Genomic DNA, 807,891 nt, shown 5'->3' on the forward strand with positions numbered 1-807,891 from the left:
TGAATGTATTTCACCTGCACAGCTTTGTACTTGATACCACAAATGTTCTGTTCATGAAATGGCAGGATTTTTTTAAACTGAAGGTATTTACAATAAATAAAGATACAAGTACTGCAGATGCTGGAATCTGGAGTAGGGATGTGCAGTTGGCAACGTTCACCCTCATTTGCTAAATCATTATTTTTAAGCAACAAGCAATTTACAGGAGTTTCCTCCCACAGATGCTGAATGACCTATTGAGTACCTCCAGCAGAATGTTGCTTAGGAACAAATTATCAGCAAATGAGAAGGAACATTGCCAACCACAGATTTCAAGACTTCTTTTTCCAAAATCTGACTTTATCTTGGGAAGACAGGCTCCAAGACAATAGTTGCACATACAAGTAACAAGTTGCTCCCGTGTTCCAAACTGGTGATTTGGAGCCAATTATTTCAAAGTTCTAAGTAAATTTATTATCAAAGTGCATATATACTACCATATATAAAAACCTTGATATTCATTTTCTTGTGGGCATTCGCAGTAAATGCAAGGAAACACAATAGATCCAATAAAAACTACAACAAAGACTAACAGATAACCAACGTGCAAAATACAACAAATAGTGCAAATACAAAAAAAGAAATAAATGCAAATAATGAATAAAAAATTATGATTGATTCTGTCCCACACTCATAGTTAAGAGAAGCTCGTATTACATATATGCTACTGTCAATACTTGTTAAATTCCTACAACATCTGATGAATCATTTGCATCCTACAATCACCCCATCTATTAACAACCAAACAAGAACAACCACTGCTATCGAAATAAAGTGAGACATTTTTCAAGGAAACTCCCTAAGTCCCCTATGGGTTTGTCTAGCTTTAAAGCCACTCTCTAATCTACTGAATTGGATGAAAATTGAGTATCATATCAGAGACAACCAAATGAATTATACCTTGACAAACCTTATATACATGGATGATTTAGGAAATTATGAAAATTATATGCTCCTTCATCAGTAAAGCTAAAGCAATTAATTCAAATACTACAACTATTTTCTAAGGATATAAACGTGAACTTTGGACTAGATAAGTGCAGAACATTAAGCATGAAGAAAGGTGCAATAGAGCTAGCAGAATATAAAACAGAGCACCAGGCTACAATACCACCGATGGTTGAATATGAAACATACAAGTATCTGGGATATCAACAAGCAAAGAAAATAGATCATAGTGTAAAATAGGGAAAACTTTTGACTGAATTTACTTCAAGGTTTACAAAAATTCGCCGGAGCTCAATAGTAAAAATATAACAAAGGCAATAAACATCTTTGCTAAACCCATATAAACGTTTTTTTTTGGCATATTATCTTGGTCCAAAACTGATCTGGAAAACTTCCAAAGAAAAATAAGAACTGAAAAGATAGATTTTAGAAAACACCAAGTACACTCAAACGGGCTTAGAAGGGGGAAGAGGGATAACAGACATTAAAAAATTTTCACAACTGTCAGATAAAACTTCTAAAGATATATTTTCATCAACGAAAACAGGATCCAACACTCCACATGAGTATATGCAGTTCTGATAAGAAGTACTTACCACTGAACGTAAATGAAAGCACAACCCAGAAAAATGAAGAACTTATCACTACAGAAGGAAAGGTTAACCGATGGAAGAGCAAGACTCTCTGTGGGAGACATGCCCATGATCTGAGCATTCTAAATGTTGACAAGGAAGCACCAAATGCCTGGCTCAGAGTTGGAGACCGCTTCCCAGAAACAGACGGCTTTCTTGTGGCAATACAGGACCAGGTGGTTGACGCAAAACATTATTAAAATACATAATAAAAGACCAACAAATTCAAGATGATAAATGCAGAAAATGCCAAGAGAACCCAGAAATGATCCAAATGCTACAGGATCATCAGAACTCCAGAAAGTCCTGAGCTGTAATAGCCTATCTACCGCTACTCAACCATTGCTCTCTGTTTGACTGGACTCTTTCCAAACAGTCCCATTCTCCCATTTTCCTCTTATCCCAAACTTGGTCTCACACAAATCTCATGTTCTAACTTACACCAAATACCTTTCAACCCAATGCCTGCTCACCCACCTTGGATCCCAGCCTTCATTTACAGAGCACCTTCACAAGCTCTGGAAACCATTTAAGGTCTGCTCAGTTCTCCGCTAAAACATGATCTCTACCTCTTCACCCAACATCTGCTCAGCTGTACTCATGACACTCTTCTCGAGTTCTTATCAAGCCATAATAACCTGACATCCTCTGGACTTCTGGTGCTGGACTAGCTTTCTTACTTACCGCCCATTACACTGTTGGCGTTTAAGGCAGCAATGAAGATCCTCCATCTCTGGCAGTGTTCAGAGCTTCCTTCATCATGTCAGTAGATTCCTCTTGGTTTTCACTACTGTTGGCCAGGTGGAGACTCGGGGATATCATGGCACTCAAATGTAGAAGGATTTTCTTCATTGCTGTTTCCATAACAATTTTGTTTTGCCAGTCAGGATTGTTAGCCCTGAGTTGAACCCCCGAATCTGGAGGACCAGTGGACCACTCTTTTGTTCTCTACCCTTTAACCTGTTTGGCATGGGTGACCCTACCAAGAGCCAAAGCAGAAAGCCCTGACTCCAGCCACGTTGCTCTCCGGGTCATTGAGGCATGCAAGCCTCCAAACCAAATGACTTGTGGTCTTCTTGGAGGGCTAGACTAGCAGACAACTGGAAAAATGAAATCAACATGAAGAGACATTGATTGAATGGACAGCCAGAGATTTTTCCCCAGGGTGGAAATGGCTAATATGAGGGGGACACAATTTTAAGGTGATTGGAGGGAAGTATGGTGGGGGGGGAGGAATACGTCAGAGGAAAATTCTTTACTCAGAGAGTGGGGTGTGCATGGACCACCCTACCAGAGGTGGTGCTAGAGGCAGATACATTAAGGACATTTAAGAAACTCTTATATGAAGAAACCATGGATGAGAGAATCATGGAAGGCTATATAGCAGGCAAGGGTTAGATTGATCTTAGAGTGGGTTAAAATGTTGACACATTGTGGGCTGAAGGGCTTGTAATGTTCTATTCCCAGAAAAGTACTAATCTGATTATTTTTTGAATTTCATGTTCCAGCTGTCACCAAATCCAGGTCCTCTGATGCTGGTACATCTAGCTGCCCTTAACAAATTAAACACGCTTAACGTTGATTCACATCGTCTTCACCTCCTCCTTCATAAAAACAGCAGGCTGCTTCCTCTGCAGAATTTCAGCCTTGTACACTGATAAAGAGTTAACATCACACTGTTTACACTTCTGGTCCCATTAGAGCTGAGCACGCTGCACTTTAATGAGGGGAAAAAGTGTTGCCTCCAAATTTTAATTACTGTCATTCATTTTCATCAACCGGCAAACAATTAGTGCTTCTAATAAGAGATTTAATGAAAAATTATCTGGAGTTCACCAAAACATCATTTTTTGTGTTTGTGGAGTGCAAAACGTGAATTTGATAACTTGAGATGTTTATGTTGAAAAGATGCCAGGTAGACAGGGTGCTGCCTTTATTAATATTTAAGCAGTTATCATTAGTGTGGGCGACAATACCTGATCTGTCTGTCTGAGGCCCGCTTCATTAGCAGGAAACAGTTTACGATGCTGGGCTGTTGTGTTCTGTTTGTTCAGTCGCCATGAGTTCACCCGTCTAACAATAGAAATCATTTCTTATTCAACTCACAGAGACTAACAGTGCCTTGAATACTCACCAGCCCAGCTGAGAAAACTCATCACGCTCCTCATCTTAAAGCTTTATGGAGGAAATTTATCTAAATTTGCTTCACATGTACATACAGCACGAGTTACCTCGATACAGGCAATGAAAGTTGATGGGCTTTATTGAAGGCATAATGAAACATTAATTGAAAATTTAATATCTTTGGTACAATATCTTGGCAGCCAGCTGTAATCTTGCATCAATTTTCACACTGAAGGTTGACCATTGTAATTCATTCACAACAATGCTTCACCATAACAGCTCACTTAAGCATCGGTAGACCACCCATTGTCTCACTTTGATTTGGAAACAACCTTGCAGAGGTTTCCGTTGTGCTCAGATCCAGATCTCCCATGCTGCTTTATGATCGAAATGTTTAATGTACAGAAGGGGATCCTTCAAGGCTGCAGATGATGAATGTTGAAAGCAAAGAGTTTGATGGCTTTGGATTGTTTCCATTGAGATTCTTCTTGTGAACAGCTTCACTAGCGTTTTATTTCAAATATACACTCGGCAGTCACTTTTTTGGGTTCTGGAGTGGAAACTGGCGTGGTCTTCTGCTGCTGGAGACCATACACTTCGAGCTTCGACATTTTGTGCATTCAGAGATGCTCTTTTGCACCTCACTGTTGTAAAGCGTGGTTGTTTGACCTACTGTGGCATTCCTGTCAGCTTGAACCAGTCTGGCCATTCTCCTCTGACCTCTCTCATTAACAGAGAGGCCCGAAACGTCGACTGTACCTCTTCCTATAGACACTGTCTGGTCTGCTGCGTTCACCAGCAATTTTTATGTGTGTTGTTTGAAATTCCAGCACCTGCAGATTTCCTTGTGTTTGCATCTCTCATTAACAAGGAGTTTTTGGCCACTGAATGCTTTTAGTTTCTCACACCACTCTCTGTAAACTCTAGAGACTGTTCTGTGGGAAATCCCAGAAGTCAGCAATTTCTGAATACTCAGACCACCCTGTCTGGCACCAACCATCACTTAGGTCACATTTCTTCCCCTTTCTGATGTTTGGTCCGAACAACAACTGAACCTCTTGACCACGTCTGCATGCTTTTATGCATTGAGTTGCTGCCACATGATTGGTTGATTAGATATTTGCATCAACGAGGTGTACAGTTCTACCTAATAAAGTGACCATTGAGTGTATGAACTTTTGTTTTTTGCCATTCTTCATGATTGTAAACTCCTACAAGTCTTTCTGCTGGCAGGGGAGCTTTCAGCTGGTCGAGAAACCTCCGTCGCTGATTAATGTAGCAGAGCTATGCAAAGACCCACACACACTCCTTCCAGATCCTCTTCTGGGTCACTGCCACCAGGTTCAGGAAAAGTTATTACCCCTCAACCATCAGGCTCTTGAACCTGAGGCGATAACTTCACTCGTCCCATCACTGTACTCCTCCCACAACCCATGGACTCATTGTCAAGGACTCTTCATCTTATGTTCTCGATATTTACTGCCTATTTATTTATTATGCTGTATGTTTCTCTTTTGTATTTGAACAGTTTGTTATTTTTTGCACATTGTCTGTCCTTTTGGGTATAGTCTTTCATTGATTCTATTGTGTTTCTTTGATTTACTGTGTATGCTCTCAAGAAAATGAATCTCAGGATTGTATATGATGACATATATTTACTTTGATAATAAATTTAATTTGCACTTGTACTTTATACTGCTGGAAGACACGATTGAAGAACTTGTTTCTCCTCATTCTTTGCTGGATTGATTCAATTTCGAAGCATTAAGCCTATGTCAGAGTGTTAATGGTTAATGGGAGACCCTGGGTGCCTGGTGACTTCTAGTTAATGGACCAGAAGTAGATCACGCAACCCCTCAAGCCTATTACACCTCTTGGACAGATCACACTTCATCTTTCTGATTCATCTCCCTGCTTCACTTCCACAATACGTTTATCTTATAAAACTCCAGGGGAATCAGGCTTGGCGGCTTCCAATAATCACAGAATCCAAAGCTTACTGGATTCACAAACGCCAGTGCCATTGTGTGTGATAAACTATTTCCTGAACTCATCTCTAAAGGCTCTTGCCCTCCTTGACGGACTCCGCCGTTACATCAGATGGGTGGTACAGTAGAGTGGTGGTTACCACGATGCTGTACGTGGCCAGGTGTAAGATTGGGGTCCAAGTCCCACTGTTTGTACGTCCTCCCTGTGCCTAGGTGGCTTCAGTTGTCTCCCACATTCCAAAGATGTCCAGGTTAGCATTAGGGAGCTGTGGGCACGCAATGTTGGTGCTGGAAGTCTGTAGACTTGCAAAATGCACATATCCTCGGACTGCGTTGGCTGTTGATACAAATGATCCATTTCACTGGATGTTTTGATGTACATGTGACAAATAAAGTTAATCTTTATCTGTAGACGTTGAAGCAGCAGAGGAGCTGCTGACCGCCCCCCCCCCGAGGCTGTCCATTTCACATTTCCCTGAACATATCGAACCTTTCCTCATTAATTAATTTATCCATTGTCTATTAATTCATTCATTCTCTTTCTAAACCTGACGATAGGTCTTTGACAGTGAATATCCATTTTTGGATCCTTCGATTTTACAACTAATCCTACCTGCCCTGGCATTTCTTCCAAGCATGTGGGAGCAGCTCAGTTGGGCAACTGGGTCAGCATGTATGATTTGGGCCAAAGGGCCTGTTTCTGTGCTGTATAACTCTATGACATCTTATAATCTCCACTGTAGATATCTGCCCGCTTTAGACTTTCCCTATCTCACCAATGATTTGTTGTAGGGGATACGTTTGGTTTTCCAGTTTAAGGAAAGGCTATCACACTACTACAGGCAACAAGTTCTCCTTTCTGCACCGCACTTTCAGCCGTATGCTGCCAGTCCTAATCCTCCTACAATTCTCAGGCTCAGTCTGAATTCCAGTCAGGTGCCTCTGTTAACTTACATTTATAAAACTGTTTTCCAGTGCCTTCACTCTAACGTCACACGCACCTTGAGTCGTTATTATTTATCCTTCCATCCCAGAACTTCCTTCTCACTTTCTGACAGGTTTCCTTAAATATGATAACTTGGATACTTCTTAGAGGTTTTTAAAAATTTCAAGATATACTTTATTCAAAAATAAAATAATATACAATAAACCATTCAATAACTTTCCACCCTTTACATACGTTTCCATTATGGTCTGTACATATCCATACTTATGGTCACCCACATGGCACTCCAGTTGTTTACCTTACCACATCATTGTTGAGGGGTCTACTCCCCGCCACCCAACCCCTCACACTCCCGCGGGTGAAGAAACCGATTCCATGGTCCTTGCGGTGGCTGCACCAAGTTTCAGTGCGTCCTTCAGCACGTACTCCTGCAGCCGAGAATGTGCCAGTCGGCAGCATCCTCCCATGGACATCTCCATGTGCTGGTAGATCATCAAGTTTCGGGCCGACCAAAGAGTGCCTTTCACCGAGCTGATGATCTGCCAGCAGCACCGGATGTTGGTCTCCGTGTGCGTCCCCGGGAAGAGCCCGTAGATCAGAGAGTCCTCTGTTACACAGCTGCTAGGGATGAAACGTGACTGAGTTAATCACTGATGCTTAGCTAATTAAAAGAAAAGACAATGACCATCATTGCTTTGACAAAGGGCCACAGACACACAGTATACTCTTGGTGGGTGTGAGGGATTGGTGTAGACTGGTATATCGCAGTGAAAGTAATTCATCTGTATTTGCATGGGCAGAAGACCAGTGAAGCTGAGGTGGGATTTGGGTGGAGGTTGTAAAAAGTAATCTTCAGATTAACTCTTCACAAGTACCTTCAACTGCAATCTTTTAAGGGTTTTATCTTCAGCCTAAGTCTAAGCAACCAATAGTAAACACCTATTTTTGTACTAATCTCATTTTAAAGTCCTCACGCTCTACCCAATTCCCCCCAAATTCTCACTCACCTATACTGTGGGGGCAATGACTGAGGTGAAATTAGCTGACCAACTCAGTTTAAGAACATTCTCTGATAATCAAATATGAAGGATAAACAATGTTATTTATGTTATGATTACCAGATAGCTTTCGCGTACTGCATTTATTTCCTCATTAAAGAGACCATTCAGACCATTGACTCCCTGCTGGCTCTCTGAGCATTCCCCCCCCCACCCCACACACTTCCCTGTGACCCAGTCTCTCTCACAGGCCCAACAACATGCCCTGTTTTTTTTTCCTGCTTGCCAGGCGGATAGTTTACAAAAGACAAATGCCCTTCCAGACTGCAGGTCTGTACAGCGTGGGTGGAAATTGGAATTCTCGTGGGAAACCTGTACTGTCACAGGGAGAGTTCAAAGACTAATTCTGTAGGTTTTATCTCCGGAGTTATGACAGAATGGATGTTTCACTTGCTTTGATCATTACATAAAACTATTATCGTTAGCAAATGGCAGAGCCCCAGTGGTTTCAGTCTCAGGAAACCTTTGCGCAGTGACTCTCATTTTTGATTGTCGTTAACTCTTTGGATATATAGTGTATTTGACAAGCTAAGGTTGTTGGTATTCTGCTGATCCATGTAGAAGTTGGAAAACCAGTGAGCCATCAGTTTGTCTATTTCCCTTTATACCTCTATCACATTTGTAGCTGTACAATCAGTATTACAAGTCAATATTCTCTGTCATTGTTCAAATGTTTATTTTGATCCTGTTCTATTTCCACATTAATTTTCATTTGCCATTTAAATTTTATTTCAGATAGATTTCATCCTTCCTGAAATATCTTACTCCACCACCTTGCTCATCTTTTCTTTAAGCTCATCACTGCTGCTAGGGATGACAGCAGTTTGCTAGAGTCCTTTGTCCTGGGCTAGTCCTCCATGTTGTCCCCAGGTGTAGCCCATCTTCTTGGTGTCAGCTTATCCTTCCTCTTCCTGGGGTGAGATCTTTGGAGCTTCTGGTAATGTTTCTGCAGCTCTGGGTTTATTACAAGATGGAGTTGCTAGCCCCATGCCACCTCTCCTCCTCTCACACCTGGGCTTGGGACCATCCATGACGGAGTTCCACCACCTTGTTACCTTACCAAGTCTTTGTAGAACAGCCACTATTAAGGCCATAAGACATTGGCGAACGGTTAACCCATTTGGCCCATCCAGTCTGCTCTGCCTTTCCATTATGGCTAATAATTTACCCCTCTCAACTCCAGTCTCCTGCCTTCTCTCCATAACCTTTGATACTTTACAATTCAAGAACTTATCAACCTCCACTTTAAAATATACCCAATGAGTTGGCCTCCATAGCTGCCTGTGGCAATGGATTCCACAGGTTCACAACCCTCTGGCTGAAGAAATTCCTCCTCACCTCCATTCTAAAGGGACGTCCTTGTATTCTGAGGCTGTGCCCTCTGGTCCTAGATGCCCCCACTCCAGAGACCATCCTCTCCATGTCCGCTCTATCTATCTAGGCCTTTCAATATTCAATAGGTTTCAATGAGATCCCCTGTCATTCTTCTAAACTCCAGCGAGTACAGGCCCAGAGTTATCAAATGCTCCTCATAAGTTAACCCCTTTATTCTCAGAATCATTCTCGTAAACATCCTCTGTACACTCTCCAATGCCAAAAACATCCTTTCTTAAATAAGGGGCCCAAAACCGCTCACAATTAAACTTCTTCATTTCCTCATTCTGAGAACAGAAGCCCCGAATATGGAATCCCCTTCCTGTCCAGTCCTAATGAAGGGTCTTGGCCATAAACATCAACTACTTACTCCCCTCCATTGATACTGCCTGCCTCGCTGAGTTCCTCCAGCATTTTGTGTGTGTGTTGCTTAACATATCAGACTGCACATTAGGTGTGCAAAGGAAATATTGCTTGGAGAACACGTCTGTCAGGATACCGAAGGTGTGAGAGCTAAACGTGTATGAAGTCCACAACATACATGTTTAAGCCATGGAAAGGAGAGGGCACCCAAATCACCCCAGACCAGAGACACCAAGACTACTGTAGCTGCCACTGTGCTCAGATGACACAACACAGATAAATCCCTGTTTGATGCACTTGCTGGTTTTAGATTCTTTTTTATGACTGGTCTTTGAGAATTCAAAACAACCCGAAGTGACCAGTGCCACATTCAATCATTAGCCGTTTGTTTTATTAGTTAGGAAGTACAGACTAAAAATAGGTTTTAATGTTGGTAATTATGAACGAAATGATGTTTTAGAAAATAACAGAGAAGACCTACTGGGGAGTGCTACAGGCTAAGAACAACATTGAAGTTATCATCCAGACCTTTCCATTGCCAAACTATTACATCCTCGGACTATTTTCTAAACGGGGAGCAAATTCTGAAGTCAGAGGAGCAAAGGGGCTTAGGAGTGCTTCTGCAGGATTTCCTAAGGGTTAACTTGCAGGTTGAGTCAGTGGTAAGGAAGGTGAATTTAATGTTAGCATCCATTTCGAGAGGACTAGAATATAAAAGCGGGGCATAATGCTCAGGCTTCACAAGGCATTGGTCAGACTGCCTTTGGAGTATTGTGAGTAGTTTTGAGTCCTTTATCTAAGAAAGGATGTGCAGGCATTGGAGAGGGTCCAGAGGAGGTTTGTGAGAATCATTCAAGAATTGACAGGGTTAACATACAACGAGCTTTTGATGGCCCTGGATCTGTATTTGCTGGAGTTTAGAAGAATGGAGCATCTCAATGAAACCTATCGAATACTGAAAGGCCTAGATTGAGTGGATATGAAGAGGACATTTCCGATAGTGGAATAGTCTAGGACCAGAGGACACAACCTCAGAATAGAAGGATATCCCTATAGAACAGAGACGAGGTGAGATTTCTTTCACCAGAAGATGGAGAATCTGTGGAATTCATTGCCACAGATATTATGTATACCCAAGGTGTTGGGTATATTTAAAGCAGAGAGTTATAGGTTCTTAATTAGTAAGGGTGTCAAAGGTTATGGGGAAGAGGCAGAAGAATGTGGTTGAGAGGGATGATAAATCAACCATTAGGAAATGGTGGAACAAACTCGATGGGCTGAATGGCCTAATTCTGCTCCCATGTCTTACGGTATTATGATCCTTCCACAATGTATGTCCCTGCGTTACATGCACAACCTCCAAGAAAACATTACACACAGCACTGAACACACAACACTGCTTAAGTATAATATTAGTCCTAGGTAAGTAGCAAACCTGACATTTTGAATAGCACTCCAGCCTCTAAAATTGGTTGAAACATCTTGAATTAATCTTCATTCAAACAAGTGCTGACAAGAAAATGAAATCATTTTCAGGCATTTTTCAGTACCTTTGGTTTTGAGGTCAATGAGCCTCAACCATCAACATCTAGGACTGCCTGTTCAAATTGAGTATAATGTTTGACTAAATCTCCCTTGGGTATCCTGTCAAACAAAGAGCTGGGCTGCAAAATTATTTGACAAGGTATCTTTCTAGACAGGAGAGGAGTAGATAGATAGGGTTGAAGAGGAACAGAAAAGCAATTAACCTTGAGGTAAGGACATTTCTCTGAGCATGCCAAGTAATCACTGTTTTGTGTGTGAGAGGACTGAAGGGAGAAAAGATTCCTCTTAGTTGCTTGAGAAATTATGAACTCAGCATTTTAAATGCACATTGCAGAGATATACCAAGATAATTACAATTAGACATATTGACAGAATATTTTAAAATCAAATATAAACAGGCACTCAAGTATAGGAGAATAATTCTAGACAGTGCAGATGTCCCTTGATCTTCAGCCCTTTCTCTTTACCCTACTTGACTCCTTTCTCCACATTCCTGAACATTTTCTTCCATTTCTCCAATTCTCTTTTCAAAGTGACCATCCCAATAATTTCCATGTAAGCATTCCCTCATGTTCTTGCTTCTGTTGTCAATTCACCTTAGTCTGAGCTTTTCAGTTACCTACTCCTCAGTCACTGGAAAATAAATCTCTCTACATTTACCATCCTTAAAATTTCAAATATCTTAGTCACACCATCTAATCTTTCCCACCTTGTCAGTTGAGGTACTGTTGGGAACACTTGCCTTACGTCAGGTGTGCGCGTGCACACACACAGTGCTGAAGGAACTCTAGCAGGTCAGTCAGAATCCGTGGAGGGAAATGGACAGTCAACACCCAATCACCGTCTTCCATAGATACTGCCCGACTCGTTGAGCTCTCCAGCATTTTGTGTAGCTCCAGATATCCACCTCCAAGAAGACCACAAGATTGTCGTGATTTGGAGGCTTGTGTGCCTCAATGACCTGGACAGCTATGCTGGCTGGAGTCAGGGCTTTAATTTTCGGCTCTTGGTAGAGTCACTCATGCCAAACAGGTCAAAGGGTAGAGGATAGGCTAAGAGTGGTCCACTGGTCCTCTGGGCTAACAACCCTAACTGGTAAAACAAAACTCTTACAGAAACAGCACTGAAGAATTTGTCTACACCTGAGGGTGATGCTATTCCTGAGTCCCTACCCGAGACTTGCATGACTGACAGTAGTAAAAAACCAAGCTAGTGATATGATGAAGGAAGCCCTGGACACCGCCAGATGGAAGACCTTCATTACTGCTCTAACCACCAGTGGTGTAAATGCAGTAAGTAGATAAGTCCAATTTCCAGCATCTACTGCCTCTCTTCTGTCTGCTTTCAGTCAAGTTATTTTTTAAATTTCAAAATATACTTTATTCAAAAATAAAATTATATACAATAAACCATTCAATGACTCTCATTCCTTTACATACATTTCCCTTATGGACTCTAGATATCCATACTTTTGTCCATCCATGTGGCAATCCGTTGGTTCACTTTCCCACACCATTGTTGAGGGGTATACTCCCCGCCACCCGACCCCTCCCACTCTCGCAGGAGAAGAACCCTAAACCATGGTCCTTCCCCACCGGGCCCTTGCGGTGGCTGCACCAGGTTTCAGAGCGACCCTCAGCACATAGTCCTGCAGCCGAGAATGTGCCAGTTGACAGCATTCTCCCACGGACATCTCCATGTGCTGGTAGATCATCAAGTTTCGGGCCGACCAAAGAGCATCTTTCACCGAGTTGATGATCTGCCAGCAGCTCCAGATGTTGGTCTCCGTGCTTTCAGTCAAGTCATGAGTTCAAGATCCACAACAATCTAGAGAAGGTAGTTAGAGGATCTGAATTTCAATTGAGGTATCAAAGCACAGCCCCATTTGCTCTCACAGGTTCACATTACGTTTGCTGAGGTATTTTTCCAAAGAAGGGCAAAGTGTTAACTGTCAATTAACATCTAATCATTATAAAGATTTCTTGAGGGTAAATTACATTGAGATAACGGATGCTCTGGGAATTCCTCTGTTCATGAAAGGTGCTATTTAATTTAGGGAAATTAGTGGAAGAAGTTCATTGGTGTCATAGGCATAAATGGGCATGATGACGATTCCATGAAAATTAGATCTTTGCAGCAGCAGCAGCAGCATAGTACAGGACAAGGATAAACACAAGTGAACATAAACAAATTGAAATGTAATGTTTGTTATGGATAATTGGATTACTCCATGGGCTGGACACACTCAATGGGCCAATTTGACACTGAGGGAAAATACGAGGTGATTTCAGTCTATTCATAAGCTTCCCTCATCAAAGCCTTCAATGCATTTTTTTTTGAATGGGATAACGTGAATTAGACTAGAGCCCGAGTAAGTGCACAAAGGGTCAATGCCACTCCCTGACTTTAAACTCTGTCAGATCCAGAGCACACACACAACATGCTGGTGGAGCTCAGCAGGTCAGGCAGCATCTACAGAGCGGAAAAAGACAGTCGGCGTTTTAGGGGTCTCAGCTCGAAATGTCGACTGTTCATTTCCCTCCATAGATGCTGCCTGATCTGCTGAGTTCCTCCAGCATGTTGTGTGTGTTGCTCTGAATTTTTCCAGCACTTGCAGAAACTCTTGTGTTCGGTCAGATCCAAACCTTTTGTTTACCTGTCAGCATCAAAGCTTTGTCCAAACACCAAACCTTTATCATTGCAACCCATTTAAATGTGGACTACTTACTGGTATTTTTTGCAAGGGTTTAAACCAGCTGGTTAGGGGCATGAGAAACTGAGAGGTTAAAAGCTGAAATTAGAAACTCTTAAGTGCAATATGCAAGATAAATACGCAATGAAAGAAGGACAAGCTGAAAATATGGTCAAAGTATAGAAAAATAGAAGACCAAATTTGAAAGCATTATACCTAAACGGATGCAGCAATGCAAAAAGGTGCAGGAATTAACAGCACAAATATTTATTAGTTTATTTATTATAGACCAGTTAGTCTGACCTCAGTGGTTGGGAAGATGTTGGAGCCAATTGTTAAGGATGTGGTTTCAGGGTACTTGGAGGGACAGGATAAAATAGGCCATAGTCAGTATGGCTTCCTCAAGAGAAAATCTTGCCTGACATATCATTGAAATTCTTTGAAAAAATAACAAGCAAGATAGACAAAGGAGAATTGGTTGACGTTGTGAATTTGGCTTTTCAGAAGGCCTTTGAAAAGGAGCCACATGAGGCAGCAGTAGCTATGAGCCCACAGTATTACAGGAAAAATTCTTGCATGAATAAAGCAGTGGCTGATTGGCAGGAGGTAAAGAGTGGGAATAAAGGGAGCCTTTTCTGGCTGGCAGCCGGTGACTAGTGGTGTTCCACAGGGGTCTGTGTTGGATCCGATTCTTTTTACATTATATGTCAATGGTTTGGATGATGGAATTGATAGCTTTGTTGCATAGTTTGCAGATGATACAAAGGTAGGTGGAGGGGCAGGTAGTTTTGAGGAGGTAGAGAGGCTACAGAAAGGCAGATTAGGAGAATGGGCAAAGAAGTGGCAGGTGGAATGCAGTGTTGGGAAGTGTATGGTCACGCTCTTTGGTAGTAGAAATGAAAGGGTTGACTATTTTCTAAATGGAGAAAAAATACAAAAATCTGAGGTGCAAAGGGATTTGGGAGTCATTGTGGAGGATTATCTAAAGGTTAATTTGCAAGTTGAGTCTGTGGTGAGGAAGGCAAATGTGATGTTAGCATTCATTTCAAGAGGACTAGAATATAAAAGCAAGGGTGTAATGTTGAGACTTGATAAAGCACTGGTGAGGCCTCACTTGGAGTATTGCTAGCAGTTTTGGGCTCCTTATCTTAGAAAGGATGTACTGAAACTGGAGAGGATTCAAAAGAGGTTCACAAAAATTATTCCAGGATTAAACGGTTTGTCATATGAAGAGCATTTGATGGCTCTTTATCTGTACTCACTGGATCAGAAGAACAAGGGGTGAACTAACTGAAACCTACTGAGTGGTAAAAGGCTTTGATAGAGAGGTTGTGGTGAGGATGTTTCCTATGGTGGGAGTGTTTTAAGACCAGAGGATACAGTCTCAGAATAGAGAGGCATCCTTTTAGAACAAAGATGAGAAGAAACTTCTTTAGCTAGAGAGAGGTGGATCTGTGGAATTCATTGCCATTGGCAGCTGTGGGGGCCAGGTCTTTATGTATATTTAAGGCAGAGGTTGATAGATTGTTGAATGGTCAGGGCATGAAGGGATACGGTGGGTGGGGGGAGGGGAAAGCAGGAGGAAACATGATTCAGCCATGATGAAATGGTGGAGCAGGCTCGATGGGCCAAATCATCTAAGTCTGCTCCTATATCTTATAGTTCAGAAGAAGTATATCTAGAAGGTTTGTGAGCTGCCCACAAAACGTCACCATGTATCACCAGCGCCATTCTGATACCCACCATCCAGACCATGGTGTCTTTTCACTGCTGTCATCAGAAAGGAGATACAGGAGCCTTGGGTCCTAATTATCAGGCTCCTGAACCAGCATGAATAACTTCACTCACTTCAATACTGAACTGGATTCCACAACCCCTATAAACTCACTTCAAGGACATTACAACGCATGTTTTTATTATTTTATTATCTGTTCGTTTTATTTTGTATCAGCATAGTTTGTCTTCCTTTGCACATTGATTTTGTGTCTGTCTTTGCTTGTGAGTAGTTTTTCATTGATTCCATTGTGTTTCTTTGCATCTATTGCAGGGGTTCCCAACTTGGGGTCCATGGACTCCTTGGTAAATTGCAAAGGTCCATGGCATAAAAAAAATTGGGAACCCATCATCTACTGTAACTCATGAATGTCCATAAGAAAATGAATCTCAGGATAGCACTTTGATAATAAATTTACACTGAGCAAGTATTTATAAATGGGTTTGACTTGATTGCCATACAGAAATATGACTGAAGAGGACCAAAACTGGGAACTAAATAGCCCAAGGCATTTAGGAAGAATACCCAAGAGGTCATTGTTAATAAGAGACGTCAATAATTAGGAACAATCTTACCTTGAAGTGTGGTGTAAAACTGGAATCAGTTGGGGTGCAGAAAAGTCAGGGAGGAGTGAGGGCACATCATTTTTACAGGCACCCAACGGGGAGTGATGAGGGGCAGGGGCAGGGTATAACTAAGGAGATTAGAGGCCCAGGTAATGGGTAAAGCAGTAATCACAGTGAAGTTTATTTTAAGATGCAGAAAAACTCTGGGAATGTAGATGAGATGTGTTTCCAGAGAAGCAGTGATGTACCAATTGGGGAAAAGACCTTTAGATCTTAAATTCAAAGTGAATTTGTAAACTTATCATCAAAGTACATATATATCATCATAAACAACCCCTGAGATTCATTTTCTTGTGGGCATACTCAATATATCTATAGAAGAATACCCATAACAGAATCAGTGAAAGATCGGACCAACTTGGCATTCAAGCAAAGCGCAGAAGACAATGAACTGTGCAAATACAAACAAAAAAAAAATAATAATACATAAATAAGCAATAATTATTGAAAATGTAAGATGAAGAATCCTTGAAAGTGAGTCCATTGGTTGTGGGATCATTTCAATGGTGGGGCAAGTGAAGTTATCCCCTTTTGGTTCAAGAGCATGATAGTTGAGAGGTAATAACTATTCCTAAACCTGGTGGCGTGAGTCCTAAGGCTCTTGTACCACCTTCTGGATGGTAGCAGCGAGAAGAGAGCATGACTTGGGTGGTGGGGTTCCTTATGATGAATGCTGCTTTCCTGTGACTGTGTTTCACATAGATGTGCATAATGCTGTCACAGTAAAGTAGCATTCATTATCAGGAACCCCTGATCTCATGCACTGAGAATGAGTAGATCAATATTTTTGTTTTAAGGAAAAGTTAATAAAAATAGGATAGAATTTATGGCTAAATTCAAAAGTGATATAGTTCAATCAAAAACTGCAGGTTCCAAAGGATCTCATTAAAGTATGAGGGGCAGGTTGATTGTGCCAAATTGGGAATCCACATTAAAATAATACGAGATTAAATGAGCTAGGGCTTTTCTCTTTGGAGTAAAGGAAGATGAGAGGTGACTTGATAGAGGAGTACCAGATGATGAGACACAGATTGAGTGGACAGCACCCTGTGGAATTCCTCGGCTTCATGACTCCTTGATGAGGGGTTTCTCCTCATTTAAGATCCAAGTGGTCTACCCTGTATCCTTAACCTGAGGACCCATATACTGGACTTCATATGTTTCATGTGTTCAGCTCTGGTCACCTCATTCCAGGAAGCTTTAGAGAAAGTGCAGAGATTTACCAGGATTCTGCCTAGATTAGAGAACATATCTTGTAAGGAAAGGTTCAGCAAGGTAGGGCATTTCTCTTTGGAGTGAAGGAAGATGAGAGGTGACTCGATAGAGGTAGATACAATGGTAAGCAGCAGCAACCCAGTCGATACCAGCACCTTTTTCCCAAGCAGAAATGGCTACAGTGATTCAGAAGCCTGATGGCTGAAGGCTGAAGGCTAATAATTGTTCCTGAACCTGATGGCATGAGGCCTAAGGCTCCTGGCGCCTCTTTCCTGATGCTAGAAGTGAGAAGACAGCATGGCCTGAATGATGTGGGTCTTTGATGATAGAGGTTGCTCTCTTGTGTCAGAATCATCTCATAGAAGAAGTGGCAAGTTTTGCATTTTGGAATGTCTTTGATGACCAACTCATACTCCTATATTTTTCAGGTTTTTAAATAAAATCTGCTATCTTTTACCACAGCAAAACATTCTCACTTTTCTGCACTGAATTTTATGTTCTTTACAGCAGCCCATCCTCACAGCTTGACTACGTTCATGTGATGTGTTACTAGCTTCCCAATTCTGCAAACTAAAAACCACAACTAATTTATCACACTATGGTTCTCTGATTAAGTGTGCCTGTAATAACAATGTTCCATGTCTGATTTAATAATGACGTTACACAGATTGGTTAAAATAGCTAAATAAAACTTTAATAAGTCTAGTTGCAAATGTACATAAATTGCACAGCCACATATTTTAACACAAACAACTTTTCTGTACATTATTACAGGTTAAGTAAGCTGAAGTGAATCCAGCAAATACTTTAAACATACTTACAAAAGTGTAAGGATATAAAACGTACAACAGTTTTCCAGGGACAAGTATCAGCGAGCACCAGTTACTTGGAGGCATGTCCTATCACACAGAATACTGAGCACAGAGCAAAATTCCTGGCTTGTTTGTGGCAAATGAGACCATATGCCACACATCCAATGATAGTACAATCGCATGTTTAATTTAGATCCTCAAAATAAATGTCAAAACAATGTCACAGAACCTTTAGCTTTAAATACTAAAGCAAGAAAAGAACTTTTTTTAAAATAACAAGCTCTTCATGTGTATATTTTCCCATTCCAATATTGTGTGCTCAGCATTCTATTCCAATAAAATCCTGGGCTGCCCTTGGGTTGTTTAAGACTGTCAATAACTTGCGCACACTTCGGACCATACATTGCCTATGGAAACATACTCTCACAATATCAAGATGCACAATCTTTGGCACAGTTCTCTGCTTGGGGAGACACCTTTTTAGAATAGTTTCGACCTGAAACAAATAGGCTATAGTCTCTCAGGAGCTGTCTCAGTTCCCACTGAAATCCCTCAAGCTTCTAGAGGAGGAAAACTCTATCGCTCTTGGAAGAATTAAATCCTGGGCTTTAATTGTTTATCTTTTCAATTTGAGCAAAGCATTAAAATACTGAAACAACTTGCTTTATAGATGGTGTTCATAGTCGGGAAATACTGAGCCATATACAGTTCGAAAACTAATTCACTAAGCTTCTTAAATACATTCAAATAAATGTTTTTTGATTTTGTGTGGAAGCTCCCTGCAGACAACTATACATGCTGGGACTCTGCGAATGTATTAATAAATCCTCAGCAGCCTCCTGCTCTAACTTCTAAAGGTAGTCTCAGCTATACAAGGAAAAACTAGTATTAATGCAGAAAATGCTTTTAGCTACATGCAACACTGGAGTTAATGCCAGTAGCAATGACTGCATTGAGATATACAAAATAACAGACCCCAGAACTGCCAGCTCACCGTGCAGTCTTACTAGGGGTGTGGATCTTGGTTTTCGCTGCCCTGCCATAAACTGAAAGAAAAGAAACAATGGAATGGCTTTAACATTGAGAAATTGTTTACGTTAAAAGACTTTCACAGTTTTTAAAAGAAATAAAAATAACCATGTGCAATTTAATTCAAACTGTAAACACTGCTTCTTATGGATCCACACAATATTTTACATGCAGTTTTAATAAAAAAACAAAATATTAAAACATTTTGAACTGCAATAAAAAGTACAAATCTACAAAGTAATTTAAAAAAACCTTTTAAGGCTTATTTGCAAACTGTAATGCTAGTGGATATTAGGCAGGTATAGACAGGTTTGGCACTGCACTTAAAACATTCTCTGTTTACTTCACATCTTAGTTTTGCTAATGCCTTCTACAGCAGGATGTGCTGTCACGGCTTCTGTGACTGCTTGCATTCCATAGCGGTGCCCAAATCCGTACTGAAAGCCAGTTTGTTTCTTTTGGGAAACAACAGAGTCGCTTTACCAAATCACTGGTGCAGTCATGATACTTGTCATATGTCAGTGTTGCTAAATACAAATGCAACTTAAGATGCTGCAAATCTGAAAAGTCAGTAAATATAACAAATGGCCTGAAGAACTACAGAATCACAGATTGCAATCACACAGTGATTTTGTTTGCCTACTGTATATAAAGTGGTTTTAATTTGCCACCATTGGCTTTTTTTTTTAATCAGACATTTTAAACAACATAAACAGCAGTTAAAGATGCAGTCACTTCGTAGTGACTTTGAGACAAGCAGTACCAGAAACAGATGTTAACTATATACAGTTTACACCGGATACATAGAGAGCGCTTTAACACAGCACAGATGCAGAAACTGACTTGCACAGTTAAAGTAAAATTGGAAAGTAACTTGATTGTTCGTGTTTCTTTTAAAAATACCTGCACAAACACATATAGGTATAAATTCAGCAGAACTGTTAGTACAGTACAGTATGTGTATCTTTTGTTTTAAATCAGATCTTTTGAAGCAGCAGTGGCCAATTCCATGTTTGTATGGGAGCAGCAGGATATTGGGGGGCGTGGGGGGGGGGGGTAAATGTACCAAACCATCAATTTGTTTTAAAACAATGGTGCATGTATGGAAAGGATATCAGCTTCAAGAGTCCCACTGAACCGAGATGATAAACACAGACTAAACATTTCCATTAGATGGTGATTCAGGTAGATGCATTGAACACAAGCTCTCTACCTGCTTCTTTTTCTATCACTATGATTTACAGCCATGCTTTTCTCTTGCTTCCGATTAGGAGTCAATGGATCTTTCCATAAACTATTTTTCTCAGTGGATAACTTCCAGTGCAATCCGCATTCTCCCATCTCACATTAGTAATTATAGTGTAGTGGTTAAAAGTCCTTAAAGCATTATTCTCAAAAACACAAGATGGTTGTACTTGGCCGGATGTCAGAGTGGTATAATCCAGAGGAAAGACTTTATGGGAATCTTCACTTTAGTAATTTTTAATGTTGTGGTTAGAAGTCTTTAGAGCATTATTCCCTAAAACAGAAGATGGTTTTGCTTGTTTAGATGTCAGAGTGGTATAATCCAGAGCAAAGACTGTATAGGAATCTTCACACTGCCATCAGCTGTTAAGAAAAGCATTTTCTTATAAAAAGTTTCAAAGTAGGAGAACTGTTTCCCAGAAGACACCGTTATGTGCATGGTAAAAGTGCATTGGAGGCATTGCTGGCAAACTGTCACTATCAATGGACAGATACTCTTCCTCCTACCTGTCCAACAGGGATAGAAACAGCACAAACCAGTCAAAATCAGAAAGTGTTCAGCATCAATTAGTTTAGAAATAACAATGGGGGGGGGTTAATCACTTTATTCTATAAAACTGGTCTACACTTGTGTCTGCATACTCAATTTTGATGGGAATAAAGCAATAACGAAAGACTTCCCATTTCTACAGAGGCATTTACGTGGAATGATGACTTCAACGGGCCACGTCAAGTCGACGTGCAAGTACTTATAAACGAGTGGCTCAAGGGTCATCAGATAGACGTTGTACTGGAAAAAATATTCTAAGAATTGCTTTTTGGTTGCAACTATTTCAAAAACTCACTGCACACTCAGATTAAGCACCTGAGTTTACCTTACATGAACTCTATGGTATTCCAGTGCAAGATATTTGCCTGAAGACTTTCTAAGGCTCACTACTTCTGCTGTAACAACATGCTTCTTTTTGACACCATGTGGCCACCTTAAAGAAACTTTTATACAAACACTAATATAATCACAAGATATCTGGATGCAGGTTTTCTCTGTTACTGTAGCTAACGGCAGTGCTTTAGCATGCCCTGTGTTGAGATTACTCATGGTACAAGGTAACTCCTGTCACTTAGCTCGGCACATCAGCAGTTGCTGCTGTTCCTGAATTCCCCATTTTCTGTGATCTGCAGCTTGGTGGGATTAGTAGGGGAAATCCCATTTCGACTCTGCATGCTGTATCTCTCCTTCAGCTGTGTCAGGGCACTCATCAAACGAGCATTAGCAGCATCCAGGGAAACAATTCGTTTCTCCTGTTGGAAACAATACCAGTACAACCATATTAGTTCAAGTTCAGTTTGCTATCATTCAACCACACACATATATACAGCCAAACAAAACCACGTTCCTCCAGACCAAGATGTACAACACAGTACATATAACTCACATAGACAACATGTACCACCAGTAAATTAACAAATAATAAGGTGCATTTATGACACAAGTTCAGAACTGAACAGTACAAGAGTACTGGCACTTCATGTGTGATGAGACCTGGGTGGTGGCAGGGAACTCAGTGGTCTTATGGCATGGGTAAAGAAGCTGTTTCCCATCCTAACGTTTCTTGTCTTAATGCTGCAGTACCTCCTGTCTGAGGGAGGATAGGGGGATCAAAAAGATTGCTGGACGGATAGGATGATCAGTGACAACGCTAAGGGCCCTGCGTAGGCAGTGCTCCTGGTAAATAACCTCAATGAGTGGATACTGTAGCTTCCAGTCTGAAGCACGAACTTCCACTTCTCCAACTTCCGGTAATCTCCCCCTCCTTTTCCATTCCCCATTCTGGTTTCCCTCTTGCCCCTTCTCTTCATCTGCTTATCAATGCCCTCGGGTGCCCCTCCTCCCTCCCTTTCTCCAACAGCCACACTCCCCTTTTTAGATTCCTAAAACTGAAAAAGATTCATCCATTTCCAGCTTTTACCTTTTCTACCTATCACCTCCCCTACCTACCCCTTCACCCAATCTCACCTATCACCTCCCCTCCCTCACCTACTCCTTCACCCAATCTCACCTATCACCTCCCCTCCTTCACCTACTCCTTCACCCAATCTCACCTATCATCTCCCCTCCCTCACCTACTCCTTCACCCAATCTCACCTATCACATCCCCTCCCTCACCTACCCCTTCACCCAATCTCACCTATCACCTCTCCTCCCTCACCTACTCCTTCACTCAATCTCACCTATCACCTCCCCCTCACCTACTCTTTCACCTGATCTCACCTTCCACCTCCCCTCCCTCACCTACCTCTTCACCCAATCTCACCTTTTACCTCCCCTCCCCTACCTACTCCTTTACCCAATCTCACCTATCACCTCCCCTCCCTCACCTACCCCGTCACCCAATCTCACCTATCAACTTCCTCACCTACCCCTTCACACAATCTCACCTATCACCTCCCCCCTTCACCTCCTCCTTCACCCAATCTCACCTATCACCTCCCCTCCCTCACCTACCCCGTTACCCAATCTCACCTATCAACTTCCCTCCCTCACCTACTCCTTCACCCAATCTCACCTATCACCTTCCCTCGCTCACCTACCCCTTCGCCCAATCTCACCTATCCCCTTCCAGCTTGCATTCTTTCCTCTCCCCCCCTCCCCCATCTTCTTATTCTGGTTTCTTCCCACTTCCTTTCCAGTTCTGAAGGAGGGTCTCAGCCCGAAACATCGACTGTTTATTCCTCTCCATAGATGCTGCCTGACCTGCTGAGTTTCTCCAGCATTTTGTATGTATGTGCTACTTTGTATTTCCAGCATCTGCAGAATCTCTTGTGTTTGTTATATTAGTTACAGTCTTTTCAACCACCAAAGTATTAATATTTTATAAACCTGATCTCTTTCTTAAAAATACACTTAAAATTTCAGGGGAAGAGGGCCAGCTGGTGGCACAATGACATCGGCGCCGGACCCAGGAGTGGTTGTTCCTGGGTTCGAAACCAGTCGGGTCTGCTCCCGAGTACGCTTTCCATCTGTGCCGGTGAGTGTTGAGATCGCAACTCTACCTCGTAAAAGAAAAGGGAAAAATACTGCGAAAATGTCTGTGTGAGGAGTGGTGTGTCACACAGTCTCTCTCTCGCTTCGCGCCTTGTAAAAGCCATGAAAAAGACATCATCATGGACACGCGCACGCACAGACGCACATTCACAGACACGCAGACGCACACGCACAGACTCGCACGCACGCAGGCACACGCCAAGAAAAAAGATTTCAGGGGAAGGTTTCTCTAAGAATTTTAGCGGAGATTTGATGGAGGTATATAAAATTATGAGAGTATAGATAGGGTAAATGCAAGCAGGCTTCATCCACTGAGGCTGGGTGGGTCTAGATCTAGAGGTCACAGGTTGAGGGTGAAAGTGTGGAATGAACTGCCATCAGAAGTGTTGGCTGTGGACTTGATTTCAAAATTTAAGAGAAATTTGGATAAGTATATGGATAGGAAGGTTATGGAGGGCTATGGTCCAGGTGCAGGTCAATTGGACTAAGAAGAGTAAAAAGACATTGCAACTCCCACCTTTTCTATCCTCTGAACATACATCCTAATGTTGACGCTGCATATATTCAGCACAGATTAGATGGCCCAAAAGGCCTGTTTCTGAGCTGTACTGCTCTATAACTCTAACTTATTCCTGATCACTTGTCTGTTAAAAAGTCAGTCTTACAGTGATTCAAAAAATAGATTGTTAATGTCTGTAGCATTTCCAAGGTCATGCTCTGGGATACGCTGTGCCGTTGCCTAGCACCGGGTCCCAATGGCCCTGCAGTTTAAAGCAACAAGCTGAGAAGTGGAGCTTTCAGCAACGGACCCCCAAAAAGCTGCAAGGGTTGGGAGTTGTAAATCTCACAGTGTATTTTCTAGAAACAGAGATGGAGGCAGCCTAAGGCAAATAGTACAATGGGGAATATGTGACCATGAGTGAGCTGCTGTCAGGCCTGCCTGGTATTCACTGGGCTCTGAAACCTGGTCTGTAACAAACACATTATTTAATCTGTGTCGTGCATTTATATGTGTGCTTAAAGGCAAACAGCATTAACAGTATGCTCTGAGGATAGGAAAGGTATGAATTGCAGCACAATTTTTGATTATGAAAGGGAATGTCTTTTTCAGAAAAAAAACTCAAAAGTTAAGGTCAACCTTATCCTCCGTAGAATGTTTAAACACATGCTGCCACTGTCTGCAAGGAAAAACAAGAGAAAATCTGCAGATGCTGGAAATCCAAGCAACGCACACAAAATGCTGGAGGAACTCAGCAGGTCAGGCAGCATCTATGGAAAAGAGTAAACAGTCGACATTTCGAGCCGAGACCCTTCATCAGGACTGGAAAAAAAAATAAGAGGTGAAAGATGAGGTCAGAGGAAGAAGGTGGAGGGAGTCTGTATGTTCTTCTCCATGACTGTGAGGGTTTCCTCCCACAGTCCAAACTCATACTAGTTGGTAGGTTAATTGGTCATTGTAAACTGTCCCGTGATTAGGCTGGGGTTAAATCGGGGGTTGCTGGACAGCGTGGTTCGACGGATCAGAAGGGCCTACTCTGTACTGTATCTCAATAAATAAATAATCTCTTTATACTTCCACTCTCGTCATTTATCCTTCCGAATATTGCTTTTATACTCCCCGCTTATGACAGCATCACAGAACTGTGGCCAGTTGGTCCACTGGGTCTATACCAGCGATTTGCAAGAGAACTCCAGCTGGTGCCACGCTCTCTCCTCCACGATGCACACGTAATTGTTGTTCAGACAGCTAGCCAGCTGCTTTGAATGACACAATTAAACCTGCCTCCTTCACCACCCTGGCGGTGCTGTCTAGATGAACCGTTCCGGTACAAAAGGTTTTCATGTACTTTATTTAGAGATAGCACACAGTAACAAGCTCTTCTGCTCGACAAGCCCATGTGATCAATTAGCTTACTAACCCGAATGTCTTTGGAATGTGGGAGGAAACCTCCTCCTATTAACTTTGGTGCCATTGCCGATATTCTTAACTGTACGTCCTGGCATTCATGACTGCTCTGCCAGTGGCAACTTCTTTCTCTCCCATCCTAACTAATCTCTAAATATTAAAACCTCCTGCAACTTTCTCTATTCCAAGGAGAGTAACCCCAGGCTTCTCCAGTCAATTTATGCAACCTAGTTCTCATCCCAGGAATCTTTTTAGTAGATTTCTCCTGCCCAACACCGTTGTGGCCAAACCAGCGTTCTATAAAGGTTCGTCATGACTTGCCTGCATGCTTCTGTTTGTTTCAAACAAAAGAAAATCTGCAAATGCTGGAAATCCAAGCAACATACACAAACTGCTGGAGGAACTCAGCAGGTCAGGCTGCATCTATGGAAAAGCATACAGTGACGACCCGGGCAGAGACCATTCAGCAGGACTGGAGGAAAAAAAATGAAAGATCTACTCCTCATCTTTTTCTCTCCAGTCCTGCTGAAGGGTCTTGACCCGAAATATCCACTGTACTCTTTTCCATAGTTGCCGCCTGGCCTGCTGAGTTCCTTCAGCATTGAGTGTGTGTTGCTTTTGTTTGTTTGTTTATTTATTTATTGAGATACAGTGCAGAATAGGCCCTTCCAGCCCTTTGAACTACGCCGCCCAGCAATCTCCGATTTAATCCTAACTTCATCACAGGCTAATTTACAATGACCAATTAACCTACTAACCGGTACGTCTTTGGACTGTGGTAGGAAACCAGAGTACCCAGAGGAAACCCGCATGTAAAAACTCCTTACAGACAGCGGCGGGAATTGAACCCAGTTAGCTTGCACGGTAAAGCTTTGTACTAACCACTACACTACTGTGCGTTTATAAATCTTAAGATTCATCGTCTTCTTAACCAATTGTTCAATCTGTCCTGCTACTTACAGCAAACTACGTACGCATACGCTGGCTATTTGTTCTTTTAACTCTCTCGTGGTTATGCCTTCTGGTTATGGTTTCCTGTTCTTACCAAAATGTAACACTCACATTCCAAACTATCACTTCCCACTTTAGACTTGCCTGTACCTCCTGCATATATGAAAAGGGTGCATATGAAAAGATATTTAATATATCAAATTATTAATGCATATTAAGAAAAACAGTAATCATGTTGTCGATGATTCCTTTGACTTAACAGATTTTATTTTATTTTTATTTAGAGATACAGCGAGTGTGAAACAGACTCTTCCGGCTCAGCAAACCATCTATTTAACCCTAACCTAATCACAGGACAATTTACAAAGACCAAATTAACCTATTAACCAGTATTTCTTTGGAAACTTGGAGGAAACTGGAACACCTGGAGGAAATCCACACATTCCATGGGCAGGGTTACAAACTCCTTACAGAGGAAACTGGAATTGAACTCTGAGCCGTGAGCTGTAATGGTGTTGTGCTGACCGTTACGCTATGATGCTGCCTCAACCTGCTGAATTCCTCCAGAAGATCACCTGTACCTCCTGAGTTGAGCTTATGAAATACCGTCTCACAGACAGATGGCAGTGATGTCAAATGTGGCTCAAGTCCAGAGCTTAGAGCTTGAGGTCATTCATCTGACCGGTTGCATCATGGTGCGGTACCGCAGTTCCAACACAGGGGGATGCAAGAGGCTACAGCGATTTCATGTACACAGCCTGGCCCATCATGGGTACAACCATCCCCAGCACTGGAAGCATCTCCAAAAGGTGCCTTCTCAAGAAGGCAGCATCTATCACCGGGGATCCCCACCATTCAGGTTGCCCTCTTCTCACCGCCACTCTCATTTCCAGCACCTCCCTCTCATGACCCGAGTAACTCATCGTATATTACATGGCGGAGAAGTGATGTTGTCCGACTGAACAAATGCAGGAATTTTAGGGTCAGGATTGGCAGGAGATGAAGCTGAATGCAATTGCAGTAACAACGTGCAATCAGAGCATTGAGTATAGGAGTTGGGATGTAATGTTGAAATTGTACAAGGCATTAGTAAGGCCAAATTTGGAGTATTGTGTACAGTTTTGGTCACTGAATTATAGGAAAGATGTCAACAAAATTGAGATAGTACAGAGAAGATTTACTAGAATGTTACCTGGGTTTCATCACCAAAGTTACAGAGAAAGGTTGAACAAGTTGGGTCCTTATTCTTTGGAACGTAGAAGGTTGAGGGGGGACTTGATAGAGGTATTTAAAATTATGAGGGGGATAGATAGAGTTGACGTGGATAGGCTTTTTCCATTGAGAGTGGGGGAGATTCAAACAAGAGGCTATGAGTTGAGAGTTAAAGGGCAAAAGTTTAGGGGTAACATGAGGGGGAACTTCTTTACTCAGAGAGTGGTGGCTGTGTGGAACGAGCTTCCAGCAGAAGTGGTTGAGGCAGGTTCGATGTTGTCGTTTAAAGTTAAATTGGATAGATATATGGACAGGAAAGGAATGGAGGGTTATGGGCTGAGTGCAGCTCGGTGGGACTAGGTGAGAGTAAGAGTTCAGCATGGACTAGAAGGGCCGAGATGGCCTGTTTTGGTGCTGTAATTGTTATATGGTTATATCTGTGCAAAAGTACAGAGGCTGCTTTGGAAGATGGCAAATACTGGCGGCATGGTACTGTAGTGTGAGCACAACACTTTACAGTGCCAGCAACTGGGGTTCAATTCCCACTACTGTCTGTAAGGAGTTTGTACGTTCTTCCTGTGGCCACATGGGTTTCCTCTGGGTGCTCCGGTTTCCTCCCACAGTCCAAGGAGGGGTTAGTAAGTTGTGGGCATGCTATGGTGGTGGTACTTGCAGGCTGCCCCTGGTACATCCCTGGATTGTGTTGGTTGTTGATACAAGTGATGCATTTCACTGTATGTTTCAATGTACTTGTGACAAAAAGGGCTAATACATATTTCTATTAATGAATAGAATCAGGTTTATTATTACTGGCATGTGTCGGTAAAATTTGTTAACTTAGCAGCAGCTGTACAATGCAATACATAATATATGAAGAAAAAAGATAAAAGATCTAGTGTGTGTGTGTGTGTATATGAGAAATTGTGAAATTAATAAATGTAACTGATCATGAAGCTACTAAATGTAACTGTGTATGTGCATGCAAGAAATCACGAAATCAATAAATCAGGGAATCTAACAGAGGATGAAGTAACTGAGCTGAAGATAACAACTTCATTTATCACGACATTTAAAGGTCGCAGAGACAAGACATGTCCAGGTTTATGGAGTGTTTCAATGTCTTCCCGAATAAGGTACAGTTTCAATGGAATGCACCTCCAGCTCAGGAAATATTAATATGAAAGCATTAATTCTGAATACTTTCACCTGCAGCTCAGTTTCCCTTTAAATAATTTCCTCCTGCAGTATACTTTATTAGGCATGTATTATAGCCCAAAGGTAATAAATGACTTCTGTTTTCTTTATACTGTGGACAGAACTACGAAGCTATACTGAGTTATATGTGACCCATCACAATTGGTTTAGGTTGTTGTGGGGCATAACAAAATATCGACTTGGAACAGTAATGGAGAGAATAAATTGAAAAGGACATTCAAATTGTGTTCTTAATAGAGCCCAGGTAAGTGCTGGGAGCCCGTGAGGCATTGAGGGCTACTTTGAGCTAAATGTTATCAGAGTAGGCTGACTCAGTACAAGAATTTCTGTAAATTCTGGGTATGATATCCAATGGGGCTTTTCACTGGAATAGAAGCAAAGTTTAAGATTAATTGTGCGCAGCCAATAATCCAATGAGCTGTCGGCATAAGTACCATCCAATGAAACTTGAGGCCGTTGGCACAGGGTAACGGTGAGAGAATGCAGCATTATCGGAAGTCCACCTTTGAATAAAATATTAAACCAAGGTCCTGCTTACCACTTCAGATGGTAAAATAATTGAATGCACTGTCAGAAGAACAAGATGGCATTGTGTTGATAAACCATCTCTTACTTAAGAAAAGGACACCTTAGGTGGTTATTTACTTTAATTTGTTCCTATGTAGATCTAACTGGCTGCCAAATTTGCCAAGAATGTACAGTACTGGGCAAAAGTCTTAGGCACAGATATCTATAGCTAGGGTGCATAAGACATTTGCACGGTACTGTAGTAATTTTATGTATTGCACTGTATTGCTAATGGGAAAAAAATCCATATTTCATGATGTATATGGGTGATGATAAACCTGATTTTGATGTGGGTCTCCGTTGTGGACTGAAAGTGGGAAGGGGGCAAGGAGAGGGAAGGGAACAGGAAGCACTAGAGACACATTCTGTAATCAATAATCCAATTGTTTGGAATTAAATGACATTGCCTGGTGTCTCAGTGCTGGGCGTGTCTGCACCCACGCCAAACCCCATCTCTGGCACTCCTTCTCTGCCACCTGTCCCATACCCCTCCTGTAGCGCTCCACCCTCACCATTCACAATATCCTTTGTACCAACCACATTTACAAACTCACCCTCGGCTTCACATTGACAAATGCAGTACTGTGCAGAAGCCTCCTGGGAGTACACACCTTGCATAACCTCTCACGGTCCGAGAACACATCCTACACAATCAAGAATCAGCCTACACAATGCTTCTCCTGTTTGAAGAGGCTGAAGGGAGCTAGACTATGTGCATCTATACTTACATCATTCTAAGGACACGCAGTAGAGAGCATCGTAACAAGCTGCATCACTGCACGGTACGGAAACCGCACCATGGCGGACAGGAAGTCAAAACTGCTCAACACATCCCCGACACCAGCCAGCCCACCACCACGGAAGTATATACAGAAAGGTGCCAGGAAAAGGCCAGAACCATCACGAAGGATGTTCGTGGACTGTTTGCCCCACTCCTGTTAGGCAGGAAGCGACGTAGCATCTATGCCAGGACCAGCAGACTCAAGAACAGTTACTTTCCGCAAGCAGTAAGGCTGATCAACACCTCCACACGCTAACCCACCGCACACAAACCTCTGCTACCACTACCTTACATCTCCTGTCAGAGTCATCTTATGTAGACACTCCTGTGCCTAGCGTCACTATGGACATACAACCAATCTATATATACAAACTTACCATATGTACTTACAGTATATTTGTGATTTTTTTACTATTGTGTTCTTCATTTTACTTATTTAGGGTACAGTACAGAACAGGATCTTCTGAGCTTTCAAGCTGTGTCGCCCAGCAACTCACCAATTTAACCCTAGCCTAGTCACAGGACAATTTACTTTGACCAATTGACCGAATATCTGGCACATCTTTGTACTGCAAGAGAAAACCTGAGCACCGGGAGGACAATATACAATAGACAATAGGTACAGGAGTAGACCACTCGGCCCTTTGAGCCAGCACCGCCATTCACTGTGATCATGGCTGATCATCCACAATCAGTACCCATTCCTGCCTTATCCCCATAACCTTTGATTCAGCTATGTCTTTCTTGAAAACATCTAGAGACTTGGCCTCTACAGCCTTCTGGGGCAGAACATTCCACATATCCACCTTCCGGGTGAAAAAGTTTTTCCTCAACTCCATTCTAAATGGCCTACCCCTTATTCTTAAACCGTAGCCTCTGGTTCTGGACTCACTCATCAGCGGGAACATGCTTCCTGCCTCCAGCATGTCCAATCCCTTAATAATCTTATATGTTTCAATAAGATCCCCTCTCAGCCTTCTAAATTCCAGAGTAAACAAGCCCAGTCGCTCCAATCTTTCAACATATGACAGTCCCGCCATCCCGGGAATTAACCTTGTGAACCTACACTGCACTCCCTCAATAGCAAGAATGTCCTTCCTCAAATTTGAAGACCAAAACTGCACACAATACTCCAGGTGTGGTCTCACCGGGGCCCTGTACAGCTGCAGAAGGACCTCTTTGCTCCTATACTCAATTCCCCTTGTTATGAAGGCCAGCATGCCATTAGCTTTCTTCACTGCCTGCTGTACTTGCATGCTTGCTTTCAGTGACTGATGTACAAGAACACCTAGATCTCGTTGTACTTCCCTTTTCCTAACTTGACTCCATTTAGATAATAATCTGCCTTCCTGTTCTTACCACCAAAGTGGATAACCTCACAGTTATCCACATTAAACTGCATCTGCCATGCATCCGCCCACTCACCCAGCCTGTCCAAGTCACCCTGCATTCTCATAACATCTTCCTCACATTTCACACTGCCTCCCAGCTTTGTGTCATCAGCAAATTTGCTAATGTTACTTTCAATTCCCTCATCTAAATCATTAATATATATTGTAAACAGCTGCGGTCCCAGCACTGAACCCTGCGGTGCCCCACTGGTCATCGCCTGCCATTCCGAAAGGGACCCGTTAATCGCTACTCTTTGTTTTCTGTCAGCCAGCCAATTTTCAATCCATGTCAGTACTCTGCCTCCAATACCATGTGCCCTAATTTTGCCCACTAATCTCCTATGTGGGACTTTATCAAAGGCTTTCTGAAAGTCCAGGTACACTACATCCACTGGCTCTCCCTTGTCCATTTTCATAGTTACATCCTCAAAAAATTCCAGAAGATTAGTCAAGCACGATTCCCCCCCCCCCGTAAATCCATGCTGACTTGGACATATCCTGTTACCGCCATCCAAATGTGTCGTAATTTCATCTTTTATAATTGACTCCAGCATCTTTCCCACCACTGACGTCAGGCTAACCGGTCTATAATTCCCTGTTTTCTCTCTCCCTCCTTTCTTGAAAAGTGGGACAATATTAGCCACCCTCCAATTCACAGGAATTGATCCTGAATCTATAGAACATTGGAAAATGATTACCAATGCGACCACGATTTCTAAAGCCACCTCCTTAAGTACTCTGGGATGCAGACCATCAGGTTCTGGGGACTTATCAACCTTCAGTCCCATCAGATTACCCAACACCATTTTCTGTCTGATGTGAATTTCTTTCCGTTCATCCATTACCCTTGGTCCTCGGGCCACTATTATATCTGGGAGATTGTTTGCGTCTTCCCTAGTGAAGACAGATCCAAAATACCTGTTCAACTCATCTGCCATTTCCTTATTCCCCATAACAAATTCACCCTTTTCTGTCTTCAAGGGCCCAATTTTGGTCTTAACTATTTTTTTCCTTTTCACATACCTAAAGAAGCTTTTACTATCCTCCTTTATATTCTTGGCTAGTTTACCTTCGTATCTCATTTTTTCTCCACGTATTACCTTTTCAGTTATCTTCTGTTGCTCTTTAAAAGTTTTCCAAACCCCTGGCTTCCCATTCATCTTTGCTATGTTATACTTCTTCTCTTTTATCTTTATACTGTCCTTTACTTCCCTTGTCAGCCACGACCTCCCCTTAGGATCTTTCTTCCTCTGGAATGAACTGATCCTGCGCCTTCTGCATTATTCCCAGAAATACCTGCCATTGCTGTTCCACTGTCATCCCTGCTAGGGTATTGTTCCATTGAACTTTGGCCAGCTCCTCCCTCATAGCTCCATAGTTCACTTTGTTCAACTGTAATACTGACACTTCCGATTTTCCCTTCTCCCTCTCAATTTGTAGATTAAACCTTATCATATTATGGTCACTACCTCCTAATGGCTCCTTTACCTCGAGGTCCCTGATCAAATCCGGATCATTGCACAACAATAAATCTAGAATTGCCTTCTCTCTGGTGAAACCCACATGCACATGGGACGGAACACACAAACTTCATCGGATCCAAAGTAACAAGTATTTTGTTTTCCTTTACGCTTGGGTACTGAAAGTGACATTAAACAATCTTGAATTTCCTGCATCGTAGGAAGGGAGATCCTTACCTGGGCTTCAATGATCTTCTGCTTGGAGTCTACTGCAGCTTGCATCTCTGCATGGTCTTTCTTCAGTTCATCTTCCACGGCCATTAACCTTTAAAGAAAAGACGGGAGTAACAGCAGGGTCAGACAGACTTAAAAGCTCAGTCAATCCTGAGGTTAAACACAAATACTGATTATTGCTGAGTTCTACTGTATTGTGAGTCAATCCAATTTTTAGATAGGCCAAGGTCCTTTGGCATTCTATCATTTTGTAACAATCACTAAGAAACAAATAATTGCTTTAATGGTAGGAGGAGGCTTTTGTTGAGTACAGGAGCACAAAAATAATTTCCCCCTTCCCCTCTGCAAATGGGGAGTCATGCTAGAAATTGTTTCATAGTCAGTATACCTGCCTACTTGGACGCTTAACCTGTGTGAACACTGGCAGTGTTGCAAATAAATCCAAATCACCTCAGTATGAATTCATAAATTCCTACTTCCAATGCGGGCCACAATAAACAACGAGTACCTTCAGCGTGCTAATCCAGAGCCCGTGGGGTTAAAAGCTTTCCTATTAGATCAGATGACAAACAGTTGGGATAAATGGGCCATTTTAAGGGAAGCAAACAGTAGTTACAGGAGTTCCACAGGGATCAGTACTTAGGCCTTTAATTGTTTACAATCTGCGTTAATGACGTAGATAAAGGGAGTAAGTTTATCGTAACCTATTTTACTAAAAATAGATGAGCAAGTTGTGAGCAAGATGCAGAGAATGCAAAGAGATTATGAACTGGTAAAGTGAATGAACAGAAATTTAGCAAGGGCGGTATAACACAGGTGCTGTTCTGCTGGATTATGATAAAGAAGCAGGATATTACTTAAAAGAAGACAAATTCAGAATACTGTTGAATAGTGGCCTGGATGTCAACATCATCAAAAACACAATGTCACAGCAAACAATTATGGGGGTAAAGAGAATGGTCTTTGGAATTGGACTTGGTTACCCTGTACTAAACGTGGAGTTGGAATTTTGCATGATAGGTCCCTACCTCCATTCTTGTTATGCTCAAAGACATCTCAGTTATGTTCCAAACTCTTTACTTAGAAAAATTGAAACCTTTCAAACATTACATACTCTTGCAAGAACTCTTAATGCCATTTTTGTCTGCAAATGTGCTCCACTTCAAGTGGTCACATCCTTTTAAATTTACAGCCCTCCTTTATGATATTACATACAAGCTTCTGTCTCTCCTATGGTGATCTCCCACAGAATTTACCCACCCTTTTTAAAACCACAGCAGCTGTGTGGTGGGTACGACTAATGAAGACCAACTAACACCCAAAAGGAAAATCTATTTTATTCTGCCCCTTAAAATGATTGACATAATTTGGCACCTTTGATGTACAAGTATAAACGATAAGGCTTTATAGGGCATTGGTCAGACCGCACTGGGTCCCTTATCTAAAAATGGATGTGCTGGCACCGTAAAGGCTCAGGAGGAGGTTAATGGGAATGATTCTGGGTACAATGTTCCCTCTAAGGTGTGCACATACAGAGAGCAGTCAAAGTTTAAGGGGGGAAGGCAGGAGAATGGGGTTGAGAGGGTTAATAAATCAGTCATGATGGGGTGGCAGAGCAGACTCGATGGGTCGAATGGCCTAATCCTGCTCCTGTGTCTTATGTCAGCATTTAAATCCTTCCATCAAAGCTGTGATGAAGATCAACAACAGCTACAATGGGCCTACTTTTGTTCCCCATTTATCCTGAAGAGAACAGAATATACAACATTCTACCAATCTGCACAGCCTGAATGGTCCTTCACACTTCCAATTTCTCTATTCAACAGGCAATATTTAGATTCAGCCGTTTTATTTTTTTTATTATGTCCTCTGTGGAGATCAAATATTTTATCCTAATATGAAACTAGCAAGATGTGAATCCCAAGGAAAAATGACTGTTAAACTGATGTATCAGCTTGGAGAGATGTTTCAGTAATTGCTCTCCCACGTCAGCATTAACATCAAATTCACAATTATGCAATGGCTCCAAAGCTACATTACAGTAATAAAAAAAAATTCCTAACAGATGTCTAGCTGCATACCTGCTGATTATGCCTTTCATCTGCACATCTTTGTCTTCTTGTTGTCTACGAAGCCGTTCCTCACCCTCCTCCAGCCTGGCTTGGTACTCCAGCATCATCTTTTGTGCTTGCTCCTCTTGGTTCTTTAAATGAACCTCATATTCCTCCAGCTTCCTATTGGAAGCCCTCAGTTTATCCTGAAGTATGGCAATCTCCTGTTGATACTGATAGGAATAAAGGCAGTGGACTTAAAGAGGGTTCATTATAAAAATACGATATACAAGACTTAAAATATCACTGGAAAACGCACATTTCCCCCATTTAAAAAATAGTATCTTTAATATCCTGTAGATTTATAACATTGTGGCCCATCAGCTATACATTAATACCAGAAAAAAACAACTACAAGTCTACTAATATTCCTAGCCGGCATTTCATTCAGAACTTTGGGACACAATCTTTAACAATGGGAAAATTAATTGGGTTTAAGTAATATATTTCAATGAAGGTGTAATGCATTTTGTAGGCTTCTGTTGTAAACTGTAGATTTCACGAAGACCACGGGAATTTATTTTAAGTCAAATTGTGCACACAGCATAAAATGACAAATTCTCCCAGGGGGTTCAAGGGCTGCAACTTTGAGAGAAATCTGCAAAGTCACCCCCCTTTTGCATAGCAGTAATTTGAACAAGTAAATTTAAAGCTATTAATCTGGAATTACTTTATAAATGTTGTTTTTCAGCAAAGTTAGACAGATTTGAATCTTCTAAAGTACTTAATTCCTACTTGCTTTTGGGGATATCTTCAGCTCACCATATCAGACATGCTTAATGACTACCTAGGATCTACTTCTCATATTTGTAATGAATACAAAATACATCGTTGTCCCCTCCGGGTTAAACAGGCTGCATGCATCCATTATGGACGCTGTTCAGATAAGAGCTGGGTAGCTGATAGAGCATTCACCTCAGCAGTGTGTCATTTAAGCATAAGAGGCTGATGCAAGCTTTTTGAAATGATTGGCATTTGAAAAAGAAAGAAGAATGTAACTCCGTGGGGAGCCACCATTACAGCTTCACAGAGAGACATCATCCTCTGTAACAGCTTACCAAAAACAAAATACAGATTTTAAACTAGGCATTCAGTTCCAAAAGTACAATGCAAATTTCTATTAAATTCAGGCACGACCAGGATTAGCAAACATGAATTAGTTAAAAATCTGAGTGCCAGACATCATCTTGCAATTATGTTTCCATGGGTAAGAGTCAGAAACCAATTGTTTCTGCAAGAAGCATTAGAAGAATGAGAAATGAATTGACTGTAACAGACAAGTTGAACTATTAACTTAAATGCACACAAACAGGAGATATTAAGTAGCATCCTGAAGAACAGTAAACCAATATACAACCCTCATCACAATCAGTAGAGAAAGAGAAAGGCAAAATAGATTTACACAAGCAAATGGAAAAGTGTAAATATGAAACGCTGGGACAAGTTGAAATTCAGCAGGACTGAAGGAAAATGTAAGACACAAAATGGGAATATGAGAAACAGCATGCAAGAGATACAAAATCGAACAGCAAAACTTCTTAAAACCAATTGAGAACATGTTGAAGGGGAACATGAGACCATTAAAAATAGTTACAGGCAAGACTAAAACGAACAATAAAACAGCAGGCTTGTTCAGTAGTATATTTTATTGATGTATACAACAGACGACAAAACATTAAATGAAGAATCTTAGTGAATTTAGCATATTAAAAATGGTAATTTAAGGAGGAATTGGGGACTTATATATACAATTATCCTGAAGCTAATCGTTTTCACTCAAGGTATTAAACGAAATAAAATTGTACACGAGTCAGGTTATAATTTAGTTAAATTCTCTAGATTCAGGAATTGTGCCTATGGACTGGGAAACTGCCACATTATTTGGGAGGGCAGAAAGAAACCATGTAAACTGATAGTTTAAAATTAACTGTATGTAATTATCAGAGAAAAAAAAATCAAGAATTTGTGAAAGGTATCTTAGATAGGGGAGTTTATTACCAATTTTCAAACGTGAAGCTGATAGCAGCCATAATAGACATCATAGCAAGGATATAACGCAAACAACAGGAATTCTGCAGATGCTGGAAATTCAAGCAATACACATCAAAGTTGCTGGTGAACGCAGCAGGCCAGGCAGCATCTCTAGGAAGAGGTGCAGTTGACGTTTCAGGCCGAGACCCTCCGTCAGGACTAACTGAAGGAAGAGTGAGTAAGGGATTTGAAAGTTGGAGGGGGAGGGGGAGATCCAAAATGATAGGAGAAGACAGGAGGGGGAGGGATAGAGCCAAGAGCTGGACAGGTGATAGGCAAAAGGGGATACGAGAGGATCATGGGACAGGAGGTCCGGGAAGAAAGACGGTGGGGGGGGACCCAGAGGATGGGCAAGGGGTATATTCAGAGGGACAGAGGGAGAAAAAGGAGAGTGAGAGAAAGAATGTGTGCATAAAAATAAGTAACAGATGGGGTACGAGGGGGAGGTGGGGACTTAGCGGAAGTTAGAGAAGTCGATGTTCATGCCATCAGGTTGGAGGCTACCCAGACGGAATATAAGCTGTTGTTCCTCCAACACCTTATATTATAGCAAGGATATGGTAGGTTTGAAAAATGGATCCAAAATTGGCATGGAAAGTTCGAAACCAAATGTCAAAATAAACATCTATTTTGATTGGTGGGATATTACATTCATTTTTCCTCAGAAGTCCATTTTAAGGTCTCATCTTTTCACAATATATAGTATGACTTGTCTGAACAGAAATTGGTCCACAGGTTTTCTGAGGAAGAGAAGATTGCATTGATGGGAGTTGGAGAGAATGGCAGAAACTTGAGATGCTTTATATCATGGAAAGGCAAATGAATGGAAGTATGGTTTAATGATGATATAAAACCTAATTCAATCATGGAGCAGACTTGAAAGGTTCAGTGTCTCCTATCCTTATGAATCTGGGGAGATGGTCAAAATCAACTGCTTCTCAGGCTGATAGTAACTAGAAAGTTACCACATTGAGATCAGTCTCTGTGAACCAGAAAAAGGGACACTCCATATAAACAGACGTGCTGAAGGGAATTCCTTCTGTAGGACCACAGTCCATCTGTATCGGCTGACTAAATTTAAAGGAAACCCGTAAAATAATTTATTTTTCTGTTTTCTAACCAATGCAAAGGACCCACCTTGGCTAGTAGCAATCTGTAATAGCACTAATATACATTTCCTATTTGAGCTACGAAAAATGGCAGCTTTCCTCATATAAATATTAAAGTATGCAATTTCATGTTACAATCTAATTCCTCGGTTGTTGGTCTCTGCAAAATTGATGAAGACCATAACACAACATCATTAAACAGAAAGGCATTTGAATCAGCTAATTTGAAGTGACTAGCTTTACTTCCAGTGCCTAGGTTCATATTTTTATTCATTAACATAAAAATATAATAATGCATTACTTTAAACGATTAAACTGCTGTGTCGTTAACCCAGAACATAATTTTGCTAGCCAGAAAAATTAGAATATCTACAATTATATTTGTTACCAATATGCAAAAGGAAAAGCAGTTATGTTGTGCAAACAGAAAAACACCTTTGAAAGGCGTTAGAATTTCTGTCTGGCAAATATCATTACCTTCTCTATCTGGCTAAGTTCCTCTTTAGGTCTGACATCATCCCTGTGCTTAGAGCCTGGGTCCACAGTTTCATCATCTATGAACTGCATGTTCATATTCATCAGCCATGCCGCTGTGCGGTCCACTGAGGACAAGGCATTCGCAGGCGAGGGGGCCTAAAAAAGTGTGATACAGCTCAGCTTTGCATCTGAATTTTACACAAAGAAAGTTAAAGCAAAGGAAATGAAGAGATACAAGTAATGATTTTTTTTTTACATTGGACTCATTTTACGATTATGTTACAGGGAATAAATAATATATTTCAATCCAGATCTCAAGATTTGGTTTTGCTTATTGAAACACTTGGATTCCAGTAATCTATTTTGTAAATGCACAATATCTTCATTGCAATTTGCTGGAATGGGCAATAAAGCAATACAATTATTTTAAATACTTAACTAATTTTTAAGATCCTATGCCACTCACTTCGTCTCCACACAAGTCAATATCAATGACGCTCTAACTACAATTGCTGCAATTGTGGGTTTCTCCATCCTTTCCCAGGAATATATCCTTGTGCTTAGAGAACTGCAGGCACAAGTACATACCCTAACAACTACCACACTGATATGCTGCACTGACTTTCAGAAAGAATTGAATCAGATCATGAAAAGTCATTAAAATAGAACTTATTCTTCCTGTGTGGGCAATGGTTGCAAAACAAATATGCAATGAAGAATGTATGTAAATACAAATAGGAAGAGGTGCAGAGTGAGCCAGCAAGGAGTATTTCCATGTTACTGATAAGGGAAATGGAATAAGGCAGCACTTGACAACTGGCTTTCTTCAGCATTGAAGGACAAGCAATTAGAACAATAGATTCTTATGTCAATCAAGATGGGGTGGCCAGGACTGAGGAGGAGGTTCCCTTTTCACTTTACATTATGTTCCGCATGTCACAAAAACAGTCAGCTTTCTGTTTCAATAAAATGCACTTATCTAATAGGGGTAACATTTACAGAATGATATGTAGTTTCTGGATTTACACCGATGTGTAAATGAACTCTTTTAAATTTCATTGTGGGTGCGTGACTTCTACAGCCACATAGCTTGGTCAACATCTTAATAACTGATACTGTACAATTTATTATTAGTTGTTGGCAAATTATGCTTAAAAGGCGATGGATTTGCCAAGACAGTGAAATACAATTTCACTAATGTCAGGGTCCAGACTGGTCTCTTGTCTGATAGGAGAAGCATCATAATTCGTTAAAACAGAGCGTTCATGATTCTGTATTGAGAATAACCTCATACCAAAACGTCAATAGGCCAAGTTCACTACATTCTTTTCAAGACGAGTCACTCTTTTAATGTGACACTTTTGACATAAAAACATATAACCATCTGGTGGAAGTCTCATTATTTAACTCATTGTTCATGTCACAAATCAATTCTCGTTAACAACACGAATTAGCACAAGCTGAATGAAATCACCAATGGTTTAAATTAGATGTTATGCAACAGCAGCAGCAGTTTCCTCAAAAGAAAAGCAACACAGAAAGGTTTTTCAGGGTAGAAAGCATAGTGACTTGTCTTCATTAACCCAAGACAGATGATTGGATTTGTCCGTACACCCTCCTGGAAAGCTATGAATCTTTAAGCCAAGCATTTAGATTATAAGAATACTTGTTCACTCCAGTCATTGAAATTATATACAAATGAGTTAACAATCTAAAATGAAATATTAATGTTTTCCATAGCGGAACAACAGACTGACCTAAAATTAAGATTTACGTCCCACCCCTTCCCCTTGTCACACCTATCACCTGCCAGCTTGTACTTCTTCCCCTCTCCCCTTATTCTCTCTTCTTATTCTGGCTTCTTCTCCCTTCCTTTCCAGTCCTGTTGGAGTGTTAGCCTGAAGCATCAGCTGATACACTCCCCCTCCATAGATGCTGCCCTTCCTGCTGAGTTCCTTCAGCATTTTGTGTGCGCCGCTTCAGACTTACAATTGACTTTGCTTAGGAAGAATGATGAAATAACTTACCAAATATTTAAGAAAACTTCATTGAACACTAAGAATGGTGTGTCAATGAAAAGCTTGAAGACCAATAGAAAATATTCACCTCTTACAAAATATTTAATGAAAATAATCTTCAGAGTACTGATTTCTAGAGCAACATACTCTGCACATATTGTAAAGTCCATGAGGTGTTGCTACCCCCTGTACCAAATAAAATGGCAACTGGGTATATATTCATGGTCTTTTGCTGTTGTAGCCCATCCACTTCAAGGTTTGACGTGCTGTGCATTCGGAGATGCTCTGCTGCACACCACTATTGTAATGCATGGCTATTTGAGATACCGTTACCTACCTGTAGCTTCAATGAGTCTGGCCATTCTCAAAGTCCAAAGTAAATTTATTTATTTTGGGCCAAATAGCCTAATTCTGCTCCTATATCTTATGACCTTATCGAGGGAAATGGATCAGCCATGATGAAATGGCAGAGGAGACTCAATGGGCTGAATGGCCTAATTCTGCTCCTGTATCTCATGGTCTTACATATATCATCATATGGAACCCTGAGATGCACTTTTTACAGGCATACTCAGTAAATCCAATAATCATAATAGAATCAATGAAACCTACACACAACAGGGTGGTCAACCAGTGTGCAAAAGAGAACAAACTGTGCAAATACAAAGAGAAAAATAAATAAATAAGCAAGCAAGCAAGCAAGCAACAACTATTGAAAACATGAGATGAAGAGTCCTTGAAAGTGAGTCCATTATGTTGCGGGAAGAGTTCAGTGATGGGGCAAGTGAAGTTGAGTGTAGTTAACCTCTCTAGGTCAACAGCCTGATAGTTGAGGGGTAATAACTATTCCTGAAGTGGTGGTGTGCTGGGATTCTCCTCTCTCACTAATGAGGCATTTTTGTCTAGAAAACTGCTGTTCACGGGATTTTGTTTCTCCCGCCATTCTCTGTAAACTCTGGAGAGTGTCGTGTCTGAAAATCCCAGGAAATTAGCAGATTCTGACATACTCAAACCACCGCGTATGGTACCAACAATCATTCCACGGTCAAAGTCACTTAGATAACATTTCTTCCCCATTCTGGTGTTTGCTCTGACCAACAGCTGAACCTTCTGACCAAGTCTGCATACTTTTAGGCATTAAGTCGCTGCCACATGATTGCATTAACGAGGTGTACAGATGTACCCAACAAAGTGGCCACTGGGTGTATGCTACAGTTAAGCTACTGAATACATGATTTTTAGGTGTAATATGGCAGCATTTAATGTCATAGTTGACATAAGGAACAATCAGTTACTGAGCAATGAGCAGAACATGATTGATAAGATGCAGTTTATTCTACTGGCAGCGGCATGGTGGAAAATCCCCTCACAACAGTTAGTGGAAAACAGTAGGAATTGCAAATGTAAAAGATCAGTAGAAATTGTTATACATATCGATATTAGTCAGTAGCAGGCAAAGTAAAGATTGGGGATGATACTTTATGTCTATATCCTTCACTTCCAATATTACACTCTTGACTTTCTTTACTTGCACTGACTCACTCATCAAATTGACCGCACCTTCCATGTGCTGACAAGCACTGTTGGTTAAAATACATTTTCGATATACACAACAATACTACAGTATTCAAGAAGACACAAGTTAAGGAAAGTCCTGACGAAGAGTCTCGGCCTGAAACGTCGACTGTACCTTTTCCTAGAGATGCTGCCTGGCCTGCTGCGTTCACCAGCAACTTTGATGTGTGTTACAAGTTAAGGAAAACTGACTTCCCTGTTCTGCACTCGAGAAATCCAAGAAATGGTTATGATTGTGGATAGGGAATGGACTCGGTCCTGTTGAAGGGTCTTGGCCTGAAACGTCCACTGTTTACTCTTTTCTAAAGATGCTGCCTGGCCTGCTGAGTTCCTCCAACTCCAGCATTTTGTGTGTGTTACTTGGATTTCTATAGAACCACAGAACACTACAGCACAGAAAACAGGCCATTCGGCCCTTCTAGTCTGTGCCAAAACTTTATTCAGCCAGTCCCATTGACCTGCACCCAGTCCATAACCCTCCAGACCTTTCCCATCCATGTATCTATCCAATTTATTCTTAAAACTTAAGACTGAGCCCGTATTTACCACGTCAGACGGCAGCTCGTTCCACACTCCCACATCTGAGATTTTCTCTTGTTTGTGAATGGAATATTCAGTTACTCCCAAATCTTGAGATTGAAAAGTTAATATATTCAGGGAGCTGGGAGAGTTGGCTCACTTTTATTTCATGCAGGATTCCCTAAAGGTTAACCTGTAGGTTGGATTGGTAGTAAGGAAGGGAAGTGCAATATCAGTCTTGTTGGGGGGAGTCTTTCATTGATTCTATTGTGTTTCTTGTATTTACTGTAGTTGCCCCACAAGAAAATGAATCTCAGGGTTGTATATGGTGACATATATGTACTTTAAGAATAAATTTACTTTGAACCTTGCAGCTGTTCAGAATCTTGCTTCAGTGAGATCACATTTCACGCTTTCATATCCCACTGAGTACACACTCTCTTTTTGCATATCTTATTACTTTCATGTTATATTAAATTATTTGCTAGTTTACTCTCATCTTCCACCATCATCACTTAATCATTTCCGTACAGACACTCTTGTGCCTAGCAAAGCTTTATGAACATACAATCAATCTATATACCAGCTATCTTATGTATTTATATTTATTGATTTTTTAAAAAAATTACTGTGTTCTTTATCTTATTGCTTTTTTGTGTTGCATCAGATCCAGAGTAATAATTATTTCATTTTCTCCTTTACACTTGCGTTCTAGAAATGACATTAAACAATCTTCAATCTTGAATATATTTTTAAACTCAGCCTTTCCTGTAAATTATTCAAACTGTAGCACTGAATACTCTTACTTTCAATTTAATACATCCCTCAATTCATTAGTTAAATATGGCTGAACTGTTGTTTAACCTTGAATATATTTTCCCACCTCATTTTAGCCAGTTCTAACCTGATACCATTATTAATTGTCATCTTATAAGTTTAGGGCACTCGTCACAGTCCAAGTTTCTCATTCTAAAACTATAAGCCTTTCTTAAAATGACCACTCATTCCTTGGAGATCCTTTATATACCTTGCGAGAAAGAACTAGATGTCAGAAAAGCTGCTGCATTGTGGCCCATTAATATTTAATATCAACATGAGCTGTTTACTAAAACAAATTCTTAGTCAGATGTTCTGTCACAATTTAGTCCTCAGATTAAGGTTTACTGTGATATCATTTAAAAAGCTTGCACCTGGAGCTCTAAATAACCTGAAATTTTATTTAAAGCAACAACATGATGACTTAACATGACTTTCAATAAATGCAAATGTTTCATGCTGGAAGAATCACGTAATTGGAGGCAGCCATATTAGCAACTTCACTATGATCTGTCCTTTCCATATATATACACATACACACACACACACACACACACAAGTTGAATATAATTGTTTCTGCCTCTGAATCAAATAAAAAGGTCATACCAGTTCAATAGTTCACAGAAAAAGCAAGGCACTGGGGACTTGCACTTCCAACTCATCTCCTGTTGCAAGACAGTTCAAATGATGCTTGCAATTATTAAATACCTCGTGACAGAAACAAGAATATTTAATACAGAAATGATGGTAATTAAAGGAAACAATTATCTTCTTGCTGCTCATTTATGAGCAAATTCTTTCTATGGACCTGAGGGGTAGATTCTTCACAAAAAGTTGGTCCATATGTGGAACAAGCTGCTGGGCAATGTGGTTGTGGCAGGTACATAAACCTATTTAAAAGACACTTAGACAGATACATGGACAGCAAGGTTTATAGGCATATGGGCCAAAGGCAGGTAAATTGGACTGAGCATCTTGTTCAGCATGGTTCAGCCCGGCTGAAGGGCATGTTTCCATGCTGTTTGGCACTATGACTGCATGAGTAACAAACTCCTAAATGGCAAAGGTGCCCTTAGAACAGGGGGACATCCCTTTAGAACAGAGTTGAGGAGGAAATGTGATAGCCAGAGCTTGGAGAATCTGTGGAATTCACTGCCACAGACAGCTGCAGAGGCCAAGTCTTTGGGTATATTTGAAGCAGAGGTTGATACATTCTTGATTAGTAAGGGTGTCAAAGTTTACTGGGAGAAGGAAGGAGAATGGGGTTGAGAAGGATAATAAATCAGCCATGATGGAATGGTGGAACAGACTTGATGGGCTAAATAACCTATTTCTGCTCCTATGTCTTATGATCTATGTTATAAAATAGAAAAAAATCAGCAAAATGATCAATCTACCTGCTACAGAAAGTTATCTGAGAAACAGCACCCTTTTACATTTCCGTATATTTACCCTGTGTAAAGAAGGCCTACCCTCCTATAGCTTGCAAAAGGTGGAACAAGCTGCATCTTTTATTGATATGTTCACTTCCATTAGTAATTATTAAAAAAATTCTGTTAAAGTCGACAAAAAAGTGGCCCAATTTTTGCTATAAAAACAATGGCAAAGAAAGAGGCAAACACCCATCACTCACTGATAACACAGGTTAAAGCTGATAACAATGTCTAACATCTGTATTCTCACACACATAATAGAGATGTTTCCAGCTGTTGCACATCAGGGTTCACTGTTGCTGTGCTTGCCATTAGACCAGGCATTTAAATAGTGTGTAATTGCAGTAATTATACATAGTTTTGCAATAAATTGGAAATTACAGGAGCAAGTCAATTTCCAGTGATTACAGTAAGTGAAAATTACTGCTTAACCACCTCCATGCCCCTGAAAAATTAAAGGTACATATGTGGAGTTCTATTTCTTCAAAGTGATATTTTGCTTTAATTTTCTCTTTTAGCCTTCTCCCCTGTGTATGTTCCAGTCTTTAATTTGTTTCTTTCACAATTAAAATGCTATTTGTAAAGACTACCAAGGAACTGCACATGCTAGAGGTCCAAAATAACATGCAACACACATCCAGCATCTGCAGATTTTCTTGTGTTTCCATGAAAGTCACATTTTAAAAATTTTATTTAGAAAATCAGCACAGAAACAGGCCTTTCCAGCCCAACGAGTCCTTGCCACCCAATTATACCCATGACCAATTAACCTACTAACGCATACGTCTTTGGAATGAGGGAAGAAACCAGAGCACCTGGAGGAAACCCATACAGTCAAAGGGGGAGTGTACAAACTCCTTATAGACAGTGGCGGAATTAAACCCAGGTCACTGGCTCTGTAATAGGCCACGCTAATCGCTACACTACCAACTGGTTTGCAATCTGAGTCTTAGTAAGAATTTTACTAATCATAGAAAAACTATAATGTTTGCTATACAGAGCTCCATTACTTCTTTGTATGTTAATATACTTTATTTAGAGAAATCACAATGATACTGCACACCACTGGGTACAACAGTAAAGTTAAACCATTGGCTTCAAACCGGAAGGTACAGTATCAAGTAGCTCCTCAAAGCTGATATTGAATTAAACAGTACAATCTTTAGATTAAGATAATTGTTTTGCTGGATCAGATATGCTATTAACAGAAATCTCCACTGGAAACCTGAGGGAAAAAAAGACTCTGGCAACTGTGTGTGAGATGAATGACGAATGACATTCCACTATCACTTGGGAAAAACTAGGCACACAAAACTTTGTATTCCTGTTTCTCAAAAAAAACCTCTCAAATTTGAAGCATAAATACCTAATATTCCCTGCGATGTCAGTATTACCCAATGGGTAATATATCATGAAGAAAGAGCACTTCTATTGAGTGTGACACCAAAAATAAATTATTCCCTTAAATACCCAAGAGTGCAACATCTAGCAGGTGCACAAGTTTGATATCTAATTAAATATTATAGTCTTTAGATTAAGAAAATAATTAGCTAAGGTTTGTTAATAATATTTTCAGTTAATAGTTTATGGCATTACTTAGTCTCCCACCTGTTTTTATGCCCATCTTTACCATTTTTGCAAAAAACTCATTTGCTGGCCAGAATCTGTTTTGGAGAATACTATGAATTTATTTTCTTTTACACCAGCTTTAACCAGACATAACATAATTAAGACTTTGCAACCCTTTAACAACCCTAGCTTTACCAAGAAATGGAACCACTTCAGGCTGACCAATGATAGCACCATTTAAAACAACACTTCTACCAGAGGCTGAATCATAAAACAGCTATCTGGAGTACACAAATCCAGTAACATGATACAATTCCCATTTATTGCTTCACTTCCATTTTACAATAACAGTGGAAGCTTTCAGTTGGTGGAGATAATGCTTGCATGACCTTGAAGAACACAGCGCACACAATTCAAATTGAAGCAATTCCACCATTTGACTGATACGTTGATTGGATCTGCGAAGTCTGTATCAGCACATGCACGAAGGAGCAGGGTGTCACTGAACCAGCAGGGAGGGAATCACTGAGAGCAGCTTTGCAATGCCTAAAATTGAATGCGTCAACATGGATTCCAGGAGTTGCTTTCAATTTCACAAAGCGATAAAGGTTCTGTCATCGTTACAACTACATGGGAAATAAATGCCACCCTTACCTGCAACATGTGCATCCTGGGGAATAAAATAATTATTTTTTAACATTTGGATTTATAAAACTATTGGAGAACAATTGGGGTAACTACCGGGGTAAGTTTTTTACTCAGAGAGACATGGATGCCTGGAATGCGCTGCCTGGTATGGTGGTAGAGGCAAATACATTAGAGGCTTTTAAGAGACGTTTGGGTAGGTACACAAATGCAAGGAAGATTGAGGGATATGGACATTGCGCAGGTAGGGGGGATTAGTGTTTGGGAGTTTTTAGCTGGTCCAGCACAATACTGTGGGCCAAGTGGCCTGCTCCTCTGCTCGTTTTCTATGTTCTATATTAACATTTTTTCATCATTTTAAATTTATTATATAAGGAAGTGGTGTGGTGGAGATACATCCCTACCAACGGAGGCGTAAAGCGCACCTTCCCCCTGCTAACCTGTAGGTCACCCTTGGATCTACGTGCCCCACCGATCAGGGTCACGTGAAGCCAAGGGAGCAGGTGGTGGATGGCCGTATGAGCAGCTGGTGAGCAGTGGTAGCACAAGTCTTGGTTATGCTACCACTGACGCCAAGCAGACAATTTCTGAAGAGTATTGATAATGGCTGGCGACACCCATCTTGTAAAGACACTGCCTGTAGTGATGTAGGCAACGGCAAACTACTTCTATACCAAAAGTACAATCATGGTCATAGACCATGATCACCTACATCATATGACATAGCATACAATGATGATTATAAAAGGAGGTAGTTTAGTTATTTCAAGAGATTTAGGGATCTGTTTCTGAACAGTGTTTGGAATATACACTGTAGGGGGCTGGTGCGATCATACATGAAGCACTACTACAAGTCCTGACAGGAGGCCACACCAGCGATGGAGGGAGTATACAACAGATTAGTACCAGGATTGGTGGGTCTGGTAAATGAGGAGAAAATGAGTAGACTTATGTATTATAGAGTCTAGAGTTTAGAGGAACAACAGGTCACTGTATTGGATTGTATAAAATGAATCTCAGAGTTGTATTTGTTGACATATATGTATTTTGATAATAAATTTACTTTCAACAAGTAGGATATTTCTCTGGGATAATGAGTCTAGAATTAAGGATCAAAGATTCAAAATAAGCGTAAAAGACATTTAGGATAGAAATTAGACTTCTTCACTCACAAGTTGATAAATCTTCTGAACTGTCTATCCAAGAGAGCTGTGGGCTCTCAGACATCGATGTATTTAAGACAAAATCAATAGATTGATAGAATTAGGGGATTATAGGGATACAGAAGAAAGACGGTGTTCTGACAGAAGATCAGCCATAATTCTGTTGAATGGTTGAGCAGACGATACGTCAAATGGCTTACTCCTGCTTCTGTTTTTTATGTCTACCAAAATTGATTAATTTTGTTTTCAAAATTTGCATCATTTTTCAGTCTCTAAAACCAAACTGAAATAACAGCGGATTCCAATGATTGTAGGGTATTATCAGGGTATTTACTGTGTGTAACGGGTCTATCAAGGTTAATGCCTGCTTGTTTAATTATTTACCAAGCACCTGAGGCATTTTCTAAAACCTGTGCCAAACATTTGTGAAGCACGTGGATGAATCCTTCTGCAAAACAGCTCAAAGGTTCATCCATTTCCTAGCAACAAAAGGCAGTGAAGACAGTAGTAAAGTTCATCATCAATGTGCTAACACAACATCTGGTCAATTGTCTTTAAAATGAAGACAACAGACTATGAAATGTTTTGTTAGCACTCTGATGATAGTGGTAAATTTCATCATCAATATCTATAATTGTTGAGAAACGGCTCCCAGGAATCTCACTGTGAACCTTTATTGTCAGAGGGCAGTTTGGATAAGAGAAAGGTAGATGAATGGCTGTTAGAGGAGCTTAGCTGTGCAAATGCTGAATTTAAGGCCCATTATCTCATGTGTTTCAGTGAATGAGTCCACTAATAGTGTAGTACTGATAATGTATCTACCAATAAAATAATAAAAGACCATTATAGTCTATTTACTGCAGACTGGCATTAGTTCCAAGTGGAGTTGCCATGAGGCTTGTTCAACCTACAGAGAATATCTGAATATTTTGGAAAAAATACCACCAACGTGGCCTTCACATAATCTTCCACATTAATTTGAAGGATATACGAGTCTCACAGACTCTTGAAACACACACATTATTCCATGCTCTGCTGTGGGGAGGGGTTTTTTTTTAGGTAGACAGAAATTGACTGACGAAGTGAACAACCTCAAGGACTCCAGGGAAGTCCTGCTCCACGGCCACTCGAAATGGAGAGGTGGTACTTGGGATTGTATTGGGAACTTGAGATGCACGTGGTAGTAAGCACAGTGACAGTGGGTAAGCAGCATGCAACAGACCCTTCAGTTCAAACAGCATGCCACCACAGCATCCTCTCTGCAACTCCAAGACACCTGCATTTGGCTGAGAGCACTCCAAGCCTCTCCCTTCCATGTACCTATCCAAATGACCCTTAAATATTGCAATTGGACCTGCCCTGACCACTTCCTCTGGCAGCTCATTCCAGGTACTTACTGCCCTCTGTATAAAGAAGTTACTCTCAGGTCTCTTTTAAATCTCATACTTGTGCCCCTCTAGTTTCTGGACTCTGCAACCCTGTGGAAAGGACTATAACCATCCACCTCATCCGTACCACTCATGATTTTATGAACTTATACGTGGTTATCCTTCATTCTTCCACACTCCAAAGAAGAAAGATCCAGTGTAGCCAATCTCTCCCTGTAATTCAGCCCCTCAAGTCCAAGCAGCATCCTTGTAAATCCCTTCTGAAGCTTGGTAATGTCTTTGCAATAAAAATTGTATACAATAATCCATGTGCGGCCTCACCCGGGACTTCTATAACTACAACATAATGTCCCAACTCCTAACCTCAGTGTGCTGACTGATGAAGGCCAGGACACTAAGCACCTGCTTCATCACCCTGTCTATCTGCACGGCCCTTTTCAGTAGATTGCAAACATGTGTTCCCAGGTCTCTCTGTTCCACACACTCGCCAGTGCCCTGCTATTCACTCTATAGGTCCTATCCTGGTTTGATTGTCCAAAATGCATCACCTCATGCTTATCTAAGTTGAAAACATTTTGCCATTCTTCAATCCATCTCCCTAAAAGATCAAGATCTCATGGATATTCATTTGTAATCAGATTCACCATTAACAAGACTCTCCAGAGCCACTGAACACTACAGCACAGAAAAGGCCCTTCAGCCCATCTAGTCTGTGCCAGCCTGCTCCCATCTACCTGCACCTGGACCTTAGCCATCCATACCTCTCTCATTCATGTACCTACTTCTCTTAAATATCACACTTGAACCTGCATCTGCCACATCCGTTGCCAGCTCATTCTGCACTTCCACCACCTTCTGAGTGAAGAAGTTCCCCTGCAGGTTCCCCTTAAATATTTCACCTTTCACTCTAAACCAATATCCTGTACTGCCAGTCTCACCCGTCCTGAGGGGAAAAATACTGCATGCTTTCACCCTATCTATATCCATGATAATTCTGTACATCTAGGAGATTTCCCCTCATTCTCCTACACTCCATGGAATAAAGTCCTAACCTGTTAAACCTATTCCTGTAACTCGGGTCCTTGAGTACTGGCAATGTCCGTTAAAATTTTCTCTACTCTCTTACAATATCTTTCCTGTAGGTAAGTGACTAAAACCGCACACGATACTCTAAAGTTGGCCTCACCAACAACTTATGCAACTTCAAAATAACATCCCAACTCCTGTGCTCTGACTTATGAAGGCCAATGAGCTAAAAGTTCTCTTTGCGACCCAGTCTACCTGTGACTCCACTTTCAAGGAACTATGCATCTGCATTCCCAGGTCCATTTGTTCCGATGCACACGTCAGTGTCCTACCATTCACTGTGTAAGTCCTGCCAAAGTCCAATACCTCACACTAGTTATTAAATTCCATCTGCCTCTTGTATCTGTATTCATATCGATATACCCAGCTTTTACTTGTTCTATTTGGATCAATATTCTGCTATATTTGTAATTCTTTCATCAGTAGGGCATTACCACCAAAGTGAAAGCCACTAAATTAAAGGTTATGCCCTGGAATCAAATATCATCCTGACTAAAGATTACCAGGTAATTTCGGTTGCTCGCAAAGTTCACCTTCCGACGGAGTACATGATAGCGACACACATCAAAGTTGCTGGTGAACGCAGCAGGCCAGGCAGCATCTCTAGGAAGAGGTACAGTCGATGTTTCAGGCCGAGACCCTTTGTCAGGAGTACATGATGTACACTTATTTCAGTGATTATAATTAATATTTTTCTCACATCATTAAAATCCAAATTTTTACTAATGTAATGAACATAAAACCAAATAAGGTGAAAAGTGGCTTGTAAAAGCCTTAATTACCAGATATTTACTGGAGGTAAGTGAAGATTCATTCACAAGAGAGACTGAAACATTGGGGCAGCAGGTGGTGTATGCTGCTTTTGGAGGAAAGCCCCGATACTCTCACTTTTGATGGTGGGAGAGAGCCAGTCAGTCCCCGAGTCGGGGGCTCGGAGAAGCAACGCGGATGATTGTAACCTCAGATGGCGAGCTGCTGGTCTCCCTCTGTAATTGTTGCAGGAACAAACTCTCTCTCCCTCGATAGAGAGAGATACCTTGTCTGAGATACCAAAGTGCTGGGTTATGGACTATGGTTTTTGATGGACTCTAGATTAAGGTCTCATTGGGGGCTTTGCTATTACCTACATGGAGGGTGGAGTCGGAGCTTTTGCTGGAGCAAACGGAGGGAGGGGGAGGGTCGATGCTTTTGCTGCTGTTTGTGTGTGGGAAGGGGGAGGGGGGGGCTTTGAAGGTCATTCATTCTTGTTTCATGGATGTCTGTGAAGAGTAAGAATTTCAGGCTGTATACTGTATACATTCCCAGATATTAAATTGAACCATTTGAACATTTGAAATTTTTATTTGCATTAAGTGAGGCACTGATTATTTGTCTGTAGCCAGGCCCATTAAATCAGCGTGACGTCAGAAGGATATCATTTCTATGGAGACAAGGTGACCTATTCTGAGAAAGTCTAAAAATTGTGCTAATTCCCCAAATAGCCAGTGGGCAAAACATCACTGCCTCTCTAACGAGCAAGCTCGGTAAAACACATAGGGTCAGGCAGGTAATCGGATCAGCATAGTGCTAAAGCTTGTTTTCTCATTTCACCTCAGTGGGTCTCTGTATTTCAACACAATCCCTTATTTAAGCATGTTACGTTTTAAGGTATACAAAATGGTCACCTCAAAAATACAACAAGCTGCATTATTTTTGACCATGCATTTTTGTTTAATTGAGCTGTTAATGGCAGTGCTCGTTTGTCTAACTGCTTCTATTGATGGGCATGTCTAGGTGGATTCAAGAGTGTTTGCTAATGCCAGGAAAAACGCTGAACATTTCAAGCCAGTGAGAATAAAAAATCAATATCAAGTGTTCATTAATGTGAGATTCAGAATTTGGTTGAATGTTTCATGAGGCAAAGACTTCTGATTTATATATTAATGTATATTAATATATATATATATATATATATATATATATATATATCTCAAACAGGCTGGCACCTATTTACAAGAGCACCACATTTTATACTATCCACTTACTGTATATTCATGACACATTTAAACAGGGTCCTTTTGAACAGGGCCAGATGGACCACATGCATGCCTGGCAAAGTAAGGATTAATGACACATCTCTAAGTGCCCTCAGAGGCTCCAGGTGAACTTCCTTTTTAAAGTGCCGCAGTGCTTCTGGAGAAATCATTTCCACACAGGTCAGGAGTTGCAGTATTTATACTCAGTGGAAATGAAGGTAAGTAACAGAGTTCAAGTCATGATGGTATGTGCCCTGGAGGAAAAGCGAAAGATAGTCATATTCCTTAATCCCTTGCCCTTCATTGTGATAGAGGTCGTGAGCTTGGGAGTTGCTGGCTGACTTGTCTAGGTGAACAACTGCAATGCATTTTGTAGATGATATTCAATTTAGCCTCCATGTGGCAGTGCAGTGTGCTTCCATACGTGGCCAGTCCAATCTCGATCCTGGCCCACAGTGACCCTGCATTTTTTGACAGAGAGGTTGTGTCAAGGGTAGGTAGTTAAACTCACTCTCGCTGGGGATGCTCACAGCCTGGCACAGATGTTGCTCGCCACTCACTAGCCTTCATGTGAATGTCATCTCCACCTTGTGGAGTGCAAACACAGCCGCTGAAAGTTGTCATTGTGCAAAGTGACCACTCTGCTTCAATCTAAGTTTTCTCCAAAGATTATCAGAGCCAGCCTTATTCATTTGTGAAAAGCATATTACCTCAAAATTAAAACCTGTGCCTTTAAATGCTAAATCACATTAACAATTTGCCCAATTTGTTTGTCTCGACAGCTAAATAAACAACAAAGCAGAGCCAATATTTTCTCTTGCACCAGAAATGCAGTATCTGGTTCACCAATTTTCTTGTCCCTGGGACACTAAGCCTGGTGTTCTGTTCTGCAGACTGCTTGTTCACCAGGACTTCCTATGTGGAAGGGCTACCTTCAAATCAGGACTCTGCTTGAAGTAACAGGAGATAAATGGCAGCACAGATGATATGGTCACAACAAACTCCGTTGAATTATCTTCTGGGTATGCTGACTGTCTGACACTTAATCCGCGATCATCATCAGCAGACTTCACACTCCTGATGCCAAGCTCCAAAAGCTTGTCCTTATCTTCATAGAACAGTACAGGTCCTTTGCTCTACAATGTGTTGCCAAACTTTAAACCTGCTCTAACCCTTCCTAAATGTCTCTAATCTCTACCACCACCCCCAGCAGCGCATTCCACATAGCCACCAATCTGTGTAAAAAACTTCCTCGGACCCCCCCCCCCCCAACCCCATGCTTTCCCTCCAATCACCTAAAGTTATGCCCCCTCGTATTAGCCATTTTCATTCTCAGAAAAAGTACATGTCATGCCAGATCTATTAAAGAGCGTATGTTGTGAGGATCGATGCCGCTTATATTCTTATATATTGCTATCGTCACCTCTCATCCTCCTTCGCTCCAAAGAGAAAAGCCCTAGCTCACTCATCCTACGAGACATTCACAACATGCTGGAGGAACTCAGCAGGTCGGGCAGCATCCAATGAGACATGCTCTCTATCCCAAGCAGCACCTGGTAGACCTCCCCTGCACCCTCTCTAAAGCTGCCAACTTCTTCCTGTAATGAGGCAACCAGATGCACAGTGAAAGGGTTGGTTGCTACTTTGCAAATGCACCTACAGCTGTCCTTTTGTCTTCTGTCAATGTTCCCTGCTATACAATGGGGAAGCTTGTATCAGTACAATCTCTAGCTATCAAAGTACATTAAGTTCTAACTGTTATTAGAGAAAGCTTAGAATTTCTGGCTGTAATTAAATTTAATATTCATAATCAGCATTTTTCTAAATGTGTATATTTTATGAGTATTTTTTAAAATTACTGACAGTATGAAATATATAAGTGTTTAGGAATAGTACAAATACGTTACCATCAGGTGCTCCTATGACTGCACAACCTAATTAACTATGGAGTGTTACAAAGCTAGGTGGCAGTGCAGATTGTACTCAGGATGCCGAGAAGCCTCAGTGGATCACAGACAGGCTAAGTAAATAGCCAAGAACCATGGCAGAAGTAATAGAAATGTTCAAAAATTAGGTTATCCACTTAAGTAGAAAAAAAATAACAAGGGACTATGGTGAGAGATATTAGCTGTAATCACAGACCTACCAACCAGTAAGTCTTTGGACTGTGGGAGGAAACTGGAGCACTCGGAAACCCCTGCAGTCACAGGGAGAGTGCACAACTCCTTACAGGCAGCAGTGGGAATTAAACCTGGGTTGTCTGCACTATGAAGCACTGTGCTAACCCCTACGTTACCATGACGCCCCGGGTTCACTGGAAAGATTCATGTAAAGGTGGGTTTGTCATGCGATGACAGATTATACTTTATTGTCGCCAAACAACTGGTACTAGAATGTACACTCATCACAGTGATATTTGATTCTGCACCTCCCACTCCCTGGATTACAAATCGATAGTAAATATTAAAAAATAGAAAAAGGGAAAGTAAGGTAGTGCAAAAAAAACCGAGAGGCAGGTCCGGATATTTGGAGGGTACGGCCCAGATCCAGGTCAGGATCCATTCAGCAGTCTTATCACAGTTGGAAAGAAGCTGTTCCCAAATCTGGCCGTACGAGTCTTCAAGCTCCTGAACCTTCTCCCGGAGGGAAGAGGGACGAAAAGTGTGTTGGCTGGGTGGGTCGTGTCCTTGATTATCCTGGCAGCACTGCTCCGACAGCGTGCGGTGTAAAGTGACTCCACTGACGGAAGATTGGTTTGTGCGATGTGCTGTGCCGTGTTCACGATCTTCTGCAGCTTCTTCCGGTCTTGGACAGGACAACTTCCATACCAGGTTGTAAGGCAACCTAGAAGAATGCTTTCTACGGTGCATCTATAAAAATTAGTGAGGGTTTTAAGGGACAGGTCAAATTTATTTAGTTTTCTCAGGAAGTAAAGGTGCTGGTGGGAATGTGTCTGCACTGTAAGTTTAAGAGAATGAGAAGTGATCTTATGAAACAAAATTCTCACTGGATTTAAAAGGCACATTGATCGTTGATGTTTCTCTGCATTTCCGCCCTTAATGGATGACCCCCTTGCTATGAACCCCGGCATGTGTGGAACAAGGGGTCAGACATGGAGAATGGGTTTGAGAACGATAACAAATCAGCCATGATAGAATGGTGCAACAAACTCAATGGACTGAATAGCCTATTTCTGCTCCTGTCTTATGGTCATAATAAGGGCTCAGCTACTAAACACAGAGATACAAAAAAATGCCTTCACCCAAGGGTGGTAAAGTAATGGAATTCATCGGAGGTTCAATTGCGTGCATTTAGGATAGGAAATTTATTTTTCTTCCTCCCCCCCCATCATAAGGTTTGTGTAGGGAAGTCCTGAGGTTAAAAAAAAACAGCTCTGATCCAAATGAATAATAGAACAGGAAGGTTAAGTAGCCTACTGCTGATTCTATTTATTATGTCCTTATAGTAAGCTGTACTTATGTTCTCGAAATACACCCCAACACAAAGAACACCATAAACTGTCAAGGATATACATACAGAAAGGTGTCAGAAAAACACAAGTAACATCATGAAGGGTCCCAACCACCCAAACATGTTCTGTATGTCCTACTCTCAGCAGGAAGGAGGCTAAATTGCACCCATGCCAGGAACACCACTTAAAAAAAAGTTATTTTCCCCAAGTAGTAAGGCTGATCACCGCTACTTTATCATTTCCCATCAGAGCCACCTAACGTACTTCTGTGCTTAGCATCACTTTATGGACAGACAATCAGTCTATGTATACAAGTTATCTAATATATTTATATTTACTGTGTTTTTTTATTATTGTGTTCTTTATCTTATCCTTTTTTTTGTAATGCATTCTCCTTTACAGTTGTATACTGGAAATTACATTAAACAAACTTGAATCTTAAATACCAGGATAAGTTCTGTAATGGGCACTCCAACCAACTACTGACAAGACGGGATGTACACATCAGTTCAGGTTTATTGCTTCAGCTGAAGTGAACTAGAATGAATACCAGGGTGTTTAATTCATCAAGAGTAATGGTCATTCTTGATTAAATGAGATTTTGGCTTTAAAGTTACAACCAGTATGTGGTTGAACGACTGGATATTATTGCTCCTTTCATGTAGCACGATGAAGGAAAAGGACCTCCTGCAGTGAAGACAAATTAGACCTAATCTGGTAGACAGCATATTAGAAGTCTAGTTTGGAGAATCAAATGGAGGACAGGGAAGCATTCAGTTGGAAGTCTTGAAAAACCATATCTATTCTAAGTCTAGGTTTATAATTTCCTCAGTATTTTGTTAGTGCTGAACAATTTGACATTGCCAGTTAGTGTCCCATGGCATGACATATTATGTCAAGAAAACTGACGTTTTATGGGGGTGGGGACATTATATGGTACATAATGTCTGCTTGGTTACTTTGATGTGCGCCAATTGCAGGGCAAGTTCAGGCACAGATCAGCTACAGACTACACAGACACCATGACTTCAGCAGTTCCTTCATCTTAAATGGTTAAACTTAAATGCAGCAAACTCAATGGGCTGAACAGCCTAAATTCTGCTCAAGCCCTCTTGCTGCTGCCATTGGGAAGGTGGTCCAGAAGCCTCAGGACTCACACCACCATGTTCAGGAATAGCTATTACCCCTCAACCATCAGGCTCTTGAACTGAAGGGGATAACCGCTCAATTTCACTTGTCCTATCGCTAAAATGTTCCCACAACCTATGGACTCACTTTCAAGGACATTTCATGTCACATTTTGATATTAATTTATTATTATTCTTTCTTTCTTTTTGTAATTACATAGTTTCTTGTTTTTTGCACACTGGTAGTACACCCAGTTGGTGCGCTACTTCATTAATTCCATTTTGGTTATGTGACTTACTGAGTATGCTCGCAAGAAAATAAATTGCGGGGACATATGTACTGACATATATAATAAATTTACATTTGATAATAAATTTACTTTGAACTTATTGCTATGCTTCAGATTTTAGCTCCACATTCTACAGGATAGTATGCTGTTTATTTATAGATCTTTCCAACCATTCACCTACAATTTTCACATGACAACTTTTGACATAACTTAGTAACTTTATGGTTAATAACTAATCAATGTTAACTCAGGAAAAAAACGAGCTATTCTTCATTAGGCGGCAATGGTAGAGCCACTAACCTGCTTGTGCACTGCGCGTTGCTTCATTTCGGGACTGTCTCCTTTGGATGAGGACGACTGCTGTCGTAACTTTGTGCCGGTGCTGGGCCACTCTGACGAGGACTGTATCACACCACTGCTAGAAGGCCTGGGGTACTGAGTGGTGTTGAATAATAAGGCCGGTGGTGTCCTACCTCTGGCTGCTGGCGGAGGCTGATCTATTCGCCTTTGTGGGCCAGCACTGTTCTGGCGTGGCACTGACGCCTGGGGTATTTTTTCTGTCAGGGAGAGTTGTCTTCTTGTGAAATCCCCGGTGCGCCGAGTGAAATCCTCTGTGCTCGTGTGGCCGTGGAAAGCGGGCTTGTTGGCTGCCTGCTCCTCGTTATTGCTGTGCGAGCTGACAGAGCTGTGACATTCTGATCCCGAGTCGGCTACCCCACGTGGCGAAACTGGTATACCGGCTGCCATCTGATACACTGGATTTTGAAACGACAATGGCGCCAAAAGTTGAGGCCTTCCTGGGGCACCATCGGCGCTAGGGGTGCTTGCGGTTTGTCCAGGCTTTCTGCCGACGTGCCCGGGGCCGGGAGCACTTGGAGCTGCATTCTGCAGTGCCCTCGGCTGCCACATCGCTTGCATTTGCCCACCCGATCCTTGACTGTCATTTAGGGAATCGCCTGCCGGTGGAACGCTTGTTGTGCTCTCCAAGCTACGATTGTCTTGCAGGTCAACCATTGAGACACTTTTATTGCCATTCGGCATTTGTTGGTCAGGTTCATTGGCTTCAGAATAGCTTGAGCTGCGAGCTGGCGATGGCTGTATAGCAGAGGACCTTGTGACAAAAAACAAGTCCTTGTTTTCTGGGGTAGGAGAGGGTAACCTTGTACAGTCTAATAAACTGAAAGGGGAAGAAATCAGATAACATTTCGAGATTCTTATGAAATAATTCATCAATATGATTGCTTCCAAATATTTTAAATCACTTAATCTTTCTTGCCTGTCTTGTTAAAAAATAGACCATTTTTAAGGTTCCTCAAACAGTAAAACAAATAAATCAGTACTTTATGGTTGTCCTGTTCCAGTTATATTATCGTATACACACTAAAATGTAATGCATTTTTCAATATACTTGTTTAATATTATTTAAAATTACAGTTTTAAATTTCAGTAGTACCAATAACTGCTTTCAGAAGTGAACCTTTGACTTTCAAGAATCATGTGATATCAATTTTTGTCTCATTGACTTTAGATTATTTTTATCAACTTAAAAAATTTTGATTCAATATCTCATGGGAATTTTGCTCTTTACTCCCCACAGTTTTCTTGGTATATTGCACTAAGAGAGTGACCACACACTGGCATCCTAGCTGAGTTGACTGGCAAGACCACTTGAAAGGTTATCAACCAGGAAGGGTATCACACCCAATCCTGACTATATACCTCCACAGGTGGCAGCTATGGTCAAACTCCATCCTTAACTCTAATGCACAAAGGCCATCCGTGCATTCTGGGCATATAATGGTCAGCTATTCTCTAGATAAGCCTGATGACCCAGCTTGGGGAAAGGAAGAACAAAAGGGCGTTATGCATTTTTTCCTCTATTCTGTTGTTCTGACAAAAAGCCAAAAAAAAACCCACTGAAATGATAAATACTATTTTCTAATCGATGCTTAACAAATTCAACATTGGCTAAGCTTTCAAGATCTTCGCTTTCGCAAGCAGTCAATATACTTGAGTCTTTCGCACCATCGTAAGGTACAGTTCAACTTTGCCAAAGTATAAATTAACAAAATGGATACATTAAAGTGTAAAACTGCTCTTAACAAGATTTGTATACTTGGGTGAAGCATCTCAATGATCAAAAAGACATTGTCCTTGCCCTACCTCTCTATTAATACTACACCTATGGCTTTTTAAAGTAATTTAAAAAAATAAAACAAAACAAAAACAAATGTTTGTGTCTTCTCAATTGCATTATGTAAACTCTAAAGAGCTTCACATTTTTCAGCGGATTTAACTTTTTAATGTCCTACGATGTACTAGGTTAAATTTTAATAGTATAAACAGCTACTTCTAAAACTTTACTAAAGTTTCATACTCCACACTCAATATTAAATGTCTGTAAAGCAAAATAGGAATACATGGGTTAGCCTAAATTTTCTTTGGTATATATTCGCAATCCCTACAAGAAAAATTTTGTTTATCCTCTAATATTAGTGCCAAGGTCAAAATTAATGCATTATTGCCCTCCCCTCTCATCTCCAATAACAATGATATAAATATGAAATATATGTTCTACTTTCTCTGAACTTTCCTCCTTTTTGGATTCCTCTACTCTAGTAAATGCTTCCAAAGCAAGCTTCAAGTACTTGACTCATTTGAAGGTATTTATTTTTAAATTTCTCTTTTTGAGAATTTTTGTTTACAGTTGCACAAAGCTGACATGCATTAGTTCTTGTCAGAGACATTTATTTGTCAGGTGCTCTGAGGAATGAAGGCTCCTATGCTTCACTTAACTAAGTGATAACTTTGGTTTGTCAGGAAAGTACAAGGTAAGAAACAGATCTTATGTCAATGAAATATGAAGTTTCAGGCAGAGATACAGTGAAAAAGGAAAATCTGAAATTACAAAATTGCTGTGAATATTCAACAGATCAATAAACACAGGTGCGCATCCAAAATATTAACTAGTCTGTCGTTTTTACAATGATCATCAATCTGCTGAATACCTCCAGAATTTAAGGTATTTTTTATTAGACGATACTGTTAAGGAACTGTTGTGTTTCCAATGATGGAAGAGTCTAAGACCAGAGGGCACAGCCTCAGAATAGGGGTTTGTGCTTTTAGGAAGGAGATGAGGAGGATTTTTTTTTAGCCAGAGAGTGGTGAATCTGTGGAATTTGTTGCCACAGATGACTGTGGAGGCCAAGTCACTGGGTATATCTAAGGCAGAGGGTGATAGATTCTTGATTAGTCAGGGCATGAAGGGATACGGGGAGAAAGCAGAAGATTTAGGCTGAGAGGGAAAATAGATCAGTCATGATGAAATGGCAGAGCAGACATGATGGGCCAAATGGCCTAATTTTGCTCCTATATCTTATGGTTTTATGGAATAATTGAAGGCGTATTTACAGGCCTATCAGAATTTACACAACATGATATGCTTTACTCACCTGTTTTAAACAGCATATGTGACACTTTTGATCATAAAAGATTGTTTTTTTAAAAAGAGAACTAAATCTTATAATGTTTTAAATTAGGAGCAAATTGAATAGACCAGAAAATAGGACACGACAAAAGGAAGATTATATCTGAATTCATTTTAAAAATACAATATTACCTTTTCATTTCCTGAGAAAATAATGAAGTTATGAAAAGCAAATTTAAAAGTCATCGTCAATTTAAACTGTATTGTTTTATCTTAACTTGCCCCTATGTCATTTCTTCTGTAGTTTGGTGAACTACAGAGATTAACTTCAAAGGGGACTCATTGATCAAGACATTCAGTGAATAGAATAACAACTACAACAAACAGAGATAATTTTTTTCACTCACCCACTGAGATCGTTATCTATCACTATCTTTTGTAGCCCTGTGGACATGTTGCTACTGGTGGGATTTGGCGTTGAAGTGCACGGCTCAGACGTTGATGGTGCAGGTACAGCCCCTGGGTTGGTCAGCACTGTATTGACATCCCTCAAGATACGAGGCAAAGGACCAAGCTTTGTTGCAGTTGCCTGGGGAACAGAATAAAAACGAGCAACTTGGTGACGGTTCTTACGACTGTAAAACTAGCAAGAGTGAACAGTTTGAGCAGTAGGTTATACATATGTGTCACTATTCAAATACAGTATTAATTAAGAAACATCATGGTACATGGTGCTGGAAATCTGAAACTAAAGGTTTAATTAACAACCAGAAAAAGTTAGAACCATTCAGCAGTTCAGACAGCATCTACAGAAAGAAACAAAAGGTCATCGATCTGAAGTGTCAATTATGCTTTCTTGCCAGTCTGACCTCAGCATACCTATTTTTTGTTGCTAAAAGCAGTGTTGGAAAAAAAACAATATTAGCAGGTGAAATAGAAATAGAAGTAGACCCATTATAGCCCAAACTTCACTGATAACCATATTGCCCAGCTATAGAACATTGTACAGTACAGGCCCTTTGGCCCATGAGGTTATGTCGAACATTTAACCTACTCCAAGATCAATTTAATCCTTCCATCACAAATAGCTCTCTATTTTTCTTTCAGTCGCATGTTCATCTAAGAGTCTTTTAAGTGTCCCTAATTTATCTGCCTTTATCACCACTCCCTGCACCCCAGACACATACCACTCTGTTTAAAAAAATACCACTGACACCCCCCTGTACTTTCTTCCAATCATCTTAAAACTATGCCCGCTTGTATTAGCCCTCACAGCCCTGGGAAAAAGACACTGGCTGTCCACTCAATCTAAGCCTCTTATCATCCTATACATCTCTCTCGTCCTATTTTGCTCCAAAGAGAAAAGCCTTACCTCATTCACCCTATCCTATGTTCTCCAATCCAGGCAGCATCCTGGTAAATCTCCCCTGCACCTTCACTAAAGCTTTCACAATTTTCCTAAAATGAGAGGACCATACCTGAATACTGTACTCCACAGGTGTGGTCTGACGAAGGCCTTATAGAGCTGCAACATTATCTCACGGCTTTTGAACCCAGTCCCTTGACTAATGAAGTTTGTACAGGCGACAACTTCATTTAGATGCATTCAGCCCAACTCTGTATCCAGCTCCATGATTTGACAATTTAGGAACAGATTTAACAGGAAAGCAATTATCGTGAACATGAGGAAATCTGCAGATGCTGGAAATTCAAGCAACACACACACAAATTGCTGGTGAACGCAGCAGGTCAGGCAGCATCTATAGGAAGAGCTACAGTCGACGTTTCAGGCCGAGACCCTTCGTCAGGACTAACTGAAAGAAGAGCTAGTAAGAGATTTGAAAGTGGGAGGGGGAGGGGGGGGATCTGAAATGATAGGAGAAGACAGGAGGGGGAAGGATGGAGCTAAGAACTGGAAAGTTGATTGGCAAGAAGATACAAGCTGGAGAAGGGAGAGGATCATGACACAGGAGGCCTAGGGAGAAAGAAAAGGGGAGGGGAGCACCAGAGGAAGATATAGAGAGAGGGACAGAGGGAGAAAAAGAGAAAGAAAGAAAGGGGAGAAAAATAAAAAAAAATAAATAAATAAATAAGGAATGGGGTAAGAAGGGGAGGAGGGGCATTAAGGGAAGTTAGAGAAGTCAATGTTCATGCCATCAGGTTGGAGGCTACCCAGACGGAATATAAGGTTTTGTTCCTCCAACCTGAGTGTGGCTTCATCTTGACAGTACAGGAGGCCAGGGATGGACATATCAGAATGGGTATGGGACGTGGGACATATCAGAATGGGAATGGGACAGGGAACGCTGTTTTGCTGAACACCTACGCTCTGTCCACCAGAGAAAGCAGGATCACCCAGTGGCCACACATTTCAATTCCACATCCCATTCCCATTCTGATATGTCTATCCATGGCCTCCTCTACTGTCAAAATGAAGCCACACTCAGGTTGGAGGAACAACACCTTATATTCCATCTGGGTAGCCTCCAAACTGATGGCATGAACATTGACTTCTCTAACTTCTGTAAATGCCCCTCCTCCCCTTCTTACCCCATCCCTTATTTATTTATCATTCCCCCCTTCTCTTTTTTTTCTTCCTCTGTCCCTCTCACTATATCTTCCTCTGATGCTCCCATCTCCTTTTCTTTCTCCCTAGGCCTCCCTTCTCCAGCCTTCTATCTTCTTGTCAATCAACTTTCCAGCTCTTAGCTCCATCCTTCCCCCTCCGGTCTTCTCTTATCATTTTGGACCTCCCACTTCCCCTCCCACTTTCAAATCTCTTACTATCTCTTCTTTCAGTTAGACCTGACGAAGGGTCTCGGCCCGAAACGTCGACTGTACCTCTTCCTATAGATGCTGCCTGGTCTGCTGCGTTCCACCAGCATTTTGTGTGTGTAGCTACAATTATCATGAAGTGACTTGTTTGCAAATCGTCCTTGAAAGTTCATTCTTCACACTTTATGTTCATCTAATGAATTGTCATTTCTTGAAGACTTTTAGTTTTGTTCTTCAATGAACTACAGTGGATAAGGAAAGCTATAAGAACACGATGATGTTAGCCACTTCCACAGTAACATTTTCTTAGCAGTCCAGGCTATGCCAAATTACGTCTGAATTCAACTAAATCTACTATGCCAATTTTAGTTAGTTTGTACACTACACAAAAAAAACTTAAACCTTAACCTCTTCTTGCAGTTATTTCCAATATAAATTTCCACATTCTCATTTGTTATGAAAATTGCCAGTAAACAATCACATCATAAGTACACTTCCATTTCAATAGCGGCATTGTGTCACCCTGCTGCTGATCTCACATATCAGGTTGTGACCCATTCTACTTTTTTCCCAAATTACCATATGTTTTCTATTTATTTGATTTTATAAGTAGCATAAAACTTTAAAATGATGATAATGAACCAACATCGCCAGATTCTACTTCACTTAAAGGCAGAATCTAGTCTCCAATTCCCTGGTTCAGACTTAACCTGAAATCAATCAATATATAATATATTCCATAGATAGAGTGCCTTTAACATGGTAAAAAAAAATCCCATAACACTTCACAGGAGTACTATCAAACAAATACCTTCATGTACAGTGTATGACAAAATCTATAAACTAATTTCACTTGCATAAACAAAAACAAGATAGGGAGACCATATAAAAGAACCCACATGTGATGAAAGGCTAGAAGTGGTCACTATACCAATGTTAAGCAATATGCTAGCTCTGTACTAATTTAGCAAAAAGCAGTGATTGGATTTAAATGTTGATAGGAAAGTACACCTGTTCCATTTGTGAAACCACTTCCCAGAGCAGCGAATGTAGAGTGGAGAGTTCCCGGCCCAGATCGATGTACCCTTCAAATCCAGCTGTATTTGAAATGGTTTCTGGATTGGAAATTTCCAGTAGGAATCGCTGCATGTTGGTCCATTCATGCTCAAGGAACTGATTCATGAAAGACATATATTCCTCCTTGCTACCAAACCTGTTTTCAAAACATTAATGTCAAAATTCTAATTATTATTTAGTAAATTTCAGTATCAATAAAAATTACATCACAGCAGTCCAAACTTCTAGGAAATAAACTACATTCAATCAAATAACATTAAAATCCTGAGATTTGGTGCTTACTTCACCCAGTTTGCGTGAAGTTTATTGTACCAAAATCATTTATAAATTCCAGATCTCAAATACAAACAACACACACAATCCCGATGAAGGGTCTCAGCTCAAAATACTGACTGCTTATTTTCCATCTAACCTGCTGAGATCCCCCAGCATTTTGTTTGTGTTGTTCAAAGTTTTCACCATCTGCGGAATGTCTTATACCTCGAATCTCACCAGATTAATTTAGACCTTAATTTAGAGGTCTTTGATAAACCATGTGCGGCTAAATTCTTGCACAGATTGCTATTTCGCTTAAATGCACAAAATCCATTGTAACTGTGATTATTTATATCAAAAAGAAAAATTGTCAGCTGCCGAGAATGCATTTTTGCAAAAGCAGTCTAACTTGAGTGTGCAGGATTTCAAAGGGCTGATTCTAACTGATGGATAAGGATAAGGGAGAGGGTTTAAGATTAAACTTCAAAGATCATTCAGAAACACCCAAGATATTTTTTTAATCAAGATCTTATCAAAAATCATGTGGAATTGTCAATAACCTTTATCAAATGAAAAGGACTAATCCCAATCTTGGCTTTGGTAGTTTGATTAAGATCACTGTCCTAAAATAAAGACTATAATGTTAGAAATAGCCAGTAGGTCAGGGAAGAGACAATTACTGTTTCAAGGTGGAAGTCCCTTGATCAGAATTGGGAAAAGAGAAAATAAGTTGGTTTTAAGTTGCAATTTAAAATGAACATTTTTCTCTTTCGCAGTGGTTATGAAAGGTCTTTGAAGGGAAATGTTAATTGTCTTCTTGCTGAACTGCTATTCCCAGCACCTGCATTGTTTGCCTTTGTCTTAGCAATGGTATCTACACATTGTTCAGATTCATTACAGATATCTGCATTTTGATTTGGAAAATGTCAGTGGATACTTTGAATACTTTGTGCCATGCAATGCATTTGCTGATTTTTGAAACACTGTTGTTGACTGGTAAATACAAACAGAGCAGGAGATGCTTAGGACAGGAGCCCCAGTAAACAATGCCTAGAAATAAGCAAACACACAACAGATCCTGCAGATGCTGGAACTGCAGGGCAACACACACAACATGCTGGAGGAACTCAGCAGGTCAGGTAGCATCTATGGAACTGGATAAACAGTCAACATTTTGGGCCAAAGTCCTTCATCAGGACTGGAAAGGAAGGAAAAGAAGTTAGAATATGAAGGTGAGAAGAAGGGAAGAGGACAAGCTGGAAGGTGATAGGTGAAGACAGGTGAGTGGGGCAGGGGAATGGAAGAAGAAGATGAGAAATGATAAGTGGAAAAGGCAAAGGAGTGGAGAAGGAATCTGATATGAGAGGAGAGAGGATCATGGGAGAAAAGAAAGGACGAGATAGGCAAGTAAGAGCCAGAGTGGGGAAATAAACAGGAGGAAAGAGGGAGGGGGAGAATTACCCGAAGTTGGAGAAATCGACATTCATGCCTCAGGTGGGAGGCTACCTGGGCAGAATATGTAGTGTTGCTCTTCTAACCTGACAGTGGCCACATCATGGTAAAAGAGGGGGCCATGGACTCACATGTCATAAATGCTATGAGAATAGGAATCGAAATATTGGCCACTGGGAAACTCCGCTTTCTGTGTATGGAGCCAAGGTGCTTGACAAAGCAGTCTCCCAATCTGCGTCAGGTCTCACCAATATAGAGAAGGTTGCACGGGGAGCACCAGAAACAGTAAACAGCCCAAGAGACTGGCATGTGAAGCGTTGCCTCACCTGGAAGGACTGTTTGGGGCCCTGAAAGGAGGTGAGGGAGGAGGTGAATGGGCAGAAGTAGCACTTCTGCTGCTAGCAAGGTGAGGTACGAGGAAGCAATATGTGCTCACATGGAACAATTTTCAGTGGCACATACAATTGTTGTGCAAAAGCACTCTATTTCTCCTTCAAAATAAAACTGCACAAATAAAATATTTAAAAATGTTTCTGCAAAATGTATTTTAACCATCTACAAAAATTGACCGTTATTGTAAAGGAAAATGAGTATAAATATCGGGCAGCCTTGCTACAGCTGAATGCAGCATTGTTGAGACCACACCACAAGTATTGTGCACAGAAGTGGGCTCATATTTAACGAGGGATAAATATGCTATGGAGGTATTTCAGAGAAGGTTTATGCGAGAATTGAAGGAGTTCATTATGAGAGGTAATCTCATTCAAAAATAAAATTCTGAGAGGCTTGTGAATGAAGACATTGAGGGAGCTTTCCCACTCCTAGAGGAATAAAGAACTAGGGGCACTGCTTCAGAATCAAAGACATAGGTTCTTCACACAGAGGGTCATGAATTGTTGGATTTCTCTATTACAGATAGTACAAAGGTGGCAGAATAATTAATTTACCAGATTAGTAACCCAGAGACATAAACATAGACATATTCAATTCCACCATGGGAGCTGTGGAATTTAAATTTAGTTAACAATGTAGAATTTTAAACAAAAACAGCCATAAAAAATTTGGTTCACTAATGTCCTTCAAAGTAAGAAAGTCGGCCATTTTTATCTGGTCTGCCTTACATGTGACTCAAGATCTACCAATGTGGCGAATGCCCTTTAAAATAGCCCAAAAGGCCTTACTCAAGGACCATTAGGCATGGACAAACCCAATGGATAAAACTGAAGACCAAAGTCAGCACGTCTGGAGGTAGAGGCCTGAAGGTTGGAGCCCCGATGTTTATGAGCCTGAGAGTCCAGGGCCAAGGACTGGAGGCCTGGAGGTGCCTTGTTCTGGGGTTGAAGGCCTTCCTGTGTGGGTGGCAATGCAGCTTGTTTTTGCCTTGTTCTGTTTTGTTGTTGCTGCTGCTTGTGCTGTTTGCTGGTTGTTGTAGGTATACTATGCTATGTCGGCACCGTAATATGAGACAACACTTGCGGCTACCCCACCCTCCCCAGCACATCCTTGCCTTTGTGGTTGTTAATAGCAAGTGACTTCTTCACTCAGAGGCTGGTGAGTGTGGAAGGAGCTACCAGTGGAAGTGGTGGTAATTTCAACATTTAAGAGAAATTTGTGCAAGTACGTGGATGTGAGGGGTTTGGAGGGCTATGGTCCACGGTGAGTTGAGGGAACTAGGCAGAATAATAGTTTGTCAGAATAGGTGGACCGAAGGGCCTGTTTCTGCAGTACTCTATGATGCATTTCACTACATGTTTTAATGTACATGTGATAAATAAATCCGGATCTAAAAATAAACTGAAACATTATGCATATGCTCAAGGCTGAGATTTTTGGTTTGCTGGAGTGTCAAGGTTATGGGGTGTAGGCAGCAAGGTGGAGCTGAGGCCAGAATCACATCAGCCCTGAACGGTGGAGCATATCAGACAATATAACCTACAGCTGCACTCGGTTCTTACTTTATTATGTTATTACCTAATCCTGAGAAGCCATTATATTACAAGAATTCTTTTGTTGATATCTAATGAATCATGCTACAGTAAATTTCATAAGGATACAATTCCAAAATTAAATCTACCATTAACTCACTACAGTAGAATGCCCTTCCTTTAAGCTTGGGTTTAAATCCACAGACTGTATTGTTGGTGCAGATTCAGAATTCTCAAAGAAAATCTATTTTGATCTGTCCCTTTGATTTCCAAACAAAGCATTACAGCACTGAGTGTGATCAGTGAACAGTAGAACTCAAATAATCCACTCTTCGGAAATTATAATGGCTCAGCATCAATCTCGGCAGCTGAGCTTTGCCATGCTCCCGTTTCATCACCCTTTAAACTTACTTTGATCACTGGAAAATTTATTACAATACTATGGACCATCTTTTAAAAAAGTGAATTAAAGTGTTGGAGTATTAATACCTTATAGTTTGGAAAATCTGCTCATCCAGAATTTTACTGTATTGACTACTGATCTAAGAACCAGGATAACAGGATAAATTCGGTAAATTTTTAATTTTATGAAGTGATGAATTAGCTAAGTGAATACACAAACATCTAGTAAAGAGTACTGAATAAGAGAAAATCTGCAGATGCAGGAAATCCAAACAACACACACAAAATGCTGGAGGAACTCAGCAGGTCAGGCAGCATCTATGGAAAAACGTATAGTTGACATTTCGGGCCAAGATCCCTCAGCAGGACTGGAAACGTCGACTGTACTTTTTCCACAGATGCTTGGCCTGCTGAGTTCCTTCTGCATTTTGTGTGTTATAAAGAATACTGTGTCTGTCTGTATATGCATATTGTGACAGCACAGATATCTGCAAATACAGGCACATATTTGTGTGTATGCACGTACAGAATGCAGATGCAGACAGCTTTGTTTGCTTTAAGACATTCATTGCAGATATGAAGGATCTGGATCCAATGATTATGTCACAAACCACAGGTTTCAGATGGAATCTAATAAAAAGGCACTTACTTGGCAAAATTAGCTAAGTTCTGGGTAACCTTGGCTATTAGAGTCAGTGTGCGTGCCGTGCGGTCATCTGGGTATTCCTGTAGGAGGTTGAAGAGAGAAGGGGACATGATGGCAGGGCAGAGGAACCGCAGGAAGAGGGAAGCACTGATTAGTCTCTCACTGATGTCTGGTCGCCCTCGGTTGCTACACTCCTGTCGCCATGATGCAAACACTTCCTTCAATTCTCGTGGAAATACACTGTTGAATAATCAATTTATTGTAGTGAAGCAAAATTATTTTTCTCCATGTGGTATTAGCTAGGTATTGAAAGCTAGGATAGTTATGCAATATGAATATTTCACTTACTAAATTTCTTCTGTAATTTCAAATGCATGCAAAAATGACAAAATGAGATGCACTTCGAAAATATTCCTAAATTGGGCTTGCAATAACTAAATTTCATGAATATTTACAAAAAAAATCAATTTTGCCATAATATGAACAGCTCTAGCGGAATCCGATAGAATAAACGGAACTTTTCTTGAATGGCATTATCAAGCATTTTGCTATTTCTTCCACATAATTTTCCACTGAATAATAATAGACTCATCATTACAGTCACATTATAAATCATGATAATACCTTCTATTCTCATTCTGAAGAAATAAGAATAGAAAGCCATTATAATTATGATGAGGGTAACCTAGCTAGATGACAATATTGAGCTAAGAAACAACACAGCTATAGCTGCACAATTATTTTTAAAGATAATTAATTAAAAATGTGCACTTAACAAACTTCTAACTGTATAGCTTTATGAATGAACCAAAAAACATTTGATGCCATTTCTAAATTAGGAATAATTTATTTACTGTGTTAAAAGTTACTTGGAAGCTTAAGGACCAATTTAGTACTCAACTTTAAAATTGGCTGATTGAAAAATGTTAGCTCTAGGCAATTGCCAATAAAAGTAAAATACTTGTCACCCATATTCTAGTGCAAGTTATACAAGCCTATGTAACAGAGAGCTAGGATGTTAATGTTCAATAATAGAGATGTATTTTTATCAACATGAGTCATAGATCCAGCAATGACAACTCTTCTTTGGTGATAATGCATGTGAATTGAAAAGGCAAACAACTTTCAGCCTACATAAAAGTACGCCCAACTATTAACATGCAGTGCTGGTACACTTCCACTAGTATAGCAATTTGATTGTCTTCCTTGTGATTTATAAAAAGTCAATGCTGGTTAACCAAATATTACAACTTAACTAGCTTCTAATTTATAATTTGAGCTGCTTAACCATGTCAAAATAAAAATTTGTTATATTTATGCCATGTAAAAATATGAATGCAAAACAACAGAGTAACTCGCATATTCAGTGATTACCCATCGACTCTTTAGAAATAATCTAATTTCTCAGAAAAATATCACACAACAGCAGATTGCAGACCCTAATTTTAATGAGAATTTAAAGCTATATGCTATTTTGTACAATTCCAATATTGCACTGTTATGGTATATTTGGACTTAGGGTATATAGGATATATATTTAATCTTCAGCAACCAATCTTTAAACTTGAATGTGAACTGTAGATTAAATTTAAAATACAGCCCTGGACAATAGGTCCTGGAACTGTGAACACCAGTTAACTGAAAAACCAGACAATGCTGATTAATATTCATTTTGGGTGTCCGGAGTGTGGGTGCGAAAGAGGTGTGTAATTATATGTAATTCAAAGGAAGCATTGCAGATACATTGTAAATATAAAATCATCATTTGCTGTTTAGCATATGAAATGTCATGTAATCTTGGGTCAAACAGGCTTTTTTTCTCCAAAGGGGTCTCAATACGATGCTTGCTCCTTATTTTTGTTGAATAAGCCACTTCTGGATCCACTAGCTATAGTCTCTCTCTGGTGACTTTATTCACATTACAACATGCCCCATTGAACACAGGGCATATATCACCCATGATCCGATATTTTAATATGTGCACATTAAAATATTCTTTTCTAAAAATTCCAGACACCAAACTTATTTGAAATGAAAAGCATGAATGTTCTGTGCAAACACAGGTGATTATACAGTCACAAGATTTTGCAGATGCAAATATCTATCCAAGCATCAAAATTATTTATTTAGAACTATTACATAAAACAGAGATTTGATTAATTAGATCAGCAATGATAATTGTAGACAAAAGGTCACCAGCACATTAATTCTATTTTCTCTATATAGATGCTGCCAAATCTAATCAGCATTTCTCATACTTTATGTTTGAGGTTTGCAGCTTCCATTGCATTTTGGTTTACATAACAATTTTAAGTCTGTGTAAGGAATCAGAAAAAAATTACAGCTGCACAGATGACCATTTGTTCCGATTACCCCATAATCCTCTTCTGTATCTTTTCCAAATCCTTCACATCCATCCTGTCATAGGGGACGAGATTGCACGCAATACTCCAAGTGCACCTAACCAAAGCTTTATATAGCTGCAACATAACTTCCTGACTCTATTACTTAATGCCCCAAACAATGAAGGGAAGCATTCCTTTTTTAGCACCTTATCTACTCGTTTGGCTGCTTTCATAATGTTATGGAGCTGGAATATTAAGCACCTCGTGCTGGTGATTATCCTGTAACTACATGACTGTAACATGACAGTATTCATCTAGGTATTCCTTAAATGTGATGAGGGAATTAGTCTCAGATATATTTCAGGCTGTGACTGGGTTAAATGTTGGGCAAAACTTAAAGTTGCACATTTTTGCAGGAAAATGCTATCACCATTCAAATAGTCTTTCGTATTTAGAAAAATAAGATTATAGACTTAGGCAGCCGAGGAAACCAGGGGGTTTCAATTGTAAAATAAATCAAATTTTGAATGCATTTCTAAACAGGTCCATAAAGGTAAAAAGAGACTATTTAAATCTTTCAATAGCTTGCTTAAAAAAAGGGCATGATGGCAAGGGCGTTAAAACAAATTCTACAGAAGACTATAAAGAGAAAGAACCAGCATGTAGCATCCTCAGGGAACTTTTACTGACGAATGGAATTAGTGTGAGCTGACCTAACAGGTACATTAAAAGAAAATCAAATCTACCTTTCAATTCCTCTGCCCAGTACTTTTTTCACACTAAAGTGATAAATAGCAAGTGCTTTAAATATGCAGCAAGCGCCCTACTGTGTTTCCGTGCGTTTCTACAATGTGTCACATCAATGAGCAAAGAAGTTATAATAATTCAGGAAAGCTATAAAAGCTGTAAGCAGAACACTGAAAATTACCAGAGAGGAGGTTCAGTGAAAAAAAGTGAAACAAATTTTTGAATGTAACCTGATTTTCTTGGTTACAGTAATCCTAACGTGGTTTAAATTTGTCTGCTAATTAGATTATATTGTAATCAAAGATGGATGTAACACACATTTACTACTTTTTTCTTTAGAGGTTGATAATTATTAATCCCAATTTTAGTCTAACAGAATCTTGGCAGACAATATATGGATAAATTATACAGGGAAAAATTATTTCAAAATTTCTTTAGCCTGAGAGTGGTGAATCTGTGAAATTCATTGCCACAGGTGGTTGTGGAGGCCAAGTCATTGGTTGTATTTACGGCAGAGGTTGTGATAAATTCTTGATTGGTCAGGGCATGATGGGATACAGGGAGAAGGCAGTAGATTGGAGCCGAGGGGGAACTGGATCAGCCATGATGAAATGGTGGAGCAGCCTCGATGGGCCAAATGGCACAATTCTGCTCCTATATCTTATGGTCTAAAATTCTCCTGAAACTTTCCTGCAGTGACTAAAATTCTTACAAATGAAAATCAGAGGAAATGGCACAGATAGAAACTAATATTTTATTTAACCCTGATGATTGCTGATTACGCACATTAAAAACCATTTCTAAAGAAAACAAAGATTAAGCAGATTAACTGATGTTTGTGAATGAAAATAGATTTGGTAATCAACATATGATGCCTTTCAGTCTAAATGCACAGCTGTGGCTTAACGCAAGTTAAAAAGGAATGAAATACAAAAGAAACTGTAGACTTGCCAACTGAAAATGTCACGGAACATTACAGATACAGTCCACAATTAGTACACAGAATTCTAATTCCAAGAAAAAAATTATGGACCTGCAACGGTAACAGTCCCTCGATGCTGCCTAGCCAGTTGAACATTTCTAGTATTTTGATTTTGTTTCCTTTTAACTACCTGGGCTGATCTGCCATGTATTTCCCAGCAATTCACAAAAAGAAAAACCACACAGGAAATCTGCACTGAAAAGCAATAGGATGACTAACCAGTAAGAATTAATGATCTTGCAGAACGCCAGCTCGCAGCACATCTTTAGGTTGCTCTGATGCTCAGCGAGGTCTCCTGATGAGCATTTGTTTGAATCTACCTCACAATTTTCATCTGATTCATACAGAGCCTTGATGAACTCTCCTGTTAAACATAAATAATCATGTTAAATCTCCATGATATACATATGGAAAACTAATTTTGATTAGTGGAACATTAATATTATAAACCAGATCTTCTGGTTTAAGATGGCGCTGGTGAAGCACAGTGATGACTTGCTGGCAACATACAAAACCACTGACTACTTTTTTAATTGCACTCTTTCTTGAAAACGATCACTGCAATCAATAGCTTGTGACTTCCCTTTTGGAGTTGTGCTGTTGTACCACCTGTACGACCCGGCACTTTTGCAATGTGAAATAAAGTCTCGAAGGTGCAGGATGGTTGCAGCATGGCGTGTATGGGCTGAATCAAGGCAGTTGGGCCCGGGCACGGGAGCAGGGCACAAGCCAATGTTGTGCCATTGCTGGAGAGGGCTTGGAGCCAACCTGAAGCGGCAGATCCAAGGCTAGACAGAGTTGGGCCCGAGAGCAAGGAAGAAGCTGATGTTTGATCGAGTTAACTGCCACGCCAGATTGGAAAGATCAAGCATGGGCCTAACTGAGGTGGCGGTGCCCGGGCCTGAGAGCATTTTAAAGCAGCAGGGCCCAGGTCTGATAACAAGGAACAACCTGCTGTTTGGTTGATTTAAGCTCTATGCCAAATTGAAAAGGTCAGGGTGTCAAGGCCACTGTTTAGTTCACTGCTTTGCGAGGTTTATTCGTCTCTGCGCTGTACTGAGGCAGTGGCCTGTATTAACAGGCTCCTGGGGGGGCAGCCATGATGACTGGCAATGCGGCTGTGAACTCATTTTCATGAATTTCAGTAGTGAATGTTATTTGTTTCCTTTTATTTTTTATACTATTTGTTTTTTTTCTGCACACTGGGTGCTTGACAATTTTTTTAAAAATGGGTTCTATTGGGTATCTTTGTTTTGTGGCTGCCTGCAGGAGACGAATCTCAAGGTTGTATATGGTTTACATACTTAGATAATAAATGTACTTCGAACTTTCAAACTTAATATTAAAAAACTGCCTTTCAAGCTTTTTGCGAAGCCTTAATTGAATGTGTATTCAAGCACAATATACATTTGGGATTCAGATTAAACCATTTAGGTAAAAAAATATTTCCTGCAGCTGAAATGGTTAAAAAAAAGGAATGGTGACAAAATAGGTAGCCCCAGAAATTTATCATATTTCAAATAATAGGGCACTGGTGAATATTGAAAGGCCTAGATAGAGTGGATGTGGTAAGGATGGTTTGATAATGAGGGTGATTGACTATAAGAATGTTAAAATTATTCGGAATTGAGCTAGCAAAGATAAATAGTAAGGGTTTCAATAGCAGAAGAGATGAGGCTGGGGTAAATAAGTGTGATGTTAGAATACGTTGCCATAGAATCATTGAGTTATGCACCACTAAGTCACTTTAGCCAACCAGTCCATATTGACCATTAAATATCTATCTACAGTTTATTCTTGACACCCTGTTTCCTACAGTGGGGGAGTCTAGGGTCAGAGGGCACAGTCTCATGATACAAGGACGTCCCTTTAGGATGGAGATGAGAAATTTCTGTAGCCAGAAGGTAGTGAATTTGTGGAATTCATTGCCGCAGATGGCTGTGGAGGTAAAGTCACTGGGTACATTTAACGCAGAGGTTGATAAGTTCTTGATTAGTGAGGGTGTCAAAGATAATGGGGATAAGGCAAAAGAATGGGGTTGAGAGGGATAATAAATCAGCCATAATAGAAGAGCAGAGCAGACTGGATGGACTGAATGGCCTAATTCTGCTTTTAAGTCTTAAGGCCTGACAGATTACAACTAGAGATTATTCACAACTAATATTTGACATTTCCAAAGTTACGTATAACATTTTTCAAGTGTTAGTATTTGCCTGACTATTCAGCATTTTCTTTTGAGACCGAGAGCGAAGCAAACTCTATTTGCAACCCCCCGCCCCCCCAATTTGATGTACCAAGTGCATCCTGGAGATACTTCTGCCCAACCAACTTCAGATACTCTTCTATTGCTTTGGTTGCCAAGGTGTTCTCCCGAAAAATTAGATGCTCGTTGTCCCCACAGCGATCAACTTCTGACATCATTAAATCTGTTAAGAAGTCCTGTAAAGAGAATTGTAAAGCTGAGCCAATTAAACTATTAATTGCTAAACATTAATTAAATCCATTCTAAATTTTACAATGATATTTACTTAAGAAAACACTGAAAAACACTTGGGACTTAAACTGTGTTTTGAATCTTATGAGACTATTCATGCAAAGGTTATTAAAATATTTTCAACAACTGCTTCAGTAACAAGTATGAATCTGTTATAATGCTATACCATTTTGAGCATATCTCCCAATGATGAAGTGACTGAAAAAATAACAAATTGGAGAAGCAGCTGCAGTTATAAACAAAAAACAAGGTCCAGAAAGGAAACAATTTTTGTTTAATAAATGATCAGTACGATATTTTACAATTTTCTTTCGCGAGCATGGCAAACTTCCTGAGATACACAATCTTTAGTGAACAGGCACACACTCCATGTCACTTTTTGAGTTGTGCTGGCTAGGTAAGAGGCAATGTCAATCAAGGGCAGCCTCTCATCTTTTACCCACATTTATGTTGCCCATCATTCTTCAAAGTAAGTTTATTATTGAAGTAAATATATGTCACCGTATACAACCCTGATATTCGCTTGCTTAAGGGTATTCACAGTAAATTGAAGAAACACAACAGAGACAATGAAAGGCAACACCCAATGGGACGGACAAACAACCAAAATGTAAAAGACTACAAATGTGCAAATACAAACTTAAAAAAGGAAATAATAATAAATAATTATCAAGAACATTACATGAAGAGTCCTTGAAAGTGAGTCCATAGGCTGTGGGAACAGTTCAATGATGGGGTGAGTGAAGAGCCTGATGGTTGAGGGGTAATAACTTTTCCTGAACTTGGTGATATGGGTCCGGAGGCTCCTGTACCTTCTTCCTGATGGCAGCAGCAAGAAGAGAGCATGGAGTGGATGGTGGGAGTCCTTGATGATGGATGCTGCTTTCTTGCAACAGCGTAGATGTGCTCAATGGTGGGGAGGGGTTTACCCGTGATGGATTGGGGCTAGCTCTGATTCACTGAATTAAGAATCCTGACCACCTCAAATGTTGTGTTGCTAAATTCCATCCATGGCTCAGATTTCTTGAATACATCCCCAGTGGTAGAGATTCTTGGATATTATCCCTCCAATGGAAATTTAACAGGTTATCCTGGCTCTCATCATGTATTTTCTTTTGTTGAATTTTCATATTAAAAAAATTAATACATATTGACTACATTTTCATGTTGTCTAAATTAACACATATTGACTAGATTTTCATATTGATTAAATTAACACAGCCCCTTGTAAAAATGGTGTCTGAAGAAAGCCCATTCACCTCCACTGAAGACTCCAAACCGTCCTTCCGAAGGAGGTGACACAAAGCTCAGGTTCATTGTCACCTGATTGTAGAAACACAATGGCTAGAAAAGTATTCTCACCCCCCCCCCACCAGAAGTCTTCATGTTTTATTGTTTCTCAACATTGAACCACAGTGGATTTAATTTGGCTTTTTTTTTGACACTGGTCAACAGAAAAAGAGTCTCTCCTGTCAAAGTGAAAACAGATCTCTACAAAGTGATCTTAATTAATTACAAATATAAAACAAAAAATAATTGATTGCATAAGTATTCACCCCCTTTAATAGGATACACCAAATCATCACTGGTGCAGCCAATTGGTTTGAGAAGTCACATAATTAGTTAAATGGAGATCACCTGTATGCAGTCAATGTGCTTCAATTGACAGAGATAAAAATACACCTGTAGCTAGAGCTCTAACTACTGGTGAGTCAGTATCCAGGCAAAAACTACACCATCAAGACAAAAGAACACTCTCAAGCAACTCTGTTAAAAGGCTATTGAAAAGCACAAATCAGGAGATGGATATGAGAAAATTTCCAAGTTACTGAATATCCCTTGGAGTACAGTTAAGTCAATCATCAAGAAATGGAAAGAATATGGCCCAGCTGTAAATCTGCCTAGAGCAGGCCGTCCTCAAAAACTGAGTGACCGTGCTAGAAGGGGATGTGAGGGAGGCCACCACGAGACCTATGACAGCTCTGGAGGTATTAAAAGCTTCAGTGGTTGAGATGGGAGAGACTGGGCATACAACTATCGTTGCCCGGCTGCATCACCAGTTGCAGCTTTATGGGAGAGTGGCAAAGAGGAAGCCACTGTTGAAAAAAAATTCACATGAAATCTCAGCTAGAGTTTGCCAGAAGGCAAGTGGGAGACTGTGAAGTCACCTGGAAGAAGGTTATATGGTCTGATGAAACCAAAATTGAGCTTTTTAGGCATCTGTATATGTAAGTGTATGGGTAGGTGTGTGGGTATGAAAATTGGCACGGCAGGAAAATGATTAACAATTAGGAATTTGTGGGCCTGTTATGTTGGGCAGATTAACCCTTGACACTAGATAAGGGGAGAACAATATGATTCTAGTCTACTGGATAACATGCCTAAGAGCAAGCTAAAAGTGCTGATTTGTGTAAAAGTAATTAACCACCTTGTCTCTAAAGAATGTTTTTTTTACATTGGTTGGTTGTAAGATTAATAGGATGCATTATCCTTGAGGGGGCAAAGGCCAGTTGTTACAGGTCACCTGACCGTGGTACTTGCAGGAATGGAGGATATATGTTTGCTTAATATGTGGCCAGGCCTTGGATTGGCCCAGGCTGGGGTCATGTAAGCGTTGGATTGGATGCTCGGCCCCTTCCAGCTGGAGTGGGAGATGGCGATAGTGCTATAAAGGTGGGAAAGTTCTTTCTTGGGCAGACCACTCGCCTGGGTCCCACCTTCAGGCTGAGCAGCTAAACCGGCACCAAGGACCTCCACCCTAACCAGTCCACGGTCGATCGCCTGCCTCAGGGACCATGCAGACATTGCTAAGTATACTCGGGGGTGTAGACTACTAGAGGTCACTTAAGTTAGCCCTACTTATTAGTGGTGTAGGTAGTGTACGATAAAAAACATTTCTCTCAACTATTTCCTTCTCTGTATTAACAATAAAGTGAGTCTTGGAGGAACTACCAAGTCTGGGTCCATTTGTTCAAGCAAAATCAAATAGTTGCAGCTTCCACCTGTCACGGTTATTCTTATTGGGTATCAGTTTTGTGGAACACCATCACACTAAACACTTTGTCTGATGTAAGCCAAAATTTGCACATCACCAGAAACATACCATCCCTACTGTGAAGCACAGTGGTGGCTGCATTATGCTGCAGGGATACTCCACTGCAGCAAGTCCTGGAAGGCTTGTGAAGGTAGAGGGTAAAATGAATGCAGCAAAATACAAGGAAATCCTGGAGGAAAACCTGATGCAGTCCGCAAGAGAACTGCGACTTGGGATAAGATTTGTTTTCCAGCAAGACAATGACTCCAAGCATAAAGCCAAAGTACACAGGCATAGCTTAAAAACATAGTTAATGTCCTGGAGTGGATGTCAGAGTCTAGACCTCAATCCAATTGAGAATTTGTGGCTGAATGTGAAAAGGGCTGTTCACTCACAATCCTCATACAATCTGACAGCGTGAGCAGTTTTGCAAAGAAGAATGGGGAAAAATTACAGTGTTCAGAGACCTATCCCCACAAACTCGAGGCTGTAATTGCTACCAAAGGTGCATCTACTAAATACTGACTTGAAGGGGGTGAATACTTGTGCAATCAATTATTTTGTGTACTTAATATTTGTAATTAATTTAGATCACTTTTTAGAGATCTGTTTTCACTTTGACATAAGAAGAGTCTTTTTCTGTTGATCAGTGTCAAAAAAGCCAAATTAAATCCACTATGATTCAATGTTGTAAAATAATAAAACCTGAAAACTTCTGGGGGGGAGGTGTGTGAGATGGTTAATAAAATATGATTCAAAACTCATGTGAAGAGTGCAGCACTGTTAAATAGTAAACAGCTCACTGTCCTAGCAACGCGATCTCAGTGGTAGCAAGCTGTTCATTAGTCTCACAGCTGTGGGAAAGAAGCTGTCACCTGGTGCGGCAGCCCTAGTCCTGATTCTCCTGTATCCCTCCCTTATGGCAGAGTGTTAAAGAGATTGTGGGGGGGGGGGGGGGGGTTGGTGGTAGCGATCCTCAACACTACTTCAGATCCTTCCTCTACAACACTCCCAATACACATCACAAATAGGGGAGAGGGAGACCCGGGTGACCCTCAGCAGTTTTCACCATCCTCTGTAAGGTCTTGTGGTCTAATACCTTGCAGCTTCCATACCACACAATGATAGAGGCAGGCAGGATATTCTCGATGATGCTCCTATAGAAAATTGGTAGATTGGGGGTGGGGGGCCTTGCATGCCCCAATCTCCTCAAAGAGTGCAGATGCTGCTGTGCCTTCTTAACTAACAAGGAGGCATTAGTCCAGCTAAGAATGTCTGTTATGTGCATACCAAGGAACTTTGCTTTTCACTCTCTCCACGGCAGAGCCATTAATCTGCAATGGAGAATGGTTGCTCAGTGCTTTCCTGAAGTCCACAATTGTCTCCTTTGGTTCATCCACATTGAGACTCAGGTTATTGTTCTCACACCATTTGACATACCTCTCTACCTCTTCTCTATATGCAGACTCAGCATAGTTGATTGTGAAGCCAACCACCGCAGTATCATCAGCGAACTTGATGATGCAGTTTGAGCTGGATCTGGCAGTGCAGTCGTGAGTCGGCAGCATGAACAGCAGTGGGCTAAGTACATAGCCGGGGGAGGGGGGGGGGGCGCCACTGCTCAGCATGATAGAGCTTGCGATATTGCTGCCAACTCAGACTGACAGGGGCCTTTCCATCAAGAAAGCCAAGATCCAGTTATAGAGAGCAGTGTTGAGTCTAAATGAGAAGAGTTTACTAACAAACCTCTTGAGGGTTGATTGTGTTAAATGTCAAGTTGAAGTCAACGAACAACATCCTGGCACATGAGGCATCATTTCCTAGGCGGGACTGGACGGAGTGGAGGGCCAAGCCTAAGGCATCATCAGTGGATTAGTTCACCTGTTAATCTGTTGGTGTTGTCTACTGCGTCCTGAGTTCTCGATGCAATCTCCTCTACGTAGGTGAGACTCAACTAAATTAGGGAACCACTTTGTCGAACACCTTTGCTCAATCTGCAAAAAGCAGGATTTCCCAGTGGCCAAGCATTTCAATTCCAATCCCCATCTCCATTATGACACGGCAGTCTAAGGCCTTCTCTTCTGCCATGATGAGGCCACTCTCAGGTTGGAGGAGCATCAGCTCATAATTTGTCTGGGTAGACTCCAATCTGATGGCACGTACATTGATTTCTCTAGTTTATGGTAATTTTCCCCCTCCCTTCTTCAATTCCCATTCTGTCTCTCCTCTTACCTCTTATCCTCACCTGCTTATCATCTCCCCCTAGTGCTCCTCCTCCTTCCCTTCCTCCCATGGTCCACTCTCTTGTCCTATCAGATTATTTCTTCTCCAGTTTTTTACCATTTCCACCTATCTTCCAGCTTCTTACCTCAATTCTCCCCCCCCCCCCAACCCTGCTCCACCAACCTGGCTTCACCTATCACCTTCTAGCTTGTACTCCTCCCCCTCTAACGAATATACTTGTTCTGGCTTCTTCCCCCTTCTTTTCCAATCCTATGAAGGGTCTCTGTCTGAAATGTTGACTGTTTATTCATTTCCAAAAATGCCGCCTGGCCCTCCAGCACTGTGCACGTGCGCGTTGCTTAACTCTGGATTTCCAGCACCTGCAGAGTCCCTCGAGTCTGAAAAAATATCCTTCCATTGTTAAGTGTACAACAGAAGGCAAAGCTAAGATATCACACAGACCCCCAAACAACAAAACCATCGCAAATTTCCCATTGCAATTTTTGACAACTTAATGCACAGGATAATATTCTAAGAATTTGAGTGGCAGGCTAGCAGTAGAATTCTACTAGCCAGCAAGATTGAAGACTGCAGGCAGGTGCTCCTGAGTCTATGTTTCACACTTCTGTGGATCATGAATTTGTACCACAGCAGAAGAAAATAATACCTTATCATATTTCTTAACCCAGCAGTGCACAAAACTGACAAAAACGTGTCTGATCTTTAGTAGGTGAGAAACCCACTACAAACACTGACATTTGCAAGCTTTCCATACAATGTGGAGATTATTTTGGAAATATCATTAATTGGATTGTTTCCATGAATTCAAACCATTGGAATATCGTAAAATGTGTACTGAACGTACAGAACACCAGCTGCAAATGTTAAGCCTTTGGGTTCATGGACAATAGGATGAGAAGAATGGAATTGACTGCCAGCAAGCTTCCCCATTTATTTCAGTAATGGTGCAGTTTATCATCATTCAGATGATTCTGGCAGGAAAGAGGTGGTTGGGGCATTCAATACATTTGCACGATTAGGTATCAGTAGGCAATATCCAAGATAATTAAAATGGTTTATAAGTTTTTTTTTCTTCCCTGCCCAAGACAGATGCCTGGTTTTTAATTTCAGCCACTGAAGTCATCAGCTGAGAGCTAATGAAAGTCACTCAGCAAAGACTAATCATGGTGATGTACAGATTTAAGATATGAACTGATTCACATATATGGCAAGGAGCTAACTCTTCGTATTAATTAGAGCCACAAGATACACGTTCAGGGCATGCACTTTCATTTTTTTTTTAGAGATACAGCACTGTGCAAAAGTCTTAAGTATATACATCTATGGTGCCTAAGGTTTTTGCTCAGAACTGTAGTATTGCACTGTACTGCTGCAGCAAAAAAACACAACTTCATGGCATGTGAGTGAAGATAAACCTGATTCTGATATGGGTCTCTATTGTGGACTGAGAGTGGGAAGGCGGCAGGGAGAGGGGAATCGTGGTTGGGGGAAAAAGGGAAAGGACAGGAAAGAGAACGAGAAGCACTAGAGAGACATTCTGTAATGATCAATAAACCAATTGTTTGGAATCAAATGATTTTGCCTCGTGTCTCAGGGCTGGATGTGTCTGCACCCACCCCTGACACTCCTTCTCTGCCACCTGTCCCACAACCCTCACTCGGGTGTTCCACCTTCCTCATTCCCAACATCCTTTGCACCCACCAGATTTACAAACTTACTCTCCACACCACGTTGACAAATACCATACAGTACAAAGGTCTTGGTCACCCTAGCTATCTATGTGTATGCCTAAGAGTTTTGCGAAGTATTTTACATTGAGAAATAGGTCCTTCGAGCCACACTGCCCAGCAATTCTTCCCCCCCCCCCCCGCCCACCATCCCAATTTAATCCTAGCCGAATCACAGGACAAATTACAATGACCAATTAACCTACTAACTGGTATGTCTTTGGACTGTGGGAAGAAACTGGAGCACCCAGAGAAAATACATTCTTAAATGGGGATTAACACTTGAGCGGAATTTAAGTATAATAAGAGACTAATATTAATGTGAAGGCCATGAAAAGCAAAGCATTTTTTCAAAACTGCTTTAAGTAATAGCTTTTTGATGAGCATATGCGATCAGGTTTTAAACAGGTCACATCTGTTTTAACATGGAGCCAAGTAATCTAATATAACAAATAAAGCTTTAAATTACCAATCATTCAAACAAATGACAGGCCAAATGTTAGGATCGATCTGACGTGATAAAAAGATTCAGTTTGCCTGGTCTGGAAAATTCCATTATTACATCTTATTTAATTTTTAATCCTAACTGCTTTTATTATGTGCAGAAATGTGTTTTGCATATTGGTATGAAAAATTGGACTGTATTTCTTTTTTAATGACAATGCAGACAATCTTTAAGGTGGACGTAAGCAGAGGTTATTATAACAAAATACACTCCAGATGTAACATCCAAGCTAATCACAGGTCTGCAAAAAAAAATCAAACTAATTAATCAGTCACAAGAGGAAAACTTTTATTTCTGCCTGTTAAAACTGAGTTCAGCAAGAAAAAGTAAGCAGAAGATCTGAAGATTAACTCAAAATAACAAACCTTTGCATGAATTTTTAATTGTTTGTGTAGTTCATTTTGGAAACAAATATCAGCAACCATATAATCAATGCATTTTGTTTTCAATTATGATGACAATCTTAGCAAATGAATACTTCCCTTCGAAATAATTCAAACACGAAATATACGAAGAATGAATAAAACAGAACATCAGAAAGATCAGGAACAGGGGTAGTGGTAGAGGCAGATATACAAGGGACATTTAAGAGACTCTTAGATAGGCACATGGACGAAAGAAAAATGGAAAGCTCTGTGAGGGGGAGGGTTTGATTCATCTTACAAGTAGGTTAAAAGGTTGGCACAACATTGTGGGCCAAGGGGCCTGTACTTTGCTGATCTATGCATGAACGATATATGAAAGTACAAGTATTCCTGAATATTAGCCTCAAGTTTATTCAGAATATCTGTTGCAATATTTTGTAAACTATTTCAATTTTTTAAAATAAATCTTTGAATATGGGATATAACTGCAGTGTAGCAAGAACACTAAGGAACCTTTCCAGACTGCCAACCTGAATAAAATTCAAACAGGCAAACTCCATACCATTAAAATTAAATTAGCATATATATTGCTTAAAATCACACAATGGCATTGCGAACAGTTTTCAGGAGGCTTATGTAAGAGAATGACATGCTGAGTTGAAACTGGAAACAGAAGAGATTCAGACATCCCACCCTGCAAAAACTCATTTCAGGGAGGTAGCACCCCTCCGTCCCCGCAACCCCATATCCCCCCCTCCCTCCCGGTCAACCTCCAAGGGTGTATGTAATACTTTGTTTAGTGATTTTGTCTCATCTGTAAACCAAGTTGGGTATATGCAGAAAATGTGATATTAAAATATTTACATATATTATATTATATTATCATGTTTATTCTATTACAACTTTAAGCAAGTCTACAGGGAGTTTGGCCTCATCATGTACGACATCAATTGAGTAGCTCCTTAGCAGCTAGCCAGCTAGTTTAAATAGCCTTAGCTATGCTAATGAACGAATGACACCTTGTTAAACTCACCTCAACATGTCGTTTACATTTTAATCCACTATGGGCAATAGAAAAGTCACTGTTGCAAACAGTGCAGTGAGCAACACTGTCATTATTTTTGAGGTCGACTGTAAAGCCCGCCCACAGAGAAAACTGATAGGTCTACTTAGCACGAAGAGAGACCAATCAGGATGTTCACTCTCGCTCTCCCTCTCCAAAAAATCAATTTCCAGGATATTGTATAAAATTTCTGGGCATTAGGGAGCTGCTATCAATATGCGGGAGATTCCCGGAACTTCCGAGAGAGGTGGGATGTCTGCAGATTAGGGTTCTGTAGAAAGTAGTTCCATAAAGAATTATTTTCCTGTGGTACCAGCACAAAGGCTCCCCAAGGATGGCCTGGGAATGAGATGGCACAGAACCAAATTCAGCAAAAAATCAAAATCTTCAAGTAATGGGGGGGGGGGGGGATGGTGTAAAATGGGAGGCAAGGAGCTCAATAAATAAATAGGTTTTAAATAGAGAACAAAAGAACGTGGCTTTGTTTTAAGCGTGCTTTGGAGCAAGCCTCATTCAAGCCTTTTAGAATTGCAGTGGAAGAGACCCAGTGAGCCCTTCAGGCTGAAGGAGTTTGTTGTTTCCTCTCTCTGATCTCTTTGGAAAACATTGCCATAATTTAGACAGGGCAATCATTACAAAAAGTTTTAGAAGCAGGAGTCAGGCATAAATTAGAATTTTTACAAAAATATTTCAACTTATTTACAATTCATACTAACCTTAAATAGGAAGTCAAGTCCACAAGCTTAAAAAAAGTTCAAGATATTTTCCCCTTGTTCTTAGGAGAAACAAAATATGACTAAAGCTGTTAAGGGAAGAAATAATAAGGAAAAACCAGTCAAAGTGACAGGTGGCACAAACAGTGGTTTTCAAGGCGTCAAAGTTTTGAAAAGTATTTTTATTGAGTTTCCAAAGATAAGAAGAGCAATGTAGTTTCCCAATTCCTCTTGGCCTCCCTTTACTAGTAAACCGTGTGCATTGTTAGTACAAGTGTTTTTGCAACAAGTTCTCTTTGATGGGAGTGAGGTAGAAAGCCAAGAGAGTGCGGAAGCTTTTGAAGAACAAATTTAAAAATATTTCAGTTGAGAAAGACATAGTCCCACAACCTAGCTGCTCAAACGATTTAAATACATATTACTTGCAATGGTCCCTCATCCCCAATTTTGTTAAGAGGTGCAGACTGACATTAAGTGCTGTCAGACTTTCACAATTTTGGACCCCTGTTCGGGTGTGTGGCTATTCAATAACAAGCTTAGAATTAACGGTACGTGGCATTTATGTCCATTAGAAGCCCTTGCCATGCTGGCATCCTGCCTACTTCTCAGGAAATGCCACTTTAAATCCCTCATTTTAACACTTGTGCCTACTTGCATGGCATTAACTTCAGTCCCCACTGTCAGACATGATCCTAACAACCACTTGGTAATTAGATTGGACATGGTGAGACAACGGGTAACATCAACAGCATGAATGAGTTCATTTAATACCTTTGGTAATTACTACGCAGGTCAATTTACAGCTACGGGGGGGGGGGGGGGAAACGCTGCAGGTTGCCTATGTGAATCATTTCTTTGGCTAGTCACTCCCATGACCTGAAGGTGAATGCAACACATTGTCTCAGTGTTTTCCTCCATCTTCATCCAGCTCTCCAGAGGCAGCACAGAGCCAAGACTTCAAGATAAGCAAGGGAATAATTAATCATGGAGCGCCATTGGATATTAATTGTTCTAATGGTTTTGTAACACACCTACCAGTTCAAGTTTAGGTTTAACCGTCATTCAACCATACGCATGTATACAGCTAAATGAAACAGTGTTCCTCTGGGGCCAAAGTGCAAAACTGAATTGAATTGACTTTATTTCTTACATCCTTCACTTACATAAGGAGTAAAAATCTTTACGTTACATCTCCTTCTGAGTGTGCAATGTGCAAACTACAGTAGTTTGGAATGAATAGTATGTACAGTAAGATATACAACAGAACAGTCAATATAGCTTAGAAATACAATTGTGTCAGTGTGAATTAATCAGTCTGATGGCCTGGTGAAAGAAGCTGTCCCGGAGCCTGTTAGTCCTGGCTTTTATGCTGTGGTACCATTTCCCAGATGTTGGCAGCTGGAACAGTTTGTGGTTGGGGTGACTCAGGTCCCCAATGATCCTTCAGGCTCTTTTTATGCATCTGTTGTTGTAAACGTTCTGAATAGTGGGAAGCTCACATCCACAGATTCGCTGGGCTGTCCGAGTACATTTACTCAGTACGTCAAAACACTCAGCACTCAAAAACCAGTACATATAGTTATACACGGCACATACAGTCATAAAAATAAAATTGGCACAAGTCCTTGAGTGACATGGCCTGAAGGTTGATGGTGCATATGATGCTGTCCTGCAGCCACAATTCAGCAGAACAAGCACTCAGCAGTTCCTCATCAGGCGCTGGGTCAGCACACGAAGGCAAATCAGCTTGTTTTCCCGGAAGCCAACGCTGGGGAACAGCACTGACAGGAGGAAGCAGTCCCCGACCCAGCACGCATGATATTTCCAGTGCGCCCACCACGTCTGTGTTTTCTCCCACACCGCCACTTCCTCCCCTGGGTGACTACAACAGGTGTCACTGTGGCACGAGGACCTGGTCTGCACTACAATGAGGCCATACTGCTTTCCTGCCATCGGCCTCACAGTACTTTATATATTACCAATGCCCACTGGTGTCAAGATGGCTGTTGTGACGTGTCTAGCGTGGTAGCATAGTGGGTAGTTCCTGTCACTCTCACTCTCAGCTTCCACCACTGGTTAGGTGTCTTATGAAACGGAGAGCTGAATGTGCAAGTCTCTCCCTGCCAGTACGTAACCTCTCCAACAGCAAGCCTCATGTAGTGCCTCCTCGCTGGTGACACACAGAAACTGAACTCCTTTTGGACTCAGGCTGAACTACAGAGGACGGGGAGGAGGTCTGGCCCCTGCACACGTAGCACACAGGCCCACCAGTATGTGGACACGCCCTGGTGCTCGTGAACCAGATTCCCAGCTATGGGTAAATAGCCCCACTGCCTTCTGGGCCCCTCCAGAGAGACGAAGGCTACGGCAGTAAACCCAGACAGAAAATCCAGAGTGAAGCCCCTAAGGCAGCTGGACATCATTAAACATCTTTCCAGCAGCCCCTGCAGCCAAGCTGGTGCCAAACGTATTGCTTCATAAGCTTTCCTTTGGACTACATTGCTGAGGCCGAGAGGGGGATCTCGACGACTGGGCATCTCAGGATCTCCATACCTTCCGCCCAGGCTTGTGACGATGATCATCACCTGTTGTCCTTTGAAAGAGATGGATGTCAACCAACTAATGTCCAACAGGGTCTTGCAATCACAAGAAAAATGAGTAAGACACACACTTGGATGATTTATTGAAGGCAGAGAGGCTGCTGCAACCAAGCGTTCTACCATTTTACCAGAAATTCTATGTACAGTTGCTTAACCTGTCTCAGTTACAAAATCATAAACTTCACTGTCATTTATTCTGTGGGCCTACAAATGGAAATGTTGAAGGAATGCTAGCTAGAAATTTGTCTACGCTTATACAGTACTCAGCGTGTTACCAAAATCCAGAGCACTAATAAAATTAGCATTAAAACTGTCTTTAATGGAATCTTGTACAGAATGGCGCTGTTAGAGATGGCGCTGTTGTGCCAGCATTGCTCTCAGCAGTGCCGATACACTGGGTGCCAGGAGCCTAACACAGACCCAGCAATGAATCACCCATGGCTTGCTGTGGAGAGGTAGAGGTGGGGGAAGGAGTAGTGAGGCTGCCCAGTTCTGAGATGTGGCTTTCATCAGGTGAGTGTGGTTACTGCTGGGACTGGCAGTAACTGACCCCAAATGCTGACAGAACATCAACATCCATCAGTCTCCTGGCGTGGAGATTTCGATTTAGTCACAAGCCCACCAGCTTGCACTGGGAGAGCTGGCCAGACAACTGTATGAGTTCATGAGCCCAATGAGGCTGGTGGCGAGTCTGATCTGACTGTGTGTGAGTGAGGGGGGGGGAGAGAGTAGTGATGGAGGGAAGAGAGGGGCTTGTTTTGCTAGTTTTGTTTTGTTGCTGTTGTCTGCTGAACATTGTGGGTGTGCTACGGCCCAGAAGTGTGGCAATATTGAAGGCTGTGCTGTGGGCTGTGTTGGTTATTACACACATTTCAATGTACATGGGATAAGTAAATGAATCTGAAACAACTGCTTCCATAACATCTAGCAGATGGTGTTGAGAGAAATGAGATGGTTAGGTGCTGTCAATCCCCAAAAAGGGTCTGCACTTCCATGTATCAGCAAGGTTGTGGCCCAAGCTTCATACCCCACAGCTGGACAGCCACACCACTTGCCCTAGGCTGCCAAAACCATTCCTCACAGGCAGATTCTCTGCACCAGTCTGTAGAGCAATTCACTGTGGGAGAAACATCAGCAGAGACTCCCTGCCAGGTTACCATGAAAACAGACCTTGGAAAATTGAGGTAGCTCACCGGATGAAAAATACTTTGAGAGATATAACCCAGTGTGAGAGCCACAGTGAAAATCAAAGGATGTGGCCTGCTCTTTTCTCTTGATAATTATCAGGTACATCCAATCTGTAAAGGGCTGATTTTGGGTTACCGAGTAGGTCAGAACCGTGGCAGGATTTGAAACTGAGTATCTTGAAGGTGTGTTTAAAGTTCAAAGCAAATTTATTATCTAAGTAACTCTGACATTCATTTTCTTGCAGGCATTCAAGTAGAACAAAGAAACACAATAGAATCAATAAAAAACTATGCACAAGGACTGACTAACAACCAATGCACACAAAAACAGTAGATAGCTAGATAGATAATGCTGAGTGTGTGAGCTGTAGAGTTCTTGAGTGAGCCATAGGTTGTGGAATCAGTTCAGAGTTCAGATGAATGAAGTTATCCACGCTGGTTCAAGAGTCTGATGATTGAAGGGCAATAACCGTCCCTGATCCTGGTGGTATGGGACCCAAGGCTCCTGTACCTCCTTCCCAATGGCAGCAACTGGAGAATGCATTCATTACAAGAGAAGGCTGACTTTTTAAAAACAGAAGTATTAGTGTCTAAAGGTAGAAAGAAGACTTGCCAAATTTTAGCTGACCAAGCTGATGAGCTTTTTAAAAAAAAAATATAGGAGTCGCTTCTCATGAGTGTTCAGATTGAGGACTAAGAGTAGCTTAGCAAATCTACACTCCGGAGGCGGGTATTTGAGGACACAGGGTGAAAGTCCCAAACCAGTTACGGGGCAATCTCTAAACTGGTGAGCATCATCTCAACCTCTTCAAGAGCCTTAACATTTCATTGATCAACCAGCATGGCTGAAGCTTGCATTTAACTTTGTCTCATTCTAGTATGCCTCAGGTTCATGACTCACAAACACTGACAACTGTCAGAATGCTCTAATACTAAAAATGCGTGTCGGCATGCTGTTAAGAGGTAGAAAATGAGTAAGAAATTGCAAAATGAAATCCTTAGGGGAGCAGGAACAGCTCAGCACTCCAGAGAACGACTGCAGGGCTTCTAGTGAAGGACAACTGAAATTGTCAGCCACACAAGTGTCACCAGTTTGAGGCTGTGACATCAGCCAAAAGGGTTGGCTGGTCGGAGAAGAGCAGTTTAAAACAGGCTTCATCTACATCGCCCTGTAACAGGCATCTTTGAATCACGTTTGCAATCTGCAAGGTACTTCATAGATTTGAGATCCTGTGGAAGGGAGTTAAGGAGGGAGCCAGCTTGCTATGGGGTGGGCATATTGTAGCACAGCATGCTTTTGAGCTAAGGGAGAAGAGTTCATACACTGTCGTCTCAATAATACTTTATATACCTAAATATACTTTAATTACCATACACTACAAATAATACTTTGTTCTCCATTGATAGAGTCCTGAGCCTCTTCCACGAAATTTCTACACAAGCTATCAAGAGGACAATTTTCATGTTTAGACTGTTAACATACTCCTTTAATTATTAATTTCCTCTAATTCTAAAGCTGTGGCTCCATTCTAGCTACATAAGCAAGTCAAGGATGTTGCAACCTTTTCCACTTAAACTAGAATTTAAACCTACAGAAATACAAAAAGCTACAGCAAGCAGTAAGTCTCCAATCCAGAATAACACAGAGTGCTGGAGGAACTCAGCAGGTCAGACAGCATCTACTAAGTGTTTACACTTCAGGCTGAGACCCTTCTTCAGGACAGATGAAGAGCCTTGGCCTGAAATATTGACACTTTATTCCTCTTCATAGGTGCTCCCTAATCTGCTGAGTTCCTCCACCATTCTGTGTGTGTTATTGTGGATTTCCAGTGACTGTATAATCTCTTGTGTTTAAGTCTCCAATCCATTTCATGGTCTGGAGTTTATCCCAAAATCTGTCTGCCACACCTGAAGGTGCAGAACCAGCTGAAGCCTGCATCAATTTTCCAAGGTATCTCCTCTCTCACTCATCATTTGCTACACCCAACCCGTAAAGGGCTGTGTAAGCGAAGCAAGCATAATTAGTGCTAATGTAGGGCACCTGATGGTAGAGGTATCTGTGCTCTAATGCTGAGCAGAATCATCCTCAAAACCAGTTTCACCTGTCTTGAAGTGTATCCTTCTGCATGAGTGACTTACACTATTTTCAAGCCACGCATGCAAACATGTAAACATTAGTAGTAACAAGATCTGCACTGTATCTTGAATACCAATAATGGGCTTATTTACCTGAGCTCAATGCACAACCATGTCAGATGCATGGAAGACCTGGAACTAAACTGGTATCTTGTAATACAGTGATTTAACATTCTGCATGCCACACCAGAATATTGCAGGTCACAAAGGAATTTACAAGCCAGCATTTTATGTAGGCCAGGGCCCTTTAGAATTGTTCCCTGAATATATACATATATATATATATAAAATTATATTTGTAAGTGTCTAAGAAGAAAATAAAGTTGGTAATATCAGAAGAAATTTTCATTATAACAGCACTTCCAATTTTGCATTTGTTGGGCACTGAATACAATACCTAGAGCCAAAAAGAATTTTAAAAGACAAATTATTTAGATCTTTCTCTCCTATACAGTTTCTAGTTTCTAACCATTTAGGATAATACTCCATATGAATATCAACATACTCGATGATGTTCAGGTTGCTTCATGTAAAACATTATATCTACCCTCCTTACAATTCAATGTGTAATATCCAGCAATCATTTTGAATTACTGAACTACAATTATGATACTTTGGTGAAATGCATTAGTGGCAATATTGACTTCATCAAAAATATGCCTAGAGATAGCTAGCTTTAAAAAATAAGGTTTGTAATACTACAGTACTGTGCAAATGTCTTAGGCAGATATATTATATATATATATATATATATATATATATATACTGTAGCTAGGATGTCTAAGGCTTTTGCACTGTACTGTATATTATGTCTTTCCAGTTACTAAATAACACTAAATGCTACTGAGCTAATACAAAGCTAAGTATTCTCATTTCTGTTTCCCAACCACCTTCCTATTTTAATTGTATATAGTACTGTGCAAAAGTCTTAGGCACCGTAGCTATATACTGTAATGTGAACAAAGTTACCAGAGAGATGTAGCTGGTAGATATGAAGTAGCTGTTTATTCGACAAAAATGAGACACTTTCTGAAGGAAGATGTCTGTTTGACCCAATATTGCATGATATTTTATATGCTAAAGATCAAGAACAATTCTATTATTTACAATGTACTACAAAGCTTCCTCTGAATTACATACAACTTTTACACCCCCTTCTTCGCATTCATACTCCAGATACCCAAAATAAATGTTGGTAGCGTTGCTTGGTTTTTCAATAACTACTGTTCATGGCTCTAGGAACTTACTGTATAAAGCTGCACTTGAAATTTAATCTACAGGCTATGTTCAAATGGACTGTCCACGTATAGCCCAATTCAAAGATTGGTTGCTGAAGTTAATAATTTGTAATACATCCCAAGTCCAGAATACTCCCTAAGATATATATGTGCCTAAGACTTTTGTACAGTACTTAGGTTCAAGGAAGTTTGTGACCAACTGGTTTGTTCCTTGAATCAAGCATTCTTCTGTAGGAAAGGCTAACAATTGCATCCTTCGCACTTGTATTCCCAATTATTAAGATATTGTACATAATTTGTGAGTATTTTTGAAGGCTAAGGAATAACAATAGAAGTGTTTCTGGGAACAAAATCATACATTTGAGCGTCCACTCACTGTGTATCAAGCCTTGTTTAGAGTGTCGTATGATTCCACAAAGCCAATTAACATTTGATCTGTCAGGGTGAGCTGGTACTGCGTCAATACTTTAACCTTCTGGCTCTACTGACTTCATAGTTTCCAAGATGTGCAGACACACCACCTCTTCCTCAATTAGCAGCAACTGGCTTTAGCTCTAACTGATGCTCAGTTTCCACCTGTTTCTAAATACATTCATTACTGAAGTGCACACTGCCAATTGCTCTTCATTATTAAGAGATGTTTGTCTGTTTTTTTCTGCAAAACTATGATTCCATTTAAAAGTTGCTAGACCAGAATAACTTTATAATTATGGTGTATTATTTTATGGTACGGATAATGAACGGCTACGGGGCAGAGAAATTAACTGCTCACAGAAATAAGCATATGGAATTCAAATCATAATTATCTGATTCTACCATAATATGTAACACCCCAAACCAGAGTGCCAGATTTACACTAAGCCAGTTAATGATTTTTAATGAAGCTATGGAAGCAGACCACTTCATGACATTTTGCAGCGATGGTATGAAATGCACAGGGAAGGAAGATGATAACCTATAATTAACTGTTTCCTAAGGTTAGGAATTAATATAATTAAATCTTTCATTTAGCCTCTCACAACTGCTAGATGGGTGATATGTCAATAGGTCAATCAAAATCCAGGATATTAAATAAATGCATTGAGCTTTGAAAGTAATGAACATGACCTACTTATCACTAGATGAGTCATAATATTTTCTTGTCAACGTTATGTAATAAAATCCTCAAACTAGTCATCCCTGGACACAAACTCTAATTTCAGCCTGTTCGGTAAGCCAACAAATAGAAAACCAGAACAGACATAAAATGCTGGAGGAACTCATCAATTCAGGTAGTATCTATGGAAGGGAATAACCAGTTGAAGTTTTGGACAGAACACGCCCAAAATGTTGATTGTTCATTCCCCTCCATAGATGCTGCCTGACTTGCTGAGTTCCATCAGCATTTTGTGTGTGTTGCTCGACATTTCCAGCATCTGCAGAAATTGGTGTTTAAAATAAAAACACAAATAAACTAAGTTGTTTTGTAATAATGTGATTCTTACTTTCCTTACTACAAAGATATTTCTTCAGTCCTGCTATAAGTGTTATGTAACTAGAAGGTGGAAATGGGGGTGACTTTGCCAAATTGCCAGGAGCCACTGTACTCTGTATAACACCTCGCTCAAGTGGCTTGATCTCAAATCAAAACACAACTATACTAAAAAAAAATTGGAATGAATTGCTACAACTTGCAAATGAAAAGAACTAAGTAGAATACCTACCTATCACTTCTTCCTGTTGCCCCTCCTCCTTCCCTTTCTCCCATGGTCCACTCTCCTCTCTGATTCCTTCTTCTCTAGCCCTTTGCCTTTTCCACCCATCACCTCCCAGCTACTCGCTTCTTCCCCTCTCCCCACCCACCTTGTATCATTTATTACCTTCTAGCTTGTCCTACTTCCTCTCTCCCTCCCTTTCCAGGCTTGATGCAGTGTCCTGGCCTGAAATATCAACTGCTTACTTCCACATATGCTGCCTTGACCTGTTGAATTCCTCCAGCATTTTGTGTGTTGCAGAAGAAACATCTTCGATAGAATGAGTCTGAATGGCTTAATGGGAGAGTTGACTGTAGCTCCTTCTCCTGGTGCTGCCTGATCTGTTGAATATTTCTAGCATTTACTGATTTCATTTGATTTTCAACAGCTGTAGTTGCTTGATTTTCTTATAAATTCAAGGCCTATGTTGACTATTAAGGATTTTGACCTACTCAATTCAGATTTTAATTTCTGTACAAATTTGCTATTAATTCTATCAGAAGTTTAGTAAGAACACCAGATGAGAGTGGGTCTGCAGTGTCTGTTTAGGTGCTCCCAAAAAAACAGGTGATCTAGTTCTTGGCTTCAGGCTCCCTTTTCTGTTCATGATGCATAGGCTTCGACTGTACTACTGTTGAAAAATCTCTCAGTCATTTGCGTAATGATTCGGTGCCATTTAGCCCCTCAGGATACAGATACCCCAACGATCAAGATCTCTGGAATAATCTCAACTCAGACTTGTGGTCAGTCTCTTTATTTGAGTCCGAGACCCCTACCATTCTTGAGTAACATCGTCAGGGCATCAATCCTATAAAGGCCCTTTGGAATCTTTAAGGGTACACAGAAATACACTGAAATTTCAATATAAAAGCAGGATGTTTAGGCAGTTTGTCATGACATTTACTATTCACAAAGTAATCGTCTTAATCATTTTTATCATTCTGCCTCAACATATCTAATCCAAACTCTGCCAGAATCACTATGAAAATAAATTCAACAGCTTTCCATATAAGGTATTTCTCTCTTGCTCTCTGTTCTAAACTTCTGATTATAATTGTGTGTGTATTATCCTTTCTCCCAAGCAGGGGTTCCCAACCTTTTTTGATGCCATGGATCCCTGTCATTTTCTGAGGGGTCCACTGACCCCAGGTTGGGAACTTGCTCTAAAGTTAGCAAGTTTCTTTTAGTCACTAGTAGGAAGTTTGAACTTCCGTTTCTGGATTCTACTGAATTAGATGACCTTGGATAAGATGACATCCCATCTCTGAGCTCCCTAAAATATATATATATATCTGTGGATGCAATGCATCCATTAACAAACATTAAGTTGGTTAAAGCTCACCCATGAACATTATCAGTCTGGTTAAAGTTCAGCAGAATCCTTGCTACATAAAGGTCAGACTAAGATTAGTAAAAGGAAATGCCACTATATTTGGTTAAATGAGAAACTATAACTGAAACCATTAACAAAGAACCTTGCTGAACAATAGCAGTAAGAGGGCCACAATGCACTAAATCCTTCTCCCAGTGAAGCTAAATACTCTTATTAGTGCACTGTCTCAGTTTGAACAGATAAATGCTGGTCTCTAAAAGGAAAGCATTTAAGCAAATTAACAATCTGTTCACAGAATATGGAATATCAGTACTAGAAATGTGAACGCACAATTTAAAGTCTGTAGCATTGAATAATGGCTTGTTTGTTAATTTTCAGTTCACATTTGTACATCAGATAATGGCTAAATATGGCGATTTAAATTTGCGCCTGCAGTTTCACATTAACTGTAATATTAATTTACATTGAAGAGAGGTAAAATAATGGAAATATTCCAAATGTCAAGTGCGTAATTGAGAATAAAGGATAGGCATGTTACCGAGAACACCAGGGAACTGCAGAGGCTGATTTTGCTCAGGAGAAAAGCAGGAAAGTGCTAATTGCTGATTTGGGTATGCATTGAACACAGGAAGATGCTGGGGAAAAAGGGTTTGTCCCCAGTCTCTTAGCTCACCATAGTAGCAAGTCGGGGAGTAATGAGGAAAAAAGTACATTGAACTGCTCAGGTCACTAACCTTTCATCAGAATTTGATGAAAGGTCACAGGCCCGAAGCACATTAATGGGATGGAGCCAATAGCACGGCTGCTTCACAGCTCCACGGACCAGAGCTCAATCCTAAACGTGATAAATATTATCGAGACATACCGTGAAATGTGCTGTTGACCACCGTGCCATCAGTTCAGAATTTCTACCTGCGCTCCAGTTTCCTCCCACATTCCAAAGTTCATGTGGGGCACCTAGTGTCAGGTTAAGTACAAGGAGGATCAAAGAGAAGTTCATCGACAAGTGGGGGAGGCTAGGTTGCGGGGCTGCAAGGAAATGAGGGGGGAAATAGCCTGACAGGATTGTTCTGTTGGGAGCTGGCATAAGGCAAATGGCTTCCTTCTTAATCCCAGTCAGTAACATCAACTGCTTTTCTCCCTCTATACTGCCCGACCTGCTAAGTGTTTCCAGCACTTGATTTTATATCAAATTTCCAGCACTGGCAGTTTATTTTTTTTCCTTTTTTGTATCACCATGGTAATCAAATTTTGTTCAGAATGCTTTCAAAATGTTCTAATATTTGTAACTGTCATTGTGCTTTTCTGAAGGTTCTACAATTAGAAATCACTGAAACTCACTTAGATTGTCGTTTCTCTTGTTTTCAATAGCCCTCTAACTCTAGCACGATCTCAGCTCCTGGATCATGTGGATACACGATCCACAGATGAACTGGCCCCTTACTTTAGGACGCTTTCCCTGGATTAGACACCCACTTTCAGGTGGGTTGCGAAGTAAATGGTTAAGTTTTCCTCACACATTATAAAAAAATGCAAGAACTGAACCGTGATCGCACTCAAACTAACACCAACAACTGCAATGGGGAGCACCAGCATTTGAAGGGAGCGTTGTTCAAGGTGAACAATTCAGTTCTCCCTGTACCACCATCAAACGTGCTGTGACAGACTACTTGTCAGGCGTCAAATCACTGCCCAGGATATCTCAGGCTGTTCTACATTTGTTTCAGCTCCAAGAAAAATACTGTACCTCTATGTTCTTCTTACTAGGTTAACAATACTCTATTAACCTTTAAGCAATCAGGAATAGACCCTACAGCAATTTAACAAAAAACTCACATTAGGCATTGGGATAGTAGAATGCTGTTGCCATAATGAGGACATATGTCTCTTCTAATTGTCCCTTGTGCTTGGCAACAGCATAAAAAGGTCTAGATAATTTGTTGCTGCAGTAGCCGAGGGCTTGCCCAGAGGTTTTTCGCAGACTAACACAATCATTCAAATTGCCACATTCAGCATAAAGCACCTAATGCTGTTTTTAAACCTCTTGCGCTAGGATATAAAAATTCCATGTGTTTGAAGGATATGGTTATAGTTAAGAGTTTTGATTCCATGATGCAGTCTGAGCAGTTCTCAAATATTTGCTGCAAATAAAAAAAGTCTGGCAACTGTTATAGAGCTGGACATTTCTGTAATAGACCCCACAAAACTGGCATGACAATTTTTGATAACCTGATGCATGATGCTATTACAGCTCAGGGTGTTGGAGTTCAGAGTTCAATTCTAGCATCCTCTGTAAGGAAGTTTGTATGTTCTTTGCATGAGTGCATGGGTTTCCTCCGGGTGTTCCGGTTTCGTCCCACAGTCCAAAGACATACCAGTTAGTAAGGTAGTTCTGGCCACCAAGTTATAGGAAAGATGTCAACAAAATAGAGAGAGTACAGAGAAGATTTACTAGAATGTTACCTGGGTTTCATCACCTAAGTTACAGAGAAAGGTTGAACAAGTTGGGTCTTTATTCTTTGGAACGTAGAAGGTTGTGGGGGGACTTGATAGAGGTATTTAAAATTATGAGGAGGATAGATAGAGTTGACGTGGATAGGCTTTTTCCATTGAGAGTGGGGGAGATTCAAACAAGAGGACATGAGCTGAGTATTAAAGGGCAAAAGTTTAGGGGTAGCATGAGGGGGAACTTCTTTACTCAGAGAGTGGTAGCTGTGTGGAATGAGCTTCCAGCAGAAGTGGTTGAGGCAGGTTCGATGTTGTCACTTAACGTTAAATTGGATAGCTATATGGACAGGAAAGGAATGGAGGGTTATGGGCTGACAGCAGGGTGGGATTAAGTGAGAGTAAGAGTTCAGCATGGACTAGAAGGACCGAGATGGCCTGTTTCCATGCTGTAATGGTTAGATTGTTATATGGTAATTGATCATTGTAAATTGTCCTGTGATTAGGGTAGGGTTAAATAAGTGGGTTGCTGGGCAATGCGGCTCATTGGGCTGGAAGGGCCTGTTCCACTCTGTATCTCTAAATAATGAAAATAACTAAAAATAAACAGTCCATATATGATTACTGTTAATCATGAATTTCTTCCAGTTCTATCCAGCATCTCTGTACTTCCTTATTAATTTTTCTTGAATCATGCATCCTGTTCCTTCATTGCAAAGAGTTTAAAGGTCACTTCCTGTCAAAAGCCTGGTTGAAGCAGGTAAAAATAACATATTTGTAAGGAAATTCCTATTCCATGATAAATCAAAAATATCAAGTATTTAATATACTTGTATAAAATATCCCAGATATTGGCAAATTGAGGTACCCACAGTACATAGAGCAGGTTGGAGACAATTTCATTCAAGCTTTAGAGGGAAAGGTGTTAGCTGTCTGGCTAGGTATATCTCCAATACGATCTATACATTTTTGCTGACGATACAACCATTGTTGGTAGAATCTCAGGTGGTGACGAGAGGGCGTACAGGAGTGAGATATGCCAACTAGTGGAGTGGTGCTGCAGCAACAACCTTGCTCTCAACATCAATAAGACGAAAATGCTGACTGTGGATTTTAGGAAGGGCGAGGTGAAGGAACACATACCAATCCTCAAAGAGGAATCAGAAGTGGAGAGAGTGAGCAGTTTCAAGTTCCTGGGTGTCAAGATCTCTGAGGACCTAATCTAGTTCCAACATGTCGAAGAAAGTAAAGGTGCTGCCATGGTTTCTTTGTAACTGCATTTATGTGTTAGGCTCAGGACAGGTCGTCTGAAATGATAACAGAGGAATTTAAAGTCACTGATCCTCTCTACCATTCATACCCCTGATGAGGACTGGCTCATGGACCTTCAGTTTCCTCCTCCTGAAGTCAAAAATCTGCTCCTTGGCTTTGCTGACATTGTTGTTGTGGCACCAGTCAGATTTTCAGTCTCCCTCCTATATTGCTGATTCATCACCACTTTTGACTCGGCCTACGACAGTGTCATCATCAGCAAACTTAAATCTGACACTGGAGCTGTGCTTAGCCATACAGTCATAGGTGTAAAGCCAGTAGAGCAAGGGTTGGGTGTTGGGACCTCTAGTGCTACAACTTGTATGCTGATTGTAATTGAGCAGGGATTCCTTCAAGTAAGCCTGGTTGAAGTCCCTGACTATGACTTGAACTGCATTGGGGTGGCCTATTTCTTGTATGGCGATGACAGCATGCAGTATCTCAAGTGCAGTCGACCAGCAGCGGTATGTAAACTGTGGTCAGGATCACAAAGAACTCCCTTGGTAAATAGAATTATCGGCACTTGTATTCCAGGTCAGGGAAACATGAGTATGACAAAACTGCCACATCGGAGCACCTCTGAGAGTTTATCATGAAACACCCACCCCCACATTTTACTTTTTCCAAATCAGCAGTTAGGTCCACACTGTGCATCAAGAAGCCTTTGGGTCTGATCACCGAATGTGCGCGCTTTAAGCAAGCCACGTCTCGCTAAGACACAGAACATGACAATTTCTCATTTCCCTTCAATACAGCAATCTTGCCCTCAGGTCCTAAATCCCTTTCTCCAGCAACTGAACATCTACTAATCAGATTCTGGGCTGAAGGGGTCTCATTCCTCTATGTTTTAGCACAGCTTGGAGTACCTCCCCCTCCTGTTTCACTTCTGGCCATGGTGAAGAACCTTCATACGGTTAAAGGTGCCATACCTGCTTGCTTAAGAGTTACTGTACGTCCACTGAGTCCTTCAGAAGATTGTGAAATCTGTAGGTCATTAGGCCAGTTCAAAAGTATGCTGCTTGAAGAGAAATAACAAGCTGCTAGTTGCAGTGAGAATAACTCAAAAAAGAGGTACTGTACCTCTTTTCAGCATCTCTTGTGTTTTGGATCAGTAGTTGAGAGGATAAGGGGAACTGGATGAATAAGAGATTGCTGTCAGGCATGCAGCAGAGGGACAGACACTTTGGCCCACTGAATCTCCGCCATCAACGGCTCTTTTTAAAAACACTTTTTGTTTTAGCGTGTTGCACCAGACAGTCAGCCATTCTTGTCTGGCGCCTTGTGTCAAAATTGGTTTCCTTTCGGATTAACCGGGTCACGATATGAACGCTCCTGACCCTACCCCTTTTTTATTTTACGAGGCCGAGTGTCTAGCTCAACGTTCAACCCGGCACGGATGGAAAGCGTGCTCGGGGGTGTGGCCTGACTTGGATTTGAACTCTGGAGCCTTCGCTCCAGAGTCCGGCGCTGATGCCATTGCGCCACCAGTCAGCCTTTTAAAAACACTAATTTTTACCATAATCCACTTTATTCTCTCCACATTTTCATCAACTAACCTGTAGATTCTACCTCTCAACTACACACTAGAAACAATTTACACTGGCCAGTTAACTTACTCATCAACACACCTTTGGGATGTGGGTGGAAATCAGACCACCCAGAGGAAACATGTGAACTCTGCCCAAACAGCACCCTTGGCCAGGATTGAATCCAGGTGCCAAGCATTGAGGTAGTACCTCTATAAACTATACCACAACACTGTCCCCATATTAGAGTGAATTCAGTGGGGAAGGAGGAAGAAACAGAAAATATGAGAACAAAGGAGAGCATTTAGGTTAAAAAAAACATCAAGGGGCCTACTAGGGACAGATTCACAATACTGGGCTGGGAGCACGTCCAGGAAACATCTTGTAAATAATAGCTTACGTGCTATAATCACAAGATGTTTCCTGGACATTGTAGAGGTTTCCCAGTGCTAGGCAAATGTAGTCTGGAATTAACCAACAGTGAACACTTATTTGAACAATGCAACCTAATTTCTCAGACGTACTAAATTTCTATATGCACCCAAACTATTTGAAAAGGTTTACTTAGAGCAGCTTGAAGTTTCCTTTATACTTACCCTAGAATTTACTGAAACCTTTCAGCATTTTAAATATGCTAATATCTTCATTTTCTGTCCAATAAGACTGTGTTCTGTCACACTGGCAAAAAAATATGGTTCAAATATACTAGGAGGGGCAAAGTTTTTGAGTGACGTTTAAGGAAAGTGTTGTTTTAGAGCAACTACGATACATAATTTGAAGCTGAGTGAATACAGTCCATGTGGTTTTGAAGATCAGGGGTCTAGGTAGAGAGGTGAAAGTGGGAAATAAAAGAGGAAGCCATGTGCTTGGAAACGTAATCAGAGCGGTACAACATAGGAAAGAAGTGAGGGTGCTGAAGAAGGTGCAGAGCAAATCTACTAGAATGTTATCTGGGATGGTGCACTCCATTTCAGGAGAGACTGGAGAAACTAGGTCCATTTTCCTTGGTGTAGAGGAGGTTAAGGGAGATGATAGAGTTAATACAGAGGGATTCCCACTGTTTGACACAGACATAGTTATTATTTTTCAAAATTCTATACATGATGCAATGGTTCTGGGAGTTTGGTGAGTCGATATTTTAGAGAAGAGGGAGAGAGAAAAAAGAAAACTATTGGCTAGTTAGGTTTACATCAATAGTACTGAAAATACTGGAATTCATAATGAAGACATAAAACCAGATTATCTAGAAAACAACATTAAGAACGAGCAGACAAGAGAAAATCCGCAGGTGCTGGAAATCAAAGCAACACACACAAAATGCTGGAAGAACTCGGCAGGCCAGGCAGCATCTATGGAATGATGATGACAAGTCCTGATGCAGGGTCTCGGCCCAGAACACCGACTGGTTACTCTTTTCCATAGATTCTGCCTGGACTGCTCAGTTCCTGCAGCATTCCGTGTGTGCTGATAGGAATCAGCAATGTAGGCATGGATTTAGAGAAGGGGAATTATTACCAATTAGGGATGCTTCCTGAGGATATGACAAATAGAATAGTTAAGAAGGAACCAGTAGATACAGTATATTTATATTTTCCAACACAGGTATTGGTGAACACAATTATAGCACATGGAATTGAGGTACATACTGCATGGATTGAAACTGGTTGCAAACATTGATTATAAATGGGTCTTTCTCAGATTGCTGGATGTAATGTGTGGGCAACCACTGATGCTTGAGACCAAGTGTCATATTTCCAAGTCTGCCAATGACACAAATCAAGGTACAACTGTAGGTAAGGTGAAGGATGTAAAGGGGCTTTAGGGGGATCAAGATAAGCAACGTAAGCATGGGAGAACATAGAAGATGGAATATAATGTACAGAAAAGTGAGATTGTCCTCTCTGGTGCACAAACAGAAGGAAAAGTACTTTTTAAATGATGAGAGACTGGGATGGGAAATGTTGATGTCCAAAGGGATCTAAGAATCCTAGGACTCAAGCCACTGAAAGCTAACTTCCAGATTCAATAATTAAGATAAATGTATACGTAATTAGAGACTAAGAAGAATGTCTTACTGAAGTTATAAATTGCCTTTGTGAGATCACACGTGGCATACTGCATTTGCTTTCCTATTCAAAAAAGGATGTTTTTACCGAGAGAAGTACAATGAAGGATCAGTAGGGTGGTTGGTTCCTGGGATGTTGAGTGTATTGTATGATGAACGATTGAGTTAACCTGGCTTTATTTTCTAGTTTAGTAAAATGAGAAATTACAAAATTCACACTGAGTTTGATAGATAAAGATTTAAGATCCCTGGCAGAGGAACTGACAAGCAAGGGGTCATGGCCTACCACTTATAATGTGCGCCATGTAGTGGTTAGCGAGATGCTATTGAGGCGTCAGTGTTCACAGTTCAATCCCAGCATCCTCTCAGCCTCTGTAAGGAGTCTGCATGTCCTCCCTGTGGAATGCTCCAGGTGCTCCGGTTTCCTCCCATAGTCCAAAGACAAAGTGGTTAGGTTAATTGGTCATTGTAAACTGTTCTGGTGAGGAATAATTGACAGTCATCAAGGATTGCTGGACAGCATGGCTCGAAGGGCCTATTCCACATTATCTCTCAATAGATAATTATTCTTTTCTCCGTAGGGAATCTATAGGATTTTCTATACGAGAATACTGTGGAAGCTGACTCATGGTTAAACCAAAACAAAGAGCAAGATGTTTCTGGAATGTACAGGAACTGAGGGATTTTGCAGAGGTAGAGAAAAGGGAGCTGAAGAAGATCATCAGCCGTGACTTTGATGAACGACAGAGCAAACCCGAAGAATCTGACGACGTACGTCTGCCTCTGGCTGTATGTTATTCTTTCTACGTATGGAGTACAGAGCCATACTAAAGGACTTAGACAATGTGAAAACTAGGCTGAAAATGTGATTAAAGGCAGCCAATCCGTAAAAGGATTAGTATTTCAATTATAAAGAGGGAGATGGTGGGAAACTTCCTCCTTTAAATATACTGCTTTACAAATTGACCAGTCTTTGAGCATACAGCTAAATTTCACATCCGTCTTAACGCTGAAACTAAGAGTTGACCCCATCCCGTGTCAGCAGATGGTAATAGGGTTGAGAAGAAAGAGGGATAGCTTTGGGAGTTGGTACAAAGTTTGAATGACCCAGGCTTTCATGTCAGAGAGTCAGTAGGAACAATTGTTGTGCCAACAGCAAAGACTGAGATGTTGGATGTCATTGTGAATATCTGAAAGGTGATCATTTTGATAATGTTACAACCAGGACAATAATATTAGGAGACTGAAGATAGTTATCTAATGGTGAGAATTCAAGGAACATGATTTTAGTGGAAGAGAATGCTATGATACAAGGATAATCCTGTAATTGTATAAATATCAGTTTACAGAGTAAAAAGAAATTAAACAAAGCTGACAATTGATCTCAAAATTGGAAGAGGTCAAGAAAGATAAGAGCTAATTAAGTTGTGGCTAGAGTCATATTTTTAGAAGCAGGATTTCGATGCCACTGGCCAACTGGAACCAGATTGGAAGAATCTGATTAAAAATTGATGGGAAAGACGAGTACAGAGTTATTCAGCAATATTATGAAGGAAGGTCAAGTACTACAGAGATTTTGTAACACTCCGCTATACAAAACGGTGCCCAAGCATGAGAAAAGCTGTGTCTAATTTAATGCAGGCAACTTCCCCTTTAATTAAAACTAATAAAATTGTGCATCTGTATATTTAGTAATTACCTTACCATATAGAATTATATTGAGTGATTCACTTAAATACTGGTTGTCTTGGTACATATTCTAATTAGGCAACATATTTTCCCCAGTGTAGTTTAAGTCAAAATAGCTCAGTGCAATGAAGATATATCGGAGTGTTTGCAGTGCAATTAGATGTAGATCCAACGGTAGGAGACCAACTAATCACAGTAAACACTCATTACTTCATGCTTCCAAAAGACTGATAGCAAATATTGTTTCAGCTATATATAAAATAACGAGCAGCAGTAATACAGACAAATTGCAGCTCTAGTTCCAGTACTTGGTTTTACTCACCTTCAAACGCATAATGCTCCTCTTTCATTGTCCCTTCTCCAAATGCATCGTTTAATTTGGAAATTACTATGCAGACAACTGTACAATACATACAGCACAGAAATATGGTACAACAAGTCTATGCGAGCAGTTACATTCCACTCAATCCTCTTCCAACCCTTCTTCATTTAACTTCTCACGTACAACCCTGTATTCCATCGGAGGCTTGCCTCACCATCACCTCTCTTAATCCATCTATCGTTTCTAAATTGTTACATTGTTTATACAATATTTATGGCAGCGTCGTGATTAGCACAATGCTAATAACAGCTCAGTGTTCCAGATTTCAGAGTTCTGGTGCCATTCTGTAAGGAGTCTCTGAATGTCCTTCCTGTGGAACACGTTGGTTTTCTCTGGGTCCTCTGGTTTTCCTCCCACAGTCCAAAGACGTACTGGGTAGGTTAATTGGTCATTGTAAATTGTCCAGTGATTAGGTTAGGGTAAATTGGGTTTGTAAGAGTTGCTGGGTTGGCCTAACTCAAAGGGCCTGCCCTGTGCTGTATCACTAAATAAATAAACCTACTGGATACAGGCCATTTGAAGATCAAGACTTGATACAAAACGCATGGTTTACCAGCCTCCAATGATCCCTGCTTGCTTCCATGACTTGGATTATCTCTCACAGACCTCTCTAGGCACTGGAGAGATGGAACAGAGCCATGGAGTATTGCATAAATAGTATTTCCATAATATTCCAAATTCACTGAACCAACATCAGTATCTTCTCCCAGGCTAACATCCCCACCACAGATGGCCTAGCCACGTTCAGTCAGCTGTGGATAGAGCAGAAACTATTTAAGGATATGCTCTAAGCCTGCTTGAAGAAACTCCACTGAGAGTGAGGAATTTCTGGTACAGAAATTTCTTCTGTGAATGCCTGCAAGAAAATGAATCTCAGGGCAGGGTATGGTGACGTACATGTACTTTGAAAATAAATTCACTTTGAACTTTGAAATTGGACGATCAGTATTCGAAGAAGTATCTGAACCTCAAGTCCACATTCTGGGAATATGCAGAAGTTGTTGAAGGTGTGTACCACCTCACAGGCTCCCCACCTACCAACCTAGTTAGATACCTCATCGGTGGAAGAGCCTGCTATTTCATTAATTCCTGAAAGGGAATAAGCCAGTCACCCTTCATACAAAGTGAGCAAGAGCTTCCAGCAACCAAATACTGGGAAGGCCAAAGTCATTGTCCTCAATCTCTGTCAAAACCCTGTTTCCCACGCATCAGCTTCATCTGCCCTCTGGCAGCAGTTGGAGATCAAATCAGATATGGTGTCAGAAATGACCATGTTAGATTTAGCTTTTCATATCCGAGCTGTTATCACAATATATTTCCACCACTTTAACATTATTTGTCTCTCTCCAACTCTGATCACTTGTTTCTGAAAAGTCAACCATCACATTGTACTCTGGAGACTTGACTGGTCCATGCTAGAGAAGTCTCATTCTCTGATATCAACTATGGGGTTGCTGACCAGCCTTCTTTTAAAATTCTCACCAGTCTTTTCAAGTCCCTCTATGGCATCACTTTCTTGTCATCTTTAGTCCACTGTGTGTCCGAGTTCAACTGCTTCACCAATGGTGACCGTATCTATAAACCACCAGATCCTAAGCCTAGATATCCCTCCCACACCCTCTTCAGCTCTCTACTTGTTTTGCCCCTTTTAAGATGCTCTTTAAAGAAAAACATGTACATTCTTCAAGTTTTTAATCATCTGCCTTAATATAGGAGTTTGCCAGTATGAGAATGTCCCAACTTATGACAATCTGACTTTACACAAACACTCCCATATATTTTAAAGATTTTTTCAAGATGGCAATAATAAAGAATATTTCATTAATGATGGGACAGAGTATATATTCCATTTGTTTTAATTATGGGTAGCATTAGAGGGAAAATTTGATGAAATGAAACTATATTAAGTGTTGGTAGAGTGGCATGATATTGGCAGCTGAAGAATACAGATATTTCTGACTTAGAAAAATGTTAATGATAGTTGTCAAGGACAGAACTTTACATTTTATTCTTTATTTTACTTACTGATACAGCATGGAGCAGGTCCTTCTGGCCCAAAAAGCCATGGCTGCCCACCTATTTAACCCTAGCCTAATCACAGAACAATTTACAATGACCTGTTACCCTGCTAACTGGTATGTCTTTAGACTGTGGGCTGAAACCAGAGCACCTGGAGAAAACACACACAGTCACAGGGAGAACATACAAACTGACAGACAGCTCTGGAATTGTACTCTGAACATCAACACCCTGAGCTGTAAGAGGTACAGGGACAATCCCCAGGTTATGTACATATATAAGGCGTCACACTAGCATAGCACCTTATATATATATTGCCCAGGGATTGTACCTGCACCTCTTCTTTCTGTTCTTTGATGTCAATTATCTTTCTTTGATGATACTCTTATGCAACATGACTCATATGAAACACGGTGGAACAATTTTGCTTCATAGTCATAGATAACATTATTGGTATCTATAGCAACCTTTCCCTGCGATAGTGAATTCTATATTCTTACCACTCCCAGAGTAATAAAGTTGCTTTTGAAATGTCTATCTGATTTCTCGGATGGCCACATGTGGCCTCTGGCTTTGCTCATCCCCACATAGGATCACTGTAATTCAGAATCAGTTTAATACCACTGACACATGTCATGAAGTTTGTTGTTTTGTGGCAGCAGTTCAGTATAAGACAAAAAATTACTTCCAGTTCCTCTCACATTCCAAAGATGCACAGGTTAGGGTTAGTAAGTTGAAGACATGCTATGTTGGTGCCAAGAGCTTGGTGACACTTGCCAGCTCCCAACAAATTCTCGGGCTGTGTTGGTCATTGATACAAAAGATGCAGCTCACTGTATGTTTCAATGTCCACGTGACAATTAAAGCTGCTCTTTATATTTCTTAATCTTTCAAAAAATTTGTGGAAAAGAGGAAAAGCAAGTGAGTGCTCATGGACTGTTCAGAAATCTAACAGCAGAGAGAAACGAGCTGTTCCAGAAACATTGGATATATTTTTTTCAGTATCCTGTACCTCCTCCCTGATGGTGGTGAGGGGCCTTAATGATGGATGCCACCTTCTTGAGGCATCTCCTCATGAAGACATCCGTGATGGTGGAGAAGTTTGTGTCTGTGATAGAGATGACTGAGGTTCCAACCGTCTGCAGCCCCTTATGATCCTGCACACTGGAGCCTCCGCACCAGTCACAATGCTCTGCACGCTACAGCTGTAGGAATTTTCCACAGTCTTTTTATCAAGCTCTTTCACCATTTTAAATATCTCTAAAAGCTTCCCCTATCTCTTTTCAAAATAAAGGACAGTATGTCTATTCACCCTTTCCCTACAGGTGTAACCTGACTGCTTCACTTATGCAAACCCTTTTTTTGAAACCCGCATCCCACCACATTTATATTTTTAATACAAACAAAACAGTAAGCTATTGTTTGGGAGGAGAGCAGTAGTTATGTTGACACTTAGGTAAATAATTAGTTCTATGAGAGGGATAAACGAGCAGATACCATTTTTAAAAACGCAAACACCAGGAAATCTACAAATGCTGGAATTTCAAGCAACACACACAAAAATTGCTGGTGAACACAGCAGGCCAGGCAGCATCTATAGGAAGAGGTACAGTCGCCGTTTCCACCCTTCATCTTCCTATAGATGCTGCCTGGCCCGCTGCATTCACCAGCAATTTTTGTGTGAGGTACCATTTTTGATGTTTTGGATTAAGATGAACGTTGAAAACACTGTTTGATCTTCACAGAAGTGACTATATAGACTATAGATCATACATTCTATATAAATCACAGATCCTACTATAGATCAACTTTACATCATACCTAACAGGAAAATAGATCCAAGCATCACATCAAACATAATGCTGACAACAGAGCATAGTTTCAGTCCTGCACTAGAGTAAACTTAGATCATGGGCTCAAAACTGCATTGAAGTTGCTCAGTGATTTGGAAGTTGGAAGAAGTGACAGCTTGTTGCTTGAATCATTCTGCATGAGACAGGTTCATATTTCTTCATTGTTATGAAGAACAGTTCCACAAAAGTGGGAAGATTCACTCATTACTCTGAAACATTCTTACATACGTTAAATTTGCTGGCTAAGAAAAGGATGTGGCTGTAGCCTAAACACCAACTCAATGCACAAATTACTCATGTTGTGAACAGATCAGAATCCTTAAAGATGTTAGAAAGAGTGAATATTTTGGAAACCTAAGAATTCGACTACAGTTAGGCTAGAACCATGAAGTAATCCCTTAGTAAAGAACAACGCAATAAATAATTTCAATGCCTGGTAATACAAGTCATCTTTATCAGCAATATTAATGATCTCCAACTGAATGTCGGCACATTTTCAATAATAAAGAAGTGATGCAGATAATGAGGAAGAAGCTCGTCAGAATATAATCAATTACTAACACAACTGAAGATGACACAAAAGCTTCAATTTCCTCCACAGGAGCTGAATTTACTTTTCTCATATTGACTTGTACATCTTAGCAAAACAGTCCACCAATATGCCTGCTTGAAAATGGCACCATTCCTGTACAAATCTTTTTAATAGCACCATTAATAATTCTGTTAAATGGAACACATTTCATTTGCATTACTTAAACTCCAGAAAATATTGCTGCCATGAATTAGTGCAACTTTATAATCCAATGTTTAATTGATGGTGGATAAACCCAACTTTTTTTTAATATGATCCATTTCATTCTTTTGAGTTATCTCGCTGACAAGTAGTTTAATCAGCTAGTTTCAAGAAGTGCTGTAAAAGTTCATCATTACAGTAACTATTTACTTAGTGATACAATACTGTAACAATGAGCCTGCATGCCCAATTACACCCATCTGAACAATTAAGTTACTAACAGGTACGTCTTTGGATTGGGGTAGGAAACTGGAGGACCTGGGGGAAACCCACATGGTCATGGAGAGAAAGTATGAACTCCTTGCAGAATTGAACCCGGGTTGCTGGTATTGTAATAGCCTTGTGCTAACTGCTACACTACCGTGCTGCCCTACTGCTTGGGTAGTCCCTCAGTGTTGAGGATGAGCTCCTCCTACTCGAGATCTGAGGTGACCTGTCAGGACTCCGCCACAGGCAAGGCAGGAGATATTTGATGCAGCAGCTAAATGTCTTTTTTTTAAAATGAGGCTCCTATTGTCTGCTGTTGCTACTGGGCTTCTGCATACTTTTGATGAAGGAGCCCCAGGTTCTCAGTGCCATCCCGAATGCAGCTCCCCTATTTTGAGCTCCCAGATTCAGGATTAATGAAGATTTGGTAGGGGGACAGAAGAAGTTTCACACAATGAGTCTGCCACCAGGAATACACTATTCAGGCCCTCTGAAGAGCTGCACAAGATTTTCAGGGTCACTCCAGTATGGAATGGGTGTGCTACAATTAGTGCATATATGTCAAACCTGGAACCAATGGATATGACTAAGCAGTACTTCCACACCATCCTTGGGCAGGAAAAAAGTCTAGCTCGCATTTTAGAGGGAGATTACACCCCAAGCTACCTCTTGCAGGCTTTGTAGACATGCATATTTTCCTCTGACAATCCTACTAATCTCTGAACAGGGTGGACCAGGGGTTTCCAACCTTTTTAATGCCATGGGCCAATACCATTAAGCAAGGGGTCTGTGAATCCCAGGTTGGGAACACCTGGTATAGACCAACTGCTTGTCTACACGGGTTCAAATTCTGGATTTCTGCAATTAGAATCTCATTGCTAGGGATGTTGGTCTGGGAGTGGATGCTTCTCCCACCAGTAGATTTGGAAGATTTTGTGGAGGTAGCATTGGTGGTACCTCTCCATTGCTTCTAAGTGCCTATGACATGTAGTCAATATCTCAGAAGCCTCCAATAAGGGTGAAGATCATTGTTTCCCTAATGGACCATCAACTTTGAGCCAAGTCTAAAGTGTGGATCTTCAAACATTCCTTTCCTCAGATGGTCAATGATCACGCTGATTTTCTGAAGGCAGAGGTGAATTTGATTTAATTAAAGATAACTCCTGAAGAATGGAAAGAGGTCCAGATTTTCCAGGGTCTTTGTCACAGATCTTCATTGATAGGGTTCAAAACACTACACTAAATAGAATGCAGCAAATTTCTACCAATATTTGTGGCATTCACTCGAAACCCAGGGGCTAAATTTAGAAGACACTATAATACATTTAGCTCATTGTTCCCATCACTACCTGTTATTATGGCTGCTGCTATGCTTTATGTAATGAGATAAGCTAATTTAATAAATAAATTGAATAAGGCAGATATGTAGAAAGGACTGAAGTTACGATGAAGCAATGTTTTGGCACATTCACACAAATGACGAGTTGGCCCTATTGGAGGTCTCAATTCCAACCTTTCAGTCTTTTGATCTGCTAAAGATTGTTTTTCTTTTATATTCCAACCGCCCCCCCCCCCCACATTTTTTACCAAACATAATCTCTATATTGGTTCTTTTCGCTGAAGCAGCAGTGTGTCCTTATTAAACGGAGAAAAAGCAGTAACGTTTGCAACCTAGGGGCTTACCTTGGCCTTCCCAGTGCTTTGTAGAATGTGTACCAATGCACAAGCCATCTCTTCCTTACTCTTCACGCTCAGCACAGGTTCTAGCACTGTGCACATCAGCATATAGTTGTTCGTAATGTATTCAGCAAACTCTTTGTAGAGCTCCATTGGAAGAATACTCATGCTCTGGTAGCGAGATTTGATTCGAATCATGGGACCTGCTGATTTGCCCTTGCTGGGATTGGGCACGCTCACAGGATACCATTTCTCTAGGAACTGTCGCCCCGTCACAGTTGCTATAGGAATATTTACCAGACCCACATAATTATTCTTATCTTTCTTTTTCTTCTTATCAGTCTCTTTGTACAAGTGCACTGTAATGTTTTTTACTGTGGGCAGGTTACTGAATTCAAAGTGCTCTCCCCAGAAAACATTGTCCGTTTTCAGCTTGCAGGTAGTCCGTGCGTACAATGTGTCATCAAGGCAGAGTTCACAAAAGTACTTTTTCTTGGCTGGCAGGTCCTTGGCTTCAATAATCCATAGTTTGAGCAAGTTCTCCACTCGTCTGCTGTTATCCTAAAATGACACAGGAAAAGGTTAAGTGCAGGAACCCTTTATGGCTACAATTGTAATTTACTCATTGTTGGGGTCTATTCTTAGTCAATTTAAGACCAATATAATATCAGTAACTTGCATCTACTAAATTATCATACTCTGCAATTATGATCAGTTTGATAACTTAAAAATAAACCCCCTTTCTATTAATGCAATTTGCTTCCTGATATTACTCCTAGTTGCAAAGAAGAATGAACCATCTAGATCTTGCAGATCTTGATTAACCATCTGGTTAAATAGCATTAACTTACACAACTGGATGAAGAGTATAATTCACTCCCAACAGAGAGATAAAAGTCTATTTTTAAAGCACGGTTTCTGTGCAGTAATCAGTGTTTGCTTTCTTTTCAGCCCTCCGGGTTTCGCAGTTTCATCCCTGGGCCAGGTGACACTGATTCTACGATGTACAAACTCACTTTTAAGGACTCTATATGACTGACTCATGGATTTTTTTTGTTTATTTGCACAATTTGTCTTCTTTTGCACATTGATTATTTGTCAGTCTTTGTTTATGTATAGTTTTTTGTAAACTGGATGGTATTATTTTATTTTCCTGTCAATGTCTGCAAGAAAATGTATCTCAAGTGAGTATAAATTTTAATTTTACTTTGACTTTGAACTTTTACCAGCCAGACAGCAGCCTGCATTTGGCCATCCCCTATCTATTGCTGGGCTAATGCCCAACCCCTTTATGGAATCAGCACGTCCTTTGGTGTAATACGTTTTTTAAAAATGTGAACAATTTCTCTCCTGAGATGGATTATCAAAAATATAGTTATCACCCATTACAAAAATAAATGGATTGCTAGGAAACTTCAGGAAACATTAAGTGTCACTGAAACGGCAGCCTTTCTCCAAGAAAGATTAGTTATCCAGTTAGGCGCTTCTGGTGCAGACTGCTTTCAGAGGCAATATTGCTCCTACTAAGCCACAAATGATCAGATTTATTTAATTTGGTTTCCCTGGATTTCATTGAAGCAGATGGCCATAGCAGCTGCGTGCTAATGACATTTCAGTCGTGAGTTTGTTACTGTAATCTTAGGAAGCATCCAAGGCCCAAAGGCTTTGCATATCGTCAGGAATGAGTTCAGGAACAAGAGAGGGGTAGGCCTGGTCATGACCTAGAAACGAAATGGCTCTGGGCGTCAGTGAGGTGGTGGACTGGGGCCCTCATTATGAACTTTGCAGGAAAACTGTTAAATCAGAAGGGTGGAAGCAAAGTACAAGAGCTCACCAGGTTGAGTGACAAGATTTATGGAAATCAGTATTAATTCTCCCATGTATATTTTTGAAGTCATTTTTCAAGTTAGCAATAATAATAATGTTTCAAGATATTCATTAACATTGGATACAGTGTAGTTTAATTAGGGTAGTGTTATGGTGAATATTCAGTGGAATAACAGCAGGTAGAGTGATACGAAACTGTAGTAAATGGATGCCTCTAAAGTGGTTGAAGTAGGTACGTTAACAATATTTAAAAGGCATTTGGACAGGTACCTGGATAGGAACGATTTAGAGGGATATGAACCCGCTAAATAGGATGAGAATCTTGGATGGCATGAAGTAGCTAGCTGAAGGGCCCATTTCTGTGTTGTACGACTTTGTGACTCACGGAGAAACCAACTAACAGACAGTCCTCAGGAAAGGAACCCCTACATAACCCAGGGACTGTCAACATTTAGGACGGTGGTGAACATTGGTAGCTCGGGTTGAGGCGTTTGAAGTTGCAGTGTTCGCCGAGCTTGGCAATTAGCTTGCAGACGTTTCATCACCAGGTGACGTGACATCCTCAGTGCGCAATTGTTGGTGTTTCTCTCTGGGATTGCTCGTGTTCGTATAGACAACCCATTTGCTTGACTCAGTCCTGATTGGCTACCCCTTCAGTTGACATTTGAATTCTGTTGGCTCTTTGGCTCTTAGTGGTTTTAGATGGTGCCTATTTTCATATGTTTACTTGCGGAGTTATCAGAAGAGAACCATGTTTCCAAAAATTCTCATGCCTTCTTCGTGTTTGCCTGTGCCAGAACCTCCGTGGTGTGGTGTCCCACTTAAAGTGGTATCCTCCCCAGTCTTCACGTACCACGATCAGGGACAGTGAATCATGACTCCATACTGAAGCAGGTATGAGAGTTTTTAAGATGCGTGGTTCTCTTCTGATAATTCTGTAAACAAACACATCAAAATAGACGCCATCTATGAGCCCCTATGAGCCAAGGAAATGACAGCCAATAGAATTCAAAGATCAAATGAAGGGGTAGCCAATCAGGACCCAGTCAAGCGAATGGGTTGTCTATATAAACGTGAACACTCCCAGAGAGAAACACCAACAACTGTACGCTGAGGATGTCACCTCAACTGGTGATGAAAGGCTGGCAAGCTATTTGCCAAGCTCGGCAAATACTGCAACATCTATATTGGATCAGAGAGGGATGGGGGTGGGGAGATGCACAGGTCTAACAAACAGGTATGGACTTATTTTATTGGGGTACTAATTCAGTCTCAACTTTGAAGAACTGGTTTGCTCAAGATGGTTAAAACCATGTGGTCTAATTCCCCCTGTGATGGTCCAAAAGGATATTGCATATGAATGACATAATTTCAGGAGTCTCATCCAGAAAAGTGGATGGTTGCAGTTACTAAATTAGGATTAAGGGCAGATAGTGCTGAATCGAGATGGTATAGAGACTTGTTGGCTATGGCATTTAAAGTGAATCTGATCTGTAAGTGATGTGCCTTTGTCAGTACTTGGCCTTCCAGTTACTAAATGAAGAATAGCATCATTTAGAAAAATAAACATATCTAATTACTACAAAATGACTACCCTTTGATATTTGGGATTGGAGCTGAGTTCTTTGAAGTGCATAATGTGTGCAAGACTCTTCAGGAAGCCAAACATTTAAATTAGGGTAATTTCATAAACTATTTCCATAAAGATCTTAAGCCATGTAAAATTATTTATCTCCCCAACACTGCCATTTTAACAACGGGCAGGAAAAACTACAGGCTGTGATAGCTTTTGTACAAGCTTACAGCCAGATTTATCACTGCTGATCCTTGGTTGCAAGGTAGGGGATATGTCACAGATTGGGGAGGGAGAGAGGGAGGGAACAAGGGAGAAATAGGTCTGGAGGAGTGGTCCAATTACTTTGCACCTTTTGACATGCTGAGCACCTGATTATGTTCAACCTCGACAAAACTCCTTCACTTTCTGCTGCAGTCCAGGTTTGTTCTACATAATAAGACCTCAGGAAATTATTCAAAATATGGAGCTCTTTGGCAGTGGGCCAGCATTTGTTTAGAATCTGTTTTACATTGCTGAAGCTCAAGGGGATTCAAATAAATTATAATAAAACTCTTGAAGAAGAATGACAAAGAGAATTACAACATCTAACTTAAATCATTTTCTGATAGATCTGTTAACTCCCAACTGCAAATAAAATTTGTTTCAGGGTCTAGTGCAGTAGATGATGTGCTGTTAAGTACACATGCCTTGTTTGAGGGAAATCTTATACAGGCTGCCACAGTCTGTCTGTGTGAGCAGCAACGTCTCACCCAGAGAATGGTGGATATATGGAATGCTCTGCCCCAGAAGGCTGTGGAGGCCAAGTCTCTGGATGCTTTCAAGAAAGAGATGGATAGAGCTCTTAAAGATAGCGGAATCAAACGTTATGGGGATAAGGCAGGAACTGGATACTGATAGTGGATGATCAGCCATGATCACGGTGAATGGCGGTGCTGGCTCGAAGGGCCGAATGGCCTACTCCTGCACCTATTGTCTAGTGTCTATTACGCTGAGCACTGGCTGTGTGCTCAACCCTCTGCTGTTCACACTGCTGGCACGTGACTGTGTCACAGGATTCAGCTCAAACCGTGTCATCAAGTTTGAGGACGACACCACAGTGGTTGGCCTCGTCAACAGTGATGATGAGTTGGAATAGACAGGAAGTGGAGCAGCTAGTGGGCTGGTGTGAGAAGAAGAACCTAAGTCGCAAGGTGGCGAAGACCAAAGAAATCATCGTGGACTTCAGGAAAGTGCAGGTGAACCATCCCCCTCTACGAATACATGGCTCCATCATAGAGAGTTATGTGCATCAAGTTCCTGTGCTCACGTTACAGATAACCTCCTCGGGTCCTTCAGTATCATTTCCCTGAACAAGGTGGCACAGGAGCACCTCCATTTCCTAAGGAGATTGAGGCAAATGGAATTCTCCCCACCACCATCTTAACTGAATTATATAGAAGCACCATTGACAGCGTCCTGACAAGCTGTATCTCCATCTGGTATGGGAACAGCCAAGCATTGTACTGGAAGTCCCTACAAAGGACTGAGAGAATGGCCGAGAGAATCATAAGGTTCTCCCTACCATCCATCGGAGCCATTTATCAGGAGCGCTGCACACGCAGGGTCCTTAGTATTATCGAGGACCCCACACATCCATCCAGCATCTTCTTTGACTTTCTACTAGGATACTCTGATGCATAAAAACAAGAGCGGTCAGATTTATACTCTGTTCTTGGTTGGTGCAACTGTAACAAAACCAAGTTTCCCTCGGGATCAATAAAGTACGACTATGACTAAGGGAAACAGTTTCTTCCCTCAGGCCATTAGCCTTCTGAACTCCCTGCTGCATCGCATTCACTGGTTAATCTGTTCTGTACCCTACAATATCTAATTTATGCATTTTACTTTGTTTACTTATGTGTAATTCATCTGTAGATTTTATCCTTACTTTGTTATATGTGTGTTATGTGTACTACAGTGCTTTACACCCTCATCCGGAGAAAAGTTGTCTTATTTGACAGTATATACGTATATAGTTAAACGTCAATAAACTTGATTTGACCTGAAATGTTGACCAATTGCAATATTAGAACTTCAATTGTTCACATAGGAGGACATTGCTAGTACATTATTGATAGAAAGCTAAATACAATTCCATATTTACAATCCAAGCTAAAAATGGAATGAAACACATAAAGGACATAGAAGTTATGCTCGGAGACATTTTCAGGACATACAAATAATGTTGTACATAATGAAATTGGAAATCAATGCACAATTCAAACAATTTTTGAAATCAAACCATAAAGTACTTAACTGCTGATTTCTTTTATGTTTAGTTAGTCAATACCCCAGTAATGGCCTGTTTGTGTTTAGTAGGCTGCAGAACAGATTATATTTTTACTTCATCTCAATATGTTCAGCTGTATAGTCAATTTGCTCTTGTTGTGTCATTAAGTTGCTTTCAAGCAAACACATCAGCATAAATTGGCAGAAAGAGAATGTGCATAATGTCTATTTTTGCTTTATACTTCCAATGACCGCTGTTTTCTTTTCACGTTTCTCTAACACAATACTCAGGCCCTAATCTGACTTCTGAGCACAGTCTAGCCATGAGGCGTGAGACCATTCCACTTACTTCTGGCATCACAATCCACTGAGGCACAAAAACTACATTCTACCTCCTGAACTTGGAATGGAATCATCACCACCAGAAATAAACATATAAAATCCTAAAGGGATTGGACAGGCTAGATGCAGGAAGATTGTTCCCGATGTTGGGAAAGTCCAGAATGAGGGGTCACAGTTTGAGGATAAAGGGGAAGCCTTTTAGGACCGAGATTAGGAAAAATTTCTTCACACAGAGAGTGGTGAATCTGTGGAATTCTCTGCCACAGGAAGCAGTTGAGGCCAGTTCATTGGCTATATTTAAGAGGGAGTTAGATATGGCCCTTGCGGCTAAAGGGATCAGGGGGTATGGAGGGAAGGCTGGTACAGGGTTCTGAGTTGGATGATCAGCCATGATCATACTGAATGGCGGTGCAGGCTCAAAGGACCGAATGGTCTACTCCTGCACCTATTTTCTATGTTTCTATGTTTCTAAACGATACCCCCAGTCGAACATTCACAGTATTAGTTTATGGCAAAAGAAATGCACAAGTTTTGTGGAGAGTTCTGTTAAGTAGCACAATGTGGGGAGCAGACATCTGTATTACCTTTTACAAAATTGACTTGCTGACTTTAAAAGGGATCCTGACTATTTACGTTTGCTGCCATCTTTGCCTCAGAGACATTTTGATGTCAGTCTCGGGGTTTGCTGGATCTTGCTGGCCAAAGGTGACATTCACTTCTCATTCAGAGTGCGTGATGGGAGAAAGTATGAATATGGACAGCAAGCAGGACATAAAACAGGTAAACAGTGAGAACCTCAAGCATGCTGAAGACAACTGCTATCACCAACTACAGTGGATTCCAGTTAATTGGACCATTGGTTAATCAGGGCAGTCACTTATGTGGGGCAACTCTTGAACACAAAGCTAGAAAATAGCTGGGATTTCCTTTGTTTATTTGGGATACCAGATAAACCAACAGACACCAACAGAATCAACAAACTCATTCGTAAGGCCAGTGATGTTGTGGGGATGGAACTGGACTCTCTGACGGTGGTGTCTGAAAAGAGGATGCTGTTCAAGTTGCATGCCATCTTGGACAATGTCTCCCATCCACTACATAATGTACTGGGTGGGCACAGGAGTACATTCAGCCAGAGACTCATTCCACCGAGATGCAACACAGAGCGTCATAGGAAGTCATTCCTGCCTGTGGCCATCAAACTTTACAACTTCTCCCTTGGAGGGTCAGACACCCTGTGCCAATAGGCTGGTCCTGGACTTATTTCCTGGCATAATTTACATATTACTATTTAACTATTTATGGTTTTATCACTATTTATTATTTATGGTGCAACTGTAATGAAAACCAATTTCCCCCGGGATCAATAAAGTATGACTATGACCACTATACTATTCTGCTAACTGGGACGGGAGACGGTTGCTGACCATTTTCTAACTAGCTTCAGTCACGTGCACGTCATGTGTCCATTGGTCACTACACCATGCTTATAGCAAAGTTTTTAAATAGCATAATTTGCGTGTTTGTGTTCAAAAAGCAGTGATTTTTGTCACTGATAGTTGGCAAGTAATAAACAGTAAGACAATTCAAAACTGTTTCGCTCACTGCGGTTTCAAACATTCAGGCATGGAGATGCCAGAAACAGCCAAGAGTGAAAATGAAATGATTTCACTACTTCAACAAGTTAGGAAATAGAAAGAATTTGAAGGTATTGACAATCATCTTGAACATGAAGATTTGGAAGACGCTATCATTGAAAGCATCGTTTCAGGGTAGTCCACTATCTGTTCTAGGTGCCTGCACTGACTTTGGTTGAGTACAGTTAATCAAAAGAATATGTCAGCATACACTGGATGAATTGCTTCATTGATGACTATTAGGAACTAATATACAGCTTTATAGTACCGTAGTAATTTTGGTAGCGTTCTAATTTAATCTGTATTTTAGATAAATTCATAATTCTTTACTCAGTTAAATGGTAGTTGGTCTTTTTTATATACCTTTTTAACTATTTCTATGAAACTTCTGCTAACTTTTTTCCCCAAAAATATACTTTATTCAGCTCCTTAATTGGGCCAAAATGTACAAGTCCCAATTAACTGGAATCCACTGTATATATTCATGATTGCTTCCATGGAAACGCAGAACTCAGTCTAAACAACAATAGCCTGAAACACTGTTCCATGTATGGATCAAAATTAGATACTATTTCAAGCTAAAAACAGCTCTAAAAGACAGCAACGTCCTGTCCATTCTCTTACCTTATTTGGCTGCACTGCCCGCCGGAGATTTTCCATCCATTTATCTCTTTCTGCGACTGAACGGCACGAGAAACATTTGCTGCCTGTTGAAGTTGTCACCTGCAGTAAAGGTAAATTAATTTCATATCACTTAATGCAATACTTTCTTTAAAAATTCATGTTTTGCACAAATCCAATCAATATGCTCCTATCAGTTAAAAAATAACTTCATTAAGAAGCAATAAAAATAGCCAGTACCCCATACCTCTGTGACCTGCAGATTAGTATTTCTGCAGCTGAATCAGAAACAAGTTTACTATTACTGATATAGTGTACAGGCTCCTGTACCTCCTCCCCAGTGGTAGTCATGAGAAGAGGGCATGTCCTGGATGGTGAGGGTCGTTGGTAATCCATGCCCCTACTTGAAGCATCCCCTTTTGAATATGTCCTCAATGGTGGGGAGACTCGAGCCGGCTGAGTCACAACCCTCTGCAGCTTTTTCCAATCCTGATTTCACGTGGAATGCTACAGATGGACAATCAGAACTGTCCACAGAGGATCATATAAGCCTTTGTACCTTCTTCGGGAATACCTGCTGAACGTGTAAAATTGGCCAAGGATAAAATTATACTCAGTCAAGATGCCCGAAGACATAAACTAATGATTAGTGTCTACTTGGAGGCACAAGTACTCAAGGTAAAGCCATGCTCCAAGCAGCAAAACCTTTGGGTGACAGCACCGAAGGAACAGAGAGCACCAGTGTTTTGTAATGAGCAGTAGCTGCTTTGGGCAGCTAAAACTGTGTGGTTTAAAATGACAGCAAGACAGTGAATGCAATTCCAGTGTGAGGGATCTGTTACAGAAATGAAATAGTTTAAAACAATGGCTTCCTGTAATTAAACATGTCAAGTTGATTAATGGGCCTTCCTTCATTTTAAATTAAAATGAGCAAAATTCATTTTTAAATTCTTATCAGTCCTGCTGAGATCCTGAAAATGTACAGATATGGAACTGGAGCGCATGGGCCCCTATTCAGTGCCAACCAGTAACATCGTGGCTGATGCATAGTCAATACGTGGAATATTATTGAATGCATTTAGTAGTTCTGTGCAACATGTGGAAAATAGTGAACAATAGGTCTTTTGTGCCCGCACTGCTTAAGTCCTTGGCATGAGCAGCATCAAGACCTCATCCCTTCTTGACAACTAAAGGAATATATGACTCTCCCAAAGGATCACAGGAGGAAACTGATGGCTTTGCTGTACCCTGGCCTTTGTTTTATTATTTTTAAACACAGTCACCTCATCAATAAGAGAACATTCAGTTGAGTGTAAATTCTATCTGTGAATGCAATTAACCCACTCCCATCAGCGTAAGAAATAATGTGCAATCTGGGATGCTTATTAAATCGCACAGAATATTATAATGTATTACCATAATAGGCTGCGCATAAAAATGGTCTGAGGAGCATAATCAGGACTGAACAAAAGAGTGTAAGCAAGAAATTAAGGTCAGCCCCAGGCTGTTTTACATGTTTTTTCCTGTTAATGAGAGAGTAGGAACATAGGATTGATTTATGAGATTTGAATATTAGCAAGTATTAACGCAATTCATTATTTCTGTTGAACTCATCCACTCTTACTACTGAGAAACTCACGAGTATCTACAATATCAAACAAGTTATCTTACTGCACGACTGCTAGTTCATCAGTAGATCCTCAGTATTACCCACTTCAACATTATTGTATAACAACCAGTGAAGGCAGTTTTTAAAAATAAGGACTGGTTTAGCTCTTGACTGGTGAACCGATCGTCGGGACTCAATTCACCGCAAGTCAAGGGATGAAGTGGACAGTATACAGGATATTTTCCCATTTCCCATTCTACCCAGATCATTGCTACCATCAGGAAGGAGGTACAGGAACCTGAAGGCACACACCCAACAATTCAGGAACAGCTTCTTTCCCTCTGCCATCCAATTTCTGAAAGGGCACTGAACCCATGAACATTAGCAGACTACTTTTTATCTCTATACACTACTTATTTAACTATTTAATACATAGATACAATTGTAGTACTTTTTTCCCCTGTTAGTACGTATTACAATGTACTGCTGCTGCAAAGACATTTCATGACATATGTTGGTGATATCAAACCTGATTCTGATTACTCTCTCACCCTTTCTCTTCTCCTCACCTCCTTCTCATTCCCCTCTTGCTTCCCTTTCTTCCATAGCCCACTATTCTCTCCTATTAGATTCCTTCTTCAGCCCTTTACCATTCAGCCTATCCCCCTCCCAGCTTCTTATTTTAACACCACTCCCCCACCCACTCAGTCTCACCCAGCAGCTTGCCCTCCTTCCCCTCTCCCAACTACTTATTCTGGCTTCTGCCTCCTCCCTTTCCTGTCTTGATGGAGGCTCTCAGTCCAAAACGTTAACTATATATTCCCTTCCACAGATGCTGCCTGACTTGCTGAGTTCCTCCAGCATTTTGTGTGTGTTGTATACAAGACATTCTCACTTTACCCAAGTCTTCACTCAAGCAAATGTATATGAAGGGACCCAAGAGTAGAATAATTATTTGTAAGAAGCTACGTCAACGGAGAGCAGAAAAAGAAATATCATTAATTCATTGCGGCAGTAGCAACAGGCTGGAGCATTAACTGATTTAGATAAAAGTTCTACATTAATTGATTTCATGTAACCTAGAGTAGCAGATAATCTAAAGAAATGATCCAAATCTGGTACAAATTACGCGTGCATATTTTTTAAATAAATGTCGATTTAAAGTTTCCTTTCCATTGATGTTCAGTCTATCCTATGTAGGAAAAAGGATGTTTTGAAGCTTTGCATGCTTCAGTAGGCAGCTGGTACAGGTCCGAGCCGAGTTACAATGAAGAGGTGAGACAGTGCATTAAATATTTGCATAAATGAATAAATGGTTGTGGAGCTATGTTGTATTCTGTTTTTTAAAAGTAAAATATGATGCAGTCCAACACTGGAATTACACATCTACTAAACACAAATAAGTGATGTAATATTGCAATTAGATTCCTTGATTTTATTGACAGAAATTCATTTAGTAAGTTTTTCCCATTAGCTGCCAACTAACACAGAAGATCCTTACCTTTGCACATGCCTATAAGCATATTAGAAACATGGTGACATTTCCATCTCTCCAAAATAAAAATGTGGATGCACAGTTTTGTGTTGGTGCAATGATGATCCCATGGCTGTCCTCCCAACTACAGGTTGGTGCCTTACACCCAAATCTACACCATAGGTGGCATTACTTCAGTGGGTCCACTACTGCTTCAAGTAATAAAGCTTGTTAAATTATCTAACAGCAGAAGGACAGAAAAGCATTTAGATCTGCTCTACAGAGAAGTGGCATTATTGCCAGCTGTGGAACGCTCAAGAGGCCAGACTGTCCTCTCCCTCTCTGGAAGATGAAACACCTGTCACTAAGCGAATAAAAGGCATAAAGGATCATACATTTCAAATGAGAATTATGTATTTGTGAGAAAGATAAAGAGCAAGAAAACGAAGCATTTTAATGAGATCATTTTTCTTTTATTAGCATGTTCATCAGTTTTCAGAATTTTCTATAGAAATTGTTATCTATAATGTCAACCTATCAGCATTGGATATAGAAATTCATTCCTCATTTAACTAATCTTCTTGAATTGATTATGGAATTAGATCTTTTGAATTCAATAAAGCTACCTGAATTTCGGTGACCAAGGCTAATTGGATACCCAGGTCCAACACTTGGATCAATGCAATGTTTGCAGTAGATTCTATTTGATTAGATTATATTAGAATTCTCAGGATTAACAAAATGGACAAGATCTCCCATACCTTTTCCTGGAAAGGAGATCAATTTACCTAGACAGCAGAGGTAAAACTAAAGGAATATCATTTAAAATGGGTGTGTACTGACAGTGTGCATATTTGTGAAGAGGAGGTCACAGACTTGCAGAATTGCCCACCTCTTCATAAATTTAGATATATCAAAGGGCTTCTGCATATAGGTGGATGGGCTGACATCAGGAGACCACATGCACCAGAATAAGGTTAGTAAAATGAAGAACTACATCTTGGATTTCTAGGGACTTACTTAAATTCCTTCCTCTCAGCAACTAGTCTTGTCAAACTTATTTTCTGCAGATGCTGGAAATCCAGAGCAACACACAGACAATATTCTGGAGGAACTCAGCAGGTCAGGCAGCATCAATGGAAATTAATAACCAGTCAATGATTCAGGTTGAGACCCTTCTTCAGGACTGGAAAGAGGGAAGATGTCAGAATAAGTTCATGGGGGAGGGTGAGGTGGTAGAGGAACGAGGACAAGCTAGAAAGTGATAGGTGAAGTCAAGTGGGTGGCGGAGGGGGATTGATGCAAGAAGCTGGGAGCCGATAGGTAAAAGAGGCAACGGGCTAGAGAAGAAGGAATCCGAGAGGACTGTGGACCAAGAACAAAAGCAAAGGATAACGGGCACTAGGGGGATCTAACAGGCAGGTGATTGTCAAACTTAAAGCCTAAATGTATTTCTACATTTGACAGGACTAATAAATTACCTTATGATATACAATTCTCAAATATTTTAAATCTAATTCTGTGTAAAGGCTGATTTATACTTGTGTGTACTAACTTATGCTGTAGCCTACGCAAGTGGGCTATGCCGTTGTGAGCATTTATACTTGTGCATTGGTGTGTCTGTGTCGTTCTGCAATTCATCACCAAAACGCTAGTTGGTGGTGGGGATTCTATGCCACTGTGCTCGGTTTCTTCGTGTTGAAACTTCAAACAATAGTGACTAAAACTGAAGGAGGGTGAATTTTCCGTGCTTGTCCGGCCACTGAGAGACATGGACGAGGAAATGCATTTCAAGTATTTTCGGATGTCAGCAGGTAGATTTGATGATTTGGTTCATCGTCTCCAACCATTTATTTCGCATCAGTGTACGCATAGTATACTCAGAGATTGGCAATCACCATTTGAGTTTTAGCTTCGGTGGAAGTCAACAGGTTGTAGCAGCTAGCTACAAACTGGCTGCAAGTACAGGATCCTCCATAATTTCGGAGGTCTGTAAAGCTTTATGGAAAGCGTAGTTACATTTTTGGGGAGGTGTGCGTCAAGCTACTGGGTAGGGTACACGGCTATGCCTTACCTGCGGCATCGATTTGACACGCAAGTATAAATTGGCCTTAAGTTGGAATTCAGTCAATAAACATTTTGAGTAATAAAGTGTGCTAAAATTGATGTAGCAGAATTTACACTTTGACTGTCATTATCTCATGTTCTCATTATTTATTGTGATTTATTTATATTTGCATTTGCGCAGTTTGTTGTCTTCTGGTTGATCTTTTATTGATCCTGTTATAAAGTGTGTGCACTCTCAGTATACACCCAGTTGTAATGATATTCCTTTAGTTTTACCTCTGGGGTCTAGGTAATCCCCTATTCAGGAAAAGGTATGGGAGATCCTGTCCATTTTGTTAATCCTGCAGTAATCTAATATAATCTTTTTTAGCAAAAAGAATTTACTGCAAACATTACATTGACCCAAGTGTTGGATCTGAGTATCAAATTAGCCTTGGTCACCGAAATTCAGGTAGCTTTATTGAATCCAAAAGATCTAATTCCATAATCAATTCAAGAAGATTAGTTAAATGAGGAATGAATTTCTATATCCAATGCTGATAGGTTGATATTATAGATAGCAATTTCTATTAAAAAAAATCCTGAAAACTGATGAATATGCTAATAAAAGAAAAAAATCTCATTAAAATGTTTCATTTGTTTGCTCTTTATCTTTCTCACAAGGATATAATTCTATAGATTTGCTAAGTATGCCTGCAGAAAAAATGAATCTCAGGTTTGTATCTGGTGCCAGATTTGTACTATATAATAAAATTTACTTTGAACCGATCCCCCAAGAAGCTGTTCCTCATCGTTATAGTCCAGGCCTTTTGTAACACATGCAAGTATTCGATCTGCCACCCTCTACATTTGGGGGTTCCCAACCTTTATTAAGGCATGGACCTCTGCCATTGGCCAAGGCTGGGAACCCCAGCTTTACAATGTACAGGCTACGTAAACAATTCACTTATCATATGCTGGTATTCCATCCAGGAACTTCTTTTTACAACTTGGCAATAGCTAAAAATACAGGTCTGTAAGTTATTGATTCTGATATCGGTGGAAGAACATTCAATATTGTATTTTCTTTGCTTTTATCTGCTGATACTTCAGTGGAGGAGTTTACTGAAAAGCATTTGTAATAATGCTGCTAGCAGAACCTTGCATGAATTCATTAAATTTCTATAGTAATGCCTGTCCTACAGCTTTATTTCCATAGTTAAATTATGCTTGATATTTGTTACTGAAGAAAAAACACTCAGAAAGTCTTTAACCCTTTATGAGGCTGAATGATTAACAAAACTGTGCAGCAGTAAAAAGTGAGAGGTTAACAGCTAAGCAATAATTAGAAATCAGCCTTCTATGAAAACGCACTTTTGAATTTGGTTGAAAGTCAATTTTACTAACTGTTGGATTTTTATGTGTCAAGTTTCAAAGTGGCAAGTACTGGGAAATTACACCTGATGGCTTGCAGCCGCTTCACAATGAAACCACTAAAGATTCCAAGCTTGAGAAAATCAGCAGGTGCTGGAAATCCAAAGCAACACATACACAATGCTGGAGGAATTCAGCAGGCCAGGCAGCATCAATGGAAAAGAGTAAATAGTCGACGTTTCAGGCTGAGACCCTTCTTCAGGACTGGAAAGAAAGGGGAGAAGTCAGAGTGAAAAGGTGTGGGGAGGGGAGGAAGAAGTACAAGGTGGTAGGTGATAGGTGAAACCAGGAAAGGGGGAGGACATGTAAGAGTTGGAAGTTGATTGGTGAAAGAGATAAAGGACTGGAGAAGGGTTAATCTGATAGGAGAGGACAGAAGACCATGGAAGAAAGGGAAGGGAGAAGAGCAAAACAGGGAGGTGATGGGCAGGTAAGAAGAGAAGATGTGAGAGGGAAACAAGACTGGGCTATGGTGAAGTGGGAGGGAGGAAGAAATTACAGAAAGTTCAAGAAATCCATGTTCATGCCATCAGGTTGGAGGTCTCCCAGATGGCATATAAGGTGTTGCTCCTCCAGCCTCAGTGTGGCCTCATTGTGCAGTAGAGGAGGCCATGGACTGATATGTCTAAATGGGAATGGCAAGTAGAACTAAAATGGTTCATGAAAGATTCTGTAAGAAGGCCCTTGTTCACATAAGAAGTAACATTCCTCAGATGCACTTTGTACATCTTGTCTGCAATGATACTTTTCTGAAACAGCTGCTATATACTTTATCACTGACAGAGTATCATTGATCACCCACCTTGGCACCTTTTGCCCCAGGGCAGCAATGGCCAATACCAGAGGACAACTATTTAATGTGAGCAGTAGGAAACTTAGGGATGATGTCAGAGATGGTTGTGGTTTTTTTTTTAAAAACACAGAGAGTGGATGTTTCCTGGAGCTCACTGCTAGGGCTGGTGATAGAGGCTGACACAACAGAAACAATTAACAGACCCTTATATATGCACAGGGATGTAAAAAAATGGAAGCTTATGGATTGTGTAGGAGGGAAGGGCTAGATTGATCGTAGAGTAGGTTCATAACAGTACACTGCTTCAACAGGCAGGCCGAATCAGGTAGGAGTAGCCGACAGACCTCTAATAGAGATATGCCTGTCCTAACATGCGAAGTCAGCTCCAGCAGACGGGGAAGACGAATCCAACAGCGAGATCCATCAGCCAGGAAGGAAGTTCTGCAACGTTTCGTGAAGACCAAAGAGTGTGACATTTTCATCCACTGCAACCAAGGAAGACCCCAGTTGTGATGACGACTCATACCACTGGACCCAGATTTCAGAGGTCGAGGCAGTGGAACTGCACCTGTGCAATGGCTTGTCCATTTTAAGAACTTTCCCACCCAGGTTTCACACTGGCATCGTCTGATACAATGGACACCCAAATCAATCAGGTTTATACATCGTGAGCTGAAGGATCCATAGTCTGCTGAACTGTTCTAGGTTCTCTAGCATAACAATTTTCTTAAAGAATCAAAATTGGTTTAGATCCTGTTGTGCATACTATTTATTATAAATGACTATAAATTGCACATTGCACATTTAGACGGAGACATAACATAATGATTTTTACTCCTCATGTATACGAAAGATGTAAGTAACAAAGTCAATTTGATTCAGATTCTTACATTTTATTTGTACAGTGCTGTGTAAAAGTCTTAGGCACATATACAATATACTGCGAGGGTACCTAAGACTTTTGCACAGTACTGGAGTAATTTTATGTATTGCACCGTACTGCTGCAAAAAAAACCACAAATTTGATGATGTGTGAGCGATTATAAGCCTGATTCTTATATATGTCTCTATTGTGGGCTGAAAGTGGGAAGTGAGCAGAGGGAGGGGAATCATGGTTGGGAAAAGGGGAAGGGAGAAGGGAGGAAAGCACCAGAGAAATATTCTCTACAAATCAATAAATCAATTGTTTGGAATCAAATGACCTTGCCTGGAGTCCCAGGGCTAGGATGTCTGCACCAGTGCCATCCTGTTTCAGGCTGAGACCCTTCAGAAATTACCTGGATTTCCAGCACCTGCAGATTTTGTCGTGTTTACTCTTTTCCATAGACGATGCCTGACCTGCTGAGTTTCTCCAGTATTTGGTGTGTGTTGGTTGGATTACCAGCATCTGCAAATTTTCTCATGCTTGTGCAATTAGCATTATTATTTTCCTCTTCTCAAATACCTACATTGCCATAATTCTCTCACATTTCCAAACTCTCTTAATAATGGAGAAACTTTGGACTTCAGTGCATCTTGCATCCTCACGCAGCTGACAGCTGAGGTTTCTACCTTTCCAATTTCAATCTCTAGAATGCCAAAACACTCTATTGATCTTCACCCAACTCTAGTCTCAAAAGAGCACTTCAATCTAACTCTTCAACCAAACTTTGAATTTCCTCTTAACGTTTAGAGCACAAACCAACTTCTATTCCTTCATATTTTCAAAGCCAAGTGTTTAAAGGTGCTATGACTGTTATTCAATCAGATAAATAAACTAAGTTATTAGGTGATTTTTTTTTAAAAAATCGCTGTGCTGACTAAGAAAACTGCAAACTCTCAAGTAGTGCATATATTGCTTTTAGTTCTTGACATCTTACCTCAAAACAGTAATCTTGCCCCAGAATGCTGCTGTGTACAGATTTAATTGTCACTTCTTCCTCCATACTGAGATCCAGTGCCTCTACCGCACTACTGGGACTGAGCAAAGACTCGTGAGAACGTGATTCTTTCAACCTCGGCATCAGACGTGATCTGCAAGAAATACCAAACAAAAGGCACATCACAAATAAAGTCCCTCTCATAAATGTTGTGAAACAAATGTAGTGATTGTACATTAATTACCAACCAACAAATTTCCTTAGTGTGGATTTAGATAAAGTATGGAGACCCAAATGACTGCAAATGCAGGAATCTGGAGCAAAAACAAACTTCTGGAGCAACTTGAGTACTAGACCTGGCCTCAGCCCGTAATAAACTGCTTATTCCCCTCCACCTGCTTACTTCCTCGAGCATTTTATGTGTGCTGCTGAAGAATTCCAGAATCTGCAGAAGCTATTAAAATTTGTAAGCTCAGCCACCTCCATCATGGGCACTAGCCTCGCCAGCATCTAGAACATCATCAAGGAACAATGACTCAAAAGGCGATGTCCATCAGTAAGGAGTCCCATCACCCAGGACATGCTTTTTTCTCATTGCAGCCATCAGGAAGAAGGTTCAGAAGCCTGAAGGCACACACTCACAATAATTCAGGAACAGCTTCTTCCCCTCTGACAGCCGATTTCTGAATGGACATTGAACCCATTAACAGTACCTTGCTACTTTTTTTGCGTAACTTATTTAACATACATACACAACAACATACTTACTGTAATTAACTGTTTATATTATGTATTTCCAATATACTGCTGCCTCATAACAACCAATTTCACAACAGATACCAATGATATTAAACCTGATTCTGATTCTGTTGTGGTTATGATTTGCTGGAGGACCTTAGGGGGCTGAGCAGTGACTGTGACGGGGGAAGAAACTGTCAGCATTTCAGGTTGAGATCCTGCAACAGGACTGAGAAGGGAGGGGCAAGATAACCATGATTCTGTGTGGTTACGATTTGCTGGAGGACCTTAGGGGGCTGAGCAGCGACTGTGACGGGGGAAGAAACTGTCAGCATTTCAGGTTGAGATCCTGCAACAGGACTGAGAAGGGAGGGGCAAGATAACCAGGATATTGGTGGGAGGGTGAGGGCGAGACAGGGTCCAGCACATCACAGGTGGACTGAGGAGGAGTGAGGAATGATGGACAGAAGGAGCCAGGTGACGGAGGGAGAGTGGTGCAGTTGGGAGAGAAGCAGATGAGTGATAAGTGGAAGCAGGCAAGGTGGGAGAAAAGGGGGAAAGAGAATAAGCCAGGTGGGGAGGGGAGGATGAAGGTGGAGGCAGAGGCTGAAGGATGATAAGCAGGGACACAAGGGCTGCAAGAGCTGGAATCTGATAAGGAAGAAAGGTGATAATGGGAACTTTGATTTTTTTCCCTGACTGTTTTATCTATGGCTGTCCTGCCAGGAGAGCACAAATTATATTTAGGTACCAACCCTTTGCAATGAATATTAAGCCACCATTAAGCCGGCGTTGAATCAACCAAAAGGATACTTTGATGGCCCTTGGCTTGAGAAAGAAAGTGAGATCATCCAGAACTCCTACATGCCTGCAAGAATAGGAATCTCAGAGAAGTATATGGTGACACATTATGTACTTTGACCATAAATTTATTTTGCATTCCTTGTTCTTTGTCTTAATGTTCATTGCTGGGAATGGCTGGTGTGGGAACAAGAGAGGTCTCAGCTGTACTAGCTTTTCTGATGACCTTTGTAAGTGCATTGTAAATTTGGAATGTCATTTCCAATTTAGTATGCAAAATAATTTTAATAGTGAATAAGGCAACTCTGCGTAGGGTGTAGTTGTAAATTCACAAGTGGAATGAAACACAAATGAAACTGATTCAAAGTGAAGCTTCATTCTTGTACGCTGCAGTACTGTCTGATTCAAACACAAGATAATTATAATTAAAAATACACAGAATATGAAGGACCAATCTTGAGGCAAGGTAATATTAAAACGGCTCAAGTCTACATAGTAACTATAGTTAAGTCTACAGCTTTGGTCACCTAGCTACAGGAAAGATGTAAATAGGGCTGAAATGGTACAGAGAAAATTTACAAGGATGCTATCGGGTCTGGGGGACCCGAGTTATAAGGGAAGATTGAATAGGTTAGGACTTTATTCCTTGTAACATAAAAGACTGAGGAGCGATTTGTTATAGGTGTACAAAATCATGAGGGATATAGATAGGGTAAATGCAAGCAGGCTTTTTCCACTGAGTAGGACAACTGGAGGTCATGGATTAAAGATGAAAGGTGAAAAGTTTAAGGTGAACATGAGGGGAAATGTCTTCACTAAAGGGGTCTTGAGCATGTGGAACAAGCTGCCAGCATAAGTGGCACATGCAAGCTTGATTTCAATGTTTAAGGTAATTTGGATAGGTAAATGGATGGTTGGGGTATGAAGGGCTATAGTACCAGTGCAGGTCAATGTGAGTAGGCAGTTAAAATGGTTCGGCATGGATTAGATGGGGCTGTACTGTACTGTACTTTCCTATGACTCCAACTCTAACATAGCTTAAGTCCATATAGTGCAGGGCAGCATGGAGGCATGGCGGTAGTGTATTGTAGCCAGCAATCACTGATCAGGGTTCAATTCCTATTGCTACCTATAAGGCGTTTATCCGCTCTCTCCATCATCCAGGTGCTCCAGTTTCCTCCCACATTCCAAAGATGTAAGGTTAGGGTTAGGGTTAGGGAGTTGTTGGCATGTTTTGTTGGCCCTGGAAGGGTGGCAGCACCTGCAGACTGCCCCCAACACATTCTCACTGATTTGATTTGACACAAGTGTCACATTTCTGTGTATGCTTCAATATTTCGAAGTACATTTGACAAATAAAGCTAATCTTTTCCCTTTTTATATCATATGGGTATTGCATTTCAGCAGATGTACACGAGCAAAGCTAAAACTACACAGAATACAGCTATTCCGGCAGGAAGCTCTGCTTATACTCAGCAGAGCCAAACAAAATGAAGTTCTACTTGTAGTATCCTGATGTGTGGGTCAGCTTACTGAAAATGTAGGGGAGAAGTCCCCTTTTTTTCCAGTCCTGGAGAAGGGTCTCAGACCGAAACATCGACTGTTTATTCCTTTCTATAGATGCTGCCTGGCCTGCTGAGTTCCTCCAGCATTCTGTGTGTGTTGCTTTGGATTTCCAGCATCTGCAGAATTTCTCATGTTTCTTCGATGGTGATTTTCCTGTTAGATTCATAGGGCTGCTAAACATACACATGTACCACAATGTTAAAACCTATGTCATCCTCTCCAATCAACAACTCCCTTCACACAAAATTGTTTTTGTCAGGAAGTCTTGACAATGTAATCAATAAGTTGAAGTCAAATATTACAAACATAACTGGAAGGAATATACCACAGATGGAGTGAATTAAAGAGCTGAGATCACATTTTCTATTTGAGATGCTTAAAGGATCATTACGGTAGCTTCAGTGTGATTGATATAACTTGTTATTGGAAAAAAGATAATCATGTCTACATCCATCTTCACTGGAAAATGTTTTCCTCTTGAAAGCTCACTGTTTGGCCCAACTTGGTCTAATAAAAGTGTCTTGTATCAAGCTGCTCAAGATTTCAACTTATAACTAAAGCACAACACTGTTTGTTATTTTAATTAAGTGTCTCAGCTCACTGAGTTTGAAGTATCAGACAGATCCAATTCTGTCAAAACCTATTCGGGATTCTGCAAAGCCTCTGGCTTCTCTCCATATTCTATATAAGTTCTGTATTGCATCCACGACTTCAAGGGATGGAGACATTCAATGATAACAGTCTCAAAGGCCGCAAAGGAACATCAAATTCATGGCTTCACAAATGTTCCTGTTCCTCTCTCAGTTATGAGTCAAGGAAACAACTTTGGAAGCCTGGAAAGCAAGTCCCTGCTTGCTCTCTCAGAAAGGACTTAAATGTTCAGTGGAAAGTTCAGAAGAAACCTTTGAGTGACAAAGTATCTTTTACTGTAAAGCAAGGCACAGCACTGAGACACAGAGGTTAATATCAATAGAAAAGGAACTATACCCAACCCAATCCATGCTTCATGGTTAATACCCATGGTGCACTCTTAATTGCTGCCCCAAAGGTAAATTGGTCCACAACTAACAGATCCAAAGGCTCACATCTGGACCACGCTGTTAGCTTTTTAATCATAAACACAAGAGACTCTGCAGATACAGTCATACAGTCATAAAAAGTACAGCACAGAAACAGGCCAATCAGCCCATCTAGTCTGTACCAAACCATTTAATCTGCCTACTCCCATAGACCTGCACCGGGACCATAGCCGTCCATACCCCTACCATCCATGTACCTATCCAAACTTCTCTTAATTGTTGATGCTGGAAATATATTTATCTATTTAGTGATATGGCAAGGAGTAGGCCCTTCTGGCTTGTCAAGTCACACTGCTCTAGCAACCCCTGACAAAACCGATTAACCCTAACCTAATCATGGGAAAATTTACAATGCCCGATTAACTGAGAGAGGAGAAGATAGCAGCGCAATGCAGCTCGCAGCTGCCACTCCGGTGGTGGTGTCTGTTATTTGTCAAGTAGGGTGCCGTGCACAATCCTGATTTGATGGAGACGGACATGAGAGCACAGAGGAACATCTGGTGAAACTTCTGAAATGCCTGCTTCGCTGCTGATGCCACTGTGTAGCCCAGAATCTCTGGAGGGGAAGACCCCAAGTCCACGGCTTTACTTGTTGCTTGGCGGCCGTTGTGGGGTCGAAGCGCTCGGCAGAGGATGGTGCTCGGAGAGGCTGTGTCGGAGGGGCTGGTCGGAGGCTCAAAGTTTTCCGACGGACATAGAGTCCGCTGCAGTCGGGTGCTTCCAATGGTGCTGCATCGGCAAGTTGCGGCACTTGGAGGTTCATGGCAGGGAGAGTTTCTCTCTTCTGCCGTCTACGTGAGATGATGAGTCTATCGGGACTTTGAGACTTGTTTTTACCGTGCCCATGGTCTGCTCTTTATCAAATTATGGTATTGCTTTGCACTGTTGTAACTATATGTTATAATTATGTGGTTTTGTAAGTTTAAGTCTTGGTTTGTCCTGTGTTTTCTTGTGATATCATTCTGGAGGAACGTTGTATCATTTTTTAATGCATGCATTTCTAAATGACAATAAATGAGGACTGAGTGTCCTCATAATCTAACCTACCTGATACATCTTTGGGCTCTGGGAGAAAACCAGGGGACCCAGACAAAGCCCATGCATTCCACAGAGAGGACATACACAGACTCCTTACAGAGAATGTTGGAATTGAACTCTAAACTCCGGAACGCCTTGAGTTGTAATAGCGTTGTGCTAACGGTTACGCCATGGTGCCCCAGAGCAAATCCAGAGCAACAAACACAAAATGCTGGAGGAATGCAGCAGGTTGGGCAGCATCCATGGAGAGGAATAACAGTCGACATTCCGGGCAGAATCCTTTCATCAGGACTGGAAAGGAAGGGGGAAGATGCCAGAATAAGGTGGGGGGGGGGGGGGAGGAGCAGGAGTACAAACTGGTAAGTGATAGGTAAGACCAGGTGACAGGGGAAGGTGGGAGGGTAGCTTTTTAATCAGATCATGCAAACACAGGCCATTTTACTGTTTCTAAGTGTCTGAAAATCAGAGAACTTAACCAGTTGGGATAACTTGATATTATTTTTATTTAAGACCCAATTGCCTGATAAAATTGAAATCATGAATATTAATGAACATTTTCCTGTATTTCGCAATTCAATCCAAGTTGGTGACCCCATTAAAGCAAATGGGCTGCACTATAACTTGGTGAAAAGTTAAAGGGCCCAGGTATGGCGTGAAACCAGCCCAACTGAGGTCTGCCAAGCACTCAAATGTCATCCACCAGTGGGAGATCAGATGCATTGGCATCAGACCTCTACCACATATTTCCGATTTCCACAGCGCAATGCACTGGTTCAGAAATCAAGATCTCTTTGAACCACGAAAAGGATCTCACCAGTTCTCTTCTGAACCACCAGCAGAAGGAAACTAAGTTTCTGATTGTTGCTGTAATGAATGTAACATTACTTCCCATATAGATCATGATGTACAGAAAAAAAAGTTCATTCCTGAAAGTGAAGAAATCATGCTTAAAGTAAGAAGGGGCAGTTAACAGATAACACAAACTGCTTTACAGCACCAGCAATCATCGTTGAGAATTAGACCCCCCCCCCCCACTGTCTCTAAGGAATGTCCTCTTTGTGATGGTGTGGGGTTCTTCCTGGTACCCCTCAATCATCAGGCTTTTGAACCAAAGGGAATAATTTCACTCAACTTTACTTGGCCCATCAATAAAATCTTCCCATAACCAATAATAACCAATGGACCCAGATTCAAGGAGTCTTCATCTCATGTTCTCAATATTTATTGCTTATTCATGATCACTATTTTTCATTTTTGTATTTACACAGTTTGTTGGTACAGTTTGTACACTGCTTGAATGCCCAAGGTGGTGCAGTATTTCATTGATTCCTTTATAGTTATTATCCTATATATTTATTGGGTAAGCCCATAAGAAATTGAATCTCAGGGTTGTATGTGATGACATATATGTACTTTGATAATAAATTTACTTTGAACTTCGTTCCAGTTTCCTCCCGCATTCCAAAGATGTGTGGGTAAAGGTTAGTGAATTGTGGGCATGCTATGTTGCCACCGTTAATGTGGAAACTACCCAGCATAATCCTCGCACTATGCTGGCTGTTGATGTGAAACAACACATTTTACTGTATGTTTTGACAAGTAAAGCCAATCTTTAAAAAAAAAATGGTGGTATGAACATTTCAATATTCTTCCCATCTCAATATGTTTTTCACAAATAACTATATTAATGAATTAAACTGTAGCATATTGCTTCTGTAGAAAGTATTAGCAATGCTGATGCTGACTTGTCTGGAACCAAGCACACTAATACCTACAAAGAAGGCACGATAGAGCCTTAACTTTCTGAGAAGTTTGCACAGATTCAGAGTCCGTGGACCCCAGGGTGGGAACCCCTGATCTATTTTGAACATCCACAAGAAATGAATTCCAGGGTTGTCTATGGTAACATGTAGGTACCTTTGATAATAAATTTACTTTAAACTTTGAATTTAAATACAATCTCAAAAAATTGTCTTTTGAAATACTTTCATGCATACAGTAGATACTAGGGTGAAATTTTGTCACTCCCTTTTGTCAACCCTTTGCTCTACAAGTTGGTCACAAAGTCATGACATTGTTACTGCTAATGAAAAGAAAATCAACTCACTGCCAGTTGATCAATGAGTTGAAAAACCCATTTCACTAAATGCACTCCAAACTGGGTAATCCTTTTCATGCACTCTGCAGTAAGTGTTTTCTTGAAAAAAAGGAAGGCGCAAGGACACGCACACTGTGATTATATTTATTATCTACAGATTAATTTAATTGTGTAGACCTAGGTATAAAAGATTAAACCCCCTAAGAGGCAAAATGGATTTCTTTTAGCAAGGATGAGTTTTATTATTCACAGAAGTACTCATGTGAATTACTGCCTCAGCTACCATAACAAAAGGTGGGCAAGTCTTTGTGTGGGGTTCAATATTTTACTGGCAGATTCGCCAAACCAAATAGCTACTATTTTGGCATTGCAAATCCAAAGCTAAATGGATTTCATGAAAAACTTATCAACAGTACACAGAACTGAATGTCATTTTAGCATTATATTTTAAAGAGCTGTCATTATCATATGAAAACATGCCTGCTCTTCAAATGAAAGCTAATCAGCTCCAGTTTCCATGGCTGCCACCAACTTCGGATCCTTTTTATGTACACAGATCTTGATCTCTTCTGATATGAAATACCAGTCATTTCTCCAAAAGCACTTGGGCCAACAAATAGGTTACCGCCCAAGTAAAATTACCATTACATTCCAGCTGGCAATGATTAAATCCTGTTTTCATTTGTAAAATGTGCTTCCCAGCATTCTCCTTTAGACATGCATCTTTGCAGGGAACATCACACAGCAGAAATACTTATCTTTCCTGCTGTTCTCTATTGTAAAGATAGTACTGTTAAACAAAGAGGGTCAGCTAGCTAAAAATACGTAATTGGAAACATAACTGTAGCAGAATTCAATCTTATTTGTCCCAGCACAGATCATCCAGTTAAGAGTTTAGGTACAAAAAGTAACAGAATACATAAACTCGCAGTATATTTAATTGATAAATAGCTAAGTTTAAACTTCTTTTCAGCAATCCTTAAACTATTATTCTAGGGCACAAACGAGCTATTGAAATTCATTATTTGCTCACCCGTTTCCGAAAATTCTTCCTTTATATGCATTTTTAAAAAAAAACTTGATCATACCTTTTCAACAAAGCACCTAAAAGTCCGAGACATTAATTTCACAAGAACTGGGTGTCTTTATAAAGTTATAAACTTGCTTAACATCAAAGCCATTTAGTTGCTGGTATTATCAATAATAGTATTTGCATGAAAAATGTGACATACTTACAGAAGCAGCATAGGGCTGTTGTTGCTGTCGCCTGCGGTTCAGATAATTACATTCCAAAATAAAACACAGGCAGTAAAAGGCCATGACTCCCAGCAGCTGAATAATGATAACTGCCTGTCCCTGCCTATATGGAAAAGCAGTAATGCCCTAGCAGTCCCAAGCCCAACCTTCTCAATGCAGGCAGCCGAGAATGGAACAGTGTAAGTAAACAGTTCAGCCGACAGCTTGACCGGTTTCTCTGCACACAGGCAAGCAGTCCAACTCAAAGCAAATGTTCACATTTGTTCAGCTTCCAGCCTGCGCTACTTCAGCCTGACGAATCTTCCTGTCCCACTTCCCCACCTCTCCATATTCCTGGAAGGAAACCGGACCAGCTTAAAAACAACTTACTGTGTAACCAATCTTGCGTAACGACACTAAAATATTTTTGTTCTAACTACACGGCCAAATAATTTTGTCAGTTTGCATTGAAATGAATGGTTTAACTACATCATTCAGCTTCCAGTTTACACTCTTTCAGAACAGAAACTCCATCTGCAGAATAGATTGGTGTTGCCATCGGGAAGGTGGTACAGGAGCCTCAGGACCCAACACCAGGTTCAGGAGCAGTTACTACCCCTCAACCACCAGGCTCCTGAACCAAAGAGGATAATTTCACTTGCCCCATCATTGAAATGTCCCCACAACCAATGGACTCACTTTCAAGGATTTTTCATCTCACGTTATCAATATTTATTGCTTATCTATTATTACTATTATTCTTTCTTTCCTTCTGTATTTGCACAATTTGTTATCTTCTGCACTCTGGTTGAACACCCAAGTTGGGCAGTCTTTGACTGATTCTGTTATGGTTATTATTCTATAGATTTATTGAGTATGCCCCACAAGAAAATGGATCTCAGGGTTGCATATGGTGACATGTATGTACTTCGACAATAAATTTATATTGAATTTTGATTCCATTTTCTCTAATCTTTTGCTGCCTTGTTTGTAATAAGCAAATAAGCACCAGAATGTGTGGCGACAATTGTGGGCAGCCCCCATCACCTCCTTGGGTGTGCTGGTTACCAATGCAAACAACGCATTTCACTGCATGTTTCAATATACATGTAATAATTCTGAATATACAATTTATTTTGGTTTAAGAATGAGAATAGGAGATTTTATTTTCATATACTGCGACATAATGTTGCCACTTGCGAATACAGGCAAGATGTCTCATAATGGAGTTCAAGCCAAGCACGCCACTTCGTGTTTGGGACAGGGAGGATGCAGCTGTGCACACGCAGTTCCCCGCATTGTGACCGACAGGCAGGAAGAGAAGCAACGCTGTTCCAAAAGGAACAATGATCTGGACTTTGCTTGCTTGTGTTCAGATCTCAGTAATTGGTAACAGAACTGTATCAGTCGTACAGGAATGCAATTTGACTGACGTGGTTAGGAGCGGGGGGAAGGGGATGTATTAGGAAGATGGAGAAAGGAAAAAAATGTTCTTTGGGCCAGTGTTAGGCAAAAATTTCTGCTGAATCTCACCCCACCATTCTTTTGCTATTCACAATTTAGCTGTTCCTATGCTTTCCTGGTCTAAAGGCCACCTTCACTTTGTTAATCATTGAAAACAGTTTCTTGTATCTTAATTTAAAGAGATACAGTAAATATTTAAAGGTTAACTTTATTTGTCACATGTAAAATGCGTTGTTTGCGTTGATGACTGACAAAGTCCGAGGAGATGCTGGAGCAGTCTGCAAGTGTCACCACGCTTCTGGCACCAAGACAGTGTGCCCACAACTTACTAACCAATACATCTTTGGAATGTGGGAGAAAATCCACGCTGTCACAGAGAGAATATACAAAGTCCTTACAGACAGCGGCAGGATCGATCCCCAATTCCTGACACTGTAAAGCATTACCCTAACCACTACACCACCGTGCCACCCCAAGTCCTGCACTAGGTTCTGGGCAACAATCTCTTGGCTCCACTCCAAGGGCACCTCATCTTTATAGTTCTTAACCCCATGCTCCAATCCTTAATGGGCTTGCCTAACTCCACCCAATACAACATAGAAATCTACAGCATATTATAGGCCCTTCGGCCCACGATGTTGTGCCGACCATGAAACTACTTAGAATTTCCCTAGCGCATACCCCTCTATTTTTCTAAGCTCCATGTACCTATCTAAAAGTCCCTTAAAACCCTATTGTATCTCCCTCCACCACTGTTGCTGGCAGTGCATTCCATGCACCCACCACTCTCTGTGTGAAAAAGTTACTCCAGACATCCCCTTTGTACCTACTTCCAAGCTCCTTAAAACTATGCCCCCTCGTGTTAGCCATTTCAGTCCTGGGAAAAAGCCTCTGGCTATCTACACGATCAATGCCTCTCATCATCTTATACACCTCTATTAGGTCACCTTTCATCCTCTGTCGCTCCAAGGAGAAAAGGCCAAGTTCACTCAACCTATTCTCATAAGGCATGCTCTCCAATCCAAGCAACTTCCTCGTAAATCTCCTCTGCACCCTTTCAATAGTATCCACACTCTTTCTCCACGTCATCTTTTCTTTTTTCAGCTGCACAAATGCAAACATTCAGTGAGAAACAGGCCGGTATTGTTTACTCTCAGGACACTGAGATTCAGAACTCCACCTTAAATTCCTTCCATTCAGATACTTCTTAAAACCTCTCTTTTTCAATATGAAATCTTTTTTAAGATTGGCTTTATTTGTCACATGTACATCGAAACATACAGTGAAATGCATTATTTATGTCAGCAATCAACACAGCCCAGAGATGTGCTGGGGGCATCCGGCAAGTGTTGCCATGCTTCTGGCACAAACATATCATGCTCATAACTTCCTAGCCCTAACCGTACGTCCTTGGAATGTGGGAGGAAACCACGCAGTCATGGAGAAACGTACAAACTCCTTACACACAGCGACAGGAGTTGAATCCCAATCGGTGATCACAGGCCACTGTTGAGGCGTGGATGAAATGACCGGAGAGACAGAGTCACTGGTAGATACAAAGCAGCTTCTTTATTCGACACAACAAGGTACAGCAGACATCATACGGATGGAGACGCTTTTGGTAGAAACGTCCACTAGCCCAATGTGGGCTTGATATTTATATGCTAAACACAAAGGCAATCGCTACCTAAAAAGTTATAGACAATGCTTCCTTTTGAAGCTACATACAAAACATCACACCTTCTGACTTCATCCTTTCCTTCCGACGCCAACCTGTCTGGGTTGGTATCCACAGCCTTTAGGAATGCAAGTTAAATCCACAATACATTTATTTGGTATTTTACATGCTAACATAGAAGGCAATTCATATCTATGAAGTATAGATAATACTGTCTTCAAAACTACCCGTAAACTTCACACTTCCATTCCCAGCATCTGGCTGGTATCCCGATATTCACAGCTTTTAGGAAATGCGTTGTTGTGAACTCAATCCACAGTACTTTGTCGAATAGAAGGCTGGTGGCCAGAGTCATTTAAGTGTAAATGAATCATCTACCCAAAAGCTCATTCTAACAGCCACTACACAGTAGACGTTTAGTCATCCATCCTGATGTCATCCTCTCTGATTTTGTCTACTGAAGTTTGAGTACTTGCTTATACTTAGTAGTAAGAATAGAGAACACCATTTATTATGTCTCCACTGCATTCACACAATGCCAGAAAATACAGATTAGCCATACAATGAGTCAAAGCAGCAAGATTTTTATTCTTATAAAGAATCCAGAAGTTCAAAATGTACAAGCATACAACTTTCTGAATATATATTTCTCAAATAGAATGAGGCAAGGTCTTTTTTGGACAAGTTACCACCAGTTAGACTATCTGATCTATGAGACATTTGAATAGTTAGTAGCCAGAATGGAAACTAATAGCTTTCTTAATGAGGGATATATGCAAATAAATGGGAGAATCAAAAATAATACACACAAATTGACCATTAAGCTTCTGTGGTATCTTACAACCAGCTAAATGATAAATTTACTGAAAGCAGTCCACATACAATTACGTACAAATTCTTCAAGAAACTCATCAACAAAAGGGTGAATGCTATAAATATACTTTGGTATATCCATCAATTATTGGAAGATCATATTTGGATTAAAATTGTATAAAAGAATGAGGTATTTGAATATGGGACGCAAATACACAAAAACACAATCACAAATTGCAATCCCCATAAATTGTGTCAATGTTAACAAAGAAAAAACTAATATTTTTCATCTGACAAGATTATTTAGAAGATAATATTCTCAATTTTCTCACTTATTGAAAACAGATGGTCTCATCTGCATAGCAAACACAAAGCCTCATAGGATATTTCAGTTTTACACATAAATCATAACAGAATTCTGTGGGTATCGTGAAAATAACACAGGTGCCAGACTATGCAAGTGGCATTCATATCAAATTCTAAAACTAAATCAAATGGAAGCATAAGTAGTCTCAGTTAGCATAGAAATAGACTCATTGGTTACTTTAAGGTACTCCTATTCATTAATTCAAATCTCTAACCAGAGGGTAATGTGGTAATAACTCAATGCAGATATGGTCAAGAGGTTCAGGCCAAACATCAGAAAGGGAAGAAGTGTGATCTAAGTGATTTTGACTTAGATTGTTGGTGCCAGACGGAGTGGTTTGAGTATCTCAGAAACTGCTGACCTCCTGGAGTTTTCACACACAATAGTCTCTACAGCAGGGGTTCCCAACCTTCTTTTATGCCATGGACACCTACCATTAACTGAGGGGTCCATGGATCCCAAGTTAAGAACCGCTGCTCTAGAATATACAGAGAATGGTGCAGAAACCGAAAACACATTTAGTGAGCAGTAATTCTGTGGGTGTAAATGCCTTGTTAATGAGAGGTTTAAAAGTTAAAGTCTGTCCCGAGCCTTATAGGCTCATCAGGCCGGTGCTTATGCCAGTTTCCGTGGCGTGAAGCAACTGGGAGTACAAGACCCCCAGCATTTTGCCGGTACCTATTTTCAGCTGGGTGGACTGGAGCAGTGCGTGGTTAAGTGTCTTGCTCAAGGACACAACATGCTACCTCGGCTGGGGCTCGAACTCACGACCTTCAGATCGCTAGTCCGACACCTTAACCACTTGGCCATGTGCCACATTGTTAATGACAGAGGTTAGAGGAACATGGCCAGACTGGTTCAAGCTGACAGGAAGACAACAGTAACTTAAATAACAAGGTGTTTCAACTGTGGTGTGCAGAAGAACATCTCTGACCACACAACACATTGAACCTTGAAGTAGATAAGCTACAGCAGCAGAAGACCACGAACGTACACTCAACGGCTACTTTATTAGCTACCCGTTGTACCCAATAAAGTGGCCACAATGTCAGATTTTTAGTACAACTCACCCATGGCAAGTAAGATGTCTAGTTTTAAAACTGATAGTGAGGATGGAAATACGAAGTGGGTAATAAAAATTGTAATAAAAAAAGCTGGAGTAATCCATTGGATATTTATATAAATGGATAAGAGGAACTTGTCAAAAATGCTTCCTAATTGGCATTGTGAGGACTCATCTTGTTCATAGCAAAATGAAGCTTGATCAATACACACTTGTAATTATCTTGTGCACTATTGCTACAGAAGCATCTCTTTACTCACTTAGAATTACAATACTGCTCACAGTACATATGCAACCATTTTCAGAAATATTTAAAATGAACTCCTCTGTGAATGATGCAGTTTTTGTCATATCGATGTGGCAGCCATATTTAGCATTATTTTATCAAATGATTCCCCCTTCAAATCTGGATGTTGGTCAACAAAGAGATGCTGTGGAGCTAGATCTGGCTACCTGATTAGAGTCCATCACAAACTGATCACAATAGGTAAACATACTCAAATTAAACACGCAAACAACAGGAATTCTTCAGATGCTGGAAATTCAAGCAACACACATCAAAGTTGCTGGTGAATGCAGCAGGCCAGGCAGCATCTCTAGGAAGAGGTACAGTCAACGTTTCAGGCCGAGACCCTTCGTCAGGACACAGTGTGTTACTCAAATTAAACACATGTGATTGTGCCATGCCTGGCTTGTTCAATGTGTGATCGGGGTTAAGATGATTTGCTTAATATTACTGCATTATATTCATTGCTTTTGATTAATAGTAATGTATATTTATTTTTCGTTCTTTTAAAGTTAGGTTAACTACGGAAAAAAATAATAATTGTTCACAAGCTCAGTCAGGTTCAAATTGGACATGATCAAGTCAGGTTTAAATTTTACACCCAAACATGTTCGGAACTAGCAGCTGCAGAGAGTGAAACTTATTCTTCTATTTGTGGCCAATTGATTTTTGAACCAAACAAGAAGCAAAGGATATATATGATATACACAAGTAACAATGCGTTTCCTCCCAGTGGTCTGGTCGTTCAACAAATAAACTTAATCATATCAACAGAGGAAATGGCAAGACCAAGATCTGGGAACTGCAAAAATAATGAACACCAATTGCAAACTGAATTAAATATAACAAACTACATTCCTATTTCAGAGGGATATGTATTCAAGCAGTTCAATTTTTAAACTGAAGGAAGCCTGTCTCTTGATTTTAAACATAAGTTCAGCATCAGTTCTGACTTCAAACACAGTTCCTTAATATAGAGCAACTCATTTACCCCAAGATAACAGAAGGATAATGACATTTAAGGGGAGTATTTTCCAGTGTCATGTAGCATCCTCATAAACACTCATGCAAGAATCTGATAACATTGTTTTGTCATCCTGTTTTTTTTTGTAACTTGCATTGTGTCTAAAAGGCAAGGTCCTGCACTTTTACTAGGACGCTGGAGAGTACCATTGATAGGAAACAAACCCATACAGTTTGCAACAACTTCAGTGAAAGTAATCCATGCAGAGACCAACTAAGTGTCCTAGACAGACTACTGACAGAGTTGAGGCAATCATCTTTAGTACATTTGAATTGGGTGTTCCCATTTCTTACACAGTTAAAATCCCATCACATAGGGTTCCCAACAATTCTTAAACAAAGATACAATGGATTTAGATCTCATAATTTCCTCCATAAAATTAAAAGAACTATTTTTCCCCACACATTGAGCTCTTATTTTAATTTACTGTCATGTATAGCACAAAACCGTACAGCATTCACAGGTTATTAAAATATGGAAATATCTTATTCCACTTGAGAGATACTATTGTTCTGTCACAACAATGGTAACTCATGGATGCCATTGCTATAAATTGGTGGTTACTCAGGTGAACATAGACCCTTTAGAACAGTTATTGTTTATTCAGTGCATGTGACAGTATATATTCATATGCAGCTTTAAATTAATTCAACATACTTTGCCAACTGTTAAGCGAGAAGTCACACATGCATAAAACTGTTTTTAATTTTCCTTGGTGTAAATTACTAAGTAGCATGCAATTACATTTCACCGAACACATACGAGCTGAATTTTTTATCTGACCAAGGCAATGAGAATAAGCCTCTCCCAGTTATGTTATAATTTCTATAGTTTTTTTTTAAAAACAAAGTTTGTTCCTTTTCTATGTTCTTGGTACATAGAAATTTGATGATGACAATTAATTCCAGGTCAGGTTGAATACTGGATGTACAGTACCATGCAGAAGTCTTAGGTACCCTAGATTTTTTATAACAGATTTTGTTTTGGATGTTTATTTTCTGTTTTCTGCATTAGTGTATCAGTAGAAAAGAGCAAATTTTAAATTTCCAAACATTCATTTTCCAAAAAAATTAAATGCTACAGAGAAACCTTTGTATTTTGTTGAAGAAAGTAACATATTAAGTAACAGACAGCTTTTCAAATAAAAGCTTGATTACTTTGTAGATATACAGCCCAGTGCATGATTAAACTAAGATAATAAACATGTGCTAATGATCAATGACATAATAAGTTAAATGAACTAACCTGATTAACTGAAACAGAAACAGGTGTAGAAGGAATCAAACAAAATCAAGGACAACCAAACTAATAGGGAAGGGTGTGGCAGATGTGACAGTTTAGCCTTCAAATCATCAATTCTTAAAACATGGCAAGAGTGAGTAGAGCAACAAGACAAGAAGTGATCATCCTGTATCAGAAAGGTCTCTCCCAAGCAAAAGTTTCACGGCAGACAGGAGTTTCAAGATATACCGTCCGAAGAAGCACAAAGAAATGGGCAAGGTTGAGGACCAGAGATGCAGTGGTCACTGAGTGCAGCAGGTGAACGATACACCAAACTGACCTCCCTTCTAAATCAGTAGAAGTCCAGAACTGCTATCAGCTCTAAACTCACAAAAACCACGGAACCCAAGTACACCTTTCTACAGTCTGGGGAAGGCTTGTCAGAAGTGTTCTTTATGGAAGAGCTGCTGCTTTAAAAAAAAATCATTCCTCTGAAACGGAAACAAGGCCAAGAGACTTACCTACGCACAAAAACACAAGAACTGGGGTGATGAAGAATGGCAGCAAGTACTCTGGACTGATGGTCAAAATTTGAAATTTTTGGCTCAAGCAGGAGGCAGTTTATCCATAGAAGAGCTGGAGAGTGCTACATGGATGAGTGTCATCAGCCAACAATGAAGCTAAATGGAAGTTTGCTGCAGGTTTGGAGTTGCAATTCATTAAATGGAGTTGGTGACCTGGTCAGAATTAATAGAATCCTCAATGCTGAGAAGTACAAGCAGATTCTCATCTATCACACAACACCATCAGGGAGGCATCTGATTCGTCCCAACTTCAATCTGCAGCAGGACAAATGGCCCCAGACACATGGCCAAGGTCATAAAGAACTATTTGCAGTGAAAAGAAGAACAAGGAATTCTGCAACAGATGGTATGGCCTCCACAGAGCCCTGATCCCAACATCTTGGAGGCTGTCTGGGATTACCTGCAGAGACGGAAGCAAGTAAGGCAGCCAAAGTCTGCAGAAGAACTGTGACAAGTTCTCCAAGATGCCTAGAACAACTGACCAGCCGATTTTCTTAAAACTACACGACAGTTTACTGAAGGGAGTTGATGCAGTTTTAAAGGCAATGGGTGGTCACAACAAATATTGATTTGATTTAGTTTTTACTGTTTACTGTGATTTATAGTAATTTTTTGATATTTAGAAACTTTTCAGTTCATTATTTTTGAAAGCATCTTCACTTTACAGAATTTTTTTACATGTGCCTAAGACTTTTGCATAGTACTGTATGTGAACATGAAACAAAATCTTAATTAACTATAAACTATGTTTGATTTTCATTCACATCTTAGATTTTTAAAGTAGACTTTGTAACTTGTAATACATCCTCTGTTTTATCCCTGGCTGATCATAAAATGCAATATTGCATTTTATGGAACATGCTCTTGCTGACATTTTACTCCAGCTGTGATTCATAGGAAAAAGGAAAAGCTAAGAAACCAGTCACTTGAAATGGCCTCTGATGCTCAGACACCTGCACAGCTCTGCTTCCCAACATGTGAACAATACCTGACTTGAAGCCAAGTACCACAATCAGCATGGAAGTAACACCCAATAGACTGACTGATTATTATTCACTAATGTGCAGGGCATGTGAATGGATTTAGAATCAAGGGTCACAGGCACAGCAGGAGCATCAAGCAATAAAATAACGAACTGTTACTCAAGTTCATTCTTTATGGGCTGTGTTGTATAACGTAGATGATTGTAGTCTTTCCATGACCATGATTTTTCTTGGCAATTATTTTTGTACAGAAGTGGTTTGCCATTGTTTCTTCTGGATAGTGTCCTTACAAGATGGTGACCCCAGTCATTATCAATACTCTTCAGAGACTGTCTGCCTGGTGATATGTACTAGCTGCTCATATGACCATCTACTACCCACTCCCATGGCTTCATGTGTCCCTGATTGGGGACTAAGCTGGTGCTACACCTTGTCCAAGCATGACCTCCAGGTTAGCAGAGGGAAGGAATGCCTTGCTCCTCCTTTGCTGGAGATGCATCTCCACTCTGCCAGGCAATTCAAGTATATAGTCCAAATAAATACAACATAGCTCTATGCAATTGTGTGGGGCACGTGGTCAAGTGGTTAAGGCGTTCGCCTAGTGATCCGAAGGTCGCTAGTTTGAGTCTCAGCTATGGCAGAGTGTTTGTGTCCTTGGGCAAGGCACTTAACCACACCTTGCTCTGGTGTCTGTGCGAGGAGTGGCACCCCACACAGACTTCCAATCTGCGCCTTATAAGGCATGAAAATGCCCGACGCAGGCCTCTCATGGTCTGAGTCGATGTTCCCCCTCTTTTATCCAAAGCACTGATATGTACTGTGATCAACTGCAACAAATTCTCACAACAAATTCCCACAGGCTAACTAATACTAACTCCGAGCAGACTGAACAAAAACCACCTCTGCTGGCAACTTTCAACAAGTTAACCTCTGTTTGGAATCTCACATATACATACATAGAATTTTTAAAAATCTGTATGGAGTAGTTGTAATGTTGAAACAATCTCTTCAAAATACACTATCAAAACTTAGCAAACCAGAATACTGCAGATTTGGGAAATGGATGATCTTAGTGGGAATGACATTGTGGCCATCACTGAATCATGGCTGAAGGACAGTTTAGTTGGGAGCTGAATGTCCAAGGTTATGCATTGTATCGGAGGGATAAGAAGATAGGCAGAGGTGTTTGTGTGGCTCTGCTGGTAAAGAATGGCATTGACTTATTAGAAAGATGTGACATAGGATTGGAAGATGTTGAATCCTTGTAGGTTGAGTTAAGAAACTGCAAGGGTAAAAGTACCCTGATGGCAGTTAAATACTGGACTCCAAACAGTGCTGGGATGTGGACTACAGATTACAATGGAAAATAGAAAAGGTATGTCAAAAGGGCAATGATAGTCATGGGAGATTTTAACACGTAGGTAGATAGGGAAAATCAGGTTGGTAATGGATCCCTCGAGAATGAATTTGTTGAATGCCAACAAGATAGCTTTTTAGAGCAGTTTGTCGTTGAGTCTACTAGGGGATCAGCTATACTGGGCTGGGTGTTGTGTAATGAACTGGAGGTGATTAGGGAGCTTAAGGTAAAGGAACCCTTAGGAAGTAGTGATCACAATATGATTGAGCTTAACTTGAAATTTGATAGGGAGAAAGTAAAGTCTGGCATAGCAGTATTTCAGTGGAGTTAAGGAAATTACACTGGTGTGAGAGACGAGTAGGCCAAAGTAAATTGGAAGGAGATGCTGGCTAGGATAACAGCAGAGCAGCAATGGCTTGAGTTTCTGGGAAAAATGAGGAAGGTGTAAGATACATGTGTTCCAAAAACAAAGAAATACTGGAATGGCAAAATAGTACAACTGTGGCTGAAAAGGGAAGTCAAAGCTAATGTAAAAGCAAAAGAGAGGGCATACAAAGCAAAAAAGAGCAGAAAGATAGAGGATTGGGAAGTTTTTAAAAACCTGCAGAAGACAACTAAAAGAATCATTAGGAGGGAAAAGATGAAATATGAAAGCAAGCTAGCAAACAATATTAAGGTGGCTAGAAAAAGCTTTTCTAAGTATATAAATATATAAAAAAAGAGACGAGAGTAGATATGGGACTGCTAGAAAATTAGGCTGGAGAAATAATAAGAGATGGCAGGTAAACTAATGAGTATTTTGCATCAGTCTTCAGTGTGGAAGACACTGGCAGTGTGCCAGGTGTTGAAGGGTGTGAAGGAAGAGAAATGACTGCAGTTACTATTACAAGGGGGAAGGTGTTCAAAATGCTGAAAGACCTAAAGGTGCATACATCACCCAGAACTGCACCCTAGGGTTCTGAAAGAGCTAGTAGTACAGATTGTGGAGGTATTAGTAATGATCTTTCAAAAATCAATAGACTCTGTCATGGTGCCAGAGGATTAGAAAATTGCAAATATCACTCCACTCTTTAAGAAGAGAGGGAGGCAGCAGAAAGGAAATTATAAACCACAGTGGTTAGGAAGATGTTGAAGTCAATTGTTAAGGATGAGGTGATGGAGTACTTGGTGACACTGGACAAAACAGGACAAAGTCAGCATGGTTTCCTTAAGGGAAAAATCTTGCTTCTTTTTATGCTGTATATCAATGATTTAGAAAATGGAATAGATGGCTTTGTTGCCAAGTTTGCAGATGATACGGAGATTGGTGGAGGGACAGGTAGTGTTGAAGAAACAGGAGGGCCACAGATGGACTTAAGCAGATTAGGAGAATGGGTAAGAAAATGGCAAATGAAATACAACGTTGGAAAATGCATGGTGATGGTAAAGGCATGTTAGCATTCATTTCAAGAGGTCTAGAATACAACAGCAGGGATGTGATGGTGAGGCTTCATAAGGCATTGGTAAGGCCTCACCTTGAGTATTGTGAACAGTTTTGGGCTCTTCATCTTAGAAAAGATGTGTTGGCACTGCAGAGGGTTCAGAAGAGGTTCACAAGGATGATTCTGGGAATGAAAGGGTTACTGTATGAGGAACGTTTGATAGCTCTGGGCCTTTATTCTCTGGAATTTAGAAGGATAAAAGATACAAATGTTGAAAGGACATTTCCCATGGTAGGGGAGTCTAGGACAAGGGGGAACAGCCTCAGGATAGAGGGGTGTCCATTTAATACAGAGATGCAGAGAAATTTCTTTAGGAAGAGGGTGGTGAATTTGTGAAATTTGTTACCACAGTCAACTGTGGAGGCCAGGTTGTTGGGTGTTAAGGCGGAGATTGATAGGTTCTTGATTAGCCAAGGCATCAAAGGCTATACAGAGAAGGCCGGGGAGTGGGGTTGAGGAGAGGGGAAAAGGATCAGCCATGATTGAATAGCGGAGCAGACTCAATGGACTAAATGGGCTAATTCTGCTCCCATGTCTTAAGGTCTTATGGAAACAAAAACAGAGAATGCTGTAAGTTTTCAGCAGGTCAGGCAGCATCAGGTTACACACCTTAAATCACAGCTTCAAAAAAAAAGAGAGGACTTGTCTTAAGTTGCAGAGACATGATGGTGAACATTTCCGATAGGATGCAGATCAAAGCACCAATTACTTTACAGAAACTACTTCCTCAGATTGGAACATAGACAAACTGAAATCAAGGTGCCGATGCATCTGAGGGAGTAAAAGGCTGGGGTTATTTGAAATTGTTGAAATTTAGTCATGATGAAGCAACGTTCTCTGTTTATGTTTTAGCATTCAGAGTTTGACTAACCAGTTTAATCAATAAAAATTTTCGATGCAATCAGGGTATGTCTATAAATGGACATGAATACTTAAACAATGTCCAGGTTTCTACAAAAGGGAATTCTAGGCTATTGAAGTGAAAACACAAACTGCAAATGTCAAAAGTTTAATCAGCTCTGTCAAGCATTTCAACCCATCTTTTAAAAGAAAAATCAGTAAATGATTGAAATACCTAACAAGTCTGGCAGCATCTACGGAAAACGAAACATTTTCGTATGACAACTTTTCATTCTCATCCATCTGTGTAAAAAGAAACTCAATGCTCTTACCAGCTCATTTCTCAGCTGAGTGGGAAATCAACCAGCCAGAACATGAAGATGCCCAAAATGATCTCTGGTACTTCAAAACTCAATACAAACTGTAGAGAAACATTAATTTTGAAATAAAAGTAAGATATATTTAGAGAATTATGAGCCAAATTAATTTTGCAGTTAAATTTTAATTATACAAGTTATCCTCCATTCTGATAACAAGCTCTAAAACTTAGGCCTCTGTACCTCCCTCCGCAACTGCATCCTTGAATTTCTCACCTGGAGATCACAGTCTGTGCGGATTGGAAACATCTCTTCCTTGTTGACAATCAACACTGGCGCACCTCAAGGATGCATGCTTAACACACTGCTCTACTCTCTCTACATCCATCTATAAATTTGCAAACGACACAAATATTGTCAGCAAGATTTCAGATGGTGATAGATCAGCTGGTTGAGTGATGTCGCAACAACAACCTTGAACTCAAAGTTAGTAAGACCAAGGAATTGATGGTGGACTTCAGGACGCGGAATTTGGGGGAACACATTCCAGTTCTCTTCAAGGGGTCAGAAGTGGAAAGGGTGAGCAGTTTCAAGTTCCAGGGTGTCAACGTCTCGGAGCATCTATTCTGGGCCCAACATATTGATGCAATTATAAAGAAAACTGCGGCTATATTTCATTAGGAGTTGGAGGTTGATTTGCATGTCACCAAAGACGCAATTAAATTTCTACAGATGTACTGTGGAGAGCATTCTAACTGGTTGCATCACCATCTGGTAGGCAGAGGCTATGGCACAGGATCAGAAAAAGCGGTAGGAAGTTGTAAACTTGGCAGCTCCACCATGGGTACCAACCTCCCCAGCATCCAGGACACTTTCAAAAGGCGATGCCTTAAAAAAACAACATCCATCATTAAGGATCCCCATCACTCAGGGCATGCCCTCTTCTCATTGCAACCATCAGGGACGTACAGGGGCCTGAAAACATTTCAGGAACAGCTTCTTTCCCTCTGCCATCAGTTCCGAAAGGACAATGAACCCGTGAAAACTATCTCAGCATTTAATTTTTGTTCTATTTATTTAAGTTAATTTTTTTTGCATTACTTATTTAATTTAATTTTTCATGTGCATTAATTTTTGTAATTTATAGTTTTTAACATGTATTGGAATGTGCCGCTGCCGCAAAACAAATTTCACGACATATGTCAGTGATATTAAATGTGATTCTGATTAATCAAGACGACCAGATATTTATTAAGATAATTACTGCATCTCAAATTTGTCTTCTATAAATAATTAGTTCAGAATAGTGACAAGTAAACCCAATCAATTTCAAGGCATTTAATGAAATAATATCTGTTGGCTCTAAGGATGATATAACATCCCAGCTATAATGCTCTGGATTCATTCTGGTTTATACCAAAACTTGTATCCTCCCATTTATGATGGACTAAACTAATTACTTCTTTGACTCCACACACAATTAGTTAAAACTACAGAATGCGTGCCAATTCATCTCTATGGAGTGGTTAGATCAATCATTACACTGAAACCTCAAGCAAAATGTATGGTCATTTTCCAAGAGAACCACAGATTAACAAATAAGTCAGTAAATAAATAGATCATACGATATCACTCAGAAGCTCATGCATTTTTCTGTAACTCAAAAATATTTCTCTATTCCTGCTCAACATTCAGACAACTAGCTCATATAATGCCTTGAGGTTCTACTAGAGAAACTCAGGGCCTATGGGAACATATTATAATGAAAGACAATGTGCAGGGTGAGGATTGAACAACATTAGACACAAATTTGGACCCAAAGAGCAGAGCTTTGAATAATCACAAGTTTAAGGATTTCAGTTTGAGGCAGGGGTTCCCACCCTTTTTATGCCATGGATGCTCTACCATTTACTGAGGGGTCTGTGGGGAGCCCTGGTTTGAGAGAACCTTGACAGAAGTACATTGAGGCGCGTCTCAGTGGACTTACCAACATTTAGTCCAAAGATCCTTATAGGAGGCAACATGATATTAATGTTGGAAACAGCTTGAATTGGGGGGGGGGGTGGAGGTAAGGATAGGGGGCGGGTATGATACAGAAACAATGATTTAGGCTCATGAAACAAGGCCATCTAATCCTTTGGCCACATTTGGAAAGGTAATAATAGAATTAGTTTAGTGTGACCCTTTCAAGAGAAATTGGGAAAAGGTTACAGGAAGATGGCAGGCAGCCATGACGGAATGGCGGAGCAGACTCGATGGGCCAAATGATCTGATTCTGCTCCTATGTCTTATGGTCTAAAGAGTCAACTGTTTCACAGGCTATACATTTAAAAAAAATTGATTAAATTGGTAATCATAAATTGATCATGTTTTAATTGTCCAGTACACTGTGGTCCTTACAATACTTGGTGCATAATCAGAAGTAACTGCTTAGGAACAAACAAAACATTGTAATGACTTTACCCCAAATTAATGTCTGTGGAAGATTTTCCATATGATTACCTCACTACTGTTAAAATGAACATCTTTCAAGTTCAACCGATAATTTAAACAAGGGAAGATCAGTTATTCTTATCCATCCAAATATAGTTGCTTTCCATTATAGCCAAATCAAACAGAAGCTTCCGGTAAAAGAATTTTAAAAACTAAACCAACAACAAATGTTCTTTCTACTCTCCTAAATTCTTCTCATCAAAGCTACTGAAATAGGAACTGCAGTCAACTAAGAGTAACACTACTGAACTACTTAAATCATGACTAAATTCCCCATCATCAGGGTCACAGCTTATGCTCTCTTCTCGCTGCTGCCATCAAGAAGGTGGTATATGGGAGCCTCAGGACTCACACCACCAGGTTCAGGAACAGTTATTACCCCTCAGCCATCAGGCTCTTGATCCAAAGGGGATAACTACACAGAACTTCGCTTGCCCCATCAAATGTTCCCACAACCTATCGACTCACTTTCATGGACTCTTCGTCTCATGTTCTCGATATTTATTGCTTATTTATTTATTTATTTATTTATTTATTATCGTTGGCTTCTTTTTTTTCTTTCTTTCTTCTTCTATTTGCACAGTTTGTTGTCTTTTGCACATTGGTTGTCTGTCCTGCTGGTGCAGTATTTCACTGATTCTATTATGGTTACTGGACTTACTGAGTACACTTGCAAGAAAATGAATCTCAGGGTTGTATATGGTGATATATATGTATTTTGATAATAAATTTACTTTGAACTTTGAATTTAAAAATTGCATAAACAAAATATACCTGAGTGGTGATCAATATATAAAGTTACAATTTTTCTCCAATTTTGAAAATGTTCTGTATAATTTATTAATTCTCAGTGAGGTTAGGAAAATGGAGATGATCTTCGATCTGTGGTAATTTCTATTACAAACCAGTTAGCATTAGGTTAATTATCACTAATAATCAGCCTACACTTCCAACCATCCCTTTTGGTCAAGATGGAAAAAGATATCAAGACTAAGTGTCTATAGGACACAGCATTGTGATGAACCTCAGGAGATAACAGGTTTGAAAATTCTGGAATGCTGTAGGTGCCTTAAACCCCTCTCAACAAGTAAACAAAAGTCCTGGGCAGTTAAGACTGGTGAAACACAAAAGGAAAACACAAGTTTTGTGAAATTAACAACGAACTCTTGACTCGTTGATTCAATCCAAGAACCTTCTCTTTCAAGGGAGGACCAGCATTGCATATAAGGAAAATTTAAAAATAGCTTGCAGTTATTTATTCCGTTTAAGTATTCAGGTAAAAAATCCCAATATTCTCCCATCAGATTTTGTACAAAACTACTAAGTAGGTTATTTCAATGTCACTTTTATCAATGCTTCATCTAAATCTCTACTGGATTTAAACTATAAATTACAAGTGAGTCTGCATGCTAAGTAGTAACTAAATTAATTTTGTTGGTTCATGATCTGGCTTAAAACCACCTTGAAAACAAGGAGGTAAAGTCTACTGGAGGTGGGACTGAGTGGAATGAATTCATTCTGTAGGATTGGAAGACAGAAAAACTCAGTTAAGGTCATTGTGTTCAGCTGAATTTCATCTTGTGGGTTTTAACTTGTAATTGGTAGTTAAGTAGGATAGTCCAGATATATTGTACATTTTCAGTAGAAAAGCTAAATGCAACAATATTGACATTTTCATATTAATGTTGCTGTCTGGAATCAGGAGGACATTGCTTAAGAGGCAAATTCCAGTGTTAACACTCTAAATGCAATTTGTCTATTCTTGTCAGAAGTTTTTTTTTATAAGAATGCCATTGGTCTGAAATTAATATAGGGGAATTCAGATTAAGCAACTTGGCAGTCTTCCTGTTGGAATCCAATTGAAAAAAAATGGTTATTAAAAGTGTGGTTAATCGATCATTTAGCATCCCAGATGAACTGTGAGCAGCTGTGCATACAAAAAACCCTGAAAATTGTGAAAATTTGTTCTCATAACAGCAAACATTGCCACCAAAAAGAGAAAAAGGCAAGAATACAGATGTGATAAATGCTTATTTTTGCTGACACGCAGATTATGCATGTCAAAAAAATAGTATTAAATGCAACATTGAATACATCTTTCACTTTTAAAAGGAGCAAATTAAGTTTGCCTTTGTTTTATTACCAGAAAGAAAAAAAACACATAGAACAAAATTTGTATGTATACTCTGCTGGAATCCACACTACTCATGTCATTATTTGATTGTATTCAGCTGACAGACATAAGGGAGGGTCTCAACCCCAAACATTGACTGCATAGATGTTACATGACCTGCTTATTCCTTCAGCTTTTTGTGGGTTGTGGCAAAAGAATAAGATTGTTTATTAAATCGATTTTTTAAAATAATTCATATCTTGATGAGACCAATTTTGTCACTCAATACCAAAAACTAATGATAATATTGAAAAACTTTAGGAATAATAGCAGCTGGAGTTTGAGAAAATCATAAGATACAATCAAAATTGAAAACTGGAAATGCTCAGCAGGTCAGGCAGCATCTATGAAGTGAGGCATGGTTAACTTCAGTTGAGATCCCTTCACCAGAATTGCATTCTTAGGAGAGAGTAGCAGGGAATTAAGCAGTGAGTGAAAAATGGGAGGAAAATGACAATGCTTGGAACTGACAGAAACTACTCTAAAGACAGGAATCATTAATTTGATGCCTGCTTATTGCTGCCCAGTGAAGTGTATTATCATATTAAATCATCAAAAATCAAGGTCTCTAGGTCCATTTATTCTATGAGTGCTAATTATGGTTCTGGAATACGCAATCTGTTGCACTTCTTGGAGAGATTTATTAGCATAAGCTTTATACTGAGCTGTCTTACTGAGATTTGTACAGAAAGTCCTTTCAAAAACCTGCCAATACTTTGGCAATTATACAATTAAAAACGACAGGGATATTAAACTTGTACCAAGGCAGCAAAATTATTACTGGAAGTCAATTTAGTGTTACTTGAATGAAATTCTTGGCTGAGAGATTTGTTCACACCAACTTCAAAACCAAAAGTGCATTCAAAATGTGACTCAGATCTGGAATTCGACAAGATTACAAACTTATTCCAAGGGTCCTGGCACCATCCAGAAATTCAACGACAGACTTTGGCAGGGTTCTCCTTTATTCCCACGCTTCTTACAACTGGTGCAACATTTCAGAATGAGCTTGACTGTGGTGGAGCATGTAATATGCACCTGCAATATGACTCTCAGTCTGATGTGTTTGAAGTACAATAACTTATTTGTTTGCAAAAGCAGGTTTTCCTAGCCCAGTTCCACTGAAATGGTTCTTTAAAATGTCAGCACTCAAACTGTGTTGTATGTCCTTAATGACATTGCTACTACCCGCAACCTCACACATGCACCTTGACTGACTTGAGATGGAAATTAGAACACAGCCAAGTTTAGCTTTCTCAGGTCAGGATCCTGCCACTCATCTCACCATCTGCTGTCCACTAATACAATAGCGAGGTCACCCGAACACCATCTTCACGAACACTTTCTCTGTTTTGTCTTCAGCCCACAGTAGTAGGCACGGGCCATTCCATGTACTGCAAGAGCACAAAGTGCGGGTACTCAGGTACTCATACTACACTCATTTCCTCAATGATTTTCTGAAAACTCCAAAACAAGGAATGCCAGGCTGTACCCTTGGAAAGTCCCTATCAAATCCACTCATAAAAGACAGTTTCATGCTAAGGTTTAATCTCCATTTGATTATCTATTTTCAATTCTTCTCAAAATGAACTATATTCCTCAGTTTAATACCATCCACAAATGCTGAGTGCATGCTGGTGTAGTAGCATCTATACCAGACTTCAGGGCAAGTGGTTCCTGGTTTGAATCCGGCTGGCTTCTTCCATGCTCTCCATCCGTGATGGGTTGAGCATCGAGCTAGCAACTTGGTCTCATAAAACAGACAAAAATACGAAGCCTCTTCCAGGGATGCCTACACTGAAGAAGTTTAAATCTTCTCTTTGATGGGAGTTTAGTGAAACCCTCTCTCACTGCTCCCCATCTGTAATTTCTTCGGCCCTTCAACTTTTCGACCACACACTCACCCAGACCCACTACTACAGCCATATAGCCTTTCTAGGAGGAACGTGTCCAGCCTTGTATCCCTTTTGCCAATCAAATTCCCAGCTCTTGGCTTCATCCCTCCCCCTCCTGTCTTCTCCTATCATTTTGGGTCTCCCCCTCTCCCTCCCACTTTCAAATCTCTTACTATCCCTTTTTTCAGTTAGTCCTGACGAAGGGTCTCGACCCAAAACGTCGACTGTACTTCTTCCTAGAGATGCTGCCTGGCCTGCTGCGTTCACCAGCATTTTGTGTGTGTTGCTAAAGAAACAGCATAGCTGCCACCCGATACACCACAAGGTGTGGAAAGGAACAACAACAAATACCAAGGACCTTAAATGTGAATGCAAATTATAAATGACTCCATTAATGGCTGTTTTGTCTTTAAACTTATTTCTTCCTTAGATTTCACCGTGCTTTTTCTCCCTTCTATGGTGCCTTAATACCAACATCTGGAAACTTCCATACATCTCTCCTGTTAATCTTTATGTACCTCATGATGTAGAGGATGTACCTCAAAATAATAGAAGTACAGTGACAATATTTTCATTAAGTGTCTTCAAAGCTTTAGCTGTGGCACAAGTACAAACTGTTATTTTTTTCAGCTCTTCATTTCATTCCCGCATTGCCAAATTTTGACAATAAGCCCACTGAACAGGAATGCGACTTGGAAAAATAAAACACCAATGTGATATCCAAGTGAAGTTTAAATGTCCTCTGGAGCTTCTCTTTCAGTTACCAGGCACAGCCCATTAGTATTCTAGTGTTTCCTCAGCTACCTACCATAGTCCTCGCTACAGGTTCAAAGGGCAGTTCCTGAAACAGTCTGTACTCAATTCATGCATTTGGCTTCTGCTTGGAACAGACAAATGATAAAAATGTAAGGCGCGACAGCATTTTTATAGATGTAAAATGAACACACGAATGAGAATAAACGTACTGAACTACAGCGACATGCTCTGAAATTGTATTATATGAATATTAGTGCACAGATGCACTGAAACTTATTTGTCCACTAATTTATCTGAGGTAGTAAGCCATTCACTTTAACCTAATAAACTTGAGAATCTCATACTAAGGAAGAATAAAATTCTATGCTCATCTTCATTTCAAATGTTTAAAGATCAACCAGATCCTTCACACTTAAAAACCAACTTTCTCTGTGGAATAATAATATAAAATTATGAATGCCATTTAAACATGAATTTTGCTTGAGAACGTTATTTCCTAGACATAATAAAGCTAAACTCGGCTTCTGTAGCCTGTAGTGCATTTTCCTGCATTAGTCTTCAAATCTACGCTTTAACAGGATCACTGCATGAAACCTCCTTGAATTTTAACACATAGCTAATATTTAACCATCTCCAAAAGGCTTTTCCAGAGTATCTAGCTCAAACAAGAAAGTAATGAAAGTCATGCCAGAGCAATCACACAGCAAAGAAATCGATTTGAGAATAAGCAATGGCAGAATAATTTTATATAACTCGACCAGATGTCATTATTAAAGTGGAAGTAAACATTCAAAATATCAGGAGTTCAAAAAAGGAGGCACCTCATCAGATAGATTTCAAAAAAATGGTGATTCTGCTTTAAAAATATTCTCCAACATCGTATCATGCAGGTTCATTTGCTTAATGTAGATTCCATGTGGGTATAGCCCAAAATTTATAGTTACAATGCATGTGCTTTGTATATTTTCACTTCCACTTTGATCAACCATCACAAATTTTTCCAGGAGAAATAAAGAAAAAGATTTCAAATGTTTCATAAATAAGGTTCAAAAGAATTATATTCCAACAGTAGAATACAAGGGACCTTCATACACTTAGCACTACTTGCTAATAAAAAGAAGGGTGGTTGGAGTCAGTCTTCAAGAATTGTTAGCTAGACAAGCCATGGAGCCTGTAGATTTGGGAGTGAGCTCTGGTCATCCTGAAAAAAAAGACCATTGTTTATGTGCTTTTGTAGACACAACCTGGATTTGCCTGCTATGGATCCACCATTTTCTACATGTGATACTACTCCTGCACAAGAAATTGATTTGTGAAAACAGCAGACATACTACAGTTCCCTTCCACAATGGGTAAACAAATGGTTACATGTTTACCCCACCACAGACAGTCCCAAGACCGGCTGCAAGAGGAGGAGGGTTGGGCATGGGACCAACAACCCTATCCTGTTAAAAACTCAGTGCTAGAGAAATGCCAACAGAAACTCCACAGACCTCATCTCTGGGAGAGGAAGGATCTTTGCTTAAACAATGTATGAAGTTGTGTGGTGAGAAGCCACAGGGCCGATCAACCTTCTGATGACACAGGTCAGAGAACTCTAGCCAACAGCTGTTGGCGGTCTATGGCCCATAGGGGTAACGGGAGAGGAGCAGATAGTACCAGAGGGTGACTTCTTAGAGTTCATCTGCGAAACAGCTTAAATTTCTCTCTTTAAAGTCTCTTTGACTTTTCAAAGTGGCTGGGGTTCTGTCTGATCTACAGCTGCACTCAAACTGTGGTTCTTCACAGTGGCGGGTTCCTGCTTTCGGATGTCTCCAGGAGCAGCCTGGAAGACGTGTATCTTCAGGGTGCAGCCTTCCATGGCCTTGTGGAGGGCCAATTCCCTGCTGGTGTCGCCAACTGAAGTGTCGCAGGAGATCGGAACATCAAGACAGCAGGTGCGGCTGTCAGAGGCCTCTGCACTTGATCTACATATATATGTATCTCTCTCTCTCTCCCCTTTGTTGGGGGGAGGGTCTGCTTGTTCTTGAGTCGGGTGAGCTTGAATAAGCAACACTGCAGACTAACATCGAAAGAGCCAGCTGTTGGTCTCTCACTGTGGAAAGGGTGACACCTCCCTCTCCCTTGTCAGTGCGAGAGAAAGCTTGTGGCATGTCAAAGTGCTGGGTTATGGACTGCAGTTTTTGATGGATCTAGATCATGGTCTCTTCAGGGACTTTGCTATTGCTTGCTTGCTGGGTGGTGCTGAGGCTTCCTGCTGGAACAAGTGGGGGAGGGGGGAGTTGATACTTTGCTGCTGCTTGTGCGTGGGAGGGAGGAGGGGGGCTTTGAGGTTCTAACGTTTTTCTGTCATTTATTCTTTGGAGTTAATTTTGAGGATGTATACTTCATACATTCTCTGATATTAAAAGGAATCATTGAACCATTGAAGAAGGGGGCAGCATCAATGCAAAGATAATGCTTTTGGTGTTGAAGTTACTTTTTTTTTATCCGAGCAATTTCTCAGTGAAGTTTTTGTTCAAATTCACAAAGATTAATGGGCGGCAAACATTCTTACATCCCCTATTCATTGTGAATTTTAATTGAAATCTTCTCAAATAAAAAAAATTCTGTGATGTAGCAATCTAGTAAGAAGCTATGGTGTTTCAGGATTCTATAAGTACTATCTATATGGAACCAGCTAAAGTAGGCAACTTCGTCGGAACAAACAAGTTGGACTGAAAGGCTTATCTCCTTGCTTCATAACACTACACACAAAACAACCTTAATGGACGAGCCATCATTTGAAATGGGTAGTAATAATATTAACTTAAATATGTTGAATACTATTAATCACCACAGTAGTCAGCTTGCTGCACATTTCTCATCAGAAATTCAGTTCTACCATTGAAACAAAGACATCTTTTCTCTCAACACGATCTGACCTTTTAATGGGAGATCATTCGTAAGCACCATTTCTGGTCATTCTTCCACCCAATGCTGTCATCATAGGAAAGATAAATACTTAACAATTTGAAACATTTTAGAACTAGACCAATTAAATTCCAATCTGGCAAAATATACAACCAGTAACTTAATAACTCGATCTGTCACAGTATTCTTTTAGAAGACCAAATTGCTAAAAGTGAAGCACATACATTTTTATTACCAATTGATACTGTTGCTTCAAAACAGCAAAATGTAAACAATTAAGGAATGTGAATGATCAGGAGCTAATGCTGACAATGGCTCTAAATAAACTCTAGTTATCTTCTCTGTTACATTGCAACACACAGAAAATGATGGAGGAATTCAGCAGGCCAGGCAGCACCTATGGAAAAAAGTACATTTGACGTTTCAGGCCGAGACCGAAGGGGTCCTGCCAAAGGATCTCGGCCCGAAACATTGACTGTATTTTTTTTCCATAAATGCTGCCTGGTCTGCTGAGTTCTTCCAGCATTTTGTGTGTGTTGCTTGGACATCCAGCAGCTGCAGATTTTCTCTTGATTGTGTTCTGTGTTACATTGTCTTGCTTTGTGATGGTGAACTGGTAAACAGAAATCACTTATCATTAATTAGACAAATGAGATTTATATTTTTATTATTCAACTGGGCAAGGGCAACATCATACCATTTGTGTGACGCTGAATACATCTGTAGAAGTCGCCTCTGTCTACGGAACGTTTTCAGGATCTAATCACAAGGACTTTGACAGCATTAAATGATCATTTTTAAGAGCGCCTGAAGATCAGAGTGAGATAGTAATGGGGCATCAAAAGGCAATAATGATTAGTTACTGTGTTGTGTAAAGGAACATGTCTGAAATCAATCCTTCCATTTTCTATAGTTGTACATTATCTCTAAAGGAATTTTATAAAGAGGCTGTTTTCCTAGATTTGGTGAAGCTAGAGCTAGAACCAGCATCAGGATAAGGGTCAGCTAAATGCAAGGATAAATTCCTTGCCTGGTAAGTTGTCAAACTTTTGATATGAGCCAAATGACCAATTTCTGATGTTCTTAAAAAGAAAAAGAAAAGTGCATCTACTTTTATTTAGATGATACTGAGATGTAGAAATCAGACCCTGACATCTCTATATCAGAATCTGTAAACCCAATACAGCACTGCCTCATTCAGATTCATTTGTCTATTACACTTACATCAAAACATACAGTGAAATGCATCATTTGTGTTAATACCAACATAACCTAAGGATGTGCTGGGGGCTGCCCACAAATCTCGCCGTACATTCCAGCACCAACATAGCATACCCACAACATTCATCAGAACAGCACAAGTGACAGCATTGTTACCATTTATTATAAATTACTATAAATTGCACATTGCACACTTAGACGAAGTAAAGATTTTTACTCCTCATGTATATGAAGGATGTAAGTACAGTAATAAAGTCAATTCAACAACAGAAAAACAGCAATGAAAGAAAGCAACAGCAAAACAAGACACCTCCCTCCCTTCCACACACACAGTCCACTAACCCCAGATCAGGCTGCCTCCAGGCAGCTTCCAGCAGACTTGTAGACCTGCAGACCCAGGGTTTTGACCATCAGCTTTCGGTCATCAGGATCGATACCACGACTCACTGATGACAAGACAGTGAACTCCGGACTCACTGACTCGTCGACCTAGAGGGTCACCAGCCCACAGGTCTGCTGCCAACACTCTTCTCCGATCCTGGGACCGGCCAACCTCTGGGAATTCAGCCCTTGTCCTTACTGGTCTTCACTAAAGTGCTTGCTGACCCAACATCCGTCCTCAGGGATCGGCGACCTCTAGCCTTCAACCATTTTTGGTACATGAGACCAGTAAAATGGTGCCCGCAGGATAACTCCAGATAGCTGATGTCCAGTGATGTGTGAACATCAGGATATGTGGCTTGAAACTGACCGGGGAAGAGATGGATAAACGATCAAATGGGAGGATCAGATGAGGAGAGATGTTGAAGCAAGCCGAGAGAGAATAGATTTGAGGAACTGATATGAGCTGGGGAAGGGTCAGTAGTACTAGTGGTGGCTATAGCAACGGGTGGTTTTTAATACAGGCCACACATTTTTAAAAATCTGTTTTTTGGTAGCAGTGTGAAGTGCTGCTATTTGTCCAGTGTAGACCTGAAACCCTCTGCATTGAGAACAAGCCATTATCCTCTTCATGATGAAGCAGAAGCGTGAAAAGCTACAAATTCCATAAATAACATTGGACCTTTCTCTGCACAGAATAAAGCACTCAGTGGATTAATATTATGTAGTTTTGCCAGACTATACAGTATTGAATGCCAAACACTTGTTAAAATGGGCTTAGAAACAGCAGCTGAAGAAAGGCACAAAAGCCTCTTTTACATGAAGTATCTGGATGGATATTTCAAAACTGTCCTGCACAGAATTGAAGGCATCAACAGCTTTTACTAATTTGTTGAAAATGCCACTTGTTCACTTTAGACTACATCAGGTCTTCTATAACAAGCTAATTACTGAACCACAGTGAGTGTAAAAATACCGACTGCTCAGAAGGACATTTCTTCCTGGTTCCATTAAAATACAAATAAATTAAAAGAATATGCCAGATTTCTTAACAACTTCCTTTCAGGCCTCCAAATGAAGCTCCAAACCTACTTTAATCAAAGAATGATCAATGCTATGTACACACCAAATGCATGATATCATTAAAACACAAATGTGCTATTTTTATAAATAATTGCTTCCCACAATGCAATTAGATACACCTGTTTAACAGCCGCATACAATATCCAAGAGAGCATCATGTCTGCTATGATCTTAGTACAGTGGATTCCAGTTATCGGGGCAGTCATTTATTTGGGACAGCTCCTAAAGAACAAAAACTAATCAGGAAAATTGCCGGGAGACTATGCCGCTTGATTGAGACAAAAAGCTGTTGTGAATTTTCTAACTAGCATCAGTTACGTGCACTTCTGTGGTTGTTAAACACTACAGTATGCTTAGACTGAATTCTTTTTAAAAATCATTAGTTGCGTGCGCTTGTGTTCAAAAAGCAGTGATCTTTGTTGGTGCGAAATAAGCAGTAAGACAATTCAGAACTGTTTTGAACACTGCGGGTTTCAAACATTCAGGCTTGGAGAAGCCAGAAACAGCCAAAGGTGAAGATGAAACAATTTCACTACTTCAACAAGTTAAGAATTATGAAGAATCTGAAGGTATCAACAATCATCTTGAATGTTACAATGAAAATGAAGATTTGGAGGATGCAATTATTGATAGCATTTTATGAAAGCAATTCATTATCCGCACTAGGTATCTGCACTGATTTTGCTCAAGTACAGTGAATTTTAAAAATAGCAGCACACACTAGATGAATTCCTCTGTTGAAAATTATTAGGAAATAATAATGTTTTATAGTACGGTAGAAGTATTGGTAGTGTTCTAATTTGTTTAGTATTTCATTTAAATACATGATTTGTTACTCAATTAAACGGTATACCTTTTTAAATACCGCCATGAAGCTTCGGCTAATTGGGACAGTCGCTTAATCGGGTCAAAGTGTACTGGTTTCGATATGTCCCGATTAACTGGAATCCACTGAATTTAGTCTTTGCAAAACCTTCCTTGAATTATTATGCCTACATCTCCACAATTCTGTAGATTAAACATTTACTGTATTATGAATCTCATTCCAATCTAAAATTGTATCCTTTAAGAGACACAAAGATTTCAAATTAATCATTTTTATACAAAGTAGTTCGAATCACATTTATGAACGACTACATGAACAGATATGAAAACACCTGGCCCAGCTAAATTTTCTGGCCAGCAGCGAGCCACCTGCACTTGCAGGTCTCCTGACTAAAACCGCACTGGCCTGATTCACATCTGGGTACCTTGACAAATGTGGACGAATGCATCATGATTCTTCATGACAACACACAAAGTGACAAGCATGGGACAGCACGCGGTGTACACTGGGTTAAGTTGCAACAGCCAAACAGCTGAAAACTATTTTCTGATAGCTAGATAAGAGGTATCCCCCTACTTAGCCAGCTGTCAAACTAGTCTAATACTTTTGTACAATTTTGAAGCAGTTTTGGGGTGTATGGGGTGTCAGGGAGAGGTAGCACCTCTGGTGGGGGAACATGTTGCGTCCTTTTCAGGGCGGTTAGTCCACCTTTGGTCCCCACCTGGCACTCAGCTCTCACCTGTGGCTCCCCGTAGCTGTTTGCATGCGACAGCGGCCACACCCTGGGCAATGGCTTCGACAAGCCGGATAAACCAGGTGAGGGTAGCCGATGGGTCTCAAACCCTCGGTGAGATAGGGAGTTGTCTATCCCAGCCTGAGAAGACAGACTCCGGAGGATTGAGCGGACGAGACCAATGGAAGGTCCAATGGTCTAGAAGGCGGTCTCTGCAAGCGTCGTGGAACATGTAGAGCAGGACAAGACACAGAAGACGTCCTGGTCATCCACTGCGTCTAGTCCCATCTCCAGCTGTCTAGACTCTGTCTTGCCACTGGATCCAAATGGGCATTGGGAAGAGAGAGTGAGGCTGACGCTGCGCAATTTTCCCTCACTTAAATCCAAATCACGTGCTAGCCTCGACACCATCATAATGGTGTCGAGGTCCTCATCGACGTCAATGATGGACGAACAACAATTTTGAAATGTCTCTGAATTAGCCAGCCAATTTGGAAATACCAAACCCCCACTAGCAGGAATCTGAGAGCTGCTAGATATTCTGTATTAATAATCTTGATTAAAAGATAAACATTAACGGTGACACCAGAGCTAACTATTTTCCTAATCTTTGAAATAGTACCATGGGATCTGTTTCATTCATCTAATGAGGAAAGAACTGAGACTTGGTTTAACATGTCATCCAAAAGAAGGCAAATTTGATAGTGGAGTTTTGTATGGAAGTTGAGGCATAGCTTCTTTGCTCAAGTTCTTGGAGTGAGGCTTGAATCCACTGCCTTTTGACTTGAAAAATGGTATAATAAATAAATATACTTGGTGATGGTATGGTTTGAAGAGATATACAAGTTGGTTATGACAATGCTTTCTTTGCAGTGAAACTACTTGCCCACTAATGCCATCAGAAGTTGGTAGTATTGAGATTGGTAACCCAGTGTTCAAGTGGTGCAGTGCATTAGGACTTGAATTCCAAATATCACAATGCCAAGCAGACTAGTTTAGGGACACAAAATAAAGCGGCAGAATAATAAATCATGGACTTTGCTCACAAGAGAACCAATTAATGACCAATTTCAACAACAGGATGGAAACTAGTCAAAATAATTGCCAACATTTCAAAATAAAACTCTGCCGCTGCATGCAGCCAACAGCACTCCAGAGGAAAACGATTCCTAATGTGCTCACCAGGCCAGTTTATTTTTCCACTAGCACAGCTGTTTATTTTTCTCAAACTGGCGCAGTTTGTCAGTCTTCTAATTTATGAGACGTTTCTTTCATTTTACTATCTACACATTTTCTCATGGTCGTAGGCCCCAAGCAGATGTTATCTGTCCTTAATATTCTGTTACAGGGCTAATATTGCCAAATATATCTTGCAAGAAGCAGTCGGGTGTATTTGGAGGACTGATGGTCCATTTGTGGATGTATAATACTATCTTCAATCTAAATGATTTCACGGTTCTAACGAAGATGGAACACTTGCTACAAGACAGGAGCTGCCTCTGCGTGACCTGAGAGTTAACAATTACCCTCTGCACAATAAACTGTGTGGATTTACAAGTTTTCTTGCTACACCATCGCTACCCATTCCAGTTATTAAATCTTATAATCAATTAACTGAGAGGAACACCTATTATATTTATTTACGATTAAATAACTCAGCATAAAACATTTGACAAGACAGAAAAGCACTGTGTAAGGATCTACTCAGCTGATGGTCCAGTGGCCCCAGGTTTGAACCTGGCCAGCTCTTCGCACACTTTCCATCCGTGCTGGGTTGAGCGTCGAGCTAGCAACTCAGCCTCATAAAATAAACAGGCATAATGCTGAAGAAACGGCGATTACAGCCTGATGCACCACAAGGTGAGGAGAGGTCAGGAACAACAAGGAGCTACATAGAAACATAGAAAATAGGTGGAGTAGGCTATTCGGCCCTTCGAGCCTGCACCGCAATTCAGTACGATCACGGCTGATCATCCAACTCAGAACCCTGTACCTGCCTTCTCTCCATAACCCCTGTTCCCTTTAGCCACAAGGGCCATATCTAACTCCCTCTTAAATATAGCCAATGAACTGGACTCAACTGTTTCCTGTGGCAGAGAATTCCACAGATTCACCACTCTCTGTGTGAAGAAGTTTTTCCTCATCTCGGTCCTAAAAGGCTTCCCCTTTGTCCTCAAACTGTGACCCCTCGTTCTGGACTTCCCCAACATTGAGAACAATCTTCCTGCATCTAGCCTGTCCAATCCCTTTAGAATTTTATATGTTTCAATCAGATCCCCCCTCAATCTTCTAAATTCCAGAGAGTATAAGCCTAGTTGATCCAGTCTTTCATCATATGAAAGTCCTGCCATCCCAGGAATCAATCTGGTGAACCTTCTTTGTACTCCCTCTACGACAAGAATGTCTTTCCTCAGATTAGGGGACCAAAACTGCACACAATACTCCAGGTGTGGTCTCACCAAGACCTTGTACAACTGCAGTAGTACCCCCCTGTTCCTGCACTCGAATCCTCTTGCTATGAATACCAGATTCTTCAAAAGCAAATAAAGTCCCTAATCCATTAGAAACAATGCTATCACTGAATGGCAATCTGCACCTGCTTTTGATTCTCTTATCACTTCCTCCTCCCTCAGTGTTTTATACAATTTTACAGCCATTCAGCCAAACTGATCCAAGTCAAGTAAATGCACTTTATGAGCCTCTCCTAACCTAGTCATGTCTCCCTATTAGCATATACAGCACCTCTTTTTCCACAGCTCAAAGTTCAAATAAATTTTATTATCGAAGTACAAACATGTCACCATATACAACCCTGAGATTCATCTTCTTGCACAGGGCATACTCAGCAAATCTACAGAATAGTAACTATAACAGGATCAATGAATGATCAACCGGAGTTCAGGAGACAACAAATTGTGCAAAAATGCAAATATAAATAAATCGCAATAATAATGAGAACATGAGATAACAAGATAAAGAACACCTAAAGTGAGATCGTTGGCTGTGGCAACATCTCAATGGATGAGCAAGTGAGTGTAGTTATTGCTTTTCGTTCAAGAGCCCAACGGTTGAGGGGTAGTAACTGTATTTGAACCTGGTGGTGCAAGCCTTAAGGCTCTTGTACTTTCTACCTGATATCAGCAGTGAGAAGAGAACATGACCAGGGTGGTGGGGTTCTCTGATGATGGATGTCACATTCCTATGACAACGTTTCATGTAGATGTGCTCAATGGTTGGAAGGGCTTTACCCTTGATGTCCTGGGCTAAATCCACTACCTTGGTAGGATTTCGCATTCAGAAGCATTGGAGTGTCCATACCAGGCAGTGATAATTCATCCCAGGCAGTGTGTGATAAATCAGCTTCCCCATTCAATGCACTCAGCACCATGTTTATCCCATCCACCTCAAGTAGTAAGAACTGAGTACTGATGAAGGGTCTCGGCACAAAACATCGACTGTTTACTCTTTTCCACAGATGCTGCCTGGCCTGCTGTGTGTTGCTTGGATTTCCAGCATCTGCAGATCTTCTCTAGTTTATGAAGAGAATGCCACAGATTTATACTTCTGTTTTCCACAGGAACCACTCTCTCCAAGACTCTTTGGTTCATTCATTCCTCCCACTCATCTCTCCCAGGCACTTTACCGTGAAACCTTAGGAGGTCTAACAGCTCTCCCTGGACCACCACCATCCAGGATCCTGAACAGCCTCGCTGGGTGAAATAAAGATTAACACACACCTCCTCTAATTTACAGTGCTCTTGATTTGGCCTCCTGGTCAAACTTGTTACAGTGGTGAGGTGAGACCAAATACAGACTTAACAACCATTTTGCCGAGTACCTGCAACGTTCTTCTGCTAGCAATTTTAATTTCTACAGAGACCTGTTTGTACTTGGTCTCCTCCATTTGTGAGGCCAAACGCAAACTAGAACAACACTTCATGATCTGCCCTGATAGCTTACAACCCAATGGCATTAAATCCTCCAATTTCAGGTAATTCAGAAAAACGGAAGGAGTAAAGCCCCCTCCTTTATTCTCTGTATGCCCATGACTATGTCACCACCCACAGCTCCAATCTGCTAATGACATTACACTGATTGGCCTAATCTCAAATAATAATGAGGCAGCCTACAGAGAAGTCATCACCCTACACAGTGGTGTCAAGAAAACAACTTCTCCCTCAATGTTGCCAAATCAAAGGAGCTGTTGTGGACTGCAGGAGGAATGGAGACAGGCTAACCCCTATTGACATCAATGGATCTGGGGTTGAGAGCGTGAACAGCTTTAAGTTCCTTGATATACACATCACTGAGGATCTCATTTGGTCTGTACATACCAGCTGTGTGGTGAAAAAAGCACAACAGCACCTCTTTCATTTCAGACAGTTGAAGTAGTTTGGTATGAGTCCCCAAATCCTAAGGGCACAATCGAGAGCATCCTGACTGGCTGCATCAGTGCCTGGTATGGGAACTGTACCTCCCTCAATTGTAGGGCTCTGTAGAGTGTGGTGCGGACAGCCCAGCACATCTTTGGATGTGAACTTCCCACTACTGAGGACATTTACAAAGACAGGTGCGTGAAAAGGGCCTGAAGGATCATTGGAGACCTGAGTCACCCCAACCACAAACTGTTTCAGCTGCTACCTTCCGGGAAAAGGTACCGCAGCATAAAAGCCAGGACCAACAGGCTCCGGGACAGTTTCTTTCACCATGCAATCAGACTGATTAATTTATGCTGATACAATTGTATTCCTACGTTTTATTGACTGTTCTGTTGCATATACTATTGATTATTATTGATATTTAGAGAATCGTGGTCTGATCAGGGACAGTCAGCATGGCTTTGTGAAGGGCAGATCGTGTCTAACAAGCATGATAGAGTTCTTTGAGGAGGTGACCAGGCATATAGATGACGGTAGTGCAGTGGATGCGATCTACATGGATTTTAGTAAGGCATTTGACAAGGTTCCACACGGTAGGCTTATTCAGAAAGTCAGAAGGCATGGGATCCAGGGAAGTTTGGCCAGGTGGATTCAGAACTGGCTTGGCTGCAGAAAGCAGAGGGTCGTGATGGAAGGAGTACATTCGGATTGGAGGGTTGTGACTAGTAGTGTCCCACAAAAATCAGTTCTGGGACCTCTACCTTTTGTGATTTTTTTTATTAACAACCTGGACGTTGGGGTAGAAGGGTGGGTTGGCAAGTTTGCAGGCGATAGAAAGGTTGGAGGCGTTGTGGATAGTGTAGAGGTGTTGTGGATAGTGTAGAAGGTTGTCGAAGATTGCAGAGAGACATTGATAGGATGCAGAAGTGGGCTGAGACGTGGCAGGTGGAGTTCAACATGGAGAAGTGTGAGGTGGTACACTTTGGAAGGACAAACTCCAAGGCAGAGTACAAAGTAAATGGCAGGATATTTGGTAGTGTGGAGGAGCAGAGGGATCTGGGAGTACATGTCCACAGTTCCCTGAAAGTTGCCTCACAGGTAGATGGGGTAGTTAAGAAAGCTTATGGGGTGTTAGCTTTCATTAAGTCGAGGGATAGAGTTTAAGAGTCGCGATGTAATGATGCAGCTCGATAAAAGCTCTGGTTAGGCCACACTTGGAGTACTGTGTCCAGTTCTGGTCGCCTCACTATAGGAAGGATGAGGAAGCATTGCAAAGGGTACAGAAGAGATTTACCAGGATGCTGCCTGGTTTAGAGAGTATGGATTATGATCAGAGATTAAGGGAGCTAGGGCTTTACTCTTTGGAGAGAAGGAGGATGAGAGGAGACATGATAGAGGTATACAAGATATTAAGAGGAATAGATAGAGTGGATAGCTAGCACCTCTTCCTCAGGGCACCACTGCTCAATACAAGAGGACATGGCTTTAAGGTAAGGGGTGGGAAGTTCAAGGGGGATATTAGAGGAAGGTTTTTTTTTACTCAGAGAGTGGTTGGTGCATGGAATGCACTGCCTGAGTCAGTGGTGGAGGCAGATACACTAGTGAAATTTAAGAGACTACTAGACAGGTATATGGAGGAATTTAAGGTGGGGGGGTTATATGGGAGGCAGTGTTTAAGAGTCAGCACAACATTGTGGGCCGAAGGACCTGTACTGTGCTGTACTATTCTATGTTCTGTATAAATTACTATAAATTGCACATTGCACATTTAGACAGAGACATAATGTAAAGATTTTTACTCATGTATACGAAGGATATAAGAAATAAAGTCAAGTCAATTCACTTCAATTCAATTCAATTCCATTTCTCTGTCCATCTCATCTACCCAGGTCCTATCTCACACACCCTTCTTTCAAAGCTCCAATTCATCCTCCCTTCCCAGCACTGAGCCGCACCAACCAGTTACTGTCCTCTTCCTCCATCTGCTCCCTGTCACATACGCATTTGTCCCTGTGTCCCATCCCACTTCTGTTCCCTTGTCCACCATACCTCCCCTATCTAATTCCTCTTCACATTTCTTTCTTCTCAGATTAAATTATATACAGCCCTTTGTTGCCTTCTCCTACCAGTCTCTGTTACACTCCACCTGCCTGATTCCTTCTGCCAATCAACCCCTCAACTGATCCACCAATTTCTTGCCAGCCCTTGCCACACCCCCTCCCTTGACTTTTTCTCCCACTTTCTGATCTCCCCTTTTTCAGTACAGATAATTGCTTAGTGGCTCTATGGATCAATATTTTTTAAACATAGGCATATATTTATCCAAACTCCTGGCACTTTTCCAACTTTCAGTGATTTCTGCAGTGTTTATGCTGGAGTTCTGCAAATTCCTTAAAGATCCTTAGATGCATCCACTCTAACCTCAGATTTATTTACCCTACGTTTGGAAGGTTGTTTGCTCAGAGAACATGCCAAAGCAATGTAAATAATCTTGTAGTTTATCTCAACTATACAGTTCCCTATATAGATGCAACGAGCTACCACTTTCCTCGCTGGTAAACACTATGGAAATAAAATATAATTTAGCTTTTTTTTTTGCACTGTTTCACTTGGTGTCCACATTTATCTGCATTTTCTTATGGCAGATAAACAAAGAAATCTTTTGTATATCGTTCACTTCTTACTATATTTGATTTAAAACATTTCATAACCTTCTAATATCATCTTTATATTCACAGCGTGGCTTTGAATCTACACTCAGTGGCCATTTTACTAGGTAAATCTGAACACTCACTCGTTAATATAGATATCTATTCAGCCAATCACGTTTGAACAACTCAATGCACGAAAGCATGTAAACATGGTCAAGAGGTTCAGTTGCTTTTCAGACCAAGCATCAGAATGGGGAAGAAATGTGATCCAAGTGACTTTGACTGTGGAATGATTGTTGGTGCCAGAAGGTGCTTTCAGTATCTCAGAAACTGCTGATCTCCTGGGATTTTCACACACAACGGTTTCTAGAGGTTAGCGAGATTGGTGCGAGAAACAGAAAAACATCCAGCGAGTGGCAGTTGTGTAGGCTGAAAAGCCTTGTTAATGAGCGACATCAGGGAAGAATGGCTAGACTGGTTCAAGCTGACAGGAAGGCAACAGTAACTCAAATAACTACACATTACAACAGTTGTGGGCAGAACAGCATCTCTGAACACAGAACACATCAAACTTGTACAGCTGAAGCAGCCAAACACCATGAACATATGCTTATTGGCTACTTTATTAGGCACAGGACATATCTAATAAAGTGGCCACTGTGTATGATTTAATTCTGGTCCATTTTCTTCATGTCGTTTGGTAGTCCCAATCACGCAGGCAGCTCTTTACTGGTTTATGCCCAACTCCACTCAGGGCATCAAAACTTAATAACCTAAACAGAAATCAAATTGAACTGTTTTTCTCTCTCCAATGATGGTGCTAGGCTTCTGAATAATCCCAGTAATTTACCAATTTTCTTTTAAATTTTCAGTATCTGAATATTTTGCTTTTGGAACAGGTGGTTAAATATTTAACTCAATAGCACTTCAGTTAGCGTTGTCATTAAATGCTTGTAGGGGAGTCAGAATCAGATTTATTATCATTGTCTTATATGATGTGAAATTTGTTGTTTTGGAGCAACAGTAGAGTACAAAAAGATAAAATTACTATGAATTACCAAAAAAATGCAAAACAAAGTTACTGCTTATGCATTCATGGACCAGTCAGAAATCTGATGGCAGAGGGGAAGAAGTTGTTTCTGAGCTGTTGAATGCAGCTCCTCAGGCTCCTGTACCTCCTTTCTGATGGTAGTAATGGAAGTCCCTGATGGTGAGAATTCTTAACGATGGGAGCTGCCATCTGAGGCACTGCCAGTTGAAGACATCCTCAGTGGTAGGGAGGGTTGTGCCCATGCCAACAAACGCCAAGAGAAAACCCAAGATTGTGCCCAATTTTCACACTTTTCTCAGCAACCAAGATATCATTCTAACTAGATGAGGTATTTTAATTCTACTGGAATGCTAGCTTCTAGTGTTTCTTTTCTATATCCTATTCAATTTCTCTGCTATATCCTCCTTTAGTGTACAATGGATACTGCCCTGCTCATTAGTGAAGACATCACCTCTGTGCAAGCCTCTCTTTGCCTATCATTTCAAAATTTCAATTGATTCTATAAATGCTAAGGGCTTAGTATGAATTAACATTCATTCCACTTTATAGTAAGTTTAATGAAGCACAATATTTAGTTAAAGGTCAATGTCTACAAACATTTTCAGCATGTTTGTTATTACGATATGTGTAAGTGATATAGTTTGTTATAATTTCCTCCTGCCAATTACTACACAGCAAGTTACTCATCCCATCTAACCCTTTTGCCACCTGGGATGGAAAGTAAGGAAAGATTAAATTCAGCCCTGATTCAAAACTGAATGAATTTTATTTAAATAAAAGACCAACTAATTTCTGGTAAGATTTTGCTAAAATGTGAGAGATTTAATTTTGATCTGCAAGCGTACAAAGTACACGGAAAACCAACTGAAGTAACACGAAGCACCTAGTAAGTAGCTTCATGGCTAACAATACAATTATACAGATATCAGATTAATGTACTTAATATTCAGTGTGATATACCCTGGAGCTAATTTCTCCGTAGAAGCCCGCCACTTATACATAGCGCTGTTGGCAGGCAACAACACTGTTGGCAGACTTGTATTATTTTCTTTTTTTTACTAATTTTTTTATTACGACTGCCTACACCACATTGCATGGAGGAGGGTGGAGTAGGGAATGGAGGGGTAGAGATTCGGGAAAATAACAAAACAATTTGCAAGGAATCTGTTTATAAAACTAAATTTCCCCAGCCCTATTAGATCACATATATATTCAATCCTTTGAATCGTAAGAGAAGATCACTTGTCAAACAAGAGACTGGCATTTATAAACTGAATTTAACTGTCAAAAACAAGAGAAAATCTGCAGATGCTGGAAATCCAAGTAGTACACATAAAATGCTGGAGGAACTCAACAGGTCAAGCAGCATCTATGGAAAAAGAGTACAGTCGACTTTTTGGGCCGAAAGACTTCATCGGCATTATTGTCGTAACCAGAGTTTCATTCTTCCCTTAAGTACACCTTTTAAATACACAGTACTGAAAGGCCAGACAAAATTCCTTCTGTCTTTGCCCTTGTGAAGGTTGGTGAGCTGTTTTCACAAATCAGTGAAGTCTTTCTAGCAGTTGTACTCCCACCACAGTATTGGATGCAGAGTTCTGGGATTTAGACGTGCCAAAGAAAGCATGGTGATACATTTCCAAGTCGATATTGTGTGAGAGAAAAGAAAGCTCCTATTGCCGTGTGCCATGATACCTTAGTCCCCGAATGGTACAGGTAACAGTTTGAGGAATGCTGTTGGAGGAGCCTATGTGAGTAATTATAGTGCTGGAGTGGATATTTGTAAAATGTAAAGATTTGGCAGCATCCCTCTTCCACAAACTCGTACAGGAGGAATTCACATTTAAACATTTTTTAAAAATCTTATTTTAGCAATACAGTGTGGAGAAGGCCCTTCAAGCCATGCGCCCCGGCAACCCCACAATCTCAATAACACTAACCTAATCATGGGATAATTTACAACTAACCTACCCAGTAGGTCCACAGTCTGTGGGGGGAAATTGGAGCATCAAGGGGAAACACAGGCATTCCACAGGGAGGACGTACACAGACTCCTTACACAATGGTATCAGAACTGAACTCCAGACTTCGGAACGTCCCGATCTGTAACTGCATTGCGCTAACCAGTACGCTACCTTGGCACCCACGCTCTGACGTGGATCAGCACCACATACCACATGTGCATCTATCAGTGGGAGTGAATGGTTTCAGTAGAGGATATATGCAAGTCTAGTGGTGTCAAAATTTTGTTGGAGCCACACTCATCCAGAGAAACATCCTAACACAGGTCTGACTTGTACACTGATCAGGATGGAAAGCTTTGACCTTTGATTTATGTCCTTAGGACCCAATGAAAATAAATGCACTCTTTGCACTATTTAATATTTTCCTCTGGGAGCAATTGTCTAAATTGAAATAGTATTGATTTATAGCATTCTTAAAATTCTGCTCAGTGCCAATTCAGAAGGGAAGATCTTAGGTAGCACAGAATGCATTTATACTTTTGGGCTGAGTTTAAAAAGCTTCAGCACTTTTAAGGAAAACAAAACTGAGTCAAATAATATACCTTGTTTGATCCATTTATTAACTGGCTCTGGAAAAATTGAGGTCACTGATTTAACTGGAGAGGATTTCTGTACTAGGTAAAGATTTGGCAGCAAACTGCTTCCTCAATCTAGCACGGACTTCTGCCCAAAAGACACTACATGAGGAAATAGTGGGTTGAATTGGCAAATCATTGCTCTCCAGTGAAAATATAGCTCTTGCGATCAAAATGAAATCAAATATTTCTGGAAATGAAATATTCCAATTGTAAATGCAGAGAAATATAAGCAGTTAAATCCACTAAGTTGTGTTCATTTGGATCTTATTTGCACTATGTATTAGTCAAGTTGCTAGGATATTAAATGTCAGTTCCTCTGTTGTATATTAGACCAGGGCTTGGAGCTTGCGTTTTGCCAGAATTGTCATACAAATAGATAAAAATATTCCTTTTGTTAGACAGCAGATACAGTCAACTAAAATGCAAAAATAATTAACTAACCAAGTTAATCAGGATTATTTTAGGATGTTTCTTTATAATGAGCTGATCACAACGAAAATTATTTTCCTATCCAGCTGAAATATGCTATCTAGACTTCACATATTACTGTATCAGTAAGCTTCCTTTAAAGTTTCCAAATGCTTGTGCTAGTTGCTCACAGAAGTACTGTAAAAGCTTTTCAGTTTCAGGAAACAGAAGTCTCATAATACTGAGAGTCAAATGCAATGATCTCCATACACGATCAAATGCCACAAGGAAATCAAGATCCTGGTCTGGAAAGCTCGAATACAACTCTGCAATACTCTAGGTCATCTTCAGAAATAACAGCAAATTATTAATATATCATGCAGCTAGATATTTTGTTCATTATCCAGTAAAGTTTTTAAGGATATTCAAATTCAGTGTTGTTAGGAGGACAAATAACTGGTTATTAGAAGAACAACATGGCATCAAAGCAGATGCCTAAGATTCTAAAGAAATTATTACATTGCTTTTGAAGATAAAAATTCACATTAATGTCAGATATTTGAGTTTGTCAGAAATCTATATGAAAGCCTACAAACAAGTTGAAATATATTTAGCTTTTTATTCAAATGCAAGAACTACAGGTGTTAAAAATCCACAATAAAAATTCTGGAAATGCTCAGCAAGTCAGGGAGCATCTGCAGAGTGAGAGAGACAGAAAAAAAGGTTCAGAGTCTAGGACTTTTCATTAGAATTGACAAGCAAGTTTTAAAATCAAGCAGAACTCAACAGAAGGATGGCAGGGTAAGGGATGTGGGGAAAGGGACAAGAAAGCAAAAAGGCAGGAAAATTCCAAGTTGAAGGTAACAGGACAAGGGAATAGAGAGTCAGTTTGGAGATGGTGCAAATACCAAATAATTATCCAAAATACTAGAATTATAGATATCCCTCAGTAAAGACTGACAAGTTTCTAAATCACACAAAAATTAGTGCACTTGTAAATAACGGAAGTTGCTTAAAGATACAGCAGGATATAGATGAGCTGGAAACTTGGACAGAGCAGTGGCAGAGAGAGTTTAATCCAGGCAACTGTGAGGTAATGCAGTGGAAGGTCAAATTGATGTAATGAGTGATCCTGGAGTACAAGACCATAGCTTCCTCAAGGTGGCAATACATTAAAAAAGCCATATTAATAACATACTGAAAAAGCCATCTGATGTGTTCGCCTTCATAGGCCGAGGCATTGAGTACAAGAGTCGCAATATTATGTTACAGCATCTATAGACTACACTTAGAGTATTGTGTAGAGTTCTGGCCACTACAGTACTACTAGGGTGTGGTAGCAATAAAGAGCCACCAGGATGCTGCCTGGATTAGGGCTAAATTAAATGGAGAGATTGGATAGGCTGGGCTTATTCTCACCTTTAATGTAGCAAGCTGAGGGGTAACTTTCCAGAAGTTCATAAATTTGAGAGTTATAGTTCGGGAATCGCTCTCTCAGTACAGGAACTAGGAACTACTCTAGAACTAGAGGGTAAAGGTTTGAGGTGAGAAGGGAAAATTGTCCACATAAATAGTGGTAAATAACTAAAAAGAGTAACCAGTAGAGGCAGACAAGGGAATGGGCAAGCAAGTGGCAGATGGAATGCAGTTTCAGGAAGTGTATGGTCATGCACTTTGGTAGAAGAAATGAAAAGGTTGACTACTTTCTAAATGGAGAGAAAATACAAAAAACGGAGGTGCAAAGGGACTTAGGAGTCCTTGTGCAGGATTCCTTAAAGGTTAATTTGCAAGTTGAATCTGTGGTGAGGAGGGCAATGTGATGTTAGCATTCATTTCAAGAAGGCTAGAATATAAAAACAAGGATGTAATGTTGAGATTTTATAAAACACTGTTGAGACCTCACTTGGAGTACTGTGAGCAGTTTTGGGATTCTTATCTTAGAAAGGAAGTGCTGAAACTAGAGAGGGTTCAAAGGACGTTCACAAAAATGATTCCAGGATTGCATGGCTTGTCATATGAAGAGTATTTGATGGCTCTGGGCCTGTATTCAATAGTATTTAGAAAAATATGGGGTGACCTCTGATACATATTTAATGATGAAATGCCTTGATAGATGTTCCTTATGCTGGGAGAGTCTACGATTAGAGGACACAGCCTCAGAATAATGTGGTGTCCTTTTAGAACAGAGATGAGGAGGAATTTCTTTAGCCAGAGAGTGGTGAATTTGTGGAATTCTTTGCCACAGCTCGTTGTGGAAGCTAAGTCTGTATGTATACTTAAGACAGAGGTTGATAGATTTTTGATTGGTTAGGGCATGAAGCGATATTGGGAGAAGGCAGGATATTGGGGCTGAGAGGAAATTTGGATCAGCCATGATGAAATGGCGGAGCAGACTTAATGAGCCAAATGGCCTAATTCTGCTCCTATATCTTATGGCCTTATGGCAATGCAGTGAAGGAACTCACTCTTTTTATAGAATATTTGAGGCTGTGGATGGTGGAAAGAGCCGATGTAAAAGGCACAAGCTAATTTCCTGAGATTTAGTGGTAATGACTGTAGGCTACGGAAGAACAAACCAAAAGTTATGGACAGAAAAATCTCTTTGGAACACTGAAAGTGGAGAAAGAAAAAGATGCATCTGGTAGCATCATCAGGTTTCACCAAATGGAAACCAGGTTGGTAAAAAAGTGAAAGGGAGAGCTGGATGGTACCTATGCCAATAAAACATGCTTCTCTGAGAGTAATAATACTATGCCTTCAAACCACAGTGCAACAACATATTCAAAGAAGTCTAACACTGAACCACATAAAATGAGGGAGGAGGTGACCAATAAAATTTGTCAGAGAGAGATGTGAAGGAGATTTTAGAACTGGAATGAGAGTTGGAGGTGAATAAATCTGAGGAGGGAATTTCAGAACTTGGCAGCAGAAGGCATGATCATCATTGGTGGAGCAAATAAGAATATAGGACATAGAATAGTACAGCGCAGTACAGGCCCTTCGGCCCACAATGTTGTGCCGACCCTCAAATCCTGCCTCCCATATAACCCCCCCGACCTTAAATTTCTCCATATACCTGTCTAGTAGTCTCTTAAACTTCACAAGTGTATCTGCCTCCACCACTGACTCAGACAGTGCATTCCACGCCCCAACCACTCTCTGAGTAAAAAAACCTTCCTCTAATATCCCCTTTGAACTTCCCACCCCTTACCTTAAAGCCATGTCCTCTTGTATTGAGCAGTGGTGCCCTGGGGAAGAGGCGCTGGCTATCCACTCTATCTATTCCTCTTAATATCTTGTACACTTCTATCATGTCTCCTCTCATCCTCCTTCTCTCCAAAGAGTAAAACCCTAGCTCCCTTAATCTCTGATCATAATCCATACTCTCTAAACCAGGCAGCATCCCGGTAAATCTCTTCTGTACCCTTTCCAATGCTTCCACATCCTTCCTATAGTGAGGCGACCAGAACTGGACACAATACTCCAAGTGCGGCCTAACCAGAGTTTTATAGAGCTGCATCATTACATCGCGACTCTTAAACTCTATCCCTCAACTTATGAAAGCTAACACTCCATAAGCTTAACTACCCCATCTACCCGTGAGGCAACTTTCAGGGAACTGTGGACATGTACCCCCAGATCTCTCTGCTCCTCCGCACTACCAAGTATCATGCCATTTACTTTGTACTCTGGAGTTTGTCCTTCCAAAGTGTACCACCTCACACTTCTCCGGATTGAACTCCATCTGCCATTTCTCAGCCCACTTCTGCATCCTATCAATGTCTCTCTGCAATCTTCGGCAATCCTCTACACTATCTACAACACCACCAACCTTTGTGTCGTCTGCAAACTTGCCAACCCACCCTTCTACCCCCACATCCAGGTCGTTAATAAAAATCACGAAAAGAAGAGGTCCCAGAACCGATCCTTGTGGGACACCACTAGTCACAACCCTCCAATCTGAATGTACTCCTCCACCACCACCCTCTGCTTTCTGCAGGCAAGCCAATTCTGAATCCACCTGGCCAAACTTCCCTGAATCCCATGCTTTCTGACTTTCTGAATAAGTCTACCATGTGGAACCTTGTCAAATACCTTACTAAAATCCATGTAGATCACATCCACTGCACTACCCTCATCTATGTGCCTGGTCACCTCCTCAAAGAACTCTATCAGGCTTGTTAGACACAATCTGCCCTTCACAAAGCCATGCTGACCGTCCCTGATCAGACCATGATTCTCTAAATGCCCATAGATCCTATCTCTAAGAATCTTTTCCAACAGCTTTCCCACCACAGATGTAAGGCTCACTGGTCTATAATTACCCAGACTATCCCTACTACCTTTTTTGAACAAGGGGACAACATTCACCTCCCTCCAATCCTCCAGTACCATTCCCGTGGACAACGAGGATATAAAGATCCTAGCCAGAGGCTCAGCAATCTTTTCCCTCGCCTCGTGCAGCAGCCTGGGGAATATTCCGTCAGGCCCCGGGGACATACATCCTAATGTATTTTAACAACTCCAACACCTCCTCTCCCTTAATATCAACATGCTCCAGAACATCAACCTCACTCATAGATAAATAAAATAGAGGATGCTTATGCCGCCACAATTTCAGAGTTACTTACTGATTACCAAAGTACATCTGAAAATAATTTGACTCAATAACTCTGGCTACTTGCCAGACAGCTGGCTGAAACAGACATTGAGCTCTTTCTACAGGCTTGAAGCCAATTTTTGGCCTTCTTTGGGAAAATGGATAACCACAGGTAAAGCAAGGAGCTGGCAAGACATTAATCCTGTGATTTCCAGTAGAAAATATTATTCCTTATATTTCAAAACTCTTTCTTGCAGAAACCTGAGAACCAGGATTGCTCTTCCAGTTTTTTACTGTGATTCAGTCTGTCTGTGGCCTTGAGTTGTTATCTCACAGTCCAAACCACCCCGTCTCCAGGGCTTTACCTTCAGTATTGTAAAGCAAGCAATTTAGCATTCTTCTGTCTGTAGTGACATGACAGGCAGCAGAAGAAATCCATATAATGTAATAAAGCTCAAGGCTGAAACATGCGGATTGCCTTGGCCTCCTGATTGGGTTAAGTGCTTCATGCACAGTGCTCATTTCTGGCATGAGAGTGAACCTAAAGTTTCCATCCAGATGGTTTGTTCGGGTGAAGGAATCTTCAAATTAGTTTGTAACTTGAAATCCACAGACTTAATTAGAAATGAATAACTGTTGATGTACTTGTAAATATCGAACTTTAGAAGAAAGCAGCAAATATTCAAATAATTCTTCCCCTGACACCAAAAGCATCTGATATCTGAACACTGCTCATGAAATCTGAAGTCTCATCATTTTTGTTTCTTTTACACACATATTGGAACATTGCATCTGCTTCCTATTTAAAACAGTCTCAATGCACCTTTATGGCCACCTTCTTGGGCAGTGAAATTTAACACTCCAACTGCTAGTTGCCTTGCAGTGTTTTATACTCAAGGAGCAAGTAGATGGCAGTAAACATATCCTGGAAATGTATTTTACAATGTTTTGAAGTAGACTGTTTATTCATACTGGAATTGAAATCATCAACTTAAGACTGTTAATCAGAGGCAAGCCCATTTCCTCTTCATGCCTTTGAATTTGCAAAATTCTTTCAAAATGGTCCAGGAAGTGCAGAGATTAATGTTAATGAAAATCAAATTCCACAACTTGTACACGTTTTATCCCTTAAACAGTGAACAACATCATGACCTGGGTGCCTTCTCCTGATGTATTCACTTCAGCGAAAAATGCAGAATATGGGCATGACCAAATTTGACTCAATGGAGTACACAAGCATTCTTGTTTTGATCCATCATACTGGTAGCATTCAAGATTCAGATTTATTTATCACATGTACATCAAAACATACAATGAAATGCGTTGTTTGCGTTAACAAGTACTACTGTCACGTGAACAAAGTAACCGGAGAAAAATACTAGTGGAATAGTCTTTTTATTTGACACTGAGACACAACAGGCATCATACTGAAACCTTCTGGGAGGAAGAGGCCTGCTTGACCCAACACTACACAACATTTTATATGCTAAAGATCAACAGACAGTTCCACATTTACAATGCTTCCACAATGCTTCCTTTGAACTACACACAACCATCACATCTCCTTCTTTGCACCCACACTACAGATACCCAAATGAACTTAAATCAGCATTGTCTGGTCGTTCAATTAACTATGGTTCATGGTTCTTAGAGCTGCATTTTTAACTTAACCTACAGTCTATATTCAGATCTGAAGAATGGTGGCTGAAGTTCTCTGCTATACGTGCTAACCTCAAAAAGACCCTAACAGGTACAAAAAATGAAATAGCTCACAGAATCCAATTTAAAAGGTCAAAGTAGTCTTTTTTTTTCCCCAAGATGTCCTCTGTTAGTTGAGATACTAAATTGTTCATATATCATTAATGATCTGAAGAATAAAGGAGGCCTGAAAGTTATAGCAACCATTAAATCTTGAACTAATTGCAGACAAGAATAGCCTGTCACAATATTACTACTGTGTGGCAACCCTTGAGATCACATTGGCTGCTGGATTTACCTGTAGAGCACTGACCACATTTCAAAGTCTTAAAAAACATGGCCTTAAAAGCATGTTTTAATTGCATGCCTTTCCATGGACTTTTAAACAATGGAACTATCAAAGGTGCACTGTTCACTTTTTTTCTGCTGTCAGACATTTTCTGAGCTCTGGCAACTACTTTTATCACAAACTGTGGAAGAAGGGATGTCTGCAATGTGACAGCATCAAAGGCAAGTACATCCTCAATAATGCTGCATCAATCTCCAACAAGAGGTGAGATTAACCGTGATTCTCCACCCTAGAAACAGTACACAAAGAGCACTGAGTTCACAGAAACCAGTACTCCATTATTATCCCTTTTCCCTTCCTAAAATTGCAGAGGTAGAAAATTTGAGCACAAGAGTAAATATGCCTTACTAAAATAAAACAGGGCCTTTGTGGGATTTCACCAGGAGTACAATATACACTTTTGTTCTCCTTATCAAACAATATATATTGGGTGTGGACAGAGTGCAGTAAAGATTGGCCAGATCAGTGCCTGCCATAGCAGTTCTGACACGAAAGTTTGAGTAGGATAGGCCTATATTCCCTTGATTTTAGAAGAATGAAAAGTGGCCGTATCGAAAGCTACAAAATTCTTAAATAATTTGACAGGGTAGATACAGGAAGAACTATTCACTTTGCTGAGTATAGAACTTCAGCACACAGCAAAGTAAAGGCAGAACGGAAGTGTAGCGAATAATGTAATGCTACTACAGCACAAGCAACCCGGGTTCAATTCTGCCACTGTCCGTGAGGAGTTCGTATGTTCTCTTGTGACCACATGTGTCTCCTCCGGGTGCTCCAGTGTTCTCCCACATTCCAAAGATGTACAGTTGGTACATTCATTGGTCTAATGGGTGTAATTGGGTGGTACAGGCTCATTGGACTGGAGGAATCTGTGACCGTGCTGTATGTCAAAATCAAAGGGGTGGGCTAATAAGAACTGAAATGAGGAGAAATCGCTTCAATCAAATGCAGAGATGCATGGAACTCTCCACCCTAGATAAGAGTGGAAGCTCAGTCACTGATAGCGCTAAAAAACTGAGATTGATAGATTTCTGGTTATTAAGTGAATCAAGAGATATGGGAATAGGACAGGAAAATTATGTTGGGTGGAACCACACTGTGGGAATTCAGCTCTGACCTTGTTGAATGGAGGTAGTGATTCATGCGGAAAATGGTGTTTTCCCATTCCAACGGTAAAGCAGCACGACTACGATCTCAAATGTCACTGCACTAGATTTTTCAGTGTAAAACTGTCACCGAAAGGGCATATTTTGTTACTGGTGCATCTAAACAAAATGCAACGGAATATAAAGAGGCCACCCTGTAACTTCGACATCAGCTTGTGAAGGATGAGAAAGATTAAGCGATTAGTTTCATTGTCACATGCACTGTACAATGAAACGTACATACAGTGAAATGTTTACAATAGCTCATATCTTAAAGGGAGGCAAGAACGGACTTAGGAATTGTGGTGGTGGATTGGTGACGTAGCTTTTTCAGCCTTGAAGTTTTATCAGCAAGACCACATTATTACAGATTTTTGCTTCATTTCCTGCCCAGCTGTCAACCAGATTAAGAGGTTAGCCAGCTGTAGTCAGTATTTGTTGAAGAGATTACTGGGCAAATTATTGGGATTTAGACAGGCAATCTGAAATGACAGGAGTGTCAGGATAATGAACAGAGTGAAAAGTTACAGCAGGCTTCATCATGATCATCATGACACCAGTATTTCTACTATTTTTTAATGTTTCTTAATTGTACACATGATTTTTTTGTGTTCTATCGCCGAGCAGCAGTGAACCATCTGATTGGCCTATCAAAGTTCTCTTTGGAAACTAGTTGACTTGATCAGCATTTCTGATCTGGCTATTGTTCACGATTGCATTTAACAAAAAAAAACATTTTGGATGTGGGTAGTGAAAGCAGTCAGCCACTGACACTGTAAGAGCTGCTAGAAAGGTTGAAATAACAGAGAGCAGTCCCAATTCACTAGGCTCCTCAATGGTTGTAGAAGTAATATTTTCTTTTCAGAATCAGGGTCTCCTGTCTCCATTTCACTGCCGTAATTATCAAACCATGAGAATACCAGCAATGTACAGTGACATGCAAAAGTTTGGGCACCCCGGTCAAAATTTCTGTTACTGTGAATAGCTAAGCAAGTAAAAGATGACCTGATTTCCAAAAGGCATAAAGTTAAAGATGACACATTTCTTTAATATTTTAAGCAAGATTACTTCCTTATTTTCCTCTTTTACAGTTTCAAAATAACAAAAAAGGAAAAGGGCCCAAAGCAAAAGTTTGGGCACCCTGCATGGTCAGTACGTAGTAACATCCCCTTTGGCAAGTATCACAGCTTGTAAACGCTTTCAGTAGCCAGTTAAGTCTTTCAATTTTTGTTTGGGGGATTTTCGCCCATTCTTCCTTGCAAAAGGCTTCTAGTTCTGTGAGTTTCTTGGGTTGTCTTGCATGCACTGCTCTTTTGAGGTCTACCAACAGATTTTCGATGATGTTTAGGTCAGGGGACTGTGAGGGCCATGGCAAAACCTTCAGCTTGCGCCTCTTGAGGTAGTCCATTGTGGATTTTGAGGTGTGTTTAGGATCATTATCCTGTTGCAGAAGCCATCCTCCTTTCATCTTCAGCTTTTTTTTTACAGACGGTGTGATGTTTGCTTCCAGAATTTGCTGGTATTTAATTGAATCATTCTTCCCTCTACCAGTGAAATGTTCCCCGTGCCACTGGCTGCAACACAAGCCCAAAGCATGATCGCTCCACCCCCATGCTTAACAGTTGGAGAGGTGTTCTTTTCATGAAATTCTGCACTCTTTTTTCTCCAAACATACCTTTGCTTATTGTGGCCATAAAGTTCTATTTTAACTTCATCAGTCCACAGGACTTGTTTCCAAAATGCATCAGGCTTGTTTAGATGTTTCTTTGCAAACTTCTGACGCTGAATTTTGTGGTGAGGACGCAGGAAAGGTTTTCTTCTGATGACTCTTCCACGAACATCATATTTGTGCAGGTGTCGCTGCACAGTAGAACAGTGCACCACCACTCCAGAGTAAATCTTCCTGAAGGTCTTTTGCAGTCAAACGAGGGTTGTGATTTGCCTTTATAGCAATCCTACGAGCAGTTCTCTCAGAAAGTTTTCTTGGTCTTCCAGACCTCCACCATTCCTGTTAACTGCCATTTCTTAACTACATTACAAACTGAGGAAACGGCTACCTGAAAACACTTTGCTATCTTCTTATAGCCTTCTCCTGCATTGTGGGCATAATTTCTTTTAATTTTCAGAGTACTAGGCAGCTGCTTAGAGGAGCCCATGGCTGCTGATTGTTGGGACAAGGTTTCAGGAGTCAAGGTTTGAAATTTGCATCACTTGGCCTTTCCTAATAATGACCGTGAACAAGCCATAGCCCTAACAAGCCAAATAAGGTATGAGACCTTGGAAAAAGTTAACTGAGAACTCAAATCTCTTGGGGTGCCCAAACTTTTGCATGGTGCTCCTTTCCTTTTTTTCACTCTAAAATTGTACAAAACAAAAATAATACACTAATCTTGCTTAAAATGTAGCAAAGAATGTTTCGTCTTTAACTTTACAATTTTTGGAGATCAGTTCATCTTCTAATCACTTAACTATTCACAGTAACAGAAATTTTGACCGGGGTGCCTAAACTTTTGCATGCCACTGTATGTCTGAAGATATCAGCTAACTGGAAAAAATGGCTACTAATAGATTGAAACATACTGTAGGGAGACAGCAAACCAAAATTGGCTTCCAGATAACCGATATCATTGGTACCTGAAGTGTCATCTTAGGAGTTTTGCGACAGTGTCAAATAATCCTGAGCGTGCGCTCAGGCCTTGAATGTGTGTTATACTTCGGTTCAAGTCTGTGAAATAGTCACATGGAGCACAGAACACTAAAATAGGTCCTTGGGCCATAATCATAATGCCAAATTAATCTAAATCTCTTCCTCCACCTCTACGTGATCTGTACCACACCATGCCCTGCATATTCAAGTGTCCACCCGAAAGCCTCTGAAATGCTACTATCATACCTATTTTCACCACTAACACTTGCAGCCCGATCCAGGCACTTACTGCTCTATGTAAAAAAACATCACCCGTACCCATCCTTAGATTTGGCATTCCTACCCTGGGAATAAGACTCTAACTATCCACCCCATCATTGCCTCTCTAACAGGTCTCCCCTTAGCCTGCAATGCTCCAGAAAACAACCCAAATTTGCCCAACCTCGTCTTTTTGCATATACTCTGTTAGACACCATCTTGATACACCACTTCTGCAATCTTTGCAAAGCCCCCAGATCCTTCTTGGAATGGGGGGACTAGAGTTGAATAAAATACTCTATGTGAGGCTTAAGCAAAATTTCAGATAGTTGCAATGTAACTTTCTTACTCTTATAGTTAGTGCCTTTGTTACTGGACACGCAGCATAATGGTTAGTGCAACACTTTACAACATCAGCTGTAATATCAGAGTTCAATTCTAGCCACTGTCTGCAAGGAGTTCGTACGTTCTCCCCTTGACCACATGCGTTTCCTCCCAGTGCCCTCGTTTCCATCCACATTCCAATCTACAGGTTAGGGATGGTAAGCGTGGGCATGCTATGTTGGTGCTGTAGCATGAACAATGTTTCAATAATAAAATCTGCCATCTTCATCAGGGATGATGCCTGGGCACATCTAGTCCAGCGGTATTTATACCCAGACTAGACATATCCAGGCATCATCCCTGATAGAGATGGCAGAGTTTGTCATCGAAACTTTGGTTAAAATCAATAAACATACGTGCCTGGAAGCCCGAGAAAAATTTATTTGTCATATATGCCAGAAAGCACTAGATGCTTTTTCACTTTCAGCTAATGTTTCAGGCAGAGAACTAATAAAAAGATATTAATAAAATTCCTCTTTCCACATAAGCTGCTTGAATGGCTGGGTTCTTCCAGCATTTCTGTTTCAGATTCCAGTATCTGCAATATTATTTGTTTTCCAATGTAAGTCATTGCTTTAGCAGCCCCAGGTTTTAAACTAGGCAACAGACAAATGGATGTAACAATTGTACACTACAGTACTGATGTGATTATATTCTGGTGCTGAGGGAACAAATATGGCAGAAACAAAACTAAATTATTTCAATTTGTGTTCTATACATCATTACCCGATATAGTGTGCTAGCAAAAGTAGCTTTAAGTGTAGTGGTGTGGAGATTTCAATGTGTACCATCTGAAATGCAATTCAGAACAAGCATAAACAAAAGACACCGTATCTGCAGAAGGAGCTGCTTCAAGCAACATGCTATCATTCACTGAAATATCAAATGAAGAGATGGACTTTGCCACAAAATATGTACTTGCCATAGGAAAGGCACCGAGAAGTTTCAGCTTTGATCCATCTGATCTTAACTGAAACCAAAGCGAACATTTCTCTGAATTAATTCAGTCTGCCTCAAAGCAGCAGCTAAAAGCTGCAACCTAAATATGCTTCTTCACAATAAAATGATAAAACAATACACATTCAGGCTGAACAAATGGATAAAGCTCAATAATAAAACATGCCCTCCATTTTCAGAGAGGTTGAGAGTCATTTTAAAAAAAAGCTGCTAGTGAATTAGTCAAAAAAGCTCATTTGTCCAAGGCTAGGAATGTTGCTCAATGGTTTCCAGCTCTTGATTAAGCTGTAAAACCAGGTACTGTATTTGATTTGGTTACCTTGATTAACTGGAACTTAAAAGCTGAATTATCAAATTCGCCAGTTAATGGTCTCTCAAGAATTCTGGCTTAAAGTTCCTTTCCCTTTCTCACAAATAAAAATATGTACTTGCCATTCTGGCTGTATTTACTCCCTCATCTTTGAGTTGTTCATTTGGTACACTAGAAGCTTCTAGTAAATTCCATCCTCCAACTGAGGCTCCCTCACTTCCCCAGCAGTTAATAACTGCTTAGCTTTGAGCTCCAGCGGATGAAGGGGTTCTGACTCTTCAATGTTTCACTAACATTCAATATGAAAAGGTACAGAAAATCAGCATCTTCAGGAGTGCCTCCCATAGAGGACTGTGTGCTTTTTGTCTCCTGCTTTATCAGGTGCCTGTCCTTCAAAAGGCAGCAGAGTCCTTTCCTTGACCCCATTAAAAAGCCTATAGTCTAGTATACAGCCCTGTTAACATTTTAACTACTTTTCAACATGTAACTCTCGGCAGTATTCTGCTTTTAACTCAACTATTGTACCATAAATCTGTCAATCAGTTTATCGTAAAGGTATGTACATTTCTGATTGCTTTTACCTCTCATATTCCACACTACAGTAGCCTTATGCCAATTGCATAAAATCTAAAAATATTGTATATATTTTTAAATTATAATTAGAAGGCCCAGTGGACTTTGCATAGAAAATAAATGCACTTTTCCGTATTTGTTAACGTGAAATATTCACACAGTACCCTTCCATTCAATTGTGACAGCAGGTCTTTGTTCAAATTATGCATTGTAGATGATGTCATATAGGCTGTTTCCATGACAATACACTAATATTTGAACATTATCAAATCATTTATCTCCCCTACTTACACCCAGTTTGTGTGTTGACAGCCTAGTTAAATTATGAGCAAAGTGAACATATCAAATGCATTTTCATTCATTTGTAACCCTCCGCTCTTATTTTCATAATTCTCATATCCTGATACTCCATCAACTTGAGGAAAATAATATCAGAAAACAGAGAGGAAAGGCATTTAAGAAATGAATCAAATATTTGAACTAACAGCTATAGTGTAAAGGACTGACACTGACAATTAAGCTGGAACAAAGTACATGCCGAAACATTATTCTGTGCACAGGAAGGTATTGGATGGGGATCAGTCGCCCTTCCTGCTACTGGACACCAACAGAATACTTCAGGAGGAGGACACTGGAGGTCAATGAGACAATCTTCAATGGGGATCATGAGTATTTTGCATCAATCTTCACTGTGGAAGACACTAGCAGCATGCCAGATATTGAAGGGTGTGAGGGAAGAGAAGTGAGTGCAGTTAGTATTACAAGGGAGAAGGTGTTCAAAAAGCTGAAAGACCTAAAGGTACATAAGTCACCCAGACCAGATGAACTGCATCCTAGGGTTCTGAAAGAGGTAGCAGTAGAGATTGTGGAGGTATTAGTCATGATCTTTCAAAAATCATTGGACTCTGGCATGGTGTCAGAGGACTGGAAAATTTCAAATATCATTCCACTCTTTATGAAAGGAGGGAGGCAGCAGAAAGGAATTTATAAACCAGTTAGGCTGACCTCAGTGGTTGGGAAGATGTTGGAGTCAATTGTTAAGGATGAGGTTATTGAGTACTTAAGAGACACAGGACAAAATCAGAACACGAGGAATTCTTCAGATGCTGGAAATTCAAGCAACACACATCAAAGTTGCTGGTGAACGCAGCAGGCCAGGCAGCATCTCTGGTCTCGGCCCGAAACATCGACTGTACCTCTTCCTAGAGATGCTGCCTGGCCTGCTGCATTCATCAGCAATTTTGATGTGTGTTGGTTGGACAAAATCAGCATAGTTTCTTTAAGGGAAAATCTTGTCTGACAAACCTGTTGGTTATCTTTGAGATTACACGTTGGATAGATTAAAGGGGATGCAGTGGATGTTGTATATTTGGACTTTCAGAAGGCCTTGACAAGGTGCCACACATGAGGCTGCTCAACAAGTTATGAGCCCATGGTATTACAGGAATATTACTGGCATGGTTAGAGTATTGGCTGATTGGTAGGAGACAGTGAGTAGGAATAAAAGGATCCTTTTCTGGTTGGCTGCCAGTGAGTAGTGGTGTTCTGCAGGAGTCGGTGTTGGGACCACTTCTTTTTTTGCTGTATATTAATGATTTAGATGATGGAATAGACGGCTTTGTTGCCAAGTTTGCAGATGATACAAAGATTGGTGGGGGCCAGGCAGTGTTGAGGAAACATGTAGGCTGCAGAAGGACTTAGACAGATTAGGAGAATGGGTAAGAGAGTGGCAAATGAAGTACAATGTTGGAAAATGCATGGTCATGCACTTTGCTAGAAGAAATAAATGTGCAGACTTATTTTCTAAACAGGGAGAAAATCCAGAAATCTGAGATGCAGAGGGACTTGAGAGTCCTTGCAGAACAACCTAAAGGTTAATTTGCAGGTAGAGTCAGTGGTGAGGAAGGCAAATACAATGTTAGCATTCATTTCAAGAGGTCTAGAATACAAGAGCAGGGATGTGATGCTGAGGCTTTATAAGGCACTGGTGAGGCTTCACCTTGAGTAGTGTGAACAGTTTTGGGCTCCTCATTGAAGACAGGATGTGCTGGCATTGGAGGGGGTTCAGAGGATGCTCATAAGGATGATTCTGGGAATGAAAGGATATCATATGAGGAATATTTGATAGCTCTGGGTCTGTATTCACTGGAATTTAGAAGGATGAGGGGATCTCATTGAAACCTTTTGAACGCTGAAGGCATGGACAGAGTAGATGTGGGAAGGATGTTTCCCATGGTGGGGTAGTCTAGGTCAAGAGGGCACAGCCTCAGGATGGAAGGGGGGTCCATTTAAAACATAGATGTGGAGAAATTTCTTTAGCCAGAGGGTGGTAAATTTGTGGAATTTGTTACCACAGGCAACTTCGGAGGCCAGGTCACTGGGTGTATTTAAGGCAGGGCTTGATAGCTCTTGATTGGACACAGCATCAAAAGATTATGGGCAGAAGACCAGAGAGTGGGGCTGAGGAGAGGAAAAAAGATCAGCCATGATTAAATGGCTGAGCAGACTCGATGGGCCAAATGGCCTAATTCTACTCTAATGTCTTACGGTCTTATGGAACAACGTGGAGAGGGTCAGCAACTTTAAATTCCTTGTGTTATCATTTCAGAGGCAGTACCTCCACTTCCTTGAAGATTCAGCATGTCATCTACCACTTTGACAATGGCTAACACTATGGCTGTGCGGTAGAGATTATATTGACTGGTCGCATCACAGCCTGTTATGGAAACACCGATGACCTTGAATGGAAAATCCTTCTGAAAGTAGCAGATATAGCCCAGTCCATCAAGGGTAAAGCCCTCTCCTCCACTGAGCATATCTACATGGAGTACTGTCACAGGGAAGTGTTAGAGTGATTTTTGGGTTTAGGTCATTTACATTTAGCAAATGGCTTTGGCTACCAGTCTTCTGTTCCTTGACAATGTATTGTGGATTTAGTTTGTAACAATGCATTTCCTAAAAGCTGTGAATCCCAGTCCACAGACGATGCTGGTGTCTGTGGGATGGATGTGAACCAGAAGGTGTGAAGTTTGCACGTAGCTTCGAAAGAAAGCATTGTTTATACTTGTAAATATGGAATTGTCCTTTGTGTTCAGCAAATAAATATCCAGCCCCACGTTGGGCCAGCAGACCTTTCCACCGAAAGTGTCTCGGCATGATGCCTGCTGTACCTTGTTTTGTCAAATAAAGAAGCTGCTTTGTATCTACCAGTAACACTCTCTCCGGTAATTTCATTCACGCAACAACATTTAGGGTCAGGAGTGGGATACCTTTGTGAACCATTGTGCGGCCAGTGATCTTAGCAGTCTAAGTGGGTGAGTATTTTCTAAAATAGCAATCACACTTGGATCTATTCGGGTCAGTGGTACACGGGAACACGAGGTATCACGAACGCGGAGAACTGAACTGGTAGATACAAAAGTAGTGTGTGCGCTTGCACGTGTCTTTATGTAAGTGAGGAAACTTTGAGTGTTAACTTGATGAGACGGAGCCACCAGTTGCGAAGGGTGGTTACCGACGATTTGGGACGCCAGAGTGGGGGCATGTATACTCGTTTGGGGAGCTGCATTTTAGTGTACATGTTTTGCAAGTGTGTTGCAAAGGAATACAGCGGGCATCATGAGTTCAGGTGCTCAAAAGTGGCAGATTGTGGAGTACATACTCTGTGGTTTTAAGTATGTACTGTTTAACTGGCACCCATCTTTTATATTTTGCGTAGTGTAGGAATTAGTGTGGATGTATTTCAGGGAGGGGTTTTACCCAGATATTTCGGTCAGGATGGCACCTATTGAGATCAAGCAACGTCAGGTTGAGAACACTGATGGTCCAAGCCAGCCCTTGACAATGATTACGACCATTCATAAGCCCCTCACCCCCGGGGAGAAACAGAGCATTTTGTCAAGAGTTGCCCTCACTTGAAGTCACATGTGGGAATTCAGAATTCTGGGGTAAGCTTGAGGAAATGGTTGAAATTCACCAGATGCACCCTAAAGATACACACGCGTTGGTAAAAGTGCAGTGCCCGACGAATATGTGGGACAGGATGGCCCAGGGGGTGCGGGATGGTATTGGACAACTATCGGGAACGCCAGCAATGGAGAAAGATATCGCTTTTTTAAAGGGAAAGTGAGGCAGCGACTGGGGGAAGGTGAGAGTACCTGGGGAATGATAATGGCAGTAATTCAAAAAGCTGATGAGATGGCCATGGATTATGCAGAACGTAAATATCCAACATTTGAGGGATTCAGGGTTGGATAATCCAGGGAGGGACATCCGAGTCTTCCTGAAAATGCTGAAGGAAGGCCTGAGCTCAGCCCACCAGGAAGTTTTAGATTTAGGCATAACAGTGGGGTTGACCTACTCTGCGATAGTTTCATTGGCCAGTGAGATAGACCAAAGAGAGTGTAAGAGAAATCGTAGAAGTGGCTATAGTGGATGCATCTGCTGTGATGTCCCAGAGAATTTGTTTTGTTTGCTGGCAGTCAGGGCACGAAGCGAGGAATTGCTAGAATAGACGTGGGAGGATAAAGGAGTTGATATGCTACAGGTGCGGCCTACTGGGACATGGTTGGAGGCAGTGTCCAAAACAGAGGAAAGCAAAACAGGTGAACGTCACAGCAACACACAATCTTTCACCCCGTTGGTGCCCAGTCTGACTAATCTGACTGTCGCTCAGATCATAGAGCTAGTAAAGATGGCTCCTAGGTCAGAAAAAGATGTGGCAGTGGGCCCCACTGCCAGCGCTGGTGACCCGCGGATGTACACAACGGCATTGTTAGGGGGACGGCAATGCAATATGTTAGTGGACACAGGGGCATCAGTATCGATAACAGACCTACCCTTGCCAACAACTGGATAGGCCGTTTATATTCCGGGTGTAGGAGGGAAAACAGTGAAAGCAGAAAGAAGCGAGTCGCAAATACTAGAAATTGGGAGAGTGCAGCCAGGATGGTGTCTATGGGTTACTTTGTCAGCAGTTCCCAGCAGTGTGGGCTACACACAAGCAAGATTGTGGTCGAGTAAAGATAAACCCAGTTAAGACACAGGAGGGTCTGTATAAACCCCTAAGCAGTACCCTATAAAAACTGACCCACTGACTGCTGTTCAGGGTACAGCGAAGGAAGAAAAACACCAGGGGATACTCAGAGAGACTGCCACCACTACTAACTCACCTATATGGCCAGTAAAGCCCAGTGGATTATATCCATTAACAGGCTATACAGCCCTTAAGACCAGGCCGAGATTGCATCCCATAGTGGCAGGCCCTGCAACAATCCTGAATGGCTTGTCTCCAGAACGTAAAGTTTTTCCAGTCCCTCCAAGGGCAGACATTACTGCGAATAAGGTAGCAGGGGGACAAGAGGCAATTGAAATTGCAAGTGTGCAGAAAGAAATGACAGAAGTCAGTTTCGTAAAATTATATGAAGAGGTGGAGGCAGTGGCGGAGGAAGGGAGCAACGGAGGGACCAGATGGGAGCTGGACACACAGGAAGGGAAGAGTCACCATGGCCCCACCATGTATTAGGCAGATATTACTGAAGTTATATCATGGGGTAATTACGGGTTGCGGGGAGTCTGGGGCTTACAGGGATAGAATGGCATGGTAAGTGAAGACCTTTGTAATCAACAAAGTATTGAAGGACTGAGCGAAACAACAGCAGCGAATCCTTGATCAGAGAGAGCCAGAGGGAAAGGAGATAGTCCTTCCACAGCCCAGCGACCAGGTCATGGTGAGGGTGCTGCGGGAAAGGCCAGGGTTCACTCCCAGGTGGATAGGACCACAGATGGTACTCTTAACCAATGATACTTGTGTTTGTGTGCAGACTCGGCGAGGCAGCCGGGGAAACACTGGACGCAGGTTAAAGCACATAACTCACCCTTTTGTTGCTCCCATGGACAGAACAGGGGATCAAGCGTACCCAGTAACCAGGTAATTACAGAGAACCTAAGAGAGGAACACCAGCCGGCCATGTCAAACCTGACCACAGCTGATGAAAACATACCCGGAGGAAACGCAAAGGCAGAAAACCCCGACAGCGTGGCAGAAGACACTGAGGGCATGACAGAAAACCATGAATAGCATGCTAATTGGAAAATAGATGGGGAGGGATTTTTAAGTTAAAGCAGAGACAGCAAGTTCCAAACTTCGATGGCATTTCAGACTGCGCACGACATCTGAAGGCAGTCACCCTCAGTCTGAATGTGGAGCTGGGCCAGTGATCAACTGGACAGATCAGAAGGGGGTGCCACCGGGAAGAGGTCCTTGCAGACATTTACATAGAGGCCACCCCAACCCCTTCCTTTACATCGATGAGAGGGCCTGTGGGTGCTCCTAGAAAGAGAGTTTCAACGACCAGAGAATGAAGGTGTGAAGACAAAGGAATGTGATTAAGCTGCAATCAGCCGACAGGGAAAGAACCAACAGGCACAGAAAAGAAGCTGCATTTCTAAAGACTTGTTCAAATTTCTGGAACAGCCTCTCTGTTTAACATTGGAATGCTAGGGTAGATATCGAGGCACACAAAATTGGGGGAGGGTGAGTTTCGAGGCAGGGTGTTTTTGCTGCTCTATTTGAGTAGATCCTCTTAGGTTGGCCTTTCCTGGTTCAAATTTATTTTTGTCCAGGAGAGCCAAGAGGAGGGACTGTTAGAGTGATTTTTGGGTTTAGGTCATTTACATTTAGCAAATGGCTTTGGCTACCAGTCTTCTGTTCCTTGACAATGTATTGAAGATTTAGTTTGTAACAATGCATTTCCTAAAAGCTGTGAATCCTAGTCCACAGAGGATACTGGCGTCTGTGGGATGGACGTGAACCAGAAGGTGTGAAGTTTGCATGTAGCTTCAAAAGAAAGCATTGTCTATACTTTGTAAATATGGAATTGTCCTTTGTGTTCAGCAAATAAATATCGAGCCCCACGTTGGGCCAGCAGACCTTTCCACCTAAAGTATCTCGGTATGATGTCTGCTGCACCTTGTTTTGTCGAAAAAAGAAGCTGCTTTGTATCTACCAGTAACACTCTCTCCGGTGATTTCATTCACGCAACAACAGAAACAGCATCCATCATCAGGAACCCCCACCACTCAGGTCATGCTCTCGTCTCGCTGCTGCCAACAGGAAGGTGGTACAGGAGCCTCAGGACTCACACCACCAGGTTCAGGAACAGTTATTATCCCTCAGCCATCAGGCTCAGAAACCAGTGGGATAACAACACAGATGCACTCACCCCAGCACTGAACTGTTCCACAACCTATGAAATAACTTCCAAGCACTCTTCGACTCATGTTCTCAATATTTATTGCTTATTTATCATTATTAATGTCTTAATTTTATATTTGCATGGTTTGCTGTCTTTTGTACATTGGTTGTTTTTATGCCCTGTTGGATGCAGTCTTTCATTGATTCTATTATGGTTCTTTAACTTATTGAGTACGCCCACAAAAATGAATCTCAGGGTTGTATATGGTGACATATATGTACTTTGATAATAAATTTACTTAGAACTTTGAATGCCAATATTGTCTGGAAGCAGGTATGTCATTCATTGGTTTTATTATGTCATCATCATCATCAGGTGCCGTGCCCAGCTTGATCTTTGACTGCCATGGCCCACACACACTCTTGTTTCAGGTCAAGTGGATCAATTCATTGGTATTTATTTCCAGTTCTCTGGCTGCTGTCTCCATCTTCATTTGTCTTTATCTTCCTCTTGTTTTCTTCCTTTCAATCTTTCCCATAACTACCGTGCATTCTAACTCCTCTTTCCTAATCACATGTCCAATGAAGTTACGTTGCCTTTTCATGATCTCATACATTATTTCTCTTTTTGTGTTTGTTCTGTTCATGACATCCTCATTAGATGTTCATTTCATCCATGATATTCTTTGCATCCTCCTCAAAAACCACAACTCTGTTGCTTCAATTCATTTCCTCATGTTACTAGATATTGTCCAACATTCTGAGCAATATAACACAAATGGATAAACGTAACATTTCAGTACTCTGAGGCGGGTTGTCATGCCTAGTTTAGTATTAGCCAGTATACTCTTCATTCTTGTAAAGGTGAAGGTAAAGGTCAGTATACCCTTCATTCTCCTTTATTATATAAAGGAGCCATAAATGATCAGGAAGACCGAAAGCAGAGGTGACTAAAAACAGCTACATATACTTTATTGTGTGTTCAGGTGTCAACAGGAGGATTCCAAAACGAAGTAAGACAGTTGTGGGTGTAGTCTCTCTCCAAAGACATTAAGAACCACCTTTAGTACTGCAGTTTTGAAGATGAGCGCTTTCGGATTATTCTCTCAAGACCTCCCAGAAAGCTACGCAAGATCTATTATGATATTATTTTAGGAACACAGAGTAGGGGAATTATCCCTGGTATTCTGGTCGATAGTTCTGTCTGAATCAACTTCATAGCATGAGATTGGGCCATTGATACATTGCTGTTTATGGAGGTTTGCTGTGCAACAAACCTTATGCCACATTTCCCATGTTATAACAGTGACTACACTTAAAAGTAATTCATTGGTTGTAAAGTGCTTTGGGAAGCCTTGAAGTCATGAATCCCATATTTAAGTGTAATGGATTCCACGTCCACTGCATCAATTCAGTACAGAAGGGAATAATTCTGCTGATATAAAATGATAACTATTTACATGGAATAGCCAAGCATTAATCTTATATTTCAGTTCTACAATGAATGCCATCATTGAATTTTAAGGAGAAATACTGTATGTTAATTCTTGTTATCTTGTCCATCTACAATCTAATAAAATTCATACTGTTTTGGAACCTTGTAGCTCAACGTGCCTATCAATTCTAGTGGAGAATGACTATTTTTCTCCCAATCAGAAACATAATTGCCAAATGGGACACAGCGCTTTTCCGCATTATCAAGATGTTTGAAATTGAGAACGGCAGCAGTTAAAACTGGGCTGTAGTGTTGATATAACAAATGCATTACTCAGAGAGTGATTTGAACTCAGAATTCACAAACAAATGAAGTAGGTGAGGCCAATCACAGAAGTACATTTTAGGGGAATGTAGATGACAGCTAAGGCACACACATAAGAAAATCTGCAGATGCTGGAAATCCAAGCCACACATACAAGATGCTGGAGGAATTCAGCAGGTCAGGACTGATGAAGGGTCCGGACCCAAAACATCGACTGTTTACTCTTTTCCAAAGATGCTGCCCGACCTGCTGAGTTCCTCCAGCATTTTGTGTGTGTTGAACAGCTAAGGCAGAAAGGCAGAGAGGGGTATACTGATGAAATAAAACAAAAGGTGGGAGGCGACTCATGTAGGGGTTTTAAAAAAAAAGAAGAGACCCCTTCGGTCCAAATACGTAAACATGAAAGCCAACCCAATACAAGCTCCAGAGGTAGTTATGAGGGCCAGTTTATGTGACAATGTCAGAATGGGGAGTGCCTCATGTTCAGAGAGAAACACAGTAGTTAGTTCTGTTTCAGCAGAGCCACAGAGCTCCAGGTTCAATCCCAGCCTCGAGTGGTATCTGTGTTAACATATGCAAGTTTTCCCACCTGGATGTCTCCTGCGTACTCCAGTTTGCTCTCACCCACCAAAGACACACTGGGTTATTGGTTAATTGTGGAGTGCCTCTTAATGTTGCTAAGTGGCAAAATGAAGGGAAATTGATGATCAGGCAAGAGCGTCAGACAGAAGTTGCACCATAAAAAGGAAAGGGAAGAGAATGATGGGATTGCTCTGCTGTCACGGACACCTTAGGCCAGAGCCTGCAATGCAACTAGTAAGTTATCTATTGGGAAAAGGAATTAAGAGGAATAGATAGAGTGGACAGCCAGCGCCTCTTCCCCTGGGCACCACTGTTCAATACAAGAGGACATGGCTTTAAGGTAAGGGGTGGGAAGTTCAAGGGGGATATTAGAGGAAGGTTTTTTACTCAGAGAGTGGTTGGTGCGTGGAATGCACTGCCTGAGTCAGTAGTGGAGGCAGATACACTAGTGAAATTTAAGAGACTACTAGACAGGTATACGGAGGAATTCAAGGTGGGGGTTTATATGTGAGGCAGGGTTTAAGGGTTGGCACAACATTGTGGGCTGAAGGGCCTGTACTGATCTGTACTATTCTATGTTCTAAAACAAAATGAGGAAGTGATTTTCTGATGTCCGTCCTTCTTCAATGTAACAAGAGTGAGCTGATAGAGTCAGAGTAGTACAGCACAAAAACAGGCCCTTCAACCCAATAGGTCCATGCCGACCACAGCATCCTCCCTGCTAGTTCTAGTTGCTTGCTTTCTGTCCGTAATCTTCCAAGACCCTCTACTCCATATACCTATCCAAAAGCATCTTAAATATTGGAACGGTACTTGTCTTGACCACTTCCTCTGGCAGCTCATTCTTGGTACCCATTACCCTCTGGGTAAAGAAGTTACTTCTGAGGCCTCTTAAATCTCTCCCCTCTTGTAGATCTGTGTCCTCTTTTTTTGGACACCCCAACCCTTGGGGAAAAGACTATGACCACCACCTCATCTCTACCCCTAATAACTTTATAAACATTTACCAGGTCACCCCTCATTCTCCTACGCTGCAGGGAATAAAGATCCAGTGTGGCCAACCTCTTCCTATATCTCAGGCTCACTCGTCCAAGCACCTTCTTTGTAAATCTCCTCTGCACACTCTCACTGCCTTACAATCTCTTTACTATAAGAGGGTAAGCAAAACTCTACACAATACTCACCAATGACAGATAACTACAACATAATGCCTCGACTCCTAAACCTAATGCCTTGACCGGTGAAGGCCAGCATGCTAAAAGTCATCTTCAACACGCTGTCTACCTGCGTAGCCACAAAGTGGCAAATAATAACTAGGATTAAACATTCACTTGGTTCATCTGGTTGATGCCTTAAGCTAACAATAAGCTTGCCAGCAGCTGCAGTCATTTCCTTTTCATTTTGCCAGAGTGCCAAGAGCAATGGAGAAAATGTCACACTGTGATTGCTTGCACAATGCAATCTGATCCTATAAAGCCCAGTCTGTGCCTCCAATGTTTCTATCACCTTGCCAAATTTCTATCTCTGCATCCTCTGCTTTTGTACAATAGCCAGACGTAGTACTATGTTTCAATCAGGAATGCAAACCCCAGATGAACTCTGCAGTACTTAAGCACAAGGAGATAATGATGGAATCTTAAGAAGACCATCCATTCTCTGAGATTGTTGTTCAAAATCAGCTAATTTGACAAAATGCTTCAAATAAATGGTCTTCCAAATTGCTCCTACAAAGCTACTCAGCAAGTCTCTAGAATTTGCTTCAAATAAGCAAAGCATCCTCAGAAAAGGCTAGTTGGAAGTCAAATTGGTCAGTGCAACAGCCACTACAACAAGCTCCTTTGCAATGTTAAATTTCTGAGTGGCAAACTCCTGAAGAGAATTTGCAGCTAGCCACATTACCAGAAGGTTAGAGTATATTGGTGAAAGCTAATTATGAGAAATTACATTGAAACATTTAAGTCCTATGGACTCACTTTCAAGAACTCTTCAGATAATATATACATACACACACACACACAGAGATATATATATATATATATATATATATATATATATATATATATAGGCGCATGGCCAAGTGGTTAAGGCGTTCGTCTAGTGATCTGAAGGTCACTAGTTCGAACCTTGGCTGAGGCAGCGTGCGTGTCCTTGAGCAAGGCACTTAACCACACATTGCTCTGCGATGACACTGGTGCCAAGCTGTATGGGTCCTAATGCCCTTCCCTTGGACAACATCGGTGGCAAGGAGAGGGGAGACTTGCAGCACGGGCAACTGCTGGTCTTCCATACAACCTTGCCCAGGCCTGCGCCCTGGAAGTCTTCCAAGGCGCAAACCCATGGATCCATGGTCTCATGAGACTAATGGATGCCTATTAATTATTATATATATATGTATGTATTAGTTAAATTAAATAAGTAGTGCAAAAAGAGGGGAAAAAAGTAGTAAGGTAGTGTTCGTAGGCTCAATGCCCATTCAGAAATTGGATGGCAGAGGGGAAGAAGCTGTTCCTGAATCACTGACTGTGGCTCCTATACCTCTACTCTGATGGTAGCAATGAGAAGGGGTCATGTCCTGGGCGCTCAACATCCTGAATGAGGCATCGCTCTTTGAAGGTGTCCTGGATCAGCTAGTGAAGCTACAGAATTAGCTGCAGACTATTACAAAAGTTACTTTGGCAGTATCACAATAAGTGATAATTCAAGATTAAAGATTTTTTATTGACATTCTTCAGTACTCAAGTATAAAGATAATCTCTACTACCAAGAAGAACCATAGAAAGGCAATCAACTCCAAGCTCCCGCCACCCCCCTCCCCGAATAGTGCACCATCTTCGCTGTATCAACTGTCAGGAATGCCTCACCTAACATCAACATCGAAGCAAAATGAACATCATTGCTGCTGGAGTTCAAGGGAGTGTTCAACCTCCACCTTCTCAGGATAACAAGGGATGGTAACTAATGTGAACTTGTCAACACTGTCTTAAAAACACAACCATCACCAGATACAAGTTTACTTCACGTAACCATTCCTCACACGACAACTCGCCCATTTGAAGTATTCATGCAGTAGATGTCTGAATGCAATACATTTACATTATTACTTAAACAACAATTTTGGGCTGCTTATCTAAGAAAGGATGCGCTGACATTGGGGAGGATTCCGGGATTGAAAGGCTTGCCATATTAAGAACGTTTGATGGTCTGGTCTTGTACACACTGGAATTCAGAAGTGGGGAAAGAATCTCACTGAAACTTATCAAATGGTGAAAAACCTTGACAGGGTGGATTGGAGAGGATGTTTCCTATGGTAGGTCAGTCCTAGGAGCAGTAGAAGCAGCCTTAGAATAGAGGGGCATCCTTTTAGAATGGCGATGAGGAGGAATTTCTTTAACCCAAGAGTGGTGAATCTGTGGAATTTGTTGCCACAGATGGCTGTGGAGGCCAAGTCTTTATTTATATTTGAAGCAAAGGTTGATAAATTCTCACTTAGTCAAGGCTTGAAGGGATATGGGGAGAATGCAGGAGATTGGGGTTGAGAGGGAAAATGAATCAGCCATGATGAAATGCCACAGCAGACTTGACGGGCCAAATGGCCTAATTCTGCTCCTATATGTCATGGTTTTAAATAACAACCAACACCAGATATTAGTATAATAAACCAGTAAATTGCAAATATGTTTATATTTTTCCTTAAATATGGAAATCAAAACAGTCCATCAGATATGCACTATATGCCAGGGGTCCCCCAACCTTTTTTGCACTGCGGACTGATTTAATATTGACAATATTCTTGCGGACCGGCCGACCCGGTGGGGGGGGGGGGGGGGGGTTGCCAACGGACAAGAGTAGCAGTCCAACACGTTGAGCTTACCCTGAGAAAGACTACAAAGACCATGAAGCCTTGCGCATGCGTATACGTGTCGATTTTTTCTACAAATCGTTCTTGGTGATTCTGCTCCGGCGGGGGGGGGGTGTTAATGCGACCGGAATATCGCTGATAAGTGGCTAATACACTCAATTTCCTTTCTAAAAGGGGTTATCTTACGAATTTAATAATAAACACACAGCGCATATTTTCCTTGCATGAATATGGTGATAAGTCAATCATCAGGGGAGGACAGGGGAGCTTGAAGTAAGTGTTGAACAAACTTCCAGTAGAAGTGGTAGAGGCAGGTTCGATATTATCATTTAATGAAAAACTGGATAGCTATATGGACAGGAAAGGAATGGAGGGTTATGGGCTGAGTGCAGGTCAGTGGGACTAGGTGAGAGTAGCGTTCGGCACGAACTAGAAGGGCTGAGATGGCTTGTTTCCGTGCTGTAATTGTTATATGGTTATAGAAGTCACTTATAAGTCAATAGCATCATAACGTTTTAAGTAACGTTTGGATATTAGACACACAGCACATATTTTCCCCGTATGAACATATAAAATCATTGCAACACAGCAATATCCCTGAATCAGTGGGAGCCCTAGGCTTGTTTCCCTGCAACGGGATGGTCCTATTGAGGGGTGATGGGAGACAGCGATACTCGAAGGGGGTTCCTTATGTCCAATCTATTCAGCAATTTAGTTTTCATTGCATTCATTGCAGAAAACTCTGCTTCGCAGAAAAATGTTGGAAATGGAAGCAATGTTTTCAGTGCTTTCGTGGCTATCTCGGGATATTTAGCCTTGACTTTGATCTGGAATGCTGGCAGAGATGTTATGTCAAATATACTTTTCAGCCTGCCGTCATTTTGAAGCTCGAGGAGTTGATCTCCTTCCCGCGCTGACATTTATGACGCGTGGGTAATGACCTCGCGTGTGTTCAAGCTCAACAGCAGCCGTGACAGGAAATGAGGAAAGGTGCAGCTGACTCATATCGCCAAATCATATTGTTTCCTCACGGCCCGGTACCACATGCTTTGCGGCCTGGTGGTTGGGGACTGCTACTATATGCAGCATTACCTCCCTTCATTTATATTCAATACCCCCTACAATAAATCAATAAATGATAACACCCTTCCTTACATACATGCTATACCTGCAAACCAGCAGATGCAGCTACATATATCTGTGAATTGTGCACTAGGACACCCTGATCCCTCTGCACCTGAGAATGCCAAAGTCTCACTATATGAATAATGTGCCTTTTTAAAAATATTTTTTCATGTGAACATGTTGAATTAATATTCCCCATATTGTCCTCCATTTCCCAGATCTTTGCCCACTCGTTTAACTGATCTATTCTCCCTTGTGCTCACTGTATGTTCTCTTCACAATTTACGTTCCTACTTAGCTTTTTGTCATCAGCAAAATTCGCAACCATACCTTCACAATAACCCAATCACAAACAAGAGAAAGTCTGCAGATGCTGGAAGTCCAAGCAATGCACACAAAATGCTGAAGGAACTCAGCAGGCCAGGCAGCATCTACGGAAAAGAGTACAGTCAATGTTTCGGGCCAAGACCCTTCATCAGGACTGGACATTAACTGTTTACTCTGTTCTCTAGATGCTGCCTGGCCTGCTGAGTTCCTCCAGCATTTTGTGTGTGGTCTTTCAACCCTTCTCTTTCTTCTAATTAACATTTCTATCCTCATTAGTTTCCGCTTTCTCAGTACATGGAAAGCAAACAGCTCCACAATATAGCATAAATGTTTGAAAAGGCAGCATCTGCTAATGAACTACATTGCAAAATTTGGCATAAGCAGCCACGATTGACTCAGTGACAAAATGCACATTATGTTTAATGTTGTGACAGTTTTCAATGGTTTTTGTTCAATATTTAGAAAACCTCTCATATTTTTGTGAAGATTTAATGGCATCATCGGCAATCAACCCAATAAATCTAAACTTCTACCTAAGAACAACAGTCTGTACAGGATCGGCAAAGCAAGGCTTATCTAGTAGGTTACTTAACATTGTGGAAACAAGATCCATCTGTGTTATTGCCATCCCTATCGTCACCTTTTCAACTGCAGTGGAATCCCTCATTCTTATGAATATATCTTTCATTTCACTATTAGCTCATGCTCTCCAATACTTACTTGTATAACAAGCTACCTAGTTAGTGCAACAAAAGGAATGATTTGTAACGGTTGAATATTTATAATTTTTATAGGTACTCAACCTTTGAAAATTTATTTCAGAGAAAATCTAGTCTGGATAATGCCTGACTTCAATGATAAGCTGTTTCATTTCACCATGAAGCAAATGCACGAACAACACTGATGATCAAGCCTATTTAATTATATATTATACATTAGAATTTACAACTACTTAATAATGAACATGCTATGCTCTCTATTAGTGTGTGGTTTTTACTCAAACAAGATAGTTTTTGACCATTCTGACCTGCAGGGCAATCTATTTGTGCAAATGGCTCACAACAATTTTTTGCACTCATTTCTGGTTGGCTGTCAATGCATTCTCTGACTTGGCATTCTTACCCAGCAAAGGAAGCTTTATTTCTTTTGCTGCAGGTAACAACAGATTTCAAATGTTTAATGATTATGAGATAGTAACATTCTTAACCCTGTCTAGTTTTTTTGTGAGACTCTTACCGAAATATAATTTTTTAAAGTACATTTCTGAATCGTTGTTTTCAAAATCTTCATTAAGCATTAATCTTTTTAGGCATAGGATGAATTTGAAGCTATTTTAAAATGAGTGTAATCTCTCCAAGTGATCAATTGAAAAGAGGTACAGGTTTTGCTGATCTAATTTCTATCTCTTGGCAGTGTGTCTGTCTTTCTAACTGACCTCAAAATCTCTCATAAAGATCTTCAGTGGCATTGTTCCAGGGCTTTTAGGTGCCTACTATATGTGCTCCATAATTTATCTCCATACAGTAATGTAGGAAAAATGACTGCTCTATACACCAGAAAACTTGTTCGAACCTGTAGTAATGCTACATAAATTAATTCAATCAAAAAAAAACTGAGCTCTACAGTACACACAGGCAGCTGCCATCCAACAAATCCATAAAATATTTTACACAACAGGTGATTTAACTTGAAGATGAATTTTTTTTTAGGTATTTCCAGAAAAATAGCATCTTCATTTACTGAATATGAAGTGGGATCCCCACCCTCAACGTATAAACATACACTGCAAACTGTCACAATGAACTGCTAGATAACATGGTTTATTACACGTACTGATTCATTTCACTGTCTAGCTGTGAAATATCATCTCAGCAAATTACAATTGCACACTCTATAATGTGGCTGTCTTTCATCATGCCAGCAAGATCTTCATTCAACTGTATTTAAATTGAACTTCCATATTCCTAACAGTCCAGAAAACTCGGTAACACTTGTAATATTTCCTCTTTATGAAAGTATTAGAAGAAAAACTTGGGTACCAGATACCCCAACATCATTTTACAAATACTTGACTCACCGCATTATTGTCTTTACAGAATCCGTATCAACTCAGAAAGCAGGGAAGTCTGATTAATATGTTTAAAATGTTTAACATTTTGGCCAACCAATAGGACAAGTGTTTGTAAAAAGAGATCAGCAATCAAAAGACATAGCGTTTGCTCTCTTTGCATCTATCTAATAAATTGATCTGAAATGCCTTAAAATCTGAATGCATTAAGTTTTTACTTAGAAGTATGAAGTGCCTCTTTTAGATTTAATTGCCTTCCATTTAAAATTTACTACTTTCCTTGCAACCACAATATATTAGATTCAGACCCTTAAATTTACCTCAATATGCATTAGTTGATTTTATCAGGTATTTTCAAAGGAGACCCTCTCGACAGGTTTAGAGCATGGCTAGGGGTTTACACACAATGCAATCTCACCAAACATCAGGTTTAATTCTGAAAGATTACAGTTGATCCCCACAACACACACAAAATGCTCGAGGAACTCAGCAGGCCAGCCAGCATCATCCGAAAAAAGTACAGTTGATGTTTCCGGCCGAAACCCTTCAGCAGGACCGTGATCCCCACGTTTACTTATTGCACTATAAAACATGACTACACATATTTTTGCCACATCTAACAAACATAAATTCCTCCTACTTAATGTATTTATAAAAAGCAAAAGCAACAATCCCATTACACATGCAGTATAACATTCCACTTTTCTATTATAAATCTGTTATTTTAACTAACAATTCTCCTAGTGAAAATATAATTTTGTAATTAATTAAGAACAAACTTCAGTGAGAGTTAGACTATAAGATATAGGAGCAGAAGTAGGCCATTCAGCCCATCGAGACTGCCCTGCCATTCAATCATGGGCTGATCCAATTCTTCCAGTCATCCCCATTCCCCTGCTTTCTCCCCATACCCTTTGATGCTCTGGCTAATCAAGAACCTATCTATCTCTGCCTTAAATACACCCAATGACTTGGTCTCCACAGCCGCTCATTGCAACAAATTCCAAGGACTAACCACCCTCTGACTAAAGTAAGAGTTCTCAGTTCTAAAAGGACGTCCTTCAATCCTGAAGTCGTGCCCTCTTGTCCTAGAATCTCCTACCATGGGAAATAACTTTGCCATATCTAATCTGTTCAGGCCTTTTAACATTCGGAATGTTTCTGTGAGATCCCCCCTCATTCTCCTGAACTCCAGGGAATACAGCCCAAGGGCTCCCAGACGTTCCTCACACGTTAACACTTTCATTCCTGGAATGATTCTCGTGAATCTTCTCTGAACCCTCTCCAATGTCAGTACATCCTTTCTAAAATAAGGAGCCCAAAACTGCACACAATCAGTTCATAATAAATACCTTACAGTGTTCACAAGCCTGTGATAAATGCTTGACTATATATTAGTTTTCATGTAAGGACCAAATAATATCATTTCTGTTGTAGCACTAAAAGAGAAAAAGAATTTTGAGGTAATATCAAGATGACAGTTGTTCAAACAGAGAAAGCAATGAAGCGACATGTGTGACATGCTCCTTGTAACATCAAGATCGACAGCATTCTGAACCCTTTGAGGTAAATTCTCAGACTATGTGCTTGTGTAGAACCTTATCCTCCAGCAGCACACATTGAATTCAAGCCTGGGCCGTGCATTCTCTTGATTGTTAAATGTAATGTAACAATATCTACTGACAATGGGCAAATACAACAGCACCCCAATGATTGACTGCAGTAACAATGAGGTCACACTATCTTGCAAGTTGTAAGAAAGCATCTGGTTCTGGTCAAATTTGTATTTTCCAATGCATCCCATTTTTCTTGAACAATGCCTGTTGAATTTTCTCCATTACCATATATTCTCCAAAATTAATTATAGCAAATTAACAAATGTATGTTGAAATATTGACTAAAGGCAATCAGTAATTAAGTCTGCTCCAGCATAGTTACTTTAAAAATACATACATTTGAGACCATAAAAGTATGCTTTAAAAAAACTGCCTTCTCCGATCAGTCATCAGAAATGCAAATCAGAAGTTCAGGACGTGATTCAAAAGCAAGATTATTTAAATACTCACAAAATTAAAGATGGATGTCATTCATTTGTAACCCACCATAACAAGAAGTGATCAATAAGGAAGATCTTCCCAGTGCTGTTTCCCTTACACTACATCTCCACTTTAATACTGACACAAATCCTTTTTCTGGGCATGCTTTAAATCTGTCATCTCTGGTTTTCTCTGCTCTAAGTCATTATATGCTCCTCAATGTAAGCTAAAACACTTCTGAAGAAAGTTCTTTATTAAAGCAATTATTGACCTTTCAACACTACTTAAATTAGCTACACATTTAGCTTAACATATTGTTCTTTAATCCTTTATTTATAACTATTCTGCTGTATTAATATATTTGTAATATTTTACAAGAGCAAGGATATATAAATTGCAAGTCACATTTATTGATTGTGATGCTGTATTGCCAAGTCACCTTCACCAACCTTTGCATTAATCAGCTCAACAATACTCAAATGAAAAATGTAATTATTTATTATCGTGGATGCTTAATTCACTTAAAATTAAAAACCCATAGCCTTAGGCTAGATTACTAAACCCCTGCTGGAAAACACTAACTAAGCAGATGTAATGAAAATAAAAAATACTTCATAGAATTTCATTATCTTTGCTCATGTAAAATGGAGTTTCAGATTGTTTCAATTATCTGGCTACCATCAATTGTAGCATGCTTCACATTACTTATGTCCAAAGGGATTATGAAGATCTTTCCTCTTCCTCCACATTTTCAGACTTTTAGACAGCAGCAAAGATTTTGCTACTGCGTTTTCTAATATAGCTCATTTCTTCTGATAAGATGATAGTTCTTGTGTCTATGTGGCTTGATTAAGCCCAGACTGATAGTCACTGCATCATTAACTTCCACCAATTTAAAGAGATCCACTGATCAGGCAGCATTTCTCACACGCAGAATTAACTGCGGAGCATCAGATTTCTTCCTGTAAATCACAAGATCCTTCCATCTAATCCAGAGATCCCACCCGCATTTGGGGAATATTTGAAGGAACTATTTTTTTCCAAATCTGTAAGTTGTTAAACATATTCTAGGGAGTGGGAAAGACCAACAACTCATGTCAGGCTCTACCTATAGTTCTTATTGAGAGATATTTCTTCCTGAACTCTGCAGTGTGATGTTTTCAATGGTTCATATGGATAAGAAATACTTGCCCTCAACCCATAATGTAGGAATTTTGAATAAAGATAAAATCTCTGATTAGTATTAAGCCTGTGGATTTCTGACAATTGAAGGTATGTGGGTTCATTTCCCAGCATTTGACATTTACCATCGTTTCAAGAACAAAGCCAACAATCACCAAATCTCAGTAAAGAAGTGGTGTCATATGTTTTTGATTGGAGGAGCAATCCAAAGGTGTCATCTAATGTGTTCAAAATATAGGAAAGCTTGAATTCAATGAAAAAAAAAATCTGGAATAAAATATGAAATAAATAACTGCGTGTACATCTACCTTAAAGTAACAAAGGTTCATCTCATTCACTAATGTCCTTTAGTGATGGAAATCTGCCATTTTATCCAATCTGGCCTAATTCTGTCTCAACAGCCACAGCAATCAGCTTCGCCCTTCATTGCCCTCTCTAACAGCCACACAGTGCTACCAACTGCCACAAAAGGCACAAGTCCAGAAATTATTTAGTCACTATTTCTGTATGTGTAAATACCATGAACAAATATAACCCAAAGCCCAAATGTTTAAGCCAAATAGCACTATTTTGTGCAATTTTAAATAAAACTTGTTACAGCAATTCCAAGTACCAAAAGGCATGTCAGAATCAGATTTAATATCAATGGCTTATGTTGTGAAACTTGTTGTTTTGCTATGCATAGTAATAAAAACTATAAATTACATTTAAGTACTGTGTATACATATAATTAAATTAAATATCTAGTGCTAAAAGAGGGGGGAAATACTGAGGCTGTGTTCATGGGTTCAATATCCATTCAGAAATCTGATGGTGGAGAAGAAGCTTTTCCTGAAACATTGACTGTGTGTCTTCAGGCTCCTGTACCTCCTCCGTAATGGTAGCAATGAGAAAAGGGAGTGTCTTTGGTGATAGGGATTCTTAATAATGGATGCCACCTTTTTGAAGCATCGCCTTTTGAAGGTGTCCTTGATGCAGGGGCATCCATCATTAAAATCCCATAAAGTGACCCCTCCGTACCAGGCAGTGATACAACCAGTTAGACTGCTCTCCACAGTACACCTATAGAAATTTGCAAGTGTCTTTGGTGACACTTCTCCTCAATTCTCCTCGAACTCTCAAACTCCCAATGAAAGTTTCTCATGCCTTCTTTGTAATTGCATCAATATGCTGGCCCCAGGACAGATTCTCAGAGATGTTAAAACTCAGGAACTTGAAACTGGTCACCCTTTCCACTGCTGATCGCTCAATGAGAACTGGTGTGTATTCCCTCAACTTACCCTTCCTGAAGTCCACATTCAATTATTTGGTCTTACTGATGTTGACTGCAAGATTGCTGCTGAGACACCACTCAACCAGCTGTATACCTCCTTGTCATCATCTGAAATTCTACCAACAATATTGTGTTATCAGCAAATTTATAGATGGTGTTTAAGCTGTGCCTAGCAATGTAGACAGTAGAGCAATGAACTAAGCATACATCCTTGAGATGTGTCAGTGTTGATTGTCAGTGAGGAAGAGAGGTTATTTCTGATCTGCACAGACTATGTTCTCCTGGTGAGGAAATCAAGGAGGATCCAGTTGCAGAGGGAGGTACAGAGGCCCAAGTTTTGGAGCTTTTTGATTAGAACTGAGGGTATGATTATGTTGAACTATGAGTTATAGTTAATAAACAGCAGCCTAAACAAGTATTACTATTTATTAAGTACAGTACCATTATTGCATGTGCCATGGTATAAATTGGCAACCAACAGGCAATTTGATTCAACTTTTGTAAAATATATCTATACAGTCAAACGGTTTGAAAATGTTCTCTGATACTCTCACATTCATTCAGGAATTAAGTTCTAACCTGCTAACCTCTCCCTATATCTCAGACCTGAGTCCTAGCAACATTCTCCTAAATTTTCCTTGGCCTCTTTCCATTCTAATAACATCTTTCCTATAACAGGGTGTCCATAACTGCACACAGTATTCCAAATGTGGACTCATCAATGTCTTGTACAACTGCAATATAACATTCTAATTCTCATACTCCATGCTCTTACCTGGAAAGAGATTAGCTTTGACAGGGAAGTTGGAGATCTTGCCTTTTGAGAGATGAGCCTTTAATAATATTGCTTGCAGTTTACACTGGCCAAATATCTCTCAAATATGGAAACACTGAGGCCTTATCATGACTCATGGTACACCTCCAACATTCAATACTCAAACCTTGGTCTATATGTGTTTCCAAGCACTCCCACACCACCTGACTACATCCAACTGCTAATATTCCTCAGATCACCAGCTTTCTGCTTCTTCTCCATGAATGGCACTTACTCCAGTCTGTTTCTCTTCAAATGGGCAGAGCTTTGGAGGATGATGGCATTAAACGGCGACTCCTTTGGTTGCGTCTTCGGAAACAGCTCTATCTCTATCTTTGCTTTCTCTTTTTTTTTCTCTTTCAAGGTTCTTTTGAAGACCCTGACCTGGAGTTACATGCTAACCGGTTCTTTGTGGAATTGGGGCCTGCTCTTGAGGCCTCACAACCAGCCACTTTTCAATATGCCAAGGAAACGGCCTGAAAGACGAGCGCACCCTCAGGGTGCTGGATAGTGTGGCTCTGGAGGCAGGTGGATTCAAGGCCAGTGCCGCCGCCTGATGTGTTGTGGGCGTACATGGAAGATTGAAAGCAATGAGCTGGCTGCTGGCTGTGTGCCCAGAGACTCGAGTTCTTTGGGCACAGAGCTCAGAAAAAGCCACACAACAGACTTTTAACACCATAAATCAGCAAGTTGTTTTGTTATGTCTCACTTCTCACCGTGAAATGGGGACATCTTTTTTTCCCCTATTAGCAGGAGAGAGAGAGAAAGCCTGTGGTATGTTGAATTACCAGGTGAACAAGTAGTTTTTGGGGTACTGCAAGTCTGTGTCTTTATTGACGCTTTGCTGTACGCTTGAGTTCTCGGGGGGGGGGGCACCGATGCTTTTTGCTGTGGGGGAGGGGGAGTTGTTGCTTTCCTGCTGCTTATGTGTGGAGGGGGGAGTTGGGGGGTCTTTGGGGTTCTAATATTTAACTGTCATTCATTCTTTGGGACACTCTGTTTTTGCAGATGTTTGTGAAGAGAAATAATTTCAGAATGTATATTGTATACATTTCTCTGACATTAAATGTACCTATTGACACCTTTTGAAAGGCCTCTCTTAAAATCACTTCACCCAGAAATCCACAGGATTTTTTTTTGTTAATCTAGAGCTGGCATATCATTTTTGCACAGTGGAACACCTTTGTGGACTGCCTCGCACAAATCTGTGACAAGTTTTCCATACAGTACTTTGTTAGGTGCTGAAGAACTTCTAAGTCAAGAAAATAAAACTGGACCGTGTATCTCACATTGATCTAGGCAATGAAATCAGTTATGTCAAAGAACAAAAGGAGCCATGCCAAATCATTTTTCTTTATATTTGGACACCAGTACTTAACTTGAAGGGCTTTCTCGGACTCATTGGACCTAATTCAACTCAACTCATTGAGCCAAGTCCCCAAGAACGTCCTGTCTTGCTCTGGGACAGGGATTCCCTACCTGGGGTCCATGGCATAAAAAAGTTTGGGAACCCCTGCTCTAGGATAAGCCCCCAGGTGTAGCAATAACTAATTGGGGGTGATATTTATTAGTTTAGGGTAGGGGTGTCCTACTGATAAACACTAACCTTCTTAGGGCACCCACATCCCAAAATGAATAAGTAACACAGAGGGAACTTTTACTCTAAAGTTACCTCTATCATCTTATGATCACAGTTGACATGTACAAATAAGAAAAAAATGCCCTAGTGTGGCACACCTCCAACATTCAAAACTCCAAAATAACACCATGTTTCAAGGAAGCAGATCTTCTAATATGGTCCTCATTACAACTAAGCACACACAAAAATAATGAGTAATGAAAGAAATCCCCTTTGTAAGTATAATGTAAGCAAATATAAAGCCTTATATTGAAAGGTTTGATTGTAAAAGTTACCCAGCAATTTAACCTGGCCAATAAAAGGAAATAGTCTTGAGTCTCAAGCAGATCTTAATGACTTTTTTTTCTTGCCCGCTTTTCTGAAGGCAATGGCTCCTAAACGTGTTGTGGTTGTACATATGCCAATCACCCTGCAGTAGCCCACTGAAGCTATTAACACATCTTATTCATGAGCGCCAGCAGGTTTGACTACAATGGAAACATAGCCAAAACTGATCCCATCCTCGTCCAATGTCGATAAATGTATTCATCCAGCAGGAATCACTGCGTGGCTATCCAAAGCACTATTAATCGACCTCAATATAAAGAGATGTTGACATCAGTGAACATTAGGGAGACTGGATACCAAACCAGAAAAACGTGTTACTTGTATGGCTCAGCTGCTATTTCGGTAACCCTGCTGAGCTGTCAGTCAGGGCCAAGGGACCTGGTACTGAAATTCAAATACCAGTGATAATATTGCAAATCTAGTTTAAGAGGCAATTAGAAATATTTTCTAAAAAATCTTCAAAAATTTCTGCATAGAAGGATTCAAGTTGTATATCAGCTTGAAGGTGTCAGTTGTTTCTGTGTTAGCACTGTCAGTTTGATTATATTATTAATGAGAATCAGGTTTATTATCACCAGCATGTCTTGTGAAATTTGTTAATTTAGCAGCAGCAGTACAATGCAATACATAACAACATAGAAAGGGAAAACCAAATAAATCAATTAAAGCATATATTTATATCTATATTAAATAGTTAGATTAAAATAGTGTAAAAACAGTAATAATTTTAAAAAAGTGAAGTCGTGTTCATGGGTTCAATGTCCATTTAGAAATCAGATGGCCGAGGGGAAGAAGCTGTTCCTGAATCGCTGAAAGTGTGCCTTCCAGCTTCTGTATCTCCTTCTTGACGGTAACATTGAGAAAAGGACATGCCCTGGGTGATGGGGGACCTTAACAATGGATGTCGCCTTTCTGAGGCTCCACTCCTTGAAGATGTCTTGGATATTACAGAGGCTAGTACCCAAGATGGAGCTGACTAATTTTACAACTTTCTGTAGCTTCTTTCAGCTTTGTGCAGTAGCCTCCCCACCATACTAGACAGCGATGCAGCCTGTCAAAATGCTCTCCACGGTACATCTAGAGAAGTTTTCGAATGATTATTGAACTCAATTTCAGGGAGTTCTTAACTTAAAAACTTAAGATGTTTGCAGAGAATGTTGTCCTTCAAAATAACTACATGAGAAGACCAGTTTTTGTTACTAATGATCTATTAAAGAGGGACTGGCCCCCTTCTTATTGTTTCATTAGAAAGGAGGTACAGAACCCTAAAGATGCACACTCAATGATTCAGGAACAGCTTCTTTCCCTCTGCAATCTGATTTCTGAATGGACATTGAACCCATGAACACAAGCTTACTACTTTTTTTTGCACACACACATACACACACACACACACACACACACACACACACACACGCGCGCACACACGCGCGCACACACGCGCGCACACACACACACGCACGTGCGCACACAGTGTTTATATATTTACTGTATTTCACATTTTCTCTATATTAACATGTATTGCATTGTACTGTTGCTGCAAAGTTAATAAATTTCACGACATGTGCCGATGACATTAAACCTGATTCTGATTCTGTTTTAATTTACAATAAATATTTCTAACATTACACTTTTGGAGAAGCAAATTAGAATTTTATCAAACATGATTAATATTTCTGTCACAATAACACAAGTAGATAAGCTGGCTTAAATATGAGCAAACAAGAAATTATCCACCTGGCATCATACAACTAGTAGTCACTGTGGTGTACTCCAATAAAATTAGTCCCAAGGTTACAGAAAATTAATATTTGCTTAAGGACTTTTATACAATTCACTCTTCAAAAGAACCTAATATTAATATTTTAACACAGTCAATACTTGTAGGTTAGATTTTAATTGTTTAGATATCTAAAATTTACTTAACTCTGTAAGACTTGAGTAAATGTAATGATATTTTTCAATTTAAAAGTCTGCGTTAATCAAATTGGATTTAACTACTTAGTCATAAACAAGTTGGAAAGTTTCTTTTCAACAAAATACTACTTAACCTATGTATGGAAGAAAGCTTGTCAGTTTCATACAAGAATAAGTCCACAAATATGGTAATAATAGATGAATCATAATCAGAACGTTAAAATAAACACATCCTTTCCCATCTAAAATTTTGATTTTGGAATAATCTCTGATATTTCAAAACCATTTTTATAAACAATCCAAGCATGAATGAATGGATTGATTCCAGAGTACCTATCTACAAGAAAAAACTTTGACAGGACAAACAAACCACATACACCATTGATCTTATCATGAATTACACAAAGTGGATTGTGTATGTTGAGAGGGTTTGCCATACAGTTAGAAGATTGTTGGCAAGAGACAGCAAAAATTACATTTTAACTAGTTTAGTACCAATGGAATGGATTCCTTATCAGCTAGAAAAAAAGTGCATCAGAATTACTTGCATTAGCAGCAGGGGAAATGCTATTATACTTTCTGGGGTATAAAGGAAATAGGGTTTTTACATTTGCTAGCAAATGCAATTGTTTGCACTAAAAGTATTCACAAGAACAGCTTTCTTTGCTCTGGATGGCTTTAGATTTTCTTTGCAAGTCCTCTCCAGGTTATGAACAGCTGACTTATGAACAACCTGTAGATATGGATGAGCAGTTGGGATGGATTTGTCAGCTGCTGAGGGGCTGCAGGCAAGTGCAGTTGAGTGGGAACCTGGTTCGCGGCAATATCTGAATGGCTGAGTTGAACAATGGTTCAACTGCACACTGCCCTTGGATGGTGTGAGTTTTTAGAAACATTTCCAATTTACAAACTGTTCAGATTACAGCAGTTCTAAGTGATGGAATTCCACAGTAACCCGAGGAGGAACCATTCATTCCACCTACACAACTGAAATGGAAATAGCACTGATGAGGCGAAGTGTGCAGAGTAGCCTGCAGCATCTTCCTGCACAAGTTAGTTTGGGACTTAGCAAATGTGCTGATAGATTGTCAGCTCCACAGCTATGAAGGGAAATGTTACAGAGGAGCCTGAAGACTTACTGGGGAACAATTTACTGATGCTGCACCAGGTGGTAACCAATCTGCATGCCCTTTTTGCTCAATGAAGATCTTACCTTTATCGAAATTTTAAAACCTGCAGGATTTAGCAAAAATGTTTAATGATTAAAATACCTCTAATTATTTTGCATTAAATAGTTTTTGAATACTTTCAAATCTTCAAGTGCAAGCTTAAATGTCCATAGAATCATAGAACCATAGAAACTACAGCACAGAAACAGGCCCTTTGGCCCTTCTTGGCTGTGCCAAACCATTTTCTGCCTAGTCCCACTGACCTGCACACGGACCATATCCCTCCATACACGTCCCATCCATGTATCTGTCCAATGTATTCTTAAATGTTAAAAAAGAACCCGCATTTACCACCTCGTCTGGCAGCTCATTCCATACTCCCACCACTCTCTGTGTGAAGAAGCCCCCCCAATGTTCCCTTTAAACTTTTCCCCCCTCACCCTTAACCCATGTCCTCTGGTTTTTTTCTCCCCTTGCCTCAGTGGAAAAAGCCTGCTTGCATTCACTCTATCTATACCCATCATAATTTTATATACCTCTATCAAATCTCCCCTCATTCTTCTACGCTCCAGGGAATAAAGTCCTAACCTATTCAACCTTTCTCTGTAACTGAGTTTCTTAAGTCCCAGCAACATCCTTGTAAACCTTCTCTGCACTCTTTCAACCTTATTTATATCCTTCCTGTAATTTGGTGACCAAAACTGAACACAATACTCCAGATTCGGCCTCACCATGCCTTATACAACCTCATCATAACATTCCAGCTCTTATACTCAATACTTTGATTAATAAAGGCCAAAGTACCAAAAGCTCTCTTTACGACCCTATCTACCTGTGACGACACTTTTAGGGAATTTTGTATCTGTATTCCCAGATCCCTCTGTTCCACTGCACTTCTCAGTGCCTTACCATTAACCCTGTATGTTCTACGTTGGTTTGTCCTTCCAACATGCAATACCTCACACTTGTCTGTATTAAACTCCATCTGCCATTTTTCAGCCCATTTTTCCAGCTGGTCCAAGTCCCTCTGCAGGCTCTGAAAACCTTCCTCACTGTCTACTACATCTCCAATCTTTGTATCATCAGCAAACTTGCTGATCCAATTTACCACATTATCATCCAGATCATTGATATAGATGACAAATAACAATGGACCCAGCACTGATCCCTGTGGCACACCACTAGTCACAGGCCTCCACTCAGAGAAGCAATTCTCTACCACCACTCTCAGGCTTCTTCCATCGAGCCAATGTCTAATCCAATTTATCACCTCTCCATGTATACCTAGCGACTGAATTTTCCTAACTAACCTCCCATGCGGGACCTTGTCAAAGGCCTTACTGAAGTCCATGTAGACAATATCCACTGCCTTTCCTTCATCCACTTTCCTGGTAACCTCCTCGAAAAACTCCAACAGATTGGTCAAACATGACCTACCACGCACAAAGCCATGTTGACTCTCCCTAATAAGCCCCTCTATCCAAATGCTTGTAGATTCTGTCTCTTAGTACTCCCTCCAATAACTTACCTACTACTGACTCACCGGCCTATAATTTCCCGGATTACTTTTCGACCCTTTTTTAAGCAACGGAACAACATGAGCCACTCTCCAATCCTCCGGCACTTCACCCATAGACAGCGACTTTTTAAATATTTCTGCCAGGGCCCCCGCAATTTCAACACTAGTCTCCTTCAAGGTCCGAGGGAACACTCTGTCAGGTCCCGGGGATTTATCCACTTTAATTTTCCTCAAGACAGCAAGCACCTCCTCCTTTTCAATCTGTACAGTTTCCATGGTCTCACTACTTGATTCCCTCAATTCCATAGATTTCATGTCATTCAACAATAAATAAATACCCATGAATACAACCAAACAAAACAGCCTTACTCCGTGGCCAAGATGCAAAACACAGTACTGACAGTCACACACAGCACAAGACACATATAGTACAAATAAGATAGCAGTAAAATACAGTGATACAAAAAATATAGTCCAAGTCCCTGAGTCCATTAATGTTGCAGCAGTCTGCAGTCGAACACTATACAGCTTGTCTTCTGCCGAGCCAATGCTGAAGGGCAGCAAACTGCCTTTGGCTCAGCTCTGACACTTCTCTCCTGGACAGCTGCAAACAGGTGACACTGCGGCTCAAGGTCTATGACTGAGGCCACACTATTCCCCCGCCGTCTGCCTTGCCTTTTGCCAATAAACCAAAGTAATTAAGAATTAACAGAGCACATACATGTCACCACATTCAACCCTGATTTTCTTTTACCTTAGCCAATCTATAGAACAGCAACTGTAAACAGGATCAAGGAACAACAAACTGAGCAAGTAAATAATGAGAGCATGAAATAACAAGATAAAGAATCCTTAAAGTGAGACCAGTGGTTGTGGGAATACCAGAAATAGATTGAGTGTAGTTATCTCCTTTTGTTCAAGAGCCTGATGATTGAGGGGTAGTAACTACTCTTGAACCTGGTGGTGCGAGTCCTGAGGTACTTGTACCTCCTAACTGATGGCAGCAGCGAGAAAAGAGCATGGCCTGGGTGGTGAGGATCTTTGTTGACAGATGCTGCTTTTCTACGGCAACATTTCATGTAGATGTGCTCAATGGTTGGGAGGGCTTTACCTGTGATGTACTGGGCTGAATCCACCACCTTTGTAGGATTTTTCACTTCAAAGCACTGGTGTTCCCATACCAGACCATAATGCAGCCAGTCAGCACATTTTCCACCATACATCTATAGACGTTTGCTAAGGTCTCTGATGACATGCCTAATCTCCGCAGACTCCTGAGGAAGCCAAGGCGCTGTTGTGCTTTTTTTGCAATTACATTTATATGATGGGTCCAGGACAGGTCCTCTGAGATAGTGACACCCATGAATTTAAAGTTACTGACCCTTTCTACCTCTGATCCTCCGATGAGCAGAGACTCATGGGCCTCTGGTTTCCCTCTCCTAGTCTACAATCAGTTCCTTGGTCTTATTAACCAGTGAACCAGACTTGCAGCATTCCACATTACCAATGTCCAACAGGATCTTGTGATCACAAGAAAAGTGACCAAAGCAATCACTCACTGTTAGACTGCACATCACCTTCACGCACAGACTCTAATGCCCCTGTGTCACAGGCGGCATCATGGTCCACACTCAGTCCAGCTTTTTCAGCTTCTCAACCACAGAGCAAGATGGAGTAGTAGGTTCTTAATTTCTAGCGGGTTCTTGTGATGTTGAAAAATTGTTTTTAAGAAGAAGACAAAACCTTTGGTTGGTCCTGTAGAAGCTGCTGCACCCAAGTGCTTCACCATCTTACTGGAAATCTTGGAGACATTCAGAAGCAATCCAAAAGCCTAACGGCTGTGACAGTGCACAGTTCTGTTAATAGTATCCAAGATCTTGATTGTGCCTGGAATAGACTCTGGTAATGTAGCTGGACTTTGGATTTTGGCCAAGCATAGGGCATTGGGATATCCAGGCAGGAAGTGTGAGGAGTGATCGGACTCCGCCGAATCCTGCCAATGCTCTTCAGTGCAACTTAAAGTTGCACAACTGTTTTTGAAAAGCATAGTGATATTGGAAGTGAAATAAATACCAAAAGAAATAATCTAATTAATAAACTACAATTAAAGTATCATATAAATTGCAGAATTATACAGCACGTATTTGCCTTCACTTACATAACTAAAAGAAACATTTAACAGTTTTGTATACAAACAGTCACGTTTCCTATATTACAACAAGACAGCAGCTCAATATATTTCATTGGCTTTTAAGTACTTCCAGAAGTCCTCAGATGATGAAAAGGACTTTACAAGTGTAAATCTCCTTTATCTGATATCTACTCTATTGATTCCTTTCATAACATTAAAGACCACTATAAAGTTGTAGTGAATGCAAAGAGCTCTAGCTGGCTCAGTTTTTTTTCTGATAGCTGTACCAATTTGGTTTTGTAATACTCTTATTAATGTTTTACCTACTTTCATTCACTTTGTGTGTGGTCTACAAAAATTCTAGATAGTTTTAGCTTAATCTCCCTGCTTTTAAATTCTTCCCTTCCAGACATGAGTGCCTTTGCTATTGCTTAGATTTCATGATTCATTTAGTTTCATTGCTACTTTAAAATATGTAGCTTTAATTTCCTTTGCAACTCCATTCGGGCTTATTTTACAACAATCTATTAACTTTAAGTTGCCTTGGCAAAATGGCAGCCTACCAGCAACATCCCATATGAAATGAATAACTTTGGATTCATCTGTAGCCGTACAACATTATCATTTCTGTGTGGAAGTAGACAGATTGACCTCAGGTCCAACTTTCAAAATGGCCTCCTAAACCTTATCTTACATAAACATAAATTTGTATAAATTTAACCATCCAGTTCCTGTTCTGCTCTTTATACTTTGCATTTGTGTAATACATTGCTCCTCTCCCAGTATTAAAGATTGAAGATTACCTTTATTTGTCACATGCACTTCAAAGCACACAGTGAAATGCCTTGTTTCAAACGAAATCAGTGAGGACTGTGCTGGCGTAGCCCAGTATCACCATATGTATAATGCCAACAGAGCATGCCCACGACTCACTGCCCACGACTCACTAACCCCAACCCTGACTGTACAGCTTGGGAATGTGGGAGGAAACCAGAGCACCCGGAGGAAACACATGTGGTCACGGAGAGAACATACAAACTCCTTCCAGACAGCGGTGAGGATTGAACCCCGACTGGCGATTGCTGGCACTGTAACAGCATTAAGCTAACTGCTGCGCTACCGTACATTGACAGAAACTCCTATTAGACGCAGGCTCTTTTTGTGTTTGCCATTTCACAACCTTACACAGAAGCATTTCCTCCTCACTTCACCACACGGCATAGATCACTGCCTTAAGCAGCTTTCTCCATTAAGGATTCAGTGCTTTTTCTGTTGGTTTTTGCACCAGAACTTGTAATTATCAGAAACCACAAATAGCCAGATAGCAGATCCAAGCCTCAAGTTAAAAAGTGGCAAGAAAAGATGCCAGAGAGAAACACACAAAATGCTGAAGAAAATCAGTAGATCATGCAGTACCTATGGAGGGGAATAAACAGTCAACACTTCGGACTAAGACCCTTAATCAGGAGTCATGGTTCCTCCAACTGTGTGTGTTGCCTGGATTTCAATCACCTGCAGAATCTCTTGTGTTTATGGTACCACAGATGAGTATAATAATGTGCTGCAGCCACTTGCTGAACAGGCAACATGTAATACAGATTATGCATTGTATTCTGCTTCAGCAATCCAGCCACTTGAAGCCCTTTACATACATGAATGCCAAGTCTCTAAGTGCTACAGAGATAGCAGCATGAAAAACCTGCTCAGTAGCTTCCTAATTTCTCCAAGTGTAGATAATGGAAATTAGTATTCAATTTACACTTTAAAAAACAGCAAATGTTGATGTCCCTACAGAGTTTTCCACTACATTTGGGCCATGGTCTTCTAATTATTTTGTTACTGTTCAACTTCTATTAATCCTGTTAATGGCTTTTTTTTTTGGTTTCTATTTTCTACCTCAGAAAACTGTGTGTACTATTCATAGCAATCCTCCAGGCCCCAAACTGCTTTCTAAGAAAATGACTGTACACCAGCATTACTAGTAAGTGGTACTATAGAGTTTAGTTTTTTTAATTATTTAAATTCACTTACTGACCTGAATAATGACAGATATTAATGTCTGCAATAAATTAAGTTACTGTATAACAACACACATAAAAACAGGCCAGGCAGCAACTACATGAAGAGGTACAGTCGACGTTTCGGGCCGAGACCCTTCGTCAAGACTAACTGAAAGAAGAGATAGTAAGCACCCATGCAACCCATGATGGTCTTACTATCTCTTCTTTCAGTTAGTCCTGACGAAGGGTCTCGGCCCGAAACGTCGACTGTACCTCTTCCTCTAGATGCTGCCTGGCCTGCTGCGTTCACCAACAATTTTTACGTATGTTGCTTGAAATTCCAGTATCTGCAGATTTCCTCGTGTTTGCAAAGTTATAACAACAAATGCTTTTTACAAAACCTTACTTTAAAATGCTGCGCAACTTACAGGAGCCACAAGACTGGACTTCAGGCAAATAATTTTTGGCATTACTTTTATGTTTGTAGTGGTCCCCTAAGAATTCCTTGAAGTATCAGTTTCAATTAGAAACATTCTTGGTTAATCCCCAGATCATTTGTTAACATAGCATGGAGGATAATATAGGAAAGAATCCTTAGTTTATTAACAGGGATTAACAGAGAAACCAAAGTGCCAACTGGAGATCGAGATGTACTTAATGACTACTTTGCGTGGGTGCTTACCAAGGAGGAGAGCTTTCCCAAAACTATGGTTGGTTGTCAGGATATAGAATGAGATCTTAAAGGGTAGGAACTATAAAGCAGATCAATCAGGTGATACAAGAAGTTCTAAGGGTAGAAACTACAGAGGAATCTCCTTCTCAAACGAAGGTGGTGCTGGAAAACTAGAAAAATAAAAATATACATCACACAGATGTAATGACTAATTCTCACTATTTGCTCATCAGTTTAATGCCAGTGGAAAAGCTTTTAGAGAGGAAAAAGTGCTCTGTGAAAACAAACTGACCAATGGCTGATTGACATTGATAACACTTAAGCATTCAAATTAGGTTAAAAAATAGGTGATCAGTGGAGTTGATGTATGTATGAACTTTTAAAAGGCATTATTTGCTAACAAGCTCAAGTTAACCTACCATGGAAACAAAACCAGTAACATCATTGCTACCCACACTGGCTCAGGAGAGGAAAATAAACTATTATTTGGATGACTACTTGCACAGTACTACAAAGTACAGTATTTTAATGAAATTCTTGCACTGAGACATGCAGGGCAAAATTCTGAAACATGAAGATGGCACAAAATATTGGAACCTGTGTTCTCAAAATGGCTTGCACATCACAAACTATCATTTCCAACCACCCCATCTCTCCTAGTTCCTTTATCAACATTCAGCTTATGCAGGCGCAGACCTTGATTTTCTTTGGGCTGTATTCAGTAGTGGAAGAAAAAGTCAGTTGTACTGGCATCTGACCTCCAAAGCATCAAGTACTTCAGCACTGCACTGTATAAGTGTGAAAGTTATTGTAGGCCAGGATGTGGGGTACAATTACAAAAGGAGATGGAAACGAGAAAGTTACATTTGTTACAGAGGATTTCAATACACAGCTAGATTGGGAAAATCAGACGGATGCTGGATTCCAAATGAAGGAATTTATAGAGTGCCTCTGAGATGGCTTTTTAGAGCAGTCTGTGGTCAGCCCAATAGGAAAAAGCAATTCTGGCAACACACATCAAAGTTACTGGCCAGGCAGCATCTCTAGGAAGAGGTACAGTCGACGTTTCAGGCCGAGACCCTTCGTCAGGACTAACCCTTCCTTCTAACTTCCGCTAATGCCTCACCTCCCCCTCGTACCCCATCCGTTATTTATTTATATACACACATTCTTTTTCTCTCTCTCTCCTTTTTCTCCCTCTGTCCCTCTGACTATACCCCTTGCCCATCCTCTGGGTTTTTCCCCCCTCCCCCTTTTCCTTCTCCCTGAGCCTCCTGTCCCATGATCCTCTCATATCCCTTTTGCCAATCAACTGTCCAGCTCTTGGCTCCATCCCTCCCCCTCCTGTCTTCTCCTATCATTTTGGATCTCCCCCTCCCCCTCCCACTACCAAATCTCTTACTAGCTCTTCTTTCAGATAGTCCTGACGAAGGGTCTTGGCCCGAAACGTCGACTGTACCTCTTCCTAGAGATGCTGCCTGGCCTGCTGCGTTCACCAGCAACTTTGATGTGTGTTGCTTGAATTTCCAGCATCTGCAGAATTCCTGTTGAAAAGCAATTCTGGATTGGGTACTGTATAATGATTTGATGAGGGAGCTTAAGGTAAATTTACCCTACAGCTTGACAGAGAGAAGCTAAAATCAGATGCATCAGTATTACAATGAAGTAAAGGTAACCACAAGGGCATGAGAGAGGAGCAGACCAAAGTTGATTAGGAGGCAGCAATTCATTCCAAAGAAGTTGCATTCTAAAAAGAGGCAGTGGCAACTGTGACTAACAAGGGAAGTCAAAGACAGGACAGACAGTATAGCAAAAATTAATGGGAAGTTAGAAAATTGGAAAGTTTAAAAACCAACCGAATAGAACTGAAAAGGAAATGAGAGAAAAGAGGATAGCAAAAGTTTTTTCCAGATAAATAAAGAGAGGCAAGAGTGGACATCAGACTGATGGAAAATGATGCCGCAGAGGTAATAATGGGGAACAAAGAAACAGAAGGTGAACTGAATAAATATTTTGTGTCAGTCTTCATTGTGGAAGAACCAGCAACATGCCAGAAATTCCAGTGTCGGTGACAGAAGCGAGTGCAGTCACTATTACTAAGGAAAAGGTGGTTGGAAAGCTGAAAACTCTGAAGATAGATAAGTAACCTGGCCTAGGTGAAACACATCCCAGGGTTCTGAAAGAGTGAGGTTAAGAGACTTTGGAGGCATTAGTAGTGATATTTCAAGAATCACCAAATTCTGCAATGGTGCGGGATGACTGGAAGATTGAAAATGCCACTCCACTCTTTAAGAAGGCAGGGAAATAAAAGCCAGGAGATTATAGGCTTAATTAGCCTGACTTCAGTGGTTGGCAAGATGTTAGAGTCCATTAACAAAGATGAGGTTTTGGGATACTTGGAGCATACAAGGCTTCCTTCAGGTGAAATCTTGCCCAACAAATGTGTTGGAATTCTTTGTGGAATTAACAGGCAGATTTGACAAGTGAGAGTCAGTGGATGTTGTTTACTGGATTTTCAGAAGATTGTTGACAAGGTGCCAGACATGAGACTGCTAAACAAGAGCCCATGGTATTACAAGAAAGTTACTATCATAGACAGAAGATTGGCTGACTAGCAAAAGGATAAGAATGGGAATAAAGGAGGCCTTTCCTGGTTGGCTGCCAATGGCTAATGGTGTTCCACAGCAGTCAGTATTGGGTTTCCTACTTTTCACATTACTTGTAAATGAACTGGGTAATGGAATAGATGGCTTTGTGTCCAAGTTTGTGGATGATAGGTGGAGATGCAGATAGCGTTGAAGAAGTAGGGAGCTCGCAGAAGGAATTGGAGAAGGATGAGGAGAATAGGCAAAGAGGTGGCACTTGGAACACAGTGGAGGTCATGCACTTTGGTAGAAGGAATAAAGACACAGACTATTTTCTAAATGGGAAGTGAATTCAGAAATCATAAGTGCAAAGGGATTTGAGAGTTCTAGTGCAGGATACCCTAAAGGTTAACTTGCAGGTTGAAGTAGTAATTAACAAATGTAATATTAGCATCCTTTTTGAGAGACCTAGAATATAAAAACAAGGATGTAATGCTGAGACTTTATAAGGCAAGGGTCAGACTACTTTTAAAGTCTTATAAGCGGTTTTTGGTATGTAAATCATAGAAAGGACGTGCTGGCATTGGAGAGAGTCCTGAACAGGTTCACGACAATGATGCTGGGAATGAAAGGATTAATGTACGAGAAGAGTCTGATGGCTCTGGGTCCGTACTTGCTGGCAATTAGAAGAATGGGCGGGGGGGCGATCTCACTGAAACCTACTGAACACTGAAAGGCCTCGAGAGAGTGGATATGGAGAGGATGTTTCCAATATGGAGAGTCTAGGACTGGAGGGCACAGCCTCAGAACATAAGGACATTCCTTCGAACTGAGATGAGAAGGAATTTCTTTAGGCAGAAGGGGCTAAATCTGTGGAATTCATGTTATTGAGTATAATGAGGTTGGTAGATTTTTGGTTAGTAAGGGCATCAAGAGTTAGAGAGTAAAGGCAGGGGAATGGGGTTGAGAGGGACAATACATCAAGCATGATCAAATGGCAGAGCAAACTTGATGGGTCAATTAGTATAATTCAGCTCCTATTATGGAAATTTAACAATGCACAGACTTTGGGTACCACATGGCTAGCTGACAAATGGACAATCAAGCCCAATGAGGAGCACCCTATAGCATTTAAAAGGACATAACAAGCTGGTGCAATGCAAGCTGAAATTCAATGCAACTAAGAACAAAATGTAGGAAAACCAAAGGCAACAGAATTTTGGTGGTGCAATTTTCAAGTGTTTGTGTACATTTTTGATGGTTGCACAAATTAAATAGCATATGGGATTATGAGTATTATAAACAGAGGGAAAAATAAGCAAAAAATTAAAATATGACTGTCCCAACTCAAGCATTGTATAAAATACATTCAGTGACCACTTTGTTGTGTTCACCTGTACACACCTGCTCATCAGTGCAAATATCTAATCAGCCAATTATGTGGCAGCAACTCAACATATAAAAACATGCAGACTTGGACAAGAGGTTTCGTTGTTGTTCAGACCAAACATCAGAATGGGGAAGATATTGTGATCTAAGTGACTTTGTGGAATGATTGTTGGTGCCAGATGTGGTGGATTGAATGTCTCAAAAATGCTGACATCCTGGGATTTTCACACATAAGTGTCTATTGTTTACAGAGAATGGTGCATAAAACAGAAAACATCCAGTGAGCAGCAGTTCTGGGAGGAAAAATGCCTTGTAATGAGAGAGGTCAGAGGAGAATGGTTCAAATTGGCAGGAAGGTGATAGTAACTCAAATGTGTTACAACAGTGGTACACAGAAGAGCATCCCTGAACACACAACACATTGAATCTTGAAGTGGATGGGCTATAGCAGCAGAAGACCACAAATGCACACTCAGTGTCCACTTTATTAGGTACAGGAGGTATCTAATAAAGTGGCCACCAAGTGTGTAGTTGAGTTTGAAGGACATGACGACTTTGTGGAGGGCACAGGGGAACAGTTCCAGAGACTAGGAATTAGAGTAATGCTGATAGAATTGAAAAGCTGAAATTGTTCTCCTTATTGCAGAGAAGCACGATTGGAGATTACATCGGTTTTTAAGAATCATGAGGGATTTAGACACAGAAATTGCTTCCAATGGCTGATGAGGTGATAAGTAGACAGTAGCGATGAAACTAAAGGTGATATAAGGAAAAGCATTTCCTTCTTTTTTGAAATGAAAAATCAAATGATAGTACGTAAGCAGATTTCTTGCTCGGTTGTTTGAAGAGACTGCTGAACCTGGGATTGTTCTCCCCACAGCAAGGGGATACAATATTTCATAAGTATGAATTGTGGGCATCTGTTCAACTCTGTTTTTCTGTCCATACATGTTGTCTGGTTTGAGCATTTTCTGTTTAAATTCAGATTTCAGAAATAGCATTTGCTTTTTTAATAAACAATTTTTGCCAGTATTAGTAGCAAACATACATATTCCAAGCAATTGGCAATAACGATTTTTAACATTTTAAATGCAACAAGTTGTGATCTACTATGAACCAGCTCAAAGGGAAAAGAAAAGCAGATTTCACAATGCACAATGCAGCTTCAGGGCTGTGGACGATACTGAATAGCTGTTCAAGGAGCAAGCAAAGGCACTGACTGACAGACCCATTGTTTGAAGTTCTTCAGTTATCTACAATCAGCAGTCACTTTAATGGGAGATTTATCCAGAAATTATTTTCTTTACAACATGGTTTAAGATCCCTTACAGCTCCTCTTGGTCGTTATTTTTGTTGAACCAAGGAGAAAATATTTGAATTGAAAATAACTAGAAAGAAAAATCGCTGACAATGACACTGATACCTGAAGGACTTCAATCATAAAAGAAACATTAACAGAGGGCATCAATATTTTAATAAAATATCTTAACAATGGCACACGAGTGAAGAAATACCAGAGATACTGAAGATAAATTAAATCAAATATTAAAAACATTAGCACAGGTGACTGGAAAAGAATAAATAATGTTAAAGTAATTTCATTAGGATTGACTGCTAGTATTCATGTAAATGACACAAAATTGATTCTCTGCGACTCACATTAGAGTCAAGTGCTATAAGCTGTAATATTTCTGAAACATTCTCAGTGGCTATTAAATGATTAAATTCTTCTGTTATTACAATGCCAAAAATTAAATGGAAATATTGCCCAAGATAGATCTGTATTTTGTATTTAGTCAATCTCATTCTGTAAAACAATTTTAAATTTGGGAAAAAAAGTAATTTTGAATGCCTATAGTTATGATGCTGTATCATTTTTTTTGCTTTGACAGCATGTACAATTGTCTGTCTGTTATGCGGTTGTATTAATTTTTTATGTTAGCATTTCATATTATAGCCGGCCAGTGGCATATTGACATCAGCACTGGACCTTGAGACAAATGATCCTGGGTTCAAATCTGAACAGCTCCTTGCACGCTTTCCATCCATGCTGGGTTCAGCATTCAGCTAGCAACTCAGCCTCATAAAAAACAGATAAAAGATAAAAGAAACTGCAAGGTTTCACCCAATGTGCCACAAGGCATTGAGAGGAACAACAACATTTCTTACGATGTAATGTTACAGATTGGATAAAAGTTCAGTTGTATTGAAAATTGTATGGAAGAACTGCAATATTTTAACCCAGATTGAATTATAATCCAAATATTGTGCACATTTTAAAGACATGTCAACAATATGTGTAGAATATAGGGAATAGGTTTACCACAGTAGTTTACTACAGGCTTATATAAACTTACTTTTGACCAATAATGGGTAAACAATAATCTTACAAATGCACTCAGATGATCTTATTTCTAAGACGGCAGGTATAGGGAATAAACAATAAATTCTCAAATGGTTCTTTGCATAGTAAAAGCAAACTAAATTAGGAACTGAAAAAGAAAGTGACAATGTTTTTTGTTAAGAATTAAATTGCATTTTATATTATCATATTCAATTTCATCAAGGTACAATGTATTATTAAAGTGATTGGTACTAGATTGGTAACTTCTGCTCTTCCTGCCTCCTAAAACTGGAAGTGAGTGGTCTGAAGGCATTTTCAATCCCCGGTCTATCTTTTTTGCATTCCAGCTGCTGACACAACAATTCGTCTGATTTTTTGGGGAGTTAACATCCAGTTGCATGTCTCAGCAATCTTTACATTTGGCTCTGTACAAAATTGCCCTAAGTCTTTATTTTCAGCAAACCTGACATTTTGAAGCTGGTTTCCTCGTGTCAAACAGAGTAAATGAAAATAAACAGTTAAGCTTCAGTAACTGAGCCAGAGTTGTCCAAAGCATTCCCTCATGATGCCACTTGCAAATTATTGTGTTACTTCATTCTGGATCCAGAAGTTGGGGAAGGTAGAGAATTTTATTTCTTTACATACCCTATGTTTCTGTTCCTCAAGTCAAAATGAGTGGTTGGTAAATGCAGAACAGAAAACTGTTATGTTGTGGCAACTTGCTAAACAAGTCTTTAAAATACTGATTTTTGGAAATAATTTTGCAATTAAGGAAAAAGATTACTGATTACCTCTCATGTTAATGTAATATTTTTGACAAAGATCAATGATAGTGCACCCATCACAATGAGGCTAATGCCACATCAGCTTTTGGATTATGATCACTCATCTTGGAATTATCTCTATACCTTTTCCAAAATCTGTGCACCTTCCTAAAGTTAAGTGCTCACATTTGGGCATAATACTTAATCTAGTTTTATCTGATAGAATTACCTCACTTTTGTATTATAAACACTTATACGACTTAGAAATACATATCCCACTAGATGATGTTCTGCAATACGAGTTACCAAAATTGTAGTTTCACAAGGACACAAGTGGCTGCACAGGTCAAGGGTGTAAGGCGTAAGCCATACTTGCCTTTATTATTCTAGACAATGAATTCAAGAGTTAGGAATGCAAGTAGGTATTCAGGGCTAATTTTTTTTCTCTTTACACAGAGTGGTCAGTGCCTGGAATGCACTACCAGGGGTGGTAGCTGAGCTAAACACGACAGAGACACTAAAGGGGCTCTGAGAAAGGCATGTGAATATGCAGATTCTGGAGGAATATATACCTTGTGTAGGCATAGGGATTAGTTTACATTACTGGTTTAATTAGCCCAGCACAATATGGTGGGGTGAAAAATCTGTCTAACAAATAGTACAGTATGCAGATTTATTTAGGATATTTAATTCTACATTGCAATTTAAAATACCTGAAGGGACCAGACAGGAGTAATCTGGGAACGCAGATGATTCAAATGTGGTACATTCCGCGGAGGGATTCCACATGTATTAGTTGAAAGTCTTGGAGTCCAAAAGGATTAAAGGTGTTCAGAGTTTGGTATCTCCAGTTAATGTGGGATCACTCAGTGAACAGGATCTTGCTCACTAACTGCACAAACCAAGTCCACCTCACAGTAACCGTATGCTACACACATACTCTGACAAGGAGTGTGCTGAGAAATCAAGTGTTCAAAATAGTATCTTCTAGAAATGGGGTTCTCAGCCTGGGGTCCACTGACCCTTTGCTTAATAGTATTGGTCCATGGCATAAAAAAGGTTGGGAACCCCTGATCTAGAAGGTAGGAAACATGAATCCATGACCAGAGCCGTTTTGATCAGCTTCTGGCATTCCCATGGCTGGTATGGGAACATATTGCCAATGAAAAAGAAGACCAAAAATAAAACACCCACTGCAGAATCGCAGCTGCAAGATCATCACTGGCTGTCTCAGACAAATGTTAACGGTGAGTACATCCTTGCTAGATTGGCAGCACCAGATACTGAGGAAGGCAGCCAGCCAAGACAGAAAACAGCACAGGGAGGATGACAGATATTTAAGATGGTCGCAATGCTATAGAAAATTGGCTGGAGTTGGACAGCAGCTTAGTCATGACACTGTGTATAGCCAGTGACAACTTCTTATGACCACCTCAAAGAGCTGTGCCAGTGGTACATGGGGATGAAGCAGTTTTCTATGGTACCAAGAGGAAGTGGATCTGCTTACCCAAACTGGCCAGTCCAGAGCCAGTTTCATGTAACAGACGTGCAGTATAAAACTGACTGCGCAGATGCTGCAACATTTTTTTTTCTCATGGTACTTCAGGGACAGAACATGCATAATTTAGGAACTTGCTAAGTTATAAGCTCTTTATTGTGCCAATTACTGGAAAGGAAAAAGTGGCAGAATTAGTAAAGATAGGGTTAAGAATTTTGGAGAAAGTTCAACAGAAAAAGGTGCATGCTATCCTTTACCCCCTTGAACCATTAAGTATCCTTTCCTACTCATCACTGCCTGTCAGTGACTTTATACTTTTGAGGCAAACTGACTCTGGTATTAACCATAAGACGTCAAAAGAAACAAAAGACAACTAACAGGCAAATTTAACTGGAATGTGGGAATATTTCTTTATAGTATGTATGCACAGTTGAAAGAATTCTCAGCAATATTAATTGGTCAGATTCAATCATATTGTATAATAAGTAATTTTGTCCCAAAAATATCATTAACTATATCACTATGGTGCTGTTTAAATATATCACCTAAATTAAAATAATTTTAATGCTAATTTGCTCATTTGACAAGTCATGCATTTACCCCAGTAAATCCACTTGGTTGCATGCTGCTAATGAGGATTTAGTGAATTAGCTAGAAAAAGGTTAATCCTGTCATCATTAATTAGGCTGATGAAGCTCAATGCACACTGCTACAAAAACATAATTTTACCAAGTACCTAGATTTAAATTTCCTTAGAATGTTATTTCTGCCACTTATATGAATTACAATAACCCCCAGTAAACTATTCCATGGCTATGATCAGGCTGGTAACGAGGGGATTTCACAGAAGCTAGCACATTAGTGGTCTAATTTTAAAGAAAGATATCAGACTCAATTTTGAAGACATAATAATGTTTAAAAATCCACAATACTGTCATTCAAATTTACTTGTTTGAGCTCAATCAGCAAAATTCAATGCTAATTACAAAGACCACTAAACTTAACTGTACGGGTAATTGGGAATATTTGATTCTACGTCAAAGATCATTTTTCAAATACCAAAGCTGTGCAGAAAACAAGTTGGATCATCAAATAATAATTCAACTGCTGCCATAGCAAATTGTTGGTTTGAAAGCTTGATTTAAGATGACCTTGTCCTTCTCTAACTGTGAATAATGTTCAAAATCCTTCAGCTAAATTCAGAAGCTCCATTCTTGAAAAACATTTTCCTTGCATCCATCCAGATTCTATAAACACTCTGCTGAAACAATAATATTTTATTTTATTTCACATCAGCAAACTGAAAAAGTAAAAATTGACCATGGCATGTGTCATGGTCTGTTACAGTAAAAAGACAAAGCCCCATGGCAGTTGGAAAATAGGTTAGTATTCCAGCCATACCCAAAATAATCTTATACATTAGCTTCCACACCTTGTGAACAGATGTAAAATGAAACATGCATCAGCTTTTCCTCTCCAAACCAAAGGAGATTGTGGAAGCTGAAATAAGATTTGATTTTGTGAAGACTGAAATTATGTCAAGTGCCTGAAAACATTTTCCAGCAGAATCTGGAAACATTATTGTTTCACAAAGTGGCTTTTCACGGCTGCAATATGGACTAGAGATTTTGGGGGTTCAGGCCTTACCTCCAACAGTAATCTGTAGCCTGCTCCAACATATAGCAAATAAAGTTTTTAGTTTGGAGTCAAAATTTGGACGTCCCACATATATAAAACAAAGCAAAGCAATACAAGGTGCTATATTGTCAGGGTTCTATGGTAGTGATATTGGGATATTGTTGTAGTAGTGGCTACAATTATCAAATCATTAAAAATATGAGAGGGAGAGTGCCATTGCCATAACCATCGTCATTTTCAAAACCATTACTGGTCAGGGATCTAAATGTAGCAAGATGTATTGCTAAAGTACCTTGAGTCATCCTACTTGAATCATGTCAACCAAATGGATCCTTTAATCCTGTGGCTAGCCTGACAGTAAGTGCTTTAACTCCCATAGAGGTAGCTCATGTAGCTCATGTTTTGGACACAATTCTATCAGCCATTGTTGCTCTTCCTCAGCACATCTATGAAGTCACAACTTGGAGCTCTACCATGTATGTGTCCAATAAAGAGAAGATTAGTTTTATTTGTTGAAATATACAGTAAAATGCATCATTTTTCTGTCAACAACCAACAAAGTCTGAATATGAGCTGGGGGCCATCCACAAGTTATGCCATACTTTCGGCACCAACATACAGCTCCTTGAAAAAGTATTCAGTCCCCAATTCTTTGTTCACATTAATGAGAATTACACTGAGGGATTTTGATCAATTTAACTGAGAATTTATATTTGTGAATCATGTTCCTTTTTTTTCCCCCCACAGCAGAGCCCCAAAAAAACAGGGAAAATTGTAAAGCATGAAAAATTAAATATTCAAAAACTGAAATATCAGCAGTTCAAAAGTACTCATTCCCCTTTGCTCAGTACTTAGTTGAGCCACCTCTTGCAGCTATTACAGCCAGTAGTCTTTTTGGATAAGTTTCTATTAGCTTTGCACAACGTGATGGAGCAAGATTTGCCCATTCATTCTTGCAAAATTGGTCAAGCTGTGCCTGGTTAGTTGGGGAGTGGCAATGGGCAACAATCTTGAGGTCTTGTCAAAGATGTCTGATTGGGTTAAGGTCAGGACTCTGACTGGACCACTCAAGGACATCAATTTTCTTCATTTGAAGCCACTCCATAGTTGCTCTGGCTGTGTGCTTTGGGTTGTTGTCCTGCTGAAAAGTGGATTTCCTCCCCAGTTTAAGCTTTCTGACAGAGACTAACAGGTTTTCATTTCTGTATTTAGCAGTATTCATCATCTCCTCAATCCTGACCAAATCTCCAGTCCCTGCTGCTGAAGAGCATCCCCAGAGCATGATGCTACTTGCACCATACTTTACAATAGATGTGGTGTTACCCGACCGATGCACAGTATTAGATTTATGCCACACATACCACCAAAAAAACTCCCAGCATATCCTTGCCCTTAAAGACTTTGCAACGCATTACTTGGAAGATACTGTAAAGACATGGAAGGAGGTTTTGTGATCAGATGAGATTAAAGTAGAACTTTTTGGTCTCAGTACTAACGGTACACGTGAGAAGATGAATGCTGCTAAATATAGAGAGATCCTGGATAAAAACCTGTTAACCTCTGCCAGAAAGCAGTGGGAATTGAACCCTGAATGCTGGTTCTGTAAAGTGTTCTGCTAACTGTTAGGCTGCCCACAACCATGAAGCCTCAAGTAATAATCTGAAAATGCTTGCTACTCATCATGCATTAATGGTGTTGTAACTTCATGCTAACAAATGTTAGTTAACACCAGTATCAAAATATTTGTCCAAATTGTGGTGCTCATATTTGCTTTTGTTAAAAAAGCATCTTACTGCTACCAGTGACATGTTTTGAATTTGGACCGTATGTGGATGATAGATACTGCAATTATGAAGAAAGCACGAGATCGCCTCTTAGGAGTTTGCGGAGATCCAGCATGACATCTAAAGCTTTGACAAACTTCTACAGATACATAGTGGATAGTATATTGACTGGTTACATCACAGCCTGGTATGGAAACACCAATGCCGTGTGACGGAAACGCCTCGAAAAAAAAGTGAATACGATCCAGTCCATCACGGGTAGAAGCCCTCCCCACCATTAAGCATATCTACAAGAAACACTGTCACAGGAAAGTCACATCCATCATCAGGGTCTCCCACCACCCAAACCATGCTCTCTTCTCGCAGCTGCCATCAGAAAGATGGTACTGGTGCCTCAGGACTCACATCAACAGGTTCAGGAGCAGTTATTACTTCTCAGCCTTCAGGTTCTTGAACCAAAGGTGATAATTTTACACAACTTCACTTGCCCATTATTGAATTATTTGCACAACCAATGGACTCATTTTCAAGGACTCCATCTCATGTTGTTGATATTAAATGCTTATTTATTTATTATTATTTCTTTCCTTTTGTACTTGCATGTTGTCTCTTGCAGACTGGTTAAATGCCTGAGTTGGTGAGGTCTTTCATTGATTCGGTTATGATACTTATTCTATAGATTTTCTCAGTATGCCTGCAAGAAAATGAATCTTGGGGTTGTATATGGTGACATATGTACTTTTAATAATAAATTTACTTTGAACTTTGAAATATAAACACTCTTTCCAACACACAAGGATAAAGACCAGTAAAAAGCCTTCCAGCATTGAAAATTTATTATCATAGACATTGAAGATTTATTTCTACAGCTTCTAAAATTATTTCAGGAAATCGAACATGTCAAATTGAGGCCAAATATTATTCTTCCCTCACTTACAAGTCAATCTTTCTTTCTTACACACAAGAGTTTTTGCAGATGCTGGAAATTTAGAGCAACTCGCACAAATTACTGGAGTAACTTAGTTGGTCAGGCAGCATCCGTAAAGGGGAATAAATCGTCATCATTTCGGGCTGAGACCCAGAATCTTTCTTTCCTGTCCATTTCTCTTTCCATACCTTGTGACAATGAATTCATTCCATTTAATTCACCTTTCTTCTCAGTCCTATTGTGATTTAAATCTGATTAGTGAGGAGCTTCCATGTTAGTCATCCTCTTCCCTCAGACTTTCTACTTCCCTCACTTTACCGGTATCCGCTCTCAGTTCCATATATTTAGTGGGAGAAAAATATTATGAGTTGAGAGCACAAGTACAAGTCCAACTAACAAAACAAAACCTAGCCCTGCACCGACAGCATCCAAATAAACTATGTATCAAATGCCTTGTGTTCAGGAACTTGGAGAAAGCATTTTTTAAAATAAAGAAAATGCCATAAATAACAGGTCAGGAACCATCTGTAGAGTAAGAAAGAGAATTAATCCTTCAAGTCCACAACTAATCAAAATGGAAGATAAAGATCAGCATATTCCAAATTGCAGAAAAGGGGAAGGGCGAGAGGAAAATGAAATAAACATGTTTGATCTACTGAGGAAACCAACAGACATAGGTGATAGTGATGCTGAATGAGAGGAGATGATTAAAGGCTCCCCATCAAAGCTGAAGGAGCTATAAAGCGATCAATGAAGAAGTAAAAGGAGAAGAGAAAAAAAGAGAGATGCAAAACTTGAAATATGAAGTTAAAGAGAATGTTGGAAATAGTTACATCATGCACATCCGTGAATGAAAAAAAAATGGAGTTAATAGGTTGACCTTCAACGCTTGATTAGAAGGCAAACAATTGGACATACACTGGAAAGGTTGGTCATCTGAAATTGTTGATTTCCGTGTTGTGTCCTGAAATCTGTAATATGCCTGGTTAAAAGAAGAGAGGCTGCTCCTTGAGCATAGACCTCAGTTGAAGAGTGAAAGGAAGCTGAAGACCTGGCAGTCAGAGCTTGTGTTTTAGAGATAAAGAAACAGGCCAATGCGGATTGAGCAGTGGTCACCAAGTCAGCGAGATGAGAAAACGTGTCTGGCAGTACTATCCTGTTTAAGATGGTGGAAGTGATAGTGGATGATCTGTTGAATGTGGAGGCTCATTGGATGGAAAATGAAGAACAGTGGACCACTATTTTTGTTCTGGGTAAGAGGAAAGGGAAGAGCAGAAGTAAGGGAACTGGAACAGGAGGAGCGCCTTGTTTATTATGGTGGATTAGTAGTCACAGTTAGGGAAAAAGGAAGTATTCTAATAAGTACTTGTGGATGAAACTGGCATCAGAATAGATAGGACGGAGCCAATGCATTTTGGAGAATACACTGGAGTCATAACCAAGTTAGCTGTGGGAATTTGTACACTTGTTATGGATGATCCTGTGAAGTATTAGAATTCAAGAGCTGAAGTTTACATTCCTGAAAATTCTAAATTGTAATTCATTTCAGGGTCTTCAAATGTATCTACTACTGTAACATAAAAATGCAGCAGCAAATATGTGCACAGCACATTCCAACTATCAGCAAGGGTGATGACCACAAAATCCATCTTTAGACACTCATTCTGAGATAAGTATTAACCAGGACACTATGGAGAACTCCCTGCCCTCATTTAAAAAAGTGCCATGTAATCTACCTCAGAACTTAATGGGATTTATGCTCAAAGGCCAATTCTCACACAGCACAGTACTGCCCTGGAACAGCAGTTTACCTTTTGTGCTCAAGTCTCTGGAATAGGATTTCAACCCTCAGCATTCTGACTCAAGAGGTGAGGGTGAGCCTGCATCAGCAGACACCATTAGATTCCACATCAACTTGTGATATACATCTAATGAACAAATGCATGGCTTGGTACTTACACTTATCTAATACTAAAGAATAATCCAATTACCATAGGTAAAATACTTACTTGGACATGCAATCATTTTTAGGTAAAAGCTAAAGATGTAAAATTAATATAGAAAGTTAACAAAATGTAAAAAAATCTAAAATAAATTGAATTTAGTTATCACCTGTGATACAAAAAATGGCTATACCCAACTGAAATTGTGGAATTCATAAAAATATAAATAGTTCTAATATTAATCTAACTCTTTAAATGATGAGGTAAAGTCTTAAACCCACTTCATTTGAACGAGGATATACATATCGTAATTATGAATTAGCAAAGGAATCTGAATAAAATTTGCAGATTCAATTATCTGAGTAATACAAATGTATTCATGTTCATGATTAATGCTAAAATAATTTTTACACATTATCATTACAGAATATTGAACCACTTATTGATTGGAACAGACTTCTGTTTAATATTTCATTAATCTGAGTTATTTTCCTTCCTTCAGTATGCAGCAACACTGGTACTCATGTCTCCTGCACATACTGGCAGAATTTTGTCTCCATTTTGTGCTCACTGAATTTGCAACAACATTTTGTAAATTCCCTGCTACTGCCATTTAAATGCAGCTGTACATAGCTCTACAATTGCAACCTGCAAAGAAAATGAGTGTATCAACACAACAAGCCAAAAAGCAAAGTGTTTAGTTTGTTTAGAAGTGCATCCAGCTGCTTCTCTATCAAGCAATCCCTCAATTTAGACAGTTTAAAAATACACAATTAGCAGTCCCTCAGTTGTGTGGTAGAGATGCTGAGTAAAGGAAAAGTTACAACATAAATTGCCAGCAGCCCACCTTTCTTTAATTCCTAGTATTATAAGAATTGGATGAAAGTCGGCTGCCTCTTCCTTTGCCAAGTTAATCTGCAGCCAGAAGAGGATACATCAGACTGGGAGTAACAATAAGGCAAAATGCAGTTATCTAAAAAAAAATCTACACTACAACTGGCAGGTCCTGGGACTAAAACATCACCTAAATCAAATGGAGGAGAAATATTGGTCCATTGAGAACAGAAAGCACAAGTAAACAGATAATGATCCAATGCATATTGGTTGAAAACCACCACAAGGTCAAAAACAAGGTTAACGAAATTTGTATGAGAAAAAAAGACCATAAAATAGGTTCAGTGGAATCTGCATGCATACTTCTACCCCTGACATATTGGTTAGTGCACTGATTTCTTTTCAAGCAAATATTTAAATCCAGTTGTTCATTTGCAACTTTAAATAATAAAAGCCTCCCCAAACAATTACACTACCTGAAGAAAATCTTGGCACTGTGCGTTACATCAGCTGAGTGGATCCATTGGCATAGTGGATAATTTACTGGATGAGCACCCAAAGTTCCAGGTTATTGATCCAGAGACACAAATTCCAATTCTACTATCACAGTTGGGGAATGTAAATTCAAGTAATTAAATAAAATTTACAAAGCTTGCCTCACTTATAATCAAGAAACTATCCGATTGTTGTAAAAATCCATCTGGTTCACCAAAAAATTCTTCAGGGAAGGAAATATGCCAACTTTACAGAGTCTGGCCTATGTGCAATTCCTGACCCAGCAGTGTGGCTACCTCGTAACTGCTTCCTCGGTTCAGGGCCAATAGAGGTAGACATCAACTGCTCGCATCATCTGGTAATCATCCTACTGCCCGTTATACCGTTGGCATTTAGTGCAGCAATGAAGCTGCTCCATATCTCTAGCGCTGTTCAGAGCTTCCTTCATTGTGCCAGTAGCTTGGTTTTCACTACTGACCCGGGTGGAGACTCAGGAATACCATCACACTCAGGTGTAGAAAGGATCTTCATTGCTGTTTCCGTAACAGTTCTGTTTTACCAGTTAGGCTTGTTAGCCCTGAGCTGAACCCCTGAACCTGGAGGACCAGTGGACCACTCTAAGTCTGGCCTCTATCCTTTGACCTGTTTGACATGGTTAATCCTACCAAGAGCCAAAGAATAAAGCCTTGACTCCAGCCAACATAGTTCTCCCAGTCATTGAGGCAACTAAGCCTCCAAACCCTATGACAAGGTTGTGGTCTGCTTGGAGGCATCAAGTAACCACAAACAAGAGATTTTTTAAAAATTTACAAATACGACATCATCTATAAGCACTTGTAAACTTCAGAAGGAAACTTTTAGAATGTATACATTAGAATGATTTGTCCATTTTAAAAATCCATGGGAAACATGCATTCGACAACTCTTTGTATTTTTAGATTAAAAACACACCTTTTGGATTTCAAGTTTCTTCCTGAAATAATCTTTCAAGCTTCTTAACAATTCTTCCTCCTCACCGCCCCATAAGAATAGCACTTTACTCTTGAGTTAGGAATTAAAGTAATGCAGGAGATATCATAATGGATCATTAATACTATCCTGCTTCCTTAATAATTTATAACCTGTGTGATTTATTATACAATAATTTATAACAGAACCACATTGAAGCACAGCTGCAGGTTTCACAAAATGCACTTTACACACGGTTTGATCACTGCAGTCATTTTTAAAATAACAAAAATACAGTGGAAGATAAACTAATGAAATATTAGTTCACTTCATTTTTCTGTCTTCCATTTCACTTACTTATGAGATTTTGCTTTATTCCCGTGCTCAGTATTAATAAAATCTTCGATGTTTTGCTCCTCCCAATGAGAATAAATAGGTAAACTACTACCATTTAGAACACACACATCTAACAGTGAAAAACTAAACACTTTGAAGTGCTTATAGAGAACAAAAGAATTCCAGTGATGACCTTTTTTTGGTTATGCACTGTCATTGGAACAGTTACCCTTTAAAGCAGAGCTATTGTGTAGGCACTACAGAGTGAAAAAATCCCCAATGTGATGAATCATGCAGATAATCACTGGTTTGTCCCATTTAATGTTGAGAGCCAATAGTTTTGAAAGGAATTGTTTTTGGCACTGGTTGTCTAATTAGTAGATAAATTTTAAATCAAAACAACAAAATCTGGTTTCTCATCAGTAAACTGAGATACATACAAACTAACAGATAATGTGTGGTCTCTGAAGTTCAAATAAGTCTACAGTTTGAAAACAGTCAAGCTCAAAGTGTTAAAAGTGTGGCAATAACATTTACTTTAATGTAAATTAGTTACACCTAAAAATAAATCATTGATAGATACTGCCCTCAGAAAAGAATTATGCTTTGCCTCAAGGTCATTTCCTCTAACTCGGGTTAAAGAATAAATATAATTAATGACAATGACTGAAACGAATTCCATGGCAATGAAAGGCACTTTCTAAGTGAACATATCTAGAAGGATGTACAAGAGGAATTTATATACGAATAAAAAAAATAAACTTCTGTCAATGCAATCTTTATTCCACTTTGTAATCAAATGTTAGCACTTGTCAGATCTAAGTCGGTTTGAGTTCTCAAATGAACTCTACACAATTAAGAGCGAAGACTTCATCAGGTTGTTAAGCATCGACCCTGCTGACCTCTGTTTGTAAGGAACCCAGAACTGGATAGCTCTTGCATGGGAAACGCAGCCAGTTCTGCATGACACTCTCAGGATATTCCAGCCTGTACTAACTACCACGTACTTATATTTGCTTTTCTTTTAATAAGCTTTCTTGTGCTACGCTCCAGTTACTCACTGTCAATTGTTTCCTGCTCTAGTTTTCCCTTGATACAAGCCAGCAGCAGCTGTGACTTGGTTGATGCAATATTTGAAAATTCTGCAGCTCTACATCTTGATGCAAAGGAGGACCTGACCCGTGTCCTGCACTGTATCTAGAACCGGGGCAAGCAAAATCTGGGAATACGGTGAAGATCCAAACTTGAACCAAATTACATTGCAAGATGTTGAAGGAAAAGGACACTAAACCTACAAAAACAATCTCTATACATTTGGTAAGAAATTTAGAAAAACACAAGTGCTCAATTCATTTTACCTCAGGTTTTCAATGTACTTTCTGAATGCCTTGGGATTATCCGATCAAACATCATTGCTAATGATATCTAACAGGTATCAAACCAAGCATCATTAGACTGCTAAAGGAAACTGGCAGTTAAACAGGTGGCATGTCCTTTCCTATGAAAAGTATAAAATCACAATGTTCTAATAAAATTATGTTGTAAATAAAATATTTAACCAGCAGACAAATCAGAAGTGCATTTACTTCACTATTCTTTCTCATTAACTCCAATGAATGGAATGTATTTTCCAGATCAGAGCTGTCAGTCTGATGTTAAATACAAACACTGGCTAAAATGAGAATTTACTACCCTGAAATATTGCAAGGATACAAGATTTCCCCCCCAAATTCCAATCAAATAACCTGATTTGCCTCTCATTTTCACACTATCTTCCTTAAAAAAAATCAGCCATGATCATATTGAATGGCAAGGCCAATGGTGTTTTCCTACTCCAATTTTCTTCTGTTCTTTATATAGTTCCATTTGGAAAAATAAATATTTATTCTGTTAAGTGCTAAATTGGGTAGAGAAAAGGGCATCCTTTTAGAAAATATTATTTCCCAAAAAAAACTTAAAAGTCAAAATTCAGCTAAATTAAGTCATGTTAACTGAACACTGTACACAATGGAAAGTAAATCCTCTTTAATAAGGTTTTCTTTCTTTGTTTCTCTGCACATGGGTGTTGGCTTTTTTTAAAATTGGATTCTATCGGGTTTGTTGCATTGTGGCTGCCTGAAGCAGACGAATCTCAAGGTTGTATAATTTATGCACACTTTGATAACAAATGTACTTTGATCCTTTGATTAGTTGCTAAAAGAAATCAGAAATAAGATGGGGCATTAGCATCCCAAACAGATAAACTAGACCCATGATTCACATTCTTTTAGAATTTATTCTACACTAGCAGCACAAAAGCTTAAAGACTAGCTTCATTTTATTGCTACCAATCCAGAGATGCCTTTTCCACAAAATTTCTTTTTTTTAATTCCACTGTTATCAACAATACGGCTGCAATGGGAGATCTCAGTATTAACATGGAGAAAATAAGCTTGATAATTTACTCCAGTGGAATTATTTGCCTGAAGAACAATGTTTAATGGAACATCCACTTCTGACATACTAATGCACTGATAATGAATAATTTGTGCTAATGGGCTCATAATAAGAGCCTGCCTCAAGGATATGCATCCTTGTAAACTTATTTTTTCCATATAAATAAAATATATACGAACATCAGTTTGAGGGGTTTAGACATAATCAGCTCCACGGTGCCAAACAAATCATCCCATCAGTTCAGAATGCTCACACCCCATCTTATCTAGGATTTCATCAACATTGATTTTAAGTGAAAAGAACACAAACAGCAAATGCCAAGTCAAATAATTTGGGTAAAGCAACAAGTTAAATTTACAGTAACTGTATCACACATGACTTTGACTACAACAGAAAACTAAGCAGGAATACGAGCTGTGAGGGAGATGAAACAGAGACAGGTTCAGAAAGGCCTCGACTGAGTGGATGTGGAGAGGATGTTTCTGATGGTGGGGGGTAAGACCAGAGGGCATAGCCACAGAACAGAGGGCCGTCCTTTTAGAGTGGAGATGAGGAGGAATTTCTTTAGTGGTGAATCTGTGGAATTCGTTGCCACAGGCGACTATGGAAGCCAAGTCATTGGGTATACTTAAGGTAGAAGTTGACTGATTTATATTTCTAGCTAAAGAAATCCCTTCTCATCTATTCAAAAAGGATGCCCTTTTATTCTGAGGCCCAAAGTTAAATATAATACACACACACACACACATACAAAACACAGATACACAGGTGTCCCCGCTTTTCGCCACTTCGCTTTTACGAAAGACCTACATTAGTACCTGTTTTCGCTAACCGAGAGGATTTTCGCTTTTATGAAAAAAAGACGCCTGCTTTAAACCTGTGTTTACCCCGAGAAAGACTACCATGACCATGAAGCCTTGCGCGGGTAGGTGTGTGCGCCTGTGTGTACTTGCCATTTTTTTTCTACAAATCGGCTTTGGCTAAAGCTTCCCAGTTCTGTTAAGTGAAACTACACTGTACATACATTATTTCTACTTTGTATAGGCTGTGTATTTATCATATAATTCCTGCTTTTACTATATGTTAGTGTTATTTTAGGTTTTATATGCGATTTGGTAGGCTATTTTTTTGCTCTGGGAACGCTCAAAAATTTTTCCCATATAAATTAATGGTAATTGTTTCTTCACTTTACGCCATTTCGGCTTACGAACGGCTTCACAGGAACGCTCTACCTTTGGATAGTGGGGAGAAAAAAATACACACACACACACACGCACACACTTGTCACCGTATAGTACCCAGAAATACTTTTTCTTGTGGGTAATTTACAGTAAGTATAAAGAAACACAATAGAATCTGTGAAAAACCACACACACGTAAAGACCACAAAATGTGCATAAACTAAAAGAAAAATAACAATAAATAAACAAATAATAAATATCAAGAACATGAGAAGAGGAGTCCTTGAAAGTGAATCCATAGATTGTGGGAACAGTTCAGTGTTGTGTTGAGTGAAATTAACCCTTCTGGTTCAACAGCCTGATGGTTGAGGGTAATGAAGTTCCTGAACGTGGTGGCGTTGGTTCTGAGGGTCCTGTACCTCCTTTCTGATGGCAGTAGTGAGAAAAGAGAATGGCCTGGATGCTGGAGCTCCTTGATGATGGATGCCTCTTTTCTGCAACAACACACATTGTAGATGTGATTAATGGTGGGGAGGGCTGTACCTATCCGTGATGGACTGGGCTGTATTCACCAATTTTCGTAGGCTTTTCAACTTTAAGGGCATTGGTGTTTCCACACCAGGTAGTAATGCAATCATCAGTATGCTCACAACCACATATCTATAGAAGTTTGTCAAAGCTTTAGTTGACATGCCAAACCTTTGCAAAAGTGGAGGCACTGCCATGCTTTCCTTGTAATGGGACATATGTGCTGGATCCAGGACAGATCCTCTGAAATGCTAAGACTGAGAAATTTAAAGTTGCTGACCCTCTCCACCTCTGAGCTCCTACTGAGGGCTAGCTTGTGGACTTCCTGTTTCCTCCTCCTGTGGTCAGTAATCAGCTCCTTTGTCTTGCTGAAATGGAGGATGAGACTGTTGTTATGACATTACTCAGCCACTTTCAGTCTCCCTTCTAAGAGCTGATTCATCACCACCCTTGATTTGGGTTACGACAGTGGTGTCATCGGCAAATTTGAATATGGCATTGTAGCTGTGCTTAGCCTCACTGTCATATGTGTAAAGTCAGTAGAGTAGGTGCACACAGTCTCTTGGTGCACCTGTGCTGATAGAGATTGTGGAAGAGATACTGTTGCCAATCTGAATTGACTGCAGTTTGCAAGTGAGGAAATTGAGGGTTCAGTTACCAAAGGATGTTTTGAGGCCTAGGTCTTGGAGGTTATTGATTGGTTTTGAAGGGATGATAGTACTGAATGCAACCTGTAGTGAATGAAGAGCATCTTGATGTATTTATCTTCAATGTCCAGATGTTCCAGGGTTGAGTGAAGATACAATGAAATGGCACCTGCTATTGACCTGTTGCTCCTGTAAGCAAATTGGAGTCGATCTCAGTCGCACCTCAGGCAGGGTTTGATAGATTTCATCACCAACCCCTGAAAGCACTTCATCACACTGGATGTAAATGCTTCTGGGCGATAGTCACTGAGGGAGGTTGCAATGTTCTTCTTAGAGACAGGTATAATTGATGCCTGCTTAAAGCACGTGGGTACCTCAGACTGCCAAAGTGAGAGGTTAAAGATCTTAGCGAATACTCCAACCAGTTGATCAGCACAGGTCTTTAGCCGGATGTTTTCCGTTGGTTCACCCTCCTGAAGAATGCTCTCTTGTTGGCCTCAGAGACTGAAATCACAGGGTTATCACGGGCTGTGGGAGTTGGTAAAGATGCCTCCATGTTTTGTCATTCAAAGCGAACATAAAAGACACAGGACTCATCAGGGAGCAAAACCTTGTTTTCACGTGTGTTACTTGGTTTTACTTTGTAGGTGATAGGATTCAAGCCCTGCCACATGTGTCGAACATCCTTCTCTGATTCCGGTTTGGTCCGGAATTGACATTTTGCACGTGAGATGGTTTTCCAGAGGTTGTACTTGAACCTCCTGTATTTTATTTGGTCACCAGACCTGAATGCACTGATTTGGCCCTCAGCAGATTACAGATTTCTTGATTCATCGAGGGCTTCGGGTGGGAAATGACTCACTGATTTTGTGGAGACACACGTCCACGACTGGCATTATACAACCAGTGACAACCGTAGTTTATTCGTTCAGATCCTCTGAGGAGTCCTAGAACATGGTCAAGTCTATTGATTCAAAGTCGTCCCATAGCCACTCCTCTGCCTCCCATGACTACTGCTTCCTTGTCTTTCCTTCTTGAGGCTTGCTCTTTAGCCTCCACCTCTATGCAGATAGGAGGAGGACAGCCAAACGGCCAGTTTTCCAAAATGTGTTCCAGAGGTGGTGGTATAGCAGTGGTCAAGTATGTCACTGACCCCTGGTGCTGTATGTGATATGTTGATGATAGTTGGGCAGACTTCTCCGTGGATTGTCACCTTGTCGCAGTGGAGAAGCTTGTGTGGTCCTGAGATCCCGAGAACGATGCTGTCTGGAGCTATGCTCCTAGTAGGGTCACCCATGGCGGTAAGGTCGAGGGTGAGGTCCCTGACAAAGAACAATCCAACCAAGACCTCAATGGTGGAACAGGCGGACGAAGTTACTTGAATTCAGTGGCTGTGAAGGCGGATAAAGGCTGCAATAAATCCATCAGCTCCAACCGTCGTGGTTTCCATGCCATTGGAATCAGTTGGTTGATTTGTGAAGTATCATGTGCTTCTTGGAGTACAACATTAAGTACACGTTAAACAACTACATGCACAGGTGTCTTCGCCCTGTGGGCCACTTCTTCAAGTCTTTCGGCAATTGGGGAAGGGCGACAGGAGCAGGCAATGTGATGGCTGGAAGCTCCTAGTCAAGAACTGGCAAGAAAGCGGTGAATACTTGATTCAGTCGCTCAACTTTTGGACAGAAGCAGGAAAGTTGTTTGGCAGCAGTATTCACGTCTGAGCAGCCCTATTTAGGATCCACTCTGCTCACCCTGAACTGGGAGGGGGCCAGAAAAGGTGCCCTAAAAATAGTCTGCTTCACCCCATGCTGTCTGGAAAGCCGCATCCAGAGGGATCACCATCATGCGGTCGAAAAACATCGAGGTGAACTATGAAATTTGGAACCTGGAATATACGAACTCTGATGGATAACTCAAACTCAGACCGACCAGAGAGGAGAATTGCCTTTGTTGCCCGGCAACTCCAAAACTTCAACTTTGACATTGTTGCTCTGAGTGAGACCCGCAGAGCTAGAGAAGGGCAACTAAAGGAAGAACAAGGTCAATACACCTTTTTCTGGAAAGGACTTGATCCTGAACAACCGAGGATCCACGGAGTAGGTTTTGCCATCCAAAACAGCCTACTACAGAAGCTGACAAAGCAACCACTGGGAATCAACAAACGTCTCATGACTCTGCAAATCCAGCTCGTCAAGACCCAATAGGTCACCATCATCAGCGCCTATGCTCTTAACTCTGGACGCTGAAGATGAAATAAAGACGAACTTCTATGCCCAACTTGATGATGTCCTTTCCTCTGTTCCCAACAACAAGCTCATTCTCTTGGGAGACTTCAATGCCAGAGTCAGGAAAGATCATAAGCTCTGGACTGGAATAATAAGCAAGGAAGGAGTTGGCAAGGTCAACGCCAATGGAACACTTCTCCTCACCAAATGTGCTGAACACAACCTGGTGATTACAAATACCCTACTTCACCAGAAAAACAGACACAAAGTCTCCTGGTAGCATCCACGCTCCAAACACTGGCAGCTCATCGACTACATCATTGTACGATCTCAGGACCAACAAGGTGTACTGATAACAAGAGCTGTTACTGGTACTGAGGAGTGCTGGACAGACCATCAACTCATCTCATCCGCCATGAGAATGAAGAGTCAGCCCAAAAGGAAACACCAAAATCAGAACGTTATTAAGAAATTCAATGTTGATATCCTTCAAGACATCAACCATGTACAGAAGTTTCAACAAAATCTTCAAGAACAACTGTCTCAACAAATTCCACCATCTGTAGAAGAACACTGGAATCAATTGAAGAACACTATCATCACCTGCAAAGAAACCATTGTGTTCAAGACGAAAAAACATCAGGATTGGTTCGATGATACCGACAAACTACTCCAACGACTCATCGACGAAAAGAGAAAAGCTTTCATCGCCTTACAAAATGACCAACAATCGGCTACCAAAAAGAAACGCATCAGGAATGCAAGGCTGCAGTCCAGAAGGGCACCCAAAACCTGAAAAACCAATGGTGGAGGAAGAAATATCAGGAAATCCAACAACTAGCAGATGCCAATGACACTCAAGGCTTTTTCAACACAACTAAAGCTAGTTTTGGCCCATCCACTCATGGTCAAACCCCTCTTAAAAGCAAAGATGGTTCAACCATCCTATAGAGCAATGCTGACATCAATTCTAGATGGAGGGAGCACTCTGAAGATCTTCTAAATCAAACCGTCTCATTTGACAGGAATGTGATTAACAACATTCCAAAACAGCCCGTTGATGACTCCCTAAGCAAAATACCAACGCTTGAAAGTCAAGGAAGCCATCAAAACCTTGAAAAACAACAAGGCCGCTGGACTCGATGGAATACCAGCCGAGGTCTACAAAATTGGAGGTAACCCGCTTCATTACCAACTGTATCAACTTTTCATCAAGAGCTGGATAAATGAAGACATACCTGCAGGCTTTAGAGATTCAGCAACCATTACCATCTACAAAAGGAAAGGCCATCGATCAGAATGCGGAAACTATCGTGAAATTTCCCTGTTAGCAACAGCAGGGAAGATCCTCACCTGCAGCATGAACAATCGGCTCAAGCCTTTAGCCGAGAAGATCCTTCCAGAGACACAAGCTGGTTTTAAACCATCATGTGGAGCAATCAACATGATCTTCACAATGCGACAACTACAAGAAAAATGTCATGAACAACTTCAACTTTTGGTGAGGTCGATGAATGCCATGTACAAAGCCTTTGACTTGGTATCAACGGAACTCCTACGGGACGTCCTATCCACCCATGGATGTCTGGAAAAGTACATTCGAATCCTGAGACTCCTCCACGATGGCATGCTTGCCACAGTCATGGTCAGCAACAGTAACTGTGAGCCTTTTCAAGTTAGATCAGGAGTAAAACAGGGATGCGTGATCGCTCCAACTTTGTTCACCATCTTCACTGCGACAATCATCCACATCATCAAGGATGACCTACCCCCAGGAATCAAAATTGTCTACAGAACAGAGGGCAGACTTTTCAATCTTGCCCGTCTCAAGTCCAAAAACAAGACATCCACGAGTTCCCTCATCGAGGTCCAATATGCAGAAGACAATAGTGTTGCAGCTCTCTCAGAAAACCACCTACAACAGATTCTGACTGCCTTCAACCATGCATACACGAAACTTGGACTTACCATCAATTCCAAGAAGACTCCAATCATCTACCAACCGTCACCAACTGAGACAAATCGGATAGAACCATCAATTCAACTTGGCGAAACAACTTTGGAAAACGTGGACCACTTTCCGTATCTTGGAAGTCACTTCTCCTCCAATGTCAACCGTAATGACGAGATCCAACATCATCTTAAATGCGCTGGAACAGCTTTTGGACGTCTCTGAATAAGAGTCTTTCATGATCGTGACATCTGAACAGACACCAAAATGTTAGTGTACAAAGCAGTGGTGATCCCAATGCTCTTGTATGCATCAGAAGCCTGGACAACACACCGACGACATCTGAAGGCACTTGAAAAGTTCCATCAACACTGTCTTTGAAACATCCTAAAAATCAGCTGGGAAGATAGAAGAACCAACATCAGCGTGCTAAATGAAACAAAAACAACAAGCATTGAAGCCTATGTCATCAAGAACCAATTAAGATGGAGCGGTCATGTTGTTCAGATGAAAGACGAACGTTTGCCGAAACAAATCTACTCCCAGCTTGAAGGCAAATGTAAAAGAGGCTGACAACAGAAGAGATTCAAAGATGTCTTAAAAGCCAACATGAAGAAATGTAACATCGACATCAACAATTGGGAAACCAATGCCAAGGACAGGAAACTCTGGTAAACCATCATCTGAGAAGGAAAGCAACTTCCGAAGCCAACAAATGTGCAGAATTAGAAGAAAAGAGAAGAAAATGGAAAGTGAGGCAACAACAACCAAAGCCTGATCTATCATCTGAAACTACCTGTCCTGAATGCGCAAGAATTTTCAAAGCTAAGATTGGACTCATAAGCCACTTGAAAACCCATAAATAGATCAACGGAACAAAGACCATCATCCTCAACCTCAAGGGATAGCCACGACGGCGACGAGTTCGACAGAGATTTTATCAAGTAAGCTTGACTGAAGTCCCCAGCAGTGATCTGAAAGGCATCAGGGTAGACTGTTGCTTGTTTGCTAATCGCGGCATTCAATACATCGAGTGCCTGCTTAACATCAACCTTTGCCATTATATTAACTACAGTAAGGATCGCAGAGGAAACTCAGTAAGTAGAATGGATGGCACTTTATCATTAGGTGTTCCAGGTCGGGGTAACAACAGTAGGACAAGACCATTACGTCCAAGTGCTATAAAGAGCTTACAATGAAGCACAGACCCCACCTTTTGCCCTCTTCGAATAAGCAATCCAGTCGGATTAAGAAGCCTCAAGTCTGATCACTAAATCCAGCGTGCCTGAGGTGAGCCATATCTCTGTGAAACAGAGAACACAGCAATTCCTCATTTCCCTCTGATACAGCAATCTTGCCCTCATCTCCAGAGACAGCACATTTGCAAACAAGGTTGAGGATGTTTTGCACCTCGTTGTTTTAGTCTGGTTTGGAGACCACCCCTCCTCCAGCCATAGCAATGTCCCCTAGTCTGCTTATAGGTGCTGTACCTGCAATCCTGAAAGTTGAGTCTGCTGAGTCCCTCAGGAGATTGTAAAATTGCTAATTTGTTAAGACAGTGTAAAAATGCATTACTTAAAGGGAAAATAGAGGCTTCAGATTGCAGTAATAGAAGTTCAGAAAAGGTGTATCTAGAAGTTATGTAAGCAGCCCACAAAAAGTTGCCATGTGTCACAAGCATCATCTCTGGTTCTAGACTCTTCCACTGGAAACATCCACTCTATTCAGGCCTTTCAATATTCAATAGGTTTCAATGAGATCCCTCCCTCACCCTTCTAAACTCCTGCAAGTACAGGCTCGGAGCCATCAAACACACCTCAATCATTAACCATCACTGGGATCCTTCTCCTCTGAACCCTCTCCAATGCCAGCACATCTTTCCTGATATACGCAGCCCAAAACTGCTCACAATACCCTGACTACAGTCTGACCAACACCATATGAAGCCTTGGAAGCAGTGTACTGGATAGTACCCTAGAACATTTAGAGGTGACCTCATTGCAACAGATATGGTTCTAAAAGGTACTGGTAATATTGCCCCAGGAAACTATTATTTAACTAAGGGAACAATGTCAGAGTAAAGATTAGCTATTAGGATCAGCTGGTGGTAACTCTTTGGAATTAACCATTCCCAGAGATAAACTTGACTAATCATGGAGTATACTAATGATTTTAACAGATAAAACTTTAAGAAATAAGATTTATAGGGATTAGGCAGGATAATGGATAAAATGCAGGTGATACTCTTGGAGCAGACCCACAATGGTTACTTGATCTACTCATGTGTCTCTGTTTTTCTTTGATTATCAAAATAATATATTAACTGCTTGGTAGGTTATTCAAACTGGAAATATGATTAGCTTAGAATTAATACGTATCAGATTTTATTAAAACCTGACATTGTGTAAGTGGGGAACTAGCATTGTGCTGCTTATCCTAAGCAATGATAATTGTTTTGGGGTATGTAGATCCCCAATCCCTTAATAAATAACTGCTAGAAATTTTAAAGCTCAGTTTAACTAATTTAAAAAATAGAAAGGACACTAACAACTAAGAACCTGAAATCTTTTTTAAAAAATCAATAGGTATAGTTAGCATTTCATCATTTGAGTTTTTAATCCCAATCCCCATCCTTCTATCTGCCTTGGCAGCAGAAGGCAGAGTGGTTGATATTTTCGGATTTCAAGCGTTTTTCACTGTTACTATTCCATATTTTGAAGTCCAAACTTACCAAAAGAAATTGCCAGCTCTTCAGCTCTGTTTTGCAACTCAGTGATACAGCAGTTTCACATACTTAGTAAAATTGTTCATTGCAATGCCGTATCCCATCATAACAGAGGGAAGCCTAGTGGTTCAGCTATGGCTTCATAGCTCCAGGTGGTTGGTTCAATCCTGACCTCACTATGATCTGTGTCGAGTTTGAAATCACTTCCCACAACTGCATACATTTCCACAGGGTGATCCTGTTTCCTCCTACATCCCAAAAATAGGTTAATTAGCTTTGGTAAATTACTTCTTAATATAGCGAAGAGGCAAAAGAATCAAAAGGGATGGCCATGTAAGAATAAATATGTTTAAGGGGTACATTTAAGTAAAGGAGGGGTGCAATGGGTCTGATGGCATTAGCCCGATTGTCAGAATGGATCCAATGGGTTAAATGGTTTTCCTCTGTTTACGTAAACTTAGGATCATATCTAGACTTGTGCTTCACAATTATCCACCCAAAGAACATTAGCACACCAGGGTAACCTCACATACAAACTGAGGGTAGTGATGGAAAAAGATCAAAGCAAGATAGATAGACATAGTTAAATAAACCAAAAGTTAATTCAAAGAACAGCTTTATAATTTTGAAAATGGGAGGAAAATGGTTGAAAACTGGACAGACAACTGCACGAGGTAGAGATGTAATGGATGAAAATAAAAACTATGAAACAAAGAAGGTGAAATGAGGGTAATCAACCTTGACATCAAAGTATTTACTTATACTTACTGCCCATCACACTGCTGGTTAGGGCAGCAATGAAGGTCCTCCACCTCTGGCAGTGTTCAGAGCTTCCTTCATCTTTTCAGTAGCTTCCTCTAGGTTTTCACTATTGTCAATCATGCAAGTCCTAGGTGGAGACTCAAGAATATTGTTGCACTCAGATGTAGAAGGATTCTTCATTGCTGTATCTGTGACAATTCTGTTTTACCAATAAGGTGGCACTTGATGAAATTTTGCATCAAGAAGCCCAGGCTAAACTGGAGTCAGTAGGAATCAGGGTGGTTGGAATTGTATCTAGCACAAGGAAGAAACTTGGAGGTCCATCATCTCAACCACAGGACATCTAGTTTAGAGTTCCTCAGGGTAGTCTCCTAGGCCCAACCATCATCAACTGCCTCAGCAATAACCTTCCAACATTTGTAATGTCAGGAGTATGGATGATTGCACAATGTTCAATACCTTCAGACTCTTTAGGTAATGAAGCAGTCCAGAACCAAATGCATCAGAGCCAGAGGACAATATCCATGCCTGAGCTGATAAGTGGCAAGTTAACATTTATGCCAGACAAGTGCCAGTCAATGACTGTCCTCAACAAGAGAAAATCCCGCTATTAGTCCTGACATTCAATGGCATTACCATCACTGAACCTCCACTGCCAGCATCCTGGGGTTACCACTGACCAGAACCTGAAATGGAGTAGCCAAATAGATAGCATAGTTACAAGGGCAGGACAGAGACTAGGGATCCTGCACAGCCAGCTCATTGCCAAATTTCCTAAAGCCTGTCCACTGCCTACAAGACTTGTTACAAGTATGACGGAACTCTTGTCTGGCTTCAACAACACTCAAGAAGCTCGACACCATACAGAACAAAGAAGCCCATTTTATAGGCACACTATCCATAACTACCACTCGCTCCAGCACCAACACACAGTAGCAGTAATTTGCACCATTTAAGAATGCACTGCAGTAACTTGCCGAGAATCCATAGACAACACTTTCCAAATCCAAGAACTCTTAACAGCAGGAAGAACAAGGGCAGAAAAAGCATTGGCAGCATCACCACCTTGAAGTTGCCCTCCAAGTCACCCATCATCCTGACTGGCAAATATATCACCCTTCCTTCATCACCTCTGGGTCAAAATCCTGGAACAGCATTGTCAGATTGCAATGGTTCAAGGCGGCAGCTCAGCACCACCTTCTTTAACTGCAACTAGGATAGACAATTAAAAGCTGGCTCAGCAGAAGAGAAGCAACACAGGCAGAAATAGAAAAATAAAAGGCAGAAAGAGATTTATATTTAAGATGGAGAAAATTAATTCAAAAAGGATCATAAAGTTGAACTTGGAGAAAATGGGATAGTGCAACTTTGGGCAAGATTGAAGGCAGCAACATTTTGATTACGCTGGAAAGCGTAAAAAGTTTAGTCATATCAACCGCCAAAGCATATTATCATTGTGTACCTAAATCAGAAGTACTTGTGTTCAAGGCTGACATTCAAAACACTACTGTGACACAATGCTACAGTGTCAGACATGCTACCTTTTGGTTAAATTGAAATTAGATGTTTGCTGAAGATTTCGAGGTACTATTTGTACACAATCAGGATAGCTCGGTGAGTTTCCAGAACATTTTCCATTTGATTATTTCTGTGATTTATCTCATGACTATGTACGAGGGAAATCATTATTTGTAAAGTGGTTCCTGCCTTCTCTTGTATTATACTTACTTCACAGCTACTTAATTGGATACAGAGCACACTGGGATGGTACAGGGTAGAAGTTGCTTTATACATGGATGTTATTTTGAGGCATGGACTTTAAAATTCATATCTCAAGCCTCAAGATACTGGTGAAGTTATCTGACGGTTTTGTATAGATAGAGGATTTCAGGAGCAATTCTAACCGTTGATCTTTTGTGCTATAATCTTTTCCCTCTTTCCCTTGAATGCATTATTGATCGTTCTGTGTTACATTTAATACGACTATTCCAACACCATCAAGGTCGAAGTTAAAGTCACAGTGTAAAATACAGAGTATGCCTTCCTACTTGTCTCCTTCACAAAAACCACACCTGAAAGAGCAAATCCAGCTATTCCTGACCCTAGAACGGTGGCCTTCTCACTGCTGAGTCACGTGGCTGTTAGCAGAGTCAGCTAATGAACTGAATTTGTATACCAGCCCTGGTGCGAGGGTTGCATATAAAATAGTTCAGTGAAGTAAATAGTACAAGAATGTAGTGAGGTAGTGTTCATGGGTTCAATGCCCATTCAGAAATCACATAGTAGAGGGGAAGAAGTTGTTCCTGAATCATTGAATGTGTGCTTTCAGGCTTCTGTACCTCCTTCCTGGTGGTAGCAATGAGAACAAGGCATGACCTGGCTGATGGCAGTCCTTAATAGTGGATGTTTCAGAAGCTACAACATAAATGCTGTAGAATATAAGATTTGCCCTCCTCTGACTGACATAATCTTTATATCCTAAAATAGCAGATTAGGGCAAACCTAGAGTTTCTCCAATAGAGTTGGGTTATGAGTTTGTAATCACTCTTCTGATAAAATTACATACAAGTGTAAAAACAAAAAAAAAGCGTGGCTTAAGTTTCCCTACAGAAAGAAAAAAACTTGCTGAAGTAATGCCCTCATGAAATATGTAGAGCGAGTTCAAGGTCTTGGTAATATTCTTCTCTGATGTATTGACATTGGCTGAATACAACCAAGATGCCAAGATATAAAGCATTTTAGTACAACCTCTATTCACTCACTATCGATACACAGGTTTAACTTGCACAGCCTCTGGCAAAAAAAAACTCCCTTTTAAAATACCTTGTTAGAGTGGCACGGATCTTTATGCAGGATATGATACACCCAAATTAACAACATTCAAATTATTCTATCAGCAGAACTGGAAAGCATTCATGCATGGGATGATTTATGAAGATTTTCTTGTAAAACTGATGCAGTTTTGCATTAAACAATTTTAATACAAAATGAAATTTCATGTGGAACAGTGTTTATGTAAATGGTCGGAGAAAGTCAGTCTCATTTCCATTGGAGTGCATAAATATTTAAAATGCTACACATAGTGTGTTCAGAATCAGAAATTGAAGCAAAACTAAATGGAGCACTGGATTAAATTGGAGAATTGTTATTCCACATTCAAAGTTATGGGACGGCCTAATAGTTCAAGAAAAAGTAATCCCTGCACCCCTGAAGCAGAAATTCCGAAAGGTGCATCACCTGAAAACACCCCACTATCAAGGCCATGCTCTCTTCTCGCTACTGCCATTGGGAAGGAGGTACAGGAACTTTAGGTCCTACAGCACCAGGTTCAAGAATAACTATTTTCCTTCAATCATAAGGCTCCTGAACAGCATGAATAACTTCACTCACCTCAACTTTGAACTCATTCAATAACCTACAGACTCACTTTCAAAGAGTCTACAACTCATGTTCTCGATATTTCTTTATTGATTGTTAGTTTTTTGTACTCGCAGTTTCTCTTCTTTTGCAAATTTGTTGTTTGTCAGTCTTTGAGTGTGGTTTTGCATTGATTCTATTTTATCTTTGTTCTACTGTGAATGCCTACAAGAAAATGAGTCTCAGAGTAGTATATATACGTATTTTATTCATAAATTTATTTTAAACTTTCAACACTCTCTGAGAAAAGTCAGTAAAATCTATATAGTTCAATATTTCAAATTAAACTAAGGCTCCAAAGTTACACAACAACATTTTTCAATTCCAGTATGATTTTATTGGCTTTACTGATGGTGGGAAAGTTCTCTGCAGATAAAGCTAGAGAAACACTATTTTGAGAGGGGAAAAAAAAGTAAGGCTATTTACAAAATTCCACCTAAAGCATAATAATTGAAATCAGGATTAACATCTCTTTTGCAATGATTTCATTAATGACAAACCAAGCATACTTAGAAAATGCTTCCAAGGCTTAATTAGAGGCATAAACAATTGCTTCTATCTGCTTCAATGTATTTGACTTTGGACCTCTCTCCAACGAGCAGCAGGTGGGTAAGGTGAACCAGCATACATCACTGAGTTTCATTTCCAGAAATGTGACTGTTATCCACTTGAATCAGTTGAAAGAGAATGGAGATCGTCCTTGACCTGGAGAAGCACCTTCTGTGATGAATCCAAGCCAAGTCATCATGAAACAATCACAGATAAATCCCAACAGACAAAGCCGGGCTTCAACTAAGAACACTCAATTATCTGCACTCATGAAAAGGCTGTTAGAAACAGGTTGGTTGAGGTCAAATCGACAGCAGGCACACCCTCAGAAAGGCTTTTCAGTTTTGGGAAATAAAACAAGTAATCTTTAAAGTGGTTCGATATGCTTTGGATATTCAACTTATAACTTCAAATTGCTCTAACCCTATAAACTTCAGTTAAAGGACTGCATCCTCCAGTGCTTTATTATGGCATCAACATACTCTGGAATAACACTATCCATTTGAAGGCTGATACAACAGTACAGCTGGGTGCTTCAAGGTTAAGAAATTTTACAAAACTCACACTTATCTACATTATATTTTATTTGCATTTTAGTCCAAGTCACTACAAAAGTAACATATTAAGAATCAAAAAACAATCATACACTTAAACTAGCTACAGGTTAAAATAGGATGGTCACCATTTGTCACTTACTTATTGATCCACTTATACCTTGCCTTTTACTCGTAGTGATTTACAAAGCTGCTTTGTCACCAGCACTATTCTTGTAATTGATAGGGTTTTCTCAGGCCCATTTTTATGTAACATTCCCATAGCTCAGTCCAAAATAAGGAACATTAGCTGTAAGAACAGGAGAAAACCACACTCAAAACACTTTTAAAAAGACATTTCAATTAAGGGGAAATAAAACACAAACATTGCTTGCCCATTCAATAAGATCACAGCTGATGTGTATTACCCTATCTCACATTCTGTCATCATGCTTTGGCTGTACTTGTCATCATAAAAAATTCGCTGATTGGGAGAGGACTTTTTTAAAAAGTTAAGTTCATTCAATTTTTGATGGAGGGTGGATTGGTTGGTGGGCGGGCGGGGAGGGATGATTTGGTTGCCACCAGCAATCTGCTGTCTATTCCTAACTTCATTTGAGAAGCCGTTAAGTTTTCTTCCTGACCCTAGCAATTCATTAAATTATTCAAAAAGATTCATAATAGTCTGTTTTTATTATTTTTTGATTAAAATTAATTAAACTATTGTATTTCTAATTTACTAGCAATTTCATTATTAAATTGTAGATTCTTCTAAGCTGAATGTTTTCATAAATTTATTAATTTTAATTTACAATTTCTGGTAATTTGTCTTTGCATTGTACTGCTGCCACAAAAACAACAAATTGCACAATATGCAAGTCAAAGATAATAAATGTTATTCTGATTCTAAATCTGATTTGGAATTAGAATCGCATGCCAACAGCAAAGGGACATGCAAATTTTAAGATACTGAAGGCAAAAATTTGAAAACAAAGTGCTTAAATCTATCATCAGTTTGCAAGTCTAGTACTTTATCCATTAAGAAACAATGCTTGAAATATATCACCAACAGACGCACTGTCAAATATCACACAGAACCAACAATGAGACATCTTCTGAAATTCACTGCTGAATTATTACACTACAAAAAGATTGGAAAATAACAGTACACTTACAATCACAAATTGAGGTCTGTTTTATGCAATATTGAAAATATAGGAGTATGTCATAAGCTTTGTTTATGTGGTGTACCACATATGATCATGATATTGCATCAAAATTGGCTACAGTACAATAATGTAGCCCTTGCTTAACTCTCCTTCTTCCAACAAAATCAGATAAGTACAGTAAAACAGGCCATTGAAGTTTGGGCTAATAATGCTTATCTCGATCTACAATTCCTTGAATTTAACATAGCCCATGTTTAAAATAAATACCAGCAACCACCCGTCGTCATGCAAGTGCCCAGACGCACTGCAACTGATTCCATGTGCTGTCATTCAACCCCATCAATACTTTGGATAGAACTGTCAGCAGCAATAAATTCTGATTTGTTTGTTAAAAGATGTGCAATACTTTGTCTGTTACAATTGCATTGAGGAAGCAACAACCAGGACATTTAAACCTTGACACATCTCTGCATTTAAATAAGATGTCCATAAGTAAGATGAACACTCAAACAGAATGTTTAGCATTAAGTGATAAGTTTATATTATCAATACTGTAATGCATTCGCTGTAATGGTGATAGAAAGAGAGGGGGAGGCAACAGCTGAGCGGGAGAGGGGGGTGAGGGGGTGAGGGGGGCTGAGAGGGGGAGGGGAAGAGGGGCGCGAGAGAGAGGGGAGAGAGAGGTGGGGGCAAGAGAGGGAGGGCGAGAGAGGGGGAGGGGGAGAGAGAGAGGGGGGTGGCGAGAGAGAGGGAGGTGGCAAGAGAGAGAGAGGGTGGCGAGAAAGAGAGAGGGGGTGGCGAGAGAGAGAGGGGGTGGCGAGAGAGAGAGGGGGTGGCGAGAGAGAGGGGGTGGCGAGAGAGAGGGGGTGGCGAGAGAGAGAGGGGGTGGCGAGAGGGGGGGTGGCGAGAGGGGGGGGTGGCGAGAGGGGGGGGGTGGCGAGAGGGGGGGTGGCGAGAGGGGGGGTGGCGAGAGGGGGGGTGGCGAGAGGGGGGGTGGCGAGAGGGGGGGTGGCGAGAGGGGGGTGGCGAGAGGGGGGGTGGCGAGAGAGAGAGAGAGAGAGAGAGGGAGGGGGCGCAGCAAGAGAGAGTAAGGGGTCACAGCGAGAGAGCGAGAGGAGGGCGTAGCGAGAGGAGGGCGTGGCGAGAGAGCGAGAGGAGGGCGTGGCGAGAGAGCGAGAAGAGGGCGCGGCGAGAGAGCGAGAGGAGGGCGCGGCGAGAGCGTGAGAGGGGCGCGGCGAGAGAGAGGAGGGGGCGCGGTGATAGGGAGAGGAGAGGTCATGGCGAGAGAGGGGTTGAGAGAGAGAGAAGAGGGAAAAGAGAAAAAAACAGAAGAGATAGAGAAAAATAGAAAGAAGTTCTAAAGAGAGAATGTTCACATTTAAAGGAAACCAAATGCAGGTGATGATGAGTGTCACAAGTAAATAACTGGATTGATAGAAAAGATCACATAGTTTTGGTTTTCACTCTTGGTTTATGTTGAATGAGGTCATCTTCAGCAAATTGGCAAAATGACATCAGCTGGCTTCATTATCTCTTGTGAGGGAATAAAGAAATGAGCCAAGCTTACTGTGTTGATTGCAGTAGAATGACCCCATCTGAAAAGTGCACAAGGACGCAGAATGTGGTCAAGTAGTTGGTAATTAGATGTTGTCGTTTAGTCACTTGTTGTGTTTTATGTTGTTCTGGCAAGCATTATTGCAGACTGACCCCACCATACTGTACTTTTCAATGTACAAATGATAAATAAATCAGAATCTTAGTCTGATTAGTTTATTGGATATGAATAATTAAAACAAAACTCTATTTCATCTCCTTTCCCCTTTAAATACACAAATACCTAGAAAAAAAATCAGTATCCAACAGAATATATCTATCGAAGCTTGCGTTACAACAAAAGCAAGCAGAGATGGTACTGAAGTGAGGATAACAGAAACAATTGCACACACTTTAGGTTGAAAATCAACAATCTGCTTGTGCACAAAATGATATTATTGAAAATAGTCTATTTTGTAGTCATTTAAGTGAAATTTGAACTGAATGTCGAAGCACCAGGACAATTTAGACAAGCAAATGGTGGCAATCCAGACCAGCTATTGGCTTCACCTCCACACACGTCGATCTTGTTGCAATTCTCCAGGTCGACCTGAATGACCCTCTATCTCATCCAATCCAGCTTGAACCACCTAGATCTTTATGATTTGCTGTTTTTTTTTTGCTATTATCACATCTAAAAGGCCAGCAGATGCCTCCATGCAAGCAGAAATGAAGCATGACCTGCTGCTTTTTGGTAAGTACATTTTCAAGAATACATTATGCCTACAAATCTGGGAAAATTCTCAACCTAACTGCATCAGTTGGATGGGTACCACATTTGGACATTAGACTTGCATGTAGGTCTACTGTATAGTTTCTGGGTTCCCCATCGAGCCTGGAATTCTACAAGGCTTAATATTCTCTACAACTGTAAAATTGCAATGGATTTGACACGTCAGACCCCAGAAGCCAAAAACTACAGCGTGACTGGGCATTTCGTTTTCAAATAAACATATTTGGGTCATTTACCTTTAATATTAAATGTCTGTAAACTGACAGGCAACATAAATAACATGCTTTAAGAGGCGATATCATTGTCATTGCTCTGATTCCATACTTGCACATTTTATTGGCTTATTAAATTGCAGCTTAAAGTTTATGGAAAAGGCAGGAGGCCAAAATCCTCACCATTGTAAAAAAAATAATTGCAGCTAAATTAAAAGGGAACATCTGTCACCAACCTTGGCATGGACTGTAATTGTCTTTCTAAAGACCAGTGCTGCATTTTTTCCCCTTTTGTCATTTTAACAGACAGAGAGCATGTGCAACACAGACTAGGGCTAGTGAGATTCAATCTCACTGATGTGATTTACGCTAACCTGTAAATCACACGTTATCAAGCAAAATTTAAAAAATTACATAAATACCACCCACAAGATCAATCCTAGTGCAAAGTTCCAACGATTAATACAAAGAAAATAATGTGGCAACCAGCTTCATTTATTAATTTTCTAGTTAAATAACAAACGCTTCATGCATGACTTTTCTCCAAACGCTAGCCGAACACAACACAAATGTATTGAAGTTAAATATCTAAATCACCCCACCCCAATTCTATTCCGCAAATAGATGGCAATGGTTTAAATCTATAACAAGGCTTTGTCCCGTAGTTAACGGAAAATATGGTGAATGACTTCTTCAGTATGGAAAGATATACGCCATTTGAAGGAAACAGATGGCTAATTAATTCTATTTTTAAAAGCAGATTGGAAAATTGATAGGATGGTTTGGCGGACAAGAATGTGTGGTCCCGGCTGGTTCAAGGGGTACAGCGGTACATCGCACCCTCAATTAATACACCCAAACTACAGACTGAATAGTCAGTTGTTATGCACAGTACCTTACTATTCATTATGTCTCTACAGAGACAACATCAAGTTTGATCGCCACTAATCTACTAATATTATCGCCAGATTCCTCGATCGTCCCTGCAGAAAGGCACACGGCGAATTAACATTGCGCTCGGCACCGACAGGTGACAGACTGAGCAACTCTTCCACACCTATGTGCTCAGATACCTGAATTTTCAGGGCGAAATGTCGGCTATCAATGAATAATGTTTAGTCACCCTTTCATTACAAGCACAACTTCTCATATTAACTACTGGCCAAAGTTCAAACAGAATAGATTAATGGAAAGCTCATCGCAATGGTAACAGATTTTTAAAGAAAACGTATTGAAAGAGAACAATAGCCTGGCGACCAGCTGTATTTATTCTTCCGAAACATATTAAACTGCGGAGTTATATAAAAAATTAAAACTACTTGTTTAAATGATTAATTCTTTCCAAAAATAAAACTCTGCAAAAGAAGCTCATCGCAGGGAGAACAGAACCAAATACCACAATAAAGGCATGCCTCGTTTCACAGGAAGAAAATGTGGCAGCAATCAAACTGGAAAAGGCATTTTCAATCCCGCTGTTGTAACATTTGGGCTGAATTCTCAGCAGCTGTATAAAACCATTACAACATCGCGAAGGAAGGCAGTAATTGGGCAACGCGTCCGCTACAAAGATATTTGTTTCTGCGAAGATAATCGTGCGGTGGTGGCAGTAAAGGGTTTGAGGGCGGGGGGGGCGGGGTGAAATATCATAGGGCGCTCTTACCTTTCATCCTCCACGCTCCTAAATCCAGGTAAAATGTGGCGGAAGCTGCTGTTCCTGTCGAGCTTGGGCTGGCTCTTTGTCCTCTTGATGGAGCCTTTCAGTCGGCGGCTCAGGAAGCCCTGTTGGTAGATGACAAGAGAAGAGACAGTTGGAGCACTTCCGTCCGAGTGAAAGTCTGCGACTGGCCCGCACAGCCGGCGCTGTAAGCAGCGCGCATCGTCAGCGCCGCTGCACATTGGCACATCTCCGGGCTGGGAGTAGTAGGAACGGCAGCTCGGCGTTCATTGCACACTCCCTCAGCCTTGGTTGCCTTAGCGACCATTAGCTCTCAGAATAACCATTTTTACCGTATGTTAAAAAACCGCAAAGGCATATTACCTATTCGGCACCTGTGAAACTCTGCATTTTTTTGTGACACTATATTTTTACACTTAATAATTGCGATATTTTCTCTGCTACTTTTTACACGCATACGTGGGTGAAAATTGTCCATAAATAGAATTTCATTGCCCAACTTTGCAACTGTCATATAAATGCATCGCTCTTCTTCTGAGCTCCAGGGCTGATTTACAATGTGAACTTACTAAATGACTTCATACAGACAGATTTTTAAAAAATGAGTTCAGTGTTAAAATGCAAACTTTCAATTTATAAAACAGAAGACTAAGTCATATTTCTGTCGTGATTATCTATTGTTGAGAGCAACAATTGTAACTATGTAAACAATAGAAAAAATGTAAGTTGTCCTTGAAATTAAATCTCCAAAAACGATCTGAATTTTATATGCAAGTGATGAAAAAAGATTCAGACTTATTAACTTAAATGCCACAGAAAAGTCAGAAATAAAATCAATGTCACCAGGCAACACAACTAAAATTAGTGAACTTCATTTCATTAACTTGGCAGAAGATATGCAATTCTATACTGGACTGAAATCCCTGTTAAGGAATTATCCACATGTAATGACAGTTTTATAAAAGGTGTTAAAAGGTGTGCAATTAACAATGAAAATCAAATCTCTTTTGATGGAAAAAGTTTTTTTCTAACTTTGAAAGTGACAATTTTTTAAAAAATTAGAGTATTTTTATAGATGTCTGCAAAACATGAAGATTAATTATAAAACATGTAAAGAATGCAATAACTAACAATATTCATACTGTTAAGATAAATGAGCATCTACACAGTGCAATTTATTTCAACAGTTTTATGGGGCAAGAGGTTGTAATCTATCTGTATATTAATAGATCTTTTCAAAGCTTTGAGAAATTTCAATAATTTAGATTGATATGTTTTCAAATATAGAATGGATCAGCCATGATGAAATGGTGGAGCAAACTCAATGGGCCAAATAGTCTAATTCTGCTTCTATGCCTCAAGGTCTTATAATGTATATTGTATATTTTAACAGTTTTTGGCCTTTTTTAATAGCACTCAAAATCACTATTACCTTCAGAGTCTGTAGAACAGCTAAATATTTTCAGGTATAGATATTTTATTCAGTGCATGCCTTTTTTTAAAGCCTTAATGCTGAAACAGTGAAATTATCTGCAAAAAAAAGCATTGAAACTTCCACTTTAAACTCTAGGCATTATCTGTTGTTTAATTTGCCAGGTGGTATCTAAAATAAAGATAATCTTTATCATATAATTTGTGTTATGTGTAAATTTTAATTAACTAACAATTAATTACGTGTTCACAATAAAATGATGAAGAGTCAATATTCTCTATACAGGAGGTCATGCTGCACCAAGGTAGGGACCATGTGGGAAAGGCCTTGAAAGAGGATGGACTAGAAGTTGCTATGGTGGATGTTGGAAACACCTGCATAGTTTTGCATGAAAAGTATTGACAGCCACAGGCCAAACTAAAAACAAAAGGAACTTTATTTACTTATTTTACATATTGAGCTACAGCATGGAATAGGCCCTTCTGGCCCTTTGAGCCATACTGCTCAGTAACTCCCCCCCCCCCACCAATTTAATCCTACCATCATCACAGGAAAATTTACAATGACAAATGGACCTACCGACCAGGACTGTCTGAGAGGAAACGCACGCGGTCACAGGGAGAAGATACAAACTCCTTACAGGCAGCGGTGGGAATTGAACCTGGGTCCCCCTTGTAAAGCGTCGTGCAAACCGCTACAATACCGTGGCACCCCAATAAACTTGATAGCTACATTTACGGGTTAATATCGACATTAGATCTCTGACCAGTAGAAAAATGTGAAGAAACACCCAAAAGGAATCATTAGTAGGAGCACAGCTGTTCCTCACTGAATGCGCACATACAAGATTTGATCTTGGAAATTGGAAGTAAGGAGACAAAATACAGAGAAGATCAATTATGGAAAAGGCAGAAAATGGCAATGAAATGCAGTGAAAAAACTTACTGAGGAGTATAATTAATAAATGAAAATCAAACTGAAACGATGCTGGAAAACTTAGATAACCATAGAATATAGAACATAGCACCTTGCAGGCCCAGTGTTTTGCCGACCATATAACCTACTCTAGAAACTGCCTACAATTTCCCTGCCACTTAGTCCTCTATTTTTCTAAGTTCCCTGTACCTATCTAAGTCTCTTAAAAGACCCTATCATATGCGCCTCTACTACCATCGCTGGCAGTGCACTACACGCGAACATCCCCCTTGTACTTACTTCCAAGCACTTTAAATCTATGCCCCCTCATGTTAGCCATTTCAGCCCTGGGAAAAAGCCTCTGACTATCCACATGATCAATGCCTCTCATCATCTTATACACCTCTATCAGGTCACCTCTCATCCTCTGTCACTCCAAGGAGGAAAAACCAAGTTCACTCAACCTATTCTCATAAGGCATGCTCACCAATCCAGGCAACATATTTGTAAATCTCCTCTGTACTCTCTCTATAGTATCCACATCCTTCATGTAGTGAGATAACCAGGACTGAACACAGTGCTCCAAGTGGGGGTCTATCTAAGGTCTAATATAGCTGTAGCATCACCTCACGGCTCTTGAACTCAATCCAATGGTTGATGAAGGTCAACACACCATACACCTTCGTAACACTGTCAAGCTGCGCAGCAGCTTTGAGTGTTCTATGGACATGGATCCCAAGATCTCTCCGATCCTCCACACTGCCAGGAGTCTTAACATTATTATAGTCTGTCTTCAAATTTGATCTACCAAAATGAACTACTTCACACTTACCTGGGTTGAACTCCATCTGCCGCTTCTCAGCCTAATTCTGCATCCTATCATGTCCTGCTGTAGCCTCTGACAACCCTCCAGAATATCCACAACAACCCCAACTTTTGTGCCATCAGCCAACTTACTAATCCACCCTTCTACTTCCTCATCTAGGTCACTTATAAAAATCACAAATCAAAAATCCAAGAACAGATCTCCGTGGATCACCACTAGTCACCGATCTCCATGCAGAGTACAAACCATCTCCAACCATCCTTTGCCTTCTGCAGGCAAGCCAATTCTGGATCCATAAAGAGAGAGCTGAAATACTCCATATAATATATAACAATTACAGCACGGAAACAGGCTATCTCGGCCCTTCTAGTCCATGCCAAACTCTTACTCTCACCTAGTCCCACCGACCTGCACTCAGCCCATAACCCTCCATTCCTTTCCTGTCCATATACCTATCCAATTTAACTTTAAATGACAACATTGAACCTGCCTCAACCACTTCTGCTGGAAGCTCGTTCCACACAGCTACCACTCTCTGAGTAAAGAAGCTCCCTCTCATATTACCCCTAAACTTTTGCCCTTTAACTCTCACTCATTTCCTCTTGTTTGAATCTCCCCCACTCTCAATGGAAAAAGCCTATCCACATCAACTCTATCTATCCCCCTCATAATTTTAAATACCTCTATCAAGTGCCCCCTCAACTTCTATGCTCCAAGGAATAAAGACCCAACTTGTTAAACCTTCCTCTGTAACTTAGGTGCTGAAACCCAGGTAACATTTTAGTAAACCTCCTCTGTACTCTCTCAATTTTATTGATATCTTTCCTATAATTCAGAGACCAGAACTGTACACAATACTCCAAATTTGGCCTTACCAATGCCTTGTACAATTTCAACATTACATCTACTCAGCAGATGAGACAACATTGTGGAAAGCGAATCGAAATGGGCTAGGTTGGGGACCATTCAGCAGATCCAGGAAAGAGAGAAAACATGTTCATTTTAAGATCTGACATTTTCCCTCTTTCCCAGTTGTGATACAGGGTCATCAATCTGAAATAATCAACTCTATTTTTCTTTCCACAGATGCCGCCTCCTCTCCTGCACATTTCCTGTTTATCAACCTGCAAATGAAGTTCTCCTACGACACAAGCAAGGCACACTAGCAAGATTAAGGCATTTGAACATTTAAAATGGGGCCTATATGTGGAGGAGCAATGGGAAGAATGATATTTCATTTAGTAAGGTTAGCATTGCAAGCCATTAGGTTGAATTTTTTAAAAAGTCCACAAAGAATTGCTGCTCATTTCTATAGAGTACAAAAGCAGGAAATCAAGTTCAAAAGCTTGGATCTGGGAAAACTTTCCACACATAAATAAGTCCAGATCAAGGGTGCATAATGTAAGATTGACATCAATAAGTTAAGTAAATAATTAAAGTGATTTCTTTTCACAGGGTGATGAGAATATAGACACAGTGACACATAGCAGACTGCATCGATGTATTCGTGGAATGATTCATTCATAAGGGGAACTAGAATAAAGGGACACCAAGGCAGGAAGGGCAGAGACTGAGAGGGGAATTGTATGAAGTATGGGAAATATGAAACAACACACACAAAATGGGAAATATCCTGCGCCTGTAGAACAATTCCATACAGTTCATTGAATTAAGTATTTTGTCTGATGGTTCAAAGAATTTAAGTATAATGAACCATCTAAAAGCCATTTAACTGATGAGGGGATGACACTTATAAACCCCTTGGACATAATCTTACTAATCTTGATATGTCTGCTGAAACTGATTTAATAAGATGTAAATCTTTTCTTCTGTGCAATAAGCACAAAAAAACTAGAGCAGCAGGCTATTGTACTTTTGTACTGTGTCAGATCCTTAAAATAACTCAATGCTTCATTCCCCTGCTCCTTCCCAAGACAATGGAGTCTGAGTTGCACAACTCAGACGTAAATCCTTCCACTCACCATGATAACCTTTTTACCTATCCACACTAAACCTTTTTATCAATTTCAAATATATTTATCTTTCACTAATTAATACAGATTTCAGTTCTGTCACTGGGTTCTAGCTACCTTGTCTAAATGACACGGTACTATAGTGGTTAGCACAATGCTTCACGGTACCTGCAACCTGGGTTCAGTTCCTGTCTATGCCTGTAAGGAGTTTGTATATTCTCTCCTTGATTGGGTGGGTTTTCTCTGGGTGTTCCAGGTTCCTCCAACAGTCCAAAGACCTACCCATGGTAGGTCAATGGGTCATTGTAAATTGTTCCGTAATTAGGCTGGGATTAAATTGGTGGGTTGCTGTGCAGCGTGGCTCGAAGTGCTGGAAGGACCTACTTCACACTGTATCTCAATAAAAAATAAAGTCTGCATTATTTGAGATACTCCACAACACTCCAAGGATAATCACAGTCTCGCTACTACCTTTTCTGGTACAATGCTAGTAACGTCTATGCCTCGTTCTTGGCATTCTTTTAATAAATTGTACACAGAATGAAACACAAAACCAGCTGAGGCTCAACCACAGCGTTGAAGGTTCAACATAATGCATGCTTATATCTCCACTTGTACCACACAGAATTCCATATGCCTTTTAAATGAGTCATTTTAACCTCTCATCATCTTCAAAAATATGCGCAAGTCAAACTTCACTTGTCTCAGCTCCTGCATCCTTTCAAAATTCTGCCTGATATTTTAGAACACATATCATCCAAGCCAAATTTCTTTCTTCAGCTTCATTTTATGTTTGTGTACCCAGCCTATATCATTGCTGAGACATAGGATTGTTCTCCTAGTTTATCATGCGTCCATGCTCTATGCCATTGACAAACATTGAAATTAATGTTTCTTAAATACAAGCTCATGTCACTAATAAATATCAAATAGACCCGTGGCCTTGATTCCAAACACTGCTCACTTCTTTTCAGTTTGACAAACAACTATTTATTACTACCACCTTGTTAATCAATTTTATGTATATTCATAATGCCACTTTCTTGTGCTTTGAACTGCTTAACACAACATTCCACTGTATCAAATGCTTTTTATTAAACTTGTTGAATTTATCAGTTTACTTATTGAGATACAGCATGGATAGGCTATGCCGGCCCTTCAAGCTGATGTCCAGCAACCGCTGATTTAACCCCAGCCTAAACATGGGACAATTTACAATGACCAATTAACCTCACAACAGTACATCTGCAGACAGTGCGAGGAAACTAGAGCACCCCGAGAAAACCCACCCATTCCACGGGGAGGATGTACAAATTGCTTACAGAAAACGTGGAATTGAACTCTGAACTGCAACACCCCGAGCTGCAATAGCATAGCGCTAACCACTACAATTCTGTGGTGCCCGATAACGAAGTAACAAATGACAGCATCAAGTGGCCATCTTTGCTATTATTCCATAAAATTTTTCAGTCACTCTGCTCAGCCAGATATGGTTCCTCCATTGCTACCTTCATGTTAATGAATTCCAGACTTCCACAAGATTAAAGAAATTTCCTCAACTGCCCTTTCATTTTTGTCTTACACTTTACCTTCTTAATTACTGACCCCTCTACTAAGCTTTTTCTATTCATCATAACCCCCTCTAAATTTTATACATGACAGCTAAAGTTGGCTCTCAATTGCACCAATTCCAAAGATGGCAACTTACAGCTATACTTTCCTCATAACTAGATTTAAGGGCTAATAGCCCTAAATTTCATTTGCACAGCTTAAATAATGTCAAATACTTTATGATATGCATTGATCAGAACAGTATGTAATCTTGCTAGTGTTCTTATACAGCCTGCCAAGATATTACTGGTCTATTGGATATGCCACCTAAATGAGCTTATCCAACTTTCCCATTTAGCATTAAATATCTGCAGTCATGAACTTCAAATTCTTCTATGTCCATTACAAGGACGTTACCAGGACTGGAAGGCCTGATATATAAGGAAAGATTGAATAGGTTAGAACTTTATTCCCTAGAACGTAAAAGATTGAGGGGAGACTTGACAGAGGTATACAAAATTATGAGGGGTATAGATAGGGTAAATGCTTTTTCCACTGAGGTGGGGTGAGATTACAACTCGAGGTCATGGGTGAAAGGTGAAAGGTGAAACGTTTAAGGAGAACATAAGGGGAAACATCTTCACTCAGAGGGTGGTAGAGTGTGGAACGAGTTGCCAGCACAAGAGAAGTTTGGATAGGTACATGGATGGGAGGGGTATGGAGGGTTACGGTCCGGGTGCAAATAAAGGTTTGGCATGGACTAGATGGACCAAAGGGTCTGTTTCTGTGGTGTCGTTTTCTATGGCTCCCAATACCCTAACACTTGTTGGATATTCTCTAGCTTTGATCATTGTTGTTGTTTCCCTCTGCGCCTTGTGGCGCATCAGGCGGCAACCTCGCTGTTTCTCTAGCATTTGTCTGTTTTCTAACAAGGCCGAGTTGCTAGCTTGACATTCAACCCAGCACAGATGGAAAGCATAGAAGGATCTGGACGGATTCGAACCCTAGACCACTAGGCACCACTGCACCATTGGCCGGCCTAATTTTGATCAATCTCTTCTCTAAATTAATCTACAACATTCTTTGACACTGTCAACTATAGCACACATTTTGTAATGTCGGCAAACTTCAGATCTGTAAAGATTCTGCAGATGCTGAACGTTCAGAGTAACACACACAAAATGCTTGAGGAACTCAGCAGGTCAAGCAGCATCTATGGTGAGGAATAAAGAATCGGCATTTCGGGCCGAGACCCTTCGATCCTGATGATGGTAAGTATTAAACTTCAGTATCCTATCATTTACGTTCATATCCATCATGAAAGCCAAACATAGCGGCAATAATCCCCAAGGAACCCCAACGTAAGCAGACTTTCAGTCACTAAAACTCAAACTATTGATCTGAGGCACTGAATTGTATCAAACTGCTAGCAATTCAATAAAACAGCAGAGCCTTACAGTCTGAGGCAACTGGGGATGAGCAATAAACGCTGCCCTTGCCAGAGACACCCACATTCTGAGAATAGATAAAAGCCTCCATTAAACAAGTAGAATTGTGTGATTCACATAAAAACATGACACTCATTTTTTGCGTACATCAAGATCTTTAGTAGCAGGTCTGAATTTGAATTTGTACTTTAATTATGTAATACTGCTCCTGTACGGACTCTGCCCACACTCAGCATTCATTTCCACGCTGTGCCAAAATAACATGACTAAACAATGTACTTAAGATACCTCCCAACATATTATTTCCATTGTTCTTTAAAATCAAATATCAGGTTAAATTTAATCCAGCAAAAAAGTTTTTAAAATTTCCCTTATAATAATAAAGGCTGCGAGGGCTTGAGCAATTTAGTGGCAGAATGATCCATGGTAGATTTCAATAGGATGGTCTTAATGACCATGTAACAAGCACACAGTTAGGATTAGTCATTTTGCATTGGTCCTGACCAACTTAAATGCTGCATTGAAGTTCAAGTTCATTGTATTTCTGTACTGGGTATTTGTTAAAAACATTACAGTTGTCCCTAATAATGGGTTTTGCTGTTTTACCAACATTCATAAGTCAGAAAATACACAAGTCACCCCACCTGGTAACCATACCTCCACGTTATTGTAATGAATGGCATCAAAAGCACATAACACCAATAAGAAAAAGAATTATTTTACTTTACTGAGATACAGCATGGATTAGGCCCTTCTGGCCTTTCGAGCAATCCCTGGATTTAATCCCAGCCTGTTCACAGGACATTTACAATGACCAATTAATCTACTAACCAGTAGATCTTTGGACTGTGGGAGGAGACCTGAGCACCTGGAGGAAAGGCACGTAGTCACGGGGAGAACGTACAAACTCGTTACAGGCAGCAACAGGAATTGAACCCAGGTCACCTGTTCTGTAAAGCATTGTGCTAACCACTATGCTACCATGACACCCCAATTTCTAAAAGATGAGAGAGGAGATTGTTGCCATCTATACGAATGGACGTACGTACTTAGGTTAGACTTTTGGATTTAATATTATGGGAGCTCACTTGTATGTAGAGGTGTCCAGAAGTCAGACGTTCTTAAACTGGGGGAAGCCTGTAGTAATGTATGTGCAGCTTGAAGAGCTGGACGGGTCTATTCGAATGGATGGATGGAGAGGTGGATAGATGGACCAAGCAAGCAAGCAACCCGGTCGATCAGAACCTAACAAATAAGTACGGCTGAAACCAAAATGAAGAGGGAAACAAACATCAATTTGGAAAATCCCATTGATGACTCAATATTCTTAAACCTCCTTTTCTTTTGTCTTTGTTTCTGCTTTTTTCCCCCTTGTGTTAGTTTATCACAACCCATATGGTTTTAATATCGTCAACCTTTCACAACACAATCTGCAGCAGGTAAAATATTCTGTGATAAATTAATTACTCTGTACATAATACAGTGTTTAATTTACCTTTCAATTAGATAAAGCTATTGTGAGTGTAAATATGTATACATGGTGAATGGCATGGAACTATATAGAGGAGCCATTTATTAGTAACTATGAGTAATTATTATAGGAAGTTTGTGCTATTTATACTGATGTTATAGATCAACATTGTCCAATCATTGGGACTTCCTATTATGTTACTGTAGCCATTAAAAGTTGAATATATTTTATTTTAATAATCAGGATATCCAGACGTATTTATGGAATAGTTCCAAAGACTTTAATACTAACATTTTTATAAGCCAACTGTTACATCTGTTCCAAAATTACAAAATTTTCTACTTAAAAGCTAACATTCAGCTGATTTATAATTGGGAAACATTTTTATATTACAAAAAAGACATAAACATGGATCTGGGAACAGTGTTATTACTGAATAAATCTAACCACAAAAGCATGGAGAAAGTATCTTCATTGACCATTTTGTAATATTTTGCTAATTAAGGCCTGATTACATATGTAAATTCTGGCTGGAAAATAGCTGTTCCTACATTACTAAAGTTTAAGTCAGAGTTTTGTAGAACTTCAGAGTGTATTATGCTGTTAATCACAGAGTAATGAGGATTGGTAATTAGATTCAAATTTTATATGCAAATCTGGTTGTTTTGAAACTTAAAAATGTAAAACCCGCAGGTCCCATCTTTCCAAAGCTTTGAATTGAATTAAGTTTGGGGAATCAATTATACTGCAAAACAAGGCCAAAAATAAATTTTCTGCCTTGTATATTATAGAACATTAAGTACTCTTCATTTTATTCAATCAACTGCAGGAAGAAAGTCCATTCTGAGTCAAAAATAATTTGATTTTTTCCTGCCCAAATTGAGAGGGGAAGAGAATATTTTGCTTTGCTTTAGATCATGGGTTCCCAACCTTTTTTATGACATGGATCAATATCAGTAAGTCATAGTCATAGTCATACTTCATTGATCCCGGGGGAAATTTGTTTTTGTTACAGTTGCACCATAAATAATATAGTAATAGAACCATAAATAGTTAAATAGTAATATGTAAATTATGCCAGTAAATTATGAAATAAGTCCAGGACCAGCCTATTGGCTCAGGGTGTCTGACCCTCCAAGGGAGGAGTTGTAAAGTTTGATGGTCACAGGCAGGAATGACTTCCTATGACACTCTGTACTGCATCTTGGTGGAATGAGTCTCTGGTTGAATGTACTCCTATGCCCACCCAGTACATTATGTAGTGGATGGCAGATATTGACCAAGATGGCATGCAACTTGGACAGCATCCTCTTTTCAGACACCACCGTGAGAGAGTCCAGTTCCATCCCCACAACATCACTGGCCTTACGAATGAGTTTGTTGATTCTGCTGGTGTCTGCTACCCTCAGCCTGCTGCTCCAGCACACAACAGCAAACATGATAGCACTGGCCAGCAGGTTCCATGGAGCCCAGGTTGGAAACCTCTGGCTTAGACCCTTGGTGATATTAAGAATTAGCTGCTGTGTGTATGAAAGACCATTTATAGGGTCCAGATGGAGGTGGACTTGGTATCAACCTATTGCTCCCCAAATATACTCTGCAGACAGTTTAGTAGATGCACCTGCTCATTAGTGCAAATATCTAATCAGCCAATCATCTGGCAGCAGCTCAATGTATAAAAGTGTGCAGGCATGGTTGGTCAAGAGCTGTTGTTCAAACTAACCATGAGAATAGGAAAGAAATGTGATCTAAGTGACTTTGACTGTGGAATGATTGTTGGTGCCAGATGGGGTGGCTTGAGTATCTTAGAAACTGCTGATCTCCTGGGATTTTCAGGCACAGAGAATGGTGGCAAAAAAACAAAAAAAAAATCCAGTGAGTGGCAGTTCTGTGGGGGGAAATCGCCTTGTTAATGAGAGTGGTCAGAGAGAATGGTAAGACTGGTTCAAGCTGACAGCAGGACGACAGTAACTTAAATATCAACGCATTACAACAGTGGTGTGCAGAAGAACATCTCTGAACCTTGAAGTGATGGGCAACAGCGGCAGAAGACCACAAAGGTACACTCATGGTCACTTTTTTGGTACAGAAGGTACCTAGTAACGTGGCCACTAAGTGTATATGAGGTTACGCTTAGCAACTTAATGGAGGGGAAGGAAGAATCAAATTTACCATGATGTTCTGTCCAAAGCTCCTGTGAATAGTCCATAATCAGTTATAACTTTTATTTGTAAATATTACATTTCAAGTATTAACCATTGTTGGCTGAACAAGGGTCAAAATTTTTACTATTCCAGAGATTTTAATAAGCAAACTTCAAAAAGCCTTTTATAAAATTCTGTTCTGTTAAACTGTGAGCCAAGCCACACAGTTGAATAGAAGCAGCAAATAGTGACTGTCATTGCCCAATACAACTGAACCCAGAGTTCAAGGTTAGCCTGTGACTTTGATCTAAATAGCCTACATTCACTTCCTAAACTTGCCATAAAAATATTCAATAGATCTGTGGAGATACGAGTGTCCTTCTATCAAAGAGCCTTCAACCTGAAACATTAATCTTGTTTCTCTCTGTAAGTGCCTCCAGACCATGTTTCCATTATATTTCTTTAAAATTTTATCACCTTTTGAATTAGACAGAACAACAGTGAAAGCTCAGAAAAAAATATTATTTTTTTAAAAATCAAGTTTTCCTTATTTTTGTGCCTCTTATAACTTACATATATTTTGTGCTTAATAGTATCTTCAAGTATTTAAGGTTATATTCATTTGAGTGTAAATATTTTCAGCTTAAGTAATTTTGTTTAAAAGTCTTGTAAGTTCCTGAATGTCTCCAAAGCAGAGCCTGAACAGTCCAGCTACCAAAATAAGTTTGGCTTTGTGAGTTGAAAAACTGTTATTTCCTTTTTTCCCCCTCACATACTTTGTGGGTAGCAGCTTTGGAGCACATGTTTCATCTTCTGATATAGAACCTGAATACACAGAAACCAGTTTCAGCAATCAGACAGTCATACAGAGATACTGCACAGAAGTAGGCCCTTCAGCATACAGAGTCTGCAATCAACCATCAACGACCTAATCCAACAGTAATCCCTTTTTTAAAAATTCTCCTCGAATTTCCATTAACTCTCCCCAAATTTGACCACTCACCCACACACTAATGCCAATTAACTTATCAACCCATGCATCTTTGGGATGTGGGATGAAGCCACTGCCCTCAGGGGAAAACTCATATAATCACAAGGGCAACATGCAAACTCCACATAGACAGTAGCCTAGGTTAGGATTGAACCTGGGTCTCTGGGTGCTGAGAGGCAGTGGCTCCACGAGCTGTGCCACTTTGCCAGGTAACTCCTACTTACTGGTGATCATAAAATCTGTCCCAAAGGAACAGTAGTTTCTCAGAACGAGGCTGAGCCATTCCTCAGCTCTACCAATCTAAATCTTTTCATATTCACCGTCTAAAAATCTATCAAAGGAGCCAGATTCAGAGTTCCACACACCTGCATTTGGGAAAAGAAAGTGCTACTAGTTTTACCCTTAAATATCTTTGATCTACTTTTAACATTATTCCACTTTGATCTAGATTAACCCCACAAGAGGAAATAATGCTCCTGGCTCTATCATGCTGTATTTCCTAATTTCTCAATATTAATTGCCTTGATCTGATTACCATCCAACTTTGTTTGAACATAATAAAACATTACCTTATGCATTTATCTTAATTTATTATAAATCTTAATTATTCATACTAAAATAGTGTTGACCATTAAATATTTTCCTGAAACCATTTTAAACTCAATAACTGCATCTTTGTACAGGCATGATCAAAACCCAACAAACCTGAATATAGAATTTGATGAACACAACGCTTAGCGTTTGCTATCTATATCTACTCTCTGATATTAAAACTGGGCTGGTACCAACCAGTTGAATCATGCATGCAGAGATCTTTTTTATCCCACAACTACATCTGGTATTTGACTGGACATGCTTAATGGACTGAAATTACATACAAACTCAAACCTGCCTACCTTACAGACTATTCTACAGTAAGCAAAAAAAAAGTGCCAGAATGCTGAGCAATATCCTAAGACAAATATCTGAAAAAGATGCTACAGTTCAGGTGGAGTTTAAGAATCAACTGAAGAGAAACCCCCACCTCAACAATTCAACCTCAATTTGCTGCAGTTAACTTTCAGGATTCTTGCCAATTAAATTTTAAACATACAGAAATTGTAGAAAAGCATAAAGAGTATCAGAGGATTAATCAATGTAATAAAAATTACCAAAAGCAGTTTCTCAAGGAAGTAACAACATTTATTACAAATGAAAGACAGAAGACTGGTCCTAGACACGTTTATGATAATTTACCAATATTATCTGCACTCTGGACAGGTCCCAACAGATTAGAAGACAGCGAACGTCATGCCACAGTTTAATAAAGGATGTATGCATAAGTCAGGCCAGTTAACCTAACATCTATAATCTATTATTAATGAAGAAATAGGGAGGCATCTGGATAGAAGTGGTTCTATCAGGCAGATACAGTGTATATTAGACTATAAGAACATTAGACAGGAGCATTAGGCCATCTGGCCATGAAGTACGTTCTGCCATTTCATCATGGCTGATCCATTCATGAAGGGCAGGTCCTGTTTGACAAACTTACTGGGGTTTTTTAAAGGTTACAATGATGCAGTGGATCGAGGGGAACAGGTGGATATTGTATACTTGGATTTCCAGAAGGCATTTGATAATCCTTATCCATAAGATAACGAAGCATAGAGTTGCCATAGTTAGAGAATTGGTTAACCAATAGAAGGCAGAGAGCTGGGAAGTGGGGAGGGGAGAGAAATTAACACAAGTTCTTTCCCTTCTCTTTTTATCTTCTCCATTTTGGCTCCGCTCTTGCCCTTTTCTCTTCTCATCACCTGCCTATCACCTCCCTCTGATGCTCCTCCTCCTTCCCTTTCTCTCCTGGTCCTCTGTCCTCTCCAATCAGATTCCTTTTTCTTCAGCCCTTTACCTCTTCCACCTATCAACTCCCAATTTCTTACTTCTGTGACAAAATACCAAGTTATCAGAAGATTGAGGCCGATAAGAAAAACAATGGGGGAACATTCAGAAATGTTAATGGGAGACGAGAGAGATTAACGAAAGGATACACAGTTCAGAGTATTGTCAGATGGGTTGCTTTGAACCCGAACTGTTTGAAGTTTGATGGACAGGCGATACCCCAGCAGGGGGATAAAAGGAACAGGTTCGCTAAGGCAAGACACACCACGACACCACAAGATAATGAGACGCTGGAAGTGCAGTGTGCCCCCACAAGTTGGTGGGAGTTTTGGGGATCATATCACGGGACCAACCATAGACGCACAGGGTGGAAAGGTACGATCGGCGGGAATCTGATGTGTGTGTCCGCCCTTGCCTGGGTGCCGAGTTCACCGCAGAAGAACGATCGTATCCGGAACGGAGGGGTCACAGTCGGTGACCTCAGAAGACATTACAAAGGGCTTGCCTGAAAGCAAACTGCGAGGAACATCAAGGTCTATTTGAATTGAGAATTTGCATATTCATTCTCTCTCCCTCCAACAGCACAACAGCGATTACTGCGAACTGAACTAAACTGAACTGAACTCTGTGTCACTTGAGACTGATCATTTTACCCCTAGACTGCGATAGAGCTTGATTGATCCTATTATCCTAGTTCTGTGTACATGTGTGTTTTATCATTGCTAACCCGTTGCATTTATATCCTTACGTTTAGAGTACTGTGTTACTTATTTCTTTAATAAAACTCTCTTAGTTCCAGTAATCCAGACTCCAACTAAGTGGTCCATTTCTGCTGGTTTGGCAACCCAGTTATGGGGTACGTAACACTTCATTTCCTGTCCCCCACCCACCTTCTCTCACATTGTTTTACCCATCACCTGCCACCTTGTACTCCTTCCCCTTTCCCTCCCTTCTTATTAGGCTTCTTTCCCCTTCCTTTATGGTCTTAGTGAAGGACGTGGGTGACTGCTTATTCCTCTCCATCGCTGCTGTTTGACCTCCTGAGTTTCTCCAGTATTTTGTGTGAATAGATCAGATTATTATTTAAATATCGAAAGATCGTAGCATGCTGTTGTGCAGAGGGACTCGGAAGTACTTGGGCATGAATCCCAAAAGGCTGGTTTACACATGTAACAGATTATCAAGAAGGCAAATAGAATTTTGGCCTTCATTGTTAGATGGATTAAATTTAAAAATGCAGGGAAGTTCCGCTGTTAACTGTAGTTTACTGGTGAGGTCACAGCTTGAGTACTTTATGCAGTTCTGGTCTCCTTACGCAAGGAAAGACATTCTGGCTTTGGAGGTGGTGCAGAGGAGGTTCACTAGGTTGATTCTGGAGAGGAGGGGGTTAACCTATGAGGAGAGATCGAGTCATCTGGGACTATACTCATTGGAATTCAGAAGAATGAGAGAGTAATATACAGAAATGCATAAAATTAAGCAAGGGCTAGATAACACAGAGACATGAAAGTTGTTTCCACTGGTAAGTGAGACTAGAAGTAGATGACATACTGAATTTTTGCAAATTTCCAAGAAAGTAGATGTGCTGCCGTGCCTTCCTTGTAATGGGACTTAAGTATTAAAGGGTAGGAATTACGATAATTGGCAAAAGAATATGACTAAATTAGAACAATTTTCTTAGAAGCATTGAATCATGATCATGAGTGTGCTGAATTTCAACAGGAACTCAATAGTTTCAATAGTAATTCTCAAAATGAAATGGACATAAAAACCTGGAAAGAACAATGCAAAACTATGGAAAGACTGCTGTGGCTATGGTTAGCTCTCTGCATAGAGCTGGCACAGGCACAATAAATTGAAAAGCCTTCTATTAAATTATATGAATAATAACAACTATTATCTCTACTTACAATTTAACTTTCAAGTTCAACTGATCATTGGAAATTGTGTCCAACAACACAAAGTTGGCACAGATGATCAAGAAGGCACTTTCAGATGCTGTTTATTTAATTATACAATCATATAGACATTAAACTATTAGTTGGCCATGATTATGCATCAGGCATGAATACAATTGTACATCCCTTGACTTAGTACTGTAATGCTGTGTGATTAATAATTAATAGTGATACATTGGAATCCATGAAGATACTTTGATGACAAAATAGAACTTCATTGACTCCCAATCAGGAAAATATCATTATACAAGATGACCATAATAACTATTTAATTTACCATGTCACATGATAAAATTGACATTATTGTTATCAAAAATCAAAAAAAATCTGGCAGGTTGAAATCGTAAATAAAAGTACTAGAAAATTCTGCAGGGACAACAAATCCAGAAATAGGGTTAATGTTCATGGCCGATGACCTTCCCTCAAGACATGAAAAGTGTGTGTGTCTGTGAGTGCGCTTTAAGTTGTAGAGAGGGATTTTGTGGAGACTACGATTGTCCCGGTGACACACATACTGCTGATGTTGCTTAAAACAGGACAATGCATGCTTGCGATTCAGAGTTGATCTATCTTGGAGGTGTGTGAATAGAAGGAAATGAATAGGGACAGTAGAGATGCAAATGAAGAAAATGCTGGAACATGTACTGGTGCAGTAAATTATTTCCTGACATCCCAAAGCCTTTCCACTGTCTACAAGATACAAGCCAGAACTGTGATGGAATACTCTTAAATGTCCCCAACTCCCACAGCTCTCACGAGCTTACTACCATCTAAGGCAAAGCAATTTGCTTGACTGGAACTCACCCCCCCCCCCCCCCCCATCAACCACAGTAAACATTCATTCTCTTCAATTCTGTATGGCTGTGATTAGTACAAAATTTAGACAGGTTGAGTGAGTGGGCAGATACAGTTTAATGTGGATAAATGTGAGGTTATCCACTTTGGTGGCAAGAACAGGAAGGCAGATTACTATTTGAATGGTGTCAAGTTAGGAAAAGGGGAAGTACAATGAGACCTTGGTGACCTTGTTCATCAGTCACTGACAGCCAGCATGCAGGTACAGCAGGCAGTGAAGAAAGCTAATGGCATGTTGGCCTTCATGACAAGGGGAGTTGAGTATAGGAGCAAAGAGGTCCTTCCGCAGTTGTATAGGGCCCTGGTGAGACCACACCTGGAGTATTGTGTACAGTCTTGGTCTCCAAATTTGAGGAAGGACATTCTTGCTATTGAGGGAGTGCAGCAGAGGTTCACGAAGTTAATTCCAGGGATGGCAGGACTGTCATATGTTGAAAGATTGGAGCGACTGGGCTTGTATACACTGGAATTTAGAAGGATGAGAGGAGATCTGATTGAAACATATAAGATTACTAAGGGATTGGACACGCTAGAGGCAGGAAACATGTTCCCAATGTTGGGGGAGTCCAGAACCAGAGATCACAATTTGAGAATAAGGGGTAGGCCATTTAGAACAGAGTTGAGGAAAAACTTGTTCACCCAGAGAGTTGTGGATCTGTGGAATGCTCTGGCAGAAGGCAGTGGAGGCCAATTCTCTGGATGCTTTCAAGAAAGAGTTAGATAGAGCTCTTAATGATAGCGGAGTTAAAGGATATGGGGAGAAGGCAGGAATGGGGTACTGATTGTGGATGATCAGCCATGATCACAGTGAATGGCGGTGCTGGCTCGAAGGGCCGAATGGCCTACTCCTGCACCTATTGTCTATTGTCTAAAACTTCAAAATGTACTGCAGTTATTTGCCCAGGCTACTTCAAGAACAAGCATCAACCCACAACCTCAAGCCCTAAAGAGATCAAGGGCAGCAGGTGCTAGGGAACAACAGCATACAGGTTACCTTCCAAGTTACCCACCACTGTGACTTAGAAAAATATTGCCAGTTCTTCACTTTCACAAGGTCCAAATTTTGGAATTTCTACTCAACATCCTTAAGGAAGCAAAGCACACAAAAAGCTGAAGGAACTCAGCAGGCCAGACAGCATCTATGGAAAAGAGTAAACAGTCGACGTTTTGGACTGAGACCCTTCATCAAGGCTGTACCTTTTCTAAAAGGACTCCAGTTCCCATAATGCATAATGGGAATTTCTTAAATGCATCTATTTTAATGCTAGGAGCATTGTAAGAAAGGTGGATGAGCTCATGGATTGATACATGGAAATATGATGTTGTAGCTTTTAGTGAAACATGGTTGCAGGAGGGGTGTGATTCGCAACTAAATATTCCTGGATTTCATTGCTCCAGGTGTGATAGAATCGGAGGGGCAAGAGGGGGAGGTGTTGCATTGCTTGTCAGAGAAAATATTACAGCGGTGCTTTGGCAGGATAGATTAGAGGGCTCGTCTATGGAGGCTATTTGGGTGGAATTGAGGAATAGGAAAGGTGTAGTAACACTTATAAGGGTGTATTATAGACCACCAAATGGGGAGCGAGAATTGGAGGAGCAAATTTGTAAGGAGATAGCAGATATTTGTAGTAAGCACAAGGTTGTGATTGTGGGAGATTTTAATTTTCCACACATAGACTGGGAAGCCCATTCTGTAAAAGGGATGGATGATTTGGAGTTTGTAAAATGTGTGCTGGATAGTTTTTTGCAGCAATACATAGCGGTACCAACTAGAGAAGGGGCAGTGTTGGATCTCCTGTTAGGGAATGAGATAGGTCAAGAGACAGAGGTATGTGTTGGGGAGCACTTCAGGTCCAGTGATCACAATGCCATTAGTTTCAATATAATTATGGAGAAGGATAGGACTGGACCCAGGGTTGAGATTTTTGATTGGAGAAAGGTGAACTTTGAGGAGATACGAAGGGATTTAGAATGAGTGGATTGGGACAATTTGTTTTATGGGAAGGATGTAATAGAGAAATGGAGGTCATTTAAAGGTGAAATTTTGAGGGTATAGAATCTTTATGTTCCTGCTAGGCTGAAAGGAAAGGTTAAAAGTTTGAGAGAGCTATGGTTTTCAAGGGATATTGGAAACTTGGTTCGGAAAAAGAGAGAGATCTACAATAAATATGGGCAGCATGGAGTAAATGAGGTGCTCGAGGAATATAAAGAATGTAAAAAGAATCTTAAGAAAGAGATTAGAAAAGCTAAAATAAGATATGAGGTTGCTTTGGAAAGCAAGGTGAAAATAAATCCAAAGGGTTTCTACAGTTATGTTAATAGCAAAAGGATAGTGAAGGATAAAATTGGTCCCTTAGAGAATCAGAGTGGACAGCTATGTGCGGAGCCAAAAGAGATGAGGGAGATTTTGAACGACTTCTTTTCTTCGGTATTCACTAAGGAGAAGGATATTGAATTGTGTAAGGTAAGGGAAACAAGTAGGGTAGTTATGGAAACCATGATGATTAAAGAAGAGGAAGTACTGGCGCTTTTAAAGAATATAAAAGTGGATAAGTTTCCAGGTCCTGGCAGGATATTCCCTAGGGCCTTGAGGGAAGTTAATGTAGAAATAGCAGGTGTTCTGACAGAAATATTTCAAATGTCATTAGAAACGGGGATGGTGCCAGAGGATTGGCGTACTGCTCATGTGGTTCCATTGTTTAAAAAGAGTTCTAAGAGTAAACCTAGCAATTATTGGCCTGTAAGTTTGACGTCAGTGGTGGGTAAATTAATGGAAAATATTCTTAGAGATAGTATATATAATTATCTGGATATACAGGGTCTGATTAGGAACAGTCAACATGGATTTGTGTGTGGAAGGTCATGTTTGACTAATTTTATTGAATTTTTTGAAGAGGTTACTAGGAAAATTGACGTGGGTAAAGCGGTGGATGTTGTCTATGTGGACTTCGGTAAGACCTTTGACAAGGTTCCACACGGAAGGTTAGTTAGGAAGGTTCAATCGTTAGGTATTAATATTGAAGTAGTAAAATGGATTCAACAGTGACTGGATGGGAGATGCCAGAGAGTAGTGGTGGATAACTGTTTGTCAGGTTGGAGGCCGGTGACTAGTGGTGTGCCTCAGGGATCTGTACTGGGTCCAATGTTGTTTGTCATATACATTAATGATCTGGATAATGGGGTGGTAAATTGGATTAGTAAGTATGCAGATGATACTAAGATAGGTGGCGTTGTGGATAATGAAGTAGGTTTTACAAAGCTTGAAGAGAGATTTGGGCCAGTTAGAAGAGTGGGCTGAAAGATGGCAGATGGGGTTTAATGCTGATAAGTGTGAGGTGCTACATTTTGGTAGGACTAACCAAAATAGGACATACATGGTAAATGGTAGGACATTGAGGAATGCAATAGAACAAAGTGATCTAGGAATAATGGTGCATAGTTCCCTGAAGGTGGAATCTCATGTGGATAGGGTGGTGAAGAAAGCTTTTGGTATGCTGGCCTTTATAAATCAAAGCATCGAGTATAGGAGTTGGGATGTAATGTTGAAATTGTACAAGGCATTGGTGAGGCCAAATTTGGAATATTGTGTAAGTTCTGGTCACCGAATTATAGGAAAGATGTCAACAAAATAGAGAGAGTAGAGAGGAGATTTACTAGAATGTTATCTGGGTTTCAGCACCTAAGTTACAGAGAAAGGTTGAACAAGTCAGGTCTTTATTCTTTGAAGCGTAGAAGGTTGAGGGGGGACTTGGTAGAGGTATTTAAAATTATGAGGGGGATAGATAGAGGACGTGGATAGGCTTTTTCCATTGAGAGTAGGAGAGATTCAAACAAGAGGACATGAATTGAGAGTTAAGGGGCAAAAGTTTAGGGGTAACATGAGGGAGAACTTCTTTACTCAGAGAGTGGTAGCTGTGTGGAACGAGCTTCCAGTAGAAGTGATAGATGCAGGTTTGATTTTGTCATTTAAAAAAAAATTGGATAGGTATATGGACAGGAAAGGAATGGAGGGTTATGGGCTGAGTGCAGGTAGATGGGACTAGCTGAGAGTAAGTGCTCGGCACGGACTAGAAGGGCCGAGATGGCCTGTTTTCGTGCTGTAATTATTATACGGTTATATGGTTAATACTAGGGCCTCAGCTGTTCTCAACTATGAATTTGTCACAGGGACAAAATTTAATATATCCATATTTGCTAATGATACTAGGACGGTCAAGTCATTAAGGCAGAAACAGAGAGGCTTCAAGCAGATATGGAGAGTTTTTGTAAATGTGTAAGGGCACAATATAATCGATTCATCCACTCCTAAACTGAATATTTTTTAGACAGTGAATAATTGAAAAGTGTGTGTGCATCTAGAAGTACCGGATAGTGTTTGTGCAGTACAACAAGCAATTAGGAAAGCAGTCATCACGCTGGTCTTCATTCAATTTTACTTGAGTACAAGAGACAGTTGGACAATCACGTAGGAACCTAACCAAGAAAAAATATCAGAAATAGATTGTACAAATTTGGTGTTCCTAATTAAGATATAGTTGAGATAGATAGGAGTACACCAAAGTACACGACATTACTTTTGAAATGGGTCTGTCTTGTGGGCAAAGATTAAGCAAATCAGGTCAATAATATCTCAAGAAGAAGAAGAAAAATGGGTGCCTGCAGGAAAGCATTAAATTCTTATAGATCTTCACAATAGATAGAGCAGTGATGTTTCCTCTTGTGTTGAAAAGTGATTATGCTCTTAAAATAGGGAGTCAGTCATTCAGGTCAAGTTTCTTTTCCCAGGGGTTGTGAATCTTTGGAATAGTCAAATCAAGGATCCCTGCATTTATTCAAGGCAGAGATTGGTAGATTTTTTAGCTATTAAGGGATATGGGTTACTGCAGGAAAAGGGCACTGAGGTAAAAGATCAGCCACAATCTTATTCAATGATAAAACAGGTAGAGGGGCCAATGGCCTGCTCCTGCTTCTGGTATTACATTCTTACAGTGCCCAAATTCAATGGCACATCTCAGTCTGTGCTTGACCTTAAAACTACATATCTTAACCTCAACTGATAGCAGAAACCAATTTTGCTCAAAATAATCACACACAATCAATCAATTTCTAGGAACTTCGAGCAAATTATTCTTCATTTTGGTGTGCATAAACCTATGGGATCTATTTTTAAGCTGATGAAAACCAATAATAAGCCAAGCAATAATATTTTCGGGGCATCACTTTAACTTACAAAGCAGTCTTTACCCTATATTTCAAGAACATTCATCTGAAGAAAACTGGCAAATATTATTTCTTTTGGGCATAAAATATGGGTACATCATATTCTGATTTCTATATATATTTTTGCATCAAACTGGCACGGATAGTGTAGACACCACTTCCCCGCTCCCCCGCCACCAGACTATTTATAGACCATCTAAAATCAGAAATGGATCTGAAACTTGACTCTGGAACCCTCTGCAAAGTGTCTGAATGAAATAACAGTAGGGATAACCATTGAAAATCCAATTTGTTTATTTTTCAATTTTTAAACAGTATTTTTTTAGGTGTAAGGGAGAGTTGGAGTGTTTCTCACAGCTGCCTGATGCCATTGTGGGCTACTTCAGACTTTTATTTGACCTTCTTGCATATTCCCATCAGGTTTTGAAAGACTGCAATAATACTGTAAATGTCAGGGCATACTGCTCCCCATGGATGCTGAGAATCATCAGTTTCCATCCTTTCGCTCCCTTTTGATCTAACCATGGGAATAAATTTTTCATTCTTTACTCAAGGCAGGGCCTCACTTCTTTACTGATCACTTCTCTCTCAGCCCTCTGCTCCTGTTCCTCCTGTTGTTGCTGCTGCAGCTGCTCACTGTGCTGGAGAAAATGCTGAAGCCCAATGCAGAGAAAAAAATAAAATGAACTGGTGTGACCTTTCTGACGAGAATCAGGAATGTGAGTGCTTCAGGAACAACTAGAAACTGGACAGGTCAGGATGAAGAGTGGGTGAGATAAAATGTGGACAGAAGCCAGGTGTTTGAAGTTTTTTAAAAAAACTATCCTTACTGTAGACAGGAAATCTGGAACAATGCCAAAAATACAATATGGAGTGTTGAGTCTTGAATGCAAGTGTGAATATGTGCTGCAAATAACAATGAGAGTGAGAGAGAGAGAGAGAGAGAGAGAGAGAGAGAGCGCAAGGATAAGGAATGTTATAGATGTGAAAACATGTTATCTTAAGAGATCAATAGAATGAGTTTGAAATTAATTTCTAGACCTGTCACTGAGATGACACATTACCTGCTAAAACTACTTAAGCCACAAGAGCAGAAGGTGAATTCAGAAGCAAAGCTGAGTAAAAGAGATTTGCTTTCCCAAGAGTTCTGCATCAGCCACGACTTACATGTGATAAGCACTCTGACCAGACTAAGATGGTTATGAAATTGCGCAGTGGCAGCTTAAAAATAAATTCAGGTATTTTGGTTCAGCACACTCTTGAAGATTTTGGACCCAAACTGCAGTCCAGAACATAAACACATAATCTAGGATATTACTTTGGTGCAGGAGGGAGACCACTGAATTGTTTAAGGCACTATCTACCTATACCAGTTTTCATAAAAGACACAAAACCATTTCAAGAGAAAATCCTTTTGCTGTTCAGACGAAACTACTCGAAGTCAAACCAATGAAATGGTCATGCATTGAATCTGCTGGAATCAAGACCTTGCTATGAAGCCTTGTTTGCCCAATAAATAATGGTGACTGCATGACAAAAGTAATTCATTGTTTGAGCAAATAAATGCTGTTTATGGTATCCCACGTGAACAAGAAGCAAATAGAAATGCCAGGCGGAAAAAAAATTATTTGAAATGCGCACAAATTAATTTTAACTTTGCAATGAAATACAAACAGATCCCATATTTGCATTTTTACTGATAATTACTATGCAAAGGCAGAATATGCTTTTCTTCATCAATTGTTTAAAACTCTTCAGATCAAAAAAAGATAATTTAAACAGCTAACCATTAGATGGCAGCCTCCTTCCACAATGACAAACTTGCCCCAAACCAGTCATTAACGGATCTAAATTGTGCTTTAATTACTTGTTTGCAAAAAATAGTATTTAAATTCAAAAGCAATGCACTTTTGAACTGGTGCATCTATTTGACAATATAATGGTTGATGCACAGCAGTTTCCACTGCTAATACTGCTCATTATAATTTGTATCTGAAGTCACCCAAGGAAATTTTTGGCAGGCAATTTAAGGCCACCTCCAGAAAAGTTCACTGAATATTACTTACAGCAAAACTGAACCTCCAAAATACATTACAATTTAGGAAACTTGGAATTTATTTTTTCCAATTTTGCCAGCTTAGTTGACCTTCATTTATAGTAAAACCAACTACAGAATTCCATTTTCCACGGGCAGTAGACACGTGGTGTCATCAGATCAAAATTATAGTTCTGGATTAGCAATGTTTGTATCAGGCAAGAATCCCAATTATGCAGCTTTACCTCAAACTGTAGGAGACATGCTCAGTCTTATAATGAAGAAACGAAAGACCTTTTGCTTCACCTCTAAACTATAAACCAATCAAAATGCATTGAATTGTTCAATTATATATGATTTATTTGACCAGTGAAGAAAACCTACAAAGAAAATAATTGTTATCAGGTGGTTATGGAGGTTAAATAAATTATCTTCTGTTAGACAGTTATTACCTTGTGACAATTTAAGTACATGATTAAGTTATTTCTTCTTAAAATTGGCTATTTCTTAATCCCAACTAATTTACCATATTAGAGGTTACAAAAGTGTGTGTGTGTGTGTGGGGGGGGGGGGTTGAACCTTACAGGCAGTGGTGGAAAATTGAACCCAGGTCACTGGTACTATAAAGCGTTGTGCTAACCACTATGCTACCGTGCCACCCTGTATATATGAATATCATGATAGGCATCAGACAGAAAAAAGGAAATTAAACTTTATATAAAAAGGCTTCAAAAATTGGTAGCAATATTATTCACCCTTAACTAATATTTTCACATCATTTACAGAGTGTGGCTCTCTTCATAAATCTCATTTGACAGATTCAGGTTTCTATTGAGGAACATGGAAATCCAATAAAGCTAATGACCCTTAAAAACTGCACATACCCACAGGGTGGCTCTTCTTAAGAATGTCTTAATATACATGAATTTGTTTTATATTTCAATCAATGTAAACAGAACACTCATTGCAATGAACCAACATTGACGGAAAAACAGAAGCTAACCATTGGAACAATAAATAAAATAGTGTACATGTTAATTACAGAGCTTTGCATTTTGCTGACTAGTTCAAGAATTAACCTCTGCAAAACTGAATGAGAGAGGCATTAAGAAAGGCTTTAGGAGGATTGCATAATCACACAGTAAATTCTCCAGTTTTCAATGATATAATCACATATTCTGTACAGTGTCAATTAAGAAATGAAAAGCAAAACAAATCTGACAGAAAATCCTGGGGATTCTCAACAGATCGGGGAACACTTCAGGAGAGAGAAACAAGACATCATTTCAGATCAATAATCCATCATTAGAACTGAATGCAAGAATTAAGTGCAAATGCACATGAGCTAAATCATCACAAATTAGCTCATACATAAACAGGTTTGATAAAAATTACAACTGGATGGCTAATACTCCACAATGAAGTTGGATTAAATGGGGCAAGGCAAGAGTTTCATTGATTGCAGTAGAGCACATGAAACTATTGCCTTGAAACATGAAACTAAACTGGTCAGGCAGCATCAAGCTGATGGAAAGGTGGTGCTCAGCAAAGTAGTCATCCAATCTATGTTTGATTTCCCACACCGAATCATTAATACCAAAAGCAGCAAACCAACTTGGAAAGCACGTGAATTGTTGCATCACTTCATGATTTCAGCCATCCTCAAAGTAGCAGACTTTCCCCTCCCCCCCCGCAAGTCATAGGGATAATTCCCTATTTGATTCCCTAGTTCACTCTTCCATCTTCAGCTCCACTCACTCCCCAACTCGCAACACCTTCACCGCTACTACAGCCCCTGCCCTGTTTCCTCTTCACACTATCCAAGGAGCAAATAATCTTTCCAGTTGAAGCTGAAATTCACTTGTACTGCTTCCAAGTTAATGTGCTTGACCGTGTGTTGCCATCTGCACTGGATAACCAAATGCAGGTTGCTAACCACTTTGCGGACCACCTTTGTTCAATCTGCAAGACTGTCTCTGTTCTTACACTTAACTATCAGTTTAATTCTCCATCTTACTCCTATCCTCCATATCTTTGACACCTTCCAATAAAGTCTAATGCAAACTCAAAAGACTTCTGATGTGGCACATTGCGGCCTTCAGTTATCAATTCTGAATTCAACAACTTCAGGTAATCAAGTTCAGAGACAGCCTGTCACCTCGAAAGGTAACCACAATTTTCTCCACGAGTGCTGCCCAATCTTGTTTTTCATTTCAGATTTCCAATACCGATCTCATTTCCAGCAACGTGCTTTCTCCTTTGTTCTCTTTTATTTGGGTTTCATTCACAGATTAACATCCTCCCAGCTCTCATTTACACCATTCATCCTTTCTTGGTCTGCAGCCCATCACAGACTTATCATTTGTTTCCTTCTCTACCCTTTTGTCTCCCACGCCCACACCTCATCTCTGCAACTCTCTAACTTTGCTCACTTATGAATGCTCATTGATCTGAAAGATTATTTCAGCTTCCCTCCAGAGATACTAACCTCATCTGCATAATTCTAGCATTTTCTATTTTTATTTCTTTTTTTTCCAGCATCTGAATTTTTCTGTAAAAAATGTCAGCGTCAACTATGTCTGTGGACCAGGCAAGGATATATTCCTACCTGCCCCTGAACTCCCCTCTACAGCTCATAAAGGACAGTGGGATTAGCTTGGTATTATTTGGTGAGGAATTGAGCTAAGGTATTTACAAAATTAAAACTGTCCTTGGGGAAAATATAACAATGAACTCTTTGCTTTATTAAATATCTCATGGAAAGCTCCCCCAAAGTATCCTTTAGCCAGAAGGACAACAAAATGACTTCACCTCATATAACCATTACTTAAGTGCAATCAGTTATTTTGTATCAGGAATGAGACAAGCAATTTGCATACATTAGATTTTCACAAACCACAAGGACATAAATAACCAGATAATTTGCTATTGTTCATATTGGTTGAAGGTTAGCAGGCATGTAATTCTTCCATTTAATAATGAAAATTTAAAACACAAAAATCAAAAATGCTGGAACTCTTGAAATAAAACCAGAAAATGATGGAAACACTCAGAGGGTCAGACAGCATTTGAGGGAAGAAAGTAGTCAGTATTTCAGATGCTACATATTTAGGTGAAGGGTCCCAGTGCTGGAATGTTAACTCTTTCCATTCCAGCTGTCTGACCTGCTGAGTGTGTCCAACATTTTGTCCTCCTATTACATGGAAACTTCAGTGTCAACCTAGATTATGGGCTCAAGCTACAGGAAACTACACCTAAAATACTGATTGCCAGAAAAGGGCAGAGCTGCCATTTGCAGTCGTGCAGGTCACACAGTTAGGAACTTACTTCATGTTCAGGAATGCTGATTCAAAATATCCTTCATGTTTGCTTTACCAGGCCTTCATTGGAAGCATTACTCAAACAAGCTCAATTATTTCAAATATTTGTCCAAGGGATCAGTGAACCACTGGGCAATAAATCCTGGACTTGCCATCGCTGTCAAAGTCACGCAATGTGGAACCAGCCCTTCGGTTCAGCTGTTGCATGCAGGATTCACATCTAGGCTAGTCCTATTTACTCATGTGTGGCCCATTTCCCTCCAGACCAGCAGTTCCCAACAAGGGTCCATGATCCCTTTGCGTAATAGTATTGGTCCCTGGCATTGAATAAAAGGTTGGGAACCCCTACTCTAAACCTTTCCTATCCACGTACCTGTCCAAGTGTATAATTGAGAAAATAAGCCACCTTCTTGAATCTCCACAGTCCTTCTGATGAAGGTGTTCCCACAGTGCTGTAGGAAAGGGAGTTATGGAATTTAGTACTGTACTAGTTATGATGAACCACCAAGATACTGCATGACTTGGAGATTAGCCTGCAGCTCATGAACAAGCTTCCTTTGTCCTTCTTGGTCATGAGTTCAGGATGGTCCAGATGAGTAACTGAGTGCATTTTGCAGATGTTATACACAGCAGTAATTGTACACTAGGAGTGGAAGGTGCAACAATGGGGTGGCTGGTGGGGTCCCGATCAAGCAGGCTGCTTTGTGCAGGTTGGTGCTGAACATCTTGTGACACTCTCTCAGTTGTCCATCACACTCCTAATTGCTCTTTGTGGATGGTGGAGAGGCCTTGGGGCATCAGGAAGAGAGTCACTAGCAGCAGGATACCCAGCCTCTGACCTCCTTGTATGTGGCTGATCCAGTCGTGTTTCTGATCAATAGAGACATACAGGGTATTGATGGTGGGGGACTTGTTAATTATAACGTCAATAGAAGGTGATGATCTTGTTGGCGATAGTTATTCCCTGGTGTTTATATGATAAAATGTTACTAGCTACTCGTCACCTTATATCTTCTCACCAACAAAATACTTGTTTTTTTTTGCAATTCCATTACAAAATAAAGATGCCTACCTATCCTGATAATCAAGATCTAATGACAGGAACCCTTGGGACTCAAACTCAGTTAAAATTCTGAATCTCACTACTAAGCTTAATAGAGGGACTCAGTTTGATTTGACTAAATCACAGATCTATGAACCCCTTAATGAAAAATAAACACACAGAAATGGGAAGAACAATTAAAAAAAACATTTTCATTAGATGTTTTGCAGAATGAAAGCGTTTCAGAACCTTCAGTAAGAATTGTGACTAATTCTAAACAACCAACACTCCATGACAGAAATCCTAGCATCAGTCGTATTTCATCACATCACTTGCTCCACTCGATCTTCATACAAGTTACTCATTTAGAACAATATAATGTGTTAAATGATAAGCTAACAGAACTGCTGACTGTGAATGCTGAGAACATGCTGCACCTGTGCACAGAAATGAAATGAATGGCATCTGTGAGAACAGTTGGAATTAACTGAATTAGTATTTTCTGTAATTGTTTGGTTTCATTTGAATATGGTAGTAATTAAACATTTTTTTTCTCCATGAATGTTTCAGTGTGGAAGGAGCGATGGTAGATCAGTGTTCCACTGCGACACAACCTGTTTTTTTTAATCCCTTCCATGTTTAGGTCAATTTTATTATCATTTAACTATATACATGTTTACCGTCAAACGACACAATGTTTCTCCAGGACAAGGTGTAAAGTACACAGGACACACAATAACTTATGAAAGTTATGATCATAATTTATGATCAGCGATTAAGGGAGCTAGGGCTTTACTCTTTGGAGAGAAGGAGGATGAGAGGAGACATGATAGAGGTGTACAAGATAATAAGAGGAATAGATAGAGTGGACAGCCAGCGCCTCTTCCCCAGGGTACCACTGCTCAATACAAAAGGACATGGCTTTAAGGTAAGGGGTGGGAAGTTCAAGGGGGATATTAGAGGAAGGTTTTTCACTCAGAGAGTGGTTGGTGCGTGGAATGCACCGCCTGAGTCAGTGGTGGAGGCAGATAAACTCGTGAAGTTTAAGAGACTACTAGACAGGTATATGGAGGAATTTAAGGTGGGGGGTTACATGGGAGGCAGGGTTTGAGGGTTGGCACAACATTATGGGCCAAAGGGCCTGCAATGTGCTGTACTATTCTATGTTCTATGTTTAAAGTAAGGATAAAATCTGCAGATGAATTACACATAAACAAACAAAAGTAAAGTGCATAAATTAAATATTGTCAGGCACAGAACAAATTAACCAGTTGACACTTTGAATGTGAGGCAGCATTCAATATATCATTATAATATAATGATTGGACTTTATAAGGCATTGGTCAGACCACACTTGGAGAATTGTAAGCAGTTTTGGGCCGCTTAGCTAAGGAAGGAGAGTCACAGGAATGATTCTGGGAATGAAAGGGTTAAAGTACGATCAGCATTTGATTATTCTGGCCTGTACTTGCTGGAGTTAGTAAGAATGGGGGGGGGGGGGGGAGAAGAGAGATTACATACTGACCTATCGATTATTGAAAGGCCTAGATAGATTTGGATGTGGAGAAGATGTTTTCCACAGTGGGTGAGTTTAGGACCAGAGGGCACAGTCTCAGAATACAGGGACACCCATTTAGAACAGAGATGAGGAGGAATTTCTTTAGTCAGATTGTGGTGAATCTGTGGAATTCATTGCCATGGACAGCTGTGGAGGCCAAATCATTGATACTATTTAGGGCGGAGGTTGATAGGTTCTTGATTATTCAGGGCATTAAAGGTTATGGGGAGAAGGCAGGAGAATGGGGTTGAGAGAGATAGTAAAACAGCCACGATGAAATGACATAGAGTTGACTCAATGGGCAAAATTGCCCAATTCTATTCCTGGCTTTTTAGTCAGCCATGAAAAATAGAAAGGCATTGAAATGGTGAGATGCAGAATGAGGGTTGTAAGTTTATTTAGATCAAAGTAACTGAGATAGACCAATTGGGGAAAATGCCTTAAAACTCCCAATAACCCAGCACACTTTGACTTTTGTGGTGCCAGGCCAACAAATTTTCAAGACTATTGGAAATTGTTCCTATTAATATAATAACACAATTTCATTTCACCTTTTACTGTCAATGTTACACGGTCATATGATAAATTTTCCAGTGTACCACTGTGCTCAACAGAAGTCTGGGGATAGGGCCCTGGCATCTTTTATTAGAAGTATGAGAATGCTGTGTATGGAAACTCAGCCCTAATGCAATGAGGCTCCGGTGAACCGGATGACAAACCATCAGGATTCATCAACAATGAGATTGCAGGTTATTTGTGGAGCAATTCATTCCAGATGCTACTTTGTGTGGGGAAAAGCTCTGCAATGCTTGTTGAAACAGAATCTCCTCTTCTGACCGTCTTGGATCTAATTTTGTCATCTCACACAGCTGGACCCAGATGATTGATTCCACAGCATCAAAGCAAGGCACAAAATGATCTTTATACATTTTCCCTATTGTAACCCCATGTTCCTTTTGGGATTTAGAATATCAGTGAATGTAGTCAGCCAAACTGCTCCAATATTCAAAGTATAGAAAGGAATTTAAAAAAAAACAACACATAATAAATAAAAGTGATATGCAAAGTAATTTTTTTATATATAGTTGACAATTTAAAGCTATTGAACTAAGTTATTTAGCACAAGTACATTGGCTAGTATGATTACCTACTCAGATACAGTGCTTGCGGGACTATGCCTGTACCAGAAGGTATACCAGATTTCAGAATCTCATCTTAGAGAGCAGAGCTAATAAATCTTAGAGTGCAGAGGGAGTTTAAACAGATTACTTACAGAACATGCTGTCTACATTATGGATACAGTAATATGCCTGCCTATTCTATTTTTTAATCAAAGATTTATACGTACAGAATGATGAAGAACTCCAGTGCATGTTTCCAGTTTCAATGATCCTTATGTTAAACAAGATCTCTCAAAAGGATAATCTATTAGACGTCAGGTAAATGACTCAGTGCATAAATGAAATGATTTGTAACTTGAGGCAAGAGTTCAGCAAATCTGGATGGGGAACTTCAGTATGTTACTGTAACAGGACAGTGACGATTGACCAAGTTATTCCTGAGTCAATTTTTGAAATAACCAAGCTTATATTTCATGATATAAAATAATGCTTTACTGGAAATGCCCAGCTTCTAATTGTTAAAAGCTAACTTTTTTTTTTAAACACAAAGGCTTCTGTTGTAAAGAAAACAGTGGAAGGAACTCAGTGGAACAAGATGGGCCGGGAGAGAAGAAATAGTTGATTCTTGGAATCAAATCCTGCATCAGGAGCCAAGATAGGAGGTACGATGAGAAGTGGAGGGGTGGGACGCAGTAGTAGTGTTTGTGACACAGGGCCAGCAGGTAATTAAATAAAATCAAGTGCTGTCTCTGCTTTTATCTTCCTCTACCCGGCTTCCTTTCTTTTAGTCTCCTTCCTCCTGTCACCCACTTGCCTCTGTCTCGCGACTTTCTACCATGTCATCAGATTTCTGATTGGACAACGAACCAACCCATAAACACTACCTCTCTTATCTGCACTACTCATTTATTTTTTAAATGTATTTTTATTCTTAATTATAGTTTGTTTTTATGAATTGCACTGAAGTGCTGCTACAAAACAACAAATTTCATGACATATGTCAGTGATATTAAACATGATTCTGATTCTGACCTTGCGCCATCTGTCTGTTGTCCTTCATCTCTCCTCAATCCATCTATCACCTACCGGTCACTCACATCCCTCCCCTTTCCATTCATAATCTTGATGCAGAGTATTGACTTGACCCGAAATGACCCAAACCAATTCCACCCCCCCCCCCCCCCAACAGCACCACAGATGCTGTTCCTCCAGCAATGTTTTTGCTCCAGATTTGAGTTACAGGGAAAGATTGAACAAGTTAGGACGTTATTCCTTGGAGCGTAGAAGAATGAGAGGGGATTTGATAGAGGTTTACAAAATTATGAGGGGTACAGACAAAGTAAATATGAGTAGGCTCTTTCCACTTAGATTAGGAGAGATAAATACAAGAGGACATGGCTTTAGGGTGAAAAGGGAAAGGTTTAGGGGGAACTTCTTCACTCAGAGAGTGGTGGGAGTGTGGAATGAGCTGCCATCTGATGTGGTAAATGTGGGCTCCCTCTTAAGTTTTAAGAATAAATTGGATAGATACATGGATGGGAGAGGTCTGGAGGGCTATGGACTGGGTGCAGGTCAATGGGACTAGCGGAATAAAGTTTTGGCACAGACTAGAAGGGCGAATGGCCTGTTTCCTGTGCTGTAGTATTCTATGGTTCTACTCCAGATTCTGAGCTCTTGTGTCTTTTTTCTCTTATAACTAACTGCATCCTCGGTATTTACAACACAATAGAGGCTCGGATTATTTGTTAGGATGTTGCTTATGGACTTCACTGCATTTAACGCCGTGCAGCCCCATCTCATGGGACACAAACTCCAGCAAATAATTGTAAGCCCTTACCTCATACTCTTCATCCTCTCCTTCCTCACAGGCAGACATCAAAAAGTGAGATATAATGGTTATATAAGCACCAACAAGCAAATACCAACTGGAGCACCACAGGGCTTGGTTATCTCACCAGTCTTGTTCACACTGTACACAGACGACTGCAGAAGCTCACACCCAGACATGCAGTACACCAAGTACTCAGATGACACAGTCATCATTGACACTACCAACTCTAATGACTGCATCAATGAGGAAATCAATAAATTTCCTGGTTGGTGCACAAACAACTATCTGGACCTGAACCCCAGTAAAACCAATGGAATGGTAGAGGACCTTGGAAAACAGCAGTACACTGCCCCAACCCTGGAAATAAGAGGGCAGTCGATAGAGTGTGTTGGAGAATACAAGTACCTCGGCACAGCTGTAGATACCAAAATCACCTTGACCACCAGTGGTGGGTTGATACTCTCCAAGTGCCAACAACGGCTATCTTTCTTTAGGAAGATGCGGAAACTTCAGGTCCAGCCATCAGTTCTCCAGACATTTGATAAATGCTTTATTGAACCAATATTAACTTACAACATCACACCGTGGTCCGGAGCAATGAGCACTATCAATCTCAGCCCACTCAACAGAATTGTCAGAATAAGTAGTAAAATCGTAGGCCAGGAACAAGAATCACTCAGCAGTATCCATAAGAGATGGACAATAAAGGCGGCTCAACAAAAAGTAGATGACATTACACATACACTTCACATTACTACACTCTCATGCCATCTGGACGCTGCTACAGGTCCCTGCCCATCAGCACCAGAAGAGCCTTGTCCAGTTCTATGCCTTCCTCCATTCGCCTCCTCAACAACCAATTTTGAATATACAGTATGCATAGCAACTTTGACAGCAAAACCAGTCAGTTTTATTATGTGTATTTGTATTTTTAATTACATGCATTAATTTTTAGTACTTATTATCTATTGTAAGTATTTTATATAGTGGTTAACTAAATGTAGTGTGACGTTGTCCTTACCACTGCACAATGTCCCTCACAGAAAATAAAGTGCATTCAGTACAATTCCAATGCAAGCATCGACATTCCTCAGGAAAATATTCCTGCCCATTCAGTTTCACTTTGGTACTTTGGCACTGGAATTCATTATGGCTCCCTATTATCTTCAACGTAACACTGTTGCTGTGCAGTATGACCTAGAATGGAAGCAATGCTTTGCCCTTCACTTCTTTTGACATATTTGCCCTTAGGATGTTAGCTTTTCAATGCTCACAGATTTGAGAGTGAATGATTATTGACCTCTATTTGTTTGCAGATCATTTAGAGCATGGTTGTATGGGGTCAGAGAATGTGAGAAGATGAGGATTAGTTTTATTTGTCACATGTACATCAAAACATGCAGTGAAATGTGTCATTTGCATCAACGGACAGGAAACCCACGCCGTAAGAGAACGGACAGGAAACCCACGCCGTCACAGCGAGAATGGATAGGAAACCCACGCCGTCACGGAGAGAACGGACAGCCTCCTGCAGACAGCAGTGAGAATTGAATCCCGATCTTACAGCTGATGTTGTAAAGCACTGCGCTAACAGCTACGCAACCGTGCTGCTCCGTGTGTAGGAGTTAACCGTACTAAACTTCCGTTGCATCTTATTTGAGGATGTAGCATTCCAAAGGTTACTGTCAAATTTTCTTTAAAATTTTCAGCCTAACTCTGGGTGCATGACACTGTGCTATAAAAATGACAACATGAGGAAATCTGCAGATGCTGGAATTTCAAGCAACGCATATAAAGGTTGCTGGTGAGCGCAGCAGGCCAGGCAGCATCCATAGGAAGAGGTACAGTCGATGTTTCGGGCCAAGACCTGTTGTTAGTCCTGACGAAGGGTCTCGGCCCGAAACGTCGACTGTACCTCTTCCTATAGATGCTGCCTGGCCTGCTGCGTTCACCAGCAACTTTTATGTGTGTTGTATAAAAATGACAACTGTATTTTGCTTTCCTAGTCTATATACTAAACAGAAGCAATTATTGAAGATGGTCATTCTCTGGATAGATAAAGGTGAAACAAGGCAAGAGCAGTTCCACACGAGACAAATGACTTTGTTGACTATGCTGATGACAAGATGGGGATAGCAAGAACAAAGTGTAAACTGTGCCTCTGTCATAATCACAGAGCATGTATTTGTGGCTTTGACTCATATCTCAGAGCTGTAACTGCTGTGGGAACTTATAGAGAGACGATACGGCAAGAAGTAGTACTCCATCCTAGTTGTTGTTGACAATGTTTTCCTTTCCTATGGTACTCCCCAAAGCCTGAAATCCCAACCCACTTGACAATATTGCTGTTGAAAATATAGACCACTTTCCCCATCTTGGCTGCATTCTCTCCTCAGAAGTAGACACAGACTCAGAGATCAACCAATGCTTGAGTAGTGCTAGTGGAGCCTATGCAAGATAAGGAAAAGAGTCTTTGAAGACCGTAATTTACAGGTCGAAACAAACTTTTTGGTCCATAAAGCAGTCACCCTTCCTACATTACTGTACGGACGTTAATCATGGACTACCTACAGCAGACATCAGAAAGCCCTGGAACAATGCCACCAAAGAACCTGCTGAGGATTTTGAGGATCAGCTGGACACATAGGCACACTAACACCAGCATGATGAAGGGGGCTAACCTGAACAGCATCTCCACCATGATAAAGTAATACGAACTCTGCAGATGTCTTAACTCACATTTCCCCAAACAGACCCTTTATTCCCAATCGAAGGAAGGTCAGTGAGCCCCTGATGGGCAAAGTAAGGTAAGATCAAAATTAGCCTGAAGAAGTTCAACGTTACATCTAAAAGCTGGGAAGACACTGCACTCAATAGATGTACCTGAAGGAAAGCTGTTTAAGGAGGAGGTGTGGTACATGAGCAACCTCCGCTGTGCCACAGAGAACAAGCTGTGGCTGTGAAAGAAGAGGCTGAACAACCAAAAGGCCCAACCACTAATCACAGTCACCACTTACACGTGTCCACACAGCACCAGAATACTGGCTTCTACAGCCACCTGACGAACCACCATTAGACAACCCCTTAGGTGAACACCTTACTCAACTTGAGTGATTGAACTACTACTATAGAGAGCTTCAACCATGGAACTGGTAAAAATATGAGCGGAGTTTGGGACGCCGGCATGTGTGGAAGTTTGGCAAGAAGGTTGGAGACACCCCACAATACACAATCAGGGGTGTATTCCTTTGAAATAGATTGTAAATGACAGAAATTTCACAAAGGAAAGTAATAGAGGATGAAAGGTAGAATTGTAAAAGATGATCATTTCAGGGTTAGAAGATTGGATAGGTGGTGGAGGGTGGGGGCAGGAGGAGCTGTGACATTATTCTCTGTGAGTCAAGATTCTACCAAAGCAATAACATCAGCACGGTCACCTACAGGAAGGGTGGAAGGGACCTCCTTTATAGTAGATGAAGTGCAAAAAGCAGCAGTGCACCTTGATCTTTCTGGCAGAGTGCAAACGACAGCCATGAAGGATGAGAGAAAAACGAGTCATAAAACTGAAGGTAGGCAGGAAGCTCAGCTAGGGAGGCATTTGGCAAAGTTGAGTCTTTGCTCGTAACAGCGCAGCATATTTTGTATCGATGTGTTCTTCAGAGAATGCTGACGAAGGCAGAAATAAAGCTCATTCTGCAGTGAAGCACTTGCTGTAAATAAAGATGAATTTCTACTGGCATAGTTTCACCTATTTGTTCTAGGCAGTGAAATAGCAACCTCTGTATGGTACTTTTTATTTAAAGAAACCCAGTAAACTCAATAAAGCCTGGCCAAATAAGGAAGATTCCTATTTAATGATAGCTATGATTATGTTTCTTTTAATTAAGACATACTGCTTAATTTAATTTCAACGGACTCTTACTTTTGTTTCTTACTAAATTTAAAACAGTACATAGGTCTATCTTTAGATTGTAATTAAATCACCATAAAATAACACAACTACAATAAACTTATAATTATGATAATTATTTACAGTTGTATTTTATTCATTTCAAATTAGATTTTTATGGACCTGAAAGCAGATGTGTAGTTTATGTTTATAATCAAAAATACTTGCAGAATCATTTTAAAAAGCAGAGTAATTTCCATCTTTCTAATTATAAACCTTCACTTCATGAAGAAAATCAGGATATTGGTCTTAGGAAGGTTTTAGGCTGTGAAACATTTTCTGTCTAAATTTCAGTTAACGCTAGGTATACTCAGTAGGCCAAACAGCACCTGTGGAGGGACAGTCAGCATTTGAGGATCTTTTCTCAGAACTTGGAAAATTTAAGATCTAAACATGTTTTAAGTTGTAGAGAAGGAGAACAAATGGAGTGTCTATGAGAGCAAGAGAAACTGAATGGTAAAAATGATGGTGGTGCCTGTTGAGACAGGCTGGTGGACACTTAGTTATCACAGTTGAGGTGTATGGAGAAGATTGAATAGGGGACAGGGACAGAGGAATCGAAAGTAAAATGTTGGAATCAGGTCTCACTGAACATTACTGTTACTGTACCTCTGAAATGAAGGCGAAGGCTAGAAATACCCAGTATGTCAGGCACTTCTGTGGAGAGATAAATTGACAGTTGTTGGTCACTGGAAGATTTGTCCATTGTTCAGTATAAGCGGCTGCCTGTGAGGCTGGGGGAGTGATGTGGCCATCACTGCTGACACCTGCCATGCAACGTGAGTATAGAATATTGCTGGGGACTGGCTGGAGACAGACATGTCTGGATCACAGCGAACAACATCAAGCACCTTACTTTGCAATCATCTCTGAACTGGACAGGACCTTGCGGTGAATAAAGAGGAGGGGAGACAATAGTTTTCATCACATCCAACAGAAAGTAATAAGGTGGTTTGTTGGATCTGGGTGGTCTGTCAACATCCTGAGTACTGCTGCTCTCCAGCAATACTCCATACTCACCCCACTGACCAGGGTGGAACCATGAGCTCCACAGCTCAGTTCAAAATGGGCTCACCACTCAGCCCAGCCTGCCCAACATCAGTCCTCACAGGTAGCCTCGACACATGGTCACAGTTAACTCTGTACCGTGAGTGTTAGTGGACAGCCGCGATTTGCACCAGGTTTCCAGCAAAGCAGCATCACAGCCCCAGCAGAATATAGAACAGTGCAGGCCTTTTGGCCCACAACATCGAGCCGACTTTTTAAACAACTGCAAAACCAATCTAACCTTCCCCTTCCACATAGCCCTCTGTTTTTCTTTCATTTATGTGCTTGAGTCCCTTAAAATTCCCCAATATATCTGCCTCTGCCACTATCCCTAGCAGCACATTCCACGCATCACCACTCCCTGTATAATAAAACACTACCTCTGACATTCCCCCTATACTTTTCTCCAATCATCTTAAAATTATGCCCTCTCATATTAACCATATCTGCCCCAAGAAAAAGGATCTCCCTGTAGCCACCCATACCAACTCCACTTTCTATTTCCATTCAGACATGTCAGTAGGTGGCCTCCTTTACTGCTGCAATGAGGCCACACTCAGGTTGGAGGGGCAATCCCTTATATACCACCTAGATGGCCTCCAACCTGATGGCATGAACTTTGATTTCTCAAACTTCTGGTAATTGCACTTCCCCTTCACCATTCCCCATCCCTGTTTCCTTCTCTCTCTCATCTTACCTCCTTAACTGCCCATCACCTCCCTACGGTGCTCCTCCTCCTTCCCTTTCTTCCATGGTCTTCAATCCTCTGCTATGAGATACCTCCTCCTCCAGCCCTTTATCTCTTTCATCAATCAACTTCCCAGCCCTTTATTTCATCCCTCCTCCCAGTTTCACCTATCACCTCCCACCTTCCTGCATTGGCTTCTCCCCTTCCTTTCCAGTCTTGAAGAAAGGACTTTGCCCAAAACATTGGTTGTTCACTCTTTTCCATGGATGCTGCTTGGCCTGCTGAGTTCCTCCAGCATTTTGTGTGTGTTGCTGAGAAAACGGCATTGGCTTCCCACTCTATCTATGCCCCTTGTCACTTTATGCACCTTCAGCAAATCACCCCTCATCCTCCTTTGCTCCAAAGAGAAAAGCCTGAGCTCACGCAACCATTCCTCATAAGGTATGCTCTTCAATCCAGGCAGCATCCTGGCAAATCTCTTCCATACCCTCTCTGAAGCTTCCACATCATTCCTGTAATGAGGTGTCCAGAACTGAACACAATATCTCAAGTGTGGTGTAACCAATGTTTTATGGACCTCTAGAAGGTTCCTTTTAAAGTACTTAGAATGTTTGGAGTGGAGGATCAAGAGTACTATAACAATTCAATGCTCTATAGGGCACCAGTGTAATGATATAGGTTGATGGTCTTTGGGTTGCTCTGACAAACTAGTAAGGTTGTCTTTCTGATATTGTTGAATTCAGTACTGCTTCATGAGGAGCATAATGTGCCTAGTCAAAAGAGATGTTGTCCCTTCAGCCTGCATTAAGCTTTCTGGAACAGTGCGAGAGTTCAAGGGCAGAGGGTAGACTGGGCATTGGATAGAGAAGCAATTTCACTGGAAACGAGAAGTTCAGGACCAACCTTCCAGATTGAATGGAGGTACTTACTCTGCATAGCTGTCACATAATGTCCATTTGGTTTCTCCAAAGTACAGGAAATCACTTTAAAAGCACTGAATGCAATACAGTACACTGGAAGTAGCCCAAGGGAATTAGTATTTCAAGTATTTTGGTCCTTGGATTGTGAGAAGGGAAAAAAATAAAAGGGGAGATGCTGCAGAACAGGAGAGGGCACAGGTGGAGACAGAACAATAAACAGTGACTCATGGACAAAATGGCCATGTTGGCATGCTGACAGAGAAGAAGAAGCTGTAGAAGTATCATGTTGAGGGAGGCAGTAATTATGGACGATTATCAACAGAACGTGGATCCGATGGATGAACAGCAGGACTTGGCAAAACCTACTCCTGGAATATTGCTGTTCAACTGACCAGTTTGACATACGTAATTGGGATTTTAATATATCAGGTAATGGTTCATAGCATTGCTGATCTACAGATGCACTGTTAGTCACTATCATTAGGTATCAGGTTAATCCTGAAACTAACAGCGATGCGCTTTTTATAAATTAAAAATGGGAGCACAATTTAATCAAAATGAACATATAGAGGATATAGAATTGAAGTTTATGAAACTCTGCAAAGGTGACAAATGCTTTGTGATACTTTTCATTCTTGTTGGAATGAATGGGAAGAATGACAAGTCCTGTGCAAAGTCAAACCCTGATAGTTATCCTTTCTTTCCTCCATTAAGCACCAGGAAATTCATTCTGACCTTCTCCAAGAAAGCAAAAGCACTGTTTACTAGAACTTAAACAACAGGAATTCTGCAGATGCTGGAAATTCAAGCAACACACATCAAAGTTGCTGGTGAACGCAGCAGGCCAGGCAGCATCTGTAGGAAGAGGTGCAGTCGACGTTTCAGGCTGAGACCCTTCGTCAGGACTAACTGAAGGAAGAGTGAATAAGGGATTTGAAAGTTGGAGGGGGAGGGGGAGATCCAAAATGATAGGAGAAGACAGGAGGGGGAGGGATAGAGCAAAGAGCTTACTAGAACTTTTCTGATTTGAATTGATTCCTCTCTACCTAATGCCACTTTCTCATGCAAATGCAGAAGTAGACTTGTTGTTGTTGTTCAGTTGTTAAGTCCAACTCTTCGTGATCTTATGGACCATAGGGTCTATATGGTTTTTATGTCAAGATACAGAAGTAGATTGCCAGGCCTTTCTTCCACGTAGATACTACTGCTGCCCTGGTTGGGACCCGGCTGGGTTTGAACTCAGAACCATCTGCCTTGAAATTCAGTGCTGATGCCACTGCACCACCAGCTGGCCCCAGACGTAGTCTTAGATGCTGTAAATCAAAACAATAGACGAGCAGCTGCTTTGCATTTCATCCTGGCTGTCAGTAAGTCTAAGCATCATACATAGGTTCATTAAATCAGACGCAGCAATAAAACATAGAACGCAGAAGATTTTTCTGAAAGCAGCTTTAAGTTGCTGCCTTCAGTATGCTGTTATTCTCTTTTCCCAAGTTCCTCTTCTACTCATCAGTAACAATACTAGCATGCTACCATGCCTAGTAAAATAGCCGATTTAAAAAAAATTAAAACCTCTAACACATATTGTCACAGAACTCCATTTAGCTACTTCCAGCCTGTTTTACCATCTTACTAACTTGCCTTTTCCCATTCTTTAGTTGGTATTACACCATGGAAATTAGCAACTTTGGTAAACATTTCATGTTTCAATATGCTTTGAATCCCCCTCCATTTAACTGCATGATATTCCTCTTATGGCTCCCAGTACATGCCGTAAGTACTCACTCTGTCACACTTCCTGCCATATCATTGATTATTCCACAAAGTAAAAGACAAAAGGAAAAGCAAAGGCAATTGAGGAAGAAGCAGCAGAGAAGAGAAAGAAGAAAGCATGGAAGAACTAACTGATGCTTCATCATGATTATCTGGTATCGTAAAGAAACTTCAAGGTATGACTTGCTTCACTCTGAATGACAATGGTATTTAGGAATCAAAACTGCTTAAAACAGATAACAAATGAGATTGTAAGTAGGAGGAAACTGTCTCTTAGAAGCCTCTCTGCATATGTAATGTGCAGCACATTAAAGGACAGCATGTTACTTATAGAGTAGTATGGAAATAAGTCCTTTGGCCCAATCCATCCTGACCTTGTCTACGCATATACATTAATCCCATTGGCCCATATTAGGTCCGTATCCTTCTATGCATTGCTGAGTTACATGCCTATCTAAATAGCTCTGAGAAAAGGTGATTGTACCTGATACTAGACCACCATTATACTAAGATAATGAATGGCTACTGTCCCGTGTCCAGACTGCATTTTGGTAAATCTGATCAACTGGTTGTCTTCTCCCACCTGCATACAGACAGAGGGTGAAGAGCAACACTCCAGATACTAAAACAACAAAGAGGTGGTTGCAGGTGCAGAGGAGCTGGGTTGGGAGATGCAGTCCCTGCCTGAAAAGCATCTTGGAACCACTGCAATTCGCCCACCAAAGCAACAGGTCCACAGCAGATGCTACCTCATTGGCCTCACTCAACCCTGGAACATCTGCATAGCAAAGACGCAATCACCAGGATGCTCCTTATAGATTACACTTTGGCATTCAATACCATCATCCCCTCAAAACTAATCAATAAGCTTCAAGATATTGGCCTCAGTAGCTCCTTGTACAATTGGATCCTCAATTTCCTCAGTCAGTTCAATCAGCAATAATATCACCTCCACAATCTCCTTTGGCCCAGGTGCACAAGGCTGTGTGCTCAGTCCCCGGCTCTACTCACTTTATACTTATGACTGTGTGGCTACACACAGCTCCAACACCGTATTTAAGTTTGCTGATGACACCACTGTTGCAGGCCAAATCAAAGGTGGTGACAAGTCAGCATATGAATGAGAATGAGAATTGGCAGAATGAGAATCTGGCTGAGTGGTGCCATAGCAACAACCTCTTACTCAATGTCAGCAAGACCAAAGAGCAGATTATTGACTTCAGGTCAAGGAAATCAGAGGTCCATGAGCCAGTCCTCATCCGAGGATCAGGGGAAGACAGGATCAGTAACTTTAAATTCTTCTGTTATCATTTCAGGCGACCCAGCATGCAAGTGCCATTACAAAGAAAGCACAGCATCAACTCCTCTAGTTCTTTAGGAGTTTGCAAAGATTCTCCATGAGATTTAAAACGTTGACAAATATTGGTCGGCTGCATCACAGCCTGATATGGAAACACCAATGGACTTGAATGGAAAGTACTGCAAAAAGTTGTGGAAGTGGGAGGAAAGGTGTGAGGAGGCTCACCAGAGGAAGGCCCTGAATTACCAGACCTTAGTCCAGGGGTGCAGGGACAAAGGATGGCAGACGTGGCCATTCACTGTGGAGATCAGCTGTAGAGGGTTCCCAGCAAGGTCGGCATGGAGGTTGCTGTCTGCGCTGGGCCTTGATAAAAAGAACAAGAACCAAGCAGGTCGCAGGATGGTGGAGGAAGCAGACAGACCCTCTTGCTGGTTATGGAGCAGGTGAGAAGAGTTTAGCTAGAAGTCAGGAGCACATGGGCAGTAACTTGGCCACCACTGCTGACCCACCTACTGGACAGTGTAATGGTTAAGGGTTGAAAGACTCTATGAAGGTTGGGGACCACCTGATGACATCTGCCTCTGGCCAAAGGCTACAGTTACTGCATCAGGTGTATGATGCAAGGAAGTGTAGGCAAGCCTTCTTTGCCACCTTACCTACCTATACTGTCACTTTCAGAATCTACAGGTTTGAACCCCAAGGTCCCTCTGTTCATCAACATTCCTTTGTGCCCTACCATTTACATGTCGTCTTCCATCCCAAAATGTTTTGGGATTAAACTCCTTCTGCCCGCTTGATGCACAACTTTCCATCTTACTTCTATATTGCTATAGACATAGACAATCTTCTTTGCTATCCAGAACGCCACCAGCTTTTCATGCCATCTACAAACTCACTAGTCATACCTTCATTAACATCCAAAAAAAATACACACACACAGTAAGTATTATAACATTTCCAACCAGAAAAGCATCCTTCCACCACTACCTTTTGCTTCCTATCACCTTGCCAATTCCCCAGTTAGCCAGTTCAACTTGGATCACATTGTGTCTGCACCTACTGGACTAAGCTAACACGCAGGACATTGTCAAATGCTTTACTGAAGTCCACATAAACAACATCTACTGCCCTATCTTCTTCACTCTTCTTAATTACAAGGTGCTATCTTAAAGCAGCATTACGATGTTATTTCCACTTTCATTTCAAGCCTTCAGTGACATATGGATGACAAAGCACTACAGAGGGAACAACTAACCTCACCATTTGTGAAATTTATGACATAACCGAATGGGAACATAAAAGCCTCGCAGGAATATAAGTAGGAGCATCCAACCATTTGAATCTGCTGCACCATTCATTAAAACCAAGCAAAGCTGATCATTTTCCTCAGAGCTATTTTCCAGCACTACTCCCAAATACCTTAACTTCATTCATGTCTGGAAAACTAATGATCTGTTTTGAACGAAACAACAACTGAGCCTTCACAGGCACCCGTGGTAGCAGAATCCAAAGTTTAATTAAGAAATTTCTCCGTAACTCAGTCATGATTGACCACCATTTATTCTGAAACTGAGACCTGTGGTTGAAGACACCTCAGCTTACAGAAACATCCACCCTGATGCAAGGCTGAAACGTTGACAATACCTTTCCTTCTACTGATCAAGTCAAGTCAAGTCGCTTTTATTGTCATTTCAACCATAACTGCTGGTACAGTGCACAGTAAAAACCAAACAACGTTCCTCCAGGACCATGGTGCTACGTGAAACAACACAAAACTACACTAAACTACCTGAAACAACATAAAACTACACTAGACTACGTGAAAGAACACAAAACTACATTAGACTTCAGACCTACATGGGACTACATAAAGTGCACAAAACAGTGCAAGACAGTACAATAATTAATGAACAAGACAAAGAACAATTTACAATATAATAATAAAAGATGTAAATGTAAATGTAAACAACAGATGCTACTTGAACACGAGGAAATCTGCAGATGCTGCAATTTCAAGCAACACACAGAGAAAATGCTGGTGAACGCAGCAGGCCAGGCAGCATCTCTAGGAAGCGGTACAGTCAACGTTTCGGGCCAAGACCCTTCGTCAGGACTAACTGAAAAAAGAGATAGCAAGAGATTTTAAAGTGGGAGGGGGAGGGGGAGATCCAAAAAATAGGAGAAGACAGGAGGGGGAGGGATGGAGCTAAGAGCTGGAAAGTTGATTGGCGAAAGGGATATGAGAGGATCATGGGACAGGAGGCCTAGGGAGAAAGAAAAGGGGTGGGGGGAAGCCCAGAGGATGGGCAAGGGGTATAGTCAGAGAGACAGAGGGAGAAAAAGGAGAGAGAGAGAAAGAATGTGTATATATAAATAAATAACGGATGGAGTACAAGGGGGAGGTGGGGCATTAGCAGAAGTTTGAGAAGTCAATGTTCATGCCATCAGGTTGGAGGCTACCCAGACAGAATATAAGGTGTTGTTCCTCCAACCTGAGTGTGGCTTCATCTTTACAGTAGAGGAGGCCGTGGATAGACATATCAGAATGGGAATGGGAAATGAAATTAAAATGTGTGGCCACTGGGAGATGCCATGAAAATTGACTTCTCTAACTTCCATTAATGCCTCCTCCCCTTCGTACACCATCCATTATTTATTTATTTATTTATTATTTTCATTTTTGTTTTTCTCTCTCCTTTTTCTCCCTCTGTCCTTCTCACTATACTCCTTGCCCATCCTCTGGGTTTCCCCCCTCCCCCTTTCTTTATCCCTAGGCCTCCCGTCCCATGATCCTCTCCCTTCTCCAGCCTCATATCCTTTTTGCCAATCAACTTTCCAGCACTTAGGTTCATCCCTCCCCCTCCTGTCTTCTGCTATCATTTCAGATCTCCCCTCCCCCTCCCACTTTCAAATCTCTTACTATCTCTTCTTTCAGTTAGTCCTGATGAAGGGTCTCGGCCCAAAACATCGACTGTACTTCTTCCTATAGATGCTGCCTGGCCTGCTGCGTTCACCAGCATTTTTTGTGTGTGATGCTACTTGACATGCTGAGTTCCTCCAACAGGTTGTTGCAGTCTCATTCTCCAGCATTTAGCACTACCCTCCCAACTCCACCCACCGCAGACATCCTCTCTTCTCCCCCCTCCTCTTGGGCAGAAGATACAAAAGCTTGAAAACATGTAGCACTAGACACATGAAGAGCTTCTATCCTACTATTATCAGACTCTTTAACTGACTTATCATATATTAAAAGTCTTGACGTCCCACTGTATCTCTTCATGACCTGGCATGTAACTTATTTACGTGCATTGTATTTCTATATAGCTGCTATTCTATATTATGTGTGTTGTTTGTTTTTCACTACCTCAACGTACTTAGGTGTAACTCTCGCTCTGGCTAGCGCCTTAATATAGGGGATGATAGCCCCCTCGGCCCGGCCAAACTGAATAAATCTTGTTTGTGTGGATGCTGCACAATGTGTCATACATGTGACTAATAATAAACCAATGTCTCTATTTAAGAAACTTACAAGTTTTAATGAAACCTACTCCCTTGACACTAACAGTTTGCAAAGTTACTCTCCCTCACTGCCACCTCGCAGGTGCAGCTTGCCTACTGCCAGCGAACTTACAATAGTCTCTGTCTTCAGTCTTCTAAATCCCACCACCACCCCAGATCTTTGATGGCAGATATAAGCAAAGATTGGCACTGGTACATTCCAGTTCAGGAGGCAAAATAACACATGACGAGATGGAGAAAATGAAACTAAAATATTCAGCAGTATAAATTGGAAGGGCATGAGTCTTGTTATTAAATAATCTTACCGTTACACGAAATGGTGTAGAAGCGGGTAATTCGGTAGGGGGGGTTTCCTCTGGAGCAGTCCCAGGCATACTGCGTCTCCGGCCAGGTCTTTCAATTGGAGAATCTATGGGCAAAATATTTATAAATCTAACTTAATAAATGTTCTCAGATACTCTCAAAATTTCATTTGATGATCAACAGTATTATTTTAAGACATATATTGCTTGAACTAGAATAAATTGTTCTATTTTATTTAGATTTATTATATTTTATTGGGTAACACTTTGTAAATGGTGGTATTGTGCTAAGTGAATAGAAAAGCCCCAGGTTCAATCTATTATCCATGCAATCATTCAGAATGGATTCATACATGTAAATGCCTTAATTCCTAGAATATAAAAAAGAAAAAAAATCCCTCAAGATCTGCTGAGGATGTTCCTGCCCACCTATGCTGACACTCAAAGAAATGAGTTCAAGGTACCAAAGGATGCAAAGAATCTGTGAAACCATTGAGAGTTTCCACCTGGGGAAAAGGTGATGAGTAGAATATGCAAATTCTCTTCTTAATTACTGGCCATAAAACACATTGTTTTAAATCACCTGCCTTGCAGCAATTAAAAAAAGCCTGTACTATACAGACAGTACTCTGAAAACAACTCAGAATCTGAACCAGAATCATATTTATTATCACTACATATGTCATGAAATTTGTTATTTTGTGGCAGTAGTACAATGCAATATATGATTTAAAAAACTATATATTACAATATGAAATATATATAAAATTAAATTAAATAATTAGTGCAAAAAGGGAGCCAAATAAAAGAAAAAAATAGCGAGGTAGTGTACCATGGGTTCATTGCTCATTTAGAAATCTGATGGTGGAGGGGAAGAAGCTGTTTCTGAAATTCTAAATGTGTATCTTCTGGTTCCTGTACCACTTCCTTCATGGTAGCAATGAGAGGAAGGCATGTACTGGGTAATGGGTGTCCTTAATGATGGATGCAGTGTTTTGCGGCATCGCTTTTTGAAGACGTCCTTGATGCTGGGGGATTAGTGTCCACGATGGAGCTGGCTGAGTTTATAATTTCCTGCAGCTTCTTCCAATCCTGTGCAGTGGCCCCTCCAAAGCAGATGGTGATGTAACAAGTAAGAATGCTCTCCACAGCACGTCTGTAGAAGTTTGAGGGAGTCTTGGATGACATATCAAATCTCCTCAAACTCCTAGTGAAATATAGCCACTGTCATGCCTTCTTTGTAATTGCATCAATATGTTGGGCCCAGGATAGACCTTCAGAGACGTTGACACCCAGAAACTTGAAACTGCTCACCCTTTCCACTGCTGATCCCTCGAAGAGGACTGGTGTATAATTCAATCAACTTCCCCTTCCTGAAGTCCATAAACAATTCCTTAGTCTTACTGATGTTGAGTGCTGTTGTTGCAACACCACTCAACCAGCTGCTCTACGTCTCTCCTGTGTGCATTCTTGTCCCCATACAAAATTCTGCCAATAATAGTTGTGTCATTGGCAAATTTAAAGATGACGTTTGAGCTGTGCCTTGGGGGTAGAGAGAGTAGATCAGTGGGCTAAGCACACATTCCTGAGGTGCGCCAGGGTTGAGTGTCAGTGAGGAGCAGATGTTATTTCTGATTCGCACTCACTGTGATCATCCAGTGAGGAAGCCAAGGATCCAGTTGCAGAGGGAGCTATAGAGAGCCAGATTTTGGAGCTTAGGATAGGAGGGGAAGATGGCAGCATGACGCAGCTCGCAGCAGCCACTCCAGTGGTGATGTCTGTTATTTGTCAAGTAGGGTGCTGTGCACAATCCTGATTTGATGGAGACGGACGTGAGAGCACAGAGGAACATCTGGTGAAACTTCTGAAATGCCTGCTTCGCTGCTGCTGCTACTGTGTGGTCCAGAATCTCCGGAGGAGAAGGTCCCGAGTCCTTGCTTTGCTTGTTGCTTGACGGCCAGGGTGGGGTTGAAGCGCTTGGCAGAGGATGGTGCTCGGAGAGGCTGTGTTGGAGGGGTTGGTCGGAGGCTCGAAGTTTTCGGACGAACTCAAGAGTCCGCTGCGGTCGGGTGTTTCCAATGGTGTTGCATCGGCAAGTTGGCGGCACTTGGAGGTTCATGGCGGAGAGAGTTTCTCCCTTCTGCTGTCTGCGTGAGATGGTGAGTCCATCGGGACTTGACACTTTTTTTTACCATGCCCATGGTCTGCTCTTTATCAAATTATAGTATTGCTTTGCACTGTTGTAACTATATGTTATAATTATGTGGTTTTGTCCGTTTTAGTCTTGGTTTGTCCTGTGTTTTCTTGTGATATCATTCTGGAGAAATGTTGTATCATTTTTTAATGCATACATTTCTAAATGACAATTTACGAGGACTGAGTGTCCTCATAATCTAATCTATTGATTAGAGCTGAGGGTATGATTGTGTAGAACACTGCACTGTAATCAATAAACAGCAGCCTGACTTAGGGATTGCTATTACCCAGGTGATCCATGACTGAATGGAGAGCCAGTAGGATTGCATCCACTGTAGACCTATTGTGGTGATAGAAACACCCAAACATATTTCACGTCAGACAAAAAAATTCATGTAGTTAGAAAATGCTGGAAACACTCAACAGGTCAAGCAAAACTATGGAAAGAAATACAAGCTTATTGTTTCAGATCAAAGAAAAAAACAAGCGTATTGTTTCTTCAAAATTGAGAAACATGGAGAATACCTTAGTCGGATAGCACCAAGGGAAGTCAGAGTTGCTGTGGAGTTGGGTTATACAAATCATCTGGTTGTAGGCAGGACTATTGACTCCAAGAGATGAACCATCATGCTGCTGCTATACAGAGATCATTCTTGAAATATTGAGTACAGTTCTTGTCACCACACAATAGAAAAGATGTGGTAGTATTATAGTATTAGAAAGAGTGCAGAAGGAATTTTCCAAAATGTTGACTAAGATTAAGGATTTAGGGTTGCAAGGAGACTGGACATGCTGGGACTGAACTGACTGGAGTGCAGGAGACTGAGGGATGACCTTGTAGAGGTTTATAAAATTATAAATAGCATACATAAGGTAGATTATCACAGTCCTTTTCCAACAGTACTCCAACAAGACTACAACCTTGTCATAGGATTTGGAAGCTTGTGTGCCTCAATGGATAATTGGGATCTCTTCTGGGGGAAGTATGACCTGTTCAAAAAGGACAGGTTACACCTGAACCCGAAGGGGACCAATATCCTGGCGGGAAAGTTTAATAGAGCTGTTAGGGAGGGTTTAAACTAATTTGGCAGGGGGATGGGAACCGGAATGACAGAGCGGAGGAAGGGGAAAACAGAAATAAATCTAAGATAGTGAGCAGTAAAGATGTCAGGAAAGACAGGCAGGTGATGGGGCAAATGTGTAGCCACTGGGATGAGTTGCAGTGCAATAAAGTTGCAGTGAAATCAAAGCGAAAAGTACCAGATACTGGTCTTAAGGTGTTATACTTAAATGCACGCAGCATAAGGAATAAGGTGGAATGATCTTGGTGTACAGCTACAGATTGGCAGGTATGATATTGTGCCATCACTGAGACCTGGCTGAAGGATGCATGTCTCTGGGAGCTGAACATCCAAGGATACACGGTGTATCAGAAAGATAGGAAGGTAGGCAGGGGGGAGGCGTGGCTTTATTGGTAAGAAATGATATTAAATCATTAGAAAGAAGTGATATAGTTTCGGAAGGTGCAGAAACTTTATGGGTTGAGCTAAGAAATAGCAGGGGTAAGAGGACCCTGATGGCAGTTATTTATAGGCCTCCAAACAGTTGCAGGGATGTGGACTATAAATTACAAGTGGAAATAGAAAAGGCTTGTCAGGAGGGCAGTGTTATGATAATTGTGGGGGATTTTAACATGCAAGTAGATTGGGAAAATCAGGTCGGCACTGGATCTCAAGAGAGAGAATTTGTAGAATGTCTGCGAGATGGCTTTTTAGAACAGCTTGCTGTTGAGCCCACTAGGGGATCGGCTGTACTGGATTGGGTATTGTGTAATGAACCGGAGGTGATCGGAGAGATTGAGATGAGGGAACCCTTAGGAGACAATGATCATAACATGATTGAGTTCACTGTGAAATTAGAAAAAGAGAAGCCGAAATCTGATGTGTCGGTGTTTCAGTGGAGTAAAGGAAATTACAGTGGCATGAGAGAGGAACTGGCCAAAGTTGACTGGAAAGGGACACTGGCGGGAAAGACAGCAGAGCAGCAGTGGCTGGAGTTTATGCAAGAAATGAGGAAGGTGCAAGACAGGTATATTCCAAAAAAGAAGAAATTTTCGAGTGGAAAAATGATGCAACCGTGGTTGACAAGAGAAGTCAAGGCCAAAGTTAAAGCAAAGGAGAGGGCATACAAGGAAGCAAAAAATTAGTGGGAAGACAGAGGATTGGGAAGTTTTTAAAATCTTACAAAAGGAAACCAAGAAGGTCATTAAGAGGGATAAGATTAACTATGAAGGGAAGCTAGCAGATAATATCAAAGAGGATACTAAAAGCTTTTTCAAGTATATAAAGAGTAAAAGACAGGTGAGAGTAGATATAGGACCGATAGAAAATGATGCTGGAGAAATTGTAATGGGAGATAAGGAGATGGCAGAGGAACTGAATGAGTATTTTGCATCAGTCTTCACTGAGGAAGACATCAGCAGTATACCGGACACTCAAGGGTGGCAGGGAAGAGAAGTGTGCGCAGTCATAATTACGACAGAGGAAGTACTCAGGAAGCTGAATAGTCTAAAGGTAGCTAAATCTCCTGGACCAGATGGAATGCACCCTCATGTTCTGAAGGAAGTAGCTGTGGAGATTGCAGAGGCACTAGCGATGATCTTTCAAAAGTCGATAAATTCTGGCATGGTTCCGGAAGACTGGAAGATTGCAAATGTCACTCCGCTATTTAAGAAGGGGGCAAGGAAGCAAAAAGGAAATTATGGACCTGTTAGCTTGACATCGGTGGTTGGGAAGTTGTTGGAGTCGATCGTCAAGGATGAGGTAACAGAGTACCTGGAGGCATATGACAAGATAGGCAGAACTCAGCATGGATTCCTTAAAGGAAAATCCTGCCTGACAAACCTATTACAATTTTTTGAGGAAATTAGCAGTAGGCTAGACAAGGGAGATGCAGTGGATGTTGTATTTTTGGATTTTCAGAAGGCCTTTAACAAGGTGCCACACATGAGGCTACTTAACAAGATAACAGCCCATGGAATTACAGGAAAGTTACATACATGGATAGAGCGTTGGCTGATTGGCAGGAAACAGAGAGTGGGAATAAAGGGATCCTATTCTGGTTGGCTGCTGGTTACCAGTGGTGTTCCACAGGGGTCCGTGTTGGGGCCGCTTCTTTTTACATTATAAATCAACGGTTTGGATTATGGAATAGATGGCTTTGTGGCTAAGTTTGCTGACAATACGAAGATTGGTGGAGGGGCAGGTAGTGCTGAGGAAACGGAGAGTCTGCAGAGAGACGGATAGATTGGAAGAATGGGTAGAGAAGTAGCAATTGAAGTACAATGTTGGAAAGTGTATGGTTATGCACTTTGGAAGAAAAAATAAATGGGCAGACTATTATTTAAATGGGGAAAGAATTCAAAGTTCTGATATGCAACGGGACTTGGGAGTCCTCGTACAGGATACCCTTAAAGTTAACCTCCAGGTTGAGTCAGTAGTGAAGAAGGCGAATGCAATGTTGGCATTAATTTCTAGAGGAATAGAGTATAGGAGCAGGGATGTGATGTTGAGGCTCTATAAGACGCTGGTGAGATCCCACTTGGAGTACTGTGGGCAGCTTTGGTCTCCTTATTTAAGAAAGGATGTGCTGACGTTGGAGAGGGTACAGAGAATATTCACTAGAATGATTCCGGGAATGACAGGGTTAACATATGAGGAACGTTTATCCACTCTTGGACTGTATTCCTTGGAGTTTGAATGAGGGGAGACCTCATAGAAACATTTCGAATGTTGAAAGGCATGGACAGAGTGGATGTGGCAAAGTTGTTTCCCATGATGGGGGAGTCTAGTACAAGAGGGCATGACTTAAGGATTGAAGGGCGCCCATTTCAGAACAGAAATGCGAAGACATTTTTTTAGTCAGAGGGTGGTAAATCTATGGAATTTGTTGCCACGGGCAGCAGTGGAGGCCAAGTCATTGGCTGTATTTAAGGCAGAGATTGATAGGTATCTGAGTAGCCAGGGCATCAAAGGTTATGGTGAGAAGGCAAGGGAGTGGGACTAAATGGGAGAATGGATCAGCTCATGATAAAATGGCGGAGCAGACTCGATGGGCCGAATGGCCTACTTCTGCTCCTTTGTCTTATGGTCTAATGACCCAGAGAGCTATGCTGGCTGGAGTCAAGGCTTTACGCCCTGGCTTTTGGTAGGGTCACCCATACCAAACAGGTCAAAGGATAGAGGCCAGACTAAGGGTGGTCCACTGGTCCTCCAGGTTCAGGAATTCAGCTCAAGGTTAAGAACCCTTACTGGTAAAACAAAACTGTTGGGGAAGCAGCAATGAAAAATCCTTCTACTTCTGAGTACGACAGTATTCCTGAACCTCTGCCCAGGATTTGCATGACTGACAGCAGTGATAACCGAGCTACTGACATGATGAAGGAAGCTCTGAACACTGCTAGAGATGGAGGACCTTCACTGCTGCCCTAAATGCCAGCAACATAATGGGCAGTAGGTAGGTTTCCAAGGGTAGGGGCGTCTAAAACTAGAGCTACCATGCTCCTTGATGGTGGCACGATAGTGCAGCATTTAGTGTAAGACTTTGCACCATCATCGTTCAGTGAAAAAGGTTCCATTCCCACTGCTGTAGGAACTTGTACATTCTTCCTGTGACCCTGCTGGTTTCCTCTGAGTGCTCCAGTTTCCTCACAACATTTACGCTGAGCAATTTGTGGGGATGTTACGTTGGCACCAGAAGCATGGCGACTTTTGCAGATTGAGTTGTTTGCTAATGCAAACTATAGATTTCACTGTATGTTTCCATGTACATGTGACAAATAAAGCTAATCATCATCACGTGCCATGTCATATGACATGGGCAATCATAGTCTTTCCATGACCATGATTATTCTTGGTAAATTCTATAGAAGTGGCTTGCTATTGCCTTCTTCTAGGCAGTGTCTAGCCATTATCAATATTCTTCAGAGATTGTCTGCCTGGCGCCAGTGGTCACATAACCAGGATTTAGATTACGAAGACATGCAGTCCTCTTTTATTGTCATTTATTAATGCATGCATTAAGAAATGATTCAATATTTCCTCCGATGTGATATCACAAAATACAGGACAGACCAAGACTGAAAAAACTGACAAAACCACATAATTATAACATATAGTTACAACAGTGCAACAATACTATAACTTGATGAAGAAGTCCATGAGCACAGTAAAGTTCAAAGTCTCTCAAATGTCCCACATATCACGCAGACGGGAGAAGGAAGAATTCTCCCTGTCATGCCGACCACAGTCCGACTCTGAGTCATCCGAAAACTTCGAGCTCTGATCAGCTCTCTGACACCGAGTACTGAGCGCCATCTCTGTCTGAACAATTCAACCTCAATCTCGGTCGCCAACAGCAGGCAAAGCCGGGGATTTTGAGGCCTACCCTCCGAAAGATTCCCAACCACACAGTAACGACAGCAGCGAACGAGCATTTCCTATTTAACGGATACGATGTCATTTTTCACCGGAGGGCTGCGCATACGCAGTGCGCTGCACTCTCTCCTCCCGCTGGTGGTGGGGCATGCACCAGCTGTTCATATGACCATCTACCACCTGCCCCCACAGCTTCACATGACCCTGATCATGGGGGGGGGGGAATGGAGGGGCTATACAGGTGCTACACCTTGCCCAAGGTTGACCTGCAGACTAGTGGAAGGAAGGGACGCCCTACACCTCCTTTGTGAGAGATGCAGCTCTACCCCACCACCTACTTTAGCCTTTAACTAGAGGTCAGAGAAGAAAATTTTAAAGGAGATCTGAGGGAAAAGGTTTTTCACACAGTGGGTGGTGGGTATATGGTATAAGCTGCAAGGGGAACTGGCAAAAGCAGACACAATCACAGCACCAAAAAATCATTTAGACAAGGACATGGATAGGACAAGGAACGAAGTTACGATGGCGCTCAATATCGACTCCTTCAGGCTAATCTGCGGAAACAGCTTAATTTTACCCTTGATGTCTCTCTTTTTCTTTTCCAGGGTGGATGGGGTTCTGCTGAGGACCCTGACCTGGAGTTATACTCAGACTTCGGTTCTTTGCAGTGGTGGGACCCACTCCCAAGGGTCACAACCGGCCACTTTTTCAAATCCCAAGGAAGCGGCCTAGAAAATGAGTGTGCCTTCGGGGTTCCAAGGTCTAGCAACCCTACAGATGGGCTGATTCTAAGCTGGTGCCACCAACTGAAGCATCGCAGGAGAAAGCAGAACATCGGGAACAGCGGATCAGCTGTCAGAAGGCCTTGGGATATGCTCGGCAGGTCAAGACCATAGGGCATGACCTCAGAATAGAAGGGTGTCCCTTTAGAGATAAGGAGGAATTTGTTTAGCTAGAAGGAGGTGAATCTGTGCAATTCTTTGGCACAGACGGCTGTGAAGGCCAAGTCATTGGGTATACTTAAAGCAGAGGTTAATACATTCTTGATTAGTAAGGGCACTAACAGTTATGGGGAGAAGACAGGAGAATGGGGTTATGTAGGGAAATAAATCAGCCATGATCGAATGGTAGAGCAGACTCGATGGGCTGAATGGTGTAAATCTACTCTCATGTCTTATTAAAGTTCAAAGGCCAAAGTAAAATTTATTATCAGAATACATACATGTCACCTCAGACAACCCTGAGTTTCTTTTTCCTGCAGGCATACTCAGCAAAACTATAGAATAGCAACTGTAAACAGGATCAATGAAAGAGCAAGAGTATATTAGACAACCAATTTGTCTTTATATTTATGGTCTGATTGTTGCACTTAATAGCCTGGGTTGTCTACTTAAGGATTTGAACTCATGATATTTTAATTCAGAGGCTAGAATATCACTATGAAACACTTTTATTTTCTTTATTCCCCATTGGCTCCAAACTTTGCAATAGCTGAAATAAATTATCCCCAAAGCTCCCACTATGCTCCAGGGGATTTTCTCTCATGCTTCTTTCAAATTCTCCAATTCACAGAGCATCCTGAGCCATGAAAGTGAGTGACCTTGACCCAATACCTCTCTGAATTTAGATATGATAAAACACACAAAGCAGAATGCTGAACAATTCCTCCTTCAGCCTTTTTTCTCTCCCTGATGGGAAATGTTGGCATACACTTGCATATCTCCCCACAGTGATACAGCTGTGTGGAGGAGAACTGAAGATGTCAATGCGCCTTCTCTTACAGTTGCAACACATCCAGGCACTCTTTAATAAAAGGCTGTTCATAGTGTACTTATCACTAACAATGCCGTGGGAAATTTTCTTCCCCCTCAAGAATATGTACTCAGCCAGCAAAGTTAACAAAAAGATGTTTTCAGTATGGCAATCATCTAAATTAACTTTTGTTACTAAATAGAGATTTTTTTAAAAAGTACTTTTGTTAGGTATTTCCTGAGTCCCTGATGTTCAAGAATTGTACTTCTCTTTGCAATCAGAATCAGGTTTATTACCACTGACATACGTTGTGAAATTTGATGTTTTGCGGCAGAAGTACAGTGCAAAATATGTACATACAAAATCTCTAGAAATTACGAGAAATTTATTACTATAAATTATAATAAATGAATAGTGCAGAACAACACAAAACATTAAGATAGATTTCATGGACATTTCAGAAATCTGATGGCAGAGGGGAAGAAGCAATAGAGAGAACATCCTTGGGTTCTAACGGTTCTGATACCAAATAGAAACACAAAAAGAACTTTATTTATTGATTGATTGATTGGGATACAGCATGGAATAGGCCCTTCGAGCTGCATCGCTCAGCAACCCGCAATTTAACCATAGCCTAATCACAGGCCAATTTACAATGACCTATTAACCTATCAACCGGTACGTCTTTGGACTACAGGAGGAAACCAGAGCACCCAGAGGTAACCCTATGAAGTCACAGGGAGAACATACAAACTCCTTACAGACGGCAATGGAAACTGATCTCAGGTCACTGGTAATGCAAAGCATTGTGCTAACCGCTACTGCCAAGTGCTATGAGTGGAGTTCAAAGTTTTCCCTGTGACCACAAGGGACTTATGTAGAACTTTTTTTTCCCCCTAGGAACTCTAATTTTCTCTCATTTCCCAAAGACATGGGTGGGTGGGTTAATCGGTCACTGTAAACTATCACTAGACTGGAGGTGAGTGGTAGAATCTGGGGAAGTTGATGAGAATCTGGGTAGAATATAACAGAATCAGTGCTTGTCAGTTGTTGCTGACTTGGTGGGTCAAAGGGCCTGTTTCTGTTCTGTAGGACTCAGGGACCCTAAATAAAATCACTCTATATAGTTATCAATAAAATCACTCCATATAGTTATCAATAGCACCTCTTAGAGAGAATAATTCATTTAACGAGTTTCATTATTTTACAAATAAACATGTATTTTGAGTCAGCAAAGTATTATGGAAAGGAATGTTAAATATATGTGCTAAACATGAAGACCACGTGCTGATGTACTCTTTTATATATTGAAGCCAGTCAGCTTTTTTCCCTCTAATTTTGTGGTACACTGTGATAATCTTAGTCGAAGTCAACTTAAGAAACATAAACATACGGATCCGGAACCCCACTCACCGCTCTTTGGCATAATCAGTCCGTACTAATACTACATGATATACTTTATTCTAATCTGCTAAAAACATTTCAACATCATGATATGCAACAACTAGTCGTTATCACCATGACAGGGACCCTGATATCCGGGAATACAAATCACTGATCTACTCAGTGCTTGCTTAGTTTCTTTACACCAACCTTCATGCGTCATAAACTAGCATAAATGCATTTAGTGTCATAGATGATCAGCAAAAAGCACTTTGACAGTATTAACTAGAAAAATGCATTCCTTCCCCCACAAATCCTATTTTTTGGTAAGCCACTACATAGACTATTGAATATTTTAAACAGCAATGATTAAAGAACTCTCCATTTTAGCTGATTAAAGATCACATCATATGATATACAGCACAATTTATTTCATATGTCACGGCTGAGCAATTTTTAATGCAATTCAAATCTAACATATGCTGAAATAACTGCAGTGTAATTATGGTAAAATGCTGGAAGATACTTTAAGCTTAGTATTTTCCTATTCAAAGTAAGATTCAGTGTAAATACTCCTAAATATTGAGATATGCAACGTTACCTTGTCAAGTATCAATATCGGAAGTTGGGCCAAAGTTTTAGTACATTCTGGTTAATAGGGACACATCCGGTCTGGCACAGCATGTATTATTCGCCCAATTAGGCAGATGTCCCAGTTAACGGAAGTTTCATGGAAATAGTTAAAAAGGTATAAGAAAAAAGGCAAACTAATTTTAATTGAGTAACGAATTACGTATTTAAATCAAATACAGAACAAATTAGAACACAATCAGTGTTACTTTAGTACTATAAAACTGTGTATTAGTTCCTAATAGTTATTGACGGAGGAATTTATCCAGTGTACACTGCCGTATGGGGTGTCTAGGGAAGGGTAGCAGCTATGTTGAAGGGGCTTGATGTGTCCATTTGGGTGCAGCTCACTCACCTTTGGTCCCCTGAGCTCTGAGCTCTCACCTATGGCTCCAAGTTAGCATTTTGCATGCGACTGTGGCCACACCCCAGTATACCACATCAATAGGTGGGCTGTGAGGTGGTACACTTTGGAAGGACAAACTCCAAGGCAGAGTACAAAGTAAATGGCAGGATACTTGGTAGTGTGGAGGAGCAGGGGGATCTGGGGGTACATGTCCACAGATCCCTGAAAGTTGCCTCACATGTGGATGGGGTAGTTAAGAAAGCTTATGGGGTGTTAGCTTTCATAAGTCGAGGGATAGAGTTTAAGAGTCGCGATGTAATGATGCAGCTCTATTAAAACTCTGGTTAGGCTGCACTTGGAGTATTGTGTCCAGTTATGGTTGCCTCACTATAGGAAGGATGTGGAAGCATTGGAAAGGGTACAGAGGAGATTTACCAGGATGCTGCCTGGTTTAGAGAGTATGCATTATGATCAGAGATTAAGGGAACTAGGGCTTTACTCTTTGAAGAGGAGGAGGATGAGAGGAGACATGATAGAAGTGTACAAGATAATAAGAGGAATAGATAGAGTGGATAGCCAGCGCCTCTTCCTCAGGGCACCACTGCTCAATACAAGAGGACATGGCTTTAAGGTAAGGGGTGGGAAGTTCAAGGGGGATATTAGAGGAAGGTTTTTTTACTCAGAGAGTGGTTGGTGCGTGGAATGCACTGCCTGAGTCAGTGGCGGAGGCAGCTACATTAGTGAAGTTTAAGAGACTACTAGACAGGTACATGGAGGAATTTAAGGTGGGGGGTTATAGGGGAGGCAGGGTTAGAGGGTCGGCACAACATTGTGGGCTGAACGGCCTGTAATGTGCTGTACTGTTCTACGTTCTATGAACCAACTGAGGGCAGCCAGCGGGCCACAAACCCTGGTGAAATAGGGAGATGCATTTCACAGCATGTAAAGTGATCTCTGGCAAACTGGGCGGATGAGATCAACAGTGAGATCCAATGGTGAAGAAAGAGGTCCTGCAATGCTTCCGGGAGAGTAATGGGCATGATAAGGCACAGAAGTAGTTATGGTTATCCACTGCAACCAAGAAAGGCTCCAGTTGGTGATGACTACTCGTACCACTGGACCTGGACTTCTGAGGTCGACAGAGTGGCATTGACCCAGTGCAACAGCTTCTCCACTTTCAAAACTCTCCTACACAGGTTTCACTGGCATCATCGGACAAAATAGCCAGCCAACACACTGCCATAATTTTGGATTGACTGTAAATGAACAAAATTAGCCCAGACACCTAGTGCAGATAATGGACTGCCTTCATACAATACTTTTGGCAACTGCATCCTCCAAATCTTCATTCTCACTGTAACATTCAAGATTATTGTCAGTACAGTCAAATTCTTCACAGTTCCTAACCTGAAGTAGTGAAGTGGTTTCATTTTCACTCCTAGCCATTTTTGACATCTCCAAGCCTGAATGCTTGAAACCATAGTGAGCAAAACAGTTCTAAATGGTCACCTTGCTTATTTCTCGCCAAATATCAGAACTATCAGTGACAAAAAATTAGTGCTTTTTGAACACAGATGCAAATGACGTTATTTAAAAACTGTTTTCATGAAGCAGGGTGTAGTGCCTAATGGCCAAACAAGTTCATGTAACTGATGCTCATTATAAACTGTTCGGCAACTGTCTCCTGTCCCAATTAAGCAGCATTGTGTTCCAAATAAACAAAGGGAATCCTGGCTATTTTCTCAATTAGCTTTTGTTCTTTAAGAGTTGTCCCAAATAAGTGGTTGCTTCGATTAAATGATAGATCAACTAACCAGAATCCACTGTAGTAATTTGCCTGTATACAAACAAACAAGGTCAAATGACCTATTTTTAGTTTTTTTGAATAATATCACTATTAAAATAGCAGATAGAAGAATATCACAGAAAGCTAATAGGGTTCATACGTTATTACTGACTGCCAATTTTCTCGATATTTTTGCTTCACCTCTTTTCATCTTTGCCAGGCCTCCTTAAAAAATTCTAGAAAATAGGCACATTAGGTTCCCCAGTCCCTCAAATCCGTCCTGCCACTCAATATGAACATGATTGATTGTCCCTTGCCTCATCTCCTCTCCTTACTAATGCCCCTTAACCTCTCTTCCATTAAAAATCCATCTCCTCTTTAATTATCTAGCCACTGCAACCCTCCAATGTAGAAATCCAGAGATTCACCCGCCTCCTTTGAGAATTTCTTCCTACTCACCAGATTTAAATGCTACCCCCTAATGTTGTAACTATGTCTTCATGGGCACTAGCCTCTCCACTATCAAGGACATCTTCAATGGGTGATGCCTTGAGAAGGCAGCATCCATTATTAAGGACCCTCATCATCCAAGACATGACCGCCTCTCATTGCTACAATCAAGGAGATACAGGAACCTGAAGACACAGACTCAATATTTCAGGAACAGCTTCTTTCCCTCTACTGCCAGAATTCTCAGTGCACCTTAAGCAGTTTTATCTTTCTTTTTACACTACTTTTTATGCTTCTTATTGTAACTACTAGTAATTTTTTATGTGTTGCATTGTACTCCTGCTGCAAAACAACAGATTTCACAACATATATCAGAGATAATAAACCGGATATGATTCCAATTGTTAAAGCTTCTTCCACTATTGGAACCATCTTGATACCTATCCTGCCATGTCCCTTTGGGACTTTATTTGGTCTATTACATTATTCCTCATTTTTCTGAACTCCAAAGGATTAAATTATTTAGACACCTATGATGAAACAATCCTCTCATCCTAAGAATTAGCCCAGGAAATCGCTTTTTGACTGCCTCCTTTGTTCTCTTTACTATCCTGTACCTCAGCTCTCTCATATCTTTTTGGATTTACTATACTTCACATCACTAGAACCTTCCTACAACTCTATTCATGCAATTCAACAGGATATTAGTCCCACCGCAGGACTCACATTTATAAAGCTTTCATGAGCTTGTATTATCTCAAAGTGTTTACAATGAAGCTAATATTTACTGAAATAGTCACAGTTTTCATTTAAGTATTTATCCCAAAATTAATAATTACGATGAACAAATTATTAAGAGTTCAAATATTCAAAGTACATTTATTATCGAAGTATATATACTATATACAACCTTGAGGTTCATCTCCTTACGGGCAGCCACTAAACAAAGAAACCCAACAGAACTCATTAAAAAGAAGACCAACGTGCAGAAAAAACAAATCGTGCAAACAATAAAAGTAAGCAAATAACATTCGGAATGGAAGTTTATGAAAGTGAGTTCACAGCCAATGAAGCCAGTCAGTACTGCAGCTGATCCAGAAGCCTGTTAAGCTGCAGACTACAGCCTCAGTTCAGCGCAGATGAGTAAATTTCACAGAGCAGCGAGCTGAACAGTGGTCCTTCCCTCTCCTTCGGTCCCAATGTTATGACCTTCCAAATCTCCCGGGAGGGGGGAGAAGAAGGCGGCGCAACGGCAGCGCGCATGGCCGCTTCGGTGATGATGTCTGTTATCTGTCAAGTAGGGGACCGTGCACAATTCTGATTTGATGGAGACAGACATGAGATCACGGAGGAACATCTGGAAAACTTCTGAAATGCCCGCTTCGCTGCCGCTGCTACTGTGTGGTAACCGGAATCTCCAGAGCTGAAGGCCCCGAAATCCTCGGCTTTGCGTGTTTCAGCAGCTGGGGAGAGGTCAAAGGCGCTCGGCAGAGGATGGCACTCGGGAGGCTGTATCAGAGAGGCTGGTCAGAAGCTCGAAGTTTTCGGACGGATGGACCCAGTGTCGGCTGCTTCCAAGGTATTGGCAAGTTGACGGTGCCTGGAGGTTTATGGCAGGGAGTTTCTCCCTTTTGCCGCCTGCTATCGGGGACTCGGGAGTTGATCGACTCGGGGACTTTTGAGATTTTATTTACTGTGCCCATGGTCTGTTCTTCATCAAATTATGGTTTTGCATTGCACTGCCGTAACTATATGTTATCATTATGTGGTTCTGTCAGTGTTAGTCTTTGGTCTGTCCCGTTTTCTGTGATATCACTCTGGAGAAACATCGTATCATTTCTTAATGCATGTATGCATTTCTAAATGACAATAAAAGAGGACCGTGTGTTCTTATAATCTAATCTAATCTGGCCTGGTGCTTAAACCGCCCAAAGCTCAGGTTATTCCTCATTCTCAAGTCTGGGCTCTGCCCCACCTCACCTCGGTTCTGCTCCATCGAATCTCCAAGTCCACTCCGGCAATGGTCAAACATTGGCTCATTCCCCCACTCTGCGGCACAAGCACCGCCACCTCGATTCAGCCCTACCCGTCACACCACAAACATCCTGCACCTTAAAGACTTCAGCTCACACCGCAAGATTGCTCGGTCATACAGACAGTTCGAAAACTCAACTCCGAAAGGGAAGTTACAGGCTATTCACCGCAGTAATCATTTCTGAGAAAAAGTGTGATTAATACAGTAACTTATAGTTTAGTTTTCTGCCAGCAAGTCATCACTGTGCTTCACCAGTGGCAACTTGGTCAAGTTCTTGCAAGCTTTTCAAATTACTCCTCTAAATCTTTTACAAGCACCTTAGACAGCAGGCAAGACTTCTCTTTAATGGCAACATTTCCTCAGCTTAAATATCTCAATTTCCAAGCAATGAAAATCTCCTGCAGTCAAAACACCTACCTTGAGTTGCAACATCTCTACCAAAGCCCCATGTCTCCGACAATCATTATTCTGGAGCTGATCAGAAACTTGACTGAAATAGTTGCAAAAGAAGCCTGGAGAATCCTACAGAGAGCGAATCACTCCAGTTTCAATGCTTTTCAGCACCTTCATGGCATTAAGGAGTGTGATCACAAGATCATAGGGCGCAGGAGCAGAATTAGGCCATTTAATGACTGATTTTTTTTCAATGCCATTGTCCTACCTTCACCCAGTAACCCTTAACTTCCTCTTCAATCAATAATCTATCCTCTGTCTTAAATGGACCCAATGACTTACACTCTTCAGCTCTCTGTAGCAATGAATTTCACAGATTCAATACCCTCTGGCTGAAGAAATTCCTCCTGAGCTCAGTTTTAAAGGGACCTCCTATGCTGAGGACACACCCTTGGATCCTAGACTCTCCTACTAATAGAAACATAGTGATGCAATATTTTTTATCTGTCTGGATGAATGAATGCATGTCCAACATCACAAGAACTTGACACCAACCACCACAGAGTAGCCCACTTGACTAGAACCCAATCCCACATCCTATTTGTTCGTTCCATCCATCATTGGCTCACTGGAAAATTCAAGAGGCTGCTCTGTCAGTATCTCCCAAGCCCTCAACTTTAATTACCGATGAAGACAAAGGTAACAGACATACGGGAACACTATCACTTTAACGGGAACACTATTCCCTCCAAGCAGTATTCTAACTTCACTTTGAAACATATCACTGTTCCTTGACTGTTGCAAAGTCCATACCTTGGAATTCTTGAGGCGACAGCACCTTACTGAAAGGACTGTGACCATTCAAGGCAGCAGTGCACTGCTACTTTCCCAAAGACAGATGCAGGAAATTACTGCTGCCCTTGTCAGAGATCTTGTAAAATGATTTTATTTTTTAATTTTAAAAGAAAATAATGTTCAGGTCTCTGGAGTGGAATTTGAGCCACAACCTTTTGATTGAGAATGTAACCAAGTAGACCACAGTTGACTTTGGCAAGTGTACACACAAATTTGCATCCAATCCCTTTAAAAAACCTAATCCAAATCTAGAAGGAATTTTTTTTTAAAGTATTCTTTTGATTTTTTTTTCACCAATTTCTCTGTGGGAAAGAAACCAACCTTTGTTTAGCATGGAATGCTAACTCTGCGTGGAGGCTGTGAACATGAACTTCCTTTGTTGTACTCCTCAGTCTATTCAACTACAGACTCCAACAATCTTTCGAATACTAATCAAGAACATAAAAAGACTCTGCACTTTGAATTTACAATGGACAAAGGAAATAGCAGTCTTGAAAAGAAAAACTTTAGAAGACATTTTTCACAGGTGCTATAAGAATGTTAGCTTTATCTATTATACTTAGAATTTAATAAAAAAATGAAAGATTATTTTCAATGATCATACTCTGCAATAATATAATTTTAACTAAGATTTCTTTACTAACACATCCCCTGCTCCAAAGGTTTAATATTACATGCCGCAGTACAGCAAATCTTTTCCTTTTCAACATTTTTGGCCCAATCCATCTTCATTTCATCATCTCTCAAAAATTCACTGGAGGGTTACATTTTAGGCCTGGGAGTTTTTGTCCTGTTACCCTTATTCACTGAATAATGAGTATGCGCGTGTCTGCCAATGACATTCACTTACAGACACGATGGCTTTGGTGGATGGACATGAGAAGGCAATATTAATGTGCTATGTACATTAAAGTTGTTGGTGAACGCAGCAGGCCAGGCAGCATCTCTAGGAAGAGGTACAATCGACATTTCGGGCTGAGACCCTTTGTCAGGATTAACTGAAGGAAGAACTAGTAAGAGATTTGAAAGTGGGAGGGGGAAGGGGAGATCCAAAATGATAGGAGAAGACAGGAGGGGGAGGGATGGAGCCAAGAGCTGGACAGGTGGTTGGCAAAATGGATATGAGAGAATCATGGGACAGGAGGCCCAGGGAGAAGGAAAGGGGGGGGGGGAACCCAGAGGATGGGCAAGGAGTATAGTCAGAGGGACAGAGGGAGAAAAAGGAGAGAGAGAGAAAGAATGTGTATATATAAATAAATAATGGATGGGCTACAGGGGCGGGAAATGGGGCATTAGCGGAAGTTAGAGAAGTCAATGTTCATGCCATCAGGTTGGAGGCTACCCAGACGGAATATAAGGTGTTGTTCCTCCAACCTGAGTGTGGCTTCATCTTTACAGTAGAAGGGGCCGTGTGTATGTGCTTTGTATTTTGTTTTCAGGTGTAGCGGTTAGCTTAAGACTATTACAGCTCCAGCAACCCAGGTTCAGTTACCACCACTGTCTGTAAGGGGTTGGTTGTTGACTTCAGAAGGAGTAGCAGACCGCATGACCCCATTTACATTGGTGGTACACAAGTGGAACAGGTCAAAAGATTTAAGTTCCTTGGGGTCAATATCACAATGACCTGACTTAGTCCAACCAAGCAGAGTTCACTGCCAAGAAGGCCCACCAGCGCCTTTACTTCCTGAGAAAGCTAAAGAAATTTGGCCTGTCCCCTAAAACCCTCATTAATTTTTATAGATGCACCGTAGAAAGCATTCTTCTAGGTTGCATCACAACCTGGTATGGAAGTTGTCCTGCCCAAGACCGGAAGAAGCGGCAGAAGATCGTGAACACAGCCCAGCACATCATATAAACCAATCTTCCGTCCTTGGACTCACTTTACACTGCACGCTGTCGGAGCAGTGCTGCTGGGATAATCAAGGACACGACCCACCCAGCCAACACACTTTTCGTCCCTCTTCCCTCCGGGAGAAGGCTCAGGGGCTTGAAGACTCATACGTCCAGATTTGGGAACAGCTTCTTTCCAACTGTGATAAGACTGCTGAACGGATCCTGATCCGGATCTGGGCCATACCCTCCAAATGTCTGGACCTGCCTCTCAGTTATTTTGCACTACCTTACTTTCCCTTTTCTATTTTCTGTTTATGATTTATAATTTAAATTTTTAATATTTACTATCGATTTGTACTCCAGGGAGCGGGAAGCGCAGAATCAAATATCGCTGTGATGATTGTACATTCTAGTATCAATGGTTTGGTGACAATAAAGTATAAAGTATGTTTTCCCCATGATTGTGTGGGTTTCCTCCGGGTGCTCTGGTTTCCTCACGCGTTTCAAGGACATACAGGTTAGTAGGTTAATTGGTCATATGAGTGTAATAGAGTGATGCAGGCTCATTGGACCAGTAGGGTCTGTTACTTTGCAGTACCACTAAAAAAAAATGTTACTACCAGCCTGGTTCACGTTAAGTCTGTTTGAAATTCTGCAAGTTGTGTACCTGTTTGTCATTCACACTATTTTTTGTAAACAAATTTGGAAAGTGCATTACGTCATCTGCTCAGTACAATCAACAAGCTTCTAAACCTGGTTCTCTGTACCTCCCTCTGCAACTGGATTTTTGACTTTTTCATCAGGAGACCACAGTCAGTGAGGATTGGAAATAACATCTCTTCCTCACTAATAATCAACAAAGGTTTACCTCAAGGATGTGTGCTTAGTCCTCTGCTCTACTTTCTCTACATTCATGATTGTGTCAAGGCATACCTCAAACACCCTCCAGAAATTTGCCGATAACATCACTGCTGTTAGCAGAATCTCAGCATGGCAACAAGGAGGCGTACGGGAGATAGATCCGCTGGTTCAGTGATGTGGCAACAACACTATTGCTCTCAGGATCAGCAAAACAAAGGCATTGACTGTGGGCTCCAGGAATGGGAAGTCAGGAAAATGTACAACAGTCTTCATTGAAGGGTCAATGGTGGGAAGGGTGAGCAGTTTCAAGTTCTTGAGCATTAATGTCTCATATAATCTATCCAGAGCCCAACACATTGATACAATCACGAGAAAGGAATGCCAGCAGCTATACTTCAGTAGGAGTTTGAGGAGATTTGGTACATTACCAAAGAAACATAGAAACAAAGAAAATAGGTGCAGGAGTAGGCCATTCGGCCCTTCGAGCCTGCACCGCCATTCAGTATGATCATGGCTGATCATCCAACCCAGAACCCTGTACCTGCCTTCTCTCCATACCCCCTGATCCCTTTAGTCACAAGGGCCATATCTAACTCCCTCTTAAATATCACCAATGAACTGGCCTCAACTGTTTCCTGTGGCAGAGAATTCCACAGATTCACCACTCTCTGTGTGAAGAAGTTTTTCCTCATCTCGGTCCTAAAAGGCTTCCCCTTTATCTTCAAACTGTGACCCTTCATCCTGGACTTCCCCAACATTGAGAACAATCTTCCTGCATCTAGCCTGTCCAATCCCTTTAGGATTTTATACATTTCAATAAGATCCCCCCTCAATCTTCTAAATTCCAACGAGTACAAGCCTAGCCGATCCAGTCTTTCATCATATGAAAGTCCTGCCATCCCAGGAATCAATCTAGTGAACCTTCTTTGTACTCCCTCTATGGCAAGAATGTCTTTCCTCAGATTAGGGGATCAAAACTGCACACAATACTCCAGGTGTGGTCTCACCAAGGCCTTGTACAACTGCAGTAGTACCTCCCTGCTCCTGTACTCGAATCCTCTTGCTATGAATGCCAGCATACCATTCGCCTTTTTCACCGCCCGCAGTACCTGCATGCCCACTTTCAATGACTGGTGTATAATGACACCCAGGTCTCGTTGCACCTCCCCTTTTCCTAATCGGCCACCATTCAGATAATAATCTGTTTTCCTATTTTTGCCACCAAAGTGGATAACCTCACATTTATCCACATTAAATTGCATCTGCCATGAACTTGCCCACTCACCTAACCTATCCAAGTCACCCTGCATCCTCTTAGCATCCTCCTCACAGCTAACACTGCCGCCCAGCTTCGTGTCATCCGCAAACTTGGAGATGCTGCATTTAATTCCCTCATCCAAGTCATTAATATATATTGTAAACAACTGGGGTCCCAGCACTGAGCCTTGCGGTACCCCACTAGTCACTGCCTGCCATTCTGAAGAGGTCCCGTTTATTCCCACTCTTTGCTTCCTGTCTGCCAACCAATTCTCTATCCACATCAATACCTTACCCCCAATACCGTGTGCTTTAAGTTTGCACACTAATCTCCTGTGTGGGACCTTGTCAAAAGCCTTTTGAAAATCCAAATATACCACATCCACTGGTTCTCCCCTATCCACTCTACTAGTTACATCCTCAAAAAATTCAATGAGATTCGTCAGACATGATTTTCCTTTCACAAATCCATGCTGACTTTGTCCGATGATTTCGCCACTTTCCAAATGTGCTGTTATCACATCTTTGATAACTGATTCTAGCATTTTCCCCACCACCGATGTTAGGCTAGCCGGTCTATAATTCCCCGGTTTCCCTCTCCCTCCTTTTTTAAAAAGCGAGGTTACTTTAGCCACCCTCCAATCCTCAGGAATTAATCCAGAATCTAAAGAGTTTTGAAAAATTATCACCAATGCATCCACTATTTCTTGGGCTACTTCCTTAAGCACTCTGGGATGCAGACCATCTGGCCCTGGGGATTTATCTGCCTTTAATCCCTTCAATTTACCTAACACCACTTCCCTACTAACATGTATTTCCCTCAGTTCCTCCATCTCACTGGACCCTCGGTCCCCTACTATTTCCGGAAGATTATTTATGTCCTCCTTAGTGAAGACAGAACCAAAGTAATTATTCAATTGGTCTGCCATGTCCTTGCTCCCCATAATCAATTCACCTGTTTCTGTCTGTAAGGGACCTACATTTGTCTTAACCAATCTTTTTCTTTTCACATATCTATAAAAGCTTTTACAGTCAGTTTTTATGTTCCCTGCCAGTTTTCTCTCATAATCTCTTTTCCCTTTCCAAATTAAGCCCTTTGTCCTCCTCTGCTGGACTCTGAATTTCTCCCAGTCCTCAGGTGAGCTGCTTTTTCTGGCTAATTTGTATGTTTCTTCTTTGGAATTGATACTATCCCTAATTTCCCTTGTCAGCCACAGGTGCACTACCTTCCCTGATTTATTCTTTTGCCAAACTGGGATGAACAATTGCTGTAGTTCATCCATGCAACCTTTAAATGCTTGCCATTGCATATCCACCGTCAATCCTTTAAGTATCATTTGCCAGTCTATCTTAGCTAATTCCCGTCTCATACCTTCAAAATTACCCTTCTTTAAGTTCAGAACGTTTGTTTCTGAATTAATTATGTCACTTTCCATCTTAATGAAGAATTCCACCATATTATGGTCACTCTTACCCAAGGGGCCTCTCACAATAAGATTGCTAATTAACCCTTCCTCATTGCTCAATGCCCAGTCTAGAATAGCCTGCTCTCTAGTTGGTTCCTCGACATGTTGGTTCAAAAAAACCATCAAGCATACATTCCAAGAAATCCTCTACCTCAGCACCCTTACCAATTTGGTTCACCCAATCTATATGTAGATTGAAGTCACCCATTATAACAGCTGTTCCTTTATTGCATGCATTTCTAATTTCCTGTTTAATGCCATCTCCAACCTCACTACTACTGTTAGGTAGCCTGTACACAACACCCACCAACGTTTTCTGCCCCTTAGTGTTATGCAGCTCTACCCATATCGATTCCACATCCTGCCGGCTAATGTCCTTCCTTTCTATTGTGTTAATCTCCTCTCTAACCAGCAATGCTACCCCACTTCCTTTTCTTTCATGTCAATCCTTCCTGAATATTGAATATCCCTGAATGTTGAGCTCCCATCCTTGGTCACCCTGGAGCCATGGCTCTGTGATCCCAACTATATCATATTCATTAATAACAATCTGCACTTTTAATTCATCCACCTTATTACAAATGCTCCTTGCATTGACACACAAAGACTTCAGGCTTGTTTTTGCAACGCTCTTGGACCCTTAGAAAATTTCTACAGATGCACGGTAGAGAGCATTCAGACTGGTTGCATCACCACCTGTCATGGAGGCTCCAATTTGCAGGAATGAAAGAGGCTGCAGAGTCAACAAATTCCATCATGGGCACAGCCTTCCCCACCATTCAGAACATCTTCAAAAGGCAGTGCTTCAAGAAGCTGGCATCCATCATTAAGCACCCGTATCTCCCAAGACATGCCCTCTTCTTATTGCTACCATCAGGGAGCAAGTACAGGAGCCTGAAAGCACACATTTAACATCTTAGGCAGGGCCGGATTAACCTAGTAGCAAAAGTAGCATATGCTACGGGCCCCACCCGCACTAAATGCTTGCAAGCTGCAGTCTGGTGAAATCAGCATCTCACCGTATTCTCACGACTGTTAGAGTGAGTTTTGGGTAGACGATTCATTTATAGTTAAATAAATGACTTCAGCCATCAGTCTTCTGTTCTTTGACAAAATACTGTGGATTGAGTTCATAACAATGCATTTCCTAAAAGCTATGAAACCAGTTTCATTTGTAACAATGCATCTCTGGCACCTCTGAGGCAAGAATGCCAAGTTTACAGGTAGTTGCAAAGACACCATATCAATACTTTTTGAATATGAATTGTCCTCTATGTTAGCACGTAACATACCAAATAATGTATTATGGATTTTAATTTGCATTCCTAAAGGCGGTGAATGCCAGTAGAATGAATTTAATCAAGAGATGCGAAAACTTCAAAGAATTGTCTATACTTGTAACTATGAACTGTCCTTTGTGTTTAGCAAATAAATATTGAGCCCTAAACACAAGGCGGTTAGACCTGTTCTGCCAGGGTCTTTGCCTGCTGTAACCTTGTTTTGTCGAATAAAGAAACTGCCTTGTACCTACTGGTAACGCAACGCTCTGTGATTTCATCCACACCACAGTGATGACAAATTGGCAACGCTGTTGCTTTCATGTCGGGGGAGCTGCATGCTGCATGGTACAGTATGTGTGTGCAGGTCTGTGTTAGCTCCTTGTTGTGTCGTGGTATAAATGCTCATGTAAACCAAGGAAGGGGGCATAAATCATACCTATCTAAAACAACATGTGAGGAATTCCTCAACTGATTGGATCCAGCAAACTAGATCACATTATTGGTGAAGTGAAGAAATACAAGTATTATTCTGTTTCATTGGATTCTACTCCAGATATATCTAATGTGGACCAGCTGACTTTGACTGTGCGCTATGTCTTGCTGTCTGGACCAGTTGAAAGATTTGTGAAGTTTTTGGATTTGGAAGGTCATAGTACTGAACAGCTTGCTCAAAGTTTAGTTGACTTTTTAAAGGAAAATGACATTGATATAAAAGACTGCCGTGGTCAAAGTTATGACAATGCCAGCAACATGAGTGGCAAATATAGTGGCTTACAAGCACGAACTAAAGAGCTGAATGAGATTGCGGATTATATTCCATGTTTTGCACATTCACTAAATTTGGTTGGAAAATGTGCTGCTGAACATTGTCAAGAGGCATTAATTTTCTTTCAATTTGTAGAAAACCTGTACACATTTTTTTCTGCTTCTATTTATCGGTGGGATCTCCTTTCTTCTGCATTATCTGATGGTGGTGCTCATTTGCCCATTGTGAAAAGAATTCAGATACATGGTGGTCAGTTCATGCAGATGCAACAAAAGCACTTTTACACAGCTTTTCTGCAATAAAGCAAGTCTTGGATGACATTTCAAATAACAATGATCAGAAGGCAGAGTGTCGACAACAGGCTTGTGGACTACTTTCAACCATGATGAAGTTGGAAACAGGAATAATGGTCATATTGTGGGATCAAGTATTACAGCATTTTCAAATGACCAGTGCTTCTTTGCAATCTTTTGGCCAAGACTTGAACTCAGCTTGTGCACTCTATGAATTCTTGCATGGATATATTCAAGCTACGCAGTCTACTTTTTCCAGACATTGAGCAAAAAGCCAAGTATCTGACAAAGTGTGAAGATTATCAACAGCAAACTCGAAGAAAACACAAGCAAAATAGCGCGTATGATAATTTCAGTGGTTCCAGCACTCTTGATCCACTTGTTGAATCTCAAACGCCTTCTCAGAAGTTTAAAAGCCAAATACTTCTTGCCATTATTGACAGTTTGCTTTCTACCCTGTCAAAAAGGCAGAAAGCTTATCTAAAGGTGAATTGTGTTTTTGGATTCCTTCATCAGTTACAGTCGTTTACACCTGAAGAGATTGCAAAGAGGTCATCAAATCTTATTAAATCATATCCGGAAGATCTGGAAGAAAGTCCTAATGAAGAATTTGTGCAGTTTACTGAATTGTTGAAAACTGATCTTGCTTCTCATATTGGCGCCAAACAAGACCTTGTAGAGTTACAGTTGTACCATTTGATAACTGACAATTCTTTGGAGTCATGTTTTCCAAATGTAGAAAATGCCTTGTGCATCTATTTGTCACTCATGGTTACCAACTGCAGTGGAGAACGCTCATTTTCAAAACTGAAAAGGATTAAAAATGAACTAAGGAGCACCATGGGTCAAAACAGATTGAACAATCTCACTATCAATGAGCATTGAACATGAACTTCTGGGTGAAATAGACATTTCCAGTACCATCAACAAATTCACTCATGCTAAATCTAGAAAATCTAACTTTTAAATTGTAGCTTTGTTACTCTTGACATTTGAAATTGATACCTACATGTAAGCAATACTATTACTGAAGTGTCAGACATTTCTTATATTATCTGGCCGCATAGCAAATGAAAAAATTGAATTACTTTATTATGCAAGTAAATAATTTATGTTTTAATACTTATGTGCATTTTTAAAATTTAGGGCCCCTTTATAACCTATGCTACAGGCCCCGCACTAGTTTAATCCAGCCCTGATCTTAGAAACAGCTTCTTCCCCTCCACCATCAGATTTCTGAATGGTCCGTGAACTCATGAACACTATCTCACAGTTTCTCTTTTGCTCTGTGCATTTATTTATGCAACTTAAAGTAATTTTTGTCTAGCACTGTACTTCTGTCACGTAACAACAAATATCATGACATATGTCAGTGGCAATAAACCTGACTCTGATAATACTCCAAAGTGAACTATTTCAGATGAACTATGACAAAGAAAAATACAGTCATTTGTTTCAAAAAGCAAAAGGTTCCCATATATCTGGGCTGTGGTTTGCCTAAGTCAACGAATGTGTGTTCAATCCTGACTAGTTTAATAAGACTTATAGGAAGATGTTTCCTGCTTGGCATTGCTGCCAGATGCACCTGACCATAGGTCAGCTGCAGAATCATCAACCAAGCAGCATCATCTATTGGTGTTTCGCTCCATAGCCCTGGTACATCTCCTGGTGGCGGAGCAGTGGCAAGGACGTCTCCTACCACCCCTGCAGCTTTCAATGGGATTAGTCGGTCCCCCATTTTCTGTCCTTGCTCCTCAGCCACAGCCCAAAAGTTGTTTCACAGCCCTTTTCTGCCTCTTCAGCCAACTCTCTGGTGGCCCTCCTGAGCCTCGCTCCGGTCACTGCCCTATTGCCGACCTTTCCAGCACAGTACTAAGGGAGTTCTATATTGACATGGTGGCTTTTTTAAAATGAGATGTTAAAACAAAATCTGTTCAGTTCTTTTGATAAAAGTAAAAGATACAGTACATCTTTGGCACTATCTTGAAAGAGCAGAATTATTATTGACAAGTATCCTTGGGAATATTTATCCCTTATTCAATATTATTAAAAAAGATTATTTGATTTTTTCCATGCTGTTTGTAAAAGCCTGCAAGAGCTGATTGTGGACTTCAGAAAGGGTAAGATGAGGGAACACACACCAGTCCTCATAGAGGGATCAGAAGTGGAGAGAGTGAGAAATTTGAAGTTCCTGGGTGTTAATATCTCTGAGGACCTAATCTGGTCCCAACAGATTGATCCAGCTATAAAAAAAGTAAGACAGCTTGCTTTATTTCATTAGGAGTTTGAGGAGATTTAGTATGTCTTCTAAAACGCTCGCAAATTTCTACATCTGTACCGTGGAGAGCATTCTAACTGGCTGCACCACCGTCTGGTATGTGGGGTGAGGGGGCGGGGGTGCTGCAGCACAGGATTGAAGAAAGCTGTAGAGAGTTGTTAAATTATTCAGCTCCAAGCTCCATCATGGCCACTGGCCTCTATAGTATCCAGGACAATCTTTAAAGAGCACTGCCTCAGAAAGGGGCCTCCATTAATAAGGACCCCCACCACCCAGAACATGCCCTCTTCTCACTGTTACCCTCAGGAAGGAGGTACAGAAGCTTGAAGGCACACACTCAGTGATTCAGGAACGGCTTCTTCCCCTCTGCCATCCAATTTCTAAATGGACAATGAACCCATGAACACTATCTCACTACTTTCCATTTCTGCTTTCGCACTATTTATTTAACTATTTAATATATATAGATATATCTACACTCACTGTAATTTTTCATATATTATCACATACTGTATTGTACTACTGCCGCAAAGTTAACAAATTTCACAACATTATGTCGTGATATTAAACTTGATTCTGATTCTATTTTCTGTGATTAAACAAAAAAAAATTATGTTATTAACATAAAGCATTTGGCAAGTTCTTAGGTGATCAAAAGCACAGTGTGTGTGGAAATAGTTTTCTGGATAAAAACAGTAGAGGACTAATATGTTGATATGATTGATAGCTTGGACAGAATGCGTACACTGAAGATTTTCTGCAGGATCAGTTGGTACTGAAAACTATCAGCCCACCCTAATGATAGAACTGGGCTGATGTAATGAAACTGAGGTACAAGAATTAAATTACTTTTGAGATCACTAAACAGTGACCAGAGGTTGGGTACAAAAGATGAAAATGAGTGTCGGTTTTCCAATTTAATTTCAGCAATCACTTTGACACCTTTAACTGAAAGCTCTTCAAAACTCAGGTTGTAGCCTTTTTCTTTATTATTGAAATAAAAATCCCCTGGAGAATCCATTTCAGTGGGTCTACACTCTAACCTGCTGACAAGCTCTTAACTGGTATAAAAATGAAACGAAATGAAGAATGATTCAGTCATCGATGAAAAATAGTGCTGAATGCGAGCAATCACTATATACACAACTGTCTCTAGCATTTACAGAGAATGGTGTGAAAAACAAGAAGTATATAATAAGCAACAGTTCTGCGGGCAAAGACACCTTGTTAATGAGAGGGTGTACTTAAGGCAGTGATTGATAGTTTCTTGATTGGACATGGCATCAAAGGTTACGGGGAGAAGGCTGGGGAATGGCATTGAGAGGGGAAAAAGGGATCAACCAAGATTGAATGGTGGAGCAGGCTCGATGGGCCAAATGGCCTAATTCTGCTTCTATGTCTTATGGGCTAACAGAGGAGAATGGCCAGACTGGTTCAAGCTGACAGGAAGGTGACAGTAACTCAGGTAACTTGGATTACAACAGTGATGTGCAGAAGAGCATCTCTGAACATCTCTGGTCATGAATATCTCTGTTGTGCACACGCCAAACCTTGAAGTGGGTGGGCTACGGAAAACCATATACTTTAGTGGCCATTTTATTAGGTACAGGAGGCTGTCAATAAAATGGCTACTGAATGTATATTTAAAAGTAGCCTACACCGTTAATGACAATATTCATACCTTTATAGTTATGATTCCAGTTACACCATGTAATTTTGAAATTTGATATCGTAATAATGAAGCAGTTACAAGTGAATTAACCTATACTTTAATTCATTATTTGCACAATTCCTTCTATACTAGCAATCATTTGCAAATATTACTTCAATTATTTTGTCTTTGAAATTGAAAAATAAATTATGATGCTGTAATTGCAACACAGCAGTCCCTGTGACAGAACAGGTTCACTAATGAAATCTTAAATATTTTAATTCTGTCACATTCAGCAATGAGCTAATATAACATCCTACCAGTTTATTTTATATTTCCAACAATAACATGTCATGTGCAGCAACAGTACTGTTCAGCATTGCCACTAACACAGTATTTTATCAGCCTTTGTTTTTTCACAGTTACGTTATGCATCTGAACAAAAGGTCCATGATTAATTGCCGCCGAGATCAATTGGAGGAAGGGCGTGTTGATTTATACAGCATTAAATTCAGCAGAATGCAGGACAAAATAAAGACATTGTTAGCTGTGTGTAGCAGTATGCAATATAGTTTCAGCTTAACTTGGGCTATGTTGAACCACACAATGTCAGCAAGTAAGCCTTCAGAAAAAGAGTTTCATATAAATATTTAGTCAATAATTAGTCTAAATAAATCATTAATTCTTCATATATAACAGATTACAATATTTTTCCCTGTGATAAAAAAGCCAAGTTTTACAGAGAATATTTTTGCCTGGCATTATCATTAGCAATTACTGCTTGTAATATCATATCGATGCTAAGAACACATGCAAGACATCACCCTATGCATTTTTCATAATCAGATATTTAAAATAAAACGTTAATAAATTGAAGTGTTCCCCTCCAATTCTTACATGCTTTTACAGAATTATATAACCTGAGGGCTTGCATGATCAACAATCATTTGGTGTGTTACACAAGTCAAATAATTCTCAACTTTAGCTATTACACCCTGAAAAAAATAAAAGAACTTGCTAAAACATCTGGCCTCGTGTCAACAGATGGCTGACATTGCAAACAAAATTCTGTTTGAAAATGTTAAAAACACATAAAGTTAATTCTGCCTTATTAAGTGCTTAACAAGTTATATTGAATTTGTCAGTGAAGCTACTGTATCAATTCCTTCATTTTTATTGCCTTAGTCTAATACTAGTTCAGAAAGCCAGATAAATGAAAGCTCAGTTTAGTATTTGCATACCTAACACTGGTACCAACCTTGCCTAATCTTGAAATGAAATGCTGCAGTTGCCAACATATACTTAAATATTAAATCCCTCATCGCCATCTGTGACAAAGTAATTAAAACATATTAATTCTATCTTTATATCTTTTCTTCTTTCACTTTTAAATTCAAAAGGATCACGACAAGCTCGATCACTGGGCTAAGAAATGGAAAAAGCTATTTATAATGAGGAAATACAAGGATGAGTTTTATCTCAAGTACATTTGGTTTACACTGTGCCTAGTGCAAACTTGCAAGGTATTAATGCAGCAGTGAGTTTTGTGCTGTGTGTGGAAAGATCACCAAAACCACTATGCTTAAAGATCAAAGTTCAAAGTGCATTTAATCAAATTGAGTCCTCAGATCCAAACTCCGCAATAGACCCAAAGTCTCGCTTAACTGGTCTTTATATTAGCGGACATGGAGCAGAGCAGCCAGGGCGGTCTTCATGGCCTTAGCCCCATCGAGAGAGAAGTGACCGTCACAGAGAATGAATGATCTGGGCTGGAGTTTAAATTTTCCAAACAGCAGATTGTACCTCACACTAGGATCTGGCTACTGCAAAGGGGTTGGGACCTAGACCACGCTGCCCAGCGACTTGCTCTGAGCCCAAAGCACCTCTCAAGCTCTTCAAGTCAGCTCGGCGCCCAGAGCGACCCAACCTCGCACCCGAGCCAGTTGTGCGGGCATCAGAACTCCTCTGCCCGACTTCTCCTCTCCAAATGGCTCACTCCATCTGCATCAATTATGCAACGCAATATCTTGGCTCATCCCCTGAACTCGCCTCACCATTGCTCGTAGCCTCACTCTTTTGGGTGATAACCAAACACAATTTACCTCAGAAAAGGAGTTTTTAAGCTATATTTTCAGTCAAGTTTCCTGCCTTTTTAACTACTGGTGAGCTGTCATGTGTTTGGTAGTTCCCTATTAACCGGCAGTACCACAAGCCAAAGTAGCAATAAACTAGAGCACTAGGAACATTGGAAAGATTTGTTTGTTCATTATGTGCCATGTCATATGACGTGGGTGATCATGGTCTTTCTCCACCCCGCCACCCACGTAAGAAAGATATATCATAAAAATAAGTTATTTAGATGTGCAGGACAAGACTAGTTTTAACAACAGAGAGTGGCAGGGCCTGGAAAGGGCTGCCTAGGATAGTGGTGGAAACAGATATAATAGTGAATTTAAGAGGTTTCTAGATAAACACATAAATTAAAGGGATTGGAGAGATATGGATTATGTACAGGCTGAAAGGTTTTAGTTTAATTTGGCACAGACATCGTGGAACAAAGGGTATCTTTGCCATACTGCTCTATGTTAGAAGAATTTTGAATGATTCTAATTGCTAAGTATCAATCAGTGCAGCCAGTATTAAGTACTCAACTATTTCTTCCATCGTTAACCCTGATTTTAAATTATATGTTATCAAGAACTGTTATATAGCTAAATAAAATCTACATGAAAGTGTTTTAAGAAAACAGCATCTATCATCAAAGATCCCCACCACCCAGGCCATGCTCTTTTATTGCTGCTGCTATTATGTACAAGAGCCTCAGGACTCACACCACCAAGTTCAAGAACAGTTACTACTCCACAACCATCAGGCACTTGAACAAAGGAGATAACCACACTCACCTACCCATCTATTGAGATGTCCCCATAACCAATGATTTCACTTTAAGGACTCTATCTTGTTATTTCATGTCCTTGTTATTTATTGCTATTTACTTATTTTTTCATTTGCACAATTCATTGTCTTCTGCACACTAGTTGATCTTTCATTGGTCCTGTTTTAGTTACTATTCGATAGGTCTGCTGAGTATGCCCACAGGAAACTGAACCTTAGGGTTATATATGGTGACATATATGTACTTTAATAATAAATTTACCTTCAAATTTAAAACATTTTTGAAGAACTGGTTTTCTTTCCAGCCTTCTTCTTCCAACACCTGTAATGCACTCTGCCTTACCTCAGCTCAACACACATGAAATATGCCAGTTTGCACTTTCCAGCCTGCCATCCAAAAGCAGTATGTCTACCACCACCAGGGTTCACAATGTCTTCTACCAGGCCCCATGGAGAGGCTGATTTTAGCAGGCCTGGTGAAAGACCCATTTCAGCCCCTCTTTCATTTGGAGGATGAGGTAGGGAACTGTAGGACAAACTGAAAATATTAATAAACAAGCATCACACATTTCTATCCCTTTACCCTGCTTTGTCTGCTTGGATGCTGTGTTAAATTAGTGGGAAAATGAACCTCTAAAATCCTTAGGACACAGCACAAACCCAACAACTTGAGGCAAAATTGTTGTTTAGTGTCTTCCTGAAAGAAAACTATAATAATGTAACAAGAAATGACACACAAATGATGATCATCAATATTTTGGAAAAAGTTATTGGTAAATATTCGACATAAAGGTGCAGTGTGGGGGTGTGGGTTATTTGCCAGCTGAAAGCCACTTCTGCTGGGTCAATTGTTGATTGGTTAGTTTAAAAACTGCAGCTGCCCTCTCCATTGGTGGCCTTGTGTGCCATGGCACCACAGGAGGCATAAGGAATAGCACGTGTGAAAGGCTCACTCTCTCCTTATGTCTCTAAAGCATGCCTCACAGAACCATCAGAAAGGTGTGTACTGCACGCGCTTTTAACTAAGTATCTGTTGAATATTTAGTTCTGTAGTTTTTGTAACTTAGGGGAACTTCAATGTTTGGTCATATTTTTTACTGTTTGAAAATAAATGATTAATTTGTTTATTCGCAGTCAGTGTCTTCTGTCTCACTCACCAAACCTACGAACCTGCTTCAACATTACAAATTGCAACCTTAGAAGTTTCACAGACATGGTATGTTTTTGGTACGTGGATGAGCCACCAGGAAGAGTGGTTGAGGAAGGTACATTAACCTCAGGCCGTAAGACTAATGAATACCTTGCCACCACCAAGGTCCCATCACAAGATCACCGAGCTGTTTACTGATTACCTGTGTGGCATGGCTTTTGAATTATATTTTATTAACTTATTTATGGTAATATTTTGGTTTATGTGCTCTGTGTGTTATATGTTTTGAGGGTGCACTGTGGTCCTCAGGACCGTTGTTTTGTTTGGTTGCATACATATAGTCAGTTGAAACGCCCCACATTTTTGTTCTGGTATCTTCCCCCTTCCTTCTCTCAATCCTGAGGAAGGGTCTCAACCCAAAACGTTGACTATCTCTTCATTTCTATGGATGCTCCTCCAGCATTTTGTGTGTGTTGCTGCAGATAACAATCAATTTGAACTTGAACAGCATTTAAAAGGTACTTGGACAGACAGGTATAGAGGATATGGGCCAAATAGGGGCCATGTGGCTAGCTAAGATTGGAATTTTGGTCGGCATGGATCATCCTATATAACTCTATGACTCCATGCTTCCACTAAGTGATACAGGCCTTGATGCCAAGAAGCAACCAACTCCGACATTTCCTCTGTGCTAAATACTGTTCACAAACTCACTGTCAACAATATAGCTGTTATAACTGACCTACAGCTTGTTTCACTTGTCATGCATTGTTCCTGATCCGGACTTGATGCTTGGGAATAAAAACAACAGCAAGTATCAGCTGGACAAAGCTAAATCTGCAAGTCATGATAAACAAAACAGCCCTTAGCCACTTCGACTAATAGCTTGCCACTCTTGATCATTGTTTCTTAGTCCCATTAATTGATTTGCAGTCCTTAAATGACAGGAACATTCAGAACAATGTAAGAGCAGAGTGCCGGTACATTTTAAATGCCTTTCCATCTATAGACCAGAAGAGTAAAAGGAAGAGCAGTAGGAGTTAACCATTCAGCCCCTCGAGCCAACACTGCCAATCAATACGATTGTGGCAGATCCAACGTTCCTGAATGCTTTTGCCTATACTGGTTTAATAGCTCACTGAGGATTCAAGTTCAAGTTTAATTGTCATTTCAGTGCTACTCCAGGGCCAAGGTGCAAAACACGGTACCAATCAGGGGTTCCCAACCTGGGTCCACAGACTCCTTGCTATTTGCCACTGGTCCACGGCATACAAGGAGTTGGGAACTCCTGTACTGACACACTAGCTTCCATAATGACAATTGGGACACAACATCCATCGTTGACCCCGACCAAACAAGGGCCTCACAATCCCTCCATACTTGGGGTCAGAGTACACTCTCTATGAACTGCCTTATTAAGGGATTGAAACTGTGCACTGTAGTTTAAATGTGGTCTCAATTGTCCCCCGTCTGGCTTTAGTAAAACTTCTCTACCTTTATATGCCCAACTCTTGTTATTTAGAGTTACAGCATGACAACTGGCCCTTCTGGCCCAACTACACCCATGTGACTAATTAACATAGCAACCCAAACACCTTCGGAATGTGGGAGGAAACCGTAGCACCAGGAAGAAACCCAGTCATGGGGAGAACGTAAAACTCCTCACATACAGCGGCGGGGATTGAACCCGGGCTGCTAGCGCTGTAGAGGTTGCACTAACCGCCACACTACCCTACTGCCGTTATGTTCCGTTAGCCTTCCCAATTACTTGCTGCAACTCTGTGCTACATTTCTGCAATTTATGGATGTCTCTCTTTCTAGATCCCTTCTTTACTTAAAAACAATCTGATCCATTTTCCCCCTCAGGAGCGAACAATTTCTTATTTCGTACACTGTTCTCCACTTGCCAACTCTTTGCCCAATCAATCTCTCAGTAAGCTCATTGTACTTCCACCCAGCCTACCTTCCCATGACTTTTAAATCATCGATAAATTTGGCTACACACATTCATTTCCTTCCTCCAAATCATTATATAGTAAACAACTGCAATCCCAGCACTGATTCCCTGTAGCTCCCCACTGGCCACAGTCTGCCAAACTGAAAACGACCCCCTTATCGCTACTTGCACTTCCTGCTAGCTGTCCAATTTTCCATTAGCGATAGTACATGACCCTGACCTAATGGGATCTTATTTGTTATAACCTTTTCTATGCCATCTTATGGTAGCTTTCTCCAGTGCTTATTTGTTTGGTGGATAATAGGGGCATAAGAGATACTGTACATTGTCCCATGCTTGCAATTCACATTCACAAGCAGACTGGAGATCAATTTTCCAGGGACAGATATTTTTACAGCTCTATTTACTGATGTCTTCATCTGGTAACACGAGGTTTCAAATTGCACATACATATTTTCCTGATGATGCTCACAGATTGTAATTATGAAGTAAAATAGCCTTTTTTGCACATATACACCCATATCTCCATAACAGATGTAGTTCATTCACTGTATTCACGCTGATAATAACACTCTAATGGAGCAGCTTTTTAACCAGATTAGATGTGCAACAGCTACAGAGGTAAAAATGTCCTACAGAATCAGAATCAGGTTTAATATCGGGAAATTTGTTAACTTTGTGGCAGCAGTACAATGCAATACATGATAAATCTAGAAAAAAACAATTAAAATAAAGATCTCACTTGGTCTGTCCACAATGGCTGCGTGGTGAAAAAGGCACAACAGCGCCTCTTTCACCTCAGATGGTTAAGAATAGTGGTCCCCAGCCACCAGCCGCGGACTGGTACAGCATGTGCTACCGGGCCGTGAGGAAACGATATGATTTGGCGATATGCGTCAGCTGCACCTTTCCTCATTCCCTGTCATGCACTGTTGAGCCATTACGCACGCGAGGTTATTATCCGCGCGTTATCCATGTCAGCGCGGGAATAAGATCAACTCCTCGAGCTTGCAAATGACGGCGGGCTGAAAAGTATGTTTGTCTGCTGGCATTCTGGATCAAAGTCAAGGCTAAGTATCTTGAGATAGCCACAAAAGCACTGAAAACGTTGCTTCCAACATATTTCTGTGAAGCGGGGTTTTCTGCAATGAATGCAACAAAAACTAAATTGTGGAATAGACTGGACATAAGGAACCCCTTTCGAGTATCACTGTCTCCCATCACCCCTCGATGGGACTGTGTTGTTGCAGGGAAACACACCCAGGTATCCCACTGATTCAGCGATACTGGTGTGTTGCAATGATTTTATATGTTCATACGGGGAAAATATGTGCTGTGTGTTTAATATCCAAATGTTACAAAATGTTATGATGCTATTGACTTACTTATATAACCATATAACAATTACAGCACGGAAACAGGCCATCTCTGCCCTTCTAGTCCGTGCAGAACGCTTCTCTCACCTAATCCCACCGACCTGCACTCAGCCCACAACCCTCCATTCCTTTCCTGTCCATATACCTATCCAATTTTTCTTTAAATGATAATATCAAACCTGTTTCTGCCACTTTTACTGGAAGTCCATTCAACACTTACTTCAAGCTCCCCTGTCCTCCCCTGATAATTGACTTATCACTGTATTCATGTGAGGAAAATATGCGCTGTGTGTTTCATATTAAATTCGTCAGATAAACCCTTTTAGAAACAAAACTGAGTGTATTAGCCACTTATCACCGATATTCTGGTCGAGATTAACACCCCGCTCCGAACAGAATCGCCAAAATCGATTTGCAGGGGGAAAAATATCGGCAGGCGCACACATGCGCAAGTTACGCATGCCCACTGGTGCCCACGCAAGGCTTCATGGTCATTGTAGTCTTTCTCGGGGTAAACACAACGTATTTGACTGCTACTCTTGTCCGTTGGCAATCCTCCCTGCTCCCCCCCCCCCACCGGCAGTCGGCCAGTCCGTAGTGCAAAAAAGGTTGGGGACCCCTCGTTAAGAAGTTTGGAATGGGCTCCCAAATTCTAAGAACTTTCTACAGGGGCACCTGAACTGGAAGGGGACAAATATCCTGGCGGGCAGGTTTGCTAGCACTGTTGCGGAGCATTTAAACTATTTTGGCATGGGGGTGGGAATCAGAATGTGAGTGCAGACAGTAGGGTAGAAGGACAAGCACATGATGCTGTGTGTTCTGAGTTGGCGAGGATGGACAGGCAGGGGACAAAACATAAATGTAACTAGTTAGAGGGGTTGAAATGTGTCTATTTCCACACTAGGAGTATTAGGAATAAAGGGGATGAACTTAGAGCATGGATCAGTACATGGAACTATGATGTTGTGGCCGTTACTGAAACTTGGCTGGAGGAAGGGCAGGATTGGCTGATGTAGGTACCAGGGTTTAGGTGCTTTAAAAGGAATAGGATGGGAGGCAGAAAAGGGGTGGGGGGAGTAGCATTACTGGTCAGGGATAGTATCACGGCTTTAGAAAGGGAGGATGCTGCAGAGGGAGTGTCCACTGAGTCGGTGTGGGTAGAAGTCAGAAATAGGAAGGGATCAATCACTGGGCTGGGAGTAGTCTATAGGCCCCCAAATAGCCCTCAGGACACCGAGGATAAGCAGGCAGATTTTAGAATGGTGCAGGAAATACAGGGTTGTAGTTATGGGTGATTTCAACTTCCCTCATATTGACTGGCACCTCCTGACTGCAAGGAGGGTAGATAGGGCTGAATTTGTCAGGTGTGTTCAAGAAGGATTCCTGACACAGTACGTGGACCGGCCAACAAGAGGAGAGGTCATACTGGATCTAGTTCTGGGTAATGAACCTGGTCAGGTGGCAGACCTCTTAGTGGGGTAGCATTTTGGTGAGAGTGACCACAACTCCCTTAGCTTCAGCACAGCTGTGGAAAAGGATAAAAACAGACAAATGGAACACAAGGAAATCTGCAGATGCTGGAATTTTAAGCAACACACATAAAAAATGCTGGTGAACGCAGCAGGCCGGGCAGCATCTATAGAAAGAGGTACAATCAACGTTTCTGGCCGAGACCCTTCATCAGGACTCACTGAAAGAAGAGATAGTAAGAGATTTGAAAGTGGAGTGGGAGGAAAATGGGAAAGTGCTCAACTGGGAAAGGGATAACAATGAAGGGATGAGGCAGGAACCAGTGAGAGTAAATTGGAAACAGATGTTCAAGGGTGAAAGCACAGGAGTAATGTGGAGGAAGTTTAGGGACCACTTGTGCTGGGTTCGGGATAGGTTTGTCCCACAGAGACAAGGAAAAAATGGTAGGAAAAGGGAACCGTGGCTGACGAAACACGTGAGGCAACTTGTCAAGAGGAAGAAGGGAACATATGTTAGATATAAGAAGCAGGAAGGGCTCATGAGAAATATAGGGTAGCCAGGGAGGAGCTTAAGAAAGGACTTAGGAGAGCTCGAAGGGGGCATGAGAAGGCCTTGGCATATAGGATTAAGGAGAACCCAAAGGCGTTCTATGCGTACGTGAAGAACAGAAAGATGACAAGAATGAATGTGGGGCCGCTAAAGGATAAAGAAGGTAACATGTGCCTGGAGGCAGAGGAGGTTGGGGAGGTCCTAAATGAATACTTTGCTTCAGTATTCACAAGTGAAAAGGACCTTGATCAGGGTGGATTCGAAATAGAACAGGCCTGTGTGCTGGATAAAATGGAGATTAAGGAAGAAGTGTTGGATCTTCTTAAAAACATCAAGATTGATAAGTCCCCAGGGCCGAATGTGATATACCCCAGGTTGCTGTGGGAAGTGAGAGAAGAGATCGCCGGAGCAGTAGCTATGATCTTTGAATCCTCTTTGGCTGCAGGGGAGGTGCCGGAGGATTGGAGAATGGCAAATGTAGTTCCCTTGTTTAAAAAAGGTAATAGGGAGAATCCAGGGAACTATAGACCGGTGAGTCTTATGTCGGTAGTCTACAAACTACTGAAAAGGATTCTTAAGAATAAGATCTACGAGCACTTGGAGAAGTACAGTCTACTCAAGGATAGTCAACATGGCTTTATGAAGGGAAGGTCGTGCCTCATGAGCCTAATTGAGTTTTTTGAAGAGGTAACAAAAGAAATTGATGAGGATAGGGCCATAGATGTGGTCTACGTGGATTTTAGCAAGGCATTTGACAAGGTCCCCCATGAGAGATTCATCCAGAAGATCATGAGGCATGGGATCAGTGGAACCTTGGCTGTTTGGATAAAAAAATTGCCTTAAAGGAAGAAAGCAGAGGGTAGTAGTGGAAGGAAAGTATTCTGCCTGCAGGTCGGTGACTAGTGGAGTGTCGCAAGGATCTGTCCCGGCACCCCTGCTCTTTGTGAATTTTATAAATGACACAGATGAAGAGGCGGAAGGATGAGTGAGTAAGTTTATGGATGACATGGAGGTTGGAGGAGTTGCGGATGGAGCTGTAGGTTGTCGAAGGTTACAAGAGCATATAGACAGAATGCAGAGTTGGGCAGAAAAGTGGCAGATGGAGTTCAATCCAGATAAGTGTGAAGTGATGCATTTTGGAAGGACAAACCAGAAGGCTGAGTACAGGGTTAATGGTCGGTTACTTAAGAGTGTGGATGAACAGAGGGACCTTGGGGTTCAAATCCATACATCCCTCAAGGTCGCTGCACAGGTTGATAGGATATTTAAGAAGCTCTATGGGATGCTAGGCTTCATTAATAGGGGGATTGAGTTCAAGAGTAGAGAGGTCATGTTGCAATTCTACAAATCTAATTTCTACAAATTTAAGTGTGAGACCACACTTAAAGAGTATTGTGTTCAGTTCTGGTCACCTCATATAGGAAGGATGTGGAAGCTATGGAGAAGGAGCAGAGCAGTTTACCAGGATGTTGCCTGGATTGGAAAACAAGTCTTATGAGGCAAGGTTAGCAGAGCTGGGACTTTTCTCTTTAGAGCGTATAAGGATGAGAGGGGACTTGATAGAGGTCTACAAGATTATGAGAGGCATAGATAGGGTAGATAGCTAGTACCTGTTTCCCAGGGCACGAATAGCAAACACCAGAGGGCATATGTACAAAGTTAAGGGAAGGAAGTTTAGGGGAGACATCAGAGCTAAGTTGTTGTTGTCGTTTTTTTTTTTTACACAGAGGGTTGTGGGTGCCTGGAATGACTTGCCAGGGATGGTGGTGGAGGCTAAGATATTAGGGGTATTTAAGAGCCTCTTGGACAGGCACATGGATGAAAGAAAAATAGAGGGTTACGGGGTAGTGTGGGTTTAGTATGTTTTTTTAAGGAATATATGGGTCGGCACAACACCGAGGGCTGAAGGGCCTGTACTGTGCTGTAGTATTCTAGTGTCTAGTATCTAATTGAGAGCATCCTGACTGGCTGCATCACTGCCTGGTATGGGAACTGTACTTCCCTCAATCGCAGGGCTCAACAGAGAGTGGTGCAGACAGCCCAGCACATCTGTGGATGTGAACTTCCCACTATTCAGGGCATTTACAGTAACAGCTCCGTAAAGAGGGCCCGAAGGATCATTGGGACCCAAGTCACCCCAACCACAAACTGTTCCAGCTGCTATTGTCCAGGAAACTATACCGCAGTACTAAAGCCAGGACCAACAGGCTCCAGGACAACTTCTTCCACCAGGCCATCAGACTGATTAATCACACTGACACAATTGTATTTCTAAGCTATATTGACTGTCCTGTTGTATACCTTACTGTACATACTATTCATTACAAATTACTATAATTTGCACATTGCACATTCAGACGGAGACATAACAAAGATTTTTACTCCTCGTACGTGTAAGAAATAAAGTCAATTCAGTTCAATTTAAAAACTGAAAATTAAAAATAATGTAGTGAGGCAGTGTTCATGGGTTCAATATCCATTCAGAAATAGGATGACAGAGGGGAAGAAGCTGTCCCTGAATCACTGAGTGTGTGGCTTCAGACTTCTGTACCTCCATCCTGATGGCAGCAATGAGATGTCCTGAGTGGCAGAGGTCCTTAACGATGGACGCTGCCTTCCTGAGGCACCACCTCTTAAAGATGTCTTGGATACTACAGAGGCTAGTGCCCATGATGAAGCAAGCTAATTTTACAACTTTCTGCAACTTACTTCAATCTTGTGCAGTAGCCCCCCACCCCACCCCATACCAGACAGTGATGCAGCCCGTCAGAATGCTCTCCACGGTACATCTGTAGAAGTTCTTCAAGTAGAAGATCCATCGAGTATCTATCAATGACCTTAACAGCAATCCCCACCATTAAAATGATAGATCTTTAGTATCTGACAAACTAGTAAGCTCTGATACAGATACTTAAAGCAAACTAATTGGTATTTTTGAGTTGTGCGATATAGCAGCCATCAACGTACAGGCCCAACCTTTTTGTTTATACATTTGTGATATACTTTGGGATGTTTTTCTACATTAAAGTAGAAAAAACACCCCAAGCATATCACAAATGCATAACCAAAATGGTTGCTAATTAAGGATGAAATTAGGAGGAATGACCAAGAACTTCCTTGATGTAGAATGGTCTTAAGGGGGTGGTGGGGGGTAGTAGTTAAAGTGAAAGGCAGAGGACTTGAGTAAGTTCACAAGAAGCAAGTCCTAGACAAATGATGGCACAGCCAAAATTGTGGGGCAAAGGAGTAGGTGACAGCTGCTGGAGGCTTTGTAGAGGTAACTTGTAGTGTAGAAAAAAGAATTTCTTGAAGATAAAAAGGAGATTTTTTATTGCTTGAGTTTTGAAAAGAGGCAGCACCTGAGGATAAGTGATTCTTTATAAAATCCATTTCAAAAATATTCAAGAAAGAAAGCCAGATGGTCAGCTTAGCAATAGAACATCAAGTGGAGAAATGGTGGCTTCCAACAAGACAGCAGGAAACATATTACAATGCCAGTTTGCCACATTAAGTGAAAATTGCTTATTCCAAATAGTGAAGTAAGAAAGTATGCTAATCTCTTGATAAAAAATATTAGGACAAGTATTTAAAAGTGATGAAACTGGTGCAATAAAAAGAGACAATACAAAAAAATGCAGCTGGAAGGATTCTGGAAGAGCAGGAGATTTGTTGAAGAAAGACAACAAGAGATAGGAGCAGAATTAGGCTTTTCAGCACATCGAATCTGTTCTGCCATTCCATCGTGGCTGATTTATTATCCCACTCAACCCATTCTCCTGCCTTCTCCTTGTAATCTTTGATGCCCTTACTAGTCAAGAACCTATCAACTTCCACTTTAAATATACCCAATTACTTGGCCTCCATAGCCATCTTTAGCAATGATTTCCACTGATTTATCACCCTGTGGCTAAAGAAATTCTATGTTCTAAAGGGATGTCCTTGTATTCTAAGGTTGCGCCCTCAAGTCCTAGACGCCTCTATTATAGGAAAACATCCTCTCCATGTCCGCTCTATCTTGGCGTTCCTAAACTCCAGTGAATACAAGCCCAGTCATCAAAACACTCCTTGGAAATTAACCTTTTCATTCCTAGGAATATTCGCATGAACCTCCTCTGGACCCTACCCAATGTCAGCACATCCTTCTTAGTTAAGGAACTCAAAACTGCTCACAATACTCCAAGCATGGTTTGACCAAATGCCTCATAAAGCCTCAGCTTTACATCTTTCCTTTTATCTTCTAGAAAGGGGGGGCACTGTACCTATAAGCTAAGTCAAAATATGTACAGCGTTGGAATCTTCTGTAGCAAAGGCATGGATCCAGAAATAATTAAAGAGCAGAATACTGCTGCAGGATATCTGGAACAATTTCATGGCCAAAAAGGAACTGGGAGTTGACTGAAGGCCTGTGATGTAGCAGTTGATGTTAACCCTTACAGTTCCAGTTAGTGAGCCAATAGAACAACCATCAGGACTGGAAATGAACCTCATCAGCAAGCAGCATGAAAATCTAAAGAATTTTAAGGGTGAAAGCAAATTCATCAGGGCTACTGTGGTATGGTCTACGAACAAATGTAGGTAAGGGTGGTGCACACTAGGTCCAGTGTAAAATGTGGTCATAGTCACACAGCACAGAAAATGGCAGTTTGGCGCATTAGGTCCAAGCCAACCATTAAGTAATCTCCATTATCCCACTTTATCCTTCTCATATTCCTATAAACTCCCCATTCACCTAGGCACCAGGAACATTTTACAGTTTGAAAGAAATTAAACATAGCAGAGCACTTCCTAACTGGGAAATAAGTGAGAAGTAGCAAATCAGAAATCTTTCAAAACCAAGGGAGCAAATTCTAAAAAAGTGAAGAGGAAGAAAACCAGGAAGGGGCATCCAAACTACATCAGAGTACTGTAATTAGCACTCATTGGAGGAACAAAAAGATGAGTTTGCAGAAGTATGCAAAAGTAACAGATTTGAGACAGGCAATGGGAGAATGTATTTACAACAGAAAGCAGCAAATCTTGATGACGAAGTCCAGAAACTGAATGGAAGTGAAACTGTGAATATCAGCAAGAGGAAAGCTGCGACCTAACAATGCACTAAACTACTTCACTGTTCTAAAACAGCATATACTGTAGCATAAAGTGTGCACATGAGTTGTTGTGGGGGGCGGGGGGAGAGTTGCTGGTGGAAATGATCACTGATTTGAGTTTTCTTCCAGGTTACATTAAACTTGAAGAATCTGAGAGGCAGCCAAGGTAATAACAGACCGGCAGACAGTGCAGCCATGACAGCAACAGAAGAGGAAATTAGATGCAAACTGAGGTCAAATCATTGAATACATCTAAAATACAGAATATGCTGAAGTGGACTTTGTGAAAGAATGGCCTCAGGAGCAGTACACAGGCAAGCCATCAATGAGGGATACAACACAGGTGGATACCCACTAGAATTAAGACATGTGGCAAAGATTAGATTGTGTGGTAAAATCACTAAGTAGTGAGAAAAAGGAAATAGAGGGAAAAAAACAAGGAATGGCAGTAAATGACCACAAACAGGTTTGTAAAGATGAGTAAGTCACTGACTTGAAACGTTAACCGTTCTCCTCTTTACAGATAACTCCCAATGTACTGAATGCTTCTAGCAGCTTTTTAAAGGGAGATGCTAGTCTGCTCTCAAACATCTATTTGTTCTAAATATATATTTTCAAGAGGAATTATTAGTTTTTTCTTTAAATTATGAGCATAATGTGACTGGTTCTGGATTTTCAATGAAAAAACCAAAAAAAAATGTTTATTGTAGTTGATTGTAGCTGTTTATGCAAAGGAATAGATACTTGGCTTAAACTGTAGAATACTACTAAAACATTACAGCTCAAACGAGAATGAGCTATTGTACAAAAAGGAAAAATGATCAGTTATATTTCTACCTTGATGTGGGAGATTAAAACCAACCCCAAAGCCATAAACTGGTATCCATTTAGATAATTTAACAGAGTTAATTCCTTGAACTTAATCTAGAGTCTGTTCTATAATCTTAAATGACTAATGGAACATTAGTAGGTATATTGGATGGCCGTACTGTGGATGAGCTTCAGCTAAATGACAGCACGTATTAACTAAAAAGTTTAATTGTTCCCTTATTGGTTAGTTTGGAGAATATGTAATACTACAAATCTTGGGAATAACTAAAACCCCAATGACAAGGATGATTTTGTATTGTCATCAGAATGTGTTCAATAATATTCATTTTCTCATGACTTAAAATTTGCTTTCCAAATTAAAAACATCAACTGTGTAACAAAATAGCTTTTAAATATAAAAAAAAATGACTTGGCCATCACATAAAGAGATATGGCAGGAAGAACACAGACAGACACACTTTGTCATTAATGCTAATAATTAAAAATCTATAGAACTGTCACAAACACTTTACATCAAAGGTTCTAAATAAACAAAATAATCTGTTGGCTACAGAGCTATTTAAAAATTATCAATTCAACCAAAGTGAGTGCAATAGGGGAAAAAAAAACATTATGAACCCAATCAGCTTTATTACTTCAATGGCTTCCACAGCTATCAGAAGGTTGCAATGGGTGCTAACTCCTATTTCAAAGGCATTCATTCCCAAGCAGGGGTTCCCTCGGTTGATGATAGAGGTCCATGGCATAAAAAAAAGTTGTGAACCCCTGTTATCATGGGATCAAGGGTGACTTATTTTCTTTCCAGTTCTAGCTTCTACGGTAAGTATAACCAGAAGGCAGAAGTACCTGGAAGGGCAGGCAGGTGGGTAGATTCAGGAAGGGAATGGTGTGCTCCTTCAAGCTTTTTGTTAAGAGTTTCTTTCATGTGGTTCCAAGGAACAGACATAAGATTCTCAGTGCAATCCCAAATGCTCCTTCTCCATTTCAAGCAATCATGGGTCAAAGATTCCCACAGTCATTAAAGATATTACAATGAGGCTTTGAAAACAGCACTGAATCTTTCCCCTAACCACTTGGTTACTTTTGCTGTGACTGAGCTTGGAAGTAACTGTGTGTCTCAGGATATGGGCGACAATGGAATGTCTTGATGTTGTGGATGTGTGCTAGGAAAAAGGAGCCAGCACTAACTCACATTCTGCCAGTGACAAAGGAGGACATTAGTAGTAGCTCTAGTGTTCCAAAGTGACTGCTAGAGATAGTCCACTTCTCAGAAGTTTTACAGGCAGGCAGTGATCAATGCCGATTGGTAGATCAGGTGCTGTGGTTTGTGGCCTTGGCCTTCAACCATTCTTTCAGTCAGAAGCCGAGGGTTGTAGTGGTGCAGTGCAGGTGATAAATATTTTCACCAATATCAACCTTCATTGAGCAAAAACATCTGGCAGTGTGGATCAGGGCTTGTTGGAGGCCTTTACTGTTGGATAGATGATGTAGTAAGTGAGGAGCAGTTCATAGAAGACCTTTATTGATTCATTCACTGAGACATACATGTCGTTGGGATTTGGTCATTTGTGGCAGCAGATGTATGACATGGATGAATTTGAGATGGATGCTCCAAAGTCTCTTGATTAACAAGGACAATAGTTTTTGCAAAGCTGAAGATGGCAATACATAGTGGTTAATGCTGCTTCTGAAATTTCCCATATAATCTGCCAAAGGCAGTTTATGTGCAATGTCCCTCTACATAGATAGAATCAACACTACAGTTTCGGGGAAGCTCATCATCCTTTTCAAAGAGGTGGCTAAGATGGGCCCTGGCCACAACTTTCCCTGCAGGGGCAATATTTACTATATTGCGGGATAGCTTGTACTGGCAAGGAGAGATCAAGCAGGGAAGATCACCCCTTTCCCCTTCTGAAATGTTCATCACTACACAGTTACTTATGAAGATTAGCATATTGCATCTCCCACATAATGAGAAGGGTATTCTCCAACCCATCTACTTGCAACAAAAATACAAAGTCCAATTTTACATATACATATCCAAACCAAAATAGGTTAAGTAAAACATTTGCTACAAAATATTCACCTTACAACTTGCCCTTAGGAACCTTAGCAGTTCAGTTTTCTGGCTTGAAAGTGAAACTTTCCTCAAGGCTTCTACTACTCAACCACTAATTCCAGTAAAAAAAAATTGGCAAATCTCTGGTTGTCTGCCTCAGAATCCTTCCAAGCTACCACAGGGTATTGCAGCCAATTATTCAGTAATACATAAAACAGGTGGTAGATGACAATTACAGAAGATCCAACCACTCAAGAGAGCATGTATTTTGCGATGGGATCACTAATGTCATTACAGCAACGATAATCTTGTCTCCAGGATTCTAATCCACACCTCTGAACATTATTTGTGACCACAGATGATGCCCCGGGGCAGCTTCAGCTTCTTTACTCCTTACTAGTCCAATGTCCAGCAACAACCATGAAAATAATGACTGGCTACTGGAAGAGCAGTGTTACTTTTTGAAATCCTGATTCCTGGCAATAACTAGGAATGCCACTGCAGAAGAGAAAACAGTGCGGTGAAGGCAAACACCATTAAAAAAAGTGTCAAGCAGCCCACTGGCATGAAGAAATCTTTTCCTGCCTCCTAATTTCTCCTCTGACGATACAGATAAGTAGTGGTGCTATTGTGAAATCTCAAGTACATGTATATTTCAATTTGGAATGAGTTAGTCTAGAATTGAAATAAGGTCAAATGTTATAGGTTGACATCATAACAAAGTCCTCAAAGGGACCTTTGGCTTACTGAACAAGGGTATAGTAAAATTTTCCAGAGGTTAATACTTACAAAATGCAAATAAAATCCACATTTAAATGGAGAACATATTTTTGACTTTATTGTTTCACAGATTCCTGAACCATAGGTGGTGTCCATTCAGCCCAGAATCCTTGCCAATTCTTAAAAGTGGTCCAGTCAGCTGTGTTCCCTGGTCCATTCCCATAGCTTTGGAAATTCATTTCCCTGAAGTACCTTGACAATTTAATTTAGAAATCACCTATTGTTTCTGTTTCTATCATTCTCATAGGCAGAATTGTGGGTCATTACTCTTGCTGACTAAAATATTTCTACCTATCCCCCTGCTTCTCTTACCTAAAACTATAAAGTGGTATTTATTAACTATTTCAGATTGAACATACATAATTTAAGGAAAATAAACTTTCATTTCTATAAAATTATTTGATATAAAAAACTATTATTCTAAATTTTAAGTGCTCTTGTCTCTATATTTCCATTATGTACTTAATATTGACAACCAGTAACTGTTATTGTATTTTGTTTGGAAAGTTGAGAGCAAATTTAAAGCCATTTGGTGTAACTAATCCTTCAGTTCCTAATGTAATTTATAAATCCGTAAAGCTTGGGTCCATTGAAATACCCAGCTTATCCCTGGCATCTTCCAACTTAGTACAGATTGTATTCTGTTTATGGAACATGTCACAGTCCAATCACTTTCAACTATTCATTTTAGGTCTGAATCTATTTGAAACATTTCATGCAGCTACGTTTGAAAAATCCATTTTATCCTAAAATACCTTTCAAAGCAACAAAAATATTAAAAACAAGAGGATCAAGTTAATAAACAACTGGAATTCAGTTCAATTACGCTTTAATATTCTTTCTATTTTGTGTTATAGCTAGATGCTAGCTTATTAAAAGACATTAACATTTTAAGGCGAAACCATAGGTTCCTCATTTTAATCCCCCTCTTAAAGAGGAAGTGTTCAAATCATAGTTTACGTCACAACAATAAAATCACCAAAATGTTTAAAAAGTCTTAAAAAACACAACAACTTATTTGCGTGTTATACTTAAGCTGCATCCTAAGTCTTGTAATGTCTTCCAAGATGGATCTTAGATGTCGATGGAGTTCTAGCATGTTGTCCTTACACTGATTATTATAGCACACAGGAATTTCTAATAAGGATGTTTATTTTAATTACAGGGAACTCAAATCATGTGGTGCCAACATTATATATACACACATGAATCTTCTGATCATGTGACTTATTTTCATAACTATATACAAATATACTACTCCTCCCTGAAAAACAATGTGTAACCACTTCAGATTTACATTACAGATCAAACCTAGAGTTGCTTTCCTGACCCCCTTAACTTAAATATTTTAAATAGAAGAGATTCTACAGATGCTGGAAATTCCAAGTAACACACACACATAAAATGATGGAAGAAATCAGCAGGTCAGATAGCATCTATGGAGAAGAATAAAAAGTCAACATATTGGGCTGAGACCCTTCATTAAGACATTAAAGGAAGAGGGCAGAAGCCAGAATGGGGGGGGGGGGGGTGGGCAGAGGAGAAAGAGTACAAGCTGGAAGGTGATAGGTGAAGCCAGTTGAGAGGAAAGGCAGATGGATGGTCCCTGTGTGTTAAAGGTTCAAAGGTCCATTTATTACCTAAGTATGTATCCATATACAACTCTGAGATTCATCTTTCCTAGATAGCCACCAAACCAAAGAAAAACATTAAAGTTATTCAGAGAGAAACATCAAACCCCCCCCCACACAAAAAAGAACAGCATCCCGATCACAAACTCCCAAACTTACCTCCCCCCACAAAACAGAACAAGAACATCCACTCAACTTCCTCCACCCCTCCCCCCGCCATTAGCTAAGGTTTATGGCTCGTCTCAAGAATGTTCAGTAATTCTGAATTTTGAGATCTTGGGACTTTAATAATTTATTTGCTCCAGTAAGTGAGGAACTTGCAAACTTGACTCACTACCGTGCAATAATTCTTGAGCATGTTTTCTCTCTACTGACGTCAAATGTAGATTCATCATTATGCATTACTACCATGCCTGCAAGTTGTCTCTTGCTGTGATAATTTGTTCTACATGGACAGTAAAAATCAGGGTTTCTGATATGAACTGTATCTTCTCAGACTACGGATTTGTACTATTTCATTAAGGTCCCACTGCTGAGTCTCATATTTGCCCACTGGTCTAGTCACTGTCTCACTGTCAAAATTGCTCTCCTCTTTCTTGAAGCATTACTTTTTGCTTTGTTGCCTTTCTACCCTCCCCTTAGCTAAGCTTTATCAAGTTCAATCATGCATGAAAATAGTGATTTAGACATCATGGCTTTTCTCCAAGCATATTTAGTAATTCTAAGTGTTGGAATCTTGAGACAAGAATACTAAAATACAGGACTTTTGTTTTGGTTCAGCCTCCCCAAGTGCTATGTGATTTGTACTTCTGCCATATAAAGAATCAAAGGTGGCGATGAATCAGCATATAGGAGGGAGGATTGAAAGTCTGGCTGAATGGTGCCAAAACAACAACCTCTTACTGAATGTCAGCAAGATCAAGGAGGTGATCATAGACCAGAAGCTGGAAACCAGAGGCCAATGAGCGAGACATCATCAGAGGATGAGGTGGAGAGGGTCAGCAACTTGAAATTTCTCAGTGTTATCACTTCAGTGGACCTGTCCTGGACCCAGAATGTAAGTGCAACTATGAAGAAAGTATGGCAGCACCTCTACTTCCTTAGGAGTTTGCAGAGATTCATCATGATATCTAAAACTCTGACGGAATTCTATAGATGTGTAATGGAGTGTATATTGACTGGCTGCATCACAGCCTGGTATGGAAACATCAATGCCCTTGAACTGAAAATACTACAAATAGTAGTGGATATGGCGCAGTCCATCACTGGTAAAGCCCTCCCAACCACTGAACGCATCTACACGAAATGCTGTCACAGCAAAGCAGCATCCATCATCAGGAACCCCACCAACCAGGATATGCTCTCTTCTCACTGCTACCATTAGGAAGGTGGTATAGGAACCTCAGGACTCACACCACCAGGTTCTGGAATAGTTACTACCCCTCATCCACCAGGCTCGTGAACTGTAGGGGATGGCTTCAATCAGCTTCACTTACCCCATCATTGAAATATTCCCACAACCATAGACTCACTTTCAAGGTCGTTTCATCTCATGTTCTCAATATTTATTGATTATTTATTTATTATTTCTTCTTTTGTATTTGCACAGTTTGTTGTCTTCTGCACACTGGCTGGACGATCTTTCACCAATTCTGTTAGGGTTACCTTTCTATAAATTTATTGAGTATGCCAGCAATAAAAAAAATCGCTGGGGTTGAATATGGCAACTTACATGTATTTTGACAGTAAATTTATATTGAACTTTGAAAATTCTAGTGGACTACTCCACGGACTCAGTGAGAACACAGATTTACAAATCCTGCCACATCCAGCGACTGTGCTGGAGAATAGGTTGCGGCATCAGTTAATTTGGTTTGAGTGTGTCTGTGTGCTAGCACCAAATTTGTGTTTAGTGGCCATCTGGTCTTTTAATTACAAGAGCACAAGAGCAAGTACATCCTCTTTTTGACAAAATCAGCTTGGATTTGTGGGAATGGTTGTGTCAGCCATTAACATGGTTGCATTGGTGCTTTAACAAGTATCACTCTGTACTGCTGACAAATAGTACACACAGTTGCAAGTTCTTTGTTGACATTTAGCCAGTACATAAAAGTTCAAGCATTAACCAACTTCCTTGGTGATCCCTGTATACTCAGCATATAGCTCATCTACAATGCTTTTCTTGAGCTCATCTGGAGTGACTACTTGACGTCTCCAACCCCTGGTCAATTGATAACTCAAACCTGACATGTTAAAATGACTAAAGCTTCACATTCACATCTGTTTTGGGCAGTACATGCTCTGAATGCAAACTCGCAGATCTGTGTTAGTCCACTATACCAACAGGTAACTTGAAACATTGACCACTGTACCAAACATCACATAACATTCAAAACTGCTGCTGAAAAAGTCCTAAGACTGACCTGGCATTTTAAAATTCGGAATAAATGACTAAACTGCTCATTGTGTTCCCCCACCCCCCATCTTCTCCAATAATGTCACAATCTCCAGCTATGTTGATTTCCATCTCTATTGGCTTTCTGTCAATCTGGGCAGTAAACTAAAATCCTGTTATCGCACACAACAGTTGATTGAGCATGGACACAAATACAAAGTAAATACTGTGTCATTTGCAGCTGGCTGTTCTAATATTGGGCAGATACTTCAATTGTGACTTGAGAAGCAACCTTCAAGTTGAATTTGCATTCATTACACAATTTATTGTCTTGTGATTCATTTTATTTGTCCTTCATTCTGAACTAAGTAACATTTACTCAGTAAAAGAGCAGATAAATGGGAAAAACTACTCATTCCCATAAATGTTCATCAATAACTCAAATTTCAAACTTCAGATTAAATTATCAAACTATATATAGTATACAGTATATACTGTATAGTATATACAGATAACACTATACTGTTTGATAATAAATTTACTTTATCAAACACTACCATGAGATTCATATTCTGGCAGGCATTTACAGACAAAAAAAGACATACGATAGAACTTTGCAAAAACTTTACATAAATAGAGAAAAACTGACAAACACCAACATGCAAAAAGATAAACTGTGAAAATAAAGATAATGCTGAGAACATGAGTTGTAGAGTCTTGAAAGTGAGTCTATAGATCATAGAATTAGCTCAGAAGAGTGGTGAATGAAGCTATCTACATTAGCTCAGGAGCCTGACAGCTGTAGGGTAATAACTGTTCCTGAAAATGGTGGTGTGGGACCAAAGGCTCCTGTACCTCCTGCCTGATGGTAACTAGGAGAAGGGGGCATGGCCTGGATGGAGGAAGACTTTGATGACGGAAGCTGCTTTCTTGTGGCAGTGTGCCATGTCAATGTACTCAATGGTGGGAAGGGCTTCGTCTTTGATGGACTTGACTGTATCCACCACTTTCTTTAGACCTTACAGTTCCTGTGCATCGCTGTTTCCATACCAGGCCTTGATGCAACCAGTATGAATTCTCTTCATTGTGCGTCTATAGAAATTTGTCTAAGTTTTTTGTGACATACCAAATCTACACAAACATCAAAGAAAGTGGAGGTGCTGTTGTGCCTTCTTTGTGACGACATTTGTGTGCTAGACCCATGTCAGATCCTCTGATATGTTGACACCAAGGAATTTAAAGTTATTAGACCATAAGACATAGGAACAGAATTAGGCCATCAGGCTCATTGAGTCTGGTCTGCCATTCAATCATGGCTGATCCTTTTTTCTATCTCCTCCTCAACCCCAATTCCCGGCCTTCTCCCCATAACCTTTGATGCCATGTCCAATCAAGAACCTATCAATCTCTGCCTTGAATACACCCAGCCACCTAGCCTCCACAGCTGCATGTGGCAACAAATTCCACTAATTCACCACTAAAGAAGTTTCTCTGCATCTCTGTTTTGAAAGGGCGCCCCTCTATCCTGAGGCTGTGCCCTCTTGTCCTAGACTCTCCCACCATGGGAAACATCCTTTCCACATCTACTCTGTCTAGGCCTTTCAACATTCAACAGGTTTCAATGAGATCCCCCCTCATCCCTCTGAATTCCAGTGAGTACAGACCCAGAGCTATCAATGTTCCTTGTATGATAACCCCTTCATTCCTGGAATCATCCTTATGAACCTCCTCTGGACCCTTTCCAATGCCAGCACATCTTTTCCAAGATGAGGGGCCCAGAACTGCTCACAATACTCAAGGTGAGGCCTCACCAGTGCTTTATAAAGCCTGAGCATCACATCCTTGCTCTTGTATTCTAGACCTTTTGAAATGAATGCTAACATTGACCCCCTCTGCCTCCGTTCCCTTAATGAGAATTGGCTCATGGTCCACTGGCTTCTTCTGCCTGAGGTCAATAATTAGCTCTTTGGTTTGCTTCTATCACCTGCTGTCATATGATGCTGTGACTCGTTTCTAAATCAAAGTGTTGAAAGATGCCTATTGACTGTAGGTTACTACCACACAGAATGAAGTTCCCCAACCTTCTTCAATGCCACTTCTTTGGAAGTTGTAGTCCTTCATACAAAATCAAATCCAAGGCATTTTGTGCCTGACAGTTTCAACTGAATCTTTTTTCTTCTCCACATGTGAACCTGCAAATGATCTAGAAATTCTCTATATAAGCCTTGACAGATCTTTTGAGAATGAGGTTGTAGTCCCTCATTATGTCTGCCTATCTTTGACTGCTTATACCAAATGTATAGCTCTCAGCTATTCCAGTTATCTCAAACAGCTGTGGGGTGAATTGTTATTCTAAACTCCAAATTACCTTTGCAAACAAAGGTATCTGTAGCTTTCTGCAGAGCCAGTTATTTGAAGGGAGCCTGATATACTTCAGAGGCTATTTCTGCAAGTAAGATTGTTCTCTTATGTTCCCTTGCTGCAGTTTTCCATGGGTATATTAATTAGCTTTGAAGTCTTTATCCTCTCCATATGGCATGTCTGCCTGTGAAGCCTACTTGTGTTTAACCTACACTGAATATAACAAATCTATTCATTTTCTGCCAAACAGGAGTCATAATAATCAAACTTCCTGCCTGTTTTCAGTTTGCTTCATGCTTAGAGTGACATGGTATTCTTTGTAGTATTTTTACTTTAAAAATTGGCTGTTACAGCTTTAAGTACGAGTGCTGCTGTCAGAGCACTACTCAGATTCAAAGCGATTTCTAAATACTACCATTTTTTAAAAATCCCATTCTCAACACCAATTGTAATGTATGCAGCTTCAGTCACAATGTCAATTACATTAAACAAGAACTTCCAACACTAACAGCAGGAAACTCACTGCACATTGTGTTTATAATAAATATGTGCATGATAATGTCACTATGTCCTCACATATGTAATCATATATAACCATACAAGTTGTCCCTCTACAATAAAGATACTGGAGCTGCAATTAGAATGTAAATCTGATGGCTGAAAATGGTAAAGTATTACCACAGTTGCAATAATATTCATTATAGTTTTAATTTTCAACATTTAATCCTTTCTTTTTTGAATGTTCTCATAAATATTTATGATGTTCACTTTAAAAGCTAAACTGACAAAAACGAATTACCAAAGAATCTGGTTCATGTGTTTACCTTAGCTGAAAGGTGTCAGAAAATTACTTCAATAGTAATTTGTATTTACTGGTTGTACAACAATTTTTAATTCAAGCTTAATGTAAATATGAAAACTTTGAAAATGTTTCAGATTTGCGCAAAATCACTTCTTCTGCACTAATCAAACTATGGAGTAGTGAAAGGAATTTTGATAACTTTCAATGAAGCTGTTTGAGTTAGATGTAAAAGTTTGGCAGATCAAATTTGCACAACAAAAAAGATGCAAAAACAGTAGAAAATTATACCGCGTTGCCTGTGTTACGGAATCAGCAATGATCAGATTGACAAGTCATTGCAGTGCAAGATTTTTTTCAAGTACATATTTTAATATTTTTGGACTTCACAACAAATCACTTCAGAACTTTGGAAAAAAAATGCCACTGTGAAAGAAAATAATGATGTCAAACAATGGGATAAAACCACTGATAAAAATCTTAATTCTCCATGCATTATGTTCGTTTGTGATGCTTGCTGAGGCAATGAACTTGTATTAATTTTAAACTGAGGAAAAAGTCACATAGTGTATAATTTAACAGCTTTCCAATGTCAAACTATGACAAAAATATCTAATTTGACCAGGTAAAGCTGATTTTCCTCCACACAAATTCTACATCAAGTGACAGACTACAGAAGGACCCCGAGGAAGCAGAAATTAGCTTAATTTCCTGTCAGGCTCAGAAGCTACCCAAACTGAGGCTCACCATGGAGAAGTGCCATGCACAAGAATTGAAAGTGAGAAACAGCACAGAATGTGCTATCCTAACTCAAGTACCGAAAGAAGGTTATTTTCACACCTTTCTTATATTAACTTAAAGTAAGTGGTGCAAATAAAGTTGGAAAACAGGGCAACCCTTTGTTTCAAATATTAACAAAAAACAAAGAGTGAGATATACTCAATAAACATAAATTTAATATTTCTTGGTTCATGATCAATTTAAACAAAGTCCTAGTAATATAAATGAAGATGAACACGTAATCCCTCTTCAAAGTTAATGGCATATCACTTCAGAGTGCCATATCGATCTGTTCACCTCCTTTTAACCACCACACGGAGATGAAAAAATTTTCTTTAGGATGCTTCAGCAAATCATCAGTTACTTTGTCAGTGTTATGTACATCTCACAGCATTAAGTGAATTAATTTTTGGAAAGATGTTGTGAGCACACATTTTTGGAGTGTTGTCATTTTAAGTACCAAATTGATATTGCAAATCTATTATTAATTTAAGAGTCTCTGTGCAAGAAGTAATGAAAGACCGAGTAATCCTGGCTTGAAAGCACCAGATTTATCAGCAAACATCTTGATTCTTTCCCCACACCCTCCCCTATCCCCAGAAATTAAAACTTATCAGAGCAATACAGATGTTTTCTCTTCAAGGGATATGATCCTGTTATAGCCATGCTCATCGTTCTGTGAATATGTGGCAAACTACTCAATCCAACTCAAACGTCCTCCTCAATTCTTTCAGTAAATTGATGAGTAGAACCTGTGCCACGTACTGTTGTCTACTTCCAACTCTTCCTTCCTCTATTTTACCACAGGTCAAGATTCAGTCTCCGCTACAAACCCAGAGACTCCAAGATCCACCTTGGAGATCATCTTGCTCCCTACAAAGCCCCCAATTCATTCCCTCAGCTTCTTTCTGCATCACACCAATCCTGATGATGTCTATTTCCACACCAGTGCACCAAATAAGTCAACCTCTTGCCTCAACTGTGGATTCTGCTTTGCCACTGGTGACAGAATCAATGATCAATGACTGTGTTGCATTTTCTGCCCTTTTACTCTTAGCCCTTCTCCCCATGACCAAAACAACTCTATGCCCTCACTTCCACTCCACCACATTCAACAGATTGCTCCTGTAATTTCTAAAACCACCAATTCAATCACACCTCTTTCATTCACTTTCACTAGATCAAAAGGACAGCTCTGGCAAACTGGATTCGATTGAGTTCAGGTGCTGACTGTGTGGAGTTTTCATGTTCTCTCTATGATTGAATGAGTTTCTGCAAGTACTCTGACTTCCACCCACCTGCTGTGGATACATTCGTTGTTTTGTCATTTTTATTCTATATAGTGGTAGAGGAATCAGGATGGGGGGGTATGTTGGACAACATATGTGAAAGAACAGGGCTAAAGGGTAATAAGTAACATAATGGGATTGATGGGACTGCCTTGAGAACCATCACATCCAATAAGCTGAAAGCTCTTAGTCCATAAATCATAGGAGCAGAATTAGGCCATTCAGCCCATTAGCTCTCCTCCACCATTCATGACTGACTTATTTTCTCTCTCAACTGCATTCTCCTGCCTTCTTCCCGTAACCTTTGATATGCTGACTAATCAAGAACCTATCAAACTCTGCTTTAAAATACCCAATGACTTGGCCTTCACAGGAGTCCTACAGGCTGCAACTTATCCAGAAGTGTTGTCCTTTGAACTCAGCGTGAGCCTCGGTGTAACAGTGAAAGTCACAGACTGAGTGGTCAGTGCAGGAGTGAGATGGTGAAGTAAAACAGCAACAAAGATCAGAGTCTCTCTTGTGTATTGAGTACAGGTGCTCCACTCAATCTGCATTTAGATTCCTCATTACAGAGGAACCCACATTGAGAGCAACAATTTAGAACACAGAATTGGAAAGAATGCAAATGAATTGTTGCTTCACCTGGAAAAACTGTTTTGGTCAGAGTTGTTGGTGTGGTCATGCCTCTACATCCTCCTCTGTAGAGGGGTACATCATAGGCAGAGCTCATTCCTCATCTGCAACAATTCCTCCAGAAGCTACTGCTAGGGGAATAAAGTATTTATATCCTCAGCCAGACAACAATGTTTACAGCAATGAAAATTGGTAAGATTGACGGTGGTCAGAGGAGCAGGCAGATTAAGTTGGTCGGTTTACTGGGCAGCCTATTATGCTTTGGGCTGAGACCCACTTATCTAACCAAGACTACCAAGAAAAGAAAATGATGGTAAAATTCAAATGGTCAGGCAACATCCTGGAGAGACAAAGAGAATCAATGACTAAGGTCAAGGACCTTTCATCAGAAATGAAATAGTGAACAAAAATTGCACTTTAATTTGGAGAGGAGTAGAGAAAACTGATGAAAAGTCCATCAGTGTGAAGACCAAAGTCATCTAGGCGCCTGTTAGATTATGGTTTGGTGCTTATAGACAGGACAAAAAATAAACAAAACAATAAACTGAAACTGAAATATGCAGCCATATTCATGGAGAGAGGGGAGGAAGCTCCATACCTGAAGCCACTGCACTCGATACTGAGTCCTGGAGGCTGCAATATAGTCCAATGGAAGAGGAGATGCTGTTCCTTCAGCTTATGTTGTAACAATGTTGAAGGTGAAAGTGATAGGGGACAAAGAATTAAAGAGGTGGGAAACTGGAAATCAGAATTACCCCTGCAGCAAAGGAGACACACAACCCACTTTTGGTATTTCTGATGGAGGACAAAGTATATCATGACTATCAAATGCAATACAGTAATTTGGAAGAAGTGCAAGTGAACTTCTGCTTCACCTGGAAGCACTGCTTAGATGCCTTCAATGACAGTAAGGAAAGAGGTTAAAGAGCAAATATTGCATTGCCTGCAATTGCATGTGAAGATAAGGGAATGACTGGAGGATCAGGAAGTCACAGAAATTCATTGAGGGATCTACAGTAAGGTGTGTCTAGTGGCGGCTTCCATTAAAAATAGTAGATATAACAGAAGGTGTTCCCTGTAATCTGGAGACTGGTGGAGTGGAAGATGAGGACCAATGGAACCTGTCCTTACTTGGCTCAGGAAAATAGAGCCAAAAGCTGAAATGTGGATAACAGGAGACATAGTTCTGTCAGCAATGAAGCCATGGCGAAGGAATTCAGTATTAAATTCAACAATTTCAGGTAACCAGATTATTACTCTTCTCACTCAAGAGATATTGCTGAATATTTCAGTTTTAATTTCTTGTTTCTTTTCTATTTGTCAGAATTTCATGGTTATTTTAACAACTTTTGTCTTTACAGAAACTCTCTCTTTTCACTCCACGCCTCCTCCTTACTGCACCATAAAACGTATCTGTTTTCTTACTTTCCCAATTCCAATGAGGAGTAAATGCCTTTAAACTGGCTCTTTTTCACTCTCTGCAGATCCTGTCTGACATCCAAGTTCTTCCTGCATTTTCTGTTTATATTTTGGATTTCCAACATTTGCAGTTTATTGCTGTGAACAAAAACTCATTGATTCCTCCCTTCTTATTATGTCAACCCATCTGCTTTCCTGAAGCCAAGAACCAGAGCAAATAAATTCTGAAAGAATACCTATTAAAATAAAAGAAGCCATACTTATTCATATTCAGGTTTAGATTTAGATTATAATATCTAAACAATTAGATCGCTCCCTATGAGTGAAGTGGTTACCCATCACTTCTCACCTTGATGCATCTCTTTTATCAATGAACTATGAAAAGCACTTTGTCTGGATGCATATCAGCTTGGTAAGACAACTACTCTGTACATGACCTCAAGAAAATGCAGAAAGTTGTAGACACAGCTCAGTGCATCACAGGAACCAGCCTCCTCTCTTGTGGACTCTACCTATACTTCTTGCTGCCTCAGTAAAGCAGCCAGCATAGTCAAAGATCACATCTACACCAAACATTCTCTCGTCTCCTCTCTTCTATTGAGCAAAAGATAGAAAAGCCTGAAAGCACCAATCACTAGGCTCAAGGAATGAATACAGTGGAATGAAAGGAAGGGTCAAGGAAAATTTATTATCAAAGCACCATATACTACCTTAAGATTCATTTTCTTGCAGGTGTTTTCCAGAAAAATAAAGAAATACAAGAGAATCAGACTCTTGAATGATAAGATAGGCTCTTGACCTCATAATCTACCTTATTATGTACTTGCATTTTTATCATTTACTGCATTGCACTTTTTCAGTAGCTTTTATACTTTATTCAGCATTGTTATTGTTTTACGTTGTTCTAGTTCAATGCACTGTGTAATTTGATCTGTATAAACTGTAGGCAAGAAAAGCTTTTCACTGTATCGTGGTACATGTGACAAATATAAACCAATACCAATATTTTGGTTCAAACCAGAACTGATGAGCTAAAGGTGGGTTACACTCCTCATTCTGATTCTTATGATTTTAACCTCTGGCTCATATCTATCCCCAGTTACCTCACCTGAATTTCTGGGATTGAACCATATGCCTTAAGAGTATGTGTAATCAAAGCAAAATGAAAGCTATTAGTGGAGATTATTTAAGTAGCGAACACTATATGCTGTGCGTCACCAAAAGCAACAAGCTCAAGCTTCCTTTAAAGTACCTTGCATTGTGATAAGCATGAGGTGGTGTTATCAAGCAAATATCGCAAACTGCAATTCAATTTCATGTAGCAGACACAGCATTTCTGCTACAGGTGTCAAAAAGTCGCACGGAACACCCATGAAGAACGTATTTTTTAAAAAGTCATTTGTTTTCCAAGACATCTGGTATGAAAAGAATTTGATGAAACAAGACTACCTCAAGATTTATGCTGCAATTACTCCAGGTCTTTTTGCTGTCAAACGTGCAGTCTATTGAAAAATTACAGCCAGTTCAGTTGTATAATGTGCAGATTATGTTTCTTGACCTGGCATTCCATAATGTAATTAAGGCTGTGTAAAAAGAGAGCAGTCTCATTGACAAGAGCTGCTTGAAAGGGTGAGAGAAGCAGTGCATTCCAGAATGATGACAATTATTGTGTTTAATAAAACAAACGTGTGTTCATTGACACTCAAGTATTTTACAACTTAAATACCTTATAGCATTTTCTAATGTGCCATGGGTTTTTCTTGTTAATTTAGAACCAGCATGAATAGTTAGATAATGTGATGTTATTCGGGACAAAGGCTGAATTTCCAGTTAATCCTTTAAAAAAAATCTGCTCACCAGCACTTAACAGCATACAAGATACAATGTGGTCCAAATCAATTTCGCTTAAGCTTGTTTTGTTGTCTTGCTTTGAATTTCTTGCTAACATACAATACATATTCTATGTAAGAGCATGATGAGAATGATACAAAAGAAATTTCATAATTAATTGTGAAAAATTAATTGCACAAGATGTAAAATTGAAATAATTTATTTACATAAAATTATTTAAGAATGATTTAAGTAATGAGGAAGAAATAATTGTAGCATACACCCTAATGTGACATTTTCATTGTGCATTTTGTTGTAAGTATGTAAACTTCTCCATTTAGGTCATGCACCAACCATTTGGAATGCCTTTTAAAGGTATAATGACCTATAAATTATATTTACAAGAGATCCTGCAACTCACCCAAGGGTCCCGGCCAGAAACGTTGACTATTCAGTCATTTTCACAGATGCTGCTTGAGCTGCTAAGCTTCCCCAGCACTGTGCGCGTGTGTTGCTATAAATTATAGTGCTGATACTGCAGGAGGACACAAATGGCTGTTACAATCACACTCAAAGCTCCAGTGACTGCAGGAGGGTAACAGAGTCATGGGATTGATGGAGAAGGGACACTGAGAACAGAGAGTTTGTAGTAAGGGCCAGATAAGATGCATCCTAGGACTTTGAAGGGCAAAGTCGCAGGGCATTGATCTTAATCCGTCCACGTTCTTTGATACTGGTGTCAGCGACAAGAGATCACTGAATGTTACTCACCCGTTCAAAGGAAGTAAGGGTAAGCCTAGCAACTATTGGCCAATTAGTTTAACCCCTATGGTGAGAACATTTATTTTGTATTTATTTATTTATTCTGATACCATGCAGAATAGGCCTTTCTGATCCTTCAAGCCGCACCACCCTGCAGTCCCCCGATTTAATCTAGCCTAATCGTGAGACAGTTTACAATGACCAGTTAACCTACCAACCAGTACATCTTTGGACTGTGGGAAGAAACCAGAGCACCTAGAGGAAACCTATGCTGTCACGGGGGAGAACGTACAAACTCCTTACAGACAGCGGCGGGAATTAAAGCCAAATCGCCTATACTGTAAAGTGTTGTGCTAACCAGTACGCAGACTGGGGACAAGATTGATGTAACCCAAATGAAATGAAAGCAAGCCTGCATGCGTTTATGAAGGGAAAAACATGTTTAGCCAAGCAAATAAATTTTTGGATGAGACACTGCACATTGCTTAAGAAGGTAAGGCAATGGCTTTCAGAGGAAGGTAGTACAAGTTCAGTGGTAAACAGCAAAAAACACTTGTCAATTGAATGATCACATTCATAAAATGTGACTAATTCATTGATGCACAGAAAGTTGAACGCTCCAGTCTTATTTTGAGCAGTACCCGATTACATAGGTAAACAATATTTATGGAATTTTTTAAAAAAACTATAGACCTAGTGAGTTCCACAGCAGTATCAGGAAATCTCTGGAGTTACAGCCAATCATTCTTTCTCCTGCTGTTCAACAATTTAAATATTCCTATCTCTACCTTGTCAGACACCACATTTCCTCACTCACTTGGCAGTAAAAGTCTATAAGACTAATCACATGATGTGTTCATTCGTTAATTTGTGATAATTTATCTGCTTATATATACATGTGCGCATGCACGCGTGCGCACACACACACATAAAAACTCTAGGCTTGTCTCTGCTAGACCCATGGTTATAATGTCCAATGCTCTCTCATTAAGAATACTAGAAGTCAACACTGATTCCACACCCCACCCCCACACATTACTTGAGAAGCAAGATCAAACAGTTTTGTTGCATAAAATCATCTCACAAAGACACTTGTAATGTTGCCATAACGATTGAATGCTTGACAATATCTCTAGCTTTTGAGAACAGAGAATTAAATGCATATTAATAAGAGCTGCAGAAACAAACTTCACCATAGATGATATCATTATCGTATAGGTTGTGATGGAAAAGCAATTAAACAGTTTTGGCTTAAAACACAGATTGTTTTGTTCACTGCGCTCTCACTGACAAATATGGAGATTCATTGTTTAATTTTCTTTTAATTAAATTTGGCTTGACAAAGCACCAAGGAATTATATGTCACATGCCAAATAAACCTGACATGATCTTCATATCTGAAATGTTGCTCTACCGTTTGAATTTTTGCTCCCTGTAGGTCTGTCCAGTCATGGACTTTGGGATTAGGTCTGCATGGAAACAAACTACTCTGCACACTTTTAGAAAATGAAGTGGTGGCCTCTCTTATTGGAGTTTCAAATATCTGTATTACATCATGGAAATGCAAGAGTGATTAGTAAATTTTAAATATTTTTAAAAAGAACACAATATTCTATTATACATAGGGGAAAACTCAAAACTTTAAGCTGACAAAACTAATTGAAGGAAATATAAAAATATGCTCTGTAAAATGACAGCTTGTCAAAAAGCCCAAAAAAGTGCTTTTGTCTGGTGAGGTATACTTCTGTTAAAAACAATCAGCTTATATTTCAAGAATGCTTGACACATTGCCAAAGATTTACTCTGCTTTGACTGTTTATAATCTTTGACATCAGTCACATGTGCAATCTGTTTCTAGCAATAGATCTTGAAATGTGTGTTATCTTCAAGCATTATGGAGGAAGACTGCAGCATGCGTAACATATTTTGCAAACCAGTTTATAAAGAAGATGTGCATTCTCTTATTGTTTCCTCATGACAAAAACAAAATTCCTCAGTAGTTAGAACCCATTTCCATTCAAGAAATTTATTGTACTTTAAAATAAGCACCATTACAGTGGACAAAAATATCTAGTCACTACAAGAAAGATTAGTTTGCAATTTAAACTTCACAGACTGCACAAATTCAGTATTAGGCAAGGTGACTTATTTATTAAGCATAGTTATTAAGCAGAGTTTCTTGGACGTCAAGGTGCACAGTTATTTTGAAATAGCTGTGTGTTGTTGAGTGCTTCTACGGTTTTTTTCTGATGAGTTTTTATTTTATTTCTTTGTTAAGTATGTGAAGCATGTGAAATGTTATATTTCTTTTCCTTTGTGAAAAACATGAGGACATGTTTCACTATTTAGTTTAATTATTATTATTGCTTATTTGTATATGTGAAATATATGTAAAATTAAATAAAAATATTGTTTAAAAAATTAAGCACAGTAAACACAGCTGACAACAATATTGATAGATAACATGGACATTATTATAGCAGGTTAAGTAATAGCCACAACGATAGACTCATCCCCCCATTTTATGTATAGCAGAGTTGAGGGACATGCTCAATATGAAAATTTTGCAACACTGTGGTTTTTAAATTCCACTCCTTGAAAACCAAAAAAATTCCTTCTTTTCAATTCTAAAAACAATCCTGACAGTGTTAACAAGCAGTACCAAACATGCTGTGCCTATATCTGAATCTGAACCTTCTATGCTTGCCATAACATTTGGTGCAGATGTTAAAAAATAGCAAAATTGTTTTCAATAAATGACTGATGCTGCAATTTCAAAATCTGCATTGCAATCTGCTCCTGAAATGTTACAGCACATTGCACATCATGTTCAACAAGTAGACAGCTGGTTTTATCCAACAATTTCCATTCAACCACTTTTTTTTATGAAGATCTGGCAAACACTGGGTAATTAGGAAAAAGATGATCAAAAATACTTTCCACTTAAATAGTTATGGAATAGAGTAAGTTAGTTGTTTCAATCAGATAGACTAATATAATTGATAAATTCAGACCAAAATTTTTGAGCTTCCTCTGAATCAGACAGGACTCACTGCAATGTTATCATATTACATACTGAAAGATTTTACTCATCACTGGTTACAGATGTAGTAGTAGGAGGTTGAAATCTTAAACCTGTTAAGAAGGTAGGTATGAATAATAAACCCAGTTGTTACAGGCTAATTAATTTAACTTCACTAATAGACAAATTTTTGAAATCAATTCTGATGGACAACAGAAACCATGACTTAGAAAGACAAGGATTAAACAATAATCCAGTGTCTAATGTGAATTAACTTTTCTGAGGAGATACGAGGTTGATGAGGCCAGTGAGTTTGCTGTTGTCTACTGAAACTCAGCAAGACTATTTACAACATCCCACTTGGCAGGCTGGTTGAAAAGTAAAGGTACATAGGATCCACATAATGGTGGCAAATTTGATACAAAAATTGGCTTAGCAATTGAAAGCAGAGGGTAATGATTAACAGATGATTTTTGTGGCTGGAGAACTGTCACTGATGACATGGCTTAGAACACATTAAATGAGAAGATAAAAGGATCTTTGGAGTATACTTTTAAAGGTAGAGCAGTGGTAGAGAAAGCGGTTAAAAACATACAGGATGTCTTCCTTTTTTTTAGCCAAGACACAGAAGACAAGGGCAAGGATACATGCAAAATTGCATGCAACATTAGTTCATCTGTAGCAGATTCAAGTCACCACATTAAAAGAACGTTTGATTGCAATAAAGAAGGAGAATAATGGATATACTGTCTGGACTGAAAATTTATAGCTATGAGGAAAGATTGAAAAAAAGGCCAATGGAGAATCGTCACATACAAAATAAGTGAACCAGATGGAGGAAATAGCCAGATCTATTTCTCTTAGCAGGCCAGTGAGAAATCAAAGGGCATAGATTTAAAGTAATTGGCAGAAGGATTTGTAGGGAGATTTTAAAAAAAGATTTTCTACCCAGAGGGTGGTAGAATGTCCAAAATATATGGCTTCAAAGGTTGACAAAAGCTTACTACAGTTAGAAATTGGCTGGATGTTTACTTTATAGTTGTGGCCTGCAAGGCTAGCAGTCAAGTGTTGAAAGGTGGCATTTGGTTAGGGCAAGTTTTTTTCCCTTTCAGTGGTATAGACAAAATGCATCACATGATCTCCCCCTAGGTTAGTGGCTCTGAAGGAAGTGAGCATAGAAAGTCAATAAGAAAAAGAAAACAAGGAGAAAGGGAGATGGTAGATGAATTAGAGAGGAATATTACATCAGTCTCACACTATATAAGAAAAAAAGTAACATACCTGAATTAGCCGCAAATCAAGAATTGAAAGGAAGGGAGGGAGTCAGCAAAATTATAATTACAAGTGTAATGCAAATTCTTGGAGCTCTGGGTTGACAAGCTTCTAAGTCCTGATGGACAGAAATCCAGGGCCTTATAAGAAATGGCTAGTGAAATAGAAGAAATGCTAGTTTTAATCTTACAAAATTGCCTCTAACATGCAAGGTTGTAATAGATTGGAAAATATTGAATATTTATTTAAAGGAGACATTACAGCAAGAAAGGAAGAGGCTACAAGTCAACTAACACAACACCAAAGGAAAAAAATGTTAACTTTTCCTAAAAAAAAGTTTAATTGGGGCAATTGGAAAAATTCAAAACAATCAAGTGAAGTCAATATGATTGTGTAAGAGGGAAATCATGTCACAAATTTGTTGTAGTTTTGTGAAGTAATGTGTGCGTGGTGGACAAAGATTATTTTGGATACCCAGAATGTATTTGACAAGCATCATATGTTCCTACAGAAAACATTGCAAGGAGTAGGAGTAGTGTCTTGGACCAATGATTGACTGGCTAAGAAAAAACACTGAGAGGCCATAAATAGCCTTTCTCCAGATGGTAAGATGTAACAACCTGTGTGCTGCAGTGGCTGGCACTGTTTGTTTTTTTTTAAATATAAACCATATTTGTGACTTGGATGAAGGCACTTAAGGCATGTTTTAAATTTGCTGATGTCACTACAATAGGTAGGAGAGTAAATTTTGAAGAGGACATGAAGGAGATACAAAGAGACACAGATGTGTTAAAGCAGGCAAAGATCTAGCAAATAGAATAAAATGTAAGAAAACATAAAGTTATAGATAAATACTTTATTGATCCCAAAGGAAATTACAGTGTCATAGTAGCATTACAAGTGCACAGATATAAATATTAGAAGAGAAGTAGAAAGAATAAAAAATGTTACCTCTAACAATCTAATGGTGCGGGGTCATCTCTTCATCGCTTCCCCCGCTATAGGTTGACTCATTATAGAACCTAATGTCAGAGGGTAAGAATGATCTCATATAGCGCTCTTTGGAGCAGTGCAGTTGTCTTAAATAATTACTGAAAGTGCTTCTCCATTCAGCCAAGATGGCATGCAGAGGGTGAGAAATATTGTCCAGAATTGCCAGGAATTTCTGTAGGGTCCCTTGTTTTACCACAGCCTCCAGTTTGACTCTTATAACAGAGCCAGCCTTTCTAATCAGTTGATTGAGTCTGTTGGCATCACCCGTGTTGATGCCATTGCCCCAGCACACCACCGCATCGAAGATTATACCGGTGTCGACAGTCTGGTAGAACATGTGAAAGAGACAGTACTGTGCAAAAGTCTTAGGCCCATATCAGAATCAGATTTATAATCACTCATATATGTCATGAACTTAACTTCGTTTGCAGCAGTACAGTGCAATACATGAAATTACTAAAGTACTGTGCAAAAGTCTTGGGCACCCTAGCTATAATGTATAAACGTACCTAAAACTTTTGCACAATACTGTGCATTTTGGCAAGGAAGAGTAAAAAGATGCACGTTACCTTTATAGTAACACTGCAGAGCTCTGAGATACTGGAGCTCTGGACTTCTTTGTACATGATATGCAGAAGGCCAATGTACAGGAGGTGCAACTTGTTAGGAAAGCTTACAGAATGTTATTGTTGCAAGGAGAATCAAAGCTTCCATCATATCCAGTGCTGGTGAGACCACATCCTTAAGAATGGATGTACATACATTTGAAGCTGTTCAGAGAAAGTTTATTTGACTAATATCTCGAATCTTCAAGTTATCTTTCAATGGGCTATGCTTGCATGAACTGAAATATAAAAGAGTAAGAGATTATTTGACTGAAACATTCAAGATCCTAAGGGATTTTAGCAAGGTGTACATCAGAGAGATGTTTCCTTCTATGGAATAATCTCGGATTACATTAAAAGTATGTGATCATCAATTAAGACATAATTTCGGTTACTTTTTCTCCCCCCTAAATGCCTGTATGTTTTTGGAGGTTTCTTTGAGGAGTAAAAGAATATTTTCAACAGCACAGACTGATAGACAGCTGACAAGCAAAGGAATGGATGGTTACCACAGATATGTATATGGGAATGCACAGATGAGTTTACAATTAGATGAACCAATTAACTTATTAAAAGGTACAGCAAGCTGGAAGGACCAAGTGTTCTACATCTAGTTAGCACATTCATAAAGTTTCTTCAGCTTTTTACGATACATGCCTTGATCTAACCATCTGTATGATACTAGCAAAACCATCGCTGATTTGACATAAACAACATATTTCACTGTATGTTTCGATGAGTATGCGACAAAAAAAGCTGATCTCACACTCTCTGCTTCACTGGAAGACTAAGGAAATTTGGCATGCCTCAGCTGACCCTCACCATTTTTATAGGTGCATGATACAAAGCATACTATCTAGGTGTATCTAGGTGCATCAAGGTCCTCTGGCCAAGACCACAAGGAATTTCCATGAGTTATAGACGCAACTCAGTCCATCACAAAAATCGGGATCCTCTCCATGGACTCTGCTTACACTTTCACTACCTCAGAAAAGAGGTCTAACACCCCCAACCCAGGACATTCTCTCTTCTCTTCCTTTCCATCAGACAGAAGATATAAATGCTTGAAATCAGGCACTACCAGGCTAAAGGACAGCTTCTATCCCATTGTTACAAGATTCTTGATGGACCTTTTGTATGTTAAAGATGAACCTCACAATGTACCTTGCCATGGCCTTGCACCTTATTGTCTACCTACATTACACTTTCTCAGCATCTGTAACAATATATTTTTATTCTGTTATCGCTTACCTCAATGTACTTAACGTTTTGAAATTATCTCTATTGCTAACAGAACTAATTTTTCCACTATATCTTGGTACATCTGACAAAAATAAGCCAATACCAACACATGCTAGTTTCTAATTAATTAAGTTAATCATATTTTATCTGGATACCAAATAATTGCATTTTTTCTTTGGCTAATATCACAAGACACTCAATACGACTCCCAATGCTCCACATTAGATGAACTTCACTGTTCCCCAACATATAACTTTCGGAACTCAAACTTAATAAGAACTTAAGTTATAGGAGCAGAATTAGGCCACCTGGCCCATTGAGTCTACACCATTCCATCATGGCTGATTTATTATCTCTCTCAACCCCATTCTCCTCCCTTCTCCACCTAACCTGTAAAGCTCTAAATAATCAAGAATCTATCAACCTCCATTTTAAATATATCCAATGACTTGGCCTCCACATTTGTCTCTGGTAATGAATTCCAAAGATTCAGCACCTTCTGGCTAAAGAAATTCCTCCTCATCTCTGTTCTAAAGGGACGTCCTTATATTCTGAGACTGTGTCTACCGGTCCTAAGGGATTATTAGTTCAATGAAATAATGCCAGCCACTCTTAAATCTTCCTGCATTTCCATTTCCTTGACTTCAAATTTCTCTCCAAAAGCCTTCTATTCTACTGAGCAACTTTGTCTTTTTATAAATCTACTCGCTTTGCTTCATTGCATGATGCGTGGTGCTAATGCATCATGCAGAACAGCTTGCAACAATGAGAAGCTGTATGGCATTGTCCAGGATACTGGAAAAAGCAACTGCTCAAGGCTATATACTACTCGAAGAATTTACACATAAGAGTTCCCAGATATTTTGTACCATATAAGGAAATTGTCCCAATGACATGCACGACATTGCCATCTGCTAAAAATGGAAGCAGAAAAGCATACCTCAAAAGGACAACAACAAAGTTAGTGATTCATGGTTCATAAGCTAAAACAAGTGATACAAAATGACAGAAACAAGCTGCCACCAGAGCTGCTTTGGTCCAGACCTCAGCAGCGTGCCTAGATCAGAGGTGGTGTACCTTATTGAAAGTATGTGTCCAAAGTGGCAATAATCTTTTTAAAAAATCCTCTTCTGTGTCATGGCAGATTTTGAGCTAAGATAATCACTGATTAATGAATTAGTAACAATAATTATGGATTTTAAGGAAAAAGGATGTTGCTTATTTATGTGTATTAATTGTTTTACAATTGATAGAAGTTTAACAGGTTCAGAATGAAATAAATAAAACATTTTAGAAAACCTGTTGAAAAATTATGAATATAAATCTTTTAAAAAGAAATAACATCATTTCTAAAAGTATTGTTATTATAACCATTTACCACCCAAATACTGATTGTTTGGCAGGTCTGTGAGAATTTCAAAATGGATCATCCGAATGTCTAGCTGGCGCAAGATGTTTCCTGTGAAAACATCTCCCTGTTCTCAGGCTGTTAAAAAATAATTTGCTGCTTCATTTGGCAGCAAAGTGTATCTTTTTATTATTGATGGGGTTCAAGGAATCAGGGGACAGAACAGCAGGCTGCATGTCAATAATTTTTTTTGAGCATGACATTGTCGGCACGTGTGTCATAGATTCACCACACCTGACCTAGCTATTTCTAATAAACAAGGCCTGCACAGAAATGAGAACCGATTTTATGTTCTGCTTATGATATCCTGAGTTAAACCAACATTGAATCAGAGATTCAGAATTTAGCTGAGCCCACTTTAGCAGACTAGATAAATAACTGCCTGCACAGATGGCTTCATTCATCATGCCAATAATGCAGATATAGACAAATTCTCAGTAGTTGAAGACCTAGGCATTCTTAAGAATCCCTCATTATTCCTCAGACACTTCTAATACAGCACTTGTGCCTAGCCAATTCTAAAAGAGATTTTGTTACAATAAGCTAACACCACAAGAAAGAATGCACTGGTAGTGTTGATGACACAATGTGAAATGGAATGAGCTGAGAGCTCAGTCATATTATCTGTTGAAATTACTGTGGAAGAAAAGGATGCAAAAAAAACCACACCAGGGTTATTAACTCTACTCCCTCTAAAATGAAAATTACGTTAATGTTTGCGGCTTCACTTTCATTAGAGGAGAGCATGGTCCATTATTACACTGAAGGTGGAAGTGCAGAGCAAATTTCTCAATAAAGCAAACTATTTTTATGAATGGTTGTAAGTGTACAGACATCTCATATCACAACTATAGTAAAATATAAAGATGGATAAGATAAATGAGGAGCACCCTAATCTGATGATTAACGTGCTCTTATTGCTGCACTTTCTGAAAAAGGACCTGGTTCTGCTCCCAGCTTCCCCACAATAAAACAAAAAACAGCTCTGCAAATTTCTAAATCTGCAGTGCTAATCTCAGATTCGAAATAACTACATAAAACCAAAAGATCATAAGACATGGGTGTTCAATTTGGCCACTTGGCCATCGAATCTGAATCACACAATCTCCAATCCGATGTTAACTCTAAAAAACTTAATTTGTTAAAAAAAAATCCTACAGCCTGCTCCATGTAACAGAACAACCTAACCAACAACTATTTAATTCAACTATTTAATTCATACTTCCGTTCCACTCGAACTTAGGCTTCAGAAGCTCTGGTTATCCAACCTTGGGAGTGGATCTGGGATCTTGTCAAAAAAAAAGTATTCTTAATATTTGAAGTCTGAAGGACCTCTACAATTTCAAGACAGACATCAAGTGACACAAAACTAAATAACTAGGCTGAAAGATGCATAGAAAAATATTGGTAATGCTATTAAATGACATTTTCTCATGTATTTCCCAAAACGCAGGTGTAAGCAGAATGGCAATTGTTGAAGTGGGCCAGTGTAAGTGTGGGGAGACTTTTGGCTTTAGCTCAACAAGCTTGGGTGATGTAAGTATCTGGTAAGCTTTTTCTTGCCCATTGTTCATTTCTTGCTCATTCTTCATCTATAAGTGTACATTTAGGGCAGCAGAATGGCTCCAGGGGCTGTGTTTTGTACTTTGTGTGAGATCTGGGAATTCTAGGAGATCTCCAACCTCCCGGTTAACCACATCTGCAACAGGTGCACCAAGCTGTAGTTCCTCAGTCAACATGTTAAGGAACTGGAGCTGCACTTGATGACCTTCGGTTGATACAGAAAACTGAAGAGATGCTAGGAGCTCCAGAGAGGAAGTGACTGTCAGAAGAGAGAAGGAAAATGGGCAGCCAGTACAGAGTACCCCTTGGCCATTCCCCTTAATAACAAGCATACCATTTTGGATATTGTTGGGGGAATCTACAAGCAGGAGCCAAAATGACTGGGTCTCAGAGGGCTCAGAGGGGTAAGGGGCAAAGAAGGAATGCAGTAGTGATAGGAGATACCATCATTAGAAGTAGATAGGAAAGTCCATGAACTCAACAGAGGTACCCAGATGGTATTATGCCTCCCAGGTGCCAGGGTCAGGGACATCCTGGATCATCTCCACGAAATTCTAAAGCAGCGGTCCCCAACCACCGGGCCGCGAGGAAACGATATGAGTCAGCTGCACCTTTCCTCATTCCCTGTCACGCACTGTTGAACTTGAACATAGGGTTGCCAACTATTCCGTATTTGCTGGGACATCCCGTACATTGGGCTAAATTGGCTTGTCCCATACGGGACTGCCCTTGTCCCGTATTTCCCCTGCTAAGGTAGAGCGTTCCTATGAAATCTTTCATGTCGAAATGGCGTGAAGAGCAGAAGCAATTACCATTAATTTACATGGGAAAAATTTTTGAGCGTTCCCAGACCCAAAAAAAACCTACCAAATCATACCAAATAACACATAAAACCTAAAATAACACTAACATATAATAAAAGCATGAATGATATGATAAATACACAGCCTATATAAAGTAGAAATAATGTATGTACATCATAGTCGGGAAGATCAAGTCAAAACCGATTTGTGGAAAATCGGCACGTACGCGCATGCGCACATCACATATGTGCGCCACACAGGTGCCAGCACAAGGCTTTATGGTCATGGTAGTCTTTCCTGGGGCAACGTGCCCGGGATTTGACTGCTACTTTTGTCCCTTATTTGGGATTGAGAAAGTTGGCAACCCTAACTGTAAAAGACATGTTGAGGTGAGCTTAACCCTACTTGAACACTCCCCCACGGTCGGCCGGTCCACAGTGCAAAAAAGGTTGTTTTAAAGGGAGAGTATGCAGCCAGACATCTTGATACATGTCACTGGTACCAATGACACAGGAAGGAAAAGAGAGGAGATCCTTATGAGAGAATTTAGACAGCGAGGTAGGAAGATAAAATGCAGGACCTCCAGGGTAGTAATCTCTAGATTGCTGCCTGTGCCACGTGCCAGTGAGGGCAAAAATTGGATAATTTGGTACTACGCCAAATGTTCAAGAGTATCAATGGGCAAAAGTAAGTGCAGTTGCTATTATGAGGGATATGCTGCTTGGGAAACTGAAAGGTCTTAAGGTAGATAAGCCACCTGGACCTGATCGACTACACCCCAGAGTTCTAAAAGAGGCAGCTAAAGAGATTGTGGAGGCATTTGTAATAATCTTTCATGAAGAATTCCAGAGGAATTGAAAAATGCAAATGTCACTGCACTCTTTAAGAAGGGAGGGAAGTAGAAGAAATTATAGGTCAGTTAGCCTGACCTCAGTGTCGGGGGTACTTGGAGGTGCATAACAAAATAAGCAAAATTCAGCATGGTTTCCTCAAGGCAAAATCTTACCTGACAAATCTGTTGGAATTCTTTGAAGAAGTAGCTACAGGGGAGATGTCAGGGATAAGTTTTTTATGTAGAGAGTGGTGAGTGCGTAGGATGGGCTGCCGGCGACTGTGGTGGAGGTGGATACGATAGGGTCTTTTAAAAGACTCCTGGACAGGTACATGGAGCTCAGAAAAATAGGCTATGGGCAACCCTAGGTAATTTCTAAGGTAAGGACATGTTTGGCATAGCTTTGTGGGCCAAAGGGCCTGTATTGTGCTGTAGGTTTTCTATGTTTCTAAATAACAAGCAGGATAGACACAAGAGAATCAGTGGATGTTGTGTAGTTGGAATTTCAGGAGGCCTTTGACAAGGTGCCACACATGAGGCTGCTAAACAATAGCCCAGTGTATTACAGGAAAGATACTAGCATGGATAGAGCATTGGCTGATTGACAGGAGGCAAAGAGTGGGAAGAAAGGGGGTCCTTTTTGGATTGGCTACCAGTGACCAGAGGTGTTCCTCATGGGTCTATGTTGGGACAGCTTGTTTTTATGTTGTATGTCAACAATTCAGATGATGAAATTAATAGCTTCCTGGCAGGTTTGTGGGTGATACTAAGATAGGTGGAGAGGTAGGTAGCATTGAGAAAGCACAGAGTCTGCAGAAGGACTTAGACAGATCAGAAGAATGGGGAAAGAGAGGTGGCAGATGGAATACAGTATCATACTCTTTGGTAGAAGAAATAAAAGCATAGAATATTTTCTCAGCAAGGAGAAAATACAAAAAAGTCCCGGATGCAAAGGGATTTTGAAGTCCTTGTGCAGGATTCCCTGAAGGTTAATTTGCAGTTTCAGTCAGTGGTGAGGAAGACGAATGCAATGCTAGCATTCATTTCAAGAGGACTAGAATACAAAAGCAAGGAAATAATGCTGAGGCTGTACAAGGCACTGGTGAGGCCTCACGAGAAGTAATGTGAGCAGTTTGGGACCCTTATTTAAGAAAGGATGTACTGACATCAGAACGGCCACAGAGGAAGTTCATGAGAATGATTCCAAGAATAAACGGGTTATCGTATGAGAAGCAATTGAAGGTGCCGTGCCCATACTCACTGGAATTTAGAAGAACGACAGGGATCCCATTGAAACCTATTGAATGTTAAAAGGCCTAGATAGGGTGATCTGTCTTTTTCACTCTTTCTTTCTTGTTGCCGTTTATGTGATTTGCTTCTTAGCATGGGGGTGGAGGAGTTGATGTTTTTCATTGAACGGCTCTATGGCTTTCATGGCTGTCTGCGGGGAAGACAAATCTCAGGCTTGCGTACTGCATACATATTTCCATAATAAATGTACTTTAAATCCTTTGAGTGGATGTGAAGGAGATGTTTCCTTTGGGTGGGGGAGTCTAGGACCAGAAAGCACAGCCTCAAAATCGAAGGAGATCAATTTTGAACAGAGATGAGGGGGAATTTCTTTAGCCATAGGGTAGTGAACCTGTGGAATTCATTGCCACGGACAGCCATGGAGGACAGATCACCGGGCACTTTTTAAGGTGGAAGGTGATAGGTTCTTCATTAGTCAGGGCATGAAAGGTTATGGGTAGAAGACAAGAGAATGGGGTTGAGAGGGAAATCAATCAGTCATGATGAATTGGCAGAGCAGACTCGAAGGGGCAAATGGTTTTATTCTGCTCCTATATCTTATGGTTTGCATATGTGCATGCGCATCTATCTGAATCAGGTTTAATTAAACCGGCATACATTAACTTTGTAAACTTTGTGGCAGCAGTACATGATAAACATAGAAGGAAAAAAACTGAATTACAGTTAATATATATGTATATTAAATAGTTAACTAAAACAGAAATTTAAAAAAGTAGTGAGGAAGTGTTCATGGGTTCAATGTCCACTTAGAAATCAGATGGCAGGTGGTAAGAAGCTGTTCCTGAATCACTGAGTGCGTTCCTTCAGGCTCCTGTACCTCCTTCCTGATGGCAGCAATGAGAAGGAAGAATGCCCTGGTTAGTGGGTGTCCTTGACGATGGACACTGCCTTTCTAAGGCACCGCTCCTTGAAGGTATCTTGGATACTACAGAGTATAGCACCCATGATGGAACTGACTAAGTTTACAACTCTCCACAGCTTATTTTGATCCTGTGCAGTAGCTCCCCAACCCCCACCAGATGGTGATGCAGCCAGTCAGAACATTCTCCACAGTAGAAGTCTGAGTGTTCTAGGTGACAAAACAAATCTCCTCAAACTACTAATGAATTACAGCTGCTGACTTGTCTTTTTTAAAGCTGCAGCAATATGTTGGGACCAGGTTAGGTCCTCAGAGATACTGACACCCAAGAATTTGAAATTGCTCACTCTCTCCATTTCTGATCCCTTTATGAGGACTGGTTCCTGTTCCCTCTCATCTTACTCTTTCTGAAATCCACAATATTCAGTCTTACTAAAATTGAGTGCAAAGTTGTTATGACACCACTCAACTAGCTGGTGTATTTCACACCTGTACATGACAAAAGGCACCAAAGCTTGAAAAAAATGTGACAGTAGTCTCCTGAAGTTTCCTTATATACTGCAATTTTAAAATTTATCCAAATATGGAATTCTTCACAAAGTTAATTCTGTTTCCAGATACTTTCATGACAATGCACAAGAATTCAGTATGAAAGGTTTTCAAGGCAAAAGGTGGAGGTCAATTCCTGCTCGAAAAATCCCACAAACAATGAAAATAACTGTCCAGATAATCAGCTTTTAGTGACATTGGCTGAAGTTTAAATGGCTAGACGCTAAGACAAACCATTAGTATTCTTGACATCTCATTTCTGAAAAAAAGACACCATTGAATGTAAGTGAAAACTCAATGGCCTGTCAAGAAACAACTGAAAACCTGGGCAATTGTATCACTGAAATATTTAAAAGATGTTTTAAAATAATGAGAAACGCTGAGAGAATATAGGACAGCAATCTGCTCCCACCATCTGGGAAAAGAGTACAAGGGTCAATTGAGCCTCTGAATGAATGCAGAGTTGAAATGAGTGAATGGGAGTTCAGAGGGGTTTCTCCTGCAAAGGTGGTATTAGAACATGAATTGCTTTGGTCTCAGTGAATACTGAGAGATTTGGTATAATCATTTTTAAAAGAGCACATGACATTTTCAGAAGGATCAGAAGAAGGGGGCAGGAATTGGGAAGTGAATAAACAGCTCCATTGTCAAGTGAAAACTGGCACAATTACTTTAATAAAGGGGGCTATTATCACTATCGAACTCAGCACCAAAGAAGGGCATTCAACCTGGTGTTGCAGGGTACCCACTTTTAGTGCAACTTTTCAGGTTGCTTTAAACATTAAGCTGTGCTCATCTAACCCCATCCATCCTACTACTGAATTCAGGAGAACTCAGACCTGAAAATGGATTTTGCCGAAAGCATAAACAGAAACTCCAGTGAACCATAGATTTGAACAGACACAAGTTACTGCAGGTGCTTGACAATGGGCAGATAAAAAGGATGTTTGATGATAACATTCACTGTTATACGCCACTACCAACTGAAATAATATTAATTGTTTGTCTTGGCTCTGTAACGTCTGGACGCAGTATAAGGGAATATCAATAGGAAATTAATGTTCATCCTCCAGAACTTCACTGCACAACAGGATATCATTACTCAACAGTAACGTTACATTAATCTGGTTTAAAGTACATTCATACTAAGTGGAATTAACCTTGTTCTATATCTCAGCCTATTACAGAATTCGTCTTAATTATACATGGCAACACTTCACCAACTAAAACCTCCTTCCATTGGAAAAGTTATGTCCGAATATAGTATAATATCGAGAAGTTCCTGCTGCAAAACTTCTACATTGGTGAGACCCGTCGTAGATTAGGGGTCCGTTTCATCCAGCATCTCTGCACCACCCGCCGCAAGCAGGACTTCCCAGTGGCCAAACATTTAAATTCCCATTCCCATTCTGATGTGGAGAAGTAACACTTTATACTCCTTCTGGGTAGCCTCCAACCTGATGGCATGAATATCAATTTTACAAATTCCAAAACCCCTTCCTCTATTGCCCAATTTCTCCTTCTGGTAAACCAACTCCCACCTACCCCCCTCTATTTTCCACTCTTACCTCTTCCCACTGGGTCCCCTCTTCCTTCCCCTTTTCCTATGCTCCACTGTCCTCTCCTATCAGATTCTTTCTTCTCTAGCCCTTTACCTTTTCCATCACCTGGATTCACCTATCACCTCCAGCTAGCCTCCTTCCTCTCCCACCCCCCCACTCCCTTTTGTTCTGGCAACGAAACCAAATTTCCCTCGGGATTAATAAAGTATATCTATCTATCTATCTGCACCCTTCCTTCTCAGTCCTCAAGAAGGGTCTCAGCCTGTAATGTCAAATGTTTATTCACTTCCATAGATGCTGCCTGACCTACTGAGTTCCCCAGTATTTTGTGTGTGTTGCTTTGGATTTCCAGCATCTGCAGACTTTTTTTTTGTGCCACCAAAAGTTTCAAGTTAATGACATTTCCATATGTCTATTGTACCTTACTTAGCTCAGCACGAATGATACACAAACCAGAATATAAATTTTATCAGAAAATATAAACCTTTTACTTAGCCACTTGCTTAAAACGTCAGTTTCTGGAAAACCCCTGATCAATTTCTAAATTTCCAAATCAGTTTACCGGTCACTTTATGACTCTGTATATCTCAGAAACATATACCGCCTGAAACATTAGTTAACTCCATTACAAGCCACAGTACTGACTTTTAAGTATAACAGCAGCCAGAAGAATGAAGAATACAGTTTATAGTTGATTGTTGATAATTATTATTATTATTTGACAAGTTCTTTGATCTGCTTACCTGCTGCAGTTGAAGGTACAATGCAGTGTAATGGAAAATCTAATGTGAAGATTCTTATGATTGCTTAATAAAATTAAACTAGTCAAATAGATGGGGCCAGTTAGAATTAGATCACAATTGCAACACGTCTCAACATTTCTTTTTGAAGCATTAATTATTTATAATTAAATCATAATAATTTACTATTAGCCAGTTAAATCAAGCCTACTAATCCAAAACAGAGGGGAGAAAAGGACATTTAAGATAATAAAACAAGCAGGCATTTTTCCCCTTAAGCTAATAAAGATTGCTCAAAGGTCAGAGTTTGGCTCAAAGCATTTTAGTGAAACTGTGAGGTTAAGCTAAGGCTGTGCAAACAAACTGCATTAGACTACATGGCTGCACCATGGAGAATGTATCAGAGACCTACAGCCATAACTTCACCAGTCATGTCATTCATTCACATGATGTGGGGACTAATAAATCACAAACAGCGCATTAAATTGTAGTCAGAAACTTAATGTATATTTGTCAAAGGCAGCAATTAATATGCAGAAGGAGAATAAACAGAAAAAGCCAATGAACTTTAATTATGCAGGCAAAAATAGCAGGTGATGAAATAAAAACAGCTAGAGTTGGTCATCCTCTTGTTTTATATAAGCGTATGCTGAACGTGTACTGTCTCATTGGATGATAAGTCAATGAATCTGTACAAATGAATCCGTTTGACTGTAGTATGTGATGAAAGTAATGTAATGGAATACCAGAGATCGATGGATTCATTTATACAATGGATTGCCCTCTTAAATATTTTAAGTGACTAAATCAGTGTTATACTCCCATACGATATGTGCTGACATGCATATAGTTTATATAGCAATCCTACAAGACTCGCAGATTTACTAAATGTGCGTTATGAAAGAATAATGGATTTTATGAAGGCCCTTGCTCCAACAATTGCTGCCACAAGTCATTATCAGTTAAAACTCTTGTATGCTTAAAAATGCAGAAGATTAAAATGCACTTAAATAAGACCAAAAATAATGCATCAAAAGTTAATTTAGAGGATGAATGTTCTCATCTGAAACTGTGAAAACCAGACTTTCTTCAGACAGCTATTCTGTAATTTAATGACACTGTCTGGTGGTGGTTAAGGGTTCTGCAAATTCAGAAGTGACTAATGATTTGAAGTAGGTTGGACTGTTCAGTACTGCATGGCTAGCTTGACAGTAAGTACATCTGAACATACTCACCGAAGTCTTATTCAATAATTCAAATTAGGAGGGTTAATATAGTTCTTCATTTCCTTACAGAAGATGGTCGAAGCTTCAGGCAATAAACGAAGATCATCAGTGAAGCTACACTCTGATTAACCATTATGATATTTTGCTGAAAATGAAGCTAGCAATCTCATTTACTTTACCTCTTGAACTACGGAAAAAGGCCAAGAAAACAATTTGTCTATACATGCTGTTTTACAACAGTAAGTACATCAAAAGGGAGGCCAGCTGGGGGGGATAGCTCACACTGCAAGTTTGGCAATTTGTTTTCTGTTTCCTAAAGCACCATCAAGTAATTTTCCATATCAATGTAAACATACAAAACTGCTCTTTGAAAATCTTACTGGCCTCAACAAGCAGAAACATATCTTGTGTGAATTTGTGATAATTGTTTAAATGTGTCTTTCAATTAATGCAACTGAACATCAAAAAAGTCATGAAGAATGAAGCTGAGCAGCTTCTATACAAGCCAGTAAGATCCAAAGCCCAAGATAGTGGGTTCCGAACAGATACTAAATCTCGAAGTGGCACAACGGAACAACAGCAGAAAGGTAACACCAGTAATCCTTGTCTGATGGGAACGTTCAGATTGGAATAGGACATGGAAAAATATCAAGATGCTTTATGATTACAACTGGGCCTCCAGGAACCTTGGAGGAGAGGGGTAGATAGGGAATAAGTGGTGCTTGGTGAGGATTTGATTTGTTTATTCTTGGTGAGGCCTAAGGAATAACAGATCTTCAGATAGGGAATGTGCTCCATATGATATGAAGCATGTGATGGTAAAGCAAGATTAGGGATACCAAGGGAGCTACAAACATATTCTTTAGTTTAATGATATGGATAGAGAGAAATGAGAAAGAGGGGTTCATCAAGGTCAGAGGGTGGGGACCTCAGATGTTGCTGCAGCATAACACAGACTTTTGGATGTCCCTTCCATTTTTTAAAAGGCGGATGTATTGAAGTGAGGACTGGATGTAGGTGCTTACGTCATTATTTGTCTATGCAAACAAAGGGTACTTTATGCATTGTAAAGGATATCTTTATTTGTCACATGCTAATATTGAGGGTAGCTTGTTCCCACTTTTTGGAACCTTACATAGCTATTCAGCAGCACAAATTTGGGCACTGAAGGGTTAATTTAATGCTTGAGTTCAGAAGCTATCTCACAATATAGAAACAAAGGCAGACATAAACTCGGATCTAGTACTTTAATTCTTATTTGTTCACTTTTGAGATTTTTACCCCTACACATCTAACCTAAAGAAATCTTGCAATGACACTGTAAATTCTTCTGCATATGACATGCTCTTTTGCAAGTTATGGTACGGAGGACTGGAAGCGTATCAATATTTGCAAACGAAAGCAACTGCAATGTGCTGCTCTGAAGATGCAAGTAAAAAATTATAATAAGTATCAGAAAATCATAGAATTATGACATGGAAATAGGCATTCAGCCTAGTGAAGGTTAAAAAGGTGGCACTCAATCTTGCATTCAGTCCATAGCCCTGCAGGTCAAAGCCTTCATCAATTACAGGTCCTCCTGAGGTTACAGATGCCTGACTTAAATACAGCTGTACATACGAATGAGCACTTGGGAAACCAGTGGAATGGCTTCGCCAACTGCTTGAAGCTACACACATCTTCTGCCACCTATGAACAGTTCACAGATACAGAGCCCTGTCATAACCTAGGGAAGACCCAAACTAAATTAGATGAGGGTTTTATTTTCCTCCACCACCAAAGCAGGCAGGGAGTTCCAGTCTGAGTAAAAACCCTTTTCCTCAACTCCGTTTCAAGCTTTTCAACAATTACCTTACCATACATCTAGGATCTCTTGTGTGTTGTATCGAAGATAAATAAGTCCTTCCTAATATTTTATCTGGGCTTCCCATAACCTTATCCATCCCAATTCTCTCCCTCACCTTCCTCTGGAAGGAAAATAACTTTTTTAATCCAATCTTTCATCAAACTAAAATTTTCTAATCCTTACAACGATACCTTAAGTGTCCTTTGCAGCTTCCTTCCTGTAAAGATGAAACTAGACCTGTGCATAACACTGAAAACATGGGCTAGCCATGTTGTAACCAACTAAAGCAAGACTTCCCTGCTAGTATATTCCATGCCTTCACTAACAACGGTATGTACTCCATAAGGGTTGTCAAACACCTTAATGGCCTGTCTTATTCCATTAAAAGGTACACCATAAAGTTGCTTTGCTCCATCCTACTATTCAGTATGAAGGAGGTTAACACTTTGGTGCTGATGGAAGGCCGGCAGACTGGGTAACAGGAAATAAATGATCTTTGTTCTGATTGGTGAGAGCAAGGAAATAGTCTGAGATAGAGATGATACTGGGGCTGTAAATGTTTGCAAAGCATTCGAGTGACATGGATGAAAGCACTAACAGTAGGGCTTCTCACATTTGCTGATGACATATTCTAGGATTCTAGGCAGGTAAGTTGTGAAGACGACCTAAGGAGACTACAAAGAAATATACAAGGGATGATTGATAAGTTCGTGGCCTAAGGTAGAAGGAGTCAATTTTAGAAAACCTAGCACAACACTTACACACTTAGTCCAGCGGTCGTGGAGCATACGGATCCCTTCTTTGTAGAAGTCGGCGTCTTGGACCTCCAGAAAGTGGTCCACAGCAGGGGTGATTGATAAGTTTGTGGCCTAAGGTAGTAGTAGATGAGTTATTAACTTCAAACTTTCTGCACAATCACTCAGAGTTGAACTGCACGTGCATGTAACCAGGACTGTATAACTCATCTCCTTCTGCCTAAGGCCACGAACTTATCAATCATCCCTGCTGTGGGCCACTTTCTGGAGGTCCAAGATGCCGACTTCTACAAAGAAGGGATCCGTATGCTCCAGGACCGCTGCACTAAGTGTGTAAATGTAGGAGGGGACTATATTTAAAAATAAATGTGCTAGGTTTTCTAAAATTGACTCCTCCTACCCCAGGCCACGAACTTATCAATCACCCCTCGTACTTAGGTTCAGGAATATGGCAAATGGAATATAATTTATGAAAATATAGAATTGTCCACATGGACCATAAGATATAGAAGCAAAATTAGGCCATTTGGCCCATTGAGTCTGCTCCAACAATTCAGCATTGCTGATCCATTTTCCTTCTCAGCCTCAATCTCCTGCCTTCTCCTCATATCCCTTCATGCCCTGACTAAGCAAGAATCTATCAGTCTCTGCCTTAAATATATCCAATGACTTGACCTCCACAGCCACCTGTGGCAACGAATTATACAGATTCACCACTCTCTGGCTAAAGTAGTTACTCCTCATCTCCGTTCTAAAAGGACACCTCTTTATTCTGAGATGCGTCCTCTGGTCTTGTACTCGCCCACCATCCTCTCCAAATCCACTCCCATCATGGTTTCTCAACATTCAATAGGTGTCAATGAGATCAACCCTCACTCTTCCGAATTCCGGTGAGTAGAGATTTAGAAATATCAAATATTCCTCATATGACATGCCTTTCAATCCTGGAGTCATTTTCGTGAACCTCCTTTGAACCCTCTCTGATGTCAGCACATCCTTTCTTCAATAAAGGGCCCAAAACTGCTCATAGTACAAGTGAGGGCAAAGGATTAAAAAAAATTCTGCATGGTGATAGTCTACAAAACTGAGATGTGGGGGGAGAATCTGGGTGTCCAAGTGCCTGATTTGCAAAATGGTACTTTCCTGGTACAACAAGTCATTAGGTGAGTTAACAGAATATTTAGATTACTATTGTTTATTACTAGGAAAATTGAATACAAAAGTTGGAAGATTATGCATCAGGTCATTACTTTCATTGTCCTGGAGCCTGCATTTATTGTCCATCCCTATCTAGATTGAAGTGATGGTGAACCTCCTTCATGAACTGCTGCAGTCTCTTTTGTGAAAATACTTCCAGTTCTGAAGGGGAAAGAGTACATCTTTTTAAGGGTCAGTGATGATACAGAGCTAGCACTAAATTGTCAGGTTAGGATTCTGTGAAGGGAACCTTCAGGTAGTCATGTCCCCATGGTATCTGCTGTCTTGGTCCTCCTTGCGGGTAGAGGTTCCAGATTTCGAAGGTACGGTCAGAATAGTTTAAGTGAATACAGTGCATAGAGTTTGTTTTATTTAGTGATGTATGCCAACACATTGCAGCAGTTCAGAGAAGATTTACTGGACCATTACCTGAAATGAATGGCTTTATATGCAGATTGAAAGATACAACATCTTGAAGAGGCTGGATTGAGTGTACGTGGAGTGGAAGGTTCCTGTCATGGGAAATCAAAAATCAGAAGGAGGGGCCATAGGGTGATTTCTTCCCCCCTCCCTCCAGAGGCCACAACTTTTTGAAACAGTAATTGAAACTTTTAATATTTTAAGGCAGAATTCAGTTAGATATGTGTTGGGGTGGGGGGTGGGGGGGGTGGGAGGTCACCATGGGTGGATACTAATACTGGGTAAAGGTTACAAATTGATGAGCTGCAAGCTGATTAAATGAAAGATCAGGTTTAAGAGGCTGAATGCCTGCTCCACATCTCTTTTTTTTGTATGCACACATCCTCCCATTGCCTTTTGCATTTATCTTGCATCTCTCTGGACTGAATTCCCAATTTTTCTAGGGACCAATTGTCGAGCTCTGTGGGTTTACTCAACCCTGGAAAATCTGGATAGCAAAGGTGCATACATCAGGATGCTCTTTATCAACTACAGCTCGGCATTAAATACCATCATCCCCTCAAAATTAATCAATAAGCTCCAAGACCTTGGCCTCAGTACCTTCTTGGGCAATTGGATCCTTTATTTCCTCACTTACAAACCCCAGTCAGCTTGGATTGGCAATAACCTCTCTTCCAGAAATTCCATCAGCACATGTGCATTACAAGACTGTGTGCTTAGCTTGCTTTACATTTGTGACTGTGTGGCTAAGCACAACTCCAGTGCCATATTCAAGTTTGCTGATGACATCACTGTTGTAGGCCGAATCAAAGGTAGCGGTGAATCAGCATATAGAAGGGAAATTGACGTCAGGAGAAGGAAACCAGTGGTCCATGAACCAGTCCTGATCGGAGGAGAGGTGGAGAGGTCAACAACTTTAAATTCCTGGGTTTATTATTGCAAAGGACCTGTCCTGGGCCAAGCACGCAAGCGCAATTATGAAGAAAGCACAGCAGTGCCTCTATTTCCTTAGGAGTTTGCGAAGATTTGGCATGACATCTAAAACTCTAATAAATTTACATAGATGTATAGTGGAGAGTATATTGACTGGCTCTATCAGAGCCTGGTATGGAAACACCAATGCCCTTGAATGGAAATCCTACTAAAAGTAGTGGATGCGGCCCAGTCTTTCATGGATAAAGCTGTCCCCACCATTGAGCATATATATACAAAGTGTTGTCATAGGAAAGGAGTATCCATCACTAGGGACCCCAAACATCCAGGGCATGATTTTTTTTTCTCGCTACTGCCATCACGAAGTATGAGCCTCAGGACTCACACTACCAGATTCAGGAACAGTTATTACCCCTGAAGGACAAGGCTCTTAAAGCAAAGAGGATAACTTCATTCACCCCATCACTGAAATGCTCCAACATATGGAATCACTTTCAAAGATTCTTAATCTCATGTCCTTGATATTTATTGTTTATTTATTATTATTTCTTTATTTGCAAAGTATGTCTTTTCCACACTGGCTGAACACCCAACTTGGTGCAGTCTTTCATTGATTCTGTTATGGTTGTTATTCTATTATGGATTTACTGAGTATGTCCTTAAGAAAATGAATCACAATGTTGTATATGGTGACACACATGTACTTTGAAAATAAATTTACTTTGAAACCCAATAGTAACAACTTTTCAGTCACAAAATACTCATCAATTTATCTTTCTACCATTGACTTGGATTCAATTTGCCACTCTCTCTTACATTCCTTGGGCTTTCACTTCCTTGACATCATGCGATATGTGCCAATTTTATCATTTTATCAGTATTAATCTACCTTAACTTCAAAATTACTTTAACATTTATGAAGGGATTTGGATCTTTTTTTCAAGTAGATGTACAAGGTAACAGATATTCAATACTAGCTTTGGATTGTAAATATGGATATTTCTATATTTGAGTATGCTCATCTTTCAGCTCCATGAGAAAGTACTATAAATCTACTGAGTTAGTTAACATTTTATTTAAAAGCCATTGTTAGGGAGTTAACAAATACCTCTGCAAACTGTGATTTAACCAGAGCAGCACCTCAAGCAAGTACTGTCTTAGTGATCTGTCTTCTACTGTGTGCTGCCACAAGCCTTCACTAAATCAGGACACACATACACAAAATGACAGGTGTTATGTTTTTAACAGCAACTCATGCTTTGGTCAAGTCAATGTTAGTCCATTTATTTATACAGTAAATCTTTACATGTCTGCCAAGTATATCTTTGATCACAGAAGACACTTGAGCTTTACCATAAAAAGTGATCAATAAAACAGAGCTGTTTTGTGTTGGAACTCAGATGAGACATTTTCCAGACTAGGTTTAAAGGTATAGCTTGTTTCATTTTAAGGTTATATACAGCTTTAGATCTTTTTCAGCTCTATATTATAATAATACAGAAACCTATGACAGGAGAGCAAACTGTGCCAGTGTTTAAGATTTTATACTAAAAAGTGTGCTTTTCAAAGAACAACAACCTGGATACTTATTAAAAAGTAATATACTAGAAACCAGTTTCTATTACTTTGCTTGTTTCTTAAAGTATATACTTGTGGGTTTGAATAACTTACTTCATTTATGATCAAATTGATTAGCCATGAAAGACACTTGAACTTAGACTACAACAAAATTGAAGTACACCCTCTTTATGAAGTGTGAATTAGACAAGCGTTTTCTGATATTGGTTTTGCACATTAATACAATGAAAACTGTTTTGCCAAGGTAGGAAACAAGCACTGCAGGCATGCAAGACTCATGTTGTCATTTCACATTCAGAACATTGAAAACACATTTTAACAAGGATTTAACCAGAATTTCAAGATTCTGCAGAATCTCATATTATATCACACCTATTGTATTACCCCTGTTGCCTGGCCTGTTGCGACTCCTGGAGCGACTGCGTTGTCTCTGAAGACGTGACCTCCCCAACAGTCTGTAGTAATAGGATGGACGTCCAGAGATTTTTCTGCTGTTAACTGACATTTTGTCATCTGTTGCTTTGCCAATAATTTCTTCAATCTGTTCAAATCAAACTCCTCAGTTCCGAGACTCCTTCATTAGAGTTAACGTTCAAAGCAATATTCCGTAGCAACTTTTATTTAAAAAGCTTGTCCGAGCCTGTTGTTATAGTCATAGTTCTGCACTACTCTGAGATACGCTTGTTGCATTTGGAAACTGAATGCTGAATGGACCAATGAACAAAAGTTGAGCTTTAAAAAAACCCTGAACTGGAATCAGTCCATTTGCATTGAGTTAATCTGGATGTTCAAAATGATACTTATCAGACACCTATATCCTGTAGCTACATTTCTTTGCCAATAGCTTACTCTTACAAATCCCCTTTTACCATCATCTTCCAAGTATTAAAGTAAAACACTAACACAATATGCTACAAGTAGCTGCTCTTTAGGAATCTATTCCAGGTTTTCAAAGAATATATGGGGCCCAGGGTAACTTAAAGGCAGTACGGAAATGAGCCAATCAAGTTAACATTAGAGGAGTTTGGGTCAAGTAGGCAAGTTCACAGCTGGACAGCAGATGAATTCCATTTCATTCAAGAATTAATGCAGAACTTTAAGTATGCTCTAGCCCTTGTTAATTAGATTAATAATAATTTATATGTAAATTGAGATATTCAATCTTCATTAGTTTGTCATTTGCTTCACCTGTACAGAATATTAAAAGATAAATAAGGTAAATATTACTGACTTGCATTAAAAATTATTCAGTCGGTTACTTTAAATTACCTTTAAGTTATCTTTGTGTTAATTTTAGCATGTTGGACATATTTTTACCACTCAGTATTAAAATTCATTTTATTAAAACATAGGGAATGATGTATTAATAAGAATAGAAGAAACATTAATTATTCAATAAGATTATCTAGTTTTGTCAATGATTCCAAAAGAATGTAGTTTAGTGCTTTTGTTTTGAAAGTGACAATAAAGACATATCCAAACATGAACAACTCAATTTCACAGTTGAAAATGAGGCAATCCACCATCCTCAGGCAGTGAGAAATACCCCAGCCTTTACATGGAATTTTCTTTTTAAGTAAAATATCAAGACAGGAAGGTACACTTGCTTGAAAAGCTGACTGGTTGCCCATGGAAACAGGATTTTCAGGAAATGTCAGTTCTCAAAGACAGGAATTGTACCGGAATACATTTCACACAATTTCAGTTGTGGAGAATGTTTAATTAATAAAGTTTTGCCTCAGGTCAGTAAAATAACTGAAATTTGAAAGCAGATTAACTGTGGCAGAATTGATAACTTATGAACTGAACGGAACTCAAAAGGTAAGGGATAAAATCTTATATTTCCTAAGAGTCTTTTCAGTCTCCCTTGTGTGCTGCATAAATCAGATAGACATGTAGGCTCCTGCCTTCAGGCTAAAAAATTCCTTTGAAGCTCAAAATTGCCAGCAGTTTATTATAGTCACCTGCGAACAACATTATTTTAAAATTATTTTTAAATTGAAGCAGCCCACAGTGCTGTAATTAGACACAGTCAATAGCATGTGGTCATAATTTTACCAGCATGCTGTACACAAATTCAATTCGTTAAATTCATACTTCATCTATGTTACTGTTATAGAATATTTTTGAAAGAGTATTTACACAGAATTTAATATTTTTCAAACATTTTAATTTCACTAAGGAGAGGAACATCAGTGTTGAGAAAAGGTAACTATTCAATTTCAGGACATTCAACCTACATCACAGATTCCCTGTGAGTGCACCACAGGCAGATCCACTGTAAAAGCTCCTTCCACTTGACCCAACAATTATCTTTAGCCCCGCGACTCACTGCATTAGAATGGCATTCTTCCATTCGCCACACCAGCAATCTGGTGGACAGAGGTGTCAATGCCAATCAGTGCGATGGAATGTGCTGAGATTGTCCAGTTTCCTCTCATAAAGGATATACTACAGTGGTCTGGTATTGTCAGCACTTCTCAGTGGTGCTGGGATTCTGCTTGTTCCTGTAATGAATTGACTGATATTTTTGGGTCAGATTAATTTTTCAGTAGTTTCCAAACTCCTGGCAATATGCCAACATGCAACAAAGATCTCTGCAATATAGTAGGCATGAAGGTATCCTTAATGCACATTTTAAATAAAACTGAACAGATTTTGCATTTTAAAGGGAATAAACTACAATCTCCAAAACTGATGGCAATCATGCTGTCATTAAAACTTAAGACAACTTTTGCCAGCCTTAACTACACTGCATGCAAGTGAACTCTTTCATCTCATGATGCCAAGGAATAGATATCAAACACTGCCACATACTATACTTACAGCAAGTACGCTGCAACGCAATACAGCCTCTTGTTTGAAATGATTAAAAGTTGCTGTCATTTTAATGTGAATCTCCACCAGAGGTGGTAGTAAAGAGTATAAAACACATGCAAGTCAAGCAGAAAGTCTAGATCAATGTCTCCAAAATTATTTGGAAAGTAGCAAAGAATGCCATGTGTACATGTGTTTTCAGTCATGTGTAAACAAACCAATAACAAATACTGCACTATCATCAGAAGCATACTAATCTTTAAGGTTATGACGCAAATAGTAAACTAATATTTTATTTTGTCTGCAACTTACAAAAATGTATGCATTATACTATCAGGTTAACATTAATACGTTAGAAAGTTAAGCTCCTTTCTACACCAAAAAGCTTCAAAATTTATATCTTAATAATCAATATTAGTGTATTTTTGAAATGTGTAACCATAACTTCCAATTTTGGGAGAGATTTTATTTGTATTTGAAGCTAATAGGGACAAGTAGTCTTGTAGTATTAGCTGTACCAGAGGTAACATAAGTATATGTACAGTGAAATTCTGAAAATAAAACATGTAAATACTTGTAAGATATGCACATTACAACTTATTTGTAAATACCAGCTTGATGTTGTATCTACACAGAAAAAATCAGAAAATGCATCTCAAATTCCTTCTGTCTCCTGTCACACGGAAGCCCTGTTCTCTGATGGTATACGAACAAAGCAAAATTTCCTAATAAATTGTCTTTGCATTACAACATAATTGTTTTATTTTATTTAGACATACAGCCCAGTAACAGGCCCTCCCGCCCAACAAGCCCACACCACCCAATTACACCAGTGACCAATTAACCTACTAACCCGCATGTTTTTGGAATGTGGGAGGAAACTGGAGCACCCGCAAGAAAATCATGCAGTCAATGAAAGAACATGCAAACTCCTTACAGACAGCAGCGGAGTTGAACTCGGGTCGCTGGCACTGTGATAGTGTTAAGTACTTCAACTGAAAGAGTTTTGTGAGATTTAAAAATTTTGGCATTTTGAAACCCAAATTCTATCCACACTACTTACATTACATTTGTATTATACAAAACAACTGCAATAGCCGATGTCTCTTTTGAAGATTCTGACATGGGAACATTTAGTTGGCAAGGGTGGGGTAGGTAGATGCAAAATTATCCAAAAGTACTATCACCGAGGTATTTGACAATCCCCAACGTTGGATCAAGATTCACGCATGGTAATTTTCTACCTGAATACTATATTAAAATCATATGCAACTAATCAGTCAGAGTTAACTCAACAATTGAAATGAAAGCTGAGCAACTTCTGATAGACTACGTAGATGGGGTTTTCTTTGATCTACCATGAAAGGTACATGATCAGATGAAACTCCTGAGAGCTGATGCAATAATTGTGTTCAAACAAAATTAAGCCGTTTTCTTTATGATGTCTGAAACATTCTTGTCATGATACATTAGTGCTATAACACAAACCTTCAGCAGTTTTCAGATAATGAAACAAGTAGAATTGGCAAAAAAAAACAGTGGGTATGGTTACAACAAAGGTTCACCAAACTGATTCCTGGTATGGTGGAGGTGGGTACTATGTATGAAGAAAAAGTGGGTTGACTAGGTCTGTATGCACTTCAGAAGAATCACATTAAAATGTATTTAATTCTGACAATGTTTGACAAGGTGCACACAGGGAGTGTGTTTTCCCTGGCAGGAGGAAGTGGTTCGAGATCCAGGGATCAAGGTCAGAGTGTGGAATTGGAGTCCTAGATATAGTAATCCAAATTTTATTCCAAACTCTCTCACATGAATTCCCTCCAGACTTTTCCTTGCACCTACACATTAATGTCAATTTACAGTGGCCAATTAACCTTCATGTTTTTGGGGTATGGGAAGAAGCCGCAATATTCTGAGAAACCCAATCTGTCGGAAGGAGAATGTGAAAATTCCACATAGTCAGCACAGAGGTCAATGTTAAACACAGGTCACCGGAGCTGTGAAACAGGTTGCACTCATACAAAACATTGAAATTAGCAAAAATACCTGATCAGGTTATATTACAAGAGCTGTTATAAGTATGCCACAAAGATATATGACAAATAGCTAAACACCAAGTCAAAAGGGAGCAAGATGCTGGTCAGCAGAGGAAATACCAGAACTTGAGGTCTTGGCAGCCATTTGCAGACTCCAGCAATTGACAGTAGAGTTTCATAACCACAGCTACGGAAGCCAAGATACTGAATGTATTTGAAAAAAATACAGATAAATTTCTAGATACAAAACACAGAAAGTGGTATGGGGAGAGAACAAAATATGTTATTGATCTCAAGAAACAGCCATGACTGGATTGAACAAAGGAGCAGCAAACAATTAAGACACCTATTGCTGCTCCTTTATCTTCTTTATACAGTGGATTCCAGTTAATTGGGCCACATCAGGACCACTCTATTTTGGCCCAATTAAGCATCTGCCTCAATTAGCCGAAGTTTCATGGAAATGGACAAAAAGATATAAAAAAAAGTAACAAATTATATATTTAAATAAAATACAGAACAAATTAGAACACTACTAATACCACTACAATACTATCAAAATGTATTAGTTCTTAACAGTTAACGTTGAAGGAATGCATCAGGTGTATGTTGCCGTGTTCTTTTGATTGACTGTAAATGAACAAAATCAGTGCAGACACCTAATATAGACAATGGACTGCTTCATACAAAGCTTTCAATGATTGCATCCTCTAAATCTTCAATTTCATTGTAACCATTCAAGATGATTGTTGATACCTTCAAATTCTTCATAGTTCCTAACTTGTTGAAGTAACGAAATCATTTTATTTTCACTTCTGGCCTTTTCTGTCATTGCCAAGTCTTAGTGCTTGAAACCACAGTGAGTAAAACAATTCTGAACTGTCTTACTGCTCATTTGTCGCCAACCATCAGTGACAAAAATCATGGCTCTTTGAAACACGCGCAACTGATGCTGTTAAACCCTGTTCGGTCTAACCACTGTGCAACGTCTAGGGGCCACAAATGCATACAATTGACACTAGTTAGAAACTGTTTGGCAACAGTCTCCTTTCCCAATTAAGCGGTATACTGTTCCAAATAAACAAGGTGAATCCCGGCTATTTTCGCAATTAGTTTTTGTTATTTAAGAGTCGTCCCAAATAAACGGATACCCTGATGAACTGATAGCCCAATTAACTGGAATGCACTATACGTGCATTTCATGGTATGTCAGAAATCTGTCACATGCAGAACTTAAAAGTCTTTAAAATATTCTGAGGTTTTCTGTCCCCAACGATATTAATTACAACTTCCTGGATTGAAGCAAATACTGATATAAATTTGATTGTCAGCTATATCATATTGAATGTCTAATAAGGGGACTGTATTGCTCGCAAGCAATGAAGTGAATTAATTTATTAAATTAAGCTCAGGCGCAGTAATTACTTTCAATTTATGCATCCAAAATTCCTTTCTAAATCTCAAATCTTGAAGTAATTATCCACTAAGTGTGGGAGTTAGGTAGAAAGCTAAAAAGTAGGCTTTCTGGGGTTGTAATCTCAGGATTAATGCCTGTACAGATGAGTGTAGGAAAAGGAGAATAAGGAAAATGAATGTGTGTTTAAAGATCTGTTGGAGACAGGAGGAATTCAGCTATTTTGTCAAATGGTATCCCTTTTGGGGCAGAGGTGACCAGCACAAGAGGGCCAAACTCCATCTAAACTGGTGGGGAAACCAATATCCTTGTGTGGAGTACTCCTCGAGAAGGTTTACACAACTACTTTAAGTCCAGTAGTTTATCAGATAAGAAACCTGAAGCAAATACAAGAGGTTAAAGCAGGACAGAAAGGAAGGTTGGTCTGACAGGCTAAACTGCATTTATTTTACTGCAAGTCGCCTCACAGGTAAAGGCAGATGAACCCAGCATGAGGGATTGTGATACAGCAACTACAGAAGCATATTTGAGGGATGGCAGGAGTGAGAGCTCAATGTTCCTGGGTATTGATGCTTTCAGGGAGACGGAGGTTAAAGTAAGAGAGGCACAGCAGACTGTAGATGCAGAGTATCTGTTATCCCTTTGCCTATACAACTGCTGCTTGACCTGCTGAGTTCCTCCAGCCGTTTAATTTTTTGCTAGAAGAAAGAAAAGGGGAATTGCATTATTTATTACAGAGAACATCACAGCAGTACTTAGAGAGGATAGCCCGGGTGAAAGTCCATGAGGCTATTTGGGTAGGATTAAAGAATAAAAAAAATGAGATTATACTATAGCTTTCCTTACCAATAATCAGCAGGAAATATAGTAGCATATGGGACAGAATTTATCATAAATAAGATAAGTTTTCTCAAGCAATAGAGTGCATATAAATCACACATGAGGAAATCTGTAGATGCTGGAATTTCAAGCAACACACAAAAAAGTTGCTGGTGAACACAGCAGGCCAGGCAGCATCTCTAGGAAGAGGTACAGTCGACATTTCGGGCCGAGACCCTTCGTCAGGACTAACTGAAGGAAGAGCTAGTAAGAGATTTGAAAGTGGGAGGAAATTTCTTAGTAGCTCTTCCTTCAGTTAGTCCGGCCGAAGGGTCTCGGCCCAAAATGTCGACTGTACCTCTCCCTACAGATGCTGCCTGGCCTGCTGTGTTCACCAGCAACTTTTTTGTGTGTTACATATAACTCACACGCAGCACATGAAGGAAATATTATTACAAGCAAATTAAAAAATACCAAGATATTTTCCAGAAGTATAACACTACTGTACTCCCTGACACTACTGATTAGTTCATGAGTGATGAGACCTGGGTAGTGGCAGTGAGTTCATGGCCTGGGGAAGAAGCTGTTTCCCAACCTAACAGTCTTGCACTAATGCTATGGTACCTCCTGCCTGATGGTAGGGGATCAAAGAGATTGTGGGATGGATAGGAGGGATCCTTGGCAATGCTAAGGACCCTGTGTACACAGCACTAAGAGTATAAGAATGTAGAAGTGAATTTAAGAAGTAAATTAGGAGGGAAAATAGGGGTTGTGCGATATAAGACCATAGGATACAGGAGAATTAGGCCATTTGGTCCATCAATAATGCTCTGCCATTTCACCATGGCTGATCCATTTTCCCTCTCCACCCCATTCTCCTGCATTCTCCCTGCAGCCTTTAATGCCCTGACTAATCAAGAATCTATCAACCTCTGCTTTAAATATACCCAATGATTTGGCCTGTGGCGACAAATTGCACAGATTCACCATCTCTGGCTAAAGAAATTCTTCCTCATCTCTGTTCTAAAAGGACACCTCTCTATTTTGAGGCTGTCCCCTCTGGTCTTAGACTCCCCCACCACAGGAAACATCCTCTCCACAGCCACTCTGTCAAGTTCTTTCACCATTTGATAGACTTCAATGAGATCACCCCTTACTCCTCTGAGCACAAGGGGGAAAAAAAATCACATTTCACAAATTTAAATGATTTTTTTTAAAGGAGGTTACAAATAGGATTAATGAGGCAAGGTAATAGGCATGTGTAGACAATGTCTATTACCTTGCCTCATTAATTAAGAGTAGAGCAAGCCTTAGCAAGGTCCTGTATGTTAAGCTGGTCAAGAAGGTTGGTCGAGATCCAGGGAAAGCTAGCCAACTGGATACAAATTTAGCTTGGTGATAGGAAGCAGAGAGTGGTGGTAGTGAGATGTTACCTGGATTGTAGGGCTGGAGTTACAAGGAGAGATTGGATAGGCTGGGTCCATTTGATCTGGAATAACAGAGGCTGAAGGCGAAGTTATTAGCACAGATTGGGTAGATGGCCAAGGACTGCTCCCCATGGCAGGGGTGTTTAATACTAGAGGACATGAGAGGGAAGAGGTTTAAAAGGAACCAGAGGGAAAATATTTCCACACAAAGGGGAGTTGATATTTAGATTGCAATGCCACAAGAGGTTGTAGGGGGTGGATGTTGAGATGTTTCCATTATTGGGAGGACTTCACATAAGGTTCTTCAGTTATAATGGAGGGGAAAAAAAAGACAAAAAAGACTGCAGATGCTGAAATATAGAACAAAAACAAAACATGGGAATAACTTGAGAGTCAAGCAGCACACATGGAGGCAAAAGCTGTAAATCAGTTAAAGACATATATAGGAGCCTGACTCAAACTGTTGACTCCCACCTTTTCCCTCAACCTGCTGAGTTCTTCCAGCATTCTGTTTTTGGTCATTTTAAACTGGGGGAATGCAGAATTCCTTTTTCAGGTGGTGGAAAATGTCTGGAATTGTTTCTCAGCTTCTAGTAGTTCATTTTTGAGGGACCTAGAGGGCAAGTTCTCACTTAAAAAAAGCAGTAGGGAACACTGAGATAAACTGCCATCTCCAGCAGTATCCTGATACAAACTGAACAGGCAATTTGTCCCACGGCATTATAAGGTGCAAATAAGAATACGGCATCATAACAAGCAGGTCCCGATGGAATACCTGTGCCAACCAAGTGGTGGAAGTATTCAAAGACATTTTCAACCTCTCACTGCTACGGTCGGAAGTTCCCACCTGCTTCAAAAAGGTTACAATTATACCAGTGCCTAAGAAGAGTTGTGTGAGCTGCTTTTATGACTATCGTACAGCAGCACTCACATCTAGGGTGATGAAATGCTTTGACAGGTTGGTCATGGCTAGAATGAACTCCTGCCTCCACAAGGACCTGGACCCACTGCAATTTGCCTATCGCCACAACAGGTTTCAATGGCTCTTCACACGGCCTTAGATCACTTGGACAATACAAGCACCCATGTCAGGATGTTGTTTGTTGACTATACTCAGCATTTAACACCATCATTCCCACAGTCCTGATTGATAAGCTACAGAACCTAAGCCTCTTTATTTCCCTCTGCAATTGGATCATTAACTTCTTAGCCGGAAGACCACAATCTGTGTGATAAAATCTCCTCCTCGCTGATGATCGACACTGGCACACCTCAGGAGCATATGCTTAGCCCACTGCTCTACTCCCTCTGTAACCACAACTGTGTGGCTAGGTATAGCTCAAATACCATCTAAAAATTTGCTGATGATACAATCATTGTTGGTAGAATCACAGTTGGAAATGAGATAGAGCAGGATATACCAGCTAGTTGAGTGGTGTTACAGCAACCACCTTACACTCAGTGTCAGTAAGACAAAAGAGATGATTGTGGACTTCAGGAAGGGCAAGACAAAGGAGCACAATGCAATCCTCAAAGGCAGATAAGAAGTGATGAGAGTGAGCAATTTCAAGTTCCCGGATGTCAAGATCTCTAAGGATCTAACCTGGTCCCAACATATCGGTGCAGCTATAAAGAAGGCAAGATAGCAGATATATTTCATTAGAAGTTAGAAGAGATTTGGTTTGTCAACCAAAACACTCGAAAACTTCTATAGATGTACTGTGGAGGGCATTCTAATAGGCTGCATCACTGTCTGGTAAGGGGTGGGTATGGCTACTGCACAGGACAGAAAGTCATAAAATGAGTCAGCTCCACCTCTGTTACTAGCCTCTGCAGTATCCAAGATGTTTTCTAGGAGTGGTGCCTCAGATAGGTGACGTCCATTATCAAAGACCCCCATCACCCAGTGCATGCCCTCTTCTCATTGCTACCATCAAGAAAGAGGTACAGAAGCTTGAAGGCACATACTCAGCAATTCAGGAACAGCTTCTTCCTCTCTGCCATACGATTCCTAAATGGACATTGAACCCGTGAACACAACCTCACATTTAAAAACATATATATATTATTTCTGTTCTTGCACTATTTTTAATCTATTTGATATACATATATACACTTACTGAATTGATTCATTTATGTATTTTTCTTTCTATATTATCATGTATTGCATTGTACTGCTGCTGCCAAATTCACAAATTTCATGACACATGCCGGTGAAAATAAACCCAATTCTAATTCAGGAATGGAGAAATTAAGTCTGGAAATGGAGTAGCCTTGAACATTTTTAAACCCACACCAACATTGATCTTGGGGTTGAATCATATTCCAACCTAGATCCTTTGCCATTCAATTATAAAAAATGAACCCTTCCTATTATATAATCAGTGACAAGATTCCTCTCATAATATTCTGTAGAGGTATCAATTCAACATCCTGAGATATATCTGTGAAATGAATACTAACCTCTTACATCTGCAGTGAAGTTCTGAATTTAGTGTTAAACCCAATTAAGAAGAGAAAAGGCAGCAATTCATGAGAAATGATGGAATGTAGTTGAACTTGAACCTCTTGTGGGTTGAGCAGAATCTCCACGTTAAATGCAAGCGAAGGAGTTTTCAAGGGTATGGTGTCCAAGCAACAGGGTGGAGATAAGTCATGGGAGAAATTCTTGAGGACCCTACTTTTAAAAAAGCATGCTATTAAATTACTCACAGCATTTCAAACTCTCCCCAAATGATGCCTTTCCTGTCAAAGGATAATTGAAATTGCTGAAGTCTTACTGATCTAATTCCACACAGCAATTATAAGCATAATATTGGCACTGTGAATTGTTTAAACAATAGGAAGAGCTGCTATTGCATGATTTTCAAATTAAGGATAGTTTGAAAGATTGAGGAAAAATATAAATATTGCAGCACTGGCTTTTGTTTCAATAATTATTCTGAACAATTGACAACTTACAAAGAAAAGATATGATGTAAATTCAAGGTGAATGAATTATGAAAGGCCTTACAAAACCATTCATTCTAACATACCATTTTCTCTTACAAGAAAATAGATTTATCATCAAACAGCTTTGAAAAAAACAGGGAGATACAACCCCTTTCCTTTAAAAGAAAAGAAAACAAACCACTAAAATTTAAAATGAATTAACTGCAATGGTGGAATAATTTTAAACAATTACCAACACAAAATTTATTCCCAAGTAGGATTTGTTCATTAACAAACAATAACATACCAGCATACAATGTGATTGGTAACATAATACAACAATACCAACTGCAAATGCACAATCTTCCAACCAGTCCAAACAGCCTCCATTATAAAACTAAATCACCTCCAAATAACAGTCGTTGACATTAGCTGTGAATGTGTTCCACTAATTTATTAATGATAGGTTTCACTTCTCATCTCCTTGGAAACCAGTCGCTGTTTCATTAACTCGTCAATGTGAGAGAAATTGTGTTCTTTCCATACAGTTCTTGCAAGAAAAGGGCACAGCAACTGGAACTGGTTTAACTGATGATTCATTGTCAATCCTCAGGAAACTTGCCTCTACTAGCTTTCCAAAGCTGTAAATCAAATGAATGTGAAGGTGTTCAATTTTGCTATATGAGCTATGGTAATGGAGCTAATATGATTGCTTCATCCCAGAAGTTAGCTGATTTGAAATGGTGGCAAGGTATTCAAAATGTGAAGCCTTTGACACTGATCAACAACTGGTGAAATCAACTAGTGGTCCAGAGCACGAGTTCAGGTTTGATTTTTTTTTACCACTAGTTTAAGGACATTGAAGTGGTTTAAGCTGTACTATAACAAACTCAAAAGGCTAGAAAATGAAATGGTTCAATGATTCAATTTACCATCAGAGAATATATACAATATACATCCTGAAATTCTTACTCTTCAGACATCTACAAAACAGATAAAAACCCCAAAGAATGAATGATAGAAATCATTATAACCCCAAAGCACCCCCTCCCTCTCCCAGATTTTGTGCACACCATGTACATTAAATTATCCATCCAGTTTGTGAAACCAAATATATTATGGATAATATCTCTGTTCATTTATTCCTTTGGGCTTTCTCATGCACTGATTAACATTTATTGCAACTCCACAGTTAGAGCTAGTTTCTACAAAGCAACGGTTGGTGACACCTGAAAATATCATCATTTTGCCAAATGCTCCAATACCAATATATAACAGTTTTTAATTCAGTATCCTTTTGTTTTCTACAAGTACAGTAGAAATAATATTTGTGTAAAATAAATTTTGAAAATGTAAAGTGGTATACCACTTTCATAAGGCAGCTTTAGTCACAAATTAGTCTTGTAGAATTGTCCGATATTGGGTCCATATGACATTCAACTTCAAATCTACGTACAAAGCTCAAGAATCAAACAAACAATGAGGTTCCTGAATCTAAAGCAATTAGACAAAACGAAGACCTATCAGAAGAAGAATATGTGTACATGCTATAACCTGCTTATACAATAAAGATTACAAAGAGTCATCAAATTCCAGATTCACATGCTTTAACTTCACATACACCATTCATCAGTGCAGATGTGTATTCACTTCTGCTTGTAACACCAACAATAATTTACCATGAATATAGCATGGAGATCAACTTGTAAATAAGAATTTTTAAAAAACCAAAAATCTGATATACTTTGGGATTTCGTATGAAAACCCAGACTTTGAAGCATATCTTCATAACATCTTCTAAGATAAGAATCTTTTGGAAGACTGAATTTTTACATTGAACCATTTACATTATTCATATTTTTTGGCATCACTTCATACCTACTCCAAGACTTTTTTTTAAAAAAGTTGATTATCATCAAACCGGTTGTGGTCCTACAGAAAGAACCTGAAAAACATTTTATGTCATGGAAATTTCTTTTCTTAAGAATAGACACAAAAGTCCTCAGTTTAAAAAGAGCCCCTTAGAAAAAAAAAATTAAAAGTCCTTCATTAAAAAGTTTTAAAAAAAAGATTTAGTGGTTGCTCAACTTAGAATTTATAGCTTGCCCTTCTTTTTGACTTGAAAATCTTGAGAGACTCGCTTCAACCTCCAGGGCAATTTCTTAAGTTGCAAGACAGTTTGAAGCCTGTCTCAAGTTCATGAAATTGCCTTGACAGTTAACGTAATGAATTTACTTAATAAATGGCGGCACCAGGAAGCACACTACAGCTGCTAGATGTTATGTTACAAAGAGGTTTCTTTACTGCCGCAGAACTGGCCTGCAGTAATTAAGGTAAACAATCAAACTTATTTGTTGTGAGCTTTTAAAAAGATCTTTTATTTTGAATAGCAAAGCCTGCTCGTGTATTTCTCAGATTCACTATGCATAATTAACAAATCTTTTCAATAATATTATTGAAAAAAATCTATTGCCCTTGGTCCTTTCCAGGTATCCAGTTGACCATGGCCAATGTAACTAGACACCCACTGGATTTGCTCTGGTATTGCCACCAATTCATGAGAGTTGACAGAGATTCAGAGCATACACCAAGACATGGACCTTCACCCAACCCGTGCCGGGCCACACCAAACATTGCAACTATCGATATCTGTGAGCTCAGTAGTCACAGTGAGATGAAGAGTAAAATATCCTGGTCAGAAATTAGATTTGTTCATGAACATTTATATCACTGGAACAAATCTATGCATTTTGGGGCCAAATATTACAAACAATCTATGAGCAACATGCATCTTAGTAATTCAAAAATAACCTATGACTATTCAGTAGTGAACAAGGAGCTCCAGTAGTATTTCCTTTAGATCTAGGTTCGAATGAATGTACGAAGTGGTAAATTAAAGGAACAGTAAACTTATATCTGTAACCATTGCAATTTATATACTTTAGTGCTTTAGTGATGCTGTTTGCACTCTTTTTAACTGTTACATCTATTCAATGCTAAAATCTGTTAAAATGTCTTTGCACTGCGCTATTGCTGCAGTAGTACAGCAAATTTCATGTCATGGTGCATGGTGATAATAAACCTGAATCTGAATGAGAGTGCTACATGATCCTACAGAAATGAAGTTCAAATAAAGCTCTAATTATTCAAAATGGATACTGAATACATTATCTGCAACTATCAACTTGCTTTCTGCAAACTGATTATCACCCTTATTGTTTTATCAGGGCTGATGGTCTCTGCTATTCTCTCAACTATATATTGGTTCCAAATATATTTTTGCCTTTCAGTGTTTTGTTAAAGTCAATCCGAGCTAAAAGTAACTAAAAATACATCGAATTTATGCCAAACGTTTTGTTACTGAGCGAAATGTAAAGTTATTTATGCACCAGAGCAATTACATGTTGTACATGCATCAATATCTGCAAAAAATAATTATGTTATACAATCTTGTTAATCTAAACTGAGTTTTAATTCTCAAAAGATTCCAATGGATCTAACCAATAAGAATGGAAGGTATGAGTAGGAGGCCATTTGGCTGTGCTTTGGCATTCAATATGATCAAGGCTAATTTTTTATCTCAACAAAATCTCTCTCCTTTCCCAAACCCCTTTTTCCGTCTAGAAATCTACCAATGTCCTTCTTAAATAAAGTCAGTAATTTTCATTGATTTTCCCCACTCCATTTAGCAAAGTTGTACTTGTTGATCTTGGCTGGCCTGAGACAAAATACAAACAAAAATGTACATCAAGGTTTACCCTGTTTCACTGAAGCAATTCATGGTGGGGAGGATGACTGGGACCACGAATGGTGATAAAGCAATGTGGCAAAAAGTGAACAGCCAAATGCTTTAAGACAAAACTACATTGAGGCAATGGACATGATTCATATAGAATCAGAAGTGAAAGTAACTTAAACCTTGTCAGTACAGTTGTAGCTCAACATAACATCAACCACTTTAGTACTGGTCCACCTCAATGGATTGCTTTCACCTCTCTAGAACATAATGAAACAACAATAGAAAAACAGGTGTGTCTTTACCTTCTTGTGCATTTAGTTTCATCCAGTTCAAAGGCAAAGAAATATTAGGGTGGTGGTAGCGGTAGTGATGAATGGGGGGGGGGGGGCAGAAATGTGGATATGACAGCTATGCATCTCAGAATATTATGTATTATACGACATAAAATTAGTTGTTTTGCAGTAGTACAGAACAAAGACAACATTACTATAAGTACAAAATAAATAAATAGTTTAAAAAAATAAGGAATACTGTAATGAGGTAGTATTCATGAATCCACTAGAACCTCCTTCCTTTAATGTGCAGTTGATTCTATGTCCTGCCCTGCTCACCATATTCTGGATAATCTTACACTATGTTTAAACCCAGGCAATAAAGAAGAAAGTTAATCTTATCTAAGCTCTTCTATAGTGAAGCCGCTGACTAAACCAGCAGAAAGAAACAATTACCAATGGACAATAGATTACACAGCATTTGTTGTAAATGTTAGCTTTGCACTTACTTCCCTGGTAATAGAAATTGACCATTTTGTTCCAATTTTTTTCTTTTAGTGTCTGATCACTTGCAGACATCAAACTATGTTTTATATCTTGTTATCATTAACATCATTTGTGTATCTATTTCAGCATTTAAAATCACAATCCTTTATTCCTGGATGGTATGTTGACTCCCAGGTGCCAGGATCAGGGATATCTCACATTGGATCCACAGCATTCTAAAGGCAGAGGGTGAGTAGCCAGAAGTTGTGGTACTGTATATATTGGTCCCAACAACATATGTAGGTAGGTATAGGGAGGAGGTCTTTAGGAGAGAATATAGCCAGGCAGTAAGCTAAAAATCAGGGCCTCCAAGGTAGCATAAAAGTAAAGGGGAGGGCATATAATAGAGCAAAAATTAGTGCGAAGGAAGAGGATTATGAAGCTTTTAAAAACCAACAGAAGCCAACTAAAAAAACTATAGAGAAAAAAGTTGAAATATGAAGGTATGCTAGCCAATAATATATAAAATGTAAAAGAAAGACTAGAGTGGATAACAGACTGCTGGAAAATAATGCTGTAGAGGTAGTAAAGTGGGACAAAGAAATGGCAGAGGAACTTCATAAGTATTTTGCACCAGTCTTCACTGTGGAAGACACTAGCAGAATTCCAGAAATGCAAGAGTATCAGGGGGCAGAAGTGAGTGCTGTTGCTATTACTAAGAAGAAGGTGCTTTGGAAGCTGAAAAGTCTGAATGTAGATAAGTCACCTGGACTACACTCCAGAGTTCTGAAAAAGGTAGCTGAACAGATTGTGAAGGCATTAGTAATGATCGTTCAACAATCAATACATTCCGGAATCGTTCCAGAGGAGAGGAAAATTGCAAATATCACTCCATGCTTTAAGAAGGGAGACAGAAGAAAGGAAATTATAGGCCAGTGAGCCTGACTTCAGTGGTTAGAAAGATGCTGGAGTCTATTATTAAGGATGAGGTTGTGGGGTACTTGGAAGCACATGATAAAATAGGCCAAAGTCAGCATGGTCTTCCAAAGGGGAAATCTTGCTTGACAAATCTGTTAGAATTCTTTGAGGTAAATGACAGGCAGAATAGACAAAGGGGAGTCACTGGGTGTTGCTTACTTGGATTTTCAGAAGGCCTTTGACAAAGTGCTGTACATGAGGTTGCTCAAAATAAATAAGAGTCCATAGTATTTACAAAACAGGTATTATAATGGATGGAGGATTGGGTGATTAGCAGGAGGCAAAGAGGGGGAATAAAGGGTGTCTTTTCTGATTGGCTGCGGGTGACTAGTGGTGTTCTACAGGGATCAGTGTTGGCACCACTTCTTTTCACGTAATACAGTAATTCAACTATTTGGATGCTGGAATTGATAGTTTTGTTGTCAAGTTTGCGGATGATATGAAGACAGGTGGAAGGGCAGGTAGTGCTGAGGAAGCAGGGTGTCTGTAAAGGACTCAGGAAGATTGGGGTAATGAGCAAAGAAGTGCATGGTCATACACTTTGGCAGAAGGAATAAAAGTGTGGACTATATTCTAAAGGGGGAGAAAATCCAAAAATCCAGAGGTATAGAGGGACATGGAAGTCCTCATGCAGGGTTCCTTAAAGGTTGAAGTGTGGGCTGAATCGGTGGTAAAGAAGGCAAATATATTGTTAGCATTCATTTCAAGGGGACTAGAATACAAAAGCAAGGTTATAATGCAAAGGTTTTATAAGGCATTGGTCAGACTTCACTTGGAATACTGTGAGAAGTTTTGGGCCCCTTATCTAAGTGATACGCTAGCATTGGAGAGAGTCCAGAGGGGTTCACAAGAATGATCCGAGGAATTAGAGGGTTAACATATGAGGAGCATTTGATGGCTCTGGGCAGTACTAGCTTGAGAACGAGCTAGGATGTCATTGAAACCTATCAAATATTGAAAGATCTGGACGGAGTGGATGTGGAGAGGATGTTTCCTATAGTGAGGGAGTCTAGGACCAGAGGTCACAGCCTCAAACTATGGGAAGGTCCACTTAGAACAGAGATGAGGAGGAATTTCTTAAGTCAGAGGGTAGTGAATCTGTGAAATTCATTGCCACAGACAGCTGTTGAGGCCAAGGCATTGAGCATATTTAAAACAGAGGTTGATGGGTTCTTGACTAGACAGGGGATCAAACATTACAGGGAGAAGGCAGAAGAATGAGGTTGAGAGGAATAATAAATCAGCCATGATGGAATGCCAGAGCAAATGGCTTATTTCTGCTCCTAGGTCTTATTATCTTTAATGTCAATCACTCTGGGACAGCTTAATAAGCTATTAAGTGTTTTATGGTGAGAGAAACAATGCTTTTGTGCATCTCCTACGTAGCTTATAAGCCAAGTCTTTGACAATGTCATTCAAGAAATCTTTTGTCTGCAATTGGGACCAGTGATAATTTCTACCAAAATAATTTTGCAGACTGATATTGAAGTGCATGAACTTCATTGATATATTTTAAACAAAGAATGCAACTTGAATTGCTGTGTCTGCATGTTTTTCTCATTATGTTCATTGGGCCTTCAGTTTCTGCTCTACCTTTCCCCAGAGAAAAGATTGTAAACAGGGATCGTCTGTTTGCCAGGGCTTGGTTATTAGATTTTGTGTGCTTTGAAAGGGTTCATTGTTTCACAACCAAACCACTGAATCACTTCATATTTTATGCAGCAACGTACTAATGTAATTGGCTGAGTTTGTTTTGTTACCAGTTCAAAATTTAGAAAGAACTTGCAGATTTCGTATCTTCTGGATATCCCAAATTATATGGCTATCAATGCAAGTATATTATTACCCCATGCAGCAATAACACAAATCAATGGTTCATCTGTTTTTAATTGTATTATTATAAAGAGCTAATTATCATCTAGGTCATTGGGAGAGTTCCTTTGCTCTTCCTTCAAATTATGTCTCTTGCTACAAGAGCAGACAAGAGCAAATACCTCCTATGAAAGATGCAGTACTGTACTTGTCTGGTACGATAATGATATGTCAGCACAGATTGCATGTCATGAATTGGAGGGGAGCACTCAAAGCATATAAGTGCACTACTGAGCCATAAATCACAGATATTTGCAGCACAGGAGACCATTCAATCTATGCCAATAAGATGCAACTACTTCGGTTAACAACTTGCAACTTTGTGTTGTTGAATCTGATCATGGTTTCTTCGTCCCTATTTTTCAGTTCAGAAAGCTTCAGCAACTGATAGTTGGGTGGAAAAAAAGCATTCAACTTTTCTCTAATCCTTCAATGTGTAGGACTTTGGTGAGTCAACATCTGGAATGTTACGTGCAGCTCTGGTAACTATAGCAGGATGTGATTACACAAGACAGGGGCAGAAAAAATTCATAACAATGCTTCCAGGACTGGAGGACTTGAGATACACTGGGATCCTGGGACAGATTTTCTGGTGTGAAGGAGGCTGAGATGTGACCTTATAGATATTTGTGCAGAAGCCTGGCTCATTTTCATTGGGTTTTTCTAACTGTTCCTTGTCTTTGCAGACTAATCAAACAGTGTTCAAGAAGGCCATAATCCTACAAGTCACGTGACAATAAGTACAGATACAGGGCTTCAAGACACTGATTGCCTTTACTTCCTGGAGATGTACTAATAAAATATTCAGCCTATGTGTGAAATACTAAAATTCATTTTGCAACTAATTTATGAGTTTGTCTACACAATTACAGTATAAATATCAAAGTATAATAGATTTCAGTTATCCTCCTGAGACAATCTGCACAAGAAAGCAAACTTTTTAAATCTACTTCTCTGCTATAGCAAGTTATTTTGTTTCTGTTGTTATTTATAATATTGAATAAATGTAATAGGGGCGATGGAAAAAGCAGACATAAGATGTAGACAACTCCAAATATCAAGAAAACTCAGCTATCACAAAAACATTATTACATCCTATTTGATATACAGTATTTAAATACAATTTGTGAATTTCTAAGTGTTTATGTTATTGCTTTCAACCACAGAAACATATTGCGAGATGAGGTGACATTCTTACATTTATACTTTCTTTACAAATGTAACAATTTGAGCATAGCAACAGAAGTTATTCTTGGAGTTAAAGGCACTGCAGTCAATGGAAGAGGATCTTGCAAAAACATTAATTCCTTTACTGAACTTACATTCTCTTTCTACATAGTATATCTGTCTTTGAGATAGATATTTTAAAAAATCAGCAAGATTTCCTTCCTTGTTTAGTTTGGATGTAGGAGTTCAACATTCACCACCCTCACCCCCCCCACCACCACCACCACAAATGCTATTCAACCTTCTGAGATCCTCCACCAGATTATTTGCTGGTTCTTTCCTTATACCACACAGATAATCAAATATCCGGCAAATATGTGAATATGTCCAACTCACTAGGATTCCTTGTGCACATTGAGGTTTTCCTAGAACATTTTGGCTAAATATGATCTAATGGAGGCAATCACACCTGGAACAATGGGACAAAGTCTGTACCTTCTTTAAAGAACTGCGGGAAATAAAATTCAAAGGACGGATTACAAAGTTGAAGGAGTTAAATCATGGGTAGGAAGACAAGGGAAATAAAGGCAAAATTTAAAGTTATTCAATAATACTTTCCTGGAAGAATTCACAATCTCATAAATGAACTTCATATTTATAACTTCAGTTTCTGGGAATATTAAAAATGAGGTTGAAGTTGTAGTCTTCAACGAGGAGGTCACTATAGAACTTTAAAAATGACATCAACATCATTAATTCTTTATGTTTTATACATTTGAGACTTGTATGCAGATGGATCGATTTCATTAAAATTTCAGTTTCAGCATGGTGCCATTTCCAAGACAAGAAGCACACAATGTCGAAAATATGGCCCAATGGTCCTAAACGACATAACCTTCCAACTGTAACATCACTGTTAACTGTATCAATAAGCCTTTGCAGCAAAAGCAGCTCTTACTTGAAGATTATCCAGTGGAAAAATACACGCTAAAGCTTTTAGAAGCAACTTAATATCCTTTGATTTACACGTTATATTTTCAGCTTCAGAAATAAATCACTGAATGAGTATTTAAAACTATGCACAACTATAGATACTACAATAAGCAAAACAGCAAAACTTCAGAGCAGCAAGCTAATTATTCAAATTATTTTGAGGGGAAGCAACAGTACATGCTCTTAGCTCTAGAAAAATTAAAGTGGCCCACCCACTCCCCCACAATTACAATTCCTTCTAATCCCAACCTGCAATTATCTTAGTGAAGAGGATCAGATTGCCCAGGGCTTCCGAAACACACAGGTTAACTGTTGAAGTTAATCACTATTTTCTAAATTTCTGCATATGATATTTTATTTACATACTTCATTTGAAATTTCACCATCTTTCACATGCTTGGCATTACAAATTTTAACTCATTGTATTGCCTGAATTTAGAATGCTACTGTACCTCTGGCACTGTTTTTCACAATGCTCTTTTGATGTTGGCCAACAAGGGAGAAAAATACAAATATTTGGAAACATACTGTCAAAAAATTACCATAATGTAAATCATGAATTATCATATAAAACCAATACCATCCACATACTGCCTACCCCTAAATGATCTTGGGAAGGTGGTGGTCACCACCTTCTTCAATGGTGCAGCCCTTCTACTCAAGGGACATCCACAATGCCATTGGATAGGGAGGTCTCGGATTTAGACACAGCAATTAAGAAGAAACAGTGATTATTTACCAGTCAGGATCTGTTCAATTTGGCAAGGAATTTGCAAGTGGTGGCGCATCCTCATGCATGGTGTCTCCTTCGTTATACAGGTCAACCTTCATTATATAGGTTGTCAAAGTAACCACACTGAGCCGCTTAGTACAGGATCAGTTATAATACACCACGGCAAAGAAATGAACTTTTAGAATGTTGTTTAGACTGCCAATCTAGTGATCTGCTTTATCCTCACTGGTGTCAAGCTTCTTGAGTATGGATGTTAATTATTGCCAAACAATCTCTCTCACATTGAAAATTAACTTTTACAAATGTGGAACCACAATCTAATTCTAATGAGCAATATCACTGCTCTAAATTGAACATCCTGGTTCAAACTGAGTCACAGAAAAATACAGCACAGAAACAAGTGCCTCAGCCCATCTAGTTCATACCAAAACCATTTAAAGTGCCTGCTTGCATCAACCTCCACAGAACAATTATTATTTCTTTTTTTGCACTATTTTTAATTTACCTATTTAATTTACATATATATACTGTAATTTTTTTTCTATATTTATCATATGTTGCTAAGTTAACAAATTTCACTACAAATGTTGATGATATTAAACCTGATTCTGATCATCCATGTACCTATCCAAACCTCTCTTAAATATTGACATCGAGCTCCCATGCACCACTTGTGCTGGCAGCTCATTCCACACTCTCACGACCTTCTGATGAAGAAGTTTCCCCCCCATATTCCCCATATAGTTCAATAAGGATTCTGCAGTCCCCCCCCAAACAATAGGAAACAGACTGGAAACTAGTTTTGCTGACAATTTATTAGCAAGTTTCAAATTCACTCTTTTTCTTTAGTTCTTTGCTGCTTGATGCTTGCAGAAAGTGTTATTCAATGTTCATCAACAGTTGTCTCACTCAAATAAAATACAAACAAACAAAATGAAATCAGGAGATGGCATTATGTTCCCTCATCAGTAATATGGCAGATCCAGTGCTTCAAATCCACTTTCTTCCCTGATCCCCATCTTCTCCAATTCCTTTCATCCAGTACAGACTGAATGTATTGTAATTATCCCAATATTTCAAGCAGATCATCACTATCCCCTGCATTACACCCCATCCCATCCCAATAGTTATTGAATTCCTATTGAATCAATTGGTGACCATCTTAGTGATGGGATCTTGATTTGTTCTGAAAGTGGAAAACTAAAGTCCTGTGCTGTTATTTTTGTCTCGCTATTAAGATGAATTCAGATCTTAGGACAAATGGGTTATTTGCTCAGTACCTTCAACTCTGACCGAGATTGGTAAATGTGACTGCTTTTCATCCATGGCCCCATGTGCAGCTTTCTTAGATGTACTTAGAATGTTATAACTTTAGAATGGCACGTCAAAAGAATACAATGGATTCTGGATTCTGGTTAATTGGAACATGTCGGGACCAGTATATTTTGGCCCAATTAAGCGCTACCTCAATTAGTTGATGTTTCATGGAAATAGCTAAAACTGTATAAAAAAACGACAAACTGGGTAACAAATTCTGTATTTAAATGAAATACAGAACAAATTAGAACACCACCAATACCACGGCAGTACTATAAAACTGTGTATTCATTCTTAATACTCATTGATGAAGGAATTCAACTCGATCTTTTGACTGTAAGTGAACAAAATCAGCTCAGACACCTAGGACAGATAATGGATGGTCCACAATGTCATTCTCCAGGTCTGCAGGCAGGTTTGTTAGAGTTGTTGGGGAGGGTTTAAAATGAAGATACGTAAACATTATCTTTACATACCATTCGAAAGTTATACCATTCCAAGTGCATCTAAGAAAGCTGATATAGAAATAGAGTGGATTCCAGTTAATTCGGTCATTGATCAATCAGGGCAACCGCTAATTTGGGACAATTCTTAAACAACAAAAACTATTTGAGAAAATAGCTGAGATTCCCTTTGTTTATTTGGGACACGATGCACCTTAACAGGGCAGTAAGTTGTTGCTGAGCAGTTTCTAGCTAGGATCAGTAGCATGCACTTGTGTGTCTGTTGGACACTATATTGTGCTTAGAGCAAACATGCTTTAAATAGTGTCAGTTGTGTGTGCTTGTGTTCGAAAAGAAGTGATTTTGTCACCGATAATTGGCGAGAAATAAACAGCAAGACAATTCAAAGGAGATTCACGAAAATGATTCCACAATTAAAAAGGCTTGTCATGTGAGGAGCGTTTGATGGCTCTAAGCCTCTACTCACTGGAATTCAGAAGAATGAGGGATGACCTCATTGAAACCTATCAATTGTTGAAAGACCCCAATAGAGTGCATGTGGAGAGGGTGTTTCCTATGGTGCGGGAGTCTAGGACCACAGCTTCAGAATAGAGGGACGTCCATTTAGAATGGAGCTGAAGAGGAATTTCTTAAGTCAGAAGGGGGTGAATCTGTAGAATTCGTTGCCACAGGTAGCTGTGGGGTCCAGGTCATTGGTCGATTTAAGGAGGAGGATAACAGGTTCCTGAGTAGTCAAAGTGTGAAAGGTTACGGGGAGAATGGTGTTGAGGGGGAAAATGGATCAGCCATGATGAAACAGCAGAGCAGACTTGATGAGCCAAATGGCCTAATTCTGCTCCTATGCCTTATGGTCCTACATGAACCATTTGTGCTGAATGAAGGTTCTTGTATTTAAAGTAGTACCATCAAAGAAAAGTAATTAAACTTCCAAAGAGTAATTAAACTTAAAGAAAAGACCGCTTCAGAGAAAAGCAAAATACAAAAGTATTTGCATAAGGTGCATAAATATTTTTTCTGAACAAAATACAGCTCAGATTTGAAGTTTTTAACCATTAGTACAGTAATTTAATTCTAAAAAGAAACATATATAACTACTTTCTAATTCACACTCATAGTTTCCTGCCTTGTAAGCTACTAGTTCTCTGACATTGAATAAAATTGGAGTTTATTTTGTTTAAATATCCCCTGATTCTCCTGGTCTCTCATCTAAGCAATCCCTGTCTTTCTTTTATAAATAAAGAAGGGAAAGATAAGCAGAGATGCTCACTTACTAACCTACAGTGCTGACAAGCAAGGCTCCAAACTGTAAGCATTTACTCAAACTTATTCTCAGAGAATAATGATGAAACTTTCAAAACTGGCTTACAGGTTTACCCCATGCTGAATTCATAATGGTAGCAGCATCTCAGTTAGGTCTACATTCAGTCTTGGGCAAAGTAAAATCAGATGAAGTCACTGTTTCATCTACTCCTCAATTATATTCACCATGCAGAATAACCAGAAGTAATAATTCAAAGTTGCTAGTGAACGCAGCAGGCCAGGCAGCATTTCTAGGAAGAGATACAGTCGACGTCTCAGGCCGAGACCCTTCGTCAGGTCTCGGCCTGAAAAGTCAACTGTACCTCTTCCTAGAGATGCTGCCTGGCCTGCTGCGTTCACCAGCAACTTTGATGTGTGTTGCTTGAATTTCCAGCATCTGCAGAACTCCTCGTGTTTGCAGAAGTAACAATTACCCAGTCTAAACATACAAAAATATGGAGACCCAAGAATGTATGAACAGACACTCAGTGACCACTTTATTAGGTACACCTGCTTGTTAATGAAAGTATCTAATTAGCCAATCATTGGGCAGAAGCTCAATGCATGAAAGCATGCAGACATGGTCAAGAGGTTCAGTTGTTGTTCAGACCAAAGATCAGAATGGGGAAGAGATGTGATCTAAGTGACTTCGACTATGGAATAATTGTTGGGGCCAGAGTGGGCAACTTGAGCATCTCAGAAACTGCTGACCTGGGATTTTCACAATCACGCTCTAGAATTCACAATTTTTGTGAAAAACAAAATTAATCCAATGAGCAGCAGTTCTTTGGGCAAATACACCTTGTTAATGAGAGGTATCAGAGGAGAATTGCCAATCTGGTTCAAGGTGACAGATAACGGTAACTCAATTAACTACACGTTACAACAGCAGTGTGCAGAAGAGCATTTCTGGATGCCTAGCTCATCGAACCTTAAAGTGGATGGGCTACGGCAGCAGAGGACCTGGAACATGTATTTTATTAAACACAGGAGGTCCCTAATAAAGTGGCCACTGAGCGTACATTATTAAACCAACACAGTTGAATACAAAAAAATAATCAAGTTCTTCGCCAAGTACAAGACTTATGAAAACTGATACTCTGCATAAACTCCACACCTGAAGTGGTGTGATCAAACCTGCAGACTATTTTAGCAAGGATGAATCAGCTTTGGGGTCACTTTAGTACATGCTAATCAGAATGGAGTCATTACATTGCATGTTTATCAGAATGTCAGCTAACTCTAAAGGTTAAATTGTAAGGAATATTACAAAAACAAGTAAAAACAAAATGCTAATAATACTCTGAGTCAAGCAACATCTATGGAGAGAGAAGAAGTTACTGTTTCAATGACCTATCAACAAAATCTCAGAATGAAAAGAAACAACTCATTTACCAAAGATACACACAATAATTAGAAATCTGCTTGCTAAGCAAACGTATGAATTTACATTTAATGTTATTCAGATAGCAGAAAGAAACTTATCTTGGAAATAACGTGGGTGGCTGTTTTCAATTGTAATCTTAATAATGTAACCATAAAAATCCCCTGACAAACAGTAAGCCTTCCTATTCTTAACAGAAGTATCATAAAATTAGAGAGAAAGACAATAACTCTTTCAATATTGCACAAATATGGCCGTGACAAGAGATAGGATTAATTCTACTCAGACTGTGCTGTTCCAAATTTTATATTATAACCTATAGCCATGGAGATTTGGTTGATTTCTGATGGACCACGAATTGTGCAGTTAATATGTGTTTGCAGATATAATTTTAACCATAAAATTTATAATTACATCTATAGAACGACTTTCAATGACCCGACTCCATCTGCAAAATCACATCTTGAGCAGTGCTTTTGAGCAAGCTGTCAGGGAATTTCAATGGTACATTATGAAGGTTTGAACATATATAGGATAAAACCATAAGATATAGGAGCAGGAAATGGCCCATCAAGTGCTCCATCATTTCATCATGGCTGATATAATCTTCCTCTCAGTTCCAATCTCCTGCCTTCTTCCTGTATTCCTTCATGCACTGAACAATCAAGAATCTATCAACCTCTGCCTTAAATGTACATAAACACTTGGCCTTCACAGCTGCCAGTGGCAATGAATTCCACAGATTCACTACACTCTGGCTAAAGAAATTCCTCATCTCTGTTCTAAAACGACAGCCCCTATTCCGAGGGCCTGCCCCTCTGGTCTTAGACTCCCCCACCATAGGAAACATCCTCTCTACATCCACTCTATCAAGGCCTTTCACTATTCGATAGGTTTCAATGAAGACAACCCCCCATTCTTCTGAATTCTAGAGAATACAGGCCTAGAGCCATCATACACTCTTCATATAACAAGCCATTCAATCCTGGAATAATTTTTGTGAAATTCCTTTGAACCATCTCCAGTTTCAGCACATCCTTTCTAAGATGAGGGGCTCAAAACTGCTCATAATACTCCAACTGAGGCTTCACCAGTGCTTTTCAAAGTCTCAACATTACATCATTGCTTTTATATTCTAGTCCTCTTGAAATGAATGCTAACATTGCATTTGTCTTCCTCACTACAGAGTCAATCTGCAAATTAACTTTTAGGGAATCCTGCACAAGGACTCCCAAGTCCCTTTGCACCTCTGTTTTTTGGACTTTCTCTCCATTTAGAAAGTAGTTTACCCTTTCATTTCTTCTTCCGAAGTGCATGACCATACACTTCCTGACACAATATTCTATCTCCAACTTCTTTGTTCATTCTCTTAATCTGTCCAAGTCTGTCTATAGCCTCTCTACTTCCTCAAAACTACCTGGCCCTCCACCTATCTTCAATTCATCTGCAAACTTTGCAACAAAGCCATCAATTCCATCATCCAAATCATTGGCACACAACACAAAAAGAATCAGTACCAACACAGACTTCTGTGGAACACCACTAGTCACCAGGAGTCAACCAGAAAAGGCTCCCTTTATTTCCACTCTGACTCCTGTCAATCAGCCTCTGCTTTATCCATACTAGATTTTTTCCTGTAATACCATGGGCTCATAGTTTGTTAAGCAGCCTCACGTGTGGCACCTTGTCAAAGGCCTTCTGAAAATCCAAATACACAACATCAACTGCTTTTCCTTTGTCTATCCTGCCCATTATTTCTTCAAAGAATTCCAACTGATTTGTTGGGAATGATTTTCCCTTGAGGAAAGCATGCTGAATATGGTCTACTTTATCATGTGCCTCCAAGTACCCTGAAACCTCATGCTTAATAATCAACTCCAACATCTTGCCAACTACTGAGGTCAGACTAACTGGCCTATAGTTTACCTTCTTCTGCCTCTCTCCCTTCTTGAAGAGTGGAGTGACGTCTGCAATTTTCCAGTCTTCCGGAACCATTCCAGAATCTAGTGCTTCTTGAACGATCATTACTAATGCCTCCACGATCTCTTCAGCCAACTCTTTCAGAACTCTGGGGTGTACACCATCTGGTCCAGGTGACTTATCTACCTTCAGATCTTCCAGTTTCCTAACAATCTTCTACTTATGGTAACTTCACACACTTCATGACCCCTAACCCCTGACAGTGAAGACTGACGCAAAATACTAATTCAGTTCATCTGCTATTTAAGACTCGATCCAAGATATCCTGGACCCTGGCACCTGGGAGGCAATATACCATCTGGGAATCTTGTTCTTGCCCACAGAACCTGGGGTCCGTTCACTGAACTAATGAATCCCAAATGCCAATTGGTCGCCGGTCAAAGCACTTTTTATATATTTTCTATAAGATGTCAAGACAAATAAGCAAGACTGGCAAAAACAAAATTCTTACATACATACTAATTAAAATTTATTATAATTCTTAAGCACATAATTATTGATAAATAGTACTGCTGTTTTCAACAGGGTTTGACCAAGGAACCAAAAGCACCAGTAACAAAAGGTAACAGGAGGATCTATCCCAGTCAAGAAGCTGGTGGAGAGAAATAGTAACCTAGTCTCTTCATTGGCGGGGGTGTCGCAATAACTAATATAGGCCTGCAGTTTGCATATGGAAGTCAGAGGGTTCTTCCTTCCAATACAATGTTGAACCAACATCCTGTTTGTCCTCTCTGGCAAGTAGAAAGAAGTCAATATTATTTTTTGAATCAACTTCACTATTATTTGGTTCTTCTAATGAAACAATTTGGACTTTGCTCCACATACAGTAAACGGGTTGCATTACAACAGTGTCTACATTTTAAAAACTTGCAGTATCTGTAAATCAGTTTTAGAAGTAACAATATAAATCCATCATTTTTACAGCCATCAAGAACAGAACTTGAAAGTTGTCTTTTAATATCAGCCACCAGTGGTCCCTTTAAGGGTTAAAAAAAAAAGACTAAGAATAAAACAGAAATACCAAATCAGCCAAGAAAATCGAAGAATGTGCCCTCATGCCATTTATTAATTTATTGGTACTTGCTCACACTTTTATACTAAGAGGCAGTAGAGGAGGCTGCACAGGAAGTTTCAGATAGAACTGATGGCTCTTACAGACTTACAGGTAGGTACAGAGCTCCTCTATCGGTGAGACCCAATGCAGATGAGGGGACCATTGTCGAGCAGCTTCGCCCTGTCCCCTGCAAAAGGCAACATCTCCTGGCGGCCACTCATTTAAATTGATCTTCCTATTCCCATTCTGCCCATGTCCTCCTCCACTGCCATGTTGAGACCCAGCTCAGATTGGAGGAACATCTCATTTTCCAAATGGGTAGTCTCCAACCTGATGGCAGGAACATGGATTTCCCCAACTTCTGCTAATTTCTCCTCATACCTCCCCTTTCACTCCCTCTTATCTTTCAATTCCACATTCTAGTTACCCTCTCACCCCTTGTTTCCCCATCCTCATGACATTCCCATCACTGCACTCTGGTTCCCCATCTTCCCTTTATTCCTTGGTCTTCAGAACTCTCCTATTTGATTCCTTCTTAAGTACTTTACCCCTTCTACCCATCACCTCCCAGCTTCCTAAATCATTCCCCCTCCCCCTCATTACCTGGTCTTACCCATCAGCTTGTACTTGCCCCCCACCACCCCAACCTTCTGATTCTGGCTCCTGTCTCCTTCCTTTCCAGTACTGATGAAGTGTCTAGGCCCGAAACATCAACTGTTTATTTGCCCCCATTGATGCAGCTTCACTGCTGAGTTCATCCAACATTTTCTGTACATAGCTGTAAAGAACAGATTTGGCAATTGTACCACTTTTTTTTCCTCTGGAGGCAGATATTCAAACTACAAGTTCTAATTCTTCAGCAAAAAGAATTTATACTCTACATTTTTTGAATTTAAAAGAATACCTCATAGATGAGGATATATTTTGTACAAATTACTATGGAAGTACAAATCATATGCTATTGTATTTACATCTAAACTGATGGTACAATTCTTAGGCAGATTGAGAAACAACGAGGATCATACAACTTCCCATCCCATCACTGCCACCATCAGGAAAATGGCTGAAAAACCTGAAGGATTTTTTTTAGCTGACATGGATTTATATTCAAGTAACAATATCTGAATATTACCAAAGTAAAGTACTATGACAATATGAAATAAACAACACAAGATACTGGAAATGCCCTGTATATCTAGCAGCATTTATGGAAAGGGAAACATAGTCAGCATTTCAGATCAGTGACCTTCCCTCAAAACATATTTTTTGCAGGAAGTTAATTCTTAAATCATCAATTTGCAGAGAAACTATGCTCAACCTTGCAGCTTGAGATTTTATTCACTGCGGTTGACAGTAATGCTTTTTATTTGAAAAATATAAGTTATTTCCATTTCAAAGGAGTCATTCTGGGATTCAGTATATGACAAACTGCAAAATAAATTACACTGGCCTCAAAGTAGACCAGAAACAGCATCTCCGTTTTGAAAATGTCTTTCTAAAACTAATTTGATACACCAAATCAAATATAAACAGTGAATACATTTGTATACAATTAACAACATAAAGCATTTATGAACTTTGGCATTAAAACTGAATGTTGCTCTACACTGGGCATAGAGGTGGAATATCTGCAAGTCCCAGTACTGTAAGATGACAGGACAATGTCAAATGCACATTAAATCCAAGTTGGAGCACATGGGCTCCATTCTACTAGATGTTATCAAGCCCCAAACTGTATTTGGAAAAAGCAAAAATATTGCAGATGCTGGAAATGTGGAAACATAAACAGAAATTCCAATTTAAACAGAGAAAACCTACAGCACAATACAGGCCCTTCGGCCCACAAAGCTGTGCTGAACACGTCCTTACCTTAGAAATTACCTGGAGTTACCCATAGCCCTCTATTTTTCTAAGCCGCATGTACAGTACCTGTCCAGGAGTCTCTTAAAAGACCCTATCCTATCCGCCTCCACCACTGTCACCGGCAGCCCATTCCATGCACTCACCACTGTCTGCATAAAAATAAACCTACCCCTGACATCTCCTCTGTACCTACTTCCAAGCACTTTAAAACTGTGCCCTCTCGTGTTAGCCATTTCAGCCCTGGGAAAAAACCTCTGGCTATCCACACGATCAATGCCTCTCATCATCTTATACACCTCTATCAGGTCACCTCTTGTCCTCTGTCACTCCAAGGAAAAAAGGCCAAGTTCACTCAACCTATTCTCATAAGGCATGCCAGGCAACATCCTTGTAAATCTCCTCTGCACCCTTTCTATGGTTTCCACATCCTTCCTGTAGGGAGGCAACCAGAACTGAGCACAGTACTCTAAGTGGGGTCTGACCAGGGTCCTATATAGCTGTAACATTACCTCTCGGCTGCTAAATCACAGAAACACAGAAAGAGCTTTCTTAATCACAGAGTCAACCTGCGCAGCAGCTTTGGGTGTCCAATGGACTCAGACTCCCAAGATCACTCTGATCCTCCACACTGTCTTACCATTAATACTATATTCTGCCATCATATTTGACCTCCCAAAATGAACCACCTCATATTTATCTGGGTTGAACTCCATCTGCCACTTCTCAGCCAGTTTTGCTTCCTATCAATGTCCCACTGTAACCTCTGACAGCCCTCCACACTATCCTCAACACCTCCAACCTTCCTGTCATCAGCTAATTTACTAACCCATTCCTCCACCTCCTCATCCAGGTCATTTATAAAAATCAAGAGAAGGGGTCCCAGAACAGATCCCTGAAGCACACCACTGGTCACCGACCTCCATGCAGAATATGGCCCATCTACAACCACTCTTTGCCTTCTGTGGGCAAGCCAGTCTGGAACTTATTGGAATTTTAATTTATTCCATTTTAATTCCACTTTCCATTCCCATACTGATAAGTCAGTCCATGACCTCCTCTGTGGACTGAGGCCACACTCAGGTTGGAGGAGCAACACCTGATATTCTGTCTGAGTAGCCTCTAATCTGGTGGCATGAACATTGATTTCTCAACGTTCCGGTAATGCCCCTCCCCTTCACCACCGCTGTCTCACCTTATCTCTTTACCTATCCATCACCTCTCTCTGGTGCTCCACCCCTTTTCTTTCTTCCATGGCCTTCTGTCCTCTATCAGATTTCCCCTTCTCCAGCCCTGTATCTCTTTCACTAATCAACTTCCCAGCTCTTCACTTCACCCCTCCCGATTTCACCTATCATCTTGTGTTTCTTTCTCCCCTCACCTCAGGTAGAGGCTATGGTCCTGGTGTAGGTCGATGGGAGTAGGCAGTTTAAGTGGTTCAGTACAGACTAGATGGCATGAAGGGCTTATTTCTGTGCTGTACTTTTTTATGATTCCAACAGACACGTACAAACAAATCTCTGGTGAAAATTTTACAAACTTAACTTTACCAACAACCAATTGAAGAGTTAACATTTTTACTACCACCCAATTTGCATTTTTTCAGTTTTTCAAGGTCATTAAATGAGTCAGCCACATCTGAAAACCATACACTACACACTTTGGGATGTTAGTTACATACAAGTATTTTTAGTTGGTGGGTAAAGCACTTCTTGTATTTTAATTTCTTGATTTGCAGAAGTGAGATATTCCTGAAAAATTTTGCATTAAGCATAACTTTGTAAATCGAGAAGTTTGGTGAAATGCATATGGGCATTTTGGTGAAGTGTATTTACATGTGCAGAGAATGGACTACTATTTCACAATCATGAAAAACAGCAAACATCTGTGGCATTCCAGCTACCAAAGTCCATGAACTGAATGTTCATAAATCAGGGAATTACTGTGATTAGAAATCAACAAAAACATAAAGTATCTGACATTGCAATTACCATCAAATTATTATTCCTAAACAGGATACAATAGAATTATCTCTGCTCTCCCAAAAATATGCATAGAATCGATGTATATTACTTTGTGACCATATACCTTGTTGACACAGTGAGGTTATGAATTTATACCAAACTGTGAATAAATTCATCTCATGGAACTACAATTATGGGTTCAAGGTAGTTTCTGCATCATTTTATTCATGATGATTTCAAACAGCACACACCACATCCCATTAGTGCTGTCTCCATCAAGGCTATGTAAGAGACAAGTATGTAAAGTCAAACAATACTCAAATAATAAAGGTTTCTTCATATTAAATTTGGCAATGATTCAAGACATGAAAATGCACGAAACCTGGCAACATCAGTTACCCAATCTGGAGACTTCCGGTAGAGCTCATGGAGTGAAGTCATGTTCTTGACTCGCTCCATTACCTCTGAGTTTTTTTCCTATGATCAGCTACATTTAAGCTAACCATTAAGGCATCGACTTTTATAATACTTTGAAACAAATTGTGTTTTTTGATATTCGGATGCTTTTAAGGTCTGCTATGTCTAAGAACGGGAAAAATGGGAAAGACGGCAAACCTCCGGTTAGACCGAAAGGTACCAATCTTCCTCCGACTGAACCACCGTTAACTTTGAAAGCTATATCGGATTTAATTCAAACGGAAATTTCAACCTCTATAACGGAGCTGATTCGTGCGGAAATTTCAATTAATCTCCAGAAAATTGCCGATGCAATCGATAAAATGCAAACATCTATCACAGAACATCAGTCTGCCATATTTAATCTTCAAGAATCCACGCAACAAGATGAACTCAAGATGGGGAAAATTGAAGAAACAATTACTGTAACATCAGTTACCCAATCTGTCGTACATGATACTGGTAATACTTGCTAAACAAGTAACCAATAGCTATCAGTGATAGTTGGGCAACAGACACATTTGGGTATTGTTGCCCGATCAGCACAATGTTTTTACAACAAAAAACCTGTGCTCAGTTCTGGACACCTCACTACAGGAAGGATGTGGAAACCATAGAAAGGGTGCAGAGGAGATTTACAAGGATGTTGCCCAGATTGGGGAGCATGCCTTATGAGAATAGGTTGAGTGAACTCTGCCTTTTCTTCTTGAAGCCACAGAGGATTAGAGGTGTACAAGATAATGAGAGGCATTGATTGTGTGGATAGTTAGAGGCCTTTTCCCAGAGCTGAAATGGCTAACACAAGAGGGCACAGTTTTAAAGTGCTTGGAAGAAGGTACAGTGGAGATGTCAGGGGTAAGTTGCTGTTTGTTTTTTTTTAAAAACGCAGAGAGTGGTGAGTGCATGGAATGGGCTGCTGGCAATGGTGATGGAGGCAGATACGATAAGGTCTTTTTTAGACTCCTGGATAGATACATGGAGCTTAGAAAAATAGAGGGCCACGGGTAACCTTAGGTAAGTTCTATAGTAAGTACATGTTCGGCACAGCTTTGTGGACTGAAGGGCCTGTATTGTGCTGTAGGTTTTCTATGTTTCTAACGTAATTTGCAAGGAAGTCAAAATTCCAAATGATTCAATAGGTCCAGGTTCTCTACACAGTATTCATTTTAAATTTGCTATTTCATAGTGAGATGGAAGCATTTAATTTTCTAATCTCAAATAGACTTTCAACAGATTCGATTTCCTTACTTATTTTATGAAGGAATTGAGCCACTTTACCAAAGATGTACGGTTAGTGAGTTGTTGGCATGTTGGCACTGGAAGCATGGCAACACTTGCAGGCTGCCTGGCACGATCCTCATTGATGTGATTTGAATTAAAACGACAGATTTCACTGTAGGTTTTGACGTTCATGTGACAAATAAAGCAAATCTTTAGCCTCATATGTAAACCTAATAAAAGCTATCAAGGACAATATACAAGTCATTTAGGGGTGATCCTGGTCTATTCCCCACAGGCTGAACAAAGTCACCCTCTGCAAAAAGGATGCACACTAGGTGGCAGAACAGGCCCAGAGCAGCAACTGGGCCTCAGCATATGTACAGCTGACTGCTCCCAGCATACTCCAACAGCTTGCCAACATCAAAAAGATGAGCAACTCAGTAACAGACACTTAAACTACTTAACAAAAAAAAATCTTCCTGAGCAACAGACTCAAAATGTTGGAGGAATTCAGCAGGCCAGGCAGCATCTATGGAAATGAATAGATAGTCGATGTTCAGGCCAAGACCCTTCCTTCAGGAATCTCTTTTCTGCAATTCACCTTTCTCCATAGGATCAGCAAACCCACACAAACAAATGGGATCACTGCTCACAAGCACTGGCTATGCTATGGAACCACTATACTCTCCACTATCTCAGTGCTGTCACCGCACTCAGTAAGACTCCTGTGGCAGGGAAGCAGTTGCATCAGCAACTGTTAGCTCAACTTGACTCAGTATCTAGTAAAGGAATCACACGCCTTGTTTTCTTTGTGCTACTGACTAGTGAGAACTATTTCCTAGCTAATCCTGAACAGCCAAGAGAGGTGGTGTTCACAATTTCAATCTGACATATTTGGTAAGAGATTCCATTCCCCCCCCCCCCGTGACACTACCAAAAATGTGTAATGAAAACACAACTGTAAATGTGTGACAAGCTTCATGTCTTATTTTCAAATCGTTGTTTGCAAAACCTGCTCATCACCACAACTGATCAAATGAAATGCAGTGTTCACAGCATGGATTTCACCTTTCATAATGTGTATTGCACCAGACAATGACTTGTTTCCAGTAGCAATGGTGTCATTGGGCTAATTACAATTAAAAATTCTCAGACAAAGCCATGATTATTAACTAAAATGTCAAACATTTTAAATAGATTTATAAATAAAAAGCTGAACACAGAAGATTGAGATACAAACTTTAAAATCCTCATTTTAAAATATACAGAATGTTGAAGTACCATCTAAGGTACACATGATAATCTATATTCTGTAGATGCAGAGACTGAACAGTAATTACAGCTTAGTGCATCATTAAAATATTTCTTGCACATCAAGGAAAAAAGCACAGAATTTTCTGTGCTACAGAAAGGGAAGTTTTTTTTCTTTAAATAACTGAAGACCTAATCAATTTATTGATTTCATTGATTTCTGAAGGGTTTGCTATTTAAAATTTTAGAAATGTAACAAATATGATTAAGATTGGCAACTAGCTTAATAGAAACGCAAAATACTGTAGCTATTGAAAAATTTGTGCAAAACAAAAAAATCAGGCAGTGTCATTTTTGACATACCAACCTGAGAAATGTTTGGATAATTCAATAGAAACTTCCTTAGAAACTTTGGATGGAGATCTTGTTTGAAGCATTGCAGGGAAGTGCATAATCAAGCTGGTGCTGAGATATTGCTAGATAGGTGAACAGTATTTCACCATACTCCTGACTCATGCCTTGTAGAAAGTGGACAGGCCTACAGTGTCAGGAAGTGTATCACTCACCAACAGAATCTCTGACCTTAGACCTATTCACCAGGTATTTTTGCGGTTAAGAATCCAGCATGGTAATATCATTGAATGTGAACCATGGTTTTCCCTTTGATGCCCAGTTTTATTGGGATGCCCTGGTACCATAGTTAGCGATGACTGAGACTGCCTCTGATATCAGGTCTCAGGAAGAGCAACTTGAGAAATTACAAATACAATAAACAACAAGTTTATGCTTACTTAAAAATAGACTCAGAATGATGTTGCTTGCTTTTATTGCTTGTATGATGTGTTCCTCCCCCCCACTTCTCTGCGCATCAGGAGTTGGTCTTTTTTTAAGTGGGATCTTTCAGTTTCTTACTTTGCGGCTGCCTGTAAGCAGACGAATCTCAAGGTTGTATAGTTTATACATTCTTTGATAATAAATGTACTTTAAATCCTTTGACTGAAAATAAAGGAAACTTGATCTACAGCAATGAAACACAAGGTAATTAAAAGTGTTTAAGAAAGGTCCAATAGTTTTAATTTAAAAGGCCAAGAACAATTAGTTCATACATACAGGAAACTCCTGCAGATGCTAAGATTCCAAAGCAACACGCACAAAATGCTGGAGGGACTCAGCTAGTCAGGGAGCACCTATGGGCCAGGATTTATGCAGACATGGATTTCCAATACTGGTCACCGTGACTGAAAGAGTAAAGCAATTTGGCAAATGAAGATTGGATCAAATAATGTCTGATCTAATAAGCATTTTCAACTATTTGTGTTTTTATTGCAGGCATGCTTTTTTGTACACGCCTCCAAAAGTTGGAAGAGCCTCATACTCATTGGCACTGCCAACCCTCACCCTACAGCTCTGTTGGAACCAAGACTCAACTCTGGTCAAATTTTAGAAAGTGGGCAAAATTGGACACAGATATTCATACACACTTTCTTTCAACTCTAAATTTTATACCAAAGCAATGACAGAAAATACTAGAAATTCTCAGCTCGCTCACCAACATCCATGGAGTTTTGAAACCTCATGAATCTGAAATACTGACCATTTCAACGGAGTGCTAGATAACTAGTATACAGAGGGACCCTTTGAGTTGCTAAAGAATTACCATACTTCATCCAGCAGACCTTACACAACTGACAAAAGAGAAAAAATTAATTGTATACAGGAAAATAAATGTAATAGGTTTGTTGAAAATGAATGAGCATTTATAAGCGACACTTACAGGATGCATATGCTTCTAAATTAGAAGTAGTTGATCACAGTATTTAATGATAGATATTCTGAAATTTGATTTCAATTGCAGTTGTATAGAATATAAAGGTCAATTTACTCTCAGTAAGGATACCAGCAGCAGTTCTGAATACAGCTCTCAACGCTAAAAGGTATTAATGAAAAAGCTGTGAAAAATGCATTGCAAGTGGAAAAGCATTAATCACCCTTGAGGAGGAAACTAACAAGTCTTCAGCAATTGAAGATTCAAGATGACTGGATTAGTTCTTATGAAATTGCCCTTAGAAAATATTGTATTCTTTCCTACTTATGATCCATTATTTTTTCAACCTTATATTCTTAATCTACATTTGAAAAAATATTATTACACACTTGGGATAAGTATAATGAATTAAAGAATGCTATTAAAGTAGGCTTAAATGTTAATCGGAAAACACTCAGTAGTTCTCAATTCTGGAATTAATTTATACAGAAATGCATAAAACTAAATATTTGGAGGGGTAAATAATTTCCTTTTGCATACACAGAAGCAATAGCATGATGGAATACAGATTTGAAGTCATAAGATATAAAGTTCCTGATTTTCAGAATTTTTCCCCCCCACAGGAATCAAGGGTATACCAGATATTTTCCCAGTGTCTTCGGAGTAGGTTCTGGAATCCCCTGACATTGCTCCCTTGGGTCAACCAATAGCAACAGTAGTGGTTCCTGGAGAAAGGAACACCTATAGAATTATGGAAATGTACAATACAAATTCCATTGCTTATCCAGGTATTGTTTAAAATATGTGAGCGTAATTGCTGTTGCAGCAAATAATTGACCCGAAATCAAAGCAAAACAATTGCCGCCAGCCTGCAACCCCACAGAGTTGTTATACTTGTGTGACACGCCCACAGCTCCAATCAATGATTAGTCTAAATTCCCGACTCTGATCCTTTATTAGCAATCATACAATTAAGCATTGAGCATTATCGCAGCAGTCAGCAAAGATAGGACCTCTGCGGTCCCAAGCTACAAAATGCCATGAAATAAGCATGAATACGTAACTTATTCCCTTCACTTTTACTGCGCCCCCCCCACTGATGCGACTAGTTACTCTAATACACATAATAAATGCACAGCTCCTACTGATGTGACTAGTTACCATAATAAACGTAACAGAATACACAGCCCCCTCAATTTCTTTCAACACTCTTTCCAACACAAAGTACAGACCCATACCATTTGTTCTGAAATTATCTTTTCTCAATTCCGCTCTAATCCTTCTACTAATGAACTTAAATCAATAAACTACAGTTACAGATCTTTTCTGGTCAAGTATCTCAGTTTTATATATCTGAATTAAATCACACTTCTACCTTTTTTGCTGCAAAAAAAATACAACAACAACCGTATTCTGGATGCCTTAGTCCAGGGGTTCCCAGCCTTTTTATGCCATGGACCAATATCATTTAGCAAAGGGTCAGTGGACACAGGTTGGGTTAATAAAAGTTATTACATAAAAAGTACTGGAAATACGCTGGAAAGTACAAACATGAAGAAAGACAAACAGAGTTTATATTTCTAGACAAGGGCCAGAAAACTGAGAATTTGAGTCTGAAAAGCAAAGTACTAAAATTGGTAGCAGCACAAGTAAATTGTCACTTTATTTGCACAGTATACTGGGGTCTCTGGATAGAAGTAAAGAGAAGGTGACATATGAAGAGGGAAACGCTGCATCATCTGAGAAGGAAAGTGAGGTCCAATGAAGACTGTTGATTGGACCAACGCATCATGGTCTCTTCACAATGCTGAATGGAGAGAGGAGTGGGAAATATATTGGGTGATGGCTTCACAGGAGAGAGGGTGGAAATTACTGAGAATGGTTTGTTGAATTTGGAGGCTAGTGCGGTGATAGGTGAGTACAAGGGATCATTTTTTCTGGGTAGGTGGAACAGGATTGTGTATAGAAAACTTGAGAAATGGAACGGACACAGTTAGGAGCTCTATGATGAAAGAAACTGCAGATAAGGAATCCCATATTTTCTTAATCACCTTTTCTAATCATCCTGCTATCTTCAAAGATTTGTGGATGGACTGAAATCATTCTACTATCCCAAGTATCCTCCCATCTTCCATGCATTCCTTTGCTTTGCTCTTCTATCCTAGAAGCTTGCTCTAGTCCTAGGAGGGAGAGAAACTGCCTGCTCTCGCAGGACTAAAACCATTCTTCACCTAGCATTACTTCACAATATCTTAGATCTCTGATATTTTTGAATATAAACAGACATTGATATCCTTCATTTTCATATTCTTCACTTGGATCTATATCCCACAACTGCATTCCTTGCTGGCTCCATTTTCTCCATTCTACCCTGCCATTTCCTCGACCTTAATGAATAGAATTTAGTTTTCAATCTTTATATCTTTCTTCTTTAAATATTAAATTGGTAAGAATATAAACCATATGAATAATTTTTATCTACTGCACCTAGTTTGAAACTGCAGAAAATAATTGCTCCTAAGACTCATGATGCAAATCAATTGCTGAAACAATTTTAATAACAGATAAAATAGAAAATTAAAGCAAGATAATTTTAAATAAACTACAGTTCATGTTTAAAATATGGGCCAAGAAAACCTTGATTTTCACTTTAAGGCAAAATGTGAGCCCTGCCACCACCCCCAAAAGTATAGAAATTATAGTTTTGAAACATGTTCTCAATTGAAGATTGAGATTTTCAGTTAGAATTTCATCATCTTTGCAGACATTTTAACAAATCTACACTTCAAGATGAGAAAAATGTAAAACATTTGATGCCTTATTAAATGTAACATTTTAAGATGAGAAGTTCTACTATTTACTTCACCAGAAAGTTCCAAGTTTTAAAAATAATTAAACCAGTTAGCACAAATGATCACTGGTGCTTTATAAACGACGCATAGTGCCATTTTTCTCTGTAATGGAAAGGTGATTGTGACAAAAAAAAGAGTACAGGTCTAGTATTAGTTCTTAATGTAATTTATCAACTGAAGACAAACAAATCACTTATGCTCTGCAACTATTGATGGAGCTCTGAAGCCTGGCTTATTAAGAACATTTACACTACAAAGAAAAAGCTATTCATTTATCAAGTTTCTGCAGTCTCTCTCAAATTTAGAAGGGTGAGAGGTAATTTCACTGAAAGTTTAAAAATTCTAATGAAGCTTGACAGAATAAATGCTGTGTTGGAAATTAAAACAAAAATGCACATACTTTAAATCTGAAATAAAAGCAGTCAGATAACATTTATGAAGGAGCAAGTAACTGGCCGGTTAATATTTCCTCTGGCTGGGGTATCTAAATGGCATATGCCAATACTTCAAAATAAGGTTTCAGCCATTCAGGTCTAAGGTGAGCACACACAACCTTGGCAGTAGGCATTGAATCTTTGAGAGAACTGTGTGAATGTTCTATTACTGTACAGTCAGGGTCGAAATGCATTGACTTTTGAACATTGAGATCACAGAACACAAGACCGAGTGCAAACTCCTGACAGGCAGTGGCAGGAATTGAACCCCGGTCAGCTGTACAGTAAAGCGTTGTGCTAACCATTACACTACCACGCTGCCCCAAACTTTCTAATGAGTTGATTTCTTGAATCACGGTAGTCTATATTGTTACCTGTCCCGTGAGTATCTCGTGAATATAATGTAATTGTCTCATGCCATTAGAATGATGTAATTGTCTTGTGATAGTGGGGTGATATGATATCACTTGATGGCATGTTCCAACTGGTATATAAAGGGAAACCGCAGTTGTTGCGTAGTTCGTTTTGTTGGCAGTCCACTGTTGGTATTTACGCCATTGGAGAAGAAGAAAGAGTGAGAGTGAAGAATCCCCAGCTCCAAATGAACCCCAAAAGCATTGGGGTTAACCAGCGGCATTCGGTGCATTACAGGTGTGACTGACATTTGGAACTGTCCGTACGTGGCTCGCACGTTTTGTTAACCCTGACACGGTTTGGGTATTGTGCGACGATCACTTCATTGAAAGGTCACTTTGCGAAATCTTATTCTGCGTCATAACTTCGTACAAGGCATTTCGGCCGGGAGCTGCATCAGTCTTTGCTTTGGGCACTGATCCAAGGCTGGTTTGGGAAGTCTCTCCTCTCGGATATTTCAGGAATCATTTGGACTTATTAAATTACCACCTTAAGACTGGGCTTAAATAAGATTTGTTAAGAATTGTCTTTAAGTTCAACTGTTTGATAACTATAGAAGCATATGCTGTTAACATCCGTTTAAGTTAATCGTTCATTTACTGTTCCATGTTTATTTGAGTAGAGGTTAATAAATGTCGTTGTTTATTTTATAAAAACTCGACTCAAATTCATCTTTGTTGCTGCTGGTTCATAACAACATGTTAAAACTGTTTCTACAGTCTTGTTATTTTGGTAAAAGTTCCAAGATTTTGAACCAATAATCAAGCCACCCCCGGGGAAACTTGCAATTGCTGTCATTTCCATACATGTCTTCCGTGGTTGTCCTTCAAGCCAACGAAAGTCTGGGAATCGGAGAGCATTGCTGAATTCAATTTGGCTACTTAGTGTGGTGTATATTGTAGATGGCACAGTGACAGCTGTGGATTGAGCCATATTTACTGTAATGGATAAGAAGGTGTTCAAGCTTGAATGTTATTAAATTTTATTCGTCCAGGAAAATGGAGAGCATTTCATCATCCTTCTGATTTATGTCTTATTGAAGACGGGAAGACCATGAAATGTTAGAAGTCACCAGCCATAAAACCTGCTCTACTGGCCAGAGTTTTAGGTAAAGTAATGGGAATATGAAAAATATCCCCTGGGTCCAGGTGAGATATACCCCAGGTTACTAGAGGAAGCGAGGGAGGAGATTGCTACACCATTTTGTATTCTTACTGGCCAAAGGATTGGAGGGTAGCAAAATGTTATTCCTTTGTTCAAGAAAGATAATGAGGGATAAGTCTGGGAATTATAGACCAGAGAGTCTTATATCAGTGGTGAGCAAACTATTGAAGAAATGTCTTAGAGACAGGATTTATGAGTGTAATACCCTGGTTAAGATTTTACTGCTAATGTTGTAGGGTATTTCAATTAATGGTTTCTGTACAAGCAGTGGAAGTGTTTGAATTACCATTAAAGATAAGGGGCTGTGATGTTCAGCTTAGGAATGTCATGTCATCCAAACAGGATGGTGGAATTGGGAGAAGGTTCTGGAGAACACTGGGCAGAGGGGTTTTTGTGACGGACACTGGGGTGGGCGAAGGTCGTTTTCATGGGAGACGGAGAGAGAAGAAGTAAGAGAGAACTGGCTGTAGGATTTGACCCAACAGGAATGCGTGATTCGGTGGAGTCCAAGAAGGGAAATTCTGGAGATCAGTGAATAGGAATTACCTTGTGAGTACACTTGACACATCAGCTTTTCAAAGCTTTGAACTCCAACCTGCGCACATCTGACTGTTCTAATTGACCACTTTGTTTTTTTTTCTTTTTTTAATAACGGTTTGGGTAAGTTAACATTCATAAATTTATCTTCTTTATAATTGTAAGCAGTGTACGATCTGTAATTTCTTGCCGACAGCAACTTGCATAGTAGTTACACAGTATTCACAGATCAGGGTTCGGGTGGGCTAGACATCCCAAATTCCCAGTTTTGGTAGGACCCAATCATACCGACCCTGGACGTACAGAATCCGAAAAAAAGGTGTTTTTTCTCACTGCTGAGTCTAGTGGCTGTTAGTGAGGGGCTAACAAGCTGCAACATAGAGACTCTATCTGGTAAAAAGGGGTTTCATGAGCATAGTGTGATTAGGGATAGTCAGGTTGCTTCGTGGCTGACAGCTTGAGATCCCTCAAAGTTGCAGGTTAAGAAGGCATATGTTTTGCTGGCCTTTGTTACTCAGGGGATTGAGTTCAAGAGCAGCGAGGTAATATTGCAGCTCTATAAACTCTAGTAAGACTACACTTAGAGTATGGTGTTCAGTTCAGGAAGCTTTAGAGAGGGTGCAAAGAAGACTTACCAGGTACTGCCCGGATTAGAGAACATGTCTTAAGGGGAAATGTTGAGAAAGCGAGGACTTGCCCCATGAGAGTGAAGGAGGATAACAGGTGACTTACAGAGCTGTATAAGATGATAAGAGCCACAGATGGAGTGGACAGTCAGCAACATTTTCACAAGGTGACAATGGCTAATATGAGACAACATACTTCTACGGTGATTACAAGAAAGTCTAGAGTATCAGAGGTAGGTATGTTTGTTTATTTTTATTTTACACAGAGTGGTAAGTGCATGAAACACGCTGCTGGTGTTGACGGCAGAGACAGTTAGATTAGGTACATTTAAGAAACTCTTAAGAACGGCACACAGATGAAAGAAAATAGAGGGGTATATGGGAAAGTTTGTTAGATTGATTTTGGAGTAGATTACAAGAAAATGAATCTCAGGGTTATATATGGTGACATACAGTACAAGTACTTTGATAATAATTTTACTTTGAACTTTGAAAAGGTCAGCACAACCTTGTGAGTGAAAGGCCTGTAGAGTGCTGTCCGATTCTACGTTCTATCATTTACTTTATTTCAGAATTGTACCTCAGTCACCTCATTGCCTGTCATTTTCAATAATTACTTGGCTTTACTCCTATCCTTTGTTAAGATCAGTTAATCAGATTTGTTAAGAGAGGAGAAGATGGCGGCGCGACACAGCGTGCAGTGGCCACTCCAGTGATGAATATCTATTATCTGTCAAGTAGGGTGTCGTGCACAATTCTGATTTGATGGAGGCAGATGTGAGGGCACGGAGGGATATCTGGTGAGACTTCTGAAATGCCTGTTTCACTGCCGCTACTACTGTGTGATCCGAAATCTCCAGACGGGAAGGCCCCGAGTCCTTGGCTTTGCCTGTTGCTCAGCAGCGGGGGTGGGGTCGAAGCGCTCGGCAGAGATGGTGCTCAGTGTCGGAGGGCTGGTCGGAGGCTCGAAGTTTTCAGACGGACTCAGGGTCAGACTGTGGTTGGGTGCTTCCAGGATGCTGCATCGGCAAGTTTGCGGCGCTGGAGACTCATGGCAGGGAGAGTTTCTCCCTTCTACCATCTGCGTGGGATGTTGGGGCTATTGGGACTTTGAGACTTCTTTTTACCGTGCCCATGGTCTGTTCTTTATCAAATTACAGTATTGCTTTGCACTGTTGTAAGTATATGTTATAATTATGTGGTTTTTGTCAGTTTTAGTCTTCGTCTGTCCTGTGTTTCTGTGATATCATACTGGAGGAACATTGTATCATTTCTTATTGCATGCATTTCTAAATGACAGTAAATGAGGACTGAGTGTCCTCATAATCTAATCTAATCCAAAATTCTGCTGTATTTCCACCAATCACACATTTGACATCCATCACTTCTCCACTCACTAACTCATGTTTTCTTCTGTACCACGAATATCCCAGACTTAATATTCTGCAGTACATATTTAAATTGAAACATTATTTTAACATTTTCTTTATTCCAAAATATTTAATCTTTCAATTTTAATGTCAACTCCCTCAACACCATCTCCAGTGGCAATACTTTTTAAAAATTTTAGTCTCAACTGAAATACTCTCCTGAAACCTCAGATTTTCCAGTTCTCCTCTTTGAAATCCCAATTAAAACCCTCCTTTGACTAAAATTCTTTCTAACACCTACTTCTTTTGCCTTGGCAACAATACTTGTTTAATTATTCTTCTGTGATGTCTTACAGGATGGCAAGCCACAGTATTCATTTCTTGCACACAGTCTAAAATTACAACAAAAGATTTTATGGAACTTATCATGGACAATGACAAGAGGAAGTTCACACATAATAATAAAAAAGGCTAGTGAAACAGTAATTTCCGTGTGTACTTTTTTCTCATACGCACCCCTAATCAGTTGGTTGGGTTTGGTGATTAGCAAGACAGAAGATACATTTCCCTTTCAGATTTTCTGTAACTACTCTCAAGTGACTACTCTCACTGACTGGTAAAGTTACACGAATGTCTGGAATGAAGATACGTGATAGCAGTTACATGAACGATGCAGTCTACTGACCAAAAATGAATTATGTGCTGATATTTGTGTTCATGCAAAACAAACTTATAGTTCAAAACAAAGTGAAATTAGACATGCTTCCTTCACATTATTACCATTGGTGAGGAGGAACAGGAGCCTGAAGACCCACACTCAACATTTTAAGAACAGCTTCTTCCCATCTGTCATCAAATTTCTGAATGGTCCACGAACACTTTTTTGTACTGTACTACGGTGGAGTCTGGTTAATTGACTACGGGGAACAAGGACATGGCAGACCAATTGAATAACTACTTTGGTTCTGACTTCATTAAGGAAGACATAAATAATCTTCCAGAAATAGTAGGGGACAGAGGGTCTAGTGAGATGGAGGAACTGAGGGAAATACATGTTAGTAGGGAAGTGGTGTTGGGTAAATTGAAGGGATTAAAGGCAGATAAATCCCCAGGGCCAGATGGTCTGCATCCCAGAGTGCTTAAGGAAGTAGCCCAAGAAATAGTGGATGCATTAGTGATAATTTTTCAAAACTCTTTAGATTCTGGACTACTTCCTGAGGATTGGAGGGTGGCTAATGTAACCCTGTTTTTTAAAAATGGAGGGAGAGAGAAACCAGGGAATTATAGACCGGTTAGCCTAACATCGGTGGTGGGGAAAATGCTAGAGTCAGTTATCAAAGATGTGATAACAGCACATTTGGAAAGCAGTGAAATCATCGGACAAAGTCAGCATGGATTTTTGAAAGGAAAATCATGTCTGATGAACCTCATTGAATTTTTTGAGGTTGTAACTAGTAGAGTGGATAGGGAAGAACCAGTGGATGTGGTATATTTGGATTTTCAAAAGGCTTTTGACAAGGTCCCACACAGGAGATTAGTGTGCAAACTTAAAGCACGCAGTATTGGGGGTAAGGTATTGATGTGGATAGAGAATTTCGATGGTGGGAAGAAACCTTATCACCCGGAAAAAATACATGCATTCCACGGGGAGGACATACAGAGAGACTCCTTACAGAACATTGCAAGAATTAAACTCTGAAATGCCCCGAGCTTTACCAGTGCCGCGCTAACCACCTCCTGGCACGGGGTACTACACCAATGTATTACAGAACTACCACTAGTTCCTAATCGCTATCAACAGAGGAATTCATCCAGTGTTCTTTTGATTCAATGTAAATGAACAAAATCAGGGCAGACATCTAGTACACGTAATGGACTACTTTCATGCAATGATTTCGACGACTGCATCCTCTAAATCTTCATTTTCATTGTAAATTCAAGATGATTGTTGATACCTCTAAATTCTTCGCAGTTCCTAACTTGAAGTAGTGAAATAGTTTCATTTTCACCCCTGGCCGTTTCTGGCATCTCCAAGCCTGAATGCTTGAAGCCATAGTGAGCAAAACAGTTCTGAATTCTCTTACTGCTTACTTATTGCCAACTACCAATGACATAAATCTTTGCAAGTTCCTCAGCATCCACATCACCGAAGAACTCACGTGGTCTGTACACACCAGCTGTGTGGTGAAAATGGCACAACAGCACCTCTTTCACCTCAGATGGTTGAGCAAGTTTGGTATGGGCCCCCAAATCCTAAGAACTTTCTACAGGGGCACAATTGAGAGCATCCTGACTGGCTGCACTACTGCCTGATTAGGGAACTGTACCTCCCTTAATCGCAGGACTCTGCAGAGAGTGGTGTGGACAGCCCAGCGCATCTGTAATTGTGAACTCCACGTGATTCAGGACATTTACAAAGACAGGTGTGTAAAAGAGGCCCGAAAGATCATTGGGGACCCAAGTCACTCCAATCACAATCGCTGTTAACATCCATTTAAGTTAATCGTTCGTTTACTGCTCCATGTTTATTTGAGTAGAGGTTAATAAATGTCATTGTTTATTTTATGAAAACTCGACTCAAATTCATCTCTGTTGCTGCTGGTTCATAACAACATGTTAAAACTGTTTCTACGGTCTTGCTATTTTGGTAAAAGTCCCAAATAAGTGGCTGCTCCAATTAACCGGCAGCCCAATTAAACAGAATGCACTGTATTTTGTAATATATAATAATTATTGTCTCGCACTGTACTGTTGCAGCAAATTAATAAATTTCGCAATATATGTCAATGATAATAAACCCAACTCTGATATACTTATTGCAGTTGTCTCCAGAAAATGCAGAATGTGGCTTTACTGTGCTTCCGTTGATGCCCTGAACTTTCAATTTATAAGTACCACCATCCATTTCAGATTACCAAACAGCTAACATCTATAAAAACAAAAGATGCATGAAGATAATAATAAGACCCTTGTGACAAAAAAAAAATTGAGGACCTACTTTGCATACTCTTTTGCTTCTGGAACAGTGCAGAATAACAATATCAATATATGAATATATTGCCAGAAGGCTGATAACAATTCCAGTAATTGAGATCATATTCACTGTTATATTCACATGAATGGCAATATTTCAATTTTCTAATGCCAGTTAAGGGCATCTTTTTAATGAGAGTTGGATTAAATTGCACCCACTATTTTTAATTTACAGAAATGCAAGCAATTTCACAAAGGATAGCAATATGAACAAACACAAGTTCCTTAATTAATATTGAAATCAGTCTCACTCCAGAGACTATAAAGTCCAGAGCAGTTCTAAGGGAATACTGCACCATCAGAGATGCAGTCTTATGGGTAAACTCAAATGCCACATGCTTTATCACATTTTTTTAAAACCTATCCAGAAATGACTCACCAACAACTCTATCAACCACCTCCTGCCTATCTATGGAAGAGTTTCTGGTTAACACATTTGTCTCATTAGCCACCTCAAACCCACAAAAGTGGAGAGGAAATAAGTCATCAATCCCAAGGGAATACTTATGCCTGCAATTGGTATTATCTCACAGCACTATTTCAAACTGCAGGTCAGCAACCACAAAAGTCTGACCAATATTTATCCCACAACCAACACTTCTAAACAAAACTTGACAATGCAATCTGCAGGAGCATGCTGTGCATTCATCGACTGCCTTGTTTCTTCAATTACAACAGTAATGATACCTCAAAAGTACTTAATTAGCTCAATAAGCAATTGGCAATGCTCTGGAATGTTTTGCAATGCAGTACTCGCCAATGAAAGGAAGGCAAAAATTAAACAGAAGTCTTTCATTAAATTACATAAAATATTGTCACTTTAGACGAGACACACATCACAATTTTACACGAAATTACCAACTTTAAATGTAACAAAGTTTCAGTTAAATTAAGAGGCAGAGCATGTTAAGCAAATTGTCAAGAATTGTCAAACAAATGACCAAACTGATCTAAAACCTTAATAAACAAATTATATGAAAATAGGAAGAGAAAGAAAAGCCAAGAGGAACTATTTAAATTTTACATTAAGGTTGAATTCTTCTTACACATTCTTTTAAAAGAGTAAAAATGTTCAAACTTCAAAACAGAGCAAGTTATAGCTTGTTACGATATACAACCATATAGATTGCAATCTGAAAAACAAGCGACACCTTACAATAAAGACAACAAAGCCACCGAACTTTGTGATTTTAGCTACTCATGGATAAATGGTCATGCAGATGAAAAGATATACAGCAATACCAGAGGAATGGATTCCAAATGTGGGTGAATGATTTCATTGATGAATGCAGAAAATGCTGGCATCCACAAAACCAGGAAATACAGTGTAGGGTAGAGATATAAAAAATATTCTATTTTCATATGATTCCAAAGAAATTGTAGAAGATTTCAAAAAAAGTTGACTGCACTTCTGTTTTCAAGAAAATTGAGAATTGGGGCCATTTCCTCTAAAAATTAAGACCCTAAGGAAGAGTTATGAGTCTTGAGGAAAGATCATTTAAAAACAAAAAAGATACTTAATTTAGGCAGCAAGTTATTTGTCCAACAATAATAGTTATTCCCCCTGTAAGCATGCTAATGCAGTAAATAACAAGAAATCTTCTTTTAGAAATAAGATTAATTAGATTCAATTTTATTGTCATTGTGCCAAGTACAGATACAAAGCCAATGAAATGCATTTAGCATCTGACCAGAAATGCAAAGAATAGTGTTACTATGAATAAAAAAAATTGCTACAGCACACAAATATAAAAGTACTGAGACAGTACAATACAGATGCAATACTGCTTAGCGCTGTGATATAATGTAATGTAATGCTTAATGCCAATGACTTGCTATATTCATTGGCTACCAGATAATAACGCAGATATGTGTGACCAGAGTAAGTGAAAGTCTACATTTAATGCTGACTCATATTTCACTATACTGATTTTGAGGCAGCTAAAATGTTCTTCAGGGATATTCACACAGTAAACACGTGAGCTTTCTTTAGGCCACTGCATTGAAGTAATTCTGAATCATACAGCATTGTAACCTGTTAGAATTTATGATGAATATTTTTAATTCCAAATCATGCCATCATGACCTTTGCGAATGACACCCAGTTTAAGATCAGAATTATCAATGATTCAAAAATTATTTAGCGAAATGAATCTGGACACAAATTTTAGAGCTTTATCACAGTCCATCAGCTGATATCTCTTGATGTGAAAATTTTCCCAAAGATGGTGCTTTTGAATAACTTTGGATTATCATAGTGCCTTGTGATCATTTAGAAGTGCTAATGAGCCAGAACCAAGGCTGCAGCAGAAGATATTCATCTAAATGTCAATTTGTCAGACATTACATTATATTAAAAATAGCTAGATTGAATAACCTGTTACTGAAGAGGTGTTTCAAAGAGTTTACATAACTTTCTTGCTCACAAAAACTTTATAATGTTTAATATACTTAGAACTCCACAATTATTACACAATAATTCAGCACAGACTACAGACCGACAAAGTTAAATGCAATCAGTTGGTGTATTGAATTCAGGCAACTTTTAAAATATTTGGTTATCCAAGTCTTATAACAACATTATAATAACATTTAAGAAAAATTCTATTACAAAAATAGCATGCACAAGAATTCGATTCCCCCCCACACACACATAAAATTGGCAGTAATGCTGAATTCTGAGAAAATTTAATTATATTTGGTCTCAATCTTAAAAACATTTTGTTACATATTTGTACCAATTGCTAGAGTTCTATGAAAGGATAGTATGACCTGTCTATTCCATAAATTTAACATCACAACAAAATTCATCAAGACTCATGTAGGGTCTTGGCCCAAAATGTTGACTGCTTATTACTTTCCATAGATGCTGCCTGACTTGCTGAGCTCCTCCAGCATTTTGCATGTGTTGATTCTGGCATGGTTTTGGAGGAATGGAAAATTGCAAATAAGGGGGAGGGGGGAGGGGAGCAGGAAGCACCAGAGAAACATTCTGTGGTGATCAATAAACCAATCATTTAGTATCAAGTGTCCTTGCCTGGTGTTTCGGGACTGGGTCTGTCCACCGCCCCCCCCCCCCACCACAAACTCTTGTCATACCTCCTCTGCCACCTGTCCCACACCCCTCACATTCCCAACATGCTTTGCTCCCGGCAGATTTACAAACACGCTCTCTGCTCCACACTGACAAATACAGTACTGTGCAAAAGTCTTAGGCAACTTATCTACAAACATTTGTATATATATATATATATGTGCCTAAGACTTTTGCACAGTACTGTAGATATAGATTGATCTTAAAAATTACCTCAACTGAAATTCCAGAGATGTTAAAGCTCAATGGATGAAATAGCTAACTGTTGAAATAACTATGCAAACATGCATATGATCAGTCTAAACAACATTATATTGGAAGAAAGCTGAAATATCCACCTCAAGTATTACACAAAAAAAGCGCAGAATAATAATTCCCTTTTGCACTGACATTTACATTTTTATTAATTCTGCATCAAATGCAGTTTAAGTTTATAGCTTCAAATGAATTGGCTTTTTGCAGAATTAAATAATGCGAACAGCCATTTTTCATGTTAGAAGACTAACAAAATGTTTAAAATTTTGTGAGGTCTCTTTCAACCACAATGAAAATAATACATTTTAAACATTTTTGGCAGCTTGCCTGCATACATTTGTGCATAATTTCAAATCTTCCATCTGTTACCGTAACAATTATGAAAGCAGGGGCAATAACTCAGCTCTTTAATCAAAGGTTGCCTTAATTAAATTCACTGCAACAAGGTAGAGGCTCTGTATTTTCCTCTAAAGAAGACAAGTTGCAACATTGTCAACCTAGAATACCTAAAACCCTATAATTATTTTCAAAATCATCTCCATGCAGAGAATTTACAAGAAAAGACTATTCATAGCGTTTAAAACATGCAACTCAAGCCCTGCAAGATATGTTGCAGAAACAATGATTAAACACAATCTTTCAAAGGACAGATAATGGAAAGAACAAGCCTGCTAATTTTATCTTGTAAACAACCTTTTTTGTGCAAATATTACTTTCTAAACATTTATATTGTTTTCCTAAAACAGAGCTGTTGTGTATTTCATATTTCAATAATATTTGAGTAGCTTTCTATATAACTTGGCTGATTAAGCTTTCCTGTTCATTTAAATAATTGCTTCTGGGTTATATGTATAAATATGAGAATTACATACGTCATCACACTACAAAGTGATAGGCGTGATCCTCAAAGTAAAGACAAAATTACACCCTTCCTTTGAATTAGTTTAATGCTTTTATATTTTGTAGCTTCACGGGCTGTTATGAACCACAACAATATTCCCATCACATGGTCTTAATCCAGATTACTACAGGTCACATTTGATTAAAAGTCGGCCGGTGTAGTGGCAAGCAGACTGGACTTCAAGGCGGGTGGTCCTGGGTTGGAATCCGTGCTAGGTTGTGTGTCGAGCTAGCAACTTGGCCTCGTAAAAGACAGACAAGTGCTAAAGAAATGTTAAGATTACCGCCCGATGTGCCCCAAGGCACGGAGAGAAACTACTACTACTATATTGGATTGAAAGAGTAGTCAACAAAATCTGATTTTTGAACATGAAAACCCCAGTAAATTCATAATGAGGAGCGTCATTACTGTTTTCTGCATATTGAATATTCTCCCGTAACTAGGACTTCCATGTGACAGTTGGCTACTTTGGCAGCACACAACAGGAGGGCATCACTCTTAACAATGTCAACTGTCTATTAATCCACTTGAAAAATACTACTTTGACTAGTATATGGAGCTCGTGTGACAGGGATGATTAAGTACTAAGATCAATCTCTGCTTGAATAGAGGCATGAATTAGGTAACAAGCTATCTACAAAATGCTTGTTCAATTACTGTGTTATTCTGTGGATGTCATTCAGACATGCACAGCACCTGCAACAGATCACCATACCAAATCAGTCACATGTTCCCAATGCTCTTTCTGTAGAATTTGAAGTTCAACTAGTATTGCCTTTTTATTTTGAAAACAGCAATGTGACTGATGTTACATATTTCTATCTAGCTAGGTCCAAATGTTTACTCTGAGATTGAAATCAGCACTGAAACCTGTCAAAGAACCTCATTAGGATTTTACACTTAAACTGAATAAAACCATTTTTCTGACCAAATATTAACAGGTATTTCATATGCAGTAACATTTTGTTAATTCATTTTTCAGCAGTGGCAATTTATTACTAATCCCTGAATCCCCTCAGGTAATTAGCTGAAGGATTTCAAATCAGAGTAATACAGCACAAAAACAAGCCCTTTGGCCCAACTCATCCAAGTCAATCAAGATGCTCACCTAATCCAGACCAATTTACCTGTTTGACCCACTTCCCTCTTACCTTTCTGATCCATATATTTATTCAAATGCCTTTTATATGTTATTATTGTTCCTGTCCTCACCACCAATGGACACTCTTCCACATTAATCTTATCTCTCAGCTCTAGATACTTATTAAATGCTCTGTGTGACCCAGCTTCAGTAATCATCTCAGGTGGTGAATTCCAGGTATTTAACACTCTCTGGGTGAAGGTGGTCCACTTCTTATCCCTTCTTAATCTTCCCCCCACCCCCGTAACTCAAATCAATGATCTAGTCCATCTACCCTCTAATATGGGGAAAGGTTTCCTACTGTCTGCTCTATCTACACCCTTCAATTTTACATAACTCCACCATGTCCCCTCTTCACCTCCTCTGCTCCAGGAAGAACAGACCTAGCTTCTCCAGTTTCTCCTCATAACGGAATTGTTCCAATTGAATCAACATTCTGGTGAATCTCTTCTGCACCCTCTCCAACATTATCACATCCATTTGATAGCCTGGTGAGCAAACTGCCCAAAGTACCACAGCTGATATCTGACCAAGGTTTTATATAGTTGGAGCATAACCTCCTTACTTCTGCATATAATGCCTTAACTATTTATGACCAGCAATCTATTTGCCTTCCTAACCACACTATTGACCTGTATTGACACGGGCCAGCTCTAATGAAAAACTAACCTGCAACATTCCCATGATTTTTCCTATCCACAGTTGGCGACCGACCCGCTGAGTGTCTGCAGCATTACCTGTCATGTCATATTTCCTACAACTGCTCTCTTTTGTACCTTATGGTTCCAGCATGCTTTTTCTCTCCAACCTTTTACATCTATTCTAATCTCCTTTAAACAGACAAACTGCAATGATCAAGCTTCCATCACCTTCTTTCAGATGGTACTATTGCCATGCTGGTATTCAATTTGTCTTGATTTCTATCCTATCACAGATATTCCTTTTTGCTTTCTCTACCCATGCCCCTTCTCTGCAACTTAGAATGCTTGACTTCTAACCTTTCCTAATCGTGATAAATGCCGCCGTACTGCAAAATTTCCAACATATTTGTTCTTATTTAAGTTTTCTGTTTTTTTTTCTTCTTTTCAATGTTAGATGGCATTGGGTCTCCCAATAATATGCTTCTGGGACAGAAGATTACTTTTAGTGTCATAGAGGGATCCTGTGTTGACAGCAACCTGGGTTAATTACATGGAGCTTGACATACTCTTATGTCTTCTATACCATTAAAATAATTGAAAATATTGGCTGGATTCTTCTTTGGTGGAGTCACAACTGATCTTGGATGCAGTTTCAATAAGTACCACTGTAAGGTCAGCAGTTGTGATCCGACATATTTCAAATTGCTTTCTATTTGCATATTAAAAGAACCCTGCTTTAGCTGGAACAGCAGCTAACCAATGATACATGATGCAGATAAGGATGCCCATACCATTGGGAACAGCAAAGAGTTCCTCCATTTCCAGGATGTCATTATCCTAGTTCCATTGGGTAAGTGACCATAAATTGCTTTTAGCCATCATTTTTCATGCTACTGAAAGAAAATAGCAAACATGAGAAATTCTGCAGATACTGGAAATCCAAAGGAACACACACAAAATGTTGGAGGAGCTCAGCAGGTCAGGCAGCATCTATGGAAATGAATAATAGAACAGTACAGCACAGTACAGGCCCTTCGGCCCACAATGTTGTGCCAACACTCAGACCCTGCTTCCCATATAAGCCCCCACCTTAAATTCCTCCATATATCTGTCTAGTAGTGTCTTAAACTTCACGAGTGTATCTGCCTCCACCACTGACTCAGGCAGTGCATTCCACGCACCAACCACTCTCTGAGTAAAAAACCTTCCTCTAATATCCCCCTTGAACTTCCCACCCCTTACCTTAAAGCCATGTCCTCTTGTATTGAGCAGTGGTGCCCTGGGGAAGAGGTGCTGGCTGTCCACTTTATCTATTCCTCTTATTATCTTGTACACCTCTATCATGTCTCCTCTCATCCTCCTTCTCTCCAAAGAGTAAAGCCCTAGCTCCCTTAATCTCTGATCATAATGCATACTCTCTAAACCAAGCAGCATCTTGGTAAATCTTCTCTGTACCCTTTCCAATGCTTCCACATCCTTCCTATAGTGAGGCGACCAGAACTGGACACAGTACTTCAAGTGTGGCCTAACCAGAGTTTTATAGAGCTGCATCATTACATCGCGACTCTTAAACTCTATCCCTCGACTTATGAAAGCTAACACCCCTTAAGCTTTAATTACCCTATCCACCTGTGAGGCAACTTTCAGGGATCTGCGAACATATACCCCCAGATCCCTCTGCTCCTCCACACTACCAAGTATCCTGCCATTTACTTTCTACTCTCCCTTGGAGTTTGTCCTTCCAAAGTGTATCACCTCACACTTCTCCGGGTTGAACTCCATCTGCCACTTCTCAGCCCACTTCTGCATCCTATCAATGTCTCTCTGCAATCTTCGACAATCCTCTACACTATCTACAACACCACCGACCTTTGTGTCGTCTGCAAACTTGCCAACCCACCCTTCTACCCCCACATCCAGGTCGTTAATAAAAATCACAAAAAGTAGAGGTCCCAGAACAGATCCTTGTGGGACACCACTAGTCACAATCCTCCAATCTGAATGTACTCCCTCCACCATGACCCTCTGCCTTCTGCAGGCAAGCCAATTTTGAATCCACCTGGCCAAACTTCCCTGGATCCCATGCCTTCTGACTTTCTGAATAAGCCTACTGTGTGGATTCTTGTCAAATGCCTTACTAAAATCCATATAGATCACATCCACTACACTCCCCTCATCTATATGTCTGGTCACCTCCTCAAAGAACTCTATCAGGCTTGTTAGACACGATCTGCCCTTCACAAAGCCATGCCTATTGTCCCTGATCAGACCATGATTCTCTAAATGCCCAGAGATCCTATCTCTAAGAATTTTTTCCAACAGCTTTCCCACCACAGATGTAAGGCTCACTGGTCTGTAATTACCTGGACTAGCCCTACTACCTTTTTTGAACAAGGGGACAACATTCGCCTCCCTCCAATCCTCTGGTACCATTCCCGTGGACAACGAGGACATAAAGATCCTAGCCAGAGGCTCAGCAATCTCTTCCCTCACCTCGTGGAGCAGCCTGGGGAATATTCCGTCAGGCCCCGGGGACTTCTCCGTCCTAATGTATTTTAACAACTCCAACACCTCCTCTCCCTTAACATCAACTTCACTTATAATGTCCTCACCATCATCAAGTTCCCTCTCATTGGTGAATACCGAACAGAAGTATCCATTGAGGACCTCACTCACTTCCACAGCCTCCAGGCACATCTTCCCACCTTTATCTCTAATCGGTCCTACCTTCACTCCTGTCATCCTTTTTTTCTTCACATAATTGAAGAATGCCTTGGGGTTTTCCTTTACCCTACTCACCAAGGCCTTCTCATGCCCCCTTCTTGCTCTTCTCAGCCCCTTCTTAAGCTCCTTTCTTGCTTCCCTATATTCCTCAATAGGCCCATCTGATCCTTGCTTCCTAAACCTCATGTATGCTGCCTTCTTCCACCTGACTAGATTTTCCACCTCACTTGTCACCCATGGTTCCTTCACCCTACCATTCTTTATCTTCCTCACCGGGACAAATTTATCCCTAACATCCTGCAAGAGATCTCTAAACATTGACCATATGTCCATAGTACATTTCCCTGCAAAAACATCATCCCAATTCACACCCGCAAATTATAGCCTTATAGCCTCAAGCAGTCAACATTTCAGGTTGAGACCCTTCTTCAGGACTGAAAAGGGTGAAGGTGGCAGAATGTAAGAAAACAACTTCTTTAATTTTGTATAGCATTCTTTGAAATCTATAGAATAAATTAAATTCTACGTGCAACTTAAGTTTTATTTCCGATAAATTGTTACATTTAAGTATTGTGTTTTTTTCCCTTTAGAATTAAAACCTTTGAGTTTCTGCCTATTAAATTGCTGTTTGTGAACCATACATTTTATGGCCAGACAAGTGGCTTTTTTTGCTAACCGTTTTTAATCTGAAAATATCTGAATTCATATTTTGCTACACCATTTATCCCCCATAAATTAGTTTTTCTTGCTACAGTGAAGTTGTAACAAGTTAATTGGTACCACTTATTCTACACATACACGGAAGTCAAACTGCATTAATCAATTGCAAAGCTCTGTTTCTGATCCTGCCCTCACCCAACATCTGCTCAAACATGCAACACAACCTGTATTAAGAATTCTGCTTGTTTCCTTCTCTCCCCACAAACACTCCGATCTCTAAATCAAGGATGCTCAGGCAGAAGCAGACTCTCCATAGACATCCTGGCTGAAACCAGTTAAATTGAAGCACGGAACCAAGGAGAAGAATCACCAACAGCAACTTAATTATTTCCGTGTTTATAGATGCATTGAAATTCTAAAGTTGCCAATTTCAGATTTATGACAGGGTATATCAAACATTTTGCTATCCTCATTATCATGAAATACAGGCCACTTAACTTTATTCCAGTCCATAAGATCACAAGATACAAGAGCAGAATTAGGCCATTTGGCCCATCGAGATTGTTCCACCATTTCATCAAGGCAGATACATTTCCCTCTCAGCCCCAATCTCCTACCTTCTCCCCGTATCCCTTGACCAGGGTTTCTCAACCAGGGTTCCGTAGAACCCCTAGAGTTCCGTGAGAGGTCGCTAGGGGTTCCACAAAAAATCGTGATTAAAGAAAAAAATAGTTTTTTGAACTTCGTGCAACGCAAGATGCTAGCACTCGCTGTTGTGGGCAGTGACTGAACAGCCCTGTTAGCAATCTCGCTCGATGTCTCTCAGCCCAGTATGGCAGTGCACAGTAGGACCGTGTTTATTTGCTTGAGTCCATTCTCAGTTTTTGATGTGAGATAGGGGAGGCCATTGATAATTGGTGAGCACTGCATCGCATGGAGGGGAGGATGGGAGGCTGATGATTGGTGAGTGCTGCCTTGCACAAAGGGGAGGACAGTAGTCTGATCATTGGTGAGCGTTCTATTGCATAGAGGGGAGGACGGTAGGCTGGTAATTGGTGAACGCGGTATTGCACAGAGGGGAGGATAGTAGGCTGATGAGGAGCATGAAATGCATTTTCGAAGCACTGAATGGACTCGCCCAACTTGGGCTGTGACTCCAGCCTCCCTTCCCGAAATACATCCCCCAACTTCCCCTTACGCGTAACAATTTTTGAAGAGGAGGTTTGAGATGGAAGAGAAGGATTCTAGGCCTAAGCCTACGGATAATTCTGATAAGGTTAATGATGAAGGATTACAATCTTCTGAGTCATTTCACTGCACAAGTGCAACAACAGACAAAAAACATCTCCATCTTTACAATGAAAGCTGCTATCAATGGGTCTTACATGGACTGGTGATCCAAGTTGTCCTATTCCATTGTGCTTAGTCTTTGGCAAACAACTTACAAATGTAGCAATGGCTCCAGCAAAATTGAAAAGATACGCAACTACAAATCACAGCCATAGGACACATAAGAATGCTTTTTATTTTAAATGACTATTGGAATATCGAAACAAACAGTTTAAAGCTTTTGAAAATGAAGCCACAGTCAGTAAAAAGAGTCAGGAAGCAAGTTACTTAGTAGCTTTAAGACCAGTTCACTAGAGAATATTTTTAAAAACTGTGTGAAAACCTGGACAAAGAGCACACCAATCACCTGCTACATACAAAAATCTGGTGGCCTAGCTGAGGAAGAATTCTCAACAGGGTCTATGAGTTGAAAGGTGAATTGCAGGAATATTTTCAAGAAAATAGTAGACCAGATTTTAGTGAGTGCTTTGAAGATGAAGAATGGTTGCAGAAACTAGCCTACAGACATTTTTCTTCATATGAATCAGTTGAACAAGTCTGCAAGGCCCTGGAGAAAACATTTTGACTTCAAGTGACAAGATTCTTGGATTTAAAAGGAAATTGAATCTCTGGAACAATCATGTTGCAAAAGGAAATCTTGAAATGTTTCCACCGCTGCTTAATCTTGAGAGTGAGAAAGGCTACCAGAAAGTCTTGAGTCTTATAGAAAACCACCTGGAAAAACTGCAGAACAAAACTGAACAGTATTTTTCCTCTGTTTCAAAACAAGTGTATGACTGGGTAAGGGACCCTTTCTCTGAATTTCTGCTCAGCCTGAGAACATGACTTTGAGAGAAGAGGAAGAACTTTGTGAGCTGCATTCTGATCATGGATTTCTACGAAAGAAAAATATCCTGCCGTTCATAGGAAAACAATGAACATTTTGCTGCAGTTTTCAACTTCTTATATGTGTGAGGAAGCTTTTTTTGTTTCACAAGTATCAAGATCAAGGATAGAAATAGTCTCATTTCAGTTGAAGGTGAAATCCATGTGTTCTTATCTGAAGTTTGACCCAGAATTGAGAAATTTATTATGTTTGCCTTATGAGTTTTTAAAATTTATGAAAGGGAAAGAGATTAATTTCAAGAAAGATAAGCTAAGCTTAACCATCAGTTTTTTTTTCAAGAAAGGTTGTCTAAAAAGTCATTCTCTACTCCAAAGAGCACTGACAATTATTTTTGGGTTGTTGTATCTACACTGATCATGCTAACGTACCATGAAATTTAGGTTCCCTGAGACCTGAAAATTATTTCAAGGGTTCCTCCAGAGCAAAAAGGTTGAGGAAGTTACCCTTGACTAATCAAGACCTATCAACCTCTGCCTTAAATATACCCAATGACTTGGCCTCCAGAGCCACTTATGGCAATGAATTCCACAGATTCACCATTCTCTGGCTAAAAGAAAATCCTCCTCATCTCCACTCTAAATGGACATCCCTCTATTTAGAGTGTTGTGTATGTGGCCTGTTTACACAACTATATTATTAATAACAACACTGGAGACGGGAACTAAGTTTCATGGTTCTTTACTGGTAGAATCCGAACTTTGACACACACATATACAGATCCATATGCGCCTAATAGTGCTTGCAATGATGTGTTACTACAACATAAAGTACAGATTTCCCCCGCCATCCGAAGGTACAGCATTCCTATGAAACAGTTCGTAAGCCAAAATGTCGTAAAGCGAAAAAGCAATTACCATTTATATGGGAAAATTTTGTGAGCGTTCACAGACCCAAAAATAACCTACCAAATCATGCCAAATAACACACAAAACCTAAAATAACAGTAACATATAGTAAAAGCAGGAATGATATGATAAATACACAGCCTATATAAAGTAGAAATACTTTTCCACAATCATTGCCTGAACTGTTCTCCGTAGCGAAAATCTCACGCAAGCGCCGTCGGCAAAAACATGGCGCAAGCGCTATCAGGTGAAACACTCTCTCCAGCAACCTTTAAGCTATGAAGCTGCCAAATCATACCAAATAACATGTAAAAATACACAGCTGATACAAGGTAGAAATAATGTATGTACAGTGTAGTATCACTTACCAGAATTGGTTCAGCGCCGAGCACGCTGATGGTGTGTTAGACTGAGTCGGAGTTTGGGTGGTGCAGTGGCCCCCACCCTCTGGGCAGCAAACTGATACCAATCTGCGAACCATGCAGGGGTACAGCGGTAGCCGGGAGGCACCCAGCACATCTTTAAGAAAAAAGCCGAAATAAACATGCTAATTAATTAGGTGCCGCCTGGCACGTAACTGTCGGCCCAGATCAGAGACAATTGCCGACTGCATTGCCTCTGATCTGGGCCGACAATCATGTGCCGGGCGGCACCTAATTAATTAGCATGTTTATTTCGGCTTTTTTCTTAAAGATGTGCTGTGTGCCTCCCGGCTACCGCTGCATTCTCCGCGAATCAGTATCTGTCCGCGGCCTGGGGGTTGGGGTGGTGGGACACTGGGGTGTCATCTCGTCATCTGTTTCCATTAGGGCAGGCAGCTCATCTTGTCCAATGACTGCCTGCCTCGATGTCGAAGGTCGAGGTTCGTCGTCTGATGTGGAAGGCTTGAAAAACAACAGTACAGTATGCTTGACTGTGGAGCCTTGCGCATTTTTCTATCATACAGTTCTTTGTAAGGACTCATACCATCTTGCAAATATGCCATAATCCGACGTACCCTTTCAAAATTAAAGTCGTTCTTTATCATTACTCATTCGGTTTCGATTGTTATCCTTTCCTCTTCCAATTGCATCAGCTCTTCATCCATCAGTTCTTGGTCATGGGAGACCAAAACCTCTTCAACATCATCTTCGTCAACTTCCACAAGCCAAACTCACTTTGTCCTTACTTCGTTCACCACGAACGAAACGTTTAATTATGTCTAGTTTTACGCTAAGTGTAACACCCTTACGAGCTCTTTTAGGCTTTTCCGATACTTTAGAACTCACCTTGCAAATGGCTGCTCACAGGCACGTGTTTAAGCGATGCCGGTGAGAATGCCATTCCTGGGGAGAGCGGTTGCTCGGAACACGCGCTGCTTTTTTATCGCGCGCTGATTTTTTTTTTGTAACAGTGAAAACACCTTCTGTTAGCAAAAACAGGGAACCAATGTAGGTCTTTTGTAACAGTGAGGTTTCGTAAAGTGAACGTTCGAAAAGCAGGGAACACCTGTAGTTCCTTATTACAATGTAGGCTATACGGTACACTCCTCCCCTTCTATCTTAATAGTGCATCAACTGTTTGTTTTTACTGGGGCGCTATGCTAAACAAGTATGTTTACCCTTAACATACAAATGCCTACCATTTGTTTACAAATTATAACAAAGTAACTTAATATCAAATTATAACAAGCCTTTTTTCTGTACTTTTTACTTTAGGTCTAAGACGGATTTATAACTCAAGCCTCTGGGGAGGTCTTCTCTGCCTCTCTGGGCAACGCCTGACCTGAAACGTTTGCTTTGGGGAATGAGTCTCCACAGGTACATCAAGTGGGTCATCAGGCTTATCTGTAGGTGAAGCAGATGTGGTCACATCAGAAGTGTTTGCTTCTATGTCAGGGGAGTCTGGGCAAGGTGTTGTTTTTTTTTTACCTGAGCATCTAGGATTTGGTCCACATGACATTTCCATATGTTCTCTCCCACCCTCACTGTATATATCAGCGGCCCCTCTATGGCAGAAATTGTACCCTGCTGACACTTTTCAGTCTGGTAATCACATGCAAGAACTGACTGTCCCACACTGAAGCTCCGTGTTGACTTAGCATTCAAGTGTTTCAACTGTCTGTTCTCCACATCACGCCGTACATCTGGGTTGAGAAGATCCATGCAGGACCTCAGGTTCCTGTTCAGAAACATCATCGCTGGAGTCTGATTAGTGGTTGCATGTACATTAGTGGTTGATTTTCACTGTCCATTGCCTTGATGGCTTTCCTGAATGTCTGTACAAATCTTCCTGCCAAGCCATTTGTGGATGAATGGTAAGGGGCAGATGTAAAGTGCTTGATTCCATTGCTCTTCACAAAACTTTGGAATTCTTCAGAGACAAATTGTCGTCCATTGTCTGTGCAGATTTGTTCTGGCATGCCATTCCTGGCAAACATAGTCCTCAGAACTGTAATGGTCTTTTCCGATGTGGTTGTCTTCATTTTGATGACCCCTGGCCATTTGGAATGTGCATTGACAGCGATTAAAAATACAAGTCCATGAATGGTCCAACAAAGTCTATGTGCACCCGTTGCCATGGTGATGAGGGCCACTCCCATGAATGGAGAGGGGCTTGTGGTGGTGCGTTCTGGATCTTTTGACATCCAGAGCAGTTCTTGGTCAAGTCCTCAATCTGTTTAGCGATTCCTGGCCACCATACATTGGCATGGGCAAGATTTTTCATCTTCACGGTACCCAGGTGCCCCTTATGCAGTTCCTCCAGCCTCTGGTGCGTAGCTTGGGAGGAATCACAACTTGTGAACCACACATTAAGTGTTCCCCAACACACTGACAACTGTTTCTTCCTCACTGAGAAGGCTGGAAACAGTGTGTTACCATACGCTAGCCATCCCTTTACTGTGATGTCATACACTTTTGACAATGTAGGGTCATTGTGTGTTTCCCTTTCAATGAGGCTGTTTGTCACTGGTAATTGTTCAACTGCTGTTGTGTAAAAGACCTCTGCTGAATCCATTTGTGTAGTTATCTCCGAAGTCGGCATGGTAAACGTGACAAACCATCTGCATTGCCATGTTGCTTGGTCCACTTGTGTTCAATGTCGTACATGTGACCTCCTAAGAAAAGAGACCATCGCTGCAGCCTTTGTGCTCTCATCACTGGAACACCTTTTCTTGGGTTGAAGATTGACACGAGAGGCTGATGGTCAGTCAACAGGGTAAACTTTTGACCATACAGGTAGTGACTGAATTTCTCGACTCCCCACACGAGGCTTAGGACCTCTCTGTCAATCTGTGCGTAGTTGTGTTCAGCTGAAGTTAGCATCCTTGAGGCAAAGGCTAATGGTCTTTCTGAGCCATCTGGAAACTTGTGCGATAACACAGCTCCTATCCCATGGGGTGAGGCATCACAAGCCAGTCAGATTGGTAAGGAGGGGTCAAAATGCACGAGCACCCCTTCTGAAGTTATGAGTCTTTTAGATTCTTGAAACACTTCCATTGTGTCCCTGTCAGTAATAGTGCATTTAGTGGGTGTAGGACTGTGGATAGGTTAGGCAAAAACTTGTGTTAATAGTTCACTGGTCCAAGATATGCTCTTGGCTGCGACACATTTTCAGGTGGTGGTGCCTTAAGCACCACTTCTATCTTGTCTTGAGACTTATGCAAGCCATCCTTGTTGATCACATGCCCAAAGCATGAGATTTCCTTTTTGAAAATCTCACATTTCTGTGGATTAGCTCTGAGCCCATATTCTCGTAACCTGGTGAGCACTTGTGCAAGGTTAGAAAGATGTTCATCGTCATCTTTGCCGGTGACAATGATGTCATCCAGGTAACAATGAGTCCCTGGAATCCCCTGCAGGACCTGGTCCATTGCCCTTTGCCAGATTGCAGGAGCTGATGCTATCCCAAACACCAATCTGTTGGACTGGCAAAGTCCTTTGTGTGTATTTATTGTCAGGTATTTCTTAGATGCATCATCTGATTTCCATTTGGAGATAAGCCTGGGCCAAATCAATTTTTGTGAAATGTTCCCCTCCTGACGGGGAAGCAAAGGTGTCCTCCATATGAGGTAGAGGATACTGTATTGTGCAGTGAAATGGGTTAACAGTCACTTTAAAGTCTCCACATATGCGCACCTTGCTTGGTTTTTCTGGTTTTGTGCTGGAGGTTTTCTTCATCACTGGAGCAATAGGTGTGGCCCATTCACTCCAATCCACAGGACCCCAGTCTGCTCCAGATCTTTCAGCTCTGCCTCTACTGTAGGACGGATTGCATATGGCACTGGTCTAGCTTTGTGAAATTTTGGACATGCATTTTCCTCAATCTCGATCTTTGCCTTCATGCCCTGAAGTGTTCCTATTCCTTTCATGAACACTTCCTCAGAGTCAGCAAGTACTTGTGACAGTCTCTCAGATGTAGCCTTGCTGCTCTCCTTTGCTGACACAACTAGTGCCTTGATGGTGTGCCAATCCAACTGGATTTTCCTGAGCCATTCACGTCCCGGCAACGGTGGTCCTCCATTTTTCAGTACAGAGGTTCAGCTGCTGTGTTTTGTCTCTGTAGGTCACTGTCACTTTAATTTTACCTTTGAGACACACTCTCTGTCCTGTGTAAGTCTTTAGCAGTATTTTAGTTTGTTTCAGAGATATGTGAGAAAACAGTCGTTTGTAGTCATGTACAGAGATCACTGTTAAAGCTGAGCCTGTGTCCAACTCCATTTTCAGTCTCACGCCTGCCACTTGTGGAGTGATCCATATTACTTTTCAATCATCTGTCTCTTTCACACTGTGAAGCTGCAGACAAGACAATTCACTTTTGTCTGAGTCGTTTTCATCAGAACTGCTTTCTTTCATTTTGTGTACATTGTTGTATTTTCCTTTCTGGGGTTTCTTGTTTCTCTGTATTTTGTCCCTTTTCTGCTGTTTACTAGCTTTGCATACTCTGCCAATGTGGCCCTGTTTGCCACAGTTTCTGCATTCTTTGTCTTTAAACCAACAGTCCTCGGGGTCATGTGACATGTTCCCACAACAGTAGCATTTCTTTCCTTCATTTCTGTTCAGTGACATTTTACTTGTAGCATATTCCAGAGATTTTTGTTGCATCTCTGAAGCACCCCGTACTGCTGTTTCCAATGATATTACAATGTTCAGTGCAGTAAGGTCTTTTTCACACAGGAGGTTCTTCTGTGTGGTTTCACAATGCATGCCACACACTAACCTGTCCCTCAATGCGTCTGATAGACCAGCTCCAAACTGACAATGTTCTGATAATTTGCGCAACTCAGCACAATATTCAGAAATGCTTTCATTTTTGCACTGATTCCGTTTGTGAAATTTAAATCTTTCAGCAATGACAGGTGGTTTGGGGTTTAAGTGCTGTTGGAGAGTGTCTACTATTTGCTTGAACATTTTGTCAGCTGGCTTTTCAGAGGTTAACAAACTCCGCAGCAGCCCATATGTTTTTGCTCCCATAACACTGAGTAAGACGCTGGCTTTCTTTTCATCATTAACACCATTAATATCACAATATAACTCCACTCTTTCAAAGTAAGTTACCCAGTTTTCAATGCCACTATTAAATGCTATAATGCTTCCAATCATCGCCATCTTTGTTATTTTAATTTAGCCCCGTTTTTCCTTGTTTTCTTTTTAGCTAGCTCCTTGCAGTCACAGCACGTTTCACTTGACTCACCTGTCCTTTTTGCTAGCGCAATGAGCGCACTCAGTGTAGATGCATGTGTCGCTCCTAGGTTCATAATTCTCGCCACCAATTTGTTGTGTATGTGGCCCGTTTACACAACTATATTATTAATAACAATGCTGGAGATGGGAACTAAGTTTCATGGTTCTTTACTGGTAGAGTCCGAACTTTGACACACACATATACAGATCCATACGCACCTAACAGCACATGCAACGATGTGTTACTACAACATAAAGTAGTCCCTTATTATAATGTAGGCTATACGGTACACTGAGGTTGTGTTCCCAGTCGTGGACTCCATCACTATAGGAAACATTCTCTTCCCATCCACTCTGTTGAGGCCTTTCAACATTCGATAGGTTTTAATGAGATCCCCACCTCATTCTTCTGAATTCCGGTGAGTACAGGCCCAGAGCTACCAAACACTCCTCATGTGATAAGCCATTCAATCCCAGAAATATCTTCATGCACCTCCTTAGAACCCTCTCCAATGTCAGCACATCCTTTTTAAGATAAGGGCCCTAAAACTGTTCACGATACTCCAAGTGAGGCCTCACCAGTGCCTTACAAAGCCTCAACATTTATCCTTGCTTTAGATTCTAGTCCTCTCAAAATGTATGCTAATATTCAGAAGAATGAGGGGTGAGGAGTAATAGGGTGGATGTGGAAATGATGTTGTCTATGGTGGGAGAGTCTAACACCACAGGACACCTTTCAGAACAGGGTTGAGGAGGTACTTATTCGGCCAGAGTGGTGAACTTGTGGAATCCTTTGCGGCAACACATTAGACCAAATGGCCTAATTCTGCTCGTATGTCTTATGGTCAATGACATATATACACACGTACACTTTTCCCATTTTTTGCATTGTACTGCTTCCGTAAAGTTAACAGTTTTCGTGACCTATGCCAGTGATATTAAACCTGATTCTCACTCATGTTTGCATTATTTTTCACTTTCACATTACTGCGAATAAAGTAAACAATTACTGAGATATAGATAAGTGATCCAGCATGAAAAATCTGCTTTGCAACTCTAATAGCTTCTGACTGGAGTGTAGGGTATATGGCACAGTGTATTGGTTTACATAAGCTTTAGATTTTTCACAGAATTATGACTTAAAATGAATTCTTGGGAATGAAAGACAAAGTCAGTCATACTTTTGAGGGCAACTCAAAATGCAAGTTGCTAACAGAGGTGATGTTCAAAGAAACAGGATTTTTCATGCTTCACAATGATCTAACAAGCTTTTGAATTTTTCCAGTAGAACACTTATTCTCTCTTCCACCACACAAACACACAGCCATTTGCAAGCAGTGCATCAAAAATTTTTAAATAGAAAATCCACAAGGAAATGGTTACTAAGACCAGGTGAATAGGTTTGAGTATTATTTTTTGATACTGTTAACATGACTTTTCTCCCTTGCTGCCACTGAATAGAAGATTATACAGATAGGTATGATGTAGTGCTACAATTGTGTTCTGACCATAGAAATACAACAGATCTGAACAAATGCATAGCTGTCACAGGGCAGATTTTTGCCCGATTGTTATAAGGGAGGGCGGTGGGAAGCAAAAAAGGAACAGCTCAATGCCAAATCTGCAGAATAAGTCAAACTGATGAGCTAAAATGTTCCAAATTGCTTCCATAATTGTGACTGAAATTTTACAGTGAACACACTTTAAGGCAAGCAAAAGATCTGTGTCACTGAAGTCAGAACCAAGCTGGAAATTTGCTTCATTTACACTGTAATTTAAACATTATTTTGCCACATAGCTTGGTATGGTGTATGATTAACTTCAGAAAAGCTGCTTGTTACCAGATTAATTCAAAATGTCTGCAGTTTAAAGGAATGCCAGCCACACTTCTTCCCTGTGCTAATTCAACCGAAGGAATCTTGAGAAAGAAATCTATTTATGAAATAAATGATTCAAGTAATGCACATGATATAACTAGAATCTTATAACGCCAGTAGCAACTTAAAGTTTAGATTAAGAGGTTGACATTATTGTGGAAAAAACATTTTTAAGTGTTGTTTGGCCAAAGACAACCCAAGTACCGTACCAAAATTAATTTTATGAAATAGTAGTTGTATATCAAGATACGAGAAATTAGTCCATCATGATATTTAATCTTTTATGTCTAGACTGGTCTCAAATACATCAAACATCACTTTGTTTGATTGAGCGATTAGTGCAGGGGTTCTCAGTCTTTTTTATGCCATGGACCAATACCATTAAAGTAAGGGATCCATGGACCCAAGGTTGGGAACCCCTGAATTGCAGGGTAAACCAATGTTATGCCAAGAAAAATTATCAAACTGCAATATTAACTGTTTATCTCTCCACAGGTAACACCTTGCCTGCTGAGTGTTTTCAGCATTTTTAGCTTACATTTTAAGAATGGAGTGATCTAGCAAATGCTTCCTACAGGTTTCCCCAAAATATTGTCACCCAACATTAACAGGTCAAAAAGGAAGGAAAAAAATCTATAAGTGATCCTTTTAAAAACAGTAAGTAATCACTTCATGAGACAATAGCATCAGAAATGGAAGGAGACATTTTTACAAGGAATTAAAAAAGGATGAGAGACTGAAAAATTCATTCACCTGAAGTGGAGGAGGTCCAGCTGGTGTTAACAGGCAAGTCAGGCAAAGGACAACCAGGGGTTGTTGGTTACTTAGATTTTAAGAAGGTCTTTGACAAGATGTCACACATGAGGCTGATAAACAAGGTAAGAGCCCATGGTACTACAAGAAAGACACTAGCATGGGCAGAAGATTGGCCGAGCAGCAGGAGGTAGAGAGTGAAAATAAAGGGTGCTTTTTTGGGTCGGTTGCTGGTGGCTGGTGTTCCGCAGTGATTGGTGTTGGGTCCAGTATTATTCACCCTACAGAGTAATGATCTGGATGATGGAACTGATGTCATTGTGACCAAGTTTGCGGATGATACAAACATAGGTGGAAGGGCAGAAGGACTTGTACAGATTAGGAGAACAGGCAAAGAAGTGGCAGATAGAATACAGTACTGTGAAGTGTATGAATAAAGGCATAGAATATTTCATAAATGGTGAACAAATTCAAAAAAATCATAAGTACAAAGAGAATCAGGAGTCCTAGTGCAGGATTCCCAAAAAGATTAAATTGCCAGTTGAGTTGGTACTAAGGAAGGTAAATGTAGTGTTAGCATTCTTTCAAGAGGACAAGAATATAAAAGCAAGGATGTAATCCTGAGACATTATAGGACATTAGTCAGACCACATTTGGAGTATGGGCCACATTTCCATGAAAGGATGTATTGGCTTTGAAGAGGGATCCAGAGGTGGTTTACGAGAATGATTCTGGGAATGAAAGGGTTAATGCAGGAGGAACATTTGATGGCTCTGTACTTGCAGGAACCTAGAAGAGCGAGGGGGATCCCACTGAAACCTATCGAACGCTGATGGGCGTACATAGAGTGGACATGGAGACGTTGTTTCCAATAGTGGTTGAATCAAGAAGCAGAGGGCACAGGCTCTAAATACAAAGATGTCTCTTTAGAACAGAGATTAAGAGGGACTTCTTCAGTTAGAGGGTGGTCAGTCTGTGGAATTGATTGCCACAGATGGCTGTGGAGGCTAAGTCATTGGGTATATTTAAAGCAGAGGGTGATGGGTTCTTGATTAGTAAGCATATCAAAAGATACAGAGAGAAGGCAGGAGAATGGGGTTGAGAAGGTAAGTGAATCAGTCATGATCAAATGGCGGAGCAGATTCAATGGGCTGAATGGCAAATTTCTGTTCTTGTCTTATGACCCTGTAGTGCAATTTATTTTGCTCTTCAGTATTTTTCATTTATCTAATACTGTACCATTTACAACTGAACAGTTACAGCACAGGAAACCATTCATTTCTTGTTGTGCAGGCTTTCTCTGTACAAGAGCATTCCAGCTTATCTGTCTCTTCTTGCTCTCCATGGCCCTGACATTTCACTCCTTTAAGATGCTTGGCCAGCTTTCTTTTGAATCTGGCAAATTACCGTCTCCACAGCTTCCTGACAGTACATTACAGACTCAAGGGACACAGAACAGCACAGCACAGGAACAAGTCCTTCAACAGCATCTCTGTGCAACCATATTAAACTGCACGTCTGTTTGTATATGGTCAATTTCCCTCCATTCCCATCATGTTTATGTGTGTCTAAATGTCTCCTAAATGCCAGTGTCTGCTTCCACTACCCATGTCAGTGCAATAACGAAATCCACTCTTCCATTCAATGCACTAGCACAGCCCGTGGTTAATAAAGGAAGAAAATATTTGAAGATTAAGATGTCAGACATGTCAAATATGACATGTTGATCATGGACTTGGAGGTAGTAGTCATCCTTTATCCATCCTCCATGACCTTCTACTTTCTAGACTAGTTATAACAGACATCTCAGGGCACTGGGGAAAAAGACCAGTGGTGCCTTTGCTAAATCCTTCAAATTCACCAGAAGAATAACTGAAACCGTATCAGTGTTCTTTTGGAAGCCAATGTTACCAGTATCAACACCATGTCACCATTCTGACCAACACCATATTACTGAAAAAGACTTTTTGTTTAGAGTTCTGAGATGCAACAGTCAAGGGCATACTCAAAGCCTCCTTTTGAAGGCTTTGGCCCTTGCCAATGGAGAAAGAATGTTCAGGATGGCAGATGCAGCAGGAACAGACCACATCACAAACTAACCATCTCCCCATCCACTAGCCACCAAGTACCTCTCCTGTGAAAGAGTCTGCAGTTTCCACACTGGCCTCATTAAGCACTTCAAAACCCACAAAATGAATAGCAGCAAGTAAAAATAACCCCAAAGGGATGACTGTGCGACTAAGCAGAACATAGAAACACACACACACACACACACACACACACACACACTCACTCACAAGTTATCAACATACAACTGTAATTTTCAGCACTCTAATCCAGCGGTCCCCAACCACCAGGCCACAGACCGGTACCGGGCCGCAAAGCATGTGCTACTGGGCCGTGAGGAAACGATATGAGTCAGCTGCACCTTTCCTCATTCCCTGTCACAAACTGTTGGACTTGAACACAAGGTTGCCAACTGTCCTGTATTTGCCAGGACATCCCATATATTGGGCTAAATTGGTTTGTCCCATACAGGACTGCCCTTGTCCCGTATTTCCCCCGCTAAGGTACAGCGTTCCTATGAAACCTTTTGTGCCGAAATGGCGTGAAGCGAAGAAGCAATTACCATTAATTTATATGGGAAAAATTTTTGAGCGTTCCCAGACCCAAAAAATAACCTAACAAATCATACCAAATAACACATAAAACTGAAAATAAATAACACCAACATATAGTGAAAGCAGGAATGATATGATAAATAACACAGCCTATATAAAGTAGAAATAATGTATGTACAGTATTGTTGGGAAGATGAAGGCAAAACCTATTTGTGAGGGAAAAAATCGGCACGCATGCGCGCGCATACAAGTGCCCACACAAGGCTTCATGGGCATGGTAGTCTTTCCTGGGGTAAAGTGTCCTGGGATTTCACTGCTACTTTTGTCCCTTATTTGGGAGTAAGAAAGTTGGCAACCCTAACTGTAAAAGACATGTTGAGGTGAGTTTAACCCTACTTGAACACCCTCCCCCACCCGCAGTCAGCCGGTCCGCAAGAATATTGTCAATATTAAACCAGTCTGTGGTGCAAAAAGGGTTGGGGACCCCTGCTCTAATCCATAAGAATCTCAGTTAATACTCCAGGTTCCTGAAAGAAATTTAAATCTTTCACAGTATAGTTATTTTCTAACAAAGACCTTATGCATTATACGAACATCTATTTCTTGATCTTCAAAGCTACTGAATGAAAACTACCAGACGTGTGACAAACTATGCATTTCCAAGCAAAGAAGCTCAGTAAATCTCAAGTTAGCCTTATTTAGAAATATGATAATTTTCCTCAGCTACAAGCATTAAGATCAGAAAATAATACTTTAAAAAAATCAATTACAGTGTGGTTGTATGGAATACATCAGCTGTTCTCTATCTAGAGAAAGGACCAAAGGGTAGTTCAAAAATTAGACGCTAAGCCACACTAAGCTTTGTATTAATTTGTTTCACTTATCAGTAAGTTTGAGTAGTTGGAGGGAGGAGTGTCACATCTTGATTTTGAGTAATTCATTTAAAGATTAAGCAACAGTACTATCAGTTAAAATGAAAGTGATGCATGGCATTAAGGAGGAAAAATAATGATAATAAATGCAAAACTTGGAATCTAATTTGTTATTGCACCATGATACAAAGCCTTAAATAAGTCAGCAGCTGAAAATGAAAATAGATCATTATGTTAGGTTACTAATTCAAGTACATTTTGCATACAGAGAACCATAGTTGTTAAACTGATAGCTTTATTGATCTCCCTCAATAACCACTACACAATACTATTTGAAAACAAATTGACCTTTAGGAGGATGATGCTGCTTTTACAATGTTCCTTTTCAACAAAACTTGAAGGACAAACTTTAAATGCAGTTTGATCTGCTTTACTCAAAGTCATCCAAGAAGAAATAATAAAATGAAACCAAATAGTAAATTCTCAATGCATCTGTTTTTAAATACATTTAACTTACTATAAATACAGCTTTTCCAAACAATCATCACTTCTGATTATTTCTAACAGTCTATTCTGAAATCAAAGTACTCACCTATACCCATTTGAATAAACTGTCTTTAATCAGAAGTATGGAACTCTCCTAGCCTAACGCTGCCCCTATAAAATATAGATGCTCACATGAAAGCAGTAAATGAATAATATTCCCCAAGAGCTGAGCACAAAGCTGAGAAGCAAGTTGTACAGCTCATAGCATAAGTGCTCCATTTTAAATCTATACTCACATTCTAGATTAACTTCCATTAATACCCCTCCTCCCCTTCTTACCCCAATCCTTATTTATTTATTTATTTATTATTTCCCTCCCCCCGTTCCTCTCACAATAACTCCTTACCTTCTCTCCATCTTCCTCTGGTGCTCCCCTCATGCTTTCTTTCTCCCTAGCCCTCCCGTCCCATGATCCTCTCCCTTCTCCAGCCTTGTATCCCTTTTGCCAATCAACTTTCCAGCTCTTAGCTTTATCCCTCCCCCTCCTGTCTTCTCCTATCATTTCTGATCTCCCCCTCCCCCTCTCAAATCTCTTAATATCCCTTCTTTCAGTTAGTCCTGACGAAGGGTCTCGGCCCGAAACGTCAACTGTGCTTCTTCCTATGGGTGCTGTTTGGCCTGCTGCGTTCACCAGCATTTTGTGTGTGTTGCTTGAATTTCCAGCATCTGCAGATTTCCTCGTGTTCACATTCTAGATGTGTAGCTTCCCAGCTGCATTCATTTCCTGACAATGGAAAAGTCTGGATCTTCACCAAAATTCATTTCACAATAAACTTCAAAAGTATCAATTAAGTGAAATATTGGAGACTTACCTCAATGTGTCCCAAACTGTGCATTTTTTATTCAGGCCGCCCAATTAAAAACAAATACAGGGTATACACCCCTGCAAAACCACGGCATTGGAGACAACTAGATTTTGACATGAACAGACCAAGAAAAGTTTCTAAGAATTCAGACCAGGGATGAATTCCTAAAACAGATTTTGCAAATCTGGATTCAACAGTTCTGAAGTACGTAATGTCTGACAATGAAGTAATTCAAACTTTGAAAATAACACCTGGAAACCTGCAAGAAATATCTTTTAAAAAAAAAACCCTGATTAGCTGCTTACAAAAACTCAGTTATCTTAAAAGATTTCAATAAATGTGTGCAACACACAAACACACAAAATGTTGGAGGAACTCAGCAGGCCAGGCAGCATCTTTGGAAAAGAGTATAGTAGATGTTTCAGGTCGAGACCCTTCATCAGCACTCAATAAATGTGCCTTTACTTTCCAGACTCAGATTTCATAATTTTCTTGTAATTTGGTCTGTTTGAGAAGTACATTCACTCCTCTCCTCCTCCTTCAAAGTTCACAGAAGGAATTCCAGTAATTAAAAGATCACAGAATAACATAGCTCTATAACATCCTAACAAGTTAGGGGCCAAAGGCTTGTATGCTTGACTTGAAGACAATAGGCTTTCATAATCTGATTCAGGTGTTTTGGATGACAGCAAGCAGGAGAGTCTAAACCAACCATTAACTGGTAACAAGTGACAGTAATTACAATGAGCTCTAGCCCTCTGTACAACTGAATACAGCAGGTTACCACATTCAGAGGTGAGGGACATATTAAACTTGGTGTAGCTAATGCAATGGCTCTATCCACACGTTAAAACATTGTAAACTGAGGGGTTTAAGGCCAATGTAAACTGGTTCCTTAAGGTTGTCATAGCCAGGGCAGATAGTGGGTATAAGCATCCGCTATCTATTAAATGCCCTCAATGGCATGCATCTCAAATACCCTCTGACAACCAATTCCATCTCTTGGCCTTCATGTGTGGCTTAGCTACAAAGCCCAGCGAAACCACTTCTATTGACAGGAGAAGGGTTACTGGCGCCTTAAAACCAGTCACTTCAAGCAGATAAGGCTCATCAGCCGTGGTTGGCAGCTCATCTAGGAGAAGGAAAATTCTGATCTCAAAGCTCTACTGCTATGCGGCTATACCCACTCATGGGAACGGCTTCAAGCATAACCCCAAGGAAAAGTCTGGAACTGGAGTCCCTAAGGCAGCCCTACATTAAGTTCAATGCTAACCGGCAAACTTTAGCGACACCACTGGTGCCAAACTGTATTGGTCTCTGCCGTTCCTTTGGATTCATCAGCTCCGTGGAAAGTGGAAGCCTGCTGCATGGGTAACAGCTTGCTCTTTATATCATATTGCCCTGGCTTGTGTATTTGTTGTGTATCATGCAGACAGCTAAGACACAACATCCATGGTTGACCCTGACCAACGGAGGGCCTCACAAACTGAGGGCTTGGGACATGTGCTAAACTTTCTAGCACTATTTATGGAAGGACCTGCAAGTAAAGAAAAATGGAGACAAAAGACAGTAGATGTTGGAATCTGTAGCACAAGTAATCAACTGGAAGGACTAAGCTAAGCAGCATCTGTGAGTGGAAAAGAGCTGTCAAATTTACAGATCAAAACCCTGCATGAGGAGAGATGAAAAGTTTCAACCTGTAACGTTGACAATTTCTTCCCCACCCTACTTCCCAGGCGATTGCCTTACCTGCCGAGTTCCTCCAGCAGATCGTTTGTCGATAAAGGAAAACTGACATGAACAGAGTAATATAGCTTGGATTTTGTACATGACACATGAACATACTGTATAGACTTCCAAATTTTATGAATAATAGAGAAAAAAAACTGCCTCCTGATGACTAACTGCTACCCAAGGCCAGGCCAGAACGATGTAATGAAGAGCCTGCTCCAGTTTGTATGTCATTTGTAATGCAAGGATAACAGAACTACTTTCCTGAAGAACATTATTGATGAGTTTTTAATGACAATCCAATAGCTTCATGGTCACTATTATGGAGCAAGTGTATGAACAACGATTAATACAATTTCTACTAGTCTTGTACTCCATCTGCTCCTCCAGATGCAACGGTTACTGTTCCATTGGCTTGTATGATTATTCTGTGCTTGTCTATGCAACTTCACTGAAGTACACATCCCCAAATCTCTTTCTAACCCCAGTGCCTTGTTCTAGACTTTTTACGTGCAAAGGAAATAGCCTTACATTTACATAAAACAAAATCCATATCAGAGCTTTGCCTATTTGCTTAAATAAGCATATTCTATAAGGTATTATGCACAATTCTTCAAGCTTATTCAGCAGATCAAAATGCATATATAAAGAGAAACAGAGGTAATATTTATCACATTTCAGAAATAGCAAATATTCTGGTGAAAATAAATATTTATTGCACTACAAATCCTGCCAGAGCTATCAGGTTAATTCCATCATTTTCTGTTTTTATTCCAGATTGCACAATTTGATTTCATGTGGGCAGCCCTTAAACCCATTGATCTTGTTAACGCTCACACCCTACCAACGAGGAGCAATTACAGTGAAACTCTGATAACCTGGTATCTGCTTGTTCAGAAATTCAGATGATTTAATATTTGATTCACTCATTACTATGGCAACTCTTCATTACGTACTACCTGCAGATCCGCGAACTCGCATGTTAGGCACAGTGCTGCGAGCCTGGACCCGGTGTTCAGCTAGAACCAGGTTCAGGAGCACCAGGAGTCTAGAGCATGGGCGAGCTGAAGGACCAGAGACAGCACCTGGAGCATGGGTCAGCCAGCATAACACTTTGCAGAGTTGTTTCTCATGCTCTCTCTAAATTTGGGGCTCAGTTTGACACTGCCTTTAAACTCACTGGAAAAAACTCATAGAATTCTATGACATGTAAAATAAAAGCGTAAGCAACACACACAAAATGCTGGAGGAACTCAGCAGGCTGGGCAGCATCTTTAGAAAACAAAAGTGCAGTCGACATTTAAACGTCTACTGTAGTGTTTTTCCATAGATGCTGCCTGGCCTGCTGAGTTACTCCAGTATTTTGTGTGTCGCTCAGATTTCCAGCATTTGCAGATTTTCTCCAATATTTCCCATTTTAAGTTCATTCTGTTATGTATAAACTTGGAACTTAGATATGGCAGTCTGATGTTCCGTGATAGTTGTTTTCAGCTTATCAATATCATCAATGATTCTCTCCAGTTTAGATGAAATCTCCGCACGAATCAAATCAGATATAGCTTGCATAGTTACCGCCAGTTCAACAACAGGGGCGGGGTTGGTAAGTTTCGGTCTGACAGAAGGTTTCCCGTATTTCCCGTTCTTAGGCATACCGGACCTTAAAGGCATCCAAATATATAATGACAATCAACTCCGAGGTATTGTAAAGGTCGGTGCCTTAAAAGTTAGCTTAAATGTAGCTGATCATAGGATAAAGATCAGAGGTAATGAAGCGGATCTAAAACACAAACTCACACCATGAGCGCCACCGGAAGTCCCCCCAGATTTTCCCTTGTTTAAAATAAGTGTGTTGTAGTAGTAAGTCCAGCATTCACTGATTAAGAAAATGTGCTTATCTAGCGCCAATCCCGAGAGTGATACATCACTATAGATTTAATGTATCATCATAGATTTTTTGTCCCATATTAGTCTTCTAACCATCAAAAATTTGCCTTCACTTCCATGAGCATCAAGTTTACTTACAATCTGTTATGGAAGGAGTTATGAGGGCCTGGAACACCACCAAAAAAAAAAAAATCCAGAGCTAATTGCATCCATTCTTTTTCAAAAAAAAATCAATGAAGTTTTTCAAATAATACCCGCTCTACATCCATGCCAGTCAATTGATCTTTAAGGTGCTCACTCATTCCATCCTTAATTATAGACTGTCTTGGTAAATAGGTAATGTCATTCTACACTTTCATTTTCCTCAACTGACTTGCACAGTGAACTGACCTGCACAATTTTCCAGTCAATTCAAAATCATTTGTGAGACTTAGCTTACTCTAATTTCAGAGTCAACACAAACCTAATTTAAATTACCTTGTGATGTCTTAAATTCTGCCCTTTTCCCTAATTAAAATGCTGATGTAGAAATTATTTAAAATGCCTGGCATATTCTTATTTTCATTTAACGTTCAAGATTGCTTAACACCATTTTCAGTACACAGGTATATAGGAGAATGAAATAATTGTTACTCTGGATTTGATGCAGCACAAAAAAAAACACAAAATATTTCTTAAAAACACAATAAATATAAACTAGTTAGCTTATACACATGGATTGATTGTTATGTCCATGAAGTGACACTAGGCACAGGAGTGTCTGTACTTAAGGTGACTCTGACAGGAAATGTTAAAGTAGTGGTGGTGCGGGTGTGGAGGGAAGAGTTACTGGGTAGAGGTGTTGATCAGTCTTACTCCTTTTGTAAAATAATTGTTTTTGGTTCTGACAGCCACAGAGTGGATGCTACATAGCCTCCTCTCTGATGGGAGTGGGACAAATAGTCCATGAGCAGGTTGGGTGGATCCTTCATAAAGATACTGGCCCTTTTCCGGCATCTTTCTGTATAATGTCCTTAATGGTAGGCAGGTGATGCACTGGACAATTTTGACTATCCACTGTAGAGCACTCCTGTCTGCTGCAGTACAGCTTCCATACCAAGCAATGATGCAGCAAGTTACGATGCTCTCTATTGTGCATCTGTAGAATGATGCGAGTAGAGATGTGCATTGTCCAGCTCTCTTCACCTTCCTCAGAAAGTAGAAGTGTTGTGTGCCTTCCTGATTGTGTAGAGTGTTATCTGGGACCACGAGAAGTTGTGCAAGAGTTTGAACTGTTCAGCTTCTACTGCTGTTCCACCAATGTAAAGAAGGGTGTGAGTGGTGCGAGATCTCCTGAAATCAAAAACCATTTCCTTTGTCTTGTTGACATTGAGGAAAAGATTATTTGTTATAAATGTTATTTACAACATCACCACTGTGTTTTCGAAGGAGTGAATTGTTCCTGGCCTATCTATTTTTTCTATAATTGTAACAAACAAACTGGCTCTGATTATGGGATGCCTTGTTCGAATTCCAATTATGGGATGCCTTGTCCAAGTTCCTTTTAATATTTGCTTTAGCTGTCCCAAATCATTTCTCTTGGAAAGTAGAATTCCACACAAGCTCATGCTTTGTTTTCTTCAAACTTTAATCTTAACTGGTGAGAGTAAAGGTGCTCTTCTTGTTATTAAAGTAAGTTTGTACGGATAACAACTACTTGCTATTACATGAACATATGTTGAATGAGAAAAGCTAAAAACCAAAACGCAAGGTTTGTATTTACTTTTTCCTCCACTTGTCCCATTTTTCTGAATTTGCCCACGTTCTCTCTAATCCTCGTCTATCCATGTACATATCCAAATTACTTTTAAATTATTAACAGTACAACTGTTCTACCTCGGTGAAAAATATTTCATCCAAAATGTTTAATACTGCTAAATTTTATTTTATTTCTCATTCTAAATTCTATTTCTAATTCTAATGACGTGTTTATAATCTATCTTAAACTTTAACATACTTCTGAATGGAGTGGAACTTCAATAGTTTCAATAGGTACATTTAATGTCAGAGAAATATATCCAATATTCGTCCTGAAATTCTTTTTCTTTGCAAACACCAGGAACTTCGGAGAATGAATGTTTCAGATGTTTTTATTGTGAAGCAACATCAGCTTAACCACAACAGACAATGTCCTAAAGTACAATGCTTCTTTTTCTTTTCTATCTTATAACAACATAATGAAAATCAAATGAATGTATGTAAACAAGCAAAAAGAAAAGGAAACCCTACCACCCCGTCTCCTTTCCCCTTCCCAGCCCTCCCCGCCCCTCACCCCTCCTGTATGTGCTGTTAAGGTCCTACCGCCCCCCACACTTAGTTCAGCTGTCGGTCTCTTCTAAGTAATGGTTGCCAGGTTTTTTCAAATTCCTTGAATCTGTCCTTAATAACATATCTTACCCTCTCTAGATGCAGAGTATCCATTAATGCAGCCAGCCATTGTCTGAGTGATGGAGTTTCCTCCTTTTTCCAGGATATCAGTATGAGTTTCTTTCCATTAAGTATGCCATAGGTCAGGAGTTGTTGCTGGGTAGCCTGGAATTTATTTGACCTCGCAGAAGTTCCAAAAAATTATTAAAATGGGGTCTGGTATTATCTGAACTTTTAGTACCTTTGATAGGACCTCAAATATTTGCTTCTAATACTCTTGTATTCTGGAACGTAAAGCATAACTATGTAACAAATTTGCCTCTGAGAACTTGCATTTCTCACACACTGGGGATACCTCTGGGAATATTTTATGAATCCTTACTTTTGAGTAATGTAGTCTATGTAGGATTTTATATTGTATTAAACAATGCCTGGCATTGATGGAACAGGAGTTAACATACTCCAAAGCCTCATTCCATATAACCTCCTCTATCTTGGTAGCCAACTCCTTTTCCCACTTTTTTTTTAATAGAGAATGAATAATTATGGTTCAAGTTTCCCTGAATGTCAGAGTTATAAAATGTAAGGTATGCTTATATCTCAGCAAGATTACTGGCCAACCCCAGTCTCATTGTAATTTCAGGCTAGTTAACCAACATAGCTTGCAGCAGAAAATACTGCAGTCCAGCCCAGGTACAGTGTCTGAAATGAATAATGATCTACACTGCTTAGCATTGTTAATGGGGCTCTGGGGTTTTGGAGTCCTCCATCGGTTGGGGTTGACCATGGACCTTGAGACCTAGATATCTACGCTTGATATGCACGCCAGGGCCGTACGATATGGACAGCACACCGTTGCCTATGCAACAGGCTCCCCCTCTCCATGCAGCTGATAAATCCAAAAGGACTACAGAGACTGACACAGTTTGATACCAGCAATGTCGCAGGAGTTGCCAGTCAGCTTTAAACTCACCATAGGACTACTTTAGGGACTCCGGTTCTGGATTTTTCCTCAGAGTTTACTCCTGAAGCCTTCTCCATGAGCGAATATAGTTACAAGGCAGCAATAGTTGGAAATCAGAAGTTTTCCTTAGACCATAAGAATACAAGATATAGGTGCAGAATTAGGCCATTCAGCCCATCGAATCTGCTCCACCATTTTATCATGGCTGATTCCTGATCCTACTCAACCCCCCAGCACCTACCTTCTCAACTTATTCTTTGATGCCCTGACCAATCAGGAAACTATCAACTTCTGCTTTAGTATACCCACGGACTTGGCCTCCACCACAGTCTGTGGCACAGCATTCCACAGACTCACTACTCTCTGGCTAAAAAATTCCTCTTTACCTCTGTTCTAAAGGGTTGCCCTTCAATTTTGAGGCCATGCCCTCTGGTTCTCAACACCCCACCATAGGAAACATCACCTCCACATCCACCTTATCTAGTCCTTTCAACATTCGTTAGGTTTCAATGAGATTCCCCCCCCCAACATTCTTCAAAATTCCAGTGAGTACAGCCCCAAAGCTGCCAAACACTCCTCTCCTAGATAAGTTGATAACCATGGCTGACAAGCCCCAGCTAACCAAAGTGACTGCTTTAAGACACCAGTAACGCACCTTTGCCCTTCTCCTGTCAGTAGAAATGGTTCTGCTGGACTTAATAGCTAAGCCACCAGTGAAGGACAGGCGTTGTCAGAGGTTATCTGAGATGCATACCATTGGGAGCATTTAATAGGTAGTGAGAACACATCCCCTCCCCGGGGTATGACAACTTTAAGGAACCAGCAAATTAGGAGAGAGAGAAGGCGAAGAAGTGAGACCCAGGGATGTAAATGAATGACTTGGGTGCTTCTCAATTAAAAAATGGTTTATGTATGGGGTTGGAGGACAACAGAGCCATTTTTTCTGGTTCATAAAGACAGGTGTAAATCAGTCAATGTAAAACTTTTTTTTTAATAAAAGTGTTAATACAGCCTATTTGAAAAAGCTTTTAACAGCCAGCCAACCTTCTGAAAGTGAATCACCTATTTCCATCCCATCCCTGTTAAAATCAGAGAGATGAAGCATCTTGGTCTTCATTTTCAGATTTGTAATATTTTAACTTCCCACTTGCACAACATCTGCCCAATGGATTAAAATGTCCCCACATAGCAAACTTCTGGTGGGTTCTGAATGTCTTGATCGGAAGAGCAGCAAATCATGAAGAACAATGTGCTCATTTCCATCAGCAATAAGGGCAGATGTTTTGGGGAGCATTCATTTGCTCTGAACATTGAGAACTGGGAGAATGTGTAGTTTTCAGCTGTACGCTTCTCATTTTGCTGCAGTTAAATGATCTGATAATGTTTGTCACATTAGCTCAAGATTAGTGGTGAAGGGAAAAATACAGTTTTACAGAATAACAAACATAAATCTGGATTTATACAGCACATTTTATGGTCTTGAAATGCTGTAAGGCACTTTACAGGAACATTACCAAATAAAATTTGAAATCAAGCTACGCTTTTGGTTAGGTAACAAAAAGCATTATTCAAACATGATCTTAGTTGAAACATTCAAGGAGAAAATAGCAATTAAGTAGCAAACGAGATTAGAAAAGGGATTCTAGAGTTTCAAATATTGGCAGTTAAAAGCACAGATACCAAATTGTGTCAATGTTAGAGGGTGATCATTCAAAGTTCAAAGTAAATTTTTATTATCAAAGTACATCTATATCACCTTATACAACCCTGAGAGTCATTTTCTTGTGGATACACTCGATAAGTCTTTAGAATAATAACCAAAACAGAATCAATGAAAGACCGCCTGAATAGGGTGTTCAACTAGAGTGCAGAAGACAACAAACTGCAAACAGAAAGAGGGAAAAAAATAATAATAAATAAATAAGCAATAAATATCAGTAATACAAGATGAAGAGTGTTTGAAAGTGAGTCTATTTGTTGTGGGAGCATTTAAATTATGGGGTAAGTGAAGTTATTCCCTTTTGTTCAAGAGCCTGGTGGCTGAGGGATAGTAACTGTTCCTGAGCCTGGTGGTGTGAATCTTGAGGCTCTTGTACGTTCCTGATGGCAGCAGCGAGAAGACAGCATGTTCTGGGTGGTGGGGGTCCCGAATGATGGATGCTGCTTTCCTGCAACTGCATTTTATGTAGATGCGCTCAATGGTTGGAAGGATATTACCCGTGATTGACTGGGCTCAATCCACTACTTTTTGTAGGATTTTCTGTTCCATTTGATGAAAACTAGCAAAACATTGATACCGGATGCTCACAATCTGCGTCAACGATATGGATGAGGAGAGTTGCATGGACATTTAAAAGCTAAATGGCAGTCTGGGGTGGAAGAGGCAGAGGAGCTTTGGAGGAGATGGACAATGACATGGCAGATGGGAAAACAATGCAGCAAGGTGGGGTCATCCACTTGGAGCAATAAAATAGTGGTGATGCGTTTCTTTCAAATTATAAGACTGCGAAGTGTTGCTGTTCAGACTGACCTCAGGTATCCTTTACAGAAGTCAAAGAAAGTTAAATGGCAGGTTCAGCAAGCAAAAGGATGGCAAATAATGCATTGGTTCTTATTGCAAGAGGATTTGAAATACAGAACTAGAGACATCTTAGGCTAATTATTTACAGCTTTGGCGAGGCCACATCCGGCTACAGAACACAAGTCCAGTCTTCGCACAAAAAGAAAGATTAACTTGCAACAGAATAAATACTGCAACGATTCATCATAATGATGATTGCAAGCTTGTTGCACCAAGGAGATTAAGCAGACTGAATCTATTCTTTCTGGACTTTAGAAAAAGAAGCTTCATCATTGAAATGTAGAAAATTCAAAAGGTGATTTTCAGGATTGATGAGTTGATATTTCTCCTGGCTGAAGTATGTGCAGAATCAGGGGTCAATGTCTCAAACTAAAGCATCAATCATTCAGGACAGTTGAGCAGAAATTTCTTCACCCAGCTGGGGAACCTTTGGAATTCATTTTCCAATTGAGTCATGGAGGGTCAATTACTAAAGTGATTTCAAGAGGGATCAATTTTTAGGTATATAGGGAATCAATGACTATACTGTAGGGTGAGTTTTTTTGTATGTATTCCCTTGGGTAGTGGTATGAAGATACGTCTGTACCAAAGGAGATGTAAAGCGCTCCTTCACTGCACTAGCCTGTAGGTCACCCTTGGGCAAGGTATAGCACTAGCTTAGGTTCCCCCACCCCACCCCGGATCAGGGTCACATGAAGCCATGGGAGGAAGTGGTGCACAGTCATATGAGCAGCTGGAGCATAACACAAATCCTGGTTAAGTGACCACTGATGCCAAACAAACAATCTCTGAAGAGTATTTATAATGGCTGGAGTCACCCGTCTTGTAAAGGCACTGCCCAGAAGGCAATGCAAGCTATTTCTGTAGAAATATTTAGCAAGAAGAATCACAGTCACCATGATCACCCATGTCATATGACACGGCACAGAACGATGATGATGATGATTACGTTTTCTGCTATCATAATTATATGTGCTCCATGTGCTGTGTATGACTGTTGGCACTGTGCTTTGCACCATGGCACCAGAGGAACGCTGCTTTGTTTGGCTGTATTCCTGTGTATGGTTGAACACAATTAAAATTGCACTTGAGCAGGAAGCTAAAGGATCAGCCTTGACCTTATACTATGGCAGATCAAACACAAGAAGCTGACACACTCACAACCACTTCCGAACTTACATGTGGAAAACAGGCTGACAATTTAATCAATCAAACAGAAACAGGCCATTCAGCCCAGCACATAAATTCCAGCCTTTACACCTACTACATTATTCCCAACTGGCTTGCCTATTTAAGTGTGTCCAAGTGCTTAGTAATTGTATCTGATTCCACCTCCTCTGGAAACGTGCCTCAGATATCAGCCATTCTGTGTGTAAAGAACTTACCCCTTTAGATTCCCTTGAAAGCTCCTTCCTGTCATCTTAAACGCAAGCACGCTTGTTTTTTTTTTAACCTCTACTTGGGAAAAAATTAACAATCTACACCATCTATGTTTCTCATAATCTTATACATTTCAATCAGGTCACCACTCAGCCTCCTTCACTCCAACCTATCCATTCCATCTTCCTCAACTGAAGTGTTTACAATCTCTCTAAAATGTGCAAGTGATCAAAATGTACTTTTAAGGTATATGTGCCCATCAGCACTTTTGCATAAACACTCTTCTCCTATCCCCACCCCTAAGTAATTCTATTCAATACGTACACATTGTCGAGAAACGAGAGTGCAAGGACATATCCTGGTCTTGGGGAAGAGGAGAAAATGACAGAATTTGAAGCAATCAATAAGAACAGTCTAACTTCAAAAAATATCAGAATATGTTAGATTGTAGAGGGTGTCAAACACTAGAAGTTTTTAAGGGAACAGTGACATTTATACTATAATGCAAGGATAATTTCAGCACGTAAGAGTGACATTTCATGATTAGTAAACCTACTGATTATACATTCTAGTTCAATGATTACCAAATTCAAAATGATCTGACATTGGTCATGTAAAAAATTTATTCTTGTATGCTGCCCTATAATTTGAAAGCATCAATAATTCAAATCTATGGAAAATTTTAAAGTACCGAATTTGTGATTTGTGAGCAAGTAGTTAAATATTCTGAATTTCTGTTATTTCATATATTCTATCAGTAATGTAGGCTGGCAAGTTAAATATGCAATCAAAACCATCAAAAAATATTGACAAATGCAGTTCCATGCTCTTTTCTGCAAGCAGTAATGAATCTATCCATAGACTCTCTTAAAAATTATACAAACTGCCTCTAAATTCAAATGTTTTCCAAATAATCACAGGAACAAATTAAGAAAGAAAATATTCTAGACCTGAATGGACTACCCTCGGAAATAAAACAGCAACAAAGCACATTAAGGGAGACAGGATGCTCTTAATCTGCCAAACTGGGTTGTCTTCTAGAGACACAACTGAAGGCACACTGTGGGCTGTTTGCACATTTATCAGTGCAGATTTTACTGCTTCCAATCAAATCATCAGTTTGAAAAGAAATTACAAAGTACAAGGACTAAATACCTTATTGAGGGTGCATGAAGAAAATACTCTTCTTAGGGGGAAAAGACACCTTACTTATTGCTGTTTCGAGATGCATTTATTAAAGAGATTTGTGGTAATAAGCACCTGTTAGCGCAGTGAGCATTGAGGTTTGTCATCAATATTTAAAGCAACTAAGTCCCATCTGCTGAAAACATCAAATACTCTCCGAGCATCCTGAAGAACCTGGCTATGATTCCAGCAGAGATATGCATTTCTCCAACCCATCCTCAGTTTAGTATTGAAAATTAAATTGATACAAGCTTTAAGAGGTCTGTAGCTTAATTTCTTACACAGGATTGAAAAAGAATGTACAAGTACATAGGGTAGAGTAGTGAAAAAAATACACATTTAAAACTGAAATTCAGAAGGATATCAGAAAGCTATCATTAGCTTGTACCCACCAAGGTTTAGATTGGAACACTAAACTCAAGACTGTCTAGATGTAAATAAGCTTGTAAGATAGATTCTTTTTCCAAGGATTAAAACACAAGAAAACAAGAGCAGTTCGGACTACCTGGCCTCTCCAGCCTACTTCACTATTAAATGCAACTGTGGCTATACAATTGCCCAGTCTTTCAAAAATATACTGTATGTACTTCCAGTAATGCAGTTGTCAGAGCCCTGAGGTAGAGAAATTTCAGATGATCTACCTCAAAGAATTCAGTTCTGGTCACCACATTACAGGAAGTATGTTGAAGGGTGCAAAGGAGATTTACCAGAATACTGTACTGCCTCGATTAGAGACCATGTTTTATGAGGAAAGGTTGAGTAAGCTAGGGCTTTACTCGTTGGCTGAGAAGGATGAGAAGCAACTTGATAGAGGTGTGTAAGATGATAAGAGGCGTGTAAGATAAGAGACGAAGAGAGTGCACAACCTATCCCTTTTTCCTCGGTGTGGCAAGGGCTTATAAGAGAGGACATACTTTTAAGGGGAATGGAAGTATAGAGAGGATGTCAGAGGTAAGTTTTATTTTACACAGAGTGGCAAGTGCATTAAACATACTGACAAGGGTTGTGGTAGAGACAGCTACATTAGGCTGATCCAAGAGTGGCTTAAATGTCCCTATATGGAGGCCTATACGGGGAGTGGGAGTGAGGGGACAGGGTTAGATTGACCCGAGAAATTCTGCTGGATTGATCTTGGAGCAGATTAAAAGATCAGCATAACACTGTGGGACAAGGGACTGCACTGTGCTGTACTGTTCTATGTTATATATTCATTAGTCTCTGCAAGAATTCTTATGCAGTTCAGTTTTATATAACCACTTTTCTGTCTTGTAGCCCCATCCCTTCATTTAAGAATCTCCCAACGATGAAAATATCTGAACCATTGTTATGTCCCTTAAGATCTTACATGCTTCATTAAGATCAATCTTTATCTTTAAAACTTCAAAGAATAAAGTTACAAGCTGTTTAGTTTTTAGCTGTTTGTGACAGGACACCTTCTCATCCAAGGAATTGGCCCAGCGCCTTTCTTCTAAAAATGCTACTTTTTTAAAATATGGGGACAAAACCGTGCACTGTATTTGAGGTGTTGCCTCACTGGCATGCTGAGCAACTGCAATAATAACCACTCCTTCTAATCTCCAACTCCATTTAAATAAGCAGCAATAGGCATTTGCCTTTTGGGTGTAGTATTTGCTACACCCAAACAAGATGAAGTACAAGCCCAAATGTTGGAGTGCATATTTTAATCTTTATATTTTAGCCTTTACCAAGTTTTTCCTCACATCCTCCCTTTTTTTTTTAAATTTACCTTCTGTCCAGGGCGCGCACACGCACACACACACACTCTCAACTATTTCCTTATAAAAGGAAAATATTGTGATGTTATCCTATCCAAGTTACGTTGTACCCTTCTACCAAGTCTCTTTAAACTTCATCCCAAGGAGTGTAACCCAGCTTCTCCAGGCTAACCAACAAACTTAAATCTTTGGTGCATCCTTTGTAGAACCTTCATAACCTTTGTAAAGTGAGGCAAGCCAGAATTCACACAAAATATAACATGGCAAAACCATTTTCATACATGTTCCAGATAATTTTGTATACAATGCCTTTATATACAGCAGAACCCCAGTCACTTTCTAACCACACTCTCAATATGCCCTTACACTTTCAAGTATGCATATGTATACCCAAGGGGGCAGAAAGGAACTGATGGTTGGCTAGCCTATTTTATCTTTTCTTTTGTTCTCTCTTGGAAATAAGTAAAATTCTCTGGATCACCCTTTGCATTCATCAGGTATTCATTATTATTGATATTGATAAAACTATCATGTAATTAAAACTATCTTGGGTCTGTGTCTAATGCTATTTTTTTTCTCCACAAAGGAATTGTGGCTAGCAGAGCAGATTTTGTTTTCAGTACTTAGCATCCAAACTTATTTATCCTGAAGGCCATGGTGAAATTTGGGCATCAAGGTATTCCATAAAGTAATATACACTACATTTTGCATAACAACCAGAGTCATAGAGCACTACAGCACAGAAACAGGCCCTTCAGCCCATTTAATCAGTTAAACCATTAATCTGTCCAGTCTCATCAATCTGCACCCAGACCACAGCCCTCCATACTTCTCCCATCCATGTAACTATCCAAATTTCCCTCAAATATTGAAATCGACCCATCCACCACTTGCACTGGCAGCTCATTCCACACTCTCAACATCCTCTGAGTGAAGAAGTTTCCCCTCAACACCCTCTGATTGAAGATCCCCCCTCAAGTTCCCCCTTAAACATTTCTCCTTTTACCCTTAACATATGACCTCTAATTCTAGTCTAATGCAACCTCAGTTGAATAAAGCCTTCTTGCATTTATCCTATTAATAACCTTCACAATTTGGTATACTTCTTGCATATCTCCCCTCAAATCTTCTACCTGTAGGGAATGAAGTCCTAACATATTCAACCTTTCCCTATAGTCAGAAGAATGATTCCAGGAATGAAAGGGTTACCATATGAGGAATGTCTGGCAGCTCTTGGGTTGTATTCCTTGGATCTAACAGAAACATTGCGAATGTTAAAAGGCCTGAAAAGATTAGATATGGCAAAGTTATTTCCCATGGTAGGGGATTCTAGGACAAGAGGGCACGACTTCAGGATTGAAGGACGTCCACTTAGAACTGAGATGCAGAGAAATTACTTTAGTCAGAGGGTCGTAAATCTGTGGAATTTGTTGCCATGAGTGGCTGTGGAGGCCAAGTCATTGGGGGTATTTAAGGCAGAGATAGATAGGTTCTTGATTAGCGAGGACATCAAAGGGTATGGGGTGAAGGCAGAGGAGTGGGAATGACTGGAAAAACTGGATCAGCCCATGAATTGAATGGCAGAGCAGATTTGATGGGCTGAATGGCCTACTTCTGCTCCTATATCTTATGGTCCTATGGTCTTATAACTCAGGTTCTTAAGTCCTGGCAACATTCTTGTAAATTTTCTCTGCACTCTTTCAATCTTCTTGACATCTTTTCTGTAGTAGGTGATCAAAGCTACTACAATACTCAAAAATTAGTCCTCACCAACATCTTATACAATTTCAACATAACATCCCAACTCCTGTACTCAATACGTTGATTTACGAACACCAGTGTGCCAAAAGCTTTCTAAATGACCCTATCTACCTGTGACGCCAATTTCAAGCAATTATGGATCTGTATTCCCCAGTTCTTCTGCACTACTGCATTCCTCAGTGCTGTGTTAAGACATACCCTGGCTGGTCCGCACACTTGTCTACATTAACTTCCATCTGCCATTTGTCAGCCCATTTTTCCCAGCTGGTCCACATCTGCTTCAAGCTTTGATAGTCTTCCTTGCTGTCCGCTACAGCCCCAATCCTGGTGTCATCCACAAATTTGCTAATCAAATTTACAACATTATCATCCAGATTGTTGACACAGATAACAAACATTAACAGACCCAGCACTGATCCCTGCAGCACACTACTAATCACAGGCCTCCAATCAGAGGGACAAATATCTACTACCACTCTTCGGATTCTTCTGTGAATCCAATGTCTACTCCAATTTACCACTTCATTTTGAATGGCATGTGACTGAACCTTCTTGACCATTCTCTCATGCAGGACCTTGTCAAAGACCTTGCTAAAATCCATGTAGATAACATCTTTGCCTTCTTCAACTTTCCTGGTAACTTCCTTGAAAAATCTCTACAAAGGTTGGTTAGACAATGCTTTCCACACACAAAGCCATATTACCAATCCCTAATCAATCTCTGTCTATCCAAATATTTATATATCCGGTCCCTTAAAATACTTTCCAATATCTGATGTCAGGCACACCGGCCTATAATTTCCTGGTTTATTCTTAGAGCCTTTCTTAAGAATCAGAATTATGACCTCAAAACATTTTGAAAAGGCTTACAACCTGATGTCTCTACTCATTTCCTGCAATGCTTTTGGAGAAGTAACAATGCCAGAATTAAAGCCAACTCTATGCAGAAGAAACACTAATTGAATGTGTTCCTGGGTTAATAAGATGTCTAAAGGTATTTGAAATGAATTAGATGTTGACAGCATAATAATACTGCTTACAGAAGATGAGTTACTGTCGATCCAAGCTAAGATGTAACTGAAGAAAAAAAATTAAAAGTCAGCACCAATTTCTGTAACTGTTCTCCATCGTCTGCATTAGTAATATATTCAAATAATTTCATTTCAAAAGTTAAGTTATTCTGAGCTCTGGAAAAAGCACAAAGCTTCCAAATGCCATCAACATTTTGAAAAGTACAGAACTGATATTTTGTACTACAATGACTGTGGCAAGGAATTTTTAATCTTTTGCACTCAGGGCAGATTTATAAAACGTCAAAATACAGATTTTTAATATAGAAAATAATAAAAGGATATGCAGCTACAAAAAAAACCGTTCTCCAGAATTACAAAATACTTCTAAACTATGGGACCAGACAGATGAACATAAAGTAATCCCAAAGCACCAAAACAAAATTAATTCCAGTGAATTATTGACTACGCAGTACATAGAATCTGGGTTTCAAATGCACAATGCACTCTAGAACTAGCTGGAAGTACACAAACAAGAGCATTAATTCAACCTCGTTAATTATTACCTTAAAGGTCTACTCCCAATCATGGAAGCTGCTAACGACAATGCTATTGTGGTATTTCTTATCAAGTGCATCTTGTCAGGACTACTCTATTCCAGTCCTCATTGTAGCTTTCTTCAAACATCAGCCAATGAGCAGAATGCCCAGAAGGGGCAGCACAGTAGTGTAGTGGTCAGCATGATGCTTTGCAGTACCAGTAGTCTGGGTTCAATTCCCGCTGCGGTCTGTAAGGCGTTTGTACGTTGTTAAGCATGTCGGTTATGACAAAAGGGAAAATAAATGGCTAGAGTTGTTTATCACTTTAGTGCAAGGATGTTTATTAGGCACATTAAAAATCGAACTTGCAAAAATTAGCAAATATAATGAAAAGAAAACTGCTAATATTTACAAAAAGATATTCACCAGAAATCACATTAATAGGTCCATGTTTATTCTTGTCCAGTGTGAAATCCTGGCAGCTCCCATCTCTCTCTCTCTGAGGGCGATGGGGGCTCCCATTTTCTCGGCACTAGAACATACCATCTTCAATTACGCAAGTTAACTTAAGGCTACACACGAATTAAAATATGATGCACCCCACAATTTAGATACAATCATAATACAAAATAAACAGAAACACCTACATTACTATAAAACTATAAGAAATAAGAGCAGAATTAGGCCATTTGGCCCATCAAGTTTGCTTCATCATGGCTGATCGAATTTTCCTCTCAGCCCCAATCTCCCGCCTTCTCCCTGTATCCCTTCATGCCCTAGTATTTATCAACCACTGCCTTAAATATACATAAAGACCTGGCCTTCAGAGCTGCCTGTGACAACGAAGTCCAAAGATTCACCACTCTCTGACTAAAGAAAATCCTCATCTCCATTCTAATAGGACACCCCTCTATTCTGAGGCTGTCCCCTGTGGTCTTAGATCCTCCCACTACAGGAAACCTGCTCTCCACATCCACTCTATCAAGGCCTTTCACCATTCAATAGGTCACCCCTCAATCTTCCGAATTCTAGTAAATAGAGGCCCAGAGCCATCAGACACTCTTCACATGAGAAGCCGTTCAATCCTGAAATCATTTTCGTGAACCTCCTTTGAGCCCTCTCTAGCTTCAGCACTTCATTTCAAAGGTAGGGGGCCCAAACCTGCTCACAATACTCCAAGTGAGGCCTCACCAGTGCTTTATAAAGTTTCAGCATTATATACTTGCTTTTATATTCAAGTCCTTGCATTTGCATTCCTCACCACAGACTCAACCTGCAAGTTAACCTTTAGGTATCCTGCACAAGGACACCCAAGTCCCTTTGCACCTCAGTTTTTTTGTATTTTCTCTCCATTTAGAAAATAATCAACCCCTTCATTTTTTCTAACAAACTGCATGAACATACACTTCCCGAAACTTTATTCCATCTACTAGCTCTTTGTCCATTCTCCTAATCTGTCCAAGTCCTTCTGTAGCCTCTCTACTTCTTCAAAACTACCTGCCCCTCCACCTATCTTCACATCATCTGCAAACTCTGCAACAAAGATATCAATTCCATCATCGAAATCATTGACATATAACATAAAAAGAATTGGTTCCAACACAAACCCTTGTGGAACACCACTAGTCACCCCTCATCCTCCTTTGCTACATAAATAAAAGCCCCCTCTCACTCAACCAGTATGAGAGTATCTAACCACCCACTTACCACAGCAACACACCTCACCATCATCAGTTGGTGCTTGGAGCCAAATAGTATCTCAAGAAAGACACACACACACACACACACACACACACACACACACACACACACACACACACACACACACACACACACACACACACACACACACACAGTAAAACTCAGCAAGTCAGGCAGCACCTATGAAAATGAATAAACAGTTGACATTTTGGGCCCTGACCCTTCTTAAGAAAGCTTCCTGGTTCACTGCCCAACAGTAGGCGTGTCACCTTTCTTCCATTCAGTCCCCTAGTCTCTAAACTACCCCATTTAGCAGTAGTTATATGTTGCAGGCACTTGTTTTGTAAGTTTTCTAACAAAAAGTGTAGCTTACACTGAAGAATCTGCTGTTGAAAATAACAGCTGAAGGAACAGTTCATCTTTTTTGCTGCAGATTTCAGCTTCTGCATTCTTCTCTAAGACTTTGTTTTCAATTCTACTTGTACTGATCTCCAGATGTTCCCCTGCATACTAATAAAACAGATTGTTTTGCTAACTTATCTCCTTTCCTTGTCTGCAATGATTGTACAATGTTGATGACATCAAGTGAAAATAATAAAAAAAAAGCTGTAGATGCCAGAAATCTACACGCAGAAAATGCTGGAAAATACTCAGCAAGTCAGGGCACATCTGTGGGAAGAGAAACAGTGCTTGAGTTTCATGTCAAATACATAACTGGGAAGGAGATGAAAGAACCTTGCAAAACTGCAGAGCTGGAGGGGAGATGTTAATGAAAGGGTAGAACTATGGTGATGATGGAAATAAGTTGCAAACAATGTTATCTGGTCTATCAGTGAATGGAAACAGTTAGGGTGTGAAAACATGGAATATGGAGTTGGGCATGTCCTGTACTCCCAGAGGGGAAAAAAATTAGGGTGAGAGAAAAAACAAATAAGCTGAGACAATATTACAGATGGATGACTGATAGAGATGGAAATCAAGTTACCTGAAGTTGAAGAATTTAGTATCAAGTCAGAAGGCTAGAACATGCCTAGACAGAAGGTACTGTTCCTCTAGCTAGCACTGGGCCTCACTGTGGCAGTACAAGAGGTCCATTGCTAGCTAGAGGAGCAGTACCTTCTACAGATAGATCAGAATGGGATGGAGAAGTAGAAACAGAAAGTGACCCTGCAAACTGAACAAAGAAGTTCTGCAAAGTAGTCAATCTATATTTAATTCCTCCAAAGACAAGAACATTGTGAACACTGAATACAGTACATACATGAAAGAAATGGAACTGCTTGACCTTAGAACTATTTAGGACCCTGGATATTAGGAAGGGAGGAGGTAGAATGAGTGCTACATTGCCAAGATTGCAAGGGAAAATGCCCTCAGAATGAGATAGTTCAAAGTAAAGTACATATATGTCACCACATACAACCTTGAGATTCATTTTCTTGCAAGCATTCACAGTAAATACAAGAAACACAACAAAATCAACAAGACAATCAATGTGTAAAAGACAACAAACTGCAAATTCGAAAAAGAAATAATAATAATAATAAACATCAAGGACATGAGATGAAGAGTCCTTGAAAGTGAGTTCATTGGTTGTGGGATGTCAGGTCAGGTCAAAATTTATATAGCACATTTAAAAACAACCCACGTTGACCAAAGTGCTGTACAGATCAGAGCAGAATAGCTAAAATTACAAATATGAGAAACACAGACATAACCAACAAGGCAAACAGCTTATAGGCACAAAAGAAACAACACAAGGGCCTAGGCACAAGCCAAAAACCAGCCACATCAGGAGGATTCAAACGCTAGTGAATAAAAGTAAGATTTGAGATGTGATGTGAACAGTCAATATACTTTCCACCACATATCTATAGATGTTTATCAAAGTTTTAGATGACATGCTGAATCTTCGCAAATTTCAAAGATAGTAGAGGTGCTGCTGTGCTTTCTTCATAATAGCACTTACATGCTGGACCCAGGAGATCCTCTGAAATCATAACACCAAAGAATTTAAAGTTGCTGACTTTCTCCACCTCTGAGCCCCTGATGTGAACTGGCTTATGGATCTCCAGTTTCCTCCTCCTGAAGTCAATAATCTGCTCCTTTGTCTTGCTGACATTGAGAAAGAGACTGTTGCTGAGGCACTTTTGATTTGGCCAACGACAGTAGTGTTCTCAGCTAAGTTAAAATGCCATTGGAGCCGTGCTTAGCCTCACAGTTATTAAGTATAAAGTGAGTAGAACAGGGGGGCTAAACACACAGCCTTGTGGTGCACCTGTGCAGGTGGAGATTGTTGAGAAGTTGTTGCCAATCCAAACTGATAGGGTCTGCAAGTGAGGAATTGAGGATTGAATTGCAAAAAGAGGTATTGAGGCAAAGGTATTGAAGCATAATGATTAGTTTTGAGGGGATCATAATATTGAATATCAAGCTGTAGTCAATGAAGAGCATCTCGATGTATGCATCTTCATTGTCCAGGGTTGAGTGAAGAGCCAATGAAATGACATCTGTTGTTGACCTGTTGTGATGGTAGGCAAATTGGAGCAGGTTCAAGATGCTTCTCAGGCAGGAGTTGATATGTTTCCTCACCATCCTCTCAAACAACTCAATGTATTGAATGCTGCATCAACAAGAAACAGATTACCCTGACGACTTTCAAATCATTGCCAGGATCTTCAATCAGGCTTGTTTGAAGACATCTCTGTGCAATTATCGTCGATATATCACAAACTGAATTGAATTGACTTTATTTCTTACATTGTGTTAATCAGTCTGATGGCCTGGTGGAAGAAGCTGTCCCGGAGCCTATTGGTCCTGGCTTTTATGCTGCAGTACCGTTTCCTGGATGGTAGCAGCTGAAATAGATTGTGGTTGGGGTGACTTGGGTCCCTAGTGATCCTTCGAGCCCTTTTCTCAGACCTGTCTTTGTAAATGTCCTGAATCACGGGAAGTTCACAACAACAGATGAGCTCGGCTATCCGAACCACTCTCTGCAGAATCCTGCAATTAAGGGAGGTACAGTTCCCATACCAGGCAGTGATGCAGCCAGTCTGGATGCTCTCAATTGTGCCCCTGTAGAACGTTCTTAGGATTTGGGGGCCCATACCAAACTTCCTCAACCGTCTGAGCACCAGGGTTCCCAATACACTCAACCACCTCTGGACTACAATTACTAATGCCCTCTGTTCCATGCCTAGACCACGTTTTGGGAAATCTGATCACTTGGCTATCCTCCTCCTACCTGCATGCAAGCAAAGGATAAAGAGGAAGGCTTCAGAGATTAGGACAACAAAGGATCTGAACCAATACACCACAGAAATCACAGACTTTATAAAATCAGTTGTAGATGAGTGTGTCCCCACAATATCATTCAGAATCTTTCCAACCAGAAACCCTGGATAAACCATGAGATTTGTTACCTGCTGAGGGCCAGATCAGTAGCATTCAGGTCTGACAACCAAGTAACATACAAGAGGTCCAGGTACCGTCTCTGAAAAACCATCTCATCTCTGAAGTGGCAACTCCGAACCAAATATGAATCACTGAAGGATGCTCAAGAGATGTTGCAGGGCTTGAAAGTTATCACCTCTTACAAAGTTAAACCAAGCATCATAGGAGACAACAAGGCTTTGCTCCCAGATGAGCTCAATGTTTTCTATGCTCGCTTTGACCGTCAAAATAGAGGTACCTTCACAAACTCTCAGAGCCTCCTATGACCCTTTGATTTCAGTCTAAGGCCAACATGAGAGCATTTTTTCAGCAGGATGAACCCATGGAAAGCATCTTGGCCCAAGCAGAGTACCTAGCCAAGTACGAAAGACCTGTGCTGATGAACTGGCTGGAAGTGTTCACTGAAATCTTTCACCTCTCACTTCAGCAGTCTGAGGTACCAAGCTGTTTCAAGCAGGATTCAATTATACCAGTGCCTAGGAAGAACATGGAAATTTGTCTCAATAGCTATCGTCATGTGGTTAGAGGGGATACAAGAGCAGAGCAGTGAAAGATCTGTTAATTGCGAAGCCTGGTAAACTGATGCCATCTACCTGCTCTCAAGAGATGCAAAATGTGCCTCAAGGCCAAACAACAGCAAAACAACATCGATAAACTGAATAAAACAAACCCATCACCAACAATAGTGCCATAAAAATTATAGAGTTCACCTATCGGAAAGCAAGTGGAACTCAACACCCGGAGCAGTCAACTCCAGAGAGAGAAAAAGAAAACAAAAATTGTTCAGAGACAGCAAAATCTCCAGAGTAAATTTGATTTGATTATCAAAGTCTTATAATAACTTGTTCACATTGATTATGTGAGATTATGCAGATCAAAGACAATATTAACTAAAGTAATAAATTGTTTATGACCTAAAAATGAAACACTGCACATTAAAAGGCAAAGAACAAATCGTACAGTTCACAATTTGGGATCAATTCAATGGCTTAGTGGTTCTATTTAAAACCATAAGATATGGAAGCAGAATTAGGGCATTTGGCCCATTGAGTCTGCTCCGCCATTTCATCCTGGCTGATCTATGTTCCCTCTCAGCTCCAATCTCCTGCCTTCTCCCCATATCCATTCATGCCCTGACCAATCAAGAATCTATTAACCTCTGCCTTAAATATACATAAAGACTTGTCCTCCACAGCTGCCTGTGACAAATAATTCCACAGATTCACCACTTGATATTCTCTGATATTCACTAACATCAGAGAATGTATACAATATACAACCTGAAATTCTTATTCTCCACAGACGTCCACAAAACAGAAGAAAGCCCAAGAATAACAGGGAAAATGTTAGAACCTCCAAAGACCCCCCCACACACACGAACAGCAGCAAAGCTTCAACTCTCCCACTTATTCAAGCAAAAAGCATTACCCTCCCCATCACCCACCATGCATGCAGTAGCAAAGCCCCCACAGAGAACATGATCTACAATCCATCAAAAGTTCAACATGCCTCAGTGTCTCTCTCTCTCTCTCTCTCTCTCTCTCTCTCACACACACACACACACACACACACACACACACAAAGGAGACAGGTATCACTCCTGCCACAGCGAGAGGGGAAACCATACTCCTACACATTTACCTTTGATTCAACCAATAAATCATGATAAACAAGTTCCCTTTTACCATACTGAGTGCGGCACACCAATCAGTATCTCATAGCGTCAAAGAAAATAATTTTGTTCTAGATGACCAATATCACTTCTGCTATACTTTCTCAATCCTTAACCAGCTCTGACAAGCAGCTCAATACAGAATGGCTGCTTTAAAGACTGCCATACGGTCCACTGAATTTATACAGATTTTAAATGTGAAATCTGACAGATCCTCATCACCTGCGACAAACTTAACTTTATGTATGAACAAGTCACCAACCTTGAACATAATTGGGACTTTTGCCCTTAGGCTTGTGCCCTCGGTAAAACAGTTCGAAAAACTGGGCTACATTTTGGATCATTTCCACATGTACTCAAAAGCTCCTTGAAGTTGCTCTGGACAAACAGACGACATTTTTTTTTGCCAGCAACAGCTTACACAAACTGCACTGCATGTACCCAATCGTCACCGACTGGGACACAATGCATGTCTCAAGATTGTCTGCCACAGGCTGTGCTGCAAAGTAGAATCAAAAACCACACAGAGAGGAGTACAAAGCTCCAATAAAACAAGCAGTTTAAGTAAGGTCATGAAATTCAACATTCTAAGCAGGCAGTTAGGAAATCCCTGCACACTAACACTCAGTCTCCAGACGCAAACACGAGGAAATCTGCAGATGCTGGTATTTCAAGCAACGCACATAAAAGTTGCTGGTTCAGTCAGTCTCCAGAAGCTGGTTAACGCTGGTGCAATCACCACAAGAGGGCCATCACAGAACCCAGCCCAAGGTCTACAGGCATTCCTGGAGCACTGCATGCTAGAGGAGGGGGCTGTATCCACAATGAGAATCATTTCCACTCACTACTGACTCACCAAGTAACGTCTCTCTTCATCTGTCAAGTAGGATGTCTCACTTGAAGAAAAGGGGGAAATTTGGTAAAAATTGGAAATCAGTAAAGACACGGGAAATATTCAATAGCTCAGGCAATAGTTGTGGAGAAAGAAAAACAGTTAGTGTTTCAGGTCAATAACCTATTTGTTAACTAGATAGTAAAAATTAGCTTGAACTTGTGGAACTGAATTTAGTAATCAAAATGTAGAAAACAGCTTAACCAATGGGCAAAAGTAATAAAAAGAAAGACGCTCTGAAACTTTCAAAGTAAACTGAAAATACATAGTGCATATTATTTATATTTTCTAAGTGTTCTCACTTAGCAAAAAGTAATTTTTCTATCAAAGAATGGATAGAAATTATTTCAAGAAACAAATTGAATTTACATATTACATTTTATCACATCAGGATTTCCTTAGAATATATGGGACCATTCAAACTTAACACCAGAAAGAAGAAAATATGCAGATGCCAGAAATGCAAGCAATACACACATAATGCTGGAGGAACTCAGCAGGCCAGGCAGCATCTATAGAAAAAGAGTAAATAGTTGATATTTCAGGCCAAGGCCCTTCATCAGGATTGGAGAAAAAAAAGATTGGACTCTGACTTCTCAACTTTTTTCTTCAGTCCTGGTGAAGGGTTTCAGCCTGAAACGTCCACTGTTTACTCTTTTCCATTGATGCTGTCTGGCCTGCTGAGTTCCTCCAGCATTTGTGTGTGTTGCTTAACACAAAAAATACTGGAATCTTTGACAAGTTTTTGAATTTATATACTCCATAAAGTATAGACATATTCTCAATTAACTCATACTAATTAACCAATATTCAACACAAATATAAAAATGTTGCTGTTTCACAAGTATTTTATGAATCTATAACTAGAAATAAGTCAGAAAATTATAAACCACAGACCTAATCCCAGGGTTTATATGATTATAAACTATTACCAATTTTACTCTCAAAATGATCTCATCTGAACCCATTAAGCTGATTACTACCTTGTAGTAACTCCCAACTACCTATTATTCTATATTTAACTTGACTTCAGTAAGACTGGTATTTAACAGAAAGATTTTCACAAACACAACATATACTTAGATTAAAGCCAACACAGCTTTAATTTATGTCGATATAGATTAGTTAAATATTCCCGCCAGCTTCTACTCAAAATTTTTATGTTACCTAAGACAGAGAAAGATAGATTTGGCCCATCAAATCTATACCAGCTCTCAGAGCATGCTCAATGCCAAAGTAGCACAGCTGGTAGAGTCAGAAGAGTTTCTACATTTCTCATGGCTGTGAGGGTTACCTCCAATTGGTCTCAATTTTTTTCTGCAAAAAAAAAATGCAGGTTAATTGGCCATTGTAAATTGCTCATTGTTCATAGTTAAGAGACAGAATCTGAGATGTTGGTGGGAATGTGGAGTACAGAGAAATGGGATTAGTGCAAACGGAAAGCACAGACTTGATGAGTGAAGAAATCAATTTTGTGCTGCATGGCTCTTGCCCTATCAATTTCTCTGTAATCTATCTTCTCTCATGTGCACATCAATACTCAAACATCTTGGGAATATGGAATGAGTGTATACAAACTCTGAACATACAACACACAAGAAGAGCATAGGACCTGGGTTTCTGGAAGTGTGCGGCAGCAGCACCAGCTGTTGTACCACCACACCACTGGGATTTAACAAAAGTAATTAAGTTTATCAATATTTCATAACTATCACGTAAGGTTATGACATGACCAAAATATGTAATGAAGATATCAATATCATTCAGAGACGACCTGATTTCTGCCTTGAAACATATCCCAAATTTGCATTTGCAAGAGATGGACATTTGATTGTGCCTTTCTGTCCAAACTCTAGTGGAAAAAATGCAACTTCAAAACATGGTTAACATTGCACTTCAACGAACTCGCATCAGAATCACGTTTAATTCCACTGGCATATGTCATGAAATTTGTCGTCTTTGTAGCAGCAGTACAATGCAATACATAATAATAGAAAAAAATGAATGACAGATATATTAAATTGTTAAATTAAATATGTAGTGTAATTTTTTTTTTAAAGTAGTGAGGTTGTGTTTATGGGTTCAATGTCCATTCAGAAACTGGATTGCAGAGGGGAAAAGCTATTCCTGAATAGCTGAGTGTACATCTTCACGCTTCTGTATTTCCTTCCTGATGATAACAAGATCCTCTGCGCTGTGTTGATCCATATTCTCTACCTCTTTCAGGGGGCTGGCTGCATGTTATTCTGTTGAACACTGTGAGAATGCTACATTGGCACCAGAATGTGTAGTGACATTGGAGGGGTGACCCCAGCGCATCCTCAGATTCTATTGGTTGTTAATGCACACAATGCATTTCACTATATGTTTCAATGAACACGTGACTAATAAATAAATCTAATCTAATCCTGTTGCAAATCCCCAATCTGTTAGAATTGCTCAGATCATTTCCCTCTCCATTAGTACATCCTACTTTGTTATTTGCAAAACATTGCTCTTTTATTGCACTCTAAATGCCCTCTTTAAGAACAATTCTGTCCTTAAACTGTCACAGATTTCACCTTCAACACCCACCAAACAAAAAACTCTGCAACTTAAACTTATTTTCTCCCTTCCTCGGTTCTGGTGACAGGTCTTTGACCCGAAACATTAATTCTGCTCCTTGTTTCACAGACGCAGAGCAAATTGCTCAGCATTTCCATTATTTTCTATTTTAGTCTCAGAAAACTGTAATATGAATCATTACAGCAGAAACAAGAGGTAACAAAAAGCAAGCAAACGTAGACATGATCTTGATTTTAAATAATCCTCTCACAATTTAATTATTTGAATTTTGTCTAACTGCAGCTTATTGATGTACATAAGACCAGAAGACCACAAAACACTGCAGCTGAATCAGGCTATTCAGCCCATCAAGTCTGTTCTGCATTCCATCATTGCTGATTTATTATCCCTCTCAACACCATTCTCCTGCTTTCTACCCCTCACCTTTGATGCCTTATTAATCAAGAACAAGCAGGGATAGTACAGTGGCATAGTGGTTAGCACAATGCTTTACAGTTCAGATGACAAGTTCAATTTCCGCCACTGCCCACAAGGAGTTTGTATGTTCTCCTTGTGAACGCGTGGGTTTCCTCTGGGTGCTCCAGTTTCCTCCCACAGTCCAAAGACATACTGTTTGGTTGGTTGTAAAATTGTCCCATGATTAGGCTCGGACAAAATCTCTAGCTGGGCGGCGTGGCTCGAAGGGCCTATTCTATGCTCTATCCCAAAAAATAAATAAATAAACGGATCAACATCTGCATTAAATACACAAATGACTTAACCTCTACAGCCATCTGTGGCAATGAATTCCACAGATTCACCACCCTGTGGCTAAAGAATATCTGTTCCAAAGGTACATCCTTCTGTTCTGAGCTCTGCCCTCTGGTCCTAGTCTCCCTCACTATTGTAAACAGTCCCAGCACGTCCACCCTATCTAGGCCTTTCGATATTCAATAGGATTAAATGAGCCTCACTCTACTTAATTCCAGCAGGTACAGGCCCAGAGCCAACAAATGCTCCTCTTACATTAACCCTTTCATTCCCAGGATCATTCTTGTAAATCTCCTCTGGACACTCTCCAATGCCAGCACATCCCTTCTTACAGAAGGAGCCCTAAACTGCATGTAGTATGCCGTATTGTGCCCCTGCTCTTCTCATTTTACATCTATGACTGCGTGGCTAAGCACAGCTCCAAGACATATTTAAGTTTGCTGATGACACCACTGTTGCAGGCCAAATCAAAGGTGGGGGATGAATCAGCATACAGAAGGGAGATTGAAAATTTCGCTGAGTGTCATAACAACAACCTCTCACTGAATATCAGCTAGACTCTCTCTTATACAGTCACATCCCCAGTCCCCTCTGCACCCTCCCCAATATAATCACACCCCAATCAAAGGGAAACCAGAGGTACGTGAGCCAGTCCTTAAGAGGATCAGAGGTGGAGAGGGTTAGCAACTTTAAAATCCTTCATGTTACTATTTCAGAGGACCTATCTCTGACCCAACATGCATATGCGATTGCAAAGAAAGCATGACAGTGTCTCTATTTCCTCAGGAGTCTGCAGAGATTCAGCATGACATCTCAAACTTTGACAAATTTCTATAGGTGTGTCGTGGAGAGTATATTGACTGGCTGCATCACAGCCTGGTCTGGAAACATCATGTCTTTGAATGGAAAATTCTCATAAAAGTAGTGGATTCGGACCAGAACATCATTGGTAAAGCACTCCCAACCATTGAGCACATCTACATGAAATGCTGTCGTAGGAAAGCAGTATCTATCATTAAAGATCCCCACCACCCAGTTCATGCTCTCTTTTTGCTACTGCCATCAAATAGAAGGTACAAGAGCCTCAGGACTTGCACTACCACGTTCAAGAACAGTTACGACCCCCGAATCGTCAAGCTCTTGTATAAAAGGGGATAACTACACTCACTTGCCCCATTATTGAAATGTCCTACAACCAATTATCTAATTTTAAGGAATCTTCATCTCATGTTCTCATTATTTATTGCTACTTATTTACATTTGCATATGCATAGTTTGTTACCTTCTGCACTCTGGTTGATCTTTCATTGATCCTGTTACAGTTTCTATTCTATAGATTTGCTGAGTTTGCTCACAGGAAAATGAATCTCAGGGTTGTATATGGAGACATACATGTACTTTGATGATAAAATTTACTTTGAAATTTGAGTACGACAATGCCTTATAAAGCCACTGCACCTTGCTTTGATATTCTAGTCCTCTCAAGATGAGTGCTAACATTGCATTTGTGTCCCTCACCACAGACTCAACCTGCAAATTAACATTAAGAGAGTCCTGCACAAGGACTCCCAAGTCCTTTTGACACTGAGTTCTGAATTTGCTCCCCATTTAAAAAATAATCCACACTTTTAGTCCTTCTACCAAAGTACCCGACCAAACACTTCCCGACGTTGTATTCCGTCTGCCATTTCTTTGCCTATTCTCCTAATCCGATTAAGTGCATCTGCAGACTCCCTGCTTTCTCCACCTGTCTTCATATCATCTGCATACCATCAAACTTTACCACAAACCATCAACTCCATCATCCAAATCCATTGACATATAATGTGAAAAGAAGTCCCAACACCGACCCCTGCCACCATTGATCACCAGCAGCCAAACAGAAAAAGTCTCCTTTATTCCTACGATTTGCCTCCTGCCAGTCAGTCAGTCCATGCTGGTATCTTTTCTGTAACACCACGGGCTCTTATCTTGTTAGGCAGCCTCATGTGCACTACTTCGTCAAATGCCTTTTGAAAATCCAAGTAAACAACGTCCATCCACTGACTTTCCTTTATCTATCTTGCCTGTTATTTCATCAAAGAATTCCAACAGATTTGTCAAGCACAATTTCCCCTTAGGGAAAGCGACAATGTGTTCAGAGGTTCAATGAAAATGTTCAACTCTGAAAACCGCAAAATGAATTTTAGGGGGAAAATGTGGATTTGCAAACCCTCTAATGAAGGGGCGCAAACTCTCGATGGTTTCATAGACTGTACTTTGGATTCAATGTCTACATCGCACGATGTATGGTCTTTAGCCTGCCAGGAACTAAGACCATTAACTCACTGATGTCCTGTTTTCATAGAGAAAGTACACGTAATGTTACCAGGAGGGAAATAACAGAAGATAGTTATATGGTAAATCCACTGGGAAATTTTGAAGAAATTCAGTGGAACAGGGAGGGGTTGAAGCAAACAATATAGATTTGAGATGCTGAACAGTTAAGAACACAAGTGAACTGAGCAAAGAAACTTCAGGTACATGCAGGCAGTTTAAGTCAATAGGCAATGAATGGCAGATAGAGGAGATGGGGAGGGGTGCTAAATAGAATAGTTAATCAGATGAGCTTCCTGGAGCGAGAAACTTTTAAGATGGCATGTAGTTTTTGTTTTAAATACCCTGTTGTGCTTTCCAAAAGGAAGCTTCATATGGATGAGAGAATAAGCAGAGTGTAAAAATATGAGACATGACCTCATTGAAACACATACAAAGCTCTTACCAAACTTGAGAGGCAAAATACAGAGCTTATGTTGTCCCTATTCCCTTATTTTGAAACTGTGATCCTTGGTGTCTAGAACCAAGGATCACAATTTCAAAATATGGAATGGAGTTCAGAGTGCCAGAACACAACTCAAAAGGGTTGCAGGGACGTAGTCTCCGATTACATTTGAAATAGAGATGGGCAGGTTCTGAGATAATAAGGGATTTGGGGAATAAATGGTGAAATGGACTGGTTGAATTAAGCAGCTTATGGGTAAAATCTGCAACTTGATTTTTCTGGTACAAAATACTTGTGGTGGTTTTAGATGGGTTTTGTCATTCCAGAAAAGGAAACTTGTTTCCAAAAGGTTAATTCAGCTGTTAGGGTTTGGCACTCCCAAAGAGATTAAAGCTTCCAGTTGAAGATGGCGCTGGTGAAGCACAACAATTACTTGCCTGTAGCAAGCAAAACAAAGAAAACAGTTAACTACTTTATTAATCACTGGTGAACAGCCACTGCAATCAATAGCCTGTAACTTAGATTATAAGAACACTCAGTCCTCCTTTATTGTCATTTAGAAATGTATACATGCGTTAAGAAATGATACAATGTTTTTCCGGAGTGATATCACAGAAAATAGGACAAATCAAAGACTAACACTGACAGAACCACATAATTATAACATATAGTTACAGCAGTGCAAAGCAATACCATAATTTGATGAAGAACAAACCATGGGCACAGTAAATAAAGTCTCAAAAGTCCCCGAGTTGATCGACTCCCTAGTCCCCGATAGCAGGCGGCAAAAGGGAGAAACTTCCTGCCATAAACCTCCAGGCACCGTCATCTTGCTGATACCTTGGAAGCAGCCAACCACAGCCGACACTGAGTCCGTCCATCCGAAAACTTCAAGCCTCCAACCAGCCCTTCTGATACAGCCTCCCGAGTGCCATCCTCTGCCGAGTGCCTTCGACCTAGCCCTGGCCGCTGAAACAATCAAAGCCGAGGATTTCGGGCCTTCTGCTCCGGAGATTCCGGTTACCACACAGAGGCAGCGGCAGCAAACCAGGCATTTCAGAAGTTTTCCAGATGTTCCTCCGTACTCTCATGCCCGTCTCCATCAAATCAGAGTTGTGCACAGTCCCCTACTTGACAGATAACAGATATTCATCACCGGAAAGGCCGTGCGCGCTGCCCTCGCACCGCTATCTTCTCCTCCTCCCTTTAGAAGCTGAGCTTTTGAACTGCCTATACGAACTGGCATTTTTGCAATGTGAACTAAGGTCTCAAAGGTGTAGGATGGTTGCGATGTTGCGTGCTCGGTTTGAATGGAGGATGCGGGGCCTCGGCCAGAGAGCAGGGAAACAGCCAATGTTTGGCTATTGTTGAAGTGGACTTGGGGGGGGGGGGGGGGGGCGGTGAGCGGAGGTGATACAGTGTTGAGGCGGCACAGCCTGGGCCAAGAGTGAGGAAAGACCAAAGGTTTGATTGACTTAAGTGCCTGGCAAATTGAAAAGGTCGGGTACAGACCAAATCAAGGTGGCTGGGTATTGAACCGAGATCATACTGAAGCAGCATGGTCTGGGTCCGAGAGCGAGGAAAACCCAAGGTCTGGACGATTTAAGCATTGGGTCAGATTGAAAAGATCAAGGTGTCGGGGGCGAAGGCAAGGGATAAGCCCATTTAAGCTTTCAGCTCCGTGAGATTTACTCAGCTCTGTACTGATCTGAGTCTGTGGACTGCAACTAACAGGCTACTGGATCGGCTGCAGTGATGACTGCTTTTGTGGCTGTGGACTCACTTTTGTGAACTTTGGTTGTTTGCTTGCTTTTGTTGTTGGCACGATTTATTTTTTATTCCCCTGCACATTGAATATTTGACAGCATTTTTTCCAGTTGGGTTTCTCCGTATTGTGGCTGCCTGTAAGGAGATGAATCTGATGGTTGTATAAGTAGACATACTTTGATAATGAATGCACTTTGACTTTAATTACTGCCCTAATACTATATCAAATTAATTTTAAGACTGATTTGCATGGCAGTTCACCATGTAAAAGCTGAATGATAGTGAGGGAGGTCATTGCTCAACATTGTCTTGCACCACTGTTCATCAATGAGGCAAACTCTAAAAGTACAGATTGCATCAAGGAGTGTTAGGAGCACAAAATTTGGTCTTTTGGAAATCTTCAGCAACAACCCATGGTTGCAACCAGCATCATGGGCTTCAGAATGGTCAAGCATCTGTTAGTCAACAGTCAATTCAAAAATCAGCTTTTACAAAAGGAAAATACAATATTAGAAGAAGTGAAAATTCTGGTGAAAAAGAATGTTATCTCAAATTGTTGGAGGAGGGCTTTAAACTTGAGACATATCTGGTAGGGTTTCAAGTTTTCAGAAAGTGATGTTGCTTCCATACCCACTTCAACATGATAGATTGTTTCATCATGATGGAAGAGAGTAGGAAACAATAACCGGAATTCTCTTTGTTGTTTTAAAATCTATTGGCCAACATTTCAATGGCACTGATGACTACAAGAAAAGCAAATCTATGCATCTATCATTCCAATGAAATACTAAAAACAACAAATGGGGTACACAACATTAAAAGGTATTCCTCCCATAAAAAAATTTTAAACCTACAATTAACTTTTAGTACGTTCCTTGAGTCATCTGAAAATTCAATGAAGATCTGCTCAAATAAATACCAGTTGGAAAAGAGTGATAAAAGAGAATATTTAAATTCAGGCCACAGTGAGACATAAAAATGTGTTCATGCACAAGTCAGTATTCATGAATTTGTTAAAGAGCATTCTACAAACATCAACTGTTGCTTCCTTAAATGGATACACTTGTTGAACACAGACATCAACCACATTATGCCCTTTTCATATTTATTTTCAATTATATTTCAGAAATCATCAACAGACTCCAAGGATAATCTAGGAAAAATGTTTATACATTAGAAACATTCCACTGCAATCTTGAACTTCCCCATAATGTATTTTGTTATTTGCTGCAATCTTGATGTTGCTTTTGTACAGGGTAATATTGGCATATTGGAAAATCAAAATTAGGTTTATTATCACCAGCATGTGTCATGAAATTTATTCATTTAGCAACAGCAGTTCAATGCAATACATAATATAGGGAAAAAAAGGTAAAACAAATAAGTGAATCAATTACAGCGTTTGTATATTGAATAGATTAAAAATTATGCAAAAAACAGAAATAGTATATATTAAAAAAGTAGTGATAGTGTTCACAGGTTCAATGTCCATTTAGGAATCATATGGCAGAGGGGAAGAAGCTGTTCCTGAATCACTAAGTGTGTGCCTTCAGGCTTCTGTATCTCCTTCCTGAAGGTAACAATGAGAAGAGGGTCCTTAGTAATGGACATCGCCTTTCTGAGGCACCGCTCCTTGAAGGTATCTTGGATACTACAGAGGCTAGTACCCAAGGTGGAGCTGACTAATTTTATGTCTTTCTGTAGCTTCTTTCTGTCCTGTGCAGTAGCACCCCCCGCCCCTAGTACCAGACAGTGATGCAGCCTGTCAGAATGCTCTCCATGGTACACCTATACAAGTTTGAGGTGTTTTAGTTGACAAACCAAATCTCTTCAAACTCCAAATGAAATATAGCCACTGTCTTGCCTTCTTTGTAGCTGTATTGCTATATTGGGATCAGGTTAGTTCCTCAGAGATATTGACACCCAGGAACTTGAAATTGCTCACTTGCTCCACTTCTGATCCTTCTGTGAAGATTGGCTCATGTTCCCTTGTTTCACCCTTCCTGAAGCCCACGATCAGCTCTTTCATCTCACTGACAATGAGTGCAAGGCTGTTGTTGCGACACCACTCAACTCTCTGGTATATCCAGCAAAATTCTGTAGATCATAAACACAAGGAATTCCACAGATGCTGGAAATACTAAATCAGGGAGCAACCACAGAGGCAGAAAGAGATAATATTTCAGGTTGAGGACTCCTCATCAGAATCATTCCGATTGACAGGTCATCCATATATCCTCCAAGTCCTCTGATACAATAGTGTGGAACCATCAAGCAGATTTTGTATTGTTTTCCTATCAATATATTTGAAGGTGTTTAAATCAGTTAAGTATTACCCAATGGTTTGTAAATCTCTAACACTGGATTTAAATCACAAGAAAAAGACAAAGCTACAATATGAATTTATAATTTTATGTATGCACACTGATAAAAAAATTAATATTGGAAAATACCATAAATACAATATTCCTTCAGCAAATTTTCACTTGTATATTTTAGATGACAACAATTGCATTAGTTACTGGGAAAATCAGCAATATTAACAGCATTGCATCACAACATTTCAGCATGATCGATCTCTTGAGATTCTATACATTCATCAACAGATTGTAAACCATGATATTCTACCCAAAATTATCCTCAGTTCCATGTGGTTGTTTTATAAGGTGGTGAATATGGTGACATTTCCAAGCAGGAAACTAATATAAAACTAAAGACATCATGGAGCATTAGGTTAGTTTGGGAAACTGGTATTGATGTAAAGAACACATCTGATCTTATTAAATGGTAGAACTGGTGTGGGAGGAGGGTGAAGGTGAAATGAACAGGTTACTCTTGTTCCTATCTCTTATACTTTGCATCGTCATTTCAATGCAATCTAGTAACTGGGCATGATAGGAAGTTAAAGACCATAATTTACACGCAGGGAGAAGAGAAAACTAACAAGTGACTACCACTTCATGGTCGTCCTGGTTTATATTGCAGCAATGCCTCCAGTAGTATAGTAACACTGAAACACAGAACAATATGCATCACATCACAGGTTACATGTTATATAAAGTAGACTTCAGCAGATGCCTCTGATTTAGAGGACTTCTGCTGGTTTATTTCCCTCAAAATATACAATGAAAGAAGAGAACAGAATGTAGATGCATTAATCATGTTTCTCTCAAGCCTTTTTGGTTCAAGAAAATTGACCTTCCATTTTGTATATTGCAAATATCACTACACAAGACACAAATTAACTACAGACCTGTCAGCTAAATATAAAGGCAAATGATTGTGTAATTAATAGAACTATAAAGTTATTCAACAAATTAAATTCCTCAATGTTTCTGGACAGTGATCTCATACATACTCAACATGCTAAATGGCTGCATCTATGCTAATACCTATCGTCTGCCTCTTCTTAGTCTAGTATTATCCCACCTACCTTCCCCCTCACCTTGCTTCACCTATCACCTTTGAACTTGTACTCCATCCACTCCCCACCTTCTTATTCTGGCCTCTTCCCCCTTCCTTTCCAGTCCTGATGAAAGCTCTTGGCTCAAAACATTGACTCTGTTCCCCTTCATAGATGCTTCTTGACCTGCTGAGTTCTTACAGCATTTTGTGTGTGTTACTCTGGATTTCAAGTATCTATAGAATCTCTTGAGTTTAATATTATCTTCTTCAATGTTACAGATACACTTAAGCTTTGTGCAATCACATTGAATTTGAGAATTATGGATTAATTTATTTATATTGTACAATTTTTGAGGTGGTGCTCAGCAAAAGAATTAGAGGTTGTCTAATAATGTCTATCTGGAACTCCAAAAAGCACTTCATACCATAAATAGAAAAAAAATTGAGAAATAGAGGTGCACAGCCTCTTAAGCCTGCTCAGCCACCTAGTGCCCCAGATCCTTTAAATTGTTTACCTTCCTGGCCAAAGTATTGCCTTTGCTTCTTACTTACTTAGCCATTACACTATTGGTGTTTAGGGCAGCAATGAAGCTCCTCCATGTTCAGGGCTTCCTTCAACCATGTCAGCGCCGCCGCCTTTGTATTCACTGATTTCAGTTATGCAAGCCCTGGCTGGAGACTCAGGAATACCATTGTACTCAGATGTAGAAGAGTTCTTCATTGCTGTTTCCATCACAATTCAGAATTGATAGCCCCAAGCTGAAACCCCAGACCAGGAAGCTTTTGCTTCATTAGTGTTCAAAAATCTTAAATTTTTATTCATTTTATGCAATGACTGAGCATGAACAACCTTTTGAACTGAATTATGTTACCACATAGAGTAGGAAGACAGAATGGACAAAACCATTTGACATTTGTTTTTGGTAGCAACGTAGGATGGAAGAAAACATTTTGATTAGCGAAATATGCCAGTCTGCATTTCCATAGATGAATGCTGAGGTCACAGCTCTTTTATAGATGGATGACTTGATTATTGATGGACAGGGCATGATCTGCAAATGTGGTTACTCTATTAAGTTAGGGAGCATCAAATTGTGTAAATAAGAAAGTCAACCCAATTAACCTGTGTGGTGTTTATAGTTTGAGTTTCTTCTCACTCCAATTATTTCACATCACTTTCAGCCTTTCTATATCCTTTTCCTTCCATGTATTTGTCTAATTTCCAGTTCAGAGCATCCATTTGCCTTAGCTGCAGGAATGGGCATATACTATTCAGCTCCTTGATCCTGCTCAATTGAACAACAGGGCATGAAAATCAGAACTGGACTTACCAAGAATATGAAATAAATGCTGAACTAGGAAAAACTGCACGGTATGCATGTTTTAAACAGCAGAAAACGGAGAGAAATGGAGACAACAAAGGCAACATCTGTGATGGGGCAAAGATTAGAGAGAAACTGATGCCACAGATGGAGTGTCGGCTCAGTATGTAGTGAGAAATTGCCAATGGCAGCTAATCTGTGTGCTCAAGTAAATGGATGGTACACATAGAAAAGTAATTTTGTTGCAACTGAGATACAAGGAATATGGCAAATGCTGGAAATCAAGGAGATTCCTGGGGAAGCCCAGAATATCAGGCAGCAACTTTCAAGAAAAAAGTTAAATCACATCAAAATTGGCCGTTTGAAAAGCCCAGATATCAGAATCAAATACAGAAAACAAAAAAACTCAGCAGCACCACGGAGAGAGAAAACAAATAACTTCCCCGATGATTGTCAACTCCCATCAAGAAAGGCTGACCCGCCCTAACCCCTGTCCACATAGATGCAGACTGATCCACCAAGCACTACCAGCACCCAAAATCAAAACTGATCACAACAACACAAAAAAAAAACACAGGAGCAGATTTAGGCCAGCTGGCCCACTATTTAATATGATCAAGGCAGTGCTATGTTGGCCTCATCTCCTCTTTCATGCCATTTCCCCAAAGCCTACAATTACCAAATCTTTCAAAAATATATCAACACAAATCTAGAACTTCACTAGATTTGTATTCACTAGAGTAAAAGAATCACTCTTCATCATATTGAAGTTTTTATAGGCATCTGTTAGTCTCATGAGACCATGGATTTGCGCCTTGGAAGGTTTCCAGGGCACAAGCCTGGGCAAGGTTGTATGGAAGACCAGCAGTTGCCCATGCTGCAAGTCTCCTCTCTCCACGCCACCGATGTTGTCCAAGGGAAGGGCGTTAGGACCCATACAGCTTGGCACCAGTGTCATCGCAGAGCAATGTGTGGTTAAGTGCCTTGCTCAAGGACGCACACGCTGCCTCAGTCAAGGCTCGAACTAGCGACCTTCAAATCACGAGACGAACGCCCTAACCACTTGGTCACGTGCCAATTGAAGTTTATAGTGCCAAATATATTTATATAGCCTCCAAGAGGACCACAACCTTGCCATAAGTTTTCAAGGCTTGCATGCCTCAATGACCTGGAGAGCTATGTTGGCTGGAGTCAGTGCCTTGTGCCTTGGCTCTTGGTACGTCACTCATGTCAAACAGGCCAAAGGGTCAAGGCCAGACATCCTCCAAGTTTGGGGGTTCAGCTCAGGGCTAACAACCCTGACTGGTTAAAAAACAATTGTTACGGAAACAGCAAAGAAGAATCCTTCTATACAAAGATGGAGGACCTTCATTGCTGTACTAAATGGCAGTGGAGTAACAGGAAGCAAGTAATATTTGAATAAAAAATTATTTTACTTATGCACATTGCCTTTCAAGCCCTGTCACTTTAAATGCCTCATTATTGCTGCCACATCCTGTAATTGAAATCTATCCTCCTCAACCCACTCGATCCATCTCCAGTCCTTGACATACCATCCTGTCTTACTTGCATGTTATGCCCGTCATCCATCTGGGTGGGACAGAAAATATCTGTTCCAATCTTGTTCAGTCATATCCAAACAACCACTTGTTAAGATTTTCCTTCCTGCATTAGAGCAGCCATCTCTAGAGTCTTGTATTTATTAATGCTTGAATGGAGTGTAAACGCTGGCATGGACTCAAAAGGCAAATGACTAGCTTCAGTGCCTCATATTCCATGCAGTTCAACACAAAATCAGGAACAGATAGATGTGCAACTTTAAAGTTAGTTACAATACATTGTTAATTCTTGCTTATTTAATTAAAGTGTGCAAATTGTTAGATATTAGGAGGAAATATTAGGTTAAGGTAAGTGTAAATCCCTGAAGAAGTGAAGTCTCCATTTATTCTTCAAAAGGATTAAAGCGAGATTAAGTGGGCAAAGACCTGGAAAATAAAGTATTGTGGGAAAATGTAATCATATCCATTTTGACATAAAATATAGACACCTAAATGGTAGTGCTTCAAGTGATTTGTAAAAGGGCAGTATGCAGACAGCACAGTCAGTTATTACATATCACTAAGGGATTGTTTTCAGAAGTACAGTATAGGGATATAGATTCAATCTTATGGGGCACCAGTGAGACCACATCTGAAGCTACGCATGGTGTTTGTTTCCTTATTTGTGGAATAGAAACAGTTCAGAAATTTACCAGACTTAAACCAAGACAAGCAGGTTGCTGTCTTGAGCTGGGCTTATATCCAGAGTATTAAAAAAAAATACACATGTCACGACTGAAATATGCAACAACCTGTGAGGTCTTGTCTGAGTAAACAACAAGAGGATGGTTTCTCTTGTGGAAGATTATAGAACTAGCAGTTAATTTCTTACAAATAAGGGGATGCTATTTATGACAAAGTTAAGACAAATTTTCTTCTTTCAGAGTGTCGTGGGTCTTTGCAACTTTTCTTTGTAGGGCAGTGGAAGTGATCTGAACTTTTTAAGACAAGAGGTGAGTGGTTATTTTACCACAGAAGGGACACAAGGTTACTGAGGCAATGGGATTGTGTATAAACTATGATCCTGAACAGCAAAGTGGTTCCGAGGGTTGTGTGATCTTCTCCTGCGCCCTTTTCGAATCACACTGCTCCCACTGCAGTATTATGTTGAACAGCTTTGTTTCTTTTGCAATAGAGTATCCGGCATGAGTCACTACTTTTGATAGAGGAAAGGCATTGGGAAGCAACAAAAATGAGTGGAATGGGGGTGGATGGTGGAGTAACAAAATAAGCAATTCATACATGTTCAGTTTTCTGAACCAAATTACCAGATTGACACAATTAAATCAAATGTCACTGCTGTATATTATCTGCAAACTACACATTAGGTCAGATGGCAGGCAATGTGATACGATTTTTCCTTCAGCAACATTTTATGACAATATATTCAACAAGCAACAAGATGCATTGTTCATGCCTTTGATGTTCCAAAACAAAATTACATCCCTATTTGAATCCTTCATCCCTAAGTTTATACAAGGTATTCCTCTATAATAAAGAGCTTTCAAGTTGAAATGGAAAACACATTATTTTGACCAATATTGAAAAACACTTCACATTGAACTACTAGTTGAAAACAAAGCGCTAGATGCCATATTCTCAGTAATATTGCTTTTCAATAATTTTTTTTTAATTAATTGGATTTATTCAGATAATACTCATATTGAGCCTGAGAATATTATGACTGACAAGTAAGGGAAACATTAAGTTCAATCAACCCTAACTATTCTAGCACATCTCCCATTAGACCTTTGTAAGGGCAAACCTCTGCTATTGTAAATAGCAGACATAACGAAAAGTACAATATAAATTAGCAACTATTATATATCAGATACTTCAATGAACATTTTGCCAAGATAATTACAAATCTTGAAAATAAGTTTTACATTTGCAGCTGGATCATTATCCAAAGAAATTACAGGTGCTGATAGCTTTAAAATAAGGAACGATCAACTTTGAAAGCTTGCTATGTACATATTAATGCTTTATCATAACCACAACTGCCCAAATTTTCATGATAATCACAAATCTTATCTTGTTAGCAGATAAAATATGTACAAAATCAAAGAGGCTGCAGTTCAAATCACAGGTGTGTTGAATTAACCAGAGTGGAGGCAGTGTGTGTAATAAATGTCAATCTTGTTAAGATAGAGGTGCCTGAATAAGAGTAACTATTCAGTACCCTGACGCCAGACTGCCATTGAGCAACCCTGTAAGAAGCTAGGAAGTGCAAGTGTGGATGTTGAAGATCGCACGCGAGAAAGAACTTGATAAAAATAAATGTGATTTTCTCATCTACTTTCAAATTATGCCACCATCAGAAGGAATAATTTATGCTCCATGTACGTCAAGAACTAACATTCTGACTACAAAACAGCAGTAAAAATCAAGAATATCCTAATTCGGTTAACATTGATATAATAACTGTTAAGTAGCCATCAGTATTTTACAACTAGTCCCAAACAAAATGTGCGGCTTATGGAAACACAATAACTCAACCTTAGGCAATTGTTCCATCATTAATAAAATAATATGTAATTTTGTCAAATTTTATGAAGCAAAACAAAAAGTATTCATGCAGATAGCATGCAACTAGAGGCAGTACATCTGCTTTACAAATCTGCAAACAAGAATTTGTTGAAGCAGCAAGCGCTCTCTCACATACTCTGAATATGAAAGGATTTCTTGTTTTATTTTAAGATACTTATCTGAACTAAGACCCTACCTTTAACCGATTAACCAGGCATGAACCAGTACCCAAGAATGTTGGAGTTCCTTTTTCATATCAGAGGCCAAAAGCAACAAGTTGTCATCCTTTTGCAATTTCCTTCTTTCAATTTCATTTAAAGCACTGGAGAATTCCAAGTAACATTTGAATTGATCACAGAAATGAAAACAGTACTTAACAGGTAAAACTTAAAAAGCAAATAAAGTTTACAAACTCCCAAGTTAAACCAGAAGTGGCTGTATGGTCTTTAGCCTAAAGCCTGGAAAGCCAGCTGCACACTGGCTGCAACCCCCTACAGCAGATGGTGTTCACACATTCTCTACAAGCTGAATTCCTCCGTGGCAGCCAATCATCAAGGGTTTTTCAGGACGCGGCACTCAATAGCCTAGCGTCTTACAGACAACATTACAGCTTTTACCATAACAAGATGAATAAGCTGTCGACAATGGGATAGCATACAGACCAGCAGCTATTCCAGACAACAGTGAGAGAAGCTTTTAAAATGGAGAATGCAGAACAGAAGAAGCACCTGTCCGGAGGAATAAACACACAGATACAATCTCCATTCAAAAAGCTTTAAGGAAGCAATGTTTAATTCTTTTTCTTTGGGAAATATTTTAGCAGATGTCTGAAAATGATTTATTGAAATCTACTTTTAACACAAATTAAATATGACTGAACAGTGCCCTAAAGCAGAACATTTTTTTTGCTAAAACATGTCAAACATTTACCTTCAATAGGATTTATCCCATGCACATTTGTCTATTTGAATTATCTGAAATCAGTCACAACATCCCATTTCAATATTTGAGTTTTAGAAATAACATTGGAATTAAAATAAGTATTAATTCTGTTTGATGCACATGGAAAAAAATTGAAAAAAAGCTTCAAGTTTTCAACAGAAAAAACCTAAAATCTCATCTGATAAAGTCTATTTTGGCTGAAGGACTTTGAGGCATATGCTGATTCTAGCTATTAACTTAAAATGTTAATATTTTTTAAACTGGAAAAGCAAATGTTCATTCAAACCTAATACTGCCTGGTTAACTTTCTATGTACATCTTGCATTTATTTTGACAGGATACTATTGCTCAGGAGCCTGGTTTCCAGGGGGTGGTTGCTGGGGGCTCTACATTCATTTAAACTTAGCTTGATATATACAATTCAAAACTACTTCCAAGTCCATCCATTTTCTTGCTGTCCACCAAATATTCCACTAATGGCAGCAAGAGAGTATGTCGCAATTGAAATTGGAATTGGCTTATTTCTGTCACATGTACCAAGATGCATTGAAAGGCTCATCTTGCATGCTGTTCATATAGATCTATTATTTACACAGTACATTGAGGCCGAACGAAACAGTACCAGGATGCAGAATAAAGTGCAACAGCTACAGAGAAAGTGCAGTGCAAGTAAACAATAAAATGCAAGATCATAATGAGATAGATTGTGAAGTCAAGAATCCATCTCATCATATGATTCAATAATCTTATAACAGCAGGATAGACGCTTTCAAAGCTTTTGTACCTTCTGCCAGATGGAATGGAGGGGGGGGGCGGCAGAGGCCGGGGTGAGGAGAGAAGAGAGAATGTCCAAGATGGATGGGATATCTGGCACTTCAGCAAATTAGAAGATGGTAATCAAAGCAACTCATTTCCCTGAATAAACAGCAAGTTTATTAACTGTGTATTCCATTTCCGTTCTCACTTGCTTTTCTACAACTTGAAATTAAGTCAAACTCGATTTTGACTTAATGATTGACTGAATTAAGGCAAAGGTCTTAAATAGTACAAAAAGAAATAAGGAAAAGAATCAGTGACAAGTAGGTTAGACACAAGATTTAGATATTTTTCTCTGGCATTAAGCAAAAGCTCTCAATACCAATTCTGTCTACATCTAATTTCCTTCTGTGCTTTGCAATTCCCACCACTCAGGTTTTCAGGAACTCTTACCTTCGTCATAATTTAAAAGGTTAAGTTACATTTTTCAATCTACTCGACGCTCACAACAGGGAGAACAAACTGATCATATTACAGTCTATTTATGCAGTTGATTTAAGACTTTTCCACTTTATCCAATTCTTTAGGATGAGAACCAAATTCCATTCTTAAAGTAGTACATCAACCTATTTTTTCCCATGACAAACAGCTCTCCTTTCTATGTTGCTGATTAACTTCTAGGGCAATTTTTTTCTGTTACAGATTCTTAGTTTTAGTTCTATATATGAAGGTTTGGGAGCACTCATACTTTTAATCGTAAAATGAATAAAAGGAATGCTCCTGAATTTACCACAAGATTGATTTGCTTTGAAGTCTCTCTGAACCATAACTATTCTTTCTGGCAGAATTCAATTCTCAGGAAATCTTAATTTGACAATTATTTCACTAAATAGGCATAAATACATCTGATATACATATAAAAATCACAATAAAGAACCTCAGCAGAGGTAATGATTACCTGCTGTTACTTAATTAACATTCTTACAGATGGCTCACTGTTAGCTGCACTATGGAGCAGCAGAGATTAAGATAATACCTTGATCTATGGAGAATCAATAAATGTCAGTACAGTATAGTATCTAAATTAGCATGATTGAAGAAAATCTGTCAGGGTTGATCTGATGAAAAGGTATGGTTGTACTCAGTAGTAAGGACTCTTAGTCTAGTTTGCCAAGGCTAATATATTAGAATTGACGCTTAAAAGGACCACACAACTACAGATGGCACTTCTCTTTTAAATTAAGAGACAGTTCCCCAGAAGTTGATCCATTCAACTTGCTCTCCTTGCAAAAGTGCAAGAAACAATGAACCAGCTGTAAACCAGCAAAGTGGCATAGGATCCTGTCCAATACATCTGCACTCGTCCATCTAAAGAAATGTGTAACTTTTCAGTGTTTTACCGCAAAGGATTTCAAAAATCTCCAAATTTTCTTTTATTTTCACACATTCTCAGAAGATACTTACTTTCAAGGAGACTTTTTTGTTGAAATCATGATCTATATTTAAAGAGTTTGCCATTTCTGCAAAAACTATATTTGTGAAGGGTGTGTCTGTTACCTCAATATGGAAGATTGCTTGGCATGACTGCAGTGTAGCAAGAACTTTCCACTGTACCTGGTTAAATTTATTCAAAAACTGGAGATTTCTACAGATTATAACTGTACCTAGATTAAGTCTGTACCAAATAGACACAAAATCATAACTGGAACACATACATTTGAATTTCAATCAATTATCCTCAAATTCCCATTCCACTGTGTCACCCTTTCACCTTCTTACCTACCAAGAAGCTACTCATGCCCCAAAAAATATCTAAACACTCTTTCATCATCCTTTGAGAGAAAGCCATTCATCTCAACTCCATCTTAAATGGGTGATTCCTATTTCCAGATTGGACGACTAATTCTGAACCTTTCATCATTCCAAGAGGAGATACCCTATCCAAATCATCAAGACTACCAACAACCACAACCCCAACCCCCGCCCCCCCCCCCCACAACCTGGACTTTTTATTTCAATCAAGAGCCCTCTCAAGTTTCTAAAAACTGCAAATATAAGCCTAACCTACACATCTTTACCTCAAAACAAACAGTCCTTTCCAGTCCAATAAACCTATGTACAATGTACTTCTTCCAGCACATTAACATGGTTTCTTAATACAAACAATAGTGCACACAATACCAATAACTCCAATATTCAAATATTTCAGACTTGTGAATATGGTTCCCTGAGAGTGATGTCACAGGTGGATAGGGTGGAGGTGTTTTTTGGCAAGCTAGCCTTCATCAGTCATGGTATCGAGTACAGAAGTCGGAATGTTGTGCTGCAGTTGCGCAAGATTTCAGTGAGGCCACATTTGAAATATCGTGTGCAGTTTTGGATACCTTGCTGTAGGAAAGATGTCATCAAGCTGGAAAGCATGCAGAGGAGGTTTACAAGGGTGTTGCTGGGAATGCATTATCGAGAGAGGTTGAGCAGCTTTGGACTCTTCACTGAAGCATAAAAGAAGGAGTGACCTCAAAGAGAAATAAAATCACGAAGGGCATTGATAGGGTTTTTCTCCCCCCTCGGGGTTGGGATGTCAAGAATGAAAGGACAGAAGATTAAGATGAGAGGAAAAGATTTAATAGGAACCCAAGGGACATTCTTTCCACTCAAAGGATGGGTAGTATATGAAATGAGCTGCTAGAGGAAGAGGTGGTGGCAGGTACATTAGCACTATTTTTAAAAGTACTTCAATAATTATATCAATAGAAAAGGTTCAGAAGGATATTGGCTAAAGATAGGCAAATGGCACCATTTTAGATGGAAATACTGGTTGGCATATACCACTTGGGCCAAAGGGCCTGCTATAACTTCGTGACATATGGATTTTACTCATATAAATGTGATATCTAAGAAAATATGTATTAATACCAGGTATGTTTAAAAGGAAGCATGGGAAGTGGGACCCAGATCAGCTGAATAGAAGCATTGGAACCAGGGTCAGAAGGGAGCACAGGTAATAGTGTAAGACCATTACTTCCACACATTCTTGCATGAAATTTTGCCACTCCCACTGCAAAATTTCACTGTGAAACCAATTATGATCTCACAGAAGCACTTTCTAGAGGAAACTATTATTTCTGTGCTCTTTTGTTTTATGAAACAATACTACTATTCCCTATTCAATGTATAGGGTAATTGATTGCCTTCTTTCAATACAGCTGCACAGAACTCATTACATTTTAATGTCTACTTTCTGTAGAATTATTTGGCTCTTGTACAAAATGGCAATCCAATAAAAAGTCTTTTCTTCCTTTAAATGCTTGAAAAAAAAGTCACATAATGTTTGCTTCATTGACCATTTTAAACAAAACAGCAATGTGAGTAAAAGAGTAAATATCCATCATACCAACAGCATCACACTCCTGCCGCACACCATCATGAGCAATTTATCTGTTCAATGTTATTCATTATGTGCTTCCATTGCCTTCATGATCTGTTATAGTTGGCAAAAAAAAAAAGTGCTTCAGGCTAGCCATCTGAATTTTGCCATATTTTAAGACATACTATCTTCAACCACATCAAATTCAGCCCCAATAAAAATAATCAGCATATATACAAGAAATAAGATCTATTAATGTTAATCATTAACAATTATTAAAGCAACTATTGGAAGATAATTGGTTTAAACAATAGTAGAATTGGGTATACAAATCATTAAAAAGGTAACAATTTATAACCCAGGCTGTTAAAAGAAATTGATCAAACAGCATGTACATGAAGACTGTCTGCCAACAAACCTAGTGAAGTATTAGATAGTTTACACAAGTCAAATCTGGTTTACTTAGAATGTTTTCAATTAAGTATTTAAGTCAAGCCAATATGCATCACATTGCCAAATGTTAAAAAGGAGACAAAGAGACTGCGTATGCCAGAACCTGGAGCAGAAACAAAACAGCTGGGGGGAACTCAGAAGGTCGAGCAGCATCTGTGGAGACATTTTGAGTTTGTGACCCAAATTCAAGGTCATCACCCAGAACGTTGACCATCCCCACTGCCATCACAGATGCTGCTCAACCAGCTTAATTCCCCCAGCAGATTATTTCTGTCCAACTGGCAAAAGGTTATTTTCAGCCACCTTGCTTCCCACCTTTCCTGTATTAAATAACACAAGGTCTTGCTATATTGGGATGGCAGTAACAAAAAGGTTGATGCAGATGAATCTTCAAAAGGCAAGTTTTTAATGAACTATTTAAGCAGCTCACCAGAGGCAGCAATTTTTGGCCTCAAGTATTCTTCCAAGATTCAGTATGCTCTAAATGGTTTTGATTCCTATTTATACCTACAAGCTAAAGATTCTTGCCAAAATAAATATGCCGCTTTTTCCAGTTCCTGCTGATACAATCTAACCTCAACTAATACATTATACAGAGGAACACGGAAAACCAAAATATGAAACATGTCTCCTGTCCTGGAAGACACTAATAGAGGGAAAGTTATTTTGACATCGCATATAAAGAATACCAAACACAGATTACTTTTAATTGTGCAAATTGCATTGATGAGAACCTTTAACCATGAAATCATAACTTGTGTTAAATCTGATTTTTGTTCAGGATGTATTTTTATCGATATTTCTTATGCATTGAGACATTTCTCCGTGAAGATAACAGTGCAAATGGCCTTCATTATTATTTGGATGCAGGGAACAACCTCCAACAGGGGTTGTTTGCTAAAGTCAGTCAGTGCTGCCTGGCATGTGTTAGCTTCATAAATTTTGAAACTGGCACCATAGTTAACAACTACCCAGTTCACTATTTTAGTCATGTCTTAAGATCATTTCTTTTCTCTATTGAAGGCATAGAAACATTTTGGTGCATGTAAAACCAGTTAAGTCATTCCAATCATATCATCCATCAATACCATGTCCATCTCAATTAATGACAAGCCACCTTTCAGGTACTGAAAGTTTAATTCAAGGGTTCCCGACCTGGGGTCCACAGACCCCTTGGATAATGGGTTCCACAGCATAAAAAATGTTGGGAACCCCTGGTTTAATGATAATTGATGAAAAGCTCCTTTTCCCAATTTATAATTTAATTTTTAGCCAAAAGTAAATTAATTGCATGTCTAGTTTAATAGCACAGAGGAAAGAGAAAACACCTGCTAGTGAACTGCCACATCAATTTCTACTTTCTCCTTCAACAATGAATATTCCTCAACTTTTGTGATAAACTGATTTCTCCTCTCCTATTGAAAGCACAAGCATACAAGAGAAGTGGTGATAAACAATTCTATCAACCACAAAACAGCACAAGAATTGATATTTGAATATACTTCAATATCATCTTTACTGGGTTTTTACAAATACCAAAAATCACTTGCATTCTTGTCACCCAATTAGAAAAAGACAGTAGAATCGAGCAACATCAGTGTTGAGATCACCCTTATTCTACATATGTCACTCAAATTCATTTCTGTTGGAAGCCTCCTTTTTCCATTCAGAAACAAACAAGCCTGGAAATTAAAAAACAAAGTCTATGCTTCATGCAAGGGAATATAAATCTGAGGTTGTGGCAGTAAGTGAAAATGGATACTGAGCATGCATTTATGATTTCATTAATTTCATTGTGGTCAGCCATGCATAGGATAGAAATATGCAGAGAAATTACCAACCATGTGCAACAATACCAGCACCAGAACTGGACTCTCTGACGGTGGTGTCTGAAAAGAGGATGCTGTCCAAGTTGCATGCTATCTTGGACAATGTCTCCCATCCACTACATAATATACTGGGTGGGCACAGGAGTACATTCAGCCAGAGACTCATTCCACTGAGATGCAGCACTGAGCGTCATAGGAAGTCATTCCTGCCTGTGGCCATCAAACTTTACAACTCCTCCCTTGGAGGGTCAGACATCCTGAGCCAATAGGCTGGTCCTGGACTTATTTCATAATTTACATATTACTATTTAACTATTTATGGTTCTATTACTATTATTATTTATGGAGCAACTGTAACAAAAACCGATTTCCCCCGGGATTAATAAAGTATGACTATGACCATGACTATGACTACCAACGTGACACAACAGATCAATAGGGTGAGCTGCAGAAGCCTGTTTTTCACGAACTGGCTCCTTTGCTGACTATTCAACAAATGAATTATATTCCAAGAAGTAATTATTCAAAATAAAATCAGCAGTGGTCATTCCAATTTGTTTGTACATTCGAACGCTGTCCTCCACTATTCTTTAGAATGCTCCACTTTCCTGCCCTAGCTCCCAACTCCCTGATCACTTCACCCGAGAACAGTTTTCATTCTTGACACCCTCTTCAAGCTGTATCAGTTTCTCAGATCACCTCATGGTTATTTTTGTAACCTGTATCCTCAGATTCCTTAATTCCCTAATCATATTCCTTAATTCCACAATCACTATTGTGTACAGTTCTGGTCACCAAATTATAGGAAAGATGTCAATAAAATTGAGAGAGTACAGAGCAGGTTTACTAAAATGTTGCCTGGGTTTCATCTCCTAAGTTACAGAGAAAGGTTGAACAAGTTAGGTCTTTATTCTTTGGAGCATAGAAGGTTGAGAGGGGACTTGATAGAAGTGTTTAAAATTATGAGGGGGATTGATAGAGTTGCCGTGGATAGGCCTTTTCCATTGAGAGTGGGGGAAATTCAAACAAGAGGACATGAGTTGAGAGTTAAAGGACAAAAGTTTAGGGGTAACATGAGGGGGAACTTTTTTTACTCAGAGAGTGGTAGCTGTGCGGAACGAGCTTCCAGCAGAACTGGTTGAGGCAGGTTCGATGTTGTCGTTTAAAGTTAAATTGGATAGATATATGGACAGGAAGGGAATGGAGGGTTATGGACTGAGTGCAGATCAGTGGGACTAGGTGAGAGTAAGAGTTCAGCATGGACCAGAAGGGCCGAGATAGCCTGTTTCCATGCTGTAATTGTTATATGGTTATATTATTAGTATGCTGATCACAGACCCTCCAAGCACATCCCATCATTTTGCTCCCCATGCCTGCAACCTTCCCTTCAGGCAATCTCATTCTCCACCATGGCTAGAGACAGAAAAAGAAATTTTATTGCACAACTTGGCCAGAAATGCCTACCTTACAGCTTGGATTTGTCACTTAAATCTTTTTTTTATAAAAAAAGATTGAGAGTACAGAGAAAAATTAATATCGATAAGAATGAAAAAGTATAGAGAAAGTTTACAAGGATTTTGCCAGGACTCAAGGACCCGAGTTACAGGGCAGGTTTGAATCGTTTTGGGCCGTTCCTGGAGCATAGGAGAATGTGGCAAGATTTGAGAGAGGCATACAAAATTATGATGGGTAGAGACTGGGTAAATGCAAGCAACCATTTTCCACCAAGGTTGGGTGAGACTAGAACTAAAGGACATACTTTAAGGATAAAAGCTGAAAAGTTTAAGGGGAACCCGAGGAGGAACTTCTTCACTCAGAGGGTGCTGTGAGTGTAGAATAATTGGTGGACGTGGGTTCGATTGCAACACTTAACAGTTTGGATAAGTGCATAGATGGGAGGGATATGAAGGGCTAAGGTTCAGGTGTGGGTAAATGGAACTACCCAAAATAACAATTTGCAATGAAGTAGGTGGGCTGAAGGACTTGCTTCTTGGCTATAGTGTTCTACATACCCTGAAAATACCCCAACACTTGGAAACGTGCCAAAGTCATTGCAATACCTAAACCAGAAAAGCCAGCAAGTTACCGCACAATCTCTCTCCTCTGCTGTACCTACAAATTCCCTAAGAGTATTATTTTATCCAAGATATTACCCCTGATAGATCCTTGCATACCGATCGAACTAGCTGGCTGCAGACAACATCACAATACCAGTGAACAAGTTCTTGCACTCCCAATGTACGTGGAATCAAAAAGAAAACCGGAGCAGTTTTTAAAATCAATTTATCCACTGCATACGACACTGTTCGGAACTGAGGCTTAATGCTAAAACTAGCCCGAATTATTGCATGTAAAAAGATCCTATATCTGCTCCACAGAATGACAGGCACCCGTTCTTTCTTCACCTGCCTAGGAAGTGACATCAGTCGCATTATGAAATTCTGCAATGGTCAGTTCTGGCTCCAACTTTGTTCAATCTGTACCTCAGTGAATCCCCCCCAAAGCCAAATACACTAAATTTGGATACGCTGATGACTGGGCCATAGCCTTCCAATCGAACAAAGTCAAATCCTTTGAAAAAAAAACTTATCCAGGATATCAACTCCCTATCCAACTACTTCTCAAAGTGGCAGCTAAATATGAATGTCAAGAAGACAGTAACTTCCATATTTCATCCAGCCAACTGACTAAAACAGTATCAAACTAAACGACAAACTGCTACCCAACAATCCACACACGAAGTACTTAGGAGTCACACTAGATCAAACTCTTCACAAAACCAGTGTTCGCCCATTTTATTGTGCCAAAAACACAGAAAATTTTCCTGTTCATCGCATTTTGCTCACTTATGGTCGTAACTGATTTAATAAGTCCCTTGACTGGAAATAGTAGTATGGCATTTGTGGTGACAGACCAGCAATGCAAAGCTTGCGCATTCTCACACTCCATATGGCAATTTTCAAAATTAACTACATAATAAATGATCGAAACTATATCTTAACTGCAGATTTACATTTTACTCAAGTGGCTGACTCTTATTGCTTCCCAGTGACAAAGAAATGCATTGAATAATAAAGCAATTAGCACAAAGAAATAAGATAAAAATTCATAACCCAAGCTAAACCTCTGATCAGAAATCTCACCCAACAGCTAAAATTAGATGAATGAATCTTCTTTTGGCACTAATGTCACACCTTGACCAGCAATATTGCCATGCAATTGTGTCTTGTTGACTTTCTTCTGTCACCTGAAAAGCAGGCCTCCTTCCATCTCCTGACAGTGTACAAACATTACAAAACTTTGCGAAGGAAATTGACTGCAGGGATAATGCATCCTACCAAGTCAAATGATCAAAAACATGAAAATTTCCGCAAGCTCAAAATTAAACATTTTCTAGCCCTCCATGAAGTACAGAAGCTTCTGTCTTTAAAAAAGTCAGTATCTCTAATATCTACTCACAGAGCTCAGATCAGTTATTTTTCAAACATAGGAAAACCCATTACTTGTTCACTCCGATACAACTTCACATGGCCATATTAGAAGCAAAAGCAGGAAGCCAGAGAACACACGCATACCTTGGCACACACTCACACCTTGACACAGATGCAAAGAAGAAGAGATCATGAGAGAGAAAACAAAAGTTACTAAAGCAAGATCTGCCCTGAAAACTGTCTCTCAGGCTTTAAATGTGTCTAAATGGTTAAGCACTTCGCTACAATATTTGTGATATTTTTTATTACATATGAATAAATTAGCAACTGAATGATTCTATCCAACAAACTTCAGTCAGGCTGATGGATCCATTATTCAGAATACCATCTTTCGAGGTAGTCTCTAACATTTGCCGCAAATTTAATCAAAAGTACAAGTTAGTAAAACTAAATTGCCACTAAAACAGAAAAGCTCACCTCCATTTTGCCACTAAAAATGTAACATGGGGTGACAGGAGGGGTTAAGGCACATCCCAAGCATTTTTTATGTTGCAGACTATGCTTAATTGTGCAGTACGAGTATAAAACAGTGATCAAACAAAATATACTTTTATTATTCTATGTACGAATAACTCATTTTTCAAACAGAAATCATTTAACAAATTTTAAAAACGCAAAAGGAAATTTTCACATTGCTATATACTGAATAAAGAGGTTTTGCACACCAACTAAAAAAAATTGATGAAGGCATCAATATTTCAGGATAGGTGAGAACATAGACCCAAAATGAATGCAAACATTAACTTTAATCATATTATGGCTCAATTCCAAATGCAAACCTCATTACATGAGAGAAAGGATACAGTCTCAGCAATGTTCTTTACACCATTCTCAAGTCAGATAACTTGCTTAACACTTTATTCTAATTACAGAGCTTTTGCTGATTATAACATTCTTGGTCTTCCACTCTCAATGCTCACATCTGCACTTGAAAAATATCATCTACTCAGGTTCTGCTCTCCTGCTCTCCACTGATGCTCCCACAGCAAAGAATTGATCGTGGCTCAGTGTGTGAAGCTGTCTACAAGCACTGGGACAAGCAGCGTGGTCACTCAAAGCCGATATCTGAAACCTGGCTGACATCTGCTCCATGTGTTGACGGGACTACCCGGAGGACGAGAGAATGTACAATACGACAAGCTTGCAGGCTGTCATTAGGTCAACATCTGGTACAGAACAGTTAAGAGTTCAGATAAATATCAACTGATAAAATATAATTAATACTGTTATTCAAAATGGCAAGTCATTTAAACAGTTTAGTTTTTTTTAAAAAAAGATTACCAATATGGTGAATAGGAAAACACAATTTCCGCTTGATACTTACTAAGAGATTATCAAGGATGCCAAAGAAATGAGGACAATTAGTTGTGATGTTCTGTAAGTAGGTATTTGCAAGTGGGCAAATCCTAGTTGAATAGGAAGGGCAGTAAAATAGCAAGCCAAATTCAATGTTGTGTGGAGTTACATGTTCTTTCTATTTCTGTGTTTCCTCCATGTGCTCTGTTTCCTACCACATCCAAAAGACAAACACTGGTGAGTTAAATGACCGCTCTACATTACCCCAAGGGTGGAGGTGATGGCTTGCTGATCAAGATGATGGGTCAAAGTACCTATTTCTACGCTGTACAACTATGAAAGAAAGATAAAATGCAAGGTCAGAAAACAGACGTTGCAGGGTCAGTGGCAGAATTGCAACTAAGTTGTAATTGTAAAGTTAACTGCAGAAAATTGTAACTGCAAAAAAATGCCATAAAACGTGATTACAGCAGGTCAAATTTTTCTACAAAACAATTGTTTACCAAGATAATTAAGTCTGTGAGAGATTTTCCTCTGCTTACTATGAAAATTAAACTGTCAAGGTTAAATATTTAGAAGGAGCCAGCGTACAGCTTCTGTGCTGACCTCAGTTTACTCAAGGTTAGACAAAGAAATTAGTAGCCAAAGTGTAGAATACTAGAATAGAAGGTTAGGCAAGAACTAAATGCTAAACTACAGTTTAAGTATTGCATCTTTCTGGTAACCATGTTATGCAAAAGATACAACATTTAAAAGAATATAAACAATATTTTAAAAGATGTGGCAAAATATTTGCCACATAAATCTCCTTTACACTTTTCCTCTCACCTTAAAGATATGTCCTCTAGTATTTGACAATTCCTCTTTGAGAAAAAAAACTGACAATCCACACCGTCTATGCCTCTCATAATTTTGTCTATTTCCAGTAAAGTGGAAGCCTTATAATGTAAAGACACTTACAGATGGTAGCTCTTACCAGAATTTATTTACAAAACTCAGTAGGACCAAACCACAGGCTTAGAAAATCTTTCATTACTGAATTCCAAATACACACAAAGCAAAAAATAACAAACCGTCAGCCTTGTGATAATTCATGCTTGAAGCTCAGTACAATAAGGGATTGTTAATTAGATGTGAAACTAAAAGGCTTCTTGTATTGAGTGCATTCATCACAGCATTAGCAATCTGGTCAGATTCCTTCTCCGCTACTCTAAAAATACTGGAAAAAATGTGAGGTGCAGATATTTATATAAAAGCTACTCTAAGTCTTTAAATCATAAAATGTACCACATTAAAGTATAACGCAATGCATTGTTTCTATACATTACAAGTAATCACTAAGGTTCTCCATTTCATATCACCTTATTTGGAGTTGATCTGTAAATATTGTGAGGATTCTACATACATACACATGCAACAATTATTCTAACTGATGTACACTCAGTGCAAAATGTACAGATTGAACATTCACTTGACTTAGCACTTTTCCCATTAATATAAGAATAGACGTAGTTTTCACACAACCACCCTCAAAGCTTGACATTGTGCGTTTTAAAACAAGATTATAGATGGGAAATTCAACTATAATGGTGAACTCATGCAGCAACAAGAAACATTTCCACATTCAGTACCTTCAAATTACATTGTTAAACAACAATCTCAATGTCTAATTGTCAATTAACCTATAGTTATAATTAATAATTCAGCCACACACCAAAATTAATCCAGTCTTTAAAACTGAATTTCTCTGGGGCAAGGAAATACTTCCTCTTCTGGCATATAAAAATTAAAAGGAAACACTTAGTGGACAGTCAAAATATATTAGAAGGGTCTTAGCCCAAAACATCAGCTGTTTGTTCTTTTCCATAGATGCTGCTTGACCTGCTGAGTTCCTCCAGTGTGAGATGCTCAAAATATTTGGTTTTCCAATCACATTTCAATAAGCAGGACACCTTAAACAACTCCACTTCTCATTAGACTTAATTTGCCAACAGATATTAATTCTCCACCAATAGCACATGGACGGTTCTGTATTCCAGTTCTCTTCCACAACTTAAATAAAGTTCCATGCACCAAAGTCAAACGACAGCTTTCACCCATTTACTTATTTGTGAAACATGCCCGAATCCATTAGGAGTAAATTGCTTCTTTTTCAGTACAATTCTTGGCTCAATTTACAGCTAGTGATGTATTACAGCACACATATTTGGTTTTGTTTCTACATCTAGCAAAGTTGGCACTTGCAAAATAGTGCAACCTCTGCATCTAGAATAACTTTCCCACAAGCTCGTCACACAATTTAGCTTTTCAAAAGCTCTCAGTACAACACTGCAATGAAAGTTACAGATCTAAATGCAAATATATTCTTTCAGTAAAATAGCAGAAAGAAATCTGCAAATATAATTTCTGAAAATACAGAGAAACTAAATACAAAAACATTAAACTTCAGTTCAGTAAGGAATAATTTGATAGAGTATTAGCACCACTTTTAAGAACTGTGATAGTTTAGAAGACTTCAACTGGTTATTACGAATAGCAACCAGTGCCCGAATATTTCTCAGTTAATAATCTTAGAGAATTAATTAAAACATCCTGCTAATATTCAAAAGCAAAATATTTCACCAAATTACTCAAAGTGCAGTAGACCAAATTCAATTGATGAGAATACAGTACAGCCCCAAAGAAAACTGATGTCTCCTGAAATAATACCTTTCAGAGCTTTTGGCAAGAACACATCATGAGTTTTATTCAGCTAGGATTAACAGATAATAGGAAGCTTTCAAAACATAGCAGGATTACCAGTTCTCTGAAATTTAAGACACGTTATACATGTAACAACACTTCTGATCAAAATAATGCCTTGTCATGTAACCAGTATTTTCTAGTTGTAAATAAGGCTGTCAAATATTTTGGAGCTATGATTTGAGATTAGTAACAATATGTCCAAATGAATATTTTGTACCTTCATAGAATGTGTTACACAGCATTTTATCAAAAGCATTAACAATGCATTCAAAATACTGTTCCTATTCTAAAAATTACATTGCAAGCAAATACAAGTTCTTTATTTTGCTGACAATCATCTTCAGCAGGAGTTTATCAGTTGTTGGAGGACTAAACTGCTACTGGCATGAAACCAGACATCCATCAATTTTCCTTCACTTGCAAGCAAATCAATGCATGCCAATCACAACCATTTTCGCACTGACTGTGGTCTCCCGATGAGGAAGTCAATGATCTAGTTGCAGAGAGGGTACAAATATCCAGGTTTTGAAGCTTGTTGATTAGTACTGAGGGGACGATGGTGTTGGTTGCCAGGCTGTAATCAATAAAACAGTAGTCTGACATAGATAGAATGATGTCTCAGATTTCCATCACATTTCTTGTGGACCATGGCAAACTCCATTAAGCAACATATCTTGGTTTCAAAAAGCATTTTAAAACAACCTGTTAAAGTATATTAGATAACTACAAAGAACTGGAGATTTAAAGCAAAACTGGTGCAAAAGCAAGAAAATAGTAAGAAGCAGAACCGAGCAGTTACTTGTTAAAGTTGTATCAGGTTATGCTTTGCTATAGACTGGAATTTCAAACTACATGGTAGCCCAGGGATCAGTTTTGAGGTGGACACCATGTTTAACTTACAGTAAGCCCAAGTTCAGAAACTAAAATGGGCTGCTGAGTCTGAGTACATACTCTGGACCTACTAGAACAATAGTAGGTGAAATTTAAGTATAGACTAATTATCTATTACATACAGCATGATGTATCCTACATTGCTTCAAAATTATTTTATTGAAAACAGCTAGAATTTTAGTATTCAATCGCACAATTACCATGGAGTAGCAACAAGCAAGAACAAAAAAGTAGCACTAAAATGTTGTAAAGAAATGCAAGTTAAAAGGAAATTATTCTCAAACCAATATTACACTCATTTCAGTCCATATCTTAACTTTACTATTCACATTTACATTAGAATCACACAACTGATAACAGTTGAATAACATAGTTTTGCAACTGCAAAGCCTATACACAAGCATTAATACCTTGAACACTACACCATCCATCAGGTGATTAGTTTCAGTCAGATTTCTCTAATGGTTTCCCTTTATTCTTCAAGTCTTACACTTGGGTCTCTCCTTGTGTGGGCCTTGGGTTCTCTCTGCAATCTCAAATTCTCATGTTTTTTTTAGGATTCAATAAGGAGATAAATCCAAGACCCATGCTCTCCCATTTCTCTATCCTCCTCCAATGACACAGGACCACATCAATAGTCCAGTGTCAGTCATACCTATCTTTGTGCTTTGACAGCTGGACTACTGGCTACTATTGTATCACCTCTATTTTCTACCAATTGAGTTGCATCGTAGTTAATTGGAACTTAGTCAATCAGGTACAAAGGACCTTGGAATTGATTGCTCCTCACATTCAGACCAAAACTACTCTCGACTTGGGTGATAACCAAGCCTCATCACTTAGGTATTTTGTTTCAACCTAGCCCTCTGACCACCTCTTATCACCATAGTAACCATCTGCTATTCCAGCGGTCTGAGGATCTTAATGATGCACATCTTTCCCGCTCCACCCCTCTCCACTTTCCGCAGGGATCGGTCCCTCCACGACTCCCTGGTCCACACATCCCTCCCCACGGATCTCCCACCCGGCACTTATCCCTGTAAACACAAGTGCTACACCTGTCCCTACACCTCCTCTCATGCCACCATTCAGGGCCCCAAACAGTCCTTCCAAGTAAGGCAACACTTGCGAGTCTGTTGGGTGCGGCCTCCTCTACATCAGTGAAACCTGACGCAGATTGGGGGACCGCTTCGTCGAGCACCTCCGCTCCGTCCACCAAAACAGACAGGATCTCCCAGTAGCCACCCACTTCAACTCTGCTTCCCACTCCCATTCAGATATGTCCATACATGGCCTCCTCTACTGCCATGATGAGGCTAAACTCAGGTTGGAGGAGCAACACCTCATATACCGTCTAGGTAGTCTCCAGCCTCTTGGTATGAACATAGAGTTCTCCAACTTCTGGTAATTCCCTCCCCCTATCCCTATGTCACTCTGCCCCCTCCCCCAGCTGTCTATCACCTCCCTCATGGTTCTGCCTCCTTCTACTACCCATTGTGTTTTCCCCCATTCCTTCTTCACCTTTCCTGCCTATCCCCTCCCTGTTTCCCCTCCCCCACCCCTTTATCTTTCCTCTTACTGGTTTTTCACCTGGAACCTACCAGCCTTCTCCTTCCCACCCTCCCCCCACCTTCTTTATAGGGCCTCTGCCCCTTCCCTCTACAGTTCTGACGAAGGGTTCCGGCCCGAAATGTCGACCGATCTTTTCCACGGATGCTGCCCGATCTGCTGAGTTCCTCCAGCGCGTTGTGAGTGTTGTCTTTAAATGGATCTTTTATCTTTAATAGCACAATAACTATCTGACCAGTCTTGTCATACTGAATTTATTAGGTCTTGGAGATCTTTGGTTTTACTAAAGCAAAGCTACTTTTTGTTTCCATCGTTCAGTGAAGCATGGAATATTAAATTAGGGTATTGCCCTTTATCTCATGCTGGTTCATCCTGTGACCTGTTTTATTTGCTACCAATGGCATTCCAAAACAATCACCAATCTAGAAAACTAGCTCTTCTTTCAGTTAGTCCTGACGAAGGGTCTCGGCCCAAAACGTCGACTGTACCTCTTCCTAGAGATGCTGCCTGGCCTGCTGCATTCACCAGCAACTTTGATGTGTGTTGCTTGAAATTCCCGCATCTGCAGATGTCTTCGTGTTCGCGTTTTACTAATTATCATACTGTGTACTTATATTTCAATATTACAGAGAACTTTATTTAACAATTATGTAGATGATAACTTCCAAACATCAGTTGAAGTTGTACACATTGTTCATTCTTCTGTTCTCTGGTAATTGTTTTAAACCTGGTAACTGCCTAGCACTGTGATTTCTGGGGCACTCTCTTGAGAAGAGTTGGGCTTATAGAGTCCATTAGAGCTTCAGAATTGATCTTCTTCAAGCAAATAATCTGATGATGATAATTATTTGGAACCTAATTTATGGAGATTGAGCTGATTAAGCAGCTGTCAGCAGAGCCTATCATGGCAAGGATAATGCAGAAATCATTGTGGACCTTTTCTCAAATTATAATCCAGAAGTTGCTGCCACAATGTTCTCAGTTAACCTCTCCGGCAAACTTTAGTACAAAACTGAAACACCAACAAGTTAAAGCATTTTGATCGTCTACACAGTCCTGAAAGTAGCTCAGGGAATAGCAATGCTGAGAATATATATATTATATATATAATATTATCATACATTAGTGAAGTTTAAGAGACTACTGGACAGGTATATGGAGGAATTTAAGTTGGGGGTTTATATGGGAGGCAGGGTTTGAGGGTCGGCACAACATTGTGGGCTGAAGGGCCTGTACTGTGCTGTACTATTCTAATGTTCTATTATATATAATACAAATATAATATAATAAATTTAATATATATAATAAAGATGGACAGAGAGATTATAGTCATCTTGCAGCCTGGATTTACCAAAATGATACAGACAACACAGGAAAATGAGCTCCAAACACAGTTATAACCGTACCCTGAAACAATGCAACACAAGGGCATTAGTTAAGAAGGCATACAGTGTATTGGTCTTCATTAATTGTGGTATTGAATCTAGCAGCCGAGAGATAATGTTGCAGCTATATAGGACACTGGTCAGACCACACTTGGAGTACTGTGCTCAGTTCTAGTTGCCTCACTACAGGAAGGATGTGGAAGCCATAGAAAGGGTGCAGAGGAGATTTACAAGGATGTTGCCTGGATTGGGGAGCATGCCTTATGAAAACAGGTTGAGTGAACGCCACCTTTTCTCCATGCAGCGGAGGAGGATGAGAAGGTGACCTGATAGAGGTGTATAAGATGATGAGAGGCATTGATCATGTGGATAGTCAAAGGCTTTTTCCTAGGGCTGAAATGCTTGCCACAAGAGGACACAGGTTTAAGGTGCTGGGGGAGTAGGTACAGAGGAGATGTCAGGGGTAAGTTGTGTTTCTTTTTTGCAGAGAGTGGTGCGTGCGTGGAATAGGCTGCCGGCAATGGTGGTGGAGGCAGATACGATAGGGTCTTTTAAGAGACGTTTAGATAGGTACATGGAGCTTAGAAAAATAGACAGCTATGGGGTAAACCTAGTAATTTCTAAGGTAGGGACATGTTTGGCACAACTTTGTGGGCCGAAGGGCTTGTATTGTGCTGTAGGTTTTCTATGTTTCTAAGGGCATAAACCATATAAGATTCTGAAGATTAACTGTGTATCAAACAGGACAATCTCATAATAAGCCATCACTGTGAGAATTTTTACACAAAACTCAAAAGTGATCTAGTTAATCTAAACTGATCTTGAACTTAAAACCCGAGAGGCAGGCATCCAACTCTTATAATAAAAAGCTAGGCTGAAAATTGAGTGCATTACCCTGGGTGACACTTGCAAGGAACAAAGGTTGTGAAGTGAGGCGTAATTGATGCGAGCCAAATCTGAGAGCTAGGTACACCATAACTCAAATACATCATGGAATGTTATGAAGATTATATTCTAAACACTTCGCAGATGTCCTTACGTTAAATTTTGTTCAATTGTACAGATAAAGCAAATGATGATTTGAGCGGAATCTGTCCTCCAAAAACATTATGAAAAATTGTCACTTACATCCAAGGAAGTTGACCATTTAAAATGAAAACTAGTTGTAATTAATAATCAATATTTCATTTTATAATCTACACATATTTGATGACATATATACACCTGTAATATGCAATAATGCTCATTTTAAAACATGTAAAAGCTAATTGTGGATCTCAGGATGGAAAACAGAAGATTTTTGAGTATGTAGAACTGAAAAACTTAAGGGAAATAAAAAACATCTGTTTTAATTAGTGAAACATTGTGACAAACAAGTGTATAAGTAAAACTTGGATTACTTAGACTCCAAGTTATAAAGTCTGATTAATTCACAGTATATATTTTATATTTTGGTTAGTTCAGTCTCTTATAATTTGAGTAATGATTGTATTATACATTTCACAATGCTTAAAATTCTTTTGAGGCAGTTAAATTACACACCACAAGCTCAATTTGCATCATGTCTGAAATAGCAAAGGAAATTTAATGTTAAAAACATCAAAATTAATTGGCCCATCGAGATTACAGAACAATTTTGACAGTATTGGATACATGATACATTAATCTCTCATTTATTTTGTTGTTATTTATCAGTCCCTCAAATAGTCAATCAGATCCTGGCTGATCCACCTTGACCTCAGTATCACTTTCCTAGTCTTCCCCCTTATACAGTACCTCAACACCCTTGCAGTGTAAATGTGTGTCTATATCTCATACTTAGCCTCACATATATTCAATGTCTCTGCCTCCACTGTTCTCGGATCTAAAAAATTCCAGAATGTTACAAACATCAAAATAAATTCCTCCTTATCTGTTTTAAACATTCCTATTCATTGGGTTTGAGTAACAAGACTCAAAGTGGCACTTCCAATCATGCTCCGATATTAACTGAAGATGGGATCAGGCTCAGTTGCTTGCTCATCACTTGCTTCTTAAGGAGGCAGTGCAGAAGGCCAATTCAAAGTAAATTTATCATATTCTATTGTACATGATATTAAATATATAATAATGTCATGTTACCATATACTACATTGAGATTCATTTTCTTGCAGTCATTTACAGTAAAACAAATACAATAGAATTTATGGAAAACTACATTAACAGACAAAGACTGACAAACAACTAATGTGCAAAGGAAGACAAACTATGCAAATAAATTTTTAAAAATTGAAAATATACATTATAAAGAGTCCTTGAAATTAAGTCTGTAGCTCACAGAATCAGTTCAGAGTAGTGGTGACTGAATGATCCACACAGTTTCAGGAGCTTGATAGTTGTATAATAACTGTTCCTCAACTTGGTGTAGGACCCAAGGCTTCTGCACGTCTTGCCCATTGTTAATAGCAAGAAGAGGTCATGGCCTGGGTGGTGTGCATCTTTGATGATAGATTTAGCTTACTTGAGGCAGCACTCCGTATAAATATATTTAATGGTGGGGAGGGTTTTGCCTGTGATGAACTCTGTTGCATCCGCCACTTTCTGGAGTCTTTTCTATTCCTGGGCATTGGTGTTTCCATACAAGGCGTGATGCAACCTGTACATCTACAGAAGTTTGCCAAAGTTTCTGGTGACAATGTGAGTTCCTGTAAACTTCTCAGAAAGTAAAAGCAGTGTGATGCCTTCTTTGTGAAGACACTTACAGTACATGCTGGTCCCAGGCCAGATCCTCTAACTTAAAGCTACTTACCTTCTCCATCTCTGTTCCCCTAATGAGGTTAGCTCATGGCTCAAGTACAGCCATCCTTAAACATGAAGACTAGAAATACACACGCTACTCAAGTTGTGGCCTCAAAAGTGCCACTTAAGTTACATTAAAACATCCCTACCCCTTGTATTCCATTAGCGATCCCAATTACATACTGGACCTGCCTGCTAGCTTTGTGTTTTTTTGCTTTGGACTACTGAATTTCTTTGAAATGCAACATTTTGCAGTCTCGCTGCATTTAAATAACTTGCTTTTTAATTCTTCCTTCCAAAGGGGATAACTCCACTTTTTCAGGTGTTATACTCTTTCTGCCAACTTCTTGCCCAATCATTCTACAGTAATCAGCTTGCAGGTTGTGTCTTCTCATAACTTGTTTATCCACTTATCTATATATTCCCACCAAATGTGGCTAGACTGCACTCAATCCTGCTTAGATCCCTGACATCCCTGCTTAGATCATCATGGCACCTCACTAGCTGCTTCATTACTGATTCAAAAATTCCCCACACACTCTGACTTACCTTGTCATCTAATGCCTATCCTACCTACGGTTTGCTCTCATCTCGTGCAGTAGCCTTTTAATTGGCACCTTATCAAAGACCTTCCAGAAATCCAAATACACACCTACTCTTTTTTCTTTATCCAGCTTGTTTGTTACATCTTCAAAAGAACTCCAGCACAGTTGGCAAACATGATCTATTAAAGGGCAAAAAGGCCAAAAGTCATTCTAGACTGTAAAATTGTTCTAAGAGGAAAATATTATTCAGTGATAATTTTGCTATTTAACATTCCATAGAAAAAAATTATAACCCATTTTTCTCTGTATATCTAGAATTCACATTATCAAGTAGAATGCCACAAACAACATACAGATCAATAAATTTTTCTTGGGCTTCCAACTGGGTACAGGCATCGATTATAACTGATGTTTCAATGACAAGCTCTGCAATCTTCATCAGGGATATTGCCCGGGTAAATCTAATCCAGTGATATTTACACACCCGCAGTCTATCCCTCTTGATTGGTTAGATCTCATCCAATCAGATTTCCACTCTCCCACCTTGTTTACAATCAAAGTTCAGTTCTTACTTAGAGCAAGACCTTCATCTTTGTTAAAATTCTTTTCCTCTGGTTTATTTCAATGGCTTCCTTTACCAGGCAATACAAAAGCCATTGGCGCAGCACAGTAGATTTGTACCGTCAATGAGTGCAATGTTCTGCTATTGTCGATTTCTCCAGGTAACCCAAACAGACATACCTCCTGTGCTCCTTGATGCAGGTTTCCACCATGTGTCCCGTCTGGCCAACATACGCTGCTGCACATTCACAGGGATTCCTGTAAACGCCAGCCTACCCAAGTCCCAGGTCATCTTTGACCTCCATAAGCTGTGGTTTGAGTTTCCTTACAGCTTTGTGGATGGTGTTATTCTGGGATCTCTTCAGGATCTTGGCAATGCTTCCAGAAACCGTGGAAATATAGGGAAGACAGGAGAAAGTGATGGGTTCCTCCTTGTTGTTAGGCTTCATATAGTTAAAGATCAATTGTAGATAATGGGCATAGAAGTGGCAGATGGAGATTAACCCAACCAGTGTGAAGTGTTGCATGTGGTTAAGAATCTTGCCAGTAATGGTGCACTGTCTTTTTATATTTGATCTCCCAATGTTGATAGACTTGTAAAGAAACCATATGGCATGCTTACCTTTATTAGTAAGGAAACTGAGTTCAAGAGTTGGGAAGTTAGATTGCAGCTTTAAAAAACTAGTTAGGTTGCAACTAGAATTCTGCATTCAGTTATGGTTGCCCCATTATAAAAAGGATGTCAAGGCTTTGGAGAGGGTGCAAGAGACCTACCAGGAAGCTACCTAGATTTAGAGGGCATTTGCTGTAACAGGAGGTAGGATAAACTTCGGTTGTCTTCTCTGCAGTGATGGAGGCTCAACGGAGATCTGACTGCTGTTCATATTATGAGAAGCATGGATATTAGACAGCCAATATCTTTCTGTCAGAGTTGAAATATCTAATTTATAGAGGGAATGAATTTAAGTTGAGGGAGGTAAATTCAAAGGAAGTGTATGTGGTAAGCCAATCACAAACAAGAGAAAATCTGCAGATGGAAATCCAAGCAGCACACACATATTGCTGAGTTCTTCCAACATTGTGTGTGTGTTGTATGTGTTAGGATTTTTTTTTTAATGTACAGAGAGTGGTGGGTGCCTGAAATACAATGCCCGAATTGGAGGTGAAGGCAAATACAAAGAAGTGTTTAAGAGGCTCTCATAGTAGAAAAACACATGATGTGCAGGAAGTGGAAGGATATGGATATTGTGTATGTAGAAGGATTAGTTTTGTTGGGCATTTGATTACTATTATAGTTAGTCTAGCACAACACTGTGGGCAAAAGATCTGTTCCTGTGCTGTACTGTTCTATGTTCTAACATATTTGAAACCCAGCTTCTTTGTGCTGATTTTATAATTACACATTATAATGTTTTCAAATGTTCTTATTGTGAAGCAGTATCAGCATAACCACAACCAACAATGTCCTAAAGTACAATGCTTCTTTTTTCTTTTCTTTCTTATAACAACATAATGAAAGTCAAATGAATGTATGTATAGTAAACAAACAAAAAGCAAATTACGCATTATAATTTATTCTTACAACTTAAGTAACCCCTGCTATGGTCTACTGAACAAACAGGTATCAGTCAGTACAGAAAGAGCTGTACAGATTAGAACATTGCAAATTTAATTTCAAGTCTGTGCTCAGTTAGCTGAACCCTTAAAACAGAAATAGGACATCATGATTAGCCTTATTAACTTTTCCTTGCACTTAAGGATTGAGACAAATCAAAGTGGCACTTCCAATCATGCTCCAATATTAACTGAAGATGGGATCAGGTTCACTTGCTTGCTCAAACAAGAAGTGATTTGGCAGACCATCCACCCAACACTATTCAGGAAAGCAAACGGAGAATTATGAAATTGTTATGTAGGCAGTTACTAAGGTATGGTTAGTAAGCAATCAGAAAGCACAGTCATTTCAATGTCCTTTATCGCTGCATTTATGAAACAGGCTACAATGTAATAATATCTACCTCAAAGAACAACACCTGTATTTGAGAAAGTAACCATTGATAAGCATGTTTTATATCTTATTTTCAATGGATTCACAAAAGTCATTCCAGACCAGGAGCAATCCATTTTTACAAGTGTAAATGTTGGAAGGTTTTACCCATATGACAGAGTCTAAGATCAGAGGACATTGTTTCAGGATTAGGGGGCACCCATCTAAGACATTCTTCCTCATGTCTGTCTAAGGGTTGAGAGTCAGTAAGGGAATCAAGATTACTGGATCAAGTAGGAAAATGGACTTCGGGAATATTGGATCAGCTATAATCTTATTGAATGATGGAGCAGATTCTAAAGATCATATACATTTTGATTTACTTTGAACTTGGAAAATCATTTTAAAAGGCTACAAGTTATACTCACATTTCAAATGCATACACAAATATTTAGTTTTAACCAAATGGTACTGATAGTTTTAACTTCACATATTTTAAGCACGTAAACCAGCAAAATAGTAACATTCCTGATTATTTTCATTAAATACTACCAAAATATTTTGTATCACCTTTGATGTCAGAATTGCACGCAGCACAAAATATTTCATTTCATTATCTGTCCTGTTTCCTTTTATTTGCCTCTGTTTATAAGTTCTCATTTCCTTTTCCTTCAACGTCTTTCAGTATTATATAACTGATATCGTATTTGACCTTGAATAAACGGTCAAGGATGCAAAAGGTCAAAGGATAAGAGTAGACGAGACAACCTTTTGAACCTGTTCTGCCGATTAATAATATCAGTGATCTGATTTGACCTAAGCTCTGACTTGTTTGTTCCCTGTAATCCCCAAATCCCATGCAGATCAAAAGGTCGGCCACTCTTAGCCCTGAATATATTTAATGACTTAACCTTCAGAGTTCTCTGTAACACTGAATGCCCAAGTTTAATATCCCTCAGATGAAGTAGTCCAGAGTTAAATTGGGATTCCCTTATTCTGCAATACTATCCAATGTTGCCAATTTCCCCCTCGAGAGGAAAGATCTTTTCTGATTCTAATAATGTTGTTTCAAAAGGGCATTTCTACTTCATTAGCTGCCAGTAGTTTTCTCAAAGGCAATCTTTTCTTCTTCCCCAATCTTTCTTGCTGTAGTACTGTAACAATGTTGCAATTTCCAACAGGCTGCCTGCTACAATAGAGCTAATCCACAAGCCAAAAGGGTAACAGTTTAAACTTCATCACATCAACTCTAAATCCAAAGTTCCACCAGCCTCAATACAGAATGCAGACAAGGTCATGTGCACAATTCATAGTTTCAGTTATCACTGGCTCGTTTACTGAAGCGTATGACAGAATGGTCCTTAGACTGAAAATTCACAATAAATATCATGCATCAACCCATCTCCGCTGCACCATACCACTTCCTAACAATTAAGGTTCACAGAGAGGTCTTGGGAAAATGCAGTCGATTTTCCATTTCAGCAGCTAGTTGTCAGTAAGGACACACATTGACTACTTTCATCGCCATCTTCTGACACTTTTTAAACTATCGGAGAAAGAACATTTAAAGAACAGAACCATCAAATTGAAGGAAATCTCACAGATGATCGGGCAACATGATCCTTGTCCGCTGCAGAGCGATATGTATAACAGACATACCAATGACAACTTCCAAAATGTTGTCCAAACCCACAGGCAAGATTAGCAAATCAATGTCAGCATCTTCTCCCAAGCCAACACCAAAGTTGTAGTCATATTCAATCAGCTTCAACTCACTGGCCTCATCACTCAAATGCCAAACAAACAGATTCTCAAAAGACCTTTTACTTTGATCTCTGTAGTAAGATATTACCAGGTCAGGAAACCCATTAAGCCATGCTAAAAACTTCAATGAAAAGAAATGTAACTTTCACACCAACTTATGGGAATGTCTGGTCCATGGTCAATCAAGATGGAGAAGCAGCAAAAAATTTGCCAGTGAAGATCTGGAGACTCTTCTTTGGGAACATACAGAAACTACACAAGGTCTGGCAAAACCTCCCAACCTGGCCACCCATATGCCCCATCCAGCTCCTCCTATCCCACCTGAAGCAAATTTTGATGCCATGTTAGCCTCATCAGCCATCTCAGAACTTAGACAGAGGTTATCCTCGACTCAAGGCAGTATATGGGGAGGAACTGTTGTCATTACCTAATTGGCAATCAAGTCAATAGCATAGTCGAATCTGATACTGATGGGGGTGGTAATGATGGAACTGATGAAAACAATGTGATTTGGCAGGATTCTTTGCTGAAGATGAAAAGTCACCCATCCTGTGGCAAAAATGCTACATGCCTGTTATCGACACAAAGTAAATGTTATCCATACCCTATAGCTGTCACATGCTACTTCAGTATCTGTGGAGATACAAACAGAACTGAACACTCTGCAATCAGCAAGGAACATGCTCAATTTCGACCATTTATTGGAGAGAGATTGCTGATAAAGGAGTTTGGAAAACACAAACTTCAGCAAATGTCGCAGCAAGGAAAATAAGTTACAGCTCTCACAAACTCCTTCCTTTTTGGTAGCTACAATCTTACCATGGCATTTGCCTCTCCATTCCCAATGACCTGAGCTTTTCTTGGACCAGAGGACAAACAACTTCATCTCTACAATTTACTGCAAAGGCAAATAAGCTCTGGAGGCAAGTTGTCCTGACAGAATTCAAACTGAACATCACTAAGCAGGTAAAAGCCAAGATCATAATATTTGATCCCTTACAATACTTTGCCACAGACGGGCAACACTATATTGGAGCACCAATTGACTGATGTTCTCATCTTTGAAGAAAAATCATGACAATTTCTAACAAATGTATTAATTTTGCATCTTGTTCACATTACTCAAATCAAAGCTGACATCAGAACACAGGAATTAATGATATCTAGCATATTTAGCCATTTATTGATGTCACGTGAAGTGAATGACATTGGCCAAAGATCGGTTTTCTGTAATAGTGGGAAGATTACAAAGCTCCGAAGACTGAAGGTATATCATCCGCTGTACTTCTAGTTAAATGTTTTTCTCCATGTTTAGCTTCACTATCAAAGGGTAAGGGCTAAATCCTCTTCACATCGGTTGCATTATATTCTGCTACCACAAGTAGCTGTGCTAATAATCTGATCTCTTAGCAACTTCACTCATTAATTCTATGAGTAACTTTACCAAGCTACCACCACTTTATTGGATCTATTTGCTGCTACAGCTCCAGGAGTGGTTTACTATGCATTGATACATGGGGTTTTTCCTCCCAAGCTGAAGGAAGCAGATCAGGGCTGCAATATTACAGATTACAGTGAATTTCTTTTCATTGTTTCCTATGGCCTGCAGAGCTTCATGAGTGACCTGTTTTGTCCTGTTAGACTGCCTGAAATACTTTCTTACTGAATAATGAATGGCAGTGTCAATATGAAGATACGAACGCTGCGACAGATACTAGCACAGATTCATGAAACAACTATGACATTGTCAGTCTTATGATCATTAAAATGGGCACAAGGGAACACCATGCCCCCTTACTGATTTTAGTCCTCCTTCCACATAGGCCTCAAATACATTTGAGACACATGTCACATCAAAAGTGGATGACGCCCTACACAATTTTTAATTTGGTGCATCTGACTCTGGCCAATGAAGCCCAATAAAATTTCTCCAAGACACCCTCATTCTTCATTGTTCTTTAGAGCACTCTTACCAAAACAAAAGAATGATAATACAACAGGTTGGGATGCAGGATTGAAAAGGTTTTACTTTGCAAATATAACCCTGGCAAATCTAAATAGGCTTTGACTGCTTTAATTTAACATGGTATAAGATGTCAGCAAGAACGACTGAGTGGACTTCTGTTGATTAATAACTGCATTCTAAAGGGGCCCTTGCAAAATGATAATATTACAAGAAAAATCCATGTTACATCATAAGTGACTTAGTTTGATCTAAAACTTGGGGTTTCAATCTAAACAAAGGCACCTGTGAAAATGGGAAAACAATGAAGCCTTGGTAAAATAGCTTCTCAAACTAAGAGAGGATGGGAGGGGGGAGGAATTACCAAAAGCAACACATACAACAATACAACACGCTGGAGGAACTCAGAAGGTCATATAGCATCTATAGAAAAAGAGTAAAAAGTTGACATTTTGGGTCAAGACCTTTCTTTAGGACTGACAAGAAAGACGGAAGATGCCAGAAAAAGGTGGGGGGGGGTAGGAGGAAAGAAGTTAGCTGCAAGGTGATAGGTGAAGCCAGGTAGGTGGGAAAAGTCATGGGGTGGAGAAGAAAGAACTGTTAGCCTGATTGGTGGAATATACCAGAATCTATAATGAAGATAATGGACCAAACAGTAGCAAATGGGATTAGATTGGATGGAGCATCCTTGTCAACATGGCCAGCTGGGTGAAGAGCCTGTTTCCACGCTATATATCTAATTGAACTGAGCACAATCATATGGGTTTACGAAAGCTAATCTACTGAAGTCCTTTGAAAATTCATCAAGTTCTGTAGAAGTTATATTTGAAAATAATGTTTTGAAAGTTGACGAACACAGTAAAGACTAAACTGAGGGCAATATGCCAGCATGAATTTCAACATTAAGGAACCAATGTCAAGAAAAATCTAGTAGATTTAACAATTTTGAATGTTAAGAAGTACCAGTACCAACTCTTTGATCCAGTTTGCTTAATTAACCAAAACTAAATTCCTTGTTTGCTTTGCAGGGAATTCAGTTTACAACCTCAGATCATTAATTTCTGAAACTGGGTTTCTACTAGTTGGGAGGAGGAGGTGGTAGTAGTAAAGGAACTGTCGACATTTCAGGCCAAGAGTCTGCATCAGGAGAGAGTGGAGGAAGAAAACTTTATAACTGGACAAGATTGAATGGAATCAATTAAGTATTCATGCCCCAATGCCACCAATAACCAATCTGCATGAAAAACTCGAACTGAGGCATAATTAAGCCAAACTCAGATTTATATATTGTCACGTGAACGGCAACAATGAATATCAATTGAGTCAGGTTTTATAAAAACGAACATTTATTAAACTCTTCTCAACAACAGTGAAAAATATTCAAACGACTAATTTAACCGGAAGTTAACTGCTATACAGCAACTCTGGAACAGTTCTTAAAAGGGTAAATGTGAAAATAGTTCTTAAAGTGGTAAATTCGAACACAGTTCTTAGAATGGTAAATTCGAAAGTCCAAGAGATTTATACAGTCAATTAGGAGAGACTTTCCTGAAGTAAGGAATTCCTCAAAGACGTGACGTTATTGTTGATCCCAGCCAGAACCTGCCTTGTCCACAGGATTCACAACGACAGAAATAAAACGGTTGAAAGGAACTGATCTTTTCCTCTGGAGAATAGACTCTGCGCAACCCTTCCTGCTTTAGCAGAGGATATCTCAAAATGCAGGTCACTATTTCTTGAACGAAGATTTAATAAAGGTCGATTCTCTCCAAAACTGCCAAACGATATCAACTTTACTCAATTCGGTGAGTTCCTGTACTTTAGTAAGGTCTTCACTCTCCAACACTACTTACAACAGAAAGTAGAACTCCACTTTAAGACGAAACTGCGTCATAAGACGAATACGCAGCATAATGGAGTATCTGACAAATCAAATAATGAACTGAACTTAAAACTCAACTGGAAAAACTAACTGTCACACCAGGGGTCTCCTTTTATATACCTGGTGAGAACATGTCATCACGTGACCTCACATCGGCAGGAAAATTACATCATGTGACCTCCACAAGACCACTACACCATGCTCGTCAGATAATCAATTACATCATGGTCATAAGACAGTCACAAGACATACCCATGAGGTATGTAACAATACAGAATGAAGTGATTGAATGAAAGCCTTTCTTCACTAAACAGAGGTCATGACAATTATCACAGCTTCATATTTAAGGTTAAGTTAAAAAATTAGACTTTTATAATTGAAAAAAACAGACATAGCTTGGTTCAAAGGCTAGTCTCCAAACTTCATAAGGTTAAGGATTTCAAACTCGTTCAAACATTCAGCATAAAAAAGGTGACACTTCAGTGCAATAATGACAGGTGTTGCGCTGTCAGGCATAACCATCCTTTTGAAAATATTCTACGATTACAGATTTCTTTATTGTTTGGGTGAACACAAAAGGTCCTATTCGAAGTTAAAGAGTTTGAACCTGAAACTGAATCCAAGCATTAAAATTAAAATTTATTAAACAGGTTTCTGTCTATAGAAGTCTAATTGAAGAGTACATTAACTATGATACACTGCACAACCAAAATCAAGTCTTTTCCACCAATCACATTAATATTAAATAATCAGTGCAACCACCCAGAATTAATTATTTAGTTGTCCATCATCATTCACAACTAGGTGTCATAACATCACAGAACTTTGATCTCATATGTTTATAGTATAGCTTAGCTGTATCAATTGTAAACTGGTTTTGTTATTAGCACCCATCTATCCCATATCCCAGCTCCACTTTTTTTTTTTTAAAAAGTGTATTAGATACTACTCCCAGCATGCCTGTCTGCATTCTTTGAACTAGGATTAATTCCTCACTGAATTATAACAAGGGATTATACTAGGGCGTAAAGTAACAGATCTTAGTGGATACTTCTGCTACTGCCAGTAGTCCACAATGCTTTATGGATGCCGAATTCCAAGTTGCCAGATACGATCAGAGTTTACTACATTTAAAATAATAGTACCAAATGACGTATGCCCACAGGAGTGATGTGATTCTGTCTCCATATGGACCAAGGTGGTTCATCTGTACCATTGTTGTTAAGAACCAATGCTTCTGCAGAAGGCAAACTGGTAAAGGCAAGATCAGGTAGGTTTATCTCTTGGTCTGGATTCATTTACTTCGGGACCAGGCCAGTGCAGGCAGTTTTGCTACTACCAAGCACTGCTGGCAATGGACTCTGAAATTAACCATTGAGCCTCTGCAGCTTTCAGTTGCTGCTTCCAAGTGCTGCTCAGTGTTGTGAAATGCCAATTCATCAGCTGAGGAAGGAAGGGGAGATGCATTTAGGAAGAGGCTTTCCTGCCCATGTTAAGACTTCAAGTCTCACGAAATCTTTGAGCACTAAGTCAAAGTTGAGTCATCCCTTCTGTTTATATGCCACTGTGAACAGTCTTGTTTCTGAGGAAGAATTTGCAATGTCGATGGCACAGTCACAAACATGCTATTGGAACTTGCTGTCTAGGTCTTACATCTGTTCTCATTTTGTTTTAAAACATAGTACAGCATTTCCAAAGGATGGCTTATGCCCTTAAGAGTGAACAACTCTGATGAGTCTCCACTTACATTCTGACCAAGCCAAGTACAACAGATTTCCTACTTTAAGGGGCATTAGTGAATCAGATGTGTCTTTTTTACAACTATCTGGCCATTTAAAACTAGTTTCATTTCAGGTTTTTCATTTAATAATTCAACAGCTGCCATGATGGCACTTAAGTCATTTAATTGTTGATGTTGGCCTCCAGATTATTAGTCTAGTAACTTAACTGGAGTGCCATCATAATTTATTTATTTGTTGAGGTCCAATGTAGAATAAGCCCTTCCAGATCTTCAAGCCGCACCACCCAGCAAATGCCCATTTAACCTTAGCTGAATCATGGGACAATTTGTAATGACCAATTAGCCGACTAACTGGCATGTCTTTGGACTGTGGGAGGAAACCACAGTACTCGGAGGAAACCCACACAGTCTACTGAAAGATACCAGCAGCCCCACAAAAATAACAAACTTTAAGACCTTGGCCTCAATACCTCCTTGTGCAATTGGATCCTGGATTTCCCCACTTGCAGACCCCAGTCAGTTCAGATTGGCAACAAAATCTCCTCCACAATCACCATCAGCACAGGTACATCACTGTCATAGGCCAAATCAAAGGTGCTGACAAATCAGCATAAAGGAAGGAGATTGGAAATCTGGCTGAGTGGTGCCACAACAACAACCTCTTACTCAATATCAGCAGGGCTAAGGAGCTGATTATTGATTTCAGGAGAAGGAATCCGGAGATTTCCATGAACTAGTTCTCTTTGAGGGATCAGTGGTGGAGACTTTAAATTCCTCAGTGTTATCATTTCAGAGGAGCTGTCCTGGACCAGCACGCAAGTGTAATTACAAAGAAAGCAGGCAGTGCCTCTACTTCTTTAGAAGTTTGCAAAGATCAGAATCAGAATCAAGTTTATTAACACCAGCATGTGAGGTGAAATTTGTTAACTTAGTAGTAGCAGTTCAATGCAATATATGCTATAGAAGAAAAAATAATAAGTAAACAAGTAAATCACAATACAGTATATGATATTGAATCGATTGAATCGATTTTTTAAAACGTGCAAAAATCTGAAATACTGTATATTAAAAAAAAGTGAGGTAGTGTCCAAGGATTCAAGGAATCAGATGGCAGAGGGGAAGAAGCTGCTCCTGAATCGCTGAGTGTATGCCTTCTACCTGATGCTAACAGTGAGAAAAGGGCATGCCCTGGGTGCTGGAGGTCCTTAATATTGGACGCTGCCTTTCTGAGACACCGCTCCCTAAAGATGTCCTGGGTACTTTGTAGGCTAGTACCCAAGATGCAGCTGCCTAGATTTACAACCTTCCGCAGCTTCTTTTGGTCCTGTGCAGTAGCCCGCCCCCAACCCACCCCCGACAGTGATGCAGCCTGTCAGAATGCTCCTCACGGTACAACTATAGAAGTTTTTGAGTGTATTTGTTGACATGCCAAATCTCTTCAATCTCCTATTGAAGTATAGATGCCATCTTGCCTTCTTTATAACTACATTGATATGTTGGGACCTGGTTAGATCCTCAGAAATCTTGACACCCAGGAACTTGAAACTGTTCACTCTCTCCACTTCTGATCCCTCTATGAGAATTGGTATGTGTTCCTTCATCCTACCCTTCCTGAAGTCCACAATCAGCTCTTTCGTCTTACTGACGTTGAGTGCCAGGTTGCTGCTGCTGCACCACTCCACTAGTTGGCATATCTCACCCCTGTATGCCCTCTTGTCACCAACTGAGATTCTACTAACAATGGTTGTATCATCAGCAAATTTATAGATGGTATTGGAGCTATGCCCAGCCACTCAGTCATGTGTATATAGAGAGTAGAGTAGGGGGCTAAGTACACACCCCTGAGGTGCACCAGTGTTGATCATCATTGAGGAGGATATGTTTTCACCAATCTGCACAGACTGTGGTCTTCCGGTTAGAAAGTTGAGGATCCAATTGTAGAGGGAGGTACAGGGGCCCAGGTTCTGCAACTTCTTAATCAGGATTGTGGGAATGATAGTATTCCACATGACACCTAAAACTTTGACAAATTTCTATAGATGTGTGGTGGAGAGTATATTGACTGGATGCATCACAGTATGGTATGGAAACACCAATGTCCTTGAATGGGAAATCCTGCAAAAAGTAGCCGACATAGCCCAGTCCATCACAGGTAGAGCCCTCACCATCATTAAACACATCTACATAGAGTGTTGTCACAGGAAAGCAGCATCCATCATCAGAGGCCCCCACCAGCCAGGTCATGCTTTCTTCAAGACTGCCATCAGGAAGGTGGTACGGAAGCCTCAGGATTCACACCATCAGGTTCAGGAAAAGTTATTACTCCTCAGCCATCAGGCTCTTAACCCAGTGGGGATAACTTCACTCAACTTCACTTGCCCCATGGCTGAATTGTTCCCACAACCTATAGACTGACTTTTAAGGACTCTTCATCTCATGTTCTCAAAATTTATTGCTTATTTATTGTTATTTTATTACTACAATTTTACTTATTTTTGTATTTGCACAGTTTGTTGTATTTTGCAAGGTTGTCTACCTTGTTGGTGCAGTCTTTCATTAATTCTATTATGGTTATTGGATTCACTGAGTATGCTAACAAGAAAATAATTCTCAAGATTGTATAGGATGAAATATATGTACTTTGATAATAAATTTACTTTGAACATTGACACCTTACAGATGAAATCAGAATTGAACTCCAAACTCTGATGACCTGAGCTGTAATAGTGTCACATCACAATTCTATAATTATATCACTACAATAATAATTCATGGATGTGCAAGAAAACTTCCAAATGACAAAACTTAGTGACAAATGGCAGAAGTCATATTGAATGCCAAGACAGACAGGATATACTCAAGATGCAAGTTGTAATGCTGAGAAATGTGGAAGGTTGCTGTTTGGTGGGAAGATGATATGAAATATTCATTCAGGGCACAATTTTATAAAAGGAAGAAAAATCTGGGGTATGTGTGAAGAATGCATTGAAAGTAACAGGGCAGGTTAAGAAATTATCAAAACACATGGGATCCTTGGCCTTAGAGGTAGAGAGTACAACAGCAAGTAACTCATGGTGAATTTTTACGAAATATAATTAACCTACATCTGGAGAAGAGTCCAGCCCTGGGCAGCACACACAAAACCTTATAAAAGAACAGATTTACCAAATACTTCCAGGCATGAAGAGGGCTTCAGTCTGTGAACAGATCAGAGGAATTAAGATTCCCCTTAGAACAGAGAATATTACCATATTATTAAGTGGTATTTAAAAATCATCATTACCATATATAGAGAAACTTATTAGAAAAGGGATCAAATATGAGAGGTCATATTGGCAAAGTACTAAGTCCTGTGAAGAGCTGGGGGGGGAAAGTTGGATAAGTATCAGAAAGAATGTACAGAGCTCTGGAAAGCAAGCAGGGGAATGGGACAGGCTGATTTGCTTGACAGACCAAATGGTCTGCTTCTGTGCTGTAAACATTGATTTTGTGCCTAAAAGACTTTTAAAAAGTATTCACAGAGGGGTAATGCAAATGTGATGAATTAGTGGAATGGGTCAAGGAATAACTGACTATTTCAATAAAATCATCACTACTGTCAGCACATGAAATGCAATTACACACATGTCCACATTTGTAAATTTATGTCACCAAGTTCTGCTCCATTTTCAACAACAAATCTAAACAGACCTTAAAAGGGAAACATTTAACTGCCAAAAATACACAGTAGTACATTTTACCATTCAATGTTCAGAACTGCATCAAAATGTAAAATCTGAACTACTATTACAGAAAGTTAAACAATTATTCCTACTCTTGCCACCCCCTCCCCAAAAAACACTTTTGCAATGGAACAATTTTAACGTTTGTCCTAATACTCTATAACCTTCAAACATCTATCTTGCGACTTAGTGTCCCCTTAAATACATCAGAAAACCTGACAGATTGAAGAGTACGTTTCAGAGACAGAAAAGGCATGTCAAAAGGGCAACTTTACAATAGTGATGGGGGATTTCAGTATGCAGGTAGATAGGGAAAATCAGGATGGTGCTGGACCCCAAGAGAGAATTTGTAGAATACCTGCGAGATGCCTTTTTAAAGCAGCTTGTGGTTGAGCCCATTAGGGGATCAGCTATTCTGGATTGGGTGTTGTATAATGAACCAGATTTGATTTGATCTGAACTTAAGATAAAACAGCCCTTAGGAAGCAGTGATCATATGATCAAATTCACCTTGCAAATTGAGAGAGAGAGAGAAGCTACAGTCAAATAAATCAGTATTACAGCAGAACAAAGGGAACTACAGAGACATGACAGAGGAGCTGGTCAAAGTTCATTGGAAGGGGACACTAGCAGGGATGATGGTAGAGAAGCAATGGCTGGAGTTTCTGAGAGCAATTCAGAAGGCACAGAGAAGTAGTAGTAATCTAATGGCAGGATGACACAACCATGGCTGACAAGGGAAGTCAAAGCCAACATAAAAGCAAAGAAAGGGCATATAATAAAGCAAAACTAAGTAAAAGGGGTGGGAAACCTTTATAAACCAACAGAAGGCAACTAAAAAAGCTAGGGGAGGTGGGGGGGTAAGATGAAATATGAAGGTAAGCTAGCCAGCAATATCCAAGAGGCAGAAGTGAGTGCTGATGCTATTACTAAGGAGAAGGTGCTTGGAAAGATGAAAGGTCTAAAGCTAGACAAGCCACGTGAACCAGACGGACTACATCCCAGGGTTCTAAAAGTAGTTGAAGAGATTGCAGAGGCATTAGTATTGATCTTTCAAGAATCACTAAGTTCTGGCATGGTTCTGGAGGACTGGAAACTGCAAATGTCACCCACTCTCCAAGAAGGGAGGGAGGCAGAAGAAAGGAAATTATAAGTTAGTTAACCCGAGTCAAATGTTGGAGTCAATTGTTAAGGATATGGTTTCAGTGTTCTTGGAAGTACATGATAAAATAGGCTGTAGTCAGCATGGATTCCCTCAGGTAAAATCTTGCCTGACAAATCTGTTAGAATTCTTTGAGGAAATAACAAGCAGGATAGTCAAAGGCGAATATATGGATGTTGTGTACTTGGATCTTCAGAAGACCTTTGACAAGGCACCGCACACGAGGCTGCTTAACAAAATAAGAGTCCATGGAGTTACAAGGAAGATAGTAGCATGGATGGTGTATTGGCTGGTTGGCAGGAGGCAAAGAGTGGAAATAAACAGAGCTTTTTCTGATTGGCTGCCAGTGACTAGTGGTGTTCCTTAGGGGTCGGTGTTGGACAATATGAAGATAGCTGGAGAGAAACAGGAAGGCTATAGAAGGACTAAGGCAGATTAGGAGAATAGGCAAACAAGTGGCATATGGAATACAGTGTTGGGAAGCGTATGGTCATGTAGTTTGGTAGAAGAAATAAAAGGGTAGACTATTTTCCAAATGGAGAGAAAATTCAAAAAACTAGAGTTGCAAAGAGTCTCGGGAGTCATTGTGTAGGATTCCCTAAAGGTTAACTTGCAGATTGAGTTGGTAATGAGGAAGGCAACTGTAATGTTAGCTTTCATTTTGAGAGGACTAGACTACAAGAGCAAGGATATAATGCTGAGGCTTTATAAGGCACTAGTGAGGCCTTACTTGGAGTATCGTAAGCAGTTTAGGGCCCCATATTTAAGAAAGGATATGTTGATATTGGAGAGGGTTCAGAAGAGGTTGATGAAAATGATTCCAGGAATAAAAGGCTTATCGTATGAGAAGTGTTTCACGGCTCTGAGCCTTTACTCACTGGAATTCAGAGGAATGAACGAGGGTCTTATTGAAACCTGTCATATGTTGAAAGGCATAGATAGAATGAATGTGGAGAGAATGTTTCCTATGGTTGGGGAGTCTACAACCAGACAGCACACCGTCAGAACAGAGAGATCTTCATTTAGAAAGGAGATGAGAAGGAATTTCTTGAGCCAGTGTGTGGTCAATCTGTGGAATTCATTGTCACAGGCAGCTGTGGAGGCTAAGTCATTGGGTGTATTTAAAGTGGAGGTTGATAGGTTCTTGATTCATCTGGGCGTGAAAGGTTACAGGGAGAAGGCTGGAGAAAGGGGTTGAGAAGGAAATTGATCAGCCATGACAAAATCACAGAGCAGACTTGGTGGGCCAAATGGTCTGATTCTGCTCCTATGTCTTATGGTCCTACTTTAAAAGCCAGACAACACCATCCAGACAGCAGACCTGAATGGAACGGAAAAGTAGGATGAAAGGTTTAATAATGTGAAATTGCACCGTCAGCCATCACTATTACTGAACGATAATATACCTGTCTGATTACAAAGCAATTTGTCATGTAGTTTCTGGAGTGAGGAGCTTAATATTTTGAATAGAACATCAAAAAAATTCTACACATTACATTATTAAAGCAGATTAACTAGAAATGAAACACTAGCTGTACAGTTGTCACAGTAATAATATTACAGACTGGAGCAGTGGTTCCCTAAATGGGAAATATCGCACCCCCCTGGGGTCAGTGGGAGTTTCGAAGGGGCATTAAATACAAAAGAGCAGTGGTGGGGAGGCACTCGGTAGCTAGGGGTGCAGCTGTAGGTTTAAAGGCTTAATTTAAGAAATGAATTACTTATAAGCGTTTGATCCTCAGTACCCCGTAATTGATAATAATGATCATGTAATCGCCTCATCTCTTGCCAACCCACCATTCTCTTAGACGTTGCTTGAACTTTGTTATAGATGTTGAAAAGCAATGTGATATTTTTGGCATATCATGAGAAATCTGAGCAGAAGAAATTGTATTTTTACAGGTCAAGCCCGCACATTATTGCTGTTCAAGACTGTAATACAGTGTTAGCTAGTACAATTCCATACTCTAATCACACAGTGACAGAATTCCTGTGAATTAGGGTATGGCAGTTCAGAATCTGCTCTTTTGAATGGTATTGACCACATTTCTCTAGCCCATGGCCCAACTGAGATACCACTGCCCTGCTTTATGTACCTTCAGGCAAAGAGTCAGGTTTTATCCAAACGATGACGTCATAACTTTCCCCGTTATTGAACGTAGCGCTTGAGGTTGGGCTTAAACAGATGATTGACCGTGGCTGTTGATCCATAATGAAAATTACAGAAACGGACCAGGCAAAAAGAGAAGTGTAGACAGTATAGTGTGAAGTACCTGAAATATGGATCTGTACCAGCACCAAGCAACCAACAGCAGCCAATATGTCTGTTGTGTGGAAAAGTTTTCTTCCAAATGAGGCAATAAAACTGTGCAGGTTCCATGAACATTTGAAGAGAATACACTGATAAAGCAAATAAGAACTTGGCTTATTTTCATTCACTTTGTGAAAATGTTCAGAAACAGAAAAAAAAATCAAGACATGTTTGCCAGCACTTCATAACAAAACAGTGATGGTTTGCGTGCTTCATACAACATTTCATTGCTCATTGCTAAATCTGGAAAGCCCCACATAATTGGAGATGAACTGATTCTGCCAGAAGCAAGGCAGGTTCTGAGTATGGTTTTGCTTAAGTCACCAGATCAAAAATTAAAGCAGTTCTGCTCAGACACAACTCTGTTCAAAGACAAACACATGAAATGCCTGAGAATGTGGCAGACACACTGTGCAACATTTAGGACCACAGAATTGGCTCTGCAGTTTATTTATTGAGATATAGTACAGACTAGGCCCTTCCGCCCCTTAGAGCTGCACCATCCAGCAACCACCGACTTAACCATAGCCTAACCAGGAGACAATTTACAATGACCTACTAAACGTTAACATATTTTGGACTGTGGGAGGAAACTGAAGCACCCAGAAAACCCAAATATTCCATGAGGAGGATATAGATTCCTCAAAGGTGACATTGGAAATTAACTCTGAACTCTGACTCCCCAAGCTGTAAAAGTGAATAAGGCAACTTTGCAGGCAACAAATCTTTTGTTTCTTGATTCTGTTCATTGCATAAAAGATGGTTCAAAAGTTGTTACTTGCAAGAGGACTAGAACCAGATACAAAGGGGAGTCAATATTTCAGGTTGTCGAGCATTTTTTCAAAGGGAAAGACATTCCACTCAGCAATATTCTTACTTGTACAATAGATGGAGCACCAGCAATGACAGGATGTCACCATGGGGTCATCACGTTCTTGGAAAAAGCTGATTCTAATATATTTACCATTCATTGTATAATTCACAGGCATCCAGGCATCTTGATGCAAAAAACCCCCAAGTGTCTGGCTGTACAAATCATTAAGTACTGTTATCGCAGTGCTAAATCAAAATCAAGTCCCATGCTCTCAATTTGCGACTATTTTGAGAGCTCTGTATGGAGAATGATGAACAGATTATTTAGCAACACATAAAATTCTGGAGGTCAGGCAGGCAGACCTATGGAAATGGAAAAAAAACAAATGACATTTCAGGCTGGACTGGAAAGGAAGGGGCAAGATGCCGGAGCAAAAAGGTGTGGGCAAGGGGGGGGGGGAGGGGCATTATGCCGGAGCAAAAAAGGTGTGGGCAAGATGCCAGGGAAAGGGGATGGGGAAAAGGGACTGGATAGTGTGATAGTGGTCAGATGGGTGGGAGAGGTAAAGGGATGGAGAGGAAGGAATCAAATAGGCGAGGAGAGTGGACCATAGGAATAAGGGAAGAGAAGCATCGCGGTGGGGGGGGAGTGGGGGCAGGATAGGAAGGTGAGAAGAGGCAAAAGGCCAACGTTTAGAACAGAACAAGAGGGCAGGGGGAAGGGAAAAGTTTTACTGGAAAAAAACTGCAGCTGCTTTTCCCATTGGTTAGCTGCCTAGTGTCCAGTTTCAGATATCCTGGGTACAGAGACAGCACATGTATAAGGTTCTTTCTCTCTTCCTTTGTTTAAGGCAAGTGGTATACATAGCCATTGTAAAGGTATGCTCTGTACATGCTTCCAACGAAGTATGTTTGTTCAATCTTCAGTTTTGTAGTGTCAGTAATTTGGATGTAAAAGTGATTGAGGCAACTTTGCAGGCAACGAATCTTTGTCTGTAAACATAAATGTTTGGTTGAATTTTTACTGTTTGCAAATAAGCGATTAATATACTTATTCTCCGTCAGTATTTTCTGTCTCACTTGACAGACCCATGGATCTGACTCAACATTATACTACCTAGATAGAATAAGGTGTTGTTCCTCCAGCCCGAGAGTGACCTGACTGCACATTTATACAACTTCCATGTTATACTTGTCCATGTTCTATTAATATTTAGAAAACAACCAAGTCAAAAGAGTCACCAATGGAAGAGATAAGGATTGACATAACCAAAATAAAAAGTGATAGAATGGCCACATCAACAAAGAGCACATTGATGTTATTTAATTTACAAATAAATAAATAAACACACACACACAAGACATGGCACATAATGATGATGACTTATAAATGAATCAGGAACTTTCACCTATTGATGATCCCTTTTGCAAATGGATAAAATTCACTTCTCAATACTGCAATTTTCCCAGTGTCCATCATAATGGAATGACTTGTACAACTTTCTATTGATTTAGTTTTAACATTCTTTCTTCAACAACATCTCCAAGTCCTGGCCACATCTATTGTCCTGATTTCTTTCTTTTTTTTTTATATATAAAGTTTCGCTCCCTCGACGTTCCAGTCACAAAGCCACCTTTCAATTTAACATTCAGTATCTGACTCAGCTTTGAGATAACTCACATCTCCCTGTAAATAACAAAGAACATGAAACTGAAATTTCTGAACTAGAGGATATAAAAGAGCATTCCTAAAGTAAACAAAAGGTCAAGGCAAGGCAGAGGTGTTGCCAATAATGGATGCCAAGCCCATGCCACTATGCAAAAGAACTTTTCATAATTTTCCGAACTATTATTACTTATCTCATTAAAATTCTAGTAGTCGAATGCCTGTTTTCCGGTAATAACTACAGCCCGATATTTAATTCAGAAAATGAATCAGATGCATTTCCTGTATACTAACTGTGGCACATGGTGAAATTGGCATGTTTTACCATTCCTGTGGCTAAATTCTGCCTATAGCCTTAATCTCCCTCCACTTCGCCAGGTACAGAGAATAGAACTGTGTTAGATTTTGTCTAGGAGTGTTGAACGGGGGTGACACCAAGTAATGGACTATGCACGTAGTGAAATCAAGATGGATTGTAAGAACTGGTGAACATTCTCTTTATGGCACTGAGGTAAAGATTAAATGCATTAAAAGTCAAGAATGCAAGTTGTTTTTTTTTAAAAACGCAATCTGCTACTTACAATAGAACTTGCAATTTCAAAACCACCCTACCAGCACTGTTTTTCTGGGGAATGACCCCAAAGCAGGAAAACAGCACAACCACCCCTTTTATTCTCCTACATAACAGGCAATTTATAGCAGCCAACTGGTTGTTGTGACGCATCTAGCGTGGTAAGTGGATAGTGCTTGGTCTCGGCCTGAAACGTCGACTGCACCTCTTCCTACAGATGCTGCCTGGCCTGCTGCGTTCACCAGCAACTTTGATGTGTAGTGCTTGTCACTCTTGCTTTCAGCTTCCACCGCTGACTAGCAGTCTCGCGAAAAGGAGAGCTGAATGCATAAGTCTTTCCCGGCCAGTACATTGCCTCTCCAACAGCAAACTTCATGTAGTGCCTTCTTGCTGGCAACATGTGAAAACTGAACACCTTTCAGACTCAGGCTGGACTACAGAGGATGAGGAGGAGGTCTGGCCCCTGCATATGTAGCATGCAGGCCCACCAGTGTGCAGGCATGCCCTGGTGCTCATGAACCAGATCCCCAGCTTTGGGTAAATAGCCCCACTGCCTTGTGCGTAGCCTCAGGGGGGAGACGAAGACTGTGGGAGTAAACCCAAAAGAGAAAATCCAGAGTGGAGCCCCCAAGGTGGTTGGACATCACTGAACATCCTTCCTGCAGCTCCTGCAGCCAAGCAAATGCCAAACATATTGCTTTGCTTTCTTTTGCACTACACTGGTGAGGACGAGAGGGGGATCTTAACAATTGGGCATCCCAGGATCCCCACAACTTCCGCCCAGGCTTGTGCTTCAGTGCTGCTCTCCATTGTCCTTTGAGACAGACCTACGTCATCATCAGTAGCCAATTAACCTAATAATCAGCATGACTTCAGAATGAGAGAGGAAACCAGAGCACCTAGATCTGAAGTTTAGGGTAACAACCAGGTTGGAACCGTGAGCTGCACAACCTACAGCACCATTGTGCCAATCTTGTACTACTGTATCAACCTTTCAAGAGGATTTTATCCATGGTTAAATGAATAATGACAACTACATTCCAAGTTCAGGCAAGAATAAAGACAGCAGTGAGGTTAATCTTATTTTCCTGCCTCCTTCTTTAGCAAGGATAAACCAACAAAGAAAGAAAATGAAGAACTTTCTTCAGATTGCTACCATTGCCAATTTTGAGCTACTTTTTTTAATGCCTTGTCTTCCACACAACAGATCCACTATTATTGTAGTGGCTAGGAAATCATCATCAAGGCTGCAAGCTGTCAATCTTATCATGCCAAATACAAAGAGTATATAAACAATTACAGAAATGGGATTGGGGAAGTTAATAACCCATGATACATTTTAACTGCTGCTTCAATGCAGAGTCCTCTTTGTCTTGCCAATATCAATGTAATAATGAATAATGTCATATGTTGTCATTTTAAATATGGACATGCAAACGATCAGCAGCTGAAAAATAATTTGAATTGTGCAAGTGAATATTTCTGAAGGAAAAAAAACAATAATCCTAAACATGATTGCAACCGATCACAAAAAGTAGCAGGTTCAAGCCAAAAGCAAGGTGATGCTCAAGATTATAATTGTGCTTTATAAATAATTATAGTTCAGCAATTAAGATTTTTTTTATTGTAGACAATCCAAGGTTAAAACAGTGCACTGCTCTGAACCAAACTGCAATGTATTAATTTAACCAAGAATAGGTTGGTGAAAAACAGAAGAAAATGTTACTTTTTCATTCTGCATTTTGAAGAATACTACCCAAATTAATTTTACATTACCAAAGGTTGCTTTAACAATTATGTAAACAACAATTTTAACATTTTACTATTACAAGTGGTGTATGATACAGAATTTGATCCATCAGTTAAAATTTGCTAGGGTTAAATATTTTGTGCCCTTCCATCCTTCATAGATTATTCCAGCCTCTATTTATATGCATATAGATTTATCAAATGACCAATCATTAAAGATTACAATATTTACATGACTAAAATCAAATTGCAATGACAAACTGAAATTTCCCTTCACTGCAATTACTTAATCTACATTGAAATACCTGAAAATAGCAAAATTAAAATTGAAAGATCAGTTATTTCAATTAAACAGGTAATACATGAAGGCACTGTTTAGATTGGCTACAACTCACCATGCTCCACTGACGGATCAGGTTGGTACTCAGGAAACTGACCCTCAGAAGGAACACTAACAGTTCTGCGTAGCAGTCTTGCCCGACATGACTCTGCTCGCCGTTCTTGCAGCAACAATGGATGAATCTGGGCGGGGGAAAAATACAATCCAGGGTTTTTCAAATCCAGAAGAAAATGAATGCCCATCAACATCTTCGTTGGAATATCTTCATCAATTATGTTCATTAAATTTTCATAGAATTTTCATCTGACTTACATTGGATTATATCAAAAATCTAACACATTTTAATCACAAATGCATGAAATCCAAAAGTTTGCAATTAAAGAGAAGCTCAAAACCAAATGCATCACATTAGACATGGATACTCAAGAGTTAGCTTCCACGTTTTGCAAAAACAAAACCTTTATGTATCAGACTTGATCCCTTCATATTTTAGTTATAGGCTCATTTTGGAGCAACTGTGGATAAAATGCCAAGGACCATGGAATACTTCAGAAAACAATTTTTCCTCCAAAGTGTCAAATTTCACATAGATTTGCAAGTGACACTAAATGCTAAGGTTATTGTTCATTTTATAAACTTGTATTTTCAATTCCATTATTTATTTTCTTTCCATACCCACGAACTTAAATTGCCTCTCAAATTCCAACCCTATATTCCCATTGTGAGGGGTGGAAATGGGTAAACAGTTCTGGTGAAGCTGTACAGGCCAATACCCGTACAGTGGATAGAATGGAATACAGAAACATTGATAAATTCCAATCATACATCGACTCTGTGAAACGATGGAGACAGGAGGTCATCGATGGCCTATGCTCCAATGGGAGTTAACAGTCGAAGAACTTAAATACCTAGTCGCCACTTCATATTTAACACCAGGATGAAATTCTGACCACAGTCTTGGAGATGATATGAATATTCCCATTTTCCTACATCTTTGTTACCTCTAGGTCTGACTACTCCAACACACAAGAGCCTGACCATCATAGGCAATTCAACCTGCACATTGATTAAATGAAACTGAACTGGTAAGGGTATCATTGGTGAAGTGCAGCAGAGTTCGCCTCTTAGAATATTATATTAAGGTACATGCCCATGACAGAGTTTTAGATTTGGCCAGGAGACATCAGAAAGGATGCACAAGAGATTTTGTGGTTAAAGATCTCCCAAAAGGTAGAAACCATAATATGACTGAATGCCAAATGCAGTTCAAGGGCAAACACCAGAGGAATGAAACAACCATTTCCAACTCAATCAATTATAATGGTTGAGTTGCTTAAGGTGAACTGGGAAAATAAGAGTCAATCAATACAGTGTCAGATATTCAAACAGCAAGGACTTCACTCTATTAGAAAAGGGGATTCCTTGAGAAATAAATGATCTGATTAAGAGAGGAGGTCAAGGATAAACGTTAAATTGAAAAGGGCATATAAAACAGTATGGGTTATCAGCAACCCAGATGTTTTAGGAGCCAATGGCAAAAGATTAAAACTCAGAGGTAGAAAATTGATTGTTAGAAAATGTATTATCAAAGTAAACCGAAATAGATTCTATTGATATATAAACAGGAAGGCAGCAGCTAAGGTAGGTACAGAGAATGAAACTGATGAATTAATAACAGTAAACAAACATGTTAAGTGTTTTTGTTTGCATTAGTCTTTACCATGGAATCCTTTTTATAGGCATCTGTTAGTCTTGTGAGACCACGGACTTACACCTTGTAAGGTTTCCAGGGTGCAGGCCTGGGCGAGGTTGTATGGAAGACCAACAGTGGCCCATACTGCAAGTCTCCCCTCTCCAAGCCACCAATGTTGTCCAAGGGAAGGGTTCTAGGGCCGATACAGCTTGGCACCGTGTCGTCACAGAGCAATGTGTGGTTAAGTGCCTTGCTCAAGGACACAACACGCTGCCTCAGCTGAGGCTCGAACTGTCAACCTTCAGATCACTAGACCGACGCCTTAACCACTTGACCATGTGCCAACACCATGGAATCTTTACTCTGCAAGTATACCTAATTTCAAATAATAAAGAGGAGCTTATTAAATAAATCCCAAACACAAGAGATAAATTAAAGAATCTCCCAGGGCTAAAACCAGACAAATTGTTGGGATCCTTTGGCCCAAGGGTTTTAAACAAAGTGGCTCCAGAGACTGAAACCATTCGTTGAAAATGTTCAAAGCTCATTACGTTCACCTGGAGATTGGAAAACAGCTAATGTGACACCATTGTTCAACAGCGAAAGGCAAAAGATAAGGAACTGTATGCCAATTAGCAACCATGATTGGCAAAATATTAGAGTCAATAATCAAAGGAGAATGCAACTTACCACTTGGGAAAAGAATATAACTAAACCTAGTCAACATCAATGAGAGGCATTGATCATGTGGATAGTCAGAGGCTTTTTCCCAGGGCTGAAATAGCTATCACGAGAGGGCACAGTTTTAAAGTGCTTGGAAGTAGGTACAGAGGAGATGTCAGGGGTAAGTTTGTTTGTTGTTTTTTTTAAAAAAATGTAGAGAGTGGTGAGTGCATGGAATGGACTGCCGGCGACGGTGGTGGAGGTGGATATGATAGGGTCTTTTAAGAGACTCCTGGATAGATACATGGACCTTAGAAAAATAGAGGGCTATGGGTAACCCTAGATAATTTCTAAAGTAAGTACATGTTTGGCACAGCATTCTGGGCTGAAGGGCATGCATTGTACTGTAGTTTTGTATTTTCTATCATTTAATGAAAGGCAAATCATGCTTGCCAAGTTTGTGTATGTGACAGGGCAAGTTCATTAGAGGTGAAGCTGCAGATGTAGTTTATTTAGATTTCTAGAAGGCATTTGACCTTGTGCCACATAAGAGGCTGGAGTATAAATTAAGACTCCAAGGTATTGGAGGAAGCATATTAGCATGGATTTTTAAAAAACCGTCTTCCACAGAAAACAATGAATAAATGGCTACAGACTGAAGGACTGGAACTCATGGAATACCTGAGGGATCAGTTCTTAGCCTTCAGTTAGTTTACTTTGCATACTAATGACCTGCAGGGAATAAACTAGAAGGTTTTAAGTAAAGCAGTGAAATTAGTACTCCCTGCCCCAATCCACCCCCAAGTGTGGTGGTCTGATCACTCGATGAATATAAAATGCAGATTTTTAAAAATTCAGAGATCAAGTACAGTTATGGAGAACTTGCACAGAGGAATAGAGGCCAGTATAGATCAGTCAAGATCATATTAAATGGAAAGCAGACACAACTTTGACGTGGTGGCCTAGTCCAGCTTCGTGTTTTGTGTGTGTGTGTGTGTGTGTGTGTGTGTGTATATATTGACACACAAGGTTTTACACTCCATGGTCAAACACCAGTAACACCAGTAACATTCACCTGTACACCATCCATTCTCTTACCACCCTTATGCTCATTGACTTAAATTACATTTAATATTATTTTATTCTCTTTTTCTCCCAAAAAAGTTCGACTTGCAAATCTCTCCATGGGCTTGCTACTCCCAGTTCAATCATCTTCACTACCATTAGTACAGTTTGAAGTCATTGCTTCAGATTTTTAAAAGCTGAGGATTGGAACAGTCTTAGAAACCAGGTATTACCACTGAATGGGCATGGTCCAAAAACGTAGCTCCATGCCAATCACTACTAAGACTGTGAACTGTCTGGTTTTGGCTCAGGCCACATTCGGAGTGGACAGAGAGCTGCAAGTAGGGCTAAAGCCATACTTAACAGCCTCACAAAGAAAACATTTAAGAAATTGGTTAATATATCAGTTTTTTAGCATACCATTAACATTTGCAGAAATTTAACATATAGTAAGCAGTGACCTTAAATGATACATCCGCATTTGTTAGAAGGACAAGAAAGTTGAACATTAGCCCTGCAGGATTTAGCACTGCACACAACACTCCAGCTGTAGTGTTCTCTGCTCCCAGGGGAAAATGTACTTGGCTTTGAAGGAATGCAGCTTAGATTCAAAAGATGAGGGGATTGTTCTAGGAGTAGAGATTGTACATAATGGGATCATACAACCTGCAGTTCAGTAGATTGTGATGTTGAGATTGAAATACTCAAATAATCTACTTGCTTTGGCTGGAGAGACTGATGGGCAGTCTCTGCTATCTAGAGATGATAATTTGCACTGACAATGAAAAATCTCTGCTAGATAGCACTGGATGTTCAGTCAATTGAATATATTACACAGTAAGGCTGAGATTTTTTGAGCATATGGGAGCAAGATCGGAAATAATAGGTATCTACAATGGTGCCACTGAGTAACTGAACAAACTACCTCCTGCTTTTACCTTCTATTCAGGTTTATCATGTTATCAATTCAGAAGTGCAACAAACATTTTACTTTTTTGTATTGCTAACCCACGCATGGTTACATCAATTTGTTTAACTGCAACTATCTAAAAATGCACACTATTTTATTATTTAAATAAACAGTTGGAAATATGTCTCCATTATTTCCCAGCAGAAGTAAATATCCTTCTATATACTTGCTAGAAGGCAGAAGACAACTGCTCAAATGGGAAAATACCAGTCTAATACCAGAATGACCAGCACAAGACCCTTGAGGTTAGTCCCTACATACACACAATTGATTTGCAGGCTGGGCCATGAATAAAAATATTTTTATCCAAATGTTCTTTTCCATCCAAGGAAAAGAAATCAAGAACCCACAGCGATACCCAAGTCCAAAATATTTAAACTCCATCAATGGCACTCTTTAACATTCCACATAGCAACTAAAGTTGGCCCTCTCCCTGACTGCTGGTGCACAAAATATTCTTGCAATACTGTCGAAAGCAGGGGTCCCCAACCTTTCTCGCACCACGGACCGGTTTAATATTGACAATATTCTTGCAGACTGGCTGACGGGAGGGGGTTCAGGTAGGGTTGCCAATTTTCTCACTCCCAAGTAAGGGACAAAAGTAGCAGTCAAATATGGGACACTTGTGATTACCCCGAGAAAGACTACCATGACCATGAAGCCTTGCGCGGGCACCTGTGTGCGCATATGTGACGTGCGCATGCGCATACGTGCCAATTTTTTTTCACTCAAATCGGTTTTGGCTTAATCTTCTCAACTATACTCTACGTACATTATTTCTACTTTATGTAGGCTGTGTACTTATCATATCATTCCTGCTTTTAGTATATGTTAGTGTTATCTTAGGTTTTATGTGTTATTTGGTATGATTTGGTAGGTTATTTTTTGGGTCTGGGAACACTCGAAAAATTTTCCCATATAAATTAATGGTAATTGCTTCTTCGCTTTACGCCATTTCGGCGCGAAAAGTTTCATAGGAATGCTCTACCTTAGCAGGGAAAATACGGGACACGGGCGGTCCCGTATGGGACAAACCAATTTAGCCCAATATACAGGATGTCCCGGCAAATACGGGACAGTTGGCAACCCTATTCAAGTTCAACAGTGCGTGACAGGGAATGAGGAAAGGTGCAGCTGACTCATTGTTTCCTCGTGGCCCGGTAGCACATGCTTTGCAGTCCGGTACCGGTCCACGTACTAGTGGTTGCGGACCGCTGGTCTAAAGCATAGATGGATATATTGACACCGGATAGTCAACATCCTCAAACTTACAGGAGATAACACACAAACATAATAGTCACTGAAACCGATGTTCACACCAATGTTCAATAATTCCCTACATTTCTATTCAATTCTGCTAACTATAACAATTTTCCCAAGAGTAGAAAATTCAGTACACTTTTGCAATTACGCCTACTAAGAATCTTCTGCTCTATTGAAAATTTCATTTGCTTTTCCCTTCCCTCTCATATTTACTTGAGACTTTCATCTTGCAGATTTTTGTCCAATCTTTAACTTACTTCCCTTTGTAGCTCCCTATCAGATTCACAATTCATTATTTATCATGTGTACATTAAAGCAGACAGCAAAGAGTCGTTTGCATTAGCAAAGCATCACACCAGAGGATGTGCTGGGGGCAACCTGCTTTCCCTTTCCCTTTCTCCTTATCTGGGTCATCAGCAAATTGAGCAATTACGCCTTGGGTGCCTTCATCTAAGTCATTTATACAAATTGCAAAAGTTATAGCATTTTAAACTTTTATACCAAGTACAGAAATAACTTGCATTCCTTACAACAATCAGCTTTCGTAAATGATAGTCAGTAAACTTCAACATAGCAGGATTACATACCCACTATGCAATCTACAATCAGTCCCAAAAGAAGCCAGGATTAATGCCTTTGCACACAAAGGGAAATCATTAGTATTTTTGATGTTTCCTGGTTACTTGAGTTTTGCCCAGAAACATGCAACATTTTAAAAGCACATTTTTTTTCTTCAGGAAGAAAGGATGTATTAATTTAAGACACCAATAAAACAATGGAGAAAACTGAGCTGGTTCCAATTTGAAACAGTTTGGATTAATTAGTGCCCTTGAGTATTATGGCATTATTGCTAATGTGCCTGCATCTGCCAGATCAGATACCCTCACTTCCACAGAATGAGACCCAGAAACCACCAATCAACCTCGTAATATATCATAACATAAGCTTTTACATACCTCTTCTTTATCCAGCAACAGCAACTGACCATCTGTGACAATACAAAATTTGGTGTTCCATATTGCACACTCATAATGTGATCTTCCACAAGACATTCTATGTGTGGGTGGACCTCGTACATCTGAAAAACAAAACACATTTCCAACATTACAAGGAAGTCTCCAAAATGAAAAAAATATATAGTTTCATGAGAAAACTGACCTTACAAAGTTCCAAAGTTTTTTTTTTGGGGGGGGGATTTATTTTTTTTTTTATTTAAAGCTACTACTTTTTCCTGGGAGAACTACAGCAAATATCTGCAATAAGTAGTGACACAGATCACCCTCAGTTTTACTGAGAAAACAATATGAAGGGTTGAATCCTATTGTACTGAAAGCCAAAGTTACAGAGAGCGAGACACATCAAGATAAATTATCCATTATTAGTTATGGATAACCAATAATGTTCTGATGAAGGATTTCAGTCAGAAACACCAATTCTTTATTCCTATCCATAGATGCTGTCTGACCACTGAGTTTTGCCAGCATTTTGTGTGTGTTACTCTGCATCTCCAGCACCTGCAAGATCAAGTCAAGTCACTTTTTATTGTCATTTCGACCATAACTGCTGGTACAGTACACAGTAAGAACGAGACAACATTTTTCAGGACCATGGTGCTACATGAACAATACAAAAACTACACTGAACTATGTAAAACAACATAAAACTACACTAGACTACAGACCTACCCAGGACTGCAGAAAGTGCACAAAACAGTGCAGGCATTACAATAAATAATAAACAAGACAATAGGCACAGTAGAGGGCAGTAGGTTGGTGTCAGTCCAGGCTCTGGGTATTGAGGAACCTGATGGCTTGGGGGAAGAAACTGTCACATAGTCTGGTCGTGAGAGCCCGAATACTTTGGTGCCTTTTGCCTGGCAGGAGGGAGAAGAGTTTGTATGAGGGGTGCGTGGGGGTTCTTCATAATGATGTTTGCTTTATGGATGCAGCGTGTGGTGTAAATGTCTGTAATGATGGGAAGAGAGACCCCGATGATCTTCTCAGCTGACCTCACTATCCGCTGCAGGGTCTTGCGATCCGAGATCGTGCAATTTCCGAACCAGGCAGTGATGCAGCTGCTCAGGATGCTCTCAATACAACCTCTGTGGAATGTGGAGAGGATGGGGGAGGTGGGTGATGGACTTTTCTCAGCTTTCGCAGAAAATAGAGATGCTGCTGGGCTTTCTTTGCTATGGAGCTGGTGTTGAGGGACCAGGTGAGATTCTCCGCCTGGTGAACACCAAGAAATCTAGTGCTCTTAACGATCTCTACGGAGGAGCCGTCAATGTTCAGTAGAGAAGAGGTCTCTCCATGTCCTCTTGAAGTCAACAACCATCTCTTTTGTTTTGTTCACATTCAGAGACAGGTTGTTGGCTCTGCACCAGTCCGTTAGCCACTGCACCTCCTCTCTGTATGCTGACTCATCGTCTTGCTGATGAGACTCACCACAGTCGTATCACTGGCGAACTTGATGATGTGGTTCAAGCTGCGTGTTGCAGTACAGTCATGGGTCAGCAGAGTGAACAGCAGTGGGCTGAGCACACAGCCCTGGGGGGCCCCTGTACTCAGTGTGATGGTGTTAGAGATGCTGCTTCTGATCCGGACTGACTGAGGTCTCCCAGTCAGGAAGTCTAGGATCCAGTTGCAGAGGGAGGTGTTCAGGCCCAGTAGGCTCAGCTTTCCAATCAGTTTCCGAGGAATGATTGTGTTGAATGCTGAACTGAAGTCTATGAACAGCATTCCAACGTACGTGTCTTTTTTTGTCTAGGTGAGTTCGGGCCAGGTGGAGGGTGATGGCAATGGTGTTGTCTGTTGAACGCTTGGGATGGTACATGAACTACAAGGGGTCCAGTGAGGGGGGCAGCAGGGTCTTGATGTGCCACATGACGAGCCTTTCGAAACACTTCATGATGATGGATGTGAGTACGACAGGACGGTAGTCATTGAGGCAGGACACTGAAGACTTCTTCGTTACAGGGATGATGGTGACGGCCTTGAAGCATGTAGGAACGACGGCGCTGCTCAGGGAGATGTTGAAGATGTCAGTGAGAATCTCAGCTAGCTGGTCTGCACATCCTCTAAGCACTCTGCCAGGAATATTGTCTGGTCCAGCAGCCTTCCGTGGGTTGACCCTGCACAGGGTTCTCCTCACATCAGCCACAGTAAGACACAGCACCTGGTTGTTTGGAGGAGGGGTGGTCTTCCTCGCTGCCACGTCATTTCCCGACTCAAAATGAGCGTAGAAGTTATTCAACGCATCTGGGAGGGAGGCATCACCAGCACAGGCAGGTGTGCTTGTGCTTAAGATCTCATGTGTTTATACATTATTAGTCACCAGGAAACAGAGAAAGATCATCATCACAGGTTATGATTTCACAGAAAGGACATGTTGGAAACCAAAGACTGCAGACACTGGAACCTGCAAAAAAATAAGCAGAACACTCAAAAGACTTAGCATGTCAATCCAAGTGTGAGCATCAAGCTGTGTGGAGATTTATGGAGGAAGAACTTTAGATACAGATTTGGCGCACAAGTTAAATGGAAACTATCAATAAAGTAGACAAAAAAGATTGGGCCTGTACTCACTGGAACTGAGAATAATGTTGGGGTGGGGGGGGGGTGTAATCTCACTGAAACCTATCGAATTTTGAAAGGCCTAGATAGAGTGGAGGTGGAAAGGAGGTTTCCTACAGTGAGGCAAGTCCAGGACCAGAGGGCACAACCTCAAAGTACAAGGATGTCCCTTCAGAATGGTGATGAGGAACAATTTGTTTAGCCAGAGAATGGTAATTCTGTGAAATTATTCGCCATAGGCAGCTGTGAAGGCCAGTTCATAGGATGTATTTAAGGTAAAAGTTGATAGCTTCTTGATCAGTCAGGACATGAAAGATTACAGGAAGGCAGCAAGAGAATAAAAGAGAAATGGATCAGCCATGATGAAATGGCAGAGGAGACTCCATGGGTCAAATGGCCTAATTCTCATCCCATGGCTTATGGTCTTATTATGAAATAGAAATGGGAGGAAAATGGGTTAGTGTGCTGGCGAAGAGGAGAAAGAAAGGGAAATTGCCCACAAAATAAGTTTTGCTTTCATCTCTTCCAATGTAACTGCTTCTGGCACCATCAGGACCTTTAGGCGTCAGGTGTACTGATCAAGCAAGCACATAGAAGAACTGGAGGCACAGTGGGACAACAGGTAGAGTTGTCACCTAACAGCTCCAACATTCCAGGTTCAATCCCAACCTCTGGTGCTATGTGTGAGATCTATGCTTTCTAACCACTTGGGTTTCATCCAGTGTCCTCCCACTGTAAATTTTCTGGTATTTGAATGAACATTAGAATCTGGGCTCATAATTGGAAATGTGGAGAAAATAGAATAGGCGCTTGATTTCTCAAAAACCAACCCGCTTCCATACTGTATAACACTTAAGATTCTAATTCAGATCAAACCAGGGGTATTTAAAAAAAGCCTAGCTAAAGATTTGGAATATATACATGATGTAACAGTACTATTAAATCTGTAAAAGATGCAAAATGTTAATATATTTTGAGGAATTGTATCTGCACAAGTATAAAAATAAACTTAAAGTGTCAGAGAATGTGTACACAAATAATTACAACCCATTGTTAGAAAATTATTAACACAGCCTCTTTTGTTTAAACTAAAGAAACCTTTTACAGGGTAAAAAGACAGAATTCATATTGTTTTACAGATACAATATTGACTGTATTTGCAAAGAATCAGGATACTGTGGATGATTAGCAGACCACCTAGCTTAATGAACATAAGCTACTATTAGTATCAGTTTTATTATTATTGTCTTACATGATGTGACCGGAAGCCAGTGACTCATGGTGTACCTCAGCAGTTGGTGCTAAGCTCATTGTTATTTCTCATCCATATTAATGATTTGGATAAGAATATAAAAGGAATGTCATAGTCATACTTTATTGATCCCAGGGGAAATTGACTTTCATTACAGTTGCACCATAAATAGTAATAAAACCATAAATAGTTAAATAGTAATATGTAATGGTTAGTAAGTTTGCAAATGACTCAAAAATAGATGGTACTGTGAACATTGAAATTGGATATCAAAACTTACAGGGGGATCTTGATCAAGTAGGCCAAGGAAAGGCAAATGGAATTTAATTCAGAAGTGCAAGGTGTTTCATTTTGGAGAGTCAAATCCAGGTAGCGCCTTCACAGTGAACAATACTCTGGGGAGTGTTGCAAAACAGATGAAGTATCTGGTTCCCAGATGAGTAGGGTGGTGAAGGTACCTTTTAGCACAAGTCAGGCATTGGGGATAAGGTTGGGAGATTATGCATGGGACACTGCTGAGGCCACCACTGGAGGCACTACGTTCAGTTTTAATCACCCTGCTGCAGGAAAGATGTTATTGAACTGGAAAAACTGCAGAAGAGACTTACAAGGATGATGCCAGGACTTGAACAGTGGACGCATGGGACCATTACCTAATTAGGGTGACAAAATATCGGAGGGCCAACTTTGCCACGCCCATCCATAACCCACAAATGACTGCCTACAATTCAAGAACAATGATGCCAATAACATGAGATTTCAAATTGAATGAGAAGCCTGAAGGGTCAGTTACCAGTGGATAAAATGAAATCAAGCCAAAGGAAAGAAAAAAATCCACTGGTATCTATTCAGTCATCATCATCATCATCATCATCTTCAGGTGCTATGACCAGTTTGAGCTTTGACTGCCATAAAACACACACTCCTGTTTCAGGTCAAGTGGATCAATTCATTGGTATTCATTTCCAATTCTCTGGCTGCTGTCTCCATCATCATTTGTCTTTGTCTTCCTCTTACTTTCTTCCCTTCAATCTTTCCCATAATTACCGTGCAATCTAACTCCTCTTTCCTAATCACATGACCAATGAAGTTACATTGCCTTTTCATGATCTCATACATTATTTCTCTTTTTGTGTTTGCTCTGTTCATGACATCCTTGTTAGATATTTGTTTCATCCATGATATTCTTTGCATCCTCCTCAAAAACCACATCTTTGCTGCTACAATTTGTTTCCTCATGTTACTGGATATTGTCCAACATTCTGAGCCATATAACATAACTGAATAAATGTAATATTTCAGTACTCAGAAGTGGGTTGTCATGCCTAGTTTAGTATTGGTCAGTATACTCTTCATTCTCGTAAAGGTGTCTTTTGCCATCCCCATTCTTCTTTTGATATCCAAGTCGCACCTGCCATCTGATGTCACCCAGCTTCCTAAGTAGCAAAAGTTCTTTACTTGTTTTATGTCTTCCCCATTTATTCTCAGCCTGTAGATAGGATTCTCCTTCTTTTTGGATATCACCATACATTCTGTCTTTCTGCAATTGATAGATGACCCATTTTTGCACTTTCTTCAACAATTATATCAATTAAGTTCTGTAGTTCTTCCTCCATACTTGCAATTAACAGTATCATCTGAAATTATTGATGTTTTCACTGCCAACTTTGATTCCCAAGATGTCTCTTATTTTTTGTAATATTGTTTCACTGTACACATTACATAAATCATCGGGGAGAAAACACACCCTTGTCTAAAGCCTCTCTTGATTTTCGTAAACTGACTCACTTCTCCATCTATTCTTACAGCAGCAGTTTGTTCCCAGTACAGATTTCTGATTAGCCGGAGGTCTTTCAAATCTAGATCTAGAGTTTTCTGTAATATTTCAAACAACATATTGTGCTTCACTTTATCAAATGCTTTTGTGTAGTTGATAAAACAAACAAACAAATCTTTTGGCACCTGAATAGCTCATTCTGATAGTATCCTTAACATCAATATTGCATATCTTGTACCTTTGTCTTTCACAAAACCACATTGTTCTTTGCCTATTTCAGCTTGTATGTTACTTTCAGCTCTTGTCATCAAAATTCTTATAAGTATCCTGGTGATATGACTCATTAAACTTATGGTCCTATGTAATTCACATTCTATTGTTCCAGCTTTCTTAGGAAGAGTGACAAATATTGATTTTTTCATCTCTTCTGGTATTATTCCAGACTCATAAATGTCATTGATTAAATCAGTAAGTGTTTCAATTCCATAATCTTCAAGGGCAATAATTTGTTCTATTACTAATTCATCAGGACCTGCTGCCTATTCGGTACAAAAAGGAAATCTGGAATGTACACAAAAATTCAGCAGGCTTTCCTTTGAACTCAGTGCACAGAGGACTAGCTGTTGTACACTGCACGAGTTGAAATAAGACATTTACTGCTACATCATTTATCCTACAGATCAAACTCCAAATGGAGCACAGAAACAAAATTCACCCAATTCTGCTTGATGCCAAACTATTTATATGGGTTGTTATTGATGGGTTCAATAGTTCAATTTAATATCAGAGAATGTATACAGTATACAACTTGAAACCCTTACTCTTTGCAATGTCAATGCAATACAAACAAAAACAGTACAACTGCTGGGAAACGGTCAAACATATGGAGACGGAGTGGATCTTTTACACTGGTAAGGTTCCAGGCACCAATTCTGCTCTTGTACGTTATACCCTTTAGTCACCCTGCTCCATGTGCTCTTAGCAAACGAAAAATGAGTAATAGCCATTCCCAGATCACCAGACACCTACAAAGACAAAGACATTCTCACTATCCATTAGGACATACAGGAGAGCAATTTCAAATGATAGTTATTTTTTCCCCCGGGTAACAGCTGTTCCAGCAGGCAGGGTAAACAAAAGTATAAATAACCATCATTCCAGCAGAACTCCCAGTTAGTTACTCCATTAAAAAACAAATATTGAATTACAAATATTAAAAAAATAGTGAATTTGAATATTTTTAATGCAGAGCAAATGTTTACAAAACACCAATGAAAGCTATTCACACATCTAATATTGTTTCTAAAAACATTCAGAATAATAAACTTTAACACAACTGACCAACTACTCTATTCCAAAATGTCAAGGAAGCAAAAGCTGCAGACAGTGTAAATTAAAACTTGTGCACAGTGCAAGGGTCAGGGTTAAAAAGACAGAATGAGAGGTTTCCAGCCTGCAATCAGAGTTTTCAACTTCTCTAAAAAAAATACAAGTTACTTGCTTCCTGAAGCGCCAAGGTAGCATTTAACTTTTTAAGGGACTATTCCAAAGAAATGCTATCATGCTTTATAAAAAGCCAAATATAATAAAATATTACCAGTGTCCTATGCTGTTCTGTAGTTACAATGCACGACCATCTGTTCACTGTGGAAAAAGGCAGGATTGCCAGAACTACTTTAACTTCTGTGCCAAATTCAAAAGACAGTCAAGTATAAACAGCCAGGCAGCTCCACATGGATAATTTTACTCATAAGCTAATTTAGTGCACTCAATATTTAAGAATTCTTATCCATTCCATTGATGTGTTAACTTGGCACCATCTACTTAAACGTCAAAGCAATGCCTGTAGTCTTCATAACAGGTCTATAAATGATTACTAATCTGCTGACAGCTGGCTTCTTCTTTCTATGCTCCCAAGAGATGACAAAAGAAAATGGAAGTTACTCAAGCTTGAAATTAATTAGTACAATAAAATTTTGTGGGATATTTAGGGTGCACCAAGCAAAGAATAAACTCAAAGCTCATCACGTGCAGGCTCATTAGTCAATAGGTAGCCAGACCACTACTATTTGCCTAGTTAGATTACTTAGTGCAATCTCCCCCCAACTAAACCAGGTGTCAAAGTGCACATAAAACTACTTAGTAATTGCAGTTTTGCATTGCTGACTAATTGGGTGCCGCTTAAAGCATACAGGTACTTGGTTTCAGTTTTTGGTTATTAAAGTTATTCTTCAAATTTAGGTATAGAATAAAACATGAAACTGGAAAAGGTAATGCTAAAAGGAGTACCTTATGCTAGGTTTGATTTTGATATACTTTTAATTATACTTAAATAATTTACACTGGACAAAAGTATCAACTGCAGTTGCCTTTGTTTAACTGGAGAGTTGCTATTTCCATACATTATGAGAAAAGCCTAACAGGATTGCTAAAGGAAAGAAATTAATCTTTCCTTTAAGAAGGTTACCATTTCTTTTCACCATAGTAAGAAACTGATGAGTCTTAGGTGATGACATTCATTACATCTCCCACATCACCCTGAATCTTTTACTGCTAACACAGATTGGCTGAACACCTTTGTCACCATATATATCCCTTGCCTCTCAACTTCTCCTTCCTGCCCAGTCATTGTCACTGCCCTCAGTCTTCGTCTAGTTATCCTCACTGTTCTTCCACTCTTCTCTGCACAATTATTTACACTCAATTCGCAATGCAGTCTTTTTCTACTAACTATTAAGATTGTAATCCCATTCACTTCATCTATTCTTTCCCCCTCCCCTAAAATTCCAACAAACTGCAGAACAGTGGGAAGGTCTACTGCATGCATGGTTTGTGCATAAATGCAGATAAAGCCAAGGATAAATTTCAATGTTTCCAATATATTGAGTGAAATACATGTTGAAGAAATATTACGGAATTATCAGTAGCTCGGATTGGCTATTTGCAAGTTTCGTTGATCACCGAGCTTGGCAAAGTGTTTGCAGATGCTTCGGCTCTAACCAAGAAGCCATCAGCGTTTTGAACCGGCCAACCAGATCACGATGTCTAATCAATATCCATACAGACCCTGGAAGAGTATATAAGCCAACAATCTGAGGAGCCTACATCTGATGACAATGGCTTCTCGATTGGAACCAAAACATCTACAAACATTTTGCCAAGCTCGGTAATCAAGCAAACTTCCAGATATTGTAGAATTAGTCCTAACAAGTTTGTGGCTTTTTTTTAAATATTGTTTTTACTCTGGTAAACTACTCCTTTCTAAAACATTATTTGATGCAGTCAAAGCAAAAAAACATGCACTTCAGCCTGTCATGTTCATGCCAACTATCAAAGTACCGATCTAGACCACACATACACACACACTCCACCCCAATCTGATAGAAGAGGAGAGTGGACAATAGTTGAAAGGGAAGGACGAGGAGCACCGGGGTACAGTAGTAATATTTAGGAAAGAAGTAGTAAAAGGTCAGAGTGGGAAATAGGGTTTGGGGGAAGTGAAATAGGGTTGGGGGGGGAGTGAAATAGGGTTGGGGCGGGGGGGGGGCGGGAAACATATTTGGTCACCAGAAGGAGACATCAATATTCATGCCATTAGGTTGAAGGCTACCCAGACAGAATACAAGGTGTTGCTCCTGGGTGAGGCCTCATCTTGGCACAAGAGGAGGCCATGAATAGACACAATCGGAATGGGAATGGGAATCAGAATTAACATGTTTGGCCACCAGGAAGTCCCACTTGTAGTGGATGGTGCGGAGGTGCTCGAAGAGGGGAGGGGGAGAGAAATTGATATTCATCCCATCAGACTTGAGACTACCCAGACATGTGTTGGACGTTGCCCCTTATTGTGACACAAGAGGAGGTCATGAGCATTTCCCTCCACTCAGCCCATTGCCTTGTATGCTTTGGCAATTGAAATGCTCATCTAGATGGAGTGTTGAAAGTGTATCTGCCTCCAGCAATGCATTCCAGATTCCAACCATCCTCTGTCTGAAAATAGAACATTGTTTCTCTAATTCCCTCTGAATCTCCCATCTATTGCTCTCACTTTCTCCTTTGCAGAAGGGTAATGGCCCTGAACTTTTGACTCTTTCACTTTTGAATGATTACCACTGGTCAGATACGTACCTAACGCAAGTTGGTGTTCCAAGACTTTTTGCTTGTTTTATCATATTGAAATCAGTCTCCCTTTAATTCTGGGCCTTGACTTCCAGCACATCTTTATGTGCATTGATCTCTAACCCTCCGTATTTAAATTTCTGCTGCAGAAGTTTTACAGAAATTCTTTCACAAGAATGTCATCAAAATAATTTATAGTTCACATCAAAAGGATAAATATATCACTGGTGCTAAATCAAAACCCGTTAAGACTCTACCAGCAGCATCATAGGGAACAATCCCCATATGGGCTACAGTAACTCAAGATGGCTCATCAGCTTCAATAACAATTATAGATGGGCAGTAAATGCTGGCCTTCCCAGCAACACTCTTAACCTCTATCAATTTGAAGTAATTTCACAAAGTGTGCACAGGAAACACCAAGGGTAAGTGCGTAGCAGGAAACTCTGCCATTTTGCTAATATTACATCAAATTTTTGCATATAATGTAGCACGATCAGAAAAACTTCAAATCATCCTGCGTAAGGGTAGTTCTAATATACTATTAGAATCAGATTTAATATCACCAGCATATGTAGTGAAATTTGTTGTTTTGCTGCAGCAGTACAAAGCAATACATTATAATAAAACCATAACGTGTATACAAAAAATAAACGTGTAAAACAACACTGAGAAAATGTTTATGGGTCCATTGTCCATTCAGACTTCTGATGGCAGAGGGGAAGGTGGTGTTCCTGAAATGTAGAATATGTGTCTTCAGGCTCTTATACCTCCTCCTTGATGGTAACAATGAGAACAGAGCATTTCCTGGGTGATCATCCTTAATGATGGATGCCATCTTTTGGGAGCGTTGCCTTTTAAAGGTGTCCTGGATGCTGTCTGGGTAGTGCCTGTGATGGAGCTGGATGAGTTTACAACTTTCCACAGTATTTTCCAATTCTATGCATTGGACCTTCCATATCAGACAGTGATGCAACTGGTTAGAATGCTCTCCACAGTACGTCTGTAGAAATTTGAGAGTGTCTTTGACAACATACCAATTCTCCTCAAACTCTTAATGAAATACAGCCACTGTCATGCCTTCTTTGTAATTACATCAATATGTTGGGCCGAGGATAGATCCTCAGATGTTGACACCCAGGAACTTGAAACTGCTGGTCCCTTGATGACAATTGGTGTGTGTTCTCTGGACTTGCCTTTCCTGAAGTCCATAGTCAATTCCTTGGACTTAACTGATGTTGAGTGCAAGGTTGTTGCTGCGACACATTCAACCAGCTGATCCACCTTGCTCCTGTACGGCTCCTCGTCACCATGTGAAATTATGCTAACAATAGTTGTGTCATCGACAAATTTACAGATGCCGTTTGAGCTGGGCCTAGCCACGCAGTCACGAGTGTAGGGACAGTGGAGTAATGGGCTAAGCAAGGATCCTTTAGGTGCATCAGTTATGATTGTCAGCAAGCAGGAGATCTTATTTCCAACCTACACTGACTGCAGTCCTTTGGCGAGGAAGTCAAGGATCCAGTTGCAGAGGGAGGTATAGAGGAATGGGTTTTGGAGCTTTTTGATTAGAATTGAGGATATGATTGTGTTGATTGCTAAAGTGCAGTCAATAAACAGCAGCCTGATGTAGGTACAGGTGTCCCCCGCTTTTCCAACGTTCGCTTTACGAAACCTCACTGTTACGAAAGACCTACATTGGTACCCTGTTTTCACTTTCAGAAGGTGTTTTCACTGTTATGAAAAAAATCAGCGTGCGATAAAAAATCAGTGTGCAAAAAATGGCAGCGCGCACCCTGAGCAGCCGCTCTCCCCCGGATTCGGAACTGTATTCTCGCCGGCATTACTTAAACACGTGCCTGTGACCAGCTGTTTGCAAGATGAGTTCTAAGGTGTCGGAAAAGCCTAAAAGAGCTCGTAAGGGTGTTACACTTAGTGTAAAACTAGACATAATTAAGCGTTTCGATCGTGGTGAACGAAGTAAGGACAACGTGAGTTTGGCTTGTGGAAGCTGATGAAGATGATGTTGAAGAGGTTTTGGCATCCCATGACCAAGAACTGATAGATGAAGAGCTGATGCAATTGGAAGAGGAAAGGATAACAATTGAAACTGAACGCAGTAGCAAACGGACCAAAAGTGAAGTTGTCCAGAACTGAACGTGAAGCAACTGTATGAGATTTTCACTGCAATGATAAAGTACGACTTTAATTTTGAAAGGGTACGTCGGTTTAGGGCATATTTGCAGGATGGAAGGTTTGAGTGCTTATAAGGAACTGTATGATAGAAAAATGCACGAGGTTCAGCAGTCAACCAAGCCTTCCACATCAGCCACAGCAGACAACGAACCTCAAGCTTTGACATTGAAGCGGGCAGTCATAGGAGGAGATGAGCTGCCTGCCCTAATGGAAACAGACGACACCCCAGTGTCCCACCACCCCAACCCCCGGGCTACGGACAGATACCGACTCACAGAGAATGCAGCAGTAGCTGGGAGGCACACAGCACATCTTTAAGAAAAAATCCGAAATAAACATGCTAATTAATTAGGTGTCGCCGGACACGTAATTGTCGGCCCAGATCAGAGGCGATGCAATCGGCAATGATCTGGGCCAACAATTATGTGTCGGGCGGCACCTAATTAATTAGCATGTTTATTTTGGCTTTTTTCTTAAAGATGTGCTGTGTGCCTCCCAGCTACCGCTGCATTCCTGCATGCTTTGCGGACCGGTATCAGTTGGTGGCCCGGAGAGTGGGGGCCACTGCACCAGCCAATCTGCGACAACTCAGTCTAACACACTGTGTTCAGTGTGCTCCGCACTTTCCCAATTCCGGTAAGTGATACTACACTGTACATACATTATTTCTATTTTATATCAGCTGTGTATTTTTACGTGTTATTTGGTATGATTTGACAGCTTCATAGCTTGAAGGTTACTGGAGAGAGTGTTTCTGCCAACGGCACTTGCGTGAGATTTTCTGCCGAGAGCGCTTGCGTGAGATTTTCGCTTCAGAGAACAGTTCAGTAATGATTGTGGAAAAGTATTTCTATTTTATATAGGCTGTGTATTTATCATATCATTCCTGCTTTTACCATATGTTACTGTTATTTTAGGTTTTATGTGTTATTTGGCATGATTTGGTAGGTTATTTTTGGGTCTGCGAACGCTCACAAATTTTTCCCATATAAATAAATGGTAATTGCTTCTTCGCTTTATGACATTTCGACTTACGAACCGTTTCATAGGAATGCTCTACCTTCGGATGGCGGGTGGGGGGGAACCTGTATTGCTATTGTCCAGGTGATCCAAGGCCGAATGGAGGGCCAGTGAGACTGCATCCACTGTAGACCTATTGTGGTGATGAGTGTCAATGGGTGATAGTTAAGATAGTCTTAGATATTAAGAAAAATATCTCTACTGTGCTGTACTGTTCTAATTTCTACAGACACAATAACCTCATTGTAAAAACAACCTTGTATTAATTGTGGCCACATTCTGGTTGATTAAGTGTATTCACAAAATCAACAGAATTCCACAATCCACATTTAATTTACACCCAAAACAAATAAAAACTTAAATTTTTCATGTTAACACCATATGTGCACCAGATGCTGTCAAACTTCCAATCATGCTACTGAGTTTTCAGACTTCAAATAAAATGGCAAAAACCTAGCAGATTCATTTTGTAGCCCAGAAAAATGAACATTTGAGAAACAGTAGATATAACAAATCTGCAGCAAACTCAATAATACACTTATTAGTACTTAAACAGTGGCTGTGAAAATTTAAACTGCAACTTACAAAACAAAAATTGTAACTTCTCCAAGATTTAACATTTCTACTGACAACTGTGGCTAACCATTTGGCAAAAGTAAAATTGATTCCCATGTTATATTCTTTGGAATGATTCACTGCTTCCTTCCACAGGATAAAAAAGCATACAGTAGTTTAAATATAAATTTCAGGACATCATTATTATTGTCTTGGGTCAACACTCACAGAAGTAGTATTACAGGAATAGCTTTGAACTTAATTTAACTCACAAAAAACGCACACGTTTACAAATAATGACAATATTCTAGTCAACAAAAAGTCATAACAAACTTCAGTCAAGTGCCTATTCCAACACACTTCATTCCATTTCCACAACCAATTAAGAGATACGATAATTATATATCATGATCTGGGCAGTTTTACACAAGTAGAAATGACATTTTCCTTATTATTCAATCTCAGAAGTCAAAGTTCACATTTGCTGAATGAGATCCCAGCTACTTACAAAACAATTTTGAGGATGTGATGATAGAGTAATCAGCACATTTTTTCTTCTAAATTGTCCAGAAGACAATTTCAGCAATAAACCCATCCTTATTATACTTCGCAGCCAAATTAAATTCATGCACTATTTCACAGGTTATTTGTCTTCACTTGCTCTGACAAGTAAAATTAGTATTAAAAATAATAGCTTTTGCAAAATTCCATATCTAGCATCTTCCTTAGACTTTGTAAGGATAGAAAGCGAACAGATAACCCGAAAAAACAGAACCAGTTCACCTCAACATCAACAGGTCACTATTACCCACATCCATGTATTACTTGCTCTGTAATATCAAAGTACTGAAGCTGACAATAATTATACATTTTCATTAATAGATAAATGTAAGAATATGGGTGGCAAGGTAGCATAGTGATTAACGTAGTGCCAGCAACCCAGATTCAAGATCAACAGCACCTCATTCTAACTGGGTAGTCTACGACTCAATGAACACTAAATTTTTCTTATTTGGCCCAGCTTCATAATATCATTATATAGGAATATTGCAGAAGAGGAATCATAAAATATATACCACAACCACCAACAGCACCATTGAAATTGATCACTGTTCCCATGTTTTTACTGAGGTTTCAACAACGGAATATTTTGTTACATTTTCTTTTGACCATGCAGCCTTAAGTAACTAACTCTTAAGTATTTTTGCTAGCCAAAACAAACTGAAGTGTGGACATCATCAAGATAGCATACTTTGCTCAAAACACAACTATGAACTATTGCTAATTTGTGCAGAGGTTTCACAGTCATAACTAACCATTTGATTTTCTACCACATTGTACTGAAAAATGCCCCTCATTGGTTACTTTAGACAGTATTAAAGCAACTCTGCTACATTATCAGCAGTCCATTCACTATTGTACAGCAGCTGGATGTCAACATCCCAACTACAAGAACAGGTGTTTTAGTTAAGTCTTCCCACTCATTTCAATACTGAGAATTTACTATTGGGACTAGCTCATGAGAAATACACCAGTTCAGGGAAAAACAAAAATGAGGTTAGATCCTGTCCCACTGTTTGGAGGGGGGGGGGGGGGGGAAACAAGTTTAGTTTACAGATACGTATCACGACAATTGCATCTGACAAGCAACAGATCACCCAAGGGAATTAAAGAAAAATTTATTGAGGGATAAGCACATTTTCAAATCACTTTCTTCTACGTTCAAGAATCTGCTCTGCCTTTATGTCCATCTCCCTCCCTTTGTCTATAAAGCTACTCTTTCAGTGAACATTATTCCACAAATGAATCTCATCCAATCTGCCTAGGGATTCACAAAATGCCTTGAGGCAACTACTGTCAAGCATGTTTAACATATTCGATTGGCAACATCACCTGCCCGTTCCGTGGGGATAATATATACTACAGGCTCAATGACAATTAATTCTCCTAGAAGTATTTGTCAAGTTTATCCAGCTTACATTTTATGCTAATTACTTAATAGTCTTATACATTATTCTATAACAAGTAAAATATTTTGGAATATTTGTACTCACTACGAAACCAATCCATCCTTGCTGCTTTTCAGCTGCATACAACTACAGACTGCACAACCCAGAAGTAAACGTATCCAATTCCGCACAGCATCAATATTATTGTTAGATTATATCACTATTATAGTGGGGGGGGGAGAAACAAATTACAAAACTACAAGTAAAATTAGACGAAGTACACATCTTAAAAAGAACATCTCTGAAGACTGTTTACAGCCACTAAAACAGACAATAGATTACTCCCGGAAATCAGGAAACAGACCAGTGGATAGAGGAAGTTCAGTACAAAAGACCAGAGTTTAAAAAAATTAACCATTCAACACATCTTTCATTTTTGATAGCAATATTTTCAGAATTAAAAGAAAATGTAACGCATACATAATATTTGACATTTATTAATGGGCTGAACATTTTATATTAAGATTTGCAGGTAATATAGTAAACAGACTTGTTGTGACCAACGAACAAACTTTAGGAATGACAGACTGGTGAAGGAGACAGACGCACTACAGGTCGAACCTTTACGAAGAGTAAAGAATGAACTAGGGCAGCATGAACTAAACAATAAATAAAAATCAAAAAGGCTGCAGACGCTACAAAGCTGAAATTAAAACAAAATGTGAGAAACATCTAGCAGGTTCAGCAGCAGAGGAAAGAAACAGTTAAATGTTTCTAGTCAGTTATCTCCTTACTCAGGGAAGGGAGAAAATTAGTATTCAATAGAGAAAGTTAGAGTAAGTGATGGGTGGAAAATGGAATCTTCGATAGGCCTCAATCTTTGATTTAATTGTTCCTTTTCACAGACACTATGCGAGTCAAGTTATAACAATCTTTTAATATAATGAACTCAGATAGTCATTTTCAACTGGGTGCAGGAACAGAGAGATCCTGAAAGTAAAGCCTTTTAAAGGATGAGCCAGTCCATCGCAGGTAAAGCCCTCCCCACCACCGAGCATATCAATACGAAAGCAGCATTGTCGCAGGCAAACCGCATCCATCACCAAGGACCTGCACCACCCAGGACATGCTCTCTTCTCCCTGCCGGCTTCAGGAAGGTGGTACAGGAGCCTCAGGACTCACACTACCAGGTTCGGGAATACTTATTACCCCTCCACCATCAGGCTCTTGAACCAAAGGGGATAACTTCACTCGCCCCATCATTGAAATGTTCCCACAACCAATGGACTCACTTTCAAAGACTCTTCATCTCATGTTCTTGATACTTATTTATCATTATTATTAATTCTTTCTTTATGTATTTGCACTGTTTGTGTCTTTTGCACACTGGTTGAGCACCTAAGTTGGGGCAGTCTTTCGTTGATTCCATTATGGATTTATTGAGCATGCCCACAAGAAAGTGAACCTCAGGACTGTACATGGTGACACAGAGACACACTAGATTTACTTTGAACTTGATTGACACATTTTAAAAAGTTATGGCAACCAGAGTTCCTTAAGGTTGTCATAGCCAGGGGAGATAGTGGGAATAAGGTCCCACTACCTATTAAATGCTCCCAAAGGTGTGCGTCTCAAAAAGCCTCTGACAACCAAGTTCATCTCCTGGTCTTCATGTGTGGCTTAGCTACCAAGACTGATGGAATCGTTTCTATGGACAGGAGTAAAGGCAAAAGCTGGTTACAGGCACTTTAAAACCAGTCATTTCAGGCAGATTAGATTCATCAGCCATGGTTGGCAGCATATCTAAGAGAAAGAAAACTCTGATCTCAAACCTCTGTTGCCCTGCGGCTACCCCCACTCATGGGGAAGGCTTCAGGAATAAACCACTAGGGAGAAATCTTCTAGTCAAGATGGCACTTGCATACAACGCTCCTTTGGTCGACGTCTTCTGGATAGATCATGAAACCATCTTTTTCCACTTCTTATGCCTTTTACATTTGTTTCTAGTCTTGAATGTTATTCTAGAACTGTTGGGGCTTGTGCTTTTGCTGTTTGGAGATCATTTGGATTCTTCTCACTCTGCAGTCTGAGAGAGGATTCCGGAAGGCAGTGGCAGTTGGAGTAAACCCTGTGGCAAGGAGGCTGCAGAACGGCGCACAAGCTGGTGCTTGCCTCCATTTTGCGGATTATAGCTTCCATTGTTTGCAAATTAAAGTGACAAGGGCAATTGAAACATCAAGGCGAGTGTAGAAGTTTGGAGATCATTTGGGTGTTCTAGCACTTTGCTGTCTCCGAGAGGATCCTGGAGGGGGAGAGGCAGCATTATGAACCTCACAGCGGGCAGGCTGCAGTGATAAAGTATGTAAAAGGGTTAACAAGTTAGTTAAACAATAGCAGCCTGTTCTTTCTGAATCAAACCACTGATGATCAACAGATGTGCTAAGCCATGCTGAGCCAGTTTTCTTCTCGGAATTAGACAGTGTTTCAAGCTCTTTGTTTCTTTGTACAGTCATGTGCAGAGATAAGACCAGCTTGTTCTGTGTATGTTCTGACTATTATACCTATTCTGTAATTTATCTCTCGGTACTGTCAAGCAATAGACAAGTCTGACTCCAGCTTGGTATGCGTGGGGTTATCTGAACGAATATATCCATTTGTAAGGGGAACTGTGAGTTAATTGGTGGATCGAGAAGGAACAGTCACAGACAGACTGTTCTTGTTTGAGCAACTAACTGAGTAAGCCCTGGGTGCTTTGGATAAAGAGTTTCTACTTATACAGTCTCTGAGTGACTTTATCCGGATTCGACTTCCACAGCAGGATGGGGCACAAGCCATTGTTTGGCTCCATTTTCCTGATTAAAGCAATGAGGGAGATTGAAGCATCAAAGCGAGTGCAGAGGGTGGGAGTACCAGCTGCTTGCTTTTTGATCAGTTGCTCTGCACTGGAGAGAGAAGAGCCTGCCACTGAGCCTGGAGAGATTTGCCCAGGTTTTTTCTGCGTTTTTGATGTGGACTTGGACTACAGACTTTTTTTTTCTCAGTCTTAAAGTTTTAGAAATCTGTGTTATTTTTTACCTGATCTTCTCAATTTTTTTTGTGCAGGGAGGGGTATTTGGGGATCGATGTGCCAATTCATTTTGCTCAGATTTTTGTGCGGGAAGAAGGGATTTTGGGGTCGATGTGCCTCATCCATTTTGTTCATTTTTTTAGTGCAGGAGGTGGGATTTGGCAGGGGTGTGGTCCACAGCTTGCTCTCCATATCAAACTGCCCTGGCTTGTATATCATGTAAACAGCTAGGTCACAATATCAATGGTTGACCCCAACCAATGGAGGGCCTCATATGGGAACCCAGAATTTACTAATAGTGGAATGAAATTCCAAAATGCAGGAAAATTAATGCTAAACCTTTATAAAACACTGGTTAGACTTTCAGCAAGAATAGCATGTTAAATTCTGGTCTTAAAAAATGGTGCAAACAAGCTTAATTAGAATAATACCAGGGATGATGAATGATGATGATCAGTTATGGGGAAACATCTGATGAACTGAAGGGATTTGGTATGCTTTATAAAAATCACAATGAAAGAACGATTACTCACCTCGAGTCTGCAAACTATACTCATGGCTCATTGGTAATAATGAGCAAATAGCACCTATCAATTTGCCAGGGCAACTATCTATCCGACTGCACACCTCATTTGGATGTGCATTCTACCAGGACCTGAATGCAAGTTGGTATCTTAATTTACCACAAAAAATTTACAAAGACTCAGGCTAATAGACCCAAAGTGTATACCCAGGAATGCCTTTAACAACTTTGTTCAAAACATTTCATTCAGAACCTGCATGACAGCTGTAATCCTGTTCATGGAATTAATTCTGACCTGCTTTCAACGCTCATTTATTACACAAAAGAATAAAACTTCCAGCAAGTCCTAAAATGTTAAATTCATAATCTTATTAGCAATGACTTTACAACTAACACGTTAGGAATCAATCTTTAATACAAATTACAGTACTGTGCAAAAGTCTTAGATTATATAAAGATAGATAGCTAGGGTGCCCAAAACTTTTGCACAGTACTGAAGTAATTTGGTGTACTGCAGCCATAACAAAAAAAAACAAATTTCATGACATACAGTATGTGAGTGAAGCTAAACCCAAGTCTGATATCGGTCTCTATTCTGGACTGAGAGTAGGAATGGAGCAGGGAGAGGGAAATCATGGTTGGGAAGAAGGGAATGGAGAGGGGAAGAAGCAGGAAGCACCAGAGAGGCATTCTGTAATGATCAGCAAACCCATTGTTTGGAATCAAATGACCCGGCTAATGGCTCAGAGCTGTTTGTATCTGCACCCACGCCAACACCACCGCCCCGGCACTCCTTCTCTGCCACCTGTCCCACAGCCCTCCCACGGTACTCCACCCTCACCATTCCCAACATTCTTTGCTCCCACCAGCTTTAAAAGCTCACTCTCCACTCCAAATTGACAAATACAGTACTGCACAGAAGTCTAACACACCTTAATTACCTACTAATGAAACAAATGAGATGTGTCAATATAAGAGATACTAAAGGGGCATTTCTATGCCAGATGTCACCTTTGGTGTCTGTCAAATAATTAAATACACATTTCCATGCCACATTATTTTCACTATTATAGTTTAAAAAGCAATCAAAGTACAACAGATGAAATTCCATGAGAACCCAATCACATGCGGTGCACAATAACTGAAGAGATCCCAGCACTGTTTAGCAACGTGGCATGCAAACTTATTACAACATGGTTGTATTTGTCCAAGAGTACAGAGGTTACGGGGAGGTATGGTAGTCTTCTTCAAATTCATCGTCCTTTTCAACTAAGGTAACAATAAATTGTTCAGCTGCTCCTCAGACTGTTGCTAAGCTAGTCATTAATTAATAAATGGGCTTGTTAAATTTTACTAATTAAACAGTCAAAATGTCTTACAGTTCAGCGAAATATTTTGGCTTCCCAATCTCGAAAGCAAGTGCCTTCTATTTGAGCCAAGAGCAGACTTACCTGTTCTTTACACTTGATATAATGTATTCCAGTGCAAAAAGATCTTTTATCATTTGTCAATATTACATTGACAAAATATATCATTGCTTCTCCATTGACACTTCAGAGGACATAGCCTCAAAACTAGAAGTGTGTCCTTTTAGTATGGAGAGCAAGAGGAATTTCTTTGGCTAGAGAGTAGTGAATCTGTGGAATCCTTTGCCACAGACAGCTTTGGAGCCAAGTCTCCATGTATATTTAAGGCAAAGATTGATACATTCTTGATTGGTCAGGGGACGAAGGTTCTAGGAAGAAGGCAAGAGACTTGGGCAGAGGGGAACTGGATCAGCCATGATGAAATGGCAGAGCAGGCTCAATGGGCCAAATGGCCTAATTCTGTTCCTATATCTCATGGTCAAGGGAGAATCTACACAGGCAAAAGCTATAGTGCCCCAGATACTGTAACCCACCTACTACATTTTGAAAGCGCACCAGTTTTGTGTACCCAAAATTATACGCTAGAGCTCTCTTATCCAATCTTGTCTTGTGCTTATTTTTAACTTCTATTAAGTAACATACAACTTTAAAAACAAGGTCTTTTTGTTCCCAACTGTAACTATTCACTCCCATCACTTTATTAATGACCAAGTCTGTTTTACAGATCAAAACTACTGTGTAAGAAGTTACAAATCATTTGCTTCAGGAGTTATTGTCTAACCATTGTTAATACATTTCCCATTGGGACTTCACTAGACAAATACGCCCTGAATAATATACAGACAACCTTTAAGCTCTCAGACTAGTTCTGCACCACTTTACTTTGGTTTCCCTGGCACCTTGATTTTGAACACATTACATTATGTTTAAGTGATGTTTGAAATTTAACATGCCCTTATTCCAACAAATTTCCAGCTGATAAAAATTTGACTGACTGTTACACTGTTAAGCCCATCCTCAACCAATATCAATTATTTAATTATTATTTTAATATGTTGTTCTGTCAAAGCAAGCAAAAATGAGCATCACTTGCTGTAATTCAAGGATTCACTAACCACTAACTATTACCAACGCAGCTGTGGAAACCAGGTCATTGGGTGTATTTAATGCAGAGCTTAATAGGTTCTTGATTGGACACAGCATCAAAGGTTACAGGGAGAAGGCTGGGGAGGGGGGCTGAGGAGGGGAAAGAAGAATCAGCGATGATTGAATGGTGGAGCAGACTCGATGGGTTAAATGGCCTAATTCTGCTCCTATATCTTACGGTCTTATTAGAGTCACAGAAGACCACAACACAGAAAGAGGCCCTTTGGCTCATCTAGTCCATGCCGAACTATTGATCTGCTTAGTCCCATTGACCTGCAACTCGAACCATAGCCCTCCATACCCCTCTCATTCACGTGTCTATCCAAGTTTCTCTTAAATGGTGAAATCGAAATGCATCCACCACTTCCACTAGCAGCTTGTTCCACACTCTCACCACCCTCTGAATGAACTTTCCTCTCATGCTCCCCTTAAATATTTCATTTTCCACCGTAACCCTTGACCTCTAGTTCTAGTCTCACCCAACCTCAGTAGAAAAAGGTCACCATATCTATACCCCTCAATTTTGTATACCTCTATCAAATCTCCCCACATTCTCCTACACTCCAGGGGATAAAATCCTAACTGAGTCATCCTTGCCCTTTATCTTGGGTCCCCAAACCCAGGAAACATCTTTGGCTGAATGGCCTAATTCTGGTCCTATGTCTTATGGACATCTTACATGTATGTAGGTGACCAAAACTGCATACAATACTCCAAGTTAGGCCTCACCAATGTCTTATACAATTTCAACATAACATTCCAATTCCTGCATTGTTTGATGACAGACTTAAGTAGAGCATCAACACAGACGCTGTGTACAAGAAGGGCTAGAGTCGCCACTACTTCCTGAAGGGACAGAGGTCCTTTGGAATTGCAAGCCTCTCCTTCACACATTCTACCAGTCTGTTGTCGCCAGCATAAACTTCTAAGTGGTGGTGTGCTGGGGGCAATGGCATCAACATGGATGATGCCAATAAGCTGATTTGAAAGGCTGGCTCTGTTATAAGAGTCAAACTGGACACACCGGAGGCTGTGGTAGAACAAAGGACCCTACAGAAAATCCTGGCCAATGTTTCTCACCCTCTGCATGCCACCCTGGCTGAACAGAAGAGCACTTTTAGTAGTAGACTAAGACAACTGTGCTGCTCCAAAGAGCGCTATATGAAGTCATTCTTACCCTTGGCCATTAGGCTCTATAATAAGTCAACCAATAGCAGGGAAGTGATGACCCCCTCCTTTTAGACTCTCTGTGGCAACATTTTTACAAAAAATGTTCTGCCTCTCTTCTAATATTTATATCCGTGCACTTATAATACTACTTTGACACTGTTATTTCCTTTGGAAACAATCAAGTATCTATCTACTCAACACATTGATTTACAAGGCCAATGTGCCAAAAGCTTTCTTTACCAACTTATCTACCTGTGATGCCACTTTAAAGAAATTATGGACCTGTATTCCCTGATCCCTCTGCTCTAATGCACTCCTCAGTGCCCTACCATTTACAGTACAAGACCTACCCTGGTTGGTGCACCCAGAGTGTAACACCTCACACTCGCCTGCATTAAATTCCATCTGCCATTTTTCAGCCCATTTTTCCAGTTGATCCAGATCCCACTGCAAGCTTTGGTAGTGTTCTTTATGTCCACTGCCAACCACCACCCCGCTGCCCCCACATCTTGGTGACATCTGCAAATTTGCTGTTCTAGTTTACCATGTTATCAGCCAGATCGTTGATATAGACAACAAATAACAAAAGACACAACACCAATTCCTGTGACACACCACTAGTCACAGGCCTTCACTCAGAGAGGCAGTTATCTACATACACTCCCTGACTTTTCCCATGAAGCCAATGTCTAATTCAACTTACTACCTCATCTTGAATGCAAAGTGACTGAACATTCTTGACCACATCTCATGCAAGACCTTGTGAAGGTTGTTGCTAAAGTCCATGTAGACAACATCCAGTGCCTTGCCTTCATCAACTTTCCTGATAACTTCCTCAAAAACTTTATGATTGGTTAGACATGACTTACCATGCACAAAGCCAGATTGACTATGCCTTTCCAAAGGGTTACATATCCAGTCCCTTAAAATACCTTCCAATAACTGTCTGATGTCAAGCTCACTAGCCACGAATTTCCTGGTTTATTCTTAGAGTCTTTCTTAAATAACAGAACATTAGCTACCCGCCGACACATTACTCATGGCTAAGGATGCTTCAAATATCTTTGCTAGGGCCCCCTGCAGTTTCTGCACTAACATCCCACAGGGTCCGAGGGAACACCATCTCAGGCCCTTGGGATTTATCCACTCCAGTTTCCTTAAGAGTTTGCGAAGAATCAGCATGACATCTATACAGTAACTTTGAATAACTTCTATAGATGTGTAGTGGTGAGCATATTGACTGGTTGCAACACACCTGGTATGGAAACACCAATGCCCTTGAACAGAAAATTCTACAAGAAGTAGTGGATATGGCCCAGGCCATCATGGTTAAAGACATCTCCACCACTGAGCACATCTATAAAAAAAAACTGTCGTAGGAAATCAGCATCTATCATCTGTGACCACCCCACTCCCCACCACCCAGAATGCTCTCTTTTCACTGCTGCCATCAGGAAGATGGTACAGGAGCCTCAGGACTCACACCACCAGATTCAGGAACAGTTATTAACTGTCAACCATCAGGCTTTTGAATCAAAGGGGGCAAATTCACTTGACCCATCACTGAAATGTTCCCACAACTCAGACTCGCTTTCAAGGACTCATCACCTCATGCTCTAATACCATCAATCCTGGCCTTTCTCCAATTTAGAACCTTAGCCTTAGGAACAGGCCTATCCTACTCCATAATTATCTCGAAACTAATGGCATTATGATCACTAGATGCAAAGCATTCCCCTACATAAACTTCCGTCACTTGCCCTGCCTCATTTCCAAAAAGGAATTATTATAGTAGAGAATAGGGATATTATGAAAGGCAGTAATATATCCCAGGAGGTATTATGATGGAAATACATGATATTTTAATATTAGAAACCAAAAAGGATTCTGTTTCATCTTCCCCTCTGGTGCAATATCACAAGATCCATTTACTTCTCTTTTATTATATTTAAGCCAAGTTTTGGCACAAAGCAAACTATCTTTATTACACAAAATTCGTAACTCCCTAGAAAACATTGGGATCAAGAGAATTCAAGTGTAACTAAATAATTACCATGATCATTTAAAGGTTTTCGCCCCAAAACACAAATTCCATTTACAAATGTCTAAGAACATGATAAATCCAAATTTGGAAATCAAGGGTTATTGTGCAAAACACTTAAGGTAATTAAAAAAAACAATGAGCTAGAAATTATTTTCCCCATAAATACAAGTAGGTATCTGCCTCTGTATCTGGGTGTAAGCATCTCTGAAAATCTATCCTGTGCCCAACATACTGATGCAATTACGAAGAAGGCTTGACAGCAGTTATATTTCATTGCGAGTTAAGGAGATTTGGTAGGTCACCAAATACTCTAGCAAATTTCTGCAGCTATACTGTGGAGAGCATTCTAACTGGTATTACTGCCTGGTATGGAGGGGCCTCTGCACAGGATCGGTAAAAGCTACAGAGGGTTGCAAATTCAGCTAGCTCTATCATGGGTTCTAGCCTCTGCAGAAACTGAGACATTTTCAGAAGGTGATGCCTCAAAAAGATGGCATCCATCATTAATAACCCCCATCACCCAACACATGTTCTCTTATTACTCACATCAGAGAGCCTGGAGACACACATGACAGCTTCTTCCTGTCTGCTATCAATTTCTGAACGGACAATGAATCAACCCATGAACACTACCTCACCATTTTGCACTACTAATTTAATTTTTAATACATATATACATTTCTTTTTGTAATTTATGAGTTTTTATGTATTGCACTGAACTGCTTCCACAAAACAAATTTCACAAAATGTTAGTGATATTAACCCTGACTGATTCTGCTCCCATTAGCCCTGTCATTCCATTCCTCAAATGGAGTGTTTAAAAAACATGCCTATTTTACTTAACACAATACTAGTTTGAAAAATGGTGTGTCAAATTGAGCCTGTACTAATTGACATCAGAACAGTTCTAAAAGGAACCCCACCATGAAAGCACACCACCATTTCTGAAAGTCATTCTGAAATATCCAAAAGAAGCCACTCCAGATTTGTGAGGCAAGATCTGAATTGTTTGGCACTCAGGGTTTTAGAAAAAAGACAACAGTATGAAAAAGGAAGCACAAGCTGGAATGGGTAATCAGGAAATTTGGGGGTGGGGGGGGCAAGAAAATTCTATGATTGACTCTTTGGACAAGACACCAAACTTTTTTTAAAATATATACTGTCATGGCAACCACATCTCATCTAGGAAAAGCTTCTCTCAGATTTTGCAGATTAAGGTGGCAGGCATTAGTTACTCAACTCTTATGGAAGGAAGTGCCCTTCCTAGGCCCAAAACTTACATGGGTAGAGGATCAGATGCAAATCACAATAAATTATCAGGGAGTAAATCACACTTGAAGAATCTAAACCTTTGAAATTGAAAGTAACTAAGCGGTCCTTTCACAAGTCTTCCTCTAATTGTAGTTTATGTACTTCATGCCATAGACAATAGACAATAGGTGCAGGAGTAGGCCATTCGGCCCTTCGAGCCAGCACCGCCATTCACTGTGATCATGGCTGGTCATCCACAATCAGTATCCAGTTCCTGCCTTATCCCCATAACCTTTCATTCCGCTATCTTGAAGACCTCTATCCATCTCTTTCTTGAAAACATCCAGAGACTTGGCCTCTACAGCCTTCTGGGGCAGAGCATTCCATATATCCACCACTCTCTGGGTGAAAAAGTTTTTCCTCAACTCCATTCTAAATGGCCTACCCCTAATTCTTAAACTGTGGCCTCTGGTTCTGGACTCATGCTTCCTGCCTGCAGCGTGTCCAATCCCTTAACAATCTTATATGTTTCAATAAGATCCCCTCTCAGCCTTCTAAATTCCAGAGTATACAAGCCCAGTCACTCCAATCTTTCAACATATGACAGTCCCGCCATCCCGGGAATTAACCTTGTGAACCTACGCTGCATTCCCTCAATAGCAAGAATGTCCTTCCTCAAATTTGGAGACCAAAACTGCACACAGTACTCCAGGTGTGGTCTCACCAGGGCCCTGTACAGCTGCAGAAGGACCTCTTTGCTCTTATACTCAATTCCCCTTGTTATGAAGGCCAGCATGCCATTAGCTTTCTTCACTGCATGCTTGCTTTCAGTAACTGATGTACAAGAACACCTAGATCTCGTTGTGCTTCCCCTTTTCCTAACTTGACTCTATTTAGATAATAATCTGCCTTCCCGTTCTTACCACCAAAGTGGATTACCTCACATTTATCCACATTAAACTGCATCTGCCATGCATCTGCCCACTCACCCAACCTGTCCAAGTCACCCTGCATTCTCGTAACATCCTCCTCACATTTCACACTGCCACCCAGCTTTGTGTCATCGGCAAATTTGCTAATGTTACTGTTCTCATCTGCCTTTTACTTCCCCCTGGGTCCCATCCTCCTTCCTTACTGTTCTATCCCTTTCCAACACTTAGCACCTTCCCCAAATTTTCACATTTATTTGCCTGTCATGACCAAACTGCAAACACAAGAAAATCTTCAGATACTGGAAATCCAAAGTAACACACACAGAAGGAAAAGGAACTCAACAGGTCAAACAGCATCTATGGAAAAGAGTAAACAGTCAACATTTCGGACTGAGACCCTTCTTCAGGACTGAGAAGGAAGGGGAAGATGCCAGAAATATAAGGCAGGGGAGGAAAAAAAGAGGCTAGCTGGAAGGCGATAGGTTAAGCCAGGTGTGCAGAAAATATTAAGGGCTGGAGAAGAAGGAATCTGATAGCAAAGGAGAGTGGTCAACAGGAGAAAAGGAAGGAGGATGGGACCCAGGGGGAAGTAAAAGGCAGATGAGAAAAAATAAAAGGTTAGAGCGGGGAATGGGGGGGCGGGGGGAAAAATTTAATTTATCAGGAGGAAAAACTGATATTCATACTATCAGATTGAAGGGCACCCAAATAGAATACAAGGTATTGCTCCACCACCCTGAGGGCGGCCTCCTCTTGGCACAAGAGGAGGCCACGGATCGACATGTCAGAGCTACAATCGGAAATAAATTGTTTGTCCACTAGAACATCCCATTTGTGGCAGGCGGTGCGGAGGTGCTCGACAAAGTGGCCCCCGAAGAGGCTGCATCAAGAGCACTGGACACAACAGACACCCCAGCAGATTTGCAGGTGAAGTGTTGCCTCACCTAGAAGGACTGCTTGGGGGCCTAAATGGAGGTGAGGGAGGATGTGTATGGGCAGGTGTATCCTCTTGCAGGGATAAGTGCCTAGAGGGAGATTAATGGGGAGTGACCAATGCACAAGGGAATGACAGAGGGAGAGTTACCTGCGGAAAGCGAGGGAGGTGCAGGAGATGTATAGATATGTTTAGTGGTAGGGGCCCTTTGAAGATGGGGGAAGTTGCAGAGGTTAATGTGTTGGATGCGGAGGATGATGGGGTGGGTAGGTAAGGACAAGAGGGACTCTATCACCCTGGGAAGATGGGGTCAGGGCAGATGAATTAGAAATGAAGGAGATGTGGGTGAGAGCAGCATCAGTAGCAATAGCAGCATCTGATGTCCTGGAATGGAAAGCCATATCTTGAGAACAAATGCAGCAGAGCCGAAGAAACTGCGAAAAAGAAATAATATTTTTATAAGAGATAGGATGGGAAGAGGTATAGTCAAGGTAACTATGAGAATCAATAGATTTATAAAAGATGTTGGTTAACAGTTTGCATACACAGAGAGATCGAGAAAGGGGAGGGAGCTGTTAAAGATGGACCAAGTGAATTTAAGTGCAGAGTGGAAGTTAAAGACAAAATTGATAAAATTGACAAGCTCAGAATGGATGCATGAAGCAGCGCCAATGCAGTTGTCAATGTTGTGGAGAAAGAGTTGGGGAGTATAACCAGGGAAGGCTTTGAACATAGACTGTTCTACACAGCTGATGAAGAGGTAGGCATAGCTTGGGTCCCATGCAAGTGCCCATGACTACCCCTCAGGTTTGGAGAAAGTGAGAGGAGCTGAACTAAAGATTGTTCAGTGTGTGGAACAGTTCTGCCAGACGGAGGAGGGCAGTGGTGAAGGGGGATTGGTTGGTTCTTCTGTCAAGAAAGAACCAGAGGGTTTGAAGCCTTTCTGATGGGGGATAGAAGTGTTTAGGGAAAGAACATCCATGGTGAAGATAAGATGGTCAGGGCCAGGGAATTGAACGTTACTGAGAGATTGAGGGCATGAGAGGTGCTGCAGATGTAGGTGGGACGGGACTCAACCAAGAGGGATAGAATAGAATCAAGAGATAAGGACACGAGGTCAGTTGGGCAGGAGCAGGCAAATACAATAGGCTTATCCAGACAGTCCAGATTGTGAATCTTGGGTAGGAGGTAGAAGCGAACAGTACGAGGTAAAGGAACTGTAAGTTCAGTGTGCAGTGACAGGGAGCTCTCCAGAGCGGATGAGGTCAGTGATAATGTCTGTGTCAGTTTTCTGATGGGGTGGAATGGGGTCCTCCTCGAGGTGTAGGTATGAGGAGGCTTCTGAGAGTTGTCTCCTGGGCTCAGCAAGGTAGAGGTCAGTGTGCCACACTACAACAATACCCCCTTTGGCTGCGAGTTTGACAGCAAGGTTGGAATTGGTGCGGAGAGAGTGGAGGGCAGAGTGTTCAGAAGGGATCAAGTTGGAGGAGAAGAGGGGAGTGTTGAAATCCAGAAGGTTGATATCTCATCAGCAATTATAGATGAAAAGATCCAGAGCAGGCAGAGAACCAGAATGGGGCTGTCCAAAAAGAGGAGGAGGTTTGGAGATGGGAGAGGGAGTTACCCATGCAGGGTGCGAAATCCTTGTCAAAGAAGTGAGGTCGGAGACTGAGGCAACGGAAGAAAACCTCAACGTCATGGCAGGCATGGAACTCACTGAGGTGTGGGCAAAGGGAACAAAGGTTGTGGCCCTTACTGAGGACAGAGTGCTCTGCCTCAGAGGGAATAGTGAAGACCTGGCATGGATGAGAGCTGGGATGCAGCAGGAGGAAGAGAGTAGGTAGTGTCTGAGGAGAGAGGAGGGGGGGGATGTTCAGGGAAGATGGGGTGTGAGGAAGATGGCTCAGAGGACCCAACAGCTGATGGTGGGGAGACGTGGGGGTTCCTGAGAGACATGGGGTTGCAGAGAGGGGTTGGGAGAAGGGGAGTTTGAACATACAACATAGAAATCTACAGCACATTATAGGCCCTATCACATAAACTGCCTAAAATTACCCTAACACATAGCCCTCTATTTTTCTAAGCTCCATGTACCTAAGAGTCTCTTAAAAGACCCTATTGTATCCGCCTCCACCACCGTCGCTGGCAGTGCATTCTATACACCCACCACTGTGTGAAAAATTACTCCTGACATCTCTTCTGTACCTACTTCCAAGCACCTTAAAACTATACCCCCTTGTGTTAGCCACTTCAGCCTTGGGAAAAAGCCTCTGGGTATCTACATAATCAATACTCCTCATCATCTTGTACACCTCTATCGGGTCACCTCTCATCCTCTGTTGCTCCAAGGAGAAAAGGCCAAGTTCACTTAACCTATTCTCATAAGGCGTCCCTGTAAATATCATTGGGATGACAAAAAACTTCAGATTCCTCAAAAGGCCATTCAAACTGCCATAGAGCACAAATCGAGCAAGAGGACAATATTGAATCAATGGACTTGACATCTGCAAGTAGCAATTCAGATCTACATGCCATGTTACCATATATTTAACAAGACAGGATCTTCTTTTCAGTCAGGGACAGAAATCACTAAATAAAAAAAAACACAACTTTATTCATTGACTTCTACCTTCTATTGTGAAAGCAAAACAGTAAGTTTTGCTTCCCCACCGTAAACAGTTTCAGTCTTTAATGCTATCCTGTCATTTGCACCCATAGGCAATTCACCCAGATAAGTGTCAGAGTTGAGCCAGAGATGAATCATGGCTCGTAAACTGCGCCACCTGCTGCTAAGGTCTAAACCCTGGAATTCAGTCTTTCTGCCTCAAGAGATTTCCTGAAAATCAATTCTGACTATATGCTGAAATATTTTAACAGAAAAGGTGATCATGTTTAAGCCAAATTGTTGCTAAAATGCAATTTAAACAGAACATTTGTAAAAGAAATCCACAAGAGAACACTGATCACATCCAATTAAAGACACAGTACATCTGGGTCTGAAGGCAAATATAGCACTAGGCTTCTCAAATCTGGAGTAAATAACAGTTCACCGCCTTCCAATTCCTTCAACTATGCTGCACAAATTCAAAACACCTCCACTAAAGAGAAAATACCTCATGTCATAACATTTAAAAACATTAACTTTTCAAAAAACGAGAGTGCATGAATTCTAATATGTCAAGTCTGTTTAATAACACCCGTGAAGCACCTTAACATTTAAAAGCGTATGATATGAAGCACAGCTGATACTAAGGGAGCAACCTTAAACTCATTTGGCCCTTCATTCCCATAATGGGGAAATCTCTTAACTAACTTACATCAACACACTACAAACTCTATACCCAGTAACAATAAGGGAGCATAAACACGTTTACTATGGCGGTTCATAAAATGCTAAAGGCAGAACAATTTTCCTGAAGGTGACTATACAGATTTGTTGTATACATTTATCTTTTATAAATCATAAAGCTGCTTCTTAATTTACAAGGCAGGGTGTTGGTGGCATCTAGATACTTTAATTTGATCAACTCATCCTGAGCAGCCTTGTATAGGTGGAGACTGTAACCTGCTTACAAAATAAGATATATTTGTCCCATTCATCCTTTTTTTTTGTACAGCATCTTTACACCATGTTAGGATTAGTAACAGACAATTATTCATTGTGGGCAAGAAAATGGCTTTTCTGCTTCAAGCCAATCTGAAATTTGGATTTAGTGCACATTTTTCTTTGACTCGACACATCTTGATGAAAAACATCCTGATTTTTCCATCTAATGTCTTCAGAAAGGTTCTACAACAATAATTCCTAAAGCCACTAAATCTTTTGAAATGGACAACAATACATTAAGTATGGTCCACAAACATTCCCAATTTCAATGAAGTACCTTATATGACAAAGATCAAACCAAGTTTTGCCAATCACTTCATGAAAATGCCTTCTGGGTGTCATGTAACTAGATGAAACACTCTGCTAAGCATAATGGAATTAAGGGATATTATGCAAAAGCATGTGTTCACCACAATCCTGTCAACTGAAGACAAGTTAAGTGATATCATAAACAATTACTTCGCTGTAGCTTTCAACTATCCCTCCCAGGCAAGACTACTAAGATGCATTTGCTTGTCAACCAAAGGAAAAATGTTTTATAGAGGCAGATTTGCATAAATTCTTGGCTCTTTCAGTTTCAACATTGAGCACCTGCTAATTTAAATGGACATTAAAAATTAAAAATTACACAAATTGCTCAAGCTAAAATGTCGTTTTTGGCATCTTTAAAACCTCATGAATTACTGCTGTATTAACTGAAGGAAATTTATCCTGAGCAACATTCAGAAACCATTTCACAGACTTTCGATTAAACACTGCTTAATGTAGCACAATAATTAGAAGCTGCATTGAACGGATTTACTATCACTGATATCCAGCTCAATATCCTTATTTTAGCTTCAATGGGACAGGAATTCCACTGTAGCCAAATGGAGGATTAATTAGCAGAGCAATTGAATAAATATTTGGTTCAATCAATGAAGATGAGAAATTAAAATTAGTATTAGTACAAAATTAGTACTGAGGAAATTAATACAAGAGGCAACAAAATGTAATATTTTAAACGTTTGCTAATGACACTAAGCTGTGTGAAACTGAATTGAAGATGCATAAAGGTTTGATTGAATGATTAACCCCCCAAAAAAGTGACAGATTCAGTACAAAATGGATAAGAAGGGAATTACCTACTACAGTCTGAAAAAAGTAATTACTTAAATATTAAATTGGGCAATATTAATGTGTTTCTACACAAATCACTGAAAGCAAATATATATTGGTAGCAATCAGTAAAAACAGATGTGTACAGGAGCGAGAATGTCTTGCTATATTTTTTATAAAACTTGAGACCAGGTGGTGTGTGTGTGCAGGTGAACTTACCACAGAGCAAGGAGAGAATAGGTCAACTAGATTTGTATTCACTAGAGTTTAGGAATGTCATCAAGAAATGAAAAAAGAAAAGAGGAATTTTCCAGAGTATTAAACCTGTGAAATTCATTGCCACAGATTGTCACAGAGAAGTAGGCAGAGAATACATTGCAGTAAATAAGTAAATATCTGGATGCAAAAGGCATCAAGGGGTATGGGAGACAATGGGAATAGTTAGAAAAATACTCAATGGTTGTATCAAATTCAGGGTGGGATGGGGAGTTTAATAGCCTTTCCTTGCTGTCCCCCTCCCCAAAACTTTCAGTTTCTATTCCCCCAGTGAAGGTCAATCAAAAAAAAAATTATGGAACTAACCAGTCTTGAACTACTTCACCAATTTTGTTCAGTCATGGCAAACTCAAGTAACCATCAGCTTCCCTGTTTCCACCACTCCACAGCCACACACCAAAATAATTCATTGCTAAATACAACTGAAAGTCTTCACCACCAACCCACCCCCCCCAATCCAATTTTATTACTTTGCCACAAATGAATAGATCAAAAGGATATTTGGCATTAAGGCTGGACTACTCTTACTTTCCATTAAACTGTCAACCTGTTAGCAAACTTCCTAAAGATACCCAAATTAAGAGCATGTCTAGTATTTTGTTTTCATACTGATGTCAATAGCCAGGTCCCAAATGCCAATCCCTGAACCACTGTACCAGTTGCCACAGCCTGCCAACTTGATGAAGGACACTTTTTTTAAATTCCTCTTAGCCAATCTTCAATTCAGTCTAGTGTATCAACTCCAGTTCCATCTGCTTCCATTTCTATCAGTAACCTCCTATATGCAACTTTATCAAATATTTCCCAAATATCCAAATGTACCAAATCCATAGGCAGCTCCTCATCTATTCTGGAATTCTCAGCTAAGAGGAATATCGTCGCTGTCCAGTTGCATGGAATCACATAGCATTCTACTGGAATGCTATGAAAAGGACTACAGCTAAATACATCATTAGTAACACTTTTTCCTGTTTAAAAAAAAGATAAATAATCACCACAAACAATGAAGAGGCAAACAAGGTCAGGCAAGGTCCAGGCAAAGTTGGGGCAAGTGGAGGAGAGGCAGATTCGAAGCCCGTTCACCTAAACAGAGAGTGAGGTTTGATCAATCTAAGTGCCGGGCAGATTTGGAAAGGTGAAAGGTTAGGTACGAGCCAAAGCATGATGGCAGAATCCAAGCCCAGAGCTTATGGATGCAATAGGGCTCAGGTCTTAGAGCTAGGAACAACCCGATGTTTGGACTATTTAAACGCGGACCAGATGGATTGAAAGAGCAGAGTGTCAGGACTAGAGGCAATGCTTGCTGCTCTGTAACGTTTACTCCGCTATGCGCTGCAGAGGTCGAGGCCTGATCTTGCTCTTCCGAGCTTAGTGTCGGCAGGCTCCACAAAGTTTATTCCACTCTGCGCTGAACTGAGGTCAAGGCTGTGGCCTGCTCTGGACTTGGTGTCTGAGGACTCACTTTCATTCCAATTGCTACTTGCTTGTTTTTATTGTTTGCAAGATTTGTTCTTTTTTTCCTCTGCACATTCGATGTTTGACAGTCTTTTTATTTTAAATGTGTTTTTAGTTTCTTTGTTTTATGGCTGCCTATGAGGAGACGAATCTCAAGGACGTATAACGTATACATACCTTGAACTTAAATGTACTTTGAACTTTGAAAGAGAGAAGGCATTTCCATTAACTGACAATACATGAACTACGAGATATACCTAAATAAGTGGCAAGATGGGGCTCACCTCTTATTTACACCCCACAAGCTTTCATCTTTAATGATCGCCATAATTCCAACAACTTCACATCCTTCCTCCTATTCTAGTACTTGAAAAAGTACATGAAACCCACCAAGGATATAACAGAAATACACACGAAAAGAAAAGCCCCAATCCATCTAAATTTTAAGACTGTATGGTGCTGCTGGCAAACATCCAGAATTAGACAACAAATGACAAACATGAGAAAGTCTGCAGATAATGGAAAGCCAAAGCAACACACAAGATGCTGGAGGAACTCAGTAAGTCAAGCAGCACCTATGGAAAAGATGAAACACTCAATGTTTTGGGCAGAGACCCTTCTTCAGGATTGAGAAGGAAGAGGGGAAAATTCTAGGATAAAAAGATGGGGGGGGGGAGGGGAAGTAGTCTAGTTGGAAGGTGACAGGTGAAGCCAGGTGAGTGGAAAAGGTCATGAGCTGGAAAAGAAAGAATCTGATCAGAGAGGAGAGTGGACCATAGAAGAAAGGAAGCCCTTGACTTCATCTATAACTTACCAGCTAGCCTCTTTCCCCTCCCACCACCTCTTTAATCTGGCATCTTTCTCCTTCTTTCTTAGTCCTGAAGAAAGGTCTCCACCCAAAATGTCGACTGTTTATTCATTTCCATAGATGCTTCCTAACCTTCTGAGATCCTCCAGCATTTTGTGTGTGTTGATTTGGATAACAATGAATGGCCAGGGTATTTGCCCAGAGTTTATAGAATGCCAAAAGGAATTAAATGCAAGAAAAAAAAATGCACTGCCTACATAAAAGTTTTAATTTATAAAATAAATAATCTTAGCCAGATCACCATTTGTTGAACTAAAAAATGTCAATGGCATTTATCTGTTCAAGTCATACCATCAAAATTAGTAGGCTACGCAGCATCTCTAGGAAGAGGTACAGTCGACGTTTCAGGCTGAGACTCTTTGTCAGGACTAACTGAAAGAAGAGCTAGTAAGAGATTTGAAAGAAGGAGGGGGAGGGGGAGATCCAAAATGATAGGAGAAGACAGGAGGGGGAGGGATGGAGCCAAGAGCTGGACAGTTGATGTGTGTTTCCTGAAATTCCAACATCTGCAGATTTCCTCATGTTTGTGCCGTTAAAATTAGTATGCAGTTTTATAATCCTTTCCTTGATTTGTGAAAATTAAAAGTTCTCCCTGGACAAAACTGAATCTAGAAGATTTCTTAAATCAATTCATATTGGAGTCAAAGGGAATAATGACATTTGAATTCTGCAGTCTTGGCTAACATAAAATAAGCACTATCTCTGAACTGCTCCTGTTACAAATAATAATTGTTTAAGACACATAAGGCACAAAAGAAATTCAGGTTTAATGAAACCAAATCTATTGTTTTAGTGGTTTATTAAATTCCAGTATCTTCAACTTAGTTTCATTCAATATGTACAATTGTTAGACAGATTCAAACTGTTTTGCTGTAGAATGGAACAATTATCAGATTAGCTCAAGAATAGCATTACAAAGTCAAAAATAAAATGTCAAGTTTACTATGACATGCACAGACACATGGGTGCAATGAAAAAAGGCTAACTTCCAGCAGCATCACAGGCACATAAATAGCAGTCACAAGAAAAAAACCACATTAAACCCCAGAATCAGAATGTTTATTATTATTGACATACATCATGAAATTTGTTTAGCAACAGCAGTACAGGATGACAAAAGTTACTATAAGTTACAAAATAAATAAAAAGTACAGAGATTAATAACAAGGTAGTGTTCAGCGACCATTCAGAAATTTAATGGAGGAGGAGAAAAGAGGCATTGTTAATATTGAGTGTGGATGTTCAGCCTCCTGTATCTCATTCCTGATGGTGTAATGTGAAGAGAGCATATCCCAGAAGCTGAGGGTCTTTAATGATGGATGACACATTACCATGAGGTACCACCATTACAATGAAGTAGTATGGTAGTGCAGCACAATCACTTTACAGCACAGTGTTCACTGTTCAGGGTTCATTCACACCGCCATCAATAAGGAGTTTGTACATTCTCTCCCTCACAGAATGTTCTCTCTGGGTACTCCATTTTCTTCCCACATTCCAAAGGTATACGGTTTGGGTCAGAGAGTTGTAGGCAGGCTATGTTGGCAATTGAAGCATGGCAACACTTACGAGCTGCCATCAACACAATTCTCAGACTCTGCAGGCTGTTATCTAAGGTAAGAGTTGATTCATACCATAACTGATTTCAAAGTACTTCAGCGATATTAACTCATTTTTTATAATTTCAGAAAAATTGTATTTGGAATCTTATTCTAATGCTTTCTCCTTTACCCTACTTTTACCCCACTAGTACATTGACTGGTTGCATCACAACCTGGTATGGGACACCACTGCCCCTGAATGAAAAGCCTACAAAAAGAGTAGTGGATTACAACCCAGTCCATCACTGGTAAAGCCCTCCCACCTCTGAGCACATCTATATGGAACTCTGTCGCAGGAAAGCAGCATCCATCAAGAACTCCCACCATCCAGGCCATGCTCTCTTCTCACTTCTAGAAGAGCCTCAGGACCACACCAACAGGTTCAGGTACAGTTATTACCCTATAACCATCAGGCTCTTCAAAGCAAAGGGGATAACTTCACTTGCCCTATCACTGAAATATTCCCACAACCTACGGACTTGCCTTCAAGGACTCTTCATTTCATGCTCTCTATATTTAATTATTTGTTTTTTTTTTATTTGCACAGTTTGCTGTCCTTAAAACATTAGTTATTTGTCCATCTAGTTGGGTGTGGTCTTTCATTGATTCTCTTGTGTTTCTTGTATTTACTGTGAATGTTTGCAAGAAAATGAATCTCCAGGTTGTATATGGTGACATATATGTACTTTGATAATAAATTTACTTTGAACTTTTGATATTTTGGCCTTAATGCAGTTTGCAGATAAATCTCAGAAAGATGGAAGCTGCATCTTGTCAGAGAGGTATATAATCCAGAGACATAAACAAGAATATCTGCAGTTGCTGGAAATCGAAAGCAACACAGGAACTCAGCAGGTCAGGGAGCAACACACCCAAAAGTTGCTGGTGGAATGCAACAGACCAGGCAGCATCTCTAGGAAGAGGTACAGTCGACGTTTCGGGCCAAGAACCTTCGTCAGGACAAACTGAAAGAAGAGCTAATAAGAGATTTGATCAGGTCAGGGAGTATCTATAGAAAAGAGTAAACAGTTGGCATTTCAGGCAGAGACCCTTTTTCAGGACTGAGAGGGAAGGAGGGAGATGCCTGAATTAAAAGCTGGGGAGGGAGTTGGGCAAGAGAGAAAGGGAAACTGGCAACAGGTGAAGCCAGGTGGGTGGAAAAGGTCAAGGGCTGGAGAAGAAAGAATCTGATAGGAGAGGCAAATGGACAATATGAGAAAGGGAAGGAGGAGAGTACCCGGGGGAAATAATAGGTAGGTGAGAAGAAGTAAAATGTCAGAGTGGGGAACAGAGGAAGGGTGGGGGGGGGGGGGAAAGACAGAGACAGAGACAGAGACAGAGAGATTGAGATTGAGATTGAGTTCACCAGAAGGGGAAATTGATATTCTTACTATCAAGTTAGAGGATACCCTGAGGGTGGCTTCATCTTAGCACAAGAAGAGACCATGGGTCAATATGTCAGAATGGGAATCGGGATTAAAATGTTTGGTCACCAGGAAGTCCTGCTTGCACAGGATAGTGCAGAGGTGCTTAACGAAGTGGTCCCCCAATTTACGAAGGATCTTACCAATGTAGAGGCTGCACCAGGAGCACCGGACACAATCAACGACCCCAACAGATTCGCAGGATGCAGAGGCTGATAGGGTGGCAGGCAAGGACAAGAGGGACTTGATCACTTTTATGATGGCAGGAAGATGGGGTGAGCACAGATGCAGAGGAAAAGGAAGAGATGCAGGTAAGGGCACCATCAATAGTAGATGGAAGAAACCATTCTTTAAAAGGAAGTCATCTGATGCCCTGGAATAGAAAGCTGCATCCTGAGAAGAGATGCGGCAAAGACGAAGAAACAGAAACGGGAATAGCATTTTTACTGGAGATAGGGTGGGGAGAGGTATAGTCAAGATAACTATGGGAACAATAGGTTTATAAAATATGTCAACTGCCAGATGGAGGCAGAGAGATCAAGAAAGGAGGAGGTGGTGCCAGAGATGGTCCAAGTGAATTCAAGGGCAAAGTGGAACTTCCGAGGCAAAATTGATGAAATTTACGAACTTGGCATGGGTGCATGAAGCAGTGTCAATACAGTTGTCAATGTAGCAGAGGAAGAGTTGGGAAGTATAACTGGGGAAGGCTTCAAACATGAACTGTTCTACACAGCCAATGAAGAGAGAGGCATAGCTTGGGCCCATGTGAGTGTCCAAGGCTACCCTTCAGGTTTGCAGAAAGTGGGGGGAGCCGAAGGTAAAATTGTTCAGGGTGAGGACCAGTTCTGCCAGATGGAGGAGGGTGGTGGTAGAAGAGTATTGGTTGGTTCTTCTGTCAAGAAAGAAGCGGAGGGCTTTGAGGCCTTCCTGATGGGGGATAGAGATGTGGAGGAACTGACCATCCATGGTGAAGATGAGGTGTCAGGGCCAGGGAATTGAAAGTTACTGAGAAGATAGAGGGCATGAAAAGTGTCACAGATGTAGGTGCGAAGGGACTGAACCAAAGATGAATAGAATGGATTTGAGATATGGGCACATGAATTCAGTAAAGCAGGTGCAGGCAGAGACAACAGACCTACTCACTCAGGCAGTCTGGATTGTGTATCTTGGGTAGGAGGTAGAAGCCAGCGCACTGCACTAGGGTAAGAGAACTACAAATTTGGTGGCAGTGGTTAGGATAATCCAGAGATGGTGCCAGTCGTGCCTGCTCAACTAAATGCATTGTACAAAGCTCACTGGCCCACCACACGCTCAAGTAAGATATTCAATCGGCAGACTTCAAAGTCTCAAATCCAGGCATGGTCTGAACAGGCTTAAGATAGAGGTTCGCCTTCTTTCTAAACAGTTCAAGACTTTAAAATGTATCTGCTACAGGAGAGGTCTAGAATTTTGTAAAGTTGAGTGAAAGTAAACAGATATTTCTTGGAGAAAAACAAACTGTTTAAAAGCAGCTTTTAGACCCTCTCAATTCAGAAAGTGAGATTGTAGCTTTAAGAAATTTTATGCCTTATGAAATACTACCACAGAACAAGCGTGCATTAATTGTATAAAGACATTACTTAACTCTAATGTGCACACAATTGATTCACTCACTAAAGTATCAAATTTAAGACAAATGAAGAATAATAACAGGAGGATCAGTTTGTCAAACAACTTTTGCAATTATAGTCAACGGACAGTTGGAAAACAAGGAACATCAGGGGAAGTATAATAAGCAACATACAATCTTCATGAGCGAACTAACAAAAGGATCAGTTCCCTAGGGCAAGCACAACAGATATTGTTTAGATTCATTTAATACTGGTGTTAGTTTTTCTCCCCCCTAATGATGTACCACTGGAGTTTATTTTGCAACTGACAAATGAGATCAGCACCCACACACTCACCTGTTATGTTCCTTATGACACATGCAGGTGCACTTATCCAAACTGGTAATCTTACATTGAAATATTGTTTAGGGATCAAGAATAAGTTTGCAAGCCTTCACCTGAACTGCAAATTCAGACACTGCCGATTCTGTAATGCGTCACATCATCCAAATTGCTTCAATTTCCAAGATCCCTGACCTCCACCCCAATCATAGACTTCTGACATTTTTCTGCAACAAATCCAATCCAATTACACCCATGGACTGGAGCAATAAGCTACCTGGCCACAAGGAATAAGTTACTAAAAGATAATACACACATGACATGACAATGTGGTACAAGTCAATGCACTTATAATTTGTTTCTGCCCTAGGAAATGAATACACATACAATTTCGCAAATTTCTTCCAAGTAAAAATGACGACTGCAATTTTGCCACAACCAAACTACAATTTTTTTTTTGGAAGTTCATGTGATCCAAGTGCATTACATAATGTACTTCAACTTACTGCTATAAATATTACTTTTTTTTTTTAAAAAAAAGTACCTGTCATACTATTTTCCTGCTAACATCCTATTAGGTAACAGAAAGATCTCTAATAGGTTATCTAATCAATGATTAGACTGAGATGGTTAATGATTAAAATTTCAAAAACTATATAACTCATATTCTCAATACTGTATCATTTTTCTTTGCACAGTTTGTCTTCTTTTAGACATTGGTTGCTTCTATATCTTTGTTTATATCCATTTCTCATAAAATACTATTGCATTTCTTTTTTTCTGTAAATACTTGCAAGAAAATGAATCACAGGGTAATATGTGGCTACATACAATTTCTTTAACAATAAATTTACTTTGAACTTTGAGAAATGAAATATACTGCCCAAAGTGTTTAAAACCAAGCAGCTAATGGTCTTCAACAACACACAGAATAAAAATAGAGAAATAAAGCACTATTGGTACTCAAGTATATATACACAAGTTAAAATTCAAAAGCAATCAAGCCAATGAACATTTCTTGCAATATTTTAAATGTAATCACTCCAGACATAAAGAAAATTACTGTTTAACAGAAGCAAATTGCAAACTGATTATTCAGATTGCCTCCATCATCAACAACACAAATTGTAGAGCTGATGAGAATATTTCTAGTAATGCCACAGCTTGTAATTGATAAAGAATAAAAATTCATCAACACTAACAGAGACTAAGATGAAGCATCAAGTCCACTGCCATATGGAGAAAAAGATAAGAAATCAGAATACAATGCTTAAAAAACAAATCTATGATCTACAGGTCTTGGACATTGCAGAAGGAATTGGAGGACTTCATATTTTGAGATTGTGGGTTTTACCTAATTACCTTTGGGTCAGTGGTGTTAGGCGGAAAGGGAGGAAAGCATAATAGGGCACGGGTCACTGCAATCGAACTTCCATTATCGAAGCAAACCAACTATAGATACAGGAAATCCAAAACAAACCCAAGTCAAGCAGCACCCATGAAAAAAGAAACATTCAACTTTCAGGTCAAGAACCCCTCTTCAGAACTGAAAGGGAGTTTTAAATTGTAGAGATGATAGAATGGACAGAATATTATACCGCGTAAACAAAAGTTGCCAAATTACTAGTTACTTAAAGTCAAATGAGTGGGAAAATAATTAAAGCAGGAAAAGGGGTAGCTAGATCTGCTGGGGGAGAAAGAGAGAGAGAAAAAAAACTGAAATCTACAATATAGATGCCAGATGTCTACACATTTCCATAGGAAGCAGGAGATGCTGCTCCAAGAAACTGCATAATCTTTGGCCTCCTACATTACCAAGGTCAGGGAAGGAGAAGCTGGAGAACTAATGTGACAAGTAAATGGAAGCCCAGGACCAGCTTTATGAACTGAGCATAGATGTCCTATAAAGTTCACTGTGGGATGAGGGCTTTCATGACAAGGACGATATTTTTTGTCCATCTTTAATTGACCTGAGATCATTTCTAAAGATAGTCAGGAGGGGCAAATCCCTTCCAATACTGTACATTTCCTTCCCTGAAGCATTTTAATTAACTAGGTTTTTAATGATTAGTGGTTTCATAATGGCCATTACTGTTAGAGTTTCAACAATAGCAAGCACAAAAGTACTAGATTGATAGATAGTTATGATCCAACTACCTTGATGGGATTTAAAAAGACATCAGTGACTGATATACTGTAGCAGGTCTCTGTATACTTATTCAATATCAAAGACAATACTCCAATATGCTTTAGCAAAATGAGTATTAGAAACTATTTTAGAAATATAAAATGTAGTGACCTTTTTATTAGGTACCTCCTATGGCCACTGAGTGTATGTTCATAGTCTTCTGCTGCTGTGGCTCATCCACTTCAAGGTTTGACATGTTGTGCATTCAGAGATGCTCTTCTACACACCACTGTTGTAACATGTGGTTACTATTGCAATCCTGTCAGCTTGAACCAGTCTGGCCATCCTCCTCTGACCCCTCTCATTAACAAGCAACACACATCAAAATTGCTGGTGAACGCAGCAGGCCAGGCAGCATCTCTAGGAAGAGGTACAGTCGACGTTTCAGGCTGAGACCCTTCGTCAGGACTAACTGAAGGAAGAATTAGTAAGAGATCTGAAAGTGGGAGTGGGAGGGGAGATCCAAAATGATAGGAGAAGACAGGAGGGGGAGGGATAGAGCCAAGAGCTGGACAGGTGATTGACAAAGGGGATATGAGAGGATCATGAGACAGGAGGTCCGGAGAGAAAGACAAGGGGGGGGGAACCCAGAGGATGGGCAAGGGGTATAGTCAGAGGGACAGAGGGAGAAAAAGGAGAGTGAGAGAAAGAATGTGTGTATAAAAATAAATAATGGATGGGGTACGAGGGGGAGGTGGGGCATTAGCAGAAGTTAGAAAAGTCAATGTTCATGCCATCAGTTCCCTCCCCCGTCTTTCTCCCCGGAGTTCCCCCCGCCTTTCTCCCCAGAGTTCCCCTCCCCCCTTGTCTTTCTCCCCGGACCTCCTGTCCCATGATTCTCTCATATCCCCTTTGCCAATCACCTGTCCGGCTCTTGGCTCCATCCCTCCCCCTCCTGTCTTCTCCTATCATTTTGGATCTCCCCCTCCCCCTCCCACTTTCAAATCTCTTACTAGTCCTGACAAAAGGTCTCGGCCTGAAACGTCGACTGTACCTCTTCCTAGAGATGCTGCCTGGCCTGCTGCATTCACCAGCAACTTTAATGTGTGTTGCTTGAATTTCCAGCATCCGCAGAATTCCTGTTGTTCTCTCATTAACAAGGCGGTTTCACCCACAGAAATGCAACTCAGTGGATTTTGTTTGTTTTTCCTCATAATTGCCTGTAAACTCAAGAGACCACTGAGAATCTCAGGGGATGAGCAGTTTCTGAGATGCTCCTGACAAAGGGTTCTGGCCCGAAACGTCAACCAATCTTTTCCACGGATGCTACCCGACCTGCTGAGTTCCTCCAGCGTGTTGTGAGTGTTGCTCTGAGATCTTCAAACAGCCTGTCTGGCACCAACAATCATTCCACATTTCTTCCCCATTCTGATATTTGCTCTGAACAACAATTGAACCTCTTGACCATGTCTGTGTGCTTTTATGCATTGAGTTGCTGCCACATTGTTGGCTGATTAGATGTTTGCATTAACATGGAGTACAGATGTACCTCATAAATTGGTCACTGTGTGTATACACTATAATTAAAGGAATTACTGACTAATTTCATTCAATGGAGGCTATTGTAGCAAAATTGGGAGCTTACAAATGATGATTCAAAATACTTTGCCCACTAAAACGAAAATATATTTTGCCATTTACTGGTCTTATCTGCATGCTGAAAAAAAATTAATTTTTAGTAAGATTTCCAATTCTTCAAACATCCATACAGATTCTAAACAATAACAGCAGCAATGCACCACCAAGAACCAGAACTGCATCCACATTCCAACTATTACAACAATTCAGTAGCTACATAATATGCACAACTACAAGAACAGAATGTTCCAATGTCTAACCATGCTATGTTTCCAGCTATTTATACAAACGTGTTCACTAAAATTAAGACAAAAGCTACAAGTAGTTAAAAAAATATCAATTTCCTAATTATATTCACACTGACTTCAGCCAGAAGATGGCTACATTGAGACTCCTTTAACCCCCGTTCTGAAGTACCAAAACACTTCAACATGAATCCCAGTTCCAAAATTCTTTAACCATTTAGCAAAACGAGAATGCAGTTCGCCCTTTGGGATAGTCATCTGCTTGCATTATCCTTCAAATGTACTAATAAGAAATATTTAATGACTATAGGCTTTCATTAAATCTTAAGCAATTCTAGAAATAAGTACAAGAACGAGAGCAGGAAGAAGTTAAAACAGTAAATTTTGCTGCTGATGAGTTTCACTTTTCAGGAGCAAATCCAGGAATCTGAGAGTCTAGAGTGAAGGACTGGACGCCCAGAGGTGGCCTCCCCTGGGACTGGAGGCCTATCTGTGTGAGTGGTTGGGCGGGAAAGGAGTTTGCTGCTGTTGCTTGTGTTGTTCTCTGAACATTGTGGGCATGCTACGTTGGCATCAGAATGTGTGACGACACTTGTGGGCTGTCCCCAGCACATCCCTAGGCGTGTTGGTGGTCAACACAAACAACACATTTCACTGTTTGATTTGATGTACATATTATAAATAAAATCTGAATCTGTTAAAGCAGCAAGACTCATTGATTGGCTTATTAGACACCAGCTGCCAATAAAAAAAATGAAGAGGATACTGCAACAGGCGCCCAGTGTAACAGTGGAGGACTTTGAAGCTTTAGTGAAGACCAGTTAAGACCCCTAAACAAGAGAAAATCTGCAGATACTGGAAATCAGAGCAACACACACAAAATGCTGAAGAAACTCAGCAAGACAAGCAGCATCTATGGAAAAAAAAAGTACAGTTGACATTTCAGGCCGAAACCCGCAGGCAGGACTGGAGGAAAAAAGCTGAGGAGTAGATTTAAAAGGTGGGGGGAAGGGAGAGAGAAACACCAGAAAGCAATTTGGAAAGAGCGGGACAAAGAGCTGGGAAGTTGTTTGATGAAAGAGACAGAAGGCCATGGAAGAAAGAAAAAGGGGAGCAGCACCAGAGGAAGGTGATGGACAGGCAAGGAGATAAGGTGAGAGAGCGAAAGGGGGATGGGAAATAGAGGAGAGGGATTGGGGGGCATTACCAGAAGTTTGAGAAATCAATGTCCATGCCATCAGGCTTCCCGAACAGAATACAAGGTGTTGTTCCTCCAACCGAAGTGTGGCCTCATCACAACAGTGGAGGAGGCCAGGGACGGACATATCGGAAAGGGAATGGGAAGTGGAATTAAAATGGGTGGTCACTGGGAGATCCCATTTGTTCTGGCGGATGGAGTGTAGATGTTTGGCGAAGAGCTCTCCCACTCTCTGTCAGGTCTCACCAATATACAGAAGGCCACACCAGAAGCACCGAACACAGTAAGTGACCTCAATAGACTCAAGTTGAAGTGTCGCCTCACCTAGAAGGAATGTTTAGGGCCCTGAATGGTAGTGAAGGAGGAGGTGTAGGGACAGATGTAGCACTTGTTCCACTTGCAAGGTTAAGTGCCAGGAGGGAAATCAGTGAGGAAGGATGAATGGACAAGGGAGTCACATAGGGAGCGATCCCTGTGGAAAGCAGAAATTGGGGGCGGGGAAGGGGGGAGGGAAAGATGTGCTTGGTGGTGGGGGGAGAAAAACAGAAGTTAAATGTAAACAGAAGAAAGTCTGCAGATGCTGGAAATCCAAAGCAAAGCACATAAAATGCTGGAGGAACTCAGCAGGTCAGGCAGTATCTCTGGAAATGAATAAGTAATCGATGTTTCCTTCCTCAGGATGGAAAAGGAAGTAGAAAGATGTCAGAATAAAAAGGTGGGGGAGGAGAAGGAGGCAAGCCCAAAGGTGATAGGTGAAGGCAGGTGGATGGGAAAGGTCAAGGGCTGGAGAAGAAAGAATCTGACACAAGAGCAGAATGGACCACAGGAGAAAGAGAAGGAAGGGACCCAAGGGGAGGTGATAGGTAGGTGAGAAGCCGTAAAAAGGTCAGAGTGGAGAATAGAGAAAGAGGGTAGTTGGGAGGAGGAAACGGGGGGGGGCTTTTACCAGAAGAAATCGATAAATGTAGTTTATAAAGATAAATGTAATTGTATTGTGGATAGTACAGCCAGGAGAATAAGCAAATTTCTTAGAATGATCGACTGAAGACCGTGTAGCCTGTCTGGCCTGGCCGACCTATTGCCTCAGCTTGCTCCTGCCCCACCGAACTCGTTTCTGCATACCTCGACATGGTTTTATCACCCATTGTCCAATCCCTTCCTACCTATGCTCATGATACCTCTCACGTTCTTAAACTTTTCGATGATTTTAAGTTCCCTGGCCCCCACTGCTTTATTTTCACCATGGATGTCCAGTCCCTATATACTTCCACCCCCCATCAGGAAGGTCTCAAAGCTCTACGCTTCTTTTTGGATTCCAGACCTAATCAGTTCTCCTCTACCACCACCCTGCTCTGTCTAGCGGAATTAGTCCTTACTCTTAATAATTTCTCCTTTGGCTCCTCCCACTTCCTCCAAACTAAAGGTGTAGCTATGGGCACCCATATGGGTCCTAGCTATGCCTGCCTTTTTGTTGGCTTTGTGGAACAATCTATGTTCCGTGCCTATTCTGGTATCTGTCCCCCACTTTTCCTTCGCTACATCGACGACTGCATTGGCGCTGCTTCCTGCACGCATGCAGAGCTCGTTGACTTTATTAACTTTGCCTCCAACTTTCACCCTGCCCTCAAGTTTACCTGGTCCATTTCTGACACCTCCCTCCCCTTTCTAGGTCTTTCTGTCTCTGTCTCTGGAGACAGCTTATCCACTGATGTCTACTATAAGCCTACTGACTCTCACAGCTATCTGGACTATTCCTCTTCTCACCCCGTCTCTTGCAAAAACGCCATCCCCTTCTCGCAATTCCTCCGTCTCCGCCACATCTGCTCTCAGGATGAGGCTTTTCATTCTAGGACAAGGGAGATGTCTTCCTTTTTTTAAAGAAAGGGGCTTCCCTTCCTCCACTATCAACTCTGCTCTTAAACACACCTCCCCCATTTCACGTACATCTGCTCTCACTCCATCCTCCCACCATCCCACTAGGAATAGGGTTCCCCTGGTCCTCACCTACCACCCCACCAGCCTCCGGGTCCAACATATTATTCTCCGTAACTTCCGCCACCTCCAATGGGATCCCACCACTAAGCACATCTTTCCCTCCCCCACCCCCACATTCCGCAGGGATCGCTCCCTAAGCACCTCCCTTGTCCATTCGTCCCCCCCATCCCTCCCCACTGATCTCCCTCCTGGCACTTATCCGTGTAAGCGGAACAAGTGCTACACATGCCCTTACACTTCCTCCCTTACCACCATTCAGGGCCCCAAACAGTCCTTCCAGGTGAGGCAACACTTCACCTGTGAGTCAGCTGGGGTGATATACTGCGTCCGGTGCTCCCGATGTGGCCTTTTATATATTGGCGAGACCCAACGCAGACTGGGAGACTGCTTTGCTGAACACCTACGCTCTGTCCGCCAGAGAAAGCAGGATCTCCCAGTGGCCACACATTTTAATTCCACATCCCATTCCCATTCTGACATGTCTATCCACGGCTTCCTCTACTGTAGAGATGAAGCCACACTCAGGTTGGAGGAACAACACCTTATATTCCGTCTGGGTAGCCTCCAACCTGATGGCATGAACATCGACTTCTCTAACTTCTGCTAATGCCCCACCTCCCCCTCGGACCCCATCTGTTACTTATTTTTATACACACATTCTTCCTCTCACTCTCCTTTTTCTCCCTCTGTCCCTCTGAATATACCCCTTGCCCATTCTCTGGGTCCCCCTCCCACCTTGTCTTTCTTCTGGGACCTCCTGTCCCATGATCCTCTCATATCCCTTTTGCCTATCACCTGTCCAGCTCTTGGCTCCATCCCTGCCCCTCCTGTCTTCTCCTATCATTTTGGATCTCCCCCTCCCCTTCCAACTTTCAAATCCTTTACTCACTCTTCCTTCAGTTAGTCCTGATGAAGGGTCTCGGCCTGAAACATCGACTGCACCTCTTCCTAGAGATGCTGCCTGGCCTGCTGCGTTCACCAGCAACTTTGATGTGTGTAGCCTGTCTGGTACCTGGATTTAGGACATCTCATCTGACCTGTAAAGGAATTTGAGTGCAAGGGAAGACCCAGTTGCCGTGGTCCAAGTGGGTACCAATGATGTAGATAGAATAAAAAAAAGGGTTTTGTTGGAGAATCTGAGCAGCTAGGGATTAAATTAAAAAGCAAAGCAAAAGAAGGTAATCTAGATTTTTACCTGAGCAATGTGTAAATTAGCACAGGGTCAAAAAGACTAGAGTTAAATGCATAGCACAAAGATTGGTGTGGGAGAAGTGGGCAGTGCTGACGAAGGAAAGAGTGTCCCAATGGGATGAGCTCCACCTGAACTAGATTGGGACCATGGATCTGGCAAATAACGTAACTGGGGCTCAGGATAGGGTTTTAAACTAAAGAGTAGGGAGGGTGGATTCAACAGGTTGGAAAAGTATGGATAAAATAAAAAGGCAGAAGAGTGCAGAAGAGGTTCCTGAGGTCTGTGGAATGAAAAACACAGTGTTTGGAAAGGGATAAGACTTTAATTTCCAGCAATATGGAGACAAGTGGAAGAGAGAGATAGTGAATACAGGACTGAAGGCATTATATTTGAATGCCCGCAGTATATGAAACAAGGTGGATAAGCTTGTGATGCAGTTAGAAATTGGCAGGTACAATATTGTGGCAGATTTCTTACTCAATGTTAGCAATATCAAGGAACTGATTATTAGCTTTACAAGGAGGAAACTACAGGTTTATGAGCCAGTCATCAAAGGATCACAGGTGGAGATGGTCAGCAACTTTAAATTCCTCAGTGTTATTACTTTGGAAGACCTGTCCTGGGACCAGCACATAAATTTAATTATGGCAGCACCTCTACTTCCTTGGGAGATTTCAAAGATTCAGCATGACATTTAAAACTCCAGCGACAAACATCTACAGATGTGTAGTGAAGAGTATATTGACTGGCTGCATCACAGTCTGGTATGGAGACACCAATGCCATCGAAAGGAAAATCCTACAAAAAGTAGGAAATACAGGCCAGGCCATCACAGGTAAAGTTCTCCCCACCATTATGCATATTTACAGGAAGCATTGTCACAGGAAAGCACCATTCATCATCAGGGACCTCTACCACCCAGGACATGCTTGCTTCTCACTGCTGCCATCAGGAAGAGTTACAGGAGCCTCAGGACTCACACCACCAGATTCAGGAACGGTTATTACCCCTCACCAGGCTCCTGAACCAAAGGGGAAAACATCACTCAACTTCACTTGTCCTGTCATTGAAGTGTTCTCACTACCTATGGACTCACTTTCAAGGACTCATTTCACATACTTGATATTTATTGTTTATTTATTTATTAGTTCTTTCTTTTTGTGTTTGCACAGTTTGTCGTCTTTTGCACACTGGCCCAATGCCCAACTTAGTGTGGTATTTTATTGATTCTATTACGAATCTATTGAGTATGCATACAAGAAAATGAATCTCAGGGTTGTACATGGTAACATGTGTACTTTGATAGTAAACTTACTTTGAATTATAGCTAAAAGCTCAGACCTGGGAGCGAAACATCCAAAGATACACTTTCTATCAAAAAGACAGCCAGATGGGTAGGGGGCTGGGATGGCTCGCTTGGTAAAAATAATTAAATTAAATCCTTAGCCAGTGACATACGATCAGAATATGTAGAATCCTTGGTTACAGTTAAGAAAATGGAAGAGTTAAAAACTTACTGATGGGAGTTCCATACAGGCCTCTGAATAGTTGCCAGGATGTGGAGGACAAATTGCAATAGAAAATAGAAAAGGCATGTAAGAAAGAGAATGTTATGGCAGTCACAGGAGATTGAAATATGCAGGTAGACTGAAGAGAGAGAGGGAAAAAAAAGGCTGGCAGTGGATCCCAGGAGAAGAAATTTATAGAATAGCTATCAGATGGTTTTTTTGGAACAGCTTGTCAAGTCCACTAGGGAAAAGGCAAATCTGGTTTTGGTGTTGTGTATTTTGCAACAGTCTTCACTTGTGCAACATGCCAGAAATTTGAGAGTCAGGGGCGGACACAGGTGTACTTGCTATTACTAAGGTGCTTTGGAGGCTGAAAAGTTTGAAGGTGGATAAATCACATAGACCAGATGGAGCACACCTCAGTGTTCTGGAAGACATATCTGAAGTGACTGTGGAGGCATTAGCAATGATCTTTTAAGAATCACTAGAGTCAAGAATGCTTCAATAAAACTTGGGGTGGGGTGGGGGAAGGAAAATAACAGGTGTCACTCCACTCCAAGTAGGAGGGGAGGCAAAAGATAGAAAAATAGAACCATAGAACCATAGAAACTACAGCACAGAAACAGGCCCTTTGGCCCTTCTTGGCTGTGCCGAACCATTTTCTGCCTAGTCCCACTGACTTGCACACGGACCATCTCCCTCCATACACCTCCCATCCATGTATCTGTCCAATTTATTTTTAAATGTTAAAAAAAACCCGCATTTACCACCTCGTCTGGCAGCTCATTCCATACTCCCACCACTCTCTGTGTGAAGAAACCCCCACTAATGTTCCCTTTAAACTTTTCCCCCCTCACCCTTAACCCATGTCCTCTGGTTTTTTTCTCCCCTTGCCTCAGTGGAAAAAGCCTGCTTGCATTCACTCTATCTATACTCATCATAACTTCATATACCTCTATCAAATCTCCCCTCATTCTTCTACGCTCCAGGGAATAAAGTCCTAACCTATTCAACCTTTCTCTGTAACTGAGTTTCTCAAGTCCCAGCAACATCCTTGTAAACCTTCTCTGCACTCTTTCAACTTTATTTATATCCTTCCTGTAATTTGGTGACCAAAACTGAACACAATACTCCAGATTCGGCCTCACCAATGCCTTATACAACCTCATCATAACATTCCAGCTCTTATACTCAATACTTCGATTAATAAAGGCCAATGTACCAAAAGCTCTCTTTATGACCTTATCTACCTGTGACGACACTTTTAGGGAATTTTGTACCTGTATTCCCAGATCCCTCTGTTCCACTGCACTCCTCAGTGCCTTACCATTAACCCTGTATGTTCTATGTTGGTTTGTCCTTCCAACGTGCAATACCTCACACTTGTCAGTATTAAACTCCATCTGCCATTTTTCAGCCCATTTTTCCAGCTGGTCCAAGTCCCTCTGCAGGCTCTGAAAACCTTCCTCACTGTCTACTACACCTCCAATCTTTGTATCATCAGCAAACTTGCTGATCCAATTTACCACATTATCATCCAGATCATTGATATAGATGACAAATAACAATGGACCCAGCACTGATCCCTGTGGCACACCACTAGTCACAGGCCTCCACTCAGAGAAGCAATTCTCTACCACCACTCTCTGGCTTCTTCCATCGAGCCAATGTCTAATCCAATTTACCACCTCTCCATGTATACCTAGCGACTGAATTTTCCTAACTAACCTCCCATGTGGGACCTTATCAAAGGCCTTACTGAAATCCATGTAGACAATATCCACTGCCTTCCCTTCATCCACTTTCCTGGTAACCTCCTCGAAAAACTCCAACAGATTGGTCAAACATGACCTACCATGCACAAAGCCATGTTGACTCTCCCTAATAAGCCCCTGTCTATCCAAATGCTTGTAGATTCTGTCTAAATTTAGGCTGGTTAGCCTGAACTCAGTGTTAAGATTTTAGAGTCCATTATTAAGGGTGAGGTTTCAATATACTTGGAAGTACATGATAAAATAAACAGAAGTCAGCATGCTTTCCTTGTCTGACAAATCTGTTGGAATTCTTGAAAGAAACAGGATAGACAAATAAGTGGACATGGTGTTTTCTTGTATTTTCAGAAGGCCTTTTACAAGGTGCTGCATACAAGGCTGCTAAACAAGATAAGAACCCATATATTACAGGAAATATACGAGTAAGGACAGAAGACTGGCTGACTGGCAGAAAGCAAACAGTAGGAATAAAGGGGGCCTTTCTGATTGGCTGCCAGTGACTAGCAGTGCTCCGCAGGGGTCAGTATTAGACCTGCTACTTTTCATGTTATGCTAATGACCCAGAATACAGAATTGATGGCTTTGTGGCCAAGTTTGTGGATGATACAAAGTTAGGTGGAGGGTGTAGGTAATGTTGTGGAAGCAATGAGTCTGCAGAGAGACTTGGACAAGTGGGGAGACTGAACAAAGAAGCAGCAGGTGGTGTACAGCATTGGGAAGAATATGAATACTGAGAGATTTTTGTTAAATTGGAGGTGAAAAGGGACTTGGAAGTCCTAGTGCAGGATTCCCTAAAGCAGGAGTTCCAACCTGGGATCTTGCTTAAAGATGTTGGTCCATGGCATAAAACAGGTAGGGAATCCCTACCCTAAAGGTTCACTTGCAGGTTCAGTTGGCAGTAAGAAAGATAAAAATGAAGTGTTCACATTCATCTTGAGAGGGCTAGAATATAAAGGCAAGGGTATAATGCTAACACGAGGAATTCTGCAGATGCTGGAAATTCAAGCAACACACATCAAAGTTGCTGGTGAACGCAGCAGGCCAGGCAGCATCTCTAGGAAGAGGTACAGTCGACGTTTCAAGGTTCACCAGCAACTTTGATGTGTGTTGCTTGAGGGTATAATGCTGATGTTTTAAGGCTTTCATCAGACCACCTTTGGAGTATTGAGCTTTTGGTTCCATACCCAAGGATGAGCTAGTGTTGGAAAGAGTTTGGAGATTTACAAAAACCCTAGAGATGAAAAGATTAACAAATGAGAAGCATTTGACACTGGGCATATATCTGCTGGAGATTAGAAGGTGGAGGTGATGGTGGGAGTGAAGATCTCACTGAAATCTACTAAATATTGAAAGGCCTGCGAAGGGTGGGCATGGGAGATTGTTCCCAGTAGTGGGAGAGTTCAGGATCAGAGGGCACAGCCTCAGAATAAAAGGATCTCACTTTAGATGAGGAATTTCTTTACCCAGAAAGTAGTAAGCCTGGAATTCATTGCCACAGACAGTCGTGGAGGATAAGTCATTAGGTATACAATATTATGATTAGTAAGAGTGTCAAAGATTATGGCGAAAAAGATAAGAGAATGGGTTGACAGCAGGAATACAACCAGCCAAATGGCAGAGCAAATTCAATAGGCTAAATGGCCCAATTCTGCTTCTGTCATAGTCACTCCAGAACCCAAAATTGCACTTTGAACCCTCTAGCAATGGCCGTAATTCTTTAAAAAACTGCAATCCTGGTCTTCCACAAAATTCCTGCTGTAGAGAACAAAAATGAAAGAATATTGTATTGTATTGTTTTCTTTTTAGCATGTGATATAGAGGATTTTGGCTAACATTCCTTGCTGCTGAAAATGTGTCACCTACATCAGCTGGCTCCTGTAATGCAACAGCTTTGTTGCTACAGCACCCTGCAAGAATCAGCATAAAATAGCCAACATTTATTTTGTGAAGCAGACAGCAAATTATACCCCATCCCATCCTCCATCAAAATGATTGAGGAACATTCCAAATATACCTCCCATCATTGACCCAAGCAGGTGTTCCCAACCTTTTTTACTCCATGGAGCAGTACCATTAAGCAAGGGATCTGTGGACCCCAGGATGGGAACCCCTGCCCTAGGGATTAATATTGTTATTACTTATGGCTTCATATCACAGTCTCTAACGATCACAGTTGATTGTTATGCTTTATAAATGGGTATCAAATGCATATTTTTCTTTAAATCACGAAGTATCCCATTTCCACACGAGTTACATTTTCAGAAGACATTTAATCACAAGTCAAAATTTCAGCATGGTTGATCTGCAGTCAACCAACTGTTCTCAGTTGCATTCAGAATAATGGTAACATCACTGCACTGTGAAGAATTCCATTTCATTATCCGACAAGATCATATGAATAACACTCTTCAATACAAATGAGTTTAACATCCATTAGAACAGAAAAAGATTCCCCATGTTAAACAACAATTTTTCAGAGCACACCGTTATAAATGATCACTCAAGAACATTTCAAACATTCCATAATTACTCCACTTAAATGTAAAATCTCCATTCCCTGGATGTGATCATCAACATCTGCATTTATTGCCCAGCTCCAGCAGGTTAATTTAAATGTAGCAAGAACATCAAAGTAATAACTATAATTTAACCACTGCACCAGAAAGCCACTCAGATAAAGCAATGGTATTCTATTTTTGTTAAGATTATATGGTTTTTTTTTCTGTTAAATCCCAAAGTTAGTTTTTCCATATTACACAAAACTGCAGAATTCTTCACATTACATAGTACTGCAAGATGCAGTGTTGGACATCTAAAATGGGAGGATGAACTATTCTGTGGACATACTTCCAGCCACAGTTCCTGGGAGCCAGATTCTATCCTGACTTTGATGTCTGTGAGGAGTTTACACGTCTTTCAGTGAACTAGTGAATTCCTTCTGGTTGTTCTTGATTCCTTACGTGAACCTTTGCTGGTAATTTAATTGGCTGAAAGAATCAAACAGGAGTTGATGTGCATGAGTAAGAGGGAACAATTTGCAGGGTAAGAGGGAAATAAGATGTAGGAGCACTCCATGAACTAAATAGGTTTCCACTATATTGTTGCAAATATGAGGTAAGGTTATTTGCTTAAAGCACCACAACCCATTGCTGAACCAGTTTGCCAAGCTACACAAGCAAATATTGCACATTGTTTTAATATCATTATGTATACCCAGTGCTAAGAATGACTTCATCATTCAATTAAACATCTCCACCTCTTCCCAGTCTTTGCTTTAGTGTAGAAACACAGGCTATGCTTAGGTTACAAGCACCCAAAATGTACAATATTATTAAGAGTCTAATTTACATGCATTTATTCCTAGGAACAACAGACTAGTTCCTCTCTCCACTTTGTTCCTTCTCAGTTGTGCTTGATGCCATTTATTACAACACTGTGGAGGTATGGTTACCATATCAAGTAGTATGGATAAAAATCCACACTGACAAGTAGATGAAAATCAATACAAAAATCTATATAAAAAAGGAATCTAATCCCTACTCAGATATAGCTGTAAGCTTAAAGAAAACTGGGTATTTCTGGATAACCACAGTGCTTAGAATGGGCCAAATTGGTGACTCTCCAAGCAATTATTCATACCCTTTCAACTTGGGAATTTCTCTTCCCCAGCAAACACATTATTGCCAGCTTCTTCCAGTCCATCTTCTGAACTGGAGTTCATTCAAAACACCACTGCCTGCCCTGACCTTTACTTAAGCATATTCATTCATCACATGGTTCAATTTGCATTGTTAGCCATTGACTCAACAGCAAAATGCTCTCAAATCAAGTTCAAGTTTATTGTTTGTAATGTACCATGTCAATGACGTAGGTGATCATAGGCTTTCCACGGCTACGATTGTTCTTGACAATTTTTTCTTCAGAAGTGGTTTGCCATTGCCTTCTTCTGAGCAGTGTCTTTACAAGATGGGTGTGCCCAGCCATTATCAATACTCTTCACAGATTGTCTGTCTGGTTGCATAATCAGGACTTGTGATATACACCAGCTGCTCATAAGACCATCCACCACCTGCTCCCATGGTTTCCTGTGACCCTGATATAGGGGGGCTAAGCAGGTGCTACACCTTGCCCAAGGGCGACCTGCAGGCTAGCGGAAAGAAGGAGAACCTTACGCCTCCTTTGGTTGAGTCAAAGTACATTTATTATCAAGGCAAACACAAGGAAAGCTGCAGATACTAGAAATTCAAGCAACACGCACAAAAAATGCTGGTGAACGCAGCAGGCCAGGCAGCATCTATAGGAAGAGGTACAGTCGAGGTTTCCTCCTGATGAAGGGTCTTGGCCCAGAACGCCGACTGTACCTCTTCCTATAGATGCTGCCTGGCCTGCTGCATTCACCAGCATCTTTTCTGTGTGTTGCTTTATTATCAAAGTATATTTACTTAATATAACCTTGAGATTTATCCTCTTGCAGGCAGCTAAAAACAAAGAAACCCACTAGATCCATCAAAACAAAAGAAGACCGTCAAACACCCAGTGCATAAAAAAAAAGAAAAATCATGCAAACAGTAAAGGTAAGCAAATGGCATTCAGAACTGAAGTTCACAAAAGTGAGTCCACACTGTGATAGTTGGAGGCCAGACACATACTTTGGTGCAGAGATGAGTAAACCTTGTGGAGTAACAAGTTTAACTTCAGCACAGAGACGAGTAAGCCTCGAGAAGCAGTGATTTGAACCAGCCCATGCCTCGCCCCTGTCCCTGACACCCTGTCCTTTTCAGTCTGGCCCAGTGCTTAAATTGTCCAGACCTTGCACATCTCCATTCCTCCACCCATTACATATATTAAGCCAAATAAAAAAATGTTCCTCCGGACCATGGTGCACCCACAACACATAAAACAAAATATTACCACAAATAAGTACATAAAATATCAAAGTGCATATAGTACACAGTACAGGTAAACAATACAGTAAGCAACTCAATGACCTACTGACGAGACCTCGGGGGAGGCAGGGTATTCATTAGTCTCACAGCCTGAGGGAAGATGCTGTTACCCAATCCTCTAGTTCTAATCCTGATGCTTCTGTACCTCCATACTGACAATAGGGGGCCAGAGTGATTGTAGGATGGCTAGTAGGGATCCTCAACAATGCCCTTTATATACAATAATCCCAGTAAATGTCACAAATAGGGGGAAGACCTCCATCCGCCACAACAGACAGGATCTCCCGGTAGCCACCCACTTCAACTCTGCTTCCTATTCCCATTCGGATATGTCCATACATGCCCTTCTCTACTGCCATGATGAAGCTAAACCGAGGTTGCAGAAGCAACACCTCACATACCGTCTAGGTAGTCCCCAGCCCCTTGGTATAAACATAGAATTCTCCAACTTCCAGTAATTCCCTCCCCCTCCATTCCCCTATCCCTATTTCACTCTGCCCCCTCTACCAGCTGCCTATCTCCTCCCTCATGGTTCCGCCTCCTTCTACTACCCATTGTGTTTTCCCCTATTCTTCACCTTTCCTGCCTATCCCCTCCCTGCTTCCCCTCCCCCACCCCTTTATCTTTCCTCTTACTGGTTTTTCACCTGGAACCTACCAGCCTTCTCCTTCCCACCCTCCCCTCACCTTCTTTATAGGGCCTCTGCCCCTTCCCTCTTCAGTCCTGACAAAGGGTTCCAGCCCGAAACGTTGACTGATCGTTTCCACGGATGCTGCCCGACCTGCTGAGTTCCTCCAGCATGTTGTGAGCGATTGGTGATCTCTTTGACTGTTTTTACTATTGGTCTTGTGGTCAGATGCCTTGCAACTTCCATACCACACAAAGATGCAGTAAAACAGGGCATTCTGTTGATGCTTCTCTAGAAAGCTGTTAGAATGGGGGGGAGAATGGGGAGCCTTGCACACTTTAGTCTCCTCAGAAAGTGTACACACTGCTGCAGCTTTTCATCTAGTGAGGTAGTGTTTGGGTCTCAGTTAGATCGTCCATTATGTGTATACCAAGGAACTTTGTGTTCTTCACCAGAACTATCGATGTGCAAAAGAGTGGTCAACCTGTGCCTCCTGAAGTTCACAATCATCTGTCTTGTCCATGTTAAGACTCAGGTTGTTGTTCTCAAACCACTTGTCAAGCCTCTCTTCATGCTGACTCATCATTGTTGCTGGCGAGGCCAAGCACTGTCATATCATCACCAAACTTGATGACACGATTTGAGCTGGATCTGGTAAGTCATCATCAGCAAGCCTGAGCACACAGCCTCGGGAGCACCAGTGGTCAACGCAATGAAGCTTGAGATGTTACTACCAACTCAGACTGACTGAAGTCTTTCCATCAAGAAGTTCAAGATCTAGTTATAGAGAGCAGTGTTGAGTCCAAGCAAGAACAGTTCTGTAAATTCAGTGTTACCCCTTCCTATTTCCATATTCTCCTCCACCTCTATAAATAGTCACTGATGCCAGCTCTCTTCCTATAGTAACTTGAAGATTTAAAATCACCCTCCCACTGGTGGCAATGCCATCAATCTTAAAGGTCCCAAGACCTGGGGATTCCCTCTAAAAGTTGTTGTATTCCTAACTACCCTAATAACTCATTATGAAGATTGCAACAAATTTGGTTGGACAAAACTTCCATGAATTACCTTGGATTTATTACAATACATGACAAACAGCTTCTAAACTAGTTGTAGAAAATTGAATTGGGCTTCACTGCTCTTACCCTCAGCCATCATTTTCATTATGCTTATCACTCAATTGGCACCTCCATACCAGACAGACACTTAGAATGCTCTCCACAGTACATTGGTAGAAATTCATAAGTGTCTTTGGTGAAATACCAAATTGCCTCAAACTTTTAATGAAATATACCTGCTGGCATGCCTACTTTGTAGTTACATCAATATGTGAGGCCCAGGATAAATCTTCAGCGATGTTAACAACCAGGAACTTTTCACCTTTTCCACTACAGACCTCTTGATGAGAACTGGTGTGTGTTCTCCCCACTTCCCCTTCCTAAAGTCCACCATCAATTCCTTGGTCTTACTGACCAAGTGCAAGGTTGTTGCAACACCACTCAACCACCTGATCTATCTCACTCGTGTGTACCTTCTCACAATATCTACAATTGTACTATCTGCAAGGGTTTGCAGATCAATGATTACAGTATCTTGTTACAAGTTGGCTGTTCATTCATTGGGAGGAACATTCTGTCCAGTTAATCAATGTTCTAACAAAAGGAACAGGTTTGTTGATAGCAAGGCAACGGGAGAAGTCCAATGCAGTTAAATATTACCAGTCTGATCTTTTCTTTCCCCAGTGAAGTGATCCCAAGTTTGTCAGCAGTGCTATCAAATGAAACCTTTGGTGCGCAGCTTGGTTTCCATTAGGTGACTCAGCTCAAGGTTTGGTGTAAACACGTAAACTAAAATTCTGAGACAAGACAAGAGTAATTAATTATTTTTGACAGCATCTGGCCAAGAATGACAACATAGAAAAATAAGTGGAAATTAAGGAGGAAAGTTTCTACTTGAAGTAATTTCTAGCAAAGTGGAATACAATGTCCTAGCTTCAATAAACATTCCTTCATTACGCGAAATTGAATTGATAAATGCCGAGTATCCACTCCTAACATGGCAAAGTAGATAACAAAGTAGATTATGCCTACGTGCAAAATAGCGCAATCAATAAGACATGGGTTGACATGTAGCAAATAACACCTGTGACATTCCCAGCAAATGCTGGTTAGACTTTCAATGTCAAAACGTTAGCCATCAACATGTTGGAAGTCATTACCAAGCAGAAACTAAATTGGACCAGTTAATATTAATAGTGCATCCAAGAAGCAGGCTGAAGTTTATGTTCTCCAGCAAGTGATACATTCTAGTCTTTCAACATCAACATTGCATTTCTGGAGTACTGCAGGATTAAGCAGAGTAAATCAAGCAATTCTGCATCTTCTATAACAAAACCCATTTTCTGGCACCCCTTCCATCAATTAAAATATCCACTCCTTTGGGAAGTAACACATCTGCCACAAGTATGCCAGACACTAACCTTCCCCAGATCAGAAATATTCAAGCCTGTTACATTTGTACAGGCAGTTATAAATTAGGATGTGATCATTTGACTGAGAAGTACAGGCGCTACTTCTTGCAGAGGGTGGCAAATCTCTGAAATTCTCTACCATAGAAGGTTAGCTAGACCATTGGAGATATTTAAAGAGGAAGCAGATATCCTTTGATAGATCAGAGAATTGAGGGCTATGGGGAGCTGACACAGTACAGGAGAGGTGGCCTGGGTATATAGCCCATAGCCATATTGAACATCAGGGCAGGTTGAGCAGCTGAGTTGCTTCCTTGTGCTCTTATTTTCCTACATTTACAACAGAAAATCTAACCATCATCCTCCTGACAATAAATGACATTACTGTCACTATGTCCCACCCAATGGTCTCTAACTCAATTAAACCAGCCACATTAATGCAACCCACAATGTGGCACCCTAAAGGCTTTCCACCATGTACAAGGCACAAGTCTGGATGAGTGTTGCTCAAATTCAAGTTCAACAAAATCCTGAGCAGACATAAAACTGGCAGCTCATTCACCATCCTAAACATGCACTCTGTATAGCAATGGTGCTACCTTACAAATACTACTTTCCTAGGCTACTCTAACAAAACCTCCAAACTCCACAGCTCTAATATCAAGACAAAAGCAGCAGATGCAAGGGAACATCAGCAATGCAGGCACCTGAAAGTTACAAGCCATCCCAAATGGGAAATACATTACCAGTTCTTCATTGTCACTAGGTCCAAATCCCTGAATTCCCAACCCATCAGGCAACGGCTGGATATTCATTGGGACTTTGACATTGCGGAAGCTTCAAAGTAAGTATGAATGTGCCAGAGGTACCCAGACGTATGCCCCACATGTTTGCAATCCCTCACTTGTATGGCTCACGTCAACTCAGCACTTCAGTACCCAGACTACCACAGAATCAAACACGTACACCAACACACAAATGGCTCCATTAACACATATGCAGATCAGCTTTATTTGCCACCAACACAGTCAGAGGATGTGCTGGGGGGTGGGGGGGTTGCCTGCAAGTGTCACCATGCTTTCCGCACCAACAAGCAGAGAATTGGGAGCAATGGGAACTGACACAGAAAGGCAGAGGTGGATCACCTGTAGAAGATCATGCTCTCTATACTTTCTGGAAGTTAATAAATTGCCTATAACCGCACTTGAACTTCATGTTTACATAAGCGTTTTTCAGCTTATGCACTCAGGAGCACACACTCCTCATAAGGCATCCGCAATTGCATTTTCACTAAGTCTACTCTGATTACTCCCTGCTCAACTCCAGACACTTTCCCTTCTTCGCATCCCTGTTATCTTCTCTCATGCAATGTCTTCGCAATATGCAGGGACCGTTCATTTCTACCCAACTCCAGTGCATTGACTTTCTCTGTTTGGAAGCATTAGCATCCAGTTTCGCACACACACCTTGTACATGCCGTCCACGTTTCCTTGATGTATGCAGCCCTCGCAGGCATTCACTGCCCGCACTTCCACACTTGAGCTGCCATGCACACGCCCAACACGTGCCCTCATCTCGCGCCCAACACATCCACCCCTCGGAAAGAAAAATCAATCATCTCACAAAATGCAATAAGTTATTCCTTGACCAAAAATAAATTCAATTTCAAGCGCAGCATACACAAGCAAGATCGCTGCTTGGGAGAGGGGGGAAAAGAAGGGTGCACAGTTCCAATGTGATTAATCGTTTGTTTTGAACGTACGATAATTGAGTCGCCTTGGATGGAACGATGATTGCAACAGAACTGATTCCGATCAGCTTAAAGTTGGTTCAGTCACAACACCAAAACAAAAATGGGACAGGTGCACCTGCTGGCTCCCTGAAACTTTGAGGGCGATGGAAGTGATCGTCGCCGCGCGGGACTAACCGTCTTGATAGCCGGACTCACCGTATACTCGGATCCAGCCCTGGTACAAACTAGAAGCAAAGTAGAGCAACGAGTCCAGATCTATGGTCTCCTCCATCGAGTTGCCGCCGTGTCCGCCTGACCGAAACTGTCACCTCTCCTCAACACAGTCCCGCGCCGCCCGCTGAAGGTCCTCACCTTGCCCTGCCCCGCCCCGCCCCGACCCGCTACCTCTCCACTACCTTTCCCTTTACAAAATAAAATCCTCGTATCTCTATATTTCTCCCCTCTCCCAAAATCCAACTTTCATTTACAGCTCATCTAGCCAAAGTCAGCGCCTTTTATTCAATTCGAATTAAATCACCTGGCTCCGAGCTCGCTCTCCGCCCGCCTTCGCGCTCAATACTCAGTGGAGGACGCGCGTTGATTGACGGCGTAAGTACCCATTCAACAAAGGAGTGGGATTTGATAGACAGACATATTATCCACTTAGCTATTAATATAAGAACTGATTGGCAGGACTAGTGACCACACAGGAATCCTCTAAAATGGGCGGTTGTTCCAGACAGAAGCTGAAGAACCATTTGCGATGGAAGCAATGGGTGCGCTATCCTAGGTTCACAGGTTTATTTCATATGGACTCAGACTTTACGTGATTCTAATGTTCCCAAAAATAATTGGAACTTGCACTAGTTGTTAACTTTAACTCACCCAAGCCCGAATGACAAATCAGCATTCATTATCATTGACCATTGACCTTCCGGCTTCAAAATTAACCTTTTGATATGAAATAAAGAGAGCTACCTTATCAATTCCAATCTGTCAAGGGAAAGTGGTAAATAGAATGAATTCTCTAATTCCATGTGCTAATTTCCATCCAGAATTTTGCAGTAATTGTTTTACTCAGTTCCCATAACCAGTCCTTTTCAGTACCTCAATTACAAGGGAGCACCAAGGGACCAAACAAGGGCACAATTTTGACCGCTCTGTTCACACATTGCAAAATAAATGAGGCAGAGCAAATTATGGTGGAGAATAGACTTGCAGATCTAAAACAAAAACGAGATAAGAAATGCAATGTCAGGGCATTTTTCTCGCAGTATAGAGCGCATGAAATTCAGTCTGTAGTTCAGCAGGTCGGGCAGCATCCGTGGAAACGATGAGTCCCTCATGGTTCCGCCTCCTTCTACTGCCCATTGTGTTTTCCCCTATTCCTTCTTCACCTTTCCTGCCTATCACCTCCCTGCCTCCCTTCCCCTACCCCTTTATCTTTCCCCTTACTGGTTTTTCACCTGGAACCTTCTCCTTCCCACCCTCCCCCCACTTTCTTTATAGGGTCTCTGCCCCTTCCCCCTACAGTCCTGACGTAGGGTTCTGGCCCGAAACATCGACTCATCATTTCCACGGATGCTGCCCGACCTGCTGAGTTCCTCCAGCGTGTTGTGAGTGTTGCTTTGACCCCAGCATCTGCAGACTGTTTTGTGTTCAGTCTGTAGTTTATAATCTGAATTCTGAAAGGAAAACACTTGAAAGGGACAAAGAAGATGGATTCTGGTGGAACTGGTGTCCTGATGAAGGGTCTCAGCCCAAAATAGCAACTGTTTATTCATCTCTACAGATGCTGCCTGACTTGCTGAGCATTCAGTGCGAGTTGCTCTGGATTTTCACAGTCTGCAGAACCTCTTGTGCTTTGGATTCATCCAAAAAGGTCTTCAGGCCTATTCTTCCATAGCCGATTTTATATATAAATAAAATCCAGTCACACAAGCAATGTTGCAGATGCTGCAAAGTATGAGACGATAAGACATAAGAGCAGAGTTAGGCCATTCTGCCCACCCAGTCTGTGATCATTAACACATATGCATCTGAACTTTTTATACCGATCTTGGTTCCATGTCTTTATTATTTTTCCCTGATAAACAAAAATGATCTCCACCTAACTTGTAGTGTTGGGAAGTTTTAGACCATTATACTGCATGACAGTAGTATACAAAAAGCACGGTATAAAATTATGTCAGTCTGATAATGCACGTTCCGTAGCTTCTCAAATTTATTGTAATGTAGTTAAAAAATATTCTTGGACTGTGAAATTCATAAGTAGGTACAGTAATGTTTAAACTTTAACTTCATTGTTTCTTTCTCTGGCCCCCATCTTTTGTTCCTTGTCCCCTAATTCATTCCATAAAATATACTTATTTTTAGGAGACATAAAATTTCAATTCCATTAATTCCATTATTCTTTACACAAATGATTCATGTGAGTAAATTTCAAAGTTTTCTGTTGGTCCCCATGAACAATTAATGGCTTATTCTGATTGGCTACCACCTTGTATCTCATTTGACGATGCTTATTGTTCCATATTAATGTAATTGCCTGAGAGATCTATATATTCAATATCTAAAGAATCATTTAATGTATTCCATTTATTATGTTCTTCATTTCAAAAATGTCTATTTGTCCTCGTATTTTTGCCTGTCTAGGGTTTAACAAAATACATAAATGCATTTCCAACTAATTGACTTGCCATTGATATCTATCATGGAATTTATTCCATCATAATCATTTTCAAATAATTACAGACAATAAAATCTTTAGAGAATGTGAAAATAACTGATGAATTTGGGATCAATTAATTTTTTTCGGAAAAGGAAAAGCAGGGGAAAAACATGGAAGACATCTTCATATAATTTTTTAAATGCGTACATTTTGTGGAATAACTGCAGTGGTAAGGACTTCAATCAACACAATGATTCATGACAGCTACAAGAAATTCAGGTTGTTGCTGCAATATTTGTAAAAGGAAGAAATTCTGCAGATGCTGGAAATCCAAAGTCAGACCGCATCTATGGAGAGGAATAAACAGTCAGCATTTCAGGCTGAGTCCTGATGAAGGGTCTCAGCCCAACATGTTGACTGTTTATTCATTTCTATAGATGCTACCTGACCTATTGAATTCCTCCAGCATTTTGTATATGTTACACTGTAATATTTGCATTTTATACATTTTTTTAAATTACTGAAACTGACCAGAAAACGCAATTGAAAATTTGGGATTTGTATGTTCTAAGAAGCCATTTGGCCTCGGTGTTCACTGAATCATCCACTTCCTTTTGCTATTGAAAATGTTCGTACTTTAAGGGAATATCCGTCTTCCTGATAACAACCCAGTGCATCAATCAAAATATGTCAGGTTTCTCAGTATCTTTTTTCTTCCCCAAAAAAAGTGGTCCAATTAAAGCAGAACAACTCATGTAGCAGCAACAACAATAAAACCAAACAAGACAACAACAGCAAAGTAATCGCTTTGCCCCCCAAATGATACTGAGAACTAAAGAGTCCTCTTTTATCCCTTGTTTCATATTTCAAGTAAATGTTCCCTTTTTTTAAAAATTTCGTAGTTTTCTAGACCATAAACTAACAGAAGTGATGGGATAAAAGGCTACAGATAAGCTCCTAAAGTGCTCCAAATGAAATAGCAATGCTCAAGGAGATCTCTAATTTTCACTATTGGAGAGAAATCCATTACTTTCCACTATCTAATCACCCTGGTTGAGATCAATAGCACAGACTGCTCTGTTCCGTCACTGAACTACTGCAGTTGTCTTTCTGTTTCTTCCTGTCTTTTCCTACACTGTTTTCCTGTCCTTATGAAAACGAACTATCCTGAACATTTAACTTTATATTTTTTTTAACATGGACAGCATTCTAACTGGGTGCATCACCATCTGGTATGCAGGGGCCACACTGCACAGGATTGGAAAAGCTTCAAAGTTCAAAGCAAATGTATTATCAAAGTACATACACGTCACCATATACAACTCTGAGATTAATTTACCTCTGGGCATACTTAATAAATCTATAGAATAATAACCAAAACAGAATCAATAGAAGACTCCTAACTTGGGTGTTCAACCTGTGGGCAAAAGAAAACAAACTGCCAAATATAAAAATAAACAAATAATAATAATAAATAAATAAGCAATAAATATCGAGAACATAAGATAAAGAGACCTTGAAATTGAGTTCATTGGTTGTGGGAACATTTCAGTGATCGAGCAAGTGAAGTTGAGCGAAGTTATCCCCTTAGGTTCAAGAGCCTGTTGGTTGAGGGGTAGAGGTTTGTCGACTTAGTCAGCTCTTTCGTCGGCACTGGCCTCCCCACCATCAAGAACATCTATAGAAAGGCGACTTCTGTCATTAAATAATCTCAGCACCGAGTGCTTCCCCTCTTCTCATTACTACCACCAAGGAGGAGGTACAGGAGCCTAAAGGTACCTACTCAATGTTTTAGAAATAGTTCCTTTCCTTTTCCATCAGATTTCTGAACTGTGCAATTGGGGAGTAATCATGCATCATAAAATAACTAAGTAGTGCTAAAAGAGAGCAAATTAGAGAGGTACTCTAATTTGCTCTCTTTTAGCACTACTTAGTTATTTTATTGGCATTTCTAATTGAGTACTACACTGTACTGCTACTACCAAACAAAATAAATTGCACAACATCTGTCAGAGATAACAAACCTGACAATAATAATAATAAACCTTGAGTAACACGCACAAAATGTCACGCAACTCAGTTCTTCCAGCATTTTGTGTGTGGTACCCAAATAAGATTGTTTGGGGAAAAAAAAGAGGCAGTGCATCTATTCCTCACCTATCAACCCTGTTAGGAATTTAGTGCAAATTGGATATCGACAAAATCTCAAATGATATTCCCTCCAACTATACTAAATGTCTGTAAGGCCATTCACTAACTGCACTCACACATGAACAGTCTCTTACGTAAATAATAAATCCTAGTTGTTAGCCATAGACATATTCACTAATACAAAGGGGTGAAAGTTGGAAGAAGAATGTCCCCACTTCCAGTTTCATTATTTAGTCTACTTTATAGTGAAATAAATGACAGTAGAAAACATAAATATGTAGAGTTTGAATGCTTAGCTTTCTATTTTGAACATCGATGGACAGCTATTATTGGTACAGATAAGCTTTGTTTGCAGAAAAAAATGCTCGTCCCTCGGTATTTATTGACAATGAATTTATTCGGTTTATTTCCTTGACATACACTGTTTTAAGTTAATAAGAAAATATTTTGTGTATTTTTTTTAAAAAATAGGATATGAAGTGCAGGTTCGTACCAATTATAGCCATGGCTTATGGCTTTACTGTCTAGCACTATGCATGATTACTCCCCAATTGCACAAACATAGAAACACCATTATGTTAGATCATAAAAATGTTCATCTTGGATATGCTTTCATAAGGTAAGAATGCAGCAATAAAATTATGCATATTCTCTATCTGCTGTCACTTCTAAAGGTACATGCAACAAAACTTTTAAAACAACCTTGAAATTTCCGAAGTTTTAAGAAGGGAACTTCAGACAGAATGTACAGAATAATTTGAAAGCATTTAAAATTAAAATAATAGAATTATTGAAAAATCTTCACCTTAGCAGCCAGGCATGTTTTTCAGTAAAGTATGTAAAATAATTTCCCCCATTTCTTCTTTGTGGATATCAGTTGACCTATACCACGATTCTAAATGTATTCTGCCAAAAAGTTAACTATTAAAATTTACCATTGCCTCGGAGTCATGGAGAAATACATGCTGATCACGGTACCCACTCAACTAGCATCAATTTCCTGTGTTCGGCCCTCCATGTACCTATCTAAGAGCTTCCTAAACTATACTATTGTACTTGGCTCAACCACTTGCTCTGACACCTTATTCCATATATTCACAATCCTCGACGTGAAAAAGTTGATACATCAGGTATCTTTAAATCTTTCCCATCTCACTCTAAACCTATGCTCGCAAACACAAGGAATTCTGCAGATGCTGGAAATTCAAGCAACACACATCAAAGTTGCTGGTGAACGCAGCAGGCCAGGCAGCATCTCTAGGAAGAGGTACAGTTGACATTTCAGGCCGAGACCCTTCGTCAGGACTAACTGAAGGAAGAGCTAGTAAGAGATTTGAAAGGGACAGAGGGAGAAAAAGGAGTGAGAGAGAAAGAATGTGTGTATATAAATAAATAATGGATGGGGTACGAGGGGGAGGTGGGGCATTAGTGGAAGTTAGAGAAGTCAATGTTCATGTCATCAGGTTGCAGGCTACTCAGACAGAATATAAGGTGTTGTTCCTCCAACCTGAGTGTGGCTTCATCTTTATAGTAGAGGAGGCCGTGGATAGACATATCAGAATGGGAACGGAATGTGGAATTAAAATGTGTGGCCACTGGGAGATCCTGCTTTCTCTGGTGGACAGAACGTAGGTGTTCAGTGAAACGATCTCCCAGTCTGCGTCGGGTCTTGCCAATATATAGAAGACCACATCGGGAGCACCGGACGCAGCATATCACCCCAGCCGACTCACAGGTGAAGTGTCGCCTCACCTGGAAGGACTGTCTGGGGCCCTGAATGGTGGTAAGGGAGGAAGTGTAAGGGCATGTGTAGCACTTGTTCCGCTTACAAGGATAAGTGCCAGGAGGGAGATCAGTGGGGAGGGATGGGGGGGACGAACGGACAAGGGAGTCGATTAGGGAGCGATCCCTGCAGAAGGCGGGGGGGGGGGGGACGGAAAGATGTGCCTAGTGGTGGGATCCCGTTGGAGGTGGTGGAAGTTATGGAGAATAATATGTTGGATCCAGAGGCTCCGTCTTGGGTAGGTTGGAGGAACAACACCTTATATTCCATCTGGGTAGCCTCCAACCTGATGGTATGAACACTGACTTCTCTAACTTCCGTTAATGCCGCACCTCCCCGCCCGTACCCCATCCATTATTTATTTATATACACACATTCTTTCTCTCTCTCTCCTTTTTCTCCCTCTGTCCCTCTGACTATACCCCTTGCCCATCCTCTGGGTTTCCCCCCCTCCCCCTTTTCCTTCTCCCTGGGCCTCCTGTCCCATGATCCTCTCATATCCCTTTTGCCAATCACCTGTCCAGCTCTTGGCTCCATCCCTCCCCATCCTGTCTTCTCCCATCATTTTGGATCTCCCCCTCTCCCTCTCACTTTCAAATCTCTTACTAGCTCTTCCTTCAGTTAATCCTGACGAAGGGTCTCGGCCCGAAACGTCGACTGTACCTCTTCCTAACGATGTTGCCTGGCCTGCTGCGTTCACCAGCAACTTTGATGTGTGTTGCTAAACCTATGCTCCCTAGTTTTGGACTCTCCTCCACCGGGAAGAAGACTGTTGTCCATGTCTCACATAATTTAAATATTTCTATAATGTTGCCGTTCATTCTTTTACGTTCTAAGTAAAAAACATAGCCTGGTCAAACTCTTCCTATATTTCAGTTCTTCTAGTCCTAGCAACATCCTTGCAAATATTTTCTTCAGTCTGTCCAATTTAACTATGTCTTTCCTATAACAGGGTGATGAAAACTGTACACACCAACTGTACACAACTGTGATGTCACCAACAACGTGTTCAAATGCAATTCCTACACACAGGACTCTGACTGATGAAGGCCAGTGAGTACTAAACACCTTTTTCCACTACCTTGTTTACCTGTGACACTGCATTCAACAAACTATGCACTTGTTCCAAAGCACACTAGTGCCTCACCATTCATACTATAAGTTCTATGCTGGTGTGACTTTCCAAAATTCATCATCTCACACTTATCCTTATTAAAATCTATTGACACTCCTTGGCCCACTTCCCTAATTGATCAAGATCCCCTGTAATCTACAACACTCCCTATTTCAACTCATACTTATTGAGGAAGCCTCGTACATTCACATCCAAATTATCGATATAAATAATAATATCAAGGGTCCTAACATTGACCCCTGAGGCACACCGCTAATCACTGGCCTCCATTTCAAGAAGAAGCCTTTAACCACCATACTTTGCCTCCTACCTCAAAACCAATTTTGAGTCCACCTAACTGTCTTTCCCTGGATTCCATTGGAACTAACCATCCAAATCAGCATGTGGGACCTTGTCAAAGGCCTTATTAAAGTCTAAATTGAAAGTTTCCACTGCTCTATCCTCATTTAATATTCATCTACCACTTCAAACCACATAGCATCTGTGAAGGGCAATGGACAGTCCACATTTCAGGTTGAGACTCTTCATCTGTACTGGATCCAAAACATCGACTGTCCATCTCCCCCTACAGATGCTGCCTGACCTGCTGCATTCCTCCAGCAGAATTTATCCCCTCCAGATTCCAGCATCTTGTGTCTCCATTTGGAAAAGCAAACCAAGATTTTAAATGTGTGAATGAACAAACTCCAATGCAGATAGGTAGAATTCTCAATTCAGCTGATGTCAAACTTCTACCATACAGGCCAGAATCAAGTTCAATATCACTGGCATATCATGTGACGTTTGTTGTTTTGCATGTAAGGGGGTTTCGTCTTTTACTGTGTAGGCTAATTAAAATGGCTTTTGTTATGTTATACTTGGGAATGCTTCTTTGTTATGTTAAACGCTGAGAAAGTCCTTCCCGCTAGCAGCTTGTTGAATCACGTTACTGATAAGAAGATGTTATGAACCAATTGGGATAGTTGTTATGTTTTTTGTGTATCTGTAAGATATTGTACGCGCGTGGTTTTGGGGAGAAGGCGGGAGAGAGAGAGACAGAGGATGGAGCAGGTGCTGTGAGTCCGCTAACGGGGTCGGACCCCGAGCGGGGCGTTTGGCAAGGAGGGGAGACAGAGACGGACTCGTGTGGAGTGTCTGGTCGACCACCGTTGTTGGTCCCAGGTGGCCGGTTGAGGTGGTCCAAGGGGTCACAGGGTGAAGAAGAAGGGTCCCGAGCTCCAACTGTTTGTGCACGAAGAGATTGAACTTTGATAAGTGTGGCGCCTTTTATTTTCCTTTTATATTTTATTCTGTATTAATTATATAGTTCCAGTAATATCTATAAACTGTAAATCATTTAATCGTATCTGGTGTATTGTCTGTTATTTGGGCGGGGTGGGGTACCTCACACAGCATCCACACAAACTATTACCCAGTTTGCCGGAGCCGAGGGCTGTTTCCCTAGACGACAGCGAGCCGAGCGACCCTGAGGCTGGCCGGGAGGCTACATACAGTAAGAACTATACGTATAGAGAGCATACAAAAAAATAGTGAGGTAGTGTTTATGGGTTGGTTCATTGTCCTGATAGTGGAGGGGAAGAAGCTGTTTCTAAAACATTGAGTCTGTGTCTTCAGGCTTCTGTACCTCCTCCCTGATGGTAGCAACGAGCAGAAGGCTTGACCTGGGCGATGGCGGTCTTTAATGATGGTTGCCACCTTCCTGAGGCATTGCCCTTTGAAGATGTCCTAATGCTGGGGAGGCTGGTGTCCATGATGGTGCTGGCTGAGTTTACAACCCTCTGCAGCCTTTTCCAATCCTGTGCAGTGGCCCCTCCATACCAGACAGTGATGCAACCAGTTAGAATACTCTCCACAGTACATCTCAAAATCCAAAACTGGAAATCTGAAATTTAAAAAAAACACAAAATCTGGAATTATTTAATGTGTCAGGCAGCATGTGTAGAAAGAGAAACAAAATTAATGTTATAAGTCAGAGATCCCTTGCCATTTTCTATTCCTATTAGTCAGATATGTGGACTACCTTCTCTTCATCACACAATAGCATGATCGAAATCTGGAGCTACAAAAATAACGGCAGGTTTTTTTCATCAAAAACATACTCAGTCAGCATTGTAATATTGCTTGTCTTACAAAATACTGTGCATTCTGAGATTACCAACAGTTCAGCAAGAAGTCAAAGAATAAGTGTTCATATACATTTAAATAATTATTATTTACCCATTGTAAATAATTTCTCCTGAAAATGAAAACACATTATAACTAATTAAATGTAACAGGTTTCATGTTGTAAGTGATTATGTGAATATTTTGATGTGAACTCTTATTGAGAGCACTTGCATTCACAGTGATGAAGTGTTTTGAGAAGCTAATGATGAAGCATATCAATTCCTGCCTGGGAGGCCACTTGAATTGCTCCATTTTGCCTACCAGAGCAACAGATCCACAGCAGGTGCCACCTCATAGGCTCTTCACTCAAATCTGGAGCATCTGGACAGCAAAAGTGTATATACCAGGATGTTCTTTATCAACTATCACTCAGCATTCAATACCATCATAGACATCCCACCTCTCCCAGAAGTTCCGGGAGTCTCCCGCATATTAATAGTGGCTCCCTGATGCCCGCAAATTATATACAATATCATGGAAATTGAGTTTTTTGAGAGCGAGCGAGCGAGAGAAAACAAGAGAGAACGCGAAAGCAACCATGAGAGAGAGAGCGCACACGAGAGAGAGCGAGAGAGCAAGAGAGAAAGTGAGCGAGAGCGCGAGAGAGCGCACGAGCGACCCCGAGAGAGAGCGCGAGCGAGAGAGTTAGAGTGCGTCATGGCAGAGTGTTCCAAAAAAAATATAAAACGTACGTCACCCCTGACTACACTAAAGTGTACCCCTGCCTAATAGGAGTCAAAATAATGACAGTGTTGCTTGTTGCACTGTTTGCAACAGTGACTTTTCTATTGCCCACGGTGGGTTAAGACTGTAAAAGACATGTTGAGGTGAGTTTAACAGGTGTCATTCGTTCATTAGCATAGCTATCGTTATTTAAACTAGCTGGCTAGCTGCTAAGGAGCTACTCTATTGCAGACATCCCACCTCTCCCGGAAGTTCCGGGAATCTCCCGCAAATTGATGGTGCTACCTCCCTGAAATGAGTTTTTGCAGGGTGGGATGTCTGCCATCATCCCCTCTAAACTAATCAATAAGCTTCAAGGCCTTGGCCTCAATACCTCCTCATGCATTCGGATCCTTGATTTCGTCACTTGCAGACCCCAGTCAGTTCAGATTGGCAACAATGTCTCTTCCATGATCTCTATCCGCACAGAGGCACTACAAGGATGTGTGCTTAGGCCCCTGCTCTACTCACTTTACACATGAGACTGTGTGGCTAAGCACAAACCAAGTGTCATATTTAAGTTTGCTAATGCCACCATTGTCGTAGGCTGAATCGAAGGTGGTGACAAATTAGCATATAGGAGAGAGATTGAAAATCTGGTGATGCCACGACAATAACTTCTTACTCAATATCAGCAAGACCAAGGAGGTACTTATTGCCTTCAGGATGAAATCAGAGGTCCTTGAGCCTCATTGGGGGATCAGAAAAGGAGAGGGTCAGCAACTTTAAATTCTCAGTGTTATCAATTCAGAGGATCTGTCCTGGGCCCAGTGTGTAAGTACAATTTAGAAGAAAGCACAGCAGTGACTCTACTTTCTTAGAAGTTTGCGATAACCCAGCATGTCATCTAAAACTCTGACAAACTTCAATTGATGTGTGGTAGAGAGCATATTGACTGGCTGCATCACCAATGCTCGTGAATGGAAAATCCTATAAAAAGTAATGGATACAGACCAGTCACCACAGGTAAAACCCTCCCTACCATTGAGCACACATACATGAAGCAACATCCGTCATCAGGGACCCCCACCACCCAGGTCATGCTCTCTTCTCGCTGCTGCCATCGGGAAGAAGGTACAGGAATCTCAGGATTCACACCACCAGGTTTTGGAACAGTTATTACACCTCAAACATCAGGCTGTTGAACTAAAGGGGATAACTTCATTCAACTTCACTTGCCCCATCACTAAATTGTTTCCAGAACCTAAGGACTCACTTTCAAGGACTCTTCATTTCATGTTCTGGCTTATTAATTTGTTATTTATTTATTTATTTATTTATTTATTTACTTACTTACTTACTTACTTACTTATTTTTCTATTTGCACAGTTTGTTGTCTTTTGCACATTGGTTGTCCACCCTGTTGGTGCCGTCTTTCATGATTATATTATAGATATTGGATTTATTGTGTATGCTCACAAGAAAATAAATCTCAGAGCGTATACGGTAACATATGTGCACTTTGATAATAAATTTACTTTGAACTTTCAACTTGAACTTCACCCTGGACCCAACAAATTGCCTAAGCTTTATATAAATAAAATCATGATGATGGAGATCATGCAAATAGATGCAATGTACAGGGAATGCATTATATACAGAATCTGTAAATGTTATGAATAAGGTACACAAGTTTTGAAAAAATATATCAGGTTTACCAGTCATCAGCAATGTGCTGTTGTCAATGGCTTTTGAACTGCTCAAAAATATATCCATTACATGTATTTAAATACTTCTCAGAAAAAAAACTTCAGATTTTAACAAAATCAGACACTAATTAAACATGCCTTAGAACATAAGGACTTCAATCATTCAATAGTTCCTTTTAATATCAGAGAACTTATATAATACACAACCTGAAATTCTTACTCTCCACAGACATCCTCAAAACAGAAGAAAACCCTCAAAAAATGAATGACAGTAAAAAAAATAAGGACCCCAAAGCCCCCTGCCCCTTCCCACACACAACAGCAGCTAGCGGCATCACCCCTCCCTCTCCCCCACTTATTCTAGCATAAAACATCAGCATTTCCACCACCCACTGTGTCAGCAATGGCAAAGCCCCCGAAGAGAGACCATAGTCTAAGGTGCATCAAAAACTAACTGTTCATTCCAACATTTTTGAGTTCCCACAGGCACTCTCTCATTAACAAGAGACAGATAATGCTCCTTCCATAGCGAGAGGGGAGATAACAGTCGCTATTTTCATGTTAGTCAGTTTGAAGTGACTTGAGAATCTGCAGCAAGCTCTCCCTCACCATCGAGAGAGAGAGAGAGAGATCTATCAATTACCGAGCGCAGAGCCCTCCGATAGCCACTCACGCTGTCTTTGATGTTCCAGTTCCTGTTACGCTTCAGTTTGCGACACCGGCAAGAATTCATGTTCACAGGGACCATGCAAGGCCCCGAAGACACACGATTTCAAGCCGAATTTGGACATTCCGAAACATGCAGAACCTCAATTTTGAATGCCACTGTAGATCAAGATTCCAGTAGAACCCCAGCCACCCTGAAAAAGAAATATACAAAGAATTAATTAAAATATTCAAAGGAATGAAATGAAATCACTCTGACGTAATGATGAGGGGCCAGGTGCAAACTAAATCCAGATCCTCCCTTCAATGAATCACTGCTTTGCCTCTCGCTCATGTTATATTCTTACCCTGAGAATGTCTCAGGCTTCTGCTATTCAACTTGCGTGCTGGTATTGTGTAAGCCTGATTTTTTTTCGAAAATAAACCTAATTTATAACATTTGCTACTACATAATAGTGTATTCATATCACCATCCCTGGTACAATATACATCATTCTATTTTTGTATAGATCTAGATTGCATCAGCATAACATAATTGTTCTTTCCAAGTACATTTCTGGAGCAAACATCAGGTAATATGATGGCATTTTCACTCACAGCAGCTTCTACGGAGCCAACTAAAGATGTTATTAACCTTTTTAAGAATATTTTTTATGATCGCGAGACCCTGCTGGGCATTAAGAAATTAACATACTGCAAGTCTACCCCATCAGCGAGTTTCTCACTGTTTGAGAAATTGAAGGAGCTGGACTTGGTGTGGATTGTGCTCCTGCTTGCATCAGAGGAGTCAGTGTGTGAAGGTGGTTTGCAGTTTAACCGTGAGTGATTGCCTTAGCTGTTTCTCTTGAGATCACAACACCCTGCTGGACATTGTTAGTGTGGAATGCTGCAAGTCTGATTCTCTGATTCATTTGTGGATGACAGGGGAACTGCGTGAACTCGGTCATAGCAAGGACTGGACCTCAAGCCGTGGTGCCACCTGTTTACAAAGCTAATGCCAGCAGATCAGATTTCTTGTATCTTTGATACCAGACTCCTGAAACAGACACTCTTCCAAACACCATCACAACAAAATATTATCCAGTGTGGAGACGAAATATCTCAAAATGTTTGCAAAGCCTCCTTGCCAAAGATACTGACTCATAGCCGTCCCTGGCACATGGCTGTTCAGAATGGAGAAGTGGCATCCAGCATGGCATTGGGAATCTGGAATCCATTCATCAAGACAGCAGAAACATCAGTGTAAATAGCAGAAGGAGTGAACGTTTCATAAACTGCATCATCTCCATGATTTAGATGGTTTAGAGAAGTTTGCATAGATACGTAGAGGGTAGGAATATGGATGGCTATGGTCACGATGCAGATCGATGGTATAGGCCATTTAATTGGTTTGGCACAGACTAGATGGGCCAAAATGCCTGTTTCTGTGCTCTACTTTTATATGACTCTATGCCTCTACCACCATCAGCCCCATCGTGCACCTTTTGTTCCATGCTTAGCTGTGTCTGTGGTAACATATCGACCTTGAGAACCTCCTCAGAACCAACAGAAATTGAGTGGAAACAAGTCATCTCCAACTCCCAGGGCTGACTAAAATAGAAAATATTAAATTGAGTCAATTGTTTCCTTGTAGTCATATGTCTTGCTATTTTCTGCAAAACAAAAACAATTAAAAATATCTGCGGTGACCTAGGATTGTGAATCATGGCACATCAGCAGGAGACAAAATTGGAAGCAAGATCATATGATCAGTAGGTGCTTCTATCACTGCCTGGATGCAGAGAATATTTAGATTCTTCCAACAGTTAATTTGCTTTTGGATATCGAGTTTATTTTTAAATATTTTCCGTAATGACTGATGTTAATCGATCCAGGTGGAAAATGATTGAAGTTAGATGAAGGAACTCACAGATTTATTATTCAATTCAAAACTGTCCCATATCATTACTTTCTGAGTTGATATGCAAGACTCTTCACCCAATATAAAATAGAATCATACTTTGAGAGGATTCCCAATGGATATAGGGATTGAACCAAAGGACAAAAGTTCAAAATTTCAAAGTTAATTTATTATCAAGGTACGTGAATGTCACCAAATACTGTTCTGGGATTCATTTTCTTGCAGGAATTCACCATAAAACAAAGAGAGTAGAATCAATGGAATACTACACACAAAGACTGATGAACACCTAATGTGCTAAAGAAGATAAGCTTCACAAATACAAAAAAATATATAAGAAATAAACAAACAAACAAACAAATGAATAATATGGAGAACATGAGTTGTAGGGTCCTTGAAAGAGAGGTCCACAGGTTGTGTTTGAATGACCAGTTTAGTGCTGTGGTGAGTGAAGACGTCTATACTGCTTCAAGATCCTGAAGGATAAGGTTAAAACATGTTCCTGAACATGGAAGTATGGGACCTAAGGCTCCTCTGTGTCAAGACTCACAAAACACAACACCAACATTGAGTGCATCTTTATCAAATGCTTTATTACTCGCAAAGGAAAAATTCACCTCCACTCCCACTAAGGATGGTAGGGGACGCCCAACACACTGTTTACAAAGCATTCCCCTTATACATAAGAACAAGACAAGATTACTATTTCCAGCCAGCTCAGTCCTTCTGACACATTTGTTATAGTCTGCCATCTGCAGTTGACTTGTCTCTGCTACTTCCTTATTCTTGCACAATGTTCAGTATATTGGGTGCTCGCAGTCACATATTCCTCTAGTAAGCACGTTTCTTGTAGTCACGTACATATATTGGAACATATTAGCTTCACACTCTGGGATTGTTCGCTCCATTTTGTCACATCAAATGGCTACAAAAGATACAAAGTTTAATACATATTTCCACATGTGCCTCCTTTCTGATGATAGCAGCGGGAAGAGAACATGGCCTAAATGGTGGAGGTTCTTGATAATGCATTCTGCTTTCTTGTGGTAGCAGCAAAGATGCCACGGATTTATGTGTGGAGTTAATTGTATTATAGAGGTCAATCATTTAGTTCACCTGCATCCTCCATCAAGATATAACTGTTCATTATTAAAGTTACAGTAATGGGTTCAGACATAATATTAATAGTAGCACAAAACAAAGTGACTGTCTTTTGCCTTGCAGCATGGTTTCCAAATGATAAGAGGATGCATTCTAACAGCACTTCAAGGATTATTTGAATGACTTTGCAATCAAAGGTTGAGTCTCTCAGTTATTCAACAAGTGATTTAAGCGGCTCTTTGAGGAGCCACGTTCACTCCAAGAATATTTGAACATTTTACACGCTTGTCAAGTCTTACAATAATAACCTAGGGCATGTTGAGATCAAGGAAAAGGTATTGGAGAGCATTAAGGCAGATAAGTCCACGGGTCCAGATGGGATTTATAGCAAATTATTGGAGAGGCAAGAGAGGTGATAGCAAGGGCCTTGACAAAGATCTTTGTATTCTCTCTAGCCATAGGTGATGTCCCAGGGGACTGTAGAATAGCCAATATATTTCACAGAGTCATAGAATAATACAGCACAGAATAAGATGCCCATCTATGTTAGTCCTGTTTGCCTGTGTTTGGCCTGTCACGAACCCCGTGACGGGAACAAGGAACCAGCAGAGATGGAAAACACTTTGGGGTCCAGTATTGCTATTAACTAATAATATTTATTAATAACTATGCAATACAGTAACATAAATGTAGATAAATCAAACAGGTTAGCAATGATTATATATATATATAAGTATATCAGTAAGTGTGGAAATATACGTATGAAAAACCAAGCTTCTTTAAGTCTAGGGGTAAAAAGATACAGTCTTACGATGATGAGTAAAGTTCAGTTCAGTTCAGTTCATGATATTGAGCTGAGTAGTGATGGAGAGAGAGAGAGAGGGAGAGATTTGAGTCTTCAGGTGAGCTGACGCTGTCGATCTTCTTGTTGTCCTTCAAGATCCTTTAAAAGTCACCGACTGTGACTTTATCAAAGGGGACCGGTTTTCTGTGGTGGAGCTATCCCCCCAGGCGAGGGTGGACACATGGACAACTCCCCACCAGTGAACCCCTTTTCCTCTTTCCACTGCAAGAGCGACTGATCAATCCTCCAAAACCCACTTTTTCTGCGGGCACAACAATGCTCATTCAGTGTCCAGAACATGTGTCTGAGGCCTATAGTCTGACCTCCTATTTTATCTTCTCGTGCTGAGCATCAACTGTCATTCAAATAACTCCTCATTCCTCTCTCTGTGAAGAAATGCAAGCAGGCAAAAGTCCTTGAGAAGTGTCAACAACCTGCCGAAAATCATAACATCAAGTGTCCATTAAATAATGCCCTCAGTCACCATAGCAACTTAGCAGAAATCTAAAAGTTACTTCCAGTACCTTAAAGTGACGGTCCAACAGTTAGTCTTCGTCTCTCTCTCTCTTTCAAAACAACATGCCGGCGTTAAATAACTCTCTCTCTCTCTCTTTTCAAAAGCCCAGTTCATAGGGGTAATTCAGGACCCCGTCACAGGCCCAAATCACCCTTATTTGCCTTCCCAAAGTACACACCTATTTAAATAAATACCATTTGCCAGTCCTCAGCCCACTTAAATGAATGATTAAAATCCCCCTGTAATTTTAGATTCTAAATTTTAATTTTAACTTCTTCACTGTCTATGATACCACCTGCTTCAGTACCTTCTGCAAACTTATTAACCATGCTCTGTACAATCTCATTCAAATTATTTTTATAAATGGCCTAGGCCTCTGGATGTTAGTCCAGGGTTAGGACAAAGATTAGCCCCCTGCTCTACTTGTTTTACACTTTTGACTGTGAGGCTAAGTACAGCTCCAAGGCCATATTCAGGTTTGCTGGTGACACCCCTGTCATAGGCCAAATCAAAGGTGGTGACGAATCGGCATATATGAGGGAGACAGAAAATCTGGTTGAGTGGTGCCACAACAACAACTTCTGCAGAGTTGTAAGCAGTAGAGAGTTGTAAAATTAGTCAGCTCCATCATGGGTACTAGCCTCCATAGTATTCAAGACATCTTCAAGGAGCAGTGCCTCAGAAAAGCGGCTTCATCTAGGACCCCCCACCACCCAGGACGTGCCCTCTTCTCATTGTTACCATCAGGAAAGAGGTACAGAAACCTGAAAGCACACACTCAGCAATTCAAGAACAGCTTCTTCCCCTCTGCCTCCAATTTCTAATGGACATTGAAACCATGAACTCTACCTCATACACAAGGAAATCTGCAGATGCTGGAAATTCAAGCAACACACATCAAAGTTACTGGTGAACACAGCAGGCCGGGCAGCATCTCTAGGAAGAGGTACAGTCAACGTTTCGGGCCGAGACCTAGGGATGTTGCCTGGCCCGCTGCATTCACCAGCAACTTTGATGTGTGTTGCTTGAACACTACCTCATCACTTTTCTAAAATTTCTGTTTTTGCACTACTTACCTTAATTTAACTATTTAATATACATATATGTACTTACAGTAATTCAGTTTATCTATATTTATCATGTATTGCATTGTACCGCTGCTGCAAATTTAACTAATTTTATGACATATGCCGGTGATATTAACCCTGATTCGGATTCTGATTCTTACTCAATGTCAGCAAGTCCAAGAGGCTGACAATTGACTCCAGGAGGAGGAAACCAGAAGTTCATGAGCCAGTCCTCATTGAGGGATCAGAGGAGGAGAGGGTCAGCAACTTTAAATTCCTCAGTGTTATCAGAGGACCGGCCTTGGGCCCAGCAAATACAAGGAGAGCACAACAGCGCCTCTACTTCCTCAGGAGTTTGCAAAGATTTGGCGTGACATCTAAACTGACAAACCTGTATAGATGTGTGGTGAAGAGTATATTGACTGGCTGCATCACAGGCTGGTATGGAAACATCAATGCCCTTGAATACAAAATCCTACAAAAAGTCATAGTCACAGCCCTCCCTACCACTGAGCAGATCTTCATGAAGCATTGTCACAGGAAAGTAGCATCCATCAATAGGGACTCCCACCATCCACGACATGCTCTCTTCTCACTGCTGCTATTGGGAAGAAGATACAGAAACCTCAAGACTCACACCACCAGGTTCAGGCATAGTTATTACCCTTGGCCATCAGGCTCTTGAACCAAAGTGGATAACTCCACTCAACTTCACTTGCCCCATTATTGAAATGTTCCAACCACCTATGGATTCACTTTCAAGGACTCTTCACCTTGTGTTCTTGGAACTTATTGCTTATTTATTTATTATTAGTTTTTAAAATTTTCATCAGCTGAAGCTGATAAAACCTGAGGTACGGACATAGCCAAATACACTAACTATTATTTTTTCTTCTTTTTGTATTTGCCCAGTTCGTTGTCTTTACACCCTGGTCATCTGCCCTGTTGGTGTGTCTTTCATTGATTCTATTATTGTTCTTGGATTTATTGAGTATTCCTGCAGGAAAACAAATCTCAGGGTTGTATATGGTGAAATATATGTACTTTGATAATAAATTTATTTTGAACTTTGAACATTGATTCCACACTAACCTAGCCCTGTATACACTAAAACTGGAGAAGCAGGAACTTCACACCATATTAAAAATTAATTTTGAGCTATAAACTGTGATTCTAACATGTTTATGCCACCATCATGTCCATGTGACCATCAGTGTAAAGTGGTGTTGTAGAACAGCCAGGACCAAACTGGTTCAGACAGCTGCAGATAACATCCTGAGTGCCTGTTAATCTGTCTTGGTGTGCAAACAGCAAGCTGTCTCAAATGTCAGCCAAACTAACAGTCAGAGCTGATTCTATTCCAACCTGTATGCCAGTAAAGCAGATAATTGCACAGATTGTATCGCAAGGCTCCAGGCAGAATAATAGGATGAGCGGATTGTAAACCAACCTCCATATTGGTTAAAATATCCTTCATGTTGTCTTGCACACATCTCTGCCAGAAAAAAAAACTGCTCACATCAGTGCAGCTATTAAGGATTTTTTAAAATCTTAACATGAATTGTTCTTTAAATATTGGGCATGACATTGAACAGAAATAGACTTACTCTGATAAGCTTTGATATGATGAAGATGCCACATTATCACAGAAAAAAATTAAACAAGATTTGAAATTGGACTTGTCTTTGTATAAGATCTGCAAGTGCAATCCCAATTCTCCAATGTTCTAACACATCTCTTCTCATTGCTACCATCAGGGAGGAGATACAGTAGCCTGAAGGCAAAAACTCAGTGATTTAGGAACAGTTTCTTCCTCTCTGCCATCAGATTGGACATTGAGCCTATGAACACTACCTCACTACCTTTTTGATTTCTATTTTTGCACAACTTATTTAACTTAACTATTTAATATATATACTTACTGTAATTCACAGTATTTTTTCTATTTTGTGTATTGCATGGTACTGCTGCTGCAAAGACAACAAATTTCACAACATATGCTAGTGATGCTAAACCTGATTCTGATTCTGAACATGAGACAGAAATGGACTTAATCTAATAACCTTTGTTACAAAGAAGATGCCATGTTGTCACAGAAAAAATAAACAAGATTTGAAATTGGACTTGTCTTTGCATGAAGTCTGCAAGTGCAATCCCAATTCTCCAATGTTCTAACTCATAATGCACCAAGGATCTCAGACTAAAAAAGTAGTTTCGATGGCATGTAACCTAGACCCAATTCCATTGGGAAACATATTACTATCATTGGGGAGGAGGTACAAAAGTCTGACGACCCACACTCGATGTTTTATACAGCTTCTTCCACTCTGCCATTGAAATTATTAATGAATGGTTTGCACCTATCTATTTTGGAACATCATAATTTTTATGTCCAGCACTAAAATTCTGCTACAAACAACAAATCTCTTGATAAATGTCAGTGATAATGAACCTGATTCTGATTCCTCGTATAGTTTTTATTCGAGTGCACCTGACACATGCAATCTGCAGCATACAAACACCTCACAAACCTGGATGAAGAAGTGGAAGAGTGGGTTAGTGAGTTTGCAGATGACACAAAGGTTGAGGGAGCTGTGGATCATGTAAAAGGTCCTCGTGGGTTACAACAGAACATGATAGGATGCAGTGCTGGGCTGAGAAGTGACAGATGGAGTTCAACCCAGAAAAGTGTAACATGATTCATTTTGGATGGTTGAATTTGAAGGCAGAGAACAGGATTCTTAACAGTGTGGAAGAACAGTGGGATCTTGGGGTCCATGTGCATAGACCTCTCAGTTGATAGGATGGTTAAGAAGGTATATGGTGTTAGCCTTCATTGGTCAGGGGACTGAGTTCAAGGGCCATGAGGTAATGTACGTCTATAAAACACTGATTAGACCACACACCAAGTGACTCTCACACAGTGCCCCAACCTCTTGACCAGCAAATGATTGACCTAATCCAACATCTGCCTGTCTATCATTACCCATCCTGACTATCAGTAACAAACCCTGCCCACCTATTGACCTTACCAAGCATACCAACTTTGCCTATTCCCTCCTCCCTGCACCAAACTCACTCTGACCCATTAACTCACCCAACATACCAACTTCACTGCAGCTCATGAACAAACCTCACTGCCAAACTCAGCTTTATCTATCAGCATTTCCATACACCATCACCCCCACCCGCAAACATCACCCCCCTCCAGCAACCTCATCACCTTCACTCACGAGACATCCCCACTCATTAACCCTAATCCCACCCCTCAACTTCAACCCAATGCATAATCCATTTCCACCAAACACCTTCAGCCTCTCGCAATGAACACAATCTCACTCAGTAAATTCACTTTAACCCATTAACCTCAATGCCACCCATAAACACTGCCCCATCCACCAAATTCATCCACACCCATCAACTACACCCTGCCCACTAACCTCTCCCCTGCCCTCAAACTCAGCTTTGCTCATCAGTGACTGCTCCAACAATAAATGCCCATCTCAACCACCAACTTCATCGCGTTCACCATCCTCACTCTGATCACCAAGTTCACTCTCATCCACCAATCCAGCTCCTGCTCATCAGCCACATCCTGACCACGATGGCTGATCCAATTTTTCTCTCAGTCCCAATCTCCTGCCTTCTCCCCTTGACCCTTCATGCCCTGATCAATGAAGAATCTTTCAACTTCTGCCTCAAATATACATAAAGACCTGGCCTCCGCAGCTGCCTGTGGCAAAGAATTCCACGCATTTACCATTTGCTGGCTAAAGAAATCCCCCCTCATCTCTGTTCCTAAAGGACGCCTCTCTATTCTGAGGCTGTGTCCTCTTGTCTTAGACTCTTCTCCCATGATAGGAAATATCCCCTCCACATTCACTCTTACAAGGCCTTTCACCATTTGATAGTTTTCAAAGAGGTTGCCCCTCATTCTTCTGAATTCTGTTGAAAAAAGACCCAGAGTCATCAAATGCTCTTCACATGACAAGCTATTCAATCATGGAATCATTTTCATGAATCTCCTTCGAACATTCTCCAATTTCAGCATATCTTTTCTAAAACAAGGGACCCCAAAACTGTTCACAATACTTCAAGTGAGGCCTCACTGGTGCTTAAGAAAGTCTCAACATTACATCCTTGCTTTTATATTCTAACCCTCTTGAAATGAATGCTAACATTGTATTTGCCTTCCTCACCTCAGACTCTACCTGTAAGTTAACCTTTAGGGAATCCTGCACAAGGACTCCCAAATTCCTATGCGCCTCAGTTTTTTGTATTAAGAATAAAGACCCAACTTGTTTTTTGTTATATTGAATGAAAGGCTGAAAGGGCCTGTTCAGCCCATATTTCCAGCTGGTCCAGATCCCACTGCAAGCCATGATAGCCTTCTTCGCTGCCCACTACACCTCCTTTCTTATTTCTCACTTGCACCTGTAATGCCTCACTAGATGACAGCATTGATGGAACTTCTCAAGTGCTTTCAAATGTCGTCAGTATGTTGTCCAGGTTCCTGATGCATACAGGAACATTGGGGTCACTACTGCTTTGTACACTACATTTTGGTGTCTATTCAGATGTCACGATCATGAAAGACTCTTATTCAGACGTCCAAAAGCTGTTCCAGCGCATTTAAGACAATGTTAGATCTCGTCATTAAGGTCGACATTGGAGGAGAAGTGACTTCCAAGATACGGAAAGTGGTCCACGTTTTCCAGGGTTGTTTCGTCAAGTTGAATTGATGGTTCTATCCGATTTGTCTCAGTTGGTGACGGTTGGTAGATGATCAGAGTCTTCTTGGAATTGATGGTAAGTCCAAGTTTCGTGTATGCATGAAATTATCTCCAGTTCATTACATAATCATCATCATCATCATCATCATCAGGTGCTATGCCCAGTTTGAGCTTTGACTGCCATGGCCTACACACTCCTGTTTCGGGTCAAGTGGATCAATTCATTGGTATTCATTTCCAGTTCTCTGGCTGCTGTCTCCATCATCATTTGTCTTTGTCTTCCTCTTGCTTTCTTCCCTTCAGTCTTTCCTATAATTACTGTGCATTCTAACTCCTCTTTCCTAATCACATGTCCAATGAAGTTGCGTTGCCTTTTCATGATCTCATACATTATTTCTCTTTTTGTGTTTGCTCTGTTCATGACATCCTTGTTAGATATTCGTTTCGTCCATGGTATTCTTTGCATCCTCCTCAAAAACCACATCTCTGCTGCTACAATTCATTTCCTCATGTTACTAGATATTGTCCAACATTCTGAGCCATATGACATAACTGGATAAATGTAACATTTCAGTACTCTGAGGCAGGTTGTCATGCCTAGTTTAGTATTGGTCAGTACACTCTTCATTCTTGTAAAGGTGTTTTTTGCCATCCCTATTCGTCTTTTGATGTCCAAGTCGCACCTGCTATCTGATGTCACCCAGCTTCCTCAGTAGCAAAAGTTCTGTACTTGTTTTATGTCTTCTCCATTTATTCTTAGCCTGCATATAGGATTCTCCTTCTTTTTGGATATCACCATACATTCACCAAACACTGTGTGTCTGACAGAGTGATCAGCAGCACTGGGGCTCCACAGGGGACTGTCTTGTCTCCCTTTCTCTTCACTATTTACACCTCGAACTTCAACTACTGCACAGAGTCTTGTCATCTTCAGAAGTTTTCGGATGACTCTGCCATAGTTGGATGCATCAGCAAGGGAGATGAGGCTGAGTACAGGGCTACGGTAGGAAACTTTGTCACATGGTGTGAGCAGAATTATCTGCAGCTTAATGTGAAAAAGACTAAGGAGCTGGTGGTAGACCTGAGGAGAGCTAAGGTACCGGTGACCCCTGTTTCCATCCAGGGGGTCAGTGTGGACATGGTGGAGGATTACAAGTACCTGGGGATACGTATTGACAATAAACTGGACTGGTCAAAGAACACTGAGGCTGTCTACAAGAAGGGTCAGAGCCGTCTCTACTTCCTGAGGAGACTGAGGTCCTTTAACATCTGCTGGACGATACTGAGGATGTTCTCCAAGTCTGTGGTGGCCAGTGTTATCATGTTTGTTGTTGTGCGCTGGGGCAGCAGGCTGAGGGTAACAGACACCAACAGAATCAACAAACTCATTCGTAAGGCCAGTGATGTTGTTGGGATGGAACTGGACTCTCTTACGGTAGTGTCTGAGAAGAGGATGCTGTCTAAATTACATGCCATCTTGGTCAATGTTTCCCATCCATAATGTACTGGGTGGGCACAGGAGTACATTCAGCCAGAGACTCATTCCACCGAGATGCAACACAGAGTGTCATAGGAAGTCATTCTTGCCTGTGGCCATCAAACTTTACAACTCCTCCCTTGGAGGGTCAGACACCCTGAGCCAATAGGCTGGTCCTGGACTTATTTCATAATTTACTGGCATAATTTACATATTACTATTTAACTATTATGGTTCTATTACTATTTAATATTTATGGTGCAACTGTAACGAAAACCAATTTCCCGCAGGATCAATAAATTATGACTATGTCTATGACTATTCTGTCTTTTTGCAATTGATAGATAGACCCATTTTTGCACTTTCTTCAACAATTATATCAATTAAGTTTTGTAGTTCTTCCTCTGTACTTGCAATTAACACAGTATCATCTGCACATCTGAAATTATTGATGTTTTCACACCAGCTTTGATTCCTAAGATGTCTTTTATTTTTTGTAATATTGTTTCATTGTACACATTAAATAAATCATTGGGGAGAAAACACACCCTTGTCTAATGTCTCTCTTGATTTTCGTAAACTGACTCACCTCTCCATCTATTCTTACAGCGGTAGTTTGTTCCCAGTACAGATTTCTGATTAGGCGGAGGTCTTTCGAATCTAGATCTAGAGTTTCCTGTAATATTTCAAATAACTTATTGTGCTTCACTTTGTCAAATGCTTTTGTGTAGTCGATAAAACAAACAAACAAATCTTTTTGCACTTGAATAGCTTGTTCTGATGGTATCCTTAACATCAATATTGCATATCTTGTACCTTTGTCTTTCACAAAACCACATTGTTCTTTGCCTATTTCAGCTTGTGTCTTACTTTTAGCTCTTGACATCAAAATTCTTAGAAGTATCTTGGTGATATGACTTATTAAATTTATGGTCCTATGTAATTCACATTCTATTTCTCCAGCTTTCTTAGGAAGAGTGGTAAATACTGATATTTTTCATCTCTTCTGGTATTATTCCAGTCTCATAAATGCCATTGATTAAATCAGTAAGTTTTTCAATTCCATAATCTTCAAGGGCGATAATTGCTCTATTACTAATTCATCAGGACCTGCTGCCTTTCCCTTCTTCATCTTATTTATTGCATTACAAACTTCAGATTTTAAAATACTTGGACCTTCAATGTTTTTCTTAATTTCTGGTTTTTCGCCTCGATCATCTTCAAACAATTCCTGAACATACTCAGTCAATCTGTTCATAATTTCATTTTTTTCCATGATAATGGTACCGTCCTTTGGTTTCAAACATCCACCTGAAGAACAGAGGAGCTTTTTACCAGTGATGTTCTTGATTTGTTGGTGCAGCCTTTTTGGATCAGTAATAGGGATTCTTTCTATTTGCTCACATTCCTGGTTTAACCATTTTTCTTTGGCTTTTTGACATAAGCTTTTAACTTTTTTATCTAAGGACTTATATTTTATAAGATTTGCTTTCTTCTGTCTCCTTTCTTCCATTAGATTTTTGATTTCATCTGTCATCCATTTATTCTTTGTGCTTTTTCTTTTTTAGGAATCACTGACTTTGCTGATTCTACCAAGGCATCCTTTAGAGAGTTAAATTTCATTTCTACATGATTGCTATCATCTTCAACAGATTCTATTTCTAGACTTTGAAATCTATTCCTTACTTCAATTGTAAATTTTTGTCTTAAGTTTTCTTCTTTAATTAATTGCAAGTAGTCAAGGGATTGTTCAGGTTTTTGCTTCTTTAGTTTTTTCAGTTTTACCTTTACATGACATACTACTGGGTTATGGTCACTATTATAGTCTGCACCTGGATATGTTTTGCATTGACTCACTGAGTTTCTAAATCTTTGGTTTATAGTAATAAAGTCAATTTGATTTCTAGTGTAATCACCTGGACTTTTCCAGGTCCACAAGTGTCTTGGATGGTTTTTAAAGTAGGTATTCCTAATGACCTGATTATTCATCTTGCACCATTCTACCCATTTCTCACCTCTTTCATTTCTTTCCCTTAGTCCAAATTTTCCTCTGGTATTTCCATCAGCACCTTGTCCTACTTTAACATCTAGATCTCCCATGACAATAACAATATCTTGAGATTTGCATCCATTCTTTGCTTGTTCAAGCTCTTCATAGAATTTATCTATATCTTAATTTGTTCCATCTGTTATTGGTGCATATACCTGTATAATTGCTAAATCAAATGGTTGTCCTCTGAAACTAACAAGGAGCACTCTTTCCGATATTGCCCAATGTCCTAAAACACTTTTTGCCATGTTTTCATCCATAAGAATTCCTACTCCATTAGTATGGGGTGTTCCACAGGAATAAACCAGTTTCTAAACTGACATGTCCCAGCATCTATCCAACGAACTTCGCTAATTCCCATGATGTTAATCTTTAGTCTTTCCATTTCATTTATCACATTGTCCAATCTTCCTGCTTGATATAGGGTTCTTACATTCCAAGTGGCAATAATTTTCTTTTGTGTTACCTGAATTTTATGTGCAGTAGCTTGATGACGGTCAGGGATCCCTTGCTGGCCAGGATCAACCCTATCGAGCGAAGCATCTTCAGAGTTGTCTTGAAGATCCCCCTGACGCTGTTGTTGTGTGATACATTTTGTGAGTTTGACCATGGTTTTCTTAGCAAATAGTGACAGAAGTTTGCTATTGCCTACCGTTGGGTGAACTAAAGAAATCACAATTTCTCTTCCCAAATGTTCATCCGCCTATACTATAGCCGTTGACACTTGAGGTCATGGCTCATCCGCCTTCTGTGTCATAAATTCAGTTACTGAACCTGCCGGATCTACCATTGGTCTGCGCTCGTATCCTGAGCAGGAACCCTTGCAGGTGCTACTGTTCTGGGTCAGAGCGGCCCTGGGAGCAATGAATGACTAAGGGGTAACTCCACTTTCCCCAAAGCTCTGAAAGTCCCCAATCAGAGCCTCATCACCAGTTGCAGTTTAGAGTCATACCCAGGACTGCATTACATAATACCCAATCCAATATAGTTGATCCCCTAGTAGGCTCAACAACACACTGCTCTAAAAAGCCATCTCATAGGCATTCAACAAATTTACTCTCGTGAGATCCATTACCAGTCTGATTTTCCCAATCTATCTGCATGTTGAAATCTCCCATGACTTTCATAACATTGCCCTGTTGACACACCCTTTCTATTTCCCATTGTAATCTGTAGTCCACATCCAGCTACGGTTTGGTGGCCTGTATATAACTGCCATCAGGGTCCTTTTACCTTTGCAGTTTCTTAATTCAACCCACAAGGATTCAACATCTTCCAATCCTATGTCACATCTTTCTAATGACTTGATGCCATTCTTTACCAGCAGAGCCACACCACCCCTCTGCTGACCTTCCTGTCCCTCTGATACAACGTATAACCTTGGGCATTCAGCTCCCAACTACAACCATCCTTCAGCCATGATTCAGTGATGGCCTTGTGGCCATCATACCTGACAATCTGTAAAAGTGCAACAAGATTATTTACCTTATTTCTTATACTCCATGCATTGAGGTATAACACTTTGAGTACTGTATTTGCTACCCTTTTTTATTCTGCATCCCTCATGCACTGATATTCACCCTGCTGGCAGCAATTCTGTCCTATCATCTGTCTGCTCTTCCTGACAGTCTAACTGCATGTTATCTTTGCTTTTTTACTAAACTCTCCTCTCCTGAGTTCCTTCACTCCAGTTCCCACCCCCTGCTAAATTAGTTTAAATCCTCCCCAACAATTTTAAGAAATCTGCCCATGAGAATATTGGTCCCTCTTGGGTTCAGATTCAACCCGTTCCTTTTGTACAGGTCATAGCTCCCTCAAAAGAGACCCCAATGATCCAAGAACCTGAAGCCCTGCCCCCTGCACCAGCTTCTCAGCCACACATTTACCTGCCAAATCATCATGTTTCAACTCCTCACTGATGTGTGGCACAGGTAGCAATCCAGAAATTACTGTCCTGGAGGTCCTGCTTCTCAGCTTTCTACCTAGCTCTCTAAATTCTCTCTTCAGGACCTCTTTGCTTTTTCTTCCTATGTCATTGGTACCAATATGTATCAAGACATCCGGCTGCTCTCCCTCCCCTCCAGGATGCTGTGGACACAATCCGAGATGTCCCCAACCCTGACACCTGGGAGGCAACATACCATCCTGGTGTCCCGTTCACATCCACAGGATCTCCTGTCTGTTCCTCTGACTACTGAGTCCCCTATCACTACCACTCCCCTCTTCTCCCTCTTTCCCATCAGCACAATGGACCCATGCTCAGAGCCCGTAACCTGGTCTCTGTGGCATTCCCCTAGAAGGTCATTCCCCTGTAACAGTATCCAAAATGGTATACTTCTTATTGAGGGGAATGGCCACAGGGGTGCTCTGTGCTAATTGCCTATTTACCTTCCCATCCCTTCTCCTGACAGTCACCCAGCTGCCCACCTCCTGCAACTTATGGGTGACTCCTTCCCTGTAACTCCGATCAATTATCTCCTCGCTCTCCCACACAAGTCGAAGGTCATCCAGTTGCCGCTCCTGATCCCTAACACGGTCTTCAAGGAGCTGCAGCCGGATGCACTTCACGCAGATATAGTTCCCTGGGAGACTCTGGGGACTCCAACATCCGGCATGAAGAACACACAACTGCCATTTAAACTACACTAAGTACCCCTGACACAGTAAGAAAAAAGGGAAACTTAACAGAAACTTACCCAAAGCCCACGCCTCTTTGGAGGCAAAGTCCCCTTTGAGCCAAAGCCTGACACTCCCACTCTCACCACTGGCCCACTCCCAACAATGGCCACTCTGCTTGTCACTTCTGCACTTTTATTTACTCCTCTCTGTGCTGCTCCCGCTGCTGACTGGGCCTCCGGAATGACACTAAACTACCGTGAAGGTCTCCTTTTAAATGAGCGCCACCAATGCGTGAGTAACCTCCTCATTGTGTGCTGCTCCCACCGCTGAATGGGCCACTGGAATGTCCTGACGGCACCTGGGAGGCAATATACCATCCACAAAACCCCCTTTCAGTTCCCCTAACTAACAACTTCCTGATAACCACAGCTTGCCTGTTCTCCACCCTCCCCCAACCTTCCCTTCTGAGTCACAGTGTCAGACTCAGTGTCAGAAACCTGACAGCTGTGGCTTTCTTCTGCTAAGTCATTCCCCAACAGTATCCAAAGTGGTAAACCTGTTGTTAGGGGAAAGAATTAGTAAGTGTACTCTGCACTGGCTGGCTCATCCCTTTCCCCTTCCTGACTGTCACCTAGTTTCCCGTGTCTTGTGTCCTGTTTGACACTAAATCATTCAAAATAAAGCAGATCAAATAGCCTCATCTCTTGGCAATCTTGGATCATACTTGAGGCTTGGGTAAATTAATAACGTACTGTAATGTACTAGTGGCGGGAGGAGAGAGAGCAGCGTGCCGCGTGTGCGCAGCCCTCCGGTGAAAAATTATATCGTATCCGTTTAATAGGGGCTGTGGACAATTCTGATTTGATGGAGGCAGACGTGAAAGCCAGTTCGCTGCTGTTGTTACTGTGTGGTCGGGAATCTTCTGGAGGGAAGGCCTCAAAATCCCCGGCTTTGCCTGTTGTTGGCGACCAAGATTGAGGTCGAATCATTCTGACAGAGATGGCGCTCAGTACTTGGTGTCAGAGAGCTGATCAGAGCTCGAAGTTTTCGGATGACTCAGAGTCGGACTGTGGTTGGGCATGGCAGGGAGGGTTTTTCTTCCTTCTCCCGTCTGCGTGAGATGTAGGACATTTGAGAGACTTTGAACTTTTTACTGTGCTCATGGACTTCTTCATCAAGTTATAGTATTGTTGCACTGTTGTAACTATATGTTATAATTACATGGTTTTGTTAGTTTTTTCAGTCTTGGTCTGTCCTGTGTTTTGTGATATCACACCGGAGGAAATATTGTATCATTTCTTAATGCATGCATTACTAAATGACAATAAATGAGGACTGTCTGTCTTCATAATCTAAATACATCATTAATAATCTTCTATTGTACAGACTTTGCATTATTTATGTCAATACGTACAATGGTAACTGCACACGTTAACATTTGTAATGGGAAAACCCTGGATAAATATGATAATATCTTAATTTTTTAAATCTATGTGCAAAGTATTTGCAACCATAATTTGTTGATTAAATAAAAATAATCAAAACACTGTTAAATAAAAAGAACTGTATTCTCTTCAATAACAGACAAGGTTTTAAGCAAAATATTAAAATCAAATGCATGCACTGATCTCTTCATCAAACCTTTTAATTCAGGGTCTAGGTCTATCTCAAAAGCAAAGGCTTCAATAAAATACCTTCACCTTAATATGTCACTGCATTTGAAGGCTGGCTAGAGTGTGGTGTGCAGTAATTTCCTAATCTGCAGACTTGCTTCAGGTTAGTTGACGGGTCAAAGAATTTGGCCATCGTTTTCCTCCCTGAATAACCGTGAAGGAAACAGAGATTGCTTTCTCAAAGCCTCATTCCAGACAAGCATAACATTAAAATCATAAAGGCCATTTTTTTAAGAGAACTCTGCACAACAAACACTCACTGCAGAATTGTAATTTCTTTTTTAATGGCTGGAAATGAAAACAGAAGTTTTTTTTGAAGGAGGAGTTTGATTGGTACATGAGAGAGCACAAGTTGCAGAGGTACCGGGAAATGTGGAAAGAAGAAATTGGGTAACAATATCATAAACACAAGAGATTCTGCAGATATTGGAAATCCAGAGCAATGCAAACAAAATGCTGGAAGAACTCAGCAGGCCAGGCAGAATCTGTGGAAAGGAATAAAGAGTCGGTATTTCAGGGTGAGACCATTTATCATACCTGCTGTATTTTGTGTACGTTACTAACAACAATCCCCCTCTTTTTCCTGTATTTGGGTGGAAGATTCGCGGTAACAATGAGTCATAGGATGGTAACTTTAAAGAAAATTGCAAATGCTGAAAATCTGAAATGAAAACATAAACTCTTGTGTGGTATTCAGCAGGTCATGCTGTGTCTGTGGTAAAACATCTCTGGTTGATGATCCTTTATCAGGAATTGGTAAGTAAGAAAATAGATTAGTTTTAAATTGATAAGAGAGGAATATGTGCATAGAGTAACATGTACACAATGCTAGAGGATCTCAGCAGGTCAGGCAGCATCTACAGAGGGGAATAAAATCAGAAGATGGTTTGGGGCTGAGACCCTTCATCAGAACAGGATGTCATCATTCATCAGGATGATAGGATTATTCCTCTTGGTCCAGCATGGATGCAATAAACAGAAGATTTCCACAACTCTAAGGATAAGGGTAACTTATCTGATGGGAATTTACGAAATTTTCTGCTTCTATTTTCCTGGAACACAAGAAAAAAATGCCTGCTGGCAGAGAAATTCAGCTGCACTTTGCAAGAAATAGAGATCTAGAAATCCAGCAGTACCCTCAAGAGGAATGGTAATTATTGAAAAGTCACTGTTTTGACTGATTGTTTTGGCCACGGGAACACTGTTTTGAAAATTCAGCAGCATCCAAGCTGCAAGGCATCCCAAACGAAAGGCCTTCCTTTCAGGATTTGGGCAAGTGTGGTGCGTGTGGAGAACAGGGAAGTCAACAGAGAGTTCCGGATCTACATCAGCATGTTTATAACATACACTCAGTCAAATTTTGCAAAGGGTGCAATTCAACCCCATTGCCATTGCATTTGCGTTCTCCAGTAAAAAAAATCAATTCCCAAATGCATGAAACTGAAAGATACACGCACTGCAATTGAATGTAATCAGAGGGACTAGACGATGAAATGAAAAATGGTGGGATATTGGACACTCAGGTTAAAGGAGCAAGAGTTGGAGAACTGGTTTGTAATGTACTGCTGCAAAAAGCTAATTTTTGTAGCTTTTATAACCGTGTATGGATGCTTATGACTATAAACTGAAACACAAGGAATATGCTGGATGGAAAGTTGGGCCCTTATTGCTCAAAAATAGCCATGGCTTATTGATTCCCATTCCCTTAGACCCCCTTCCTAAAGTGGCTGTTGGGTCCTATAATTCAGAAATTGGTAAGTGAGAAAATAAATTAGTTTAAGTTGATAAAAGAGGGACATGTGCATAGAGTAACATGTACACATTGCTAGAGGAACTCAGCAGGTCAGGCAGTATCTATAGCGGGGAATAAAATCAATGTTTAGGGCTGAGAACCTTCATAGGGACAGAATGTTGTCATTCAACAGGTTGATAGGATTATTCCTCTTGGTCCAGCATGGCCTTCACAACTCTAAGGATAAGATACCCTATCAGATGGGAATTTGTGAAATTTTCTGCTTCTGTTCTGACAAGAATAAGAAAAAAAATTGCATGCAGAATCCCCAAAACTGTCACTTCTTTACTCCACTCACCCCTATGCTCAGTTTCCCAGACATGCCGGATCAATCAACCTTTATTCAAAATTCTCCCATTCTCCCACTTCCAAAATCCTGGAATCTCAAGTTAATATCCATACATCCCTTGATTGTAGTACCTGTGTTGCCATTCCTAATTTCATTATCGAATGTCAGAGACACTAAAATCTTCCCTAACATCTCCAGACTCCCTTCCCATGATCTACATCTTAGGAGATGTTTTCAGAACTTTAGAATGTCCATTCCTGATGCTTCCATATCTTAGGATCCTGTCCCTACCAGGAATCCCAGAAGCTGAGTAAAACCCCAGTAAGGACTAACTTTCCAGTGTTGTCATCCCGAATGCTGATAAATCAGCGTGGACATTGTCATCTTGCCATTAGAGTTAGAACTCCTAATAAACATCTTCCCATGTTTGGGGATTCGAGAATTAGAGGGAATATGTTTAAGGAGAGAAGGGAGAGATTTAATAGGATCACAAGGGTTAACTTTTCTCCCAGAGTGTGGTCAGTGTACAGAATGAACTGCTGGAGAAAAAGTTGAAGTTGGTACATTATCGACACTTAAAATGTACTTGGACAGGTTCATGGGTAGGAAGTGTTTGTAAAGAAGTGAGCCAAGATTTTTTAATGTCTAATGTTATTTCCGGTACATAAGACCATAAGACAAAGGAGCAGAAGTCGGCCATTCGGCCCATCGAGTCTGCTCCACCATTTTATCATGAGCTGATCCATTCTCCCATTTAGTCCCACTCCCTCGCCTTCTCACCATAATCCATAACCTAGCATAAAGGAGAACAAAATAATTATTTCTCCAGATCCAATGCAACACAATAAGATAAAGAACACAATAATAAAAAAAAATCACAATATATATAAATACATAAGATAGCTTATGTAGGTTGATTGTATGTCTATAAAGTGACACTAGGCACAGGAGTGTCTGTACATAAGGTGGCTGACAGGAAATGATAAAGTAGTGATGATGTGGTTGTGGAGGGGTGGGTTTGTGTGTAGGGGTATTGATCAGCCTTACTGCTTGGGGAAGGTAACTGTTTTGACTCCAGTGGTCCTGGTTTGAATGTTATGTAGCCTCTTTCCTGATGGGAGTGGGACGAACAGTCCATGAGCAGGGTGGGTGGGATCCTTCATGATGTTACTGGCCCTTTTCTGGCACTTCCCTGTATACAGTACACGTCCTTGATGGCGGGTAGGTTGGTGCCAGTGATGCACTGGGCAGCTTTGACATTGCATTGTAGAGCCTTTGTGTCCGCTGTAGTGCAGATCCCATACGCAGTAATGCAGCTCGTTAGGGTGCTCTGTCCGTGCATCTGCAGAAGGATGTGAGTATTGATGTGCACAGTCCAGCTCCTTTCAGCCTCCTTAGAAAATAGGGGCATTGGTGACATTTCCTGACTGTGTAGGATGCGTTCTGGGACCTTGAGAGGTTGTGTGAGATGTGCACTCCTAGGAGTTTAAAACTGCTCGCAGTTTCCACCGCTGTGCCACCGATGAAATGAGGAGTGTGGGTGTTGCATGTTCCATCCCGCATCCCGTTACCGATGTGGACAACGCAATTGGCTTAGATGGGAGCCTCGGCTGGCTGGGCCAGTTAGGCCAAGGGGTCTTTTTCCAGGCTTTATGACTAAATAATATAGTCAAAAGTCTGTTGGCTTTATCAGTTAACCCTTGGCACCCCCATCGAGCACAAAAAGAAATGAGATGATTAATTCAATTTCAAACATTAAATTAAGAATTGCAAGCTCATATTCAGGTTCTTTTCCTTCCTGCAAAACAAATAAAATACAATTGAAATAATAGATGAACAGGAAACACTGGAGATTGCATGTCAGGCAAAACGTGAAGTAACAGGAAGCATTTTAATGGTTCGCCTAATTCAGATGAAGGACATTCAAGTTGAAATGTTAACTCCTTCTCTTGTTCTCTGCTTTTGGAGTGCACGTTTCCAGCATTATAATACTTCTAGTTAATGTATGTGTGTCAACATAAACTGAAAGAGAAGAGGAATGATCTGATCTCATGCCTTGCTGGTATAGCTCTCTCAGTCCTCAAATCAATAATAAGACCTTCAATCTTTCATGCAGTGTGGTTATACCAGATTTAGCCAAGAATATACACATCTTCAGTGTTACAAATGACCCTGTGTGATCACATCTATTGCCCATGAATGTTAAGGCCCTCACCTTCCACCCTCCTATGACTTTGTTCTTTTAGCAATCTTCTCCTGCATGTATGTCTTTGTCCGACCTTGACTTCCTGTGAAGTTTCACCCCATCTATCCTTTTCATCTGTACTCCATGCAATAGTACAGAAGATGGTGGACCAGAACCTTCTGTCTCTACCTTCATGAGCATCTTCTTTGGAGTCTCTGCTCCCTGTATAAAGACCACTTGAAAGTTTTACTGAATATAACGTAAAACAATTACAAGATTCTCTTATGAGTAATGACTTCTTAAATAGTATCTCCGCCTTCCCATTTCACTCCACAGTTTTCAATATCCTTGGGTGCGTGCATTGAATTATGATTCTGCTGTACAATTGCACCATCTACAGAACACTCAGGAAATTGTCGCTGGGAAAGATAGTGTCTCATTCATCGATTGGTGGGCTCCTCTTCTCGGGCACTCCCTTGGGATCGAGGCAGGCTTGCCTTCCCGGTACTGAGGTAGCTGATGAGGCCGATGTGGGATCTGCAGAATTTCCATCATCAGGGATGTCTAGGCCATGCTCTCTTCTCGCTGCTGCCGTTGGGAAGGAAGTACAGGAGCTTCAGGTCCCATGCCACCGGGTTCAGGAACAGTCAGTACCCTACAACTAACAGGCTTCTGAACCTGTGTGGCTACCTATGCTCATCACAACACTGAACTGATCCCAAAACTGTCTTTCAAGGACTCTACAACTCATGTCTTCAGTATTATTTATTTTTTTTATTCTTATTATTTGCCTAGTTTGTCTTCTTTTATGCATAGGCTGTTTGTCAGTCTTAGTTTGTGTGTTGTTTTTCATTTATTCTGTTGTATTTCTTTGTTCTAGTGTGAATGCCTGCAAGAAAGTGAATCCCAGGGTAGTATATGGTGACATATGCATACTTTGATAATAAATTTAGTTTGAACTGTGAACTTAGAACTTTCCAAAGACGCTAGCAAATCTCTACAGATATACGGTAGAGAGCATTCTGACTGGTTACCTCACTGTCTGATATGGAGGTAACAATACTCAGGATCGAACCAGGCTTCAGAGGGTTGTAGACTCAGCCAAATCTATCAAGATCACAAGCCTCCCCACCATCAAGGACATCTTCAAAAGGTAGTACCTCGAGAAGGTGGCATCCATTATTAAGGATTCTCACCGTTCAGAAGTCTGATGGTGGATGGAAAGAAGCTGTTCCAAAAATGTTGAGTGTGTGCGTCTTCAAACTCTTGTACCTCTTCCTTGATGGTAGTAATGAAAAGGGGGCATGTCCTGGATGATATGGGTGGTATGAATGACAATGATGCTTCACTACCAGATGAACTCAATGCTTTCTATGGACACTTTGAAAGGGAGAACACAACTACAGCTGTGAAGATCCCTGCTGCACCTGATGACCCTGTGATCTCTGTCTCAGAGGCTGATGTTAGACTGTCTTTAAAGAGAGTGAACCCTCGCAAGGCAGAAGGTCCTGATGGAGTACCTGGTAAGGCTCTGAAAACCTGTGCCAACCAACTAGCAGGAGTATTCAAGGACATTTTCAACCTCTCACTGCTATGGGCAGAAGTTCCCACTTGCTTCAAAAAGGCAACAAGTGATAAAGAAGAATAATGTGGGCTGCCTTAACGACTATCGCCCGGAAGCACTCGCATCGACAGTGATGAAATGCTTTGAGAGGTTGGTCATGACTAGACTGAACTCCTGCCTCAGCAAGGACCTGGACCCATTGCAATTTGCCTATCGTCTCAAAAGGTCAACGGCAGACGCAATCTCAATGGCTTGTCACACAACCTGAGACCACCTGAACAATACAAACACCTATGTCAGGATGCTGTTCATCGACTATAGCTCAGCATTAAATACCATCATTTCCACAATTCTGATTGAGAAGTTGCAGAACTTGGGCCTCTGTACCTCCCTCTGCAATTGGATCCTCGACTTCCCAAACAGTCTGTGTGGATTGGTGATAACATCTCCTCTTCGCTGACAATCAACACTGGCACACCTCAGGGGTGGGTGCTTAGCCCACTGCTCTACTCTCTATATACACATGACTATGTAGCTAGGCATAGCTCAAATACCATCTATAAATTTGCTGACGATGCAACCATTGTTGGTAGAATCCCAGGTGGTTAAGAGAGGGTGTACAGGAGTGAAATATGCCAACTAGTGGAATGGTACCGCAGCAACAACCTGGCACTCAACATCAGTAAGATGAAAGAGCTGATTGTGACTTCAGGAAGGGTAAGATGAAGGAACACATACCAATCCTCATAGAGGGATCAGAAATGGAGAGAGTGAGCAGCTTCAAGTTCCTGGGTGTCAAGATCGCTGAGGATCTAACCTGGTCCCAAAATATTGATGTAGTCATAAAGAAGGCAAGACGGCAGCTATACTTTATGAGGAGTTTGAAGCGATTTGGCATGCCAACAAATACACTCAAAAACTTCTGTAGTTGTACCGTAGAGCGGATTCTGACAGGCTGCATCACTGTCTGGTATGGAGGGGCTACTGCACAGGACCGAAAGAAGCTGCAGAGGGTTGTAAAACTAGTCAGCTCCATCTTGGGTACTAGCCTACAAAGTACCCAGGACATCGTCAGGGAGTAGCATCTCAGAAAGGCAGCATCCATTATTATGACCTCTTCTCACTGTTACCATCAGGTAGGAGATACAGAAGTTTGAAGGCACACACTCAGTGATTCAGGAACAGTTTCTTCCCCTTTGCCATCCAATTCCCAAATGGACTTTGAAGCATTGGACACAACCTCACTTTTTTTAATAGACAGTATTTTTGTTTTTGCACATTTTTAATAATCTATTCAATATACGTAATTGATTTACTTGTTTATCTATTATTATGTTTTATTTTTTTTTCTCTGTTTGCTAGGTTATGTATTGCATTGACCTGCTGCTACTAAGTTAACAAATTTCACGTCACATGCCGGTGATAATAAACCGGATTCCGATTCTGATTCTGATTCTAGGGGCACTCTCTTTTGAAGATGTCCACAATGGTAGGGAGGCGAGTCCCCTGATGAAGATAGCAGAGTCTACAACCCTCTCACCCTTTTCTGATCCTGTGCATTGACAAGTGGTGATACTACCAGTTGGAATGCTCTGCACCGTACATCTGTAGAAATTTTGCTATATTCTTTGGTGGTTGTCCGTTGTATCGAACAATGGCAGGGGACCTGTGCAGGAGAGTTCCTGGGAGTGGAAAGGTTGTTGCACTGGGGCAGTTCCATTCTTTTGACCTTGGACGTCCAGATCCAGTGATATGAGTAGTTGTCACAAACTGGGATCTGTCTTGGTTGCAGTAGATAACCACGACTTCTTCTGTGCCTTGACATGCCGTTCACTCTCCACGAAACATTGCAGAACCACCTTCCTGGCCGTTGGATCTCATCTACTCAGTCCACCGGAGCTGACTTCATGTGCTAGGACAGGCATGTCCCTATCTCACCAGGGTATGAGGCTCACCAGCTACCCTCACCTGGTTTAGCCCACCTGTCCAAAACGTGTACTGGGGTGTGGCCACTGTCGCACGCAAACAGCTACTTGGAGCCGCAGGTGAGAGCTGAGTATCCGGTGGGACCCAGGAATGGACACAACAAACCCCTTCACTGGTGGTTCTATCCATGGACACCCTATATACCCTCTAGACTCTTTTGTGACATGCCATACCTGCTCAGCCTCTTGATGAGCTATAGTCACTGGTGTGCTTTGAGATGTTGATGCCCAGGAACTTGAAGCTGCTTACCTTTTCCATTGCTGACCCCTCGATGAGGACTGGTGTGCGTTTCCTCAACTTCCCCTTCCTGAAGTCCACAATCAACTCCCTGGTCTTGCTGATGTTGAGTGCAAGGTTAAGATGAGAAAATCTGTAGATGCTGGAAATAGGCCCTTGTGGCTACGGGGATCAGGGGGTATGGAGGGAAGGCTGGGGCGGGGTTCTGAGTTGGATGATCAACCATGATCATAATAAATGGCGGTGCAGGCTCGAAGGGCCGAATGGCCTACTCCTGCACCTATTTTCTATGTTTCTATGAAATCCAAGCAACACACACACACACACACACACACAAAATGCTGGAGTAACTCAGCAGAGTAGCAGTATCTATGGAGAAGAATAAAGAGTCCTGAAGAAAGTTCTCGGCCCGAAACGTCGACTGTACTCTTTTCCATAGATGCTGCCTGGCCTGCTGAGTTGCTGCAGTATTTTATGTGTGTGTGCTGCTTGAGTGCAAAGATTGCTGTTGCAACTCCATACAACCAGTCGGTCTATTTCACTCCTGTATGCCGCCCCATTACCATCTGAGCTTCTGCCAACTATAGTTGTGTCGTTGGCAAATTTATAGCTGGTGTTTGTACTGTGCCGTGAGTGTAGAGAGTGGAGCAGTGGTCTAAGCACCCATCCTCAAGGTTTGTCAGTGTTGATTGCCAGCGAGAAAGAGGTTGTTATTCCTGATCTGTACTGACAATGGTCTTCCGATGAGGAAGTCAAGGATCTGGTTGCAGAGGGGGGGACAGAGGCCCATGTTTCGAAGCTTGTTGAGTAGTACTGAGGGAATGATGGCGTTGAATGCTGAGGTGTAATCAAGGAATTGCAGCCCGACTTAGCCCGGTGTCAGCAGTGGAAATGGTGGGCAGCTTCAAGCTCCTGACCATCAACATCTCAAAGGATCTACCCTGGGCCCAACACATTGGTGCAATCCGGAAGAAGGCAGGCTGTTGTTCAGGTCATCCAAGGCCAAGGGAGATTGCACCAATTGCATATCTCAGCTGCTCCCAGTCGCCATCCGGGGGTAAGATGCATGGACCACGATTGTGAAGTTATGAATGAATGGCAAGCTAATCCTTCCCTTGAACCTCTAGAGTGAAGAAAGACCATTGAGCTGAGGTACTGCAGGGCAGCTGGTAGCCATGGGCCTGCCACAGAAACTTACCAGTCTCAGCGGGAACCAATGCTACAGGGTGTGGGCCTGAAATGGAGGGCTTGAACCTGTGATGACCTGGTCACAGAGAGACTGGGGTGGGCATCTCATGCCTCCAATGGACCATTAAGCAGGAGCAGGCAGGGTCAGGATGAAAGTCCTCCCAGAAGGTAGTAGCTGTATCATGCACAGAGACATTTATTTGAAATATAAAAGGATTGCATGGCCGGCTTCTATGACCGACTCCCTAACAGGGGCTCAGATAGAAATACACACAAAATACTGGAGGAATTCAGGAGGTTAGGTAGAATTTATAGAGAGGAATAAATGGTCGACAGTTCGGGCAGACACACTTCATTATTTCCAGTATCTCTCGTGCTCAGGTATGCAAAGCCCCTTTGGCTTATCCTCAAGCAAGTCCCATATCGCGGCCTGCCTTTGTACGCATATTCCTCACCACTTACTTGTGCTCTGCATCACAACAGCGACCTCAAACGGGTGCTACACTGACTGGCATTACCACTGACTGCCCAGTTGTCTCTGGGTGAAGGCACATCATGCACAAGGGAGCCTGGAATCAATTTCCAACGTTGCACTCTGAATGCACGGATGTGCCAATTGCACTCGGTGATTGATTTTGCAATTCAAATCAATCCTATTGTGCTTAAAAGAATTTGTGCTGCATGACTGAATTTCTAGGCCACGTCTCCTGCCCTCTTAGAACAATTAAATATAAAGAATAAGATAAATCCCTCAAGCACTGAGAATCTGTAACACCTGAAGGCTGAAGTTTTTCAGGTATGCGAGACATGTTGATATTCTTCAGAATGTATTTTAATAATGATTATGGAGAATGGAAATCTGTAGCAGATCAATTTCATGAATATTCACAGACACCTTCTGCCAGTGGGTTATCCTAAGTGATATTACTTGGTTGAGAGCTCTCAGTTCATTACTTCTCCTAAATCCCATTTAACTGAAATTCTTATTCTGGAGTTTTATAATTCACTTGTCAAGTGTATTACAATTTTGTTGCAACAAAGATCTCAATGAATTTTAAGGTACATTTTTTTCTTTGCCAGGAGCATCTTATGACTTAAATGCATTTCTGCTGCATTGAGATAATGAGCCATAATTTCTTTATAGGTATGTTCCAGATTTAGCCTAATATTCACTGTCCTTTTTCCAACCGTTTGCCTTCAGCTTCTTAAAAATGCAACATTCTTTTGGACAAGGACATTTACAAATTAAATCACAAATAAAACCGTAAACAGAAGTATGGGTGACAGCCAAGTCATTACTATGTAAGGTATACACAGTGTAGCTGACAGAACTAGCAATACTAGTCCTGAATAGGCATAACAAGTATCTTACCATAGCTATAATTTATTCTATAAATACACCTGTAAGCAATTTTACTAATGTGAATTTTTAATTTTAATCTCTATTTTACAATTCATTTTCCTTCACATCTTGGAGTTATTCAACCAATCTTTATCAAGACAATCTCAGAGAATCTTTATCAAGACAGGGGTGGGGGTCACTCGAAAATGGTAGGGAACGCTTCCTGTGGCTGATGTCACATAAAAGGAGCTCACTGTGGCTGCCAAAGGCTGAGACTGGAACCCAAGAGTGTATTTCTCTGCATCCATCCAAGGTTTGGAAGTGGTTCCAATATTCAATCCTACTAATGTCAATAAATTTTAAAATGACAAATGAATACTATAGTGTAGTGGATAGTGCAATGCTTCGCAGGCTCCTGAACTGAAGTGGACAACTTTACTTTGAACTGATTCCATAACCTACAGACTCACTTTTAAGAACTCAGTGTCGACTCTGTGGCCATTTTGTTCGGTGCCTCCTGTACCTAATAAAGTGGCCACTGGGTGTATGTTCCTGGGCATCTGCTGCTGTAGCCTATCCACTTCAAGGTTTGACGTGCTGTGTGTTCAGAGATGCTCTCCTGCACCTCATTGTTGTAATGTGTGGTTATTTGAGTTACTGTCGCCTTCCTGTCAGCTTGAACCAGTCTGACCATTCTCCTCTGACCTCTCTCATTAACAAGGTGTTTTCACCTACAGAACTGACACTCACTGGGTGTTTTATTTTTCTGTTTTTCACAACATCCTCTGTAAACTCTGGGAAATGTTGTGCATGAAAATCCCAGGAGATCAGCAGTTTCTGAGATACTCAAACCACCCCGTCTGGCGCCAATGGTTATTTCAAGGTCAATGTCACTTAGATCACATTTCTTCCCAGCTCTGATGTTTGGTCTGAACAACAACTGAACCTTTTGACCGTGTCTGCATGCTTTAATGCATTGAGTTGCTGCCACATGAGTGCCTGATTAGATATTTGATTATGGTGAGGTTGTATAAGGCATTGGTGAGGCCAAATTTGGAGTATTGTGTGCAGTTTTGGTCACCAAATTACAGGAAGGATATAAATAAGTTTGAAAGAGTGCAGAGAAGGTTTACAAGGATGTTGCCGAGACTTGAGAAACTCAGTTACAGAGAAAGGTTGAATAGGTTAGGACTTTATTCCCTGGAGCGTAGAAGAATGAGGGGAGATTTGATAGAGGTATATACCATTATGATGAGTATAGATAGAGTGAATGCAAGCAGGCTTTTTCCACTGAGGCAAAGGGAGAAAAAAACCAGAGGACATGGACTAAGGGTGAAGGGGGAAAAGTTTAAAGAGAACATTAGGGGGGCTTCTTCACACGGAGAGTGGTGGGAGTGTGGAATGAGCTGCCAGATGAAGTGGTAAATGCGGACTCACTTTTAACATTTAAGAAAAACTATGAAAAAGGTACATGGATGAGAGGTGTATGGAAGGATATGATCCTGGTGCAGGTCAGTGGGACTAGGCAGAAAAATGGTTCGTCCTGACGAAGATGTCTTGGCCTGAAACATCGACTGCACCTCTTCCTAGAGATGCTGCCTGGCCTGCTGCGTTCACCAGCAACTTTTATGTGTGTTGCTTGAATTTCCAGCGTCTGCAGAATTCCTGTTGTTTGCGTATATATCCTGACGTCTGGTTCACTCTGTCATTTTCCCCGTTACCACATCGGTTGTCCAGTTTCTTCTCTCATCCTAAAAGCTCACAGGTTGGTAGGAAAATAGGCCATTGCGGATATCCCCTCGCCCCGTATGTATAAATGGCAAGATGTAGAGGGATTGATGGGAAGGTGGGGGAGAATAAAGTGGGATAAAGTAAGATTAGTGTAAAAATGAGTCCGTTATGATTGGTACATAATTGGGTGGGACACAGAACTTGTTTCTTTTGCTAGTATCTCTCTTTGCCTCAGTGACCCTAAGCTCCACAGCATTCAGGACAAGGTCAGCTGTTTGATCTGTCTGCTGGCACCAAATTAAGAAATAAGCCATCTCAGCATCCATCACCATGAAGGAAAACCAGAAGGCAAGGAAGGAATCAAAGGTTTCTCCAAGAGTGAGCGACATCTGCTGCATTCTCAGGGTCCAGGTGGGAAGACTAACAAACAACATCCAGATCTTGCAAATGGTACTCAGGTGTTACACAAACGGCGTCAGCCGCCCGGGCCCGATACCACGTGGGTGCCCGCCAAGTGCCCCACTTTCGCCCCACACTCCAAAGACGTACGGGTTAGCAGGGGCGGCTAGGGCTTGTTATGCTGGAAGAGCCTGTTACTGCACTGTATTGCTAAATAAGACAAAATAAAACATGGTTCTTCACCTTTACCTGCAGAGAAAGTGACTGCAAAGGTTAGAAGGTTACGCTGAAACTTTATAAAGCACCAATTAGCTATGAAGTATGTACTACAAGGAGACAGTGAGGCAGTGAGTCTCTTTCTGCACCGTGTACAATGATTCAGATTACTTCTGGCTGCAGGCTCAGGTTACAGATTGTAAACCGCAAGCGGATGAATGTGAAATATAAGGAAGAGCATTCCCACCAATAGGATCTAATCAATTTTTCATGCGCCATTTGCTCCTCACTGCCTGCTGAAGAGTAATTGACGCAATTTCCATTCCATTTTAATTCTTTAGATTTATGTTATTCAGAGATACAGAGTGGAACTGGGCCCCCCCCCCAGCCCAACGAGCTGCACTGCCCAGCGACACCCCGTGCCACACTGGCCCAGCCGCGGGAGGATTTACAAAGACCGATTAACCTACTAACCAGCACGAGCTCAGACTGTGAGAGAGAACTGCAGCACCCAGAGAAAACCCACACGGTCACGGGGAGGACATACAAGCTCCTTACAGACAGCGCCAGAACTGAACCCTGTTCTCCTAAACAGCCGAGCTGTAATAGTGTCATACTAACCCCTGATGCCACCCCTGAACTAAGATGAATTAGTGCTTACAGTAATACAACAAACAGGAGCACGAGTGAGACAAGCAACATCGAAGTGACTCTGCTATTCAGAAACATTGTGCCTCAATGCAAGTGCCTAATTTTTCACAACAGTTGCCTTATCCCTTCTCAGACCAAGCTGAGCTACCATATAAATAAGGAGAGTCATCGCGGGCAACACAGGAGCATAGTGTTCAGTGCTATGCTACTACAGTCCCCCCACTGCCTGTAAGGAGTTTGTACGTTTTCCCCCTGACTGTGTGAGTTTCCTCCAGGTGCTCCGGTTTCCTCCCACGTCCCAAAGACTCATTTATTTATTTATTGAGATACAGTGCAGAATGGGCAACTCTCGCCCTTCGAGACACCCGCCCAGCAATCCCCCGATTTAACATCAGCCTAATCATGGCACAATTTACAATGACCAATTAACCTACCAACCGGCATGTCTTTGGACTGTGGGAGGAGACCAGAGCGTCCTGAGGAAACCCGCATGGTCATGGGGTGTGGTAGGAATTGAACCGGGGTTTCCGGTACTGTAAAGTGTGCTAACCGCTATGGGACCGTGCCACCGTAAAGATGTATGGCTAGCAGGTTAATTGGTCACATGGATCCACTTGGGCCAGAATTGGTTACCATACTGTATCTCTGGGCCACGTACACTGCATGTCAGACGGAAGGATCCCGAAGATCTGCTGTACGGGGAACTGGCCTCCGGCAAGAGAGCACAAGGGCAAAGATGTTTGCAAGAGAGACGTGAAGTCACTGAAAATGAACGTCGAGAGGTGGGAGGACATCGCAAGCGATCGCTCTCACTGGAGGCTGGAACTACGCAGAGGTCTAAAAAGAGGAGAAGAGAAGCTGAGGCTTGCTGCTGAAGAAAAGCGCACTCGCCGGAAAAAACAGCACCAAGACAACACTGGAGGACAATGCCTTCGAGTGCAGTCGATGAAGCCGAGACTGTCACTCCCATGTGGGCCTCTACAGCCACAACAGACGCTGCTCTAGCACAGACTGAAGCAAGACTTTCCAGGTGCAGATCCATGGTCTCGCGAGACTAACGGATGCCACCAAAAAACTGTATCTCTAAAAACAACAGTAAGCTGTACCTACTTTGTGAAACGTTACCCCATCAATACATCTCTTATGTGCTTAGCTGTGGATAGATAATTTATAGAATGAGGTTAACTGTGACAGAAATATTTATTAGATTGCCAATTGATTCAAAATTCTAACTAATGACTTGTGAATGAGGAATTACACACCATTTGTGTGTTTAAAACTCAAGTCTTAAATTGATTTGGTAGTGTTACATCCCACGGAGAAAAATCAGAGCTGGATGGTGTATTTTTTGGTGTTTCAACAGTTTACTCAAAAGCAACAATTGCTGCCAAGAGTAGATGATAATGAAGAAATCCAGTGTCTATCCCCACACTCCCCAGTGCCTTTGGGTCATAATTTACAACCTTCAACAACGCTCTGTGCAGACAGTAGATTTAATTTAAAGCATTGTGCATAGTTACAGATTTGACACTCCTGTTTGGTTTGCTTTTATTTTTAAAGATTGAAGATTAGCTTTATTTGTCACATATACATTGATACACACAGTGAAATGCTTCATTTGCATCGATGACCAACACGGTCGAAGGACGTGCCTGGGGCAGCCTGCAAATGTTGCCATGCTTCTGGCGCCAACATAACATACCTACACCTCGCTGACCATAAACCACCCATGTGTCTCTGGAAATTTTTGATGGCCTGAATGACGTGGGATGCAAAGTTGTTTCTTTTTTAATTGTTGCAGTCGTAGCCCTAATGATAGATTCCAGATGTGATCTATTAGCTACATACACATGGCTTTAGCTGCAAACTATTCATTAAAAGAAAAATATGTGCCTGCTCCATAGTTTCCTATATTGTTTTCACTAGTGTATTTACATACACAGGTACTCATACACACATACTGTCAGTAAAAATAGGCTGGAAGAACTAATTAGTCAAACACAAGAAAATAAGAAATGAAAGGGAGTCTTTCTGTAAAAAGTAAATTAATAATCATTTAATATTTACTTGCAGTTGTCTACATTAATTTAAAACATGACGAGTTATCCAGTGGGAATAACAAATTATTACAATAAAAAACATTAAATTCTTCCTCAATATCATTAAATCAAATTTCCAATGATATTATAAGTTATTCAACATTATATTATATCAGACAAGCTGGACTGTATCCCTAACTTGTATTCTTATGACACATTTAATGGATACAAATAGAGCTTTGCATTGATAGAACATAGAACAGTACGGCACAGGAACAGGCTTTGTGGTCCACAATTAGTATTCAAATTATGAATTAAACTAAACCCCTCTGCCTACACAATGTCCATATCCCTCCATTTCCCTCACAATCATGTACCTATCTGAATGTCTCCTAAAAGTCCCCAGTGTTTCTGCCTCTACCACCACCCCAGGCAGGGCGTTCCAGGCATTCACCACTCTCTGTGTAAAAGACTTGCCCCTCACATCTCATTTGAATTTACTCTCACCTTAAATGCATGCCATTTCAACGCTGGGAAAAAGATACTGTCGGTCTTCTCTGTCTATGCCTCTCATAACTTTTAAACCTCTATCAGATCTCCTCTCAGCCTCTGCGGCTGCAGAAGAAAAAAAAACAACTGTGCCCAACCTCTCACTACAGCACATGCACTCTAATCCAGGCAATATCCTGGTAAACCTCTTCTGCACCCTCTCCAAAGCCTTGACATCTTTCCTATAATGGAGTGACCAGAACTGTATGCAATACTTCAGCTTACCTAATTAGAGTTTAACAGAGCTACAACATAACTTCCTGACTTTTGAACTCAATGCCTTGTCTCGTAAAGGCGAGCATGGCATCTGCCTTCTTAACCACCCTATCAACCTGTGAACCCACTTTCCGGGAGCTATGAACTTGGGCTCCAAGATCCCTCTGCTCATCAACACTGTTGAGGGCCTCCCCTTTGACAGCGTACCGTCTCTTTACATTTGACCCACCAAGGAGAAAGATTTTACATTTAGCCGGGTTAAAGTCCATCTGCCTTTTCTCCACCCATCTCTGCAACTGATCTACATCCCATTGTATCCTTTGCCAGTCTTTTAGAGAGAGACCCTAGCTGGTAGGTGATAGGTGAAGCCAAGTGGGTGGGAAAGTCAAGGGCTGGAGAAAAAAGAATCTAATAGGAGAGGAGAGTGGACCATAGGAGAAAGGGGAGGAGGAGATCCAGGGGGAAGTAATAGGCAGGTGAGAAGAAGTAAAAGATCAGAGTGGGGATTAGAGGATGTGGAGAGAGGGCGAAATTTGTTTTCTGGAAGGAGAAATCGATATTCATACCATCAGGTTGACGGGTACCAAGGACAAATATAAGGTGCTGCCCCTCTGCCCTGAGGATGGCCTCATCTTGCCACAAGAGGAGACCATGGATCGACACGTCGGAACTGGAATGGGAATTTAAATTAACACGCTTGGCCACCGGCAAGTCCCGGGAGTTGCTCGACGACAAGGCCCCCCAGTTTACGACAGGTCTCATCCCTTTGTCTCTCACTGCTGACATAGAGAGCTCCTCCAATCATTTGTTTTATCTCTACTTGACAATTCTTTCTCCTCAGAATTAAACCCATGTGCTTTCACAGAATTGATAATGTGTTGGCATGTATTGCTGCTTCTAGTGATCTGTGCCATTTATATTCCCAAATCACTCTTAGTCACGATCCCGTTTAGATTACAATAATCTGTAACTTGAGTGTTTATCCCATCGAGATGTAACATCTCATGCTGGCCTATGTAGAAGTTTATTTGCCAATTATTTGTTGCCTTTTACGTACACCTGTCCTTCTGTGATGGGCCTCCTAGGTTTAGACCATTCTCCGCACTGTCGGTTATTATAAATTTAGTGTCGTAGAAAAGGCATGAAATTCCTTATGGTATAATATTCTTTCAACACATTTCACATCTAAGAGACGATACAGTGGTCGAGTATCAAAAGATCTGGACTACCGATCCAGGAGTTATGAGTCTAACTTCCACCAAGTAATGAAGACATTACATGGAATCACGGAAGTTTACAAGACAGGAGACCATCAGCCAGTATGTCTATGCTGCTTAAAAAACACCCCACCTTCCGGGCGGTGCTCTCTTCTCTCTGCTGCCATCAGGAATGAGGCTCTGAAGACTTAAGTCCAATATCACCAGGTTCAGGAACTGTTATTTACTGTCAACTATCAGGCTCCTAAACCAGAGTGGACATCTCCACTCACCATGACACTGAACTGATCATTGAACACAAACTTAGGACTTACTTTCAGTAACTCTATAACTCAGGTTTTCAGTATTTATTTATGTGTGTCTGTATCTACTTATACTCTCTGATTTGTTTATTGATTTATCTATCTGGTCATTTATTTGTTTATTTATTTTTGCAAATCTTTTCAGCCTTTGTTTGTGCGTAGTTTTTCACTGATTCTATTCTACTCCTTTGTTCTCCGGTGAATTCCTGCAAGAGAATGAGTCTCAAGGTAGTATTTGGCGACATATACGTACTTTGATAAGAAGATTTATTCCCGCTAAAACTGTTACCCACCTTAATTCTATCTTCTAGACATCAGTCTGTAGCTCTGCAAGCTATAACTCATCAAGTGTATATCCTTTTAAACGTGATCAGGGCTTCTATCTCAACCTCTGGGTGAAATTTTCTTCTAATCCTTTTATTAATCACTTTCAATCGATGCCTCCTCCACCAATGGACATAGGTGCTGTTTGCTTTCTCCATTGCTCTTACTGTCCTAGAATGGTGAGCACCAATAGGGCAGTCTATAAAATGTTAGAAAAATTCAACTCTTTTCACTTCTGTCCTTCAGGGAAGAAAGAATGCTAATTTTACCCATTCCGGCCTACCTATGACTCCAGGCCAATCAATATACTTGGCTCCTATTGGCCTTCTGAAATGGTCTAATGAGCTACCCTGTTTCAGGGTCTCCACTTCCCTTGAAGGCATTGCCTGCTTTCCTCGAACCAATAAATATATAAAAATAGATGAGGGGCTAGTAGAAGCAGCAGGGGTAAGTAGTGCACTTTAGAGAAGATAGAAAAGCTACTTTTAAAGAGTTGAAAGAAGTTTTCACTGTTCAATAGAAAGGGCTTTGAAAGGATAAAGAGAATCAGACATTTTAGGCACTGAAAACATTCAGGCTTATCAGCAATTCAGTTATGTTCCTGCATGATAATATAACTTACACAACCACACAGCCTTTATATGTACAGAATTTCCTTTTAAGTGAGAACATTCTGAATACAAACCAGTTAAACAATGTTCTTGTTAACTCAACGTTCAGTAGAATTGGAATGGATCGATGCATCTTATGGAGAAAAGGAATCTTCAGAATCAATTGTACAGTAAAACCATGGGGAGAGGAGACTGTGACGCTATAAGATAGAGAGAATAAAATTTGAACAGCAGACCTTTACAGCTCCAGTGAAGTTATTTGATTCACATTGCTATAGTAACAATTTTTAGTCTTGATAGAAGAATAGAACTCGACAACCATACGGAATGAGGGTTATTAGTTTTTGGTGGGTTTCATATGGGTGGAGCATTTCTTTATCCCAGCTCCCCTCTGGCATTTTTTTATTGATTTTCTCAGAATGCATTTGAGATCTTACAGAGGGAAAAAAAGTGAAACAGAATTGAAACTGCAAGACAGATACTGACCAAAGGTTAGCTTCTGGGACTGTTTTCACATCATAATTAGTCACTGCAGTTTTCTGCTTATTAATTCCTACTCTAAAAATAGTTTGGTAGAATTTATAACAAATGTTGTTTTGATAAATAGATCTTCAGTGCTATTACAGGATAACAAAAATATCTTCAATAATTATTTCCGCTGAGCTAAAAGAAAAGATTAATGAGCGAGCAATCCTGCGGTGACCTAGAAACCTGTGCCATGAGAGATCCCATGCCGGAAGTCCTGTATTCAAGCCCAGGGCTAGCTGTCAGTTGGATTTACTCAACTCATTTGGGTGAATTTCCTGTTGAAGCCATGCAGGGGTTACGGATCAGAGGTGCACACATCAGGAAACAAAACAGTGCCAAAATTAGCTGCGATTTTGACCAAGTACTTTACCAATGAACACAATCTGATCATATGAATCGACCACAGATGGAATACAATATTATCTTAGGCAAATAATTTTGTTGCTGTTCTTTCCTTCCAGTTATCATTTAAGGTACATTTGATCGCATTGATTCTCCACCGCTTAATGCCGGGGAAAAGCTTGTCACAGGTGGGCTTTGGCTGAATATATTCAACTATACCTGAAGCGAGAATAGCTTAGAGATGCTTCCATAAATAATTAATGCTACCTTAGCTTTCCGGATTAATTCATCAAACCACTCAATCTATCATACTCCACATACAGGCCACTCGCTAATGTAATCCTGTATGCTGCACAGAATGAAGGGTCCTCAAAATAACATGGATCTTGAAGCATCTTTAAGTGTGCATTCCATGGGTTTATAATGCATAATTATAGGTGTAAGTCGATTTGTGATTCATATTTTTGTGTCCTATCTATCTCCCAAAATGTTTCACGTCCAATTAATATTATTCTAAACAATTCACTACTGTGAAGTAGGGTGGTGTAGCACATAGTGTGCAAACAAGATCTCACAATCAGCCATGCAATATATGGTGGAATAATCAATCTGAAAGATGCAGTAGAGAAAGAAGGACTTACACTTCCATATATTGATTATTATATCATTATCCATTCATTATGTGCTGTGTTGTATGAGGTAGGTGATCATGGTCTTTCCATGACCATGATTGTTCTTGGTGAAAATTTCTACAGAAGTGGGTTGTCATTGCTTTCTTCTGGGCAGTGTCTTTACAAGACAGGTGACCCCAGCCAATATCAATACTCTTCAGAGATTGTCTGCCTGGCATCAGTGGTCACCAGGACTTGTGATATACACCAGCTACTCATACAACCATCCACCACCTGCTCCCAGGGCTTCATGTGACCCTGATCGGGGGGTAAGCAGGTGCTACACCTTGCCCAAGGGTGACCTGCAGGCTAGAGGAGGGAAGGAGCACCTTACACTACCTTTAATATAAGTGTATCTCCACCCCACCACCTTTATATTAAACAAAGTCTTACTCTTGGGTCATCCCAAGAACACTTGAGAGTCAATGAAGTACTTTCGAAGAGCATTTGCTGTTGAAGTGTGGCTTAAGGAATAAGCTTAGCATAACTTAGCTTTAGCTTTATTTGTCACATATACATCAAAACTATTAAAGAATATTCTGGAGTTGTATGAATATACCAAACAAGAACCAGTCTTCAGTTCTTATTGTAAGTTTCAACCAGTAAATGGAAACTAGACAGGCCCACAGACTTAAAGATTGCATATGTGTCAGCCAAGTGTTAAGATAGTGGGGTGGTGTTAATTGGCTTGCATCAGACCAGGCAACATGGCAGAGGAATTTGCACCCACTGTGACTGAGTTCCAGCTAACACACCGGGCTGATGTTGTCACTTAGCATATTAAACATGGTCACAGGTAAAGTTGTTATCAATAGCTGATCTATTGTGTGCTCTGGTGTGTGGCTCGCTCTCTTCTGAAGTTTTTAGAATATCTGTGTCAACAGTGGTGTTTAAACATTCAGTGGTGTTTCCCGCTGGAGATTTGTAATTCAAAGGAAGTATTGTCAACCCAAAACATTGAAGTAAACAATACCATGGTAATTATTGAAAGTGTATTGTAGGACCTGCTGTTACCTTTGATCTTAAGGGTATAAAAATGTGATGTACTTTTGGATTTGCGAGCCTCTACCAAGAGTGTCTCCAAGGGAATGCCTGTTTGTCGTGATGAATAAAGACTTTCATATCCAGAACTTCAGCGTCTCTCTGATGACTTTGATCCCCATCACAACGGAAACACTGAGACAGTGAAATGCAGCATTTATATCAGTGACTAACGTGATCTAAGGGTTGTGCTGGGAGTAGCCTGCAAGCATCACCATGTTTCCAGTTCCAACATGGCATGTCTCCAACTCACTAACCCTAATGATGGAGGAAACCAGAGCTCCCGTGAAAACCCACGTGGTGATGGGGAGATGTAAGTTGCAAACTCCTAATACACAGCTGGGAACTGAATCCCAATGCCAATCACTGGTGCAGTAAAGCATTACGCTGCCTTGCTACCCTAGCCTGTAAACAAGTGTTTGAAAGAACTATTCAGATCTTCAGGGAATTGTTCTTGGGAAGTTTTATATTCAACTGAGAAGACCATTTTAATGTCTTATCAGAACGGTAGCACCTTCGATTGTGTTATACTGTCTGTTTCGATTCATGGATTTGGATCTTCTGGATTTGGAGGCGAGGGGACAGTCCAAAGCATCATCAAAATCTGTAAACTCCAAACATTGAAGAGGAAGCAGTGTGAGAGAAAACAAAGGTGGAGCTAGTGCACTGAAATCCGTGTTAGGTTAAAAGGCCAACCCCTGCAGGACGGCTCTACTGTTCAATATTCACTCCTTGAAATACAAGCTGAATTACCTTTGCCTGCATCTGACCCAGTGTGAGATGAGGAACTGCTGAGTGCTTGTTCTTGTAGAAATATGACTCCAGGACAACATCCCATACATCATCAATCTTTAGGCCATGCCTCTCAGGAAAATATGCCAATATTATTTTGTGACTGTATTGTGTTACGTCGTGACTATGTGCTCAGTGTGTGACTAGACTGTATATACTGAGGTTTTGCACCTTGGCCCCAGGGGAACGATGTTTCATTTAGCTGTGTACATGTCTATTGGTGAATGACAACAAACTTGACATGAAACTTGAATTTGAGGGACTATGCCCCAGTCTTCATCTATGCTCATTAATACAAATGGTCACCTGCTCAGGATCAGAGATCAGAGTTTCTGACCTCTTCCTTCCTGTTGTACTCACCACAACAGTTCCAGCAGAGACTTTCAGATAGGTGTGTTGGCAATCACTAAAACAATCGAGCCAAGGAGGCTCTTAATAAAAACTCATTATACTACATGAAAGATGGGATTGAACTTGAGAGAGTGGAGAAGAGTTATATGACAGTGTTTTCTGGAAGGGAAAATATTAGCTACCAGTAAGATTGGATGGATTAGAATTGTTTTCTTTGGAACCAGAGAAGGTTGAAGGCAGATTTAATTCAAAGTTCAAAGTAAATTTATTATGGAAGTACAGTACCTATATGTCACCATATACCACCCTGAGATTCATTTTCCAGCAGGCACAGTCAGTAAATCCAAGAAAAGTAATGGAATTAATGAAAAACCACACGCAGATGAACCAACCAATGTGCAAAAGACAAGATCCTGTGCAAATGGAAAAAGGAAAATAAATAATAATAGAAACAAATAAATAAGTAATAAATATCTGGACTATGAGATGAAGAGTCCTTGAAAGTCAGTCCTTGGAAACAGTTCAGTGTTGGGGCAGGTGAAGTTGAGTGAAGTTATCCCCACTGGATCAACAGCCTGATGATTGAGGGGTAATAACTGTTCCTGAACCTGGTGGTGTGAGGCTTGATGCTCCTGTACCTTCTTCCTGATGGTAACAGCGAGAAGAGAGCATGACCTGGGTGGTGAGAGTCCCTGATGACGGATGCTGCTTTCCTACGACAACACTGTGTAGATGTGCTGAACGGTGGGGAGGGCTCTACTTATGATGGACTGGGCCATATCCACTACCTTTTGTAGGATTTCCTGTTCAAGGGTATTGGTGTTTCCATACAAGGCTGTTATGCAACCTGTCAATATACTACCTATCACACATCTATAGAAGTTTGTCAAAGTTTTAGATGTCACGCCAAATCTTTGCAAACTTCTAAGGAATTAGAGAGGCTGCCTTGCTTTCTTTGTAATTGCTTTTATGTGCTGGACCGCAGACAAGTCCTCTGAAATGATAACACCCTGGAATTTCAAATTGCTGACTCCCTTCACTTCTGATCCTCTAATGAGGACTGACTCATGGACCTCTGGTTTCCTCCTCCTCAAGTCAATAATCAGCTCCTTGATCTTGCTGACGTTGAGTGAGAAGTTGCTTTGGACTTCCTATCTGTTGATTTGTCACCACCTTTGATCTGGCTGATGACAGTGGTGTTGTTAGCAAACTTAAATATGGCATTGGAGCTGTGCTTAGCCACACAATCATAGCTGCAAAAGGAGTAGAGCAGGGAGCTAAGCACACAGCCTTGTGGTGCACCTGTGCTGATGGAGATTGTGGAGTCGATGTTTCTGCCAATCCAAACTGACTGGGGTCTGCAAGTGAAGAAACTGAGGATCCAATTGTACAAGGAGGTATTGAGGTCAAGGTTTTGAAGCTTGTTGATTAGTTTTGAGGGGATGGTGGTACTGAATATTGAGATGTAGTTGATAAAGATAATCCTGATGTCCAGAGGTTCCCGTATTGAGTGAAGAGCCAATGAAATGGCATCTGTTGTGGACCTGTTGTGCTGGTAGGCAAATTGGAGTGGATCTAAGTCACTTCTCACGTAGGACTTGATTTGTTTCATCACTAACCTCTCAAAATGTTTCATCACAGTGGGTGTAAGTGCTACTGGACAATAGTTGTAGAGGCAGGTTACCATGGTCTTCTGAGGCACAGTATAATTGAAAGCTTCTTGAAGCACCCGAGTACTTCAGACTGCCAAAATGAGAGGTTAAAGATATTGGTGAACACTCCATCCAGTAGATCCACACAGGTCTTTAGTATATGGCCAGGTACTCCATCTGGGCCGGATGCTTTCTGTGGGTTCACCCGCCTGAAGGATGCTCTCACATCGGCCTCAAAGACTGAGTCATCAGGGACTGTGGGAACTCATGAAGGCTCTTCCATGTTTTGATGGTCAAAGTGAGCATTTAAGGCACTAGGCTCATCTGGAAGTGAAGCCTTGTTGTCACCCATGTCACTTGGTTTCACTTTGTAACTGGTAATAGCACTCAAGCCCTGCCACAGTTGTCGAGCATCCATCATTGATTCAAGCTTAGTTCAGAATTGCCAGTTCGCCCATCTCTGGCCTTCCAGAGATCTTACTGGGACCTTTTGCAACTTATTTGGATGCTAGACCTGCATGTCTCTGATCTGGCCCTCAGCAGATTGCAGATCTCACCGTTCATCCAGGGCTTCGGGTTGGGGAAGTCTCTGAATTATTTTGAGTGGGCAAGCTCGTCTACCACTGTTTTTATAAAGTCCAAGAAAACCATGGTTTATTCACTCAGATCCACAGGTGGGTCCTTGAACACAGCCCAGTCCAGCAACTCAAAGCAATCCCGTAGCCTCTTCTCTGCCTCCAGTGACCACCTCTTAATTGTCTTTATCTCTGGAGCCTTGTTCTCTAGCTTCTCCCTGAATGCAAGTAAAAGGACAGCCAAGTGATCAGATTTCCCGAAATGCCATCTGGGCATGGAATGGCAGGCATTCATTATCTTAATATAACAGTGGTCTATGTGTTAGGACCTGTGGTGCTACAGGTTATATGCTGATGGTAATTGGGCAGAGATTTCTTCATACAAGTCTGGATGAAGTCCCCAACAGGGTGGCCCGGTTCTTGTTTGGTGATGGCAGTGTGCTTTGTATCAAGTGCCTAATTACATTTGGCAGTTTGTGGTATGTGAACTGCGGTCAGGATCATGGAAGAGAACTCTTTTGGTAAATAGAACGGTTCTCAGTTGATCGTTAGGGGGACAGGAGGACAGGAGTACGACAAATCCCCATACTGGAGTACCACAGAGAGTTTATCATGAAGCACCCACATCCACCTTTTATCTTTTTCAAGTCAGCAGTTTGGTCAATCCCATGTATTGAGAAGCCTTCAGGTCTGATCACCGAAAGTGGAGTGCTTGGAGTAAGCCATGTCTCGATAAGACACAGAACATAACAATTCCTCATTTCCCTTCAATACAGCAAATCTTGCCCTTAGGCCCTCAGCCTTGTTCTCCAGTGACTGCACGTTAGTGAACAAGATGCTGGGTAGAGGCTCTGCATTTCAGCCTGGCTTGGAGCCCACCCCTCCTCCCTCTCTTCCGGCTATTGCGATTACCTTCTTATGCTTAAAGGTGCCGAGCCTGCCTGCTTGAGATTTAAGTCCACCGTATCCTTCAGAAGATTGTGAAATCTGTAGTTCACTGTCAGTTCAAAAGTACGTTGCTTAAAGGGAAATTACGTGCTGCAGATAGCTGCGAGAGTAATTCAAAAGAAGTATATTTAGAAGTTTTTGAAGCAGCCCACAGAAGGTCAATAAATAAGATGATAAGGGGCCTGAATGGAATTAATCACAATGATCTATTTCCCTTAACAGTGGGTAAAGAAACAAATTTGGTGATATCTCCTTAAAATACTTGAGTAGTATGAACTAATAGTCCATCATGGCACTTAACAAAACAGCTGTAGTGGAGTCTTTTCAAAAGTAAATGCTGCAAATAATAGCAGGCATTGTAGAACAGAAATGATAGAGAATTATGGAGAGAATATGATTTATTATGTTGAATGGAAATTACTGTTTACACAAATTATAGCAATAGAAGCAGAGATACAAAAAATTAAATCACAGATTTGTCATTGGATGTTAAATATATTGCAAGTCTATGATTTGGTCTCAGTCACCTGAGTTTACACACTGTATGTTAAACAACAATCTTGCAACACCTTTGTGCGATGCTATCTCAAATCATTTTCTATCCTTATTTATTGATTAAAGTTTTGCAGGCATAAGATAGTGACACATTGAGATTGCAAAAAGCCAATTACTAAAAAACAAAATTGCTTAGAGATCCAAATAAGAAATTTAATCTTTAACACTCCTCTGCTCATTTTTCAGATGTGAAGACAGGTTTTCCCGACGAAAGCTTCAAAGTTCAATAAACTAATTTAACAGCACACGAAATAGATCCTAGTTCATACTGAGCATTCCAACTTACCGACTGCCCGCTACACCGCTGGTGTTTAGGGCAGCAATGAAGATCCTCTGTCTCTGGTGGTTTTCAGGGCTTCCTTCATCATGTCAGTTCTTTCCTCTCAGTTTTCACTACTGTCAGTCATACAAGTCCCAGGTGGAGACTCAGGAATACCATCACACTCAGCTGTAGAAGGGCTCTTCATTGCTGTTTCCACAACAATTTTGTTTGACCATTCTGGGTTGTTGGGCCTGAGCTGAAACCCCGAACCTGGAAGGCCAGTGGACCACTTTGAGTCTGGTCTCTGCCCTTTGACCTGTTTGGAATGGGTGACTCCACCTAGAGACAAAGCATAAAGCTCTGACTCCAGTCAACATAGCTCAACGGGTCATTGAGGAATGCAAGTCTCCAAACCCTACGACAAGGTTGTGGTCCTCTTGGAGTAACATTCCAACAGAGAACCTAAATACCAAGGAACCTACAGTAGCAGACATTGGAAATGTTGTAGTAAACGTATTTAAATGTGTCATTATATATTTCCTTTTTCTTTATCACTAACAGTTCAATTGTGAACCATAAGAAGTCCAGAGTAGACACTTAATGGCCACTTTATTAGGTACACCTATACACCTACTCGTTAATGTAAATATCTAATCAGTCAATCGTGTGGCAGCGACTCAATGCATGGAAGCATTCAGACGTGATCAAGAAGTTCAGCTGTTGCTGAGACCAAACATCAGAATGGGGAAGAAATGTGATCTAGGTGACTTTGGCTGTGGAATAATTGCTGGTGCTAGACGGGGTGGTTTAAGTATGTCAGAAACTGCTGATCTCCTGGGATTTTCATGCACAACAGTCTCGTTAAAAGCATCCAGTGAGTGGCAGTTCTGTGGGCAAAAGTGCCTTACTAAAGAGCGAGATCAAAGGAGAGTGGCAAGACTGGCTCAAACTGACAGCAACACAAATAACTATGTATTACAACAGTGGTTTGCAGGGGAACATCTCTGAACACACAACATGTCAAACTTTGAACAGGATGGGTTACAGCAGCAGAAGGCCATGGACATACACTCAGTAGCCACTTTGTTAGGTAGAGGAGGTAGCTAATGAATATATGTGGGGTGGCGTGGTAGTGTGGTGGTTAGCAAAATGCTTTACAGTGCCTGTGATTTAGTTTCACCTCCCACTGCTCTATAGGAAGTCTGTATATTCCCCCATGACCATGTGGTTTCCTCTGGGGGCACCAGTTCCCTTCCATGTTTGAAGGACGTAGTCATAGTTATAGTCATAGTCATACTTTATTGATCCCGGGGGAAATTGGTTTTTGTTACAGTTGCACCATAAATAATAAATAGTAATAGAACCATAAATAGTTAAATAGTAATCTGTAAATTATGTCAGTAAATTATGAAATAAGTCCAAGACCAGCCTATTGGCTCAGGGTGTCTGACCCTCCAAGGGAGGAGTTGTAAAGTTTGATGGCCACAGGCAGGAATGACTTCCTATGACGTTCTGTGTTGCATCTCGGAGGAATGAGTCTCCGGCTGAATGTACTCCTGTGCCCACCCAGTACATTATGTAGTGGATGGGAGACATTGTCCAAGATGGCATGCAACTTGGACAGCATCCTCTTTTCAGACACCACCATCAGAGAGTCCAGTTCCATCCCCACAACATCACTGGCCTTACAAATGAGTTTGTTGATTCTGTTGGTGTCTGCTACCCTCAGCCTGCTGCTCCAGCACACAACAGCAAACATGATAGCACTGGCCACCACAGACTCGGAGAACATCCTCAGCATCGTCTGGCAGATGTTAAAAGACCTCAGTCTCCTCAGGAAATAGAGACGACTCTGACCCTTCTTGTAGACAACCTCAGTGTTCTTTGACCAGTCCAGTTTATTGTCAATTCGTATCCCCAGGTATTTGTAATCCTCCACCATGTCCACACTGACCCCCTGGATGGAAACAGGGGTCACCGGTACCTTAGCTCTCCTCAGGTCTACCACCAGCTCCTTAGTCTTTTTAGTACAGGTGTAATTTGTGGGTATGTTGGCACTGGAGTCCGGGGTGGCACCGGTGGGCTGCTCCCATCATGTCTTTGGATAGTGTTGGTTGTTGAAGCAAATGACACATTTCACTGTATGTTTCATTGTTTTAATGGACATGTGACAAAAAAAGCTAATCTTACCTTTTTATCTGATTGTTTGTTTCTCAGGATCTGCGAGTGCTGACAAGACCTTGAGGAAGTGGTGAGGAGACATAGATTTCAAACCAATGACGATAAAGGAAAGACGATATACTTTTCAAATCACAGTGGTGTGTGGTTTAGAGGAGACCTGTAGGGTTCCATGTGCCTGCGACATTGTCCTTCTTTTCGGCTACGTCCACACTACCCTGGATAATTTTGAAAACACTGGTTTCGAGTAAAAACGACAGGCGTACACACTAAGCGTTTTTCAAAATATCTCTGTCCACACTAACATGGATATTTGGGCGAATCTCCTCTACTGGGCACGTGCAGGACACACAGAAAACAAGTGAAGAGAAAATGATGCGCCTTTGTCCAGTTACAGAGTAGAAAAACTTGAAAGGAATTGCTCTTGGCTCTGGTGCAGGAGGACTTAAAACTAAAAAAAACAAATACTGGAGCGTATGGAGGCAACCGACCGGGAGTTCACGGACAGTATGACCTGGCTGACGACGAACGTTGAAAAACTAACTCTGTTGCATTAATAAAGCACCTTGTTAAATGTATAAAACTTGTCTGCATCTGTGCTATCTTGTATTTCCATACAATGTTACAGTAGGCTGTTACACACCTATTGTCAGAGAAGTACTTGCATAAATAGGTAAACCACCTTCATACAAGCAAGGACAGAAAACAGGGCAAAGTGAGTATACTTATTTATTCAGTAAGCTATGGGTCAAAGCATTTGGTGAATACATTTCTAACTCTTCTGGCTTCAGTCTCGTTGCCGTCTGTTCTGAAATTGTTAGGTTATGTGGGGGGTTGCGTTCAAGAAAACAGCGAAATGCCGCACTGCCACCATCTGTTCCGGCACGTCATGACAGCGTTTTTAAATAGTCAAAAAAGCTCACTTTACAATTTAACTCTCACGCCGTTCACACCGACTGCACGTTATAACAGCCGTACGGCAGTGCTTGCACAGTACCAAGCAGAAGCAGAAAAAGCATTGTTGTTGTGGTGTTGTCATGACAGCATTTTAAAATCTCTCTGTTTACCCCATACACACTACAACGGATATTCGGCGTTTTCAGATTTATTCACTCTGGAGACCGTTTCTGAAAATCTCCGTTTTCGGGGGGTGTTTCAGCGTGGACAGAAGGTGAAAACGAAGACAAAAAGCTGCGTTTTCAAAATTATCCGGCGTAGTGTGGACGTAGCCTAAGTCTGCTAGCAAAAGCAACTTATGAATAGTGCATGTTCAATACCCCCATGTTAAATAAAATCACTCTTAAAATACTATGTATGGATGGCATTAAAAACAGGCTGAGTTTCATCAACGTCCAATAATAAACTCTTTTTTAAAGTAGGTTTTTGGAGGTGTGTGTGTTTGACTGTTAGTATTAAAAATTGAATCTGTGGAATTTCCGGTATCTTGAGGGTGTGTGTAAATCTGATTTATTAACCACCAGCTACAGTTCACACATTTCACCACGGCTGTTTTTCTTTTGCTGTTTGATTTTTTTTTGGGTCAAATGTCACATTTGTAACTCAGAATCAGAATCGGGTTTAATATCACTGACGTGTCTTGGAGTTTGTGGTTTTACAGCAGTGGTACAGAGAAAAAGGGAACTCGAGCTGCAGGAACACATCCACATGCACTGCCTGAAATCCATTCTGGCTATCTGCTGGCATGTGACCCTATCACAAACCTGGAAATCCTCATAAGCCAAAGACTTCCAGTATTGAAGTCATGATCCTGAAAGCACAACTTCACTGGACCAAACATGTCATGCGCACGGAGGACTCCCTAAGAAGCTGTTTTATGGACAGTTACCATGAGGGATCAGAAACTGGTGCAGACCTTGTAAGAGGTGTAAAGATCGTGTGAAAGCCAGCATCGTTTATAGCGGCTTCCTCCCCAGCATCTGGAACGTAGAGCGTGAGACAGAATTGGTTAGTGCACCTTGGTTAAACTTGCTCACGGCAACCTAGAAGATGGACATCATGCAGACTGGAGGCCGCCCGACAGAACAGGAAAGCAGCAGTAACAGTTGTCCTGATTTTGAGGGCACAACACCCTTGTCCCCACTGTGAACGGCTGTGGCTGCTCAAGAAATGGCCTCTACCTTCAAACACACATCAGATGAGATATACAAACATAATCGTCATTGTCGAAATCGACAATCGACAGCCACATGAATTGTATTAAAAAAACACACACACACACACACACACACACACACACACACACACACACACACACACACACACACACACACGGCAGAGGGCAAGTTTGCAAATCTGGTGGAGGCAAAGGATGTTGTGAATGGTGAGGGTGAGGTGCCACAGGAGAGGTGTGGGGGAGGTGGCAGAGATGGAGGGGACAGGTAGAGAAGATGAATTCTGGAACATAAGATCTATGAAACAAAGACTTTTACATGCTAAGAACATAAACAAATGAATGGAAAAGTTCCAAAGTTCAAGGGCTATAGAACATGCCCAGCACATTAGACTGTGCTAATGGAGAGAGAAGAGAAATGGCCCATGTCAATCATGGCGTCATCCAATCAGAGACCTTTATGTTCCTACCCTACCCTCTTTTCCTTTGCAACTCAAAACTGTTATGTTTTGTAACTTCAAAACATTAAAAGGCAGGTGAGGGGGAAGGTAGGTGGTTGGGGAAAGGGGGGGATGAAGTGACAAGCTGGGAGGTGATAGGTGGAAAAGGTAAAGGGCTGAAGTAGAATGAATCTGATAGGAGAAGAAAGTGGACCATGGGAGAAGGGGAAGTGTCACCAAAGGGAGGTGATAGGTAGATGAGGAAATAGGAGGGGTAAGAGAGAAGCCAGAATATGGAATGGAAAAAAATATACTGTAGAAGGGAGAGGGGGAAAATTACCTCATCAGGTTGGTGGCTAACCAGACGGAATATGAGGTGTTGCTCCTCCAAACTATCCTGCTTGGTGGCACAATAATATCAGTGCTGGACTCCGGAGCGACAGTTCCCGAGTTCAAATCCAAGTCCGGCTGAGCGTTGAGCTAGCAACTTGATCTCGTAAAAACAAGAATAGCTTGCTATGGAAACACTGTCATGACGGTGCCCCGATAACTCCACTGCCGAGTTAAGGGCCATTCTTCTTCTTCTTTCCTCCAAACTAAGTTTGGCCTCATCATGGCAGTAGAGGACACCGTGGACTGGTGGTAGACCTAAGGAGAGCTAAGGTACCAGTGACCCCTGTTTCCATCCAGGGGGTCAGTGTGGACATGGTGGAGGATTACAAATACCTGGGGATACGAATTGACAATAAACTGGACTGGTCAAAGAACATTGAGGCTGTCTACAAGAAGGGTCAGAGCTGTCTCTATTTTCTGAGGATTCTGAGGTTCTTTAACATCTGCCGGACGATGTTGAGGATATTCTCCGAGTCTGTGGTGGCCAGTGCTATCATGTTTGCTGTTGTGTGCTGAGGCAGCAGGCTGAGGGTAGCAGACACCGACAGAATCAACAAACTCATTCGTAAGGCCAGTGATGTTGTGGGATGGAACTGGACTCTCTGACGGTGGTGTCTGAAAAGAGGATGCTGTCCAAGTTGGATGCCATCTTGGACAATGTCTCCCATCCACTACATAATGTACTGGGTGGGCACAGGAGTACATTCAGCCAGAGACTCATTCCTCCGAGATGCAGCACAGAGCGTCATAGGAAGTCATTCCTGCCTGTGGCCATCAAACTTTACAACTCCTCCCTTGGAGGGTCAGACACTCTGAGCCAATAGGCTGGTCCTGGACTTATTTCATAATTTACTGGCATAATTTACATATTACTATTTAACTATTTATGGTTCTATTACTATTTATTATTTATGGTGCAACTGTAACGAAAACCGATTTCCCCCGGGATCAATAAAGTATGACTATGACTGTGACTATGACATGTCAGAATATGACTGTGGAGTGGACTTAAATTTTTTGACCACCAGGAAATCTACCTTGTTGCAGATGTTGCTTGACAAAATGGCTCCAAACCTACATCAGATCTCGTCAATGTGGAGGGGGCCACACTGGGAGCACTAGATACAGTAGATGATCCTGAAAGACTTGCGGGTGAAGTATTACCTCAGCTGGAAGGACTGTTTGTGGCCCTGAATGGTGGCGTGTGAGGAGGTAAACAGGCAGGTGTGGCACTTCTGCAGCTTTCATGGTTAAGTGCCGGAGTGTGTTGGGATCCGAGATTTTTTGAGCACCTGGATTGATTAATTGTTGTTTAAGGAGAGTCGTTAATCATTTAGAGTTCCTTGTGTTTTTCTCAAACAACTCGCTCTTTTTAATGCAGACGCCTGATTAGTGCTAATCGTGGGCTACTAGTTTTGAGAATACTACGCCTCATGGTGTTGCTCAGCCGAGCCACCAATACTCTGTTGGAATTCTTATGAATAAATTCTGGTCAGAATCTCCCCCACACAAAACCACCACAGTGAGCTTCACAGCTGAACAGGTGAGAAGACAGCTGAAACGTCTCAACCCAAGCAAGACTGCAGGACCGGATGGTGTCAGTACCAGGTTGCTCAAAGCCTGTACCCCTCAGCTATGTGGAGTACTTCACCATGTATTCAACCTGAGCCTGAGGCTCCGGAGGGCTCCTGTACTGTGGAAAACGTCCTGCCTCGTCCCTGTGCCGAAGACGTCGCGCCCCAGCGGCCTCAATGACTACAGACCGGTGGCATTGACCTCCCACATCATGAAGACCCTGGAGAGACTTGTTCTGGAGCTGCTCCGGCCTATGGTCAGGCCACACTTAGATCCCCTCCAGTTCACCTACACTTAGATCCCCTACAGTTCGACTGGGAGTTGAGGATGCCATCGCCTACCTGCTGAACCGTGTCTACGCCCACCTGGACAAGCCAACGAGCACTGTGAGGGTCATGTTTTTTGACTTCTCCAGTGCGTTCAACACCATCCACCCTGCTCTGCTGGGGGAGAAGCTGACAGCGATGCAGGTGGATGCTTCCCTGGTGTCATGGATTCTTGATTACCTGACTGGCAGACCACAGTACGTGTGCTTGCAACACTGTGTGTCCGACAGAGTGATCAGCAGCACTGGGGCTCCACAGGGGACTGTCTTGTCTCCCTTTCTCTTCACCATTTACACCTCGGACTTCAACTACTGCACAGAGTCTTGTCATCTTCAGAAGTTTTCGGATGACTCTGCCATAGTTGGATGTATCAGCAAGGGAGATGAGGTCAAGGTGAGGGCTACTGTAGGAAACTTTGTCACATGGTGTGAGCAGAATTATCTGCAGCTTAATGTGAAAAAGACTAAGGAGCTGGTGGTAGACCTGAGGAGAGCTAAGGTACCGGTGACCCCTGTTTCCATCCGGGGGTCAGTGTGGACATGGTGGAGGATTACAAGTACCTGGGGATATGAATTGACAATAAACTGGACTGGTCAAAGAACACTGAGGCTGTCTACAAGAAGGGTCAGAGCCGTCTCTATTTCCTGAGGAGACTGAGGTCCTTTAACATCTGCTGGACGATGCTGAGGATGTTCTACGGGTCTGTGGTGGCCAGTGCTATCATGTTTGCTGTTGTGTGCTGGGGCAGCAGGCTAAGGGTAGCAGACACCAACAGAATCAACAAACTCATTCGTAAGGCCGGTGATGTTGTGGGGATGGAACTGGACTCTCTGACAGTGGTGTCTGAAAAGAGGATGCTGTCTAAGTTGCATGCCATCTTGGTCAATGTCTCCCATCTGCTACATAATGTACTGGGTGGGCACAGGAGTACCTTCAGCCAGAGAATCATTCCTCCAAAATGCAGCACAGAGCATCATAGGAAGTCATTCCTGCCTGTGGCCATCAAACTTTACAACTCCTCCCTTGGAGGGTCAGACACCCTGAGCCAATAGGCTGGTCCTGGACTTATTTCATAATTTACTGGCATAATTTACATATTAGTATTTAACTATTTATGGTTCTATTACTATTTATTATTTATGGTGCAACTGTAACGAAAACCAATTTCCCCCTGGGATCAATAAAGTATGACTATGACTATGACTACGTTGGAGTCCGCCTTTCCTCCGCATTTGTTGACAGCGCTCATTGTGACATTCTGTGCGTGTGTTGGATTCGGGCTTATTTATCACATGGTCAGCGAGACATACGGTGAAACGTGGTGTCTGCATTAACAAATGGGGGGGGGGCAGCCTGTAATTGTCGCCACATATTCCAGCACCAACAAAGCACGCCCACCATGTTCAGCAGGACAACACACGCATCAAAGACAAACAAGGCAACAACAGCAAAACCATCCCCTTACCCGTCCCTCCCACAGACCCAGACAGGCCCCCAACCTCAGGATAGGCCACCCCTGGGTCTCCAGTCCTTATCCCCTGGATCCTCAGACTCACAGGCCTGGGGTCTGCCGATCGCCTCAGTGCCTGCAACATGACTTCTAGGATCACTGACGTTCGGCATGGAGCACTTCGACCTGAACTCGAACTCCTGTCTAGATTCTTTATTTACTGCCATTGACCTCTCAACTCCCCTGATCACTGTCTCTAATCCTAAATTGACCATTAGCTCCCCTCTCTATCCCCAGAACCGCCTCCAGAACTGAGAACACAACTTAAGCCCAAGCGACAACATTGATGGACATGGTAGCTCGGCACCGTCATGACTGGACGTTTAAAAGTTTAAAAGCGTTGGAAGTTTAAAGCTTAAGTAGCACAGCTATTGTTTCAAGTTGCTGACCTTTCATCGGATCTGTTACACTTCACTGATATTTTCTGGGCTGCTAATTAAAATCCCGGCATTTTCTTTTTTTTATTCAGCACAATAAGCAATACTCAGTCGACACCAGGTTTTGCCCTCTACAAAGAAACTGCAGATAATTGTAGAGAGCTCAGCACATCACAGAAACCAGCTTCCCCTCTGTGGACTCGGCCTATACTTCTCCATCTAACCCAACCCTTCTCTCTTCTCTCCTTTCTCGTTGGGCAGAAGGTACAAAAGCCTGATAGCCCGTACGACTAGGCTCAAGGACAGCTTGTAGTTCACCGTTATCAGACTCTTACCTGGACCTTTTGTACAGTAAGATGGACTCCTGACCTCACAAACTACCTTGTATGATCTCATGCTTCCTCTGTAGCTTTTGCACTTCATTCTGCATTCTGTTATTGTTTTACCATGTTCAGTCTCCATGAACTGTGCAATGATCTGATCTGTATAAACAATATGCAAGACAAGGTTTCCACAATACCTCGGTACATGTGACAGTATTAACCAATACCAATAAATAGGGTTGCACTTTGCAACCCACATTATCTCCAATGAATATGAAATGAATTAGTTGTTAAATCTGATCTTAAATCTCAAATATGACATAAACAATGGCATTTAACAATTTAGCAGTCTCTTGGAAACTGCCTCCTTCCTTGTCCTGAAGTGCAAAGTTTTCAGAATACCTAAACCATCACGAACACCTTCTACTGGCACTAAAAAGATAATCAGTAACTATAAATAAGTTTTCCCTTTGGTTATTTCTTTAATAAGTACAGATTTTACTGCAGGAATATTACTGGCACGGTAGGGTAGTGGTTAGCACAACGCTTCACAGCACTAGCGACCTGGGTTCATTTCCCCTCACTGTCTGTGAGGAGTTTGTACGTTCTCCCCGTGACCGCATGTGTTTCCTCCGGGTGCTCCAGTTTCCTCCCACGTTCCCAAGACATACCGGTTGGGAGGTTAATTGGTCATTGTAAATTGTCCCATGAGTAGGCTAGGATTAAATTGGGGGATTGCTGGACGGCACGGCTCAAAGGGCCAGAAGGGCCTGTTCTTCACTGTATCACAATAAATAAACAGAGAATGGACAAATAAATAAATAAATAAACAGTATGTTTTACAGAGTTGATTCAGTTCTGTGCAACCTACCGCATTCAATAGCTTATTATAGATTGTTACGTAAAAGAGGACACACAATTAAGCAAAACAATGGTGTAGCTAAAGTTTTACTTTATGCCAATCAGGTAGCATAACAGCTCATGAAGAATGCAAATTCAGAAATTTCTTAAGCTCCAGCCAATAAGAACTTGGGAACATGAAGAATGTAATAATCCGCAGTGACTCCAGATGTTGGTTAGTTTTACCATCTGCTGCCAACTCATAAGCTGAAGCGACTTATATTTTTGGAGGGTGTGTGCATTTTGCATTCTGAAACAAAGCTAATTAAACCCCCTCAAGAATGAAGTCATTTATCTGCAGCAAGATACTATCAGTAGTAATTTGGAAAACAAGCTCGTTTCTCCAATAATGATCAATTATAGCTATGTTCTGTCTGCTTGCCCCAACAAAACATTCATTCATTTGTAATACATTTTCATGCTTGTTATTCAAATATGAGTGGAAGCCAAATTTTGGAAAGTACTGAAGCAGAATGCCTAGGACTGAGAGAGGGGAAAATGGGTTTATTTTACTGTAGAATGCTTACTGAAGGCTGCCAGAGTAGCAACCTGGACTTCTTTACGTTTATCCTGTGGTGCACTGTCGTTGGGACGTTAAAACATTTTTCCATGGTGAACATACAGGAGAACTTCCTTTAAAGGGCTTTCTTTCAGAAGAATGGGGAAGGATCCAATCAGTCTGGGCATCAAAGGTTATGGAGTAAAGGCAGGAGGGATAATAAATCAGCCATGATGGAATGGCGGAGTAGGCTCGATGGGCCAAAATTTTGCTTCTATGTCTTACTTTGGTCTTATGGTTGAAACTTTAGGGATACTGAAAGACCTGGATAGAGTGAATGTAGAGAGGATGTTTCCATTAGTATGAGAATCTAAGATCTAAGTGCCCAGCCTCTAAAGGAGCATTATTTCAAACTGAAATGAGGAGGAATTTCTTCAGCCAGAGGGTGGTGAATCTGTGGATATTATAACCATATAACAATTACAGCACAGTAACAGGCCATCTCGGCCCTTCTAGTCCGTGTCGAACTCTTAGTCTCACCTAGTCCCACCGACATGCACTCAGCCCATAACCCTCCATTCCTTTCCCGTCCATATATCTATCCAATTTAACTCTAAACGACAACATCGAACCTGCCTCAACCAGTTCTGCAGGAAGCTCGTTCCACACAGCTACCACTGCCTGAGTAAAGAAGTTCCCCCTCATGTTACCCCTAAACTTTTGCTCTTTAACTCTCAACTCATGTCCTCTTGTTTGAATCTCCCCCACTCTCAATGGAAAAAGTCTAACCACGTCAACTCTATCTATCCCCTTATAATTTTAAATACCTCTATCAAGTCCCCCCTCAACCTTCTACGCTCCAAAGAATAAAGACCCAACTTGTTCAACCTTTCTCTGTAACTTAGGAGATGAAACCCAGGCAACATTCTGGTAAATCTCCTCTGTACGCTCTCAATTTTGTTGACATCTTTCCTATAATTTGGTGACCAGAACTGTACACAGTACTCAAATTTGGCCTTACCAATGCCTTATATAATTTCAACATTACATCCCAACTCCTATACTCAATGCTCTGATTTATAAAGGCCAGCATACCAAAAGCTTTCTTCACCACCCTATCCACATGAGATTCCACCTTCAGGGAACTATGCACCATTATTCCTAGATCCCTCTGTTCTACTGCATTCTTCAATGCCCTACCATTTACCATGTATGTCCTATTTTGATTAGTCCTTCCAAAATGTAGCACCTCACATTTATCAGCATTAAACTCCATCTGCCATCTTTCAGCCCACTCTTCGAAGTAGTCTAAATCTCTCTGCAAGCTTTGAAAACCTACTTCGTTATCCACAACTCCACCTAACTTAGTATTATCTGCATACTTATTCATCCAATTTACCACCCCATCACCCAGATCATTAATATATATAACAAACAACATTGGACCCAGTGCAGATCCCTGATGCACACCGCTAGACACTGTCCTCCAATCTGACAAACAGTTATCCACCACTACTCTCTGGCATCTCCCATGCAGCCACTGTTGAATCCATTTTACTACTTCGATATCAATACCTAACGATTGAACCTTCCTAACTAACCTTCCGAGCGCAACCTTGTCAAAGGCCTTACTGAAGTCCATATAGACAACATCCACCACTTTATCCTCATCAACTTTCCTAGTAACCTCATCAAAAAATTCAATAAGATTTGTCAAACATGAGCTTCCACGCACAAATCCATGTTGACTGTTCCTAATCAGACCCTGTCTATCCAGATAATTATATATACCTTCCACCATTTACCCACCCACCATATTGTTGCTACAGGGAGGCTGTGGAGGCCAATACATTGTATTTAGGGAAGAGATTGAAGAGTTCTATATGACAAAAGGGTTACAGGTTACATGGAGAAGGTGGGGGAGTGGGACTGAGGAAAATCAGCCATGATTGACTGGTGGAGCAGATGATGAGCCAAATGGCCTAATTCTGCTTCTATATCTTGTGGTCTTATAGCCTAAAACTTTTGTGTATGGGTGATAGGGAGATAGTCCAGTAAGAAAAGTAGAACAGGGCCAATCTTTGGGTAAAGGAGATGAGGCAAAACATCACCCTCGAAAACCAGCTGCCTCATCTTCCTCTCCAATGTTCCCTTGGTCCACCAAGCTGGAAAGAGTGCAAAGAAGTTTTACTAAAATGTTGCCAGGACCCAAGCCCTGGGTTACAGGGAGAGGTTGGGCAGGTTTGGACGAGATTGTGGGATGACGTATAAAATCAGGAAGGGTATAGATATGGTGAATGCACACAGTCCTTTTTTCCCGGGGAAAGAGGAACCAAAAACTAAAGGGTATACATTCAAGATGAGGGGAAGAGATTTACAATGGACCTGAGGTGCAACTTCTTCATGCAGTGGGAATGAGGTACTGGAGATGTAGTTGAGACAGGTACAATGACAGTTCCTAAAAGATATTTGGATGAGTATCTGCAGAGGTAAGACTTAGAGGGATATGGTCCAAATGTGCGCAAATAGATAAGCACCTTGGGACACAGAGAAACTGGGCTGAAGGCTCTGACTCCATGAACCTGTTAGCATGCCCTTTCACAATTGCACAAAAGAAAGGTGTGGCCCAACTCTCCAACTGTGACTTCCCAGGTTAATACAGAGTCCCAATAATTACTACCACTGTAGGTAAAAGATGAGAATGTGGGAAATGCTCAGCAAGCCAAGCAGCTTTTGTTTCTCAGCTACTGCTACAGGAAAGGGGAAAGGTGAAAGGTGATAGGAGTGGGCTGGGAGAAAGAAGGAATAAGAAGGTAAAAAGAATATAATTCCACAGAGCTACTTTCTTTGGGAACTGCTCTGGATGATTTGAAGATGCAGTCTTGCTGCACCAACCAGAATTTGGCCACTAGTGCTGTCTTGAATCTTCAAAGAACAGAGAGCAAAGAGGGAAGGTGTTTGGTATGGGCACTTCAACAGGCATGAGCTGGCCAACATTGGGCACAGAGAAACTGCCCTGGGCTCACTCAGAAACAAAACCCTTTGTTCTCAGGCACATGTGCACTTGGTTACCATTTGATAGCAGAGAATAGCTGCAGGTATTAATCACTGTTCATAGCAGAAGAGGTCAAATCATCCTTATTTGTATACGTGGCCATTCTCCTCCATGTTTCAGAGCCTAGACCTGAACATTTTACCTTTCCCCGCAGACACTGACTGGAGTTGTGGGGTGGAGAGAGGTGTGGGTGACTGAATTCCCTGCCGTTGCAGCTTGACTTTCTTTCAGTGAAGCCAATATCTTTGAAATACTTGTTTTCTGTATCATACTTCCAAGTTGTACACAGAACATTTGTTGGTTTATTTATTGAGATATTGAGATATTTATTAAGACCCTTACAGGCTTTTGAGCCGCACCATCCAGCTGTCCCCCGATTTAACCCCAGCCTAACCACGGGACAATTTACAATGACCAATTAACTTAAAAACTGGCACATCTTTGGACTGTGGGAGGAAACCAGAGCACCCGGAGGAAACTCAAGCATGTCACAGGCAGAACGTACAAACACCTTACAGACAGCAGCGGGAATTGAACCCAGGTTGCCTGTACTGTAAAAGTGTTGTGTCAGCCACTATGTTACCATGGCGCCCCATAGGACAGTACAGCACAGTACAGGCCCTTCAGCCCATGATGCTGTGCTGACCTTTTAACCACCTCCAAGTTCAATCTAACCTTTCCCTCACATATAGCCCTCCACTTTTCTATCATCCTAGTGTCTATCTAAGAGTTTTTTAAAATGTCCTTCATATATCCACGTCTCTCACTTCCCCTGTATCCTATTTGCAGTTGCTCTCTGCCAGAGAACACTCCCGTTTCTGCCCTTCCTTTTGTATCTTTCAAAGCTGTAGCATATTAGCAATGGCTCTCCATCTATATTTCTCTTTCTCCTAACACTGGGGGAAAAACGTCAGGGTTAAAATCGGGCTTCTCCTGGATGTTATTTATTTTTGTTTGGAGATACGGCGTAAAAAGTAGGGCTTGTGGCACATTATTGACATTCAGCAGGCAAGGCCAGTGACTGCTCATTCAGATCTAAGCTGAGAGCCCTTTTACACCTCGGCAAGTTAAGCTGGTCATCCTCGCCTGCATTTGTGTTATTACAGTGAAATCTCACATGCACAACACCTAAGCTGACAAAATGCTATCGGAGCACAAGGAAAAGGGGAGATACGGCACAGGAGAAGACGCAGGCACAGGAGAAGATTCCCTATGGAAATAGTTGGCCAGCTCCTGCACAGGGCCAGCACATCCCCTCCTGGCTACTACTCTCTTTGTGGTCTGTTCTTTGAAGACTCAAGACAGCAATAATTATGGGTGATGCATAAAAGGCCTGGAATGCCATTATCAGTTGCTTCCTAACCACTTCTTGTTAAATCCACAAGTGAATTGGTTATGCAAAGTTGGCTGGAGCATAACTGAGTCTAATTGTTCAGCTGCCTTTTGCTGACATATTGAAAATGTCGAGACAGGAAATTATACTCAGTGGCCACTCTATTAGGTACCTCCTGTATCTCATAAAGTGGCCACTGAGTGTGTGTTCGTGGTCTTCTGCTGCTGTAGTCCATCCACTTCAAGGTTCAAAGTATTGTGCATTCAGAGATGCTCTTCGGCACTCCACTGTTGCAATGCATAGTTACTTCAGTTACTGACTCATTCTTGTCAGCTTGAACCATTCTGGCCATTCTCCTCTGAACTCCCTCATTAACAAAGTATTTTCACCCACAGAACTGCTGCTCAGTGGGTGTTTTTTTTTCTGCTTTTCACTCCATTCTCTGTAAACTCTAGAGACTGTGCATAAAAACTCCAGGAGGTCCGTAGCTTCTGAGATACTCAAACCACCCCATCTGGCACCAACAATCATTTCATAGCCAAAGTCACTTAGACCACATTTCTTCCCCATTCTGATGTTTGGTCTGATCAACAACTGACCCTCCTGACCATGTCTGCATGCTTCTATGTATTGAGTTGCTGTCACATGATTGGCTGATTATATATTTGCATTAATGAGCAGGTGTACAGGTGTACCTAATAAAGTGGCCACTGAGTATATATCTGATAAGTCAAACTAAAGAAAAAAAGAATCACTGTAAATTTATTACTGAAGTATGCATACCATATACAACCTTGAGATTGTATACAAAAGGAAAAATAAAGAATTACAATACAATCCATGAAAAACCATGACATAACAAAGACCGACAAACATTCAGTGTGCAAAAAAAGATATCAAATCAGATTGAGAACATGAGCTGCATAGTTTTTGAAATGCAAAATCCACCCTCCCCCAAACTGCCCTCATTTCACAGAAACTTCGTGTTTATTTATACACAAAGGGACATTCATGGCCATATAAAAAAACACTCACCTTTTCATCCATTCAGAATCATTTAATTTGCTGTGACAGGGAGAGCTGTCGCCTGCTGTGTTAGGTAACATGGTTTGCTCCTGCCAAACCTGAAGCCAATCAGTTGGCTTCACACTACCACCCAGAGACGATTTTTACACACACTTGTCCAACACACTGATGCAATCATGAAGGAGGTATGCCAGCAGCTATACTTCATTGGGAATTTGAGATCTGGCACGTCACCGAAGACTTGAACAAATTTCTACAGATGTACTGGGGAGAAAATTCTGACTGGTTATATTACCGCCTGGTATGGAGATGCCACTGAATAGGATCAGAAGTTGTAGACTCAGCCACAGATCCATCACGGGAACAAGCCTCCTCACCTTCTGGGACATTCTGAAAGGGTAGTGCCTTAAGAAGGTGGCACACATCATTAATGTCCATCACCATCCGGATCATGACTTCATAAGATCATAAGACCATGAGATATAGGAGTGGAATTAGGCATTTTGGTCCACTGAGTCTGCTCTGCCGTCTCATCGTGGCAGATCCATTTTCCTGTCAGCCCCACTCTCCTGCCTCTCCCGTATATCCTTTCATGTCTTTTCTCATTATTATCATCAGGAAGAAGGTAAAGAGGCCTGAAGGCTCAATGCCTCAAAAACAACTTCTTCCCCTCTGCTACCAGATTTCTGAACGGTCAAACGGCCCACGAACATGATCTCACTGTTCCTCTTTTTCATTATTTATTTATTTTATGTTTTATTGTGACTTATTGTAATTTTTACGTTTTGCAATGCATCACTGCCATAACATAAAAGACTCACAACATATGTCAGTGAGAATAAATTTGATTCTGAATCAACTCTTTCACTAAATAAAGCTGTCTGTTGAAACTAAGCAAGTATTCAGAGGGCTTCTTTCGCTTATACATTCAGTGTAAGTTGTGTAAGTAGAACTTCATCATAAAGGAAACATATTGGATTTGTTCTCAATGAATGAACTGTAAAGAAGATCATTTATCTTTTTATTCTAACTTTCATTTCCCTTTTTTCTCTGCCAGTTAGACCCTTAAGACAGATAAAATCCTGCATGAAATGTTCAAGCAAAATGATCAGCGAGGAACTTTATGGATTCACGGATAGAGAGAACATCAGAAAAACGCGTTGATTTGTATCGAGCAACACGCACAAAATGCTGGAAGAACTCGTCAGGCTGGGCAGCATCTATGGAGAAGAGTACAGTCAATGTTTTGGGCCAAGACCCTTTAACAGGGCCCAAAATGTCAAATGTTTTCTCTTTTCCATAGATGCTGCCTGGCCTGCTGACTTCCTCCAGCATCTTGTGTGCGTTGCTTGGATTACCAGCATCTGCAGATTTACTCTTGTTTGTGATTGCTTTGTACCAAAAGGGTAAAAGGTATCTTAAAGAAGTTCAAAGTGCAAAATAAATTTATTATTGAAGTATTTACAGTACATGTCATCATATACATCCCGGAGATTCATTTTTTTCTGGGCATTCACAGTAAGTACTAAAAAAACATGCAATCAATTAAAAATTGTACACAAGATGGGCAAACAACTACTGTGAAATGGACAGTAAACTATACAAATACAAAGAGGAAAAAAAACAATAACTATCGAGAACATGCAATGAAGAATCCTTGAAAGTGAGTCCATAGCTTGTGGGAACAGTTCAGTGTTGGGGTGAGTGAAGTTGAGTGAAGTTATCCCCCTTGGTTCAAGAGCCTGATAGTTGAGGGGTAACAACTGTTCCTGAACCTGGTGGTGTGCGTGATGAGACTCCTGTGCCTTCTTCCTGATGGCAGTGAGAAGAGAACATGCCTTGGATGGTGGGGTTCCTTGAGTCTGTTTTCCTGCAGCTCTGCTCCCTGTCAATGTGCTCAGTGGTGGGGAGGGCTGTACTCCATGATGAACTGGGTTGTACCCACTACTTTTTGTAGGCTTTCCTGTTCAAGGGCATTGATGCTCCCATACCAAGCTGTGATGCAACCATTCAGTATAATTTCCACCGCACATCAGAGGGGAAGATGCTGCTCCTGAATCACCGAGTGTGGGCCTTCAGACTCTGTACCTCTTTCCTGGTGGTAACAATGAGAAGAGAACACGCCAAAGGTGATAGGGGTCCTTAATGATGGACGCCACCTTTCTGAGGCGATGCTCCTTGAAAGTCTTGGATACTACGGAGGCTAGTACCCAAGATGGAGCTGACCAATTTTACAACTTTCTGTAGCTTCTTTCGGTCCTGTGCAGTATGCCCCCTGTACCAGACAGTGATGCAGCCTGTCAGAATGCTCGCTGTGGTACATCTACAGAAGTTTTTGAGTGTACAAACCAAATCCCTTGTGTTTGCCAACATAGCTTTGTTTCAATATTCCTCTCCGCACTTTGTGGCACATCGGGCAACATCCTTACCATCTCGTTAGCATTTTTGCCTGTTATTTACGAGGCCGAGTTGCAGGCTCGACACTCAACCCAGCACGGATGGAAAGCGTGCAAGGAGCCAGAGGTCCAAACCCAGCACCACTCGCCTTGAAGTCCGGTGTTAATGCTATAACACCACTGGCCGGCAGGCGACATAGCATGCCCACAATTTACTAACCCTAACTTTTACATCTTTAAATGCGGGAGGGACCTAGAGCACCCAGAGGAAACCAATGCTGTCATGGGGAGACTGTACATAAGAACATAAGAAATAGGAGCGGGTGTAGGCCATCTGACCCGTCGAGCTTGCTCCAGCATTCAATAAGATCATGGCTGATCTGGCCATAGACTCATCTCCACCCACCTGCCTTTTCCCCATAACCCTTAATTCCCCTACTATGCAAAAATCTATCCAACCTTGTCTTAAGTATATTTACTGAGGTAGCCTCAACTGCTTCATTGGGCAGAGAATTCCACAGATTCACCACCCACTGGGAAAAGCAGTTCCTCCTCATCTCCGTCCTAAATCTACTCCCCTGAATCTTGACTCCTTTACAGGGAGCGGCAGGAATTAAACCCAGATTGCTGGCACCGTAAAGCGTTGTGCTAACCACTCTACTACCACGTTGAGAAAGGATGATAAGAAATTAAAATACTCATCCACAGACCTTGGATGAAGCAAAAATATATTTGTTATAATAAAACAATTATTTTGCTATTTCAAAAGTATATTAAAGGGTAAAGGAGCCCAGCATGGAAAGGAAACCAGATTAAGTTGTCACTATGAAGTGACATGCTATTGACAGGCAGAATGGCCCATGGCTGGACCATTAAATTCTGTGAAATTGACTAACCCTGCTTACAGAATCAGTGCATAAAATTAATCTAATGTCTGCCAATCCTGAGATGTCTCTTCTGTAATACATTCATCAAGGTTCCATTAGCAACTATTCAACATTGTAATCAAGCAATTTATAGAAATAATACTTATTAAGCCTCAACAGCATACTGTATTGAGCTTTGAAATGACCTAGACAATGGTGTCAAAATGAAAATTACATCTTGTCAACCGAAAAATTCCAATTAGTTTCATACTCAGGATCTCACAGTGATTAATTTGTTCGTTTGTTATGTACTGTGTCATATGATGTGGGCAATCATGGTCATGATTGCTCTTGGTAAATTTTACTACAGAAGTGGTTTGCTGCCTTCTGGGTAGTGTCTATACAGGATGGGTGACCTTTATCAATTATCAATTAACAATACCCTTCAAAGATTGTCTGACTGGTGTCAGTGGTCACATAACCAGGACTTGTGATGTGCACCAGCTGCTCGTACGACCATCCACCACCTGCTCCCAGGGCTTCACGAGACCCTGAGTGGGGGGCTAAGCAGGTGCTACACCTTCCGCAAGGGAAACTCGCAGGCTAGCGAAGGGAAGGAACATCTTACCCCTCCTTTGACAGAGATGCATCTCCGTCCTGTCACCCACCATAACCTGCTAAAGAAAGTGAGCAGCAGTAATAAATGATACAGAGGCAGATAAAGGCAGGGTGGTATTATAGTGTAATGGCTAGTGTAACGCTTTACAGCACCAGCGATCTGCAACCAGGGTTCAATTCTGCCACTATCAATAAGAAATTTGCATGTTTTTCCAGTGTCCACACGAGTTTCCTCTAGCTGTTCCAGTTTCCTCCCACATTCCAAAGTTCAAGGTAAATTTATTATCAATGTACGTATGCCATATACAGCCTCTGAGATTCATCTTCCTGCAAGCAGCTACTGAACAAAGAAACGCAATAGAATCCATGACAAGCCCCCACACGACACAAACTGACAAACATCCAAAGTACAAAGAAAGGAAAAAATATTGCAAACATTAAAAAAGTCAACAAATGACACACAGAACATGAAGGGGAGAGTCCCTGAGATCGAGTTAGTCAGCACCGGGGTGAGAGAATCTGGCTTCACAGAAGCCTGATGCTGAGTTAGGGTTAGTAAGGGTCAATATCACAAATGACCTGACTTGGTCCAACCGAGCAGAGTTCACTGCCAAGAAGGCCCACCAGCACCTTTACTTCCTGAAGAAGCTAAGGAAACTTGGCCTGTCCCCTAAAGCCCTCACTGATTTTTATAGATGCACCGTAGAAAGCATTGTTCTAGGGTGCATCACAACCTGGTATGGAAGTTGTCCTGTCCAAGACCGGAAGAAGCTGCAGAAGATCGTGAACACGGCGCAGCATATCACACAAAGCAATCTTCCATCCTTGGACTCACTTTACACTGCACGTTGTTGGAGCAGTGCTACCAGGATAATCAAAGACATGACCCACCCAGCCAACACACTTTTTGTCCCTCTTCCCTCCGGGAGAAGGCTCAGGAGCTTGAAGACTCGTACAGCCAGATTTGGGAACAGCTTCTTTCCAACTGTGATAAGACTGCTGAATGGATCCTGACCCAGATCTGGGCCATACCATCCAAATATCCGGACCGGCCTCTCAGTTTTTTTGCACTACCTTACTTTCCATTTTTCTATTTTCTATTTATGATTTATAATTAAAAATTTTTAATATTTACTATCGATTTGTACTCCAGGGAGCATGAAGAGCAGAATCAAATATCGCTGTGATGATTGTATGCTCTAGTATCAATTGTTTGGCAACAATGAAGTATAAAGTAAAGTAAGATGTTGGTCTGTTAGGTTGGCGCCAGAAACATGATGACACTTCGGGGCTGCCCCTAGCACATCCTCGGTGTATGTTGGTTGTTGACGCAAACAACATATTTCACTGTACATTTCATATTTTGATGTATGTGTGACAAAGTTAATCTTTAAAAATATTTATCTTAAAAAAGGAGCATGAGGAATGCTAAATGTGTGCACATACATCACATTATTGAAACCTACTGATTATAACGTGCGTAATTATTTTTTTGTGTGATCAAGGTAGGATCCAACAAATCCTTTGGGAATATAACGTCAGAAAATACCTGATTGTCAGCTGACACTCAGCTTCGAGAGGAGCAGAATGTAAAATCAGGGCTGTAATGCTGAGGCTTTGTAGGGCATTGGTCAGACTGGAGTAACGTCAGCAGTTTTGGGGCCCTTTTCTAAGAAAGGTTGTGCTGACATTGTAGAGGGTCACGGGAATGATCCTGGGAACGCAAGGGTTAATGCATGAAAGTTTCACAGCTCTGGTCCTGTACTCGCGGGAGTTTAGAAGACTGACGGGGGGAGGGGTGGGGGCGTGGGGGAGGATCTCATTGAAACCTATCAAACAATGAAAGGCCTGGATAGGGTGGACATGGAGGGGATGTTTCCTATAGTGAGGGAGTCTAGCACCAGAGGGCAAAGCTTCAGCCGACAAGGACATCCCTTTGGAACAGAGATGAGGAGAAATATCTTTAGCCAGAGGGTGGCAAGTCTGTGGAATTCATCGTCACAGACGGCTGAGGTTGATAGGTTCTTGATTAGTGAGGGTGTCAAAGGTTATGAGGAAAAGGCAGGAGAATGGAGTTGAGAGGGATAGTAAAGCAGCCATTGGCTACATGGAGCTTAGGAAAATAGAGGGCTATGGGTAAGCCTAGGTAGTTCTAAGGTAAGGACATGTTCAGCACAGCTTTGTGGGCTGAAGGGCCTGTATTGTGCTGTAGGTTTTCTATGTTTCTATGTTTCTATTATGGAATGCCCTAATTTCACTCCTATGTTTAATGGGCTTATGGTAATTTTCATAGCTGTACAACTCAGAAACAGGTACTTCTGCCCACTGTTCCCTTGCTGGTGATCACGCCTATGTATAGTAATTCAACTTACCTGCATTAATTCCACATCCCTCTGTCTTGCTCATTCACGTGCTGTCAAGATGCCTCTTAAACATTGTCACTGTCCCTGCCACCACCACCACCTCTAGCACCTTAATCCAGATTCTAAACATTCTTTGTGCAGAATATTTTACCCCTCCTTTACACCACACCTTAATCTCTCTGGTTTTAGATACTTCCACCATGAGAAACAGGCTCCAGCTCTAACTCTATCACTAGCTTTATCTATATCTCCTCCACGGGAAACAAGCACCAGTTCTAACTCTATCACCAGCTCTATCAATATCTCATCTACAGGAAACAGGCACCAGATCTATCTATGCCTTCCATAAGTCTACATAGTTCTATAATGTCAAAGTCAAGGTAAAATTTATTATCAAAATACATACATGTTACCATATACTACCTTGAGATTCATTTTCTTAAGGCATTTATAAAAAAATAAAGAAAGACAATAGAATTTATGAAATATTTTACATAAAGAAAGACTGACAAACAACCAATGTGAAAAAGAAGACAAATTGTACAAATGAATAAATAAATAATAGAGATCTTGAGATGCAGAGTCCTTGAAAGTGAGTTTATAGATTGAGGAATCAGTTCAGAGTTGAGGTGGGTGAAGCTGTCCACGCTGGTGATGGTTAGGGAATAACCTGGTGGCGTGGAACCTGGGGCTTCTGTACTTGCTGCCTGGTGGCAGCAGCTAGAAGAGAGAAAGGGCTGGATGGTGGACATCATAGATGATGGATGCTTCTTTCTTGTGGTAGTGCCCCTTGTAGTTGAGCTCAGTGGTTGAGAGAGCTTTGCCTGTGATGGACTGGGCTGTATTCTCTAGACTTTTCCACGACGGTGCTTCCAGACCATGATGCCATCAGTTAGGATGATAAGTGTGCAGACATATTCAGCCCTGAGATACCAGGCAAGGTCATCTGATTCCAAACAATTGGTTCATTGATCATTATAAAATGTCTTTCTGGTACTTCCCGCTCCCTCCTCTCTCCCTTCCCCTTTTCCCAATCGTGATTCCCCTCTCCCTGCCTCCTTCCTCATCTCAGTCAACAATAGAGACTCATATCAGAATCAGGTTCACCATCGCACACATCAGGAAATTGGTTCTTTTTGTTTGCTGTAGCAGTACAGTGTCATGTATAAAGCACCACAGAACTGTTGAAAAGTCTTGGGCACCCTAGCTATATATATGTGTCTAAGACTTCTGTACAGTACTGTATGTACTTGTACCCCTAGGTTTCTCAATTTAACAATACTTCCCTGGGTTTTGCCGTTCAGTGTGCATACCGCACGTTTGTTTATATTTGAAAAATGCATCACTTTGTACTTGTCCTAGTTAAGCTGGGTGGCATGATAGCGTAGTGGTTAGTGTAATGCTATTACAGTGGAAGTGATCCAGGTCTAATTCCACCACTGCCTGTAAGGAGCTTAAATGTTCTCTCCATGAGCGCGTGGTTTCCTCCCACATTCCAAAGACGCACAGGTTAGTAGGTTAACTGGTTGCATGGATGTAATTAGGCAGTGCGGGCTTGTTGAGCTTGAAGGGATCATTACCATTCCATATCTCAAAATAAATTTAAGAAGTTAAATCTCTTTTTGTTTTGACAAAGAATAAGGAACCTAAATAACTCGGCATTCTACAAGGTGAAGTTCTGAGATACTTGTAGCATAGGCCTTAATTATCTTTCCGGGACTCTTTTTAATGTTAGAATTGTAAATGAGTGCTAGTTTCGGGCAGATTGTGTGAAGTGGTGGGCTTAAAGGCAGAACTGAAGATTCAGGCACACAAAAGTAGACCTTTCACCATCTCTGGCACAATGTCAGTCGGCCAGTTCAGATTACGGAGTTTTGTTGGCTGCATGAGAATTAGGAATAAGATGTTAGTCCACTGCAGAACATGTCCCAATAATAACAACTTGCATTGATCTGCCGGTGTAAGGTAGTCGAGGCAGCAGAGGTGCTTTGTAGGAGTGTCATAAAAAGTAACATTGTAAGCACCAGAGAGCAACATGCACAAATTGCTAGAGGAACTCAGCAGGCCAGGCAGCATCTATGGAGAGGAATATACAACTGGCATTTTGGGCCGAGATCCTTCATCAGGACTGGAAAGGAAGACTCAGAAGCCAGAAGAAGGTGGTAGGGGAGGGTTAGGTCTATAAGCTGGTAGATGATAGGTGAGAGGGAAGGTGGGTGGGGATGAAGTAAGAAGCTGTAAGGTGATAGGAGGAAGGGATAAAAGGCTGAAGAAGAAGGAAGCTGATAGGAGAGGACAGCGTACCACAGACGAAAGGGAAGGAGGAGCGGTATAGGATGATTTCAGTGGTCCATCTATAAAGATTAGTGAGTGTTGTCAGGGACATGACAAATTCCCTTTGCCTTCTGAAGAAGTAGAGCTTCTGGTGTGTTTCCTTGAACATGGCAACTATGTGGTTGGACCGTGACAAGCTATTTGTGATGTTCATACCCTGGAGCATGAAGATCTCAATCGCCCCTATCTCAGAGCCATTAATGCCGTCAGGGGCATGTAGTCCCCTGGCTTTCCCCTGGATGCATGCTTCCTCCTGGTGGGTTATTTGTACCTCATAGACTGCCCCTGGTGTGGGTGGGTGGGTGGTTGGATAATCATGATGGAATTGCTAGGCATGTGAGAGAGCATGGGTGAAGTGGGATTACACTGAGAAACTTGGACTAAGTTGGAAATAAATAATAAACATATAAAATATGAGATGAAGTGGACAGTATGGGGTCTCTAGAGGCGCGATCCCCTCAACATCGTCTGCCCATTTCTCTCTACAGATGTTGCCTGGCCCATTGAGTTCCTCCAGCAATTTTTTTGGTTTATTCTTGCTTGGATTCCGGCATATCTGAAGTCTCTCGTGTCTCTATAATCCATAAGAATTGGGTTTATGCAAGATGCAGACATCTTCAATTCAGATATGTGTTGTGTACTCACATTCACTCATCTCCTGAGCAGATCAAAGTACAAAACTGCTTCAGTAAAATGTTTAGTGTGCTGTATGACGTCCCTTCACTGGCAGCCTGAACACTGAATTATTTATTAATCTGCCTCGACTTGGAGCATTTCTCTGTTGTTGATGCTGCAGAAAACCAGTGAGAAACTGTTAAAAGAGTTTATACGTGATTGATGTTTATGCTAATATTATTGCGCCTAAGGAACCTGATTTATTCTTAGAAGTCTGATTAACTACAGGACTGGTTCACATGGCATTTATAATGAAAAAAATCCAACACGGTCTGATGTTGACTGCCATTTATTGGTTATTTATTTAGCCCTTAAATGCCAGTGACCCACATACACCTTGTGATTAATTTGGTGTCAATCAAGTGTATTCACTTCATTGACAAAAGTTATGCTCTGCACACGCTGGTTCTAAGCTTCTCAAGTGTTACCGTAGTGGAGCCAACATCAATCACATTGTCAGTAGCGTCACAACGCAATCTCTACCTTCAGACAGGATAGCGCAGCACTTAGAGCGACACTGTTACAGCTTGGCGTGTCAGAGTTCAGAGTTCAATTCAGGCGCTATCTGTAAGGAGTTTGTACGTTCTCCCCGTGAACCATGTGGTGCTCTAGTTTCCTCCCCCAGTCCAATACGTACCCGTTGGTAGGTTAATTGGTCCTTGTAAATTGTCCTGTGATTACTTACCTACTGCCCATTATGCTGCTGGTGTTTAGGGCAGCAATGAAGGTCCTCCACCTCTGTCTGTCCCTGGCCATCTTCTCCATCGTGCCCCAGGTGTAGTTCAGGGTCCTCGTTTCTGCCTCTGCAGCACGACGCCAAGTCACCTTTGGTCTCCCACGTTTCCTCCACCCTTCAGGGGTACAGTGAAGTTGCTCTCTCTTATTTAACCCGAGCTGTCCTGCGATTAGGCTGGGGTTAAATAGTTGGGTTCCTGGGTGGCGGGCTCATTGGTTCCTCCCCCGTATCGCTAAACAAAATAAATAAATAAAACTGCAGGCTCGTAATCGCTGAGAGATGGAGAGCCTTTCTAAGGGTATACAAGAGGAAGTGGATAATACAGATAAAAGCAGGCACTCATGATCTGAGCCACTTAAACCGATTAGTAGCGAGCATAAAAAGAGCTGAAATTAGAAGGAATTTTATCCCAGCCATACTTGCATTAATAAATTGAATAAAATCATCAAATGAAGTTAGTGCAGTACTAACGAACAGATTTAAGCATGAGCACAGCTGGAGGACTGTGAACATAACGTGCCTAGAAGTGGGATTTTTATCCTTCGGAGAGTGAAGCGTATTTTGAGTTAAGCCACTAACTACCAACAATCAGACCACCCACAAAAACAGAGGAAGGTAGGTAACAGGAAAATAATTTTCACGCCCTCACAAGACATTCCAGTATCAACAGCAATTCAGCAAAAAAAAATGCAGCTTAGGAGAGTCCTTAAGGATCAACAGATGAAGGGGTGTTACAGTAGTGTAGTGGTTAGGGCAATCGCTTTACAGCACTAGTGATCACCAGTAAGGGTTCAATACCCGCTACTGCCTATAAGGAGTTTGTACATTCTCCCCGTGATTGTGTGGGCTTTTTCCGGTTCCCACCCACATTCCGAAGATGTTCTGTTAGGGTTAGTGTTGGTGATTATGGGCATGCTATGTTGGCGCCGGAAATGTGGCGACATTTGTGGGCTGTCTCCAGCTGATTTGACTTGTTGCATACGATGCATTTCACTGTATGATTCAAAGTATGTGTGACAGATGAAGCTAATTCTTGGTCAGTGGCTGCCTGTCTTCATGGGAGGGTAACAATACTGGCAAATCCCTTTGTATGCGGTGTTACTTGCTCCTGATTGAAATCGAAGGAGTGGAAATTATCTCTGAGCAGCCACAGTGCTGGAGTGCTGCGGTAGTCACTGTTTACGGGAGGAGTTCACACACTATACAAGTGGGGGGGGGGGGGATCAATAACGTCAAGTTGAGTGTCCTGCATGCTGGCACCCTGGTGTGCTCTGCACTCTCCCTCAATAACAAGCACAACAATACCTACGTTGAACTTTGATGCAGTGTTCGACTCATCACATCAGCAGTTCCTTTACTCACACAGATGTTGCTCCCTCGGTCAGCATCTGCAGTCGCCTGTGTCTCCATTGTTGCGTAGCGTGCTTTTGTTTCTTTGTGTAAAAGCTCAGTAACGATCTCCTGTACGCAGCTTAATATCTCACATCTCACAATATTTCACAAGAGCAATAAAAGGCAATGTGTTTTGGTTCACACCTTAGTGGATTCTTATTGGTGGAAAGGATGTCCCTAACACTAGCTTCTGGTCTGTGTTAATAACAACATGTTCAAACATCAGATCGTGTGCTCTGATTATCCAGTAACATAGGCTGCACCATTAATACAACCTTAAATTCCAGGCCTATGAGGCCTATTGTATAACTTTCCACTTATTTATGCTGTGGAAACGTGTAAACAAGTAGAGGAACACAGAGGAACAGTGGAAGCCCAAAGGTGTGCGTCTCAAATAGCCTCCAACGACCAAGTCGATCTCCTGACCTTCACTTGCGGCTTCGTTACCAAGCCTGGCAAAACCATTCCTACTGACAGGAGAAGGGGCAACAGTGGCAAATTAAAACCAATCACACTGGGCAGGTGGCTTGTCAGCCGTAGTTGGCAGCTCATCTCGGAGAAGGAATACTGATCTCAGATCTCCGCTGCCTCGCAGCCGTACCCACTCATGGGGAAGGCTTTGGGAGTAAACCCTATGGAAAAATCTGGAGCTGGAGTCCCTGAGGCAGTCCATCATTGAGTTCAACACTGACTGGCAGCTCCTGTCCCTGCCGTCCTTTGGATTTATCAGCGGTGGTGAGAGGTGGGTGCCCGCTACATGGGCAACAGCTTGCTCTCCGTATCGTACTGCCCTGGCTTGCGTATCATGTAGACAGCTGGGGCGTAACATCCATGGTTGACCCTGACCAATGGAGCACTATGAGTAGCAGAATTTTGCATTATCCAAAACACCTGCAATAACGTTCCATTTTTATAAAGATATTTTTTTCAAGCAACAGTCTGTGTTGAAGCTTTAGTTCATGTTAAAGGTACTAGCTCTGCACTAGTTACTTTATTAAACACAGAACCCTAAGTAACAGTTTGGTATTATCTTCCTGGTGTTAGGCATTCCTTTGGGATATAACACGGCTTGCTCCTACTGCCGTCGTGTTCTCAAATCCACCTGAAAGACTCCAATTCTACCTCGGACTATATTCCCTTTAACTTGTACTAATGTTGATAGATTTAATGATGTTTATTCTGTCACCTAGGGAACAGATGATTTATGTTCATTTAAGTTTCTGTAATTTGTGGACATTGCTGCTGCAAAAAGTGAATCAAAATCAGGTTTATTATCACAGTCGTGAATTTTGTTGTTTGGCGTCAGCAGTACTGTGAAATATATGTAAAAAACTATAAGTTACTGTAAGAAAAATTTTAAAAAAACCAGTGTGAAAAAAGGGCAGAATAGTGAGGTGCCTTGAATCATATATGGCCACGTCAATAGACACTGTGATCCTGAGGTGTGTGATTGAGCCAAGTGGGAACTGCAAATACTTCCACTGATGAGACAAGCGGTTTATTTGCACATTTTGTCTTCTTTTGAACGTTGTTTGTTTGTCAGTCTTTGTTTATGTATCCTTATCACGTGCCTCCAGCGCATCCTGGGAATTACCTGGCGTGAACGGGTGCCTCACACTGAAATACTTGTAAAGACCAACTGCAGAAGTATTGAGGTCTGATCACCCAGTGTCAGCTGCAGTGACTGGGGCACGTGATAAGGATGCCCCCACGTCGGCTACCCCGCAGAGTGTTATACGGCCGGCTACATCATGGTCCACGCTCAGCTGGAAGGCTGAAGAAGCGCTATAAGGGTCAGACGAAGAATGCTTTAAGCAAGTGCAAGATCAGACCCGAGGACCTGAAGGATGTTGCTGCTGACCGTACCACTTGGCGACAGCCGTGTAGGGACGGGGTTCGTATTCTGGAGATGGAAAGAACAACCAGAAGACAGCAGAACACAGCCAGGAGAAATGCAGCCATGGTTACCACCACTACCACATATACATGTCCCACCTGCAATAGAGCTTGTGGGTCCAGGATAGGACTGTATAGTCATCAAAGATCTCACTGTTAAAGGAGTGGACGTCCTCATCGGATTTCGAGAGTTTATGTATAGTTTTTCATCAGTTCTATTGTATTTCTTTATTTTCCTGTAAATGCCTGCAAGAAAATGAAACTTAAGTTAGTATACAGTAAAATTACGCACTTCTATAATAAATTTTACGTTGAACTTTGCTGGGGCAGTTTGCTGGGTCGATTATAAGGTGGGCCATTTCTTCCACCACTTATCTACTCTTGAGGTTTGGCTTTCAGATTCCTGACACATCCCAAATGATTTTTCTCTGATTTTAGCAATTAGAGAGTTTCAGGCATTGACAGGGATGTTGGGCTTCCTCAAGGAGGCTTCGAGCACATCCTTGAATCTTTCCTTCTGGTAACTTCGCCTCAGATTAGAGCTTGGAATAGAGCATCTGTTTTGGGAGCCTCATGCCAGGATGAGGGCATCAGATTCGATCTGAGTGAAGATCAGTGTCCAACATGGCAGCAGCACTGACCTGTGATTTTTCCCATTGCCTCTCCATCTCACCAAAATGTTGCACCCTGCCCACGACAACTATCTCGTGGGAGTGGGCTTAATCTTCATAACTGTTCAGTCTTTGGTAACCACACAAGAACTAATAAAGTCTGAACCTCGGGTTTTCAGCAGACAACATCCATCCTCTCCTCAGTGTAAGGATTCAACATCTGCGCAGTTTGAGATGCTCTTGTGGCCTGCTTCTGCTGTACAACACTGCCTCCTGATGGTGAAGAGTCCTGGTGAAATTGTGAAAGACGTGGACCACCTCCCAAATCTCAGCAGCCACCTCTTGGTGAAGGCAGACATCAGTGATGAAATTCATTATGGCCTTCAGTATACCAACACAACCTCTGGTTTATTAAGGGAATTTGAAGCTCACGAACTCAGACCTGTGGCTCAAAACTCTTGGTCCATCAGCAGTATGGTTCCCTTTCTTCCTATGTCTCTGGGATTGTCTCTATTTGGTGTCTCAGGGCATTGGAAAAATCCCACCAAGACTGTCTGTACAAAACCCTCCACATTCACTGAACAGATAAGTGAGCCAGTGTCAGCATTGCCACAAGCCAACATGCCCAGTGTCTGGACTCTTCAAATCCAATAGAAGAAGATTCAACATGCCCAGTGTCTGGACTCTTCAAATCCAATAGAAGAAGATTCAACATGCCCAGTGTCTGGACTCTTCAAATCCAATAGAAGAAGATTCAACATGCCCAGTGTCTGGACTCTTCAAATCCAATAGAAGAAGATTCAACATGCCCAGTGTCTGGACTCTTCAAATCCAATAGAAGAAGATTCAACATGCCCAGTGTCTGGACTCTTCAAATCCAATAGAAGAAGATTCAACATGCCCAGTGTTTGGGCTCTTCAAATCCAATAGAAGAAGATTCAACATGCCCAGTGTCTGGACTCTTCAAATCCAATAGAAGAAGATTCAACATGCCCAGTGTCTGGACTCTTCAAATCCAATAGAAGAAGATTCAAGCTTGCAATTTCCTTAAATATTGAACGTAGCTACCATTCTAGATCATGGGGCGGGGGTGATGGTGGGAGGGGGTGAACTGGTGGGTGCTGGACAGGTGTAAATTGTCGGAACATCCCTTTTACCATGTAAACATTTCTGTGACTGCTCTCCATTAACTACTTAACGTTCAAGATTCAAGATAGTTTATTGTCATTCTTCAGAACACGAGTGTAAAGGAGAATGAAATGATGGTTACTCTGGACCCAATGCAGCATAAAAAAAACACAATGAGCATAAATAACACAATTTAAAAAATTACAGTAAATGTAAATATAAGAGCATTCCTATAAAACACAATGTACAAGTAACTGCTATATACTGGTTATATACATACTGTTATATACATATACCCTGGCTGGTGGCGTAGTGGCATCAGTGCTGGACTTCGGGGCGAGAGGTCCTGAGTTTGAATTCGGCCGGCTCCCTTGCACGCTCTCCATCCATGCCTGGGTTGAGTGTGAAGCTAACAACTCGACCTCGTTAAAAAAAAACCTGGAGAGGGATGGGCTCCGCCAGGTTTCAGATGCCCAAGACACGCCGTACGATGAGCATACCAAAAAAGCTTGTCATGACGGTGCCCCCACGACTTCACCAGGAGTTAAGGGCATGCACACACACACTAATAAATAACTGTTACATACATACACTGATTGTACATAAAGTGACACTGGGTGATGTGCATGTAGTGGTGGTGTGGATTGGTGGGGGGGGGGGTTAATGGGTGGAGGTGTTGATCGGTCTGATGGCCTTGGGAGAAGTAACTGTTTTTCAGTCTCCTGGTTCTGGTCTGGATGCTGTGTAGCCTCTTCACTGATGGGAGTAGGGCAAACAGCCCATAAGCAGGATATCCTTCATGACATAAGACACAGGAGCAGAATTAGGCCATTCAGCCCACCTCTGCCATTCCATCATAGCTGCTTATTATTACTCTCAATTCCATTCTCCTGCTTTCTCCCTATAATTTCAGACACACTCACTAATCTAGAATCTATCAACTTCTTCTTTAAATATACCCAATAACTTGGCCTCCACAGCCTTCTATGACAATGAATTCCACAGATTTGCCGCCCCCTGGCTAAAGAAATTCCTCCTCACCTCGGTTCTAAAGGGTTGTCCTTCCATTCTGAGCCTCTGGTCCTGGACTTGCCCATCATAGGAAACATCCTCTCCACATCCACCAGGCTTTTCAATATTTGATAGGCTTCAATGATCAACCACCTCCCTCCATTCCTTTAAACTCCAGTGAGTACAGGCCCATCAAACACATGTTAATGGACTAACGTGACTTTCTGCTTGTCTCAGTCCTTAAGTTTTGATTATGATCGTGTTACTCTGTCCCGGTCTGAAGAACATGGCTGTGTGTCTCCATGTACTTGTGACAGGAAACTAGTTTTCAGGGACCCACTCTGTAGCTTTCAATCAGTTGTCCAAAAGGACAGGTTGAACAAACAACCCTGACCTTATGAAGCCACAGTTAGTTCAAACCACAATACAGAGGGTCCATTCCTGTCTCAGTTGCCTGCATCATGTCAGAGAGACTGTAGGAAAGCTGGTAATTTAAACAAACAAAGTCCTTTATTAAGCAGAATAACTCTGGGGGACGTGTAGTATTTGTCTGCTGTGTACCTGATACACACAGGCAGGCGGCTTCTCTGCAGAGTCTGACTTACTCGAAGCTAAATATAGGCAGAGGCACAAAGAACCGTGGGTCACATGGCATAATTCTTAAAGTGGTAGCAGCCCAATGTTACGTGTGACAGAAGAGTGTTACATCCCTCCTTTTATTCATGAAGAAACAGTGAGAAAATAAAAACATTAAAAGTCACTACCGTGCATCCAGATACTTGGGTCAAACTCAGATCCGGACAGTCCTTCCAGATCTGGGTCCATGTCTGTTTCTCTACTAAGGCCACTTCGGTGGTGATGTCTGTTATCTGTCAAGTAGTGGACCGTTCACAATTCTGACTTGATGGAGACAGACATGAGAACACGGAGGATCATCTGGAAAACTTCTGAAATGCCCGCTTCGCTGCCGCTGCCACTGCCACTGTGTGGTAACCGGAATCTCCGGAGCTGAAGGCCCCGAGATCCTCGGCTTTGCGTGTTTCAGTGGCTGGGGTGAGGTCGAAGGCGCCAGGAGGCTGTATCAGAGAGGCTGGTCAGAAGCTTGAAGCTTTCGGATGGATGGACTCTGTGGTTGGCTGCTTCCAAGGCATTGGCAAGTTGACGGTGCCTGGAGGTTTATGGCAGGGAGTTTCTCCCTTTTGCCGCCTGCTATCGGGGACTCGGGAGTCGATCGACTCGGGGACTTTGAGACTATTTTCACCATGCCCATGGTTTGTTCTTCATCAAATTATGGTATTGCTTTGCACTGCTGTAACTATATGTTATAATTATGTTGTTCTGTCAGTGTTAGTCTTTGGTTTGTCCTGTTTTCTGTGATATCACTCCGGAGAAACATTATAACATTTCTTAATGCATGTATGTATTTCTAAATGACAATAAAAGAGGACTGAGTGTTCTCATAATCTAGGGTCAAACTCAGACCTGGACAGTTCTTCTACATCCGGTTCCATGTCTGCTTCTCCACTAGGGGATATCCTGTTGAGGGTGTGGTGTGTGTGGGGTCACCACTACCTTCTCCCACACTTCTGGCATCTGGTTTCATTCTCACCATATCTCCAAACATCTGGATCGGTAGATCATCACGTCACTGTGGTAGGAGGGTGCTTCTCGTGCTCTGGCTGCTTCCAATTGTCTTCCTAAAGGAAGGAACTTTTGGTTTCCTTCTCCTGTGAACTGCATTTGTGTATCTGATTGAGAGTAAAGTGACTGCTTGCACATGATCTCGTCATGGTGTACCCTTAAATAACTCGTCCTTTGTAGTGGACTACTGCTGGATATTGGTACAGCACCTGTCTAGTCTATGATGTCCACATTTCTCACACCTTTGGGTTCACCAACTTCAGAGAGCAGCTTTGGTTTTATATACCAAACTGGGTAACTCCACTTCTGTTCAGTCCACAACTTGGCTCCGAGCTTTCGGCTGCCTGCCGCTTTAGTTCTCCAGCTAATTTGCACACTGATGTCTACCTTAGGTCTAATGTGGTATCAGTGTACACTGGAGGAATGCCACTTTCAACCAGCTTTGGCTTTCAACTGATTGCAACAAGTTTATGAACTGTTCCAATGTTACCTCCTCTGGACCACCACTTAACGCAAGAAGGGTATGGTTTAATAATTATATTCTACACTAATTACTTTTCAATTCTAATTATTTTCAGAATTATGATTTTAGAAATCAATACCGGTTTATTTTTGTTTTAATCTTGAAACACGGAACACTAGCAGCTGCTATTATTTAACCTGCATTTCCCCACAAATATGCAATAGAAACCTGAGCAGGAAAGAATGATTTTACAAACGTTTAATCTGTGAAATAATTTGAGCTAAATTTCAAATCATCTGGCTTGAGGAAGATGGAAAACAGATGGAGATTTCTTATTTTTGATGCATAGCCCAAAATAATGTCTCAAGTGATTTATGCAACAGGACAGATTCTTTTTTAAATTCTCCGAGCCTTCACTGGCATTTGATTTTTCACCATTGTTTCATATAAGTAAACAAATTTTCTCTCTCTGCTGCCCTCTCCTGGAGGTTTAATGCTGAGCTGTACACTAAGGTCTCTCAGGGAAGTAATCATCAAAAGACGTAGAAGACACAAATTGGCCACAGCCTGTCATGTCTCCAGCCATTTCATTATGGCTGATTCATTACTCTCTCAACCCCATTCTTCTGCCTTCTTCCTGTAACCTTTGATGCCCTCGCTAATCAAGAATCTATCAACCTCCACTTTAAATTACCCAATGACTTGATCTCCTTAGCTGTCTTTGAGAATAAATTCCACAGATTCACCACCCCCTGGCTAAAGGAAGGCCTCATCGTCTACATTCTAAAGGGATGTCCTTATATTCTGAGGCCATGCCCTCTGGTCCCGGGCTCTCCCACTATTGGAAACATCCTCTCCATGTCCACTCTATCCAGACCTTTCAATATTCAATGGGCTTCAATGAGATGCTCACTTATTCTTCTAAACTCCAATGAGTACAGGCTCCAATCAAACCACCGTCTTAAGGTTTGACATCTCGCTCATGCGTTCTTGTACATTGGGGCTGCTGAGAAAATGTGGATCTTTTCTTTTGAAGAAGTGCTTTGGATTGTTAAGTAGAATAACAACAGAAAAAGCTTCCTGTACACCACTGGAGTTTTGAGTGTGCTAGATTTGTGGAGCTTTACCTTGCAGAGAACTTTTCTGATAATTTGGGCCTTATTCTATTTCTTACAGAATCCCAGGGTAGTGACATTCATGTACCAATTTATGCTGATATAGATTAGATTATGAGGACACGCAGTCCTTTTATTGTCATTCAGTAATGCATGCATTAAGAAATGATACAATGTTCCTCCAGAATGATATCACAGAAACACAAGACAGACCAAAACTGAAAAACTGACAAAAACCACATAATACACATGCTGTGGCCACTTTATTACGTACAGGAGAGGCATCTGCTGTGGTCTTCTGCTGCCGTAGCCCATCCACTTTGATGTTTGGTGTGTTGAGCAAACTTTGAAGAAAGTAATGTGTGATTAGTTGAGTTACAGGCACTTTCCTGTCAGCTTGAACCATTCTCCTCCGACCTCTCTCATTAACAATGCATGTTTGCCCACAGAAATGACGCTCACTGGATGTTTTTTGTTTTGGGGTTTGGGTCATGTTCTTATTTTTGTTTACAACACAGCAGGGTAACAGGCCCAATTACACCTGTTTGAATAGTTAACCTACCAACCCGTATGTCTTTGGAATGTGGGAGGAAACTGGAGCGCCCGGAAGAAATCCATATGGTCACAGGGAGAATGTTCAAATTCAGTACAGACAGTAGTAGGATTAAACCACGGTCCAAGGCACTGTAATAATGTTAGGCTAACTGCAGACCCAAAACCTGGATACTTCAGGGAATCGTGAACAGATTTCTTTAATATCAGCCAGGCCACATCTTCATTGTGTGACTGGGAAACAACCTGAAATAGAAAGATTGGGGCTTTTTTTTTTCTTTCCATAATTCAACACCTGGAATCTTTTGTGTCTCCAGTAGGGTTGGAAATGTTTTTGCAAAACCACAGAAGTTCTCACCTCTGCCCTGCTGGCCTCTGAGCCTCCTATGGGGAGCCAAACCAATGTCACAAGGACGTTAGGGACACTACCAGGAGGTGTTCTTGATCAAGGTCACGTAAACATCTCCCCCTTGGCTTCCACGAGCTGTTGGGCATGGCAGTGGGTCAGAGAGAAGAGAAACACATCGAAGTACTACTGAGCAACTGGAGGGAGTTAAACACACCTTATTATTCTTTTATTTGGCACTGCCTGTTTATTTTGATACTTAAAGTAACTTCCATGTCTTTGCATTAGAACATAGAACAGCACCGTATAGACCAAGCCCTTCAGCCCTCAATGTTGTGCTGATCTTTTAACCCACTCCAAGATCAATTTAACCCTTCCCTCCTACATAACCCTCCATTTTTCTTTTATCCAGGTGCCTATCTAAGAGTTTCAAATTTCCCTAATGTACATTCCTGTCTCTGCCACCACACCTGGGAGGGTGTTCCATGCACTTGCCACTCGGTGTGGTTTTAATTTTTAAAAAACTACCCCTGATATCCCTGCTATACTTTCCTCCAATTACCCTAAAACAAGTCTCCTTGTATTAACCATTTTCTCCCTGGGGAAAAAATCTCTGGCTGTCCTCTCGACCTATGCCTCTTATCATCCTATACACCTCTATCAAGTCACCCCTCACCCTCCCTCACTCCAAAGAGAGAAAAGGCCTAACTCACTCCACCTCTCCTCATATGACGTGCTCTCTAATCCAGGCAGCAGCCTGGTAAATCTCCTCTGCCTCCTCTCCAAACCTTCCGTCTCCTTCCTACAATGAGATGACCAGAACTGAACACAATACTCCAAGCGTGGTCCAACCAGACTTTTATGGAGTTGCAACATTTGCTCACAGCTCTTCAAAGCAATCCCACGACTATTAGAGGCCAACACACCATACGCCTTCTATCCACCCTAACAACTTGTGCGGCAACTTTCAGGGGTCTACAGATGTAGACCCCAAGCTGGTCCACCACACCGCTAAGAAACCTGCCATTAAAACTGAACTCTGCCTTCAAGTTTGACCTCCCACAGTGTATCATTATGCTGCTGTTGCCAAGCAACAAGTCTTATAAGATAGTATTAATAACTCCGATTCTAATTCTGATCACTGGCATCCTGGCCAATAATAATCTCCAAGTAAAAGTGTAAAGAAATCAGATTATTTGCTCAGATCAACACTCATGTCCATGGGAACAGGCTGCACTCATAATAATAATAATAGGCATCCATTAGTCTCATGAGACCATGGATTTGTGCCTTGGAAGATTTCCAGGGCGCAGACCTGGGCAAGGTTGTATGGAAGACCGGCAGTTGCCTATGCTGCAAGTCTCCCCTCTCCACACCACTGATGTTGTCCAAGGGAAGGGCACTAGGGCCGATACAGCTTGGCACCAGTGTCATCGCAGAGCAATGTGGGGTTAAGTGCCTTGCTCAAGGACACAACACGCTGCCTCAAATGAGGCTCGAACTAGCGATCTTCAGAGCACGAGACCGACGCCTTAGCCACTTGGCCACGCGCCAACGCAGGCTGCACTCAGATTAGTTGTTAAATATGCATATTTTCTTGGTAGTATTTTTATTTGCAGTTTGTCTTTTTTATGCACACTGTTTTATTCGTCTTTGTTTATGTATACACAGTGGCCACTTTATTAGGTACACCTGCTCATTAATGCAAACATCTAATCAGCCAATCATGTGGCAGCAACTCAGTGTATAAAAGCATGCAGACATGGTCAAGAGGCTCAGTTGCTGTTCAGACCAAACATCAGAATGGGGATAAAATGTGACTTTAACCGCAGAATGATTGTTAGTATCAGATGGGATGGTTTGAGTATCTCAGAAACTGCTGATCTCCTGGGATCTTAACGTTAACAGTTTCTAGAGTTTACAGAGAGTGGTGAGAGAGACAAAAAACATCCAGTGAGCAGCAGTTCTGTGGGTGAATGAGAGAGGTCAGAGGAGAATGGCCAGGTTAGTTCAGGACAGGAAGGTGACAGTAACTCAAATAACCATGCATTGCAACAGTGGTGTGCGGAAGAGCATCTCTGAAAGCTCAACACATTTAACCTTGAAGAGGATGGGTCACAACAGCAAAAGACCACAAACATACACTCTGTGGCCACTTTATTAGGTACGGGAGGCAGCTAATAAAGTGGCCACAGTGTAATTTCCTGTCTCGACAGTTTCAATATGTCAGCAAACGGCAGCTGAACAAAGGGCGTTGGACTGAGTTCTGCTCCGGCCAACTTTGCATAACCGATTCCACTTGTTGATTTAACAAGAAGCGGGTTAGGAAGCAGCCGACAATGACTTTCAGGCCTCTTACGCATCACCCATAATTATTGTCATCTCGAGTCCGCAAGGAGCAGACTGCAGAGGGCAGCAGCCAAGAGGGAACGTGTTTGCCCTTTGCAGGGGCTGGCCAACAATTCCCACCGGGAATCTTCTCCTGTGTCTGTTACCCTATGTCCCTTTTTATGTGCTCTGATAACTCCAGCAGCAGAACACCACGTACACTCAGTGGCCACGTTATTAGCTACTTCCTGTACTTAATAAAGTGTCACAAGATGGCCTCTAAGTGTATAGTGTTTTTCATAAATTCTACTTTATTCTTTATTTCCCTGTAAATGCCTGCAAGGAACTAATTCTCAAATAGAAAATGGCAACGTTTTTGTGCCAGCTGCTGGTGGCACCAGACTTTGAGGCGAGCAGTCTCAGATTTGAATCCAGTCTGCTCCCTTGCACGCTTTCCATCTGTGCTGGGTTGAACGTTGAGTTAGCAACTCGGCTTCAGAAAAAAAACAGACAAAAAACGATAAAGAAACGGCAAGGTTGTCTGATGCGCCATGAGGCATGGAAATGAACAACAAAACAAATACATGTATGTACTTTGATAATGTTTACTTTATTGTTGATGTATTCAAACATTGACTGCACTTGTTCGTTGATGGCACCCACCTGGCTTCACCTATCGCCTTCCAGCTCACCTCCTTCCCCTCCTCCCCTCTTTTTACATTCTGGCATCTACCCCCTTCCTTCTCAGTCCTGAAGAAGGGACTCCTCCCAAAACATCGACTGTTTATCCATTTCCATTGATGCTGCCTGACCTGCTGAGTTCCTCCAGTACTTTGTGCGTGCTGCTTTTGATGGCTTTGGGTGGACTTGATCTTCTGAAAGGTACATTCCAATTTCAATGTCTGTCTTGTGTTGTGATGTGGTTGAGAAGGGTTTTGTGAAGTTGACAGTCCTTCAAAAGTACAAGAAATAAAATTAAGTCCTGAATCAGAAGTTTGGAGTTACTGAGTTGATTTTATACAAAATGTTTGGGACATCTAAGTTTATTACTAATGTGTAATAGTGGGAATAAGTGCAGCACAGTATGCAAATTCATTCCTTCTTGTCAACAAGTTTACTGCAGTGTAAGCAACGTTAGGTGAACAGGTGAACACATTTACCTGCAGCGCAGAGTTAGGGGCAGCATAGTAGGGTAGTGCAGCTCGCACAAAATGCTGGAGGAACTCAGCAGGCCAGGCAGCATCTGTGGAAAAAAGTACAGTTGACATTTCACGCTGAAACCTTTCAGCAGGTCTCACCGGTAGTGTAGTGGTTAGCACAACACTTTACAGTACAGGTGACTGAGGTCAATTCCCGTCGATGCCTGTAGGGCCTTTGTATGTACTCTCAGTGACACCGTGGGTTTCCTCTGAGTGCCCTGGGTTCTTCCCACGGTACCAGTTGGTAGTTTAATTGGTTATTGTAAACTATTCCATGATTAGGCTCAGATTAAATCAGTGAGGGGGTGGAGGTAGGGGACGAAAAGGCGAACCGGTCTGTAGGTTAATTGGTCATTGTAAATTGTCCTGTGATTAGGCTCAGATTAAATCGGGGGATTGCTGGACAGTGTGGCTCGCAGGGCTGGAAGGGCTTATTCCACACTGTACCTCAATAAATAATAAATAAATAAACTATGTTTGCTGAACAGATACTTTCTAACACATTAGGTGCAGTGTAAGTGATATTAAGTCAACCGATTTTCTTGAATGGAACTGCATGTTCAAATTTCAAAGTAAATTTATTATCAAAGTATAACCTGTACATGTCCTCATATGCTGTACCACCCTGGGATTCTTTTTTTTTTTGCTGGCAGTCACAGTAGAACAAAGAAATACAATAGAATCGGTGTAAAACTACACACAAGCACCGACAAATCCCCACTGTGCAAAAGAAGACAAACTATTCAAGTAAAAACAAATAGCACTGAGAACATGAGTTATAGAGTCCTCGAGAGTGAGTTTGGAGGCTACATAATCAGTTCAGGGTTTTGGTGAGTGAAATGATCCATGCCTGTTGGTTGTAGGTTAATAACTGTTCCTGAACCTGGTGGTGTGGGACCTCACACACGAGTGCAGGAAGGGACACCACTGGTGTGAGGGTAACTTGCCTCGTGCTTAGTGGGTGCCAAGCCTGACTGTGGAATTTAAAGCGGCTGCTGCTGGAAAGGAGCTCAGTATTTCAATGCTGTGGACACGTGTTGGTGAACTGGAGAGGGGTGATGCTGTACTGGAGACGGGAGACATTATGTGACTGTGTTAGTGAACTAGACGGGTGATATTGGTGATGTAGAGAGGGGTGACTGTGTTAGTGAACTAGAGAGGGGAGACTGTGTTAGTGAACTAGAGGGGGTGATGTTGGTGATGTAGAGAGGGGTGACTGTGTTGGTGAATTAGAGAGGGGCGATATTGGTGAACTAGAGAGGGGTGATGTACTGGAGACGGGAGACAATATGTGTTAGTGAACTAGAGAGGGGTGATATTGGTGAACTAGGGAGGGCTGACTGTGTTAGTGAATTAGAGAGGGGAGATGGTTCTCTGCTTGTCCTGTTGTGTTTTACACATGACAAAATCGTGCACAAAATCATATCACATCTGACTGAGAGTGAACAAGTGATTATATCACATATCGGCAGCAATTACCATGGACCACACGAAGAGTATAAAGATTAATCTTTAAACATTGTTAATTCCTCTGCTTCTAATAACTGATGGTTGCTAGCAGCTGAATCAGAATTAGATTTATTATCACAGACATGTGCTGTCAAATTTGTTGTTTTGTGCCAGCAGCAAGTGTAAGACATCAAAAATTACTATAAGTTACAACAATAAATTTTTAAAAACAGTGCAGCAGAGGAGAATAGAGAGGTAACATTCATGGACAGTTCAGAAATCTGATATAGACCATAAGGCATAGAGCAGAATTAGGCCATTTGGTACATTGAGCCTGTGCCAGTATTTATCTATCTACTTATTTATTTATTTATTGTGAAAAGCTCGGAATAGGCTCTCCCAGCCCTTCAAGCCACTCCACCCAGCAGTCGCCCAATTTAACCCTAGCTTAATCACAGGACAATTTTCAATGACCAACCAACCGGCCCATCTTCGGTCTGTGGGAGGAAACCAGAGCACCCGGAGGAAACCCACGCGGTCACAGGGAGAACGTACAAACTCCTTACAGACAGCGGCAACATGGCTGATTTTTGTCCCTCCCAACCCCATTCTCCTGCTTTTTCCTTGTCAAGAACCTATCAACTTCCATTTAAAATATACCCAGTGACTTCCACAGATTCACTGCTCTCTGGCTAAAGAGGGATGAGGCCCTGCAAGATGGATTGGAAGAGCGAAGGCACCCTTACAAATTCAAGGTTGCAGTAAAGTCATGGAGCAAAACAGCCTGGATGGAGAGCCTTTGGCCCAAACAGTCCATACAAACCATGGTGACCACCCAGCTAGTCCGAATGTCCTGCATTTTGTCCATCTCTCCCTGAGCCCTGACCCTACATCTGCCTATCAAGATTATTTATTGTCACTTGTCAGTACACAAATGTAAAGGAGAACAAAATGATTGTTACTCCAGATCTGATACAGCGTAAACACTACAAGCATAAAAAACAGTGAAAAAGCACAATAAATATAAGTACCTAACATTGGATTATATATGTACATAAAGTGACACTAGGTACAGAAGTATCTGTATGCAGGGTGACTCTGACGGGGAATGCCAAAGGGGTGATGGTGAGGTGGGTTCATGGGTGGAGGTGTTGGATTGGGGGAAGTAACTGTTTTTGTGTCTAGTGGTCCTGGCGTGGCTGCTGTGTAGTCTCCTCCCTTGATGGCAGTCCATGAACAGGGTGGGTAGGATCCTTCATGATATTGCTGGCCTTTTATCATCATAGGTGACACTATTGTAACCACCGTAACCACTTCCTCTGGCAGCACGTCCCACGCACTCACTTTTTCTGTGAGAACTATTCCTAAGATGTTGAGTGAGAGACTTCAGGATCCTATATGTCTTCCCTGATGGTAGTAATGAGAAGAGGGCACTTTCCAAATGATGAGGGCCCTTAAAAATTAACATTCCCTAATTAAATATATTACTTATTTATGATTCCACTGATGCAAAGTGATCAGTCCGAAGTCCAGCTGGTTCCTAAACACGTTGTTGTTTTGGAATGAGCTGCTGAAATTACACCCATGTTAGTTTCATTAGACTTACTGATATATTTCTGGTCACCGTTGACTATCAAAGTAACAGCACTCAGTGTAATTTAGCACAAAATTCAGGAACACACATGTGGAGTTAAAGGCAAGGATCCAGAACCTTCTGTCCTAGATATTCCAGACTTCCATGAAAAGGCATCTTACTGTCTGATTTTTACTGAAATCGGCTGACTGTTGGTGTACTTGACTATCAATGCATGTTTATTTCAATGCTGTAAAGCTAATGTGGAAAAGTGCTTTGCAGCTCAGAAAATAAATGTACTAGTGTAGAGTATTATTTCATCAGCTTTTAATTGCTGGAGATTTAATACTTTTGCACTTTCTCAATTTGTTCTCTTGCCATTTTCCCTCCTCCCTTCCCTCACTTTGCAGAAAGCAAAAGCAATGCAACATTTGGGTCAAACTCCCATCTTTGCAAAACAACAGCACTCACACGTAACTGAGTTTCACTAGCATTGCCTTGTACATCAATCAACGCTTTTCAGTGTGAAATCTTCATTTTCTCTTCAAAGTCGGTTTAAACGCCATTAATTTTTAATGTGCACAATTTACTCAATCCTGTGACTTACAAAGAAAATGCAAAATGCAGGAACTAAATTCAATTACTCCCTTGAAAACTGTACACAGCACATTGAGACATTTTATTACCAAGTATCTTTTGTTTGCCTCTCTTCCCACTGTAATTGTGTTCTCATCTCTTTGCTGTCATGTTCATCACTGAGTAAGGTACCAGCAAGAGCTGTACCTATGATTCAAGATTCAGGATTGTTTAATGTCATTTCCAGGACACAAGTGTAAAGGAGAACAAAATAATTGTTACTCCGAATCTGATGCAGCACAAAGAAAACCATGAAAAGATAAAGAACACAATAATTTAAAAAACACATTAAATAGAAATACATACAATAGCTCACATACAGCCTTAGGCACACGTAAAAAGATTCTGTAATGTGAAGATGCTTTCAAAATTAATGGAGTTTCTAAATATCAAAAAAATTACTATGAAGAGCAGTATACAGTAAAACAAATTAGATCAGCTTTTGGTGTGACCACTCTTTAAAACTACATCAATTCTTTTAGGTACACTATCACGCAGTTTTATAAGAAAATTGGCTGATAGGTTGCTCCAAGCATCTTGGAGAACTTGGCCATAATTGTTCTGCAGACTTCAGCTATCTTGCTTGCTTCTGTCTCTCCAGGTCACCCCAGACAGTCTTAATGATATTGAGATCAAGGCTTTGTGGAGGCTATGCTATCTGAAACAATATATTAAAAAAAGTCTAGGGTACCTAAGACACTTGAACATACTGTAGATTGATTGTATGCCCATAAAACAACACTAGGCACAGGAGTGTCTGTACATATAGTGACTCTGACAGGAAAAGATAAAGTAGTGGTGGTGGGGGTATGGAGGTATTGATCAGCCTTACTGCTTGTGTTTTCTGATTTAATTACTTCCGAGTTTCTTTACTACAGACATCTGCATGTCAGTTTTCTTTCAGTTTACTGTTTGGGATTATTCACTCTGGGGTTTCATGCATTCTTTCTTCTGTGCAGTGAGCAAAATAATACACTGCCTCTCAAGCAATGAATCCCACATCCAGCTTTCCAAGATCCAAACTCTTCTTTAAAGGGAAATTGCAGCTTATTTTATTGTACAATAAATCCAATCGTAGCATCCTGTTGTAAGTGAAGATAAAATAATGGAATTCTGGAAAAAAAACATAGAAAGCACAGGAATATTCAGCTGACCAGTTAGTATCTGCAGAAAGAAAAACAGAGATGACATATTTTGGTTTTTATTTTGTATAGATCACTCAACAAAACTCTTTCCTGAAGAAAACCGTTCAAAATAAACAGCAGGTCAGGCAGCATCTGTGGAGAGAAAGCAAAGATCACTGGCATTGTGCAGGGCACTGACTACCTGTTTAGTCTGTTTACCTCTACAAATAGTACTTACAGCATTTAGAGCAACACACAAAAAATGCTGGAGGAACACAGTAGGTCAGGCAGCATCTATGGAGAGGAGTAAAGAACTGACGTCAGCTCTTTATTCTCTCCATGGAGGCTGTCCAACCTGCTGAGTTCCTCCAACATTTTGTGTGTGTTAGTCTGGATTTCTAGCATCTGCAGAATGCCCTGTGTTCACTTACAACACTTACTGTATTTATTTCAGATGTCCAGATGCCCAGCATCTTCAGTGTTTGCTTTCATATAAATATTCTGTGTGTTTGGCTCCTTTTTATATAACGTTATTCAATCTAGATAGCGAAAATGTAATGTGAACAAAGTTACCAGAGAGACACTGAAGCTAGTGGATACAGAGTGTTTTATTCCACAAAATGAGACACTCTTGCTAAAGATCAAAGGTAACAGCAGGACAATTCTATAGTTACAATGTATCTGCAATGCTTCCTTTGAATTACATATAGTTTTCACACCTCCTTCTTCACATCTACACTCCAGATACCCAAATTGAATGCTAATCAGTATTGTCTGGTTTGAGATCAACACCAGGGAAACTATTGTTCAGGGCTGAATTCTAAATTCCACCTACAATCCATGTTCAAATGTGAAGAATGGCTGCTGTTGAACTTAATATACCCTAACTTCAGAATATGCTCAAACATATAACATTGTTCACTTTAGATATTGAAAATAGAATGTCAATGACATTTAAAGATGAGAACAAGAAGCTACAAAAGTAACACAAAGTATGTATAAATTAATGATTAAACCATCGAATGAGGATGGCGCCAGGGTAGTGTAGTGGATAGCATGACACTATTACAGTTCGGAGCGTCGGAGTTCGGAATTCAATTCTGACATCACCTGTAAAGAGCCTGTACGCCCTCCCTCTGGAATGTGTGTTTTTTTTTCCGGGTGCCTGGTTTCCTCCCACAGTCCAAAGACATACTGGTTGGTAAGTTCATTGCCTATTGTCCCGTGGTTAGGCTAGGGTTAAATTGGGGGCTGCTGGAGGATGTGCCTCAAAGGACTGGAAGGGCTTATTCCACATAGTGTTGCAATAAAATAAGTTGATTTATTAATGCAGACACTCTTTTCTTTATTCCCTCTGTTCCAGGATCATCATGGAAATGAAGGTAGCAGCTTATATAAACATTTTTCCAAAGATGTCTGCCATGTGCTGTAAGTTGTTCCAAAAAAATACTTTTTTTCTTGTAAGATTTACTGAGTGTCTGTCAGCAAATCGTTCACACGAATTCAGTACCAGAGAAATCTACACCTGTTTCTGAAATATGGGGGGGGGGGGTGTCTTAAAATTTAAATAAACTGCCAAAGAGCTAAGTAAACGTCCACAACAAAGCTTGGGGGAAAATGATCTGCGCAGAGGGACTCTAGATGCAACGTGATTTTACTCGGCTGTGGGGGGCTGACCATGTGCTTCTCACTTATAGAAGACATCACCTGCAACAAAGCTTGCGAGAAGATGGTCTGCCCAGATGGACTCCAGTTGCAATGTGATTCGATCTGGCTGTAGGGGCCTGTCTTTGGCCAGCAGACTTCGTGCTTCCTTATATCTTGGGATGGAGAAACAACAGAAGGTACTGATAGTTGCTGGTAGTTGCTGCTCTTCTAAATCATTTTTTTTAATATAGTCAGTGGCTATTTTATTAGATACAACTATACAATTGTTCATTAATGCAAATATCTAATCAGACAATCTTGTGGCAGCAACTCAATGCATAAAAGCATCCAAACCATGGAAAGGTTGTTGGTGCCAGACAGGGTGGTTTGATTTTCTGAGGAACTGGGATTCTCACGCACAACAGTCTCTAGAATTTACAGAGACTGGTACGAGAAACTGAAAATATCCAATGAGTGGCAGTTCTGTGGGTGAAAACACCTTGAGAGAGGTCGGAGGAGAATGGCCAGACTGAATAAAGCAGACAGGAAGATGACGGTAACTCAAATGACCATGCATTGCAATGGTGGTGTGCAGAAAAGCATCTCCAAACACACAACACATCGAACCTTGAAGTGGACGGGCTACAGCAGGGCAGCAGAAGACCACATCGGGTTCTACTCCTGTGGCGTCTTTATTAGGTTCACTCCTGCACTTAATAAAGTGGCCACTGAGTGAAGATCTTGGTTCTGGGAGCCCAGTGCAGTGTATGTATAGCAGGTATATGATGCACCAACACACCTTGTATTGGTAAAGTGCATTTAGAAAATTAGCCGAAGTAGCAAGAGGTGAACCAAAACACACAAAACGCTGGGGGAACTCAGCAGGTCAGGCAGCATCTGTGGGAAACAGCACAGTTGACATTTCAGGCTGAAACCCTTCTGCAGGACTGGAGGGAGAAAAGCTGAGGAGTAGATTTTAAAGGTGGGGTGAGGGGAGAGAGAACCACCAGGTGATGGGTGAAACCTGGAGAGGGAGGAATGAAGTGAAGAGCTGGGAAGTTGATTGGTGAAAGAGACAGAAGGCCCTGGAAGAAAGAAGAAGGGGAAGGACACCAGGGGGAGGTGATGGGTATACATGGCTGTCATAGCGGGTCCGGATAAGCGCGCGGACAAAGAGTTGGAGAGCAGCAGGGTTCACAGTGGGGGAGCAGTGAGAGGGAATTCCACTGAACTCCCATCGAAGGGAAGATTTAAACTTCTTCAGGGTAGGCATCCCTGGAAGAGACTTCTCGGTGTAGTAATCAAATCACAAACAAGAGAAAATCTGCAGATGCTGGAGAACCAAGCAACACACGCAAAATGCTGGAGAATGAAATGTATTTATTACAAATTTGAATAGCTGCCATTTGAAAATTAGCTGTGGAAATACAGTACTTAAAGAACTTGACATAATTCCCACTGAGATAGTTGTGATTAACAAAATAAAAAGGGATTTTTCAAAAAAAAATCTATTTATTTACAAATATGGCACACTAATGGACCCTTCTGGACCAATGGTGATAGGCTGTCCAATTATACCCATGTGACCTATTAACCTACTTTGGATTGTGCGAGGAAATCCACACACAGTCCATAAGACGATAACATATAGGAGCAGAATTAGGCCATTTGGCCCATCGAGTCTGCTCAGCCATTTCATCATGGCTGATCCATTTTCCCTCTCAGCTCCAATCTCTTGTCTTCTCCCTGCATCCATTCATGTCCTGAAAGTCAAGAATCTATCAACCTCTGCCTTAAATATACCCAGTGATCTGGCCTCCACAGATCACTATTCTATTCCACAGATTCTATGGCAAAGAATTCCGCAGGCTCATCGCCCTGTGGCTAAAGAAATTCCTTCTCATCTCCATTCTAAATGGACGTTCCTCTATTCTGAGCTGTGTCCTCTGGTCTTAGACTCCCCCACCATTGGAAACATCCTCTCCACATCCACTCCATCGAGGCCTTTCAACAGTCGATAGGTGACAATGAGGTCACCCCTCATTCTACTGAAGGGGTTAAACGTACAGACAGCAGTGGAATGGAACCTGGGCTGCTACCGCTTTAACAGTATGACCCTCACCAGCTGTGGTACCATGCCACCTCTCATGTTTTCCTCTCCCATTAAATAATAATGAAGATTCTCTTCATCGACAACTTCCCTACGTGGCAGGTTGTTTATGGTGCAGACTCTGGCAAAAGGGATCAGCTTGGAATGGTTTCAAATTCTTGTTCGCTGGCAGAGATTACACCTTCAGTTAGCTGAACACAGCCAAGCTGGCGACAGAAAGGTATTGGCTCTTCTTGTTTAACACACACAAAAATTGCTGGTGAACGCAGCAGGCCAGGCAGCATCTATAGGAGGAGGTACAGTCGACATTTCGGGCCGAGACCCTTCGTCAGGACTAACTGAAGGAAGAGCTAGTAAAGATTTGAAAGTGGGAGGGGGAGGGGGAGATCCAAAATGATAGAAGACGGGAGGGGGAGGGATGGAGCCAAGAGCTGGCAGGTGATTGTCAAAAGGGATATGAGAGGATCATGGGACAGGAGGCCTAGGGAGAAAGACAAGGGGGGGGGAAGCCCAGAGAATGGGCAAGGAGTATAGTGAGGGGGACAGAGGGAGAGAGAGCGAGAGAGAGCGAGAGAGAGCGAGAGAGAGCGAGAGAGAGAGAGATAAATAAATAAATAACGGATGAGGTTTGAATGGGAGGCGCAACATTAACAGGTTAGAGAAGTCAATGTTCATGCCATCAGGTTGGAGGCTACCCAGACAGAATATAAGGTGTTTTTCCTCCAACCTGAGAGTGGCTTCATCTTTACAGTAAAGGAGGCCATGGATAGACATATCAAGTTAGTCCTGAGGAAGGGTCTCGGCCCGAAACATCGACTGTACCTCTTCCTACAGATGCTGCCTGGCCTGCTGCGTTCACCAGCAGTTTTTATGTGTGTTGCTTGAATTTCCAGCATCTGCAGATTTCCTTGTGTTGGCCCTTTTTATTTCTTTCCTTGTCTGGCAGTTTTTGGGTTTGGTGAGGTACTGAAGGAAACGATTGCCTGAAAGAGGCACCATGTGCCCTAGAGGGCAGGGATCTTCTGTTCTCGCTACTGAGGGAAGGGACTTCCACACTCGGACCGCTTCACTTGCCCACCAATCCAGAATGGACCCCATGACAGTACCACCAGCTCTTCAGCTAACACAACCAGTGGAGATTCAAAAGGTCAAAGATAAGAGTTCAAAGTAAATTTTATCATCAAAATACATATATGTTACCATATACTACCCTAAGATTCATTTTCCTGTGGGCATCCTCAGCAAATCTATGGAATAGTAACTATAACAGGATCAATGAAAGATCAACTAGAGTGCAGAAGACAACAAACTGTGCAAATGAAAATATAAATAAATAGTAATAAATAACTAGAACATGAACAAGATAAAGAGTCCTTAAAGTGAGATCATTGGTTGTGGGAACATCTCAATGGATGGGCAAATGAGTGGAGTTATCCCCTTTGTTCAGGAGCCTGATGGTTGTGGGGTAGTAACTGTTCTTGAACCTGGTGATGTGAGTCCCGTACCTTCTACCTGATGGCAGCAGTGAGAAGAGAGTATGACCTGGCTGGTGAGGATCTTTGATGATGGATGCTGCTTTCCTTCAACAGTGTTTCATGTAGACGTGCTCAGTGGTTGGGAGGGATTTACCCGTGATAGACTGGGCAGAATCCACTGCCTTTTCTGCCTCATTTATCTGATCCTGACCTTGGCAACTGCCTGCGTGGAGCTTGGACATACTCCCCGTGTGGAGATTCCCCGGGTACTCCACCTTCCTCCCACATCATAAATATACAGATCGTTAGACTAATCCATGGGGAGTTGCTATGAAGGAAGGGGAAAGAGATTTCAGGGAAGTTTAGTGGGGGAATAGGATTACCCTGAAAACTGACCTCAATCAATGGCCCAATTGACCTCTTTCTTTGCCGTTATGGAATGGGGGAGAAATGTATCATTTTATCATTTTGGTATTTCAAGGAGCAGAATGAGAGACTGAGAGAAACGGATTTACAAAGAAGAAACATAAAGGATAAAAGACTAAGTTAGGCAACTTTTATTTTTATATTGTAACCGGGTGACCGTCAGATCTAATTCAGTATCATTAAAAGTGTACTTAGGCATCCATCCGGGTAATGCTAGGATAGTTGTCTGTGCCTTTAAGGGAGACGGTGATGTCATTATGCACATGCGGGATAGTGGGGAGACCATTTTGCTTTCTGCTGAAGACATGGTAAGGCGTCGGAATTGGTCCCTCCCAGAGTGTGCTGGGCATGGTGAGGAAAGATTTCCACGGGTGAAGAAATCAACGCTGGGTAGCGTGGCTTATACCAACTTCCTCACCATCCAAGTAGGATCACCACTATCGTATTTGTACCGTATTAGTTCTGGTATTTTTATACTGCAAACGCAATTCTGTCTATACACAAGGGTGTGAATTGAAAGCTAAACTGAGATTGTAGTGGCAAAAACTGGTTGTAAATTCGTTCATTTTGTTTCGCGACCCTCTTCTGGCACTTAAACATCGAAAACCGATAAAGGAATTAAAACCTGAAGAAGTCTTTGTTGTCCTGAGTGTGTACTGTGTGAACAAAGTAGGTTTTTAACTGAAAAGGTGGTGGGTTCATGGACACATATGCTTACCTCCTACTTGAATTTGAATTCTCCATGGCGGTATTTGTATATCTCCAAACCGAATGTCTGGCTCATGACACTAGTCCACTAACCTAACCAGTAAGTATAGAAATTAAAACATGCAACTAACATAAGACAAAGACATGTGTGTCAAAATGCAATGAGAGGGGCTAATGTATGCAGAGACAGAAAGTAGAGACAGCGTGCTAAAGGTCTTGAAATCTGTTAGGGTGGATGGGAATATTTGTCATGAAGGGGATAGTGAGTGTATGGACTGAGCTGCCAGAGGAAGTGATTGAGGCTTCTCATCAAATTTCTACACGTTCCGTGGAGAGCATTCTGACTGACTGCATCGCCGTCTGGTGTGGGGGGAGCTTCTGCACAGCATCAAAATAAGCTGCAGAGAGTTGTAGACTTAGTCAGCTCCATCATAGGTACTAGCCTCCGTAATATCCAGGACACCTTCAAGGAGTGATAGCTCAAAAAGGTGCCACTCATCATTAAGGACGCAGGATCCAATCACCTAGGTCATGCCCGTTCTCACTGTTACCATCAGGGAGGAGGTACAGAACCCCGAAGGTACACACTCAACGATTCAGGAACAGCTTCTTCCCCTCTGCCATCCGATTTCTGAATGGACACTGAACCCATGAACACTACCTCACTACTGTTTTATTTCTATTTTTGCACTACTTATTTAAGTTAACTATTTAATAAATATATACTTACTACAATTCACATTCTGTCTATTATTGCAATGTACTGCTGCCACAAAGACAAGTGTCATGACATATGGTGGTGATATTAAATCTTATTCTGATTCGATAAGTACTTGGATAAGTAGATGGCGGGGTGGCATTTAGACAGATATGGGCCAAATACAGAAAATCGGGATTAGCGGGTTGGGCACAACGTCAGCATGGACTGGTTGAACTAAAGAGTCTATAACCAGACTGCATCGCTCTGTGACTTACTGAGACGCAGTAGCCTTGTATATCCGCAGAAAGCGATGCTTCCCCCGAAGTCCGTGTGGCAACATGCATTCAATTCCTCTTCCCCCAGAAGGTAGGAACTTTGTGCAGAGGATTCCCATACAGGGAGAGGACAGGCAAAGCTGGTAACACCACACCCACTATCTTGATGGGCACTGATGACAGTCATTTATAGAGGAACTGATATCTAAGGTAGAACTTGGTAAGTTGCCTATGAAGGATAAAGGATGATTTTATTCACTTCTGTAGGTGATTAAAACAAGCTCAGAACTATATGAACTGATGGAGTTCATCAGGTGAATTTACCCCACGATTTTTGATTTGATTCATTTCTCAATTTGTGGGTGTTGCTGGAAAGACCAGCATTTGTTGCAATATCCTTGTGAAGGTGTTGTTGAGCTTCTTTCTTGAAACAGTGAAGTCTCCAGTGCTATTTTGGAGGGAATTCTGGGCTGTAGACCCAGAGGCAATGAAGGACAGGTGACATACCTCCATGGCATGGGAGTTTGAGGGGAACATACAGATGGTGTTGGTCTCATGTCTCTGCTCACCCTTTCTTTCTTGGTGCTAGAGGGAGATGCTGTTGCAATAACCCAGGCAGGTTATTCTCGAAGTGGTGCTTTCATTAATAGGGTCATAAAGCACAGAAACAGGCCATTTGGCCCATCTAGTTCATGCTGAACTGTTATTCTGCTTAATCCCATCAACCTGCACTTGAACCATGCCCCTCCCATCCATCCTTGTGTTCCCCTCAAACATTTCACCTTTTATCTTTAACCCTTGACCTAGTCCCACCCAATCCTGGGGAAAAGCCTGCTTGCATTTATCCTATCTATACTCCTCATAATTCTGTACCCCACTATCAAATTTCCCCTCATTCTCCTACGGTCCACGGAATAAAGTCCCAACCTATACCACCTTTCCCTGTAACTTAGGTGCTCAAGTCCTGGCATCAGCCTTGTAATGGTCCCAGATGGAAGACCTCATGGCAATGATTCCTGTGTCTGAGGGAATGAGTGTTTGAGGTGAAGGGATTTACATTTCCCAAACCAGCTGCAGATTCTAAAATTGTCTTTCAGAACACAAGATCTCAGGTAGAGGGTAAACAATTGTGACATGCTTTCAAAACCCTTCCACAAACTGAACAACTTATCTTGAATTTAGCACCTTGAGAGAGCTGCTTTGGATTCTGATTTAGATTCGTTCATTTATCGTAGCTACATCAAAACATACAGTGAAATGTGAAATGCGTTGTTTGCGTTAACAATCAACACAACCCAAGCAAGTGTTGCCACACATTCCGGTACCAATAAAGTGTGCCCGCAATGCTCAGCGGAACAGCACAAGAAGCAACGTTAACAAAACAGCAGCAAAACAGACCCCTTTCCTCCCTCCACCCACCCACTCAGACCTCCAAACCTAGGGGAGGCCCCCTCCACACCTCCAGCCTCAAGAGGACTCGCAATCCTTGGCCTTCCGACTTACTCAGTGAATTTTTGATTTCCAAAAAGCCCAGGACTAGAGAACTCTCAGGCATCTGCATATAACTTCATTATCAAAATCTGCTTATGTTTCCAGAGACAAACTTATAACCACCTCACTGGCATGTGAACCCCACTTCCATGGAATGGTTTCGCACCTGCCCATGCCCTTCCCTGATTGTGTAATTGCTCTGCCAGATATTCACACTTAGAGCATCTGGATCACTTGACATTACATGAAAAAATAACAATAAAAATTACTGAGTAGGAATTCATCTCTTTTAAAGTTTGAATCTGGTTGATAATAGTGTTTTTTTTTTAATTGGAGCAGTCAAAGAATTCTCCCCTTTGAATGATAGCTAAATTCCAAGAATTTAGAATTAAAATTAAAAGCACAGGATCCTTTTTTTAAGCTAAATTCTATTATATATAGTGAATGTTTTCAGGAACCAAGAGGTTGATAGGACAAGAACAGCAGAGAGCAGGAACAGACCCTTCTTGAAATTAGATTTGCTGACGATACTACACTGATTGGCCTAATCTCAAACAACAATGAAGCAGCCAACAGAGAATGAGTCATCACCCTGACACAGTGGTGTCAAGAAAACAACCTCTCCCACAATGTCACAAAAACAAAGGAGCTGGTTGTTGATTACAGGAGAAATGGAGACAGGCTCTCCCCTATTGACATTGGGGTTGAGAGGGTGAACAGCTTTAAGTTCCTCGGCATACGCTTTACTAAGGATCTGATGAGGTCTGTACATACTGGCTGTGTGGTTAAAAAAAAGCACAACAGCACCTCTTTAACCTCAGACACCAAAATCCCAAGAACTTTCTACAGGCGCACAATTGAGAGCATCCTGACTGGCTGCATCACTGCCTGGTATGGGAACTGTACCTCCCTTAATCGTAGGACTCTGCAGAGAGTGGTGCAGACAGCCAAGATCATCTGTTAATAGACAATAGGTGCAGGAGTAGACCATTCAGCCCTTCAAGGCAGCACCACCATTCACTGTGATCATGGCTGATCATCCACAATCAGTACCCTTTTCCTGCCTTCTCCCCACATCCCTTGACTCCACTATCTTTAAGAGCTCCATCTAACTCTTTCTTGAAAGAATCCAGAGAATTGGCCTCCACTGCCTTCTGAGGCAGAGCATTCCACAGAACCACAACCCTCTGTGTGAAAAAGTTTTTCCTCAACTCCGTTCTAAATGGTCTACCCCTTATTCTTAAACTGTGGCCTCTGGTTCTGGACTCCCCCCCAACATCAGCAACATGTTTCCTGCCTCTAGCGTGTCCAATCCCTTAAAATCTTATGTTTCAATCAGATCCCCTCTCATCCTTCTAAATTCCAGTGTATACAACCCCAGTCCCTCCAATCTTTCAACATATGACAGTCCCGCCATCCCGGGAATTAACCTCGTGAACCTTCGCTGCACTCCCTCAATAGCTAGAATGTCCTTCCTCAAATTTGGAGACCAAAACTGTACACAATACTCCAGGTGTGGTCTCACCAGGGCCCTGTACAACTGCAGAAGGACTTCTTTGCTCTTATACTCAACTCCCCTTGTTATGAAGGCCAACATGCCATTAGCTTTCTTCACTGCCTGCTGAACCTGCATGCTTGCTTTCAGTGACTGATGTACAAGGAATCTGTGGATGTGACCTTCCCACTATTGAGGACATTTACAAAGACAGGTGTGTAAAGAGGGCCCAAAGGATAATTGGGGACCCAAGTCACGCCAACCACAAACTGTTCCAGCTGCTACCATCTAGGAAACAGTTCCGCAACATAAAAACTAGAACCAACAGGCTCCAGGACAGCTTCTTCCACCAGGCCATCAGACTAATTAATTCATGCTGTTGTATTGTTTTTCTGTGTTATAGTGATTGTCCTGTTGTGCATACTATTTATTAAAAATTACTATAAAATGCACATTTAGATGGTACATAACTCAAAGATTTTTACTCCTCATGTATATGAAAGATGTAAGTAATGAAGTCAATTCAATTCAATATTGTGTGGTACTAATTACACCGGTAATCAAACATCTGTCTAAACCAGGGGTTCCCAACCTGCAATCCACAGACCCCTCGCTTAATGATAGAGGTCTATAGCATAAAATAAAATTGTGAACCCCAATCTAAACTAATCCCTTTTGCCTCTACAGTGTCCATATCCCTTCATTTTCAGCACATAGGGATGTTTAATACCCCTATCGTATTTGCCTCTGCTCCCAGCCCTGACACCATTCACTCTGTGTGCGTGTACAAATACAGTGTTGTAGTAATTTTATGGATTACACTGCACTGCTGCAAAAAAAAACAAATTTCATGATGCATGTAAGAGATGATAAACTTGCTCCTGATATGGGTCTCTATTGTGGATGGAGGAGGAAGGGGGAATTAAAGTTGGGAAAAGGGGAAGAGAGAGGGGAGGGAGCGAGAAGCACCAAGGAAACATTCTGCAAAGATCAATAAACCAATTGGTTGGAATCAAGTGACCTTGCCTGGTGTCTCAGGGCTGGGTGTGTTGGCACCAGCCCCTGGCAGTCCTCCTCTGCCACCTGTCCCACACACATTCCCACAGTGCTCCACCCCCGTCATTCCCAACATACTTTGTTCCGGCCAGATTTACAAACTCGCTCTCCGCTCCACGTTGACAAATACAGTACTGTGCAAAAGTCTTGGGCACCCTAGTTATAGCACCATCATTCAGGAGGGTCAGGGTTGATTTCAACCTCTTCCAGCTGCTCACCCATTCCTCACTTCCTGGGTGTCCAAGCATCCCGTGGTCTGAGTGTTGCATTAACTCATCCAGAACTCCATTTGATACTGAGTTCTGAAGATCCACAACCCTCTAAGTTTGAAAAAGGGTGGGTAGGGGCTTGTTTTACTGTAGGCTTATTTTGTTGTTGATGGTGTTTGCGTTGTTCTGATGAGCAGTTTGGGAATCCGATGTTTTGCGCCGGAACGTGTGGCGACACTTGCGGGCTGCCCCCGGCACGTCTTCAGCTGTGTTGGCTGTAACCTCAAACGATGCATTTCACTGTGTGTCTTGGTGTACACGTGATAAGTAAATGAATCTGAATCTGAACTTCTCAGAAATATTCAACCCCACATCCTGGAGGGTGCCTCCTAGTTCCTACTACTTTGGAATCAGAGTCAGAGTCAGGTTTAACATCACTGGCACTTGTCATGAAATTTATTAACTGTGTGGCAGCAGTACAATGTAATACATAATAAATATAGAAAAAAACTGAATTAAAGTATATATGTATAGTAAATAGTTAAATTAAGCTAAGTAGTGCAAAGACAGAAATTTAAAAGTAGTGAGGTAGTGTACGTGGGTTCTATGTCCATTCAGAAATCGGATAGCAGAGCGGAAGAAGCTGCTCTGTGTTTTTAGTTTTTTTTACTGGTGCTGCAAATTCACCTTATGCTAAATGTCAATCTTCTAGAATATATTTAATTACTTGTTAATTTATTTGTGGTAATATTACTTTACGTACCGTGTTGTGCACGAGTTAGCACTGTGCTGTGCATATTAGTCTGGAAGAACGTTGTTTCATTTGACAGTATATATGCGTACGGTTCAATGACAATGAACTTGAAAATTAGATACTACTTTCACACTGACTGCCCCCTGCTGTTGTCCTCTCCAACACAATAAGGTTAACACTTAGCTAGGGAAAGGCTTTGCTGGAATTCTGTACTGTAAACTGCAGCTTATAGGAGCCTGAAATATTGCTTGCTCGCAGATCACAATTTGCAGATTGTAAGGATCATTTACCTTTTAGTTTTGTGGGCTCTTCGTGCACAAGTTGATGGCTGCATTTTTCTGGCTCTGTAGCAACAAAGGAGGCATGTAAGCTCATTTGTTTCCTTTCTTATGCTGGATCCTGTAAGGTTTTAGTTTCACCTGAAGGTCAGTGTACACCGGAAAATTGGCTGTGTTTCAATTCATTTTATGCCATGCAACAGATCCAGGAAGGAATGTTGCCAGAGGCTTAACCCTTTAATGGGTGATTAAAGGGAAAGTACCCAAACCCTTACCATCTCTGTTTCTGTGCAATAAAAAAAGACAAAAATAACATATTAAATTTAGGAAAATACCAAAGATAAATATTGGTATGAAACCAAAAAACACTGGGAAACATCAGAACAATAGCTTTAAGATCAGGAACATCTTTCTCCTTAGATGACAGAGCATCAGTCCGAAAACCATTCCGGAGATTGATCTCAAACAGGTGGCCCTTGAAGTGCCTTGAAGTGGCATAATCGTATCTCTGTGAAGGACGTGTTTTAATTAACACATCAGAACTATGGCCTGCTTGAATCAATCTTCACTGTTCAATCAGTGTAATCACATTTAATCGTATAATAAACTGCCTCTTGGTTTTCCTACTATAATTCACCAGGTTTCAATAAAAAGAGAATTTAAGCATCTTGTCCTTGCTCTCTGTAAATCTTATTAGAGCTTCGTGAATGCATTCTGCACAGTTTTGTGAATCCCTGATTAGGTTTCCTTACATCCATTTACTAATGAATTCACCATGGAAACGCACCATAAGTGCTTCAGCATTACGCTGTCAGCAGAGTTCTTGAATTACTGTAGCCCACGTTCTGAGGGCTCAATCACGGGAGGCGAACAAAGCTGCAAACGGACCACTTCAGCGAGTAAACAGTACTGCATCAGTCTGTCTGTAGGATAACTGGAGATCACCTTGGCACAAGAGCATCAGATCCTTAATCCGCCCCCCATTTCCCCCACCGCCTCTGCCAACGGGAATGGATGCGATCAGAATCCTCATTTTAAGATAAAAATGACTGCAAATCCTTTGTATTTTTCTTTGAGCAGAATGATAATTGAGAATGGCATACTGCAGCTTTAGGGTTTGTATTAATTTCAACTCTGGTTATTACTGCTGGACAATTACAAAAATCTGTCTCCTGAATTTGTCTTTTTTTTCCACTCAGATTTGTCCGTCCTTTTGAAATTACTCAAGCTTAGTCTTTCAATCGACCATAGCAACCCATCGCACTTTAAATGGGCAGAGGACGCCATGCCGAAAGAATGATAAGCTCACACCTGGTTTGTTTGTAAAATTGTTAAAGTGTTTAGTTTTCTTAACAATGGCTTTATATATAGAAACAGAAAACCTACAGCACAATACAGGCCCTTCGGCACACAATATTGTGTACTTACTTTAGAAATTATCTAGGGTTACCCATAGTCCTCTATTTTTCTAAGCTCCATGTATCTATCCAGGAGTCTCTTAAAAGACCCTATTGTATCTGCTTCCACCACTGTCGCTGGCAGCCCATTCCACGCACTCACCACTCTCTGCGTAAAAATCTTTCCCCCGATATCTTCTCTGTACCTGCTTCAAAGCACCTTAAAACTATGCCCTTTCAGCCCTGGGAAAAAGCCTCTGACTATCCACATGATCAACGCTTCTCATAATCTAATACACCTCTATCAGGTCACCTCTCATCCTACACATGCTCCCCAATCCAGGCAACATCCTTGTAAATCTCCTCTGCACCCTTTCTGAGGTTTCCACATCCTTCCTGCAGTGCGGTGACCAGAACTGAGCGCAGTACTCCAAGTGGGGTCTGACCAGGGTCCTATACAGCCATCTAAAGTATGCTTAAATGGCCTTTATGATGTTAGAGCTATTACAGTTCTGGAGTTCAGAGTTCAATTCCAGTGCTACCTGTAAGGAGTTTGCATGTTCTCCCGTGAACCACGTGGGTTTCCTCCGGGTGCTCCAGTTTCCTCCCACAGTCCAAAATCACACTGGTTAGTGGGTTAATTAATCTCGGCCTGTCTGAGGTACCACAGTTGTAGATTGATGGATGCTGGATCAATGGACTCTTTAGTGATTCTGCTAGTGCGGGTGGAGTTTGGGGGGGGGGGAATGTCAATACTTTTGCTGCTGCTTACGTGAAGGAGGGTGGGGCGGGGGGTTCAATGTTTCTATCGCTCTACGGGGTTTCTTTGTTTCCTGTATATCTGTGAAGAGTTGTGTACTGTATACATACTCTGATATTAAAAGTACTTTGAAACTTTGTAAGTTGGCCTGTGATTACGCCAGTGTTAAATAGGTGGGTTGCTGGGCAGTGTGACTTGATGGACCGGGAGGCCTGTTCCATGCTGTATCTCTAAATAAATAAATAAACCAACAAACAAAAAATAAAAGCATCAGCTGCAGCTGAAACTTCAGTTCTTCAGTGATTACAATGCCTGTATAAAATACAATGGATGACCGTGTCATTAACTCGAAGAAAACATTATCTAAAAGTCTTGCATTAAACCATACTCTATCACTAATTTTATTGTAGTACATTTCAGTGTACTGTCTCTCTTTCAGTAATTATAGAAATCTTAGTCACAGGATAGGTTGATCTTTAATAATGATACACAACTAGATTTTGAGAATAACCGAGGTATTTGCAGAGATCACAAGTTATAGGAGCAGAATAGGACATTCGGCCATGGAGAGCTGCATCACCGTCTGGTTTTGGGTGGGGTTGTGGGGGCAGCTACTGCACAGGATCGAAGTAAGCTGCAGAGTTGTAAGCTTAGTCGGCTCCCCTACGGCCACTGGCCTCCACAGTATCCAACTCATCTTCAAGGAGTGATGGCTCAAAAAGACGGCATCCATCATTAAGAACCCCAACACCCAGGTCATGCCTTGTTCTCATTGCTGCCATCAGGAAGGAGGTACAGAAGCCCAAAAGCACACACTCAGCGATTCAGGAACAGCTTCTTTTCCTCCACCGTCCAATTTCAGAATGGACATTGAACCCGTGAATGCTACCTTACGACTTTTTAATTTCTATTTTTGCACCACTTATTTAACTATTTTACTGTAATACACTTTTTTGTAATTATGAATTGCATTGTGCTGCTGCTGCAAAAACAACATATTTCACGACATAGGTCAGTGATATTAAAACTGATTCTGATCAAGTCTGCTCCAACATGGGTGATTTATACTGTATTTCTCTCCCAACCCCATTCTCCTTCCTCAATGACTTGGCCTTCACAGCCTGTGACAATGAATTGCACAGATTAATCGCTCTCTAGCTAAAGAATTTCCTCCTCGGCTCTGTTCTAAAGGGACACGCTTGTATTCTGAGTCTGTGGCCTTTGGTCATAGACTGGAAGTGTCCTTTCTACATCCACTATGATCATTGCCAAATATTGTGAAGGTAAGTAGGGATAAATCTTCTGGTCTCAAATAAGAAAGAAAAGGTTTGTGAGGTTATGAAATTGGAAAAACCTATCTTGGATTTGCATAGATTCTTCAGTGATGTCGCTGACCAGAGGGAAGTTTAACTGAAGAGTAATGAAATGCAGCTTATTTTTGATTAATTGTAATTGTTAACATTTCTATGTCTTAATTGTCTAAAACTACCATTTAAATTTTTTTTTATGAAACGTGGAAGTTCAGTTGAACATTTTACAGAAGTTCAAACAAAATAAGAATATCTCTTCCTGCTATTGTCTTGATTGGAATATTTACTTAACATTTTCCCACAATTTTAGTAACAGAATATTCATCTTTAATTTCATGGTAATTGTTATCTAGTGTCATCATAAGCATGGTGATAATCTGGTACAGTACTGTGCAAAAGTCTTAGCCACATGAAAAAAAAACTTCTGTAAATCTTTCAAAAATAATGCAATGAGAAGTTTCTGAATATTAAAAAAAACCACAAAGAGCGCCTCGATGATGTTGAGACCAGGACTTTGTGGAGACCATACCATTTGATGCCATATAAAATAAATCCAAGTGCCTCAGACTTTTGGACAGTACTGTATATTAAGACAAGCTTTTATAGTGTTATGTAATTCTATTGATCCCTTTTGCGACTGCTCTGTTCTGGAGAATAACTTCAATTAAGTAAAAGTGTTTGGAAGTTTCTTTGAGAGTAGCATGGAACATATGCATAAAATTTTATTTTCAAATATTATTGGTTTCTGAAAGGTTTGAGTTAGTAGATTTTTTTACTCCCCCAGCTACTGTCCAGGGATCTCAACACATTATAGTTGTAACGTCAGCGTCAATGTCTGGATAACTAGTCCAGGATCTTTACCAGTATGCCACAAGTGAAAGTATTTAGCTGCTATTTTCAAGTGTTCTCAAGACAATAGCTTTAAGATGGTGTTTTGTAGGAAGGGATTCTGCAACTGAGAATGAAAATAGCAAATACTGAAAATCCTGTGCAAGTTAGACAGCATCTGAGGAGAGAGAAACATCATTAAAGGTTTCAGGTTGACTGGACAGTTCTGATGGTAGGTCACAGATTTACACTGTCAGCTCTCTTTCTCCCTTTACAGAGGCTGCTCGACCTGCTGAGGACTTCCAAAAGCAGCTGTTATTTATTGCAATCAGACTTGGAATTATACGCCTGGTTACTCAAACGTAGCTCTACCCCTGGCTAGGAGAAGCAGATATTACCTTAGAACTCACTTAGTTGACAAGTCAACACTTCTGCTGTCCAGGCAACAGGTACTTTCAACACAATGAGAAATGCTGCACCAGATTCCCAGAAAAGTATAGGCCTTGTTCAATTTTAAGTCCTTTTCTCTTCAGGAGATCACCTTTCATCAAAATACCTCCAAAGACATTTGAGAATACATCTTGGTTTCAAGTTCCAGCATAAATTACACTCCTTCCAAATCTATTTGGTGGAAATGGTCCAAAGAGGATAAAGGTTAAAATAGCGCAGAACAACAATTTAGCCCTAGAATTTATTGCCAATTGCTTTGCATAGCTGAGTAATACAGGAAAGAATACTGAACTGCATAATGAAGAATACACTTTTTGTTACAAGAGTAATGACATTGCGTAATTGCATGGAATTGTAAAAATTTAAAGTAACACTGTTAACCTTTAATGATTATGCAGATCACATTGTGCAGGCAACATTTGTACACAGATTGTCTTTTCAGATTTTTCTAACTTCAGTATTGATCAAATACTCAGAATGGGTGCAGCAGTACCAGGTGGGTGATGACATGGTGCTGACAGCTCATCTCTTCCTGTCAACCTTCACCAAAAGATTCTCGTGATCAAGGTTTGGAGTTTTAACTTCCCTTCCGAAACCTTGAGCCCAAAGTTCTGGGCCGACTCTCGCCTTCATTACCGAAGGGGTGCAAGCAACACTCTCAGTGACTCCATCCTTTAGGAACAGACACCAAACTCATTCCTTCTATGTTCTCTCAGATGGTTCTGAAAGATCCATGTAGCTAGTTCGAAGAACAGGACAGTAATCATTATTGCTTTTTTTAAAAAGTGGCTCATTTGGTTTTGACCACACTGCTGTGTGCAAATTGGCTGCTGGATTTCCTACATAACAGTAGGAACCACACTACCAAGGTACATCAGTGAACATAAAGGGCTTTGGAACATATGGGGCGATGTGAAAGGCAAAATATAAATGCAAGGCTTTCAACCTTGAATGTCAGAACAAGTTTCAAAATTGGGTTATGAAATGATCAGTGCTTGCCCAATAATGTAATGGTGAAATGCAAAAAGAATCTATAAATGTCAGGCAAAGCGCAATAAGTCTTTGTACACTGTCATCTCAGGTCATGGCTTTTCAGATAAATATTGCAGTTTGCAACTTGAATTTTTCTCAGTTAAGCTTCCAAAGTAAAAAAAGGTCAGTGGACTAGAGTTTCAGGATATGTGGGTAGCCTGTATTTATGGTGAGGGCTGTAGACAGGGTCAATGCAAGCAGGCTTTTTCCATGGAGGTCAGGTGAGACTAGAGCTAGAGGTCATTGTATAAAGGTGAAATATTTAAGGGGAACCTGAGGAGGAACTTCTTCACTCAGAGGGTGGTGCGAGCTGGCAGCCGAAGTGGTGGATGCAGGTTTGATTTAGTAGAGGTTTGGTTAAGTACACGGATGAGAGGGGGTGTGGAGGCCTGTGGTCCAGGTGCAGGTTGATGGGCTGAAGGGCCTGTTTCTGTACTGCCATGCTGTGCGAGTCTATTATGGTTATTCAGTGCTTAGTGGTGCTCGCAAGCAAGGATGAACGTCAACCCTCACAGTATTCAGAATAGGTCAGTACGTCCCTTCATGGAAACCAGCACCAGTGGTGGAGGGCAAGTGCTCACCCACCCTTGGAGGACTGCTGCCGTCTCTGTGTAGGGACCTTGGGGCCTATTTATACAGTATAGGTGATCTGTTGTCATCTGCTCTGCCAAGAGAAACTCAGGGCCCGAGATGGGTGTGCCCAAGGTGTAGGGGGAAGGAGGTACAGGTAGGTGGTGGTCAGGGTTTGCTAAAGTACATCTCGTTGCTGGGCAGGAGGCTGGAGCTGTTGAGGGTGCTGGGGAGGACATCTGCCAGGGCTCCGAGAGAAGGGGCCTCGTGTAACTTGTGTGGGCCCAGCTGATGACCTGGTTGGTCGGTGACGGTTGCCACAGTTACGCGGTTCATTCACTGGGAGTTTCTGGGCCTGTGAGGCCCAGAATGTTTGCCTTCTCTTTCTTTCCTACAAGTGCCACAGTAAAGCAACCCTGCCCAGGTGCACCAGTTCAAAGGTCAACACCACAAAGCCAAAGTGTTTGGATGTTCAAGGCCAATGAACAATCCGAGAATGAAAATCAGGCCCACTCACATCCAAGCAGGATCTGACTGTGTGTTTTGACCATTTGGGAAACTGCCCTGCGGTTGGCCTGACTCTGTCTTTAACAACCTTACAGCTGCTGCAAGGCAGGGTCTCTCGGCCGAAGGACCGATCTGGGAATGGAACTACCACTCCCAGAATTCAGAGTGTTTCTTTTAAGGTGGCAAGTCTGAGGAAGTGCGACTTGGGTCCAGAGGCTTGCAGGGTGGAGAGCTGGCGAGCTTCATGAGAGATGGGAAAGAAAATGGCTGACGGGCTTTGCACAAAGTTTTGAACGGTTGGGGCCCAGCAGTATTGACTGGGGTGACAGCCTGCAATGGGATACTATCACGGTTGGGACTGTTGTGCTTCTGACGATGGTTAGGTATAAAAACTTCCTCCGGCTTGGGACTAGATCGGATTGGAAATGGATGGTTTCCCATTTGGATTTAATTTTATATTCAGTAGATTTATTTATTTCAGTAGGGAACAGGCAAATGGGATTAAACTGAAGCAGACTTAAAGAGAAACAAAAGAATCTATCCAAAATGGCCTCCTGTTTTATTCGACAACAGCCTGGGCCTAATTTCTCCCCCTTTGTCTCCATTCGATTAACTGGTACTTAGACCACAAGAGATGGAGCACTATATGGAAACATGCCCTTCGGCCGAGCTAGCTTGTATTGAACTATTATTTTGCCTCATGCCATCACCCCAAACCTGCACCACAGGAGCAGAATTGGGCCATTCAAACTATCAAGTCTGCTTCAGCATTCTACCATAGCTGATCTTTTCCTTTGCCACTTTCACCCAATAACCCTTAACCCCCTTTCTGAATCAAGAACCTAGCAAGATTTGTACCCAAAGACTTGGCCTCCACAGACCCTGTGGCAACAAATTCCACAGATTCACCACCCTCTGCCTAAAGAAATTCCTTCTCATCATAGATTTAAAGGGATATCCTCTTATTCTGAGGCTGTGTCCTTCAATCCTAGACTCTGTTACTTATGGAAACATCTTCTCCAGATCTCTATCCAGGCTATTCAGAATCCAGTAGATTTCAATGTGATAACCCCCCTCCTTATCCTTCTGAACTCCATGCCCAGAGACATCAAAAGCTCCTCATATATTAAGCAACTGTTTTTGACAGAGACAGTTTTACTTTTGCAACACCTTCTCTGTGGGATACTAACACAACACTAACCCTTTACTAAGTCATCTCCATGGTAAAAATCCAATCACCTTGTAGGATTGGTTACAAGCAAGACTTGGCACTCCATGGGGTAAGGTTAAAGGCTTTGTCAAAGGTCTTGACATTGAGGAGGTCAGAGAGGGAGAGGAGAGAGATGACGTGACTTAAGGAGAGAATTCAGAGTTTTGGCAAGAGCAGATACAATGGGGATGATCAAGAGGCAAGATATAGGAGGTGCAGACATATCTTCGGGGGGGCTGTAGGAGTCTGTAGGAAACAGGAGGCAATGAAAAAGTTTACAAAAAAATCAGGGATAAAAATTTTAAAATCAAGCAGCTGTTTAAGTTATTTACTAACGATCTGGAGGTGATAGTGTAACAGGTCCTGGTGCTGAATAAGTCTCTTGGAGGGGCGTTGAAGAATATACTTTGGTAGGTCAAATGAGGAGGTGATGGAGACACTGACGAGAAATTCAGTAACAGACAAGCCAAGGGGAGTGCTGTCAATAACCAAACTATTTTTGGCGAGGGGTCTGTTAAAGGAGCCAATATTCACAATTATCAATGTATTGCACATATAAAATGCCATCTCAACTTTCAGCCAATAAATGTGATCCATCGCCATTAAATACCTAATGCACAGGACGTTAAAGGACAGCTTAATGTGTCCTCATCATATCAAGCCCCCAGTGTTTTTGGAAACAAATGTCAAATGAATAATTCTTGCAGAAGGGATATATCAGAGAACTACCTATCCCTTCTAAAATTAAAAATACCTTTGGCATTCATTGAAGGGAATCTGCTATTATCATTACCAAAGCTGTAACAATTCTTGTGCTTGAGAAGTATTTAGAAGAATTTTGTAGAACTACATTTTTGCATCAAAAACATTTAACTGTGACAATATAAATCTTACACTTTGATTCTCTACAGGAACTAAAGCAGCCAATGTCCCTTCGCATTTCAATTGCAACACCAGGTTGGCACACACAAATACATTAAAGCCCAACCCTCTGAGAACAGAACGACATTTCTGCAGTTTTTAACGTCGACTCTCCCTTCTCTGTTAAAGTGAACCATCGTAGCGACACTACGCCATCCAGTACTGCTCAATTCGTTTAGTGCAAAAATAGCACAAAGCTGAGGTTGGATGTCCAGAGTGTAACCCTTGCTCTGTGCTGGTCTCGCCCAATGTGGGTGAACTACATCTGAAATCTCGAGTCAGGTTAGAGAGCAATCTGATCAGATTCCTGCTCCTGATTAACACACAGGATGCTGCAAGAACTCAGCAAGTCAGGCAGCATCTATGGAGAGGAAAGAAGTGTCAGCGTTGAGGAACTCAGCAAGTCAGGCAGCATCTATGGCGCTAGTGACCCAGGTTCTACTCCTGTCGCTGTCTGTAAGGAGTTTGTACGTTCTCCCCGTGACTGCGTGGGTTTCCGCCGAGTGCTTCGGTTTCCTCCGACAGTCCAAAGTTAGTAGGTTAATTGGTCACATGGATATAGTTGGGCCGGCAGGGCCTGCTACTGTGCTGTGTCTCTAAATAAATTTTAAAAAATAAACAGTTTATGTTTCAGGACTCAGAAAATCAGGTAATGTCTATGGAGGGGAATAAACAGTTGATGTTTTGGGCCATGACCCTTCATCAGTGTCCTGGCCTGAAGTGTTGACTGTTTATTCTTTTCCATAGATGCTACCTGACCTTCTGAGTTCCTCCAGCATTTTGTGTGTGTTGCTCTGGATTTCCAGCATCTGCAGAATCTCTTGCGTACATGTCCTGCTCCTGACTGCCAGCCCAAGCTCTTGAACCAGCCCAGACTGTGCGTGACCTGTGGATGCCTTCCTAAGAAAGGTATCTGTCAACCTTCACGATTAAGGAAGGGCAGTTGACTGCTCTGTCAGTCCCTTGAGTGAAGGACTGGTAAAAGTTCACTCCTTATTTAAAGTGGGATGGTCTCTTTTAAATTAAGCTATTCTTTCCAATATGCCATGCCTCCTCTCTCCCTCTGGTTAACAACGAAGGTGCAGGACACTGGATAAACACAGAGAAGCTGGACAGTGCAAAGCTTCATGCCGATGTTAAAGTCAGAGCAGTACAGCACAGAAACAGGCCCTTCAGCCCATCTACTGCCCCATTCAGAACGGGAGCAGCAGCAAATGAAAACAAAAGTGATCTTACAGGTGAAGGAGGGGTGGAAAAGATTAGGGAGTGCAGTGTGACCAGCACACCACGCCCACAGCCACAGAGGGAAAACGAGCAGCCCGGTTTTACTTTGGACGTTGATGCAGGAATGTCAAGCCAGTTCTCGAAGGGTAAAAAAAAATTTGCAGCGTGTGACATCTGCCTCCACAGAAAAAGGGCAGATCCACACAGCAAGAGCAGCAGCCTCAAAAGTCGTCACTTCACATTGTCTCAAGCATCCCATACATTCCCTACTTTGACGGTTGTGCGGGACATGTAGGTACCCAGGGGAGGAGGGGGGCAGGGGGGTAACCTACAGCAGCAACAGCTCAACTGTGTATCACCTTACCCTGTCAGACGTTGCTTCAGCCAATAGACAAGGCAGCTGGCCTTTGCCAAAAGCAATAAAGCACAGCTAACAGTTAAGTTCCAGCAGCCGAGGCCAGCCTTCAAAAGCTAGGTGTACTTTGATCAGTCACAACTGGCTATATAACAATCTGGTGTGATTCTATATCTAAAGCAGAGCTGTGTATGGAAATAGATTACATAAAAAAAGCGCTAAGTGTGCAGCAGATACAGTGGAGCCCACAAGGTCAACCTTGAGGCCTAGTCGCACCTTTTCAGTACATATCATCCATTTCCAATCACTGCTATCTCAGACTTCATGCTTTTCAAAAAAAAAATTTGCAAAAATCACAATCCACTTACATTCACGGCAATCACACCTCCACCCTAATCTCTTAGTAAAAGCTTCCAGTCTTCTTTCCCGAAAGCACAAGTCAACCTCCCCACACCCCATCCTTAAATTGTGGAGCCGCAAGACAGCCACGGTGATCCACGTCAGCAACGTAATCCCCGAAAGAGAAACAGGAACCCGTGAGACGGGTGCCAAGGTAGACCACGTGAGATGCCGAGTTCACTTTGTCGAAGAGGTTAAATCTCCACATCAACTCCACGTTCGATGTTACTCAGTGGATGAAGGCAAGTCGCTCGCTCAGCTGGTCAAAGCCAGTCCGGTATCCATTCAGGGCAAATGCACATATGGATTGCACCAAAAAATGCTCCTCAGTTGGGTATTAACTAACGCTAGCTACAACTAGCAGCGAAAGAAGACTGCTGTACCAATTTTTAAAAATGCATTAGTACAGTAGTTGCTGAGGAGATCTCAAATCTTCAATGAAATGACTCTTTCTGGTAAATAAGATGACTCCACGGTAGCCAGTTTTCACCTTGTAGCAGGCACCGGAGAGTTTCCAGCCCTGGCTCTGAATCACGGTGGCCCTGTGGCTACTGGATGGAGTTGCCGGTTATGCCTCAGTACGGAGTGGCACCTTCCCATTGGACGAGGTACTGCACGTTCCCATCCAGGGTCACCCTGCGGGCAAGGACCTGGAACTTCTCACCACAAGCCAGTCTGCCGGCCGCGCCAAAATAATTAGTGATGGAGGATTTAAGGTTGGACAGTGAGGTTTCGTCAGCACTCATACTATCAAAGGTGTGGGCATTAAGGTAGCTGTTATCCTTCGATTGTTCCGCCCGGCCCATTCCATTAGCTGTATGTGTGTAGATGGTTTCCTTCCGACTGTTTTTGGTGTTTAGCGAATATTCCATGGGTGCCTTTCTTTTCCGACTCCCCATGGTCTTTCTGCAGGCAAGAAAACAAAGTACAGGCAGTCAGGATAATGCACAGTCTCCCAGATTCCACTGTAACCTCGCAACACACAGAAAGAATCATCACTGCCTGCCCAAGGTGGGTTAGGACAAATCTTTCTTCAGTCACGGACAAAACTAACAAACATTTGCAAACTGATATGAAAACATTTGCAGAAGAACATTTTTGCTCTTACCGGGAGTCCCCAGAAACACTTGTTGAGGCAGATCCAGAAGTACTTGCTGCGTCTGTCGAATCAAGGTCCGAGTTAAAGGTTCCCTCAGAGCGATCACTGAAACTGATGAGGAAAGGGAGGAACTAAAATCTCTGGAAGGATGGGAGCAAGTAATCATGGCGTCAGTGGTTTCTCAAGGGTCAGCGGTGGAGAAGTAGTTGGGCACCCAGGATCCAGCCTCACTAGAACTATGATCAATACCTGGCATTGGCAAAGCCAGCACGAGGCATAGGAGCAGAATTAGGCCATTCAGCCCATCGAGTCTGCTCCGCCATTCCATGATGTCTGATCCTGGATCCCATTCAACTCCATACACCTGCCTTCTCGCCATATCTATTGCCCATCCTAATTAAACCAAGTGGCTTTGAGGGACAAGACCTGGCTTCACATGCAGGCCTGACCAGGGAGATGGCAGATTTGGACTCATAAAGAATGGAAATGGTTCTCTGGTTGACGCCAACCAAGATTCCCATCTAAGCTAGTATCATTGGCCCATATCGCTGTAAATATTTTCCATCCATGTACCTGTCACAGTGTCTTTTAACTATTAATGTACATGCCTCAAACACTTCCTCTGGCAGCTCTTTCTATATACAGACCAACTTTTGGGTGAAAAGGTTGCCCCTCAGATTCTTACTAACTCTCTTCCCTCTCAGGTTAAGGGTGAAAGGAGAATTGTTTAAGCGGGAACCCGAGGGGGGAGCTCCTTCATTTAGGACGTGGTGTGGGTGTGGAATTAGTGGCCATTGGAAGTGGTGGAGGCAGGCTCAAGTGAATTTTGAGGTGATAAGTTTGGATAAATACAGGGATGTGAGGGGTATGGAGGGCAATGGTCAAGGTGACGGGACTACACGGAAATAACGATCTGTTGCTGTGCTGTAGTGCTCTACGGCACTGAGGCTGGGTGAGACCAGAACTAGAAGTCATAGGTTAAGGGTGAAAGGGGAAATACTTAAGGAGAACTTGAGGGTGAACTTCTCATTCAGTGGTACAAATGTGAAACGAGCTACTGGCGGAAGTGATGGATGCACGTTCGATTGGAACATTTAAGAGAAGTTCCGATAAGTACATGGTATAGAGGGCTATGGTCCTAGGGACCGAGCAGAATAACAGTGCAGCGCAGAATAACAGTTCAGCACAGACTAACTGAGCCAAAGGACAGATTTCTCTGCTGGAATGCTCTATCACTCTATAATTTTGAGCTGCTTTATCAATTGGCTGAGGGAAGCACTGGTAAAAGTCCAGAGCAGCCTGTCCCAGGAGACATATGGCCCTCCTTGTGTCCTTACTACAGGCCTGTTACCCCTTGTGAAGTCACTCACCTCCTCAAACTCTGAATGTCATCCACTGTAAAGTCAAATATGTTTGCCAAATGGTAGCTTGTGCTCTCAGCTGTGGAGAAGTCACTCTGCAGTTGGAAAAGTGAAATCACAAAGAGAAATTAATGTGGTTATTTTCAAATCATTATTGGCTTCTGAAGCACATCACCAAAGCGAAATATCAGCTTGCTTCAAATGTACAATGATAATCATTTTCGTCAACAATATCCTAGTCGCGGTTAGTGCTACAAGATTTGGGTTCGATTCCCTCCACCATCTACAAGAAGTTTGCACATTCTCCCCGCAACCGCGTGTGTTTCCTCCAAGTGCTCTGATTTCCTCCCACATTCCAAAGGTGTACAAGTTAGGGTTAGTAAGCTGTGGGCATGCTCTGTTATTGCTGGAAGCATGGTAACATTTGCGGGCTGCCCCCAGCACATCTCGGACTGTGCTGGCCGTCGATGGAAAACAACGCATTTCACTGTACTAACTCAGCAAGCCAAACACAAACAGAAGGAAATCTGCAGATGCTGCAAATCCAAGCAACACACATAAAATGCTGGATTTTTAAAAAAAAAAAAGAGTACAGTCAATGTTTTGATACCAGACTCTTCAGCAGGACTGGAGCATTTTGTGTGTGTTGCTTGGATTTCCAGCATCTGCAGATTCTCCCTTGGTTGCATTTCACTGTAGGTACGTTTGAAGCAAATAAAGCTAATCTTTTAAAGATCTTTATCACACGAAGTATGATCAGTGGCCAATCTTGAGTGGCTTCCAGAGGAATTCCTTTTGCTGTTAAGACTTTGGCAGAGGGTGAAATTTCCCATCTTCGAGGAGTGCTGTACAATATTTATAGGCCTCTTTACCAAGCGCTCTTAGTGAATGCCTTGACCTAAGAACTATCCCTTGGGCTCTGAAATATCCACTTCATATTTCAACAACTTAACCAGAGCATAGTGAATAGCAACCACCCATTCACCCTGACCACCCAGGTTAGTATTTATGCTCCATAGGTCTCTTCCCAGCCCAGAACAGGTCTGCATTTCTTTGCCTTCACAACGAGCTCAAACACTGTCACAAATTGCAGATAAATGCGCCTCCACCACAGCCAAGCAACACAATAAATCTGACAATATGCTGGAGGAGTTCAGCAGGTCAGGCAGCATCTATGGAGAGGAGGAAACAATCGACGTTTCTCGGTCGACAGCTTATTCCTCTCCATTGATGCAGCCTCATTTGCTGAGTTTCTCCAGCATTTTGTGTGTGTTGCCCTGGATTTCCGGCATCTGCAGAATCTTTTGTGTTTACAAAAAATGTCACCTAAGGTCAAGTGGGGAATGAGATCCGGGCAGACCTATTGAGCCTGCTCCATTTAAGATGACGTTGCAAAAGGCCATCTAACTGCAACAGATCACCTGGATATTATATTGTTGTGAGTGTATGTGTTATTGTAATTATATGTGCTATATGTACTTTGTGCTGTGTGTGACTATCAGTATTGTGTTTTGTACCTTGGCCCTGGAGGAACACTCTTTCATTCGGCGGTATTCATGTGTATGCTTGAATGACAATTAATCTTGAACTTGATCTTTAAGCAAGGACTCATAGAGTGGACAGGAAAAGGCTTGTGTCTACAGGAACTGATAAAGCAGATCTTCCCCTGGCTCCGAGTCAAATTAAGGGGTTGGCCATTCAGGACAGAGATGAGAAGGAATTTCTTTGTCCAGATGGTGGTGTACTTTTGGATTCTCCATTGAAGTTAGATGTGGAGGCTCAGTTGCTTAATATGTTCAATACAGAGACAGCCGTTAAATAAAACGGGAGATGGGGTTTAAGGCAGGGGTTCCCAGCCTGGGGTCCACACACCCCTTGCTTGGTCCATGGCATAAAAACAGGTTGGGAACTGCTGGTTTAAGGGGTCTGTGCAGAGAAAAATTATCAACCATGATCTAAAAGGATTGAAAGTCTACTACTGTTCCTGTTCAATTTTTCTTATGAAGCAGAGTAAAGACCCTTCCCAATGGTCTGTTTCCAGGTAATTCAGGCGTAGGGTTGGAAATCAAAACAACTTATAAAACAAATTACAAAATTACTCTAATCTTGCAGCTGGTTCCTCTTCCGATTACTAAAGAATGCCCTTAGTTTACTGACTCACCAGTAGTGGTGTCAAGTTTGTTCCTCGATCAAAAACACTCATAATTTTGGAAACTTAAATTAAATCTCACAGGAACACAAGAACTAGGATCAGGAGTTGACCAGCTGACCCGTCGAGCTTGCTCCAGCATTCAATAAGATCATGGCTGGTCTGGCCATGGACTCAGCTCCACCCACCTGCCTTTTCCCCATAACCCGCAATTCCCCTGTAATGCAAAATAAAAATCCAACTGTGTCTTAAATATATTTAATAGGGTGGCCTCTACTGCTTCCCTGGGTAGAGAATTACAAAGATTTACTACCCTGTGGGAAAAGCAGTTTCTTCCCATTTCCATCCCAAATCTATTCCCCTGAATCTTGAGGCTACATGCCCAAGTTGTAGTCTTGTTTACTAGCGGAAATCTCCCCTCCACCTTCTGTGTTCCAACTTCCCTCATCTTGCAAATCCGTCATTGCGTATGTAATTCGGGGAAATCCCCCCCTGCATCAGCCCTGGGATTGACCTTAGACCTTACATGGCCAAGGGTTTGCTACCAGGTCACTCCTGGTGTTCACGGTTCAGGAGGAGGCCAGGTTCAAGATTCAGATTTGTTTATCACGTGTGCGTTGAAACACAGTGAAATGCGTTCGCTTGCGTGAACAACCAGCATAGCCCAAGGGGGCAGCCCACAAGTGTCACCTCATATTCCGGTGCCAAAATTACACGCTCACCATGCCCGGCAGAATCTGAGCATTGTTCTCCACAGATGCTGAATGTTTCCAGCATTTTCTGCTTTAATTTCAAATGTCTAGTTTTTTTTTAAAATTAACAGTGGTGGTAGATTCTGGACACAAATTCACACTAGGAAAGTGATCTCCGGTTTCAGACTAAAGTAACATTATTTGGTTTGTTAGAACCTGGTGCAGTGATTCCCCAGGATCAGATTGTGCAACTAACCTTTGGGACGGCATCCTGCAGAAACCAGCTCGATTTCCTGTTCTTTCTCCCCCATTTCAGCGGAAGCTGCCGCCTGCGGGGTGGTGGGACTTCTGGCAGGGGACTGCAACACGACAAAGACAAGTGAGTACTCGGCACAGGCAACAGAGCGGAAAATGCAAGGAATGCTCAGCAGGTCAGTCAGCATCAGCGGAGGGAGAAACAGAGTTAACGGTTCAGGACAACCACCCCTTGTCAAAACCAGAATAGTGAGAAAGTAAACATGATTTAAGTGGGAAAGAGGACTTGGCTGTACCTTAGGAGGTTCACAAAAATGATTCCAGGATTAAACGGCTTGTCATATGAAGTGAGTTTGATGGCTTTGGCCCTGTATTCATGGGAATACAGAGGAATGAGGGGTGACCTAATTGAAACCTATCGAATGGTAAAAGGTCTTGATAGAGTGGATGAGGAGGATGTTTCCAATGATGAGAGAGTAGGATCAAAGGACACAGGCTCAGAATAGAGGGGCATCCTTTTAGAATGGAGATGAGGAGGAATTTCTTTAGACAGAGAGTGGTGAATCTGTGGAATTCTTTGCCACAGGCAGCTGTGGAGGCCAAGTCTTTATGTATAATTAAGGCAGAGGTTAATAGATCCTTGATTGGTCAAAAAATGAAGGGATATGGAGAGAAGGCAGGAGATTGGGGCTGAGAGGAAAAATGGATCAGCCATGATGAAATGGTGGAGCAGACTCGATGGGCCAAATGGCCAAATTCGGCTCCTATATATTATGGTCTTAACAAAATAAAGAAGGCAAATGGAAAAAAATTGAGGGTAACTAAGGCAGGACAGATAGTCAGAAAATCCCATCGTAGAGAGGAACACCGCTTCTCCAAGGGGAATATTCTCAGAAGAGAAATGACAGCAAGTTGAAAACAGCAAAAAAAAGACAACCATAGCAGATACTGGAATTGTGGTATAAAAATCCTCGACCATCAGGCTCTTAAACCAGAGAGGATAACTTCCCTCCACTGTACTTGCACCAGTGTGAAATGCTCCCACAACCTATGGATTCACTTTCAAGGACTCTTCATCTCATGATCTTGATATTAATTGCTTATTGATTTATTATTATTTATTTCTCTTTGTATTTGCACAGCTTGTTGCCTTTTGCACACTGGTTGAATAAAAATGGTCTTTCATTGATTCTGTTATGGTTATCATTCAGTTTAGATTTATTGACTATGCCCGCAAGAAAATGTACCTCAGGGTTGTACATGGTAGCAAATGTACTCCGATGATAAATTTACTTTGGACTTCGAAATCTCTTAAGAGATTTCATAAATCAAACTGGCTGCAGCAAAGAATTACGCCTGTCTCACTAGATGCTGATAATTCTGTCTGCTGTATTTCAGACAGTGCACACAGTTAGTGCTTTCAGAGTCACAGAAACAGGCCTATCGGCCCATCCAGTCTGTGCCAAACCGTTTATTACCAACACATTATTTTGTGGCCAGTGTAGCAAGGAGCTGTGTTGTCACTGACCTCGATAACCCCTTAGAGAGACTGGAGTTCCCCCTTGTTCTTTTTTTTTAAATTCAATTTTGTGTCAGGCATTTAGTCCAGTGGGATTCCTTGTGCCCCTCAAATATTAGTTAAAATCTGTGCTTTTTCTATTCTGGTTTCTTGTCTTTAAAACCTCTTCAATGTGATTAACTTTCAGTCTGCTCAGGCTGAGCGCCAATCAAAATAAGGAGAGCTTTCAGTGAGCTAGAACAGAAAAACCACAAATTTTAACTAATATTTTAAACATCTGACATAGTACAAAGTAGCCATCGGGACATGCATGCTCTGAAATATAATACAGGAGCTTTAAAAATCAAGAATAATTTTTATTATTTTACACCCCTTACACTTTAAAATGTTTATCCTACGGAATTACAATTCACAAATGTGAAGCAACACACAAAACGCTGGAGGAACTCAGCACGTTAGGCAGCGTCTATGGAAGGAAATGAACAGTTGACTTTTTTAGGTCAAGTCTTGATCCGAAACTTTGACTTTTCATTTCCCTCTACAGATGCCGCCTGACCCACAGAGTTCCCCCAGCTCCTTTGTGTGTTGCTCCAGATTCCAGCATCTGTAGCCTTGTGTCTCACTTATATAATACAGATTTTTTTTTATGAGCCAAAGAGCTTCCTACATCAATAAATCTAGATGAAGTGATGTCAGCTTCCCAAAAATCCTAATCTGTCCAAGAAACATTCCAAAGTATTTTGCAGGAGGGCCAGCAATCATGTATAAGTAGTGTTGTCCATTATTTAGGACCTCTATCACCCCACCCAGGACATGTCCTCTTCTCATTGCTACCAACAAGCAGGAGGCACAGGAGCCTGAAGGCACACGCATAATGTTTTAGGAACAGCTTCTTCACCTCCTCACTATTCGTATGTATAAATGTATGTGTATTTTATTTTATATATACACACACACACACACACACATACATATACACATACACACACACACATAATATATTGCAATGTACTTCTGCTGCAAAACAAATTTCACAAAATATGCCAGTGATATTAAACTGAATTTTGATTATGGCAATTAATATTAAAATATAATTGCTAGTAATTATATACCATTAAGGTGGCAATAGTTTAGCAATTCTTAAATCTTGTTAATTCTCCGAATCTTATACTTGTAAAGGATGCAAAACAGCTTGATGTTTGCAACAGCTGAACATAACTTTTGAGATTTCCAGTCACCTGTAAACAAACTGAAACTGCTCTCAGTGTTAAGTGTGATTTACAATAAAGAATTTTAGTTTCACCATCATTACAGCTGTGAAAATCCAGCCTCATTTTTTCACCAACACAGATATTTAGTTGGAGTATAATACACACTGTACATACCCATACTTGGGTGCAAACACTAAGTTTTTTCCTCTCCTCTTGATCTCATTCGAAGCATGATCTGTCAACTGGCCAACGTTATCAGGCAAAATAATATTCGGAGGAACTGGTGGTACTCTGGTACGGAGACGGAAAATACATTTTTTCTTTTTAATTTCTTTACCACAGATAAATCTGTAACAGACAAGAACATAAAAGGCTTTTTTTAAAATCAGCATTCCATTCCCTTTGGTTTGGGTTCAAGCTCTCAACACTACATTATTTTTTTTAGAAAATGCTTGTGTATTTGCATAATTCAAGAACTCACTATAAACCACCCTTAACATGGTGAATACCTTCCAAGGTTTATCCCACAAGCTTCAGACAAAGATGGACCTCAAGCCGCATGTGGAGATATTCAGGCAATTAATCTGAAGCTGAGTGAAGAGGTGAGGTTATAAGGAGCACCTAACAGGAAACGGAACTTGTGAGCTTTGGGTTGGAGGTCTTGACTGTCGATGGTGAGGTGATTTGGGGGGGGGGGGGAAGAAGGACCAAGAGGCCAGAACGAGAGGGGAAAATTGCCTTGGAGGGAAGATAGCTACAGAGCTAGGCAGCAGAGAGGACAAGGGAGGGATTTGAAAACTAGGTTTCAGTCAAGCTTCTCACATGGAGGAAATTTATGAAGTTCTCTGCAACTGAGTAAAATGGATGCCAAATACTGGACGGCAAGATTGGACTGAACACACTACAGACAGAAGTCCAATCCCAAGAGATGAGTACACGAAAAAAAGTGGTTTCCCACTTCAGGTATTTGTCCTCCTCCTCCAGTTTCCACAAAAGCCATGAACCCTAATCTAAGAGGAAAGGATCTACAGCCACGTCTTAGTATTCACAGCGGCAGCCCTGCCATCATTTTGGGGAAGTACCTAGATTTGAACCCACACCTTCCTGGTCTGGCAGGTCCAATCAGCCATATCTGGGATGGCAGGCAGCAGGTTGGGCTACTCAAGATCCAGCACTGCCACTGATGAGGACGAAGGCAACTTCATGAACTGCAAACCATATCAATAGGGCAATCTCTATTTCCGTCGCAAATATTAACTGCAAAAACGACCTCTAGCCACCCATGAGTGAAGATGGGTGATGAGCATCGTCTTCCCAGTGAAGAACTTTTTAGTTTATTATTTGCATAGAGCCAAACTAGGCCCTTCCGGTCCTTCAAGCCACTCCACCCAGCAAACCCTAATTTAACCCTAGCCTATTCACAGGACTCTTTGCAATGACCAATTAACCTACCAACCGGTACGTCTTTGGAGTGTGGGAGGAAACCGGAGCACCCGGAGGAAACCCGTGCACTCACAGGGAGAATGAACAAACTTCTTACAAACAGCGGCAGGAGTTGAACCCGGGCCACTGGCACTGTAAAGTGCTCTGCTAACCACTACGCTACCGTGATGCCCAAAGCCCTTTTGGCACTGCTCCTCCCAGAGAAGTTAGCAATCAGATTATCTACCAGACAGCAAATGAATGCCAGCTTTGGAAGAATTGCCCTCAGCTTGGACGAGAGATCAGAACATGTGAAGGTTAGTGGCAGTGAGTCAGGGCTTCAGTCCGACTGGTATTTGTAAAAGAATTTTCTCATTTTAACATTACTCTGAATGGCCATTTTATTAGCTACTTCTTGTACCTAATCCGTAGTCCTCTGCAGCTGTAGCCCATTCTCTTCAAGGTTCGACAAGTTGTGCATTCAGAGATGTTCTTCTGTACACCACTGTTGTAATGTGTGGTTATTTGAGTTATTGTCATCTTCCTGCCAGCTTGAACCAGTCTGGTCATCCTCTTCATTAACAAGATATTTTCACCCACAGAACTGCCACGCACTGAACATTCTTGTTTTTTGCATCATTCTCTGTAAACCCTTGAGAATTTTGTATGTGGAAATCTCAGGAGATCCATGGTTTCTGAGATTCTTAAACAACCCCATCTGGCACCAACAATGATTCCACGATCGATGTCAACTTAGATCACATTTCTTCCCCTTCCTCATCTTTGGTCTGAACAACAACTGAACCTCTTGACCATGTCTGCATGCTTTCCTGCATTGAGTTGCTACCACATGATCGGCTGGTTAGATGTTTGCATTAGTGAACGGGTGTACCTAATAAAGTGGCCACTAAGTGTAAGCTTCAATGTCTGAGGAAAACTACTTTTATCCTTTTAAACTTCCTTCCTCATCAGTCTCTGAGTTAACATAGATAAAACTCCCAACGATAGTCAGAATCTTAAATTCTTCACTCGTGTGTAAACTTATTACAGCAGAATATTGATCAGCACATAAACCAGAGTACTACAGTAATCCCCTCATCAAATGTTCTATTGATTAGCTGATAATCAATGAGGAATGTTATTTGTATCGACCTTTTTAAATTAAAAATAATGATAAAGGAAAACACAGTATAAACAGCCTTGGGTAGAATCCACACCGTCCACATTGAAGAGATAGTGGGAAGAATGCTCCCTTCACTGGACAGATACAAATACTCCTTTCTCGATAGTGCATTTAACTCTGGACGGACTTAAACCAAACATTAACCCAACAGCAATCCACACAGACATTTCCAATTTACAATACCCACCTTCATTAGCTTCCCCAAAAAGCCACTGCAAATTTAATCAAATTGTAGGAGCAACACTTCAAAATCCAGTGGTGTTACAGAAAGGATACTGGCATGGATAGCGGAATGGCTGACAGGCAGGAGGCAGCTAGTGGGGAATAGAAGAGGCCTTTCTGGTTGGCTGCCGGTGACTAGTGGTGTTCCTCAGGGGTCAGTTTTGGGACCGTTACTTTCCACGTTGTTTGTCAATGATTTAGATAGTGAAATTGATGGCTTTGTGGCAAAGTTCGTGGATGATATGAAGATAGGTAGAGGGGTAGGTAGTGCTGAGGAAGCAATGTGATTACAGAAGGATTTAGACAAATTGGAAGAATTGGCAAATAAGAGGCAGATGGAATACAGTGTTGGGAAATGTCCGATAATGCATTTTGGTAAAAGGAACAATAGTGCAGACTATTATCTAAATGGGGAGAAGGTTCAAACATCAGAGGGGCAGAGGGACTTAGGAGTCCTCATGCAAGACTTCCGGATGGTTAATTTACAGGTTGAGTCTGTGGTAAAGGCGGCAAATGCAATGTTGGCATTTATTTAAAGGGGAATAGAATATAAAAGCAAGGAGATAATGCTGAAGCTTTATAAGATGCTGGTCAGGCTGCACTTGGGAGTATTGTCAACAGTTTTGGGTCCCATATCTCATAAAGGATGTGTTGTCATTGGAGAGAGTCCAGATGAGGTTCACGAGAACGATTCTGGGAATGAAGGGGTTAACATATGAGCAGTGTTTGGCAGCTTTGGGCCTGTACTCACTGGAATTTAGAAGAATGTGGGGGGATCTCAATGAAACCTATCAAATGTTGAAGAGACTAGATAGGGTGGATGTGGAGAGGATGTTTCCTATGGTGGGGGTATCCAGAACAAGAGGGCACAGCCTCAAAATTGAGGGGTGACCCTTTACAACGGAGGTAAGGAGGAGTTTTTGTAGCCAGAGAGTAGTAAATCTGTGAAATGCTCTGCCACAAGTGTGGTGGAGGCCTAGCCCATAGGTATATTTAAGGTGGAAGTTTATAGTTTCCTGATCTGTCAGTGCATCAAGGGATATTATGAGAAGGCAGATGTATGGGGTTGAGTGGGATCCGGGATCCAGGATCAGCCATGATGGAATGGTAGAGCAGACTCGATGGGCTGAATGGCCTAATTCTGATCCTATGTCTTATGCTCTTCTTCCATCTGCGTAGCCTCCAACATGATGGCACGATCATTACTTTTTCTAATTTCCGGTAATTTCTCCTCTTCCCTCTTCCTTTTTTCCCCACTCTGTATTCTGGTTCATCTCCTTCCCATTCTCCTCACCTGCCCATCACCTCCTTCTGGTGCCTGTCCTCCTATCCATTCTCCTCACCTGCATTTTGTGTTTGTTGCTCTGTATTTCCAGCAACCGCAGAATCTCAGACACGAGAGATTCTGCAGGTCAGAAATCTAGAGATCGAGAGTAACACAACACATAAAATGTTGGAGGAACTCAGCAGGTCGGGCAGCTTCTATGGAGAGGAATAAAGAGTCGACGATTGGGCTGAGACCCTTCAACAGGACCACCTGGATTCTGATGAAGGATCTCGGATCAAAAATGACGACTCTTTAGTCCTATCTGCAGAATCTTTTGCGTTTATGATCTGCAGGTCTAATCTAGAGTAGTCACCCATAACACATCTGATAACAAAAGACAAAGCAGCCATAGTATCATGGGGAGACTGCTCCTGCAAGTACAGGCTGGTGGGACCTTCTTCCTGGGAGAATTCCTGCTGTAATAGTGCTATTGAATATTCAATCTCACTGCGTTGAATGTGAAGAGGAGGGTTTTTGATTTGTGGGTGAACATGGAGGACTAGATTTTTTTTAATATGCATTTTGGAGGTTCGCAGGCAGACTTGCACTTTGAGAAACACCGAAACGCACGTATCGTAGATAGAGAAATCACTAGTGATGGCAGCTGTGAACACAAAAGCCCAAGATGAAAAGCTGTGATTTAATACACTGTGCACCTGGGCGTTATTTACTTCAGAAAGCATCTTGTGTAACTGAAATCATGATACACAGATGTGTCTTCTATTGTACTCACTCATAAAACACAAGATAAAGTCTCACCGGCTTTTATAGTTGTTTAACGCATCAAGGAGCTGCTGCTTTCGTTCAAGCATCGCAGTTTCTGTCAGCTAGAGAGAAATAGAACCAATTATTCAATCCAGAACATTGCAACATTTCCATAGCAATATGTCCTCTGCCTGTGATCTGAAATGTGTCCCGCGGTTCTTTAAACTCCTGCAAATACCATAAGACTATAAAACCATAAGGCATAGGAGCAGAATGTGGCTATTCGGCCCTTCGAGTCTGTTCGACCATTCCATCGTGGCCAATTATTTCCCTCCTCAACCCCATTCTCCATCCTTTTCCCAGTAACCTTTGACACCCTTACTAATCAAGAACCTATCAACCTCTGCTTTAAATATACCCAAAGACTTGGCCTCAATGGGTGTCTGTGGAAATGAATTTCACAGATTCGCCATCCTCTGGCTAAAGGGATTCCTCATCTCCAATCTTAATGGATGTCCCTCTATTCTAAGGCAATGCCTTCTGGTCCCAGACTCTCCTATCTTCATGTCCACTCTATCTAGGCTTTTCAATATTCGCAAAATACAAGCCAATACTGGTTCTGACCTGCATTTGGTAACATTATTAACTAGAGCTCTGACATTGTCTCAAAATTTGAAAGCAGCACTCAGGCTGCTAAAACCATTAAAATACAACCCCCACCCCCACTGTTGTATCATTTCCTGTCAGTCACCTTATGTACAGACACTCCTGTGCCTAGCAGCACTTTATATACAGTATACAGATTTGGTTACAATCAGTCTATGTATGTAAGCTAACCTTATGTATTTATATTTAATGTTTTTATTGTGTTCTTTACGTTTCTTGTGCTTATGCTGCCTCGGATCTGGAATAACAATCATTTTGCTCTCTTTCACACTCATGTGCTGAGGAATAACAATAAACAAGTTTGAATCTTGAACATTGCTCCACTCACTCAAGAGAACTGAACACTCTGTTACCAACCTGCATGTTGAGTTTGTGAACTGGAAATAAAATGGGAAAATTCGGTGCAAGTACGGACTATTAATCTAATTATAGCTGGGACTTTAATTGACAATAGTCTTTTAAAAACCGCCCATGTAGCGTAAAATTCAGTTCTAGGTGCTGACTTTTGATTTGATTATTCCTCAGGAAAATGTCTGTGGTGTCTGAAATACTTTAATCTCTCCCCTGTGGTTATTTGGGATCATTGTTGTCGCCTTTTCCAGTGCCTCTGCACCAGTCACTTGGCTCATGAATCTGAGGAGATCCCTATCCTCCTGAAGTGACTGTCTAGTGGCATTCAGAGCTTCTGAAGAAGTGGATTGCACGTTCTGGTCACAAAACCCACAGCCGCTGAGCTGTGTCCTGACGTGGACAAATCACAACCTGGGTCTCACACAGTGACCAAATACCTTGTGATTCAAGGGGGGATAAAATACTTCATTAACACCGTGACACCAATTAGAATTTCTTCACCAGAAGGCCACTCTGTACCCGACATCCATTCGTCCCCTTGAGCAGAGTGTGTCTGATTTCACACAGTCACTCAAAGTGTTCAAGAATGAAGTCATTTTTTTTTAATATGAATGAGAGGATCAGATATTGGGGACTTGTCCTCAACAGTCATCAAAGTGGGTTTATTTCAACTTTTGGCCGAAATATTGCTCTGTATGTCCAGCTTTCAATATTAGAAAAGGACTTTGATGTGTAACTCTATTTACACCGCACTCAGAATGGAAGAGCTATCCCAGTCCCACCACTGAGCACATCTACATCGAGCACCGGTCACAGGCGAGCGGTGTCCAGCACCAGGGTCCCACACCACCCAGGTCATGCTCTCTCCTCACTGCTGCCATCAGGAAGAAGGTAGAGGACACGTAGGACTCTCCCCACCAGGGACAGGAACAGTTATTACCCCTCAACCACCAGGCTCTGAAACCACAGGGCATGACTTCACTTGCCCCATCACTGAACTGTTCCCACAACCTATGGATTCACTTTCAATGACTCTTCATTTCATGTTCTTGATAGTTATTGTTTACTTATCTATCTTTTTTTTCTCTTTCTTTTTGCATTTGCAGTTAGTTGTGGGGTTTTTTTTTTGCACACTGGTTGTCCGTCCGTCCTGCTCGGTGTGGTCTTTTATTGGTTCTTCTGTGTTTCTTGTATTTGCTGTGATTGCCCCGCTACAAGATGAATCTCAGAGTTGGAGATGGTGACATACATGTACTTTGATAATAAATTTACTCTGAACTAAACAGTTATGGAGTACCACGCCTACCTTTCCAAGTTGGAGGCTTGACCAGTTTTGATTAATAAATATTAATATTTCTTCTTCAAAGTCAAAATACTTCTTTTTGCCACGGACTCCTAAATTGTATAAGACAAGGTGCACGACATCTACCCTAGAAGCAAAAGAATGGGGTGTTAATTGAAGCCTCAAAGAGCTGCCTCACCATTCTATCATGGCTGATATACTTTCCCCCTCAGACCCATTCCTGCCTTCTCCTGTAATCTTTCTACTAATCAAGAACCCATGAACCTCTGCTTTAAATACACCCAATGATTGGCCTCCACAGCTGTCTGTGGCAATGGATTCCACAGATTCACCACCCTCTGGCTAAAGAAATTCGTCCTCATCCCTGTTCTAAATGGACATCCTTCTATTCTGAGGCTGTGGCTTCTGGCCCTGAATTCACCCGCTATTGGAAACATCCTCTCCACCTCCACTCTGTCTAGGCCTTTCAATATGTCATAGGTTTCAATTAGATCCCCACTCATTTTTCTAAATTCCAGTGAGCACAGGCTCAGAACTATCAAACGCTTCTCACAGATTAACCCTTTCATTCCCAGGATCATTCTCATAAACCTCCTCTAGACCTTCTCCAATGCCTGCACATCCTTTCTTAAATAAGGGGCCCAAAACTGCTCACAATACTCCAAGTGCAGTCTGACCAAAGCCTTACAAGGTCTCGGCGTTACAGCTTTGCTTTTATATTCTGGTCTTCTCAAAGTGAATGCTAACACTGCATTGCCTTCCTTACTACTGACTCAGCGTGCAGGTTAACCTTTCGAGGATTTTGCACAAGGATTCCCAGGTCTGTTTGCACCCCCTCCCCCATTTTGGAATTCACTCCCCATTTAGAAAATAGTCTATGTATTTATTCCTAGCAAAGTGCACGACCATACAGTTCCCTACACTGTAATATTCATGTAAAATTTATGGATGTTGTTACCCTACTGTGAGCTGGAATGTTGAAATGATGTTTCGGGCAGCAATGAAGGTCCTCCCTCTCTATCTGTACAGAAGGATTCTTCAATGCTGTTTCTGTAACAATTTTGTTTTAAAAGTCAGGGTTGTTAGACCCAAGTCGAACCCCCAAACCTGGAGGACCAGTGGACCACTCTTAGTCTGGCCTCTACCCTTTGACCTGTTTGGCATGGGTGACCCTACCAAGGGCCAAAGCATAAAGCCCCGATTCCAGCCAACAGCTCTGGGGGTCATTGATGCATGGGAGCCTCCAAGCCCAGCTCAAGTTCCTCTTGAAGGGGTGACTTATAAAAGTATATAAAATGTATATAAAATGGTTAACTTGTATAAAAGGGCATAGATAAAGTGAAAGGTCACAGTCTCCCTCCCAGGGTAAGAGAGGCTAAAGCTAGAGAGCGTGGATATTCAGTGATGGGGAAAGGTTTTGTAAGGACCCAAGGAGAAACTTTTACATACAGAGGGTGACAACTATATGGAGTGAGCTGCCAGAGAAAACTGTAGAGGTGCAATTACAATGTTTGAACAGATACATGGATAATTTTTTAAAAAAGGTCCATAGGGATATGGGCCAATCATAGGCAAAAGGGACTAGTTAAAGATTAGCTTTATTTCTCACATGTACCATCAGAAGAAACAGCGCAATGCATTGCTTGCATCAACAGCCAACACAGTCCAAAGATTGTGCTGGGGGCAGCTCGCAAATGTCGCCGTGCTTATGGCACCAACAGAGCATGCCCACAACTCACTAACTCTAAGCATCCATCTTTGGAATGTGGGAGGGAACTGGAGCACCCAGAGGAAACCCATGCGGTCACAGGGAGAATGTACAAACTCACAGACGGTGACGGGACTCGAACCCTGGTCGATGTTCACTGGTGCTGTGATGCAGTTGGGCTAGCTGCCATACTACTGTAGCTCAGGGTAGACAGGGACATGTTGACCCAAAGGAACGCTTTCCCTGCTCCATAACTTAATATATTAGCTGTAAAGTTACGTGGGACAATTATGCATTTCAATCATATTAAAGTTCATTTTTAAAACTTTGTTTGCATATCTTACCATCTGAGGGGCAGGCGTTTGATATATTCAGGTCCTTTATTGCACACAGAACACACAAACAAATAAAATCTAAAAACAAAGATAAAACAGAATATATGTGTTATTTCAGTCACTTGTGCTGAATGAGCATCTGGTTAATGGGAATTACGGCTGAAGGAAATCCTGGAGCTGAGTTTGCTGACCAACTCGCAGAATGTAAACAACACAAATGTTATTTTGCGAAGACTGGCCTGTAAATTCAAAGGATTTAACAGGATTGGGAGAATTTCAGGAAGAATGAACCCCATGAAGCTGAGTACAATGACAGATTCCTCTGTCAACTCTCATACCAGTCATAAATCTCAGTCCCACAGCATATGCATGCAAATACAGACTGACCATAAAACCAGTCTGTACTGCGTTGGTTCATAAATTTCATCCCAGCTTTGGGGCCTTCAGTTTTAATAGTGCACTTCGGTATATAAGAGAGTTAGCTTTACTCCTATCAGACTTAGGTCAAAGATGAAAACAAAACTCACAAGAGTTTTCAAATTGTAATTACTAATGTGTTGTGTTTTGGTTCAGGATTTCACTCCACACTGTTTCAGCAAAGGATAAAATACATTATTTATTACCTTGGAGATTAGAACAAGTAATCAAATATTGGTAATATCCAGGGACCAGAGTTCAATGCTGACCTCCTGTGTTATCCACAGTACAGTGCAAAAGTCTTAGGCACACATATATAGCCAGTGTGCCCAAGACTTTTGCACAGTACTGTAGTTGTCAACATGGAGCGGAGAGCGGGTTTGTAAATCTGGCATGAGCAAAGGAGGCTGGGAATGGCAAGGGTGGGGTGCCACGGGAGGGGTGTGGGTCAGGTGGCAGAGAAGGAGTGCCAGGGGTGGGTGGTGGCGCAGGTGCAGGCACACCCAGCCCTGACACACCAGGCAAGGTCATTTGATTCCAAACAATTGGTTTATCATCACAGAATGTCTCTTCGGTGCTTCCCACTCCCTCCCGTCTCCCAACCACGATTCCCCTCTCCCAGCCCCCTTCCCAGTCTCAGTCCACAAGTGAGACCCATATCAGAATCAGGTTTATCACCACTCACGTCGTGAAATTTGTCTTTGTTCACAGCAGCAGTACCGTGCAATACATAAAATTACTATAGTACTGTGCAAAAGTCTTAGGCACCCTAGCTACATGTATGTGCCCAAGACTTTTGCACAGTACTGTATGTAGAGCTTGCATGCTCTCCCAGTAAATCCGTTTATTTCTTCCACAGCCTAAAACATGCTGGAGACACAAGAGACAGCAGATGCTGGAACCTGGAGCAACACCCAAGGTGCCAGAGGAACTCAGCGAGTTAGGCAGCATCTGTGGAGGGAAATGGACAGCTGATATTTACGGGTTGAGACTCTTCGTGGGCAAGAGTGAGGTCAAAGGGGAGAGCAGCCGAAATCACAGAGGGGGGAGGCTGAGACGTCGACTGTCTGTTCCCCCTCCACAGATGCTGCCTGACCCATTGTGTTCCTCCAGCTTCCTCTGTCTTGCTCCAGATCCCACCATTTGCATTCTCCTGAGCCTCCATCTTGCTACCCCTCTGCGAGGTCTCTTGTAGGTGCGCCCAAACTCCGCACAGACAGCACCAGAGGTCAGGATTGAACTCGAGGTACCAGAGTTCTGCCAGTACACTGAATGCCACGCAGCAGTCGGTGAAGAAACAGCATTCCTTCCGCTCCCCTCCCTAGATAATTTACTCCACGAAAGTGATCAGACCTGTCTCCGAACATCATGGACTCACTCAGGCACTGAGTGCAGGCTTCGTGGAACCACTGCTTACATCTGCAGCACTGGAGCATCTTCAGGTACCACCTGGGGTTAGAAGATTAAAAAGAAAATCATTGCCACCTCATTCTCAGCACATTCACATACAGAGTATTCCAACCTACCCTGGCCGATACTTGTGAGCAATTTCCACCAACAAGTCTTACAGACAAGGTAAAGAATTCGAGCAACACACACAAAATGCTGGTAGAACACAGCAGCACAGAAAATGCTGGTCCTGTAATTCTCCTGTGTGTTGAAGATCTAATTACAATGTGATTTTCAGAGATGCAGTAACCACCCTAAAGGAATCCCCTTGAATCTACGCACAGGGCCCTCTCTGCTAGGTGCACCTGGACACCTGGACACCTGCTCATTAATGCAAATATCTAATCAGCCACTCATGTGGCAGCAACTCAGCGCACAAAAGCATGTAGATATGGTCAAGCACGACCACACTTCAGAATGGGAAGAAATGTGATCTAAGTGACTCTGTGGAATGATTGTTGATGCCAGATGGCGTGGTTTGAATATCTCAGAAACTGCTGATCTCCTGGGATTTTCACGCACAAGTCGCTTGAGCTTACAGAGAACGGCGCAAAAAACATTTTTAACAACTCCAGTGAGTGGCAGTTCTGCGGGTGAAAACATCTTGTAAATGAGAGAGGTCAGAGGAGAATGGCCAGACTGGTTTAAGCTAACCAGTAACTCAAATAACCACACGTTACAACAGCGGTGTGCAGAAGAGCGTCTCTGAACACACAACATGTCAGAAACTGAAGTGGATGGGCTACAGCAGCAGAAGACTACGGACATACACGCAGTGGCTGCTTTATTAGGTAGGGGAGTGGCCACTGAGTGAATTTCCACTGCTATTCCTTACACTTCAAACATCCATTGCACCCAAATCCAGGGAGTTGCAGCTTGCAGCTAATGGACCACGACCAACAGCGGAGGTGCTACAGATTCACGGTACATCGAAATGCATCGTTTGCATTAACAATCAACACAAGCTAAGGATGTGCAGCCTACGTTCTGGTGCTCACATAGCATGCCCACGATGTTCGGCAAAACACAAGCAGCAACAACAAGAGCAAAATATATCAAAAGCAAAACAAGTGCCTTTCCCATCCTACCACCCACCCACGCATAGAGACAGGCCCCCTCCGGGCCGCCAGTCCTTTGGCCTCAGACTTGCGGCCATCGGACATCCAACTTCCAATCCCTGGCCCAGACATCGGGCCTCCAATGATCGTGGGACTTTGAACTTCAAGCCTCGACCCTGGCAGGGTCTTTGCGTCACCAGGTACTTAGTGAAAATCACCCTTCTTTGTAGTCTTCCCTCTCTGAGCCACAGCCATAGGCAGAGACATGGCAGCTCCTCTGACACATGGTAGGAACCGAATCACTCTGTGCGTCTCACTTGCCTCCTACCCATTCGAGTGAGTGTATCCTGTCATCAATGGGAGACAGAAGCAGGCATAATGGCTGATGCTGTAGCAATGTACAGTACTCTACAAGTGTCTTAGGCACATATACATACACAATGTACAGTACTGTATGAGTCAATGTGGAGCGGGTGCAGACACACCCAGGCCTGAGACACTAGACAATGCCATTTGATTCTAAACAATTGGTTTATTGATCATTACAGAATGTCTCCCTGATGCTTTCTGCTCTGTCCCTCTCCCTTCCCCTTTTCCCAACCATGATTCCCCTCTCCCTACCCCCTTCCCACTCTCAGTCCACAAGAGAGACCCATATCAGAATCAGGTTTATTGTCACTCATAAATGTCATGAAATTTGGTTTTTTTTGCATCAGCAGTACAGTGTAATACATAAAATTACTACAGTACTGTGCAAACATCTTAGGAACCGTGGCTATATACACATGCCTAAAGCTTTTGCATAGTGCTGTGATTACTGGATCAGAGTGGTCTGGAGATTTGTCACTGCAGAGAAACAGCTGATAACTAGATGACAGCACATTTAACAACATCACCTTCTAGCTAATCATTTACTTTATGGGAAGTGTTCAGGGTGCTGCAAATCAGTGCAAGGGCATAGCAAATGATGTAATTCCCCACATGATGCCTTCTGATCTAACCTCGTCAAGATGTCCATAAGTCAATTGACAAATAATTGATACTCTAAACTTATCGCCACAATATTGTAATGAATAGTAGCAGAAGTACCTGATAAAAGCAAATCATTCATCAAAGTTGGGAGAGAGGAAACTAGTTCTGCTGTTCATAGGAATGAAAATATGTTCAAACTCTGGATGTTCAATTTAATAGCATTAATGTTTGTTTGTATGAGTTTCCATAATAATATTATATTTGTGGATACACAGGATGTGGAACAGTACAGCAAAGTACAGGCCTTCCAGCCCATAATGTTGTGCCAACCTTTTTAACTTACTCCAAGACCAATCTAAATGCTTCCCTCCCACAAAGCACTCAAATTTTCCTTCATATATTTGCCTGAGTTTCTTAAATGTCCCTGTATATCCACCTCGATCATCAACCCCAGCAGCACGTTCCACGTGTTCCCTAGTCTAATCTTCCCTTGGCATCCCCCTTATAACTTCCTCCAATCACCTTAAAATTATGCCCTCTGTTTATCTATTTTCATCTTGTGAAAAAGGGCTAGCTGTACATTCTATCTATGCCTCTAATCATCAGGTATCCATAACTTGTCATCAGATTATCCATAACTCATCATCAGGTATCCATAACTCATCATCATCAGATAACCACAACTTAGACAGTTGTGACCCAGTGGCGGCCTGTATTGGTTAGCTTGGAGACGATATTAAAGGATGTCTAGAAAGTCTATCTGTACAACATCACCAGAGATTCTCCTTAATAACCAACAAAGGAAGAATGAGTCACACCAATGAGACAAATCAAGAGGTGTACAGAGGCAGGAGAATTAATAGAAAAATATATTGCAAATCTTACTCTCCGGGTCCCCCACAGTAACAGTAACACTGCTGTAGGTTAGTTCTGTGCAGAGAATCCCAATTAAGTTCATTCATGTTGTAGGGCAAAACTTGTTTGACGCTCTGCAAGGCTTTAGCGAGTGGTCCCTTTTTCAAAGCACCTCCTTTCTGTTAAAAAGACAAAGTAAAACAAATCCAGTGATAAGACATGAGCAACACACTTAACCAGGGGTTTCCAACCTTTGCTTAATGGTAATGGTCCATGGCATAACAAAGTTTGAGAGCCCCTACTCTACACTAATAATCACTAAGCAGCCCTGTATTAGGTTCTCCCATGGTTACACAAGACCTGGATTGAATGCTTTCTGCTCAGGGGACTTGAATTCTTCCAATTTTCGTCTTCATTGTGATTTTTTGGTATTAACAGGTACATCCAGTAACTTACAAAACCTTCAGCCAATTTTAGATTTCTTTGATAACTGGCAACTATCCTAGCAATGATAGAGGATAATGATTGAACTTTTCGAAGCTGTTCATTACTACCAGTCTTTACAGTCACCTGGCTATCTGGGTGTTTTCCCTGAGTTACCCTGACCAGCATGATTTCTCTTTGTCCACTATCAGATGCAATTTATCAATAATCCATACAGAATATCCCCATTTAATAAAATATCATTCTTAAACCACAATGTATGGCTGCCATTAAATAAATAGGTTGAGTTTCATCCGTGTTCAAAAATTAAGAATTTTTCAAAGTAGGTTTTTGGGTATGTGTGTTTGGTTGTTGTCATTTAAAAAAATTAATTCTGTATGATTGCCAGCAATTTCATATTTCTTGAGGTTGTGTGTAACAGGGAATGGCATGTTAGATGTTCCTTTCTCCTTGTTCGCTGATTTTTTTTTGGGGATGTTTCCTTTTGTTTAAACAGTAGAGCTGGAAATGTCACATTGACTCTGAGCTGCAGAACGTTGCAAACTCAGCCAGCACCATCGTGGGCACCACTTACTTAATATATAGAGTACTCTGCAAGTGTCTAGGGTGTCTGAGACATTTGCACAGCACTGTAGTAAATTTTATGTATTGCACTGCGCTACTGCTGCAAAAAAAAAAAAAAACACATTTCATGACATATGTGAGTGATGATAATCCTGATTCTGATATGGGTCCCTATCGTGGACTGAGAGTGGGAAGGGGGCAGGGAGAGGGGAGTCATGGTTGAGAAAAGGGGAAGGGAGAGGGAAGCACCAGAGGGACATTCTGTAATGATCAATAAACCAATTGTTTGGAATCAATTGACCTTGCTTGGTGTCTCAGGGCTGGTTTGTCTGCATCCCCAAACCCTGTCACTTCTTCTCTGCCACCTGCCCCACACTTGCCCTCCCAGGGGGGGGAGGGGGGAGGCAGGGTGTGTGTGTGTGTTTTTTTAATACAATTCATGTGGCTGTCGATTGTCAATTTCAACAATGACGATTATGTTTGTATATCTCATCTGATGTGTGTTTGAAGGTAGAGGCCATTTCTTGAGCAGCCACAGCCGTTCACAGTGGGGACAAGGGTGTTGTGCCCTCAAAATCAGGACAACTGTTACTGCTGCTTCCCTGTTCTGTCGGGCGGCCTCCAGTCTGCATGATGTCCATCTTCTAGGTTGCCGTGAGCAAGTTTAACCAAGGTGCACTAACCAATTCTGTCTCACGCTCCACGTTCCAGATGCTGGGGAGGAAGCCGCTATAAACGATGCTGGCTTTCACACGATCTTTACACCTCTTACAAGGTCTGCACCAGTTTCTGATCCCTCATGGTAACTGTCCATAAAACAGCTTCTTAGGGAGTCCTCCGTGCGCATGACATGTTTGGTCCAGTGAAGTTGTGCTTTCAGGATCATGACTTCAATACTGGAAGTCTTTGGCTTATGAGGATTTCCAGGTTTGTGATAGGGTCACATGCCAGCAGATAGCCAGAATGGATTTCAGGCAGTGCATGTGGATGTGTTCCTGCAGCTCGAGTTCCCTTTTTCTCTGTACCACTGCTGTAAAACCACAAACTCCAAGACACGTCAGTGATATTAAACCCGATTCTGATTCTGAGTTACAAATGTGACATTTGACCCAAAAAAAAAATCAAACAGCAAAAGAAAAACAGCCGTGGTGAAATGTGTGAACTGTAGCTGGTGGTTAATAAATTAGATTTACACACACTCTCAAGATACCGGAAATTCCACAGATTCAATTTTTAATACTAACAGTCAAATACACACACCTCCAAAAACCTACTTTAAAAAAAGAGTTTATTATTGGACGTTGATGAAACTCAGCCTGTTTTTAATGCCATCCGTACATAGTATTTTAAGAGTGATTTTATTTAACATGGGGGTATTGAACATGCACTATTCATAAGTTGCTTTTGATAGCAGACTTAGGCTACGTCCATACTACGCCGGATAATTTTGAAAACGAAGCTTTTTCTCTTCATTTTGACCTTCCGTCCACACTGAAACAGCGTTTTCATCCCCGGAAAACGGAGATTTTCGAGAACACTCTCCAGAGTGTGTAAATTTGAAAACGATTGTTTCGCGTTGTAGTGTGGATGGGGTAAACTGAGAGATTTAAAAACGTTGTCGTGACAACATCACAACAATGCTTTTTCTGCTTCTGCTTGGGACTGCGCAAGCACCACATGGCTGTTCCTGGTTCTTGATCCTCCAAAATATTCCGCGTGGAATTTAAACTGGAGGTGGCTTTCAAGCTGGTCTCCTCGGTTTCTCTGTTTGCATCCTCTGTTCTTCTGCCCGTACCCTCCGGTCTCCCAGTCTGCGGTGACCGTACCCTCGATCTCCTGTACCCCGGGGTCTCCAAGCCGGCACTGTCGCTGACTGACCACCACTGTTATAACGTGCAGTCGGTGTGAATGGCGTGAGAGTTAAATTGTAAAGTGAGCTTTTTTGACTAGATACCCTAAATTGATTTGACTGAGTCTATCTTTAAAAATATTAATGTCAGAAATACTGCGCAGGTCTGGCAGCAGAAGATTCCACTCTCTTGGTTCTTGATCCTCCAAGATATTCCGCATGGAATTTAATCACAATGTGGCGGAGGGTGGGCTTAAGGAGGAAATTTTGAAGAAGAAAAGCTGCCTTAAATTTAATTGGGTTTGGTTGTGTGACTGTGTTAGGGTTAAGATTAGTCCATGCTTTAATTGTGCGGGGGGGAAAAATGAATTGCTGTACACCTCTGACTTAGTAGTTAGTATTTCAAACTGAGTTGAGTGCCCTCTTCTACTCCTAATAGGTTTGGGTTTGATGTGGGCTTGGTAGTCTATGTTGAGTTGACCATTTAACATTTTGTAATTGTTGATCTTGTTGATCTTGGGTAGAGGACAGCTTCATGCGTGTGTTGTTTACTTTATTGTCTCCGTTAACAGCTTGTTTGGAATTAAACATCTCCACTGCTTTGCTGACTTTGTAGTCCTTTGTAACTCGCAGAAACAGCTCGACTTCATTGTCTGTCTAAACGAAGAAGTCCGGTCTGATTTTCCAAGTTTTCTTTATATTCCTCAAGGACATTGTTGAAAACTTTCTTTCGCTGTTGTTGTAGGTACTCTAGTTTTTGACCAATGGAAATAGCACAACGCCACCGCAGAAATGTAAATATTATACCATTTTCTCTTTGCTTGTTTTCTGTAGATGTGTCTGTGCATGCCCAGTAGGAGTAGATTCGCCCAAATATCTGTTTTAGTGTGGACAGAGATATTTTGAAAAACGCCTAGTGTGGACCCCTGTCGTTTTTACTCGAAACTGGCGTTTTCAAAATTATCCGGTCCAGTGTGAACGTAGCCTCAGACAAACCATGCTGGTCAGTAATGTGATAGGGTAACTCAGGGAAAACATATGGGTAACCAGATGAAATTTCTGTGTTCTTAATGATCCAAGTCTGCCTTCAAACCTTGCAAACTAACATCAGTTCCAAAGTAACACACACACACACACACACACAATGCTGGAGGAACTCAACAGGCCAGGCAGCATCCGCAGAAAAGAGTAAACAGTTGACGCTTTGGGCTGAGACCCTTCATCAGGACTGGAAAGAAAGAGGAGAATTCAGAGCAAGGATCCTTCTCCTTAACTCCGAGTCCTTCTTATTCTGAATTCTCCTTTCTTTCCTTCCAATCCAATCCTGAGGAAAGGTCTCGGCCTGAGACATCGACTGTTTACTTTTGTCCCCCTTAGATGCTGCCTGACCTGCTGAGTTCCTCCAGCATTTTGTGCGTGTTGCTCTGGATTTCCAGCATCTGTTGAACTTCTCATGTTTATGATCAATTCCAGAGTCCTGGATCTGAACATAACAATTGGGTGTTGAACATCTTCCAACAAAATGGGACAATACTACAATCTTCACCTTTCAGATAATAATCTCAATGACTTTATACAGAGATACTTGCAGTTTTTTTTAAAAAAAGACACAGGCAGTATCTAAGATAGTAAAGATACCAGGAATATAAACCAGCTCTTACCCTTACGGCCAATGCAAATATACACTGCCGACAGAACCAGGGAGAGGAGGAGGCATTTATTGTTCTGTCAACTTTGGGATTGTGGCATTGCTGATGGTACCCTGAAGAAAAAGAGAATGTTAATATTCAAATTAAATTTCTTTTGTCAAAATTAGTCAAATTACAGAACTGTAAAAAGTCAGGCACATATACAGTATACAGCTGGGGTCCTAAGACTTCTGCATAGTACTGTAGTAATTTTATGTATTGCACTGTACTGCTGCCACACAAAAAAAAATCAAATTCCATGACATGTGAGTGATGATAAACCTGATTCTGATATGGGTCTCTATTGTGGACTGAGAGTGGGAAAGGGCAAGGAGAGAGGAATCATGGTTGGGAAAAGGGGAAGGGAGAGAAGAGGAAGTGGGAAGTACCAGGGAGACATTCTGTAGTGATCAACAAACCAATTGTTTGGAATGAGATGACCCTACCCAATGTCTCGGGGCTGGGTGTGTCTACACTTGAACCACGTCCCCAAAACCCCTGGCACTCCTTGTCTGCCACCTGCCCCATGGTGCTCTACCCTCGCCATTCCCAACATCCTTTGCTCCCGCCAGATTTACAAACTCCCTCTCTGCTCCACATTGACAAATACAGCCCTGTGCAAAAGTCTTGGGCACTCTGGCTATATCCATGTGCCTAAGACTTTTGCACCGTATTTTCACTCTAGTATTTTAAGTGAGCCCCTGTGCCAGAAACCCCAATAGGTTTCTAGTCCATCACCCTAACCACTCAGCCAACACAACTGCTGCCTGGGGTGGTGGTAGGAAGAAACTTTAGGGACTTTTAAGATAGGCACATGAATGAGAGAGTGATGGAAGGTATAGACATTGTGTCGGCAGGAGAGATTAGTTTAATTGGCCATTTGATTAATTGGTTCGGCACAACATTGTGGGCCGAAGGGCCAGTTCCTGTGCTGTACTCTTCTATGTCTGGGTAAACATGGAAGTAAATAAGCTCTGAGAACAAAAGGGGACAAATGTCAATATTAACTTTGTTTGTTAAATTGAGGGGCATCTTTTCTACAACTGCAATACAGTACACCTCTTTCAGAAAGTCTGCATTCCTGGGTCACCTGAAGTTTCCATTTAACTAACAATGGCAACATTTATAATCTACCCCCAATTACCCCAAAGCAAGGGTCTCCAACCTTTTTTGCACCACGGACCGATTTAATATTGACAAAATTCTTGCGGACCGGCCGACAGAGGGGCGTGTTAATCATGACTGGAATATAGGTGGTAAGTGGCTAATACACTCAATTTCGTTTCTAAATAGGGTTTACCTAATGAATTTCGTTTCCTCGCAGCCCGGTGGTTGGGGACCACTATCCCTAGAACAATCAACCATTTGGGTGGCATGGGGGTGTAGCGGTTAGCGTAATGCTATCACAGCATTAGCAGCCTTGGTTCAATTCCAGCCGTCGTCTGTAAGGAGTTTGTACGTTTTCCAGCGAATGTGTAGGATTCCCTCAGGTCTGCAGGTCCCCCACATTCCCCAGGACGTGTGGGCTAGCAGGGTACTTGGTCACATGGCTGTGATTGGGCCAGAAGGGCCAGTTACCATTCCGCATCATGGACACAAGAGATTCTGCAGATGCTGGAAAACTTGAGCAAACCACACAAAATGCTGCAGGAACTCAACGAGTCAGGCAGTATAAACAGTCGAATCTTCGGGCTGAGACCCTTCATCAGGACTGAAAAGGAAGGGGGCAGATGCCAGATTAAGGTGGTGAGATTGGAGGAAGTACATGCTGGCAGCTGAAAGGTGATACCAAACAAGGGTAGACTGGATTTGTTTTCACTGCAGTGAAGGAGGACAGGGGGTGTCCTCACAGAGGTGTGTGGAATTGTTTAAGTACATGTGTTGGAATGTCATGTTACAGATTTTCAAGACATTGGAGGAATAATTGGAGTATTGTTTGCAGTTCAGTTTGCCTTGCTATGGGAAGAATGTCGTTAAGCTGGAAAGGGTGTGGAGAGGATTTGCAAGGATGCTGTCAGTACTGAAGTTATAAGGAGAGATTGAATAGAACGGATTTATTCTCCCTGCAGTGAAGGAGGTGGTGCGGTGACCTTATGCAGAACTGCTTGGAGAATGGACAAGATGAATGGTCAGTGTTTTTTTGCAGGTTAATGGACTCTAAAAGTAGAGGGCGTTAATTTAAGGTGAAAGGGGAAAAGGTTAAAGGGGTCCAGAGGGGTAGATTTTCAGAGGGTACTGGGTATAGAGATGCACAGGCAAGTACAATCACAACTTTTAAAACATATTTGGACTGGTACGTTAATAGGAAATGTTTAGAGCAGGGATTTGCAACTGTTTTTATGCCATGGACCCTTACCCTTAACCGAGGGGTCTAAGGACCCCAGGCTGGGAACACCTGCTCTGCACTAGGATCTGGACTATACAGGCTAAATGGGATTAATTCAGTCAGGAATCATGGATGAGTTGGACTGAAGGATTTCCTTCTATCTACAACTGTATGACTTAAATTCTGGAAGCAAGGTTTCAAAATGAATTCAAATTCTGTGATAAAGAGGGAGAAGTGTGGAAGGTGTTTTTTTTAAAATCTGGTGTGTCTGGGTAGCCTCCAATCTGACAGTATGAACAATGATTTCTCTAACTTCTGGCAATGTAACCCCCCCTCCCCCTTCTTTCACGTTCCATTCCACCTTCTAGCCCCCTCCCTCACCCTATCACCCTCCTCTGGTAACCCTCCTCCTACCCTTTCTCCCATGGTCCACTGTCCTATCAGATTCCTTCTTCTTCAGCCCTTTACCACTTCCACCCATCATCTCCCAGCTTCTTATTTCATCCCCCTTCCCCACCAACTTCCCTTCCTTCTCACTTCGTCTCACCTATCACCTGCCAGCTTGTACTCCGTCCCTTCAACTTCTTATTCTGGCCTCCTTTCCAGTCCTGACGAAGGGTCTCAGCCCAAAATGTCCACTGTTTATTCCTCTCCATAGATGCTGCCTGACCTGCTGAGTTCCTCCAGCATTTAGTGGGTGTAACTTATATTATGGATCCCAAGGCATTCAAAACATCAGATGGGCTGGAATATCACAGATTATTTATTGACTAATGTTGATTTTTCAGGGCCCGTTTAGAAGATTTGCAACTACCAAACGGCAACCTAATCTCAAATAGAGTGGATTTCAGTTTCATTCCAACCAATTACATAGTGTTGTTTCCTCTAACTGGTCACACAAGGCATAGACTGCTGTACGGTTTAAATATCCATGGGTCACAGGCTGAAGCCACGGCCACAGTCTCTTTGATATAAGATCAGAACAAGGGGAAATGATAGAACATAGAAAGCCACGGGCTAGCACAGGCCCTTCGGCCCACAATGTTGTGCTGCCCTTTTAGCTTATTTTATGATCGATCTAATCCCTCTGTCCCACTCCTGTGCCTATCTAAGAGTTCCTTAAACGTCCCTAAGTGCCTCTACCATTACGCCTACTACAGGGTAAAAAAAATCTTATGACATTCTCCCCCACCAATTATGCCCCTTGTATTGGCTGTTTCTGCCCTGCGGAAAAGTTTCTGCCTATCCACTTAATCTATGCCTTGTATCATCTTATACACCTCTATCAGGTCACCTCTCATCCTCCTTCACTCCAAAGAGAAATGCCTGAGCTCACCCAATCTATCCTTATTGATTTTGTATAAAGTGCCATGCACTGACATATCATATGGAAGACTGTGTTGGATGACACCCTGCAAATTGTTCTCTCTCTCTCTCTCTCTCACTCACTGGGAAAACTTACACCCTACTCTGATCATCTAGAGTTCTAAGTACATTTATTGTCAAAGTATGTATGCAGTACGCAACTCTGAGATTTGTTTTCCCACAGACAGCCAGCAAAGAAACACCATGGAACCTGTTCAAAGAAAACATCGCCCAACGCGCAAATGGCAAAAAAATGAGTGAAAAACAAAGTAGAATATCAAACCACAGTCATTGAAACAGTCTAGGAATATTTAGTTTAGTTCAGTTCAGTTCAATTTAGCGCTGTGTCGTTCATTGACCAAAGGCCGCAGAGCCAATCCGCCCCAATCAAAATCCCAGGATCAAAAGTTCCAGATAAAATAGAAAATGCTGTCTGTGGGGATCAGGTTGGCTTGGAGGGTCCCAATTAAGGGTCTCGGTCCAAAATATTAACTGTTTATTCCTCCCCATAGATTCTGCCCAAATTGCTGAGTTCCTCCAGCAGTGTGTGTGTGTGTGTGTGTGTGTGTGTGTGTGTGTGTGTGTGTGTGTGTGTGTGTGTGTGTGTTAGTTACTCTGGATTTTGAAACATCTGCAGAATCTTGTGTTTAATACAAGACCGGACATGGCCAGACACTAAGGGAATTGCAAACAGTTCCTCTTACCCAAGCCACACTTGCCACAAATCAAAATTTCATTGGGTGGTGTAGAATTTTTTTCCAAGCAGACTTTACATTTTGGCTCTTCACCTGGAACTCCAGCTGTTAAAGATTAAAAAAAAAAGATTAAAATGTAAGTCTTAGACAAAGAGTCAAACAGCAAAGACAATGGAAGTATAATCAAAAATTAAATATTAATATATTGAGAAGAAGCTTTCAAGCACCACGTGCCTCAAGGTAACTGCAAGGTGGAAACAGCTCCTCACTGCAACACATTGTAACTCACTTCAAATGTTCATTGGTGTTAAGTTGGAATAGAAATCAGACGAGTTTGAACATGAACTTCTAGTTAGCGAAGAAGTCATGAGGGTCCAGGTCACCAGGGTTGGAGGTCCATGCGAGTCCAGAGGTCAAGGCTCAAAAGTCAAGCCCATGTTTGGTGTAATGAGGTGAAATCTGAAGTTGCAGGCCCGATGCCTGCAAGTCTGAGAATCTGGGGCCAAGGACTTGAGTCCTGGAGGCAGCTTGTCCTGGGGTTGGAAGACTTTGTATGTGTGTGAGTGGGTGAGAGGGACGGATAGGGAAGGGGCTCGCTTTGCCGGCGCTGTGGTCACTGCTTGCGTTGTTCAGCTGAGCATGGGTGGGCATGCTGTGTTGGCAGCAGTGTGTGTGGCCCTCAGCACATCCCAGTGTGCTGGATATTAACCCAAACAACACAATCCGCTGGATGTTTCAATGTACATGCGATAAATGAATCTGAATCCGAATCCAATTCTACTCGAGTGATTGACCTCATTAATTGGAAAGTACTTTTGGAGTAGGGGCCAGGTTTAACCCTCTGTTGGTGTAGCCTGCTAGCTCTCCTGTGAAGTACCTGGTTGAAAAACCAGACAGCTATTGATACATATGGAAACTAGACCCAGAAGTGGGGAGAAGAGTGAGGAAAGCTTATTTTATTTTGAACACCCCTACAACTAATAACACACAGAAATTCTTGGAGTATTGTGAGCAGTTTTGGGCCCCATATCGAGGAAATGATGTGCTGGCATTGGAGAGGGTCCAGAGCAAGTTCATGAGAATGATCCTCGGAATAAAGCTTTTGATGGCTCTGGGCCAGTACTCGCTGGAGCTTAGAAGAATGAAGGGGTGGGGGTGGGGGGATCTTATTGAAGCCTATAAATATTGAAAGGCCGAGATAGAGTGGGCATGGCAAGAATGTTTCCTATAGTGGAGGAGTCAAGGATCAAAGGGCACAGACTCAGAATGCAAAGACGTCCCTTTAGAACAGAGATGACGATGAATTCATTGTCACAGGCAGCAGTGGAGGCCACAATGTTGGGTATATTCAAGGCAGAGGTTGGTAGATGGGGAGATCCAAAATGATAGGAGAAGACAGGAGGGATGAAGCCAAGAGCTGGGCTCCATCCCTCCCCCTCCTGTCTTCTCCTATCATTTTGGATCTCCCCCTCCCCCTTTCAAATCTCTTACTAGCTCTTCTTTCAGTTAGTCCTGACGAAGGGTCTCGGCCCGAAACGTCGACTGTACCTCTTCCTAGAGATGCTGCCTGGCCTGCTGCGTTCACCAGCAACTTTTATGTGTGTTGCTTGAAATTCCAGCATCTGCAGATTTCCTCGTGTTAGAGGTTGGTAGATTCTTGATTTGTAAGGGCATGGAAGGATACAGGGAGAAGGCAGGAGACTGGGGCTGAGAGGGGAATGGATCAGCCATGACGAAATGGCGGAGCAGACTCGAAGGCCGGAAATGCCTAATTGGAATCTCAAGCTTTACAAATAAAGTACACAAGACATCAGTTTTAGGAATATGAAGTTCCATTTCAGGAAGACTTCCCAGGAGCAACTTGGATAGGTCTGGAGGAGAGCTGCTGAGGAGCCTTCACCACGAGGGGACAGAACGGCTTGAATAGAACGGAGAGGCCAGGGTTATTTTCCATACACCAGAGACAACTAAGAGAAGGCTTCTGAGAGGCGTTTCCAAACACAAATGGTAAGAAAGAGGAAATGAAGAAAAGTTAAAGTGAAGAGCAAAATAAAGATAGTGAGCTCAAAATTGGTTGCCATTTCTCACCATGCAACCATGGCCACACTGTAAAAAGTATTTTTTTTAAAAAAACATAATTAACTTGGGAACAGCCTCAGACTGTAAAAGGTGTCTACATGCACGTCCTTGCTATCAGTAAAAAAAGAAACCATTGTTGATCAGTATGAGAGCATTTTAACCTTCCCAACAGTGGTTAGATCCTATAAAAATAACATGAAATCCCCCATTAGGCATTCACATAGTCCTAAATAATATACTTACCATGTTGTATGTCTTTCCAAAGAATCCAATATTCAGAATTATCTTCAAAGACTAAAAGGCAGTTTTGCTTATGTTTGTTCACCTGAAGAATTTAAACAAAATTAGTCCATTAATTGAGCATTAAACTTGTGGGTACCATTTAAGCACTGATTAATAGCTCATTTTGAGATTATCTTATAAATGCAATCTATTAAAAATGCTACATTATGTCAGGAGTTTTTCTCAGATATTTTTAATTAGTTTTAGTCATACTTTATTGATCCCAGGGGAAATTGGTTTTCGTTACAGTTGCACCATACACAATAACTAGTAATAAAACCATAAATAGTTAAATAGTAATATGTAAATTATGCCTGGAAATAAGTCCAGGACCAGCCTATTGGCTCAGGGTGTCTGACCCTCCAAAGGAGGAATTGTAAAGTTTGATGGCCACAGGCAGGAATGACTTCCTATGACGCTCAGAGTTGCATCTCAGTGGAATGAGTCTCTGGCTTAATGTACTCCTGTGCCCAACCAGTACATTATGTAGTGGATGGGAGACATTGTCCAAGATGGCATGCAACTTGGACAGCATCCCCTTTTCAGACACCACCGTCAGAGAGTCCAGTTCCATCCCCACAACATCACTGGCCTTACGAATGAGTTTGTTGATTCTGTTGGTGTCTGCTACCCTCAGCCTGCTGCCCCAGCACAGAACAGCAAACATGATCGCACTGGCCACCACAGACTCGTAAAACATCCTCAGCATCGTCCAGCAGATGTTAAAGGACCTTAGTCTCCTCAGGAAACAGAGACGGCTCGGACTCTTCTTGTAGACAGCCTCAGTGTTCTTTGACCAGTCCAGTTTGTCTACAGAATGTCTACAGTTTATAGATACTACAAAATGTAATTCAAATAATAAATTTTACTACTGATACCAGCAACAAATGAGCTTTACTCAATAGGAAATAAAAATTTTAAACTCATTTATTAAACAGTAGCAAAGTATATTAAAACCATAATGAGAGCACGACTTGGATGGAACAAATGGCCTGTTCTCAATTCCCATTTAACCTACTGACTGCATTGATAGGCAAATTTTTATTTCCTGTTGAGTGAAGCTTATTTGTTGCTGGTATCAGTAGTAAAATTTATTATTTGATAACTGGAATTTAATACAGGGAAGTGTAAAGTTATGTGCTGATGGGGATGGGAGAGCCAATATAGATTTAAGGGAACAAAACAGATTTAACTTTGGAGGGATGTGGAATTTGAGCTCCAAGGTTAAATCGGAGTTGTTCAACCTGAGGCATGGGAAATTGACAGGAGTATTATGACAAGTTTGTACAACGTTGACAAAGGAAAGAAGTGCCCATTAGCTTATGGTGAAAAGTCAAGGGAATGCACATATAAAATTTTGGGAACAAGACGGACACAAGAAAATTCATGGAATGTTTTGAACTGAAAATCACTGACAGGACAATTAACCTAGTTGGAAGAAAATCATAGATATACAAGGCAAATAAATTTACAGGATTTAACGTAGGATTAGTGTAACTAGGTTGTTGGTATCACACTTTCAATGGGCTGAACAGCCTGATTCCCTGCGACAAGGAAAGGACTGCTGGACTGATCTACGGAGACCTGTCACAGACTTGATGGACTGAATGGCTTCCTTCTGTGCTGCTTTGGCTCTATGATGCTGAGTATCTCAATTGTGAAAACTTTGTTCAAAGTTCAGTCTCCAATGATATTTGTATTTTGGCTACTCCTGGAATTCCTGGGTGCAGATTTCTTCCTTCCCACAATAAACAAAACATGTCCTCAGGAAAGACCCAGGACAGTGCTGGGTAATCTGTGGCAAGTGATCCTGCCGCAGACTCCCAAAGACGTTCTACCCTCTGAATGGTGGAGGGTGCGTCACTTGCCGGGTTCAGTACAGGTGCAGCACAGAAGCTGTCATCCTGTCCAACGCCCTCAATGCTACCTGCTTCCATTGTGACTATAGTCCATCACCATCTCAAAACGCACTGTAACAACTGGCCACGTCTCCCTCAAACTCCTGACCTCTGCCATCTAGAAATAATAACACGGCCACAGCAGCACCTGCAAGTTACCCTCCTGTCTGAAGAAACCTAAAAAGGTTAGCTTCCTTTCTCACATGTACATCAAAGCACAGAATGAAATGTGTCACTTGCATCAAAGACCAGCATCAAAGACCAACACAATCCAAAGACGTGCTCAGCCCGCACGAGTTGCCACGCTTCCAGTGCCAACATAGCATGCTCACAACTCTCTAACCCTAACCTGTATGTCTTTGGAATATGGGAGGAAAGTGGACCAGTCATGGGGAGAACATACAAACTGCTGTGGGCAATGTGGCTATTGGACCCCAATCACTGGCGCAGTAAAGCATTACGCTAACCACTACACCACCACGCCACCCTAATCGAAATGGAGAAATTACAGCGGTATGGCCTCACATTTATAATTTGTCCTATCCGTTCCTCAGGCCAGCAAGATCATCGGTTATTGTTCATTAGTGGGTGCTCTTGAGAAGGGGATAATGGGCTACCTTCTTGCTCTTGTAGAAAGTTCCAGAGATCTGACCCAGCCAGAATACACATTGATGCATTTTCCAGTCAGGGTAGTGTATAATTTGTAGGGGAACTGGCAGGCACTAGTGTGGCCAATGTTATTATTTCTAGATGGCAGTGGCCAGGGTTGAGAGAGAGACTTGGGAGAGCTGTTGCAGTGTGCTTTGAGATGATAATGGACTACAGTCACAGATGACATTGAGGGTGTTGGCCAGGATGACTTGCTGTAATTGCACTGGACTGAGCAAGCAAAGGATACTCCTCCATTCAATTGGTGGGAAGTCTTTGGAAGTCAAGGGCAGGGTCACCTGCCACAGGTTAGCTAGCACCTACCTGCCCTTGCGGTCACAGTATTTACATGTCTGGCTCGGGTTAGTTTCTAGTTAGTGGCAAACCCCAGATTATTAACTGCCGAGGGAGCTCAGTCATAAAGAGGCCCTTCAGCCCTTCTCATCCTTGTCAGCCAAGATGACAAGTTGGCAATAGGCAAGCTGTTTATTAACAAGAGGGGCTCAGCACCCAGCATGATGGAGTTGCCGATGTTACTTGCCACTTTTCAGCACAAGCCTGAATATTGTCCACGTCTTGCCACATGCTTGAGGAACCCTGAACATTCTAATTTATGTCATGGAGACAAGCCTTTTGGCCCATCCATCCGTGCTAACCAGCTGCCTCTGCAGTGGAGGGAAGGCTATTAGCAAGGCAACAACTGGGCCGAGAAGACTAGAGATAAGATTAGCTTTACTTGTCACATGTACATTGAAACATGCAGTGAAATGTGTCGTTTGCATCAAATTAAATCAGTAAAGACTGTGCCGGGGGCAGCCCGCAAGCGCCGCCACAATTTCCGGCACCAACTTAGTGCGACCGTAGCTTTAAACCCTCACTGTAAGGCCTTGGGAATGTGGGAGGAAACCGGCACACCCAGAGGAAACCACACAGCCTCAGGGAGAATGTAAAACTCCTTACAGGGCAGTGGCAGGAACTGAAACCCGATCAATGTTCGCTGGCAATGGTGCTAACCATACTACCATACCGTCAACACCAGGAAATCTGCAGATGCTGGAAATTCAAGCAAAACACACACACACAAAGTGCTGGTGGAACGCAGCAGGCCAGGCAGCATCTACAGGAAGAAGTACAGTCAACGTTTCGGGCCAAGACCTCGACTATACTTCTTTCTATAGATGCTGCCTGGCCTGCTGCGTTCCACCAGCATTTTGTGCGTGTTACCATACCGTCCGTCTCATTTGAGTTACTGGAGCAATGTGTTAGAGCTGTACAGCAGAGAAAATGTCCATGCCAATCTTTTGTCTCTCTCCATCAGGCGTTCCCAACATTTTTTAAGCCATGGATCCCGACCATTAACCGAAGGATCTGTGGACCCCAGGGTGGGAGCCCCTGATCTACACCAAGTCCACTGGCACACACTAGGTCTGCATCCTTTCACCTTTGTTTTGTATTCTCTGCATGAAAACCTTTTCACTCAAAACCCCTCCCTCCCATCTGCTCTCTTGTACCTGATACCCCTACCATGGGAAAATGATTCTATCCACCACAATGCATCACAATCTTGCATCTCTCTCTCAGATCACCTTTCAGCCTCTTTCGCTCTAGGAAAAGAAACTCAGCCTGTCCGATCTTTTTCCCATAACTAAAATCCTCCAATCCAGGCAACATCCTTGTGAATTCACTCTTTACCACGCAACTACGTGCTTCCGATAGTGTGGCAACCAAAAATGCACGCAACTGCGATCTAATGTCCCAAGTTTCATAGCGGTGTCCTGACCTCGGAAGGCAAGTTTGCCATGTAACGCACACAGAATGCTGGAGGAACTCAGCAGGTGAGGTAGCATCCATGGAGAGCAATATCAACTGTTGACATTTCAGACCAAGACTCTTCACCAGGACTGAATCAGCCCAAAAGATTGACTGTTTTTCCCCTCTTCGTAGATGCTGCCTGACCTGCAGTGTTCCTCCAGCATTTTGTGTCTGTGTTACTCTGGATTTCCAGCATCTGTAGAATTTCTTTCCTACCTACCCGTGCATGCCCTGGGGCTGAAATGATATGCCTTGAACGGCTCCTCTCACCTACCCTGTTTGGAGAGAGTTTATTCTTCCTCTGTGATACCCAAAATCTCCAAATTCACTCAGACTCCATCACTCAGGAAAACAATCCCCTCATGTCAAGGGCAACCACTCCAACCTCAGCTCTGGTACTTGGCACAAACTTGGGACGACGTGGTAGCGTAGCGGTCAGCAGAACGCTATTACAGCCCCAGTGACCCAGGTTCAAATCCTGCCGCTGTCTGTGAGGAGCTTGTCTGTCCTCCAGTTCCCTCTCACATCCAGAAGACGTACAGATTAGTAGGTTACTGGGTCACGTGGTGTAACTGGGTGACATGGGCTTCTTGGACTGGAGGGGACCGTTATCGTGTGGTATCTCTAAATAAGTAAACACATAAACAAAAACAAACACCCAAGTTTGTATCAGGACTGAAATGAGTCAGGAAGCTGAGTGTTTATGGTGGAACGTAAACATATGACTGGTGAGCAGGGAATCTGCCATTTGATGGCACCTTTCACTTTAACTGCTATTATGTTCCTTATGATTAAACAGTACTGATCAGAAAGTAATCAGCGGTTTGGATCTGTCTTGTTTTAGGGACTGGACAAACAGAGCTGTTTCCCCTATACTGAGTCAGGGGCTGAGTATTGTATAAGACAAAGGAGAAAATTAAACCTTTCAACCCATCCAGTCTGCTCTGCCATTCCATCACGGCTGACTTGTTATCCCCGTCAACCCTGTTCTCCTCGTAACCTTTGACACCCTGACTAATCAAGAACCTATCAACCTCCGCTTTAAATATGACCATTGACTTGGCTTCCATAGATGTCTGGGACAATGAATTCCAGATTCCTCACCATCTGGCTAAAGAAATTCCTCCTCATCTCTGTTCTAGACGGACGTCCTTCTATTCTGAGGTTGTGCCCTCTGGTCCTAGACTCCCCCACGATTGGAAACATCCTCTCCACATCCACTCTATCTAGGCCTTTCAATATTCAGTAGCTTTCAATGACATCCCCCTCACTGTTCCAAACTCCATTGTATACAGATATTACAGTTGCTACATCATTGCCACACTAAGAAAGAGATAAATTATAGTTAGAATATAGAACACTACAGCCCAATGCTGTGTCAACTTCTTGACCTACTACAAAGATCAACTTTAACCTTTCCTTTCCACCTAACCCTCCATTTTTCTATTGGAATATTTCAACTACAGGCTAGTTCAGGGCACAAATCTTCAGTACAAGAAACAGGATATTGTCAGGGCCCAGAATATTTAGATATAGGAAGTGCTATATTAAAAACAGCCATTTTATTAAAAGCAGTATTTGTTATTTAACTGTTTTAGTCAGGAATATTCATGCCTTCTTGATTTTTCCAAGGTAGACCAACCCATCTGTCCATCTGGATAAGACGTACTGCCCTTCTGTAAATGCACAGTCCTGTTGTACGTGCACATTTCCATTTTGCAGAGATTTGACGGGGAGTTTTTCGGTCTTTTTGTTGACGATATCAACATTGCTCAGTTCCAAAGTGCCTTTCTCCATCAGCTCCTCCTCTCACTGTAAAAAATCAATGTGCAGGGAGAAAAAAAAGTCACACATTAATAATACTACAATGTCAGCCAATCAGCAATTTTTACACACTCAAATATGCTGAACGTCGGCACGGAGCTGTGTAGCCCAAGTTGTAGCGAGAGCTAGGCCCCAAGCCTCGGCCTTGCCTGTTCGAGCGGCGGAATGACAGGCTGGATTGCCTGTGACTGCACACTGCCGGGAGACTGGACCATCGACTGTCGCTCAGGGTCTTGGATTATATGAGGGGTGATTGATAAGTTCATGGCCTAAGGTAGAAGGAGTCAATTTTAGAAAACCTAGCACATTTATTTTTCAACATAGTCCCCTCCTACATTTACACACTTAGTCTAACGGTTGTGGAGCATACAGATCTTGGACCTCCAGAAAGTGTCCACAGCAGGGGTGATTGATAAGTTCGTGGCCTAAAGTAGAAGGAGGTGAGTTATACAGCTCTCATTACATGCATGTGCAGTTCAACTCTTTGAGTGATCATGCAGAAAGTTTAAAGTTAATAATTCATCAGGGGTGATTGATAAGTTCGTGGCCTAAAGTAGAAGGAGGTGAGTTATACAGCTCTCATTACATGCATGTGCAGTTCAACTCTTTGAGTGATTACGCAGAAAGTTTGAAGTTAATAATTCATCAGGGGTGATTGATAAGTTTGTGGCCTAAGGTAGAAGGAGATGAGTTATTAACTTCAAACTTTCTGTATAATCACTCAAAGAATTGACCTCCATGGGCACATAACGAGAGCTGTATAACTCATCTCCTTCCAGCTTAAGCCACAAATTTATCAATCACCCCTACTGTGGACACTTTCTGGAGGTCCACGATCCGTATGCTCCACGACCGCTGGACTAAGTGTGTAAATGTAGGCGGGGACATAAATGTGCTAGGTTTTCTAAAATTGACGCCTTCTACCTTAGGCCATGAACTTATCAATCACCCCTCGTGTATGTTTTGTTCCTCCTTGAGTGAATATGCTTCTTCGCTCGATATCTTGAATGACGTTACTCGCTATTTTTGAATGTTTGCTTGCTATTTTGAATGTTTTGCACCTTGGCCCCAGAGGGACGCCATCTTGTTCAGCTGTATCAATGTATGGCTTGAATGATGATTAAAGCTGATTTGATTTCTTTTTAATATATAGCAGAGAAAATGATTGGTCCAGCACATTGGAATGTTGCTAAGTTCATCTTGGTACATCGCTTGGAATGATGCTCATCACCTCTTAGAGCTTAAGGCTGATTTACACTTGTGCGTCAACTTGACGCTGCAGGTACAGTATTGCTGCAAACCCTACGCAGAGCCTACGCAGATCCCTACGCTGCAGCCTGACGTGCACCTCTCCCAAAATGTAACTACGTGTCGCAGCAACACAGACAGTGATGCTACCAGGCAGACCAATCACATTTCCTAGTAGCTTCCCATTGGGCAACTGAAGGGCAGGGAAGGAACTCTGGCTGCAATGCTTTCCACAAAGCTTTCCAGACCTCTGAAATTATGGAGGACACAATTCGCTGTTACGAAAAAAGACACTCGCTTTAAACTTGTTTATCCCGAGAAAGACTATCATGACCATGAAGCCTTGTGCGGGCAGGTGTGTGCGCATGCGCGATGTGCCCGAATTTCAGAGCGACGCAGACACACCAACGCACAAGTATAAATACTCACAACGTGCATAGGCCACTTGCGTAGGTTACGGCGTCGAGTTGACGCACAAGTATAAATCAGCCTTTAACCTTTAGCGGTCACGATAAAGTTACACCTGTGATGCTGGATAGGATCAAGAGCACAGAAAACTGTTCATAAAGCACAGTACATCTGTGTCTCACATACACTCTGTGGCCATTTAATCAGGTAACTCCTGTACCCGATGAAGTGGCCGTCGGGTGTATGCTCATGGTCTTCTGCTGCTGTAGCCCATCCACGTCAAGGATCGGTGTGTTGCGTGTTCAGTGATGCTCTTCTGCACACGCTTCTATCCCACTGTTATCAGACTCTTGAATGGACCTCTGGTACGATAAGACAGACTCATGGCCTCACTACCTACCTCATATGATCTTGCACTTTATCATTTACCTGCACTGTACTCTTTTGGCAGATTTTATACGTTAGTCTACCGTTTACGCAGGTGGTGGGGTGGGGATACGTCTCTACCAAAGGAAGTGTAAGGAGCTCCTTCCCTCCGCTAGCCTGCAGGTCACCCTTGGGCAAGGTGTAGCACCTGTTTAGCACCCCCCTCCGATCAAGGTCACGGGAAGGCAGGGGAGCAGGTAGTGGATGGTCATATGAGCAGCTGGTGCATATCACAAGTTATGCGAGCAGGCAGACAACCTCTGGAGAGTACGGACAATGGCTGGGGTCACCAGTCTTGTAAAGACACTGCCCAGAAGGCGGCAATGGCAAACCACTTCTGTAGGAAGATTTGCCAAGAACAATCATGGTCATAGAAAGACCATGATCACCTATGTCATACGTCATGGCACATAATGATAATGTCATACATCACAGCACACAATGATGAGGATCGTTTTACATTGATCTAGCTCAATGCACTGTCTAATGAATTGATCTGTATAAACGTATACAAGACAAGCTTTACACTACACCTTGGTACTTCCACCAAATATCAATTTATCATCTTTGGGACAACACTTACTACAAATTCTCCAGCCCAAGGTTTACATACATGAGCTTTACGTTTTACTTCCGATTCCTCAAGCATACAATGAACTTCATGCTGTCTGACAGATAGTGATCCAAATGGATTGTCAGAGTAACAGTCATGGTCTTCAGAATGTATACCTCTAAATAAAATTGACATTATTGACACTATTGGTAATGTCATTTGCCCACTCTTTCAAGACACTAATGAAGCTCTTGTATCACAGCATTATTTTAATAATTGGATGTTGATTGGGTATTTTATAATTTTCCTTTTTTTAAAAGCATAATTTATATTGAAAGAGCTCATTTGCAATTCCAAAATGAGTCTTTTTTGTTCTACTGAAGACTTTATTTTAAGCAGTAACTCTTATTAAGATTCAGAACTCTTTATTAAGGTGCTTAGAAATTATCCCTATAAGAACTCAATATATATTATACATTTAATATGGGCCGAACAGGCAAATTCTACTCTTACGTCATCTGGTGTTACAGGGAGAAGGCAGGGAAACAGGTTTGAGAGGGATAATAAATTAGCCATGATCAAATAGTGGGGCAGACTCGATGAGCCAAATGGCCCAATTCTGCTCCTATATCTTATGGTCTAAAATTACATCTGAATTCTTAAATTCATTATTTTCTGAAAACATAGTTACATATTAAGAATTACAAGAGTAAAATTAAGTATAATGCTACATTTTATATTTTGGTAACAATGTTTCAATATTCTATACAAGTTATTCAGTTCAGTTGCGATGATGTTATTTATGAGATACAGCATGGAGTGGGCCCTTCTGTTCCCTAGGGTCACGCCACCCAGCGACCCCCGATTTAACCCTGGCCTACAAAGTCCAATTAACCCACCAACCGGTATGTCTTTGGACTGTGGGAGGGGAACCCATGCGATCACGGGGAGAACGTACAAACTCCTTACAGGCAGCGGTGGGAATTGAACCCAGGTTGCTGGAACTGCAAAGCGTTGTGCTAACCACACCACCGTGTCGCTCCGTGTAGCTTTTCTGTTGACAATTTAACTTCCAAAGGATTTATTCACTCTGTTGTACCCCACAAGTGTAGTTCAGTGTTAATGCATGTTAATTCAGTGTTTCAGTTGCATCTCAGTTTGATCTGTCACCTCAGGTGTCAAAAGGTCCTGGGTTCAAATCACACTTGAGACTTGAACACAAACTTCCAGACCAACACTCTAGTACGGTAATAAATTCACTCAGTGCAAGACAAGCTGGATTGCATTTGTCTGCAACTGACCCACCATGCAATGAGGAACTGCCATGTGCTTGTCCTTGCAGAAACATGGCTGCAGGACAACATCCCACACACCGTCAATCTTCAGGCAATGCCACCGTGGGAGCTGGGCTATATTTTATTTTTGAGTCTGTGTGATTTTCTGTTATCATAACTATATGTGTTGTGTGTGACTGCTGGTATTGTGTCCCCAGAGGAACACTGCCTGTATACATGTGTATGGTTGAATGCCAATTAAACTTGAGTTTGAAAGTTCCAAATTAACACTCTATACTGTAGTACTAAGAGAATGCCAGTACCGGTGAGATAATAAGTAATCTTCCATCATAATTGGATTCCATTAAGAATTTTCCTCAGAGTCCAGTGTCAATATCTTCCTCTCAAACAACAGACTGCCTGTTCATTATCTCGTTACTACTCATTGAAGTTTAGACTTTGCAAATTGGCTAGAGTTTTCAACACCACTGAAGTACTTAATTAGCTGTGAAAGGCACTTGGACGTCCTAGAAAGAAATTAAAAGCGCTACATAAATCTACATGTACGTATACAGGTACAGTATAATAGAGAGGAGATGCAAAATGCAATCTCAACGCGGTCTTCCTCAGAACGTCAAAGCGCGCCAAAAACGACCCGCCTCCGAATCTGATGTCATGAACAGATTGACCAATAAGCTCGCAAGAATCTCCGCCCGCGTCTCCGCCCAAGCAAGGCTGCGATTAGTCCAAAGTTTGCTGCGGGCGCTCTGACGTTCCTGAATGGCCCGAATCGACGTCAATCAACCCAGCCTGGTCCGCAAAGTCCACCCTGGACTGCAGACTTTCACAGTAGCGCCGTTATTTTTTTTACAGCTGAAGTTTGTTTTCCTAGCGGCAAAATTAGAAAAAAACGAACGAGTTCATTCATAATATAAAAGTTGTAGAAAAACGAGGGATGACACGTGAAGAAAAAATAAATCAGACCCGTGCCCTACTTCACTCTAAGTGACTGCCAGTCATCATCCCGCTTAGCATGCAGAACTACAATCCGAAACTGAATAAAATGCAACTTTGACCAACTTTACCAGCCGTCAGTCCTAGGCGAGGTGTGCATTAGACGTACTAGAAGGCAATAACTTTACAGAATCAGATTTAATATTACAGGCACATGTCGTGAAATGTGTTTTGCGGCCGCGTTAGTAGTAATAAAAAATATTAATTTAGTTTATTGAGATAATTCCAAATTTGTTTTAAATTTTTAAAAATCTCAACAGGTTGCAAACAGGGCCCGAAACGAAAAAAGACACGGCACCAGAATATAACTGATCAGATTTAATTTGTACGATAGAAATATCCATTTTGGAAAGTCATATATTTTAAAATGTTGGATGATACTTCATAAATCTCCGTATAATCTATAATTTCATAAATTGGAACATTAGCAATGGTTTGCTAACCGACACTAATCCATCCTGAGATATGGGTGGTTTTAGCAAAATCCCCGACCTTTTGTACTTAATGCAAAAGTTCTCCAGAACCTTTGCTCGGATCTGCTCATAATTCCATCACCAGCCATCAGAGTGTATCTTTGCCGTTTTAGAGCCCCCACCGCCCGGCCTTCCTGCATATTCTAGCACTAACCTGCTCCCGTTCCTGCCTTGCGCACTTCCCTGCAGTCCGTCGCCTCTTGGTCAAGCCGTTATCGACAAAAGCCCCTCCAGGCGAGTCCACACCGCCCCGCTGCCGCTGCCCGACGCGGGGGAGTGTCAGTGTGTCCAGTTACACTCAGCGCTCCCTGCCCCTAAGTCGCCATTTTTTTCCTCTTTCCCGCGATTTATTTGCGTATGCTTATGTAATTAACACATCATCAAGGAAGTTAGCAGAGAGAGAGTGTGTGTGTGTGTATGGGCTCCGGCACACGCGCCGTACGGCTGCACGCGTGAAATGTCAAGACCAGAACTTTAAAGCAAATGCTGCACACGAAGAACGATACCCAAACCCGAGTGTGCGTAGGGGGACCTGGACTGCCACTTCACGTTTTATTTTTAAAATACAACACACCGTATTTTGTGATCGCCGTTTGATGTGTAAGCCGATTATATTGCAAGAAAAAAAACTCAGCCAGGCGGGCAGCCTCTGTGGAGGGAAGTGGGCAGGCGATGTTTGCATTTACCTCCGCAGATGCTGCCGGACCCACTGAATTCCTCTGGTAATTTGTTTTTCTTATTCCAGCCTCTGCAATCTTCCCTGACTCCAAGCTGATTATAATTCCTAGGCAACTGTGCACTTAATTTATTTGGAGTTTGTTAATGAATTTGCTTGCAAGAATTTACAAGTATGAGGGGGTTGCCAATTATCTCCAACACCTTTACAATCGATGCAGGCTTTTGACCCAAAAGGTCGACAATCCTTTCCTCCCCACAGATGTTGCTCGACCTACTGAGTTCCTCCAATAAGATCTATCACCATCGATACATTCCTTTCTTTGCATGATTGGAGATTTGACCCAGCCCAAACATGCACATCACTCACCAGCAATAACAATTTCACAAAAACTCATTAAATATGATCTCATTATGAGTTACCATCCCTGGGAGGATCCCCGTGAGGGAAGATTTCATTCAAATGATTAAAATAAAACAGAAACTGCGGGAGATCTGATGCAGTGGAAAATGTTGAATATCACCAGCTGTTAAGGATCAACATAATGAGAGATTATTGAGCTGAAACATTAAGCGTTGTTCTCTCCATGGACGCTGCCCGGCAAACTACATTTTCTGTTTTAATACCATTCAAATGCTGCCGTATTGAGAGCTGAGAACTCGGGAGAATCTGTGATGGCACAACCACTAACGTTGAAGAGAGGCAGAGGAGACTGGGTTGTTTATCTGAGTGTGGTCATAGAGTCACAGGAAAGTATAGCCCAAAACAGGCCCTTCAGCCCATCTAGTTGACTTCTTGATCCCTCGAGCTGCAGGGTGGCTGTTGGTACATTAGGTGTGCACACATGACACATGTGAGAAGATTAGATGCACACAGATGATGCAAGGGAGAATATGGATACATTATGAACATAAGAACATTAGGTAAACATATATGACATATGTGGAAACATCAGGAGCACACACACACATGTGGGAACATAAAATACACATGTGAAGACATTGGGTGCATGCACATTACAGGTGAGAACAGCACATGGACTCAACATGTGGGAACATGTGGGAAGCTTTATCGAAAACATCAGGGGAACACACGACATGTGAGGACATCAGATACACACAGGGTGACACACGTGAAAGAACTGGTCACACTGGCATGGCACGTGTGAGAACATCAGCCGGACAGGCATGACCCCTGTGAGCACAGCAGTGCGCACTGCTGGCAGAATGTTCAAGTCCTTCACTAACATGGACAGGTTCCCACCTTTTAATTCCTGGAGATAATCTCGGCGCCAACAACTCACCAGCATATCTACACATTAGATTTTGATATAACTAGAGAATTAAATGAGGAGGAATTGCTTTAGTCAGAGATTGACAAGGCAGTGGAATTCATTAACACAGGTATATATATGACACACTGCGTATATTTATAGCAGAGGTTGATAGGTGCTTAAATAGGGCATCGAAGATTATCAGGGAAGGCAGGAGATTGGGGTTGAGGGGAAAGTAAACCAGCCATGACTGAATAGCAGAGCAGACTCAATGGGCCAAATGGTCTGATTCTGCTCCTACATCTTGTCGTCTTAAAATAGATTGCTGGTTTCCAAATTTCTTATAATAATAAAATTGTTACGGAACCTTCCACCCATCCGGCCAATGGGAGCTCCGAGCAGATCAACCCGTAGACCTATCCTTCCCCCACAGTCCTGTAAATTATTCCCTCTCGCTGTTAGCCTAATTATTTTCTGAAGGCACTGAGAGGTGCTTCCACTACCATTACAGGGGGTAAACTCCACCTAAAAATGCCCCTTACAGACAGTAAACTCCATCTCTAATGCCCCTTACAGGCAGTAAACTCCACCGCTAATGCCCCTTACAGACAGTAAACTCCCCCTCTAATGCCCCATACAGACAGTAAACGCCACCTCTAATGCCCCGTACGGACAGTAAACGCCACCTCTAATGCTCCTTACAGGCAGTAAACTCCACCTCTAATGCCCCTTACAGACAGTAAACTCCCCCTCTAATGCCCCTTACAGACAGTAAACTCCACCTCTAATGCCCCTTACAGACAGTAAACTCCCCCTCTAATGCCCCTTACAGACAGTAAGCTCCCCCTCTAATGCCCCTTACAGACAGTAAACTCCCCCTCTAATGCCCCATACAGACAGTAAACTCCCCCTCTAATGCCCCGTACAGACAGTAAACGCCACCTCTAATGCCCCTTACAGGCAGTAAACTCCCCCTCTAATGCCCCTGACAGACAGTAAACTCCACCTCTAATGCCCCTGACAGACAGTAAACTCCCCCTCTAATGCCCCATACAGACAGTAAACGCCACCTCTAATGCCCCTGACAGACAGTAAACTCCCCCTCTAATGCCCCTTACAGGCAGTAAACTCCCCCTCTAATGCCCCATACAGACAGTAAACGCCACCTCTAATGCCCCTGACAGACAGTAAACTCCCCCTCTAATGCCCCTTACAGACAGTAAACTCCCCCCAATGCCCCTTACAGACAGTAAACTCCACCTCTAATGCCACCATTATGTTTATTCCAGGAGTAAAAGGAAAGAAACTTACTCTTAGTGCTGATAGTAAACTATCTCCTACTGAGGTCCTCCTGGAGACCGTTTGTTACCTTCGGATGACTGCCAGGATATTATGTTAATTTTTCTTGTGGAAATGAGCAGAAGATCCTATACGAGTGACACAAATATCGGAAACAGCTGCCCGACAAATTTCACGTTGATATTAAACCTGATTCTGATTCTGCTCCTGTCTACGTTCTCTTTGTAAGCGCATGGGATTTTACCAAGAATACTGGTTTCCTCTCACATCCCAGTGATGCACGGGTTAGTAGCCACAGTAAGATCCCCCAGCATAGGTAGGTGAGTCATGAAATTGTTAAGGAAGCCCCAATATTTGACAATGAAAATTAATGAGGAAATGGGATTGCGCTGTGAGCCAGCAAAGTCTCGATAGGCTGAGTGCCCTCCCTTGATGCTTATGGCATCGAGAAAGGACCAGAGAACCCAACAGACTGGACATGGCCCTCTCTTTCAAGGACTCTACAGCTTATGTTCTCAATATTATCTATTACCTATCTATTTACTTTTGTAACTTCTTTGTATTTGCAGACAATGTCTTGCATGTTGGTTGTTTGTCAATCTTTGTATGTTCAATGGTTCAACTTAATATCAGAGAATGTATACAGTATATTTAGATTATGAGAACACTCAGTCCTCTTTTAGTGTCATTTAGAAAAGCATACATGCATTAAGAAATGATACAATGTTTCTCCGGCGTGATTTCACAGAAAACAAGACAGATCAAAGACTAACACTGACAAAACCACATAATTATACCATATAGTTACAGCAGTGCAAAGCAATACCATAATTTGATGAAGAACAGTCCATAGGCACAGTAAAAAAAATAGTCTCAAAGTTCTGAGTCAATCGACTCCCGAGTCCCCGACAGCAGCAGCAAAAGGGAGAAACTCCCTGCCGTAAACCTCCAGGCACTGTCAACTTGCCGATACCTTGGAAGCAGTTGACCACAGCCGACCCTGAGTCCATCCATCCGAAAACTCTGAGCTTCTGAGCAGCCTCTCTGATACAGCCTCCCGAGTGCCATCCTCTGCCGAGCGCCTTCGACCTCTCCCCGGCCGCTGAAGCACGCAAAGCCGAGGATCTCGAGGCCTTCAGCTCCAGAGGTTCCGGTTACCACACAGTAGCGGCGGTAGCAAAGCAGACATTTCAGAAGTTTTCCAGATGTTCCGCTGTGCTCTCACGTCTGTCTCCATCAAATCAGGATTGTGCACGGTCCCCTACCTGACAGGTAACAGATATTCATCGGAGAGGCTGGAGGGGATATTACCTGAAATCCTTACTCTTCACAGACATCCACAAAACAAGAAACCCCATAGAATGAATGATGGTAACATAGTAACCCAATGGAATCAATGATAGTAACATCAGAACCCCTCCCATGCAGAAGCATCAACCCTCCCCTTACCTCCATTTTCACCGGCAGAAGCGCTTGACCCCCACAGACCCCTATGCGGGCAATAGCAAAAGCCCCCAAAGAGACATTAATCTAGAGGCCATCAAAAACTACAGACCATTACCCAGCACAAGAGTATCACAGACAGGCTCTCTCTCACCAGCAAAGGAGAGGGAGGTCGCTCCTGCAACAACGAGAATGGAGACCAGCGGCTCACTATTCCAATGTTACCATCCTCCGCGTCGCTTCTCCATGTGTATAGTCTTTCAATGATTTTATCGTATCTTTTCGTATATACTGTTGATTCCTGTAAGAAAATGAGTTTCAGGGCTGTATACGGTGACATATACATACCTCAATAATAAATTTACTTTGAACTTTGATTGTCTCCATTTGGGGAAGTTATTACTTCATTATCAGTAATGGAAATAGACCCTTAATGAAACAAAAGATAGACTGAAAATACAATTCCATTTTAATACAAAAAGAAACAGTGTTATTGTGCTTTGAGCATCACATGTGACCGTTGCACACATATTTATTACAGTACCAAATTTTTAAAGTTTGCTTCAGAATGGGAACGGAAGCCATAATTCAAACCATGAGCTTCACAGCAGAGCCAGTCTTGTGCAGACTGGTGTCAAGCAAATCTGCATCATTAACCTGACATTTATTCAATCTTTCTTCTAATTAACTTCCAGCTGGAGTGGAACTAACTTTGATTGTCTGGATTCAGAACCAAGGTCACCCCAACCTCTCCAGATGAGATGCAGTACACCATTGAGTACATGTACATGGTGTGCTGCCACAAGAAAGCAGCATCCGTCCTTTCAATGGCCCCCTCCACCCAGGCCGTGTCCCCTTCTTGCTACTCCCATCGGGCGGGAGGACATGGGCCTTTGGTCCACACCACCAGGATCTGGGGCACTTATGAACCTACAAGTGTCAGGCTCCTGAACCAGAATTGATAACTTCACTCATCACAACTCTGAACTGATTCTTCAACCTACAGACTCACTTTCATAGAGTCATAGAGAAGTACAGCACAGAAACAGGCCCTTCAGCCCATCTAGTCCATGCTGAACCATTTAAACTGTCTACCCCCATCAATCTGCACAGGGGCCATAGGCCTCCATACCCTTACTATCCATGTACCTATCCAAACTTCGCTTAAACATTGAAATCGAGCTCGCATGCACCACTGGTTCTGGCAGCTCGTTCCACACTCACACAACCCTCTGAGTGAAGATGTTTCCCCTTAAACTTTTCACCTTTCACCCTTAGCCCATGTGGGAAAAGCCTTCTTGCATTTACCCTGTCAAGGACTCTTCATAGAGTCACAGAGCGCTACAGCACAGAAACAGGCCCTTTGGCCCATCTAGTCCATGCCAGACTGCTATTGTGCTTAGCCCCATTGCCCATAGGGCCAAACTTCTCTTAAATCTAGCAATCAAACCCACGTCCACCACTTCCTCCGGTAGCCCATTCCACACTCGCATCACTGCCTGCGAAGAAGTTCACCCTCAAATTCCAGCACCGGAATCAGAATCGGGTTTACTATCACCGGCACGTGTCGTCAAATCTGTTAACTCAGCCGCAGCAGTTCAATGCAATACGTGATATAGAAGAATCAATCAATCAATCAATCAATCAATTACAGTATATGTATATTGAATAGATTAAAAATCATGCAAAAACTGAAGTAAGATATATTAAAAAAGTGAGGTAGTGTTCAATGTCCATTCAGGAATCAGATGGCAGAGGGGAAGAAGCTGTTCCTGAATCGCTGAGTGTGTGCCTTCAGGCTCCTGTACCTCCTACTTCCTATCGAATAGTTATAACCATATAACCATGTAACAATTACAGCGTGGAAACAGGCCACCTCGGCCCTTCTAGTCCGTGCTGAACTCTTACCCTCACCTAGTCCCATCGAACTGCACTCAGTCCATAACCTTCCATTCCTTTCCTGTCCGTATATAGAAAATCATAGAAACCATAGAAAAACTACAGCACAGAAACAGGCCTTTTGGCCCTTCTTGGCTGTGCCGAACCATTTTCTGCCTAGTCCCACTGACCTGCACATGGACCATATCCCTCCATACACTTCCCATCCATGTATCTGTCCAATTTATTCTTAAATGTTAAAAAAGAACCCGCATTTACCACCTCGTCTGGCAGCTCATTCCATACTCCCACCACTCTCTGTGTGAAGAAGCCCCCCCCAATGTTCCCTTTAAACTTTTCCCCCCTCACCCTTAACCCATGTCCTCTGGTTTTTTTCTCCCCTTGCCTCAGTGGAAAAAGCCTGCTTGCATTCACTCTATCTATACCCATCATAATTTTATATACCTCCATCAAATCTCCCCTCATTCTTCTACGCTCCAGGGAATAAAGTCCTCACCTATTCAACCTTTCTCTGTAACTGAGTTTCTCAAGTCCCGGCAACATCCTTGTAAACCTTCCCTGCACTCTTTCAACCTTATTTATATCCTTCCTGTAATTTGGTGACCAAAACTGAACACAATGCTCTAGATTCGGCCTCACCAATGCTTTATACAACCTCATCATAACATTCCAGCTCTTATACTCAATACTTTGATTAATAAAGGCCAATGTACCAAAAGCTCTCTTTACGACCCTATCTACCTGTGACACCATTTTTAGGGAATTTTGTATCCGTATTCCCAGATCCCTTTGTTCTACTGCACTCCTCAGTGCTTTACCATTAACCCTATATGTTCTACCTTGGTTTGTCCTTCCGAAGTGCAGTACCTCACACTTGTCTGTATTAAACTCCATCTGCCATTTTTCAGCCCATTTTTCCAGCTGGTCCAAGTCCCCCTGCAGGCTCTGAAAACCTTCCTCACTGTCTACTACACCTCCAATCTTTGTATCATCAGCAAATTTGCTGATCCAATTTACCAGATTATCATCCAGATCATTGATATAGATGACAAATAACAATGGACCCAGCACTGATCACTGTGGCACACCACTAGTCACAGGCCTCCACTTGGAGAAGCAATTCTCTACCACCACTCTCTGGCTTCTTCCATCGAGCCAATGTCTAATCCAATTTACCACCTCTCCATGTATACCTAGCGACTGAATTTTCCTAACTAACCTCCCATGCGGGACCTTGTCAAAGGCCTTACTGAAGTTCATGTAGACAATATCCACTGCCTTCCCTTCATCCACTTTCCTGGTAACCTCGTCGAAAAACAATAGATTGGTCAAGCATGACCTACCACTCACAAAGCCATGTTGACTCTCCCTAATAAGTCCCTGTCTATCCAAATGCTTGTAGATTCTGTCTCTTAGTACTCCCTCCAATAACTTACCTACTACCGATGTTAAACTTACCGGCCTATAATTTCCAGGGTTACTTTTCGATCCTTTTTTAAACAACGGAACAACATGAGCCACTCTCCAATCCTCCAGCACCTCACCTGTAGACAGCGACATTTTAAATATTTCAGCCAGGGCCCCTGCAATTTCAACACTAGTCTCCTTCAAGGTCCGAGAGAACACCCTGTCAGGTCCCGGGGATTTATCCACTTTAATTTTCCTCAAGACAGCAAGCACCCCCTCCTTTTCAATCTGTACAGTTTCCATGATCTCACTACTTGTTTCCCTTAATTCCATAGACTTCATGCCAGTTTCCTTAGTAAATACAGACGCAAAAAACCTATTTAAGATCTCCCCCATTTCCTTTGGTTCCGCACATAGCCGACCACTCTGATCTTCAAGAGGACCAGTTTTATCCCTTACAATCCTTTTGTTCTTAATACACCTGTAAAAGCTCTTTGGATTATCCTTCACTTTGACTGCCAAGGCAACCTCATGTCTTCTTTTAGCCCTCCTGATTTCTTTCTTAAGTATTTTCTTGCACTTCTTATACTCCTCAAGCACCTTATTTACTCCCTGTTTCCTATACATGTCATACAACTCCCTCTTCTTCTTTATCAGAGTTGCAATATCCCTTGAGAACCAAGATTCCTTATTCCTATTCACTTTGCCTTTAATCCTGACAGGAACATACAAACTCTGCACTCTCAAAATTTCTCCTTTGAAGGCTTCCCATCTACCGATCACACCTTTGCCAGAGAACAATCTATCCCAATCCAGGCTTTTTAGATCTTTTCTCATTTCTTCAAATTTGGCCTTCTTCCAGTTCAGAACCTCAGCCCTAGGACCAGATCTATCCTTGTCCATGATCAAGTTGATATCTATCCAATTTAACTTTAAATGACAACATCGAACCTGCCTTAACCACTTCTGCTGGAAGCTCGTTCCACACAGCCACCACTCTCTGAGTAAAGAAGTTCCCCCTCATGTTACCCCTAAACTTTTGCCCTTTAACTCTCAACTCATGTCTTCTTGTTTGAATCTCCCCCATTCTCAATGGAAAAAGCCTATCCACGTCAACTCTATCAATCCCCCTCATAATTTTAAGTACCTCTGTCAAGTCCTCCCTCAACCTTCTACGCTCCAAAGAATAAAGACCTAACTTGTTCAACCTTTCTCTGTAACTTAGGAGATGAAACCCAGGCAACATTTTAGTAAATCTCCTCTGTACTCTCTCAATTTTATTGACATCTTTCCTATAATTCGGTGACCAGAACTGTTGTAGACAACAGAATAGTTGTATCATCATCAAGTTAATTCCCGTTAAATATTTCCCCTTTCACCCTTAACTTATGACCTCTAGTTCTAGTCTCACCCGACCTTGGTGTCATAGAGCACTACAGCACAGAAGCAGGCCCTTCAGCCCATCTAGACCATGCCAGACTGTTATTCTGTCTCGTCCCATCTCCCGGACTGAGCCCTCCGTACCCCTCCCATCCATGTACTCATCCAAACTTCTCTGAACTTTTTCAATTGAATCCTCACTCACCACTTCCGCTGACAGCTTGTTCCACCCCCTGAATAAAGAAGCTTCCCCTCAGGTTCCTCTTGAACATTTCCCCTATGTTCATTATGTTCTCAGCATTATTGTTACACAGTGGGTATTTGTCGGTCTTTGTTTATGTCTAGTTTTTCATAAAATCCATATTATTCTTTATTTTTCTTCAAGGAAATGAATCGCATGGCAATATAAAGTACTTTGTTAATAAATTTACTTTGAATTCTGAAATCATACTTGCAGGTTTTCAGGTTTAACGAAGCATGAAAGAAGTTGGCTCATTTAGAACATCATTTAGAAACTTGCTTCACACACAAAATGCTGGAGGAACTCGGCAGGCCAGGCAGCATCTATGGAAAAGAGTAAACAGCCAACATTTCGGGCCGAGACCCTTCGGTGAAACATCGATTGTACTTTTATCCTAGACGCTGCCCGGCCTGCTGAGCTCCTCCAGCATTTTGTGTGTGTCGCTTGGATTTCCAGCATCTGCAGATTTTCTAGAAGCCAGCTTCCTCTACACAACGTGACCCTGGAATACTTGGACTTCTCACACCTCAAGGGTCACTTCAGGACAAATGCAGAGATTGATGGTGAAATGCAACACTGTCTTCAGCGCACAAGCAAGGCTCTTTGTTACCTGAGCAAAAAGGTCGCTGCAAATTAAAGACATATCATCTACTGAGCAGCAGCGATCGCTATATTCCTTCTGAGACTTGGGCTATCCACAGAAGGCACTGTAAAGCACTGCAGAGGTACTACCTATATTGTGCCTGCAAAATCCTTTAAATCCACATGCAAGGCGAGGACATCAACATCAGTGCTCTCTCCCAGATCAGCTTCTTCAGCACTGAGGTCCTGATGGCATTCAATATATCGCAGGATGCTTAACAGGCAAGAAGAACTGAGCGATCTTTTCTTTAGAGGAATGGAGGAATGATGCTTTGATTAGCTGCATACACGTGGATGACATTGAATCTGTACACATTGACAACAAGCTTGAATTTGAACTTGATCTTGGAATGCAGATGTCTGAAGGTGAATCCCCCCGTCGTCATGGGGTTTTGAACTCTGGAGTCACACAGACCTCCGACCCCTGGACTTGCCGACCTGAGGTGGGGATGGGGTTCACTGGCCTTTATGTCTCCTGCCCACATGGACCTGCAGTACTACTTAAGAGAAATTACAGTTTCTAGGAATCTCTGGCCCATGATCGCTTGATGTTGGTTGGCAGTGAGAATCTTGAGCCTGCCCGCTGGGACCACCAATCACTAAGCGCCAGCAAGGGCAAAATCAGCTGGACGCAGTTGTACAAATCGCAACCAATCCCAAGGGACTGCCTAAAAAATGACGGGCACCCTCCTGCTTATTCTCACCCTGACATATACAGTTGCAGGTTCTAAAGCAGGCAAGCCTAACCAGCGATCATCATGAACGCTTTGCACTGACCATTATACTGCAGATCACCTTCTCTATTGCAAAGTTTTAGTTTTGACTTATAAAATGGGGAGGCAAAGTAATGTAGCGGTTCACTCAATCACTTTACAGCACCAGCGATCACCGATCAGGGTTTGATTCCCGCTGCTCTCTGCAAGGAGTTTGTATCCATGACCTCCAGGTGCTCCGGTTTCATCCCAAGTCCCGGAGACGTATGGTTAGGGTCAGTCACTTTGTTGGTGCGGAAAGTGTGGCGATATTGCGGGCAGCCCCCAGCACATCACAAAAGATGATACAAACAATGAATTTCACTGTATTGTTCCAGAGACGTACAATCAGCGTTAGTCTCTTGTGTAAACAGGAGGAATTCTGCAGATGCTGGAAATTCAAGCAACACACATCAAAGTTGCTGGTGAACGCAGCAGGCCAGGCAGCATCTCTAGGAAGAGGTACCTCTTCCTAGAGATGCTGCCTGGCCTGCTGCGTTGACTGTACCTCTTCCTAGAGATGCTGCCTGGCCTGCTGCGTTCACCAGCAACTTTGATGTGTGTTGCTAGTCTCTTGTGTGATGGCTTTGTTGGTGCAGAAAGTGTGGCGACATTGCGGGCAGCCCCCAGCACATCACAAATGACGACACAAACAATGAATTTCACTGTGTACATATGACAAATAATGCTAATCTCTCTCTATAGATTCCAAAGTTAACAAGGTTAAGATACACACAATTTAATAATTCAGTGTAATTATTAAGCTATTAAAATGGCCATCATTATGTGCTGTGTCATATGACATAGCGATTATGGTCTATCCAGGTCTCAGGCCTGAAACGTCGACTGTTTATTCATTTCTATGATGCTGCCTGACCTGCTGAGTTCCTCCTACCTTTTATAGACAATAGACAATAGGTGCAGGAGTAGGCCATTCAGCCCTTTGAGCCAGCACCGCCATTCACTGTGATCATGGCTGATCATTCACAATCAGTACCCTTTTCCTGCCTTCTCCCCATATCCCTTGATGCCGCTATCTTTAAGAACTCTATCTAACTCTTTCTTGAAAGAATCCCGAGAATTGGCCTCCACTGCCTTCTGAGGCAGAGCATTCCACAGAACCACAACCCTCTGTGTGAAAAAGTTTTTCCTCAACTCTGTTCTAAATGGTCTACCCCTTATTCTTAAACAGTGGCCTCTGGTTCTGGGTTCCCCCAACATCAGGAACATGTTGTTTGTGTATGTTGCTTTGGATTTCCAGCATCTGCAGAATTTCTCATGTTTATGATTTGCTATTCATGACCATGATTGTCTTTGGCGAATTTTTCTACAGAAGTGGTTTGCCATTGCCTTCTTCTGGGCAGTATCTTTCCAAGATGGGTGACCCCAGCCGTTATCAATACTTTGCAGAGATTGTCTGCCTGGCATCAGTGGTCGCGTAACCAGAACTTGTGATGTGCACTGGCTGCTCATACGACCATCCACCACCTGCTCCCAGGGCTTCACGTGATCCTGATCGGGGGGCTAAGCAGGTGCTACATCTTGCCCAAGGGTGACCTGCAGGCTAGCGGAGGGAAGGGCTCCATCAGCAGAAACGTATTTCCACCCCACCACAACATTTTAAAAAAAGAAATGTTTAAAAAGCAGAAATGGAGGATGAACTAGATTTAATTAATAGTTTAATATTACATGA

General features: G+C 40.8%; 2 protein-coding genes and 1 long non-coding RNA gene across 8 annotated transcripts; 1 reads left to right on the top strand and 2 right to left on the bottom strand.

Annotated features, from left to right (window-relative positions):
• Window positions 1–18,002: 18,002 nt before the first annotated feature.
• On the bottom strand, window positions 18,003–624,750 carry LOC140186135 (disabled homolog 2-interacting protein-like). Of its 6 annotated transcripts, none has more exons than XM_072240039.1 (18): window positions 624,689–624,750; window positions 562,846–562,967; window positions 556,291–556,417; window positions 310,889–310,992; window positions 263,801–263,919; window positions 129,876–130,029; window positions 120,664–120,762; window positions 112,396–112,950; window positions 76,345–76,489; window positions 74,270–74,414; window positions 69,980–70,216; window positions 65,231–65,432; window positions 61,852–62,033; window positions 58,318–59,128; window positions 38,902–39,057; window positions 35,255–35,457; window positions 33,177–33,264; window positions 18,003–21,712 (listed from the first exon to the last, which is right to left on the bottom strand). In XM_072240039.1, the coding sequence occupies exons 2-18, from the start codon at window positions 562,939–562,941 to the stop codon at window positions 21,545–21,547; spliced, it is 3,591 nt and encodes a 1,196-aa protein (XP_072096140.1). In that variant the 5' UTR covers window positions 562,942–562,967; window positions 624,689–624,750; the 3' UTR covers window positions 18,003–21,544. The 6 variants fall into 6 exon arrangements, with proteins under 6 accessions (XP_072096140.1, XP_072096139.1, XP_072096141.1 ...); XM_072240038.1 differs by having other exon boundaries at window positions 58,318–59,194; window positions 624,689–624,749; XM_072240040.1 differs by lacking the exon at window positions 38,902–39,057 and having other exon boundaries at window positions 58,318–59,194; window positions 624,689–624,749.
• Window positions 624,751–655,811: 31,061 nt separating this feature from the next.
• Window positions 655,812–684,902, top strand: LOC140186179 (uncharacterized). The gene is made up of 3 exons (XR_011882806.1): window positions 655,812–655,915; window positions 656,095–656,153; window positions 684,170–684,902. It is a non-coding gene; the product is annotated as an uncharacterized lncRNA (long non-coding RNA).
• A 59,173-nt stretch (window positions 684,903–744,075) lies between these two features.
• Window positions 744,076–795,513, bottom strand: phf19 (PHD finger protein 19). The gene is made up of 15 exons (XM_072240045.1): window positions 795,341–795,513; window positions 789,581–789,778; window positions 783,570–783,651; window positions 781,257–781,352; window positions 776,835–776,935; window positions 772,347–772,495; window positions 769,336–769,431; window positions 767,575–767,643; window positions 765,526–765,649; window positions 763,257–763,324; window positions 758,518–758,691; window positions 755,615–755,717; window positions 752,527–752,612; window positions 751,166–751,267; window positions 744,076–750,963 (listed from the first exon to the last, which is right to left on the bottom strand). Exons 2-15 carry the CDS (start codon window positions 789,761–789,763, stop codon window positions 750,633–750,635), a joined length of 1,764 nt encoding a protein of 587 aa, XP_072096146.1. The 5' UTR covers window positions 789,764–789,778; window positions 795,341–795,513; the 3' UTR covers window positions 744,076–750,632.
• Window positions 795,514–807,891: the final 12,378 nt, after the last annotated feature.

The sequence above is a fragment of the Mobula birostris genome, chromosome 22 (assembly GCF_030028105.1).
Source record: "Mobula birostris isolate sMobBir1 chromosome 22, sMobBir1.hap1, whole genome shotgun sequence".
In the NCBI taxonomy this organism is placed as follows: Eukaryota; Metazoa; Chordata; class Chondrichthyes; order Myliobatiformes; family Myliobatidae; genus Mobula; species Mobula birostris.

Coding starts and splice junctions, on each gene's coding strand:
- phf19 (XM_072240045.1), bottom strand. CDS start 789,763: ATGGAGAAAGGCACTTTGGAACTGAGCAATGTTGATATCGTCAACAAA. Junction 783,652..789,580: donor ACCTTGGAAAAATCAAGAAG/GCATGAATATTC, acceptor TAAATTCTTCAG/GTGAACAAACATAAGCAAAA. Junction 755,718..758,517: donor GTGTTTGCACCCAAGTATGG/GTATGTACAGTG, acceptor GTCGTGTTGCAG/TCCCCTGCCAGAAGTCCCAC.
- LOC140186135 (XM_072240038.1), bottom strand. CDS start 562,941: ATGTCTTGTGGAAGATCACATTATGAGTGTGCAATATGGAACACCAAA. Junction 35,458..38,901: donor AACTTAGCCAGATAGAGAAG/GTAATGATATTT, acceptor TATTCCTATCAG/TATCAACAGGAGATTGCCAT. Junction 33,265..35,254: donor ATGAAAGGCATAATCAGCAG/GTATGCAGCTAG, acceptor TTTTCTTTAAAG/GTTAATGGCCGTGGAAGATG.